The 1113054-nt window shown below is 49.4% G+C and overlaps 57 protein-coding genes across 126 annotated transcripts; 24 read left to right on the top strand and 33 right to left on the bottom strand.

Moving 5' to 3' along the window:
• Window positions 1-8183: 8183 nt before the first annotated feature.
• CNGA2 (cyclic nucleotide gated channel subunit alpha 2) lies at window positions 8184-14026 on the bottom strand (the record flags this gene model as incomplete). Its single annotated transcript, XM_082771107.1, has 6 exons — window positions 8184-9571; window positions 10259-10365; window positions 10798-10905; window positions 13214-13384; window positions 13609-13719; window positions 13914-14026. 6 exons carry the CDS (start codon window positions 14024-14026, stop codon window positions 8184-8186), a joined length of 1998 nt encoding a protein of 665 aa, XP_082627233.1.
• Window positions 14027-16258: 2232 nt separating this feature from the next.
• On the bottom strand, window positions 16259-24019 carry LOC309882948 (mitochondrial fission factor homolog B-like). 3 transcript variants are annotated; one of them, XM_082770486.1, is made up of 7 exons: window positions 23930-24019; window positions 22984-23236; window positions 22406-22572; window positions 21562-21653; window positions 20523-20684; window positions 18054-18132; window positions 16259-17642 (listed from the first exon to the last, which is right to left on the bottom strand). In XM_082770486.1, exons 2-7 carry the CDS (start codon window positions 23171-23173, stop codon window positions 17511-17513), a joined length of 822 nt encoding a protein of 273 aa, XP_082626612.1. In that variant the 5' UTR covers window positions 23174-23236; window positions 23930-24019; the 3' UTR covers window positions 16259-17510. The 3 variants fall into 3 exon arrangements, with proteins under 3 accessions (XP_082626612.1, XP_082626613.1, XP_082626614.1); XM_082770487.1 differs by lacking the exon at window positions 23930-24019 and having other exon boundaries at window positions 21562-21650; window positions 22984-23648; XM_082770488.1 differs by lacking the exons at window positions 20523-20684; window positions 23930-24019 and having other exon boundaries at window positions 22984-23650.
• A 679-nt stretch (window positions 24020-24698) lies between these two features.
• On the bottom strand, window positions 24699-30370 carry PRRG3 (proline rich and Gla domain 3). Of its 5 annotated transcripts, XR_014318379.1 has the most exons (4): window positions 30316-30370; window positions 29979-30020; window positions 29390-29723; window positions 28147-28575 (listed from the first exon to the last, which is right to left on the bottom strand). XR_014318379.1 is itself a non-coding variant. In XM_082770422.1 (3 exons), the coding sequence occupies exons 1-3, from the start codon at window positions 29983-29985 to the stop codon at window positions 26370-26372; spliced, it is 702 nt and encodes a 233-aa protein (XP_082626548.1). In that variant the 5' UTR covers window positions 29986-30022; the 3' UTR covers window positions 24699-26369. The 5 variants fall into 5 exon arrangements, 2 of the variants coding, with proteins under 2 accessions (XP_082626548.1, XP_082626547.1); XM_082770422.1 differs by lacking the exons at window positions 28147-28575; window positions 29390-29723; window positions 30316-30370 and adding exons at window positions 24699-26903; window positions 27120-27280 and having other exon boundaries at window positions 29979-30022; XM_082770421.1 differs by lacking the exons at window positions 28147-28575; window positions 29390-29723; window positions 29979-30020; window positions 30316-30370 and adding exons at window positions 24699-26903; window positions 27120-27280; window positions 27895-27961.
• A 459-nt stretch (window positions 30371-30829) lies between these two features.
• RIPPLY1 (ripply transcriptional repressor 1) lies at window positions 30830-31318 on the bottom strand (the record flags this gene model as incomplete). Its single annotated transcript, XM_082771106.1, has 2 exons — window positions 30830-31097; window positions 31188-31318. The coding sequence occupies 2 exons, from the start codon at window positions 31316-31318 to the stop codon at window positions 30830-30832; spliced, it is 399 nt and encodes a 132-aa protein (XP_082627232.1).
• Window positions 31319-34720: 3402 nt separating this feature from the next.
• On the top strand, window positions 34721-35627 carry CLDN2 (claudin 2). Its single transcript, XM_082771201.1, has one exon. It carries the CDS (start codon window positions 34922-34924, stop codon window positions 35615-35617), a length of 696 nt encoding a protein of 231 aa, XP_082627327.1. The 5' UTR covers window positions 34721-34921; the 3' UTR covers window positions 35618-35627.
• A 7016-nt stretch (window positions 35628-42643) lies between these two features.
• MORC4 (MORC family CW-type zinc finger 4) lies at window positions 42644-55391 on the bottom strand (the record flags this gene model as incomplete). Its single annotated transcript, XM_082771105.1, has 15 exons — window positions 42644-42797; window positions 43223-43506; window positions 43712-44408; window positions 45792-45973; window positions 47415-47478; window positions 47698-47772; window positions 49343-49471; window positions 49833-49931; window positions 50732-50823; window positions 51399-51518; window positions 52978-53106; window positions 53274-53427; window positions 53898-54045; window positions 54193-54410; window positions 55384-55391. 15 exons carry the CDS (start codon window positions 55389-55391, stop codon window positions 42644-42646), a joined length of 2553 nt encoding a protein of 850 aa, XP_082627231.1.
• An 830-nt stretch (window positions 55392-56221) lies between these two features.
• Window positions 56222-61273, bottom strand: RBM41 (RNA binding motif protein 41). Its single transcript, XM_082770946.1, has 7 exons — window positions 61233-61273; window positions 61009-61125; window positions 60719-60911; window positions 59115-59319; window positions 57718-58091; window positions 57125-57272; window positions 56222-56797 (listed from the first exon to the last, which is right to left on the bottom strand). The coding sequence occupies exons 1-7, from the start codon at window positions 61238-61240 to the stop codon at window positions 56640-56642; spliced, it is 1203 nt and encodes a 400-aa protein (XP_082627072.1). The 5' UTR covers window positions 61241-61273; the 3' UTR covers window positions 56222-56639.
• A 925-nt stretch (window positions 61274-62198) lies between these two features.
• On the bottom strand, window positions 62199-73167 carry NUP62CL (nucleoporin 62 C-terminal like). Its single transcript, XM_082770642.1, has 12 exons — window positions 72809-73167; window positions 71723-72132; window positions 70559-70669; window positions 69994-70122; window positions 68870-68965; window positions 67669-67771; window positions 67385-67529; window positions 67007-67056; window positions 66740-66874; window positions 65928-66039; window positions 65080-65146; window positions 62199-62418 (listed from the first exon to the last, which is right to left on the bottom strand). Exons 1-12 carry the CDS (start codon window positions 73084-73086, stop codon window positions 62327-62329), a joined length of 1728 nt encoding a protein of 575 aa, XP_082626768.1. The 5' UTR covers window positions 73087-73167; the 3' UTR covers window positions 62199-62326.
• A 544-nt stretch (window positions 73168-73711) lies between these two features.
• On the top strand, window positions 73712-82428 carry DNAAF6 (dynein axonemal assembly factor 6; the record flags this gene model as incomplete). The annotated part of the gene is made up of 6 exons (XM_082770647.1): window positions 73712-73810; window positions 75493-75556; window positions 77014-77119; window positions 79006-79102; window positions 79874-79959; window positions 82299-82428. The coding sequence occupies 6 exons, from the start codon at window positions 73712-73714 to the stop codon at window positions 82426-82428; spliced, it is 582 nt and encodes a 193-aa protein (XP_082626773.1).
• Window positions 82429-108192: 25764 nt separating this feature from the next.
• Window positions 108193-149428, top strand: FRMPD3 (FERM and PDZ domain containing 3). Of its 3 annotated transcripts, XM_082770507.1 has the most exons (17): window positions 108193-108400; window positions 122984-123086; window positions 123695-123844; window positions 127815-127969; window positions 128195-128297; window positions 128419-128464; window positions 128603-128707; window positions 129362-129469; window positions 129782-129913; window positions 130012-130131; window positions 130210-130346; window positions 130891-131014; window positions 131113-131202; window positions 132261-132440; window positions 139321-139465; window positions 143072-143890; window positions 144360-149428. In XM_082770507.1, exons 4-17 carry the CDS (start codon window positions 127822-127824, stop codon window positions 147215-147217), a joined length of 5115 nt encoding a protein of 1704 aa, XP_082626633.1. In that variant the 5' UTR covers window positions 108193-108400; window positions 122984-123086; window positions 123695-123844; window positions 127815-127821; the 3' UTR covers window positions 147218-149428. The 3 variants fall into 3 exon arrangements, with proteins under 3 accessions (XP_082626633.1, XP_082626634.1, XP_082626635.1); XM_082770508.1 differs by lacking the exons at window positions 108193-108400; window positions 122984-123086 and having other exon boundaries at window positions 123725-123844; window positions 127861-127969; XM_082770509.1 differs by lacking the exons at window positions 108193-108400; window positions 122984-123086; window positions 123695-123844; ... (9 more) ...; window positions 131113-131202; window positions 132261-132440 and adding an exon at window positions 138570-138671.
• A 6350-nt stretch (window positions 149429-155778) lies between these two features.
• Window positions 155779-167648, top strand: PRPS1 (phosphoribosyl pyrophosphate synthetase 1). Its single transcript, XM_082770697.1, has 7 exons — window positions 155779-156037; window positions 157997-158180; window positions 158527-158625; window positions 160374-160498; window positions 162222-162395; window positions 163111-163270; window positions 165593-167648. The coding sequence occupies exons 1-7, from the start codon at window positions 155916-155918 to the stop codon at window positions 165683-165685; spliced, it is 957 nt and encodes a 318-aa protein (XP_082626823.1). The 5' UTR covers window positions 155779-155915; the 3' UTR covers window positions 165686-167648.
• Window positions 167649-171699: 4051 nt separating this feature from the next.
• On the top strand, window positions 171700-173314 carry LOC309883224 (thymosin beta-15A homolog). Its single transcript, XM_082771124.1, has 3 exons — window positions 171700-171786; window positions 172189-172293; window positions 172808-173314. Exons 2-3 carry the CDS (start codon window positions 172194-172196, stop codon window positions 172843-172845), a joined length of 138 nt encoding a protein of 45 aa, XP_082627250.1. The 5' UTR covers window positions 171700-171786; window positions 172189-172193; the 3' UTR covers window positions 172846-173314.
• A 2540-nt stretch (window positions 173315-175854) lies between these two features.
• Window positions 175855-181478, top strand: RAB9B (RAB9B, member RAS oncogene family). Of its 6 annotated transcripts, none has more exons than XM_082771014.1 (4): window positions 175855-175906; window positions 176337-176419; window positions 176834-177091; window positions 177429-181478. In XM_082771014.1, exon 4 carries the CDS (start codon window positions 178047-178049, stop codon window positions 178650-178652), a length of 606 nt encoding a protein of 201 aa, XP_082627140.1. In that variant the 5' UTR covers window positions 175855-175906; window positions 176337-176419; window positions 176834-177091; window positions 177429-178046; the 3' UTR covers window positions 178653-181478. The 6 variants fall into 6 exon arrangements, with proteins under 6 accessions (XP_082627140.1, XP_082627144.1, XP_082627145.1 ...); XM_082771018.1 differs by lacking the exon at window positions 176337-176419 and adding an exon at window positions 176719-176788 and having other exon boundaries at window positions 175877-175906; window positions 176944-177091; XM_082771019.1 differs by lacking the exons at window positions 175855-175906; window positions 176337-176419 and adding an exon at window positions 176432-176788 and having other exon boundaries at window positions 176968-177091.
• Window positions 181479-183644: 2166 nt separating this feature from the next.
• On the bottom strand, window positions 183645-189960 carry PLP1 (proteolipid protein 1). Of its 2 annotated transcripts, none has more exons than XM_082770505.1 (7): window positions 189703-189960; window positions 188266-188452; window positions 187499-187760; window positions 186541-186709; window positions 186301-186374; window positions 186092-186157; window positions 183645-185647 (listed from the first exon to the last, which is right to left on the bottom strand). In XM_082770505.1, exons 1-7 carry the CDS (start codon window positions 189704-189706, stop codon window positions 185576-185578), a joined length of 834 nt encoding a protein of 277 aa, XP_082626631.1. In that variant the 5' UTR covers window positions 189707-189960; the 3' UTR covers window positions 183645-185575. The 2 variants fall into 2 exon arrangements, with proteins under 2 accessions (XP_082626631.1, XP_082626632.1); XM_082770506.1 differs by having other exon boundaries at window positions 187604-187760.
• Window positions 189961-197279: 7319 nt separating this feature from the next.
• On the top strand, window positions 197280-203671 carry LOC309883230 (glycine receptor subunit alpha-4-like; the record flags this gene model as incomplete). The annotated part of the gene is made up of 10 exons (XM_082771132.1): window positions 197280-197368; window positions 199087-199220; window positions 199424-199491; window positions 199663-199886; window positions 200006-200088; window positions 200398-200538; window positions 200624-200838; window positions 201256-201405; window positions 201858-201962; window positions 203384-203671. 10 exons carry the CDS (start codon window positions 197280-197282, stop codon window positions 203669-203671), a joined length of 1497 nt encoding a protein of 498 aa, XP_082627258.1.
• A 3300-nt stretch (window positions 203672-206971) lies between these two features.
• GLA (galactosidase alpha) lies at window positions 206972-211093 on the top strand. The gene is made up of 7 exons (XM_082770504.1): window positions 206972-207133; window positions 207584-207758; window positions 207860-208037; window positions 209247-209338; window positions 209929-210090; window positions 210362-210559; window positions 210660-211093. Exons 1-7 carry the CDS (start codon window positions 206973-206975, stop codon window positions 210921-210923), a joined length of 1230 nt encoding a protein of 409 aa, XP_082626630.1. The 5' UTR covers window position 206972; the 3' UTR covers window positions 210924-211093.
• Window positions 211094-212568: 1475 nt separating this feature from the next.
• Window positions 212569-215071, bottom strand: RPL36A (ribosomal protein L36a). The gene is made up of 5 exons (XM_082771249.1): window positions 215039-215071; window positions 214689-214794; window positions 214485-214552; window positions 212793-212915; window positions 212569-212633 (listed from the first exon to the last, which is right to left on the bottom strand). The coding sequence occupies exons 1-5, from the start codon at window positions 215039-215041 to the stop codon at window positions 212613-212615; spliced, it is 321 nt and encodes a 106-aa protein (XP_082627375.1). The 5' UTR covers window positions 215042-215071; the 3' UTR covers window positions 212569-212612.
• Window positions 215072-216050: 979 nt separating this feature from the next.
• BTK (Bruton tyrosine kinase) lies at window positions 216051-226103 on the top strand. Of its 3 annotated transcripts, none has more exons than XM_082770693.1 (20): window positions 216051-216117; window positions 216898-216965; window positions 217984-218166; window positions 218275-218373; window positions 218488-218553; window positions 219044-219125; window positions 220467-220595; window positions 220694-220761; window positions 221232-221413; window positions 221753-221815; window positions 221954-222008; window positions 222285-222367; window positions 222456-222583; window positions 223178-223252; window positions 223658-223829; window positions 224092-224308; window positions 224884-224948; window positions 225408-225526; window positions 225643-225800; window positions 225884-226103. In XM_082770693.1, exons 3-20 carry the CDS (start codon window positions 218026-218028, stop codon window positions 225953-225955), a joined length of 1974 nt encoding a protein of 657 aa, XP_082626819.1. In that variant the 5' UTR covers window positions 216051-216117; window positions 216898-216965; window positions 217984-218025; the 3' UTR covers window positions 225956-226103. The 3 variants fall into 3 exon arrangements, with proteins under 3 accessions (XP_082626819.1, XP_082626817.1, XP_082626818.1); XM_082770691.1 differs by having other exon boundaries at window positions 218485-218553; XM_082770692.1 differs by lacking the exon at window positions 216051-216117 and having other exon boundaries at window positions 216900-216965; window positions 217939-218166; window positions 218485-218553.
• Window positions 226104-226204: 101 nt separating this feature from the next.
• Window positions 226205-227387, top strand: TIMM8A (translocase of inner mitochondrial membrane 8A). Of its 2 annotated transcripts, XR_014318397.1 has the most exons (3): window positions 226205-226363; window positions 226563-226851; window positions 227031-227387. XR_014318397.1 is itself a non-coding variant. In XM_082770696.1 (2 exons), the coding sequence occupies exons 1-2, from the start codon at window positions 226241-226243 to the stop codon at window positions 226722-226724; spliced, it is 285 nt and encodes a 94-aa protein (XP_082626822.1). In that variant the 5' UTR covers window positions 226205-226240; the 3' UTR covers window positions 226725-227387. The 2 variants fall into 2 exon arrangements, 1 of the variants encoding a protein (XP_082626822.1); XM_082770696.1 differs by having other exon boundaries at window positions 226563-227387.
• Window positions 227388-228428: 1041 nt separating this feature from the next.
• Window positions 228429-231998, bottom strand: LOC309883039 (magnesium transporter NIPA2-like). Its single transcript, XM_082770694.1, has 5 exons — window positions 231778-231998; window positions 231224-231280; window positions 230406-230496; window positions 230113-230273; window positions 228429-229621 (listed from the first exon to the last, which is right to left on the bottom strand). The coding sequence occupies exons 1-5, from the start codon at window positions 231923-231925 to the stop codon at window positions 228990-228992; spliced, it is 1089 nt and encodes a 362-aa protein (XP_082626820.1). The 5' UTR covers window positions 231926-231998; the 3' UTR covers window positions 228429-228989.
• On the top strand, window positions 231989-237017 carry TAF7L (TATA-box binding protein associated factor 7 like). The gene is made up of 11 exons (XM_082770695.1): window positions 231989-232101; window positions 232330-232408; window positions 232533-232666; window positions 233041-233167; window positions 233392-233450; window positions 234468-234540; window positions 234939-235055; window positions 235414-235602; window positions 235688-235800; window positions 236071-236130; window positions 236673-237017. The coding sequence occupies exons 1-11, from the start codon at window positions 232036-232038 to the stop codon at window positions 236715-236717; spliced, it is 1062 nt and encodes a 353-aa protein (XP_082626821.1). The 5' UTR covers window positions 231989-232035; the 3' UTR covers window positions 236718-237017.
• A 617-nt stretch (window positions 237018-237634) lies between these two features.
• Window positions 237635-242378, top strand: LOC309883205 (aryl-hydrocarbon-interacting protein-like 1; the record flags this gene model as incomplete). Its single annotated transcript, XM_082771104.1, has 8 exons — window positions 237635-237730; window positions 238434-238613; window positions 238838-239026; window positions 239104-239280; window positions 239389-239530; window positions 239866-240536; window positions 240654-240894; window positions 242362-242378. 8 exons carry the CDS (start codon window positions 237635-237637, stop codon window positions 242376-242378), a joined length of 1713 nt encoding a protein of 570 aa, XP_082627230.1.
• On the bottom strand, window positions 242111-255405 carry DRP2 (dystrophin related protein 2). Its single transcript, XM_082771123.1, has 23 exons — window positions 255289-255405; window positions 252206-252339; window positions 251406-251562; window positions 250857-250977; window positions 250365-250633; window positions 250075-250221; window positions 249747-249825; window positions 249356-249416; window positions 249188-249249; window positions 248905-248979; window positions 248278-248479; window positions 248057-248142; window positions 247324-247481; window positions 247051-247217; window positions 246796-246907; window positions 246293-246429; window positions 246007-246072; window positions 245754-245819; window positions 245339-245482; window positions 244593-244830; window positions 244375-244495; window positions 244166-244252; window positions 242111-243567 (listed from the first exon to the last, which is right to left on the bottom strand). Exons 1-23 carry the CDS (start codon window positions 255394-255396, stop codon window positions 243548-243550), a joined length of 2817 nt encoding a protein of 938 aa, XP_082627249.1. The 5' UTR covers window positions 255397-255405; the 3' UTR covers window positions 242111-243547.
• Window positions 255406-271837: 16432 nt separating this feature from the next.
• Window positions 271838-288740, bottom strand: CENPI (centromere protein I). Of its 3 annotated transcripts, none has more exons than XM_082771129.1 (21): window positions 288692-288740; window positions 287016-287334; window positions 286598-286735; window positions 285543-285661; window positions 284837-284944; window positions 283573-283621; window positions 283214-283260; window positions 282383-282472; window positions 281886-282014; window positions 281237-281386; window positions 280848-280968; window positions 280551-280642; window positions 280129-280246; window positions 279966-280030; window positions 279382-279479; window positions 278831-278966; window positions 276913-277037; window positions 275761-275809; window positions 275383-275616; window positions 273904-273945; window positions 271838-273114 (listed from the first exon to the last, which is right to left on the bottom strand). In XM_082771129.1, exons 2-21 carry the CDS (start codon window positions 287203-287205, stop codon window positions 272983-272985), a joined length of 2232 nt encoding a protein of 743 aa, XP_082627255.1. In that variant the 5' UTR covers window positions 287206-287334; window positions 288692-288740; the 3' UTR covers window positions 271838-272982. The 3 variants fall into 3 exon arrangements, with proteins under 3 accessions (XP_082627255.1, XP_082627256.1, XP_082627257.1); XM_082771130.1 differs by lacking the exon at window positions 288692-288740 and adding an exon at window positions 288266-288293; XM_082771131.1 differs by lacking the exon at window positions 281886-282014.
• An 874-nt stretch (window positions 288741-289614) lies between these two features.
• On the bottom strand, window positions 289615-293842 carry TMEM35A (transmembrane protein 35A). Its single transcript, XM_082770646.1, has 2 exons — window positions 293583-293842; window positions 289615-291505 (listed from the first exon to the last, which is right to left on the bottom strand). The coding sequence occupies exons 1-2, from the start codon at window positions 293700-293702 to the stop codon at window positions 291119-291121; spliced, it is 507 nt and encodes a 168-aa protein (XP_082626772.1). The 5' UTR covers window positions 293703-293842; the 3' UTR covers window positions 289615-291118.
• A 1139-nt stretch (window positions 293843-294981) lies between these two features.
• Window positions 294982-302130, bottom strand: TRMT2B (tRNA methyltransferase 2 homolog B). Of its 5 annotated transcripts, none has more exons than XM_082770430.1 (12): window positions 301967-302130; window positions 301072-301126; window positions 300423-300542; window positions 299917-300016; window positions 299280-299350; window positions 298664-298810; window positions 298125-298219; window positions 297373-297587; window positions 297142-297243; window positions 296849-296968; window positions 296073-296172; window positions 294982-295299 (listed from the first exon to the last, which is right to left on the bottom strand). In XM_082770430.1, exons 1-12 carry the CDS (start codon window positions 302125-302127, stop codon window positions 295065-295067), a joined length of 1521 nt encoding a protein of 506 aa, XP_082626556.1. In that variant the 5' UTR covers window positions 302128-302130; the 3' UTR covers window positions 294982-295064. The 5 variants fall into 5 exon arrangements, with proteins under 5 accessions (XP_082626556.1, XP_082626558.1, XP_082626557.1 ...); XM_082770432.1 differs by having other exon boundaries at window positions 294982-295240; XM_082770431.1 differs by having other exon boundaries at window positions 300423-300488.
• A 1130-nt stretch (window positions 302131-303260) lies between these two features.
• On the bottom strand, window positions 303261-306754 carry LOC309882918 (putative G-protein coupled receptor 34). Its single transcript, XM_082770420.1, has 2 exons — window positions 306661-306754; window positions 303261-305558 (listed from the first exon to the last, which is right to left on the bottom strand). Exon 2 carries the CDS (start codon window positions 305541-305543, stop codon window positions 304530-304532), a length of 1014 nt encoding a protein of 337 aa, XP_082626546.1. The 5' UTR covers window positions 305544-305558; window positions 306661-306754; the 3' UTR covers window positions 303261-304529.
• A 2428-nt stretch (window positions 306755-309182) lies between these two features.
• On the top strand, window positions 309183-311368 carry F8A1 (coagulation factor VIII associated 1; the record flags this gene model as incomplete). The annotated part of the gene is made up of 4 exons (XM_082771103.1): window positions 309183-309383; window positions 309432-310723; window positions 311103-311164; window positions 311303-311368. 2 exons carry the CDS (start codon window positions 309183-309185, stop codon window positions 310581-310583), a joined length of 1353 nt encoding a protein of 450 aa, XP_082627229.1. The 3' UTR covers window positions 310584-310723; window positions 311103-311164; window positions 311303-311368.
• Window positions 310883-320412, top strand: DKC1 (dyskerin pseudouridine synthase 1). Its single transcript, XM_082770759.1, has 15 exons — window positions 310883-310946; window positions 311103-311164; window positions 311303-311389; window positions 311951-312042; window positions 312428-312612; window positions 313114-313178; window positions 313753-313879; window positions 314234-314364; window positions 315301-315444; window positions 315806-315926; window positions 316970-317088; window positions 317631-317734; window positions 318168-318234; window positions 318623-318781; window positions 319052-320412. The coding sequence occupies exons 1-15, from the start codon at window positions 310931-310933 to the stop codon at window positions 319118-319120; spliced, it is 1548 nt and encodes a 515-aa protein (XP_082626885.1). The 5' UTR covers window positions 310883-310930; the 3' UTR covers window positions 319121-320412.
• Window positions 320413-320779: 367 nt separating this feature from the next.
• MPP1 (MAGUK p55 scaffold protein 1) lies at window positions 320780-334751 on the bottom strand. The gene is made up of 12 exons (XM_082771200.1): window positions 334554-334751; window positions 329870-330013; window positions 329569-329647; window positions 328488-328573; window positions 327919-327987; window positions 325674-325870; window positions 325346-325452; window positions 324780-324860; window positions 324289-324369; window positions 323847-324049; window positions 323465-323539; window positions 320780-322118 (listed from the first exon to the last, which is right to left on the bottom strand). Exons 1-12 carry the CDS (start codon window positions 334665-334667, stop codon window positions 321942-321944), a joined length of 1413 nt encoding a protein of 470 aa, XP_082627326.1. The 5' UTR covers window positions 334668-334751; the 3' UTR covers window positions 320780-321941.
• A 503-nt stretch (window positions 334752-335254) lies between these two features.
• Window positions 335255-337703, bottom strand: LOC309883221 (uncharacterized protein). 2 transcript variants are annotated; one of them, XM_082771120.1, is made up of 4 exons: window positions 337594-337703; window positions 335814-336091; window positions 335553-335682; window positions 335255-335372 (listed from the first exon to the last, which is right to left on the bottom strand). In XM_082771120.1, the coding sequence occupies exons 1-4, from the start codon at window positions 337683-337685 to the stop codon at window positions 335357-335359; spliced, it is 516 nt and encodes a 171-aa protein (XP_082627246.1). In that variant the 5' UTR covers window positions 337686-337703; the 3' UTR covers window positions 335255-335356. The 2 variants fall into 2 exon arrangements, with proteins under 2 accessions (XP_082627246.1, XP_082627245.1); XM_082771119.1 differs by having other exon boundaries at window positions 335269-335682.
• Window positions 337704-338198: 495 nt separating this feature from the next.
• F8 (coagulation factor VIII) lies at window positions 338199-359945 on the bottom strand. The gene is made up of 26 exons (XM_082771227.1): window positions 359454-359945; window positions 356745-356869; window positions 356347-356469; window positions 355952-356164; window positions 354858-354929; window positions 354365-354472; window positions 353119-353340; window positions 352597-352849; window positions 351586-351757; window positions 350600-350693; window positions 349732-349943; window positions 349249-349399; window positions 348902-349111; window positions 345035-347687; window positions 344497-344662; window positions 344110-344316; window positions 343357-343585; window positions 343063-343245; window positions 342747-342863; window positions 341471-341542; window positions 341127-341212; window positions 340846-341001; window positions 339930-340074; window positions 339325-339473; window positions 338868-339044; window positions 338199-338630 (listed from the first exon to the last, which is right to left on the bottom strand). The coding sequence occupies exons 1-26, from the start codon at window positions 359600-359602 to the stop codon at window positions 338475-338477; spliced, it is 6600 nt and encodes a 2199-aa protein (XP_082627353.1). The 5' UTR covers window positions 359603-359945; the 3' UTR covers window positions 338199-338474.
• A 5750-nt stretch (window positions 359946-365695) lies between these two features.
• Window positions 365696-371752, top strand: FUNDC2 (FUN14 domain containing 2). Its single transcript, XM_082770560.1, has 5 exons — window positions 365696-365722; window positions 365857-366007; window positions 366639-366714; window positions 367946-368080; window positions 368672-371752. Exons 1-5 carry the CDS (start codon window positions 365704-365706, stop codon window positions 368747-368749), a joined length of 459 nt encoding a protein of 152 aa, XP_082626686.1. The 5' UTR covers window positions 365696-365703; the 3' UTR covers window positions 368750-371752.
• Window positions 371753-371883: 131 nt separating this feature from the next.
• LOC309882978 (cx9C motif-containing protein 4-like) lies at window positions 371884-382606 on the bottom strand. Of its 12 annotated transcripts, none has more exons than XR_014318386.1 (6): window positions 382475-382606; window positions 378536-379664; window positions 378264-378434; window positions 378059-378110; window positions 376723-376790; window positions 373862-373914 (listed from the first exon to the last, which is right to left on the bottom strand). XR_014318386.1 is itself a non-coding variant. In XM_082770561.1 (5 exons), exons 2-4 carry the CDS (start codon window positions 378641-378643, stop codon window positions 378063-378065), a joined length of 327 nt encoding a protein of 108 aa, XP_082626687.1. In that variant the 5' UTR covers window positions 378644-379664; window positions 382475-382606; the 3' UTR covers window positions 377802-377977; window positions 378059-378062. The 12 variants fall into 12 exon arrangements, 10 of the variants coding, with proteins under 10 accessions (XP_082626693.1, XP_082626695.1, XP_082626696.1 ...); XR_014318387.1 differs by having other exon boundaries at window positions 373892-373914; window positions 378320-378434; XM_082770561.1 differs by lacking the exons at window positions 373862-373914; window positions 376723-376790 and adding an exon at window positions 377802-377977.
• Window positions 382607-382765: 159 nt separating this feature from the next.
• Window positions 382766-387556, top strand: BRCC3 (BRCA1/BRCA2-containing complex subunit 3). Its single transcript, XM_082770849.1, has 8 exons — window positions 382766-382879; window positions 382999-383119; window positions 383417-383503; window positions 384115-384203; window positions 384808-384863; window positions 385431-385562; window positions 386117-386160; window positions 386830-387556. Exons 1-8 carry the CDS (start codon window positions 382775-382777, stop codon window positions 386979-386981), a joined length of 786 nt encoding a protein of 261 aa, XP_082626975.1. The 5' UTR covers window positions 382766-382774; the 3' UTR covers window positions 386982-387556.
• A 261-nt stretch (window positions 387557-387817) lies between these two features.
• Window positions 387818-396988, bottom strand: GCNA (germ cell nuclear acidic peptidase). Its single transcript, XM_082770848.1, has 10 exons — window positions 396855-396988; window positions 395988-396034; window positions 395200-395251; window positions 394729-394802; window positions 393685-394125; window positions 393181-393352; window positions 392629-392773; window positions 390416-390554; window positions 389683-389887; window positions 387818-388983 (listed from the first exon to the last, which is right to left on the bottom strand). Exons 1-10 carry the CDS (start codon window positions 396950-396952, stop codon window positions 388731-388733), a joined length of 1626 nt encoding a protein of 541 aa, XP_082626974.1. The 5' UTR covers window positions 396953-396988; the 3' UTR covers window positions 387818-388730.
• Window positions 396989-397341: 353 nt separating this feature from the next.
• On the bottom strand, window positions 397342-421030 carry OGT (O-linked N-acetylglucosamine (GlcNAc) transferase). 4 transcript variants are annotated; one of them, XM_082770830.1, is made up of 22 exons: window positions 420724-421030; window positions 417232-417412; window positions 415950-416193; window positions 414781-414849; window positions 411698-411814; window positions 410205-410284; window positions 408796-408991; window positions 408465-408605; window positions 408136-408236; window positions 407785-407938; window positions 407582-407683; window positions 407173-407352; window positions 405781-405939; window positions 404375-404464; window positions 403355-403480; window positions 402177-402347; window positions 401928-402044; window positions 401679-401846; window positions 400216-400368; window positions 399272-399524; window positions 398965-399088; window positions 397342-398376 (listed from the first exon to the last, which is right to left on the bottom strand). In XM_082770830.1, the coding sequence occupies exons 1-22, from the start codon at window positions 420758-420760 to the stop codon at window positions 398202-398204; spliced, it is 3138 nt and encodes a 1045-aa protein (XP_082626956.1). In that variant the 5' UTR covers window positions 420761-421030; the 3' UTR covers window positions 397342-398201. The 4 variants fall into 4 exon arrangements, with proteins under 4 accessions (XP_082626956.1, XP_082626957.1, XP_082626959.1 ...); XM_082770831.1 differs by having other exon boundaries at window positions 417232-417382; window positions 420724-421029; XM_082770833.1 differs by lacking the exons at window positions 417232-417412; window positions 420724-421030 and having other exon boundaries at window positions 413015-414849; window positions 415950-416029.
• Window positions 421031-421291: 261 nt separating this feature from the next.
• On the bottom strand, window positions 421292-451054 carry TAF1 (TATA-box binding protein associated factor 1). 6 transcript variants are annotated; one of them, XM_082770588.1, is made up of 39 exons: window positions 450918-451054; window positions 450700-450817; window positions 450043-450159; window positions 448962-449081; window positions 448251-448492; window positions 445950-446168; window positions 445298-445516; window positions 444915-445116; window positions 444504-444620; window positions 444097-444264; window positions 443773-443900; window positions 443515-443622; window positions 442533-442706; window positions 442256-442429; window positions 442067-442171; window positions 440707-440907; window positions 439777-439918; window positions 439140-439270; window positions 438651-438731; window positions 438108-438257; window positions 437836-437955; window positions 437485-437660; window positions 436614-436855; window positions 435520-435727; window positions 434879-435044; window positions 434516-434727; window positions 434144-434252; window positions 433857-433955; window positions 432365-432542; window positions 430827-430894; window positions 430332-430454; window positions 429175-429267; window positions 429015-429099; window positions 428437-428504; window positions 428239-428355; window positions 424369-424467; window positions 423940-424090; window positions 423333-423510; window positions 421292-422239 (listed from the first exon to the last, which is right to left on the bottom strand). In XM_082770588.1, exons 1-39 carry the CDS (start codon window positions 451041-451043, stop codon window positions 422023-422025), a joined length of 5751 nt encoding a protein of 1916 aa, XP_082626714.1. In that variant the 5' UTR covers window positions 451044-451054; the 3' UTR covers window positions 421292-422022. The 6 variants fall into 6 exon arrangements, 4 of the variants coding, with proteins under 4 accessions (XP_082626714.1, XP_082626716.1, XP_082626715.1 ...); XM_082770590.1 differs by having other exon boundaries at window positions 448251-448324; XM_082770589.1 differs by lacking the exon at window positions 424369-424467 and having other exon boundaries at window positions 423940-424086; window positions 428235-428355.
• An 842-nt stretch (window positions 451055-451896) lies between these two features.
• LOC309883152 (rho-related GTP-binding protein RhoG-like) lies at window positions 451897-464995 on the bottom strand. 2 transcript variants are annotated; one of them, XM_082770964.1, is made up of 4 exons: window positions 464888-464995; window positions 464298-464442; window positions 458101-458171; window positions 451897-456279 (listed from the first exon to the last, which is right to left on the bottom strand). In XM_082770964.1, exon 4 carries the CDS (start codon window positions 456256-456258, stop codon window positions 455683-455685), a length of 576 nt encoding a protein of 191 aa, XP_082627090.1. In that variant the 5' UTR covers window positions 456259-456279; window positions 458101-458171; window positions 464298-464442; window positions 464888-464995; the 3' UTR covers window positions 451897-455682. The 2 variants fall into 2 exon arrangements, with proteins under 2 accessions (XP_082627090.1, XP_082627091.1); XM_082770965.1 differs by lacking the exon at window positions 458101-458171.
• Window positions 464996-465117: 122 nt separating this feature from the next.
• Window positions 465118-470438, bottom strand: ITGB1BP2 (integrin subunit beta 1 binding protein 2). Its single transcript, XM_082770963.1, has 11 exons — window positions 470287-470438; window positions 470104-470153; window positions 469962-470018; window positions 469490-469635; window positions 469231-469343; window positions 469047-469105; window positions 468584-468654; window positions 468374-468476; window positions 467178-467297; window positions 466718-466780; window positions 465118-465511 (listed from the first exon to the last, which is right to left on the bottom strand). The coding sequence occupies exons 1-11, from the start codon at window positions 470348-470350 to the stop codon at window positions 465194-465196; spliced, it is 1164 nt and encodes a 387-aa protein (XP_082627089.1). The 5' UTR covers window positions 470351-470438; the 3' UTR covers window positions 465118-465193.
• A 3518-nt stretch (window positions 470439-473956) lies between these two features.
• On the bottom strand, window positions 473957-488738 carry NONO (non-POU domain containing octamer binding). 3 transcript variants are annotated; one of them, XM_082770756.1, is made up of 11 exons: window positions 488584-488738; window positions 488082-488211; window positions 486037-486257; window positions 484856-485157; window positions 482640-482735; window positions 481418-481614; window positions 481054-481138; window positions 480180-480282; window positions 478796-478838; window positions 478053-478162; window positions 473957-474995 (listed from the first exon to the last, which is right to left on the bottom strand). In XM_082770756.1, the coding sequence occupies exons 1-11, from the start codon at window positions 488695-488697 to the stop codon at window positions 474858-474860; spliced, it is 1539 nt and encodes a 512-aa protein (XP_082626882.1). In that variant the 5' UTR covers window positions 488698-488738; the 3' UTR covers window positions 473957-474857. The 3 variants fall into 3 exon arrangements, with proteins under 3 accessions (XP_082626882.1, XP_082626883.1, XP_082626884.1); XM_082770757.1 differs by having other exon boundaries at window positions 486037-486230; XM_082770758.1 differs by lacking the exon at window positions 488584-488738 and adding an exon at window positions 488412-488500.
• Window positions 488739-489190: 452 nt separating this feature from the next.
• ZMYM3 (zinc finger MYM-type containing 3) lies at window positions 489191-517130 on the top strand. Of its 5 annotated transcripts, none has more exons than XM_082770581.1 (25): window positions 489191-489278; window positions 496200-497096; window positions 497543-497586; window positions 497993-498065; window positions 498761-499052; window positions 499487-499664; window positions 500087-500299; window positions 500910-501060; window positions 501623-501738; window positions 503769-503855; window positions 504067-504217; window positions 504801-504973; window positions 505397-505562; window positions 509076-509134; window positions 509638-509806; window positions 510424-510539; window positions 510721-510895; window positions 511367-511513; window positions 512367-512470; window positions 512821-512989; window positions 513110-513261; window positions 513679-513793; window positions 514767-515021; window positions 515112-515229; window positions 515630-517130. In XM_082770581.1, the coding sequence occupies exons 2-25, from the start codon at window positions 496214-496216 to the stop codon at window positions 515826-515828; spliced, it is 4305 nt and encodes a 1434-aa protein (XP_082626707.1). In that variant the 5' UTR covers window positions 489191-489278; window positions 496200-496213; the 3' UTR covers window positions 515829-517130. The 5 variants fall into 5 exon arrangements, with proteins under 5 accessions (XP_082626707.1, XP_082626708.1, XP_082626709.1 ...); XM_082770582.1 differs by lacking the exon at window positions 489191-489278 and adding an exon at window positions 489328-489798; XM_082770583.1 differs by lacking the exon at window positions 489191-489278 and adding an exon at window positions 490251-494001.
• Window positions 517131-517321: 191 nt separating this feature from the next.
• On the bottom strand, window positions 517322-518707 carry LOC309883255 (gap junction alpha-3 protein-like). Its single transcript, XM_082771177.1, has one exon. The coding sequence runs from the start codon at window positions 518564-518566 to the stop codon at window positions 517544-517546; it is 1023 nt and encodes a 340-aa protein (XP_082627303.1). The 5' UTR covers window positions 518567-518707; the 3' UTR covers window positions 517322-517543.
• Window positions 518708-518867: 160 nt separating this feature from the next.
• Window positions 518868-522020, bottom strand: GJB1 (gap junction protein beta 1). 2 transcript variants are annotated; one of them, XM_082771178.1, is made up of 2 exons: window positions 521966-522020; window positions 518868-520274 (listed from the first exon to the last, which is right to left on the bottom strand). In XM_082771178.1, exon 2 carries the CDS (start codon window positions 520260-520262, stop codon window positions 519426-519428), a length of 837 nt encoding a protein of 278 aa, XP_082627304.1. In that variant the 5' UTR covers window positions 520263-520274; window positions 521966-522020; the 3' UTR covers window positions 518868-519425. The 2 variants fall into 2 exon arrangements, with proteins under 2 accessions (XP_082627304.1, XP_082627305.1); XM_082771179.1 differs by lacking the exon at window positions 521966-522020 and adding an exon at window positions 521013-521139.
• Window positions 522021-525269: 3249 nt separating this feature from the next.
• NLGN3 (neuroligin 3) lies at window positions 525270-560197 on the bottom strand. Of its 4 annotated transcripts, XM_082770899.1 has the most exons (7): window positions 542066-542583; window positions 540952-541011; window positions 535857-535916; window positions 533401-533550; window positions 531764-531949; window positions 528222-529011; window positions 525270-527788 (listed from the first exon to the last, which is right to left on the bottom strand). In XM_082770899.1, exons 1-7 carry the CDS (start codon window positions 542541-542543, stop codon window positions 526951-526953), a joined length of 2562 nt encoding a protein of 853 aa, XP_082627025.1. In that variant the 5' UTR covers window positions 542544-542583; the 3' UTR covers window positions 525270-526950. The 4 variants fall into 4 exon arrangements, with proteins under 4 accessions (XP_082627025.1, XP_082627023.1, XP_082627022.1 ...); XM_082770897.1 differs by lacking the exons at window positions 535857-535916; window positions 540952-541011 and adding an exon at window positions 560123-560197 and having other exon boundaries at window positions 542066-542781; XM_082770896.1 differs by lacking the exons at window positions 535857-535916; window positions 540952-541011 and adding an exon at window positions 559152-559215 and having other exon boundaries at window positions 542066-542781.
• A 3150-nt stretch (window positions 560198-563347) lies between these two features.
• Window positions 563348-600576, bottom strand: MED12 (mediator complex subunit 12). 4 transcript variants are annotated; one of them, XM_082770558.1, is made up of 44 exons: window positions 600220-600576; window positions 599535-599639; window positions 598560-598751; window positions 596645-596804; window positions 595311-595486; window positions 594899-595009; window positions 594076-594330; window positions 591777-591923; window positions 591386-591485; window positions 590825-590961; window positions 590034-590165; window positions 589537-589663; window positions 588653-588882; window positions 588122-588202; window positions 587060-587233; window positions 586571-586715; window positions 585538-585656; window positions 585242-585385; window positions 584306-584469; window positions 583946-584077; window positions 581432-581659; window positions 581094-581238; window positions 580683-580803; window positions 579907-580008; window positions 579074-579187; window positions 578601-578764; window positions 575471-575650; window positions 575198-575269; window positions 574727-574887; window positions 574478-574639; window positions 574281-574392; window positions 573948-574037; window positions 573386-573495; window positions 572742-572877; window positions 572309-572470; window positions 571365-571742; window positions 570903-571053; window positions 570502-570707; window positions 569991-570068; window positions 569557-569774; window positions 568786-568948; window positions 566323-566511; window positions 566067-566148; window positions 563348-563784 (listed from the first exon to the last, which is right to left on the bottom strand). In XM_082770558.1, exons 1-44 carry the CDS (start codon window positions 600316-600318, stop codon window positions 563741-563743), a joined length of 6498 nt encoding a protein of 2165 aa, XP_082626684.1. In that variant the 5' UTR covers window positions 600319-600576; the 3' UTR covers window positions 563348-563740. The 4 variants fall into 4 exon arrangements, with proteins under 4 accessions (XP_082626684.1, XP_082626682.1, XP_082626683.1 ...); XM_082770556.1 differs by having other exon boundaries at window positions 569991-570071; window positions 600220-600575; XM_082770557.1 differs by having other exon boundaries at window positions 566323-566508; window positions 569991-570071; window positions 600220-600575.
• Window positions 600577-601435: 859 nt separating this feature from the next.
• On the top strand, window positions 601436-604675 carry IL2RG (interleukin 2 receptor subunit gamma). The gene is made up of 8 exons (XM_082770945.1): window positions 601436-601585; window positions 602613-602703; window positions 602890-603074; window positions 603164-603306; window positions 603396-603558; window positions 603647-603755; window positions 603834-603918; window positions 604001-604675. The coding sequence occupies exons 1-8, from the start codon at window positions 601501-601503 to the stop codon at window positions 604199-604201; spliced, it is 1062 nt and encodes a 353-aa protein (XP_082627071.1). The 5' UTR covers window positions 601436-601500; the 3' UTR covers window positions 604202-604675.
• Window positions 604676-606420: 1745 nt separating this feature from the next.
• LOC309883006 (sestrin-3-like) lies at window positions 606421-612026 on the top strand. 2 transcript variants are annotated; one of them, XM_082770641.1, is made up of 9 exons: window positions 606421-606579; window positions 608095-608298; window positions 608447-608629; window positions 608760-608996; window positions 609085-609196; window positions 609340-609443; window positions 609867-610057; window positions 610281-610425; window positions 610799-612026. In XM_082770641.1, exons 1-9 carry the CDS (start codon window positions 606514-606516, stop codon window positions 610886-610888), a joined length of 1332 nt encoding a protein of 443 aa, XP_082626767.1. In that variant the 5' UTR covers window positions 606421-606513; the 3' UTR covers window positions 610889-612026. The 2 variants fall into 2 exon arrangements, with proteins under 2 accessions (XP_082626767.1, XP_082626766.1); XM_082770640.1 differs by having other exon boundaries at window positions 606422-606579; window positions 609340-609458.
• A 1378-nt stretch (window positions 612027-613404) lies between these two features.
• FOXO4 (forkhead box O4) lies at window positions 613405-633474 on the bottom strand. Its single transcript, XM_082771038.1, has 3 exons — window positions 633025-633474; window positions 622419-623660; window positions 613405-618120 (listed from the first exon to the last, which is right to left on the bottom strand). The coding sequence occupies exons 1-2, from the start codon at window positions 633460-633462 to the stop codon at window positions 622437-622439; spliced, it is 1662 nt and encodes a 553-aa protein (XP_082627164.1). The 5' UTR covers window positions 633463-633474; the 3' UTR covers window positions 613405-618120; window positions 622419-622436.
• A 683-nt stretch (window positions 633475-634157) lies between these two features.
• Window positions 634158-638450, top strand: SNX12 (sorting nexin 12). Its single transcript, XM_082770962.1, has 4 exons — window positions 634158-634369; window positions 635795-635890; window positions 636101-636225; window positions 636716-638450. The coding sequence occupies exons 1-4, from the start codon at window positions 634205-634207 to the stop codon at window positions 636816-636818; spliced, it is 489 nt and encodes a 162-aa protein (XP_082627088.1). The 5' UTR covers window positions 634158-634204; the 3' UTR covers window positions 636819-638450.
• A 4674-nt stretch (window positions 638451-643124) lies between these two features.
• On the top strand, window positions 643125-650301 carry SLC7A3 (solute carrier family 7 member 3). 3 transcript variants are annotated; one of them, XM_082770751.1, is made up of 12 exons: window positions 643125-643558; window positions 645120-645527; window positions 645721-645879; window positions 645961-646144; window positions 646280-646392; window positions 647079-647301; window positions 647496-647635; window positions 647717-647819; window positions 648068-648279; window positions 648730-648896; window positions 649117-649225; window positions 649465-650301. In XM_082770751.1, the coding sequence occupies exons 2-12, from the start codon at window positions 645158-645160 to the stop codon at window positions 649593-649595; spliced, it is 1911 nt and encodes a 636-aa protein (XP_082626877.1). In that variant the 5' UTR covers window positions 643125-643558; window positions 645120-645157; the 3' UTR covers window positions 649596-650301. The 3 variants fall into 3 exon arrangements, with proteins under 3 accessions (XP_082626877.1, XP_082626879.1, XP_082626878.1); XM_082770753.1 differs by lacking the exon at window positions 643125-643558 and adding an exon at window positions 643640-644997; XM_082770752.1 differs by lacking the exon at window positions 643125-643558 and having other exon boundaries at window positions 645039-645527.
• A 126-nt stretch (window positions 650302-650427) lies between these two features.
• On the top strand, window positions 650428-654632 carry LOC309883059 (serine protease 23-like). Of its 3 annotated transcripts, XR_014318398.1 has the most exons (4): window positions 650428-651959; window positions 652210-652251; window positions 652708-653994; window positions 654243-654632. XR_014318398.1 is itself a non-coding variant. In XM_082770755.1 (3 exons), exon 3 carries the CDS (start codon window positions 652718-652720, stop codon window positions 653789-653791), a length of 1074 nt encoding a protein of 357 aa, XP_082626881.1. In that variant the 5' UTR covers window positions 650428-651137; window positions 652210-652251; window positions 652708-652717; the 3' UTR covers window positions 653792-654632. The 3 variants fall into 3 exon arrangements, 2 of the variants coding, with proteins under 2 accessions (XP_082626881.1, XP_082626880.1); XM_082770755.1 differs by having other exon boundaries at window positions 650428-651137; window positions 652708-654632; XM_082770754.1 differs by having other exon boundaries at window positions 652708-654632.
• Window positions 654633-656052: 1420 nt separating this feature from the next.
• On the bottom strand, window positions 656053-658786 carry LOC309883037 (nuclear cap-binding protein subunit 2). 2 transcript variants are annotated; one of them, XM_082770689.1, is made up of 4 exons: window positions 658633-658786; window positions 658162-658450; window positions 657469-657650; window positions 656053-656813 (listed from the first exon to the last, which is right to left on the bottom strand). In XM_082770689.1, the coding sequence occupies exons 1-4, from the start codon at window positions 658717-658719 to the stop codon at window positions 656715-656717; spliced, it is 657 nt and encodes a 218-aa protein (XP_082626815.1). In that variant the 5' UTR covers window positions 658720-658786; the 3' UTR covers window positions 656053-656714. The 2 variants fall into 2 exon arrangements, with proteins under 2 accessions (XP_082626815.1, XP_082626816.1); XM_082770690.1 differs by having other exon boundaries at window positions 657469-657607; window positions 658269-658450.
• Window positions 658787-659005: 219 nt separating this feature from the next.
• Window positions 659006-690343, top strand: TEX11 (testis expressed 11). Its single transcript, XM_082770688.1, has 29 exons — window positions 659006-659035; window positions 659131-659243; window positions 661195-661279; window positions 662487-662566; window positions 663025-663105; window positions 663188-663307; window positions 664158-664238; window positions 666632-666717; window positions 668966-669023; window positions 669823-669918; window positions 670483-670564; window positions 672338-672416; window positions 673132-673283; window positions 673981-674066; window positions 676178-676315; window positions 677031-677133; window positions 678262-678386; window positions 678708-678793; window positions 679424-679477; window positions 680115-680155; window positions 681466-681552; window positions 682599-682705; window positions 683280-683396; window positions 684208-684280; window positions 685405-685554; window positions 685936-686044; window positions 687066-687186; window positions 688955-689119; window positions 690117-690343. The coding sequence occupies exons 1-29, from the start codon at window positions 659008-659010 to the stop codon at window positions 690186-690188; spliced, it is 2775 nt and encodes a 924-aa protein (XP_082626814.1). The 5' UTR covers window positions 659006-659007; the 3' UTR covers window positions 690189-690343.
• Window positions 690344-697119: 6776 nt separating this feature from the next.
• On the bottom strand, window positions 697120-768496 carry DLG3 (discs large MAGUK scaffold protein 3). 6 transcript variants are annotated; one of them, XM_082770457.1, is made up of 24 exons: window positions 768436-768496; window positions 766414-766545; window positions 760374-760522; window positions 758953-759105; window positions 733809-733862; window positions 728714-728764; window positions 725875-725999; window positions 725237-725406; window positions 724911-725047; window positions 724624-724768; window positions 724326-724485; window positions 720315-720471; window positions 719494-719596; window positions 713464-713578; window positions 707931-708107; window positions 707359-707434; window positions 706614-706713; window positions 702910-702951; window positions 702292-702342; window positions 701086-701187; window positions 700750-700922; window positions 700220-700329; window positions 699172-699263; window positions 697120-697317 (listed from the first exon to the last, which is right to left on the bottom strand). In XM_082770457.1, exons 1-24 carry the CDS (start codon window positions 768449-768451, stop codon window positions 697211-697213), a joined length of 2697 nt encoding a protein of 898 aa, XP_082626583.1. In that variant the 5' UTR covers window positions 768452-768496; the 3' UTR covers window positions 697120-697210. The 6 variants fall into 6 exon arrangements, with proteins under 6 accessions (XP_082626583.1, XP_082626585.1, XP_082626584.1 ...); XM_082770459.1 differs by lacking the exon at window positions 706614-706713 and adding an exon at window positions 703949-703994; XM_082770458.1 differs by lacking the exon at window positions 733809-733862.
• A 900-nt stretch (window positions 768497-769396) lies between these two features.
• Window positions 769397-778021, bottom strand: GDPD2 (glycerophosphodiester phosphodiesterase domain containing 2). The gene is made up of 16 exons (XM_082770485.1): window positions 777846-778021; window positions 776254-776402; window positions 775304-775407; window positions 775138-775231; window positions 774867-774926; window positions 774631-774729; window positions 774210-774303; window positions 773629-773774; window positions 773179-773261; window positions 772796-772946; window positions 772096-772311; window positions 771079-771230; window positions 770632-770779; window positions 770352-770434; window positions 769897-769925; window positions 769397-769605 (listed from the first exon to the last, which is right to left on the bottom strand). The coding sequence occupies exons 2-16, from the start codon at window positions 776365-776367 to the stop codon at window positions 769553-769555; spliced, it is 1626 nt and encodes a 541-aa protein (XP_082626611.1). The 5' UTR covers window positions 776368-776402; window positions 777846-778021; the 3' UTR covers window positions 769397-769552.
• Window positions 778022-946703: 168682 nt separating this feature from the next.
• On the top strand, window positions 946704-1112240 carry HTR2C (5-hydroxytryptamine receptor 2C). 2 transcript variants are annotated; one of them, XM_082771127.1, is made up of 4 exons: window positions 946704-946768; window positions 1072606-1073248; window positions 1100327-1100527; window positions 1111098-1112240. In XM_082771127.1, exons 2-4 carry the CDS (start codon window positions 1072861-1072863, stop codon window positions 1111928-1111930), a joined length of 1422 nt encoding a protein of 473 aa, XP_082627253.1. In that variant the 5' UTR covers window positions 946704-946768; window positions 1072606-1072860; the 3' UTR covers window positions 1111931-1112240. The 2 variants fall into 2 exon arrangements, with proteins under 2 accessions (XP_082627253.1, XP_082627254.1); XM_082771128.1 differs by lacking the exon at window positions 946704-946768 and adding an exon at window positions 1026965-1027099.
• The last annotated feature ends 814 nt before the right edge of the window (window positions 1112241-1113054 follow it).

Here is a 1113054-nt window from a genome sequence, read left to right as displayed (position 1 = left end):
CTCCTCTGCCAGACCAGCCCTTAGGAAAAGAGATGAAGCAATGCCAGAGCATGAGGCTGCCTCAGACTCGGATGTTTCCTTTGGGTAGAGAGCCATGCTCAAAAAATACCTGAAGAGCAGGGTCCCATGTGGACAGGTATTATAGGATGCCTCCAGGACTCGCTGCCAAGCTCACTGGCCATTAGATTGGTGACAAATAACCAAATCCAGCTAATTCCAGGCTTAGTGCAGCAAATGAACCTGCCAGAGATCAGCACCTGGAAGCCTTACTGCCCACCCACCAAACTCCCCTCCGACGAGCATCCCTCTGTCCTGCTGTGTCCTGCAGGACCCCCATGACCTGAGTGCCCTGTGCTGCTTGTTCTCTGCCTTCCTTCTGTCCCTGCTGGCTGTTTTGCAGCCCAGCTCCATGAGATCTCTCCGAGCAGCCTTTCAGGGGCACTCAGGACCATCCCAGCATGGAAAAGATCATTTCGGCAGGTGCCACGGGCTGGCGCTGAGATGGAGATCTGAAAGGGGGCTGCTGTGCTGCTCCTGTCCTGCCTCTCCGGGGGGTTAAAACAGGGAGAGAAAAAAGGAAGCATTAGCCGTGTATTGTGTGGGCTAATCCTGGCCCTAAGTGAAGTGCACTTAGAGTGACCCTTCTCAAAGCCTCAGCTCTCTCATCGATGTTTCTCTGATTCGAGGATCTTTCCGGCTGCAACATCTATTTCTCTGTCAACAGCCCTCGGTGCACCTCGCTTGCTATCTTTAGTCTCGCTTTATCGATCCCTCATTCCTATCTATCCATCTAATTCTTTTGTGCTTATTTCTGCCTGCTACTCCATTTACCGCAGTACACCTGTGCTGCTTTACCATGGGCAGCTCACCTCGGCTCCCAGGCAGGGGCTGGGAGCTGAGCAGCCCACTGGACACTCAGCTTTTTGTGGAGAAGAAACCCCCTCGGCAGACACCGCCGCATCCCCCTGGCTGTGCCTGGGCAGGGGATAAGCACAGATCAGGCAGCAGCAGCATCGGACCCTCTGCCCTGCTGTGGCACACCTTATCGGAGGAGATTAGTCAGAGCCTTGATCCTAATGCCGTCTCCGAATCCGAAAGGCAAGCCATATCCTTGCAGATAAGGGCATCCTTGACAGCAGCAGCAGATCTCAGCGCTGCCTGGATCGGGGCATAGCCGGGCACAGCAGGGAGCAGGGAGAGGTGGATGAAAGGGGAGAAGAAGGGCTGAGAGAAAGGGGAGGGTGGAGGTGTGCCTGCTGAGCTGCTCTTGTTTGATTTTCACCTTTCGCATCTGGAAAGGTGAACTGGGAAAAAGGGAGGCCAAGAAGAAAGCCCTGTCGCTTACCCCGGCTCGTTAAATCACTACCATCAATGCAGGCTGTGGTCCACGAGTGGAACAGGGGGAAAGAGAAGGGTTTCAAGAAGATTCATGCCTCCAACAAAAACTGTCCCCACATTGTAGCCCCAGCATCTCTATGCATCGAGGGAGCAGCCCTGGGGTTTTCCAACGTCCCTGCATACTGAGGTTTTGAGGGCTTCTTGAGCTGACCGAGTTGTTTTACATTCTGCTGTGGTCCTACAGGGACCATGGCTGGTTTATGGCTGCCAAAAACCAGGGCTTTAGGGGCAGGACAATTTAGGGACCCAAACACTCACCCACACTCCTGAGAGAAGAGCAGCAGAGAACAGGGGAGCAGGGCAGTCATTCAGCCTTAATTAGCCTCATCAAATATTCATCTGGTAATTTCCCTGAATTTACAGAGAAAATTAGCATCAATACAATTCATTGACTCTTGGAACATCCCACAGCACAAAGCCCGTCCCCTCCAAAAAGGGAGACCAGGCCGAGCACGGAGAACTTGGGCAACGGGAGGTGCAAGGCATTGGGATCTGCTCCAGGAAAGCCTCCAGAGATGCTGGGCCCATCCAGCAGATGGGGTTCCCCTCCCCTGCACCCCAGGTTTTTGGGGACGTGGGGCTGGGAGGGCACAGTGGCACGAGGAGAAACCAACAGCCAATGTCCCTCGCTGGAGCAAGAGGGAAGCTCAGCGGGTCAATGTGCAGCAGACAGCAGCTTGTGTAGCTCACTGGAGATCCTGAAGGTCCTGGCCAGAGCTGGGTTTGGAGGCTGTGGCTGAGAGAAAAGGGTTTGCAACCCAGCGCTGCTGGGAGGGCTGGGAAATGTCAGCCCCGGGTTTTACAGCTCGGGTTCAGAGGAATTTGGGATGACCACATTCCCAAATGCCACATAGAACTTCCCCTCAAAAACTCAGGATGCCAGATCCACCCAAGGTTTTACCAAAAAAAGGCTGGGAAAAAAAAAAAGGGGGGGGGGGGTTGGGGAACGGAAAAGGAATAAAAGCCAAGCGGTTTGTGCAAACGGGTCCTTAAGCCTGAGCTCTCACAGAAAGCACTCGCTTTGCCCTTCGTGTCTGACAGAAAGCAATCAAGCCAAGGCCAGCTCGCAGGGAACCTTTGCCATTGCTTTGCCGTAGAGAGATTTCCATAAACTGCTGGTCGGTTTGTTTTTTGGTGCTTTTTTTTTTTTTATTCTCCCATGAGACATTTTTCCTCAATTTGTCTTTCATAAAAGGTCACTTTTAGAGACAGCAGCCCACTGGCGCCCATCACTCAGAGGCTCTGACAAGCCAAAGGAACTGTTAGACCACATTTTGCCTCCCAGCTACGTTCAAGGTTTTGCATTCAATGTGTTTTTTTATTATTCTCCTAATGGAGTTTCCCCTCCAAGGCCGCCGCACTACCTAAGAGCATCAGCACCAGGCAGGACTTCACACAGTCGAAGCCTTACAATTAAATTTATTCCCAGGGAGAAGCTACAGTAGCAGTGGGAAACCTCAAGGCAGGCATCCTCCAGGTAGCAGGACTGAGATGCTCAGGAGAGCATCCAGGCAGTGGTGAGGTTTGCAGGGACCACACTGAATAGGAAGATTTGTGGTGTCCCACATGTAGGCAGGGCAGAGATCTGGGAAATGGTCGGACTCTGGAAGCTTTTTCTGGAGGAGGGAAGGTCTCCAGGTCCCTGCTGGCTGGGGACACGGTCTCCATGTCCCTGTTATGTGTATATAGGATAGCAATCATGCCAGATCCATGCTCCAGGTGGCTGAGCCACGTCCCTACTGCTGCCCTGATCAGAGGCAGGCTTTAAAAGTCTGCTAGGGATGAGCCTGCCCACGGAGAAGCGCCTCCATCCCCATGCAGACAGCAGCAGTGCCACTGGTTCAGATCAGCTCCTGCGAGCTTTACACCATGCTGAGCCCCTGAAGCAGCAGGGCCCTTTGGTCCCATACACAGTGATCAGCAGGGTCCCTTTTTGGGGTGGAGGATTGGCCCCATACACAGCGAACAGCAGGATCCTTTTTGGGGGCAGAGAACATCCCCTGTGACTGCTGGGGCTTCCCACCTGCAGACACCATGGCTGCAGCATTTTCCCAGCTCTGAGCAGGGCTGAAAGGATGCTGCGGGGCCAGGAACAGGCTCCCCCAACTCCTCTGCCATCCCCCAGCCCTTCCTGCCACCCCCAGCCCCTGTCCCCAGCCCTTGGCAGCCCCCCGACCCCCCCGGGGCAAGCAGCAGCGCCTGCCCGCAGCCCGCCCCGGGGAACCGTTCACCACAACATGCTGGCTTTTAATTTGCTTACCCAAGCAATAAGGCGGAAATGAGGAATGGCAGCTAATTAAAAGTATCAATTCATGTGGCATTCAAAGCTACCCGAGAGGGCCAGGAGGGATGAGGAGCCCGCGAGCAGGAGAGGGGACGAGAGGGCTGCAGTGCCCCTGCGACTGTTTGCCATGGGAAACACTCTCATCCTCCAGCCATCCTGCTCTGTGAGGCAATTCTCCAAAACACCAGGTCTTTTCTTTGCCAGAGAAGCCCCCCAGATTGCCATTACATAGCTCTGTACCAACACTCACCAAGCTCAGCGTGCCCTGTGGATTTATGAAATTAGCTAATGAAAGGTGGGCAAAAATCCTGACATGGGGAAGGGAAGAGCTGGGCAGCAGCACGGCTCGCTCAGAGGTTACCACCTGCAGCCCCCTCTGACCTTCACGTCCACAAATTCAGCCAAAGGCAGAGGTACAGTGACTGGGGAGAAGCTGCTGGGAGGCCAGCTGGCCTCACGCGGTGGGAATAGAGCCAAACAGAGCCAAAAACCAGGACTGGAAGCTCCCGGCCCCTCTAATCCCATGTACCGAGCAGATGCCTCACCGAGCAGGGCACCCACCTGCAGCACCACCACCCGAGGACTCAGGAGGGTGATCCTGCAGGCAAGGACTTCTTGGAGATGCTCTAACAGCTCCTCTGAGGAGTGCTGGAGCTCCTCCAAAACTTCCCACCTTGGGAACCTTCTTTTCCCAGCCAGCAGCATGCGGTGGGCCGAGGGGAGGAGTGTGTTGGGGAGGCATCCCGGGGCTTTCCCTCCGCTGGGTGCCTTCACCTCCTGCTCACCCTGAGCTGCTGTCATGGCAACACAGACTCCGATTCGGGGAGAAATGAGGAGGAATGGGTACTTCTGCTTGTTTAACCGAGGAGGCGGCAGCACCCAGGTGTTTGAGCAGGGAAGGAGCAGGGGAGAAAGCACAAGAAAGGGCAGACCCGTCCTCAGTGAATCAAGACTCACCCAAACATCTCAGGAAGTTTTCTCTATTTTAAAGCCTGCAGACACCCACCAGGGGCTGCAAACACCCATCAGGGTGCTGCAAACACTCCCCAGCACCACCAGAGTCCTTTGGGCAGAGCTCGCAGCTTCAGGAAACTCCAGTTCAGCTGAGCCCCTAGCAGACACAGCTCTTCATGAGCAGTCTGAGAAAGGCAAAAAGCAGGTGGACAAGAGGCAGGAGTCATCACTGCTTTGTCCTGCCAAGATGGCTCCATTTCCCTCAGCTCTGAAATGTGTCCTTACATTTCCCAGAAGCCCACGAGAGAGCTTTTTCTGGGTATCATCCAGTGATGATTGCTTTCCTAGAAATGGTGCTCAGAGAGGAGGAGGGAAGCCCGGTGCCACACAGAGCACTTACGGCTGATTCACCCAAAAATCCCAGTCCTTTTCCTGCATCTCTGGTAGAGGCAGGCTAGGGCTGAGGAGACACCCTCCTTTGGGAGCAGGTTTGCAGAAAACTGCAGCAGAAGGCAGGGGGCTCCCCGGGCTCGATGGCACTGGAAGGGGTGGCTGCCTGGTGAGGCACCCCCAAATCTCTCAGTCTGCCTTCTCTGGAGGCAAAACTGCAAAACTTGCTCCATATTTGATGTCTCCCACCCACAGCACACAGCTGAGAAAGAGCCTCCATTGTACCAGGGATTATTTTTTGCAATGAGAGATCTAGAAAAAAAATATATATGGATAATATAAAGCCAAAGCAGCTTAATGCACCACGGTGCAGGGGCAAACCTCCGCGGGGCGCTGAGCAGACCCTCGCACCCTCAGCTTGTCCCCCCAGCTGCCAGCCCCCAGGAGCAGCCTTTGGCAGCTCCTGTTCCCCATCTCCTGAGGAGCCTTACACAGCAGAGGCTCGTACTGAAGCCACCTGTAAAACGGGCAGCCCCAAAGCTGCATCTGCCGTGCCCCCTGTCCACTGGGCTGGGAATTGAGGCAGCCCAGAAGCGCAGCTGTGCCATTGTCTGCTTCTCGCCAGCATCTGCCTGTCCTGCTCACTGGAAAAATCATGGAGCTGCTGCTAATTTCATTAGCAGGCCCATCAAGCGGTTCATCAATCTATGATTTCCTGGCTTGCCGCCACGAGGAAAACAAGTGGGATCTGCTCTGCATTTGCAAAGCCATCCTCTGGGGTAATTGGTCTGAAGGCTTCAAGTTTCCCGAGTGGATTATTACCTCGGATTAAACCTGGGGAAGGAAGAGGGTTTTTGCCCTTTATTTATTTTTTCTCTCCCCTCCTATCCCCCAGAAGAAGCCAGGATATCCCCCGAGCTGCCAGCAGCTCCCCAAGCCGGGGAGGGGACAGGAGCCGGGCACCCAGCCGGGGCTGGCTGCACCCCGCAGCACACCCTCATCCCCTGCAGCAGAGGAGAAAAACCCTGGGATTTTTTGCCCAAAGCCGGTGGCAGGGCAATGCCCGGGAGCTGCAGCCGGTTCCGCGGTTCACAGCTCCCTCTCCCGGCCCCGTGCCGCCATCCTCGGGCTGCAGCCCGCGGCCGCAGCGAGCAGCCGGGATGCCGGTGTCAAGACAGGGAAAAGGCAGAGCAGCAGCCGGTTCGTCCCCCAGCCCGCCTGGGTAGCAGCTAAACGGAAAAGCCTGACATTTCGGTGACGGGCAGCAAAGGAGTTTTGATCTCGCTCCACCTTCCAGTGCTGGGAATTTAACCTTCCCTCACCCAGCGATCCCAAAAAGCAAGGGTGTTTCATTTTAAACAGAAAAGCCTCACCCATAACGAAGAAAAGCAGTCTCTTTTTGAGGGAAAAGAAAGGACAAAGCAAACACTCTTGGTTTTCTACCATGAGCCTTTCTGGGTTGATGTGCTCCCACCCCATTATCTTAGAAAACTATCAGCTGAGTTTGGCCCAGAGCACGAATTTCCCCCAAAATTCCCTTCTCCATTGAACTTTCTCCTCCTTGTAAACCATCCCACCCCGCGGACCCGGTGGGCAGGAGCAGGAGGTCCCAGGGGTGTGCATGCAGTCACGGCGGGCTGCGTGGCAGAGGCAAGCAGGGAGGTTGCATCCCCTGGTCCCAGCACCCCTTAGGCATGGGCACGGGTAGTATTAGTGCTTAGGATGCTGTGCAAGGGGGCTGGCAGGGATTTGGTGGCCCTTCCTGCACCGCACTTTTGCCAATAAGTTGCTTGCCCCACGGAGCCCACGGGGCTTTGCCTGGCAGAGCTTTGCCAGTGGCTGTGCTGGTGCCAGGATTTCGCCCTTACAGGCGTGTCCCCGTGACTCTGCCGTTCATTTCTCCTGCAGTCAGCAACTGGCCTGCAAGGCCCCAAAACTCCCACCGAGTTCAAGAAAACCTCCTGCCTAAGAAAATAAATGTGTTCTGCGCTCTTTCCGAGCTACCGATGGTAAAGCAAATACGGGCACAGTTGGGTCCCATCACTGCTTTGTTCCTAAAGAACAAGTCGGTTCAGCCAAAGCCTTCCTGGCACATCTAGCCATCATTAGAGAGATGAGAGAGACAGTTACTGTCGTCCTTCTGCACATGGTGTAACAGACATCGTCGTTCAGCACGGAGAGGTCTCTACCTCCGTATTGTACTTGTCATCTGAGTCCTCCACAGTCCAGAAGGAAATCACTCCACCTCTGCAGCAGGAGGGCTCAGGAATGCTGTCCCCCAGGATAGTGTGGTGCAGGGTACCCAGCTGCTCATGCCGGGGCAGTTTGACAGCTCAAGCACTGAATATAGCAGAAGGGAGAAGAGTGGTGGGCAGGAGAGCAGCTGCCTGCCCTTCCAGCTGGATATCCAGCCTCGGAGTAAGAGGTGAAGCTGACCTGTGGAGTCACAGTGACCCAGACAGGCTTCCTCATTTGCAGACATCAGAGGCACAGATCGGGCTTTCTTAGCTGAGTTTGGGTATCCTGCAGGTATGGAGTCACTCTGTGCAGACCGGGTGTCTGCAGGCACTCAGTGGAGACGCTGTATTTACACAAAGTGAGTTATAAAAGCCAGACCTAAAATGCTTTTGTAAATATTTGGCCTGTGGTTTGGTCTCTCTCAGTGGGGTGTTTTGTTATCTGCAAGGAATGCAGCAGCTAGGCCGCCTTCCCTGCCCTGGTGCACATAAGTGGGTGGCATGTGGCAGGTTGTGTGTGCACTGAGACTCTGATCTCCCTGACACACAGGGGAGGGCAGCACATCCAGCTACCCCTCCAGCAAGGGTCATGTCCCACCTCCTGGTAAGGCAAATGGTAACAGGGAATTGAGTCAGGCAGAGACCATTTGCAAAGCTGGGAGGAAGCCCAAGGTCTCATATGGAGGTGATGAGAATAGAGACAGGCCTGAGGAGGAGCTAGGACAGACACCTGATTTGGAGCCACCTTCTGAGCTGCCACTGAGGCAGTAGCAGCAGCAGCACTGAGGACCTGAGGGAAGTCCAGGCAAGGCAGCCAAAGGCGCTGCCATGTGAAATAACATCTCACACAGGGCAAGACATCACCTAGCTGGTCTCTGCGCCCCGCACTGCATCCCACCAGGTGTGGCTTCTTCCTTAGCCTAAGGCAGACTGTCTGAGCTATCCGAGAAGAAGTCCTCCAGATCCTGCTGCCTCAGCTGGGACTCCAGAACAGTGATGCGTTGCTTGAGCTTCATCTGGGCATCATTGTACTCTGTCAGAAGGCGGCCGAAGCGGGTGTGAAGCGTGTCCAGGTTCAAGGCCAGCCTGTCCAGCTTCTCTTCCACGCTCTTCCCTTCCATGCTTGCCTCTGCAGCTGACTCGTCCAGCAGCCCTTCCTTGGTCAGGATCTCCCGGCCCCGCTCCTCCAAGACCTTTTTGGCATCAGGATACTCTGTGACTGCTTCCATCAGGTCTTCCTTTGACAGGCAGAAAAGATCAGAGTAGCCCAAGCTACGGATGTTGGCCGTGCGCCTGTTGCCCATTTTGCTCCCTTTAATGTTGAGGATGCTGATCTCGCCAAAGCAGCCTCCCGCAGTGAGCAAAGCATATTGTGTTGTGCCATCATCCGCCACCACAGCCAGCTTCCCCTCCTTGATGATGTACATCTCTTTCCCGATATCTCCTTTACGGCAAATGTAATCCCCTGGGCTGAACACCTGAGGGCGAAGCTTCAGCACCAGCTCCACCAGTAGACCTGCCTCACAGTCCTGGAAAATCCTCACCTTCTTCAGCGTCTCCAGGTGAACGTTGATGGCAATCTCTGCCCTTAACTTATCAGGGAGATTCTTGAGGACTTCCCGTTCGTCCACCGCCTTCTTGTTTGTCCACAGGTAGTCAAACCACTTGATGACTTTAGTTTCCATGTCTTTGCTCACCTTGCGGAACTGCATGTAGTGTTTAATGGCATCAATTTTTGCCTGGAACTCTGCCCTGGTGGCGTTCATATTGGATATCATGGAGCCCACGTTCCCCACAATGGTGGCAAAGATGAGGACACCGATGAGGAAATCAAAGATCACAAAGAGGTATTCTTCATCACGCACAGGCGGCGGGGTCTCTCCGATGGTAGTCAAAGTCAACGTAGACCAGTAGAGACAGTAGACGTACTCCCGGGTGAGATACCCATATTCAGGGTCTGTGACATTGGGATAGACCCAGCTGTCCTCCCCAAAGCCTATGGCCTTGGAGATGGCATAATAAATGCAGGCATTCCAGTGGATGATGACCAGGATGTAAAGAACCAAGTTGCTGATGCGGAAGATGTTGGGGTAGCTGGTTCTGGTCTCCGTCCTGTCAAAGAACTCAAACATGCGGGAGAAGTGCAGCAGCCTGTTGAATCGCAGTTCAGGACGATGCAACCCCACAGCGAAGTAGGCCAGGTCTGTGGGCAGGATGGAGAGAACGTCCAGCTTGAACTGTAAGGTGTGGATGTAGTTATCCCGTAACTTCTTCAGGTCCTTAACCAGGAGGCCCTGTTCCAAGAAGCCTAACAGAGAAGCAAATAATAGAATGATCTTAGCTTACGTTCAACTCTTCTACTGGCTTTGTAAGTGCTTCTGATAAATATTTCAGAATATGCCATGCATATTTGTGCATATACACAGTTATCCAAACATTACCAGTTGCACCTGATCTACTCTGTTTACAAGCTTTTGCTATCATGCAAGCTCCTCATCTGGCAAAAGCCATGCAAAGCTATCACTTAAGGATTTACTCTGTTGCCATGAAGTAATAGGGACACAAAGGTTTCCTTCCTCCGGTCGTGAATTACCGCTGTTCTGGACAGAAAGCACAGCCACCTGCCCCATTCCGAGAACATTAAATTCTACCATTTTTCCATGTAGATAATTCATTAGCTGAACTTGTGCAAAATCAGAGATACAGACCTTCAACTATGCCCGAATACTAATAGTAGTGTGGGTAATTTTGTACAATTATTCAAAGGTGAAGTTGAAAGCTAGGATGATTAATCTTTCATTCTGAAACTTACTCCATTTCTCAGATCTCTTAATTAGATTATTTCTCTGGAGACTGCTTCGTACAAGCGAGAGCCAAGGTAGACAAAACCCTCCTTCTAATGGAGCTGCAGATTAGGTCCCTCCCTTGCAGTTCACCTCCACCTTTAGGGCACCAAAGCAAAGCAATCGCAGGCCAGGAGGCTGCTGCTGCTTACCTGTGCGCAGGCGGATCACTATGTCCCCTATGTAGATGCAGTCTGAGACGTAGTCCAACACCAGCCAGAGGACAACGTAGGTCTTCTGTAGGTCACTGAAGCAAGCCCTGGAAGAGGACCATACAACGGGGCAGTGAGACCAGTAAGTCTCTGTTACAGCTGAATATAGGCTGATTCTGGGGCTTGTAACTCTGCAACAGAGCTTGGCCACTTGCCCCTCTACTCAGAGAAGTTAAAACCATCTTCTCTGAAGAATCTGCCATGCCTTGACCTGCATAAAGCCATGTCTTCAAACCACATCCCAAAAGCTCTGCAAGCAACTTCACCCCTAGATGACAGTCCTTTCCAGCCAGGGCCAGATGAGGGGTGCTCTGCATTTACACACCACAGCCACTGTGAGATGAAGGTCCCTTTCTTTAGGCACCCCCAGGCCCTCTCCCCCCTCACCAGCACCAGTTGTCTGATCCTTGCTTGAGCCACAACAGGCAGGTGAACATGAGGATTAGAGGAGACAGGAACCCTACAACATCCGAGCTCACCTGGCCACCAGCAAGCACCAGTTATAGAGGACAGGAACAGCAATGACAGCCAGCCAGCGGTAATACCAGTCCCCCGCAGGGTCCACCACAAAGATCTGCCATTTCTTCCTGGAAGCAGAGAGAAGGCAGAGCAGGCAATGTGTGAATAAAGGGCTAAACATAGAAAACAGGTTTGGAAGGAACCATCTGAGTCATCTCCTTCATCCTTTGCACTAGACTGGATCAAACGTAGCTGCAGCTTGAGTGTAGTCTGTAAGCTAAAACCAATCCCAGGAGTGCTGAGCAAAAACATCCAGCACTGTTTATGTTCCTTTATCCCCAAAACAGAGCTTATTAACGTACCAGAAGAGAAACTGTAGCGTGGCAAGACAAAGCAGCTGGCCTACATGCACCTCAGAGGCAGAGCCAGACAGATGTATGAAAGAGGCTGACCAGAAAACTTCTTGTTAGATGGCATCGCCTCTCCCAAATGAGGCATGGATTGGTGCCAGACAGATCTGAGAGAAGAAGATTAATTAGAGCAGGAAGGAAAACATGCTGCAGATCAGCGGGAGCACCAGGAGGGGCTGCCCAAGCCCCAGAGCAGTGGCCGGCGTCACAGGGCTGCCATCGCCACACTGCCTGCCTGCAGTCAGTGCTCAGTCCGGGGTCCAGCCTTTGAACTGCTCCCAAGCATTTGATCCTGCTCGTCTTGGGGCTCTGAGATAAGCAGCCTGTGCTCCCATGGCCAGATCTCACCGGAGGAGCAGGGGAACAGCAACTCTGCAGCTTGGCTGATAGGCATGGCTGCTGCCACCTGCCAGGGCAAAACGCCTTCTCCCTTCCCATCCTCCCCTCACTCCCAGCTTTTGAACACGTAAAACTCCCTCCAGCGCTAGGAAGAACAGCCCACTTGCCAACACATTCCCTGCGCTCACCTCACCACTTCCAACAGCTTCAAAAGCAAAACCTCTGCCTTGAAGCCTCCCTCCCCAGCAGCACCCAGGCTGCCCGCGGCGTGGGGACCGGCGCTTGGAGCAGAGCCGGCGGTGCTCCTTCACATACACCCTGGGCACAGCCACAGACAAGCAGGTGGCTCAACCTTCCCCTTACAAGTGGGGAGAAAATGACAGCGTTTTGCTCAGATAAAGGTTGTTTTTTTTTGAGACAGGGACACCTTGCTCGCTGGGACGTACAGCACCTGCCACCAGGCAGTACTGTTGTAACGCCGCATCACAGGCACTAATAACCTCAATAACAGCGTTAGTCAGGTTGGTAATTTCAGCGTTAAATCACCAGTGCTGCAGTCACTGACATTATGCCGATGCATGCTCTGGCCACAGGGACAGGGCTGGAAAACCCCAGACTAGCTCAGCACTAGCCCAGAAAGGGGGATAACCGCCCTGAAGGCTCTGTGCCCCACTCTGCAGCCCTTCGGGCTCCCCATGCCATGAACACACTCATGCTCAGCGTTACCAGACCTGGGGCTCTTCTCAGCCACTGCTCTGAGGACTGGGAAAGCAGCAGAAGTTGCCACCATCTCCCCAGGAGCTCATCCCAGTGAGCCACAGTGTTCTCCTTTCTCAAGTTTGCAGGGCAGCACCGAATAACACAAACCCCAGTGCAGGGATCTTCATCCCATCCCTTAGATGAAGCCAGGCTGGCATTTACTGGCTGTAAGGCGACAGCACTTGGCTCTGCTCTTGCTTCCCCCGCAGATATATCCTCAGCTCAGAAAGCACAGCTCCTTACGAGGAGCCCACCGAAGCTGCCCTCTGATGGCACACTCAGTGCCTCTCTCATAATTAACAAGCTCCCCTTAACCCCGCAGGGCAGAGCACTTTTTTGTCCACGACTAGTAAAAACCCAGATACAAGGCTCAGATATTTTCCTCCTATAGAAAACAATCACTTCTTGGTGTTTTAATTACCGTGTGTAATGGTAGGGTCCAGGCTAGTCCGTGAGCTCTGCCCTTTAATTAGCCAGCAGAAGAAAAGCCAGGTTATTGCTTTTCACCGGGAGCGGGAGCCGAGGAGATGAAAGGGCTGGATTTGAAAGGGCCTTTTCAGAAAGCTGCCGTCACAGTGTCTGCCCTTGGAGGTGGAGGAAACAGGCAGCAAACGCAATCCCTTCATCTCCCTTCCTCCTGAGATGATGAATGAGGCTGGAGAAGCCCACAGGTCTCTGCTCACTGGGGTCTCCTGGGGGGCGACCCCACTTTCCTCAGCTTCTCCCCAGCTCCACGTGTGCACAGGCTGCAGGCACACCTTTTTAGGGATCCAGGGCTGGGTTCAAACAGCAGCCTTGGTGCTGAATTGCTCCAAGGTCAGGCAGGGCAGGGGGGACCCTTCCCACAGCTTCTGCCCTACCTGCCCCATTTACCATCACTGCCAGGAGACCCCAAGCACCACGCATGGTCGCAGGGAAGGGAGCCTACTTTTTGCTTTTCTCCTCAGTCTCTTCATCCTCTGGACCACTGCCGGCGTCTGCAGCCACCATCTGGAGCTCCGGGCCCTGGAAGCGCTCGAGGAAGGGGTCAGGCCTCTGCTGCTCCTCGTGCAAGCTCTTGCTGGCCCAGTCCCTCAGCACCAGCACCAGCCGGACTATCCTGGGCAGGGAGACAGGCAGAATCAGGTGCAGCCCTAAAGTCCTACACAGCAGGAGGGGATCCCGACCCCACACACCCCCAGCATGTCAAAGCCAGGCACAAAGGGCCCAGGCTCAGCCAAGAGCCCACGCAGCAGCTCGCCAGCTTCCTCCCCACGCTCTGGGAAGGTTGCTCAGGAGCCATCCCCACACCCAGGCACCCAGCCCAGCCGCACACACGGGTACCTGGCCAGAGCTCGCCTGCCTTGGAAAAGGGGGGCAGCCGGCTGCTCCCCCCCAGCCACGGGAGCCCCTCTGTGCAGCTCCAAGGAGGCCTCATCCTGGGTGGAGCAGGTCCTGTGGTGTGGAGAAGGGGGGTCACGGCCATGCAGCATGTCCCACTGCCTGCCCACGGCCATGTGGGATGAGCCAGAGGATGCAGGCAGCTGAGGGTCACCATCACAGCCCTGCCCGTGCCCCCAAACCCACACCAGGGCTCGGCACACCCCGAGCTGGCCCTGCCAGCACCACCCTGCTGTGTCCATCCTGACCTGGTGGTGCTGAGCTCTGTCCCCTCCTCGTCGGGCCCTGCAAGGGCTGGGGCGGGCGGGCAGGGGCTGAGGGCGGCCGGGGAGCGGTGCAGGCCATTGCTCTTGGCCGTCATCCTCCTCACGAGGACACCACAGGCACACGCCTGCACCGGGGACCTGGAAGAGCAGAGAGCAGCCAGGAGTGCCCGGAGCAGGACACGATGGTGGTGAACAGCAGCCTGAGGTCCCAGCTCTGCCCGTGGCCCCTGAAAGGTGCTGTCCCCATCCCCAGGGATGCTCGGTCATGGCCAGGACAACAGCACCCACAGCGAGTACCAGCACTGCTCCACTGCCTGCCCCACGGCGAGGACAGGGGGGTGAGCAGGGAGGGAAGGACCAGGCAGCCACGTGGGGAGATGTCAGGCAGCAGTACGAGGCCGGCTGTGCGTCTACAAGGCTGTTTGTACCCCAGCAGCAGCCTTCCTCATGGCCAGCACTCATCCCTGCACTGGAAATTAAGGTTTGCTCTTTAAAAAAAATAATGACAACAATAATAAAGCACCTGCCTGAGGTTCCTGCTGGCAAGTGCTACCGTCTGGTTTCAGAGAGCATCAGAGGAACTCAGCGTTTACACGCAGAGGCTGCTGTGGAGCTGTGAAGTCTGGGAGCTGATTTCTCTAAGAAGTGCGAGATGCCCTGCGGGCTCGTCTGGCCCCAGCACCCCTCGCACCCGCCGCCTGACACCCGCTCAGTTCACAGACATGCACATATGGAAAGTCCCAGCCCTGCCTCGGGGAAGAAGAAGATAAAATTCCCCCCAGCTAGCCCTCCGTGCCCCGCAGCGGGGTGACCCCCACATGGTGTGCCCACGGATGATGCTCTGCGTGGGTGCAGGCAACGCCTTGCACGCCCCAGCCCACGTCCCCGCTGCACTGACACAGTGCTGGGAACCCCCCACACGGAGCTCCCTGCAGCCCAAGCCACCTCCCTGGGGTGGCAAAAGCCACCACCAAGCCCCCACCGCCGTCCACTTACGAGCCTGGTGTCCTCTGAGGCTTCGCTGCCACCTCGTGTGGGCTAGCAAGGGATGGGGAGCATCCTCCTCCAGCAGCCTCCTGGGCTGTCCCCAGTGCCACCCCTGCTCCTGCCCTTCTCCTCGGCCCAAGCAAGGGACCTGGCAGCAGAATGTCCCCGCGGTGCCCGGGGAAGGTGACAGCGTGTGCGCGTCTCCTCGCTACAGCACACACCCGGCCCCTCAGCTCCCTCGATGCCCCGAGCAGCTCGCTGCACGTCAGAGGAGTTGGTTGCAGCGGCTGCGAGCCCAGGGATGAAAGGGGAGGAGGGACACGCGCTGCTCAGGGCTGCTCCGCTTCCCTGCGCGTCCCCTTCGCCCCCGCCACCCCTCCTTCCCTCTGTCCCGCTACCTCTTGTCGTGCTCAGGGAGCAGGGGTCACGTTTGCTGTTCAGGAGTGCTGGAGAGGAGAGCTGCAGAGTTTGATAACGATCATGAAGCGTGCCTTTCACCAGTCTGTTTTCTTAGGTTGTCCACAAAGCCGTTTTGATAACCAGGTGGCAGAAAATTTGCATCCCCACAGCCATAAAGGAGTTAATTTTTACCCTCTTCCACTGCATCCAGCCATAGGCATGGGATTTGTGCACCCCGGGCAGAGCTGATCTGAAAGCACCAGCAGCTGGAGTCCCTTCACTACTAAAAGTTTACCTTTCCTTCCTTCAAAGCCTTAATTTCCACCTCTTCTGATCTCACTGCCTCCTGGCAGCAGGGAGCCTGAAGAGACAGGGAACTTCTGCAGCCTCGGTCGGGGCTGCGGACAGCGTTGGGCAGGAGGGACACATCTTGCTTTTGTCCCCGTGCCACAAATCCGGGCAGTGGCCGCAGCACATCCCCCTTCCCACCTCTCCTTTTGCTCCCTACCCGCAACCACCTCCAGAAACAACACAGAAACTCCGGGAGCCACTTTGCTTCTGCCCCTTTGGTGCTCACCACACAGCTCCCTTGGGTGCTGCGTTGCACACGATGCTTCTTTTTGTATGCACATTGTTGTGGCAGCCACTCGAGGGGACACCCACACCCTGGAGAGAGAGGATATAAATAAAGGCATTGCCCCTGGGCAGGGCTGCAGGTGGGCAGCAGGGAGCTGCTTTGCAGCTCCAGATCCCCAGCTCGCCCTCCTTCCAGTCCCAGAAGAGCTGTTCCTGGGCTGCCCAGCTGGTGAGGTGTGATTAAAGAAGCTCGCGTGGCGCAGACAGCCGGCACCAGGTCAGAGTCCTGCTGGCGAGGGAACGAACCTCACCCATCCCCACCCAGCCGGATACCACGATCAGGCTCCACGATGGCACCAGAGACACATCCAGCACACAGAGTTTATTAAAATACGCATTTCATGGGTCAGTGGTTCCAGATTTAAACCAGGACATACACCTTATGTAGCAGTCACCTTCTATCCCCCCCAGCCCACCAATAATTACCCTCCAGGAACACCTACAGTCTGACCACCTCCAAATACTTTCAGTCTGACCACGTCCCTGAGCTGCAAGCCACAGGAACCAGCTCAGCACCAGTAAATCCCGGCGCTCTCCTCAGCCCAGACACCAGCCACAGGTTCAGACCTGCAATTACTTGTGGGGCACTTATTTATCAGTGAGCGTCCACCTGCCAGATTTATGGGCACGGATGCTTGATGCAGTTGCAGGCAGGAAACACCTCAGCACCCAGGTCTGTAAATAAGCTCCTGGGACACGCAGGTGACCTGCAGATCCAGCTACGATCATTTATAGGTGGCACAGAGAGGCCCTGTTGCCAAGACCAAGCACACAGGCACAGCTCCAGCAGATGTGCTGCATGAACCACCGAGGGTCTCAAATCCCCCCCAAAGCCAGGTGTTCCTGGCCTCCAAGGAAGGCAAGGAGCAGCAGAGCTGTTGAACAGCACTTGTTTTTAGCTAAAGGGCACCTGGGCCAAGACTTCCCCTCACCTGTCTTGTTCCACCCTTGCTGAAATTGCAGCTTGGCAGCAGACCTGGGAGTGATCCTGCCCCCTGGCACCAGCAACCTAACAAACACCTACCTGCTGCCCAAACGGGCACTTTTCCACAGCCTGGCTGTTGTTACGAGGTGTAGAGAGTCACTGTGGGGACGTTTCCCATTCCAATCTCTCTGGGAAAAGGCCAAGCTTCTGGATAAACCCAGAGCTCATCAGTGCTGGCGGTCACTTTGGACCTGAACTTGCAAACCCGCTGCCGGGCGGCCTCCAGCGTGCTGAGAGCCCAGGAGATGGCACAGCAGGGGCTGCAGGGATGGGAGCGCCCAGCTCCTCCACGTCCATCCCTCCTACCTACTCCTACGCTCCTTGTCTCACCCCACCACCCCCCGACACCCATCTCCAGCTGCTGCAGCACCAGGTCCAGCTTCAGGGTTTCACTTCTCCCACCGCTGCTGCTAAAGAGTGGCACCTTGTCATCAGGGCCCCAAGGACACGGGTCCTGCAGGGGCCTCCAGTGCAAAAAGCAGGTCAAGTTCAGAAGAAACACACGGTTTTACTGTTTGCAAGTAGGTGAGCAAGGATCTTCCCCTGCTCATGGTGGGCCGGGGCACAGAAAATCATCTCCTCAGCCAGAGCCATGTGTTGACGAGGCAGGCGGAGATCAGCACGGAGTAGACGATGGCCTCCTTCTGCTGCCAGGCGTTGCACTGCTCCTCCAGCACGCGCAGCCTCCCCGAGATCCTCGTCAGCTGCAGGGAAAGCAGCGGGGCCATCAGCAGCCCTGCGGTACAGCACAGGAGGCTGGCGCAGGGACAGCGACGGAGGGAAGGAGAAATGGGGGGTGGCCACCTCCTTCGGGTCCTCCCGCCTGGCAGAATTAGCAGCCCTACCTCAGCCCATGAGGGGATGCTTCAGGAAAAGCTCCTGAACCATTCCCTGAAGGCAGGTGGGGGCTCTGGCCATCTCCTGCAGCCCCTCAGGGAGGAGCTTGGTGGGTCAACACACGCCAGCTCTCCCTGCTTCTCCATGAGGAGCATCACCCAGGGCTGGCTTGGCAACGCCAGCAAATCGAGCCTGAGCAACAGATCCCTGGAGCGCCCTCATCCACCCTCTTGGGGCTTTCCCAGAAAACATCCACATCCCTCCACCTCCTTTCTCACCTGCTTTCTCATTGCTGCCATCTCAGCCGTGCCGACCTCCTCCAGGGAGCTCTCCAAGGCTGGGCCAGCCTCCTGGGAGCTGCGGGAGAAAAACAGAGATGCAAACACTGCTCGAGAGGTGCAATTATCTTCCTGCACACGTGGCACAGCCCCGGGGAGCCGAGCCATGCAGGCAGTGCATGCATGCCCAGGCCGTGCCAGCTGAATGCAGCTTCAGGAGAGAGGAAACAGCACTTGCACAGCATCTCCTGATTCCCTCTCACCCCCCATCATGCATTTTTACACCCCTCCACCATGCACCCCGAGGTGACCACGACAAAACACACAGCACATGCTACAGCAGCCAAGAGCAGAAATACATGCTGCTATTTCTTTAGAGGCCCAACAGAGAGAAAACACGATATTTACCCAGCATCCATTTTCTACAGCCAGAGGAATTCACTGAGGATTGGATAAATCAGAGTTAGAGCGAGACAGGCAGACACAGACCACAAGGCCAATGCCAAACTGGAGGGATGGCATCATTTCCATCAGTGGGTGGGGATCCAGCTGCTGGGACGCAGCCACCAGCTGGGGGTACCTATCTGAACACGTGTCAGCGAGCAGAAAAGGGTCCTGTGTTTGCTGAGACAAGGATTTGCCCTCTCCCATGCCTCCCCCACAAAGAAGTGTTGCCTTCTGCCCTCGTAGCAAATCTTACTGGAAATGTAAATACGCATCCCAGCCGTGCAACACTTCCCCCATCCCTGCGAACACCGGGGCCACCCCTGGGACAAGCAGCTGCACTGGCAGAGGCTACGGATGAGCACCCCGGAGACACAGCCTTGCTCCAGGGCCCACAGCACCAAGCCACAAAATAAAAAAGGTGTACGGTGAAAAATCTGACTTGCCACGTTCAGTCTGTTGTTGCTGCCATCATGGGCTAGTGTTACCTGAGCTGGTCTGTAAACCAAATATCCCCCACAGGCACTCGCTGACACGTTATGGGTTACCAGGTGGCAAACACCACTCCTCTGGGGACCTCACGAAGGGGGAAATTTATTCCTGTTTGCAACCTGATACACATCTCACTGAAGGGAAGACAGAAAAGCACGCAGAGATAAAGGAATCTGCCTGAAAATACATTTATGAGATAACAGCTCCTCATAATGTAGCCACAGTATAATACGAAAGCCACAACAGAAAGAAAATCCAATTTCCCCCAGCACAAAGCCATTAAAACTGGACACATTCTGCAGCTTTTAATTGAAAAATCCCAGTTGACACAGGTGGCCACCCTTTACAGTAGAGACTAGAAATTACCTCCCGATGACTCATACCCTTCAAGAGGTCACTGTCGTGGAAATATTCCAGTCTCCAGCCAAGGCCAGAGATGTTTTTTGTTGTTGTTTTTTTTTTAATACATATTTCAGGATAAACAAGTCAGCTCAGTGACTTTTTATTGCTGTAGTTGGGGGTACGAAAGAGACACCGTATGTGTTTGAAACGATGCAAAGTACCAAGAAGAGGTGTTTCAAAAGGGAGATGGAGAGCTGGGGAGAGGCTCAGGGCTCACCCCGCTGTGTTACAGCCCCTCCACAAGTTACCTCCTGCCATGGTACCACGGCTAAAACTCCTCCACAGCTGACAGGAGGAGGGAGAAGGCGCTATGTGGCCACTACCCAGACCAGATAGCATGGCCAGACTTTATTTAAAAGGCCACATTTGAAGGTGTCCCTGCTTTTCAGTGTGTGCTGGCTGTCCCCTGGCAATGCCTGCAGCTCCGCTCCAGCTGGGGAGGGAAGGAACGACGTGCCGGAGTGGCGCGGATGATGGATGCTCCCTCTCCTCCCTGTCTGCCTGGAGGTTTTGCTCAAGGAGAGTTAGAAGGATTCAGCCATCCCTCCGGACTGCTGGGTGCTCAGCAGCCTCACAGCACGTCCAGAGACATCGAGGTCACCGCAGACCTGCTCCAGCGAGTAGGCAGGCGTGCTGCCCCCCGGGAGATCCTACGGGCTGGGGACCTTGGTGCAGACAATTCACAGAAAAGGTTATTTTAACCCAGACACAGCCACTGGTGCTGTGAGTCTGCAGGAGAGGGTCCGGATTGGGCCATTTGTCCTGGATTTCGATTCCCTTCCCACACTTCTCTTCGTCAAGCATGCCGAAAAAGCAGCACCGCAGAGCAGCTGAGACCCAGCAGTGTCACGGGTGATGTTAGGTCACTCGGGGCAACCAGAGGAACGGTTTTAAGCCAAGCAGGAGGTGCGAGCCCAGCTGGGTTAGCAGGGTGCACCCAGCCCGACCACACCGGGCACCCAAAGCTGAAAGAACAGGCGAGGAGAAGAGACCAGGGCAGGCGTGCAGAAGCATCCTGCCCGCGTGGCTCCCATGAGGGTTACAAAGCTCAGGCCTGGCTGCTGCCTCTGCCAGGCAAAGGAAGGTCCAGGCTGAGCAGCTGGGAGGTGGCTCGGGATGAGCCCAAGTCACCTGGGTGGCGTCGGGTCTTGCAGGGAGCCCTGGACACGGTGGAAGAGCACCTGGCCCAGGAGGTACATGGTCTGGAAGATGTTCTGCACGGAGTAGATTCTGCCCGTCTCAGCGAAGAGGGGGAATGGGGCGCTGCGAGCGGGCAGGGGGCACACATCTGGCCTGGGGTGCACAAAAACCACGCCGGTTACTGCCTGGCTTCCAACAGCAAAACCAAAGGGTGACAGGGCCCTTTGTCCCCGTGGCAGCTCCAAGCATCTCAGGGCAATGCCATCGGCAGCCAGACCTCCATATCACCAGGAGGGAGAAGCCCCTCCAGCAGTCCAGGCACAGAGGCAGTCTCTGGACTCCTCCAAAGCCAGCCACGGCTGCACAAGAAGCAAAACCTTCACCATCACGGCTCCCGGACAGCCCTTGACTTCTTGACAGTGCTGCTCTGGATTAAGCTAAAGAATTTTACCCACTGAATCCAGAGCCCAAGACTCACGAGGAAAGGACCAACTTAAACACTTTCCTGCTCACAGGGTGTGCTCAAAGAGCTGAAAAACAAACATGCTCTTAGCCCACCCTGGCTGTAACGCACTGCAAGCTCCAACAGTCCATGTAGAAAGTAAATCAAGCCCTGGCACCAGTGCTGGAGCAGGAGAACATGATAGAAAGCACTGGGAGGAAGATGGAAAGAGCTGGAGAGACTGGGACCAGCCAAAGAAGGGTCAGCACCGTACTGGTGGCCCAATGGCCAGGCAAGGACCAAGAGCACTGCCCCGAGCTGCAAGTGGGGGGATGTTGTCCCGCGTGTCTCAGAGGGCAGCAGGTCACCCCAGGGACCAGCACAGCTGCCTTCCAATGCTGCCTGGCACGAATCTCTCCGTGCCAACACCAGAAACCACTTTCCTCTTAACCAGCTTCATCCAAGAGCGGGACCAGCCCTGATATGGACCTGCCACACCTCAGGGCACCAACAGGGAACATCAAAGCACCCCGGACCCCAGAAGACGCTGCCCCTGCCCTCCCCAAACTGCTCTGGGTTCGTGCTCACCGCTCGTGGCGCGGGCCCGGGCTGTGCAAGGCCAGCTGGGTGTAGTCACTCGGAATCCTCTCCCGCCGTGATCTGCTGCTGCTGTGGCCCTGCTGGCATCAAACACAGCTGCATTAGGGCAGAGCTTGCACAGGGGGAGCCCAGCCCCACACCCCAGGCAGTCTGCAGGGTGAGGACCCTGTCAGCACGAGGGAAATGCTCAGTGGCACTGCACAAGCCCCAGCCTGGCTAGATGATGCTGGAGCAGATGGGAAGATGTGCCCTGAGCAGGACAGGGTCAGCAAGGAAGGTGTATTCTGGAGAAAAAGACCTGAACATGATACATCCAGGATTGGCTCTTAAATTTTAGGGAGGTGAAAGCACTTGAGAAGGCAGAGCAGCAGCTCCAGCATTCCAAACAAGCCTTCCTCTACTCACGGCAGAGGCATCTCTTTGAATTAGTTTCCCACTAGGTTAAAATCTGCTTTCAACTCCAACCCCACAATCCTTTATGCTGCAGCAATGAAACAGCTCCATCTTACACTTCATCCAGGAGAAACAGTGATTGAAAAGGGATTTCAGAAGTACCAGAAGGAGGTTGCAGGGGACTGCACCTACTTCAGCCCAACTCCTGCTCATAAAATGCAGTAGATCTGGCTGAATTGATGACCCAGTGTGGGATTGTGTACTGATTATGGGGTAGGAATAGGTCCCACCATACCCTTGCAGCTAGCACCCTCTGTGGGGAGGAGGTAGCACACTGCAAAATGGCTCTGGCTTGGGCTGGTAACAGACCTCTAGAGCAAAACAACTGCTGGGATGCCCACCACCAGCACAGGCAAGCCCGGTGCTCTCGGTACAGTACCAGTCGTCTGCGCTTCTGTGAGCTCGGTCTGGCTGCTACGTGCTGAAAAGGGATCTCCCCTGGGGCGGAGAGCTGGGCTGAGGAGCCTGCGGACGCGTGCCACACAACAGAGGGGACCTTCCTTTGCTGCTCCAGCAGGACGGGCCTCAGGCCGGCATCGGATATTTCTACAGAGAGGAGAGAGGGAAGCACTAAACAAACCTGAACGTGCCCCGTCGTCCTCAGGGCAGGATGGAGGAGAGATCCTCCTGTGTTGGAGAGCAAAATTACTGTGCAGAGTTAGCAGATATATATCAAAAGCCACATCCCACAGATATGAGTAGTGGGACAGCCTGGAGAGGTGAGGACTGAAAAGCAAATGAACACACCGCTCCAAGAAAGCAAGTTTGGGGAAATGTTCTCCAAAGCAGGGCCATATATCTCTGCATCTCAAAGCAGGGAGTCCACCAAAGACCAAGAGGGAGCTGTAAGAGACATGGAGGGAGGGCTTTATAAAACAGTCCTTCCCCCTAGAATATTAAAGAGCCTCACCAAACTTCAGCCACCCCAAAAAAAAAAAAAAAAAAAAGGGACATTACCTGCAAGAGAGATCCTCTCAGGGATGTGCATCCGAAAGGAAGGAGGCAGATCCTCGGCTGCAGGCTCCTCGTCCACAGGGCTGTAGCTGTCCGCCACCTTCAGCCTGCTGGGGACCTGCATCCTCTGATTGATGGCTTCGGTGAAGAGCAGGTCGCAGCGGGCTCGGTCCAGTCCCCAGAACGGCCACATCTTGGTTTTCCTCAGCTCGCTGCCAGCGCCTGCCCACGGCCACGCGGGATGAACCGGAGGGGCCTGGGGTTAAAGAAAGGGGAAAGGGGAGAAAGAAAGCAGCAGGCCTTCAAAACCGGCACCCGCACGGGGACAAGGCTTTGTAATAATCATTGTAAGGCAGCTAAACACAGGCAGAAACAGCCATAAAGGAGCTCCCGTGGGCTTTCCACCCAGAAGTAAGGGTTTTTGGCGAGCTGGGAACACACTGTTGCATTCACACACTTTAGAGGAAAAACGCGATTTTCTAAAAACAAACCACGCGCTTTGGTGATGAAATCCCAGGCTACCACGGGAAGACCTGAGGACTAAACTGTCCTCACACAGCCCCCAGTCCCGTGGGAGGGGGGATTTAATCCTGGGGCTGCCCCTAAAAAGGCACCGACCCCACAGGGGAAACCTGCGTGGGGCACCCAGCCCCATGCCCGCTGCTGCAGGGAGGGGAGGGAGCGAAGCCGGCTCTAAGCATCTAAGCCACTAGGGCCAGAAAAAAAAAAAAATAAAAGCTGTCAAAATCCGTCCGAATAAAGCGCTTAAGGGGCCGGGTTCCCCTTCCCGGCCTCAATTCCCCTTCCCTGCCCGGCGGAGGGGCTGTGGAGGCCGCCCCCCCCCCTCCCTGCCCGCCCCGCTGGGTGCCGGGGGCAGCTCGGGGTGGAGCTGGGGGCCGCTTTTAGGATTTATTCTTTTATTTTTTAGCCCTTTCAGCCATTTCCCAACCTGGAAGCAGCAGCTCTTCCTGCCCGGGCGGCCGGAGGGAGGCGGGACGCGGCCCTGCCCCTTGGCAGCCTGCCGGGGCTCGCTTAAAGCCGCCGCCGGGCGCCGCTTCCCTGCCACAGGCGACAGGCGACAGGCGACAGCCCCGATCCCCGGGCACCCTGCTGCTGTGGGACCCCAACCCAGCCCCAGCAGGTCCCCACAGCCCCCCAGTTTCTGCGGGGAAGCCGCAGAGGCTGTGGCCGCCCGGCCCTGAGCTGTGCCTGAGCAGAGCGCTTCTGCCTCAGCGCAGGCTGTGGCGATGAAAATATCAGTTTGGGATGAGCGGTGGGCTTCAACGCTGCTGAATGGGGACGGAGAGCAGGGCCTGGCCATCCAAATCCAGTTTAGAAAGGGCTTAAAATAAATCCCTGGCCGCCCTAGGCTTGCTATTTAAAGGGGATTATCTCAGAGGGTTGGGAGCGCGCAGAGGAACACGGAGACGAGCCCTGTGCCCAAATCCCCTCCTGGCTTTTGGGAAATCCCTCTGCATGTCCCACAGGATGGCCTCCAGCTCCCCCTGCCCGATGTGGGGTGCTGTTCCCAGCCCCACAGCTGCACACCCCGATCTCCACCCCACAGAGGACTTGTTTGGGAGAGCTCGGTGCCACCACCCCACAGCCGCCTCCATCGCCCCACATCACCCCCGTCCCCGTCTGGGGAAAATAAATCACCCCGTGCCACTCGGACAGTGAGGGTTTTTTAATAAATAACCTTTTTGCACAGAAATATACCAAGTTTTAACAGAATACAAACCGCAAGGAGAACGACCGCACATCAAAGACAGAGGATCCCACAGCTCCCCTCTGTCTCCCTCTGGTCTTTTCCAGCTCTGCCCCTGGCGCTCGTGCCAGGTCCTCCCGCAGCCCCCACACACACCACGGCCAAAAGGCAGCATGAAGGCTGGGGAAGGGACGAGGTGCCGGCAGCCGCAGCCCCCGTGGGCTTGTGTCCTGCCCCAAAATCGGCCACGCTGGGCTGAGGGACCTGCTGCGAGACAGCGCTGGGACCCAGCGGGGCACGGGCGGCCTTTGGGTGCTGGTGGAGAGCGGTGCTGGGGTAAACCCCACGGGGTGGCAGTGCTGGGAGCTTCTGGGCTGGGCTGGGGGGCTGGTGAGCCCCCTTCCCAGCCCGTCAGACATTGCTGGGAAATTAGAGACATCAGCGGACAGCCCCGCTGTGTGGACCCCAAAAGTGGCTGCCTAGGAATAGGGGACGCTCTGGTCCCACAGCAAAGCACGTGGCTGTGCCCTGTTCGAGCACCAGGACCACCGAGGGGTCAGGCACGGCGGGGTTCAGCCCTGCTCCTGTCCCACCAGCACGTCCTCCACACCACAGCCACGGCCACCACGTGCTGTGCCCACCAGAGCGGCTTGGAGGACAGTGGGGTCTCAATTCCCCCGCCTGCTCTGGAGGAAAAGAGCCCCAAAGAGCAGGACAGAGAAGTTCAGGGCAGGCAGAGGGGAGGTTTGGCACATCCACAGCCTCCTGGTGCCTGCATGCCACCTCTGGGGCAGGCACCAGGCAGGCCACCTCCAGGAGGAAGGAGCATCCCCACTGCTTAAAGTCCTGCGACCACCTTTGGTGGTTCCCAGGTGACTGACCTCACCGACAAGACCACCAGGAGCCTTCCTCAAATTCCAAGGGGATCTGGGAGATCACAAAACACCTCCCTGAGGGCTCCCTCCCCCTTCTCCCAACAGCACAACCACCACTGCAGGCACCGCAGGAAGGGATGGGCTCCCTGCTCCCACCAGGCAGCAAACACACACGAGGGAGGCACTTGCTCCCCAGTCACAACCGGGGGGACAGGCAGAAATCAGCACCACCCCTCCTGCATCCCCGGCCCCTTAACGAGAGCACCGAGCAGCAAAACAGGACCCGGCGAGGACTGTGGTCGCAGCACATCACGAACCAGCCCTGATGATGCGGGCATGGAAAGGACCGACCCCAAAACCAGCCCCGCACGTGCCCCGGGTCCGTGAGCTGGTGTGCGCGCAGGGTAAGGCTGAGCAGAGCCCCGGGGAGGCAGTGAGGCTGTTTTAATCGTGGGAAATGTTACGTCTGAGGGCAAGTGAGGAAATCAAACGCACCATGGGGAGACCCCCGCGTTGAGCCAGGAACAAGCTGCTGCTCTGCCCTGGCTGCTGCAGCACTTCTGTGAGCGGGGAGCGAGGGGAAGGAGACGGCTGGTGAACCTCGGAGCCATCCCCGCATCCCATCCTCGCCCTGCCTGGGGACAGCTGGTTTTGGTAAGGAGGGTAAGGCTACTGTGTGATGGCACCAAGTGACGGTACGAGTGAGATGGGGAGCCAGCTGGCACCTGGAGGGGGTCCCGGGCACGGCAAGGGGTGGGGGGTGAGTGAGCGTGAGTGTGGGAAGAGGCAGCGGGGGCGCGGCCCCGCTATTTGGCCGCAGTGGGGGCAGCAGCCACGATCTCTTCGTATTTCGGCGGCGGGTCGCTGTAGGAGATGCTGGTCTCCTCGCTGCTGCTGCTGCTCTCTGGCTGCCCTGTCACCTCCTCGTAGGAGGGCGGAGGGGTGGCACTGGACAGTCTGGAGAGGACGGAGACCGAATGCTCCGGCGGGCAGAGGGTGCCATCCTGCTGCGGGGCGCCTCCTGCTCTGCCATCCCCGGTCCCCCGGCTGCTCGCTTCTCGCTGGTTTTCCCCTTGGCTTTGCGACCGCTCCCGGTACACCATGACCCTGGGGAGGCTGCGGCCCGTTCGGCTGGCCAGGTAGCGGTTCTGGGCATAGGAAGGGCGGTGGCGGGTGGCCTTCTGCAGCTGGCACCTCCAGATGATGAAGAGGGCGATGACGATCAGCAGGGCCACTCCCAAGAGGGGCACCACCACGTACATGGCGTCTGAGCGCTCTGTGTTGTGCCCGGGGTCCTTGACAGAGTAGACGGAGTTGGTGTAGCCCTTCCAGAACTCCATCTGCAGCGGGAAGAGAGAAGGAACCGTCACGTGCTGGCACACGGGACGAGCAGCCCCTGACCATCCCCAGGCCCCAAAAAGAGGCAGAGGTTTCTTGGCTGCCTCGCAGCACCCTCAGCGGGGCTGCGAGCCACTCTGCCACCATCCGAGCCACATGTGGGACCCAGCTGGAAGCGCCTCACGCATCCAGCGAGGGGCAGGGGGGCACAAACTCACCGTCTTCTCCTTGTTCTCGAACACTTCCTTGACCTCCTCATAGCTGCAGACCTCCTCGATGCACTCCCGCTCGATGGTGCCCTGCCGAATCTCCTCCAGGAAGCCGTTGGCTCGGGGAAAGCGCTTCAGGACCGAGTGGGCATTCCTGGCCCCCAGGAACACTGCAAGACACGAGGCACAGATGCTGAACGGAGACAGCCCCACTCCTGGCCTCTGCCCAGCCAGGCTTCCCCACCTGCGGGGCTGCAAGCACAGGATTTAGGGGGAACAGGCACCCCAAACATCACCCAGCCCCGAGCTGCAGCTCAGGGTGCCCGCTGAGACAGGGCACAGCCAGTGGGGAGCTCCCGGGGGCTGCCCAGAGACACGCAGCACCAGCAGCATCCTTCCACCAGGGCAGAGCCGAGGAGGAACACGGGCACCCCAAAGCAGCAGAGCCCCCTGGCACTGCTCCAAAGTCCTTTTCCTCTCAGAAAGTCATTGCCTCTCAGAAGAGGCAGGCCAGGGGCCAAGCAGATCTTCAACAAAGCACAACCCCAGGCCCAGGAGCTGGCCACCACAGCCAGACCCGAGCAATGACTTGGGGCCAGCACCTGCCCACCCAAAGCTCAGGCTTTAGGAGGTCGTCCTGCACACCCAGGGACAGCACGGGGATTGTGAGCCACACACTGAACGGGGCTGAGCAACCTCTCCTCACGCACGGCACCACAGAGCACATGCTCACCAAGCGATCAAACCCAACCTTCATTAGCAGCCTTTCACCAGAGAGACTGACAGGTTCCCTTCTGCTCCATCTTCCCTTCATCCTGCTTCTCAAACAAGGCAGCACGGTGGTTGTGAGAAAATTTGTAAATGTCAAGGCAGGGACAGAGTAAGCAGCTACTACGGTGCCGTGCCGTGCTTGGATACCGTGCTCCCGTTGTGCTGTGTAGGTGCATTTTCTCCCCTGTGATTTATTAATGGCCTGCTCCAGTGAGAGAGCTTGCAGAGGGCTGAGCCACTGAGGTGTGAATGAAGAACAGCATGAATGATGTGAGTCAGAGACTTTCCCTTCAGAATCGACTTTATTATGCCTTTTTTTTTTTTTTTTTTCTAAATAACAAGGACAACCAAAAAAAGCATCTTCAAGAGGAACAGAAGGCATCTCGCAGGAGGGCAGGGACCAGCTTGCCTTGGCTTTCCCAGTCAAGGAGCGCTGTCCTGGCTGAAGAGCGAGCGGGTTGGCAGGCCAGCCTTCTCTTGAGCCTCTCCAGAAATAGAAGAAATTTTACAAAGATAGTATCAGTCCTGCAAACATCCTGTCTTTCCGTGGAGAAGTCCGGTCTCACCTCCTTGAGCTTCTTTCTGGCTTCCTCAGCACCCCTTGGAGCAACGAGCTCGGCTGCAGATCTCACTTGCAGGTTCTCCATCCCCGCAGATACCACTTGAGCCCTTCCCTGCTTTGCTGAACTGGCCACTAGGACAGAAATAAACACAGACACACAGACAGGCAGGTATCACAAGCAACGTCCCAGCTGACAGCACGCTGCCATGGGGGCATGTGCCTCTTCCCACAGCCAACCTCCCTCAGGGACCCAGAAATGCCAGGAGAGCAGAAACTAAGTCATTGCTCCCTCCTCTTTTACGTGGAAAGCGCTAATAGCAGAGCAGGAAAAACAACGTCCTTCAGGAAACAGGAGCCTTGCAAACTCCTTCAAGCAGCCTGGATTCCCCAACCCACACAAAAAGCCCAGCAAGGGCTGTCCTGACTCCTCGTGCCTCTCCAAGCCTCCCCACACCAGTGGGAGCACCGGTGCCCAGGAAAGATTGGAGCTTTAGGCAGGGGGAGCAGGAGCTCGCTGCCATCCCCGCTGGGTTTCCTAAGGAACTGCTGGCCCCTGGCGGCAGGCAGGCTGGGCCGTGCCTCTACCCACAGCCCTGGGGAACCCCAGAGCTGCTCCCTGCAGAAGGACACACGGCTGCAGCCCCGGCACGCTGGGAACGTGCCCACCACCACGCAGCACTCCTGCAGGTGACAGCCCTCACGAACGGGACCACTCGGCAGGGGGCACTGCCACCGCACGGGACACCTCCCAGGGACAGCAAGTGCTGCTAAGCTGGTGCCCAAGCTCTGGGAGGGAGAAAGGGCAGCAGGGCAGGGAGCCAACTGGGTACCCTCATTAGGGCAAGGTTAAAACCACCTTTTAGAAGCGCTGTTTAGAGCAGAACTTTTCTGGTGATCTCTGCTGCCTCCCCCACCTAGCAGAGAGCAGATAAAAAAGCAGACGTACCTGTCATGCCGGAGTCCTCCTCCTCCTCCTGCCCAGCTTGGACACGGCCTCCACCTTCACAGCTGGCTTCAGCAACACCCCGAGCAGACCCTGAGATCCCAGCCACATCTCCAGCATCTCCAGGCCAGTCCCTGCGGCCACCAGCTCCAGCTGGCCACAGCTGCCAGGCACGGGCTCCTTCGGACGCCAACACACAGCGTGCCCCAGCAGGGCCGTGCTACGCAGCTGCAGCAGCTCTGGGAGTGCAGAGCCACAGTGCCCCTGGCCACGAGGGCTTCAGGACAGTGTGGCACAAGTCACAGGCCACCAAAAAGCCTCAGGGAGGGCTGCAAGCCTAATGGGAATAAAGAAACGCTGCAGCACGCAGGCACTCCTGGGGAGGTCAGCCCTTCTGCACCTCCTCTCAGCTCCCACCTTGTGCAGAGAGAGGCACAAGGCAGGCTGGACCTCAGACCACATTCAGGGACAGCAGTCACAGCATCTGAGCCCCCCATAAAAAGCCCAGGCAGCCCTTTGCTTGTGAGCTGACCGCGAAGCGCTGCCCTTCTCCCCTCCAGCACCACTGCCACCTGCAGCGGGGGACACTTACTTGCCATGCTGCCTCACTCGGCTACGGGGAGCTCCCACCTACCTGCAGGGGGAAATAAATAAATAAATAAAACAAAAATAAACCAAACGGGAGAGTCGCTGGCAGCTCACGCTGCAGCCCAGCAGCCCCAGCCCTGCCCCACCCGGGCCAGGCTCCCACACCAGCTGCCAACCGGGCGCTAGGAACCCCCCCCACCAAGTAAACCAGGCCCAAGCTGCAGCCGTGCCAAGCTCCTGGCTTTATTGGGGTGCTCAGAATTAATTAACAGAATTAACAGGATTAGGGGTGCGCCGAGAAATGGCCCCGGCCCCGCGCCGCTCCCCCCCCCGGCCCGTACCTCATGGCGGCCCCGCGCCCCGCCGCCGCCGCCGGGCAGGAGGGATGCGGCCGCAGGCCCCGCCCCCTCACCGCCCCCGCCCAATCGCGCCCGCCCGCACCGCCCCCTCCTCCTCCTCCCGCCCCTGCCATAGGTGGGTGGGGCGAAGGGGCGGGACTTGCTGCCGCTGAGGACGCTGGGAGTTGTAGTCCCGAGGTGGGGCTGCCGCCCCCTGAGGGGGGCACCCGCAGGGTGGCTCCGGGCCCCCGCGGAGCCTGGCGGCGGCTGCTCGGGGCGCTGGGCTCACGCCTGGCCCTGCAGCGGGACGGCCCCTGTGGTGTTCACAGCCCCCATAGTGCTCACGACCCCTGTGGTGTTCACAGCCCCTGTAGTGTCATGGCCCCCACTCATCTGTGGTGTTCATGGCCCCTGTGGTGCTCGCAGCCCCTGTGGTGCTCATGGCCCCCGTCCCGTCCTCCATCCCCACACCGCTCACGGCCTCGCCCTCTCCATCCCCACACCACACACGCCACCCTCACACCGGCCGCACCGAGCCGGCTGCTGGCAGCAGGGAGCCAGCCCCAGTCATAAGCACAGCACCCCCAGCATCGCCCTCCTCTTCCTCCTCATGGTCCTCATCATCATCATCCTCTTCATCCTCCTCATCCTCCTCCTCCTCCTCCTCCTCCTCGCTGCCCGAGTCGTCGTACAGGCAGAGTGTGGCCTGCACGGGGAAGTTGCGCAGCAGGCTCTCCCCCACGCCATACAGATAGTCGAAGGACTTGGAGCGGGGCCAGAGCAGCCTGTGGGGGGAGACGGGCGATGGATGAAGGCCTCCCCCCCCGCTGCCTGCCGCCCTCGGGCTCGTTAGGGGCATGGTGGCAGGGCCGTACCTGACCGGGTGGTGGAAAAGCATCAGCGCCTTGCTGGGGTTGCCGTCCCCCGCCACATCTGCCACGTCCAGAGGCTGGGCCTGAGGAGACAGAGCCAGGGTGGGAGCTGCCCCCGGGGCTCCTGCTGCCATGGTGGGGGTGGCAGCAGGGGCATTTCTCCCATTTCTCTCCCATCGGTGCAGGATTACACCTCACAGCCCCCATGCAGAGTCCCTATGGAGCCAGGCTCCTCCCAACCCTGCTTTTCCTCACTCCTCTTCCACTGGGATTTAGGTCCCTGCGTCCCCACAGAGGAAGCTGGCACCTAAACCCCAGACAAGGGCCTTTTGCCAGAGTAATCCCCCCCGCTGTGCCCAGGCGCCCCGCTAACCCCCTGAGGAATGCCCGCCGGGCCGGGAACAGGCGTCCCTTTGAGGCCCCCACAGAGCAGCCATGTGTCCGGAGAGGCGATGTGCTGGGGGACGTGGGTGCCAAGGGTGTCCCCTTCTCACCCCCTTTTCCCTAGGGACACAGCCACCCCCACGCAGGCTCCAGCTAGCTCTGGCTGGGGGGCAGAAGGGATGTCAGGGTGAAGGGACATAGGGGTGAAGGAGTGCGGGGCCACCAGGCTGCTTTTCTGCCTTTTTTTCTAGGAAAAGGGGAGCCCCAGCAGGGAGCCCAGCACTCACAGTGTCCGTCTGTTCCCTCTGCCGCCCGGTCACCTCCTCCTCCTCTTGGGGCAGCCACGGTCTCCAGAGAGGCAGGGGCCTGGGTGAGGACAGCAGCTTGGTCACAGTGGCTCTGCACCCCCAGTGCCGGGGTCCTGACCCAAGCCAGGAGCAGCGCAGCCCTCACCCAAACCCAGCCAGAGCCCACCCACCCCGACCCAGGCAGGCAGCACCCGAGGTACCTTCCCCTCTGCTCCAGCCCCGGGGCTGGGTGAGCACCGTCCCGGGGCACCGGCAGGCAGCGGGGAGGCAGGCGGCAGGCAGCACCTTCCATATGGGCAGCGGCGTGTCCCCTCCGAGGCTGCGAGCCCTTGGCAAGGATGCTTTTATAGCCCTGCCCCGGCCAGGGACTCGCAAATTCTTCAGGGCAGGGGAGCGCGGGGCTGGGGGCAGCAGTACGGGTGTGAAATTTGTCCCAGTTGTGTAAACAGAGGGCTGGGGGGGACTGGGAGCGGGGTGCTGGGAGCTCCGGTGGAAAAGCAAAACACAGAAGGGAAAAGTTAGACACCGTTTGTGAGAAAATCACCAGGGGCACCAGGGGGGCAGCGGAGGAGGGCAGAGACAATTAAGGAGGATGATTAAGTGCTCGTTGTAGCCGTTTGCATAAGGGAGAGGGGATTTGGGAAGGGCTCAGGAGTGCTGGGGCATCACGGCAGTGTGCGATGGGCACGGTGGGGCAGCGTGATGGGCTGAGCACAGAGCAACCAGGGTGAAAGGATGCTCAGGAGAGGACAGGGGGAAGACAGAAGGCAGGGGGTGACACGGTCCTGCCCAGGTTTGTACCCCCCTGGCACCACTACACGCCCTGACCCCCTGTAACGCCCCTGTTCAGGCACTCGAGGCGAGGTGCTGCTGGCGGGCAGGTCACCTCCCGGTCCTGGGAGAGTTTCAGTTTGGGACAAGGAAAGAAAATAGCAAATGGTCCCTGCTGTAGCTCTGCCAGTGTCCAAACACCGGCCGGACCTGGCCGGGCTCCGAGTGCAATTTGTCACCGGGGGCCCCCCCTGCCCTTCTCCATCTGCGGCAGCCGGGGAGCGGGAGGGGGCACGGCGCGAGCACAGCCCTCATTACCGTCCCCATTTGCTCCTCATTTGGGCCAGGAGCCTTGTGATAACAAACCCCGCGGAGCACGAGCAGGGCTGGGGAGTTCAACCTGCCAGCAGCGGGCACGCAGCCCAGCACGGATCAGACCTGGGCACAAGATGAAACCAGCAGGCACCCGTCGCTGGGGGTGCCGGGGTGCCACGGGACACCGCGCCTCCTGCCCGCTGCACTGCCCCATGGCAGCTCCCAGGGGCTGCTGAGCCCCACAGGCAGCAACAGCCCCGATGTGCCCCCTGCCAGCCGGGCATCACCACCAAAGGTGAAGGTTCCCTGGAGCCCACAGGGTGAGGGAGGAATTTGGCTCTCTCTGCAGCTGGTTCTCCTCCTCGCTCTGCTCCCTTCGCTCCCCCCCGCGCCACGAGCCCCCTGCAGCCTGGCATCCCAAGCCACTTAGGCAAACCCTGATAATTAATAGAAAACAAGCAAAACAAGGCAGCCCAGCTCCCCAATCCTTCCTGATGCCGAAAGGGTTTAATTCTGATCTGCAATAAGCCTCTGATCCCGGCTGAGATTTGTAGATGGATTTTGCAAAGCCGCCGCAAACAACTCGCGGTCCCTGATCCCCGGGTCCCCGGCCACTCGCCCTGCCCCACCGAGCCCCCTCCGGTCCCGTTCGCCTGCAGCCTCCCTTGGCCCCGCATCCCCAGCCGCCTCCGTAAGTACCGAGCCCTCGCCTGCCTCAGTTTGCCAGCCCCACAAGGGTCCCGGGGTGCTAATTTAGGAGCAGCAGCCCTAAGACGGAGCAGAGGGGCTGGTTCGTGCCTGGGAAAGGAGACAGGAGTGAGGGAACTTTGGGAGCAGACCTCGGAGGTGCTGCAGGGGCTGCACCCTCAGCCGGCAACTTTCCCAGGGCGCGAGGCCAGTGGCCGGGCGGCACCGTGTGGTTTGGCGTTTCGCAAGAACCGCACCAGGGGGAATTTTGAAACAAGGTGAAGGGAAAACAAACCTGCGCCTGCCAAAACCCCGCTGCCCGCTCCAAGGTGGGGAGGGGAAACTCCCACCACGGCACCAGCACCCCCGTAGGGAGCAGGGGCTGCACCCCACGGCAGGACGGGTCACCCCGCTGTGCCCGATGTGTTTCTGTCCTCCACGGGTCTCTGGGCTCTCCTGGGGACACAGGTGTCACCGGCACCTGCCGTTCCTCCCTGTCACCGTGCCATGGAAGAGCTGGCAGCCAAAGTTCAGCCTCGAGAGCGCATCCTCTTGTCCCAGCCCCGCTGGAGCGCAGGGTGGGCAGGCAGCAGCAGAAGCCTTAAGTGAGCCCCGATGGAACAGGAGCAACCCCCTGCCTCCGGTGGGGAAGCCTCGGGGGGTCACCACCCAAATCTCCACCGGCAGGTCCCGAACACACAGCACGCAGCTGCAGCTTTTTGGCTTTTTCCCTCCGGACAGCGGAAGATAAGGATTAGCTGAGCCTGCAAAAGCAGCTCGGGGCACGCGTGGCAGCGAAGAAATATTTCCATCCCATACAACACGGGGGGGCAGGAAGAGGCAGGGGGGAGGCTCGCACCAGGAGACGCTGCTCTCCTTGCCCTTGCACCTCCTGGTCCCGTGGGAGATGGCCCCGCGGGGCCGGGCGGGCTCCCCATCCCTGCCCACGGCCGCGGCAGCAGGGAGAGCTTTGGCGTCCTGCCCGGGCAGCGCCGCTCTGCCTGCCTCTGAAGCTTGCCTGGGAAGATAACAGAGGTGAAAGGGTGCTTGGCGCGGCTCCACGGGCTCGGGTCAATCGTTAATCGGGGAGGGATTGCTCTCCACTCTTGCAGGTAACCTCTCCTCCCCTCTTGCTCCCACCCACACGCGGGGCCCGCACAAAACTGGCGCCCAGGGGAGCGGGACGAAGGCTCGGCCCGGCGAGAGGAGCCGCCAGCGGGGCCATGGCAAGGTAAGCGCGCGGGAGGAGGACAGGCGACGCCCGGCCCCACCATGGTGTCCATGGGGCTCCAGCTGGCCGGCTACACCATCGCCTTCCTGGGCTACGTGGGCACGCTGACGACCACGCTGCTGCCCAGCTGGAAGATCAGCTCCTACATCGGCTCCAGCATCGTGACGGCCGTGAGCTTCACCAAGGGGCTGTGGATGGAGTGCGCCACGTACAGCACGGGCATCACGCAGTGCGACATCTACAGCTCCATGCTCAACCTGCCCTCCGACGTGCAGGCGGCCCAGGCCCTGATGGTGAGCTCCTGCGCCGTCTCCTCCCTCGCCTGCCTGCTGGCCGTGGCCGGCATGAGGTGCACCGTCTTCGGCCAGGGCTCGCCGGGCAAGGACCGCGTGGCGGTGGTGGGTGGCGTGGCCTTCGTCCTCGGGGGGCTGCTCTGCTTCATCCCGCTGGTGTGGAACATCCACGTGGTGCTGCGGGACTTCTACAACCCCATCCTCCCCGATAGCACCAAGTACGAGATGGGGGAGGCTCTTTACTTGGGCATCATCTCCTCCTTGTTCACCCTCATCGGCGGCTTCATCCTCTGCGCCTCCTGCCCTTCGCGGGACTCGCCGGTCGCCTACTCCAACGCCTACCCGTCCCGGCTGCTGGCGAGCAAGAGCCCCCAGCCCTCCGTCAGCCCGACGCAGAAGCCCAAGAGCGAGTTCAACTCCTACAACCTGACGGGATATGTCTAGCGGCGGCGGAGCTCCTCTCCCAGCTCCCCCAAACGCCTGGGCTGGCAGCGAGGGAAGGCAGAGAGAGGAGAGGACGCGGGGGCACCCCCCCTGCTCAGCCCGCTCAGGTTTTGACTCTGGTCACTTTGACTGCTAAGAAACCCAGGCTGACGGTGAAGGACCCCGAACCTGGCTTCTGTTCCCACCGTGGTGCCGCCAGCCTGCAGGAGCTGCCCCCATGAGACAGTGACTCTGTGCCCCCCCCAGGGCTCTCCCGCTGCCACGGAGGGGTTGTGGGGGGATCGGGGCACCCCCAGGGGCCCTGAATCACCGCGGGAGGCGGGTGGGGGCGCAGTGCTGATTTCAAACCGATGTCGCAATAAATCTGTGTTTCTAGCTAGGCTGTGACTGAGCTTTCCTCCGGCACCAGGGGGCCAGAAGCCCCCCAGTACCTCACCTGGCAGGGTGGGCTGTGACGGGGCTGTGCTGGCCTGCCCAGTGCCCGTCACACACAGGGAGCCCCATCCCTTGCTCTGGGTCTTACAGGAGACAAGAAATAAAACACGGCGGGGGCTTGCAGGCGGGTTCTGAGCCCGGGGGGTCCCTGCAGGGGCTGGTTTGGGATGGGGAGGCAGGGCCGAGCCCTCCCCACGGAGCCCTTGGGTCCAGGTGCAGGCAGCCTGTGGCGGAGCAACGGGTGCGTTTACCTCCCGTGCCAGCTCCGATGCCCGTCGTATCCTGCATCCCACTGCCAGAGTCGTGATAACCCCTGCCCCCCGGAGGTTTCAGTTCACCTGTCAGCCCCTTGTAAAACGATTTAGATTAGGCTCCGGCGAGGAGGGCACCGGGTTCCCCACTGAGACGTCACCACTAACCTTGCGCCAGTGAAACCGTGTGTACCCGCGGGGCTAACACACTCCCGATAACAGCGTGAGTCACGCTTTCTCCCCTTCTCCCTGAGGAAGATGCTCGCGGGCAGGGACCGCGGCGATTTCCAGGCACGGGCCGTGCCCCCTCCCCACAGCCCGGGGACAGGGCCCGTGCCCAGCGGAGCCGCTCGGCGCTGCCCTGGGGAGGGAGCCCCGGGGTCACTGGGGCCGGGGGTGCAAAAGGAGCAAGAGCCGCGGCTCCGGACGGTGCCTCAAATGAAGACGGGGGGCAATAAAGTATTAACGTGCCCTTATCTTCTGAAGCAATAGAGGCGCTATAAACGCCTGGCACACCAGCCCGCAGCCACGCCTGGGCCATGGGCTGCAACCTCCGGGGACAGGCGCAAGAAATGGGGTTTGCAAGCACGTCACTCTGCCCCAGCTTCCTCCTCAGAAGGACGCTTGCTTGGCCCCACGCCTTCTGCAGGCAGCCCCCACAGAGCTCCCTCCTGCCCTGGGGACAGGTACAGGCGATGCCACCTTCCCCGGGCATCCCGCAGCACGTGAGGCACCTGTTAAAAGGGGCAGCCCCGGCTGGATCCCACAGCACTGAGGAGCCCTCCAGGCAGGCAGAGTTTACTCCTTCTGCCACCCCACAGCTGCTTCCTGTTCCCTCCTAGGGCAGTGGATCCGAAGCAGCAAATAATTCGTACAGGCTCTCTAAGGAGCACGGGACCAGGTGCTGGGGGAGACCGTCTCTGCCCCCAGTGCAACCCAGGGAAGCCCTCGGAGAGGAGAGGAGGGAGGGGAAGAAAATTGAGGCCAAGTTCCTGATGGGCCGAGGCACTTGGAGACGGCCTCCGCATTCCTCTGCCCTCCTCCTGCCCCCAGCTGCCTCCCGCGCTGTGCTGCAGCCTGGAGGGGCACCCGTACCTCACCTCCAGGGGCTTCCTGCCCTCCCAAAATCTTGGGGACGGCTGTGGCTGGAGGCACAGAGCCGGGACACCAAGGTGAGGCTGGTGGTGCCCAGCTCCTCTGGTTTTAGTGGGAGGCTTTGCAGGTGAGGAGCCAGCTCCTCCTCAGGGGACACCTTCTGTCAGAGGGAAGGCCTGTGCTGCACCTCACGGCCTCCCATGTTCTGCAAAGTGACCTTTTGGGGAGCCCTAAAGGATCTTTTGCTCTTTACAGAAGAAATCTGAGGTAAGCAAGGCGGAACAAACTCCATGACACAGAGGGGAAGTGGACCTTTGGGTGCACCACAGCAGGCTCCTAGAAAACACTTTCCTGGTTGAGGTCGAACAACAGCTCAGAAATTTATCAGAAGAGCTATAAAAACTGTTAACCTTGAAAAATCAGGTATTGGGCCCATGAAAAGGACACAAGGGTTCGATCTTCATGGCATTACATTAACATCACAATCGCATTTTTCCGTAATTTACGTCTAATCTACCCTCGAGGAGCTCCAGGTTAGCCATCTCAGCAGAGCCAGCACACATGCAATCTGCAGCAGCAACAATCTTTTATCAGCGCAGCCTACACCAACTCAGCCAGCAAAACAAGCTTTATCAGCAAGATGCACTCGTACAGGAGTGTAAATCGAAGCTACACCAGGGATTTTACAGAAATATCATAGAATCACAGGACGGCTCGGGTCGGAAAGGACCATAAAGCCCACCCAGTCCCAACCTGGTCTTGGACACTTGGAGCTTCGCTGGACAGCCTGTGCCAGGGAAAGCGGGCTCGTCTCCAGACAAAATCCATCCTGGAGAACTGGGAAGTGCGGTGCAACTTCTCTTCAGCTCTGCAGGCACCCTGGGCAGCTCCCCTGCCCACCTCTGGTCAAGCAGCAGCGTGCTGCAAGGAAGAGAGTGAGGCCAGAGGGTCCTGAACACCTTGGGGTGAACAAACCGAGCTGCAACCACGCTAACCAGGCCGCAGATCATCCCAAACGAGCCTGTTGTCCCCATGCTCAGGATACACCGGGCCATTTGAGGCCTGCAGTCCAGGGGCGCCCCTAGTTTGGCAGCTTCTAACCTGTAGGTTACTTCTAGGTAACTTCTGTAGTTAACTTCTAGGTCTGTACCTCGAAGACACCCAGCCCGAGAGGCAGCCAAGCCCCTCCAGGCTCTCAGCGTGACCCTGAAGTCATCCCAGAAGAACAGGAACCAAGGAGGCTTCACCAGCCCCAGGGCCGCCTCCTGCCTCTGCCCAGGACTTCGAAGGAAGGGTGTGCTTCAGAGCAGCTTTTCCCACAGCGGGGAACTAATCTTTCCTTGAGCAGGTGCCTTTTTTCACAGAACCTGCAATATCCTCTCTATTTCTGGGATGTCCAGCTTGCTAAAAAAGGCTAAAATCAGGACAAAACCCACGTCACAGAACAGCATGACTACCCTGAACTCGTTTCCCTAGAAAACCTCTAAGTTTCTCCAGGTCATCAGAGCAAAGTCCCACAACACCAGCTACACCTGGCAGACACTCCCAAGATTGCCACAACGGATGTATTGTTACCCAAATTTTCAGCCCTTTTCCTTTTAAAGGGTGGGTGGAAGCAAGAAGAGAGCTCTTCCAAGCCTCTGAGACACCCAAGAGGTCTGCAGGCGTCACAGAGCCGAGGCCACCACTGGCTCCACAACCTTGATGCCCCCATGCCCTTTGAGCTGCTCCAGGGAGGCTGCACTGGGATGACCACGCTGCCCTTTGCCTTTCAATTTTCCCCTGGCTGCAGCAGAGGCCAGGGGACAGCCGTCAGCGTGCGGGGGAGAGATCAATTAATCTCTGATCAGCCCTACCTTTCCGGCCATGGCTCATTTCCTCATTGGCCTCCTGCTCTTCCCAACCCACCTCGCTGCAACGGTGGTGCCAGGCCGCGAGGCTGCTCTCTCCATCTCCCTGCCGGCACCTGGGGCAGGGGGCACCGATAAGAGGCAGGAATAAGGTGGCAGGAATAATCAACTCCTCCTTTGCAAGGCAAGGACAGCGGGCACCGCAGGGCTGGGGACTGTCCCCTTGTTGCATTCCCAGACTTACAATGTCCCTAAGTTGTAAGTCTGCAGCTGCAAACAGCTGTTGCTGCACAGAGCACAGGCAGGTGCAGCTAATTCCCCCAGCTCAGGGACTCCTGGCTAAGAAAAAGTCTGACAAGGGGAATAATCCCACCCTCAGGCACTCCGATGGCAGCTCCATCATGTTGGAAGAGACGAGTTTATCCTTGGCTGTCCCTGAGCTACCCATTCCCACGGGAAATCTTTGTAAAACAGAGGGAAGCTGCCCACGAAACGCAGCGCTGAGCCTCCCAGCTCACGGGGGGGATGGAGCAGGGCACCCGCACGCCTTGCAGGACAGGCTGGGTTCCTCCAGAGCCTCGCCAGGGCCGCCTGCTGCAGCTCCAAGGGTCCAAGAGGCACGGCATGGTACTGCCAGGGAGGACCTGGAGCACTCCAGGAAGAGAAAGCTTTGCCAAGTGGTCTTATCTTTTGAGATGCTTCACTGACCTCCTCACCTGCAGTAAGGATTTATCTTCACCACACAACTTAATTCCCCCAAACCATTACGGCATCGCAAGCTGTTGGCACGGGCGCTACGCTGCGTGCTGTCGGAGATGCAGGAGGGAAGTGCCAAGTTTCAAAATCAGGTACTTTGATATCAGCTTATCTAAGGGAAAATAAACAGCTGCACTGTTTGCCAAGTTGCATCCATTTCGGAAACGCTCCCTCGCGCAACCATGTTCTGCGTGATTTCTTTCCTCCGAGGAAAACAAAGCAGCTCGAGAAATGTCAGGGACCCACGTATCACCGTGGAGAGCCTGTATTTTGCCTTGCTGGTAATGCGAGACGCAGAGGTGAGAGTACGAAACCCGCTAACTGCTCACAGGCTGTTAAACATCTCTGTAGGCGCACGGATCTCTGCCGATCGATGCTTGCATCAAAGCTGCCCTTTCCTCACCACCTCCTCATTCAGAAAAGCTCGTTCCTGTTGCTAACGCCCAAGCGCCTTATTTCTGTATGTCATGCGAGTACGGGCTCCGTTCCCTGGGCGGCAGGAATTGAACAGGAGCAGCTCTGAGCTGTGCAGGCTCTGCCACGGCTCCCACCACGGCAGCAGCCAAGGTCCTGGAGACAGGGTACAGGCACACACGGCACGACAAACATCGGGGATGTCTGTAAATAACCTCCGAAAGAAATAAGGTCAAGTACTATTAGGGATAAACTTCAGATCCCAGAGCTAGCTATAATGGGATGGAATAAAAAAGATGCAAAGAGCAGCAGCAACCAAGATTACTAGCTAACACATGTGGAGATCAAGCCGAAAGGAGGTGTAGACATTTCCCGCTTTAGCAGCAGCTTTGGAGAAGAAAATAAAGCTCCGTCTTTTCCCCTTCCCACGGCAGATGATTCAAAGGATGACTCGCTTATGGTATAAAACTTCCCAGCACGGCCAGAAGCATGACAGCTCCCCACAATCTCTCTGGCTATGCAAAACTGCACTTCATGCAACTGTAAAATTAATGCAAGCGTCCCAAACGCTGTGAAAGGAACCTTCAATTCACTGTGATATCCCAGTGGAGATTTGATCTCCTCAACAGCTCTATTGAAAATGAAATGCCACGGGGGTGTTATCCTGTGGTTTGAGGACCAGCTGGCAAGATGTCAAAACAAAAAAGAAAAAAAAGCAAACATAAATGGAGATAAGAAACGCTGCCTTCAAACCATGAATGGAGGGAGATAAGGGAGCTACCTTCAAACTCAAGTGTTACCACCTGCAGTACTGACCTGAAAACCCAGCAGACAGCTCAATCTGAAAATGTCAAGAGAGCTCATAGACACAGATCTGAGATCTGGAAACATGAGCTAGACACAGAGCAGGACTCAAACAGAAGGACGGGAGATCAAAAATTGTAGACAGCGGCACAATACCTACAGACTGTAGGGGAAAAAAAAACACTTGTATTGATAACATCCTGCCTGCCTGCACCAGCAACAGTGAAAGTTGTGCAGTGCTGCATGCTAAGCCCAGCCACAGGGGAAAAGGAGGCTGCAAAGTCCTCAGCACGCAGGATGAGGCACGCTGTGTGCACACAGCCGGGTTGCTCAACTCCCGACTCTCAGGCAACACAAACACCTGACTGGTGACACCACCTGAGCAGTTTCTGTCATGTGGCCTCACGCCTTTGCAGGACAAATGAAGTGCTTAAGTCATGTCAGAAGAGCCACAGTGTGCTGGCCACACACACACACGCCCTGCCCTCCAGGCCCACCAGGAGAACGTGCCCAAGAAAGATGTGTCCCTTAAGCAAGAACTGACTGCGGGAATTTGAGAGGGGTTCTCCTCAGCTCCTTTAAGCCAGGCATTTTGTACCTGCAGGAAACCACATTGGATTTGGGAAGCTTGTGAGCTGGAGATAAATACAGGCTTAAGCAATATTGACAGACTACCACTTGCCCTTGCCCTTATTTGCTGCCTCTGAAGCCTGCTGGAGGCAGGACGGGCAGCTACAGCATCCTTTGGTCCGTGTGGCCCTTCTCCTGCATCATACCTGGCTGCTCCCAAAACCGACGTCTGCCCCATGTTCTCTGAGTTCCCTGAGCCAAAAGGGTGGTCGTGCTGCTGGCTAAAAAAGAGCCAAGCAGGCCTGAAAAGGAAGTTTAAAGGAGAAGCTCCCCCACAGGACAGCTACTGCTGAAAGAAGCTGCCTCAGCCACGCTAGCCCGGAGCCTCGCAGCTCTGACTGCACGCCCCAGCGTCACCATGCCACCAACTGTTCCCATAGCTACACGCAGAGATAAATTTAGCTCAAGGAACCTTGTGTTGCTACATTATTTAACAAACAAACAGATGCACTCCGGAGGAAAAAGGCAGGCAGGGACCCAGTTTAGCTGCTGCATGGGCCGATCAAGACCACGGACTCAAGGCCGAGTGCAAGGGCTCAGATCCTCGCCGTCACGCTGCCCCCGGCCGTGTCCGAGCCGTGCCTGTGCCATCCCCAGGGCTCACACCACCTCCAGGCTCCCAGCCCCCAGGGAAACCCAGCTTCCAGCAACAGGGAGCAGAAAGCAGGGCCTGTCAGAGCAGGGGAGGGCACGGAAGAGAGCCTCCTGCCCCACAGAATGACCACCGAGAGCAGGAGTGAAGAACCCAGGGGTTTATTGATGTACAGAAGGCCCAGCGGCAGCGGAGATGACTACTGCTGCGTGCGGTTTGCCTCCAGTACGTTCTGCAGGATCTCGTCCACCTGATCGGACTCAAAGTCAATATCCTGGAGCTCCACGAGGGGAACGATGAGCGAGAGAAGCCAGCTGACGTTCACACGCAGCTTCTTCAGTTTCTCCATGAGGCTGCGGGCAAGAGAAAAGCCAGGAGAGGAGTCAGACACCTCCCATCAGGCACAGCTGCCGCCTCCCCTGCTAGGAGTACCACGTGCACTGGGGTTTCCAGCTCCATCCCATAATGATCTCCATTACAGACCCAACAGTGTGCGAGGGATCCAGCAACAATGTGCCACAGTGCGGCACTGACACTGCACGGACAAAGCACTCTTCTGTAAGGCATCTTTGAAGCCTCATCAAATGATCTGGATTCACCTGCTGATTCCACCCCCTCACGCCAGCAGGATCCTCGGTTCTGACCCCGTTACCTGCACAGCCTGACGGGTAGCAGGGCAGCAGTGTCCCGTGGAAATGGCAGCCCACGGTTACTCCTGCCCTCTCCCCCCACGTTAGGGATGATGGGGACTGCCAAACGGCCAGCCCGCTGTTCTCACCTCTTCACGTCGTCTTCTTCTGGGCCCCTGCAGGAAACCTGTGCCTCCCTGAGCGCCTCTAACTGCGTCTTTGTATCCTTGAGTCTCTCCATCAGTTCTGCCTTCTCCTCTGCGGACCTCGCCAGCTTTGCTTTCAGCTCCTGCAGCTCAGCTTGGCAGTAACCCGTGTGTTTTTCACTCCAGTACAAGCCTTCCACCTTCTGAGGTCTGAGCGTCGCCAGTTCCTGTTGGCTTTCCAATAATTCTGTTTTCAGGCAACACTTCTCACGCTCAATTTCCTCCACCTGAAATGTGAAATGCACAGGAATGGTATCAACCAGCAAGATAAAATGAGTTTTGCCAGGCCTGAAGGAAGAGTTAAGAGTCAGCAGACCAAGGAAAAAGCCCAGTGCATTCTTTTTGCAGCCGTCCTGTCTCTTTATTCCTCCCTGACCCACCTTCTCTGACACCCTCCCAGCCAGCAGGGATACACAGCTGCATATTCGCTACCTTGCACCGAAGCAAATCCCTCTCTACAGAAATGTTCTTCAGTTCCACAGAGATGTTCTCTGCTGCTCTTCTCACATCCTCCTGCTCTGTCATGCCCTCCTGCTCCTGTTTGTTGAGGACCTGCAGTTCTTTTCCTCCTCTGTCTCCATCACCGAGGTCTGGGGCTTTCTCCACCTTTAATTTGTGAAGTCTCTGCTGCCATCCAAAGGGGCAGAGCTGAATGGGAGCTTCACCACCTGTAGCAGCCTTCAAAACACTGACAACTGGCAAAAAAGGTTTATTTTCCATGTCCTTTGAGCTCCTGCACGCATTTACACAAACACTCACGTCTGCAGGCCATCTTTTTGGTTTCAATTTTGGCATTTGCTCTTTCTGCCCGCCTTGGATCACACCAGTCTTCTGATCTTCTGCTGAGCCACTGGGCAATGCCTCAAGGCAGCATCGCTCCCAGCGTGGCACACTGTCAGCAAGGCTGGTGCCCGGCTGCTCTTCAAGCACACGAGTGTGCGAGCTGCCACCTACATTCAGATCCTCCTGTTTTCTACACAAAAAGTTTTCCCCGTCTTGGTAAGGTAACACAAAGCTCTTTGGAAGAGAGAAATAGTAGGGGCTAGGAGATGCCAGGACTGGGGGTGAAACCACCACTATGTTCTCAGCCTTCTCCGGTATTTCTTCTTTTTTGGTCAACTTGGGCTTGCTGGAAAACAAAAAAATGGGGGTGAGAGCAGGCAGGAGCCTCTCCCATTCGTAGCACAGCTGACCTCAGTAGCTGCTGCACCTGTAGCAAATGAGCAAGCTCTGACTGTGGGGATCAATCCTCCTCCTGGCCAGGTGTTTGCTGCCCAGTACGAGGCATCGCTGCTCAGGACAACTCGTGCTATCTGTCTTTCACACCACTCTGCTCCTCACACTCCCTCTCTCCCTTACAACTAGTAGCTACCATGCCCATTTCATGCAGGGGACGCATCGGGCCTACAGAGCTGGAAAGATTCTGGCTCCCTTCTACCCAACCCCACTGCCTGTCCCCCATCTGAGACAGCAGTGGGGCTGAACTGTGGTCCCTGGAAAAAACAACTCAGAAATGTGCTAAATGTCCCATCTGAAATTAGTTTGCCAAATGCATTTCATTTCACACGCCAGGCAGGTCTGTTCCCAGCGGGCTGCCACTCTAAGTTTCTTCAGCTAAAAAATCATTTGGAGCATGTCTGGTCACAAACCCAACCAGATCTTGCACCTGTCGGAGCCCCGGATGCCTGACCTGTTTGTAACAACCAAACTGAGGAAGGGAAAGGCCCTGCCCTGATGCAGCCCAGAGGCCGTACAGGGGAGACGTGGAAGGGCTGCCCCTCGGCCAGGCTGCCACCTGGGGCAGAGACAGGCTGGCAGTGCCACCGTGTGGGAGAAAGCCCACATTGCTCCCTCCTGAAATGCACAGTTTCAGCACTTGCAGGCAGAATTACAAACAGCAGAGGAGGGGGGAAGGAAGATAATTCGAAAATATACAAATAAATACATTATATCTCAAAAAAAGACTTTAAGACAATGTGAGACTTAGAAACATTATTCTCCCCAGAAACCTGCTTTCGTACTGGAAGCCACGTGGTCTTCAGCTTCCCTTGGATGGAATACCCTCTGTACAGAGCAACTCCTAGAGCTGAATTCTCCGGCTCTGGCAGTGGAAAGGCAGCCACGTCAGCTGCCATTCAGACTGACCATGGCACTGGAGAACTGTCAACATGGAAATTCATTTAAGTCCAAGGGGTGTGAAGGTGTTAACACCGACATGGACAGGCCATTGGCTGAGCTGAAACTTGGAGGATTTAAAACCATCGATTTGATCCTCCCTCAGTTCCTCCCTGCTCACCTTCTCCGTCAGGACACAGGAGCGTGAAGGAGAGTTTGAGCCCTGCAAGCCAATCTCCCAGCCAGGGAGACAGATCCACTGGCTCTGGCCAGCACACGACTTCCAACAAACTGCACCTCACCGAGAGCTTCCACGCTGACCTCAGAATGGATCCCAACACGTGGGCAGAAGAAAGAACATGGGTGGGGCAGAAGCACGCACCCTATGACCACTTACCCTGCTGTTAAGCAGCTGTCTTGCTCCCGAGGTCCATCTCCTCCCTGGACTGCAGTCATCTTTTTGAGAGGAAGGGAAAAGGCACCAGTCCCAGGAGCGTACTTTTCCTCAGGCTCCAGCTTCCCAGGGCAGGTGTAACTGCTGGTTTTAGCAGGCAATGACACGGACGCAGGGGGTGACACCTGGGGAAGAAATGAACTTTGAGAAGTGTAAACCAACAGCCCTCAGTACATCAGCTGCACTGGGGGAAACCAAAGCTTAGCCAAGAGGAAAGACAGCAGGACAACCAAGGCCCTTCTGAGCAGGTTCCACCAGACAGGTGCTAGAACCAGCACACCCCAGCAACAGTGATCCTTGGGGCTCAACCAGGAAGGCTCAGTTTCCAGTCCCTCTAATATCCATTTGGCAACGAGGGGCCGGTCTCGTTCCCAACAGACACCACTCCAAGGAGCTGCCAGCTGCGACCCGGCCTCCTTGCAGTTATCTGACTCATGACAAATCTGTGCAGTCACTGTCCACAAAGCAAGACTGCTCCCTTGCCGCCCCACCACCCTGTACCACGGAAGCACAGGCGGTGTTTCAGGCTGCAGAAGTGCTTCTCCTTGATTTGGGAACAGCGTGTCAGCTCCTCTGTGCTTTGACAAAGCGCCTGCTGCTGTGCAGTGAGAGCCTTCATGCTTCTTACAGGCAAACATGCAGCAGACACGCTGCCTCTACATCCATGCGCCTGGAGTAACATGAAATGACCGTGTTGTGGAGGAAACGTGAGCAAAGCAGAGAAAGAAGAACGTGATGCTGCAAGACGGAAGAGATGACAAACCTGAGTGAGCACAGAGGTACTCCCAGAAACCCTCCAAGGCTCAAATTGGGGCAGACTCTGACAGTGACTCTCATTTGCCTACATGGTCTGCACTATGCAAGTTTATTAGAGATGGGACACAGCAGAAAAACGGTTTGTGGGAAGGAGGGTGAGAAATCCCCTGTCCTTACCAGGTTTGTCCCTTCCAATGAACTGAGAAAAAGACATGAAGGCATGCGACATGAAGGTATCTTTGGGAGGAAGGCACACAGAGGGACTAGGCTGGAGCTGCAGAGCTACAGGAAGACATCTGAACACTACAGTGAGTGCTGGGGGGGAGCTGTCCCTACAGGATGGCCAACCTGATGGCATGCTGCAGTGTCCAGAGCTGCCCGGAGAACCCATTCTGGGCAGCCGTGTCCGAAAGACAGTTCTCCTGAAAATTCAAAACATCAGAGTCTTTATGTAACCAGTTAACCTGAAAACAGGAGAGGCGGCCACACAGAACCTGTCCTGCAACCCCAGAAAAATCAGCAGGAAGCTTTCTGCTTTCTTTCTCCTCTTCTAGGCAGGAGTGACAGGACAGGGTCAGGAACTGCCTCGGTCCCTGTTCCTGTTAAGAGTCTGAAGCACTTCTGAGCTGTAGGCAGATAAAAATTAAGGTCTCGTTTTATACGATGCTCCAACATCATGTGTTGGTGTCTCTCCTGTTGGGGGAATGAGAACAACAGCGAGGCAGGGGTAAGAACCTGCCAAGCCCTAGAGCATCAAGCACAAAGGCTTTCCCTGTGCTGCTTCCTGCAGCCTTCTCCCACCTGCCTCACCTGCTGTTCCACACTCTCCTCAGACAAGGATGAACTTCTCCTCTTTTTCCCTCCACTCTGCTCCCTAGAACACAGAAGGGAAAAAAGCAAGTTTCTTCTTGCTGTCATACTGAGGAGTAAAATGTTCTTTTGCCAGGAGTAGAATGGGATAAAGGAGGAATGCAGCAGACATCTCCTGCATTAGAACCATGTGCCACTGCTGCATCAGGGACACCCAATGCCTCCCTTTCCCCACTTCTTGCTCCAGGTAGCTGAGCTGCAAAGTAGAACTGGATATACTCACTGCTTCATGCATTTCAGTCTGTATCTGGGGCTGTTCTCATCACTGTGTTCCAGTTCCTCGGGCACCAAACAGCTTCTACAACAAGAGCAGTCAACCAGCCAACCATACTGAGTGTGTGAAAGAAGGGGTTGACTCCCCTCACCCACCAAAAATCTCCACTGTTTGGACAGCGAAGCAACATCGCTGATCCTTTAGGATTTCAGATAAAAGAGGATCGAGAGAGTAACTGAAGAAGTTAAATGCTTCTGTGCTGAAACACTAAATGGAAAAGAGCCACTTGAATCACAAAATAACATAGATGAAGAGCAATAAAGTGCAGACTACGAGATGGAGCTCAGCCCACTATACAGTATGCCAGCCAGTTCTGCTTGTTTTGAGCTGACAGAGGAATGCATCATAGCCAGTGTGGGCAGCGTAGACCACTAATAGCAGCTGCTTCAAAGGAGAGAAACTGTCACAGTCACGAGCCACGTGACAGCAGTCTGCAGGAAAGCTCCCCCTGTGCCCCACTGTACACTCACGGGGATGTCCTGAAGCACAAGGCACAAATTCTGCATACACGGATCTTCAAAACCAGTAAAAATAAATGGAAGCAGCACTTTTCTGACAGTCACAAGCAGTGCACAGATGCTTTCACTGAACTGTTAAACACATCCTTAGGTCTCCCTCCTCAGACGGTAACCCTAATTTAGAAATGATCTGTACACCTAGGCCATCCTAATTACTCCTTCCACAGTAACTTCGCTGCCTGGTCTGCTCTGCCACTACCTTGCTGTGTGATTGCCCGCTTGAACCAGGTTGTTCTGAAGGTACTCACAAATCCCACAGTCCATTTGTGTGGCTTGACAAAGAGCTGTCTCCATCTGTAATCTATGCTGCTTCCTCTCCCAGATCACAGACTTTTAACGTATCAAGCAGCTTTAAATGGAGCCACTCCTTTATTAGCTTTCTCTGTTGAAAAGTGGCTTTATCATCTACTTTCTATGCCATAAATACTTACCCTCTCCCTCCAAAGCCAGATGATTTCCATAACAGTATTACAAAGGCTATCTTATTTATCTTTGTGGAATGCCAAATTTCAATGGATAAAGGCAGTCCAGCCATTTAAACTGGCTGCACTCTGGAATTTGCTCATCAGAGGAAAGGATTTTCCTTCAGTAAAATCTAGACAGTTGCTCTCAGTCCCCAGTCTATCAGTTCTTTCTGCTTAGCACTTTAGCTGATACCCTCAGCAAGGAGGCGAAGCTTTTTTTATCTTCCAATAGGTCAGCAGATCTCAACAAGAAACCATATTTTGTTATTAGCGGGGTTAACATTTGGCTGTAATTCAATCAGTACATTTAACTAAAACCCACCCACTCCTACAGAAGTGCTTTTAATTTAAATGGCCCAGCTTCCGCTGCTCAGTCTCATTTTAAATGCATCAGGAAAAAGAGATTGTTACAGTGACCATAGCAAGCATGTACTGAAACAGGTTCCTATTTTAACACTGTCTGTTTTAAGAAATATATTCACAGGTATGTGGAGGGAAAGCAGGAACTCATGCATTTCATTTGTATTTCAAAAATACAAAAACATCTGTATTTCAAAGATGTGTGATGGCATGGAGAAAAGTCACTCAGGATTCAACCTGCCAGTCCCTTACCTGTATTTGTGGAGGGGATGGAGATGACAAAACCACTGCTCTGGAAACGATGTAAGGTCAGTTCTGTCAGGGAGCCTCCTCCACTTCAGACACTCCTCACATTGTACCCATATCTGGTCTGGTCTGTCTCTGCAAGAACCAGCACTCAGCCTGAGTATCTCAAGTGCAGAAAGAACACTGGGAAAGGCTGCTCCAAACGAGCATTTACCTGATCCCAAGGCAATCCTAGCACGCCCATGGAATGGTCTGGGGCAGCCAGCACGCCTCTGCTCTCCCATGAACACCCTGCCCGTGGTGTGGTATCCCCCCAGCAACCACAGGGCCTAACTCCCCAGGCTCACATTTCAGTTCCCTATAGGAAGGAGGGGTCCAGTCACCCCCTCACAGCCTCTGTCCCTCCCGGTGCCACATCCCCATCCCATGCTGCCTGAGGAAAACGCGGCGCTTTTAATGCTGGACAGGATCAGAGCAGTGGCAAGCTGGTCCTTACGCTATTACACGAGCTGCATCCGTGCTTCCCAAGTTTATCTGTTGCATCTTTGCTTTCCAGTAGTTGTTGAGTTTCTGTCCCAGCACAGAGATCATCCGTCTGAAAGGAAGAACTCCATAAGAAGTCGGACAAATCCCACTGACACAATGGGCAGAACAACGAACAGCCAGGGCAAACACAACCCCCTTCCCCAAGATCTTGATTCAGACTTGCAATTCCATGTTTTAGGTTGACCCTACTTTGTCACCCACCCCACACTTGCCAAAAATGGACCCACCCCGCTTAGTTCTGCACAAACCTGCTTTGGCCTGTTCTGCCCCCGTCTCGCTTAAAGTTGTCAGAAGTTTAAAGTTGTCACAAGTTTAAAGTTGTCACAAGTCTCCTTCCCCAGGCGCAGCATTTCCCGAAGTGCTGCAACCCCAGGAGAGCAGGGGCTGGTGCCCAGAGGGAGGATGTCACCTCCTTCTGTTGCACCCCTTTATTGGAGGCTCCCTGAAAGCATCCAACTTTTTTTTTTTTTGGCTTTAGAGGTCTGTTCCCAGATTGGGCAGCTCTGCTAAAGTGCACATGATCACAGGCTCCACTCAACTCTATTTTGTTCCTAATAGAGTCCAACTGCAAGGCTGGACTCTTGTGGGGGAACAAGCATGGATGCCAGGCCTGAGGGAACACAGACACTGTGTCCTTTCCTCAACCCAGGGCTCTATGTTTGCACCAGGCATCCATGGCAAAATTCTCCATGATCTCTAGGCATAACAGAGAAAGTAAAAATGGTCTAATTTGGAGCTACTTCAGAATAAACAGACCTGAGAATATGTGCAGTGCTCAGAACAAAGGTCTGAAAAGCCCTCAGAAGAGCCCTCTCCAAGCAGCATCCCCGGGGCAAAGGTCTGTCTTACCGGTACTCCTTGCTCTCTTCAAAGTCCTGTTTGTTGTGCGCTGGTTTCAAGAAGTTGCATTCAATTACCCCAATCACACCCACGCCTTCTCCCTGCGTTGGGGGTCAGAAACCAAGGGGAAGAGCTGCTTTAGCCAGTTCTGCTCACAACAAAAAAGAAAGCAGCCCTTTGAGGAGTGCAGATGCCCCAAATCCTGTGATACAAAGGTTGACGGCAACACCAGGGCCTGCGTCTTGCAGGCCAGCAGCATGTATGAGGTACAAACCCCATGCCATAAGGGTATTTTGAGCACATACTGAAGCTTTTTGTTCCAGAAAGCAAAGCACATGCTGGCTAAACTGACAGACCAGAACCTTCACGGCTAAGATGGCCATCTCCAAGGTGTGCCATAGCTCTGAGCTACTGCTGCAAGGCCACAGCTGGAACTATTGCTATTGCCACAGCAATACTAAAGAGCAGCTGGATGTTCCTAGCTAACTAAAAGCTGGACAGCCGCCCTGTCCAGACACACATACACTGATCTGATCCTAGGGACATGGCCTCTGACATCAGGTCCCTCAGTTCACCCCTGAAGACTGCGCAATGTAGGTACCAGGCTGCTTTCTGCAAAGCCCCATCCTCCCCTCTCCCATATAAAAAGGGTTAAAAGACAAGCCCAGCCACTCACCTTCTTTTGGCAGCCCACCTTCTCGTAAGGTCTGATGAGCCGGTTCTTGTGGTACATCATGATCCCATAGTGGTGTTTGTTCTTGCAGTTGAATCCAAAGGTGATCTTCACCCTTTCGCTCTGAGGGAAAACACGTTAAGGAAGAAAGAAACAACAAGCCCTAGAGGAGGAGTAGGGGAGATGCACAAGTTCCACAGGAAGAAGCGAAGCACACCAGAGAGGCTGCAGGATGGAGCAGCCCACGCTGCATTCCTCAGCACGCCACCTCCTTTCCTTGAGAAGAAAACAGCACTCGGCCTACTAACAACCACCTCGTGCACGCAGCCAGCAATCAGATAAGAACACATAACTGACTGAAGGCGAGCTGGATCCAGCAGTACTGAGTGGAGTCACTTTGCTCCTGCCAAGTCAAAATGTGCTTTGGTTATAGCTTTAATAAAACCTCTGATAGTCATTCACATTGCCCTGATAATAGAAGAGGCAGATCTGTGCAAGGAAGCTGCCTCCGAGTATATCACAAACACGATAACTAATGACTAGTAATTTTAATTGTGATTAAAAGATAAGGCAGCAGTGTTTACAAAACGAAACAAGCCCATTCAGTCAGGGCTGCAGAAATCTTAACAACTAATAACGACACTAAAGTCCATCAAAGGAGGAAGAGCTCACCTTCAGCAGACTACAGTTACATGAACTCAGTTCCAGACAGACTGCTCTCAGATAGGGAACTGTGGTATTAGGATTAAAATATTTAGCTATTTTATTATTTTTTTTTTTGTCTAAATACATTCTAATTTGCTTATTTCTTAAAGTCGGAGTTCATGTCTTTGCAATGTTCATAGTCATCGTGTGCTTCTCGATACAATGCCACTTCATACATACACAGCAGACCTTAAACTCCAAATCGTAAGGAGCTGTTATTTCATGCACATTGGTTATGCAAGGACACAGCACCTTTGAAGCAAGTATCTAAGTACTTGCAAATAAATTCTTCATATTTGATCAATATTTTTGTATTAATGTAAGCACAGAAATTCAGGACCCCGAACCACCAGTTAAGCACGTGAGAGGAAGGGGGGTAAAAGATGCTCAGACGTAATTCAAAACAAAGTGAAAAGAAAAAAAATATATGCAAAGTTCTTTCTGGGAGAGATTTGAAGGGAAAATTTTTCTCTGCACTTGGCTTTGACTTGGGGATAACAAATAGTCTGTGCTCTGTGGGCACTGTTCTCCAAAAGCACATCAACCTTTTAGAAGGTATTTTCAAAGCAAAACTGACCAGGCAGGAAAAGCCTCAAGCCCTTCCCCGTGTCATCCTGCCCTACCACAGGACGTTACCTTTGGGGTACGGCAGGAACTGGCTGACATGCAGCCTGACCCCTCAGCCCTGTTAGCCACTGCTCCAGTGGAAGCAGCTTTGAAAGCTCCCTTCTAAGCTTCACATCAGGACTTGGCTTCTCAAAGGTGACCAGGAGATGGGAAGAAGAAAATAATTCAGCCTCCCTATTCATTTAACTCTTGAGTTCCTCTCTGCACTAGACAAGGCCTGAGCCATGCCAAAAGGCGTCAGGAAGGATACAGAGAATCTCGGCTTGTACAAATCGTGTTCGGTGTTCGCCAAGCTTTTGGTGATCAGCTGAGTGTTCACCTTCTTCTGTCGCAGGACGATCTGCACACAAGGCTTCAGGTACAAGACACTGCAGTACGCCTAGGAGAAGGGACGGCACAACGAAACAGGAGGCAGAGGTCTAGTCTCGTGTAATCTTTTCCAGATGAACCCAAAATCTAGTTTGGATTTCGTGTTTTTTGCAATTCATGTGCATGGCAGGCTCAGGGAAAGGCCACTCTGCTCCCTTCCAGCCCTCATCAACTTACCCGTAGCGAGTACTCCATCTCTGGGGCAGCACACTCTTGAACCTTCTCCTGACAGCGCAGCCCCGTTCTCCTTGGAATCTCTGCAAGGAAGTCAGCTAACCGAATATCGTGCTTATCTGTATCAAAATCCAGCTCTGGCTTCCCATCTTTATTTCTGAAAAACACCAGACGCAAAAATAAGGACAATCTCCTCCAGTCATCAGCTCCCCAGACTGCTCTTCCGCATCAGGGTCCCGAGGGAATCTCCTGAGGAGCTGATAAACCAGCCTATCTCACACGCCCCACGGATCTCATTAGTCAATTGTTTAATTAGACGTTTCAGCACAGAACACCAAAGCAGCAGAACACTTCGGAACAGTCTCGGTACACAGACAATGAAGGTTTTCCATTGCACAGGCGTGACAGACAACTAGACCCATCTCTAACTCACAGCAGGGCATCCCAAGCACTCAGTCATCCCGACGGAGGAGGGGGAAACCCCTGCAGCTGTTCCTCCAGCACACAGACTGGATAAAAGCAGCCCAAGACCACCCAGGCCAAGAACTGTCCAGAAGCTGCCTCTGCTATCAGTTCCTTCCCATGCTTGGGGGCACTGCTGCCTCCCTGGGCACCCCGGCCCCGTACCTGTGGATGTTCCAGATGAGGACGCGGGTGCCCTTTTTGCCTGGGATGTCATCGAACTGTGCCAGCAGCTCCTCCTGAGTGTTGAACAGGGTATGCTCCAGGATGGCCTTCAGGCTGAGCACAGAGTCTTCAGTAACAATTATTTTCTCTAGAAGCCACACGGTCAAGGAGAACAGAGCTGCCCGCTCCACTTATCTCCCTTTTGCCCCAGGGGGACAAAAAATAAAATAAAAAATCAGCTACCCCGTGCCCCTTTGGATGATAGTAGCAGCTCAGCCACTGGGAGGAAGGATACTGTTCTGTTGGCTGAATGGCACCAGCGGGACAATTACTTCCTCAGCCTGTACACCTTCCAGGTAGGTCTGGGAAAAGAGCCCCACGCTGAGGGCCCCTCCGTTCTTGGTGAACACAATGGCATCCTTCCCCAGCCGCATGGAGCCAGACTGGAAGCCATTGCCGTTCGATCCACAGGTTGGGAGGTCTCTCTTCTCAGTCTTCTCCGTGAAACCGAAGCTGAAAGCATAGGAAGGAGCGGACTGTTATTGTGTGGATCTGCCACATCTCAACCTAGACCACTACATGTTTGCCCCAGAGCAGCTTTTAAAGCTTTGCTTCCTCCCCCCGCCTTCTTACTATCACCAGCTTTCTGCTCTCTTACCACAGACGAAAGATTTTGCAAGGAGCTTCCATCTGCTATTGCTGTATCTCATTCAGGTTTCCTGAAGCTTTCTGTCACCCTCTCCCACTTCAATTCACAGGCAAGTACAGAAAAAATTACCAAGCCCAGGGCATTTCTTTCCTCCTTCCCACACAATACAGGGCGGGAAGGGGACATGGCCTTATTTTTTTGTTTGTTTTTATTTCCTGAAGCCCATTTGCTTTTCTGAAGAGCTGTGGACTTTGCGTGTGCTGCATTTCAAGAACCGTTAGTTTCTCTGCTTTGCTCCCTCACGTTTTGTTTATATCAAATCAAGTTGTCAGAGGAAAAAAAGACCCAGGTCCTAACCCTTACGCTTCCAGCCCTGAAATGACCATGCTTTACAGAGCAAGCTAGGAAAGGAGCAACTCGTGAAGGAAAATCAAAGACAGGCCATTTTGTAGCAGCAGCAATTCTGGGACAGGAGACAACCATGGTTGGTGTGAGGATCACCCCCCATCAGGACACACCCCTGTCCACATGGGCACATCTGACAAGCACAGGAGAGGAAGGAGATGCTGCAGATGCAGATGACACCTGGAACAGGGAAGCGGGGCTGACAGAAGAGCAAGAAAGGAGACCTCAGGTGCAGGCTGGGCACCTGCCAGCAACACAGCAGCCTCTTAAAAACATGAAAGAGGCAGTTACGGGAAAAAACAGGTTTCTGCTGTCCTGTGGCTGACTTCAGAACACTCATTCTGTCAGTTTTTTCTCACCCCAAGTAGCACCTCATGTCCTCTCTGCTTGTGCACATTATACTGGGTGTGAGGAGGACTTGTAGCTCGTTACCTGAGCATGTGGCGGAGCTTTTGAGGAGTCATTCCTGCCCCGTTATCCGTGAAAGTTAAACAAAGGTGACCCTTGAGCTTCACAACATCAATGCAGAGGAGCTTAGCTGTCCCACCGGGCTCTGAGGCGCTGTCTGGGGAAGGAAGAACCATGGGCAGCAGGCTGGAAGCAGCGGGTTCATTGCCCTTCCTCCCTCCCCAACCCTGCCTGCCTCCGGTCAATTCCATCGAGTCAGTTTCTGACCCCATCTCTCCCAGACACCACGGCCATGGGGCGGCACAGCAGCTTGCCCTCTTGCCCTGCTGCTGCCAGGGGACATCTCCTCCAGCCCTGAGGCCGAGCAGCTCCAGAGCCACAGGGCAGGAGCACAGGGGGGACACTGTGACACCGGTGGGCGGCTGGGCTCCAACAGATGTACCCCCACCGCAGGGATACAGGGGGTGGGCGACACAAAATGAGCCCAAAAGTCACGGCTGGCAGGCACCGGGCTCCTCTCCCGGTGCTTACCGAGCAGCTCGGCCACGGCGCTGAAGGGCCCCGTGCGGCTGGAGCCGCAGCCCCTCGGCTGGCAGCGGGCGGGGGCGGCCATGGCGCCGCTCCCTCACCACCCGCCACAAGATGGCAGCCCCCGCGCGGCGCTGCCGTACGGCAAGATGGCGGCTCCCAGCGTTAAGTCCCTCCTCCTAACGGTAGGGCGACATGGCGGCGCCCAGCGCCGTACAACAAAATGGCGGCGGCCGGCGCGGAGCCACAGCTGAGGCAGCACGGGGCAGGGGAACGTTCATCTGCCCTTGTAAATGAGCACTCCGAATAATACCTTATAAATGCATTTATTTACATGGCTTCCCCTCCCCTTCCTTGCCACAAAAGGCAGAACACAGATGTAGAATGGGAGGAATAAGCCCGCACAGCCCAAGTGTGTACGGACGGTGACAGGGTTGTACGCAGGAGGCCCCACACAGCCCGTGCCCTCACGCAGATCCTCGTGTGCCACCAGGGCAGAGGCACGCTGTGCTGCCCCAGCACCATTCCGAGAGGCCACGTCCAGCCCCAACACCCCAAGCCATCCCTGCTGGCTGGGGCTGGGACTGAGCTGCTCCTCCCCTCCAGAATCCTAAATCCCCAGCTCTCTCCCTTCCCCACTCTGGGATTTACGGACAGCCACGTTATCTCCCAACAGTCCTTCGCTGTCCCAGTTATCACCAAGAAGCTCCCACGGTCCATGCAAGTCTACCAGGTTCCCGCTCCTCCATCCCTTACTTGGCAGGGGGGGTCTCTCCAGCAGAGGGGCAGGGGGCGGCAGGATCTGGCTCTGTCAGCTGCCCCTTGCTTTTCCCAAATTCAATCACAAGCGGCTTCCCCTGCAAGACGTACCCATTCACCAACAGCATCGCATCCTGGGCCGACTGAATATCTGCAAGAAAAGAGCAAAATGGGCTGAGATGACACAGCAGGTTCTGACACAGACACCCACAATGCTCACACATCGTCAGTCTGCACCGTGACCCCGTGCAGTTCTGGGGTCCTCCAGCTGAATAACTGCAGCAGCAAAATGTATCCCCTCTGTTTTGATGAATCCTTCCCCAGTCCAGAGCAAAGACTATGACATGATACGAAGGAAAGGGAGCAAAGTCCCCTCCTGCTTCATGGAGAGAGGAGTTTGCGCCAGTCGAGGGCCCTGTGGGAAGATGTGGCACCTTCAGGAGTCAGGGAAGAACTGAGGCAGGAGGCAGCGACTCACCGGGGAAGGTGATAAAAGCCTGACCCCGCATCCGGCCGCTCAGCAGGCGGAACTGGATCAGTGGGCTGTTCTCCTTCTGGAACCGAGCAAACAACGACACTAGGTCCTTCATCGTCACCCGAGGGCCCAGGTTCTTCAAATATAGCACCTGTAACACAGAGACAGGGTCAGCTGGCCTGCACCATGCCAACAGATGCTTTTTAACCCATCCCCAGTCTGTACACCTCAGACATACGAATTTTCAACCACTCTGCCATCCCGTATTTATAAACCATCTGCCGTATTTATAAACCAACACAAGCACCAGCTAGCAGTTAAGCAGAGTTTAAATAAAGTCACTGCCAGTCTCCGAAGGGCTCAGAGAGGGAGAGGACATTTTGTCTAGGGACACGCCAGAGCCAGGAGGGGCTAGGGGCTGCAGCACAGCTGTTTGCCAGCTGTGTAACCTCCCAGAGCCACCCCTCGGCAGGCAGGATCAAGCAAGCACCCTCCAGGCAGCAGCCATGCAGTAGCAGAGGAGTTTTTGTTTGCTGAAGCAGCTTTAGGACATGCTGTCTGGAAAGGTGAATAACTCATGGCTCATCTCCAAATACCTTGTTGGGCTCTCCAGGATGGTAGGAAGCAAACCTGGGTATGTTTCGGAGTTCTTCCTCTGACAGACGGTTCTTGCGAATCTCCTCCTCCGGGAGGAACTCCACAGGCTCTTTTATAGTCACAGGTCTTGGAGGGGACTGATGGGGCTTTGTTGCAGGAAGGCTGGGACTTTTTTCCTGGTCTGTCTGCTCTTCCTGGTCTGTCAGCGATGACTCCTCCACCACTGGATGCCGTGGGGCTGGGGAAGGGAGCAAGCATGGGTCGCTCTTGGTTGGCTGGACTTCTTCAGGTAGCTGCTTGCTCAGCAGCTCTTGGTAAACACTGTCCAGGTGAACCATGGGGTCCTTTTCATCTGTTATCCTCCGAGTGTCATCTAATCCGCAACAGAGAAACATGGCAGTGTGACTACCCCCATCACCTGTAAAACGCAGACTGCAAAAGAGACACGGACAGGACCCCAAAACAGGAAAAAACACGTTCTGAACCAGCCTCCATGCAGGTTAATTAAATAGGAAGGGCAGCCCTAGCAGGCAGCAGGTGCTGGTGTCTCAGCTTAGGACAAACCTACAGACAGGAGCAGAACCATCACTGGTGCTGTGTGCAGTGCTCGTTTCTCCCAGAGCTGACCCCAGCAGCTTATCTGCAGCCACACTCCAGCACATTCTCGTGATTCCTTCACCACACCCTCACTCCTCCTGCATGCACAGCCAGGATGTGCCATGCTACCTTTCTGCGCTGATACTTGGAATATAAATATTTGGTTTCTAGGGACAACATCACGTTAAACTCCCGGGTTTAAAGAAAGTCCATCCCACAGACTTAGTGCATGGAAATGAGGGGGACATCTCCCAGCCTACCAGCCTCAGCTCTGCTGCCTCTCAGTTTTGCTAACTTCCACAACACTGACACCAAAGCAGGGAGAAGGGGACAGAGAATGCTGGGTCAGCTGTACCTTATAGACCGAACACTGACCAAAGTGGTGTTTCAGGAGATAGGAGAAGTTGTTTTAGGAGTTCCTCCTCATCTCGTTTGTTATTTGATATTGTCTTAAAAACAAATCCCAGCAGGTTCATGCCTGTACATTTCTCCAGCTAAAGCAGACTGGAGCAGCTTTTACCAACTCTAAACAACACCAGACTCTCCATCCAGAAAGCCAGAAGAAACCTCTGGCTCGGGGACTACACCGTTGAGGTGAGAAGTGTCATGCAATGGTCAGGGCACTGGGAACCAGCTGCTGGTCTCCATTTCCACCTCTGCTACTGGCCATACCCCCACCCACACAGTGCCAAAACAGAACACCTTCAGGGACAGAAAGCCAGACAGAAATGTGTCAGACCCCCACATATCCATCTCTCCCTGCTGCAGCAGAGACAGGAACAGCCACAGGCACACAGACCTTGGTGGTAGAGTGCCCGGAGGAAGGAGTGGCGGTCCGTGCCCTGAAAGAGGGCGTTCTCGATCTCCATCTCCCGCCGGCTCAACTGCTTGCTGCCAGCAAACCTCTGGGGCAGCGCGAGGATGCGCTGACGCTCTTCCATCTTCTCCTGGATGGCATGGAGCCGGTCCTGTGTGGCCTCCGGGGCCGCTCCCAGCCCAGAGCCCTGGAAGACAGGCACAGCTTTGCTCAGGCACCACACTTGCACTGCCAGAGCCCAGTGACATACCCCAAAGCCTGGAGGGGCATTTCTACCCCCATATCCATCTCTATCAGAATCCCAAGGATACATTTTTCTGAGGCTGTAGCTGGATTTTCTTTTCTCAAATTCAGTTCAAGAATTAGTGGCAGATGCTTCCATTTAAGGTAAGAAATCAGGCTTTTCCCTTGCACTGCTCACAGCCTAAAAGACCTTCCCATGGGTACCTCTCCCTCTTTGCCTGGGCCAGTACCTGCCCTACTTCCATTCACCATTTCACGGCTTCTTTGGGGCGCAAAAGGCTATTTATATGGAACGGCAATTCTGGGAAATCATTTGTAGCACTTTGTTTTAAAAAAAAGCTGCAATTTAGCAGCTGAAAATAACAGAAGCCTACACTTGATACCTTGCTGAGAGCTCCACAGGCAATCTGGAGTCCTCTGTCTCAGCTGATTCCTCCTTGGTGGAATCTTTTCACTCGGGGCCTCCACATACAAAGTTGCACATCTCTACTGGACTTGAGCTCTCTACATTTTCTTCTCCTCTCACGAGCTGTAGAGAACGTACTCTAATGTCACTGGTTCGTGCTGTTGGAGTACTGTTTGCCATTCTATTCTATATTTCTAAACACCCCAGAACCAATTTTATACCAAACACAACAAACTTGTAGCATTGATATTTATTTTCACTCTTAAATTACCCAGGTTTAAATACAGGCTCCACCATGGCTGGGTTTGCATTTCAACAGCAAAGCAAGAAATGGCTTCAGCTGAAGAGAGGCAAACCCACGATTACTGCAGGCAGCTTCCTGCTGCACACAGCTACTGATCAGGAGGAGGAGGAGATGGGTGGAAGCCAATGATCAGCCTGCTTTGCACCTTTTATTTTACCAAATTCAGAGCAAAACACTCCAGTACACCTGGCAGAATGACCCCAAAAGCACATTGTCTCTGGAATGTGAAAGAGGCAAAGGCAGGGGAAGGAGGCGACCTGCTTCGGTCCAGCCTTTACATCCTTCTTTCAGGTGTACGAACAGCTGAAATGATTTGCTCAAGGCCATCAGAGTGGCCTGTGACAGGAACACGGTCAGCTCTTGCTGTGGTGCAAAGAACCAACCCTTCTTTCCACCACAGCTTGTAGCACAGAGCCTTTAACCACAGACAACAGGCCAGAAAAAACGTGTGATGGTGCTGGCTGCAGGCGAGAGATGCAGGGAGCGGCCGAAGGACTTACAAAGAACCTGAGCTTTCTACAAGGGTGTAGAAAAGGGTTTTTTATGGGGTCAGCGAGGCGTGGCCACGTTTGGACGGAGCAGAGCTCTTCCAGCCTGGATGATTCTGTGATTCTGTGTCTGAGCGTGCCTCACCTTCCCCGCCGAAGCCCGGTTCTTCCAGAGCAGGATCTCCGTGTCCGACAGCCCCAGCTCGCGGAGCGCCGCCGTCTCCCGGTCGCTCTCCTGTAACGCCTGGAACTGCGACAGGGTCAAGGCTCCCGCAGCCTCCTCCCCAAAAGGCTTGTAGAAAGCAGCGGGGGCGAAGCATCGCCGCTTCGACTTGCACCTGCAACCCCAAGAGGCAGAAGCGCCTTAGGGACCCCGATGAGGCGACCCCGCTGCTCTGCCCCCCCCCAGGACCCCCTGCCCGGCTGGGGACTCACTGCTCGATGGAGGCGGAGGTGTCCAGCTGCTGCTGCAGCAGGCTCTTCAGCTGCCTCTCGCCTTCCGTCTCCAAGTCCTCCAGGAGCACCTCATCGCTGCCCAGGCTGCTGTTGACCCTGTGGAGCAGAGGCAGCGCTCAGGGGACACCCGCACAGCGCCAGGGATCCCAAAACGCTGCCCCCCCCCCTCCAGGACCCGCTGTCGCCCTGCCCGGCCCGCTCACCTCCTCATGGCCGCGGCTCTCGCGTCCCGCCCGGGACTACAACTCCCGGCAGCCCCCGCGAGCGGCCGTGGCGGCCGGCGGAGGGCGGGCCCGCGCGGGGGCTGCTGGGAATCGTAGTGCGGGAGGGCCGAGCGCCGCCTGGCGCCGCGGAGCGATGGCAGAGTCGAGGAGCCGCAGAACAGGGCAAAAGCGGAGATTCTAATAAAATCTGCGAAGTATTATGGTCAGGAGGCTCTTCCCTTTTATTCCGGGGAATAATTATGTACGGAAGACTAGGGGGAGGGGAGAAAGAGTAAATATAAAGGACACCAACTGCATGCAGGCAGCATGAGGGGCAAATGAGAATTGGGGCTGGTCTGCTAAATTAACAATTACTCTGTTACTGCATTAGTAAATACACTACAGAATGTGCAGCTGCATTGTTATTAAATACCATTCACTGTAAGTCTTCAGAGTTTTCAACATGTTCTCCACTACTCCACTACTACTCCACTCCACTACTAAATGTGGTACCATTTTTGCACTTGCACACCTAATATGTTTCAGCTAAAAATCTTGCTTACTCTGGGAACAGTTGAAGGCACAAAGAGAAAAAGCAGTTAATGCGTAAACTATAGGAAAGGAGGCCCGCTTTCAGAAATGGGAGCGAACTCCGGTTTGTGTTTTGGGAAACTAAAAATCTATGAGACTCCTACAGCTTCTTATGAGAAGATGGCAGTTCATTAAACCATCTCTAAGGTTCTGAATAAATTTCATGAAGTTCTGGTGGAAAATATTCAAGTTACAATTAAATGCAGAGTTGGTGAGATCAGTTGTGAAGTCACACAGTGCTCAAATCCCTCAAGCACAGTATTTTCATATCTAGCAGTCTGCACACTGCTATAGAGAACAGCATATGCTTGGAGCACAAACTTCATGCAGGCTCTCAGAGCGGAGTTGGTGAATTCCAGGAAGACACCGCAAAGATTAGCTTTGAAATAAAAAAAAAACTTTATTGCAACAAAAAGAAAAGCAGATCACAAGTTTAAGCTTAGGTCCTCACCAACCTATTTCCTATGCGGATATTAGGTTAATATTAACAACGTTTGAGACTTTCAATCAAATGTGATCCGAAAACTGCGCTCCTGCTCCTTGCGGCGGCTCTCACAAACTTTTGTCACTTCTTCCACCTTTCTCTGCAACAAGGCTGGGGGAAGAAGAAAAAGTGATCAATTTCACTGTCATCCCAAAACATAACCCTGCACAGTTAAGCCTGTAGAAAGAAAAGCACATTCAATTTTAACATTCACTCAGATTTGACAGTGCCCAGTGAAACAGGAAAACACAAAGCACTGCTAACCTTCCAAGGCCTTTAAAGATTGTCCAAAAGGTATTGTGGCATTCAGGGACTAGCAAGCAGAATCTGAAAAAAACTATGACCTTGTTGAAACTTCTTGCAGAGCCAGCTTGTAGTTTCAGGGCACAGCACCAGAGAGCAGAGCAAACCCCTCCTGAACAGGAGGCAAGCTGCTCTGCAGCTTGAAAGGAAGTAATTGCTGCATAAAGGAACTTCCCCTGCCCACCTCACACTAAACTGACTAACCTGTAATTTGCATAATTCAGAAGTAATCTGTTTGAAGTATATACATATTTTCCCACAGGATATCACAGAGCTGTAACAAGCTTTTAACTGTAAATATAGGAAAGAGTGCAATCATACAGAAGAGCTGCGATCACTTGCAGTCGCAGTACAGATAACCTGTTATATATTTCCAAATCAGTGATCTGCAAATAAGCTACTGATTGACTATCAACTTCAAATGCAGGAGGCATTGCAATATACAAAAATTCTTGGCACAAGTTAGAGCAATGTTTAATTTAATTTCATGAAAGCTTATCAGAAGTTATTCAACAGGGCTACGGCATTATGTCAGTCTGTGGCTTGGAGATATTCCAGTTTAAGTTTTAATTTTGGAGCCTGCCAAACCCAGAATCTTCCAGCAACATATTAAACAACACATTGCAGTTTGTCAGTTTTCAAAAATTCACTATGCAAAAATGATCATGGCATGAAATGACAGTCTGCTTCACCATCTCAACTCAGAACTCAGTTGTAACTAAGAAAAGAATTCCTGTTCCTCTCAGAAAAAGGAAATCTCAGAACAGGGTTTTGTCCAAATCCTCTTTTCACTGAGGCCACCTTATGGAAGGCACATCACCCTGGATCTGTGTTCAGCAAGCCCATTCATGTTCAGCTTCTGTTGCACTAACAAGTTAACATTAGTTTGATTAAAGCACCCCAGCTCCACATAATTCTTGAACACATCAGACAAGTTAATAGCTGCTGTGTACACATATGCCTAGAAAAGATAACTGGCTGTTGTGAGACAGCCCTGAAGGCGTTTCATGGGAAATAAAACTGATAAAACTGATGACATTACCTACAGCACAGATGTCTTATTTTTACGGAGTTTTGTCTGTTCATTTTTGATTTTAAAAAGAATTATGACATAAGAGTAGGCCTGGGAAGGATCTAAGTTACTAATTGCAAGAGCTGCTTGGAGGGTTAAGTTCAGAATTGCACCTTCCTTCCCCTCCCCCCCCCCCCCAACAATGTACCGTTTCAGGAATTCTTCTCCTTGCCAAGAACTCCACAGAAACAGATATATTAATTTAACTGCATTTTCTTAGGCTTTTTCCTTCTTGTTTGAAGATAAACTGAAGCTGAACTGTTTCTTTAGAAAATGCACGTTTATCAGTAAAGATAATGAATTATGATTAACTGACAAGACAATTACTTTAGTATAGAATGACTGAAAAAATTATCTCCTTTCTAGTAAAGTTGAAATGAAACAGATTGCTTTTTTCAAACATTCTGTAGAGTCAGCGTTCTGGTGCCAGAGGAGCTATACCAGATTTCATGATAAAGGCACGTCAGGAATGTGAAAGCTAGCATTTGTCTTCTAGAAGAAAGGCAAATTTAATCCAGACCTAAGCAAGCCAGTAGCACTATTTAAAAAGAAATTAGCTACTAGCATGCCTCCTTTCACCCAAGAATTACAGCAAATGTGAACAGCACTGCAGTCAGACAGCCACAATTTGGTACTGGTGAGAGCTGCACTGCTTTATTCTGCAATGCCCTCCTGTGGCTGCTAACATCTGTTAAAAGCAAAGCCACAGAATTCTTGAATCCCTCACAAGGACACAGTCCCCATTAGAAAAGTTCCTTTGTTTTTTGTTTGTTTTCAGTGTTGAGCCCTGAAAGCACCGTATTATATTAGTTGAGTGAATCCAAAACAAGAAACAGTAGCTATGCTATCAAGTTTTCACTTGAGAGCGCATTTTCTGCTCTACGTTAATTCTCAAGCGATTGATGTTTTGACATTTCTACACTATTACTCCAGTTACCATGCCTGCAGATAAACACATGCAGATCAGTCCTGCCTTGATTTGGCTTCTCCAGAGTTCAGAGGGGAATGCTACTAACACTAACCTCCCCTATCTCCACCCCCCTCAAAACAAGCATTTTCTTATTCCTAGGGGGAATCCAGGAACATTTCAGAAGTTGAAATATTTAACCTCATTTTGGTGGAACAAAGGATATGGTATTTCAAGTCCTCTGCTTTGCATTGATGCATTTCCAATAGCACTTTTATAAAATACCAGCTGTTATCACAAATTACTTTTCAGCAGAGGCCCTCAAGGCACATCAAGAGAATTCAAGCAGAGAAGGGACAATGTAATTGAAGCCAAGGAGGAGAAGATTCCTCAGTGATCTTCAGGAACTCACTTATATCCAAGGTACACTTGCATACACACTACACACTTTGTATTTACATTTCCCAAAAGCTGCAAAATGGACTCTCACCTGAGTTCTGGTCAATCCACTGCAGTGAATCCATGTGTGCATTCAAAATTTTACAGATCTGCTGAAGCTGAACAGAAAGAGAAGGTGAGAGCTATTTGTTACAGTACATTAAAACTAACAGCAGTAAAAGACAGCCTTCCTGTCCCCATCTTCAGAGTACTGAAGTAATATTTCTCATACATGCAATTCCACTAATACGGCAGTCATTTTTGCTGTGCAGCAACTGTGCTAGTTTGCTTGACATCAAGAAAACAGATTTAGAGTATATGCCTGTGGCTTAGTTTTAGCCAAATTCAGACACAACATTAATCTTCGTCTTGAGATGGATGAAGTAAAAAAAAAAAAAAATTCAGTCTGAACCACCAAATGGAAATTTTTACTGAAAAAGGTTTTGTAGTAAAGAGATGCAAGGAGTAACAATATCAATTTAATACACATCAGGAAGCTAGCAATTTCAATCTTGTACAAAAGTAGTACAGGAAGAGTTCAACAACTGCTGCATCTCATACAAAATTGTGGAGCAGGTAGCAAAAATAGAAGTCAGGAAAGGTCTCAGAAACTAGTTATCTAGGCAATAATTACACCAGAAGGGGAAAAAAAAATCACACCAGAGTGAGACACTTTGAAAGCTACTAACATAGTTGCAGACTAAGCGTGCAAGCCACTCTGGCTTGCATTATGTTATAATGCAAGTCTTACCAGAAGTGAATGAATTGCAAGATAAAACAAAATACTTTTCCTATCTCAAAACTAAAAGAGTATCCATGAGCAAGCAAACGAAGAGTTAGCACTGTTCAAGTATCCTGTGACTCTTTTCCAGCATAAAAAAAAATAAAGCCTGGATTTACCGGATCGCTGGTGTCTGCTGGGCCTCCTGATGTATTCAAGTGCTCAATGATGTCCTTGAGATCTTGTGCCATACGCTTCAACTGAGCATCTATGTTCTCAGCCAACTTATAGCTGCAAAATGCATGGGAACCAAGGTCAGAACATTTAAAGTGTACTCATTTAAAGTGTACTTCAGCAGAGCTACGACCGATCACACTAACTTCAGTCAATCAGAACTAGCATTCGTGCCTCTTAACCAGGGCATGACAGATATGGGAAGAGCACCACAATAGGCATTTTATTACACAGATGAAGTAACTCCTAACGTCTTTCACTCTATAAGACATATGGAGACAGACAGGCAAGACTGCTGAGCTCTTTCTGGAAGGTTCAGTCAGAATTGAACCACCTGTCCAGATTTTTTTTGAGATTCTTATCTCTTGAACAAAACACTTCTTTAATTACCCTGCTAAAATTCAACACTTATGTTTAGAAGAAAGCTCGAGCTGCACATAGTGCATTCTGTTCTCATCACTTTTATCACTGAGTGATCATTAATTTTTAGAGATTATGCCTAAATTAGAAACCTTTCCCCAGACAGCTGATTAGAACAACATCCAACAAAGCTCTTTTCATGCTCATTAAGAGACTTCCAATTGCAATTCTCGTATTTCTAATGCGTAAAATGTAAGTTGCCATGCATAAAACTGGATTACATATTTGAAAAAGGCCATTGATAGTTATGTATTATCATGCATCCCAATTATCCTTCTGATTGATTATCATCATATTAGTCTGTTTCAGCACATGTTCAAACAGATTTTTGTCTTACGTCCTCTCCCGTTCTTCATCTGCGTGCTGCAAATAGATAGTCCCACTCTGTTCCTTCACAGACTCCTCCAGAGGGGTCAACAAGTCTTCAAGCTCTTTCTGCTGAGACAGAATGAAGTCTAGCTCCTGATCCAATCTGAAAAGAGAAAGACCTACAACTTAAAACAGGCTTAGAGGCTATGTACATTCTAGAACTTCCACACAATGCAAAATGATGCAAAAAAAAAAAAAAAAAAAGAAAAATCATCTCAAGGGTTCTGTTTCTCACCTCTTCTGATCAAGCTTCACTTTCTCTACTTCTCTGTGTAATGAAGTAATCTGTAAGCAGAAGACAATTTTACCAGGAATACTCAAAAAGTAATCTCATAAAAAGAAAACGAGTGGAAGTGAGAAAGCCATTACAAAAACCATCTACTAGAAAAGCAAAACAGTTGCACAGATGTTTACAGACGAAAATTTACTAATGGAGTTTTGGCTATAAAGAAGACTAGAATAGACATGGAGAGTTTTTCAAAACCACCCAGATATAATTTACATGTATATTTTTAAAAGCAGGAAGTCTTACCAGAGGGCTTGCTGCATCTGTGGCACAATGCCTTTAAAAATCTAAGCAAGCAAAATGAGTTCACACTGGCTATCACCTTACCTTCTCTCCGTTCTCTATCAGTGTCCGATCCCAGGCATTAACTTGTGTAGCTTGGTGAAGAAAGTGTTTCTCTTGATCTTCCAGTTCTAGACTCCACTTATTTATCAAACTCTCAAGCTGGGCATAAGTCATCACTGGAGGTGCACTGAGGAAGCGTGAGACAGTACAGAATATAAGATCAAAAGAGTTCAAGTGTGATCGTGCCCATTTCCCCTTCATCCACCAGCTACCAGCATTAATACTGACTCTTGCCCCAGTCAGGGAATAGTTGTAATAAAACTCACCTGGTTGTGGTGGTGGTTATAGCAGTTGTAGAAGTCACAGCTCCAATGGCACCCGTTGTAGTTAATGGCTTAAGATTCAAAGCAAAACTAGAAGCAGAAGTGCCTGAAAGAAGAGATTCAGGTCAAACAGAAGACATTGGGTATGTAACGAACTGAGAACAGACCCAATTCACAATTCTAATGCAGTGCTTTATGAGCTAAAATGTCCCTTTAACAAAAAGCAAATCCTGGGTGTGTCAAGAAGGAAGTGAAGCACATCTTGACACAATTAACAGTACTGGACTGTAAATACCTGACTGCTAGATCTAGTCAAAAATGAGGAGCTGACAGTCTGCACTTAACCTGTGCATTATTCAAAGAAACACAGCAAAGCCAACACCCCTCTCAATCTGTGTTTCAATATTAGATCTAAGATCTGTCAGCACATCCAATTGCTGCCCTGAACCACTGCTGCTACAGTGCGCTTTGCAGAAGATTGATTTCTGTTTTTACAAAGAAAAGGAGCATCTATCAGATGATGCTGTCATGCAGTCATACAACACTTTAGATATTGATCTAGACTCTTCAGTCACTCCAGAAACAAGCTTTGGAAATGCCATGAGCTGAGCAGCATCCATATTGTTACAGTGAACACTGACAGGTAACTGTATCCCAAAAAGGATGCTCAGTCCTGAATCCCAACACTGCGCAGCACTGCAGATCTTCACATGAGTGTCAACATTCAGATGCAGCACTTAGCACCACATTTTTGGGAAGAAAAGCTAGTGAAATCCTGTGCTTCTAAACTTAAAATGCAGAAAAAATGGCTTAAGAGGGCGGAATCAAAACATAAAACATTTCTCCCTAACCTTCCCCACAGATCTGTGGCCTCTCCCTTCCCTTCTATCCCAAATAGGGAAATCTAAAGCAACTTTGCATCTACGCAGACAGGCTATAGGAATAGCAGCTAATCTACTTACTCCAGACTAGAACAAAGCCCTAAAGGCATTCACTCACACCGTGCTGTGGACAGACTCTCAAGAAGCCATAAGTAACTGTGGACTTGTGGAGATGGAAAAGGGGGATCACAGAAAAATACCGTATTACTTTCAGTCACTGGACACTACAAATTAGCACTGCTGTGCTGCTACACTAGCCTTTAGGCTACTCCTAGGAGGAAGTCAGGCTTCTTTCCCTTAGTCTTTTACCAGCATCTACTTACTTGTGGCTGTGCTTGTTGCTGCAGCTGTTGTTCCAGGAGCTTTTAAGCCAAATCCAGAAGTTCCAAGACCAGCTGTACCAGTGGAAGGGGCACCAACTGTAAACAGAAGACAAAATTAAGAGTTTGCACATCCCATTAAATACAGCTCCCTTTTGAAAAACCACCCTGCCTGCCCACCCACCCTCACTGGGTCTTCTGTTTGCATTAGCCATGATCACTGTTTATGTGGAGGCTCATACAGACACCATGTGAAAAGAGGCAGGCCAAAGTCAAAAAATAACCAGTGGCTTTGTTGTTCTGATGATATAGAAAACGACTAGCTCAGCTGTCAAACTACAACTCCTTCTCTTACTTCGAATTATCTGACATTTAACTCAAACTACAAGTGATTAATTAAAAATAATGACTAACAAAACTTCCGAAGCTCCCTGGGAGCATCTACTAAGTTTTCAGAGATGGGTGTAAGGCAGTATTATTATATGGAAAAGTTGTGTTAACTCTGGTAAACATTAACATTTGCTGTAGCTAGTCTCCATAATCAAAGGAAACCAAAGTGTTAACATGTCTTTGCAGGCTGAGAAAGGAAGCTGTTAGGACTCATTTTCAACTCCAGCTACTGCCTTGAAGCTGTCATAAAACTGACATTATTTCCTGCCAAAAATAATTTTGCAAGAGGAAACAAGTCAATTATTACCAGAGGAACTTGTACATGTACAGCTGTATGAATACAGTGTGTTTTTACCACTGTCACAGACTTCTTTAAGTTTGAACACCTCATACAAGAGTCAAAGGCAGATGTAACCAGATTCAAGGCACTGGTCTGGGAAAACAGCAGCATCACCAGAAAGCTCAGCTGTGGTGATGTTATGCTGACAAGAATTCACATACAGACAAAATTCCCACTTGCTGCTTTGCCCACTGAATCGAAATAGTGCTTTATTTCGTACAAAGTTTTCTGTGCCTTGCTACTGAAGAAATTTTGCTACAATTCAGAGGGAAGGCACCAAGCAGCAAGAAGAGCTTTGTCCCATATTATCTCAGCACCTGATGCTTCACTACAGACAGCACCAACCATGCTACTCATTTACTCCCCCAACACACCAGATCTGCATATTGTGACTCACGTGAGAGGCCTGTGGTGGTAGATGAGGTTGGTGCTGAAGAACTCGCTATAGATGCAAACAAAGTAGGGCCCGTTGAACCAAGAAGGGAAGCTGTGGTGGTAGCCGCTGTTGTAGAAGCTGTGGATGTTACTACAAACAGAAAAAGTGGAGATCTTGTACAAGCAGAGCCCTTTGGGGTTTCACACATTTCAGAAGAACAACAGAATGATGAATGGGACACAAATCTGCCTAATTAGACCATCTTTTTCATGGGTACAAGAGAATTTGAAATTATTTTTCCTGTATTCTGCTTCAACTCTTTTCCAATGTACCCTTTAAACTTGTGGTTCCCTTCCATTACACTCCAGAAAGATGTGCAGAACAGAATGTTGCATGTGACATAATACAGAATACATCGCACTAATCAAGTTTTATAACTACATTTAATGAGCTTTCACAGAGCACTGATGCCATTGCAAACTCACAAGCAGTTCCAGCCCACCTCCAGACTCCAGTTTAGAAAACTATACCCAGAAGGGCAACAGATTCAGAGTTTTAGTAATCATTTCCTAAAATCTATTCCTACCTCCCAGTTTGTTTCCAAAGGGCAGAGTGGGTCCCTGGCTGGTCGTAGCGGTCAGTGTTGCCGTGGGCGCACTAGTGGCTGCTGTTGAAGTCAATGATCCGAAGCTCAGACCTGGAACAAAACACAGGATACATAGAAAAGGAAAGATGAATCTTTACTACAGAGGAACTGATCGCAGTATTCAAGGCAGCAGAAGGAACAGTTTAAGTAATACATTAATATTTAATGTAACAAATACTCTGCATTATCCAGCAAATGAAGTAGAGCTACAAAGATTACTTAAAAGGCTTTAACAAATGATTTAATGCAGATGAACGTCATCCTCACCCACATCTTCCTTCAGAGGCCTGAACTATCACCAAGTAAATCAAAAGCTGCAGACTGAATTTCTGCCAATTCTACAGAAGCAAACAGGCTCATGCACACCCTGCAGCACTCCTTCCCCACTGCTTCAAGCCCTTTCCCCTCGCATTAGGAAAGCCACCAAAACATTTTTTTAAAAAGGCTGGCACCTCTACGCACCCTTTTAATATTATTTCAGCCTCACCTTTTGTGGAGGGATTTTTGAAACAGCAAAGATCCCATGGTGTGCTACAGCTGAGCAAACCAAGCTACCAGGTCAACTATGAGAAGTTCCCATGACAGTGTTCCCACATCACCCAACTGAGAAATTTAGAAAAATATTATTGCCAGCAGCTGGCTTCAAGGACAAGGTCTACGTGACTGCTAATCACAAGGGGGTTGTTTTCTTGCAGTTGTTTGTCTGAATGCTTTTGACCAATAATCTTGTGTGAGACACTATCCGCCCCTGTTAAGTTTACTATAAAAGTCAGGCTATTTGGGTAATAACAGCAGCAGCATGATCTGACCATACTAGTGTCTGTCATGTTTTTGGCTGTTCTTCCTGCAACAACCTTTCAAACCCATCACATCAGTAATACCTGTAGCACACCACTCAGCTTAGAAGCCTGTATCCACAGCACTCAAGCCCTACCCACAACAGCCCTGACATATTGTCAAAGCCACACCAAGGTGCCATTCTGAGCAACTCCTCCATACAGACACTTTGCTAGCCACACTGTTAGCCAAATGGCAAGCTCATTAGCTCACTTATACATACAAATTCTGCCAAAAACAGCTCGTGTTTCAAGCCCAGGCACTCACCTGAGGACTGCGTCCCTAGGCTGAAGGGGGCTGCAGGCTGGGCTGTGGTTCCTAAGGTGGCCGCAGTGGTGGCCGCAGCAGCAGGCGCTGCTCCGAAGGTCAACCCCGTGGGTGCTGCTTGCAGAGTTGTGGTGCTCGTGGCACCGATGTTGAAGCCAGTTGTTCCTGCCTGGGTCGTGGTACCGCTAGCGAAAGTAAAGCCTCCAGTCGTCCCAGACTGAGTGGTGGTGGTTGTCGTGGTGGTGGCGGTGGTGGCAGCAGCAGCAGCTCCGAACACAAAGCCAGCAGGGGCTGCTGCTTGACTCGAGGGTGTGCTGGTTGGTGCAGAGCTACCAAACCCAAACCCCCCTGTGATTCCAGTAGCCTGAGTTGTGCTGCTGCTTCCAAAGTTTAATTTGGGTGCATTTCCCCTACAAAAGAAAAAAAAAAGAAGAGTAGTGAGTCAGCCTGTTTAAGACATACATCCAGCAAATACTGAGTCAGCTTTCTTACGGACCATTTGCTGACAAAACAACAGAAAGCATCTTTGAAAACGACAGGCACTCCACCAGGATTGCATTTCTGTTTTGACAAAGACTGCATTATAAGTCCTGTCATCTGCAGTACTATTAATCTCCTTATATTGACACCCCCTTAATTACTTCTGCCTATCAGTATGCTGTAAGACATTTACAGCGGTGTAATAAAGCTGTTTATTCTCTCAGCTTATAAGCATCCTTTCCACTTCCTCCACACAAGCCTGTTCTTTTAATTACGCATCACAACTAACCCTCATTTGAGATCCCTGCCCACTGCTGCAACATAGCGGGCTTCCAAAACAATAAATATATAGAAATATTTCAAAGTTTGGCAATCATTTCTACGGAGAAAACAGCCCCACCTGAGCAAGGGGGGGCTCTCAGGTGTTTTATAGTAAGAGCTGAAGCCGTTTTTCCCACGACCACCAAGGACCAAGCGGCAGGGTTTATTACAGAACGAGCAGTTCTTCAAGCCTGCTCCGGGCACCGGCACCGACAAGCAGCAGGCTCGCGGTAAGCACGGCAGAGCCTGGAGCAGGACAGGGGGCCCGCAGGGAGGGTGGCTCACCCCAGCGGGAACACGCTGGCTGCCGGCGTGGCGGCGGCAGGCGTCCCGAAGCTGAAGCCGGCGGGCTGCGCGGTGGTGGCGGGCGTGCTGAAGGAGAAGAGCGCCGCGGGCTGGCTGCTGGCGGGCGTCTGCGCCGCGCTGCCGAAGCTGAAGCCCCCCGCCGGGGCGGGCGTGAAGGAGAAGCCGGCGGCCGTCGTGGTGGTGGCGGTCTTCGGCGTGCCGAACGTGAAGCCGCCGCCGCCGCCGGCCGAGGCCGAGCCGAAGCTGAACTGGTTCATGGCGGAGCGGCCTGGCGGCCCCTGAGGGCCCCGCGGCCTCCCCCGGCCCCGTCACGGAGCCCGCCCGCAGCACCCACCGGCGGCCAGGCCGCGCCGCGCGCACTGATGACGCGCTCCGCGCATGCGCCCGGTGGCGTTCAAGTCCCTGCTCCCGCCCCCTCACCCAGCCTCCCAATCGTCGCCCAGCTTTTCACCGCCTTTATTGTCTATTGGCTAAACTCGCCGTCGCTCCTCAATCGCCAGGCCGGATTGGCTGGCTGGAAGAGGCGGAAGGGGAGCGGAGCGCGGTTGCTATGGCAACGGGGACGCGGGGCCGGGGGCGCTGTGCAGGCCCAGAACTCGGCCCGGTCCCTGTGCTCTGCAGCCAGAGAGCCTTTGGGGGCAAAAACCTGCAGTTTGGGTCCCTTATAAAAAAGATCAGGTCCCTGTAAGCATGCATTGACACACGCAATACTTAAATCAAGAGTGATACCCCTAGAACATACACCCCTGAGGAGTGACAATAAATAGTCATATAAATAATAAATAAATATTACATAATAAACATAATAAATAAAAGGAGTGAGAATAAAGCGCTGCCCCTTCTGTCCCTGCCCCTTGTTTTTCTCTGCCTACAGCAGCGGCTATGGACTTGGACAGCATCTCCTCAGTCTCGTCCCTGCAGGCCCTCGCCAAACTGCTCAGCGATGCGCCTGGTGATGATGATGATGACGACGAGCAAGGGGTGAGTCCGGCATAAGAACTCCTTGTTAGCAAGGGAGGTGCAAATCTTTTTTTTTTTTTTTTCCAGTGTGAGTAAAAACAAATTAAAACCTTATAAGGCTTTAGAGCAACTGAAGCAAACAGGAGATATTTTTAATGTAATAAGCTCTTGAAGGAAGATGCTGTCCCAGGAGTATGAGGAGAGACTGTGACCAGAGAATGGGATATTCACTTTTTTCATCCTAAAGGAAATGAGAACACATAGTTAAGAGAGCTATAGATACTTCGATTTCCACCTACTTTTCCCTGAAGTCTGTTAGAGGTGAAGGCAATTACAGTCAGGATTTCATATGCAGAAAAGAAGAAGTTGCTGCTCAACTTCTGCATAAAGAGTAAAACATCCAGAGGCAACTGAATACATTAAATCTGTATCAGACATCCAAGAACTGTAGAGATAACTGATCACTGAAGCATAGTAGGTATGTTGGAGATGATAGAATAAGGTAGAGTGAGCCATGCTAAGATGAAAGATCTGAATGGTTAACGAGAGAAATATCTCTCTATTCTTTTTTATTAGTTCACCTCAGGAATAGAAGAAAATAACATATTTTGGAAAAATGTCTCTTTCTCCTGCAATATACAACTGCTGCTTTTATCTAGGCATGTAGGTGTGCTGGGGAGAAGTACCTAGGTCTGTCATGCTCAGGGAAGACCACAGGTACCACCAATCACAATGTGCAAGGCCTCAGGGAAAGCTCAAAACTTTGGCAAGTCTGAGGATTTTCAACAAGTTGCATAGCGACATGGCTAACAAAAATTGGCAAAAGTCTTTGTGCTCCTCTGTGGCATCAGTTCTTCCAGGAGCCAGCTGGCTGACCCAGCAGTTGTGTGCTAGTAGTGGCAATGGGACTATCTGGGGGAAAAGAGATGAATCTCTTGAAGTTTCTTTCAGTACATGATAGATGTGGTCCATCATACTCTAGCTACATTTCTCTTTAATGCTTGATTTCTAAAGCCAGCATTACTGCTGTTCATCTTTGCAGTAAACATCCTGATTTTAAAAGAATTTGTTTACATCTTATTAATAAAATGAATGACACTTCAGAGGCAGAAATGGAAAATTGCCACAAGTGATGTCAATTAAGTCTGAGTCAATCTGGGTAATTTGAAATCTTTATTTTGATTTAATTTAATGTTCTGTGCATATGAGGCACTTTTTATCAAACCGAAGAACTTCTCTATATATAGAAATGCCTCACATTGGCCTATTAACACTAAATTGATTCATAATTAGAGGAAAATGTTGTTGCCTCATATGATCTCTACTGTTAAAAGGAATCTAAATGCTATGATGGGATTTGCATGTAGCCCCCTTGCTTTCACTCAATATTTTCATGGCAGGCAAAGCAAGACAATTTTGTCAAAATGCCATAGAAACAAATGCTCCAGAAGCACATCTGGCTTTAATGCTACTTTTGGGAGTCCTGTCTAAACCCAGTTAGTTATCAAAGCTCCTCTCTGCAAAGAGAGAGCATGTAAGCAAGCATGTTCAGTTATTCAGGCTTGAAACCGGGAGAATTCTTTTTGTTCTAGCAGTGATTTACTTGACCTCAGATAATGTTATACTTACTGACATAGATACTCACTGTTGCGGGGCTGCTGTCTACGAAAATTAACTGGAGTTTAATCTGGCTCTTTTTGCAGCCACGCTGTTCTGTTAGTGCTATGACTCCTGGTAGCATTGGACCAGCAAAGAAAGAGACCTGTGGTAAGGAGGAGTGTTTGTATGCCTTAGCGTTCAGTTGTGTGTTAGCAGACTGTAACAGCTGCAGTAAATTACCACAAATAGTTTGCTTCAATAAGTGGGTGGACCTTTAAGATGGAAATAGCACCACATTTTGATTGCACTAAAATTCTCATTTTCCTGAAAACTTAACCACAAAGCATACAAAGAGCAGCAGAAAGGGTAACTCTGGAGGGTACCAGCCTCAAGGGGTGATAACAAACCGAGTAGAGAACGCAGCCTGGTCATGGGCTGGGAGGGGGGAGTCATAACGGAGCAGCAAAAGGCTTCAAATAAGTACTCTCACAGAATTGTTATTGCTTACTTACAGCAAACACAGAAGATGGACTTTTAGTACTCATCCGAAAGGTTCTTCATGGAGCAAACTGCATGGAACTGAGTCTGTGCGTGTAGTATTAAAGAGTTATGAAATATACCATGAAACACAGACATGTTGTTACCCCCAAAAGTTTCACAACCCTATTTAGACAAAATGTGAGATGAAAAATAAGCTTTGTTCAGGGCCGCCCTCAACAAACCAAAAGCTGTTTTTCATTTTTTTTCCTCACTGCACCTTGTTCTTTACCCTGAAACCCAGTTCAACTAAATTCACTATCTGACTCCAGGTGTTCTGTCATCCTATAGAAAGACGGACCCTCAGACAATGAGAACAAATACCTTGAGGGTTCATAAATTTGTGTCAACACCTTGAAATGTACTCAGAAGAGAAAAGAAATCAAGTCCAGTCTTATCAAAGTTAATGTGAAGTTCTTCCTGAAGCTTACAGTGTCATATAATTGGACAGCTTAAACCTGTAAGACAGTAAGAAGGACCAGGATGAAATTAACAGGAAAGGAACTGTTGTAAATACAACAGACTGTTTTTGCCTGGAATCTAGAAATAACCAGAGATTTTACTATAAAAACCTCCAGATTGCAGATCTACCAGCTAACTAGAAAATGTGTTTTTCGTTGTAGAATAGGTATAAACCATGCTATTCTTCCCATGGACTTTCATGAGTCTTCAGTACCTTATCTGTGCTGTGCTCAGTCGTTAATGGGAGGAACTGTATTTATATGTGAGGAAGAGATCCTTTTGTAAATGACTCTGCTCACTTAAAATCTCACGTCAGGGACATGGGGAAAGATTAATACTTCATACTTCTACACATTTTGAAGGACTAGATATTTCATGACTGATAGGACAATTTCCTTGACATAGAGGTTGAGTAAAGGAGATTTAAGGGAATAGAATAGAAAACATCCTCCCTCTGCAAATTCTGATTCATATCATATCGAGGGGAAGGAGATTGTAATCATTAATTATAATGTGGTTTTTTTGATACAAAGATTTTTCTTAAGTCTAGAAAAATGAAAGTTTGCTGAAAACCTAGAGAAACAGACATTCTATAAAACATGACAGTGTGATTTTTCTCATCACAGGTACTTCTGAAGTGAAATCTGAAAACAAGAAAACTATTTGGAATACGGAGGAGGTCCCAGAAGGATCCGAATTTGGTGATATCTGGGATCCAAGAGAACAGCCAGAGTAAGTCAGTTGAGGCTGCCTGCATGGGTTTTACATAGTTTTATTGGAAATATGAGTTAACTTCAATGTGAGTGAAAAATAGCAGTCTGAAAAGCTAGTCATGAAAGGGCAAGGGAATGATATCAATGTTTCAACTAAAGCAACAAGGGAGGAGGGATTTTAACTTCTCCCTTGGAAGCCTTCTGATCGCATAACAGAAATGTAGAGTTGGTTTTTGCTGTCATAAGATTATTTGCAGTGTCAGATACTTGTACCAAATGGGATTAGAAGGGGAAGGAGACCAGCAAAGTGATTTACTAGCTTTGAAACACGCCAAATTTGTGTGAAATACCTGGCTCTTCCTGCTGCAACTGAAATATGTTCATTTTTCATTCTCAAATTCAAAAAGTACTCAAACTCATGTTTATATTTCAAATAATTAAACTCTTCAGAGACAAATACTACAGTAGGAAGGAAGGCTACATGCAGGCAGTTTTAAACTTTTAAAAATCTCGTTATTCAATCATAGTCTGTCAAGGGACAGCCTAAAACCAGTCTTTTCCTTTGGTCATAGAAATACAATGTTTTTGAAATAGATCATGAGGCAAGATATGCTGTAGTTTGTAGAGGTCAAAAAGCCTTCAGGGTCAAGTAATTCACAAAGAAGACTTTGAATTTATAATCATTGTGTTCTGATGCACTATGCTGGAGTTTGAGATGTCAGAACAGATGCACCAAAATCTGTGAAGCTGCATATTGTACACCAGATCGTAGTCCAGAATCATCACTTTTCTCTGCACATAAGTCATGCCATTATTTTTTCAATTTCCTGATATAAAAACTGGACTGAGCCCAGTCTGAAGTTAGGCTCAGCATTTCCAAAAATGGTTTGGCATTCAGCTGCATCCTTACATACTGTTGTGTGCTTGTTCTTGAAACTATCACCTGTGAGGTACAGAACATGTTTTCTTTGTGTGGGGACACAACAGAGGCTTTTCTCATGCTATTTTTGACCTTCCCCTCCCTGCTGGGTGAAGTGTGGTCTTTCGCTAGCCTCAAGTAATTGTCCTGCATTGCACAGATGAGAAGAGAATATAAATCTTTGTAATAGTTCATCAAATTAAATCATGGAAAAAGGCCCAAAAGGAAAACAGATGGTTAGAGGTGCATCCAGAGTGGTTAGACAGATTTCTCATTGACTTAGGAATTATTACATATGCACATGAACACTGGAGATGTGAAAAAGACTTTCCATACACTTTTTTCCAACAGCTTTGAGCAGTGTCTCCATTTATTTTGCTCAATTTAGCAGGAGTAATATGTTCTAAATACATTCTTTTAGTTTGCATTTCCTCATTCATTAAATATCAAGTGGAAGGGAACATGTGATTCTAGATTTTGTAGGGTTCTAAATTAAACAAATTGATTTTGAGGGGAAGAAAATCGATGTTGGCCAAATGCAAAGCAATTAAAATTATACAAGATAACAGTGGTGTTCTCGGGCTGCAAGAATAGGCTGAATGACAGAACAGAACACGTGTAATTGTGACAGCATCCTTTTCAAAGCCTTTTCTCAAGAGTTTTTGGTTTTTGACTAGTTGATAAGTATCATTTTCGCTTGGAATGCATTTTCTCTTCCATGATCCTGCAAAGGCTGGTTAGTTAAATAGAGACAGTAAAGTGACTACCTTGAAAGATGGAGTGAATGTTCTTCATGTGTCTTGTAGCTAACTCAGTCATGTCTCTGGACAGAATTCCAGTACAGTTGGCTTGAAGACTTGAAGGGAGACAGAAAAGTAGGAGGGAATGTGATAAGGATATCAGCACTCATACAAAGGTTTATGGTCCCCTGAGAAATACAGTCTCCTTTGGTTTCCTGGTATTAGGCAACTACTTCTCTTTTTCAGGTATGAGATTTTATTCAAACAGCAGGTGGGAACAGAAGATGTCTTCTTTGGGATGAGTAGGAAAGACCCTTCCACAGCCTGCTGTGAAGATATGGTGGTGAGTTAAACCTGTATCTCCCATCCTTTCCTCATGCCCTTTCTCTGAAGACTTATCTTCAATCTGTCCTTGAGAGAGAGTATGTAAACACCAAGCTGTATGGCTGTCTTTGGCTTCCTGTAGGATTTTCTTAGTTATCTAAGCATCTGTAGATATTTACATTTGCTAACCTGAGGAACTTGTGTATATCTCCTCAAGGACCTAGTGTATCCAAGAGAATCTGTGCTAAAATGTGTGCCACACAGACTTGAGGGAAATGAAAGTAACTCTAAAATGAGTTTTCATCATGGACACAATTTTGGGGTGGAGAGGGACTGAGAGTTTTCATCTGTCTGCATTTATTACCGTGTGTGAGTTAGCACAATGCTATAGTAATGACAGTTTTTAAAGTTATAGGGAACAGATTCTGTCCCATTATTATATGATCAAAGACTTCCCTGCTTTCTAAACCTCATGACAGGTATAACTGCTGTGCAATTTTTCTAGCTGAAGCAAGCTGTCCTTGGAATACACAAATCCAGGGGCTTTTGGTGGGTATAGAATACCTGCCGGGTATACTATCAGCCCAGGATTTTGTAGAAAATTAAGGTATCAGCACACATCACTAAGCTATTGAAAACAATTATCGCTTTGTCATATTTTCTCTAATACATATTACCTACTCACAATGTTGCTCTGACACTAGTATCAAAATGTTTGTGGAGATGGTGTATTTTATGGCTTGTAGGTCTATACTTCTAATCACAGTTTTACCTCTGCCTGTCATTTCAGATTAAAATCAAGCTGCCAGAGACAAAGGTCTCAGACATCACATTAGATATCCAGGACAAGGTTCTTGACCTTCGAACTCCCCAAAAGTAAGTGAAACGTAATTGATGGAAGTACAAGCAATATATTATTTCAAAGAAAGTTTAACCAAGCCTCCAACAGAATGCTGGAAATCAAAGTTAAAGACAATGATGGGATTATTAATTACACAGAAGAAATAAACAACTATATTTCACCCTTATGTCTATAGTTTGCTAGCTTTAAATCTGTGATACTATTCAAGCAAAAATAGTTTTAAAACAGATTTTTGGTTATCTAAGCACTAGGGCTTCGAGGGCCCAAAATGTCTGGCAAAAAAAACTGCCCAGTCTTTAAGGACTTCTTGGAAATTCACTTTTTAAATACTAATTTGTACAAATGAACAACTGAAGGAGCTCAAAAATGTACAGACACTTTCAGGTGTTGAAACTCTGCAGATAACTAGGTATGGATGCAGACATGGAAATGGTACGAGGTTTCCCTGAAGAGATTCCCTTTGAGTTTGTTACAGGGCTAGCTATTTCAAAACTATGAAGATAACAAACTGACTGACTTATACTCAGGTTTCTCACAATCTTCCTCCATATCTCCCTCCGTGCAATTGCCCTGCCTGAGGTGCACAGGTAATTGCCATGTCTGTTCTGCTCTAAGTTCTTCACAATAAAGTGTTTTCGTAAGAAAGCTTGACCCTCTACCTGCACCTTTCAGCACTGAATGGGATGTGGGAAGATTCAAATGTGAATAGTGTCCTGCAAATCAATTCAAGGTGTGCACCATAGATTAAGGCCAAAATAACTTCTCTCCCTAGTGAACTAACTTCAGAAAAGTCACTTTTCTCACAGACAAAACCAGCCTGAATCAGTTACCCCTTGCACGAATTTAACCTGAAGATGAAACAGTACTAAAAGAATGTTTGAAAGTTCTGGCTCTGAAACAGGTAAAGCAGGAGGAATAATTGTCCAGCTAATAACTAGCATGACCTGTAGGTACTAAAAGAGGTAGCGTAATGCAATACTGCAGATGTAGGAAAGCTTCAGCTTCCGTTTTCTTTTGCAGTTCTGTCTTTTTGGTGAGTCAGATCTGCCATTATCTTAGTATCCAGCTGTCACAAGCCTAGCAAAACAAAGTTTGTTGTAAATCTAATGGTTGCTTGGGTACAGCCTGAGCCAGTGCTGCTTTTGTAAATTTAAGTGCAAATCTTCTCAGTATGAAAGAAACAAATAAGATTTCAAGTTCTCCATACCAAAAAACATTGTGATCTCACAGATGTATGGAAAAGCTCAAAGGAATTGTTTCCAACTCTGTAGTCCTGGGGTTGATTCTAAGCCCAGCTGATTTTAAGGACTTTTCCAAATTATAACAACTTGTTGCCTTCAGTAGGTGGGATGCAAAGATGTTTGGAATGTGCTGCTTTCATCTGTGGCTGCTATTACACAGACGAAAAGGTCTGGAAGAGTCAACATGATTTTAAACCCCAGTTTGAAGTAAGCCCTATCCACACTACCGTGTTGCCTTGCGGGGCTTCATAGTGTTTGGCTGGGCAAATGTCTTTATTCTGAAGTCTCCTTGGTTCTCTTTGCACTGTCAAATCAGTGGAGGTCCAAGACTGGCCAGTCATTCATACCATTAATTGATAAGCCTGTGATAAAGAGGAAAGAGTCCAGATTCTGCGTGAGCAAGTAAGCTTGAATTATTATTAGAGTTGAAGGAGTCCAGACCTAGACATCCTCACGGGGAGATAAACCAGAAGTATTGTCTGACGTTCCAGGAATGTCTGCCATAGCAAGGGAATGTCAAATAGCTCCTGAGTCAAATATCTAAGCTTTGTGTAGTACGGGCCTGAGCCAAAGGTAGGGGATCACTGAATTAATCTTCAATGTAGGTTACAAAAAAGAATTTCGGCAGGTTTACAACTGTAAGTTCACTCTTGTAAATGTGTTTTGCAGTGTAGATATATCTTTTGTGGAACCAGACTGTCCAGAATCTCCAGCTGTGCTAGTTATTTCTTATAAGACAAGCTCCTAAAGACGCTTTCAGGCTTTAGGCATTATTCAGATTTTTACCACCAGGAGAGCATAATCAATGCAGCTCTTTGTCTGTATTTAAAATGCAGCATCATGTATAAGCAAGAACAGTGGAGAGAGCTCACAATCCATCATTGGAAGCTGTTGTCGTAGCCACAGAGAAAAGAAAGGAAGTGTTGGAAATATTCCAGGGCCTGTATAGCTGTGCATCAAGTATTGCAGGTACTCTACAATCTATCATGAAAAGGATATACTGAATGGACTTTCCTTGGTATACTGATTGGTGAATTGCAAGAGGAACTTTCAATGTCATCTTAATTGCTCACATAGTTTGGAACATTAAAACTCAGTGTCCTCTTTTACAGGAAGCTGCTGCTGCATCTCCCTTGCCCCGTAGACAGCAAGAATGGTAAAGCTCGTTTCTTGTCTGAGGAGGAGATCTTGGAAGTCACCTTGAGGATGACAAGAGAGTTTGATTTCATCAATTTTGCCTGACGGATAGAGAAGTGGAGAAAGTTTTCAAACAGTAATCTCTAAATTTGAAGTCTTCTCAAAATCTAAGTGGTCCTGAAATAGGAGATTGTTCCCCGTGAACAGTCCAAGGGGAACATCCTTGGATAAATTCAGTAGGTCAGAAGGAAAAAAGACTTATTTATAGCACCCATAGGTTCTGTAAGCTGGGGCTGTCTGGCTCTTGCACTGATCTGGTTAGTACCCTGCTTCCTTCAGTCTGTTACAGGCTCTGTGAATTAGAAGATAGGAGATTACAAATTCTGTAAGCCAGGGAAAGTATTTTTTTTGTTATGTCTGGTAAGTAGCACAAGGATGCTCTGACCAATGACTCTGGTTCTTAGTTACTGTTAGAAGACTTGCAAGTGAAATTTGTTTGGCCTCCAGTACTGGCAGTGGGACCAGTTCAGAACCCCCTCTTAGATATTTGGTGAGAAAATCAAAGCTCTTCAGGGATCCACATCCACACCTCCGAGGCTTCTTTACCCTGGCAGAACAAGGTAACCAACTACAACTGCATTGCTGAACAACTTGGCTCTTTTGAACAATTTTTGACAATGTATGGTTCGATGTCATCTATTCACCTGCTGCCCCTCCAGCTGTTCTTCTGATTTCTATTAATAAAAGAATGTGCTCTAATGAACTGTTCCAGTTACCTTTCACTCTGCCTTCTCTGCATTGTGTCCTGAGAGACTTCCTAAACATGGAATGAGAGGAACTTTGCATAACAAAGTACCACTTTCTTAAAGGGCAGAAGTGCACAGGAGCTTTTCTTTTGCCCTTCAGGTCTAATCTAGAGCAACAGAGATGGGTAACCATGATGTTACCAGCTTCTGGGCAAATACATTCACTTAACATTGTTAGTCATGCAGCAAGCAAAGATGCTCAATGATCAAAGAGGTGAGGACTTATACTTTGATGGATTTTAAGTATGCTTAACTAAAATCTTGTAATCGCTTTAAAAACAAAATAGCTTGGGTCCTGCATTTGCCTGGCATAAAATAATAATAATAATAATAATAATAATAATAATAATAATAATAATAATAATAATAATAATAATAATAATAATAATAATAATAAAAGACTAGCTAGGTTGTGGATAGTATCTATGCAGCTATATTTGTGACAGGAAATTTGTGACTGAGAACTGAGACAACTGAGAGGATGAATTTTCCATGATGGATGAAAGATACTGATGGTGATTTTTTCAGCCATGTTCCTGGTCAATTAGAATTTTCAGCATTTGTTTGTAATATACTTCCTTATAACTCTAGGATAAACTTAGCTGATGTTTGCATGCTTCAACCACTTCCCTTAAAGTGGACCCATTCCTTGGGTCAGAATAATACTGCTCAACCTCTGCTTTAGTGTTAATGCACTGGATTGCATGGAAAATGGGTACCTCAGTTGCTATGATTCATTACAAGCAGTTGGATATGCTGCTAAGGGGCTACTCCAGTTTGTATTTGCTAAAGTTTCCATAAATTGCATTTGAATGTCTCTTATTCATGCTCCGTGAAGCCATGGTGGAGGGGAACAATGCAGATGTATGAAGAGGCTGAGATCATTCCTCCTGACTCAGTTTGTACTGCGTGTGGTTGCCAAGAAGTTACAGTAAAGCTGTTTCTTGGAAAAAAAGGTTGCCTTGAGGTCCCTAGACAATATGCTGTTATGCTGTTGCATTTTTTATGTACATTACAAAATGGAAGGTTGACGCTGTATTTATACACAGGTGAACATAACATTTGCCAAAGGTCATTCAGTAAGTCCATGGCAAAGCAGAGAGTACAGCTCTGCTCTTCTGAGCCCCGTTCCAGTCCTCCATCCACAAGGCAATATTCCCCTTACGGCTGGATGTAGTAATTACCTAAGTTTTCAATCATAAGTTCTGCATAATTTAATGTTAGTGCTTGATACTGACTATAAAGGTGAGATTGGCTCATTGTGCCTCTTTCCAGTCCTTCTAATAGGAAATGAGAATGTGCCACACTGGTATTCACGTCCTGTTTTTCCCCCATATCTTTTTTTAACCTCGGTACATTTCATCTGCATTCAGGAGACAAAATTCTCAAAGGTACATATGTTTTATAAGAAAGTTGGCTGCTGAATACAAATACAAGGGAGGGAAATACAATTTAGTTCTGCCTAAAGGGAAGTTCTTGGGTATTTTGTGGTTTGTATTTTTTTTTTTGTCTGCTGGCCAGTCACTCTACATCCATATTCCAGGCTACAATAGATCATCCTCACCAGTCCATGGGAGGAAGGGGGTGAGTTGGTGACATAGCTAGATAAGGACAATATTACAGGGCAAGGCATGCTAGAGGGGAAGGCTAAAACTAGTGTTAGGGTATCCAAACACAGGGGAAAAGCTCATGAGAAGCCAGGCTTCATATTTTCCAGTGTTCAAAAGGACAAACTATTGTGCTTTCAAGACAGTAGAAACATCTGCCCAGAGATGTGCAGGTTGCTGTTCTGATCAAGTCAACTGCCATCACCACCTGGAGATCCTCTTGTGTTCTTACTTTCTTTTCATCAAGGAGGTGGAGGCTACCCTCGGAAAAAAAATAAAATTCTGCAGATCATCCCAAGAGGAAGGTGGTCAAGGGGACATGCAAGCTAACTTTCCCAGAAAATTGGGAGGTGAAGCTGGCTACAAGAGAGTTAACTTTTTTGCAAGTGCTAGAAGGCAATTTTGCTTTGCTGAACTAGCTCTGGTAGAAATGCTTTTGAAGGGGATACAAAACCCCCTTTGCCTCTGAACATCAAAGCTATTGCCTAAGTACCACTCCAACACCTGCAGGCATCTTAATTAATCAAAATTATGAGCCCAGTTAAACAACCCAGCCATTAAGCCCCAGCCATTAAGCATCATCAAGCTTTATTTGGTTCCCTAAGAAACATCTTGATTAAATGCATTTCAGTTAACTAGAGGGTACTGTAGCTGTGGAAATGAGATAGAGGCTGTTTACAGTAGCATTCCGATAAACTGCAGGTTGTTGGATTGCCTCGGTCATGCATTGCGTCCTCCAGTTGTGGTGGCAGAGTCACTGCTCCCACTTTGACTTGTTCCTGCCTTCCACCTGAACCACGGTGTTGTGCTAAAGCACAATGCCTGGCTTGCTCTGTTTCTCTTCTCCTCACATTCCCTTTTGCCTACATGTTGAGCTTCTGAGGCAAAGCTACTTTCTTCATGCTACACAGAAAAACTGGAAGAGTTGTTCCATATAAATGCCTGAGACAGAACAACAACTTAAATTTAGATTTTTCCCTGAAACGTGCAGACTCACTTCTGGACTGTTCTCATTCCTATCATTCTCCAGGTAGCAGCACGCTATAGGCCTTGTATTTGTTTTAAAAGGAGAACTCCTTCATATTTTTGCTGTTCAGCATTAAGTTTGTATCCAGATTTTCTACGTACGTCTTCCATTGTGTGAAACTCTTTTATCAGTATCTGCTTCCCACCAGATAAAGGTTATCTGAAACAGCCAAGCTGGATCTAATAACTAACTCGGTATACAGACAGATCTCTCGCTCTCCTACAGCATATGGAGAAAGTAAGGCAACAAGATCAGTATCACTTCTGTCTTTCCCATCTAGCCTTGGCCCCCAGTGCTGTGTGTGTGCCGGGGCTCCTGGGGGCAGGACGAGCTTCCCAGCACCCCTCGCAGGAGGGACGCAAATACACAAAGGAATCCCTCAGTGAAGTACTGTCCCCAGGACATCCCAGATTGTCTCACTCAGGCAGCAGGGGACTGCTTTTAGCAGTACCTACTGCGGATATTTGGCAGCCTGAGCTGCTGGGTATACAGCAAGGCAGTCTGATGGCAGGAGCACGCAGCAGCGCCAAGGCAGTGGCTCAAGTGTGGGCAGTGGGCTCGCTGGGTGCCCATACAACCATTGCCCATGCACCGTCTCACATCAGAGGGTGCTTTTGGGCCTGCTGCTGGTGGCAGACCTTTACCCTCTTCTCCATGCTGCCTGCAGCTTGGATTTACCCTTATTCTCTGAGATCTCTTTCAGGAGCTGCTGCCAGGTCACTGTGCTGGTCCCAGGGAAGGTGCCTGGAACCTGCTGTGGGTGGCTTGTTTCTGTCCTGTAATCTGCACGAACAGGGGACAACTTTTCTGTTTGTCCCTCTTGACTCATTCTATCTCCTTCAGGCAGATTTTGCATTCAGATCGTGATGCCGAGCAGCCCCATTTTCCCCTTTCCCTCCCAGTTATTTGTTCCAGTCTTATTTCAGGGGACTGATCTCCCCTGAGTGCTTCACCTCACTTCCCCCAGTTTGTCCCACCCAGACATTCAGACATGTCTCACCCATCTCCTCATGGGTGGCATTCGGCACATCAGACCCTGGCTGGACGTGCCAGATGTTGGCGAAGTGCCTGACCCACTTCTCCTCGCCCAGCCTAATGCAGGGCTGAAGCTTTGCTCTGTGTCTGCTCCACATGCATGGAAGGGCACTAGGGGCAGAACCCAAAGTGTATCGGGAAGTTATATATAAGGTCTGAGGCTGCAGGTCAAGGCAGAGCTGTGCAAGGAGCCTGGGCAAAGTGGGAAGGGGCCCCTCTAACAGACAAACCTAGCGTGGGTCTGTTCCTCCAGCACAGCCAGCCCCACACCGCCCTGGTGCAAACAGCGAGCCCATCCAGAAACAGCCAGAATCGTTCAGCATTTCAGCCTTTCCCAAGGCCTGAAAGTTTCTTTGTGCTTCCTGATACGTCTCTGTGTGTCCCAGCAGGGTACTTAAAGAAGTTTTTGAGATCCAGCCCACGGCAACAGTGACACAGACAACACAGGAACGCCTTTGGTTTTGGAATATTTCTCTCAATCCAATGAAATCTTTGACCACTTTGGCCTTTCTCAACTCAAGGTCTCCTTTTCATCTCTTTCCTGTCTTCATGCACTCGTTTCTGAAGAGAAGATCATAGGAATTTACCAGTACGCTCGCTGATGCTGTCCACCTACAATCCTCGGAGACCATCTCTCTTTAATTATTAGCCTCCTTTGTGGATCCCAGCAGCCTGTCAGCTCGCTTCTGATGTTGATCAGTATTTTTTTTAATCCAAGTTATTTTAACTTGGTGGTATCACAACCCAGCAAAGGTTGCTAAGGCAGCTCACTTGCATTGGGCCGCCTGTCTCCTGCAGCTGCAAGGCAGAGAAGAAAATTCTTCTGGAAAGTTCTTTACCCATTGGAAAGCTACATAAAAAGGGGTGGGATAGGAATGGGGATGGATAACAGCGGATTTTGTTAAATTTTAAGGAGATGACGCCTTTTTCTCAGGCTGGGGGTGCAGGCAATGGGTTCTCCTGAACAGCAACTTTCTTCCCCAAGAACTCAGGTTCCTGCAGCTTTATCACTCAGGCAGAGCCCCAGGTGTTGAGACAAGCAGGCAAATACATAAAGGGGAGGCAGGGGGTTGTCTTCACCTGGGACAGCCAGCTCTGCCTGGTTTCACCTGAGCTGATCCCAGCTACCTGGGAGTCTGAAGGCCCCAGCTGGGGGGTTAAATGAGTGCAGAGTGAGCAGGGAGAGCCCATGCTGTGTTCATGGGGGGAAAAAACAAAGGGGGTATGATTGCTGTGCAAGGAGCAGTAAGGTGGCTGGAAGATACGTGATTTGTCTTGGTTTTGGGGCTGTCTGCATTGTGCCCAGGTGATTCAAGAAGTAATTGGGTGATGGCCAACATGGGAAGCTCTGACAAGGTGAGCAATGTTTCTGGTTTTGTTCTGGGTCGTGGGCATTGTGAGAAGGTTTGAGTGTCAGTGTGATTTAGCAGGCTGTGTGGCTTCTGGTGGTCCCAAGAAAACACTGAGTGTGCCACCAAGCACCACCCTCATCGTGATTTGCCTTTAGTACCTCACCACCTGGCCTGGATGCTGGGCAAAAGCATGGTAGGGAGGAAAGGGAAACTACTGAGGTTCCTTAAAATCACTATGCTGACGGGAAAGGTCGGAGCAGACAAAGTTCAGGACAGATTAAGTACCTCTGTTAGAGTGTCACCAGCCCTAGAAATACTGGGCCAAGAGAAGCTGTGGAAAGGGAAGTGTGCTTGGAATAGCTATGAGGTCTCCAAGAGGAGCTGAGAGCTAAGGTTGCACAGATCTATTGAGCCGGGAACCCTGCCTCGCTCCAGGGTCAGCCCAAGGTGGCACACAGCAATTACTTTCATCAGCATGAGGAGAAAGGAGAAGCGGTGCGGGAGGAGGGGGAAACGTGGCTGCAGACCACAAACCCTCGCAGATGCAGCCTGACTTTGTGCCGTCCTTGCTGCGGCTGTTTCAGGGTAGGCAGAATTAGTGCGTGAAGTGTGTGGTGCCAGCCGCCGCGCTGCAACGCTGAGTGCCACCTCTGCTGCAAGGACCACATGTGTGTGCCTTCTTGCCTCTGTTCTTTTCCCCATTTAGAGCATGTTTTAGTTGTACTTAATTAAAAATAAATAAATAATAATAATCTAAGATAAATTATGAGACTAGGGTTGCTCTTATCCTGCAGCAAGGTGCTGCCTCCAGGCCAGGATGTCTCCTGGATGAAGAGCCAGGGTTTCATCATCCAGAAGGTTGTCTGGAGCAGCACTCAGATAAGGGAGAGATGAAGTTGATCAACTGTTTGCTGTGCTGTGGGTCCTGAATGAGAACACCCTGTCTCTGCTGTTCTCTGGAACTGTGAATTCCCCAGCTTATGCTCCGTGGGTTTAAATAAGACCTCTGCTTCTATTTGGAAGTAGTTTTTTTTTGTTTTCTTGAATAAAACATCTTCTCCGATGCTGTTGCCCCTCCCCAGACCATAGTCAAGCAGCATCTCAGGCTAGTTCCTTAAATCAAGAGAACTGTTTATGTCCTTGGAGGCTGGAATAATAACAGCTGAAGAAAGCCATGAGACGCAGGAGGAATTCATTTGTAAGTTAATGAAGGCTGTGCAGTGCAGCGGAAGGATGGTCAGGGATGTTCCTGGGCAGCATTTACCAAGCTAGATTTCTTTCTGTTGGCATTGTTCTCCCTTGAAGCATTGTGGACCAGCTTAAATACCACTTATGTATGAGTTTATTATAGTTTTCCTTCTTCCAAAGATGTGCTCTGTGTAACAGCCAGTGTCCAGCATTGTGGCAAAAATGGAGGAAAGCTCTCAAAAGAGAGAACCTACTTGCTAGTTACATGCCCGTTAAAATAGAGAAGAAGGAAAAAAAAAAAAAAAGGATGCTTGAGTGGACAAAGTGTTGCTGCTTGAGTTGGTGAGGCTTGGGGCTGTTCAGCCCCCCCCAAAGCCAGCAGCTGAAGCCAGCCCTTTGCCTCCTCTCTCAGCACCTGGCCCAGGAGACCGGGCAGCAGCCCGCTGGCAGGGGGGCTCCGGGAAAGCAGCTTGTTCCTTGTCCTGCAGTCAGCTGCTGGCAGCAGGGCTGACAGCTGATGGTCGGTGTGCCTTCTGGGCTGCAGAAGCCTTTCCAAGTGCAAATGGGCTTGTTTCATATCAGCCACTGAATAGCTGCCCAACAGTAAATTGGGCTTTGCAAATAAATTGATTCTTTTCACCCCTTCCGGACCAGCAGCACAACTGTAAAATTCAGCTTGGATCAAAGAGAGGAGGTAAAGACTCAGAGTCCTTTCCTTGCTCAGAGAAACTTTCTGTTGCTTCCCTCTACTTGCAATCCATCATTCAGTCTGAGGCAAAATCAACTGGTCTGGGGTTTCTTCAAGAAAAAACAAGGGAATTTGAAGACTGCAATCCTGAAGCCAGCAGCGCCTGCTTTTCCACCAGCCAGTGTGTGCTTTGGAGGTGCTCTCCTGGTGGGAAAATGGGATCCTGGAGGGAGCAAACGCTGAGGTTCTGCCTGGGCACTGGGGTGGTCGGAGCAGGCCAGCGGTGGCGTATTACAGTGCTGCTTCTGCTGTGAGTCAGAAGCAGACTCGTCACCGTCATGTGGCTTTCCAGCCACAAGGACGTGTTTGTCCTCTCTCGCACTTACACTGCTGTGGCTCTTGAAGGAAGAGGAGCCTGAACTCGGCTCCGTGACTTACTCTGCAGCAAGACCTTCACTATCCAAAGGAGCAGACCACCTTCTGCTTTCTCTTTCTGCCTCATACCAGTTTGGTTTTAGATCTCCAGCCCTTCGATACAGGCACTTAGATGCAGGAGAACCTAATGCAGACCTTGGTGGCCAGAGCTCTCCTGCAGAAGCAGGCTGCGGCTGTAGTCCCTGTGGATCTTGATCCATGATAGAGCCAGAACCCGTGCCCTGCCTTCCCCTGATGTAGGAGCACAAGTGGGTTTCTTTTCCATCTAGTTGCTTCTTGACATGCAGGGTGTAAAAACATAAATCCAGCTAATGCTGATAGAGGCGTAGAGGTCTCATAGTAATTAACCACCAAGCTCAGAAGTTACCGAGAGTGGGAGGGGAAAGGAGCTGCAAACAGCATAATCGTATCAGCTGCCTTTTTTTAAGAAATTCTGCCAAAACAAATTAAATTGCTTAGAGAGCTCTGGGAGTGGGGAAACAAGACTGAAATTGCTTGGGGAGAGGAGATGGGCAGATCCGTGGCACAAGAACAGAGCTGTGGACCCAGGTCAGGGTAGCTGGAGGTGATGTGCGTGATGCTCGCAGTGACTTAGCAGACCTGAAGGCACTGCTACAAAAAAACATGTCAGCCTTCCCATTCCCAGCACCACAGGCTGTGTGATGAAGTTGGGCACCTATATCTCTAAATTGTCTGCAAACACAATGTAAGCTGTAGTTTTTGTTTGGTTACTCCCTGCTCTCCCATGGCTAACCACCTGCCTGAGCCTCGAGGGATGGACACACAGCCAGCAGCTGGGGCAACAATGGGAAATTCTGGCTTTTATGCTCTCAGCAGTACCCCTTGTTTTGGGGGAAGGGAGGTTAGTGGGATGGCTTGGACCAAGCTTGAGGCAGCTACCTTGGATGTTCTTCCCCAGAGCTGTGCTGGCAGGGCGATTCTGCTGTGCCTGCAGCCTCCCAAGGCGCAGCTACACCTAGTACTACAAATGTGGCATCCTAAAGCATGGTGTTTTATTTTTGTCCCTGTTTTACGTTCCTGAGATCTGGGCTCCCGAATTCTGGCCTGACACTTGCTGCAGGCTCCTTCAGGTTGCTAAGGGAGGCAGAAATTCCTCCAGAAGCCTTAGCTGCCCATTTGCTGCTGCCGTCTGAGCTCTGAAGCAGCGCTGGATTAAGATAACGACTCGCTGGGCAGAGACCAGGGCTGCCGCCTCGACGCAACGCCAGGCAGGCTGCGAGCTTTCAATAAAAAGTAATTAATGGTAGAGCAGACTCCGGCAATCCTGCAGAGCCCCTTCTATTTCTGTTACCAAGTCAGGCTTCTAAAGGCAACAGGATCACAATGGCTTGACTTTCTTCTCTGGCCAAATAAGAAAGAGCACTTAATTCAGTGGCCTCGCATTTATCTCCTGCCCTTCATTAGCACCATCTGTCTCCCTTTGCCTGCTAAAAGGCTACCGTGCCTATCCTCACGGCCGGGACAATACAAATATCGCTCAATTAGAGCAATGCTCCAAACACGGTTATTCAATTGCAATGTTAATTGAATTATTTGAGTTTAATTATTCCATTAGGAATTCTGTCAGTGCAGCCGAAGTTGCTCGCTTTCTCTCCGGGCTAGCGGCACAATGCAGCATCTGGCCATTCGGGGACGGGCGGCTTCTGCTCGGCTTCAGACAGCCCTAATTAGGCTGGGGAAAGTCTGGCGCCGCTCAGAAATGATGCTCTCAAGTTCAGGGACAGGTGTTGAGGCTGCAGGGACCCTCTTGACTCAATGAGTTTCCAGGCACAGAAATATTTGCAAGCAGAGAACAGTGGCTGTTTACGCAGAAATAATTTTGCTGGAGAGCTGGTGTCAAAAATACTTGTCAGGGATTTGTGAGTGAAGCAATCCTTCCTGAGAAGAGCTATGTGGCAGAAGCCAGCAGGGCTAGCAGCACAACACGAGCACGTAGTGAAGTTCATACGGCCAGCAATGCAGTTTCGAAGGGCTGCTCATGGGCCACGTTTGTTCCTGAGCTGCTCCAGGAGAAGCAGGGTGGGAAGAGCTGGGATTAACGAGACATGGACCTGTCAGCCCTTAACCCCTTTGGTGGGCCCAAGGCATAGGCACGCAGTGCACTGGAAGCTGCTTTTCTGCCTCCTTGAGGCAAGGGCAACCGCTGCCTCTGCCCCGGGCAGCGCTGATCTCACATCCCAATACCCTGCAGTCATGTTGCTGTTTTTGCTTTTTCTCAAGAAAAAGATCATCAGGAGCCCTTGACTCGTGGGTCACGTCATGACTAAGAAGGGTACTTAAAAATCTCCTTACCCGTCCATTCAACCACAAAAGCCTCCTTGGCTCCTTGTAAGAACAGCAGCATCCGTTTAGAGCTCTGACAGCAGTGGAGATAACCCCATCCATCCCAGCAGGACCTCTTCACCCTCTTACAGCCCAAGTCCCGCTAACGTTTTTGCTCTGCAGCAGCCCAGGACTAGCACAGACAGCCCTGGGCTTGGTGCTTGATGCCTGCACTGCACTCAGTAAACGTGTTTAGCATCTGCGCTGTGCTAAAGGTGCTGTCCCCTAAAGGGTGGACGTCACTGGGGGATGGGGGTGCACATCCTGCAGAATAACTGCGCAGAATTGCAAAAACAGCTCCTAAAAAGCCTCCAGAGATGAGTGATCCTGACGGCTGCTCCCCATGTCTCAGGCTTTGCACCCCCCTGGTGTATCTGCAGAGCACTGGGTAGCTTGCTGCTCCAGGCGCACCCGGTCCATTGCGTCGCGCTGGTGGTTTGAATTTCCCAGGCTGATTTTTGTGTTAATTTCCATATTTTCCAACATTACTCTTACAGGCTTTCTCCATCATCTCCATCTACATGCCCTTGTGTATACACATGAGTGCCTTTCTGCATCTCCAACCCGCAGCCTCATCTCTGTTTGAGATGTTACCCTATCAGCATTATCTCCAAAGCACTGCCTCTTTCCAATTTAACAGGGAATTGGATTTCTGCAGCCCGCAGTATCTCGGCATCTCTCCTCTCCGCACCCTCTCTGTTTTCCTGCCCGCTCTCCAGGATGTCTCTGCCATTCTGGCAGTGCCTCCTTATTTCATTTCAGGCAGATCCGGTCTGTGAAGCTCAAGCTTTCAAAGCCGCTTCAGTGCCAGTGGGTGCACCAAGGCGTCAGCTGGGGCTTTTCAGATGCACCTACAGCATCCCTGTGCTGCAGCTTGCTGCCTGTTCCCGTGGCAAAATGGAATGGATCCATGGGGAAAGCAATAGCTTGGCACGGGGGAGCCTTCATCCAGCACCATCCTCTGCCTCAGGCTCTGGGTAGCCCTGGGAGCCCTACCTCCTGCTTGAAACTGGAGGGATAAGGGGGGCTCCAAATGTCACCTGGGTCCTGGATCCTGCAAGCTGCACGCAGCCAGCCCCGTGCTGGTGGGGTTTGTGGATGTGCTCTCACCGCCAGGAGCACAAGGCAGGGGCACACGTGTACCGAGGAGGAGCCACCTCCCGTCCTCTGCCTGTGCCAGGGTGGGTTTGCCATAAATCCATGCCCATTTACGTCACGGGCGTTCGGAGCCAAACCCTAAGGGTATTGGAAAGTGGCCTTCAGATGCGTAATTTTGTTCTTTAGGCTCTGACTCCTCATTTAATATTTCACAATCTTGGCAAGGCGCTGCTGTGCCAGAGACACCCACAGAGGCCGGCTGGAGGTTCAGCAATTGACATTTACATTATTACGATGGGGCTCCAGAGCTCACGCTCGGTGAGGAGAACAGGACTGTTCCTTCCCTCTCGCTGGAAACACAGCGTCTGCAAAAGCTCTCGGCGCTGGCTCCGAGCTCCAGTCCAGCTGGTGGATACAGATTTCAGGCAGGAGTTAGGACAGCGCTGCGTTTGAAAACCTTGCCCGAGGTTTTCTTTAAATGGAAGTCTGGACTGGGGTAAAACCATCAAGAAACGTGTGGGCCCTCGATAAGTGTGCTCCTGAGCCAGATGATCCTGTTCAGAAGCACTTCCAGATCCTCTACAGACACCAGTTAAAATAATTGCCCTTCAGTTTGGAAATACTGGCTCTTCTTTTGTATCAAGTAACACGTAACGTCACCGTTACCAAAGCAAGTGGGATAAAATTGCTTTCCTCATCTCTCCATGTGTTGACTCAACGCGTTTGGCAGTGTCTGCAGCCTGATCAATCTTCCCCTCTCGCGGACAGGCACTTCCTTCTGCTGATGTCAGGGCAGAGCCTCCACGAGCACTGGGAGGGGACGGGAGAGGAGGCAGTTCCGAATTGTCTGGGGGCTGAATCCCTCCAGAGCGGGGCTAAAACCGCTGCCTCCTGCAGAACAGGCCTGGCAGGGATCTGGAGATCTGGCACGTGTACCACACAAGCCCCGAGCTGTCTCACCCCACACTAAGGAGCCATCCCTTTGTGACAGCTGATGAATTGTCAAGGAGAGGGCACCGCAGGGCTGGCAGGAGGGCCGTCCCTTGCTGCTCCTCTTCACTCTCCTGCTTTATGAGCTCGTGGCCTCCCGACCCACAGGTGGGCTGCAGGATCAGCAGGAGGAGGCTCAAACCACAGGTGGACACCTTCGCTCACCCCAGGCTGCAGGAGGCCCTCCGGCACGTGGCAGAAGTGCGCAGCATCCCCCCGTGCTCACCAGTGCCTAGCCAGCACGGCTGCCCCATCAGCTGAGGGCATGGGGACGGTCCTCAGTGACCCCACAGGGTATGGGGGTGCTTCGAAGGCTGCTGTGCCCCTCTGCTGACTCTGACGTGAGCCTTCCTCACCCTTTGGGGCACAAACACCGCTCCCAGCTGGGGGTCAGGCTGCCGGCACAGCATTTCTGGCCTCAGCACTCTCTCCCTCGTGCCTCGCTGCTGCCCCTCCTGCAGGCTGGCTGGGCTGTGTGCTGAGCGAGATGGGAACAAATCTTCCTCTCCAATTAGCGCTTTTCATGCGACTGCAGCCGGCTGCTCCCTCGGACGCCCAGCCACCGAAGAGCACTGGTGTTAGAGCCGCGGCAGGGGCAGCGTAATCTCCATTCATTGCTTTATTAGTGCTGTAACTGCTTCGCGCTGCAGCTACCTTTAATTACTGCCTCTGCTGGGGCTGGTTGTGCCTCTTTCGGCGGTCAGTTTGGAAGTCCTTGCTCCCAAACAATGAAAGCACTCGCTGTCACTTCTCTTTTAAATCAGAGCTAATATTTAGCCGGCGCCTTGCATTCGGTCTGCTTCTCCGCGCCTGCACAGAGAAAAGCTGTGCGATCATGTCATCCACACAAGGGTTTGAAAGCTGCTCTCCAGCAGTGCCACTGCGCGCTGCTTTGGGATGGGCACTGAGGAGGACGCCGTGGCTGCTGGCTTTGTCTTGTGGTGTGCTGTTGGGAGGCTTCCTTCGCTTTGTGCATCCTTGCAGAGAGAAAATGTCTTTGTTAGAGAGAGAAAATGTCTCCATGTGCGTGAAGTGGGCATGGCAGAGGCAGCTCGTACCCAGGGCTGGAGGGGACCATATGGGCTGCTCCCCAAATGCTGGCTTTGGAAGAGGGGTGCTGCTCATCCAGGTAAGGCAAAGGAGCCAGGGCTGGTGTTCCTGGCCCTGTCGTGACACGGAGCATGGGTGCAGCATAAATCCCAGGGGGGGAGCATCCATAAAACCCCAGCACTTGTGCAGCTCCGTTGCTGTGTTAACCAGGGTGCCTAAGGCGCCCTTGGAGGGAAGTGGAAGTCCCGAGGCAGAGGCAGTGGCAGAAGGAGCTGGCTGGGGGTCACCTTCCCTCCACACGTGTGAAAAAAAGCCCCATTCCCTCCTCCCCGGGAGCCCAGCAAGGGGGCAACGTCATCTCAGGACACCCAGGGAGCAGGAAACTTCTGGAAACACCAGCCAGGAAGCAGGCTTGTTTGCAGCGAAATCATTATTCCCTGCATTTAGCAGCAGCTGAAGGGAGCGGGAGCAGCCCTGGCGGGCCCAGCCTGTTGTTTCTATTTACACGCAGCCTCGGGAGCAGCGAGCACAGCAACAAGTCGTCCTCGGCAAACACGGGCTCTGCCAGCAAGAGCTGTGCTCCCGGCAGCCCTGCGGAGAGCGGGGAGCAGGCAGGGAAGCGGCCCCGCTCCCTCCTGCCAGGAACCCTCTGCCTCCACGCTGTTACCCCATCCACAGCAAAGCCACGGGCTGTGGAGGAGGGCAGGCGTTATCACAACACCCCTCGGTGCTTGCCAGGCGTGGAGGGAGATGAAATGCTCCCTTCTCCAGGCTGGGGGTTTCCAAATGGCGTGAAGGGAGCAGCGTGTGCTCCGGCCCCGGTGGCTGGGCGCTGGCAGCTGGCAGGGGAAGGGAATAATTGATTGCTTTCTCCCCGTGATCCAAAATGGTTTCGATGTCAGGCCATTCATTGCGGTGGCTGGAATACTAACACAATTCATTTGAGCTGCAGCCCCGCAAATGGGTGGCTTTACTAATGGCTAATCCGGGATGATGGATGGGCTGGGGGGATGCTGCTGCTGAGTAAGGAGAAGGCAGCGGGCGGGAGGGACGGGGACAGAGGGGACAGAGGGACAGGGAGAAGGGAGCAGGCAGAGGCAGCCCAGAGCAGCCTGTCCATGAATTTTGGTGGAATTTTGCCACCTGGTTTTGCCAGGCCTGGCAAAACAAAGGGTTAGCAGAGAGATGACAAGTCCTCTCCCCACCCCTCCCTTCTTAAAAATTAGTTTTTTGTTTTTTTAATTAAAAGTGCCCTGGGGGCTGCCAGCATTCTCAGGTAAATTAAAGGCAAAGCTGAACGAGAAGGAAAGAGCAGCAAGAAACAATCAGACTGGCAGTCCCAGGAGACAGCGGCCGTGCTAATTAGCAGCAGGCAGGGGCTGGCACCTTCTCGAGAACGTGCCCAAGCTGCAAGGGGGAATCCAGTGCCTGCTCCTGGCTCTGCAGCAGCACATGGTGCTTGGGGAGCGCTGCTCCTGGTCTGGCTGGAGGAGAGGAGATGACCTGGTGGGGTGGCTTTGAGGGAAGGGGACCCTTTGGGTGTGCTTTGGCTGCGTCCCACCCCCAGCTGGCTCCCTGCGCATGGAGGGGCCGTGCTGGGCTCTCCCCCAGCACCTTTCCAGCCAAAAAGCAGCCTTCATGCGCACATGCCTGTGAGCAGATTGATCTGAAATGGTGCCTCTCAGCTATCGATCACCTACTGATTAGCTCTCGGTATTCAGCCCGTAAATAAGATTAGGGTGTAAATCTAAAAAGGAAGCAGGCAGATGATAAGATTCTGTTCATTTACAATATGCTCAAAGAAGTTTTCCCCCTTCGCCCCCCTCCAGCTTTATTAAGAAGCCCAACAAAATACCCTGGGGACGAGAAGGAAGAGAGAGGAGTGATTCAAAGGGAACATCAAAAGGCATTTCCATCCCTGTCAGCACGGAGAGCACCAGGCTCGGAGCTGCTCCCAGTACAGCACCGCGGCTGCTCCGAACAGGGCAGCCCCGGCCAGCTCCTGGCCAGGACTTCTCCTCCTCCCTGCCTGAGAGACCCCCACCCGTGGGTTGTGTAAGGTCTGCAGCGAGCTGCTATTCTGATGGCAATCATTCTGAAGTGTCAGATCAGGAATTCAATGCCACAGTCTGTTCTCACTCCTTTCAGCCCGGCTCCGTAAAAGAGGAAAGCACAAATGCGTCGCAGCTAAAAATAATGCGCTCCTCTTCCTTCTCCACACTGCTCTCCTGCTGTTTCGGGCTCCTAGCAGTGCCCTGGCTCTACCAGGACAAACTGAAGGAGGCTGTGGCTTCGTGGCAGGACATTTAGGAGTTATGCACACCTTTGCCAGCACTGGAGGCATCTTGTGTTGTCGAGCTGCAGAATAAACCCCAGCTCCTAGAGTCATGGGAATTACTGAGAATTTTTAACCCCTGAGCAAGACTCTTTCCTTGGACAGCCCCAGGAGGTTTCTCCCTGTGCCTGAGCAGGGTTTTGGCAGTGGTGCCAGCGCGCCCACGGTGCCAGGCGCTGCCCGCTGCGGCAGCAGGCGGCCCTGCTCCAGGAACCGGGCTGCTAAATACCACGGGATCGACGTGAAAACCACAGCTTGTTCGTTTTTAAATACCAGCTCTTGGATTCCTATCCTCCGCTTCTAGGTGTCCATCCCCGAGCCTCCCTGGGTGTTTATGAGATCTTGAAATTTAATCCGTAAAGAACATGTTAAAAATACAGTTCTTCATGCTGGTCTCTGGTTTCAGGGGCTGAATTCTGAAGGAAGGTACAAACATCACGAAATACATGTGGTGAGACGGGGAAGGCCCACAGGTGGGATTGTTGTGGTAGGAGCCCTGATCCATTTGGGAAAATGACTGCCCTTGTGCTTTCACAGCCTTTGGGTAGTCGCCCATTTCCCCCTTTTTGCCTCTGTTAAAAAGAGGAAAAAGCCTGCACAACCTTCAGGGTTTGTGCCTCCTGGGGAAAATTCAAAGGCATCTACAAATTTCCTCATGTGCTGTTCTAGCTGCCGAGGGATGGGGCAGCCCCCGAGCTACAGCATCTCTGGCTCGAAGCCCCCAGATGTTTGAAGGCACAGCTGAAGGTCCCTTCCTCTCCGTACATTTTCAAGCCCACTGCCTCATCCATGCTGGGGAACGAGCTGATTTCCAGCAGCCTGCCCGAGAGCGCACCTGCTGCCCGAGGATCAGCTGTTACACGGCCCCGATGCTGCTGTGCTGGAGAGGTTTGGGAGAACGAGCTGCAGCTGCACCACCCCAGCCAGAGCCAGCTCCTCCAGCTTGCAGATTGGCTCCAGCCGCCAGCAAAAATTCACACCCGTGAAGAGGAAAAAAAAAAAACAAAAAACACCAAAAAGGTGAAAAGACAGGGAAAAGTTATAAACAACTCCAAAAATGACTGCTTAGAATAGAAAGAGGTGTGTAACCATGGCTTCGGCTCCACAGTGCCTGCCTGACATGCAGATGCCTGCCACTGGCTCTGCTGGCGGAGCTGGAGCCTGAGGAAACCGCTCTGGTCCTGGGGCTGGGGGCGATGCTCAGCCTGGGGACAGGGCTGGCGTGGCCAGCCCAGGGGACAGCCCCTGTGCCAAGAGCAGGGATGGAGGTGCTCCTTATGAAAGCACCGGGGCATGAATGACCCCAGCCCCGAGCTGTGGGCTCCAGCCAGAGCCTCTCTTGGGCTCCAGCTATGCAACGTGGAAGCCATCCTCCTGGGGCAGGCAAAGGCCACCCCTGTCCCCAGCCGTGTCCCACACATCCAGCTGCCACCAGCACTTCCACTCCTGCGGCGTCCCCGCTGTGGAGGGATTTACAGCACAGGCAGGGAACTGGAGTGCGAGCGCGCGCCAGGAATGAGAATTCAATATCCGAATGCCGTCGGTTCCTTCCCCCAAATAAATCACGGCCTGACTCTAATTATTGTGCTTGCCTGGGTACACACCGGCTTAATACGGAAAATGAGAGTGGAGGATTTATTACCGCTGATCCTTGATCTTTCATTTTTGATATTAAAACATGTTTAATTCATTGCAACATAGATTAAAGCGAGGAGGGCCGCAGACAGGCGCTCGGCTCGCTCTGGGGGAATTTGGTGGCTGCGCTGCCTGCGTCGGGAGCTGGACAGTGCCTGCTGCTCCTCCCCTCCAAGCCGACTGCGAAGCCGGGGCCTGGCGAAATCGTATTTCATTTTGCCACCGTGCTTCCCCTGGCCGTGGATTTGTGGTTGTTTGGACAGCAGTACTAGAGAGGCAGCGTCATAAATACACGGTTTCTCCCGGACAGGCGGGTTGCTGCAGAGCTCGTAACCTCGTTAGATGCAACAGGAGCTGGAAGTTCCGGAGGTTTTTAAGCTTTCCTAACCAAATGGCCATCCCTGCTGTTGTGAATCAGCTCTGGCTTTCAGAGCGAATCTCCTTGGTGCTACAGAAGCCTGTGGGGCCTGGTTTGCATCAAATCTCCAACTATCGTGGAAGTGTTTCCAGCCTTGGCAGCTCCAGCAGGGTGGGTGCCCCCCCGACACCTCAGGGCGCCCCGTGCCCCCCTGGCAGAGCTCTGGCAGCCCCCAGCTCCTGCCCCAGTTCTGTCCCCGCGAGCCCAGGGCAGAACCTGGGGGAGGAAAATTGAAGTTTGTGGTTCTTGCTCTGCTTCAGTGCCTTCTAGTCAATACCACGGCCCTCCGCAGTACGTATTTCATCTTTATGGAGCTCTGCCCCCGGCCAGAGCCCAGCGCCTGGGTGCACAGCATCCAGCCGGGGCTTTGCAGCATCCAGACCCATCCACTGCCAACGACTGCCCTTCACCCCGTGTTCCTGGGGCCTTTTAAAGCACAGCTACGTGTGATATTGCCCCCAGCAGCATCTGACACCTGCAGCCCCCGCAGCCCTTCTCCATCCTGAGCCCCGGCCCCTGCTGTGCCCCCTGCCCAGCCCTGGCTTCCCCCGGTGCCTGCGTTTATTTGGGGTTGATTTGTGCTGCGTTGAGACGTTCTTGTTAGTACCGAAGGAAAGAGGTCTGCTGTGTGCCCACGGCCACTTTAGCAAGGCAGGCTGAGGGCGGTAAATAAGGTTTCACTTTATTACGATGCCTGAAAGATCTCAAACGAGACCGGCGAGCCGGCAGAGCTGCAGAGGTGTCCTCCGAGGGGCAATTGCCCAGCAGCAATCTGCCAGCCCGGTGCTTTGCTCTCGATTTATCTTTCAGCTGAGCCACGAGATGATTTCAAGCTCCTTGTCCTGCCTGGGGTGGCCATGGGCAATACCAGGGTCCTCTTTACCATGATGGGCAGCAGAGCTGCTCCTGGGGGTCACAGCAGAGCCCCCAGCCCCTTCCGAGCCCTGTGAGGAGCTCTGGGGGTGTCACCAGCCCAGGTTTTGCTGGACAGAGGTGACACGCTGCAGGCACAGGGTGGCACAGCCCTCAGTGCTCAGCCACACGACAGGCTGTAAACTTCATATTCGGGGCTGGTGGTTCTGCACAGCACACGTGAGTGGTTCTGGTGGCCCTGATAACAGCCAGGGCTGATCCCCACGGGGTGCTTGTCCTGGGGCACGAGGGATGCTGGAGCCAGCCCCAAACACAAGCTCTCCCTCCCATAGCATTAAGACAAGAGCAACACACACCCAAGCCCTCGCAGAGCTTAATTCATCACTCTGAAAGGCAACGCCAGGTGCCTAAAATTAGACTCCCAGCTCCTAATTTAGGTGCTTCAAATAAAAAGGCTGCTTTTTTCCCTTCTTCCCTTCTCCTCCCTGGTGCTGCTGAGCAGCCAGAGGCCCCCAGGGAGGTGCCCTGTGCTCAGGTATGTTAAAGCCACTGGGTGTGAGGTTCCCAAATCCTCCTGAATCCCTGAGGTATTGTGCTGGGGAAGGAGAAGCTGCAGTGTGGGGGCTCCTGCTTGCTGAGGGATGGCAGGTGGAGATGTAGGTGGGATGCTGGGGGCCATAGCGTGATGCTGCCTCCTGCCCTCTGCTCCTGCAGCACCCATTAATGGATGTTATGAAGGCTTTGCACCCCCAGGGTGTGCTGGTGGAGGCACCTCACCCTGCTGCACCCTGGGGTGCTGCTGTTACCCCACATCAGAGCCCCTCTAGGATGTCCCCAGGCTGGGGGGGGGCACAGGAGTGGTCTGACCCCTCCATCCCAGGGGAGATGCCCCCTGCAGCAGGAGTGCACTGGGGACAGCCAGCAGCAGAGACCCAGCAGGGCTGTAGCCCATGTAAAGGGGGGGGGCAAAATGATGCCTCTGTGGCCCGTGGGGTCCCTGCCTGGGGGTGCTCGCTGTGCCAGGACCCCGTGCCCTGAAGGAGGCATTGCCCAGCAGCTCCCTGCGTGGCACCACAGCTGGCAGAGCTGCCTGTGCATGTTTCAGGGTACACGTGTGCCATTAAGGCAAAGATCAGAGTTCCCAGGAGCTAAAAATAACCCCGCTGCCTGTGGATTGTACGGGGAGCTGGGGATGTGGAGCAGGAGGTGCAATGGCACTGCCAGCTCCCCCAGCCACAGGGCGCAGGAGCAGGTGATGCTCCCAGCCAGCCTCACAGAGGGGAAACTGCTGCTGAGCGAGCATTTGGGCAGCATTTGTCCAGCCCCATGCTGCCCTGCTCATGGTTGGACCATGGTGGGTGCTGGGGGGATGCAGCCTGGTGCCCTGGGGGCAGCAGGGAGGTGGCAGAGCTGCAAGCTGGGGAGCTGCGGGGACCCGCAGGCTGGCAGTAGTGGTAGCAGGGTTGCTTTCGAGTATGGAAACCTCTGGTGCTAAATGGAGAGAGTGAGTGCAAACAGACTCTAATTACCACAGCTCCGCCGGAGCCAGCTCTGCCTGCTCTCCGCAAGCTGTCAGCTGCTCTCTAGCAAATGCCTCCATCTCCTTTCCCTGGCCAAATCCTTGTGTATTCACTCTTCCAGATCCAGCCTCTTCTGCTCCGCCACTAGTTGAACAGCGGGGAGAAAGGGGGGGCAGAAAAAAAGGAGAAGCGAGGAGGGGGCAAGGCTGGGAAGAGCAGGGATGGGGCCATGGTGGGCTCTGCTCCCTGGGGAGGTGTGTGATGGGGATGCTCAGGGGCTGCTCCTGCACTTGTTGACTGGTGCAGCCACATCTCAGCATTTCAAGCTGCCCTTGCACGGCCACACACCTCCTGTCTGGGATGCCTGAGGGCATTGAGTCTCTGCTCAGTGCCCCGGCTGGGAGCAGCCAGCTCCTTCTTTTGGTGGTATCAAATGCCACTTACCCTCCTGGCCAAGGGAGTGCCTGGCCTGCCGTGAGCCCTGCTTGGGTCCTGCCCTGGGACTGTGGCCACCAGACCCTCTGCTACAGCCACATGTGAGCAGCACGGGGAAAGAGATGGCTCAAGGAAATTGCTCTTCAAGCTGCTCCGAGGTCCTGCCATCCTGGCACCTGGCAGGGCTCTGATAACCCCAGCATGCTCCTACTGCAGCCTGGAAGTAAAAGGGAAAAAAAAAAAAAAAGGAAAAAAAAGCCATGGCAACAGGTCCAATTAGCAAAGGCGTTATGCTGCTGGCTCTGAGAGGGGCCGGGCGGGATGACTGCTCTGTGCAGATGGACCAATCCAGCCAGGCAGGGAGCCGCAGAGCTCTGCCCTGTCCCTGCTGCTGCTCGTGGCCACCATCCCTCACTGATCCTCCTGGTGGGACAGCACCCATGGGAGCACCGTGGAGGTGCCGGTCCCCAGGTGCTGTGTCCCTGCAGGGGCTGGGCTTGAATGGGAGACCCCCAAGGATAACATCCAACGGGTTCCTTGGAAGTCTGGAAGTTGGCAGCTGCATGGAAGGGAGAAAAAAAAAACTGTTCTGTAAGTTTAATGACCCCAGATGAGTGTTCCCTCCCAAAGGGTCTTCCCTTGAGACTGGTACCTTTAAGGGAGGTTGATCTCAGGGCTGAGAGGCAAATCCATCAGACACTGGGAGTCCTTGGTACCTGCCAAACTGCTGGGTTTCTGCTCTTCCTTTAACCCAGAGCCGAGTGACTGCAGCATCCCTGCACTGGGCAGAGTGTGAGGTGTGGATCCAGAGCTGTCCCAGGCTGCCTGGACCAGAACAGCTCCCAGAGAAGAGCACCAGGCTTACATCTCCTGCGTACACCTTGCCAGAATCGCCCATGCTGCTGTTATGGCCAGGAGCACCCACTGCCCTGTCCCCAGAGCCCTGCAGCAGCCTCTCCACGAGGAACAGCGTGAGGCCAGGTGCAATTCGTGGGGCAGCAGCTGTCCCCTGGATGAGCTACAGCCCCGGGTGAAAGGAGGATAACTGTACGGGCAAGATCACCCAACTTCTGCTGCTAACGTGGGGCTTTGCCTCCGGCGAGCTCCTGCGGGCGTGCAAACTTGTGCTGATCTTGCCGTGTGAGGAATGCTCTTTTTGCAGCTTGAAGGGTTGTTTTGCTGTAATTGCAATGCATTCCTAATTACGTGGTTAATTGAGGCGTTTGGGGACTGAGGAGGAACAGGCTGGGCTGAGGGAGGCGTTACAGCAGAGGGGCTTTAGGCAGGCAGGGAGGCTGGTGGCCCTGTGCCGTGGCTGCTGGTGGATGTTCCTCCCCAGGACCCCACTCCTCTGAGCGGGGCAGAAGCTGCTACCAGGCACCCCCTGACCCTGCAGCAGCCACCCTGCCCCATGAGTCCCTGCAGCTCGTCCCTGTACATGTCCCAGGTCCCCAAAGGCGGGGGACTTGAAAGCCTCCCACCCTCACTGCCTGGGGTGTCCCCAGGCAGATCACAGGGATGAGGCACAGGCAGAAGCCTCCTCGCCTTGAAATTGGTGCTGCTGTGCCACCTGGCTGCGCCTGCAGCTCCCCTTGGCATCCCCCATGGAGGAGCATCCCTAAAGGTCCCCCAAAATCACTGCAGGCACTGGGGTGCCCTGCTGGCAGGGGACAACCCTCAGGAAGAGGCGCCGGTCTCCCCTGCGCTCTGCCCTCCCCACGGCTGGTGAGCCTGTTGCTTACATAAACTGCTCGCTCCCAGGCGCTGATGGAGCTGTTTGCTTCCCACCCCACTGGGCTCGGCAAGCTAATTTTATTTTTTCCCTGCCTTAATGGGATGTTTATTCCACAACAGCCTTCCCACGACGCCCGGCGGGAGGGGCTGCAAGCCCTCACCCCAACAGTGCTCTGCCTTCCTGCTGAGCCCTTCCCGTGCTGTGGGGCCGAGCGCTGCCCCCCAAATCCAGCCCAGAGGGCTCGGCTGGGTCTCTGCAGAGCAAGCCCAGCTCAGGGAGAAGCACCCTGCTCACTTGTGTGGGGTCTGGGGGCTGTGCAGCAGGCAGAGCGGTGACACCAGTGGCTGCCACGCAGTTTTGGCACGGATCTAGGGAGCCACCACAAGTGTCACCTGCATCTCCTGGGACAGGGAGCAGAGCGGGTGGGTGCAGCTTGCAGGTGCTGCCCTGTGGCCACACTTCTGTCCTGCAGCGCGAGGTGGCCCCAGGGCAGCATGTCTGGGGCTGGGATGTGCACCGAGCCCTACCATGTCGTGACAGCGCGGCTCTACCCAGGCGATGAGGATTTGGCTTGACGAGCGCCAGGCTTGTTTCATGACAACTGCCAAGCAGCCATCAGGTAGTCGTGATTTCTCCTACTCGCTCTGGCTTGGAGCCATCTGGAGGGATGGAGTAGGAGGGGGCTGCTCTGCTTCTCTTGGAGAGAGAAAGCCCAGGTGCGCGCAGCTCCGTCCCCCTTGCACAAGGGTGATGCTTGCTGTTCTCCCCACCTCCTGTCCTCATCTGCTCCCGGGGCAGTGAGGCTGTACCAGGGCCATTTAGGGCCTGTGCTCTTGCAGCACCAGCTGTCTGGGCGGTGTTTGTGCATGTCGGATCCCTGACGCATCCCTGCCACGTGCTGGCATCATCTTCAGGGTACCGTGCCTGCTGGCACGCAGGGAGCTGGTGCCAGTGGCCACCAGGCACGTCCTGCTGGGCAACCTGGAGCCAGCTGCTGCCAGAAAGCCAGCCCCGGGCTGTCCTGCATCTCCCTGCATTCCCACCTGCTGCTCGCAAAGTGGGAAAGGAGTGAGTGTGTCCCTCCTGCTGCGGGGCAGGGAGAGTCCCCAGCAGGAGGGAGATAAAGCAGCTAATTAACCAGCAGCTAATCCAGCACGGGGCAGGAGGCTGGAAGGAAGAATGGTGAGCATCAGGAGCTAACGTGGCAGCCACATGGGTGTCGTGCCAGCACTGCCAGCGAGCCACAGACACGGGGAGGCCTGGGGGAAGAACTTGCAGGCTGGTGGCGTGTGCGTTGTTCTCAGCGTCACATCAGGAGAGGGGCTGTGAATTAGCAGCATCCGGCCATGTGCCTCAAAACGTATGAGGGGGGCAGAGAACATTGCCCCGGAGCAACCAGCCAGAGGCACCAGAGGAAGTTTTCCATCTCTTCTGAAGGAGGCGTGCCTGCAGAGCAGCCTCCCAGAAAATAAGCCATGCAAAAACAAGGCAACTGAGCCTAGGCAGCAGCCGAAAGAGTAAAACTCTCAGCGCTGATCTCCAGGGCACTCAGCTAGTGCTTTTAGCAGGCTTTATAGCAGCATCCAGAGCTGGAAGAATGAAAAACAGGTGAAAGGGGTGTGGAAGCATGCGTCCTAATGCTCTGCAGCGGGGAGCTGGTGCTGTGAGAGGGCTGCCTGCACGCGCAGGGAGCTGCATGTGTTCTTATGGAGTAGATCCTGATGTTCAATCAAGGAAAAGGTTTAGGCTTTGCTGTATCTTTTCGATCTTCATTCTGAAAATATTTTTCAAGTTCTTTTCGCAGTTGTATCTCTTTAGAGCCAAAAATTGCAACAGGTTTAAAATAGCTGGGTAAAGGCAGAGCGGAGCCTTCCCAAGGTGCGAGTTGTGTTCAAGCAAGGCAGGGAGGAGAAGACATGGATTTCAGTGAGGTAAATGCAGCCCCCTGGGACAGACAAGCTTTAAGGTGGTACATATGGAAAGCAGAGAAGCTTGTAAAGAAAGCTATTCCAACATTGCTAGAGGAAAGCTAGCCAGTGCTCTGCTGGCTTCTTGTGATTCTGTGGCTGGAAAAAAAAAAAACACAGCATTGCATAAAAACAAAATGAATCTGTTTACATCAGAGCTTGCCATGAAGCATGTAGGAAAATTCAGACTGCCCCCTGTCCTACAGCAGGTACATCCAAAGAGCTGAAACGTCCAAAGAGACCTTTGGGAAGCGTTGATAAAAATGGGGAGCACCGGGTTGCTGGGAGCAGGCAGGATTTATCCGAGGGCTCTGAAGCACAGCAAGGAGCTGGTGGGCTACTGACGGGGTGGGTGACTTGCTGCTTCTGTGAGCACGTGTAGCACACAAATGGAAGGCAGCAAGAGTGCTCGCAGCTTTTGTGAGAGGTGAGAGCCAAGGAGCCACAGGCAGGTTCAACTTCTGAACAGAGCAAGTAAATCACACGAGGCCCTGACAAAGACCAGAAGTAGGAGACTGGGAAATGCTCGAATGGGAGTAAGTCGGCTTTTCAAGGGAGGATTTGTGGTTTGCAGATCTGTTAGCATTATTTCTTGTGGCTGTTAACCAGCTAATAGTGTACTCGAGTTCCCCAAATCCATGGTAACCCAGCCCTCGTTTCCCAGTCTTTTAATAAGAAACACACACAAACCTCCTCTCGTGCTTAGATAACACAGTTTCCTTAAGAGCTTTTGTTAGTTTGGTTTTCTTTGGCAGAGCAGAGGGAGGTTACCATGGAGTTACCTATGGATGGGAGCACAGGAAACCCAGAGCGCTCCGAGAGGAGGCTGGGGAGCAGCAAGGTGACGGCATCAGCGTGCCGTGCATCGCCTGGGAAGGCACCCAGAATAAAAAACAGTGACCGAGGAAAAGGCTGAGGGGCTGCAGAGGGGTCCCCAGGGGCTGTGCTGCCCGCGGGGGAGGACAGAGGGCAGGGAAGGGGGACGCGGCGTGCCCGGCACCGTGGGGCACGGGGCGAGGCTGCCCTCGGGGATCTCCGCCGGCGAGGAGGGGGGGGGGACGCAGCCCGACAGCCCCGGGGCTCCCCGGGCCGCCCCCTCCCCGTGCTCAGCCGTCGGGGCAGCGGCCCCGGCGGGGGGGGAGCGGTCCCGGCGGGGCTCCGCGCCCCCGCCCCCGGCTCCGCCCCGCTCCGCGCCGCCGCCGCTCGCCCCGCAGAGCCGCGCACAGCGCCCGGCACCGGGACCGGCTCCGGCACCGGGACCGGGACCGGGACCGCCGCCGCCGGCCGGAGGGAGCGGGGAGCCCCGGCGGCTATGGCGGGCCGGGGGCGGCCGGTCCCGGCTGCTCGCTGAGCCGGGGCTGCTCGGCCGCTGCTGAGCCGGCGGGCTGGGCGCTGCGGCAACCGGGCACCGGGCGGCGGCCAGGAGCCATGGGGGGGGCGGCGGCGGCGGCGGCGGCCAGCGGGGACCCGGCCCTGCCCGCCCGCCGCGCCGCCCGCCTCAGGCCCCGCTGGTAACGGAGGGAGAGCGGCCGGAGCCCAGGTGAGCCCGGAGGGGGTGGAAGCGCGGTTGGTGGTCGGGGAGCGCCGGGGCCGTGCCCGGGGCTCCCCCTTCCCGGGGCGCTGCCGTCGGGAGCAGCCGTCGGGGGCGAGCTGCGCCCCGCTCCTCTGCACCGCTCCGGGCGCACGGCGGGGAGGCCGCCCGCTCCTGCAGGGTGCGCAGCCCCCGCGCTGGGTGCCCGAAAGCCGCCGAGCTGCTGGAGCAAGGCTCTGCCCCCCCCCGGGTGGGAGACCGGGCACTGGAGCACCGTGGTGTCCCGCGGCACCCGGAGGAGCAGCCAGGGTTTGTCCCCCCCGCTGCAGCTACGGTGGCCCCGGGTGGTGGCTCTGCAGGTGGCACCTGCCCGGCCGATGCTGTGGGATGAGGAATTGGGGCCGTGGGGGCTGGATGGGGCTGTGCTGCTGAGCACCGCTCTCACACAGCCCTGCTGAGATGGCTTTGCCCACCCCAAGCACAGCAGGATGGAGCGGGGTGCATGGCAGGAGCTGTGCCGCCGCTGCTGGGTCACCTTGGTGCACCCCTGGGTGCCGGTGCCCTCTGTGTTATTCCGGTGTTGTGGACGTGGTTGTAATGGGTTGCACCCCACCGAGCTGAAAGAAGGGAGGGGAAGCGCTTGGCTCCTGGCTCGGGGCTTGTTTGTGTTTTTTTCCTCGTTTCCCAGCTCCAGAGCAATTGGGATGGGATGAGTTTTCCTCTTTGTCGGCAGCAGGACTGGCGGAGAGACGTGGCTCCCTCCAAAGGGGGCTGCAGGGCAAGAGCAATGGGAAAATCTTTGCATCTTTCTCCTCTCGCATGACAAGCAGCAAGCCCTGTGCTGCCTTTCACCTCCCCGTGCCTCAGTTTCCCCAGGTCTGCAAGAGAAGGGTGGAGGAGAGAGAAGCTGCTTCTCACCAGAGGGGCTGAGACGTGGCTTGTCATGTGTGAGAGCCTCGCTGGGCACGAGTCTGCTCTGAGGCCAAGAGCGGTGCTGGATCGGGCCCAAGGGACACCGAGTGCTAGCTGCCATCCTGCGGCAAGGAGTTCCACACTGCGCCTGAGCAGCCACCAAAACCCTGTGCTTTACGTTTTTATCCCTAAAGAAGGGAGCGGGAATGCCCCCCCTCACCGTACTGGCAGGGTCTGGTGCCCCAGGCCACCCCCTGCCCAGGCAGCACCACTGCCTCGTGCCCTCCAGGGTGTCATTTGCAGGTCCAGGCGCTGCTCAGTGTGGGTCTGCCTCTCCCTGGGGTGTTGGCACCGGGGCCAAGCCTCCCGGTCCCCCCGCTGCTGTGGGCAGGTGCTGCTGGCTGCCAGCAGCCGGCTCTGCCTCGCCGGGAGCTCTGCCCGCGGGCTGCCACTTCGAGACGAGCAGGCGGCTGCCTGCGAGGGGGAATTGGGGTGGTTTGTGAAGGAAGGGGCTGTGGAGCAGGTGCAAAACACGGCCTTTGGTATGGCAGGAGGGAGGCTTTATCCCTGCAGTGAACAGCGGTGTGCTCGAACTGAAGCCTCAAAGCATCAGGTCCAGCCTAGCATGGGAGAAATCCCAGAGCAGCAGGCAGCCTAGAGGCAGGGCACGGTCTGCACACACGTTTTCAGCGTGTTGCTCCATCCCCTGCCACGCTGCCAGCCCACCTGCGTGCCGGGGAGGGGCGAGCCGGGCTGTGGGACCCGCTCACGGCTCTGCTCCTGCCTCACATCCCGGCCCCGTGGTACCTGGAGGATGCTTTTGCTGTGTGCTCGCTGGCACCGAGGGACAAAGCCTCGAGCCCTCAGCCCTGCCTCGTGCTCGCAGCGCGCCGCCAACGCCGGTCCTTCCCCGCGCCCGCGGCAATCAGCAGCAGAGCGCTCCGGATTCGGACCTGTGAGTTAAGTGTTGTTCGCCAGGGCAGCTCCAACCCACGGGCGCCGCGTTTCTGTGGTGAACAAGCGTTTTTGTCAGAACAAAGTAGGTTGCTGCCTCGCAGAGCCTCCAGCCTGCGTGGAGCAGGGCGCAGAGCCCTGGGGCTCAGCAGCTGGCTGTGGGGATGGGGCGGGGGTCTGGGGCACCCCAGGAGGAGCTTGTGCGGGTGGTGGCTCGGAGCCTGCAGCAGCAGGAGGGCAGGAGAGCTGCAGGATCGGTGCCCAGCGAGGCTGGGAACATTTCTGAGCTGCTCGCTGTTCTCTGTCTCTTTTAAATTAATCAGGAGCTGGCCTCAGCAGCCAGTCAATAGCGAGATTTATCTCTTAAATAGCATTATTGATTGCTCGGGAAGCCTGGTTTTGTATTGATAGATATGTACACGTGCAGACAAGCCCCGTGCCAGGTCCTGGTGGGGAAAGGCACGGAGCGGGCTGCGCGAGGCTGCTCCTCACAGGTGGGGTCACACGTGTGCCTACCTGATGGAGACGCAGCTTCCTGCCAGATAGCAGAGTGGGGCCCCAGGGTCTTTGGGTACAAACCCTTCCGCATCCATCCACCGTCTTGCCCAGTCTTGAGCCTTTTTCCTGCTCTTCCAGTGCTGTCTCCCTCCCTATGAAGGGGTCCTGAAAGGTCCCTGACCCTGCAGGGGTCTCTGTGTGGGGACACTGGGGTAGATGTGCAAAGCTAAGCCTGTGCTGGAGCATCGCCCAGAGGGGGATAAGCAAGGTGGGGTGCACCTGACCCCCAGAGAGGGGTCAATTTGGGCTGCTCCCAGGGCCCTCGGCTGGGGCTGTGAGCCGACACGTGCAGGAAGCGCCGTGGGACCTGGCTGGGCTCCGAGCAGGTGGAGCCGTGGGAGTATCGCGGGGAGACAGCTCGCTGCCCGTCTGCTGCTGGGAAAGGCAAAGCGTGCCGGTGCTCCTGAGCCTCCAGGTAACAGGAACGGGGCTGTGGGAGCTTCACCAGTGGCATCTCCCTGGGCTTCCCTGTGCCTCTTGTCCCTGGGAGGTGGCAGAGCACTTCCAGCCGCAGAGTGGTGGCACTGCCTCCGGGTCCCATTGCCTGGCTGCCTGCACCGGGTGCTGTCGCTGTGCCACGGGAGAAGGGGCAGGAGCAGGGGGTGCAGAGCTGGGTTGCCCCCAGCTGGGCTTGGCGTTGGGAGGGACTGGCTGCGGGCAGTCCCACCATGTGGGGGTGTTTTGGGTGCTCCTGGCTCCGCGTGCGCCCCTACGGCCCCACCTGAGAGCCCCGCTTCTCTGGTTCAGCAGCCGGGGTGGGTCTGGGACCTTGGCATCTCCTGCTCCTGGCGGTGTGGCTGCAGCACCCGGGGGAGGCTGGTGCTGGCAGGGGCAGGGCCAGGGGCCGTCTCGTGGCCCAAGCTGTTGTCCTTTTAGCTCCGGGCAGTGCCTCTAGGCTCGCCCCAAAGCAGCACCGTGTGCTCGGGCAGCGCCGCTGTCCTCCAGGGTCGTGGAGCACAGCCAAGGTGCAGTGCTGCTCGTGAGACGAATTGCAAAAGCTCTCGCCAGTTTTGCTGTAGCAAACTTCACGCTGTGGCCGTTTTGCCTTGGTGCTGCAGAGCCTGCTGCCGAGCCCTGCCCGCAGCGAGCCTGGCTGCCCTCGGCACGTGTGCGCCACCGTGCACGGGGCTCCTGGCCCCAAACCTCGCGCCCAGCCTCGCAGTGGCAGCAGAGGCTGGGACGAGCATCAGCTGAGCTGCCACGGGGGATCTGTAGGGGTCGGATCACCAACGGCTTGGGTCTGGGAAAACCTGCCTGTGCTTGTCACTGTTTAGTTAATCAGCAGCCATGGGAAGTTCTTGGGTGTCGCCGTGCCTTTGTGCATGTGTGTATTTCCATACACACACGTAGCACCGTGGCATCTCGGTAACGCTTGGACCCCTGCAGCGTTTTTCCAGACAATGTCTGCCCGCAGCGAGCGCCCAGTCCGCCTGATCTCGGCAAGCCAATCTACGCAGGGATCTTGGGGAAGAACAGTTGGGGTTTTATGAAGCTGGCATAATTTACAGCTAAAATAGCACACCAGAAATATGTCCAATCCAATCTCCTTTGTAATCTTGTTTTCATTTAAGCCTCCAGGCTGATGGAGGGGGGGAGGCAGGGAAGCAAACTGCGAAGGGAGTTTATTACCCGTGTCAGGGAGATTTGCGCGGTGCTCCGTCCGGAGAGACCTCAATTTGCAGGGGTTGCGGCTGGCTGGGGGGCTCCCGGCCCCCAGGGGCTTCTCCTGCCCGGGCTGGGGCCGCAGCCCCTGCTGCGGGGGGCTCGAGGCGCGCGCCGTGGAGCAGCTCCAGCGCCTGCTCCCGCAGCTGGGCAGGCAGAGCTATTGCAATGTCTCGGCGAGCACTGCGCTCGTGATGTCCTGGCCAGCTCACCGTGAAAAGGAATGAAATTATCTCGCTGCTGCTGCCTTTGCGGGTTGCGTTTCTCTTTAGTTTTCAAACCACAGATTGTCCCAGATCTCCTGCCAATAGCAGGGAGCTCACTGATAATGCAGCTGCTATTAATAAAGCGGTGTTGTTACATATTCATATCAATCAGACTTCTAATTCCACAATATTTAAAAAAAAAAAAAAAAAGCGTTTCACAGGGGCGGTGGGGGAAGGTGTGAGGCAGGCTGGTGTTTGATGTGCATCGCAGTGTTGGCAGAGCTTGTTCTGCTCACGTCTCTGCCCTCTGGCCCTCCTGCCCTGAGCTCTCCGCGTGCTCCTCTGACACCTTTTGCATCCCAGCATCTGGGAAGCATTATCTTTGCTTTGCTTTGCCAGAAGCAGCCGAGAGGAGCCCAGTTCTCCATCGCTGCTGCCATGGCATGCTGCGGGCAGAGCTTCACCCCGGCCCTGGAGGCTGAGCTCATCTGGGAGGCTGAGATCCTGCAACACAACAGGCAGGGACACAGGGGATGGGATGAGGAGCCCTTCCTTCATCCTGTGTGCCTGTCTGGGGCCACGCTGGCGGCGCTGAACCCAAGGGCTGGGTCCCACACGCAGCTGCGGGATCCCCGGAGCGCCGGCACCGCTGGGAAGTGGGAGCGGTGCAAGACGGGGGAGCTCCTGATCCGTGCGGGTGGGTTGGTGGGAACGGCTCCCTGCTTTCTCCATTTTATATAGAAAGTTTCGCATATTATGTAAATTCGAAAGCAAAGCATAGAAAATCCTACGGTATAAATCTGGGATGGATATATGCTTGTGCAGCCATTAGCAAGGGAAGTACACCAGAGAATCCTGGCCAACGGATATATATACACTTCCATTGCCATTCCTGCGATAAACTATGGTTTTTGTCATTGCTACAGTATTTTAAAAAAAAGTACTATCTTCAAAACTGTGGCAGCGTTTTATGGTAAGCTGTAAATTGGAAGAGATACCTAATTATTCATAGGGTATTACGGAGGTGTCGGTAAATGACTTCACCATTAAGGCTGCCCTGAGACTTGCGTGTGCAGCAAAACCCTCTCTCCTAATGAATTCGGCTTCCAGATTTGGTGAAATATCCATCAAGGCCAAAAAGATTTTGCTCGAGTGCTGTGCAGGAGCTGCTCGGAGTGCGACGGAGCCGTCCCACAGCTGTGCCCAGCAGGAGAGGCGTGCGGTCGCTCAGCCAGGTTCCTGGGGTGCACTGGCTCCCAGCCCTCTGCCAGAGGGCTGCCGGCGCTGCAGCGAGCAGTTTCCAAGCAACTCGGCGGCTGCCAGTCTAAGAGGGCTCTTGGTAAAGGCACGTTAATATTAAGTGGAATTATTAAATGGAAACGGTGCTAAGAAGGATGCGGGAAGGGCAGCTGGTGTGGTGGAGCTGATATCCGCCTGCCGTCGTGCGTGCTGTAAGGACAAGCCTCCCTCGGCCCAGGGACCAGCAAGAAATCACCCAATGCCTCCAGAGGGCCGTGGTGGTGCCGGGAAGGCCTGAGCTGTGTGGTGGTTGGTGCTGGGCTGGCTGTAGCCACGGTGGTACGAGCCCAGGTTAGGGCTGCGGGGCGACCGGGTGCCTCCAGCACCCCAGCAGCAGGGCACAGCGTGCCTGATTCAGGGAAAGGCAGAGAGAAAAGAGCTGGAGGTGGTGGAGAAAGGCCCTCCGGGACAGCTAAAGGGAACAGGAGCTGTATCAGGAGCAGATGGGGTTGCTGGTGCCGCGGGGGGGCTGTAAGTGCCCATGTTCTTTGCTGTGTTTATGCCTAGCTGGAGGCATCGTGCTTTTTTCACCTTGTCCGTGAGTTTAGCTTTCTGCCTCCCCTGAGTCCGTGTGAGCTCAGGACAGGGCGGGAGGGGTGAGGAAGAGGTTGTTCTTTGCTGGTCTGGAGAAAATCCATTACAAGTGTTGCCGTAAGCAAGCGCTGGCCTTGCAGGAGTGCTGGGGGGGTGCAAACCAGGCTCCCTGGGCAGGGCTGTTGGGCCTCACCTCAGCACCCTGTGCTGTGCAGCCAGGGCTGAGAGCCGCCTCTCCCCAGCACCAGCCTGTCAGGGAGGTGCAGAGAAGCATTTTTTTTTCCTGGAAATACTCTTAGGGTACTTCAAAGCCAGGGACGGATTTGTGGAGGCAGCTGCTGTCACGGTCCAAGCGGGCACAGCCCTGCTTCTCAGGCAGGCTTTCACCCTCACGTTTTCCGCAGCAGAGCTTTGGCTTGGAAGCCGGAGCACCTTCTAGGGGTGGGTGGGAGCGCAGGCTGGGCAAAATCCACCGAGTGTTCGTGATCCGCGGTGGGAAGGGGCTGCCGGTGCTGCGTGCCGAGGCGTTCACTGCTCCTGCAGGAGGTGAGGCCAGGCCTCCATCGTAAATCTGCCTTCATCGGCGCGTGCGGCAGCAGCCTGGGGGTGGTGTGAGGAGCCTTCCTGCTGCCTTACGGCTTCTCGGCTCGGTGGGGGTAGGAAGCAGTGACTGGCTCTGTGTCCGTGCCTCAGTTTCCTCAGCCTTCAAGCAGGAGCGATGCTCACCTCCCCGAAGTGCTTTGGGAGGAGAATGACAAGCCAGACGCCGTCTCCTCGCCCTGTTGTCCTCTCAGGTGCCTTGGGATGTCCTCGTACAGCCCGCCTGCCCGTCTCCCATCTCAGCGCTCTGAAGAGACGTCACACCGCTCTTGGCTAAACAAATTTTCGTTCGCTGTGGCTCTTTTTTATTTTTTTTTTCCCTGCTCAGCATTCAGGGAGCATCCTTGTGGTAACCAAGGTATTTGCATAATCTGTGGTTTTGTGGTAATTGCTCCCTTTCTGAAGAGGTGCTAATCATCCTTTGGGTTTGGGGGGGCTTTTTCTATCTTTGGGACCGTGTTAGAAGGCGAGGGTGACGCCTCCCATGGGGCGAGGTGCCTCGAGGCAGCCTTTAGCCCTCTGCTCAACATTTCCACCCTGGGCAGGCACGGGGCACGGGCTTCTGCACTGCCCGCGAGCTCCTGAACCGCATCCCTCCCTCACCCGTGCCTCAGTTTCCCCAGGCTCTGTGGCACCCAGGCTCTCCAGCAGGTTGCCCCAGCATGGTGGTAGCCACCCGGTGTGCCTGCAAGCCACCGGCAGTGTGATTCAGCCCCGAGGCAGCTCCCACACGGCCGGGTTTCCAGAACAGCAGCATCCCCGTGAGTCCTGCGGTACCTGGAGGTACCTGGGGGTGCCTGGCCACGGCCTTGGAGCTAGCTCAGGGGCAGGCAGCCCTCGTGAGCTGCCTGCTGGGTTTGCTGCCCATGAGGCACGGCGATGTGCAGCTTGTTCTGGCCCTGATTTATTTCTGCTTCTTGCTCCCCTGCGTGCTGCCAGCAGATCCTGCGATGCCTGTGTGAAGGGGACAGGCAGCAGGGCAGAGGCTAGCCTGGCCGTGGTGCAGAGGTTAAACTGTCCCCATGCTTTGTGACCACAAGGGAAAAGAGCACGACCTGGCTGCTGAGCAGGGGCTGAGGGTCCTGGAGCCCTGCCGCCCCCCTGTCCCCTCCCAGCAGCAGCAGTTTGTGCTCCTGCCCTGCGCTGGCATCGCTCACAAAATGCCTTTGCTGTGCAAACTCAGCGTCTGTTCGCTACGGGCTCTCGTCTCCAGCCTCGCTCTGTGCTACCAAGGCTGCACCTGTCTCAGCACCGGCCGTCTCCCCGGCTGTATTAAGTCTCGATTTATCCGTATGAAATCTCACGTCATTTATCTTCCTAAATCCCGGCAGGTAATTTTGTAATCGTGTCCCTCCTGTGGTGCTGGCCTCTCCTCCCTACCCGATATCCTCTTCAGATTTAATCCCCCTGGAGTTTACATTGTTTTTTTTGCAATCCCTAAAGGATGATGCTGCTAAATCCCAATCCCGGTGCTGAGCTCTTGGGGAAGCACTTCATTCCCTTCCCGTTAGCAGGACGCACTGCTAATGACCCCCGCAGCTCCTCCCCTGCCGCTCTGCTCCTGCTCCCTGCAGAAGTGCTCTGCTTGCACGGGTGCCCGGGCACTTTGAGGATAAGGGGTTTGGTGCTTGGCTTGGGGTTTTGTTTTGGTGTGTGATGGAAATCACGTGCTGTGCAGGGAGCTGTTGGGTCTGCTCCCGGTGTAAGCAAACTGATGAGACCAACGTTCCCAAGAAGCACAGAGGGGCCTGGCTGTGTTTGAGATGGGGACACGGAGGGAGGCAAGAAGACCTCGCAGTGGCAGGGCAGAAGCCGGGTGCTTTGGTGTCAGCCCCAGGGCCAGGCTTGTCAGAGGAGGATGCCGGTGTTTGCCTTGTCTCTGCTCTTTAGGGGATGATGTCTTTATGGCAGTGCCTTCCCTTCCTACCTGCTCGCGCAGGATGAGGTCCCAGTTTGATACTCTCTGATAAGGCTGATTCTAATAACTCGGCTGTGTTTACCTGCCCCCAGCAATATTCTTGCAAATGAGGTGTCAGCAGGGATGCTGGCGAGCGTGAGTTGCTGCATGTGGATTTTTACAAAACCAACAAAGCGGTGCCGGGGCTTGCGATTCGCGGGCGTTACGCCGGCATCCAGCCGGAGCCCGGGTGGCGTGTGAGGGAGGGCTGGCTGGGTGCAGCCCTGTTTGTGACTGAGGGATCTGCTCCAGACAGGGCTCTGATCTCCCAGGCGTTTTTCATGGTTGTCTTTGGCAGGCTGGCTGCCTGACCTTGTCACCCTGCTCGTGCATCAGCTGGAGTCACCCAGAAAGTCAGGAGGAGGGCCTGGGAGCACCTCCTGTCCGTCCCCTGAATTTGTGGCACCTCCTGTCAGTGCCACACACAGTGTGTCCCCACAGGATGGCAGGGAGCTGTGAAAGAAACTCGATTTTTGTTGTTGTTTTGATTCCCTTTTTTTATAGGCTAGCAGGAGGATTTTAGTCTGGGCAGCGAAGTAAGAACCAGGAGAGGCTCTGCACACATCCTGCTGCGCCCATGGCTCCTCCCGTGGGTCTGGAGCTCTGGGGGATGATTTTGGTGCTCTCGGCCAAACTGGGAGCAGTGGGGAGAGATGTGCCTGGCCTTGCAGGGTTGTAGCTGTCCCCGTGCTGTCCCCTGCCCAGCTGGTGCCCACGCAGCCAGCGATGCTTAACCCTGCTCCCACAGCTGCCCAGATCCCATCCCTGCCTCAGAGAGCTGATGTGAGCAGGCAGGCAGCGGGGCGGCGAGCTCCCGAGGCCACACTTCGTTTCTGGCTCCCGTGTATGACACAGGGCACACGAAGTCATCTGATAGGATTTTGCAGCGAATTGTCATTCCCCCAAAGTGCCAAGGTGACAGCTGAGAGGGCCACAGGCAGTGGCTCTGCTTGCAGATGTCTTCGGATGCTCCCAGGGTGCTAACACGGGTGCTGCGAACGGGCACGGTGCCTGGGGAGCTGCCAGGCTGTGCCACCGCTCCTCCAAGGCACTGCCACAGGCTTGCTTCAGGGTGAAACCCCGATGGTGATGCTGTGAGCAGAGCCGTGTACCTCACTCTGCGGGGCTCAGGGCACAAACGGCAGCAGAGCCATGGGACCGGAGCCATCCCAGGGGACGTGGCTGGGACAGGGCAGCCCCGCGGAGCAGGCTGCAGCGCACGGTGCGGGGACGTGTTGCAGCTAATGCTGTGTGACAGCTTGACGGGTCCTCCCGGGACAGCCAGAGCTGCCATGCCATCTTCAGGGCTGTCAATCCTCGGCTCCCGCGCCACGGTGTTGATCGTAAGCAGGCAGCGTGGGGAACTCGCTCCCAGGAGCAGGAAGGGCTCTGGATCTGTGGGTGTGCTCCCAGGGAGGTGCTCAGCCCTGGGTCGGTGTTCTGGAGAGGGATGGAGCCGGCTGGGGGACAGGACAGAGCCTGAGCTGGGATGTGAGCGGTGTCCTGTGCAGCCCCCCGGATGGGGGGGCGCGAGGGACCACTGATGCTCTCGGTTCCACATCTCCTCCTGCTCTGCCCAGCCGGGTGCTGCTTTGCTCCTGCAGCGAGGCTCCGGCTGCTCAGAGCCCACTGGAGAGACACAGACCGGCAGCACGGGCGGTAAGCGGCATTACCGGGGCAGGGAGCTGGAACGAGACGGGCTCTGACAGCTGCTTCCACGCGGGTTACGAGGCGAGCGAGGTGTCAGCACGCAGAGCTCCAACCCCCCCGCTTTGCTCTCTGCTTTTTGGCACAGGCGTCTCTCGGCTCTCCCTGCCCTGGGGTGGGCTCTGGGGGTGGGCACCGGGGCGGCAGGCGTTGTCTGCTCCTTGTGGGCTGGTGGCCGAGCGCGGGGACGTGGGGAGGGGAAGCAGCACGTGTGCGCAGGCTGAGTCATGCTGAGGATCCTGCCTGTTGTTACGAGTCCAGAGATGAGGCGCGCTTGGCAGAAATCAGCTCATCATCTGCCTCTCCCCACCTGGCTGTCCATCCATCCCAGCTCCTCTGCGTAGCGTCTGAAGGGGAAAAAAAAAAAAAAGAAATCAAAAAAAAAAAAAAAAATCTCCGCCTGGAAGATTTGGGTTGCTCCTCCGGGCTGTGAGGTCGGGGAAGCGAAAGCTGGCGCTTGGTATGCGGAGCACGGAGCTGGCGGCAGGGACTTAGGGCTGCAGCTGCCAGGGGCCGCAGGACCGCGGCACCCTGCCTGGCTGCGGGGTGGGGGTCTGCACCCGGGGGGAGAAATAATGCCACCGGGGTCGGGAGAGCATCGTGGGGTGAGAGGGGGTCTCAGGGCACCGATCCCCCTGTGCTGGATACGGTGCTGGGGGGCCGGGGGCACCTCGCCGCTCCCCCCCTCGCTGAGCTGCATGTCCTCGGCTGCTCTGTGCCTAGGTGATTTTAGCTTTGATTCAGCTTAGAAATTGCCTTGGCTGAAACTCTGTCTCTATTGTTTGCAGTCTGCAGGAGCATCATTGAACGTGTCAAAAAGATAAATTGGAGAGAAGGAGAGGGAAAAAAAACTGAGGCGAGCGGCGCGGTTGGAGAGGAGAGCGGTGCGGGCTGGGCTCTCCCAGGGCGGCTGGTGCTTCGGGCACCCTCTCCTTCCACCCAGGCTCCCCAGGGTGCTCAGGGTGCCTCTGTCCTGCCCGTTCAAGGAGGGTTCAGGCACCCCTGATGCTGTCCCTGGAAGAACACCTCCATCAGGAGCGTCCCGGGGAGCTCGTTAGCTGCAGGACGGGGATTTGGGCTCCATCCCACCGAGGCTCTGGGGGACGGTGCTTGCACCGCGCCGCGGGAGGTCAGGGAGGCAGTTGTTGCTGCTGCTGGGGATGCTGGGGCAAATTAATCGCCTATTAAATAAAATGTCAGCCAGGAACGGATGAGAACTGGCATTGCTTTCACAGCTTGCACTTTACAAAATGAATATGCTCGTGCACGGTTGATTTGCATATTCAGAACAGGCTGCCTGGGAGGGCTCTCCTTTTGAACTGGGCGATACCAAGGGCTAAATTGTGTAAATTCAGTTATCCAAACACTCCTCTAAATGACTGGAATGATCTAATTACATAATCCATCGCCACAGGAGATGGTTTTTCAGAGCCCGAGCCCCTTTGTTTCTGGAAGCGACGTCACCTCGCGCGGGAGGAGCGCCGATGAGGAATTGCCCTCGCCCGCCGGCGCAGCCGAGGCGGTCGGGGTGCGTGCAGGGAGCCCGTCCCCCGTCCCCTTTCACACCTGAAACCGGGGAGACTGATCTGTGTGAAAACTTCACGAGGCAAATACCACCCGTGTCAGATTAAATAAGGCTGGTTTCAAATAGGAACTGATTTGCATGGGCTGATCAGCCTAATTACTCCGGTGTCTGCAGGAACTCGGAAAGCCGTCAGGTTCCCGTGCAGGAGGAGGCAGCTCTCTGCCGCTGCGGGGCTGGGCGCACGAGAATGCCCTGGGCATTGCGGTGCCTTCAGCAGGAGCCACGGCTCCACCTGCTCCCGAGCTCCGGGCAGAGAAGGAGCCACAGGATGGCACAGGCAGAGCCGAGACACCCCCGGGGCCAAGTTTTGGCTCTTTCTGGTCACTCGGTCGGGGACGCGTGCTCCTGGGCGGCCAGCAGGCTGCCCGGTTGTGGAAGCAGGGCTGCGTTTCCCATCCCCTGCTCCTGCCTCCGGGTCTCCCCGGCTGGCGTCGGAGCAGCCGTGCTGCCTGGTGGGGAGCAGACTTTGCCGGGAGAGGGTGTTACGCAGCCGTGGGCGTGCGTGTCCCTCGGGGGACGGCGCCCGCATCCCACGGGCAGCACAGACATGTGTCCCACGTGCAGGCTGTGTGCGTGCGCATCCCTCGGGGACCCCGTCTGCCTGCATCCCTCTGGGAGACCGCGTGTGTACGCATCCCTCGGGGACCCCGGGCACGTGTGCCACCGCGGGAGCAGCTCCGCGTCCCCGTGCCTGCACTGTTTCCCCCCAGGCGAGCGCCTTCGGGTGAGTGGTGGGCGAGGAGGCGTGCAGCTGGGGCGCCGTGCGCGTCTCCTGTCGACAAACAGAGAGACGCCGTCTCCCGAGGCTGGCGGTTCGGCGCCACATTTGTACACACGTGTGGAAAACAGAGTGTGCGTGGGTGGGCGGGCCGCTAAATATAGAGCTGGCTACCTGGGCTGCTCGCACGCCTGCTCCGAGGACAGCTCCGGTGCAGGTTGTAAAGAGATTATAACCTAGTATACATTAAGCCTCTCTGCTAGAAACGCCGGCAGCCCCAGGCGGAAAACATCGCACTCAAAGCTCCTTCTCATCCCTTTTTTATTTTATTTTTTTCCTTTTCAGTGATGTTGCCTTTATCTGCTATCAGCTCAAGGGCTGTACCGAGCCTCAGAGCACCAGAAGGGCTCCCGGAGGGGCAGGATGGGACAGGGGACCTTATGATGCTGTTTGTCACCTCCCAAAGCCAGCGTTGGTCAAGGCTGGGGACGGCCACCTCCGTGGCTGTGGCAGGAGCTCAGAGCTGCTCAAGGAAAAGCCATCCCTGCAGCCCTGCTCCCAGATGGGACACGTGGGCAGTGGTCCCCATTTGTTCCCACACAGGGAAGCAGGGGTTGGCTCTGTGGGAAGCAGATTCTCCTTTCCAGGCATGGTGGTGAGGCATGTGGAGAGGTGGCCATAGCTCAGGGGCTTCTGCGTTCAGCCCTGGGTGGCTGGCCCGTGCTAGGTGAGCTCTGGGGTCCAGCCCGTGCTGACACCAAGCCAGGACACGCTGCCTCCTTCTCCCCCTGGGGCCATCACACTGCGATCTCAGCTGGGGACACCGCTCGCTCTGCGGTCCTGCAGCCCTCCCTCCCCGCTCTGCGCCACGCCGCATGGAAATAGCGGTCCCCAAAACCCCTGGCAAGCCATCAACCGAGCAAATTGCTCTCCGTAAATCCCGAGTGAAAGTCCTGGGATTCGGGAGGGCCCAAAGGAAAGCGTTTGATTGGATTTTTTCAAGCTGCTTTCCGCTGTGCCAGGAGAGACAGGCTGACAGCCTCCCTGAATCTTCCCGGCTGCCATTTGGGAGCGGGTGCAGACAGATTGCGCCCTCTCGATAATGGGATATAAGCGATCTATAACTCTTCTCCCTTTATTTAACTCCCCTCCGGACTTCATACGCAGTAATAAATTCCTCCTCTTGCAAATCCTTCTCCAGGCCAGCTCCTCCACAGGTCTCTCTTCACGTCCAGCAGGCGTGGGGGGAGCGAGGGACCTGGAAATGAGCACAAGGTTAAAACCAGTGGCACTGCGAGGCAGAGGAGCTGAGAGGCTCAAAGAGCAGCGTTAACTGAGTGGCACTGAGCGGCCGGGCACGGGTGGAATATCTTGCACCCAAAGCACACGTCACACACACGGAGCATCAAGGGAGTAAGGGAGAAAAGTGCTGCAAATTTTGCATCGTTGCTCCTTATCTCTGATTAATCCTCTTATGTGTTCATCTCGTTTCGGCCTGGTGTTGCCTGTTGGCTGTGTTCCTGCAGTCCTCGCGGAGATGAAGATGCCTCCAAGCCTGGAGTGCCTTTAGCAGCCCCGGCCGGGCGAGGGGGGGTCCTGCCACTGATGGTGGCGGAGGAGAGGAACAAGCACTGTGCTCGTGGTCACCGCGCTGGGCAACAGCAGAGAAGGGGCTGGAAACCAGCTTCTCCCTTCCATTTGTGGAAGGGAAAGAAAATTACCCTGCAAAGCTTGCCCCACGTTGCTCCATCGAGTGTTTCAGGCACCCACAGAGTTGCTCATGGCTGTGGCTTGCAGCAGGCAGCCTGCGGGTCCGATGGAGAGCTGCTGGCCTCCACCACTTGGAGACGGGTGCCAGCGGTGCTGCTTGTGACACTGGGGCCATTTCCCTTCTCTGCAGACGCTGCTGCCTGAGCTGCTAAGAGAGGGGCCGCCTCGGAGCCCCCTGCCACCCGCTGCAGCCCCCGGAGCAGACACCGAGTGCTGTGCACGGCCACCAGCTTGTAAGTGGATGAGACGTCTGGACAGGGGTGTGGGGGGACAGGGAGAAGGAAAAGCAGCGAGGTGATGTGTGGGACACCCAGCCTGCAGGTGGGAGTCTGGAAATTGGGACAGCAATGGGGACAGTGAGGGGAGAGCCTGGCAGGGAGAAGAGGAGCGCTGCCTCCATCCCCGGGGCCATCACGGTGTCTCCCCTCCAGCTGGGGTCATCCCTGCCCCGGGTCTGCTCAGCAGGGGTTTGTTGGCAGCCTCGTGGCAGCAGCTCGCCTGCCTTCTGCCGGTGTTTCTGAAGGATTTTGCTTTGATCCTCTTCTCGGCAAGGCGCTTCTGTACGTCTGCAGCTGGGGAGAACAAAATTCCTTAAATGGCCAAAAATCGCAGGGAAAATTGGGAGAGAAAAAGCTGGGAGCCCCCAGGTAAAACCCATTTGCATTTCTACAAAAAAAAAAAAAAGATGTCTGCAGCAGCATGGAAACCCACACGGCTGAGGCAGCCCGCTGCCTACGGGAGGCATTCAGACGGGTTGCAGGGGGTGCCGCCTTGTCCCCGTGCACGGGGCTGTCGCGGGGGGATTTTCGTCACCCAAAACGTGCCTCCTTCGCCCCTGCAGGGATCGGACGCCCCGCAGTGCCGCTGGCCAGCGCCTGCCCTGGAGCCCAGCCACGCAGTGAGGGTGCTGGGACACGTGCCCGTGGGGCCGCGCGCCTGCCACGCTCACAGGCACCCCGGGGAGCCCCCCGCAGTGGCCGGATACGCGCAGGTGGGTGCGCGCCTCGCGGGCGAGCTCGGGGGGTGGGGATCGTCCCTGTCGGGCTCATCCCAGTGGAAATTCCCCCAGGTTTTGGCAAGAGAGAGCCCCGCAGCTCCAGAGGCAGATGTTGAGCCTCTGGCTTTGGTAGCTGGAAATTGCTCGCACACCCACTTGAATTTCCAGCCTCCCCAGCAGCCCGTGGCAGCGCGCTCCTGGCATGAATTGGCTGCCAGGTGGCGGAGTCCTTCCTTCTGCACGTTTCATACCCTGTTGTGCCGATGCCTTCCCGTTCTCTGACGGTCCTGGCACCCTTCCCCTGTGCCAGCCTGGTTTTGCAGGCTGCCTCCTCTTTCCTCTCCCTGATCTCCTTTCCCAGCCCTCGCCTTACGTGAGGGAAATGCCGCCTGGGAGCGTTTGCCTTTGCAGGGTGCCGTGGGGGCTGCACTCCAGATTTTCAGCGATGCTTCCGTACGCGTCTCAAAGGACTCCACGGGGCTTGTTTTGGTGCAGCCTCTTCCCGCACAGAAGCTGTTTTTTTCTGTTGACCTGTGCCTCTCCGGAGGCTGGGTGCAGCCATCTCTGCCAGTCGTGCTCACGCTGTGTTTTCTGTTAATTACCAGCATTCCTCTGGGAGCAGCTTCTCTCCCTTCCACACAGGCAGGCAAAACCTCGCTCCTAGGAGGAGCGAACCCCTCTCTGTCCCCCTCCACCACCCCTGGTCCTGGGGTTCCCACCTGCCAAACCTGCCCCGAGCAGCAGAGCTGTGCCTGCTGCCTCCTTATTTACAGCTGCCTTTGGCCACCTCACCGGCTCCTCCCGCAGCTCAAAGTCTGCCTGCTCCTGTCTGAAAGCCCCGAGCATTTCGGCCCTCAGCTGGCCACCATCTGGCACCTAGGCAGGGCCACACGCAGTTTCCCAGGCTGTGTCCGTGCAGGATGTCAGACGTGACGGGCTGGGTCGTCCTGCCTTGTATGCTGTCCCTTCAGCCTCGGCCAAGCTGGCATCCCACGCTCCGCCAGAGCCAGCCATTAACTGCTGCTGCCACGGCCAGGACAGCTGCTGCCGGGCCTCCAAAGGCGCAGCGTGTGGCTGAGCAGCTCTGGAAGCACAGCATCTGTTTGCCCTTGCAAACACGGGCTGTGTCATTGGGACCGTGCAAGCTGCATCTTCCATCCTCACCAGGCACAGCCGTGCCAGGCTGGCGGAGCTATCGGGCACCCCGCTGCTCCTGCACGCCTTGCTGCTGGTCCCAGGAGCCCACCAGGCTCCCTCGGGGCTGGAGAGCAGCACACGGGGCCGGAGCTGCCATATGCTGCCCAAACAGCAGCTCCTGGCCTGCTCCCCGGCGTTCCCTGCCTCTGCCACACGTGCGCAGGATCCCACACGCCTCGCGAGCCGCTCGCCAACTGCAGCCCGGCAGATGGAGGAGCCGGGCAGAGCTCTGCAGCAGGAGGGACGGGGATCCAAAGGCTCTGTTTGTTCCCGGCTGTTTGCGGCAGCAGAGGAAGCGGGAGGAGAGCTGGCACCCAGGCCTGGAGCTCCGTCTGCAGGCGCTGCACCCACCCAGCCCTCGGGCACTGCTCCTCCTGCTCCGGGCCTGCAGCCTGCCCAACACCTCGGTGTTTGTTCGGTGTAACCTTCCCTGAGAATACTTGAACATCTATCTGCATGCCCCAGCCTGTTTTAAGGGTTTTGTTTATATTTTTTTCCCCTTTTTGTTGAGTAGGAGCTGTTTCAAACTAAACCCTTCTTGAGCCGTGGTGCCGTGCTGTTTGAAGGCAGCGTGGGTGCAGATGCAGCCCCTTGCTCCCAGTTCGGGCCTGGCACTGGTTTGTTCTGGCGGCTTTCCTGCCGGTAAAGATGGTCGGTCAGCACTAAAAGCAGAGGCAGAAAGCTGGTCCTTAGGGGGAGCGGAGATTTATTGCAGTAGGAAATTAAAAATGCACACGTTGCCTTGTGGAGTGAGCCTTGCTCTGCCTGCACCCGGGTGGGGAAAATGAGGGCTCTGCCACGGCTTCCTGGGGTGGCAGCAGGGACACGGGCAAGAACAGCCAAGTTACGGAGCGTTTAGGGGGAGAGCTGCTGCTGCTGCTCGAGGGCTGGGGGCTGACCAGGTTTGGAGCAAGGTGAGCGAGTGCCGAGCCCCAGGGCTGGTGCGGGAGAGCTGCCGTGGGAAGGATGCTCGGAGCCTCAGCCCCAGAGGCATGTCGTACCTGCTGGCGAGCACATTATGCTTCGCCAGGAGTGGATAAGTCATGCTTACGAGGACACTGCTCCTCTTTTATTTAATTTCCTGGTAATGCTTCTGCAGCATCAAAGTCTTATCAGGAGAGGAGCAGCTTAAGAGCCTGGTAAAGGAGTTTTATTGTCAGCATGCAGCGTTTTATTCCCCTCTTCCCTTTAACGCTGGACGGCAGACCTGGTTATGGCTGAAACGAGGTGTGCTTTTCTGCTTTTCTCCCTTTGAGATGCAGAGGTTTCCCTCTAACCTTTTGCAGACGGTAATTCAGCTGCCGGTCCTCCAGGAGCCACAGGCTCGGTGGGGCTGCTTGTGGCTCCCATGGGCTCTGCAGAGCTCCCATTTTGCAGACAGGGAGCGTGCTGCGGGACAGATCTGGGGGCCTGACAGCTTCAGTGCGACACCTGGGGCTCCAGGGCTTGTCGGTGACTTTGCAACCCCTGCCTCAGTTTCCCCAGAGCAGTGGTGTTGAGCATCCAGGTGCTTCCAGCCTGCAGCTGTGCCATCGTCCTCACGCTTGCAGGCTGCTGGGGCTCGTCAGCTGTGAGAGGCTGGGGGCTGCGGCTGCTGGGGGCAGCCTGGGGGAATAAAGGCTGCTGTGGCAGGGGGAGAGGTTGGCTCGGTGGCTGTGCTGCCTCTTGCAGCCAGCTCCCTCTCTGCAAGCAGCAGGCGTTCTCCCTGGCCGTGCCAGGCGTGCCGGAGATGCGGCGTTACGTTCAGTCGCCTTTTCAGCAGCAGACAATGTCCTTGGATAATGTCCATTTAAGAAAATTGTTTGAATTGTGCAGGTTTCTTGGTTGTTTTTTTTTTTTTTTTTTTAAAATGCTCGCGGGAGCAGCAGAGCAGATAATGAAGCAGCGCAGAGCCAGCAGCAGGGGAGCCGGCACCGAGGGCACTCCCTGCGGCTGTGTCCTGTGGGAGATGGAGCCCCCCGTGCCCGCGGGTGTGCTGTGTGTCCCCCAGGAATTGCCCACTCTCTTCCACACCCCAAAAGGTTCCTTCCCCGGGCTGAAGCCAGACCCAGCTCCCTTAAAGCCTCTCGGGACAGGTGGCCCCTGGAGCACGGGCTGGAGTCGAGCTGCCAGGGGCTTCAGCCCCTCTCATCCCGCAGTTGTTCCTCGCCGCCCTGCGCCAGCGGGAGGGGGGCATGGGGAATGCAGACAGCTCGGACTAGATGGGCGATGCGTCAAACCCTAAACTGATAAGAGACGGAACAATCGATGTGTTGCCAAAAAGGCTGGGAAGGATCTTTGTTAAGCAGGCTGAATAGCCTGGACAGGAGCAAGCAACGAGCGGCACAGAAGCAGCGGCTGCTCCCTGCTAACCGGCGGGCAGCCCGGCCCTGCTGGCATCGCTGTGGGATGCCCCGGGCAGGTTCAGCATCACCTCGTGCCGGGCTGGCTCTCCCCGGCTGCAGGAGGCCCCTGGGGTGGTGCTGGGGACTCATCACATTGAGCTCGGTTTGTCCTAATCCTGATTTTTTAGGCTAGGTTTGATTCCAGCTGGGCCAAACGTGCCAAGGGTCCGCGTGGGGCACGTAGGGACAGATTGAATCGCGGGGACAGGGATGGGGCGGAGAAATGCTGGGTCAGGACGATTTCCCCTTGGGGTGCCCCCCGCCAAGCTGCCATCAGGGGGCTGTCCGATGGGTCCTGGGGGGGGTTTGGGGCCGGGGGGGGGGGAGCTGCCTTTGCAGCGGGGTGCTGGGTTACATCGCGCCTCCCTCGCTGCGCGGCGCAGCCATGTGATGCCGGAGGAGCGCGGCGATGATATGGAATGTGGGCAGCTGGCTGCGGACACGCTCCGACAGGTGACGGTCCTGCGCCACCCCCGCTACGGATTCGGCTTCGTGGCTGGCAGCGAGAGGCCCGTGGTGGTGCGCTCGGTGGCAGCAGGTAAGGCGCATGATGGGGTCCCAGGGCATTGCCTCGTGGCTCCGGGAACACCTTCCCCCTTGTCGGCCCCTCCCTGGGCTCCTGTCCCCTCTGGTGGGCTCATGGGGTCCCCTCTGTGGTCATGTATGGGGGTGAATGCTTTGGGGGTGGTTGGGACGCTCATTCCTGGCTGGGAATGTCACCACCACCCCTGGCCAGCCCAGTGCTGACCCTGTGTCCTGGCAGGTGGCCCCTCTGAGGACAAACTCCTGCCAGGAGACCAGATTTTGGCCATCAACGATGAGGATGTGAGCGAAGCCCCCAGAGAGAGGTTCATCGAGCTCGTCAGGTGAGGGCAGCAGCCTGTCCATCGTCTGCACCAGGAGGGGTGCGGGACTGTGCCGGCTGAGCGCTCACGGGGCCGTGTGTTGAGCAAACCTGTCCTCCTTCCCTTCTCCTTTCTGTCGTAGGAAGGCCAAAGACTTCATCATCCTCACGGTCCTGCACACCCACCAGGTGAGAGCGGGCAGCAGGCACCACGGCCAGCCCCAGGGGAACCAACAGAGGGAGCTGGGACGGGGGTTGGCAGCCCTTCGGGAGCCCGAGGTGGGGTTTTGGGGTTCCCAGGTGATTTACTCAGCGCTCTCTTCCCAGTCCCCCAAATCCGCTTTCATCAGCGCAGCCAAGAAGGCGAAGCTGAGGTCCAACCCGGCGAAGGTCCGCTTTTCCGAGCAGGTGACGGTCGGCGAGACAGACCCAGTGAGTGCTGCCTGCTGCGTCCCCGTGGCTAAAGGGCTTCGAAGGAGCCCCCGTGAGAGGGGTGGGCTGGGCTGGCCGGGGCGTTGCTGCGGGAAGCTGCTGTGCTGCAGTGATGTTCCAGCTCAGTGGCATCATTTGTTAATTGCAGGAGGGTTTTATTAAGCAGCTTTGGTACAAAAAAAAAAAAAAAAAAAAAAAAAAAAGACGCTCAAAGCGCTTCTAGCAAGTTCTATTTTTAAGCAAAATCAATTAGGTAATTATCTGATCGAAGCGCCGCTCGCTAAATAAAATCAGCTGTCACCCCACTGCCTGCCCAAGCCTGAAGTGGGCTAAATTTGGGCTGGGGGCCAGAAAGAGGGGGGTCGGCTCTGAGACCCCCAGCAGCTCCCCTCAGCTGGGCAGGCTCCAGGCACCCCTCTGGGATGCGCCTGACCAAGTGGGATGCTCGGTTCCCACTGCTGGCAGCTGGGCAGGTGACTCCGTCAGGCAGCCCTGAATCACTCAGGCTCTGCGCTTCTGAATGCTCCGCGGAGAGGCTGGGATTTCAAGGGGAATGTGCCTCCGAGCACACAGCCACCGGGAAGCGAGGGATGCTGTCACCACTCCATCACACAGCCCTTCTCTCTGCCTCCCCCCCTCCCGCTTCCCCTGCAGGACATGCTGAAGAAGGAAGCTCTCCTCCTCATCCCCAACGTGCTGAAGGTTTTCCTGGAGAACGGGCAGATCAAGTCCTTCACGTTCGATGGCCGAACCACTGTGAAGGTGGGCCCCCCCTGCTCCTCCCCTCCCCGGCACCACGCTGGTGCTCCCTTCTCCATTTTTTCCCTGCCTCTCGCTTCCTTGCACGAGCACTTGTGAACTGCCACCACGTAACAGCGAGGCCCTTTGGCATCCCCGGGAGATGCGTGCTGCACCCAGCACCTCCTGGCTGCCATCTGCGGGGCCGCATCCTGCACCAGCCTGGCCCCGGGTGCTGGGAGGAGGCAGCTCTCGGTCGGGTGCTGCCCCCCCTCACAAGCCCTGGAAAGCAGGGAGCTGCTGCCCCGCACCCAAGGCCGTCTGTGGCGTTTGCAGGACGTGATGGTGACGTTGCAGGACCGCCTGTCCCTGCGGCACATCGAGCACTTCGCCCTGGTCCTGGAGTACTCGAGCCCGGAGCAGAGCCACCGCTTCCTGCTGCTCCAGGACAAGCAGCCGCTGGCCCACGTAAGCCCCCGCGTGGGGTCAGCTCCTGCCCCGAAATCCAGGAGCGGGGTGGGGGGCTCGTGCCGTGGGCTCACCAACCCCATCTGCTCCGGCCCCAGGTCGTGCAGCGGACGCACTACCACGGCATGAGGTGCCTCTTCCGCGTCAGCTTCTTCCCCAAAGACCCCGTGGAGCTGCTGCGCCGCGACCCCGCGGCCTTCGAGTACCTCTACATCCAGGTAGGGACGGGGCAGCCCCCCAGGAGGAGGGAGCCGGGTGCCCGCGGACCCCTGAGGACACCTCTCTGCTCCCCGCAGAGCCGCAACGACGTGATCAGGGAGCGCTTCGGCGTGGACCCCAAGCCCGAGATGCTGCTGGGGCTGGCTGCCCTCCACATCTACATCACCGTGGCGGCCACGCGGCCCAGCCAGAAGGTGTCCCTCAAGAACGTGGAGTGAGTCCCCCTCCCCGGCACCGCCAGGCCCACCTGTGGCAGCCTCCCTGGGGCTGGGGACGTGTGCTGGGAGCCCAGGAGCATCCCCCGGGGAAGCCGGGCTGATTTCCCTCCTGGCGTCCCAGGCGAGGAGAAGCTGCCGTGGCTGTGACACCAGCCCTGCTGCGGCTCCTCCGGGGCCTTAAATCCATGCGATGACCAGGGTGGCCTCTCCAGGGTGTGCAGGGAGGGAGCTGGCGTGTTGGGGGGGAACCTCAAAAAAAAAAAGCTTTGGGGATTTGCCCAGCAAACCCATGCGTGGTGGCGAGGCTGCCTCACCGCCGTGCACCCCATCCCCATGGGACCCACGCCAGGCTGTCCCTGCGGCGGTGACACCGAGCTGCAGCTCTGGCTCCCTCTCACGGCTAGAGGATGCTCTCCGGCAGCAGGGTGGCCCTCTCTGCCCTCCTGTCCCCACATTTGTCCCCCCAGACCCCAGGTAGGGCTCCCTGGTGGTGGTGCCCAGCCCTTGGGGTGCCCCATCTGAGGCTGCTCCCTCCCGCAGGAAGGAGTGGGGTCTGGAGCCCTTCCTGCCCCCCTCGCTGCTGCAGCTGGTCAAGGAGAAGAGCCTCCGCAAATCCCTCTCGCAGCAGCTCAAAGCCCACCAGAACCAGCCCGGCGGCACCAAGGTGAGCCCAGCAGCCCGCCCGGCCCCACTTCGGTGCTGGTGGGGTGACACCGCGGGTGTCCCGCTGGTGGTGATGGCCCCGGCCGTGTCTTTGCTCAGGTCTCTGCTGCCCAGGCCAAGCTGCAGTACCTGAGGATCCTGAACGAGCTGCCCACCTTCGCCGGGGTCCTCTTCAGCACCGTGGGACTGGTAATGAAACTCAGGAGGGGAGGTTTTTGGCTCTGGTCCTGAGCGTGCGGCTGGGGGGAGAGCTGGGGAGAGGTGTCCGTGGCTCCTGCAGGGGTGTCTGCTCTGTGTGCGCCTCCCCGATCTGTTCTGTGCTCCTGGACCCTGTCTGGAAAGCCCCCCCCAGAGCCTCTGCCGACAGCGGGCTGGGTCTGCAGGGCCAGGGCTCTGCTCCTTTCTCGCAGCCTTTTGGGCGATGAGGTGATCTGCTCGGTGAAGCTGTGGTAGCGCCAGGCACGTGCTCACATACCCCGGGCTCCCCATCCGCACCACCCAGCCGGGACACTCTTCACAGCGCTCTGCTCTCCTCCTCCAGCGCCAGGGAGGCTGGCTGCATCCTGCCGTCCCTCTCCGAGGAGGGTGACCCTTGGAAAGGGCACACAGAGAGTAGCCCAGCTGGCCTTGCCATCTCCACGAGTGGTTTCATCTCTGAGACCACAGCTGTGCCTCTGAGCCAGCTGAGCAAGCCAGGCTAGGAGCTGAACCAGGTATTCAACCATACGAGCCATGGACTTGAGCAGCAAAAAATATTCCCTTATTCTCTTCTGCGCTGGCCTGCCCAGCTCCTCTTCACCCCCAGGTCTGGCTCGGAGCATCCGCGCTGGGCAGACCAGGACAAGGAAGATCTCAATTTCCAGCCAAGGCTTCAGTCTTCTCATCTAAAACGCATTCGCTCCCTCGCTCCCTCCTCTGCTTCCCTCCCTCCGCGGCGGTGTCAGATCAGGCAGATTTGTAACAACGCTCTCACTTTGCTGTAGTGACACCAGCAGGCCTGAATATTTCATGGGGACGGTCAGCTCGGGGCTGGAGACTTAAGCAGCCTCGGCACGCTGTGCACGCTGCTGCCGGCTCTGCAAAGGGGCTCGGGGAGGGGGCCTGGCACCAGCTTCACCCGCTGCTCCCCGCCAGCCACCTCTGCCCCCAGCTCCCGGCCGAGCTCCTGACATCGCTCCCTTGTCTGTGGATGCGTTTATTGACCTCTGTCCGTCTGTCTGTCTGTCTCCCTTTCTCCGTGCGGCCAGGACGAGAAGCAGCCGGCCACCACGCTGCTGGTGGGCCCCCGGCACGGCATCAGCCACGTCATCGACCTCAAGACCAACCTGACCACCGTGCTGTCCGAGTTCAGCAAGGTCAGCAAGATCCAGCTCTTCAGGGAGAACCAGGGGGTGGCCCGCGTGGAGACGAGCATCCTGGATGCCAAGGTAGGCACCCAGGGGACGGCGCTGGGACAGGGGTGGCTGGGGTGGGCGCAGGCACTGCAGGGCAGCGGTGAGGTTTTGTCTTTGGCACAAGGTGGAGCTCGCCAAGACACACGGGGTTGTTGGGACTGGAAATGCTGGGACCTTCGGTGAAGCTGAGCTCCTTCTCGGGCTGCCTCTGCGTTTCCACATCTCCCGTGGTGTCTCAGCCTCTCTGCAGCCTTGACTTGTGGTCCCTATTTCAGCTGCAGCCCCACAGATGCAGTGCAAGGGGATTTGTGTAGGATTCTCCTGCTGCCTCCTCTCCTGGCAGACTTTAGCACGGGGCCGGGAGGTCCCTGCCTGCTGGAGGAGCAGCCTTTTTCCACATCCCCTCCATCCACCTCCCGGTCTCTTGAGAAAAGGCAGTCCTCCCGTGCAGCTTCCCGTGGGCACGCACACACAGTGGCTTTATCTCCCTGAGAAACTGCAGACGGCTGCCTCCAGCCTCCAAAATCCCCCTGTGCCTCTGGAGAGGGGAGAGCATCCCGTGGGTGAGGCTCAGCAGCACCCCGGCAGGGCACAGGCTGCTGCTGGCTGTCTGCATTTAACTGCTCTCCGAAGGGCTGGGCTTTGAAGGCAGGATGTCTGCTCCAAAACGAGCCGCATGCTAATCCTACACAGGACAGGGATGGATGAGTCTGGCTAAGAAAAGCTGGCAACGAGACCATTACCTCGAAGCGCTGATCTGCTTCCTGCAGTCACTGCGCTGTGTGGAACATGTCGCTGGCTCAAACACGGGGTGCCAAATAAATCCCTCCGGGATCTGCTGCCCGACAGGGGGCTGTGCTGTGAGCCACGTCCTACCCCTCTGGGGACATGGACCCCTTGGGGTCAAATCCCCAAGCCCGTCGGGGCAGGGAGAGGCTGTGAGGGTCCCCGGGATGGGGTTGTACCGGGGGTGCCATCCTGGGGGCACCTCCGAAGGCTGGGGCAGAGGCGAGGCAGCCCAAACCTGTGCCGTGCCTGCTGTGGCTGCTTGCTGGGTTGCTGTGGAAATGGCAGATGTTGAGTAATGGGTACGGGATCGGCTGGATTTCTGCGTGCCAGGTTTATTGCTGATGCTAAGGGTTAAAAAGGGGATGGGGATGGGGACGAGGAGCAGCCCTCAGCCACACAAACACCCTCGCCTGCAGTGAGCTGGGGAAGATTTCCAGGTAACAAGCGAGCCTGAGCAGATCACAAACCACTCGTGTTTAGTTCAGGAGGAAAAGAAGTGGTGGTTGTCTTATAAATTATTCACCGGGCAGTAATAGCTTTGTTTTGGAGCTTTTCCATCCTGGGTTTCAGCTGGTGTTTCAGACAGCCTGTTCTGGTACAAACCCCAGGCACAGCCTCTGCTTTCCTCCCTCGCTGCCACTGCGACAGTGGCAGAGGGGTTGGGGGGGACCAGGTGCTGACAGAAAGCTGGAGCAGGGACCAAAAGCCTCGAGGTCTCTGCTGCTGGGTCCGGGAAGGGTTTTTGTTCTGACTTGAGCCTTGGTTCTGGAGCTCGGAGGCTTCCTGTGCTCCTCCCAGGTCCTGCGTTGGGACACGGTGGCAGCTGGGGACATCAGAGCCGCCCCCATACCCAGCTGCGTCCCTGCCCATGTGGCTCTGGCGGTTCCCGCAGATGCAGAGGTTGCGCTCTCGCTGAAAACCCTTTTCAGATGAAGCATCCTTCCTTTTTCCTCTACACAGCTACACGCCGCTATGCTTTTCATTACGACAGAATTAATATTGGCAAGAAGCGTCTGAAACCCCCAAAAAAGGGCTGGAAAAGGAGCTTGGGGGCAGCCGATCCTCCCAGAGGAGCGCCCGCAGCGGGAAGCATCGGGTGCCTGCAGGGAGCAGCTGTCCGGGGCTGGCTGCCAGCCCACGCCGTTTAATCACGGGCACGAGGGTAATTGGCTCCGTGTGTCCCAGCAGGACCTGCCGCCAGCCGGCAGTTTAGCCCAGATCGAGGCTGAGCACGGGAAAACAAAGGGGAAATTAATTCAGAAAGGTCCCCGGCTGCTGCCGCGCCTGGAATCTGGCTATCGATTGCAGCATCCCGGGGGCCCCGGGCACGCTTCCAGGCGGTGCCAGAGATAAAAGCACCGCGCGTGGCCAGCTGCAGCCTGCTCACCTCGCCCGGCCCCCTCTCTCCCCAGAAATAGGGGGTGCAGGGGGATGCAGGGTGGGTGCCAGGGCAGGTGGTGGACGGGCGTTTGCTGGTGTGCGTGGATGGGGTGAAAGCCCCGGGGAGTGGCACCACGCTGGGCAGGCGAGGCCAGCACGGTGCAAGCAGTGACTGTAGCCGTCAGATCTCTTCCACGGCTCTAGATTGATGCCAGAAGCTGTTTCCTGGAGCCGAATTAATCGTGTTAGTTTTCCTTGCGCTGAGCCTTTCTGAAACACCGTGAGAGCGAGATTTTCTTTGTCTCCTGCACGGGGCGGGATTGATGCAGGGCACGCAGCAGCGCCAGCCCCAGGCACCCAGTGAGGGGCTGGGAGCCGGCCAGCAGCACGAGATGCAGGCAGCGTGCGGAGGGGACGACTTACCCAGCCGGCACAGCCAAATTTGATTCGTTTATTGAGAAGGAAAAAAGAACAGCCACACAGACCTCAGGCAGCCGGTGCCGCGGGGATGAGCACAGCACAACGGAGCTGCGAGCTCATGCACCCCGAGGGCTGGATTCAGCAAACGGGAGGTGCAGAGGGTGCTAAAAGCAGCCCCCTGTTTTTTTGGAGCATGCAGGGAGCAGGGACATCATCCCACAGAAGGCTGAAATCCCAACAAATGAGAGCACCACTGCAAAACCTGCAGAGGTGCTGCAAACCAAGGCAGGAGCTGTATTGATCAGCAAAGGAGAAATAATGGCCCTAATCACAACAAGCCCGGTGTCGATAGAGCCGAGTTAATAATGCTTAGAGGGAGGGAAGGGAAGGTCGGGTGCACGTGAAAAATTGACTGCTGTCTTGTTAGGCCCCGGTGCCCGTATTATTAAATATAAACTTGGCAGAACACCTCAGGTAAGCCAGGGAACATAAATTATGGAAATTCATGTCCCAACTTCCTCCTGCATGGCATGAAGGGAAGCAGTGTAAGACCCAAAGTGCATGATAAAGAGAGGAGAAAGGGTAGGACCATTAAAAGGAACTACACATAAACTTAAGGGTTAGTGCATGCATAGATCAGGTCATAAATTAATTTAAATATCAGGACTGCTAACATCCTCTCACATAACCCTGGCCATAAAATTTCATCCAGATGCTCTTCTACGAAACCTTCACCTTTGTCTGAACAGCAGAATACCCTCCAGAAGGACAGCGAGGTTTGATTTAAAGGCAGTGCATAAGAGAAAAAGCATTATATCCGTAATGAGCTAATGCAAAACTCGTCTCTCCTATCCAGTATAAATGTATTTTATTTTACTTTCCGGAGAGATTGGTTGCTAAGCAGGAAGCTTCAAGTGAAAAAAATGCCCTTTGCTCATTAGGAGTAGAAAATCCAGAAAAGCAGTATGAGTGGAAGATCAAAACATGAACAATTTCAGGCTGGTGTTGCGGATTTGGAGGCAGAAAGAGCTTTTTCTTTAATATTTGCTTCTTTTCACGTTGGCCTGTTGTAGGTCTGAGAAGAGCCCTTACCTGTACATCCCACTGTGCGTCTGGTGGTGTTTTTTTTAAAGTTATCCCGGTGAGTTTCTGTGTAAGGCTAGCTTTCATCCTCAGCACCAGTGCCCTGCCACAAATCTCCAGCCCCCGTGGGAGCAGACCCCAGGGGCTGCCGCAGCACAGACCTGCTGCGGGAAGGAGCAGGAGGAGGGCTGCCGGTGTGTAGGCGAAATGTTCCAAAACTTTGTTGTCGTGCACGAATACCTGTGGGTTTTTTTCTCTTTTTAGCACGTAATTCCTGGCAAGGCACGTTGCTTTGTCAGCAGTGGGACTGCTGAAGCCTGGTTCCCCTGGCTTCATTCAGCATCCCGGCAGTGCTCACCTTGCCTCTCGATTTCTGCTCCATTTCAGCCCTCCCTGCACCAGGCGCTGGTTTCCACCTGTCCTCAGCTCCCTCCCCTCTTCCCTGCGGTGTTCCCAGCCCCTGAGCAGCAGCTGGGACAGAAGCACTGCATTTTGCAATTAGAAAACCTGTGAAAAGCCACACGTGTTCAGCTTTTGGACCTCCTGGAGCTCAGCCAGGGAGATGAAACATCGCCGTGGGAGCAGGGACGTTGTGTGAGCCCCAGCCCCATGGAGCTGCCCACCAGTGTCCCCTCTCCCTCGCAGGTTTTCAAGGGGAAGGTCAATCCCGTTTGCCACGGGACACTGGTATCCCAGTAAAGCCCAAAGCCCAGAGTACAGTCCCGCAGGGTTATTTCCTAGAGCAGCTCCCTGCAAAGCTGCCCCCAATTTACGATGTAAAAGCCTTAGCAACGTTAGCTGGAAATTTTTCAGGCAACTGTTCGGAGTGTAAATGTTTGCTTAGCTCGCTTGTGCCTGGCTGTCTCTGTAAGATCTCATTTTCCTTGCCTGCTTGGAACAGGGTGACCACGATTGCTGGAGCCTTAAAATAACGTCTCTGTTAGCTGCCGCTCATCACACCTCCTCGCTGTAGCCTGATTTCCAAAGGAAACAAGGCTTCTGCCATCGCCTCGCCTCTCTGCCTCTCCACCCCACAAGTGGTTCCCAGCCCTGCTGGCCATTTCCAGTGCGCTTTGTCGCCGGGGCAGAAGTCCCAAAGGCAGCGGAGAGGCGAGGGTGGAAGGCTTCACGCTGGCACTGCCCAGCCGATGAGCGGCTTCCCTAATAGCAGTGTTTTAATGCCTGACAATTCCCGAGGAGCTCTCACACCACTCGCTTGGCATGGAGCGAGAGTAATCTTATCAGGGACCCCTCGCTAAGCTGCAGTGTTAATCAGCGCTGAGATTTATCCCTTCCAGAGCAGCATGCTACAATTAACTCCGGCATGCAAGGCGCTGATTGCTGGGGCCAGCCTGGAGGCTGGGCTTGCTCGGAGACCTGGCAGGGACCTCGCAGTGTTTTGGCACACTTTGTGTTTTATTTGTGGGCAAGAAGTGCTGGTCAGGGCTGTTCTGCCATGGTCTGGTCTCCCTGACAGCCCATTCCTGGGTGAGCAGGAGCATCCTGCAGCTCAAGGATCATTTTAATTACTCAGCAGTGGATAATCACCAGGCATTGCCGCTCTCACCTTGGTGTTTGCTTCCTTTCTTGTTGCTCGCACTCAAACCCTCACTGCTGCATAACAGAGGGGGAAAAATGTGCAAATGTCTCTTTATTCAACAGATGGCTTGAAAAAAAAAAAAAAGAAAAAGAAAAAAAAAAAGAAGAAGGCTTAGCCCTTGTTTTAAGGATGCTTCATATGGCAGAGCTGGAACACATGGTTACCTTTCATCACTTCTGTCAAGCTCGAGGCTGGGCTAGGAGCTGGCACCCCCCTCCCCACTGCTGGATGCCTGCCTCCTGCGAGCAGCGTGGAGAGCCTCCTCTGTCCCTCCTCTCCTTCCCGATGCTTTCCCTCTGCTCCGTGTCACCCCGAGTCTGTTCTCTGTGATGCAGAAAGCCTCTCAGCAGCGCTTGTTTGCGTCTCAGGTTATTTCTTGTCCTTGTGCCATGCCACATCCGGGGAGGGAACTTTTTTGTGGTTGCCCAAGGAGGAAGCAGCCCCCGGCAGGGGCTGGGGTAGCTCAGGGCTGGTGGCCTCACACCCAGATTTATTGTGTTGGGTCAGACAGAGCGTGACATGCTGCAAGGCTGGGTCTGCCTGTGCCAGGATGGGGCAGAGTTTGCTCAGTGACCTAGGAAAACAAGCATTGAGCAGAGCCCAGAGCCAACCAGCGGGTGCTGGGAATCTCCCGCGGTTAGAAAACAAGCAAATGAAAATGGCTTTAATGCTTCTCACACTGCGTGGGCTGAAGTGGTTTTAAAATGGGCTTGGTTGGCCCTGGATGTGGTAAATGAGTTGTGAGCCCTGGAGGGGCCATGGCAGGAGCAGCAGGCATGGGGGCACTGGGAAGGGGACGAGTGCTCCGTCTGGAGGTGGCTGCCTCTTCCCCCCGGGCTGGGCACTTCTGGAGAACATCCACAGGGATTCAGGAGCCAGAGTTTGTGCTGCTGGGCTCGTCCTTTCCACGAGGAGCCCGAGGTGTGAAGCTGACAGCTCTCTAGGAGGAACAAGGCATGGGGCAGTCCCCGTGCCTGTCGCTGGCCTGTGCGGTGAGGTTTTATGCGGTGCTCACTTCGTGGCTGTTTTTTTTCCTCTCTTTAAAGCAAAGACCTTTTTTAGCGTGCGAATAAATGCTCTCCTAAAACAGAAGACGCCATCTGCTCCTAGGCACAAATTGAATTTTCCAAAGGGTTAGGTTTAAATAAGATCCACGGGCTCAGAGCAGTGGCTGAGGGGGCCCGTAATGGGTTTTCGCCCCTTCTGCAGCTCGCTGTAAGCAGATGCCTCGGTGTATGGGAGGGCGACGTGGTGCCTGCAGTGACACAGGGGCTCTGGCAGCTGGAGGCTACACAGACTCCCCGAGCTCCCCAGGGCCTGATGTTTAATCCTGGACCTTGTAGGTAGGCGTAGAACACCGGGATGCTCACAAATTATCTGGACCCTGCAGGGAGCGCACGGTGGCTTTCCCCTCTTTCATCTTCCTTAGAGGAGTCGGCAGGCGGGGAGTCACAGCTGCAGCGAGGCCCGGAGATCTGTCGGGTAATCTGCAGCAAGGACGTGCACGTGGCTCTTTCTTCCTGTGTGGGAGCTAAATCTCCAGCCAGCTCACCAGTTCCCCCAGTGCGAGCCCTTCAGAGCACTGGTCGGCACCAGGCGAGCTGCCTCGCCCTCACGCGCTGTGCCTCTCTTGCCTTCCAGCCGCTGGTGTTGCTGATGGAGTGGCCTGAAGCCACCAACTTCGCCTGCCTGATCGCAGGCTACTGCCGTCTCCTGGTGGACTCCAAGAAGATGATATTCTCCAGGCCCCCCAGCCAGCCCCCGCCGCCTCAGATTATCAAGGCAGGTACGGTTCAGCCTCTGCTTTCCCTGCGAGCCCCTTCCCAGCCACCTCCCTCCGCCTAGGGCCCTGCTGTGGTAGGAAGGAGGTGGTTCCTGTGGGATCTCCCCTCTGTCCTGTCCCCCTGTGGCACCAGCAGCCCCTCTGAGCAGCAGAACGAGGCCTGGCTTTGCAGAAGCTCTCACTTAAACCGGCATGAGCTTGCAGACACAGTCCCTGCCTGTACATTGGCCGTTTCTGCCAGCTCTGAAAGTGTGGCTACTGTGCTAATGTCCTACATCAGGGGGAAATTTGGGTGTGTGGGCTTTCCAGGCGCCCTGCCTGCTCCAGGCACAGCAGCTAAGGACAGGTTGTGTCCCACCAGGCACTGATGCTCTGTTCCTTGAGGACAGATTTTGGCTGTCAGTCACCTTCAAAATGATCAGTTATCGTCGAGAGGGATTTCAGAGAGGAGCCAAGCCTGAGTTATGTGCCATTACTCCGTGCAGGGTGTGCATATTGAGTACGTTTGGTACAGGGAAATAGCAAGTACAGGCTCAGTGGCTGGAGGTGCTTCCTGCTGCACAGTGTGCGGAGGCCGGAGATGCTCTCCCTGCTTAGCCACGAGCTGTGAGGGGCCTTCAGTTTAGCTGGTGGGGTGCTAAAACTGTCCCCTGGAGATGGGTGTAGTCAGAGGAGGTGCCAAGAGCTAGCAGGGCCCCTGGGGAAAGGACCTGGTGTCTCTGAGGTGTGAGGAGGGCACCCGGACACGGAGCTGGCACCAGCGGGAGGACGCGCTCGGGAGGAATCGGGAAGGCACCTCCAGCACCCTCAGCACGCCCAGGGAAAGACCTGGCAGGTGATGTTGCTGTGAGTATATGAGCATGGTTCCCTGTGCGTCTTCACCCGCGCATCTCACGGACAGCCGCCACTGTGCTCTCTGCTCTGCGTGTCCTGCACAAACCCAGCCCCGTTTGGTGTGAGTGAAGGGTGCCTCCAAACCAAGCGGTGTCATCAGTGCCCTCCCTCCCCTCACACTACAAGGCATGGCCTGAACCACAGCGTGTCGTAGCTCTTGCCCTTTATTGACAGTCCCACAAAACCAATGTCACTCTGCGTGGGGACTGGAATGAGCGTGAAGGGGAGTGACAGTGCGGTAGCACAGTGATGGAGCACTGGATCCGTGCTCTCCATACTGAAGAGCTGGCCCCTCTCTGGGTGGCCTGGGCTGTCCTCAGGGGCACAGTAAAAACCCCTCTGGCCAGCAGAGTGAAGCAGACCCAGTACACTCAGCCCAGCTGCTCAGGCATCGTCCAGGAGGGGTGAATTTAATTAGTGTTGAGAAAACAAAGGCTGCACATAGTTGTGGTCGTGCCACGGCTCCAGGCTGAGCTGTCAGGAGCTGAGCAGATCACCAGGAGCTGGGGCTGCCAGTCGTTAGCACATCTCTGCAGGAACGATAAGAAAGCCCCACTGGGATGAATCAAGTTCCCCCAGCCTTTGACTTCCCAGGCTGCAGGCAGGCCGTGCCAGAATCTTAAACATGCCATCAAGCCCTGGCCTGCGCTTTCTGCCTAGAAGCGGAGTACATCCATCTGCCTGGAGGCCCATTAAACCCTGCTGCCGAGCTGCAGTCCTGTTTAGAAATGCACGCTCCGTCCAGATGCTGTCAGTTAAGTCCCTCAAATCCCTCTCTCGGCATTTCCCTGCGGAGCCGCATGCCAGACCCCTGCCACAGCTGCACGGACGATCGGCCTTCCTTGCCCCTTCTTCCCCCGCACCCTGCAAGCACCATGAGCAGAGCAGCGCCCAGGTCGCTGTCTCAGCTCTTTGCCAGGACTTTCTCTTCCAGAGAAAGCAGCTGGATTACCCATTTTATGGTTTTGGCCGCATTCAGAAGCAGGCCCTGATTCGACATGGGCAGCCAACAAATGCCAGCGTTGGCGGAGGCTGGCGTACATGAGCTCTGGCCAGCTGCAGGTCTGCACGGATGATCCTTTCTCCTCTACCCTGGTCCGTGCAGCCCGTTGCCGAAGGTGTCTTCCCAGCACTCGGTCACCCAGCTGGTGTTCCTGAGCACCAGTACGTCCATAAACGAGAGAGAGATTGTTTAGATTAGTTTTTTAGCATTGCAGGTGATGAACAGTATAATACAAACGTGTGTTTTGGGAGACAAATTGTCCAATTTGTTGAGCTAATGAATTTAATTAGGATTTATTTGATTTAATTTACACTTTGTAAGATGGAGCCTGCATCCCCCTGGCACCCGTTCTCGGCACAGCTGTACAATTCAGCCTGTAATGCAGACAGACACCCCTCTGGAGGGCCGGACCACTGGCCAGAAGCTCAAGCGATATTTCAGCTGCTTGCCTTGCTCAGGGAGTGCCAAGAGGAGGCTATCCCAGGGAAATGCTTAACAAGGAGCAGAGCATTAGTGCACCGTGCTTAGCAGCCTTCTCTGGACTCGCTGAAGAAAAGGCTGAGTAAAACGGCTTGGTATGGCCAATGTTATGCACAAATGGTGACAGTAATTCCTTCTTGCCATGTCACTGCCGTTAAATGGCAGGCTGAGGCTGAAGGTCCTCGTACATGCGTGCAGCCGTGCTGCTCCCGTTACCCTCTGAGTCTCACCAGTCGCTTGCGAGGCAGCACCTGCATGCCCAGGTTTGGGGACTGGCTGTGCTGGGCAGCCCTCCTCCTGCCTCCCAGCAAGGGATCTCGCTCCCGCTCTCTGTTGCTGCTGTGCAGCACCGAAACAAGATGTTTGCTTAGGTAGCCAGCCTGGATGGAGTCCAGCTGGGAGCAGAAAGCAAGCTGATGCAGTTAGGAAACAGACCTGTCAGGAAAGGTTAAAGGAATTTGCTGCGTCTAGTCTAAAACCGAGGCGGGTAGGGAGAGGGAGAGGGAGGAACAACATGATCTTGCTGGTGTCTAAAGGCTGTTGATAAAAGGGCAGCGACTGGTTGTGCTGCAGGTGCAGGCTGTTAATGATCTAATTCCTAGCCAAAAAAAAAAAAAGAAGATGGGGGAAAAAATAAAAAGTCAGAGTCAATGCTTATAAATGTCATAATATTTAACTGTATAAAATTTATATGATTGAGCTCTGTAACACGTTATCATTTTGGAGACAAGGGAGGCAGTGTGCTCAGTCAGCGCGCTGTGGGGCTGCTGCTGGCTGCAGCTCGGCTGCTCCCACACCCCAGGGAGCCACCCCGCAGGCTCTTCTGGCCGCAGCCATCACATTGCCCCAGCATCACGTAAAGGCCTCACTAAACCGCTTCCAACAGCTCTTTGTGAGTGGGAATCCGTTCTTTATTGATTCCGGAGAAAAGGCACGTTCGCTCCTTCGACCTGCGCGGGCTCTCCTCGAGCTGCAGAGCAAGGAGCTCGCAGCAGGAGGCTGGGGGGCAACCCCAGGAGGCTTGGTGTGGTGTCCCTCAGGCCATGAGCCTTTCCTCAGCGAGGAAGCCAAGGCAGGTGCTGGGCGTGCGAAGCCTCCATCAGTGCCGTGTTTGTGCAGGGCTGAGGGCAGAGAGCACATGGACGTTCCTGCAGGGCGGGCGGCAGCTTTCCCATCCTCTTCTCCCCTCTCCCCGGCGCTGCTCGTGACGCTGTGTTGTGCTTTCGGTTTAGATTACATCAACGCACACAACCTCCACCGGCCCGCGGGGCACACGGGGAAGAAGGAGAGCGGGTTCGTGGGTGGCCCCGCCGCCAGCCCCGCCGAGGGCCGGGCTCGAGCAGCCAGGGCCTCGGACTCGGAGCTCGTCAGCTTTTGCTACCTGCACATGCGAGAGCAGAGAAAGGAGAGGGAGAGCAGGACGGACATCAACGAAAACCTGATCTTTTTCGAGGAAACTCGCCCCAGGACCAAATCCGACCCCACCTCCAAGAGCTCCGGCCAAGGCTACAACGGGGCTGCCAACGAGCGTGACCCGGACGGCCTCGACCGAGAGCGGCACGCCAGCCGGGCACGGGCGCACACCATCGACACCCACCCGCGGGGCGACGCCGCCCACTTCTACTGCGAGTCCTGCCAGGCCAAAATCAAGAGCCGGCTGGCCCTGCGCAAGGCAGGCAAGCCCGGCGGGGCCCGCGACAACATGGTGGACCTGATGTCTCTTCCCCCTCCCGGCAGCGATGAGGAAGAGGACGAGACGACGGCCCTGCTCCCCGCCATCGCCGCCCCCCCGCCCGGCTTCCGCGACAACAGCTCGGACGAGGACGACCCCAAGCGCCGGGCGGCGGCCGCCCAGGGCCAGGAGCAGGGCCGGCACCTCTGCGGCATCCTCTACGACGAGATCCCCGTCACGCTGATAGACAGCGTGCAGACGCGGACGGTGCGGGACCATGCCCAAGAGCTGGACGATGCCCTGGTGTCCACCCTGCAGGCGCTGGAAGCCCTGGCTGCTTCAGAGGATTGTCCGCATCCCCCGCCGCAGCAGACAGCAGGTAGTGGAGCGGCCGTGCCTTTCTTTTTCCCCGCAGCCTTTCTTCCCCTATGTGCATCCTCCCCTTTATTCTCCTCCTCCCGTCCTTGGCTGCAGCCTGCTGCAGGACAGCCCTGAGGCCCCTCTCCCTGGCCTCGGCCGCCCTGCTCGCTGTGGCGGAGCAGCTCTTGCCATTTTTCCCTTCTTGCTCCAGAGAACTCCCTGCAGCCCTGCTCTCGCTGACACTGGAACCCTTCCCAGGACCTCTTCCTGGGCCAAGAGCTGAATTGAGCTAGCAAGCCAGCTCGGTGCTGACAACCGATCTCTTAAATGTGTTAACTCCTAGCTGGGAGAAGAGTCACTGAATTTTCTCCAGTGTGATGCTGTGTCCTGCCTTCCTAGGACCCTTCTGTTGCCCTGGGTTCCTCTCTCCTCCCCATAGTGGTGTGGCACGAGCATGATTGTGGGGTTTTCTTTGTGTTTCTCCGTAGGTCTCATTGTCCTGGCCGCCATCACACCTGAGTCATCCTTGGATTCTGGCCACGAGACCAACTCCTCAGAGCTGACTGACGTCTCGGAGATGGTCTCCGCTATGAAGCAGCATCAGAACGCAGCCTACTTCCTCGCTCAGCACATCAACAAAGAAAACCTCCTGGCCAGAAAGGACTTGCCTTTCCGAATCCAGAGCTGCGCTGCCCAGGCTGTTCTCACCACGCCATACGCCCTCAACCGCCAGGAGCCAAACTCTGCGTTGAAGCCAGCTTTCTCTCACCAAAGCCCCAACCTTACCAACTGCAAGAGCAAACAGGAGCAGCAGAACGCTGAGCGGAGCTACGGCTCGGCTGTCCAGCCGCTGCTGACCCCCCAGCTGAGTGAGCAGAACAGGGGGGCTCCAGCGCCAGGCTCTGAATGCAAAGGCGCAGGCCACACGAAAGCTGCCTTTGAGGTATCTCTGCATGCCACAGCAGCCCCGAGCAGGGAGCAGGCGCAGGATCTACAAGAGAAGATGCCCAGAGAGGTCAAGCCGAGCCCCAAGCTCCTCCCAGATCAAAAGAGCGGCGTGACCACAGCCATCATTTCAGCTGCTCTGCAGCAAGTGGCAAATGCACAAGGCTCGGCTCCCCAGGCAGCAGCAGCCTCAAAAGAAGACAAGAACGTGAATGGGACCAGCAGCTGTGCATCAGCCAGCAACAAGCCCTTGAAACTTAAAGGAAGTCAACAAACTTCAGAGCCATTATGCAACTGCCAGCAGCAGCAGCAGCAACTCTCTCAGCAGCAGCATAGTGAGGTTTCCTCAAGTCCTACAGAAGCTCACAGCAGTAAGGCTGAAGCTTTCCACCTCACCTCAACAGGTGAGGAAGTGATGCCCGGTAAGACTTTTGCCTCTAAAAGCTACCAGCAAAAAGTGAGTCGAGATGCCCCAGGAAAAGCAGCGTGTGGAGAAACAGGTCAGAAGGCAGGTGGGGAAACCATGAACCTCATTTTTCAGAAACACGCGGCTCCTTCAAACCAAGCAGAGAAAACGCAACAGGAAAGTTCAGCCAAAAGCTTAAAAGTTGAGAGTAGCAATCTGCACTCTCCGTCACCTCTTAGCACTTTCAGGAGCGCCAGCGAGGATTCCAAGGGGCCGATCCAGCTAGTGCCCAGGTCTGAGAGCCTGCAGATCAGCACCGTGCCTTCCAAAAAAGTAGAAAAGGTCCTGGAGGTGACCCAACCTGATATTGATGTCCCAGCTAAACCCAAAGCTCCCAAAGCTCCCTTCAGGTTCAGGAACCTGTTCTCTGCAACGTTTCCTACCCGGCTGAAGAAGGAGACGGACGAGCGGCAAGCCCAGCTGCAGAAAGTGAAGCAGTACGAGCTGGAGTTCCTGGAAGAGCTGCTCAAGCCAAAGAGCAAAGGGGACCTCCCACCACAGGAGTACCTACACCCTCCCGCTCCTGGACGCTGCAGCTGCCAGCTCAGGAGCAGTCCTGTCCAAAAAGTCCCCGGGATGTCCAGGGAGCAGAGGCGCAGCTGTGACTGCAAGCGGATCTGTAGGGGGGTGAGGCCACCCATGGTGATGCCAGAACTGGAGAGGCAAGGGAGGGATAAAGTTGTCGATGACCAGAAGCAGGCAGAAGCCATTAGGCTGACAAGCATGAGCAGCCCTTCCAAAGGCAAACGGATACGATCGACGAGTTTAGAGTCCAGGGACTACCGGTCAGATCCAGAGAACAGCATGTCGTGTTTGACAACCTGTGCTTCCCGAGGGGAATGCATGGGTGCTCCACACTATAAGAAGCTCTTGCGCCGCTACAGCGTTAGTGAATTGGATAAGACTGATAGGACATCCCTGTCCTCTGACATCTACCAAAACATCTATCCGGCCAAGCAGAAAGGCCCTCAGAAAGAGCCTGAGCCCAGCATCCTTTGTCCCGTTTTGAAGAGCAAAATCCAGGAAGCTACAGGAGCGGCCGATCCGTCCTATGTCCAAATAGCACAGGAGAAAAAGAACCAGAAAGGTTCGGCGGTGTTCTCTGTCCAGGAGGAGCTGTATCCCAGTCCCGCAGAGCTGCGGGATGAAGACATGGAGGACGAGAAGTGCTGCTCCATCCGGTACTGCTTCTACTACAGGAAATGCGATGTCGCAGACGACGGGAGCGAGAAAGATGAGCTGTCCTACTCCATCCCCATGCAGATACTGCCGGGAATGAAGCTGGACAATCAGATGGTCCCGGTCATGAGCAGGACCCTTCAGGTCCTCGATGCTACAGCCTGCAGCAGTCCCAATGACAGCCAAACCCAGGAAATAGATTTAAGGACCTCCACTTTTGAGGGGAGCCTGGCAAAGATCAACACCCTCCGGGGCCATGCCTACAGCTTGCCCAACGGCTTTCTGCAGGTGCAGCTGGACACCAACGAGCTCCTGACTATCCTGCGGCAGTGCGTGGTGAGCCCCGACGTCCGGGACTGCAAGCCCTACATCTCCCAGCTGGCCGAGTACAAGCAAGAGCTCGCCCTCAAGTTCAAGGAGTTCCGGGCGTCGTGCCGCCGGGTGGCAGCCGTTGACAAGAGCCCTACCCACATGCTCTCCGCCATCACGAGCAGCTTCCAGGTGCTAAGCAGCCTCATCGAGACGTTTGTGAGGCTGGTGTACGTCGTGCGCTCCGAGTCCCAGCGGCAAGAGCTGCTGGCCAAGGTGGAGGAGGTGGTGAGAAACTACACGTTCCTCCTGCGGGCTGCCGAGGAGTCCACGGCCAGAACGCTGAGCCACCAGCAGACAGTGGAGCAGCTCGCCCGCCAGTCGGCCACGGTGGCCACCGTCATGAGCACGCTCACGCGCTCCCTGAAGACGCTGATCAATAAGTAAACCAGCTCCCAAAGCCAGCAAGCCAGCGTGTGCCGGGCCGTGTCGGTGGTTCTCGCGTCGCCTGAGTCCGGCCAGGACGTGTGTCTGCAGGGAAAGCCCCCGCCCGGTGGGGTTTGCAGCGGAAAGGACATCGTTTTATTTCTCTGCAGAAGGGATGGTTGTGGTGGTGGTGTGGTGAAAGGTGAAGTCGTGCCCTGACGCAAGCTGCGCAGCCAGCTTGCCGGGGGTCTCAAGCAGCTGCTCTGCTTGCTCTCCCATGCTGGCTTGGCAGTGACTGGCTTGGCCGGGACGGAGGCACGGTCACCCCGTCCCCACGCTAGTCTGGTTCCGTGTGGTTTTGGGCCTCCCTCGTGCAAAGCCCCAACACCGTCTCCCTTTGCCACGGGGCGTGCTGGCCAGCAGGAACTGAGGGGAGATCTCCCGGCTTCACTCGGGCAGGGGTCCAGCTGGAGCCAAACCAGTGTCTTGCCACGTAAACAGATCTTCTGCCTCCGGGGTCTTCCTGGCCCCCAAATGCAATGTTGTGAGCAGCAGAAGGCATCTCTGGGGTGCAACACCCTGCTGCTGTGCTAGGGCTTGGGAAGCCCTAGCACGGGGAGGATGCAACGATCCTGGGACAGGGCTCGGTCCCCCTCACAGGCTCTCCTCTCACAGCTCACGCAGCGATGCCCCTGTCCTGAGCACAGGCACTGCCTGCGCAGAAGGCCACAGCTCAGCGCGTGGGAGCAGGGAGCCATTCGCCGTCCCCTGCTGGGTGGCCACGGCCATGTTAGAAAGCCCGCAGAGACCCGGATTGACCTGTGACCACTGCAAGCCAGAAGCTGGGCTGGCAGCTCAGAGGAGGCCTCTTCCGCGCCATTCTCCAGAGGTCAGGTCCACGCCTCAGAGGCTCAGCCCAAACCCTCTCCTGCTTCCGTTCACAGTGCCCGTAAGAGAGGAGCCCCAGCTGAGGTTGGTCTGAACCGAGGCTTCCTCCTGAGCCAGGCAGTGCTACTGCCATCTGCCAAAGGAGCTGCCCTCCTTGCCAGGGGGCCGGGATCCTTTTTCTGTCTCCACTGGACTGACTGACTGCCATGAGAAGCGTTATTTCGTACGTGGTGGTTATTTATTTGGAGTTGGGTTAGTTTTTGGTTTGTTTTATTTTTTATTTTTGTTTGGTTTGGTTTGGTTGGTTGGTTTGGGTTTGTTGTTTTTTTTTTTTTTTTTCTTCCAGGTGAATGGTAAAACGATTCCTAATTGTTTCCCTCCACGCCCCAAGGTTCCCGTTCCTCCTCCCAGTCTCGCTCCTAGACATCATCAATCAGACCGCCTTAACCGGTGCTTCAGCGCCCTCGCCTCCCTCCGAAGAGAAAATGCAAGGTTCCACAAGGTTGCATTGCCCTGACAGTGCCACCCCCTGCACTTCACGCACACGGGGGGGCCAGGGCTGCGGGGCTCCCCGCGCCTCCCCCCTGCACCATCTCCAGCTGGAAGGGGAGATCACGGCGGGAGGGAGGGGGGTTGGCAGACCCCACAAGCTTTGCCCCATCGCTGCCTGAGCGCGTGGGGCTGATCAGGGATCTCCGTGCGATCAATCACTTCCCATCTCTATAATTATTTTATTATTTTTTTTTAATAAGTACGCACATTTGAAATCTCTTGTTCTTCCATAAGAGTTATGGAAACGCACAACGTGCTTTTAACACGCGCATCCTCTACTGAGTGCAATAACGTCCCCCGGCCCGCGGCTGTCCCGGACTTTGGCTGTTGCTGTCAGCAAGGCAGAGAGGATCCTGCTGTGTGGACAGAGCGCCCTCCTGCCCCCTGCTTTCAAGAACCATGTAGCAAATATTCGGTGGAAGAGCCAATTCGGATTTCAGCCCGTGGTGGGCAAAGCCTGTTGTAATGCTGAAGGCCGACTGGGAGCTGTGTTTTTCTGTTCCCCGTGAATTATCTGTTATGAAACTCTGAGTTTCCTCAAGCTCCCTGTTATGCCTAGATCATTTCTCCATAAATCTCTCAGTCTAATACAGAGGAAAATTTTTTTATTGTCTGTATATAGTATATATAAAAATATATAAATTATATATATACACAAATTTATGTCTTGTTTTACAAACAAGAAAGATTAAATATATTAATCTTAATATCCAAACTAGCACTTTGTGTCTTTTTTTTTTTTTAAGAACTTGGAGATGTGGCTGTTCCTAGCCGTGTGAGCACTGCTCACAAGCAAACCCCTTATTTTTGTTGCTATAGAAATACACGCGTCTGCACACAGGAAGGGTTAAGGGCTCCGCAACGTCACTGGACCGCACAGCAGTGAAGTAACAGCCTCTGAAGGAAGCCACGAAGCAGCAGGTTTGAATCGAGCTGTTTCACTTGGCACTGTTTCATGCCATTAATTTGATTAATTCCCCTCCAGGAGGGGCATGCATCCAGCAGCACCGACCCCTCACCACCAGCTTTGGGCGCTGCGGTCGTGCTGGAGGAAGCAGGGTGCTGCCACTGCCCCCAGGACACCCTCGTGCCCCTAAAGGACATGTTTTCAGCCCAGATTCAACCTCTGTCTGGCATCTACTGCTCTGCCTGGGAAGAGGTGGCAGGGGGAAGTCCGAGCTGTGCAAACAGTTTCCTAGCTACAGGTGATGTTTCCAATACCCCGTTTCCTCTGGGGATGTGGTTCGACTGGCACAATGAAACGCTCTCTGTTTATCAGGGAGGAAGGCGTTGATGTGTGCCCTCTGTATACCCCAAAGCCTCCAGGAGCTATAAAAGCCAAGTCTGATAAAGATCCAACATACAAAACATTAGGAACTGGGCCATTTTCTGTATGGGGGTTGAATGTGTTGTCTAAAGCAAAGATAGCAGCAGTCTCGGCTCACGCACTTTCTCTGTGCCTCCAGGCTGGTTATTTTAATCTGCATCACACCATTTCCCATGCTGAAATAACCAATGATGCTTGACACTGCCTGGGACAAAACACCTATTTATAAAGCTGGGCATGGCTCAAAAAACTGGGAAAGCCAAGAGGTTTTTTAACAACACGCAGAGCCCGAAAACGTTATTGACAGCAGGCACTTTAATCAACAATTTTGGAGCTGATGCTGAGTTCGCTTAGTACCATCTAGTGGGCAATCGGCCTCCCAGTGGAAGGGAATTAGCTCTTCACAACACAGTTATTATTTGTACAGCAGCGATGATAGGTGCTCCGGGGACGGGCAAATGTCCCCGTCTGAAGGGAGGAGCTATGCTCCTACAGACCCCAACAAGATGAATCCCTGCCTTTATTACTGTGCTGATCTTTCCAGCATTGTCCCTGTGGCCTCGCTGTGTTAGGCACTTGTAAAGGCTCCTGAAGGCAATGGTGCAGGTAACATTTTCTAGTTAATGGTTTTGAATCACAGATTTTTGAAAAATCTGTCTCAGTGACACAGCACAGAGATTTTTTTTTATTTTTTTTTTCACCCAAACCTACTTCCCTTTTCACTCTCCAGCCAGTTTATCTGCCTGTTCTTACAGAGCAGCAGCACTTCTCCAGGTTGAAACCACTGCCCCCCAGCAAAGTGTATGGCGCTCAGCAAAGGACAATATTGCTTTCCAGGGGTGCGTGCCCAAAGATAAATATGATTTTCTCTGCTCCCTCCCACCAGAGCAGCCTGCCTGAGCCCTACTGTGAGCCCAGCAGGCTGTGCTGGCCCCAGGGCCGTGCCTGGGGGAGCTGCCTTCTCGCACTGCCCTTGCTGTGACTTTTTCACCCTGCAGTTACAGCGGGAGCAGTTTCCCAACCAGCCTTTATGGCTCCCCAGCTGCCATTAAGGCTGATCAGCCACACTGTGCGTGTGTGACCATCAGTGTAATCGCACCCATGTAACCTTCCTCCCTCTCTTAATTGTCTCTAATTTATTTCTACTCCCTTTGAGTCCTGACCAGGACAGTGGATTAAAAAAGGAACAAAAATCGGGCTCCTGCTGTTCCCTCTCATGCTCACAAGAAAAACGAGAGGCCTGGCTCTCAGGGGTCCTGTCTCAAGGCATGGGATGAAGCTGCAGACCTTCAGCAGCATGTCCGAGATACATTTGGATGTAATGGGTTCTGTCTTTGGACTTTACTGGTCACTCTCAGCTGGAGATGACCATCAGGTACCATGGCTCAGAGCACCCCGCAGCCAAACCCCGCATCCATCGGGATTTCTCTCCCTCTCCAAAGTCACAGCTCCACAACAGGGACTGCAGCAGGCCTGGGTACAACAGTGGGGTGAGCTGAATAGCTGAGCCCCACAGCTGCTGTCATCACCCCTACATGAAGATAAATGATTAACATCTAAGTTTTATCCTCATTCTGCCTTCATTCCTGCGTAAGTTATCCTAATAAATTCCCAGGTTAGGCAGTGGTGGAGCTGCCTGGGACACCCATGGCTTTAACTGGACAACAGAAAAGTCCGCATGGAAAGCCAGTATTACCTACTTCTCTGCTCCTTATACAGTATGTATTAAAATGGTCTGTACACATCATAGGAAGCTGATTTCCAAAGGTGTTTTTTGTCAGGCTCTGTAATTCCATACTGGGACGTTAGCAGACAAGGAGCCTGCACAGGATATGATGTCCCAGCCCAGCAGAGATGCTGCCCCTTGCTGCCACCTGCTCCTCACGATAAGGAGCAAACAGAGAGGGTGTTTTTCTGCAGCTGAACTATAAAACCATTAAAAGGCAAACACACTGTGTTAAAAGCAGCAGAAAACCCAGTGCTGCCTCTCTGGATGCATGCCCTGAGGTTAGGCTGGGGACAGAGATTAAAGGGCTGTGGACATGCAGGGGATCAATGCACGCAGCCCGGAACACTTCACAGGGCTCCAATAAATTACACTTTGAAAAGCACCTTGAAAATATTCCTAAGTCTAAACTGTTTAAGCAAAAGGGGTTTTGGTGAAGAATATTCACCTCTTGCTGGAGCAATTGGACCCCATCCTCATATTTTCAACCAGGCAGGTAGTAATAGCATGTTAAAAATGAGAAATGTATGCAAAGGGACCGGACAGCTCTTTAAAGACCTTGTAATTCATAAGTCCATGCTGTTTCTTATGGAGGCTTGATAATACTAATTTTTTTCCACTGTTTATGCTGACAAATGGTGGCTGTGCTCTGGTTGGGGTGTGTCCTGTGTGGCTGTGCTAGCACTGCTAGTGCTGCCATTGAGCAGGGTATGGGTGAGCTTTATTCCTAAACACAACCCACCTGAAACCCATGGGATCCCGATGATTAAGTGATTTTCCTCTTCAAAGGAGAGAATAGGGTGTTTCAAAGAGAGTCAGTAAAGATCTGGAAAGAAGACATCTTTTATTTGATCCTAGTGGGTTTGATAGTAGCAGAGAGGGGATTTACCTGAAAATAATCCCTCTGAAAAAAGGGTAGAGGCAGAGAAGCAGCAGAAAATGAGCAGCCAGTAGAAACGCTTCCCGAGCTGATGGTTAGTTTTTCTGCTGCCCACACAGAAAAGCCTCAGTTTTCTGAACTGTTAAGTGAGAATACAGGAAAGGGGAGTGAAATCCGGAACATCATAAGACTGGAGATGGGCCCTAAGCCACAGAGGCAAACGCATTCGACATTGTGAATTCATGCATCCAAAGGGCAAAGAGTTGTGCTATTTATATCGAGTGCCATTCATTAACAGAATGGTCTACAAGCCATTGCAGTCACACGGCAAACAGAAGGGAAAAAAAGGAAAAAAAAACTCTCAGCAACACACTTTCTGCATGAAAATGGATCCTTGATTAAGTGACTGGTGGTAATTGAGTGGCAATTGTATGCAGGAATGTGCCAAGGGAAGGAAAAGGGCTACTTGTCTTGATTGACATCTCCATGAAATGTGATACTATTAATGTGCTGCCTAAAACTTCCTGGAAAATGTATTCTCAGGCCACAATACACAAAGGCATTTCTGAATAAATGAACTTCCACAGTCTCAGTTAGATAAAAAGGGAGGTTTGCCATTCATGTGCTTTCAGGTTCATAATTTCATAATTTCCCAAACACGAGAGAACACAGCACCTCAGGCTCTAGGCTAGTTCCTTCTGGTACCAAAATCAACTCACGCTTGTCCACAGGGTAAGCCAGAGGACCATTAAATACAATTCCTTAGACTGGAATAGATCTTTCAGCTTATTTCATTTGGCTTTCACACTGAAGCAAGCCAAACTGCATTATGCGCTTCAATTCTGAATAAGGGCGTCTACACACAAGTTAAGATACTCCAGTCCACTTTCACATCGCGCCTTACTGAGTCTGTTGTTAATTTTCCTGAGCACCCTTTGAGAAACAACCAGGCTCTCAGGGCAGTGGTTCTTAACCACACAGTCTCATCCAGCTGAAGCCGGCCCAGATAAACATCTCCCTCTTCAAAGCTGGTTCTCCTTGTCCCTGCTTCTTGGGTTAATGGGAATGCAAGCTGCTAACAGGCTGTCGCTGAGGAACCTCATGAGCTGGCTTTTGGGGTTTGTTTAGCTAAGACTTAGTTACATGCTGGTAAAAGCTTCTCCTCAGTAAAATCTCTGAGATTACCCTGTTATAAGAGCTGCACTAACGATAGTAATAAATCGTTAAGATGGATGGACTTTTGTCCCCGTAACCACAGTGCTGTCTGATCCTCCAAAGACACTCTGGTAGCTGAAATACTGAAGGGTGGCAGGACTTTTCGTAGCTTGTGCTCCTGGCCTTTTAACAACACTGCAAGCACTGCGAGGCAGCAGGGAGATGCAGCACTGGAGCACCCACTAGGGCTGCAGATTCCCAGTGCCCAGATCATCAATAAGCTAGGAAAATAAGCTAGGAAGGGACAGTGATGTTGGGACACAGAAAACGATATTTCTACATTCAAGAAAGAAAAAAAAAAAAAAAAAAAAAAAAAGCATTTAAACCAAGACTGAAGCAAATGGCTCAGAAACAAATATTTCAGGGACTGCAAAGAAGTGATCCATCTTCCAAATTCTTCAAACTGCTACACCAGAAGCAAGCCTTCTGTAGCCTGTGTTCTGTAGGGAGGAGAGGCCTTGAAGTTATTTTTAGAAGATATAGCTTTATCACTGAAAAATTTGTACGGAACAACCATTACAATCTTGCAATTATCCCAAACTCTCATTTGAAAAATATGTTGTGAACTGTGAGAGGCCCATATGGTAAGAACAACAACAGTTGTTGGTTTTTTTAGGTGTCTAACAGACAAAAGTAGAGGAGCTGTATGTAATAGTTAGAGTGATGTATTTTTGGCACAAGGACATGGCTGTTAGAAATTTGGGAGATAGCCACAAATCCCCTCACGTTAACCATCGAGTAGCCATCTTAGAGTGGTATTTTTTGCGTCGTTATTAAAATGAGCAACCTTTACTAACAAATTAGAAGCAGAGGGCTGTGTTTTTCCTTTCCTGTTTGTTGGGTTTGCTCCATGTCCCAGCATTCCATGAGCTGCCAAATTACACCAAAAAATTAGAAATTACCACCAATCTGCTATTCTCGATCCCATTAATGCTAAATATGGAAATTAATATATATTTTAATCCAGATGAATTCCAAGTAATGAACTTTTGCAGAGGGTTAGGGAAAACCTCCTCTAAGTCATTTTGAAAATGTGGCCGGCCTACGTGAACTGCAAATGATTTCTTCCAGCTGAATTCTCGAGAGCTCAAAGCGGTAACTTGCCAGTGAATCGCTGGAGTTTGTTATCTGTGAGGCAGGCAGGTTAAACGGGAAGGAATTTCATGACTGAATGCATATTTTAAAGAAGCTGTTTGGTGCTTGTGTTTTATTTTGTGTATTTAAAACTTTTTTTTTTTTAATAAAACCTAAAGTAATTTCGATAATCACATACAGACTGGGAACTCACAAGAGACTAATTGCAGGATTAGGTCAAAAAACGTGATTATAAATATAAAAAACCCTCAGAAATTAAACAGTTTATTAAAATAGCACCCATGGGTCTTCACACTGATGAAAAAAAAAAATCTCTTTATTTGCAATTCAGGGCATCCACCATCGCTGTGACTTTTTATGTCTCTAAACGGGCGCAGAGGGACCGGGGCCAGGCCCTGCGCCGGGGGCCATTTTCTCGCCGCCCCCCGAGGCCGCGCTGCCATCATGGCGGCCGGGGCCCGCCCGCCAATCAGGCGGCCTCTACCCCTCCCGGCCACGTGGGGCAGCGCCGTCGGCCCGCTCCGGATGCTGCCGCGGCCGCTTCGACCAATCGGCAGACGAGCGGGCGGGCGGCGACCAATCACACGCGCCTCTCCCGCCCTTCGCCCCGCCCCCTGAAGGAGCACGCGCGCGCAGAGCCCTCCTCCTCCCTCCGCCGTTGTTTAGGCGTGCGGCGGGGGGCGCCAAGCCACGCCCACCCCTCCCTTCACGCCATTGGTGCGCCGGCAGGGGGGCCCTCCCCCTGCTCCCGCTCAGCCAATGGGAAGCGCGCTAGGGCGGGGCTGGGTGGGCGGGCAGTCTATAAAAAGGCCGCGCGGCTGGCGGGAAGGGGTAAGATGGCGGAGTAGCCGCGGCCGGCGTGGCTTGCGCTCCGTGTGCCGCGTCCGCGGGCAGCAGCCGGGTGGATCCCCGCGCCGCAGCGGGCCGCGGTGCGAGGCGGAGCGGGGCGCAGGAGGAGGAGGAGGAGAGGAAGAGGAGGGAGGTGGAGGAGAAGGGAAAGGAGGAGGGCAGCGCCCCCGCCGCCGCAGCCGCCGCCATGCCCAACATCAAGATCTTCAGCGGGAGCTCGCACCAGGACCTGTCGCAGAAGATCGCCGACCGCCTGGGCCTGGAGCTGGGCAAGGTGGTCACCAAGAAGTTCAGCAACCAGGAGACATGGTGAGGCGGGGGCGGGGGGCGGACTACACCTCCCGGCGGCCCCCGCGGGCGGCGCGGCGATGGGGCCTCGCGCGGGCGGCGCGCGGGGGCTGCTGGGAGTTGTAGTGCGGAGGGGAGGGGGGGGCGAACACGGGCGGACCCCGGGGCTGGGCCTCGAGGGGGGCTCGGGTGGGCTCTGCCCCATGGGGGGGAGAGGGGAGCAGCCAGCACCTGACAGGCCGTGCGTGGGGCCTGCCCCAGCTGGGGAGCCGGGATCTGGCTTCATTTCTGCCTTTTGGTACCAAAATCCCTCTTAAAATTAGAAGGGGGAGGCAAAAAAATAATATTAAACTCTGAAATCCGCACGTGGAAATCACAGTCAGCATGTGAACACTGCCTGCAGTGTGCCACAAACGGCCCTCGGTGCCTGCCCCAACCCCCTCCTCGCCTTTGCAGCCCATGTGGTTTTTTTGCAGGATAAGGAAAACGCAGAAAGCTGTGTTTCCATTGCACGGGGATTGATTGTAACCCCAGGCTTAAAAAGCAGTGCAAGGAGCTGTAAAAAGAGCCAGGTTATGATTTACAGCAGGTGCCACTGCGCTTCTCATCGGGTTTCATCAACTGCCCCTACCCGTTCCCGGTGACCAGCCAGCAGGTTTTTGTGTGATCTAATGGGGCCTTTAAACATCTGATAGATAGCTTACTTTAAGAAATTCATAGCCACATCTTGTCTGAAAAAAACGAGATTATTTTATCAGAACAGTCCAGGGGTAATTTTGAATGCTGAATGTCTTTAACCAGCTCGATATTAGGTGCTCCGAGTACAGCGGGAGCTGGCTTGTGGGCTCACTGTTAATTCAGACACCCACCCCGTGGGAGGTTTCCTTGCTGGCTGAAATTCGTCGTGATAGACTGGTGTATGCTGCAAGTCAGTGCAATAAAAATGGCAAAGTTACTTGGAACCAGCAGTGTGCTGGTGGAAATGGAGCAGCAAGACCCTAAAGGCCACGTGGTCAGCAAAACCATGGTGAAGGGGAGATGAGAGAATAAAATCAAAGTAAAGATCTACCCTAAGGTGCTGTAAAATTGAAGCCATTAGGAGTGCGTTGGGCAATCATCTGCCCACTTGCTCGTAGTTTGGTGTGGCAGCGAGCTGCAGGATGGCTCAGCATCTCCAGCACAAGGAGAAACTGTGCAAGGACTTTGTCTTCCCTTGGGTGCCTCCTGGTGCCTTCCAGATCCGTGCTAGGCTTCCCCAAACTCCAGTGTCGCAGTGCTTGGTAGTTAATCTGCTCCCACAAAAGGCCTTATCCAGCATTTCTCCGTAGGAAGCCTCAGAGCTCAGGCTGCCGCTTGCTTTCCAGCTCTGCCTTTGGCGCAGGTGTCTTGGAACAGGCGCTGGAGCTGGCAGTTTGCTGCTGGCAAACAGGACCTTTGGCTTGTATTCAGTCCCCTCATCAGCTGGGATTAGTGTGCATTACATCCAGGAGGAAATTAACCCCAAAAGCCTTTCCAAAGTGAAAAGCTTGAGGGCTTCTCTGTTCAAGCCAGTGAATAGCTGTTATGACTCTAAATCTAATAATCTGCTGCAGCATAGCTGCTGTTAGGAGCTTGGCTTGGCTTTCCCTGCTGGCTGGCCATCATCCCCACTTCCTTTATGCGCTGCTGCTTTTAGCAGGGCTGGTTGTACTTCTGTGATTCGGAGGGACGAGGAGTGTTTGAGGGTGTTTACATGCTCAGCTTGTGCTGAGCTCGAAAGTACAGGCTGAGCGCTTCTGGCCTTACTGAACCATTAAATTTGAGTGGTGAGTGATGTGGAATGGCCACTGAGCAAATAAGCAGCAGCGTTGGTGCTGGGCACCCTTGATGATAGCACATCAGCACCCACACAGCCTTGGGAATGCAGCCCCCTGGTCGCTCTGCAGACGTGCAATGGCTGGTTTTAATTTCTATTTGGATTCTTTCCCCGTCTGTCTCCAGCGTGGAAATAGGCGAGAGCGTACGTGGGGAGGACGTCTACATTGTGCAGAGTGGCTGTGGTGAAATCAATGACAATCTGATGGAGCTTCTTATCATGATAAATGCCTGTAAGATCGCCTCAGCCAGCAGAGTCACAGCTGTCATACCCTGCTTCCCTTATGCTCGGCAGGACAAAAAGGACAAGGTAAGGGATTAGATAAAGGTTTCTGCCTGGGGAGATGCGTGTATGCGTTGAAAATCCTGACTGCCCGGCAGGTTTAAATGAAGTTGAATATGTAGTAGAACAGATAAAAGTTACTTTCCCTTACTTGAACCTAAGGGCTTCAGACTGCAGATTCACCTTTTCATAAAGATGCAGTTCTGCTTGAAAATACACCAACCTATAATCACCAGCTGATGAGAAGGTGCAATGTTAATGAGTACTTCCTTCAGTAACTGCTCGTGAATCATTGCCTAGAGGTGGAAGGGTGACATCTTGATGAAGGAGTTGAACTTGTCTTAAATGCTGTTTTTTTTTTTTCCTGTACTAGAGCCGAGCTCCCATCTCTGCCAAGCTGGTTGCAAACATGCTGTCTGTGGCAGGTGCAGATCACATAATCACCATGGACCTGCATGCATCTCAGATCCAGGTAGGAGCTGAAATCAGGGAAGTGCTTATCTGCTCTGTCTGAGCCTGCTTGCTGCCTTGCAGGCTTTCTAGTGATCTTTTTTTTTAGCTGCAACAGCAATCAGGACTGGAAGGGACTTGCAGGGTCAGTTAGGGTACAGGGAGGTGAGCAACAGGTTCATCTGTAAATAAAATTACAGCTGTTCCTATCAGCCTAGGCAGAATGAGCCCTGTGTGAGTGAATGTTGGGTAGGTAAATGATGCGTGCAGCTTTGTCCCCATACTGTGACACCGTGTACTCAACTGGTCCTTTGAAGGATTTGAGATGAAGAATGGCTTTATCCAGAGTGTTCTTGAACAGTGAGCATTGCTGTCTCATGCTTAGTTGTCAGGGAGATGTGAGTGTTCCTGTCAGTGAGTGGCAGTGCTGCTGCCCTGGGTGCAGTGACCCTCCAGGTGAGCTGGCACAGCTGCTTGTGAGGGTTCAGTTGTCCAGGGCAGTGATCCCATGGTTTGCTACTGGTTAGGTGGGCAATGCTGCTTGTACCCATTCACTTCTACCCTTCCCCTTATGTTGGTTTCAGTCCTCTCCCGAGCTGCCAGTGAACTGAAAGTTTTTCATGGGTTTTGCTGGATTAGCGAACCAAGTGGTCCCACTGAGCAGCTGAAACCTTGACCAGGTCCTGCTCTGACAAAGCAAGAGATGCACCAAGCTGAGGCAGGACAGCAGGCTGATAAGTTGGTAGGCCTGTCTTTCTGCCTTGAGTGAGCTCTGAGACCGAGAAACCAAAATCATTGTAGCTGGGGTGGATGTGGCAAAGGGGAGGATACCAGATACATAACTGCGTTGCCATAAGCATTTTGAGTCCAGAGAGGTCAGGTGTCAGCTGCCTGGTGAAGTAGGTGGGCTTGCTGTCACTTTAACAGTTGAAAATGCAGCCATTCGTACTTCAGTATAAATCATTCTGCTATAATTTGCCCAGAAACATTTTGTCTCAGATGGAAAGATCTGTGAGAGCACAGCTGAGATTTTGGGGAAGCTGATGAAATAGAAGAGCAGAGCCCAAGGTGGTGTTTCTCTTCCCTACGAGGCTTGGAGCTGTGATGTGTGCCACAGGGTTCACCATCAGAAGTGGTGAGGTTCAGTTAAATAACTGGTTTTGTGTAGATGAGTGTCCTGCTGGGTTGCTGCACCCCGAAGGAATGATGGTAGGAAGGATCTACCCTGCACCTCACATGGAAGGCCTGTTTTGCTAGGCACTCCTTCCCACTCTCCTGCCCATTGCTCCCTGTCCGGGATTAACTTACTGGCTTTTAGTGACCTTTGAGGTTTACCTGGAGGAGTCTGCTGGGTCAGTGTGGAGTTGTGTAACCAGCTGCAGGAGTTTAGAAACAGATGTTACTCAAGGGTTTTTCAGAGGTTTACTGTAGATACAAACAGGGTGGGTAATAAGCTGTAGAGATTGACTTTGTAAACAGACAGCTAGGCTATGGAAAAGAGTGTTTGTTGGTTTTCTGTACCACTTGGGATAGAACTAGGTCCGTGTTGTAAGTGTCAGATGTAAAGGGCTATGTGTGCTGCTAAACTGGCTCCAGTTGTACATTACTGTACTGTGTGTCCCAAAGGCTCCTGCTGTTCATCAAAAGAAGTAGAAAGGAAAGCTGGAAATGCTGTGGAAAGGTGGTGGCTGTGGCTGATGATACAGAAGTTGTCTTCTGTTTTGGGGATGTGACCTTCAGCTACATCTGTTCCTGGTGTCTTTCTTGCAGGGCTTTTTTGATATCCCTGTTGATAACTTGTACGCTGAGCCTGCTGTACTGAAATGGATCAAAGAGAACATCGCGGAGTGGAAGAACTGCACCATCGTCTCACCAGATGCTGGTGGAGCCAAGAGGTAAGCTGTCAGAGCAAGCTGAGATGGTTCTGTATCTGCTGCAGTTCCTGAGGGTGCTTGTAACTAGCTGCAGCCTTATTCTCAAGGCACGTGTTTCCCCTCTGCCAGTCTGCCCCAGCTAGGGAAGAGAGGTCAAGTGCTCTTCCTGGGGAATATTTTGAAGGTTTCTTGCTATTCTGTTTTCTGCATAGCCCTTCTAGACAAATGTGCATGGGTAGGAATTGGGCAATGACTACATCCGTTGGACTAAAACTATTTTTAGTGGAAGGGGAATTGTGCAAGTTAAAAGGAGGAAATCGTGTAGCTCATCTGCCTATACGAAGATGAGGTTACCCCTGCTGGTTAATGATGCCTTTTGATCTAGGCTGTTTTCTGCAGTGTTGAGCTTAGTCTAGTGAAGCATTTTCGTGCTTTATTGCTCTTAATTTGAATTGCTTGCTGTGACTTCAGCCTGCTGCTGCTCTTCCTGAGAGCAAAGATAATAGACGGTTACTTTCTTAAGAGCAGCAGCATATGGTACAGCACATCCCTGCTTTGATGGTCTGATAATCTACCATCTTCAGGCAGATGAGCACCACACTTTGTGGGCAATTTGGAATGCTCTCAGGTGCTTATTAGGAGAAACTGGGGCTGATTCTTGATGCTTCTGTGTAATGGCTCCATGTGAGCAGACAGCCAAGGGAAGCAGATGCGTTCTTTAATCCAGGGTACTGTTACACCAAAATGGTTCCTGATTCACATACCTCGGAGTGATTTAAGTTACATGTCACAGCCAAGCAATACGACTGCTGTAGAGCAGTGCATGCCTTCCTGTAGCTTTGTTGTGGTCTGTGCATTAGACAGAACCACTTGTCTATGCAACTACTGGTTGTGTAATGCAGTATGTGGAGTGCCAAGTCAGCCAGCTATAATCTGACTCCTAAAGATGTCTTCAAAAGCCCCTTAAGCTGAAATGTGATGATCTTGGGTGGTGTGGTATCTTATGGAGGTGCTGCAGAACTAAATACCTTAGTAAAGAGTTCAGTTTGTCTTGCACAGGACTACTAGGACAATGAGTCTGATCTACTGAGGATGGGAACCTGTTCATTATAAGTATAGAATTTCTCAGGGGCAGGTGCATTTTGCTCCTTACCATTAATGCTTTTAAACTCTTTTGCTATTCATCAGTATCAATATATTATGTTTGGGTCCCTCCTAGAAGGTTTTTTGTGGTCTCTTCGACAAAAGTAAATGGTGGTGGACTTGCTTTTATTGAGTGTGTACTCCTGCCCCTGCCCTTGTGCTAGCATCTATGCCTTTGGCCCTGTGACAATTGAGTGCTTATATGAGCACAAGTAGTTCCCTGTCTTAACACAACTTCAGCTGTTCCAGTGAAGTTTTATAAAGATGACAAGTTGCCAAGCATTCTGGTTGCTTGAGGTTTGCCAAACCTGCTAGTTAAGGTTTGTTTTGAGCTTTAGATGCAAATTAATTTGCAGTGGTCAGGTTAAAGACTGTTTTACTAGTCGCTGTTATCAGGAAAGATTAGATCAAAGATTCCAGTGGAAGTGCTCGAGGAGAAGCCAAGGTGGCAGAGTTGTCTTCTATGACCTGCTCGAGACCAGTGAGCAGATGTGTTGACAGCTTCTTTTATGGCAGTCTTAGTGCTTAATAGTTTTAGCAGAGATTTGACTAAAGCTATTGTGTGGAGTTAAGTGTGGTTTGGGAACTGTTCTCTCTTCAGAGTGACCTCCATTGCAGATCGGTTGAATGTAGACTTCGCCCTCATTCACAAGGAGCGCAAGAAGGCCAACGAGGTGGACCGCATGGTGCTGGTGGGTGATGTGAAGGACAGAGTGGCCATTCTGGTAGATGACATGGCAGACACGTGTGGCACCATCTGTCATGCTGCAGACAAGTGAGTAAGGCTGACTGACACGTTCCTAAATGAAAAAACTGTTGTTAATGATCACTAATGAATTGATCAGATTACTTGCACGTGGAGTTTCACAAGGTAGTGGAGTTCCTTGATTACTGATCTAATTTCATCCGTGATAAATAAAAAGTCTAGCTTAACTTTGTACTGCATAAACAGCTAGGAGGTCTCCATAAATAGTCTCCTTTTTTCATTTGAAAAGAGTTTTTATGGAAGGTATGGCTAGTGGATATTGCTCTTGATGGGTAAGCTTAGTGATGTTTAATTTCTCACACTTGATTTCAATAGTAGGTCATGTACCATCTCTGACTATATTTGGTGGGATTAAACACTGTCTCAGTCATCAACTTAAGATCATGTCTGAATTTCTATTAGCAGTGAGCTTTTCAAGCTTTGCCATCAGCTGTCTCCATTAGAAAAGCCAGCATATGCAATGCTCTGTAGTATTTGCTGCCTTGTGTTGGCAAAAGTCACAGAAGGTGGTTTAGTATGGTCTAGCCCAAATGTCCCAGAACTGATAATGTTTTTTGAATGTATAGTTTGCCTGTGCTAGATTTTATGGTACTCGTTAAACTGTTTTCTTCCCCCAAATCAATAACAGACAGGAGGGGGAATATCAAAGGTAGTCTGTCCCCTAAGCATATGGTACTTTAATACCGGTTAAAAATTTCTCATCTGTCTTTTTCCTCCCTCATAGGCTTGTGTCAGCTGGAGCCACCAAAGTGTATGCCATCTTAACTCATGGTATCTTTTCTGGGCCAGCAATATCTCGGATCAACAACGCCTGTTTTGAGGCAGTTGTAGTCACAAACACAATACCCCAGGAGGACAAGATGAAGCAGTGCCCTAAAATCCAGGTGAGTGTCTCATTTCTCTTCTGTCACTCCTTGGGGATGGTAGCACTTGTCTGTCCCCTTGTTGGTGGGGAAAACCTCATAATACTGTCCAGTGCTCACAGCAGTGTTACCAGACTATAGTTTCAGTAGCAGAGCTGACCAGTCCTCGTGTTCTAATTGCTGCACGACAGCAGACCTGGTACACTGATAAAATACACCTCCTTATCCAGGTAGTCTTAAAAGTTTAAGTCATTTTTTCCAGCATTTCTTACCTAGTTCCAATCACTGATTGGATGTGGGACAGTCATGTAAGCAAGTAGTTGTCACTCCATAGTGTAAGGACATGTGCTGATGACACACAGCACGCAAGCAGAAGTAGGTAGGGATTTCTGAAGCCAATAATGATGCCAGCTCCAGTTGTGAAATAACCTAGGTGAGACCCTTCAGAGCAGGAGGGTGTAAGCCTTATTTTTCCTCACTAAAACTTCAGAAGTCCAGAAGGATTTCTGCTCTGTGAGAAGTCTGGTTCTTGCCTTTCCTGATGCCCTTGGAAGATCAGAGAAGCTACTGAATTTATAACAGCAAGCACAGGGAAGCATAATTTCAAGGGATGTGACTACTTGAAACACTGTCTTGTACTTGTAAGCCTATGCGCAATCCTTTAAGCAGATCTCTTTTATCTGTATGTCCTTTTTGTGACAAGACCTTTTGTGAAGGAAGTAGGCCTGATCTGGGGGAGCTGTCTGGTGGTAATAACTGAGTGGCCTGAAGAGGGAGCACAGTCTCAGTCTGTGTGTGTCCTGCTGGTTTCTCTAAGAGCAGGTGACAACTCCACAGGACATGGCTCAGATAAGTGCCAAAGATAAGCAGAAGCACTTTGCCATCCATATCAAAGCAAGCAGCCAATTTCTTGATGCTCATTTTGTATCTTGGGTTTTCTATTAAGGAAAAGTACTGTGGCATTTTGTTTCTGAAGCTGGGGCTAACTTTCCTGGAAGAAAAAAAAAAAATTGGCTGTGGATCTTGAGCTAGGCACAACTTGAGGATTTTCTGTGTTAACAGGCAGCTGGAAGATGCAGCTTTACCTGAGCATTCAGACATTAAGAGGTTTGTCAGAAGCTTAAGGTACTGCTGTAGCATACACACAGTCAAGGACATCCTAAGTGTTGACTTCGCAGTGCAGATACATAGGACAAAGGCATTTGGAGAATTTCTGGGAGGTCCTGCTCATCACCAAGTCTGAAAAGCAAACGGGACTGCTAATGCTCAGCTAGTACTGCACTGTAGGTGTAGCAGGCTGCCCAGTACCCGGAGTTCTGGTGAAAAGAAAGCTCAAATGGTTGAATCTGCAGGGAATTTTAAGCTGGTTTCGGAAGCAAATTACAAGCTGATTGCAAACTTAATCAGCACTAACTTCTGGGTGATGTTCCTGCAGCTGAACACATCTAAAAGATACCTGATGCTTTGACTTCCCTGCATGCTAACAGTTAACATAGGCAAAATACACCACTGCTAATCAGTATGTAAATGGCTGTAGCCAAAGATTGCAGTGGAGTTGCTTTACAGGCTCTTACTTACACCTCACTCTTAGGCTAACATCTCATGTTTGGTGTTGGGAAATACAGAAGCACAGGAGTTGTAAGTCCCATGGTGTCTGCTTTTGCAGTTCCAAGGTTTTTTCCTTCCTTCTTAGGAGGCAAACTATCCACGAGAAAGAAACTTAAATACCAATTTCACTTAATTCATGCACTGTGACTGTGGTGCTTAGTGAGAGACTGCATTATAGTGAAAGGTGTTGGTGCTGGGGTTCAGAGCTAGAGTTTTACTGAGTTTACTGAGGCTTTTTTTTTTTTCCCTCCTGTTAACTGGTTTACCCCACCAGGTGGAGCCAGTGCAGTGACTTGGTATTGGGAGCACAGTAGCTTCACCTCTGATTTAAAAAGAAAAAAATAACTTCTAGCAGTGATGATAAAGCCTCATGACTCAAGAGAAGCAATCTGATGGTGCTGTAGACTGCCTGAACTCCTCTGCAACCCACACAAAATGAATAAGATAGTCTGAGGGTAAACAGACTAGGGTAAAAGGTTTCTAGGGAGTTTCAGCAAAGAAAGGTGACAACAGACTCATCTCGATGAAGATCAGCGAGGTATTTCTTACAGTAGAATAGCATTGGGGCGATACAGAACAAGTCCCTGTCCTGTGTAGAACTAATTTTTCTACATCTGGCATGTTACAGATTCAGGGTAATGAGTTTGCTTTTGGAGTTCTTCCTGACATACTGGCTATTCTGCCAGGCTTCGTGTGTCTTCTCAGTGACCCTGCTACATCTTTCTTTCCCCCCAGGTGATTGACATCTCAATGATCCTCGCGGAGGCCATCAGGAGGACTCATAATGGGGAATCTGTCTCCTACCTATTCAGCCATGTCCCTTTATAACAACAGATGCCAGCTGCTGCTTGTATGGCTTTTTTTTAAACCAAAAGTTGTTCAGCTTGTTGTAAAGTTCAGTAGAAGACTCTGCTTGTTCCAGTGCAGTTCTCCACAGCTCCTCCTGCTTAAGTCAGGCTTACTGGCTCTGACCCCAACACGGGGAGGCTGGGGGGGAAGCTCATCTCTGTAACACTCCAACTCCACCAGCAACCCTGTGCATTGGGGCTCGGCAGTAGCATTGACTCAATACTGCAGATCTGTGGAGAGCAGGACTGACACATGGCTAATTGCCACAATTATTTTTTGGGGGGGGTGGGGGGGAGAGGGTTTGTCTGTGAGCAGGGTTAGGTAAGCACACCCTGAATTGTTTGGGAAGTAGATCTCCCTAGGACATGTTGGTTTGGATCTACAGCAAGAGCCCAAGAGACTGCTTTGACTCTTACCACTCTACATGTGACAGAAGCCCTTGAAGAGGGACGAGGAAGGCTTGTATCTTGGCCAAGCTTTGACCCTAGGTGGAGCCCTGGGGACACCTGGAAGGTGGTTCTGCTACAGCTTCCTCCTTTGAAATGAAAGGAGGTGAGTGTAGCTTGCGAACTTGAGTTCATCTTAATTGATGAAGAAATGAAATGTTCTTTAACATGCTACACGGCAAAATGGTGAGAGCCTGGTGTGTGCAGTGCTGTCTTGCTGCGTTACCTTAGTGGTGAAGGTGCATCCTGGGCAGGTGTTCTTCTCCCTCTTACGCTGAGGATGCCCGGTGGTTGTGGGCTTTAGTTTTTAGGGTAGACTAAAACCAGTTCCTCAATTTCACAAGTTCCCGTTAGCCTTGCTCGTGACTAAAGGACTGCTGTCATGTACTTTATGGCTGCACCTTGATGTGCTGTGCAAATGTACCTTGATTCTTTTTTACCAGTACACCAGTGATCGGAGCCTCTTCACCCCACAGAAGCCTGGCGTTGCGTTTAGCAAGTGCCTGCTTAGATGCTAGGGTGACCGAATAGGCAACAGCTTTGTGTTCAGCTGTCTTAAACTCTGCCTGCAATCCTGCTGTCCCGCAAGTTACTGATGCGCTGGTTGCTTGTCCTGGTCACTAATTACTTGCCTTGTGTGCATTGCTCTTTGTAAAAGATCCTAAACCTGGGAGAATGGGAGGCTGCAGGACTAGAGGGCCTGAAGAAGCCCTCAGGGTGGCTCTGATGCTGTGGAGTGCTTATGGCAGTGGGTTGAAGAGGCTTGTGATACACAGTACTGGGAAAACTGCTGATCTAAAACCAATCTAGCAGGCAGCAAAATGCCTGAAAGAGAAATACCAAAACTAGAGCTGGCTGAGGCTCTTGGATGTAAAAATAAGGCTCATCCAAAACTTGGATGCGTAGTAGCTGTACCAGACAATCTTAAAGTAAACTGCTAAATCTCTCCTGGACTCTTACGGCGTTACAGACCGAGCTGTTTTATGCTGTGGTTTTTATAAGCACTCCTCTGATTTATTTGTGAGATGGGGAAGGGAAAAAGGGAACAGAAGGAACTTGAAATAGCTTGCTAGGGTAACTAGCAAGGCGCTGAGAGGCTGGGGGCTGGGGTGTCGGTGGGATTAACTGAAAAATGTGGGTAAGACCTAGGGAAGTACTTCTTTAGCTGTGCCTTTTCATGAAGACTTCTCCCCTCTCCCTTCCTACATACCCTGTCCTGTGGCAATGTTAACACTTCTATTACAGTGTAGGGTTTTTCTTTTGTATAAGAATTGGTGTTTGTCTGGAAAGTGTGTGTCTCTTGCTTCTTTGCTTTGCATCCTGCACTGAGCTCTCCTGAGTCTGATTCCTGCCTCCTCCTTTGGAGCCCCTGCTGCCACACTGCCAATGCCCCGAGAGCCAAGAGCCAGGACATCAGAGCAGCGGTGTGAGGATTTACAGCAGCATTTGTGTTTAAACTTAAGACCTGATGAAGGAATTAAACTTTTATTTAAAAACCACGGCCTCTGCCTATAAATGCTTCCAAAAACCCTACCAAGATGTGCATCTTCTGAACTGGGTCACTTGTAACCTTGATTGTGGAGTAATGTGGTTTGGAACGAACCTTGGCACGTCATCTGGTTTAACAGCAGGGCCGACTGTGAGGTGGTTCAGCTTTCCTATGCTCGCGTTGCATGGAATAAAATGCTTAGGACCAAGCTACTTCTGGTGGCTGTGATCTGTAATCTTACAGCCTTAGTTGTTTGAGGTGGTAGTGCAGTTTCTCTTGTCCTGTTCAATTAGATATCTGAGCAGATCTGTTCACACAATGTTCAGGTGGGGGAAAACCTAAATAGTTTAGCAAGCATGAATGAAGAATTGCTAAATGTCTTGCACTGAGCTAATGAGCTGAAGCAGCAGGATTGTTATGAGAAGCAGTTGTTTACCTAACCCGTGATCCTTATTGTGTATTGTAGACCCAGAAAGTATAAACGAAATTAAGAGGATGAGATGTCAGTTCTAGAGAAAGGTCTTTGACCTTACAGCAGTCTTCGTGCCCTAGATTGAACCATTGCTTCAGGAGCCACAGCCTCAGGTAGACTTGCTGAAGACCACTATGGTCATTCTTCTTAAAATATTTCAGTACTGATCATTGAATACCCAAACTGGATTTCTGCCCCCTCCCAGTTGGCAGCATGGCAGCGGTGGTGTTGGTGTGGGTCTCATCAGGGTGGTGCGGCAGATTTGATCTTCCTTAAAGAAAAGGAGAACCTGAGCTTTACAGCTGAAGGCTTAAAACATCCTCAAACTGCTGAACGGATCTGAAGCCCGGCTGGCTGACTGGCAGTGACCGCTGTGCTCGCAGCACAGGGTGCTATTGTTTGCATACACGCCTGTAGGAGGATTAGAGCATTCTCCCTCTCCAGGGCAGGCACAAAAGTAGCATCAGGCAGCTGTGGTAAGGGAATCCCTTCCCTGGGGGGTGGGCTGGAACGAAAGCAGCCCCTGCCTTGTGAGCAGCAGGCACTGAGCTCCTGCCCTGCCCTCTGCCTTGGGGGTGCTCAGCTGTCGGTCCAAGCATGGTCAGCTCCAGCAGCATTTTCCCCCCCCCCATGACGTGCTGGTGCTAACTTGAGCTGTGTGCTGTGGTTAAGGAGATTCCCCAGCCTGTCCTGAGGAGCCTCTGGAGTAAATAGGGAACATGCAGTGCTCTGGAGGTGATTTGTGCAGTGTTTTCACAGGCTTTCCTTACAGCTGCTAATGAAATACCATAGGAAGCAAGTCATTTGTTTCCTTGGGAGAAAATCCCAAGTGGGTCATTCCCTGTGCTCTGTAGCTGAGGGGGAGCTAGAGGAAGAGGATGGAGCTTCAGCAGTTCGGCCACGGGCAGAGCACTGCAGGGACTGCTGCTGCTCCTGCCTGTCAGGCTGCTAGCTGATGTAGAAGCAGCAACAGCAGCAGAAAGGGAGGTATCATTACAGAGAAGTCCTGCCTCCTTGCCCAGCTCACCTGCCAGGGCAGCTGAAGCTAATGCATAGGTTGGGAGTGCCTTTAGCTATGGGGAGAAGTGGAGCAAGATGAGGCATATCCCAGACTGCTTTCACCAGCGCTTCAGCTCCCTACCACTTTTTGCTGTTCCCTGGTAGTGTAAAGATGATTTCTCATCTCTTAGACTCAGTGTTTGTGATCTGGAGAAATGAGCAGCTTGCCTTGCTGCTGTTGAGCACTGGGGAAGTGGGAAGAGTTAACAAAGCCCTTCTCGAAACTGCTGCCTTGGCGAGCACAAGGAGAAGCAGAATCCATGGGAGAAATGAGCCGATGTCCTGGTGTAACACTGCTGGGGCTGCCCTCATTGCCTCCCTGAGGCACCCAGCTTCTTCCCTGCTGGAAAAGAGGATGGTGGCAGGAGGCAAGGGTTAAAAATGAACTGAAAAAGCAAAAAAGCTGAGTTGGGGGGCTGGCCCACAGCCAGGCAGCTGCAGCTGGAGGGGATTTGGGCTGTGGCGTTGTGCCCTGCCTGTCCCTCCAGGCAAGAGGCTGGAAAAACCCTCTGATCAGATAGAGAAAACGTCCTGCCTCCTTATTCCTGGAGAAGAAAATAAAGCATTCCTGGAAATGGCCATCAGCAAGCCTCTATCAGAGCCCTGAAAGCCTTGTTCTGTGGGAGATTTAAAACTCATCTAAAATGGCTGGCGGTTGTTCCCTTCTATCGGGTCAGGGCTGCTTTCACTTCCCCCCCTCTGCTGATGTCTCGGTTCCCTCATTATAAATTATTGAGCACAGAAATGCCAAAACGCAGGAGAAAGAAGCAGGTTGTGCGGTTACAGGAGGTTTGGCAAATTTGTCATGGGATAAAGCTCTTGTTGGGATGCACACTCGCTCTTTGTGCAGGATGGGATCTAACAGTGCCCCAGCAGCCGCACACCTCGACTTCTGGAAACGCCAGGGAGCAACGGGCGTGTGCCTGAGGGGCTGTGGCAGGGAAGAGGGGCAGTGAGCTCCCTGTCCATGCCTGTAAGGCCCCCGCTGTGCTTTGTGCCCAGACAAAGGCCATGGGGTCTGCAAAGGGCTGCAGATCATTGGGGGCATGCAGTGCATCCCACAGGGCTGGTGCTGCTCCTTGGCTGGGGCAGGCGAGAGGCTGTGCATGTGGAGGATGGTCTCTGGGTGCTCTCATGCTCCGTGCCTGCTGGGGACAAAGGATAAAACAGACTGTTCGGTATCCGCAAAGCGTGAGGAGAACAGGCAGGGAAAGAGGAGGAAGCTGGAGGGAAGGCAGGCGCAGCTGGAGAGTAAACACAAGGTAAAGCGCTTGCCTTCCTATTTGCATAAAGGCAAAAAGGATTTCCTTGCTTTCATTTTGAAACTGGGTGGGGTTTTTTTCCTTTCAGCCGTGCAGGAGAAATGTGCCGTTTCTCAGCTCAGGGTGGGCTTTGCAGTGCAGGCTCTGGAGGGAGGGCTGGAAGGATGCTCACTGAGGCAGCCCTGCCTGGGCTCACTGCTCCTGGCCGTGGGGCACGTAAAGTCAACAGGCTGTGTTTTGGGGGCTGGGGCTGCAGCGCTAAAGCACAGCTGCTCCGGGAGCAGCCTGGCCTCAGGCTTTGCCTGCAGCCCCTTCCCTACCCCAGAGAGCTGGATGGAGGCTGCTCCAAACCTCTCTCAGAACAGCAGCCCCATCTTAGGACATGGCCATGGGTCTTGGCCTTTGCCTTGTGTGCGTGCCAGACACTGGGATTTCTTTAATTCCGCGCCCGAAGGCATGCAGAACGCTCCATCCCCCTCCCACGACAGCAGCCCTTCAGCTCAAAAATGCGAAGCAAATGTTTCCTCGGGCTGGCTGGGGGGTTTCTCCACAAAACCACCAGTACGCCTGGCGAGGGGCTGGCGGGCTGGGGGCGGTGTGAGGGCTGCTTCAGCGCAGCTGCTGCCCCGCTGCCGTCCCCAGGGATCCCTGCAGCAGGGCTGGGCGAGCCCCCACGGGGCCGGGCCCCACATTTCGGCTGTGTTCCCCGAGAAGCCATCGGTGGCCCCTTTCTCCTGGGGGTGCTGCTGGGCAACACCCAACCCTATGTTATCCCCCTGGGCACCCCTCAGCCCTCAGGCTTTCTGCCTGGGGGGGCACACGGGGGTGTGAGGGGAGCAGGGGTGTGCAAGTGCATGGGGGGGTCTGTGTGGGGTGTGTACGTGTGGGGGGCTCTGTGTGGGGTGTGTACATGTGGGGGGGTCTCTGTAGGGTATGTATGTGTGTGAGGGTCTCTGTGGGGTGTGTACATGTGGGGGGGTCTTTGTGGGGTGTGTACATGTGAGGGGGTCTTTGTGGGGTGTGTACACATGGGGGGGGCTGTGTGGGGTCTCTGTGGTGTCTCTGTGCTTGCACACGGGCGTGTGCGCGCGTCCGCCCTCACACACTCGCCCCCCTGTACCACGCCGCGAGGCACGCTGGGAAACGCAGTTCTCCGGCCGCCTCACACCACCGGCGGGTGCACGCTGGCGGACTACACTTCCCGTGAGGCTCAGCGCCGCGGCGGGCAGCCAATGGGCGCGCGGGCTGGGCGGCGGCCGGGGTATATAAGGCGCCGCCCCACGCGGCGCGCTCCAGTCTCACCTGAGGAGCGGCGGAGCGAGGGAGCAGAGCGGCGGCGGCAGCGGCACCGGGTACGGCCGGCACCGGGCAGCGGGGGCACGGCCTCGGCCGCACCGTGCCGGGGCTCGGCGGGCTTGGGCTGCACCTGAGGCGGCGGCTGGGTGCTCGGGGGGGGCTCCGCGGGGCGCCCGCGGGTGCGGGCTGCGGCACCCAAAGGTGGGGGGCCGGGGGTGGGTGCGGGTCCCGGTGGGTGCGGAGGGGAGCTCGGGGCGGTGGGGAGCGGAGGGGGACTCGGGGCGGCGGCCGACCCCGCCCTGCGCTATTGTCCGCCGCCGGGAGGGGCGGGCGGCGCCCCGGGGTGGGCTGCCTTTGTCTGCGCCGCCCGGGGGGGGCCCTGCCCGCTTCTCCTCCCCGCCTGTTCCCCCCTTTCCCTGCCCTGGTGCCCCCGCTGAGCGAGCTGCGGCGTCTCGCAGGCAAGATGTGCGACAAGCCGGACCTCTCGGAGGTGGAGAAATTCGACAAGAAGAAGCTGAAGAAAACCAACACGGAGGAGAAGAACACGCTGCCCTCCAAGGAGAGTGAGTGCGGGGACTGGCAGGGCTGGGCAGGGGGTGGCTGGAGCTGGGGGGCTCTGGGGTGCAGCCGAGCCCTGGTGCTGGGCTCTGTGGGGGAGGCAGATGTTGGCCGTGGCCGTGGAGTGGGTGTCCTCGTGTGCTGATCTCACTGCTGAGGAATCCGGTGGGGAGAGGCGCTTCTGGGCAGCTGGGCTCTGACCCAGAGGAACAGCACTGAGCGAGGGGTGAGGGTTCGGGGTGAGGACATCGGGGGGCTGCAGCACTCCCTGTGCCTGCCCTGGGCACCTGGAGACAAGGGTCAGGCTCTGCTGTGACCATGGTGGCAGTGGGCACCACCCTGTGTATAGGGCAGATGCCCAATGTGCCCCATCACCCTAGGAGCTGAGGCATTTGGTTCTGCCACTTGGGTTCAAACAATAAAACTGGCTGCCAGGGCCTGAGTGATTGCTCTACAGCCAGCTCCAGAGGGTGTTCCTACAAACCAGCACCAGATTAATGGCACTCTCTTCTCTTTCAGCTATCGAGCAGGAAAAGGAATGTGTGAAGTCTTCCTAGAGAGATGGCCTGGTGGGAAGAGCACTTGATTTTTTTGCTTTGAATTAAATCATCTTTTTTTTTTTTTTTTTTTAATTTTAAATTTACATCATGTACATGTATAGAAAACAGCTGCATTACCTAACCCACTGTCCCACCTTGCTGGCAGCTATGGCAGGTGGGGGGGACAAAGCGTGGCCCCCTCAGTCCATCGAAAGCCTGACCTAACCCCATCTCTGCTGCACAGCCGCCGCCTGTTGACAGCTCTGATCTCGCCCTCATGCGGTGGGGAGATGAGCAAGGGCTATGGAGGCTCCTGGGGACGGACCCCTCCTGCGTGGGGGAGTGGGATCTCTTCTGGCCCGGCCCATGGCCCGGGTCTGTCTCGCATACTCTTCACTGACGGTGTTCTGTAGCCTCACTCACAAGTTTTGTCTTCCTTGGGGGAAAATGAGAAGTTTATTATAAAATAAAAAAAAAATTATAATGACCTACCTCTGGCTTGTGGCTTCTTTCCTGGTGAAGGTTCAGGTGCAGGCCTGTGTGCCCTGGGGGGTGGGAAGGGCTCTGCTGCAGGTTGGTGCTGCTCCAAGGGCCACGGGGTGGTTCCTTCCAGCTGAGTCCGCCTTGATGTGTGTGTGTGTGTATAGGGCTCATTCCTGGTGGCCTGGGGGGACAGAGCTTAGGGTGTGCTGGTGCCCCTCTGAGGCTCAATTAGTGCCACCAGTTGTCCCATTGTCACAGTGGTTCCTTGGTGTGTTACCAGAGGTTAATCATGGCCTTCCTGCTGTGTGCGTGAGCCACCCAGCTCCCATGGGTGCTGGGTCTGCCCTCAGGGCAGAGCTCTCCCCTCGCTGCCTGGCACAGCCCTTCCCTTCACCTCCAGCCACGCTTGGCTCAAGGAGCTCTTCCCAGCCTTGCAAGGGTGGGTCATTGGGCTCAGTCCTTTGGGTACCCTATAAACTGTTCCTGGTCCTGCGCGGTGAGGAGGAGCTGGGCTCTGCTGGTGCCCCCCAAGCCTGCACTGAGGTGCCACAGGACTTTATCCCCTCCACCTGGCCTCTGGGGCCACCGCACGGGCTGCTGTGCCTGCTTGCAGAGGAGGTGGAGGCAGATCTGCCAGCTAAATTTTGGCTGGTGTCCCTAGCCCGGGACAAACATGGGACTATTGTACCCGTCCCTGTGTGGCACCAATCTGGCTGTGCCTGCACCCACGCCCCACAGCAAGGACTGCAAATAACAGTTTGCAGGGCTGTGGCCGCTTTCACCCTTCAAACACGGCTGGAGGCACCTGGCTGGTGTTGCTGTGCTGTGTCAGGGCGGTGTGGGGTTTTCTGTGGGGTAAGGGCAGTGCCCCTGCAGCACCCCGAAGTCCCTCTCCTGGGTGTACCAACCCCATACCAACATGCTGGGGCTGCCCTCCGGCCATCCCCACATGCCGGGGTGTCAGCAGCTGTTTGTCGCCCCAGCAGGGTTTGTGGTTTCCTTCAGGGCAGTCAGGGGGCTGCTGCTCCCCCAGTAACGGCCAGTTGTCATCGTCCCTGCCGGGGAGAGGCCCCCAGGCCCCTTGTGCAAGCTGCTCCTGCCCGTCACAGAGCCCCTTCCATGAAGGGGGTGGTGGATGGGTCACAGATGGGTCAGGAACTGGCCCAGGCAGTGGGTTCAGCACCTTCACGCTGCTTCAGCATCCCCCGCTCTGCTGAACCGAGCAAGCTCCCCCACATCCCCACCGAAATCACCACGGGGAGGTACCGGCTGCCTTGCCCAAACCCCGCACCTTCAGCTGCAAGGACAAGGGAAAGTCTGTGCTGCAACCCAGCACCCAAAATGCCCCCGCTATTGTGAGAGGGTTGGCCCCCAAGGGGAGAACCATTACAGAGCAGGCCTTTATGGCAACCCCGTCCCTCCCTCCCTCCCCGTTCACCCCAGCACGTATCAGCACGGGGCTGCCAGTGGCGTGGGAGGCTGGGATGCTGGATGCCTGCCGGCCTGATGTCCCCCAGAACATCATGGCTTTGGCAGCACGGGCACGGAGGATGCCCTTGCACCTTCCTCGAAGGGCCAGGTGCTGAGTGAGCCATGTACATCCTGGAAATATCCGTGTTGGTTCCCGCTGGGCCGTCCCGCTGCTCCTGGGGCACTTTCCTCCCATGGCTTTATCGGGCAGCGAGCTGTGGCCGGCGCTGCGGAGGAGGCGGCTGAGTCACCGGCAGGAGGAATCCGGGCCCTGCCAGACAAATACCTGGCGCTCAGCAGCACGGGGAGAATTGGGATCAGGGCTTGTGGCCGCGATGGGCACCGGCTCCCCTGCACTGCCCTGTCTGACTCAGCCAGGAGAGGGTTTGACCCCACGGCTTTGCACGGAGGGGATGACCGCGGGTGTTGCCACCACACTAAGCCGAGGCAGCCCCCTGGATCCCCATCCGTGCATCTTCTGCAGCTCCTGAGCGCACGAGCTGTGAGGGAACACCAACACCTGCCCCGGGGTGGCTGGGAGGGTGCGGGTGGGTGTGTGGGGTGTGCAGGGTGTGGGTGTGCAGGGTGCGAGCCGTAACGGGGTGGCGAGCAGCGGCTGAGGCAGCAGCTCGGCACGCACCAACACCTGCCCCAGGAGCCCAGAAGTTATCACTGCTCGTGAAATAACACCCGGGAGGGCAGCTTTGCAAACAGGAGCTTGCTCATCCCGGGAGCAAGGGCTCAGCAGGGGTAACACCGAGCCGGGGGCACCCTGACATTGCCGGTCAGACATGGGCTGGGCTGGGGGGCTCGGCAGGCCCACCCGAGCAGGGGCCATGTGCCCAGCCACCTGCACCCTGCGCGGCACCCCCCGTCTCTCTGCCAGCCCCCGGGGGTGTCCGAAATAACCCGGGCACTTCAGCCCCGAGCCGTGTGGGGTCCCCCCGGGGGTTTCCTGCGGGTGCCCGCTGAGGGGCAGCGCCGAGCCCCCTCCTCACACGGCCCCTCCACCCCCCTGAGGGAGCGGCCCCGCCCGCCGGCAGGGCGCCTGCGCTGCGCATGCGCGGGGTGGGGCCGGCACCTGCCCCGGCGGCGGCGGCGGCGGCACCGGGAGGGGGCCCGGCCGGTAAGGGGGGGGGGGCGGGATAAAAGGGGACGGGGCGGCCCCGGGAGCGGCCCGCACCGCTCCGAGGGGCAGGGCAGGAGGCCGCGGGGCCCCGTCCGCTGCCTGGAGCTGTTCCCCGGGGCCCGGCGGTCGTTCCCGGGCATCACGGGCCCGGGGGAGGCGGGGGGGGGGCAGGGCCCGGCTGTCCCGGTGCCGCCTCAGGGCCCGCTGTGGCGCCTCAGCAGGCCCCGGCCTGTGCCCGGGCCCGGGCCGCCCGCTTGGCCCTGCTGAGGGCTGGGGAAGTGAGAGCGAGGAGCCTGTTCGAGATCGGGGCTCGTGGCTGAGAGCTCCGAAAGGGGAACCCCGCCCGCAGGGCCCTGAAGGGGCTGAGAGCCCCCAGGGCCGGCCCGAGTGCCGCCTTCCCCACCGGGCTCGCTCCCCGTGTGGGCAGGTGCAGGCACACGGCCGGTCTTCCATCAGGTTCCAGAGCGTGTGGGCAGGCAGGGCAAAGCCGTCAGCTTCCTGCAGATCGAGGTGAGACAGGGGCTGTGCACTCATATCAGAGCTCCTTCCTTTTCTCTTATTTGGGGTTTAGCATCCACAACATTCCAGCCCTGGTCAGGAATGATCAGCGATCCATTTTACCCCTGGTAAAGGGAACTGTGTCCTCACCCCTTGCTCCTGGCTATTTTACTCCACTTACCAGCTCTGTACTTTCAGCGTCCTAAAACTCATCTGTTGTTTGCCCAGCCTGGCTCAGCCTCACAGATTGAAAGGCAGTGCGCTGAGCCCAGCTATGGCAACCTCACTGACGGGTGTTTGTTTCCTTTTAGTGACTGTTATGCTGGAGGAAGGCATTCCCTGGAGAGTCCCGGAGAGAGAAGTGCTGTATTTCTAGAGCAGGTACAGTACAGACAGCAGCAAAACAAATCTCTTCTTCTGTGTCAGGCATTTACCTTCACTCATAGAATGCCCCTGGGAGAGGGAGGACTGGCTGGCTCTTGGCCTCTTTCCTGCGGCTGCTGACTAAGGAGGCCGTGGTGTTGGGCTTGTTGCAGTGTGAACCTGCACCTGTGCCCTAGCAAACCGGACTGCGAAAAGCATTGCCAAGAAGGAGCAGCAGAGAAGCAGGGTCTCTTTACCCAGGAAACCTCTTCCGAGCTGTAGACAGCACGCACAGCAAACACGCACAGTTCCACTTCTGAGGTGAGTCAGCGTTCTTGGGGTGATTAAGAACTGGTTTGCTGGATGACTTATATTGATGTTAGGCCCGAACATCGCTTACATCCTTCCAGTCAGATGGGAGAAATGACTTAGCTAGTGATTGTACAGTAGGAAAGGAAGGCCTGGTGGTGGTCGTGATCCCTGGGGGTATTTTGCTGTTTCTGTGCTAGCCTGAGGACGCAGACAAGAGGAGATGTTTAACGGGTGATTGGTGTGTTTGGTGAAACTAGATAAGCTTTCAGGTACACAAAGTTTTCTTCAAATGTAGTGGAATTAATACGTAACTGACACTCAACAGCTGTTCTCACCTTGCTCTTAGTGTGGAGACCTGCTGCTTCCATTTCAGACCTGATGGAAGAGTTGTGTGCCGGAAAACTTGCCTAATTGCCATCTCTACCAGCTGCTCTAGTAAGAGATTATCTCCTATTTCCAAAACTTGTTCAGAAACAGGGATGGCAGTTCCATGTTCTATTCTTTCCTGTGCACCTGCATCAAAATCTACAAGTTGGAGTCTCACTCTGTACTTTCCCTGAAATAATGCAGAGCTCAGACAATAGCAGAAGGCTGCTGTTACACTATTCTACTTGAAATCTAGGGTGGACTTGCGGTTATTTCCTAAACCTCTTGGAAGTCCCAGCGTAATGGTGAGGAGCACAAACGTTGCATTCTTTATTCCAGCGTGCACCAGTCTCAGCTCTGCTGCTTAATTTCTGACGGGGACCGGAACAACTGGGAGAGATCCCAGGGGCGCGGATTTCCTTCTTTCATCTCTGCTAAGTTCATGTGGAGTCCAAGTCAGTCTTACGCTACAAGAGACTGGAGCTCTAGGTCCTCAGCTGGGTGACTTGCTGCGGAATTTGTGATTCAGAGAGGTGTTCTGCACTGTTTCTGGACCCTGTAGATTGCCTTGGTCCTGTGGCCCTCCCATCCTGCTGCAATGAGTGGGAAGTCCTTGCTCTTAAAGGTCATTCTGCTTGGGGATGGTGGAGTTGGGAAGAGCTCCCTCATGAACCGGTACGTCACCAACAAGTTCGACTCGCAGGCTTTCCACACGATCGGTGTGGAGTTCTTAAACCGGGACCTGGAGGTGGACGGGCGTTTTGTGACCCTCCAGATTTGGGACACTGCGGGGCAGGAGAGATTCAAGAGCCTGCGAACCCCCTTTTACAGGGGAGCCGACTGCTGCCTGCTGACCTTCAGCGTGGACGACCGGCAGAGCTTTGAGAACCTCAGTAACTGGCAGAAGGAGTTCGTCTATTACGCTGACGTGAAGGACCCCGAACACTTCCCCTTCGTGGTTCTGGGCAACAAGATCGACAAGCTGGAAAGGCAGGTGAGCACGGAGGAGGCGCAGGCCTGGTGCCTGGAGAACGGCAACTACCCCTACCTGGAGACCAGCGCCAAGGATGACACCAACGTGGCTGTGGCCTTCGAGGAGGCCGTGCGGCAGGTGCTGGCGGTGGAGGAGCAGCTAGAGCACTGCATGCTGGGCCACACCATCGACCTGCACTCCAGCTCCAAGTCGGGGTCCTCCTGCTGTTAGGAGAGGCTGCTGCTGCTTCGGGAACGTCGCTTGGACCGGCGGCTGGGTCGGAATAAGTGCGGGCAGCTCTGGGGCGCTCTGAGGACGGCGGCCGCAAGGACAATAGGCGGTTTGCTCACTGGGGAGTTTGCAGCCTTACCGTCTGAATTCTGGCTGGAGTTTCTGGGCACGAAGGATGTATCTACAGGAGGGAGCTGTCAGAGCATGCGAATTTAGTCCTGCTTCCATCTCTGCCTGTTCTAGCAGGCTTAAGGGACTGGGTTAAACTAAAGACAGTGAATTTTGATCTGTACCGAGAACTGCCTGCAGAACAAAGCTGAGGGCGCTCCAGACACTCTGAGGTATTTTAGTCCTGAACTCCAAAAATACTAGACCCACTGAACTCATGACCTTACTGCCAAAGGAAAGTCTGCTCAGCATGCCGAGTGAAACCTGTTGGGGAGGCTGTAGCCCACACAACTGTGAGAATGCCGGGTACTAGCGTGGTGAGATGTGTGTATCTGTTCCTTGGGATCAATGCATTCTGTCCTGAGACTGAATTGTAATAGGAATTGTTAGAACTCTGTTACAAAACAACATACAAAGGACAGAGAAATCGAATGTTGCAGCATCACTTCTTGTAGCTGCCTGTTTCTGGTCTGTTTTTCCCCACCTTTAACGTTGTCTTGTATGGATGTTATTTTGTGGAGAGACTGGTTGCTGCTTGTTCAGTATATGTCCCCTTGTCTCTTCTGGAGGCCCAACCAGATCTTGCTTCTCATATCTTGAATAGCCCTGGATGAAAAATACCAATGTGGGCACTCACCAGGTCATGTCAAAGGGTTTAGAGTTACTCAGGAGTTCAGGAGACCTGGAGCACGAATCCTCAGCCGGTTTCTGCCAGAGGTAATCGCTGTGTTCAGACGATGTGCTCTGGCAGACGGGATGGAAGGTGGGTGGGATGTCTCCTCAGAGTGCAGGTGGCTGGCTCATGCGTGGGCAGCTGCTAAATCCCCTCCTGTGCGTGGGGCCGTGACCGCCGTGCTTTGTTAGCTGGTGGGTCAGCACCTGCGGTTGCTTTAACATAGACGTTCCTATTTAGATGCTGCAATGTTCTCACCTGGTGTGTCAGGGACGGTGCTGCTCAGCACGGTTAACTCACGCCATTGCCCTGGCCCTTGTCCCTACAGGAGAATCAAATGCGTTTTGTCTGTAACTCCACTGACGTACTACTGGTAGCAAATGTCTGCTCAGTTAATTGGCCCTTGTTAATGGCAGCTGTGTTCAGCCCACTGCGGAGAGATCTGGACTGATTCCACTTCTGCTCAAGGTGGCTGAAAAACACGAGGGGGGTGGCAGGAAGCCTTCTAGGAACGGATGCCAGGCTTTGCTAACCCCAGCTCCTGCCCCCTGCTAGGTGTTCGTCCCCAGCTATTTGTGTGTAGCAGAGAGGTCAGCGCTCGCTGGCTGCCGTCTTTGCCATTGTAACCTCAATGTCCTGCAACTTCCCGTGCGAGTGTTTGTTCAAAGCTGTGACTTTGCCTGTAAGCACGTAGGAGCCTGTCACGGGAAGAGCTTTCCTGAGTGTGTATCCGCTAGCTGCTGAATGCAGTCCCACTGTGACGAGCTACTGGATAGCAAAGCGCGTAGCTCACGTAGAGCAGCCTCGTATCCTCTGCTTCAGAGCAGGATAGTCTCTGTCTCACACTGGCTGGTGGCAGCTAACCCCCGTCCCCCAGCAGTCTCTGAACTTGCAGGGTGTCTCCTCTGGGAACTCAGGGTGATGCTGCCCTTCTCACAGGGCAGCCACACGTGGAAGGGGCTGAAGCTTTAATACAAAGTGCTTTGGAGGGGTCTGATTTCTGTACGGGGCTCAACGCTCCCATTCACAGGAACGGATAGGGAGTGCTTGCAGCCTCTGGAAAATCAGGCCCCTTGAAGTATAAGAGAAGGCTCTGCCTCTGTAGGTGCAACATATTTTTACAGGATTTTAAAATTAATGTTACTATTTATTTAACAATGTCTGACCTCTAGATTTTTCTTCAGTTCAACACAGCTTAATATTTCCTTCAAGATCCCAAACTGTGACCTGTGGTTCTGCTCCCAACAGACACGTTCCACTGGCGCTTGTTCCCACAGAGGCCATCTGGGCTCAGGCTCCTGTTTGCTGCCCAGCCTGGCGTGGGGGCTGCAGAGGAAGCTCCCTGCAGGTGAAACTGCCCCAGTCCCAGCACGGATCTTGTGATCTATGTGAGGACTGTACCTCTGGAGGGCGAGGGCAGGGACTGAGCAGCCTGTGGTGCAGGAGGAATACGCACACAGCGTGCTGTTTGCTGTACCTCGGGTGCGTGTTGATGCTCCTGGCAGAAGCTCGAGAGCCTCATGGTTCACAGGCTGTGCAAACAGTGTGTGCTCCCTGGAGGGTGCTGCGCAGCATCTTTTGTTTCTAACAGATGTTGGATTGCCTTTTTAAAACAAAAAATATTTTATTAGGCTTATGTGTTTTAAAAAATCCATCTAAAAGTATAGTATAATATATTTAAATTGTTTAATTTATTCTAAATGATACGCACAACTTCTGAAGGAGCCGGGATCTTGAACTCTCTGTTGCAAAGTTCAGTGCCAACAGCTGTCCTCTCCCTGTGTCCACTCATGCTGCTGCAGTTGTTGCTATTGCTACGGAACTGGAACTGTAAAACTGAGATTCTACCTTTATTTAAGCAAATAAAACATGGATGTACCCAAGTGAATTCAGGAAGTGTTGACTTTTTGATTTATCAGAGTTCAAGCCAGTGACTGTTCTCCTGAATGGGAGGTGAAGCTGGGTCGCTTGTGGCAACTGGCTGAGAAATGTCACCAAATTTGAAACAAAGGGGCTGGTTATTCCTGAACAGTCGTTGAGTAAGTATAGCTTATTTACAAGCTGAATCCACTGACCAGTTTTGTCTTTCCAAGAGCACATCAGAAGACACTTTCATAACAAATATTCCACACTGCTTCCTTCTGTCACTATATGTTAATTTTCGGCCGGGGCTCTCAGCAGCAAGCCGTGCTTTCCTTTGATTTCTTCCTGCAATCTTGGACCTGGTCCCTCCTGCTCCAGGGGGCTGTAACCAGACGTGATTTCCATGGGATGCCGGGACAGAAATCAGCATATGGGGACTGTTCTCTTCCGCCGTCCTGCCAGGACGGTCACTTATTTTGGGAGGCTTTCTTTGTGTTTGCACAGTCCTTGCCTACTGTTTCTGTTGGCAGAACCTCTAGCTTGTTTTTTCTCTGATGTCTGCTTGCTTATCTGTGCTTCCAGAGGCATTGATACGGTTTCAAGTCCTTGGAAATTCTGCTTTTAAAGGTATGCTGGAGTATCTGAGGGCCTCCAGCCTCCTCTGCTGTTTCAAAACACAGCTGAGAAAAAGCCAACGCGACCTGGTGGCAGAGGGTGCCAGCCTCGGAGGAGTCACGGGGTTTGGTGAGGCGGCATCTTAACGCCTGCAAGGATCTGCCTAGAGGCATCAGAGCCACCAACTCACTTGACGTGCGATGTATTTACAAAAACGTGGGGCAGCTCGGCTGGGGGGGGAGGCGACGGCCCCGCTGACAGCGGCTGCCTGCAAACCCCAGGGAACGCGGCTCCTGGGACGAAGAGATGGGGAAATAAAAGGTTTCCCCTCCAGGGCCGGCTCCTGTCCCCGACCCCATACAGCCCCGCACAGCCCCGGCAGCGGCCGCGGGGGGGAGCCGGAGGGCCGGGAGCGGCGGGATGGGGATGGGGATGGGGATGGGATGGGGATGGGATGGGGATGGGGCCGGCCCTGCCTCCTCCTCCTGCCCCGTGCTCAGCCCCCTGAGCTGGCAGCTCCACAGGGACTTCGGGGCCGGCTCCTTGCTGTGTTGCAGCCGTGCTTCAACCACCGGCCATGGGGACAGAGCCGGCAGCTCCCTGTCAGAGCTCCCTCTGGGCCAGTTCATCACCAGACAGAGCCACAGGAGCCCTGAGGAGCCCACACAGGAGCCCACACACGTCCCTCAGCCCTCGTGCCCATCTCCTGGCCATGCACACACCGCCTCGCACCGTCCCCAAGCCTCCCACCCCACACAGCCCCGCTCCCCGCGAAGAGCCGTGGTGTTGTTCCCATCCCGCTCACACAGGGCCCTTTCAGCGTGGGGCGAGGAGGGTGCTGGCAGCTGGGAGCACGGGAACAAAGGGCCCCGTTGATGCCAGCCACGGCCCCGCGGGTTTCTGCGAGCCGGGGTGGGACCCAGGCTGGGAGCATCACTCCACGGCCTCGCTCCCCAAAGGGCTCAGAGCGCTGCTCCTGGAGGGAATGACCCGAAACAGGGTGTTTTGGGGGCGATTTCTGAGCAGAGCAGCATTTGGGTCTGTTATTTTTGACACCTGCACACAAACTGCTCACAGCCTGGCAGCAAATGTCCCTCTGGCTGCCCGCAGAGCACAGGACTTGGGTTTATAGCACCCTGAAATTGTCAGGTCTGCCCTTGTGCCCGGCTGAGGCCACCTTCTTTCAGCCAGGGCTCTCTGCAAGCGAGAGCTGCTCGTCCTGAGGGGCTCTGATGTGCTTGTACCAAGTGCATGGTGTGCTGCAAGCTGTGCGTGCTTGAGCCGTGCTGATTTGTTTTGTGGTGTCCGTGCTACGGATGCCACCTTAGGGGACAAGGCAGAGGCTGGCACCGTGTAAGCAGGACATTGAAGGGCAGCAGCTCCTCACCTTGCCCCAAAAGCAAGGGCTTCCTGAGAGACCCCAGCTTTCAGGGCTTCTTGAAAGACCTCTGCGGGTCTGGAGGAGAGACAGCGGTGATAAGGGAACAAAGGGACTGGACTCAGGGTTGGGGACGTGGCCCCCCTGGACGAAATGGGAAGGAGGAAGGGGCTGTGGGCCCACACGTGGAGTGGACAAGTGCTCCCCTTCCCTCCCTGGGGGACGGGGGAGACCGAGACCAGAGCAACAAACAGACGCAGACAGGTACCTTGTTCAGAATGTTCTTAATTTTAATTTATTTTCTTTAATTTTTATAAAATACATCTTGTAAGATAAGTCTTTAAAAACTTGCTCCTTTTTATTGCTTGTTAGCAAGTTGAAATTCTAGATCAGAAATGAAGGAAACACTTTCAGTTGATTAACGCTCTTTGTGTGTGCTTGTGTGTGTGTGTGCGTGCGTGTGTGTGCTTGGGGTCTGGGGACGAGGGTGGGAAGGAGGGTCTGGTTATTTGTTGTTAAATCAACACGAAAGAAAAAAAAAAAAGAATAAACAAACCAGCAAACCCCCAGGAGAGATGGCGTTGAAGTGAATTCCCAGATCTTGCCTGGTTTCTCCCCACCCCGCGGCCCCAGCTGGCATCTCCCCCTCCCCAGCCCGTGTGCGTCGGTAGCCTGGCCAACCTCGTTCAGCAGCCAGCAGCAAGGATCCTTCGAACGCTCTGCTCAGCAGATCGGCCCCTTTATCCTTGCCCCTGCTGAAACCGGCCCTTAGAAAAAACGTCGATAATACAGACACCAAAAAATACAAAATAAACCCACGCGAGGTGGAGCTGCGGTCTGCTACTGAAAGTAGTTTCTCCCATAAATAAACACGAAGCGTAGCGTTAAGGCGAGGTGGGGAAGGACGAAACAAAATGCCAGCTGGCAGGGAGGGCTGGGAGCTGCGTTTTGGCAGCGAGGGATGGACCCACACCACCCGGGCCGAGGGCTTCCCTCGGGCTGCTGCAGGAAAGGTCTCCCCCGGCTCCTCGCCCTGCCCTGGGGAAGCCAGCGGGGTCTGGGGTGCGGGGAGCGGCCGTGGTTCAGCCCCCTGCCCACCGAGCTGCCGCCCTCCTGCCCTTCTTCGTGGGTTTTGACTGGAGCCGAGGTGCTGCCAGTCCTTCCCGGCGTGGCTAGCCACGAGACGGCCGTCCTGACTCGCAGGAAAAAAAAAAAAAAAAAGGACAAAAAGTGAGGGGCAGAGTGGGGGCAGGAGGAGGGGGGGCGTTACGTTTGGCACACGTGAGAAACAAATCGAGATCTTTGCCGTAGCAAACGGTAGGGAAGCAGACGTCACCCCGAGAGAAGAGCACCATTGTGAAGGGACCACCGCGTCTGGCGTGCGCAGCTGGGAGGCGGCGAGGCGCAGGGGGACGAGCGGCCCGGAGGGGTGTCCTGTCCTACAAAAGGGACTGCTCTGGCCTTACGCTCTCCGGGCAGCCCCCCTCACACGTACCTGCCGCCTCCTGCTGCCCTGCCCCATGCTGGGGGCCCTGGAGGTGCTGGAGCGTAAAGCTCAGAGTCCCCTTCGTCCACAGGCACCAAACTCCTTCAGGCTTAATAGGGGCAGCTGGGTTAGGGGCACGGGCTTTGATCAGCATCGGGGTCAGCGCTCTCTTCTCCGCAACGGGAAGATCCTTGCCCTAAACGCCCTTTGCCTTGGCTGCAGCAGGCACTTTGGGGTAAATTCATCTTTCTTTACTAGGGGAAAAAAAAATTGTTCTCATCCTCCATCCATGAGAGGTGCCGGCAGTCAGCTCCAGGAGAGTCTCTAGCAATGGTACCGAGACTTGGCCAACTTCCTTTTCTCTCTAGCCTCTTTCTTGCTACTCTTAGAGCAATCTATGGGGATTTCTGCCTCCCGGGAGCACGAAGGCTTTGGCTCATCCCAGGGACACTGGAGTGAGTCCCTCCTCTTCTCTTGCTGGTTTCGAAGGGCTTGGCCCCAGAGCGAACCGGTTACCGATGATGAGCGCAGAGAGAAAAGTGCACGAAGGGGGGTCCATTGGTGGGAAGCTCTCCTTCTTGGTCACGCTCAGCACGATGGATGCGAGGGAGGAAGAGGAGGGGAGTCAGCGGCGAAGGCAGAGTTAACGCAGGAGACCTGGTGTCGGGCGGCTGCAGTGTTAAAGCCTCGGGGTTAGAGAAAAGAGGGGGCGTTTGGCTGGCTGGGCTCCACCTCGCGGCCTAGAACTTGGTGCCTCGGCCCATCAGCTTGAGGACGGCGAAGTTGTAGGTGGCGGCGATCATGAAGGTGAGCTGCGGGCGGGAGGAGAGTGAGCGAGGAGAAGGAGGAGAGGCTCGCGCCAGCCTGGGAGCCGGGGGGAGCCCGCTGAGCACCCCTGCGCCCAGCACCAGCACCCCCTCGGCACAGTGCCCGGCCAGCGTGCCCCGGGGCCCTGCCGCACCGCTGGGACACCGCAGTGCCATTTGTGGTGTGCAGAGAGGGGACAATCAGGGGAAGGCACAGGGCTTGGTGCACGGCAGCAGGACCTCTTCCCCTCTCCTCGCCTCCTAAAGCCCCTCCGGGCCCCCTCCTGCCACCTCCTTATCACCTGAGCTCGCCGCCTGCACTTATGTGCCAGACGAAAACGACACGAGCACGGGCTCTGTCGCGTCCTTGCCCACCACCTCTGACGTCCTCTGCCCCCAAATCCTCGCCGGGCGGAGGAGAACGGCCGGGCAGGGGGAGCACCGACTCACCAGTGAGACCAGCGTGGCTGCAGCCCCCACAAAGGCCGCGATGAAGAGGTGGAAAGTCATTTGGAACTGCAAGGGAAGACAGCGGTGAGCTCCCGGGCTGCCGCTCGCCAGCCGGGGAGGGGAGCGCAGAGGCTGCCACCATCCCCGTGCCACCTGCGGGTCTGCTCAGCCCCACGGGGGGCTTGGGAGGGCGCTGGGAAGGTGCTCACCTCGCTGGTCTTGCAGATGGAGAGCAGGTTGGAGCCGCACACCTTCCCGGGGAAAGCGTTCCAGGGCAGGACGCCTGGGGAGCCGCGGGGAGCGGGGTGAGCCGGGGCACGGACCCCACAGGCCCCCTCCGTCCCCTCTGCGCTCTGCGTCCCTCCTGGCAGCCCCGTTCCCTCGCGGTGCCAGCGGGAAGGGTGCGGGGGGAGCAGCGCAGCCCCCGGGGCAGCAAAGGCAGCACTGACCGTACATCCTGGCGTCCGCACACAGGGTGCCGATGCTGGCCGAGGTCTTGCTGGGGTTGGCGATGGACTGGCAGGTGGTCCAGGTGTTGAAGTAGATGTAGACCGGCACCGCGGAGCAGGCGAAGACCAGCAGCCAGACGATGGTCAGGACGTAGGTGATGCCCACAAACTGCAAGGGGCAGGACAAGCCGGGGGCACGGCCGCCGTCACCGTGCGGCCGGGGATGGGGACAGGGGAGCGCGAGGGTCCCCAGGCAGGAGGGGCGAGGGAGCGGGATGCTGCCAGTGCCTGGCTCTGCACCGCCCGCCGAGCCCGGCGCATCCCCCTGCACCCCGCGGAGCACCGGCCCGAGCCCGGCTGGCTCTCGGGGACGGTCACACGCACGTGGGGGTGACCGGTGGCAGCGGGACAGCCGCCGCTTCCCGTGCCGAGGGAATCCCACAGCCACGTGCCAGCGGGGCTCGGCCTCTGCGGGAGCGCAGCTGCACACCCCTGGGCTGGGCAACGCGGCTCTCCTGCCCTCCCTCCGCCGCGCCACCCCGATTGTCCCGAAGGGAACCGCAGCCGTCCCCCTCCACTCCCCGAGGCCACAGGCTGCCCCGTTTGCCAGCAACTTTGTCACAGCTCCCTGCGGACAGGACGGCCCTGGGGACACCGCACACAGCGGGGCTGGAGAGCCTGGGGCTGCCAGCACGCCCCAACCCTTGTGGGGATGCTCACGGCTCTCTCAGCTGGTGTGTAAACACCGAGAGGTTTGTTTGCCGGCAAAATCTGCAGCCGTGTCAGCTGCTTCGGTCCCCGGGGGACGCTCCCAGCCTGAGGGAGGGCAGTCGGGCTGTGCTTCCCTTCGGGATGCCCCGAAACCCAGGCGGCCGCCGTCTCCTGCCCTTCGGCCGTGCCGAGCGCGGCGAAGCCGCTGTGGGCGCGCGAAGGGGTGCCGAACCCCGGTTAAGATCACCTTGTCAGGATGTCCTAGCCACTTTCCCAAACACTGACACACCCGCTGCAAAGAGTGAGCTCGCTGGGGGCCTCGCGCTCCCCTCCCTTTCGGGCCCCCGGTTACCGTTGCGCTGAGGCCCTTGCCGCAGATGGTGGTCTTGTAGTCCCCGAAGATTTGCCGCACGGCACCGGTGGTGTAGAAGCCTTCGGCCAGCAGCAGGGCTCCGTAGAGGAAGAAGAAGGAGGCCGTGCCGTAGATGACATACTGAAAAGCGTGGATGCTGCCGGGGAGAGGAGCGGGCAGGGGTGCTCAGGCAGTGCTGGGGTGCCCGACCCAGGCGGGGCAGCCTGCACACCGCCACTTACCCTACCCGAGCGCTGTGCCCACGCACCCCGTGACGCCCCAGGGGCGAAGCCGCTGTCCCCAAGGGGACTGAGAGGGGTGAGCTGGGGCAGAGCCGTGCCACGGGGGGCTGCAGAGCAGCACCAGCCCCCCCGCGCCCTCCATACCTACCCGGTGCGGCCGTCCTGCACGTGCCGTGGCACCTAGCGAGGTCAGATAAGAACAGGAGTGAAAAGGAAACGAGCGGCCGCCGGGCCCTGCCCTGCAGCCACGGCACTGGTGTGAGGCTGCCCCGGGGCAAACACAGCCCGGGGGTGTCCAGCAGTGGCACCGGCCACAACCCAGAGGGTGCCAGCAGCGAGCGGAGCCCCGGCCGCCTCCTCGCGGCACGGAGCACGACGGAGACGCGAGGAGCCCCGCGAGGCGGCGGGCAGGGTACTTACACGTCGATGAGATACTCATAGTCCTGGTAGTTTTTGGAGAAGTAGGTCTCAATCAGCTGCTCGGTGCCCGTCAGGGCTTCGTGCCCGCAGCCGCAGAACAGCGCTACCCCGAAGAAGCACAGGCCGGTGGCCACCAGCGAGGCGAAGGGTGCCCCGATGAGGCATCGTGCGCAGCACTCCAGCAGACCTGCCGGCGGGAGAGGGGTTTTTGGGACGGGCAGAGCTCGGGCTGCAGCCCCACACGGGGCTGGGTTTGGAGGTGCAGAGCGGGCAGGCTCAGGGCAGGTTTGTACCCCCCACACCCCCTGCTTGTGCCTCGAATGCCAAAAAGGCGCTCGGGTCCCTGCGCCCCCCCTGGCTTGGCACTGCTGGAAGCGTTCCCAAACCCACGCTCCCCCCCCTCCCCAGACCCCGCAGCAGCTCTCCCTTCCCTGGAGGACAAGGGAGCCTTGGGCCCCGCAGCGATGCCCTCCCCTCCGCGCAGAGCAAGGTCGCGCGGTGGCACCGAGGACAATGGGGAATTGTCCCGGCACGGCCCCCCCCGCGGCCACCCCGGGCCGAGAGCAAACAGGGAACAAAGGCAGCGCTGTGGGGGCGCGGGGACCCCCCCCGCCTGTTTGCCTTGGACGGGGCAGGCGTGGGCACGGCGGGACCAAGGGGGGGTCCCGCTGTCAGCCCCGGCTCTTCCCACGGTGATGCTCCCTGAATTTCTTCAGGTCCGTGGGGAGGGCTGTGCTGGCACCAACCAACCTTTTCCTTTTCCTTTTTTTTTTCTTTTTTTTCCCTTTTTCCTTTTTTTTTTTTTTTTCCAGCCTAAATGCCAGCCAGGGAACATCGAGGCAGGCAGGTGCCCGGGGCTGGGGTTGGCGAGCGGCCCCACGGATGTGGCAGGGCCTGGCAGGGCTCCCCCCAAAAAAAGCCCGCGGGCTGCAGGAAGCTGCTGCTGCGGTGGGGAAGGGAAAGGAGGGGAAGGGAGGAGAGAACAGAGAGAAAGGGCCCTTGTGTGGCACAATCCCGGGTCCTGCGCCTTGGCTCAGCCGCTGTGGGGCCGCATGGTACCTATGGGGCCATAATTATTGCCTCTGGTGTTGATGGGGGGACCCCAGCACCCCAGGGCTGCAGGCACACAAGCGGCACGAGTTGTGGCAGGGCTCAGCCCGGGCGGGAGCTCTCAGCTCCCCATCCTGGGGCTGCAGGGGTGGTGGGACGTGTCCCGGGAGGCAGAACAGGGCCGGGAATCGGTGTGGGGAAGCAAGATGCCGTCCCCGCCACCCGGAGGCTTCCTCCCCGCAGGTTGCCACCCGCGGGGACCTGCGTGCCCGTGGCCTGCTGGTGCCGGGGGCAGGTTTGGTGGTGCCTTTCTGCTCCAGGAGCGTGCCACCGGCACCGTGTGGCAGCTGTCCCCGTGTGCAGCCCCCCCCTGTCCCCCATACTCACCCATGGTGCCGGACTCGGTCCGCTCCCCGTGCGCTCAGCTCTGTCTGCAGCTGGGAGCAGCCCTCGCCTCTCCTGGCAGTCCCTCGCCCTGTACCGTGCCCTCTGGGTGCCTGTCCCCCTCTCCAGCAAAGAAAAGGGCTCTCTGCGTGACAGCCACCCCCCTTAAAGGGACAAGCCCCCGTCCCTCCCCGCCCCGGCCCCCCCAGCAGCACCCCTTGGCTGCCAGCCCCTCGGTGCTGCGTGGGCACAGCAGCGGCGCGCAGGGCTGGCGGGGGGGGGGAGGCTTTGCAATAGGAAAAAAGCAGCTTGGGGGGGTGTGGGGGTGATGGGTGGCCCCTCTGTGGTGGCTCTGGGGACCCCCAAGCCCACCTGGGCTGAGTTTGCTGCTGGCTGAGCCCCGCAGCGGTGAGGGAGGTGATGGGGGGGTGTCCCTCTGCCTCCTCCCGGCCCCCCCAGCCCAGGCACCTGCTTCCAGCCTTGGTGCTCCGGGTGTTTTTGCTATTTTGGTGGGAATCGTGCTGGCGGGGGCAATATCCCCTGTGTGGGACGGGGCACAGGGCTCCAGCAGGCATGGCCCCAAGGCCAGAGGGGTCCCCAAATGATGCCGAGGGATCCAGGTGGGGCCAGTTCCCCTGGGGGTCCCCAATTCCCCTGGGGGTCCCCAACTCCCCCGGGTGTCCCCAGCTCCTCCAGGTGCCCCCAGCTCCCTGGGGACCCCATTTCCCCTGGGTGCTGCAGCTTTGGAGCCGGCGCAGGGCTGGGGAAGCCTGCAGAGGGCAACAGGTCCCTGCCCGGCGGGCGCGGGGCGGACAAAGCCGCGCTGTGTGCCTCAATGCCCCGCGTCGTGCCAGGCGGCGAGGTGGCAGGGCCTGGCCGTCCCCAGGGATGGGGACACTGGTGGGGGGGGTCCCCGCACCGCGGGAGGCTGCTCGGCCACCGCTGAGGGCAGCATCCTCGGGCAGGTCCCCAGGGTACCGCAAAGGGACCCGGTCGCTGCGCCCCGGGGTCAGCGGGACCGAGGGAGGGGGATGTGGTGGTGCCATGCCAGGGGGCACGGGGAGGGCTGTGGTTCCCTCGGGTTATCTGCAGGAAGAAAACGCTTCTAAAAATCATCTCCTGACACTGAAGCTCACCTCCCTGCTAGGGATTGCGTTGCCTGCAAGCAGGCACCAAAGGAAAAAACAATGCTGGAGGGGGGAATAAACCCCTGCTTCTTCTGTCCGCAGGAATTCGAGCTCTCCTGTTTTGTGAACTCCCCGGGGGGAAGCAGCAGCTTCATGCTGCCGGGGAGGGTGCGAGCAATGAAGGGGGCTGTGATTCCTGCACAAAGTGCCTCCAAACCCCGGGTAATTGGCAGCTGCTCGTTAGCGAGCTCTCCCCCCGTGTGCCCCCACCCCGGGGCCGCGCAGCTGCTCGCCCGGCAAACCCCCACGGCTGGCTTCGGTTCATCCACCCCTCTGCTCTCCACCTAAAAAGCCCGTGAGACCTTCTCCCTGTGCAGGCTCAGCTCTTCCCTGCCCTGGATGAGGCCCCGAGCACGGCGTGCTGCTGCTGCTGACCCCGCTGTCCCCCCTGGCTCCCTCCCTGCCCGAGGACACGCTGCTGCTGGGCAGGCAGGGAACGGGGGGACGCTGCCCCGTTTGGCCAGGTAAAAATAACCGTGCTTATAAATCACCCTGCGTTGTGCTACGATTTGTTCTGGCCCTGCTTTGGCCGCCAGCTGTCCTGCAGCATCTCCCAGGGGGCGAGTTAGCTGCCTGCATCCGTGAACACAGCCCCGGGAGGAGGATCCCCCCCGAGCAGCCCAGGTGCAGGTCCAACATCTCCGACGTTCACGGCCTCGATACAGCCGAAAGGAGCCGGCGACAGCGCGCGCAGCGCCTTAACCATTATACATGGGGCAGCGGGAGGAACACCGGTGTGTGCTGTCACAGCGCAGAGCCTGGCTGCTATTTTTAGGCAGACGTTTCCCCAGCCAGGCCGAATTGCTGCTGGTTTCAACCTCCTGTCCTCAGCCGCCTCGCTTCCCCCATCGCAGGGTGGGAACCCCCTGGGCTGGGCAGCCCAAAACGGGACCTGGAGCTGCCCGCGGCAGCCAGGGATGCCCAGGGATTTTTCTGCTGTGCCAAATCCCCTGCCCAAGCGGAGAGGAGCAGCATCCAGCCCTCCAGCTGCCTCCCCCCAGCGGTGCCAGGGACGGTGCCTGGAGCTGGCCCCGCTCTCCCAGGCTGGCTGCGCTCACCGTGCTATTTGTAATCCTGGGTCGCTGCGAGGCTGCAAAGTGTGCTAATAACAATTAAATTTAAAGAAAAAAAATGCTGGCTGAACCCATCAGAGGACGGGGAGGCGAGCTGAAGGACGGAGGGACAGGACGGTGCCATGGGATGATGGAGGAAGGGCAGGGCTGGGCCGAGAGGAGCTGGGCAGGACCCTCGCCAGGGGGGAGCGATGGGCACGAGGCTCGGGCCTGGGGCTTTGGTGAGGAGCTGGAGCTTGTTCCCCTGGCTGGCTTTCCAGCAGATTTGCCTTTCACGTCTCCTGACTTTCTCCTTGATTCTGCTTCACGAAGGAGGGCAAACAGCTGCCCGGCTCCCCAGGCTGCTCATTACTCTCCCGCTCTGCCCTCCACAGGGTCGCCTTCCTGAGCGTTGCTCGGTTACCTCTCGGCAAACCCAGGGAGCCAAAGGTGGACACGGCGGAGCTGACGCAGCCTGGGCAGGGCAGGGGCAGCCCCAGCTGGCCCTGCCAGCAGCCCTGGGCACCACGTCCCCATGCAGGGACACTGAAGGCAGCACCGAGGCCGGGCACAGCGCTGGGCACCCCTCTGTGCCAGCAGCTGCACCGGGACCATCGCCACCGCTCCCTGGGGACACCGAGGTGCCAAAACGCAGAGAAGAGCTGCCTTTGCCAGAGCAAGAAGAAGCAGAGGGCAGGCCAGGGAAACAAAGCAGGGGTCCCCACACTCCCCGTGCCCCATCCCCGGCAGCTCCAGCACAGCAGCACCCAGCACGCCACCCCCACAGCCCACACCATGACCCCACAAGACACTGGTGCCACCGGGGCAGCCCCGATCCCCCGGGACGCAGGCGCTGCCCGAGCTGCTGCTGTTTGCCTCGGTGCAGCAGCAGGAGGCTTTGCCGTCTAATTAAACAAATCCTTCATCTCCTCGGCGGCAGCCGTGCCAGGCAGGGGAGCAGCAGGGGGGGCACGGAGCAGAGGGGGGGGGCCGAGTTTTCTTTCCTTCCTTCGCTCCCCGCCTGATGCCGCAGCTGTGTAACGCTTCGCCTTCCAAACCCGTCCCTCCGGGGGGGCTCTAGCAAATAAAAATAACCCCGCGCAGCTCGGCCGGGCCGGGCAGCCTGTGGTTAATGGTGAACGCCACGCCGCCCGCTCTGCGCCCGCTGCTCTCGTGCTCGGGGACCGCTGGGGCCGAGGGCAGGAGCGATGCGGAGGCGAGGAAAGAGCCGGAGCTCGTGGGATGCTCATCGCCATGGCAACTGCGGCGGGGATGCACGGGGAAGGGCACCCCAAAACGGGGAGGTGACGGGGGCCACGGTGCCCCCAGCAGTCCCTGTACAGCAGCACAGCACCCGGCGCTGGCCAAGGCATCGATTTTCCGCAGCTGCTCCTTCACAGGCGCAGAAGCCGCGGGGGATTGGGGACGGGGGAGGCACGGGGCAGAGGCTGGGGAGTCTGGTGGTGTGAAAATCCGGCAGATTTTCCCCTACGTGGCTGGAAACGCTGCAGGTGGTGGGAGCAGGGATGGGAGCATCCTCACTGGGAGGCCACGGGCATGCCCCAGCCAAAGCAGCCTCCCCTCGCTTCCCCAGCAATTCGGGGACGAGGCAGGCAGCAACAGGGTGACCCATGGGCGAGGAGAAGAGACACAAAAACGGGCACGGGCCAGGTCACCCTGGGGCGGTGAGGAGCCTGCTGAGGGCTTTGGCACCAGTGCCAGGCTTTGCTCCTGGCCCCGGGAGCCTGGTTTGACACTTATCTAAATTAAATCTCCCCTTTCAGCGCGCCCAGCTCGCCAAGGTGACGGGATCATCTGGTGAGGTTGATCCAGCCTTCGGGCTGTCTGCACCTCCCTCCTCGGCTGCTCCACCCGCAGACAGTCCCCAGCCTGCTGGAGGTGCACAGGGCTGGGAGATGGAAGTGGGATGGAAGGAGCCCCAGCCATGCTTCCCATTGCCCCTGGCGGCAAATCCCCCATCCCAAATCCCCCATCCCCGTGCTCTCCAGCGGGACGTTTGGGGAGCGCAGCCCGGCGAGGTGCCAGGAGCTGCTCGGTGAGCGGGAGCCCAGCCCCATGCCCTTGGTGGGTCCGGTGGTGCTGAGCATCCCTCTGCAGCCGCCGCCTGCAGCGCCCGCCCCGCGCCGTGCCGGCAGCAGGGGTATTTTTAGCTTGGACAAGCGCCACGGAGCTGGAGAGCGACGCTCGCTGGAGTTCGGGCCGACGTCCCGGGTCACCTTGCAATCTCCTCTGGGGCGCAGCGTCCCGGTGGCACCGCCGGGCTGCCCGCCAGCCCCTGTCCCCGTGCCCCCACAGCCGGCTGAACGGGAATCATGTCAGGCTTTGCCCCAAAACCAAAAGGGTTCAGCTCCAGGCGTGCGTCCTGCTGCAAGCGTCTCTTCTGGCTGTTCCAAAGGCAGGATGTTCGGCTTAAAGTCCTGAAATCAGGGCGCATTTTGAACCACCACATGGCATCTTCCCCTAAAAAAAAATAAAATAGAGTGATGTGGCAGAAACGGCCAAATTTTGACTTTTTTTGAGCCACGTAAACAGCCCTGGGGCCCCGTGTTCAGCAGTGCTGGAGGAGAAGCCCAGTGCCTCGGCCAGGAAAGCGCTGCCGGCCTCTGTGGGACACGTGGGGACCGGTGCGGCTCCGGGAAGCTGGACCAAGACCCGAGCCCCCAGCTGGGCACACGCTGGGTGCCGGGGCAAGCAGTGGGCTGGCAGCCACGCGCAGGCAGGCTCGGGAAGGTATTTTCTGCAGCAGTGATCTCAGCCCCGATCAGATGCCTCCAAACGTCTGCGCAGCGGGCAGCTGCCCGTGTCCAGCCCAGGGACATCTTCGCTCCTGCAGTAAATTTCCAGACCTACAGCAGCAGGGAGGGACAGGTCCGGAGCTCCCCAAGGTGTCCACGTGGCCGTGTAGCAGCCCAGAGGGGGCTTCGGGAAGAATCCTCCCTCCTGGAGCCCCTCAAGCAGCAGGGAAGCTGCAGCAGGTTGTGTCCCCCCAAAACTCCTGCCCCTCATATCTCATGCACCCCGGGGATTATTTGGGGCCTTGTTCCCAGAGCAAATCACCTCCTTCACCTGCCTCCCTCACGCTCCTCCCCATGGCACTCGTGGCACAAAATTGATCCCAGAGGCGATTGTTCAGCCCGAGACCGAGCTGAAGCGCCTGTCAACCTTTGCTGTGAAAAAAATAACTAACTAAATAAAGATGTTTTCCAGGAGTTTAATCACTCAGCCACTCGAAATGGTGTTGGCTGGGAAGTCAGGACGACATTTATCAGACAGGATTAAACACAAAAATACATGAAATACGAGGCGGTCCGGGGGCCGAGCAGCAGCGAGGGGTCGGGGTCCAGGCGGGGGGTGCTGGCAGAGCCCCCCTGGAGGCTCTGGACCCAGGCGCATTTGCTGCGGGCAGGAGTCGGGCCCCGGGGGAACAGTTTGACGTGGGCTCAGAGACGGGGGAGGAGAAGGAATCAAAAATAAATAAATAAATAAATAAATAAAACCATGTTTTCCTCCTTTCCTAGCAGCCCCAACCCCTGCTGCCTGCGTCTCTGCCATCAGCAGAGCCTGACACCATCCCCGGCAGCCGCCGCAGCGTGACGGGGACGGGGCAGGGACGGGGCATCCCCGGGGAGCACCCTGCTGCCAGCCCCGGCTCTGCACCAGGCTGCTGAGATCCCTGCACCCTGCCTCCGGGGCTGGACGTGCGCGGTGTCTTCACTGCTGGCAGCAAACCCACCTCGTGGGCTGCTCTGGGGAATAAGGGACGCGGGCACGCTGCGCGGGTGCCTCGGTTTCCCCGTGGGGTGAGAGGTTTGGCTGCCCCCCCCCGCAGCCGGTGTCAGCTCGGGTTAGCCGGGACAGGCTCTGGAAGAGGAGCTGGCGTGCGGCGAGCGCTTCCTCGGCGCCCCGGGCTCCGGATCCTGATTGTGGCTCCCAGCACCGTGGCCCCGCAAACCTTAATGGCAACGGTAATCGGAGGAGACTGCGCCCAGCTGCGGGCGGGAGGGCTGCTGTGCCCCCCTGCCCTCGCCCCCCTCCTTTACTGGAGCATCCCCCCCCCCCAGCCCTTGCTGCCTCAGCCACGTTTCCTCGCTCGGCGGGGAGCTCCCGAAAGCCTGCGCCAGCTTCCTGAGAAGCCAAGGCAGAGCCCAGCAAGGCGCTGCCAAAATGCAGGGCCCCCCTCTCGCCCTGGGGGGACCCCACACCTCTCCTCGGGGACATGGCTGGCTGTCCTGCACGGGTCCCCGCAGCGAGGGCTTTTCCTAGCCATTAGCAGGGTGTAATTAATACGAATAAATGAGACGAGCCAGGCGTGATGAAGGGAAACCTGAGCGGTGTGTCCGCCGGGAATCATTTATTCTGCGCTTTTCCCTTCTGAAATCCTATTTGCTTCCCTGCACGTTAATCACAGGCTGCCTGGGCCCAGGGGCAAGGCTCTGCGGCTCCGCAGCGAGCCCGGGCGATGCCAGCCCGGGGGGCGAGCAGCTCCCCAGCCCCTGCCTCAGTTTCCCTCAGCCTGCAGGCCCCGCAGCCCCCCAGCCACGCACAGCCCACCGCCCGCATCGCCTCCCAGAGCCCACCAAGGGATGGGGGCTCCCATCTGCTGGGCCTCTGCAAAAAGCAAGCGCTGGGCACCCAGTGAAGGGTGCTGAGCCCCTCGGGGGTCCCAGCCCTTGTGGGGCAGGGGAGAGCTGGACCAGCCCCTAAAAAGGCTCCCCACGGCGGGGCAGGGGGCAGGATGCTCAGCCGGACCCCCCATCCCCATCCCATCCCTCGGTCCCATCCCGCTGCTGCTCCCCGGGACACCCCACCACGACCCCCAGCTCCCGACCCCGCACCCCGGGGGCCCGGCTCCTCTCCCCCCAGCCCCGGGGGTCCCAGGGGAGGACTCCCCCCACCCTCCTTTCCCCCAGGACCGCCCCGTCGGGTGCCGGTGCCGGTGCCCGGCGGCGCTTCCCCGAGCTCCGGGACGGGCGGAGAGGGGGCGAGGGGGTGGGCTTCGGGCTCGGAGCCCCCCAAAAAACGCTGGAGGGGGGCCGGGGGCGGGCGGCTCCCCAACGCCGTGCCCGCCTCCTCCCCCGCCGCACCGGGGAAGCTCCGCCCGGCTCCCGGTGGCCGCAGCCGGCCGGCGCCCACCCCGCTCGCCCCGGACTATGAGGAGCGGGGCCGGCCGGGGGAAAGAGGAGGAGGAGGAGGAGGAGGAGGAAGAGGAGGCGGTGGCGACCCCGGTGCTGCGGGATCGGGAGCGGGGGAGCCGCCGCCGCCGCCGCCGGCCGGGTCATGCCCGTGAGCCCGGGGCGGAGGGGCTGCTGCGGGCTGCGGGATGGGAGCGCTCCGAGCCGGCGGCCTCGCCTTCCTCCTCCTCCTCCTCCTCCTCCTCGGCTGCCTCCTGCCCCGGCGCGGCCCGCTCAGGTGAGCCCCGTGCGCCCCCCCCCTCCCCGGTGTCCCCCGGTTCTCCGCCGGGACCCCCCCCTCCGGGCTTTCCCCGCCGGGACCCGCAGCCACGGCCCCAGCCCCGTGTCCCCTCCGGGAGCTCGATGTCCCCCGGGACACCCCTGAGGACACCCCCGCCACCGGACCCTTCCCGCGGGGCCCCCCGAAAGCAGCCAAGCCCCCGCCCCCCCCGGAGCCGGGCACAGCCCTGGTGCATCACTTTTGGGTTTTGTATTTGGGGGGAGGCTCAGGGCGGTCCTGCCTCAGCCCCCAGGTGGCCCAGGCCAGTGGGTGCCCATGGGTGCGGGAGCAGCCCCCCGGGTGCAGGACCCAAAGCCCCCAAATCCCTTTGTCCCCTCCCCACCAACCTGGGTGCCGCCGGGACGGGGTGGGACGGGCAGGGGGCTGCCAGGGGCCCCGTGTCCCTGGGGAGCAGGGAGCGGGCTGGGGGGGCTGCGGTGCCCCCGGGGCTGAGCCCACTCCCTGTCCCAGCACTCGGTCCCCGTCCCAGTACAGCCAGAGCGGCACGGGGGGGACTGCAGTGCTTGTGGCAGGGAGGGGGGGGCTGTATCCACATGTCACTGCTGCACAGGCACAAATTGCCGGGATCAGGATGTTCCTGGGCGGCTGTGAGCCTTCTCCAGCCCCCCCAGCACGGAGGTGCTGAGCTGCGGGGCCTGGCAGTGCCCGGCCGGGTCAGCAGCAGCGTCCCCAGGGGAGGCAGTGCCCCAAAATCCCAGCGAGGTGCCCAGGGGAGCTCCAGGGAGAGCCCTCAGCTTCCTCCCCAGCCAGGAGGAGGACACGGCTCATGCCCATGTGGCTTAACTCCTTGCTACCTGCCCTCCTGCAGCCCTCCTCCTCCTCCTCCTCCTCCTCCTCCTCCTCCTCCTCCTCCTCTCCCAGCCCCAGAGGCTCCGAGCTGCTGCAGGCACAATTTCTCCCAGCCTTTTGCTCTGGCCCAAACCCAGACCCAGGCACTCTCCACCGCCCGTCCCCAGTTAAGAACGGGAAAACCTGCATGGCCAGCTCATTTTGGGGTGGCTGTCGCGGCTGGTTTTGGCCAGCAAGGCTGCACACAAGCCCCTCGGGATGCCCCCTGCTCCCCCGAGCAGAGGTAGGAGCACGGTGTGGGTTTATCCTGCCCACGATCCCAGAGGTTCCCGGCCCCCAGCACGGTGCCGTGCTTGTGATAAGGGGTGCGTAGCCCCGAGCAGGAGCAGGACACACCAGCAGCGCTCTGAAAGCTCCCTTTGTGTCCGGAGGTCTCCAGCTCATTCCTCCCCACCGCAGCCGCATGCCCGGCCATGTGGTGAGCGGCTTGTCTCTCGCATTGTGCCTTGAAATGATCGGTGGAGACTGATGGAAGGAGGGAAACTGGCAGGCTGCGAGGCGTCCGCCAAAATATCCCCTCCAAGGTCAGCTTCAATAAGCTTCCATCATCCCCGGGAGATGCGTGGGAGAGCTCCTGGCAGCTCCTCGTGCTGCTCCTCCTGGCCCCAGCTGGGCTGCTGCTCGATCCGAAGGGATCCCAGAGGCTCTTCCCAGCGCCCAGAGCCCACGGCACGGGGCCATCGCCGCCGTGCCCCATCCCCACCGTGGGTACCCGGCCCCAAACAGCCTTCCCGGGGGCTCCCACCTCTTTGGGGCACCCCAGGACATGGGTGAGAAACGTCTGAGCGGCCTCCTCCGCCCCGCAGGCTGGTCTCGGGGAGGGAGGAGATCAAAGCTGCCTCCCGCAGCTCGCCCCAGCCCATGTCGCCCTCTGATTTCCTGGACAAGCTCATGGGGCGAACATCGGGGTATGACGCCCGGATTCGACCCAACTTCAAAGGTAAGGGCAGGGCGGGGGGCTTCCAGACCCGACAGCCGCACCCACGCAGCCGCTCGGCCCCAGGGGACGGGCACGGACCCCGAGGGCTGTCCCCGGTGGGCTGTGGGGGTCCCCACAGGGTTGGGGTCCCTGCCCACGTCCCCGTGGTGCTGGGCTCTCCGTGCCAGCCGCGGGAGGTTGCTCGCTGCCTGCTTGTTTTCCAGGCCCACCCGTCAATGTGACGTGCAACATCTTCATCAACAGCTTCGGCTCCGTCACCGAGACCACCATGGTGAGGGGATCGCCGGGGGCTCCTCTCCCCGGGGTGCTCTCCCGGGGAGCGCGCGGGGCCCGGTGCTCACAGGGAGTGCTGCAGGAGGCGCCTCGCCGCTCCTCCTCCTCCCCTCCTTCCTCCTCCTCCTCCTCCTCCTCCTCGTGCCCTGACGCCGTGCCTCTGCCCCAGGACTACCGGGTGAACGTCTTCCTGCGGCAGCAGTGGAACGACCCCCGCCTGGCCTACCGCGAGTACCCCGACGACTCCCTCGACCTCGACCCCTCCATGCTTGACTCCATCTGGAAGCCCGACCTGTTCTTCGCCAACGAGAAAGGGGCCAACTTCCACGAGGTCACCACCGACAACAAGCTGCTGCGCATCTTCAAGAACGGCAACGTGCTCTACAGCATCAGGTGCCGCGGGCTCAGCCCCTCTCCTCCGGCGCAGGGCTCGAGGGAGGGAGGAGAAGCTGTCCTCGTGCCCCCCCTCGGGCAGCTTTCAGCGAGCCCCTCCTTTGGTCTGCCCCCTCCAGGCTGACGCTGATCCTGTCCTGCCCCATGGACCTCAAGAACTTCCCCATGGACATCCAGACATGCACGATGCAGCTGGAGAGCTGTGAGTACCTGGTTCAAAGCCTGTTTCACCCCACCCCCATCCCATCCCGTCCCACCCCATCCCATCCCATCCCATCCCATCCCATCCCATCCCATCCCATCCCATCCCATCCCATCCCATCCCATCCCATCCCATCCCATCCCATCCCCATCCCATCCCATCCCATCCCATCCCCATCCCCATCCCATCCCCATCCCATCCCCATCCCCCTATTTCTAGGGGAGGTGAGGGTGAAGGAGGGGCCATTTGGGGTGGGGGTGGATGGGTGCACGTCCCCCTGCCCCACGGCTCCCTCCATCGCCTCCCCAGTCGGCTACACCATGAACGACCTGATCTTCGAGTGGCTGGAGGAGCAGGAGGCCGTGCAGGTGGCGGAGGGCTTGACGCTGCCGCAGTTCATCCTCAGGGACGAGAAGGACCTGGGCTACTGCACCAAGTACTACAACACAGGTCAGCACCCCAGGGACCCCCCCTGCCGCCCCCCGGCACGGCACGGGGCCCCCCTCGCCCATCGGGGCCGTCTATTCCCCCGCAGGCAAGTTCACCTGCATCGAGGTGAAGTTCCACCTGGAGAGGCAGATGGGCTACTACCTGATCCAGATGTACATCCCCAGCCTGCTCATCGTCATCCTCTCCTGGGTCTCCTTCTGGATCAACATGGACGCGGCGCCAGCGCGGGTGGGCCTGGGCATCACCACCGTGCTCACCATGACCACGCAGAGCGCCGGCTCCCGCGCCTCCCTGCCCAAGGTGAGCGCTGGGGACACGCTGGCGGCCCCACGGCCCCAGGGTGGGGACAGCCGTGTCCTGGGGAGGGGTCCCCAAAGCCTCGCCGGCTGCGTGCCGGTGGTGGGGACGCGGTGCCGCTTGGGTGGACGAGCTCTGGCATGCGTGGTCCTGCAAGTGGTGCTGCCAGCAGAAACATTCGGGTTTTTAAGACCTTTGCAGGCAGCATCTGCACCCCAGCGCTGAGTGAAACACCAGGAAAAAAACTGATTGCAAGCCAAAACCCCCAGCCACGTTCCCCCGAGTTTCTGGGCGTGCAGCTGCAGGGGACGGCCTCTGAGAGCTGGGCATGGTGTCACCCAGCGAGGAGGGCACGGGGGAGGCAGGAGCAGTGCCGGGCCGTGGGGACACCCCCGTCTCTGACCCCCCGTCCCCTCGCAGGTCTCCTACGTGAAGGCCATCGACATCTGGATGGCCGTCTGCCTGCTCTTCGTCTTCGCCGCCCTGCTGGAGTACGCCGCCGTCAACTTCGTGTCCCGGCAGCACAAGGAGTTCATGCGCCTGCGGCGGCGCCAGCGGCGCCAGAGGATGGTGAGCGCCTCCCCGCCGCTGCCACCACATCCCCGGGGCTGCCGTCCCCGTGCCTGTAGGGCCGTCCCCTCCGGCACCTCGCCGCCCCGTGGGCACGGAGCCCCTCTGCCCGCCCGCAGACCCCCGAGCATTTCCCTGCCCCATGGGGCTGAGGCACGCCGAGCTCCCTGGGGCAGGCAGCAGAGGCAGGGCAGGGAAACAGCAGCAGGACCTGGTGGCACCGGGGCTGTGCTGCCCGGGGACAGGGCACCCGGGGCCAGGCTGTGTGGGTTCGGGCACCCGCCCCGTGCCCCGCTCAGGGAAGGCAGGCGGCTCCCTCCTGGCACGCCCTTGGTGGCACCGCTGGGCACGAGCCCTCCTGCTCCGGGGGCTCCTTGCCCGCGTGTCCCCACAGCAGGAGCAGGGCCATGGGTCACCCGCTGTCCTTATTTCTGTTTGGTGCGCACCAAAAGGGCCTGAGCAGCGGGACGGCCAGCCTCGAGTCCCTGCAGCAGCTGAGCAGCCAGCACAGCGGCGAGCACACCTACGCGACGCTCTCGCAGCTCTCCAGCTCCAGGGTAAAGCACAACCCTCGGGCAGCCCCCCCCCGGGCAGCGCAGCGCAACCCCACCGCCCCCCCACTGCCCCCAAAGGAGCCCCCCGGGGAGCTCTGCCGGCCGGCGGGGGTGCGAGGAAGGAGCAGGGCCGTGATCCACGCAGGGCACACGGCCGTGGGATGGAGATACCCGTCCCGGGGCTGAAAGCAGAGCTGAGAGGGAGGGGACGTGGCAGATTTTGCCGGCTCCCTGGGGACACCCAGCTCCGTGCCTCAGTTTCCCCTTCTGTAAGATTTCTGTAAAATGCAGTGGCGTGAGCCAGGCTGGGGTGATGGAGGGAGCCGGTCCTGGGCTGCTCCTCGGCTCCCTGCCAGCCCCCAGGGCAGGGCACCCAGCGCAGGCAGATTCGGGGCGTTTCCTCCCTGCAGTGACCCCACTGTGTGTGTGTGTGCTCGGGCCACACGGGCACTTGGCAGCCGGAGACGTGGGGAGGAGACCAGGCAGGGGCAGGGGCACAGGGCAGGCTCCCAGGCTTGTGCTAGGACGCTTGGGGACAAGGACATCCAGCCTGGAGCTGCCCCAGCCCCCTCTGAGCCCCCCCACGGCCAGCCCCACACCCCTGCAGACGCAGCAGGGGTGAAGCCCCCGTGCTGGTCCCGTTGGGGTCGGGGAATGGCTGCGGCCCCCCAGGGGCATGGGGCAGGCGGCTCCATCCGTCAGGGGAGCGCACACACCTCAGCTGCACACGAGGACTCGTCTCAGCGATTTAAGCCTCTGCTGCTCTTCCCACCAGGAAATCTTGCTTAGCTGGCAGATTGCAGAGATAAATAAAGATCCGTGGCCGCCGGCTCTCCGCATGAGAGCCCCCCTGGCCGGCCGGGTGCCCACACAGGCCAGGCGCTGCCCTTCGCCCTGGTCCCTTGGAGGGCAGCGCTTGGAGGTGGCACCCACAGTGTGTGGGCACGGAGCGAGGATGGGGCTCTGTGGAGAGCCACACGCAAAGCCCCACAAAGGGTGAACAAGCAGGCTGGCGTGGCTTGCTAATGAAGCAGCTTGCTAACGAAGCGTGGCTGTTGGGGAGGAGTGCGGGTGCTGCTGGCCAGGACTCCACCTCCCCCAGTTCACCGCCGAGAGCCAGGCTGCCCAGGAACCCAGGTGTGCTCTGGGGGTCCCTGTGCTGGGCTGCAGGGCTGGTGGGTGCACCTGGAAGCCTTCAGAGCATCCTCACACCCCCATGTGCCTGATCCCAGCCCCGTGATCCCCCACACCCCTGGGTACCCCCGCCAGCCCCGTGCTTCTGCCTGCACGCTCGAGGCACCCACAGGGGCGTGCAGCGGGGCTGGCACACACGGGGCTGGCACACACACACACACACGGGGCATCCATCCCCTGCTCACACCCGCTCCGTTTGCTGCCTGGCTGACGGCGCTTTCCCCCGCCAGGAGGAAGAGCTCGTCCGCGAGAGCCGCTTCTACTTGCGAGGCTACGGGCTGGGCCACTGCCTGCAGGCGAAGGAGGGTCCCGGGGAGGGTCCCGGCATCTACAGCCCCCCCCCGGGCAGCGCGCTGCTGCGGGAAGGGGAGACCCTCCGGCGGCGCTACGTCGACCGCGCCAAGCGAATCGACACCATCTCCCGAGCCGTCTTCCCCTTCACCTTCCTGGTCTTCAATATCTTCTACTGGGTCGTCTACAAAGTGCTGCGCTCGGAGGACATCCACCCGGTGCCCTGAGGCCCGAAAATGAGGGACTGCCTCTCAGCCAGGCCCCGCTGCGTGCCTGTCCCTCTGGGTGCTGGGGGCAGCCCCCAGCCCAGCCTGGCCATGGCCAGGGCCCCTCTGGCCCCCTCCCAGCCCCACGGCTCACTGAAGGGTCGGGGCCAGGCAGTTTCCCTGCTGCAGAGCCCAGCGCTGTCCCTATTCTAGGGCACGTGTCCCAGGAGCGATGTCTGTGACGTCCTTCCCCGTCCCCGACTGCCACCCGCCCTGCCAGGGCCCCGGTCCCACGGATGGAGAAGGAAGGCAGGTGGCACACGCAGCCCATGGCAGGAGCTGCTCAGCACCCTGGGCAGGATGCTGAAGGGGGTTTTTGGGGTTGGAAGTGTGGGGGCAGCTCAGCTGACCCCCTTGGAGGAGCAGAGCCATGGTGGCATCTCCGCAGCGGCTGCCACCGCAGGACACAGCCATGCTGCTCAGGAGGAGGTGGTGGCACGTCACCACGGTGCCAGCAGCAGAGAGCAGGAGGTGAAATCGCCCCAGCCTTGCTGACCCCGGCCCCCAGTTACCCTCCGTCGGCCCCAGTCCACCCCCCAGGTGTGGTGTCCCCGGGCAGGTTCACCCCGGCTGCTCCTCCACCGGAGAGCACCCAAACCCTCGACTTCAAACTCCAGCAAGGCTTCCAGCCCTCCGAACCCGGATGTCCTCCATGCTTAGCTGGAAATAAAAGCAGTAGGCAACGTTTCTGTAGGTCCTGCAGTGAGAAATGTGTTGCTGCTCTCCTTTCCCCCTGCTCACAGCAAGCCCAGGCGGGGCTCGCGTCCTCTGTGGGGTGGTTTGCTGCAGCCCCCCGGCATCCATCCCCCGGCAGCGCCAGGAGCAGGGCACAGGCAGGGCAGGGCCCACCAGGACGGGCTGGGATGGCTCCAGCCCATCGCCACTGCTGGGTGCCCCCCACACTGCTGTCCCACCGCAGGCAGCCTTCAGAGACTTGTTTTTTGGGGGGAGCCCATAAGGAGGTGATGCCGGCACGTGGGCAGCACCCACAGGTGTTTTTAAACAGCCTCCTCGGTCTTCCTGCACAAATAAACCCTTCCTGGGATTTTCAGCGGTGTGCTAGGGGTTTCTCTCCACCCAGACCCCCGTGGCCTGATCTGGCTCCAGCTCCTGGCTGCGGGAGGGATGCAGGGATGAGGATGCTCCAGCCCTGCAATTCTGCCCAGACCTCGTTACCCCCATGGGTGATTTGTCTGCTGGGGGTCTGCCTGCAGGACGGGACCCCAGGTGTGTGTGTGGGGACAGATACGGGGTCAGGGGGGTCTCCAGCTCCACGGTGGAGCTCGGACACCCCAATACATCGAGTGTCCCAGCCTCCCTGCGTGTCCTGGGCTGGCGCCAGCCTCAGAGCACTGCCAGCTGTGCCGGGGGCTTACGCCAGCCCCGCGGTGCCACCCCGGGCCAGCGCTTCTGTCCCCAGCTGGCGTGGGGGCAGGCAGAGCTCGCAGCTGACGGCCGAGCTCGCAAGCAAGCATCAATCTCCCTCTGTGCTCCCGGCCAAGTCGCACAGATCGGCTCTGTTGGGCACCCCGTACCTCGCAGCCCCATCGCCCCAACAGCCCCCAGTGAGGGTTTCTGCAGTGGGGAGGGGAGCAGGCAAGGCGCAGGCAGACGGGCTGGGAGCCTGGGTTGCTCTTTTGCTGGGAAAAACCAAACCTGCGATGCTCCTGTGTTCCTGCCTGCCTTGCCTCGCTGCTCTCCTTTACCGAGCAGCAGGTCAGGGCGCATGGGGTCTATTTGGGTAGAAAAGCTGAGGTCGGCCCTAAATCACCCTGATTCCAAGAACTGGTGCTTCCCAGAAAAATGGAAAGAGTAAAAAACTGACAGCGCAAGATGAACTGCCTCGACTCTGGTTGCAGCCAAACAGAGGGGGCCCTCGCTTTTGGCACCATGCTGGTGAATGTTTAGGGGAGTGCTGCCACCCCACGGCCCCATGGGCACCCCAGGAGGCTTTTTGGGGCCGGCAGCAGCCCTCAGCCCCTGCCCAGTGCTCCCAGCTTGAGCCAGGAGCCACCAGGACACCCGCACTGCTGCTCTGGTGTGTCCCTGTGCCTGGGGGCAGCAGCAGTGCCCAGGCTGGGGGTGCAGCGCGGGCAGCAGCCAGCCCAGGAGGCTCCATCCCGCAGAAAGCCCACAGACCTCAGCTGGGGCCATTTTTCCCTGCCCTGCATGGTGCTGCATGTTCGGGACACGTCCTGGCTGCTGCAGGAGGCAGCCGTGGGCATGGGACCAGCAGCCGTGGCTGAGTTAATTGCCGGTGTAAATTGAAGTTAATGGAGTTACACCGGGTTAACGTGACTCCCAGACAGAAAAATCAGCATAATGGGTGCTGGCAGCTCCCTGCCTGCCTGCCAGCACGATGCTTACAGCCCCACTGCCACGGACACGTGTGACCTGCCTCCTCCTGCCCCTCTGCACCCATGGGTGCTGCCGCCTCCTGCCCTGCTCCCTGCCAGCCCCCGGGGGCCAGCACCCTGCAGGAGGCCCAGCAGCACCGTGCGGTGCCTGGCTCTGCCCTTTTGTTGATCCTCACCCCAAAAGGGGCTGGGGAACCCTGCTGGACCCACAGCACCCACCCAGCTGCCCGCCTCACTGCGGGGATGGCCCCAGGACAGCGAGAAGGGGTCACACAGGGGACCAGGGGTGCCTGCTGGAAAAGCAGCCCTGCTCCAACAGGGAGCTGTGGGCTGTGGGATGTGGGTGTCAGGCACGGGGGCTGTCGGGGACAGACAGACGGCTTTTGGGCCAGACTGACCACACCTGCGGGGCATGGTCGAGGCACCAGGTCTGGAGCGGGGGGCGGTTGTGTGGGGCACAGCGGGATGTGGCCAAGCTCTGTCAGCGGGGACAGGACAAGGGGCGATGGGCACAGAATGGAGCCCAGGAAGCTCCACAGCAAACGGGACAGAAACGGGACCGTGAAGGGCGCTGGGACTGCTGCGCGAGGAGGCTGTGGGGGCGCCTCTGGAGGTGTTAAAATAGGGAGGGCTGCGGGACATGGTGGTGCCTGGGGGTCCCTCTAAACCCAGGGGGCCCTGAATTTGTGTGATTGTGTGACTCTGTGACTGTTTTTACAACAAGGCGAGGACCCCTGCGCTCAGCTCGCCTCAGGCCCCGCGCCTGGCACTGCCCGGCCCCGCCATGGCCGCGAGGCCCCACACGGGGCAGCGGCGCCCCCTGGCGGGAGGGGGGGGGGGGGCGGGCAGCGCCGGCCTTCGTCCCACGTGACCCCCCTCGCGTCACGTGACCGCGCGGCTCCATCATGGCGGCGGCCGTGCCGGGGCTGCTCCGGGCCCTGCTGCTGGCGGCGGCGGCGGCGGCGCTGGACAACGGCGTGGCCAGGACGCCGCCCATGGGCTGGCTGCACTGGGAGCGCTTCCTCTGCGCCACCGACTGCAGCGCGCAGCCCCGCCGCTGCGTCAGGTACGGACACGGGGGGTGGGGTGGGGGGGAGCGGGGGTGACGGGGTCCTGGTACCGGGGGTGCCCGGGGTGCTGGGGTCCCGGGGTCCCGGTCCCGAGGGTGCTGGTGTCCCAGGGTCCTGGTCCCGGGGGTCCTAGTGTGACTGTATGCCGGTGTCCTGGGGGTCCCGGGGGTGCCCGGTGTCCCAGGGTCCCGGTCTCGGGGGTCCCGGGGTCCCAGAGGTGCCCGGTGTCCCGGTCCCGGTGGTGCCCGGGGTGCTGGTGTCCCAGGGTCCCAGTACCGGGGGTCCTGGTGTGATGGTGTCCCGGGGGTGCCCGGGGTCCCGGGGGTCCCAGGGTGCCAGAGGTACCCGGTGTCCCGGTCCCGAGGTGCCCAGTGTCCCGGTGTCTTAGTCCCGGGGGTGCTGTCCCGGTGTCCCGGTGCCGAGCCCCGCCGTGCTCCTGCCCGCAGCGAGCAGCTGTTCACCGAGATGGCCGACGTGATGGCCGCGGAGGGCTGGCGGGATGCGGGCTACCAGTACCTGTGCATCGACGACTGCTGGGCGGCCCCCATGCGGGACGAGCGCGGCAGGCTGCGGGCAGACCCCCGCCGCTTCCCCGGGGGCATCCAGCGGCTGGCGGACTACGTGAGTGAGCGCCGGGAGCGCGGCGGGACCGGGAGGTCGGGGGGGAAGCGGCCTCGGGGCCGGCACCCCAAGCCCTGGCCTCTGTCTGCTCCCGAGCCCAGGTGCACGCGCGGGGGCTGAAGCTGGGGATCTACAGCGACGTCGGGAACCAGACGTGCGCCGGCTTCCCCGGCAGCTACGGGCACTACGAGCTGGACGCCCAGACCTTCGCCTCGTGGGGCGTGGACCTGCTCAAGTTCGACGGCTGCAACTCCGGCTCGCTGGAGCTGCTGGCAGAAGGTGGGTGCATGGGCAAGGTGCTCGGCAGTGGTCCCGAGCCTCTGGGGATGTGCTTTTCCCCAAGCTCGCTCGTTTGAGGGATTTGCTTACAGAAGCAGGTAGGAGGCTGTGTGCCCGAGCTCAAGGTTGCTCTCTCCAAGGCCGCGAGTTTTGCTGGCCCAAGTGGTTTTTGGCTGCTCAGCCTCCCCCCTCCTGGAGCTTCGCTCGCAGGCAGGGCTTGAGGCAGCAGCTGCCTCACACCAGGGGCTGCGTGCTCCGGGGGCTCTGTGCAGAGTGCTGCATCAGCTCTTAGCACCACAGAGGCTTTGCCCTTCTGCAGTGCCTTCACTGGAGAGCTCGAAACACTTCACACACTTAGCCCTTAGTCCCTCGGCGAGGCCGTGCCGTAATGGATCAGCTGCACGCCAGAACAGCTTGCGTCAGCTGCAGAAAGGCAGTTATCAGGGCTTTTAACAGCAAAAATTGAAGAGAGTTCTGGCGTGAAAAACCTCCTGAGGCTCGGAAGATGGTTTTCTGTTGACGGGGCTCTCCCTGCTGGCACAGTCAGCACCACAGCGTTGGCAGCAGGAGCCCTACGGTCCTGGCTGGGTCTGGCAGCAGGAACCTGCCCGAGTGACGCTCCCATCACAGCCAGCTGGTCGGGCCTATGCTGGCTGCTGGGGCCAGGAGCTCAGCTCTGCACCGCAGGCAGCAGCTAGGCTGGAAGCTGCTGTTGGATGCTGTGTGTAACCCAGGTGCGATCCTGAAGCAGTTCCAGGAGGGAGAGCGGGCTCTTCATCCCCTCGCTGCTGATTAAAAGGGATATAACAGGGCCGTCTGGGGACAAGGACAGGACAAAACCGGTGGCTTTGCATTCCTGCCCAGCCCATATGGCACAAGTCCTTCCTAAGGACATTTTCCTGCAACATTAACCACTGCAGCTGTGCCCAGCAGCTTGATAGATACCAACGTGTATTTCCCAGGAAAAAAACACCACACAGCAAAACTACAGCTTCTCCCCGGGGCTCTATCCCAGCCAGAATCAGGAGACAAAGTGATCAGTCTCAGAGCAGCAAGGCACTGAAGCTCGCCTTTCCCTGCGAGGCAGGAGGCTGGCTGCCTCCTTCAGCCTTGATTTTGCAAGAGTTGAACTGAAACCCGAACCTGTGACACTGGCTCAGTTCTCCGTGACCCAGGGGATTGTGTAACCTGTCCGCTCTCTTCCCTCAGGTTACAGGAGGATGTCTCTGGCCCTGAACAAGACTGGCAGACCCATCGTGTACTCCTGCGAATGGCCCTTCTACCTGAGGCCCATGCAGCAGGTGAGGAGCGTGTCTCAGGGCTGGCATCGCATGGACGGAGGAACAGGAAAGTGCTACGAGTGCAGAGCAGCCTCCCAGGGAGCTCGCTGCTTTCTGCTCTGACAGGGAGCAGGACTGCGAGGTGGAGGAAAAACACTTCACAGCCCAGAGGCGCACCTGAGGCGAGTCACTGCTCTGCCGAGAATTCAGCAGGATCCTGAATAGGGCAGCCTATTTCATAGGAATCCTCCGTGGTGGTTATGAACACGTTTTTGCCAGCCAGGGTCTGTGGCTGATGCTTTGCTCTCCGCCCACAGCTGGCTCCCCCGCGCTGCCAGGACAGGATGTGGCCATCGCTCCCACAGAGATAAACGCGTTAGTCACCGGAGGGTGTAAACCCGAGACACTGCAGTAATTAGTAGGATGTCACACCTTAGTCCCACTGCTCCCATCCCACCTTTGGTGAAGTCTGAGGGGATTTTCTGACAGAGCTCAGTGGGTCTGCCACCAAAACTATTTAGTTCTGCCCCAAAATAGTGCTGATGCTTTGTGTACGTTCCTGACCTTGCGCAGACAAGCTCTCTGGCTAATGACGCTCGTTGTTTTGGCAGCCCAATTACACGGAGATCAAACAGTACTGCAACCACTGGAGGAACTTCTTTGATGTCTACGACTCTTGGAACAGCATCAAGAGCATCTTGGAGTGGACAGCGCTTCACCAGGACAGCATTGTGAAGATAGCTGGGCCGGGGGGCTGGAACGACCCTGACATGGCAAGTAGGGCAGCACCACTAAAAACTCTTCTCCTCGGCTGCAGGCAGAGGGAAGGATTTGAGGGAGAAATACCGGGGTAAAAGGCTCTGAGGGGGCCCTGGGATCGAGCACCCGATGAGAGAATTGCCACCCAACGGGCTGGTCTGGCTCCTGGCCTACCTAACCGCTCCCACCCTCAGCATCCTGTCATTTACGGGTGCTCAGCGTGGCGGCCCAGTTTCTCCCGGGCAGGCAGCATCACCGGGCACCTTTTTGAATTTCCCGTCACAGCTGGTGATCGGGAACTTCGGGCTGAGCTGGGACCAGGCGGTGACGCAGATGGCGATGTGGGCCATCATGGCTGCTCCCCTCTTCATGTCCAACGACCTGCGGCGCATCAGCCCCGAGGCCAAGTGGCTGCTGCAGAACAAAGAGGTGATCGCCATCAACCAGGATCCGCTGGGCAGGCAGGGATATCGCATCACCAAGGTACGGCCGAGCTGTTTTGGGTGCACGGGCTGCTGGCCTCCTCTGAGAGCAGCCCAGCCTCCCCTAACACACGCCTCGGGGTTTGTTCCCTCCTCGGCAGGACAAAAACTTCGAGCTCTGGGAGCGGCCGCTGTCGGGCGGCGCCTACGCGGTGGCGGTGCTGTACCAGCAGGAGATCGGGGGGCCGCAGAACTTCTCCTTCCCCCTCGCCTTCCTGGGCAACGGGCTGGCCTGCAACCCCGCCTGCTCCGTGCGGCAGCTGCTGCCCAGCAGCAGGGACTGGGGCGTGCACAGCTGGGTGTCCTCGCTCAGCGTGGAGGTGAACCCCACGGGCACCGTGCTGCTCAGGGTGGGCGCGCTGTAGGAGGAGGCACGCAGACACAACTTCTGTAAGCCTCCAGGCAGGGTGCCTCTGTTCTGTCCTCATTCTCCACTCAACTGCTTCTCCAAGGGTTGCTCCTCTCCTATTTATTTACCCTTTCCATGGTATCTGGGGGCTACAGGGGCCCCAGCTGCTGGCACCCCCTGCCCAAAGACACTGAGGGCTGATGCGGTGTCCTACGGCTCTCCAGGCTCAGCGGGGAAATGCAGCCCAGCTGCCTTGCTGCTGCTTTGCGAGCTGGGCTCTACAGGGACACTCAGCCCAAAAAAAAACAAACCAAAAACACAGAAAAGCTACCAAAGAAAGCCCACCCCCTCCTCAGAGCGTGGTTATCACTGAACTCAGGGACTGGCCTGGCTCGCTGCAGTTGTTGTCTGCTCTCAGCGTTGAGGGCTGCTCCTTACCCCAGGAGCCCCCTACCTGTGGCTGGCGCTTCCCTCTAGACAGCAGCTCCCCTCCCCGCTCCTCACAGGGCCCCTGGGGGCTCCTTCCCAACAGCACTGCCCTTTTGCTGCTGGCAGCAGTCTTTAGGCTAAAGTTACGCAGGTTCTTATGCAACTACCGTGTATATGTGCTCTCTCTGCCTGCCACACGATGCAGATGCCTCGATTTGTTCTGGTTGTGATTACAAACTCTAATTAAAGTGCTCCCTAAGAAGGGTGAAGGTTTTTCATAGTTCTCCTGTGAGTGGGTTGCTGCCAGAGTGCAGGACAGCCTGTCCTAAAGCACACCACACTCTGCTGCTCAGCAGTCACCCCTCGCTTGATGCTGACGTGCTGTGCTCGGGATTTTTCTTGTAAGGAAAATAACTCAGCGAGACGGGAGGCAGGCAGCTGAAGCCTGCTGTGCCAGCACAACACCCGGCTGGGGGAGCCAACGTGCATGGATCAGCCATCGCTCTGCACGGCCACGAAGCTCGCAGCCTCCACAGGCAGCTCGGAGCTGAGCTGCGGTGAGTAACCGCTGCCTGGCGGTGCAGAGGATGCTTCCTCAAACACAGCCCCTGGTGCTAGCCGCTGGCTGCAGCACAGCCCAGCTGCTTGTGAGAAGCGTGAGGGCTGCTCAGGGGAGCTCAAGTTACCCCAGTTCTTCCTGGGTCAAAAAAAAACCCAACATCACTGCTGCAAGGAATCTCGCCTGCCTCCCTTCCAGGCCAAGCGCTCAAAAAAAGCCTATCGGGGAGCTACACAACTGCAACAGGCACTTTAAAGCCTTTTTCCAAATATTGCTTCACCTACCAACAATTCAGACTCACCGCAGAGGCTTAAAGTACTCCTAAAACACAACTGCTGTGATAGAGGCACGAACTATTTACAGGAGACAAGCTGCAAGTTTAGAAGCAGCCCTGCTGAAGGCAGCATTCTGCCAGAGGTCCTCGTGTCAGCCCGAGGAGCACCCCCAGAGATGTTGCTGGTGCACCCATCTGCAGAGCCTCGGGCTCAGCCATGCTTTATGTACCTCTTGGAACACCCTGAGGAGGTGCCAGCCATGGGCAAGGTTTCTTCAAAACCCTTCCTAAGCCATCAAATCCAACTGCTCAGCTTTGTTCGGAACGCCTTCCAGCTGGGTTAAGGTACTCGCAAGTCCCTCCCCACCAAAAGCAGGAGACAGACAGACAAACAACAGATCTCTTCCAATTCCTTTAATACAGTCCAAACTGGGGGATGGGGCTTAGAACTGGATCACCTGGCCCTGCAAAAAGGAAGAGACAGCGAGTTTACTCCACTGCATCTCACCCTCCCCCAGCTCTGACAGTGCTCTCCCACAGCCCGTCCTCACCCTCCGCCGTACCAGCCGTTGGGGGCACCCCAACATTCAGGATACCCCAACATTCGGGGTACCCCAACGTACCTTTCTCTTCTTGTCTCCTCCCAGCTCAAAGTGTTTGCACCTCTTAATCGCCAGCATCCGCTTGGACCTGCAGTTGGGCTCCACGCACTCCAGCCTCAGCACGATTTTCTTCGTGGTCTTGGCCTGGGAGGAGCAGAGCAGCGGGTATGGGTGAGAAGTGCCCCGAAACAGGTGACAGCCACTCCTGGGGCAGCCTGCTACCTGCACTGCTTTAGATTCACCAGCTGATTCCTCAAATATAAAGAGGAAACCAGCAACGCAGCTGGGCTGCCTTTGTTAAACACAGCCAGGTACCTTAGAACACCAGTAAGAGAACTTAGTGGATCTGTGCCTTCACCTGCTGTGGTGTTTTGTGTTCAGAAAGCACCGAGGAGCAGCCCCTTGTTCAGGGTGCAGGATGACAGCCCCGGCAGCGTGCAGGGAGTTTGGCAGAGCGCCCACCAGAAGAAACACCCGAAAGCTGGCAAACCTTCCCCTGCAGGAGCAGTGATGTGACGTGCTGAACACAGACCTGCAGCTACTGACAAGAGAGCTGCTGCTCGGAAGGCTGCGGAGGGAAGAACCCGAAGCTGTGAGGCCGCTGGAGCAGCGGGACAGAGCCGCAGCCTAGTGACAAAGCCCAGCTGCTCACCCCCACAGCGCTGGCTGGAGGGAAACAAACGGGGACGGCAGCGTGCAGAGGGGTGCCAAGCTGGGAGCAGTGCTGCTGCTTCGGGTACCCTGCTTGCAGGAGCATCTCCTGCCAACTCTCCCAGCTTAAAAAAAACACCACCCTTTTTTCTTCCTTCCTGGAAGCCTCCAGCAGAACACCAGGGCTTCCCAGCAGCTAGCCAAGTGGCTCTGTAAGCACAGCTACACAGTTTGCACAAGAACTTCTATAAATCTGTCAGGTTTTGCTTCCCTGCTGTAAATTTCAAGTTTTTTTTTGTCCCCCATCTCCTAGCAGAAGGGGCACGCAGAGGGGAAACACGCAGGAGGTCTACAACTCCAGGTACCCCGCAACCTGCAGAGGGAGGATGGCAGCAGCACATCGCTCTAATGCACCGCTAACAGAACGCACCACGCTTTCCACTGCTGCTTTGAGACTCTCAGGAGAACAGCAGCTGTGATTTGCTGGCTCAGTGATATGGATTTCTTTGGAGAGCAGCCTGCAAGGAAAGCATTCTGCGTTCTGCAGTACCCCCAGGAGCTGGGAACTCTTCACCCCATTGTACCCTTGCCAGTGAAGGCAGCCTGGCTGTGCAGAGCCTCACAGGCCTGGAAAACAAGTTCCAAAGACAAACTAGAAGAGACTAAAACTTTGAGAACATCTGGAAAGCTAACAGCAGGCTTTCTTTCCCTTTATCGTATCCTTTAGCAAGGGGGAAAACACTCCTTTCATTAAAAGCACCACCCCCATTAAGGCCGTGTTGTCCTCAAGCAGCAGGATCCCTGCAGCAGCTGCTCCACAAACACAGGCTGCATCACTCCAGCATGATCAAGGAACGTCTCAATGAGACAGAGCAGCTGGGGCAAACAGCAGGCAGGGGTGGGAACTGTGTTCTTACACTCCTTAGACACCACTACCAGCACAGAGCTGCTGTAGCACTGCTCGAGCACACACCCAGCCCGCGGCCGAGCAGACAGATGTGTCCTGCTTCAGCAGGGTGTGAGGGCTGTGAAGATGTCACGGCTCAGAGAAGCCGCACTGACCTTCTTGCGGAAGATGGGCTTCGTCTGGCCGCCATAGCCGCTCTGCTTCCTATCGTAGCGCCTCTTGCCTACAGGGGGAAACGAGCACATTGAGGCAACAGCCAAACACACGCACCCCAGCCACGCGAACGCACCAGCTGCCAACCTCAGCCCCCAGCCGCCCAGCAGCAGCCCCGCTCCCAGCCCAGCCGCCCCCGGGCTCACCCTGGGCGTACAGCGAGTCCTTGCCCTTCTTGTACTGCGTGACCTTGTGCGGCTGGTGCTTGCCGCACTTCTTGCAGTAGGTCCGGCGGGTCTTGGGCACGTTCACCTGCGGCAGCGGGGAGAGGCCCGGCGGTCAGCACGGCCTGGCCTGGCCTGGCCTGGCCTGGCCTCCCCCCCATCCCCATCCCCATCCCGCCGGGACAGGCCCCGCGCCCGCCGCCTCCCCCCGCCGCCGCTTCCCCGAGCGGCCCCCAGCACGGGCCGGGCCCCCCGCGGCCGCTCCGAGGCGCGGCGGGGGCGGATGGCGGCGGATGGAGCCGAGCCCCCCGCCCCCGGCCTCCCGCACCCACCATCTTGGCGGCGGCACCCGAGGAGAAAGAGCGGGCCGGAAGCGGAAGGAGATGGGACAGGGGGGGAACCATAGAGAGGAGGGGAGCGGGGAGAGAGCGCCCCCTGCTGGAGGGAGGGGGCGGGGGCGGGGGGACATGGGGGCAAAGGGATATGGGGTGCAGGGACATGGGGACAAAGGGATATGGGATGCAGGGACATGGGGAAATAGGGACATGGTGTGCAGCGATATGGGGACATGAGGACATAGGGACATGGAATGCAAGGACCTGGGGACATAGGGCCATGGGGTGCAGGGATATGGGGACATAGGGCCATAGGGCCATGGGGTATAGGGACATGGGGACATAGGGACATTGGGTGCAGGGATATGGGGACATGGCATGCAGGGATATGGGGACTTAGGGCCATGGGGACATGGGGTACAGGGACATGGGGACATAGGGTCATGGGGTGCAGGGATATGGGGACATAGGGCCATGGGGTGCAGGGATATGGGGACATAGGACCATAGGGACATGGGGTACGGGGACATAGGGCCATGGGGTGCGGGGATATGGGGCACGAGGACATGGGGACATGGGGTGCAGGGTGCATGGGGACATGGGTGGCCAGGGACATGGGGTGCAGGGACAAGGTGGTCAGGAGGAGGCCGCCGCCTGCTGTTCGTGCACGTCACCCCGCTGCCCACCCCAAATCCCAGCCCCACACCCCAGCCCCATGCCACCACCCTCAGCCCCTTCTCCCAGACCCCAAATCCAGCCCCGCCACCCCTCCGTGCGGCCGCCCTGCTGCTGCTGCTGGCTCCGCGGAGTTGGCCCCGGCCATCTCCAGGAGGAAACGCAGCTGCTGCTCTGAGTGAGAAACACCAAAAAAAAAAAAAAAAAAAAAAAAGGGGAACCGAAAGGGTGGGGTTGGCCGGCCGCGTCCTTCCTCCCTGCGCGGCCGACCCCACCATCCCTGCGTCGTGTCCCAGCCGCCCCGACCCGAGCCGAGCCGCGGGGCTGGGCCGCTCGGGGCGGGCGCGGGGCAGCGGGCGCAGCGGGACCCCGGCCGGCTGTAGGGCTGGCTGTAGGGCTCGGTGAGTGTGGGGTGCCGGGGACACACGGCCCTACTGCCGCGTGGCACGGGGACAGCCAGCGAGGGTGGCACGAGGGCTCCCGGCCTCACGCCTCCGCCGTCGGGCAGCGGGGAGGTGCTGGGGGGTGTGGGGTCGCGCTGAGAGGGGTGCCGGGGGGGTTTTGGGGTGCTGGGGGGCTTGGGGCTGTGCTGGAGCACGGTGTTGGGGTGCTGGATGGGTGCTCGTGGTGCTGGGGCAGGGCGCTGGGGAGGTGTGGGGGTGCTGCCGTCCACGTTCCCTCCTCCGCCCTCCCAACCTTCGTTTTTGTCACCCTCCGTGCTGTGCCTGAAATGAGGGGTTGGTGTCGCCAGGCCTGGTTTGGGGGCAAGGACACCCCAGGCCCCTTCCCCTCTGCCCTACAGCAACAGGGACGTTCCCAGCCCGCCCCGTGGCCACCCGTGGTGGCCGTCGGGCTGCCCGGCGGGCCGGGGGGCACAGCGCAGAGCTCGGGACGGCCCCACAGCACCAGGCACGGGGTGTGTGTGTGTGTCAGAGCACGCCTGGCCGAGGTGTGACAATGGCAGGAAGCCACACCGGGGACGGGGACGGGGGGGGGGGACGCTCGCAGCCACCCACTCGCCCCCTCGGCTGCCCCAACGAGGCAGCGATGGCCGAGTGGGGAGGTAGGTGAGCCCCGCCGGGCAGGGATGAGCCGGGCAGGGACCCAGGTGGGACATGGGGACATGGAGGCATCCCCCTGTGGCGCTCACCGTCCTTCCCCGCCCGCTGTCGCCGTCTCAGAGGACGTGGTGAGGAGCTGCCCCATCTGCCCCCCACTGCTGGCGGTGACGCAGCTGCTGCGGCCCAAGGTAAGGCTCCCCGCGCCCCCACAGCTCAGCACCCCCGCCACAAGCACCCGCCTCGGCCCCAATTCCCTTCACCCCCATTCCCGGCTCAGCCAGAGGCTGCTGGTTCTTCTGGGAGGCTCCGAAAATTCAGCATTTCTGTGGTGTTCTGTATAAACCACCCAAATAGCCCAAAAGGATCCAGCAAGCGGGGCCGCTCCCAGCACCTTTGGTCCCTGCCGTGAGCGGGTTTGGTGCCCGGGTGGGCAGCACGGGGCTTGACCCCGCTGCTCCGGGATGAAGGGAGCAAAGCAGAGCTGAAGGGGGAGCAGGAGGTTTATGTGCCCCCCGCGAGGTGCAGGCAGGATCAGGGCTGGTCACAGCCTTGAGGGGTGTTGGAAACATCCGGACACATCCCTGGGGAGGTTGAGGAGGATTCAGGCACCTCTGGGTGCTGGCTGGAGGCAGCGCTGTGAGCCTGGCCCCTACCGAGATCTACTGACACGGGGCAGGGAGCTCAGTGATGTCTGCGTGCTCCTGCAGCTCCACGGGCACAGGGGAAGGTGGCTGTAGGGCCACCCTGTGCTCTCGGCCAGGACTTTTAGGGCTTTCAGGACTTCAGAGCCTGGGCTTTTAGGATCCTGTCCCCGCAGCTGGCCCTCACGCGCTGCCAAGGCGGCACGGCCACAGCAGGCAGAGCCTGGGTGAGCAGCGGGAGGAAACGGCCCCCACAAACACCGCGGTGCCGAGGGGAGGAGGCAGGGTGCTGGGTGTCGCTGCTGGGCTCCACGCTCCTCCCCGAGGCGATGTTTCTCACAGCCTCCCCAGCTCCCTCCCTCTCCGTCCAGCCAGCCGCGGGGACCCCTCCGGCACCCCGCTGGAGCTGGAGCCTGCCGGGGGGCGGCTGGGTCCGTGGCATGGCCCCTGGAGGGGGAAGTGACAGCCAGAGGTCACCCTCTAAACACCCCGAACGTGCGTGAGGTCTGGCCGTGGGCAGGTTTTCGGCTGAGCGAGCGCCGTGTCGGTGTCACCCTGCACGCAGCACCCCGGGGAGCACGGCGTCGAGGCAGCCGGGGTGGCCGACATGGCCAGCGTCATCCTGGAGAGCATCTTCCTGAAGCGCTCGCAGCAGAAGAAGAAGACGTCGCCCCTCAACTTCAAGAAGCGCCTGTTCCTGCTGACGGAGAGCAAGCTGTCCTACTACGAGTACGACTTCGAGCGCGGGGTGAGTCCGGGGGGCCGCTGGCCGTCCCCCGCCAGGACGAGGGGTGGGACGAGGGCCGGGGGCTCAGCAGCTCTCGGAGGTTGCTCAAAGCCAGCCCGTCTCTCGCAGCGCCGAGGCAGCAAGAAGGGCTCGGTGGACATCGAGAAGATCACCTGCGTGGAGACGGTGGTGCCCGAAAACAACCCCCCCCCCGAGCGGCAGGTCCCGGTGAGAGTCCCCGCTTGTGTCCCCCGTCCTCTGGCTGGGGAGGTGGGCAGCAGCCCGGCCTGGGGGTGACGGGAGCTGGGGACAATGATCGTCTCTGCCTCTCTCTTCCAGAAGAAGGGGGAGGATTACAACAACATGGAGCAGATCTCCATCATCGAGCGGTTCCCCTACCCCTTCCAGGTGAGTCCTCGTCACGCCCCCTTCACCAGCCTGCTCCGCGTGGCTGCGGGGGGCCAGGGGCTGGCACTGCACCAGGGTGAGGACAGCGAGGAGGACACGGGGACAAGCACAGCATCATTTTGGGGATGCCTGTGTCCCGCGTCGGGCAGGCTGGAATTGGGCAGCTCTCTTGAAGGGGCGATGGGAAGCAGCTCCGAGCTTCATCCCGCAGCTTTCGGTTCCCTGGCCGATGCTGGAGGGATGCTCCCTGCCCGCTGCTCGCTCAGCCCCCAGCCCAGCTGCCCGCCCTCGCTGGCACCCCAGCACACCGAAAGTCAGAGAAGGAAGTGGAAAGTCTCGGGGGAGGGGGCTTATTTATAACCTCCCTGTCATGGTCCCGCGAGCACCATGGGGCCCGCGCACACCGGCACGGCTCGTGCTCTGCACCGGCTGCCCGCGAGCCCCTGCTGCCCCGCGAGCCCCCAGCCCCGTGGACGTGTGTTGCCCGCAGGTGGTGTACGACGAGGGCCCCCTCTACGTCTTCTCCCCGACGGAGGAGCTGCGCAAACGCTGGATCCACCAGCTGAAGAGCGGTGAGTCCGGGCCGCCCCGGCTCCCCGTACGAGCGATCGGGAGCCGCCGGCTGCGCGTGCAGCGTGACTCAGACTCTGGGTTTCCGGGGGCTCGCTGCCTCGTGGTTACTTTATCCCATATCTGCGGAAGAGCGAGCTCTATCAGAAGCTGCTCCCATGACGAGCGCAGTCACGAGGCCGTGCCCTACGTGCAGGGTTGGTAACGTCCCCGCGTTGGCACGAGCTGCCCCCCGAGGAGCTGGGCGCTCGCCTCTGCTGCCCGCCGATCCTTGCAGCACCACGGCCACGCTGAGCGAGGCGCCTTGCCTTCCCACAAACCTGCTCCAAATCAGCTCGAGCAGCCTCAGAAGTTGCTGAGGGCAGGAGGAAATGGCAGATGTGGCCGCACCGCTGCGCCGGCACATGAGGGGGAGGTAGAGCCCTCGGTGCTTTAGGAAGGGAACGAGGATGAAAAGCCTGCATAGGGGCCTGGGAGCGTTTCCCAGCCCGTCCCAAGCCTCGCACGGTGCTGCTGAGCTGCTGCTGAGCTGCAAGGCTGCTCTCCCCTCGAGCTGGGAGCACGCCGAGGCAACAGAGGGGCTGGGGTGCTTGCGGTCGGACGAAATCTGATGGAGCTGCCCGTGTGTGCCTCTCGATGCGTGCGTATCTCCTGCGGCTTCGTGCTGCCGGGGTTAGATTAGCTGCTCGAATTGACACGGGGAAGTTTGCCCGAGCGAGGCGGAAGCAGAGCAGGCTGATAACGGGGAAGTCAGTTATTTCATGCCAGCCCTGCTCTGCCCCAGCAGCCGGCCCCGGCCCCACTTCCCTGCTCGAGGAGGGGTTGCTGCAGCTGCTGAAGCCTGGCAAGGGAGCAGCCACCCAGCAAGGGAGGTCCCCGAGCGGGCAGGGGACGATGGCGGCATCCTGCTCTGCCCACAGGCAAGCCAGCTCCATCGCTTTTGAAAACTGGGCCTCAAAAGAGCTGCAGAGCACAGGCCTCGACAGCCCCGGGCACATTTCAGCTGGCAGGAGGACTGGTCGCAGCGGGAGCTGGCGCTCCGAGCACGTTTGTGTCCCTTTGTAGGGCTGCCAAAGAGCTTTGATCAAATCTAGGAGGAAAGGGCTGGCCCTCCCTCGCTAGGAGGTTGGTGTCACAGGGCTTGCATCGCCGTGGCACCGAGACAAAAGCAGTGCACTGAGGGAAACCCGAGCAGCAGGGCCACACGGCTGCGTATCAGGGGCAGAGCAGCGGGTGAAATGATTTATTGGGGCTGATTCTCTGCACTGGGGGAGCACAAAACTCTCAGCAGCGGGCTGGGGACGGAGCACTGGGTCACACACATCTCCCCTCCTCTGCCACAGTGATCCGGTACAACAGCGACCTGGTGCAGAAATACCACCCCTGCTTCTGGATCGACGGCCAGTACCTGTGCTGCTCCCAGACCGCCAAGAACGCCATGGGCTGCAAGATCCTGGAGAGCAGGAACGGCAGTAAGACACCGGGCACCCTCCCCTTGCCTGGCCCCAGCCCCGGGGACCTCCCCGCTGCCCAACACAGCTCTCACCTTCATGGTTCTTGTGTTGTGAAGGTTTAAAAGTTGGGCGGTCACATCGCAAAACAAAGAAGCCTCTTCCCCCTACTCCCGAGGAGGACGAGGTAAGGGACAGAAAATGTGGGTGTTGAAGGAGAGGTCAGCCTGGGAAAAGCCAACACATTCACTGAGCGTGGCTCAGAGGTTTACAGACTGGGACTTGGCTCTGGAGAGAGATGGAAGGGGAAGGAGCTTGAACCAGGGGATGGAGCCCAAAGACCCAGAGGAAAGTCAAATGATCGCACCCCTGAGGGTCCCCCAGGGGAGCTAGGGAGAGAGAGAAACCCTGATATAGGGTGGGGGAGTCACGGGTTAAACCCAAAGGTACAGAGAAAAAACTTATCTTTGGTGAAGACGCCTCCAAGGAGGAATTGTTGCAATAAAAGCAGTGGGGTGGGTCGATCTTGGTGGAGTTATGTGTGGGAACTGAGACAAACGCTGTGCTGACCCAGCCAGTCCTGGGGACAGCCTCAGCCTGCAAACAGCGTGCCTGCCTGCCTCACCCTGTGCCCTGCTCTCCCTTTCCCTGGGGAAGATGGTGATGAAGCCCCTGCCTCCCGAGCCAGCCCCCGTCGCGGCGGGCGAGATGAAGAAGGTGGTGGCCCTGTACGACTACCTGCCGATGAACGCGCAGGACCTGCAGCTGCAGAAGGGCGAGGAGTACTTCATCCTGGAGGAGAGCCACCTGCCCTGGTGGAAAGCCCGTGACAAGAACGGGTAAGGGCTCCAGCACCTTGTGTCCCGGCCCAGCGTCACCCCTGGGGTGGCCCCCGGGACCCCCACCCGGCACTGGGGATCCCAGACTGGTCCCAGGCTCTCAGACTGGTTGGTTCTTCACTCCACGGGCTGAGACAGGCTGCCTGCCTGCACGCTGGGCTCCTGCACCAGCTGGCACGTGAGGAGGGGAAGGGAGACACAGCAGGCTGTGCTGGTACCAGCCATCCCCAAGCATGAACACCGCAGGGTTCCTGCTGAGGTTTTTGAGCTTTTCTGCTCAGATTTCTGGGGCAGGAACCTCCTCCATCGGTGCATGACCGTCCCCTTTTCCTCCTGCAGGAGGGAAGGATACATCCCCAGCAACTACGTCACCGAAACCAGCAATTCCCTGGAGATCTTTGAGTGAGTAGGGGAAGGCACGGGGCCGTGGCACGTTGTGCTGGGTCAGGGCCTTTCTACGTTCGGTTCTGGGCCAGGATCAGCCAGGCTGGGGACAGCGGTGGCTGGGGCACGTCCCTGACGGCTGTGTCCCTGCCCCAGGTGGTACTCCAAGAACATCACCCGGAGCCAAGCGGAGCAGCTGCTGAAACAGGAGGTAAGTGTTGGCTCACGGGGCTGGGTCCTCCACGCACGTGGCCTCCGTGGGCTGCTCTCAGCCCTTCCACTGCAGGTGACAAGGACAGAGCTGGGTAGCTCTGGCCCAGAATGACCTGGGGGGCACGCCAGTAGGTGTTCCCCGGGCAGGAGCTGGAAGCAGGACTGCTTTAACTCATTGCACCACCTCCAGACACGCTGTGGTTGTCCCTCTATTTTAAGTCCCACCTCCTGCAATCACCCCCTTACAAATACCCATCCCCTCTCTCTCTTTTAGGGTAAGGAAGGGGGCTTCATTGTCCGAGACTCTACCAGCAAGACAGGGAAATACACTGTGTCCGTCTATGCCAAGTCCTCTGTGTAAGTGGATGTAGGAATAGCTCGTTCCTGACTGGGAGGGCCTCTCCGGGCACCTCTCGCCCTCCAACCCCGCACGCTGTCTCCCCAGAGACCTCCAGGGCATGATCCGCCACTACGTCGTGTGCTGCACCCCGCAGAATCAGTACTACCTGGCCGAAAAGCACCTCTTCAACACCATCCCGGAGCTCATCACGTACCATCAGCACAACTCCGCCGGTGAGCGCCCGTGGGCACGGGCAGAGCTGGCAGCTGGACCTGCACCCAGTGCCCTTCACCAGCTGGGCTGGCTCTGTCCCCCTCAGGGTGCACACTGACCCCCGCCCTGGTCTGGGACAGCCCAGCTGCAGCTTCAGACAACTCGTTCACACATCTCTGCTCAGGCATATCTGCAGCCGCAGGGACTTCACATCCCCCTGAGCATCCTTTTCCCTGCCTTCCTGCGGGGCAGCACCCACCCAGCACCCCTCTGCACCCACCCCACCAACATCTTTCATTAATCCTGTGCTCTCCTGCCTGCAGCCCTCGCCAGCGCCTGTGGCAGTGGGCTGTAAACCAGGCTGCAGGAGGCTGGGAGCAACCTTGTTCCTTTTTATTGATCTGGACAAAAGCAAAACATGAACACATCCCTCGTAACCCACCCACCGGCACGGGTTCCCAGCTGATAGCACCTCTCAGGCAGGGCAGAAGGAGGGGAGGGTGCAGCCCAGGGAAAGCTGGAACAAGAATCTTCCAAGCTGTGACAGTCTCAGAGAGAGGACAGGGCCAGAGCGAGGCCACCAGTGCTTTTACAGACACCTTCCTGTGTTTCAGGGCTCATATCCAGGCTGAAGCATCCCGTGTCACAGCACCGGAAAAGTGCCCCTTCCACAGCTGGCCTGGGCTACGGTAAGCTGCCCCGGGCTACCTCCTGCTTCCCTGCCCGTGGGGCCCGAGGGGCACCCAGCACGGGCTCCCTTCCTTCTGTAACCTGCCAGGGCTGGGATCCCGGCTGTCCCCTCGCAGCAGGGCCCGCAGCATCCCCAGGGATCCCTTCCCTGCTCCCACCGGCCCTCTGGGGTCAGTACCGAGAGACGTGCAGGCTGCTTTGCTCCCCATCCCCCGGAGGAACACGTCCTGCACGTTAGGGATTTTTCCTGATGGTTTTTCAGGCGTGATTGTGATTTTTCAGGGTGATTTTTTGGGGGGGCAGCACGCGTCTGTGAGCTCCTCCTGGACCAGCTAGATGAGATGACCGGGAACGTGCTGCGGGGAGGGCACCCGCACCCCCCTCACCCTCACGCTCTGTCCTAGGGTCGTGGGAGATTGACCCCAAGGACCTGACCTTCCTGAAGGAACTGGGGACAGGGCAGTTCGGCGTGGTGAAGTACGGGAAGTGGAGAGGCCAGTACGACGTGGCCATCAAGATGATCAGGGAGGGCTCCATGTCAGAGGACGAGTTTATCGACGAAGCCAAAGTCATGATGTAAGTGTGAGCAGCCCCCAGGGGGGCGCAGGATGCGTCCTGTCAGGGTGCCTGGTTTGGGGGGACAGCACCGGGCAGCCTCGCACACCGAAATGCACCCACACTGCGAGAGATTTCTCCTTTTGTGCTCATTTGCCACGGAGCTTTCCACCGGCAGCTGGGGCAGGAGCACTTTGCCAAACTCTCCCTCTCCTTACCCAGCGATGCTTTTGCGGCTTGGCCCTGCGGATGCTCAGGAGTGCCCTTCTTGCCCCCAACATAGGAACCTGTCTCACGAGAAGCTGGTGCAGCTCTACGGGGTGTGCACGAAGCAGCGCCCCATCTTCATCATCACCGAGTACATGGCCAACGGCTGCCTCCTGAACTTCCTGAGGGAAACGCGGCGGCGCTTCCAGCCTGCCGAGCTGCTGGAGATGTGCAAAGATGTCTGTGAGGCTATGGAGTACCTGGAGTCCAAGCAGTTCCTGCACCGAGACCTGGTAGGGATGTGGCTGAAGGACACTTCTCCAGCTCAGTGGGACCTACAGCACGTCCTAGACAGGGTCCAGCTAGCTCAGCGTGAGGATAGGCAACTCTGCAGCTTCTTCTTCAGAATCTTCCTGAGCTTCCCTGCCCACCTGAGCACAGACAGCGTGCCCACCACGGCACGTCTGGAGTCACTGCTCCGCAGTGAGCTAGCAATTGCAGAGAGGGCAGGGCTGGGCAGCTTTCCAGGGGACTGGAAATGCATTTTGGATAGGGCAGGGCTTTGCATCAGGCAGCATCCCTGGCTCAGATGCGGAGAGGGGGAACTTCAACCTCATGAAAAGCTGAGCCTGGTTTGTCAAGCCTCTGGCTGGCACTGCCAGATTGCGGTGCTGCTCTGTGGGGTGTTGGAGGGAGTCCTGGTGCTGTGCCAGCACTGCTCAGCAGTAGACAAAACACTGGTGTGACAGCAGTGCTGTTCTCGCTCCCAGTGCAGAGCACAGCACTGTTTGGGCCAGTGCAGGGAAAGTTACCTCCATCCCCGCCAGACCCAGCACAGCAGTGACTGCCTCCATCTCTCCATCCACAGGCTGCTCGCAACTGTTTGGTGAATGACCAAGGGATTGTGAAAGTCTCAGATTTTGGCCTTTCCAGGTCCGGTAGCCATGTCTGTGTCACTTTCCTGTCTCAATTCTACATCTCCAGTCTCCCCCGCACTTTAGTCTTTCTCCCCCACCATTCTCCAGCTCTGCTTTTCCTCTGCTTTCTCCCAGCTTTCATCTACCTGGCTCAACCTTCCGCCTCTCCCCTTTCCAACATCCCTTTCTTACTTCCCTCATCCCCGTTCCCCTTCTTGCCACTTCTTTCCCCCGCCTCTAATCTCCTGGCTGCAGCCACATCCCACATCCCAGTTCTGCCTCTTGTGATGCTGTGTCACTGGAGCCCTTCCCCAGCCTCGACTAACACGTGCTTGTTTGTGAAGGGACACTTTCGCCTGCTCAAACCCACGCAGAGCACAAACTCTGAAAGCCATAGATTCCTTTTGGGGTCGATTGGTTGCATGCAGACAAGTGAAACCAGGGACGGCTGCCCTGACCCGTTTGTCTGCTGCAGATATGTTCTAGACGATGAGTACACGAGCTCCATGGGGACAAAGTTCCCAGTTCGGTGGTCCCCTCCCGAAGTGCTTCTGTACAGCAAGTTCAGCAGCAAGTCCGACGTCTGGGCTTTTGGTAAGAGCGCAGCATTAACCACTCAGGGGTGGCCCAAAACCAGCGAGCTCCTCCACAAACCAACATCAGGCACAGACGTGGCCGCGCCCTGAGGTGTCCCCCGTTTGCCACCACAGGCGTGCTGATGTGGGAGGTGTACTCTCTGGGGAAGATGCCCTACGAGCGGTTCAACAACAGCGAGACGACGGAGCACGTCATCCAGGGCCTGCGCCTCTACCGCCCGCAGCAGGCGTCGGAGCGGGTCTACGCCATCATGTACAGCTGCTGGCACGAGGTGAGGCACCTCCATGCCCCCAAAACCTGCAGCTCCCGGGGGCGGCGGGGCAGCACCCCACGGCTGCCGTGTCGCCCCCACAGAAAGCCGAGGAGCGCCCCACGTTCACCGCGCTGCTGGCCGGCATCCTGGACATCACGGACGAGGAGCCGTGAGCGCCGGGCGGGCTGGCCCCGCTCCCCCACCATCATCACCATCACCACGACCACCACGACGCCTTCCATCACCCCCACAGCCCCCTCAGTGCACAATAAACGGCGGCAGCGCCGCGAAGCCCCCCCCCAGCTCCTCCTCCCCGCCTCCCTCCCTGCCGCCCCGCCATAAGATGGCGGCGGGGCCTGCGCAGTGCTCGCGGAAGGGGCCGGGGCTGGGGGAGGAAGGGGAGGAAGGGAAAGGAAGGGAAGGGGCGGGCGGCGGCGGCACCACGCGAAGGTCGCGGCATGGAGGCGCCGGGAGGCGGCGGGCTGGGGGGGGCCGACCCGCAGCTGCAGCGCTTCATCGAGGTGGAGACGCAGAAGCAGCGCTTCCAGCAGCTGGTGCACCAGATGACCGAGCTGTGCTGGGTACGGCGCGGGGCGGCGGGGACGAGGAGGAGGAGGAGGAGGATGAAGGGGGTGAAGGAGATGAAGGGGGTGAAGGGGATAAAGGGGGTGAAGGGGATGAAGGGGAATGGGGGGGGTCCCGTCGAGCACGGGGGATGCCCCCGGGGTCGCGGTGCCCCCCGAGAACCAAGGGCGGCCCCCGCTCCGCTCCGCTCTGCAGGAGAAGTGCATGGACAAGCCGGGGCCGAAGCTGGACAGCCGTGCCGAGACGTGCTTCGTCAACTGCGTGGAGCGCTTCATCGACACCAGCCAGTTCATCCTCAACCGGCTGGAGCAGACGCAGAAGTCCAAGTCGGCCTTCTCAGAGAGCCTGTCCGACTGAGCGCCGCCCGCCGCGCCCCGTGCGGCTCCACGCTGCGAGCCGGCCGTCCCCAGCGAGCCCAGGTCACCTCTGGGGGGTTTAGGAGATCGTCTTGGGAAAGGTGCAGCCGGATGAGAGCCCGTCACAGGTACGCACGCTGCTCCTCCGCACGGCGTCGTGCTGCTCCCGTCCCCGGCCGCCGGGAAGGATCCTCGCACCGGGACGCGGATGCAGCGCACGAGGTCCGGGCGGTGGGGACGCCTAGAAGGAGGGGTGGCGATGCTCACCCCAGGGCTGCTCCCAGCGCTGAGGGGAACCTTACCGCAGGGCGAGGCGAGCCCGTGACCGCTGCCTTAAACGGTGCTGCACCCGCGTTGGTGGCGCAGGACTCAGCTTCCTCGCTAGGTGCTAACGAGCCTCGCGCTTCCCATGGCCGCGCGCTGCGACTGGAAGGAGAGCAACAGGACTGCACCAGCACGGACACCCCCAGCCCGGAGAGCTTCCTGGGTGTAGGCAATACCCCGGGCAGCGACACTACTGGAAAACATTTCAAGGCTTCTGCAGGGTAAAGTCCTTCATGCGGCCGAGTGGCAAAGTTTCAAATTGCAGCACAGCTCTCTCAAAACTGACTTGCTCCGTTCACTGCTTTCCCCTAGACGATGTAATAAATGTTAACTGGGTCAATTTTTAACATGAGGTTCTCCTTTGTTCAGATCGCTGGGAAATGAAAATCTGGCCACTTTGTTCATTCCCAGTGAATCTATTTATTGCAAAATCAGAAGGGAAGGGGGAGTAGTTATCTTCTGGCTAGACAGCCTGCTGTGAATTCTGATTTGTAGCTCAGTGAATTTGGTTCCATGAATCAAACCTCATGTTTGAGGCCTTTGTTCCTCTTCCCCAAACGGGAATGACACCTGCTTTCCTGAACGGGACTAGTTTCTTCAGAGAAACTAAAATTGCAGAATAAATGTAGCCAGCTACTTTATAACCAGCTGCACCCTTATCTGTGATCACTGGAGGGAGGCCTGTGGCCATGTCTTCTGGACTTTTGCCCCTAGGAAATGGTGTGGAGCTTTTAACTGGAAAAACAACAAACTGCTACTAATCCACCCCCTGAAACACAGTGTAGCATTTCAGCAATAGGGCATGGCTCTGGGAAGCACGGAGTGACCCACCTTGTGAACCTGTGGTGGCTTGGAGCCCTATAGAAAAACCTGGTGAATTGGTTCTGCACACAACAATGCTGTGGGTGGTTGGACGGGGCATGTGGGGTGCCTAACACAGGTGTCTTGGAGCCAGCAGCTTTCCTGGAAATAAGTTCAGGACGTGAAATAGAGCTATGTGTATACAAACCTGTGTAAGCGAGGGTGCAGCTATCTAGCTGTCTTTCAGAAGTTTACCTCAATAGCTAAAGACCGTTAGGTCACTCCTGTTCTCACCACGAGCCATTGCCCCTCCTGTCCCTGCCTTGCATTTCTCTTGGGCACCCACGCTGTTCTTGCAGTGCTGCAATCCTTCGTACCTCTCAGTGCTGGCCCAGCTCTCAGTACAAACATACCAATAGCAGCTCGGTAACAAATAATCTGTTTTTAATACTGTAAGCAGGTGCTTCATCAACCTGCACAACAGACATTGCACAAAGAGGTTGCTCCCCCTGTAAGCGCCACAGCAGCACATGGCAGCACCGTTGAAGTTTTCCAGTTTTGGCTGTATTCTGTTCTTGGATGTGAATCTGTAAATAAATTCTAGCAGAGTGAGCAGAACGAGTCCTTTTACGGAAGAATTTTTGAATTAGTACTCTGGCTACCTCACCTTTGGAGAGAAGACAGCTGTCTGGCCCTATGTAATCTTAGCACCATGTTAGATTACTTTGTAACTGTTAATCTTCTAAGTATTCTTTAAAAAAAATGCTCAGAGGCCTCCCCTATCATGTGGCCTTTGCATTCAGTAAGGGTCAGCACTGTGCTAGTGCTGCAGACCTCTGCACAATCAAAGCCTGTGCCCTGACCAGGGCAGATTGATTCTTCGTATAAAAGAGCAGGTAAGAGGCACTAGATCCTGACAGTGGGGCTGTTCCCAGAGCTTGTGTCTGTAGCTGCAGGAGGCTGCTGTCCCCATCAGCCTCCCAGCAGTGAGAAGTCACTGATCATGTGCCCCAGGCAGGTAGAAGGTCACTGCTGACTCCCACAAGCACAATAACTAGCAGCATCTGATGCAGCGAGTTCACCCTTGCCCAGAGGAGCTGCTCGCTGGTGAGAGCAGAAAGCCAGCACTTCAGAGGCTTCCTCACACGCTTTCACCTTCCTCCTCTTCCTCTTCTACACTCTGAGAGTCTTTGTCCTCGGAGGGCAGAAGAGGCTGGTGCTGGCAGGACTGATGCCTGTCTGCGCTCCTCCACGACGTGCGCAAGTCTGCCCTGCCTTGCTGCAGGAAGAGGGGCAGGAGGTCGGGGCTGAAGGGCACGTCCCTGAAGGCGTGCAGGAGGAAGATGCCGGACACGATGGTGAGGAAGCCGCTGATGGTGCCGATGATGTTGTCTAGCACCATGTGCTGCCACTCCTTGAAGAGGATGGCAGAACAAGTCATGACCGCTGTGGTGAACAGCACGTAGTAAATGGGTGTGACCACGGACGTGTTGAAGATGTCCAGGGCTTTGTTCAGGTAGTTGATCTGGACGCTGATGCAGAGCACCAGGCACACCAGGAGCACCCAGCCCAGTGGTTCTTTCAGGACGGGCTTCCCGGCAAACAGTTCTTTCAGGGCAATCCCCAAGCCTTTGACACAGGATACAGAAAGCGAGCCGATGGCGGAGCAGACCAAGACATAAACCAGGACGTTGCTCCGTCCGTAACGGGGTCCAGCCACAAAGATAAGCAGAAGGGAGCTCACCAGGACACACACAGCAAACACAATAAATCCTTTGGAGAAAGGAGAATTAAGGGCTCTGTCAGAATGGAGAACAGTAGCACCAGTGACAGACATAACTAAACAGCAAGTAGGGACGGAGGACAGGCAGGCAACTGCCCCGTCGGTCCCTCTTTTTAGCTGTAGGGACCTGGGCTGGGAAGCAGAGGGGGTCTCCAGCCTGAGAAAAGCTGCCGACATGAGCAGTTCTTTACAGTGCTGATCACTGCCCCACAAGTCTGCCTGTCAGAGGGATACAGATGTCTGTGGCACAACCAGGGTCTATAGTATTAGAGGTGGGGGCCTGATGCCCATGAAGAAGAGGGGGCAGAGCTCTGCAGGAGGGCAGCAGAAAGGTTGGGAAGCACTAGCTGAACTCAGCAGGTTGTGGTGGGATAAGGAAGAAAGCACTGCTTCAGAGGAGTTCAGTCCTATCCAAGCTGTATCCTACCTTCTACTGTCATTTCCAAGCCTGAAGTTGACAGAGCCCCTTTTATTTAAGTACCTGGATCTTTCAGCTTCTCTGCCATTGACTCCAGGCTGGAAACCTCTTCTTCCTGGGGAGCATGGATTACCATCACCGTGGAGCCCAGAATACTTAGGAGGCAGCCAATCTTGCCGTGAACATTCAGCTGCTCATTCAGGAAGGTGGAAGAGAGAACTGCACTGGAAAATAATAATAAAAAAAATATATATGAGCCAAGGTATGGAGTATCTGAGGGATGGGACAGAGGAAAGCAGAGCAACTGCTTCCACCATTTAGGGTGGAAGATAAGGTATATTTCTGAGGTCGCTTACCTAACAAGGACACTTAGAGCACCCAGCGGAGTTACCAGCGTTGCAGGGGCAAAGGCATAGGCGGCAAAATTTGCTGCTTCTCCAACTCCCACTGCAAGAGAAACTCTGACAGGTAAGCATCAAAGCGAGGAGCAATTCAGCACAACACTAGCTTGAGTGCAGTGAGATGAGAGCCTTGATCACCACCTAAGTGTCCCATGTTTCTCTGAGGTATGTTGTGCAACCAGGAGAGGACAGTGTCAGCAAGAAGAAGCAGAAGCCTTTCCTTCTTGGAAAGAGAAGGCTTGTGGTTACACGTGGTTATCCTTAGTCCCACGTGGCTATCTAGTTAAGCAGCAACAACATAAAAATATTTATGTTTTCTTAAAGCCGAGAGGAGTTTAGACATATTTCTAAGTTAATCTTTTCTCCTAGAACAGGCTTTACAGCTTTTTACAGGGTAAATTGAGTACAATCACTTACTAATGTCACATTTGAAAAATGTACAGTAGAACCTCTGAAAGTGCTGTACACCCTCCCTGCTGGACACGGCGTTATCTGACTGTGGTGTCCGGGCAGGCCATTTCAGAAGCACTTAACCCGACCCAGTCAGACCAGTTCCTCAATTCCTACATGGCAGAGGAGCCTGGCGATGCACAAAACTTCAGAATATTGCAGAGTTGCGATTAGATCAGCAACATCCCCAGAGACAAAAATCCAGCCGTTAAACAACAACCATCACCATAATAAAGCGTGAAAGCAACTGGAAACACATTGTGAAGCGACAAACACATCCTGAAGCATCCTGCTGCAGTTCGAGAGCAGCTACATGTACTTACTGCACAGCAGCCCAGCCCACCACAGCCACTCTCGCAGGTACGCGTGTCCTCCTTGCCCTGGGGGAGAAATTAATGGGAAAATTCAGGTGAAACCACAGAAAAAGGCTCTGTTACGCTGCCAGAAATGCCTCTGAGAAGCGGGTGGGAGCTGCCTGGTAGGCTTTAAGCGTGAGGCTCCCTGGGTCCTGCTGGCCTTGTTGCAAGTTGGCCTGCCCCAGACGTGGCATGACAGCAGGAACAGGTTTGTGTACCAAAGACCTTATCCCTGCTTCTCGGCAGCTCCAGGAAACACGCGAGCAGGCACAGAAACACCGCTTTTTACCGCTTTTTGCCACTTTTTGGCTGGGAGAAATTCCACTTTTTGAGCCAAAAACCACACCAGGGATAAAACGCGCTGTGCTCTCACCCCTTGACCCAGAACCGACCGAAACCATCCCGGGTTTGCCTCGGGCGACCCCAAACCGAGCGGGCCGGGCCCGGCGCCCCCCGAGGGCTCCCCCCGGGTCTCTCCCCCGGTTCCCCCCGGGTCTCCCCCCGCTCCCTGCCGCCGGTACCTGCCCTGGCTTGGCCGCGGCGGCCCAGGCGGAGCAGCCCCTTCTTCTTCAGCACGAAGCTGCCTCCGATGAAGGCGCTGGAGGCCAGGGCGAGCCCCAGCCCCAGGTAGAAGCCGGGCCGGCCGCCCGCCGCCTCCCCCCCCCCCATGGCGGCCCGGCAGCGGGCGGAACGCAGCGGCGGGGCCGCGGGGAGCGGGGAGCCGGCGGCGGCTGCACCGGGCCGGCCCCTTCCGTACGGCCCCGGGCCGGGCAGCGAGGATGAGCAAGAGCAAGGACGACGCCCCCCACGAGCTGGAGAGCCAGTTCGTGCTCAGGCTGCCGCCGGTGGGGGCTCGGGGGTCGGGAGAAGGGGTTTGGGGGGGCCGGTGGGGGGAGCAGGAGGGGTGGCCGCCACCCTGTGCAGCCCCGCTCCCCTCAGGAGTGCTCCGTGCAGGGTGCTCGGAGGGCGGGTTGCAGGTTGAGAGGGGTTTTCGAAGAGGGTTTTCCACCCCGGGGTGATATTTGGGTGTGAAGCTGGGGTGGGCCTGTTGTGACCGTGTCCCCCCTCCCCAGGAGTACGCCTCCACCGTGCGCAGAGCGGTGCAGTCCGGGAGCGTCAACCTGAAGGACAGGCTGACCATCGAGCTGCACGGTGAGCGTGCACCCCTAAAACCCTGCTGATTGTCCGCAGGACTCGTGTGTGGCCTGTTCTGGCTGTTTGGCAGCAGCCGGGCAGGCTCCTCTGCAGCACTGACCTGCCCCGTCTCTTCCCGCAGCCGATGGGCGCCATGGGATCGTCCGCGTTGACCGGGTGCCGCTGGCAGCCAAGCTGGTGGATCTGCCCTGCATCATCGAAAGCTTAAAAACCATCGATAAGAAGACCTTCTATAAGACAGCAGATATCTGCCAGGTATGGGCTGTTCTTCTTGTCTGCCCCAGCAGCTCCTTTGCTCGCCCCCCCTCTCCAGGAAAACCCTCGTACGCTTTGGCAGCCTGGCACCTGGTATAACGTGGCCAATTTCTGTGTTGTGATATCGGCAGCTTAAATTTCCCTACTTCTGCTTGGTGGTTGGAAATCCCTCTTTTGAAGCATAGAATTTGTTGTGTGTTTAGATACAAACTGAGCTGGGTGTCAGACATCATATTTCTGATACCCCATACCTGTGAATCCCCCTGGCTAGCTGCATGCAGTAGGCAGTCACTGTCCATTTACCAGAAAAGCTTTCACAGCCTCTTGTTCCTGCATTGCAATAAGCAACCTTTGTGATTATGTGGGGATTTCAGATGCTCGTTTGCACCGTGGATGGTGATCTCTACCCCCCTTTGGAAGAGCAAACTGTGAGCACTGACCCCAAGGCAAACAAGAAAAAAGACAAGGACAGAGAGAAGAAATTCATCTGGAACCATGGCAGTGAGTAGAGGCTCTGCCAGCCCCCTCCATCCCACCACCCCAGTGTCCCCACAGCTGTGCAGGGCACTCACCGCTGCCGTGTCCTGGCTGTGTTGTTGCTCTGCTTTTAGTGCTCTCTGTGTTCCTGGAGGGAACTTCTCCCCCTTGGCAGGTTGGGTTTGGCAGACCCAGCTCCCCCATTAGGCCATCTGCCTGACACATGCAATCTGTTTCCTCTGTCACAGTTACTCTTCCCCTGAAAAATGTACGAAAGAGACGATTCCGGAAGACAGCTAAGAAGAAGGTGAGTTGTTTCTCCCTCACACTGTGGAGATGCAGGAACAAAGGGATCAGAAGGCAGGGACATTAGAGCTGTAACTATCAGTCCTGAAAACAGGGTGTCTTAACAAAGCTTTACATGTTTCCTTGCCAGAGGTGGGGGAGAAGGGAGGCTAGTAGCTTTAAACACTTCCACGAGAGCTTCTTCCATGTTTTTCAAAATGGTGGGAACGTGATCTATACTGAGAACTGCTGGACTCTGTTCTTGTGGTTGCTTTGTTGTAGCGCATCTCTTCCTGCTCACAGAAGAGAAAGGGTCGTGTGGAAATGAGACCACTCGTTCCTGCTTTCCCAGCTGAAATCTCTCTCTGCATGGCCTGCTCACATCCCCAACAAGCAACACTACAAATAGAATAACTGTTATTTCAGCTGGGGGAGTGACAACAGATGGAGCTCAGAGGCTCTGTCTCTGTGGAAATGCTTAAGCCAGGAAAGGTGTTGGGGAGATGCAGCACCGTGAGGCGGGGAGGATCTGTTCTTCTCTGCTTTGCAGTTTCTGAGAACACGGTGGAGTGATATTTTGCATGACATTTGGGAGACAAATTATTTCAAACGGTCTCATAGCCCACAGGAGAGATTAGATGTCACTGCCTTAAGATCCATGGCTAATTTAAAAGTGAAAAATGAAACCTCCTTTTGCGTGAGATGGGAAAGATTTCAATTGACCATCCATCAGTGAATGACACCTTGAGCGCTTTCAGTACACAGAAAGAAAGTCCTATTTCATGAGCACTATTGATGGGTGCCAGAGTGGTAGAAAAGCGAGAGCATAGAAACCACCAGGGAGCTCTGTGCAGAAAAAGACGGATCGCTTTCTGGAGGTGCATAAATTACTTTTTGGGCGGAGCATGAGCAAAGACCAAGCAGAAAGAATAAGAGAAGAGATGCTTGAGATAGGGCTCTATGCAGAGATTGAGGATGGGAGCTCACCCGTGCAAGTCATCTAACAGGTTGTCTGTTCTCTCTCCCCTCTCTGTCGCAGTACATTGAGTCTCCTGATGTGGAGAAAGAGGTGAAGCGTCTCCTGAGCACAGATGCTGAAGCTGTCAGTGTCCGTATCCTTTTAAGAGAAAAAAAAAAAAAAAAAAAAAGCTCAAATTGGGAACGAGGCAGTATGCATGATCTGGGGGTTGTGGAGAGGAGAGGTGAGCTCAGCTGCACGTGGGGGTGTGAGAGGTTGGGAGATAAGCACGTGAGAGACACTAAAGTTTTAGAGCTTTATTTTTGCCTTCTTCAAAGCTTATTGTTTCTTCATGGTAAACAGGAATGTAAGTAACAGTAAAGGGCTGGTCTTCAAAAAAGGGGTGTGGGGTGGTTTGTCGTTGATATCCATACCTTCAAGGCTGTACTTATCAGAGGGGGCAGTGATCTCCTGCAGTTTTTACCTTCCTGTTGTTGTACTGCACCTTTCATGCTCCTCTTTTTCCCTTGACTCATCTGTTCCTACTGTCAGGCTGGGAAGTCATTGCTGAAGATGAAACAAAAGAAGTAGACAACCATGGTTCACTCACGAGCCTGGACATCTCCTCCCCAGGGATGTCGGGACATAAGCAAGGCCACGGATCCTCGGGTACGGTGGGGAAGGTTTTTTCCTTCTTTCTAGCTCCTGAGTAATCAGGTGGGCCTGTTCTCTGCGGGGTAAGCCCTAACCAGAGATTCCCCAAATGGAGGCTGAACAGCGTTGGCTTGGGTGTAAATAGGGGCCAGTGTGTCACAGTGCTGAAACGGGAACCCGTTTGCCATAGCAAAAAGATCCCAGCTGCAAAGAAGATACTGCACATGCTGCAGCAAGTTGGGGTGGCAGTGTCTGAAGGAGAGAGGGCAGTGTTGAGACAGGCACCCTGTATTCACAGGTCCCTCCCTGGTGGGCACAGGGTGCTGGGTGGTTCATCACATGTGGTTTTCCTCTTCCCTTTTGCACCCTTCAGAACATGACGAGCTGCGGGAGATATTTAATGACATCAGCAGCAGCAGTGAGGATGAAGATGAGCGGGATCATCACGATGATGAAGACCTGAACATTATGGACACCGAGGAGGACTTGGAGAGGCAGCTGCAGGACAAGCTGAATGAGTCTGATGGGCAGCAGCAGGAGAACGAGGGGTCCAACCAGATAGGTGAATTGGGTGGCAGAATGCTGCAAAATCACAGGGGTAAAAACCTCTGCTGCTGCTGTAGGTCTCAGCTCACTCTCTCTTCCAGTCATGGGGATCCAGAAACAGATCGACAACCTGAAGAGTAAACTCCAGGAGACCCAGGACAGGAGGAAGCGCCAGGAAGATCTTATCATGAAAGTCGAGAATCTAGCCCTCAAGGTGAGAGCTCTTCTAGTCTTGTGCTTAGAACTGGCTTGCCATTAGATCCAGCAGATTCAGCTGCTGCCCTGGAAAATCCACGTCTTTGCATGCTGGGTTAAAAATAAATTTGGTGTGACCATATTCTCCAGCATTTCCCTGTGGAGGTGAAACTGCAGGAGATAAGAGTCAGTGCAGTTCGGAGTTTGCTGCACCATTTGACATACTGTACTGGCAGCTATTAACTGAGAATGTACTGGTAATTGTTGTCTGGTGTGTTTGTCTCTGCAGACCCGACTCCAAGCTGTGCTGGATGAATTCAAGCAGCAGGAGGAGCGAGAGAAGCAGCAGGTGAGTAAGCTCCCACAGTGGAGGACAAAGGACTGGGGCACAAGGCTTAGTTGTTAAGGACAGTTCTAGGGCTGGCCTCTGACAAAGTTCTGAATATTGTACCGTGCCACCTGCTTCAAAGCCCAGTGTTACAGGTCAGGTGTGAGCTGTACCTCATCCCTGTCGGGGGTAAAACGTGACATGAAAAACCACTGGCACCCACATATAAGAAGGGTAGCAGCTATGGGTTCTTGGCAGATTTTCCTGGGCAGCTCTGTGGAGTTTCAGCCAGGTACCAGGGCAGGAAGTTCCCACTCCCAGATTCCCTCTGTTGCTTCACAGTGAGGGCAGTGCTCAGTTCTGCCCCAGAGGTGGCTGCAAGGCAGCTGTTTGCCAATCTAGCTCTTGAAAGCAGGCCCACATTGCCCTGGCACAGCTCCCTGCGGTGTGTAGGCAAAGCAGCCACTAGTGTAGGTGGAAGATCCGCAGCCACTCAGAAGTGCTTGGGCTTGAAATGCAGTCCCAGCTGTGCCTTACTGTGACACCTTACTCCCTCTTCCCAGATGACGTCTCTGCAGGAGCAGCTGGAGTCCCTCATGGAGAAGTGAGAAGCGGGCCCGGCCTGAGCAGCAGGTCTTTGTGCATATGAGCAGGGCTGGAAGTGTTCATCCCCATGCTGATGTTTGAGAAAAGAATTAGACTATGCCTGTGAGAGCAATGAAACCACTGGGATTTACTGTAAATATTTGGGACCACTCTCCCTGAGGGAATTGGTTCTCCCTGGGCCAGCTCTCTGCATCTCATTGAGTCTTGGACTTGATGGGCTGTGGCCTGGTGGGAACTTGTCCCTGTGTTTGGGAAATGCTTGTGTCTGCAAACCAGGCTCAATAAAGTACCCTCTTCTGTTTCCTCCGTGTATTGTTCCGTCTATGTTCTCCATGTTCTGTTTCCAGCCCTGTTCTGTTCCTCCACGTTCTCCAGGGGACAGGGTAGCGCTGCCTCTTGTCAACTCATGCCAGTGTAACTGGGCTCCTTCCGCTGAAATGCTCCTGGCATGGCTGGGTCAAAGGGATATTGCGTGAGAAGGGGACCCCGCACGCTCCCAGGCTGCGGAAAGAACGAGGCTCTCCTGATTAGGGAGCTTCTTTAATTCCTCACAGGCTAGGCAGGCAAATCTCAGATTAACCTGGCAGGGTGGGAAGAGGATTAGAAAGGCAGTTCCAGTCAGCAGCTGGCAGAACACAACAGAAAGGCATCACGGGCTTCAGCAGGGGTGTGCCACGGGGGGAGCCTGTCTCAGAACCTGAGGAGCAAAAGAAGGGGAAAGGGCTTCCAAGTGCTGCCACGGCTTGGGGGCACCTGGCACGGAAGGCAAAAGGTGAGCAGCAGCCCTGGGAGATGATATGTGTGTCCATATAGTCCAGAGAGGTAGATGTCCTGAGGACAACACCGAGCTGAGGAAAGGCTGGAGTATGTGCTTGTGTATGAGCGCATGACCCGCTCCTGAGGGCTGGCAGGAGCAGCCATGGAGGAAACGTACCTGCTGAACGTGGAAGGGGTCAAAAAGAAGATCCTGCACGGAGGCCAAGGGGAGCTGCCGAAATTCCAGGATGGGAGCAAGGTAAATTGTGGTGGTAGTTACCCCAGAACCCCGAGAGAGAGGGGAATGGGTCTGCCACCTCCCTCCCTGCCCATTACCTGAGGATTAGGTTCTCTGCTCGTGAGCCGTGCTCCAGGCTACAGGGAGATCCCATCCCCAGCAGATCCCTCATGAGGTGGGTGCAGGTGGGGCTGCTTTGGGCACAGGCAGCCACATTGCCTGCTGCATTCACCTGACGTCAGTGCTGTTCCCTGCCTCTTCCCTCTGCTCTTCAAAGCACAGCTCAGCAGCTGTGCTGGGTTGCTGGAAATCCTCCTCCCTTTCCTGACATGTCAAACATGAGTGGAGGTGCCAATGGGGAGCACCATGGAGTTTCTGGGGTCCCTAGACCACAGCTATGGACAGATCGGTGTGGGTACCACGAGGCCCTCACATGGGAGTGCTCTCTGTCCTGGGCTATAAAGGGGTTTTCAAAGAGAGCAGCCAGATATAGCAGCGATGGGCGTTAAGACGCTCCGCCATCTGCTTTCTGTCTAAGACGAGCTGGCAGGAGGCACAGTCTCCCTGCTGCAGATGGAGAGCTGCCAACCCAGCCCGCACCTTGCTGGGAGCGGGCTCATCCCCATGTCCTGGCCCCGTGGCAAAGGGGGTTTGGGGTTGGCGAGAGGACTGAGGGCTCTGACCACACGTTCGTGCCCTGGACACTGCTCTTTCTCCGGGGCAGATCACCTTCCACTTCCAGACGCTGAAGGACAACTTTGAGCGGACGGTGATCGATGACAGCCGGGAGGCCGGCATCCCCATGGAGATCATCGTGGGCAAGATGTTCAAGATGGAGATCTGGGAGACGCTGCTCAGCTCCATGAGGGCCGGGGAGGTGGCGGAGTTCTGGTGCGATGCCATCGTGAGTGAGGGGCTCTGCAGGCCCCACCCGCATCCCGCAGGGAGAAGAGATGTAGTACAACCCCATGCCCCCCCCAAACATGGTCTGGTGCAAGCGCAGGGGTGCGGGACGAGCTGCTGGCTGTCCCCTTCGTGGTGTCACGCAGCTGTGGCACCCTGGGGGCTGCCCCAGAGGAGGGGGTGCAGGCTGGCCCCCTGTGGCTGAGCAGGGCGCTCCCCTTGCAGCACACCGGCATGTATGCCCTGGTGTCCAAGGGCATGCGGCGGATCGCGGAGGGCCGGGACCCCCTGGAAGGGCAGAAGCACCGCTGCGGCATGGGCAACATGTTCGACTACCACAGCACGGGCTACGACGACCTGGACGAGCTGCAGCGGACGCCGCAGCCCCTCATCTTCATCATGGAGCTGTTCCGGGTAAGGGGGGATGGCGGGGATGGCTGATGGCCTGGGGAGGGCCGGGACAGCCGGCTCAGGACCCGCTGCCCATGCAGGTGGAGGAGCCCTCAGCATACAAGCGCGACACCTGGGCCATGAGCAAGGAGGAGAAGCTGGCCGCCGTGCCCGTGCTGCACAGCGAGGGCAACCGCCTCGTGCTCCGCAAGGAGTTTCGGCAGGCGGCGGAGAAGTACCAGGAGGCCGTCATCTGCCTCAGGAACCTGCAGGCTAAGGTGAGAGGAGCCCGGCCACCTCCTGCCATCCCTGCTGGGGTTCCTCCATGGGCGCTGGGTGCCCTGAGGGGGTGGCCACAGCCGTGATCCCCCCGCTCTGTGGGGCAGGAGAAGCCGTGGGAGGAGGGCTGGCTGAAGCTGGAGAGCCTGGTCACGCCGCTGGTGCTCAACTACTGCCAGTGCCAGCTGGAGCTGGGCGAGTACTACGAGGTGCTGGAGCACACGACCGAGCTCCTCCAGAAGCACAAAGGTACCGTGCCCTGCCTCCCACACACAGTGGGCACCCTGCCCTCCACAGTGCTGCTCATCCCACGTCCCTGTGTCACCGTCACCTGGATCCCCCTGCCCACCCGTGTCCCAGCTGCCCCTGCCTATAGCATTGCCCACATCCCTGGTTTCCCCCTGCCCACGATGACACCTGCACCCCGTGTCCCCTGGTCCCCCATCCCACAGCGGCACCCACCCCATGTCCCTCGAGTCCCTTGCCCACCGCAGTACCACATACCCAGCCCCCTGTACCTGATGGTACCCGCTGGGCTCCGGCTGCAGCTGCAGCACCCCGGTGGGGGCTGTCCTCTCCCACAGACAACGCCAAGGCGTATTTCAAGCGGGCCAAGGCCCACGCTGCCGTGTGGAACGAGCGGGAGGCGCGGGAGGACTTTCTGCGGGTGGCCCACCTCGACCCCGCCATGGCAGCCGCCGTGAAGAAGGAGCTGAAGCAGCTGGGGGAGAGGATGAGGAAGAAGCACGTGGAGGATCGCAAGCGCTACCAGGGGCTCTTCCAGCAGCCCCAGGGGCCCAGGGCCGGCAAAGGGGCTGCAGAGGGCAGCGGGAGGCAGGAGGAGGTCGGGGTCCTGGAGACACGGGGAGGGGAGCAGGGCACAGGAGTGGGGCCATCAGGGGCTGATGAAGGAGAGCAAGGGAACCACGGGGACGGGCATGAAGAAGAAGCACCAGGAGGAGACACGGCCCCGGGGGAGCCTGCGGAGGTGAGGGATGGAATGGGGCAGGGAGAGGAAGAAAACCTGGGCACCTGCAGGGCAGAGCCAGGGAGCTGTGGGGCAGGGAGGGGGACAGGAGAGGAAGACGAGGAGACAGCGGAGGAAGAAGAGGAGGAGGAGGAAGGCAAGGGGACAGTGGAAGAGGAGGAGGAGGTGGTGGTGGAGGAGGAAGAAGGGGAGAAAGAGGCAGTGGAAGAGAAGGTGGTGGTGGTGGAGGAAGAAGGGGAGAAAGGGACAGTAGAAGAGGTGGTGGTGGTGGAGGAGGAGGAGGAAGAAAGGGAGAAAGAGACAGTGGAAAAGAAGGTAGTTGTGGTGGAGGAGGAAGAGAAAGAGGTGGTTGTGGAGGAGGAAGAAGAAGGGGAGAAAGGGACAGTGGAAGAGAAGGAAGAAGGGGAGAATGAGACAATGGAGGAGGAAGAAGAAAAAGTAGAAGAGGGGGAGGAAGAAGAGGAGGAGGAAGTGGAAGAGGAAGAGAACCCAGCAGCAGAGCTGGAAAAGCTCTCTGTGGGGCATCAGGGGGCAGCAGAGGAAGCAGGGCTGGTACAAGGGCTGGAGCAGGGAGCTGGTGGGGCAGAGCAAATTGGTGCAGGAAGCATGGCTGGGGACGAGCCAGGCAGAGCTCCAGAGCTGGGGCCCACATTTCTGGACCAGGGAACATCCCAGGAGGAGCAGGGACAGGGGAGCTGTGGGGGGCACCGAGCAGGCAGAGACGGCTCCCCCCCAGCCATCACTGCTGGGGAAATGCTTTACGCTGGGCCCTCGGGGGCAGACCAGGAGCTGGCAGGGGGGGCAGAAGTGCCTCCCTGCCCCACATCAGCTGGGGAAGGGGCTGGGGCACCCCTGGGGCAGTGCAGAGAGAGCAGGGAGCTCAGGGCCACCACATTGGGGCACGGGCAGCCCTGAGCAGGGCTGGATGGGGAACAGGGTGCAGGGCTGCCCGTGTGGGGGCACAGCCTGGAGGGCAGAGGGGCTGCAGTGCCCTCAGGACAAGCCCCAGGGCCCCGGCTCCCAGCAGCTGGGGCCTGGGCAGTGACACGGGAACGATGCTGTCCTCGCCCTGCCGCCACCAGGCCTGGCAGCCCCGCTGTGCAGTGCTCCTGCTGCCTCCCCTTTCTCGCCTCACCGGCTCCAGCGGCTCCCAGCCGGGCCACGCTGAGCTCTGCTGGCTGAGAAATAAAAGCTCTTCCCTGGCACCATGTGCTGGATCCGTTCCTGGACGTGCCTGGCATCCCTGATTGCAGCCTGCAGCTCCTGCCCTGCCCTGGAGCCCACAGCACCGGGATGGGGACGCGGTGTTGGCCCTGCCCTTGGGATGGGGAGGCACAGGGGCTGGATTTCCCCTTTCAGGTGTCACAGCTTTGGGCTGAGAGCTGCCCCAGCACTCCCTGCCACAGCCCAGCCCTGCACACATCAGTCTTTCACTGCCTGCCAGGGCTGGGCCCTTGCTGCAGCACAGACACGGAGAGCACGGGCAGCAGGTGTGATGGAGCACCACCGAGAGGGGCTGCAACATGAAAAAGGGGAGGGAGAGGCCTGCCTGCAGGGCATCCTGCTGCCATCCGCTCCTCTCCAGGCTGCAGGAGCTCCCTGACAAGGCAGAGGGCCTGTCGCTGCACAGCCAGCTTCCTCCTAGCTGCCACACGGACCTGAGCAGCCTTGCTGGAAGAGGATGAATGCAGAGGATGGTCAGGGCATGCAGCTGCACCCAGGGCAACACCACGGGGAATGTCCTCGTCCCCACAGCAAGAGGTGGCAGCAACCTGCCGCAGGATGGCCAACAGGAAAAGAGCACGGAAAGAAGAGACCAGCGCACCCACGGGGGTCCCAGTATAAATACCAATTTATTCTCTTTCCAGAGCAGAGGTGGAGAGAAGCAGCCAGGGCAGCAGCACCGCAGTACATGGTTACCAGAGCATCAGCCAGCCGGCTCCCCTCCCGGCCGCCTCCCAGCACAGCCCCAGCCTTCCCCGGGCTCCCCGGGCACACAGCTCAGCCACTGCCACTCCCCGCAGCGAGGACCTGCACCAATTTGCCCCAATCCTGCCTTTTTCTTCCTGGGGGAACCCCTAATCTCATGCAGTCACCATGATCCTGTAGCATTTACCCACTCAGGACAGCGTCCCCTCCCTAATGCCACCAGGACGGCAGGGACGGCACCCCACACACCAGCACGGGGCCCTGGCACCAAGCACATTTAGCACTCCGTGATACGGGCACCGCTGCCATCGTGGCAAACATCTCCCTGGTCCCAGCCTCCCCAAAGAGCTCACCAGCACACAGCCAACAGCCCTGTCCCTGCAGCTCGGGACACACAGACACAGCGTTCCCTGCACCCTGCTGTGCCCAGCGGTGTGGGCATCTCCTCTCTCCGCCACCCCGGAGCAGCAGTGGGGCTGTGCCAGCCCTTCTCGTGCCCCGGGGCATCCTCAGCACCTGACTCCGCAGCTTTCTCGACGTAACGCAGCCTGAGACAGCCAGCCCGAGGGAGCCTGAGGGACCCGGAGCCACCGCCAGCAGCCCTGGATCCAGGGCAGCGCGGGGAAGGATCCCGCAGGAGAGGGAGCCGGGCTGGGCTGGAAGGGAAGTGCAACTACACTTCGTGTTAGGGTTTAATGGCGTGAGTCCGTGAGAGTATTTCAGTACAGAATATATATATAATATATAGAAATATATGCAAATTAAACGATAAGGCTCTGTTATAAAGATCCTCTCAGGATAAGGCTACCAGCTGGGCTGAAGCTCTGGTGTGGACTCGCCCCGACCCCACCAACCTGGCAGCCTCTCCCCCCGGCAGCGCGTGCCCCGCAGGCAGCAGCGTCCAAACCATAAGGCGGGCAGCTGGGTGCTGTCAGAAGGAGTTCCTTTACACCCCAGGAGGCCTTTTGGTGGCTGCAGAAACATTTCAGTGCCCACCGACCTGGAGGACCCCGGGCAGAACTGGAGAGGAGCGGGATGCTGAGCTCTGCGCCCCGTGGGTGCCAGGGGACACACGCAGCTTCCACCACTTCAGCTCTTTCTTCCGAGCCTTTCCGTGCAGTCCAACGAGTCCAAGCCTGGATGCTGCAGCTGAGCAACCCAGCCGGCCCCCGGGGAGCCCGCAGCCCCGCTCCCACCTGGCCAATGTTCCCCTGAGATCTCCTGGAGCTGGCAAGCGTCCTGCCTGAGCGAGGGAGCCTGCCGCGGCACGGGGAGCACGGCGGGGAGAGGAGGAGGAGGGGAAGCAGCCAGGCAGCTGGTTAGGAAAAGCCTCTGGCTCACGGGAGGTGTTAGATAAGGGAGGTCATACCTGGAAGAGAGACGGAGAGGTCAGCAGAACAGCGCCTGGGGCCAGCTGGTTAGAAGGGGACTGCTCAGGGGTGGCAGAAAGCGGGCGAGGGGCTGGGTGGGAGAGGGCTAGAGCCTGGGGTAGAGCTAGCACCAGGTGACAGCGCCCTGGGCGCACACGTGTGAGGGATGGCACTGAGCACGCAGTCACAGAGCATCCCTGGTCACCATCCATGTGGGATGAGCCATCCACAAGCAGCCAGGAGAGCTCACACCACTGCTGCTGCTCTGCCGGGTGAGCGGGGCCTCCACCTCTCCGGAGATGGGCAGAGGGGGCTCACGGCGGTGGCTGCAGCCTCGCTGCCATCAGTCTGTCTTCGCAGCAGGGAGCTCATCCAGGACCGAGCTGCTCTGTCCTCTGCGCAGCTCTGGCCGCCTGTCCTTGCAGGTAGGAGAGCTCCTCCTCATCCTCACCAGTGCCTGCAGCCGCCGTGCTCCTGGCCATGGGTGGCGGGGGGGATCAGCCGTCGCGGGGAGGGAGGGATCGGGGCAGGGCTCCGCCGGGAAACCTCATCTGAGGGAGCAGTAGGAGGCCAGAGAGGGGGATTTCGCTCGAGTACCTCGAGAGCTGGGGAAGGCGCTCCGCAGCTTCTCCATGATGTCCTCCAGGCACACGCTGACCTCTTGCGTCTTGGCCTCCACCTCATCTGCAGCGGGCACAGGGCTGGGGTGAGCGGCGCATGCACCCGGCTAAACTGGGGACCGGGGGGACAGGCGGCCTCCCAGAGCTGCCATCCCGGAGCTCAGCCCCCATCTGACCCTCCCTCACCTGCAGTTTCGGTGTCGGGGGTGTCGTGCTCCTTCTCCTTTGCCTGGCTGCCTTCGGACTGGTGCGGGGATGAAGCCAGGGAAGATGCTGCTGAGCCGTTGCCATCTGACTCTGCCGGTGGCTGGAGAGAGAGGGGGGCTTGTCACGGTCCCCTGTCCTTGTCCTGCACCCTCTGGCCACCCCTTCCTGACCCCCCTCCCTTGTTATTTGCTCCGTACCTGCAGCAGCAGCTCTCTGAGCCGGTGCAGCTGGGACTCCAGCTGCTTGTTGTGGTCCTCCAGGATCTGCATGCGGGTCTCCAGGCGGCTCTTGTGCTGCCGGAGGATGCGCGCTTCCGCCAGGAGCTCCTCGTTGCGGGGGTCTGGCACCAGCTCGGGGGAGCCCGTAGCCAAGGTCGGGGACTCCACGGCCTCGTCGTGCTGCCATTTCAAACGCCTCAGCTCTCCCTGCAGGATCCTGCGGGACAGCCCAGGTCAGCACCACCGTCTCCTTTCTGGAGACTCAGAGACAAAGCTCCAGCGGAGGCTTTGCCACGGGAGAAGCTCGAGGAGCAGCTCCTGACTGTCCCTGCACCGCGGGGTGGCCTGCCTGCAGCTCCTCCTCGTTTGGGTGGAGGACAAAAGGCACACGGCTGCTTCCTAACAGGCTGGGAGTAAGGCAGGGAGAGAAAAACCCTGTGCTGTGCTCAGACAGCACCTCCACCATTCCACAGGAGCTCAGGGAGGAGACAGGCAGCCGCGCCCTGGCCTCACCAGCTCAAGAGGGGTTCTGGGGAACATGTTTTGGGGATAGGGATAAGGATTCTGGGGAACGGAGCCTTCTCCCTTCCTTGGCAAGCACTGAGCCCAGTGCTCCCATGTGGGCTTCAGGGCTCAGCCCCCAAAGCAGGCTCCACCCTGGCTCTCAGCCAGGTTTCTCCAGCCTCTTCCCTTCGACTCAAGCCCTCGCTTTCAGTGCTGCCCACCTGTTTTCATCCTCCAGGTGCGCCAGGATGCGCTCCAGCTCCCCCTTGTCGTCCATGGGCAGGCTTCCTGGGACCTGCTGGCTGCCTGCGGGCTCTCGGTCGGTGATGGGGCTGGAGTGGCGCAGCAGGTACTGGTCCTCATCCCTGTTGCAGCAGGTGGAGGAAAAAAACAGGGAGAAATGTCAGGATGGGGATTGCTGGGCCCTCAGGGCTGGAGGGAGGTGGTTTTGTGTGGGAGTTCCCCACGGCTGCTCCAGGTCGTGGAGCTCAGAGGTGGCTCCAGCACCCCACGTAGCTGTGCCCAGGAGCCTCAGGCTCCAAGGGCTGGGAGGGGGAGCAGGGATGCCATGGGTAGGTGGGGAGGGAGCCACAGGAACCTGGCTGCAGAGAAGCAGGGGAAGGAGGCAGAACTCACAGGCTGTCATCGGGGGACAGGCTGTCGCTGAAGAAGGAACAGTTCTGGTTTTCCATCTCTGCAAGCCTGGAGGAAAGAGAGCTGGCTTTAGACACGTTCAAAGGCTCCTTGAATGTCTGCTCAGCGCACCCTAAATGCAGCAGCCCTGCAAGACCTCTCTGCAAGACCCCGTGGCAGCCATGCAGTGTGCTGGGAAGCACCCGTCCCCAGACCCCTCTGCCCCACATCCCACAGCAGTGCCCGGTGCCGCTACCTGCTGGCAAAGTGCTCGATCCGGGAGTGGGTGTCAGCGTGCGGCAGCATCGGGGAGGAGGCTGGGCTGCAAGAGACGCACACTGGTCAGCAAGGATTGCAGTCCTCACCCAAAACCAGGGCTTGGAGGGGCTGTCCTGCCCACCCCAGGCTGTCAGGGAGGCTGAAATCTGCTCCTCCAAAGACTCGGTGCTGTCAGCCCTGAGCAAGCTGCCTCCAGGCAGCATCCCCGGGGGTGCTGCTTCCAGCTGGGGAGCCCACATCTCGGGCAGGGTCGGGGCACTCACGTCTCGGAGAAGTCAGCCTCCAGCACAGACTGGACGGGCAGGTAGCCCCTCTGCGGGTGCTTGCTGAAGTACTGCTTGGAGCGAAACTTGTTCTTCAGCGTGGTGGCAAAGTCCCGCATGTTCTCGCTGGAGGTGGTCTGCGGAGAGAGAGAAAGAACCATTGCCCTAGTGGTGGGCAGAGTGGGGGATCACAGGCTGGCCTCCTGGGACCTGTGAAGCTCCCTTCAGGCCGGGCACAAGCCCTCCATCAGCAGAGACAAGTGGGGGAGCGAGGGGGGCACACGGCTGCTCCACCAGCACGAGCCAGGCTGGGCATGCTATGGATGCCACATCCTGCTGACCACGAGCCCCAGAGCAGCAGGGACACCGACAGCCCCCAGCAGGGACACCGACAGCCCCCAGCACACAGAGGGGAACAAACACACGCAAAGCAGCCACCCTGGGGCAGCCCCAGCACCGCGAGGCCACTGCCCTCGATAGCCAAGCGCCGCCCGGCCCCGTACCGGGGTGTAGTACTCCATGATGGGGTAGTGCAGCTTGTTGCCCTTGCTGGCTCGCCCGGTGAGGAAGCAGGTCTGGCAGATATCCACATTGAACTGCTTCAGGCTCCGATACCTGCAGAGAGTGGGAGGCCAGAGGGAGAAGGGAGAGTCGGCAGAGCTGCCGTGTCTCGGAGCGCAGGGGACGGAGAGGTTTGTGTGGCTCTCGCGCCCCGCTGACCCCACAGTGCTGGCGGCTGAAGTCCCCGCGTCCCCTACCTGAAGCCCTTGATGGGGCACTGCCGGCAGACGGAGCACTTGGTCTGGTGCTTCACCTGCTCGGCCATGGTGACGCGGTGCAGCACGGCCAGCCACACCATGGACTGCGGCTCCAGGTTGGCCCACTCCAGGAACTGGGACGCCTCGATGGCAGACTTGCCGTGGCTCTGGGACGGGGAGGGACAGGAGGAGAGGTTCAGAGCAGGACCCCACCGCCTCGGGACGCTTGTTCTTTGCTGCACATAGCCACGGAGGGGCCACCACGGTACTCACGAATCGGAAGCAGCTGCGGATGCTGGGCTCCACGTTGCTGCCCCCGAAGGCTGCCACCTCCCCGAGCTGCCGCGGGACCTGGATGGCCTCGTGGAGCAGGACGCCCAGGTGCCGCTGGTCACACAGACCCCCAGCATTTGCCACTTGGCTGAAGAGGTCTGCGGTGGGACAGACAGGGAGACAGCCCATCAGACACACGGCTGGTGCCTGCACAGGAGGCAGCTTAAACCGGGGGAAAAACACTGAGATGAGGTTAAATAACCATCACCGGCATCCTTCCAGCTCCCCAAAGCAGCAGTTTAGAGCCTTCCCGAGCCAGAGGTTATGGTAACAGCACTCTTATTTAATCCCTGGGTGATCAGCACCCCAGCCCCCAGCACTCTGTGGCTTAAAACACAGCAAAAGGGGCTTCCTTTAATTTGTCTGACCCCGACTGCCCCGCCACACCCCCCCAGGGCTTTCCTGGAGAAGCACCAAGCAGCTGCTGCCCCTTTGCCTTCGCCACCCCGCCCCTGGCAGTGCCATGCAAGCAGGACCCCCGCAGCAGCAGTCACTGCCAAAATGCCTTCTAATTCAGGCGGCGTGGGCTGGGGGAGGGAGGAAGGGGTGGAGATGCGAGCAGATTAGTCACCACACGAAAGCTGCTTCTCCGATCCTGCTGGGCAAAGGAGGGCAAAGCTGGGAAACGAAAGCACTCCCGCCTTCCCCAGGTCGCTCCGTGCGGGGGACTCACACTGGAATTTCTCCTTGACCTCCGTCCCGCACAGACATGCAATGCCCGTCTTGAAGGAGAGGGCCCTCATCTTCCCGCTGCGGCCGCTGCAAGGCGAGATATGGCACAGGGGTGGTTTTATTTGGTGGGGGGTCAGCAAGGCAAGCTGGCACCAGCCACCCCATCCTGAGCAGCTGGGGCACCGAGGCTTTCCCCCGAGCACGGTGCCGTGGGGCTGGTACCTGTCGAAGACGTTGAGCAGCCAGTTGAGGCTCATGTCGACGCAGAGCGGCACGTTCACCAGGATGCCCCGCTCCTCCTCCAGCCGCTCGTACAGGGCGGTCAGGCAGTGGATCACCTCCACCACGTCCATCGCCCGGTCGCTGGGCTGCAGGTCGTGCTCGTTGAAGATCTCCAGGGCCGTGGCCAGGGTCACCATGTCCACTGGGAGGAAAGCAGATACCTGCACACGGCTCCGCAGCATCCCTCCCTAGCCCTGAAGCTGGGTTTTCAGCTCCCCTTTGTCTCTGGAAGCAGTGGATCCCCTCCTGCCCCTGCCAACCCGCCTGCTTTCTGCTCTAGGTCTCTCTCACAGCTCCTCCAGCCTCTCCCGTTGCTGCCGGGTGACCTCCTGGCTGCTCCAAGGTTTGTAACTCTGCTTTGTCCCTTTGGTCTCTGATGGCTTTGACTCACACCTGCCCTGCAGCAGTTCCACCCTAACCCAGAGGCAGTGAATTTGCTGCTTTTCAGCCACGGGCTCAGCGCTTCCCCGGTGGGCTCCTGCCTCTGATGTGCTGATGAAAGGCCGTGTTCGCTTAATGCCTCTACCCAGGGAGCCCCAGCGGGAGGGCCGTGCTTCCCACACTCACATCGCAGGGCTTTCTGCACCCGCCGCAGCTTCATCGCCGTCCGGTACGCCGAGAACTTGATGTTGTTCAAATCCGCTGCAAGAACAGAAGGAGAAGAAAACCGCAGCTGAACACCCTTATCTGCAGGGCAGGAAGCAGCTGCTGCCCCCAGCACAGGCCTGGCCGCACGCAGCACCCATCTGGGGTTTGGACCCTTTGGGGGGAAAGCACAGAGAGGCCCCTTTTGGGGCTGGGGGCATCTCACGCTGCACCCCAAAAAGAGGTTTTGTGGCAGCCTCCTCACCCAGCGTCTGGTACAGCTCCGTCATCTTGGGGTGGTCCCAGCACGTTGTCTGGGCCTGGTGGCTGGGAGGAGGGAAGGAAACCTGGCGTCAGGCTGGGAAATCCCTTCCAGCCGCGTGCCCACCGTCGGGCAGGCCCGAGCCCCGTCCGTGCGGGGCAGCACACTCACTTGATGTAGTAGGGCACTTTGTTGGGGGAGATGGCTCGCTCCCAGGGCACCTGGACCGAGGCTGCAAGGAGAGGAGCAGAGGTCAGAAGCCCCCGGTGTCCCTCAGCAATTTTCCCTCGCCACAGGCAGCTGGAAATGCTTCCACTGCTCTCAAATGAAGGAGCAGTGCTGCAGGGACACCGGGGCCAACAAACCCCGCAGCTGGGGGGCTGCCTTTCCCTGCCTTGCCCACCCTGTCCCCGAGGCTGGCACTGTCCCAGGGCCACCCAGCTGCTGCTGCAAGCATCGCAGCTGCAGTCCCTGAGCGTCGTGCACCACCACGGGCACTGCCCCAGCCTGTGGGAGGGCAGGCAGCCCGCAGGCAGCGCCGACGGGGGCACCCGTCACGTACAGGAGAGGAAGTGCTGCGAGCCCGGCCCGAAGTCCCGGTGGGCATCCTGGAGCTGCTTCAGGCGTTCATTGATGGAGGCCTGCAGGAGGGGACAGCAGAACGCAGTGGCAGCATTTCCATTGAGCATTTCGGATCGCAGCCCCCTTCAGGAAGGCCTGTGGATGGACTTGGAGGTGCCCCAGCCACCCAGGTCTGCTCCCTCCCTTGGATTTGCATTGCCCAGACGGCTCCTGCCTGGCCAAGCCTTAATAAATCGTCCCCGAGGCTCAGCTCTTCCCCTTCACCCCCTTCCCTGCGGGGTGTTTGCAGGGCCCTGACCCTTCCCCACCTGCAGCTGCTTCCAGCGCGTGTTGATGTGCTCCAGGGTGCGGGAGTTCTCCATGGAGAGGTGGACGTCCGAGATGGCGAGCTGGTGTGCCAGGTCATTGACCACTTTCACCCCGTCCTTCATGGGAGAGAGCTCGTCCTTGAAGAGCTGCAGCCCCGTGCCCAGGGGAGCAGGCACAGGGCAGGGGGAGGAGGAGAAGGAACAAGAAAGGTGTCGGTGCCCAGCTGTGATCCCTCTGCTACAGTTTCGGGTGGGCTGTGCCCGTCCCCGAAGCTGGGAGCCACAAGTACCTTGGTGGACTGGATGTGCTCTGGCAAGGAGTCGATGAAGAGGTCCCCGATGGGCTCCCAGGTCTCACGCACGCTTTCAGCCTGGTCCAGCGTGGTGCTGAGCTCCTCCATGGCCCCTTTGATCTCCAGCAGCTGCTCCAGCGTCCGCTCGATGTGCCGGTGCTGGTCCACGCAGCGGGCCGTCAGCTTCTCCCACAGCTCGCTGGCCACATTCGCCTGCTTCCAGACGAAGCGGCTGATGTTCTGGATGCGGTGCCGGGGAGAAACATCTGCGAAGGCAAAGCAAAGAGCAGAAATGAGAGCCTGGGGCAGAAGCACAGCTCTGTGCTGGTCCCATCTTCTTCCCAAGGGCTGGGCACAACCTGGTGTGTTACGGCAAGAGGCCGAGCACTGCTGTGCCACACCAGCCGCCTGCTCCATCCCCCCCAAACCAGCCCAGGAGGAGCCATGGGAGGACAAGGAAGGGAGAATTGAAGAGGGAACTCAACAGACCTTTGCTTTCTGAAGTTGGCTCTTCCAGTTCCTCAAACGGATGCTGGGAAAGGAAAGCCTGTGCTGACTCCAGGACAGAGTAAATATACGGCCCCCGGGACTTCACTTCTTCCATGAAAGCCTGGAGAGGAGAGCAGAGCACAGAGAGGAGACGACAGGCTGGGCTGGAGAATTACGTCCTGCTGCCCTTTCGCCGAGGGCTGCCGTGATTTACGCATCCAGTGCCCAAACGAACCACCCACAGTGACATCAGGGAAACGCTGCCAGAGGAAAGTACCCAGCCCTCGCTGGAAACGCAGAGAGGAGTTAGCAGAGAAACATTTCTGCAGTGCAGGGGGAACGAGGAGGGGAGCAGCAGGGTGCCCCAAAGCCCATTCACAGCCGGTTGGGGTTGGGTTTGGGGTTGGGGTGCCCTCTCCTGCTCCACCAGCTGCAGCCTCTGTGGTGCTGCCTGCTGGGTCAGCGCTTTGTGCTCCAGGAAGCGGCTGGTGCTGGTGAGGACGAGGGACAGCAACCGTAAGCAGGGTGCAGGGGAATGAGGGAACGTACCGCGTGCGTCTCCTTCTCCTGCTGCACCAGCAGGACGTCCCCGCGCAGGGGCAGCTGCGCCGACAGCTCCTCATCCTTCTGCCCCAGCCAGTCGATGATCTCCTGCAGGGGCACCTGCAGCTTCCCGCTGTGGTCGGAGAAGGCCTCCAGCCGAGCCCTGGCACGAGAGCGGGGACAGCACGGGGGTGCTCAGGGGGAACCAGGGGAACCCGCAGCCATCCCAGATGCAGGCAGGGAGGTGCCGGGCAGAGGGAGTGCCACAAACATCCCAAAGCTCGCGGCCAGCAGCAGGGATGGAGCCACTCTGCGTGCACCCAGGTCGGTCTGGGCTGTGCACGGGGGGCTTGGCTCCGTGTCTGCGTGGCTGGGCGGCTTCCAGCAGCCAGCGTTGAGGCAAGAGACAATTAACATGCCCCAGTTAAGCTCTCCGTCATGCTGCCACCGCTGCAGCTGCGACCTCTGAGGGTCTGGAGAGCCCATTCCTCTGCTCAGCTGGAGAGGGCTCCCAGCAAAAGGGCAAGCATGGAGGTGGGGGGAAAAGAGGTGAGACATGGAGGTGGCAGCGGGGAGGATGGAGAAGGCAGCAGTGAGCAGGGATGAGGATGGGAGGGGGAGAAGGAAGAGAGGGGTGGGCATAGGGAGGATGCAGTGCATGGAGAAGGCTCAGAAGTCCGTGCAGAAGAGGAGACAAAGCCAGGGTCGCTGTGGGTAACGCAGGGACGAGCTCAGCCACCTCCAACAAGCACGCGCGGCCCATGAGGCTGGCAGGCCAGGAGCTTGCCCCGGGCAGGGACTCTTACCGAAGGCTGTGGGATTTCTTTTTGATCTCGTTCCAACAAAGATTCATCTCCAGGGGGTTCTGGGGCCCAGCAACACTGCTGGGAGCCCGGGGGCTTACACACGAAGGTCCCGCACCATCCTGAGAGCCTTTAACCTGGGCAGAAACAGACAGAGCTGAAACGCTGGCAGCGCTCAGGCACCCGCCTGCCTGCACCGTCCCCTCTGCCATCACCGTGCCAGGGGGCACCCATCCCCTCTGCCATCACCATCCCTGACTTTTCAGCTCTCTGCGTGCTGCACCGCTGTGCAGGGGGCTGCTGGCTGCTCCGGGGAGCTCGTGGCCATGGCTGGAGAAGGGGCACAGTGCCGGCTACGGCAGCACTGCGAGTAAAGGTGGCACTTCCACGCTTTGAGAAGAGGTGGGCACAGCAGGCTCCACCATTCCTAGTGACCAAGGGGACCTGCCAGCCTCTGCTACGCCACCCGCAGCTCTGTGGCTGCCACCTGCTCCCCTGCAGAAGCACCAGGCTATATTCTCTGCCTGCACCGCAGATTTGAGCTGATCCCCGCAGATGCTGCTTCTCCTCCGCACCACCCCGGAACCAGCAGTGCCACGAAGGATGCTCTGAAGGGCTGGGGAGCAGCCGGCAGCCAAACCTGAGCCGGTCCCTGTGCAGTGTGAGCACCTCCAGCCCTGCCCTGCCCAGCCAGCAGCTGAGCCAGACACCCCCAGGTGCCTGGAAAAATGCGTGCTAATTACTGAGGAATGAACCCTTGGTGGGTGGGGAATCCTGTCCTAAGCCTCTCGCGCCGCATCACGCTTCTTCCCCCTTGCAGAGGCAGCGAAGGCATGGTGCTTGCTGGCCACCCCAACACACTGGCAGGACTGAGAGCATCGCACACAGGACTTGGTGAGCGAGCGGGGATCTCCTCTCCAGCAGAGCAGCCCGGTGCACAAACACATTGTAATGCCAAGTGGGATGCACTCTGCTGAGGAACAGGCAGTGTTTCACTCTAATGCTACTTTGATATTAGAGCTCATTTGGGGTAATTATCCCCAGGTGATTAATCAACTGTAATTAACTGCATTAGCACTTTCTAAACAGTACATGCAACAGGCAGCCTTTGCCGGGGAAGGGAAGGAGCAGAGGCAGCTCGCTGCCTGCCCACGGGCTGCCCGAGCACCCCAGGACAGGCGCATGGGAGCAGCAGGCAGGAGGAAACCAGACCCAGAATTTGGCCGTGCAAGCGGAACGATGCCCACCCCGTGCTGGCTCCCAGGGAGGAGTCAAACGCTCAGCGAGTGCTGCTAAGTCTACTTCATCTAAAAACATCTAACGGCAGGCTGTTCTCTGCCCCCCACACACCCTGCCGCTCCAGGAGCATCAGGAAAACAGAGAAAACCATCGCCCACAGAGTTCACAGGAATCTCGGGGCCATGAATAATGAATCACTCAAGCTAAAACTGCTGCTCGCACTTAGGAGAAAATAAATAAAACCCCACAGTCTGCGTGTGCAGCTCCTCATGCCACCCAAGTAGGTTAGTCCCACAGCACTGCCCAGGAGCGCCCGGCTCCCCGCTCCGTGCCTGGGGGTGCCAAGGAGAGGATTGAGCTCAGCACAGAACAGCCTTCCCAGCCCAGTTTAAGACGATGCTAAAAGCCCACAACCCGTAGACTATCACCTGCAGACGAGCCAGGGATGGTGGCCAAGCACGGGCCAGGCATTGAACACCTGCCCCGCTGCGAGCGAGCAGGGAGCAAGAGCAGCACCTTCCCCCCGAGCATCCCCTGCCCACCCCGTCCCCAGGGCTGCAGCGGTGGCAGCCTGGATCTGACCCCCTCTGCCCTCAGCAGGTTTATTTTCGGGCCCAGGACACTCACGCGGGCTCCTTTCCGCCTGTCCTCGGTGCAGCAGGGCTGCTCGGAGCAGCCGGTGGAGCGGGCATCGCCTCCTGCCTGCTGTGCAGCACCGGCCGGCAGGCAGCAAACGCTGCTGTGAGCAGGGCTCGGGGCTGTCCCCGGCACTGACCCCCCAGGAATCTGCAGGGGGGCGGCCGTGCCTCCTCCCAGCCTCAATCCCAGCTTTGTCCCGCGGCATTCCTGCGGCCTCCAACCTGCCTTAACCCCGGGGGTGCCGCTGCTGCGGAGCCCCTCGCCCGCTGGTGCCCTGCAGGGTGGGCTCTCAGGGATGGGCTTTACCTAGGGACTGGTCCCAGCAAGCTTTGGCTATCCTAAAGGTAAACCTGCCCTTGAGACGTGACCCCAAGGAGCCCAAGGTGCCCTCCTCACCCCATCCCAGCCCTTGGTGCCAGCACGGCTTCTCCTGCCCGTCCGGACTGGGTGCAAAGAGTTTGTTTTTGCCAGCAGGCTCCGGGCTGGCTCCCCGTGTCCCCCACAGCGCTGCCGGCCAGCATTGTTCCCATGCTCTCCTCCACCTACGGGAGGGAATGAAAAGCTCCCTGTCTCCCTGCCTCTCCCTCCCTGCACATCTGACCGCTGGTGTCCCCAGGGCTGGCAGTGCCAACCTCCCCTCCCACCACCCCGTCCCCTCCACGTCCCCAGCCCCCAGCACCAAGGGGTGCAGAGCCTTCCCCTCTCCGCCCCGTGTAGGTGAGCAGCCTGTGCAGAAACACCCAGGGAAGAGGGGGGGAAACCGATAGGTGAGCACCCTCCGTTCCTCGAGCAAACCAGCCCAGAAGGAGGCCGGGCTCCTCTGCCTCGCAGCATCTCAGCCTTGGCTTTCACCGAGGCCTTCCTTCTGAGCTCTGCTCCGCAACCAGAAAGATTAGCCGCAAACCTTTCAGCAAAAGCTGACATTCCTCCACGTTTCCAGGAAAAAAGCAAACCCGACCAGATAAGCAAGAGCTGCGGGCGGCAGCCTCGTGTTCTTTATCCTGAAACCCAGCTCTGCGGGTTGCCTGCCGTGCTCTACTTCGGGAAACGCTTTGCAGCCAGAGCGCTGGAGGAGAGCTAACGTCCTCATTAAGCGCCAGACAACGGGGTGCTGAGGCTAAGAGCTTTCCCCCAGCAGGAGCCGAGGTCCCGGTGTGCTCCCCAGCCCCGCACAGCCGCAGGAGGAGGGCGAGCAGAGCAGACCTTACCTGAGGCAGCGGGTGGGCAGCGCCGCTGTGCCGCGCCGGGGCCGCGCCGTGCCACTCAGGACATGGTGGGAGGACGTAAGGCCATTCCTGCATCACCAGGGGCTGCATCAGAGCCGATGCTCATGGGGATGGAGACGGCCTCGGGCGCCAGCACCTGAAAGGCAGCGGGAGAGGTTTGGGGTCAGCACCTCCCCATCCTCAGCGCGCACCCCCGGCAGAGCCCAGAGGCTAAATGCGGTTCTTTGCACCGATGCTGCCGTCTCTTTTCATGCAAGTCCAACTCTTTTTTGCATCTAGTTCTACAATTTGCTGTAACAACGTCCCGTGTGCGTGTGTCCCACAGCTGCGCCTTAGGGCTGGGTTTCCTGCAGGGCAGGGGATGCACCGAGTTTAAAAGCAGAGGGCAGAGAGCCTCTCGTTGCACTCTGGACACTGTCACAACCACTTCTGTTTGGACATAAAAAAACAAATCCCAACAACAGGCAATATCTTCCAACATAATATTTTTTCCTTTCATATTCGGAAACAAATTTTTCTAGCACCTCAGTCCCTCACACATGCATCTCATATAGCCAGCTACCTTTCTATGTGTTCTTACTCGTTATGAATTACAAAAGTCCCATTTTTATTCAGTTTTAAAAACCGTAAGACCCAGAAAACCAGTGAGCAGTGTCCCCTTCGTCTGTTCTACAGACCTCAGTAAAACCCCTGGTCATCTGGCTGGTTTCTTTTTTTTGCTGTTTGGAGTCTGAGCCAAAACAGTGATTTTTCCCATCGCCAGCACCAATTCCAATTTACACAGAGCCACGAGAAAATAAAGCCCAGAGGGAAAGGTGCACGGCAATGATTTACCAGAACCAAGTGATTTCCCACCACAGAAGCACGATCCCAGAGCTCTACGTGCGGCCGGAGCCAGCAGAGGAGCCGAGCACAAGCACGCTCTGCTTCCACACCCTTCACTCCCTCACCCGAGCTTCCACTGCCTTCCCTCCTCCATGACACACGCTAAGAGAACAGCTTACCCTGTTACGATTTTGTTAATCCCTGAGCAATTTCTACCGCCGTAATGCTCTCCGTCTCCGGCAGAACAGCCTGTGCTGAGCTCTCCAATACGCCGATAATCCAGGGGCCTGCGCTCTCCCCTTCCTGCCACCTGCAGAGATGAGCATCGCGGACCGTGCAGCGCGGCACCCTCTGCTCCTCTCCCAGGGCTGGCAGGGTTATCACGGCACAGCAGCGCTTACAACTTGCAGGGCCCACAGAGACCCCCTTATGCAACACCAAGGGTGTGGTGGGTGATTTCTGCCTTCGACAGGAGGGAATATATCCTGTTATCTCAATGCTTGTGCTCTTGGTGGGCCTTTCTGCTTTCTGCTCAGGGAAAAGTCTCCATGCAATTCTGGAGGGAAGGGAAGCCTTGTCCTACAGGTGCCCATGTGTAGGGCGAGTGGCTCTCACCAGAAGAAGAAAAGCCCTTTTGGCACCTCCAGGTGCCGGGCCTGACCTCCTTCAGCAAAGACAAGGTTCTTGAGGACACAGAGCCATGGCGCAAGGGAAAGGAGCCCGTCCAAGGCAGCAAAGCCCAGATGCGGAGAGCCCAAGATGATCTGGAAATAGCTCAGCTGTACAGCAGCCAGCACAAAGGCAGACATTCAAGGGGAGAGACGACCAGACGGTGAGGCTCGGCTGCGAGCAAACCAACATATGATCACTTCGCCAAATCCCCAGCGATTACAGGAGAGGGAGAAATGCTCCCGCTCTGCTGCTTTGCTGTGGCACACAGCAACTCCAGCTCTTGCACTTGTGGAGTAGTGGTGCCGCCAGGCACTGTCGGGCACTGCAGCACGGGCAGCAGGTTGTATGGATGCTTCTGGGCTAAATGCTTGCTGCTGGTGCTTCCCTAGCTCCGGGGCTGTGACCCCCCTCACCTCTCCCCCACCAGCATTCACCTCGGGCGTGCTACTGCCAAGCGACACGACCAGTCACAGAAATGTTGGCAGCTGAGCCAGCCTGGCTCAAAACGTGTGCGGAACAAATGCAGGCATTCAGAGGGGAGGCAGAGGGCACGGCACAGGAGGGGTGCCACTAAAGGCACTGCTGCCACGGGGTGAGAGGCAGAAGCCTCTCCCAGGAGCTGGAGCAGGGCTGGGATGCAAGAACTGAGCTGCAGTCCGTGCAGGATGGCTGATGCCACTGCGTGGGAGCACAAGGGGATGGTAAGGAGCCTGGAGCTGCCCCATCCCATGTCAGACCTAGGGCACTGCAAAAGCATCCCAGGGGCTCCCAGGGGCTGTGGCCAGCTCTGGGCCTTCCCACCATCTGGAGGGAGGCCCCAGGATGTGATGCTCACCCTACAACAGCCACTTATCAGTGTCCATACCCGCCTGCTGCAAGAAGCGACCCCACAGCTCCAGAGCTGCAGTTCCCACAGCCCACTGCAAGCAGCCATTTGTGAAGGTGTTGAGGCATGAAAAATGCTCCTCCTGGCCCTCTGCAACCCTCAGGAGCCATGTGGTCAGGCAGTCCAACCAGAACTAAAGCCAGGCTGACCCCCGGGAACATTTCTGTGCAAGAAGGGAAACATCTAGCCCTCTGCAAGCAGCAGCAGGTGAAAATTGCACGTGAAGACATCACAAGAAGCTGCCTGGTGGGGCACCAGGGCACTGCACCCTTCCATTTCAGGAGCAAGGAGTGAAACTGTGCTGGTGTGTCCCACACAGCCAAACCTGGTCTTGGCTGGAGGTACCCCCTCTGAGCACAAAGGTGATGGACCCTGAGGAGGATTGGGTGCAGCCTTCTTACATGAGTTTTTTTTTGCATCCTCCCCCATGAGAACACCCAGTGCTTGCCTCTGCTTTTGGTATGCGTCTCACTGCGCTGAGTTACAGCCACCAAACACTTCAGGAACCAAGCCACAATGCTTTAGCCTAGCTTGAGACGGCGATGTTCCTCTAGGAAAAAGAAAAAGCCCAAAATCTCGACGCTACACTTCAACAGCTGAATGCAGCTGTGTTCGGGTCTATTCGGAACAGAACGGCTGCCTTTTTCCTCTCCCTGGATGAGCTGTACCTGCCACAAAACCCGCACTGCTCTCCTGGGGAGGCAGCTGTGGCTGCCTTTGCCCAGCCTCACCCCAAGCAGCAGCGGAGCTGTCTGGCTGCAGAGGCCCCACAGCTCATGCCCTGAGTCCTGCAGCAGCTCCTCTCCATGCCAGGCACCAGCAAACCCTCACACCTGCGGGCACCAGCATCCAACAGCTTTACTCTGCCGTTGTTTAGAAACCCAGACCCAAACTCCCTCAAACATCAGGGCTGTGCTGATGCTGTCCCTTATCTCTGCAGGACAGGAGGCTGCCCTGGAAGCTGGAGTTCCGTGCAGATGTTGGGTTTGCAGCTCCCTCCTGCACAAAATGACAGCAAGCAGGGCAGGAGGTCTCTCCATCACAAGGCTCACGCTTTGAATTGCTAATTTCCTCCAAGACATTCTTCCCGGGCTGAAACTTTCCACTTCATATCCTGGCCTATCAGGAAAAAATATGGCAACATTTTGAGGCAAGGCAGCTCAGCCTTTATCCCACGAGGGGGATGGAAATACAAACACACTCCCTGCTGCTGGAAATGTTAATGGCTTTGTTGTTGTTTAACTTACTGTACAAGAGAAGTAATAACATTTTAGCTCAGCATGCTCAGTGTCCTTTAAGGGGAAAGGTGGGAGGCTTGCGGATGTTTCAAAGTTCAGCTCCCATCCACACGCTGACAAAGGGAGCGTTCCCAAGCTGGCAGGCAGCAGGACTCCCTCGGTGGTGCAGCAGCACATCCTGTTCCAGCAAAAGTTGTTTTCTGCATCTGCGAGTAGATAGCTTACATCTGAGAGCTAGGGCCAGCAGACCGACTTCCCAAGACCCCACTAGGTCAAGCTTTGGTGAGAGAGAAGGAAGAGAAATCCTCGTCCCACTGGGACCGAGCTTAAGGACAACACCTCTCCCTTCATCTCTCTGTATACACCAAGAGCAGATACCTGAACACGCTCCTTGAGGACCACCCCGCAGCCTCCTGATTCCCAAATTTTCTGGCGCACAAGGAAAGGGCCAGCAGCAGTCTCCCATACAGGCAGACCCTGAAAGCGTTCTCAGTCCCATGGCTCAAAACCCAGACTCCAAAGCTGCAGCTCGGCCTGGCGCTGCTGGTAGGACACCGCACCGACCCTCTGCCCCCGCAGCAGGACCCCATGGGGCTCCTCCACCTCACCACCAGGTCCCCTCGTTAATTACAGCAAAGGGCCCCTCAGTTAAGCAGCTCTTCTTAAGAAGTAGCAGGAAATCTCTGGTGTACCAGGTGGCGAGCACGTGGCACAGAAGAGACCTGATTCAGCAGGCGTGGGTGAAGCGGGCGCTCTCCCACCTCACAAGCTGCGTACTGAAATGACCGCTCAGATTTTGCACTTACAACCAACACGTTCTTTAAGTTCAGGGGATAAGCAGGTGACACAGGTCCTAATAAATCAGCAGGGTCTCTTCTGCTGGCTCGCTCCCTCTCCATTTTCCCGAGCAGAATACACGTGCACACACACAAAAGCTCAGGCTGAAAAATGTCCCCAGTTACATTCCTCAACCAGGGAATCAGGACCCCGATGTCCCCGGCCAACGAGGTGAGCGTGGGTGCATGCCCACAGCACGGCCACGCAGAGCTGGCTGTTCTTCTGTGTAAAAACAACTCGTGGCAATTCAGGAAGACTGAAATCTGAATTTCTGTCACATGCCCTTCCCGGCTCGCAGCTGGGTTTTGAGCTGCTCTCTCCAAAACTCGCTTTGCCGAGGAATTCTTCCCGTCTCTCCTCCTCCTCTTCCTCCAATTAGGCAGCACTACATGCAGTTGCCCTTGCACCTTGAAAGCCAGCTGTAGGCACGCAGCACCGCTGTGCTGGACACAGAAGTTGCTGTCTGACAGACCTGGCAGACAAAAGGAGCGGGGGAAGAAGCCGGCATCGTCCCCACCCACAGAAGGGCCAGCAGGGGGTAATAACTTGCTTAATGGCCAAGAGAAGGTTGCAACAACCTTAAAAACCTAACCTAATTCTTCAGAGACTCGGTCATGCTCTGCAGCCTCGAAGCCTGGCTATTTAAACCCACTGAAAACCCCGAGGCTTCTCTTTGTCTGCCTCTGACAACCCGAGCTTTCCCTTCCCTGCTGTCAGCGGAGGAAGGAGCCTTGCTGCAGTGTGAAAAACGCGCCCAGCAAAAACCCAGGCAAGGCTGTGCTAACTCTCAGCTTCCTTGATGCTTTGTTTCTCGTTCCCAGTGTTAGGAAACCACCTGAATACTCTGCCTCCGCCCCACGGGCTGGTCCTTGTGAGCTCTCCGGCCCATCTGAGGCAAGGTGTGGACCGAGTGCCATGAGTCCCGTTTCCTTCCATCCCTTCCCCAGGATGGATCGGAGCTACCTCATTTTTATGCTAGGGGGAACAGCGAGATGGAGCTATTTTGGCTCAACTCTGAAGAGCCCCGCTTGATCTTTATACATCTGTGAAAATGAGGTTTTTGGAAGAGTGAATTCGTCCTGCTCAGGATGTCTTAGCTCACGGGATTTGTAATTCCACTTTCATACGTTTATCACAGGCATCCAGCCTAAAGCAGAGGCCTTGAACATACTGCTCAAGATAGTATTATAATCACAAATTCACTGTATGTCTCAAGAAGGCAGGCCTTTTGTTTGAACCCATCCATTTAATCCCTTCACTATCTCACTTTGTTTAATTTTGAAAAGAGTCACTCTGCCCTGAGCAACCCCACTTCCAGGCACAGCCCTGGACAATCACAGTGGGTGTGATATGTCTGTCTCAGGTGTTAATTAGAGAGGTTCTATCCTCATCTTAATTTTCACCTGGAATTATCATTTTTCTCCCATTCAGGAGTGCCATTACCTACTTGTCACCTTTCAGAGCGGGGAACTGGCAGGTGGCAATGTGAGATGGACTCAAAATCAAAAACACACATACACATCTGGCAAAAAAAGGGAAACCCTCCTGCTGCAGCCAAACCTTGCAGCTGGGAGTTTGCGTGGTATGGTGTTGTAGGGGACTCTGGTCAGGCAACAAAGACCACCAGAAAGAATAATCACACAACAGCTCTCATGGTTCTGGAGAGATGAGCAAGTAGCAGACGGCTCAGGGAGTACAAAGGACCTCGTATTAGGGCACAGATAAAACACGGATGCACGGAGATTTGGCTAGATCATTTTTTCAGTGATAAAAACCAAAATCCATCCGAGCCATCCCTTTGTCCCACGGCCAGCATGGGGCAGTGGCTTCACCCCCATGTGGCAGAACTCAGGCAATCCCAGCGCAGAGCCCCTGCGAGGGCAGTGCTGGTGATTTCACCACACACCGGTGGTGCCGTGCAGAAGGGGAGGCTCAAGGGACCATGCTGGGCACCAGCAACAGCCTGCCGAGCCGAGCACTCACTTGTGGTCACCCTGCCCCTCAGGGAGCAGGATGCACGGTGCCCAGCCCCGGAGAGCCAGCAGCATCCTGCCAGCCCCGGGTGGCTCTGCCCACATCACCGGGGAGGTCAGGAGTGGCAACACAGGGCCTGGAGGGAGGAGGAGGAGGTGGAAGGGACTGGGGGGAAGCTGGGAGAGGGAGGGTTGAGACATAAAAGAAACAAGGCTGCATCGGGCAAGGCAGTGAACAAAAAGGACAGAGCTGGGACGAGAGCCTGATCGCAGCCTGCTGCTCGGAGATATTCCCCACTCTGCCTTGCCCTGCAGCCAGAGCCTTGCAGGAGAACGCTGGAAGGCCAGCACGCACCCTGCGCCGAGCGGTCCTTCAGCCCAGCCGAAAACACTGCCAGGGTGAAGGAGCCTTCAGCGTGAAAAGAACCAGGGCTCGTGGAAGGGATGCTTGCTGCTATTGTTTGCCTTGGGCATCCGCATCACTTACCGCTCCCTGGTCTCTCCCCCGTGCAAGCACCCTTGGCTGCCCTTCTCTCTGCCCATGTCCCCCCGCCACCCGTCTTTTCTTCTCGGCAAGTTTCCTCGCCTGCACGCACACGGACAGCACCGCTGTGTAGGGACACACACATGCACACACGCACTGGGCTGTATTTCCGAGGTTAGCCATCTGGATATTTCCCCCTTCCCAGCACGGCCGGGCACCGAGCGGGAGGCAAATCCTGCCTTGGCCTACCTTCCGAGTCCGCCAGGTCTGAACCGCGGGCAGCAGCCGTGCGTCGGGAGCAGGGGCTGTGAATCAGCAGAGAGGTGCCAGTGACAGGGATGCATGCTGAGGCTGAGCGCTGCGCCCGCCGCCTCGCCTCCTCCAGCGCCCCGCTGCTGTGTTGCTATGCGATCACATCCCCGGGAGGAGCAGCATCTCTGCCCGCACCAAGAGGTACCCCTGGCTCCGCATGCCGGGGGGAACGAGGACGACCCCGCGCCCCTTGGAGGTCCCTTGGCGATCGGCCCCAAGGAGAGGAGGGAGAGGAGTGGAGATGCAAAGGCAGACACGAGCGCGGGAGGAGGAGACAAAACACACATGGAGAGAGAAGGGAGAAGGTGGGGGGGGAAGAAAAAAGGAGGGGGGGTGTATTTCCACTAGCACACAAAAGGAGCCGTGGGCTGACCTCCGGGGACCTGCCACGGGCTGCTGGGCTCGGACACGCTTCCCGATGCTTGCCGATGTCTCCCCGCCGCTTTTTGGGAGTGACAGCTCTCATTTTAGGTTATATACGGCCGTGTGTGTGTGTGCTGGAAAATGCCAGACACATTCACCTTGTTTCTTAACCGCAATTTGGATGTCTGGTGTAAGATTTAATAAGTTTAATTTTAAAATGGGCTATTTTTATGTCAAGAAGCAAAAATAAGACAAGCACGTAAATTCAGATATGCTTCCTATTCTCCTTAGAAAAGAAAAATAAGTAAAGGAAGAGCCAGTTCTCCAAGCTGCAGAGAAAGCCTCATCCTCATCCAAGATTTTTTAAATGTCAGGGTATTTTGTCTGAGACAGAAGGGTTTGGGCTGCTAACTTGGCTGGGGACATGAGCAAACCTGGAATTTGGATTTTAGTCCATACGTAACAAACAGTCTGTAATTTTTTGGATCTTTCCACCCAAAGATCCTGAACTCTGCTCAAGATGTCAGTGATGCTATGCCCACATTACCCAAGCAGAAACAAGAGTTCGGTGACTTGGTCGTTCAGACCTGACCCTAGTCCCACGCTGTAGCTGCCAGAGCGTCTCAGCCTCTCCCTGGGAATATTTAAGCTCAGACAGCACTAAGGTCTGGTCCTTGTCAGAACAATCTCCAAGGAGCCTCAGCCTCTCTCCTCGCAGGGCTTTTGGTGGGCTGTGTGCAGCTGAAGGTTGGTGAAGGAATGGCCACTGGCCTCAGCTGCCCACCTGTTGGGACATCAAGGTTACCTGTCAGTCCATCCGGGGGCCTGACTTTCTAACTAATCCCATGACACTGTTGGAAGGTGGATATGAACGGATCAAAATCTTTTCCAGGTTACCAATTTCAATCTGGAGAAGTCAAAATACAGCTGATCTCCGGCAAAATGCATTTGAGAGAGTCCTCAGGAAACCAGCACGATCCTCACAGTGGTTCCAGTGGGAGTCTCTGGCACGGGGGTGACCGACTCTGCAGAGCTCCCATCCAGGTGAGCCCTGAGTCAGGCACACAGCGAGGCGAGGTGCACAGACACCTCATGTAGCTGCACTGAGCAGAGGAGTATTTTTAAGTAGCATCTTTCCTGTGGTTGGTTCCAAAAGGAGCAACACGGCATCCTTCAAGTATCAACCTGAGAATGGGTACGTACTCCACACCTCCTGCTTTCAAAAGCCTTTTCAATAGCTTCCACTTCCACAACAGCCACAGCAATGCAACACAACTTGTTCTGAAAAGCTGTATTTAGACCCAAAGAAATAGATATGGGTAGGAAAGCAGAATAGAACTGTCTCTCTACAGGGCTATTTTTGTGCACACACACACACAAATAACTCCTGGGTTAACTAAGGAGACCAAGGGGAAGGAGAGAGCAGAGTGCCTGAAGGGCTGCCCAGGCAGTCGGAGCACACTGCCCTGCAGAGCCGTGACCGACCCAAACCGCAGCGTGTCTGTCACCGACACGGTGAGGAACGTGACAGCTCGGATAAACACAGCGAGCACGCATCAGGCCGAGGTACACATGCACACGAGACAGGCGTCAGCACAGAGACACGAACAGACAGCTGGAGCCACGCAAATAAGGTACTTTGCAGTACACGCATCCTAAATTATTGATAGTTTAGGGACGGCAAAATGCAGCGGGAGGAAATCTCTTGTGTCAGTTTAACTTAAATTTTGAGACAAAGCAGTATCTCTGGTGAAAGACTTGCTTCTACGGCTGGGAGCATCATCCTAGGTCCCCCAAGTACCTTGTGCTTTAAGGACATAATTAGGACAAACAGCCCAGCAATTCAGAACTCAAAGGGAATCAAGGAGACAAACTCTGATTTGCCATAAGCCCAGCCTTGCATATCAGCACCACAACTGTATGGAGTATATGGGAAAAAATATGAGAAGAAACACTCAGTTTGATGTGCTTTAAGTTCTGCAGATAACCCCCAAAAAAATCTCTCAAGGAACTCCAAGAACCCAGCTTCCAGAAGACACATTGGTACCTACCACACGCCTTTCCCCAAGAGAATATTTCAGACATTCATGTCCTACTACATGGCAAAGATGTACCTTGCTAGCAAAATTAGGAACCTCCACCTCTCTGAAGGGACATGTGCGCAATCCTAAATAAAACATACAAACATACAATAGATAAAATTGAGGTGGATTTTATAAGACACAAGCACAAAAGTGAAATCGGATTCTGATTTATACCAGTAACACTCCATTTAAAACACTGAAGTGTAAATCAGTTTAAATCAGTGAAACAGATTCTGATTTACACTTGTGAAATCGGAATCAGCCACACGGGCTAAATATACAAAGCCACAAAATACCAAACGCCCTGAATACAAATGCATTTGCTGAAAATGACTGGTGAAAATTGAGCTCTATGGAGATCTATTAAAACTACTTTTAGTTTGAATTTTTTTTTTTTAAGCTAGAAATAAGAGCTGTGTCTGATGTGACCCCAAAGCTTTTACTATTAGCTCTTTATTCGAAATCAATATTAATTTGGCTGAATTACTCGGAAGATGGAACTTCCCTAACACTAAGTACCGTGTGTTACCAACCAATCAAAACATCAAACGAAGTTCTAGCATCCGCATTTTCAGCAGGGTATTTCAGATGCTGATATAGTTCAAGGTTATTATTTTCACTGTTTTGCTTCCCATAACCCCCACCTGTTAAATACCTCTTCTAAAATGTCCCTCATCTCAGAATTGCTTCCTGAAACGTGTGCTCACTCACTGTCCTCAAACTCTGTGTCTTTCTTCCTCTGAAATTTTGTATCTCCTGAAAGAAGAGGAACATTTTCCCTCTTGTATAGAAGAAGAAATGCTGTTACCATCCTCTGTAAGCTTTTTTATTATTATTTCCCCTCGTAAAACTCAGAATTTCTTTCCACTCAAAATTTTTATTGTATGGATTAGAGAAAGTTCCTTCAAAATAATCCTTCTTCCCACTAAAAGCAATATCCTCAGAACAGATGTCTGTTCCTACTCCCATGTTTCCATAGTAGTTGCAAGTATTTTCCCTTTGTTTTATTACTACTGAAATCTAAGACCCTCTTCAAAATTCACGTATTCTTCTTTGGCTCCCACCTACCTTAATGAAATACCAGGCTGGGGATCAGAAGCCAACTGAGTTTGTGGCTCTGCCATTGGGCTGAGTCAGCTAGGACAGATCACAAAACCTCCTCCCTGCCTCCTGATCTGTGAGCTGGGACTAACATTTGTAAGCAGCATTTCCCGTGTGCTCCAGGATCTATTGATGAAAGCACTGTGCAAGAGCTAGGTGCTGCTGCTGCAAGAATTTATTCATTCAGCTAACCTGAAACTGTTCCTCAGATATGCCAGCTCACCCAGATAACCCATTTTTTTAAGCCGAGCATATGCTACGCAGCCAAGGAAGCACCTGTTACACCAAGTAGTCTAGAGAGGTCTAGAAGCCATCCAGGTGAGTGATGCTGATTCAGATTGCCTACAGAGAAATGGGCTGATTTAGAGTATTAGAGTGACAGAGAAGTTTGGGATCATGATTTATCCCGATTAAAGTATTTTAGAGAACGATGCTTTATCTAGGAACCTATAGAGTGGATTGCGTAAGGAAGATTACAATTCACTGGCGAGGAATAAATTCTCCGAAATCCCTCATAAAGAGCAGTACTTAAACACAGAGAATAGTGAAGCAAGGCTGCGGGAAGCACAATGCCGCAGCAGCAAGGAAGACAGCAGATTAGAGCACGTTCGTACGCCTGTGTTCAACCCATCTCTGCCTTTCACAAAGCACAGGGAATTTTTTCAAGTTACCTCTGAGAAGGCACCCGTGTGATATTTTGTGTGGAGAGGCAGATGGTGCAGCCCGATGGGGCTTAATTCCCAACTTAGGGCTGGAGAAGCTGTTGGAGGCCATGAAGTTCCTGCGTGCAGGAACACATCATAAACACCCTGACAGCCTCCCAGCCACAGGCACCTATAACACAGACAGCTAGACACTGACTGAGGGCGTATATGGACATGCACACTTGCTTACAGGAGAATACAGGAACAGACAAAGAGCATTTTCCCAAGGGCCAAACGCTGAATCAGTATTTGTGGATCCTGCTGCTGAAGAAGGGTTTGGTGAAAGGCTTGCGAGTGGGGAAAACATCCCTGATGGCTCCAAGAAATCCTGTCTCCTCCCAAGAGCCTACAGCCCTGCTTTCCTGAGACGCAGGGCTCCCTCATCTGGGTCTCCGCTTAATTGAAATAACAGATGAGGCTGAATTTTGCCACAGCCATACATTTCAAAACAGTAACGTGCGTTTGATGCAGGATCGTTGATCAGAGTGGTTGTGCTGCGCCTACCTGCAGAGCGAAAGCCAGGAGGAACAGATCCCGCACAAAGGGACAGAGCTGCCTGTCAATTCCGGCACATTAGACAGCCAAGCATGCTTGGGAGTAGAGCACAAAGAGCCTTTTTTCAATAAAACTAGAACCAGGGGCCCTAAATTCGGCTTGAGACGAACCTAAGAACGATTACCCAGACATCATACCGCATTGTTCCTTCGTCTGTTTAAATAACTGATGTCAAGTAAATAACTGCCTCCTTCGCTAGCATCAATGAGCAGAGAAATCTTCCAAGCACAGACTCTACGCTGCCTAAAGTGTTTAGAAAAACAGCAGGGTAGTTTCTAAAAGCATGACACCTGGGGTGAGGAGGAAGAATAGGGAGGGAACTGATACAGGCAGGCAGCTGCCGTGCACTCAGAACGAATCCCCCTTCTTGCTTGTTCCTGCAACGGGGCCTGAGACAGTCCTGCCCCAAGGAGAAAGGCCGCAGGGAGAGAGGAAAGCTTTCCAGAGCATGAGCACCGAAAGGATGAGCGGTGGGTGTCAAAAAGAGAGTAGAAGAACTTGAGGGAAGGATGAAGAGGCAAAGGAAAGAGACAAAGGAGAAAATGAGAGGAAAAAAAATGCAAAAAAACATGAAGGAGAGAGAGGGAAGGCAGACAAGCAGTTTTCAGGGGCTTTTTTGTTCTTCAAAGGCTGTCAACACGTTTACGCTATGCTTTCCATCCCCCTCCCTACTTACCGGGCTCTGCACACAAAGGAGCAGGAAGGAGATCATGCAAGAGCTGCTGGAGATTCACTTAGACGCAGAACAGAGGTGCCCTGAGAGAAAGGAAACCGCTTAGTGATCCGTGTACAATGAGCCACAGTGGGAATGTGCAGGCCTGGAAAGTCTAAAGAGAGAAAAAACCTGCAAAGAGAAACCTCTTCCTGGGGAGATCACCCTCAGGACTTACAGGCAGTACAGGTATCGGAGAAAAGAGAGTCAAACGGTATGAGGATGCAGCTTACAGACTAAAAATATATTTATACACACACACAAAGCTTACCACTGCTCCTTAAGGGGAGAGCCCAAACGATTTTGACAGACAATAAAATTTTCAGGAGTATCTGTTCCAATCTGCATCCAAACCCAGTGCCCGAGGCTCGGGAACTCGGCGGTGTTCTTGTGCCTTTCATATCCCACCTCCCAGCCGGCACCAGAACACATTTTGTGTCACGTTTCTGATAGGCACCAAGCTTGGCTGATGAACGTTAATTCATTAGGCTGCAGAACGGGATCACGTCTAAGCCTACAGATTTCTAAATGCTGCCAAGGTTAAAATAGTGTCTTGAGCCCGTGTAGGGTACCTGCAGCTTTTTTTGAGGACTGGCTATTTGAACTTATGTTTGTGCAAGACTGTAGTGAGCTTGAAAATGCAACTTAGAGTCCATATTAAGGCAATTTTTAAGATATCCTGCCCTCCGCTGTGAAGGCCTCTTACTCGTAAAGACAGGAAATTGAGAAGGAGAGAAATAAAGCAGAATCACAAGGCATGCTCTTTACTAAAGCCACCAATATTATTACTTCAGGGCCTGCCTTGACAGCTCTAGGAGGAATCCTGTGTATAAAACCACATGACTTTATGATCTTATGACCTAAGTCAAAAGCAAAATTTGGCAGAATCAAACCACCATCAGGCCAGAATCACTACTTTTACTCCAAAAAGCAGAGCTGCAATGAGGAACCGTTAGTAAACCAGAAATCAGCTTTCCTGGAACTAAATATCTGGACACTTCCAGAGCAAGCTTGTTACCAATACCTGTTGTTGTTCTCCCAGACTGGACGCGTCCTCTGACTAAAGAGCACGTAAAGAGCTCCCTCACAACTCCCTCAGGAACCACCGTGCTACAAATAAAAGCAGGCCAGTGTGCATTATTAATGACCTGTTATCAGAGGATCTGGGATCATCGCCAGAGAGAGGAGTTCCACTGTGCTCAGATGCGGTAGAGAAGATGAACTCTTAGCCAGGTCAGAGTCCTCAGTTTCCCTATTCTTTTGTCCTCTGGGTAAAGATTTGTGATAAACCCTTTTGTCACCATGGCCAGGAGATCGCCCTGCACTTACAACTGAGCTTTAACTTGGAGACAAAGGAAGCTAAGTGAGGAGAGGCTGGGTAGAAAGAAGTACAAACACACGTTATAGGGAAAGGGCGCAGAAGCAAGTTTTATTTTTGGTACCAGTTAAATGCTATTAGCAGGATTCAGACATACATATTGGCAGTTGTAAAAGCTGCAATACAAGCCTCAGAGGTTCAATTTTCTGAGTGGCTACAGCTGTACCACCTTCTAAATCCTTGGGTCCTGATTTATTCATGGCATTAGGAATGCAAAATGCAAGCAGAGGGAAGTAGGCCAACAAGAGAATAGAAAGCAGGGACACAGAGGAACCAGTTTCCTCATTCCAGCTGAAAACAGGTTGAAATTGTTAACTCCTTCAGAGCAAGTTGACTCTTTCTGAAAGGACAACACTTCCTGATACATAAAGATGTACAAATGCTTCTCTTCCTACAAAGAAAAATCTTGATTAGTAGAAACACAAAGCAAACAGCTTCAGAAGAGGAATTCAGCTTAACTTGAGCCCGAGGCATTTGCATTTTCAGATGCATAATGCTCAGGCCAATGCATCTGACGGGGTAGGAGTTAACGGCAGTGGTTCTGTGAGCTGTGGACCAGATGTTCAGCTGGTGCAACTCACCACAGCGCCATTAGGAAGCGGTGGAGCTAAGCCTGCTTACCTCAGACAGGGCTCTGGCCCTCTGTACTCTGAAACCCTTATCTAGAGCCCAGAGATTTTTCTGAAGGGAAATATCTCCCTTTTTAGAAGCAGCTAACCAGGCTACTAGGAAGTTGAATACGAAGCTTAAACTTTTAATCCTGCATTCTTCTTATCAAACAGTACCACAAGACAGTTGCTGATATTATTTCACAGTGCATACGTACAACACACACCTTGTAACAGGCAGAAAAATGCACTAGGGACAAATTGCTGATTTCTTTTGTCACTTACCAGGAAATTGATAGTGCTTGACTCTCTCCATTGTATGATGCTATGGTCAGCCAAGACTTTGAGTATATGCTTGTAACAGCCAATTGTCTGCAAAATTTACCATGGTAGATAATAAAGAAAGAGTGGGGGAAAAAAAAAGAGCTACAGCGACACTTTTCTCCCTAAAATGACCATTCTTCCATGCAAGTGGAATGTCACTAGACATAAAATCAGAAAAGTCCAGATGTGAAAGAATGTCCAAGGCATTGAGATGTTAAGTCATCCCAAATGCCAGTAGCACTAGGCATATCGCTGCTACATGGAGAGGATTTTAAACAGCTGTCTTTACTGACAAAGCTGCCGTTAAAGGAAAGTTATTCACCCTGTTACTTTTCTCCTGCACCTCTAAATGTCAATCCTGTGTACTCGAATAACAAAATTGTACAGTTTGTTTAGACTCAACACAAAAAACTGGTCATGCGATAGTAGTCTTCCCTAACATGATTCTGTCATTTCTGAAGCAAACACCAATCTCAAAGAAAAACTGATCTTGGGGACCAATAACTATACATGTACAACATTCAGCATATCATATAGCATTCTGCTATGAGCATCTTTAAATAAATCTACGTACACCACACATTAAGAACCTAGGCACCTTCCAGTCTCACTGGAACACTACAGAGCTCTGCTCCTTTCACAAACTCCTGAGAGCACCCAGGTAACAAGGAGTCCTTCTCCTTGGCTAGATCTAAGTGCTACTTGGAGATGTTCTGTTTGTTCCCTTCCTCACTGAATCAGCCTGCCGTACACAGATCTAGAACCGAGTCTCCCAGATTTTCCCAGGGCTCTCAATCCCTCCAGCCCTATTCCTAAACGGTATCCCAGTTAACAATGCAAAAATACAATTATCTTCTGTTGTTGACCAGGCTTCTATGAAGGACAAAGGCGAGGGATTAAGCTGTCTCTAAGAAGTGTAGTACACAGGCCTCCCAGAATAAGTGCTGACATTTTTAATACCTTTCTGAAAAGAAGACTGTTTAACATAGAAATTATTAAAAAAAAAAAAAAAAAAAAAAAAAAGAGCCAAGGACTGCTAACTCTCCTCTTTTACTCAGCTAAGGACTGTAGCGCTCCTCCTTTAATCCTAAACTGAAACAGGAACATAAAACCCTCCAGGAGCATAACAAGTGACACTAGGATAGGGACTGCCAGCCAGTGGTGTTAGGAGGTGAGAGTTAGGAGAAGCACAAACCACTAAGCTGAGCTGGTCCAAAACTACAGTCACAGCTTCTAATAGTTACGTTAGCACCACCTCTTGAAACATATTCACTTGGAAGAGTTTGTAAGCTGCTGAGTTTCCACTATCACAAGAAAGTAATCAGGATTTCTGAAAATACATTTCTCTTGACAGAAACTAAGCAAGCAGCACTATGCTAGCTGGAATAGTGCAGCCAGATGAGAAAAGGAAATACTTTATTCTGGGAAGATCTCTTTGCAAGTCTTTTTCTTTCACAGTCTTAGAAAGACTTTCTTATTCTCTGGAGAAAAAAAAAATATATGCATACACACACGTACATAAATCAGATCACCTAGTTGAACTTAAAAAATCAATAGGCTACAAAACCTAGAAGCAGTCTGATTTTGAGACAATGAAGAAACCAACGCACATCCTTAGGGGCTCTGGAGTCACTCAGGACTGATGCAATTCCTTTACTGGATCAAAGTACAGATTCACAACACATAATTCAGTATATTGTCCCACCTGTTGAGCATTTGCAACTTCATTTCATAGCAGAGAGACAACGTTCACTCAAGTGTTGAAGACCCGTGTTCAGCTTCTCCCAACTTTTACTCAGTGTTAAAACAAAGTGACAGAAGAAACTTTTTATAGCAGTTCCTTCAAAATGGCAGTTGGAAGAATTTTTACAGAATATAAATTATACATATGTACACATGTAATATACAACATGTACAGAGCTAAAACAAAAAGGCAAGCCACATAAACTTATTAATAGAAAATAGGGAACAGGTGGCAACGCTGTTCAGATGCTCAAATTATCAATAAACCATGAACTGAGCACTAAGTTTTCCAGCTAAGTTAAAAGAGAATTATAAGCAAAGCTATCAAGAATGTCCCTTCTGGAACCTTCATAATGAAAATGAAGTTCAGGAAGATCAATTTGGCCACCCTGTTAAGAGCCAGTATGCATGTGCTACAACAGGGAAAGCTTGTAGTCCTTCAGTCCAGTATATATACAGTGTCCCTGAAAGGCAGATTAAACTGTCTCTTGCTGTCAAGGAAAGCAAAGGAGGTCATGGATCAACACTATGTATTTGAAGGAGCAGTGCTTCGTGCAGTTTCAAATGCAGAACGTTTGTTCCTCAATCAAAGCAGATATTCCAACAAAGAAAAACAAGGATGCTACACAGCATATGAGCTCAGCAGCCTCAGACCAAAGAAGTTCAGCAGAAGGCAGAAATAGTGGTCAGTGTTAGTGAACCAAGCCAGCCTAAGCATTCCTTCTGTATCTTCACTTTCCTAACACAGATGCCAGTAAGAAAATGCAGGCAAGGGTAATTGCTCTGTTTCTTTCCACCAAGGAAGGATTAGTGACACAGTCCATTATATTCTGCTTTTCTGTTCCAGAAGGTTCAAAGGCTCCAATGAGTCCCAGAGTCACACTTCCACATTCCTTGCTTTATTTTGAGAGGCCTGGGAAACACGATTGATACTGCTTTCAACAAAGAGCTTCAGGCCTTCTAAACCTTGTGCATAGAGATAATCCAGATACCAGTTCCACTTCTTTCCCTATAAAAAGAAAGAATAATCAGATGTCCAAGCCATAGCTATGTCTTTCTTGAAGCAATCTGAAAAGGTCTGCAAATATCACCTGCCACAGTTTGACAACAGCCATCCCAATCCACAAATACCCAGATATACAGGGGTCCCATTCTGCACCCAGACACACAAGCTTTTCACTTATATATTACATGTTCTTAGCTTGACAAACCATGATAAATATAACAAATCATGATCTTTTTCAGTACTGAAGAGATTTATAAATCTCAATTCTCAGAGAGAAAAGTCTATTGGATCAACAACAAAGACATCAAAGATTGAAAGAACGTAGATATTGAAGTCTTCCTTCCATCACTGAGTGATTTTTCCAGATCAGGCTATATGTGCGCTTTGATACAGGAAAGGGAAAAAAATGCCACAGCAATTGCTCAGTGGAGGGCCACTGTTCAAAGCTGTAAAAAAAGCTACACATTCACCTCAGAAATTTAATATTGAATTCATTGATAATAGGAATTCTGCTTCTAGTACTCCAAAACAATTTTTTTTTCTGTAGTCTGCACAGCAAACAGCCTTGTCTTGATACTGCACTGACTCCTGGAGGAAATGTATAAAAATTTCAGATCCCTGACCACAGCTGGCATAATTTCTCAGATGTTTGACGTGCTCGTGTTTGGCCCTGTTGAAAGACTGAACTTAAGTAGAGCTTGAATTTTCAAAATTTTTCTGGGTGAATACTACCACCTCATTTCTCCTTATCTATTGAAAATTGCCTGTTTTCACTGAAACATGAAATCTTACCTTAATTAAACTGAAGTTGAAGGTGGGATCATCTGGACAGGCCTTAATGAGAAGAAATAAAAACAACGTCAAGTCAGATAAAAAACATACATCCATTACTGAGCCTCTACTTAGTCACCTCCTAAATCAGGCATTGTAGGTGTGCAAATAAATTCAAAGATAATTAATTGTATCTCAGAACAAGTTTCCAGCATTATACTTGGCCAAAAAAACAAATGGCAAGACAAGGGGGAGACAGTCTTGCCCTGTGCTGCAACATTACTGGATAGCAACAGAGAAAATGTAGATACCCTTAGCAACTGTATCTCCACAGAGTAAAAGCCATCCCTTCAAAACATCAGACAGATAATTCCCAACTAGACAGAGCAAGAAGAGAACATATGACATTTAGTTTACTGCTCATGTTCTCATAGTGTGCTGCAGAGCAGTGCCCTCTGGCGCTCAGCAATGAAGTGTTCAAGAAAAGATGGAACTGCAGGTAATTATGTTCTCTTGTCTTAATATACATCAGTGGTAGCTACTAAGCAAAATCTTTCCTGGTGCCGCAGTGGGAAGAATGCAAGAAATCTCCAGGCTTTTTTTTAAACTTAAAAGCTACAAGGCAGTGTCAGTAAGCTATCAGGAAGCATCAGAACAAAAAGGACCTAGACAAAAGATATGAAAAACTAATTCTGCTATAACAGCAGAAAGACCAAAGAAAAGTTGTATTTAACAAAAATAAAATAGTTTCTTCTGGCAAAGGCAAAACTTGAGTTTAAGTCAGCAGTTACAAAGTACCTAGATTCAAGACACTAAGTACATAAGCCAAGGCAGATTTGTGAAGTGTTCCTAACCAGCATTCTTTCACCTTTCACATCAGATTTCCTAGGTTTCATTCCAAGAGCATCCTTGCTGTCTGCCAGCAATCCTTGTAACAAAATGGCAGCTTTGTGCACCTCTTGGATAGCCTACAAAAGCTAATTTCTCAGAGCATTATGCACGTCTTGAACAGTAACAACTCTGGTAAGCTGCTCCCTCCACTGTTCAGTAGCTGCACCAAACACAAGAGCACTTGGAACCTTCAGCTACTAGCAGAACTCCTCGGACAATACTATACACCATGACATCCTACTTCTGTACTTGAAATAGCTGCTTGTATTTCTTTTTAATAAGTGATTCTCAAAAAGTATTCTGCTAAAAGTTCTGCTATGGGCACCTGAATACAACTTAACTATGCATTTCTTCATGTGCAGAAGTTTAAAAGTTTAGGTCATGCACTGTATTCTATAAGGCGGAATGTACTATTGGAAAGCTTTTACTGAATTAGCTAAATAATGAGAAAATTGACTATTTTAGTTCTGTTTTCAGAACGATAAGCACAAATTCACATCTAGAACCATTTTACTCAGACACTGAGTAGACTTTACTCACTGAGAGACACTTCTTTAGAGAAACTGTCAATATAGAACATCTGGTGCTGCCAAAGGCCTACACCATTACCTGCTGCAGGAAGTGGGCAGCATAGCCCATCATAGCTGGGTGGTAGACAATGTTAAAGCTGTTTTTGAATTCCTGCACTCCGGTTTTCTTCAGCAATTCATCATCCAGACGAACACCCTGAGGATGGTTATCCTTCTGGAACACGTTGGATGTCCACAGACAGCCCACCATAGCTATTATGTACTGGTTGTATTCTTGGTATGTGTGGCTACTGAATTTGAATTGCTGCTTTTTCTGAGGGACAAGAAAATAAAATCAATAAATAGCACCTTCATAGCCGTTATGTTCTTTCCAGTCCTTAAAAAAGAGCTATCAAAACACCTTCCCTCCATTCAACCCAGTTCCTTTCTAAGGTCCATTCTAGCACATAGCAGTTACCTTCTTAGTCAGCTCATTTTCTTTCGCAGCTACCAAGTTGGTTCGATACCTCAAAAAAACAAAGAAAAGAGAAAGTTAGATGACTGAAAATTTTACGACCTACCAGTGCCGACAAACACTGGAAGAATGTTTACACAGGATATTAAGAAAACTTTTATTTTCAACAAGAGAGACCATCAAACTTTTCTCCTCTTTTAAAAAAAAGAGAGGCAAGAAAATTAATTCAAAAGGACTTAATCACTTGACATGTTTTTGCTGGGGAAGGGTGGATGAGTCTGGTAAGATTTGTGTCTTGGACCAGCTTACCTGGTACAGTAACATTTATAAAGGCTATATGCAAGAATTTGCACACAGGTTTGAAATCAGCAGAAAAGTGCTGTATATCTTTAAGAAGGGAGACTTTCATTCACTAAGCAGAGAAACGGAAGCCACTGGAAGTAACGCAACTTGACAGTCGCTCTATATAATAAGCACTAGCTCCTCTCATTTCCCAGGGACCGTCTTGTCATGTTAATTACCCTGCAGACTCCTTAGAGGAATAACCACATGGAGAGCCCTACGCCAGCTGTCAGCAATTGGCTACTCTTCTTCTCAAATGCAGCCACTGGAACTAACAAGGCCAAGAACAGCAGACATGTTGGTGGATCCTGCTGAGAGCTAAACAGTGCTGTCTTTGGACCTGCAGGCAGCTCAAGGCAGTCCCAAATTCCCACAGGGTCGGGGGGTGGCAGAAGTGCTTCCTACTCAGCACATTACAGAATTTGCAAGGAAAAGCTTAAGTCTGGTGGTCAGAGCACAAGACTGAGAAGTTTAATGGTTAACTACTAATGATTCCAGCTCTTTGTTGCTAGGTGACTTAAATTCTCTCAAAATATGTGAAATCCTTCCTTCACCTATCAAAGCTATGGAAATAATAAAAGGAAAGAGGTCAGAATCTTGCCATTTGGAATAACAGAGTGGGGAAAAAAATACGAACTACAGCTATAAAACACTGTATCAAGAATACTTGGCACAGCTGGAACATTTCACCTTTGCCTTATGCAATAAGAGAAAGTATAGATTTCAAATTCAGGTTTTACAAAGTAATTTCATTTCCAAAAGATCAAAACAAAAGACAAGAGGATTCCCTACAACCCACACCATTTGTAGTACCTGTACATAATGTAGCAGAGCTGATTCAAGCTGACAGAATCCATACTAAGCAATGCTGGGTAGAAAACTCCAGCAGGAGGCATTATTAACAGAGGCAGATTGTACTTCAGATACATGTCACACACCTGCAAGAATGAAGCAAATCTAGGAATATTATTAGTGCCATTCACAAACCCCCAAACATTTAAGAGCAAAAGAGTGTGATATTTCATTCCAGCCACTTCTATCAGCTTCATCTGGGAGCTAAGACCAGGGTGAAGCAATTCTATTTGTTTCTTGCTCAGTACAAGACAGCTCACATCCCAGTATATTTCAACAGTTTTGGGTATACCATTACAATGGTAATTGGTTACATTCTGGGTCAAATATATCCAGATCCTGCCTTTTTTTTTTGTGAACTCTGATTTTTTTTTTTTTTTGGATCATTACTAAGTATGCAGCTTGGCTTACACTTGACCAGACCTTGTTCCTAGCCTAAGTTTGCTGATAAATAGCAAACCAAGCTCATCCAATTGGGAAATTTATTCTTTCTTTTTGACCTGGCTGGAATTTCATGACTACATGATAAAGCTTTGCTCTAAGAAAAGATTATATGGACATAAACCACAAATTTATTATCAGGCTAATTTAGAATTTAAGGTTGAGCTTCAAGTAAAAAAGGCATTTTAAAATTTTTGCAGATTTAATAAGATCTTCAGCTAAAATGACAGCCTTAAAGTATGGATAAATAATACAAAGCAATATTGCTGTAACTTTACACATTACTGTCCTCTATTGCTTAGCCACACTAATATTCCCAGGCATAAGCTGTTACACTTCTCTTCAGGAAGATACGCATTGTTCTCAGAAGATTAGTGTCCTAAGATCTAGTAACGACAACTCAGATCATAGGCAATTAAGCTGTGACAGCCCAACAGACAGAAAATAGATACTACTTAAATTGTATTCAATTAGGCACCATTGTTTTAAGGTTCCTCTGCTCTAATACCATAAAAAATTTTTCACCAAAGACTATTTGTGAGGCCTTCACATTTCCTCTTGCCTTCAGTACAGCAAATACCACATAGATATAGGTAGATATCTGTATGTAATTGAGTTACTGGTATTTTCAAATATTTAGACTCTTTACTTAATATCTCAGCTGCATGATTTTAGAGATCTTTATAAAACTGACGAGTTCTGAACACATCAGTGAAGTGTAAATAAAAACATCTTAGTTGCATGCTAGAACACCAGTAACCTAAGGGTAGATGATTCTTGGTATATTCCCATAAAATGATCATTTACTTATTTTAAACACACTATCTTATGCAAATGTTGTTGCCTGTTAGTTTTGTGCATTTTTAATGGACATTTTCGTTACAAGTAGTTCCCAGCACTATCGCTGCTTTTTTAACGCTTCATAATTTCACCCAAATTGTAGGAGAAGCATGGCTAGAGTTCACATAGCAGTAAACACATCTACAGAGTTGATTTAGGGAAACTAGAGAGTAGGTGTATGCCTATTTGACACCGCTTTATCTATAGGATAAACTAGGAAAAAAAAATGATTTTTTTTTAAGGGACATAAAGAAGAAGTCAGGATACGTTGTTTGAAATTGAACTAAACATTTTTTTCTATAATTAGTATTAAAAAAGCATCATCTGTTATGTTATGCCACATTTTTACTTCTCCATGAGCAATGCAACTCTGACTTAATTAAGAGCAAGCACTCACTGGTAACTTTTATTTCTGCCTAGGGATGCAATAGCAGTAGCTACCACTTGTAGATCTAGCAGATATTTGGAACATTCTGGCATTTAATCACAAAGTTCTGTAAACTATAACAAGGAAGGTGATTCCATGCTATAGCTGAAAAAAATGCAGTTGGCCTCAGGGAAATGGGATTTTGAAAGCCAAAACAAATGGAATACATACGATTTCATAGAAGTCCAGGATGAAGTACAACAATAAGGTACAATTGTTTTCTAAACGCAATGCAACAGTAGAGATCCATCCAACAAAGTGGATTAGTTCAGCTATCCCATCCACTAGTCCAGAAAGGGTGGTATTCCTGCAGTAATAGACAGACACAACATTTGTGTATATACCTCTTCATAAATGCTAAAGAGGAAACATGGTAAAAAGCCATGGTAAAAACAGAAACTAGAAGTTATCCTTCTGCCCCACCACCCTCAAGCATCCAGCAACACGTATTTGGTCTTGAATATATCCAGTATTACATTGTTACCAACATTATTACAAAAACGACCCAGCTGTTAGTCTCAAGAATCTTGACTTTGGACTTTTCAGTGTCAATAGAAATATTTTTAAACTAAGGGTAAGAGTAGGATTGACAAGGTAGCTTGCAATATAGCAGAAACATTACGGCATTACTGACTGGTCTTCATGGTAGGTAAACAGGCATATCTAAACACTTGTGAACAGTGTACAAAACACCACATTATATTCACTTTGGACAAACTTACAGAGAACGAAATTGATAGTCGGACTCTGAATCCAGCCGAACCACATGCCAGTTCAACCAGTTCTGCAACAGCTCTTTCAAACACTCAAGAACACTGCACTGTAAGAGTCAAAAAGAAAACAGGTTGTTGACAATTTACATAAGTGAATGATACTAAACAAAAAATGCCATGAGAATTAAAGCATACAAGTAAACATATGAAGAGTTTCTCAGGACCACAAAGAGCATTTAGATAATTGCAGTATCCACTTAAACCAGATGTATACATTACATAGTTTTTTGCTGGAGAATGTAAGCTTCAAATAGTGACTCAAAATTGCAGTAAAAAACTGTTGTCTTCTGTGCTATTACATAGTTCTATGTTAATCCAGTGCTTCTGCTTAATTCCAGTCAAAAAAAGAAAGTATCTTGAAGGCACTCAAATTCCCCAAGAAGTTACATCATAAATACATATTTTACCCTCACTTCAGCACAAACTCCCCCAAAAGAAGTCCTCTATACAACCCCTCAGATTGTTGTACCTTATACAAGTGCAGATAACAGTACCAACTAGAAGGAAACAGCCACTGTACTCACTTAAATTACCTTAAAATAAAGCGAGGATGTGAAAAAGAGCTGTGCCAGGGGATCACAGATATGTGATTTCATTTCTGAAATAAACAAGAAAGCAGCATGATATCTGAGCACAAATTCTTCCCCCCAAGATCAGACACTGCCCAACTTTATCCAAAGGATCTGCAACCCATACCAGAGAAGCTGCTGAGGGGGATCCAACTCATGAGTCTGAGGATTTGTGATCGGCAGCAGGAGCCATCCCAGAGAGGAAGGCTCCTGCACAGGAACTCCTCACAAGAAGAAAATCCTTCCTGCAGAGCAGAAGGTGAACATTCAAAAATTCATCTCACATGCCTGAACTTTGCCATGCTCAATTCACCCTGGAGAAGAGGCTTACGCCTGCTTCCTGACATGCAATTCTCCAGGACACTCAAATTATCATTCCTGCAGAAACCACGGCCATGTCCAGAATATTGGAAAATGTACATTTATTATTCTTTTGTCTATTTGAGACACTGCAATTTTTAAGAGATACTGCAGGAAACATGCAAGTCCCAAATGCACTTTAAGGGAAGAATTCATGAAATCTTTCGTTTCCACAAAATAGGCCCTCACCTGCAAGAAACATTCTGCCTTGTAGATAATTTCCAGGAAGTCCTTGAATTCTTGTTCATATTGGCTATTTTCAACCACACACCAGGTACACTCTAAACAGGAGAGAAGACTGCATTTGAACACAAGTATAGCAAGAATAAGCACAATTAAAAGCAAAATTCAACTCTTCTTCAGTATTTCTTTTAATGCTATATGATTACCACTATAAATCTGAATAGCAAAGTGCCATTACTGAATGGTGAAAAGTTCAGTCTTTTACCTCCATACCATGCCGTGGTGGTTATGTTAAGTTCTTACCTTCCTGAAGAGTCTGTCCCATCCAGTAGTAGAGCCTCAGGTAAATAGATTCATCTTTGATGCAATTCATGTAATGAAGCAATAATGGGTTTGTTAACACTGAACCCATCTGGGAAGGAAACTGCAAGAAAAAAAAAAAAAGAAAAATAGTTATTCTGTGTTTAAATCTAAATAGTGCTAGAGAATCTCATACTATCAGAGTTGTCCAACCCTTTTATTAGCAACAGGAACGTCTCCAGGAGTCACACTCATCGCCCTCAGGTAGGACTACATGCTTTGTCAGAATTAGGTAACCCACATGCCACTCACATATAAACAGGGCATAGACAAAAATCATTTGATCTCTCCAAATCCTTCAGTGAGCTTGCTGAGACCTTCCTGCCACTCACCTCTAAACAATGGATATTTTCTATGAGCTGGGTAAAGGCCTGCAGCTGCTCCACTGGAAAAAAATCATTTGCGCTGTTCTTTTCACTGTTCCCAACTAAATTTTGTGCGTTGGCACTGCTTGCAGGTATAATCAACTGGGCATTCCATTTCTGTAGAAAAGAAACACAAATGAACAGCAGTGACTCAGCTTCCAATGCAAACAAGTATGCTTGTGACCAACATTCCCATAAAGACTCCACTTTGAACAAAAAAAGCATCTAGGCTTTCATTATAATGGGAATGCTGTTTCCATATAGCTATCCCATCCTTCCCAGTGTTGAAATAAAGCTCAGCTCTCATTACTTGCCATTAATCAACATGAAAACAGCTGTTTGGCACCTTCTGGCACCAGGGGAGGTTTAGGTTGGATACTGGAAAAACATTTATTCACTGAAAGGGTTATGAAGAATTGGAACAGGCTGCCCAGGGAAGTGGCTGACTCACTATCCCTGAAGGTATTTAACAGACATGCAAGTACAGCAGTGCTGAGGGGCATGGTTTAGTGGTAGAACTTGGCAGTGCTAGTTAATGTTTGGACTTGATGATCTTAGAGGTCTTTTCCAACCTAATTGATTTTATGATCCTAGAGTCTTGAGGCCCATAACCTACTCTTTTTCGTGACTGAGGTTGAGTTGTGCCTAAACACAGTGCTTGGGAAATTGGAGAATTTGCCTGGTTTCTTCGCCTTACAGCGTTGATTGCTGCTTTCCATGGAGCCTCTGAATTCTTGAAGTAAGTCTGTAAACACAAATCAGACACGTATGCAAGAAGCCAAAGTAGGATAAAGTGACAGAAAGACCAGTTTCTATTCCAGTAAACATCAGTGATGTGTGTGAAAACAGTTAAAACCAGAAAGCACATCAACAGGAGGATATAGGTAATCCTCATAAGGATAAAGGAAGATCGTTCCATTTCAAATCATCTCAGAGTGATGAAGAGAAAAAAAATGCAAGGCAAGGAATCCTCCTCTAAACCTGATTTTACTCAGTGAAAAGAGGCAATAGAATTCATCTTCACTGCTTAATCATGCTATTGTTTAAACAGAAAGCTCATCACAAATAGTGTCATAAATAGCAGTTCCAAGTAGATTAAATCTAACTCCTTACCTTCATCTTCCCAGGAAGGGTTATGGACATGAGCTCGGGACGGAAGACCTTGTAAAGTGATAGCAGAGCCTGCAAATGAGGCTGCATTCCCTGTCAAATAACAGAACAAGTAACAACTTGTGTGATATATTTTTAATATAAATATTGAAGACTATATTCACAAAGAAAAAAAAGGATTACTAAAAGCTTTCAGAAGTACATGTCAGTAAGCAACCAGAGATGCAAAATGAGCAAAAGAAAAATTGTCAACAAGAACAGCATAGGGAGGGGATTGAAGAACAAACTTTCTGCAATCACAACTCTAATAAAAAGAAATTTAACAATCAAAGCCATTAAAAATACAGTTCTCCACTGACTAAATGCTCCAAAAAACGTGTTACTCTAACTACATAGCTCCATCTATATTTCTCTAGCAACTTAGAACTTACTACTTGTGACTGTATTTTTTTCCTTATAGAAAAGGCAGCAAGATCCTATACATGCTTTTATTTTCCAGTCACTTTTGATACTGCTTGAAAAAGGAAGAGTAAAATTAAAGAAAGTAATAGAAAAATTAAAAGAAGCTGCTCTTTACTTCAGATATTTCACCATATCAGTCTATAAAACATAAAGGTGTTTTTTTCATGTCACTGCACGTGCTCACAAATTAACACATGAGAATTCAAGATTCACATGCAAGATACACCAGCTCAGATGTTACAAAGACTACAACCTACATTTTCAAGTCTAACCCCATCCTGAGCTGCTAGCCTCTCCTCCATCTTGTAAGAACACTTATAAGCTGCAGCATTAACCATTGTTCAAACTCTACAAAATTAGAAATGAACTTGCCGTTTTTGCTTGGAGGTCAAGCAGTCTCCTGACTCGAAAAGGCTTGACTGGAGAAACAGTTAAGAACATCATGAGTTTAAAAAACACATTATTTAACATTCAAGAGAACATGAAATATCACTTTTATTGTAGGAAGTCATGACAAAGCAAGCAGAAACAAGTAGTCTTACTTCTGTGCTAATACGGGTTTCTGATCCAGAATGTATTGCACAAACCCGACTGAACTGCCACTTAAGCTTCCTTGCCTTAAAAGCATTGCCTTACCTAGTCATTGGAGTAGCTCCATTTGAAGAAATGGCAGCACCGGGAAACAGAAGAAACAAAAGGCTTTTTTAACTCATACAATTGGATAGACTTACCATTTTCTTTCTTAGTCAGCAGGTAGAGCAGGTGGCAGACGTAGGGGCACTACAAAGAAAAAGCAGCAGTGAGCTACCCTGCCGATACAGACTGCTATGATACATCAAAAGCGACACCCTTCCAGAAAGGCTTCACAAGCTGATATTGCTTCATTCAGTTGGCTGCCTCGAGTCTTCATGGCATCCCCACTAGGGCAGAGCATACCTTACTTCTTGTAGCAAGCAGCCTGTTTTTACACGTCACTTACATCAATTTTAAGTAGATACATTATCTACATTACAAGCTGTCCTTATAGTAATCAAGTTATTCAATGAGCTTTCGTCTTGTTTTGGGGAACATGGTCTACATATTTCAGAGATCAGCAGTGAAAGGGCAGTAACATTTTCCAAAGCAAAGATACCCTTGAATCAAAATATTAGAGCTTCTAACTACAGTGAGTCTGCAAGGGTCTTAAATTGGGTTCAGCTGCGTTTTCCAATTGTCCCATCATGCCTGAATAAGCTACAGAACTTAAATCCAGTTTTATGGAAAAAAGGTTATAACTAGTGTTAACCCATCCAAAACTTTGCAGGAAACATAGCTCAGAACTTCAGAAATTTATGTCTTGACCACAAAATATTCTGAACTGAAAGAATATCAACAATTTCATACCTATCTAACATGATTGCCAACTGGATCTTAATCTGAATTGAATCTATTTCAACATTCCAGCGCCCAGATTTTACAGATATCAAATAGCACAAAACTCCTGAATGTTTGCCCTGTTCTAAGCTACATTTCAAAGAAATTAAGTAGAACAGAATTTTGAGTTTTTAATCATTCTATAAACATTGCTCCTAAAGGTTTTTTCTTTTTGCCCAAGGTATGCAAGTCAGTTTCTTCTCAGGGACAGAGGACTACACCTGCTGACGTGTCACATCAAAGGTAATTTCAGGCACTGCAGTGTCACAGCGTCTCTTAGACAGTATTTTTCATGTAAATTCCTATCTGTTCAGATGTTACAGAGTGTCAATGCTTGGAAACATGTTTAACCAAACAGATCACAGTACTCACACTAAAATAATCCAACAGTACTTTCCCATTTCCGAATCAGAATTATCCAGCAATCTTAGAACTCAAAAAGAAAAAAGGAAACTAAGTTCTACCATCACATCGTCTCTCATACACAGCTATCTCAGACTCATTTTTAGTACCAATACACACACTACTAATGAACGTTTAGGTTTATTTTGTGAATTCTGTATATTCTTCATCTCTCCTTACCAGCTTCTCATCATGAATGAAGGAAAAGAAGAAGCCATAAAGGGCATGAAGTTGTTCCTTGCAATCAATGAAGTCAAACATTGTGATCAGCCATCTTAGAAAAAGCAGCTGCAGACAGAAAGAGAGTCATCTTACATCAAGTAATAGACAAAACCAAGACAGAGCAGTCACTAGCCAGTTTAAGAGACATCATCATTAAAGGACACTCAAAGACAACCAGATAGCTACAAGATAAGCCTGAGAAGAGCTCCAAATTCCATGCTGTAAGAGAGAAAGCAGCCCTGTTCCAAACGCGCGATAACCCCCAAATATGATGTAAACCTTCCAGCCATCTACATGAAGACCAAAAAGACCATTTCACTAATCTTAAATTATGATGCCAAGGCACACAGAACTTAGGTGATACCTTGCTGAGGTGGATGAATAATGCCTCACACAGCTCAAGTCATTCACAGAAATTAATTCCTTAGGAGAGGCTTCTCCAACAGAGAACCTTCCTGTTCTGTAACTGTGCAAATTCCCGCTCACAATCCTCACAATCTCAGCTTCCACTCCCTTTCCAGGTACAGGTTTCTCTGCCAGTCTTTCTAAAAAACAGCAGCTTAAGCAAGAACCTTGCACATCAAAACCCCAGCTTCCTGCAGATAATCTGTCCTCATCATTCCTGTGCTGAAGCAGTAACTACCACAAACATTTATGAAGTTACCTGGACATTGCTTGTGCATTTGCTGACACAGAGCCAAGATACAGATGAAACAACAGAACTTTCTGGTATTACTGAGGCTGGAACTAAGCTCTTCAATAAACGAGTATTCACTGTATCAGCTGGAAAACAAACATTTTAAAATTGGATGCTGCTCACAAACCAGGTTCTTTGACACAGTTTGGCAGTTCAGGTTAAAATCCCCTCTGGACAAGATTATTCAGAGCTTTATTGCTTACAGGAACAGCACACAAGAAACCAGTAGGGATTTATCTAAAAAATATGAGAAATATTTCTTTCCAGGTTAAAGAAAATGGCATATATATTATTCCAGTATAGAAATAGCCTTTAGGCTCTTGGCAAGGCAACCAACAGTAACACAAATTTCTGGTAATATTAACAACCAATTACTTCAACAAATGAGCATGTGATTATCAGCCAAATATTGGCAGATTAGTGTCTTGGAGATAAGCCAACAAATTTAAACCAAGAAAAGAATTGAATTGCTTGTATAACGGGGAAAGAATCCCGTAACATCCTCTTAGACTAGAGGGAGTGAAAGGTTTAATTTTTTTTTAATTGAATATTTCATTAGTTTCAAAATTTAGGTGATGGCCACCATTTCAAAGAAAGCAGCATGAACTGATTGCTAGTATGACACTAATTTTATCAAGTTTCACAATACAACTATGACAGTTTGTTCAATTATTTTGATCCTGGGAAGAAGAAACCTATGCAAATAGTTACAAGAAGGAAAAAAATATAATGGTTGCTAAGGACACACTTCAAGCCTTTAAAGATCTGCAATTAAGAACACAGGAAATAAGCTTTTCAAAAAAGCTTTGTAACAAGCCATAATATTCTTCCCTATATCACTTACCTGTAACAAGAACTGAAGTTATTTTTAGCATGAACTCAGTTTACACTGGAGCATGCCAGAAATATTAATTTTATGCTAAATTTCCTAACAATACAGTTGCCATAAACACATTATCTCAAGCAGGTTTGATTAGAGGGAAAGAAGTTCACAGAAGACTTGTTAGCAGTAAGCATTTTACCAAGTTTGCCACTGAGTGCCACGGTTAGTAACGTATCAAACACTTCAGGGGGTAACCCTCTTTCCAGGCCAATGCTTTCCACAGTAGACAAATGTTTCTGCAAACCTTCACTCTTTTTCAATGAAACCCGGTCTTGAACTAGGGGAAAAAAAATAGATGACAGTGATGAAACAACTCGTGAACCGATACTGAATTATTTTAAACTTCTCTGAACTTTTCCCATATATAGTCCATCTTTTTGGGTTCTTTACATAGCAATAGAAAGCAGAAAAGCTTTCTAGACACTAAGGAGTTACCACGAAGTTCAGATATTAGAAGAGAGAAAACGGCAGGTGAAATTTGATTTTTTTATTGTTATTTTAAAGAAATTGATAATCCTTTCAAACCGAGTTTGTTAACCTTAAAACTGTCCTCTTACCTTTCTCAAAGAATCTCACAGCTTGCTCAAGGGAGTTGTGCTTGCTGTCATCACTTGGAGACTGCTGATTTTGTACAGTTTTTTCAGTATTAATACTCCCTTCTTTTCGCCATGCAGAGAGGTCGGTTTGATTGCTATCGTGAACACGGAGAGGCTGCTTTGAGTGCTTAGAACTCTGTCTTCGCTGCATTTTTTTCAGGCTGCCAGCTGAGACTGGAGAATTTCATTCATTTGTCATGTGAGTTCCAGTCCCTCATTACAATGATGGAAGAAAATAGATGATCCTCCAATTGATGAAGAACATCAGAGAGACAGTTTCCTGCAAAAGAAAAAAAATATTTTTCTGACAAACAGACTTTAGAGGGATCCTGCACAAGGCAACTTCACAGCAAGTCATTTACAGCTGTCTGCCCCTAAACAATCGCTCAGAAGCTGTGCATACAGTTGTGCTATGAATTGAGAAATTCAATTCTTTCTTACATTAAAAAAGGGAAGAAAAAAAATCAAAAGTAAAAACTAAAACCAACTCCTTTCAAAATAAAACTTGTCTGATAAAATTTTATATAGTATTTTGATCCAAATTAACATAACCAGAAAGCCAACAGTATGCAATCAACAATTTCCTTTGCTGTCTATTTTATTCTTTATCAGTTCTGTTACTTGTGCTGTATACATCAACAGGTCACAATTTTCTGTGGGGGTAATGCTCAGATTTTACAGGACCATAAAAACACTTTTCTTCCTATTTTACAGAGTTAGATTCCTATATAATATATTTCTACCTAGTAGCTGAGATTTAAAATATATATGTTTTGGTAAATTTCCAAGTGAAGTACAAGAGCTACTAATACTGTCAAACTGCCTAGCCCTGGCTGAAATACAATCATGAGAAGTGACATTTTCTCTGTGTGTTAGAGAAATCAAACTTCTACCCCGAAAATGTGACATGTTGCTACAAGTTCCTGGGTTTTGCAGAGTGCATGTGCATGCCCCTGAGCTGCTGGAGCAATTGCTTTTGCTTCCCAGCTTTCCCATCACAAGAAAACAGAAAGATTTTCAGCTCACGCTCCTCTTCAGCTCTCACTTACTCAAGACGTTAGAACATTTTTCTGTTTCCCTTTAGCTTTGTTTGACGTAAACTTCTGCGACCAGTACAGCAAAACCAAATTTCTGGCTAGCTACGTTAAGATCTTTTCCGCAGTACCATGATACTCACCGAGGTACACACAATGCTTTCAAATAACACCTACCAGCTCCAGCAGAGCTGCGTAGCCTCGGTTCAGATGACACCCCCAAGGCAATCACAGCTCGCAGAGATGCAGGGAGGTGACGGACACTAACCGAGATGTTCTGAAGCAGCGAAAGCTGCTGGTGGTGACCTTACCCGGAGTGCCCCAGCACCCTGCTTGCACCCCGAGCCACAGTTTGGGACGAGGCCTGAGCCACCAGGCGCCAGCTGCCACACGCAGCCCCCTCACAACGCCCTCCCCTGGCGCAGCAGAGGGGCTGGGCAGGAAGCGGGACGCCGCCAGAGCCCACACCAACCCGACAGGGCCTTTCCGCAGCACTCCCGGAGGCCGGGCCCGCTGGGGGAGAAGCGGGTGCAGGCCTCAGGGCCCGGTTGCCACGGCTGCAGCCCCCCGGTTGCCATGGCTACGGCCCCCCGCCGCCATTACCTGCCGCCCGCTCCAACCGCCCGCAGTTCAAACCTCCGCGCCGCATCCCGCGCATGCGCGCCCCGGCGCGCCCTCCCCTCCGCCTGGTGCCCCCGGCCCTGCCCGGCGGCTCTGAGCATGCGCAGTGGCCCCGCCCGGGCTGCGTGCGCCGCGGGCCGTTGGCGCTGGGCGGGGAGGGAGGGAAGGGGCTGAGGGGGGGGCGATGGCGGCCGGCGCCTCAGGGCGGCCCCGCGCCTCCGGGCAGCCCCCTGCTGCCCTCCCTCAGCCACCTGCGGCTGGAGGGGCTGGCACGGGAGGGTCCCCGGAGGGAGAGTGGGGGCTTGGAGAAAAAGAGCTCTGAAAAGAAGGGAGAAAAGCGCAGGGGAAAAATGAAAAATAAAGTGTATATTGGCCTAATGTGGTGTTACGGAAGGATTCAGTTAGCTCCTGCCACCTCACCGCCTCCAGCAAGCAAAGATGAGTTCCAAAAATAGCTTGGTAATGCTGGGGGTCAGCGATGGAGGTCAACCCAATGCAGATATTCTTACATATCTATATATAATAATATATAAATATAATATAATACAGAGTTCTTGGATGCACAATGTGTAGCTGCTGGTGTGGGCAGTAATCCATACTGCTGCAATAAAGAAAGGTGGACATGGGGATGTTCTTCAGAATTCCCTTACAGTCTGCAGCTGGAGTACTTACAGGGATGGTCTTTGCTGTACCAAATATTCTACGGTTATTTTATTATTATGGCATCCATACGACTTCTGGTAAAGGAAGTACAAAAGACTAATGCTTGTTTCCAAAATTTTAGGGAGTTGGAGATAAGATGCACGTGGGAATGGTAGCTGGCCACAAGGTTGCTACGATACAGTTTGTGAGGACTCTGCAAAACTACAGTATCAACTGGATATACCGCATGTGAGCATCTATCATCAGTTTTCGCAGTGATACAGTACTGACATCTTACTGAGGTTTTAGTATCTTATCTCATCACCACATTGTACTGAAGCAAAAATTCATCCGAGACTGTTTCGTGAAAATTTTCAAATGCTTGTAGTTATCACTGTGTGGCCCAATGTTGTTCAGATGGCTTCAATCCTACATCACCTTGTCTTTCTCTGAAATTCCTCTAACATGATTCCGCCTGCTTTTGGGCTTTTTTTGTATTTGAGCATAGAAAAAAAAAAAAAAAAGAAATTTGTTTCTATCACAACATTTTTCTCCAAATTTCAAAAAGTTTATTTTCATGAATAATTAAGAAAATGAGGAAAAACTCAAAACAGACAAACATCAAGAAAAACAAACAAAACTCAGAGGTAAAACACACTTCTCATGACACTCCGTAAGATTTCAGATATAACACAGGGATTCAGGCTCTTGTGAGAGGACTTCCCCCAGCTCACTGAAGCTGTATGCGAGATGCACCATGAGGTACCTGGACAGGTTCAAACCTTCATTAGCAATAACCAGTGATTCCATGAATTTGCAGCAGTTGTGAAAAAGGATTTTTTTTTCCTTGAAAGAAAAGAGGTAGTGTGATGCTTTTTGCCAGCAGCAGACAACTATTTTGAAATATGGGGGTTCATTACCAGACTAAACACAATTCTTCAGGCAGTTCTGCTTCCCATCCCCTCAGCAGGGATCCTTACCCTCTGCTGAGGGGTAGAGATACCATTGCTTCAAAATGGAAAAAAAAAAATAGCATTAGCAGGCCATTGTCCCAGTTTTAAAGCCTCTGCAAAACGTGTAACCCAGGAAGATGCAAGTAGTGTATCACAGGTTTTCCCTGCATAACCAGTCCACCAAACAGACCGGTCACAGAGGCAGCAACAGCTAAGGGACCCTCCCTCAAATACAAGTAGCATTATGCTCAGTAGGGTCCTTTCTTCACCTGACTGTGCAAAAAAAAAAAAAAAGCCTCCATTTGTGGCTGGGGTAGCTCTAGGAGGTGGGCTGCACAAGGTCACTCTGGTGATGTTCTTTTCTACCCAGCAGCTGTCGCAGAGGCTGCAACACAGCAGAAATGCATCCAGCTGGGGTTAAACTGCCTTTCAGATGTGGGTCTCATACTCAGGGACTAATCCCCCTGCTGCAAGAGTGCCGAGCTAACATGACAAACTGCCCAGGTCTTTGCCCACACTCTGGTTTTGCAGCTCCTACTGAAGAGACCAATGCTAATTCCAGCCAGGTGCTATCTGCCTCCAGACTGTCCTGTTTAAAGCTAGCTCATGTTTTCCTATGTTACAGGGAAGCAGCAAAAGCAAGACTACAGTGTAGACGTACCACGTCTCTCAGACCCCACATGAAACTTTATTTAGACAGCCAAAAAAATATAAATAGTTAAATAAAAACAAAACGACAAAATAAAACACCAAATTTTCTGGGTGCTTTTGGAGAGAGCTGCCTCGAGGGTCCGTATTCCTCAAACGCACCTAACTAGGATACCTTCACTTTGCCTTTCTCAGGAGCCGCCTCATGGATGAGTGGCTGCTCATCCCCATTTACCGACAGGATCCTCTTTTCTGGGGGCTGCTCCTCAGGCTGGCGGGCGATCAGCAGGCGACAGGTAAGCAGGATCCCAAAGACCAGGGCGTGGGCGTAACGCTTGAGTGGATCCCCCACTAGCTGGTGGAAGAAGAGCACGGCCAGCACGAGGAGGAGCAGCAGAAAGTTGGCCACGTCTTTGGGGCGACCAGGCACCAGTGTCATGACAATGCCACACGCCACTTCCAGGGCACCGATGCTCTTGCGGAGAAGGATGGAGCTGACTCCCATCTTCTTCAGCATGGGAAGGGCCCGCACGTAGCTTTTGTAGGCTCGTTTCTGAAATCAAGCAGTAATAGCATAGAATATGACAATGTAAGAAGGCAAACGTTACTGTCACTGAAACCAATAAACGTGCAATATGTTATGAAGATCGCTTCAATCCTCATAGACCCCTCTGGCATGACACCCAATCTGTACTTCTAAAGCTGCTCTTGGAGGGATATTAACACACCATCAACCTGCAATTCCCCCTTTACAAGCTATTATCTCCTAGCTGGAAGACAATTCTGCAATCTAGCACCCATCTTTTGAGCTAGGACTAAGCCAAGCGTACCTTTTCCTCTCTAAAATTAACAATGCAGAACCACATTGTTATAATAATAATAATAATAAAAAATAATTTAAACAAGTTCCTCTCTAAGAGTAGCATGCCCTTTATAATTAAATAACACACCTAGTCCTTGCAAAGCCAAAGCACGGAAGGTAGAAACTGAAGTCTCTTTCCATCTCAAAACAATTTAGAATACTCCGGGGTTGATGTGCAGTACAATCATAGCATGGGACAATATATCAAAGCTGAGATTTAGCAACCCTACTCCTGTCCTTATATACCTTGATGATCCTTTCTTTCCTCAGAAAAAGCAAGTAGACATCTGACATCCTTGCTCTCTGGTTTATGCTGGATTTAGAAGCAGTGTAAGTTACAAGGCAGCCTCCTTACACAGCTGCCTCCTTGTTTCAGGGAAGAAAACCCTGTCCTTACATCAAGTTCTTGCATTTGAGCATTAGGTATAGGTAGGTTCGGGGTTTTTGGTGGTGGTTTCTTTCCATTTTCAGTCAAGTGTTGCCTTTTTTCTTTTATATTATAATAAAGCTCCTAGTTATTGGAACGTCTGAAATTATTTCCATCTACACATGAGCATATTATCTCTGCAGGTATTCTTGCCCTTGTGTTCCCTAAGCAAGGAGAGGGAAATGGAAACCAAATCTCACACGCAGAGTCGTTCTGCTCTCACAGGCACTAATCAGACTGCAGATTGACTTCCCGTGTAATTCTGGAAACTTGCGTTATGGGCACTCGGAACTTTCCCACTTCCCTGTAAATTTTTCTCCTTCTTCTAAGAAAAGCTGATGACACCTCACAGGTAGTCAAAGAGTCATTTTTGCTACTGAAAATCCCATGACATGTTTATACCAAGTATGTGCATTCTAAGGATGCACTTTAGACCTCCAGTGAATAAAAGCTCTCCTCAAAGCAGTGGTTTTTAACCAAACGTGTAGGACACAGCTTTATAATGAAACGTAACTAGTAGCGTGCCCTAGAGCACTCTGGTATTCCAAGTGTTTTAATACATAAAGTAGCATGCATGCTTTTTTTGCTGAATGAAAAAAATCCCTGCAAGTTTGGCGTTGTGGGTAGATAACAGAGGTGCTCTGTTTGCTTGGGGCGAGATAAGATAACACTTAGCGATTGGCGAGATCAAGCTTTCTCTCACTGTCTCCATTATGCTACAGCCTACCCTGGTGTGCAGCACAGTGAAAACGTAACCTAACGAGCCGTGGCTGCGGTACAACATCAGGTATTGGGAATGATGTTGCTGTGCCTCTGCTTTTTTTCCATAAAAGATGGAAATTGCCCCTACCTCTTGGCCTGACTCTTGGCAAAGCAGACAGGGAGCACGGAGACGCAAAGCGCTACACAGAGGATTCTGCAACGCTCCTCAAGCCTCAGCGCTTTTTTCCTTTAGCTGACGTAGCTCGGGAGCTCTGTTTTCTGGACGTTTTGTCCCCTCACCTCTCACACCCGGACCATTTTGCGGTTCTCCTGCCAGCCCCCCGTGGTCACCCAGATGCCATTTGCCAGCAAGGCACAGCAGGCAGGCAGGTGCAGCGGCGGGAGAGGGCAGAATGTGCTGGAAACTTCCATCCCCATCCCTGACGGGCCCGAGAACCCTCACCACAAATACCCAACACGAATGGAGGGGGCAGGAGAATCACCAAGGGGGGGACAAGACGCGGCATCGCTGAGGGAGCGAGGGGGTGCCGGGCACCTCCATGAGGGCTCCATCCCCCTCCGCGCCCCTCACGGCCCCGACCCCCGCGGCTGGAGGCTTCTCCCCTCCTCCGGCCTCACCATCTCGTTGTAGGCGTCCCTGCTGAGGCGCGGGGTGAGCTTGATGGTCCCCATGAAGACGAAGAAGAGCCCCAGGGCCACCGAGAGGGCGACGATGGTGATGGTGCGCGGCGACGCCATCGAGCCGCCCCCTCAGCGAGGCCTCCTGGCTCCGGCTGCCGGCCCGGGAGGGAGGCAGCGGGTGACCATGGAGGGCGAGGAGGAGGAGGAGGAGGAGGAGGAGGAGGAGGGGGATGAAGGCTGCGGAGGCAGCGCCGCTGACAGCCGGGAGGACGCGGCCTCCTCCGCCCAGCGCCGCCGGGTCCTAGCGCCCGCCCGGCCTCAGCCCCTGCTGCAGAGCCTTCGCCTCTTCCCCCCTCCTCTGTCCTCTGTTTCGGGTAAAAACGGGGCTGGAATCACACAAATCTGTCCAGCTGTGAGCCGACAAAAGCATGCTGGAAAAGTGCACCCCCCCGTCACTCAGGCAATCGGCGTGCAAAGCCTCAGGCAGTAGAAGGGGAAGGGTGAGGCTCCCTGTGCCCCCCAGGGATCTCCCCCTCACCTCTGCACCCCGGCTGCTGCAAGAAGCCCCCCACACCCCAGCCCCATGTATTTTAAGCCCCCAGGGGCTAAAAACTGACTGATGGTGGCTGGCGTAGTTCCAGGCTTACGGCTTCTTAGCACCCGCATTAAGCGGCTGTGAAAAATGCCTGGGGCTGGAGCACTTCAGGACAGGCAGCTCTTCCTCTTTCCTCAGGAGTTTGGCCCCTTTATTCACCTTTATTCAGTGGAACTTCAACAGAACACAAAATTAAAAAAAAAAAAAAAAAAAGCCCCTAAAGCAAGGTGGAGTTCTGGAGTTCACAAAATGAGGAACTCTGCTGACCAAGACCTACCTCCAGCTTGCAGCAGCTTCATTTTTTGCAGACCTGGAGAGAATTTCATGCAGCACTGAGGTTTATAGCTTGCCAGCCAATGAGAATAGCATGACATAAAAAAATATACCTTATTTATTTATTTAGCTATCACAGAGCAACCTGATGAGAAAACTTCTTATTGCTGACTTTTTTACAGGGCCATTTATATTTCAGTATCAGCAAGCATTAGCAGGGACAAGGAAAGTGGCTATGGAAGAAGAGACACTGAAATCTGTTCTTTTTTTTTCCCATTTCATTTTATAGAAATCTATCTAACTTATCTATGTGACTGACAGGGATTCAGTATTACTACTGAAGTTCATACAGGAAATATCCCCCCATCCTCACCACAGTCAACATTCTCCCAGCAAAGCGTGAAGATTTAATCAGCATCCCAGAACGGTTTAAAGGGGAGGGAAGGCTGATGAAATGCTACAGACAACCTTTTCACCCCAGATATCTGAGTGCTTCCATACAGAACAGAAAAGTTAGGCAACTCAAGAGCAAGAAGAAAATAATTTATTTCTTGAAAGTTGTATAAAAATAAATTAAAAACATAAGTACATCCACTCCAGCCTTAAGGACATTAGGAGGTTGCTTTCCAAGCTCTCTGAGCTTGCATACCTGCCTCCTTGTCAGCGGGAGAACAGCAGCACCAGCTCACAATGAACAGTATGAGGAAACAGGTCAAAAGGTATGGCCAACACAGGGGCAAACGGCTCTCCGACCAGCTTCTTCCCTGGGTCAGGGGGACAGCACAGCCTGTAGAAAGCAGTTGTGTTTGAAGGGCATCCTGTAGACCAGCAGCAGAAGCCTTCCCACTGTCATCATCAGCACAACAGCACAGAGGATGCATTAAGGAGGTATCTTTTGTTTGGCTAACATCCATCTGCAGATGACACTGACTGAGATCTAGAACCATCTATACAGAATCACAAGCCAGCCCTGGAAACACTGTGGGCAAGCTGAAGGCTCGGTGGGCAGGCTTAAGGCTTTGATTCTCACAAGCCATCCAGGCTAAAAAGACACTTAATACCATTAGGAAATAATCCTCAGTTTTGCATCTGCCCTCATCGGTTACCTGTTACCATCTCCAAGTGGGCCTGCCCAGATAAGCTCTTAACTAGGTAGTTAACACCTAGTTAAGCAGGTGACTGCTAATCCCAATACCAGACTTTGCTTGCTGGCTAGGGGCCCACCTTCCAGCAGTGAACCCAGGGGACTCGGTATCCCACACCCTGACACTGTTTTGTTGGGGAGGGGTTGTGCACAATGCAGATGTGTTGTAACAGCATTATTTTCTACCCCTTAATGATGCACAACAGCATCCTGCTGGCTTGTAAAGCCGAAGGAATACCCGCTGTCTCAAACCAATGAGCGCAGCCTGCAGGTATACCCAAGGTAGAACAGAAGCATGAACCGCCTCTGATCATGCACTGATTAGACCTGGATCCCACCTGCAGAAGTAACCCAGTAAAATTCAGTCACAACAAAAACTTTCCTGAGCTAAGGCCAGTTATTTGTCCTTGTCCTCAGGGCACACAATAGTGTCTGTCACCAATGTCAGTGGAAAGGAAGAGAGGAAGGTGCTCACTCAAGAAAATTCCTCATGGCTTCGCCCTCTGGCTTGCAGGAGATGTAGAGCAGCCTTCGGATGGCCTTGCAGTTTCGGATGGCTCGCACAACCCTGTAATCTGCAACAGCAGACATCACGTTTTCCCAACAATCTACACCTCAGCGAATTCTCCTGCTGAGCAAGCATCACCGAATTGCACTGAACTGCAGGGAAAAAGAGAATCTATGCATTTTGCCATGTCCTGTCTCAGACACAAGGTCTTAGTAGACTGGGGATGTGAACCACACTGCTAATGCCTCAGCTGATTCTGGCAGGGTAGAACAGTGGGAAAAGTTCTCTCTCATCCTTAATTCTGCTGAGAAACAGAGGAACAATCGTCACTCAGTCAGGCAGAGGCATGAAAAACCTTCCACACACGTGAGACAGCATCTGGTCACTATGTCCAGTTCGGGACTTCCCAGTACACGCTGGTGCAAGCCCTGCAGAGGCCACTGATGTGGGCAGAGGGCTGTAGCACAGCACATACAACGAGCAGGGCAGCTGGCCTTTGTGCCTTATGCAAGGCCAGACTCTCCCCAAGTGCACAGGGAGCCTGGTGCGGTGCAGCACTGAGGCCAAGTTTGCTGACTGCGGGATTTCTTACCCCTTCTGAGACTGCTGGTTCTGCCTGCTGTCAGCAAAAACGTGAGCAACTAGAGACAAACCAAGCAGAGGGCTTGGAGCCAGCATAACAGTTCCCACAAAACTTGTTCAAAATTCTCTTTTCAAGATTAAAATAAATGGCGTATTCTTACGAATCCCAGCTCGGGATGGATTCACCACAGCAACAAGGGGTCGGGTGTCTTCCCAAGAGGACAGCAGTTGTGGTAACACAGCCTCTGCCTTTCCACTGTGAAACTCACAGTTGGAAATTCCTGTGAAGCAAAAAGCAAACACGTGAACTAAGAACAGTCTCAGACATTAGTTCTAACAAGATGTACTACTCTTTGCTGAGTGGACAGGGTCGTTCGGAACCCTCCCATTGCTTTTGCTTCAGGTTTTTCAGCAGTTAGTTTGAAACCTTCTGCAACAGTGAGTTTGAACTCACCGTTAAACGCAGCATTCCACCTGGCATCCTCTATTGCCTTCTCCACTATCTCGATACCAATAACCTTGGACACGTGGCGAGCCAGAGAGAGACCAATTGTGCCTGAAAATCCAGGATACAAAACCAATCTGTATTTCCATGCATAAAGCGAAGCATTTATATAGCAGGGATAGTTTTCAACATGCAAAATGCCAGCCCTGTCAGAGCCTGGTTTGCATGGCCACTGCTCACCTGTCCCGCAGCAGACATCAAGGAGGACGGTGTCTCCATCAGCCTGGCTCAGCTCCCCAACTGCCCGGTACAGAGTTTCTGCTCCACTCGTGTTCACTTGGAAAAAGGCATCTGGAGAGATGCGAAATTTCAGGCCGAGCAAATCTTCAAAGATGTGTGGCTCTCCATAAAGGAGCTGGAAGGGTGACTGCTCATGGGAACAGCGCGTCATGGTGCTAAAGAACATATAAAACAAAGACCTTGTTAGGAGGCAGTGTTTGCAAAGAGGTAGCTGACTGCCATTGCCATTCCTGGTGTGTTTGTTTGCTTTTATTTCAAATGAGCATTGTAAGCCCATGGAAAGAATTTTGATTCTTTGTAATGAATATTTAACTTGCACAACCTAAAATAATAGGATTAAAATGACTTCATATAAGGCAGTAGCCCTAGAATATATTCCTGCTTTTGCTGCTAACATGATTTACTGTTTTGCGAAAGTCACTTTAGTTTTTTCCTATAGTTTCCCAGGCTCTAAACTCCCATGAGGCAGAACCATACTGTATTAAAGTATTTCAGAAGCTTCACGATAAACACAAGGTGTGACTACCTTAAAATCATGTCTGGAAGAGACATCCAAACATCTGCCATTCTCTTGAAGCAACTCGAGTTTCATCAGAGAGGGGTGAGAAAAAGGGAAAAGCTTTGTTTTCAGTCTTCCCCATGGCCTTTCCTCCACATCACAGTGCAATTTTTACAAGTGTCAGCACATATACCTCTCTTGGAAGTAAAGTGAAGTCAAGGCACATCCTGCTCCAGGTCCAGAAGCGAAGAACTCCTTGAGCAATGCTTTCTGAGTAGCCAGAGCCTCCTGTTAAGAGAGAGAAAGGAAAAGTGGAGTGTTTGGGTAATCTGATCAAGCACTTTTCCCTAGCAGTACACCCAGCAAGCCCCAAAAGTGTACCAATAGCCTGGCACCATCACAACTCTGTGCAAGGCTGAACTGGGGTTGTAGGGATCTTAGACAGGTATTACAATTATTTCCTTTGTGCCATATGCCCTGTCAGGCTGGAGAACCCTGACACTGACTTCTCCCACTCGGTATCAGATTTGTCCAGGGGCCTGTGAATACAAAACCGCCTTGCATTAGCTTTTTATGCAGGTGAAGTGAGCCAGCATTAGCTGGCTTCCAAGCTACAGGGTTTTGAAGTCTTCTGTGTAGAAGGCTGCACTTCACTGACATCTCCAGTCATGCAATTAACAGGACCAGACCCCCAAGGTGCTTGTTCTAGGGGCCTGTTCTCCTCACACTCACCTGGCCCAGCTGCTGGGGGTGGAAGGTGACGATAGCCATGGTGTGGCCGTGGCTGGTGGTGCGTACTACGAGTTCTCGCCAGTGTCCACCTTCGTGGAAGAGAATGCAGGAGTCCAGGGGGGAGCGACGGATGAACTCCTCATAGCACTGAGAGGAGGGGAGAGGGAGCCCATAGTACAGTAAGGAAAACTGCCCTCATCTTAGCATGATGCTGTGCACCCCAAACAGATGACTGCTCCCCCAGCATCAACTGTTTTTTCATACTTCATTTAAATATCAAGTAAAAGCTCCTTCCAAGTTCTGGAAAAATAAGGTATTTTGATCATTTAACATTGTGGTTTTTGTGTGTTTTACTAGATTTGCAGGAATTAATTAGCACTTAACTATTAACTTCACCCTTGGGGACAGTTTTGAGGTTCCAACATTAAGTCTTAAAAAATACCAGTCCATCAGCCAGAGTCAGGCCTGAAAATCTTCAGAACATCAAAACGGCCTTAAAAACCCAGCATAACTATAAATATGATGTTCTCCCAAGTAAGAGTTATGGCACTCTTTCTATTTCCCAGTCAAGAGACAGACAGGACTTTTTTTTTTTTTTTTTTTTTTTTTTTTTTACCTGGGCTACTTGCTTGTGTTTTGAGGGTACATTCTTCACATGGTCAGCTCTCACACAGACAATATTTCTTGCTGGAAAGAGAGACAGGTATTTAATTGTTTCATTTCAGGGTACAGTAAAAGAGCGTAGCATCTGACGTGATAAGCTATAGAAAAGTCATTCCTCTGACTTGTCCCATCATGCAAAAAAAATAGAAAGAAAAAAAGAAAAAAGGTATTTAAGTGCCCCACTAGCCCCTGTGATATTCAAGTAACCACATTCTGTGGGACCCGTCAGAATGCTTTGCTGCCTGTAGAAGTGCACAAACACCCACTCTCTCCCTGGTCAGCACAAGCTTCTGGAGCTGGCTGAAACTGCAGGAACAGCAAATTAAAAAGCAGATAAATCTCCAAGGGGCTGCTACCAGAGCTGTTTTGTTTACTGCTGTATTTAGTAAATTACAAACCAGCATTTATTAAGAAGCTAATGAACTGAGGCTTTAAAATTGCTGCTCCAGATTTAATGGTGTTACTGCTGGCATCCCATGGGATTCATGCACTTTGCTGCACAGCTCAGGTGGGAGCTGTTTCAGCAGAGCACTGCCCAGGACCCAGCACACCGCAGCGGGTCTCCAGCCAGTTCCTTGTCCTGCACTGACCTCTGCCAGTTCCCACGTACAATCCCACAGTTTTGGGGTTTCCATCTGGTCCTCGGTTCACAGAGAAAGTAGATTTGTTTCGGTAGCCGTTAATGACAGGCTAAGGGAGAAAAGAAAAAATAAAGCCTTGTATTACAGGAAAAAAGGTAATGGAGGAAAGCCAAAACCCAGTCTGGATGCTCTGCTGGTAACACAGGAAGATAAACACAAGCGCGGAAAGCGCATTAACCCAGTGTGTGCATGAGACCCCAAAACTTTACATTGGGAAGAAGAAAGTGTTCTCTAACAACGAAAGGTTTATCAGGGAGGACTAGGACATGAAAGAGTTCCTAACCACTTGGTTTATTTCACTCTCTGGCAGTCAGAAAAGCAGAAAGTAACAAGGGCCACAGAGCCTGCCCTGAGGACATTCTCTAGAACCAACTAATCCCCACCAAGAGCCTTTGGGAGCCAAGTGAGGGACTGCTGGGGGCTCAGGGCTGACGGGATTCCCACAAGATACTCACTGAAGGGACTACGGGACGGAGAGGACAGCAGAGTTCACCAGGTTTCTGCACATCTACACCCAGCTCCTGCAGACGCGATGCCAGTGTCTGTAAAACCTTCCTCTGGCTTTCGTACTTGACCTGCAGAGGAGTCCTAAGCCAGGAACGCTCTCACAGGACCACACAGCAGTGGGCAGCTGTTCATCACCCAGCCAACGCGAGGCAGGAGTGAATACTGTAATGAGACACAGCCCTAGAGGAACTCTGCCTGTCTCATCATGCTGTACACTGCAGTTGCTTGGAGCAATGGAAAGAAAGAGGAAGAGTTGTGTCCGTGGTCACCAAGCACAGGTCTGAAGCTCTTGGTCCAAAGGAACCATCAGAGGCCCTGAAGGCCCAGTTACCCAGCTGTCCTGCACTGGACAGGATCACTGTGTGAGGACAACCCCCCTGTGCTGCTCATTACCACGTACACCACCCACAGAGAACCACGGAGCACCTTTTGTCCTTCAGAATAACTCCGGAAGGAAAGCAGTGGTAAATAGCAGTGGTAAACAGGGTCAGAACAGGCTGCAGCAGTAAGGGATGGATCCTGGGGGTATTTGCTCATGGGGGTGGTACGGACAGCTGGGGCAACACAACAGAGAAAGTCCACGTGAACACATCCTACCTGCAGCTGCTCCTGGTAGGGAAGTCTCCACAGTGGAGTCACTGCGTCTGCTAACCTGGAAAGCACAACACAGTGCTAGTGCCTGGAGCTATCCACCTCCTGAAACAACCGGGCTCATGTCTGCGTGCTACGAGACGTTCCTTACGGCACAGTGTGCCTGCTGCACATGGGCAGGAGCGTTCTGGTACAGGCTCTGCACCAGAACTGGCTGTGACCACTCAAACTCCCTGAGCAGGGCACTCGTTGCTGGAAGGACCCAGGAACCACAACCACAGGACACTGAGCCTGGGGCAGGAGGCTGGGCAGCACTGCCTGGGTGCCCTGAGTAACCCTGGTGCCTTTCTGAGTCCCCTTTAAGAGGACAGGGCCAGGAACAGCTCTGTCTCCCTGAAGGTTTCCCCTAGAAGGGCAAGATGCTTTTCTCATCACTTGATGCCTCCATCCCGCATCATCTGCTCATGTTTCCAGCCACTGTTACATCTAACGCTGTGCCAGATTAAATTCACCACGGTAAAATGCGGTTTATGTGAGTACAAAGGGAATTACAGCCCCTCCAGTGGCAGCTCAGGGACAAGCCTTGGAACTCGTCACTGCTTGTACCTAAAGCAAGGCAGGCACGACCAAAACATGCCAAATCCGCTTTTTAAATGAAATCAGAGAATATAGGGTGAGGTGGATATAACCCAAATTATTGTAAAGGAAATCAGAGAATATAGGGTGAGGTAGGTATAATCCAAACTACTGTAAGCACCCAACGACTTCTCACTTGCTGAGCTCATGAAAACTCACCCTACAGCTGGGCAAGCTGCTTTTATTCCTTACTGGGATATTTTTGAGTGGGATTTCTCCCCCCCAGCTACTTCTCATGACTGTGCACCGAAGGGAGCAGCCCTACCTCTCTCCCCAGGAGGAGCCCGGCAGGCTGCAGCCCTCTCCAGCATTTCCCTTTCTCCATGTTACTGTTGTCCTCCCCGTCAGCAGGCTGCTGGGGAGGGCAGGCTGCGTGCCCAGCCCAAGGCGCCGACACACGGGGCTCAGCACACAGCACAGCGCCATGACGGGCAGCGGGACCCCCCCCGACATGGCGGCCGCCCCCTCCCTCCCGCCATGCCCCGCGGCAGCGCCATGGAGCGGGCGGAGGGGGCGTGGTCACGGTGGGTGTGGTCGCGGAGTAGGCGTGGCCGGGCCGTGGGGCCGCGGGTTCGATCCCCGCTGCCGGTGCCGAAGGGTCGCGGGTTCGATCCCCGCTCCCCGCTGTTGGTGCCGCAGGGGGGCTGTGCACCCCCGTAACTGCCCCGAGCTCTGTTTCAAGCCCCAAATTCAACCAGCAGCCCCGTGAGGGATGCACACACCACGTCAGGGCTGCGGCAGTGCCCTCCGTCCGCATCCCCGCAGGGGCAGAGCAGCGTGCCCGGATGCTGCCCCCCGAAAGGGCAGGGGGTGAGCAGCAGCCGCCCGCCTCGAGCCCACCCACCTGCCTCCAGCGCGGGGGGAACAGGATACAGCAGCAGGCCCCTGCTTCTCAGAAGCGAGCGCAGCCACCAACAGCCCTGCGGCTTTCTGTAGTGCAGGCTGGAGGCTTCCGCCTGCTCCGCTGTCAGCCCGCACGCTTCCTCCTGCCTCCTGGACCCCAGGGCCCCCATCTCCCTCCTGCACCCTCACCCAGCTCGTTCCCCCCCGAGGGAAACCTGTGCTGAGCCCACCCGGCCCTCTGCCCCCACCACAGGATGCTGGCGTTGTGCTCAGCGAGGGTTTCTGCTCTCTGTGCTGCTGCTCCCGCGGGGAGGCGTCGAGGGATGGGGCTTCATCGGGGGAAACTGCCTGCAGGAAACTGGGGGGGGCCTTCCTGCAGGCTGTGTGGCACACACTTATGCTGGCCTTTCGATGCTGAGGCTTCTGAACCACGCAGCATTTCTGCTTTGACTCTTGTCAGTGCTGATCGGAAAAGGAAAACAGTTTTGTGACATTTATGTGCAGCTTTCCACAGGAAGAGCTTGGCTTTCTGTATTTCCCCCCACCTCTGCTAAAGAAAAAAATATCCTTTCCTCCTGCTCGTAGTGTGCTCAGTAGCAGCGACAAAAGAGGACAGCGAGGGGTGTCCTCTGGTTCTTAGGGTGCTCCTTCAACAAAGCAAGAAAGCTACCGTGAGGTTTGGGGTTGCTCACACCTTGACCAGAAAGACCAGAGTATTCAGTCTTTAAGAAAACATTTTATTCTCCCAAGTATTATTCAAGTATTTGAGTTCCACAGTTAATTAAAGAAATTCACAGTCTGAATGAAAATCCTCCTGGCTCTTTACGGCCTGGGCTTTTCTACCTGAGGAGTGAGTGAAGCAGGCTGCTGCTCCAAGCCCTCAGTCTCCTAAGAATAAGTGAACAAACGAGGTGAGAGCACATAAAAGGGAAAAAATACAGAGAAGTATCTCTTCTGAAGGAAGGGAATGGATGCTGAAGACTAATCAAAGCAGGAAACCTTGCATATCCCTTGCAGGTTCTTTTTTCAGAGCCAATGCAAAATAGCAGTGCTTGAGCTGAGGACCTCAGAGCCAGCAGCTCACGTTTGGTGCTCATGGGTCTCAGATGAGGCACAGGCACTTCTATGCTGCATCCCCTCTGCCTGTTGGACCCCTTCCTGTAGCAATGACCCTGGCATGGTCCAAGTGCCAAGCAGGTGCTGTGCAATGGCCAGGTGAGGCTGCCAGCCCTCTGTGAACATGCTGGCGAAATGGGCAAAGGAACAGAGCTAAGAAAGCCTGGAGCTGCCTGTTTGAATCTCTAGAGAGGTGAGGCCGAGCCAGAGTTACACAGACTGTGGTAAGAAGAGAGTAACGGTTATCGTTGCCATGGTTTGGGGTTACAGGGTCTGCACATTTCCTGGCATGCCTGTCATACAAGCTGCACACCGCTGGGCTCCGTCGCGGAGCAAAACATTCACCCGCTGCACAAATAATGCTCTGGTGAGTGTCTCCCTCACCTTTTCCTAATGCTTTTGCACTGCATCGTCTCCCCTCCCCTTCCCTTTTCTGCTCTCTCTGGTGTGGAGGTGATGTGTATTAACAAGACTTGCAGCAGGTTCCTGTTCCCCTCCCTCCGCTCCCTCCACTGAAGGAGCCTGTCTCTGCCCAGGGCTCTGCCCCTGCCCTTTCCTGGGCTGGCTGGAGATCCTTGGCCAACGCTGGCTCTCCTTTGGCTCTTCCAGCTTCATTCTTCCTAGGAAACGTCCTTCAGCTATGCCAGCAGAGCTGGGGCAGGAAAAAAGTAAGGTCCCAGTTATCCTTTCCTCTTTGCTTCCCCCCCCCCATGATGCTCTAACTCTGCTGGTGTGAGGGGAAGAGACATGAAGCGGTTCCAGTTTCTTTCTCCATCTTCCCAGCAAACCTTGTCCCATAAGCACCATCAGCCAGAGCAAATCTGTGATGAGAAAATCCCATGCCCGGGACCTCGGCCCCGCAGTAAAGCCTATATTTCTGTCACGGACCGGCTGTGGTTCAGCTTGCCCTGGTTCCTCATGAGAGCTCTCTTCAGCCTGCCCTGGAAGGTGCAGAGCACAGCCCTCCGGAAACTGCTGGACAAGAAAAAGAAGACAACTGGGTCAAGGCAGCTGTTGAGGGCTGAGATGCAGAGCACGAGCTCGTTAGCGAGGTGGAGGCCCTGCTTCCAGGACAGGCTATAAATGACCTCGACTTGCGCGAGGATGTAAGGGATGCGGACGATGTGGTAGGGGGTGAAGCATACAATGAAGATGATCAGGACTACAAAGGTTTTGGTGATGGCTCTCATGCTGGTCTTCTTGTTCAGCTGCTGAGCCTTCACCGAGGAGACTCTGTGGAGCTTGGCAAATATCTTGCCATAGAAGTAGAGGAAGAGCAGCAGCAGGATAAAGAAAATCACTACTGCGGTCATGTTAAAGGCTGCTGCCGTGGTGCTTTTGTTCCTGAAGTGGAAGCACTTATAGTCACAGGGCCCTTCTTCTCTGGTCTCAAAAAAGAAAGGCATCATGAAGGCTAAGTGCACCAACCAAACCAACCCAGAGGCCACGGTGCTGCAGGCCACGGTGTGGATCTTGAATTTCTGGAGGGGCCGGATGATCTTCAGGTAGCGGTCCAGGCTGATCAGGCTGAGGAAGGTGATGCTGACGTACATGTTGAGGTAGAAGAAGGCCCCGACCACGTTGCAGAAGATCCAGGGCTCGCTCTTGTTCTGAAAGGCGATGCGGAAGGGCAGGCAGAGGGAGAGCAAGAGGTCGGAGAGCGCCAGGTTCCTCATGTACACCGTGATGGAGGTCCTGCGCTGCGCGCCGCACGAGAACACCCAGAGCGCGAGGGTGTTGCTGAGCAGCCCGACGATGAAGATCAGCGAGTACATCACGGGGAGCGTGACGGAGAGGAACTCATCTCGGATCTGGGAGCAGGAGTTGCCCAGCCTGTGCTCGGTGACCTCGCTGGTGGGCAGGACAGTGCTCAGGGAGTCCATCACGAGCGCACGGGCCTGGAATGAAACACGCACGGGAGTTGGAACGGGCATTGGCACGAGCTGGAGGCCTCAAGGCATCAGGATGTGTAGGTATTACAGCCACCTGCGGTCCCTGGGTGCCCCAGGTCACCAAAACCACGACCAGGCTGTCACACAAAGGGAAAATGGGCTGGGGAGCTAGAAGCAGGTTCCTCCACAGGTCCATCACTGGCTCTGGGCCAGGAGCGGGCACTGCTTTCTCCTCAGCCTGTAGGGAAATATCCACAGGGGATCTTAAACCCTGGTGGGAAAGCAGAGCCAGCCCCTGCCCCAGTAAGTGGCTCCTGTCCTGGCTCCTCACAGGCTGCTGGCCGGGCTTGGCTGCAGCGTGCTGGGCTCCACAGCAAAACCTGGCAGTCCTCTGCGGGGAAAAGCACCTCTCTGATTGCCCACGAGCAACAAAATGGATACAGCCAACATGAATTCAGGCCACAAGCCAGCACGATGCTCACAGGTATCTTGGCATTGCTAAGGGGCACTAATGGGATCGGTCAGAGCTCCCCACCACCCCTCCGAGGCTGGGAAACCAGCCCCAAACTGCTGCTCTCACACCAGCCACAGGTCAGCAGAGCCCTGCTGAGCTTGTGCTGACCAGAGACCCAGTGCCGGGCACTTGGACATCCTTTACCAGCACCTGCCTTGCTGGGACTGACCGCAGAAGCACCTCATGTGCGCTTGAGCTCGTGCATGTCCCGGTGTCATCCTCACCTTCCCGCTTGCCATGACGCTGAGGGACAGCCACTACTTGACAAGCCACTACTTGACAGCCACTACGTGACAAGCAACACACTTCTCTGCTCCCTCCACACAACCCCAGCAGCTGACAGGTTTGGATGGAGGCAGCAGAGCTCTCTGGGTTTGCTGCCTGCGACTCGCAGCGCTTTAAAACCACCACGGCTCGAGCGCCTCGCGTTTGTCGTCCCTGGCTCGCCGCACGGCAGCCTCCCCGCTCAGCCCCAGCTCTCCCACACCCCGACGGCTGGTTGCCTCAGTGCCCTGCTGCCCCCCGCGCCCGCAGCTGCAGCAGAGCTTCTCCAGTGCCTCACAGCGAGAAGAGAAGCCACCCGCAGCCACTCACCTTGCCTGGCGCTCCTCTGCTCCTACGGCTGCTGTGACAGAGGTTCCTGCTCTCGCCGGGGCTCCTATAAGCCCTTGGCTGGTGACACACCTCCCACCCGTGACAAGCGTCACCCCGCTCTCCCTGCTCCTCCCACGCGGGGTTTTCCCCCCTTGAAGGGGTGAGGGGAGTGTTCTGGGGGGCTCCTGCTGGTGTGGGCTCTTCGGCACACCTTGGTGCACCAGAGACAGACAGAAAGGGGCTTCTGGTGCTGGAGGGGTGAAAATGTCCCACAAAAGGGCTCTGCGCACCTGCACCCACTGCCCTCGGGACCAGCAGGGATGCTGTGTGCCAGCGGAGGTGGGCACAGCACCACATCACCACCCACACAGGCAGGAGCAGGGGAGATGCCCCGAGCCCTCCTCCTAGCCCTGCAGAGTCAGGATCTGTGGGCAGATGCTGAAATAAATGCCTCTAGATTCCGGTTTTCCACCCCGGCGCTGTCTGCGTGAAGTCTCCCACCCCAGCTGGGGTGGTGGGGAGAGCCCATGGGGGCTGAGAGGTGAGGGTCCGGGCAGCTCGTCCCCCAGCCCTCACCCTGACACCGCTGCGACACCAGCCACATGCCCGCAGCAGGTCGTTCCGCAAAAGTTTCCACCCCACTGGATTTAGCTCGGCGAGCAGCGCGAGGTTCACCCACGCAGATGCAAATAGCCATGGTGGGCAGGGGAGGAGGGGGCTGGGGATGGCAGTGGAAAGGAGAAATCCTCCCGTGAGCTTTCAGCAGCCGCCGCAGCGGGGTCCGGCTGGGGCCGAGAGAGCAAAGGCAGTGAGCGGTGCACAGCTCCCAGCCCCATGGCAGGCCCCAGCAGCACGTCTTCCTGCAAATATTTCTGTCCCTCACCACCACACCGCTCCGTGTGCCCCTCAGCCCTGTGCCTGCCTGGTGGGACCTGCTCTCAAGGTCTCTTCATCTACCACTCATGTTTCGGGGTGAGCCTCAAAGGGCAATGCACATAGCGGGTCCTGAGGGATGACTCAGTCCTGAGGCTGCAGGCAGCCAAATGTCAGCCGTGCGGGGCTCACACAGGCCCACCACGAGGGATCCCCTGACGTTCAGACCCCTCAGCAGCAGCCGAAGCCACCATACGGGAGTCAAACGTGCACGTCTTGGGAAGGGACACGTGCGGGAAGCCTGTGGGCAGGCACTGCCAGGGCAAGCCACCCTCCTGCAGCGATGCCATCCCCCAGCCCAGCATCAATTTGCTTCTCGGCACCCCAAATTCTGGGAAACAGGAATGAAATCCAGTGTGATTTACCAGCTTGTGTGTGGGGCTTGGCTCCAAACCCCTCAGCTGTGCTCCTCGGACACTTGGCTGCAGCATCATCCCTTCCCAACGGGGTGAAAGAAATGTGGTTGCCCCGGGCAGGAGCAGGACATGTGTTAGGAGGGCAGCTGGTTCCAGCCGTGGGAATCCCAGAGCCCGGAAAGTAGAAATCAGAGGCTGCTGAGCCCCAGGTTTCCCCACCTTGGTGCCTTGTGCTGCATCAGTCTCACCTCCAGCCCTTGCTGAGTAATTACGCAAGACGGAGCCAACCCAACCTGCCAGCCAGCGAGTGGAGAAATGACTGTAAACCAGAGAGCCCGGGGATCTGAAAGGGCATTTCGACGGTATCAGCTCGCTGCTGTCAGTCACTGCAAGGCATACCTGCAGGTCACAGCACTCACGCAGGCAGGAAGCACATCCTCCATTCCTGACCAGCCCTGTGGAGTGACCGGGCATTTAAACAACCCCGCTCATCTTGTGGGGCTGGGAGACGCGGCCAGGTTCGAGCTGCAGCAAGAGGGGAAGGAGGCTGGCAGGGCGGAGGGGGCTGCTGGGATGGGGAAGAGAAATGGGGTCTGCGGTGCTGAGGGAGGGGTCGCCATGGTCCCTGCACGGTTATGGGTGCAGGAGGCAGGGCGTGCACCTTCAGAGCACAGCAAGGTGCTGGCAGCCTTGTGGTTTGGTGGCCTGCAGGGGAGGCCGCTGGTTGTTATGTCACAGCGTCGTCACCTCGGGGAATTTTCGACTCATTCTGCAGCGTGGCAGAGGGATGAGTTACAGTATCCATCGCATTTCGGTTTCACTCGCTAGCTTTGCGGTCCGCCGGGTGAGCTGAGAGAGTGGGGTCAGAGCGGGTGGTTTCTTAGAACCCCGGGGTGTTTGTTGCACGCGCTGCGCTCTGCCCCGCGGTACGGGACGCCGAGCTCTCACTGCACTTTCAGGCAATGACACCTGCGCTGCCCTCGGGACGGGACCATTACCGGGGTGCCCGCGGGACTCGTGTCACGGCACCGTGCGGCTGCCCCGTGCTCATGGGGGACACCAGAACACCGAGCGCCTGCTGCCATCGCACCTCCGTGACGCCACGTCCAGGGCTGGGGAGGCAGCAGGAGGGCGCAGAGGGCCCCGCGGGGCTCTCCCCGAGGGCAGCAGGGGCTGAGGGGCTGCCCTGGGGCCCGGGAGAGCCGCATCGAGGAGCCCCGGGGGTCCCCGGCCATGGGGTCCCGCTGGGTGCCCCCGGGCAGCGGGGCCGGGCTGTGCGCCCTGTCGGGGCCGGGGGACTACGGGGGCGGGGCCTCAGGAGGGACACGCCCACAAAGGGGCGGGGGCATCACGATGGGTGTGATTGGCCTCGCCCACGCCGCGCCTTATTCTGCAGAGACCACGCCCATTCGCACACAGACCACGCCCTCTCGCGTATGAGACCACGCCCCCTTCGCTAGAGGCCACGCCCCCCTGTCCCAGGAGCGGGCGCCGATTGGCCGGCCGCGCGGCAGCCCCGGGGGCGCGGCGCGGCGCGGGCGCGTCACTTCCGGGCGGCACGCGATGCTGGCGGCAGCGGCGGGCGGCTCCGGGCCCGGCGGGGCGGGCGGCTCCGGGCCCGGGCCGGGTCCCGGCGGCGGTGGCGGCGGCAGCGGCAGCGGGGACGGGGACTTCTTGTCGCGGTACCGGCTGGTGTCGGCCAAGCTGCGGCGGCGGTTCCTGCGGAAGCCGAACGTGGCGGAGGCGGCGGAGCAGTTCGCGGCGCTGGCGCGGGAGCTGCGCGCCCAGGAGAGCCTGCCCTACGCGGCCTGGTGCCAGCTGGCGGTGGCGCGCTGCGCGCAGAGCCTGTTCCACGGCCCCGCCGAGGCGGCGGCGCTGGGCGAGGCGGCGCGGCTGTTCCTGCGGCAGGAGCGGGACCTGCGGCAGCGCCTGGCGCTGCGCGGCGGCTTCGGCGAGCACCTGGCGGCGGCGCAGAGCTGCGGGGCCTTCGCCGCCCGCCTGCACCTGGAGCGCGGGCAGCCGGCGCTGGCGGCCGGGCTGTGCCTGGAGCTGGCGGCGGCGCTGCGCGACACCGGGCGGCCGGCCCGAGCCGCCGCGCACTTCCAGCGGGCCGCCGAGCTGCTGGCGGCGGCGCGGCTGCCGCTCGAGGCGCTCCGCTGCCTGGCCGAGCGCGCCTCCTGCCTGCTGCTGGGCCGCGACTACGCCGGGGCCCTGGCGGCGCTGACGCGGGCGCAGGCGCTGGCCGGGGCCGGGGTCGGGCCCGGGGGGGCGGCGCCCGGCGGCGCCTTCCTGGACGCGCTGGTGCGCTGCGAGGTGTCGCGGGTGCTGCTGCTGCTGCTCCTGCAGCCGCCGCCCGGCAAGCTGCCCCCCGAGCACGCCCGCACGCTGGAGCAGTACTGCTGGGAGGCGCCGGAGGGCGGCGCGGGGGGCGGCGGGCTGCCGGCGGCGGCGAGCTACCTGCCGGCGGAGCTGTTCCTGCTGCTGCAGTCCGCCGTGCTGGCCTGCCAGGAGAAGGACGCGGCGGCGCTGCAGGCGCTGCAGGCCGAGCTGTGGCCGCTGCTGAGCGCCGAGCAGAACCACCTGCTGCACCTGGTGCTGCACGACATGCTGAGCCCCGCGGGGCAGGGGCTGTGAGCGCCGCCGGGACGCTGCGAGGCGCTCCTCATCCTCCTCCTGCTGCTGCTGCTGCCGCCAAGGACCGGGACGCGGCGCGGGGCTGTATTAAAGCTGGCGCTGGCTGCACCAACCCGCGTGTGCGCTGCCCGCTTCTTGGGGTACGGGAGGGAAGGGGTTAACGGAGGTGGGCGTGGCTTTTGCGGAGGGGGGCGTGGTTTATGGAGGGGTGGGGTTAAAGGGGAGGGCTAGGTGAGGGGGCGGGGCTTTTTTGTGGAGGGGCGTGGTTATGGGAGGGGGCGTGGCCACTGTTCCGCGCATGCGCGGCCTTTCGGCTCCCCGCGCGGGCGGCAGCACGCGGCGCGGCCATGGCGGACGGGGACGGTGCGGGCCGGGGGGGGGGGAGCGGAGAGGGGAGGGGGGCACCGGGAGGCCGGGAGGGACCCGGGGGGAGCCCGGGGGGCAGCGGGGAGGGCGCGGGGCCGGGCTCGGGCTGAGCGGGGCCCTCCGGGGCCTGCCCTGAGCGCCTCCGCCCCGCAGGTGGCAGCGCCAAGAAGAAGCGCAAGAAGGAGAAGCGGGCGCTGCTCGACGAGGACGTGGCGGTGAGTGCGGGGCCCTCAGCGCCCCGGGGACACCCACACCCCCCCGGGACCCCCCCCACGGGGCCTCGGTCCCCTCCCGGGGCGGCCACGTGTGTGGGGCCCCCCCCGCTGCTCCCTGACCCGGCGCTGTGCCCGCAGGACATCCAGCACACCGGGGAGTTCCTCATCAAGCCCGAGTCCCGCGTGGCCCAGCTGGACACGTCGCAGTGGCCGCTGCTGCTGAAGGTAGGGGCTCACGGGGGGGTAGGGGCTTGGCCAGGCGCCTTCCCTCTGCTCCCTTCGGGTGCCCGGCTCTCTGTGCAGGGTTACGGTGCTGCTCGCTGCCACGTGCGGTGCTCGCAGCAGGGCCGAGCCACGTGCGTGCAGAGATCAGGCTGCAGAGCTCGGCTGCTGGCGGTATCTGGGTGCCTGCTCTCACTTCATCGCCTCCTGCAAGCACTTGCAAAAAAAAACTTCATTAACTTAACTTCAGCCTCATGGGCCTGTGCTCCTGTGTGCCCCCAAGCCATGCATATAGAACATTTGGGGCATGCTGCAGTTATTCCGCAGTGCAAAAGTCAGCTTTCTGCTCCTTCCCCACCTCTTCTACCTAGAACTTCTGATCCTTCCTCTCAGGAAAGCGTTTCTGCAGTTCTAGCTGCAGGTTGGTTGCAGTTTGGAGGAGGTTTTTTCATTCAAATGTGAACCGGATGTGGAGTAATTGCGGAGATGCGTTAGGGCAAATACTCTCCTTGAGCTCAGTTGAGCTTCATTTTACTTACAATAAACTTTTGTTTGGTTTTGTAGAACTTTGACAAGTTAAATGTGATGACAGCACACTACACACCCCTGCCTTCTGGTGCTAACCCCCTTAAGAGGGAGATCTCTGAGTATGTAAGGTGAGTGCAATAAGCTCTAAAATGACTTAATTTTCTTCACAGTTAATATCTTGAAAGCATGTTCTTTTCTCTTCAGCCTGCCAGGCTTTGAGGCTGCTTTGGAACGTGTTTGCAGTGTTTGGTTTGTATTAAGGACCGAGTACTGATAACATTATGGAAAGAAAAGAATTACTTGCTTGCGCAGAGTGTGACCTGCCTTTCAGAGGAGCAGTGTGCAGAGCAGCTTGATGCGTGCTCAGGGGGAGCAGCTGTGGGCTCAGCTCTTACTTGGCTGTTCATGTAGAAATTCTTTTCTTTTTTCCTACAATAAGTCTCATCAAGGTTTTCACACTACTGCTTCGTTTGTCCCAATACTTAGCCCTTAATCTGTTGCTTTGTGCCATAGGTCAGGCTTTATTAACCTCGACAAGCCTTCCAACCCATCTTCACACGAGGTGGTCGCGTGGATCCGGCGCATCCTTCGGGTAGAGAAGACCGGGCACAGCGGCACACTGGACCCTAAGGTGACTGGGTGCCTGATTGTGTGCATTGAGAGGGCAACGCGGCTGGTCAAATCCCAGCAGAGTGCAGGTATGTTTATTGACATGGGACCATTTTCACTTGAAGTGACTTGGAAGGTGCAGAGCTCTTTTGGAGACAAGATGGAGACTTCCAGCCCTGCCTTGAAAGGGCTGCCCTAGGCTTGCAGTGCCTTGAACTCAAGGATCCATCTTGCTCCAAGCCAGTGAGGGTGCACCCGTGCTGTCTCAGGTGTTTTTTGATTGTTTCTCTGTGTGGGGGACTTGTGCTGTCAATGAAAACCCTTCTGAAAGACCAGTTTCATGTGTTAACTGAATTTAAGGCACAAACCTACAACTCCAGTGAAATAATGCTTGGTGAAACAACAAACACAGAGCTCAGACGATTTTCACTGTGAGGAGAACCAGCTGGATAACGGGTTGTGTGCACTTCTCAGGAGACGTTTGTGAAAATACCTGGACTCTCTAGATGTGTGGCTGTGTAGCAGCGTGCGCCTTGAGATCAACATTAAATGCAAGTGGCCGCTCCTGACTGCTCTTGTCGTTCTTTCAGGCAAAGAGTATGTGGGAATTGTTCGGCTGCACAATGCAATTGAAAGTGAGACTCAGCTTGCCAGGGTAAGTCTCAGCACACTGTTAGCCACTTGACACTCAAAGGGTTCAGCTTCTGTGGGATTTGAGAGGGTAGGAATGGACATCAGGCGTGCTGTGTGTGAGGTGATGATGAAGTTTATCCATTCTCTGAGTGCAGTGGCACTGCCCTCCTGCAACACCCTGACTCCTGTTCTAGGGTTTGGGTGCTGTGCAGCCTCCAGACACCCTCCAGCCTCCCAGTGTCCTACTGGGGGCTGCTGCGGTGTGTGGCTGGCTGCCTGCAGGAGCAAAGCAGTGCTGGCAGGGTCAGAGCCCCTTTCTGGAGGGGCTCTGTCCCCACTAAGACGAGGGATGACGTCTGATTGCACACTGCCACCTGATGGAAAAAGCCAGCTGTACCTCACTGGCAGTTGGGGTAGCGTTTTGACCACATCAGTGGTTCGTAACAGCTTTCTGAAATACAACATAACCAAATGGTGATGGATCTTCTGCGTTCTTGCTCATGGAAGTGGCCCTAGTTGCTGGAGGTTCTGCGGTGCTCGTATGTTAGCTCTGCTCATGGCCCAGGTTAAGCTGTTGCTCCTGCTTCTGCTTCCAGGCAATAGAAACTCTGACAGGCGCCCTGTTCCAGCGACCTCCCCTCATCGCTGCTGTCAAGCGGCAGCTGAGAGTCAGAACCATCTATGAGAGCAAGCTGGTGGAGTATGATCCTGAGAGAAGATTAGGTAAAATGGGGGTTTTCTGCCTTCTTTCGATTCAACTCACAGCTGATAAAATTTCCATTGAAATGGGCTGCTTCCTGTCATTTTCAGACGAACTTAAGACACAAATCCTTCCCACCATCAAGCAGTAACTGCTTCCCGCATTGCTTGTGTGTGCAGAGAAGCAAATCCCACCTTGCATCCTTGACTGACGAGCCAAATGATGTCAACTAGATGGCATTAGCACTTGGTGCAAAGATGACCTTCATCTATCACCCTATGCTGATGGCTCTCTGAGGGGTTGAACACAGAGCTTCTAGATGTGACTCATTTCTAGACACCTATTTAACTAACCACCTGTCCTGCCTTGTGTTTCAGGTATCTTCTGGGTGAGCTGTGAAGCAGGCACGTATATCCGAACGCTTTGTGTGCACCTTGGTCTGCTGCTCGGTGTTGGGGGCCAAATGCAGGAGCTGCGGAGAGTGCGATCTGGGATCATGGGAGAGAAGGTAACGGTGGCTCTGATTATAACCAGCAGATTAGGAATTGTCAGAATGGCAAGAGCTCTGTGCAGATGTGCATTGACTGGGAGAAGTTTTGTGAATAGCCCTGAGAACGTGGAAGCTCTTGGCCACAGGCAGTCTGTAACCAAAGTGTTGAGTTCAGTCCAGGGCCCTCTCCCTGTTCTGGTAATTAAACTTTGGAACAGTGAGCGACTGGGAAATGCACCACGGTGACTGAAAGTCTGTTTTACGCCACCTGTATTTCTCAGCCTACAAAGCATGCACGTGCCAGGAGCTCAGGCACGAGCTGAGCTTTCTGCGTAGCAGCTTATGACCGCTTGGTGTCAGGGCAGGACGCAGGGAGTGTGCCTGTGGAGGGGAGCTTGGGAGGTGCAGTCCTATATGATCTCGAACAATTCCCCAGTGTTTTCTGTCTGGTCATTGCTGGATCCCGTTGCTGGTTCGGACTCCAGGACTAACTTCTCTCCTTGCAAATGCAGGGTTATGAGAGTGATCACTAGCATTCATTTCTGAATTCCAGGTGATGGATGCTCACAGGTGCTTCGATAACTTATTGCAGGTCACAGATTGGTGAGCTGCTTGCTTTAGGCTTCTACTCACTGATGTTCTTTGTCTCGAAGTTTGAGGTGTTTAAGTGTGAGGCACTTCTGAAGTGTAGGCAGGGTCTACCCATTAGATCCAAGTGCAGCATGACATGAGGAAGGTTGCAGCCTGCAGTAGCAGAGATTAGGCTGATCTTGAGCCGTATACTCTTGAAAGTATTTGTCCTTGCCTCTTCCAGGTAATATTTGTTGATGATTGTGAATTGTGCATCTGGTTTTGCTCCCTTTCAGCACACTGTTTGCTATTAGGCTTCATTTTCTTTTATGTGTTTTGAGCTGGTGGCTGGTAGGAGACTTCAGAGGGGTTGTGTCTTTTCAGGACAACATGGTGACAATGCATGATGTCCTGGACGCGCAGTGGCAGTATGACAACAACAAGGATGACAGCTACCTGCGAAGGGTGATCCTGCCCCTGGAGAAACTGCTGACTTCCCACAAGCGGCTGGTCATGAAAGACAGTGCGGTGAGTTCCTGAGTTAGAGCCAGCTGATGTAGCAACTGTGAAGTGTCGTCCCATCAGATCCTCACGGAGTACAGCAGGGTCCTGCTTGAGAGCTTTGTAGGACCTTGTGTGGACTGCTGCAAGGTCACAGCAGTAAGATTGGAGAGCCCAGAACCAAGCATCAGTTGGCTCTGATGGGTGCTTTCTTTTGTTTGCTTTTCCCAAAGCACCCAGGTTTTATATGGTAGACAATGAGAAACAAATATGTGGAGATGTTATTGTTAACAGTAATGGCAACAGGAGGCCAAAACATCAGAGGCACTTCTTGCATTGTTTTTATTCTCCAGTAGCTTATAAGCCCTCTCGTTCCCCACCTTTTTAGGTTAATGCTATCTGCTATGGAGCCAAGATCATGCTACCTGGTGTCCTGAGGTATGAAGACGGTATTGAGCTTAATCAGGAGATTGTTGTCATCACCACAAAAGGAGAAGCTATCTGCCTAGGTATGAAACTCCTCATTCTTCTTGTGCCCATCTATTCTAGCAAACGTGTAACAGATGAATCTCCGAGCACAGAAGGTTTAAATAGCATTTCCTGACAGAAATTGTGGGTTAATATAGCCGAGTGAGCCAGGCTGCAAGGTGGTTGGCATTGAGCAGGATGTTAGGAAGCACCAGCTGCATCAGAGCCAAGCTGCATGCAGGGTAGGCTGTTGCTTGCGTTGCTGTCAGAAGTCTTCTGTTATCCCTGTTACCTCTTGCTGCCTAGGATATGAGCTGCATGCTTTCTTCAGAGCCAGTCCTTGGTGACAAGAGTTCCTCAGTCACATTGCAGCTGTGTGGTGCTCAGGCGTGCTGTGTGTGAGGTGATGATGAAGTTTATCCATTCTCTGAGTGCAGTGGCACTGCCCTCCTGCAACACCCCAATTCCTGTTCTAGGGTTTGGGTGCTGTGCAGCCTCCAGACACCCTCCAGTCTGCCAGTGTCCTACTGGGGGCTGCTGCGGTGTGTGGCTGGCTGCCTGCAGGAGCAAAGCAGTGCTGGCAGGGTCAGAGCCCCTCTTTGGGGGGGCTCTGTCCCCACTAAGACGAGGGATGACGTCTGATTGCACACTGCCACCTGGCACATCACACGTACCGAGGATCAGTACCAACTGTCAGCTTCTGTGAAGTGGCTTGAAGCAGTGCTTTGTTCTGACTGGCGTCTTCATCGAAGCTGTGTAGATGGCAGGTGGTGGGGCACTGTAGGATGGTCTGTCTGGTGCTGCCTGGCCTCACTGATCTTCTGGAGTAAACTGGAGGGGCTCGTGCTCCTGGTGTAGTCAGTCCATGACACAGATGCTCTCGCATCTTGCAGGGCAGCTCTCTGAAGCTTTAGTTCAGGACTTGTGTCCAGTAAGATTTCGGGGTGATACGGCATTGCTGGGGTATTTGCCTCCTCTTTGTGCTGCCAGAGGAAGAGCAGGCTGAACCCAACAGGTTCCTGCATCTGTCCTGTCACAGTCTTGCTGTTTTGAAGTGTTCACGAGCTCCCTGTTGCTTCTGCAGCTATCGCCTTGATGACCACTGCAGTCATCTCCACCTGCGACCATGGCGTGGTGGCAAAGATCAAGAGAGTGATCATGGAGAGAGACACGTATCCCCGCAAGTGGGGCCTTGGTCCCAAGGTGAGCAGCAGGGGGTGTTGGTGGGAGCCCAGTGCTGGGCTGTGGGCACCTCAGGTCTGTGCTTGAACCCTCCTGTGTTAAAGAGCCACATGATGTGAAGTGGATGGCATTAGCACTCTGTGCAAAGATGACCTTCATCTATCACCCTATGCTGATGGCTCTGGAGGGGCTCGCAAGGAGCTCTGCAGTTGGAGTGGGTCACCTGAAATGTGGCAGGTCATAAAGCTGCGGGGAGAAAAGCACGTCAAGGATATAAGCCCAATTACACGCAGCTTTTGCTGTTAGTTCCCCGCCCAAATTAGCCCTTATTTCCTGATGAGATGCCTTCTGACTACTCCCTGTCTGTGACTTGTAGGCTGCTGTGCAGCAGATGTTTTCTCTGAGTTGTCAGAAAGTCCTTAGAGAAGCGTTCAGTCAGTGACAATGTGGTGCTTGGCTTGGCTTGCTCATAGATTATCTCCTCTAAGGATGGGTGGCTGAAGCCCAGGGGAAGGTTTCTCCTCTGTGGAGCTGCAGTCTGACTTTGTGCACTTTGCTCTCAGGCCAGTCAAAAGAAGATGATGATCCAGAAGGGTCTGCTGGACAAGCACGGAAAGCCCAACGAGAGCACACCAGATTCCTGGAAGAAGGAGTATGTGGATTACAGGTGGGTATGATTTCAGTTTCAGAACGATGGCACGGAGGCCAGGCTGTGTGCAGTGAGCACTGATCTGGGTGCTGCTCGTGCTCTCAGGTGTGTCAGACCTGGCCAAGGTGTATTTGCTGTCTGGGCCCTTGGTGTGCAGTGCTTTCAGAGTTACAGGGACCGTGCTGGTGCTGGGCAGGGCTGGAGCAGAAGGCCCTGAGCAGACGGTTATCCCTCTTAGCCTGTGCCCGTGGCTTTAGAGGGAGTCAGTCTGCTAAAGGAAAGAGGGGAGGCTTTGCTGCTGTCCTGTCCAGCTGGCACTGGTGCAGGCTGCGGGTCTTCCCCACACTGAGCTCCTCCACCTGATGCCTTGCAAGAGGGAAGGGGCTTTGTAGTGGTGCAGAGCAGTGCCAGGCAGTGACTGTCCTTCTTAGCCTGGTGTCTTCTCTTTCAGGGAGACGTCCAAGAAGGAGGCAGCTGCGGTTCCCCAAGCTGTATCAGAGGTGGAGAGGGCTCCAAAAGTGAGTATCGCTGCTGCTGTCTGGCTGTAAGGTTGGTTGGGCCCTGAAGACTTCTAATGTGTGCCTGTTCCTTTAGGCAGTTGGTATCAAGTGCTGAATTGTGGGCTGCTTTGTTTGCTTGTAGTACGTGGGCAGTGTTTCATATTCCGGGAGCTTAGTGCCCGCTTTGTTGTGGTTTTGTGGTCTGTGGATTAGCAGTAGAGTGACCTGTTTATGGCCTCAGCCCATTCATGTTTCTCTCTGGCAGTCTGTAGCTCACCCTCCTTTTCAAAGCGTTGCTAACCGAGAAATTTGAATCGGGCAAAGCAGCTGTAAGCTTGCAGACAGCTTTTCCATCCCTTGAGCCCTTTTGGGAGATGGCCCGGCTGACCGTGTGCTCTCCTAACAGAGGAAGCGGGAGTCGGAGAGTGAAAGTGAGGAGGCCGTGACCCCGCCATCCCCAGCCACTCCACCACCAGAGGAGCTGAGCAAAAAGGAAAAGAAGAAGAAGAAGAAAGAAAAGAAAGCCAAAGAAGCAGCTGAAAGCGGGGGAGAACAAGTAGAAGTGGTATGTAACTGGGTACTGCCGTGGTAGGGACCAGGCGTTGGGAAGGGCTGCTGTCTGTCACCCACACCCCCAGGATAAATGTGGCAGCAGCCCGCTGTGTGTGTCCTCAGCGTACCAGGCTCCCCACAGGGGGAGGAAGGGGCCTCAGGACAGGCACATTCACAAACTGGACTGGTTGTGAGGGAGGTGGGGATGGATCTGCACTGGGGATGGACGTGAGCAGTGGGTGATGCCTCTCATTCCTTCCTGACCTCTCCAACCTCTTCCCAGACCAGTGAAACCAGCACCAAGAAGAAGAAAAAGAAGAAACAGAAGGAGGTAGAAGAGAGCTCAGAGTAAGCGACTGGATCTATCCAAAGCAGGCGACCTCATCGTTAGAGAGGGAGGAGTCTGAGGCCTTGAGAAACCAGGACTGGCTGCATGGCAGAGGGGCCAGCAAGTTCCCAGTTCCTTTTCTGCTGTGCATAATATGAGTGAGGAGGTGTGTTTGCCCAGGATAAGCCCTGCTCATGTACCCCTCCTCATCCTGTTTTAAGGGTAGCCAGAGGAGGGGGTACCTGACTGCCCCTGCACTGGATTGCTTTGTGAATCTGGACGCCTTGATGCCAACAGAAATGGCATCTTCAGGGAAACTGCAGCTCCTTGCTCTTAGGTGTATTCATTTTCACCACGAGAGGGAGGAATGGCACTTTCCCCCTGCTCTTGTCCTGCCTCTTCCTTCCTTCTCTTCCAGGGTTGGAGCTGTTACCTGACAGTCGCAGAATGTATTGGTGGCTGGAGGACTGGCCTCGCCACGGCCCGTGGAAAGGGCTTGGCATGGGGACAATTGAATCAGTTATTTGAAGGGCTCTGTTGTTTTTTTTGACCTGGCCGTTTGCTTGGCTTGACCCTCAGATAATTGAGAACAAATGTTCCAAAGGTATTCAATACCTTCTAAAAACTTCTGTCATAAAGGATTAGAACATGAATTTCCTGCTTTATGCTTCGTAGTATGGGGAACCTGCCTGTTAGTTGTCAGCTGATCCCAGACCCAGTGTCCCAGTAATGTTGCCAGTGTCCACCTCCTGCTGGCTCCATCCTGGTGGTTGGAAGGGGACTGCAGCACTCTCAGCTGCCTTCCCTTGTCTTGGTACCTAACGTGCTCTGGAAGCTTCCAGTGGGGATGTGGCTGTGGGGCAGAAGCAGTAACAAGAAGGTGGCTGCCCAGGATCTCTAAAGGGCTGTCGGGACTGCAGAGCTTGTGAGCAGTTGGCCAAAAGCAGCTCTGCAGGGGGCACTGGGTGTGGAGCTTGAACGGTTTCATAATGAGTTGTCCTAATATCCTTGTCTGGGGTGGCTCACTGGCAGTAGGAGGTCTCTTCTATCACAGGGATAGTGCTGAGCCGGGGTTTTAGGCCCTTTCGATGGGGAAGGATCCAGGCTGTGTTGTTCTGAGCTTCTGTCCCTGCAGAGATCCTGTAACGTTTGTCTTACCTTAATGCATTGCTTTAATCTGACTCGTCTGACCCTTTTCTCCCCTCTAATGCTAGAGGCGCAGGCAATGGTGCCAGCAGCTGGTGACTGTCAGAACCTGAGCAGATGAAACATCACGTTTTTATTCTTTTTTACATAATAAAAGCCCTATTTTTAAATGGGTGACTTTCTTGCTTATCTGGCTCGTTAGCAATCTGAGAACACCGACCTCCTAGGTCTGTCTGTGGGGAGGGGAGGTGGTTAACGTGTGCGTGCTGCAGGTACAGAGAAGTGCTTGAGTCTACTTGGATCCCAACTAGAGAGGCCTCTGGTCATCTGGACTGGATAGGTGAGTAGGGGCCACCCTCTGCTTGTAAAGCCCAGTGGGATGTGCCTGGAAGCTTTCTTCCTACTGGAGAGGTCTGGCAGTAGATGGAGAACTGCTCGGCCCTGGCCTGCTTTACCTCAAGTGCCTCTGGGTCAGGGAGGTGGAAGGCTTGCAGCTGGGAGCCCCTACGCAGCCCGAGTTAAAACACCAGCCACGGCGATGTTTCAGCACACGTTTATTGCTGCTCATTGTTTCCCTGCAGTGGATCAGAACAAAGGTCCCTATTGCACATCAACAGATCTTATTTTTGGCATCCTTAAAACAAAACAAAAAAAAAAGATTGCACAAGACTTGTTAGCCCCCTTCCCCTAGCTGACTGCTGAACACACACGATATTCTTGTATGGAGGTGATGGCTGTGGTCTGCCCAGGAGCCACCACGATGCTTCCTGGGCATGGTGGGGCTGGTGTATCGATGCATTCCACCTTCAGGAGGAACAAACCCTGTTGTGGGGGTGCCTTTTAGGTTAGCATACGGTGTGCGAGGCACCCGGGGACTGGAAAACATGCCTGGATGATCTCTTTAGAGACTGTTTCTACTGCATGCAATGGATACTTGTGGCTGGATCTACTTCACCCATTGAACTGCCCCTCTGGGCTTTGGTCCGTAGGACTTGCTCAACTGCTGCTGAGTTTTTCTGGCCAGCCAGTAACAATCCAAGCTGCACAGTGAGGATTTAAATGCAGGGAGTTTTTACAACTACAGTTGCACAGGGTGAAACAGAAAACACAAACCTCAGAATGCAGGCGCGAGACCTGCCTGGGGATGGCACGTTCCGTGTCAAATCCACACTTGCCTTTTTCTGGCTTTACTGGCTTGTGAGGGAAAACCCTTGGACTTAGGAGCCCTGCTGTGGTCTGAGAAGCCTCCCAAGCTGTGGGCTTGTCAGGGGCTCGAGGTCACCATCCAGGCTTTCAAGGTGTTTGGTGCAGGTGCAGGGACACCTGCCTGGACGGCCCCTGCTGTGCCACGTCCCTCGGGGCTGACGCAGAGAACAAGACGGGCTGGGTGCTGCAGGATTGTGCTTTCCCTCGCCAGGTGAGGCGGGGGGGCTGTGCTCTGAGCTGTGGGGATGCCGTGGGCTCTGCTGCAGCCCCATTTGAGTGCAGCGGGAGGCGGCTGTTCCTTCGGGCAGCCTCTGGCCTGCATTCCCTGGCAGTGGTGCTCTAGAGACCCTGTGTGTGTCGACCAAATGAGACCGGGTCCGTGGGGCAGCAGAGGAAGGGACTTGTGCTGGGCCGGGCGGCGATCAGGGGAAGCTCAGGAGGTTTCTCTGCTGCAGGATGGGTTGATGGGAAGCGGCGGGGGCTGGAAGCCCTCTCAGTACACCCAGGAGACGGGCACCCACTGTGGAGAGCTGCAGGCCTGCTCAAAGGCTTCCTCCAGCAGCTTGAGGCTTTCCTCCACTCCGTTGTTGACTATGGAGAGGTCAAAGTAGTGTGCGTAGCGGCTCCGGATGCTCTCGGAATCCTTACGGAGTTGCTGCAACGCCTCCGACTGCAAGGAACAGGAGAGCACGCTCAGGAGGGGGATTCCCAGCCCAGCTCAACAGGAAAGCTCTGTCCCATCCCCAAAACAACTCCGGCTGTTCCCAACCTGAGCACAGAGCAGCGAACAGGCCAGGAGAGCTGTTGTGCAGCCCCACGGGAGCATCAGTGGATTTTAATTGTGCTTTTATGCAATGCTGGGAGCATCAGGTTACCTGCTAGAGTGAGGTCAGCTCTGCTTAGCCCTGTATTTGTCTTTAAAGTGCCTTGTGGCAGCTCCCCAGGAGGAGGAGGTTCACCTAGCAGCGGGCTGCTCATTGCTACAGCTCCCCAGCTTGAGGCCTGGGGCTGATTTAAAAGCAGGAGCTCTGCAAGACGATCCCTCCCCACTGGCCTGTAAGCAGCACGGGCTGACAGCCCCACCAGCCTCCCCATCCCACTGCTGTCTCCCTGCAGCCTCTAACTGGACACCGAGCACCTTTCCCCAGCGCAGCCCATGCTATGAAAAATTGAGCTGGAGCCTGAAACGCATGCATCCCTCTGCCTCTGCACAGAGGGGGGCTGCCCAGCAGTTATTAGGACACACTGAGCAGTTTGCCTGGGTCACACGAGCCCTGCTAGGTGACATTTTGGCTCTTACTCCTGGAGGAAGCAGCTACCTGAGCTGCGGCAGCTGGCTATATATAGAGCAGAGCAGTGCGTGCAGCAGCAGGGCTGGCCCTGCCCACTGCGGCAGGGATTAGTGCCTCTGCCTGGAGCCAGCGCAGCCACGGGGCATGGGCTGGGGGGAACGGGCTGCCCCCAGCGTGCAGGCTGGCCGTGTAACACTGCAGGTTAACGCCTGTGTGATGTTACAGAAATCTCCCCCTGCAGCCTGCTGCACACTGTACAACCCCCAGCTAATGGTCTGGGCTGGTGCAGCAGCATCAGTGCTGCTTGGTCCTAATTTTGGAGGGATGAGCACAATGAGCCGAAGAATGGAACGCTGCTGTTCGCCTGTCCAATTTGCATAGCTGATGGCAGGAGAAGTGTTCCTGCTCTGCAGCACTGCTACAGCTGGAGCTGGTGCTGGGCTGTGCACCCAGCTACGTGCTGGTGGCTCGTGGTGCTGCGGGGCTGATGTGGGCTGGGGTCTGTACGTGGCAGTCAGCCTAAGGCTGCAGGAATCCCCCAATCCTATTCCTTAGCTCTGGGTTAATGAAGCTTCCCTGCACCACAAGAAAGATGATGATCCTCCTTACGGAGCAGGAGGGAGAGCCCTGGGCTGCCACAAGGTTTCTGCCCCCAGGTGCCATGGGCTCCTCACCACCCCCTGCCCAAATTAGAGGAAACTCTGCAACTGCCAACGTCACTCACCTCCTCTGCCTTGTCTGTCGGGGCGATGAAGACTATGAACGGGGAGAGCTCTGCCGTGCGGACGATCTTCAGGGTCTGTGGAGAGAGCAGCACGTGGTTAGGGGGATGCTGTGGTGCCTGTGATGCAGCTGTGAGCATCCATCCCCATCCCTGTGGTGCACCCTGCTGCTGGGCTGGCTGTTGGACGTCACTTCGTGAAGCAGCACCCCCACGGCTGGTGTCTGACAGGGGACAGGGTCCCTGTCCCAGCCAGGGACATGCAGTACCCACATCTCGGGCATGGAAATGCCACCCCAATGCTCCTGGGCTTGGGGAAGGCTGAGCTGGTCACACCCAGCATGAGAGTATTTCAATGCACGGCAATCCCCGTCCTGCTCCCTACCTGGGGCTCAATGTCCAAGATAGCGACTTTGTCCTGCTGGTGGATCTTGTGCACTGTTTCAAACTTGGTGCCGAACATATTTCCCTGGTAGCTTCCAAACTCCAGGAACTCGTTGGCTGAGATGTCCCGGGTCATCTCCTCGGTGGAGACGAAGTAGTAATCCTTCCCGTCCACCTCGTTCTTCTTCGGGGGGCGCGTGGTGTCTGGGGAGAGAGGGCAATGCTGGCACGTGCTGACCCCAGAAGGGCTGGGGAACTGACCTGGGGGGTTTCTGGTCCCTTTCTGAGCATGGGGCTAGGACAAGGAAGAGCACAGAAGACCTGTGTACCTCCCATGAAGGTCAGAAGGTCCAGGCCCCCCTGCCCTGAGGAGGAGGTGAGGAACGTGCCACAGGGGGTGCCAGGGCAGGGCTGTGCTCCCTTTGCCCTGTGGAGTTACTTACGTGGAGCTGGGTACATGAACTTCTCGGGGTTGTTGCTGAGCAGAGCGTTCTTGATGTGGCTACGGCCCACTCCGCTGGCTCCTGCAGGGAAGGAGGGATGGACGCTGGAACCGGGCTCAGGAGGAGCCAGGGCCCCTCTGCAGCTCCACGTCTGAGGGACAGTGCCAGCACTCCCAGCACCTGCTTTCTGAGCAGGTCTGTGGTGTTCTCCAGCCTGGAGGAGGCTCTCCCTGCATCAGGTGCTCTTGCCTCCAGCAACCAGGACGATGTTTAAGAGCCAGAAACTCTCCCGAACCCACTCCACCCCAGCCCTGCAGTGCAGGTGGCAGCCTACATACAGATGTCAGCCTGCTTGGGGACTGCTGCAGGCATAGTAAATACCCCCCAAAGCTCACAAGCTTTGAAGGGCAGCCCTGCCCCAGCCCATGTTCAGCCCCACAGCCCCCAGCACGTGCAGCCCCCGCGCTGAGGACGCCTGGGGCAGGGCCTACCGATGAGCACCAGGGTCTTCCTCTTGAAGGCGGGCAGCCTCACCACCTCCTCGTAGGAAACCACATCCAGCTGGTCAAAAACTGGAGCGGAAGAGAAACAAGACAGTCATTAGCACCAGCCTGGCTACCACAGCCGGGCTGTGCGTGTGGGAGTACAGCCAGATCCTCTGGCAAAGCGAGGGGAGCGATGGAGATGGGGCATTTCTGCCCAGAACAGTAGGACCCAGCAGCCGGGTGAGGAGGCAGCGGGAAGCTGCAGAGAGCTTGTTGCTCGGGGAGCTTTATTTATCTTGCTGATTTATGGCCCTGTTTGTTGTTGCTCGGAGCTACAGGTCGGGCCAGCAGCCAGCACGTCCTCAGCCCGCTGCTGGCCCAGGGCAGGCCGAGCACGGGTTAGCTCGGGGTTTACACAAGCAGCTGACAGGCACGCTCCGTGTCCCAACAGGACACTGACCTGGGGTTTTGTGGTCCTTTTTTGCTGTGACTGCTTCCCGAGGGCTGAGCAGCAGCAAGGCCAGCGCCTGCCCCATGTTTGACAGCCTGCAGAGCTTGGGGCTCACACTTACTTGAGCTGTGCTTGGCCAGGTATTTGTCTTTGCACTTCTTTTTCTTCCCGAAGGGGCTGCAGCTCGGGGCTTCGCTCTGACTGGACTGGGTGGTGCTTGCCACACGCCTGCCGAGAGAGGAGGACACCAGTGAGGCCCGGCTGCCACCCCGAGGCCCTGGGGAGCACTGGGATCGTCCCTCAGACACACAGGGGCACCCACCCTAGGGTCTCACCCTATTCCTGCCAGCACAGCAGAGCTCCGTGCCCCAGCCGTGAGCTGGGGATGGGGCTCCCAGTCCCACAACCACGTCCATCCCCAGACTGGGGTTCCCTGACCAGGGACCTACCACTCCTGGAGCTCTGGGGAAGGGATGAGCCCCGCCGCCTCGGTGCCGGAGCCCTCCACGCGGCCCTGCCACCAGTTGCTGTCGTCCTTGTTGATGATCTGAATCACGTCACCAGTCTGGAACTTCAGCCCCGCTTCCTTGCAGGGGATCAGGCTGTCTTTTTTGGGGTCATAGTCAAACTGCGCCCTCATGAACATCTGGAAGAGAGAAAGAGCTGCAGTTGGCACGGCTGTGCAGGGTGGCTGAGCTTGGCCATATCCAGCTCCCAGCCCCACGCTGCATCGCCTGGCAGCAGCTGTGCAGCTGCTGAAGGACTGCGTGCCCAAGCCGGGCAGACCGTGCTGTCCTTATTCCCCATCAAAACAATTTCCCCACAGCACGTCCTCCAGCAGCGCTGCTGTGACCTGCCAGAAGCATGGGGCCAGCGGGACACAACCACGGGTCCCTTGGTGCCAGGAAAGCAGAGCACAGATCGGGCTGTGCCATGAGACCTCTTGGGAAGGAAGACGACAAACATGGAACAGCCTTCCAGGATCCTGCCACCTGCTCAGGCCCAACACTTGCTTTGAAAGCACCCTGCGGTGCCAGGAAGGTGGGCACCGACACAAGCACGCAGGGGACACACAGTGGGCACTGCCTGGAGCCCTCTTCTCCAAGCCAGGTCCCTCAAATTTTGGGAAGACCCCACCGACTCAGCGTCACCCCCAGACAGCTCCAGGCATTACCAAAAGACATCAAATGGCCGGCTCCTGGTGCAGATTATTTGCCAGCCCCTTCCTAGGGCTGCAAGCTCAGGCTCCGAGCAGGCTCCAGCAGAAGGAGCCTCAGTATTTAAGGTCAAAAACCTGCAGTTTATGTCGGGGTTGGAGGTGACCCTGAGAGACCTGAGCGCTCAGTGTTTCTCATTAGGATCCTCCCAAGCAGAACTGCCACGAGAAGCCCTCGGCTGGCCTCGTGGTGGCCGGCTGCCAGGCTGCGGGACCAGCCCAGGCTGGGTGCTGCTTTTGCCCAGGGCATCGCGGTGCTGGGATCTGCACCGTCACGCCGTGAGCTGAAGGGGATCGAGGGGACAGAGGAGGTGAAACGAAACCAGGAGTTACTCTGCTCTCAGCAGGGGGCTGCAGGCAGCACAGAGCTGGGCACCTCGGGAGCTGTTGGTCCTGGGAGCCTGGACGCATTGAGGGGAGGGCAACTGCTGCTGCTGGGAAGGAGTTTGTCCCCGTGTCCTTCCCTGAGCCCAGAGCCAGCCTCCGGTGGTTTGTCCTTTTTCTCAGAGGTAACTTCTCCCCAGCGCCGAGCTGGCCTGGCCGATTGGAGCTGGCTCGGTCAGGCCAGGGTGGGCCCAGGACAGCAGGAACGGGGAGACAGGGCCAGCACTTAATAAACAAGCACATGCAAGGCTGGTAGAGCTGGAATGACGGCCGCAAGGGCTGAGAGAGAAATGGGGTGATTTTCACTCACCCCCATACTCAGAGACTTCATCTCCTCTGAGGGAGATCCTGCCCCCACCTCTCCCAAGCCCCTCTCCCACTCCTGCCTGTCCACAGCGCAGGGGCTGTGCTGGGGTCAGCTCCAGCCCCGGGAGCAGCTCAATGTGCCAGCCACCACGCTCAGACATCCTCCCAGAGGACCAGCCATCCACATTACCCCGAGCATTTCGGCCAAAGCAGGACTCCAAAGGCAAAGCCAGCCAAGTGCCCATGCTGAGCGCCAGCATGCACCCTCCAGAGCATGTCACCCCCTGCCCGGCAGCAGCAGCAGGAGCTGCCTTCCTCTCCCCCACTGCTTCCTTCCTCCCCCTCGCTCAGGGGCAGAGCTGCTCAGCAGTGCTGGAGCTGATGCAGCAGGCAGCAGTAACGGCCCGGCACGGCCGAGCGCCCCGTGCTGCACCTGGAGGTGCTGCTGTGAGCTGTAACGGGGACGTGGCTGCAAGGCTGTGTAACGGCAAGGCCTGGAGGTGGGCAGGAAGCTCTCGGGCTTCCTGGTGCACGCACACTGCTGCTTTCGCATCGCTAAAGACTGCGCACAAGTAGGTGTGTGGCTGGGGAAACCCAGGCCCGTGTTCCTGCATACGCATCAGGTTAACTCATCTGCGGTGATGGAAGCACAGGGCAGGTCCCTTCGCCCTCCAGCAGCTCCTCCTGACCCCTACCCTGCCCCAGGCCTCTCCCCAGTGTTGGTCCCTGGTGGTTTGCTCTGGTCCCACCCAGCCCCAGAGCCGTGTCACGACACAGCCCGCACTTACCTGGAGAGCAGGGAGGCGGTTTTGCTGGTTGGGAATGACTTTTATTGAGACCATGCCCTTGGTTTCTTTCTAGTGAACAAAGGAAGGGGAGAAAGAAAAGTTGGAGTAGGTGGGCCTGGAGGCAGCCCGGCAGCAGCAACCTGCGCAGGGAGCGAGGACCCACAGAAGAAAGGCTCCTGTGTGCTCCCAGCTCTGCTGTGATTTGGGGAGGCCAGAGCCCAGGCAGAAATGGCTCTGCTGGGGATGGGCTAGGAGCTGTAGCAGCATAGCCTTGCCACGCTTGTTCCACACCCAAGGGGGACACCGACACCCGCACAAGGAGCTGGCTGTGGGCACTGCCCAGCATCACCAGAATGAGCACGGAGATCTGCTCCATCTCCAGCCCAGCTGTCCCCGGGAGGAGCTTGGGAGGAGCGTCCCGTTTGGCCAGCATAAAGGAAATGCTTCCCTCCGTCTGTTCCCTCCGTGCTGGCCCCTTCTCAAGAGACAAAGACAAGCTCCCCAAGCAGCACATCCGTAGGCAAAGGGCTCAGTGCTGGGGAACAGCCCCGCCACACACAGATACCTACCAGCATCTTCTGCAGCTGGTCAACCGAGTGGTTGCTCACGCTCTGCCCATTGATTTCTATGATCTCATCACCCACGTGCAGGGAGCCTGCCAGCAACGGGAGAAACATGAAAATGCAGGAGCAGACAAAAGGCACCCACCAAACCCCAGCTAGGCAGCTCCAGCAGCCTCTGAGCCCCGGTACCATGGTGGTGTTTGCCTGAGCAGTGCTCGTGGAGCCACCCCTCACCTAATCCCGAGGCACAAGGGGAATGAATTCCACCTCCTCTGCCCAACACACACACTTTGTTCACGCTGAAGGTTATCAGGTTACTTTCTACTTTGTGTCTTTCCCTGCTTTAGACTGGTCAAAGCAACCGTTCCAGAGTTATTTAAACCCAGCCCCAAGTACCTCACTTGGAGCCAAATGACAGCCTCTTTACAAAGCCCTTGAACACCAGCTTTCTCGACTTTATGTGTTTTAAATTTATACATCCAGCCAGATTATAGCCTCAGATATACTGCTATAAATCAGGCTCCGGCAGCATTATTGGAATTGCTTCTGTATTATCTTGGCAGGGGCAAGCTCAGACTTCCCACTTCGACCCCAGGCTGGAAAAGGGGCCTCATCTAAGCACAGAACATCTCATTTCCACACCCCCTTGGCAAGACCCAAACCCACAAAATGGCACCTATTAATTTCTTTTGGCACTTAATTTTGGTTTGCAGAGCCAATCCACAGCACGCCTGTCCTGCCTGTGCACTTCAGGAATGGGAAGAGCTTCCCCCCCAGCCTCTGGGGTACGATCCATCTCTAGTTACGGTCACCCCGTCACGGGAGGCAGACGGATGGCTCTCGGGTTCCAGTTTGTGAGAGCCCTTCCCCCATCCCTGCATTTCTCCCTAAACCCTCCAGCGCATTAACAACAACCCTGCAGAGAGATGGGCGAGTCCTGAGCTCCTGACATGCTCCTGGTGGAGGAAAGGACACGGATATCCATGCCACGGTGGGGCTGCCTCATCTCTGCACGGAAAGAAGCCAGCTGCGGTCGTGCCCCTGGTGCATGGCCTCTAGGAGGGCCTCGGCTGTCCCTTGCTGTTACCTTGTCTGTGAATCATGCCCCCGTGGAAGATCCTGGCCACCATGCAGCTCTGCTTGTCGTTCAGCTTCAGCGTGATTCCCTGGAAGACAGGAAAATCCGTGACTGCTCGCCGGAGGGGAGAGCCCCCGCGCTCCCAGCAACATCGGCTCCTCTTGGCACGGGCATCGCCCGCAGGTCCCGGGCAGGAGGCAGCATCCAGCACCCTCTTCTTGTGGCTGAGCTTCCCCCACATTCAGCCCATCAGCACAGCTCTGCCTGCCCCTCCACCCCGCTCGGTGCCACCGGGTTTTGGGGTCCTCACCATGGGCTCCTCTGTCACCTTCTCGAACTGCACCAGGCGTATCTTCCGCACCTCGCGGCCATTGCTGTGGGAGGGACTGCCCAGAGTGGCCGAGCCGTTGGTGTAAATGTCCTCGGTCATGGCATTCGGGGCCTGGGTGACGGCCTGTCGGGGCAAAACACAGACCGGGGTTTAGGGGCTCCCCCTGCGTGGGGCTGAGCTACTCCCGTGGTCACGTTCCTGGGCGCAGGGGGGGAGGTGAGACCCATGAGCTGGAGGAGAGGACAGTAAGAGCAAGGGAAGAAAGACAGCAAAACAGCTTCCCCCTTGAAGATCAAGATCAGCAGTTTTCCAGCTTGGGAGACACGGGAGGCGAGAAAACTTTGGAAAAGTTACAGGTACAGAAGCCAGGAGTCCACAGCTGGTTGTCTTCTGCAGCAGCAGGTCCCACACACTACGGATGTGTCGCAGCAGCGCGTGGCCCAAAGCCCACAAAAGCCCAGGGCAGCTTCACAGAGCGGTTTGGGCCTCACCCCTGAGGAACAAGGGCAGAACTGGGGCCAGGCTCTGCCCTTGCTCAGTTCACAAGCTCAGCCTTTCCTCATCTGGGTCAACGGGCAACCAACACGCTGCAGGGCCACATTCCCCATCCAGGCACCGAAGGCAAAGTGCTCCCGAGCCAGCCAGAAGCTCCCTGCTCCCCTCCGGCACCCAGCTCCAGCCCAGCTGGGGCCGTCGGCACAGGGAAGAGGATTTCATAGATTTCATAGGGGATTTCAGCCCTGGGGAATCTGTTCTTGTCTGCAGTGGGCGCTGGGGCAGGGGTCCCAGACAGGGACCTCCAGACATGCTCTGCCATGCAGCAGGGACACTGCAAAGTGAGCTGCTGCCCCCCAGGACTGGCCCCGCAGTGCTGGCCGTGCCCTCGGCTCCCCACCGGCCATCCAGGCCCTGCTGAGCGAGTGGATGGGAGGAAGAAGAGGAAGAAGAGAATGAACTTCTCCAGCCCTGCCTGAGGCCAAAGTGCCTGTGAGGTGACCTGAGTCAGCACAGATCACGTTTATCTCATTCATGCCTCGGGAAAGCATTACACCACGCAATCCCCGGCTCCAAACCCCCAGGCTCAGCAAAGCCCGGTGACCCAGGACACGGCACAGTCTGCTCCAGGGCTGGGAGTTCCCGTCCCCACCACCCCAGCCAGCTGAGCCTCCTGGCCCTGACCTTTGCTTTTTGCTGAGAGCTGGAGAAAACACCCAGGCCTCGACGCTGACACAGCACCAGTGTCACCCTGGTGACTCCTGGAGAGCGAGCCTCGTCACCGCACACTCGCTGCAGTGCCTCAGGAGGGCTCCAGTCACTCGACGGCCGCTCTGAACCCAGCAGGGTCCTCTGGGGACCCCGGCAGCCCCCAGGTGACTGCACCGAGCGGTCGGTGCTTGGGGATGGGAAATGCCAAGCTCGTGATGGGGAGCTGGGGAGGGCACATGCCAGCTCCAGTGCTGCGCAGCAGGGCACTGGATGCAGGAGACGCACAGCTCCCGCTCGGTGCACGCGAGCTGTCTGGCCTCATCGCCTTCCCTGAACCCTCCCAGCAGCCGTCACGCTCCCAGCCAGCTTGGTGACCTCTGGAGGCTCTGCAGCGGTGCTGGCAGGGGGACAGCTCCTGCTACGTACACATGGCTCCGCAGGAAACATCTGTGCCTGCACGCTGCCAGCAGCCAGCCCTGTGGCCACAGACAGCTCCACACAGCCCCAGGGCTCAGCCGCCTCTGCAGCCAGGGCGAGGAGGTTTGGAGCTGAACCACACAGCACTGGAGGACCCCAGGGCCTGGCACCCTGCCCCACGGTCAGCATCGCCCACCAGGGTGGCTCCTGCTGCTGCGCTGGGCTGCACGGCACCGGGGAAATCAAACATTAACTGGGCAGCTCGTTTCCAGGTGGCTGAAGCAGCACTTGGGGAAGCGGCACCCTGGTGCAAAGGGCACGCCCGGTGGTTTGGTTCCTGGGCTCTCCTTGCTGTCCTCACCAAGGGACTTCGATATCGGGTGGCCTTGGAAGAGCACGTGGTGAGCACGTGGAGAAAGGTCGGGTGCTGCTGGCTTTGCCAAGCGGGCCCCCAAAGCACAGCAGCTCAGATGGAGGCAGGAGGGCAGAGGAAGCCCAGCGCCAGGATCCCCTGGGATTGCCCTCCCGGCACAGCAGGAGACACTCCACCAGCCGTGGAGAGCAGCAAAACCCAGCTCCCTCCAGCAGCCATCGCCCCTCGTCTGGTCATAATTCCTGTGGGCATATATGGGGAGGCTGGCATGGGAGCATCCTTATCCCGGGGTGGCTCAACCCCATCCCGTGAGCACAGAGCAGAGGAAGCCCTGAAACACGCTCTTGCCATGGGGTGGGGAAGAGCATCCCAACTGGAGGCACAGCCAGCTCCTTCCCTGCCAGCATATTTCGGTGCCAGGGAATGAGCAAGGATGAGGCCATGCCAGCTGGCACACCCGGCATGGCTTCAGAGCCCTCCACGCGTCCTGCCCCATTGTCCCCACAGCAAGCCTGGGCATCGCCCTGCCTGCAGCCCTCCCCAGCCCATGTCCTGCATGTCCAGGTGCTGCCCGCACCTTTCTGCAGGGCCATCTGCTCTCCTGCTTGGTGCAAAGATGTCCTGGCCCAGCAGCCTCTCCTCTCACCCTGGAGCATCACCGCCGTGCAGCAGATGTGTGCACTGGGGTCTCAGTACAGCTTAAAAAAGATCAACATATAAAAACAAAAGCAAACTAACAAAAAAATGTAAAGAAAAAGAGCGTGGCTGTTGCTTTCAGGCCATGCAGGCTGGGTAGCAGTGGTCATGTGGCCATTTAGAAGTAATTCATCCTGCCTCCTGCCCGAGGCTACTCCCTGCTCAGGTCTACAATCACATGAGCAATCTCACCCAAGGCCTCAGCAATATGATCCAAGTTTAAAAAAAGAAAAAAAGATTGAAACCAAACAGGATTACACTGCTGAAACCAGAAATAGGCACAGCCGTGCCACCAGGTCACAGGAGGAAGGGGAACAGAGAAGCAGAAGGGACAAGGGACACAAGTGGCTGTGGGGCCAGTGCATGCCGCCACCTCTGTGTGCCCTCGCGCTGACTCCAGCTCACTGGGAGCTGAGACTGAATAGGTTTAGGTTTCCTAGGGAGCCCAGTTGGTTTTGCTGAGGCACCGTTTTCCCTCAAGGAAAGGCTGATGCAGCCTTCCAGATGTGTTTGCAAAGCCTGTCACCTCCAAGAGACAGCCAGTAACACTGTGACACTGATGGAACAGATCCTGTGAGGTGGCCCGGCTGCTCCATTCACCACCTTCAAAACGGCTTTTTCCCTGCAGCCGCTACAGACTGGAACAGCACAAAATAGGTTTAAGATTAAAGAGCTGAAACCAACCCCATCCACGTCATTTTGGTCAAACCCAGTTGTTTTGCTCTGCTCTCAACTAGTAGTTTCACCCGTGGCCATTTCAGAACTGGGGACCGCAGCCTTGGCCTGCGCTGGAGCTGGCACTGGTTTGGTGCCACGAGACACTCCCCGGGGGACAGCACGCCGCCCCCTCCACACCCCAGCTCAAAAAAGTGCCCTTCTCTTCACCACCGGCCTCCCAGGGCTCAGATTTGCCCATTTTACAGCCGGGAAACTGAGTCACGGCCGATAAGGTGGCATGCCCAAGGTCACCCTGCAAGCCAGGAGCACTGCTGGCAGTAATGCCCATACCTCCTTGGCAAACCTGTATTTGCCAGCGAGGAGATAAAGGGCTAGAAAGACACGTAGTGGGGCCAAAGGGGAGAGGGCAGAGGCCTGCCTCACTTCTGCTTGTTTTCTAGCAATGACTCTGCTTCCACTTGTGAGGTTTTGCATGCCCTGCCGCCACGGGAGGAGCACAGTGCGGTGCTTCCCAGCACGAGGTTCTGCTGGGGGCAGCGAGAAGAGGAACCTCTGCTGCTCTGTCTGATTTGGGCTGGGAAGCAGGACCCTGAACCTCTCCCGAGAGCTGCTGCGATGTCCCTGCCACTTTGCAGAGCCACCGTGGGCATGGGCAGCGCTGTCCATGCCTGCTCATGCTGCAGGGATGAGCACACAGCCGATGGGCAAGCTCAGGACACACAAACCAGCTGGGTGCTAGCCCTACCGAGCACCTCCCAAAAGGCCCCACGCACAGCCCAGTTTGCCATCTCCCTCCTCATCCCTGCTGACACCAAGCCTCCGTGACAGCAGGGCCAGCTCCTGCATCCTCCACGCCGCGCTGCCTTTGGTGATTTATCCCCGCTCCGCAGGCGGCCAGGCAAGCAGAGGGATGGGAGAGCTCCTCGCAGCAGCTGCCCGATCCAAACGCTATTTTTTTATTTTTTGGAAGCACCCTGCTGGGGTTGAGCCATAAAAAACACAAACCACCAGCATGGGCCAGACCGGGGGAGCCTCTTTGGGGGATGCTCCAGCGTCCATGCGCCGGGACGGGCCAAGGGCAGCACCGGGGGGAAATCTCCTCCCTGCAAGCAAGCCCCGACCCCATACTCGAGCCAGGGCTCGGGGGGGGGGTTCTCAGAGCCGAGCAGCTCTGCCGGGAGACCTCCCCCCCGGGCTGCCCCAAACCGGGCAGGGAGCAGAGCCGGGAGCAGGGCAGGGAGCAGGGCAGGGAGCAGGGCAGGGAGCAGGGCAGGGAGCAGGGCAGGGGCTCACCTCGGGCTTGGCCCTGTTCTGCAGCAGGTGCTCCAGGTAGAGGTCGGAGAGCGCCGTCCTCATGCTGCTGCTGCTGCCGCTGCTGCCGCCTCCGCTGCTGGATTTGAGCGTCATGCCGCCTCCCCACCGCGCTGCCAGCAGCCGCAGCCGGTTCCGCTGGCTCCAGCAGAGCGACCCGGCCCCAATCCCAATCCCAACCCCAACCCCAACCCCGGCCCCGCCGTCCCAAGCCGCCTCCAGCACCGCCGCCGGCCCCGCACGCTCCGCCCGTAGCGGGGCGGGGAGGGGAGGGAAGGGAAGGCCGGGCCGGGCGGAGCCGCGGGGGCAGGACGGGGGAGGGCTCCCCCCGGGCCTCCCCGCTCTGCTTCCAGCTCGTGGCCCTCCTGGGGTTGGGGTTGGGGCTCCCCGGGAGCCCCCCGAAAAGCCCCGGGGGTGGTTGGGGTTTGCCCGTGGGAGGCCGCGGGGCCACGCGTGGGGCTGGGGGTGCCCGGGGGGTGCTGAGCTCCTCTTCCACAACCTGTCCCCGGTGGTCCCATGGGTTGGGGTCGTGGTCAGGATTGTGTTCTGGCTATAGGGACACGGAGAGCGGAGCCTCGGGTGAAGACTGAAATTTATTTCGGGATGGGAAAACCACTCTGGGAGATTTTTTTCTTCGTGAAAATAAGCTGAAAGGAAGAAGAAAGTGGTTCTGCGCCTGGCCTTGGCACACCACCTCTGGGTTCTTGCAGTTTGGGGGTTTCTTTGAGCCGCACTCCATTTCTGTACACCTTTCTGCGCTGCTTCTCCGAGCTCCCCGGCTCACCTCAGTCCAAAGCTACCCTAAAAACACAGGGAGAAGGTGGCTGGCCAGCTTATACGGGTGGCCAGAGGTGCACCCACCCCCTGCCCCCTGGTGCTGGTGACAGCGGGCATTTCAGAGTGGCGACCCAGCAAGCACAGGCCCTACAGAACCTGCCCCAGAGACGGGGACAGCGGAGGGTGGGCGATGCACACACGTACGTGAGGCAGCAGAGGAGGAGCAGGACCAGCAGGGTGATGGGGAAGACGAAGAGGACTGCCCGTGGGATGTTGGCGTAGAGGTGAGACCACACGTCTCCCAGGTAGTCTGCCAGCCAGGACCGGCGGGCACCTGCAGAAGAAGCATGTCCTGGTGAAGGTGAGGAGGACACCAGGGAAATGCTAGGAACACCAGCGCCTTTTCTTCCTGGGTTGGAATATTTTGGGGTTTGAGCGTGTTTTGAATACCCGCCACGTACTCACGTTGGATCAACTGGTTGGAGCCTTCCCTCTCCCGTGTGTGAGGAGAGGCTTTGCCTGCATGATCCAAGTATCTCCCCTGGTCTGCCACCAGCCTCCTCCTCAGCCTCACCCTGCCCAGCTGGGAGGAGGTGGCCTTGGAGAGATGCTGGGAGATGAGGGCGGTCAGCACAAGGAGCAGGAGGAGGACAACACGCAGGGCCATGGCCTCTTGCAGCTGCGCGATGATTTCCAGGCGGGCCCGGAGGCCCAGTCTTCTTCTGCGGGGCTCCCTGGGAAGCCTGCAAAATCAGAGTATGGTGAGAAAATAACGAACTAGGCTGCGGCCCCAGGTGCCTGACGGCATGCAGCACTGCCAGATGTGCCCAGGAGGCCAGAGGACACTGCTGGGACCGTCCGCCCCCTATCCAGGAGGGATCTGCAGAGCACTTGGTGCTGGGAGGAGGAGAGCTCAGCCAGAGCAACCCTCATCTGGGCTGGGGGGAGAATGAACGTCATGGGATGGTGGGGCAGGGCTGTGGCACGTGCTGGGGTGAGCAGAGCGAGGCCACTGTGCTCCAGGCAGCACACGGGCTCCAGGCTCTTGCACCCGCAGCCTGCGAAGCCGGTTGGTACCAACACAGGGTGGGAGGCAAGAAATTCGGAGAGCAAATTGAAGCCTTGCAGCCAGTTTTGGAAAAGGTAGTGGGAGGGAGAAGTGTGGCAGGAGGCAGCTGACAGACAGAAAAGGCAGCTCTGGTCACTCCCTCCTGCTTCCACACAGGGAAACTGAGGCAGGGGGGAAATTATTTCTGCTCGGGCCACACTAGGAAGGGATTTGTGCTGCTCCAGCCCTTCCCCTGCACAGAAACCTCTGTATCTCGGGGGAGGCTGCGGTGCATCCCAGAGCTGCGTCACGCCAGGAGGAAGCAGCGCCTGGTCTCCATTCCCCACAGGATAAATGTCAAGGGACGCTGCCAGTAATGGATGCCGGGGCTTGGCAGGCCCCGACACAGGGCTCCTGCTCAGCACGGCCCCTTGGCTGCTTGCTGGGTGCTCCCCATTGAGCAGCTTATGGTCCCAGCTCCTGCCTCAAGGCCAGCTCACGGCCAGGCAGCGTCTGCTCACATCCGTGCCTGATTATTGTCAGAATGCAATTAAGCCAAAGGGTAATTGCATCTCCTGCCTGGGGCTGTAATGTAATCACCGCCAGGGCCACAGCAAAGGCTCCTTGTACAGCAATGCAGAGCCAACGAGGTTTTCAGCCCTGCTTCAATCAAACCATCAGCTTCTGATCTCCGCTGGATGTGGGTTCCTGGATGGGTCACGCCGCCGGGCTGAGCTGCAGCACGTGTCTCTACTTCCTTCTGGCACAGGCCGTGGAGGGGAGTGTTTGTGTGCACCACCGTCCCCTGCCTGCTGCACCCGAGGGTGGGCAGGAGGGTGCCGTGGCTGGGACACCCTGCGCTTGGCTTTCCTGCTCCCACAGGACACCAAGCCTGGCTGAGATTTTGGGGAACCGTTGCCTCTCTTGCACCCTGCTCACAGCTGCCAGGAGCTGGGCAGCCTGGAAAAAGGGTTGCCTGTGGGGAAGGCCGACCTCAAGCTCTGTTTTGTTTGGCCACGAGGACGTCCTGGTTCTCCAGACGCCTCAGTAGCCTTGTTGTGGTTTCAGACCGAATCAGCGGCACCTAAACAGGCTCAGGTGCCAAACACTTCCCCAGTGACAACCTTTCCGGCCTCCAGGAGAGACCAGGGAAGCGTTGTGGGACAGCCCAGCCCCTCTCCCCACCCTGGGACTCACAGCACCGGGTGCGGGCGGGCGCAGGCTCTGCCGTGCCGGTGGTGGCGATGCCGCTGCCGCCGCGGAGGAGAGGCGCACCCCCTGGCAGCCATGGCCCCCCCCTGCCCGCAGCACCCCGGGCCTTTCTGAGGTGGCCATCGTTCCGGAAGGTCAGCCACGGGGCTGGGCGTGGGGCAGAAGCAATCCAAGAACCCCACGGAGTCACTGCACCGACAGCTGCTCCAGGGAGCAGCAAGGAGGGCGTTGCTGGAGGCAGCCCCAAAAAGCCCCGTGGTGGCATCGGGCCATGCCAGCCAGCACAGTATGGGATGGAGATTAAGGGAAGGAACTGGAGGACCGAAGCCCAGTGCTGAGTCAGGTTGTGCAAGCGCTGCCTCCAGGCAAGATCCGAAATCCCCACTGGTTGTGAAATGTGCCCTGGGGAGGGGAGCAGGGCCTCCGCCCCCAGCCCTTATCTCTGCCACCGCCTCCTGCAGGGCTGTGCTTGTGGAAAACAAAGCTGAGGAAGGATCTCCGGGGCTAATTAATTACTAGCTGCTGGTAATGCTGACTGAGCCCCTGGGGACGCTAAGGTTGGGGAAGAGGAGAAAGCGCAAAGATACTGGAAAATTACTGTTTAATTCTTCAGCATTATGCCTGACTACATGGCATGTGGTAGACGAGGGGCAGGTAGACTGATGACAAACCATCCGCCCCATCAGCAGGAGCCACCAGCATGGCCAGGGCTCCTGGAGCAGAAGAAAAAACCTCTGCTGATGCCACCAACACCTCCTGGACACAAGGAGCGAGCACAGCCCTGCGGGGCCAGCTCCATGAGAGTTCAGTGTCCAGCAGGACGTGGGTCCGTGGGCTGGCACTGCCCGTGCCTGGCCCTGCAGCCGTCAGTACTCCTGCTGAGTGTCACAGCCAAGGAACTCTATCCGCAGGGCGATGTGGTTGTGCCACTGGCGGGGGTGTATCCTCACGTAGCGGGCAAAGAGGGGTGGCTCCAGGGTGTTCATCACTGTGCCGGTGTGGTCTTTGTTTGCCTTGAAAATCTGGAAAAGGGAGAGAAATCTGGGGTGCTGTCTGCTGTGCTGGGCTCTGGAGCAGTGAGCCCGTGACTTGGGGACACGATCAACATGGACAAGCAGCTGTTGGGAACTCTTTAGGATGAAGAAAAGCACAGCTTGGCTCACTGCTGTTGCAAAAATGCTGTGAACATGTTTGCTGCAAAGGGCTGAGCTTGCTGCCCCAGGGCTGCTGCGGGATGGCTGCGGGGCGGCTCTGCCTACCTTCTCCTTGCCATCCTGCAGGACTGGGCTCCAGTGCACGCCGTTCTGGCTGCTGGAGACAGCAAACTCCTTCACGAACATGTGGGTGAACACAGCCTTGGCACCTTGGGTTATGATTGCCGTCACCTTCTTGGTTGCTTCAAAGTCCACCTGCAGCCACTCGTTGGGGCTGTTGCTCTGGGGGCAGACAGACAGACTCCCGTTAACCCCTCAGCAGCACCGCCAGCAGCAATGAGAAGACACACTCGATGCAGCTGAAGTCAAGCTGGCCCTGCACATCACCCCAGGCTTCACCTGCCCCATCAGGCACCCGGTTGTAGCTGCTGGGGGCAAATCCCCTGCCTGCATGCTGGCAGCCTGCATGGTGCATGCGGTTGAACCACCATTCATCATGCCTTGGCCAGCAAACGCAGCAAGCACCCAGCCTGCCTGCCTGGGGTCTCCCTGCGTGGGCTACCTGTGGTCTCCACGCGTTGGTCCTCCCCTGAAGGTTGAGGCGGGCCTGGGAGGGGGACCAGGTGGAGAAGACGTTGGTGCTGTGGGAGGATGCGGAGATGCGCTGGTCGGGGATCCTTCTGCTCTCCATGCCTAGGGGCATGGAGCAGCCTGGAAGAGAGAAGCAGTGCTTGTCAGAGTGGGCCCCTCGTGGAGATGCCTCCTGGCTGCTCCCTCCTCCAGCTGCCCTCTGTGCACTTCCCTGTGCCTTGCTGCAGCATCGTGGGCCCTGCACTGCTCGGTGCCCTTGTCTGCAGCGTGGCTCTGGCTGTAATTCTAGCTGAATTACACCTGCCACTCCTCCACCTTCTTTTCTCACTGCTGCCTGAGGTTTCAGGTGGTTCAGGACAAAGCCCTGCGCTCCTTCTGGTGCTGCTGCCTCTTAGACCGCAATGAGGTTTTCCACCTTCGTTCCCCCAACACCTTAATGCCACCTTTTTCTCCCTCCACAACTGCCAGGGGAGCCCCGAAACACAAGGAATCCTGAAACACGCAGAGCTGGAGCACTCAGCACCCCACTGGATCCTGCCCCAGCCTCAGCACCCGGTGCCCCGAGGCGGGACGTACTGTTCAGGTCGCAGCCGAGGAGCTCCATGCGCAGCGTGGTCCGGATGCTGTAGTGAGTGGGGTTGATGCGGATGTACCGGGCTATGATCGGGGGGCTGAAGTGATTTTCTTTCACCGCCGTTCCATCCACGTTTGCAAAGAAGAGCTGCAGGGAAAGGGTAAAACAAGGGGCTCTCGTACTGGTGGAAAGAGAGCTAGGCAGGACAAGGATTAGCATGGACAAGAGCATTTCAGTCTGGCACTTTGTATCTTATCACCATCCTTACAAGAGGACAACAGCTCAGGGAAGTATTTTGAGATGTGACTCAGACTAAGGGAATGCGAACAGGGCAAGTCAGGGCAAAACACTGAGAAACAGGACTGGGAGAAACTTGGGGTCCATACAAATAAACTTTTTATATTTTTACCAAACAAAAATAGTAATAATAATAATAAAAAAAAACGTTCCTGTGACTTTTGAACTTGGGAAGAGTTTTGGCCACAGCTGGTATACTCGATGGAGGCTTTTCTGGGTACTTTTCTTCACCCACTGGAATGGCCAGCCTATGTGTATTTAGGTTGTGGTTTTTCTAATAGAGATCCACCAAATCATCTGCATTTGCACACTGTTTTTAGAAAGCCAAATTTGCCTTTGAGGGTCAAAAGAGATATTCAGGAAAAATCTTTTGCCTACCTCTAATATCAAACATAATCCTAGTGTTGATCTCACAGCCACGTAGGATGGTGGAAATAATTTATAGTGAGACAGATGGACACAGAGTGCTTGCAGATCTCTGAGCTGCAGTTCAGTGAAGGATCACTCTTCCCGTCCTAACTAAATATCTGGGGGCTCAGGAGATATCTGTCTTGTGTGCAGAGCTCCCCAGCCCTCACCACCCCAAGAGGCCCCATCCTGGGAAGCCACTCTCCTCCTCACCATCTGGGTGCTGGTGGCGTTCCCCTTGTATTGCCTCCACCTTTGCCCGTCGAGGCTGTAGAAGACAACAAACTGGGAGACGTAGAGACTGGAGAGCTTTTGTCGAGCCCCTTGGGTTTTTATGCCGTGAATGATCATGACGTGCAAAAGGTCCACCTGCAAACAAAATGTGGGGGTTAATTTTTGATGGCTGTGCCTGTGTCCTTCTGCCCGGTGCACCAGCCACTGGCGTGCCCTTGCAGTGTCCCCAGCAGTGTCCCCAGCCCCGGGGCCCCTCTCACCTGGATCCAGGCATTGCCATGAGCAGTGCTCCAAGCGTTGATGGAGCCGGTGTTGTCCAGCCTGGCCAGGTAAGGGGCCCACTGCCCTGCAGGGAGAGTGCACAGGTATGAGGAGCACGAGGCAATGCAATGTCCACCTGCAGGGTAGGGCCTGAGCAACACTGATCTCTCAGGGTGGCCACGTGCAGAGTGGCAGAGCCCTGACACGATGGGAGGGCACCCCCAGGTGGGACCCCAGTGTAGGCATGAGTGGAGGGGACCTGTTCTAGCTGAGCCTTGGCCAGGGCACACGCTTGGGCTGTGCTGGCTGAAGCTGCCCCTCGCCAGCAGTGCCCCCTACTCACCGTACTGCCCCGACGCCGTGATCTGAGAGTCCGCAATGTGGCCTGAGGCCAGCCCCAGGGCATTTTGACAATCTGCAGCCCAACAGGAAGGGGGGAGAAGGAGAAAAACAGAGAAAAACAGAGAGTTGGTTAGATAGAGAGGCTTTTGAGTCTCTCCCAACATGGGGAGCCACCTGCAGGCTCAGCAAAGTGTTCTCAAGCCTCCAGGAGCCCCCAGACTCATTTATCTCACACCAAGTGGGAAATCTTATGTGTCTCCACATCCACCCCTGAATTTTCAGGGTCCAGTAAGTCCTTGCTCCTGACCTCAATGTCCAAAGCAAAGTTCCCATCACCAGTCTCCAGCCAAGTCGGTGCTGTGCTCCCCAGGCCCCTGACCTCCCATCCCCACGTCCCTATCTCCCAGCAATGCTGACAAGTGGCTCTTCCTTACACCCGTGTCTTGCTCCCGGGGCTTTTTGTTGCCAGGCAGCACCATTTAAAAACAAATATCACGTCGCTAAAGGGAAACCTGCCTGGCACCCCTGTCTGTCCACGTCTCTCTTCTGGTCTGCTGAGCACAGGGCTGTTTGCCTCGTACAATAACTCCTATTATTAGCTACTTGTCATTTCTTGGCATCACTGCTGCATGGCAAATGCTTCTGGGGGAAAATGCGAATGAAAAGATGAAATCTTAAGCAGATTTTTAACTGATGGAAACACTTTCTGGCTGACATTTACTGCTCCTTTAGAAAGAGGAGAGGGGCTGTCATGATGTGATAAAACACCCAGCCTCACAAACCACTTCCCCCAGTGCTATTTACGGTGAGGGAGAAATGTGTTGTTCTGGGGGAAACAGAGACAGATTTCCTGTGCGTTTTTGGCAGTTGCTCTCAGGGATGTTTTCATCAGCACGACCTGCCATTGGGCAGTGTTGCACTCTGTGCCTCAGTTTACCTCTTGGCATGGGGTCAGGCACTGGGCACATCACCCTCCTGACAGCATGGGCTTCAGTCACTGGCGTCAGTGCATTTTACAGGGGGTCTAGGGAAGCTCAGTTTTGGAAAATGTGCCCTGGGGGCCAATATTTGCAGCCCACTGAAGCTGGTCCCCAACCTTCACTGCATCTCTGGCTCTGCTAGGGATGGGTAAGGTGGCAAGGGCTGGAGTCAGGACTTCAGTGAGACCCAGGGGACCTCACTTAGACAACCCACGGAGAAAGCTGAGAGCCCTGGGGGACAGGCAGCTCAAAGCATGCTGTACAGCAGCACCTGGCCCTGCTGCTCCGGTCACTCACCCAGGTTGTACACGAGGAAGAGGGCACTCATCCCAGCTTGCTGATGCTCCCCCACTTTGCACTCCACCTGCCAGATCCCAGCGTGTGAGGGCCACATCTCCACTGTCCCGAAGACACCTGGGCAGGAATGGAGAGCAGAGGGGAGTTACCAGCCATAGCATGGTACCGTGGTGCCAGGCACTGTGCAGACACACAGCCTGACTCTTCCAGACCCGTTCCCCATTCTCGCTATCCCCCACAGGCTTGGCACACCCTAACAGGCACGGACACAAAGCCACGCAGCTGGGCTGTGTGCGGTGCTCGTGCTGTATCTCACCAGGGTAAAGGTTGTAGACTCCCATGTGGTACTCCTGGCTAGTCCTGACGCTGAACGTCTGCCCGTGAAAGTGGACGGAGTGGATGTCCTCGGTGCTGCCCATGTTCAGGAGGTGCCACCGGACCCATTGCTGCTGAGCCATCACCAGCCCGGGCAGCGTGTCCCTCACGTAGCCATTGATGGCTGGGGAAGGCAGTGGTCAGGAGCAGCTGGATCACAGGGTGCCTCAAGGCCCCGAGTTTCCCCATCCCAGTATAGAGTGTGGGATGGAAAAGGCAAGGGCAAAGTCCTCACCATGGAAGGAATGGTTTCTCCTAAAGTCAGGGTTGTCCAGCTGGATGCGGCAAGGCGGGCGGCAGTTCCTCTTCATGTTCTCCCTGAAGTACCAGCTCTTGGTCTCGTCAAAAATGGTGAAGAGCAGGGAGAACTCCTGCACAGCCAGCTGCCGTCTGGAAACAGTGTTCACCACGTTTTGGCGACAGATGATGAGTGGCCCGATGAGGCCCGAGTGCAGGTCCTTCTCCTGCCGGGGAGCCAGGAAAGAAGTTGGAGCAGGATGTAACACTGATGCTCACAAACGTCACAGCAGCAAGGAAAGTGGTGGCCCTGCCTGCATCCCTGGCCTGGCTCCCACCCATATACAGGGCTTGGCACGCATGGGGTGGGAGGGACACACCGGGAACCCCTCTGTCCCCAGCTAAGGAAGGCTGCACGGCAAGTGTTTGTACGTGCTTTCAAGGGAAGTGGTGTCCCTCTGTCCAGCTGTGCTTGACTAGCATCACAACCTAGGGGCCAAATTCAGCCAGATTTGGCAGAGGCTTGGGTCCCAGAAGGCAAATTCCCTATAAGTCTCACAAAAATGTAGAACTGGGAAAAGGGGGGAAGCCAAGAGAAGATGAAGCAGCAGCACACATTCATCGCTGTATTAGACACCTGAGAACTACACCACCATCGGCTGCTCTAAGCACAGCACCAGAGGAAAAGCCTTGAGCACACAGCCAGGGCTGTGCCACCCACGCCTCACCACCTTCCCAGGCTGCCACCCACCAGATCCACGTTGGAGAAGTAAGCCCAGGCCTTGCAGTCGAACTCCTGCGTGGTGGGTGCCATCTCGGGCAGGACTTTCCAGGAGTAGTCCCGCAGCCCGCCGGGCTGCACCGCCTCCTCGCCCGACACCGTGTCCCGCAGCTCCTCGTAGCCTTGCAGCGTGGAGTGGAAGGAGAAGGGCCGCGAGGCCATGTTCTTGAACTTGACCTGTGTTGGAGTGGAGGAGAAGCAAAGGGAGGGTAGGGAGGGGATGGAAGCAGTGCTGAGTGCCCCAACGGGCACTGCAGAGCCTGCAGGCACAGCTCAGGCTCTTCGCTCAGGCTGAGCAGAGCCAGCAAGGGGGGTCGGGATGTCAGGGATTACAGGAAACAGGGACTTTCAACTCACCATGATCACATCTTCAACTTCTGCCCTGATGTACGGCCCGAGGATGCCCAAGTGTTCGTCCAGCTCTCCCCGTATCAGTGGCTGAGTGAAGGAACTGTCCAAGTACTCTCGGAAAACCACCTTGCGGTACTGTCGGAAAGGCTTCCTCCGGCCGCTCCGGGGGTCCCTGCGGGGGTGAGGGCGGTGAAGCAGCGTGGGTGACATTGCCCCTTGCAGACAGCAACAGGGGCAGGGCTGCTGCGGGGCCCAAGGGCACAGCCACAGGCACCTATGCTGAGCTATGTGGGGGGAGAGGGGGCAGATCTGCACCACCAGCTGGGTGATGCAGAGCCTAGAGTATCCCTTATGCACTTGCAAGGATGCTCAAAGACCTTAGAGGTACTGAGCTCCCTGGGTGGAGGTGCAGTGCTGGCAGCATCCTTCCCCTGGGCTGCTTGGCACAGTGCCTGGCTGGGCCACACAGTCACAGCCCCGTGATCCTGCCTGTCCCCAATGCCACGCCATGCCAGGGCAACACGTGAGGGGCAGCAACACTTACATGGCTTTTAGGAAGTGCTGGGGTCTCTGGTTCCCGTATTCCCACATCACCTCCACTGCTGCAATGAAGTACTGCCGTATCCGCCCCTGGAAGGAGCGCGGATCGTGCTCCCCTTCTTCGTAAATGTCAAAATCCTCCATGGCCTGCTCTGTTTCACCATAGTCATCGTAGTCCAGTCTGTCAGCCTCTGGCCTCAAGTTGTTCAGTGTCAGGTTCTCCCCGTGTCCTGGGGCACGGCTCCTCTCCCCCACCATGCTGCTGCTTTCCCCGTCCTCCTCAGGGTGTCCCCGCTTCCCAGTTTCTCCAAGGGCAGTTTCCCCCCCGAGCACCTGCCGTTCATCCGGACTGGCTTGCACATGCTGGGCTGGTTTCTCGGTGGTGCTGTGGCCGAGCTCAGGACTGCTCAGAGGCAGGGAATAGTCCTCCTCAGAGGCCAGTTTCACGGGGATTTCCTCCGGGCTTTGCCCAGAGGTGATCTCTGGCACAGAGCCCTTTGTGGCATTGGCCTCCAGCTGCTGAGGCCGGGGACTGAACCGGGCCCTCTCCAGACCCGGCTGCTCCACGGCATTCGTCTCCTCCTCCAGCTGGCTTCTCCCCTGAGCCTGCTCGCCCCACGGAGCCCCCCAGGCAGCCCCTCTGCCCGGCTGTAGCTCAGACAAAGCTGGGCTCTGCAAGCCCCCTGCGTGCCCCGCTGCCACCGCTGAGACCAGGTCCCAGTTTGAGGCCAGGTCTGCGGCCACAGCACCATCCTGCGGTCCTGAGCTGCTGGCTGCTGGCACTGCCTGTGTGGGAAGGGAGCTGGTGCTGTGCTGAGCCCCCCCGCTGCTGTTCAGGGCTGGCCCCCCCTCAGCAAGCCTCTCCTCAGCTCCGTCTGCAGGCACAGCCTGTGGATCACCCCTGCCCGGGCGCTGCCTCCCTTCAGTCGAGTTCCCCGTTTCTTCCAGGCTTGGCTGGGTCACCTCCACCTCAGCCTCAGAACTGTGCAGTTCCAGGGACCTCTTCTTGAAGCGAGTGCTGCAAAAAGGGGAACGAGGCCCGCACCCTCTCCTTCCCACTGCTGGCTCAGGGGTCTGGCTGACCAGATCCTGCTCTGCTCTGCTCCCCGCAGAGGGGGATGCCCTGCTGCCAGCAGTGGTGCTGGGAAGGCCCAGACCCTGCACCAAGCCCCTGCTCTGCAGTGACGTGGCTTGTCGGGGCCTCCAGCCAGGGCTGTTTGTGCTCGGGGCTGGAGCCCCAGGTCCCTGAAACTGCTCAGGGCTGTTTAAGAAACCATTTGGGTGCTGCCTTGTGTCATTGGCCACAAGGTTAGGTTCAGGAATGACAAGACTGTCTGTCTCCGTCAGTTCCTTAGTGGCCGTAGCACCCTGAAACACGGCCTCCAGGATTAACTCATCCCTCTCTTCTGTCGTTACGTAGCTGGAAGGTTCAAGGTCATTGCTGTGTGCAAAGGTGTCTCCGAGAAGGCTCGTGCCTTTGGCAAGCTCACCAGCTTCTTCTGTGCCAGTTTTTTCAGGCAAGGAGTTACTCACATCTGTAAGGATTTGTTCTTCTACAGACCTTCGGGGTCCTAGGTCTAGGAAAGAAGTATTTTCCCCTTCAAAAGATTCATTAAAGCCTTGTGAAACCACTTTGTGAGGTCTTTTCTCCAGCCTAGCAATTGAGGAATGACTGCCTTCTCCTGTGTGGCTCTGAGACCCAGCACGGGAAGTCCTGTTGTCCCCTGGCTTGTCCGAGGGTGCTGAAGAACTGGCCAGTGTGAGGGAGGAGTTCGGGTCGGTGCTTAAAGCCAGCTCCGTATTGATTGTCTCCCTTGACTCATGGAGATGTAAGGGCATTTCATCAGCACTCTGTGAAGATGTGTCTTGAAGTCCCAGACCGTGCTCCAGGTCGTTCTGGTGAAACAAGCTCCAGGTTTCTTGAGGAGAACCTTCCCCAGCAGCAAAGGCAGCTGAGTCCTGCAGGCCCACTGTGTGAGCTGTTGTCTTCTGAGGCTCTGCTTCCAGGATCTCTAACGTACCACCAGACTGGACCATCATCTCTTTTACTGGCTCCTGTACTTCTAAGATATTTGTCACCTTATTTCCCACTGTATCATCTGGAGCTGATGGAGCTTGGTGCAGCAGTTTCTGGCCTGCTTCAGAGCTAGCAGCCCCACGGACCTGTTCGCTGACGCTTGCCAAGTGTTCCCCAGGGGGGAGAGCCCCTTGGCCCTGGCTGATGTTTTTTGACAATTCTTCTTCATCTTCTAGGAAGGATTCATAGGACACTAGATCATAGTTTGTCTCCGGCAGAGATGGGGAAATATCAGCTGGATGTAGGTTACCCGAAAATGTTGACGTGCCATTGGAAGAGGGACCAGAAATACTGCCATTGCTCGGGAGGGCTCCGTGGCTGGGTTCTGTCAAGCACAATCTTGGCTTCCCCGTCTCATTTTTGGAAGAGGTGACATTGTTCAGCTGCTCACTCACACATGGTCTGCGCCATCTCCTCCTCTTAGAGAAGCCCCTTGGTTGGGGGTCATAGCTATCTTCTTCATAAGCCACATAATCGTCCTCATCAAGGTATTCGTCATGCTGGCATTGAGAGACTGTGAACTTGGCGTGCATCCCTCGTTCTCTGAAATCAGGATTCAGGCACCCCAGTGTCCAAGTGCCTGTCTCGGGAAAAGACAGGAGGACACCATCAGCCCACTGCAGTGGGAAATCAGAACTGCAATCCCCATGCCACTCCCTTGCTAGTGTAACCTCTATTTTCAGACAGCCTCTAGCTCACGCTAGTGATTTCACCATTTCCACAGTCCCTAGAGCATCTTACAGCCAGGCTCACAAGACATCAGGGTTGCTGGTAACACCAGAGGCGATCCTGACAAGCATCACCAGCAGGGCTGGTGCTTCCTGCCAGAGCTCAGCGAGCTGCATGCACCCATGAGGCCCCACCAGCCGCTTGGTGAGAGGAGTTAATGTAGTGAGAAACCACAACACCTCCAGGATTATCGCCAGCAGCAGAGCAATCACCATTATCCACCCCCAAAGACGTGCTGGTGCTGGCAGATACACCTCTCTCCCAGCCCAGACGCAGCCGTCATGTCTCTCCCACTCGAGGAGAAAAATGAAAAGGCTGCCTCTTGCTCACATCCCCAGCCAACGCACTCGCTCCCCGCCAAACAAGTGTGTAATAACCCAGCTCTGACGCTGGAGAGAGCTGTCATCTGCTGCTGGCCGGCTGCTTGCCTTCCTCAGATAAGCAGGCGGAACGCAGACCTCAGAGGGATGCAATGTTTGGCTGGAATTTAGAAAGCTTCCTGGGTATCTGGATACCCAGAAATACTCATGTATACTCATGACCAGTGTATCAGTGTTGGCTAAATTCTGTGTTTCCTTCATTAGGGAGGAAATGTGTAATGGCTCTGCTTTTGCAAATGCTAAGGGAAAAAAAAAAAAAAAAAAGCTGAGTAGGAGGAAATAAAAACCAAATCCTTCCTAAGACTTCTCTGCATCCGGTGTGCCTGTCCTTGCAGAGATGTGTGGGTAAATTTGATGCCATGAGCAGCACTGGAACTGCAGCAGGGACAGCATTGCCACTGCCACCACATCACTGCAGCCAGCTTACTGTCTTGGCAGCATGCACGTGACATTAATGCACCCTATTCGTGAAGTAAGATACAGTAATTTAAACCATTTCTTGGCGTTAAGCTTTTGGGAGATATAATCATGACTTTGCTGCTCCAAGAGGCTGAGCATCCCTTTGCCCTTGGGGTTGCCAACACGTGATCAGGCCCCAGACCCCAGCATTGCCCTGCCTGGAGATGCTCACTTTGCCCTGCTGTGATGCCCAGCCCGTGGTTATGGAATAGCCCGTGCCACTAACCTGGCTTTTCCACGCTCATGAAGACAGTTTCTCCAGAAAATGGGAAAAGGGTAAGCACGTCCTCAAAGACCGTGTTGCGCTTGAACGTGTTTCCAGAGAAGAAGACGGAGAGGAAATCTGTCTGGGCCCCAACGCTCAGCACATACCAGTACACAACTTCGTGCAGGCAGACGTTCAGTTTCAGGTTGTCAAAGACAAAGCCATTAACAGCTGGAAGAGAGCAGGGTGCGAGACATTTCATCAGGACCTGGCTCCCCAGGGGCTGCCAAGCCATTGCCCGTTCCCTGGGGCAGGGACCAGCCAGTTTCTGCCTGGGATTTGTGGGGAGCCTCCCGCTGGGCACTTACTGTGCATCACGTTGGAGGCATAAAACTGGGGGTCCTGGGTATCCACGTGGGCTGCATCGGTGCAGAACCGCCTGATGTTCTCCTCCAGGTACCAGCTGCGGTTCTCATCAAAGACTGAAAACAGCACCAGCCTTGTCTCGTCCGACATTATCTGGGAGGCAGAGAGGGAAGGGCAGGTTGCTGGCCTGGCCAGAGCAGCCCCCGGGGTGCAGGATGGCTGCCAGCCCTTAGCCTGGGTGCACGGGGAGCAGTTTGCTGCTTTGCACATAAGGTGGGGTGCAGTCTTAGAGGGAAGGGAGCATGCAAAGGGGGAATGGGGAAGACAGGGGGGTGGGACTGACTGTAGGGTTGAAGGCAACGGGACAACCAAATTTGGTTTTACCCAGATATTTCGCCCACCACAGTTATTCCAGCCTTTCAGCCTGGCAGTTAAGGTGGCAAAGCATCCCCTTTGCCTTTCTTTGCCACACCTGGAGGACCTACCTGATTTCCCCTCTGGTCCATGGACTTCTTGAAGCAGATCAGGAGGGGCCCGATCAGGCCCGAGGCTGTGTCCCGTTCCGGGTTGACGGAGCTGTAGTAGAAGCGAGTGAGGCAGCGAGGATCTGCTTGCGTTGGCCCATCCTCTGTCGTGACCCTCCAGCTGTAGGTGAAGGACTGGCCAGGGGCAATAGGAATGTCCTTCACGTCCTTAGCTGCCAACACACAGCCCAAGGGCACATCTGTTAGGTCTGGACTGCTCCTGCAATGGGTCATCCTGCTTTGTAATAGAGCTCAGAAAGGAGGATTTCTGATAGCAGAAGTCACACAGAAAACTACCCAAACTGGTAGTTTTGGTACCCAAAAGGGCTGGTGGGCCACTTTGCTCTTTTGACTCTCCTGAAAGAAAACCTGAATTGGGATAATAATGTGTCACAGACACACACCAGCTCTGAGCTCCTTAGCAGCTGCCATCCCTCTTCTGCCACTTGGCTCCAGTCCCTGCAATTGGACCTGAGCTCGGCACAAGGTGCTCCTGGCAGCGTTCACCAGGGATGGGTGCGATAGGAACTGCTCACTGCAGCCATATCAGAGAGTGGAGGCCTCCAGGGTGAACCAAACCCAGGCCAGCTCCTCGGCTGACAAAGTCCCTTCTTCCAGCCATCACCCGAGCCTTCCTTCGAGCCAGAGAGACATGGCACCAACGGTGACATGAACCAAGAATTGTCTACAGGAGCCATGGGTCTCAGGTGCTCGGATGGATGAGTTGGGCAGCTAAATTTACCACAGGCTGCGGGAAGCTCTCCTGGCTCAGGAAAATGGCACTGGCCACCTGACATCCTAAACACCCATGGCCTGCCCGCGGCCTTACCTTGAGAGGACCTCATGGCGTGGTACGGCCTTACGCTGGTGAGGCCGTGAGGGTAGATGTTGTACGGTCGGCTCGCCAGATTCCTGAACACAATCTGAAACAAGGACAGCCAACAGGACATTTAGCACTGCCAGACCACTGTGAGCCCTCAAGGCTGCCCTCAGGGTGTCCATGCAGGGCGAAATTGCTGGGCTGTGGTATTGGCACTGCCCACATCCGAAAGGGAGGAACCCGGACACATCCAGGACCACAAAGAGAGAGGCAGTGCAGAAGAAATGACTGCTTGTTTCTCCACCAGTCTATGCTGACCATCTTTCCGGGAGGTGCCCACTTCGGGTACATTTTGGGAGGGCACAAAAATGTCAGATTTATGAAAGAGTGGGTTGCTATCTTTAAACTACCTTTCCGTATGAAACAGAAGAGCTCTTTCAATCCAGGAGGCCTTGGAGGGACAAAACACTGAGTGTGCACAGCCATCAACAGCTTCAAAGTGCTCCCCACTTAACAGCCTTTCATTTACGTCCCCAAATAGCTCTGTCAGAGCTTCGCCACTTCTCCTGGAAACCATCCCTTTCCTCCCAGCAGCAAACAAATCGAGCGGGCAACTGGGCATGTGAGCAGCCCCCAGTACTGCGTGGTGAGAACACTCAGATGGAGAGGAGTGGAGAACGAGAAGGCACTTCTGCCTCAGGAGATGGTGCTAGGTGCCATGGGTCATGGATTAACTCAAATAAGATGCCTACAATGAAGTCAAATCAAGGGGGCTGAGCAAAATGATGTTCATTCCTGCTGAACTCAGCAAGAGTTTTGTCTTTCAATAGCATCTCCCTTTCTGTTGAACTTCGGACATTATCAGACATGATAGATCTCCCCAAGGATCTATGTCAGGCCACAGCCACGAACCAAGAGCTATTAGGAGGAACAGCATCAAGCTTTTAAGCTTTCCCCTTCCAGTCTTTCTCTGTGGAGAATAATCACTCTCTTACCTTAAACTGATCTCCAACCTCCCCCTTCAGGACAGGTCCCAGAATTCCCTTATCTTCTTGGGACATCTTGCGCGTCTTGAAGGATGCATCCTTATACTCCACAAACACCACTTTCTTATACTTTGAACCAATCCGCTGAGGGCCAGCCTCCAGGAACAGGCTCGTGGTGTTTCTGCAGGCAACAAAGAGCAAGTGGCCACATGCAGGATGGCATCCACATGCATCCCTGGCAGCCCAGGGATGGCCCAGCCAACTGCTGCACAGAGGCAAAATAAAAATATTCTCATCCTCGCAGGACATCCTGCGAGTGGTGACTGGGGGAGCTGAGAGCTTGGCGGGCTGTCCCTTGTCAGGGGACATGTGTGGTATGTGGATATAATGCAGCAGAGCAGCTGTCTGTTCTCAGCATCCCAGCTCCTCCGCAGGAGCCAGACCCGAGCTGGAGAGGACATCCCCTCTGGTGCCCCCTGCCAGCCCTCCCTTACCCCACGAGGGGCTGCAGGTGGCTCTGGGGGCCGGGATCTCCACCTAGGGCAGAACCCGGTGACCCCGCTGCTGAGACAGCCCCAGCCCACACCCCCTGTGTCAGCAGAGTGGCACCGGGGCAGGTGACAGGCGTCACTGCCATGTGGTGCTAAGGCACAGAGACTAACAGAGTGTGCCCTTTGGAGCAGGTCCTTCTGCACGGACAGCCACCCACACCTCAGGCTGCGGGCACGTCTCCCAGCCCTGGGGCAGGAAGCCACCAGGGACTGCTGCCTGCAGGGGCTGACCCTGCAGATCTGCACGGTGGAGCTGCCCCAGTGGGCCACCAACGGTGGTGTTTGGTAAAATGTGGTAAACACCAGTTCCTGCCTTCCCACAGCTCCCCAGACCTATCCTTGTGCTGCGTCCTTAGCTGGGACAAAGCTGCCCAGGCTGGGCAGAAGGAAAATAAACTGCTGGGGAGAAGGGGAAGACCTGGCAGAGCTGCCTCAGGGCAACCCCGTGGCCTCGGGAGCTCACTCTCACCTATCCAGAGATGCCGGCTTCATAGGGGCATAGTCCCAGTCCATTTCCTCAGCCGCGATGTAATGGGTCCAGGTCACAGGGTCCTTCTTGGCAAAAGAGCGCACTTGGATCACATGGTAAGCTTCCTCTTCTTCTTCTTCTTCTTCTTCTTCCCCAGGGTCGTCCACCTCCTCTGGCTCATCTGATAGCTGCCCCATCTTCAGCAGGCGCTCCTCGGGGCACTGCTCCACCCTCACAAGGGCCTCCATGCCGGCTGCGTTCAGACAAGGAGCAGGAAGGGCCATGCTGACTTACCTGCATGGGTGCTGGCACCCCCAGGCTCTGCTGGAAGACGACCTCTCCACTGCCATCCCCACCAAATGTGTCCCCAGGCAGGCCAACACATGCCATCCCGGTCACAGGCCAGGTTGCACGTGGTTATAGGGTGATTGAACAGGGATGGCCTTGGAGCTGCAGCACCACACAGAGCCTGGGCCATCCCCTGAACCTCTTTTCCCCCGGGCTCCTGCAGGCTCAGGTTACCTTGCTGGTGGGACGGTATCTGGCAGAACATCCGAAACTGGCCGGCTGTTCCTGGCATGGTCTGAGCTGTGAGATACGTGGCAGGGGAGATCTCCAGGCTGCTGAGACGATGGCCCCTCACCAGAAACGTGTGTCCCTCAAAGAAGATGGAGTGCACTTCTGGCCCGGTGCCCAAGCCTATCACGTGCCAGTTGACCTGCTTCTTGAGGCACAGCGTGAGACCTGCCGGGAGGGGAGGAAAGCACCCGGGAGTCAGGACATCCCTGTGTCCATCCCTTGTCTCTGCTCTTGGTGCCACGGACATGGTCCCCTGCCCCACAGGCTTCCACAGGAGAGGTCACACATAAATGTGGGCTGTCTGAGCACAGCAGAGGGGCAGATCGCATCACCCGGCTGGAATAAGGCCAGGCTTACAGAACGGTGGTCTAGCCCCTGAAAGTGCTTTGGAAAAAGCTGAGAGAAGCGTGCTATGGGAGCTCACAGCGTGGTGCAAGATGAGCAGACGCACTCCCTGGCTCTATAAAACAGGAACAGGGAGCTGGGAAGGGGAAGTGTTTGTCTGATCACGGCGCTGGCAAGCCTCACGCCCAAACACTGCATCAGGGGCAGGGCTGCAGCACGTCTTCAGCAGGAGCTGAAATACCCCAGGAAGGGCAGAGAGAGGTCACCAGGCTTATTTAAAGGCTGGAGAAAATTCCTTCGTTGGAGAGTTTCAAAGAGTTCAGTGTGCTTAGGAAATGGGAGAAAACTTGAGTGCCTTGTAAAAATATTTTCCTGAGGAGAAATCAGTGTGTGCCAAAGGGCTCTGCAATTAAGTGGGGAAGGGAATAACAAGTTCCTGGAAACTGAAGCCAAACAAAGTCAAATACAGAGTCAAGCACTTGTTTTTAGCACAGAGTGCCAAAAGTGACTGGAATAGATCCTTAAAGCCAGGGAGGAGACAGGGCGCAGGCTCTGTGCTGAGGGTCTCGGCTCTCCGTTGTCACCTCTCCACCAGAACCTGCCCATCAGACACCTCTCAGGCCATGTCCCACAGCCACGTGGGGGGTGCTGGTGTGGGTGAGAACCTTCACGAGGGGAAACCTGCTGTGCACGGAGCAGGTCTGCTGAGCTCCATGGATCCACCAGCCCAGGGAATTCAGGGGACTTTTGCTTTTGCCTTTTATTGGAGAAAGGTTTGCAGACGTGGCTAGACCCCTCTTGCCTCCCACCACCTCCATCCCCGCCCCGACAGACCGGTGCTCACCGGGCAGCGAGCCGTTGACGTAGCCGTTGATGGTGTGCAGCTCCCCCCTCGTGTGGGGCAGGGACTGAGGAGCTGCTGGGGGGTCGGGCTCAGAGTACCAGCTTCTCCCTGGGGACAGAGGAGGACGCAGTGTGAAAGCCAAAACCCAGGGAGGTCAGTTGCTCAGTGCTTTTTGGAAATGCTCGGAGATCTGTCCACTCCACGTCAACGTGGTGGTGACTGTTGCACATGACAAGGCATTTCTGCCCCCTGTTTCAGCCCATGTGAAGGGTACAGGGGTGGGAGCTGGGGGCTGCAAGCTCCCTGCATCTGGGGCATGGAGGCACGAGCTGCAGCTCGGTACCAGGAGCATGTGGGCCAGGGGTTGTGCAGGGCTTGAACCCTTCGGAGGGAGCTGAGCAGCTGTGCCCACACCATGGCCAAAGCACGCAGCCCAGATCAGGCTGAATTCAGGGTCTGACATCAGCATGGTCAGCTCATTTGGGGCAGATACCTTCATCAAACACTGCAAACAGCATCACAACATCTTGCTGCGTGTCCTGGATCCCATCACTCGCCAGGGTCCCTGCAAGAGGCCACAGAATGGGGCATTTTAGGATCAGCAAGTGCCATGCCCATCTTCCCAGGGAAGCCCCTTTCTGCCCTCCACAAATCAAGGCCAGGCTGTGGATTGGTTTTGCCACATCCCAAGAGGTCAATGACTGTCACAGCCCCATTCCCAGCCTTGCATCCCTAAAACACCCCGGCTGAGAGGCAGCTGCCCCAGCATGCACTGAAGGGTCAGCCTGCCCTGCCTCTCCCTCGCAGCCTCTCAGGATTCACTTAGTCACCTGGAAGGGCCCATTTCAGCCAGCCCCTCACCGGCACCATTGTCTGCACTCCTCGTCTAGACTGTGCTTGTCAGTGGAGAAGTGTTCGTGGCGAGTCATCGGGGCCTGCAGACAGAGCCCCGGGTGAGTCGCACCCACAGGTGCCCATTCCTCTCCGGTGACTCCACCGGGGGCTGGACAACCACCTCCAGGCTCAGCCAGGGGAGACCAGTCCTGCCCCGGCTTCACTTCTTGATGCCGTGCACCCCGGAGGTGGTTAGCAGTCAAGGTTTCCTCATCTCCACGTCCACCAAAGGAAGAGGGAAGGCACAGGTACTGTGGGTGAGGCAGTGCCCCAGGTGTCCTGTTTCTGCCCTTGCTCATAAAAAAAACTTTCCTTTATGTCTTCCAACAAAATCCTGTTTGGCAAAGTGCCCTGGCAGACACTGAATGATTGTAGCTTAGTGAAGCTCTGAAGGAAGACGTTTATGCTTCCACAGAAATTCACCTTATCAATAGATAAGCTTCAGCTACAAGGAAAAGGATTTCATTCGTCGTCTGAAATTCTGCAAAGGCAAAAATTAACCAAGTTCCCTCTCCTGCAGGGAAATCCAGGGGTGTTTGCCTCCCACACTGGGAAGGAACTCTTTGGGGAAAGGGCCAAACCCCAAAAGTGCTGAGCCCACTGCCATGGTGAGCCTCTGGGAGGTGTCTTTGATTCCTCTGCCTCTCAGCCCATGACTGCACCTGACCTGTCCCCACCCTGGGTTGCTCTTACCGGGCCGGCACACGAGCAGGGCTCCAATCAAACCAGAGTTGGTGTCCTTCACACTGTCGATGTTGGAGGAGTAGGAGTGGGTCAGGCACTGTGAGTCGCCGTCTGTGGGGCCCTGGTTTTGCTGGATTTCCCAGATGTAGGTGTGCGTCTTCCCCGGATCCACCCTGTCGCCCTCCTTCTCCAGCTGGCTGGTCTCATCCTCGTACCCTGCACCTGCAGCCAGAGGAACAGCCTGGTTTCACTTTATCCCCAGCACATGGTGGTTACAGAAATGCCTCCTCCCCACACCAAGCCCCTTGGTGAGCCGACACCAGGGTCGGGGAGGGATTTGCCTTCTCCTGGGAGCAGGAGGCGCAGCACAGGGAATCACAGCATGTGGCCGTGGCCCCACTCACCCTCTGACGCCTTCCAGTAGGACACCCCGATGGCGTGGAGGTTGTACGGGCGGGAGGCCAGGTTCTTGAAGGTGATGACCACTGTGTCATAGACTTCTGCTCGGATGGTGGGGCCCAGGAGACCTGGAGGGGGAAGGTGGCGAGGTCAGGCAGCCGGGCGGTCAGCAGTGGGGCTGCCACAGCCGCTCACACCCACCACGGGCCCTGAGGGGCTGGCTTTCCACCTGCACAGTCGGTGCTGGTCCCTCACACAGCACGGCAGCATCAAGTGCTCCAGCACCAGCACTGCCCAGGTTTTACGTATTTCCCACTCCTGGTTGAGGAGCGGCTGGCCTTCACCAGCACCAGCCCAGGATGGGTTTGGCCACCGGGCTCACCGCTCCCTACGTGGTTCTTACCCATCCATGCCGGCTTGGGCTTGGGCTGTGCGAAGGAGGCATCGGGGAACTCCACAAACACGGCCTTCCTGTAACGTGGAAGGGCACCGGGTGCGGGGGGCTGAGGTCCCGGCGGCTCTGACACGCTGTAAGAGGAAGGAAAAGCCGAGGCTGATTGCACAGACGGGCTGCAGCCATCCTCTTCCTCCCCTGCCCGCCAGCACGCCGTGCCAGCCCGGGATCGCTCACCCTCGCATCCTCTGTTTGCTGACAGACACCAGGTGTGTTTGGAGAGGTTTTCCTCAGCTCACGGATGCTGACGTGGCCGTGATTAATGTCATGGCATTAGTCACGATGGAAGAAGACCCAGCAGCAGGCAGCACGGTGCCACACGCGGCTGCTCTGTGCCGCCTGCCCTGTCCCCAGCACCCGTGAGCATGGCAGACATCACCCGTAACCTCTTCTTCCTCCCCTGCTCCCCCTGGAAAAGCTGTGCCAGGAGGCATGGCAGCGCACTCCCGTCTGCACTGCGGCCCAAACGATGTCTCCACATTCATTTCTTTTCTGGCTGAACTGGGATTTACAGCCAGCCCCTACGAAAACACTCCTTGAAGCAGGAGGATAAAGGAGGCTTGGACGTATTTCACACCCCACTTATCTCTGCTGGCCATTTTTGATCTGTAAGCAGCCCAGCTAATTCCTTTTCCATAAGGGATCCAGCACGTTTATCAGGATAACAAAGCCATTAATTTCTCCAGGGATTTCAGAGGCCCGCTTATCAGCCCCAGCCCCAGGACTGAGCCCATTTCCAGTAAGCAGACAGAGCGCCTCCAGCCCTGCTTTGTTTGGAGCAGGAGCCAGGTGGTATTTTTCCCCCCCTGAAGAAACAGCAAGGGCTGCTCTCCCGCTCTGACTAAATCCAGGCAGCAGCTCTCCGCCTGAGTCTTCCTCGAGGGGAAGAGGAAGGAGCCAGCGTGACTAACAAGTTGAGGAAAGCACGTCGGGAGCCCTTGCTTTGCTCACCCCAGGGCCAGAGAACCGTGGGCAGAGCAGGGCTGGAGTCCTTAATCTCTAGCTCGCAGCAAGCCCAGCTTGGAGGCGTATCTGAGACACCAGGGTCCAGTCCTGCTGACTTTGCAGTAAACAAGGGAGAAGCCCTCTGGAGCCGGGGGATTCTGCTGGCACAAAACCCAGCCCCTCTCCACACGTGGGGCTGAGCGTGGGGCCCAGGCACGGTGACAGAGCCCTCGAGGGTTCTGGTCTGAGAGCTCCTGGCAGCTCCCCTGCACGCAGGGTCCCTACCGACTTCCTACCCCGAGGAGCAAAGTTCCTGGCGCGGCCGATCAGCATTGTTAGCCGCAATATCTGTTCATCTCCCAGAGCCAGGAGACGGCCAAGGCCAACACCCCGCACCACCGGAATACTCAGGCAGCTCGGGGCTACGTGGCCGCCAGCGCCAAGCCCCCCAGGGCTGTTTTGGGACACACTGCAGGTCGTGTCTGGGGAGAGGAGAAACTGAAATCATGGGGAACGTGCTGCAGCAGCCCCAGGGCTTTCAGAGGTGCACCCCTGGGGCTGCCCAGCGGTGTCTGTGGTGCCATGAGGGAGAACCAGCGGAGCAGGAGGTGCCCCAGGCACGGCTCGGAGGCACTTGGCTCACCTCTCCATGCCCTTTCTCTGCAGCTTGGCCATTTTCCTGCGTCCTCCCCAAGCGGGAGGAGCAGGGCTGAGGCTGCAGGAACAAGGCACCTCTGTCACCCTGCTGGAACCACGCTGCCCAGCCAGCCCCGCTCCTGGCTCCCCCGGGAGCTGTGCCCATGGGCAGGCCGGTGCCCTCTGAGAGGGCTGAGGTTGTCTTCTGCCCTGGTTAGGAAGGGGCAAACAGCCTCATCCACCTGGCAGGGCCCACAGGGTGGTCCCACAAGGGGCTGCCAGTGGTAACGTGGCTGAGCAGAGGGAGATTCACAGTGGCTCGGGGTGGGGGGAAGGCAGAGAGCAAATGTCACGTCTTTTAGGCATGCTGGTGGGGCGAGACTCGTGCCCTAGAAGTGGTTTTTAGCAATGCAGGGATGCTGGTGGAACAGCCTGGGACAGATAAGAGGGTGCAGGTAGCAGCAGGGCCACACAAAGGGGCACAGCTACATCCACAGGGGCACAGCCACCCAGCCCTGCTCCCCACGCTGGGCTCAGGGCATCCACAGACAGCTTTACATCTCATCCCCATGCCCCAGCCACACAACAGCCACTTTTCCTTCCCTCTCCAAAGCATTCAGACAAAGGCAGCGTGCTTTCCTCCCTCCTCGTGCTGCCTACCAACACCGTTTTTTGTTCAGACAATAAAAGTTACATTCATTCACTAAAGGGAAAAGTCTGGCCCCAGCCAACATCATGCAGGCAAAGATATAGAGAGCTGAAAGAGAAGTTTTCCCAGCACAGCTCCCCAGGCAGAGAGGCACGGGGCTCCCCCTCTCCTCCCCACGGAGAGAGCACCGGCTGGAGAACCAGCCCCAGGCTCCCCGCACAGGCTTTAAAGGTTCACCAAGGAATGGTGTTCAGATAAAGCAGCACAGCTCTGCTGCTCTCCCTCTAAGTTTACCCCACCTGTGCATGATTGGGGTTGCACTTAGCGTGCTGTTTGCTGCCCTACGTGCCCCCAGACCCAGCATCATGTACGCGGGGTGGGAGAGCAGCCCTAGCAGCGTGCTGGAATTGTAACAGAAAAGGCTTTACCCTGCAGGTGTTTGCAGCCCGGAGAGCAGGTCGCTGTGTGTGTAGTCCCAGGCGGTCTCCACGGCCCCGATGTAGTACCTCCGGACTTTGCTGATGCTCTCCTCAAGCAGGCAGAGGAGCACGAGGCAGCGCAGGGCTCCCGCCAGCATCGCGCCTGCGGCTGGGAACCGCTGCGGCTTTAGGAGGAAAAGTGAAGAGGAAGGGAAGGGGAGAGAAAAGCTTTTATCTTCGCAGCCAGCTGTCGTAATCCACAGGAGAAGGTGATTTAAAGCCAGCACCCGCAGCCTCCGTCAGAGCGCTGGAGAGTTTCCCAAAGGCATCAGGAGGAATCACTCAGGCGGGTTAATGCAGAGAGGAGCGTGTGAGCGACGGCCTCTCCCTCTCTTCCTCCTGGGTGGCAGTGACAGGAGGAGAGGAAAAAACAAAGGGAAAGGGAGGGCAAACACGGCATTAAGCTCGGCTGCAGGACCCAGCTGGCTCTGCGTCCCGGCCCGTGTCTGGCAGTGAGGTGAGGAAAGGGAGGGTTGCAGAGGAAGGGAAAGTTAGGTGCGGTCCCTGCCTGGTCCCACCTTCCCTCTCACCACTCAGGGCAGAGAGGAAAGAAGGTTTCGGGCCAGCACCGAGTCCTGGGAGCCTCTGTATCCCCCACAGGTCAGCCTGGGCTCATTCTGGGGCTGGAGCTGCTGATCCTGCCTCGGGCAGCCCCCAGGGACCAGCAGCTGCCTCACCTGCAGGCTCCTGCAGTGTGAGAAAATGGCAATTTCGGGCAAAATCTTAAAGGACAGTTCAGGAAGGCTGAGTTGGATAAGGTGGCTTATTGCTAAGGAGCAGGAGAGGCGCTGGGAGCTGGCAGAGTGGCTGGCGGCTGCGCAGGTGAGGGATGTGTGTGCAAACGGGGCTGTCCCCCTGTGCCCCAGGCATCTGCACCCCCAGCAGCCAGGATTTAGCCACACAACCTCGCTTCGAGCCATGTGGGAGGGAACTGGTGGGGAGACTCCTTGGGATGCCCCTTCCCAGCAGCTCCTCACCCTCTCGTCTTCTCCTAGGTTAGAAGCAGCAGCTCGGAGCAGACGCACTGCAGTGTTCTTGCCGTGTCCCCCCTGTTTTTAAACTCGCATATTTTGTTTTCGTTTTCTCTTTCCAAGCCCAGGAAATTCCTCCCAGACGCACACACGTGTGCTCATGCACACACACGCCTGCACGCGGCTCTGCTCACGACGGCAGGAAGATGAGGAGGAACGCCCTGCGCCGTCCCGGCGTCCGCGGGGTGGGAAGCACCCCATAAATCATGCAGGAGGGCAACAGGAGTGCAAGGGCAGCGGTGACCCCTCCGGGGGCTGCCCCGGCACGTGCAGAAGTGTCCGTGTGATGGGTCTGGATGGGTGTTTTGGGATCCTGGGTGTGAATTCTTGGCACACATCACCTGGGAAAGACCTCCAGCACCCCAGCCCCACCGTGCCAGTGCACCCCATGGCCACGGGGGCAGGGACACCTCCCCGTCCTCACCCTCAGAGCGGGGCCATGCCTCGCCACCTCGCTGGGGACACCCTCTTTCTTCCCACCCATTCTCTACAGCAGCCCCAGCCCAAGGGGAAAACCACCCCCGGGGCCTCAGCGGCAGGTGGGGAGCACCCAAAGGGGGGGGACTCTCCCTGGGACCGCTGTAAAACCCCTGCAGCGAGGGGCTGCCCGCTGCTTCCTGCGCTCACCGGGGGCTGGCTGATGGGGCTGGGGTGGGAAGAGCTCCCCGGGAGCTGAAACGCCAGCGAGGAGCACGCTTCCTCCAGCTCCCGAGCCAGTGGCTGGCTCCTTGCCCAGCTCGGGACTCCTTTTCTCCGCAAGGAAGATGAGCAACAGCCCGGCCAATGCTGTGGGACAAAACAAGCGGTGTGTCACAGGCGGGGATGCCCTGGCTGCTTTGCACCTGGCCCCCGGCTGCGTTTTAGAGCGGGGAGAGGCTGCCGCTCTCGCTTCCCGTGACAAACCCTTCCCATCCATCTGTCTGAGCCACCACCGCCTGCACGCATCCATCCCGCGGCTGCTGACGGGACACAACAACAGCACGGGGGCCCTGCCACTGCTCCGTGCAGGGACATGTCGAGGGCGTTGTTCAGAGCTGGAGGGGAAAGGGTCACCCTCGGGTCCGGGGCAGACGGCAGATCCAGCCGTGCTTCTGGCAGCGCTCCCCCCGCCGCACGGACGTGACTTTATTCCAGTCAGCCCGCCTGGGAATCTCCCGGTGTCGCCGGACCGTGCGCACCCGGAAAGGCTGGGAAAGGTGTTCCAGAAACAGGCAGACGGGGAAAATGTCCCCATGCAGACGAAGCTACCACGAGGAGGGCAGAGCGCGGGTTGGGGTCAGGCACAGGGAGGGACACTCTGGGCACTGGGGACAGCAATATCCCGGGATCACAGAGGGGAGTAGAGCGAAGCTTCCCTTGGGGGCTGCGGTGCCAAGAGCCCAGACGCAGCCAGAAATTAAAGTTTTTGACACGGGCAGGTGCTGGTGAATTGCCACGCGAATGCCATTGCCACCTGTCAGCACCACGCACGAGGCTGGGCTGGGCAGCGGCTGCCGGCTGCACCTTCAGAGGAGGCTTCGGCATCCCCATCCCACCCCAGGCACAGCTTGGGCACATCCAGCCAGCCCCAGCCCTCCCCAGCAGACAGATCTGTCGGTGCAGATGGGATGGGGAAGCCGGGACGGGCTCCTGCCACCCTGGAGAAACCTGCCTGGCGCGAGCCAAGGACCCACGTGCGAGCAGAAAACACTGGTTGTTTCCCTGCACCGTGCGCTTCTCAGCTCGACGCCGGGCTGGGGCGGGTTAGAATGACTCAGAACAAAGTGAGCAGTGTCTAATCTCTCCTGGGACTTTTTATGTGCATGTGTGTGTGCGCGAGAGAGAGAGCAAGAGTGACTCACGGTGGCTTCTCGGGAATACAGCGTGGCTCAGAAGCAGCGGCCGCCCCCGTGTGCGCCCTTCCCAGCACTCACATGGGCAGAGGGCACCGGGACACGGCCGTGCCACCGGCGGTGGCGAGCTGGCAGAAGGACAGGGCATGGCCACTTGTATCAGTGCGTTCAGGACACAGCATCTCCTGCTGCTGCCCACGTCCTGCCAGGACCCGCCTGCCCAAGGGCTGGTGAGATGCATCCCTGCTCTTCCATGGACGTGCCCGGGGCTGGTCAGTGCCGCATGGGCTCGCAGGGTCCCCCCCAAATGAGGGGCCAGAGCCCTGTGCAGCGCCCAGAGCACCCAACCTGTGGCTGTGGGAGCCCACGCAGCAGCAGCTGAGTGGTGCCGGGGGCAGAAACGGCAGCAAATCCAGCTCTGAGCACCCTCGGCACGGCCCCAGAGCAGAAATGCCACCGTGGAGCAGGTCCGAAAAAGCAGCCGGCTGTCCTCCCCTCTCGCTTCCCCGCATAAGTGGGTCAGCGCAGCGTTTCTCCTTTCTCTCTCGTTTCTCACGCTGGAGGTGTCTCTGAATGACTCAGGCTGTGGGAGCGCAACGGCCGCGCTCCCGGCTACGGGACCCATGGGGCCGCACCTGGGGGAGCCGGGGGGCTGCACATTGGGGTGCTCATGGCTGGAGGGTGCTCCCGATGCCGCTGTCTTCGCAGGGGTGCTGCTGAAGGAGCTCAGCTCCTCATTTCAGAGCAGCCCAGGGAAAAGCAGAGCAGCCTCCAGGCACACAAGTCCTTCGTAAGTCACCTAATTACCCTTGGCTGATTAAATTAAGCTCAGAGCAATTGCTGTGCCGCTTGTTGCTGCTGGGTCAGCCTGGAGAAGGGGTCACGTTCCCTCTGGGTTGTCCGGTTTTTGATGCTTGGCTCAGCCCAGCTGCCACAACCCAGCTGCCAAAACAGGAGGCTCCTGGAGTAAGCCCCAAACCCCTGTGGCTGCTGAGATTCAGGCACACGTCCCCTCTGCCCAGGATGTGGCTCTGCCCCATGACTGCTGTGCTCAGGGCACGGGGAAGGGCCCGGCGCTGCCCTTCCTCCCCGTCCCCCAGTGCTCAGTGTTGCTCAACTCGGGCATCCCCACACCAGCACGGCTCCTGGTGAGCCACAAAAAGGGCTAAATTTAACAACAGGAATTTAGCGTCACTCCATGGGGATGGCTGGGTAAGGGAAGCACTGTCCCAGAAAAATCCTCTCTCGATTCTCGCAGAGAAGAAGCTGATGCACGGAGCAGATCCTGAACCCCCTGCCCTGCTGGCTCCCATCACTGGGATGCTGCCCTGAGCCAGGGGATGCCACCGCACCCAGCACCCACGGGTGCCCCCAGCACCAGCCCCATCTCTTGGGGCTGGCAGGGTGTCTGCTGGCTGGGAAGCAGCCCCACGAGATGAAGAGGGAGATGGACCAGGGCAAGGTGCTGGCCAAAGAGGCAGAAAACACGCAAGAGCCGAATGAGCAGAGTGTTGTGCATCCAGCTATTGTTATTTGCCTTCTACAGATGGAGAAACTGATGCAGGACTTGGTCACCTGGACTACAGTGGCAAGGGGGAAGGAGAATGTCTGCATCGCCCAGGCAGCCACTTTGGTGCCATTTGCTGCGCACCGGGCTGGCGGCACCCAAACCAGCACTTCTCTGCAGGAGGGATGGACTGAGGGGTGGCCAGGGCTCGCTGCAGCTCAGCACAGTGCTCTGCTGTGCCCAGGCTGCTCAGCTCCCATCTGCAGCCAGAGATCCCAGCTGCTGGCTGGAGGGATAACAAAGCCCCTTCCTCTGCAGTGTGGAAGTCAAGGAGGCTGGGGCAGAGCTGAAAAGTCCCCCCAGCATCGGGGGAGAGCAAAGGAAAAGGGCTGTCGCCCCCACCCAAAGCAATCGAGTGGCATGAAAAGCTGGAGCCCATGGTTGGTTTCATTTCCAGAAAATGAGAAGAGAGAGAGAGGCATGGGCAGAGAGAGAAACCCCGCTGAAAATCCCCGCGCTCTTGCTTTGACGGGGCTGAGCTGCAAATTTCCTATCCGCGAGCTTCAGTGTGCCCCCGGCCGGCCGCGGTGCCGGGGCTGTCCCTGTGCGTCTGCGTGACACCAGCGCGGATGTCCCAGCCAGGGGAAGGGGAATTCAGGCGTTGCTTCTCGCCGTACTAAAAGCAGCGGCTCCATCACAGCCTCGGCAGAGCATGTGGACCGGGACCATGAGGCTGGCGGCCACCGGGGTAGCAGCCTGGGAGCCCCCCAGGTCCCCGTGTGCTGGGGACATGTGCTTTCAACAGGGGACCCTGGCAGCTGGTGGAGACGGCCAGGTACAGTGCCTCTCTCAGCGGGTCTGGGCATTTTGGGGGGACTTGCTGGGAGCAGATGGGTTTGCTGGGTGCGTTACTGCCCGGTGCTGCTGCACGTGGCCGCTGCAGAGCCCACGTGGGCTGGCGAGCAGGGAGTCACCGGCCACGCTGGCTGGGAGGGATGGGAAGCATTGGAGACGGGGAAAGGCTTTTGGGGCTTGCACCCCCTGACCCAAACAGGCTGGTAACTTGCAGGGAGCCCCGATGGCTGTGGGGTGCTCGGGTGCCAGTGCTGGGCTCTGCAGCTGCCCCCCGGCCCCGTAACACCCCCGGTACCAAGCAGGAGCACGGCAGCCCCCAGCCCCCAGCGGCACAGCCCCTGCCTTGCTGCGGGAGGAAGCTGAGCGCCCGCAGGATGCTGCACGTGGGCTGGGAAGGACGGGGCCATGCTGGGGCAGCGTGTGGGGCTGAACTAGCTGGCACCATGGGGGGAAAGACACAAGGACAAGGCGTGCCGGGACCCGGCCGCCACATCTTGTTTTCCCAGGGGAAGCCGCTCTGCTCGCCACCAGCCCTGCCCGGAGCCGAGGCCGAGACCCAGCAGAGACACGGTGCCGTTGGCCGCCCAGTAGTCGGTGTAGGATCTGTGCGACCGTCCCGCTAACAGCTACATCTGATTACTGGGTCACCAACGGGCCGACACCACCGCACCCGCTCTGAGCGGCGACGGGACAACAGGGACTGATGGGGGGCTTGGGGTGGGCATGGATGCTGACTGGTGCCACGGTGCTTTGGGGCTCAGCAGTGCAAACACGGGGACTTCACACTGGGCAGAGAATAAATAAACGTTCAGAGCGTGCTCATTCCTTCTCCACACGGTTATTAGGGCGGGAGCCCCCACACGCGCACACGGACACGGGCACTGAGGGGGGGGGGGGGGGCCGCCCCTCCAGCGCCTCACGGCCCTCAGCGGGGCGGGGCGCTGCGCATGCGCAGTGGCAGGCGGAGCGGGAAGATGGCGGCGGCGGGCGGAGGTGGGCGGCGGGGCGCGGGGCGGGCGCGTTGCCATGGCAACGGCGGGGCCGGGGGGGCGAGGGTGAGGCCTGGTCCGGCCCGGTTAGGCCCGGCCCGGCCCGTGACGGTGCCGGGGTGCTTTGTGTGCCCGCAGGCCGGCCGGAGGACGCGTTCACCGTGCTGGAGCTGTCCGAGTACGCCAAGAGCCGGCCGTGGTGGCGCAGGGTGTTCGCGCCCAGCTCGGGGTCGAGCGCCGAGAAGTACAACGTGGCCACGCAGCTCGTCATCGGCGGCCTCACCGGCTGGTGAGCGGCACCGGGGGGCGGCAGGCGGCGGGGGGACCCTCCCGGGGCCGGCCCCAGCCCCGGGCCGGTTGCCTACACGCAGGGCTGAGCAGGGCCGGGGCGCTGGCGGCTGCCGTGGTGCCCTTCGTAACGCACGGCCCTGCTGGGGCCGCTCCTGCCTGCTTAAAAAAGGAATAAGGGGTAAAAGTGCTGCTTGTTTGGGCCGCAGAGGAGCTACCCCTGTGGTCTGCCCCCCGTGCTCCCTCCTGGAGTAAGGTTATTTGTGCTGCCCAGTCTCCTCCTGGAGGTGATCCCTGTTAAAGGTACCCCACCGAAATCGCGTGCTGATTTTGGTTAAACCACGTGTTTCCGACTGTGCTTTTGGGAGATCACGATGTTGAAGAGATAAGAATCAAAGCTGAGAAAGCCTGAGATGCTGTGGTGAGAAGTAAAGAGCTGCAAAGTGCCACATCTGGCCAGGCACAAATTCTCCTCCTTTTGCTCTGCTTGCCTGTGGCCTTCTGCTGTCAGCCCGCCTGTCTGCGGGCCTCGAGCAATCGGCACGGAAGGCAGGCCTGTCTGTAGGATAGGATGTGTTATGTGCATGTGTTTGGTGTCACATTCTCCTCACTGGATCCTGGTTGATTTGCAGGTGCACTGGATTCATCTTCCAGAAGGTTGGAAAGCTGGCAGCAACAGCTGTGGGAGGCGGCTTTTTCCTGCTTCAGGTGTGTATGAAGAGCGAGCCAGGCTTTGTGAGAACGCTGTTGGTGGGGAGCAGGGGTTGTCTTAGTGCTCCTTACTTGTTGGGACGTGTGGGGTCAGCTCTGTGTGCCTGCAGATGCCATGGGCGTATGTTCCCTGGCACAGGTCAATGCCCCGTTTTCACAGGTAGCATAAATAAAGCATGTTAGAACTGGAGACATGCTCAGATGCTGCTCATGGAGTAACTTTAGAACATCGTAGAAACGCCCTAGATCACCTCAGGGGTATGTCTCAGCTTTTAATAGCCAGGGCTGATCAAGTCTGTTGGTCTGCAAAGACTTGTTAAAGTTTTGTGGCTGATTGCTGCTGACGTCTTAGAGGGCCAATTCAAATCCCTGAATAAATTTCCACCCCGTTTTAGTAGCAGCAAAGCAGGAGCATTAGCTTCAGGATTGCCAAAAGGTGCTGTCTGCTTGGGGCTGGCTAACAAAGGCCAGGCCAAGGCACACGGGCGCTGTTGCTGCAGAGCCACCTGAGCGAAGTGGAAGCAAGCTTGGGCCATGGCGATCTGCACTGCTGCTGCAGGAGGGGCTGGTCACAGCTGGCTGCTGTAGCTAGGCCGTTTCCTCCAGCCTTTTCTTCTGATTTCTAAGAATTCAGAAACCGAGGGGAGCCTCTCAGATGCTGAAATCTGGTCTGTACGTCCTGCAGGAGGCAGAAAGCTCTCTGACCTCATGCAGCAGTCTTTGCTGGTTTGCTCCCGAGGCGCTGCATCTCGGGTGACTCGTTCTCACTCTTCTGGTTCCACTCGTTCTGCTGAAAGCCAAAGGCTCGCTCTGAGCAGGGAGAGTTTCACCCCGTTGAATCATTCTGACCAGATAAAATACTCAGGGAGGAGCAGGCTATTAATAGCAGCGTCCAGTCCACCCGCAGCAGCAGGAGAGCTGCGGAGCGTCCCAGTGAATATGTGGCAGTTGTGAGGGGGAAGGGGAGGCAGCTTTACACTGCAGAGGCTGACACAGGCTAAGCTGCAGCGTGTGCCCTTCTGTTAGAGGATTACTGCGGGAGGCAGATGTTGCAGGACAAATGGAACCACAGGCATGGTGCTTTGTCCAGTTCCTGACCTTGTGTGCTCATCTTCTCTCAGCCTGCTGGTCCAGGGCGTGTTGGTCAGGGAAGGGGTGAGTGGGGAGGGGATTCTGTTTAGCCAGGATTTCACTCCAGGAGCTTTCTTTCCACCCCTCAACATTCCAGATCGCAAACCACACGGGATACATCAAAGTGGACTGGAAGCTAGTAGAACGGGATGTGAACAAAGCCAAGCAGCAGCTGAAATTTCACAGCAGCGGTAACAAAATGTCTCCAGAAGTGAAAAGCAGAGTGGATGAGGTGAGACAATTCTCCCAGGGGGTGTGCAGGTGCCCTACTGGAGGTACGGCGGGAAACGGGATTGAATTCTGGGCTCCCGTGGATCCTCCGCCATGCAAATGCCAGGAGGGAGTGCTTGTGTAAAAGCAAAACTAGTGAGATGGCAAAGCTGCCTACGTGAATTTGAAGCAGACAGGGCGTCTTCTAGGCGCGACACCTACTCACCGTTTGTTGTGGCAGAGTCCTTGGGGTTGGAAGAAAACGTGCTGGGGTTGTGGGGAGCTCGAGAAGGCTGAGCAGGAAAGCTGAGCAGGTCTGGTGGCAGAGTGGCCTGGTTACTCCGGGCTCTGCCACAGTGTGATCTGACTCCCACGTGCCATCAGCAGCCCTTCTGTCACAGGATCCGGGCTGTGCTGGGATTGTTCCACAGTTCAGGTGCCACAGATAGGGCGGGGAGGCCGTTAGGGAGGATGCGGAGCTGGTGCTGAGCAGTGGCCACGCTCCCAGTGTTGCCCACCTAAAAGAACAGCCTGAGAGGGGCCTCACTGTGGGGAGGGGGTGAGTGGCTGCGGCTGTTGGAGAACACTCTTGGCTCTTCTCTCCCATGCTTAGGTGATCATATTTCTGAAGAAGAACGTTATCCTGACTGGAGGCTTTGCTGGAGGATTTCTGCTCGGAATGGCCTCCTAGGAACTACAGTTGACTCCCTCTTCGTGCCCAGCCTCCCTTGCCCTCCTCTCCTTCCCGTTCCCTTTAACATAGAAGTCATGTTTCCATGGATGTTTCCAACAGGCTCAGCCCCCTGCTCACAGGTTCCAGCCCTTATTTCTTCCAACACTGCTTCTGACTTCCAGCTTTTACCTGTCTGGGTGCTGGGATTGGCCTGAAAGTTTTTGCCTTGCAATGCATCATTGTGATTTCTTTCCCCTCCACACGCACCCAGTCCCACGTTCTCAGATGACGTGCAGCCTCCTGACCATGTAGTGGCAGAGAAATCTCTTAAATGTGCTTCTTTTCAGGTGTCCAGGACCTGCGTGTTTGTCTGCCAGTACATGTGCACAACAGCTGCCAGCTGTTGGCTGTTATTTAGCTTGCACTTTCTCTGCTCTGGTACCTGGAAAGCCTGTGCCTCCCTCTGTGCAGAGCTGGGTGTGAAATGCAGACACTCCTGCATGTCCTGGGGTGGCTGCAGAGAAGTCAGGGGCAGCGTGGGCTGTGGGTAAGGAGCACGTTCGTGCTGTGTGTGGCAGTGGGGTCCTGCCCTCCCCCTGCCCTGCACGTGGGTGGCTGTTTGGCTCCTTGCCTGCTGTTATTTATAGCCCTTACTGGAAGTGCAGCTCTGGCACTGCAGATGGAAACTGAGCACCACGGGTGGCTCTCCAGACTCTCCCCTTATCCCGTGTTCTGAAAGCAGAGCTCCTTTCTCGCTTGCTGGCTGTCAGCCCTGTGCTGAGGCACTCTCGTTGTGCTGAGCAGGCTCACGGGGTGCTCGCCCTGTCCGTGTCAGCCTGCCTGCCCTGGGCAGCATTTCAGCTGTGCCACTCTCTGCAAAGCACCCCGGGGCTTGGAGTAGTGGTTGTAAGCCCGCCGTGGCCTTCTCTGGCCACACTGGGGTTGGTGATGCCCTTACAGATGTAACCACGTGGGGTGGGATTGTAGATGGCAAGTGTTTAGGGAAGTTACACTGATCCAGGATCCCCGTGGCCAGCTCCATTGTGGTGTGTCTGGGGAGGAAGGAGAAGGTGAAATGTGGTTAGAACTACTTTCAGCACAGTCCCCTACCTGCTGTGGGGTACAGACTCCACCTGGACTCTTCAGTGCTTCCAGCATCTGTCTGCACCCTGGTGGCTGCCGTGGGCAGGGGGCCAGCTGCCTTTCTGCAGCAGCTCCTGGGACTCGCAGAATCCTTTGAGTACATTTGGCAACAACTCCCATGTGTTTCTTCCCTAACCTGAGGCTGTGGTTATGAAGATGCTGTGCGGAGCAGCTCAGCCTGCCTGCCTACCTGTCACTGCGTACAAAAACAGGGTACTGTACATAACAAAAAGGGTGGGGAAAAAATGGGCGTGCCCTTGTAGGAGTAGACCATTTCCATGCTCTTTGCCTTGGTTTTGTTTCTTCTTTGACTTTACTATTTCCACACACACACAAAAAAAAACACCATCTGCTTGCTTAATCCCCTTGCTTATTTCCAACAGCCATAGCCCTTCTGCAGGTGATGAGGCAGCCCAGATGCAGAGCTCAGGTGTTCATGTGATGTCTGGCCCGGTGCAGTTGTGTGCAGAGCAGAACTCTAACCTACAAGAAAAATGAAAAAAAAAAAAAAAGATTAAAAAAAAAAAAATCTTAGAGGTGTTCTGCATTGGCTGTGCTTGGTTGGCACTAGCACTTCCCAGAGTGTGGGGACTTGCATGATGTAGGGTGATGTCCTCCAGCAGGTACACGCAGGTGTCCTTGCCCAGGACGTTGATGTGCAGCCCACCTTTCGTGGGGAGCACACTAGAGAACGGTGATGCACGTGGGTGCCCGGGACACAGGTTGGCAGCTGCACCCCATCTCCCACATCGTGTGATGCCCTTCTGAACATAGGTTGTTGGCTCTGGGTGTGGGTACAATGGGGATTCTTCCTCAAAGAGCTGCTGGAAGGGCTGGCACTGGGGGTTCTGCCACCAGAGGTTTTGGGCTTGGCACAGGCTCTTGTTCCTTTTGCTTCAGTTCTGATTGAAGTGTCAGAATGGCAATGCTTTGATTTAGGTGAGGGTTTCTCACCTTCTGGATATGAAGAGAGGCTGCAGGTAATCAAGAAACATGAATCGGTGTCTTTGCTTCTGTCCTACCCTATGTGGCCAGGGAGAATAAAGGAGCAGCTGGGCTCACAGCCTTTCAACAATGACTTTTAGGAAAGCCATCAGAGGCTGCAGGAGGGATGCGATGCAGCAAATAGGTCCTTGATAAGTCGGTGTCTGGGAGTGGAGTGACAGAAGCGTTTTCTTTTTTTAGTAACCCCGCACAGCTGGATGTGGCTGCATTAACACATTTGCATTGTGGAGTATCTCTTGTTCCTGTAGGGAAACGGCCCTGCTTCCCCCCTGCCTGGTGTGCTGCATAACCCCGCTTCTACCGAGGTGCATCATGAATCTTTCCCAGCGGCAAAGCTCAAAGTAAATCACGAGCAGACCTGAGGGCTGTTTTTCCAGCTCAGATAAGTCGCTTTCTGCCCTTTCCTGGGAGGGGTGTACTGGATTCTGCTCCACAGGGTCCCGACTTGCTGCTATGGAGAGCAATGGCCCGGAGAGGGAGCCAAAACGTCTCAGTTCCTGCAGGAAGCAAGTGGTTGAGACAAATTCATTTTGTTTAGTGTGAGCACAGGCAGGGAGTGGACAAGGACATCAGCATCTGGCAAATCCTGCTGTGCCAGTGTCGGGCTCATGGCTGGCGCTGTTTGACGCTGTGTGCCCACACTGGAAGGTTTGATGCTCTGTGGGAATGCATTTTCATTGCTGCAGGTGCCAAGATGAGGTGTTCCCCCCCCACACTCCCCAACACACTTGCTCCTTTTGGTCTCGTTTCAACAACTTCTGGCGTCTGTACCAGTATGGGAAGGTTTAAAACACACTAGGCTTTTGAAGTCTTTTTATATATTGTATGTAAATGCTTGTTGAAGTGATATTTTATTAAACAGTTTTGCTCTAATTTCCGTGTGAGGTCTGTTGGCTTCTCAGGAACAGCATGCTGTGTCTTCGCCTCGCCCTGCCTGTTGTATTTTACTGGTGGGAGCAGTTGCAGCTGGTGCAGTGGCACAGGGCACCCAGCCTCCCTCCTCTGCAGGTGACCGTGGCTGAGGGTGAGCTGCCTTAACAAATCCCTCTCCTTGGTGATCCTGGCACCCATTGCCCACGCTCCCAGAAGCTGGGATGCCTCGGGGGCAGGAGGTGATTCTGCTGCCAGCGTGGCCTTAGGTTCCTTGCTCACGGAGTTTGTCCTCATGCCCATTCTATTCAGGTAGAGCAAAGACTTTAATTAGGTGCGACAGAAGCCTAAATATTTTTTTGATCATGTGTTGGTGATTTTCTTTCTCATGCTCAGATCGGGCAAGAGGGAAAAATGATCCACCTGTGAAGTGATTGAGCTGCTTCACATCATTGTCATGATTCTCTGCTGCTTTTCAAGAGAATTGGCCACCCTGCCACCCCTCTGCTTTGTTGTCCAGTAAGGCCAGCTCTGAAATATTCCGAGCCCAGGCTGTGAAAATACCAAGCAGCTTCTATTTAAACATGATAATGTCACGTGGAGCTCTGGATAGAGAACAGCCAAGCTGCCCAGCTTACAGCTATGCTGGGTTCTCAATAAACAACCACACTGAGACTGCAATTTGTTCCAGTCATTTATTTTGTATTATGGTATTTCAGAGCAGTGAATACAGATGGTTTGCTCTTCTAGGCTTCAATACACTCAGCTATTGTGCCTAGACTACAGTGGTATTTTTATAGAAGCTGTATTTCATAATTAATTGTACTTGATCACAGCACAAAAGTCCTTACGGCTAGATCTAATGACAGAGTTAGTGGCCTAGTGGGTTCAAAGACTGGTATGTGGGTGCCCTGGCTTGGCACCCACTGAGGTGCCTGGACTCCTGCTACAGTGGACGGAGAGACGTGGGCAGCTCTAAAGGGTGATGCAGGAACCTGTCTACCAAGCTCTTCTACAGGTCACAGGAAATTCTGCTGCACAGGTGAGAGCTTCTGAAAAGCCATCTCTCCCTGGGGTCCAGACACAGACGGTTTGTGTGTGAGTCTGAAGTGCTGTACCAAAAGTGGGTGCCTACAACTGCTTGCTCAGTAAGTGGCACCTAAGTCGGTTCTTGGATCTAGCCCAGGGCTTTGTGATAGGCCCCTGGGTACCAGCGCGCTGAATTACGCTGGGTTTATAACATATTGCTTAAAGGTCTTCAATTATACAGAAATTTATAAATTTTATATCAACAGTCAGATTTTTCCAAATGAATATTGCTTTTTTTAAAAAAATCCTATTCCTGTAGCAATCCCTGAAATAATGTTCCTGTAACATCTTTATTGTCATGCAAATAGCAGCGTGTAGGCAATTCAAATATAGTAATCAAAACCCTGTCCAGTGGGAAAGTGAGGCACTTAGGCAAAGTGGCGTGTTGCCACTCATGAGCTATGCAAAACCTAGGAACGAACCCCGGACCTGATTCCCGTTCTTGAGCTTGAACCACTGGACAGGTGAACGTTGTCTGGAACTACTGCGTGATGGCAGCAATACCTCTGCGGTGTCAAGATGGACTTTGTTTTATGTGTCACGCTTAAACTCACTCTGATGAGCACATTTCCTGTACCTCCCGCTCTAGAAGCCAGAGTAACTTGGTTCCAGCCCTCCATTTTGAGAGCGAGGATAGGTTAGAGTAAGGTAAGCATTCTAAAAACATCGAACCGATTTTTCACAGACACAGTTGCAATGCGAAGACAATGTAGATGATGTTTTGGTACAGAAAATGCAGTCTGTTAACCAGGCCATCTCTTGGTACTGTTATACTTTTTGGTGCACGGGATGGTGTGTTCTGGGAGCCTTCTGGCTTTCCTGAAAGTCTAGAGAAGGCTCGGAAAAAACCACACATGGGCTCTGCAGGTGAGTCCGTGCTCTCGCACCTGCCGGAGCTGCAATGTGTTACTGAGGTGGTGGAGGAATTCTGTCTGAAGTAGTCTTAAGCTTTTCTCTCTCTCTTTCTTCTCTCTCAAAACCTGAACAACAGATGGAGCGGCCCTTGGGGTACCGGGCGCAGCATTTCCGCATCTCCTGGAGCACGGCTGCGCACTTAGACTCCACGTAGTTGTTCGCTGGAAAATAGAAAGGAGACACAAAGTCCACACAGGGGAACTGGTGCTGCCCCCGAGGGGCTGTGTGTAGCCTTTGGGTGCTGGGTAGTGTGCTGCTCTGAGGGGCAAGAGCTGCTGACTGGCGTTTTGTCACTTTCCTGCTCTACTAAAAAGTCTCTCCTGAGTGTCAGCTGCCTAACAAAGTGCTAATCAGCCTTGCTGGTCTGGACAGAGCACCTTCTGCCCCCCAGGTTTGTGGCTGCCTTACCACTCCAGTAGGAATGAGGCTTCCCTAATGACTGCCCTCTGCTCCCTACTTCCCTTAGCCTGTGTGCTTCCAAGGTGGATCGGGTGATCCCTGTTCTTCCACTCTGCTGCCTCATCACAATCAAGTTTACAACATTTAAGGGCACCCCAAGAGGGGCTGGTATAAACGGGGACGAGTGGGCCCGTCATCCCTGTAGGGCTGGCAAAAGGAAGGGGTGCGGTGTGTGGCTGCAGCCCTCCTCCTGCGGCCTGCCAGGGGCAGCATGCAGTTAGCAGGGAGCCAGCGACACGGCCCCCTTCCACACAAGGGTCCACCTCCAGCTCGGGCAGCCCCTCTGCCACGTCGCTTGTAATACAAGCACTGAGGTAACCCCTGAGGAAAAGGCTAGGGTGATGTTACTGCTTTGTACGACAAAAGGCTTGAGCCTGCCCAGGCTCCCAAAGGCGAGCCCTTTGCAGGCCTGGCCGGCCACTGTCACCTCCAGGTTGCCCTGAACTTACAGCAGAGGTGCTTTGGTCTCAGTGCCCAGCAGGGTTCTGCCAGGCCCTAGGAAACCAAGACTGATGGATCCAGGTGGCTTGGGAAGGACACCTGCAGCCCCATCCGCCTCCTCAAAGCCCCTGCTGCTCTCCCTTGGGTTTGAGAGGAAGAAGCTGGCAACCTAAACAGTGTGGGAGGTCTGGAAAAGGAAAGCTAAGCTCTGTGCCATAACGTTCCTACAATGGGTGCTCCAGGGGCTCTCCTAATCGTTCCTGTGCAGGTTTGTTTCTAGCACTACGTTCAGGCACACCCTGCTATCCGTCAGGGATGCATTCCTGTAAAGCACAAGGGTTAGTTATACAGTGGACAGCAAAACACAAAAAAAAAAAAAAAAAACACACAACACATTTACAGTGGGCATTCAGTCTCACAGAGGAAGCAGGCAAGATCTTTTGAAACAATGACCCGCTGCAAACCAGCAGGCTCGGAAAAGCCAGCAGCTCCCAGTGCTCCTGCTCCTGCCCTCATCCTCCGCACAGCACACACTGTGGGTATTAGTCAGCTAATGTTCTGTGTACATCCTCTATTAAATTAATTCTTGCAGGAAAAATTGCTTCGCTGTCTGTCAGCTCAGCTGCTTCATCTGTGCAGCTCAGACAATATCCCAGCAGGGCAACGCACGCACAGCAACAGCGCTCCAGAACGTTAGCTGAAGAAGTGGAGGATGGGGGCGTGCGTGTAGCAGCCTCTAGAAGCTTCTCTGCTAACACTTAACCGGTCAGATCAAATCCGTACACAAACCTACGCAGGTAAAACACTTGGAGTAACCTCCACGAGTGTTATGAAAATAACATTGTCATAGCTGGGCCCACAACACTGTTCAACATCAGCTTTTAAGTGCAGTTACTATGGGGAGTGAAGGTTGCTCTTCCCACAAGAACACTTCAAGCTATCAGGACAGTAAGGGCAAATCAGGCAATCTATTCACACGGGGAGAGGATTATTTGAGCCCTTGCTTTGAGCTGAACACAGCTTCCCAAAAACAATCCTGGGAAAAACAGATATCTACCTGGCTGACTGCTGCCTTCCCCGTGCCATTCCCCCAGCCAGCAGGGGCTGTTGTGGCACCTGCACTGGTTGCGATCTCCGTGTCTGCAGCAGGCCGCAAGACCATCCCTCTGCTTCCCCACAGGTCTCCTACCCAACTCTCTGCATTTCAGCTAACCTGCCTGCGGTCTTCACACAAATTAAAGGCAGAAATGAGTTGTGGAACTGCCTTGGCTGCCCTGGGCTACTGCAGTGAGTTCCTGAGAGGCTCAGCGCATGCTAAGGGCTCTGCCAGGTGAGTTAGGAAGAACTCTTTCCCACATGGTGGAGCTGCCTGGGCACACGGGAATGTTTCTCTTATTTGCTCTATGGGGCAAGTTGTTTTCCAAGAAGCAACTAAATTTTTTAAGAAATATTTTTCTCTGCAAGTAACAAAGCTGCTCTCCCCAACTCGGGCTCCCGAAGCACATTATCAGGTAATCTCCCCCTTCGCTACAAATATTTGGCTAAGCTATTACAAAACAGCTGTGAAAAGTCTCCAGAGGACACCAGCCCATCTCCTACCTTGAGGCCAGATCACATATACCACATCTCTTCCTGCCAGACATCTGTCTGACCTGCTCTTAAGATACGCCTCGAGCTAAACACTCCGCAGTCTTCTGCAATCCGCCCACAGCCTCGCTACCCACTCTGCAAGGGAGCTTATTATAATGTCTAGCTCTCCCCGCCTACAGCTCGGTCCCAAGTCTACACACAGGCTCTCACTACTGGCAAGGAGAACGCTCCGTCAGAAATAAACACTTTGCTGTTACAAGCGCTCCGTTTTGTACTAATGGTGTCTCGTTACTTACAACCAAGCACAACAGAACTCTCTTAAAACCAGACTTCTTTATAATTTGTTTCACTTTGCAACCAGGTCACACTAAAGTGCTTGCTTGCTTCCTCCTCAAGGTGAAGGGAGAGCTGGGTTAGGTTAAAAGAATCAAGTTCCACCAAAACTCAAGACACCAAAAAGACAAAATGACATTTGGTACCTTGCAAGCATTTCTGTATTTCACAGGCTTGCTTCTGGCAGGGATCCTTCTGGGACATGTTCAGAGAACTAAAATGATAGGAAAACGTTACTGTAGAAATAATGTTTGGGCGTGGGAGGGAAAGACACTGTCTTAGAGCCAGGGCTTTAAAGAGTTCCCGATTTCCCTCTCTACCACAGACAGTTCAGCAAGTGCCTACTGCTGCCTGCAGGTGCCTGCCGACACGGACAGGGGCTCCCCAGCCTGCCAGTGCACACACAACCTTCACTGCACACCTCTCCCAGGGGCAACTCGTTAGTGGCCTTGTTAATGACAGCTCTGGGTCTGGCTAAAGGATGTGGGCAGTGAGTACAGGGAGGTTTTACAGTGCTGTGCGTGGAGGCCTTTTCCTTTTCTCTGGTCAGAACATGTCCTGCTCCACCTGGAAGCACAAAGACTCCAACCACGACTCCAATGAACTCTCCTGTCTTTTTTTAACAGTTCTGTGCCCCTAAACCTTATGCTAAAACATGTGTTTGTGTAAAAGCCCTCTCTGTGAGCTCTACACATCCAGGAGTTTGGTTACTCATGTAACTGCATCTGGAGGAGGAGCTTAGGGAAGGAAAAAAAAAAAAAAAAAAAAGAACAAAACAACATAATTACGTGTGTACAGTAAAAACAACAACAATGAAGGGGCTTTTTTGTTGCAGGAGAAATCCTCTCAGAATTCCCCCCAAAAGAAACCACAATCAACCACGATCACATCCCCGAAAAGCAGGATTTCAGACAATCAATGTGACTTTCTGCAGCTGTGACACCTGTAAGCGTGATCTCAAATCAAAAGAGAAGCAGAAGCTGGTGGAGCAGCAGTTGGATGAGAGACCTCTAAGGGAAAGCATGGCTGTGGCTGAAAGCGGTGGTGGGACTCGCGCTCCCTCAGGGCCACAGTTCAGCTCTTGCCCCTGCCCAGAGCTAGGGAGGTGCTGCCTTCAAACCTCAGCTCATTCAGCGACCGCAGCACTTGGCAGTACCGCGAGGACATTACTTCCAGCATCCTGGCCAAACTCCACTTAGGGCAATTCCATTCTGCCTACCTAGAAGTCCCCCTGATGTTTCAATGGGACACGATACTCCTCTTCACTGCCTGTCCTAACTCTTGTGTGATGTTGCTGTGTGTTGTTTAAGTGCCTCCACCCCAGGGGTGGCTGCATTTCAGTGGAGAGAGAATCATTTATTGGACAAAACATACAAGGACATCTTCCTAGAGCGACTGCTCCTGAAAGACAAAAATTGGCATTAAAGGATGACCGGGAATAAACAGAGCACAGCACAAAGCAGGGGTAATGTCTCCACGTACCAGATTAATCACCAGGCACGAGTTTAAGCAGCAGTTCTTCAACACCACCGAGCTGTAAGCGACAAGGAAAAGTTCAATACGTCTACAGTTACCGGGGCTGAGCTAACGGACGTCAATAAAACAACAGTCCTTTGCCGTCCCTCAAGGATCTCAAACGACTTCACAAACAGGAATGACTATGGTCTAGTGTCGCCACCATCCTTACCATGAGATGGTGCTCTATCTCCCAAACGCGAGAGTTACTATCCCTGTACTGCTCACCCTGGGACAGCTGCCACATATGAGGCAGCCGGGATGGGGGGAGCTGGCTGGGTCGCAGCGCCTCACCCAGGGGAACCTGAACTCTTTGGATCCGAGCCCTCAGCATACCTTCCTCCTGGGGGAGAGCAACAGAGAGAGGAGGCAGTTACTGGCAGTGCAGCAGAGGCACCCGCGACAGCAAAGCCACGACCACGGCGAAGCCCGAAGCACACTTGCCTCTTCCGCAGCCACGAGCCACGTTTTGCGGTGCTCATCGCAGTAAACCCCCACGCGGCGCACCCAGAGGCGGACGGGAGGAGCCCCCGCGTGCCCTCCTTCTGCCATGCCCTCGCCGCTCCTCGCCGCTCCCTCCTCAGGCGCGCGGCATCGGCGGGCGCGCGGGCTCCTGAGCTCCGAGCACGCTGGCGGAGAAAGCTCTCCGAAAGGCACCTCGGGGCGGCGGCTGCCGTGCTGGGAGGGATGCTGTGTGCTGAAGGGTCCCTAGAAGGCAGCCTGGGGGGCTAAGGTGATGGCTGCGGGAGAGGAGGTCGCACGGCGGGTTGGGCGCTGGGACGTGCGCGCTGTGTGGCGTCTGTAAGGCATTCTGGGGCAAAAGGTGCTATAGGTACACGGTTAAACCCTGTGGATATTGGCTTTGCTTATTCCGCTAACAGTCCTAGTAACAGTCTTCGTGTAAAATAGGGAGGGAAAAAAAAAAGGAGAAAAGAAGAAAAAAAAAGTGATTTACGCAGGAGTTCCGTGGCTAATGATGGTCTAAATCCCAAAAACTTGTGACAACAGGTGGAATTAGCTTAACAACAAGGAGGATCACTCTGGAGACAAAGCACGAGACTCCGTACGCTTGACTCTCACATTTGGATCTCGCAGAGCTGTCATTGTGCAGGGGCCTTCGTCTCATCCCTTAAGAGGGTAGCAGCATTGTCCATTCACACACAGGCTTCTCGTGGACAGCTCTTGCAGCTCTGCGTGGTTCAGACTTTGGGTGCTTACTGAGAGCCAGCAATAGCAGCAGGGGCAAAGGAATTTTGGACATGGAGGCGGTTCTTCCTACCAGAACGTTTGCTTAACGGCAAGTTTGTCTGTATGCCAGTTAGAGCAAGCTGAGCCATTAGCAAATGGAGGTCAGGGCAAGTGATTCTCTCTTTGAACCCTAGAAGAGGTAATCAGAACGGTACAGACAGTCTTCATCCTTTATCTAGGTTTAAAGTAGAACAGAATTAGGCTGCGATACATGTAACATCTTCCTGCTATGAAGCAGATGCAATACTCCTATCCCAGTGAAACACAGTGATCTTCCGAAAACTCGCGGAGTTATAAGGCATGTTTCGGACAGAAGCAAGAAAATCTGGGTACAAAATAAAGCAGGGAAGGTCAGGGAGAGAAAAATATCGTTATACATTGGGGTACAAACACAGCAGGACACACACGTCCATGTTGCCTCCTCTGTCTTACCCCAGCGGTTCTCTGCCTTTCCCAACCACAGGAGCACCGAGCGTTTTTGAACACAAAACACCAACCACGGGTCAGCCTGAACAGCGCTCTCACAGCATTGTAATTTACAATGAAAACTTTGATCGTTCTTTTATTATTTCTTTTTCTCCCATTCTGTTTGTTTCCTTGCTTGACGTGTGGCAATGTGTGTGTGTGTTACTGAAAGCTCTGAAGACCATCCCATGGTGTGTTACGGCCCTTCCAGGCACTGAAAGGAACGTGACAGCAGACTGACAAGCCTCACGAGGCCTTCAACAATGAGCTGTGAGGGTTAAAGTGACACCCCTGGAAGTCCTATTCGTTCTGCTTTATGCTAAGTTGCTTTACAAATTTAAGCCCACGTGTGGAAATCACTTTGCCCAACAGTGAAGTGCAGCAATCGCCACTGCTCACTTTCAGTCAGCAGGATGTAATTACCCAGGCTGGAATTTGGCCAGGACACTCTCCTACTCTGTGGTCTGATGCCAAAAGCTCCATCATGTCCAAAAATGCTCACCAACTTGCTTTCGTGCCCCACTCAGAGCTGGAATTTCTACAGCTCATCATCCCCAGGACAAGAAGATGCTGTCAGCTCAATATTGATTCAGGTTTGGAAAAATATCGCTCCGTAAGTGAACACCACTGCTCCTACAGCAAGTAAGCTCTCCCAGAAGGTCTCCTATCCAAATACTAACCTGGTCCAGCCCTGCTGAACTTCAGGCAGGAGGACTAAAGCACCACACGGATCTCTGTGTTTCCTGTGCACGAGCATGGTGGCAATGAGAGGCACAGGGCCGACAGAACAGGGTCTCATGCAGAGGACACCGTGCAGAATGGGCAGCGGTTAACAACATCGCCTTTTCACTCTTTGCCCCAGAAATTTGACCCAAACTTCCTCTGAGCTCCACAGCCCTGAGCTCAGTTGCTAGAGTTCACAGGCTCGCTCTGGCCTCGCTTTTCTCCAGTCTCTAAGACTGCTGCGAGGGTGCCCAGTCAGAGCCACGACTAAAATCTCGAGGTCAGGCAAAACCATCACTTGGGTGTGAAGCACGGCAGGTCTGTCCTTGGAACTCGGACATCCGAGAGGAACAGCTTTGAAAAAGCATGCGCTTAGACATTTGCACCTAAAACATCAAGACGGGAAAAACTTACACGCTTCCTACTTTTTGCTGATTTTTATCAGAAAGCAATAAAGGAGCCTGAAGGAAGACAGAGTTGAGAGAAGTAAGCTTACTTACATTGAAAGCAAGTTGTAAAAACTGTTCCTTATACTGCTCGACTCGTTATCTACGCCCTGAAAAACCCATCCAACAAAAACCAATCATCTTAAATTTGCAGGATTGCAGTGTCATGCTTTGACGCTGATTTCAGTGTTGCCATCAACATAATTGCATAAGACTGAGCAGACTGAGGTTTGGGGCTGGGGAGATTTAAAGCCCAGCCCCATGGACACCCCCAAGACCTGCAGGTTTTCTGTCCTCCTCGGTATCGGACCTTGAAGTTTGATGCTGTTCTGGGACCTGGGTGGCTTCTGAGCCACACAAACATGAACAAATGTGAAGATGGCCAGTGGGAGGACCGAACCTTGTGACGAGGTTAATTTATTTGCTTGTAAAGTGGATATATTAGAAGATTTTACCAAAACAATGAAAGAAATTGCTCCAGCTGCAGCTCGGGCCATCCCCGGAGCTGGAGCTCAGCGTGCTGGCCAGCCCCCGGTTGTGTTTTAGGAGGGGACGGGGTGGGACTGGTAGAGGAGCTCAGCTGCCATGTGGGCACCAAGGGAAGCAGCGATGCTGGGGCTCAGTGCACGGGGCACAGCTGTGCTAACTGGCTCCACGGCTCCGCACCAAAGCTGCCCAGTTTGTGCGTGGCTCCCGGGGAGCTAAACAGGAGCCGATCCTCCCCAAAAACCCAGCCTGGGTCGTGCAGTGAGACGGGGATGGGACAAGCGGTGTGCGGGGCTGAGGGCGCACTGACTCGCGCTGGAGCTTCTTCATGGGGTCTGGACTCTTTGGGGCTTGGACTTGTGGGGCTTGGGCTTTTGGGGTTTGGACTCCTGGGGGTTTGGACGCTTTGGGGCTTGGATGCTTTGGGGCTTGGGCTTTTGGAGTTTGGGCTTTTGGGGTTTGGACTCTTTTGGGGTTTGGATGCTTTGGGGCTTGGACTTTTGTGGTATGGACTTGCGGGGTTTGGACTATTGGGGTGTTGACTTTTGGGGCTTGGACTCTTTGGGGCTTGGGCTTTTGGGGTTTGGGCTTCTGGGCTATTGGCTTTGGGGGTTTGGACTCTTTGGGGCTTGGACTCCTGAGGGTTTGGACCTGTGGGATTTGGGCTTTGGGGGCTTGGGCTTTTGGGGTATGGACTTTTGGGGTTTGGACTCTTTGGAGGTTTGGACTTTTGGGGCTCGGACGCTTTGGGCTTTGGGTTCTTGGGCTTTGCGCTCCCTGAGGCTCGGCCCCTGCCCTGCCCTGCCCGTGGCGCTGTCCCCCCCCCCCCGCTCCTCCAGCAGCCGGCTCCGGGCCCTCCGGCGGGGCAGGGGCGGCTCGGAGGGGCCCGGCCATGGCTGTGTGTGTGGGGGGGGGGCAGGGCGGGGTCCCGGTGCCGGTCCCGGTGCCGTTCCCGGCCGGGGGTATTTTGGGTGCGCGCAGCCCGCCCCGCGCCGCCCGCCCGCCCGTGACCTACCTGCAGCCCGAGCCGCTGCCAGCCCCGCGCCGTGAGCGCCTCCGCCAGGACGGCCACGCCCCCCCCGCCCCCCCCCCCGCCTCCCACCGGCCCCGCCCCGCCCCGCCCCGGCCCCGGTACGGGATGGCGGCGGCGGCAAGAGCCCGGAACCCCGGAGCCGCACCCGCGGGGGCGACACGGAACCTCCGCGGCGGGCGCACCGCCCCGCGCTGATTGGTCGGCGGAGCCGGCGAGGAGCGCGGCGATTGGCTCCTCCTGAGGGGAAGGGGCTACTTCCGGTGTGGGCGGCGAGGAGGCAAGATGGCGGTGCAGGCGGTGCACCTGGAGGCCGACGCGTTCCTCGTGTGCCTGAACCACGCGCTCAGCACCGAGAAGGAGGAGGTGATGGGGCTCTGCATCGGGCAGGTACCGCGGGGGGCGCCTGGGGGGCGGCGGGGGCGTTGTGGGGGTTGTGGGGGGCGGGTAGCACAGCGCCCTGCCCCTCCCCCCCCCCCCCCCCCCTCCCCTCCTGTCTCTCCCCTCAGGTGGACGCGGGCCGCGTGGTGCACGTGCAGTCCGTCATCATCCTGCGGCGCTCCGACAAGAGGAAGGACCGCGTCGAGATCTCGCCCGAGCAGCTCTCGGCGGCCTCCACCGAGGCGGAGATATCCTTGGGTGCTGCCCCCACCCCCTCTCACCAAGGGCTGGGCTGACCTGCGGGGTGCTGTGCCTGGGTGCCCCCCTGCAGAGCTGCCCCCCTGCATCGTCCTCGGCAGCCTCCCCACCCGCCCCTCACCGCCACCTACAAACCAAATACATCCCCTGCTAGTCCTGGGGGAGAGGATTCCATCGGCTCCTTGTCCCCTCTGTAGGGATGGTTTAAGCTCTGCCCTGCTCGTGCAAAGTTTTTTTTTTTCTCCCCCTCGCTCTGTTGCTTCCAAAAAGCGCCTTGACGCACACACAGGTTGGCTGAGATGACGGGGCGCCCCATGAGGGTGGTGGGCTGGTACCACTCCCACCCCCACATCACCGTCTGGCCGTCACACGTTGGTAAGAGCAGGCTCGGTCTCAGTTCTGTGCGAAAGCTCCCGGCTGGCTAATTGTCTTAATTAATAGTGGGCTTTGAGAGCTGCACGTCCCAGCTGTCAGTGTTTGGTTTCCCAGATGTCCAGAGCACTGGGGTTGTACTCTGGTGCTCGAGCTGCCCAAGCCCCAGCAGCCCCAGAGAAGCTGGTGCTGGTGCTGCTGCTCTTCCAGGCAGCAGAGCTAGAGCTGGGGCTGGGTAATAGCAAAAAGCTGTGGGAATCCTAGTCCTGCTGTAATGCTTTTTGACATCTCCCAGTGTTACTGCAAAAACTAACGCTTTTTTTTTAAAGAAAGATGTATCTTACACCTGCTGGACGCTGTGGTTATATGGCTGATCTGCAGCACCAGGCTTATGTTATGATCCTTTCTTGTCTCATTAACTCATCTTGTGTTTTTAAGACTTACATTTAATTATATTTTAAATGAGATCAACATTTTTACTTAATATCCTGGAGTAAATGCTTTTAGATAAAGCACAGGACTGTTATCAAACTCCAGGGTCACCCTTCAGAACCTGGAAAACCTTTTCCAGCCCTTCAGGTGAGCAGTGCAATTCTCCTCTCATTTCTTTGTAGACGTTCGCACACAAGCCATGTATCAGATGATGGACCAGGGCTTTGTAGGGCTCATCTTCTCCTGCTTCATTGAGGACAAAAACACAAAGGTAGGCAACCTAAGAACGGTGATTAAACCCTCCAGGTGCTCAGGAGAAACATGGGCCTCAGGGCAAAGCTGAAATCCTGCGCTTGGCCTTGGGTGCACCCTGCAGCAAGGGCCGAGCTCTGCTTGGAGCAGAGTCAAAGCAGGGCTGAGCGGTGGCGTTTGGATCCTACTCCTGATGGCAAAGGAAGGTGCTGTTAATTACTGTGTGCTGAGCAGGGGCAGCTCTCTAGCCAGCAGTTGTGCTGGTGTCAGGGCTCTGGGACCGCATCAGCTGGCCGCAGTGCGCTCACCAAGAGGTTTCAGTGCCCTTCAGGCCAGCGGGCGCAGCCTAGTGCAGCCTCCCAAGATGCTGTTGCAGCACAGGGTGAGCTGACAGCCGTGTCTTGGCCAGGCTTTCCTAGCAGCTCTGGTCTAAGATTATTTTTTTTCATACTTAGTGGGTCTATCAATGTTTGCAAACAGTTCCAGCAGACCAATCCAAGTGTATAGTATACACTTCTGTGAACTGTTAAACGATATTTGAAAATACTCTGCTCCCTGAAGGATTCGGGGGTTCTAGGTGATGTTTTGGTACTTGACATCTGACTTCCTGCTGCCTCTCTTAGACAGGAAGGATTCTCTACACCTGTTTCCAGTCCATTCAGGCCCAGAAGAGCTCAGAGTGAGTACAACAAGAATATTATGTTTAGGTGGGATTTCATTTCTCCTTTCTGGATTGTCTCAAATAAGTGGTTTTTGGGTTCACGGTGAGCAACAACTAGGTACAGAGATGCCTGAATGAGGTCTCCTTATCTCTGCTAACGCAGGCTGCTCAAAGAGAATTTGAATTTGACTGATTTAGCCAAGATAATTTATTAATTTAACTTAAAACATGATGTAGAACACTGTAGTTTGCATATGAATTTGTGCTGTACTTTGTCATGTGAAGGCCCAGCTCCAGAATTCAAAGCTCCAAGGGGTCAGGCCCTGCCAGCTGTACGCGTGCTGTGCGTCATGTTGTCAGTGCTGGCCCTCCCGCTGCTTCAGTATTTTTATCAGTAGAATTTGAAGTAAGAGTGGGGCTGTACAGGCTTCCATTTGCCTGTCAGTTGTGGCACATGTTCTCAGAAGTAAACCTGCAGTGAGCCCATGAGCCAGACAGCCCACTGTAGGTTTGTAAAGGTTTTTTTTTTTAATTATTATTCCTTCTCTGCTGCTTTGCAGTTAATTGTGTCTGATACCCTTGTAGGTACGAAAGGATTGAAATTCCCATTCACGTTGTCCCGCATGAGACCATCGGGAAGGTGTGTCTGGAGTCAGCTGTTGAGCTGCCCAAGATCCTGTGCCAAGAGGAGCAGGATGCCTACAGGAGGATTCACAGGTAATGACCGAGGGCTGCAGCCCTCTGCAGGGCTCTTCACTGAGACGTTCTGCTGTCGCTGTACCTCAAGTGCCTCAGCAGGGATATAGAAGTGAGAAGGATCAGCACCTGGTGTGCCTTTGTAGGAGCACTGAGGGAGCACTCTCATGTTACAGTGTTGACCTTGTACTCCTGCGTGTGACTTGCATGTGAGCTAAGGGAACGGCTCCTCCGATGCAGTGACTGCTAACGCACGTGTGGGCGAGCGGTGGTGCTTTGCTGATGTGTCTGTGTGTGAATAACCAGTGTTTAACCAGGGTAAGAGTGCTGAGAGGTCAGAAATTAGATTAAATAAGGTTGTTTTTTTTGTTCTCCTGCCTCTGGTGCTCCCCACAGAGTGCCATTTCTGTGCAGGAAGGTCTGTCATCCTTGTGAACGTACGCGGCTTCTACCAAACGATGAGGTTTAGGGGTACCTGCACTGCCAGCTGTAGGTAGCAAGTTCTAGAGCCTGGACCTGCCTGATAAGCACTTCACTGCTGTTGTCACTCATTTGCTTTCTGTTTCTTCTTTCAGCCTCACCCACCTAGACTCCGTGACCAAGATTCACAATGGCTCAGGTAAGGATTCGTCCTGTCTGTGTGAGCACCGGGTGCTGTTCTGGGAGCTGGGACACTGGAGCCTTGAGCAGTGGCTGGATGGTGCTGCTTTCAGGGGACAGAGCACAGTTGTGTAACAGCCCCTGTAAGCCCCAGCGCTGCCTTTGCTATGAAGAGCAGTTGGAAATAACTGTGAAAGCACCAACTTCTTGTTTTTTTTATTTGTTGGGCAGTTCAGTTTCATTCACAGATGCCATGTAACCAAAAGGCTTCCCTGTTGCATTGCTTTTCCTCTGCTAGACTTTGTAATACTTCAAAGGAAAATGACAAGGCTTGTAAAATAACTTAATCCTGGGCTTTATAAATGCCGTTCTATCCTTGTGGATTCCTGAAGGACCCTCGATCAGTCAGCTAAAATCGCAATAAACTTTTTGTGTTGTTGTTTTTTTTTCCTGTTAGAAGAGCAAGGGCTATGTGTATGTAGTTGTGAGTCTTCAAGTAGTGTGTGTGTCTGATCCATGCGTGCTCGTATCTCCTGCACGTGATGTACAGGAAGCATACGGCATCTCAGCTTTTGCCAGGGGGCTTGGGTGAATCCTAATCCTCTTTCTCTGCCCTAGAACATTCCCCATTGTGTTCCGTGTAGTGCGCAGTCCTGTGTTTGCACTGACATGTTCTTGTTCTTTGCAGTGTTCACAAAGAATCTCTGCAGCCAGATGTCTGCCATCAGCGGGCCCCTCCTGCAGTGGCTGGAGGACAGGCTGGAGCAGAACAAGCAGCGGGTACAGGAGCTGCAGCAGGAGAAGGAGCGGCTCCTGGAGGAACTCGCTGCTTTAGAGTGAAGGGGGAAAGGCAGACCCTTCAGAAAAGACTTTGAAAAACTCTGCAGGACCTACCTGTGGCTGAAGGGTGGCCCTGCACTGCCTTCCCATGAAGATATTAGGCTGTGCCTCGTCTGGCCCCATGCAGCAGAGCACTGCTGTGGGATAAAGGCTCCCATCAGCCCCAGCTTAATGGGAAGCAGGGATTTTTAAGTGCTGCATGATGCAGTGTAATTCTAGCTCAGCGTTGGGGTTAGGCAGCATCTCTTGGTAGAAGAGACTTCAGTTGTGGAGGGTGTACACCTAGGGAAGGTGTTGTCTCCCCCATATTGTGACAGAAGGCCTTTTGCTTTACTTGTATTCCAGGAGCCTAGAACAGGAGGATTAGGGGGGAAGGAGTTAGTGTCCCCACAGTCGTATCTGATGCTGCCAACTTCTGCCTTTTAGTAGCTTCAGTTGACCATGATCTTGTATCTAATCATGTTCTGGATTACCCACCCAGGCAGGTAAGCGGTGGGAGGGAGACCTGGAAGAGCTCTGACACAGGGCCTGTGCTCAGTGTACTTCAAACCAAATAAAAAATTCCAAAGTAAGAACTACTTGGAGTAGAACTGAAATGGATGCTATACTAAATTAAATATCAGTCAGTACCTGCACTTCTTAGACACTTCTGTCCTATTTCATGTGGTGGTGTTGCATATTCAGCATTGAGATTCCTTACAAAATGGACCCTGCAGCTCTCCTGGCAGCCAGGATTGGACCTCACAAGAAGGAGGCAGACCGGCATAGGTGACCCACTGACAAAAAGAAGAAAGCAGAAGCCTTCACAAACCAAAGGTACACAGCCATGATTAAATTGCAACACAATAGCCTGTTTTATGACAAATGGTATAAAAATTTATTGATCATTCAAAACTTAATAACCACCTGAGCAAAGTTGTTCACAGCAGGCAAACATGCATTGAATCATGTTCTACACGAAAAAATACATTAGATACATCTTGTCACTCTATGGTCAAAAAAAGCATTTGAAGTTGTTTTTTTTCTACCTTTCCTTTTGCATCTATTGTAGCTTCAACAAAGTCTCAGTGACAGAGGCACAACTGCAGTCAAAAATTAATCGGAACCAGAGAGCTTTGCAAAAATTCACATTTACTATAACAAAGTTGAGGCACTGTTTAGCTACTGCTTTTAAGAAAAACAGCCAAGGCTTACTTAAACATTGAGAGAATGCCTGAATTCATACCAAGGTCTTCCTGGATCACTTGAAAGTGATCCAGACAGAATCAGAGGACTTTGCTCACGTGCCTGGATTTTTCTCACAGCTGGCAGTCCCAGTCAGACGTACACATAGCACACACAGGAATGTACTGAGCAGATCAGCTCCTCAGAAGGAACAGTAAATTAATAGCTCACTGGAGTCACTGAACACGTGCTCCAAAGCACTTTGTGTAAATACAGATCAGACAATTCCAGACAAACACACCAAGCCTAGCGCAGGAAGGGTCCAGAACTGCATCTTCTAAGAGGAATAGCCTGGCTGATTGATTTGCTACAGACGTTCTATCATCATCATTACTTTTGCTTACTTGGGCCTTATGGTCTTCTTTATTTAAAGTACTTCAAAACTAAAGTTTAAAAAAAAAAATACTGAAGTATTAAAATTGTCTGGAATCCTCCAAAACACCTCACAGATTCCATGATAGCCCATCTACCTTACCGCTCCGTACAAACATTGAATGGCATCAAGAAATTAAGTGCATCTAGCTATTAGAAGAAATCTTCAAGCCGAGTTTTTAAGGCAAAATCAGCACTGAGTTTCCTCATAACTTCTGCATGGCTCAACCCCTGCTGCTCTTTTCTAGTAAGTCCGTAATTCTCTTTCACATACTTAGCAAAGGGTGTGAGCTGTGTCCTTGCAGGAGTGCCATCCTTCTGAGTGGGCTGACTCAGGACTAGCCGCCCCCCGCAGAATGCACACACGAAGCGCTCCGTGTCCAGAGACTTGGAATGACGTCCAATCCTGAAAGGGAGAAGTAATTACTTTAATTTCACACTTGTGGTGGGAAAGGGCTCCCTTGGTCAGATGTTTAAGCTAGCATTATAGAACGGGAAACAGACTACAGCCTTCACAGAGTGACATGATCAAATCTGTATTAAGCATTTCTCTACCCTAGAACTTTCTCCGCTTTTTAGCTTAGCTCCTTCCTCTGTCTCTTACTTTCAGCATGGTAGTATGAAGTGGTACACCATTTAGAAGCACCTCCACAGCCCTTCAGAGTTTCCACTCAGAGGCATTGTATTTTCAGTGCTTTGTTGCATCTAAGCAATTAATGCATTACATAGTCAAAGTAAATACTTCAGGAAGATTGTCATGATATGAGTTTTTTTAAAATAGATCAGCACAGATGATTGTGAGAAAAAAATTCCATTCATGCTTTCAGAGCATGCATTTACCCCCTTACTATAAAGGGGAAAAACTGCTACTACTAATATAAATAAATTTATAAATAACAACAAATATAACTGGTAAGTACCATCCTCTACCACAAGGCTTGTAATAGGATCAGTGTTGATCATGAGATAGGGATAACAGGAAAAAAAAATCCCAAGTTCACTCGATACTAGCACAGCTTAAGAGACTCCTAACTTATAGGGGCAGGAAACTGACAAATTAGGAGACAGAATACATAATCATATACAAAATGAAAACATTACTCACGTGGTTTTGCACAGCACGCACTCATAGATGAATTTGTATTTAATCTCATAGTTGTGGCATCGTGTTACCATTGGCAGTTCTGGGTGAATCATAGCTGATTTCCTGGCGTAGAATCTCCAGAATCGCCCGTGCCCATCGCGAACACCGTTGATCAGCCAGGTGGCTGCATGGCAAACCTCGTGGATCAGCGTGTCTCGAAGGCGATCTGCGGGCAAAACAAACCAAAGACATTAAGATCAAACACATGGGGAAGCACAAACCCCCATCCTTAGCTCACTACTTCACACCTCTGATGCTGCCTTTCTTATCTACCCCCAACCCCCCCCAACAAAAACACAATTCAGTACAGGAAAACTGCAAGCACATCAAGGCCCTACACAGCAGCTTTCTGATGTTTAATTTGCAGACAGATATCATCTGGTAGCTGCCAGGAGTAGTTAACAAGAATAAACCCAGAATAAACTCTCTGTGAAATATGTCTTCAAATCAGTAATGCAAACAAAATAACAAGGTTGACATGAACAGACCTTTGTTCTCGCATCTTGTAAGTTTGCCCAGCCTCTTAGAAGGGTTATGAGGACAGGTGCTATAATCAATGGATTTATTTGTTTAAGGTAATACAAAGTTTCAGAGCAGGACCCAGCTCCAAATCTCTTACTCCTCCTGTCCATGTTTTTAACCTCTGGAACATGCTTTCTCACAGAAGAATCAACACAGATTTTCTTGTACCAACCTGCAGAATCACAGACTTTCTCAGAAAGCTCTATGCGAGCATAACGCTGTGCTTCAGGACCTTTTGTTTGCCCCGTTACACAATATCCTGCTGTTTTCCTCATTTTCTTGTTCCAGATTATTACCATATTCTCTGGTAACTGAAAAACAAAACAGTACACGTCATCTACCCTCTCCTGTCCCTCCCTTATGTTCCTCAGGCCTTCTGGCTTCCCCGCTACATACTGCAGTCAGTACTGTACGTCTCTATTTGTGCCTTTAACATCGCCATCACCAGCAAACCCTCTCCAGGGCTTCTTACTCCCACCCTCTGTATTTCCATAACCAACTGTGGAGTTTCACAATGCAGGATGAGACAGAGTCCCTTAGGTCCTCTGTTCGGCCTCCAACAGTAGCTAACAGCGCTGCTTAAGAGGAAATACAAGGACAGGTGAGGAACACAACAGATCTGCCTCTTCAACATACTCTTCCCAACTGCTAGCCATTTGCAAGACAATGCCTCGCTGAGACAGAGATGACTTCTTTGCAAGAAATAGCTTCCCATTTTTTATCGCCTTTTAAAATGCATATGAATTTCTAGCATCCACAGTAGTCTCTGATCAGAAGTTCTACAGCTTAATCATTTACATGTCAAGTACCATCTGCTTCTGATTGTTCTGAACTTGCAATTTGCCATTTTTGCTTCATGTACGTTCGCATTGTGAGAGGATGAATAATCACCTTCTGCTTATTCTCTGTGCTGCTCCTGATTTTATAAGCCTTCATCACATCTCAGTTACCTTTTGTTCTTCTGCCAGTTTTATCTCATTTGAATTAATTGAACGAGTTTAAGTAATTGTTCCAACAGTGTTAAGTGCCAGCACATGTACAGGGCTGAAGTACCGGATTGCATGATCTTTCAGCCTGTTCAGCTCAGTTTTATATGAAATCATGACCTTAGCCTGTGCTTGGTTAGCTCAACAACATTTTTCTCAGATAGAGACACTTTCCTTCCTGAAGGAAGTTCTGTTGGAATTACTGAGGACAGCACCCTTCCTTTCATGGGCTTTTCCCCCAAGAGGAGGGCTTCCAGCATCCCAGAAGATGCAAAGATCAGGACAGTGGTTCTCTGAAGTTGAACTTTCCGTTTGAAACACAATATAAAGCTAAAATTCATCCCAAACTGTTATTAAAAGAATAAGCAGCTTCTTAATCTGTTTAGCAATGGCAGACAGGAACATGCAGTAGGAAAGCATGAAGACTGCACATAGCATGACTAGGCATGAGGCTGTAGCTCCTAACACCAAAGGGAAGTGCTTTTATCCTTCAGCTCCCTGATCTCCATGTTCATTCACCACCACTTGCCTTTTGCAGCTGCAAACAGGAAAACAGCATTACCGCCCTTTGGTGGCTGTGAACTGTCAGAACAAGGTTACACAAGAATTAAAAAAAAAAAAAAAAAAAAGCCACAGTTCTAAAGCAGTATGAGCTGAGTGAAGCGTTGTCTGCTGTGGATGTGTCTCCCAGTTTCCAACTCATTAATTTTATGAGCAGATTGCAGCAACTCAGCTCAGCTCCTGAACTACTTGCAAGTATGTGGCAAGAAGCTGGGAACACAACAACCAAACCAGATACGACAGCCAGCAGATCCGCTTGTGCTACCACGAGCAGCTTGTGGCAATGCTGCAGTCTGCTAGCACATGCTGCTTCCGTAAGGCTGGCTGAGCAGTGATGGTAAACAGCCTCAAGCTTCTTTCAGCAGCAGAAAACCGTAGCTGCCTTCACTGAGGCCTGCCACTGCACAGGCAGCTACAGAAACACTCACGGCTTGCTGAGCTCATGACCATGCAGGTGCTGGAAAATACACAAAGATAAACATCAGTCACCTCTTCTAAGATGAAACTGATCCAAGGCAACCTCATGTAGCAGTTTAATCTCATCAAGGACTCTGCTGGACACCATCCAAACTGCTCACTTAAGGATGGTACAGCATTACAGCTGGGAAAGCCAGCCAAGCTGAAAACTGCTGCATCACAGTGGTGAAAAATCCCTTTCAAAGAAATTGCTTGAGCTAACAGAAACAGAAACCATTATTATAACAGGTAACTTCTACTAACTGAAGAAAATAAAGAGGCAAAAACATCAAAAAGTGAGGAGCAACGTACTAACTAGGTTTTTATAACTGTAAAAATGTGAGTTGCTTTGTGTTTGAGTTCTTTTATTTGTAAAGCCTACCTTCTGCTCAAAGATGGTGCTGTTATAGAGAGCGTAGAGCTTCTGTGTCAGCTCCTCTTTACTTTTCTTGAAATACTTCACATACTTGGAAGCTGGATTTGAGAGATCTTGCAAGAAACAGCCAGGCACTGAACACACATTAAGCCTACAAGGAAAGACATAAAGCAGTTTACTGAAGTTCAGATAACTCATTGAACAATAACGGTCACTTCATAGCCAATAAAGATCCCTGGGATGCTGCCACTGGCATAAACCCCTCCTGACTATTTTCACTGCCCTGGCCTCATGAGGCCAGTGAGGTCCCCATGCTTATACTGTCTCCTTGCCTCGTCAGGGGTGTGAATGGCAGAACCTGAGAACTGTGTGAAGGGCAGAACCTGTCATACCAGAGACTAAAAGCCCACACTTCCAGCTACTTAACCATTAACAACTATTGAACTGGTAGCAGACCTTTCCAGGTAGTAAAAAAAATCAGAACCTGACCCTAGGCAAAACACTTAGCATCTCTTCATCTACCTGTGATGGTCCTAGTAAAGATGGAGGAATACTTACTTTTTCTCTGTCTGTGCCGAGCCTGAGCAACTGACTGACTCACTCCTAGGAATTCTCACAGAAGCTGTTATCCTGGAAGGTGTTTCTTGACATGAAATGGAGTTTGATTTTGGTGTCTTGATTCCGTTCCCTTCTGAGGACTGGGCACCTTCACAGGGTGGCTTGATGTTTTCTAGTTCAACAGAAAAAGTCACAATATTACATGCTGTGAAAGAGTCGGGACCATAGACATAAACAATCAGGTAACAGATGATGAAAAAAGCCTCATGTTCCACTTCAGCACACTTTTTCTGTACATACAAAGGCCTTTACAACTGAGAGATAATTTGCTGTTGCTATACTATAAAAATCACCACTCTGCTGATGGAGCAGCAGAGTCCAAAATTGCAAAATGCTGGGTGGCACTTGCAAAGCTTGTACCATGTACATGAACAGAATTAGGTAATTAGCACTACCATTGCTTCTAAAATTTAATTTGCAAGTTAGCTAAGAACTATTTCTTACCTGTTGTGCTTGGGTGGTAGACAGTTTTACTTGTGCTTAGGAGCGGTTTTCGGGGTACACTTCGTTTCCTTACTCGTTCTATCAATGATTCAAATTCACTGTCTGAGCTGTCTGATTCTAACCCTGCACTCGGTCGTAGCGGAACGGTTGGTGTTTTCTTTTCTGTACTCTTTTCACAACTTCTTTCTTTCCTTCCAACGAGGAAGTCTGGACTACCTGTGGCAACTGACTCTTTCCGATTTTGTGGGGGTGGGAGCTTCATGCACCTCTGACTCTCTTCCGAGCCTTTCACTCCCCCATTTCGGTAGTCTTGCCATGAACTTTCCACAAAGACACAATCTTCGCTGTCACTTAAAACCTCTGAATACTTCAATTTTTGGGAGCAAGCGTTTTCCTTTCCAGGAGTCGTCAACTTCTTTGGGGTCTGAAGATCCTTAGGTACTGTAATTCAAAGGAAACAGCTTAAAGTTTTGGTAATTTCACTTAGGAGATTCAAATTCGTCTTAACACAAAATGATTCCTTGAAACAGGATGGGGAAACACGAAAGATAGAAAGGCATCTTTGCACTTTCTGTGTTACACGCTGCCCATTTACTGTCATACTGAATGGACAGTCACTGAAAGATGTACTATCATAAGCTTTATTCCTGGTAAGAAAAGCTACACACATGTGGGAATATAGCTGAACATTTAATATTAAAGTCTTACGAAATTAACAAGTGAAAGATAATTGAAAAAACACTCAGCCTTAGCTGATTAGAACATAGCCTACAGCATAAAGCACACACTTGCCAACAAGGCTTCTGACATCTGAGATGTGATCTGTCACAATCAACAGGTCACATCAGATCTTACAGTGATGACTGTTCACTTTTCTGGTCCATGTCACTTCCCCCTGCCTTCTTCCCCACCCCGATAATTCCTCCAGAAATAATTAATTAGCTTTTTGCAGTCTGCAGATGGTATTCATGAGGTCAGCAACAAAGGTTAGCTTTTGACCCAAGAGAATTTCTGCTTTATATTTGCTGTTGGATGATTACTTACCCTTCTTTGTTGTGCTCCTTCTCACTTCACGGTCCAAGAAGAAATCATCCGAGTCATCGATGAAGTCCTTTAAACTGCAAAACAAGCAGTAAAACAAAGGCAATAAACAGGAAAATTAAGGAGTAAGATTGCCATATTAAAAAAAAATAACCTCCAAAATAAACCATCTACCGTAACATGTAGCAGTTGCTCACAAGTGTTACCAACTACATCCACTAACAGAAATGACAATACAATACGTACGCCTCTAAACGTTGCATTTCATGTGACCTGAACGTACACAGACCAAACACATACCAGTTCCTCTGTTCACACTCACTTCCATACACTATCAGCGTACGAATCACTAAAATTTCTGATCATTTTTCAGTATTCAGAACAGTAGATACAATACTAATTGAAGCTAACACAAATTACTAGTTTGAAGGCTAATACGTAAAGACTAGAGAAGTCATTAATTACAGCACCCACCTTGCATGCTCCTTTCTGGAGACTGGTTTGGGAGTTTTCATTCTAGATAAAACTGAATCAAAAAGAAGATTAAGAACAAAGTTCTAACGATCATTTTATTACACTTTTTTTTGAGGAAAAACTTGCGACCAATAAAAATTTAACCTAGACTTTAAAAAAAAAAAAAACAACACAAGTATCTTTTAAAAGTAGCTCCAATTCTTGAATCCTCAAAACTCACAATAGCATTTCCTTCACTCTTCAGTCCTCACCCATATCAGAAATGGGAAAGAAGTACTACTGTTTTGAACCTTGCAGAATCCAATATATGTCAAAACACATCTCTAGCCAAAAACGTCCCTCCAACTGGTTAACAGTAACAGAAGTTATGAGACATGAGGGAATTCTGACCAGTTTAGATGTGTTTGGAACAGATAACGTTTAGAGAAAATGCTGACTGAAAGATACACGGTAGGCTGAGAAGGTAGCAGGGACCAGACAGAATTGCAGCAACAAGAAACTCTTTGTCATGTCTGGAAGCATTAATAGCAAACATAATTGAGAAGAACAGAGAGAGCCTCATATACAATGCAAGGCAAAAGGCACATCCAAGACTGAGACACAAAATTCAAGAGCTCTCACTGTGGCACGTAGCTACCAACAGTGCACTGTACAGGAGCAATGAAGCAGAAACAATTTAAGACTAACACCACGGAAGAAAATCATGCTGAAAAACTATTTCATTATATGCAGATAAAAATATGACCTTTTCGCATTCATTTAGAATACAAATGTGTGCTATTACTTACACATTTCAAATTCATCATCACTGCTTGATGAAAAGTACAGGGCAAGGCTGAAAAAAAAAAAAGTGGAATATCATTAAGAACATCAGGTCACCAGCAAGCAGACGTGCATCGCTAGCGCCCTGAAATACCGGATGTATACTGAACACATACCAAATCTATACTGGAAAAAAAGCACAGTGAACATCTAAATCAAGCTGCAAAGTTTTAAATTGTTTAAAACAAACATTAGAATTCGTATATTTAAGTTTGTATTAATATGTTTGATATTCAAATAATGATCAATTGCTGTCAAAATCTGAGGCTGAACCATTTGGTGACACAAGCTTAGAACGTTATTCCGGTTTAAGCTCAGGTTGGGTAACGGACCTCTAGAAGGACAAAAGGTTGTTTCTTGTCTTATATGTGGTATGTAATCAGGCAGAGAACACTGAATAGAATTAAGTGTGAAAGCTCTGAACACACAATGAGAAACGTTAATTTTGTATGAAGAAACGTTAATTTTGTATGAAGTGCACTTTAATGTGGTTGCTATGAATATTTAGCAGCAGTAGTTTTTAGTAAAGATATTTTAAAACTGGACTGCAATTGCCACGCAAACGTAGGCGCAAGCTGCAATGCTCCGCCTTACCAAATGCCTTAACTCATTTGGGGGACAAAAAGCAAAAACCAAGAACCTGAAAACACACAACGTGGCTACTTAAAAGACTGCCTAAAAACATTCAGATGGCTTCTTTTAATTACATTAAAGTTACTCACCCCTTACAAACTCCATGCAACGCGTTTAGGACCCCCCCCCCTCCCCCCCCAAACCAGCGCACGCCGTGCTCGGGCCGGGCCCGCTTTCCCCCACCCCCGGTCCCCCCTCACCTGCCGCCGGGGGAGCGGCGGCCCCGGGCCGGCCCCAGCGGGGTGGCGACGGACACGGAGGGCCCGGCCCGGCCCCCCCGGCCCCTGGGCTCCGCCATGGCGCCCGGCCCGGCCCCGCGGCCCCCGCTTCCCTTCCGGGGCACGGCCCCGGCCGCATGCGCGCCGCCAGCGCCAGCCCCGAGCCGGGCTCCCCCTCCCGGCCCCGGCCGCTGCTGCACTTGGGGCTGCGGCCCCTCGGGGTGGAGGCACCATGAGAGAGAAGAGCAGGGGGCCGGAACGCTTCGTGGATGTGTACACAGCCCTTCGGAGCTTCCTCACTGCCGACAGCGCGTTCTATACTTACCTGCAATTATTTCTGCTGAAATCAACAGCATTCTTTACAACAAAGCTGCAGGAATGCACGTAAAAGGCCAGAAATCCAGGATACTTTCCTGACAGTGGCACAGGAAGGGTAGCAGAGAATGCCAAACGCTGGTCAAATCAGTCAAACTGGCAAACCAAAGCTTTATTTTTTGTTTAAAGTCTTTGCTACAGTACCTAGGACTGCGCCTCTATACATAATTAAACATCATTCCTGAAAGATCTGTATTTGGCACCAGTTTGTGTTTACCTCAAACACTTGTGGGGAGGATTAATTTCAAATCGAATTTGGTTTTCAAACAGAACAGGAGCTGCCATCATGAAGCCAATTAGCTGAGTTATTGGAGAAGCTTAAAAACGAAACAAAAAACCCGAAGTCCTTATCTAAACCAACACATTACAGAGAGCTCCAAAACAGAGGTCAAACATTAAAAGGCTGATATAGGCTCAAGTGGTTTATAAAACCTATAAAAAAAGACTACACCAGCAAATATGCCCTTTCAGTCCGCACAGTTTAGAATTTAACGCAGGGAGCAACACTCGCTAGCTGGAAATCTTATCATGGGAGAACCACACGTATACCAACAGGAGTACCCCAAAATCAAATGTTAAAAAGCTCCAGTTCCCAATCCGCATCAGAGGAGAGATTCATCAGCAGATTGAATCAATCCCTGAAATCATAACTGGTCGGGCAGTTCAAGCTTCCCCACCAATCACTACATCTCTCATACATACAGGTTCACATGTACACGGCTCAATCCCACTCAAATTCCTCATGGAATAAAAGGATCCCAGGCTCTATAGAGTCTTTCCCTATCATGCAAGAAGTAAGTCTGGCTGTGCTCTAATCACCATCATGTATCACTTCAGCCACAGAGTACCAGGCAGATTAAGTAGAAATGCACAGTTTTTAGCTCATCATCTCTGTAGAAGTGTTTGAGAGGCTCAGTTCCTGGAGAGTTCTGGGTGGGCGTACAGACAGTCTCTTCATGCAGATTCACTGGCCTCTACTGGCTTTATCATGTGGTCTGGTTTGTTGCCGGCAGCATAGTGATCCCACATCTGAAGATAAAGCCGCTCCAGGTCCATTGTGTACTGCTTGGTGTTGAACAAAGGACTGGATATTCTCTGCTTCCAGACTTTGCCACGGATTTTTTTCAGGCTGTAAAAAGAGTTAAAGCCAGTCATGAGCAGTTTCAAACACTATTTTTAAATCTATTTCAGCAAACCCAGAACTGCCAGTACAACTGTTTCAAAAATACCTACTCTCCAACTTCCACCAAGTTCACGCCGCCGTTTCACCCCCTCACTGCCTCTGATACACGCCGGCATTACCACTTCAAAAGAGCTGCGACATTAACAGATTAACCTGTCGCATTATCTATACTGCAGGAACTTTTTACTGCACAATTTTACCTTTAAATGACAAACTGACTAATCTTCAGACTGCCTAATCTTCAATTTAAAAAGAACAATAAGTGAACTCTTGCACTTCTTATCAGGTAAGAGCCTGCACTTGCGCAATTTCTTCAGAGTAGGCAGCACTGTTCCTCAGCCTAATTGGAGCACTACTGAATTTACTGTAACGGCAGAAGCAGAGTTAACTGCACAAGAGACCTCTGGATGAGAATTGCCTTGTTATTTCAAAGTACCTGCAAGATTATTAGTAAGGCTCAGCACTGTGCCCAACGACAGCACTTTATATTCCTGATGTTACCATGTTACAAGGTCAAGGTACAAGGTCACTTACTATTCCAGATCAGTTCCCAGTTTCACAGCAATATCTTCATATTCCTGCCTACTTTTTGCAATGAGCTCAAGACAACCAAGGCAAGTAAGCTGGGAGGCAGCAACTCGGGATGCAAGTGTTTCACCTGTAAAAACAAACAAATAAGATGAAAGGAATCAGCTTATCAAGTAACACGCTACTGAGTATTACTTTCCTTCTGCCTCCAGAAGAGGAAATGAGAAAATCCATCAGGCCAGCTAGCTGTTATTGTTAAAGCATAAATCACAATCAAATCTATCCGCTCTGTCTAGGTTCCCCCTCGCATTACCTGGCATAGTGACCATCGGAGTCCCAGCCCACAGGACATCCATCCCAGTTGTGTGCCCGTTGCAAAGCGGAGTGTCTAGACAAACATCAGCCAATTGCCCCCTCCTCACGTGTTCTTCTTTGGGGGCAACAGGAGAAAAGATGATTCGGTTTTGGGAAAGACCCAAGTTTTGTGCATACTGCTGAATATTGGGTTCTCCTACAGCCGGGAAACGTAGCAGCCACAGCACACTGTTTGGAACTCTTTTTAGGATCTGTAAAAATAACCAAGAAGAAAATACAAACAGTTCTGTCAGAGACCTTTCTCTTCCTGGGTAATGGCAATAAACTGACACGTATCAAAATGAAGCAAAAGACACAATCATTCAATATTTGAATCTGAGATAACAGAGCAAGGAAAAAACAAATTACAATTTGGAGTGGAATGGCATTCTATTCCAAATACTGCTGAAAGATACAGCAACTCTGAGCAATACTTCACAAAGTAGTACTTGAAGAATAAGTCTTGAAATTGGTGATACCATTTATTCATAGGCTCACACTCTGGAATATAAAATAATACCCCTCAAAGATCTCTGCAACGTACTTCCACACTACCAATTGCCAAGGCCAGCTCTAACTTAAGTGTGTAGGCTAGCAAAGACCAGGCTTATTTCTCAGTGGAGTACCAGCACACTTACGCTGTCCAAGATTTAATTCTCACTGACTAGAACAGATGTGATTTTAAATCAAACTAAAAAATAAAAATAAAAAATATCTATATCCTGTTAATGCCAAGCCCTGTAGCATGAGCATTTTTTAAGGATTCAAATGGCTCCAGGTCAGTATTTTCCACAGAACAGTTGAACTTTTAACTTGCATGACATTTCTCTTGATTTAAACAATAGAACTGCTATGTTCCAGAGGTCCAACCTCAGTCTTCATATCAGATACACAGACACTCACATTAGCCCACATCTGTAAAGTGGAAGGGTCAATCTTATACAGCTGATTAAAGTTGCAGTATACAACAGCATCCTCTGGCAAGCCATACTGAGAACGGGTAGTAACAATTATAGTTCGTGGAACTTCTTCTCCAGTTGCTGCTTTGTTGTTAATCTAAATTGGAAAAGAAAAAAGGCTACTTGAACGCTGAAATCACAAGAAACAAACTTATGCTCTATGGAATCTTTCTGAGGCACAGTGCAATGTGTTGGCATCATAACTTACTACAAGCATATCTTTGGCTTCTTCTATGAAAACAAAATTGTCTACTTACCCAGAACAAGAATTTAACTGGTACATGTAACATGCTTGTGACTGCCATGATGTTGCAACCACCAAGGAATAAAACGCTTGGCATTTTCATGCCCTGGCTATGTCTCTCTGAAATTCCAAGTAATTGTAAAGAACCAGCATCTAAAGAGGCATTACACATGGACTCTTCCCCTCCTTAAGGTCCCTTCACTGCCTTGAGACTAAAAATGAAATCAAGACTTCAAGGAAGAAGAAGAAAACAGTATTTAAGAAGCAAAAGACTTTTTGTTTTGAATAAGACAATAGGCACAATAGAACAGATAGAAAAAAGACAATTAAGATCAAAGATGCAGGATAGTATGTAACTGAGACTGTAAGGAACTGGCTGACAAGGAAACAACCAGCTCCTTTGGACTTAGTTCTAATTAGCCAGGATGGATAAAGGTGCATTTTGCCGCAAAAACATACAAGGAGCCACATTTCAGCTGTATGCTTATATAGAACGCTTGTGACCGCACTAGGAAGCTTATAGCTCGTTCCTTCCAGTACCAAAAAACTAAACTGAAGGAAATTCACAAATCAAAAGAAGTTATGTCAATGTCCAACCTTGGTGTTTTTAAAAAGAAGAAAAACCGCTCTACAAGGTTAGAAATTTTGAACAAAAATAACAATTGTCACTTTCACTCAAATCCCAGGAGCTGTAAGCGCTGAGAGGTGGTGGCACAGTGCATAGTTCAGAAAGATATAAGTAGCAGCTCAATAAGCACTGTTGAATTACAATGAAATAACTTGGCCTATATAACCAAACAAAATCTTTTGATAGGAAAAACAAAACTGAACAACGCCTTGTAAACACCCTTTAAGCTGCAGGGAATGATCACGTCTTGCCTTCAAGTTCTATACAACTGACAATCTTTAATCTCTTCTACACAACAAAATTAAATTGTTTTGGACTTCAGATACCTGTTGATATAACCCCTCTATTTTTGGGGAAAGATCATCTTCCAGAACATCTGTGGCTTAAACACATCTGGACTTTCCTTCAGTATGAGAACTAAACAAATCGACATGACAGAAGACAGGCATTTGCTTGGAGGTTTTTTGTTCCTTGTTATGTTAAAATACGCAGATGGTATTATAAAACCCAAGAGGAATGTCTTGAAGTGCCTCACCTGAGTAGTTGCTAGTCCATTACTAATGTTGAATCCATTGATAGTTATCTGAATTTGTCCACGATTAATCATCTCAATCACAGCTTCTGCAATTGTATTCATAGGAATGACTGGCATACTGAGGGCAGCATTGCTGTCTGCATTGTCTCCACTATCAGGACACTTCATCTATGAGAAAAAACCCGTTAGCATCAGAGAAAATAATAGCTTCAGTGTCTAAGACAGAACACACAAAGGCGTAGCTCTCACCTTAACAATCTTGACATCGGGGAGGCTGTCAAGGAAAGCCTTCAAGTCAATACCATTCAAAACAATTCTGTTATCGTAAATGTGACCATTGGACTTGAAATCAATGACTGCTTTTTTCTGTTGAAAACAAAAAAAAAAATAAAACAGTTACAGGATCCCTTACCAAATATGTCATTTTATCACAACAGCTGACAGAAAAGAACAGCTATCAACACCAGCTTTTCTTGCCCTCTCTACTTTCCTACATACCTTCAGATGGGGGAACATGTTGGCATGGTCTCCAATGAAGAAAGTGTTTGGCATGTAAGCTAGTTTCTCTGAATACTGCTCAGCTACCTCAACTGGAGAAGTTTCTTTATCCGTAATGATGTAATCCATGAACAATGCCCCACTGGTTCCAGGATACCCTAACCACATTGCCTAAAAAAAAAAAAAAAAAAAAAAAAAAGCAAGACTTCAGTCCCAGGTGCACTGCCAAAATAAAGCAAGTTAAAATCACCACATGGTAAGTTAAGCTCAGATCTCAACTCATTTTTGCAAATGTTTCAGACACCTTTTTCCTTGTTTTCATCAATACAAGAAAGCTGTAAACAGGAACCTTACAGAATGAGTTCTCTTTCAGGACACAGTCAACTGCACGTGAAGCACAGGGAAAAAAAACAAATCACACCACTTCAACACAAACAATCCTATTTGTCTCACATCTGCTAATCCTCAAAAAGTCTCTCTCCTTTAATAACGCGATATTCAAATTATTAATATTCAAGAGGTCTAGCTAAGAATTTTATCCTAACTAAAACAACACTTCTTTCAACTAGAAAGCAAACAGTCTGTGATTGACTCCAACTCCCCACTTCTGTGATAATACCACTCCTTTAGACTCCAAGAGACATCTCTCCATATTGTCGTATTCACTATTTGAATCCCTTTTGGAACTGTGGTGATTAGCAAGCTACTTAGGGAGACCATCCTTAAGTCCACATCCTGTAACACGCAGGAGGGATGAATACCTGGCCTTGTTAACATTTTATTCAACTTGACATCAAAATATTAACGTTTTTCAGGGGGGAAAAAAGTGAGGAAAGAGTATAAAGGTTGCATCTCTGCATTCACTTTGTAGAGAACAGGGAAACAGAATGGGTAGATGCTGTCTGAATATTCTCTCACTGTGATTACAATTAACAAAGCCTCCGTCCGACCTGTTCTAAATTGTACTTGCATTATTACAAACTTGAGCGTCCCCAGATCTCTGACAGTGATCAAACATGAGCTTTCATTTTTTCCACTCTGCCACAGAGGAGAGAAATGAAGGAATAAAAAAAAAAAAAAAAAAAAAAAAAAAAAAAAAGAGAGACACTCCTACTAAGAATCGGTGTTTTTGTTTGTTTGTTTGTTTTTGGAGATACAGTCCTCTTCAACTTAATTACCTGAATAGGTGCTGGTCTCAAAGCGAATAATTCATTTCGGGCTCCTTTGGTGTAGCCATTCATGTTAATGAGAATGTGTATCCCATCCTGATGGATGCGGTCTGCTGCTTTTCCATTACACGGTATCTGAAGAATAAATAAACAAACTTATTTGTGCTTTCAATAACAAATGCAATTAGTCATTGGTGTACGGACGGATAAATGTCAAATGCGTAATTTGGTGAGACGTAAGTTTTGTCACTCTTAGTTTTACAGAGGCATAAATCCTCAACTCATTCTAAACAAAACTAAACACCAAAACTGTTGTAACAAGGCAAAACACGATTTTGCTATAGACAAACAACAAACAGGAAAATCTCAACTCTGCCAACCCCATCTCAAAAAAACGGTTCTGCTAACATCCATGTAGCATTTTTATTTATGAGAGCAGATCCTGAACAACATGAAGTGCTTAAAAACTATGTACAGGTTTTAACCATCATCTAATTTATATGTATTATTTCATATACACAAATCCCAAGTTGCTTTAGGTTACTGTCAGTTTTCTTGAGATAACGTAACAACTTCTGTGTATACTGAAATCCCTATCACATTTTTCACAAAAACCTAAACAAAAAAAACAACCAACCAACCGAACAAGCTTTTTATACAGGGGGATAAAAGTCCCTCCATCAGGCAAGCCTCTGCCCCACTTTACACGGGTAAAGTAACCTTATGCAAGCTTAAATATATTTGCAGTTGTGGTGTCTTGATTTATCCATGACATTCAGGTATGACCATTATTTTAAGACCTAATGTAAAAGCTACTCAATATTGTTTAATATTAATTTTTAATAATATAACACAGGTGATAAGGCTGTATCCCTGTATCCCAGGTTAAGCATAATGCCAATACATCTACAAACCCCCAAATTCTTAAAACTAGCGTTGGCCTAGTTCAAGAAGTCCTTGCTGCTAAAATGTTAACCTGTAGGCTGATCTCTCTTCCTTTTGGTTTGCTAAGAGCATCAGAAAGCTCACCTGAGATAAGTCAATGAAATGATTTGCTTCAGCCATCACTTTTACACGGAAGTTTGTACCATCATCAGGACTCAGGGCATAACAGAATACCTAGAAGAGAAGGCATCACAAATTGAGTACCTGCAATAATTTATACCTTTGCTATAAAGCTCTTATTGGAAAGTTATTTCACAACAAAATAATTTTGCTATAAACATATGGTATTGTAGTTTTTAATTATGTAAGTAAAATTGTATCTAGTTCCAGACAAACTACATTATATTTGTGTGGCAGTTACCAGTTGAGAAAGAAGTAAAGAAAAATAGGGCATTGAACATATTAGCACCAGGCCTCAGCTCTACCTAGTTCTGGGACAAGTATAATGCACTACATCTTGCATAAACGAAGATACAAAGTTCTCACCAATGCCAAATCAAGCAATTTTAATAAATGAATTTGATCATTCAATTCTCTAAAAATGCCTTTTACAAGACATCTTTGAATTTGTAACCAGTGAGAATCACGTAATTATAACTCAGTTTGAACAGGAAAGTTAAGTTGTGGGAAAGTTTTTTTAACAGATTATTTAAAAATTGAATAGTCCTCTCCATTTAAGAAATTGCAAATGTATCCGAGAAATTCAAAATCTTTAATCTTAAATCTTTATAAGCTATAGACAAAACAGAACCAACATGCAGAGAGTTGGTTACCTTGAAAGACAAAAGCATGGTTTTACTAAGACAGTAGATAAGCTTTTATTATTTATATTAAGGTCTGCAGAGCTTTAAAAATCTGGAACAAAAAAGGCTGCTCTCAGGCTAATTGAAGGGGAAGTGGTACATTCCCTCCGCCCCACAGATAACTCAGACCGCTAATTTGATTGCTTCATGGAAGAAAACTGCTTCATAGTGACTCTTCTGATAAATCAAGCATGCGGCTGCATCACAAGGATCTCAGACTACAAAGACTGTGTGACCAGGAAAAAGTAGAGAGGACACAGGGAAGAAGGAAAAGGAGAAAAAATACGGCTTGTAAAGCATTTGCAATGCAGAGTTAACACAAAATGGATGCATGTCTGTAACTCTGAAGTAACAAGGCAGTAGCTTGATGTTGAAACACATCTATTAAAAGAACAATAGATGAAGCTTAAATAAAAAGAATATAAAAAATAATTTCCCATGGCCTTTGAATCCTACCCACAGTAATTCTATGGATGGGTAATTCCTACCTTCTAAATAACACAATATCTTGTAAAAAGAAGAATTCTTAGGCTGCAGAACTCTCCCATCCCATAAAAAAAGATGATCACTAACCAACACACACTAGCAACAAAAGATTTGCCCTTCCCTAATTTATCTGCCTGCACCAAGGAAAAGAAGGTGCCTATTTCAGCTGCATTTTAAAAGCTTCAGCATTTAGATTTTTACCTCAAATTTGTCTGGGTTATGCATGCCTGGGATTGACTGCATTAGGTGTGATGTTGGATGGTTTCCAAAATCAGAGCTCACATAGCCAATACGAAGTCGACCTTCACTGGCCTTCAGATCCTTAGGATGCTCATATGGCGGCTTGTGAAGAACATTAATCTGTCAAGAAAACGTAACACAAGTGTTTATAAACCCAGGAATAAAACCCAAATGCTAAACACAGACAAAAAAAAAAAAAAAAAAAAAAAAGAGTTTTTAAAATTATTTTTATCCAGCATTTAAGTGGGCTATGAGCACCTGCTATTTCAAACCTGCATTACATATGTTCCACTGCAGCCAAGTGCAATTTTCACAAACTGGGTTACAAGATGTCATGTGCCTATGTTTAGGCAAATAAAGACAGACACGACTGCTGAAAATTATTAACATTTCTGCCTTTCTACCCTCTGCGCATTCTGAAGTACTCCATTCCTGATTATTAAACATAATGATGCCACACCACTACTATCATTTCGCTCTTGAACCACAAACCACTTGTAACCAGAACAGCGTTCCTGTGAAACATCACGGCAAGCTTTTTGCTATGCTCACCATCTTCCCCAGGCATCAGCTTGTAACCACTATCTCTGGCAAGATTATGAGGCTGCAGAGACCCTAAATTCAAGCCAGTTTAAAAGTACAGTATCTTCTAAGGTTTCATATCCATACAATCTCTCATGCTAACTGGATCCTTCCACTGGTTAACAGCATTTTCAATTATAACTGCCAACCTGCTCACACAGTCTGTTTCAACAATCAAAACTGCCAACAGCTGTGACCCTCTCATTCAAAGGGAAAACAAGCTACATTATTTTAGTCAAAGAATTTGCCATCAACTGCAATGACACTCTTGGCAACTTGAGGTGCTGTGCAGTTTTGTGGAAATAGCATAGTTAAGTCTTTACAAGAAAAGACGACGAAAGAAACTTTGGAAAAAAGTATGTTACTGTACACAAAGTACTCCAGAGCAGAACAAAAAAATGAAAAAATCTATTACTTCTATTTGAGATGCATCGACCCCAGAACACTGCTGCCACCACGAAGGTGAGTGCATTTGGAAATCCCAGAGCCAAGCAAACACAAAGCTTGCATGTTCCAGCGAGGAACATATGAAGCAAGGTCAGGTACCAAGCGCTACAGATGCTGGGAAGGAGCAGATTTCAGGAAATACTACCGCACAGCTGCCTGGATCTATTATTTTACTGGTAGGGAAACATTTACTCACTCTGCATCTCCACAGGTCAGTGACTAGAAAGCCTTACAAAGGCTAATATTAACTAGGTGAGTATTAGATTTTTGATAAGAACAGACAAAAGTACTCCAGTCACAACAGGCCTTTATAACACCTCCTACCTTGTCCAAGCACAGATTTCCATGTCTCTCAGCAATAGCCTTCCTAAAACTGTGAGAAAGGGGATACAGCATGCTGTGATGAGGGTGGACAGAAGGCAGTCTGTTTTTCTCCAGCTGATCAGCCACAATGCTAACCAGCTTCTTCATTCTTTCATCATAATCTGTCCAGTCACACACGATCTAGAAAAGGTAAAATTAAAAAAGATTATTTCAAGAAGCTGAGACCAATGCTTCTCCCCAAAATGGAAGCAACACCTTCAGTAATTACTGTTGGTAACTGGACAGTCTTCTGATTTAAGACTTGTTTACTCTTTCGCTATGCTTATGTAGTCTTTGGTCAAAGTGATCAAGCTTTGTATTTGACAAAAAGGAATCTCGAGAATTACAACCGATGTCTCCCCTCTCTCACCTGCAAACAGTGGGCTAAGTTACAGTAGGCATCAGGGAAGTCAGGTTTCAGTTTCAGAGCAGTGCGGTAGGAGGCAATGGCTTCTGGTATATTCCCTGAATCCTGTAAAGACAAAGGCATGAGTCAGTAGATATCAACACGTTCAGGGTAAGTACCCACAATGCCCCACCGTATTCTAAGAGTGATTCATTCACATGTGTTACCTTGTGAATAGATGCCAGGTTGCTATGGGCATCAGCAAAAGCTGGGTTTATCTGAATGGCACGGGTATAGCACTGTAGAGCTCCTTGAACATCCTGCATTTCCTTCAAAGTATTTCCCATATTAGAATAAGCATCTGCAAATGTGGGGCTGATTCTGAGAAATCAAGATAACATACGTTATGAACAATAAAAACTTCTCCTCCATTGAGGAAACATACTCATAGCCACACTTTCGGGTTTGCAAAGCAACTATCTGAATTTAAATACGCTGCTGTAAGCCACATCCTGTACAGATCTATGGCACTTTCCTGTTATGGAACACCGGGACTATTACAAGAAGTATCCATTTACCGAATAGCCTCTTTGTAATGCATCAGAGCTTCCTGTAACTTTCCTTGCTGTTGCAGAACACTTGCTAAATTTGAGTGTGCAGCAGCAAACTCTGGAAACACCTGGAGGGGAAAAAATAAAAGCATAATCACTCTTTCAAATCCCCAAATTCTACCATAACAGAGGAAATTCCTGTGCATTTTTTACTCTTCATTTTAGGACTCACGTCTCTGAGCAGAATTTCCTCTGCTTATGATTAAGAGATGGAAAAAAAAAAAATACCTAAAACTCATGTCATATTACATGTTCTCAGCTTTAATTCCCCACCTCCTGACCACATTCAACCGTACCTCAAGAGCCTTGCGGTACAGGCGGACAGCTTCCTCAATGTTCCCCTGCTCCCGTTTGATGTTTGCTAGGTTGTTGAGAGAATCTGCATGAGTGGGACAAAGTCGAAGAGCTGTATTGTAGCATTCTTCTGCTTCAGCCACCTTCAAAGGGGAAAAGAATAAAAAAGGAACTGTTGATACTATAAAATTTCTTGTAACAGCACTGTTTATAAGAAGTTATTATACAATCACTTGAACAGGTTCAAGGTGGATATTTCCTGGATATTATCCTGATGGATATTAAATAACTTAAAAAAAAAAAAAAGAAAAAAGAAAAAAAAGCACTCCTTACACTGCCTTTCTCCTTCAAGGCATTGGCCAAGTTACAATAGGCATCAGGGAAGTGGGGTTGTAGTTCAATAGCCCTCCTGTAGGTGTCTATTGCTAGGTCTATCAGTCCTTGCTCATAATACACACAAGCAAGGTTGCCGTGCACAACTGCATGATTTGGACTCAAACTCAAGGCTCGTAGATAAGCTGCTACGGCTCTGTAACAAGAAAAAGAACGTAAACAATCATCCACAGAGCAGCAGTCATATTTATCTCGTCATAAAAACATACACAATGAAAACCTTCAAGGGATAGATACCACCATGTACACAAAACCCACGCCCCTGTTCTGCAAGATGTTCCTGGAAACACAGATAAGTACTGCCTGAATCAAAAAGCCAATCAAGAAATGAATTATTATGCGTGACATTTTAAAACTATGCTCAATTTTGTAATGACTGGCAGGCTAGAAGACAGACTTTGTTCTTTTTAGTTAAACAACCTGAGTTCCAAAACTGTGTTAATAATCAACATTCACTGCTCCACACAAGACAGCCACTGTCTGAAACAGACTTCAGCCGAAGAGATGTGCAGTACTCCTCTTCAGAACTATTTTAATATGGCTTGTATTACTAGAATGTTTGTGACCTTTTCTTCATTTGCAAAATTAAAGTTTTATTCAAAAAATATTCTGCAATTATTTATTCTATAGAGGAACATGAAAAGCAAGAATTTCATGTGTTTACAATGCTTTTTTGGAGCAGTCCAAGGAACTGATCCTGTACTTTTCCCAGGCTGCTACTCAAACAAGTCAACAGATGCAATACTGTACACTGCATAGAAACACCACAGCCTCGATCTTCTTCCAGAAACAGAAGTAAGATTCATTGAACAGATTAGACGTCTCAAAACAAGTTACTCCAAACAACAGCAAACATACTACTACAACCGCATGCAATAACACAATCTGGACACAACAGATACAGAATATTCAGTCAGATGCTAAACTGGAATGCAGCATTTTAGCTTGTCCTACACAAAGGGAAATTTTAGAAACACATGCAGACCAGAGGTCTAGAAACACATAGTGAAAAATGGTAGTTTCATGCCTTTCTCACATACCTTCTCCTCCCTCTTCTCCTGACTTTATTTCAGATCTATTTTTATCTACACCTTTGGTAGTAAAGTCTTAAAAATTAGAATTAAGTACAGGAAAGTAACGAGGGAATACATTCCACAGGGATTATTTATTCTTAATTCCAGTATCCAGTTTTCCAAAGGCATTTACTTTCTCAGCTCATGGCACATGTTTTCACTATGTCTGCCCAAAGAGATTTTACATCAGGAACCTAACTTGTATCTTGGTATGTCTGACACTTGGCATGTATGATATGTACACCGCTGACAGAGTGATTCTACTTATCTGCTTACCTGTCAAATATCCTTGCTTCCTTCAGGACATTCCCCAGATTGATATAAGCATCCAAAAAGTTTGGGTCAAGCGTTACAGCCTGGAAGTATTTTTAAAGTTTTGAGCATTAGCACAAAAGCTCTCTCTATGATACCTGAAGTTATTTTTTGTTTATGTATATACACATGATTTATTTTTAAAGCCTGTCAAACTTAATCTGTAAGCACCTAAGACGATCAACAACCTAGTAAGGAAAACTTAAGTTATACAAATCAATCACAGAACACTGAAGTTACTTATCTGAAGAAGGGACAAAATACACTACCTTCAGATCATTCATTTGCTTACCTAAGCCATGACCTAGTTCCCTCCAAATTCATGTGTATTAGAATAGAAAGTAACTGTTGTAACATCAGTTGTGACTACTGCAGAATAAAATGTTAAACATTTATTTCATGTTAAGTTGATCATACTTAAGTCTCCTGCCCACCCTTGCTATGCTGTTATTTATTTTTAGGAAAGAAAAACCTTAAAAAAAAAAAATTATCTATGTCCCTTATCTACTGCAAAATGAAACCTATTTTTAAAATTTAGGAAATAGATCCTAAGGGAAAAACAGAGCCAATTTCACAGGAGCAAGAAGAAAGCAAATACATTGTGTGTATAGGGAAAAAAAATGTAACCATTTGACTAACAAAAAACATTTTCACTCTGCAGTAATAAGCTACAGATGTGTATTTGGAAAGCCACACTCCTACAGTCTTTCCCACGGGAACCATTATTTCCAGATTAAGATACTTGTTAATTACCATTTACTAGATACAGGAACAAAAAACAAGCAGTTAAAATTAGTTTTGTAGATCCGAGTCAAGAATACCAGGAAGAAACTGTCCACCACATCTTAAATGTGGTTTTAGGTCATGTTAGAACTTCAGAGGAATACAAATTGAATTCAGATGCTAACTAAAAGGTATTAGATCTTACTCTAAATCGTTGTCTAATGACAAAGATCTAGAAAAATCTGAAACAAGTGGTGAAAAATAATCCTGGAGAAGAATGAGTGTCACTTAAAACTGTTCTCCTCTGTTAATCATAGGAAAGTTAAGAAGACCTGAAATAAAAACTGCTACAAAAAATGGTTTTAAGAGGAATTGTTTCTCCTTTTTACATACAAAAGGAAAAACAAAAAAAAACACATAAAACATTATTCCCAAACTGTACTTGTAAAAATTCTATTCCAGTAAAGGACTGTAAAACAACTTAATGAATTTCTTATCTTTGACATGTGTGTGACGTCCTTAGGGCAATTCTAAACATATCTCTTTAGTGGTATACAGGCAGTCTGAAACATCAGGAAGTAAACAAATTATTAATACAGGACGTCAACAGGACTATAAAAAATTCTGCTGATCAGAATATCTTTATCACCTACCAAAGTATTCATCCATAAGCAGACAATTAACTGCCTGTGCATTAAAATCTAGCAGTGAAGCTGACTGGCTTAGACAGTTACCTTTTCAAAGTGATGAATTGCAAGCCAGATTTCTCCTTGGGCATTGAAAACACAGCCAAGATTACTCCATGCCACTGCAAAGTTTGGTTGAGTCTCAATTGCTTTTAAGTAACAGGCCTTGGAACAGTTAAAGAAGAGAGATACAAGGGAAGGGGAATATTTGTAAAAAGAAAAAAATGAGAGAAAACAATTGTTAGTATGCATTCTCTAACCAGCCAAAAGTGACCCTGCAGTATAGGCTAGCTTGCGCCAAAACTAATGCGCTGCAAACTGCTGTTGATCCTGCGCCAGCGCAAACCAAAACCCAGGTGCAAGCCCACCATTTTTCAGTTATGCTGATAACAGGTTAACATGCTTTTAGACACCAGGTCACCAGAGAAATCATCTTCAAAATAATTCATGTAGTTCAGAGAAGTATCTGTCTCTCTCGATGTGCACAAAAACAAAAAAAACTACTACGCAAAAACTACTCAGCTAAGAAATAAAATGATTAAATTGTGACGAACCCTAAACAGGATAGAAATCACTCTGAAAATCAGAAAGACTACTGAAAAAGATGTAGCTTATCTTCAGTTTTAGCCGTCCTTGTTAAGTGAGATGGCACACCCCATCCCAGGTGCTCCGGAGACATTCCATGAGCTACAGCTTCAAAACCTCAAATGACAGGATTGCATGAAGGTTTAGGTCCCTGTAATGCAAGCGCGAGAAGTCGCTGCGCATCCTAACCAGCACGGCGCCACGCTATCGCTGCGAACTGCTTTGCTAGATTCATCGCCCTAGGTGCAGCGAACGGCCAACCAGAATCATTAATCTACCAGACAGGCCCACACAAAAACTCGCACGTTAAATTTGATGTCTGGAGTCTGAAAGTGTTACAACCCAATTGTGTCCAAAAGGCCAGCGCCTGGAGCTTGGGCAGGCACCCAACCCGAGATTAATCATCCAGTCAACCGTTCGCGAGGGCTTAATCGCACGCAATGCGCGTTACCGCTGCGCAGCCTTTGCGCTACTGCAGGATCACAGCGCATCATCAGAAGAGCAGAACGCTGCAATCCAAACAAAGAAGAAAAAAGGAAAAAAATGAACAACCAGAAGAGTTAGAAGCTTTTACTATTAACTATCTCCAATTACTTCTTTAAAAAAATATTTTAATTTACTTTTACTTTATTTCTTTGAAAGAATTTGTGGCTACTAGTATAAAACATTCTTACATTACTTGCTTGTAATTAAATATTTTAAGCTGTTTCTGAAGCCACAAGACAGAAGATTCAGGCATGGAGGCAAATGGTTTTGCTGTGGCAGTTACAAACCCGTTACCATATTTCTCATCATGTGACTTTTCGGTGCGTTCCTTGCTGGAAGAGGAGGAGGAGGTGTGTGTCTGCCCTAGATCCAGGCCTCGAGCTCCCTTCAGCGAGGCACCTTACGCATGGAATAGGAGGTTTCACCCACCTGAAACCTTCTAAATACAATATCAGTGGTGAAAAACCAAAAACAAGAGAGAAAATAAAACAAGATCATTAGTAAAAGTTCAACAAAGCAATTGCAATTTTTTTGGATATGTCTTAACACATGGGAATGAGGACAATCTGTCTGTAACAAGGGAGACATGCAGAAGGGAGAGGGTTAATCAGGGCAATTGCATACAGCAGGGACTTTTTTTTTTTGGAAGAAAGGCTCTGAAATATCTACAAAGAAATTAAATTTTAGTTCAAACTGTAAGGAACTTGCTGGCTTGATCTTTCAAATGGACTGATAACCAAAGAAACACATTGCAATTTACTCAAGATGTTTTTCCTCGTTTATTAAGTTCTCACAAAACGGAATAACACTTTCAAACTAGGTGTCTCCAGAGCTCTGAAACAAAGAAGTCAGCAACCTAAGGCAGGCGCAGTGTCTTGGCCTATACCAGTCACACTAAAGCTGCAGTGAAGTGCAATTCATGTTAGCTGTCCGCTTGGTGGGCTGAGAACCAAGTGTCTCAAAGACTGTTCGAACTCTTAGCGCTACTACGAATCGTTTCCAACCTGGATCTGACCAAATCGGTTACGCTGTGCTAGGACGGTAGGCGCATCCAAGTTGGTAGGAGAAATCCAAAAAAATCATCAACTTTGAACCTAGGTTCCCCTTACCCCGTAAAGACCCGGACCCTCCCCGATGGTGCTGCAGCCAAACAGACAGCTACGCTGTTCATACACTCCACTTTTTAGCATGCGCGTGGGGCTCGGAGCGACAGACGTGGAGTCCAGAGTGTTTCTGATTTCTCCACACTCCTCACCCCTGCAGCGCGGACGCGTAAGGTGGCTTGTAACAAGACAATTTCTTTGTGCAATCCGAGTTTTAACATGCCAAGAATTTTCAACTCATCTTGGTGTTCAAATTCTCAGTTTAGGAAACGCAAGACTGCTAGAAGCCACCTTTCCACTACAGCAAGTTTTCTTTCGATCAGTTCATTTCCAAACAAACCAGCTTTGTCCTTCTGATTTCTTTATTTTAGGGAGGGGAGAAGGGAAGACATGAAGAAAAGTTATTCGGGGGTTCGCATACTGCAGCTATTGATCATTTACTAGCCTTTCTTCCACTATCAAGGGAAGGGAAAAGTTAAAAAGAATAAAAATCTTTAAAAGCCAATATTACAAGGTAACATTTGGATAAGTTTCTTCTCCACTTACAAGCCACAAAGGACTTTAGAAGAGCAGCATTTTCAATAGCACCTGCATCGTACAGGGATCTCGAGCTAACCACAGGCTCTCTGCTTGGCACCAGCAGGCAAGCCTCAGATTTGAAGGACTGTTACTTATTTCCAGATAAGAGCATGGTGGAGCCCCTGCCCAATACTTCAGAATGGTATCGGATAGTCTAGTTCAGCAGAAAGGCTTGGTAATGTTCCATTTCTTGACTTAAACCAACTTTTAAACATGGACATGCCATATCTTGCCCTGCAACTACTCTGGGGTGTTTCAGTGCCTTCAGTTTTCAGCAGTTTCTCAGACTGTCTGTAGATCAACGCAGATTTGAAGACTTGGTGCAAAGTTCAAGTTTTCAAAACACTGGCGTTTACATGTATTCTACTCAACACCTACCTTGGCTTCTTCCAAGCGACCCAGGGCTTTGAGCAGGTTCCCCAGGTCACTACGAACACAGTACAAGTCCTGAAAAATCAAAGTCACACCATCAGCTTCGGGACTTCACAGATGCCCCAAAGGTCTTCACACAGGCCCTGCAACAGAACTCCCCAGTCCCCTGCAGCTCAGTGTAAATTCCCAGTAAATACGTTACACACTCAAAGTATTTTTTCATGACCTAGCATTATAGCCAACAGATCTGACTGATTTTAGGACCGTAAAAATACAAGAAGAAGAAAAGGAATTAGGAACCAGTTCATACAATTTGTCTGTACAGAGATACGAAAGAACAGGAAGTTCAAGTGACCCCACAAGCAGCTTAAATTCTTGTGCCCTATGCTAAGTATTTGAAGCCTCTTTTTTAATCATTATTTATTTTGGGGGGACGGTTTTATTTTATTTTTTAAAGCACTACCACTAACCTGTATTCTTAAATTACACCGTTACCGTTATGGCTTTTACCTAGATCTCAAATTATACATAATGACCTTGCTTCCTGCATCCTCAACAGTTTTGCCTCTTTGTTTTCCTCCCATTAATCCATAAGCCTTGCCACTTGCTCTTTTTCTTTCATTTGTAACCACAGCATATACTGCTGGATACTGCAGTTGCAGTCTATTGTAAGACCAGGGAGAATGAGAACAGCTGTGTCAATATTAACAAAGAAAGTTTCTAACCTAAGTAAAACTCAACTTTTGTAATAAAAACCATATTACAGTACTCCTAACCAATGCATCCTCTACTAGTCACAATGCTCAATGTGAATTTGACAAGTTCACATAGGCTGAAGAACACAGCAAAAGATCCCAAGCTCTTGTTGAACTGGTTTTTCATTTGCTTTTGCAAGGAAAATGGATGTATACACCAGACCAGTGCTGCCTCTTAAAGGTTTTTGACAAAACAGGTACTCATGATGCAATAGCAAGCAGACACCATCATGCTGAGTACCACTACAGAGACCATTCGAGCACAAGGCAAAATAATCAGAAGATAACACTCTAACACTATTTTCACTAAAAAAATAGTTTTAAACAGTTATAACCCCAAACCTGAACAGCAGATGATGTTGTAGCAGTCACTTATAGACATAGAAGTGACACAGCAGTCAAGTCTGAAGTGCTACTTACAGGGTTGTACTGAAGGGCAGACACATATGCCTGTACTGCTCCTTCCATATCTCCTGCGGCTACCAGCGCAGCAGCCAGATTAATATATCCATCAATGAAATCTGGTTTGAGGCGTAGTGCGTGTCTGTAATGTTCGATAGCTTCTTGTAGCTGTCCACGTTCCTTGTACACATTGCCTAGATTCGAGTAGGCTTCAGCCAACAGCGGATTCTGTTTAATAGCCAAAGTGCTGAAGTGAGCAGACCTGGAAAAAATGACACAAGTTAGCAAAACACCTGACTTCCAGTGCTCACCTGCTTGCCTAGTTATTTAGTCAACGTTCATGCTTAAGCAAGCCAAACCCACAGCCAACAAATCTGGATTTACAGATTTAGCTTCTCCTAGTTTAAACTATCCTCTCTGCTACTCCTCTTTTAGATTCTACTGAAGAAAGAGAACTCAGTTGCAATTGGTAGGCTTCGAGTCTCCTCACCAGCCTGAGCTCAATGCCGCTGGAGAAAGCATTGCAGATGTTCTGCTAAGCCTCTTCCAACAGTTGCATGCTACTTTTCTAAGCAATGTTTCATTCACTTGCCAGTCTTTTTAAGAAACAGGATACAACAGGCAGGTGTAGATGTAAAATTCTGTCCTGTCCTCCTCCATTTTACTTTCCCTTTTACTTTTCATTTTACATTATCTGAATTGTTATTGCAACCTCATCTAGAAATCTACCTAGAATAAATCCTGATTTCAAGTTTTTACTTCCTTCCCCACACACACAGATTTACCACTAGAACAGTTACAATTCAAAATGCTTGACAGACAAAATGCAAGGTCAGGAGCAGGCAGGCAGAAAGAGCACAGAGACAACCTTCACAAGACAGAATCCTTATCTAAGCAATACCATTCTGCTGCAAACAATTGGTCTTAGAATTAAAATAAACAAACAAACCCCACGCTGCAAGAGGAATAAAGACTTTTGTTTACTTGTGCAAATAACTCTGGTACATACAAGTGTGGCTGATACTCTGATGTTAAAGCATACAGTATGAAAAAAATGAGAGTAACAGCAAGATCTGTTGTTTGTTGCAAAGCTAGCAATTCCCATTGGTATTCCTCTTACCCTAAAGAATTCAAAAAAGCAGGTTATTTTTGACGAGTCCTTACTGCTACCATGAGGTTAGTCAGCATTTGCATTCAGAGATAAAGCCAATGTTAGATGAGCATTTTTTTCAGCTGCGCTCGATACTATTCCAGGCACAAACTCAAAAGAAAACTCGACAGAACCCCTCAGTTCTCTTACCTGTCCAATCTGCGGCACTGGAAGTGAATGGATGAGAGTAATAAAAGCACACCAGTATTATCAGGCTCTTGTCTCCAAAGCTGCATGCAGTGTCTCTCTGCTGCTTCAAAGTCTCCTGCCTGATATTCACGATGAGCCAACTCCGCTAACCCTTGGAAGGAAAGCATACGTTTCGTTGGTTCTGGAGAATCACCAAAACATTTAAGGGGGGAAAACAAAAAGTTAGATAATGGAAACCAAACAAAAGAAACAAAACAAAAACAAAACAAATGTGAAAAAAAAAAAGTGTTTCAAACTAAAGGATGAAGATGTCTGAAATTACATAAAACACTACAGCAAGTGACAGTTTGAGCTCTCAGCTCTTCAGGCTCCCACCTACTGCTATGGTATTTCTAACAGTGTGCATACAAGCGCATGACTTCATCAGTATCTGGAAACACGAATATTCACAGCTATTACAAGACAGAAATCAACCACATTCCATGAACCTGAAAAACATTTGAAGATATTCCTGACGTTTTACTTCGGTTCATAACAGTAGCAGTGCAAGCAACAGAACAAGGAATTTCCTTACCCTCCCCCCAAAATCTGTAAATCTAGTGCTTTGTAATATTAAAAGTTCTGAAAAATTAACAGGAAAATGAAGGACAGCAGACAAAGACTTCAAAGGACTTGAAAAGGAAGTTTTGCTATGCCAGTAGATCGGTATCGTGTAAAAGCCCTTGAAGACAAATGTGTAATGCATAACATTCGCTTAAACCTCTATACTGCCTGCATTATCTACAACGAGTAACAATTCCTCCATCGAATAAAGTGCTGGCCTGAGAAGGGTATCAGGTGAGAGACAAACACAAGCTTCAGTGGTTACGCGGCGGGCCTACAGAAGGAAGCACAAGAAGGAGAGGGTACAGGAAAGCAGTTCCTACTTCGGGAGGCTTAGCTGGAATGGGAGGGACAAAACGTTTTTAATATTTAAGATACATTCACAAAGAACAAAATACTTCAATAAAACACCCCATTTTAGATATAACAACCTCCTGTGCGAAAAGCAAGTTAACTGCCTTACCAAGACAGCTCTGTGTTAGAATACAGACAACTGCAGCCTGAGGGAAAAAACCCTCAACTGTTCATCCTAGAAAGTGCCTTCAATTTCTGCCTTTATACCACTTAGTCTCGCTATTAAAAGCTTTTATGACTGCAAGTATCTATTTTTCCTTCTGAAGTCCAGCATTTCCAGTACTCTGCAGACACTTAATTCCGTTTCCTCAATACTTCCCACCTGCACCTGGGGAGTTCTCTGTTTCTGATGCAATGAAACAAATAAATCCTACCAAAGGAAAGCAAATACCTCAGTATCTGAGTACACAACGCTGCAGTTACATACTACACGAATCCTCTGAAACCACTTTTTGGGAATTCTTAAAGATGGCAAAACGATCACAAAGACATCAGGTTCAGAGTTATCACCTAGTGTTCATTTTATGAACTCAGGATTGACAGCAATTATTTCAATTATTTTCATTATTTTGTTTTAGTGCTATCTGGTTTTGAAAATTAAAAAAAAAAATGACATGACCCAACTGAAGTTGTTTTTGCACATAATACTGTCTCTGTGCTATAAACTAAAGGCTCATTTTAAGCTGGAACTAGCAAAACTACTGACTGTCAGACACTTGAGACATTACTAACCAAGCACCTGCAAACAGGTGAATCCCTGCTTTCTAGGACCTTGCTTCACAGCTTTCTGAACCACAGACTAAGGGAAAAGCGGACTTCAGAGCCTGGTTAACCTTCAGGGCAATGCACAGCCATAACTGGTACTCAGCCTGGATGTGACAGCAGCATTGTGAGGGCCGCAGGCGGCTGACAGCGCACAGCCCTGCTGCTCCTGCTCCCTCCTGCGGCAGCAGCCACAGCACAGACAGGGGGAGGCTGGACAGAGGAAGCACGTGGCCCATGGGCAAGAATCATTTTTTCTTTAAGTATCAATAGTGGGATTAAATTTCAGTGCTAAAGCAAAAAAAATCGAAAAAATAAATACTAAAACCCATAGAGGTTTAGACTGGGAGTCTCACGAACACTTGGAAAGAGACTTCCAGCTGCTCCCTGAACAGGACGCCTGGCCTGCTCGAGCACAGAGTGAAAGTGAAGTTGCAGCTCCCCAGGCAACAGCGCAAGGACACTGCAGAAATCCTGTATTTAACACACCAGCACCCGGGAATAACAATCACTAGCTAAAGTGACAAAATGAGGGTATTAAAACTCTCTCTCGTTTTATCAATATCTTCACAAAACAATCCCTCCCTCGCTCCCCTGAGCGGAGATAAAGCTAATCAATCCCTGAGCATAAAACATCCAGTCATCCACCTCCGAATAAATATTTTAGCAGAAATCCCCTCGAGGAGCACAGTCGATGCTGGGAAGCAAACAGCTGCAATCCCCGCGTTCGAAGGAGCTGAACTTTCAGTGAGGCTGCTGCAGAGCAGGAGTCACGCTACCCAAAGAATCCATAACGTGGCTGCTCACCGAACCCATTTCTAAAGAAAGCACTAGCAGCAAAGAGCCACAGGCAGAAAAATCCTTTAGCAAGGCTTACTGGCGTGAATTCGTGCACCAATGCTAGCCTGCACTACACGCTTTGACCGTGACCTTGGCCAAGCCTGGTGCGTGCAAGCCGCACAGAAGGCCAGCAGATGAACCACCCGCAGAGGAGAATCACAGGAGGGTTTTTCTCCCCCACAGCCACCTGAGCTCTCCACTCGTGCTCAGCGCTCGGGTGCAAGCTGCAGGCAGGCAGCAGCGGCCGCCCCCAGCCGGGAGGTGCTGGTGACAAGGAGCAGGTGACAGCGGCGGGCAGGCGCTCGTCCTGTCCTTCGCAGCTCCTCAAGGAGCTCGGGGCTCCCAACGCTGCAGGAGCAGCAGCCCTGGCCGAGCTGACCCCGCGTTCCCTGCCTCTTTTTGGCTGCCCATCCCTGCCGCTGCACCGCTGCCCTTTCCCCACACATCCTGCTCCCCCCCACGCTTTTCCGAGACGCTGTCCCAGATTTCCTCGCTCTTCCTTCCCTTACGGCCAGAAGAGAGCCTGAAAACCCGCAGGGCGAAGCTGTGCTGCCCTTTCACCCCCTCAGCAAGGAAGCACAGGGCTGTGTGTGCTGGGAGGGGGGCAGGGGGCAGCTCCGCCAGCAGCAGCACGCGTGCGGCCCCCGGGCGGGGGGGAGCAGCTCGGGGCGGGTCCCTGCCCCCCACAGCCCCCCACAGCCCCCCGGTAAGCACAGCCCAAGGAGCCCCCGCAGCCCCCCGAGGGCCGAGCCGGGCACAAAGGCGGCGGGTGCCGGCCGCTTCTGGAAAGTTCCGCCGGGAGCGGCCCCCGCGGGCAGGGAGCGCCGCGCTCCGGCCGAGGCAGGCGCGGCCCCGGGCAGGCGGAGCGGCCCCGGCGGTGCCCGCTGAGGGCAGGGCCCGGCCCGGCGGGGCGGCCCCGAGCGCGGCCCGTACCTGTGCTGTCCGCCACGTTCCCCACGGAGGTCGCCATGGCGGCGAGGCTCTGGCGGCGAGGCTCTGGCGAGGAGAGGGGGGTTGCCGGTGAGGCGGCACCGGGCGGAGCGGGGCCCGGGCTGCGCCCCGGGGGCGGGCGGCGCGCTGAGGCGGCGGCTCCCGAAATGGCGCTGGCGGCGGCGGCCAGCCGAATGGCGGCGGCCGGACCTAGCTCCCCGCCTCAAAGAGTCCGCGCGCGGCGCGGCGGAGGGATCCCGCAGGAACCGCCTCCGTCTCCTTCCGCCCCTCAGGCAGGCAGCGAGGGGAGGGCGGGGAGAGAGCCGCGAAAGGAGGTTGGGCGCTCCCGTATCCTTCCGCGCGGGGCCATTGCGACAAACGCGGCCGCACTGCGCCTGCGCGCGGGCGGGGCACGCCGGGAAGGCGAGGCCGGGGCGCCTCAGGGCCGCCGCCCGCCCTGAGGGGAGCCCTGAGGGGAGCCGGGGGGCTCCGAGCCCCTGCCCCAGCCCCAGCAGCCCCGAGGGGCGTTAGGAGGTGTCACAATAACAAAAGGAGCAAAGCTTGAGAGCGTCTGGAGTTTTTATTTACATGGCCCGAGCCGGCTCTGTACACGGTCTTTGTTTTGGGAGGGCTAAAAATAAGGAGGCTGGCTCCCGGGAATCATGTAATGAGAGCTATTTTGGGCACGCAAGTAGCCCGAGAAGTGCTGAAGACTCGAATTAGCAAAGTCTGATTTCTGGGACTAATTGCAACTTACAAAAAAAAAAAAAAATAGGGCAGCTGTTCACTGAAGCACTCAAGGCGGTTTAGCAATTACCAAAACCAGCCTGGGATAAGCTGTTAGCGCGTCCGTATTGTGCTCCCAAACAAAAGCTTTCCCTTTAAGATACAAGAAATGTTTTACAATTGTTTATCAAAACAACAGCATGAATTTTACTCAGAGCAACCATTTTTTTTCCCCCCGATGAACAATGCATGAATTCAACAGGCTAGTTTTTATGATAAATTATTTTACATCTATTAAAAATGAAGAACAAATTCATGAAGTCTTCATCTGGATTCTGGAACTACGAAAGGGCACAACCCAGTGCTTCAGCAGGACGTGCTTATATAAAGATCATTCTTCACCACGTACTTACTCAGCCTCACGTTCTGTAACTGATTAAAATATATAAAAAGGCTACTTCTTGTTAACACAGTCTGCACCACATTGCTCCTTGTACCAAACTGGGACAATAGAAACACTGGAGCCAAGAGCAGCCCGAGATGACCATCATCTCAGGGAAAAGGATTTTCCTTAGGTTATTCATCTGAGTCCAAGTCACTGTCTCCTGCAATGGAATGGAAATCTTCACTGTCTTCCTCATCCTCAGACAGGTGGACCTGACTTAATACGCTTGGTCCACAACGCTGTTCCTCTTCTTCTTCCTCTTCTTCAGAGATCTCGTATCCTCCGATACTGCTGAAGCTAGTATCTCTTGTGTTGGATTTTGGGTCTGGTTCTTCATAGCTGCCATAGCTAGAAGAAACAACATACACTTATTACACCATAATTTCATATCAGCAATTCTCCATTTAACTTCTATCTAAGTTCTGTAAAGGGTCCCTGGCCTCAGGTCCTTGTGGAACACCTGGAACCACTGCGTACTTTAATTCTGTCAATGGCCAGTTTTTAAAAATAAAAACCAGTTCTGACGAAACAATTCTTTCCTGGCATCCTCACCCCACTTTGATATACTCAGGGTAGGAAATGCAACTGATTGCTCCAAAACCTTCCATCTGTCACCGTTACTAGAGACAAAAAGGCAGACAGCATAACAATTACCACCAGAGCAGAGCCCGTTCACATCCTCTCCAGCCTCTTCTACTGGCTGTTGTCCAGGTACTGGGCTGGACAGATCATTTGCCTGACCCAGCATAACTACTCTTAAGAGCAGGTCTTGATCATCTCTGTTATGAGAGAGCTTGCCCATATAATTATCTTAGGCAAATATCAATAACAACATTAAGGTACTGAATTCCATGAGTGAAAAAATGAACAGAGAATCTAATGCTAATATGCTACAGCACAGCCAAACAAGGAAGAGTAAGTCAGTACTTTCTCAAGACAGCGCAGAAAATAAAGCTGTCCTTGTCATTTTCTAAGAGTGGAACTCCTTCCAAATTACAGAATATGCGTTATTCCTGTTCTTTTGGACATGCATATTCCTTTCAAGGAAGGAAATGCTTATTCTTAGAGGAAAAAAACAAACGTGAAGTTAATCAGCTAAATCACCTTTTAACTTCAAAGGCATCTCAGTTTCTGAGACGATCTATAAAAAGCTTTATTTGCACTGCTTTTAAAAAACACTATGGAAGTTATTTAACTTACAAGAAAAAAACACTATTATTTTAATTAACTAAGTTTTTTCATTAGAGTCTAACAGCAAAAGCAAAGTTCTGTCAATAAGTAGTAAATTGCAATTATGGCTGCAACATTAAAACCAGTAATGGAATCACTTAAACAACAAGATATTCTTCAGCTTTTCACAATAAACACTTCAGAAACCTTTAAGAGAACAATTTTGTTTTGAAGAAAGAATTGCTTTAATAAGATTCTTAGCTTTAATTACCTGATATTACTGTCCTCCATAACCTGAGATGTCTCCCCACCATCACCTTCATAAGACATCATGCTTTCTTCATTGTCCATGCCCATTCGTGTGTTCTCTTGAAGAACGTGAGGTTGTTTTGGTCTCACTGGATTGGTCTCCACATCTGAATCACTGCCACTCTCACTCAGTTGGATAGCTGTGTAATAAACCGACATTTGGTGATAAATCAACAGGTTTGTTCTGTCAGTTACATACCCATCGTCTTTCTGGAAAGGATCCAATATTGACTGTAAGGAATGCATACAAAGCAGTTTATTGAAAATGTACTAGAAATGGTATCCGGGAGGTCATACCCATTTCTGACATTCAGAAACAACCTAATTTCCCCCACTACTCAAAAGGCCTGGTCTACTTGTCAGTTCTGAACAATTCTCCACCATCATCCCCTAATAATTTTCACTACTAGAATCATAATAATTTCCTACTAGACCACATAGCCTACATATCCCTATTTTGCTTTCTGCCCTCTGCTGTATGTCTTTGTGATGGTAAGGAAAGAAGATTAGCTGGGTTTGTGAATGACCAGTTCCTATTCAACCTTTTTTATATAGCAAAGGAAACATACACGAGAAAGGATTATCTCCTTCTTCATCACTCCCATCATCATCATCCTCTCCATCTGACATGAGCAAGTCTTCATAGAGGACGCTGGCCTGAGGCTGCTGGGCTGATCCTTCTTCTTCATCAGCAAGGTCACCATCTGCATCTTCAACTTCCTAGGTCATACAGCACAGGGACAGTGAAGATCAAGCAACATATAAACTACTGCCACTTCCAGCACATTCCTCCTATTTATCATACAGTTCCCTCCGAAGTATTCTCTCACTTCATAATGCTAACATTTAACACTACAGTTAAGTGTCTAGCTATTGCTATGAATACTGCTGTCTTTCAGGGTGCCAGACACAGAAGACAACCCTTATTCTATGGAGACTTCCACCACAAGGACACAAGTCAACACATAGACTGGCTGGGTTTCTGGAAATATACTCACTGGGGCTGGAGTCTTAGGTTTCCCATCATCATCCTCATCAAACCCTTCAATATCTACGTCAGAGTCTTCCTCGCCCAGCCTACCTCGCCCCTGGCGCATCTGAATGGGGAACACAAATAGCAATACCATTGAGGAAGGTGCTATTCGACACAAGCCAAAGGGTATGACGGACATCCAGACCACGGTGATGGGTAGGGAAACAAGGGAGGTGGGAAGGTGGGGGGAAATATGTATTTATCTCACTCTCAGAGCAAGGACCCTCTCTCTTTATTCCAAGATCAGAGAGCACACAGTCTCCACACACCTTTACCTGATGTGCTCATCTGCGAAAAGGAGGTTTCCAGCCTTAAAAGTGTCCAAGTTCTTTGTTTACCTAGCCTATTTTTGGAAAAGATCACTAGATCTTAAAAAGTGAATGTTTTTGTGGGATATTTTCAAAACGAACATCTGTTTCCAACAATTTTTCTCCTGCCCTTCTCTTCCATTCTTCCCCCAGTCACCACGAGTTCAAGGTAGAAAGGAAATGCAGATTCTGTCCTAAAGACTTTAAACTGGAAATCTACAGAACACTTGAAGAACTTCCGAATCTAGAAGGCATTCTCAAAGCCACAGACAACTGAAATAATAAATGGAACCATTCATATTCAATATCTATTGGTCTGGATTGCTCAGAACAGCTCCCCTAGTCTTTATGGTACCAGCTTCAATCTCATGGCCCTCCTCACCTCCTTTCTCCTCCGGATCATTTAATTTTCATGCCTGTATTACTTTATCTCCTTCTGCTAGTCCTTCTCCTCTAACATACTTTTTTGTTTTTTTTCTTGTTTAATACAGAGTAAACACTAAGAAAAATATTCTGTGGTTACTGTAACCAGTTCATGTGTGGTGATTTAATACCTTTAACCTGTCAGGTTTTTTTTTATTTTACAACAAGAATGTATCTATAGTGGCAGCCTACACCTATCTCTTCCTAGGTGTTTGTACAGATTGTAATCACCACAGGATGAAACCACAGTAAGCTAATTATCGTCCTCCAAAACTGTAGGATATACTTCACCATTTCCCTATTCAGAATCAATAAGGGATTGCATATTAGCACTCCGCAGTGTGAGTCACCAGGTTTCTACTCCCAGAAGTAGTGAAGCAAACAAATATCTGGCCTTAGGCAGATTCTTTTACAGTGTCAAATTTCCCAGTGCTCTTTACTTGTTTGCTTTCCCATCAGAGCACTCAAAATGAAGGAAATTACACAGCTTTGGAAACAGGTTCCCTTTTCTGCTCAGGAAGCCTGATGATTTTTGTCACCTGTTTCCTACCAAGTAGTTGCCTCCTTTCAGTAATTTGCTTATACAACCCAACTCTCCAAGCACAGGAAAAAATGGAGGATTCTGAGTTCCTCGCTTCTCCGGGGTTGTGAAAGGAGTGTCCATAGCAGGCAAATTGCTCTCATCTTGACAGACTGAAGCATCCTGAGGAAAGGGTTGGTATCATACAAATGAAGTGGCCAACACAGGGAAACAGGACATATTATGTTCTCAGGCACTGAAGTGGCACTAAAATACTATCTAGAGAGGCAAGACCGGGATTTCAGAACTAAATGCAAAGTGTGTTTGTTTTCCAGTGTTTATATTACTAAACACTGGTTCAACAAAATAAACATTTATCCTTAGAAGATCAAAGATGGTAAAACACATGGCTCTCAACCTCAGGTTTGAAGTTTGCCAAATAACAGATTTTAAAATGGAAGGCAGTACTTCTACGCAGTGCAGTCCTGCAGAGGCCAGAATTGTAAATGGACTCCAGAAGGATTAGACAGGTTTATAGAGAATAGGCCTCTCTGCAGCTCATAAAGACTGGTCCAGACACAACTCCAGTTTAAGGTGCCTGAGCTGCCAATTGCCAGAAGGGCCTCACTGTAAGAAGAATCACCACCGTACCTTTGCATCCACTTACTTCTGGTCCCTGCCAGAGACAGAAGACTCGATTACATCAACCTTTGGTTTGACTCAGTATGGCCCTTTTTATGTGTCTACAATGGAAGTGGTGTAACCACAAACACTGCTATCGGAACTGGAAAAAAAATACTTTATCACATATTGAAATAGCAGAGCTTCAACTTTCAATCGATTCTGTGTAAATCACTGTCTCAAGATTCCCTAAAACTAACACGAGAGATAACCAGAGGTTTGGATAAAGTGCTCCAAAAGCCTGGAGTTTGCATGCAATTTGACCTTCGAACAGTTAATGAGGAAGTACAGATTAGGATTTTGATGCAATGCCCTTTTAAATACACAGTTTAAATATCATGACAACCCTACAAATGTTAAAAGCAGAAGTAATACCATTTAAATTAGGCAAAACAGGCTTCCTAAGAATTTAAACAGACATGTAAACCATAGACAGCTCTCTACTTGCTGTATTTGCTTTTTATATCCTGGAGTCCAGCTCCTGAAGACACATATGGGGAGATAAGTATTAGTCATCACAACTACACTTGAACGAAAGCCAAGCAACCATCAGCAGACCTGCCATCTGTGACAAGTTTGGGAGTGTGGGAAGCAGGAATGTACCTTCAGCCAAGAAGCACGGGGAAAGGGTGGCCATCAGATGACAAGTTCAGGGGAGGCGCTTGTTTCAGCAAGCAGAGAGAAGGAGCTCTCAGAGATGGAGCAGGAGAAAAGACAACTAATAAGCAATTCACTGCTCAGGCCTCTCTTCCTCTCTCCTGATCACCAACTTGGAAAAAAATCAGAACAGATAACACTGCTCGTGGGAAGGAAACCATCAGACAGAGAGGAGAATGCTATTTTAGCCCCTGTTTCTCTGAGGCATCGGGATAGTTCTCCATTCCGTTTAATCTTGGTTGAAATGCATCAGTATTGCTCCAACAACTAATCTCCAAAGACTCTGTTGCTGCCTGGCACTTCGCACTGCCCAGGAGGTCTTTTCTGCGTCACTCAGTTTCAGTATTCCCACCCCATTAAATAAAATCATCATTCCTAGCAATTTCCTTCTAGCTTCTTGAATGGCACTTATTTTGTTTGTTTTTTTGGTGACATGGGTTGTGTTTGTATTTTTTGTTGTTTGTTTTGGTGGGAAAGGCTGGTTACACTAAATATTACCCACAATTTTTAGACTGCTATTCTGGCTCCAGCCATGTAACCTTTGTTTATGTATTGCCTATAAAAATTTTAAACCTGTTTTTCTTAAACGTAATCTTCATAGGTCCTTAAATTGTTCTTGAACATCAAGACCTTCTTTTCTGCTCCGACTTAACTAAAATTAAATGCAACTTTCCAGATGCAATCGCATCAGACATGCACAGAATAGAAAAATTAGTCATCCACAGGTGGTACATACAGAATAACTACAACAAAAGCTTTGCCTTCCTACACTGGGAATACAACATTCAGATTTTGATCATTCAGATATTAGCAAACCAATCATCCAGGGCTTGTGAACTTCAATAGTTTTTCTGAAGAAACAAAAGACACGCCTCAGACACTAGGATGACATTCCCTGAACTGTTTCCTAATTTATCAGGCAGATTCCAAATCAGAGAAGCAATAAGCATTTCCAGCAATAAGAATTTAAGTTGACCTTGATACCACAAAGGCAATTTTGTTTTTCAGGAATGAGTCTGTCATTCCAAGTGAAAGAAAATTTTTGCTGATGGTATTAAAAACGGCCAAACAGCCCAAGTCAAGAATAAAAACTAAAGGAAAAAAAAAAAAGCCTAAAAGATATACTGCAGACTGATTGAGAACAGTAAACAAGAAGCACCTCAAGATCAAATATCCAGGAAACTGAAACTTAAAAACATAGAAACAAAAAAAAAAAAAAAAAAGAAAACTTTGTGTGATCACTTGCCTGTGGAGTGTAGGGACCAGGGGTCATAGGATCAAGACTTTCCAGATCTGCCTCCTCTAGCGCTGCTTCCTTAGCAGTAGAGATGTCTCTCTCAAGTTGAGTCAGGTGCTCATCGTACTAAGACCAAAGAAGTTTGCTAAGGTTACAGAACAGAAAACTCAAACATACAAAAATATTACAATAGACTCGTCCACATACCTCAGCTAAAGTTTGATAACAGATGTTTACGATCTCCTGGGCTGTTTTTGTGTACTGACTGTCTGGCCCTGTAGTAATAAACAAATCTCTTTATGCATTCTGACATTTGCTCAGTGCCAGCTGGTGAGACAGAAAGACTGTTTTTGGTTACACAGCTCTGATAAGACAGGTCCCTAAATCCCACCACTTTCTGATTTAAGGAGAAACATAAGGCAGGGTTCACATTCCGCTAACAAAGAGCAACCAGTTTGTTCCAGCATTAAAAATATTATTTGGGAAAGTTGTACCATGTCAGCTTCAAGTAAATTCCCAGAAACAAATCACTGAAAGAGAAACGTGTAGTGCACAAGCAGGAAATCCTTCCAAAATGTAACTACCCCAAAGAGCAAAATAGTAAATAAGGCACCATGTGACAGCAAAAACATTACTGTTTAAGCATCTCCTTTCTCAGCAAGAAAGGAAAGAAGCAATCAAGCTCAGGATTTATAGTTTCAGGCTTTGACAACACTAGAAAACAGGTGCTCAGATATATTCATTTAAGGACGGAAGAAGGCTGAAGCCTTATTTTCACCACCTACCATTGTACTTAATGCTGTTGGCAAGGATGAGGTTAACATCATCCAGGAAAGTCTCTCTGTTCTGGTACTTGTGTTTGGAGATATTCTGCAAGAGATCGTCACCCAGTAAGTAATCAAGTCTAAACATTTCTCAAGTGCCTGTTCAATTCATGCTACACACCTTGCAGATGGTCTCCAGATCCATTGGATTGGCAATGACCTTGTAATAATCAGGAACAAACTTTTTATTAACTGGATGATGAAATGGCCAAGACTGAAAGAAAGAAAACAGACAAGGTTAGAAAGCTTCCCTGTAAATTTATTACAGTTTAAGCTACAAATTTCATAAAGCAAGTCTCCAGAACAGATTAACATTCAAAGCATACGGGAAGTATTTATCACATGGCATCTTGAATCCAATAAGTTAACTTCAGGGGAGACAGAGAATAAAAATGTACTAGTTGTAACTAGTAACTAGTTTAACTAGGCCCGTTGATACCTGTTTGATAGTGTAATATGTAATACAAAATAATAATCATACAAGAGATTTTTCTATTTACTAACACTGCTTCTTTCACAATACAACTAGAGTACTCAGCAAGAAAAATCATTGTGCAGTAAACAAACAGATCTAATCTCACAACGGGGGGCTATAAATAGTTTGTACAGCTCAGTATGGCATGATGGCACAGGAAAATTCTAAAATATTTTTGTAAACGTCAGAAATGAAATGAACAGAGAATGGAACCAAAGTATTAAAGGGAACAGGCATTCAGACTAATCACTACAGTCTCTTGCTTTTTACTCCATTCATACAGAGTATACATCATAGATAAATCAGTTTTATTGGTTAAAGTGTTTTTTTTTGGTACAACACTGGGTGGACTTGATCAATGAGAAGTCAACTTGTGTTTGGTTTGCACCTGCAAACTGCACAGAGCACTTTGCAATTGACAAAAGAAAGTGCTGAAATCAGTAGGAGAAAAATGTGTTCTACAATAAAAACTGTTAATGAAAGCCAGTAACTTTCTACTAATGAGAGGCCGAAGTAAGCATTATTAAGGAGTAAGAGCCGCAGGAAAAAGGACAGGAACCCTGCTTTCACTTCTGCTGCGTTACTCCAGTGAATGGGGTCAGTACAGGAATGTCTGCCAGCCAGAAAATTACAGGCCAGCACCCTGACACAGCACTTTTTTTTTTTTTTTTTTTTTTACAGTGCATTAACAGCCACAAGATGTATATGCCACTGCACTACACAGCCAGTAGACTATAATCAGAATATTTTGCACATCACACGCGCACACACACACACACACTCTCTCTAGTTAAGCTACATACATCTGGAACTGCCATCATCTTTTGAGTGACAATGTTATCCAAAATGAAGGAAAAGGCCACTTGGTCATCATCATCCAGGAGGGGATTAATTGCTTTTTCTAATCGAGCCAGTTTATCTTCCTTCTGCAATAGAAATTCGGAATACCAATGACTGACCCTAGATTAATAACGGTTAATATCAGAACACTGTTACAAAGAGATTCCCTTTCACCTTTTTATAAAGACCCTTGTACTTAACAGAGGGTAACAGCCTAGATATAAGCCTGCACACAAGATAAAGTAACTAGAGTAACGAACGAACAACTATTTTTTGAGAGAGACTCCAACATGAACTGTTTAAAATTGTAAAAATTCAAATATGCCTTATGAAAAACAAAGTTCCCTTATTGTCTCCTTTTTAAAGCCCCATTTTTTGCCTACTCATGCCCTCTATCTTCAAACACACTGACCACCCCTCCCTCTCCACTCTGATCTCAACTCATTCACAGGACTTGCCTCTTTTAGCTTCTCATCGCACAGGTCCAGCATGGACTGAGATATTTGAGTCAGCGAGTGCTTCGGCCCTGCAAATACACAGCAAGTCCAGTGAGACAACTCTGGCCCCGATGGAAGCTTTTAGAACCCAAAAGGAGAAAAGTAAGAAAAAAACCACCAAACCACATCAATGAATACATTCTGACAGTGTAATATTTCAAAGTATTAGAAAGACCAACAATAAGAATTAACCAGTAATGCTTAGGAATAAAGGTTATATTTTTGTTGCAGTTAGCAGTCTATTCTCAAATATATTCTCAATATGCTTAATTATCGAAGTTCAGAATGGGTTTTATGACAGGAAACAGTTATTTGTAGCAAATATTTACACTTCTGGTATACATTTTATTAAGTTTTAGAAACCATATGGGAAAGCAGCTGTGGCTATGGAAGACTGGCCACTAAGCCCTCCAACTCTTCTGAGCTTTCAGAGTATAAACCTTAAAATATCTGTTTGTTTCATTAAAACCAGTCAGTAGAGCAGAACTGTTAAGGAAAGTGAGATGGACATTCACGGAATACTCAGAAAACCACAGATATTTAAATAATTTAATGATTCCTCAGACCAAAAAAAAAAAGTATTTGCAACAGAACTATGAAAAAATCTCTGTAATTAGGATAAAACAGGGACTTAGCTGTCAAAAATAATGACAAGGAAGCAATAAAAGCACAAAACCAGTGTTGTCAGTATCACTCTGACTGCTGTGCAGCCCAGAGAGAGACTCAACACAGCTGGGAGATTTTTAGCTGCCAAATGAATACTTTTTGGACAAAGACTTTTCTATTAGCAGTTGGAATACAGTTGATCTATAGTTGCTCAATGAATCAGCACTTTTTCCCAGCAGCTTCATGCTCTACTGCAGAATCTATGCTTCTAATTTTTTTAAGCTAGTTTTCTGACCTTCCCAAATAAGGAAAAATTGCAACTAAGAACTAAAAAATGCAAAATCATTACAGTAAGCTATACTCAGAGCTGCATGTTCTAAGGCAATGGCTCCAAAAAGCACGAATTATTCCCATTTCTATTCAAAGATTCAGCGTTTGCTTCAATATAGCATAATATTGAGAACATAAGTTCACAAGTATCTCCCCACCAATCCATATCTTGAAAGAAGAAAGAAAAGATGCTCATAACAGTCTACTGAAAATGATGCTTTCTTTAGCTTCACCCTATATTAAGGGGATATGCAGAACCTTGCTTCAGTGCAGTTTGACTTAACGCATGCACCGATTTCTTCAGCCATTTGTAGGTCTATTAACTGAACTTCAATTACTACATTACAGTCATAATTCAGATTTTTTTTTTCAGTGATGGAGCCCACTTTCTTATTTATGATTTAGTCCACTGACAGTTATGAAGTCCTTCAGGTATATCTGGAAAACGTTATTTACTGTTGTCATCTGACAGTTACCTTATTCTGCTCTTCTCTTGTTCTCATTATTTCTAAAAGTAAAAGCATTAGCAGAAACAGACTTCCCCTACGTTGTTAATAGCCTACCATTGTATGTCGCACTGTTCTTCACAATTAGTTCCAGGTGTTCTCTGAACTCTTCCCGTGATGGGTATTGCCGCTTACGAACATTTTCACGCAGTGTCTGCAAATCCATAGGCCGAGTAATGATCTTATAATAATCTTTGACAACTTTTGGATTTACTGGTGTGTGGAAGGGATATGTCTGAGGACGAAAAGAGAAAAAGGAATGCTTGTTAACATAGTACTAGCACAGTTAATCTCAGTTTAACTTGCATAGTTGAACAGGTACTAACGTGTAAAGCTTTTACGCAATCACTTCTTTAGTTGCACCAAGGAAAATAGGATGCGCTCAGCTCCATGGTGGCTATCATTTTTTTCTTAAAAATGTTCTTTAATACCATTCTGATAAGTATTCTCAGATGACTCAGATGAAATTTTTGGTTATGCATAACAGTAGTCAAGAAACTGCACCTTTAAATTCTCATTTCAACACAGATTTTCACTTTAACCTTTTGATTTTGCAAATTTCTGGTAAAATTTGAAGTAAGAAACAGAGAAGCACTCTTAACAGCTTTTGCCAGTGCCACACACAAAAAGAAGTCCATATTGCTACAAAGAGTGCTGTAGATTTTTTTCTAGTTTTGTTGAAAAAACACATCCCAGGTTTTGAATATGTATCCATACAGAACTATTCAACGTTATTTTCTGATATGGACATTTGCATCTCAAAAAGATTCTGAACTGAAATAAATTATAAAGTAACACAAAAGAACTGGAATAAAGTTGTCCTCCAATAAACAGACATAAAGATGCATTAGTTTCTTAGCAATTTGTTCTCATTGATTATGCTACCTTAATGTGAATTGCTCATACGTAAGCAAGCTTTATTCTTGTATTTTAAAATAATTTCCTTGTTCTTATAAATGAAAAAATAGCTCCCTTAATATGAAACAAACGTAAGCCCATCTACTGACATTAAGAAATCAGTGTTTTTTCTGTAGGTGGAAGACTACAACATGAGTTGCATTTATGAACAAGATTTACAGTGTTCCTGTTAAGCATACGTGGTAAATCAACACTGAGAACTATTTTCTGTCGACTGCAGGAGAAATCAACACGCTCATAATAGCCGAGAGCAATCTGAAAAACGTACAAAGTTCTGAGGAAAAGCTATTTCCCAAATCTATCCAATTGACGCAGAAAGATAAAGCAAATACATGATTCTTTCTGTGCTAAAACACCACAACCACTTTCGCAAAGCTCAGAGGCCTTACCTAGTAAACAACTGAGACAACCTACATGATTCAGTTTTCCCAACCATCACTTGCAGTAGAGTAACATAGAAAACCAGGAATAAAAACATCAAGGAATTCTAGTTTAGAGTCCCCATAGGAAGCACAGTCAGTGCAGGGGGAAAAGGGGTGACACACTCATCTGAGGAAAGGGTAGCATAAGTTTGGTGTCATTTCAGCTGTGCTGCTTAAGGCAGGTTTTTGGCCTCTTAACTTAAACTCACATTAGGAAGATCCCTCATATCGTTGATGATGCCCTCTAAGATGGATGACAGTGTCACCATGGGATCTGTTCGCCGTCGGTGGATGGATTTATGAGGACGCTAAAGAAACCAGAGACAGAACTGTTAAGGCAGTTCTAAAATGCAAAACATTAATATAAAGAAATCTTTATATTTAGTAGGTGTCTGTAGTTGCATGCTGAGGACACACAGGAGTAGTAAAGGAACTGAGCAGCTGATACAAACAGAAACAGATATGCCACAATCAGCTCAGGAACACCTTCACTCACATTCAGATAGTCGCAGTGAACGGTTGTTCCTACTCGCCGCTTCTTCTTTGGAGGAAGCTGCTGTTTAGGAAACTTCAGAACCAGTGATTTCCTGCGAACCTCATCCGCACTAGGTAAAAACAAAACAGTATAAAACTTCCTCTAGCTCTGCTGTGAATCAAGCCCATGAGTCCCCCCTTAGTAGTGGCCATGGTCCCACCTGCCATAACATCAAAGACAAAACCAAAATAACACCAAAACCATAATCAAAATCCCACCTGCTGCAACACCAAAAATACAATCAAAATGCTGTGATTAATATGCATGTGTATATTCTGCACTAAGCTCTAAATTGTTTTTTCTTACTACCTATCTGTAACTTTCTTCCCTTACCTCTCAATCAGTTGCTTTCCAAGGACAATTTTTGTTCCTTCTACTTTGATGAGTTCTTCATTATCATTGTGAATGACTGTTTTTTCCAGCTCTTCCTCCTGCTCTTCTGTCATTGCAACAGGATTAGAAGGTGGGGCATTTGTTTGGTAGTAAAGAGGGCAGAACTTATTAGTCCTCATATGGCCAATTGCACCACACGCTCCACATTTCAGCTACAAAGATATAGGAAAGGTGACAGATCAGAATTTATACACAGACTCCCAGTCTAGAGGCAGAGAGGATCATTAAAATCCCCTAGTCAGAACAAAACACTTCTCCAATACCCAAGATTCGTTAGCATGCTTAACATGTGGATACGCTTACTTTTAGGTCTGGACGCTCTTTCATTTTCTTGGGCTTCTTTTCTGGAGGGCCCTTCAGTTTCTCTTTTTCTTGGTTCCGTTTTAACCGTCTTAATTGTTCCTGGATCCTACGCCGCTCCTTCCGCATTTCCTCACGGTGCTGTTCATCAAATAGAGCAAACTTTCGTCTGAGGAAAAACAAAAACCAAAAACAAAAGTTTTTCAATTGAGTTGATGATTTACCAGGTGTTTTCCTTTCACCTGGTACTGAATTTTCTTGGGACTTAAATCTTTATCACAGAACACTGGAGGAGCCAGGGTATCTAAGGTTAAGTTCTTTAGCTTCCAACATGATTCAAGTTGTTCGGACTTCAATAAAACACAGTTTTCTAGCATAAATATACTATAAATAACATTAAGGTTATAAAATAATCTCCTTGTTTCAGCTATTCAATCTTTAACCAAAACTGCATGGCTTTAGATGCCATAAAAATAGAATGCCTAGTGCCACTCTGCACAGTGTTTTGAATTTCATATATCAAAAGTGCAAACTCCAAGGACTTCAGACACAGAAGAGAATGTGCTTCTAAATCAGATTTCCAGTATTTTAAAACTTAGACACAGAAAAGTGAGGCAAGGAGAAAAAAATCTTAGAGGTCTTACATGAACTCTTCATCCTTTGTAGTCCGTATTCGGCAGTAGGCATCAATAACAGAGGGCTTTCGAACTGTCTCACACCTCACATATTCCTTTCCATCCTCATCTCTAAACGTGCGATAGATTTTGAGGCGGCGGCCAGTGGCAGAGGAATTAAGGCTGGTTACAGAGGCAGTGTCATCATCTTTGTGAGAGTTTGCTGAAGCTCCTGAAGCTGATGTTAAAATAGAGTGTTTTATTTGCTTTTAATTTCTTCCATGCTTTAGAAACACTATTGATTAAAGATGGTAAAGACAGCTCTAGCTTAAAAACTTCCAAGATACAAATTCAAGAAAACTTAAGGCAAACCTACGTGTTTCAATCTTCCACAAATCACAATTACCAATCTGGGTTTTCAACGGCAAAAATAACATTGACCCAGATTCAGCAGAGCTCCACTTTGCTCACACACATGCAAAGGAACAGACATTATGAGCAACCTTCACACAGCTCGCTCACAGGTCACTTCTGCTGCCAGCTAGGGACATGTCAAGTTGTCTCTCAGAACACACGAAATACACAAGTCTACAGCAGATCCAAGTCTGGCAGCTGTCCAACTACCTCATTTACCTCCAATTAACAAATTACACACTGCTACAGCACACAGTATCACAGACATTGCTATCAGCCTACGTACTGTGCCTATCTGTTTGACAAATACAGCTGCGTATACACAAGATCCAATTAGAGTACCACAGACTGGTTGCAAGAACACTCTTCTACTTCTGAACCCATCTTCGGAAAATTACTTCAAAAATAAGTGTTGCGGGGGGGAGGAAACGAGGGGACACACACCACAACAACAAGCAGAAGTAAATACCTAAAGAAATACCAGAGTGAGCTTATACTTCAAAATAACCAAAGCTACCAGACAAGGACAACACTTTAAACTTATGTTCAGACAGTAACTGCTCAGGAAAAGCAAAAAGACCTAGATATGCATGGCTGTACATTCATACTGAGGAATCCACACTTTCCTGAGAGGCAGGATCAGCACCCATTGCAGCCTGACAGCATTCAACATCCTTTTCAGACATATTCTGGTTGTTGCAGTTACTTACACAGCCCCTTTTTGTCTCTCCTGTCCTTTTTGCCCCTCTCTTTGTCATTCCCACTGTCTTCTCCCAAAAGCATCCTCTGCAATTCCTTGCGTTCCTGTTCTTCTCTTTCCCGAGAGAGCTGAGAACTAGTTTTCTTGTTCTGTAACATATTCTCAATATTCTTTCCCATCTCTTCAAAGTCACTGTCTTCGGCTGAGCTGCTGTCTGTGTCTGTTGAGAGGATCTCAGTGGATTCCAGAACCCTGGAACAGGAGGCACCTTGAAAGTCAGTTACTCCAGAAAAATCAGGGACACAAAGTAAAAGTGACACAAAGGTTTCAAAGTTCATGTTGCAAATCACTAATAAGCATAATGTATTCCCCTCTCAGTCCTCTTGTAATTTCCATGTCCAAATGACCAATTGTTCCAACTCAATCTCTTCATCAAGAGTACTATATTCTCTCTACAATCTTAGCTTGCCAGAGCAAGGAATAATGCATGAATTGTCTGGCAGTTCTAAGGAATAGGACATAAAATTGGTAGTTGTTACCCAACAGAGCTATGGCAAAAAAGAAAAGAAAAAGAAAAAAGAAGTAGGGAAGAAAGAAAGGAAAATGACTGGTGAACTGATTTGTGGAACATCTCATGCTAATTTCTGTGGCAGGCTGTGCATTCTACCTTCTCAAAAGGTCTGTAACAGCCAAACATTACAGCTAACTCTTACGTTAACAGTAACAACCAAAGCCCTCTTTCTCTGTGTTTTGTGAACCCAACCAGATGAATCAACATCTATACGACTACATATCAGAGAGCCCCAGGCATTCATAGTTCTGGACTTCTAAGGTGGGGACAGGGTGGGGTTCAAGGCTGTAAGCATCAGATAAGAACTTACTTATTTTGCAAATCAAAAATGCGCTGACACTCCTCTTTGTATCTCTCTTGATGTTCTGCTACAGAAAACCGAGATCCACGTGCAAATTTGCTCATAGGACCTTCCCCTGAACGAGCCTGCTCCGTAGACATTGTGCGTACCACATCAATCACTTCCCACCGGGACAGCTTCTTTATCTGTAAAGAGGAAGACACAACAGAAATGGCCTTAGAGGCATGCATCTGAGGTAACTGACTGTGGATTTCAACTCCTTTCCATGTGAGCAGAAAAGTATATGTCCCTTCCACCATCTACTGCTGAATCCAGCAATGAAGAGAACCCCATATTTATTTACTACTGGGTCGTGCTCACCTCCTCTTCAGGCACTCCAAATTTACGCAGCAGCTGTTTAGCGTTCTTCAGTGAAAGTCGACGCAGATCAGCATCTGTCCCAGTCACTGTCTTTTTCACTGGCTGGGGTTCCTTGTCATCCTGTTCAGAGAAAGGTACAGCCTATGAATGTCTTCACATAATAATCTTTCCTAAGATCATTTTCAGATATTTTCTCTTCCCAATACCCCATATTTATCTTGCACGACTTCTCACTTACTGCTTCTTGTCCAACCCAAGCTTGAGAACGATACCTTCTGCTGCGTTGGTTTGTTTGGAATCTTCACATAAGAAAATCCTTCCCCACAGCCAGTAGGATCTGCTACACCAGTCACTTCCAGAAGACACTTGCCCTTCATAGCAGCAATGAAGGCTCGTGTGGTGTTCCACGGGGCTGTGCGCACCTGCCAGCAAGAAGAGAGACATGCTCTCACAATCCTACCACCAAGCATAATTCCTAAGTTTTTTATCTTGGATTTCTCAAGTCATACTAAGAATTTTTCAACTGACATAAGGAGAATGAATTCATCATGTCTTCATCCTTCAGCTGCCCTTATGGAGAACCAAAGTGCTAGATAATTCCTAACAGGCATTTAAGGCAAAAAGCCTACTCCTAAAAGGATATGGCAAGAAGGATACCCAAGCAAAGGTGAACTTACGCAAATATGAGTTCCCAGGAGAGCTGCACGACCATTTGATATACCAAACCCTACATGAAATAGTTCTTTAAATACCTCATTTCTCTACTGCCATGCAGACTAATGTATGAGCACATATGCCTATTATATTGTTCTGACCTCATCATCAATCTTCATTTGGAAATCCTCTTCATTCTCTTCTTCTGGTGCAAAGAAGGATTTCTCCCCATAACCTGCATCCTACAGAAAAATATTAGAAAAAAAAGAGAACCTGAAGTCTTAAAAAGGTTACTGGAGAAAGAAATTAATTATACTTTACTTCAAAAAACAAACACATTTTTTTCCCAATCCCATCATACATTGTTTACTTTCTGCTGTAGAGATAGAAAAGTAAGCCCGTGCTCCCAACTTCTTTTTCCTACCTTTAAGCATAGCTAACACAACATCTAAATAATAGGCATAAAACCACAATGGCTCACTGAGAACTTCCTTTTTACGCAGCAGAAATTTCAGCAAGTTGCACAGTCGGCTGGGGCCTAATTTGCCCACTGCATAGCAAAAATTAGCTTTAGGTAGGTGTTTCCTAGCAGCATCCTTCACAGAACTACTTGTCAGTAACTTGCCTTATAGCCTACAAGGAATGTTTACCTTCAAGCGCTGCTCAGCTGCAATCATGCTGTAATAAGCACAGCACTGCTCTGGGGATACCATTGCTCTGATCTCTTCCTCTGTTGGCAATCTGAAATCTGGCTTTAAAACCCACCAGTTTGAGTCCATCCCTGAAAAGATGCAGAGATCAAACAGAATAGTTTGCTGTAAGTGTTAAATGCCATCATAATCCTTACTGTATTTCAAGATTTGTTATCTTGTTGTGATGCTGGCAAAAGGAACAAGTATTACAAATCTGTGACACTTAAACCAAAAAAAGTGCTGGGTTTATTTGTTCTGCATTTGTCCAAATCAACACTCCCCCTAGCTCAGCAGCTGTTACCCCAAACTCTCATACATTCACGTTCATTCAGTGCACACATCATTACCCAAGGGGTTACAAAAACTGTCCAAGCTGTATTCATTTCTTACTATCAAGCACACTTGTGCCAAAAGTGCACTCTTATAAACTGGAACAAAAAAAATCAGATTACATTTTAGATCTTCAAATAGGTATTTTCATAAATGGTTTATCATGACATGTTGCCCCCTCCTGCTTTGTTTGAAACTCCAAGATCAGCAAAGAATGGCTTGGCTGGGAAGCAATTAGCAACATCCACATGAAATCTTGAAATACCTGTGCGTTTGAAATCAGCACAAAGCTTTAGCCGCTTTCGGATGCTACTCTCCGAGTGTGAGGGAAAGGCTTTCTTGATATCCTCCATGCGAATTCTCCGAGGACGGTCTCTACTTTTCCAAAAGAGGCGATAAATAAAAACCTACAAACCAAAACGTAAAGTCTGAAGAAAGAAGACAATAAAGCTGCAAAGACAATGCTATTTCTACAGGGACTACTTCAGAATTCCTACTTAAAACCCATTGTTTCTTATAAGTTTACCTAGTAAAGTTTTCCAAGCCACATATTTGTCTTGAAATTTTCTGTATTATTCCATTAGGAATGTTTGTGCTTTGGCACAGAAACTTGAACTCTGAGAATGGCAGGGTTCTTCCAGCTCTGAGAATACCTCTTGTGTTGTAATTTTTAATTCAATTAACTCTAAATGACTAGATTTTTTTTTCCCAACATCTAAATTTGGGGATACTTATTTGAATGGTCACTAACAGTCTCAAAGCTTAACTTCCTTTGTTAACTGCCTCAACAAAGGCTGACAAAGCAATTTTAATTCTGTGCTGATAGTACCATGATAATCTCTCATAATCGCTTCTTTGTAAAATCCATGTAATTGTCACTTTATACAGCATAACAATTTCAATGTTTTTTCTAATTTCTTCAGTTCCCTATACTTTGATATAATTTTATCAGCTTTTATCTTGGCTAATAAAAGGCCTCTATCACATATTTAACAGACATAAACAGAAGAATTATGCTATAAATTGTTAGTTAAAAGACAATGAAAATTCTCTGCATGGTTAACATCTCTCACCTCAGAAAAAAAACAGCCATAGCAGGCTGAGCTTCTGAAACAAAGGCTGTCCAAGTAAGGCCTATGCTATGGGCTTTCTTCAAAGACACCCCCAGAGCCCCCAAACTGTCCCTGTCACATACCTGCAGAAAATCTCTGATATGGGTGTTAGCTCGTTTAGAGTTTGGACCAGGTACTTCATAAAGTGGGCACTCCTGGCCAACTACAAAAATATCCACTAGCTCTCGAACATAATAGCCTTGCCGTGTCCGGATAATCAGGAAATCTGTTTCAGGCATCTTATGTAGATAGATAGGGGCCCGGAAAAGGTTGTTTTCAAATGCCTAACAAGAGAAATAAATCAAGGTTTGAAAGTCGTGTTTTGATCAAATTTTCTTTAACACAGTCTATGAAAAAGATCTCAAAAACAAATACAATCACTCTAATGATACACACACCATCATTTATAACACAAAATACAGAGACGTGCAGTCAGAACATTCCTTGCTTATTCAACAAATAACCAAAGATGAAGCAAGAAAGCATAATAAAACCTAGAACAAATGCAGAAAGAGTTTGAAGGGCTCTTTGGACTGACCTTTTAAAAAGGACAGAAAGAGCACACATGCAGAAGAATGCTATAACCATGGAATATATCCTAGGATACACTTACAACCTGGGAAAATGAGAAGGCAATAGAAGCAAAACTGAAGAGTATGGTCAGAAACCAAGGTTGTAAGAACCTAACCAGAAAAGCAGAGAGCAGCAGATTTCTGCCTTTAAAGGTAAGAAAGCTTTAACAGGCACCAAGGAGGCACCAGACTGAGACTTCAAGAAGTCCTGGCTTATCCACAATGAAGTCCTCTTAGGCTTGAACAATTAACATTGTCAGTTCTGTGATGAATCTCTACCACCAACTTTCACTTCTTTTTTTTCCTGTGGTACAGTGTGGACAGAATTATTCCTGCAGCAATAGCAGCTAGCATTAACTGGAATTGATTTATTTTCACATTTATCATGGATTTTGTAACGATGTGGTCCTTAAAACATTTTTAACTCATCTCCCCATCTCAACTGTATGCATTTCAACAACACAGAAAGGCTCGTGATAGCAGAATTCTCATCTGACTAGTATCCAACTGGCATAAAGCAGAAAATTAACAGTGCAGTTCTCAGAAAGAACACACAAGGTATTGCTTACACATCCTCGACCATAATAAATCCATGTTTTTCTGTCCCCTCGCTGACTGACTTAACTGAGCTCCCCAACATTCAAACAGTTTTGGCCTTCTATTAAGGCCTCTCTAACAGCAGCATTTCTAATGCCACTACTGAGAAAAACAGGAAAGATTCATTTCTTGCAACTCCTATCATTCCTATAAAATTTTGAAAACCATACAACACAGAGACAAAAAATAAAAATGAAGAACTGCATTATTATTTGTAAACAAGGAGACTTAAAACAGGAAATGAAATTCAATCTGGCATGCCTGTATTTCTCACCTGCAGTAGCTGGCCTGGATGCAGAGAACCCAGGAATGGAGAAGTGTGACAATAAACAGTCTCTCCATATTTACAGTCTGGAGCTCCCGGATCTTTGCCAGGTTTCTGCAACATGCAGTGAAAGTGCATTTAGTGCTCAGTAAGAAGCAGAAGAAAATCTGTGTCCAACAGCAAAACTTACATACTTACCCTTTTGTAGTAATTTTTAATCTTTGTTGCCATGCCAACCTGCATCATTAAAGGGGCGTTTTCCTCACTGTATTCAGCAAGGATAAGATCTCCATCCTTGCCAGTTAGGTCCTGCGGTGTGCGCATGAAGAACATTTCACCCCCGCCAGAAGCCTGACGCTCCTGCTCTCTCATCTGTGCCAGTGAAAACACAGCATTAGGGACACAGCACATTCACTAGATCTGCCATGAAAATGGAGCCACAGCAGACATCCCATACAAAGAGCAATAATCGTACCTTAGCTTTCTTTTTTATATGCTTCAGCAGAGGTTGCACAGCGTGGGGTCCTGGCTGGGACAGGGCACCAAAAGAGTATTTCTTCAGGGGAGGCCGATGAAATTGTCGGAGCTTCATAGGACCCATATGGGTGGGAAAGAACGGCTGGCGAAGTTCCACTGCTGGGATAGAGTGCTGGCACAGGAACAAATTAGGTATTAAGAATGACACGTATCATCGCAAAACCAAGGTCATCTTCTAATCCTGTTGACCTTTATAACAGAACCTAGCAATATTTGTAGGTCTGCGGGAAGTAATAGTACTAATACTAGTGCACTCAAATTCACTTGAAATCACGTTACCCTTTGACAAGAAGTGCTTAGGCCCATATATTCAATCTTTTCTTTCATGGCAGAGACTATTTTACTTTTGTTTTAAAGGATACTCAGCGAGATGATTGCAAACCATTATCTGTACCAGTGGCAAAAAAGCGCATTTGGGATTACATACATTTTTTCCATTACAGAACAGCCTCCCTGAATACCACAATTAAGGAGGAAAATATCATGACCTCTTCACCAAAAGCTAGTAAGCAGTAGCTGAAATTCATCATTATCTGAATTATTTTTATAATACCCAGATTAGAAAACACACTAGAAGAAGCACAGCTTCACTTCTTGACTATTTGCATCACTTCTCTCCCTCCCACAAAGGCTTCAGAAAGAATAGTGCAGAAAGAAACACTAAACAGAAGTAAGACAAGTATGTTAAAGCAAGATACAGCATATATACCTCACTTTGATGGGGCAGTCCAGAAAAGTTAGTTCAAACTCCTTTCTAAAAATTTTGATTAACATTAAAAAGTATCTCACATGAATACTGAACTGACCTGCTGTAATCTAAGTTCTATTTTTTCTACAAATCCTCAATCCCACTTTCAGCTAGAAACTTCCTTACCAAGACGTTCCCCCTCTCACTCTATATCCAGTAATACTGTGACTACCTGTATGATGTTGCCTCCAAAAGTTCCTCGAAGCCCCTGCTGTTTGGGGTAGTAAAATTCATCGTTGGAGAGGTTCCAGGGATCCTTCACCTCTGGCTGAGACATGTTCTAATTCAATATTAAACAGAGAGAGAGAGAGAGTTTAAAAACAAACAAACAAACACACAAAACCACAAAAAAAACAGAACAACCCCAAAACAAAGAAACACACTCCTTCCAGGTCATTCCCAACCTGCAAAATGCTAAAGCTTATGCTACCTGCTGTGGTTCTTCCTTGATGACACCAGTTTTTCCCAACAGGATTCGACTCTTCTTTAAAGAAGATTCTTTCTTGTTCTCCTTGGATGGAGAGTTCAAAGTCATTTCTTCCTTTTCATCAGGAATTTCTAAAAGACAAGCAAACACACTGTAGGGCGCTCTTCCTAGGGTTCTCTTTTCAGCACCACAACTTCATACTAAACTGGAGCTTGGTCAAGGCCTGTTAGCCTTTTTGTTCAGTTTCTGGGGTGACTATCCTCCTCCCACATTCCTCCCCCTTGCATTTTCCCTTATGATTCAAACTTCTGGATGCCATAGACATACCTAGAATTATGTTTTCATCATTTGGATCAAGTGTCAAGACAGGGGGATCCAAATAGGTTTCCATTGCCTGATCATCCCAGATGATATTATCTTCCCAACGGCCATACACTAACTCTTCATTATCAATTGGGAAAATGGAGTACCAGGGCTTGTCTTCATCCAGGGAAACTGCAACAATCATAAGTCATAGTTTTAGACACTACAATATTTAGAGATTTTGCTCCACTGAAACACAAAATGTCGAAGAATGAAATAGCAGGGCCTCTAAAAAGTTTTAGAGCAAACATGCAACCCATTTTATCTACAGCTTGTTACCAAAAAAGTACCCCACTATTACATGAAACAGCTCTACAGAGAAGTACGTTACATGCACCTATTCATAGGGCGAAGATGAACATCTTCATTACCTTGCTGCTCGGGGGCCTGCTTCTCTTTGCCCTTTGCTATACCTAGAACTCCTGCTACGCTTGGTTTCTGTGCTAGTGGAATAGGTGGATTGAGCAAAGAGCCACTGCGGTTCAACCCTAGAGAAGAGGAAAACAAAAGTAACATTAGCTTGAATCAGTGTTAGAGGGGTGCCGCATTGCCTTAAATCAGAACTTAAGAGTTGAATTCCAAATTGAGAGAAAAAAGCCAGCGTTGATATTTTCTTTAACAGTAGGGACCTACTCTGTTTTAAGAAAGAAAGAGAGACTCAGAATTCTGAGCAGAGCTGTGCTTTTGTCAAAAATGTTTCCTGATAGAATTATATTCTGTACTCGAGAGGAAAGCATGCAATGAGACAGCTCAGTTACAGTTCGTATCAGATCATTGTTTACCTTGTTGGGCATTGTATGCAGTGGCATTTCTAGTCATGCTTGATGGCAGCCAGCCTGCCAGACTTGCTCGCTGTGTTTTAGTTCCTTTGTGTTTGACATCTTCTCCATTCCAGATAACATCATCCTCCCACTGGAGCTGTGTCACCATAAGGAAGTGCTCATCAGCTAACAGATCATCCTTCTCATCTGTCAACTCTCCATCCTGCAAGAAAAGAATACTTCAAGACCTGTATTGCCCTTATATTTTCAATTTAAAGGAGAAAAAATAGAAGTCTCATTTTGTATGCTGCACAGCCATCCACCAGCCCATCACCAAGCTCTGACATCAGAAATCCTCAGAGCCACACACATCTCCCCTCCTTCCCTCACAGTTCCCCTCTTACCCTCTCATCTGCCTGTCCTTTAACCTCCTGCTCTGTCTTCTCTTTCAGCTTGAAACCATAATCAAATCCGCTGCCATCCTCGGGAATTCCCAGCATGTCATACCAGAGCTGCGCGGGGCCATAGCGCCATTCTGCCACTTTAGGCTTTGTATCTGTCACTTTGTCTGTGTCACCAGTTGACTGGGAAAATTTGGATTCCACAGGTGCCATCATGGTAATCTGAAGCACAGCAAAGGAGGGAGCAGTTACACTGATGGTCTATCCAAGTATCAGTTACAGGTTTATCCTTCCAAGTTTCCCAGCTCATTCTCAGCGGAGCAAAGTATTTCTAAGAGGTGCTTTTCCATACTTACTAGCTGCCTTAAGAACGTTCTGCAATTAGACTTCCAAGAACACAGATTTCTTCTCGATACAAAGAGGATAAGCTCTCCTATTGATCCTTTACCATGGACGCGGCCTTCTCAGTAAGAAGCAATCACCTGAAGTCACTGACTAGTATCTGGAGAGGAGCTTCTGCATAGCTGGAATACAAGCCAACCCTGTCCTCCAGTTTTATTTCGGAGGAAAAGCTCTTTACACTAGAAGTTGCTGTCCAATCCACTACTACCCCCAGTGCTAGCTGGCGACCCTCCCTAAGTCTCAGATATCCCACCTCATCATCTGAAAGGCACTGCTCAGGAGGGGGAGGAGCAGCAAACTCATATTCCCAGGGAGATTTTCCTTCCATTCCACTCTCAACTACAACTTCACCCTCCTGTATCTGCACTTCTTGTGCCAACTCCCGATGCTTCTTCTTGCGCTTCCTTCGGGCACTACGCCACACCGATGGAACATTCTTTCCAGGGCCAAAGAGACGGAGGAAACGCAGCACCTAGAATAGGAAAAAAACAGAAGGGCGTCAGAGAAAAAAAAAAAAAAACAAACAACACAACAGTGTGGAATGCTTGTCTTTCTTTTCCCCACCTGAAAAACCAATAATGAAGGAAAGCACTCAAATTCAGAGGCTTGGCCTGTTCTACAATTCCAGCTCCTACTGCAAACAACAATCTCATTGTCATACTTGAAAATAAGTTTCTGATCCATCTGTTTGACATTAAGAACAATTACTTTTGAAAATGAAGGTAATTCCAGACACAAAGGAATGTTAACACAGTGATGATTGCCTTTACATATTGGACATGTGGTACAGTACCACCTGAAAATTCTGATTTTCATCTTTAACAATCACAACCTTCAGAAAGACATATGGAGATTGAAGACGACATGATAAAACGATAAGCAAAACAGGTAAAGCTACAAGGCAGTTATATAAAGCAGAGATTTCTTAAGCAACCAGATACAAACAGATACTCCAGAAAAAATGCATTTATTTTTATTTCCATCACAATGCAGCTTCCCTGTATGCATACAGGAACCTCCATAAACCGCACCAATGATAATGATAAACTCTCTTTTTTTTCCTGCTATGATTATGACTGCTGGGTTTTAAGCGCCATTAATTTTTTCTTCAGAGCACTCTTGTGAAGAGGGAAAACATCATTACCAAATTAACTGACAGATTTAGGAAATGGGAATTAGAACCAAAGGTTTGTAAAAACACATCCTATTAATTATATGACCATTCTGTCCATCTCTGCCCACATCTTTGTTATCTGTCTTTCCAAGACTCCCCCAGATTACTTCTTTACCCTCTGGCCAGTTTCAAAGAGCCAAGGGCTAACATCTCAGAGACAGGTAAGCTGCCAACAGTTTAATGAAACAAAGTGTGCTTCTCTGTCCACACGCTATTTTAAGTGGTTTCATCAAGAAAAACAGTGATACATCAACACACACCTTCTCACACATCAACCAATCCTCACAGACAAATGTATAGGATTTCAAGCTTTCCTGGTCCTAGTAGTGATCAAGAATTAATTACGAAAATTTTGCAACACTGCCAGCTCGCACTGATTTCTGCACCAACCGGGCATGTTCAACATTGAATCAGCCCCCGACATTACATGCTGAGCACCAAATAAATTAATATACAAATAACTGATTTAAAAAAAAAAGGTAACAGAAAACACCAAATATGCTAAAGCTAAGACAGCATGAAGAGCTTCAGAGGAAGATAAGGTCTAACTTCTGTGTTCAAGATTCACATGGATTTCTAATAGACAGAGGTTAGTTATCTAACTCATTAAAACATGATATTTAAATATGTAAGTTGCTTGTCTTATACAAAGACTACAATGGAGGCATGCATAAATCCAAGTTATCCCAGCTGACAACCATCTGTTTGGCAATCATAAGCTTGTCTTTACTCTCCTTCCAACTTTTCTTCTCCTCTTGACAGCTTTAAAAGTTTCAAAAATAATTATTGAAATACAACAACTACATTTGCTATTTGAGAGCATTTTTAAAAGTATAGGAATAAATTTGCTTAGTAATAAAAGGAAAGAGCTTAGATTTTGCAAAGAGTTGAGAGTTAAAAGCAAAGAGTTAAAATCATTCTTTCAACCAACTTGATATTGTTCTCATCTCTGTTCCATACTCAGAGAGGTTTTGAGGGAGAATTAAGTAAAGGATACAGACTTTGCAAATTTTTTTCAAGAAGTCCACAAGTTCAGAACAGCATGAAGGGAGGCACAGATTTGGCAGAAATGCCAGAAAGCAGAAAAACATTTTTCACAAACAGGTCTGAACTGTGGTCTTAGAGAGCAGCAAACATTATTTCACACCCTGATTTATTTGACACTTTTAAAGAGGCTCTTTGAGATGTCAGGAAAAGCATTACGTGTTAAGCAATCTGGAAACAGCATGACACAGAAACAGAAACTGAAACACAAACTATCAAGATGAGCAAGACCATCTAAGCAATTTCCTACTACATACCCTTAATACTATACGATTTATTCTTAGAGGACTCATATGATAAGAATTGCTGTCACTTTCATATATTTTTTTACAATACCTTGCCTGGCCGAAATTCCGGGAAGAGCTCTGTAACACTTGGCAACAGTTTGGTAGCATCTCGCTGCATGATTCCTGCAAGAGGAAGTGTGAGTTTGCCTTCCTTGGATTCTGCCTGCCTGGCTTCTTGAGGTCCCATCTCTGACTCAGAATCAGAGCTGCTGCTGAAATCCACCTTGTCGGAGGCAGCAGAGGAAGGAGCAATGATGGAGGGCAAAATGATACCGTCTCCATCTTCAGATACTACAATAGAACAAGCACCTCATAAACAAACAGGTTTCCTCCCTGTCCCCTAGTACAAGCCCATAATGCCACATCTACTTTTTATACCAAGTTATGCAAAAATCAAGCCTCTGTAGGTGTTACGAGTACCATTCTGGTATAACCTTTCATTTTATCCTAAGCGTTCCAGGTGAATTTCCCAGCCACAACTGATAGGATGAGATAAAAAAAAAAAGCAATTTGATTGTGAAAAATCAGTATTTTAACAGTCATTAGAAATATAATACCTTACCCCGTATTTTATACATGAGCTCATCTCAGACAGTCCTATAACACTGTGTAACAGGACAAAGACCCACCTTCAGACGCAGTCTGCAGACAGAATTTTGAAGACGGATGGGTCCTTGCCACAGAATGAACTGCTACACAGCAACGTTTGCTTCCTTCAGACATTCACATTGCCAGAGGGAAGAAGAAAGTCCTCACTCACCAGTGGAAGCTGCATCCTTTTCATCTTCTTTCTTTCCAGGTACTGGAGGTGGTGGTGGCGGTGGCATCAGCTTGGAATCGATATCTTCACAGTCGGCATCATAATCATCCTCATCTTCATCTAACCAGTCAGAAGACAAGACTGCACATTAAGCTGACAATAAAAGGGAACCAGACAACCTCCCCACCTGTACAATCTCACATGTGTCCCAATCTGTTGAGAAGACCACGTCCCCTCATTAGCTTAGCACGGAGACCATTCTTATTTCATAACTAGATGCAAACCTCTTACCAGTTCAGCACATTCATTTGCAATATTGGAACTTAAGAAAGAGTGGGACAGGGGAGAAAAAGTTGACAGAAAGCAGGCTGCAGTATTTGTAATACATATATGTATATATATTCTGCTATTCACACTTTGTAGAGAGAAAACAGCTGCTAAAGATGTAAGAAAAACATGGTCAACCTTACACCCAACCAGCCACAATATGACAACAGAAAGGTTAAGCGTAAAGCAGCTTTCAGGAATAAGCAAAGATTTAGCATTTGCACTAGCAGCTCCTAAAAGGGAAAAGCCTGTTTCTGTTAGACAGAGATCTCTGGGACCAACAGAAGAACTGAAGTGCCTTTTGGAGAAAGTCGCTTTAGAAAAAGAAATTGGGGTAAAAGGAGAGAGAGAGGTTATGGTTGAAGTTACTCTCCAAGGGATCAGGACCTCAACTCGTTGATTATCTCTGAGAAATACCTGACCTCCCACATAACTCTTTTCCTAAGAACACAGGTTAAAGAAATATCAGCAGGTATTAGCATTCTCTGCAGGAGACCCCATGGCAAAAGAAGGGCGCTAGTTTCTCTTCAGAGTGTAGTTTAACTCTGATGAAAAACTCATTTCTTAAAAAAGGAAGTCTTAAGCAGTGGCTTTATCCAGTGAATACGGTTTCACAAAAGCTTATATTGGATTCTGGAAACAATGAGCAAAAAGGCACAACAACACACATTTAACAGAACCAGTGTTAAACCAATTGGCCCAAAACACACTGTACTAGCTAGAGCTGTACATGCTAAATGCTAAAGCCATTTACCTGGTCTTCGAACTGGTTGCAGGCTGCCCATTGCCTGCTTATACCTACGGCTCTCATCTTCTGCCACTTCATTAATATCTGAATAATCAACAGCATCTTCTGTGCTCTTAACCCAACCTATGAAGAAAAACATCTAGTCACACAAAGCTTAATGCATATTACTAACACCTGACTTTGCTACGTACTTATGAATCCTCCCCCTCTGCTTCTTTTTCTTAGAGGAATAAAAACATTTGATTAACTTTTCCCAAGAGAACATTTCCCCTTTATTCCACCCAAAATCTCCAAGAGCTCTGAGTTTCAGCTCAAATTTGGTAAGTAACCAGCTTTAGCAAAGGAAATGCTTTCTGATTACTCAATGAAACCGTTTAACAAAACCTGAAATAAGAGACTGTGCATCGAACAGGCTTAGAAGAGTTGAATGTAGGGGAAAACATAAGTATATTCATGAGCCAGAAGAGACAAAGAGTAGTGAAAATATTAACTATAAAAGACAATGTGTGCACAAGGGGCTGGGCGATAAGGTGGGATTCACTCAGGTACCCTCAGGAAGGCCAGCCCGTTGGCAGAGGACCCGAGGCAGTGCCCACCTCGCTGCCCTCCTCCCCTCCGAGCAGGGCCCTGAGCCCGCAGCCCCCCCGGTGCCCGGTGCCCGACCTTCCTCGTCCAGGTGGGCTCCGTCTGCCTCCGGGCTGTCGTCCTCGCTGGCGGTGATCTCGGTGATGAGGTTGCCCAGCCCCAGGGCCCCCAGGCCGGCCAGGTGCTTCTTGGACTCCTGGGGACAGCAGAGGGACACCGCCACACAGCTCGGAGCGGCCCCTCCGCCGCCCCGGCCCCCGCCGCCCCGCTCCCCTCAGCGCCGCTCCCCGCCGCACCTTGTCGAGGACGCTGTCCCCCTCCAGCTGCCCCGCCTCGTTGATGTTGCCGAAGAGGAAGCCGGCCAGCGAGAAGGGCTCGGCGCGGCCGCCATCCGCCTCCTCCTCGCTCTCCGAGTCCGACATCGCTGAGGCGGTGGCGGCACCGGGACGGGGACGGAAACGGAAACCGGGCGCTGAGGGGAGCGGGAGGCACAGCGGCCCCGCGCGGCCCCAGCGGGAGCGAGCACAGCCCAGAAACAACCCCACACACAAACCCAGAAACAATCCCACACACCGCCCCAACCCCACACACAGCCCCAGACACCCTACACACCGCCCCACACAGCCCCAACCCCACACACAACTCCATCAACAGCCCCATACACGGCCCCCCACACAACCCTAACTCCACACACAGCCCCAGAAACAACCCCACACACCCACACACACACACCCCCAACCCCACACACCCCCACACACACACCCTCAACCCCACACCCCCACACCTTCAACCCCACACAGCCCCCCCACACACACACAACCCCACTCACAGCCCCCCAACACAGCCCCACCCCTCCACACAGCCCCAGAAACAACCCCACACACCACCCCACGCAGCCCCAACCCCACACACAACCCCCCAGACACAACCCCAACCCCACACACAATCCCCCAGACAATCCCACACACCACCCCACACAACCCCAACCCCACACACCCCCCAGACAATCCCCCACGCAACCCCAACCCCACACACAACCCCAACCCCACACACCCTCCACACCCCTCACACACACACCCAACCCCACAACCCCAGCAAAAACACAACCCCACCCCACCCCCCACACACACACACCCCACACACACAACCCCAACCCCACACACCGCCACCCCCAGCCCTGTACCCCCTCCGGTGCAGGGAAGCCAGGGAGGAGAGAGCCGCCTCCACAGCAGCCCCATTAGGAAGCAAGGAATGAGCTAACAGCAGAGCCACGGAGATGAGGAGAGGTTTTATTACAATTTAATTTCGCATAATTTAAAAAAAAAAATCTTTTAAAACTGTTAGCTGTAATACAAATTCTTTTATAGTATAAAATCAAGTCGCCAGTGTATGTATCAGTACCACACTTAGTCTTGGGCTCCCGCCGGGACGGGCGGCGCCGGGGTGAACCCTTCTTCCAGACATCCTCCGCTCCTCCAGGCGAGCCCAAGCAGCACCAAGGTTCCTACAGAGCAAGGTTTAGCACTCGACAAAGCACGATGAGGCTTCTCTACTTTAAATTCCATATAAATAGCGACAGCTGTAAACTGAAGAAAGCACTTACACACCTCAACACACCTCGTAGCATCCTTCGGACGCAGAATTCCTGAACTGCTCGATGCCGTGCGGATGGCCACAACTGTGTTCTCAAAATGCTTATGTATTTGAGAAATGATTCATAAGCTGAAAGATTAAAACCAGTCTCTTCACAGAGAGCCTCTTCTGTGAATTATGACACACGTGCTACATTTCCACTAAGAAAACAAACTGAAGAATGTTGAACAGTTCAGGAAACCCTCACGACTTAACTCTGGGGTACCCTGATCTTCTGAACAGACAAAATCTAGCCACATGATTGTGTGAAGCATTTGTTACCTGTCCACGGGAAAAAAAAAAAATAAAGGGAAGAAGGGGATGGATTGTAGACTGAAGCACTGGGCTACTTACAATGAAATGCACCAGAAATTGTAAGAAAAAAAGATTAAACAGAGAATGCCAACTGCATGGAAAAGCTCATTGGATTTGTGCACTCCTGAAGGTCATTCTCATGAAAAACAGATGCTGGAATAAATCAGCTGTCAACCAGCAGGATTTTTGCTCGTGACAGAAAGATACAAATACAAGGCACCTAAATGACTATTGATGAGGTACTCTGAAATCAGTAAAAAGCTTCTGAAGTTGTTCAAAGTTCACTTTCTGCTCATTTTCCTCACTATTGTGTTAATATCCTCAGTACTGCTGTGCGATCTATTTATTAAGTAATCTAGATGGGGGATAAAGTGTTCTAGTATCATGTAAGCAATAATGTAATCAATTCAAATGGATTGATTTAGTAGAATTTTATCTCGCCATACCCTCTTCCAGTTAACACCAGGACAGCTGCTCTGTGAGCCTACAGAAGCAGGGTGTGTGCAACAATACTTGCTCACAGGACTTCATCTACAAAATTATTGTCATCCAGTTAGGAATAGCCACAAAAGATGCAGAACTATAAGATTTCAGTATGTAAAGAAGTAAAAACTTTTTAAAACAGTAGTAGCTTCAGTACAAAATTGCAAATTTGTGTAGCAAAAAAAAAAAAAAAAAAAAAAAAAAAAGAGGTGCCTGTTGTTGACATCAAAAGCCTATTTAAGAGCAGTTCAAATATATCACGAAGTTTTTAAAGTACATCTCAATTAAGCAGAGGTTATGGGCTTGCACCAGGGTAACCAGACTGTTGATTTAAGCCTGACCTGCATTATAAAAACATGTGCACTGGCTTAAATAAATATATCTTAAACATGATAAATTCTATTTACTCAGTTACTGAAATTTACCTACAGAAAATAATCTTGCATTACAAGGCACAGGATTAATTGCTGCCAGCAAGTCAAGCCCACACTAAAGGCATATTACTGAAGAAAAGGCAGAGCATGGTGAACAGAGGTTTCCTCACTGAAATACTCCTCCTACTCCCTCACAGCCTGCAGGGCACTGCGGTAGGAGCCACATCTGGACCGGCACTTCTTCTACAAGTGCAAAAGATGCAACAACACTCCAGACAATGGCACTTGGTGAAGAAAAACATGCAGAAGTCTCCAGGTTTCTGCAAACATCATTCACTACGGGCGTTTTGGTGTTGCCTGCCATCAGGCAATGTGAAACTCAGTACTGTTTTACTAGCCGCTTATACCGATACCTGAATTCACTGCAGTTTGTATCTATGGGCTGCAGCTTGCTAAAGCAGTACCTGTACGAGCACACAGCCAATACACAGAGATTGTGGTTAGTGACAGCGACAGTTACAACAGCTGAAGAAAGGCACATCCTCTTCAAAGAGGGGAATAAGGGCACAAATATGAATGTGTTTATCTACCTGTTTTTTGTTGTTGGTGGTGGTTTTTTTTCATATCAGACAAAGCAAGGTCAAATTAACACAAGATCCCTAATAACCTTGCTGATATATTTTCTGTCCTCTTGCTAAAATGAGGCTTTTTGTTTTTTTTCTGACCAGGGTATACGCAGTGCAGTTTTGCATGTGTGGGAATCACAAGAAAGCAAGTTCTGAATTACCAATCGAGGCTGCATCTGGACAAAGACAGTACTGTCAACCTCAGACAACAAAGCCCAGTCCAGCACCATTGGTTTCATACAAAGCATCTTTGAAGCATGCTGCTTTCATACTACCAAGCTGGAAGGTTAAGACTAAGGAAGGTTTCATGCGCTCACTCCTCAGCTGGTCCCAGAATCACACACAAAAAACAGTGAACATCCTGAAAACAAAAGCCAGCTGTCACTCACTAGAGCTGCTAGAGAAAGTTAAAAAAAAAAAAAAAAAAAAAAAAAAAGTACGTAAACAGAACTTCAGTTACAACCGTCTATAACAACTGATCACCTTGCAGAGGGGAGAAAATTGCCCAGGTAAATCTATCCAGTGACTGGCTAACCATTACAAACTTAACTGAAACCATCAGAAGAAATAAGCATTTCTGTTTCCTGCAAATAGAACATCCAAATTTTCTGTCAATGATCTCCCAGAAAAACAACAAAGGAATTGCTGTAAAATCTCAGGTGGTCGCTCCAAGAACATTAAAAAGTGAAGCAATGAATTCTTCAAGAGAAAATGGGCTTCTACCAAGTCTTTGGAATTCATCAAAGGGAGAGTGGGATTACACTGAAAAGCTCACTTGGAGAGTAAGAGTGATCCCAACTATCTCAGTCGGCCCAAGAAGATCATGAAGTTTATTCTCAGGGTGTTAAGTCTCTTTGGAGAGTGAAATAAAACCTTATCTTGGTTTAGAAGATTATGGAAGACTTGCATCTAAACTACTCTTCCACCTCTCCATTTTGACAGCATGAAAATCACTCATTCAAGGGATTCATCGTTATTATCCTAAGTTCCTTACGTGAGGAGAAATCATCTCCTGCTTCTATGAAAAAAATAACTGCAGGTGTTCCCTGGGTCTTGCTTTTTGGGTTAAATATGCCTTATGTTAAATCTTCATACGAATGGTCACAGTTCACTTTAAGGTGAGTCTCAGTACTATTTCAGGCATTTCTGCATGTAAACAAATTGTTTTCAAGCTCTGAATTGGCAAACAACTGGACAGCCAGATGTGTGTAAAAACCAGTTTGGTCTGTACATAAGGGATGGGAAAAGCAGCAGCTATGCTTAAAGCAAAGTTATCAGAATTTGTGCTTTTCAGCAAGTCTGGTAACTGACAGTTATCTACTAAAGGCGTCTGGCTTCATCCCTTCTTTTATTTTCCTCCGCTAAATAAGTACAGAAGCCAAATGATCCCTGGAGAAGCTGGAGACTGGAACTTTAGAAATTAAGTATATATTTGACCTCTCAGTTGGAAAAAAAAAAAAACTATTTTGTTTCAGTTTCCCTGAAGCAATAAGACTGCAAGAATATTCTTTGCATAATCCATTTCTGCTTAGAGCTGTTAGTGCAAGATGCAAATCTTCAATTTAACGCGTTAAAAAGCCCTCCAAAACTCTAGTCATTATTCAACTTTGAACATCCACCACCCGAGGTAATTACAATAAGACACATTTTCTTGTGTTCTTCTTTGTCACAGGATACAGAACTGCACGAACAGCTTCAGCAAACACCTCCCGAACACCCTCCTGATTCAACGCCGAGCACTCCAAATATTTGACTGCTCCAATTTGTTTAGCCAGTGAAGTCCCCTGTTGCGGGGTAGTGGGAGCCAAGCTTTGCTCTTTCAACTTTTGAACTGTTTCCAGGTCATTCCTCAAGTCTCTCTTCGTGCCCACTAAAAGAATGGGAACATTAGGACAGTGGTGAGAAACTTCAGGGTGCCATTTGTGCCTCACATTTGCATAGGAAGAGGGGCTACCAATGGAGAAACAGATGACAAATACATTGGTTTGAGGATACGAGAGTGTGCGCAGACGGTCGTATTCCTCCTGGCCTGCAGTGTCCCAGAGATTCAGGCTAACCGTCCGGCCATCAACAGTCATTTGGGCACTATAGTTGTCGAACACAGTAGGGATGTACTCTTCGGGGAAGGCATTGGTGGTGTAGCTGATGAGAAGACAAGTTTTTCCCACAGCGCCATCTCCAACAACTACACACTTTATGGTCTGCATTCTTTACCCAGAAACAAAGTCCTGCACAAAGCAAGAGAACAAGTTAGAAAAGGCACGCTCGACGACAATCATTTTTAAGAGATGCTTTTGCAAGTGTTTTTAATATTGCTAACAATTTCTTATCGCAGCCAGACATACTCAGTGTCTCAGAAGCCATTATGAAGAGCTCAGAGGCTAGAAAGACAATAGGGAAAGAGATGCAACGAGTTGAAAGCTCAGTGACAACTGGCTGCTCTCCAACCACATAAGCACAAATTAGCCAAATTCCCACAGTCTTGCCTTACGGCCAGACAGTTTCCCACAGGCAAGAGGGACAAGTCCTTAGGAAATACCTGCAAGCGGAAAAGGATTGTGATCTCACAACCAGTAACAAGATACTCTGTCGTCTGTAAGTCCACACACACTCTAAATTGACACTTCTTGTCTATGTGTTCTACTGCCTAGGAAGTTTAGCACAAAGAAAGGTCCGAAAAATGTGCAGTAAGCCAAGATATCAATTGCTGGGTTGCACTGCTACCGTTTACTACAGTAATTCACTCGACTCACAGTCAGAAAACACTGGACAAAAGGTTCAGACAGCAGCACGTACAAGAAAAGCTGTTCTTTGAAATAAAACTAGAAATGGTATCCAGATTAGAATACATACAGAATTTTTCTAAAGAGGCCAAGAACAGATTATTCGCACTAATCGGTGACAGAACAAGCAAAACTTAATAGGCTTGAAGTAAAATAAAGAAAGCTTATACCAAGCATTAGAAAAAACACACGGTGTAAGAGATCAGCAATCAAACAGCCTTCCTGGGCAGGCTGTGGAAATGTTCCCAGAGATACGTGATGCTTAAAGGCCTTCTTATCCCTTTCTTGAAATGTAAGGAATAGGTTTGATAATCAAGTGGATATAGACTAAAACTCGATTCATTCTAAGCTTTTATTACATGAACAGGAACTTTCCTGTTACTGTTCATAAACACTATGGAACAACTACAAGCACAGTCATTTGCTGTTCATTTCTGTGCTAAAGCTTCCACTGCTAGCCTGAGCAAGAAGGAACATGCATCTGCCTTCTCACCCAAATGCCTTTGAGGTACTATCAGTAATCCCCAACTCGCAACCAGCACCAAATATGCTGCTTCAAACAGAAGAAACAAATAGCAGGAGGGACTACATTGCACATTCCAGAAAAATCACAACTTTAACAGCATTATATTTGCAAAGGAAATATAAAAACAAGCAGCAGTGAAGTACTTCGCTAATAAGAAGTCACAAATCCCGTTCCTCCAAATTCCCCTTCAAGACCATTGAAACAAACAGCTTTTTGACAGAGTCTGTATCCACATACTGTTATCATCCCACTGGGAGCACACATGATTCTTCTGTACTAGGTGAAAAAAAACTACTTTAAGCTTTGGCATTGCAGCAGGCTACTCAAGTGAGCGATATTGCTTTCGGTCACTACAACGTACAGTGCTTAAGGAAGTATAAATATATGTACACACTTGCTATTAAAAGGCAGCCAGTTGTGCGAAGCAGTGCTGAAACCTTGCACCGGAAAGACTGAGCAGGATGTGTGAGGGGAGGAATTTGGAAGAACCAAGCAGGAGAAAGATGCAGAAGCAGTTGATCCTTTTTGAAAAGGGCAGGAATTAAATTGCTTAAACATCATGAATCACCTGAAACGAAATCTGAGCTCAGGTACTTCTGAGCTTTGGCAGAAAAGCATACGTGTGCATTTCATCATACATCAGAAACATCAGTCATCCTTCAAGGCCAGAGTCAAATGTAAAGAGAGAGGCATGCCACTGGAAATTGTAAAGGTAATCAATAAAAAAGAAGAGCACTGACCAGCAATAACCAACAGCAGGACTGCATATATTATTCCAGAACAGTTGCACCAAGATTTTCATTTAAGGGGGCTAGAAGAAAAACAAAAAACAACAACAAAAAAGGTAAAAATCTAACGAATTAGAGGCTTAGAAACATTAGTTGCATTTTGCAAAACCAAGAGTTGAAATTTTAATATAAAACTACCAAAATCATTACATTAAACATTTTCAGCATTTTATTAAGAGGTTGTGCACTGCTCCCTAACAGCACACGAGACAAGGTCATATTCCTGAACACAGAAGGTCTAATGGTTACAAAACAGTGACAGAAGAGGGGACGGATCCCGATGCCATAACACTGCTGTATCCACAGGGGCAGCTGTAACTCGCTGTCCCAGGCTCTCCCCCTGCCCTCCCTGCAGCTCTGGCATGACGAGGCTGCCTTCAGACCTTTCCAAGCGCCGAGTTCCCTCCCCAGCCAGGCAGGATCCCACCTTCTCAGCCGTGACCGCACACTACAACAGGCTGAGGAGTCCTTTCACCCAATTTCCTGAGCATCAGGGGCTGGTGCAGCCAAGCCAGTGGTACGACACGGTGGGAGTGAATCACGGAGGAGGGGAGCACTGGCAGCTGCCAAGGGCAGCAGCACTGAACGGCTGCAGAGAGCAGGTCTTAGAGTTAATTCCTACACGCACTTCAAACCACTGAATTAAGTCCTGCATCCCAAACTTTAGCAGTGACCAGCAATTTCAGAGCAGAAGATGATTTCCAAATGAAAAGTACCTATGCAGCAGCCAGCTGTTCTGATCACTTGATGAAAAGCCATCTCCGTGATGACGCAGAGCTAAGCTGGACACATGCATTCAAAAACCCGCACGAGAAGTCTCATGGAGAATGAGACACACAAAGCCTTTTATATGCCCAGTTCCTAGTTTCTAAAATACATAAATCGCAAGGCCTTGGGAATGGCTCTCTCTTTAAAGCACAAACCACGAGCTCCCCCAAGGGCTCACATACCTATTCATTCCCGCACAGGATTTTTCACAGAAAGGCAAGATAACCCAGAATTGCATCACTACCCACGCCTACCAGGCACCAGTACTGTAACACAACGCGGGCAGTTTCTTATATTGGTCCACTACAATGCCACATGTTCCCTGTACAATGGGAAGCTATAATAGCTTGGTTCAATCTCATTAAAATTTTCTAAAGAAAGTGTGCTATTCGGAGATTATTTTTGCTGGGTTTTATTTAAGAAGTCTTTGCAGCTTTCGGTTTGGAACACAATAGTAAAGTAACAAAAAAAAAAAATCTGGAATATGAATAACGCTTTTACAGCATTAAGATCTCGAATTACCTGGCTGCAGCTTCACTTTTAAGAGAGCAACAGTTGCAATAGGAAGTAACTCCATGCAAAAATGCCAAAGCACCAGGCTAAGTATGAACTATTCAAATATGATTAAAGAGCCTGTGGGCTCTAAAGTATGCTTCCCTGCAGGGCTCCTTTAAAGTACGTTCTCTTAGCTGAAAGGATTCGTGTGTGGCATATGCAGACTAGAAAAACAAACAGACCGGGATACAAAATTTAGTACTAAAACAAAGCATTTAGAAAATTAATCAAAAGAAAGAGTAGAAAGATGCTCCCACTCTCCAGAAACCTGTAGGCTGCGAGCAGGTGTAGCTTGGTTAAAGATTTACATGTGGAAGACAAAGGAGTTTTTAATTTAAGCCACAAGCAAACAAACAGTATTACCTCCACCTAGCCTTTTTTTATTAAATCCACAATCTCTGTTCAACATGTTCAGAGTCTCTATTTGTAATTTCTGCTTGTAAACAATTTACATAACAACAAAACTCATAAGAAAGCAAGAAGCCGAGGTTCAAATTTGAGAGGAAAATTCATTTTTCTCAAGCACCTTGGAACTTGGCACTGCGTGCTGTACGAATAGATGCTGGGAATAAAAAACACCATACTCCCCAATCAATCATCACCAACAAACATTACAAAGAGCAGGAAAAAAGTGTAGGGTTTGCTTTTTTTTTTTTTTTAAGCTTTAAAAGAATTCTGGGGAAAAAATTTTAGAGAGTAAAACACATACAACAGGTAAAAAGGAGAACTGGAAAAAAGAGAAAAATACAGACGACCACATCAACGCATCAAAAGCAAGACTCAGAATTTAGAAACAGAAAGCTAGGCACGAGCTTCAAAGTGAAGTTTAAAGGTTACTTGGCAAGAGAAAGGAGTCAACAGAAAGTCCAAAGTAGTGAGAGGTAATTCTGGTTGCTGAGTCCTGCCAGAGAAAGCACTTTGATTACAGTCAAGGCAGAAGATCATCAGAACATGAAGAGTTCTAACAGTTACAGCAGCATGGGAATAATTTTCAAGAAATTAAAGAAAAAAAAAAAAAACAACACGCATTACCCCACAGAGAAATGTTGTACAAAAATACATGGAGAAGTTATTTCTATCTTATCCATCAATGCCTCCGAATTACCAAACTGGCATTCCAGCTGGGGTTAGTTTCCTCCTCAGAGGATGCTGCAAAGTCTGCTTTCACTGTCTGCACACCTGGCGTTTCCTTTGGAATGTGCAAGATTTCGATCGACATGTCGAGACATCGTCAGGAGAGCTGCTCCCGTTCTGACCTAATTACATATTTTTGGGTATCGTTAACACGGGCAGCTTGCTCTCCTGTAGCCCAGCAGGACTTCTGCAGGAGAAATTCACTATTTGGGTTCCACCCCCAGCTTCCCTCCAAAGCTATCCTAAGTGAAATTGAGTAACTTCATATTACCTCGAAATATTTTTGAGGGAGAGAGAAAAAGTTTTCTTCACCACATCTGAAGGAAACTTCCCGATTGAGAGAAGGGAGAAAACAGTGACAGAAAACACAACGGAAATACAACTGAATTCACTTCCCGATTGAGAGAAGGGAGAAAACAGAACGGAAATACAATTGAATTCTCCTGGGGCTTTCTAGATGGGTACTTTCTTATACTTCCTGCACTTTGAAAAATTCTTGGCAGAGGAACTATTTCTTAGCAGGATATGTCTCTGCCCTCGCTCCATTAACACTAGATGCCTCTGTTAGGTGGATTTTAGCTTTGATATTGCTCTTTGATAACCTTGTTTTCAAAAAGCTTGTCGGGTTTTCTACATCTCTCTTTCCAGTTTGGACAGGGACACATTTTTGCCAAACATGAGCAGAAAAAGCACCAGGAGTTCAGCAGAAGTCACCTGTACTGAGCAGTATTGTTCTATTCAGCCATCACCTTTGATCAATCCCTCCCAGTTCTGCAGGCTCAGAAGTTTGATACTGCTTTATCTGGAGCAAGCAGAAGCTCAGAAATCTAAACAACATAATTGCTCATTTTCCAGTAACAAAAACTTCAGAGATGATTCACGCCATCCATACATAAAATCAGGCAGAACCTTTCCACAACAAACTGCAGCTCCAACTATATCCTAACATCCTCACCCATACAAAGGAGCCTAAAAGATTTTTGATTTGTGCAACTTAGCCACCAGATCTAACAGGGAAGATAAAGGGGCTTTCAGTAGTCTAATCGAGACTGTGTTACTATTCCATAACAGCTCAGCTTACTCTCCATTGTTTTAGGCAAGCGCTAAACGAATGGACAAGTGCCAAACTTGAGCATGCATGCCAAGAAAGAGTAAAAAAAAAGCTAAATAGGAGACCTCATCCCTAATACCCTGACTATTCCTTCAGCAGTGAATGACCTACTTGGACTTCTGAATGCTTTTCAAAGTTTCCACACTGCTTTCTGTCCTGCCATTTACCTGTAAGGCAAGAGAAACAAAACATCCAACAGCCTGAGTGGCAGCAGAGGGGAAAGAAATTAATGAGCCACCCCAGATTTCAGCAGCACAGCAGAACCACCAGCCCAGGACCCAGAGCTCCAGGTTCTGTGAACAGCAGAACCCAGGGAGCTCACTTCTGTGGAGCTTCAAGTTCAACTTCCACACACACTGCTGCTGTCTAACAAGAGCACAATTCCCACATCTCACTGCGGACACTATAAAGACCTTCCTATTTTTCACCAAATAAATAAATAAATGTTTCTAAGCTAAAGGAAACTTCCCAAAACCTTTCAAATAATGTTTTTAAGACTTATATCCCTACCAAATCAGGCTGAAATTGGTTTATCCATTTAGTCTTTTTATTTTAAAAAAATGAAGAAACAAACTTTACCATATAATCAGTATTTCCTTGGGAACCACAGAGAAAACAGTGTTCTGCATGAGCCATTCAGGCACATCACCCACACAAACCTCAATGCATCAATACTGTTATTGCATGCACTCATACCCCAGATTTTATATGAGAGTAGTGATATGAGTGACCAAATATCAATAAACTTAAGTTCTATGAATCCAAGATTACCATTAGATTACCATTACATTACCAGTGCATGAGAAACAAGCCAATAAGACTACACCAAAGTGCAGCTCTACGGGAACTAAAAACTAGAACATCAGTAGGTATCAGCATCCCTACAGCATATGAAAATGAAATGTATCCTGCCATAATCAGAGGCTGCAGAGCATTAAACTTGATGTTCTTGCAACCACATGCAAAAGGATCGACTTGTCACAATGGTACCCTTCAGAGCTTATTTAAACAAAATGTCCCTAACGTGCTTCAAGGGTGGTAACAGTAAAGGAGTAAGACCAGGAGCTGGCACGGGACAGTTCTGCACCCAGATCCACTGCACACCTCCTCAGAGATGCAGGCTGCTTGCAGAGGTCCTGGGTACATACACTGACCACTTTTTATAGGTCCTTCCTAGCTTCTACAGATTTATTCAGTACTGACTGTTAAAGGGAAAAAAGACAGTACCTCAGTGACTAAGTTCTGCTAGGAGAATTAAGCACATTACAGGATGAATGACAAATCCAGTTAAAGCCACCCTCATTGTGATTTGAGGGGGGGGAGGGAACAAAAAAACAGCTGTGAGTCTACCTTCCTATCACCTTGTCACCTGGCATTCCTCGGGAGTATAAAAGCTATTTTTAAGAGAAGTTGGAAGACACCACTGTTCTACCTGAGGGGTAACAGGTATACTGGGAAAATCTGGACTTCTTCCTCAAAAATAAAACCCCCACACTTTCTTTGATTTGCTTTTGATTTCTCCTCCTCTTCCCCCAAATTTCACTGGGAAGTAAAACAAACAAAAAATGCCCTTGGTCAATCAATAACAGTTTTCAAAAGTTTCTTTAAGCAGTTTTGATACAATTAAAACACAAGTTAACGCATCCATTCAGTGGGTATTTTATCATGGCTGCTGTGCTACAATATTGCCCCATTTGCCAGTCTCACTTGTATCAAATCCTGCAGTTCTAAACAGTGAGCAGAAGTTATCAGTGACAAAGTAGCGCCTCAGCAGTCCACCAGATTTACCATACGGACATACGAATGTGAAGTAAAAAAATAAAATACTCCTTTTAATGATACAAGACCTCTGTAATATATGACACCATATTGTGTCAAAACATTAGGACAGAAAAATCACAGCCTCATCATGAAAGCAAATCAAACTGTGCATTCCCCTACCAATGGCAAACCACATATTTCATTGTTTTTCCAACATGTCTGTAAAGTTCCTCCTAAGAACACTTAAAAGCTTCTTTTTTATGGAAACAGCTCAAAAGCCAAAATGACAAATAATGTCTCATAGCTGTAAGTTCCCTATAGAGACCCGAGTGCAACTGTCTGCTGGCAAACTGGCCAAATGCAGTCTTCATGCCAGATGTAAATTATATAGCAGAGAAGAGAACTTAAAAGTTTTTAAAAGCAAAAACCAGGCTTGGGACAAGCAGGACACACCTAATGAACCGGGCACAAGGAGCGCCGCACTCCAGTGCGAGACACGTGTGGTAAGCACAGGGTACACACAGCGAACAAAAGCATTTAAAGCCTTTTTTTTTTTATAACTCAGGGTAAATACGGTGGAAATCACAAGTGCTTTTAAAGAGCAAACAGACACCGACTATTCACCGGCTCTTTTAAAGGGGAAAACAAAGGGATGCCAAATTAAATCAGAAGGAGGGAGGCTCCGAACAAACACAAGGTAGCTGGAGGTGAAGCCAGGAATTCCTGGCTGCGGGACGTTACCGATACCGAAAGCTTACAGAACTGGAGCGGACAACCACCGAGCTGGTGGGTGATGTGCACAGCCTGCCCCACGCCGTACCTGTGCCTCCCCACTGCATGCAGGTGCCGAAGGCTGCGAGAATGATTTCGGACAGCGCCTTCCTCCAGCCGTGTGCTCTTCGAGACAGGAACGTGGCGGGGGTTTTTTGGGGGGGCAGATCACGTAGGACTGCTCCTCGGCGTCCCTGTAAGGGAGGAAAACGCTTCGTGCTGAACACAGCGAGCCCTGGAAGCGGGGAGCTCGCCCCGTGCCCGCCTGTTGTCGCCCCCCCCCCCCCCTGCACGGAGCCGCCGCTGCCCCGCGGAAGAGGAAAGCCGAGGAGCTGCCGGCGGGGCGGCCGCACTTCCTGCACATCTCCCCGCAGGAAACCGGCCCGGGGACCGGCTCAGCCCCAGCCGTGCCCTCCCCGCACCTCCCAAGCCCCTTTCGGAGCCACCCCCGGCGGCTGCTCCCCGCTGCCCTGAGGGAAGCCACCGCCCCCGGTACCCCCCCGGTAGCCCCCGGTACCCCCCTAGTACCCCGTTTCCCCTTCCTCCCCACTCCTCCCTGCTCCTATTTCCCCTCAGCGGCCACACAACCCCCGTCCTGCCTCCCCTCCCGGCCCGGCGCGGGGCGGGGGCCGCGCTCACCTCAGGGCCGCCCGGTGCCCGCTGCTCCCGGGGCGGCGGCGGCGAACCCGAACCCGGGCGCCGGCCGCACCCCGCCGCGCGCAGGCGCCGGGCGCAGGCGCAGTGATGGCGGCGGGGGGAGGCGGCGCCGCTGTGGGGGAGCCGCCATCTTTCGACAGCTCCCCTCTCCTCCCCCCTCCCTTCCCCTCAGGGTGGTTAAAAGTAATCTTAAATAAAGATTCGAAGTCAAGTTAAAAGGTTAAAAGCAGTCTGCCTGTCTCTGAGCCCGTCTCAGCCTTGTACACGGAGCTGTGGCGTGTTGTGTTTTTATTGCTCGCCCCCTGTGAGCTGAGGGGGGTTACACGGTGCTCTGGGTCGGGGCTGCTCCTCCAGGGCTGCTGTCAAAGCCCTTGAGCGGCGCCGTGCCTCCAGCTCCTCGTCGTCCTCCTCTGACCAGCTCAGGCTGTCGTCAGAGTCCTCCTCCAGCTCCTCCGCGCTGGCAGCCGCCTTCTCCGGCTCCCCCTGGGAGCACGCCCTGCTCTGGGGGTGCTCCAGCCTGGCCCAGGGTCCTGGGCTGGCTTTGCAGAGTGTGATCTCCACCTTGGTAGGGACCATGCTCACAAAGCTCTTCTCCGTTTCGATGACCTGGGGAGAGGGCAGGGCACGTCAAAATGAGCAGGAGAGGGCCGGCAGCACGTGCTCATCCTTCCCACAATCAGTAGAGCCGTGATGGAGGAGAAAAGACAAGAATCTTCCCCTCCTCAGGGCAGAGCAGGATGAGTCCCGGTGTCCAGCTGAGCTTGGTGTTACACCTCAACAGCACGTTGGTGCTGGCGCTGGGCTCCGTTACAGCCCTCTCCACACAGCTACAAGGCACGGGCACCTCCACAGCCAGCAGCACGCTCTGCTGCAGGCGGGCACAGGCAGCACACGAGGGGAATAAAGGCAAGAAGGACGCATGCAAATTGCTGAGCCTCGCTGCTCCTCTGCAGCTGGCAAGTGGCTAAGGAATTGGACAGCGAGTCTTGCCCCTTGCACTGCTTCCAAAAGCGCAGGGACTGAGCCAGGTTCAGGGAGAGCCAAATCCAGAAGGCCAGCAGAGCCAGCAGCGACACCCAGCTCTGCTCTCAGTCAAGGATCAGCGCAGCCACCACTAAGGCCCTCCTCACAACCCCTGTGATATTTCCTACGTAGCCAGTAGAGATGGGTATAAATGCTAGCATCTGGGTGACCTGGCTCCCAGGCAGCCCCAACAACAAGCCAGCGTTGTGGCAATATTTAAAAGAGAGCAGCCAGGGTGCTTCAGGTAGAACAGAGCTGCCAGGACAGAGTCCAGGCATGGCTCACAGGGGGTGCTACCCATACTGGATGAATAGAGAAAAACATCATTTCCCCATCAGCATTTGCTGCTATGGACAACAGGAGCTCTAAAGATAAACCAGTCCACTCTGCTGTGACAGCCGCGATGGAGCTGTGTTCTCTGCAGGTCCTCAGGAGCTGGCAGTGAATAACACCGAGAGAGGGACTGTGAAATGGCTGTTTGTTCCACAGATACGCCAGCCTGTTCTTGGGAAACAGCAGAGTCCCGTGGGCCACACTGTTTTTGCGTGATAATGCAATTAAAGACTCCCTCGTGCTGCATGCACAGGAAGGACTGTGCAGAACTTGTAGCAGCAACCGCTTTGCTGCTTTTTCAGAAGTCTGAGACTATAAAGGGAGTAATTTTCCTTACTGGGAGCCTGTACTTGGGGCTGAAAATACTTCTCTAGCAGCTTGGGCTGCTCTACAGTGTTGCAGCTCATTCCCACACAGATTTCTGGAACAGGGAAATCAAAGTAAACAGGATCTTACCCCCCAGAGATCGAGTTCTGCCTGGAAAATCTTATTCCCTTCAAAGATGACGTGAACCTCAAGCTGAAAGATCAACAGAAAATTATCTTAGTGGGGCAGCACAGCACTTCCAGCGCTGTTCCCTGGACAGCGCAGCTGCCTTCCTGCCCTGTACCGCATCCCACGTCCCAGCTGCAGTGTAACTGCCGATCCCTCAGCAGCTGCCTCTCACCCCTTCCCCATGCTGCAGCTCCACCTCTGCCACCAGCTGACGGTCTGGAGGCCAACAAAGCCCCACGCTGAGGCCGAAAGCCACTGAGCCAGCGTGGCTGGGCAGCTGCAGCCGCAAAGCCACCAGGCTCTCAGCTCAGGAAGCGCCAACCCCAAATGGGTGTTGAAGAGCACCGGGAACCCGGCCGGCTTGTGGCTCATTGACGTGGGGTGCCATGAAAGCCCCAGCCAGCTTGCTGGCCCCACTCACCACGGTGCGGTTGGCCTTCACGCTGCTGAGGGCGGGCAGGGGGTTCTTGGCATAGATTGTCACCACCACTTGGCTGCTGGTTTGGTGCCAGTCCTGTCGGCACGACACCACCTTCTTGTCCTGCCAGGGAGAAAAACCCGTCACGGCGTGGTGTTCCCCAAGACAGCAGAGGGGACGTTTGTGCCAGAGGGTGCTCTTTGTGTGTCTGTCCTTCGCAGAGAGCCAGCTAAGGACAGCGTCAGCTGAGCGAGAGCAAACCCTGCATCTTGTTTTGGAGGGGAGGTGGTTTGTGTGAAGGTGGGCAGCCCCTGCCCGACTGCCCCATGCAGCACAGGACATCTATGCTGTGCTCCAGGATGTGTTAAGAGCAGACATCTCCTTGTTCTAGGGTCACTCTGCTGTGCCCAAGCTCACACCAGGAGCAGGCACAAAGCCTTTACATCACATCAAATTTCATTCACTCTGCAGGGACAGCAGAAGATGCCCTCTCAAAGCAGCCTCCCTTACACCCCCTGCGTGTTTTCAGCCCAGGACAAAGAACATCCTGAGCTCCGAGAGGGCTGCTCAGGCAGTCTGGCAGTGCTGACTCAGAAGAACACGATGCACTTTCAGAGATATCCTGGGCTATTTTCTTGTAACTTTCCCAGCTCCAGCCTGCTGCCAGCTAAGAGAAACTCTCTCATGCACACAATCGTGAATTGGCACCTTCCCCTCGTGGCCCTGCCACAACAGCCAGTGCGGATGAGGTCCCTCCTGAGAAGCAGCTGCAGAGAGAAAGCTTCATGAAAACAACCTCAAGTCATTTGCAGACATCCGCCAAAACTTTTGGGGGATTTTTGCAGGGCTTTTCCTGTGCTCAACTGCCTGTTCCTGTGCGGCAGCCTGCAGCACCAGCCACACCAAGCTCCTGGAGCAGAAGGCAGAGGCAGCCCTCCTTCAGCTTCCCATTGCACCCGTGCCACAGGCATGAGAGCTGCCAGGTTCTGTGAACGCAGAGGCAGAGTTTTAAAACAACAGATGGGTGAGGATTCAGCGTTCAAACCCTGATGCAATCATCTGCGAGCAATTATGAAAATTAGCAGAATTAAATATGGAAATCCGCGTTAATGCAGAGCAAGGGAAAGAGCAGCCCCGGGTGCCAGTAAAGGTTTTCCTGGAGGCACTTTGCTCAGTCACCTCCCCGGGAGCTCCCTTACCGCCTTCCCCGTCCAGCAGTGCCGCCCCGTGCTGCAGCCCGGCTGCTCCAGGAAGGCGCTGAAGTCGGTGGTCCTGACCCCGCAGCAGCTCCAGTATTTCATCCTGCAGGGTGTGGGGCTTCCTGAGCAGGCAGCAGGACCCCAGCAAGGGCAGGACCCCACGGGACCGCTTCCAGCCCGCAGCGAGGTCAGTAAAGGGAGGTTCCTTACCCCTCGTGGAAGACAGGAACGCCAGGGTGGAAGGTACAAACCTCTGCGTTGCTCTCTGCACCCCGGTAGACCTGTGGGGCAAGAAGCAGAGGGAAGGCTTGGCTGTGCCTCCAGCACGGCATGGCCAGACACCCACACATCAGGGCCCGTTCCCATCACAGTCACAGCATGTTGCCCGTGGTCACCCTTCCCTCAGGGTCCAGCATCGGAGAGGACTTTTTGGGGACAGCCGCAGGCCCTGCTCCCTGTTGGCAGCACCCAGCCATGGCAGGACACCGCTGCGTGCCCCCAGCACCGCCCCGCAGAGCCCCTATCCCAGCACAGCATGGCAGCCTTGGGGCGAGGCAGAAAGCGTGCTGCACTGCAGGAGGGAGGAGCAGGCAGGAATTATTCCATTCCGTGCCCGTTCTACCCGGGTGAACTGCGGGGCGGCGCAGAGCATGCGGGGACAAAGGGGACTCACCGCCTTGCAGGCTGCGTTCTTGCAGGTGGTGCCAGCTCTCACCTGCGCTGTCGCCTCCCCTGCAAGGACAGCACAGCTCTGCTCGGGGACACACACCCTGCCTGTCCCCAGCCCTCCCACAGCCCCTGCTTCGGGCTCGCCAGGCCAGGCCAGGCCCCGCTGCCTGCTGCAGACTGAGAAGTACCTGTGGGGCCACCCTCGGGCACCTTGTCGTGGGGGGACAGGCTCAGTTTCTCCAGCGCCTGCTCCAGAGACCTGGATACTTTAATTGGCAGCAGTTGTCGTGGCTCATCAGAGCTGGAAAACGACAGCAACAAAGGCTGAGTGTTGTGGTTTTTTTTGCCATTTAAGTGTTGTGGCTCCTTCCCCGGAGGCAGGCAGGGCAAGGCACGTGCACAAGCAGCAGCGTGGCCAGGCGATGCCGCCAGCTGAGCCTCTCTCACCTTGGTCTTTCCCGCTGCATCATCTCAGCTGATTTTGGTCCTTGGATGATGAATTCCGCCACTGTCTTGGCCTTCGCCTTGTCCGAGCTCTCCTCTTGGAGAGGCTCAGGGGGCTTCTCCTTGCTGTGGAACCCCTTTGTGCATCCCTGAGCAGCAGAGACGAGCCCGATGCCTGCTTTGCCCTTTCTAACCTGGAGGCTGCTCCAGCCCCGGTGAGCTCCTGTGACCCGGTGGCTCTGCGTCCTGCAGGGCCGGGCTCCCACCCTACAGCAGCGCAGGGGCCGTGTCCACAGGGATTCCCACGTGCAGCCCCACCGGGGCCGTGTCGGGAAAGCCTCAGCTCTGTCCCACCCCAGCCTGGCAGCAGAGGGACAGCAAAGAGCCTCCCCACCTCCCCGGGCTGCTCAGACACCTCATGGCGCTGGGGGCATGAGCTGCACAGGGTCCCTTGCTGCTTTGGTGAGTCGCTCACCTGAATGGAGAGGAACTCGGAGAAGTCCGTCGTGCGCTTCTTGCAGCAGGACCAGCCCTGGGCACCGGGAGAGGACGAGACGGTCGGGGTGGATGTCCCCACCGGGCACACGGTCCCACCCCGCGGCTGCGGCCCCTCTTACCTTCAGGGCATCGTGGAAGATGGGGACGCCTGGGTGGTACAGGCAGGAATCTGAAGAGGGAAAAGCATTCGGAGCCTTTTGGGAAGGGTGATCCTGGCTGTGCCCCCCCAGCTGCTCCCGAGCTGCCTGCTGGCAGCCGAGGCCGCAGACCAGGAGATCATCGGGGGGCAGGAACCCGCTTACCCTCAGCGTTGTGCTCGGGATCAAACCTCTGCCCGCAGCCCTTGTTGTAGCACAGCAAGGCCATGGCTCAGGCGGACACGCGGCGTCCTTCACTCCAACAAAAACCCCGTCAATCTCATCCCCTCTGTTTTCCTGCAGTTCCCAGCACAGGCGCCGCGAGGTGACTTTGCCTGCCTTTGGGGGCAGCTGGAGGAGGCGGCTGGTAACCGGAGAGCTGGCCAAAGATGGACATGGCAGCTGGCAGGAGCCGCGTTATCTCCAGAGGCATATTTCTGTCCTGCCCCCTGCTCCGGCACACGCAGGCGCCTGGCGGAGGGGACGCACGCTGCGGGGTGCCCTGGGGTGGGCAGAGGGCTGCCAGTGCCTGCATCCCGGGGCATCTGCAGCACCACGGTGCTTGTGCTCGGATCCGTGGAGCCACAGCTCCTGAGCAGCTGCTGGGAGAGCTCTCGATTTATTTATCACCCAGAGAAGGGGCTGAAAGCTTACTGCAAAGGGAAGGAAGAGACTTCGCAGGGTCCCAGGGCAAAACCTGTGCACATGGCACCAGAGGACCAGAGCAGGGAATGTGCCCAGACATCCCTGATCCCCACCAGGGCCTTGTGCAGCCCAGGGATGAAATCTGTCCCCGGCAGCTTTCCCTGCTTCCACCATCACCACAGAAGTGTGCAAAATGATACGAGGGCTTCCAGTGAGCAGGAGGGGTTTGCTGAAGCTCCCTGCTCCCATCCTAACACCCAGGGTTTTTCTTCCTACAGACAAGAAGCCCTCTCGAGATCAAAGATTTTACCTAGTTCCTACAAATATCTAAAACAAAAGTTTTATTGTTCCTGTTTGCAGAGGCAGATGTTTCCTGGGTGTTTCTCCGACCTGTGGGGGCACACTGCAGCCAGCGAGCACTTCTGCTGCGGAACTGGGTCTGAGAGAAGCCCACGAAGGGCAGGTCCTGTGGGCAGCAGCTGCCCTGCAAGGCAGCCCGGATGCCACTGCTGCTCCTCTCGGAGCAAACCCTCAACACAAAGGTACAGCAGCCCCAAAGCCTGCCCTGCCTGCGGTGCAATATCCCCAGGAAAGCTTTGCAGGAGTGCCAGCAGCCTGGCTTCGAGCTGATGCCACCCCTTAAAGAAAAGCATGCCCCAAGGCACGGGAACAGGCAGCAGTGTGAAGGGCGGCTGGAAAAGCAGGAGGGATCACAGGTCCCGGGGAGTCCGTCAGAGCCCTGTGCCGGGTCTGCGTGGTGCTCTAGGGTTTCAGGTCTCCTCATCCTTTCTGCAAGCCGTCAGCAAGGCCGCAGCTGTTGCCATCCTCGTGCCAGGGAGGGTTTGGAGCTCGGGTTACTTTGCAGAGGAAACGCCGAGGCGATGTGGAGGGTGCTGAGGCTCGGTTTGGAAGGACCAGCAGGTCGTCGGGGTGGAGGACAAGGGTTGCAGGGCCAGCCCCGGTGTGCCTGCAGGAAGCCGAGCGAGGTGGCCAGGGAGCCACACGGGCGCAGCGACACACAAATCACCGTGCCCGCAGCTCCCAGCGGGTTTGAGGTCAGGGTGGCAGCCCTGGGGACAGGCACAGCACAGCCAGGGCGCAACAGGGACAAGCCCTGTGCTAGGGCTGGCACTTTCTGAATGAGAGAAAGGAGGAGATGAGGTACTTGTAATAGGAAGGACGTGGTGTAGGGCAGCACGCCGATCACCCAGCGCCTGGCTGGGAGCTGTGGCTGCCAGCAGCCCTGGCCCCACGTGGCTGGGTCCGGCCCTGCCCCGGGGCAGAGCTCCAAGTAAAGCACAAGTCCCTGTCGTGTGGGCTGGCTGTGGGCAGCACCTTTGGAACGGCGTGCAAGGAACAGCCAGCTGGGAATTACAAATAAAGCCTCTTTGCTTCATGTGCAGTCGATTTGGTATAACAGAGAACAAAAAGGAGATAGAAAAAATGGACCCAATCGCCCTCAAACAACTTCCACAGGCGTTTCTTGTAGAAGGAAAGCCCTGTTATCACCTTGAACCTTGGACCAAGGAGCACGGGGCGCAGCTGCAGACGAGGCCAGCACAGAGCTGGGCTTCCAGACCCCGAGCACTGAGCATGAAAGCAAACGTCACCTCTCGAGGAAGCGGCGTGCCAAGGACATGCAGGTCTGTGAACAATTAAAGAGGAGCAAGAGCAGCTTGAGGAAGAAGGTGACTTCACCGCAGGGACACCTACCTGTGCAGGAGGGTGCTGATGGGCTCCTCACACAGAGAGGCACAGAACTTCTCCATGGAGCGAGGAGGTTTTGTGTGTGTAATCCAGTCACAGCAATCCTGCAAAGCCTTTCAGCAAGGAGCCAGTCCAGAAGTCCTCTCCGAACACGCAGTTTCCTTGTCTTCAGCTGGCACCCTCGTGAAAGCCTGCAGCCAGAGTTAGCAGCGTGGGGTTTTGCTGGTTTTCCTTTTGGGGGCGCCGCAGCCTCGAGGCACAGCCACCCCGAGCAGGTAGAGCAGCGCAGGCAGGCTGCACCGAGGGAGGGAGCGTCCCAAAGGCACAGTAAGGTAACAGTAAGACTGCTCATCAGTCCTGGTAGGGAACACCTGCCAGTCACATTCCAGGTAAAAGCCCCAGGAACAGCCACATCCCCTTCACAAGGCAACAGAAGGGCTGATCAGCATTCTAGCCACCTTACTCGGCATTTTGCAGCGTGTAGTTACCTTAGCAAATTGACAGGTGAAAAACATCAAGCTCCTCACACAGTACCTACAGGTGTTGCAATCCCTCTGATAATCACCACTAAATACTGCCAGCTACTCAAACAGATGATGCCAAACAGAAATAAAACAAGCAAAAGAAACAAGACCAGCAGCTGCAGTCTCTCTCCAATACAACTTACCAATCATGCCATTACAAGCTAATTATAAATATTCAATGAACAGCTGTAAACCAGTAAAAGCCTCCAGAATGACTACTTCATCTCTTTTAACAGGGTACCCATAGGCCAATTCATAATTTTTAAAAGCTCCGGTAACATCAGGCACCTGAAAATGTTTTCATCTTCCCTATTATTTCTCAGGTTTATAAGGCAGCTCCTTATGCTCCTACACGGTAACTTTCTCCCTCCTGAAGTCTCTTCCTAAGCTCCCCCTTTCTGCTCCCTCCTTCCCAGTCTCACCTCAAGCTTCAATACAAGAGTGTAAGTCAGAGGACTCCTGTCCTTACAGATTCCCTCAGGTATTGCCTAAGATTAATTGTTATTGTCACCACTGACACTTACAGTCCCTCAGCTTCCTGCCCCAGCAGAGTTCAGAGCCCCACAGGAAGGTCTGCGTCCTACTCAGAGGCAACAGCAACGCGGAGCAGAGACAGACAGCTTTGTACCAGGCAGATCAGACACAGATTGAACTCTGCGCTCCCAGTGACTCACAGACAAGTCTTCCATTTCGCTTCTCTGCGCCTGCAATGTAGACATAACCTAGGTGCATCAGGACTTCCCTTACTTTACTCTTAAATGCTGAAGTTAAGGTTCTTATTCCAAAAGCCATACAAAACTCATTCTGTGACAAGAACTGTTAGAAAATTCCCAGGGGTTAACACCCTCTTTACAGAGCTACGCAAGAACAACTTTGACTCCAGAATCTGGTGCTTGATTTACTTCAATACGTAGGTACACATTTTAGTAAAAAAAACAGAAGAGACAGCACACCAGATAAAAAAGGCTTAAAATCCACTTTAATAATAATGCATTCCTGTAACATTCCTCAGACAAACTCAAACTTGTTAGTGGGACAATTACAGCTTGTGTTCAAACAGTTTACACTAAATGAAAAATCTTGTAGTACTTCTACACAAAAGACAGGCAAGGTTAAGATTATACAAACATTTGTTTCAGTTAAATCTTCAGCATGAGATACAGTATCTTTGTCCAATAGATTGTACTTTACTACCAGTAAAAATAAACAGCGATACAACACATTATCAAAAAATTCATCCGAACAAGAGCCTTCCAGCCATTCCGGCTGCACATGACGGTCAACTACTTTAAAGAAACAGATGGTCCAGATAAAAAGAGTAACTACAAGTTAGGATAAAAAAAAAAAAAAAAAAGAAAAAAATGAACATAAAATCTCCCCAATTCACTACATGATGGATCATTTGGAGCTATGTAAATTTACAGAATCATGGGAGCTGCAAAGTACCCAGATGCTGCCCTAGTTCTCCAGAGACTTCTTCCCTGTGCTCTTAAGCAAGGTACGCTACACTAAAATTAAAAAAATGCCAAGACAATTTTATCTCGTTTAGTCTCAGGGCTCTGGCTGCAAATAGGAAACCTGGAACAGTCAAGGCATTGAGGTCCTTGCCAGATTTTACCGTTACTGAACAACCACGGCAGCCTCCCAGAATTCATTTTCACATTGAAATTATAGGAATGCACCACATGAAATTTTCTAAAACCTTTACCAGTCAGACTGCACTCCCCTTTTCCTAGAGTGGCTTAACCAAAGCAGGCCCTAACGAACTAATTTGAACATCCACCCCCTGAGAAGAACCCTGTGTGGCCTGCCAAGATTCCTTTTCTCTTTGGGGCATGTGCAGGGGGCAGCTTAATCCTGTTAGTATCTGCGACGCTTGTTGGGGCCAAATTCCCCCCCTGGATTTCCTCTGTTGAAGGCAGGTGGGTTCCCACCCATCGCTCCGAGTCCTTCCATCGCGCTGCCCTGGCCGAAGCGATCTGCAGGTGGCGGTGGAGTCTTGTAACAAAGAGAAGTGCAGAAGAGGCAGAAGGAGAAACAAAGAACAAACAGCAGTTAAAAGCCATTTGAGTAGATTCGAATCCTGTCAGGATCCCACAATTACAGTTCACCTTGCTATAAACCCCCCACCCTACCAAAACCAACCCCAAAGCCCCAAAACCAGGCTGATAGGACTGTGGTTACAGTTAAGCATTGTAGGATAAAGCCTCTTTCCCCACATAGCTTGGAGTCAAGCAAACTGGAAAACAGCTTATGTCATCCCCACAGTAGCGCCTTGCTGTGGAGCACACGAGAAATGCAGTCTGGGAAAGGAATTTCACATTTCCACCATATTCCCCCACCCAAACTGAATGTAAACGAGGAGCAGCATACTCATAACACAGCAGTGTCACAATCCAGGTGTATGCAACGCTACAATTCCAAGGTAAGTCTGAGATACTCGTCTTGTGCCTTGGTCATATCCTGTCACTTCCATTCCTTTGGCTCTCCCATCTCCCAGCTAGAGCAGTGCTATTGCACAGCCTCTTCCTTCCAGCACGGAGACGAGATGAAAGGGTAATTCAGCTTGGAAGGTACCTTAGGAGATCCCTCGTCCAACCTCCTGCTCAAAGCTGAGTCAGCTCTGAGGCAGATACGTGGCAGACATGTGCTTCCACAAAATACTGTGCAGCCACCGCATCTTCCTTCCCCCTCAACATCAGACTCATGGGTTCCATTCATTCTTCATCCACACGTTTACATTACTACATACTATTTACAGCATAATACAGCACTCCTTCCATCTTTTTCCCTTCCCAATAGATGAAGGACTCTAAGCAATTGTGGACTTCCCCTGTAGGACACATTACATCACATTAGGGAAGTCACTGCAGTCACTAACCAACTGGAGCAAACATGCAAAGCAAGTGCTACGTACATGAATAAAGAGCTGGAACACACTGAACTAGTAACACAAATTAAGCAGTCTAGCCAGGATAAAGATTTTCCAAAATAACTCTACGCATGTATCTGTCCATTAAAGAAGCAGCTTACTGCTTTTTGGTCTAAGTGGTATTACTTCATTATCCTGATCTGAACTCCTTCCCCTTTCCATTCCTCTCTTCACCTTCTCCCCCATAAATTTCCTTGCGTAGTACACGTTCCTTGAACCACAGCCTCTCTACTGTCCCTACCAGTCAGGTAAAAAAGCTCACAGCCAAATAAAACTGTTCCTTATGACAAGAAGACTTCCATGAAGCAGTCATGCTAAATTAAGAATTAGGAAGGTTTGCAGGAAAATTGCTCATTACACCAAGTACTAGGAACTGCTGAAGAAGAACTTTCAGGACAAACTTGAATATGACTGCTGCTGTTTCTGCAGCTGATCCTGTATGAGATTGCATCCTCTGACAGATAGGATCAACAAGCAAAGAAGCCATCACCTATTGTAAAGCTCTGCAGTGAAGCTGTAACTGTGCATAACCAAAGCTTGAATTCTTTAGAGGCATCCCTCTCCTGAGTTCAGCTACCAGATCATCCCCACACCCACATCATTTGCTTTACTAGACTTAATTTTACTTGCAAACTAAGGAAACTCCCAAACTGAAAGTTACAAGCGGCAGTCACCAACTTTCACAGCGATATTCATTTTCTATTCCTTCCACTACTTTCATAAAAACCATAACAAACAGCAAGCAATTCAGTTCTTTCATGTTGACAAGTTACCTCTCACCACAGTAAGTACATGCAGACCCTGAGCTCGCGGTTTCCACATTAGATGTGACACCTTCAACAACTCCTCCAGCAGTATGAAGTAGCACTCCATTTCACATTTATAACAAGCTAAAACACGCCGCTACCATTCACCAACTAAATCACTAACGCAGCAACCATAATTCCTGTCTAAACACCCTTGTTTTTCAATTTATCCCACTAGTAGCTCAATAACCTTTAAGTTAGAGAGTATTCTTAAAAGCATTTTTTCCTCCCAATCCCATGGAAGTTTAATAAATGGGCTTTTTGCAAGCTGGTCACAGCATGTTGAATGAAGTCTGTACAGCTACTAAATGTTTTATGGCAACCTATTTCAGTTCACTACCAGTACTGGAATTAAATATATTAATTAATTTCTCATCTCACTATTACAGAAACAGAGACAAGTTCTTTGTTTTCTAAGAAAAAAAAAAAAAAAAAAAAAAAAAAACACAAGCCAACTTTTAAAATCTTTTAAGAAGGATTTCTAATAAACAGAACTTCTAGATTTCCATTACTTGTATTTGAAAATTAGGTTTGTATTTAGAATTTTCCTTAGGGCTTTCTCTTTAGAATTCTTTGGTGACATATATTCAATGATGAGGATGCCTAAAAAGGTTTTGAGCTGTCTAAGGTCCATCAGGGTGGGGATGACTGTGGATGGATGGGGTGTAAAGCTGAGGAACTGTCTGGTCATACAGCTTTGTAGATGGAATGTCAGCCTTGAGTTTTGCCAATCAAGCATTTAAACTTCCTTTGCCCTACAAGAAGAGTCACAGAGACCCTTTGCAGACAAAAGCTACTGTTTAAAATTCAATTAAATGTAAAAATTAAAAAAGGCAAATAAGCAAGCATAAACTTCACTGATTCTTTGTTATTTACTTCCTAAGCAAATCAGCTGAACTCATTTTTGCATACTTATTACCATATTCCTTTTAGCATAGAAGAGTATTGTTTTAAAAAACTAGTGATGGACAGAACATTCCTGAAAGCTTGGCTTTATGCCAGCAAGAACGTACATCTCCAGATACTCTCACTCAAAGCGCTTCCCAATATGCCATTTAAAAAACAACCATGTCGTATTGGTTGATTGCTAAGATCCTTCTAATAAAGGTTTTAGCATCTTCAAAGTAAAGAAAGAAGAAAGAAGTATTAGACTTGGCTCAATTTCAAAAATACCAACTAACATCGAGGCAAGATTAACTTCACAGCAGGTCTAGGGTGACAAACAAGACTCAACTTTAGCAGTGTCCTCCTTAACAAGGGAAACACCACAATCTACATTTGAAAGGTGTGCAGGAAAAGCAGATGGAGATACATTACCATTCCCATGGCTCCGTCAGGTATCATAGCTCCAGGACCAGCTGCAGGAGGCGCAGCAGCTGGGACGTTGGTACCACCCATAGCTCCTCTATTGTTCATGCCAATGGTACCTGGAAAAGAACCAGAAAAACCATGAACCAGAACAACCACAAAACACCACATAAGCTCCCTGCAGGATTATATCCTAGGACAGAGTTCTAATCTATTAACCACCAGTGCACTATCAGGTCAAGACAAACTGATCTCACATTCCACTATTATCTGAAACCTCAGCAGGTTCTAACGCTCACTGTCTTTGTTAAGCACTGAGCCTGATGGTCTTTTCAATCACTGTTGTGCACGTGGCCTCAAACTCTAGGTCATGTAGCCAAAATATGGAAATCTAGTAATTGAGATTTCTTTCTGGAATCAAGGCCTAGTACCACATGTTGTACCAGCTTCCGTATCACTACAAACTTCTTAACCACATTATGGCTCTAACAGCAATTTCAACCATCTTCTGCTTACTGAACTTTCACGTACGTACAGCACTGCCTCATACCCATACGTTTCCTGTCATACGACAGCTTCCTGTCACTGAAATGGGAGAAAGTTACTACGACGGTTTCTAAATAAGGAGCTGATAAAATACAACAGCTCCAAAACCAAAAACAAACAAACAAACAAACAAAAAAAAAAACACATGGATTTTGCAGAGGACACAAATGTGCACAAGAATTAAGAAGACTACAAAAAATTCTTACCTCCCATACCCATCTGCCCCATTCGCATGTCTGGTGGCTCCCTCTGGAAAAGAGATGCTCATTTCAAATGATAAAGATCCAAGTATTTTGTAATGTAATTACACAAATTCATTGAGATCTGGGGCTTTATTACCGGATAGAATTACTGGGTAAATTTCAAAAGCAGATCTGAGCTACTGCTATTAACTGCTGAACAAAGAGCTCATATTTAAAGCATTCTCATTCTGCAAGACAATATTCAACAGCAAAGCAATCCTGGTACAGCATCAAGCCACAAAGCTGTGTGTGCAGATTTTACCAAAGAGCAGCATAAAGTTATCCAATACCTGGATGGAAAGATCTGCTGAGCAGCAGTAACACATTGGAAAAAATTAGTTTTTATTACTTCCTCAGTGTAGCTAAGTAGCTTTTCCTGCTGAAAGGAATGCAAGCTTACACAACAAACATGCAGCACTGGATCATTTCCAGACTTCCAGCTAGTGAATGTCAGGCACACACCACAGATCTCCCTTGCTGAAAAACTGGAAGCACCTCCTCACCAGTGAGGATACTGCTTTTCCAGGATGGGAACTGAACAGATGTCACTTGACTTCACCTGTAGTCTCAGTGCCACTATTTATCAGATGAAGGCACTATTACTTAGAGAACTCGGGAGTTCTGCTAGGTAATATTTGCATTTAGAGGTCAGTCACAGTTTTGATCTTTTGTCTTTACAGTTAGCTGTTTTGCTTAGCAGCCAATTTTTTTTTGCTAAAATGCATAAGCAATTGTCACCCAGTTGCACTGGCATTATTATAGCATCTCCATAGCATGAGAGCTGGTTCACAACAGAAAATTGCCGGGACTGAAAATGAACTGCAAACAGCTCATTACAGAGCTAGCATTACTGCTATTAAAAAGCAGGCCATCACACATTTTACATTCCAAAGAAATGCTTGACCAACACAGACTTTCAAGTATAAGCAAATTATTGTGCCTGCAGCAGTGTCTCAAGCTGGGATCGTTCCACCTGAGGAAGACTAAGAACGACTGCAGGCTAGGGATATAGCTGGATACACGACCACAACAGGGCTCTGCAATAGGATTTCAGAAGAGTACGTCTTTGTTACTACTCTTAGAATATAATTAGTTAGCATATGTTCTTCTGAACAGCCAGACAGCCACTGAGGACAGCAGTGGGACAGTAACTGTGTTAATTTATATTTTCCAGACAAAATGTTATAAAGACAGACAGGAGTCTATAACTGGCTGTAGAATGCATTGAACACGTATGTAGAGTCCCTCAACCAACACATTAAGCATCCACTGGAAGCCCTGTGCTAGGGAAGAGAAAAAAATCTAAAATCCATCTCCAGATGCAATGGAAAGGTAGGAATATTCATACCGCATCAGTGAAGTTCCCCTTGAAGCCTTCCTGCTGGCGTCTCATCATCTCTTCTTGTTGCCTTCTCATTTCCTCCTCACGGCGCCTGCGTTCTTCCTCTTGCCTGCAAAGAAGTGGCAAGGATGCTCAGCACAACACAAAGTGACCACTTGCATCAGGGCGTTGTAGTGCTGCCTAGTGGGCTCTTGTTTTGGAAACCTACAACTTGGAAAGCGTTATTCTGCTGAGGTTGTGAAATATCAGGCACCTCATGATGAAAGCAAACATCTACGAGCAGGACATTTTCAACACTGAATTTTAAGGAGTTCATTATAGAACTCAGCCTGAGCACACCCACATACACAGCCGCTCTCAAGTACATGCTGACTACATTATACTGTGTGTAATGCATAGAAGCCAGACAGTTCTCTAGCCCCTCGTATTACAGAAGTAATCTGGAGATCTTCCTGGAGTTTCTCACAATGACCCTGAGACAAGGAAGAGCCAGAAGGGAGAGAGAAATCTCTGAGACTAAGTTACCTCTCAAAGGAGAGGATAGATGCTAAAATGGGGTTTTCCAACCTGCAGCACTAAAGCCACTGCACAAAGATCCTGACTTTTGTATCTGCCTCGGTCAAGGAGCTAAACTGAGACACAGAACTGTAAAAAAAAAAAAAAAAAAAAAAAAAAAATACTAGTCAGTGTCCTTCAACGTCAGCAGAAGAAACTCCTAACTCCATCTTAAACCAAGCGTACACTCTCACTATGAACAAAAAGGCCCAAAACAACAGCTACTCTTTAGGTAGCAATTAAATTGTCACCCTGAACAATAAGTGAACTGAAGAAGTGCTTTGTTCCATAACGTTATGGAACAGTTTAGAACCTGCCACCTTACCTGATTTCCAACTGTTTACGTTTTTGTACTTCTTGGTTATGTAATTCTTCCATCCTCCTCAGTTCTTCCTGGCGTCTCATTAAATCTATATAAGATAACAGTTAAAAAAAAAAATATATATATATAAAATCAACCTTGTCTCCTCTACCACCTCTCATCAGTTCCTGAATTAGAACCACAACACAAAGGAAGAGTAAGACAATGGAACTTCCAGCAATACAGCAACATCTGTTTGTTTGTTGCTGCCACAGTTGGTTAAAAGTTATGCAGCTTTGCCATAGCCCAACCTTGGTGGGCTCTGGCCAGTCTGAGCTACCCACCCCGGGTGCTGAAGGGCCCTGTTCTGATTATCCTTGGTTGGTACCTTGCCGCATGAGCATAACTTGGTGCTCATGGCGAGCTGCTTCCATTTCCATTTCCAGCTTCTCTCGAGCTTCCTTGATGTTGCGGTCTACCTGTTCTTGCTGCTGCTTCTCCATTTCTATTAGAGCCTTCCAGCGCATGGCATATTCATACTCAAAGCTGCCAGGCTGTGCGAATCGAGGAGGCTGCTCACGCTCCCTGTCAAGCAAGGAAGACGTAGTGAATGCTTCAACACAGCAAAGAGGATCTAAGAAAAATACAGTATGTGTGTAAATGCAATGGCAGAGCCTTCTGACAGTTAGAAACGCATCTCACTGTAATAGATAAATCACCGTGTACACTTTTTTGCACAAATAGCTGTGCCTGAGATACCGCTTTGTCTGTTCCTCAGGATGCATTCTACTGAAAGGAAAAACTTAGACAAAAAACTGTGTCCTGTCCTCACTCACACCCAGCAACAACACTGCGCTCCTAACACACCAAGATACTGGGCAAAAGACATTTAGAAATACTCTCAACAGAAACAGCTCCCGCTGCACAACTCATGAACAAGTTCACTCCAGAAACATACCCAGCCCAAACACGCACGCTTACCTCACTGGTCTCTGCAGCCCCCGCAACCGGAGCATGTGACTGCTCCTAACACAGCCCCCGGGCTCCTGAAGCTCTCATCCTCCCTGCTTCATTCAACATTCATGAGCTCACATGCTGTACTAATACCCAGTGCTCTAATCACATGGCAGCTGTTTACTGGGGGAAGTCCTCAAATACCATGGCCTTACACCTGGATAGCTCTACGATGCCTCACTGCTGTTCACATCATTCGGACCGTTTTCACTGTGAGCTCGTCTGCTTCCTCCACACACCTCGAGCACAGAATCTACATCTTTTGTTTCAGCTTCTCATCCCAGCAAGGGGAAAGCACACATTATCTCAAACTGACACCAATTTTTATCCCAACAATGGAAGCAGACAAACACAACAAAATATGTGGAGCCTGGCAGCCTTACCCAGAAGAGTGGATCCAAACCCACTGCTTTCTTTCAGCTAACCAATTTCAAGGGAACAGCGTAAGCCATTCTTTTTCTGGAGTCAGGTCACGTATTCAGAAAAAAGGAGGACCTCTAGAAGCACTGATGAGCCACCCTCCTAAGGCTCAGGCACTAGCCGATACCCCGGAGCCCCCAGGCACTCTCATCTTGTGTCTTATGGCAGCCACATACTTGTGATATTGCTGGTTTTTGATGACCAGTTTCTCTGGTAGTCCCTCTTCATCATCATACTGATCCATGGGCTCCACAGTGACAGGCCGAGGGAATCTGTGAAGAAAAAATGAGGTGCTTTGAGGATAATTCAGGAATGAGCTTGCAGTGTAGGAAAGCCTGTGTGCTATGTCTGAACCTATGAAATATTGCTTTTAGCACTGCTCAAAGAAATTGAGTGCAGCCAGGGTTCTGAAGCAAAGTGAAAACAGTAATTACTTTTCACAGCGTTTTTTTTTCCACCCCCCTTTAGACTAGGAGCTGAACTGTTAATTGAAAATCTTGTTGAATCCAAACCAAAACTGTACTCAAAGAAGAATGTTTTCAGTTACTTGTTTAAATTAACAGCTTCATTGGAAACTTGACTTCCTGGAGTAGGATCTGCACAGCACAGTAATACCAGCATCTGTTTTTTCACCCCTTTCCTCCCTTGCTTCATGACCAACCACAGGCTGCACAAGGTCTTTTTTACAACAGTCTAAAGTGAGGAGTAACACTGCTCTTCACTGGAGATCCCTGGCTGCATCACTTGTATTCTCTTGGTGAGACCACCGCTTCCCGTTACTGCCAGACAGCGGTGCTCTGCAAGTTCCTGGTGGGCCCCGCCTCAATTTCCCAAATAATCCTCTGGCACACTTTGCAACACAGATGCTGAGCACGTGTGCTTCTGTGTGCAAAAGAGAACTACTTAGCAGAAGTGTCCCCATCTCTGCAACAAGTCCCCAGCACAGCACTGACACTGCTCACACCCTCAGCGCAAAGCAGCGTCACAATTCAGCTTTAGCTCCTTAATCCATTTGCCATAGCTGGGGAAGTGACAAGCATGCCATGCCAAGGAGCAAGCAGTGCCCAAACTCCAACAGGAAGGCAGGACGTGACAGGCTGAGGGTCCACAACACAGCTTTTCACTTTTGTGTGTTACTAATCGTCTCATTTTCCAACGTGACCCAGTCTATTCCAAGCAGTTTATCCATCCGCTACTGTCACAAACTAGGACAAAGCAGAACAGCTTCAATCGAAACTAAACCTCGAGTAGAAGTAAGCACCACACTGTTTTGCTGTCCCAGATGTCAAAAGCTGATGTGCAGACAGCCAGAGAAAGAGTGAATGTTGCCCCCAGGTGCTCTCAGCTATACACTGGTAGTGCTTAGCTTTGCATGCTCACTTTTCAAATGTTGTTTTCATGATTCTTTCAGGCTGCATAGTTCTGAGTCAGCAAAAGGGCACAAAGTAAATAATCCCAAGAAACTAAAATAGCCCAAAAGCTCCCTACCAGCAACCCTACTGCAGGGCACTACACATTACTGGCTACTCCCAAAGACTCTCAGGCAGGAAAATAGCAATGAAAAAAAAGAAAGCTGCTTTTTGAACTTGAACATGGTGTGTACTGCCATGCCATATGCAGCCTCTCCCCCAAAAAGGAGCAGGGCGAGAAGCACAAAGCTTAAAAAAATTACTTTAATAATAAAACACTTCCTGAAATCAGGGCTATATTGCTAATTTCTAAATTCTAAGAGCATGCATATAAAATATACTTTAGTATTTTTCACTCAAAATAGACCCTAAATGGTTCCCCTAGCTATTAAAGCAACAAGCCATGCTCTGTGGAAGCTACTTAGAATTAATCATTTGCTTGTGCATGGTCACATAATTATCCAGGAATACACTTTGTTGCCTTACGATATCCAAGCAAAGGGAGAACAAGCTTCTGAGGGAAAAAAAACCCCAAACAACCCAGTGCATCTGATCCGCTTCCCAAACACCTCGTGCCCCAGAAGGTGGATCAGCACTGCACCCAGCAGCACACCCCACCAAGTGTGGCCCCATCCCTAGACTCAGCGTGCACAATTAACGCACTCGAGCTTTGTTTCCAGCCAATGGATGGGTCTCCGATACAGCTCCTGTTTCTTAGAAGCTGCTTTAATTGCCATAAGGCAGCTTTAGTGAGAAAGAGTTTACTGGACAGCCTTACACTGACCCCACGTGCAGCTTCCCAGAAGGAAGCTTTGAGTTTCGGCACAGACTTGCTCTTAGCCTCACTCTTGTTGGAAAGGAAGCTCGGTTCTCCCCAGGCAAAGCGCCTCCTGCCCTGCTACACCAAGAAATGTCGCTCACAAGCCAACGCCACCCACCAGCCTGCACACAACAGCACAGCAATTCTCGCCCTCCGCACTTACGTAGTCAGCAGGAAAGACCCATCACTACATCTATCCAGGGCTTTCCTAGCAGCAGGCTTCCCTGAGAACTCCACAATGCCTTTTCCAGAGGATCGTCCTCTGTCATCCACAATAACCACAGCCCTTTCCACCTGGCCAAACACTGAGAAGGCTTCCTCCAGGAGCTCATTGGACACAAACTGAGGCAGGTTCCTGACTGTCAGCGATGCGCTGTGGCATGCAAAACGCACTCTTAGCTGCTTCCCACGGAGAGGCATGTTGTCTAATTCCACCTTTGCAATCTCTGCCAGAGTGCGAGTTTCCTGAAGATAAAAAAAGTCATCATTAAAACTCTCAATGCAGCATGGAATCAGCTACGTACACAACAGAGTCACAAGCGTTATTTCCCCTGAACAAGTACTTCACAGAGAGGAACAGATAAACCTCCCACAGCGTGTTAAAAAATGCCCTGACCAACCACAGCTGTTCTCCATTACCAATGACTTTACCTGAATACACACGTAGAAAGTTTGGAGGAGGAAAAAGAAATGTATCGGACATAAGCCTAATCCGACAGCCAGTGAAAACTAAGCAAACAATGATCATTATCTATCAGATATATCAGTATATTAAGGCTACAGAACAATTTGCTCTTTTTTCTTTTTAAAAAATAAATGCATTAAAAACCTCATGCTCCAGCCACTGTTATTGGGGCTTTCAGAGATGTAGCACCTGAGCCAATAACGTCTGAGAACCACGGCACCATGTCAGTAACCACACCTCAGTGTGATCGCTTGGAGCTTCTCCCCTGCCACAAGAGCACTCATCACCCCAGCAATACCGAGGGATTACCTAGGGTCACAGAAATGTCTCATTCACATCCTCCCAGGAGATGTCTACCTGGTCTGTAACAGCATCAGGTGCGTGTTTTCCTTCTCTTTTCTCTCAGCTGATTCCAGAATGCCTTTACCAGGTATCTCATAAACCCTGCCACACGCTGCCCCAATTGACATTCCTTCCTATACCAGGCTCTAGACAAATCGCTTGTAGAAGCTGATCCGTGACTGTAATCCAGGTCACTTAAAACCAACAGTGGGCTTAATTATCTGAGGATACCTGAACATTTACTACTTCCAGTTAGCAGCACTCCTCTAGCATAGGTCACTGCCACAAAAACATGCCTAAGGTAGCAAGTCACTCACCAGCCTGATAAAGCCAAAGCCTTTGTCCTTGTGTATGAAGACTTCCCCTGCCTTGCCATACTTCTCAAACAACTTTCTCATCTCTTCCTCTGTAATGTCTGGGGGCAGATTCCCCACAAACAGGCGGCTTCTCTGAGTGAAGGTCTTTTCACCGGGTTTCCGGAAATTCTTCAGGTCAATAGTCAGGCCTTCATCTGAGGGGAATAAGGTACACAGCTGCTCTACAGTTGGGGGGATAAATTCTATTAGGTTTCATCACAGTGAACGCAGAGACACAGGACAATACAGGTAATACCACCCCTTCGCTTAGACCTCAAACCTCCCCAGCCATCTCTACAGCAACGAGGGGATTTTCCTTCAGAATGGTCACTCGGGCTTCAGCTTTTGGGTAACTGCTCAAGATAACCGACCCACAATAAAATCTGTGGTCACAATATAAAGTTTTGCTATTACAACCTGAATAAGGACAGGAAAGCTGCAGCTTGGCCAGCAATCAGATTTTTACTGAGGGGAAGAAAAAAAAAAGTTTTTAAAAAATATGCAAAAAAAAAAAAGAGTTAATTTTGCCCAGACAGGTAACATTTTAATTGGCTGGTATTCTGTGAGATGGGATTTGGGTTCCAAATTGAAGAGAAGACTGGAATGGCAAAAATAGAAAAATAAAACTAAGAATAGCCACATAGGTAAAACCTCAAAAATTAAAAAAAAATCTATATTCAGTAAGTAATGCTACATCTACACTAACAAATGGGACTTGTTACAGCAACCCCCTCAATCCCCCACGTGCACAATTCACTTGAGCCCACAGTTTAGCTGAAGCCCAGCACGATCCGGAAGCCCTGCTACAGGCGGACGGCTTTATGACCTCTTTACCTCCCTCCGTCCCCTTTTCTTAAAGGGACCCAAAACCTCCCTGCACAGCAAGCTGTAAAAAGCAATTCCGCTTTTTTTGTTCTGTTTTGCTTCTGTCTTTTGTTCCCTTTGCAGTTTTTCCTTTCTTCTATTTGACCCAAGCAGCAGATCCATTCCTATCTGATCTGCTTTGCACAGGATCCACCTCAGGGCCACGTGTCTGCAGTAAACTCAAGTGGTTCGATTCAGACTAAAAAGCAGGGTTCTAACCAGGAAGAGCTATTCATGCAGAGGCAACTGTTAAGGACAAGCCTTTCGTGAGTACAAGCACACCTCCACAGCTAACTCTTAAAAAAAAAATCGTGCTGACAGCATATAGAAGGGTAGCGTAAGGACAGTGAGTGATTTACTGCACACCGCTCAGTCACTTGGGTGAAGCGTTTGTCTTGCAAACGACTCCAGGCTGTTACCACAAGTATTCGGGGGTCAATTGCAAGGCCTGCAAATAGCCTAAGCCGGACTTAGGGCAGCGTTAACCAGCATCCCTGCTCCACCTTAAGCAGATCCCCTCAAAGGAGTCTGAGCTACAGGCTGTCACTCCGAGCTGATCCCTCGGAGAACACAACAATGCTGCTCTTGTGCTGTATTGTTCCCAACCTGACTGGAAACAAACTCGTCGGCCACCCTTTTCTGTGATCTCCCACGAACCTGTTTAGCAGGATCGCTTAATGAAAATGCCCATGAATTTTACACTAGCCAAGCATCTGCATGTGGGCGCACTTAAACATGCAGCTGAGAGCAAAAACCACAGAGGAACCATGCATAAGGAACACAGCCAGAAGTGCATTTAGCTCAGGAAAAAGCCTTCGAGAGAGCCAGCAAAGCGCACATGCGACTTTTATCCTCTTTTGTTTTGAGAAATCGGTAGTGAGACTTCGAAAACAAAAGAAAATAAAACAAAAGAGATTTTTAACATAAGCAGAGAACTTTCCCTCTGTCTGGAGGCGGGAGCGGCAGCGCCCTGACTCCCTGGCTGCGAACCATCCGGTTGGATCAGCCGCAGCCCCAGGAGCCTTCAGACGGCAATCCCTCCTCCTGCCCCCCGAGCAGCAGAGCCGCGACCCGCGTCCGTTACGGAGCCGAGCAGCGCCCTGAGCAGCGCCCCGCGGGCCGCGCCCCGCAGCCGCACTCACTCTGGCTGTTGGCCTGCTGCCCGTTGGCGGGCCCGGCGGGCGGCGGGTGCGGCGGGTGCTGGTGCTGCTTCCGCGGCGCGTGGTTCTGCTTCTCCATGCCGAAGCCCTTGTTGCCCTGCATCTTCCCCACCTGCGGGGGCACAACGCGAGGCTCAGCACGGGGAGGGGAGGGGAGGGGGGGGGGGGGCACGGGCCCGGCCTCACCGGGACCCCCCCCCTGCTCCCCCCACACCCCCTCCGCCCGCCTCAGGGGCCGCGCGTGGCGGCGGGGCGGGGCCCGCTGAGGCGCGGGGCGGCCCCGAGGCGGCCCTGAGGCGGCCGCGGCCTCACCTGGCGGCGCCGGGGCGGCTCGCGGCCTGCTGGGCCCGCTGCAGCCCGGAGCCGAACGCGCGCGCGGCCGGAACTGGCGCAACCTACCCCGCCGCTCCCGCCGCCCGCCCGCCCATTGGCCGCCCCGCCGCGCTGCCCCGCGTTCCTATTGGCCGCCTCCCCCGTCACTCACCGGCCGGCCGCGGCGGGGCGGGCCGAGGCGGGCGTGCGGCCCTCTGCGCGGCGCCGATTGGCCGCGAGGCGGCGGCGGCCCGCCGCGCGCGCCGCCAATCAGCGCGGCGGGCATCAGGCTGGGTTGAGAGGCGAGCGAGGGGACAAAGGAGCCGAGCGAGCCGCCGGCGGCCGCCGCGCAGGCGCAGTGAGGGCCGGGCGCCGCGCAGGCGCGGTGGGGACGGGAGGGAGGGGAGGGGAGGGGGGGGTGCCCGCGCTGCCTCTTAAAGGGGCCGCGTCCCGCTCCGAGCGCGTGCAGCGCCGTGCGCGCCCCCGCCCCGCAGTGCCCGCGCGCGCGTGCACGGGGCCGGCGGCGGCGGGAAGGGCGTGAGGGGAGCGCGGGGGGGCGGGGCGTGGGGGTGGGGGGGGCGAAGCCTCGTGAGGGGGGCGTGAGGGGCACCGAGGGGGGGGCGTGTGAGGGCGTGGCGCGGGGGAGGGGCGCGGGCCGGGGGCCGGGGGAGCCCCTCCCGGGGGCGGCGCCGCGTCCCGGGCCCCCGCGAAGCCCCGCCCGGCCGCGCTGTCACTCACCGCCCCGGGGAGACGGCTCCAGCTCCGGGGAGGCGGCGGCGGTGGCGACGGCGGCCGGGCCGGGCCGCTCCCCCCCCCCTCCCCTCCCCCTCCGTTTCCCCCTCCCCTCCCCACCCCGCCGGTGCGCAGGTAGAGGCCGGGGGCGGCGGCGAAAGGGTTAACGGGGGGTGGAGGGAGGGGGGTGGGGGGGGGGGGCAGCGTCCCGCTCCGTGAGATCCGCTCCGCACTTTGCGGGCGGCCCTGCGGGCAGCGAGGGGCTCGGGGTGCCCCGCTCCGGCCCCCCCCCGGCCCCCTCCCCGCCCCCGGGGCTCGGCTCCGCGCGGTGCCGCTCCGGGATCCGCTCCGGGATCCGCTCCGGGTTTTCCGTGCGGCCGGCACAGTGCGGGCTGCGCGCTCCGCTCCGCTCCGGAGCCGCCGCTCCCGCTCCGCGTTTTGGAGGCCGCCGCCTGCCAGCGAGTCTCGCGAGCCCCAGCCCCGGCGCGGCCAATGGGGACGCGTCCCTCGCTCGGCGCGGCCAATGGGGAGCTGCCCCCGCCCCCTCCCGGGCCCGCAGCGCGCTGAGGGCTCCGAGCGGCGCCTCCATTTAAAGGGGCCGCGACCCCGCACCGGGGCTGGGGGCAGAGCGGGCGGCGCGGCGCCGGGCGGCCAGGTGCGGGCGGCGCCGCCGCCTCGAGGGGGCCCCTCCCTGCGGGCAGCGCGGGGCGGGAGGAAGGGGGGGGGGGGGGAGAGGAGGGAGGGGTGGGAGGTGGGGCGCGCGCGGCGGTGGGCGCGGGGAGGGGGGGGGCGGGGCAGGCGCGTGCGGCGCGGGGCCCCCGCAGGATGGGGGGCGGGGCTAAAGCGCGGGGAGAGGGGCGTGGTTTGTAAAAGGGGCGTGGTCTGCAAAAGGGGCGTGGTCTGGAGAAAGGGGTGTGACCTAGAGAAGGGGGCGGGGACTGGCGAAAAGGGGCGGGGTTTGTGGGGAGGGGGCGTGGTCTGGAGAGGGGCGGGGCCGCTGGGGGGCGCCATTGGGGCTGGGGCTGGGGCTGGGGCTGGGGTGGTCCCGGTCCCGGTCCCGGTGTCGGGGCCGTGCTCGGGGCAGGGGGTCCCTGGGCAGGGCAAGGGCCGGGGCTGAGCCCCCCGGGGGTGAATTCCCGTGTGTTATTTCTCCTGTGGGTGACCCCCATGGGTGAGGTGAAGCCCGGGGTCCCCTATGGGGCCGTTGTTTGTTCACCCCGTAACGGGGCCGTGTCACCCTGCAGGTCCTGGTGGGGTGCTCACAGCGCAGTTTCTCGCCCTGCTGTCCCCTCGAGCCCCTTGCCGTCATTACCAGCCCCGTGGGCAGGGAGCTCGCTGGGGGATGTGGGGCTACCCGGCTGGATCGCTCGCCTCGCGTCCCCTGTTTCGGACCCGGAGGGCTGCTGAAGGGAAATTCCATCTTTTCCCTTCCGATGGGCACCCTCCCTGAGACCCCGTGGCCTTCTCCCACTTTCCCCAGCAGTAAGGCTCGGTCGAAGAACCGTAGGAAGAAGGATCCAGGTTGGGAGGGACCTCGGGAGGTGTTGGGAGGCGATGTGAGGGTATCCCTGATGGATGGGCACGCTCCTGTTTGCTTTAGCGTTTGCTGCTAGTGCAGAAGTGCTGGATTACCAGCACGTAGCGCTGAGACCCCAGGAGCATAGCCAAGTCCCTTTGGAGCCTTCTGGTCAACCCAAAGCCAGACAACTGGGCAAGAATTTGGAAACCCGTCCTTCCTTTGGCATGGAGCTGAGATGAAGTTCCTGAAAGGCAAGCTCAAAATCTGGCTCGGTTGGCCCTGCCGCTGGGGAATTTTGGGGACCCAGTGGGGTTGTGCAGCACCATCTGCTTTGTATCAGGGGGTTTGGCGTGATCGCTGCTGCTGGTTGCTCTGGGTGAACCGAGAGAACTGGTAACACGCAGGGAGAGCACAGCGGGCAGCTGTCCCCCGAGCCCTGCCTGCAAAGGGCAGGCTGAGGAGCTTGTCCAGGGACACCGGCAGTAGCTGCAGCTGACTTGAGAACTGCTGAACGCTGCCGTAAACCCTCTGACTTGCAGTTTTACGTACCGCTGGGTCAGTCGTTTAAGCAGGCGATTGTCTGTGGTGGTGACCGTGTAAGAGCTATTTCTGGGTTTGTCGAACCTTGACTCCCAGCCTTTGGAGCATTCCTGTGCGATTGCCTGTTTCTCCGGAGTCCTTTGCTGTACATCTTGGTGGTTTTATTGGGATGGGTCGTGTTGCGTCTCCCCGTTTCTTTCCATAATGAGATAGGTTTATCAATGGAACGCGTTTTCTAAGCAATGATTGATTCTTGAAACACTGGGGTTCTCCTATTACAGGGTTGGATGTGTTTCAGTTGTTTTTTAAGCACCTCAACTCCTCCAGTCTCTGTCTGCACGTGCAGACACACCACCAAGCAGGCAATGGTCGTGGTCCGTCGCGGTGCGGTGTGGCAGCAGTGATGGACTGCACGGCACCGGGGGCGTTGTGCTCTCTGAATGCCTTTTGGGCTGCCAGGTGGGAGGCAGAGCCGCCTCTCCAAAACCACCAGTGAATAATGAAATCGTTTCTGCCCCTTCCCAGAGAATTTTGTCTGGCCCGCAGTAGTGCGCTCGGTTCCCCGGTGATTCTTCATGAATTAATTTGCTTTAAAACGAGTTAGGCAATCTGTAATAAATGTTTGCAGTGCTTAAATCTGGAAGGCTCGAAGCTGCCCAGGTAAACTCGGATAGATTGCCACAATGAAGTTAGCCTTTGCCGCATTTGTCATTCGAGGCTCTGTACTTAATGAAGATGTGTTGCCTAGAACCATGCTGGTAGGACGTTATATTATTTCCTTATTTTTTTATGGATGGAGCCACGTATTGACCGCCGTTGTTTTTGTCAGGAAATACTAGTTTGGGTGTTAACAATTTGTTCTAAAATTTGGTGCCAAAATAAGAATTTCCTTCAGAGCCCTTTGTTCAGGTGTTAGAGAACTCATAGGTAAGAGCTAGCCAGAATGTCGATGAAGTGTCTTAATTGTGGCAGTTCTTCTTTAATGCTTTCTGTGTACCAAATGATCTCAAGCGAAAAAGGTAAATACTTCAGCCTTCAAAATCTTTAAAACCTGAATCCGCATCCAGCAACAAGCCTGGGAGAGGCACCCAAGCAGGCGCTTGCTGGGGGCAGGCAGTCGCTGGTGGCTGTGCTCTTCTCTGGGCACTGGAGACCTCCGAGGCCCTCGCCTCACGGTGAGGGAGCACCAGCAGTATTTTTTTTCTCGCTGATTTTAATTAAATCTTTGATGGTAGCTCCACGGTTTTGCAGGCAGGCCGTGTATTCCCCTGCTAACAGGCAGCTGAGTAAGGACACTCGGATGTGGAAGAGGAGTGCAGGTACAGCACCAGTGGTGCCTTGAGCAAGGTGCATAAAGCCCCAGCCAGTCGCTTGGAGACTTGAGTGTCCCAGCAGAGATGGATGTGATGGTCAGAGCTGTGCCTGCGTGCTCCTGGAGGACCCTCAGCAGTCCCTGTGCCTCCCTGGAAACTCTTGCACCTGAAAGGTGCTGTGCTTCGGGCTGTCGTGCAGGGGGCTTCGCTCTGAACCTCATCTTCCCAGGGACATCTCTTGCTGAATGTTCTGGAGGGGATGGTGCCGAGTCCCAAGGGAGGCATTTCCAAATGTCTGATTGTGGGCAGATTGTGAAAATGTGCAGGATTTCGGCATGCTGTCTCCTGTTTTTTTTTTATTGAGTAATCTTGCAGTGTACTCCCCTCCTTGCCAGGTATGGCTGGAAAAGAGGGAGGTTTCAGGCAGACCCATGACCAGAGCCCAGTGAGTGATCTGTGCATTAGATAGTCCTGGAATAAAAAGGAGATGAAATGTGGAGGATCAGTTCAGCATCTGCCAGAAACAATAAGCTGTTATTCATCCGTCAGAGGTAGTGAGAAGAGACCTTACCAGGAGGTAAAGCTCACATTCAGCTGGCAGCATAACTCACTGTGAAGCTCAGCAGAAAGTCCAGACGAATCTGAAAGCCTGGGGCAAGCGAAAGAAGCAGGGTTTCTTACCTTGCTGCCTGCAGCTGGGCAGCTCTAATTTTCTCGGGTTGAGTTCAGCTTCAGAGCAACCCACGGAGCTGTAAAGCATCCTTCTCTCCTCTTCTAGGGGCTGCCTTCTTGATCCTGATCAGCCGGCAGTTGGAAGTCGCTGTAAAGACTTTGCTGTCAGGGAAACAGAATTGCAGTGATGGGCAGAAGCATTCCTTGCTTTCCCACCCAAACTGCTTGCGGCATCATCACCTCCTGGGGTCCATCTCAACACTATCTCTATCAGCTCTTCCAGATTTTGATAAGTACATCAGAAGTCAGCGCCCATCTGTTTCTGCATCTACTTGTCACGGAGCTCTGCTGCGGCAGAAAAAAAAATATTTTTTAAAACAAAATGTTAGGCTGCAGAAGGTGTTAGAACGGGAACTTTTGGAGGCCCAAAATATAAATTGGTCCAAAGGGGGATTAGTCAAATTCACTGAGGATTTGTCCAGTACAGCCTCCTAGCAGTGATAGTCTCAGTGCAGCTCGAGCCAAGCAGTTCTTCAGCAGCAGATATCGGAGGATGCCCTGAAGAGGAATTGCCCAGTTAGTTCTGTTTCTCATACTCTCTCCCCAGGTGTGAATAGGGATGGGATGCTCGAGTAGATGGACATTTTGCTTGACTGACTGCGGCAGCCCGTAGCTTTGCACACCCTGTGAAGATGTTTCGGGCTGTTCAGCAGAACGTGGGCTGTCCTGCTGGGGGATTTGGACAGAGCTGCTGAAAGAGGACAGGAGCTTGAGCACACAGGGCAAGCACTGTGCTTCCAACCAGAACTTGCGAGTGAGTGCTCCTGTTGTGGACTCTCAGCTCTTTCTTGTCCTCATATCTTTCCCTCCACATACCAATATTTTGGAGTTGACTCAACCTGCGGGATACTTGTTCCCTTTAAGACCGTTGTGCTGGTCGGTGTCGTCACCAGTAAGTTTTGTCAGAGTCTTGCCTTGCATCATAACGCCCTAGTGCACAGAGCTGGAAAGCCAGCGTTAAGGTAGGCTCTGTTGGAACCAGCTGCTTTCGTTTGTTTGGCAGGGCACGCAAATAGCATGGCGAGTTCGTAGGTTTTCCTAGATTGCTGCTTGGATTATCCTCTAGGAAGGAATGCCAAAACGGATTTCTTATGCTCCAGAATTGTTCCCAAGGTCTCTTTCTACTAGGCAAAGCCTAGGCCAGCTGCAGGTAGCAAATGCTGTAGGAGTATCACCTCTCTGGTTCCTTGCAGACATGCACAAAGCTTGTAAATGAGTTTTCCTTCCTCATCTGAGGGGCTCAGCCCTTCTGCTGCTTGTTGTTCTGAGGTCTGTTGTCCCGCACCCAGGTTTCCAGAGAGACACCTTTGAGAAGGAGGCGTTGTTTGTGTTCAGAGCAGCTGAAAACAGGTTTGTCTTGAGGGGATTCTCACCTCCTTCAACTTCTTACGACCTTTCTTTCAAATGTCTTTACTTCTGCTTTACTCTGTTCTCCTCCCTGTCACCCACCCTAAAACGCACATTAGGCTGTGCATTGCTCTAGAATTAGCTCGTTCTGGAAGCTTTGTCTCTTTGTAACTAAAGAAAATGAATGGAATAATCAGTCTTTATTGGTGAGACTTGCTGAGACTGTGAAGATGACAATTTCTGTAGTTTCTGTTTGTGACTGGGGGAACTGCTTATCTGGAACAGAAAATGTTGCAGTGTTTTTAGATAAAAGGAAGGAGATAATGACTTTGAACTCCAGCTGTAAGGTATGATTTCTTCAACTCCTGCTTAAATGAGGTTCAGAAGTTGGGTACCTTCTCTGTCCAAATATTTCTTGTGTAGTTCTGAGTAAACCCTTTGTGAGTAAGATTTGTTTGTCCTTTCAGAGGATGTAATGGAAGCACTGCTCAGCTATCACAGTGAAATTGCTTCAGGCCTCCTTCTTCATAGCTATGGGTGTGTTATGCTCATAAACCCAAACCCAAACAGGCAGGAATACTGAATGTCCAGGGTTCAAAACAGTGCCAAAGTTAGGATTAGGATGATTCTAATAGGGGAACAGGTTGCTGCCACATCTTTTGGTTACAGCGCCTTCCCTGTAGCGTCTAGTTGCAGCCTGTTTTGGGGACGTGATGCTACATCAAGTCAGGCTCCAGCTCCCTTTCCCTCTTCAGGCTTTTCAGCTTCTGTCCCTTTGCAGGGGTACGGTTCGTTGTTAGCCACAGGAATACAAACGCCTTCTGGCCTCACCTTGTGGTCTTGCCCTTCCTGCCTTGCGGTGGTGTTGGCTGGAGGAGCTGGGCTGCAGCTTTGTCCGTCTGGTGGTGGTAAATGGCAGCACACCTCCCTGCGGAAAAAAATTCATTTTTTTTTCTTCTGGTTGTTCTCTGAGTGTTGGCCCCCATTGCTATGGCCCCAGGCTGTAGCTGTAGTTAGGGGGTAACGTGGTTTGTGTCTGTCCTCTGACAAAACTCCTGCATTTTGTCATGTTGCATCTCGTTCAAGGACCAGACTGCAGAGCTATAATCAAGTTCTTTCTGTTTCTGTGTTTAAGAGAAGAGATATTTTAAAAATAAAAGATGGGTTAGCTGTGTGCTTGCAGATGAGGAGAAAGGACAGGCCAGATTATTCGGGTCTGGTGAGATGCAGAGGAAGGCAGCGAAAGGCTTATTACGCGCTGCAGAACAGCTGCGTGAAGCCTCCTGAACTGGTGCTCAAATCATTTCTGATATCCCACTGTGTCCTTTAGCATAAGCACGTCTGTTTGCCACGCTGCGGCGAGGGGTGTGGATGCTATAGAGAATTCTGAAAGGTTTGCTTTGCCGAGTGGCTGCATCTCGCTGCTGCTGCTCGGCCTCAGAGCTCTGTAACCCCACGAGCAGATGCGATTGACTTGCTGGGATGCTGGGTATTGCAAGAATCTTACCGGGCCTCCAGTTACTCCAGCAATGTTCAGAGGAGTGGGCAATTCATGCACCGTTAGTCTATTTTCCATTAACTTGCAAGTCTCTCTCTCATTTCCAGTTGTCATCTTCTAAATGGATTCCAGTGAGTTTTCGGGCTCGTTGGACCCCCTGTCTCTGCCTGACAAACCACTTATTGGCGATCTTCCTGCTGACATGGAGTTTGGGGAAGATCTCCTGGGCTCCCAAACAGCTTCTACCCAGGAGGCTTCAGTTCTTCAGCCCCCTGACTGGGATCAATCCAAGCAGATGACCGCAGACGGGGACTTGGACCTTCTAGTGAAGGGGGACAGCCTGTCTGAACTAAACAAATCAAGTGACCTCAGTCTAGATAAACCTAGTGTCTTGGACATGCTGGAGAAACCCGGTGTCTTAGATGACCTGGATAAAACTGCTGGCTTGATGGAGCTAGATAAATCGGAGGGTCTGGACGGGCTGTATAAGGCACGGCCTTCCCAGGACGCAGAGGATGGGCCGGGGGACTCCTCTGCCCCCTCTAGAGAAGCCCTCGTTCCAGAAACGTGGAAAGAAGGGGAAGATGCACCAAAAAAAGACTCTGGGGACCTAAAGGAAGATGGTGCCGCTGCTATTCCTGCGCCGTCTGATGACAATGCCCCCGAATCGCCCCCACAGCCCGTTCCTCACTCTGGAGACCTCGGCAGTGCCCCAGCCACAGAAGAAACCACAGCACAATCCTCAACTCCGCCAGCGGCCCCTGCACAGCTCAGTCTTAAACAGTCAAAAAAGACGAGGTTGAAGGCACCAAGGAAAAGCTCGCCTGTGCAGAGGGAAGGGCCTGCAGGGGAAGCAGAGGGGGAGCTGAGCCCGGACAATAATGCAGCAGCTCTGCCCCATGAGCCCACGGAGGAAAACCAGGCGGAGGAAGGAGATGACAACGGGAACAACTCCCTTAAAGAAAGTAGCGTACCAAAGGCACAGGAGGCTGTGCCACCAGCAGGTAGGTTGTTGGCTCTGCAGGACTTGGCTTCCTGTAGCTCAGAAGGCTGCTGGCTGAAGTTGGAGGCTGTTCTCCACTCCAGCTTTCCCCATCTTCCCCTGCCATGGAAATCATTGGGGCTGCTGATGGGCTAGATGTGGAAAAAGTGTCTTGCCGATTAGGAATAACGTTCTGGAAGCTGTTCCTTTGGTGCACACAAGCTCTCACTCTGGTTTTCGTAGCTTTAACTTTGATTTTTAATGTTTGTGGCAGCTAGGAGCTCCCCTGATAAAGCTGCTGCCGTACATCATCTTAAGTCACGCTCCTCATCATCGGAGTCCTTCCTGGAGATGAGGGTGACCAGGAGATGTTTCCCATAGCCTGCCTCCCCTCGTGCGGGGAGGTCTCTCTTGTGTTGGAGAAAACCAAGACGTGAGATTCAAGTTTCTTCTGTGCTTCTGTTGCAGGAGAAGGCCTGTCTGGGAAGGGAAGCGAGACGCCAGCTGAGAAGGTGAGGAGAATGCAGTCAAGTACGTATGCTGCCGGAGCACTGGGGGTGTCTGGCTGCTGCCAAACTCACTGAGAGATGCTGGCTGTCCGGTCACCCCGCTGAGAAGGAGCTTGCACGTCTCCAGTGATGGCGTGGTCCCTGCGTGTGCTGCCACTGTGCTGTACATGTGGCTTCAGCATCTCTCTCCCTGCCACCCCCAGGTGGAATGTCATGCCCATAGGCCTGCCTGCCCCTCTACCCCCCCCCTTGCCATCTCTGGTCACGTATCCGTGGAGTTTTTTTCCTTTTTCAGCCTGGTCATTGGGAATTGAAAACCCAGAGGTTGAAACTGCGCTGTGATCTGAGATATTTACCCATGGTCGTCCCAGCAGATGGTTAGTCTAAGTATTTTCTGAATGTCTTCTAGGAACAGAAAAGAAGTGAACGAGCCAGAAGATCAGAAACTGCCAGGCCTGAAACTGTGAACTCCGCTGAGAGCAGTGAGTAACCAGGGCTGGCCGGTGCCTGCCTTCAGCCAGAGCGTGAGGCCTAGGCCCAGCACGGGCAGGCAGACTGTGTTGTGAATAGGATGGGGGTAGGGACTCTGGACCTTTCGTGCAGCCTTTCCTGTTACACTGGACAGATCCCTTTGCCCATGAGTTTTCATTTCAGGGTTCTTGCCTTGATTTCTCAGCGCCTTTAAGTTGAGGAGAGGGTTGTAGTGTTTTTACAGTGGTTTGTGACCAAGCAACAAGTAGTAATAGGATGAGACTCTGGGGGTGTTCCCAGGAAATCCGTCTTCCATCTCCTTAGCCAGGACCTTTCTTCCTTTGCCTCTAAGCCATCAGGCTGTCTGGAGGAAGGTAGTGTTTGGGGGACTTCCCTGTAAAAGTACTTGAAATCTGTTCTTTGAGATGCTGAAAGTTGCACTGACATTCCCTAGCATTTTTTGGTTGGTCCTTCTTTGTCTGCCTGTACTGGAGAAGTGTCTGGCAATCCAGCTTGTTCTTTTTAAGGTTTACTGGTCCTTTTAAGGTTTACTGGGTCCCTTTATCTTGCTAACAAGGAAGGTAGAAAGCATAGAGAGACTGCAGCAAGATGACCACGGAAAGCCCCAGCATGCCTCTCACGGAATGACTTTCTGTCTCAGTTCCTAATGGGGAATTTCTCTGCGTCTTCTGCCTCTGCTTTGCAGTTCCAGTCTCTGATGAAGATTCTGATGCGATGGTGGACGATCCCAATGACGAGGATTTTGTTCCTTTTCGTACCCGACGCTCGACTCGCATGTCCTTACGCACGCAGATGGCTCAGCGAGCCGCCCGCTCTACTGTCACCAAGATGACGTGTGCCAACTGCCGGACCCCTCTGCAGAAGGGCCAGACTGCCTACCAGCGTAAAGGGCTCCCTCAGCTCTTTTGCTCCAGCTCCTGCCTCACCACCTTCTCAAAAAGACCACCTGGCAAGAAAATATGCACCTTCTGTAAAAAGTGAGCGCTCATTGCCCTTTTGTCAGCGATCCTGTGCTTGTGACCCCACTCACTTGCCCCACAGCCCTGCCTGCCAGTACCCATCCCTGTGATCCTCATGCTTCCTTTGTCTCCCACATCATCTGTCCACTGCCAGGTGTTGCCCCATGTCTTCTGTCACTCACTGTGTATCCCATCTTCCTTTCACCCCCTTCACATTATTTTTTCTCTCTCTCTGCCAGGCTTAATGCCCCATATCCCTGCCTCCCCTCAAAACAACCTCCTGCATGCTTCACCTTCAGGCACCGCCGCTCTGGGCTGGAGCAGAGGCTGCTGTGGGCCAGTTCTTGCCACCTCCTTGGGATAGCAAAGTCCCTGCACCACAGCATGCCACCCCATCCTTTTGGGGCAGGACTGGTGTGTCCCTGCACTAACGCATTCCTTTTGATCCCCAGGGAGATCTGGAACACCAAGGACTCTGTGGTTGCCCAGATTGGTTCAGGAGGCTCTTTCCATGAGTTCTGCACCTCCGTCTGCCTCTCCCTCTATGAGGCCCAGCAGCAGAGACCAGCACCTCAGTCTGCTGACCCCTCAGACACCATCCGTTGCAGTGTCTGCCATAAACCTGGTGAGGTAAGCAAATCCCTTGTATTTTGCTTGTCCCCGATCAGGAGCTTGTGACCCGCAGACCTTGTCCCTGCCTGGAACCATTGCTGAGCATTTGCTGAGTTCTCCTGTTGTGTGAGGACTCAGTCCCTGAGCTGCCTCAGGCTCACTCCCAGGCTCTGCCTTGCTGCTGTGAACTAGCCCTTATTCCCAGAAATACAGCTTCTGCTTCTCCCCACCCTGCAGGCTGCTACTTTCTGCCACTCCACTCTCCCAGTTGCTCTGCTGGCTCCTGGCGAGAAGCCAGCTTGAGTTGACAGCAGCTTCCAATAGGGAACTCGCCTGGGTTTTAGTGTAACAGCCCATTCTCCCAAGGGCTGTGTGTGGCGTGCGTGTGGGAGGGAGACCCGTGGTGTTCTGAGGGAGTGACAGCAACGGTGTCTCTGCAGATCCAGCACGAGGTCAGCAATGGGAACGTGGTTCACCGCATTTGCAGCGATGCCTGCTTCACCAAGTTCCGAGCCACCAAGGGGCTGAAAACCAACTGTTGTGATAACTGTGGACTTTATATCTACAACAAGGGCTTGCCCCTGGAGTACCTCTTCCACGAAGGCCAGCAAAAGCGCTTCTGCAACTCCGCCTGTCTCAACAGTTACAAGAAGGTGTGTGGAGTCAGCTGCCGGGGGCGAGGGGAGAGGGGGCTCCTCAGTGGGTACACATCTCCCTTGTTCAGTTTGGCACAGGGCACTTGATGTAATAAATAGCAGGCAGCTTCAACCCCCTCGGTCTTTTATTGCTGACAGAACAGCTTGAAGAGACTGCTGTGGAGAAACTCTGAAGCAGGCGAATAGAAGTTAGTTGTACTGCTTGGGGCCCATCCTGGAGCACAGGTCAAACACTCAGATACAGCTGGACCGTGCAGTTACACTGGGAAATGCAGTTAGCATGAGATGGCTTCTTTTGGATGCCTCCCCAGAGCTTGGCTGTATCTGTTCCTCTGTGGTCTGAGCAGGCTTTGCTTAACTGCCCTGATAGGACTGCCAGCTTCTGTGTTCCTGCCAGGGTACCCTTGAAATGAGAAGCAGAGGTGCCAAAGGTGGCTTTTTTCTACCACCACCTGAACCTGCAGACTGTGAGCCTGGCTCTCACAACGAGTGTTCCCTGCGGGAGAGCTGCCCTGTGGTGGATGCTGTAGTGGGGTGGAGTGTGAGGGTAAGACCTCCGTGGCACTGATGGGCTCCCTGGCAGCTCTGCTCTGCTCTGTCTTTGCAGAAGAACACCCGAGTCTACCCGTGCATGTGGTGCAAGACGCTGTGCAAAAACTTCGACATGCTGCCCAACGTGGATCGCAGTGGCAAGATGGGACTGTTCTGCTCCATTTGCTGCACTACCTCCCACAAAGTGAAGCAGTCAGGCTTGGTTGGTAAGGGCGCTCACAGGGATTCAGTCACCTCTCCACTCTTAACTCCTTCCTTTGTGCTATTTATGCCTTGTGGATGAGACTGGAAAGAAGGCATGGTGCTCACCTGGGAAGGTGTCTGGGGAGGAGTCCAGGGAGGCAAGTGGAAGGAGATGTGGAGAGGGAGTGACCCTGCAGTACGTAGCCATTGTAATGCTGAGGGGATAGTGTCCATTGCTGTTCTTGAGAACGCAGGAAGCAGTTGTAGTACTGTGTTGTGCTGGAATTGCACAGAGTACCAGGGTGTCCAGGACTGCGTATGGTCTCTGTTGACTGGTACAAGTATTGCAGTCTGTTTTGTCCAAATTTCTGTAGAGCCAGGATCACTTCCTTGAACCAGTCTGCTTTCCATCCTTGTTTGATATTTCTGTCCTAGCAGAAGCTGGTGCTCTTAGTTCCCTGATGTTCTTGTCCCTTCCCTTCTGGTAATAGCTTTCCAGACTGAGGATGTGTGAGTAGCTTGCATGCCATCCTCAGAATCCAGTCCTTTGCTGCTGGCCTCACCGATTCCTGTCTGTTTCATCAGGTCCCCCTAGACCCTGCAGCTTCTGCAGAAAGAGTTTATCTGAACCCTGCTATTACAACAAGACAGACCGGGTTGTCTACCAGTTCTGCAGCCCCAGCTGCTGGACCAAATTCCAGGTACTGAAAAATCCTTCATGCTGGGCTGGGCCCTAGAGCTCCTGCCTCTTTTCACACTTAGCAGAGGCTGCAGCTTCTTCAGGCTCCTCAGGGAGGGTCCATAAGAAAGTCTCTGCTGGAGCACAGGAGTTCCAGTGACTGTAGCTGTCGCTTTCTTATTCTTGGCCCTATCTCCCCTCTCTTCAGCCGAGATAAGGCTGGCTGTAATTATGTCCTGTCTAGCAGCTTATGCCCAGTGGGAGTGCAGCACAGAACTGCGCTGCATGAGTGGTTTGGGACATAGTGGCCTTACAAGGGTACAAGCAAAAGCACAAATGAGCTAACAAAGCACCATCAGCACCTGCTAGCATGGAAAGAGGCGGAGCTGCACTCTGAACCAGGTATCACCAAGGAACATAAGTCACCCAGGTCATGTCGTCTAAGAATTCACAGCCAGCAGGCTTGGAGACCTCATGTCCTAATAGTCCTCAAAGGCTTGGTTGATACTTCTCAGTTTTCTGGTGTTGAGTTTTAGCATTTGTGAAATGTTCATGGTATTCAAAGGCAACTGGGAGAATATTAGTTTTGTACAGTTGTCAAAGAACAAAGCAACAGCCAGGAAGACCTGGGAAACCTAGGCCAAGACATGCCTTGGGCAATGGAGAAAACTTAGAGCATCTAGAGGTAGAGAGTTAGTTACTGACAGTTGCAGTGTTTTATTTTGTGTGTTGTTTTTTGTGTTTTTTTTTTTTTTCTATTTCCTCTTCTTTTTCTTTTTTTTAATAAATCCTTGATATCACAAACAAAAAAAAAATCCTTGATATCACAAAAAAAATAAAAATCCTTTGAGATCACAAACTGGGCAAGGGTAGCTGAAGAGTCTTTACAGGTGTAGACTTCATGTGACACTTGAGTTCTTGCCATGTAAAATCAGCATTGTAGTAAATGTGAGTAAAGCCATGCATAACCTGGATTAGGTGACGTCTTACTGTCAGATCTCAGAAAAAAACACACTGAAGGGAGTGTTTCATGATGTCTTCTCGGGGATCAGTACTGATATCAATAATATCAACACCTTCATTAGTCATCTGGAAATAACGTCAAAGTAAGCAAGATAAAATTTTGCAGATGAAACAAAAACCAGTGAAGTGTTATCTCATGCTGAGGTCAGGGCAAAGCAAAGTCATTGGGTTGTTTGACGAGATGGGTTCCTCCTAACGTGTACTTAAATACAGCTCAGTGCAAGATCCTGTATCAGCCTTACCCAGGTAATGTGAGGTTGTAAGTCCTGGAAAGTAAGGACTTTGAAAAGGCTCTGTGATTGCAGCAGATAAGCTACTAAGCTTGAGTGCCTCAGTCTACAGTTAAAAGTTTGGGGCCTAGGGAGGGAGCAAAAGATCTACCTAGAATGAGGCACAGATAGGAGGGATATTCATCCAATGTCCACATTTTTAATGCTGAAGAAAAATAGGGAGAGTACTGAAAGAAGCTGCAAAACTACAGGGAGCCTTGAAAATTGTATGTACAGAGGCACTTGCAGAGCACCTTATCAGCAACAAAACCAGATTATTTTATTAATAAGGTATATGTGTTGACAAGACCTCAAGTGCTGAACGGCTCTTGAATCTAGCAGAGGAAGGTGGCATGAGAATGCCTACTTCAATTCTGAAGTTACGTTACCCTGAAAACAAGAACTAGGCACATGTGCTTCGAGATCTTGCAGAGGAAGTCCCAGCAGAGGTAGCAGAGCCCCTATCCCTTAACATTTTCAAACGCAGAGGGGTGGCAGCCTGAAAGCTCGCCTCCCTGAGCTGCACCCAGTACAAAGGAAGCAAAGTGAAATTACTCAGGAGTCTGCTCCCCAGGAGCTTGAGACATCATCTGAGGGACTGACTGTGAGTCACTGACAGTGGCAGGCAGCACGGGTCTGAGCGGGGCCGGTGGACTGCTGTGATCAGTGGAGCAGGCAGCACGACTGGAGGCAGTGCAGGTCGGGTGCTTGCTGCCCTCCGTGTGCCTCTCCCTCCGTCAGCTGTCTTTGTTTCCCGCAGCGCACCAGCCCGGAAGGTGGGATCCACCTGAACTGCCATTACTGCCACAATCTTTTCAGTGGGAAGCCGGAGATCCTTGACTGGCAGGTGAGGACTTTCCCCGGGGAGCACGTTGAGGCTGAGGCCAACCCCAGCGAGGACCGCAGAGCTCTTCCTCTCCTTGCTCAAAGCAGAGCCCCTTCTGGGCCAGTGCCACGAATGCCCCGGCTGCAGAGACCCACGGTCTTGCCCTCGCTTCCCCGGGAAGCCTGGGGACCTCCTGCCAGCCTGGCTGACCTGGTGGCGGTCTCTTTGGCAGGACAAGGTGTATCAGTTCTGCTGCAAGGACTGCTGCGAGGACTTCAAGCGGCTGCGTGGGGTAGTGTCTCAGTGTGAGCACTGCAAGCAGGAGAAGCTGCTGCACGAGAAGATCCGCTTCTCGGGGGTGGAGAAGAACTTCTGCAGCGAAGGTACTTGGGGAAGGCACGGGAGAGGCAGAGCCCCCATGCCAGCCCTTGCTGGGGGAGGAGAAGAGAGCATGGAGTGGAGCAGAGGGGAGACTGTCTAGCCAGGCCCTGGGGCGAGAGCCTCGCCATGCAGTGAAAAGGGAGGACTGTCAGTGGGGATGGCTTGCTGTCCAGCCAGGCCCGAGGGCAAGATCTTTACCATTCATTGTGTCCTTGGGGAGGGCTTTCTCACAGCTTTTCTCTCTCTGGGGGCTGGGGAGACAGCAGGTGGCAGCTCCGCTCCTCCTGTCATCATGCACTTCTACGCTCTTGCGTCTGGGCTGGCCTGACCTGGCCTTGCCCTGCCTGCTGGGTTCCTGCACACAGGAGGTTGGAGTCAGACTCTTCCTAGAAGCATAGAGGTGAGAGATGGCAAGTCCCCATGAGGTCCCATCTTATCCCAGCCCCAGGGGCCAGTGCTGGATTGTTCCCTACAGTGTGTTGCGCGTGCTCTGTTGTCTCCGCAGACCTGGATTCTGGTCATGTTTGGGTCAGGGAGGCCCCCAGTTCATCCTGGGAAGGTTTCACTCCTATTGTTTCTCCGCAGGGTGTGTGCTTCTTTACAAACAGGATTTCACCAAGAACCTGGGCCTGTGCTGCATCACCTGCACCTACTGTTCTCAGACCTGCCAGCGGGCGGTCACCGAGCAGCTGGAGGGCAGCACCTGGGACTTCTGTAGTGAAGACTGCAAAAGCAAATACTTGCTCTGGTACTTCAAGGTCAGTATTGGCACTGGCAGCTTGTGCTAAGTGCTGTGGTGGGCACGGCACCCAGATAAGTGGGCATTGCGCTGAGGAAGCTCGCACTGCTGGAGTCTGGCTGGCACTGCTGCGGAGAACCTGGCACTGCTGGAGTCCTGCCTGGCAATGACGGGACACTGCTACGGGGAAGCTCACGTAGCTGGAGTCCCCAGCTGATCCTGCCAGAGCACTGCACTGAGGAAGCTCACAGTGCTGGATCCGCGGCTAGTGCTGCTGTGAGAAGTTCGCACCGCTGGAGACCCCGGCTGGCACTGGCAGGGCACTGCTGTGGGGAAGCTCACAGCACCTTGCCATGTGCACCGTTCACTGGAGAGTTGTGTTGCACTCGGAGGGGGTGTGGTTAGTTACTCCTTGTTTCTCTCCTGCTGATGCGGGCTTTAGGCAGCTCGGTGCCATGCCTGCAAGCGTCAGGGGAAGCTGCTGGAAACCATCCACTGGCGAGGGCAAATCAAACACTTCTGCAACCAGCAGTGTCTGCTGCGATTTTACAACCAACAGAACCAGCCCAACCTGGACACGCAGAAGGGGCCCGAGAGCCTGCTGAACAGTGAGTAGGAGGGAGGGAGGGGACCTGCATAGCTCAGTCTGAGAGACACAGGGAAGACTGAACAGCGAGGGGTGGAAGCTTCCTGCCTGGGACTGGATGAGACGCTAGGGAACAATCCTGCACTGGCCCTTGGGGGGGAAAGGACGGAGTGGGACCTAATGGGGCTTCTCCATCTCTAACGTCTATGGTTCTATGACACACAGGGCCCAGACGGGAGGAGCCGGTGCCAGCGTGCTGCCTGTAGCTCACACTTAGCGAGGATACTCAGGGATTTAACGGGCGACTCCATCCTCATGTTGCCAGCGGAGAGCTCGATTTACAGGGTTAGGGGACAGCGTGGCTTGGCATGATAATCCACCTGCAGCCCCACACCACCTCCGAGCTGTGACCTTCTCAGATCTCATAAACTAATCAGGATTGGGCCAGGTCAGTGCTTGGATGGGAAGCATTCAAGGAAAACGCAGGGTGCTGCAGGAAGTGGTGCTGGTGATGCTGTAGGTGGGCTCTCCTCAGCCAGAGCTGAACCTAGGCCGATCTTGAGGGAGCGCAGAGCCGCTGGAGGCTCTGTCTTGCGCTGTTAGATTGGAGTCCTACCACTTACCCAAAGATCGCTGCAGCTTGGGGGAGTTGCCAACCCCGTGTCCCGGATAACCCCATTCTGCATCTGTGGAGTTCCCGCTGGAGAGGAGATTCTCACTGCCTGTTGCCCCATTTCCTATCATTAACTTGAGCCAGTTGCTTCTGGAAGATTGCAAAGTGCTTTGGGGTCCCTCAGGACGGAAGGTGCTCGTAGTGACAGTGACAAGACATCGCATGGCCCTCGGACACTCGCAGAGTCTCACTTTGCTCGGTCTGTGGTAGGCCATGATCTTCTAGGTGATCTGATGTAGTTAACAAAATGCCAGCAGCTTGTGGTGTGACTTCCTTCAGCGCATCAAGCTTCGACAGATGCCTCTATCGCAGGCTAAGTGCTTCGCTGCCCCCTGGAATTTCGTGAGGTGTAAAACCCTGAGTAGGGTGCGCTGAGGAGGGGAAACCAAGAGGAAGACCTTCCGTGAGAGACCTCATCCTCCGTCCCCAGGCTCTTCCTGGTGCCTCTCTCCTCACAGCAGTGAGCTAATCGCGAGATGGGGGAAACCCTGGATGCCATCACTGCTTGGAGAGCACAGCAGAGCTGCTCTGCCAGAAGCAGGAGGTTCCCCCAGGCGGGGGAGTCCTGACCTGCCCTCCAAGAGCCGTGCTCTGTAAAATGCCGTGTGAGGTGACAGCTCAAGTGACAGCACGTTGGGGTGACCTGGATGAAAATCTGCCGGTTTCAGCTGGCATTGGGGTGTCCAGAGAGAGACTGCTTGATGGGACACAGAGTGTCCTGCTGCCCCAGGGGAGGAAGAGGCATTGAGCTTGCCAGCCCCTGTAGCTCACCGAGTGATTCTACAGCCCTAGCTGTGCTGCTTGGTTTGTGCTCTGCTCTCAAGGCATCCTACCTGTGAGGCACCAGTAGCACTGCTCTGGGGACACAGGCACAGCAAACAAGCCACTGCCTGCCAAGGGAAGCATCTACTTCACACCATTTGGCCCTTACCTCTTGGAGACACGGACCGTGAGACTCTCTTTGAGTACCTTCTCCAACACCACCGGGAACTTTGCTGTTAAGCGTGCGGGGCATTGCCCTTCACTGTGTCACAGCTCACTGTGTTCACTGTGCCAGCTGCGGGACAGCTGTAGACAGCCTTGCCCAGGGACTGTGCCATCCTGGCCAGCTTGCAGTGGAAGGATGCTGGAGCCAGAGCCACTGTGTGCTTACACAGAGCTTTCCAGCCCCGTGTGCTGTGTGGGGCATTGCAGGTTCCACTGGTGAGGAACCGCTTCTGCCTGCTCCATTCAGGGTCTTCTGTGCATCTGGCAGTGGTTTCATAAGCTTCTGAGGGACTACCTGGATTTTAGGCCCAGCTGGGGCTGGGCTGCTGGCTACTTGCTTGTTTTATAGCCAGTATTGCCTAAAATACTGCGATCCAGTGGCTGCTGCCAGCCTGGTGATCCTGAGGGTGCTTGCTGACCATGAAAGTGACCGTTCCTTTGCTGGGAACACAGTCTGTGTAAGAAGTGATTGAGGAGCTCCTGCCACAGAACTGTGCCCAAAGAATTCAAAGGGAACGGGCTCGGTATAGGGCTATCCATCTGGAGAGGAGAGGGCCAGTCGTCTTGGTTGGTGCAGCTGAGACCTTGACAGTTCCTTGCTGGTGTTAGGATGAGAGTAAAGAACAAGCCGCAGCTTTCTTGAGAGCCTGGACATGTAGCGTGTAGAGCTTTGTGGTGTGAGGATCTTCTTGTTTCCTACTGTCCTAAATCCTTGGCCTGTGAGACAATGACCTTTGCTTTTATTCTGCTTTAGCAGACTCCGCTCGTACCCTTCTCCATAGCTTCTTTCCCCATCCATGTCTCCTGCTGCCCATCCACTTCGGACTGGTCACGGGGAGCTCCTGGACCCACTGAGCCGTGGCAGGTGTGGGGCTGAACGTCCAGCTGGAGGCTAGGGAGTTTGCTTGGGCTGGAACTTGCCTGTCCCCTCGGTGGCAGTCACCAAATGGCTTTTGCTGTGCCTCTGTTTGCTGACGAGCAAAGTTCTTGGGATTTCCTCGCGACGCAGGAAATGGCGCAGTATAAATGCCAGTGTGCTGATCCTTTGGGAGTCTGGGTTTTTCCCGGAGAGCCTATCTGTAGGAGGAGCAAATGGACCTGCCACTCCGTTTGGGTGCTGACGCCTGCTGCTTTCCTTGCAGGCATCTCCTTCGTGCATGGCCCACGGTTAGTCAGTGCTGCAGAAGGAATTCTTTTTCCCAGCCACGTGGGTAGCCAGGGTTCACGGGAGACTTGGATGAAGGTGCTTGTAGCTCAGCAGCCTCTGAGATGGGTGCTCTGCAAAGCGAGTGGGACAGAATTATCATCCGAGGCAGGATGATACGGTTACCATCTGAGACTGGTGTCTGCCACGTGTGCCTCTTACCTGCTGGTGATCCGCTCTCTCCTGCATCCCTAGCGCTGGGCAAAGCTGTCTCTGTACTTTCTGGGATACCTTACAGCAAGCTATTACCTCTGTCACCTTCTTCCTAGGGATCTCGAAGCACTTTGCCAAGATATTTGTAGCAGGGAGATGGAGGCACAGGGAGGGGCCATGGCTCGGTACAGCAAGCCAGTAGGCAGAGCTGGGAATGGAGCCCTGGATTCCTCTCTCCACAAGGGGCTGGGATTTCTCCTGACCTGCTGTGATGGGAATGGGGTGGACTGCAAGGGAACTCAAAATGACATGGCAATGACTTGATTTTGGAGTTGTAGTGCCTTCGGAGGTGCTAGGGCTAGAGATTTTTGGAATGACTGTTCCTGGAGTGGCCAGGAGCAGTTTCTGGGGAGCCTGTCACTGCCCTCTGGCCTGTGGCTGTTGCCACCTCCAGTCCCAGCAGTGGGACCTGTTAGCTGAGGAGCTCTTAAACTGAGAGGCTTTGCTTTTTCTTGCAGGTCAGTCTTCAGAACCAAAACCACCTGCCTCTTCCCCACAGAAGGCAGAGACTAACACGGTAAGGCCCGCTGGAGGTAGGAATTTGCAAGGTAGCATAAAGCGTTTGTCCCCAAAGGGAACAGATCTGCCATTGCTTGCAGAGATTTCATTTTACAGCCAGTGCATTTTAGGATGGTGGTGGCCTGGGCAGTGGGAGCTGATGCAAGCTGCTGGGGAGGGCAACTTCAGCACGTCTCCTGCACGGGGGATAAATAACTTCCCCGACAATGAAACAGACACCAGAGCAGACTGCCACTGTGGTGCTGGCTCCTTTTTGCATGGTGCTCCCCTCTGCCTGGGCATTATCGGTGTCCCTCTGAGTTCCCTGCTGGTTCTCTCAGGGATCTCACACAGGTTTGCTGCCCACCAACATCAGCTTGGCAGCCCTTTGGCCAAATGTGGCCGTGGGAGCATGTGTACGTGTGCTGCGGGCTGCCAGGCTGCAGGAGGCTGTACCTGAGGTTGAGGAGAGGTGGTACTGCTTTTGGTGGACACCAACCTCCTGCTTTCTGCGTTTCCTAGTTGTCAGCAAAGACCTCCTCAGCACAGATGTCTCCAGCCGCGCCGCCTCCCCCGCCCCCTCCAGTTCCAGCCACCCCTCGGAAGAACAAAGCTGCCATGTGTAAACCACTGATGCAGAACCGGGGTGTTTCCTGCAAGATAGAAATGAAGTCCAAAGGATGTCAGACAGGTAGGAAAGTAAGACACGACTGCAGGACTGAAGGGGCGTTTTGGAAAGGCAGGTAGCATGTCCCTGCTCCAGACAGAGTGTGAATCCAGCTTGAAATGCTCTTACAGAGCTGCTGGGTGTTCCTCATTACGCTGAGGAGAGTTAGGGATGTACGGGGAACGCATGGGAAGGCTGGAGGTAGGGCACCCATTTCCAACAGCAGCAGGAGGAAAGCTGCAGAGAGCGCTGCAGCGTGACCCCACCTCTCTTACGGTATTTGGGACAACTTGTTTCCCTCTAGAGATCATCAGCTTGCTTGAGGGGCTGTCTGCTGAACAGGTTGCACTGTGGAGCTGCCGTTGGGCACGTGTGTGTGTGTGGTCTCTAGCACGTACAGAGCAACTAGACCTCTTTGCAGGGCCACGTAAGAGCAGGGCTTGCACCTTTGGCTAAGGCAAGCCCCTCGGGGTGCAGGGCTGCCTGGCTTGCTGCTGCTCCAGCTCTGCCCGTAAGTCACAGGCGCTGGTGGCTGGAAAGGCTGTGGTGCTGGATGGCTGCGTGGGCATGGCAGTGCACAGCTCGGCTGGGTGGAGGAGCTGCTGGGAGCGAGCTCACTGACGTACTTTTGCTCTTGTCAGAGGCTGACTGGAAGCCCCAGGTGATTGTGTTGCCAATCCCAGTCCCGATCTTCGTGCCTGTGCCTATGCATATGTACTGCCAGAAAGTACCTGTGCCTTTCTCCATGCCTGTCCCGGTAAGCCACACACTTCACCTGCTTGTGTTCTCTTACTGTCTCGGTCCTGCCTCGCTGCAGCCTTCCTGCTTCTCTGTCTGTCCTCTACTCCTGCCTCTGCTTTTACAGCAGTCGGCCGAGCCAGAGCTCCCTGCGGGCGCAGCATGTCTCTGATCTTTGCCTGCTGTGCTGCTGTCAACAGGTGCCTGTGCCAATGTTCCTGCCCACCACGCTGGAGAGCACAGATAAGATTGTGGAGACCATTGAGGAGCTGAAGGTGAAGATCCCCTCCAATCCTCTGGAGGCTGACATCCTGGCCATGGCAGAGATGATTGCGGAGGCTGAGGAGCTGGACAAGGCCTCCTCAGACCTGTGCGGTAGGTTCTGCCGTGCCTTGGGCTGGCCCAACAGCTGCCGTCGCGTGGGGTTTGCCTGCTTTGGGAGCCAGAGCATCTGCCCAAGGCCTTTGAGAAGGAGAAGAGCAGAGCAAGCCCTCAACTACTGCTGAGGAAATACTAGGAGCAGGGAGCAGTGCTAGCCACTGACCCTTGGGGTGCCAGGCTCGTGGCTGTTCAGGCTCTTACCTAAAGCAGCTGCCCAGCCAGACCAGCAGTCCTGACCTCACATGTGTTTTTAGCTGGGGACTGCATTCCTTAAGCTCCAGTGACAAGAAACAAGGCTGGGGAAAGGACAGAGGTGCAATTTCTTGCAGTTTCAGGCATTGTGGGGCTGCTCTGAGCCCAGAACTGTGCCCCAGGGAGCCTGACTTCATTTTCCAGCTGTCACAGGGAGAACAGACAAAAGACTTTTTTTGAAAGTTGTCTTTCTGACCTGCTTTTGCATTGCAGACCTGGTGAGTAACCAGAGTGCTGAGGGTCTCCTGGAGGACTGCGATCTGTTCGGACCAGCGCGGGACGACGTGTTGGCTATGGCTGTCAAGATGGCAAACGTCCTCGATGAGCCAGGCCAGGACCTGGAGGCTGACTTCCCTAAGAGTAAGAGCTAGGTGAAGCAGGCACGCGGGGCTGCTCGTGCTGCAGCAGGGTCCTCCTGCTGCCCTCAGCCCACCTTTGCCAACAGCGTTAAGACCTGTGTGAACTTACCTCCCCATGCCCTCTGACTGACCCCACTTGAGGCCAGGAACTGAGGGTCTTGCAGATGACTGCCCACAGCGGGGGTGAGACCACCACTTTTGAACAAGTCTCTGTTTTCTGGCTAACTGACCTGCTGCAGACATAGAGAAGGGGGAAAGAGAAGCTGATTTTAACAGCACAAAGAGCATGGCAAAGGGGCTGGTATGTTTACAGATAATGATTCCAGAGGATCCAGAAAGGCCTGAAAGACCTGGACAGGGCACGATGTCTTGGGAGATGGCGGAGTTGCTGAGTGTGTCTGTCGAAGGGCAGGAGGTGGGAAGGAGGAGCAGGGACACGCATGGCAGTTTGGAGGCAGTTTACTAGAGGCAGAGGACAGAGAACTGGGGTGCTGTGCCAGGCTGTCACCAGGGCTGGCCTGGTGTGAGGGGATGAGGAATGTTCCTGAAGTGTAAAAAAAAAAAAAAAAAAAAAAAACAAAAAAAACTGTCAGAAGGAGGAATTTTGGGTTCTGGTTAATCTGAGAAAGCTTGTGGCTCTGGCAGGTAAAGCTGTTTCCTTTGCTGGGCTGGGGCTAGATGTTCGTGCCAAGCAGGGGTGGGGGTGTGAATTGTTGGGCTACGTGTTGCCTCTGCCTCTGGCTAAGAACCAGGCCAGAACAGTCATCTGGCTGAGACGTCTGCCTGCCTCTTACCTCTGCTGGGGACAGGATGAGGTGTCTCAGCTGAGCTTTTCCCCCTCTGTTTCCTTTCAGACCCTCTGGACATCAACCCCAGTGTGGATTTCCTCTTTGACTGTGGGCTGGTGGGGCCAGATGATGTGTCCACAGAGCAAGAGCTGCCTCGTGCTGTCCGAAAGGTGAGCTCTTAGTGGGTGCTGCCTGCTCAAAGCCGCGTGGATTTGGAGTGGGAGCTGCCCTCTGGGACATACTTGGAGGTGAGGTGTGCTGGGGAGGTTGTACCCTCTCTCTTCAGGGCCTGCCTTCAGATGGAAGTACTTGTCTGGGGCCCTGGGTGCGAGCTGGCCTCTTTCCTGCCTGTGAGCCTCAAAACTGATGGGTTTTGGCTTGGCTGTCAGCAGGAGGATGCCTGCTGGCGTGGGTATAGGCACGGTGGGAGGGAGCTGGCTGTCAGCAGGCCCGAGGAGCGGCTGGGAGCCTTGCCTCTGTCCCAGGTACACGTCTCATCTCATGATACATCTTTCTGCAGGGGCAGAAGCGTCTGGTGCTCTCTGAAAGCTGTTCCCGGGACTCGATGAGCAGTCAGCCCAGCTGCACAGCACTCAACTACTCGTACGGTGTGAATGCCTGGAAGTCCTGGGTGCAAGCCAAGTATGCAGGGGGAGAGACCAGCAAGGGAGAGGAGCTGCGCTTCGGCCGTAAGTGCCCTGGCGGTACGGGGTGGAGCGGCAGAAACCTCCCAGCAGCTGGGCCCCAGGTGTTGAGGTGCTCCTGACCTCGCAGGCTATTGTCTGAGGCTGCCATGCTTGTTTCCACAGCCAAGCCCATGAGGATCAAGGAGGACATCCTGGCCTGCACAGCAGCTGAGCTCAACTACGGCCTGGCTCAGTTTGTCAAGGAGATAACACGGCCCAATGGGGAGCGCTATGAACCGGACAGCATCTATTACCTCTGCCTAGGCATCCAGCAGGTGAGGGAGGGCTTTTTGTCCTCAAGTCCTTCCCAGCCAGACCTGGGGGTCAGATCTGGTGAGGGGAGCTCGTTCCCTTTGTTCTGCCTTCTGGTGACCTAGGACAGCCCACCTGGTTCAGTCTTTGAGTGCAGTGGGTAGGGTGACAGCTGTGCCCTGGCTTTGCACCCTTCTTGCACATCCTTGAGGAAGGCGGGGAGATCTCCCAAACTCTGTCCCTTCTTCAGCACCACGTCTGCTTTGTTGTCGTGTCCTGGGGTTTCCCTCACAACATTCAGGAGTGGGTGGTCTTGGGATTCTGCTCTGTAGCTCTGGCTGTACAAGGAGGGGCTCTGTGTGCGCACCCTGGGCTCTCCGGGGAGGGTTTGCACTCCAGGTGCTACCGTGTCTCCTGACTGTGTGTTCTGTCCTTTCTAGTACCTGCTCGAGAACAATCGTATGGTGAATATATTTACAGACCTCTACTACCTGACCTTCGTGCAAGAGCTCAACAAGTCCCTGAGCGGCTGGCAACCCACGATCTTACCAAACAGTACGTGTCTCCAGATTACCTTGAACCACCACACACATGCCCTGTTTCTGCTTCTAGCATCGGATCCTGCAGTCAGATTGTGCTCCTCCAGCCTCAGTTCTCTTTCTTGGCATAGGCAGTGCTGTCCTGCTGTGTTTTGGGGTCTTACTGTCCCACACTGACAGCAGAGCCAGCCCGGGTTATGCCTCAGCAGCTTCTGTTTCCCAGAGTGAGGTTGGCTGGCGGCAGAGTATGGCTGCTGTGTTTCCTGGGACAGTTTGCATTTTTACAATAGTTCACTTCGCAGTGATGTCTGAACCTCTGGCAAAGAGCACACCAAACCCAACAGGTGCAGCAGCCCATGCCTTTCCCTTCCCAGTCCGTGGGCAAGCCCTGCGCACTGCTGAGTGCTGGCCATGGCTGCTGCGCTGCTACCTTGGGAGCAGACTGCCACAAAGCTCTGCAGAAGCTTTTCATGATGCTGTGATCTGGGCTCCCATCCCTGCAGTGCTTTGTCAAGTGCTGGTTCCCAGATGCAGCCTCTCCCTCTGCATGTTGGCTGTTGAGGCAGAGGCCTTTGGCTCCAGACCCGTGTGTCTAGACAGGAACTGGCTTTTCTTTCACCTCACCCAGTGTGGTGGAGCACTGACCTGCAGTCCTCTTTGTGGCCATCTCTAGAGACGAGCTGTTAGGACTGATTGGGTTCTAGCTTGTGTTTTGCCTGTGCTATGGGATGGCTCGTGGCTGGGCAGAGCCAGCATCTAGATCCACTAACGGCTCTGGAGCAATAACCTCGTGGGGCAGTGGGTGTTGTGAAGCGTCAGCACCGAGCCGAGCTTGCCTGCGCAGGGTGAAGGGATTGCTCCAGACCCACGATCTCCAGATGCGTGGGGCTGGCTCCCAGCCATTGCTGGCAGGCACATTGTTCTAGTTCCCTCCTGAAAGAACACGAGGCCACCGTGGGTGTTGACCTGGTTCTTCCTCTGTGTTGCAGACACGGTTTTCTCACGTGTTGAGGAGGAGCACCTCTGGGAGTGCAAGCAGCTGGGCGTTTACTCACCCTTTGTGCTCCTCAACACCCTCATGTTCTTCAACACCAAGTTCTTCGGGCTGCAGACAGCGGAGGAGCACATGCAGCTCTCCTTCACCAACGTCGTGCGCCAGTCCCGCAAGTGTACCACAGCCCGGGGCATGACAAAGGTAGTGAGCATCCGCTACTACGCTCCTGCCAAGCAGAAGAAAGGCCGAGGTAGGGTCTGACAAAACATCTCTCTGTCCCTCCTTGTCCCCCTGACCCCATCACGTTCCAGCCATGATCCTATTCTCTGCCCCTTTGCAGATGGTGGCACTGGAAAGCGGAAGCGTGAGGAGGAGGTACCGGTGCTGGAGCAGCGGGAGAACAGGATGAACCCACTCCGATGCCCAGTCAAATTCTATGAATTTTATCTCTCCAAATGGTGAGTCTTTGGAGAAGAGGCACGAGATGTTTTGGGGGCCACCTCTCAGTTTCAGGGTGACCCTGTGGAGTAGCTGCTGTCCTCTGCACATTTGTCCGTGAGTTTGAAGCCTTGACCAGGGTTTGCACTGCTTGTAGGCTGTGGCTGAGAGAACACTTCTCTCTGGCCTCTTTCACTGCTCAGCCCTCAGCCTAGGCATGGAGGGGTGTGTGGTGTGTGTGCTTTCTGGTTAGGGAGCTCACTCCAGAGCGAGGAGCTACCGGCTCAGTCTGTGGCCTAGTCCTGCCAGGGGAGGAGTCCAACAAGTCTTGAGCCTTCGAGGGCTAACCGAGAGGGCAGGCCAGGCTTTCTGAGTGCCTTCTGTTCGTACCCTGGGGCTCACCTTCCTTTCTCTCTGCAGTCCTGAGAGCCTGCGGAACCGCAACGACATCTTCTACCTGCAGCCTGAGCGGTCGTGCATCGCCGAGTCCCCGCTTTGGTACTCGGTCATCCCCATGGACCGGAGCATGCTGGAGAGCATGCTGAACCGCATTCTGGCGGTGAGGGAGATCTACGAGGAGCACAGCCGGCTCGGTGGCCTGGAGGACGACATGGACTAAGCACAAGGTGCTGCTGGGCTGGTTCCGCTCCAGCCCTGGACACCTCATCTCCCTGCCTCCTGCTGCGGGGGCCGTGCAGCGCAGGGTGGGGCCGGGGCTGCAGCAGTGCTGTCCCCTCATCGTTACCGGACTCAGACATCCCATCCTGCTCCTAACAGGCCTGTCCTACCGCGTCCCAGAGCCGCGTGGGCCATCTTCCCCCAGGCCAGGCCCTGCAGCACAGAGGTGGCAAAGCCCCCAGGGCGGTGGCCCCGGCTTGGCTCTGTCCTCCTGTTCCCCAGGGCTGCGGCCCCTTCCCCTGACACTAACCCCTTCTCCCCCTGCCCCGGGGCAGGAACCGCACAATACGGCAGAGTGCTGCCTGGGACCAGCAGCCCCTGAGGCTTTTAATTCCCCCTTCCCTTGGCATCAGCTCTTGGAGGCTGCAGGTGGCGTGGCAGGAACAGCTCTGCTGCAGTGGGACAGGGTTTTCAAGGCAGCAGGGAAGGACCACGGGCGGCACGTGAGCTGCTGGGCAGGGGAAGGGCTGATTTCAAGGGCGGGAGGTGGCTGTGGGGAGCAGGTGGAGTCGGTGCTGGAACGCGGGGGCTGAGACCCAGCTGGGCTGCCTCCCTCAATTTTGTCGACGTTTTCTGAGTCAGCAGAAAACTGACTGACACGGGTCTGTGCCAGTGCTGCCCCTCTTCCCCCCCGTCCCCCTGTGAGGTGCCACCAGCAGTGCAAGCCGGCCGGGGTGCTGGCGGCGGTGGCAGGTCCCTCCGCTCCTGCTCTGGGCTCGGGCAGCTGCTGGCAGAAGCCAGGGGCTCTGCCTGGCCTCTCGCCTCCCTCCCAAAGCTGCAGGGCCACTGTGCCCTGCCTGGAGCAGGCTTGGCTCCAGCCGTGCTCTTCCCTGCTGCCTCCTGCCCCTCCTCGTGTTCTGGTCGGTTTTCCTGAGCTGTACATGGGTCTCAGCACTGTTGAGCCTGTATATATTGTTCTGGGCCTTGGCCCGGGGCCCTCTGTCCTCTGTGTCCATGTGGAGAGTGAGCCACTCACCAGTCTTGTTGTAGTGATAACAGGGCAGTAGGACTAACCCTGTGTCTCTGGAAACCATTCATTTCAAATAAAGATGCAGAAACCTGCGGGCAGCCCCTGCTTTCCCCTGGGGGCAGGGTGGGCCCTGCCGTGCAGCCCCTCACACACCCCCAGCCCCAAGCAGTGCTGTGGGGCTGGGGCCTTCCCTTCTGCGGGCTTGGCCTCTCCCAGAGGTGCTTTAAGGCTCTGCTAGGCACGAAGGCCCTTGGTGGAAGAGCCGGGCGAGTGTCCTGCTGCTGCCACCTATCTCCCTCCTCTCCATCCTGCCCCTGCTGTGCTGCCTGTGCTTCCTCCTGCTCCCTCCACAGCTATGGGGGCACATCCCAGCGTGGTGGTGGTGGCCCTGTCCAGCCCTTGTGGCCACTCGTTGCCCCTGTGGGACAGTCAGAGAACAATGCCGCGGTGCCCACGGGCAGAGCACGAGTCAGACGAGTTGCATTGAGTGTTTATTTGCTCCCCAGGGCTGACGGGCAGGGTGGTGGTGTTCGCCCCTGCCCCAGCCTGGTCCTGCTGCTCCCGGGTCATGCCCAGCTCTTGCATTGGGGTCTGTGCCGTGGGGCTTGGCAGGTCCTGGAGATGGAACCACAACCGTGGCCACCACGGTGGCCTGCACATCGCCCATCCCAACACCCCAGCTGCCCTCACACCGCCAAGTCCCCCACATGCGCCTTCCCATGGGATCCGCTGGCCACCCCCAGCCACACGCCAGCCTTCCCCAGGGGTGCCAGGCCGCGGTGGGGTCCGCTGGCCTCCGCGAGGCTGCCACCACCAGGCAAGGCGACACGGGCACTGCGGGGCTCTGTAGGGCCACCGGGGCCGGGCAGGACTTGGGACCTGGGACGTGGCCCCTGCCGGCACTTGGTGAAGCCCAGGTGGTAGATCTCCACCAGGTTGAGCAGCAGGGACACGCAGGCCACCCCCAGCATGAAGAGGATGAAGATGGTCTTCTCGGTGGGCCGGGAGATGTAGCAGTTGACGGTGTTGGGGCAGGGCCAGCGGCTGCAGGTGTAGAGGGGCTTCAGCTCAAACCCGTACAAGGCGTACTGACCCGCGATGAAGCCCATCTCAAAGAGAGCCTTGAAGACAACGTTGCAGACGTACGTCCTCAGGATGGCCCCCCGCATCTGGACCCGGCCCCGCATGTCCCCCCTGTGGAGCAGGGGCTGCCCGGGGCGCTGCCGCCTGGCCCCGCTGCCAGCCCGTGCCACCGCTCGCTGCTGCGCCTTCTCCTCCAGGTGCACCAGGTGCAGGATGTGTCCCAGGTACACGAGGCTGGGGGTGGAGACGAAGATGATCTGCAGGACCCAGAAGCGGAGGTGGGAGAGGGGGAAGGTGCTGTCGTAGCAGGCGTTCTGGCAGCCGGGCTGCTGCGTGTCGCAGGAGAAGCCGGCCAGCTCGTCGCCCCAGACCCGTTCGGCGGCCGCCCCCAGCACCAGGATGCGGAAGACGAAGAGGACGGTGAGCCACACCTTCCCCACCACCGTGGAGTGCTCCTGGGCGCTCTCCAGCAGCCTCCCCAGCAGGCTCCAGTCCCCCATGGCGCGCGGCGCTGCGCCCTGCAAGACAGCCGCCCTCCAGACACACGGACACCTCCCGGACACCACCCTGCCCCCGGGCGGGCATGCAGGACCCTGAGCTGGGACTGTCCCCACCTCGCGTCCCATGGGACACCCTGACCTGGCTGGGGAGGGCGACGGGAGCAAAGGCTTCCATCAGAAAGCAACCCCCAGCGAGGTGGCCACGGCCACCACGGGGCACGGCGCGGGGACCCCTCACCGTTGCGGGTGCGCGGGGCACAGCCCGGTGCTCCCACGCCGTCGGCTCCTGCGCAGGGGTGCAGGGTGCTGCCAGGCCCCTTCCCAGAGCGCAGTGGGGTGCAGACAGATCCACACGGCTCCGTCTGTCCGTCTGTCCACCCGACAGCGGGCACAGGGTTATCGGGGCGTGATGCAGCTGCGGGCCCCATTGGCTTTCTTTGTGACTGGCAGATGAAGCAGCCACTGGGGGAAATTTTTCCCCTCTATTTTTGGTCCGGGTACCTTTCTAAATATACTTGGGGCTGCAGGGGCTAGTGCTCAATGCCACCAGAGGGTCACTGCTCCCGCACGCGTGCTGCCAGGGATCCATGCAGGGACCACAGGGCCCCAAACCACAGCATCCCCCACCCACCTATGGGGCCAGCCGGCCCCGTGCATGGGGAAGCATCCCCGGAGGTGGGTGGCAGCAGCCTGGCTGCACCCAGACCCTCTCCTCTCCTCTCTGCCTGGCTGGACAGGGGCGGGCACCCCACGCTGGCACCGCAGCCCCCGGCACGTCCCAGCCGGAGCAGAAAGCAGGGAGGCAGCGCCTGAGAACGGAGATTTAATGGCCCGAGCACACAGCAGCGGCTGTGCCCTCCTCGCCGCCCAGGAGGACAGGCACCGGGGGGTGCCGAACTCAGGATGGGGGCGGCGTGGGCTCCCCCCGGGGCTGCGGGGTGGCTGCGGGGTAGGGCCGAGGGCTGCAGCCCCTGCGGCGTGGGCCTTAGCAGGCGGAGCAGCGGTCGCCCTTCTCCTGCAGCCCGGGGTTGCGGCGCAGCATGTCCTTGAGGGAGCCGTCCTGCTCCGTCAGCAGCTGGTTGATCTCGTTCTGCTTGTACTCGGAGAGCTTGTGGCCGTAGAAGGAGCCCTTCCCCGACGAGGGGTTGGAGTTGTGCCGGCTCCGGCGGGCGCAGGCCCGCACCACCAGGTAGACCAGCTCGGCCATGTTGAGCACGATGCAGATGCTGGAGGTGACCAGCATGAAGACGGTGAAGATGGTCTTCTCGGTGGGCCGCGAGATGAAGCAGTCGACGGTGTTGGGGCAGGGGTAGGCCTCGCACTTGACCAGCCGCACCATCTGGTAGCCCGGGTAGATCATGTAGAAGATGTACATGAAGACCGCCTCGAAGAGCAGCCTGAAGACCACGCTGAAGACATACGTCCACCACAGCGAGCCCGCGATGCGGATCTTGTGCTTCTTCACCTCCTCCAGGTGCTTGGCGTCCCCGTGCCCCGTCATCATCAGCAGCTTCTTCTCCTGGTGCTGCTGGTAGGCCACGTGCATGGCCACCAGCAGGGCTGGCGTGGTGACGAGGATGAGCTGCAGGGCCCACAGGCGGATGTGCGAGATGGGGAAGAAGTGGTCGTAGCAGACGCTGTTGCAGCCCGGCTGCTGCGTGTTGCAGGTGAAGGCGGACTTCTCGTCCCCCCAGACGCTCTCAGCCGCCACCACCAGCACCATTATCCTGAAGATGAAGATGACGGAGAGCCAGATGCGCCCGATGGCCGTGGAGTGGCGGTTCACCCCGCTCAGCACCGCGTAGAGGCCGGCCCAGTTCATCGTTCCTCACGCCTGCGGGAGCGAGAAGCGGAGTTAGGGAGGGGGAAGGTCCCCGGGCCGAGAGGGACAGCTCAGGGCAGCGTTTTGCCTGCAGCAGGCAGGAGATCAGCCTCGTGGCTCTGCTGTCCCCGTGCCACCAGCCCCGCTCGGGGTGGCAGCGGGCAGAGCCAGGCAGAGCGGGGCTGGGACGAGGGAGCAGGCAGAAGGCGCTGCGTGCTGCCGGGACAGCAAATTGCCCTGGCTGCCCTGTATCTGCATGGGGGAGGGCTGCCCCGCCACTCCAATCATGGCTGGGGGGCAAAGGGCTCCCAGCTGGCGGCCAAGAGCTGCTGCTGGCTCCGGCTGCGGGGCCTCTCTGCCTCCCCCTGCGAGGGCTGGGGACAGCCCTGTCACCTCTGCCACAGGGCAAACCAGGGGCCCCGCTCCTACCCTGCTGGCTCCAGGATCCCCACCTCCAGCTGCTGCAGAGGATGGGGGCAATTTCACAGACTCCCACCCACACCCAGCAGTGATCTCTGCCCCAGCACCTCCCTGCCCTGCGCTGCCACAGCCCTGGGCACGGTGTCCCCAAGGGCAGCCACGCGTTGCCTCCCTCCTCCGGCACCGTCCCTGCCTGGGGTGACCCTGCACCCCAAGTGCTGGCACCGAGCAGCCCCGGGGGCTGCTCCCCACCTGGGCACGAGGCCAGCCCAAGGCTGGGGACCGGGACCCGCCAGCTGGCCCCAGTGCAAAGGGCCCCACGGCGCCTACCTGCTGGTGAGGAAGGGTCCTCGTGAGCTGCCCCCAAAGGCCCCTCTAAGGTCTCATGTCTCCAGCAGGAGAGCTCTGCTCCGCCTGCCCTCGTCTCTGTCCACCACTGCCCTGCACTGGAAGTCATATGCTGCTTTATAAACTATTTACATACAATGGGGCCTTTATGGGCCCCTGAACAACACACTTTAGCATTCAGATCCAACGCCCTGACTTCCGCCCACCCCAGCCAAACAAAGTGCCTGTGTGCTGCGTTCCCGCTCCCACCTTGCCCCGCGCCGAGCACGGATGTGGACCCACGGCTGCCGGCCGGGGGGGTGCCCACTGCCACGGGCATCGCACGGGCTGGCCGCCACCTGCATGGCTGGGTGCCACCGAGGGGACAGCCAGGACCCTGTGCTGGTGGTGACTGTGGTGAGAGTCCCACCGTGGCCCTGGGGATGGTCACTTCTCTGGATGGCGAGCAGGGAAGAGCCTGCGACACGTGCCAGGACGCAGAGCTGAGCCCAGCCACGTGCCTGTCCGCATGGATGGCACCACAGCCTGGGCTGGGGTTAGGGTCTGGCTGCTCCCCAACGCAGCACTGAGCGTCCGTGGGACCAGTGGGGTTGTGTATGGCCCCTGTGGGCAGCCCCAGGTGGGGAGCAGCCACACACAGCGAAAGCTTCCAGCTCAGGGCCCTGCGGCACTGCTGGCATGGCCGGGGCGAAGGAGGTGGCAGGCAGCAAAGCCACCCTTCATGGCTCCTATCCCGCAGCGCAGGGTGCGAGCACTCAGACCAGGAGCTGTGCAAATCATGGAGGGCAAAGGCCCTGCTCTGCTCCTCACCCTGCTCCCCCCGTCCCACCCTAACTCTGCTCCTGCGCCCCGTGGTGTGACCCCAACATCTCCGCTGGGGTCCCCAGCTGGGGGCTGTGGCGGCCACCCCGGTGCGGTGCCCACCCGGCTCTCACCTCCACGCGGGGCTTGCTCCCAGAAAGGCTCCTGGCGCCGTGTCCTCAGCGCACAGCAAACACCTGGACTTTATACTGACCCGCTGCGCCACCCACCCCCTCCCAAACAGCTCCGTGCTTTCCAGGACCTGCTCCCTGCTGAGCAAACACCACAGGTGTGTCCAGCTCACTCCCACGAGGCCCCCACCCCGCCGCCGCCACTGAGCATCCCTCGAGGGTGTTCCAGGGGCCACCGTGGCACCCTGGGGGAGCTGAAACCCCCCCGTGGGGTCCCCTTGGCTGCACCTTTTGGCTGGGAGCATCCTCCCTGCCACGCGTGCAAGCCAGGCACACGCACCGTGATGCCGTGATGCTGTGACACTGTGGCACCATGTCCCCATCCCGCTCTCCCCACGGGGACACAGCACCCACTCCACACCGTGTGGGGTTGTCGGGGAGAAGGGGGGGCGGTGAGCAGCCAGGTTAGCGGCGTAAAAGTGCAGCCAGGGCAGGCAAACAGCCTGTCAACCATTAACCGGGCTGGCAGCCCCACTCCAAGGTCCCGCCGCCGTGCGGGGAGCGAGGCCACGCGGCGCGCTGGGACGCGGCGACCCCGCGGGGCTGCGGTGGGGCAGCGGGGCTGGGGGAACGGGGTGCGGGGTGCGGGGTGCGGGGTGCGGGGGGGGCTGCCCCGAGCCGCTGCCGCAATCTCGGTCCCCGATAAGCGGCTGAGTCAGCGCGGCTCGGCTCGGCGCCGCCGGGGAGGGAGCGGGCAGGGAGCGGGCAGGGAGGCGGCAGGTGGCGCTGCGGGGCCGGGCCGAGCCGAGCCGAGCCGGGTCCGGGCCGAACCGGGCCAAACTGGGCCAGGTCCGGGCCAGGGGAACCGCGGGGATGGGAGCGCGGCGGGGCCGGAGGCAAGCGGGTGAGGGGGATGCGCAGGGCGCTCAGCTGCTGCCGGGGAGCCCGGCAAAGATGTTAAAAATATAATGAATTAATTAATTAGCAAAGAAAGAATGAGAATAGATCCAAAGAAATAAAAATTGGGGAAGTAAAATGGGGAGGAGGGGCTCGGGGGCGTTGCTGGTCCCAGGGATGCAGTGGGGGCTCTGCAGCTGCTGCCCTTTGCGCCCAGCCTCTGGCCCCTGCTGCTGTTTGTGGTGCAGAAGCCTCGTGCCAAAGCCTGCGGGCAAGGACAGGCTGTACCTGCGGGGACAGGACCATGCACAGCCAGCACTGTCCCCTGCCTCCAGAAAACCGCCCCGTCGGGTGAGTGCCCAGAGCAAAAACGAGCTCGTAGCTAATGACGTTAATCACCAGGTGAGCGTGGCGGCTGCTGTGTGAGGCCATGGGCACGGCGAGCTGACGAGACGGGCTGGGGTGAGCCAACATCCGTGTGGCTCGACGGGGTGACGCGGCGCTGCCGGCAGCCCTGGCACCCCGCTGGGGTCAGAGGTCTCCGAGCCCGGCAGTCCATGCCGAAACGGTGATGCACGAAGCCTCTGACACACGTCGGGTACCAGGAGGAGAAGGGTGCCGCTCCAGAGCCACCTTTGCCCGGGCTGATGGCGACACAGGTGTCCCCGGATGCTGCCCCCTAAGAGACAAATCCCCTTGTCTGCGTCAGCCCTGCCGGGAAGGGCCGGGGCAGCAGGCGAGCACAGAAATGCTTTGTGCTGCCGGAGTGGGGTCAGGGGGGTGCCCTGCTGCATCAGGGCTGTGGGAACCAGGAGCAGGAGCAGGAGCAGGGCAGGGCACTGTCCTAGGGATGCTGCCATGCAGAGCCCTGTGCTCCTGCTGGCTGTGTCTCCTGGAGCAGGCAGGGACCAGACACGGGTCACTCGTATCACTCGTACCTTCCCCGTGCCAGGCTGTCCTTGCGGGTCATTTCCCTTTTGCTTCTCTTTGCCAGCAGCCCTAAACATGTCCCCCGGAGCTGAGGATGTCCCTCATCGCCACACAGATGTTAACCGCAAATACCCTCGGGGACACGGTGTCCCCTGGGCTTTGCCAGGTCTCCAAAGAAACGCTGCTGATGGTCAAGGACACCCGGAGCAGATGGCAGGCTTGGGAGTTCTGCGAAGGCAGTAGCTTAATAGCAGCGTGTCCCCTGTCACCAGCCAGCACGCGGGGTCCTGGCTGGGGGGACAGGCAGGGACAGCGGGCAGTGGGGCTGTGCGAGGATGGGGCGCAGAAGGGCAGGGCAGAAACCACCTCCCCTTCAGGGAGGGGACTGCGGGGTGGGCAGCTGGTGTCACTGGTGCTGGTGCCACCGGTATGGGGGCCACCAGCCCCCGGGCAGGGCTGGCCCCGCTGCTCGAATTGTGGCGAGCGGGCTGCGGCTGGAGCTGTGCTGCAGAGCACTGCCATTTCCATGGCAACCCATCCCCCGTGGACCGATGTGGGTTTCCATCCCGCTGTGGGTTCCCATCCCCGTTCCTCTTGCAGCTGGATACCCGGGCAGTGCGAGGGAGTGCCCTGGGTGTGTCCGACCGGAGGGGATGCTCTTGGGGCAGTGCTGGATGGGACAGTGGGGTCAGGGATTGGGCTGCAGGCTGGGCAGCCAACCCCATCCCCGACCCCGAGTCTGTGGGAACACCGCTGCTTCCAGCGAGCAACAGTCCTGGGGGAGGCACAGCCCCGGGCCCCTCTGGGTGCCCCTGCATCACGCAGCGGGGCCCGGCACGCTGCCTGCCTTCCCACCTCCATCCTCCCCTTGGCGAGGGGTCTGCTGCCCCCATCCCATGCTCCCTGCCTTGTGCCGGATTTTGGGACAAGGCCACCCCCAGGTGAGGCACAGCACCCCGCACAGCACCCAGGAAGCACCCGCCTATCCCCAGCCCCCCCCCCCCGGCCCCAGCCCTCGGCCCTGGCTCTGCTGTGTGCGCGCTGCCTGGAGGCGATTCAGGCCCCATGCCTGGTTTCCATGGCAACCCCAGCTGAAATTACATTAAAAAGAAATGAAACCAGCAGCTTTTCTGGTTGGCAAGCAGGGGGAGGGGAGGAGAGCGGGGCTGGGCAGGGCAGGGGGCTCGGAGGGAGGGGACCCGCGGTGCCAATGGGGTGGATGAGGTCCTGTGCAGGACCCCGGTGACGTGGGGACCCCCAACCATGTCCCCAAACGCTGGTAATCCTGGGGGCAGGGTGCACGCACCCAACCTGGGGTGGGTGCTGGGAGCCTGGGGACCTCCTGGCTGGGGTGGCCCCGTGCTGCACCCCTCAACCCCTCTCAGGCTGCACCCAGCCTCTGCCCCTGGCACGCTCCAAGGAGAGGCGAGACACACCGCTATTAAAAATATCACTTCTGTTTTATTTGGAATTTGTTACTCTGCGCGGGTGACAGGGTATAAATACATTCTCCAACGAGCATCCTCACCCCCCAAGCCGGGGCGGGCTGCGGGGCCACGCGGGGCCAGGCGGCACCGGTGCGTCACGGCCGCCAGCACGGGCAGCGTCTGCCAGCCGGACCGGCTCGCACAGGGCGAGGGATGGCGGCCCCACAAGGACACAGGAGATGCCCCCCAGCTGCCAGACCCGTCCCCCTCCTCCTGCTTCCCCACACCCAAGGTGCCAGGGACCGTGCTGGCGGCTGACACACTCCCTGCCCTCACTGGGATGCCCCGGGTGGGCTGCCGGGCAGCTCCTTCTCCGTGCCCAGCTGCTCTGGAGCCCCCACCAGCCCTGCGGGTGCCCCAGCCCCGGGATGGGTGCCCTGTCCCCACGCAGGCTGCATCACCCCCCGGGGCCCCGCTGCGAGCACATCCAGGTGCCGGGAGGCAGAAAGCACCCTCGGTGCAGCCGGCTCGCCCTCCGAGCTGCCGGCCCGCTGCAATCCACAGCTGGGGCAGGAATTGCAGCACGGCCCCGGCAGCGGGCACGAGGGGGTGGCAGGGTGGGAAGCAGACGGGGAGCAGGGCAGGGAGGCCGTGGGGAGCACCGGGTGCTGCCCTGGGTGGCTGCGCTTCAGCCGTGGGCGCCCCCGGTGGGTGACACCCAGGAGGGGCTGGGGGTGGCACTGGACAGTGCTGGCAGCGGGGTGGGATGGGTCAAAGGGGGCCGTGGGGTGCTCGCGGCCAGGCCCTGGAGTAGGCTATTTGGCTGAGATCCGTGGGCACGGGTGACAGAAGAGGGAGAATATCAAAAATACAAAAGAGCACGGCCTCGCGGCGCGGGAGGCAGGGCCCTGCCTGGCGCCCGCCGGCCCCGTGCGGGCAGTGGGGCCGCGGGGCCGCGTTGGGGCCGGCACCGTGCACACACGCTGGGGTTCTTCTAACTGGCTTTTTATTTTATATCAAGAACACTTGGTTTAAAATCTTTACAAAGGACAAAACGCGGAGACTCCGTTAGTGTGTAAAGAACTAAAGATCTGCTTAAAAAACGTCTCTGCAAAGAGAAACGACTGACACAAAAGAGGTTCTCTGCAGCGCAAAGAGGGGCAGAGGTGCCAAGTCCCCAGCTCGGGGCCAGCTCCCCGGCTCCCAGCGCCCCGGCACCGGCCCCAGCGCCCGCACCCAGCACGAGGCCAGGCCCCGGGCCCCTGCTCGCTGCCTCTGCCTATAGCACCATGGCCCAGGGCCGCTGCTCGGAGCCGTATCCACAGCGCTCCAGATGCCAAACCTCCCGGGGAGCCCCGGCACCGGCCGAGGGGGATGCCCGGCACCACTGCGCACCCATCCCGGGGTGCTCGGCGGGCGCTGGGGACACCGTGTCCCCACGGGGAGGCACAGCCCCGGCACAAGGAGCCCTGTGGCTGCTGTCGGCTGGACCGGAGGGGCCCTCCTGCCGGGAGCCGGGAGAGTCGAAGCACTTCTCAAGAGTTAGAAAGGAACGAAAGAAAGCGCCGAGGGGAGCGGGACGGCCAGCGGCGTTGGGTCCCACAGGTCCGGGCTTGGTGCCGCACCGTCCGTGTGCGCTGCCCGTCCGTCTGGGGCGCCCGCCGGTCCCTCTGCCAGTGTCTGCTGCGTGCGTGTGCGTGCGTGCGTGCGTGGGTGTGCGCCGGCCGCGGGCGGCTATACCCTGGTGGTGGAGTGTGAGTGCGGGAGCCCCGTGCTGTTGAAGCCGGCGGCGAAGGTGTTGTAGGGGTGCAGGGTCTGCAGCCCCACCAGCGAGTTGGGGATCATGGTGATGGTGTTGGGGGTCATGAGCGGGATGTCATCCGGGGACCGGCGCAGCGTCAGCGTGTAGTCGGGCAGGGCAGCGAGGCGCAGGGCGTCGTGGGGCGGCACGGCCTCGCACTCGTGGTGCGCCTGGCTCGCCTGCAGCGACGGCATCTCCTCGTCGGGCGCGTGGGCGATGTCGTTGGCGGCGCCGCGCTGGGGACTGGGCTGCCGGTGCGTGTCCTGCCGCCGCTTGTCCTTGCGGTAGTAGAGGGCGGCGAAGGCCAGCACGTTGAGGAAGAGGAGGGATGCGCCCACGGCGATGGTGACACTCAGCTCGGTGGAGTAGTCGCGGGGGCTCTCGAGCAGGGTGCCCGCCTCCTGCTCCGGGCTCCACTTCTCCTTCCCGTTCTCGCTGTTGTAGGCGGGTGAGATGGCGGGGCGCTTGGTGGTCCAGATCTTGCCGTTGGGCCGGCGGGTGATGTGGGAGTTCTGCGTGGTGTCGGGCGGCGGCACTTTGGTGGTGGTGGAGGTGTAGTGGAACATGTCGTGCAGGTTGTACAGGTGGGGGACCAGGTGCTTCCAGAAAGCCACCTTGGTGGCCCGGTAGTGGTCGCGCACCCGTGGCTTCAGCCCGATGTGCAGGTACAGCTGGTCGCGGGGGTTGTACTTGGACCAGGCCACTTCCTCAAAGCGGTTGGCCTTGGTGTGGATGAACTTGGTGTCCTGGGGGACGGGCTTGTTGGGGTCCCTGCAAGACACAGGCAAAACAGAGCTAGCGCCAGGGAGAGCCGAAGTGTTCAGGAGGGAGAGCTGGATAAACCTCTGGATAAACAGAGGAGGGCACAGATGGGCACCACCCCACGCCCTGAGTCAAGCCTGACCTGTGATAACCGCAGCCAAAGTGGCTCCCACACCCCTGTGCTTGGCTGTGGCCAGAGCCTGTCCTCAGCTGGCCACAGCCCGTGCCATGCCGCGAGCAGCCCTGCCCTGGGTGGGAGCACAGGGAGCCAGGTCCTTGGCTCTCAGCTTCTCGCTGTGTGGCTGATGACCCCAGCTAGGGCACAGCACATAGACCTCTGGGCACAGGAGGCTCAGCGTACCACACCAGGCATCCTATCCCACCACCCCCTCGCCCCAAATGCAGCCCCGCAGCGAGACACTGCTCCCCAGGCCCTGCTCACCCCGTCTTGGCAAAGTTGGTCCAGTAGGTCATCACCACGGCGCTGAGCATGACGTCGTTCTTGGAGAAGTTGCAGGGAAAGAGGTCTGTGGGGCCGATCATGGGGATCCCGAACACGTAAGGCACCTCATCCCCGTGGGCCGCGTCGGACCACGCGGGCTTCATCAGGCTCTGGCAGTGGTGGTAGAAGGCGTAGAAGTAGGTGGGGGAGCCGTAGCGGGCGTGCAGGTCGGCCGTCACCACCGACGGCTCTACCCACTGGTGGTCGGTGAAGAGGGCCACCAAGGTCTTGCGGCGTGTCTCGGGGTTGTCCCGGTCGGCCCAGTCCGTGTACATGAACTTGATGGTCTCCCGCAAGGTGTCCTTGCCCTCGGGGTAGCCGTACAGGTTGTCTACAAAGTTGGAGACCGAGTAGTCAAAGTCGCTGCCCGACACGCCGTCCTCGGGGTCCACCACGCCCTCCACGAACTTCAGCCCCTCGCCCTGGTTGACACCCAGCATGATATCGTAATTGAGGAACTCGCCCTGCTCCATCAGGATCTCTGGGTCGTCCGGGATCACGTCACCGTCGATGACCGGCCCAAAGGCCACGTGGTAGCGTGCCGGCTGGATGTCTTGCTCCACCAGCTCCTTGGCACTCTTCTGCCGCAGGCAGTCCACCATGTCCACCGTGTCCAGCACGTTGCAGCCCACCTTGTCGGCCAGCATGCTGGTGTACTTCACGGGCTGGTAGTTCACTGCCCAGCTGGAGAGCGCGGAGCCGCTCTGGATGATGGCTCTCTGGAAGAGACCTGCAAGAGAAGCGAGGAGCGGAGGAAGCTTGCAGCGGGGAGAGCCCGGAGCTGCCCCAGTACCCCACGGCTGCAGTGCAGGATGAGGTGTGGAGGAGGCACCGGTGCCCTCAGGCTCCTGCAAGGACCCCAATCTCCAGAGCATGCACCATATCAACCCGTGCCGTGTTCCCTGTGGTGCTGGGCTGGCACAGGGCCTCAGCTCAGGGACGCCACACACCCCCAGGATCCCACGGCCGGCGTTTCATGGGGAAGGCCTGGCAGCAGCGGGAGGGTTAACGCCTGCTCGGGGACACTTAACCCTGCGTGTCCCACCCGCCGCTTTGTCAGGGCCCCCCTCGCCCCCCTCCCCGCCACTTCCTGCCCAGCTGGGGCTGCTCGGTGCCAATCCGGCCCTGCGGGAGCACGCTGCCAGACGCACAAAGAGGGCCTTTCTGCCACCGGGAACACAGAGGGAGTGGACTTTCGCCCTGGAAAGCGGGGCCACAAAGGCCCTGGCCCAGGCGGAGGAATGCGTGGCTGGGCTCCAGCCCCATGTCAATGGCGCTTGTGCTCGGAATACAAAGGGCTGCGAGGAAGCGGAGCCTCCGGGGCGGTGAAAGCGGCCGGGCTCGGGGTGCACCCTGGGGTCTCTGCTCTCCGGCCGGCCCTCTCCCGCGGCCCCGCGCGCTGCTGCGCCTGGCCGGACTCTGGCGTTTGATTGCTGCCAGGGACTGTTTCGTGCACGGTGCAGGGAGCAGCACGGCGGCATCGCTGCATGCAGAGGCCACCGGGCTGAGCCCACTGAGTGCTGCGAGAGTGGTGGTCACACACCTGAGCCCGTGCGGCTCTGATGGGAGCGTGCCCCCGCCTGCAGCAGCAGTGTTCGGAGGATCCTGGCTACCAGCCACAGTGCCCCTAGCTCTGTCTGCACGCACTGTCCTCGCTCTGCCAAGTACCTGACGTACAGTCCCACGCGCTGGGACAAAGAGAAGTCACAAGCTCTGTTTGTCACCTCCCGGTGCCCTAGAAAGCAGTGCCCAGCCCACAGGCATAGCGGGCAGAGCACTGCCCGTTCCCCTCCGAGGTGAGCATCCCCAGGCACCCTGGCAGGGCCGGCCGGGAAGAGGAGCAGCCCCTGGCCCCTTGGCGAGGAACCCACCTGCCTGCGCGCGCCGGGGCTGGCAGGGGAGCCGCGGGTCTCCCCGGCAGCCAGACACAGCGTGCGCGGCACCAGCCTCCCGTGTCTGCCTCTCGCCGCGCCTGGCAGAGCAGGCACAAATTAGCAGCTTCATTAATAGCTCTTGATCACTACGAGTTTTATTTTGATCCGATAAAAACAAACCCGCCTGGTCTACAGGCTGTGTCTCGGCGTGCCTCCCCTGCCGCGCTGCGGAGCTGGCTGCCGGCCCCATCCCCGGGGAGATGGGTGCTTTGGAGCAGGTCTGGGTGAGGGCGTCCTGTGTACGTGTGTTCTGACACCATAGCCTAATGGGGCAGCAAGAGACACAGCACCCAGACACAGGGTTTAGTGGCAGAAAGCCTGGTGTGACCCAAAAAGTGCTGTACTGGGCTCTCCAGCTGCGGATGGAAAGCCAGGGAGCATCTGCAGCCACTCAGGGGGCAAAGAATGGAGGCTCCAACCCACCCCAGCCTCAAATCGTGCTGCCGGGTACAGCAGCGCACCCAGTTGTGCTCAGGAGACACCAGGGGCAGCAGGAGGACAGAGGGCTGCCGAGAGCTGAGGCGCTGACTTCAGGCACTGGGCACTCAGGTAGGAGCAGGGACTGACTGTGGGTGTCCCGAGAGCCCAGGGTGGCAGGGAGAGCAGCTTACCCAGAGCAAATGCGTCCTCCATATATGTTGCTTGGGCCAGACCACTCTTTACCTTCCCTTTACTTTTTACCCACACTTTGCCTTCCTTGTTTCCAAGCTTTCTCTACACTTGGGCTTTAGCATTTTGCTTTGCCCTGCATTACTCCAGGCTGGCAGGGTGCAGGTGATGGTGTCGGCAGAGCAAGCAGGCTTTGGGGCAGCCTGGCCCTGAATTCCCCAGATCCTGGACCAGGACCGGCCCGGCAGGACCAGGCAGCACGGTACGCTTTGCCCCTCTCCACGTTCAGCCTGAAGTTTCTGAAGGTTTTTCTGCACGCAGTGTTCCCAGGCTCCCCAGCAGGGCTGCAGCTCTTCTCAGTATTGTAATTTTTCATATTTGCCTGGGTTTCTGTGGGGCAGATTCAGGGCAGTGCCCACTGCCCCAGCGTGGCCTGTGCCCCTTCTCCCCTGCACCACGCACAGGGATGGGGCACTGCCTGAGCTCAGTGCCTGTGCCCCATATAACCCCCTGTGACCATGCTCACTGTGCTCCCTGGCAGCCTGGTGCCCTGTGGACCATGCTCAACTCAGGTTTTCCTCCTGCTGTTTCCTTCGGGAAGTTTAGGCAGAACAGCTCTGCTCTGATTGCTGAAAATCTTTTTTTTTTTTTTTTCCAATTTTCAATGTAAATTTATTCACAGGTGGTTTATATGCATCTGCTCTTATGCCAACACAATCTTGTAGCATAAACAATTCCTTTCTTTATCTAGAGTAAACATTCTGCTGTATTTACACCACGGTATCAATCACATCACCTCCACAAGCGCCGTGCCAGTCTCCACACTCCCAGACCAACTCTCCGCTACGAGGGGGCCTCGCTCCCTCCCCGGGCCCATGCTCGCTTTTGCCCCTGCTCCCGCGTGGATCGCTCGGCAGCTGGGGCAGGGCCAGCACCTACCTTCCGAGTGGTGGGACAGGGTGAGCAGGCTGACGCAGGAGGCGCCGATGCCGGAGCCGAAGACGGTGATCCGCAGGGGATCCCCGCCGAAGAAGGCGATGTTCTCGCTGACCCAGCGCAGCGCCTGTATCTGGTCCAGCAGCCCGTAGTTGCCCTTAGCAGCCTGGTCCCCCGTGCTCAGGAACCCTGCAGCAGGTGAAACGGAGCCCGGTTAGGGACAGGGGAAGCAGGCTGCCCTCCCACCCCTCCCTGAGTCTGGGGGAGCTGTATGGGACCCCATCCCAGTGGGATCAGCAGTGCTGTGGGTGCTGTGGGGACTCTGCGGCCCTACACATGTAAGGGAGAGAGGCCAGGAGTGCTGCCTGTAGGGCAATGGGCACGGGACACTGCCCTGCCCTGACCACCGCCCGTGCCAACAGCCTCATGCACGCTCGGAGGGAGGCTGGGGAAGCACAGGGAGTGCAGGCAGGCTGAGCACACGCAGCCAATGCTTCCCATGGAATAGCGTGGTCCGGAGGAGGCTCTATAAATGTAAGGAGGTGGGCTGGGCAGAGAGGAACCACTGCAGCTTAAAACACAAAGGCTCTCAGGGAGGAAGATGCTAAGAAATGCTTTCAACAGCAGAGGTAACACCCAAGATAAGCTATCGATGTTTTATCTGCCTTGACTCAAAGCAGGAAGCTGGAGCCATGGCACGGGGGCTGAATGTGGGCAGGTAACACGGTGGCAGGGAGTGGCACGGCGCTGCACCGGCACCGCGGTGCTGCTGGCACTCAGCAGCTCTTCAGTGGGGATGCCAAAGGCACCATATAAGTTTTATTTCAGGCTGTGTTTTATACCTCCTAAATTAGCGCTATCAATCTTAAAGGCCCGATTTTTAATATTGAGAGGTCTCGAATAGGCTGCTTTTTGCAGAAAAGCCCATTTCCTACCAGCTAAATCCAGGCAAGACTGCTGACCTCCAGCTGCCTTTCCAAGAGGATGTGGGAGTATCAGGGGGACGTGGTGCCCAGGTGTGGGACAAGGAGCCCCTGTCCCGGCTGGGGTGTGAGCAGCAGAGCCTGTGGGGTGGCTCGGATGGGCTCTTCCCCAGCAAACCCCTCGGAGGGCCGAGCACGTCTCCGTGCATATTGTGGGAGGCCACGGTGTGAGCAAAGCCACCCTTACACCTCTCCCGTTCCCTTCCCGAGGGGATGCATCTGGGATTGTGCATTTCCCATGCAGGGCAAGGGAAGCTCTCAGGGCCTGCCCTGGTTCCTGCTGGAGCACGGCGCTGCCTGGTCAGCTCGGACAGCATCCACGGAGCAGTGAGGCAGCTCCTGCCGGGGGGGGGGAGAGCTGATCTGTCCCCCGGGGCAGGCAGGCAGCACCCGCTGGCAGCTCAGCGCTCCGAGCCCTCTCAGGAGGTGATGCTGGGTAAACACATTTATTATTTATTTAACCGCAGACCAATATTTGCTTTCTGCTGAGCCGGGTTGTGTAAATGAGCCTGGGTGGCCGGTGCCAGGAGCCTGACCACGCCGTTGTGGCTGCTGTGGGCTCTGCCACGTGGCACCGTGCTCGGCCGGAGCGCAGACCCCGTCCCTCCCCGTCCCCCTGCCCCCTGTCCCGCCGCACGGCGCCGGCACGGCCCGTACCCAGCACTCCAACGCGGTAGTTGAGGGTGATGACAATCACGTTCCCGTAGCTGGCCAGGACGCTGCCGTCTATCATGTTCCCCGTGCCCTCCATGTACGAGCCCCCGTGGATGTACACCATCACCGGCTTGGCCCCGCTGTCCCGGATGTCTGGAAGGAGAGGAGGTTAACCACAGGACCCCGCCAGCAGCCGCGGCACCCTGCCAAGAGGCAGACCATGGAGGAGGAAGGCAATGCCAGCTGCCAGGACTGGGGAGGGGGCTGCAGCAGCCAAACCCAGAACCCAAAGCCTCGGCGCAGACCTGAGAACCACCCACCACCACCCCAAATCCTCCAGCCCCTCTCCGGGCGGTGGCAGCCCCTGTCCCCGTCCCAGCACTGCTGTCCCCTTGCTGGGAGCTGCCCGGGGTCTCAGCACATGCAGGAGAGGCACGGGCTGGACCCAGCCGCTGCTCCCCAGAGCCACGGGCAGGAGCTGGCACCTCCGTGGTGGCACCGGCAGCGTGGGGTGCCCCCCGAGCCTGTCCCCGTGTCCCTTCTTCAGCTGGCCCCAAGCCCTCGGCTCCGAGAGTGCTGGCAGCTGGCATTGCGGAGGGGCAGGGACGGGGTGTGCAGGACCTGGAGGGCGGGGGGGCACTGGTGGGCGCTCCCACCTCTGTCTCTCCCGTCCCCCCCCCCTCCCTTCCAATTCCCTGGGAAGGCAGAAACCTGCCGGCTGCCGGGATGCGAGCCCATGGCACCCCAGTGCCCGGACACAGACATGGCGATGAGCAGACAGTGCGTGCGCGTGTGCGTGTCGGGAGGTGAGCGCCGAGGCCGGGCGAGGACAGGTCATGAGGCATGGAGTGAGGATGGGGAATGGGACCCGAGGGACGTGGAGGGAGAGGGCTGGGGGAGCCTAGGGCAGGGAGCAGCCACGCGCTCCCTCTCTTGCCTGCTCTTATCCCGGGGAAAGTCCCTGCTGGTGCTCAGCACCTGGCACATCTCCACCGCGTTGCACCCATCGCAGCGGTGGTGCCAGCTCCGCGTGGTGCCCAGCCCTTCCCCATGCTGGCGAGCCGGTGCCGACGGACTTTGCCCTCCCCTGTGCTCACCCACACTCAGTGCCTTGCACCGATGGGCATGGCCGGCACCAGGCACAGCCCTCGCCCCCCTCGGCTGCCCCGACCCCTGCCTCCCTCGCCCCCCGCACCCCATCGCCACCGGCTGCCCTGCCCGGGGCCGTCCCGGTGCCAGCCCTGCTCTGGCAGGAAAACTCTTGCTGGGGCCGCCTGCGTGAAATCCCAACAGCTGAAACGCCGAGCCCGTGGCTCTGAACTCTCCTCCCTGCCACGCGCTGTCACCGAAATGCGAAGGGACATCCCTGTATCTGACCGGCAGCAACGGCATAACAGGGAAAAAAAAAAAAAAAAAAGGTTCTTAATCTTCGCAGCACATCTTGGTGTGCAGGGATTTACTGCAGTCAAATCACTTAGTGTGGATGCCAGTTTACACCCTGGTACAAGAGATCCTGGGGCACAGGTTACTGGGAGACAACAACAGGTTTTGATACTGCCAATGAACAGGCTTTTCATCTGCTGCCCAGAACCCAAATGCCATCTGTCAGGACAGGCTTGAGCTGCCCCAGGACTCCCGCAGACCACGAGGTCTCGGTGCCCTCGCCGTGTTACAGCTGCGTCCTGGCAGACCTTTCCTCCCGCCTCCTCCTCACATCCCTGCAACAAAACAGGCCGAGTCCAGACCCTGCAGACGAGCAGCCCTGTTTTTACCCCAAATCGCCTGCTCTGCAGCTTTCTGAAGCCTGGTGTAGATCCTGAATCACACCCATCTGAAGTCACTCTTGCTCTACCTCAGCTGGCACGGATGCCGTGGCCACAAGCAAGACCTCGCTCGCGTTGGGAAAAGAGTGGGCGCAGCATCCCCAGCACCGGGGCTGGGTACAAATCCTGCTCCGGGTGCGGGGGACAGCGAGCCAGGGGCACCGCTACCCCATGTCATGGCACCTAGAGCTTTTGGGGCCGCTCCTCGCCAGCACCCGCATAGTGGAGCGAGGGGTGGGCGAGGGCACGAGGGCACGAGGGGAGGGCGCAGGCTCCCGCTGCGCATCGCTGAGTCCGGAGGGATGAGGCTGGAGGTGGAATATGACCGGGCTCGGGGTGAAATGGGCCCAGGTGCCCGAGGGCTCCCTTGCTCCCAAGCTGCCATGCTTCCTCCCGGCCCTCGCTCGAGCGGAGCGGGGCAGCCAGCAACCTTCTCCTGAAGCACAACCCCACAAGCTTCCCCCGGAGGAGAGGAAGGGCCTGAGCCCTGCACAGCCGGCCCCCCGGCCCCCCGCCCCGCGCAGCTGCCCAGCGCCGAGACAGACACACACGGGGCTCCCTGGGGATGGCAGCGGATGGCGGGCAAACGGAGTTGCTTTGCGTGTCATGCAGTGGCAGCCTCGAGCACAGAAATACCTTCGTCTTCATCCCCGTCATTATCCGCTAAGTCCTCTCCCTGTTTCTTAGCGCTGGCTCCTAGGGACCAAACACGAGGAGACAGAACAGAAAGGAAAACAAAACAAAACAACAACAACAAAATAAAAAAAAAAAAGAAAGAAAAAAAGAAAGAAAAAAAAAACAACAAAAGAGAATTCAAAAATAGCATGATAGCAGAGACGGTGGGGCCAGGCCTGCGCCCCACAGCACTGCTGGCTACTCACACTGCACCTCTCCCAGAGCCACGGCAGGGCAGGGGCAAGGCTGCCCCGGCACCGCGATGCCGCTCCCCGGGGCCCTTCCCAGATCCTCCCCGGGGCGCTGGGGGCAGCGAGCATCCCCGAGCATCCCCGAGCATCCCCGAGCATCCCCGAGCCGTGTCCCGTGGGGTGCGCACAGGGGGCCCCGCTGCCGGCTCTGCTGCTGCTGGCTGTCCTCTGCCACCAGCACGGCCGAAATGCCACGATGCCCTGCAGCCCTGCTCATCGCACCACAAACCACTGGACTGTAATGGGAGCATCCCCACGCCACAAAAAAACATCGGTTCCTGTAAGGTCCTGCAAAACTTGGAGTCCCACCAAGCACCAGCATGGTCCCAGTGCCTTGTTCCTATCAGCCCAGCTCTGTCCCAGCAAGGGGCTGCTCCATCAGCGAGGTGCAGCCTTGGGTAAGGATTAGATGAAGTGAAAGTGGGTGCAAGAGTAGCTGGGAAGCCGAAGTCGGGGAGTCACTCCCACTGCCACCCCGGGAGGTGACAGAGTGGCACTGTCCCACTCGCAGATGGCAGAGATGAGGGGACAGGATTTGAGTGTGAAAGGAATCAGTGACACGGGCAGCTCCGTGGGGCCAGGTGCAAACACCCATCCTCAGCAGGGATAACCCGCGGTGCTGGCTGAAGCCCTGGCTGGGGACAGCAGCCTCGTCCCACTCAGAAGACAAGAGCAGGGCCTGAGGGGGAGCAGCAAGGCGCAGCCGCCGCTGGTGAGCTGCACAGTGCCCCGTGCTGTGACCTTCTGCTGGCAGCCCACCGAGCAAGGACCAGGAGTCTGGAAAATCCATCAGCAAGCGAAGTTTGAGGGAGACAAGGTCACCCAAATGCTGACAGCAGGAAGCTGAAGGGAGCTGTGCTCACGGCCTCCCTAGGCAGGACAGGCCACGGGGCAGCGGTGACACGGGAAAGTGGCTCCTGCTGCATGGGACAGCAGCAGCGAAGCCACAGGAGGCAGGGTTAAGCTGGGCAAAAAGAAAACCTTTCTGGCAGATAGGGCAGAAAAGCAGTGGAAGTGATGGCCTGGGGAGGGGGTTAAGGAGATGTGTGACAAATGCTGGGCACACGTTAGGCGGAGCAGCTCCTGTCCTTGGGCAGGGACGTCTCCAGAGCCAGCCCGCTGATCTCCGAGTTCACCTCCCAACCCAGTGCTCTGTGCCCTGCCTCCTCACAGCCGTCTGGTTACCGCACCCCTCCAGCCTCACCCCAGGAGCCCCTGCCCTCTGCCCTGGTGCCCCAGCACCCCCCTCCTGCTGTGTCCCCTTCCCCACCCGGCACACACAGCCCCAGCCTGCCTGCAGACAGGCGCCGTGGGCTTGACCGGGTGCATCTTCGACAGGGAGAGCTGCGAGCCCAGAAAGCACTCAAATGACAAAGTACCCGTGCAGTGTTTGCTACGCAGAGCTCCTCTCCAGCTTCCCTGGTAATGCACGGGGAGAGGGATTTTCTCTAATGACTGCTGCAGGCTGCAATCCTTCACCCGCCCCGTGCTTCGGAGCTGTAGCTGGGAGAGGTGGCACGGCGTGGGGAGGGAGCTGGCTGGGGCTGCCACAGCTGTAGCGAGTCCAGCCGTGCTGCTCACCCCATAACTACACCAACGCCCTGCAATCCCACAAGAGAAACAACACAGCAGGTGCTCTCACACCTCACTGTTTGCTCGGTTGCCTCCCAGCACCTGCTGTTGCAGTGCCACCGCAGCAGGAGATGCTGCTCTGCTCCAGCACGGGCTGCAGCCCAGAGCCCAGCGCTGCCCTCCTGGCCCACCAGCTCCCTGGGCTCGTCTGAGCTTGGTTCACAGCCGGGAAAACCAAAGGACTTGTGGCTCCTGCTCTCCTCAGCCATCAAAAATTCATTCTGCTCACCCAGTGCGAGTGCCTGTTACGCTGCTTAACCGCGAGCTGACTGCGGAGTGACACTGTTCAGGGTGATAGGAAGGATGCATGCGCGCTTATCTGAAGTCCCTAGGAAGATTTAAGCCCAAGTTCAGAAAAAAATAAAATCAGTTTTCCTTAAACAGGAGCATCCGCACCGGATTTATACTATCTTAAGCAAACTGTTCCAATAGCACTGACGCCAGTGCAAACAGTGATAAAGAGGGCAGGGATCCCAGCTCCTTGCAGCCGTCGTGGTGCAGATAAGAGAGGAGCAAGAGCAGGACCCAGTCCTTCTCCGGCTCCAGCAGCCGGGCAGGAGCCTTTCCTCCCTGCTGCCCGGCGCCTCCCTGCCCCTGGGCGATGCTGAGGAGCCATCTCCATCCTCCTGGGGCTCCACAAAAGCACCAGACTCCTCGTGCCCTGGTGCCTGCCAGCACTGACGCTGCCCCTCACCTTTGTACATCATGTTCTGGCACAGTAGCAGAGCACAGGGGTGGCCACGTGCCCCCAGCCACGCCACAGAGGCCAGGCTGGTCCCTAGTAAAAACCAGGGGGGTCTGACAGGAGCATCCATAGGCCCTGTGCTGTGTGCACGTACACGCTCCTCCGGTGGGCAGAGCTTTATTTTCACAGCAAACCACGAGCAGCAGCTGAACCTAGATGGTTCAACAGATCCTCCTGCGCTGTGCATGGCTAATTAGTCCCAAAGCGCTGCTGCCCTGCCCTGTCCCAGGAGAGGGGACCGATGTGCACCCAAGCAGGAACTAGGGCGGGGAGACAGGGAGGTTTTTCTGTCTGGTGGAGACGGGGATGATTTCTGATAAAATCTTAGCCCTTTGGCTGCTGTGAGATGAAAACAACAGTGAGGCGAGAGCCGAGGCATTTCAAACCACCAAAATACTAGACAGGCTCTCGCTCTGCGAGAGGAGAGCTCGTTGACCAGTCATACACAAGATGGCCTTAGAAATAGTAATCAGGAGCATTGCTGAACAAGATGATGTTCAAATGACACCAAGTCCGAACAAACAAGCGCTGCAGGTGTGTTATCCTCGCCCTAAGCACTACTAACCCAGGACATTCAGAGCTAAGTGCCTCTTCACAAGTTATTCAATTAATTCGAGTCAACAGACACCAGCTCAGCGGCCGGAGCTGAAGGGCAGCGGCAGCAGCTGGGCGCTTTAATCCTCTGCACATCACGCCTGGATGCCCAGATCCCTGGCTCTGCCCATCCAGAGCCGATGCTGCCAGCACGGGGCAGGAGGCACAGGGCAGGAGGCACATCCCCGCCGCCTCCCCGGGAGCTGCCACCGCATGGCACAGGCCACCAAAGGCATCCTCAGAGCCACTGCAGGGGAACTGCTGGCGGGCAGAGCTGGTGGGGGGCAGAACAAGGAGGAGAAGGCACCCGAAGTGGTTCATTGTGCCCTGTGCCACCCCTTCTCCTGCCCTACCCCAACCCCTTCTGCTCTGCCCGGGCTGCGGGGGGCTCCCGCGGGGACCCCAGCCCCAGAGGGCCGGGAGAGGAAGCGCTTTGAAGTGTCTCGGTGTCGCTGGCACAGCCTGCGCCGGAGGCGGCGTGCGGAGACTCCCTAATGCGCCAGCCCTTTCAGGGGCAGCCTTGGCACTCGGAGAGATGGCGTGTGAATAGCCAGGACAGCCACAGGAAAAGCAAAGCAAAGAAACCAAACGACAGAACTCAGGGAGGGGGGGGGAAAGAAAAACAACAACAACAACAAAAAAAAATAGTCGCTGGAAGGAAAAGAGCTCCCCAAACCTCTGAGCCCAGCTGCGCCAGCCCCGTGAAACGCGGGGGCATGAAGAGAAAAGCGGCAGAGCCGGGGCCCCCTGCGCGGGGTGCCCGGCACGGCGGTGCGGAGGCGGCGGCAGGCGGGGAGGGCAGCTCCAGCCCGGCAGGACACCTCCTCCTGAGCCTTTCAGAAGAGCTGGGCGGCCCGGCCGCGGGCACCTCGGGGCAGCGAGGAGGATGGGGTGATGCAGGGAGCAGCCTGGGCTCTGCCTGCCTGCGTGGGGCTGGGCGGTGGGATGGAGGGAGCATCCTGCAGGGATTGAGGGAGACAGGAGGGGTCTGGTTTGTGCATCTCCCACTCCCCGGCTCGTGGCACTGGGGTTGGATCGGGATTATTTTGGGTGCCCAAGCTGCAGTGCAGCGGGAGGAGCCCCGCGCAGCCCTGGAGACAGCGACGAGACAAAGCGGAGCTGTGTCTGCGCTGGAGATGCTCTGCCGCCTCCGGGGAGGCTGCAGCTTAGGGAGGGTGCGATTTGAGGAGGTGGAGAGCACATCCTGAGCTCGCACAGCCGTGTCTGGGAGTGTCTGTATGTGTGTGGATGGATGAATATAGGGATGCACGCAGCCCTGCCAGCACAGCCAAGGGCAGAAAAGGGGTTGGGGCAGAACATGGCAGTGTTTACACGGCCAGGCCAGGACCGATGCTTTAACCACAGAGCTCTGGCTGCTAACGACCAGGGATGCAACGAGGGGAGGAGCTCAGGCCCCATCTACAGCCAGGTGCCCCCCTGAGCGGGTCGGTACCCAGGGGTGGGAGGGAGCCCCTTGCCTGCTCTGGGAACAGGCGCATTTACGCGCTCCCCATGACCAAAGGGACCGGGAAGCACGGGCTCAGCCTGCCAGCAGCTGTTCTGAAAGGCCTGGGAGCACAGGAGCATCCTGCTCTGCCCTCAGCCCGGCTGCGGGGCAGGAGCCCAGGCGGCCGCAGCACCCGCGGGTCCCTGCGGGCGGGGAGCGGGCGGCAGCGGGGCAGGGCTGCTCGGGGCCCGCGGGCGGTCGCGGCACAGAGAGGCGCTGGAGGAGCACGCCGCGGGGCCAGAGAGAACCGACAGGCACCCTCTCACTCTCTCTCACTCTCTCTCTCTTTCCTCTCTGTGCCTCTCTGCCGGTCGGCTTGCTACATACCTCCTTTCCTACATATTTTCTTGTTGGGCTTTCGGGTGCATTCCTTGGAAATCCGTTTTACTGTAAAATGAATAAAAGACTACAAAATAACAGGAGGCTCCACCGGCTGGAGGGGGCATGCAATCACAACCACGCTGCCGCCCACCCGCCGCCCCGGGACCGCGGGAGGTGGGGAGGGAGCGGCGCCGTGGGAGGAAAACTCTGGGCCAGCCGTGCTGGGCGGGTGGGAAGGGGCGGCCGAGAGCCCACCGGGACGGAGGGGCAGAGCCGGCGAGGCTGCCCTGAGCGGGGCAGAGCTGCCCCGTGTCCCATCCAGCCCCCTGCAGCCCCCCGGGGCTCCCGCGGTGGTGAGGCTGTGGCGGGCAGGTGGGCAAGGTGCTGCCTCCTCCACCCTCTACTTACGGTTCAGGTGGGGTGCCCTGCGAAGGAAAAGGTTAGCCAGGAGGCAGCCGGTGCTGCTCGGCCTCACCACCGCGGGACCGTGCCCCTCATGCTCGGCTGCAGCTGCAGAGCGATGCCCCCAACCTCCCGCCTGCGCCAGGATCCCCCAAAAGGGCTTTTGCGGCCCCAAAAAGGGCTCTGTGGCCCCTTCCTGGCCCGAGCAGCCCGGCCCCGGGAGAGGCAGAGTGTTCCTCCCAGCGGCGGCCGCAGCCCGTGCCCACGGCTAGCGCATGGACCTGGGGGTGGGAAGGGGGGAGGAAGGACAAACCCAAACCAACTCAAGACAGAACCTGGCACTCGGCGCCTGGGGAGCACAAACCAGCTCGTCGCTCTGTGGATCTGCGGTCAGAGAGTCTGATTCAGATTTAGCAACACAAGAGAGGAACCCGTGACGATGCCATGGAGGTGGAAGGGAGAGAGGGGGGGGGACGGGACCGAGAGGCGTGGAGGGGCGGGAGCACGCGAGACAGAGATGGCAGCTGAGGGCGAGCTGAGTGGCCAGAGGAAGCTTTCCACGAACAGACAGCATGCTGCAGGGTCCACAACCACATGCGGCAAACACAACACCCAGGTGAGACCAACCGCTGCCGGGCAGGGGCAGGGGCAGGGGCAGGGCGGCCCCCCCTGCCCTCCCAGAGCGCTCGCTCCTGCGGGCGCCCCGGTGGGGACTCACCATCCTCCGTGGGGATGTAGATGTTGAGGTACAGACAGTCCTCGTTGGGGTCCTGGATGTAGGTGGCCACGATGTCCAGGTTGGAGGTAAACCAGATGGGCAGCATGATCTCGGGAACGGCGTTGTGGATGTTCTGGGGGCAGACCGGCGAGAAGTGGGTAGCGTTCCTGATGCCCGACCAGGAGGGCGGCGGCTCGGGGGGCATGAACCTCTTCTCCCCGACGGGGGGGGCGGCGTAAGGCACCCCCAGGTACTGGTCCACGGGTCCCAAAATCTCGCTGGGCAGCGGCACGCGCACCCCCCGCAGCTTCCCATAGTGCGTGTTGACGGTGGGTGAGTAGACCTGGCCCTCCATGCGCACGACGGCCGAGGCGAAGCTCAGGACCCACAGGGCGAGACGCAGGTCCCAGCCGGCCACCAGCTCAGGCACTTGGAGAACAGGGGGCAAGAGAGGGCTTCTCCAGAGTATCAGCCACATCGTCCGGGAGGAGCAGCACCAACATCCAGGCCTGAAGCTACCTGGGGCGAGGGCTCAGCGCATCCCCATCACCGCAAGCCTCCGGTTTTCCCAGCAGGAACGGCCAGATCCGTGGGGCGGGAGAGCCCAGCGACTCAGGGACTGTGCCCCGGATTGACGTGCCGCCGCGCCTCAGAGCCTGCGAGCTGCCTGCTGCGGTCCCCCTTCGAACGGCCCGGCCCGGCTGGGATTGCTGATGCTGCGGAGAGACGGAGGGAATTAACAGCACTCACCCTGCAAAGAGCCACGGGGCTGCAGCGCCCGGGGTGCCCGCTCCTACCTGGGTGCAGAGCGCTCCCCGTGCTCGAGAAGGGGCCGGTGTTCACCCCCCCGGGGCAGGAGCCCGAGTTGGGATGCTGGGGAACACCCGAGGTGCTCCAGGAGACGGAGCCCTGAGCACGTGCGGACACAGAGACAGCGCCCAGCTGCACACACTGAGCCCACCCATGGCACAGAGGGACCCCTGGCTGGGTGGGCAGGGGTCCATGGCCACGTCCCCCCCCACTCTGCTGCCCCACGTAGGGTGGCGGGGGGCACGGACACCGTGCAGGTGGCTGGGGACGAGGACCTGAGGCCACGTGTCAGCGTGCAGGGCTGCAGCGGGGAGCCCTGGCTGGAGGCTGCCTGGATTTCCAGCGCTCTGCCCTTCCCCTCCCCGCTCCGCCTGCCGCATTCAGGGCTTATGTAAGGGCCCCCCCTCGCCTCCCCCCGGCTCCTGGGGACGGGCACACCGCGGCCACGCTCGCTCGTGGGCTTCTGGAGTCAGTGAGAGGCCGGATCCTGGCCTCGGTGAGCCGGTCCCTGCTGAAGGCACTGCTCGGGGAGGGGGTCAGAGGCTGCCGCCCGTCTCAGCCACACGTGCTTACCCTGGCAGGGACGGCGGCAGGGCACCTCCATTTTGCCCCAGAGCATCCTTAGGTGCCCACCTGGTAAAATCTCTCCAAAGCTCAGAGGGGAGCAGAGCTGCACTGGAATTACTGGAGCACAAAATAAGGGCTGTGTGCAGATGGAAGGAAGAGGCTCTGTTCAAGGCTCAGCTGGGCAGGGACTCCACTAATGGAGAACACCTCATCCAACGAGGAAAATCCGCAGAGAAAAAAAAAAAAAATACACGGAGGGCGTCTCAAATCTGCACTGCACATGTGCAGGCAATTCACTGCCGGTCATTAAGGAAATGGGCCTGTGCTGTGCCTGCCCTCCTGGTATGCCCAGGGAACACGGCAGGCTCAGAAATCAGTGTCTGACAGGCGTAATAAGAAACACTCAGCCCAGAAAATCACGTTGCTGCATCCGGTCCGCCCGAGCAGCGAGGCTGTGCAGGGCTGGGAACGCAGACGTGCTTCCAGAGCCCACAGACAGCAGCGGTGTGAGGCAGGGACAGCACCAGGAGCGATGGGCGAGGAGGAGCAGCAATATCCAGGGCATCCTGCTCTGTGCCCCGGAGCACCCCTCTGTCCCCGCCTGCTGCCTGACCAGGGGAGGTGGCACCAGACAAGCACGCACTGCAGGATGCTGACACTGCTGCGTTACCCCAAAACAGGTGCTGGAGGCTACAAAATGCAACGCGAGAGCAAAAGAAGCGTACCAAGGGCAGAAAGGCAGCCGAGGCACCCCAGCACCCTGAGCTCTGCGGTCACACCACTGCTGCTGCCGCCCCGCTCTGCCCCCAGCTCCGGAGGAAAACCATCGCTCATCCGCTGAGCACGGCGCTGCTGGAAGGCAAAGCATCCAGCCCACATCATCTGTCCTCGTCCTTTGGATGCCGCGGGTTAGGATGAAGCCAAATTATTAATGAGTGTCGTATCTCGTTGGCACGCCTGGGCGCTACGGGCAACCTCGATACTGCCCGTAGCTCCCAGCAGAGCCATTCGCTGCCAGCCCTCGTTCCTGCTCTGCAGGAGCACGCCGCAGCCCTGTGGCTTACCAGAGGATTCCCTGGCTCCGAGCTCTCCCAGAGCCGTGGCCGTGCATCGCCTTGAGCATGGCAGCTCCAGCACTGCCTCAGCCAAGGGATTTCACAGCGTGAGGCACACCGGGCACCACAAAATTAGGGCTGAACTCACCCCCCGCTTCCCATCCTTGGGGTGGCTGCACACCTGGCATAGCCGCTGTGTCGTTGTGTACTGCACAACGAAGAGATTGTTTTATTTTATTTTTTTTAAAGTAAAACAGAGCCCAAACCAGCTGCTCCTCCTGATTATGCTATCATGATATCCTTTTGGGTTGCTTAATCCTCACCCATGGTTCTTCCAACAGCTCTGTAAAAAACGGAAATCTGAAGACAAAAAACTGTCTGTTATGGTAGAATTAAAGTTCCAAGTACACTTCCATAATGCAAATAAAATCATGCTACCAGATTTGCAGTTGTCTCAAATTATGAGCTGTGTGAAGCATCAGAGACGGAGGTGAGTTACATTAGCAACAGCCAAGTGTGTCCGGATAGAGATGCACAGTCAAGACCCAACAACCCTAATGTTACCTCGGAGAGCCACAGAGTGCTGACAATAAAATCCACATCACGCTATTTGAACATTTGTAATTCCAGATTTGGTTCCATCGTTTTTTACAGACTTTTCTCCTCCATCTGCCGATGCCCCTGCAGCACAGAATAAAGGCACCCAAACAATCTCAGCAACCTGCTCCTAAACCCTCCTATGTTTGGATTGGTTTTCAATTACAACAACAAAAACAACGCAAGCCCTAAATCTGGAACTCCCTGGGTTTCAAACGCCTCATTTGGGATGATTACAATCCCCCCGAAACACATCTTACCCGCATATTGCTGTTCTGCGCTCTGCGCTCCCTGCTGTAACTTCGTGTTAGCGTAACATTTAGTACGGGAATTTAGCCTTAATTTAATATCGACGGGCTGCCACCAACACCAACACCCAGCCCTCTCCACCGAGGCGCTCCCGGGGGCAGCTGCATGAGCCCTGCATCGCTGCGCTCACCCCAGAGGGGCTGAAGGCTCCTTCCCCCAGCCTGCCCAAGCACACGCAGTAACGAAAGAGAAGATCCAGGAGAGGACGTTTTGTTCGGGAAGCTATTCCCTCGCATCCCACGGGAGGTGGGAGCGAAGCATCCCCAGGATGAGCCGCCTACGGCTCCTCCCGCTGTTCCCGGCCAGCCCAGCTCTTCCCCCGGCAAAGGTGGCTGCTGCCTCCCCGCAGCCCTCGCGAGCGCTGGAGGCTGCCAGTAGGAAATGGAGGCTGCCAACTGGAAGTGAAACCCGGCTCGCCCGGGCAGATACGGCCAAGCTGGGGACACCGAGACGAGCGCACGAGCGAGGAGCCGGGAGAATAAAGCCGCTGCAGGCATCCTGGGTCGTCCTGCCAGACCGCGGAGGGCGGCTGGTGCGAGCGGAGGAAGTGAGGCTGCTAACTGTTAATGATTTTATTCATGCATCTTGGAAAACAAACGCTGTATCGGTATTTCCACGACTGTACTGTCTGCCAGGCTGCTCCCTCCCCAACAACAAGACGCTCTCCATGGAAACCTGAGCAGGCGGATCCCGCGAAGCCGCGGTTGCAGATGCACAGCGAGGCGTCCCCGCGCCAGCCAGAAGAGTCGGATCCACACCTCTGCTGGCTGAGAGCTGTGGGCGAGCGCTGCCAGGCCGGGCCCTCGCATCGGATCTCCGCTCCGCTCCCAGCAATCCGCACCCTGCTGCTTCCCTCCCTGCCAGCCCCCTCGCTGCTCTCCTCCTGCACGCAGCGATTTCGGCTCTTGCCAGCCGCCGGTGCCTTCTGCCTGGCCGGCGGTGCTGCAGGAACCTCGGGAGCACAGGAGCTGCAGCAGCACCGGGCTGATGTGCCCATGTCCCTGGGCCCCAGCATTTCTCTGCCAGCTCTCACCCTCTGAGGGTTTTGGCCTGGGTTGGTGCTTGAGGCTAACACTACGGAGCGGTGGTTAAGCACAACGGGTTGTGCCCAGCGGGTCTTTCTGACACCAGGTTTCTCATCCATGCTGCAGGCAGACGTTTCCCTGTCCTGCAGCACCGGGGGAGCAGTTCTGGGAATTCAATCCATCACACAGCTCGTGCACAGCAATAAATGGTTACCAGCGGCACTCAGTCACACTGAGCAGGGACAAGCAGGGTTTCAGCAAGGTCTGCCCCGCTGCTGTTACAGCTCAGCATTTCTCTGGGTGACCTAAATGACAGGACGAGGTATGTTTTAAAATCTGCACACGACACCCAGGGCTTTGGAGGCCAGGGCTGGAACTTGACGTGCTCCTGACAAACTGGAGAGAGGGCTGGGTGGTGATGGGCAGGGCTGAGAGGCGCTGGCAGGAGAAAGCAGCAGCATAAATGCGGGCTGGGGAAGAAAAGGCAACAGTGCTGCTGCCAGAAGGGTCAAAAGGGCTACAGGGGAGTACAAACTGAGCGTGAGCCAGCATGTCATTGTCACAGGAACGGGCAAGTACCCTAGGATGTGTAGGACAGCTTATAAAGGCGCACGAACTGCCTCTCGTTATTCTGCTCTCCTCCAGCTCGTAACGATGCATCAAGCAATTATCCTGTTCTCTAGAGAACTGCTTCATCCCCCAAAAGATTTGGGCCAACCAAGAGAGGCCACAGGAGACCAGCAAGGCCACAAAAAGCCTGGGAAGCATGGCCTTGAACAGAAGCCTGGAAGACAAGTCTTGTCAGCAGGTGCAGTTTTACAACACGGAAAGGCTGCTGCAAAAAAACGCCCAGAACAGTCTGATGCTGAACTCAGTGCTAGGCAGTCGTGGCAGCGTCCTCCCCCTGCCCCAAAGCCTGACCCTCCGTGGGTGAGAGCCATCGGTGGTGACCCTGATGGACACATCCCATCATGGTAGCTGAGCTGGGTTCAAGGTGGACTCGGGGGAGACAGATCCAAGGGCTAAAAGGTGCATGCACCACCCAAACCCAGCTGGCATGCAGATACAGCTAGTCATCAGTCGTCCTACCCCATAAACAGAGGACAGCCCAGAGCCTGTTGAGCTCTCCTGTGCTGCAGCAGGCTGGATGCCAGGATCTCCTTGAGCAGGGACGCCTCTCAAGGCTCCTCCTTGAAGCCGAGAGATTCCTTACCTGTGACAGACGCTCAGCAGGTGACTGCTAGCTAGCTTGTTGAAACTCTGCAAGTAATTTACTAAGCATGCTCCAACGTCGTTAGCTTAGCTAAGTGACATAAAGGATTGATGTGCACACAGTCCTCCAGGCATAAACTGTTAAGCCTGGGATTGGGATAGGATCCGGTCATATCTAGGCTCCTCGGAGTTTGGACAGCAAAAGGAACTCCGTGCTGAACCTCATGGCTCACCGTGAGGGTCTCCCTGAGGCTTGTAGTCTGACCCTCTCCTCTGTGCAGTAAATAATGAAGTGGCCTTGCCATCACGAATCTTGTTAATGTCACATTTACCATTAGAAAATTGTTAAATCGCTGTCTCGCTCACAATTAAGCACTGCTAAATCACTATTTTCATCAATAAATATATTGCTGCTTCGCTCGTGTGAGTGAAGTGCGTAATTCCTTTTGTGGCTGGAGGAGACGCTTCCACGTTAAGAAAGGAGCCAGGTGTACACCAGGGAAGGGTAAAGGTAAGCTCATCAGCAAAGGGTGCTCCAAGGCAGGTGGACAGAGCAAATGACACCTCGATGTCCCCTCCAGCCCAGTCCCCTACACTTCTCATTCCCCTGGCTGGCAGCTCTGTCCCTGCCCTTGGTGGCTCAGCACTGGTCACCTAGTGTTTAGGAGGCTCTGAGGGAGCAGAGCACTCTGGAAGCTTCCCAGCAGCATGGAGCCCACCACAGCTGTCCCCTGCTCTGCAGGTCTCCCTGAGAGCCCCGTGCCCCCATCTCGTCCTCCTCCCAGAGGCGCATCTGCAACACCTCCAACAGCACAGCACCTCAGTCACTCTGGTGGTACAGAGGGAAAAACAGCCGCAAACCTCACCCTCATTCACTTCAATTGCCAGATGCTTCCCTGTGACCTGCCTTTTCTAACTTCTACCCACAGTATCACCAGTACTTAAGCAAAGCTGAACGCCAGAAGCCGATGAGACACTCAGCTGTGTGTCCAATGCCCTGGGGAGAAGAAAGATAAGAGACCTCAAGAGAAGCCTCGGTTAAGTTCCTCAGTGCCGCAGGAACATATGTGGGACAGAAGCTCTTAGACAACTCCCAGACACACACCGAGATCCTCGAGAGCTCCCATTCAGAACAGCAAAAATGTTGCCCCAAATCCCTAGAAATTTCAGTGCCGCTTCTGCTGCCGTGCCAACGGCCCCCTGCTGCGATATGGCCCGGCCCCATTTCCTCCACGCCTGGTGAAAGGTCCTTCAGGAAGAAGCAGATCCTGCCCGCCTTGGGAAGGACCCCAGGACCAAGGCAGACCTTTCCCTTGCCCACACTCCTGCCTTTCCAGACTTTCTTTTTCACTGGAACTGGCTGCCCCGAGAAGCTGCGGGCGACCCACACCTTGAAGGTGTTCGAGACCAGGTGGATGAGGCACTGGGCAACCTGACCTAGTGGGTGGCATCCCTGACCATGGCAGGGGGGGATGGAAGTGGATGGGCTTTAAGGTCCCTTCCAACCCAAGCCATTCTGTGATTCTGTGATTTTTGGTGTCGATTCCAGTGCACTGTTCGACGCCCTGCTCCTGCCTCCTCCAGAAGGCACACAACCCAGCGGGTGACATAACCTGGCTCCCTTCCAACTCCCATTTAGCATCAGAAGCTCCAAAAACGCAGGCAGTATCTCAGTGTCACTGTGCAGGGAGTGGCGATGCTGCTGAAGGACAGCCGGTGAGCACTGCAGCAGGGACAGTGGTGGGGTAAGCACCCAATACTGCCGAGGCAAGTGCAGGGTGGCCTCCGTAGAGGATCCAAGGACAACCGTGTTCGACAGCCTGGGCTGTCTGGGCGTGGGCCACACGTTCACCTTGAGCCGGTCTCCATTTCGACTGACCTTCCCACTCACTGCTTCCCAGGAGCGTGCAGAAAGCTGGGGGAGGGCCGCATGGCACAGCAAGCAGCTGCTGTGCGAGCGAGAGGCTGTGGGACAGATCCCTGGCTGTGAAGAGGGCAGCGGCAGCAGCCTCTTGGTGGGCTGCCGGACTTCCACGCCGCTCACAGACAGCTGCTGGAAGTAGGCCGTTCAGTGCCACGTTCTGGGTAGAAATAATCTGGATTATCTCACGTTGCAGCTTCCCTGACCTCAGCACAAAGAAACGGCAGCAGCTTTTCTCTCCCTCACCTTGCCGCTCGCACGGATTCAGTTCGCAAATGCTTCCCTGCAGGGGCAGAGGCTAATGAGAACCACTGTCTAAACAGCAAACACAGTGCCACGGCCTTGGCACAGATACACACGCGCTTGCTCCCCAGCCAGAACAACTGGCAGCGAAGGAAGAGCGCCTGACCCAGCCTGGCAGATCAGAGAGCCCTGGAGGATTGTCCAGAAGCCCCTGCAATAGGGTTGCACATGCTGCGCCCTGCACCCTTAGCAATAGCCAGATGGGGCATTGCTGTACGGCAGCCTAAACGGGCCCCATCCAGGCTGGCAAGAGAGGCAGAATGGTGTAAAGTAGGGTAGAGCAGTAGTGCCAGTTGGAAGGGGTCCACAGAGATCACTGAGACTGAGACTCAGAGTCAGAATACCTCAGGGCAGACCCCAGGTTAAAAATTATCTCCTCGAGTGTTATCCAAATACATCAAACACGGACAGGTGCTGGGCATCTACCACCTCCCTAGGAAGCTCTTCCCTTGCCAACTACCTTCTTGGTAAAGGAGTTTTTGCTAATGTCTAGTCTGAACGTCCCCTGGTGCAGCTGTGAGACATTCCCACATCCTGTCACTACATACCCAGAGAAGGGAGGAGCACCTCCCTCCCCGCATCCCCTCCTCAGGAAGATGTAGGGTGCTATGAGGACACCCCCAACCTCCTGTCCTCCAGTCCTGAGAAACCCAAGTGTCCTCAGCTGCTCCTAGAACCATCGAATGGGAAGGGACCCACAGGATCATTGAGTCCAACTCCTGGCTCCATACAGAACCACCCCAAAAACAAACTCTACATCTGAGAGCATTGTCCAAACACTTCCTGAACTCTACCAGGCTCGGTGCCATGACCACATCCCTGGGCAGCCTGTCCCAGTGCCCAACCACCTCTGGGTGCAGAACCTTCTCCTAACCCCCAGCCTGACCCTCCCCTGTCCCAGCTCCATGCCGTTCCCTTGGGTCCTGTCGCTGCCCTCCACTCCCCTCGTGAGGCTGCCATGAGGCCTCCCCTCAGCCTGCTCTGCTCGGGGCTGAACAAACCAAGGGACCTCAGCCTCTCCTCACACATCCTGCCCTCTAGGCCCGTCACCACCTTCACAGCCCCCTTGGACGCTGATAGCTTTACTTCCTTCTTACATTGCAATGCCCAACACTACACGCAGCACTGGAGGACAAAAATGGCCCTTTGGGCTCCTGGGACATGCTGCTGGCCTCTCGGCTAGCCTGGACCCTGCCCGCAACCCTTCCAGCGCCCAGCCACCCCTTCAGCACCCAACGGGCTGAGCCCAGCACCGGGCCCACCGCCAAGGCCACCTGAAGGGCACTGGGCTGGCTAGTGCCAGCTAGTGACCTGTGGGGCATCGACCACCTCGGCCATGCTAGGGAAATAGTTCTGTGAGTGGCAGCATCACCCCGGTGCTCGCTTCATGCAGGCAGGTTGTCTGTCGACATGTGTCCGCAGAACCCCAGAACTACCAGACACCTGCTCGGGGCGAGCCGACAGGTGAGCTGCTTCCAGCGAGCCCTTGGCACCAGTTCATGCCAAGGCAGCTCGCTTGCTCTCCAACACATCACAAACAAGCACCAGGCACCCACTTTGAAGCAATACAAGCTTGCTTGTGGATCCGAGATCCACGCTCGGCAGCTAGCAACTGGTGCAAACCTCACCCAGCAAAGAGCGCGCTGCCGGCACAAGCAGCGCTCCCCGTGCTTCCTTCCCCAGCTCCGCCAAGCTGCGCGCTGACATTATCCCAGCTGCTCGTCGCCATCCCCCTCACATCTGCCAGAGCAGCGGCTTCTGTGTCCTCTCCCGAACAACCGCCTCCGAAACAACCGTGCCTAGCAGGGCCCCCGGTTTTTCCTCCAACACTAATTGTTATGACTGAACCACTTCAGGGAGCAATTACACAAACACGAGACTCTTTTCAGAGGAACAACCTTCCGAAACTCTATGTCCAAATATGTTTGTATTTCCTGAGTTAGCAACAGCAGGATTGAAATTTAATAAAGAAAGGAGAGCAGTGCCAGAGAGGCTGGTTTTGTGCAGTGGCACCCCCGCTTCTGAAAGGCCCCAAACCAAACAGCAAGTACGAAACCCAGCTCTGATGGCATGTCCTTCCCCAAAATGTCTGGTATCCCAGTCCCCCACACTCCTTTCTAGGCACCCAGTTGCACCAAGGCCAGGGACTCCCCTCTGGCCACCGGGCCATGGGCAGCTTGCACGGGACACTGCCCTGCCCTGCCCACCGCCCGTGCCAACAGCCTGACGCATGCCCGGAGGGAGGCTGGGGAAGCACAGGGAGCGCAGGCAGGCTGAGCGCACGCAGCCAATGCTTCCCATGGAATAGCGTGGTCCGGAGGAGGCTCTATAAATGTAAGGAGGTGGGCTGGGCAGAGAGGAACCGACTGCAGCTTAAAATACAAAGACTTCCTGTGAATGCGACTGGAGAGGGTGGACAACAAAATCCAAGAGTGCTTTGAACAGGAACAGCTACACCAAAATAAGCCATCAGCGTTTCATTTTTACTGACTCAAAGCAGGAAGCCAAAACCACTTAATCACAGGTTGTAATCTGGAATGCGGTTGTAAGAACCTCCGGTTTCAACAGCAGAGCTGATAAAGGATTGTTTCCTTTACTGACACCTGTCTCAGTCACCTATTTCTTCTGATATCACTATCCATCACTTCGTTAGCTGAGCAAAGTTTCATGGGGCTGAACGGTAAGTCAGGTCATGGGGATGATGCAGCGCGAAGGTAATCAGTAATGGGGCAAAGAACAAATATAAGGAAAATGGTTGGAGAGAAGCAGGAACTAGCTTTTCCATGGAAGCTGAATGACAACATAACTATTCTGTTTCCCTGTGCAGAAATAATGTCCCAAGTTATCTGGCGGTGTACACCCATCACCTTCCTGCACCGCCCTGTCTTGCACCACCAGACACCAAGTCAGCCAGCGAGGCAGCGAGGATATGGAGCACAGCGGCTCCACAAGGACAGCAAATCCCTGTGCAAGGGGCGTGCAGGTGATCCGCACGGAGCCACCCCTCTAGGATCACAAAGCAGGCGGCAGGGCTAGGCTCACTCCCTCAGGAAGCTGGAAAGCCAAGACTGGCAAGGAACAGCAGGACAGGCTGATCGCCCTAATACCACCACGCTGGTGCCTGTTCAGACCCAGTGGCACCAGCAGCCACCCACTGCCTCGCGGCACTGTGGCTTTCCCCGGGCTGCACTGCTGGTGGCAGCTCCTGCAGAGCACCAGGGCACTGCTCAGTGCTCAGGGGACCGCGCTGCCCTGCTCACAGCAGCATTGTCTTCACCCACAGCAGGGGCTGTGCTGCTGCTCTGCAGAGCGCTCAGGGAGGGGAGACCCAGATGCTACTGGAGTGGGGCAGGAGAAAGGGATTTGCAAGCACTGGGTCCAACGCACGGGATGAACAGAACAGCACGAGCATTTACTGAGACTGTAATGCCCACTCCCTCTGTGTCCGCCAGCAAGCAGGGCTCGCAGGAAACATCAGGAAGGGAATTCGAGAAGATGGAGGTGGGAAAATGCCACGCGCTGCTGGAAGCGCCAGCCCCGCTCACAGCGCCTGTCCTTGCAAGCCGCCCAGCTCACCTGCAGCATCAGCCCCTGCCTGCTGCCAGCTGCGCCCCGGCCCTGTGCAGGGATGGGGGACGAGCTCGGGGCTGCAGACCCCGGGAGAACACGAGACAGCTTCGAGCAGCCACGTCCTGCAGCAGCCACCGCTCTGCGAGGTGACGTCAGCCTGGCCAGGAGCTGGCAGGCAGGACACGCCGTGCATGCAGGCTGTGCTGCTCCAGACACTGCCTGCCTCCCGCAGACGCCAGGCCCCGCGCTCCTCGCCCGCTACGGCTTATCTACAAATTGAATTTCACACTTGTGCGCCCCCGGAGCAGGCACGCAGGTGCTGCAGAAGCCGCCCTGCCCCTCTGCATCCTCGCCCCACCCCACCACCGAGGGTAACTGCTGCTGGCGAGGCTTTGTCTGGGGGCACCGGGAGAGCTGAGCTGAGCTCCTGTGCCTTGGAGGGGTAGAGGCGGGCTGACAGCCCAGCCCTAGTGCACGGCAGCCTCCGCTCAGCCTCCACCTGCAGCAAGAGCCATTGGCCACCCGTGTTCCCAAAACAAAGCCAAAGCTGGCACGACCGAGAAGGAGACCACAGAGAACAGGCGGGCTGGAGGGTCAGCCAGCAGCAGGGCAGCTCTGCAAAATCCCTCTCGCTCGTGCTGCTAAGGCATGCTGAGGACTTGAGGCCATGCAAGCCAGCAGCTAGGAAAGAAGCCTGTTTAAATTTAATCCAAAATGTACTTTATATTTTTCCCTTGTAGCTTTCTCCTCCCATATTTTCTATCTTCAAGCACAAAAAGCAGAAAGCCTTAAACCTCTGGCAAAAATCCTTTAATGTGTTTTACTGTAAAGGCTGCCTAGTGTTAAGAAATAAGCTGAACCGGAGCAAATCAGGCAGCCTGCGGATGCCCTGGGAGGCGAGGATGAAGCAGGACAAGCAGGCGGGCTGCAGGGACCAGCAGTGCCAAGGAGAGGCGGCCCCGGTGCCAGGAACGCGCCCGTGCTCCCTGCCGAGGTCCCCGAGCACAGCTCTGCCTCGGCAGATGCCCGCTTTGAAGCCTTGCTCCCTGCGGGGGCCGGAGGAGGTTTCTGCGGCCAAGAGGTGACTGCGTGGCTCCCCTGAAGGCTGTGAGCATCCAAACAACCCCAGTGTGTGAGCATCTGAGCGGGAGGGCCCAGGGGCAGCGGTGAACAAAATGGCAGCGAGGCGGAGATGGAGAGCACGTTCCCATCAGCAGCTTGGCAGCACCACGGCCATCCAGCTCCCCAGGGCCTGTGCCCTTACAGCCCAGCCCCGTGCCCTCGTCTCCCAGCCCAACACAGGCTCTCCTCCCACAAAACCTCTCCCAGGCCCAGCCTCGTGGCTCCCCGCTGTCCCTGGGTGTTGCTAGACCAGCTGGGAGCAGGAGGACGGCCTTCTTGCACCCCGTGCTGAGCTGCACCCTCACTGACAGCAGGACACGAGGCTTTTCTCAGCCGGGCACAAAACCAGGAGCAGGACTGAGACTGTTTCCCGGTGTCAGTATGGGCCAGGGGATGGGAGGAGAGGGAGAGGATCCCAAACAGGATCCCGTGCGATGCCACCGTGCCCCCTACATGCAGCGAGCTCTGGGGCAGCACCGGGGCAGGAGCCCAGCTGCTAGAGGGGAGAGCATCCTGCACGCAGCAAGGGCCTGCCCCGTGCCAGCTCAGAGCTGGGCAGGGATAAACCCAGTGCAGAGCCCAGAGCTTCCTGCTGGCTGCAGCCTTCCCACGGGCACGGCACGGAAATCACGGCTCAAAGCAAAGGTGCACCCTGCCCTGCCCTGCCCTGCCCGCTTCCCTGCCGCTAGCCTGAAGTATGAGCAATTTGCAGCTCAGGAGCTGTCCAAGTGTATCTCCGTGTATTTATTGGTCCTCAGGGAACCTCTTGTCCTTCTTGAACTTGTCCCATTTCTCCTGGAGCCAGCGTAAGGTTTTGCTGTTCGCAACACCTTGTTCTGAGGACTTGTGTGCTCTGGCAGCACGGCTGTGAGCGGCAGATCCCCTCCTCCTGGTTTGCACCTCCTGCTAGCGGCGTTTGATGTGACCTTGTACTTGCATGGCAAGAATCAGGGAGCAGTTAACCTCCATCCTTTCTCTCCTGGCCTCCCGTGATTTCTGTAGCTCTGTCTGATCCATCCTCTGTTGTTTCTTTCCCAGCCCGAAGATCCTTGCCTTGTTCAGTCACTTTCTGTGCGTGGCCACCCCCGTGCCAGCGACCCACAGGTCACACCGCACCCCGGGGCGCGCTTCTCGTGCTCCCGCAGGGTGGCAGCTCTCCGTGAGGGGCTGCGTTGGGCAAATCTCTGCAGCGCCCCATGCAGAAGGGACCGTGACGCCAAGGGTGTTCTCAGAAGTCTCCTCCCCGTGCCCGTCTCAGAAACCTTCCTGAGGCTCTGCCAAACGGCCTCGCCTTCGGAGAGCCCCAGCAGCCCCGGCCCAGACCCAAACAAGGCTCAGGCACAGCCAGAGCCCTGTAATGCTCCCTAACGCAACCTTTCCCAAACTTTGCCACCTGCTCCGCTGGCACGGCCAGAGCATCTGTCCACAAGGCAGAGCTTCAGCTCCGCTTGCCAGGCACCTCGCAGGGTATGCTCACGCTGGGATGCAGTTTGAAAATAACAGATGTTACTACGCTGCTCTGCGTTTTGCAGTGTCAGGAACACGGCTTCTTTACCAACAATCCCCAGAGCTCCTTGCCAAGGCAGTCCCAGCCCAAACAGCGCTGCCCAGCACAAAGCCCTGCTCACAGACATCACCCCACGCCCTGCGCCCTGCAGGACGGACAACGCAGCAAGGGCAGGGGTTCCTCACGTGCCTGCAGGAAGCAGGAGCACGGTTTCATCACGCACCACTATCACCTCTCGTGAGCCCAGACAAGCGACCAAACAACTGGCACGTATCCTCAGCAGGCAAAACTTCCAAGCGCCGCATGCAGCGGGCAGGATGTGGCAGCGTCCCCAAGCTCCTGCTCCCTCCTGCAGCTCCCGCTCCCCCCCAGCTCCCCCTCAGTCAGATTCCCTCCAGGGACTGAGTGATGTGGGTTCAAACCACCAGCGCTGGTGATGGCAGGACCTTTTATTCATTCCCCTCACACGCCCTGCAGAATCCTGCTGAGGACAGCACACAGAGTGCCGGGCAGAGCCCGCTCCCTGCCCCCTGTCCCCAGGCACATCGCGTTAGGAGACCACCAGAGCTTCTCGGCCGGTGTGCAGCACCACGCAGCTCTGCCTCTGCCACAGCTTCCCCCTGAGCACCCAGCACCAGGACGCATCCTGCTGGCTTCTCCTGCTGTGCCCTTGCCAGACTCCGTGCCACGGACCTGCGCACGCCCTGGCTTTGGCTGGGGATGCAGGTTCAAGTGCCAATCCCTGGTTTAGAAGAGCCTTCCAAAACGCTCTGTCAGCAGCAGCAGATAACCACGGCTTATCAGCAGAGGAATCGCTGTCTGGGATGCCACAGGGAGCAAACGACTGTCCCATCCCAGTGGCACTAAAGCCCAAAGGACAGAGCCAAGCTGTCCCTGTCCGTCGCTCCTGAGTGCCCATCTCTGCACCGGGGCACAGACCTCGTGGGTGCTCAGCCCTCTTGTGCCGTGCGTGAAACTCCTCAGGGGTCTTCTGTGGCTCCTCCCCAGGCCATGCCCAGAAAGCAGCTCGCCACGCTCCGTGCCCCATCCACACTGACTCCCACCATCCCTCCACACTTCCACCCGGGTTCCTCACCACTGCGGCTGCCACCAGTGCCACCTGGGCACACCACGGAGGTCTGTCCGAAGCCACAGTTGGCTCTGGATGGCTCCGAGGGCTCCCCTTCTCGCCCACCTGCCACACAGAGGTGGCTCCCGGCAGGGAGGGGAAGGGCAGGCTGCAGCAAGGTGCTGGGGAGGCAGCAGAACCGTGGTCACAGGGGAGGATTGGGAGCTGGCAGAGCTGCTGTTGGTCAGGGATGGCTTAGGTGGAGCTGAAAGGACTCGATGACCTCCAGATCCCTTCCAAACAAGGTGTCCTAAAATCCCTCCTCCCTTGACCCAACAGCAAAGCCAACAGGGACCTGTCAGAAGGGTCTGGCAGTCACCGTCTCCTCGCTCTCCCTCACGGACTCAGCACCATCCTGGTCAAAAGTCCCCGGGGTCGTGTCCCTGCCCACAAAACCCCAAGCACACTGAGCAGACCCTGGGGAGAGCCAGAGAAGCCGCCACCTCCACAGCTGCAACCTCAGTGAGCGCCCTGCCAATTCCCAAACCACCTTTTGGAGCCCCGGCAGGCTGCTGGGCATGGGGCAAAGCAGCACCAACCTGCCCGGCACCTCCATGGGTGCAGAGCCTGCGCACGGGGTCTGCGAAAGTGGCAGATCCAGATGTGAGGGGCACGGGCTCAGCCTTCCTCTCCAGCAGGGCTGCCCCGAACGCGTGCTGCAGGGCTCGTGAGGCTGCACGAGGTGGCGGCACGCAGCCCCTGCCAAGATGGGCACCGGGGCTCCATTTCCCGAGCACACGGCTGCGCGGCGCCCACGTGCCCGCGGCCGGAGCCTGCCCCGCGTCTCCCCGGTGCTCGGGAGGTTCGGAGCCGCACGTCTGCAGGTGTCCAACCCAGCTCCCCATCCCGACTGTACCGTGTAACCATGGCAACTGCACATGCGAGCGGCAAAGCGAGGATCTGGGCTAACTGCAAATGCAAATGAAGCAAACACATGCACAATGCTAAAAGCGTGACCTCTAAATGTCAGCGTTTAACCATTTTGCAGACACCGGCTCCGGTGGCTGCCGCCCACAGAGCCCTGCTCCCACGGGGACCTGGGGGCACCCAGCCCTGCCCCGGAGGGTGCTGAGGATGCTCTGGTCCAGCGCGGGGAGGTCAAGGGGGTACGTGTGTGCTTCCCGAGAGCACTGCGTGATGGGCAACGGGGGCACCTCCAGCCCTCCTGCTTCACGGCACAGCCACCTGCAGCCTCGGGAAGGGCTGCAAGCAGGGGAGCCGGGATGCGCTGCCATCGGGGACAGCGTGGTGCGGAGAGCGGCTGGCTGGAGGGTGTTGGGTGCGGACCAGGGCTGCCGTGTCCGGAGCATCCTGCCCGCCTGCAGCACGCCCCTCGGTGCTGCCCCTGGTCCCGCTGCACGGCTTCGAGCGCGGCGGAGCCGAGCCCTGCCCAAGGCGCACGGTGCCGGAGCCCCCCGGCAGCGCCCCGTGCGCCCTACCCGGGGCTGGGCGCACCCGGCGCGGCGGAGCCCGGCTGTGCACCCGCTGGGCACAGGGGGCCGGGAACGGCGGCTCCGAGCCGAGCCGGGCCGAACCGGGCCGGGCTGGAGCCGGCGGCACGGGGCCGAGCCGCGATGGCCGGGCCGGGCCGGGCCGGGATGGAGCGGGTCGAGCCGAGCCGGGGGGGCCGCGCAGCTGGGCGGGCGCACAATCCCCCTTTCAGCCCGTCGCCATGGCAACCCGCCGGCTCGCCGCGGCCGCTCATCCGGCCCCGTTAACCCCCGCCGTTACCGCCGCCCCGCCCGTTAACCCCCGCCACACCGCGCGGGACGGCGGCCACGGCACGGCACGGCACGGCCCCCCCGGCACCGGCACCGGCACCGCCACCGGCACCGGCACCGGGACCAGCCCCTTCCCTCCCTTGAGAGCCCCATCCCGGCCGCCCGGTGCCCCCCGTCCCGGTGCTGCCCTCCCCGCCCGCCCGGTGGGTGCCGGCCGGGGCCGTCGGGGCGCACTCACCGTCGGGGGCGGCGGCGCGGCTGGGCCATGCCGGGGGCGGCGGCGGCGGCGGCGGCTGCTCCGCGCCCCGCGCTCCGCTCAGTCCGGCCCCGACCCCGCACCGGGAGCGCGCGGCGCGTGCACGGCGGGGGCGGGCGGGGGAGGGGCCGCCGCCGCAGCACCCCTTCGCTGCCGCCGCCGGTATCACCGAGAGGCCCCCGGGACCCGCCCCGCTTCCGAGGGATGCGCGGAGAGGGGCACCCGGCCCCGGCGGGGCTCGGACACCCCGGGACCGCACCCCCGGGACCGCACCGGCACCGGGGATCCCTCCCGGGCACCGGCACCGGCAGACCCCCGGGAGGGGGGCACCGGCAGCGGCACCGCCCGGGGCACCCCGCAGCGCCCCGAGCATCCCGGTGTGGCCGTGAGCATCCCGCTCCTGGGGGTCCCCGCGGTGTCCTGGGGGTCCCACCCTGCCCACGAAGCCCCTGCAGGGCTCTGAGCACCCCCAACCACCCTGGGCACCCCCGCAGCGCCCCAGCAGCCCGTCCCGCCGTGCCCTGTACCCACCCTGGGCGCTCCGCACAGGCCCCTCTCCACCCGCCCGCAGCCCCGTGGTGCCCTGGCACAGCCCTGCCCGTCGGAACATCCCCCAAAAAAGAATTTTGCCACGGCCCTGGGAGCAGCCCCCGCCTCTCCAGTGCCCCGCAGCACCCAGCCGGGCCGGGGGAGCCCATCAGGTACCAGTATGGGATGCCCCGGTCCCAGCATCAGCCCTGGGGCCAGGCACAGCCGTCCCACCCCATTCCACGCGTGGAGTTTCGGGTTCAGCAGCCCCAGCCCCGCAGCCCCAGCAGCACTCCCACCCCCCAGCCCTTCTGTCACCCCCAATTTCTCCCTGTGTGCCCTCTCCCAGCCCGGGGACATTCTCCCTGCTGCGCTCAGCCTCCTGGCACAGCGCCTCTCCCCCAGCCTGCCCGTGCCGGGGCTACCTTGCTGCTTCATTCCTGCCTGATGGGATTACAGAAATCATTTGAAACAGGGCACGGATTTGGGTCCTGCTGGATGTGTCTGTGTTCTCTGCAGCTCTCTGCCATTGCCAGGGCAGCATCAGCCGCGGCGCCTGATCAAAGAGAAGGACGTGCAATTACCAGCAGACACCTCCACGCGTTCCAGTCTGGGGCTGGGAGCTGGGCTCTGCCTCCCTCCCGCTGCCAGAGCTGCAGCCCAGACCCGACACGGGCTCTGCGGAGCAGCCACCGCTTCCCATTTAAGATGCTTGTGCGGCAGCATGTGAAGGGCAGGCATTTATTTCAGCTCTCCCGATGCCACTGAGTCAGTGAGCGTGCAGCCGAGGGGATCCCTGCACTTGGATGCTGCAGGGCAGCTCAGAGCCTTCCTGCCCCACTGCTCGTTGGTGGGTGGCAGCTCGAGCAGCTTCACTGCTGACCCGTTACACCCAGGAGCTGCCCCCTGTCACCCCGTGCACCACCAGAGCCCTGTGCCCACCAGGACGGATGCACCAGCCCTGCCCTGAGCCCCTGGGCACCACCTGCAGCAGCACCCACGCTCCTGGTGGACCATCCACTCCCAGCAGCATCTCAGGGGCTCCCTGGGCTGCCCCCACAGCTGCAGGGCTCCGGGCACAGCCCTATAAATCTTACTGCCCTGGGGGGGCTGTGCTGGGGGCTGCAGCTGTGGCTCGCCACCCGCTCCCACCACCGGCACCGCACGGGGAGCGCTGGGCACTCGCGGGGCTGCTCAGCCCCCGGCTGCAGCTGCTGGAGCAGGCAGCGATCGATTTTCTTGCACAACACCAGCTCTCGTGGTGCCTGACAAGCTGCCTCTGCCCCCGGCAGGCTGCTGGCGCCGGGTGGGGTGGGTGCACGGGGCAGGACCTGTTGCTGCCTATCTGCTGCCCCAGCTGTGCCGAGCCTCCCGTGACCTCAGGCCCCTTTCCATGCCCCGGGCACCTGCTGTGCATCACCCACACGCTGCCCTTGGGCCCCTGCAGGCACCCCTGGGGCTGGCCTCGAGCCCCACAGAGCCCAGTGACCCTAACACAGCTCCAGCATCAGCCCCCCAGCCTGATTGAAGGCCACAGGGAGGCTGCGTGCGTTGGTCAGTGGGCAGCGTGTGATAAAAATCCCCCCCGGCGCCTCCAGCTGTGTCTTAAGCAGCATTTAGCTGCGACTCAGAGAAGGAGCAGAAGGGCTGGAAGCTGTCAGAGCTACTTAAAACTGCCACTGCTCAGTGCTAGCACCCAGCACAGCAACGGGGGGGCCGCGAGGCAGACGGCCAGGCTGGGCAGAGCGGCCATGCCCAGCTCTTGCTCCAGTCCCTGTGTCCCCCACTGCCAACCTTGGGGCAGCCTGCGGGGGCCACCGAGGTGCTTGTCCTGTGCTCACCCGGCTGGCGGGGCTGGGGGGAGCCTTCTGCAGGAGCAGCCACTGGGAGGAGCAGCCCCTGCCCTGGGCTGTGCAGCAAAGCAGGGTCAAGTGGCAGCGGGAACCCAGAGAGGGACGAGGCATCTCCTTCCCCATGGGGAGACGTGGAGAGCCCTCGGCACCAGTCCCTGGGCCCCTGAAAGGGAACGAATTGAGAGGCCGACCCCCAGCTCGGTGCTGTGCCGCCGCCGCCCGCTCCGGCTGCTGCTGCAGAGCCGCCCTCCTCCCAGCAGCAGCGCGGCAGCGATGCAGAAGGCAGCCTCCAAGATGCCGCCTGGCGCAGGCTCAGCCGCCTCCCAGGGCCTGCAGAGGAGGGGGCCGCACACGGCACAGAGAGAGGGGCTCTGCGCGCCCAGGGGCAGCCCCCAAACCACCCAACGGGGCTCGATTTTTGGCACTTGGCCCCAGGGAGGATGAGGAGGGGGGCACGGCGCTCTCCTGCCCCAGCCGTGGGTCCCTTGGTGGCTGCTGAGAGCACGCTGCGGGCGAGCAGAGCCCCACGGCCCAGGGGATGGGGGGCCCAGGCAGGCTGCTCCTCCCAGCCAGGAGCACCCCGGCCTGATCCTCATTGAAGGGGACAAACCCATGCCCAGAGGAAGTCGCCCCACACACAGCTGTCCGTTCTCATTAGGCAGGGAGCCCGTCTCCATCACTCCTGGCCAGCAGCACCTTCCCCCCACCACGCAGCACAGCAGGAGGCACGGCCAGGTGCAGGGAAGCTGCAGGGTGGGGGTGAGCAGGGTGCACAGCTCCCCCCCAGCTAGGGAAGGGCTCAGCTCCAGCTCTTGCAGCAGCAGGAGCTGGGCACAGGGAGGCTCTGGCAGGTCAGGCTCCCTCCTGCCCATCAGCCTGAGGGCATCCCCCTTCCTCCTCCTTCCTCCCAGCTCCCACAGCTGGCCGCCTTCTTGTCCTCACACTGCTGTGGCCCACCCTACATACTGGTAACAAACCATTTTAGTGTATTTTTCCTTATAACTGGAGCTCTTTCATGAGGCCCCTGCAAGCCTCACAAGCTCCCACCCTCCTAGGGCAGAAGGAAAATACTGGTCCAGAAAATGTACTCAAGGAACTACTGCAGGTCAAGGGTGGCTCCCAGGTCCAACAGACAGCAGGAGGGGAGAACCAGCACTGCAACTAAGCGAAGCCAAAGCAGCCTGCCACACGCAGACAGATGAGACTCCAGAGCAGCAGGCTGCATCAGCTGGGTCTGCAGGTGAGAATGCAGAACGTTACCCACCCAGAAAAGCACCGGGGCTGTCAGGAAGGAGCTAACAGATGAGCCTTGGTGCTTACAAGCAAAACCGTGCTGAGAGAAGTACTGATCTGAGTGCATTCGGGCTGCAGCTCCTCCTAGATTGCAGAGGTGCCAGCTTGAGTGTCTGATACTGCTGTGGCTGGGAAGCTGGGCTTGTTGGGGCTCGGAACTTCTCTCATTTACCTCCCTCTTTGCTCTTAAACCTCTGCCCATTGTCCACATGCCAGAGACTGCTAGCAAAGCTCTAAATCAACATACAAAGCCTACGAAGTTTGCACAAACCCCAGAAAGCATGCGAACGCCAGCTTATGAAACAAATAAGGAAGAAAGGCTTTCCTTCCCAAACCAAAAGGCTTTGCCTCAGCAACACCCCCATTCACAAAAGCAGAAAATGCAGACATCAGTTCTGCTGAGAAAGAGATAAAGACCATGCGCAGGGTGCTGCTGGGCTGTACTGGGAGGCTGGGAGGAGCTCGAAGGAGGAAAAGCAGGCTCTGAATACACACTCCTTTTGCAAAGTAAGCTCTCTGTATTCATCCGAGAATGTCTGCAGTACAGGGTTCATCTGGTATAAATAAAGTACAAAATTTTACAATGTCTTAATCATTATTTTAACAAAAATACTAAAAACTGAGTAAAAACTGAAACCAAAGTGGGAAGGGAGACTATCGGCCACAAGGGATCTCCATAAACGTTTGTAGAAATTGGATAGTAAAAACACTTTCTCTGTACAATAAAACCATCCTCCTGGCATCTCCCTGTGAGACGGGCAGCGGCGGCACACAGCACTCGGGGCACGAGCCCCAGGACAGAGGCCGGGAGCAGTCCTGGTTTGCAGGTCAGGCTGAAGAGGCTGTATCCAGTCCACAGTGATGTCTCCCTCCTGGACCAGGCTGAAGTGCCCCAGATCAGTAGCGTCCAAAGGGGTTGTTGTTCTGCTGCGGCTGCGTATCTGTTGGGGTCAAGAGTTAGACAGTCACAAGGTTTGTTCTGCAAGCAGATTCCCCCCCTGTCACCAGTGCAGCTCCTAGAGGTATGTTGCAGTGTATGAGCAAAACCAAACATAACACGCTTACATCCTTTATGGCACTCCCTGTTCTGCTCACTTGTCTGAGGCTTTAGACAGGAGCACAGTCAGGACCCCCCTTTCTTTGAGGAAGAGACAGATAAGCACCAGTCCCAATCCCACAGCTTCTCCAGAAGAGACCTCTCAAGGCACACTTGGTGCACCACAACAAAGCTCTGAAAGATGGCAGCAAGTCAGGACGATGAGGCTGTGTGCAAATTATCTCTGTACTTTGAAAGAAAATCTGCCCTATAAGATTGCACAACACCAGGAGGCAAACAAGCTGTTCAGACAGCCAGTGTCAAATATTCATCCTGAGGTACACCCAGAAACCAGACTTAGCGAAGGTTTCAGGAACTCTCCTGACTCCCTGACAGTACGTAGGTACAAATGAACAACATACCCGAAGGACTTCCAGGTGGCACAGAAGGGATAGGAAACCCAGCAAGGTTTTATTAAAGAACCTCACAAACTTTCTGACTGCTGGGACTGATGCTTGGTGACGCACACTGCTCAGAAGTGTGCTTGGGCACTATGTGATTAATAAAATCTGTGAGCCTTTTCTTGAAGCACGTCAGCACGTCTTATGCTGCAGACTAAGTAAAAGGAGAGCAGTGTAACCCGAGGCTAGCCCGCCCTCTTTCTGTCTCAACTCTGCTGGACAGCAGCGTATTTAGGAATATCCTGGAGCCTCCTGACCCACCGTGAGCCCAAGGTATTCTTGTCCCCCTCCTACAAGATGTTCTTGGCTATGTCCTGCTTTCTGCTGCACCCCGGACACTGCAGGCAAGAACTCCAGATGGCTCTTGGTGGAGCTGATGCAAGCCCAGTGAGGTGGCATGGAAGCTGCACGCTGACACATGGCTGCATCGGACCCACGCATCCGTTCCATATAAAAACCCGCTCCGTTTGCTACACAGACAGGATAGGAAAATATGGCTATTCTGCTATATTCGGATACTTATATGAGATATTCCTCTACTTGAATGTCCTGGCTGGGATCCTTGCACAGACTTGTGGTTTGTGAAGCTGGCTAGCAGGAAATTTAGCACATTAAAACTTCTATTTGCTTTTTTTTGTTTGTTTTTGTCACAAGGATTAAGAACTTTATCAAGGACCAAGTGTAAGCACTATTGTTTGGCCATTATTTGTTGCAGACATCTGTTACATGTGAAAGTTATGCACAGAGGAAAGAAACACCTCCACCCGTGATTGTATCAAGCTTTCCCCAAGCACAAGCCTACTCTGAGGAATAACCAATTTAAGAAACTGAATTAACCAAGCAGATAGATCAAAATCTGCCAAATGTATTTTTACTTGACATCGAGCTGTAGGCATTCACGTCCTTGACTACCATGGAAATGGTGGCCCAGCAAGAAAAAAGGAGGGTTGTCAGCTCCCAACCACCAAGTTCCCAGCCCCCACCACACACACGTACAGCTAGCACACTGCAAAAACCCCGTGCAGCCCATTCGTAGGCATTTTCATAGCGTCGCTGCCATTTTTTGTGGCACAAAAGTCAGTAAGGTGACAGCAAAACAGCAGGTGGTTCAGAGGGGAACAGCACAGGCACCGAGTTCTGTTTCTAGCCCCCCAGCCAGCAGTTAAATACAGATTATAGGAATAGCTGCACAGTGCCAGACTACAAACATCATCTGTGCCATTACCCTGTCTGTGACAGCTGCCACAGAAGCCCACAGAACCCAGCAGGTATGAAGCAGTGCTTCCTGGAGTACCCTCCTTGCCTGCAAGAAGTCTTGTCCTGATCACATCTCTGGGTCACCCACCATGTGAATGCTGCAGGATTACAGCCTCCCTGAGCCCCTCAGAGGTCATCCACAGCAGAGGAAGCTTCTCCGAATGCTTTAAAGCTGCAGACTGAATCCTTCTGAGAAAACTGCATGACAGCCCCTACAAAGGCTCAGCTCTCTCATCCCTCTGCATGCAGCAGGTCTGGAAGGTTGCTCACATGCTGGCAGCACTGCCTGCCCTGCTGTCGTGCCCCTTTGGGCCAGGAGCTCAAAGTCCTGATGCCATTTCCCTGCCAACATCATTTATGGCCTCAGACAGACAGTTTGGCTTGGCCCAGCTTCCCTACACCAGGGCACCTGCAACGGGGAATGGCAGGGGAGAAGATTAGGGACAGGATCAAGAACACCAAGGCTTACTGGAAAGCTGCTGCTGAAGTTGTCGAACCAAAGCAGCCGTTTGCTGCTGCTGCTGTGTCTGCTGAAGGCCCTGGCGCTGGAACTGCAACGAGAGAAACGTGGTTACAGCCACACCACCTGGCTGGCACTCGCAGCATTCACACCAGCCACGGGAAGTGCAGGGGAGGGAGAAGGGAGTTGGGGGGGAGGATGCAGGTAGAGCACGGCTGGATTTGTGCTGGACTATCACATCCCTCATCTCCGAGGGAACACTCACAATGGGCTGCTGGGGGGGAAGAGCCTGCATCCCCAGCCCTGGGGGCTGGCCCTGCGCCTGTGGCTGAGGCACTGTGGAGACCTGGGGTTGCTGCTGCGGCTGTGGCTGCGGCGGAGGCGGCTGCTGCTGCTGTTGTTGTTGCTGTTGTTGCTGTTGCTGCTGCTGTTGTTGTTGCTGCTGCTGTTGCTGCTGGGAAGACAAAAGAGAAGGGGCCGTCAGGGACCTGTCTGGGCAACGCACAGGCAGGGCTGAAGGGAAAAGGGCGTTCTACCGCAGTAACAAATTCTTACACCACTTTCCTTACAAGTGCCTAAATTACACAAATTTCACCAGGACCCTGCCCCAGGCTGAGAAATTGCATGAAACACAGTGACAGTAACAAAATCCTGTAAGATGAGTTTTCAGCAGATGGCAGGAAGAGAACTACAAGTCTACTTGTCAGCTGGGGAATGACTAGGAGTAAACACAATACGAGAATGGAAAACAACTACGAGCTATCTCCGGAGGTTGGCCAGTTCATCTCTTGCCTCCTGGTAAGATCAGCAATACCTGCTTCACTGAGTATTTCCCTGACCTGTTCTCAAAATGTTTCCAGACATACCAGCACAGCTCCTGTAACCTCTCAATTCAATCCATTTCATGTTGCACACCTGGTTACTCCTACTGGAGTTTTCCTAGTCTATCTTGAATCTTGTACGTTAAGATTTAAGATCATTTCTTGTCCTACAGCCAAGGAATGTGAACAGGTAAGAGCTTTTTTTTGTGTGTGTGTTTGTTTGTTTTAAAAAGACAAAATCTGGGGACTCCCCTTGTCTCTCCTTCTCTAAGTTGAAGCCCAGCTATTATCAGCCTTTCCTCCTCAGAAACATTCCCCAGCTCCTCAAGTTCTAACTGCCCTTCTCTGCCACTCCCGGCAGTGATGCTACATCTCAGTAACAGGACGTAGATAAAACTGGATGCAATGCTCCAACCTAGATGTTGACAGAACTAGATAAAGAAAGAAGAATACAGAGAGACAGAATATTCTGTTGAGGTAGTTTTAAACTCTCTAGGTCAACAGAAGAGTTTCTAGCAGAAACAGAACACCACTAAAACTATCATAAAAAAACATGGTGCTGATAGGTACAGTTCTGATCACTGGCTCAAAAGGGTAAGGTTCAAAGCTTGAACAGACTCAGAAAACAGACAAAAACGTATCAGAAGGGATGGTATCTTATGAGAGGAGGTCAGAAAAAAATGACCTACGAAAGATGCAAGTGCTCCCTAGGAATACGCTGGGTAAACAGCAGAGAGAAAGAACAGACAGTAAACAAGGACAAAAGAGCCAGGACACAGCAGAGAGTAATAACTGGGTACAAGAACCGCTCACAAACACAATGAAGCTTGGATCAAGGATTCTACCCGTCAAAGGGACTGAGTTTCTAGACCAGCCTCCTAACTTTCATCTTCAGCCAATTTGGTCCCTTGGGTTCATGAAATGGATATTGTGACCTCAATAAGCAGGTAACTGACTCAATGAGCCTGGAGACCCTCCTCCTGATTTCATGTCCTGCCTCCTTGCAACAGCTGACTACTGCCCATGGAAAACAAAAGGCCATGCTTCCTTTCTACAAGCTACTGCATGTGACAGTCAACTCAAGCATCAGGAGTCTGTTCTGCATCTGGTATGCTCCTGATAATACAGCAAGAGTCACTGTAACTGCAGAGATTTTGGGCACTCCACATTTTTTGAGTAACCAAGCAACGTCAGCTAAAAGCTGAAGGTACACGTTAAGTTACTGAGCTAGGAAAACTGCTAGCAACTTGTCTGAGTATGTTCTTTCCCTAAATACAAGCGATGGAGAATGCTAAAAGAAACCCACTGAATAGTCAGAAGGTGCTACTCATCAAAAGCTGCTGACCACGCTACAGGCAGTCTCTTGTCCAGTACAAGGCAGCAATTCCCAAATACCGCTGACTGTGGCACTCTGCAGAAACCACTGTCTTGCTCAGGCTCCCCTCAGAAAACTAAGTGTCATCACTACATTTGTGAAAACATAGACATGCCCCTAAAACTGATCTTATAAAGAATGACTGCCTGCCCCGGTATGGGCAGGGGGAGGGTGGTTCATTTTGTTTCTAGCTCCTGCAACACTTAATTTCTAAGACAGTTAGCAGTCTGCATGACCTTATGGGCCCAAACTGAGCAGGAAGAGGTAGGATGCAAGCCACAGAGGACTAAACAGATCTTTTGTGCTCTTAACTTTCTTTTAACCTCACACTGGGTGACTGGCAAGAGGCAGTGCCTCAGGAACTGCCAACTCCATGGAAGGGAGAACTGCCTAAAAAAGCATTACAGACAGGCCCCAAGAGCTGACATCCCTCTGGGCACACCGGGGCAGAGCACAGTGTTACTGACAGAGGACAGCATTTGGCAAGTCCCCTCCAGCTCCAGTGGCCTTTGTCCCAGCAGCAACCACTCACCCTCAGCATCTGCTGCTGCTGTTGCTGCTGCTGCCTCAGGTACTGCTGCTGCTGCTGGTCAGGCAGTATCTGGCTGGGTCGAATTCCTGAGGGGACTCCTTGTGGACCCAAATGGTTCATCCCACTCATCATGGGGGCCTGCTGTATCGACTGGTGAGGGAATCTGCAAAAGAAAAGGACAAGCCCATGGAGTAAAAGATTCACAGGCAGCTAGCTTATCTAATCGAAACCCAACTGCTGCCATCAAGACAGCTCAAACAGCTGCTTGCAACCCGTGCTGCTTCTCTGCAGAAAGGTGAGGGACACCAGGGACCTTCAAGGGCTCCATCCAACCTGCTTTTCCAGAAGCCCTAAGTAATGGTATATGGCCCGCTGTTCTGCACTGTCTCACTGACAGATTTATGCCTGCCCAGGAGCAATGGAACTACCATATCACACCTTCAGAAGGCAAGCTGCTGGCTAGATTTAAATTCAAAAAAATTGTGACTTTCCCAGGTCATTTACTTCATATTTCACAATTTCATCTTTCTCTGGTTAGTAACACCAACTCCTGCCTGCAGCTAGCATCTCTGAATTTCATCCTATCTCTCTGTTTCTTCTCGGGACTGAAAGCTGGATAAAGATGCTCCCCGAGGGTGTAAAGGACTCGGATGCTGTGTAACGCAGCATGGAGAATAGGCTTTTCACAGATTGCTGTTCAAGTTGTCTGGACAGAGCAGGGAAGCCCTTGATGAAATACAGCTTATTAACATCCAGTAGGGTGGGAGGTACCTCTGTGTGTTGCCCAAGGTGTGCCCGTAGCCTGGAGCCTGCTGGTGCACATAGCCACTTGGTCTCTGCTGCATCTGCCTAACAGGATCCACCAGGGCAGGATTAGAGCTGGGGTGGGAATTCTGATAGGGCTGGCCAGAGTACGTAGGAGGTACCATCGTGCCTGACTGGGAGGGGTGCTGCTGAAGGCCTATGTGGGAGACGTAAGATGTGTAACCCTGAAATGAAACAAAAAAAAACTTTGTTAGTCACAGAGCAGCATATATTCACCTGTAAAGGCGGTCACAAGACAGTTCATCTCTGGGATTCAGATTTGTGCTGGCCAGAAAATGAGTGAAAAGAGCCAAGAGATTCCAGGACTTAACAGCAGAAATGAAGACACCGCTATGTGCCGTAGCAAGACTCCAGTTTTACCTGTGGTCACTGCCACTTACCTGGGAGGGCTGCAGTGTTCCATAGGATGGGGTTGGAGCCATCTGGCGTACTGGCTGCTGTCCCATTATGCCTTGGCCCTGCTGGAAGGCAACACAGGAACAGTTTTTTCAACTTCTCCAAAGGCCAGGACGCTGCTGCCTTCTCCTCAGCAGTCCCACCATACCAGACAAGGAGCTTCACTGCTGAAACTACAAGGCTGCTTCGTGGCACGCAGATGCTACTGACATTTGCCTCGCCCTGACTTGGGGCAAACAGGCCGTTACCATCCCACCTCTCACTGCCCAACAGCTGCAAGACATCCCCAGTGCACCTCACTCAGTCTCCACCAACTGTTGGACAAATGGATCCAACAAAACCATTGGCAAACACAGAGCTGGCCAGAGGAACAAACACCTTTTGAGGGCAGAAACAGAGACAGGGTTGGAGAGTTCTGGCTAGAGTGGACAGTGGCAGCCAACAGCTAGGACTTGCCCTGCTATGGGGCCCAACAAGAGCACATCTCTGACTTACCAACTTTGCTTGAAGCTGCTGCCTCAGTATCTGTCCCTGGGACACTGGAGGTTGTTGTCTGTACACTGCTGGCTTGTAGGAGGGGTCGATGCCCATCATGCTCCCCATCCCTGAAGGCAGCACCCCACTATATGGAGGACGACTCTGAACAAGTTTCCCCAATGGCATGCGCACAGGTCTGTAGGATGTATCCAGGCGAGGGCCACCTGCAAGAGGAAAAGAAACAGACTGACTAGGCACATGCTGTCCTTGAGCCTTGCAGCTCCAGAATAACTGTTCATCACTGTATCTGGATACATGACAGGCAGAAGGGCAAGTGTGTGTAGAACCATCTCACAAGAAGGGTTCTTACAAGAGGTTCCCAAAGGCTTGCCCCACTCTCGCCTCCCCTGCACACCTACCTGCTGGAAGAGGCTGATTCTGGGCATAGAGACCCACCGGTGACTGCCCATAGGCTAGCCTAGACATGGTGCTTCCCCCCTGGTGATGCAAGAGGTCTGTAGGCATGCCAACTCCATAGGAAACCCCTCGGCTGGGACCCAACACAAAATCCTGCAAGGATCAAGAAGGGAATAAGAGAGATCAGCATGCACTGCAAATTCATGAACGGATCAAGCATATTAAAGACTTGCAAAGTTCACAGGAAGCAGCCAGGGTCAGTCACTGCTTGCCCTGCCCCAGGCTAGTAGAAACAGGACAGAGCTCCAGTGCTCCCATCTGAGAAGAAACATATCCCATCTTCACCACCACTGCTTTCAGGCTCCTTAGAAAGACTAAAGGGAGTGCTCAACTAAAGGGAGTGCTCAGAGTTGGACTAATGGGGTTGGACACAGGAGGTCTGTATCTGTTGGACAGTCATTTACCTCACTTTTGCTGGCAGACTGGTTGCGTTTCTTGGTTTTGCTCTGTTTCTTCTTGCGTTCTTCAGTAGAGGTGGCAGGATTGGAGCTGGTTTTATCAGCCTTGGTTGGTTCCACAGCTTTCTTCTCCGGCTCTAAAGTCACAGGTGTAGGAGGCTCCTCCTCTTCAGGAGGCAATGGCAATGGCTCCAGGTAATAACTGCGGGGCTTGGGTTTCAAGTGCGTGTGGTACAGAAGAAGTCTCTGCTGCTCCTCAAATCTAGACACCTTGCGGTCCACCCGGACTGTCCCAAACCATCCCCAGGACAGAGGGGCTGAGTGCTTTAAGCCCTCAAACAGATCCCAAGGGGAAATCTTCTGCTTTGTAGAGACTTGCAAACCCTTGAAATCAAAAGAAATAAGAACCAATAAGCCCCTATTCTTTCTCCTACTACAGGAAACTACACTTCCATCAGACTCCATTCCACATGTTCCAGGACAAAAAAAAAAGACAACCTGAGCCCTTACTAGTGGTAAGGGCTTACAAGGGGGGGGTTTTGCTCTTCCTCAGGGCAAAGCAGTCATTTCTAAAAACCTTCATCAAAAACTGCCATTCTCCTTCATTCCACCTCTGACAGTCTCCTGCCACACACTGACAGTACCCGTTATGTCATGTGACAGGGATTATAGATTTTTTTTTTGCTTCATACAGCCACGAGCACAAAACAAAAGTTAAAATAATTTCTCAGGCCATAGCAGCAGGTATTGCTGAGCATTAACAGCCAGCCTTGCCCTTTTCAGACATAGTTATGCACCAGCTTGCCTGTGTGCAGCCAGCCATTTCAAGCTCGGCAGGCAACAAGGTGCTGCATACTGATGCCTCCCAAGCAGCGGAGACTCACGGCATCAGAAGACAAGGCGAAACCTGCGCTCAGGAGCTGTGAGGCAGACAGCAAAGCTTCACTTACCTCCTTCTTGAATATGGAGTCAAATCCAGCTATTTTATTGCCTTTGGTGTCAATGAGGGATCCCTGAGGTTCGCAGGTGATGACATCTCGGGTCTGCTTGGGAAGTGGCAGGAGCTGTCGTACCTTCTCCAGGCTGTCAGACTGCCGGTCCCCCAGCTCTTTCTGCACGAGTGGAGTAGAGAAAACTTCAAGAATTGCTCAGAAAAAAACAACACCCAAAGCCGACCTGTGCCTTTAGCGGTGTCAGCCTCCACCTCTGCATTCCCTGTCATCTCTGTACTGTTCAGCCCAAGGCCCACAGAGCCACTAGGGCAACTCTTACTGCTTTTCTAAACAGCAACAGGACTAGTACAATGTGAGACAGGTAAATCTGCAGAGTTGGATGACCATGATGCAGCACACAGCTCCTTGTACAAGGCCTGGTGTCTCTCACCCTGAGTTTCTTGACGAGATTCATGTACGCCCGCTTGTTTTCCTCCATGCTGCCCTGAGAAATGCTGGACATATCAGCAGCCAGGGTGCCATTGATGAGAACACTCAACATGTCCAAGACAGTAGTGAAGAGCTCGCTGTTGGTCAGAGCAGAAAGGCCAAAGTCACAGAAGAACCAGACAAAGCCCTGGCCATCACACTAACACCAAACACTATTAGACTGCTAGGAATTCTGCCTACAGCCAGAAGCACCAAGCACTCTTCAGCCTCCCACAGTAATCCTTCTTTTGGTTATACGCTGCCAGGTGTCCACACTTCAGTCAAGTGCAGTATCACAGATTAAGAATGGCCTCCTGCCCACCCCTTCAGCTTATCTGAAAAGCAGATCCAGACTCAGCTCTCCCCAGTTTCTCTCTCTGCATCTGGAAAGCAGAGTTTGCTCTTGGTACGTTGGAAGAGTATACTTGGACACTAGGACTTAAGTTACAGCCTGCTATTACTCCAAAGTCTCCTTCACCTGTCACAGTGCTTCCAACAGAGAGTCTAGAGAGACAGCTAGCTCACACAGGGGAAGGGGCTGTGCTAATGAACGCCTGAATGCCTCCCTAGGGAACCATACAGATCAGAAGTCAGCCAGATAGTTACTTGTTTGACTGCATGTCCACGGTGCCACTGCTGATGATGTCCAGGAGAAGCACAGCCCATTCGGTTGTCTGCTGCGTACTGCGTTGAACCGTGTCAAACATGCCTCCCACCTGACAGAGAAGAGCAGTTTAGTCAAAAATACACCAAAAAGAAACACTAAGACTTAAAAGTCAGAAGGAAGCCTAAACCAGAGCAACTCCTGGGCTACGGCAACTCCTTCTGAGAGCTCAAGGAGACTGCAGACAACAGGCCAAACCTCAGATACAAGTAGTCACAATGGGGAGCACAAAAGCATTACAATGAGAAGGCAATACTGGGAGCAGCCTGCATGGCACGTCTCTGAAATGGAGACCACGATTGTGGATTTCATCCTGGTTCAATAGAACAAGGAAGTTTTTCCACACATCCTATACCACTCAGGGTTTAAAACCCAGCAGCAGGGGTGACCCTCACTTCAAGACATTTATAGCCCTGCCAACGTGTGCGCTCTCCAAAAAAGGGGGAAAAAAAGGCACCAAACTATTCACTTCATATGGTTAACCTCTTTTTTGCAACTGCTCACCAAGTTCAGTCGTAACTTCAGGGCTTCATGCATCAGCTGCTTGGCTTTGCAGTCATCTTGATACTGATCTTCCCGCCAATTCGTAACGATCTAAGATTTAGAACAGAAGACAGACCTCATGTGTTGTATGCTGAAGTTTATAGAGAGCAGCTTGTGCTATCCGATGACTGGTGACTCAGAGAGGTCAGCTGAAGCACCCTGTATCAACCCTGGTAAGATCTTTGCCTTACTGAGTACAAAGACAGACAGACAACATCTCCAAGGACATGCCAACAGCCTGTCTGCTCAGGAGTGAGCCTTTGAGGAAAGTGAGGGGAGAAGAAAGACACCTACCTGCTGGACCTGACTGTACAGAGAGGTGAGGAGGCCTTCCCGCTGCTCATCCTGTCCCTTCAGGCAAGTTAGCACCAGTGACAGAAACGGCTGCTGGCTCAGGAGGGACATGCTGCAGAGAGGACAGCGATGTAACTACACTGCCAGGCTGGGGGATCAGCACAGCAAGCAAGGCCTGCCCTCTCCCCACGACTCACCTCTTCTGCTTCTGGCGGTCCCGCTCTTTGCGGGATGATGACCCCAGATGTTGTCCTTTCTCCAGTTCTTCTCCAGCAGCTTTCAGCACATGGCCCTGCACTGACGTTGGGAGCTTGGCAATCAGAGGGGCCACCAACCACACTCCTGATCTCTCCAGGGAACTGTGACAACACAAAAGAGAAAAGCAGTTTGTAATCCAACCTATGATTCAAGTTGTCTACAGGACAACTTCATGCTGAGACACCTACCTGAGGATGGGTTTGGATTTGTTACTGGCTGGCGTAGCACTTGCTGAGCTACTGAGATTGTTGACTCCATTGCCAGCAGAACTAGCAGAGCTGGTCTCTGCTGACTGCTGGAATACCTCAATAGTGGCCTTGGCTATATTTTCCAACAAGGAGTTCATCTCCTGGAGATAGGGAAGAAAAGAGAGCTAAGTCCTGCTCTGAAAGCACCCACTGATAGGGCTTCCACATTTAAACACATTTAAACTCAGTAGAAATCTAGATTGCCAGCTCCCCCATGAACGCTTCTCTTTGAGTCTCAGACTCCTCACATCCATCTCATGCTTTGTTTTCACAAGCCAGACTCACCAACGCATGCTCTTTCTTTTCTCCCTATTCTCACTTCTGCCAGGTCACCAACCTACCACCTCACCAGCAGCCACTTCAATGCTGGCAGCGCCCATCCCTGCATGGTCGCACTGAGCAGAAACTCACGTTGTTTGCAGTCTGCTTAATCATCAGCTGCAGCTCCAGCGAGGACTGCCTCATGGTCCACTGGTCCAGATTCTGCAACACACACACACACACTTCGTATGAGTCCTTATCTCAGTTCAAACTATGTCCTCAACCCATGCCCTCAGCTCCCATGATAATGAGTCTCAGATCCCTCGGAGAGGGCTGCACCACTCAGATAGCGCCGACTCCACCATCCTGATGTCACATCAGGCAGTTACTAGATCATTCCTGGACTCTGGCAGGAGCCTGCACCTGTAAGATGCGTTTAATCCTCTGCCGCTGAGGATTTTCTCCTTCCTCGTTGTCCAGCAATCGGTGTGGATAACAGATCAGCTGCATCAGCCTCTGGGCCTGTGTGCTGCTCAGGACGGGATCCTGCAAGTCATTGCTGTCTTCACAGAGGGACTTGAGACATCGCTCCCCTACCCACTCCTGCAGGATGAAGGCAGAGTTAGAACAGTTAAACTCATTTCTGATACCGAACTGGTGCTTCTGCTTTCAGTATCAGATAGATGTAGGGAAAACAAACTCCTAAGAACCTTATTAGTACGCCGTAATGCCTGATAATCATTTTTCTTCATGAACTGCACTATCCTGATTCAGCAGGCATCAGGCACAGCACAGCAATCATGACAAAGAAAATATCAACTCTGACAAATCAGCTGTTGAGAAGCACAGTAGCTGCTGTTTCCTTTGATGAAGTATTAGCATGATTTAACACTACACAGTCACTGCCATGCCCAGACTTTATTGACTTTGCCACTTGGGCTCAAAGGTCAGAAGGGATCACTTAAATTTATTTAGTCCATTTCTTGTGCAAAAACCCTAGGACTGTGCTAAATTAAATAACTCAGGGCTGCAGCTAAGGCTAAACTAGAATGTGTCTTAAGGAAAAGCACATCCCTTAACTCTCAGATGGTAATGGAAAACACACTGCCATCCTCAGTGAAGAACATTCACCTTGCTTCTCACTGCCTGGAAGGGAAAATAACTGACTGGATACAAGATGTTTATAAAGTCACTAATCATGAGGAGAAGGTGGACAGAAAACTATTATTGTCAGCCTCTCAATTTCAGTTGGTGGCCTCTAAACATATTATCAGGTGGCAATTTCCAAAACAAATATGAGGTAGATACTTCTTTATGTAATTCACAGTTAACCTGAAGCATTCATTACTGCAGGATTTTTTCATATTGAAAATCAATTAGGCTAATTCATGAAAATTAAAATCTACAGAGGACTGCTATGTAAGCACTTCTGCAGCTGCATATCAAGCCGGATCAGAGAATTCTTCCACTGAGAAGTGACAGCCAGAGGAGATTAGAGGAGTAATAAGGACCCAGTTCATGAAGCACAGGTGCTGATGCTAAGCCTAGAAAGCTGGGAATGGCCCCTCTTTCCAGTAGGCAGTAGTCTGAGCACTAAGTAGAGCACGAAGACTGGAAAGACTAAGTCTGACTTGAAACCCTTGTGAAAGCACAGCCTAAGTCTTCAGTGACCTCACCCCAAAATACAACTCTGCTTTGCCAGTGCATGTGGACCTGGCGATTCCTCCAATGCCTATCACATTTTTTCTCTTCACTACACCATTCTTCTCAAAATTTCGCTTCCTTGTATATGTAATATACACATCCTTGGGAACACCCTTTTTGCCACTTGCCTACCTTTCTAAAAGAATTCAGTGGGACTTGTCTGCAATCATCCCTTTATTAGGATAATCTTACAAGTAGGTATTAAGTCAACTACCATTTTTGTCTCAAGGGACTAACAGCCTCTTTCTCACCAAGATTTTTTTTTTCTTTAAATAGGACAGTCACCTCCACAGGCTCCATGCTACTGAAACGGAGTCCTTCATCTCTCCCTTCACCGGAGAGCACAATGAACACCTTTTCCAAGCGCTACGGACAACTCTACTATCCCAACCACCAGACTCAAGTTAGCAGCTGTGTCTCAAGCCTCCCTCTTGGCTTCCACTTGTGACTCTGTGTCTTATCACAGTTAAAACGTAATTAATCTTTTCAAAGGGAAAATCATCATTACGTGTACTAATCTGAACAGGCTAAAGGGCAGGCCGATAATTTGGTTACAAACATTAGCACCTATGAAACCTTTACCTTAATTCTATAATCTACTCCTTTTCCCTACACCATCATGACAATGTCTAATATAAAATACATACCTGAATATGATAGAGCTTTTATTTATTTATTTATTTATTTTTGAGTTTGAGAAATCACCATCTATAGCTTAAGGCATTCCATAGGCATTTCAGAATGGATACTGTGAGTTCTACAGCATCTGTTGCTCACACTGGAGGTGCTAATGATAAACGTAATATTTTACCCACCCTTCACAGCTGCAGGAGCTCTGGCACAACTCGGTGGTATTCACTGTTGTCTGCTCAAATACTCGCTCCTATATAACCAGTTCTGCCAACCATTGCTGTATTGATACCTGACATGCTGCTATTCCTTTCCATACATGTTCTATTTGCTGTGGGTCCTTCCCACATAAGACTGGGACTAGTAAGGGAAGATTTACTTCTGTTAATGTTATAGTCAGGTTTCAGCAGCACCAAGTATGTTGTATTTGTGCTCCTAAATAGGCAGCTCCAATTCTTCTTTGGTCAGCTGGTAACGCTGCTATATATTGAGCCATTTAACAAAAACAACAGCATCACAAAGCACAAGGATAACACAGTACTAAGTGGAATGTGCACTTCAAATTGCAACACTGCATCTTCCCTGTTGACAGAACAAATTTGTAACCACGGCCAAAGCCACCCTTCAACACCCATTTTCATACAGCAGTAGTAACAGGCACTCCAGTCTGGAACTAAGTATCTTATTAGCCAGGTTTCAGTTCCTCAAATGTCAATTTTCCTCAAAGGAACAGAAATACTGGTGCTGTCAGATTGGGGCTGAGCAAAAGATTTTTGGTTTTGTTTCTTTAATTAACTGAACAGGGCACTGCAAAGCCCAGGGATACATTAACAGCCTAGCTGCTAGCAACACTTAAGCTGTTTTCTGAGAGGCACCATTTATCACTTCAACAAGCTGTCTGTCTTATTCTTATCTTCTATGCCTCCGGCACACATCTCAGCAAACCACTCCCAGCACTCCCCTCCTTGGACACGAGCCTTGTGCCACTGCCAGAGCAAAGGGGATGTGCAGTCCCTGCATACTGCAACACCTACTTCTTGACAGCTGTTTGCCTTTTTCTTTTCCCCTAATGGTGAGCGCCATCACGTGGCAGAACCCCAGCTGGTTCTTTACTGATACTTCAAAGAAATACCTGCCAAACACAAGCTGCAGAAAGCCACATGGAATGTATCTATCTGCAGAAGAGATAAGGACAAGCGCAGGGATGGGACAGACTCACCTGTTGACAGATACTCCTTAGTACATACTTGGCATAAATATCCAGGCTAGCTGTTTCTACAGTTACTACCCGACCACCAGCCTTCCTGGTGCCCAACTCATCGTCCATGAGATCATCGACACCTCCAGGATGGGAAAAGCCAGAGCCTTTCAGTTCTGCATCTCCTACAAGGAAAGAGAAAGTCGTACTTAATCATCAATGCCAAACCCAAAGCCTGATCCACAAAACATCCTGAGCTTTTGAAGAACGCTCCCTGTGACCAGTGATCTCTCTGCAGGTAAGAGATACAAAAAAGCAGGCTTACAGCTCAGCCAGAGGGCTTCAGACAGAGAAGACACACAGCCACCAAAACAGATCTCCTCTCAGTCCTTCAGCACAGCCAGCACACGTGTACCCCCGTGCAATACAGTACTGGCTCCCTCTGCCCCAGAAGACATTCTTACAGGTGCAGGCTAACACAAGCAGGTACACACCCAGAACAAAGACAGCTTTCAGTACTGCAAAGACTGCTCCATCCACAATACGGTTCTGGGAAGCTGCCAGTAAGTGACGGTCACAAGAAGAACGGATTCCCACCGTGGGTTTGTCTGCAAAGAGGACAATAAGGAAGGGCAATACTCATCAAGAGAGAAAGGCACAGACTTCAGAGCTGCCTGTATTATGTGCCAGCCAGTACCACAGAATCAAGCTCAGAGAATCCTGAGGCTAGTCCTTTTCCCAGCTGTAACATGGGGTCAATTTAATTAAGCTTCATGCAGCACAGTGCCAATCATGCTGTGACAACTGAACCATGAAATCCAAATGGGGAGCAGTGGCTGTGTCATGAACTCTAAGCTCCAACAGTACCCTAACCTAGAATACGGGCTGGGTTTAGAGATCTGAGCTATCAGGATACTGATGAGGAGCCAAAAACAGAGCTTCCTGGACTCGTTCCATTATCAGACAAAAAGGGAGTGCTGTAAAATAACAGCTTCTGGCACCGAGCTAAGAAGCTGTACAAAGCTCTAGACAAAAAGAAAAAAAAAAGTGATCATTACTCTAATGGCTTAGTGACAGCAAGGCCACCTCTACTGGTGGGTTCCTGGCCTCCAGAGCTTCCTCCCCCAACATGCCAGGCTACCAGAGGGTGGCATAAATGGAAGGATATTGTTCTTTGTCCTCTGCAGAAAGCAGTCTATCATGCTTTGCCCGCTTTATTCAAAGCGAGCAGGTCATCTCTAATCATAGGGTCCAGCATTTCTTTTCTTGGGGTGCAAGAGCCTCAGTACTTTCACAATAAAGAAAGGCTCTACTTCCATTCACTTACTGCCATCTTGCTGGCATGGGTTCAGCTGTGGAGTCTTAAACAGATGGAGTAAAATCCGGCAGGTCAGACGTGCCCCTGGTTCTGAGTCCTGTTCACTGCAGGCTATGTAAAGAAAACAGTCAACTGAGATTTCTTAAGTACTGGGACAGCTGACTCTCAATCCAAAAGCTATTCACAGTGCACTGCCCTGGAGCAGCCAGTTGAGAAGCTGCAGCAGCCTCATTGTATTTACAGATACAGAGCATGTGCAGCAATTAACATGCAAGTGAGCAAATACATCAGTATTATTCCCAGTGACATGCGCTGCATTCTGCTTGCTCTCTCTTCCCAACTTCACCCTGCCAGAGTCTAGACGTTGCAACCCCCAGAGCAAAGCTAGGAAGGCTGGTGTCGGAATAAGGCAGGGTGACCCAAGAGGTCAGCTGGCTGCTGTAGCCAAAACGCTAACCCAAACCATCAGCAGGAACTGCACTGCTGGCATTCAGAGCTGAGCACACTGGTCAGACAGTGTGGCTGATCACATCTCTCTCTGCTTATTTCAGCTTTCACACAAACTCCGGAGAGCAAGACATTGAAAACCCTTAGCATAACCATTTTTTTTGATGGAAAACAAAAGGTCAGAAACTCTCTAAAGCAAAGTGTTCAGTTTTTAAGTACTATGCTATAAAGAATCAGAAGCAGGTTTCACAGCTATGGGGTTCATCAAGTATTCATTACGCACAGCCCCTTGGGCTAGCACTGGCAGTAAGACCAGCTTTCTGCAGGGATGCACTTACCAGCATTGAGGAGTGAGGGGATAGCAGCACAGCGAATCAGGTCCTCCAGCAGCAAGCACTGCCGGGCAATGAGAATGGCAACAAAGGTGGCCAAGGAATCATGGAAAGATAAGTCACTGACCTGGAAGAGAGGAGATCAGCCAATGATCACAACAGCCTCTGCCTCATTCCCTCTATCACCAATTCCTCAGCTTGACTAGGAGCTGGGGGGTAGAAGTGCCCATAACCTCAGATCAACATTCATGATCAGCCCAGGCTGCAACAAGCACCAAAAGGTAGCCCTGGCATTCAAGGCCTTCTCCCATCCTCAGAAGACAAAGCTTCCATCCCTCCACCATTCCTGCCTCCTCCCGATGGATCCCTCCACTCCTGTTTCAGTTCCGTTCCCCCCTTTTGAATGTTTGCACTTGCATCAACGTTGCAGAGGAGATCATTGAATCCGCAGGTCCCGTTATTGGAGGAACAACACAAAGCTTTGAGCACTCCCAGCCACTCAGCACTTAGAGACTTGCAGTAGCCTGTCAGCTCAGCACACAGGATGGCAATGTCATTCACCCTGTTAAATAAATAAATAAAAAAGCAGAGGGTTGGCGTTGCTTCTCATGCACACAGTTAGGTCAGTGATTCTCTAAGGCACCACAGCTTTGGCTCCTTCTTCCTGCCACCCCAAGACAGCCAAGCAAGGGCTTTCTTAGCCTCACCTAAAAAAGTTACTGTCTCGATAGAACGATGAAAGCTCTGCCACTCACCTGTCTGGATCGTGGTGCCCCACACACACGTGCATAAGTGCATTACAGACAAAACTGTAGCGGTTGGCTGGATTTTCATTGAGGCTCTTGCCCAGGTTGGTGTACGTAAAGTTATGTGCAGATGGATTTTCAATAGTGTCAATCATGAACTCCGGTTCCCAGAGCATGTTGGAGTCAGATGGCTCAACATTGCAGTAGATTGTGTTCTTCACCTTGGAGCAGAAGTCACTAAACGGGATAGGAAAGAGATTAGAAACAAAGAAAAAAAAAGCCCTGCTTCTACTGAACTCCGATAAGCAAAGCAATCCTGTGTAAGATAAACCCAGCCCTGGGCAAGAACGTGTGGAGATTTGAGATCAGTTTGTATGAGAAAGACTCTCCCAGAAGACTGAGGGCGGTTCTTTCTTCAGGAGGCACCTGGAAGTTACTGGGGGTGGGGCTCAGCAAACACAGCATGAGAATGGGCATTCCAGGTCAGACCACAGCAACTCCTAGCTCAGACTTTGGTGCCAAGACAGTTGATGCCCAGATAAAAGCTTAAGAACAAGGAAGGTATGTGGCAATAGTGCCCCAGCATCCTTCCCGACCCTGCTGCAATTTATGGCTCAGAAACCTTCGGAGTTAGAGATAACGCTCGCCTCAACAGATTATCCTCCTACAAATTATCCACCTGCTTTTTGAATTCAGCAGATTTTTGGTGTTTACAACATGGCACGAGTTCCACAGTTACCTATGAGAACAACGAAGTTTATTCTTTTGCTCTGAACCTACCCCTTGTTATTTTCTAATCACAGCTTTTTGTGCTTTTAATGTAAGACATATTGAACACTCAGTTTCTTTTCCGTATGAACCAAAACTTCTGCCAGTTCCCCTAGTTCTCTTCTACAGGGAGGAGACTCACTCTACTAAGCAGTTCCTCATAGATGTGTAATTCCAAACCACTGGTCATCCATCTGCTCACCATCCCTCAGACTTAAGTCCACCACATGCTGTTTGGAATCAGGTGCCCAAAGCCACAAGGCACAGCTGCACCATGATTCATATTGTGGCTCAATGACGCCCTCTGTTCTGTTCTCCATTCCTTTCCAAACTATACCTAACATTTAATTTGCTTTTTGACTGCTACTGAACATTGAGAGAATATTTTTATTGATGTATCTACTACAAGTACAAGACAGTTCATCTGATTGGTAGCATACATCCATCACCATGTAGAATTTGGAAGGCAATGAGGACAATCCTACGTGCACTGTTTTTACAATGATGCTAAGCTCCATCTGTCAATTTATCGTCCAGTCATAATCACTGGGCCCTACTAACTTGCAGGCACCTTCAATTTTATATGTTGATTAAAAGTTATATGACAAGTTTTGATGTCGCCACTCACACAGCCTTTGATACGCTGAACAACACAAGCACTAGCAGAGCCCTGTGGGGCTTCTTCAGGGAGGGATCACCCTCAAAAAGAAACTTTTTCCTACTCTTTGTATCAATCTCTAACCTATTGTTTGCCTGCAAGAGGATATTCCCTTTTATCTGTGGCCATTTAAAGCCTTGCTGAATAGCTTTTGGGAATTCAGTTACACCAGTATCGTGTTTCTCATTCCCATATGTGTGACAGCTCCTGCAAAGAGCTCCACTGCAATTCCTCCTGCTCTCAATTTTGTCAAGAGAGAAACTTCAAAGGTGCTCAGCAGCCAGGAGCCTCACCAGCTGACACTAAGGCACGAGTAACTCTGGCAGCCCCTTGACAGGGGTAATACCTAGGGTCAGACACCCCTCCTGTACACCTGCACAGGAAACACTAATAGGGAGCTGCGAAAGAAGACAGAGTGAAGCACTGTATGGGGAAACAGACCTGTTGGGGTCAACTGCCCATTCACAGGATCACCTGAGTAAAGAGCCAGAGAGACTGGTGGATTCCATCTCCGTGCTCCTGAGGATGGAGTCCCACAGGAGCTGCTGGGGGACAGTTCCCAAGAGAAAGCACAGGGCAGAAGGCTACAGAGCCCACAGGACACAACAGAGATGGGACAACAACAGCAGGATGGAACCTGAAGAGCCAACAGGGGCAGAACAAGGCCAAAGAGTGGAGAGCGGCACAGGAACGAACCCAGAACCAAGCAAAGTGACCCAAAGGTTACCAGGGAGTTGAGCATGAGCAAAGAACAACCTTTAAGATCATCTGCTTGGTCAGCCAAGGCTTTTGGCTTCAACGTAGCAGAGTTTGGTAGGAAAAGACTTCTCTACTTCTATACTCTAGGAGTGGAGTAAGAACAGACCTGTGGAAGTGCAGGGTACTGCTGAAGGCAATTTAACACAGAACCTGAAGATCTAACAGCCAAGGTGATACAGCGGGTCATTACTGCCTGCAAAACCAGCACTCCTCCCAAGACTTCCAGCCCCCAGTGAGAGGATCTCAGGACAATCCCATCAAACAAGATGACAAGCAAAGCTTACACCGATGTTCTACACTCGTAGGCACCCACTGCACTCCGCCTGCCACAGACTCACCTAAAGAGCTCCCCAAATTTACTTTTCAGATGACTGCAGGAGGTATACAGGTCGTAGAGATAGGCCAGGATACAGCGCTCTGCTGAGGAGCCATCTGAGCGGTTCATGCCGTGTTTCACTACCCCACACAGACTGTATAGAAAGAAAAAAAGCTGCAGCAACATAAAAAGAAAATCTGAAGGAATATCATCATCTCATCACACAGAGCCCACAGCAACAGTGCTCACTGGGTAACACGTCCCTTTCCCCTCAAATTCTGTGAGCTGAACCCTCAGGCACAATGTTGCTACCTTTTAGAACACAGATACATCCCTGCCCCTCACAATCCCCTTCCATGTGGTGAGGGGAATATTCCCTTACCCTTCAAAGACCTGAGCCATCTGGTCCTGGTTCAATATAAGGCAGGAGTGGTAGTGCCGCAGCACAGCCACGATGCACAGGCACAAGCTGGTGGTGTAGCTGCCAACAAGGTCGGAGGATTTCAACAGCAGTTCTGCCTCCACCACGCTCAGTTCATTCAGCAACTGCACCCAATGACAGAAAAACCCTTCAACAGCCACAGGGGTAAGGTATGGTCAGAGATGGAGCAGGCACACGACACCCACAGCCTATAGGGCCTGCCAGGAAGAGGGACTGGCAGGCACTTTCTGCCTAGAAATATAACCCTGGAACAGTCAGTGCTCAATGTTTAGGCACAGTGTCTCACTCAACCAGTACAAAGGGCCTGACAGTGCTTGGGTGTCAGAGGGAGATTGGTATATGGCCACAGATTGTAGCAGGCAGCTTTTTTGGTACTTCTGTCCAGGACAAATCACTCTGTGGAGGAAGATCCTCCCCCCTTTTAAAGGCTAATAACCTCAATTTCATCAGCAATCATAGCAAGGCTTCAAAAAGATAAGTGTCATGGCCTGCAAAAACAGCAACAAAATTTTAGCAGGATCCAGAAGGCAGTCTGCATTGCCACGTGCCAAGGGTCCTTCCAGGGGAGAAAGGCAGGAGGCTTGCCAGAGAAAGACATCCCCTTTCTCACCCAGAACCAGGCCTTGCTGCAGCCAGGGACAGAGATGCAATGCAAATCCTCCAAAGACAATCCTGAAGTCTCTGGAAGAATAATCCCCCCAAGGGACACGTCAGACTACCTGCCACAAACAATTTATTCCAGGCAGCTGCAGCCCAGGAGCACCACAATGCCCACCTAATCTGACCACCCCCATGACACAAGCATCACAGCACAGATCTTCTGCCTTTCAGGCTGATGAACCGATCCCATTAAATATTGAAGCACACTGCGCTTACCTGGATGGCAAAGTCGATAAGACCACTGATATTGAGTGAATACTCCATCAAGTCAAAGATGAACTGCACGTGCTGTACCAGAGGCAGGTGGTAGGACATTCCCAAGGCAAAGCTGGTGATCTGTTCCAAGACATTGCGAGATACCTGCAAGCACAAGACGACGCACAGTGCTATCTCCCCTTGCAGAAGTCCCTCAGCAGTTCCATCTCTTTTCCCCCCTCTAGGAAGCTGCCCTCAGAAATACAGAGGGACACAATCAGGACCCAAGGAAGACAGCTGTCTTTAAAGTTTCATACCTGAGACGTGACTTGGTGCTGATCAAAGTGAGAAAGGTGCTGGAACTTTGCAAAAATATCTTCAGCTGTCGGGAATGCTTCTGGCTTGCTCTTTTTCCTCTTCTGGCCTTCCTCTCCACCTACCAAAGTTAGGAGGACCAGCAAACAGCATTAGGCTACCTTCCTCATCAAAAGAGGACTACACAGCAATCATCAACACCTGCCAGTCCCTCACCAACACCAGCCCCTGCCAAGGAGCACAGCCAAAGAGCCAGAGTTCCCATCCTTAAGATAAGGACCATCCTGAATTCAAAACAATAAATTGGTGAGGAAGGAGTTCCTAGACTGAAAATTACAGCATGCTTAACACCTAGTTTATGCCAAGTGAAGGTATTCCTTGGAGAGGGAAGATATTCTCTCTCCTGATTTAGATGTAACACTGCCTCCCTGCTATTCTAGACTGGGGATGGTTCCGCCTCGAAATTTATCAGAGCATCTCATGTTTTAAAATGTGGCATAAGGAAGATTCTGTAAGTAGCCTTTCAGGAATCACACTAACCAATAGAGGAAAAAGAAATGTAGCCAGATTCTCAACTGATAGAAATCAGATTTTTTCTATGGATACTGACACAGCTATCCAAATCTGCCATTCTGCAAGCGTAATACATTCTGCAAGCATAATACAATTAATCAAGGCTTTGCCTAACGTTCGTAGGCAAAATTCTCTTTGCTTCTGTGCAAAGATCTAAGTGGAAGAAAAAAAAAGAGTTTGAAAATTCCACATTTTGGTCTCACTCTGAACTTGCTATGGCTTAATTGCCTTCTGAAGAAAAGTACGTTCAATTAAAGGTATAGAATCAGAAGGAAATCGATCTTCTTACTTGCTACTCAGTGTATTTGAGACTAGAGCACCATTCCAGGCTGTCAGTGACTGATACAGCCAACCAGGCACTGTAGTTTACATGAAATCCTTCCATTGTGAGACTCCAGACAAAGGAGGCAGCCAAGAGGAAAGGCTCCTTTTTCAGAAAGGAGTGGCTCAAACAATACTGACCTGTCTCTGCAGTGCTCTTTCTGTTTAAAACTTTTAGAATGTCTTTGGTTATTTTCTTGATTGTATGCCGAGCGTCGTCCCGTTGTTTTCCGACCCCAAAAAGAACTACCAACCGTTGGTTACATTCGTGACTGCACGACTCCTCCTGGGAAACGGAGAGAGAACTGCATTAGCAACTACCAGGCTGAATGCCTTAATATCATTTCACATCTGTATCTCTTAAAAGCAAAAAGAAAGCTTCATCTCAGAAGTTGTTCTGGGAGTAAGCAAAGAGACATCTTAAGTAGATCACTCTCCTGCAGCAGTGCAGTAAAGCATAAGTGCAGTAAAGCATAAGTAAAGCACAGTCGTGCTCCTTACCCACTCAGCACTGAAAGACATCGGGTTCAACGCCAGTCAGACTTACAACAGTGCAGCAGGGAAACACAGCAGCCTCGTGACTGGAGCACAAGACAGCAGCAGGAGAGGGGTTATGAGCAGGTCTCATACCTGAGGAATAGGAAAGTGTGTTGCATACTGGATGTGCCGAGGCTGATCGTACAGAGATGCTAGCATTCCTTCTGCAGACTTGTCCTTCAGCAGAGGTTTGGTTTCCTTTTCAGGATCCGGTTTCTCAGGGGAAGGGCTGGCTTTAGATTCACAATGCATTGGAGGAGAAAACATCTAGGGAAGCATAAAAAGATTTTTAGAAAAAGCATTTAGGGAACATGGGAATGCAAAAAAGACACATTTGCTCAGGCCTAAAAGGAACAGGAAGAGGGAGGGTAGGAAACATCCAGATCTTAAGGCACTGTGCTAAGACACTATTTCCATTTCTGCTTCTGGTTCAAATTTTATATTGCGTAATAAAGAAGAGGAAATAAATAACCATATCTCAGGATTTTGGGAGCAATCCCCTCCATAGAAGAGGTGAGGATCCTGGGAAAGCAATATAGCTCTCTGCATCGCACCTGCCTAGCAAGTACTTTGAAAATCCATTAACAGGTGGAAGAAAGTAGGTACTCGTAAATTTTCAATCACCACAAATTGTTTTTGTTACAAATTAAGTGCTTCAAAGCATTCTGCAATTATGATCTACACCCACAAATATCATGAAGAACTGTGAAGCTGAAGAAGTATTGAAAGCCACAGAGTACAATGACAGCAGACCTGTGTCTTTTCTCATGTGATCAGAAAACTCCCCGCCAACAGCATCTGGCCACCCTCAGCCTCCAGTTGCTATTACGGTCATCCATTTTCTACCCACTTCCAAGCAGCTCATTTCCTACCCAGCCCAAATACTGGGCCGTCAGTGGACAGAAGACAAAAAAAATCCCAGGAGTGACAGGGACTGAGTCTGATTGACAGAATCTGAATCATTCTGACTTACCTAAACAGATTATATGAGCCTTTTTACAGCGTCAGCTGCCTTACAAGCTAGCCACTTCCAGCACACTGGCTCTGCAGTACATAGAGAACACTCACACAAAAGCGAGGCACCTGCTGTCCCTGGTTGCAGTACAACACACTGACCTACTTACTGAGAAGCAGCTGGAAAATGCAGACACATACCGAAAAATCCGTCTTCTCCATGTCATCAAAGAGCGCACTGGAGTTGTGGTCAATGTCCATGGGCTCAGAAAGACCTGTGTCCTGGGAACAGACAGGGCAGCTTTACACCTCGCTGATACACCAGTGAACAAGACAAGATTCATTTACTGCAGCACTCCACTTCCATGTTGGGCAATGCCAACACCCACAGGGCCTCGCAAAAGAAACCCAGCTGCAATCAAATACCCTACAAACACCTGACATTACGTACGGGCCTTGCTCAGCAGTTTATGCTACGCTGCTCAGCTCTGAGCAGAGCAAGATTTTCCTGTCTGCCCCTTTACATTCTGCAGGACCTTTCCACACACTCAGAACACAGCCTTCTATTTTTGCAACTGAAGTGGTAAGGAAATAGCTCAGGGGAATGAGAAGCATAAATCACCGATACATCCTCCAGCAGGTAATAGCAAGGAGGCTGCAAAGCTGGTAAAAACAGAAAAGTATAACCAAGGGAAACAGCACACAGGAGAGCCACGGTGCTTGTATTCTCACCTCTAGCTTGATGCCACTGTTACCCTCTGTCTCCTTCCTGTCATGCTCCTCAGCAGGGTCATCAAAGGGTGAGGGCGGGCGAGGCCCATGAGAATCCATGGCAAGATCACCCCGGGAGATGAGTGTGCACATGTAGATGTTGTGAGAGAAGACATCATGTCGGATTAGCTCACAGAATAGCAGCACCAGGTTAAAAAATTCCACCTTCTCATTTTCCTTCCCAGGATCAGCTGAAAGGACAGCAGAGACGGTCAGTATGTATCAGAGCTCTTCTGTAAAACTAAAAAGGCACCTAACCTAGAGTCAGAAAATGTGTTTCTAGACATCTCAACACAGTAAGCGACTGCTACGTAGTTCTGAGGTTATAGCAGAAGCTAGAACCAGAAAACCCACCTTCAACAGCTGGCAATTCAGTGAAAACCTCTCCAGTTAGTATCACAGACCAGAGGTGTGGGACTTTAGACTGGAGGTGCCATTCCTGGGTATACAAACCACAGTCCCCCACATTGTTCAGAATCGAATCCTGTCCCTGTTAGTTTATCCATTTGCAGTATTTACACCAACAGGTTATTCCAGAGTTTTGTCGCCTACTAGTTAGAAATCTTCTAGTTCTCAGCCTGAATCAATTCCAGGTTAGCTTATACTCATTTATTCTTGGCCAACACTCTGTTAACAGAGGTACTTCTGCATGATCATCCTGCCATCTGGCCCTCCAGGCTGCTATCCCTCCATCCCCAGGATATGCTCTGGATTGCAAGGAAGCCAGAGAGAAAATTTGGGTACTTACATATAGAATGGACTTAGATATAGAATAGCGTGCTAGTTCGGAGTTTGCAGAAGAGGGAAAGCTAGAAACTGGGAGAGCACAAGTTCTTGTTACATACTTAGCATAGGAGCTTGAGTGTCGAGGAACTGCATAAGGACATCCTGAAAGACAGGCGCACTGGCTGCCGAGAGAGATCCTGAGGAAATGGAGCCCTTCTCATCCACGACTTCAGAGTCCCCACATCTCTGTAGAAACAGAGGAGAAACTCAATGTCCATAAACTCAAAAAAGAAGCCTTCACTAGATTATTCCTAGCTTGCACTTAGGGAAAGCCACCACACAGGTTTCTGTAAGCTGCTTCATAGTCTCTAAGTAGGCCAGTGCTTCTGCACCACGAGCACCTAACTGTCTTCAGAATCATCCAAGAAATGGAATACACACAAAGCAACACTTATGACCTACTTTGGGTTAGACAGAGCAAAAACCATAATCTACGGTACCAGTGTTAAGAGATGTTGTGCTGATCCGTCTTTGCTTTTCACTGTTGCAACAATCTGAAGTTAGTTAACCTCTGCTCTGCTTTACTGCTGCTAGCTTTCCAAGAATAAGAACGTACCTCAGCCTCTATCTCTGCTTGACGCTTCTCCAGGAGCTTGGCCACGACCATAGCTCTGTGGCGTCCAGAGCGTTTGTAGCTAACAGCCCATTCACACAGCAAGGCCACCACTGCATCATCATCTGGGGAGATCTGGGCAGATACAAGCACTGTTGTGAGAAGGTGACCCAAACAAAAAAGGTGAGCAGCCCTAAGGCCCCAGGTAACCAAGAGCACAGCCTGAAGCCTGCTACATCCCCCTCTTCCTAACATGCACCGCAGATGTCAAGGTGAGGTCTTCCTGCTTTGTCTCTGTTTGACTCCGCTTTGTGACATGAGGTGAAACACAGCCCTTGACAATACTGCAGGCTTGCGCTGCTTCAGAAAATAATCTCTTTCAGCAGCACATGTATGAAGTGTCAAGTTTAGCACACAGTGAAACAGTTTCTCAACAGCATTATAGCAAATATACAAACTACCAGCCTCACAGCTCACCTCCAGGAACCAATGGAGTACTAGTTGCTCTGTGGCCCCACGCATCATAAATAGGTCACTCTCTTCAGCCAGCTGTGGGGATTGTCTCAGGCTTATGCACATTTCTTAGCATAGACTAGTGCGCAGACTCCCCCTGTTCTCACTTTAATTCCTCCCTAACTTACGGCTGCACAAAATACTTGTCAATGGGGATCACATCTCTCGGCCATAGGCCACTACCTCGTCAATGATCTCCAGACACAGGACAGTAATCAGAGAGCATAAACAAGAACACAGCCACATCCAGGACCAGGGCCCAGCCACAAAGTCCAAGGTACCTCATGACTGTCTTTGGTTGGACCCAGCCCAAATATCCTGTTATACAAGGAGTCCAAAGAGTTGCTGAAGTCAGATCTTTCAAAGCTGTGACTGTCCAGGACTTCTAAAGTGTGCAAGACACGGCCAATAGTGAAACCTGGAAGAGAAGACAAAAGAAATTCATGTTTGGCAACTGCTACAACTCTTGAACAAAAGTTTCTATGAGCTCACTGCTCAGGAGACTGCCTGAAGAAAGCTGTACCAGTCAGGCAAGGGTCCATCTAGCTTAATATCCTGACTATCCATAGCCAACAGTAGATGTTAGGGGAAAACATTAAAGCATGGCATCTGTATAGGACTACAGTTCTCTGGTACACACTTCCAGTTTCCACTCGTGCTATACCCAGGGAAACTGACCCATGCAAGATTTTGCACTGGAAAGAAAAAGAGCCATTTGGTTCTCTTCACTGTTGAGAGTGAACACCAATGCCAGCATGTAAGAAAAACAAAGAAACAGACAGGAAACTTCTCAGCGAAACATACAGAACACGGCAGAAAAACTTACACCTACAGCAAGTTACCTGCTGTGGTTTCTTGGCACTTGTCAAACGACCAACGAACCTCCACAGCCTGGCCACGCTCTTTTATCTGCTGCTCGATTTCACGGAGCTTTGCCCGAACCTAAAAGCAATAGACTTGTGTAAACATCCAAGAGGATGCCTTAGAAGTCCTGTGTAAAAAATTATCAGAAAACAAAGAACATGACAGTAGCTCTACTTGACGTTAGATTTTGTCCATCTTCCAAGCACACCACAATCTTGCTTATGGCAGAATGGGAGCAGTAAATTCCTTGGGAGTGAGGGAGCACCTCTGGCTGCACTTATCACACAACGTGAAAAGAAAATCCTGAAAGAGCTATGATGCAGCTATTATCCTGGAGCACCAGATCTCTCTGTTCCGAAGGCTGCTCACCTGCTGTGTAAAGGCCGAATTCCCTCCTGGCATAGGCAAGTTCGACGGGGCTATGGGCAGGTGATCCAGTGGGGAACCAGTCTTTATCCTGCTATCAGTCAATGAGTAATGCCACACAAGGGCGCTTGGGCAACACAAAATTATACTCTGCAACAGAGAGAAAAATGAGTATCATTCAGCAAATTAAGGTCAAAACAGTCAAAATTAAATTACTTTCTACAGAAAGAGCCACTCGTTTGTTCTACTGCCTAGATTCATCATCTTGTGCATGTATCTACTATTTCGGTTTGTGGGTTTTTTTGGTGGTTGTTCTAAGCTTCAAAAGACTCTTCCAACCATATGAGGGTAGAAAGGAGTAGACCAGTACTTTTGCCATATTAAATGTCTTAGTCTAGGTATGAAGAAGCCTGGAGCAGAGTTCCATGTTATCCAAAAGCATCAACACGTTGCTGCAGAGCTTCCTGCTTTTTAAAAACAGACCTTATTTTCTTATGACTCACACTGTCAATGCACAGTCCGACCCTCCTGGCCCAGGAGCAGCATTTACATTACTCTTGATGCGGACTGTAAATCAGCAAAGTGTGAGAAGAAATACAAGTCAACAGCCCCAAACTTATACTATATTATTTAATAATGATACGTATGATTATAATATCAATATTATTACACGTTTTCATTCTTTTTTGATCTTGTACAGACACCCACAAACACAGGCAAATCTTCACTGAATGATTCCTGGTATACACCTCTCCACCCTCTGGATCATGAGGAACCAGACATTAAGACGGACAACCAAGGCTGCTACAAATCCTGAAACCAAAGATTCCATCATCTCTCTGGGACATTTGAGCAAAGGTTAATTACACACACTGATAGAAACGCATCTGTTTCCAGCCTGACCTTACCCAGCTCCAGCCACTAGATCTTACTGTGCCTTAGCCTCACCTACTGTCTGCAGACAGAAAATCTGTACATCTTCTCTCAGAAGGGCTCTTCTGATACATACTATAAAAATAATCCGACCATCATTAACCAATTTGAACTTTTTAAGCAGGCTGTTCAGACCCCAAATCAGCCAAATCTGAGAAGTATACACTCCTGTATTTTCTCTAAAGTGAGCTTCCCCCAAAAAGGATTTTTATATTCAAAAAGTCATGTTTTACCATAAACTAAAAGAATAATGTTTTAAATTGAAAGTGACTAAGAAAGGCTTAACACAAATACAAAGGGGTTATTTATAACCCCCCACCTTGCTCTCTAAGCCCTTGCAGAGGCAATCTTACTTCTAGCCAGCTGTACCCTAGGAATTTTCTTTCTATCCTGTTTGAGAGCTGGCAGGCTGCTTCTTGATCCTGTCAGGGCTCCTTGATCTCAATTTTTCTGTTGAGCTGCAGGTTCCCAAGCTCTGTGTGCTCTTCCTCTCCAGCTCCTGCTCCATCCTGCACTCTCTGGAATCTTCTCTGCTTCAGCATGCTCCTGGAAGGGGCAATCTCCAGTGCTTGCACAGGGATCTACCTGACTTAGTCACTCTTCTCTTGAAGGAGAAAAACACAACCATGAACACACTGAACAGAACTCACCTATCTCCCTCTGACACGAGCACGGTCTGGACTGAGTCCCACAGTGACACAACAGCACCTGCCCTTCAAACATCTACCAGTAAGGCTTTAGCATCCTTGCCCTTTTACTGCAGCCTAAGGCTTATTCAATTCCACGTATAAAGACTGTAAGTTTAGAGTCACTTCTTTTCTTAGTCTGCCATCATTTCCAAGGAAAGTGGTCTGGATAAACAGTTAAAGTTCGTCCATACATAAAAGTGCATGTCTTTTTTTTGTGGTTGTTGTTGTTTTGGCAGTTGTACGTTTTTGTTGTTGTTTGGCTTTTCTTTTGAAGAGCTCACAAAATTATGAAGTGCTCTTCTTCATATCTGGTGTACCTTCCTTTCCTAGATGACAACTTCTTAAATGATACACATAACGTTAGGCGAAACATCCCTTTTCTCCCCCCTTGCTCTCTTCTGCAAAGCATTCCCAGACATCTGAGGCACACATGAATAGAGCAAAAGGCTCTGTTCCAACCCATTTTTCTTATTTAATTCAGTCAAGGACACTGCTACAGCACTGAAGTCTGGTACAAAACTCTTAACACATCAGCAAGCACTTACGCTTTGACAATCATGGCTTGAAACTTCTATACTCAGGAAGTTATTGTCTCAAGCTGTAATGATTTTTTCTGCAATGGCATACAGTATGAACTGCTCCTGCTGACCCTCCTGTTATCAGCTATTACTCGGACCTACCTGAAGGATGCAACTGAGTCCATACACCACTGGCCGGTGCTGAGGGCACAGAAGTAAGTCACTGAAAGGGCTGGGAGGAGGATTCCCGGCAGCTGGCTGAGGGGTGGGAGTTGAAGGAAGAGCATTCCCTGTCTGCGTGGACAGGATGTGGGGTGGGTGCCCGCCAGCACCGTCCAGCTGCATGGCAAGCCTGCGGGTGCAGAAGTAGGCCAGACGTCTGGACAGGTACGCAGACTGCACAAACTCTCCAGAGTACTGCAGGGTAAAAAAAAAAAAAGTCCTCATTACAAGCAACATGGAGGAAACCCTTTATCCTCCCAACACTGAATACAGCATAGCACTGCCCTGTAGAGACAGTCCCTTCACACAGCGCACCTTGGCATCATCTACCACCCACTGGCTACTAAGCATCAGAGAAACTCCTTAAATGGTTTTCTATGACAATGAATTCATGCATCAAAATGTACCCACACCCAGCCTTCCCAGGGCTTCAAGAATCTAAAATCTATTGTGACAAAACGAGAGAAAGAAAGAAAAGCGGTTTCCAAGCAGGGGTGCACAATGAGTACTGGGCGTCCCACGATCACAATTATGAGATGGACAGGGATAGCCAGGTCTAATGAAGGGCAACAGGATAAAGGAGAGAGAGACAGAAAAAAACAGAACTCAGAAAGGTTTCCTTGCATCAGCTAAGAATAATGCTCTAGCAGGAGGACATTCTCCAGCATTCACAGTGCAAAACAGCTCATCATGCCTTAGGCAGTCTGGAGGGGACTGACAACAGACAAGACAGAGCTGTCCTAAACCAGCAGGTATTTCTTACCCGCAGCAGCAAGGGTAGGAGCATTTTGAGAAATTCATCTTCTCCTGACCGTATCTTCTCGAAGCACTCAAGGACCCACGTCAGGAATTCATGCCGGTCCAGCATGCCGTCCTGCACACAGATAAAGGCAGAGCAAATGGACGAGAGCTGAATCAAGGCTCACTAAGGTAAGGCAAAACGGCAGCAGCTGCTTCCTTTCTGATCATGGAAATAACTCCAGGAGTTTCCACAATCCTGTACTACTCTGTTCTACTACTGAGTTCATCCTGCCTTGGAAGAACTAGAACTGCATCCAGACCTAAAGGTCTATTCATAAATAGAATATTCTGCAAAAATTAATCACTTTGGGTACACATCCCCTAGCCCTCCTCTGCTCCACAGCCACGCAGCAGCCCCCTCCACAGTCCCTCACCTGGAACATGAACATGGCTAGTTTCTCGTTGTAGTCCCACTGCTTCAAAGCTTGTTCCACCTCCTGAGGCATCGGCCCAGATGGCGAACCACAGCCTTGCCCTGGGAGCTGCCTGTAGAACTCCGCAATCTTCTGCAGCTGCTCTGACAGGTACTTGGTGATGATCTGCGTCCATTCTGGAGGAAAGGAACACGTTAACAACGAGCACGGTGGTGAACGGAAGGAAAAGAACCAACACTTAGGCTAGCATCTGTGTGGAAAACCAGAAAAGTTCCTGTCATTTGAAAAGTAGAGAAAGACAGAGAAAAAAGTAAATATCCCACTATTAGTTTTGTTTTTGGCTGGGGGTGGCAGTGAGGCTGGGGGAACCACAGAAATGCAAGGTTAGGCCAGCCTGGCTGAACATCCTCAATCACTTTCCAGACAGCAGAAACACTGCAAACACTTCAGCTCTGAACTTGTCTTTAATTTATTTCAGACACTGGTGCAAAGCCATGATCACCAATTTCTGAACATAATATATTTTTTACTAAAATCTAACTGTATAAAAGACAAACTCAGTACACAAAATAACAATACGACTACACTCCCCTGGGACAACGCAAGTGACAAAACTCAAGGCAAAAATATACAACTTGGGTCAGCAGTAGGACAAATATCCAAAGGAACAGGAAAGAAATTAGAATCAATATATCCAGCAACCTGACCAACCTCAAAAAAGAAATTAAGAAAATTCTGCAATTTTTAAACCAAAGATAAACAAGAAAGAAAAATATCCATGGATATCAGCTGCTAATACTGCTTTTCAAGGGAGCGTGGTCAGGTCCTGCAGTGACAGCCACAAGAACCAGCAAACAGACACTGGAGTTCCTCTAGACTGCAGTAATCTGGAGCAGGTCAGAACACAAAGGATGTTAGATGTGGGATCCAGGAAGGTTTAATGAAACTGGAAACGCAGAATAACATATGGAAATTCTCTGGGAAAGATACTTACTCAGGAAGAAGCTAATCACTCAGAGCTAAGCGATAACATTTGCAGTCTTTGTAGGGTATGGAAAAAAACAGGTAATGCTGCAGAGGAGCACAGTGAAACTTAACGGGGAGTTTTGAAAAAGAAGTAGGCGCTGAGGAAGGATTTCTGGGTGCCAAGACTTATTTTTCAACAGAGGACTCTCACAAGTGTTATTTTACACAGTTATGCACATCAAAGCACCAGGATTTATCAGCAGGAAACAAGTTTTTGTTGATTTCCAGGCTACCTCTCACTGCTCAAGAGCAGGCTGTGCAGGAAACACCTGGGATGGACAAAAGCAGAGCTCCACACAAATGCTTACCGATGAAGGGATCAATGACATGCCGCTTCTTCACCTTGGTTTCCGTGATGGCTGCGTAATAGGCACAAGTCATTTTGATGAGCCACGCCGCTCTCATCACTGGAACAGTGTATTTTGCCAAATAACCAAAGACCTCTTCCTTCTTGCTAAAGATGGGTACCTGCAACAGAACGGAGAGGGGGAATCGCAACCACGGACTTGGACAGGAACTATTCCGAAGCAATCCCGCACGCCGCAGGCACTACCACCACCTGTGCAGGGAAAAAAGGTCCCGTGCTGCTCTGTGTCTCGAGAAACCTACTGTAAGAATTTGTCTCTGGCCAGAAAGCAACAGCACCAGAGCTGCATTTCAGTATAAACAGAAGCAAAACAAATTGAAAAAAGACAGAAAGCACGATTGCATCGCTGTAAATCCACACCCCGAATCCTGCAAACAGCTCTGAGGACATCCTCCAGAGAGGGTGTAAACAACTACAAAAGGTGCAGGCGAAGGACTGAGTCAGGAACAAGCATGAGGACAGACTGAAGACAGGACTCTTCACGTTGTAAACAAAACAGAACGGTTACAAAAGTCTTGTAATAATATCACAAGCGGCCAACAGAAGACTGCGAGAAACAGGGAACTGAATACCACAGTAGGAAGGAATTCATTAATCCAAGACTCAAAAATTCAAGAGAAAGCATGGGAGGGTACCAGTGAAATCATCAGCCTGCAGATTTATGAAGCAGGAAGTGGTAACACATCACAGCAAAACACACAGCTGCGGGGCTCACTTGCACGGGATTCTATGGAGAGCACAAGTATTTGTGGGTTTACAGAGCTACGAGAAATTCAAAGGGAACAGGTACATTCTGTAGGTATCAAGTTCCCTAACCTACTGACTGTTGACTCACTCACTGTGTTTCTTACATTCTGCCCAATTACTCTCTGATGCCTCACTGCCACGGACTGCTCGGCTACCAACTGCAGCTGTTTGCACGTGTAAGGCCATTAAAACTGATGGAGCACATTGCAGAAAACTGGGAGAGGCCTTGAAAGGCTCAAATTTTCACAGTGACCTCAAGAACCTGACAGCCGATGTGCAGAGGAAGATAGACAGACTAAATTTATTACGAGACTGGAGACAGATTGTGGGGAAAAACAATGATTTTATTTTCCCATGGCTGACTCAGAATTCCAAGGGCCAGGCAAATTCCAGCTTCTAAACTCCGTGCTCTGCTTCTATTTCGCAACTGGAAGTTATATTTTTCCACACTGCACAGTAGATCCCTAGGTTCCTTCTTTATTGGCCCAGCACGATGGGCAGTCAGCTCCCCTTGTTATTGGGCCCTAGGAAATGGCAGTGGGACCCTTCTTCCTTCTCCCATACCCTAAAGCATTCAGTGCTGCCAGGGTAATCCCTAGCCCTACCCCCCAGAGCAGAGAAATGCTTTACAGTTCGGTCTCAGCCAGGCTAACACGCGCACTGGGCTCAGCTTAAAACCAGAAACACGTGTCACTGCAACAGCAGTCTGGGAAGTAACTCAGCTGATCATTTCCAGTAATTCCCACTGCAACTTTGGAGAAGTTGGAAACCCCCCCAATAGGAAAGGTCCTCGTCTAAACAACAGGCCAAAGGCGACAGCAGCAGCTCTTCTGAAAAACATCAGAACCTCAGCAGAAATCAGCCACGCCACACGAGGCAGGAAACAGAGCTGAACCCAGCCTCCAAATAAAAGACAAGGGACCAGCAGATTGAGCAAGGAGACCACAAGGAGTGCAATGCACATCCTGGATATGCTCTTCGAGCTGGAAACTTCAAGAGATGTAGATGGAAGAAACTCCTCCAAGCAGTAAAACCTACTAAGCAAACACTTCAGGAGGAAGCATGGATAAAATGCTCTGCCCTGCCGGGCAGCCGCCCCTGCCACATACCTTCTTGGCCAGGTGAGTGAGAGGCTTAGTCCCAGCCAGATCAGTGAACCAGTTGTTTATGGCACTCTGCGAACGCGCTGTCACCAGCCAGAAGTTATCCTTCTGATTCACCTGGGGTTTCCGTCTTCCCGTGTCTGGCAGTGTATTGCACCGCAGCTTTTCTGCAATAATACTACTAAAATTTGAACTGATCTGGAGGAAGGAAAGAAAGAAAAAGGACAAATTACATTTCATAGCTGAAAAATCTGCTCTGCTCGCTTAAAATCCCATCTATCCTTCCTGCCAGAAGTCTCACCGGTTATGAACTTCTGAAACACACACACACAAAAATGCCAATAATTTCCGTTACTATCCTCGCAAAGAGGAATGCTTCTAGATGACAATACAATAACTGAGCAAAGACTCCAGCTGAGCTGGACACAACTCCTTATAAACACTTAAGCCAAACCAGACCGAGGGCTTCTGGGACAGAGGTGAGCCAAAGAAAACAAAACCACCGTGCTTATCGATTGCCTTCCACCCCAGGTCACTGCCAGTCCCCTCAGAAGGGAGCCCAAGCAGTTAATGCCTTAGTATCAGAAAAACGAAGCCGAAGCCTGTTTTGCATCCCCTGTGTTTAAATTGCCAGATGTTTCAACAAACCTTACATCTCTTCCACCATCGCAATGATCTAACCAGGCCTATTCTGAACAAGTTTCTCGCTACCAGTACCGTGGCCTCCTGCTTTAACTGTAGACCATCAGGACGGATCTACCAAACAGCGATAAAGCCACTCGGCTGTACCAGGCCAGACAAGGATCTGCTCTCAGAGCTGGGAGCCGCAGCTGCTGACCAACACCAAACTCTGACCATGCATGGGCAGCTCCCGCAGCACCATCCCGAAGGCAAGGAGGCCGCCAGCAGACCCACAGCCACCAGGAACAGCCCAGCCCAGCCCCATGACCTGCCAAGGGGGCTGCTCCAGCAGGCTCTCACCTTGGCGGGGTTAAAATTGACGTTTTTGGCGCTGCCGTGTTCGTCCCCAGAGACGGCGGGCTGGTTGTTGAAGCCTTGCTTGACGTTCAGGGCGGTCAGCTCATCCTGAGGGGGGGGGGGGGAGAGGCGGTCAGCATGCCCTGAGGGGGCCCGGGGGGTCCCTTGGGGATCCCTGAGGGGTCCTTGGGGGACCCTGAGGGGTCCCTTGGAGGTCCATGGGGGGTTGCTAGGGGGTTCCTGAAGGGTCCCGGGGGGTCCCCTGGAGATCCATGGAGGGTCCTAGGGGGTCCCTTGCAGGTCCATGGAAGGTCTTTGGGGGTCCCCGAGGGGTTCCTAAGGGTCCCTGAGGGGTCCTTGGGGGTCCCTTGGAGGTCCCTGAGGGGTTCCTAAGGGTTCCTTGGGGGGTCCTTGGGGGTCCCCTGAGGGGTCCCTGAAGGGTTCCTAGGGGGTCCCTAGGGGTCCTTGGGGGTCCCTTGGAGGTCCATGAAGGGTCCTTGGGGGTCCCTGAGGGATTCCTAGGGGGGTTCCTTGGGGGGTCCCTGAGGGGTCCCCGTGGGCCGAGGCCTGTCCCGGCCTCCCCCCACCCCCGGTCAGGGCCGTGCCGGGTCCCCCCCCCCACACACACACACGGGGCCTGGCCCTGAGGGGCTGCCCCCTATAACCCATCAGCCGCCCCCCTCAGCACCTCCTTCTGCTTGGGGTCCTGCGGGTAGACGTCGGGCGGGCCGAGGCGCGGCCGTTTGAGCGGGCGGTGCTCGTAGCTGAGGACTCCGAAGGCCGCCATCCCGGGCTGCCGGCGGGCAGCGGCGGCCGGGCCACAACAAGGACCGCCGGGGGCCGCCCGCCACTGCGCCTGCGCCGACGGCCCGGCAAGGCCCGAACGCTTCCGGACGGACCCGAGCGGCGCCGGAGTTCCCCGAAGCGCAGCCGAAAGCGGACGGAGAAACCCGAAGGGGAGGGCCCGAGCCTGCGCCGGGTGGAGGCGGAAAGTGCCGAAGGGCGGCCGAGGGGCGAGCGGCGCCCCCTGGCGGGAGCGGGAGGGATCACGTGGTCACTCCCCCCCCCCACGCCGCACCCCGGGGCCGCTCCTCGGCGGCCCGCCACGTGCCCGCCCCGACGGCACCCCCGGGACACCCCCAGGGCACCCCACGGGACCCCATGGGACTCCCACAGGATTCCCAGGGATCCTATGGGACCCCCAGAGGACCCGTGGGACCCCCAGTACACCCCCAGGGATCCCACGGGACCCCCAGGAGACCCCACGGGATCCCATGGGACCCCCACAGGACCCCCGAGGGATCCCCACAGAACCCCCAGGGCACCACACAGGACCCCATGGGACCCCCAGGACACCCCACGGGACCCCCAAGACACCCCAGGACACCCCAGAACACCCCACGACACCCCCATGGCACCCCCAGGAACCCCATGAGACTCTGCAGGACCCCCCAGGACCCCCAAGGGGACCCCCACTGCACCCCCATGGCACCCCATGGAACCCCAGGGGACCCCCATGGAACCCCCAGGGATCCCACAGCACCCCCACAGGACCCCACAGCACCCCCAGGGGACCCCCACACCACCCTTACCCCATCTTTACCCCATCCCACCACCCCCAGCCCGCCCCCCAGTACCTGCCCCCTGCCCACCCCATGACCGCCCCCCACCACACCCCCCTCCCCACCACAGCCCCCCTATGACCACCACCCCATATGCGCCCACGGGCCTGCCCACAGTTCAGGACCCCCCACAGCAGCCCCGATCCCAAAGGGCCGAGCTGTGGGGTCCCAGCGGGGCCCCAGAGCTGCGGGGGCCATGCAGGAAGAGCAATGGGGCCCCGTCGGGGCGTCATATAGGGTGGGCCCTTGGCGGCGGGCGGCGCCGTGTGGCAGGAAGCGGCGGCGGGTGCGGAAGCCATCGGCGGAGCGAGGTGGGCTGCGCGGGGCCGTCGCACGCAGGCCACGCCATGGCGGTCCCCACGGCTCTCCTCACGCCCGTCCTGCTGCTCTGCGGGCTGGGCCCCCGCCTCGCCGCCACCCATGGCCCCACAGGTAATGGGGGGGAGCCCGGTGGGTGGCGGGGTCGGGGACAGCACGCCCCAGTGATGGCGGCCGAGGGGAGGATGCGGGGCCATGTGCCGTGCCTCGGGGCTGCCAGCAATGGGGCTGCCGGGAGAGCCGGGCTGTGCCGGGACATCCCCCTGGGTGTCCGGGGTCCCAGCTGGGAGCTGGAGCACTGCTGGCCCTGTGGGTGCCAGCCCCACGCTCTCCCACCCCACAGCCTCCAGCCCCACATCTTGGGTAGCCACGGGGCTCCCAGCACCGAGGGCAGAGGGAGCCTGGCCATCGGGGCAGCCCCACGGCCTAGGCCCAGCTCCGAGCCCCCCGGAGATGCCAGACGGGGCCCTGCGGGTGCCGGGGGGCTGCGGGAGGGCTGTGCCGTGGGCACCCCATGCTTGTCCTGTGCGGTGCCTGCGGCCGCCTCCGTTTCCATCCCCGTGGCGGTGCCGCACGTATATAGGGCCCGGGGGCGGCCAGCTCCTCGCTCACATCGGTGCCCCCACGGCTGCTGCCGCGTTCGGGAAGCCCAGTGGCTTTCGGGCTGCCCAGTGGCCAAATAACTGGTTTCCAAATCAACCCGCCAGCCGGGAGGATGCCCTCCATTTCCACACGCCGAAGCAACCAGAGTTCGGCACACGGTTGCTCGTCTTCATGATTTATCTGGGGTTACAAAATGGCAAACCCACGTTTCCTCTGGAAAAACATGCTCACAGCGGGCCTGCCGGCGCAGCATCCTGCACAGGCAACCACAGCCGGCACCGAGCGGGGCACCGGGCTGCTGCGGGCGGGTTTTGTGCCTTGAACCAGACTTTTTTTTTTACCAGTTTTGGGGCGCAGACCCTGGCAGAGCCCCGCAGAAGCCAGCGGTGCCGCGGTTCGATCAGGGCAGGAAGAGCCGAGCACGGATGCGGGAGGGAGAGGCGCTGAGCTCGCACTTCTCCGGAGGAAGACGTGGGGCTGGCGTGGGCCGTGGGCAGCGCGAAAGCGGAAAGTGACCGGTGGTTTCTGTTCCCTGCAGGGGTGGAGTGCGTCCTGTTCAACGAGGAGTACATGACCTGCAAGTGGGGCAGCAGGGAGACGCTCACGGCCAACTACTCCCTCTACTACTGGTAGGTGCGCCCTGCCCCACGCCAGCCCCCCGCAGGGTTTCCAGCCCCCACCGGCACCTCTGTGCCGAGCCTGGGGCTGGAGGCTCCATCTGTGGGCCCGCTGGGGTGGGACGCACCCGGAGAGGGCTCCAGGAAGGGTTGGGGTATGTGGGGTCCTGGGGAGCCCCCGTAACCCGCCGCGCACAGGTACGAGACCAGGTTGCCCATGCTGGAGTGCAAGCACTACCTGTGGGACCGGGGGGTCAGCGTCGGCTGCCACTTCAACCAGAGCGAGATCATCCAGTTCCAGCCTTTCCACGTCCTCCTCAACGCCAGCGTCAACGGCCAGACCCTGGAGATCCGCAGCAAGCGCATGGAGCTGCAGGACCTCGGTACGGAGCAGGGAAGGGGGTCCCAGGGGCTCCCCAGGGCCGCCGGGGCGCGGGGATGGCGCTCATCGGGCTCTGTCTGTGCTGCGCAGTGAAACCGGGGGCTCCCGTCAACCTGACCATCCGCAACATGAGCAGCAACCAGCTGCAGCTGACCTGGAGCTCCCCGTACCCCAAGGCGCAGTGCCTGGAGCACGCCGTCAAGTACAAGAGCAACAAGGACACGAGCTGGATCGTAAGAGGCGCCGGGGGGAGGGCGCCGAGCCCCCACCCGTCCCCACAGCGCTGGCCCTCACCGCCTCTCTCTCCCTTTTCTCTCCCCAGGAGCACGGGGTGAAGGGAGACATCTTCTCCTTCCCCAGCGTGGACTACGAGAAGTACTACACCTTCTACGTGCGCAGCAAGATCAACAGCTACTGCGGCAGCACCCAGCTCTGGAGCGAGTGGAGCGTCCCCGTGGTCTGGGGCAGAAACACCACCAGCAAGGGTAGGGACGTGCCCACGGCGCCGGCTCCTTCCTCTGCCCCGCGGTGGCCGTGTGCCGGCTGCGTCCCCACCACCAGGGCTCCTCGCAGATCTCGCGGAGGAGCAGCTGCAGAGGTTCTGGATCCACACGGTTCTCGTCCCCATCGCCTCCTGCCTGCTGCTGCTGGTCCTCGTCGTCCTGCTGGTGCGCATGGAGAGGTGAGCGGCTGGCCGGGGGGCGTGTGGGGGGCGGGCGTGGGGCAGCGCCTGCCCCTCCGACACTTCTGTCCCGCGCAGGGTTTGGGTCATCCTCATGCCCCGGATCCCCAACCCCAGCAAGAATTTCGATGAGCTCTTCATCACCCACAACGGGAACTTCCAGGTAAGTCGCCCCATCCCATGGTGGGGCCGGGCTGGGCTGGGCGGCACCTCCTGACCCCGCTCACCCTGCTCTGCCCCCTGAGGAATGGGCTGGAGTCCCCAAAGACATGCTGGAGAGCTTCAAGCCCAACTACAGCGAGAGCATCTGCCACGTGAGCGAGCTGCCCTCCAAGGAGAGCCACGAGCCCCAGTGGGATGGCAGCAACCGCCCGCCGGGGGGGCCCGGGGCCCCGGCTGGGCCCCGTGAGCACAGCCCCTACCAGAACAACTACGTGGGGGTGTGACGCTGCCAGCAGCGCTGCCCAAACCCACCCTGCCCCCTGCTCCCACCCTGCCCCTGCCAAATATCCCAAGTCCTGCTCCCTGCCACGGTGTGCCAGCACCCGCCCCGTCCTCAGCGCTGGGTGTCCAGCCGGGCACAGCCCCAGGGGGGATTCCTTTTGGGGGATCCCTTGCTCTGTGGTGCCCGTGAGCACACGGGGGATGTGTGCCCACGTGGGGCAGCCCCGGTGGCACCCGGTGACACCCAGTGGGGACAGCCAGGCTGCGCTCCCAGCCCCCGTGGCGGGGCAGCAGGGCTGGCTGGTGGGGACGTGCGGCCGAAGGAGCGCCGAGGGACGGGTGCTGCACTGAGGGACCCCGAGGGGACAAGCCACCGGGGCCACCCCGCTGTCATCGGGCACCGGGCGAGCGCAGCCTGGCCTCTTGCTTGCTTGCACCGCGGGTTTCCAGCTGCAATAAAGCTCTGCTGCACTTTGTTTTGGGTCGGGCTCATTCCGGGGGTCTTGGGGCGGGGAATTTGGGTTCACCAGCACCCCGGCACCCCCGTTCCGACCTCACAAACGCCACGGGGCAGGGAGCAGCCCCACGGTTCCATCCCGCAGCAGCATGTTCATCTGCATCAACCATGGTGGTGAGTCCCCTCCCTGCCCCGAGGACGTGGCGGGGGGACACTGCGGGTCTCCAGGACGTCCCCTTGGCCACCGCCACTGTCCCCACAGACAACCAGAGCTTCCTGGTCAACACCGACTGCCCCGTCCTGCTGCTGCTCTCCCACCTGAGGAGCAAGGTGGGGGTCCCCGCCACCGGTGAGCTCAGGGGGCAGCAGGCGGGACCCTGAGGGGGCTCCCCATGGGGCTGGCACCACTGGGACGCGCGCCCTGGCTTTTCCAGACGTCATCGATGTGTGCGACAAGCTGGGCACCCCCAAGCTGCTCTTCCAAGTCAAGACCCTACGGGAGAGGGCCAGCGAGTTCCTGCCGGCACCCGGCACCTACTACGTGTGCAGGGTGGAGTTGGGCACCCCCGGTAGGCGCAGAGCCCCCCCTGTCCCCGCGGTCCCCGCAGGGCGCTGCAGTGGGTGTGACAGCAGTGCCCGCAGGCACCGCGCAGGAGCTGGCATCGCGGACCTTCACGCCCCTGCTGAAGGACCCCAGCGTGGCGCTGATCGGTGGGTGAGGGATGGGGACCTGCGGGGCGCACACTTTGGGGTTATCCCCCCCCGGGCGCCACCACGGAGCCCCCAGCGCTGTCCCCGGTGCAGAGGGACTGCGGCAGCACGGGCAGCACACGCACAGGAGGCTCCAGCGCTCGCTGAAGGCTGCGGAGGGCAGGAGGGTGCCGGCCACCGAGGCGCTGCCCGCTGGCACCCACGGCCAGGGAGCGGTAAGGGGTGGCCCTGAGGGACCGGGTGGCGCTGGCACTGCCACTTCCCACAAGGCCACCTCCACTCTGGGGACGGGGACACCACCACCACGTCCGGGGGCATTCCTCACCTCTCCAGCTCTTGGCATCTGCTGGGTGCTTGGTGGTGGGAGCTGCCCTGTCCCCATGCTCGCTGTCCCCACACCGTGCCACCCCTCCTCCCTGTCCCACTGCCCCATTGTCCCCCTGCGTGTCCCCATGCCACCCCATATCCACCCCGTCCCCATGTCCCCAGCACCACCACGTGGCCACATCCTGCAGCCTTGCCACCTCATGGCCACATCCCTGTCCCAGTACCCCCGTCCCCATCCCCGTGCCGTCCCCATCCCCATGTCACCCCCGTCCCCGTGTCACCCCCACCCCTCCCTGCAGGGCAAGGCAGCGGCACGAGGCGCGGCGCGACCCGGCGAGGAGCAGGAGGGGGCTCCCCGCAGGACCCCGCAGCCCCCGGGGGGGCGGCAGCAGCGGCCGAGGCAGCGCTGAGCCCAATAAAGCCGCGGGGCCGCCGGCACCGGGACACCGGGACCGGGACCGCGCCACGTGGCGCCCCCCGCCGGCGGGGCAGCACAAGCCACGCCCCCTTTTCCTTTATGGGCGGGGCTTCTACAAAGCCACGCCCCCTTTCTGGTGGTGGGCGTGGTCATCCCGGGTAACTTTCCACCCGGCCACGCGGTGCCGCCCCCTCGAGGCCACGCCCCCCTCGGCGGTGATTGGCGGAGGCGGCGCCGAGGCCACGCCCCCCGCCCCGCACCGGGCTGCCGCGGTGCCCGGCTCAGCGGGGCCGGCGGCCGGGACGGGACCGGCCGGGACGGGGCGGGCGGGGCCGGCACCGGGACCGGGCACCGGGCACCGGCACCGGGCAGCGGGCGGCAGCGCACGGCGCGGGCTCACCATGATCGTGTGTCCCCAGAGCATGGAGCACCCCCGAGGAAGCCGGTGCCAGCGGCTGCCGGGGCAGGTAGGACCCGCCCCGCCGCTACCGGAGCCCCCAGCGGAGCCCCGGGCTCGGTTCCGCACCGGAGCTGCCCACCGGCACCCGCCCGCCGCTACCGGCAGCTCGCGGCCCTGCCCTGCCCTGCATTGCCCTGCCCTGCTCGCAGCCGGGCGGCGCCGTCCCAACGCGGGGCCCGGTGTCCCGGTGTCCCGGTGCCGGTCCCGGTGCCGGTGCGGCGGCGCCGTCCCCTTTGTGCGGGATGCGGGAGGCGCCGTGCCTCCATCACTGCCAATCAAAGTTGTTTTTCTCTCTCTCCGCCTGCACTGCCCGCGCCGCGCACCGGGGGCGCTGCCGCTGCCGCCGCCCGCACAATGGGGCCCCGGTTACCGGCGGCCGGCACCGGGCACGGAACCGCTGTGGGTCTCCCCCCCCCCCGCCCCCGGTCCGGGTCTCGGCACCGGCACTTCCCTCGTTCCTCGGGACAACCGGGCGGGGGCCGGGCTGCCCGCGGTCCCGGGAGCATCACCGGCACCGGGGAGGGCCGGGGGGAGCCCCCCGCGGGGCCGCGCACCGGGAGCGGGGGGGGCGAGGCGGGTGCCGGCCCCGACGGCTGCCGTCGAGGGGCAGCGGGCACGGGCATCCCGGGAGAGGAACCGGGGGGCGACCGCGGAGGGCAACGACCGCGCTCCGAGGGACCGGCACGGGAGAGACGGGGCCGGGGGGGGACGCACGGGGGGCGGCGGCAGCCCCGGGGGGCGCAGGCGGGGGAGCCCCGGGCCGGGTCAGCCCCGTCCCCCCGCAGCCCGGCCCGGGGGCTGTCCGTGTGTCCGTCTGCACCCGGAGGTGCCCGGTGAGAAGAAACCACCCGGAGCCGTCGGGAGCCCCTTGGGGGGCTGCAGGAGCCGCGGGGGGCTCCGGGCTCGCACCCTCGCCCTTGTGCCGGAGAGGCTGGCGCTCCTCGTCCCTCCCTGCCCGTTCTGCTCTGCGCACCCCTTTTGGCCGAAGAGGAAGCTCCGATCGCAGCCGAGTCAAGCTCTTGACACCTGAGCGAGCGTGCGTTCGTCACCAGAGGCAGGGTGGTAGAAAATAGCCCGAGCCGCTTCCTGTGCCGCTCCGGGGGTGTGAGCGCTGCGCGCAGCTCGGCCTCGCTCAGCCTCCCGGCACCCCGGGGTGCTGCGCCCGGAGCAGCGCGGCTTTGCGTCGCCTTGCCAAAACCCAGCCCGGCCCCAGCTCCCATGGGCAAGGCGGTTGCGGTGTGGGGGGACCTCCGAGCCCCCCTTCCTTGTGCTCCTGACCGAGCTGTGGGTGCCAGGACATTGCTTGCACAGGCACGAGCCCGGAGCAGCTCAGCAGCTCCACTGGCACCTTGCTCCTCCTGGTCCCGCGTGGGTGCACTCGGGTGCTGCCTCCCCAGGGGCACCCCGAGCCCGCTGCGGTGGCTTCTGGCCTGGCGGGGTCACTTCGGGAGGAGGGAGCCCCTTGGAGAGCCCCGGGGGGGGCGGCCGGGCTCCCCGTGCCGAGCCGTGCGCTTCCCCGCAGGTGGTGAAGATGTCCGGCAGCGAGCCCGAGCGCCCGCAGTTCCTCTTCGTGAAGGCGCTGGCGAGCCGGGGCCGGCTGGAGGCGGTGACCCAGCAGATGGGCTACCACCCGCGCTACCTCGACAGCTTCCTCAAGACGCAGCACTACCTGCTGCACATGGACGGCCCGCTGCCCTTCGACTGCCGCCACTACATCGCCATCATGGTGAGCCCCCGCTGCCGGAGCCGCCCGGGTGCTCCCCGTGCCGTGGGTTTCCCTGCAGAAGCCAAAGCGGGCTGGCCCTGAGGCGAGGTGGATGCACGGGGTCCCCGCCGGCTGCTCCCCGCCCGGGGCTGACGCCGCGTTCTTGCAGGCGGCCGCCCGGCACCAGTGCCGGTACCTGGTGAACCTGCACGTGCTGCAGTTCCTGCGGGCGGGGGGCGATCCCCAGTGGCTGCGCGGCCTCGACTTCATCCCCCCCAAACTCCGCAACCTCAACGAGATCAACAAGATCCTGGCCCACCGGCCCTGGCTCATCACCAAGGAGCACATCGAGGTAGCGGGGGGGTGCTCTGCCCGGGGATCGGGGAGGTGCTGGGGGACGGCAGCCCCCGCAGTGTCCCAGTGGGGTCGGGTGGGTGCCGTGGCCCCCTGCTCGCCCTTGATGCCCTGCCCGTGTCCTGCAGAAGCTGCTGAAGATCAGCGAGTGGAGCTGGTCGCTGGCGGAGCTGGTGCACGCCGTCGTCCTCCTGGCGCACTGCCACGCGCTCGCCAGCTTTGTTTTCGGCTGCGGCTGCGAGCAGGAAGAGGGGCCGGGGGGCCGGGGGTCGCTGAAGGCCTCTCCGCCCGGGAACCAGTGCTTCTGCGAGGCCGCCACCGGGAACGGCTGCAGCCAGGAGCTGCTGCGCATCAACCGCAAGAGGGTGAGCGCCGGGGTGGGACCGTGGGGATGGGGACGGGGACGGGGACGGCCAGCGCCCTGCCCTCACGGCACGCTGTGCTCCTGCGCAGTCCCTGGACTCCTGCATGGAGCTGGACTCTCTCCGGGAGCGCATTCAGCGGATCCACGTAGAGACGGAGGGCAGGGAGGAGACGAGGCTGCTGCCGCCGGACCGCGAGGAAGGTGAGGGAAGGGAAGGTGCAGGGTGGGAGCACCCTGCCAGAGAGGTGCTCCTGGGATGCCGGCACTGGGGACCCAGCTCTGGCTGCCTGGGAACGGGGCAGCTGAGCCACCCTGAGCTGCCCGCGGTCTCTCCCCTCTCCCAGATACCGTCGGGGAAGTCACTGGCGCCGCCAACCTGGCGTGTTACATGCAGGACCCCGACTTTGGCTACCAGGACTTCGCCCGGCGCGATGAGGACCAGACGCAGGTATTCAGAGTCCAGGTGAGGCTCCTCGTGCTCCCTGCGGGCAGCAGCCCGTGCTGCCGGGGAGTGGTGGTTGTGGGGTGCCCATGTGGCCCCGAGCGGGGCTGCCCCAGCCTCGCTGCGCCCTTGGGAGGCTCTGCCCCGCGAGGGGACCCATCCGACAAGGGCTGGGGGGGAAGCGACCGCCTTCTGTCCTCAAGAACCGCTGCAGGTCCCCTCTGGGCCTGCTGTGGGTGAACGCGGAGGTGGGGGGTTAAAATTTGTTCCGAAATTGTTCCAAAGCTGCCTGATGAGGCGTGCTGGGACTTGTGGCAGAGCAAACCCACTGATTCCTGCTGCATCCCGGATCTTCAGCAGCCGTTCTCCCTGGGAACATGCCCCAGGCTCTTTCCTGCAGTGGCGAAAGCCTCTCGCTGTGCTCCACAGGATTACTCCTGGGAAGACCACGGCTTCTCGCTGGTGAACCGCCTCTACTCGGACATCGGGCACCTCCTGGACGAGAAGTTCCGGATGGTGGATGGCCTGCAGAGCAGTGCCATGGCCAAGAGACAGGGCTGCGAACCCTCAGTCTTCAAGCGGGGCATCTGGAACTACATCCACTGCATGTTTGGCATCAGGTAACGAAGCCAACCTCGCGGTCCGAGGCAGAAAGCCGAGCTGATCCGGGCAGGAGGAGCGCAGGCCGCTTCTGCTGTGTCCCCAGATGCTCGGGGATGTCTTGCACATGGCTTCAGTGCCTGGTGGCCGCCGTTGGCCCTGTCCCGTGCCTGCGGCATGGCTGGGGTGGAGCAGGGGAGAGGTGCTTGGTTTGGGGCCGGGTACCGACGGTGCTCCCCGCAGGTACGACGACTACGACTACGCAGAGGTGAATCACCTCCTGGAGCGAATGCTCAAAGTCTACATTAAGACTGTAACCTGCTACCCAGAGAAGACAAACCCCGAAATGTTCGACAGGTTCTGGAAGCAGTTCAAGCACAGTGAAAAGGTAGGGCAGCACCCCCTGCCTCTGACCGCCCGTGGCTGGGCTGGGAGCGAGCAGGGGCCAAGGGGCTGGGATGCTCGGGGGGGAGCACGGGAGAAACCTTTGAGCCCCCAAACCACACCGAGGGAGGGGAAAATGGAAAGCTGCTGTCCGTAGGTAGTTGCATGCAGCAGGGTGTGGGCAGCGTGGCCACCAGCAGCACGGGGAGCTCCGAGGTGGTCACCCCCATCCGTGGGCACCTCGGGGTGAGCCCCTGGCCCAGCCGCAAGCCGCAGCAGCGTCCCGAGCCAAAAGACCCCCTCGTCGGGGTGGGCACGCTGCTGGCATGGCTGCACACAGCGCGTGCGGCCGCTTGACCTCCTCTTGCCTCCCTCAGGTGCACGTGAACCTGCTCATCCTGGAAGCCCGCATGCAGGCGGAGCTGCTGTACGCGCTGCAGGCCATCACCCAGTACATGGTCTCGTAGGCGCTGGGGAGCTGCGCGGCGGCGGGGCCGGCCAGCATCCTCTCCATCCTCTCCCTGGACTCGTGTGCGAGCCGCCGTGCTGGGACGGGCGGCGAGGGATTACTCAACTTAGTTTACTTGACTGTCTTGTTCCTTTTTTTTTTTTTTTTTTTTCCTCCTCCTTCTCCTTGTGGGGCACGCCGAGTGGCCCTGTTACGTGCAATTACCAAACTGTGAGGCAAGTCCGTGCTGCTGAGATGTCCGTGTGATGCTGAAGACTTGAAGCCGGCCGAGGAGGACTGCCAAAGACACAAGGGGGGGGAAAAGGGGGGCGGGATGGGACCAGAGGGAAGCTCTGCAATGCCCTGCGCTGCGTGCTCAGGAAGGGAGGTGTGCTGGGTCCTCTGCGTCCCAGCCTGGGACTGGACGGGGACGCGCTCGCTGGGTCCGTGTCCTGCCGCTCGTGTCCACGTGCCAAACCCCCGCGGGACGGACGAGCGATGACCCGTGCAAACTCCAAACTGTGAAGCTCCTGCAGGTGGGTGCCTTAGCACTCTGCCATCCTTGGCAGCAGGGTGAGAAGGGCCTCAAGCAGTGTTCAGGCTCCGAGGTTTTGTGCAGAAGACTTCTGGCTGTCCCCTGGGGCTAGCCCCAGACCCCCCCTTGTCTCCTGTTGGTGGATGGGCAGGAGGAACGAGGGCAGGGCTTGCATTTTCTTCCCACAGCGAGGGCTGGGGCCCTGTGCCCAGCCACTTGCTGCTAGAACAGCCCAGGTGAGCTAAGGGAACCCCAAAACCTTGGCTGGGGGACTCCTGGGGCTGTCCCCACACGAGCAGCACCAGCCTGGCCCCTGCCAGGAGCAGGCACCAACCACCCCACGCCCCCATCCCGGGGCTGCTCCGTGCATGCTGCCAGCCCCGAGCTGGGGCAGGGGACGAGGGTCCCTGGCTGCCAGGCACAGGGGAGCACCCACAGAAGGGGCACGGGGCCACCCAGCATCGGGGAGGGGGATCTGAAGCGAGGGCAGCTCGAACGTCAGCCCAGCGCACGCTGCTTCGGTCGACCTGTTTACTGCGTAAATGTACGGGGAAAAAACCTTGTGTATGGAAGCTACAGAAAAAGCCTATTTTTGCTATAAATATATTATGTTTGACATGGATGCGTGCTTGCTCTCTGCCCGGAGAGGCTGGGCTGGTTGTACCTGGAGAGCTGGCGCTGGGTCTGGGCAGCAAAATGCCGGGTCTGGCGGTGCTGGGGAGGACTGGTGGTACTGGGTAGGACTGGTGGTACTGGTACAGCAGCCCCGTGGCTGCTGCTGGAGGATGTGGCAGTCACCTACTCCCCTCTGAGCAGAGCCAGCAGTTGCTCCGACACCCCGAGCAGGCTTTGCAGCAGGTACCCCCATTAGGACAGCACACGGCAGGGCTCGGTGACTCCTGCAGACGCCGTCACACCAGCCAAAAGCAAGCCCCAGGCAAGGCGTCCGAGCCCAGCTGGCACCTGCTCTCCTCAGCCCTGCTCACGTGGCACAGATCGGCATAAAGCATGGCCACAGCTGCTGGGCAGGACTGAATGCTCCCCTGCTGCATGCAGTACCGCTGCGTGCTTGTAGGAAGCCCCAGGAAGCAGCACAGCAGCAGATGAGGGACAGTCAGATCCCATGAGGACCTCCTCCTAAAGCCTCATTTTTGGAGATCAGCTTAAGTCTTGAAGTAGGAAGCTTAACACCTATTCCAGAGTTATTTGCATCAACTGATCTCACACTTTTCCAATGGCATTTTCTCAGACCTTACTGAGCATCAAGGTATCCCAGCTTTTTCATACAAGTTTCTGGCCATTAGCACTGTGCAATTTCATTAATGAGAATTTCTCCTCAGCTTACAACCACCCCCATCCCACAGCACAGTGCTCCAGCCACGCAGGCAGCCCTGCTGGGATGACATCCCGGTTGGAGACAAGGGCCCCACCACGTTCCTCGCAAGCTGCTGCGCTGGCTCGGGCTGCATCCTCGTTCCTACGTGCCTCACACCAAGGAAGGACCCCAGAAGGCACCGACCTGAAGCCTTCTCCTTCCTGGAGAGGCCTCTTACCTGCTTGAAGGGCCAGCCAGCCCAAGGGACGACCAGCTGGCTTCCACCCTGACCTCCACGGCCCCTGGGATGGCAGCAAGCTGGTATCTTCTGCTGGCAGACAGTGCTCCCCAGCTGCAGTAGCTCCCCTTTATCTCCTCGAGTTGGGGTGCACAGGTGAAGATGAAAGGTCCCTAACATGCTCAGCCATCCTAATTCAGGGGCACCTCGTGGATGGGCCCCCCCGTACCCCCTACACACCGTGACAAGGGGCTCCGCACCCCTGAGGGCACCCTGGAGCCTTCACAGGCTGTCAGGCAGCGACCCTTCCACCTCTGGCCTAACAGCAGAGGGAGGCGAAGGAAGGAAGCTGAAGGTAAGGAAAAAAAAAAACAACAAAAAAACAAAAAACCAACTGGGCCCCACCAATGAAACGGAACAAACTGCAGGAGACACAGCGCAGAGGATTACAGGTTTTTATTTGTCAAACGTTCCCCCCTAGTCTAGCACATTCTACAGTCTTGCTAGCACAGATGGTAACAAAGAGCCTGTAATGGTTCAGAAGTTACACTGCTACAGAGAGCAAACAAAAGCAGAGATTATGTTAAAAAAAAAAAAAAAATCCTCGTGAGAAAGGGGTGAAAGAGTGCGGAGGGGACGGGGTGGAAGCTGCGGCAGCTGGAGGTGCCTGCCCCGAACAGCAGGCGATGTGCTAGCGCTGCAGAAAGCCCTCCCGTGGTCACCCCAGGCGAAGCCCCCACGGCGCTGGGAACACTTCCACGGAGCCCCCGGTGCCTGCTGAGGGCTCCTTTTGGGAGCAGTCACCTGGCACCCACGCGGCACAAACAGAGCCCCGAAGGGCAGCACCAGGGCACCGGCTGCAGCCACCCCCTCCGAGCACACACCCGGAGAACCCAACCCTTCATCCACCCGACCTGCAGCTCTCCCACCGCCTCTCCTCCCTGCTCTACCGCGCTGCCAGCTGGAGATTTGATTCCATCGGCGAGTTTTCCAGCCTCTACAGACTCCTCCTGGTGTGATGCGAAGGCTAATGAGAAGAGGGGATCCCTTCCTTGAGGGTTACGAACTGTAGTGCTGTGTTATCGCACGCTCCCGAGCTTTCACACGGACAGATCTTTCAGGCATCTGGAGTCACCTCATTTGCTTTTCCCCACGTTAATTACGACAAGTTTCTCATTAGGCATGCAGCTGAGGCAAACCCGAAGCCAAAGCCATCCCTGTTCACGCTCACATCCCCAAACTGATTTTTTTGTTGCTGCTAATGGGTCCATACTTGCACATTACCTCGGTGACAGCCCAGGACACCACTCCCAAGGCACTCCTACCCGCGGCACCAGACAGGTTTCTCATTCCTGGAGCAAGGCTAGCCCTGGAGCATTTGAGTGTGGCTATAAATAAGCAACTAAGTAAGAAAATGAACAAATCATGAACTATATAAAAGCTTTCTAGGCATTTCCTTTGGAAAAAGTTGATTAGTGCTACTTGCTTCTAGTGTGAGCCTCGCTGATGGGTACACACAGGCTCTGGAAAGCTCCCACTGCTTTTATTCCTCTCCCCAGAACGATTCAGCCGCAGTTTTTAAAGCAGCACAAGGTAGGGGATGACAGGTTTTCAGACACCAGCTACGAAAATTAAGGGCTCCGAGAAACTCCCAACATCCCAAGCTTTTCCAGGAAGGTGGTAGTAGTAAAATACGCTCAAGTTGTGAAGGCTCAAGCCATTAGCTAAAGCCAGGAGTAAATAAAAGCAACAAGCCTGCCTCCTGCCAGGCTCCACGGGCAGCTGTGAGCAGAATCCTTCAGCACCCAGAGCTGCGTGGTGGCCTCACACCACGTCTGATCCCCTGGAGGTGAAGGAACTTGGTACCAAGCTCAGCGAGGGCAAGGAAAGCGCACGCAGCACAGCCTAAGGCCTCGAGCCAACAGTCCCCTGCCCACCCCTCTCAGGCACTTGTCCAGGAGCCCCGCTCCCCACCACGCTCAGAGCTGCTCTCTAAACCCCAGCCCAACCCCTCATTAGAGAAAAAAGTACCCGTAAGCACAGGGCCTGCTGCTGCTGACTCAGAACAAAGACCCACCGAGACACCACGCTGAACCCAGCAGCAAACGCTTTGGGAAAGAACACAAAAACCAGGGCAAGTGGCGGGGAAGCCCCCTCCCAGGTCCACCCTTTCAGCAAGCAGCAGTTCAAGAACTTGAAAGTCTCTTGTGTCACTTGAGGAATCATCCCAGGCTCCAAAAGGTCAGGGCTTACAAAGAGGAAGTTACCCGAGAAGGGGCTGGAGAACTCCCAACTCCTCTGCATCCCTGCCCTCCGCGCCTGCCATCCAAACCCTCCTGCCACCCAAATGAGGAGTGAGGCTGCCTGAGCCCACAACGTCCCATTTGTTGTCCCACAACGTCCCATTTGTTGTCCCACAACGTCCCATTCACTGTTGGCTGAGCTCTCCCGGAGCACCAGTGGTCTTCCCAGCACCATCCTTGCCACTCGTGCGCTCTCCAGCACCTTCAGCTCCTGGAGTGCTGCGGGGGCAGCGGCTCCTGCACAAGCTGCAGGGCTCCTTTTCCATGCTAAAGGCGTTAGGGTTGCATTTAGCAGCTCCACTCGTGCTGGGATCCTGTCCTTTGGTACTGAGCTGGGAAGCAGCGTAACCAACCTGCTTGCACTTGCAGCCAGCACGCCGTCCGTGCCTGCGAAGCCCGGGCAGCCTCTCAGCTTGCTCTGGAGCTCCTGGGACTCATCCCCCCTCAGGGTCCGAGCAAACAGAGTGGCACACGATGTGCCAAAAAGCACAAGTCCTGCCACATCTGTGAGCTGAATCAGCATCACGGCTGATCCTTGTGTGCGGTGCGTGCCATGTGCAGCACGAGGGGTGCGCGGAAGGGCTACCTGTCAATTAGTGTAACGAACTAATCACAGTGAGCACGCACATCCCCGCTTCGAGCCGGCAGAGCACGGGCTGGGATGCCAGGGGTTCAACTTTTTTAATTTTTTGGTTTTGTTTCGGTTGCGGTGAGGTGTGGCCAGACATGCAGATTGTGGGGAAGCGCTGAACGTCTCACCGCGAGGGCTGCCACGAAGGCAGCCTTCAAAGCCAAGGTTATCAAATTGCTCGAGGGCTCTCACGGCAGGGCACGCCGACGATAAGGCTGCTGGAGGCTCCTCGTCGCAGGTAGCCAGACAAACCGCTCCTGTTCCAAGCTCCACTCAAATGAAAACGAAATGAAACCCAGGAGAACAGAGCAGACAAGGTGGTACGAGAACACGGCTAATTGCACTGCACGACAGGAGCCTCAGCAGAAGCCACCACCGCCTTCAGGAAGGATTTGGGAGGCTTGGTGCCAGACCAAGATTACTGGAACATGGGAAAAGCACCGCATCTCCCACAGCTCCTACCCCTGCGAACGCCAATAAGGTGACAGGAACACGCCAGCTAATGCTCTCAGCTCATCTCCTGACTCCCAGCTTCTGTCTCGCAAGAACAAAGCCGGGGCAGAACACGACACACATCCCCAGGGGGATGCCCACGGGCCCCAAGTCCCCCAGCAGCAGCAACTTCAGCAATGAAACCCCACGGAAACCAAAAAAGGCAGCTACCAAATCCAGCCGAGTGCCCTCCCTGAGGGCTACCCAGGGCAGATCCAGCCCACGCCATCCCCTCGGCAGAGCAGGGAATCTCCTGGTGCATCAGCTACGGCCCTACCACTTAAGGGATTAGCTGAGAAGCAGCGTGCTGGGAATGGTGAGCGTTCCCTACCCTCGTGCCCTGCCCACTTTTTCGAACGACGTTTTCAGCTTCTTGGCCCAAAACGCCCTCGGCCTGTCCCTCCCACGCTGTAGTGTTATCTGGTATCAAGGGGACAGATGCAGCAAGTGTGGTTTGTTTGTTTGTTTGTTTATCCAATAATCTCATTTTCAATTAAAATATATATAATATATATTTAAAAAGGTTTAGAAAAGCTTCTATGTAATTTGCAGCTACTTTTACATATAGATTACAATAATGTACAAGCCTTCCCCAAGGTGGCTGAAACTGCGGGGATTTGCCAATTCTTTCCCCCCCCGATCGCACACGTTACCAAACAGCAAACGTGTCTGTTCCTAATGCAGCTCTGAGAAAGAAGTCTGTCACTGGTACCTCCGCGGAGGGAGAGATGCCCAACACGCCTAAAAGGGGACACACTCAACATTGGCTTCATGTTCGCTGTAGAAAGTTCCCGGATTAGTAAAAAAATATTTTATCTATAGAAAATGCCCTTCTGAAAAGCAACCAGGGCTCTGTTAAGGCCACACCCAGGCTCTCCTTTCCTCTGCTGTAGCAAGGGAGATCAGAACCAAACCCCAACTGATGGTTTTGTGTCCCAGAAACAGCTATTAGCACCTGTGCCTGTTTCACAGCAGCCTGGTGTATTGGGAATGTGCTGAGAACAGCATAGGGACTTCTCTAAACGTGCTTCTCACTCACCGGGGCTTAGTTGGCACAGGGAAAAACTCAACGTCCCCCCCGTTCCACTCGGATGAACGAGAGGAAGCCTTCGGCACCACCACCACCACCCTTCCCTGCAGGGCAACGAGGGGCAGGCTGCAAACACCGAGGCCAACCCCCGGAGCAGCACGCCCTCTTCCCAGCAGGGTTTCCACCCGCACGCTCCTTCCAATTCCTCTGCGAGTCTGCGGGATACCAAGTGCACATCTGGTGGCTGAATGGAAACGTCCAACGACTCCGTCCCGGAGGGCGAGCCAGCAGAGCGGGCCCTCCGCCAGTCCGAGGCACTGGGAGACTTTCTGCCAGAGCAGAGAGAGGATGGCCATCGGGATGCTCCTCCAGCAAACCCAACTCTTCACGTGGGAAAACATCGCCCAGCACAGAGGCTTCTGGCCAAGGCTTCTACCAGGGCTCCTCGTTGGACCTGTACAGCCCAGGGTTTCCCCAGAAGATCCAAGGCAGGGTCAGGTTTGTAGGAAGAGACGTGGCACGTAACAGGATTATTTTTTAAACTCTTCCTGTTGCAGCCAGATGCAGGTTGCCCTTTCTTCCCAGGTGGGCAGCCCCTTCTGCCCAAGGTGTGGCGTGCAGGGAAACTGAATCCAACATGCTCCATTCTTTTCTCTGCCAGGGGTGGGAAGCGAAGTCAGAACCCGATGTTCAAAACCTGAAGGACACTAGGAAGAAGAAAAAGAGCCAATGGTTAGGTCTCAGCTCCAGTGGGAACCCTGGGTGCAGAGAGGAGGAGTTAACTGCTATCAGCCAGCCTTGTGCTGCTCAAAGGATGCCCACTTCCACCAGGGAACAAACACAGATCACGAGAGGCCTTGGTCAACAGAGTCAAGCGGAGGATGAGGATGCGAATGCGAGTGCTCAGCTCCCAGCTTCAGAATACAATCGAGACAAGAGACAAAACAAAAACACAAAGGGCAGAAGTGAGCACTCCTCCGGCAAGCTGATGGCACCATCAAAGCTGTGCGAGATAAGCAGGTTTAAAGGACTTTGCTAACACCAGAAGCGCTGTGGGAAAGCAGGGAGGAAGAGCAAGGTACTCCCCACCTTAAGCAGCCACAGATGTGAATTGGGAGGGAAGAGATGAAGAAAGGGCTTTTTTTTTTTTTTTTTTTTTTTTTTTTGAGATCACACATGAGAATTGCTTATACTCAACCACTTAAAGAAATCCCATATCTACCTACAAAAAACCCACGTATTTCTAAATATTTCATTACCCCAAAAGTCTTAGATATCCCTTCTCAGGCTTTCTGCCTCACTCTGCTCAGAGTCAGTTTGCAGTGGCAAAGCAGCAGCTACAACTCCCTCAAACAAGCCCTGGCAGACATCTGAGCTGGTTTAAGATGCTGACATAACACCTCCACTGCAGGTCCAGGGTCCGCTTGGGAAGGCAGAACAGCAAGGCATGCTATAGAAATACAGGGCATCAAGGCAGGGCGTTCAGCAGGAGCACTGCTGAGTACGAAATAAACTCCTGGCAAAGGAAAACTACAAAGGGGAGGGAGCCCTGAACGAGAAAACACACTTGCTTAAATGAAAAGCCAGAGCAACAGGCTTCGGGCAGCTGCAAGATGATGGGGGGAAGGGGTTATTTATTTATTAGCTTTCAGGTAGATGGAAATGCAGCGCTGGGACCAAAGGGAAATAGAGCACAGCAAGAAACAGCAGGGTCCAGGCCGAGCTGGGCACGGGACAAAGGGGCTGTGAAGCTACACGGAGCTCAGCTGAACAACTGAAGGCTGCAAACTGATCTCTGGAGGAGCAGAATGACCACGCCGAAGCAGGACAAACCACACAAGTGCACAGAAGAGGCAGGTCTGTCCCCAGGTGTCCCTCACCACAGGCTTTGCTCACAGCTTTGCTCACGAAGGCTGCGTTCAGTCCCATGCTGCTCACGCACCCGGTGCGCCCAAACCAGCAAGTGGTGAGCAGCAGCTGTGGGAGCAACAGGAATTTGTTCTCCCGCGTGCTGAGGGCAGACCAAGGATTTATCCGGCTTCTGGTTCATCCTGGCTGCTTGCTGATCCCGTTCCGGGATCTGATGCTCAGCTTTTGCTCAGTGTTATGCCTGTACCTGACCCAGCAGGGCAGAGACAAAGCCCTCAGACACTACTCCGGATGGCTGCAGGTTCGCAGTCATTTACAGTAGCTGTCACCAACGTCAACTTCACATGGAGAAAAAGCACGGTTTCCGAGCAGGGACACAGCTCTTTACAGTAACAGATCCAAAGGAAGGACAGATGATCCAAATCCTGACCTCTTCGCAGACACTGATGTCTGCAGCATTTTTTTTTTTTAAACTCCTAAATTTGAAATTTGAGAAAGCTTTCTGCTTTCTTTTCCCAGGGTTATTCATGGTCTCCAGGAACTCTCCTGTTTCTCGCCACGCACATCCTGTTCCCCTTTTCTTACAACCCTGATGCACTCCTGACCCACACCTCTCTGCCTCGGCAGCACTTCGCAACGTGTCTGCCTTCCTTTGGGGAAAAAAAACTCCCCTTCATCTCACCCCACGGAGACAGGCAACACTTAAAAGCTTTGCAAAGCCCAGAAAAAGCAAACAATCAAAGGGCAGAATAAAAGACTTGGAGGAAAAAAGCAGAGTGAGCAGGCAGGCTTCTCCAAGAGCAGTACCGCAGCTCAGGGCTGCTCGCCCAGAAGCACGGAGGAGCCCCCTTTGTGCTGGTGCACAACCTTGTTTAAGGACTCACTCAACATCTTGCTCTTTCCTCAGTGAGGATGTGCCCAGCACATTCCCCAGAGGGTAACACTTCAAACTCACGCCATGATGAAAGCAGATCCAAGGGTTTTAATCTCAAGCAACTCCTCTGCCTCGGTAAGCAAGGCACACACCAGGTATCGACACAGACCAAGACCCCAGCTGCTGCGGAGCACATCCCTTCTCCCCCTTCAGCACATGGTTACAAGTCACACCTTCACCTTCTGATAACCATGTCATCAGTTTCCCTGTTTTATACCCTTAAAAAATAGATCTACGCCTGGTATTCCATAGACAGAGCTCTTGCCTATCCATGCCAGGTGAGTGATGCACCCAGGACTGCGGGATATTTCCATCTGCCCTGTTTTGAACACCCTATGAAGAACGTTTCACCCCACAAAGCCAGCGTATTCCCCTAATTTGATGACCCACCCTGGCACAGCACACAAAAAGCACCGAAGCTCACAGCAATATCCAGTGGGGTTCAGAGCAGCACCCAGTGCTGGAACAGCCCCAGCCTGTCACTGTCTCACAAACCATCCTTGGGCAGATGAACACTGCGAATGGTTCGTCAACTAAATTGGGCTTTGAAATCCAAACTGAGTTTCCCCATTGCACCTGGAGCATGGGTATTCCGTTTAAGACAGACACTCTGTAAGTCGGCAAGGGAACACCTAAATGCACAAGACTATAAAAAGCCACAAGGAAACAGGGGAAAGCCTGATGGATCCTCCTTCTCTCTACAGGAAAGAGATCTAAGTATGGAGAGAAGAATATCACTAACAAATGAAGTCCTAAGCAGTGTGCTGGGATTTGGAGTAACAGGGCATTAACTTGTGTTTAAAAAGTCCATATATAAGAGTGTATCAATGTGCTCGCAGGGTTTAAGTACCACAAAGGCCAGCGTTTCACTTTGTCTGGTCCCAAGCACTTGTCCGGAACAGCTGCGCTGGGGCAGAGCAGAAAAATATTTACCCTAGAACCAGGTCTCCAGCACACCCAGCAGCAATCAGCAGGAAATTCAGGCTGAAAGGGACCTCCAGAGGTCACTCAGTCCAAACCTGAAGGCAGGACTACCTTCAGGTTACTCAGGTGCCTTGGAAATAGCAGTAAGGTCAAGCACACGATAATTCCGCTCCTTCTCCATCACCTTGAAGCTCAAGGGCTTCCCACAAGTGAAGCAGGACCTGCAGTATGCCCGGACTTCTGCCTGCTCAGCTGGCCACGAGTACTAACCAAACCTGCAACACTAACACCACATCTGGCTCCTGCACAGGAAATAATCCTGGCAAGGCTTCCAGTTTCCAACTAACATCCAGTCTGTGCTCTAGTCCCCAAAAGAAGCTGCCCATACTGTTAGCTAACTGAGCTCCGAGCTTGAAACATGCCTTCAGCTCCAGTTCTCTACTTCTCTGACTGCATCAGTGGTTAAAGAGCTTCAGATCAGGATGACAGAGATAAGATGTTTTTAACTCTGTTTCTCGTACATTTTATTTGTGAATTTTATTTATTCAAGGAATTTCTGAGCACGAAAGATCACCAGAAAGGCAGCTGTGCTGCTACTGAAAGCATAAGCATGTGATACCTTCCTCCTTCCATCTCCATTCATGCCACACTCCCATTTTCTCTTCCTTTCCCATTTTAATGGCTGCATAAGCAATTCAGCAGTTGATGCTGACAAACAGGCTCACCAGACTTCACAGACACTCTCCCCAGATAAGGGAATGGCAGAAGGTCTGATAACAGAGTGATTGTCCTGCTGCATGCAGGGCAAAGCAGGCAGTCATGAAGCAGACATACTTTGCAACCTCATATACTAGAAAATTTTGCAAGCATAATCATAACCTGGGCAGAACAGTGTGTGCCTGCTCAATTAACCCGCTCTGTATACACAGCATCACGTCTTTATGGGATCAGCATATGCTCTCATGTCAAATTCGGAGCTACAGACACCACGTGGCAGAGACCAACGTCCTGTAGAGCAGTCACCTCTGGGAAGAGACAGCAGGAGTTCCTTTTGGGTTGCTGCTCTACCCCATTAAGGAGTTTATGGCCTGGTAGGTTACCTTTATCTGCCCTTTTCTCCTTCTAAAAGGGAATGCAGTTTCCCAGAAACTTTTAACTCAAAGAGCAGTTGCTCTCCCAAAGAGTTACCTGTCTGTAGCTACTGCAGCGTGGGGCACAGGAGAATTCTCAGAGATGATCCCGATACAGCGCTGGAGCATTTGACACAACTACACCTACCTTTTTGTGCTCCTGAAGTTAACTTGGTACCCAGGTATGGTTGGAGGCCTGCGAGGTGCTGGGATAGCTGGGAGTAGACAGAACAGGTTCAAAATTAAAGTCCAGTCCTTCTCCATCCATGAGTTCGCTGTTGATTATGTAATCCATGTCACATTCAAGGTTCTCCATGTACATGTCAATGTCCAGGTCAATGGGCAGCCTGTCCTGGTTCAAGCCCAGAGGAGCAGGGCTAGCTGAAGCAAGCAGTGGCGGACTGCCCAGCTGGACTGACTGGGCAGCCCCTGCAGAAACTGGAGCCTTCAAACTGTTGATGCTGCCAGCGTTTTGAGGAGATGCTGCTATGGGAAGCGTCGATGGCAAGACACTGGCACCAACTGGTTCTGCCTGCTGCTCCGCAGGCTTTCCTCGTGGATTGCCCGAGCTCATCTTACTCTGGGTGGCTTGTCCACCCAGGAGCAGAAGAGTTCGGCTGCTCATCCTGCTGCCAGTCTGTGGGAGAACTGGATCCACCTGAGTCATCAGAACATCCCTCGGAGGCGGGGAGCTGGGTGTCAGAAGAGCTTCCAAGGTCTGAGGGCCGGAGAAGTGGCCGACAGAACTTTGCAGTGAAATATCAACGGGGTTAAAGAGGGAATTGCCAAAAGTAGCGGTCTGCCCAGCCGCGTTTGGGCTCCGCAAGGAAAAGCCGGACTCTCTTTGGATCTGACCACTGGAAGCAGATTGCTGGGTGGATAGCACAGATGAGCTGGGAGACATCAGATTTAACCCATCGATGAGCTCAAGCTCCTCCGTCACGGTTGGTGGAACGTTGCTGGATGCACTGGAGTACACCATAGACGGGAGAAGCTCTTCGTCGTGGAGGTCATCCTGATCAGTCACGATCGGAGAAAGCCTGGCACTAATGGTGCTTGCATTGGAACTGGTTCGAGGCCGGAAGGTGTTCCACACATCAGAGTCCTCGTTGCTTCTCGAGGACGGGCTCCCCGGCCACTTCGGGAACTGGGAACCAGGGCTGTCAGCAGTGGCTTCTGGAGCGGACTGGAGAGAGGGCTTCTTTTTGGATGCTTTACCTCTGACTTTTGCGAGCTTGCTGCTGTTGTCCATGGAGGCAGCTCTTCTTCTTGGTGCTTTTCCACTTTTACCGCCTTCGGGATTGAGCATCCACCAAGAACTCTTCCCAGTGGCTTCATTATGAACTTTGATGAACTTGCTGTGCAGGGACAGGTTGTGCCTAATGGAGTTCTGAAACAGATAAGAAAGAGGAGCTGTGAGGAGCTGGCAGGTTACACCGCGGCTCCACCTGGAAACCTCACAAGCACAAATGCATTCAGACAGCATCCAGAGCAGAAAGGTAGAACAAAGACCCGCACAAACCAAACCTGCCATCGCAGCTCCAACACGCCCGACAGCACAAGCAGGCAGAGCAATGTCTCCCTGATGCAGCAGGGGTAAAGCTGCCACGACAACTAGCAGCTTCCAACTGGCATGGCCAGCACTGACACACAAAGAACTCTGCAAGGCCGTGTGCCACTGCTACAAAGGCTGCAGCAGCTGAACGTACCGCAGGGCAAGTGAGCAAATTCCCAAATACAAGTTCAATGTGAGCCCAGTGGAGTTTGAGCCAAGGCTGCTGCTGGAGTGGCACCTTCACCATCTCTCCTGCTCCCACCCTCCTGTTAACCCCGTTAGCCACCGAGCAGAAACCTGGCTGGAGTTTTTTAGTTTTTGTACGGTGAGCTTTCAGCAGGATCAGAGCACGACACGGAATTGTATTGGTTGAACAGCCTGGAAGAAGAGAAATGACAAACCCCACCCAATTCAGTATGCCTTTCACTACCTCCATCCCCCAAACAAGATAGGATCTGTGGAGCAAGAGTCCCGGTAAGTCTGGGGGCTGCCAGGGCACTCCACACGGAGGCAGCACGCTCTGTGTACGTTTCTGATGGGGTAAGACATTCAGGCTGATAAATGCCCTCCCACACTGTACGTGCCAGTTTTAGCTGCTCCCATCTTTCCATCTGGCAAGGCACGCATCCCTTGTCCCTCCTAACACCCTTCCCTTTGCTAGAAACTGCGAGCTAAAATGTCTGTACCCCAACAAAGTGAATTTCAGTCCTGCAACTGTGCTGATAACCCCCAGTACTTTGGGATCAGCGAGCACCAACCTCATTGTTTGAGCAGAGCCCCCCGAAGATCCCTCTGAAGCCTGTGCTGTGCATTTGCTTCAGATTTGCATTTAATTTGTTCAGATAGTCAAATTACACGTAATTAAAAGGTGCTGCACCGGCAGCCCAACAGCGGTCCGAGAGCAACACCTTTTTCGTATCAGCTGAAAGGTTCACAGCAGCCTTCAACTTCCCTGCACAGTCCCAATTTTGAGCCACGTTAACCGTGCTTTTATCATCCTTTTCCAGTGCTTCTGAAGGCAGTTCTTTCCTGCCCGCTGCCTTCCCTCTCCCCACCCTTTTCCTCTCAGCCGAGCCCTTACCATGCTAATTTTGTCCACCTTACCAAAAGGATTGTCCTCAAGTGAGGCAGAGCCAGCACAGCAGAGTGGGAAGTTTTCACAGAGGTGGAAGGAGACGTGTGAATTGCTCTGAATTAGCTCTCGTTTTAACCTTTGGCTGCTGAGGATTTGGACTAGGCTGGCTGCTTGTGATCACTATCTACGGAGTCGCAAGCTCCTACTTGGAGAGCACCCCAAGGGTTACTGCGCAGCCAGAGCCTGCAGGAACACGTGCGAGCCAGGGCTCTTACAGAGATCTGTGATGGGAGGTATTCACACTAACAGCTACAGCAACGCTCCCGTCTAGCATATTCTTTAAGTAAGGCTCTTTCCCTTCCAGCACGAACACCAAGCGGGCACAGATCCTTCATTTATCCTCCTGAAAGTGATCCGTGAGCTCCTGAGGACACCCAGTCCATGCCCTGCTAGCTTGCATGGAGCATACACTGAGAGTTTCAGAACCATTTTTAGTGCCATTTACCAAAATGAAGCTTTAAACCAACGGGTTTGAGGCTTCAAAATTTCCCAACTACGAGCTATTTTCTGCTATAGCTGGGTTTTGAGTCCTCCGTTAGCAAAAGCACGCTGCACTGCTGTCAGCATTTCAGTGACACCGCAGCCTGCAGAAAAGTAACCTCACTTCTTGTGTCTAAGTGAAAGTCCCAGGGCCTCATTTTCTGTCTAAAAAAGAAGCCTGAAACAAGGCATCTTGAAACACGTCTAAGAATTACATCAAGATTTGGGAAGCCCGCTACCTTTTGTGCAACAGTCTCAAAGTGCTTGTACATGTTAGTGCTCAGCTGACACGATGGTAAATGGCTGGAGCCACGGGTAGCTGCTCTACTGCTCCTTCCTGCCTTGCCTTCCAGCTCTCCTCCTCCCGTAACAAGCATCTGCGACTTGAAGCTGCTTCAGGGAGCTGATGGGACCAAAAAGCAGCCCCAACCTTCCTGGAAAATGATTTTTTGCCTCTTGGAGCTCTGCCTGTTTTCTGAGCTACCTCAGTGGGGAGGGTCAGGCACCTCAGTGCTAGCAGAGGCACAGAACGTATGGTTGGAGACAAGAAAAAAAAACAACACAGAATGCTTCTTATGTGATGGTTAGCTGCTGTCAGAAGTGCAACGTCTAAATTATGACTTTCACACCTCTCTCTGCGAGGCAGCTCACCACTGCAGCCACAGCACCCGTGGTCATCACATATCTGCATGCCCGAGCTTGTCTGCACACTGAAATACTCGGTCCTGAGCGTCCCAGAATAGATCTGAGCCAGCTCCCCTCCCAGGCCCCGTGTTTCGAGGCAGAGGGGTGTCAGGGAAGGGAGGACCGGCCAGCACAAGGAGCTGCTTCATGTCACACAGGTGCTAAACCTTATCACAGGTCCAAGGGAAGCTCCTTTGCTGTTAGCTTTGTCAGGCTCCCACACGCTGTGCTCCCCGGCACAGGGATGCAGGCACCAGCGTGATTTAATGTGTGCCTAACGCGTGGAGGGCAGCCTCAGATCTCACTGAGAGAGTGAGTGGAAAATTAACGATGCTAAAATAATCACAGAACTCCAAGTCAAACCTTGCAGGAGGGGAAATGACAGAATTCGGTCACCCAGGCAACCCTGACGTATTTCCTTTCTCGAAGTTAAGCAACTCCAACCAAAAGCAGAGAGATGGAATTAACTTTTTAGCTGCTCAGCTTCACAGCAGCCTGGATCCTCCCGCGATGCAGAGCTCCTGGCATCCGCTCCCCCAGCTCTTACCGCTGGGATGCCTCTGACCAGACTGCAGCCCGAGCTGGAGGAAGAAGCAGTTAGGAAAGGAAAGCCTGGGTGCAAATCCTTAGGAAAGCCGGGGTGCAAATCCTTAGGAGTCCCTTCAGCACCTGGCTGGGAGGGGAGGGGGGCGGCTTACTGCATCCTATAGCGGTTCCTACAGAGCGCTGCTGTATGGTCGGTACTGAAGTGGAAAAAAGCTGGTCTGTGTCTCTAAGCATCACAGATCGAAGATGATTCCCGTAAATCACACATTCAGACAAAACCATTGTGAAATTAATGGCAGATGTTACACAAAGGTAAGGCCCGGCCAGAAGCATTTTGGGTACGCTGACCACCCAAGCGCTCAGCAGGCCCAACCGCCTCACGTGTGGGACAGGATGCACAGGACAGCCACAGCACAGCGGCTAACAGCAGCCCCAAGCTGCTTCCTAATTCCCAAGAAGTCACCAAAACGTTAAATCTTCCCCTTTGATAGCATCCCCTAAAGGCAAGCAACCCTCCTTGCCCTTGCACCAGCCAGGCCTGGCCCCACGTGCGCTTCGCCCTGAAGGAGAGGCGAGAGCCACCCGGGCTGTGGAGCCACCACATGGGAACGCTGTCTGAGGGGCACGAGTGCTTCTCCCAGAAGACAGAAAGGCAGTGAGAGCCTTCCCGAGGGACTCCGGGGCTTCCCAGCAAGGCTGAGGCTGCCTACCATAAAATCGGAGTTGTACTCGCATCAAGCCAGAGCCTTCAGGACAGCGTGTTCAGACAAAGGCTGCTCACAGAGCAGAGGAGAAACAAGCTGAGACGCTCCGTCCTGTGACACAGCTTTTCCAAAGCTGGGAGAGGGCAGAAGAGGAGGCTCCTTTGTGCCGGGCCTGGATCAGGAGGCACACGGAGCCGTGGTGCAAGAGCCGTGCGAACGAAGTGCTCGGGGCCAAGCCAAGCACAAGATATGCGAGGAAAAACACAAAACAACGCCTGTCCTTGAGAGCTCTGAGCTTGCACATGTTCACATGGATTTCAGGGTCTGGCCACAACTACTCCCAAGCACGAGTGCCATTCTCCTGGGAAATTTCAAGTTCCTGATATCATGGAGGCACCTGAATTCCTAGCAAAAAAAGGTCTCTGAAGAATCAGGGAGGGACAAAGCTGGATGAACAATCACGGCAGCTCCCTGCAACGTGTTCTCACTGCCTCGGAGGCACACAAAGAACATGGTCACATCCCAGCGCAGGGCCATGTTCCAAAGCAAGGCCTGTAATTGTGCAGAATTATAATTTGCCACCACATTCTTCGGAGGCTGCAAGGGAGGAGGCCCCGCCTTCCGCATTTGTCAGTGCCTGTCTCTGCACTCACCCAGGCGCTTGGCTCCAGAGGCTTTCGGAAAAGTCTTCGTTGCAGGGATTTTGCAAAGCTACGCTCCAGCAAGTAAACAACTGCTCCCCAGCCAGAGCTCCAACGCTGCTCCAGCAGCCTCCTTCCAGAAAGCACACGTGAGCACGGACGTCAAGCTCGGGAGACACAAAGCCACGGCTTATGAGGAACATTTTCCTTTCTGTAATCTTTCAATCGGAGTTCAGAAGAAGAAAATCCTCGCTCTCACAAAAGCAAACACCGGGGCAATTGACACGCTTACCAAGGCGGGCAGCTGAAGCCACGCAGGATTAGATAGAGCAGAAGAAACTTGTTGGAACAAGTAGCGCCAGCATCCCGGGAGCTGCCTTCTTTGAGGGCTGACTGGAAAATTAAGCTGTGCCATAAAGAATAATCTTTCAGCAAAGCAGCTTTCCAAAACAGACTGACGGGGAACAGGAAAGAGCAGCAGCAAAAGCTCCAGGTAATTTGCCTGACGCTGCACGGGGCAGACGGACTTTTGCCAAAAGGAGAGCTCCCCCCTGCTTCACAAGGAGGACACTCCACGAGGCTTCAAGTGAAGAGAAAACCAAAAGCCAACAAACCCCACCACTGCTCTGTCACGCTCCTGTTCATTATTTCTGGGCTGGCTTCTGTTTTTTATTCCCCCCACACTTCAAGAAAATCCAGCGAGGTTGCTGGCTGCTGAGACGACGTCTCCCTGCGCTGCTAACGCCAGACAAACACAGCGGGGTTGTAAGAGGTAACAGCAAGCAGGAACAAGTCCTTTCCACCACTGCTGCTCCAGATACCAACAGCCCCTCTCCCTCCCCTCCTGGTACAGCAGCTTCAAAGGACCCAAACCAACCCTGCTTACCAGCCAGCAGCACCCACAGCTCTGCCACAACTCCTGAGGATTAAGGGGACTTGTGTTCTGCTCAGTGCCACGATGGCAGCAACGACACCAGCTTCAAACTGAATTTAAGATGTGCACCTTCTCGTTTTCACTGCCAGAACAGTTAACAGAGTGTCACCGTGCCAGGCACACCAACTCACAGCCCTCCTCGGGACACCCAGCAGAAAGCAGCTGGTTTTCCTCACCAAATGAAGTCCATGCTGTGGGCAATCAGGCCCTGGGTGAGCCTCCCCTACAAACAAACGTGCACCGGCCTGAAATTCAGGCAGATTTATGCTTTGGTCAGAGCTACGATGCTGAGTTTTATATTTCCTTTTGTGTTACAGCTTTTTGGCAAAAAGTCAGTTATGCCTCAGCGAGCAACAACAGGGAAATCCTTTGAATGTCTTCTCAAATCATCCTCCTGAAGTCACCGTTACCAAAAGTCAAAAGCAAACCTGTGCAAATATTCCCACCAGGACACGTTCCTTCCCAGACAAAGGCTTCCTTCATGAAATAAAAGAAAAATCAGCTACCAACTTGGGCCCTCACCTGTGCACGTTGAGAAGCCACAATTCTGACAAGTCTAAGCCAAAAAAAGCTTCGAGGACACCAGAACGCTCCAGCACAGTCCAGATGGACACAAGCAAACAGCCAGCACCACTATTTTAAGGAACCGTCCGTTGCTTTCTTCTAGATCTGCATACAGAAAAAGCAAAAATTGGCTGGGCAGCAGTCAACAAGCCAACGACTGATGAACTTTTCGCCTTTACCAACACAAGCCCTCACTTCACGTTGTATCATGCTGTGGCAGCGGGGGAATCACTCTGTAATGCCGGGCAGAGCTGCAGGGGACACGCCAGGAAGCAGCTGAGAGCCATCAGGTCACATACACATCGTGTGAGCACTCAGAGACAACTGCGTGGAAGATTTTTAAGCAAAACGCTGCCCGTTTTTATAAGTTAGCTCGGCTGTCCAGAGAGATGACACCTGCTTCGAGCAGAACGCCCAGTAAATTCTTAATTAGTGCTGCAGCTACCTTCAGTTGTTGCAGTAGGTACACACACACACTTGAATCAAAGTGAACGCCAAGTACCAGAACACAGATGTGACCTCAGCCTCCCCTAAACTAATGCAATGCAGCAGGGAAATGTAATTGGGAAATTTCCAATGGGAAATATCTCGGGTTTGCCACAGTAAAATGCCTTTGGAGGGAGAAAAGGGTGGTTTTAAGCTCACTCTGCTCCTGCAAAAGAGGAGACAACAGGTTTGGGAGAATATTCAGTGTTTCACGGAGAAAGCCCAGTCCTCAGCATTGCTCAGCACGGCGTCAAACTTGCTCACACTCCTGGATGCACGAAACGCGACGAGCAGCGCACGCAAACTGCTCCAGAGGGTTTTATGTGCTCCTGCTGGATCGAGCGGAGCTTTGCTCGAAACGCTCGCTGCCCTCCTCTCCCCAAGTCTGAAAGCCGGAAGGAATTATCCTCTTATCCAGAGAGCAGCTCGCAGAGCGCCGAGGAGAGGATTACAAAGGAGTCTGGGGACACACCCCTGCGGGGACACTTCTGCCTTTCAGCCCGGTTAATTCTTAACTCCAGCTGAATTATTGCAGGGGAAAGAGCCTGCGCGCCCTGCCAGCCCTCCCTTTAACGAAGTACTTCAGGCAGCTCAGGAACAGCACCCATCACCTTCCTCGAGAACAGATTTTTCCGGATTTCAGGTTACACCCTGGCCGTCCGTAACAGCTGTATTTCCCTCTATTGTACATCGGAGCGAGACAGCTGGAAAGTAATCATGAAGTAATAACAGGTTTATGGGCTTTGCACTAACTGAAGCAGGTAGAAATAAAAGTGCTCTGAAATACTCACTGCTTAAATTCTCTACTTGAGGTGCGCTGCGTACAAACAGAACATACTACACGATCAGAGTATTTTTGCCAAAAGGCAGAAGCCCCAGAGCTCCAGGAGCTGTGGTGCTATCTTAAAAGGCACCGAGATGTTCCAGCAGCATTTAGCAGCAGCCCTGAATTCGTTTCCTTCATCCAAACTCATTCGGTTCCAAACTGACAAACCCATAAAAGCTAAGACAACCAGAGAAGTTTTCCTTTTCCTTTACAAATCTAAAAAGATGGAAGCACAGCTTCGCAGTTCTAAAAATACCAAAGAGCAGTGGAAACAGAAAAAGAGGCAAGGCACATTCCTCCGCAGAGGATACATCTTTTGTTTATTCACTTTGCCCTAAATACAAAACACGAACCTATCCAATTTACTCCCAACCCACAAAAAGCAGATTGAGCTGCCTTGATTGCTTCGGGATCATTGAAGCTGTGTCTAACACGCCTTCTTCTAATGCACCTCGATGCAAGCAGATTAAGGAAATCTTCACCAGAAGAATTCTCCATGTAAGCAGAACAAAGCAGCGCTCCCTGCCAGGCTGCGTGCCCGTGCCAGCGCTGAGGAGGGCTGAAGCTGGAGCTCCACGGTCAGCGCAGGAGCACCGAGCACCACCCACGCACCCACCCTAACGGACAATGCCCTGAAAACGAAAAGCCTCTGCTGGGAATTTCCCCTGGCAGCCGAACAGCTTTCAGCTGTGTTTCCACGATGGTTTTCTGTTTGCTGGTTAAAGTCAACAGCGCCGAACGGCCCTAATGACAAGGCGGGCTGCCTCCGACCACAGCTGCTGCCACGCTGCCCTCCCTCATCTCCCCCAGCAGGAAGTTTCAGTTCTCTCCCCAGCCTGCGAGGCTACAAATAAACCCTGGCACTAAAAACATCTCCGCAGAACGGCTACGGCAGCGCTATCTGAGCGAGGGCCGATTGTGCAGATTGGCATCTCCACCTTTCCGCAGGTCAAATCCAACCGCACGTTTCCCAAAAGGGATCCCTGATGAAAACTCTGACCAAAACCCAGACTGAAGGTCCCCTTATACAGCAATAAATATAAAAGAGAACATCCACACTGGAGCAAGCCCGCAGTACGCCTGTTTTAGCATCCAGCCTGGCAGGATACTTCACGACATCCCAACTTCCACACCTTGGGACATGTTTAAGAAGACATGCTGCCTGCTGTACGGCAGCAGGACCAGGACAGCATGCCTAGGCAGAGGAAGCAAGGAGCTACCTTCCCGTGAGACCAGCAATCTACCAAAAAGAAAGCAAACGCACCCCCCACACTGCCCCAAATCAAAACTTAACAATGGGAACTCAACCCGCACACAGGGGAAAAGGAAAAGAAAGCAAGATGGACAGGGGATTTTAGTCAAATGACAGGCTCTCTCTGGGAGCTGTCAGCAAGCCAGATGAAGGGCGACTGTGAGAAGCTGTCTGCCAGCCCATGCCAACCTCAGCTGTGACAGCTGTGTCCCTCTCACCACGTCCCTACCCCCTCTCGAGCAAACATCAGCGCTCCTCACGCAGCCACACGGTGTGCCCCTTAAGAGAGGGGAGCCAGCTGAAAGCTCACCTCACAGAAAAACCTGCCTTTTTTTTTTTTTTTTTTTTTCAAAATTAACTTCCTGCATTGACTTAATGCAGGCAGAGGAACGCACGGCTGGAGTCATGGAAGTCCCAAACCTCCCTGGCTCAACCTCAGAGGAGCTGCTGACCAGCCCTGTGAACAGCCAGGAGTGTGGCACACATCCCACTCCAGTCTGCTGCCGGAGTGACAGCTCCCGCTCCTCAGATCCCACTCCTGTGGCTCCACCGTCACACAGGTATATGAACACGCACACGCAGGAGGCCAGCCCGAGGGGCTCTTTCAGCAGCCACCCCTCACACCTCCCTTTCTCCTTGCTGGAGCTCGTTTGACTGACCAGCACAGGGCCACCGGGCTGCCACCTGCAGAGGACGGAAACAGCGGGGAGATCTTTTAACAGATCCTAGCGGCTGCCTCTTCTACAAGAAGGGAGAGAAGAGCACTGAGGCTTTGGAGCTGCGCGTCCTGAGCTCTACTTTCCCTTTCCTACACTCCAGCAGAGGTCCTCAGCCACCGCGGCGAGAAAACACCGGCACCGCTCTAGGTCCACAGCCCCTTTTTTTTTGTTTGTTTGTTTTTTTTTTTTCTTTAAAGGGAGCTGCTGGGAACCGCCGCCGGCGCTCACCTTCCAGCCGGCCGAGCTGTTGCTGTCGCCCTTGTCCTTGAAGTAGGGCACGGAGCGCACCATCCACTCGTAGATCTGCGCCAGCGTCAGCCGCTTCTCGGGGGCGCTCTCGATGGCCTGGCTGATCAGCTCGGCGTACGACTGATTGCCCCAGGCGTTGCGCCGGGAGCCGCCCTTCCGCGAGGCCGCCGCCGCCGCCGCCCCCCGCGCCCCCTCAGCCCGCCCGGGCCCCGAGGCCGCCCCTGAGGCCGCCGCCGCCGCCGCCCCCGCTCCGCCCGCGGCCTCCTCAGGGCCCGGCAGCTCGGGCCGGGGCAGCGGCCAGGTGCAGGAGCGCGGCCGGCTCTGCGGCTCGAAGTCGGGGTCGATGTCCGGAGCCGCGGTGCCGGTGCCGCCGCCTCCCCCCCCGCCCTCGCCGCCGCCGCCGCCCGGCTCGGCCATGGGCCCGGCCCCGGCCCCGGCCCCTTTGTGAGCCCCGGGCCCCGCCGCCGCCGCCGCGCCGCTCTGTTTACCAGGCAGCGGCGCCGCGCTCTGCGCCTGCGCGCGCGGGGCACGCCGGGATTCGTAGTTCCGCCAGGGCGGTGGAGAAGCGGCCGGGGGCGGTGGGTGGACTACAAGTCCCGGCGACGCCCGCGGAGGAGGGGAGGGGGGAACGGGGCGCGGCGCCGAAAGGGGAGCGTGGCAGGCGGCGCGGCGGCGAGACTACAACTCCCGGCAGGCACCGCGGCGGACCGGGCTTACATAACCGCCGCCCCCGCGCTGTTTTTCAGGGCTGTGCCCCGGTTCTGGGCCCAGCCTCGTACCCCTCCCGGCCAGGCCTCGCACCCCGCGCGGCTTCACCGGGTCCCGGCCGTTTTGGTGCGGGAGCTGCGCGGGGAACCGGCGAGCGTGTTATCTCCATGCAGGTTCCGGGGCCGCGGTGCGGGGGGTGCCCCGCGCCATGAATAGCTATAAACGGGCGGTGGGTGCCGGCCCGGGAATCTGAATAACCACCGCGTTATGCAGGCAGCCTACATGCAGTAGGCCGCTATGCGCGGGCGGGGCGGCGGAGCCCGCTGCCCGGGACCATGGATAAGGGCGGATTTATGCAGGCGGCCTATGGGCGGCGGGGCTCAGTGCGCGGGCGGGGCCGCGCGGGCTGCGGCAGGGAGCGGGCCGAGGAGGAGGCTGAGGCGGCTCCACCATGTCGGAGGCGGCGGTGGCCGACACCCGGCGCCTGAACGCCAAGCCGCAGGACCTGACGGACGCGTACGGGCCGCCCAGCAACTTCCTGGAGATCGACATCTTCAACCCGCAGACCGTGGGCATGGGCCGCGCCAGATACACCAGCTACGAGCTCCGCATGAGGGTGCGGCCCCCGCCGGGCGGCGGGCACCGGGCCGGGGACAAGGCCCCGGGGAGGGCCGGGGGCAAGGGGAGGGCCTGGGGGGGGGGTCCCGGAGCCTCGTCAGGGGCTCGCCCGGCCTCAAGGTCAGCCAGGCGGGGCCGTGGGGGCCTCCTGGGGGTGTGGGGGGGGGTTATGGGGCGGTTATGGGGGGGGTTATGGGGGGTGGGGGTGCCGGCCCGGCCCCTGCGCCTCTCCCCTCACACAGCCCCGGGGGGTTGCAGGCCGCGGCTGTGCTCTTGGGTAGGTCCTGGGACGTGTGGGCAGGGCCGTCTGCTCAGCCCTGGGTGTGGACTCGGTCGATTTACCCAAATTTTGTGGTTCTGGGGAGTGCGGGGCAGGTGGAACGCCTGGCTGGGCTCAGCTGGTGAGCCCTCTGAGGTATCTGACAGCTGAGCAAGTGAAACTGAGCGTCCCCCGAAGAGAAACTTGCTTGCAGTGGCTGTCATGGTGCTGGCACAGGCCTGTGCTCGCAGCATGATTTATAACTGCTGAGTCTCCGCTGCCTTACGGAAGAATTGGGTGTTTACTTTTCTTTCTGTCCAGATTCTTGGTCCCCACCAGCCTGTTGGCAGATGGCGGTGAGAACCTCGTAGTCTCACTGAAACCAGCTCTTGTGGACAGACTCTGAAGGCAGACAGCTTTATTTTGCAGATCTGACCCCGAACAGTCAGCTGTGTTGCAGTGGTACCTGCATATGTCTGGGGGCTGTGTGTCAGGCTGTGCTGCCTTAGTCCCCTTCATGTTTCAGAGTATCTCAGTACTGCAGAGATAAAGTCCCTGTAGCTGCCAGTCTTTAGACTTTTTGGGAGGAGGAAGGGGAATTGCTGCAAGTTGCTCTGGTGGCACAGGCCCACCAGAAAAAAAGCTGCTCATCCGTTAGGGTGTGACGGTCTGTTGTGCAAGGAGATTGTAGCGCCAGGTCTGGCCTTGGGCAGTCGCAGGGACAAGATTTCATCCCTTAGTTCTTCCATGGAAATGCTGCTGTCGGGTAGGAGGTTCTTCTGCTCTGCAGGCTGCTGTGAAGCTGTCTCGTAGATCACCTCAAAATGGAGTGAACTCAGGAGAAAAAAAAAATTAAAAAATCAGCTTTGTCTGCATTTCTAAGCCCTGGTTTCAGTGTGCGCCCCTGGGTGGGGTGCGTGTTCCTGAAATAGTAACTTGAGGGGGAGGGAATGGCTGGCTCCAAGTAGCCTGGCAAGTGCTTGCTTGATTCTGAAGGGCTTCGGTGCTTGTGCTCTGTCCTGAATAATGAAGCTGGGTGTTCTTGTGATGCCTTCTTCTCTGGGGGCTTGGTTTTCTAAGCGCAGCTTCAGGTTTCAATTGCATGTTGAAACGCTATCTGGCTTCCGAAGCAACCTGCAAATTAACTGCTGCTCTTCGTTACAGACAAACCTCCCGATCTTCAAATTGAAGGAGTCATGTGTGAGGAGAAGATACAGCGACTTTGAATGGCTGAAGAACGAGCTGGAGCGAGACAGTAAGGTGAGGTCCAGCTCAGACCTGCCTGTCCCTGCCAGTGGGTCACATGGGAGCAGTTGTAGCGACAATCTTGCCCAGGAGAGAGGCTGTGGTGGGGCAGCTTCGGGGCTCGATCTCTGGCCGTGTGGTGGTGCTGGAGATGAGTGTGAAATGCTTTAGGATGCCCTCTCACAGGTGGCACTTCTGCTGACAGGAGTGGTTCTTTGCTTTTAGATTGTAGTGCCACCGCTGCCTGGAAAAGCTTTGAAACGACAGCTTCCCTTCCGAGGAGACGAAGGCATCTTTGAGGAGTCCTTCATCGAGGAGCGGAGACAGGGCCTAGAACAGTTTATTAACAAGTAAGCTTGGTGTCCTGGGCTTGCCGTGTGCCTGCCCTCCCAGCTACTGCTGGCAGAAGAGGGTTGTGGGTTGACCAGGAAGGAGTCTTGATCATGCAAGTGCTGTGCTAAAGGACGGTGCCTGCTGCCAGGTGATGAAATCACAGCTGTGAAGTGAATCCTACCACCGGTGTAGGTTGTGCTCAATGCTCTGTTCTGAGAGGGAAGCAAAAATTAGCAAAATGGCTGTGTTAGAGACCTGCTGCCTGGGCAGCGTGGGCTCAGGATGTTTGTGATCTGCTGTGGTGCATGCTGTGGGGTGTGTGCTCTGTTTAAGCAGCTGTTCCTGGCCCTGCTGTACTGACCTGCTGACCTTGGCCTGAGCCCAGCAGGGCTGTGCTCAGAGCTGGCTGCCCGTGAATGAGGCCTGCCTTGCTCTCTCCCCACAGAAGTGGGAGTGTGGGGATCTCGGCGGTGCCTTTGCTAACCTCCACATCTGATTTTCTTCCAGAATTGCTGGACACCCACTGGCACAGAACGAGCGCTGCTTACATATGTTCCTGCAAGAGGAGACTATTGATAGGAATTACGTCCCAGGGAAAGTGCGCCAGTAGGAGCACCTGGCACTGTCTTCCTCCATTCCACCCTCCCTCCTGCAAAAATGACATTTATTTTTACACTAAATCTGTCTTCTCTGAACCAGCTTTTCCTCTCTTGAACCTCCCAGTTTGTTCAGTATTTTCCTCTTTTGTAACTGGCAGCAGCTTGTTCTACTGGGCTGTGGTCTTGGCCTAAAGCTATGAAGATTTATGCAAGTGAATGTGTTGTCCCGCACCTAGCGGCAGGTGTGAATAGGTGTGGAGCAGGAACTTGCTTATGGCATTATGGTGTAGGAGCTGCCTCTCTCCCTGTACAGAAAGGTATGAGATGACCTTCACTCCCCTGTCCATGCAGCCCCAAGCATCTCTGCAGGAGACTCTGAAGAATAGCAGTTGTCATGTTGGTCAGTGATTGCATCAGGTATTAGAGTTTTAGTAAGGCTTATCCAAAACAGTGAGTAGGTGCCTGGGTGTGTTGGTCCCTCGTCCACCCCGTTCGCCCTGCATGAAATCCCCGTTCTTCACTGTCTGGAAGTGCTGAGACCCAAGACTTACTCTAACCCTGCTCTCAGCCTCCTGCGTACAGACCTGTTTGGTGTATTAGTGTTACTCCCCCTCCTTTCTCGTGTGCTGCTGGCAGCTCGGGGGGTTTCCACGCCGTGCGCTCTCCCGATGCTCCGTGAGAGCGGTTTGGCGCGTGGAAGCTGGGCTAACCCGGGCTGTCGCAGCGTGAGCTGCGGTGCCACGGCCCAGGCTTTAAAAACACCACAGCCAGCTCTGCTGCGGGCTGCTGCCCTGGTGTTTCCAGCAGCACCCGGTTCAGCCGAGCTGCGCTGACCTTATCCTGTGCCCCAGCTGCGGAGGGGAGGGGAAGGGAAGGGACCGGCCTGGCCGAGGAGCAGGAGGAGGCCGGGGGCTGTTGCAGCTGCAGGAGGAGCCTGGTGCGAAGCGAGGGTGGCACCACCTCTCCAGAAAGGGACGGCAGAAAGTTTGCTGGGTCAGTCCTGGGCTAGAGGCTTGTGCGTGGAGCAGGGTTAAGGACTGATAGGTTTTGTTTGTGTTCTGTTTTTTTTTTTTTTTTCTCTCCGATGAGCTAGGTGGTCACTAATGTGGAAGGGAAGGCACAAGGCTGGTCAGGGAACCGTCCAGAGCTCGGGAGAGACCACGAGGCTGTGACTTGCTGCACCAGAGCCGTCCTTTGGAGACCCCTCTGGCTGTCACAGCTGCATCGAGCAAGGCTTGGCCTCTGCTCGGGGAGCTCCTCGGGTCAACCCTCGGTCACTTTGTGGCAGCGTGGTTGAGCCTTTCACGGGGCACAGGCCTGTGGTGGCTGACCTCCCGTCCCTGCCAGGCTTCCTGCCCAGCACATCCCCCAAGGTCTCTGTCACCTCTCCTGGGCTTTCTGCTGAGGACCTGGTGCTCGTGGGCGAGAGCTGGATCTGAGAGACGAGGACGAGTTGCTGAAACCGGGAGGGAGCTGCTCCGGGGGCCGGCGGAGGCGGCCGTCCCCTGTCCCCCCGCCAGCCCCCGCTTGGGGTGGGCTCCCCTCGTCCCGCGTGTCCCGCTGCGGGGCTGCGTCCGCGCGGCTGTCCCCCCCCGTCCAGTGTAACCTCCGGGTCCGTTCGCATTAAACCACTGTGAAGCCGAGTCTCTGCCTCGTCCTGCGGGTTCGGGGGGGGCGGGCTGGGGAGGGCTGGGCTGGGGGTATGGACACAACTGGGGCCGGACTCCTCTTGGCAGAAGGCATGGCGGCTTGGGATGGCTGGGATGCAGCGAGCGGGGCCGGGCTCATCACCTCCACACCCATCACCGCGCCGCTGTGCCCCTCGCTGCCCCCTGGGGCGACCCCCGGGGAGCCGCAGCCCCTCTCTTGCCTCACCTGGCTGCAGCCCTGCAGGGCCGCCTGCTGTGGGGGGCAGGAGCCCCCCAGGGCTGACCGGGGCCGGGAGCTGCTGCAGCGAGGCTCCCCCCGCTCCCAGGTAAGCCCCGGTCGGAGAGAGCCCGGCTCCGGGCACCGCAGGCTCCTCGCCCCGTGCCCGATGCTCTGTGTGTCCCCCAGGTACGAAACTGAAGCCGGGTGCCAAGCCCAAGCTGCAGCGTGCCAGTGGGGCTCCATCCGCCATACCCAGACCCGTCCCCCGGGACAAGGAGACGGAAGGAAAGCGGGCAGGGGTGCTGGGAGGGGGATTCGGCTCCTGGAAGGGAGCAGGGGAAGGCCTGGGCTGCAGCATGGAGAGGGGTCGGGGAGTGGGGAGTGCCTGGAAGCATCCCAGGGGATGCGCTTGTGCTGCAAGCGGTGCCTGGCCTCCCACCCACACTCACCGGTGACCTTCTGGTCTCTCCCCGTGGTCTCTCCAGCTGCTGTCAGGGCTGCGGGTCACAGACAGCCCTCCAAGGGGCCTTCTACAGCAATCCCTGCCATGGCTTCTTGCTCCCGACCGTGGCCGCCAGGAAAAGTGGCTTCCCTCAAGCTCTTACCTAGGTAAGGGGGAGCCTGGCAGAAGCCCTCTGGGCTCCAGTGCTGTGGAGGAGGAGAGCTGGAGGCCTGGGGAGGATGCTCAGCGCTCAGCAGCAGAGTCCAAGGCTGATCCTGAGGAAAGGACAGGAGGGGGCGGTGTGTGCCTAGGCTCAGAGGAAGGGCAGTGAAACGCAGAGCAGGCAGGGAGGCTGCACCAAGTCCCTTTCCCTGGAGAGGCACCCAGACGGAGCCCGAGCAGCCCTGGTGCTCTGGTTCACCTGCGGAGCAGGGAGCGGCCCCGGCTGCTGTCAGGGCTCTGATGCTTTTTGTTTTGGTTTCCCGTGCCCTACTTCAGGATCGACTACCCAGGAGCTGAAGGAAAATGCTGAGAGCACAGACGGGCTGCGTGCAGCATGGGCTGGGTGGGCAGGATGGAGGCCTGGTCCCGCACGAGCGCAGCCCTTCGCTCAGCCTTTCCTGGCTCCAGGCCGAAGTGCTCAAGGCCAGCTGAAAAACGAGTGTCCTGGGAGCACGCCCCAGTGGGAGGTGTTTGCGCTTCTGCATCGAGTTTTGTCAGGTTTTGTGTTTGGCTTGGGGTGAGCGGTAGGAAACGGGCAGCCTCCTGGGGCGGCTGCATGCAGGGGAGTGCCGCTCTTGCTGCAGAGCCCTACCTGACCCTAACCTCCCGGGGATGCTGTGTGGGTGCGCTGCCTCCCTGTGCTGCCCGGCCCCAAAGTGGGAGCCGATTCTCCCTGCAGAGGGCAGAACTTGCTCGAGGAGCCTGAGAGAGGCCTTCAAGCCCTTCCCGCAGCTCCCAGCTGCTGCCGGCCTGCTGCTCCTTATCCGGACAGCGCTGTGCCCTGGCTGGGAAGGGCTGCTGGCTGTGGCAGTTGGGTTGCTGGTGAAAACACGGCTCCTTTTGCAGGTAGGGCCCTGGGCTGCGGGGAGGCAAACCCCTGCTGAGCAGGTGAGAGCCAGCGGTGGCCTGGGTGCGCACCGGGGCTTGGGCCAGAGGTGGGAGGAGGTGGTTTTGCCTTGGGGCTGCCAATTTCTGAGCTGGCACCCGAGCCGTCCTGGCCTTTCCTTGGTGTTTACACAAGACCTTTGTGTGCTTGCTGCATGGCTTTCCGTCCTCCCCGGTGCTCAGGGGACTCCAGGCTTCTGGTCAGTTAGTTTTTTAAGGACGTTTTGCAAGATTTACAACCCTCGTGGCTGTTACCATTGTCGCTGTTATACCTCCTGACGTTTTGGAGGCATCCCAGTACGGGGTCAGGAGAGCCCGTGCTGGGGCTGGGCCGTGGGTCACTGCACCCCGCTGACACGCTGCCCTCGCCAGTCGGCAGGTGATCGGCTGTCCCAGAAGCTGGAGTGTTTACAGAAGCAGCTGGAGCTACTGAAGGGCAAGCTTGGTACGTGGGGCTGGAGAGCTGCAGCACAGCTGGCTCCCTCTGTGCTTGCGCCAGGAGCCCAGGGCCTGCATCTCCGTGGGGAGGGGGCTGGCTTCTTGTCGGGGGGTAGAGCAGGACCCCAGTCGCTGCCCCAAAGGGTCTGAGGGCAGGTCAGGACAAAGCTCGTGGCCTTCCCCGTGGGGCAGGTGCTGAGTGCTGGGAGCAGCAGGGCTGTGAAGCTGCTCTTCCCAGGAATCCGTCCAGAAGATGCAGCAGTGGACGAGAACGGTGTCGTGGGGAGAGGCTGACAGTGTGGGGACGGACACAACAGCGACTTGCCCAGGCACCTCAGCTGCTGGGCCAGTGATACTTGTGGGGCACTTGAACAAATGGATATTTTATTTCCTTGTATTTGAAATAAACTTTTATTTTCTTTTCTCAGCGCTGCTCCCTGTCCGCTGGCAGGGGGTCAGCGCCCTGTGCTGCCTGGTCTGCTGCACGCAGGGAGGAGGTGGGTGGTGCTGCTCTGGCCCTGGGGAATCCTTTCTGGAGAACCTGAAGCTTCTAAGCAGGATGTTTGGACGTGCTGGTGACAGCCGTGGTGGTGGCAGGCGGCTGCATGGGGAGGTTTCTGCCTTAACCTTCGTGCTGCGAGTGGGAAGAGCCAGCACTTGCTGCTGGCACGTTTGGCTCCTACAGCTCTTTGCTGCTTCTTACCAGTTTAACCGGTGGCTTGCTTGCAGGGCATGGAAGCAACATGTGGGGGCTCTGTTCTTCCCCGTCCCTGCCTGCCAGTGCTGGAAGCGCTGCTTGCAAGCCCTGCCATGCTGCTGTCTGTCTGTGGTAGGTTGATGTGGGTGCCTCGTCCAACTGCCTCGCGTCAGGGTGAGGCCCTGGTTAAGTCCTGCTTTATGCTGGCAGTGCCCCAGGGCTGGGCCGGGCAGGCTGGCGTGCTCCTGCTCCCCTCTTATCTCAGGCTGGCCTTTTTGGCCACTCTTGGGTGCCGCAGGCAGCCTGTGCCCCTTCTGGGGTGGCTGCGAGTTCCTGGGGCAGCTGTTTGGGGACGCTCCATCACGGAGCTCCGCTCATGGAAAGGGATGAGGCTCCACAGGCTGCTTCAGCTCTGCTTCTGCAGGGCTTTTGGCCCCTTTCTGGCCTGGAGCTACCTCCTCCCCGTGCCTCCGTGTAGCGCTGGCTACGCGCACCCTGCTGCTGCCTGCCTTCCTGCTGCTCCTGTTGGGACGTGTGCTTGGCCACCCCCAGCCCTTGGCACCCGTGCTGCCGGGTGAGGGCCCCGTGTTAGCCGGGGGGGCGAGGACGGGGCGCTGTGATGATGAACACGGAGCTGTGTGGGGGGTCTGGGAGCTGGGGGTGGCTTTGTCCTGCTCCGTGCCCGCTGCTGCTCCCTGTCCCGCAGCATCCTCCGGGGGGCTGCTGGAAGATGGTTTCTGGGAATGGGCGAGTCGCGGTGTCACCACCCACCACGCCACTGCTCCGGGCACTTCAGCTTCTGCTCGGCAGGGCTGGGCATTTCCCCCAGCGCGTCCCTGCCTTGCGGCACCCCGGGGTGCCCCGGACCTGCCCTGCAGTGGCGCAACTGCCCACGCACCGCGGGGCCTTGGCCTGGCCCAGCCGGGTCCCTGCCGGCAACCCGAGCAGTAGCAGAAGCGTCTGGGCGCTAACAGCGAGGCCGTGGGGGATTTCGGCATCTTGATCTTGAGCTCGCTTCCTTGCTGGCGGGGAGCTGCGGCGGGGAGGGGAGAGGAAGGGGCGTTGCTGGGCCACGGTTCATTCATCTGCGAGGGAAGGGAGTGAGCGCGGTGTTTGCATCATGGCCTGGCAGCCGCACGCACAGGATGCCGCCGCCGCGCCGTTTCCATTGCCTTGAGCTCGTCATTTTTCTGAGCGCGCCTTTTTTGTCTTCCGGCCCTTGTGCGTGCGAGCGCCGGGGCGAGGCGGGCGGGCGGGCAGGCACCCCCGCGGGGCCCTGCCCGGCACTCCTGCCCGCTCTGCTGCCAGCAGCTCCCACCTGGGAGCCTCCCGTGCTGGAGCCGGGCTCGCCTGCGCTGCCGGCACCCGGGCAGGGAGAGGCTGGCTCGCATCCCAGCACCGCTCCCGAGCGAGGTGGCAGCACCAGATTGCATCAGAAACCGGGTTTTGGGAGCTGGTGCGTGCCTCGCTCCCGACACCCGGCCCTTCCGCGAGGGGAAAGCGCGTTAGCGCCCGGCATTTCTTCCCAGAGGGGATCCCCGTGGCGCAGAGCCGCCTGTTGCTGTCGGAGTTGCTCCACTGATCAGACAGCCGGGAGGGGAGCAGCGTGCTGCCAAGTGGGACCTGCTGCCCGCGCAGCACGTGGCGGCAGCTCCCCGCGACGTGCCCTCGGCCGAGCTCTGCCCGTGCTCCTGTGCCCCACGGCAGGGTTGGCCTCCCCGTGCCGCCCCTGCCCGCTGTGCCCGTGTCCGGCTGCGTGCCAGCCCTCGCCAAGCCCCGCAGCGGCCAGGCTGTGCCCGGCTGTGCCCTGCTGCCACGTTTGGGCTCCGGGAGACCTCAGCCTCTGGCAGCTCGGCCTTTCCCAGGGCAGGCACGGCCCCCGCTGCTCCGGGCGTTTGATCTCCCTTTGGTTTTGGCTACTGAGGCTGGAGAGCTCCTGGGGGGGATGGGGAGGACGAGCCGGACCCGGCCATCGCAGCGCTGCCATTTAGGATTTTTTTTTTTTTTTTTTTTTAAATTCCCTCTAAATCTGGGGGTTGGGCTGGGCCATCCGGCGGGCGGAGCCGGTCCGCCCCCCCCCTGTTGCTCCTGGGCGGCAGTCCCGGGGCGAGCGGAGCGGGAGCGAGCCGGGCAGAGCCGGACCACGCTGAGCCCAAGCGGAGCCGAGCCCAACCCAGCCCAACCGAGCCGAGCCGCCGGTGAGTTCGCGGCGGGCGCCGCCGCCGGGCCGGGCGCAGCCTGGCGCAACCGGTGCCGCGCTTGCATCAGCCACCGGCAACACGTGCTGCCGGTACCGGCGGCCGCCCGGGGACGCGGAGCCGCTGTGGAGGCGGCTCCGGGACGGGGCTGCCCCTCCGGGAGCCTCCCGGTGCCGCTGGCGTGCGCTGCTCTGCCCCGGCCGCCCTCGGCCCCGTGCGCGCTGCCGGCAGCGTGGCGGCGGGGCTGGGCGCGGGCCGCCTGCCCCGGGCCCGGGGCCCGGGGCTCGGGGCTCGGTGCTCGCCCCGTTCAGCGCCGAGCTGGCGGCTGCCCCGAGCCGTCCTGCCCCGAGCTCCGGCTCCGGGCTGCTCCGGGGGGGAGCGGGGCTCCCGCCGTGCCCGCGCCTTGCGGGGCTGGTTTCGGGCGTGGGGAACCCGCGGGGACGTCCCGGAGGCGGCTCGGACGTGGCCCCGGGGAGGGTGCCAGCGCTGGGGCACTTGTGCCATCGGAGCTGGCCCGGTCCCGAGCGCGGCTGCCTCGTTGGGTAAGGCTGGGAGCGGCACCCGGCAGTTCCGGAGGAGCTTTCATCAGCCCCGGGCTGGCCGGGGGCTCACGGGGAAGCAGCTGAGCTGGCGGTGATCAACGCAACGCCGGTAATCCCCGGCGGGGAGCGGCTCACGGGGTGCTGCTCGCGTGTGCCTGGGCTGGTCCCTGCCGTGGGACATCGCCGCCGAAGTGCGGTGCGTGGCTCAGGCAGGAGGAGGGAACAGCTGGCACCAAGCAGGCGCTGGTGGGCATCAGGAGCCGCTTTCCTAGCGCCTTCTCTCGCTCTGTGCCCCTTGCCCACCCTGTGGGGTGCTCCTGTGCCAGAGCGTTTGGGGATGGTGGCGGTGGGGAGCAGCACCTTTAGGGGCAAAGCCCGCTGTGAGCGCGCAAGGGCTGTCCGCGCACGAGGGTTGTGTGCTGGGGACTGCGAGCCCTGCCTGCTGCCTGCCTGGCCGTGCATCCCCGCCGAGGGTGCAGTGCAGATGCTGGGAGGAATCTCCGAGTGACTCAGCCCAGCACGCCGAAGCCTCGGCTGGAGGAATGCTTTGTTTCCCTGCCATCGCCTCTGCGCACGCCCACGCGCCAGGCCGGGAGGATGCACCAGCAGTCAAGTTTGGGCTGAGGGATCTCTGGGCTGCCAAATCGGTGGGGAGTTGCTCAGAGACAGTGGGCAAGCTCTGGGACGTGCCCGGAGCCCCGGGGCATGGACCACACAGTGTTTGTCTAAGCAGTCTATTTCCCAGCACGGACTCGCTGGGTTTGTCTCCGGCTTGCTCTCCTACCCCTGGGGACTGGCGTGGGAGCTGTGCAGGCGGGGTGTGCGCAGCCCCACACCACAACGGGGGAACCAAACGGCCTCTGCCTCGCCAGCGTGGCTGGGGCTCGGTGCTGACAGGTCAGAGCTACAGCTCCTCCAGGCTGCTGGTGGCACCGCCGCCTGCCCTGCTCCTGCTGCCTCTGGCCTCGGCTCCACGCAGGACTCTGAGCTTCACGCTCCTACGGTGGCTTCTCTTGCAGGGTTTTCGAGCAGCTGAGCACCACCTGCGGAGGACGAGATGTTTGGGGGAAAAATGAGCAGCGTTGGGAAGAAGCTGATCCGCCGGCGCATGGTGGATCTGAGCTCCGAGGAGACGCGTTTCGCTCGCTGCCTCTCCACGCTGGACCTCATAGCCCTGGGGGTGGGCAGCACGCTGGGGGCTGGCGTGTACGTGCTGGCCGGGGAAGTGGCCAAGGATAGGGCTGGTCCCTCCATCGTCCTCTGCTTCCTGGTGGCTGCACTCTCCTCAGTACTGGCTGGGCTCTGCTACGCAGAGTTTGGGGCCCGCGTCCCCAAGACTGGCTCTGCCTACCTCTACAGCTACGTGACAGTCGGCGAGATCTGGGCTTTCACGACCGGCTGGAACCTCATCCTGTCCTACGTGATAGGTACGTGGCGCTGCTGGACAGGCACGGGAAGCGTGCCGGCACTGTGCCGATGCAGCCCCAGCACGCGGTGCTTTGAGGAGCGCGGGAGCAGGGTGTGGGACGGGTGCTTTGGGGCTCAGCAGGAGCTGGTGTCGGGGTGGGGGACCGGTGCTGCCACATGCCAGGACCAACGTGCGGCTTTGCCGTCGGCCAGGTACAGCCAGCGTGGCCCGAGCCTGGAGCGCAGCGTTTGACAACATCATCGGCAACCACATCTCCACCTTCTTCATGAACAAGACCACGGTACATGTGCCAGGGGTGCTGGCCGAGCGCCCGGACTTCTTTGCACTGATCCTGATCGCGCTGCTTACTGGTGAGTGTGCGGGAGCGGCCCCGCGGCCCCGGGGGTGACACGCTGCAGGTGTGTCCCCCGCTCACACCCTCTGTCCCACAGCGCTGCTGGCCTTCGGCGTCAGCGAGTCCGCTCTGGTGAACAAAATCTTCACGGCGGTGAACCTGCTGGTGCTGGGCTTCGTCATCATCGCCGGCTTCATCAAGGGCAACATCAAGAACTGGCAGCTCACGGAGGAGGACTACCGCAACCTCGTGTACCCAGACATGCCAAATGAGGAGACCAGGTGAGGAGGGCAGAGGGTCCGGCCGGCCGGTGCGCAGCGCAGGGCTGGTACCACACCGTCCCCTGGAGCACCGTGTGTGCCGGAGGGGGCCGCGCACCCCGCCGCAGCCTCACCTGCTCCGCTCCTTTCTTCCAGAATAAAAGACTTTGGATCCGGAGGGTTTGTCCCCTTTAAGCTGGAAGGGATCCTGACTGGTGCCGCCACGTGTTTCTATGCCTTCGTGGGGTTCGACTGCATCGCCACCACAGGTAGTGCCCCTAGTGAGGCTCCCTCCGTGAGCTGCTGCCAGCGGCTCGTGGGGAGGGAGCACAGCGCTCGCTCCTGGCTGTGGGAAATGGCTCATCCTGCTGCTGTGGCAACTCCATCCCCAGCTGCATCAGCACAAAAGGCCTGGAATCGGGGCTCCCTGTGAGGCATGGTGAGAGCAGGGCTGCTCCCCACCTGCCTGGGCAGCTGCGGGGCTGCAGGGAGCCTTTCAGCTGCAGAGACGAGGCTGCAGCCATGCTGGGAATTGTTGGTGCTCGTGCTCATTTCACAGCCTCAAGCAATGTTCTTTTAAATGACTAAGTTCACGTAGAACCATCTCGGTGGCGTGCAGGGAGCCCTCTTAATTTCCCCTCATTCCTCCAGGAATCTACTTAGCGGGTTGCTGGTACAGACTGTTCTGCCCAGCCTCCTGGCCCACGGGGCTGCCTGGAGCAGCCGCCTCCTGCACCGACCGCGGAGCTCCTCGCCGGGGAGTGCGGTGCCACAAGGAGCACATCTGTGCAAAGCTCAGGGCAGGGGGCAGCACGGCTGCCTTACTAACCCCATGCTTATGCGGAGGATCTGGGTACAGCAGGGAGCTGGAGCTGCAGGCGGGGGCAGAGGGCTGGGCATGGCTGCGTGGAGTGGGGACGGATGGGGACAGACGCTGCCTCTTCCCTCCGTGCAGGGGAGGAAGCCAGGAACCCGCAGCGCTCCATCCCCATCGGCATCATCGTGTCCCTGCTCATCTGCTTCGTGGCCTATTTCGGGGTGTCTGCGGCACTCACCCTCATGGTGCCCTACTTCCTTCTGGACAAGGGGAGCCCGCTGCCCGAGGCTTTCAAGGCAGTGGGCTGGGAGCCCGCCCGTTACGCCGTCGCCGTCGGCTCGCTCTGCGCGCTCTCCACCAGGTAGGACCAGCCCCACCCGTGGTGCCGCCTGTCCCACTGCAGGGCTGGGGGCACGTGTCCCAGCTGAGCCCTGTGCAGCTCCTGTCCTGCTCCCAGCACAAGTTGGTCCTTTCCTGCCCTGGATGGTGGCTGCAGATGGCTCAGCTTATCTAGCCACCACCCGGTGAGCCCTGAGCTGTCTCTCCCCACGGCAGCTTGCTGGGCTCCATGTTTCCCATGCCCCGTGTGATCTACGCCATGGCAGAAGACGGGCTGCTCTTCAAGTTCCTCTCCAGCATCAACAGCCGCACAAAGACTCCTCTTTCGGCCACTATCACCTCCGGGCTCCTCGCAGGTAAGGCTTCCGGTGGCCACTTTGTGCTCAGTCCCCCCCTGCAGCCCAGGGCTGTGCTCATGCTGCCCGTCCTCGTTGCAGCGGTGATGGCCTTCCTGCTCGAGCTGAAAGACCTGGTGGACCTCATGTCGATCGGCACGCTGCTGGCCTACTCCCTGGTCGCCGTGTGCGTGCTCATCCTCCGGTGGGTGCCTCCTCTCCTGCTGGGTCTCGCCTTGGGGTGGATGCTCCTCGCTGGCCTCGCAGCCAGCCCAGGGTTTGTGGCCACAGCTGAAGCCCGTGAGCTGGAGGCTGCGTGGTGCCTCCAGGCACATCCATGGGGCTGCTGGCAGCGCAGGAGGGGTACAGTGGGTGCTGTTGTGTCCCTGGGCTGGGAATATCCCCAGGCTCCGCTCCAGCTTGCGCAGCACTGAGCAGGTCCCGTCTGCACAGGTACCAATCCGGGCAGCTGAACTCCCCGAAGGCCGTGGAGATGCTGGAGCTGAACGGGAATGAGGAGGAGAGGGTTGTCATGAACCCAAGCATCCCTGCCATGGGCACCAAGGAAATAGAGAAGCCGTCCCTGACGACACTCTTCAACCCGCCCTCAGACACCCCCACAGCGCTCTCGGGGCGCATCGTCTACACCTGCGTCTGCGTCATCGGTGAGTGAGTGGGAGGCAGCGGCTGTTGCTCCTGGCCTGCCCCGTCCTGCCACGAGGCCGGGCTTGCTGGCTCCTTGCTGGGGAGCAGCACTGCCCCAGGGCGTGTTGGTGTGTCGGTGTGTCCCTGCAGAGCTGGGAAGGGACCTGAGAGTGCTCAGGCTCGGCCGGTGATCCGTGCATCAATGGTTTCATTGTGCAGGCAGAACCGGGCAGCTTAGCAAGCTCTGTGTAGGTGTTGGAGCTGGGTTTGAGCCCAGCTGAGCACAGGCTTCCCTCGGCTTACCAGGCTGGAGAGTTCCTCCTGGTAAAGTGCTGAGGCTTTGGGGTGGATGTTGGGTGATCTGTCCGTGACCAAGAGGAGGTGGTGGCTCAGCCCTGCAGCCCGGGGAGCTGCCAGGGAGTTGTACAGCCACGCGCTGTGCAGCACGCTGACTGCCTCCTCTCTTGCAGCCATCCTAATCACAATCATCTGCGTGGTCCTGAGCCTCAAGGTGGATGCGCTGAAGGAGGCCAACGTGGGCTGGATCTCAGCCCTGGTGCTGCTCGCGGTGGCTCTGCTCGTTCCCACCATCATCATCTGGAGGCAGCCGCAGAGCAACGCACGGTTGAACTTCAAAGTGAGTGCAGGCTCTGGGAGCTTGTTGTCTCCATCCCTCTGGACCCGAGGCTGGTGCAGGGCTTGCTGCTGGGCTTCCACCATCCAGAAATGCCCAGGGCCTGGAGCCACAGCTCTGTGAGGCACAGCCCCTGGAGTGGAAGCACCCAGGTGGCAGAGCACCTTCAGCCCCAGCTGGGTCCCTCGGGCACGGCTGATGTGGCACCTCCTGTCCCTTGCAGGTACCTTTCCTCCCGCTCCTGCCGCTCGTCAGCATCTTCGTTAACATCCTGCTGATGGTGCAGCTGAGTGCCGGCACCTGGGCGCGCTTTGCCGTCTGGATGGCCGTGGGTAGGTGTCCTGGAGGGGAGCGCGGTGCTCGCATGGCGCGGGGTCTGCCCTCTGCTCCAGCAGGGTGGCCTCGTGTCCACTGGATTTGGAGAGGAGCCCGTGTGTGCTGGGCAGCCTGCCGGGTGGCCTGGGCGGTGTGATCCTGGTGTTCTGGCTTCTGCCCATCAGCAGGGCCTCCCCGGAGAGGCCGTTACGCTGGCAGCCCGCTACCGTGCATCTCACTGTAGGATCTCTTGCAGGTTTTATCATTTACTTCGGCTACGGCATTCGGAACAGCGTGGAAGGGAAGAATGCGGAGCCCCGTGCCGTGGCCGAGAAGCCTCTGCACCACCCCGAGCAGGACCTCAGCCCCAGGGCCACCGCGGTCTGAGGGAAGCGGCGACCGCGATCGATACCGGTACTCGGAGGACTCTGCCAGTATTCCTGCGCTGGGACGGGGCTGCAACCCGCACAGGCATCCCCCAGCCCGTGGGGAGCGAGCCCAGAGCCCCGCGGAGCCGGGCCGTGCGCTGCCCTTTCCCCTCGCGGAGCAGAGGTTGGGGAGCCGAGGCCCCGGGCCGGGTGGGCGAGCCGGTGGCCCGGGGCTGCTCCCTGCAATCCCCCCCCCTCCGAGGGGCAGCGACACCGGCACGGCCCTGCCACCGTGGAAGCTGCTGTCAGAAGTGCTGCTTTGCCTTCCCACGAGAGGCCCGTGTGGTGGTACAGCTTTATTCGTCCTGCCTGTCCCTGTGGCCATGGTCACCTCCTCTCTGTGTTTCCCACGCGCCGGCTGTGTAGGCGCAGTTGTGGCCGTGCCCGGAGCCGTGCGGGGAGGCTGCAAGTGGCTCGTCCTGGCACTGCCGGCGCCCTGGGGCTCTCCAGCAGCACAGGGCTCAGCCGCCTGAGGCCCCGCTCCAGTTTCGTGCCCCACGCTGAGCCCTGTGCCGCCGGAGCCACGCCGCTAGGTGTGAGCATCTGGCTCAGTCGCCTGCGAAGGTATCAGCAGTAGAGACGTGTCAGTGTCCGTACTCGTCTGCCTTTGTACGATTGGTGTTTTAATGTCAATTTTTATACCTATTAAACTCTAAGTGTTTTTTAACCGCTTTGCTCTCTTGGCCCGGCTGCGTCTTGCTTTAATGCCTGTGCTCTGCAGCCTGAGCTGGGGCTTGAGAAGGAGCAGAGTAGGGCAGGACCGCGTGCCCTGCTGGGCTGGCTGCCAGGCACTGCCGGCACAGAGCAGGGCTTGGCCACAGCCGGGGGGGTGGGAGAGAGACCCACACTCATGGCCAAACCTCCCACGTTAGCTGGGAAATAGGCAGCAGTGCCCCAGGGTGGCCCAGCCCCGTGCTTCTGGTGCCTGGGTGCAGGACAGCAGCCTGCCGTGGCCTTGCCCTGCATGGCGTGGGAGCGTGCCAGCAGGTCCCGGGGCACGGGCTGCGGTGCAGACCTTGCAGATATCCCCCAGAGGCTCCAGCACTGGCCTGCGGAGGAAGCGGGGCCAGGAGGTGGGCTGCATCCATGTGAGAAGATGATTTCCCAGATTCTGGTCTGGTCTAAATCAGCCCTGACAGATTATTTTGCGAAATAAACTAATTTAGGGCAGATGGATCTTGCGTGGATTTGGCATTTCTCCTTGTTTACTGGCAGCCGAGCAGGGTCAGCGCACGGTCAGCAGCGAGGGCCCCACACCATCGGCTCTGCTTGGCCCCGGGGCTGCAGCTGCAAGCCCTGCCCCAGGGCTCGGCGGGGAGGAGAAGGGGCTGCCCGGCCCCACGGCACCCCCCGGGCTGTGTGCTGTGCCTGTAGCCCCACGCGTGTCCCTGAGCACGGCCGTGCCTACATCCCCGTGACCGTGCAGGGCAGCACCCATCTTAGCTGCCCCAGGAGCAGGTGCCAGCCCCATCCTTCCCGTGCCGGTGCCAGCTGGGTGCAGGTAGGTGCCTCCCATCCCTGCGGGGCTGGGTTGGACCCGGGGTGGCAGCCTGGACTCCTGTGCCAGCCCCAGGGCAGCACCTCTGCCTTCTACCTGTTATCGGTCTCGCAGGCTCCACATGTTGGCTGGGGAGGTGGATCCTGGCGCTGCTGCCACAAGCCCAGGCCCTGCACGCAGCCACCCGTGGATGTTTGTTCCTTTGCGTGGGGTCTTTCTGCTCCGTGGGGAGGCTCTGCCCAGCTGGGAGAGCACCAGAGGGAACCGAGTGAGGCTGAAGCTGCTCCCCTGCGTGTGCCTCCAGCTCTGCTGCTGCTGTGTGGGTGCCAGGCAGGCTGGGCACACACGTGGGCAGGGGAGCCAAGGGCTGGCTCATGCCTTGGCGCCGTCTCCGCAAAGCCCTCGCTGGCTGCTGTGCCGAGGGGGGGCACTCAGGCAGGACCCCGCCACCTCCCCGTCGCCATCCCCTGGGTTTCAGAGGCAGCCCGAGGGTCGCTGTGCCCTGGCTGCTTTTGGCCCGAGCCACACAGAGGGGCAGGTGGCCGGGGCAGCGTCCCGGCAAAGGCTCACGGGCCGTGCTCGTGGCTGCAGCACCGAGGGGTCGGGGTGCGGAGAGCTCGTGGCTCTCAGCCTCCCTCCGTGGCTCCACCCCTCATTCCCCTGCGACTTTCATAACCCAGCGCGCTGCCACGTGTCCGGCGCAGACCCCGGCTGCCTCGGGGGGACACGGGGCTGTCCCGGCGGAGGCGTCGGAGCTGCTCTCCCTGTGCTCCAGCTGCTTGTCAGGGAAGAGCCTCTGCGGTCAGCCAAGGGGAACCCATCTCGGTACGCGTGCCGAGGAGGATGGAGGTGGAGGGCTGAGCTGCTGCACAGAGCTGGGGTTGGAGAACCTGCCCCACAAACAGCTCCCCTGCGAGAAAAGGGGTGGCCTGGTGCACAGAGAAGTAATGGCAGATTGGGTACAGTAATCCATTGTGGAGTTAAACCAGGCTGTCTTGTCCTCACTGCTCCGTGACACCAAATTCTTCAGCTCAGGTCTAGCCCTGGCGTCACCGCACCTTTCTCTTCCCTGTAGGAGCAGCGGGACAGAGCTGTCGTCTCCCTCTGCAGTCAGCAGGTACCGTCACACCCTCCTCCTCCTCCTCCTCCTTCTCCCCGCGGGTGATGGGTGGTGGAGCCAGGCTGCTGCCGGGTGGGACACGTCCCACCGGTGGGGCTCGAGCCCTGGAATCCCGGGAATCCACCCCGGGGCAGGCGGGATTTCTGGCGTGATGGAGGAAACTCATCTGCTCGTGATATTGCTGCAGCAGCGCTCGGTCGCGCTGCTGGGCCTCGCCATCCAAAAGAGCTGCAGGAGATCAAAGGCTGGGTTAGATTTCCATCTCTGGTTAGTCACTCAGCTGCAGGCAGGTCCCGACCCCCTTCTGCTTTCCGTGGCAGCTGCTTAAGCACGCGCTCCCCGGTAGCTGGCACAGGGCCACGTGCAGCCGATAATCCCCCGGCCGCGAGCCGCAGCAGGTGGCTGGTGCTGTAAGCAGGCAGGCTTCATGGTCCCCTCGCTTTGCCTCCGCAGGTCTGGCAGGATGACTGGCTGCCGGGTGATTGCCCTCCTCCTGCTGTCCTTCCTTCCCGGCGCTGCAGCTGGAGGCCTGCTTCCTGCCCTCGTTCCCCGGTCCATCCTGCAGCTCGGCAGAGCCCGCTTCTCGGCGCAGCCCGTACTGGAGCTGACGACACGCTGTGACGACACATGCGCCCGGCGGGAGGCTGCCTTGGCCCCCCAGGATTTTCAGGAGCACCTTTCTTATGAGACCCTGTACGCCAACGGCACCCGCACCCTCACCACGGTGGAGCTGAGCCCCCGGGGGGGCGGCGCGGAGAAGAGGCGGCAGAGGTGGCGCAGGCGGCGCAAGCGGCAGATTTACGGCACGGACGGGCGGTTCTCCATCAGCGGGACCCACTTCTTGCTGGACTTCCCCTTCTCCGCCACCGTCAAGATCTCCACGGGGTGCACGGGGGTGCTCGTGTCCGAGCGGCACGTCCTCACAGCTGCCCACTGCATCCACGACGGCAAAGACTACGTGAAGGGGGCCAGGAAGATCAAGGTGGGCTTCCTGACGCCGCTGCAGGGCGCTGGCAACGGGACGGGGCCGGGGGGGCTGGCGATGCGCTGGGCTCGCGTGCGGCGCACGCAGGTGCCCAAAGGTTGGATTCGGAGCCCCAACTCGGTCAGCATGGACTACGACTACGCCCTGCTGGAGCTGCGCAGGCCACACCAGCGCCCCTACATGAAGCTGGCGGTGGCTCCAGCGGCGGAGGAGATGGCTGGGAAGAGGATTCATTTTTCGGGGTTTGACAGCGACCGGCCAGGCGAGCTGGTCTACCGATTCTGCGGGGTAGAGGACGAGACGGCACACCTCATCTACCAGCACTGCGATGCCCGGCCCGGTGCCTCCGGCTCTGGGGTGTACGGCAAGGTGTGGGACCCCGTCCGGCACAAGTGGGAGAGGAAGGTGGTCGGGGTCTTCTCTGGGCACCAGTGGCTCGAGGTGGCCGGGGAGCAGCATGACTATAACGTTGCTGTTCGCCTGACGGCTCCGAAGTTTGCTCAAATTTGTTACTGGATCAAAGGGGACTATAAAAGCTGCCAGAACGAATAACTGCAGCCTTCCTTTTCCCCTCCCCAGTGCAGAAGGCTTTGAGCATGGTGTTGCAGAGCGAATGCACGGCTGAGGAGCACGAGGAGGAGCAGCTTCTCCTGCCAAAACTGCTGCACCACTGCTTTCATTTTGTTCTCTGTCCTGGAGGAACGAGCGCCCCGCAGATCACAAGGGATCCAGCGGAGACTCACTAGGCCTGAAGGGTGCGTAAGCTCCTTTGGTTGGTGCTGGTGGGAACTCGGCATCGGGTTCTTTGCACAAAGAGCTCAGCTGGCAGTCAGGACAGTGGCCTCTGCCTCGAGCCGTTAACCACTTGGAGGCAGCCACAGGCCCTGTGCTCAGCTGCACCGAGTTTCTCTTGGGTCTCACCAGGTCTCTGTTTGCGGGCTGGCACTGCCCAGCTTGGCACTGCCCCAGCTCCATGAGGACAAAGGATTTTTTCTTCTAACAGCGTCTTTGTGTGCCGATGAAAGGTGCCTGAAAAGGAACCCTGGAGCCGGAGGCTTCTGGGCACGCTGTCAGCAAGGAGCCCGGCCAGGACAGGAGGGGCTGCTCCAGCCTGCTGGTGGAAGCAGCACGTGACGGCACTCTTGGAAAGGAAACCTCTTCCAACCCCTGCAGCGTGGTGCCACGTGGGTACCGCCACGCCACAGCACAGGCTGAGATCTGAGAGCGCCCATTTACTTGTAAACCTTCTCATCTCTCTTTGGTTCTCTTTGGGATGCCTTTAGGAGGAAGGGACCCTGGCATTTACTGCAGCTGTAGTATTTGAGGTGGATTATTTTATGCAAATACGTGTATTTGAATAAAAGGCAGCACAAATCTCTTTGCAAAGGTTACGTTGAAAGGAGAGCGGTGCGCAACTTGCCAGCCCTGCTTTGGGACTTGTGAAAGCATGGCAGTGCTCTCCCTTCAGAGCAAAGCCAGCAGGACAGGCGGAGCTGGGCAGAGCTGAAACTGCAGGATCTTGCAAAAATAGGGACAGAAATGCCTCCCACAGTCATAACCCAGGCACCTGACCAAACAGCTTCCCACATGCTCTGTCAGATCCACAGGAATGATACGTCCAACAGGCCCTACCAGGCTCTCCCAGGAGCAAAGCAAGAGTTTGTTTTATGTTTCCCTACCTCATATACACAAGATTCTGTTGCTAATCCAAGTTTCATGGCAGATTTCCCTCCCTGTCTTCCTCACAGATTCCCTTTTGCTTGCTGTGTTTGCCCAAGCAATTCTTCTATGTAATCCATAACCTCCAGAAGGGACTTTGTGCTGATGCTGCTTTGCCAGGCTGGACAGATGACAAAGTGAGCTTGTTTTTTGCTCTTGTGTCAACGTCCCCTCCTTTTCACTGTATGTCAGGGCAGCCTGCATCGCAGGCTTGTCAACTCTGTCATTCCTTAGGTCTGCTGAGGTCTAAATGTGCAGTTCCTTCAAGATCCGTGACAGTTTTACTGATGCAGCAACCTGACTTGCAAAACAAGCAGGTAGGAGACATTTCAACAAATTAAATGCTACACCCGCTCCCACTCAGTTCTAACATAAGTGTTAAAATAATTGAAATTGTATGCCTGGTCTGCACATGTGCTCAGCAGAACAGTATTCATTATCTTGGATGAGACAGAGCATGAAAAATCCCAATTACACATTACTGGAGAGGGAGCAGCTGCTATTATTTTCATCACACTAAACCAATTTACAGTCACAATTTAACTTGTCCAGCGGCATTGCCTACCCTGGCTGGAGGTGCTTAGGGACAGATCAGTAGGTGTTGTAATCTCTTCTGCTCTCTTGTCTGGACCCTACAAACAGCTTAATAGTGTTAGCCATGCTCTTCTTAAACGGGGAAGAAAGCACTGGGGGGAGGTTGTTAACAACAAACAGAAGGAAGGGAGTTCCTTCCATTCTTAAGTGCACATTGGACCTTTATATTGCTTCCTACACACCTCAGGTCGTGGAACAGGTATCAGGACAGTGAAAGTTTTCCTGGAATCTGCTCACGTGAAACATAAAGGTTTGTCTTATTCAGAGCAGCTGCATGCTTTATAAGCAACTTCCTTCTGGTGTCAGCCACCAGCTATTGCAAAAACAGAAGAGGAAAAGCCAGCAGCAAGAGGGAAGCCCAGAGAAATACAGTGAGACTTGCGCCCTCTTTTAGCATCCATCTTAGTGTATGCAAGTGACAGCAATTTTAAAATACCAACAGATGTTCCCCCCAGTTCTTGTCACAGAGCTAACAGTTTTGATGCACAAACTGCAACAGGTACAGGACTCACTGTTTATTTAAAAAATTGAAAGAAACTTTTAACAAAACCACGCCGAACAGTGAGGATCAGAAAAGCCAGGCAGCACTGGGGGCATCATAAAGAGAAAGGCTCTGCAGGCCCTGACCAACCCAAGGGCTAGATGTGCAGGCAAGCACCTCCAAGTGGACAGTTAGACCTCGCTGCGCTTCTCTCATCCAAACAGTGACACTGCTTTGTCAGCAGAGGAGGTTGTAAATTAGAAATTTGCAACTCTCCTGCATCCCCACAAGGTGCCCTGGCACCTGGAGGGCACCAGTGGTGGCACATTTTTAAGAAGTTCCATCTGAGAGCAACCGCAGCTGCAGTCCCTACTTGGAGGAAGCCACCTGCTTAGCTGCAACATGAAGAGTACGTCATAGCACGAGGTGTTGCCATGCTGCATTTCTTCTTACCCAGAATCCTGCAGAGCTGTCCATTTGTTTCCCTCGTTGCCCTGCATCAGCACAGAACATCTTCTCTAGCCCAGAAGGAAGGGGGAATGAACACATGTATATCCACAGTCTAAGGAGGGTCACCTTTTGTTGGAACTTGGATCTCACTCCCTACCCCAATCCAAAATGCGAGAACAGGGCTAGCTCTGGAAGGACAGAACCCTCTACGAGCTAGGACCTATGAGGCAATTAATAGACTGCAGGCTGATGATTTGCCTTCTGCATCTGAATAATCTTGCCAAAGCCACCTCTTCCCACATCGTAGTCTGTCCGGTACTCATCTCGCACCTGGGGCACAGCAATGACACAAATATTAGCATCCTGCACTGCTCGTGTCCTTCAGAATCATCACCCTTTTCTCGCTCAGCTGGTGGAGGACTGAAGTTCAGATTAGAAGCACTTTGACCCATTTGAAATCTCCTCAAATAATCCACCAAAAAAGTGATGGTGGTGCAAATGACATGAAAATATGTCTGATGCCCGAGGTCCTTTTACATAATGGCAAAGATAATGGCAAAATATTTTAATGCCAGGCTTTGCCCCCAGAACATTTACTTCCCTTCCCCCCCCCCCCCCCCCCAAAAAAAAAAAAAACAACAAGAAGTCTGCAAAGGAAACGTACCTTCACACAGGACAAACTGCTGGCTCCTGAGATTGGCCTGACAGATGTGCTGCCCCTCTCCTTTCAAATTCTACACCATTTTAAGAGTACTAGTATGGAATAGTGAAATTTCTACTTGTACTGTCAGGAACTTTGGAGCCTTAGTTCTACTTCTAGCTCTTAATAGCAGGGTAGCACCAGTTACCAAAATCACACGGAGTAGCTGTACTTCATTATCAGGTCCTTATCGCCTACACTGTGTTCTCCAGGAGACAAAACCAGAAAAGCTCTACACTGTCTTAGGGGGACCCGACTCAAGGTCTGAACTGGTATTGCTTTTACCTGTCCTCCAGTCTTTCCTCTTCCATACTGCCGGCCCTCCTTAAACCCTGCATCCCAGTCTGTTCGAACGATGCGGTCATCTAGTCGCGTGCCGTTGATAAATCGCATTGCGTGTTCAGCGTCTGCTCTCGTGTAGTATCTGAGACACACTCTAAGGAAAACTGCATGTGCTGTTCTGTTGGCTGCAGGGAAAAGAAAGAGAACTACTGCATTTCGGAGGCAGAAGAGCCCTGCCTTCCAGGTTTTCCTGCTGTGCCTACTCTTTTCTTTGGGATCAAACAACTGCAGTCATGTAAAACCAAGCTGAAAACAGCTCCCACTCCTTCCTAAGGTTCTGAACTTTAATGTAGTACCTGTACAGGCAAGAAATAGCTTTGGATCGCTTATATCACAAGCAGATAAAACAAACATGTTAAAGCCTCGCTACGGGCAAGAAATCCATATGACGCCTTCTTCTACCACACAAAACTTGACTAAACGTGAGCAGGAGGTGCAGGCCTCACGGGAGAGCTCTGCAGAGACAGCTCACGGGGCAACTTGTACGAGCGTGCACCCCGTGCTGGGGAGCAGTGCCACGGACCGCTCTGCGAGGCCCTTTAGGTGCGAAGTGAAGGCGAGAGGGTGAACAGGGGGCAAACACGAGCCCTTAGCGTTGGCCATGGGTGAGATGGGGCCTGTGTTAGTTCCACCTACACAGGTTGGGGGGAAGGAAGGGAAACAAATGCCTGGCAGCGGGCACCAGCGTGGGGTGGCAGAGCTGGCCGTGGCAGGCCGCGAGCAGGAGGGCGCGGGAAGGATACTCGACGAAGCAGAAGCCGCAGGGCGTCTTCTTGATCTTGTCCAGCCCCATGACGATGCGCTTGACGTCGCCGCACTTGGAGAAGAGCTCCTGGATCTGCTCCTCGGTGGTGTAGAACGACAGGTTGCCCACGTACAGCGTGGAGGAGATCTTCAGGAACTTCTCCTGCAGCTTCTTGCTACCCTGCGGGCACAGCGGGCCGTCAGCGGCCAACGGTCAGCGGCCAACGGTCAGCGACCAACGGCCACCGGGTAACAGCCACCGGGTAACGGCCACCGGGTAACGGCCCCCGGGCGCCCCGACCCCGCTGCAGGCCCCGTCCCCCTCACCCCCCCCCCCCCAGCCGCCCCCGGTCCCGGCCGCACCCGGAAGTGCTGGTCGCGGTAGCGGCTGATCTCGCAGTAGGAGTCGCTGTTGAGGCCGCTGAGCGTGGTGTGCAGCAGCCCCGACATGGCGGCCGTGCCCGCGCCCCCCCCCCTCGCCCCACCGCCACCGCCGCCGCCGCCGCCGCCGCCGGGATCCTTCCAGAACGGCGCCCACCGGCACCGCCTCACGGCCGGCGGGGCCGCCGAGCCTCCCTATTGGCTGCCGCGCCTGTCGATCGGCGGAGGAAGGCGGGGCGGACGCGCCGGACGGCCAATCGCCGCGCGGAGCTGCCCGTTCCTCCGCGGCTGTGGCGGTGGCGCGCATGCGCGGTGCGCAGGGCGGGAGGGCGGGAGGCGCTGAGGGGCGGCCCTGTCATGGCGGCGCGGCGGGCGGCGGCCGAAGGTGGCGGCGGGCGGGAGGCGGGGGCGGCGCTGCCCTCCCCTCCCCTCCCCTCACGGGGCTCTCCCCTTACGGTTCGCTCCCCGCCTGTGTTGCAGGGCTGCTCCGGGAGCTGCTGCGGGAGGAGGCGCCGGGCCGCATCGCCGCGCTCACCGAGGAGCTGTTCCGGGCGGCGGGGAGCCTCGGCGGGGAGGCGGGGGCCGAGCCGGAGGTAGGGCCCGGCCCTGCGGCCTGAGGCCTCCCGGCGTTGGGTGTGATGAGGCAGAATCCGGCCCTGCCGGCCTGGGGATGGAGCAGCCCCGCAACCCGGCAGGAACAAAGCAGAAAAGTGTTAAATAATAAAAAAAGAAAGCGTTAACGGCAGCTCCCGGTGCCCACGCCGCGGGTTTCCACACGAAAACGCAGGTGGCGGAGTGGTGGTGAAGTAAAGCAGGCGTGGGAGCAGCTGAGGGGCTTCCCAACACACTGACTGGGGATAGCGGGTCTGGGAGGGAGAAAAACAAACAAGCACACCTTATAATAACTGCATGGGGAGCCCAGCAGGGTGGGAAGCCTTTTTCCTACATCACACCAGTGAATTAGGGCGCTGCTTATAATAACGATAGGGCTTTTCTTTGTAGGCCGTCTAGAGGACGTTTATGAAGTGGTAAATGACTACTTTAAAAGGTCTTTTTCTAAAAGAAATCGATGAGAAATTAACCTGGAGTAAAAATAAAGCCAGCTGGGGGATTGCCCAAACTCTTCCTCCAAAATTCTATTTTGAAGTGAAATTTAGTTCACAGCGGTTGTCCTCAAAGGAAGACTGATTTTGAAAGTCTTCAATGTGCAACAAAGGGCAGGACAGGTTAGCGTGTGTCAGTACAGAAAATAATCCTAATGCTGTCTATAAAGAAGTACAGGAGCATAAAACTGGTATCCTTTGGTTCTTCCCGTTGGGCTAAATGAGTTTTAAAGAAAGGAGAAATTAATTTGTCGTCTGATCCCTTAAATAAAAGGGTCCATAACATTTTTCCTGGTTATGCAAGATCATATTTGTAGCCAACATCTCTTCTGGAAACTATGATTTGACTGATGGAAAATACACTACCCTTCGAGATGGGTTTTTAAAGGAGCTTATTGTGTTTATGCAAGATTGCATCATCTTTTTAACAAGAATATCTAGTCAGGAGCCTTTGTTCTTTGTCTGCTGATACCAGGAATTTCCCAGCATAGGTGCTTAAAGTAATTAAATGTAACATTCTGTAGGCAAAAGAGGTAAAGTCTTACTACAGATGCACTTCCCAACCTGGTACAATTTTACAGCTCTTTTCCAGTCCCTTCTAATTTTTCAACATCTGTTTAAAGCACACATAATGTATTCTGAAAGCTGCCAGGGAATCAGTTGTGTTGGACGTGCCGATGTGCTATTGCACAAATTTTTTTATGTGCGAGTGTTTTTGAGGAAGCTTCATCCCAGATGGATAGGGTAAGTCAGGTCATGTTTTGCGAAGTTTGGAAAAGGACTTGACAGAAACATATGTTAGGATATTTCAGTAATTTGACAGATTAATGGGATTTGTTTAGGAACATGCTTGAATGTTTCTGAAGTCCACCACTTCACATACAGAATTTGCTGGTTTGTGTAATTTCAAATTGGAGCTGAATGTTGACGTGATATACATGTGTGTACTGCTATTGGTCTTATGATTACTTCTTTTTAGTTTCAGGTCATGTCAGCCTTTGATTTGCAGCCATGTTCTTTCTTAACTTCATCTTAGAAACGCTCTCAAATCTTTAGAAGATGTGAAATAGTCTTTTAGGAGACTGAGCGTATCTTATAAATGACAAGAATATGTGATTCCTGCCAACTGCTTATCAGTCTTCTGGAATACGTGTTCTGTAGAAAAGAATGATCCAAACTTTTAGCTGAAGAAAAACCTGTGTGGTCCACTCAGCATGCCTCTTTTGGGGTCACTATCCCAGCTCTCCCTGTGGAGATGGTCGGTTCATGTAACAGCTTCACAGAAAACTCAGGCCTTTGACATCAGTGTCAAAGGCGGTTGCACAAACGTGGACAGATCATTAACATGACGAGCATGAAAGGTGGTTCCTTATCCAGCAGTGAATTTGAAAGTGAGCCAAATCTAGGACAACATCAAATCTAATAGAATTTTCCTCCTCAGGTTGAAGAAGGTGCAATCAGCCTGTGGAACTGGGCTGTGACCAAGCACATGGGTTCTGTCATCAATGACGAGCAAAGAGCTAAGCGTACGTATGCGTCCTGTTCCTTTCCAAACACATTTGTGTGTTGCAGCGTGAAAAGGAAAAGCTCTTTGCTGACAGGTATATGTGCAGTGCTGTGGATTTGTTTGAATATTTGCAGGTAGGGTAGAGACAGAGGAAACTGTACAGCTAGATTTACATAAACCATTCGGGATCACTCTGGTGTAATGGTGATCTAGTGACACAGAAACAGGATAGGCATTTTTACCACTGCCCATTCTGTGCATGAGCATCAATAAAACAATGGTGTAGCCAAAGGAAACTGTAGTTTGCCTTCTAATGCTATGTTGTTAATCTGAGAATGTATGGAAATAAAACTGACATAAATTTTAGACTGTTGGTCAGTTAATTTATAAAAAGTGAGACTGTTTTTTAACATAGCTATCTCACTAATGTTTACAGAAAAAATCTAAATCTTTTTTTTTTTTTTGACTCCCCTGCCTCATCCAGGCACACAGCTAGTTGGTTTGCTTAAAGCCGGAAGCAGGGCTGGGGGAAATCAGAAGTGAGCTTTTGGTCTACTCTGTCATCCAGTTCCTTATGTGGTTCTGTAGGATTGCAATATCTGGCCTACATTTTTGTCTTGAGGGATTATAGTCAAAATTATGTACACTCTGCATCATATAAATGATGTCAGGGGAAGGGAAAAGGGTAAGTTTACACAAAATAAATAATAATTACCATAGTGTAATGTTCTCAGATCTTATATCACAGCTGAAGGGCCAGGGAGAGGCTATTTAAAATATATTAAGCAGTGTCTTTTCTATCCCTGGTGTTTAAGAAAGGCCAGAAAATATTTTTGCTTTTTACTTTGAAAATGTAAAGATTATTAAACTTGATTTCCCTATGTTGCTGAAGGCTGTTCTGAGGCACTCAAGGCATGTTACTGTGAGCACCTGTAATGTAATTAAGTCTTTGAATGCTGTGTCTTTAACTTAGGTATTTAATAGGTTTAATAGGTATTTTGAGGAGAATATCATTTTTATTTTTTTTTTCTTGATGCCTAAAAGGCAGTTTTAAAGAGCTTGGCTAAAATTCAGACTGCTTTGACTACTGAAGCTTTCAAATTTTTCTTTCCTGCAATTGTACATGGTAAACCATCTTTTGGATATGGCAGGGCCTGATTTTCTTAAGGAAAAAGAAAAAAGACAAAAGGAAACTTAAGAATATATTATACCTTGTTTTCCTGTAGTGCGATTTGTTGCTTGTAGACTGGTGTGCCTTTGTGAAGGCAGTGATCCTCCGGAGGGGACTATTCGAAGACAGATTTTGGTAAGGCTGTTGGCAGGTAAGCGATGAAATGCAGTTGATCACCAAGGGAAATCTTACAACCTTATTACAATTGCTTTGGGAAGTGAGTGAAATAAGCCTGTAATTCTGGGGAGTGTGCATGTTGAAGGTGGGCCCGTGTCACAGGCATACCTTGCTGAGTTAGTGCAGTTACAAATTTCTTAACAGTGCAGTTAGCATCACATCTTTGTCATATGTTAAAATGTTATGAGAGAAGCATTACTACAATATCCTATAGTATTGTGCAGTAGGGCACTCTAAGTCCTACGCTGCATCTAGGTGCTATGGAGTTAATTCAGATGCGAGAGGCACTTGTCACAAATTAAAGAGCTGAAATACCTCTCTCCTGCATAAGATATGTGCGTTAACAAGAAGAAATTTAACACTGCTTCTTTGAAGTGACTAAATTGTCACAAAGCACATATCATTTTCTCTTTCAGATGTCAATGAAAACTGGTAAAGGATGGATAGATATTGGAAAAGCTGATCTTGCTGATGAATTTCTAGAGATTGCCTTGAATGTAAGTGCTTTTCTCGTTCTAGTTTCTTATAAACACACCTGTTTGTAAGTTCCATGGGTGATGCTTAAGCTTTGTTTTCCAGAGCATAGAAAAACTGTACACAAAATTACGTAAGGGGAGCGATGGTGAAGCAGATATTCATGTGCACAAAGCTGATGTGGAGAAGGACCTCTTCAAAGTGCTCTCTTATCAGGCTGAATCAGTATGTGTTCTTCCCTGCTTTCTTTATAAGTCACTAGGGGGTACAAAGGAAACTCTGACCCGTTTATTAGATGTATGAATGCTTGGCACCGAGGACTTGCTGAAGGATATATTTCCTTTGCTTAGATGTAAGATATCAGACGTGATGTTTGCATTCAGTGTTGCAATAATTTGATGATTTTTAATTTGCCTGGTTTATCGCAGTCATTTCTGCCGTGTTGTTTATATCTTCTAGTTCAGATTTGTTGCTCTATGATTTGGCTAGCATGAGTGTTTATACAACAAACAGCTGCCCTTCTGAGTCATAAATGTTTTGGTTCCAAAGGTGCCTTGTGCTTACTGAAGAAAGGGGAGCCTGGGTCCCCAAAACTGTGTTTGTTTAATAGGCACACAGTAAGACTTGCCACTTCAGATTGCTCATCAAATCTGCAGCTGGCCTGATTGAAAAGTGCTTCCCTAAGCAGACCAAAACGCTGGCCAAAATTTTTCATGTAGCTTCTAATTGATAACGGAGACAAAAAGAGTACCCCACGTTACTGGAGAGGTGTTTTAAGATTTGCTAGTTTGTTACATCATCTAACATCTGAATGGTTTGGTACCACCTATCTGTCCCTTCCACACTACGGCTGGACGGCAGGGTACTTCTGGATGTCTTTGTCATCTGGGAATATATAGAAATAAACAGAATTATTGTAGCACTAGAAGGACAGATATCTAATCCCAGATTTAGCTTTAGTGAATGTGAAAAATGTATGCAAATCCAAGTCCTTTTTTAGAGATTGGTCTTTTAATGAATTTTAGAGGCAAGCAAGTCACTTACAGTCTGTTGGCATGTTCTACTGCTTTCCTAGGCAGTTGCTCAAGGGCATTTTCAGAAAGCTGTGATGTGTGTGCAGCGCTGTAAAGATATGTTGATGAAGTTGCCAAAAGAGGTTAGTGAAATCATATCTTCTTTATCATTCCAAAGTTTGAAAATCTGCTTTCCTATCTATATGTTAACGAGTGGCAGATGCCATATAAAATTTTGAAAAATACTTCGAGAACTCTTTGTGTGTATGTGTTCTGTGTTTTTCTGCTTCTCTGAGATTTTCTTGCTACATATTTTGCATGAAAGCAGCAGGTTTTTTTTTTCCTTCAAAGTTCAGTGTTTTTCTTTTTTTTTTTTGCTTATAGTTTATCATTTGAAATAGAATGATAAACTCTTCCTAAAGAATGAGTGAAAACAAATCATCAAGAAAGGCAAAAAGATTTCTGTATTGAATATGCCACCTACTCTTCTGCAGAAACAGCTGCACTTCACATCTTGATCTTCTCTGTTGCTTCTTCCCTTTTATGTGTGAACTTTTGTCTGGAGGCAGGTGGGACAAGAGAAGAGCTGAGCTTCTAGGCTTTTCATATGCAAGTTAGTACTAAAATCTTCACCTTCATGAAGCTGTAAGGCTATGAATGGTGGTTTCTCATTGTACTAAACTGTGTTTTTTGTAGTTCTTATTTCACAGAACAATGTCCAAAGAAAACAAGCTTTGACATATGCAGACTAGTCCTTTGTTTGCAAAGATAAAAGGCTAATATGTTTGTATCAGAATAAGCTTCCCCACATTCATTTTCATTTGCTTATTTTAATTTTTTTTCCCAACCTTTAGGATTTTTTTTGGTACAGTTAGGAAACATTTTGTTCTTGTCTCTGTGGTACAGGTAATAAAATCCAAAGGGATAGATGTGAGTTCTGGAACAGAAATATGGCACTGTTTATGTTATGGTTGGTTAGTTTAATTTTTTTTTTTTTTTTTTTTTTTTTTTTGTGATCTGTTTGCAGAGTATCTGAGTGACTAAGTCAGCTGTGGGGGTCTAACTTTCATTTCAATTATAAGAGCAGTTTCTCGCTGTTTGATTTGTTAAAGATGCTCACTGGGATCATCATGTTTCTGTTTCTCATTTCATTTTGAATGAATTTCATGCTTTCCATTTTAACTCCTCCATTAAATAATATTAAACTTCTCATGGTGAAGGCACTTCAGAAACCACGAGCACTGATGCAGACGAGGAAGAGGTTTCTGATCACAAGAGATGCAATTCACCACTGGTTTAAGGAGGGGTATTTAAACAATGAGAGAAAAAGAAAGCGCTAGCAATTTCTCTGAGTGACTTTGAAATTTTTGACCACCATGTAGTTGTCACTCCTTAGCTCCTCCAGAAACACATCTTACCAGAGAGCACTTGCGGAGTACCACACAGAGGTTGTTGCATTATGGTAATGGATGATACCACAGATCAGCTGGTGAGGATTTGCAGCTTTTGGATCATCAGTGGTCTTAGGAACCACAATGGGGAACTGTAGCCCTAAAGGATGAAAAGCTAGAATTGTTCCAAACACTTAGTGTTTGGAGTGATGCCAGGCTTATGGGAATATTTAGGATTATGCTTGATGTCTGGAACACATTCATTCATTAAAAGAGTATTTTAATTATGAGAGTGATTTTTGTTGTTGTTGTTGTTCATCCATACTGAATTTGCAGTTTTGTGTCTGGATGGCAATGAGATAAAAAAAAAATGTTCAAAGAAAAATGTTGTTCTGTGTCTCTCATTCTTGCCCGAGGATTTGAAGTCCCTTGCAAGAGACACTTCTTGTACTTGGAGAAGAAACTTACTCCAGTGGCAAAGTGAATGCAAATATTAGTGGTCTGTTAGCATTTAAAACAGCTTTTTGTTTCCATTTGGACAGCATTTGACAGTTGCAAATTATTGCAATGGAAAGACAAGTTGGTATGAAGAGATACTGTCAGGGCTGACTGATAAAGCAGAAAACAACAACATTCTGAATAATCAAGCATTCAGAAATATTTTTCTGCTCACATTGGTAGTGTGGATCATCCTTTTATAATGCAAAGGAGACATGCTGGGAAAAAGCCTACCATGCAAGACGTGGAGTCCTATTCATTTAACTATGTATAAGTAAAACCTTTTAGTCATTTTTAAAAATGAATTTGCAATATGCCATTTTTTCTTCCTAGGTTTTATTTTTTATAATTTACTATGCACAGTTTAGTGCTTTCAGGTTGGTTTCTTGAGGAACTATTCTACTTTGTGTGTTTGAAGAATTCCCCTGTTTTGCATGTCCCAGACTGGTTAATATTGCTGCACTTTCCCACGGAACAATACAATTTGATTCTAGTCATGTTCAATACCCTCCTCAAATACGGTCAGAAGTGATAACTGTAGACATGTCTTTAAAGTAAAAAACGTTTTAAAGAACCTGAGACCAGGTGCCATAGATGTGTTGATGTTTCTACAAGGACATTATAGAAGCAGGAGTCTTTCATTACAGACCTGTTACCTGTCCATCCTCTGTTACAACTTTGGGGTGGAAACCTATGAACGGAAGAAGTATGAACAGAGCTCCTTTTGGCTCAGGTAATGTGCAAAGGGAAACAAAATAATATCCTGCATTTCAAATGTAAATATTTGTGTGAAGGAGAGGGAGAAGGAAAGTAGATGTTTAATTGAAAAACTGAAAACACAAGTTTTTAACTGAACCGTAGTGGCTGAGCAAATACTGACTTAGTGACTGTCGTGCTTACAAATGCTGTTGCCTAGCATTTATGTCTGTTTTCCACACTGATTTTCATGTCATTAGAATGAAAACTTCCATGTGGGAGTCATATCCATGGTTCTCATCCATTCTTTCCCTAACTCTTCTTCCAAAGAGATTAATGAAGAGGCTATTCGCAGCTCCTGTGCCACTTACAAACAATATTGAAGGGATCTGAAAACTTAAGAAAAGTGTAGAGGAATTCTTCTGGCCAGTTTGAAATGGATGTGTTTTTCTCAGTACTTGAATTTCTCAGAAAGGAGGTGCTTCATTGACAGCAGTTCCTTGACTGATGAAAGACACAACCACCAAGGTGAAAAACAAATAGTTTGAGATGGTTTAGGTAGGTTCCAAATAAGTAATGTGTTATTGCTAGGGACGAAAATATTTAGGCTATTGGGAATAGCATCTTCATGCCAAGGTAACAGACTGAGCTCAGAAAATTTGCTTTTATTTCTTGTTCTTTTTGTTTTAAATTCTCTGAAGAAAACAAATGACAACACCTCTAATTCAGAATAGTTACGGTCACATGCTATCAAAGAATTTTTAGAAATGCTTAGAATTAATTAAAGCTGGTGCTTTGTTGATTATTTTATATTTTGTTCTTGTAGAATATTAAATACTGAGTCCTGATGGCAAAATTTGAGGAGGAAATAAACTTCTGCCAAGTGCAAATATTTATCTGGATATAGCAATTTAGCTCCACCTAGTGGGTTAAGATTTCCCTGTAGTGAGAGTGTATTATATTAGGAAACAAATGTCTGGTTGTTCTGTTTTTCTTTTAAAAAGTTATTCCTTTGCACTGTTTGCCATCAAATCTGGTTTTGTGGACCCGGTGCATTTTCTCTGGGTGGTCCTTTGTGCTGGCATTTAACTTTCAGGAAAAGAGTGATGAATCATGACTCCCAGGTTCTGTTTTTGTGCTGGGATCTTAAGACTGGGTCAATTATAACTTCTGTGTATGACTGTATTATATGTCAGGTGAGAATAAGAACAGTGACTTGCTCAAAACGCCTTCAGTTAAAACTGATAAAGCCTACTAAAATGTTTGAATAGAAGCTGTTACAGAATGTGGTGCAGTAGGTTGAAGGAAGTGCTAGAGTACAATTTTTGATATGAGGGTTTAGGAAGAAAAAATCTTTTGTTCTCTGGTTAAGAAGTGGGGCAGGATAGGAATGTGGCACATACCAGATACCTGGCTGTTATAAACGTGTCAGTCTTCAAAATAGGACTATCATCAAAGTTTACAATTTATTAAAGGAATAGAGGTAAGCAAACAGCGCTGGGTGCGCCGGGATTCTCTGTTCCACCAAGATGCACACCAGTTACATCAAGCAGCTGATTTTTATGCTCCTAGGCTAATACATATTCATTACTACTTCTAAAAAAACCAGGGTTATTATAATTAGTTTCTGGAATCCAAACCTTCCTACTGGAGCCTGCGTATCAGTCTCCGGTGGTCCCTCTGGGGGTCTGTGGGGATCTCTTGTGCTGAAGGCTCATAGTCTTCCTCCCTCTTGTCCTTCTCAATTGTCCAACTTGGCTGTATGTCGGAGACTTGTGCAGCGTCCCCTGCAAGCTTCGTCTTTTAGTCGTTCTTCAGCTTTCCCCTTCTCCTTAATCTCCTGGCCAGATATCAGAGACTTGCATAGTGTCCCAAGCAATAGTCATAATAGTTAGCAGTTATTCTGACACCCCCCAGATATCAGAGACTTCAAGGAAAAGCCTACAAATACATTTCTCTTCAAGCTCTCTATTGCCACGAATTGCTAAAACATTCCTTTGCAAGATACAAGAACTATATACATTAACCACTCTGTTTTTCTTAGACTTGTGCTTATACAAGGGTATGTAAGGCAGAAGGTCACATTCATCATTCCATGTGGCCCTAGCATTGTTCCATATTGACACGAATCAGATGAAGACATTTCACATATGATATGAGGGTTTAGGAAGAAAAAGACTTTGGTTAAGAAGTGGGGAAGGATAGGAATGTGGCACATACCAGAAACCTGGCTGAATTTATCTGTGTCATCCCATGTAACTTTAACTTGTCCTTTTCCTTGGTAGCCAGAGTTATGACATTGGGAAGATGGATATGAAATACTCTGTTGGCAAAGAAATGCGGGTAAGAAAAAGAGAATTTGCTGTTTACAGACAGGAGGATTTTGTTAACCTGACTCTAGTGCTTCTGCTATGCCAAATCTGACCAGTGATTCTCTGGCCTCTGTTTTAGTACTGTTTGCTATGAAGTTTGGCAAAGTTGCAAATCCACTTTCTGTGAGCATCATGGCAAGAGTTGAGTCACTGATGAGTGCCCTTAATCACATTTGAATCTACTATTTCACAGAAATTTAATTTTGAGAAATAAGACTCAGACTGAGAGGCCATCTCTTCTTCCCTCCTTCCCCTTCTTTCAAGGCATCATTAGGTATAGCTGTGTCATTTCTGAGAGATGTTTGTCTGTCTCGTAGGCCTATTACTCCTAATACTACTGACAGTGGATATGGAGATTTTATTCTCTTCCCCTTTATATAAATCATTTGCATATTTTCAGGCCACTATCATGTATGTCTTTGTGTTTCTCAGTGAAGTAGGTAGCCCCTGTTCCTTCACTTTCTTCTTTCTGTTTTTCCAGGTCTCTGCATTTCCTTATTACTGTTCTGTTCTCTGACCTCTCCAGCTGATTCATGTACTGTGCGGGTTGCAGTGCTGAAGACCAGACCCAGCACTCCTACTGAGGCTCTGGAGCTGAGCAGACACTTTATATGTCTGATCTCAGACAGGCATTCTTTTGACTCAAAGAGCTTTAGGTTTTGTGGCCTTAAATTTTAAGTCTTTTCTGTTGATATGTGTGGTCACAAGTGCTTCTCCCCCCCGCCACTATGCAGATAGGATTTAAACTTTTAGTTTGTTTTTCTTTCCAGGCTAAGGTGCTGCGACTGTTAGCTACAGCCTATTTTGAGTGGGATTGTAAGCAGTATCTTGACAAGGCACTGAAGGCTATAAGCTTGGCAAATGAGGTAGTAATGTGCAATTTTATTTATGTGCAATAACTGAAACTCAAGCATTTACTAGTGTAATAATATAGACCACGTTAATCATTGGTGAAAGTGGCTTGGATTAATGTTTTGCTTCTATTTCTTCAGGTTACTTAGAGTAACTTACATTTAAAAACATTGTTTCTCTTTGGTTGATTGTTTTAAAATTTCCATTATTTGTTTCATTAAAAGAAAATCAAAGTATAAAATCCTATTTTAAGTGAAAGTTCAAGGTCGGTTTTTTACATGCTGGTAGGGCTTTCAGACAGATGATAAAGCACGTGCTGGTGAGATCAGGATAAATGGTGGTATAAACCATTGCACCCAAGCCCTTTGCAGTTTTTATTGTGTTTACCTTCACAAAGCTTTTGTAGATGTAAGAGTGTTTTTGTCATCAGTGTTTGATAGTTTATATTTTGATAATAAAATGGATTTGAAGAATGCTGTGGAGTGTATGTGGTTTTGTGTTATGAATGTGTTGTACTCTCACAGAATCTGTATTCTACAGACAGTTGTCCAAGTAATGGATTGTTTTTCATTGTGCAGGAGAATTTACATCCAGCAGGGTTTTTTCTGAAAGTTAAAATTCTTCTTAAAAGTGGAGCATCAGATGAAGAGATCAACTCAGGTATCACAGTTCTGTTTATGTTTCACAGTAAGGTCATACTACTCCATATCCAAGAAAAGACAGCCTGAGTAGTGCACTGGAGAGGAAAAAAAAAAAAAAAGAGAAAAGCCAAACCTTTCTTGTGTGTTTTAGAGGAATCATCATTAGTCAAATGTAACAATTCTGGTTTGGTGTGTGGGCCGCAGAAGTCAGCATCAGAGGACAATATAATAATGAAATTATAATTAAAGATGATTTTATTTTGTTGAGAGTTTAAATATACTTGCCAGAAATAAGGAAAGGAGAAGACTGAAGCCTGTTAGAATGAAGGCAGCAGCAATACAGCAATGTAAGAGGATGGCTGATTTTAGTCATATGCCTGAGGTTATTTAGAAAGGATGGATTGCACTCAGCATAGAAGAAAGGCTTGTGAAACATTGTTGTTCTGTGTGTGATGTTGCACGTTTTGGCCAAGAGACATCAAGTGCTGATCAATGTGTCAGTGTAAGCCTGTTTTACCAGAGTTTACTTGGTTTATAAAGGACTAACTCTTATTCATCAAATTTGTAATTTGAACAGAACTGATTTTTCTGTTGGCACTAGAGGAAAAGAAAGTTTTCAGGGGAGACTTTAGTATAAAAAGGGTAATGTATCAGGAAAATATTATTTACATAAATAATGAAATCTTAAGGAGGAGGGGCTTAATGCTCTTTATGTTTTAAAAGTATCAGATACATAACAAATAGTCTGAGAAATAAATGTACAATGAAATAAGCAATTTCTTGCAGAAAGCTGGATGATCTGACTGCTGTCAGACTAACAGGAAAGGAAACTCCACTTCAGATGTCTCCTGGTGAATTTCAGCCAGCTTCCAAGTAGACAGTTATTCCAAATTTACCATTGGAATAGCTGGTTTCTGTTCTACAATTGGAATTGTGAAGCCATGGTGTTGCCTATCAAAACACACACTGCTTGTAGCATGTTACTGCTTATAGCAATGGCATGAAGATTCCAGTCAATTTTTCAAGCAACTTAATAAGTGGCTGTCTGTCTTCTGTTGGATGGCTGGCAAAAGAGTGTTGTGTCTATGTGCTGCAACTTCGGTTTCCTTTGAATGAAGGTTCCTGCTAGGTTTGAGGCATTTGACTAAAATCTTGTATTGTGCTCTTGTACACAGCTGCCTTAGAAGTGCTTTCTGTAACAGCTGTTATAGCCACATTACATTACTAGTGTGTTCATTCTCTTATCTCATCCAAGCTATGAATGTATAAATCTTGTTATTAAACCATCCAGCACAGTTTTGCAATTTTTAAACTTTATCTGAGTGTTCCAAAACTGATATCTAGTTATCAGCACCAGTAAATTCAATATTTTCCTGTCTGTCTAAGACTGGTGATGCTAAAGACCATTAGACTTAAGTAGTTTCCATTGCACTGCCATGCCACCACACAGCCTGAGTTCTGTCATCATCTTAAGTGGTTCCTTCTAGATAAGGATGAAGCATTTTGATGGAAAGCAGCTTGAGGCAAACATTTGTGCTACTAATGCCTATTCTGTTCCTGTTTAGAGAGACAGAAGGCTAGAATTCCGGGGCTGTCAGTCTGTTGCATTTCTTTAGTATTACATTAACTGTGAGACAGAGAAAGGAAAGTCAAAGCACAATGGAGGTATCTTATTCTTCCTTGGTTTTAGAACTATATATATGTATATTTTTTTTTTCTAAAGATGCTGTAAGACCATACAACAAGCAGTTAAGGTGATTGGATAATCTCAATGTCATTGTGTTCTGTCTAGCTGTTGCAGAATTCATGCACCATGAGTTGTCTTTAGACTTTTGTTTGAATGCTGCTAAACTGCTGCTGGAGAATGGAAGGTATGAAATCATCATCAAGTGGAGCGAACACAATATTTGGGCTTTGTAGCTATTCTTCTGTAAGCAAAGAACACCTATTATGCAGTGACACTTTATTTTAAATAAAAGCTGACAGAGGTAGGTAAACATTTTTGAGGGGCAGCCTGTCTTCGCTTTCTCAAGGTGATACAGATTATTACAGTGGCAGAACAGGCTGTGAAATAATGTCAAGTGGCAATCTGCAATACCAAGCAAATACTTAAGAATGATTAAGATTGTCCCTATGCAATTTTAGTAGTTATCCTGGGTCTGGAATTACCTGAAGGAAATTTTTCTTCCATATTAACGAATATTCAGAATTAAAGATTCTGGAATCGCAGAATCATTCTTGTGAAAATCAGTATGAAGCTGAACGAACTGCAAAATAGAGGCATGAAATTTAACACTCTTGAATGCTCCATCATGATTACCTCCATTTACACTTCTATCTTGCAGTAATTTCATTGTGAGGGGTAAGCTGTCTTATGAATACTGTAGAACAAGCATGTACAAATAGGAAGTACCTATGGAATAGATGCACTGCAGTAAATTCATACCTTGGCTCACACTGTCAATGTGATTGTGTGCCAGTAGTATTTTAATGAGAAACATGCTGTATAGTGTGATTGTTACACTTCAGAATGGAAAATTAACAGCTCTTCTGTGCAGCTTCTTAAAATTCCATCTGTGTGAACAGGGAATCAGTTGGGTTTGATTTTCTGAACTCTGTTGCTGGACGATTTGAATCTTCACCTGACCTTGGAAAAATAACCCTGCTCTACATTGAGTTCCTGTTGCAGAATAAGAGGGAGCTGCTTGCTAAGCAAAAGGTTGAAGAAATTATTATAGGTCTGTATCCATCTTTTGCTGTCATTTGCTGAAAGTTGGTTTTAGCTGGCTAGTCTCGAATTCCAATTTTCATTTTTAAAATATATTCTCATCTTTCTTTTTGTTTGTCTGTTTTCTCTACTGTTTCTTTTGCACAGCAACTCGACTTCCATAATGAATGACAGTTGTGATAAAGCTCAGGGTTAAATTCACATGCTAAAGCAGCTCCTACTTTTCAGTTTAGTCTGTGTGATTGATGTATGTGGGATCATAAAATATTTACAAGGAATTCTATGTAACATTAATACTTTGTCCATCCAGCCCAATGCGTTTTTGTTTGTCACTATTAAAACAGGTTGCACATCCTTGTTTGAGCAGCTGAATTAGAGGTTCTTTTCAGGTCTTCTACACCTGTAGCACTGTGGCATTTTTTGACTGTCAGATCTGCTGGAAATCAGATTGTGTTTTATGTAGCATCTAGCTAGGTGCAAAAGCCATGCTATCATCATTAAAGCATGATGATATTTATTCCCTTGCTCACTACATTTTTTCTTTTCAGAAGCAGCATATGGAACACTGGGTCATGGCCAAAGATATTGCCATGTTACTGTTTCTTGTTATAGGCTGTGGGACAGTCTTTCTCAGATCGCTCTTAAGGACTTCTCTGAGTGTGGTTCTTAAAGTTCTTATAAAGTGATGATTTGCGTTGTCTTTTCAGGTCATTATACTGGAAAACAGCTGTTGTCTGAAACCTTGAACCAGCTGCACATCATCTTGTGGGACACAGCTGCCAAACATTATGAGGTTTGGGACCAAGTAGTGTTGTTGTTATTTGTATTAGTGAAAATGAAGATCTGATTTTCCTGACCTCTTTGGTATGTCTATTTTTGGTTAGAGTGTAAGGTGTTACTAAGATCCCTATTCCAGTTGGAACTAGTTTTACTTTCATCCCAATAGGTGCTCTTTCCCACCAAAATATCAGACTTCAGGTAGTCTCATCTCAAAGTTTGTACATGGGAACATGGGCCCTTCATTCTGGCTTTGTCCTGGGAAGGGTGCAAAAAACCTTAAAATATTCTTTATATTGAGATATTCATTTTGTTTTGCTACAACAAAAACTATGCTAATGACACAGCTTGCTTCCTCCTCGTTTTAAAATAAATTATTCCCCTTTATTGCTGATTTTTTTTTTTTACTTCTAATCAATCTGAATTCACTTTTCTTATGAGAATCCTGTATCTATGGCTTCTTCTAATATGTTCTGCTTTGTAATACCTGGGATGACCATATTCACCTCTGGAATTTCAAGGCAGCAAGTGAAGAGAGGTGTATAAAGATTCATATTTTGTTACTTGCCATGATTAAATCTTGTGGGCTCCTCTGTCAGCCAAATAATGTCCTGGCAGTGAATTTTTTGCCTGTGCCAACAGAACTGATAGTGTCTTCATTTGTGGCATCAAGGGACCAGAGGATATTGTTTCAGCTGCCTTCTCGTTGTCTGTCTTTATTGCAGGCTGTCATATCAGTGATGTTTGGCACTGGTCTGAGCACCAAATGGTGCCAGATTTCATGACTTTATTTGGCTTCATCTTCTGCTACCCATTTTTATGGTGCAGAGAGGCTTTCCCTACTACCCTCCCTTTTTCATCCCAAGGAATCCTGCAAGAGGAAACTGCACTTTATTACCAGATTCTGAGGTGCAAAGTCAAGTATCCTCGCTCTCTTAATGTTTTTTCATGACCGTATTACCAGCAGTACTGACTGCTTCCAAATTTTGCGTCACTGAGCTGCTGCCTCCATTCTTATTGTTAGCACCAAAGCCCTGTTTTTTTTTTTTTTTCCATTGGTGATAGATTCCTCAGTTTGTGGGGTTGGAAGGTGGGAGTATGTGCAAGGTAAACTGATGCCATTGTTTGTTTGATGACCCTTTTTGGATCCTACTTGGATTAGGAGTTCCGATAGCACAGGCTGTTCCTGTCTTGAAAGACAATTTTACAGGGATGTCCTCGTTCAAGTCACCTGTAGAAACAGTGCAGGGACTTAAAAGAGTACACGTGACTCAAAGTATATTCTTCCTGAGGAACGGTCTTCCTCCCTATATGGTTCTAGAGATGTAATGCTGGACAGTGGCAGTTAGACTGATTGTCCTTATTAATGATATCACCCTGGAACATACAAAAGCTGTTTGTCACTCTTAACATTTCGGTCCCAGTAGACACAGGATTCTTCTTTATCCAGATAATCCTTCACTAGCAGTATCTGCAGATTCAGTGAAATTTTGACAAGACAGGACTTATGACAGATATATAAAAGCTTGATGTGAAAAAAGGTTGTATTTCAAAGCCTCTTTGTCTACTGGACATAAGCTCTTTAATAGCTTGATTTCATCTATCTGTTTTCTTCCAGAATCTAGAATTTGTTTTCTCTTACCTAGTTTACTGCTTTTCTTCCACCAGTGGGGATAGGCTGGCTCACTTATACAAAGAATAATGCACCTCAGCTGTAGGCTTGTTGGCGCTAGTATAGTTTTCACAGTCTACTCTGTCCAAATTGGAACCGTAGTTGGGAGTGCACTCTTCAGCCTAGTATCAAGAAGTTCATGTCTAAATGGCATAAAAACTTGTCTTTTTCTCTTACTTTCTGACTTTCACTTATTTTGTATCTTGAAGAGAGAGTTTTTTTTTTTTTTTTTAAATAATATTGTACTTAGTTACATAATTGTTCTTTCTGGATTAGGCCAATGACCCATTTAGTCTCCTAATGAATATGCCTGCATTGTGGGACCAATGTTTGCTCTTCTGGGGGAAAGATTACACTAGAATATACTTGACTATCTAAATCTTTCATTTCCTATGATTTATTTTAGGAAAATATAGACCACTTAATCACTTTTTTTTTTTTTTTTAATTTCCTAGGCAAAAAACTATTCTGAAGCTCTTCACTGGTACAACTATTCTGTCAGCTTCTACACACCTGGGCAAATAGATCAGAATTTGGCTAAGTTGCAGAGGAACATGGCTTCTTGCTATCTTCATCTGAAAGAAGTTGACAAGGTATGTTTATTTATGTATTTATTTGCATTGCTTTTATATTTGTAGTTATATAATTTGGACTTAATTTACAATTCTGTTACTGTACCTCTTTTGCTTTGAGAGAGGGAAATGTCTTTGCATGTCTTTCATGATCTGGCAGAGATCTGTTGTTCATCTCAGCTGCTTTGGGAGCCCCTTCTAATCACCTGTCATTCTAAACAGTACACAAGTTGTGTGACCATGCCCCAGTATATCGGTTTTCTTCTCAGATTAGAGGCCATTCTCTCTTCAAAACAGATGAACCTCAGCATGAAAAATGTTAGACAGGTGACACTAGAACTTCACACAACAGTGTGTTAGCCCTTACCTCTGCAGAGAACTGCACCTGCTTTACCTGTTTAGGTCTTCTGTTCTGGGGATGTTAAACTTTGTAATTCAAAGTGGCAGAAGGGAGCTGATTTTTTCAGCGTCCTCTTGCTTTCTAATTCTGTGGCTCTAGTTCTGAGGAAGCACGAATTCTAGTCATTGTCAGCTCTAGGTTCCATCTTATGCTCTGATCACTTTACTTTTCTTTCAGGGGAGGTTGTTGCCAAACCAATTTTGTTCGATAGTTGTATAAATATCTCTAATGTAGCCATTAAAATTTGGCATCTCTTTTTAACTCTCTCCTCTTGCAACCTACATGACTGATTACAAGATGCCATTACTGAATTCCTACAATCTTTTCTGCATATAGGCTAAAGAGGCAGTTAAAGAAGCAGAGAGGTGTGATCCAAACAGCATCTTTACCCAGTTCAGTGTCTATAAGATTGCAGTGATGGAAGATGATACTGATAAAGGTAGAACTTGAAAGATAAAAGGGTCAACTACAAAGACCAGGAGTGTCAGGTGTCTTAGAAAACACTGAGCAGACCTGGACTGTTCATTTTGGGAAAGACACAATAGAGGGAAGATAGGAGAAGGATCTATAAAATCATTAAAACTGTCAGGCTGTAGATTTAAAACTGTCAGAGGGGGATGCTTTAGTACATGACATGTAATATGTCCATTGCCACATCTGGTTACTGTTTGGCTGGAGCGTCTGGCTCGGAATTCTGTAGTCTTCTTGTGGACAGAAGCTAGAGCAGCATCCTGAGATTAGAATCACTGTATTATACTATTCCTAATACTCTTTTAAAAGCATATGCAGTTGCAAAAATGCTACTGAGCTAGATGAACCTTAATTGAACCAATATTACCACTCTTGATTTTTCTGGTCAAGCAGAACTTGAAGTTACAAGAAAATAGATGAATTACTGAGGTGACCTACAGAATGACAGATCTCTATAGACTTTTTATTCTTTCTAATGAGTTCTGCCATTTCATGTTTTAATGAGAATCCTAGCTCAAATAATGAAAATTGAGAAATATAGTCTATAGTTAATTAGAAAACAGAGGAACATGCAGAGCTTATTTTCCAGTGAGTCCTCTGCCAATTAATTATTCTGTATACATCTTTTTAATGGCAGCCTAATTTGTTCACATAATACAGAGTGGTAACCACAGCACAGTGGGAGCATAAAAGCAGCAGCACCCTTAACATAAGCCAAGATGTGGGAGCTTGGAATCATGCCCAGACAATATATTAACAGAAAGTCTTCTGTGACAAGCAGATATTTAGCAGAACAAATTTAAGGATGTGAGATAGTTTCATTTGTGTGGCATCCTTGTTTCCTTAGATTGGTAGCTTGGAATGCTTTTTTGGCACCTCTCTAGGAAGAAATGTGTAATTGTGGAGAAGTGCTGGAATTGTCAGGTTTTCTTGCCTTGTTTCACATTAAAAAAAAATAAAAATATATCCTTTTGTAAGTTGTGTCTAAAGCCTTACTAAAACAGTAGAACTTTCTGTCTTCCATTTTTTTCTACTAAAAACAATCAATCAAACAAACAAAACGCCCAAAACTAATTTTTCTGTATGCATTTTTCAGCTGTGGAAGCAGTTATTGAAATGGGGAAGCTAGCAGAAAAGTCATCTCAATGTGAAGACAAACCGACGGTGGATGAAAATACAGGCAGTAACCTCCTGAGTTTAGCTGCCCAAATTGCTTTAGAGGTAGAACAGATAACATTGTCTTTATTTTGCTTTATTGATATAAGAACAGCTGTAAACTCTGTAATATTTTCTACTTTCAGTACTTCTATGTATTTCATGCATTTCATGCATTTCTGAGTATTTCATGCTTGTATAACCAAGGTCTCACTATACATTTTCAAATGCATTGTGTAAAGCAAAGTAAAAATTGATTTCACATTCGAAGAAACTGTTTTTTTCCAGGAAAATTAGTGATTCTGAATTGCAAAATATTGATAACTAGAAATGACATTGCATATTGCTAGTGCGGTTCATACAAAACATGTTTTAATTTCTTTTCAGAATGAACAACAAGTTGTGGCTATCAAAGCTTTGGAGTATTTATCTGAACATTCACGAGACTGCCGACAAGTATTTGCAGCTCTAAAGTGAGGATTCAAGCGATTTACAAGGACAGAGAACTCTGATTTCTCTTTCAAACTTAATTTGTTTTGTTGAAGAAAGTGGAAAACAGAGTAGATGAATGATTAGTTAGCAGTCTTTTTGGTACTGTAGATGCACCTCAGTCCTGAACTCTTAGCTGCAAATATTCCAAGTCTTTTTCCAAGCTGATATTAATAGCTCTGAATTTTATGACGTCGTTGTGTTTGAACAGATGACCAACAGCAACTCTGAAGAGATTGCAACAATATGTCTGGTGAAAATACAGGTTCATTTGTATCCCCTGATGAAGTACTATCTTCTTGTTGAAACACTCTATCACTTCTATGAAAACAAATGTTAGGAGAAAGATCTATTCCTTCCAATTTTTGCTTAAAACTTTTATGAATGTATATTTATTTACTTACTATTACGTGATTTAACAACATGGTATACAAAAAAAAGGCTGTAGGGAGGGAAATACTACAGTCTTATTCTCAGTTTGACACTGAATTCTGTGAGTTACATGGACGGGTGGTGTAAAGAAGAAAGTGGGATCCTTTCGGAAACCTGAGGTCAAAGTACACTGTTGGAAAAAGTTATCTTGTTTCTTCATTGTTGTTTTTTCTTATATTCAGATGCTTGGTTCGTCTTGTGTTGTCAAAGGTCGTAGTAGAAGATGAAGAGAAAAGGTGAGTACATTTGCAAAACTATATTCCATGGTGGATATCTTACACAATTAGTGTACTTATACATATATGTATATACATAGCTTATTTTCTTACAGAGTAATCAAAAGATTAGTTTTTATGCTAGTTAAAAGTTCACAGATGACTTCCCAACTCAAGCTAATGATGTCACAAAGAACATCTACTTGCATAACGTTTCCTTTAGATATTTCTTTTTTTGTGTTCCAATTTTATTAATGCCTAAGACAGTTATGTTTGATGGAGAATGTGAGCTAAGCAGCCTCATTTAACTTTGACCGTGGGATAAGCTATCTTTCAGATGTTCAAGAAAACAATGTAGTGTCAGTGAGATTAGAAGTTTAACCTGCAGCTGCTAACTGCAACCTAATAGCTGAGAAAACCTCCCACTACACTCGCACAGTGACCTTCACTACTGTAGATCAATAAAACTTTTTGCAGGCCTTCAGCACTCCTTTTGCATCTTCAGATACTAGAAGTTTGTAATGCCTGAGACATTTGTCACAGGAAGAATGATTATATCCATATTTATGAAGCTGTTGTATTCCAACATCAATAACGTGTTCTGTTATAACAAAATTAATCAAACATTTTCTAAAACTTGTTTTTTCCTTCATTCTAGAAATAAAGATATCAAGTCAATGCTGACTTATTTAACCTTAGGTATGTTTTTGTTTTGTTTACATTTTCTGTAGTTTTTCCATTTTTGAACATTTAATGTTATAATTAGGTCCATACTGCCCAAATGTTCAGAATCCTTAGTTCAGTCTAGGTTCTCAACTTCCCAATTCATTGAAAGTTAGGGGTCAAGTTAACACTGGAGATTCAGCACTGCTGTCAAGTTGGATCTCAGTGCTACAAGTTTTTGCTATGGAAAGCTTGTAGGGTAGTGCAGGAAGAACTGTTTCCAATAGAGCCTTTTCTTGGCAGCTTCTCTGAGACAAAGGGCTCTTTCTTCTAGGCAGTTTTGCTGTAGGAAGGAGAATTTAGTGCTTCGTAAGGCCATGCATGCAGGCAACAGATATTTGGGCACAAGCCACAGCCCCTGTGGCCTCAGATGACTGTCTCATACTCTGACTGCATTGGCAGGAACAAAGTTAGTATCTTTAGTAGCAGGGCTACCACAAAAGGAAGAAGTTTGGTTTTGTACTCTGAATTAGCAGCATGACTTTCTGTTGGCATTAATTAAATGCCAATAATGGTCTTTGCTGTTCTAGCTGTTCAAAAGGAAAGATTTTTAAAACTAAGTTAGTGCTTTTTTATTTCTTATTATTTATTTGTTTGTTTGTTTATTTTGTCCTGGACAGTTTAGAAAACTGCAAGGAGCAAGCAATTTGTTGAATGACAGGAGATGCTTGTCAAAATTGATGGCTGCTTTTAAGTTGTGCCATCCTTTGAAGTAGAATTTTCTTATTTGCATTGTAAGAGGTACAGTGGTTTCACAGAGTACTTCTTTTTTCCATCAAAATAAGTAGTTGTTTTTTTTTTTCACCAAATCTTTTTTACCCCCCTCCTTCAACCTTGGAAAAGAAAATTAATGAAATTGTAGAACTTTTTCTGTACTAGTCATTCTTAACTACAACTCAGAGAAGAGAATGATGAACAGAAGAAAAAAAAGAAAAAAAAAAGGTTCCTTAAAGAAAGGCCTTAAACAACAGCTATTAAATTTAATCCCCACCCAACTTTTTGTACAAATTAAGTAAAACTCCTCTGCATTAGGCTTCAGTGTCAATAAATTGAAGAGGCAATACCTATTGGCAGCCTTATGTATGTTACCTGAAATGCTGTTTAAGGCACATTTTGATGCTTTTTCTAGTCAAGCATATTAGATTTAAGTTGTGAAAATAACTCTTCATTGGGAATTACAAGGGAGTTTTGGAAACTGGTATTCTAATAATGTAGTTATTAGACTTGGAAATGTTTTTATTCTGCTCAGAAAATGTAACATATATTGAACAACACATTTTCTGCAGCTCACAGGAAACTTGCTGAGCCTTTCACAGAAGAGAATTTGGCAAGGGACATAAGGACCTTCGAAGCCCACTGGTTTAGAAAAGTTGGTAGGTTGTATTCTTCAGATCTAAACTGAATCACCTCCACCTTCACTTAGCCAGACCTCAAGGAAGAAAGAAGTGTTTAAAGATGCAGTATTACAGAACTTGTCACCTTTGGCAGTCTCTGCCTTAGTGTTAAAGTTTTGATGCATTTTCTATCTTTGGAAACTATCTGGTATGCCTCATATTAGAGATGGTATGTCTCTCCTGGTCTTTGTTAAACTGTTTTGGTGAGGAAGTTAGTGTATTTGGTGCCTGTAAATAAAAATATGAGGGTAGGGTAATGAATTGAAAAAATGTTTTAGATTTTTGCTTCAGCCAGAGTATACAGGGAAGAAAATAGTTGAAATCAATAGAAGAAGACATCTGTCAAGATGAGCTTTTGCATACATCCTCTGTAATGTAGCAGTGCTCTAAAAGTAGCAAAGAAGGAAGAGAAGCCGTAGAGGTCAAATCCAGCAACACGAGTTGAATGGAACTGACCTATGGTGGCTGTGCTCTTTCCAAGGCAGCATTCTCATGCACTGAAGAAACAATTCACGCACTGCGAAAAAAATGTCCTAGGCAATAAATTAATGTGAAAGTTAGAATCTGCAAAGTCACTGTAGAATCTAAACATGTAATTGGGTTGGATTCTCATACATAATTCTCAGTTGTCTTTAGGTGGCTATGGCTAAACCATTTACTAATCAGAGCTGTATGTTTAAGTGTATGTTTAACTGACCCTGCTGAGATAAAATGGAACTTTTTTTTTTCTCCTTGTCTTGGGAATATTAGTCAACACTTTTATTCAGATTCTGATCTTGTTTGTTAACAAGAAAGTGCTCCTTCCAATTCATGCTCTTGTGGGTAGGGTACATGTTAGAACAGATACTTTATTGTGATAAAATGATTAAAACAAGATTTGAAAGCATGAAAAAACTATGTTAACAAATCACTAATATCTCTTGCTATTAAATGAGGTGTTGATATTTTGATTAAGAAATTGAGTTGCACAATGTGTACTGCTTATTACTAGAGATTAGATGGGCATAAGCAATAACATGTTGAAGATTTTTATTCTAGTCTCCATTTTATGTCTTTGTTAGCTTGGAACTTAGCTGTACAGTTCAAGGACTGCCCTGAAAAGATGAGGGATTTTTTTGTGCTGTCTTTCAAGGTACGTACTCTTGCTTATAATATCTCTGATAGAGGAATATTGTCATCTGTCTAGTCCTGTTAGAAATTATATCCATGTAATCAAGTATCTTGTTGGAGACATGCGTGTCTGCTCCAAAGATGGAATGCTGGAATGCTTCCATCAGAAGGCAATTGACTTGTAATAAAAAAAATATTAAGCATTATTTTCATACTTTGCATTCTGTTGCTTAAAAATATTGTAAGAAATTTAGACTTCAGTGAGAACTTCCTAAAATAAATAGGTTCTGATGTTTGGGAACTGTATCATTAATAGGAATATGTTACACAAAGAAATACTTGAGTCCTAACAAGAATTTCTACCAACAATGTACTTTTTGTACGTGCTTGTAGAGAAGGGGCTCCAACACTTCTGTATTCTTTGTATTTAAATAATCTTCTTGTGTAATTTTACAAACAATATTGCAATATAAATATATACCATTCATGCCTGATTACTAGACAAGTCGTAGAGGACACTTGGCAGTCATCTGTTCAAGAGCAAATTTCTTTATATAGTCAGAATTCCCATAACTTCTTCCTATTTTTGGTTTCAGTTGTCCCAGTTTTGTCCTTCTGACAAAGCTGTTTTAATTGCTCAGAAGACATGCCTGTTAATGGCAGCTGCGATTGATCTTGAATTGGGGAGACAGCAAGTAACATCTTCTGAACAGGTAGGGCACTGTTGTTACCTGATTCGGTAGGTATTCATGAAATGAACATTCAATGCAGTATTTTTTTGTTTAGATTTTGAAGTCTTCATTGTTTTACTGAGAACAGGATATTAAAATGTAGGTATGGTAACCTTCCATAATTAATTTGAATCAATACACCTAATGCTTGTCAGGCAATTGAAACTGCTGGATGTCTGTAAAGTAGTTCTGTTGACTTCAGTGGATCTGAACATATTTATATCAGCAAAGGGTCAGGACAGTGTCTTTTCTTAAAGGAATTTCAGTCTCCCTCATTTATTACGTAAAGAGTCTGCTGCTAAACGTAGGATTGCCAGGCAGGTAATTACTGCATCTTTAGGATTATGCCATCACTGAAAATAATTACCAATGTTGTTATACGGTTATGAGAAAGCTCACCTTTTTATTTTTTCATACATCCTTTCTGAGGGTTTGTTACTTACTGTGGAAAGAAGGAATTTGTTATGTGGGATTCAGCGGTTTTTCAGTCTCAATAACACCATTTTATGTTTGAGAGCTAAAATAAATTATGTCCCATAGGGACAGGTATGGCCCTTTCTGGACTGATGGAACTTTCCGTGTGAAGAGTCTTTGCCTGAAATGTGGAGGTCTTTGCAAAAGAGAGAGAGAAAAACAAAACAGTAACTCATGTAGATGATGTATTAATTAGGCTGGTTCTGCATTTATTATGTAATTAGATATGGAGAACTCTCTTCTGTTGTTAGTTGTGAATTGTATATTCCTTTTGCTTGTAAAATTATGACAAAAATTTATTCTAAAATTTGTGAATTAGATGGAGTTTTTGACTCAGGCTCTTCAACATCTCCAGGCATGCAAGGAGGTATGGAAAGTTCTGAAATTAACAGGTAAGCTGCCAGGTGTACAGTACACATGACGTAGTCACTGAATTCATTGAAAATATAGCACGTGTGGAATTACTGTTTTAGCTGAGGAGTGTTGAAGCAGATCTATGGCAATATGATATAAGAATTGACAATGCCAGCTATGGGTTTTTGTATGTCATTGCAGGCTTTTTATTATATAGGTGCTGTGCAGTGGGGAATGATCTTTCAGGGTGAATTTGGTTGACTTTTCTGTCTTAACTGTTAAGAAACTCTATCTTTTTGCTCTAGACTAGACTGGTGTCAGATTATCATTTTTTTTCCAGTCTAGTCTTGTGCGGGAGTAAGATGGTTTCAATAATTTTACTGGACTCTTCCCATATAAGGCATTAGAAACTACAGAAAGACCTATTGCTGTACTTTGAAGTGCCAAAACCCATCCTCTGTTCCTTGACTATTCTGTGTCCTTTTAGATCAGACTAATCACAGGAGTCTGGAGTGCTTTCAGCTGACAGCTGAGATGCTGTGTGACTGTTAGCTTAGAGGCTGCATGCTTCCCCTTTTTGGTAATAAATTGGTAGAAAAATTTATGTTGTCCTTGTCTGGCCTGCAGTCCAGTTTCTTTTCAGTGTTAGGTTTCGGACATTGTGGAGTTTCCATAGTAAGATGCATTAATATTTAGCTTTTGTCAATAAATTTACTTGCTGTAAAATGTTACTTGCATAAGCTTTATTGTTTCTGAACTAAAGTTTCATTATATAGCTTGCGTTTGAATTCTGTGTATTCCTATGCTCAAAACCCATGGGGTTGATGACCTCAGTCCAGGGACATTTCACTGGATTGGAGTTCTTATTGCAGAGGTTTGTGGGATGGTAGCCTGGTGTTTCCCTTACTTCTTCACTGGACCTTAGCCAGTGTGTGGATAAGTCTGTTGCCCTGGAGGAAGCTGAAAATGTTCTGCTTTGGACTTCTAAGGCTCCTCTCCAAGACTGTTCCTATATTCCACTTGCTCTACTGATAAATGAGTACCTTAATGATTTTGCTACCTGTTGGAAGCAAAATGTGTACTTTGTGGTACAGCACATATATATATATATAGTTTTAAGAAAATGAATCATTGCAAACAGGCAATTCTGTCTTTCTTGTAGGAGATTTTGCTAAAGATCCCACAGACACTTTGTTGCTGCTGTATGAATTTGAAGCAAAATCCAAACTTAATGATCCAACACTCAATAGCCTTATGGAGTCAGTATGGGAGCAGCCACAAATAGAGGTCAAGACGCTAGAGATCATTGCATGTAAGGACTGCATTTGTACTTTCATAGTTCTTCAAGCCATGAAAAACAGCTTATGTTACTCTTTCCTGTTCATTTGAGGTGACCAGAATTATTGTGTATTGCACAGCATGCAGAAAATGATGTTCTTTTGTCCTGAAGCAAATACACTTTGGTTCTCAGTAGTATTAGGAGATCTGATAAAAGAATGGCCCTAGTTGATTCATGCCCCAAGACAGAAGTTTTAGGATGTGTATTTGTCTAGATTTGGAGTTTCAACTTAGTGTAGTTAATTTGTAAATAGCACTTCTCTATATTATACCGTGCTTTTTTTTAGTGACCAATGAGATTAAAGTCTGGCTCCAGTCACTTCTTTCTTGTTCTCTGTTTTCTTTTGTTTTTAAGCACTAGCAATGGAGCCTCCAGCTCGGTATCCTGCACTGTGTAAGAAAGCTTTGCAGGGTGCACTAAACCTTCACAGGAAGCAGACTGCCATTGATGCTGTGAAATTTAGGTTAGTGTTATCACATAGCTTTGCCATGAGTCTCTGATGGGAAATGTGATAGAGATATAAAGCCTGCAACTGGAAAAAGTGGGTTTTAGCTTATTTTCAAAGTTGCACTAATCGCTGGCTAACCAACATACCACTGAAGTGTGACTGTCCAACAGGTGCGTTAGCTGCAACCTATTTGCTAGGCATATTTTCTGAAACTGTTATATTTTCAATAAATGAAAGCATTGAGGATAGAGAATGAAAATTAGATCTAGAAAGGATCTCTGGCTGTTTCTTGTGATAAAAGTGTTCATTGCAAACGTTGTTCTGCAGCAGTGAACTAGTGAAGTACTGAACTAGAAAATTAAGACAAATTAAAAGCTAAGAAGAAAGCCAAGAGCTATAAGTTAGTGATGCCATAGTATGTACATGAATTATTCTGCTGGGTACCCAGCTCTGCAACAGACGTTGCTGGCGGAATCTGAAAAACAACCTGGTGTGTTCCTCTTTCTCAGCTGTATCTCATAATGGATTTTTTTTTCCATTTTACCAAGTTCTGTGCAGTAACCACTGGGCAAAAGCAACCATTAATACTACCTTTCTTACTTTGCACTGCGAAAGAAAGACCTGTTTTTAAAACCTATGTATTGTTACTGATTCTTTGAGGACACTGAGTACTTAGCTCTTGGTGAAATTAGGAAAGTTGTCTTCTCTTTTTCTTTGCTGCTGTGTATAGCAACCCATGAAAACACGATAAGCCTGAGTTACTTTAGAAATGAATTTCTACTTTCATACTCACGTAAATAAAGAAGTATTTACTGCTCTTGGTTCCCTTTTTGCACAGGCTGTATGAATGAGTTCTGATGCTAGGAAAATGTATGTCTCTGCTGTAAGACTGTGAACGTAATAAGCACAGGGGTGGACATGCCAGGATGGCAATCATAGATGCACAAATTAATGCGCTGCTAGTGCTAAAATGGAGCTGTGTGTTCTGTGCATGTGGTATTTAATGTTTCCTCTTTCACTCTGTTTTGATTAACAGCAAATGCTTACATAGTTTGATTAATCTTTCTTTGCCAACTGGAGTAACTGACTTGGATATTTGTGTGCTGCAAGAGGTATGGGGCTACTTTGAAGATGCTCTGAGTGTGATCAGCAGCACAGTAAGTTGAACAGGAAACAAAAGATTGGGAAATTGGGAAAAAACACATTTAAAAAAACTTTCCCATCAGATTGAGTATAATTAGTAGACTGAACGTTGTATAGTGTTATATATGAAGCAGCTAAGACTTCAGTAAAAGATGCACTGCAATTACCTCAAAAGAAATGGCTTTTGGATATTTATAACTGAATTATGAATTTTCCTAGATTTTGTTAGGGCTTTTTTAGAGATACTTAAGGCCAAATTTTCAGTGCCTCTTTTATAAACATTCTGAGCTAGAACATTTATCTTTCCTCCTCTTGCTTTCTACATTCTTTTGCAGAATGTGGTTTTGTAAATGCATATTGCTTTTCTGGATTGTTTTAAAGCTGGGTAAAATTTGGATACCAATCCTGCTTTTTTTTTTTTTTTTTTTTTTTTCCCCTCAATGTTTTGTAGATGCATTCAGGGACTTAATGTATTACTGTTGTTTTTTTTTTTTTTTTTTTTTTTTCCAAATGACCTAGAACTAGATTCCTGTGCTGTCAGTACTTATTGAGCCGCATTTGTTCTTGAGTGCCTTGTTTCTATGACGACAGGTATATGGAGAAGAAAACCTTTCCTTCTGTAAGCATTGTTGGTATTCCTTTCAGGCCTGAAGAATGTGCTGTACAGCGAAGGCAGCTGTAATGAGGCAGTCAGATATTTCTACTTACAATCGATAGCTAAGGAGTTAATCAGTTAAGGAGTATTCCCGTTGTGCAGGACTAGTGGAACCAATACTGTTTCATAATTTTATTCCAGTGCATGACTGTTTCTTTAGTCAGGTTTGAATGTCTCTTTTATAAAAATAATATAAAGTTATGCTGTTCCTTGCTTACCAAAAAAGAACATGCCCACATTCATACCTGCCTTTCATCAATGTTCTCATCTATAAATTTGGTAATGTTCTTGTATAGAACTTCATGTTCATATTGTGAGGGGTGTGAATGGCATGTTAATGTGGACTGATACTCATAACAGCGTAATTTCGTCTGTACTAGAAGGCCTTCTTTTACAGTCTTGCTTATGGCTGCAGATACTAATTGGTACCATGCTAAGAGAAGGACCCTGGTGCAGCACAACAGAACATTGTCAGTTAGAAAACCGGGATACCACTCATGATTTATACCTCCTATTCAGAAATGGATGCTACAGTTCAGAAATTCACTCTGGGCCCTCAAACTTAGGATGAGAAGGATCTATCAATCCATCTGCTTGTCCTTGCCTTCCCTAACTGAATGAGGTTTTAGCTCCTGTTGGGTACTTCAGCTTCTGTTCTGTGGTTATTATTAAGGGCTGCTTTCACACTGGTAAGGCATTGCCACAGCATCTAAAGAAATTCTGCACACTTCAAGAACTGCTTTTGATCTTCAGTGAGCAGCTAGGTCCCGCTCTACAGTACTGTTTGGATAAACTGCTAAGTACTGCAGCAGTAAGACCAGCCTGTCTGCAGATGGACTGTAGGAAAACAAGCTTCCATTCTAGCATTTTCCCAGTCCCACAGAATTGTATTTTCTGACCTACCAATAAGTAACTGCAATGTGACTTATCCATGTTGGAAACAAGCTGTTTGACAATAGTGCAGATGGACTGTGAAGTACAGAATAGCTCTGAAAGAATTCTCCTTTGTTTAGGAGAAAAAAAAATCCCTGTTTTCCCACTCGAAAACTAAACTCTGATGTACTCTTGGCTAGTCAAGAGAAAAGTCCATTTTCTGATGAGCTGCTGTTTGTTGTTTGCTACTCCAGGATGGTTACCCAGAGATGGAGATCCTTTGGTTGATGACAAGAGCCTGGAATACAGGAATATTTCAGTATACCATTGGTAAATATAAGGAAGCAGAGCAATGGTGTGGATTAGGAATGCGTTTCCTCAATCATCTAGGATCTCTGAAGAAAACCTACGAAGGCCATGTAAGTGCAACCAGACGGGTATTAGGAATGGGGGCGAATGTCTGGGTTGAATTCGTTAGGAATAGTTAGTAGTGGAAGGGAGGAAATGAAATTTCATTTGAAGAAATGGATTTGGGTGTAGAAATCACTACCTATGATCTTTAAAGAGTTTCAGAAGCAGCATGGTACCCAAATATTTTCAGGGAGCTTGATGCTAAAAGATTTTTTTTGAAGTGAGGCTAGAATAGATTTCTACACGGTAGAAAAAGTGATGTAGCATCTTCTTACTGGAAGGATTGCACAAGTGGCTTACTGGAAATAAACTTCAGACTATTTGTGGCTGTGGGGAATTCCTTGTACCTCGCCTGCTTTCACTAAAGGCAAGATGCTGTACCATTTTACTTAAATCATCTGTTGCATGAATACTTTAAAGCTTGGTTTCCAGTATGATCTAATAACTTATAATTGGGGTTTAAGTTGAAATTAATGAAATCATTAAAGCTCAGCCACTTTCTATGAGGGAGAAATTTCAGAGCTAGTACCCCTACAGAGAGCAGCAACACTTTTTCTTACTCTGTCACAAGTAAGCTTCTCGCTATAGTTTTTGGCTGGTGCTCCTCATGATTGCAACACAGCACAGCCTGGTTGGTGGTATGTGACCACCATTCATTCTCTTATGTACAAGCCTGGTTGCAATTTTTGTATTATTTTAAGTACATCAGTTAAGACAGTAAGAATAGGTTTGTTAATTGATGAAAACTTGGCTATATCAGTATAAATAAATCCACCTTTGTGAGGTGCAGCTGATTTAAACTAAAGCCCCATGTTTAAATCTTCAGACGAATCTAAAATTGTTTAATTTTTTTACATGAATCTAAAATACAAAATTTAGAAGCTGGTTGTTGTCTCCCACCTCTTCCCCCACTCCTCTTCCTTGCCATTTCTTTAAATTATCTAGTTGTGTGATACTTTACCCATCCTTGCTGACTCAGACAAATATGGTGCTTATCTTCTGCAGATGGTTGGTCTTTATAGTGAGGTTCTGGACAAATTGGACAGAGCAAAAGGGTTTATTCCAAATGAAGAATAATGATAGCCATAACTGGAAGGAGGACAGCAGTCTCTTGGAAGCATCCTGCTGACTGAAGGAGGCTGTTAGCTCTGCAGCAAGGCGTGAGGTCACAGGAGCAGTGGAAAAGAAACCAGGATCTCCCTCTTGTTGGTGATTGAGTTGTATACTTTTTAGGAAGCATTTATTGAATAAATGTAATTGTTTTCCTCTAGGGAAAAAAGTTTCATTCTGTGGATCTGTATAACAGAAATAAATATATAGCTGTCTCACGAGATGGGCCTGCAGTTGTGGAACAGGTTAATTTAAATATTAAAATTTAAATTCAGTAGTAAGTGGCACTATGAACAATAAAAGTATTCCAAGACCACGCATCTCCTCTGGATGCCATAGATGCCTTGCTACATAAATATTTATTAGATTGTTTAGTTTTCAGTCCATTTTGTTATGGATAAGAATTCAGAGCTGGTTGCCAGGATCACAGTTTAGTTAGAATATAAAAGAGCAGGTGCTACAGAAGAAAAGCTAAAGCTTTAACTAGGTACTACTTTTTTATAGACTACTGACTGTGACATGCCATGCATAGTTCAGCATTGTATACATTTGTATAATTTTTAACTGGGCATACATCCTATAAATGTTTTTTTCTGCTTTTTCTGTAAGAAAATTCAAGTTCCCCTGAGGGACATTGTCATTTTGGGTTCTCTTGTTTGCTTACTGGAGAGCTGTAAGTGTTTTGCTGCTTGTTCTTTACAAACTGTACACAGAAGGGAGGGCTGATAGACCAGTGTACTGATGGAACAGTATATTTCAGCTATAAGATCATCTGGTCTGTGATTAGTACTTATCTAAATTCATTAGAAAAGGTATATTTTATTTATGACCAGATTATTAAAGCCTATTCAGAAAGAGGACAGCTACTAACAGCAGGATGCTGGCTATAGAAAAGAAGAAATTGCAGCAGTTGTGCTGCATTCCGAAAGAAGAGCTTACTGTGCTTAGTGCAGTGGCCTGGGCCCTTCCAAACAAGAAGTAATTAAAACATTTACCTGCACTGCATCCTCTAGGTTCCATGGACATCTTCTTTTCCCAGTCTGAGCAGACCAAATAATACGAGTGATTTCTGCTTTTCACGTGCACCAGGCACCACGTTGAAACCAGCCTCCGGCATAGCTGCCACATCCTCTTGCCTGTTACGCAGATGGATACTGGCTCGTTTCCTGAAGGCAGATACGTGCAGGCGTGTGGCATTTACAGCAACCATAAGTTGGAACATATTGTACCGGATACTTTGCAGTGCTGCACGGGTCAGTATCAGCTTCTGGATAACAGTGCAAGAATGGGACTTCCCCCAGGAGTGCATTACACTGAAGATGGCAAACAGGGAAGTGTTGTGAAGTTTATAGGACTGGTGCCAGTGATGGCAAGATGCAGGATAACATGGCTGAGGCTGGTGCTGCGTGAGCTGCGCCTCTGCCAGAGAGTTTGTTATGAAGAGTTTAGTTGCTCTTGAGGCCCAGCTTGATAGAACTGTTGTGGTAGGATTAGGAAGGTACAGTGTGGCAATAGTCAAGCAGGATGCAAAAAATAATCATCCTCAGCTAGATTACATACTTGATTTTATTCCTGAGGTCTACCCCAGGGCCTTCATTCTTCCAGCTGAAGTGGTAGAAGCAGTGGGAGCCACTTCCACTGAACTTGTGTGGCGTTCCCTTGATGGTACCCAGAGAAATCAGCTGCGCTGTCTGACTGCAGATGGTTCCTGTGAGGCACAAGTAGGAGGATGGGTCTGTTGAAAGCTCAGTCCAGTGGGTCTGATTTAGACCTCTCAGGGCAGCTGCTTTCAGGTCTTTAATGAACTACGTGCCGTCTGTTTAACCGAGAAACACCTCTGAACCCCTAAAAAGCCAGGCCTCAACTGTCACACAAAATTCTTCTCGAGTAACAGTTTTGGAGACATGCTGCATCACACTAATACAGGCACTGTAAACGGATGCCATGGAGCCAAAGGTATTCCTTGCTGCTTGTGCATCTCCTCGGTGCCTGCCAGGCCACCTTTAATTATGGTTCTTGGTTCTGACTTGCACAAATAAACAGGTAAAGGTGTCAGACTGCACCAGAGGAGGTCACGTTTGCCCAGGAAGTATTGCAGGTAATTACATACAGCCACAGAGGGGCATTAAGGGTGTTTTTGCCTACAGCCAGAATTGTTTGAATTCTTCCCTTGGAGATGCTCAGTTTGATTTCTATTGTACTACAGACTTTACTAATGAGTCCAAATCAGATCAGTTATAGACACTGCTGATGGTACATCTTAAATCGTCACTGCTTGTTTTAACAGTGTACACTTCATTCCAGACATAAGCTTTTCCATAGGTTTTAAGTAGGGCAAAAATTCCTCTTTTAGTTGAATCAGACCTTAATTAGATCAATTTCCAATGACCATTTCCAAGAGGTAGTTTGCGTGCAAACACCCTGCTTTGTAGGCTGAGTTTACTAGCATAGATGAAGGCTGATCCATTTAAGTTGGTCTCAAGTTTTATTTTACTAAGCTAAACATTGCGTTACAGCTCAGTTGAGCTAGGATGAGTATGGGTATAAATCTTCCTAAGTCAGCAAGAGCTGATCTGAAAAAAAAAAAAAATAAAAATTGGTGCTGCGCTCTTCACAAGTCTTCTCCTTTTATCAATCAGTTTTGTGCAGTGTGGTTTCACCTTAGAGGATTTGGGTACCTACCCTGAGATACTCACAGAGTGCTCCAGAAGGTGGCATCGCAGCAGCGGTTTCTGATTTACTCATCAATGGAAACAACAGGGCGTGCTGGTTGTTTGCTCTGCAGCTGCAGTTTCTCCTTGCTTCTGAGACCATAAATGCATCCTCCAGGGCAGCAGTTCCCAAATCCACCCCCCTCATGCCTGTATCTTGTGCTTTTCTTCTAATCTGATAATTTCTTAACTGTCTGGGAAGCAGCAACAGTCTAGATGAGCAAGGGCAATGCAGTGGGTCTTGAAACCTTCCCCTGACGCTGCACCTAAGGCTACCTCCCTCCGTACAGTTTAAGAAGTGTTCCTCTGCTAATGTAGTGCTTGCACTGAGTGTTTTGGAGAGGCAGGAAGAGGGGCTGGCCTGGCCTCTAGCACTTAGGTCAAGCCCAGAAGAACTGAAGCAATCACAGTAATCAGAAATCAAGGTAATTGGAAGAGGACCGAAGCTCATTAGAGGATTGGGCAGAAGCTTTTGTCAAGCACTGCACTGGAACTAAGAATAGGGAGGAAATGCCACTGACAGCTCTGTGGTGAGCCAAGTGTGGTCCCAACAAGATATTGCTAGTCACACAGTCATCGCCTTCTGCATGCTTGTACCATTAGCCGCTGCTACGCTGACTGACCCAAACAACTCCATGTTCTTAATTAGGGTTAAAAATCTCAAGTCAAACAACATGCCCCTCATTTTGGAGGTGAGGGATGTAAACAACCACTGGAGAACAGGCAGTGCTTAAGGATTCTTCAAGGAAAGAGGCTCCTTTAGTATGACAATGACGTTATCTTCCTCACAGCAGATGCTTTAGAGCCATGAATCCTGCTGTGAAGGGCTGAGGGAAGCAGAGGAGAGCAATCCGTGCAGCTTATGCTGCCAAGCCTCAGTAGCAAGAGAAGCCACATACGACAGCTACCCAGGTGCCTGCATCTCAGGCACCGATGAGGAAAAAACTTTCGGAGAAAGCTGTTACTAAATTCCCTGTTAAACCCTCTCCCAGTAGCCTCACAGATACTGTGCTCCCATGCTTAGTAAGGACCAGAGGGTTAATTAACCAGAACCACAGAGACAGAAATGTGCAGTTCCAGAAGAAAAAAAAACCTTCAAGGTTTAAGAAACAAAAATCCTCTCACCTTTGAATTAGCTCAGCTAAATGATGAAGCAGATTCAGACAGGAATGTATAATGACTCCCCATTAGGCACACTTGTCTTCCAGTGAACACTCCTGTTCTCTGTATTTTAAAATACTAGAAAAAGATAATTGTTGTATTTACAGCTTGTCTTCTTCTGCTGTATAAATAAACCCATAGAAGGATGCTCTGTATTAGCTGGGCTATGTATACACACAGGCATACATACACACACTCTGCTGCCTTTCCATCCAACACAGAAACAACGATGTAGCAGCACACAAACCCTATTATTTGACCCACCTTCACAGAGCAAACTCCATATGATTCAAGCTGCGACCCAAAATACATTTACTGCATCAGCTCATCAAACTGAAATCACCCTGTGTGACAGCAACCCAAGGGAGCTTTTCGGTGGCCTGGTTATGGCTGGAAATAAAGGCGGCCACTTCCTTTTCTCTTTTAGGCTAGTGCTCAGTGACCACCTCATAGTATGAAACTTCTTTAAAGCAAAAGAAAACAAAACAGTACGATGCTTTCAACACCTAAATTTGCTGTGGAGGGACCTATCGATAACTGTTAAGACCAGCATCTGAAAACAGACCTGACACACAATGAAAGACTCCACAAGAAGGTCTCAAAGACAGAGTTCTTTGCAACTCTCTGTTTATTAAAAATATACGTCTCCTTGGAAGAAACACTGGTAACCAACTAGTGTTGTCATGATCGATTCGATACTGTCAGCTATGCCATGGAGTACATCAGCTTTTTCTCCATGTGACTTAATGAGAGGGAGACAGGCTATTAGAAAAAAAGACGAGACAGGAACCAACCGTGTGTCTAGCATCTTAAGCACTTTTGTTTCACTTACTCCACTTCTCCAGAGACTGATGTCTACAGCCCCTGGAGCAGGACCAGCGGGGCAGGGCGCTGGATGCTGAACAGGGATCCACGGCCAAAAGTTCGCTCCCTTAGGGCAGGTCCCGTTGGCAGCAGAATCCTTCCTCCGCTCCTGTGTGAGCAGCAGTGCCTCTTCTGCAGCCCTGCTTTCTGTCCCAGGAGGCTGCTCAGTCCCTGCAGGGCTCCTCGAGGCAGGGCAGCTTCTCACCAGAGCACCCGTACAACCTCACAGCAGCTCTGAGCGCTGTGCCCTGTGTGCTGCGCACCCACTGACACCGCTAACCATTGCCATGGGGAAGGGGCCTGGCACCCAGTGCATTCACTTACCCCTGGATAAAAGGGCGAGGCAGAATGGGCCAAGACTTACCTGCTTATGCTCACGGCGACTGCCTTTGTTCTGGTGCATGTCTGAGAAACAGCACTGGCAAGGTCTTTGTAAGGACAGAGGGCTCCTCTACCTGTACTATGAGTACCTGAAAAAGCAGCTCAAGCCCAGCGGCTGTGAGAGTTTCCCCACAGCTTGCCACAGGGCTCTCTTCCCACAGTGCAGCCCCACCCCAACGCAAAGACCAAAGTTTCCTCCAGGTTGGACACTTCTGCATTTTGGGCCAACTGTCTCAGCGCTTGCAGCTGCCTCCTTTGAAAACTCGCAGCGCACCGAGACCAGCGCAGGGCTGCATCGCCCCGTCCCCACGGCAGGACAGGTTCCCAAGGTGAACTTGAGCGAGGGAGCAGAGCCCATTTTCAGTTAGAGGATTCCTGCAGAGGTGTCAGGGGCAGAACCAGGCGAGGTTCTCCCTTCCCTGCCTCTCCCCAGCTCGCAGCGCAGGGAGCACGGCCCTTCCTCCGGCAAGGCCACGGCCGCTCGCACAGGAAGCAGAGCGGTGAATTTGGCACGCAGGGAGGGGGGCAGGGAGGTTTTCTGTTGCTGCTCAGCTGTTACTGATCTGGAAAAGCGTGAGCGTCCATCCAAGGCACAGCCGGGGGCTTTTCCTGTCAGTGGCTAACGCCAGCGTGCTGCCACAAGCCAGAATCCCTGCGCCTGTGACCGCCGGTGCAGGGCCAGCCCCTCTCCCAGGTTTTCCACAGCAACACAGGACAGCGAGTACATTTGTTTCATGTGGCTGGTAGAGTATTTCCTAACTAAACACCGCAGGTCTAGATTCTATTTACAATAGAGCCAGCTTAAAAAATAAGTTAAAAAACTGGATTTTATACCCGTTCAGTTCATTATTAACAAGAGAAAAAAAAAATGGGATAATGAAAAAAAAAAGCCAACACAGCAACACAATATGGTTTTGGTTTAACATCAGCTTAAAAAAATAGAACCAAAAGGAAACCTCTCATGCAAACACGTACGGTGGTGTGTAAAACAATGTGCAATTTAATACGTAGCATCAGCCATTCTCTTGCTCTGCAGCCTCCTGCTCAGTCAATGCCTCCCGGCCTCACCCAGCTCAGCGGCCGCTGCTCCTTGCTGGGTCGCTCCGGACCTCTGGTCCCTTCTGCAGACGCAGCGTCCCGGTCTCTGCTCTGCTCACAGGCCTGGGGTGGCTGGCAGGAGGCCGGCGCGGACGGGAGACGCTCCCAAAGCACGTGGTACCGGCTTCATCTCTTCCTGCCCAAGTGGACTCCCTGTGCCCAGCGGCTGGGACAAAGAAACTGAAAGATCCTTGCAATGATACAGTACCTTTTAAGAGGTCCCTCAGGTTTCCTAGTCCACACACACACACATATATATAATATATATATAATATCTTTCTCTATATTATATATAAATTACATATACAGATAAATAAAATGCCTTCTGCTGCCTTTCTGTCGCACTGTTCAGAGCTGCTAGACAGTCACACTTGGAAAAATGCCCCTGGAGCTCTGATACCAGCTCATGTTCTCAGAGTCCGTTGTTTCACTTGTTTCTTACATTAGTCCTTAGCCGCCTCCTCCCATCTTGATTCTTGGTTTAGTTAATAATAATAATAATAATAATAATAATAAAAAACAACTCTTGAATGGGTTCTCATCTGTCTCTAATGGAGCAGTGGGAAGGTCCATGCAGGAATGGTAGGAACAGTCACGTGATGAATGAGATCAGTTCATCCCAACAAAAGAAACAGGACTAGAAAACTCAATTTTGCGACGATCTAAAAAAGGGGGCAGGAATAGTTTTCATATCCTCCCCCTTGGGGCAGAGGGCTCGGGTGGGGTGGGATTTCAGAGGTCTTCTGCTTACAGGGAAGCAGGTGGGGGTCATCTTCAGAGTTTCTCTGGGGACGGGACCCAGATGTAGTGCCCGGACTGGTCCTCAATGATCTGTTTGATTTTGCTGTAAATCTCTTCAAGAGAGTCTCCTTGTACGATGGCTGAAAGAGGAAAGAACAAGGAAGACCTTGAGCGTGGGGCAGCGCTTCGGCTTCACAGCTGGGAGCTACGGGAAGGGCCTTCACTCTGCAGCCAAGGGGCCGGGACAGCGCAGCCAACGACCAGCACAGCCCGTGTCAAAGGAGCTGTAACAGGCACGCGGTGACACAGAGGGTTAAACCAGCGTGTCCAAGGGGATTAGCGAGAGATCGGGCTGATCCCACGCTGGCACAGCTACTCGCGCGTGTGAAGTGCCAGCCAGGCTCTCCACAAGGGCTGCTAATCAGCTTTGCGAACCGTGTCACCCAGCCGTGCTGAGGCTCTGGGCAGCTGGCCGAGGCTCCACGGCGCAGGGCAGGGTGTGAACATGCAGTGGCACAGCAGCTCGGCCAGAGTAATTGCCTCCATGCTCACCCCTGCTCTGCTGTGATGCGCAGGAGGAGCCTTGCTCGGATTATCCAGCGCATACCCTCAGGTGCTGGATTTGTCCATCCAGCCTGGTCTCCTGCTGAGGACTCCTCGTGTTTGTTACTTGCTCTACTTCGGGATGGGAATTGCAGCACTGTCGTGCTGGAAAAGGCCAGCTTACGTGTGTTGCTCCCAGCAGTAACGCTTTCCCAAAGACCAGCTGCAGTCCTGCTGCTTAGCACGGATGCAACGCTAAGAACTTCACCGTGTTCCCTACATCAGGAGAGGAAGATGTACACGGTGGGCCAGCGCTTTCTGGTAACTCTGCCTACCTCTGCAGCCAAGCCAGGGCTGTCCTCCAGTGTCTCTGTTCCCCAGTTATAAGTTCCTGGCACAGAACTTCCTACTGCACCCAACTTACTGCCCATTACTGACTGCTTTCAACTGGGCTGGGGCTCAGCCAAGAGCATTCCTTCCTCAGGTCAACTGCAAGCTTACTGCCGTCGTGCAGCCTCACGTGGACATGCTGAGGGTTTGGCAAAACTACGGCATGTGTTTCCTTTGTGTTCTTCCTGGAAAAGCAGCCTGCAGCTCTGGAAGTGCTCCCCAAGAAAGGAGTTCTGGGGAAGGCGTTTATGCTGTTTGTGCTGATACATTTGCAGAGATCCATTTTTGGAAAACATTCTGCCTGTGATTTTTCATGGTAACTGTTAGGTGGGCAATGCAGTATTTGACAGGATTATCATTCCTCAGCTTTAGAGCAAACAGTTACCACAATGGAGAACAGAAGGAAGACCAGTTCCTCTGCCTCTCTGCCTGTCCGTGATTTTCCAGAATTAACCACATGCTGCAAACATTAGTTCCTTAACGCACTAGGATGCCTTTGCCATGAGCAGCTCATCCCTGCAAGCACGAACTACCAGGCAGCCCCTGACTTTCAGAAAAGATTACTTAGGAAGTCAGCCAAACTTCCAGTCCTTTTTGGAAGAGGTTTTGTAATAACCCTGGACAGTCTCCACCATTTAGGTCACTAATTCTTACATTTCCTCTTTAAAAAGACTCTTCTCTTTTTGGAAATGCTCCCCTCTCTTCTGTCTAGGGAGTTTTATTTCCTGCAGCCTTATAGCACCTTGAATCTATGCTGTGCTTCCCTGAGCTGTTTTTTTTTTTTTTTTTTTTTTTTAATTACTGTTACTAAAGTTGGTGATAGGCTTTCACAAACTTCGAAAATCTTGCCTGACAGCTCCTCTCCTCTAGAGCTGGTTTACTCTTATCCGCTGATCTCTGAGCAGTCCCTTTGCACAGCCATGCTGGCAGAGTGCCATCTCTTTTTGCTTTGATGAAGCTGGACATTTTCTCATGACCCTGCAGTAAGACAGTGCTGGCAGAGGTCACGGCTGCCAGCTAGAAAATATTAAATCAGACACAAACCTACTCGGGACGCTCACCTGTAAAATACTCTCCAAATTCTTGCTCGAGTTTCATGGCTTTGTCAAAGACCTTGTTGGCCTGTTCGTACGTCTGTCTCCGGTTCATCTCCCTGTCATGCACAAAAAATAGAAACTCAGCTCTCTTTCTTAGCAACGAACAAAAGCAAAAATATCCCACAGACCCAGGGTGCCTGGGAAGCCTCCGCACATCAGAAATGGAAGCTGCATGAGACCCAGTTTACAAAGGCAAGAACCTTCCCCACACACTCTTTATTGCCTTGGCAGTTCAGCCCAACTTCCAGCAGCGAAGTCCTTCCCACTGCACCATAACACAGAAATGCATGGAAGTCCAGGCAATCCTCTGAATTTGCAAGACCACTGAAAAAAATCTCCTTGCTTTTCCAAAGCCCATCACCACCCTCCTTGCCTAGGTTCCCTCACGTTCATGTAATACCAGAATTAACAATTCTACCACTGCTGCCTTGAGAAGGGGTTTTCCCAGTCCCCTTAGTACCAGCGGAATTCTCTTCTGACCTTAAAGTCCATCTCTAGCTACAGAATTTCCCCACAGATAACATTCTCTGTTGATACTTGGAAGATTTGCAAGCTCAGATCTCACACCCTTCCTAGCTTTCACTTCCCAGGGCCATGAGCAGGAGCAGCAGAAAGTTCCCCTGAGGGGCACAGGAAACATCTCCTCCAGCTGTGATCCATCACCCTGGGCTATCAGCAGCTCTCCTGGCTGGTCTCAGGGCCCAGGTGAGCAGGTTACATTAGGCATATTTGCGAGCATTTGTACACTGCCCACAGAAAATCCTCTGGTGCAAAGGGCTTTAAGCCACAGCAACCCATGGAGCCTGGATGCACCATGGCATTAGATGTGGAAAAACACTGCAGAGACAGTAATGGGCCCAGCAACTCTTAAGGAAAGAGGAGCTGAAGGAAATTCCAGCACCAGCAACCACCTCTGCTGCTTTCTAAAAAGTAGAGGCAGCAGAAATACGAACCCTTGACTTGCCAGGGCTGCTCACCCCGGAGACGCAACAGCAGATGTCGTTACACTTACATGAGAGCTTCGATGGATTTTGGTTTGATGAAAATGGCAATGGGATAAAGTTGTGCTTGTTGCAACCTCTTGATAGCATTGCCAGATACATCCAGGATGCAGTGCTTCCCCTGGAAAGGAGACGATCAGGATCAGACCTACCCACACAGTCTGCTCTGTGCAGAAAACAGCTTGCTCATACAGACACGCTTGCAAAAGAGAGGAGCCACAGAGATGAAACACCAGTCCCGAGACACGGGCCAACTCCCAGTGCCCTCACATTCCCATCTGCTTAGGGCAGGACAGCAGCAACGTGAGGGGACTGATTTTTTCTCTGAATGCTTGAAAAGCTGTTCACGAGTCATCAGCACACCCCAGCAGTCCTGCACAGGAAACATTTCGGCTCCTCTGAGAGCAGCCAGGCACCTTTGTCCTGTGAACTCCTGAACACGAGCTGGGCTTTTGAGCATTTTTTGGCCATGACTTGGGCCAGATCCCACCTGGCGCAGTGACAGCCCCCGCCTCAGGAAGGCTCAGCCCTTCACACTCACCCTCTCTGCGACCGCCCGCACCGACTGAATGCTGGTCCCGTAGAGATTGTCATTGAACTGTCCGGCCTCTATGAACTTATTGTCCTGAATATCCTTCTCCATCTGTTCTCGGGATACGACGAAGTGGTAGTCTTGCCCATCCACCTCGTTCTCGCGCCGAGGCCTGGTGGTGTCTGCAGGAGAGCAGGCCTCAGGAGTGACCCCAGAGCAACCCACACCAAACCTGTGTCCCCACAGCCCTTCTCCTCCTCCTCCTCCTCACGCCTGGACCCGCAGGTCGCCGAGCCACCGCCCTCCCCTCCCTGCGGCAAGGCCCAAGCACCTGCTGGGACTTACGTGGCACACAGGAACCAAACTTGTGTGGGAATTCGGAGATGAGGTCATCGTTAACTCGGTCCTTCGTCGGCCCCAGGATGATCACTGGCCTCGCATAGTGAACTGCGAACACAAACCACACTGTGAGACCAGGTCTGCGCTCCAGGAAGCCCCATGCAAGTTTATCTCCTCCTGGATGTATTCAAAATCTTTCTGGTCTGACCCTAATGATCTGTGTGGGCAGGCAAAATGCTGCTGTGAATGCATCTCCTCATCTCCATCCCCCTGCCAGCACGAGGCTGACCCAGGGGAAGGAGCTGCCCCGGGGCAGCAGGCGCCTGCCCGCACACCGGGGAAGGTGCCGAGGGTCTCACAGGTCGCAGATCAGCCAAGCTGCTCCACTGCCCGGGGCATGAAGCAGACAGCCAGGACATCTGGATGTGAGCTAGAGGGCTGTAAGAGTCTGATCCTGCTACTGGCAAGGACAGGCTGCTGAGGCAGGGACTAGAACAGATCACCGAATATCCTGCGTTGGAAGGGGCCCACAAGGATCATCGAGTCCAACTCCTGGCTCCACACACAACCACCCAAAAAACAAACCCTACATCTGAGAGCGTTGCCCAAACGCTTCTTGAACTCCAGCAGGTCCGGGGCTGTGACCACGTCCCTGGGCAGCCTGTCCCAGTGCCCGACCACCCTCTGGGTGCAGACCCTTTCCCTAACCCCCAGCCTGACCCTGCCCTGTCCCAGCTCCATGCCGTTCCCTCGGGTCCTGTCGCTGTCCCCAGAGAGCAGAGCTCAGCGCCTGCCCCTCCGCTCCCCTCGTTCAGCCTGTGAAAGGGGAGCTGAGGCTGTGAGAGAGGGAGGGGACTGGAGCAGAAGAAATGATCCCACCCTCAGCTGGGGACCAAAACCCAGCTCGGTTTTAGCTCTGGCTCTCCCTTGGCTGTTGTTTGACAGACCAGGTTGCAACTCTTCTTTGGTGACTACAAAAGGGTTTGTGAACGAGGGCAGGGAAACACCCAGAAGGCAGCGTGCACGCAGGTCCCCTGCTGCATGCAAATGCCCCGCACTGAAGCGAGCAGCCAAGAAACTCCACTGATTTTCACTCTATCTCACCACAGGGGCAGGCAAGATCGCCCTCGCTACCCACACAGTGCGGCTGTGAGCAGGGGCACAGGCTCTGATGCCCATGCCCAAGCAAGACAGCTCAGCACCAGGACTTACTTTCTTGCCGTGTCACCGGTTCGTATGACAGGATAGTGTCCTCTTGTCCTTCTGAAACAGAGCCAAGGAGAGGCACGTGAGCACCAGCAGCTTTCCAACCCAACCACCTCAGACCCTGGGGACGGGCTCTCACGCCCACCCAGCAATCAGCCCGTTATTCACAGTAATTATTCACACATCAGTTCTGGGGTTGGCCTCCTCCTTCCCTCCCCTCCACTGCACGCTCAGACTTGGGCAGGCACAGCCGGTGGGTGTGCTGCAGGTACTCAGAGGACCTGCTAGGGCTAACGGGAGCACTGGCTGCAGCTGGACCCAAAATGCTCTCACACAGGCTCAGGCTCTGGGAGCCACTCGTGCTCCAGACCCAGCACCTGGCCATTGCCGAGGACAGGTCCTCAGTGGGCTGGGAAATCCGCCACCAATTCTGCACGGCCAGGGGAGCCTGGGGAACCAGCCAGGCTTGCTCCTGACCCCTGGAAAGGGAGCTGGCCACAGCATCTTGGTGTCACCAGCAGGAAGGACCAGCCTCCGAACAGAAACGCCACCGGGACAGGACGAGACGAGAGCGCACACACACACACACACGGAGGTGAGACAGCAGGAGAGGCGCACACTTACTGGAACTGCTCTCGCTGTCACTGGTGTTTGATGTCACGCCCTCTGCAAAGCAACCAGAGAGACACCCTTGAGACCGAGCGCTCGCCACGGGCACAAGAGCTGTCACCCGGCGCTAGTGACGGAGGGCAGGGAGCCAGGCGGCACGCAGGCGGCACCGGCGGCATGGAGAAAACGGGTCCTGGGAGCGGGGTGCCAAGGCAGGATGGCATCTCTCGCCCTTTGTTGCTCTCAGGGGGAAACGGGGGACGTGCAGGGGGAGCTTCTTCTGCTCGGCTACTCTGGAGGGATGGCAGAAGGAGCCGGGAGCGGGGCTGAGGGGCAGGGCTGGCCCAGGCGCGGGAGGGAGCGGGTGCAGCATGCACACGGAGGGCTGGGGACAGGGGAGCCTGCCTGCGGGGACAGGGCTGGGACTCACAGAGACAAGACAGTGACAGGATGGGACAGAGTTCGGGGCTTTGCTTGCTTCGGTTGATCCCAGTGCTGTGACCTCCCCGCAGAGGCTGGCGGCCGCCCTGCTGCTGCCTGTCCCCAGCCCCACAGGGGCTTTGGGAACGCAGGGAGCGGGAGCTGCAGCACAGCAGGGAGAGCCGAGGAGCTGTTGTGGTGGAGCTCTGAGCGCACAGGCAACCATAGGCCTCCAGAGGAAGGCAGCAAGATGCTTTCACCTGCCCCTGAGGGAAGCTGGCTTGGGCACAGCCACCTCCCCACCAGCAACCAGCGGCTCCAGGGCTCCGAGAATGGAGCGGAGCCAGCAACCAGCCCGGCTGGGTGAAGGGGAGGAGGCGCAGCTCCCCCCGGGGTGCTGCGGGCAGTCCCCTCACACGTGCTTAGGGCATGGCAGAAATCCCCAAGCAAACTCCCCGTCCCCTCTCCCGTGCAGCAGGCAGCACCTCCGAAAGCCCAGGACCCTCCGCTGGGAGAGGCAGCAAGCCCGCGGGGTTCCTCGTGCCCTGCACCCAGAGAAGCACAAACCTCCCCCAGGCACCACCAGGCATGCCAGCAATGGAAAGTGAAGGATGCGCATTGAAATTCGACTTACTCAGGTTCTTTGCTCCATAATAATCGTCACTTAACCCAGGGAAGTCCTGATTTCACAGACAGCGAGAAGAGGGAGAGGGGCAGAGGAGAGCGCGGGAGAGGGGCGGTCAGAGAGAGGGGAGAAGAAGACAGAGCCAGATGAGCATTAGTGACAGGAGTGCGGAACGGCCCAGAGCTGCAACTGCAAGTGAGGTTAAGAAACGTTTCTCGGAGGTGACACGGGCAGCACAGTGCCGACGTCTCACCCCGTGCTGCCGACCCCCCCAGCACCCAGCCGGGTGCGCCCACGCTGCCCCCCAGCCCCAGAGGCCACCGAGGGCCCCTTGCTCTGCTGCTCCAGGGCTTGGGAGGGAAGCGTGGCCAGGGCAGAGCTGCCAGCAAGCAGCTCCGAGGTGTTTCTCTGATGCCCCGCTTGTTTTTTTCCATGAGGTACAGAAAATCTGTCTTCCCTAAGCCTCTCTAGAGGGGAAAAGCGCACTGCTGTACCTCTAATGGCACGGCAGGGGGGCAGATTTTTCCCCACGTTAGCTGCCCGTGCCCCAGCACTTGCACAGGCTGCGAAAACCAGGGGGAAAGGACCCCCTGCTGCAAGCAGCACACCGGGACAGGCAGCGCAGCAGCATGTGGCAAGGGAGCTGGCTGCAGGCTTCTCTGACGTGGGCTAGCGAAGAGCAAAGCCTGCCCTGTGCCCGTGCCATATGTCCCTGCGCCGCAGGGCTGGCTGAGAGCAGCACCTCAACAGCCTTCAGCTACAGGCACCGCGCTGACCTGAGCCTGGAGGGCTGCGACATGGAAACCAGGCTCTGTCAGCACCCCTGCCCCGCACCAGCTCCTCCCGGAGCCCTGCTGCTCAGCCACCTCCAGCACAGGGTGCCTGCACCCCACCACAAAGCAAGGGGAGCCAGGAGGGAACAAGCTCCCTGTGGCTGAGCCTGTCCTCTGCAGATAGGTCTGTTCGATCAGAGATTTTCCAGCACGCCACAGGCAGGGGTCTGCTGTGAGCCCAGCCGCATGCTCTGCTGGTTCCTGGACACCACCAGCATCAGGCTGGAAGCTGAGGTCTCTGCCACCCGCTGGCAGCCTGGCTGAGGGACACGGGCAGTGCCCCGGAGCAGCCTGGCTCCAGCCACCCCCCTCTGCGTGCAGCCCAGGAGAGCAGCTGGAGGGGATGCACTCACTGCGCTGCCACCTGGGCACGGGCACGGCTCTGCCTCGCCCACCTCCTCCGCTCAAAGCTGCAAGGACTGCAGCTCTCCCCACGGGTGCTTGCTGAAGGATTGGATGCAGTTTAGCATCTGGAAAGAGGAGGAGCTGGGTGAGGTGAGCAGCTGTGCCCGGCAAGGGCAGGCTGTTCTGTCCTTGCGCTGGAGAGCGGGGAACGAGCCCTTCCCAGCCCTGTGCTCGGTGCAGGGGGAGCTCTGTGCTCGGCAGCTGCCTCTCAGCTGCTCCGCACCAGCCAGCTTTCCCCATGCTCCGGGCCCCAGCCTTCCTGATGTCAGGATTTCGGGGCAACAAGCCGAACGTTCTGCCAAATTAAAGAGCAGCTCTCAAGCCTGGAGGTGTCCCCAGCTTACACCCCGCTTCTCCCACCCTCCTCGACACCCGGGATGTGTCTGTGCACAGCCCGGCCTGCAGGGAGCAAGCAGCAGCAGCAGCAGGAGCCGCAGCACAGCCTGCCCTCGCTGGGAGCCCCGGGGCCCAGGTGAGAGCTGGGTATTCCCCAAAATTTGGAGCCAGCTACCGAAGACGTGCCTCAGCCGCTGCGTGTGGGCAGCGCCTCTGCCAGCGAGGGCACGCGTCCCTCACGCCCACGGGGTTTCACCCCCTGGAGGGGCTTTGAGGCTGTCAGGAATACGTAGCCCACAGGCACGTCTACGTCTATGGGAGGCAGGAAGCACAGGCAGGGCATCCCCAGCCCCTCAGCCCCTAACAGGACAGGAGACAAGCTTCTGCACAGCTCAGCCGGCCCCTTGCTCTGGGAGGGGAGCAGCCCTTGGCAGGCAGAGGGAGGGAGCAGAGCCCAGAGCACACGGGAGAGAGCAGAAGGAGGCAGAGCGGAGATCGAGGCAAGTGTAAAGTCGTGAAAGAATGAAGACATCAAACATGAGAGAGAGAAAGAGAGAGCCAGCCCGTGCACAGAGACACGGCCAGAGGCAGCTGGACTTGCAGCAGCTGGGAGAGCCTGCCTGTGCACAGGCCTCGTGGCTGGGACTTCAGTGGGTGCAAAGGGACGAGAAATTCAGCGGTGAGGTCCCTCATCTGGGTGGCATTTGCCCCAAGCACTACAGAAGCCACCGCTTTTATTTCCAGCTGGGGCTGTTCCCTAGCTGACGGCATGGCTGAAGGGCACAGAACCTGATCCAAGCCCCACACGGCCACCGAGGGGGAGGCCGGACAAGGTGTCAACACCTCTCCCACCAGCATTCAGCAAGGGGGAAGCTGCTTCTTGGGTCAAATCTGTGCCTGACTGCGCTGGGAGGAAATCTGCCAGTACTGCAGGACACGTACCTGGCCTCTGCCTGCCTCGCAGGAACAGCGCTGTTTGGCCAATGCAGGCAGGTGCCAGGCTCAGCGGCTACAGAAAAGTGCCAAATCTCTCCTCCCCGAGGCAGGAGAGGGGCCGGGGGGGATTGCACGCTTGCCCTCTCTGGCCAGCTGCTACTTACGTTCCTGTCCGCTGCTCTCCTGGGCCAGGTTCTCTTTGCTCTTGTAAAATGGAAACTTTCGAGAGAGGCGGAAACTCTTTTTACGTTTCGTTTTGATCGACTGTGAAGAACATGGAGATGGAAGGGAGGACAGAAAAAACAATGGTGTTTAATGCATGCAAGGAAAATTAAAATGAAGAGACAATGAGGAGCCGTGTCAGGGCGGTTACCCTTAAATGAAATCATGGAGATTACATGAAAACTGTAATGCAGGAAAAAAATTAAGTGCAGAGAAAAATGTGTTTTTTTTAGGGATGTCGGGAAGCTGATGAGCCAACGAGCAGTTCTGCAGGAGGAGCAAGGCCGTTCTCCCTGCCTCGGCCGTCCGCTCAAGCGCTCCGTGTGAGGGAAGCCACGCTCTCCTGCACCAGCTGCCTGCAGTCAGCTCCCAGCCACCAGTGCTCTGCCCGGGCCACAGTGGGATGTGCTCCGCTCCCTCACCACTGCCACCACTACGGGTGTCCTTCACCAGCGCTGTCACATCTGCCCGGGCTCCTCTGCTCACCCTCCTGCTGTCGAGGGGACCCGTGCTGGGCCGAGCCAGGTGGACGCGTGCCTGAGGAATCTGAGTCCAATCGCGCTGCTCTTCCCGTGGGGTTGCTCCGGCTGCTGCCGGTGGGAACACGGCACCGGCTGCTGGCACTCATCCTGCCCCCGCTAGCTACCGGCTCGGCGCGCCCTCCTGAGCCCCAGCCCCAGCACTTACCCGGTTGGACTCTATCATGCCGGTCCTGGCGTGGAACTTCACTGTTTTCAACCGCGCTCTCTCCTTCTTCTCCACCCTGATGGGGAGTTAAACGAGGGAGATGCTGCTGGTCCTGCATGCCGGCTGTCCCCGCCGGGCCCAGCACGCTTCTCCCCTCGGCTGTCAGGGTGTCCTAAGCACCCACGGGTGGTGGGCCCTCTCACAAAAGGAGCTCCTCTCCGTGGAGGAATGGAGGTGGCACCTGCCCAGGGTCTGATCAGGACTAGGGCAGGCTGAAAACCTCACCCAAGGGGTGAGGGAACAAGCCAGACATCCTGTGAGGAGGATGGAGGACAGAGGAGATGGGGCACGTGTATTGAAAAACTCCCCCTTGACTCCAGGAGGCCTTCCAAAGGCTGGCTCAGCACTCGAGCAGCAGGGTGGCTGTGTCTGGCTACCAGAGGCAGAGCAGAGGCAGCAGGGCCGGGCTCTGCTCAAATTCCACAGTGCCTTTAACGCCACACAGAGGCACTGCCCCGAGGCCTGGGGGGCCTAGGCCCTTTGTGTGACAGCTCCTGCTGCTGGGCACTCACCTCTTCTTGCTGGGGATGACCCCGATCTGCTCGCTCTCGCCATGGGGTGTCACGAGCCTGGCTTGCCACCACTCATCATCAGAGGCATTGATGACGTGCAGGATGTCCCCGTAGGAGAAGCTGAGGCCCTGGCTGGGCAAGCAACTGTCCCGGGTCCGGTCATAGTCAAACAGAGCTCTGCGAAGGAACAGAGAGGAGTGAAACCTTCCTCTACCAAGCCTAGCAGCATCAAGGACCACAGACAAGCACCAGCACTGCAGGTCTCCTCGGGCACTGCCACCCTCACACCTTTGAGGATTTAAAACCAAACTTTTGGGAAAGCTTCTCCTGCAGCTGACTATGCCGTGCAGCCACCAGCACACCCTTTCTAGCCCAGGGTGAGGTGCTTGACATGAACAGTGTGCAACACCGGAACAACAGTCCTGGACCAACAAACTAGCTCTTGACTTCAGTTACAAGAGGCACACAAACCACAGAAATGTTGAAGAAGGCTGTGGTTAGCAAGCAGGTAGACAACCATCCAAAGCTCAGCGACCTCAAGAATACAACAGCACATATGTGGTACCCCAGGGCGAACTTTCAAAAAGCCCTCCCTGCTCCCCTCCGCCCACTGCCCTGCATCCTGTGAGCTCACCGTGCCCCCACCAGCCTTATGACACCCTCCCAGCCCGGCTGGGCACGGAGAAGGCACCTCCTGCCCCGCTGCCCATCAGGAAGACAGCACGGGAGGAAAACCCCAGCTGCCCACTCGGCTCCGGGGGTGAGCTGGGTCTCAGGAGCAAAGCCGCAGGCCGGCAGACTGCGCATGGAAAAGGGAGCAGAGCGTCTGCCCTGCTCCTCTGCCACGACCAAGAAGGCTGGGGAGGCGGATAGGATGCTATAGGATATGGCCATGCCCTGCTGCTGGTGAGCAGTCACACAGAAGACGACTGCAGGGCACGCGGAGCATTCACTTTTATTTACGTACACGGCATTTTATTCCAGAGGCTGAGAATTATGAACGCCTCTCAGTGTTTATCTGCTCCTCCAGCTGTTCCTTTTCAGACTTTTAAATACTTCCTTTAAGGACAAATTTTTAATTTACAAGAGAGAAGCTTCAATATTCTTCAACTATCCAGCTACAGAAGAGATGATTCATTTTTTATACCAAGGAAGAGGAGCTCTAATGCTCTTCCTGTGCGAGTTATCACACCCGTGCTGCAGCTCTTTGCCACAAGCTGCTTTCAGTGGCTTCCTAACTCTTTCTACTCATGTCAGATCTCTACCCAGATCTATTTTCCTCAGACTTGTCCATCCTGCAAGAAATGGAAACACAGGAGCAGTCACGCAGGGCCCTGCTGCTGGCAGGGCAGCTGGGAGCCCCGTTTTTGCCCTTGTTTTTCCCCTGTGGCAGAGGCTGGGGCACGGCTAGCACAGGTGCTTACTGCACCAGCAGCCGGCCTCATCCAGGCAGAAGAGAAAGGGGAAAGCCACAAGAACAAAGCCCCTCTGCCCTGCTCATCACCCCCTTCCTCTACAAGGAACCCGGAGGGGGGTCTGAAGCGACACAGCACAAGTGACATTGATCTTCGAGCTGAATCCTTTTACCCGTGGCTCCATAAATAGTAAAAGCAACAGGCATGCTGCGCATCAGCCTCCTGCAGGGTTAGCTGCCTGGATAACGCTCTCAAAAATCGCTTCCCCGCTACATTTAACAAGACACCTCTCCTTGCCCGGCACGGCTGACAGGAGTCAGGGCAGGTCTCCCTCCCGGCAGTGGTTGGCAGCTCTGGGTGAGCCAGGGCTCCTCTCTCCGGGGAAGCAGAGGAAGCATCAATTCTTGCACCATCAGGAAAGCTGCTCCTGCTCCTGGCTTCTCTCACCTGTCCTGACCGGCTAAATCACCACGTGGAGTGGCTGCAGGGACAGCTCCAGCCTGGTTTGCCTTTCGCTAAGGCACCGAGCTCGACCCGCAGGACCTTATTTTTGGTGATGGTGTCAGCTGGCAAGCTAGGAAGTGCCAGATCGTCCTCCAGCCCAGAGGGAACCTTACCAAAGGAACTGCCCCTTCTGAACATCCCCCGAATTGGTGTCCCGAACACTCCTCCCACCTCCCAGGCACCACAAGTGGGCAACAGCCCCTGCCCGCACGAGAGCTTGTGAGTTCAAATACCAGATGTCATTCGCAAGGCTGCAAAAAAAGGATTTTGGCTGGATCAGCCTCAGAGACAGCTCCAGCAATAGCTCCAGCCAGGACAGGAACAACCCAGGGACTGCTCGGCCATCTCTTATGAAGCAACCTGAAGGCTGGATGAGGTCCTGTGCGTGTGGGTTCGCTCAGCCAGCAGCTCACCCTCCTTTTTCCAGCTTGCCCAAGGCTGTGGCTCACCTGCTGTAGCCGAGAGGCTCTCGTGCTCGGTCCCGCAGGAGAACAGGAACGAGAGCAGCCCCCAGGCGCAGCACGTGGCACCAGAGCCGGCAGCGAAAACACTGCAGGGCCCTTCAGCTGGAGGCAAGCAGCCCTCACAGGCACCTGCTCCCTGCCAAGAGATAAGGCTGCCTGCGTGCCTGGCACGCCCCTGCCAGACCAGCGCCATTAGGAGCAAGGAGAGAGCGCAATTAGGAGGAAAGAGAGCACAGGGAACAGGCCAGGCAGGTTCCTGAGCCTGCACACAGGCTGCGGGGAGCTCAGCACCAGCCCTGAGCTCACTTTGCAGCACGGGGCACTGACAGCACGCCCCGTGCACCTCCTCTGCCACCAGCTCCCTGAGCGCACAGTGTTGTGCCACAACCCGTGGAGGGGAGAAAGGGAGAGTTCAGGCAAGCAGGGCTGGGGGAAGAGGAGACGGCACCGGCCGGGTGCTGCAGCCCTGCCCCGTGCTCAGGGCAGCCCTGCCCCGCTCCTCCCAGTGCCTGCACGGGGAATTCAGCACCGGCAGCCCCTGTGCCAAGGTCAGGCTGCAGCCAAACGCAGCAGGAAGAGCCCCGGGCAGGTACGAAGCACAGGTCACCCAGGTGTCGTGGGCAGCAGGAGGGCCCCCTGAGCTGATGGGTCACAGAAACAGGTCACGCTGCCAGCTCCTGCTCCACGCATGGGCACAGCGGAGGCACGAGGCACCTCTTCCAGAGGGCCCCAGGGGTGTTTCCCCAAGGCGTCTCCACTCCGTGGGGCCCACCCTCAGCGTGCACGGCAGCGCACACAGTGAGGACCTGGGGGGCCACAGCACACTACGGCTCCAGGCTCCGAGGACTTTGCCCTGCAGGAACACGATCCTGGCCCCAAAACACCACCTGAGCACCACGGGGTGAGGAGCAGCCCCGGCAGCCGCAGGAAGGAGCTGCACGAGGAGGTGGCGTGCCCGGCTCCGGGCCCCGCTGACGGGGCGCACCGCAGCCTCGCGGGGCTGACTCAAGCAGTTTGGTAGCAGGTCCCGTAATTGATGTCCTGTCCACAACACAGCAGCTCAGCCGGTTTCAGGGAACCTGCGCTCGAAACCACCCCGCCCAGAAGGGCTGGGGCAGCCCTGGCAGCTCTCACACGCTCACGGGGAGCGTGCGGCAGCCGTTGGAGCAGGGCAGAGCCCCGGGCTGGCCTCTGGTGAGCTGGGGGAGCCAGCGAGGTGCTGCCCAGCTCCTGTCTGGCACAGGGCTGTAGATGCCACCAGAGTCACGCAGAGGGACACAGCCATGCCCCTTCCTTGTGTAAGGACCCCAGCAAGCAGCGGGCAGCTCTCAAAAGATGTGGGATGCTAAAAAGCAGAGTGAAGGGAGACTGACAGCGGAGCAGCATTTTTCTGCAGGCCTGCCCTGGCGCGTGCAGCAGCTCTCCGGGCAGGGAACAAGAGATTTGCACGCTCATTTCATGCTGGACCCAGCCTAAACCCCTGCTCCATTTATGAGGATGTCACTGCGACAGCGGATCTCGAATCAAGCAAGGCTCTGCAGAGCCTCGTGCAATTGTGAGCTGCAGGAGCCTGCTGCTGCAGTTCTCCCCTGTGCCAGGCTGGGCTCACGCTGGGCACGCCATCCCCTACCACCCCAAGCCCCTCTGCACAGCGCAGCCACGCCACAGGAGATGCAGGCTGAGGCTGAAGCAGCCCCAGCTCTCACCCTCCTCACCACAGGGAAAAAGCAGCGTCCCTTGCTGTTGCCAACCCCCATCCGCAACAGGCTGTGCAAGGTGAGGATTTATGGGATTATTTTAATGAGCAAGTTAAAATCACTTGTTAGCTGTCACCACGCTGACTCTCATTGCGAGAGAAGGCGCTGCAGCAGGCTGGGAGGTGGCAGGGGCAGAAAGCAGGAGCCAGCAGCGAGCACGGGGCCGCGATGGCCAGGACGTGCAGCAGGTACAGAGCCAGTGCCACGCAGCCGCTTAACCCCTGCCTGCTCCGCACCTGGCTCCAACCCAAAAGCACATCTCGGGATCAAAGCAATAATCCTCCTAAGAGCTCAGCTCCCCTCCAGCCAGATTCTGCCGCAGGACCAGCAGGGGAGGAGACAGAGAAGCCAGTTAGTGGGGAGCAGTTAGAGGAGAGCGCGCTGCTGGGGCACAAGCGGGGCTGCTCCGGCTGCTGGAAACCCCAAGAAACCCCAAGCTGGGGGAGCCCCCCACCGGGCTGGGCCACCCCACAGCTCGTGGGTGGGTGGCAATACCCGGAGGGGCCAGGCACCGCTGCCATCAGGGCCTTAGCCAATTGCTCACACCACTGCCTGCGTCCTCCCTTGGGCCCGCTCCGTCCCTCCAGCCCCTGAGCGCTCACCCTGGGAACAGCACGGCCCAGCTCGCAGTGCAAAAGGCATTAAAATGCAGAGCACTCAGCCCTGAAGAACTCCTGTAAAAGCCCCTGCTCCACGCTGCAGGCTTCGTGCCTTGTTTGTAACACTCCCTTCCCTCGCCCCGCAGTGGCAGGGGAGCGTGTCCTCCACAGAGGAGCTGCACGGGTGCAAGGATGTGATCCCAGCTGGCGTGGGAGCACCGGCCCAGGGATGCATTGCTCATCTGTAAGGCCGCACTGCCATTTTCCTTCCTCATTCCCAATTGCCAGGCACACCCAGGGGAACCGCAGACACCTCCTGGAAGGTGCACTCGTGTCAGCAGCGCTGGGTTTGCTGCGCTTCCCCCAGCAGGCACAGCATTACCCTTGTGTGTGCGTGTGTGTGCTCAGCAACGGGCCTCCCTGCCAGCAGAGCTGTGGCGAAGCAAGAGTGGGTCCCACGCTGAGACCCAGCGAGCAGTTCCTCCCTCGGGTGGAAGGTCCACCTCCTCGACCCAAAGCTTGGCACGAGATCAGAAGCGGAAAGCAGCCACAGAGCTGGGAGCTGGCACCGGCTGTTCTGCCCTGCGTGAGATCTCACATGCGTGCAGGGACGAGGGAGGGCCCCTGTAACAGCTCTGCTCAGCTGCAGCAGCACCGGGGTGCAAAGCCAGCCTGGGTTGAACCGTCCCACCCCACACGTACACCCAGGGGATGCGGTGGGACAGCACGGCACCCCACGTGCTGCGCATCCAGCGCTGGCAGCAACGACAGGCAGGGAGATGGGGGAGCCTTACCGGACATAGAGGGATCTCTTCTCGCTTGTCCGGAGCGAGCCAGAGCCAGAGCTCATGCTGCTGTTCATCATCTGCTCTCTCAAGTCGTGGATCTTGGACTCGAAGCGGCTGTACTCTGCGGGGAGACAGAGGGTCAGCGCAGGCAGGGGCTGCCTCCAAGCCTCCGCCACCACCCCAGCGAGCAGGGCGCAAGCAGCACGCCAGGTTAACCCAGAAAGCACTGAGAGGCAACCGCAGCCTGGCCACGGGGCGTGTGGCAGCTCCCTGCACGAGCTGCTGCCCTGCAGAGCGAGCCAGAACACAGGGATAGAACGAGACCTCGCAGGGGACCGTCACCTGCTGGCCAAGGCGACGTGGCATGGCTGGAGGGCACCTGCCCCACGCCACGGGTCCCAGCCCAGCAGTGCCTGGCAGCAGAGCCCCACGCACGCAGCAGGCACAGGGGGACGGCTGCCACCCGGCCACCGCTGCCAGCACAGGGTGAGGGCTCCACACGCGGCACCACAGCCCCCAACTCGGTGGCAGCCCCCAGCCCGTCCCTGGCTCGGGGTGGGGGACAAAGCACACCCCGCAGCCCTAGGAAGAGAGAGGGGGGGGATTCACCTGTCGGCACCTCCATCCCAGGCAGCACGAGACCCTCCGGGAGCCCGCGGCACCTCCGGCAGCGGCAGGACGGGAGCTGCCACCACCTGCAGCTCCTCCCTCCCTCCCCGACCTTCAGCTGGGTGTAAAGGTCGGCCCCAAAGCGGAGGGCGGAGGCTCCGGCCCCGCGCACCCAGGGCAGAGCAGGGAGGGTTTGCTCCCGTGCAGCCAAAGGACAGGCGGAGAGCAACAGAGGTGGCCCTGCTCCCTCCTTCCTGATAGCGCCCAGCAAAGGGCGTTTGTCGGTGCGACACATCAAACAGCCTGCCGGGGAGCACCGGGCACGGACACGTGGGTTACAAAAGCCCCCAGGGTGGCACGAGCCATGTGTGTGCACTGCGGGTGCTGCCCCCAGCGCCGTGCTCCCTCCGCAGAAGGATCTTGCAGGGTGCTGCCCAGCCCGCAGAGCCGCATCCCACACAAGCAGGGGGATCACTGCTGAGAAATGCACCGCGGGCTGTTTGAAAGTCGGCCCCTCGCTGTGCACCGAGGGAGCCTGCTCCGTTGTTGTCGGTGGGGTTGGGGTTACGCAACTGTGGCTTGGCATTTCCTGGCCATCTAGCCCTAAAGTGTGCAGCCAGACCCTGCTCGAGACCTCCTTTCTGCACAGAATTGTCGAATTCTACTCGATGACTACAGGAAAAAAAAAAAAAAAAAAAAAAAAAGATACGCACCAAAAACCCCAACCCGCACATAAAAATTCCACAGCCACGTACAGGAGCCGTGCTGCAGCCCCAGCCTCTGAAGCCTGCTCTGCTGGTTTTCTGAAAACCCCAAACCCCAGCATACGCAGCACATGTGAACCTGCCGTTTGGGACAGCTTGACAAGCCATCTGCAAGCAGCCTGCCGCTGCACTACCCTTGGCGGCCGTGCAGCAAGAAGGGGAAAGCAAGCTGGGTTTCCTCCTCTTTGTGGTGCCTCTGCGTGGCTCGGGGGGGCTACGTGAAGGCTGCAGCCCCCATCCCCTCCTGGCCCATCTGGCCGATGGATTTGCTGCGCCCTGTGGGAAGTTTGGAAGCGTTGCACCTACCTGTGCCACCGTTTCACCCCATAACACCTGCACTGCACAGAGAAGGAGGCAGGGAGCCCACGGCAGGGGCAGAAAGGCAGAGATGTGCTCGGAGGCATGTTAAAATTTCATGGATAACACTCCCTGACTGCAAGTTCCTACTCGGGGTGCATGAGCCCAGCAGCTTCTCGCTCTGTAAGGGCCGTGGCTGTGCTCAGGGCGCTGCTGAGCCACTGGGATTTGTCCTATGGGATGTTAGAGATGGGGCTGCCGCCTCCCCAGCTGCGTGTTAAAGGTTTTCCCTCTGAGAAGCAAGGGTTGGGGTTGGTGCTGCAGGTCCCAGCCAGCACAGGCTGGCTGCAGCTTACCGGGACAAAGGGAATCCCCGTGCAGCAGGCGCTGCCCCCAGACATCAGGAGGCAGGGGCAGCCTTACAGCCAGCACAGGCAAACACACAACGAGGGCAATGCTTATTCCAGTAGAAAATAAAATTATCACACCAAAGCAGCACTTCACACACCCCTAACTGCGCCCAGACCCGAGCCGTACTGATGCAGCACCCAACAGACAGAAGCGAGCTGAAGCCTGAGCTAAGCCCTGCTGGCAACCTCTCGCCCTGTGCCAGGGAGGATCGCAGCACCCCCAGCACGGATCAGGGGCACGACCTGCGCCGAGGAACCGATGTCCTGGAGCTCCGCAGGAGCGTGGAGCGGAGCTGGGCTTCCTGGCACGCCGCCGGGCCCCACGCCTCATTTGTTACGGGGCTCCAGACCAGCGAGGAAACTGCGACAGCAAGCACGGAGCTGCTTACTGTGCGTGCTGCGCTTGGCAGCGGCTGCTTTGCACAGGTTTAACCCCAGAGGAGCTCGGGCTCCGTGCCAGCTCCCAGCACGGGCAAGCCACCGCTCTGCCTGCACTGCGGCCACGTCCCCCCCTCAGCCAGCACCTCCCCATACACTGCCCTGCTCGGTGCTGAGCCACCTCGTCCTTTCCCTAAGTGCCACCCCCAGCTGCTGGCTCGACAGCGGAGCCAGAGGGGAGCGGGGGCAGCTGTGGGCACCCCGTGCCCGGGGCAGAGCCACTCCGGGCACCCTCACCTTGCTGCACGGGCACTCCCAGGCGGTGCGGGAGGCTGAGCGCTGCACGGAGCGAGCCCAGATGTCTCCTTGCAGGGCTCGGCTCTGCCAGCAGCGGGGTGGCAGGGTGCCACCGCTGCGGGACGCAAGGGAAGCAGGGCGAGGCGAGAGGTGCCAGCCAAGCAGCAGCTCGGCAGCGCTGGGCGGAGGAGGACCAGCCAGCTGCAAAAGCAAAGCCGGAGCCTCCCTGCGAGCACAGGGGAGGCAGGGTTACCCCAGGAGCGAGCATAGGATGTGCTCGGCTGCAACCGGGCCCCCTTTATCTGCGTGCTGGAAGAGCCTCCTGGACAATTATTGGCAGGTAACCTCCAGCGAGCAGCGCTTCTGTCTCTGCTCACTGGCTCATATCCACCTTGCCTCTGCATCCTGGAAGGAGAGCTGCCGCGCGGCAGAAACTCGCCCGGGAAAGCTGCCCGCTGCACAGCAGGGAGGTGAGCGCCAGGAGCTCTTACTAATCCCCACCTCCCCGGCACTCCCACAGCAGCCAGGCGCTGGACGTGTTCGGGACACACTTATCAAGATCGAAAATATGCAACAGGTGAACTCGCGCCTCTCGTTCCAAGTGCCACCGCCTTGCTGCTGCTGCAAGAGGTCCCGCTGTGGGAGCCTGACGCCAGGAGGAGCAGCGCTTTGTTATTTCCACCTAGCAAGGTGGTGAAGCAACGCCCTGCCTGTGCCCTTGTGGCCCTTCCTCCAGAGCTGGTCCCACGCAGGTGCTCCTGGAGAGGGGCTGAGCCTGCAGGGCACAGAGCAGCCCCCCCCCCCGTGGCCCCAATCCCCTCCCAGAGGAACCTTTGGCCTCTGCATTCTTCCGCGAGAAAGCCCGAAGGGATTTCAGCTGCCCAGGTTTCAAAGCGTTGGGATTAGACATCCACAGGGCCATTGTCTGCCGCTCTCCCTGCCTCTCCACCCTCGCAGTGGAAAAGGCATCCTGTTTTCAATAGCGCTGGCTTCAGCTCCGCACGGGCTAATGCTCACTGTGATCCCCCAGCTCATTTCCCTGCAGAGCTGCTGTTTCTATGGCAAACAAGCCCAGCAAATGGAGCCGGCACACGGCAGCGGAGCCAGAGCGCGATGGAGCCGCTCCCTCCCTCCCTGCTCTCTGCTGCAGCCCCGGCAATCGTGCTTTTTCCTTGTGTCCAGAGCACAAAGGGAGAAAGCGCAGTGAGAGCGTGGGGAGCCGCATCAGAGAGTGATCCCTGAGCGTGCACAAAGCCCGGTGCACGTGCACAGCTTTAGGCACACAAACGCCTGCCTGGCTTAGGCTGGATCCGGCCATCAGCAGATCCCGGGGACCTTTCAGCCGCAGGCTCCAGCCCGGCGCCTGTCACACGTGAGATCTGCAATCTGCTCCATCGCTCCTCTTCAGCGAAGCGTTTTACTGCCCTGAGTCCACGCACCTTTGAGCTGGGGGGGTCAAAGTACAAACACCGCCCAGGCACGGAGAGCACAGGCCCAGGGCACGCCGTGCTGCACGCTCAGATGAGCGGCACCGAGCACAGAGGTGCCGAAAGCTTGGCAACTTCTGGAAGTCGCTGCGAGGTCTCGGCAGTTCCCTGTTAGCAGCCAGCTCGGAGGAACGCCACCGCTCGGGTTTTTGCGTTTTAAAGCGAAGGAAAATCAAAGCCGTGCTCCGCGGGGCTTCAGGAGGTGTAATTGCCAAACCTGAGCGCTTGTGATAACAGCGGACAAAGTTCACAGGGAGAAACGCTCCGAGGAAGGAGCTCTTCCAAACAGCTCCGAGGCAGCAGCACACGGAGCGGCCTCCTTGCAAGACAGCTTGGGGCTGCGCCAGGCACGGGTGCTCAGAAGAGAGGCAGGACCGTGACTCCTGCCGTCCTTCCCCGGCTCTGTCTTTGCTCTCCTCCACTCCTAACCACTCCCGGGACCCCACCAGGAGGGCACCTAATCCACGAGGCTTATGCAAGCGGCCTCACTGCTGCCTCGAAGCCGCACGGAGGTTAGACCCTGCAGCAGAGCACAACTTGAGCACGTGCGTGTTTATCCAGCACCCTGTGCAAGCCCTGCTCCTGCTCACACACAGCAGACAGATGAAATGCAGCCCTCCACGTACGGATTCGCTCCTCAGAGCCCCTTCTGCTGGGCCCTCAGGACCTGCCTTTGGCTAGCAACACCTCACGCCCTGTTTTCAGGCTGGGTTTGCTGCAGCCAGGCTCACGCTCCACTTTGCATTGCTATAGGTGCGATTCCCTTCTGCACAAGCAGGTCGTGCTTTTGGGAACCCAACACAGCCAGCACGCTCACTGCAGCCACTGCTCCCCTTGGGGCACCCACAACCCAGCTCTCGCTCTTCCACCAGCACAGCCCCGTGCCCTGCACGGACAACGCAACCACTTGGCACCACGCACCCACACCTCAAGGGGATGCCGGCCCCACCAGCCCCTTCCCCGCAGGGCTTGGGGTGCCCAACACCGCCCCGGGGGGCCCCCAAGCGCCTTGAGCCAACGCCTGGGGGGGTCAGAGCGACCTGTGCCCCGTGCCACCCAGACACCACCCGCGTCCCCCCCGTGCCGGAGCTCACGGAACGAGCGGCACCGGGGACAGCAGAGCCGGGAGCGCTTCCTGGAAGCGAGGAGGAGGGGAAAAAAAAAAAAAAAACCCGAGCAGCCCAAGCGCTCCCCCGGCTCCCCGGGCGGCGCTACCGGCCCCGCTCCCTTCCTGCCCGGCGGGATGCGGAAGCGGGGCCGGGGGGGGGGCAGCGGGGGGCGGCCGGAGCTTGGCCCAGCGGCGGCGGCGGCAGCGCTCGGGGCCGCTCTTTGTCTGCTGCGGGCGGCGCTGAGCGGTGAGGGCGGCCCCGGGGGGGTCCCCGCCCCGGGTAGGAGCCCCCCGGGCCCGGCTGTGCCCGGGATATGGAGGGGGGGGGGGACGGGGAGCGGGTCCGTGCTCACCTGCGGAGGGCGGGAGGGAGGCGGCGGCGGCGGCGCCCCGGCAGCAGCCCCGGAGCCGCCCGGCCCGCACACACAAAGCCGCGCAGGCACCGCCGGCGGGACGGCGGGGACACGCCCCCTCCCGCCGCGCCGCCCAATCGCAGCCCGCGCTTCCCGCCGCGCCCCGCCCCCCGGCTCCGCTCCCAGCCAATCCACGCCCCCTCCCTCCCCCGCCCCGCCCGCTCGGCGCGCCACACACGGCCACGCCTATCTCATTTACATAGACCACGCCTTCTAATTTGCATGTGGCGCGCCGCCCCCTCCCGGTGCCGGTGCCGGTGGCGGTGGCGGTACCTTCGGGCCGGTACTGCGCGATGATGGTCACCGTCTGCCCCGCCCGCTTCAGCGCCGCCGCCGCCTGCTCGTGGGTGGCGTTGCGCAGGTTGACGCCGTTCACCTGCCGGGACAGCGCGGCTCCGTCACACCGGGACAGCCGCTGCACCGCCCTAACGGTGCTCCCGGTGTCCCCGTCACCCAGGCCCTGCTCCGCCATGTGCCTGTGGTACCATCACCCCGCCTGGTACCCACACCCCTGGTACCGACACCCCCAGTACTGACACACCCAGTACCAATACCCCCAGTATCGACACCCCCAGTACCAACACCCCTGGTACCAATACCCCCAGTACCCACACCCCCAGTACCAATAACCCCAGTACCAACAGCCCCAGTACCAACACCCCCAGTACCATCACCCCCAGTACCAATACCCCCAGTACCCACACACCCAGTACCAATACCCCCAGTACCAACACTCCCAGTACCATCACCCCCAGTACCAATACCCCCAATACCAAAATCCCCAGTACCGACACCCCCAGTACCAATACACCAATACCAATACCCCCAGTACCAACACCCCCAGTACTGACACCCCAGCACCAATACTGACACTCCCAGTACTGACACCCCCTGTACCAACACCCCCAGCACCAATAACCCCAGAACCACACCGGGCAGGGAACCACAGGGCCCCGCACCCAGGGACCACGGCCACACCAGCACTGAGGGATGGATGGTGCTGAACCACGTCCCCACAGCCCCAGTACCCCCAGACATGGGTCTGCCCCGTGCCCGGTGCCCGGTGCCTGTCCCTCCCCGCCAGGCCAACTCACCGAGAGGATGCGGTCTCCCCTCCGCAGCTCCCCGCTGAGGTCGGCAGGGCCTCCGGCCAGGATGAAGGACACGAAGATGCCCTCTCCATCTTCCCCCCCGACGATGTTGAAGCCCAGGCCGGTGGAGCCTTTGTGCAGGATGATTTTCCGGGGCTCCCTGGAGGGACAGACAAGGGACATGGGGACGTCAGGGTGAGGAGAAGCAACGCGGGTGATGGGGCCAGGGGAAGTGCACCACACAACTGGGGCTCAGTGACACAAAGCAGAGCACACACACGGACAGAGCATCAGCCAGGGGCATCATGCACAGCATGGAGGCACCGGGAGCCCAGGCACTGGGGACGGTGCCAGGACAGGGGAACCGCAGCCCCCTGCACCCTGCATGGCCCTCGTGCCCGCAGCCGCACAGACACACGGCGCAGCCCCGCACGGCTCAGCGGCGGCACACCAGCAGCCCTGAATTTTTCAACGATGACTTAATTCTTCTGCAGTTCAAACAATAGGCAGGCACAGGCAGAAAGACTGCCTGGCATCGCAAAAATCCAGCGCCGATTTTTCAGCTAGGAAAAAAAGAAGCGCGATAGGAACGGCGGCAGCTCCCAGCTCAAGGGCTGCGTGAAAAGCACAAGGAACAAGTGACGCCAGCAAGCGCACCCTGGCAAAAATGCACGGACCGACAGCAATTGCCAGCTGACGTGGCATCAGGGACCATCGGTGTGTTGGCTCGGTGACCAGCATGGATGGGTTGGATACGGGGTAGGTGCCGCAAGGCCAGGGAGCTCAGCATCCTCGCCCACCCACGTCCTCCGGGACGTGGTAGAAGTGGTGCCAGTGCCTCAGGCAGCACCGTGGCACTCGCGGTGGATCCTACAATGCTGGCAGCCCCGTGCTGAGGGAAGGCTGGGGCAGGGGGCTGCTCCCCGAGCTGCTGCAGCAGGTAGGATGATGTGGGCACCCAGGGGAATAACGCTTGGCTCAGCAGCCAGCACGGAGGCCTGCAGCCTGGCAGCGTTCTCCCAGGTGATTCTCGCAAGAAAATGTCTTCTTCATCCCCCCCGGCCAGCCCGGAGCATCAGTGCCGTCACCTGGGCTGACGGGGGAAGGTTTTGGTGCTCTCAGCACTGCAGGTGGCAGGATTTGCCTCCAGGGACCCAAGCCAGCACCCCAGGAACCTTCCCTCCCCTTTGGGGAGTCCCGATGGGCCGAATGTCACTCAGACAGCTCGGGCTGCCACCTTATAAGGAGCAAGGGCAGCAGGAGACAGACAGACAGACAGACAGACAGACGGGAAGGACACCCAGCCCTGCCTGACCCTCCCGGCTGCGAGCAGCTCCTCTCCCCGTGCCGCGTTCCCTCCCGGTACCTCTGCTCGCACTTGCTCCCGTGGCCCCGCTGCTGCCTGGCAGGGGACGGGGGCGGCTGTCCCCGGTAGGACATGGAGGAGGAGACGTTGACGGTGAACATCGCGGCGTGGCGGGGCCGGGGGGCAGGAACGCCCCGAGCTCTGCACCCTGCGCCGTTTCTCTCTGCCTCCCGCCTGGCGCGGCAGCGGGGCACGCGGCTTCCCGGTCCCATACCCACAGCCTGGGTTTTTTTAGAAGCACGACAGGGATGCAGGCTTTGGCGCCTGCTAGACCCAGTGGGCTTAACCCCTTCCTGCCCCCCGCTGCGCATCGCCAGGCACCTCTCCCTCTCTCCCTCCAACGCGGAGGCACAGCAGCATCGTAACCCCGGCCTGCGCCAGCTCTGCGTGGCAGATGCAGCAGGGGCTGGACCTTATGTCCTCCAGAAAATGCTGCCTGAATCCTTACAGCCTCTGGACATGTTTGAGCTCGGAGCTCAGCAGAGCTCAGGACTCGGGTTGGGGTGCGCTGGGTCTGGGGGGGACCCAGGAGACCCCACGCAGACACCAGCAGGCTGAACCCCCTGGGATCGCTGTGCCCCATGGAGGCTCAGCACCACATCCTGGGGCTGCCACAAGCACCTGGCTCTGCTGCTGAGCCCCCAGCTCCTCGCTCCACTGCTGCTTTTGTGCTTTTGTGGCAGGGAGCCTGCCCAACCTCCGGGTCTGAGCAGTGCCTTGGTCCTGGAGCCTGCTCCTTTGCCCCCGCAGCGTTGGTGGGGAGGCTGTGGGGCCAGGCAGGTGCAGGGGGCTGCCAGGGGCAGGGAGGGCTGCAGCTGTTTGTCCCTCTGCAGCAAATCCTTGCCTGGGGCTAGAGATTTTCCTGAGGAAGAAATAGGTCAGGTTTCTGGGTCTGCAAGCCCGTGCTTCCAACCAGCCGATGAACTCGCTCGGCCCCTTGCTTTTTGCTGCTGCCCTTGAGGAAGCGTCCCCAGCACGGATGAAGACAGATGGTAGAGAGGCACCACAAGAACCAAGGAGAGGAAATAAAGCCCCAGGCAGGTAAGTCGCTTATCCCAGGTCTCAGTCACGGTACGCACTCCAGGCATCCAGAGCGGGACAATGTTCCTGCAGATGGATCCCACGCTGGACACTGCGGCATTGACACCTTGACCTGGGCACGCAGCGGGGCTGCGCCAGCTCTGGATGTCCATGGTGCAGCTCATGGGGAAGCAGCTGCTCTGCTCCTGGGCACTGCAGGACACGAGGGTCACTGGGGACACGTATGAGGAGCGGCTGAGGTCCCTGGGTTTGTTCAGCCCCAAGCAGAGCAGGCTGAGGGGAGGCCTCATGGCAGCCTCACGAGGGGAGCGGAGGGGCAGGCGCTGAGCTCTGCTCTCTGGGGACAGCGACAGGACCCGAGGGAATGGCATGGAGCTGGGACAGGGGAGGGTCAGGCTGGGGGTTAGGGAAAGGTTCTGCACCCAGAGGGTGGTTGGGCACTGAGACAGGCTGCCCAGGGCAGTGGTCACAGCATGGAGTACAAGAAGCATTTGGATAATGCTCTCAGATACACAGTCTGATTTTTGGGTGGTTGTGTGTGGAGCCAGGAGTTGGACTCGATGATCCTCGTGGGTCCCTTCCAATTCGGGCTATTCGATGACTCCATGATTCTACATCCCTGCTTGCAGCAGCACGCGTGCCTGCAGGAGGGGAAGAGGCAGCAGCTGGGGCGCTGGGCTCAACACGCTGCGGTGGGGCCCTCGCAAGGCAGCACCATCCTCTAGCGGCCGCCGGCTCCTGCTGCACCGCAGCCACCGCTGCTGGGTGGTGCCTGGGTCGCAGGATGCTCTCGTCCCTCTCCGGCCCGCCAGTAAGGCCATCAGCGCGTGTGGGATCCGGGGGGATCAGGGGTCCTTGGAGGAGGGACAGATGGTGCGGTGGCGCTGGGAATCAGTCACCTTCTGTGGTGCAATACAAACGGAGAAAGTGGAGCTCCTGCAGCACAGCATCCTCCTCCTCCAGCGCCCGGGCAGCTCGTGAATGGCTGCATCAGGAGGGGAAGCAGCGCGGGGACAGGCTGTGGGACCGGTGGTATCGGTGCCGAGAGCACGCAGGAGACGTGGACCCGGATGGGGTGAGCGCTGCAGAGGTCGTGGTGCACAGCAGGGCCCACCGAGAGGCGAGGAAGGGATGGGGTGGACGTGATGGCAGGGGCTCTCCGAGACGACCTGCCTGATGCCCGATGGCACATCAGGGTCTTCTGCTCTGGGATCCTTCAGCATCACAGAACGGGACTGTCCCAGCCCAGACGAGGCTGCAGCCTCGCTCATAACCACGGAGCCAACCCTGGTCCTGACCCAAGCATCAGCCCTAAAATGCAGCTGGAGCCCAACGTCCAGCCCTGGATCACTGCTCATCCCAGGGCTCGCAGCACCTGGGCGGAGGACTGGGGTCCCAGGCTTGGGGAGCACAGGGAGAGGAGCTGTGCTAGGACCGAGAGCTGTGCCCCCCAGCCCCTCACCCCCTGCACGGCACCCACAAACAGGGGCTGTCAGCCACGGCTGAGGCTCTGCACCCTCTACAGTAGGGTACGGGGATGAGCTGAGGGAGAGAAAGGGAAGGAAGAGAAGGGGCAGGCTCTGGGGATGCCCGTGCCTGGCTCTCACCTGGTGAAGTCGTCGTCCCCAATCATGTGCCGAGGGATGGGCGAGTACCTGGAGGGGGTCACTTGAGGGGGGACGGTGTAGGCAGGTTTGTTCTCCACGCTGCCCAGGTAGCCCAGACTGGAGTTATGGCTTATGTGGTTGTCAGCCAAGGCTGAGAAGGCTGCAGGAGAGGAGACGGGCATCAGGAGCAGAAATCGGCTTCAACGCGGATGGCAGAGACACGTTCCCCATCCCTGCTGTGCCATCCCCCTCCCAGCCCCGCAGTGCCCCGGGGCTGCCCCACAGGCAGCGTACGTACTGCTGGCGTAGTCGGGGGGCGCGTACATGTCGTTGAGGTGCAGGCTGCCGGGTTTGGCCACCTTCAGGTACACCATGTCCGAGGTGTTCTTCAGGGCGGCCACCGCCTCCTCGTGCCGCACGTCCTGCAGGTTCGTGTTATTCACCTGCCGGGGGCAAGGGGGGCGGTGAGATGGTGGCTGTCCCCTCCCGCAGCACCGTCCCAGCAGGGATCCCAGGAAAAGGGACCGGGGATGGGCACCGTGGCACTGCGGGTGCCTGGCTGCCCACCGTAGGCACGGGGCTTACCGCCAGCAGCCGGTCCCCGATCTGCAGGCGCCCGTCCTTCTGGGCAGCGCCTCCCTCGATGATCTTGGTGATGTAGATGCTGTTGTCCCCGGGGATGTGCTGGTTCCCGATGCCCCCTGCGATGCTGAAGCCCAGTCCTGGGGATGAGCAGGAGGGGAAAAGGGGGTGAGGGACCCTGCTCACAACCCAACGGGCCACCTTCTCACTGCCCAGCCGCTACGGGCTTCGCTGTGGGGCTGCCCCACACCCTGCCCCACGTAGCATCCCACCCTGCAACGCTGGGGCGGACACCCAGGGGACACCCCACAGCAGCCCGTGGGACTCACCTTTGGGTCCCTTCATCAGGTTGACCTCCATGATGGTCTCCGGCGGGGGCTGCCGGCGCCGCACCACGAGCCGCACCACGGGGCCCGCTTCCTTCAGAGCCTCCACGGCTTTGCTGTGCACCACCTCGGAGACGTCCACGTCGTTGACTCGCAGCACACAGTCATTCACCCTGCCGGTACAACGTGGCCCTGAGCTCCCAAGAACCGCCAGTCCGCGCTACCACACTCATCTCTGCCACCCTCCTCTGGCTGTGAGGACCCTCACGTGAAGGGGGAACTGCTTGAGCTGGCCAGATCCCACTCTTTGGGACGAGGAGGTTTGCAGGAGTAAAAATGTGGGGTGACAGCGGGGTCCCTCCCCAGGGGGCGGAGGCAAAGGGGGAGGCAGTGAGGCTGGTCCCTGTGCTGTCACCCTACTGGAGAAGGGAGATGGGGGAAGGATGGATCCTGCCCCAGGACGCACAGGGAAGGAGGGGAGCCAGAACCAGGGTGGGCAGGCAGGATGCTGGTGGCAGGGGGATCCCTGCAGAGGTGACCTGGCCATGGGTAAGGGGCTGGGAGGGAGCAGGGGTGGGAGCTGACCAGTGGGGCAGATGGAGTCAGGATCCGGGGTGACCCCCCCAGCCCCATACACTCACCCCAAACGTCCGTCCATGGCTGCCGCTCCCCCGGGGATGATTTTGGTGATGAAGATGCCCGGGTCATCTGGAATGTGGGGGTTGTCGATCCCTCCTGCTATGCTGAAGCCGAGGCCGGAGTTACCCTGCGGGAAACCACAGGCGGCGGCTGTCCCATGCGGCCACTTCCTCGCTGGCAGCGCCGGTCTGACAGCAGAGAGCCCCCCTTACAGCATCCCCCCTGCTCCGGGAGGGCAGCGGGTGCGTGGCTGAGGGGAGGCCGGCGCTCGTCAGCCCCGGGTGCTGGGCGCTGAGCACCCAACAGATGGAGCGGGAGCGTGGGAGCCGCCAGGACCTCCCTCGCCGCCACGTCTCTGCCGAGAGACTGAGGCAGGCAGCGCGCGGGGGGACGAGGGGGTGGTCCTTGGCGGAGAAAACCTCCCCTCGCTGGCGGCTCCCCAGGAGGAGACACCGACGGCACAGCCCGTGCGGAGAAACGGGGCTTGGACCCACCACCAGCATCAGTCCCCCGTGCCCCCCGAGGCTCAGGGTGCCGCTGGCTGGCGGCTGCTGCAGTGCTGCGCTGGGTCTCGACACCGTGAAACGAGCGGCTCCCTCCTCAGCCCCGCAGTGCTGGTGCCAAACTCTGCACCAGGGCAGCGGAGGGGGCTGTAGGGATGGAGATGAAGCCTGAAGAGGAAGGAGGGAGCCACACCGTGCCCCTGTCCTGGCACACTCACTGTGTCCCAGCAGCATCCCACCATCAGCAGGCACTTCTGCACAGCCCCGCGCCGCCTACCCTGCTCGCGGGACCCCACTCGGTCACACACTTAGGGCCACTGCTTCCCCTGCCGTGCCTGATGCAAGTGGACAATTACTGATTTATTTTTTTTTTCCTGCTCTGCCTTGAAAATCAGATGGCTTGTTGCCTTGTTTTCTCATGCGGAAGAGCTGACACTTAGTCACATCCTACTGTGCCCGCCTCTCACACACAACTGTGCTCAGGCCAAGCACTGCCCCTGCTGCCCAGGGCCCCTGGGGTGCTGCTGCTCACCCACAGGTGACAGGGAGCTCTGGGAGCCCCCTGATGGACCCATGGTCAGGAGGGCTGCACCCACAGTCGGACACTAGGAGGTGTGGCTGCATAAAGTGGACTCCTGACATTGCCTCTGTCCGGCTCTGGAAGGGTGCTCTGTGATGCCGGCTAAAAAATCTGGGAATGATCCAGGAGGGGGTTGGTTTTATTCTGATAAACCAGAAGAAATCAAGTTCAAGGGATTTCTTTGCTGGCATTGGGGCTGCTGGAGACGTGGGGGGCAGCACCTGCCACAGACACGTGCAGTGCCCATCAACCCACTGCCATGCTCCTCTGCAGGCACAGCTCCCTTGGTTATTGCCCCCAAATGCAGCTGCCTTTGCCCTTTACAACAAAGACAGGGATTAATCACAGAGAAGTGATCCTGGGATGTGCTGGGGTTGTCTCTGGGAGCTGAACATCCCAGCAAGGGGACAGTCTCTCACCTGCAGGCGGCAAGGAGCTCCTCCTGCAAGGTGATGGGGCTGCAGTGGTCCCACCGGGCCCGGGGAAGGGGACAGACATGGGTCAGGTCTGTGCTGGTCCTGGCACTGCATTTCCCTTGTGGTTTCTGGCTGCCTGGAGCCGGGCAGCAGATCCCCACAGCAGCAGAGCAGTGAGAGCTGCACAGCAGCCTGACCCTGCCAGCCCCAGCCGGCTGTGGGCTGAGGATGCTCTGCAGCATCCCCGAACACAAGGCTTTTGCCTCTACAGAGGGCTAGGAGCAGGCAGCACTCAGCCCAAAAAGGAAGCATCCCCTGGGCTCGTTTCGTCAGGCACGCTGGGGAAGCGGTGGGTGAGGCTGCAGCCCCAGATAACCTTCCGTCCACCCACCTCCGTGATGCAGAGCCGGGGGGAGGAGGGGGATGACTAAAGGCACAGGAGAACGAGTGATGCGTCTTCCCCTGCGCTGCTGGCCAAGCAGCGAGGAGGAGGCCGTCGCCTCGCTCGTGCTGCTGTGCCAGGCGATGGAGGCCCTGCACGGGGTGGGACAGGGCTGCCCCCCAGCACGCAGCACAGAGCTGGGGCTGCGGAGCCCTGCGCTCATCCCGTGGCGCTGCCTGACCCCGCTGTGCCCACGCCTCGGAGCAAAGCTTGGGGCAGCTTTTCCTGCTCCCTCCCCATCCCTCCTGCGCGCAGGGATGCAGCCTCTGCACCACCCGCTGCTCCCAGCACCAACCCCGTCCCCTGTGGGAGCCGATTTTATGGGCTGTGGCGCAGCACCCGGCGTCAGCTCTGCGTGGCCAGGGTCTCACCATGAGATGGGGGAAGGCGCAGGCTGGAGCCCCCCCTCCACCGCAGTCTGGGCTACGAGAAAACCTGTCCTCGCTGCTCAGCATCACCAGGCTCAGTGCCCCGCGGCGAGGCAGAGCCAGCCACTGGGGCAGGGGGGCGGCAGCCGGGCGAGAGGCGAGAGACAGAAACCCCCCCGCGTGCGCGAGTGCAGCTCCTTCTGCCTCCATTTTCCAGCGAAGACGGTGACAAAGAGCCCCCCCCCAGCCCCAGCTCTGCGCTGGCGGGGCTGCGGGGGCGAGGGTGCGAATGAGGGAGGTGAGGGAGAAACCCTCCTCCCTCCCTTCTGGAGGGGTGCGCGGGGGGAGCAGCGAGCCCAGCCCCCTGCCGCGGGGGAAGGAAAGCCAGACACCCCCAAACCCCTCCAGGGAGGGGAGCAGAGCCCCCCCCCCCCGTGCCCATCAGTTTTGGGGAGTGTTTTGGGGTGAGTGGGGGCTGCCTGTGGGGAGGGCACCCGCATGGTCGGCACCGTGCCGCCCGGCCAGCACTTACCCTTTCCAAGACGATCTCCTCATATTTAAACATCCCATCGCTGCCGTTCACCTAGGGAGAGGGAAAGAGCGCGTTAGGGCTCCGCATGCATCCCGGGGCACTGGAATATGGAGAATCCACCCCAAAACCCGTGCCGTCACAGCTGACAACCTCAAATGCAGTTGTGCAAGCCTGCCCTGGAATTAAACCGCTCGCTGCTTTCCTTTCTGGGCATGATCCAAAGCCCACTGACTTTAATGTACTTTAGCTCAAACCTTTTATTCTGGCAGCTCATTTTGTGAGGAATGAAAAGGAGCTCAACCAAATCCACACAAAGCAATGACGCCTTTGTTACCCAGCATGTAATTAACCTCGGGAATTCACTGCTGCAGGAAGCAAGGAAAGGGGCTTGGTCGACTGGAAAAAAAAAAAAGAAAGGTCTGTAATAACACAATGTACATCTTCAGTAGCTTATATCTTCAAAATCTTTTTGCAGCCTGGTCTTGTTAACATGGAAGATCAAGGTAATTTGGATTAATCTATTCTGTTGAATTAGCTGGTCTCAAAGGAAACAAAGTGGGATATACACCTTTCATATAGGGTGCCCCTTAAATAACAGAATGGTACAGCCTCGATGCTGCATGCCATGCTGCTCCCTGCACTCAAGAAACTCCCACAGCCATCGTGTCAAAGATGATGAAATGTAATGGTGAGGGGCCCGAACACCTCTCACACGAAGGGACAGAGAAATGCTTATCAGAAAGAAAACCAAAAGCCAAAGGGTTGCAGTTGTAGGCTCTGAAATAGCAAACCTTAAATGCACAGGTCTTCCATTCCAAAAACTTCCATTTTCCCCATCACTACAAATGTACAGAAAAACACGGTGGCAGTTTCAAAACGCACTCAGACACCTCTTTCACCTGCATGCTCCAGGTCATTAGAGTCAGGCCTCAGGCAGCTGCGAAGGCCTCAGAGTAAGGAAGATTTGAAAACCGATTGCATGTTGAAACCTCCAGGGTTGTTACGTGGACACGGGACCTTGGGAGGCTCAAACCTCACACTTTAGGTCCCCCTGGGAGATGGGGGACCTGGCTACAAGGCTGCAAGACAGAGTGGTTTTGCCCAGGCTAAAAGCTCTTCACTGCTGCAGAGGCACAGACTGGAAGCCCCCCAGCCCGTTGTGCTTCCAGAATGAGGCTGGAGAAAGGCTGGGGCAGGGGGCCAGGCCAGCTCCAGAGCCTTGCAGGACCTTTGTTGTGCTAACTGAGATCAAGAGAAGGAGCCAGAGGCCTGAAACAAGGGAGATTCAAGTGGGACATAAGGAAAGCTCTGGGGAAAAGGAAAGCTCCAGGATGTGCTGTTAGGGTATCGACAGCGGTGGAAGCATTGTTGGGCTGGAGTCTAGCAAGGCCACCCCTCAGAAGGGCTTCAGGGGTTGGGAGGAAGTCACTAGATGTGCTGGCAGACCTTCTCCCCTCCAGCTCCTGCTCTGCCCACAAATCCTGGGGGCACAGATGTTGCACCCCCTCAGCCAGCACCGTCACGGTACAGAGCAGGGGAAGACGAGTCCTCCATGGGCAGGGGCATCGCTGCCTGGCTGCGGGACCCCCCCGCCACCGCTCTTCCTCCCCGTCCCACCACACTGACTAATCCTGAGTCCCCCTCACCGCCTCCCTCGCCCAAGCCCCCGGGCTCCTCTCGCCGCCGCAGTTGGTGGCCCGGCGTGCGGTGCGTGGCTCTGCCTCCCCCCCAGCTTTCCAGCAACTCAGATTCCTGGCACCCGCCGCTACTACACACGTTGTCCTCTCCGCTTTGGCATTAAACGCTATTGCCACACAGACAGCCATATGCACACCCACGGCCGCAGAGGAACAGCACATACATACCTCCAGGATGGGGATGTGCAGAAAACTTTGACAATCTGTGAGCCGCAGGGAGAGCCAGCAGCGCCCGCACCGGGAAGCACCCGGGCAGGGACCCGCGGCACGGGGTGTGGGGGCACCAGGGACACGGTCCCACAGTGCTCCCCCTCGAAACCTTGGGGTTGTCAATGCCAAGGGGCATTTCGTATTGCATTTTGTGTCACGTTTTGCACCTTTCCCTGAAAATGAGCAGGGTCAGCACCTGCCTAGCACAGCGTGTGCCAGGTGAGCCGAGCCTGGACGTGAAGTTCTAGCTCTGATTACGTCTCCAAAACCCGTGCAACAGAACGCCAGTTAATTGCATAAGGAAGCCAAATGGAGACCTTAATATATACCACGTAACCAAGGGAACAAGCCAACAAAGCAAACGTTCCAGCATCGGAAAATTGAATACCAGTCACTCACTGACGGCAAAACCCGCCCGTGGCACCCACCAGAGCCACCACGGCCTGAGAGTGCCACAGGCTGCTGTCCCTGTGCTCGCAGGGGGCACCCTGTGCTGCTGCTCAGCTTGCTTTGGGACCATGTCCCCTGCAACATGATGAGAAACTCCCAGGGATGCCCTGATTCCCCATCTAACTCTCTGCTGAGCTCCCTCACAATTTAGGTGCTGCCTCCCTGTTAATGGGGGGTGCAGACCTGACATGTTTTAGCTCCAGTCTGGGAGTTGTTTGGGAGATGTCTGGCTCCAGGCTTTCATGGGGGTGTCCTGGGATGTGTCCCAGGGCCATCCCTTCCTGGGCAGGGTGAGCCTACCCCACTCTGCTTTCATTTCCCTGGGTTCCACCTGCAAAGCCCACGGGGGTGTGGGGCTCATTAGCTGTTCCCAGCACAGCCCAATCCTGAGCAGCAGCTGGTTTGTAATGGAGAAGAGTCAGGGTATTTTTTCCAAGCCCATCCCACGCAGCAAGCCCACCTGAGGCCTCAGGAAGAGGCCCCCTCTCTGGCCTTCGCTTCTCTTTCGTGTTTTGAGCAGCAGGGAAATAGTTAGCGATGATGACATTTAAATCATCAACAGAAGGCTGCAGAGTTAACACTCATTTGATAAACAGAAGAGCGCACACCTTCCAGAGCTACTGCAAGCTGTCTGCAGGCTCAGCCGGCCAACACCGCACCGTCGCACGTGGAACACAGTTTGCAATTTGCTAGAGAGTCGGGGTTTTTTCAAAAAGAAAAAAGGAAAAAAAAAAAAAGGAGGCCAAATTTAGAAGGATAAGATGGGGTTCCTCAAACTAACCCAAATTGCCCAACAGGCTGCAAGAAGAATAAACCACAGGAAAAGTAATCCTCCTGCTTTCTGAGCAGGATGTGGCCCTCACCTTGCTGTTACCACGCGGTGGGGCTAGGCACCAGCACCTCGCTTTGGGTGAGGCTGCAGGTCGGGGCACACGGCCGAGCCTTTCCTAAGCCACACGACAGGGCTTTGGAGAGACTCTCCCTGCTCCCTGGCAGCAGTCTCTGCACACCCTGGGCAGAAATAACTTGTTTCAGCTCCAGAGAGGCAGCTCGGAAACACAGACAGCGCTGCCTGCTGTGGGAGCTGTGCTCCCGATACTCCATCTACCCTCTAGGGACAGGGCGTGCAGAACACACCAATGGGTGAAATGGTGAGCGGCAACCTGGAGCTGCAGGTGGGTGCTTGTGTGAGCCCAGCCTGACTACAAGCTGCAGCCTATCTATCCTTCAGGGGCTGCTTTTAATAGAGAAGGAATTTGATGAAGATTTTGTTGGGTTTTTACACCCTGGGAGTGCTGGGTTCGGAGGCAGCATAGCTGAGCTCTGGCCCCGGCAGCAAGCGGGATGCGGGGCCACAGCTCGTACCTTGTGGTGCTGCTGGTGCCACATGCTCTTGGGGATGGAGGTGGGTGGACAGAGGGACTGAAATGTGGAGCAGACTTCTTGATAAACAGCCGGGGCCAAATTCAGCCCAGCAGCTAGTCCAATGTAATCAATGGAGCTAGAACAGGAAGGAACTAGACCACATCCATCTGTTTATCATTAAGGAAAGCATTGAATAGTTAAGTAATTAAAGACTGGAAGATGTGACATTAACCCTTCCAAATACATACTGTACCAACAGGCTTCAGCTTTTGTTTTTGTAAAAGAACTCTGTGCCAGACTCGCCACTTCACTGTGTTCTTCTGCAGAAATCCCCTGCTGTGGCTCCTTTGCTGACCTGCGGGACTGCTGAGGGGAGCCTCTGAGGTTTGTTTTCCCTGGAGCCTGGCTCCCCAGGAAGGGGGTGACAGGATGGAGCAGGGCTTGCCCTGGCTCCAAAGTTCTTTGCAAGCCATTTTTTGGCACTGAGTTTCCAGCGGGGAAGGCTGGTTTCTGCACTGGTGCCACACAAAGCAGAACATCCTTTGGGAATAACAACTGTGTTCTGCCACAGCTCTACAAGGCTGCTGGGCCCAGGACCACCATCACCTTCTTCCCGAAAACCAGGAGGATTTGACTCAGCACCTGAGGCGCTATTAAACAGCGTGTCCAGGGCTGCAGAGGGCCTGGCTGGGCCTCCCTTCCTTTTGGTAGCCCAACTGGCCCAGCACGGCTCTGATGTGCACCAAGCCTATGAGAGGCTGTGGGCTGATATCTCCAATTTGTTAGGAGGAAGGTTCGACCACCAGAAGTAACCCACAGCCTTCCACCCTGAGTTCAAAGGCTAACCAAGTCTCATACAAGTCCCAGTGCTGCTTTGTTAATGTGGAAGGCAACCAAAACTTGCTGTATCGTAAGAAAAACAGGTGCAAAGCACACAGCCCTGGCAAGCCATCAACTGAGCTCCCTTTTGGGAAGAAAATGGGAGCACCCCTGAAGCACAAAGCCAGCAGAGCAGAAATCCACGCCGACCGCCCCACTCCCTCCATCCCCCCTTGCAGGAATGAGTTGCAGACGCTCTGGTGAGGGATGCAGCAGCTCCCAAACCCTCTCTGCAATGAGCCGAGGAGGAGTAGCTCTATAGCAAGCCGAGAGTGCCAAGCACACTATGGCTGCAAACACTCCCCATCACCGAGTGCTGCTCAGCTGCTGGCAGCCGCGGCTCCGCTCAGCGTGGCCCAGCTCCAGTGGGGTTTGGGGCTGGGATGTGCTGTGGGGACGTGGCGCGTGCCCCAGGCTCCTCTGCCACCTGGCTGGGGCCTCCCCGGGTGGAGGAGCCTTGTGGAAAAGAAGGGAAACGAAACCAGGAGACTTACAGAGAGCCCTTGTTCCAGCGAGTCTGTGTTGACGATAATGGGAGCAGGGTTGGCCTGTGGGGAGACAAAAGCGGCATGTCACCGAGCTGAGCGCCGAACCCAGCCCTTCGTGGGGCACAGCCTCACCCAGCCGTGCCACCACAGGCCCTCCAGGAGAAGGCAGCTGAGGAAGGGCTCTGCTCTTGGCCCTCCTCCACGTGCCCAGCAGCCCTGGGATGGATGTGGGGACACAGCATGGCTCGGGGCATGGGTCCCCTCCTCTGGCCTGGTCTTTCCCCCCCTCAGGCCTCAGCTGCAGGGAGGGAGACAGGGAACACCAGAAACTCTCCCAGCCTCTGGCAAGAATCACACCAGCACCAAAACTGATGTGAAATCCACATTGCTGAGGGATTAGGAAATAGGAGGGGTAGGGAAATAAGTCCTTCCGCAGGCGGATATATTGCCAGCAGACCAGCCCTGAGACCTTCAGGCACCTTGCAGCAGCTGCTGCTGTCCCTCTAAGCATGGGGGTGACCTGCTTAGGTAGGGAGGCTCCCTCAGGAGAGGCAGACGGGAGTGCTCCAGCCCCGAGGCTGAGGGGAAGGCTACACTAGGGGGTCCTGCCATCGAGTCGAGTGGAGCTGAGCAGTGCCCAGTCAAGCCATGCCGGGCTGTTCCGTGCCGTGCCGAGCTGTGCCGAGAGCTGTCCAGCGCCACAACCTCCTGAAGGTGCTGCTCCTTCCCCCAGGAGCATCCCCAGCTCGGGGAGGCTTCTCCACAAGAGCGTGAGGGAGAAGTGGCTAAAGAGGAGGAATTTCAGGCTAATACAAGGCTGACACTCCTCACCGGCATGCACCAGCAAGCCGTGCAAAATCTGGAGGGTTGGGGGTGCGCTGGGATTCACGGCATCATCCCAAGGTTGGTGTGGAGAGCAACGGCCACAGCTGGGTGGTGAAATGCTGAGAGACATGAGCTACAAGGGGACGTGAGTCCTCTGCCTTGGGGCATCACAAATATCAGTCAGGGCAAGGAGCAACTGAGACATAGTGGAGGCTAGGGTAGCAGTTAACTGGAACCACGGACTGTCCAATACTGCGGGTTGCACAGCCCGGTGGCCTCTCTAAATCTATGAGACTTCCTCAGGAGCAGACTACGGCCTCGCTGCCCTCCTCTGGTATAAATCTCCCTGATGTCGACCTACCTCCTTCCATAACCCAGCACTGCACTCCCCCCCTTATCCTGATTTAGCTGGCCGTATTTCTGGACTTTTCGCTCATGGTTTTGTAGGTGGGAGAGTTAAGGGTCAGCTGGATTATAGTTTTGGTCTTGCCCAGAAAGGTTCTGCTCTCATAAGGATGGGAGCAGGAGGTAGTTAATTTGATTTATTCAGATGCTTTCTGATCTTTCCTGCAGCTATAACTATTGGTTACAAACCCATAGTTTTTATGGCAATTAATTCTCTAGCTCAGGCAAATATGACCACTTCCAAGCTCTCCTGCCAAACCCCTCCCACACACGTAAGAGAATCACAATTTTCAGGTCCAATGTCTTGGGATCTCCATGGCCCAGAAGCAGTGTTAAGCTGGGAATATCCCCTCTCTGGCAGTACACAGTCCTTGTATTTAATCCAGATAATTTGTGAGATAGCATATATTAAACCTGGCACTGGCTTTTATTAGTCCCCAGTGCAATTCTAGGAAGGGCTTCCACATTTCAAGGCAAAAAAGCAGCACTTCTACTGCCAGCAATTAACAAACGGTGGATGTTTGAACCTTGGTGTGCCAGAGGCCAGCTCTTATTAGATGAGTTTCCAGGAAGGATGCAGAAGAGGCAGCCTAAGTAAATGCAGTCCATCACGTGCCCCCTGATTTACGACATGAATTCAACCCCACAAATGATGCTTTGGATCCCTCCCAGGGAGAAGTGCTCTGTATGATAATGTTATAGAGGCGTTTGCAGGTCCAGCCTGAGTCCTCCAGTGAGCCCCACTGCAGTCTCTTTGTTGAATTACTAATAGCCCACAAATCACACATCGCATTGCCTCACTCACACAGTGGTGAGCCCTAAGGACATATTTTGTCTAGCCTGCCCGCTGCGCACTGAGCATCCTTTGCAGCCATTCCACACTAGTGATTTTTACATCTCAGAATACTGCTAGGAGCACAATTTCCCACTCAGGCTCCAGATGGGACCCAGGAGATGCTGAATGAGAGTGGCTGCTTAAAACGAAGTTGCACATGGTCAGAAGGAATTCAGACCAGGAAATCCCCGTTTGCCTCCTGTGGCCAGCTATTCCAGCTACTACAAGGAAGGTGATTAGATTTTAGCTGTGCCTTCCACTTCCCAATATCCCAACATTTGCACCTTGCCTGGGAGCATAGGCTCCACTTCTCTAGGCCCCAGTGACCAGGGAAATCTCGAATCCTGACCTTCAAACCTCACCCCCTTCAACGCTATTCCCTTCAGCTCCTGTTGCTGCCCAGATTTTCCCAACAGCTGTCCTCTGCCTCGCTGGCTTTGTGCCTCGATCTATCTCTCCGCATATGTGCGGTGACCCCCCTCGCTCCCCAAGGTCCTCCTTGAGTCCCACCTTCCCTGCAACCTTCAGACACTGAGCTGGAGGATCCGTGCAGCTTCTGCCTGGTGGAGGGAGGCCGGGGCACCTCCAGCTCCTCTAGGCTTCGGTGGTCGTGCTGCCGTGTGGTGAACGCCGTAGGGCTTGGACCTCTTTTCACTTGTAAACTGCCAAGCACCAGCAGGGCTTGGTAAATAATAATAGCGTGATGAAGCGTTTTAGATGGAAGAGATCTGACAGCCCCCATTGAATGTGACCTGAATGCACAGCCCTGTTCCCTCTCCTCCCTGCATGCGGCAACCCCCTGCTCCTTAGGGCATAAATTACTTACCGTTCCCTATAGAATTAAGGGCATGGTTAATTCACCAGCATGTCCCTGCTGCCCAGCAAAAAATAACGATGATCTCTCTCCTGCCCTGGCTAGCAGAGGGCTTGGTAAATGTGCCTGCCTGATGGAGGAAGGCAGAGGCTTGTCAGCCCAGGGGCGCTAGTGCCAGGCACCAGTGGGCAGTCAAGCTCCAACTATTTTTAGTGCATCACCCCTTCGCCTCCGTTTCTATTGGTATCATCTGCCGGGATGAAGGTAGGATTTGCAAAACGTGACAATTTTCCAAAACTTCCAACTGAAAGAAAAGCTGCAATTAAATGCAAATGGAGGAGGATTGTTAGCGTGCTACAGAGGGAGCAAGGCTCATCCTGCAGCATTCCCACGAGGACTGGGTCGGTTCTGAACTGGAAGCCCAGGCTGTTCTCTCCATGCTGATATCCCCAAGATTTGCATCAGGTTCACATCCTCCGCAGATCTGGCACAGGGGCCAGCCTGCAGAGGTCAGGAATTATGTACCTCCTCCAGACAAAATAAATGTGCTGCAGACCGCTGAGACCTGCTGCAACTGGATTGTGCCCACACACAAACCCATCTCCATCTCAGCCAGCAGCAGGGCTGAAGCAGAAGCCTCCAGAGCTGACAAATTCATGTCTGGACACACAGAGCTGGCCTCTGCAGGAGGTCTGCGTGCCCTGGGTGTCACACACAAAGGGGTGCACGACACAGAGAGGCTATTTGCTACCTTCAGCTTGTGCACAAGAAGCCAAGCACTAAGTTATCTGCTTGAGTTTTGCAACGTTCCCAGATTGGATCAGAGTGAAAAGTCTATCTGCCTTTTAATATCCTTTCCTTTATATCATCTCAGGTATAATAGCAACACTCAGAAGGAAATGGCTCTGGAGATAAGTGGAATTCAGTCTTTACATCCTTTTAAAAGCTCTCAGGGGCAGAGACCAAGTGGGGACATGCCCAACAGAGGCATCTGAACTGAGTGGACAGGCTGGGTTGCTTGTCGCCAGGCTCCATCTGCTTTGTGTTTTTTAGTTGCTGTTTTTTTTTTCTTTTCTTTTTTTTTTTTTTAAGGGTGTAAAATCTTGGTGAAAGCTGTGCATGTGCAGCGTGGAGAACAGCTGCTGCAGGGCAGGGCCCTGCTGTGAGCACGCAGGTCCTGGCACAGACGGATGCTGGGGAGCGGTGTCGGCGGGGGATGCGCGGGGAGCGGGGTCACACCGCGCTAACCCACCGACTTCCCAGGAGTGAGCCCAGGTCCTGGCAGCACAGCACTCGCCGTGGCTCACTCTGATGAGCACTGACACGCTCATCTGTTTTGCGCCAGGCATTCCTGCCCTCCACGCAGACGCCGCTTTTCCCAGCACCAACAGAAAGCCCAAACCTGTGGCTGCCAAAAACATCCTCTCCCAAAGCATCTGAGATGACACGGTTGTTCCACAGACACCCAGGTGTCTCTTCCAAGCTCAGTGCAGGACCGACACCTGGTGCAAGGGGCTCCCCAAAGCCACCTCACAGCCTTCCCAACAAGAAATGATGCTCAGCACATCACTCCCTGGAATGAATGCTGGCTCCGTGGTAACACGTGGGTTTTTCCTACCTCTCAATACTAAATCCATGCTTTGGTCTTCCTACTCCTCCACTTCTTAATGGAAGAGGTAACAAACTGCTGCCAGAGGCTGGTCCCCTTCTCACAGCTCTCCATGACCACCTAGTTCTGCCTTCTCTCCACACTGTGGCAGGAGCTGAGCTCTGCTTGGGAGCGTCAGAGGGCTGCAACCACCCCAGTGTGAGACGGATGGGCCAAGGGGTGGGGTGAGGGAAAGAAAACAAGCAGAAACCTTCTGGAGGCTGAAGAATTTCATGTCCAGAGATGAAACTCCCTTCCTTTTGACCAGACTAGACAAAATAACTCTTTTTGCACTTTGTTTTGCCCACTGGCTGTCACTCCTTGTGCTGGCTCCCCCCGAGCCTTTGCCACAATATCCCAGCAGCATGCCCTGTCCGGCAGGCTGGGACACCAGATGTCCCCTCCAGGCTGCGTCAGGGACAACTTGGTCACTTTGGTGGCGTGAGCAGCCCCTGCCCTGTGCTGCGCCTTGGCACGGGCTCAAAGCACCACGGGCATCCTGGAGATGGGGAGCGGCGGCAGAACTTGAAAGGTCCGTGGTCACAAGGATCATTGGCAACGCCACTGAAGTGCCCAGAGTTTAATGCGAACACAAGCAGCTACTGAGGGTTTAATCTTTGCTTTGGTGCTTTTCTTTCCCCCATTTTTTTTTTTTTTTTAAAGACTACAATTAAATAGGGACTGGAAAAAGCCTTCACTCGGTGGGAAAGGAAGAAAGCTTCCCCAGACAGGAGCTCTGTGGAGTTTAAGTTTCCATTTAGAAGCCATTAAGGCCAGTGTGTTCATGCTTGAAAGTTAGACATCCTGTTCCAGGCTCAGACCGCTAAAATAAGTGACCCAATTTGCAGAGGTGCTGGGCTCCGATTGCTTCCTTCTGACCTGATGTTGCCAAATAAAAATGACTCTATTCCTTTTCGCAGAGGGAGAATTATCATCATCTGAAAAACTTGCATGCCTCCCCCCCCACACCAAATGCAAACATACAGGGGAAGAATGAACAAATAAATGAAAGTATTAAAGATTTCTTTGGGTTTCAAATATCCTGCTTTTTTCTCTAAGTTCCAATGCACGCCTAGGTGCAAAATTTCAATACACTTCTTTCTGTGCTGCAAAATCAAACCAAGATCCATCAACACAGCCTCAAACTAAATTACAGTTAATATGAAGGCAACAAGAGGGTATTCAGGTCCCAGGGTGCTCTGAAGTGCCACATGTCACCAAAAATAATTACAACCCCTGAACAGTCCCTCAGCGAGCCCAGCTCAAATGAGCTTCTGCAGACGGAACTGTGAACTGCATTTCAAATCCAGGTATTCCGAGCTTGTTAAATGCTCTGTTAAAGCCTTTTCTCTCCACATTACTGATACACGTTCATAGCATATTGCTGGAGTTACGAGTGCCCTTGAGGGATCCCCACATCATCCCATGTTTGCTTGTGCTCCAACCAGCCACGAGCGCTTGCACGCCCTGTGCCACTCACAGCACTCTCACTGCCTTGCAGGCAGAGCGAGGGTTAAGCTGATTCCCAAATTGCAGCCAGGATGCTGAGCCAGGGACACGCTGTCCCTCCCGGGCTGCCCCAGCACGCCCAGCTCTCCCAGCCCAGAGCAGACCCGTGCTGGATCCGCTCTCCTCTGGGAACTGGAGACCAGGACCCCTCGGGAGGGCATCCTGCATGGGGCTGAGCGCCGCAGCGCCCGGCACGCAGCCACGGCTGATTGCGGCCTGATTAGTCTTAATCACTTCCTCTCTCTAAATGAGCATCCGCAGCGAAGGAAGGAGCGGAAGCTCCTCGGATCATGGCAGATTGTGTGCAGGGGGCCTCACCCGAGCGAGGTGGCTCTCTGGGGATGGCCATGGCTTCTGTTTCGCTCCCACCTCCCCGCCCAGGGTACCAGGATGGATGGATGGAGGGATGGATGGATAGGCGGATGGATGACCCAGTGAGTTTGCTTCTCACACAGAGCCCCCACAGACCCCTCCCTGCTTCAAGCACGCCCCGAGAGCAGCCAGCAGAGCCCCACCACAACCCCAGAGATGGCCAGGAATGGACGGGGCAGCTCCCACCAAATCAGTAACATCAAAGCCAACGGGAAAGAGACTGTCTGAAAGCACAAAGCACCGGGGGAACCCTCCGGCAGGGAAGGCTGACACCTTCCTACCACATTCCTCGTGAGGAGCCACTTCCTCCACGTTGGCCACGTCCCTGCTGGAAGCTGCCTGTTCTTGGCCTGGCTGCCTCACCACACTGCTCTCCCCTTCCTCCTCCCCCAGCAACACAGCACGGCCACGTCTTCCTATTTCCAGTGGGTACTTCCCTCTTCCTCCACGTTGTGCTGATGGGATTTCTCCCACCTGCATGGCTTCAGACTCGGCCTTCGTTGTAGCAGCCACATCTCTGCCACAGCCAGTTTGGGCATAAGCTCTGCTGCTTCTCTGGTGCTCTCGGGTGAGAGCAGGACATGGGATGCTCAGGGTGGGTGAGGGGATCAGAAGGAGCCAGCACGCAGGTGTTCAGGATCAGGAGACACAGAGAGAGGGAAGTGACCCCGGGAACGACCTGCAAAAGTGTTGGCTGGACCATGGTACTGGCTGGGTGGCAGGAAAGGAAGGTCCAGATCATCCATCAGAAATAGTGGCTGCCTCAAAGGTCTGTGGGGTGAGGGGCCAGGCTGGTGGTGGGGCACGGTTTGGGGGAAGGAGAGCAGCTCGGTGCCTGGTTATAGCCACCCGAGTCGGTGGTGACGGCAGGATCACCAGACGGAGATGCCCGAGAAACAAGCTGAGAGGTGAAATCAGATGGAAGGAGATATATTAGGAACAGACACGCAGATTTACACATCGTGAGTGAGGAGGTGATAAGCGGGTCCGTGGGAAGGGAATGAAACTCTCGCGAGGGAGCGGGGTGCGATGAGGAGCGGTGGAGAGGGAAGACCCTGCGGGACTCCGGCTGCCAAGAGGACAGGCGGGGACAGACACCGGGGGTGGCAGGGGGGCCGGGGGACAGCGTGGGGCCGAGCGGGCGGCCGGGGTCGGGCACCGCAACGCCCCGCTGAGCGTGAGGGAGCCAGGCACGAAACGCAAGTTTCACTACAGTTGTATCTACATTTAGGTTGCCAAAAATACCTCTGGCAGATTGGATGTCTTTAATTAAAAGGATGTCTCCTGTCTCCCGGCGTGACGCAGAGCTCGCCCTGCTCACGGGGCTCTGCACGGACACCGCGGGGGCCGTCCCGTGGGGCTGCTCATCCCTGCCGTGTCCCCTCACACCCTGCCAGTGCCGGGCAGGCCAGCGGCAGCGCTTTCCCCAAATGCTCCCTCGTGGCACGGGCACGGAGCACAGGAGGAAAAGTGACCCCCCTTCCTGTTTTGGCTTCTCTCCTTCCCTCCTTCCTTCCCTCCAAACACGGAGAACGCCTTCCTCCTTTCTCCTCCTCCACCTTCGAGTGCAAAGATTTAGCTAATTTCTTCTATGAATAGCACATGAGTAGCCATAGCAACATCACCCTGCCAACCTCACCACCTCCACTGCCTCCGTGTCCCCGGCACCCCGTTCCTCTCACCCTCCCTCGCACCTCCCCAGGGAACATCTGGGGCTCCAGCCCTTTCCCACGAAGCCACCCGCACTTGGCTCCCCGCCTGCCCCTCAGCGCTCACCCCTTTCCCTCCAGCCCTGCCTGCCCATCACTCAGAAACCTGGCCTGGCCACCACGTCCTCGCCGGGTGAAGGCCAGCTCCCCCCCGAGGCTCTTTCCCCCTCCATTTCCTACGCCCCAGGAGCCTCAAATCTTTGCTGCGCCCAGCCAGAGGCTGTGCGAGGGCTGCTGCTTCCGCCAAGACTGTGCCCACCTCCTCCAGGTGATTCCCCAGCGCACGGGAGGAACTATAACAAGCAATGTTTGTGCGTGGAAAAATACCGCCTTCGGTGACACATTCACAGCCCCAGACAGGCAGCGAGGTCCTTTCCCCCTCCTCCACCTGCCTGGCCACAAAACGCCTCCACCCAGGAGGCCCACGAGAGCCTGGTGTGACCCCGAGCTGGTCAGGGACCCACCCCGCATCCCCCCAGCCCCAGGAGAGGGAGGACAGGGGACAGCAGGGCATTGCCACGTGCCCACAGGGAGGGCATCTCTGGCCGAGCAGGGCCAGGAGAGCCGGGGCAGGCTCCAGGGGCAGAGGGCACTTCCCAGCCACCCACCCCACGCAGCCTTCAGCCGTGCCCTTCCCAGGGAGGAGGTGCGCATGCCCAGGGCACCCCAAATATGCAGAAAAAGGCTGGTGAGCCCCACGGCGGGTCCCACTCTTGGCACTGGGGACCCCGGGTGAGAGAAACCGCAGGGCTGGACCTTTCCCTGGCACGGTGCTGGCTGCCTCACCCCGGCACGGGGAGCAGCCCCGGAGAAGGGGCTCGAGCACGGCCGAGCATCTCAGCGCTGCGCTCCTGAGCAGCCGTGGGCGTCACTGTGCGGGGAGAGGAGGGGTTTGGAGCACTTGGCTCCTCCAGCCGCTGCGCATCAGCGATGCCTCCCCGGATCGCGCTGCCATTCCTCCCCCAAAGCGGGGAGTCCTCCTCTCACCCCAGTCTGGCAGCGGGAGGGGGGGGGGAGTTGTGTCCCCCACCAGTGAGCGAGGGGGAACGGGGAGGACGCAGGGCTGGATGGAGGGATGGAGGAGGAAACAATGGAGAGCGGCGATGGCAGCAAGCACGGGGAACGTGAAGTAATAAACACCGAGATAAGGGAGAAGAAATGGAAGAGATCTCCGATGGGAAAAAGGAGGAGGGAGGGAAAGCGCAGCAAAAAGAAATGAGAAACCCAGAGCTGAGAGATTTCCTCTCTCCCTGTGGCCAGGATTAGGGGTTCTCAGTTACTGGCATCGCCTGAGCAAGCTAATTTGTGTCCTGGAGAAGGGGAGAGGCAGAAGGAGAGGAACGACGCGCTGCCGGCAGTGGGAGGAGGTGCGGGTTGATGCTGGGACTGTGCTGTGTGCTGGGCACGTGTGGGCACAGCTCACACGCCGTGGGGCTGTGCACAGGGTCTGCGAGTACGCATGATGGCAGCAACACACACCGCCACACGCAACCCTGAGCATGTTCCCCGTGTCAGAGCATCTGCACACGCCGCCGCTCCAGCACACGCGCTGGCTGTTCATTCTCCTCTGCCTGCGTGCAAGGAAAAGGAGAAAAAGGCTTCGACGGGGGCTGGTGGAGATCCCAGGGAGGTGAGCAGGTCCTCGCTTTGATGGGGAAGCCTCTTGGCCCTGCTCTGCCTCCTCCCCGCTCTGCCTGCTCCCACCTCTGCTGCTGGAAGTGCTTCCAGGGACAGGGACACCGCTTAAAGGGGCAGCCCTGAACAATGGCAGCCTTGCCTCCCCCCGGTGCTCTCGAGGTCTGAGGGGCTGCCTCCTCATCTCCAGCCAAGCACAGCGGCTTCGCACCCAGCACCCAGCCAATTTCCCCCCGAGCATGACATCTCCTGGCCCCCTGGTGCCAAAACCCCCGGCCAGGTGGGAGCATGGCCCGGCTGTTCCCATTTCACCACCTTTTGTCCCTCTGCCCACGGCCAGACCGGGAAGAACGTGGCTTCCCAATGGCTCAGACACTTCGCACCCTTGGATCAGGAGGGGAACGGTGCCGAGGTATTTGCTGCAAAGCTTTACTCATTGCATACATTTGCCACACACCAGGGAGCAATCCTGCCTTCTCTGATACAGGCAGCGCACATACCACACACGTCATTTTATACATGCAGACCCCGCTATGCTCACGTAGCCTCACACACTGGCATCCTCTGCCGCTTGCAATGCAGCGAGGAGGTTTTCATTTTCATCTTCTAAGGCTAAGGCTGAGCAGAGATTCCCTACGTGGACTTTGGGACCAGCCCAAGTCCCGGGGCTCTGTGGCGGCACCACAAAGACAATGATTTCTCTTCCACCACTGCAATGCACGAGGGGCTCCCCTGCCCAGCCAGCCACGGCAGTGCTGCAGCTGGCATCGCTTCCCTCCCAGCCTGCTTGCAGTCATCTCACCAGCAGCTCTGGGCCAGACCTTGCCTGCAAGCAGGAGAGGGAAGGAAAGGAAATGGGAGAGCAGACCAGCTCCAATTCCCTGCTCCTACCCAGCTCCCAGAGCTCACCGCACTGGATGGAGCGAAGGAAAGAGATAGCAAAGGGAAGATGAAAACCGCTTGCCAGGAATCAGCAGGCGAGAGAGAGATGAGGCTGATTTTGATGCAAAGAGTGGCAGAGAAACAGAGAGAAACCAGAAGCAGGTTTATAGCAAGGTAGCTGGGGTTTTGGGTGCTTTCTGTAAACATCTTCTGAGCGTATCGGCTTGGAATCAGATTATTTTGACCAGAGCTACAGAGTCAGACAGTAATGAAGAAAAACACGGGAAGGGAAGAAGAGGGTTGTGTTTTCCGAGGGGAAAGGAGGAGAGAATTCCCATTGATTCCCGTGTGCCTGCCTGCTACAGCATCTTGAAATAATAATTAGAAGGATCAATAAGAAATCATGTGAGGTTTGAAGATAATGAATGAAAGAGGCAGAAGAAGGAAACTGAAATGCCTTTCTTTAAAGCAGGGTAAATTGTTTTTCAGGCAGGGTCTAGCCTCCATTTTAATGCTTTGCAAACAGCTCCAACCATTTTCTGAGCTGGCTTGTGGGTTCAAAACAAGACTGGTCTCTCCATTTAGAGGAGAAAGAGAGAGACAGCCTGAGAATGGGTCCTGGAGGAGAACACTAATAAAATGAACGTGTGTGGGAAGAAATGGAGGCAGTGAAATGGGGCAGAAAGCACACAGCATGCCGGCGATCAGAGAAGGGTTACGTAATAATCTATGGGAGCAGGGACGTAGCAGCAGAGCGAGGAATCCACAACTCAATGGAAAAAGCGGGTGCCAGTTTGGGAGCGCTGGCAAGAGGCACCGAGAGCCCACGAGGCTGCCCGGCGGGCAGCGTGCCCCACGCCTGCTAAGCACAGCGTGGTGAGACGCCCTCGACGCCACCGGGGCTTCAGGCAGCGGCATGGCAAGCGGCGAGGATGGCGGGTGGGTGCCGAAAACCATCACGCCCGACACCTGCCTTGTGCACGGCGAGCCCCCTGGGAGGATGCTTGGGCGCACGACCCCTACACCAGGCAGGACCACGATGGCCGGCCCGAGCGATGGTGGCGGCCAAGCCAAGCGACACTGGCCACCAACCCAAGCCACGATGACATCCAACTGGAGCCACCGCCACGGCGGCCACCCGCGACGCCCCGTGGGTGCCGGCACGGCCCCGCCGCTCTCCGGGGGGAGCCCCCCGGCAGCCACCCGCCCCGTCCCCACCGACCCCCTCCGGGGAGCGCTACCCGGGGGCTGGCCCGTACCTGCTCGTACCAGTCGCGGCTCGAACACGTGCACTCGGGCCACCAGCCCGGGCCGCTGCCGTTCACCTTGGGCGCGCTCTTCCCCGGCGGCGGCGGCGGCGGCTTGAGCGCGGCGGCGTCGCGGGCGGGGGGCCCCAGCTTGGCCTTGCCGCGGGCGGCGGGCGCGGCCCCCCCGGGCGCCGGCAGGGTCTGCGAGCCGTAGCCGCCGTAGCCGTACTGCTCGTGCTGCCACTCGCCGTAGGAGGGGGGCTCCATGCGCCGCAGGGCCGCCATCCGCGTCACCTCGTAGCACTCGGGGCACTTGCAGCAGTGGTGGTGCTTGTGCATCGCTGCCCTACACCATAGAGCCGGCAGGGTGGGAGGGAGGGAGGGAAGGAGGAGGGAGAGAGGGAGGGAGGGAGCGGGGGGCGGCGCGGAGCGATGCGCGCACGGAGGGAGGGAGCGGGGAGGGCGCGGGGAGGGATGCTCGGGGGGGCGGCAGCGGCCCCCGCCCCGCTCCAGGCGCCTCCTCGCCCCCGGCCCCGCGGGAGGCGAGCGGGGGGGCGGTTACAGCGCGGGCAGCTCCGCGGGGCCGCGCCGCTCGGGCCCGGGGGTGCTCGGCTGCATGGGGAGGCTCGGCCCGGCACGGTTCGGCTCGGGAGCGCGGAGCGCGGCACCTGCGGCGGCGCTGAGCATCCTCTGCCTCCCCCCCCCCGGCCCCGCTCCCCGTCAATCTGCGCCTCGGAGCCTCCGCGCACCGCCCCGCAGCGCCCCCGGAGCGCCGGGGGGGATGAGGCGGGGGCTGAGGGGGCTGCCCGCACCCACCGGGGCTTCTTCCCCTCTTGCGGCCCTGCCAAAACCCGCCCGCGAGCAGCAAACCCTGGAAACGTCCTTGCGTGGGGTGCTGTGTGGGAATCCAGGAGGAATGGAAAGCCTTTGCTCGACAGTGTCATGCATCAATCACCTGCGGCCACCCTCACCCCGACCCCATCCCCAGCTCCGGACACATGGGTGCTGCCAGCCCTGCCGGCTCTGTGGTTCCCACCCGGAGGGGTTCACTTCACCCTCGTCACCAGCCCGGCAGCAGCTCTGCTGCATCCCCACCTCAGCTCCTGCCTCTCCCTGCTTTGTTCCCGCACGCCCCAGCACAGCACCCTGGGGATGCTGCCATCACCCTGTGAGCCACAGGCATGCTTGGTGTGCAGAAACTCCAAGGGCTTTTGCTGGGCCTTACAGATACTGCCATCAAGGGTGGTAAAAGTGCAGTGTTTTGGGGCTGCAGAAATCCCTGCTTGCACAGCAGGGCGAGGACACCACCCCCAGCACCGCTCAGCAGCCCCTTGCCTCTGGCACTGAGGCAAACTGAAGGATAGAAAGAAAGACCAGGGCAAAAAAAGCATACCTGACCAGTTAGGAGAACCTGAACCTGGCCTTCTATCCCTTAACAGTTGTAATAAACACTGGGGTGGGTGAAGAATTATTTGAAGAACTAGTACATAACCGGGTAGAAGAGCAGAGGGATGAAAGGGGTGTTCCAGGGCTCCTGCGGGACACAGGTAAAAGAACAAGACAAGCAGGAGGGGTCCACAAGTTGGTCCATAAGATGTGGCCGTTCAACACCCCAATTCAGGCTGCGAGATCCATAGGTTCCTACTGCCCTCCGTGAGGCTGGCCCAGCTCACAAGTGAGGCTTTTGGGTGGAGGAAGCACAAGTGGGTCAAATGCATGCCCCTGCCCACACCTTGTTCCTTTAGCTCTTTAAGCCCCAGTGCAGCAATCCTTCTGCACTTTACTAAAGCAGACAGAAGAGCTCCTGCAGTGTTTGCTCCCAAGCAGTCAAGTGCAACGCTTGCTTCTGGGTGAAGGGGAGAGGGCAGAAGACACCCCCATAAGATCCACGTTGTCCCAGAAGCCCCAAGCACCACACGGTGCAGAGCCCATCCTCTCCAGCACTGGCTGCACCTCCTTGCCCCTGGGCTGCTCAGGTTACCTCTGTCACAGGACAGACGCAACCGTCATGTGCTGCTCTGTGCTCAGTGACACGGAGCTGTGCTCAGGTTCACACTGAAATTCCCCTGGCTCTAAATTTAGGAGAGTCATGTCCCCAGACAAGCAAGTCTGTTGAGCTCTCAGAAAGCTCTGTGAAAGCAGGTCTGCAGGTGAGGCTCACCCTGCTGCTCCCAGGGGCTCTCACGGACATACAGGCAGTTATGGGACCTGGGCACACTGTGGCACCGAGCCAGTGCCCAGGAGATGCACGTAAGGACCTGTAGAGCTCAGTGCCACAGGACACTGCAGCCACCAAGAGCTCACTAAGGCAAAGGAGGATTGGATGCCTGCATGCAAAGCGAGGCTGTTCCGAGCGATTTTCATCAATGAAAAACTGTGTTTTTGTGTGGAAGGAAAGCATGCAGTGTTGGAATTAATAGAGAACTTTACACTTCAGGCTTTAAGCAATTAGGATAATCTACACATCTGCTGCTGCTCCTTTTGCCATCTCCCAGAGCACGTGGTGCTGGAGGATGCTGGGCTGATGGCCCCGTGCTGGGGAGATGCTGCACCTTGACAGCCGGGGGTGACCAGGACAGGCAGAGGGCATCTGGCAGCAGTGAGGGCAGAGGTGGGAACAGAGGGACTGGGGCAGGAATGAAGCTGAGGAAGGGGAGTGATGCACCACAGCAGAGCAATAAGCCTCGTAGAAACAAGCAGTCAGCATCTCCTCCGTGAACGTCAATGGACATGAAGTCCATCCTGGCCTTCTGCCATCTCCCACCCTGCGACACTGAGATCTAAGTCACGTCAGCATCAAAGAGACATGCCCAGAGTCTGTAACATGATGATAGCTAATTACTGCTCTGACCCGGCTGCACACCTCCCTCCGACCGCAGTTCCCACCCTAGAGATGGCCCAGTTTGGCTGCAGAGCCTCACCACGGATCCAGGGCACCCTCCACCCCCACAAACCTCTGCCAAAGCCGTCTTTGGGCCATGGCCAGGTGGGACACCCGGGTCTGGAAGAGGCAGACCTGGGCAGGAGGAGAGCACTAGGGCAGGGCACGCGCTGTGTTTGCAGCCCTGACTGCTCACAGCTGCCCCGCTCCAGACACGTCTCCCTTCACTCAGCCCTGCGGTGAGGGCGGGTCGGGATAGGGGCTAGCACTTAAAGGAAGAAGTGCAAAAGCAAAGAACAAGACCTGTTAGGGAAAAACACTTTAATAAGGAGCTGAATAAACAAGAGAAGCTTTTGTTTTTTTCCCCCATGGCAGACTGAAATGTTGCCCTCACAAGAAGGTCTCTGGTGCTCCCCCTGGTCAGTCTCTGGCACCCCTACAGACAGGACAGTGCATGCAGCAGGCATTTCTTCCCCCAGCTCACCTATCTGTGGGTGCCCAATTGACCCTGCAAACCAGGAGCTCCCTCGTGTCCTGGAGCCTCACCTGCTGCCGCTCTCACTAAGTCCTTCCCAGCTTCCCACCACTTGCAGTTCCCTGCCTGAAAACCCTCCCATCCCATTTCAGCTCCTCTGCCGGGAGAGCTGTTTAATTCCTCATTTGCAGTGAGCCACGCGTGCTGCCTGCTAGCCCCAGTTACAAGGAGAAAATTCCCTGGTTGTTGCTGCCTGCTTGCAGCACTCCCTAACACCATGTGGGGCTCGAGACACCTTCTCAGGCTTCCAAGGAGGCCAGAGCTGGCTGATAGCTGCATCCACGCTGTGCCTTGCCCAAGCTACCCTCAGTGTGTGTCTGCATCTCAGCTGCTGGGGGCGGCGCTGCCGAACCCCCAGGGTGCAAGCACCTGCACCAGAGTGCCCACACCTGGGTCTCGTGGGGCATGAGCTGTGCCTCATGCTTTCAGGCAGCTGTGGGCATCTTGCCCTGCTCACCTGGGCACTGAGCACTGCCAAAGGAGCCAGGAGCTGGTTTGCAGGCAGGTGCCTTCACCGACGGAAGCATTTCAAGGAAACCAAGTGCTCTCTGATCCTCTAGCCTCTTCCCACCAGAAGCCTGCCCGTCTTATTTAAATTCAGCTCTGGCAGCTGCTCTTTTTACAGGTGCTAATTTCTGCAAAGCATCAAGAAATCCCCGGAGATGGTGCTATGTACACGGCACGAAGGCGGCACGGAGCTAGGTTTTATCTGGCGTTGCCGGCATTTCAGCCCCTGTTGGCGCTTCCTTCCTCTCACATGAAGCCCTGCGGGAAGAGGAAGGCAAGTGTGAGGCACGGCGCATCCTTCCCTGAGCAGCCTTTCAGGGGCAGTCTGAAGAAAGGGGTTTGAGCCATTTCAGAGGGTTTTGTAGCACGTGCAGCCTTTCTGGGAATGGAAGATGCCTTTAGCCCAAGCGGTGCTGGCTCTTGTGGGGGCAATTTGGTCACTGGCAGTGCCTGCATGACAGCCAGCGGGGTGCGCTGCCACTGCCCCAAAGCCATGTGCTAGTGTGGGGCCTGGCTGCAGGTGGGAAAAGCCTCATATTTCTAATTAATGTATGAAGAGGAAGCTGGGAATAGTCTTGCATAGGAGGTACCTTTCTGGACTGCAAGCACCTGCAGAAAGCTGCCCAAGATCCAAACCACAGGGCCGACAGCAGGGACGAGGAGCAATGGGAGGTAAAGGCACGGAGGGAGCAGGCCACAGGGAGACAAGAAGCAAAGGGAAGAACCAAACAAACTTGGTCCAGCCCTGCCAGTTGGCTCCAGACCCCGTTCCAGCAGGGATTTCCCATATCTGTGGATTGTCAAATGAAAACTTTGCAGCACCGCCCTGCCTGGGCTGCAGAGAGCAGCAAATGGGGCTGCTGGGGTCCTGTGAGCCACCGAGGGTTTGCACTGCCACAGGGACAGGAAGGGGCAGGAGAGCAAATATCTCCTGCTGAGACTGCTTCCCCACCCCACCAGGAGCAATTCACGCTGGGAAAAGCACAGTTAGGATAATAATAACAGGGCATACCAAGGGACCAATAGCTCTCAGCACTCTCAGCACAGTTGCCAAACAAATTATTCTCCTCCAGGGCAAAACCATTTTCATTCTATTAATGATCCCTGAGACGTTGCCCAGTGCCACGGTTCCCGTATCCTCACTCGTGGCAGCAACTGCACGAGGTTCTTCAGTAAACACCAAGCTCTGCTCGCAGCAGTTGCAATTCCAGCAAACGAAACCTCTTCCCCAGCGTGTGGAAGGGGCAGAGGAGCAGAGCACCGCAGCTTCATGACGGAGACCTGCAGCAGGTCCTACAGCACAGCCCATGCTCCCTCCACACAGAGGAGGGCCTGGGGCTCTATTTAATATTTTTGCAGTTCCAGCAAGCCTTGTGGATTTACTGAGGGCCTCACCGTGCACACAGTCACTCCCCCCAGCTACCTGGGACAGAGCCTCCTGCCTGGCCCTGAAGCCCATCCTCCTGCTCCTAGCACAGGGGTTTTATGGGGGTCTGCAGCACATGTCCACTGGGGAAATGACGTGTCAAGGCAAAGCTGTGGTTTTAAGCACCAAAGGCTCAGCTGGAAGCCCATAAAATACAGGGAAGAGGCCCTTACCCCAGATTAAACATTAACAGGACTCAGTTGCTGCATTGGCATGGCAATTAACAGCCCTGCCACGTCTCGTGGGTGCCCAGTCCTTGTGCACGCCTCGCTTTCTCTTACACAGAGCATGCTTGTGGCTGATGGAGCAGGGGGAAAGTTGGAGAATGTGGCGAGGACACAACTTTAGGGGCAGAGGCAGAGAAAGGAGGTACTTCGAAACCTTCTGTCTCCTTTCAGGAGGGAAATCTCTTACCTCTCCTTGTATAAGGCCCTGAGACTCCTGCAAGGGCTTGGCACTGCTCTGCTCGGAGCCAGGACAACACAGAGTTGCCCAGAGGGACTTTTCCACCCACCCAGGGTGCAGGGAGCCAGGTCTGTTCCCACCCTGTATGGGAGGATGAGATGGGAGCTCACTGGGTGCCCACTTTGGAACGGGCAGCCCTGCTCCAACCTGCCCCTCCCGGACCACAAAACACCCCTCCTGCAGCTCCCGCCTGCACAGGTGGGACACGCAGGGTGCCGGCTGGTCGGATTTTGTTTTTTTTTTCGGCTTTTGGGGTTTTTGGCGGCGCACACGCAGCCTCAGAGGAGGTCTGAGCTGGCTGGAGCCCTGCAGCAGGTGCAGCATCCCTACATCCATGGGGTCAGGGCGACCTCCCCAAGCACGGGAGCAGCCTGCTGATGCCCCTATGGGGTCGGCGGCGCCCGGAGCCACCCGCCCTGGCCTCGAGGCGGCCGCCCCCTCGGCGCTGACCCTCCCTGCCGTCACTGCCACGTCCCCTTTAAGGGAGCCAGCGCTGCGCGGAATTTCTGAATGGCTGCCCCCGCCCCGCGCCCGCCTGCCCCCCGCTCGGCCAATCAGCGGGCGAGCCGCGGGGCCGCAGCCGGCTCCCGGCCCTCTCTTAAAGGCGCAGTGCCACCCCCAGCCCTTCCCCTCCGCCGCCTGCACGGCGAGGGCGGCAAGCAGCGTTCCCAAGCCCTGGGTGACCTTCAGGTGTGCGCCCACCCGCGGGGCAGGCAGGAGGCTCAGCTCGGCCTGGCAGAGGCACAGACACACCTACAGGGCTGAGATGCTGCTGGCACAAGCCCGGGGTGACAGGAGACCTGGAGGGGTGACAGTGCCACTGCCCCCACCATGGCTTTAGGCTCAGTTTGGGCACACGCCGGTCAGGTGCCACCAGGCCACGGCATGGCAAGGGCAGGCAGTGGGGAGAGTGGTTTCGTTGCCACGCTCCTGCTGTGCACCCAGGCAGCGCCGATGCGCACAAAATCTCCCTGTAAGAACACCAGGTGACATTCAGCTTGCAAAATCTGCCACTGCGGGGTGGGACACGGTGACACAACTGGCCCAGGGAGAGGGACCTGAGAGCACAACAGGGCGCTGCAGCTCGCCCTGGTTTCAGCAGTGAAACCGGCCCCAGGACCTGCCTGTGCCTCCCCCGGCACTGCAGTGCAGGTTCTCCCTCAGTTCCTACCTACAAACCCTCCCGCAGCCTGCTGGAACCCGGCTGCGAAGTGACCTGCTCTCAGAATTACCTTGAAAAGCGGGGAGGTGTCTGGCAGGACACTGCCGTGGTCCTGGCAGCCCCAAGCCCTGCTCTGGACACGCGCAGGTGAGCACCTGGCTGTGGGGCTGGGGATCAGTGCCGGCCAGGCACGATGCTCTGCAGGCCACTGCTTTGGGCACCGGCACGCCGGGGCGGTGCCAGCTCCAACAGCTATCTAGGCCACCGAGCGCAGAGGTCCTTTGCCTGAATCCCAGTGCTTGGAATCATTCCTTAGGCGCGACGCCAGCCAAGTTGTCGCACGGTGCTGTGTGCGTGCAGGCTGCACGGCTACAACAGGCGCTGGAGCGAATCCTTGCTTTCCCCCAGCAGAGCACCAGGTTGACTGAAATGCTCGTGTCACCACAGCCACGCGTGGTCCAACTGCCTCAGAGCAAGCAGAGCAAAGCCAGAGGCAGCAGCATGTCGCAGAGCTCCTTTAAAACAGGTCCACGCTCAGCCTCACACGAGGGACAATTCCCAAACCTGCGCTCATCCACTGCCCTTGTTCCCCTGCAGATTCCCCTAATTCCTACAAAAGCCAAGGATAATGGATCTCTCAGCATAGCTCAGTGCTGATCCTCCAAATCCTAAAGACTAAAAGCCCTCACGAGCAGTTATCATGGCTGCTCTATTTATAACAGCGCTGGTGCTGCCTCTGCCACCAGAATCCTGATTTCCGTCCAGCCCGGCGCCATTAAGATGCAGCGACGTTCCCCCAGCTCCAGCGTTCCAGATAGAAAGCAGCTGGCCTGCCAGGCTCCGCGTTCAAGCTTGGTTTGTTCCTCTAAAAAAAAATGGAGAGGAGAGCCCGTTTGTTTTGCGGAAAGGCACCCAGGAGATTTGTCATCAGCCTCCTGAGAGACTGGGAAGGCTGCAGGGGGAGCGGAGTGCAGGCAGGCGGGGATCGGGGTGGCAGACCCCCTGCGCCTGCCTCGGAGCAGGATTTTGCTCCATTGTGCCAGCACCTGTCCTATAATCCAAATGGCTCTGGCACAAAAGCCACCGCTGCAAGGCACGATGTGCGTGCACCTGGGGCTTGGCGGGGGAGCAAGCAGAAGCGAGCAGGAGGGCGGCCGAGCAAAGCAGGGTGGGGGCAAGGAGGTGGCGCAGCACCACCGGGATCCCTTCCAAGCTCCTGGCTGCTTTGTGCTGCGGGAGGTGGGCTCCAGCAGTAACAGGGTCATTCACCCCCTGCACAGCATCACCTCCTGCACAGCGGGGACCTGGTGCTGTTGGGGGGCCCGCAGCGGGGTGCACCAGCTCGTTTTGGAAACTCAATGAGCAAACCAACGGGTCACAGAGGTCTTGGGCAAGGCACTGATTTGAACGAACATACAGACCAACAGCCCTTTCTCCAGCAGGGCTTTCTCATGCTGTGGAGCCAGAAAAGCCTCGGAGCCTGATGAGGATCTTCCTTTTGCTACCAGTTTTAGACAGAAAGGCCCCAAACAGAGTAGGAACAGGTGGCTGCGCACGACCCTTTGGTTGACAGGCTGGTGGCTCCACCAACTTTTTCATCCTTCACTGGAGCTGTATATTGAGTCGGGAGAACCGAGGTTTAAGCATCTCCTTGTTCATCTCAGCAGCAGGAATAGCAAGAGCCTCTAGTAAAGCCGAGGCCATTCAACCCCAAAACGTCCACCGAAGTGACAGCTCTCACTGACACAGCGCTCGCTGAAATCCCCTTTGCACAGCAGCGTCCTCGCGACACGGGCAGCCAGATGCCCAGCCGGGTGTCCGTGCTGCACAGGCTGACGTACGGCTCAGTCGGAGCGAGTTACAGCAGGCAGACATCCTCCTGGCCTCAGTGCTTTGGCTTCCGAGGCTGCGTCTGCAATGCTGAACCACAAAACTGCTGGAGAAAAACGAAGTTCAGAACCCAAAGCTCACCTCCGGGGCCTCTGGGCTGCTGTTTTTCTTCTCTGCTTCTCCTAAAATTAAATGTACGCTCAGAAGTACACAGGGAATGCTACGGGGAGGGGCTGCATTAATTATCAGACTCCCACCTGCGTTCAGGACCTGCTTCTCTGACCTGATGCTCCAGCAACCTGGCACCTGGCTGGAGCCAGGCAGCCTGGCTCCCTTTCCCTCTGCACACCTTGCAGAGGAAATTAAGAGCTGTGGGGCTACAGCTATGGCAGCGGGGAGCTTGCAGCGGGCTTTTCTGTGGCCTCAGCATCTGCTGGTCTCACCCCAGCCCTGCAGGTGCCCTGATCCACTGCAGCAGCAGCTGCGCCTGCCAGCAAAGGCGCAGAGCACGGGAACATCCTTATCTTTGGCCAAAGGGAAATGGGGAGGCAGGAAAAAGCACTCAAGAGAAGGAGAGGGGAACCAGACAGCCGGTCGCCATGCTGGCGGTACAGCCTGCCTTTCTCTGCCAAAGCCCCTGGGGAGCTCCATGAACCTTTTTGGCACCCGAGCTGCGGGTCAGAGCGGACAGATGCCTCTTCTGCTGGCTCCTAACAGCCGGCAGGGGCATTTCTGCTGAGCTGGGCCACATCCTCCGTGGACGTAAGGAGGGAAGGGGATGTTTTTGGCCTCATCCCAGCAGGGGTAAAGCACAGCCTGCACCCAGCACACTGCAGGCACACTCCGCAGCATCCCCTGCACCCCCAGCCTGGGGGAGCAGCAGCACGCTCTCCCAGTGAGTTTCCCCATCCCCTGGCACTGCAGAAGCACACAAGGCACATCTGTTTACTGAAGCAGCCTCTCCCGTGTGCTCTCTCTCCCCGTCACGCTAAGATCTGCTGGTGCTCAGTGTTGGCTGTCGGGATGAGCAAGGACAGAGCCGCGGCGCTCAGCGATGCGGGGAAGGAGGGATGGATGCAGGGCAGGAGGCTGCAGGAGGGGCGGCACCGCGCTGGCACCATGACAGAGATGAAGTCAGAGCAGCTCCGGAGCTGTGCCGGGAGGCAGGAGGGGATGGCAGGGGAAGAGCAGCGCTTCCTCGCAGGCGCAGAGTTTCTGCTCATCAGCGGTATTGTTCCTCTTGAATTCATCTCTCCAGCTGGCTGCTCTCTGCTCCCCGGAGGGGGGGGATGAGGATGGGGTTCTCAGAGGGATGAAGCCTTCCTGCCACCCTCCGGGCGCAGGCGAGCAGCACCGGCTGCAGGAGCAGCTTCGCAGGTCTTCCCCCTGCAGGCACACGAAAGCCCTGAGGAGCCCTGCTAAGGCAACCACGGGGCTCAGAGAAAGGTCGAAATGGAGGATTTGGCTGGCAAAACCCCACGAAGCCCTCAGCCCAGGCGTGGTTGTGCCTCCGAGGGCTTCAGCAGGGCATTTCAGCTGGCTGAGTCCCTCAGCAGGCTGAACATCCACTTTTCCAGCGAGGGATGCTTTCAGCGCCCTGAGCCTCACCGTCAGGAAACACGCTGGATACACGTTGGTGCTGGATGCGCCGGTCCCGCTTCCTGAGCAGCAGCCATTTGCACGCTGCAGGGCTACTCCGAGTGCACGCGCAGCCTTGCCAGCAGACAGAAAATTTCCTGTTCCTGGAAGCATTTGTGCAGACAGGCAATTTGTTTCTTGAGCGTCTTCCCGGCTAAAGCAGGTTATGGTGGCTTTTGCTCTGCCATCACCGCCGGGGAGAGCTGCGGGCAGGGGAGAGGACAAAGCCAGGACAACAGAAAACTTATTTACACTGATGGATGCGATAAGAGAATTGCACTTACTTCAGGCAGGACAAGCCAGTTAATCTCTCCGTCTTTTATCAGTGGCAGGGTGCCCGCTACAGCTCTTGTGCCTGGGCTGACAGCACCGGGGTGCAGCTGCTCTGCCCTGCAGCTGGTGCCCACGTGCCCTAGCATCAAATATCACCTATTATAGCTGCTGCCCCGGTTCTTCTGCAAGCCCTTTGCCAACTTAAGCGTTTTTCTGCAACCCGCTTTGGAAATGTCCATGGCAAAATGCTCACACCAAAAGCCGGGCAACAGGAAGATGCTGAGGAGCTGGGCAGGAGTGTGATGCAGGGGGTTAGCCAGCCCCGAAGGCATCCTGCACACTGGGGCTGTTGAGAGCCAAGACCCAAAGCAGTGCTGGGCAGGAGCTCGGACATCCTCAGCACGAAGGTGTCCCCCAGGCACTGCTGCCCTTGCCTCATGGTCTGGATCACTCACACGGGGCCTGCTGGTGTCCTGCTCCACCAGGACAGAGCCTGCTTTCAGTGACGAGCTCGTTCCAACAATGGCATCTGAGGGAACGGGCTCACCTCCACGTCAAATCACCCGCATCCTGGCTCAGCAGTGCCCAGAGAGGAGCAGCTCTCGAGCCCGCAGCTCTCCAGCACAGCTTGGTCCCATTTTCCAGGAAAGCTGCCCCACGCTGCACAGAAATCTGAGTTTCAGGCAGGACTACAAGCTGAGTAGTGGTCAAGCCCAGCACCGAAGGTCGCCATCCCGAAGGTTTATCCCTCCAGGTCCCTGCTCTGCACATGGGAATCCTCTGGGACAGAAGAGGCTGCAGGTGAGAGGCCCCTGGCTGGAGGCAGCAGCACCCAGCACCTGCTCCTGACCCGTACTGATAGAGGGTAGGAAAGGAGGAGGCTGAAAATAACAAAGCTTCAGAAAAGAACGACAGGAATTATTTCAGGGCTGGAACAACCTGCCTCACACTGAGAGAGTGAAGAAGCCAATCTGTTTAGTTTATCTGAGGGAAAGTTAAGAGGGAACTCAGACGCATCTATAAATACCTACATGTTGGGAACATTTCTGATTGCAGCGGCCCTTTATCCTAGCAAACAAAGGCAGCAAAATCTCCTGGGGCTGGGAGCCAAAATAAGAGAAATTCAGGCTGGCAGCAAAGTGCAGATTTTTAATGGAAAAGATAAATAACCACTGGGACAACCAGGCTATAGATTCCCCACAGCAGATCACCCACTGTGTGAAGTCCCAAAACTGAGGCTAGGTGTCGTTTACTGAAGGAACACTGCAACTCAGGCAGACGTGGGGGGCTGGATGCAAGAGACCCAAACTACACAGCCTGGGGCACTGAGGAAGAAAATCCCTGAAATCCGCAGGCTGACTGGTGACTGATCAGGCTCCTGCCCCTTGTGGGTTTTTGCCCCGGGCCTGCCCCACGTCCACAGGTGCAGCCCAGGAATTTATTCCAATTGCTTAATTTTAAAAAATATGCTCTTTTCTAAAGCAACCTTTTCCCAAAATCTGTGAAAATGCTTCTTTCAGAGCCAGCATTTGGCCCGTTCCCTCTCTCTGAGCCCAGTGCCTCTGCGAGGGAGGCTCCTAGGTTTGTCCCCTGCACCTCTCCTTTGTTCCCTGCTGACTGGCATCCAAGCTGATCCGAACCGCTCCCGTCCTCCTGTCGTCTTCATCCAACCCCAGTCCCACCCTCCCATCACTGGTAAAGACCTGGTGAATGTTTGAAAACGCAGAGAGTAGCAAAGAGGAAGAAGGAGAAATTAAACAGTAAGGAAAAAATGGGGCATTACCCATTTTATTGTGGTCTAGAACAAGAAGGGAAACATTTAAAAAGGCGAGAAAAGAAGCAGAGTAATTTTCATCTTTAAAGTATCTTGGAAGAAGAATCCGACCTAGCAAACAAGCATTGTTTCAAACCATGCCAAGGAAAACAACGTTTTCATACTATTTTAAATCTGTGGTGAACTCCATCCATCACGGCCACTTCCTCCCTCCCAAAAGGCTCAGAGCACATTTTGCCCTTCACTCGTCCCTAAAACTAGCATCAGATGCGCAGCCCAGACGATGTACTCGCACCAGGAGGAAGCTGAGATTTACGATGCACATCCAAACAGACGGCGTTTGCAGGTAAATAGCGGAGAAAAGCTCCTGGTATGCTGAGGAATGGACCTGCCATTTAAGATCTTGGAGAGAAATTTGGAAATCTGCGGGGTGGGAGAGTGCCAGAGCTGGGGGGCAAGAGAGACAGGGCTGGGTGGATTTCCATCCCACGCAGCTTCCATCCCCATGCCACATCCATCTGCCCTCCGAACCCGGAGGGCTGCCACTGGACCACACTAGCGCTAGCACAAAGGGATGTTTTTGGAGCCGTGCGGGTCGCTGCCACGTTTCCCAGCCTGAGCACCACCAGCCCGTTGGGAACTGCCCGAGGAAACACCGCCAGCCCCGGCGAGGGGAGCACCTCCCCGGCACCGTCCCGCGGTGCTAGGGGCACGCGGCCCCGGTGCTGTCCCCGCGGTGGCAGCCGCCGGCCGGGCGGGACGCGGTGCGGGGGCTCACCTGGGGCAGGGCGCTGCGGGAGCCCAGCACCAGGCTGCAGACGCTGGTCGGTGCCTCTGTCCTGCGGGCTGTCACCCTCACCAGCCGCGGAGGGGTCCCCGGCGTGCCGCAGGTGGCCACGGGCAGCCTCCGCTCACCGTCCTCGGCCTGCTCCTGAAACGAGGTGAGGGACACAGGTGGGTAGGGCGGGCTGGATGCACCCGCATCTCCCCCACTGCTTCTGGATGGGCATCGGGGTCACTGCAGGGGGCAGCAGGGCTGCATCGTGCGGCTGGGCAGGGGCAGCTCCCTGCTGCTTTTCTTCTGCACAGATGTTCTGCCAATACGGGATGCATCAATGCATATTTTTTTAAGAAGGGATTTGATGGTGTCCATGTGCTTGGGCTGCATTCGGGTAAAGCAAAACCTCTGCAGCTCACTCAGTGCAGGCTTCCCACTTGTTTCCACATGGATTTTTAAATGCCCTTATTGACCATCACATCCCTCAGGGCCCGACGGGCGGGCCTGTCTGCAGAGACTGGGGCCGCAAGAGACCCATGAGAACAAAATGGGATCTCACTGCCTGTTGCTCCAGAAATAAGGTATAATTCCAGTGAAAACCGATCCCTAACAATAGACTAGATCTGGAGTTTTGCCTTTAAAGAGAAGACCATCAGTGTGAAGGGCTCAAGAAAAAATGGGGCTAAAAAGGTTCCTGAGTCAGAGGGATGGATATCTCCTGCACTGATTGTTCGCATTTTTGTCCCCCCTGTTCTTGCTGTTGACCATCAAATGACTCACAAATGTTCCCATATCCCCAGCACAGAGGCATCCCAGAGCATCCCTCAGCAAGGTGCGAGGCAGCAATCAACAGAGAAGAGCTGCGTGGGGAGCAGGGCCTGGAAAGGCCAAATTGCCCCTGCCGGTTTGCCTTCATGCCTCTGAGATAACTCAGACCCTACTGCTCAACTGCTGCCTCCCTGCCTGGTGCCTATCTTTTTAAAGGCTGTTGGAAATTAAAGAGAACGCAAACAAGAGACGTGGAAGTTATCTGAGAGCTAGAAAAAATCCTGAAAAAAAATAAACTTAAAAGGCCCAACCTACTTCAGTCATCAGAAGCAGCCTGCGAGGCGGCTAGATCAGACAGTCCCAACGTGTCCATGGGAGAACGCATCAGAACAGGAAGCAGAGCTGGAGCAGAAGCCCCTTGCATTAGGAATAATTCAATTAACACTTCTGAACCAGAGATGTTGCCTAATTATTGAGGCAAGCTACAACAGAGGAGGTGTGGAAACGCTCTGTGGTGTGAGCTGGCTGGGCTGTGGTGCTCAGCAGGCATCGCCTGCCTGCATGCTGCGGGCATGGGAGCTGGTGCCCAGCCTGTCCCGTGGTGCAGGGGTGCAGAGTCCGGCCCCACAGCATTGTGCTGGAATGGCTCTTACCTCAGGGAGATTTTGGGGCTCTCTGGTGGTGTCTGAGGAGCCGGGCTTGCCGGCCCCATGCTGCTGCCGGGCTGTGCTGCAACGCGCGTCCGAGCCGGGAGGCTGCAGGGGTGCAGAGCGCAACGTGAAGTCGTAGAATTCGTGGATATCTGCAAAACAGCGTGAGAAATGTTCACAGGACTCGGCAGGCGGCCTGATGTCAGCATCCTGCAAGGGGTGCAGTGTCTGTGCCCACCAGCTCTGCCTCCAGAGTGCGGTCACAGGGCACCAGGTCCAGGACGTACAAGCTCTGAAGCTGACAGCTGTCACTGCGTTACCTCCTGCTCCTTCCCTGATAAATTCCCTCTTTCCACCTGGCATGATGCAACCAGAGTGCCACAAGCAGAAACCCTCAGCCTGGCCTGTTGTTATACACAGGGGCTCTGGAGAGAGATGTGAGTACGGGACATCCCAGCCCTGCTGCTCCGGAGACAATTATGGGGTGACAGTGGGACAGCCACTGCCCCAGAGGTGGCTCCAGAGAGGATGTGGGTGCCTGGACCCCCTCCTACCCCTGCCAGGAGTGCTTTAGTCTCTCAGGGGACTGCAGGAAGCAGCAGGGCTGCAGTGGTCTTTGCTCCTTCCCACTGAAGCCCCCATGGTGCTCAGCAGCCCCAGCTCCTCACGCCCAGGCTGCTCCAGAGCCCAGCTGGGCTCTGACCACAAGATTCAGAATCTCTGTAGGAAGAGCAAAAGCTCACAGGACTACGGCACAAGTGTTTGATTTCAGAAGGGGAACTGCATAAAAAGTGAGAAGCTCTTTAAAAAGAAAGCGAAAGGGGTAACAAAGAGGGTGGGAAGCAGTGAGCCTATTTAGAGGCACCACACCGAGACATCAGAGCCAACGCGCAGCGCCGGCCCGGAGCATGTTGTAAAGGCGAAACGGAGGAAAGCACGGCTGGACTGCAGGGGAGGGAGGCTATTAAAAGGGAGAAGACATTTTCCTAAACGGCTTAAGCTGTGTCCAAATGAGAAAAGCAGAAAGGATGGTAAATGCTGCCAGGTTAAATGTAAAGCTCCGAGGGGTCAGCCAAGAGAGTTTGGTAAATGCCTAGTACAAGGCATGAAAAAGTAATAAATCCCTTCAGGCACACAGGAGACAGGAAGCCGGTAGGAGGCTGCAGGGCCAAAAAGTGACTGCAGTGTAAACAAGCACTTGGAAGGGGAAAAGCCACAGCAGGAAAACCAAATTCATTTTCTGCTTGCACTGCAGAGGAGCCTGGAGAGCACCAGGTCTGCAAGCGGCCCGGAGGGCAGCCAAAAGCTCTCGGCTCAAGGGGTACTTAGTGAATGCACGTTTAATAAGATTTCCAAAGGAAACCTGGTGCTTGGCAAGGGTTCCCTGCAAGAAATCCCACTGCCATGGGAAGAGAGGGGAGATGCGGATGGCCAAAAGTCAAAAGGCAGGAAACAGGAGCAGAAAAACAGGGCTGTTTGTCACTGCAGAGAAAATGTGAGCAGAGTTGCACTGGGGGCTGTACAGGGAGCAAGGCTGGGCAGAGCAATAACTTAAATTCACTCCCTTGAGCTTAGAAAGTACCAAGAGTGCTGAGAGCCTCTTGCCTTGCTGTCCCCAGGCTTTGCGCAACAGCGCACGTGCTCGTGTAACGCGGAAATCTGCCTCAGACAAAGCAAACCCTGCTCTGTGCATGCCTCTCCCACCGGGAGAGCAAACCCCAGGCAAAGCTCAGCACAGGGTTGGGGAGTGCTCAGAAGAGCTACCCCAGTGCCCAGAACTGTGCAAGACCCCAGGAAAATAAATAACAATAATAATAAACAACAAAACAGGTGCCCTAGCCTGTGGGCAGGGCCATGCCGAGCACTGTCCAAGGCCGTTTGCCAAGGAGGGTTTCACAAAGCAGGGTTACACCCCATGCAGAAATCCCCATCCTCTCCCCCACTTCACCACGTGCCCGTTCGCTGCAGCAGCGCGTCCACGTTGCAGCTGAGAAGAGCAGCATCGATCCTCCATCGCCCTGCTCCTGGGCGCTTCCTGGTTACCTCCCGGCTGCGGGGAAAAAGCTGCTATAAATCCACTCCACCCCCTGTGCAGTTTTGTGCCTGCTGGGAGCCCTTGTCCGGGCAGCACCGCCTCACTGCCCAGCTTCAGTAATACTTTGGGAGCTTCTGCCTCAGGCTGCGTCATCACCAGGCTCTGTCCTGTGCCCCGTTAGAAACCGGGCAGCTGGCAACATCAGGAGGGGCTGGAGTCCCCAGGGCCACCCGCCGTGCATCAGGTGCATCTTCACTGGTGCCGAAAACACTGCTGGCAGCCCCCAAAGCCATCATTAAGCAGCCACGAGGTCACAGCGAGCACTCATCGCACAGCCAGACAGTCGGGACTTTGTTTTAGTGCACAAACATCTCTCCCCCTGCTCATAAAAATAGTCCTTGCGTAACGGGATACCATGAGCTCCTCGCTGCGCGGATTACCCTTGGAATGCACACAGCTTCACACAAACAAAAACAGGATTTGAACGGCCCCGTCGCAGGGGTGCACCGCTGCTGGCAGCCTCCTTCATCACCCGCCTGCTGCAGGAACGTGGCCTCGGGCAGCCAGGCTGCTGAGGAGCCTGGGGTACAGGGAGGTTGTTCTGGGGAGCAGCTGCACCACCTCTGAACCCCCTGCCCTCTGCAGGCACTTGCCAGGAGAAGGAACTGCTGCTGGCACCAGGCATTGAAGGAATCCACTGGGATCAGCTGCTGGGGTTCAGGCAGCAAAGAGCACAGCAGCAACAGAAGGATGTTTTAGGACATGCGTGCCTGCATCATTCATGCTTATTTAAATATATGCTCATTTCCTTCATTTCTTTGTGCATCACAAGTTGCACCCAAGTTTGCTTCACCTGCACGCTCTAAGAGTGGTGCTACCCGAAAAGGCTCAGTAAGAAGACGGCGTGCCTGCAAAAGCTATTCTGCACGTTCTGTCTCCCAGGCTGGTTTCTCTTTGATGAAAGTGTAAATCCACTCTAGATCTAATAAGGAAGAGTAACTCAAGACGTACACAGATGAACAGAGATTAGACTTTAACAATTTCCTCCTGGGGTTAATGCGTCAAATAAATGCCATTAAACATTTCCACAGCACCTGCATCTGAGGGACAATACAGCTGCTGGCACAGGAGAGGTCAGCTTGTCCCCGAGGAGAAACCCCAGCAGTGTGTTTCTCCTGGATGCAGGGGGAGGGCTGGGGACCCAAGCAGCAGAGAAACAGCATCCAGCAGCGGCTGTGCCAGCTACTGCCCAGGCATGGACCAGCACCAAGCCCCCGAGCGATTTCGGGAGGAGCTGCCCTTTCGGCTGTGGGTGCATGGGGTGGCCAAGCACGCACAAGCTGTGCCTGTCCACCCAGCTTGACCAGCAGCAAAGGGCACAAGGGCCCCTTTCAGCCCAGCTGCGGCTGCTCCTGACCCCAGGCTCAGCGCCCTCTTGCCAGGAGGCTTCCCTGCGAGTCACGAGCTTGGCTCTGCGGCATCAAACCGCTCAGAGAGGCCAGGAGGAGGGAACCAGTGAAGCTTGCTCAGCCAAGGAATTTCTTTTGTGCTGTGGTTGGTGCATTCCAGCACAAAGCAGCTCCCGCATTGCTTGCCCTGCACTGCGTTGAGACCCTGCTGGGGCAGGATCCGTCCCAGCAGGGTCAGTGTGCGCCCAAGTTCCCTGGCAGCTCCAGGGAGGGTGGTCGGGTCCTGCATGGTGTTCACAGGGATGTAAGGGGCTGTGCTGTGCTCAGAGGAGTCTGGCAGAAAGTGGTGCATGGGCAAAGCAACACTGGCATGTTTGCAGCGAGCGGGACATCCAGCCCTGGCATGATGCACGGTTCCACCTGAATGTCCCAGCGGATCCGCTCCTGGAGCTGGGCAGTTTGGGGTTTCTGGAGTCCACAAAACAGCTTACTCCTAAAAAAAGTGCACAAGAAGCCACATCCCTTGCATTTTTCATGTGGAACAACGTGTAAAGCTCCATGACGTTTAGCACTTCCAGCAGTTCTACTACTGCTTAATGCGTTTTGGTGCTCAAACTCGGTGTATGTCTGAGGACAAGCAAGTACCAGCCTTGTGCATTTGCCTTCTCTAGGGGTCAAAAAAAAGCCAGCACGTGCTGCTGACACCATGGAAGAGGACGGAGCTCTGTAGCTGAGAGCAGTCTGCAGCCAGCAGCACCTGCTGCTGTGTGAAGGGGAGCGAGGGCACAAGCCAGAGCCGCGGCACACCCTGCAAGCCTGCCTCAGAAACACCCCAACCCAGCCCTCCAGCTCTGAGCAAACTTCACCCAGAGACACAGCAGCCCACTGGGAAAAGGGTGGGTGAGAACCAGATCAAATGGAAGCGCTCCACCCTCCTGGAGCAAGCCAGCACCACCTGTCACCATGCCCCGGTGGGGACACCGAAGAAGCCCGGCACGTGCCAGCTGTGCGGACACGGCCACCAGGCAGTCGGACACAGCACTGTGCAGGGCCAAGGAATTCACAAACACACACTCTGAGGAAGGGGGCGGAAGTAATTAATGCAAACTCCAGTTTGGTAAACACATCGAGAGAAAACTTGCTGTCGCACAGGAACTAATATCCTGTTAAACCAGTTGAAAAGGTCACCAGCAATCAAACGACACTCCCTTGTGCCAGTGTTGACAGGACACTGGGACAGCGGCTTACAGCATTGCTGAGCAGCCCGTGCCACCTCCCTCCCTGCACGCCAGCGTGCAATGTGCAGCTGGCTCCGTGTGCACGGACCTGCTCCTTCCAGGTCTGTTCTTTCCGTGTCACTTTTGTCCTAATATAAACAGCCCTGTGCTTTGTGAGGGCTGCACTGCTGCCTCCACATCAGCCCGAGCTGGGTTGGGGGAGCATGCGAGGCAGATGCAGGGGTTGGACTGGTTTGGGGTTTGTCAGTGTGAGCACAGTAGGAAAAGAAATCCTGGCTTTTCTGCAGGAGGCCTGGGACGGAAACCTCCAGGGCTGCACGTGTTTCCCCCGAGCCTGCAGCACGCAGGACTGAGGAGAGGAGCTGAGCAGGAGGTGGGAAGTGGCAGGAGCACCTCTCGGCTTGTCAGATCCTCTGTAAATGGGTCTCTGGGATTATGTCCAAAATTTGTGTCCACCACACATTTTGTGTTTGATACCACCCAGCTAGGAATGGGTCTGCCCTGGCAGAGGGTGGATTCAAGCAACTTTTGAACCAAAACACATTGGATCTTCCATTTTAAGAAAAGACCTTCATGGAGAAAGTGGGTTTTCAAATGGCATCATTCAGAAAGCCAGCTGCGTTTTGTACAGAGGAGCTGTGTTCCCTGATGAGAGTCCAGCTGCGTTTGCCTAAATCCACATGGAGAGAGCTACACCATACTCTGAACTGCGTGTTTGGTCCCAGGTAAAGCACAAGCCTCACCATCACGTCCATGTCTTGAATGAAATGAAGGTGCTCACACAGCACGTTGCTCAAGAGCATTCGTGGGCTGAGCACGGGCAGGCCATCTTGTGCCGCATGTACAGATTCTCTCCCAGAGGTAGAAAGATCCAGTTTTCCTTCGGGTCAGCAGCAAGAATAGGAAGTGGCAGGTTGAAACCAGGCTGAGGGGTGCAGGAAGGAATGGGAGCCTGCCGCCAGGGTGTCCTTGGATGGCAGCAGGGCTGCAAACCCAGTAGCAGCTGCAGACACGTTCTGTCTGCACACGCAGGGCACACTTAGGGCATTGCAGCATCCTTTAGCAGGTGCTGGATAGATCGGAGGTGCTAGACAGGATGGAAAAGGCCTTACCCCTTGACAGTCTCCTGCCTGAGGAATCCCGTTCATACTACAAACAGCTGGCAATTGTATCCCCTGTTCCCGCTACCTCCTGCCCAAACCCCAGAATGGAGATGCAGTCCAGGCCCCTGGCATTACAGGCACCCAGGTGCTTGTGCAGGACGCACCCAGCCCGGTCAGTGCCACGCACCCACGCAGGATCAGGCCACCAGCAGCACCCACTGACCACAAAGCCCCGGAGAACAAAACAAAGGGGCTCACCCAGCAGAGCCTGGAATAGTTCACTTTGGAAGATGTGCGAGATCTTTCCGATGGAGGCTTTTAACTCCTGTTCCTCTGGGGACAGCAGGGTGCTTTGGTATCTTGTAAGGATTTCCACTGCCTTTTCGGTGTCTGTAGAGGCAACACAGGAGTAACAAGGCATTAATACTGAAAGATGGGCAGACATCCTCAAGGAAGGCTTGAGTGCACCCTCAGAGTGGTGCAATGAGCTCATCTAGGTAATACCTCAATTGTCTTTTAGCTCTGGATTTTAAAGAGTTGGACAGCCACCAAAGCAGCCTTCTACACATACCCGCAAGAGTTGTGTCACCACATTTATATCTGGTAAACCCCAGGCACACCAGTTAAATGTGAGTGCAGCTAAACCCACCATGAGCTGCAGAGCAGCCACGAAGAAGGGGCAGGCAGGGACTGTGAGGGAGCTCGTCCTGCCTGCTGGCCTTCCTTGACCCTGAAAATCAGAGCTAGACTCGTGGTGCTGTCCCTGCAAGCAGCCTGAGTACCACTGCTACCTCCCAGACAGGCAGAGAGCTGTTCAGGAGCCAGACACATCCCTGTTGCACAGGGCTGCTGGCATTGCCATGAGGTACTGTACGCTCTCCCACGAGGGGCTAGATGGCCACAGCAAAGATGAGTGCAGCTGCAGCTGCCCCATTCACAAGATATTGCAAACAGCTCAGCTCCACGAGCAGAAAAACTTTACAGGGTGAAGTGTGAGAATTGCTGAGAGGGATGCTGGCCGGGAGGGGAGCAGGAGGCTGCTGTGAAGACTGGCTCACCATAGCCGTGGGACAATTTTGGACCCAAAATAATGGAGCTGTGATCTCCCTGTGCCAGGGTGGCCCCATACTTCTCTGGGCAGACGTGCGGAGCTGCCAAGCTCAGTTCCATAGCTGGGCAAAATCCAACGCCAGCCCCAGATGTGACCCATATCGGATGGGTGGGGAGCTCCCACGGACCTTGAGCCCGTCCCGGCCCTGCCACTGAATATTTCCCTTTGTCACCCAGGCAGCCCGCAGACAAAGGGCGCCTGTGTGCGGAGGCGGGGGAGGCATCCCGCCACTGTCAGGGGCTCATCTCTTGACCCAGGAACTCATGCAGAAAGGATGGCCTGCTTGTCCCAGGGCTCTGGGCAGGGAATTCAGGTCACCAGACAAGGGGGCCTGTGTCTGGCAGGGCGCGTGCCACCTGCTGTCCCAGCTCGCCCCGACGGGCTCTCCTCCCCACTCCTGAAAGAGAAAGGGGGCTCGCCTGTGCCACCAGCCCACGGTGACTCAATGCAGGAGGAGAAGAGAAAGGAGTCTGGGGAAGTGTGAGTCGCCCCTGCTCAGAGCCGGGCTCCACTCCAGCTTCGGGAAAAGCAGGGACTTCCCTCTTCCCAGCCCTCCAGCCTCATCGGGCTTTACGGGCGTCCCAGCCCCGTGCTCGCACCGAGCACTTCCTTCTCCGCAGAACCAGCGGCTCCACAAAGTGCCCAGCATCCTGCGAGCGGGGTTGAGTCATCTTCGCCTGGTCATCCCTCACCTTATCGGCAGAGGCTAAAGAGGCAAGGAGGAGAACTGGGGGGCACACCCCGCCAGCAGGACACAGACCGGGCACCCGCTGCGAGCATCCCGCCCCAGCCCGTGCCGTGCAGGAGCAGCGGGAGAAAGGGGAACGGGAGCAGGGTGACCCCGCACCCCAAACCCGGGGGGCACCCCCAGCCCCTCCTGCACCTCCAGGAAGGAGCAGCCGGTGCCGGGGTCCCCTCCTCGCCTTGCCCCGGGGCGCACCCCGCGCCGACCGGCAGCGTGCCCCCCACACCCCTCCCGCAGCACCCCGGGGTGCCGCGCTCAGCACCCCGCATCCCCGCACCCCGAGCACCAGGACGCAGCCCGGGGAGGGGCGGGGGGGGGGGCGCAGCTCTCCGGTACCGGCGGCGGGGCGGCCACTTGTTGAGCCGCGGTGCCCGGCGCAGCAGGCAGGGCACTGCAGGGCACGGCGGGGCAGGGCTCTCCTTACCTTCCCTGCGGATCATCGCTCCGCCGCGACCGGCGGCCGCTCCGCTCGGTGCCAGCCCCGGGAGCGGCCCCGCCGCCTGCCCCGCCCAGCGGGAACCGGAGCCGCCCCCGCCACCCCCCTCCCGCCCCCGCCGCCGGCACCGCCTCCGGGAGCGCCCCTCCAGCCCCCGGCACCGGGCTGGGGCTCCGCCGGCCTCCCCCACCCCGGGTAGGGGCATCCCCGGGTCTCCCCGCTCCGGTGTCCCCGCTGTCCCCCCCCCCGGCCCGGTGTCGCTCCCCGGTGCCGGCGCTAGATGGCACGGGCGCACCGCGCATCGCCGCCTGCCCCGAGCCGGGCACGGCGCAGCCCAACCCCGGCTGGCGCCGCCGCAGGCTTGGGGAGGAGGAATTGGTCCTGCCGAGCTCACTCACCGCCGCCGGTGCCTCTCATTTATTGACATAAATAAGGAGGAGCGAGGGAAGGTCGAGGCCCCGCCGCGAAGTGCCCGATGCTGAGTAACACAGGACCGTGGCCCAGCCAGCCCCCTCCACCCACAGCCCCTTTCCACCCCCCAGCACCAGCGGCTGTGTGGGTAGCTGGTGCCCTGTCCCCCCCCCCAAGGCATGAAGCCAGCAGCAGGAGAGCTCCTGCATCCTCCAGGGCTCTGCTCCCGCTCCATCCTATGCCCCTACTGCATCCAGTCCTAATTCCTCATGCCCCATGGACACCTTGGTTAAAGTGCTGCTGCCCCTGCCACCGGAGATGATGGTGACAGGCTAAGACTGCCCCGTACCCGCACCAAACAGTGCCTCGAAACCCCACCAGCCTTTGAACCAGCATCCTAAGGCTGAGGTCTTGACCCCAGCACAGCTGGAAAAAAGCTCAGCCCCTAGGGCCCATGCCAGCACCAGCAACCCCCCGCCCAGGCTCTGTCCCCTCCGTGCCAGCAGGAGCAGGGGACACGGTGCCAGGTTTTTTCAGCTGAGGGCAGTTCTGCACCACGCGAGGAGCCAGGAACTGCAAGCTCAGGAAGGAGCCTACAAAGGAAAGCAGCCTTGAAGCTGGCCAGAGGAACACTCCCTGCTCGAGCTGCGCACGTCTGTCTGCCCCTCCCCACGGCTGATGCAGGCTGGAGGGGTCAGTCTTGCATCAGGCTGTTGATCTTCGTGAGCAGCACGTCCGTCTCAGACTCTGCGGAGAGCAGAGAGAAAGAAGACAGTGAGTGCGGGCAGCCACCATCCCGCAGCGACAGGCAGGGCTGCCTGAAAAGCCGGTTTGGAAGGACTTGGGGAGCGTGGGACTCCCCAGCACCACCCCACAGGACTGTTTGCTAAGGGCAGGACAGGAGCTCCCTGTGCTGGGATTCCCTGCCCTTCCCCAGCCCGTTCAGCTCCATCTCATGCCCCCCTGGAGCGGGCTGCCAGCCAGGAAGCAGTGGGGGGAGCCCCCAGGAAAAAGGGGAGCTGGTTTCCATGCACTTACCCACTGGCTGCCTTCTCTGGGAGCATTTCCTAGGAGATGGAGTAGGATCGATGTTAGTGCTTCAGTCTGGGCCCCTCCCATCCCTCCCTCAAGCTCCCAGCTGCAGAGCGTGGGGCCCCACAGGACCCAGTCCACAGGAATCTGCTCTTGGCAGATGTGGCACTGGTACAGGAGGAAGCCCAAGGTCCCCCAGCCCCTGGCCTGGGAGCACAGCAAGGTAGCGAGTGCAGGCCAAAGGCATCCAGCAGCTTAGGGGAGGGTCAGGTCAGATTTTTAGGAGCAGGCTGCTCAAAAAAAGCTGCCTCCATGCACTTCTGTATCACCTAACCAGATGGGAGAGGACCTCAAGATCTGAGTGCAGGATAGGTGGCAGCAGATACCACGGATTTGGGGACTCACCAGCCACCCAGGGCCCACCCCAGCCTCCCCGAGTCTGCCCCAGGGGTCAAACTTACTTCAGCAAGAGGAAGGCCCAGAGGATCATCAGGAAGGAAACGCAGTCCACAACAATCCAGATCATGAGGTATGTTCTGCTGGGCTGCAAGGGGGCAATGAGCCAAGCTGTGATCACCGTGCTGGTGGCACCATGCAGCCCACCATGCCAGCAGGTCTCTGCAGGGTCACGCTGCCACAGCAGCACAGCATGGGACAATGCCCACCCTGCTGGCAGCTGCAGGATGGGACCCACACCCTTGTGCTGCACAAAGGCTTGTGGAAAATGAAGGTTTCTCTTACCAGCAGCCAGATGGGGTGTTTCATCTCCTTCAGCACCTGGCAGGCGTTGGTAGTGACAGAGCTCACCCCTGCGCACCATAGCACGGAGAAGAGCCAGGGCTGGTTCACCACAAACAAGTTGACTGAGATATTGTCCTGGCGGTGCTGCCTGCACAGGGAGAGCCTGGTCAGTGCAGCAGACAGCAGAGTGCCAGCACACTCAACTCACAGCCGGAGAGGCCCGTATGTCTGGGATGCTATCCAGCGCTTACAGCCACGTGGGAGAACTGCCTGGAGAGCCAGACCCGGGGCAGATTTGCTGGCCAGGCAGAGGACGGCAGCCAGCTCCATCCCCAGCCCTGCCTGGTGGGGCACATGTGGCCTTGGGGGAACTTCACCTCTGCCAGACCCTGGGACAGAGCTGGGACTGTGCCCTGACCTCTCCTCATCGCAGCCTGTTGCTCTCACCTGATTTCCTCAAAGCTCATGTTTTGGTAGGACAGGTTGATACGCTGCAGTTGCTCCTTCTCATTCTGGTTCCTCTTCCGGCCATAAATCTGCTGGACGCCTGGAGCTCTCTTTTTGACCTGCTCCCTGCAGTCATCCGGCAGCCACAGGACCTAGGCAAGAGCCAGGGAGCACTTGCAGTAAGAGGCACTCCCGAGCTCTCCAGAGACCTCCGTGCAGACCCAGGCACACGCTGCCTGCTCTGAAAGCTGCTTCCTGCCCACCTCCCTGCTCAGGTCCCCAGGAGGATCTCAGCCAGGGCAAACTCCTAGGAGTTTGTCCCAGCCAAGAGGCAAGCACAACAAACCCCACTGCAAGGGGAAAGCAACTCTAGCCTAAAAGAGCTGCAGCAAGACATTTATGTCATTCCGGGTGGTTGAATAAATCAAGCAGCGCAAGCTTTTGCCCCCAGTTCTGCAGCAGGAACGCACCCTGGACCAGCATTATAGTGGAAGCTTTTGCTATACCCTGAATTCCCAAAGAGCCAGGAGTGAAAGTGAATTGGGTGCTAATTCATCCCTGCAGGGCAGAACGTGGCTTGGGCTGCGGAGGCTGGGTGAAGTGCAAAGGAAGGCGAGGAGATTGCAGCAAGTCAAGGAGCTGCAGGGAGAGGTGCGGTGCGCAGGGAGGTGGAAATATGAGCACTCGTTTCATGCTCTTGTGCTCCCCTCCCTTGACTGAGTCACTGTTTACACACCAGGGTGGCCAGTCGTGGGGAATCGGAGTATTTGCAGGGGTCTGAAGCTTCAGGCATTAACCTCTTAATTATTGGCAACATCTCACAGCTGGAAATCCCCAGGATCTCTATCAGGGCCATGCCTGGACCTAGCCAACAGCTGCCCCAGCGTCTGTTGTGCAACAAGATGCCCAGCAGGGAGCACGTGGTGATGAGGCGTGCAGGGCAGTGGGGGTGTTTTGGGTAGCAGAGCAGCAGGGTGACAGCAGGGCCCAGCAGCAGCAGGGTGGAGGCCAGCTCACCTGCTGAAGCGGGATGCCTGACTTTAAGATGACATCCAGGGTGGCATTGACAAAGCTCTCGTAATCGCTGTGTTTCTCTGGCCGAAGGTCAAACATGATGGAGATATTGCTCTCCTTAGCTGCCTCTAGTGTCTGTTCCAGGGACGGGATCCTCTGCTTAACCACCTCATCACGATCACTATCCGAAAGGCTTTGCACAGTGGGAAATGGTTTCCGCTGCAAAGGAGAAAGAATCAGTCACCACTAGCAGAGCCTGCAAGCCTCCATCTCCCAGATTTGTGCCTGTAAAGGCTCTAGCCTCCCATCCTGGCCTCTGTGGAAGGGCACAAAGCTCATTTGCCTGCCCATCCACAGGGCATTTCTCCCCTTCTCCCTGCTAACAGCACTGTTCCAGCAGCCCCAGCACCTGTGGGCATTCAGCAGGTTGTTAGTCACCTGAAGAGCATCGCCACAGCTGCCTCCAAGCCCAGGCAGGCTGCGCAGCTCAGCACAAGCACTGTCAGGGCACATCAGACATCTGCCCTCAAACCAGCCTCCCCGTGACTCAGCTGCGGAGTCAGAGCAGCTCAGCACAGGGTGTAACTGCACCCCAGGGATTCGTGCAGGCATGGAAGTGCTCCTACACCTTGCTCAGGTATCTGCAAAGGGAGTGCTCCCCAGGACAGGGCTCTTGCTGCCCCCCCAGTGCACCCATCCTGACCTCCAGGAACCAGTTGCCAGCGTTCAGCTGCTGCAGGTCTGTCCAGTTGAAGGTGGTGCTGTTCATGTCAGCTCTCTCAGGGAACACTTTCTGCACATCAGTGGTCCTGGTGAGCTTCTCATCGTGCATGAGGAATGGGACCCCATCAGCACTGTCAAAGGAGCAGAGAGGGAGGCTGTGTCACAAGCTGTTTGCCTCCTAACCCTGCCTCAGCATTTCTGTCCCCTCCCAGCCACTCTAAGCATAGCCCCCACCTCAGTCTCATGCTGGGGGGAGGTGGGTGGGAATGGCAGGACCCTTTAACAGGTCTAACACCAAGTGCAGGCTGTACATCCTGCAATCACAGGCCCCTTCCACCCACCACATCCCTGCTGCCCCTTTACCTCACCATGACGTCCGTCTCAAAGACTTCCACATCGCAGTCCACCGCCTTCTGCAGCGACATGAGGGTGTTTTCGGGGGCCAGCTGTAAAGGATGTGGTGTCAGCACAGGAAGGGGCAGGCACTCGCCCACTTGGCTGCAGGCAGCACCCGGCAGCTCAGCTGAGCATTAGGGCACCCACAACAGGACTTTTGTGACCCTGGTGCAGTGGGGGATTGAAGAAGGATGGGTGCAAAGCATGTCTGCTCTGTTTCCCGACATCCTACACACTCCAGCTTTCTGCAGTTACCTGCTCCTGGTCCAGCAGAGCTCAGCAAGCAACACCCACACTCTTCACCCACCTCCTCCAGCCCTGTGCTGGCCCAAGGCACCCCTTTCAGCCAAGCTGCAGCAGCAAGGGTCCAGTGCCAGTGCCTCAGAGCCAGGGATAGCCCAAGGTGCTGTCACTCACCATGGGGGCTCCTCGGTGGCCAACCAGGGCTGGCTTGGGGGGCAGCTGGTTCTCCTCCATGATGCAAGGGGAGGTGATTCCCAGAGGAGCCAGGTACAGCGCGATCATCACTGCACAGTACGCGAGCAGCAGAAACACCTTGAGACCTGCAGGCACAGACAGAAGGTGGAGTGAGGTACACAGGGAGCATTCTGGGGGCTGCTAGGAACAAGCCAAGGCTGTCTCAGCTTTCACTTATGGCTGCCCTAGGTCAGACATTGCATCCCCAGCCTCAAGAACAGTGGGGGGCTAAGAAAAAACCCTGCACATGCCCTTGCATCCTAACCCAGGACTTCTGCAGGACCCGATCTGCCATCTGTACCTCTCATCCATCTACAAAGCAGTCAGAGCTGATGCTGCACCAAGGGCCGGGCATGATGAGCAACAAATACAAGCAGGGGTGATGCATCACTACCAGACTAAGTCCTGAGGACCTGTTCCTACTGCACCCTGTACGCTGCTCTGCTGCCAGTGCTGCTCAGTGGGGTGCAGGAGGCTGGGCACCCAGCCACAGGGAGAGGTGGGGACCTCGGGGGGTTTACCTGTGTTGCGGGTGCGGTAGATGACGCTGGCCAGTGGCCAGGCAAGGAGAGTCATTCCCCCCACGATTCCAATGTGCAGGAAGGGACCTGTCTCCTGGGGAGGCAAATGCAGGGTGTCAGCCAGCACCAGCCCAGCCCCTGACCCCAAATTCTACGTGGTCCAATGGCAGGGATAGAGACATTGGTCAGGGATGGAGAGGCAGAGTGCCAGGGAGTGAAGGACCGGGTGCCCCTCCAGTCCCACCACTATCCATGACCTGACCGCAACTGCTCCAGACAGAACTGCACAGTCCAGGCTGAAGCAAGGGTTATTCCCCATGGCACACAGCCATGCTGAGGGCTCTAGGCACCACCCTGCATCTCATCCCCTCGAGTCAGGTACTGGGACAGTGGGGGTGTCCCTCATGTCAAGCTGACTCACCTGCAGAGAGATGCGTGCGCTTTTCCACTCCTCCGCCCACTTTATTCCCAGCCCTGTGAATGCCGCAGCCACCACGAGGGCAGTTATGATCAGCAGGGTCTGTGGGGCAGGGCAGAGGGCAGTTAGGGGTGCACATATAGCATCCTGCTACCCAGGGGCAGAAAGATGCAGGAGAGGGGCTGGGCAGAGAACATGCCCGGCATGCAGCCAGCATCTCTGCACCAACAGCCTCTCACCTTGTGCAGCCAGTGTAGCTTCAAGGGCTGGCCGCAGAGCTGCAAGCACAAAGCAAGAACCTGCAAGAAAAAGGAGGAGACATCAGAGCTGGGCTGTACCCCACACCTCAGCCCTCAAAGGGCACAAGACCCAGCCTTCCCACAGGAGCCTTGGCCCCTGAACACATGCAGGGTCTCCAGCCACACAGGCTTGGGTGCTGCAGGCTCCACCTGGCCCATGCCCAGCACAGATCCATCTCCTGGCAACCCAGAGGGGGTCGGCAAGGCTCACCAGCAGCACAGTTGAGTAGGTGATGAGCACTGCTGTTGCTATCAGCAGGACCAGGGACCAGTCCAGCCACAGCTTCTGCTGCTTGAAAATGAACCTGCAAGCAAAGGGGATGGTCAGAGGGATGGGGGCGTGTGAGGAGCAAGGCTGGATGGGGGATCCTACTCACTCATTGAAGTTGTGGAAATCATTGAGGATGATGATGGCAAAGTAGAGCCACACCAGCGTGAAGAGAAAGACGCAGAAGAGGAAGAGGAACCAGCTGCAGTCACACTGAAAGCCAGAGAGAGAGGACAACCATGCACTCTTCTGCAGGGCACCCAGCACACGGCTGGTGCTGAGACCCCAGGGAGCACCCAGCCAGCAGCAGGGGCAGGGACCAGGTGCTGTCCTGTTAACTGGGCTGAGCATGAACTGGTCTGACTGGAAGGACTGGGCAGAGACAGGTGCTGTGCTCCAGAACAGCAGTGACAACTCTGAGCCCCCAGACAGCTCCTACTCACCCAGCTAAAGCCAGGTCCAGCTTCAAGGTCCCCATCCCCAGCCCCACATGTGCACGGAGGTGCCAGGTGCCGAGCGGGACACCTGGCAGCCTGGACCAGCTCTCACATTCCAGGCAAGACGGGGCAAGCAGCAGCGCAGCCGCTCCCATGGGAGTTGGAGACCTCAGAAAATCCCAGAGCCTCACCCCTCTCGAGTTATAAATCACTGGGGACATCCCCTGCCAGCACCCCGACAGGGATGCACCCTGCCCGGGAACCGTGCCTTCCACGTGGCTCACAGGGCACCCTGTGCCCAAGGACCTGCCCGCCCAGGCACGTGCGAGCTTCGCCGCAGACGTGCGCCAAGCTGGGCAGGGGATGGCTGGGGCTCAGACTCACACTGCTGTGCTGCCTTTCTCATCACCTAGTGGGAACAGGGCTCATCCTCTCCCTGACACTCTCACATCTCTCCCCCACTGCTAGCCCCTGGGCAGAGAGGGTCCCAGAGCAGCCCAGGCTCTCAGGACCAGTGCTATGGGGCCAGCAGCCCAATATCTGGGCTGGGGGGCTCAGCCTTTCCCCAACACTCTGACACAGAGGCTGGCCAGCCCCAGCTCAGCACCTCCCACAGCATCACCTTGGTGGTTCTCAGGCCCTTCCTCTTCTCCTTCTTGGCAGTGATCCACTGGCAGCTGTAGAGGCAGAGCAGGCAGGTAGCACAGGGGCGGCAGCAGCCGGGGGGATCAGCCATAGCACAGGGCAGTCGTGGGCCAGTGGGTCACAATCCTGCAGGGGATGCACACAGCATGTCAGCACACACCTCCTGACACCCAGCCCTCATGGGGATGGGGCACTACAACACCCCGGCTCCAGGTAACCGTAGCTGCCCCAGAGCCCCAGGATTTAGCAGAGCTGCTGGCCATGGCCCCAGGTGAGGTACGGTGCCAGAACAAGCGGCAGTGCCCTGGGAGGGCACTGGTTATGCAGCACAACCAGTCCAGCAGGCTCCAGGCTCTGGCAGCCTCAGCACCCCCCAGCAAGAGCCCAGGCTGCGTGCAGGGCTCCTCACACACCAGCAAGGGGAGGAAGAGGGCTGGGAAGCTCTGCCACGGTCCCCACACTCCCGGTGCTCAGCTGCAGGTAGCAGGCAAAATATAATGGGCTTGCCTTTATTCATGCCCTGAAACCCCATCTCCGTTACTGCTTGCCCTGCTGCACCGCTTCACCAGGGAGCAGTGGGCTCAGCCAGCATCCCCTGGCACTTGTTCCTGACCCCTTCTCACTGCTCAAACCATCCAGGCACTGGGCAGCTGCTGGTACCAAAGGAACGCTGTCACGACACCAGCTGGCGCCCACACAGGGTACAAAGTACAGCGGGCGTGGTTGTGGTCATCAGCTCAATGAACTTCAGCCCTGTGCTGTCTACCGCACAGCTGAGCCTGGCAGGGGACCAAGGACCAGAGCCTGGCAGCAGCAGCGTGGGACTGGCCACCCGCCTACCCCACCGGAGTGATCGGGAGGGTGCTGGAAGTACTGCAGGGGACTCGGAGGGAAAATGCCCCCTCCGTTCCCCTATCCCAGGGGCTGGACTGCAGCAGCAGTGCCAGGTGTCACCGATCATCACCATTACACAGGGCACGGGTCCCAAACAGAGGTGGGCTGGACAGGCAGCGGTTGCTGCACAGCTCCATGGGGGAAAGCTGGGGACCATCAGGGGTGTAAGCTGCCCTCCTTCAGCTCCCAGCAGAGAGCTCCAAGGCACACAGCCAGCCCTAGCATAGAGGGCTTGTTGGGATGAGATAACGTTGCTACAGCCGCTGACACAGCAGCATACAACACGCTCACAGCCCCGTGGGGAGCCCCCACAGCACCCGGGTGCTGGCGCAGGACAACCGGGTGGCCACAGGCAGGGCTGGGTGCCACCCGCTCACCCACTGTGCCACACATCAAGCAGAACCTGGCCAGTGTCCCCAGCCCTGCCGTCCCCACGAGAAGGCAAACAGAGCCCAGTGGGGGGACCCCAAAGCAGCAGAAGACCCCACTCCCAGCCTCCCACCCCACACCCCCCCCCCGTGCTCACCATCCCCACTCTCCAGAGCCTGTGGGAGCAGCACAGGCAGCTCCTTCCCCCCAAACCCCCAGTAGGGCAATACCCCCACACACCCCTTCCCCTTTTTCCGCCCCACCAGCATCACTGCCACCCCCTCGGTGCTTCCCACGGGGAAATACCTGCTCCCTGTCGGGCTCCTGCAGCGGGCACTGGGTGGCCAGGTGAGCGCGGGGCTGAGCTCCCAGGCGGGTGCTGGTGCGTAACTCGGCTCCGTGCCGCCCGCTCACACCCTGCTGGGTGTGTTCGTGGCCCGGCGGGGCTGCCGGTGCCGCCTGCAGGCCTGCACAGGCCGGCGAGGGCGGACTGCTGCCAGGGGGTCAGGGAGGGTGCCGGGAGAGCCTTTTGTGCCTGGGTCTTTGTGGCCGCTCAGGAAGCGGGGAAGGGGCCCCGCGGGGCGGCACGGCTCAGCGCAGGGGAGTTTGCAGGCAGCCCACGCACAGGGAGGATTAAGGCTGTGGGAGCTGGGAGGTTGGATGGAGGCAGCTGCTGGCACTGCTGGGCCTTTCAGTGAGAGGCTGCTCAGAGCCCCTCATCCGAGGGAGGCTTTTCCCTTCCTTGCAGAGAAAGCCCAGGACAGAAACATCCTAAGGCAGAGGTAGAAGTGGTTTCTTGTCTTTAACCATAGGAAATGGTTCAGAGGTAATGCACCCAAACTTTGCCAAAGCAACAGATAAAGAAGGCTCCAAGACAACAGATGGACGGGGCATCTCCCTCCATCCCCCTGGCACAGCTGTGTCCTCTGCTCCAGGTGTCAGCACAGCTGTAGCCCATGGTGCCAACAGACAGACAGACCCTTCCCCGTGGTCTTCCACAGCTTGCAACGGAGCTGAGAGCATCGAATGATGGGGAAGTGACAGCTTCCTGCAGGGACATGGCAACTGCCAGGCTGGACAGATGTTTCACTACACGCCCTTACAGCTGTTTCTATTCTATGCCATTGTTTACATCTTTGGCATAAACCAGCAAATTGCTCTGCAGAATGTGCTGATTAAGTACATCTGCAAGGCTTTATCAGCATATGGATTGGAGCACTGCAGGGAGAGTGAGTAATAACCTTAATTGCCCCACTCCCAAAGGAGTAAGCAGAAAGGAAGAACGCCACTGCAATGACCAAGAATGTCATTGACCCCAGCTGGCAGGGAGCAGAGGCCACCGAAACAGCCAGCTGTGAGCAGCTACCAGCAAGATTTGCCCATGGCACAGAACAACACTGGTGCCACGGAGCAGGAAGCAAAGCTCACCGGGTGCTGTTTGTTACACACCGGGCCAGAGCCCCTGGGGTGCAAAGGAATGGAGAGTGAGCTTGTGTCACTAGTAAAGATACTTTATGTTAGGCTGCAGGTTATAACTCGGTGAAGCCGTGCACCAGGGAAGGATGAAGGACCACTTCAGCCAAGAAACAGCTTCGGCAGCGGGAAAGCCCGAGCACGAGCAGAGAGGCTGAGGTTACACGGGAAGAGAGGAGCCCGGAGCAGACCCCGCTGGCCACCCCTGGCCGGACCAGGCGTGCAGGGACCGTCTCCACCCCGCAGAGGGCACTGCCGCACAGCCTCCACCGCCGACCTGCAGCTCGGCCACCCCGCACTGCGGTCCTGCAGCCCCCTCCTTGCCCCGGGCTGCCCCGAGCTCGGACGGGAGCGGCAGCAGCCGCACTGCTGCGAGGCCTTTCAGCTCGCTGGCAACCAGCCGCCATTTCCCCGCCCCCGCCGCTGGACGGCGGGACGCGGCCATGTTAGGTGCGGGCAGGCGTGCCGCGCCGCGCAGCGCCGCCAGGGGGCGCCATCGGCCCGCGCTGCCGCTGCCTCGCCCGGGGTCTCCCGAGCCGTGTCCGTGCCCCGCCGCCTGCCCCGGGGAGCCCGGGCTGGGGGCGGCCAAAGGCCGGTGGCAGCGGCGTTGCACCTCGTTTGCTTTTATATTCGCTTCAGGCCTTCGTGCAGGTGATGGCAGCCAGCAGCGTGCTGAGCCGAGCGCTGCTGCAAGTCACCGTTTGGATGTGTCTGTCACTGTACTGCTTCTATCCAGCGAGAAACAGGCATTCTAATTTGACCGTTTTAGGAGATTAAATCAAAGCACAAAATTCCCTGAGGGAGTCAAGACCCGTGAAGAAAACACGTTTCTATAACCATTATTCCATACTCATTCAGTGTGTAACAAACAAAAACTCAGTGCTACTCAGTGCAGCATCAGAGCCAGCGGCACGGGCAGTGCTTCCACCCCAGCTGGCAACTGACCTACAGAAGCTAATAGAAGGCAAAGATGTCCCCACTATGAATCTACAAATCCCTACTTGTTGGTAAATGGTATAACATAGAGCTGGTTACATGAGAAACTACCCTGTGTAGGCACATTGAGTTGCCAGAAGTAATTACCCAGAAGCAAAACGCCAACCTAAGCAGGTGCAGATCACAGCCCTAAGCTCAATGGTTAGGGTTGCTTTTTCCTGAAGGCCAGAAGCCTTCAAGGAATTAAAGTCCGTGGTGAACAAGCTTATCGGATACCTTTCCCTCCACGTCAGAAGTCTGGTAGTTAAGCAGATCTAGACTATAGATTGTGAGAGTATTGTTAAGGATAGGGAAAATCCTCTCTGGAGAACTGATTTTATTTCATCTCGCATCCCTGAGTTTGTATGCTACGAGGCAAATCACTTGACTGAAACTTTTCATGGGTGGTCCTTACAGTTTTAATTTTCAAAGTACAAAAATCAGTCCATGCCATTTTCCTGTAAGTGCTAATCATTCATTGCTGTAATTGAGATTAATGACAGGAGCTCTGAGGATCAAATGCTAAAGAGCGTTAAGAGATCCTGATGCACACCACAGCAGATCTGATTGGGTGCTGATAAACAGGAAATTAATTTTAGGGAAGAGTAACATGGCATATGTAAAGCTGTAGCAATGCAAACAAGATTTTTCTTTGGGTCCCTGGAGGAGGGAAAAGAAGGAAAAGAATTCAACAGGAAAGTTTTGCTTTCATTAAAAAAGTTTAGTTACCAGATTCTGTTATCTTTATTAGAGATCTGCCCTCTAAGATTTACATGCTTTAATTTGTTGATGGTTCCTAAGACTGAAATAATTGGTTTTGTTTAGATGTAGAATCCTCTTTTTGGAACATGAACTACTTTAGACTTTGAAGATGTTTATCCTTTGCCATTTCCTAATTGTGTTATCATTGCATATTTAACTGAAGCCACACAATAACAAACAAAACAAATCTTAAGTATTACATTTAAGACAAGATAGGAGATAGTCCCAGTGTATACTTGCACGTAATTTTTAATTTTAAACTGTTCCTAGTTTTTGTGTAATATCTACAAAGGAGCTGACTCGTTTAATTATAATACAGTTGTATTTCTAGTTAGTCACCTTCCTTTGTATAGATAGAGAGCTTTACTGGAAATTATACTATAGACATAACCTACTGAATGAAGCAACACAGGCACATACCCCACAGCTCCAGCTCCACTTGCCCTGCATTGAAGTATATGATGACTCTAGAGCAGAGTCAGTGGTTTGTGCTGTTCCATGGCCAGTACTTATGTGTTTTTCCAGAAAAATATTGTATTTCCCTTGTCAATAAACATAAACACCTTGCATCTACTGCTTACTTCAATTGCTCTACTACATTATCATATGTATTTAGCCTCTTCTTCCATCCTGTTCCCTCCCTCTCCACCTAACTTACTAACTTAAAACATACCATTATTATTGCATTAGAGATAATTCTTTAAAATAGAGTGTTTGCTCCTGATACATTTTTAATTTCTATTCAGAATTATGGTTACTGTAGAATTACATTTTTCTTCTTTCAGTATATAAAGTTCAATGCAATATCACAAAATTAAGGCATGCCATAGAACACAATCTATTTGTTACTTAAGCTAAGTTTATTTCCCTGTTGTTTCAGGAGCTTTTAATAAAGACATTAAAACTGGCTAATTTTACAGTTAAGCCACATACTTTCTTATAGCATCACTGAGGATAAAACAGTAGCCTATATAGGATAAAACTCTAAATCAGTTTGTGTGTCAAAAGCTAATCTAAGAAGCAGTTCACAAAAAAAAAACCTCAGTTTTTGAACTATAGCAAATACCTAGTAGGATATAGGTCCAGTTCCCAAGCACTTAAGTCCTCACTTTGTATTTAAGTATCAGCACAGGTAATGGTTGAAGTCAGTCATTATTTGAAGACTAACTCTTCCAATACCCTGTTAGCCTCATCATTTGTGGGATACTATCCTCTTGCTGTAAATCCAGACAAAGGGAGCAAAGTTGCCTAATTGACTATTACTTCCTTATTCTTAGATAGGTTATTTGAGGACAGATGGTACTTTTGAGAGTCATGATGTGCTGCAACCAGTAATAGTCCCATCATATTCACAAGGCTACAGTACTTTTCCTTACAGTACCTACAAGTTTTCATTATTAGAGAGAAAATACTTCACAGAGCAATTAGGACGCTTCCTGTTATCTTAGGAAAGATAACTCACTTATAACAAGTATTTCTTTAGAAGCAGCTTTCACCACATATAGAACATAGCTGTACACTACATTTTATAAGTAGCTCAAGCTGCCAGCTTAATTGTTAGAAAGAAAGAAGAACCCTGAAACTGGCACACTTACCAGACAGAAGCAGCTTCTTGTCTCAAACTCTCTGGTGTATATAAGCAGCAGCTGTTTGCCATTGCCAAATTTATAGGACGAGCCTCCAGAGCACTGTGCTAAGGGTAGGTTTATATAAAAGGCCCTTGTTAGGAGTGGTGAGTAATTTGGTAGGGAGGTGGTGTTTGTGTTTGCTTGGGTAGTAGGGATGGGGTGTTGTTGTATTATGGAAAAACTAACATGTAGGTTTAAGATTTTTTTTTTTAATTGTTATTTTAAAGTAGGGTCTAGAATGGTTGCCTTAATTTTCTTAGTTTTCTTTAAGTATAGCTTTGTGATTTTATTCATTTATTATCTATTTTATTATGCGTATCTTATGCCTTTATTCAGTAACAAATATCTTTCTTTAGGTAAAGATTCTTCTGAATTACTTAATGTATCTAAAATGCTATAGCTAAAAAAACCTATTTCTGTCTGCTTTCTGTTTTCTCACTTGGCTGTTAAAGATGCCTACTTTAAATATCCATAACTGCTCTTTTTTAGTAACTTCTATGTGATTTTTCCTCTGAGCCTTTAATTAATGTAAAAGGTTGCGGGGGACTTCTAGCTAGTAGTCAGTACTGAGTGTTTTTTTCTTCTGTTTTCTTAAAGCTGCTGTGCAATCAATATCTCTGGGGGTTCATATATGCGGATTCTTGTGTTTTGTGTTTATGGCCAAAATACTTATGTTTTCTGGGAATAAGTGTCAAATTCAGACTGCAGAAAGTGTTTATGCAGCAGTGAGGAAAACTTTATTGTATTTTTTTTTTTTGGGGGGGGGGGGTGGGGGAAGGAAGGTGGGTTTTTTGTTCCTATTGAAAGCAGGAAAATGTAAATAACTTCTCAACAAGAGACTGATTTTTTTAGATGGAATGGCTGGCAGCATGGAGAGGCCTGACATCATGGCTGAACGGTTTTGGTGAAGAATTGCTACTGGAAAGTGTGGAAGAAGCTACAGCAGAAAAATACTTTTTTTGGTGTTTATTTTCAGATAATGGAAGTTAACACTTTATCTTCTGACAATTCCCGTATATGCAGGAATATGACCTCAATGCCTACCTGTAATGAGCTTCATTATCTGTAGTTTTTATTTTTGCTTAACTGCTCCAAAATGCTTGAAGTTTATAAACAATTAATTTACTATCTGTGTATATCTTCAAGGTGTTCTTTCAGCTTTCTGAAATATCACATGCTTTTAAATGTGCACTGGCTAGCTGTCTATTAGATGGTCATCTACCTAACTAGCTTTACCTTTGTTAGTATTAATTAGTGGCTTGCCATGGATCAGCTTGTACTCAGGTGTGTGTCCGCAGAACTCTTCTGTGATTTCCAAACATCTAGAGTCATCATTCTGCTCTTGTTTCAGTAATGATGGTTGTCACTTTAGTCCTCTTCTGCTGGCTTGCTTATTGCGGTCAAATGCAAAGCTTATGCAAGTTAACTAGCTTGTGAAGATAAGACATACCAACTGCTTTTCCTTACAATGTAGCCTATCATAAATCTTATCTCACTTTTATTGTTATAATTACTGTAAAGCAAAGTATCTGATCTGTGTCAAGCATAGAATCTAATTTGCATTAGAAAATAAAAATAGATTACAGAAATAAAAATAGACTAGTAATTCTTGTCTCCCTATGTTGCAGCACATACATGTATGCACTATACTCACAAAGAACTTGAAAGCATCCCTGCAAAGTGCTCACTAGAGAAGGTACTTTTACAGAAATATAACATCCATTCACAGAGCTTACCTTTATGCTAAGAAGGTGCTTGAGTGCTCAGGAGAGATTCTGTTCCAGTTTGGCAGAGCTGAGCCAGTCCATGACTTACAAGAAGTGTACGGTAGGCTTAGAGTTTGAGCAGTTCATGAAGTGGGTTCTCTGCTTTCCTGATTGCTACAGGGTGAAGATTTGTTGCCTGTAGTCCTTTTCTCCAGCACTAGGAAGAAGGGGAGCATACCTGGAAAAAGTCATAGAAGCAAGTCTTGAGAGGAACTTCAGTGGTTGAAATAAATGTTGCAATTCAAAATAATACTTCATAATTTCACAGATACCACTATACTTGAAGCTATCATCACAGATCATACCTCACTGCATTAGATATTATGTACTTACAGGATAGTGATCCTAAGCTCAGGTACTCATGCTTCCTTGTCTTGTCAGATATGGTTACAGACAGATGGTTATGAGGACCTGAGAATATGCATAGCTCAGCATGAAAGAGCATTTGTCTTGGCACTCTAGTTGTTTACTCGCTGTCAAGCTTTGTTTCGGGATTTTTCAGAACTATACTGAAGCCTAGTGAGTACTGCATGGATTTCAGACAGTCCCCACATATGCAGGCTAGCATGGGAGAAAACAAAAACATGATTGTTTTAGAAACAAAAATGGTGAGGAATAGCTAGACTGCTAAATACTGTTAAATCATTCTATTCTTAAGTCTTTTTTCTAACTTGCAAGCATGTTGTTATAACAGTTTTATTCAAATTATTGAGAAGTACTATGTTTCAGAAATGATAGCAGGTAAAAAGGGGAGACAAACACGTGACTTTCAATAGGCATTGAAAAAAGCCTCAGCATCATTATCTGAGAGGAATTTTTTTGGCTGTAAAATGTAAGTCAAAGCATGGGATGTTAAAGAATGAGATGGAACAGGATTTCCAAGAGAGCACTATGTGGCACAGGAACAGTCAATTTGCTGGAACTAATAGGTCAGAGGAGTTAGTGGAAGTGATCAACATCTCATTACCCAGGCTGCAAGAGTTGTCCCTTTAGGAAGCAGTACGGTCATGTCCTGGCTGGTGCTGAGGAAAGCTATGCTGATTACAGAGCCTCTGAGTAGCATTATGGAGGATGCAAGTCTTAACCTGGATTTAGGTGGTGTAAATGGCTATGGTGTCTGAAAGGAAAAGTATGTTTAGAAGGGATAAATGATGTAGATATTAGCTGAACGTCTTGGAGGAGAGCATTGGGGTTCTTTGGCTATCCACACGCAGCAGCAGGTTAAGCAGGCAAGGTCAGCAGATCAAAAAGTGGCTAGACGCCTGCCTGGTAATCCATGCAAGCAGTGAGGATGTAAGTAACCTTAGAGCAACACAATTTACAGTGTTACTGCTTTTCTACTTACATGTTAACAAATGAATGCTATACTTGCAGAGAGGGAGCACTGGCCTTGTCTGAGGTGCTGTAAGAAGGGAACCTCAATGTTCATAATCCAGTGGGTAATCCACTCTTAAGCGATTGCCGTTTGTCAATAGGCTGATTTGAGGAACGGATCTTAGTTATTGTAATCCCATACTTAATTTACTTGGTTATTGTCTCTGACAGATATAGGTGTCCATTCTAGCTGAAAGCATTGCACTTAAACTCCCAATGGGGCATAGCAACACTAGTGTATGCTTGGAAAACTACATAAAGGTTTTATGTAAATCATCTTTTCAGGTTTGTAGTGTTTCAAAGTGAAGCATTTCACATGCTCTAGACCAATTAAAACAAAACTGTTTCATGTCCATTTGTGCAGCTCACCTCCCCTAATGTTGCTGTCACTGAAATTGCCAAAAGGGAGTCCTTGAGCAGACCAGCTGTATTGCTAATAGAAATAATTGTAAATCCTCCAAAAACTACTAGGCTATACTAAGCTTTAGTGCTCCAAAATAACTGTCCCAGATGCATTCTTCTTTTTATTGTGTCAAGATTGATTTTTTTTTTTTTAATTAAAAAAAAAGCAAAACACCAAAACAACAACAAAAAAAGGATCTGCCTGAGAACTAAGGGGTCCAAGGAAACCTGGTTTGTCCTCTGTGGACACAATTTTGAAAATGAATGTAGATGGACTTGAGCTTTTTTTTATTTTTATTTTTAGCAGAGTTCCAGAAAGACTCGTGTGTTTTCCTGTAGCTTTAGTAGTCCCACTGCATATAGTCTGTAACTTCTTGCAGTGTGTGCATCAAGCCCTATACTTTGGAAACCCGAGCTGAAAGGTGTTTTGCATTAAAATATTCTACTAAGATTGTGTTTTACTGCATCTGAAAACTTCTGTGCATCTTTGCATGGGGGGAGGAGTCTCAGCAGGCTTCTTTCTGTGTTTGTCTTACTGTGTTTGAGATTTTCTATAACCATAAAGTAGTTTATAATGCTGCCTAAAATATTTACTCATGTAGTTTTTTATGCCAAAGAAGCAAAAAATGAGCCAGAACTCACTGAACAGTTTGATCTACTATGTTAATGAATACTGTATGTCTTGTTCATATATTGTTTACCTGATCACATCATAATGGGGGACCAAAAGACTTCTCAGTAAAGAGTATTCTCATATGACCTAATAATAAAAACAATTTTATACAGCAGCAAGTTCCAACTTTGTCCAAACTGTGTAGAAAACTGTCAGTCTTTTTAATGCTAGATTGTTTCCACTTGAGAGCAATTGAGTTACTACTTTGATATGGAAGTCTCTATCTATATCTAGAGCAGGAAAGAGTCCAATATTCAAATTCTCCCAGAACCTAATATCAACAAGGTGAAATCCCACTTGTTGTAGTGCTGCCAGTTGGCTTGTACTCAGGGGACACTATAGTGTGAAAACTTTGTGCCTAGAAATGATGGATATGCAGTAGGATAAATTGTTTTGCTTTATATCTAAATAAAATGTAGTGCTTGTTACTCTAAACATGTTTTTCGCACAAGTAAAATGTTTGTCCCCTCTTTGCCTCCTCTTTCATGATGGTGAAGGTTGTGAGAACAACTACAAGATGTGGCCATTTAGACAGGCAGAGAGACAGCAAGTTTTTTAGGTTAACTCTACCTTTAGTAGAATTTACTGACTTTCAGTGTAGCAATAACAGATTAGCCTGTTCTAAAGACTTCTGAGCAGTCTAAATCTGGTGGTAGAGACACATCTGGCACTTATAAGTGCAGCCAAATTAATATAAAGAGGTAAATTTTTGTCTCATGGCTGAGGAATGAAGTCACCTACTAACTCTGCTGCAGCTGTAGTCAATTTGAGAACTCAGGTTCTGCATGCTGATTTGATTTATTCTTCTCTTCCTTTGCTCTAACCCCTGATCTGAAGATCAAATTCTCTGAAGTTGGTAAAACTGATAAAGAAAAGATTAACATGGAACTAGAACATCAATGTTAAGAGTAACATTGGAATACTGGCAGTCAAAAAAATATCTCGTGCCTTTACTTATGAAATAATTTCTTAGAAAAAAATGAAATTAAGACCTGTATGTCAGTTGCAATTGTGTGGATTAATGGATCAAATGACTGAGATAGTTGATTGAAGAAAAAGGATTGAAATTATTTAGAAATTCTTGTAAAAACATTTGTGTGGTGGTTAGCCTCTTACAAATCTAAATATTCAAGAGAAAAGATCTTCAGCCTATTAGTTTTTTCATAAGGCAATTTGGTAAATCTTCTATTAGAATAACTATCCCAGAGCTTGAGTGTTAGTGCTGCACATGAGCTAGGACACATGGCTGTATCTCATAGAAAAGCGGTTCTTGATGTGGCTAGAACAAGTATGATTGTTCTTGGATGCTGTGGGATTACTTTGCATTCGGTGTCCCAGAAATAAAAGTAATATACAACATGAATCTACTGAGTAGATCAGATACAGGTTTTCAAGTCCATTCAAATTTTGTATTAAGCAATTACTGTGGTTAATAAATTATGTAATTAATACTCTATTATTTGAGAGTGTATACAACAGTCTATTTCTGCCCTTAACTTCTTTAAAGGTGGGAGACACCAGTTAAGAGGTGAAGGTATAGAAACTGACTGTGGCCCTCCTAATTCCTGAGACAATGGATTACAGATTTTACTCAGTCTTTGCTCCAGGCTGTAGAGCATTTCCTTATCCATAATAGTGCTGTAGTTAAGCACTATTTAACTCAATAAGTTTTAACTGAAGGAGTTAAGGATCGTAGTTATTTAGACACTGTGAATTATAGGTAATGCTCTTTATTCTGAATATGCACTGAATATGACATGCCTTACATATAGTAATTTGAAAGATCACTTTATTTATCTGAACTTTAAATAATTAGAATTCCAAATGAGGCAAATTGATAGGGCTGAAAATGTATCTGTATTGTTTGTAACCAGCCAAGTATCTCTGTCTATGCTTAGAGAAGATATTCTGTGACCATCTTGAGTACATTTTCCCCTAACTGAAGGAATAAATCTGTGCTCGTCTCTTTGCTTACTCTAGAATACCTCTGAGAATGAAAGGACTTAAAGTATTCTTTTTTTAAATCACTCATCCCCCACCAATTGTGCTTTTCGGTGTTCCTTCCTTCCATGTTTCTGAAATGGAAGAGGTAATTGCAAACATAAAGGAGTCTGCTGAATCCAGCAAAAAGTTGTGTTTGAAGTTTGGGGGTATTCGCAAAGGAATCCTTTAACTTCTCAGATCTAGGCTGTCGGCTAATGCACAACTTTTTAGCTGTTTAGGGGATTTATTTAAGTAATAATGGATGTTTAACTACTTTGTGTGCATTATGTTAAATTTGGAACCAACCTTCCAGGCTGTCGGCCACTTAGCTAACAGAACTAATTAAACTTAACATCACTATTAATTCTGTGGAGTGTTTTAACAACTTGCTTACAAAAGTGGTTTTTTTTTTTTTTTTTTTTTTTTTTTTTTTTTTTTTCCCTTTGTGTGAGGCTTAGGTAATAGTGTTGCACTTTATTTCTTTAAGAAACAAAAAGCTCTGGATGGATGATATTAATAGGAATGGGCGTATCCGACAAAGCAGAGTTCTTATACCTGTGCTTTTGAGATAAGCAGATGGGAGTTGTGTAGTTAATCCTATAGTGGTGTATATTGTGAAGAAATAGGGGATGATCAAGGGTATTTTGAAGTACATGCTGAGCTTTTGTTTAATCCATTATAATCCTACTGCCAAAGAAAGATTGGGAATATTGATTTATATTGCTGATTGGCTGTAATCTCAATACGTGTAATCACTACGCTGAGGTCACTATAGTCTTTTGTTCACATTAAACCATTTATAATCAACAATTCATTTTTAATGCAGGAGGAGCAAGGATCCTGTAAGTGTACGTGACTATAGTCACATTTTGTGACTACGTGTCTATGGGAAGGAAAAGAGAAAATGGCAAAAACTTTGGGTGTTCCTATAATAAGGTTTTGCTCTAAATTTAATGTAACTTAAGCAGAGGTGGCACAATGGCCTGATTGTGAATGCTATATCAGGTGATTTTCTGTTTTAGGAAAAGCATAGCTGCATTCAGTAACAGAGGGATGGAACATTTGGAACAGCTTCCTAAATGGCAGGGGACTGGTAACCCAGATGGTTCGTTCTGGCTCTTTGTTAATTTTCCACCCATGTCTTGTGTTAATGAAATAACAGAGAGTTGCCCTTTCCTGTTGCCTTTGGAGAAGGGCCCAGTTACTCATTTTATAGACATTGAAGGGAATTCTATAAGGAGTGCAGATGGGATCACTGAGAACAGAGGTGCTTTTTTGTAAAAGAGCTTAGGCCATTCCTGGTGCAGTTCCAAGCCAAGGGGATGTTTTTGCCAACCTGTGTTGGCAGTGAACATATTAATTTTTCCTCACTACCTCTTGAAGTGTTTGATATGGATCCACTTGTGCACCAGGCACCTCAAATCCATTAGGCAGTTGGTTTTCACCTCTGTGTCTATAAAATTGTGTGTGTTTGAAGGCAAAGGCCCTAAAATTAATGAAAGCTATGTATTAAATTTCCATCTGCTTGAGCGCATTGGAAGAAACTCACCTGAGATTAAATGGAATGCAAAATAATGTCTAGCTGGGAAATGTGTGGATTTACTGGTGGTGAACAGGATGAGAACAGTTTCTGATAATAAAAATAAAGTACCATGTTGAGGAAACTTAAACAGATACTCAGTGATGCTTCCGTATACAATGTGGTATGTGCAAATGAGGTTGCCAGATGGCACAAGACAAACTTGCATAGGTCCTAGCAAAATAAATGACACTTCTTGCAGTGAAAGTCAACAACAAGCAGAAATACTTATTATGTATTCTTTTACAGTAATAAAATATTCATAAACAAATAATAGATTCCAGGCTAATCCATCACTGCCAGAAAGGGAGGTACCAACATTTGAAATCTTGACAAAACTTTTGTCCTTGGGTATTTAATTTTTTCAATTCATCATTAAACAATAAGATTAATAACTCAAGCCCTCATTTGCAGGAAGTTGTAACTCCTGTCCGCTCCTTGAATAGAAGCCCTCTAAACAGGCGTGGGTAGAAAATTTCAGACATGCAAAACTGGAAAGAAGTAGAAGTCATTTTGGAAAGCTGCCAAGGTCTTAAATTAAAGAGATTAAAGAACTAAAAGAGACTGATGAGATACTTATTCCCTAGGCATCAGTACAGCATCAAAAGACAGATTATATTGATTCATCTGACTTTGAGAAAACACTCACTCTTAATGATGAAACACATTTTTTTTTTTTTTTAATTCAAAGGTTCTGTACTTCAAGTAGCAGCATGTGTTATTGCTTGTGTTATCACTTGATTGCACTTGCCTGGAAATTAACGAGATGAAACCGTATAAAATTATGTATACCAACGAGGATACTTGCACAGCTCAGTTACAATAATCTGCAGAGGAATAGATTATTTTACATTAAAAATAATCCAATATCAATTTAATTCTGATATCTTTCCTAAATATTGAAGGCAATAACTGCACCTTAACACACTTAAATGTGAATAATTTTAATGGAAGGACCCCAAAACTGGGAATAGATTTTGTGGTAGGGAGCTACTGTGTTGGAGACCAGTATTATGGAGCAATATTTCCTATTCTTGAGTCAGGTGTCTTACCACCAATTCAGTCTAAGGTCTTTACTGAAAGCAGATAGCCAGCTACCTCTTTCCTGTGATAAGATTGTCTATGCATAAAGGCTTCAGGTAAGATACACCTCAGAAGCACATGGGAACATGCAATTAAACAGGTGTGCAGGCAATCTAGAAGGTCCTGGACAGCAGAGACCTGCTTGGGAGTGTAAACTACTACTGGTGATATGTCAGTGTGGGAGCTGCAGTGCCCTGGTGATGGCTCTTGGGAAGGATGCTACAAGCAGGTGCAGCCAAGCGTACTGCTGCAGTGGGCAGATGGTGGAAATTCACTTCACAGCTCAAAGTAACCAGCAGGGATACAGGCATTGCCTGGGATTTGTGCCAGCAAATGACCAAGCACCTGATCTTTGAATCTGTTTAAATACCTAAAGATTGAGTCTCTAATAGAGTTTTTAAATGTGTTTAAGTACTGCCTAAATCTTAGTCATTGAAAACAGTGAGATCAGTACCTCTTACTCTCCTGGTGTAATAATCAGACTCTGCTTTCGGCAAGTTATTGTGCTCCTTTCCAGGGAGAGCTCTGTGGTCACTCCCTGAAACAAAGTGGTGATTCTTGATACTGTTCTCCTTGTCAGGGTCTGTCCTTCCTTTGCTCTTACCAAAGTGGAGTGAGCACAGAAACTTGGAGAGCCAGAGTGATGGTACTAGTTAAACGTTATGCTAGTACCAATTCAGCTAGCTAGCATACAACACTTCTGAAAGTGTGAGAGCAGCTCAACAGTGTGCATCCTGCTCTTCTGCAGGTGCAGTGATGGCCAAAGCTAGAGGCATCATGCCTGGTTTGCCTCTTGCATCAAAGCATTTCTATATGTGTGAAAAGTGTCTTTGGGGTCATTTTCCCTTGAATATCTCCATCCACACGATGTAGGGAACAAACCTCTTTTGTTAGCAAAAGGCTGAAGCCGTTTCATCACTGTTTCTGGGAAACATGAAGGTGCAGGACCAGGAGTGGAAGCTGAAGGGTATGCTGCTTGGAGTGTGGCTGAGCTTTCCTGATTTGCTCTGTCTCTCTCCTGCTTTCCTGGTTCCCACAGATAGCACAGTCCTTGAAGTACATCCCTAGGGTAGGGCTCTATAGCTAATTTCCTTACCTGTGTCTGAGCAAAGATCCTTAAGATCACACATATTGCCCACTGGAATGGAGATTGCTGCCAGCACTATGTAGTTGTCTTAGAAGGGTGTTCTTTTAGTATAAAGGCGTGCATTTCTTTTGCACCAAGTAACATTTTTTCCTATACAGACATGATTGCTGAGGGTAAGAATACATCTATTTTCTCCCTAAGTTACCCATGTATCTCTGTTCCTTGGGCATACACAATAGGCAAACCACCTGCACCTCTGCTTTCCTGTAACACAGGCCCAGTTCCTGGGGCATGTGATCTGCCTGTCACTAAGAGAACGGCCCAAGTGGATTATTAGTGACTTAAATTACTGAAACTAGCTGAGTCCTGAACCCAGTGCAACAGCTGCAGTATTACGCTGGAGTCAGAGCATGGTGGTGAAATATGCTGTCTATTAACGTAATGACAGTAAAATGGCAAAAAGTACATGCAGTGCACTAAAGCTCATAAAAAGACAGCAGAGGAAAGGTAATAAACAGTAAAAGGTGCAGGCCCTTCTTGTTTCTCTCCTTGGATTTTCTGTCGGGGCTTTGATGAAGCACCATGGTTGGTACTTACTGTTTTGTCAGAGACATCAGGTCTGTTTCAGATCACTGCTGTTGTTTTTCTTTTTTCCTTGTCATTGCCTTTTTAACCTTACATATTACACCTGCTACTAAGCACTGTTGCTGAACTGATGTTTGATTACCTCATTTTCTGCAAAATATTTTGAACTGTTCGGCAAACCCCCTGTGTTTCGTAGTGTTTCAGCAGTGTAAGCTACTGTCAGCCTTGCAATGGGGGGCCAGTTTCAGGGCAGTATTGATGTTTTTCCCTGTTTGCAAGGCAGGGAAGACATAGCCAGAGATTTTAACCTCTATTTTATTAAGCAATTGTAAAGCATCATAAGTAGACAATCTTCTAACACCACTGGTGGGAATGGCTCAGGAATTTGTGCATATATTGTTAGCTTAGGAGTCTCTTGAGTAATTGTTGAATAAATTACATTCTTACACTGCACTGCTGGACTACTAAGTAAAAAGCATGCCTATGTGCTACTTCAATATTTTCATTAGGGTTAGCAGGAGGTTTGGGAGCATTTACTTATTTGTCCTTCTTTCTATTTTATTATATGTTTGTACTGCACCATACAGTGCTAATTCAAAGATTCTGACGTGTATAAAAAATAATGTACTACTTTTCCTAGAAGAGTCATTGCATTAAGTACTGGACTGTTCCCACCTGAGACGGTGAGTGGTTCTGAGTCATGAAATGATAATGAAAATTTGATAAAATGTGCTGAATTTACAGAACAAGTTACAAGGTGTTTGTAACACTGTAATTTATAAGCCAGACTTTTTTCCTCTTGAAACATACGATAACAAATGGAGAGGTTTTCTTCAGCTCTTCCAACATCCAGTGATTAAATTTACAGAACTGCTTTTACATTTCTCAGCTCTAACTGCTGTAGTAAAACACTTTATCTCCGACTGGGTGGTTCTCCATGGTACTGAGCTGCATGACAGCTTCAGGCACCAGGCCAGCTATTGTTTTGATTTCAGACTTCATCTTCCCAAGGTGAGCTGCATGTAAAATTAAGTTCCTTGTTAGGGAATTTTTGAAGATTTTTTTTTTTTTTTTTTTTTTTTTTTTTTTTTTTGTCTTAAAGCAGCATGACTTGGAGTAGATACCCCAAGAAAGTAGTGATAGATTGCCACGAGTGACCATAGCTCTGCATCAAAAAGTCTAAGAGCTGGTAAAGGACATGCATGCCCTGAAAGAGATGCTACTGTGCATCATTAGATGAGATAGGAGGAATTTCAAGCAAGCATTTTATTTGTATTTGAAACGTTGCTCTTTGGAATTTGCTGTTACCAGGAAGCCTCTTCTAGAGGTTCAAAATACTTCTCAGGATAAACAATTCCTGGCCTGTTAGATTTTTTCCCCCCTAACATTCTTGCTAATGAAAACTTCCTGCACCTCATTGCTATATGCAAAAGATGGAGCTTCCCAAAATGGACAGTGGGATATAAAATAGTGTAACGTGCAGCATTGCTTGTTCTTGTGCTGTGAGTGCAAGGGTTCTCAAGGGAACAGCTGAGGGAGAAGCTGCTTACAAGATGCAGTAGGGAAATGGCCCTTTCTGGAGATTGCAGAGGAGACAGCCATTCATGTTTACTTCTAGCTTTTCCGCTTGTATAAATTTTATTTCATAAGAAAGCTGGAAAAAAGAGTGGCTGTAGGATGAGGTCAAAGCAAGGGCAGTTGTTGTGGCCTGTTCATCTAACAACCTCTGTCTACGGTTAGCCCATGTTCTGGGTCTTCCAACTGCTTTGTGCCAATCCGTAAGCAGTGCTTGAGGTGCTCAGGCTGTATGAGGACTGACATCCAATATGCCCCATCATGTTGCACTGATGCAGTCATGGCTGTAGGCTAGAGCTGCTCTCCCCTGAATGCTTGCAGGCACAAATGAGCAACTTGTGCTTCTTGAAAGGTAAAACATCAGCAATCAACTCAGCAGCATTCTGCCTCTGGCTTGCAGCTCCATCAGGATGTGAACTCAGCAGAAATGTTGAATCTCAGAGGATCTTGCCTCTGTGAGAGGCGGTGGCTTCTTGCTGTGTGTATTTGCTTAGTTCCCAACCTACAGAAAACGAGCAGATGCCTATTTCTCTAAGAAGTATCTGTAAACAAGAAATTCTGTCAGCCTTCATGGAACGTTGAAAAAGGTGAGCAGGAAAAACTATGCAAAAAACTATGAACTTTGAGCAGACCCTTGGTCTTCAAGAACCAGAAACATCATGCGACTGAAATTTTTATTCAGTTACTTTATTTGGTGCACAGTGTCTTTCTCTGCTGCTAACCAAGGGTAGGGGGTTCTATAACCAGGTTATAAAAATCCTCCCTACAAACACAAAGAAAAGAATAATTAAGCCCCAGTGAATAACAAAAATCCTGCTGTTCTTTAAGACAGGTGGCAGTGCCCTTACATCATCCATTGCTCAACAGGAATGGGTCTGTAGCCAGTCCTCATGACCTTTCTGCTCTGTCTGTCCTGGAGTGGGCTGGGAGTTGAAGCCCCTTGGCCCTCTGCATTGCTGTCTTAGGGCAGGGTGGCTTCTCTGCCAGAAATTTTTTGGACCTGTAGGCTCCACTACGCACTCAGGGAAGCCAGAGTGGGATGAAGAAGGGCACAGCCTCCTAAGAAAAGTGACATCAGTCGAGTTGGCGTGCTCTGCTTGTAATACTGCATTGGGCTGTCTGTTAGACACGTGCCTTCTCAGTGGGAAAGATGCTGAGCTGTGTCCACCAGTGTGTTTAGGCACCCTACTGTTATCCACCATGTGGGGGAAAAGTGAAAAACGTCAGTCCAGGTACATTTGTTTTCCTGTCTACGTGGTGATGATGGCTTTCTGTTGATTAGCCTGTGCTCAAAAGCGTGCACTGACTCACATCAGTTGGGGTCTGAAAAATGGTTAAGGCCAGGGAGGATATCAGCTAGCTGAACTATGGGTTCAGTGGGAAATTAACTGAAAGCTTAATATGGGCATCCTTCCAGGTATGTTCAGCGAAGACATAGAAGTGTTCTGTTTCTGTAGCTGAGGTTAATACATGTTGCAACAGAAGACAACTCTCACAAAATATAATATATCTGATATAATCAGTGGTTTTGCCAATTACAGATGGGAACATTTTCTTTGGGGACCTAATTCTTTTTATGAAGCCTTTTGTACTGCTCATCACATGAAAGATTAATTCTTCCACAATTAGTATTTTTCATGCACAGCTTATAAATCACACAAGGAATAGAGGAAAGAAATGCAGAGCCCTATCAGGAAATTAAAAGAAAAATACAAATGACCTAGGTCAATTTATAGGGAAAATGCTGGAATCCAGAGGGTTGCTAGTGGACGTGTCAGCTCAGCTCAGGTATGCAGTGAGGTTGCAACCTGAAGGATGTTAAGGTGCCAGTAATCAAGAGACATCCACAGTTGTGAAAATTGTAGAAGAGAGCTGCTTCTGTACAGATGGAAAGTCTCTCAATACAGCTTTGCTGTTTCTTCTTTGTTGCATGATTTTTGCTTTTGTCTAGGCTTGGTTGGTGCCCTTTTCATGTTCTTTGCTTTTGAATCTCTCCCTTCATTTTACAGTTTCACTCTAAATGTTCTTCCTCTGCCTGTCTCCTCCTTGATACCTCACCATTGACTTTCTGTGCCACATTGAGGTTAATTGCTCAGGTGAAGTCAAACCTATCTCCTTGGAAGTAATGCTGGTTTTGTGGGTAATTATTTATGGGAAACATGAACATAAGTGACATGAAAAGCCAAACCAAGCTTTTTTTGCTTGTGGAGCAAGCTCAGTGGAGTACTTTAGTGACAGCTGTGGCAGGATCCTGGGGTTTTGCACTAAAACTGAGTGGCTTATAGTTGTTGCTGATGATCCCAGATCTAGGCTTACTGTTGTGCCTTAAAAAGCAATGCAACTGCAAAAAGTATACTGAGAAGCACCATATGTTAGGGAATTAATCTGGGAGCAGAAGCAAACCTCCAAGGTTTCAGCTCTCTATGACCTAAGGGCTGAAATCTTCCATCTACCTGTCCTCTCTTAGTATGTGATTGGGCAGCTCTTGTTTTTTTATTGTGGGGTCTGGCAAAAGCCTTTCTCCTTAGAGGGAAATAAGCCAGAGATTTGCATTTCCTTATTCTGCTATGACCATTGACTTCCATTGGACCTTAGGAGCATATTTTAAAAAAGGGTGCACTATATCCCAGACCTGCCATCGTGTGTGGGTTTTGTGGAGTGACTTGTTGCAAGTGCTTTGCTGCTTGGAATAATGAGACAGTGGAACTGGGAGGGGAATGAGACTGGGATCTGAAGGCCCCCTGTAGATAACTTCTGTCAGAAGTAAGAACATGTGAGTGCTGGCAGATAGAGGTTTTTCAGTGTGTCCCGGTGTGTTTACAGAAAGGATTAGAGAGCTGTAATAGCTCTGAGGTGCTGTCGTGGCAAGACTTCACAGCAGTATCTTTTCTGTGACAAGTTATGGAGCTGCTTCTGTGCTTGTAGCATGGTTTCTTTTTCTGCACCACTGGGAAAAATGATCAGACACACACACTGTTACAGTGAGAATCAGATTGAGCAGGAGACTGGCATGCAACAACTCTGCAGTCCTTATGGAAAACACATACAGGCTTTCTGATCCTGAAATAGGTGGCAAATCTGTGGCTCTGCTTCAGTTTGGTCAAATTGTTTGGTTTCCCTCTTAGGAAAGCTTCAGGACTATCTTCTCAAACCTTATTTTTAAACTTATATTGAAAAAAATATATAATAATATATAATCATCTGATAGGATATAATAATTTCTCACAGCGAGTTCTCAGTTGTACATTTCCCTATAGTTCACAGTACATATATTTTTTTCCAGGAACTTGGACAAGTTAACTGTAAAAGAAAATCTTGCCTTTTCTGATGTCAGTGAAGATTTTTGTCTAGCATGCTAAATGTACCCTCTACTTTACTTGGATACTTGTGTACACCTCTGTTATCCACCCTCCCTGTACGGCAGAAGAATGTTGCTGTGGGCAAACTTGCTCGTTAAACATTCACTGAATGTATTAGGTTACAGTCAAGGGCAAATCTGATGTCAGTTTTCATTTGTAAGTAAAACATATAGTTGTGAACATGCTTAGTCAGTGCTTAAGAGTTAATAGCAGCAATCATGCTGGCTGTGACCCCGCAGCGAGTGCTTCATGGGCAGATCCTTTGCTTGATTGAAATTTGTTGTAGAATTAGGGTCATATTGATTAAAGCTCTTATACTTCAGAGCACTTGAGCATGTGCTTTGCACTAGGCATGTCCATAACTTTGTTTTTATTTACTGTGATATGTGCCTGAGGGAGCCATTTTGAAAGCACAGGCTGCTTAACAATCCCTTATAACTACTGAAATTCCTCAAGTGATGTGCTGAACAGGATAGTGATGTGTGGGTGCATTTATCACAAACAAGGTTTCTTTACTTAGCATGAGATGGCTATGAAAGTAAGTAGATGCAGTCCATCAGGTGAGATATTTCTATTGCGCTGTACTCAAGGATGATCAGCTCTAACAGGTACGGAGACAGATGACCAAGGGAGTGGAGCCTGCTACAGAAGAAATTGGAAAAGCCCGCATGTTAAACTTAGCAAAAAGAAAGTGGAAGAATCTTGTTGCTTGCTTTGGTACATCAAGGAGTTAAATACCAAAGAAAGAAAAAAGTGAAATTAGAAGACAACATTTGCACAAGAACAGATGGGTACAAATAAATAAGTCATGATTAATTTTTTCCCCCCCCCTAATAATCAGTCTAAAAGCAAAGATTAGTCCAAGAATGTCTAGCAAAGGATTTATAAAAGACTTCTAATACAGCCAATGGGGACACAAATTTAACTGATTTTGATGTGGTATTTAGATAGAGAGTGTATAGAGTTCATGAAAAGGAGGATATGGTATGGTGCCTGCAGTAGTGGGGGCTGACTTGCAGGATCTGGGAAACCCTGCAGCTCTTCACTGTGACAGCCATTATCTGTTGAGGATCTGTAGGATAAAGTGCTCTCTCATTTCCTGACCTTTGGATCAGAGCTGGACTGAACTCTTCAGCTAGGGGCTGGGAGAAAAATACAAAGATTTAAGTGCCTTGCAAATGCTTCAGTTACTATTAAAAGTAAAAAAGGCTGTAAAAGATCATTGTCAACAACATCTGGCCACAGCAATCATGGGAGATGTTAATCTCATTCTCATTCCCAGTATCTTTTGAAATGCCAACACAGAATAACACTAGTTGGAGCTGCGCTATTCCTCCCTCATTAAGCACAGCTGGAACTGGCTGAAGAGCCTTTTTGGAGCCAATAAGGCTTGTTGCAGGATCACAGTTTCCAAAATTTTGTCAGAAGAGATACAGGTCTTTATATGCTTCCTGGGCTCTTGGGTACTCTTTGAGCATCTGAGTCAGGCACCATGTGGGCTGCATGGATGCAGGGGAATGTGGAGACTTGACCAAGTGTGTATGATGCAGCCTGCAGACAACTCTGATGTCATTTGGGGCTGTGATGCTAAAGGTGGCCTGTGAGTGAGAGATTGCCCCCCAGAATTTATGGTTGGATGTTTAAATATTAAAATAATCACAAGGAAAGCACTTGGCCCTAATGCATGCAGCAGAGGAAGGCTGAGAATCAAAAGGAAGAAGTACTCAGAGGCATCGTGTATGCAGGCTTCCTTGTGTAACAAAAAACAAGCAGGGTCAGAGGTGATTGAAGGTATCAAGCAGGAAATAACTTACAAATGAAAGTATTGATCTACAAGATAGCAAACCTTATACAGTATCCTCACTGATGCCAAAAACCTTTTGGCCTAGTCCCATGGTCTTAAGTGGAGAAACAGCTTCATCCTAAAGTGACCTGCTTGAGTGCAGTCTAAAATCTGTAGCTGTACTGACATTTGCAACACTGATGGCAAGACAGGACTATTGGAAGACAGCTCTTGTGCCCAGCATGGAGCCGTGATTGTTCAGCAGGCATTAGCCAACAGGTGCCAGTGCTTAATTCACTTTCCAGTTACTCTGTCAAAAAGACAAATGCAGTGAAGATATTTTATCAAAACTGCATGTAATAGGAATGTTGCTTCACTCCTGAAATGTTTTGGCCTTACACACTCCTCTCTCATGGCAGATTCACTACTTGCATTAAGAGCACTTAAAAATGCTTTACCAGGATCTGTGTCCAATGCTATGAGGATGAGCTTTCATTTTCTTCCACTATTTTTTTCAAAGGTGGCTGTCATTTTTCTAATAAGTGTGCAAAAGAAATTACTATTTGGACGGTACAGTGTATTTCTGTGCATTCTAACAACTTCAGCTTTCTCACTGAGATTAGCGGAAAATAATTAGTAATCATCAGTGGGAGTCTAACATAATTCTCCAGCTGTAGTGCAAGAGAACTTGCAAAATATCTGGTAGAAATAATTAGTGAAATAACAAAGAATAAAAGTTATGCAACACGATTGCAGAATTTGTGAACAGAGCAGTAGGTAGAAATTGATGGATTCTTCTGGTTTATTGCCACTCATGTAAATGAAAATCTGAAAAATCTGTCAATGAAAGAATTGTGATTGTTAGCCTGAAAGTTGTGACAGATTAAGTATAATAGGGGAGCTAGCTGCTTGAATGTAAGTGAAGAGAACATTTTGATGGGGTTTTCATGAGGTAGGCTGTTTTAGAAGCTTTAAGCCATTGTGCAAATGACTGGGTTCGTTTGGTTGAATAGATTTGAGTTGCTTTGAGTTGCCAGGTATTTGCTGTGACATGGTGCTCTCTCAAGGACAGCTCCTGCTAATGAGAGCTCTCTTGGGCAGGAGGTGGTTGTTTTTTCAATTTCTTCTTGCAGGTCTTTTGATTTAGTAAAACAGTTTCAGTAGCAGTATAATGGGTTCTTTGATGATAGTGTACTAGAAGGTTGTTATTGCTCAAATAGGTTAAGATACTGTACTATGGCACTCCTAAAAACAACAGTCCTTTCTCAGCTCTAAGCTTGAATACATCACAGTTCTCTCGTTAGTACTTTAGCTTCATTAGCTAAAACCATTGCATGTGTCAAAGGAAACGGGATCAACAAATTAAATGAAAAATGTCATTTGTAAACAAAACTGTGAAAAAGAACTTGCCTTCTAGCTCGTCTGGATTGTGCCATGTGGGACCATATGTCATTTGACCTTTATTTCCTTTGGCTAAATAGATTCAGTTATAATGAAAACAAGCTCTGAAAATGGATTGCAACACAACTTTGGTTAGAGGGACCAACAAACTTTTTAGTTTTTCTCTGAAATATTCTTGCTATTGTATTAGTTTGTGCTTTTTGCAATCCCTTCTCTTCTATGGCTGCATCTTTCTGCCTCGCTTACATGGAAATTTGAGGTTATTGGTGCATATTGGGGTATTCTTGTTAAGTCAGGTGGGATCTGTGGGCAAAGCAGTTGAGCAGAATCCCATGGTTAGAATCCATGTGTTTAGTACCTAGAGTATTAAAGATATTTTACAATAGCAAAATGTAGTCCTGGAACTGGGGAAAAGGTCATCTTTTATGGAAACACTGCTTAAGACCTGTCACCTGTGATGTGGCTTGTGAGAGCTCACTGGAAAACATGCCAAGCTCGTAGTGTGCCCCGACAGTTTTTCTGATATATAGTGACCTGTACAACACCTCAGCCAGGTGTGTGCCCTGATGCGTGTCCTGTTCTTCATGTTTCTGTGTGGACATTCATCCTGTTGTGCTCCCAGCAGTTCCTTAATTGAGTATAAGGTTGCAGAACAATTAATATGAAATGTGATTAAATGTGTCTCATTTCCTGAATTTTAAAAATAGTGGAAAAAGACGCAAAATTTCATGGGTTTTGTCATTGCATTTTTTTTTGGTTTTGTTTTAACTGAAATTATATATATTTTTTCACACACACAACTTCACTCAATGTTTTCTTGTCTGTTTTAAACTGTGATTCTACTTTGTTATCAAAGCATTGTTTGTCATAAGAAAACCTAATGCTGTATCAATACGTCTTAAGTCTCTCAAAAGAGACTGTGTGATTCTGAGCTCCTAACTAGGAGGATAAGCCCTAGCCTTTCTTACCTTACAGGAGAAAAAATCTTTCCCAGAAGAGTAAATGTGTTTTTCAGCCAGTGAAAGCATTGTATAAGAAAAAATGATGAAATCCCACAGACATCCATAGGGACTGTACCACCTCTGGATGTGCTCCATCCTCCCTATTTATATGAAGCTGCTGTGGGGTTTCTCACTGTTTGCATAGTGCTGTTGAGTGCAGAGGAATTGCACAGATTCTGGGGGGCTGAATCCCTCTCTTATGTGCTGTGCATAAGTATCATTCATTACCTGTCATTAGCATCCCACTGATTCTGCACTGAACTGCTGTGTCTGGATAATTATGTTCATGGGACAAAAGCTGTCACCAGACAAATAACCTGGTGTTTTTGTGAAATAGATAATGCAGGTTCTCATGCAAGAACTGCTTAGAGGTGTCTGATGTTTATGGATGGCTTCTTAACTGCTGGGAAGCAATTGAGATATCAACAGAACTGGAGTTTGTCATGCTGCCTTGAGTCAGCACCTGCAAGGCTAGTTTATGAGGTGAAATGCGTTTGTCATCTGCCTTGTTGAAAACCCAGTGCCTTTAGAAGAGTAAAAAAAAAAAAAAAAAAAAAAAGTCATTTCCAATGTGGGCTGAACTGCTGGTTTGAAAGAGTTGTAATGAGTAGTAGGAAGCCCAGCTGGAGGCCAGTTACTAATGGCATACCCCAGGGGTAAATAATGGGGCTTGTGGACTTTAGTGTCTTCATTAATGACTTGGATGATGGGACAGAGTGCACCCTCAGCAAGTATGCAAATGATTCCAAACTGTAAGAGGTGGCCGCTACACCAGCTGATTGCACTGCTCTTCAGAAGGACTTGGAGAGGCTGGAGAAATGGGCTGACAGAAATCTCGTGAAATTCAATGAGGCAAAATGTGAAGTCCTGCACCTGGGCAGGAATAACCCCCCTCACCAGTTCCAACTGGAAAGCAGCTTTGTAGATAAGATCTGGGGTTCCTGGTGGACACTGAGATGACCGTGATGAAGCAATGTGCCTTTGTGGGAAGGAAAGAGCCTTCATTAGGAAGAGCATTGACTGTGGACCAAAGGAGGGGGGCGGCCCTTTCCTTTCCTCCACCCTGGTGAGGCTAAACCTGCAGTGCTGTGTCCAGGACCGGGTCCAACGGTGGAAGAGACATTGGACATACTAGAGAGAGTCCAGTGAAGGGCCATGAAGATGGTGGATTGGAGAAAGTGATATAGAGGGAGAAGCTGAGAGATCTGGGACTGTTCATCCTGGAAGACAGAAGGCTCAGGGGGCTCTTAACCAAGTGCATTTGACTTGGGGGAGGGAGGGAATGTAAAGAAGATGCAACCAGACTCTGATCAGTGGTACACAGTGAAAGGACAAGAGGCAATGAGCACAAACTGAGATACAGGAAATGCTACTTAAGCATAATATATATTTATATATATATATATTTTTTTTTCATCTGAGGGTGAGTGAACATTGGAACTAGTTGCCCAAAGAGTCTGTGGAGTCTCCATCCTTGGAGGTATTCAAAACATTCCTGGTCACAGTCCTGAGCCACCTGCTCTGCTTGACCCTGCTCTCTGCAGGGGCTCCAAAGGTGCCTCAGCTCTTCCGTGCTTCTGTGATCCTGTCTGCCATGTGAGTAGATGTGCCTGTGAAAAGTAGTAATCAAGGAGGTGCGGTAACAGCTCTAATCATCCTGTTACAGTGAGTAATCATCTCCACTTAGATTCATAGCCCTTTATGTTCCTGAGTGACATTAACCTATTATCCTATTGCGAACAATTTCCACGTGGTAGAATAAGCTACGAAACTTATTTAATTAGTTACCAGTTAATGAGCATTGCAATTAGAACACTTTTAGCAAAAAGGAGCAAGGTTTCATTACATAAAATATACAATTGCAGTGAGCACGACAAAAAAAAATCCTGAGATAGGCATGGCATGGTTAGGCATGTAGGGAACTGTAGCTGAAACCTAACTCCTTTGAATTAATGCATTAATGAATCCTGGAATAGCATTTCTTCTTCTTGACTTTTTTTTTTTTTTTTTTTTTTTTTTTTTTTTTTTAAGTAAAAATATAATTAACTGCTGGTTTATACAACCCCCACTGCTTTTCTTATTTTTATTAGTAATCACACATTTTTCTGTGCTAGTGAGGAGTTTCTCAAGGGCTTTGAGGATGACAAAGAAGGAACCAGCATCTGTTCTTGGTCCTCTGGATGTAGTAATTGCCTGTGTGGGAGCACAAACTTTGAGAGCGGGCTGGACGCAATGACTGCAGCACGTTAGACTAGGTGTCTACATTCTACCAAGGAGCCCGAAGAGGAGAAAGCAGTTGTTCATTCATAGCCTACTTCTTATTAAATTAGGCTCAAGAGTAGCAGGAGCACTAGATTAGACAAGAGCTCTTGGATTCCTTGGGTAAGACTTCTGCTGTAGCTAGCAGCCATGCTGCCAAGCTTCTTTGTAGAATGTGCATTGTTGTGAAGCTGTTTGGTCCTCTGGCACCTTTACTGTGGAGGTGCCTGGGGCATCCACAGTGCCTCTTTGCAACCTGCGAGGCTAAATCTGGTTAGTTTGTGTTCACATAGGCTTTTTACGTGGTGTTCATTAGCAGAATGCTACTTTTACTTTCTTAGTGCTTATCTCCTGGGAAATTTAGAGAGGGAATTGTACAGGGTTCATGTGGCAAGGTTTAGCTAAGCTGAACAGAAGTGTGTATGTTGGTTTAGAAGAGTGGGGGATGTGTACAAAGATTCCCTTTAATTCCACTTCTATTATCTTAATTTATTTTTCCATCCTAAAATTTAGCATGTTATTGAGGATGCACTATTGCCCTTATAATTTCTCCCAAATCATGATTGTAGCTATAGTGGACCCTCTGGATAGATCTGTTAGCAGGAGATTTTAATACTTCCGTGTTTTCCTCTGCTGTCTCCTTTGGAGCTGTGATGCTGAAATCATTGGGTCTAAGTCCTGAGCCCTGTGGAATTTTGAGCTCTGCTTGCAAAATGGATGCAGTTGCTCTTTCCAACATTCATCCGTAGCCTTTTGCCTGCTGTGTGTGTATTGTCCCTTACTGAAAAATAGGTCAGAGCACAGCTTGATAATGTATGTGCCTATATGTATGCACAAAAACACTTCAAGTTGTGGTGCTGGTTCTCACTGTAGTCCTGAGCTGCTCTTGGTGATGATGGCTCTGGTGCCTTTGGCAGTTCTGGGGTTTTAACTATTCAGTTAAGGCAAAAAATAAGTCTTTTTTTCTTAAAACTCATAGACATTCCCACCACACCTGCCCATTTTTAGTTGCAAATCCACATTTTTGATGATTATTTTTTTTTTTTTTAGGAAGATATTTTTATATTGTGTATTGAAAGTGAAAAGCTATTATTAATTTTGAAATTGTTACTCTAATTTTTCTGTATGTTTGCATTAACATTGTTCTTTCTTGGCTCAGGAGCAATAGTATTTGGAAGCTTTGTTTATCTCTCTGCTTTCACCACTGGATTTGTGGAGGATCTGATAACCTGTGGATTTACTAAAGACTGTGAAGTAACTTAATTCTGAGTTCACTGTTCATTTATTGACTTCTGATCCATGTTTTAAATGTCAAGAATACAAATAAAAATCTTATTTTTAAATGCTAGATTTGAATATAGTAATGGAGAATTAATGAATTTAAATGTGCTAGATGGAGATTTTGTTAAATTATCTAGGAATGACATAGAAGTAAACCATCTGACTCCTTGATGACTGCTCAGACCTTTCATGGTCATCTCTGAGTTATTTGAGCTTTTAATTGCCTTTTTAATGCTTTGTTTTAAACAATGCTAATGAAATTGTTTTTGCTGTGTTTAAAAATCATTACAGATTTAAAGCTTGGTTCTGAACATCCGGTGTTTTTCCCATTAAAAAGAACGTTTTTGTTTCTCTCAAATGAATTAAATTGCCACCATCCAAATTATGTTGGCTTTTAAAAAATATTTTTTAATGTAGTGGCTGGATGAAAAGGTTTTTTTTACTACATATAATGAACAATCAGGAAGTAAGCGATGTTTACATTTTAAGTGTTAATAAATTTTTACAGAGTCTGTAACTGTAAGACTTTGTGTATCGCAACTACATACATATGCTCACCTTTTTTTGGAGAGATTAATTTTAACCCAGCTTTGTGTGAATCTACTGTTATTCTTAGCAAAGGCTCAAATAATTAAAAAATCAATGAATTTAGTGAAAAATCTGCTAAATGCCTGAAAAAGAGAAGGCTGATATCCAACTTAAAACCCAGAACCAAACAACCAAAAAACAACAAAGAAACAGTTAATGGTGATATGAGAGAAAACCCTTAACATTGAAAAACTTATTGGCAAGCTGACCTAATTAATAACTTCCAAAAAAGGTTTTGAATTTGTTTTCAAAAACTTCCAAAAGTGAGGCATTTATTTAACACTCTTTACCTAGTGGCAAATCTTACATAAGTAATCTTAGGCAGAATTTGGTGTCTAGTTAAATTGTATACTCTCTCCTGTACTTTGTCACCCTGGAAATAAAGCAGGAAATGAGCTTGGTGAAGAAATGTATGTCATGTTATCTTCATGCTCCTTTGTTTTTGTGTCCTGCAGCTGGACATGGGTTCTGCTCCACTACAGTTCATGTGAATCATCTGAATGATCACACAGATGTTACAGCAGCCACAAGCACGTTTTCTGGGAAAGGTGAATTAACATGTTCATGAGATAACTGCCATCCCTCTGTACTGTCTTGGGGACTTGGTCTGAGTAGGGTCTGAGTTAATGCTGGAAATGTTGCTTCTAACCAGGGATGCAAGCTGGTGCTGTCTGATACAACACAGATGGAAAGTCTGGGTTTGTCATTCCTTCAGTTGAAATAAGGATTTTGTCATTCATTACAAGACCTGGCTATCTGTTTACAGCTGCATGGGGTCTTTTCCTCCTGCTTAGACTTCATAGTATTTCTTTCAGTACCCACTGAAGCACAAGGGGATTAGATGGAGAAAGCAGCAGAGAGTAACCAATTAACTACTCTGCAAGCAGAGCTTTCCCCTTAGCTGAGGTGTGCTGGAGCTGAGGCTCTTTCTATGCTTTTCTGCAGCTGGGTGGCAGCCTTTCTGCAGCAATTCATGTGCATGTTAAGTTAATTGCTTAAAGATATTTTGGGATCAGGTGTTACATGCTTATTTCTCTCAGCTGTGATTATTCTTTTTAGAGTGACATAAAACTCACTTTGGTACATGTCCATAATGGTGAGTCCTAGAGATAGTACTGCAATTATCAGTAGTTGCAAGACTTTTCAAAATGAACATGAGTTTATTAAAGTGTGGTGCAGTGACTTGTCCATCCTCTGTCTCTAATCATGGTCTCTGACCAAATGTCTCCGCTCATTTGGTGTCTTCCCTTAAATTCAAAGTCTTTGTGCTTCACATTCCCTGACTCAAACACCAGCTTGCTCCATTTACAGTCATCCATGAAGATGAATTCAAACAAGCTCACTGCTTTAAGGATCTAAACTGATGTAGTTTCCTCCACTGTATTTCTCATTTTCTGTGCCACTGTTCTCCTTCTACACTAGCAAATTAAATCTTAACTTCAAGCCTGATTTTTTTCAAGCTTAAACAGTAAGCAATTGGATTTTGCTTTTATTTTCATCAGATGGAAATATTCCTCACCAGAATATTTACTTTGTTGTGAAATTATCGTACATCTCTTTCAAGCTTTTTTGCTCCTCACTGAGATTTTTTTTTTCTTTTTGTAATTTTTGTGTTCTTCCGTTGAACTCGTTCCTCTGCATTTTGTGTAACTCAGATCTTTGGATGGCTGCGGTTTTCTAACGGCACTTGTACCAGTGCTGTGTACATAATTGCTGTCATTCCCCAGCTTCTCATCGTTACTTTTCATTTAATGAGCGTGTTTTAGGTGTACCCTGAGATCAGGCTAAACCAGTTACTGTGCTCTGTAATCTTATCACCATCACCTGATGCTTGGCTGTGTTAAAATGGATTTGGTTGCATTGAAGCTGTTTCTGTAGGCAATTCGGACAGTTCTGTATCAATGACCTGTCTTTTTTTATTACCCTGCTGAACTTCACTGCCTGGATCAGCTTGTAACAATATTGAACAGCATTGAGTGAGCATTAATCTCTGGGACAACCACCAGCGATGTCCATGGTAACTGAAGTTTTCTCATTAGCAACTCAATTAAGAACCTGTTTCTAAGTCAATTTTTAAGTCTATCCTATGTATCTTTTTTAGTATGACATGGTACCTTAGTTAAAAACCAAAATAAACCCAAAAATTACATTATATATAACTGCCTAACACCTTGAAGAAATTCAAACATAATAAGTCAAAATAGCTGCCTTGATCAACCAGATGAGTAATCTTCTAAGCGGTAAAACTTTGAGAACTTTTCTATGAAGCCATATTGACTGTCATTAATTGTATTTTAGCTTGTAACTGTTCTGTGGGAGTAGTATCATATTATCCAGACCGTAACTCCCTGGGTGTCCATCTCGCCATTTTTGCATCTTGAAACTGCATAGGGAGTCCTCTAAGACTTGTGAAATTCCTCAGTTTCTAGGATTTATTAAAAGCTGGAGTTCAGAAGGCTTCTCTGATCATACAAGTAGTGCTTTTCAGATTCAGAGATCTATTTTTTTTTGGATGCAGTACTTGGAAAATACATAGTTTATGTGGATTCTTCCTTCTGTTACAGACAGTAATCTTTGTATTCTGTGCGTGATCTTCAGGCAGGTTGCACATGTCTGTTTAAAAAATCAGATCACAAGTATCTTCTGTACTTTTCCTTATTCAGTAAACATGCTTAGGATTTTGTCAACAGCATTTAGCAATAAACTGTTTCTGACTTAAGGTTCCTTTTGTTCTTACTGTTCTTTAAAATCCTTGTTTTCTCTTAACTATGCCAATTTAATTCATGTAACTGTATTGGCTATTGATAACTTCTTGGTTACATATGTTTGAACTGATAACATTTATTTGGCTCTGGTATATTTCCCTTTCCTTCGTACTGGAGTGTTTTTTTTTTTTTTTTTTTTTTTTTTTTTTTTTTTTTTTTTTCCCCCTGTTTTAACATTTCCTGCCAACAGAAAGATTGAGTAACCATTTTCTCTCTTTTTACATTAGTGTGTTCATGGCTTTCTGACCAATTTTCTAGTTTTGGTACATACTTTTAACACAAATGATTATAAATGCAATGCAGGAAAAAATATCCACAACAACAGTGGTCTGCTGTCCTTAAGTTCTTATATGTGGATGTATGATTTATTTTCTCTTTTACTAACCCAGCAGGCTAAGATTATGCTTTCAATTAAAATAGCTTAGCTGAAGTAATTAGGATTTGTTGCAATCAGCAAGGATAAACTTGATAAAGGAGGATACTAAATTATTTCATAAGGTTTTATCTTGACTGTATTTTTGTTAGCAAATCCAGCTAAATAGCGTGGAGTCATTATTGCTGGAAAGCCAGTTAGTGGCTTCATCAAGCTGTGGCTGAACACTGGCGTTGTTTCTACAATATTTAATACATTACAAACCACTGTCTTCTCTGCAATACGCTGGTCATTCCAAGGTCTGTGGTTTAGTGCAGTAATTATTGAATTAATTATGTTTTAGAGTGAACCTTTCCCCGTGTTCACAGGCTGTGTATACGATTCTTTCTGTCCTGGCAAGTCTAAGTTCCTGCTGCTTTTTTTCTCCTTTACCCTGGCTGCTCAGCAATGCCCTCTGCTCCAGCTGCTGGCTTGCTGGCCATCCCACCTCAGGGCAGCTTTTCCTCCCTGAAATGGCCAGCTACTTTGATCTTGTAGGTTCTTGCCTTTAAATGCAGTTAGCAATCAGCATTCACCATCTGCAGGGCTTGCTGCACTCCTAATGCATGCAGCGGTGTGGCTGCCATCGCTTAGGACTGCAGGTTGTGCGATGGCAGCTGCCTTGTGTGCTGGGGCTCTGGGTTTCCCTGGGTGGGCTGTGCAGAGCTCCAAGTGTTACAGACTGTCAGGAAGATGCCTGGCACAGACTTGGGAGTGCCTGCGGGAGCTGTGCTGATGGCTCCTGTAGACCAGGTACGCAGCTGGTAGGTGGGGTAATGAAAGGGGAAAAGACCGTTTGGTGGACTGGGCTTAGCTGCATGGACCGCGTTTCTGTTTCAGGTGGGTGCAGCTACGAGGAAGTCAGGTCTTGTGCACCGAGATTTGACAATGTGAGTCAAATCATTATTATAGGGGATGTTTGGGAAGTTCTGTTCAAAAGTACACTCCTGAGTCAAGCTCAGCACAAAGATCTGCTCGATAAAGTTTTTTGGAACTGCTACAGCGTGAATGATTACCGGGACTAATTTTTCAAGCTGTAATATCTCTAGTGCCCCTCAGTGACAATTACAGCTCAGCATTGAGACCGCTCTGAAGATTCGTCTGCCAGGGCCAAGTAAAACTGGAGTTTGTATTTGGTTGTTATTGTTTAAGTATATAAAACGAAATTTCAGGAACATAAGGATTCTGGCATTGGGTGAAAATTCTTCCAGTTCATAACAATATTCTCAACCAATGACAATTAATCTGCATAAAAGCATATTCGCATAATAGATGTGATTGTATATGTTGCTATATTATTCTTGGTCTTACTCCTATAAAGCAGCCTATTTTACATTCCCCTTTTATAACATACCTTAGCACACAGCCATGCACACTAGGTAATGCATTATGCACAGGCAGAATAATTATATAACAGTAGATAACTGAGGCTGCAATGGATCCTTCAACCAAAAGTTATTTCTTGTTTCATTTTCCATGGTAAACGGGTCTTAGCCTTCAAATGTGAAGGAAGTGAAAGATGCAGGCAGTGGTAAATGCAATGAACTGGAGGAGTAGCACAGGCCTTTATTTGGGGTGGGCTCAGCTCCATGCTTCACCTTCAGATCTGCCATCCTGCTTTAAATGTGCCATGAGATCTGGGTCACGGTGATGGTGAGGACTGACCTTAATTGGCTGCAAGGCACCCACAGATGCTTTCTTGTTTCCCCTCCTCAACAGGACAGGTAGAAACTTAAGTGAAAAAGTTCATGGGTTTTAAGGACAATGAGATTGCTAACCAATTACTTTCATTGGCAAAATGGGCGCTTTTTTTTTTTTTTTTTTTTTTCTCAGTGAAGAAATATTGTACTTGTGGTGATATGGGGTTTGCCATTATAATCACATATATACTCAGGGCTGACTGAACTCATGCTTTATGTGCTTTTTGTTTTATTTTTACACAGTTCTTGAAGCCCTCCCTCCCCAATAACATGTCCACGTGGGCCTGTCTAAATTTACCTAAAAATCCTCCATAAATGAGGCCATGTTTCTCTCTCTCCTGACTCCTCACAGGGCTTCATTTATGATTTCCTAAGTCTGAGGGGTGGTTAAGAAGATTACTGATTTGTATTTGATTTGTTTGTAATCACCTGAGGATTAGGGTTATGCTTCCTTGTGCTGTTATCTCCTCCAAGTTCAAGAGCAAGCACCTTTTGTTTTTTTAACCTGAGTGCAGGAATACCTGGTCCCTAACAGGCTGCAGAAGGGAGGATTGGATTTTGTAGGTGCAGTCTCTCTTTTAAAGTTCTGGTATGGTACTGTAATTTTTTTAATGCAAAGTACAAAATTTTTGGTAATAATGTGCCTGTGACACAAATTAATTACAAATTTCAAATTAATACACCTGTTAGTCTATCTGGGAGTATTTGATTCCTGCCTACCTAATTCCCCAGCTTTCAGTTTTATCAGGGTATGACAGTTGCTTTACGTTTTGCTAAAGTTCATTGTGCAGTATTGCTTGGGTGTTAAACACCCATTTTTATCCCTAAGGCGGCTGGGCTTCACTATTAGGATCTCTAACTAGAAAATGTGTTTTGGTTCTGAAATCTTTCTCTTTTAATGGTGCATAATAATTATGTAACTTATAATAACAACTTATAAATAATAAAAGGCAACAGGAAATTTATAATAGGATTAGTTTTGGAGATCATTAAAATTATCTGTATTTTGATGGGAGATCAGGTCTAGTCCCTTCTTTCTTTTATTTCTTTAAAATGTAAAACTACTTAGAGTGGCTAGAGAACTAAATGTTAACAAGGAAAAATTTATGGAATATAAGTGCTGCTAGAATTATCACACTTGGCTGACTTTTAAGAGTTAGTTTAGTTTCTGTAGGAGTGTCAGCCTTGTCAAAATGTTACATCAGGAATTTATCTGTCTCTTTTGAATGAGGCTTAATAAAAGATGAAACGAACAAACTTGCAGTTTTCTGCAGTTGATTTCAGAAGTTGGGCTGTGCTTTAAATTTCTATGTATGGATTGAAGTATGGACTTCAATGAAGTATGGACTCTCCTACTGATAAATCTCTAAGAAACTTTTCGTTTTAGCCAAGAGGTATTTCTGTTTCTTCAATGTAATGGAAAAGGTATAGAGTATTTTGTTAAAGAATTGGAGGCTGAACCTATTAACATTCTCAATGGTTTGCAGGAGTTTTAAATTAACTACATCACATAATCCTAATCAAATTATTAAAAACAACAACAAAAAACACCAACGCAACAAACCAGTCCTTTATCAGTATAAATAATAGGGCAGATTCTTCTTTCCCGATAAAGGCCAATGGCTTGACTGTTGTGTAATTTTAAATCTTTTTTTTAAAATTTTTTTAAATTTCTTTATCATGTTGGTTCTTACTACCACCCTTTACGCAAGAGAGAATCTTCCTGAGAAAAGTGCTTTGAAAGGTGATGTTGTTTTTCCTTTCACAGTTGCTCAGTCATGTATTTTTGAACAGAGAAATGTTTTTCTCCAGTTTAAACTTTGTCCTATTTTTGATGATGTAGCTTTCAGTGTTGTCATGGGCTGTTTAGCCACTGTCTGCTATTATGAGATATCTCCTAGTGAAGCCTTAGAGCTGTCATGGGGTGATAACGGTTCTCAGCTGACCCTTTAGGTTTAATGGGAGATACACTTTAGCTCCTGGGCTTTCCAGACTTGTCTCAAGGTTCAGACAGCTGCAGGATATCCTTGCCTCACCTTATAATTAGGATTCATTTTAAAGAAGTAAAAGTATGTGAGTTCTTGCTGACATTTAAAAATCAGAGTAGTAAATTTTATTCTGTTGAAATGGTTACAAAACCAGAATATATTTACAGAAGAAAAGCATCAGATAAAACCTTCGGTCCTACAGAGAGTATGCCTGATATTAAGCTGTTACCTCATGTTGTGTTTTTCTGCAGCATCTCTTGGCAGCTTTTCAGTCCTCTGTCTCTGTGGCTCTGTCTTCTGAAATATATTCTGCTCTGGTACCCCCCTCTAATTCCACTTCAATGTTATCAGGATGCTGTTGAGCACTAATGAGCTTTCAAAGCGGTATGTAGGGACTACCACTTCCCTTTTGTTCATGCTAATTAAGTTAGGGAAATTTTGTACCGTGTCTTGATTAATTCTGGGAATTTGTAAAAATGCAAATGAAACATTGTTCAAGTTTATCTGGGGCTGAGCTATCTTTGATATGCAAACATGCTTTGATATGCTGATTTCCTTTACCATGATTACCTTCATGTTTGGGAAGGCAGATGAATTACAATTCTGTCCAACTCCTCCCTTCACAGAAGATTTCATGCAGAAGATTCCACTCCTTGGGGCTGGCGTAGCTTCATAATTGTATACAAATTCCACATTGTAGGAATTATCTGAACAATGTTTCTGTTGGCCTAGCAACATCAAGAATTTGTCTTATTTAGTATAAGGCTATATATAGTCTATATTAATAAAGCAGATGACCAACATGGTCCTGGTTTGTTATTAAACTTGGAGTACATTTATGTAACAGAGAAGCTGTGCAGCTAACAGATGAATGATAGTCCCTGCTTATTGTAACGTGAGCTCTTGGACACATATGAGCCTAAGGAAAATATGTTCTGCTATGTGCTAAAATGTCCTGAAACTGTAATGAAGTATTTTATTAGCAAAGCAGAATTACAGGTAAGACTTCAGTACGCAACAATGTTTTTCAGACTTGTACCTCTGAGGGACATCTCTCCTGGAACAAGGGTTTGGAAAATTAGTTCTGGTACAACTTTGTGTGCCTCCAAGGAAGAACACCCCAACCATGGCACTGACTTCAGAGTGTTATTATTTCTTTGTTCATCATGGCTGTGTGTAGCCCATGCTTTTATTTGCAGATTTACTTGAATCCAGATCTGAATACTTATTATCACATCAGTTATCACGTATTGGTTTCATGAGTACCTGCAGGTGTCATGTTCTGGTTTCATCTGCACTGACTTTAACTGCAATTCTGCTGCACCAGTGTAGCGGGATTTCTTCCTAATGACAGCTATCTTTTCATTGATATGCTACTGTGCCGTTTTTGACCCAATATCCATTTTGCTGCTGTTACACTAATGTCCCTTCCCTTTTTGATGTCTCTCGCATTTCTTCTTGTAGCTTGTGCTGTGCACTGGTTCAGTTTGTTTGACAGACACGGCTAATAGGGACACAGCTTTTCATGCTGCCCTTAAGGTGCTCTTACCTATTATGAGTCTCCTATTCTGCACTCATTTAAAGCAAAACTAATTTAATGTAAACTTCCATCTTTTGCAATGGAACAAGATATTGCTGGTGGAGGCCAGTGCTGGAGTTGCAGAGAGGGAACTCCCATACAACAAGCAGAGAAGATGCTTCTCAGACAGCCCCTTCAGCTTCATACCTGTGAATTGGAGCCTCCAGCAGTTCCCTCCACCGCTCTGCAAGTCACAGTGGTGGCTTGAGCACTTCTTTTAGCTGCTTGCTTGGGTAAAAGATAAAGTACCTGCCTTTAATGCAAATGTACGGGTGTGCCCTTAGATCTTGGTATAGCAACAGAGTAACACATAGATTATTTTTTTTTACAATAACTTTTTATTTTTATTTATTTATTTTTAATTATTTTTATTTTCTCCTGCAGCGCACCAGGTAACGTCAGGCCTGAGTATTTTCTTCTACGTGTTTGCCCTCCTTCACAGCTCTCACAGCCTCAGGGTGTATAGGCATTGTTTGCATTCTGCAGGTCCTTGTCTTGACTGATTTGGCTGAATTATAAGCAACTCTCAAGTCATCTTCTAGGGGAGTAAAAAAGTCTATACACCTACATTTAGTGAATAAATGTTTTATAAATGCCATATTAAGTTTATATTTGTTTAATGGGCAAAATGCTGCTGGGAGCTCCTAAGGGATCCGTTTAATATTTTCTAAACAGGCAAGACAGAATTTATATATGGAAAATATTCAGTCATTTGGTTTCTCTGTAGCTGACCTGCCTTTTTATGGTGTTTCTCACTGGAAACACATATGTAGGATTGTTCATGATGCTATTTTAATTCTTGGTTTGTCTTTTAGGATAAGTTGAGTGTTCTATTATAGGGTGCAGAACTAGATAATATGTTCAGTGTTGTGGATATAATAAAAAAAGGATCCTGTAAAGCTTTTGCTGTCTAATTATATTCTGTCTTAGCCCACAATGTGTCCATACATCTCTTCCTTATCCTGAAAGGCACCCTAAACACTAGGAAGTGCCAAGACAAATTAAAGCACCCCATCTAAGTAAACAACCACATGGCAGAGTCCATATGTTCTAAAATTAGGCTCATCTATGTTTATAACAAGATATTACTTCTGCATCTAGAAAGGGAAATCAAGCCAGCTCCCTTGTGGAAAGAATCCCATTGCATTTTGAATGCATATTAATTCCTGTGACATTTTTCAATTTAGTCTTTTGAAGTCATCCCTGGAAGAGGATTGCTCTAGAATAACAGCATTATGGACTTTAAATGTATACCACTTTTGGTCACACTGATGGACATTTTAAAACGTCTCTTAATAAGTCAATGCATTGCTCCAAAATGAACTCTGGGTTTTGTATGAGAAACAGAGACCCAAGTCTTGGAGGTGACCTGTTACGGAGTGTGCTTTGTGACATGAGTGATTTCCCATATGTTCCTGCCTGCTGCCCTTTAATCTTGCTGTGCTATATCATCGCATCCCCAGATGGGATTTCATGCATTTATAGGGGGCAAAAGTGGTGACCAAGGCATCTGAGGCAGAGGCTGACTCTTCTTGTGTCTGTGGGGTGTTGTCACAGGGCAAACAAAATGATGTCATGGTGTTCTAAGGATTATGCTGAAAGTTGAGGGTTAGGGCTTAGTTACATCTGAGGTGTGGGCATTTCCCAGAGGATGAATCTGTGCCAACCATTACTGACTGCTTGTAGGTTTAAGAACTCAAATTCCTGTGCTAGCCCTGTCCTGATAATAACAGAAGAAGGCAAAGTTGATGATGCGCAGGTGGGAATGGATGTACTTTAGTCCGGACTCCAGAAGACCAAAAGTGAACAGTGCTGAGAATTTGAATATTCCTCCTGGGATGCTAGTACTGAAGATTGTGAATTGCGTGCATGTGGACTGATAGTAGTGGCTAGCCTGTAGTACTGTTAAAATACTCAAAGCAATGAGAGGTATGAATTGAGCTGATTATTTCGACCAATTTGGAGTTTAGGAAGGCTGCTATTTTTGGATTTAGTTTGCTGATTTTCATTTCTCCAGGAAAGCAGTTTTCTGTCTGTAGGACAGAACATTTAATCCATTGAAGGGCAAGTCAAGTTTGTTCAGAACATCCAATGCCACTGAACAAGATGAGCATTCTGGGTTTTGTAGGTATCCACACAATTATACTTTGAAAATCTAAACATGTATCTGACTATAAGCCTTAGCAAAATGTTTGGAAAAATCTCTTGTGACTAAATTCATTTTTAGACTGAAGTCATTTGTTGTGACTTAAATGAGCAGTGGTTACTCTTCATAAGCAGGCTTCTGGGTGCCCTGATGCCCCTTGTCCCATCTCACATTATATTAAACTTCTGGGAAGCAAAAGTCTGAAATGCTTCAATTTTTCAGAACACATATACCCTTGAAGTGAAATACTACATATATCTACTTGACAGTCTCAGTGAAAAGTGTTCTCATCCTGAACCATGACTTCGTTGTCATGATTCTGGCCAAGGTCACAGAGTAATTACTACCATGCCAAGGTTGTCTTTGTGATAGCTTTTGCTCTTGGTAGCAAGTATGACATTCTGAGCAGCTGCAGCTGCTGGGCAGAAACCTAAGTAGCAGTGCAGAGTGGGAAAATGGGATTCAGAGAAGTGTTTAACTAAAATCTCCACTTGGAAATGAGAAAGGAGAAGTATTGCAATTGTCTTCTGATAGCATTTATAAAGTCAAACTGAAAGCTCTGCTGCTTGTCCTGAGTTGCTTGATTATTTGCTTAAAACTTGTTTACTTATTTTCTGAAAATGTTGACCTATCACTAAGAAAGTGTTACTTCCTGCATTTCCTACTCTTCCCTGTGCATAGCAGTAGTCTCAGTGTATTTGTTATACTAGGATTTGTTATAAAAACCTTTAATATCCCAATGGTAACTTTTCTTTAGACTGGAGAATTTGGGCTTGCAGATGCAATGAAAGATATGTAAAGTGTGCAGGTCCTAGGTGGCAAGTTTTGTTTGGATGATTTAAAATTTCTTACTAGTTAGTGACTCAGGTGCATGCTTAAGCTTTTCCATTAAAAATAAAATAAATAAATAAATAATAAAACAACACACCACTGTAAGAGTGAAGAGTGATGTCTTAATTCTCCCCTCCCCCCCTCCCCATTTTTTTTTTCTGTACTCTGCCCCATGTATTAATTCAGAGCAAGTGAATAATAACCCACTGGTGGGTTACTCTGTGTTCCTTTTGTAACTTGTACCTTCCCAAGTCTTTGGAAAGGAGTTGAGAGCCCTGTAATTGGCTGGAGGCACACAGAATGCTGTTGGGTGTAAGGCCTGGCAAATGTCTGCTGTGCTCTCTCAAATAGGTGATGGTGTCCTACCAAATGTTATCCCAAGACGACTGTCTTGGGAACAGTCTTTCACAGCTTCCTGCAAGAGTGTAAATTTTCAAGATAATGACTCACAAAGAGGGCTAGAGGTTTAAACTTCAAGTATATCTTCTAAAAATAGATTGCTTCTGCAAAGTCCTTCTTAATGTTTTGTTAATGCATCATGTATAAACTGACGTGCCTTCACTGAGTCAGCAGTGCAGGTACTTTGCAGTGTACATCTTGCACCCAGTCACTTAGATCACACTGAAGGAAAACACAAAAGGATCGCTTGAAATACATGTAAGGTGGAGCTGTTATTCAAAAAGCAATTCATACTACAAGCAAATACCTCTCAAGATGTTCTGTCTCAAATCAATAGCATAAAATAAAGCAAGTAATACTCATTAGGAAGTTCTAACCTTTTAATCTCATCTTATTTTAAGCATGCATTTCAGCTTCTTCTTACATGTCTAAAATGAGAGATTGTTTACTCGTATTTGACATACTCTACTTCTCTTTTTAAGTTTGCCTTGTAGTACAATGCAATGAATGCAATGAATGACTCAGCTTATACCTGTGAAAAGCTTTTTAATGTCTTTGATGTGTCTGCTTAATTTATATGGCAGAATACTTGTGTCGTCATACAAATTATGCTAAGTGGAAAAGTACAGTGGTTGAAGCAATGTGACTAAAATATGGTCTGTGTAATGAGCACTTTGCAGAAAGTCAAAGAAGTGTTGTTTGAATATTTATGTGATCAGATCAAGATGATATTTTGCCTTGTTACTGAGGGCAGCCATCAGTGCATTTGACTTCATTACTTACAAGGTGATTTCCAGATGCCCAAAAGACGTGATCAAAACTGAAAGTTAGCTACTTTTTGTCTGCCTCGTTCTTCTCGTGTAAAAAGGAAGGCAAAACGCATGTATTGCCAGTGCCAACAGTTGGACCTACCACTGAAAACCAGCCAGGCAGAACCAAGTTGGAGCTTGAGTAGTGGGTGAGTGAGGTACAGAGAAGTGCTTCTGACTCCACCAGTGCTCTGGCGAGTGAGAGCTGCTCTGACCCTTCTGTTTCTACCCCAATTTCACCTGCTGCAGCAAAGTGAATGTGCAGTTACTGTGTGAGTAATATCCCCAGAGGACTGATTTCTCATCTGCTAATCTCATAAAATGTGCCAGGCAATCACTTTAATCTCAGATTTCTTTCGTGTCTTCATCTACTCGTGACTTAATTGGTCTAGCCTGCCAATGGGATATTCAGCCACACTGGCAGCTTGTGTGACATGCATGATTATCCACCAAGAACTAGGTGGAAATTGCCAAATCATTTAATAGATTTCACTGATTAGCCACCTGCTTAGTGTGGCTTTTATCACAATAGAAATTACTGTGGTGCTGGTGGTAGTATATAAACTTCTGTAAGATAGTAGGGAACACTGCCAGGACTGCTTAGATTTGATCTGCTGAATGGTAGATACAGCAGTGAACTAAAAAATATTTGTTTGATGAAAAGCACATGTATGTTTTTTTTTGCCATGTAATGTTTGCCACTTGTTTACCTTCAGCTGAAGATGTCAGCAAAATTTGAAGTGGAGAGAAAGAAATGTTTGAATTCAGCCTCAGTTCTAAACCCAGCAAGGGTGCCTTTGGGTTTGAATGAGTAAACCTTCCTAACTGGCAAGTATTTTTGTAGATATGGAGGAAAAGAAAATGGTTGTCAAACATGGTTTTACAGTGTGCAATGCCAAAGCCTCATTTTACCCTAGTTTATCTACATCCCAAGACAATCTTTGAGAATGATCATCCTGAAGTGTTGGTGTACAGTATGTTTACAAAAATATAAAATTATTTCTGTAGTGGGTAAAGAGTCAAATAGATTCTCTTCTATATTATGTACAAGTAAGTTGAGCAAAATCCTCAGCTGTAGGAGTTGATATACCAAATGATGCTGTTTTTGAAAATGTTGCCGTGATTTGGAAAGCAGATCAGTGATACCTATTACACGTTTACATTGGTGAATGCAGGTGAGAAGAAGATTTTCTGGAACTAGCAGGCTGTAGTGGACATAAGGAATATCACAGCTGATTGCACCACATCATGCACCTATTGAGCAAAGTGTGGGACAGAAGCGTGTGCTTATTTCTTCTCTAGTGGGACCCCACTGCTAGGGTATACTGGTATTTGCTTGGTTTGGAGTGGAGTTATTTTGTGGGTATGTTTTTTTTTTTTTGTTTCTATGTTCACTTCTAAAGCTCTTCCTAGAGCCTTTTTGTAGGCTTGTCAGAGTGTTTAGTGACTTCAGATATTTACATATTATCTCCCTGCACTTTGGTGAGCTGCCGGGTGTAGTGTTTGTTCCTAATCGTTCTTGTTTGCATTCAGGATCCAGTTCTGTTATCTCTGAAATCAAAGCAAAAAATTGCATGTACTTTCAAGGAAACAGAACGTGTTTCTGCTTTGTTTGTTTATAAGCAATACACAACATATAAACTGAATGCATAAGAAGTATTTTCACATAGGCAAATAAGATTCAAATATAGATCATACTGCAAATAGGACAGCTTTGTTATAAGATGAGATACAGGTAATCTCTTTTGGCTTCCTCTGAAAACTGAAAATGATTGTTCCTTACTTGAAAGGTATCAGCTGAAGAACAACCAGAACAAAAGAATTGTTATTTTTGTCTAAAATAGAGAATTGTTGTCAGGCTTTTTTGATCATCATGAAAATCTGTTTTGTAAAATGGCACAGCTGTCTAGATGATACACTAAGAGCTCCTGCTTTTTTTTTTTTTTTTGAGAATTATTTCCTCTTTTCATCAGATTTTTTTTTTTTTTTTCCAGACAATAAGTATATTTATTTATTTATTTATTTGCTTTTTACCTGTATTGCAGATTTTAATGGTTTAATTCTGACCTTGCTTAATCTGTTTTTACACCAGATTGAGTAGAGGTGGCCTTAGGTTACCCCTGAGACCAGAAACTCATTGCCTGTCTGGGTAAGGATGAGTGTTTTAAGACCTGTGATTGAGCCTATTGAGAAACCTGAATTCTGAACCAGCCATGAAAGCCAGCTGCAAAATTCATTTACTCCAGTCTGTCAGAAGGCTTGTCAAAGGCCTTGAACTTGTTTGAATTGTATCAGAAAGTCAAAAACCATTCTGGCTGAGAATTGTGATATATTTGCTCTGTAACAGAAGTGTTGCAGTGTTGCTGATGAACCTTTTTTTCCTAACTTGAAAACAAAGCAGAAACGTAGCCAATCTATAACTGCATTTTGTTTCCCAATCAAAACTTATTTCTGGTGTTTTAAGTGAGCATCTTGTAGAAGGGAATTTGGCTTAGTGAGTTGTATTTGAGCTCCTTGGGGGAATCTGTTGCTCTACATATAAATGGTAGAAACATTTTCAGAGGCTGTTTATGCCAGCACTGAAACTTTACTAGTTTATGCAGTCCTGGAAACAGGAGGAAACTACTGAGACACAGCCACGTTCTCTGGTGTGATTTTTCACCAAAAAAAAAAAAAAAAAGCAAGAGCTTCTGTTATCTGTGATATGTGAAGTAGTTTCAATGTGGGAGAATTATGACAACTGTCTGCAAAACCTCCCTTAAACTTTATTCAATTTCAAGAAAGGGAGCCTTGCCACCTGTTCACACTTTGGGCATTTTGGTTGAAAAGAAAATATTCTGTTACTCTCTGTAAGAGCCTGAAATACTTTCTGAAAACTTGCTCATCATCTCTGTGCAGAGAACGAAGGACTGATTGCTACAGACTACTCAGATGTGACTAAGTGTGGGTTCTTAAGGTCTTGGTAAGATGTCTTCAGACTCCTGGTTTGCTGTTTGAGTCCCAATGTTGCACACAAGACTACATTTTCCTTCCTTTTTTTCCTTTGAGTGTTTGCTTCCCAGGTTTAGTCCTTGTGCCTTTTTCTCTAGTGACAACACTTTACAGTTCACGTACTCCTGCTCTGAACCAAGGGCTTTGATAGCCTGTGTTACAGGCAGGGATTCAGCCAAATCTCAACTTCCCTGCTTATCTTTAAAAAAAGATTTTAACCAGTAGAGAATGTCTGATCCTCTCAAAAGCCCTAAAACCAAGATATTGTGGATTTTCATTACCCGTTGAGAATTATGGGCAGCAATATGATCTCCTTGTATCTGAAACGTTGCCTGACGATCAATTGCAGATTCAGGTTCTCAGACTCTCATGCTGTATTTTTATGCCAGATGCATCTTCCCTCACATCACTGTGAACTTTTGCTTGATAATAAAAAAGTCCTATAAAATTTGACAACAAATCTTCTGTGTTCATGATTCTGAGCCTTAATCAAGTTCAGAAAGATAAGCTAGTTTTTTCGAAATTGTTCTGGTGTTGGTCTATAAAAATAATCCTGTTTTTTTAATGGGTGCCTTATCTTGTACCTAATATTTTCCTGTTTATTTTCTCCCTGTGGACCTCTGTTGCTGCATGCCAATGTCATAACAAGCATCCCATCATTGAGCATATTAGTTTCAGAATATTTGAAGTTGGAAAATAGATGTAGCTGTTGACTTCCATGTTGCCCTGGGATGTGGTCCTTCTGAGGGAAGGTTGGAGGTGTCTGTGCCTATGTGATGCTTTCTGGGACGCAGCAAGCCTACATGTATGTTGTTCAGGTTAGCATACACATTTTTATCTGGTTCACCCTCCAGTAGATTTGCAAATTTTTTTTTTTTCAGTTGTAAATTTAATTTCTTTCCCATCATTGTAACTTTTATATAGAGGATGACAGCTTTTAACTGGGCTTGAAAAGCAAAAGAAAATGCACCCTTTTACTGTGCTACCAGCTAATATTACCCTGATGTCACAAATGTTCATACCTCTCAATAAAATTCTGATTGATATCTTTGGATCTCCAATTTAGCAACTTCACATTAGGTTATTAGTCTTCATGTTTTGACAGGACTGTGAATATTTTTTACAGTTCTCATCTGTGCTGAGATCTCTAGAGTCCTACGTAATATCCATAGAAATCAATAAAAATACTTTTGTTAATGCACCCTGTTGGACTTGCATCCCTACATTTAAGCATAAACAGAATTTTAGGCCTTATGGTTGTTAGTTTAGGATCTTATCATACAGGAGTTGTCACATGAGAGTAAAAACAAGGTCCCCCTATATCTGCTCTCTGTCTCTACCAGCAGTCAGGACCTGCTTTTTGAAGAAAGAATGTGAAACACGTTGGTGGAACAATACAGGAATAGCTTGCCCCAGAGGATTTTTCTTCCTTCTTACATGAGTGAGAATCTTGAAGAAGGAGAACTTGCACTCGTCAAAGTTTTAAATGTTCTTATTACTAAAAATAATTTTGTCTCATTTAACTGAGGATAGTTTTTCCTCCACTCTTCCCTTGCTGCTAATTAAATCCTCTTCATCTGTCAATAACAGAATGTGAGTTTTTCTTAGTATCCTACATAAACTGGCTAAATTCTATTTATCTTATACAGTGTCCTGAATTGTGCAGCATCATTTGCATTTATACCTAACTTGTTTTGTTACGCATACTTTCCTTAATTACTTTTTGGCCTATGTGTTTTTTCATTAAACACATTTCATTTTTATATATCTTAGCTTATATTTACGGAGCTTAGCAAATCACAACATATTTCGTGCAATCTGTTTCTGCTTCTGCTCAAGCACAGTTACCGATCTGATGAGAGACCAGCACTTCTAAAGAGGGTGATAAAGCCAAGCTCTTAAATCTATATATAAACAGCTGAATATAGGCTGGCTTGTTTCTAAAATACTTGTGATCTCCTGTTGGTTTAGTGGTAGTCCTAGATGGAGGGAGATGGAAGGACTTCTTGTCTTGTTGTAGGTTATGGAGGTTCTTTTAGAGCACCAGAATTAAAATGCCTGTCCTTGGCTGCTTGAGAAGACAACATTGTGTGCTCTCACAAGCAGGTGTGAGAGCAAACTTGCAACTCAGTCTGTATGCCAGTGCAATAGCTCTTGTTCATGAATGTCAATTGATGAATTAGTGTCCTGCACAGAAAAAGAAATATAAAATTATGTGCTGTAACGTTCTTCCAATAACAGGTATCTGGGAGTAATCTGAATCCCCCATGTGTTTAATGGCTCAGTTCACTGACAAACCAAATGAATCCAGACTTGTATATGATTCACATTGTCCACTTTTTAAATGGAGGATGCTGATGGGAACCAATTGGTGGCCCTGAGAAGAAGCAACAATACATGAGACAACTAAGTAAAAGTCACAGCTGTAGTCACCGTGGTGTCTTTCAACAGGAGGCTCTCCCCGCTTGCCGTCCCCCTGAGTGCTGCTGCTCTTTGCGTAGGCCATCTTGTGTCAGATGCTCTAGCAGAGGGAATGTGCTGCTCATCCCTGACCCTCCCTTCTTGCTGTCTGTAGGGCCCCTCCTGTCACTGCATTTACTGCCTCTGCTGCCATGGGGCAAGCAGTGATCTAGAGATGAGGCAGGTTTTGCCCATACTGCAGGCTGTCATACACCATGGATATATACACTCCAGTTCTGCTTCCAATATCTTTTTATTTTATTTTATTTTTTATTTTTTTAATCATAGTATACAAAAAAAGGGTGCTTGGGGAAGAGTATAAGAATAAGGCAATAGTAACTTCGCAGTCCTCAGTGATTTGTGGTGACGTAAATAAGTCTGCTAATTAATGGGTGCCCTTTTGTTTCTATTCTGTTGATGGTTAAGTTGGTCTGTGCTGCACACAAGGTAGAGGAGCCTGGTTTAACAGGAAACCTCACCACTGAGGTTGATTACACGTACGTTGATATAGTGGTACTAGTATTTCTTAGAGACTATTAAAGGAAGATCCTGTCTGATAAAACAAGGTGAGACTGTTTGCTTGTTTTACAGAAAATTGATTTCTACTTCAAAGAAGCCTTGGATCATATATTTTTTCAGCTTGTTCAGAGCAAACACATCATTACTTTCTTTAATTGTGTTGTCGTAGTCCACACAATTTAAAAAGCTGGACTTTTTGAAAGGAGGAAAAAGTTGATTAGAAATGCCTGAAAGTACTGCTACAAGACAGAGAACGATGCTCAGATTGTGTTTTGTGTCTGTTCACATTCAGAAATCAGTGGATCTACCATCTACCTGACTTTTTCTTCTTAATCAGAGCTAAAGATTTTTCTGTTCAATTAAAATAATGTCTTGGAGCTACATAGCTTCAAAAAGGTCATGCTGTAGAGTTGTATGCAGAACAGCCCAGGGTTGGTTTTCTACTCATTAATTCTGCGGAGGAGCATTTTTTAAGACAAGACAAGACTGTTTTTTGCAGTCTCAAGTCACTGATAGCATGTCTTGTAGAGCCAGGCTGTGGCATGGCGCATGTTAAAGCCTGGTTGTCGCTGCCTGCAAATGAAGTAGAGTGGGTTATGGTGTGCCCAAACAGTGCCCCATGGCAGAAAAATGCTCCATAGCTCCTTCTTTTCCAGTTCCAAATTCATTAGCATGCAGTTCTTGGGGGTTTCTACACAAGATGTGTGTTGTATTTTCATTTTCCTTTTATTTCCTTTATTTTTTTATTTTTTTATTTTTTTTTCTCTATGAAAACTTTTCTGGTGAGTCCTAATTATTTCCTGGAACAGGGGTTTCTCCTTCAGTCCAAGCTTTTTCCAGAATTCATGTGCATCTCTGGGTCACCCAGCATGCATTCCTGGGTTTTCTTTCACTTTACTCAAATGTCAGCTGTTAACCTTCTTCAGCCAGGTTCTGCTTCTCTTTTGCTGATTTTTCAGTCCATGAGCATTGCAGCATATTCTCAAGGGACTTCTGGATTGATCTGGGTTTTGGGCTTTTCTTTCTTTCTTCTCAGCTTACACTTTGGCAGTTAATTAACTGCAATTCAGGCTTGTGTCCCCATGCAAATGGTCTGGCTGCCCTCTGGTATTAGTTTCCCACTGCAGGTTTTGGGAGCAGCGATCCCATCTCACTTGCCTTTCCATGCCCACGTCTCCTGTGGGGGCTGATGGATAACTTGTACCTGCCAGAGATGGTATCAACCATGGGCTGTGAGGATGGCCGAGGACTTTATTGCCTCGGAGTGTCATGCACAGGGCTGGAAAGAAGCCCCAGCATCTGGGCTGCTCAGCCTCTCCTGTCTGTTCTTAATTAACCTGTGCTAGAGCTGCCAGGCAGCCTGCAGCACCTCTCCAGGATAAAACCTGGCTCAAAGACAAATAACATGCTTACTTGGTAATGCTTGAATAGGTAAGCTGTTGATGTACCCTCCTGTCCCCCCCCTTTTTTTCCTCATTTTGTCTAATTTCCTTTACAGAAGCATCATCTAACTGCAAGTGATGGGGATTTTTGTCAGGAGCTATTCTTTTACCAGCTGTCTGTAGCATTTTAATTTAGAGCTCAGCCCCATTTGGTACTAGCTCTGAAAGCCCTTCTAGGAAACATTTATTGTTTATTTGCTTTGAGTATATCAAATTTATGATCTCTACTATTTTGTGTAAGTCTATGGGCAAATAGGGATCAAAAGATAGAGCCTGTTGCCTTGTCATAAGTAGACTCTTTTTAACGATTATTTTGACTTCTTTTTTTTTTTTTTTTTTCCTCCACAGGAATGTGAAGTATGACTTTTGCTTTTGAACTTTATTAGTCAAAGCTTTTCATTATTAGACTAATTCACTTTGAATTTTGTAAGAGAGCAAAATGATGTACAATAATTTATTCAGTTATCAGGTTTAAATCTCCTAGGGAATTAAAGAGCAAAGTCCTCAGCAGAAAGGTGAATCTGTTTATTTTTGCATGATGATAGTAATAACAGTCAATCTTTTTTCCATGCTTGAGCTGTTTTGATTAGCAGCTTTCAGATGTGGATTATCTGCACTTGACAATAACGGCTTCTGTCTTTTGCCAAGTTTTTGCACAGGTTCATTGGGCAAAAATGAACCTTCTCTAATCCAAAGCAAATGGAAATTTTCAAATGCAAAATAATATGTCAGAGATCAAATCCCTGAGAAAAAAATGTAATTTTAGGAAAGAGGAAATGCCTGTTATGACACAAAAAAAAAAAAAAAAAAAAAAAAAAAAAAAAAAACAGTAAAATGACATGTTCTGAATAAAATTGTCAATATGTGAAATAACAATGTGCACTGAAGTTTAGTAACAGCAACTAGTTTATATTCTGTGCTTGATCACAAACATGTTTTATAATATTTTCCTTGTTTCACTGCAGTGAGAGTATATTTGACTAGACTGCACATGTTGTTTATCACATTTATTTACCATTTCTGGCAGCCAAAGATACCAATGACATTAAACTGGCATGGGTAAATCAACAAGAAATATATCACCTTCCAAACATATTTACACTTTATCTAGCATAAAATGAAATCCTCTGAAGTTCAGAGTAATTCACTTTATTTGCCCCAGAGCTTTAATGCAATTTCTGGTAAATCTCCAGGTGTGAAATTACGGGCTACTGGGTTTACTTAATTTTGCGATTTGTTATGCAGATAACATAAAACTGTATTTCTAGGTTTGCAGCTATCCTGTGGACTGTGTGGCGTACAGGTTCTGTTTAAACAGACAAAGTTTGCGTGAAGTGTTCAAAATGATTGAAAATATTAGTAAATATTAGTGTATTGTTGCATTTATGATTTCAGGATATTCCAGTCAAAAAAAAAAAAAAATAAAGAAATAGGCATACGTTAATAAAAATAGTCAATTTTATATATTGACTATTGATTGTTGAGTGTTGAAAAGTCAAAGTGATTAGGAAGGAACATTGACAGATTACTTGTTTCTTTGCTTTGCAAGTTTTGTTTTTTTTTTTTGTAACTTTTCTTAAACAGTCAGATATAGAGAAAAGTTCAGTGAATACAACATATATATATATATTTTAAATAGGATATATATTTTTTTTAAGTAGGAAAAAAGGCGTTATGTAAAGATATGTGAATCTAGCAGTCTCAGAACATTGTGTATACTGTGAAGGTGACACCAGCTTGAGGCACTTCAATTTGACATTGCATATGATAAATTTACTGAGAAAGTGTTTTCGTCATTTTCTTAGATTCTGTGATTAAGACAATTAAATTTACATTAAAAGTATTTTTTTTTTCTTTTTTCCCTCTATCTTGGGGCCTAAAAGCCATTTACTTGTCCAACTTATGGGGAAGAAAAACACAAAACATTCCACTGAGGAAGCTGAATCATTGTAGGTTATGGGTTATGGTCTCCTAAGTGGTCAGGGAAGCCGGAATCAATCTGCTGGCAGAAGTCAGTAGCTTACTTTGTGTGTTAATTTCTCTCTTCCAGACAGTTGTTCCTTGCCTGTGATTCTTCCAGGGCAATGCAGTGCCTTTGGCAAAACACCTAGCATAGGCCTAGGCTTAGAAGTGTCATCTGTCCTTCAGTAAAACTTCAGTATCCTTCAGTAAAAAAAAACTGCTATAAAATAGGAATAGATTGATTTCTCCCCCACCTTTTAAATATAAATTTTATCATTAGACAGGTAACAGAAATGTTAGAAATCAGAAGTGTCTGAGAAGGAGGGAGCAGGAATAGACCAGCAGGATGGGGCCAGGATGTTCTTTGGGGAGGGAAAGAAAAAGGAGGAGGAGAATGGGTGCTTCTTGGAGAGGCATCGCTGGAACAAAGACTCACTTGCCGGCTTCCTTTTATAGGAAGTTTCCTAAACTTCCCTTTCAAGGGGTGAATGAAGTGGGCTTGTACAGTTCACAGTCAGAAAACTGAGTCTCTTCCAGCTTCTCCTCTGCAGTGGAAGGTGGAGTATATTTCCACAGGGAGGTGGTTTGATACCTGATGTGTGATTATTCAGGTTTTTGAGGTGCGTGTCTGGACAGATTTTGAAAAAAGATGAGTATTCTGGCCACCTCCAAGGAAGAGTGGAAACGAGGCAAAGGAGCACTGTGGCTTGGTGGGGCTTTGAGATGTGGCAGCATCTCTTTTATATGTTGTGTCTGTGATCTGTGTGTGCACACAGAGCTCTAGTATTTGTCTCCTCTTCTGACTTCTCTCCTTGTGCAGGGGGATATTGGAGCCAGAGAATTGCCTGCTCTGCATCCTGTGAGCCCCTTCACCCAAAAGCACACAGGACAGGGGCATGACTTCAACTTTGTGAAGAAAATCTCACCCCCATTCTAGCTGTGGCCCATAGTGCTACAGAACAGGACAAGGCCTTTTGAACTTGTTGGTTTCATTGAATTGTAATTTTCTTATGGAAACTGGAAAATTTCTGACACTTGTCCCTGCTGCAAGCTTGGTTTGCTAACATTGTGCAAACAAGTAGGAAATGTACTCTTTGCTGCAAGTGACTTAATCTTGAATTTAACACAGTATACATTGACATGAGTTCATCTCTTAACGTGCTCTGCAGTGCTAAGAACTACTTCAGATGCCTGAAGCTAGCGCTGGAGGAAGTTTTGCTGACAAAAACACATTACTATTCTCATTTTCGATCTAATACTCCCTCTGCGACAGAAGGTTGCTTTTCAAAGCTGTGAATCCTCCTGGGCTGGAGGATATAAAAATAATATTTTTACTGGTCTGAGGTCTCCAAAACATGCCAATAAATCAATCAGGAATAATAATTGGATTTTTGTTCTAATATATTTAATCAATGAAGTGGAAAAATTCACTACGTTTCTGTTTATAATAAATCATCCTCTCAAAAGCCTGACCTTTGCAATGAGAAGATATTTTATATGAGAACTTTCTGAGTAGGTACAGTCCAAGTGTTCTCAATCAATTGCAGTAATTTTCTAATTTAATAGACCATCTGTGTCAACATCACATTTATAACCATCATCTGAAGATGTTTCTTCCTCTTGTAAGCAGAAAAGGAAGTTAACTTCATAATATTTACATGATTTAACCTTTTACTTTTTGTTTTAGTAACCCTGGACTTTTTATGGGGGAAAAATTAGGGAACTTTATTTTTGACTTCTCAGTAAGGAGTACAGGACTAGAGTTGATAGCGTTCAAAATTTTTGTGCCAAATAATACAATCAGTCTTGAGGTTTTTATTTATATAGCAGTTTCTTAGTTTTAATAAGTTGGATAAGGCTTCCTAGAGCATGACTGGCAGAGTAGCTCCATCTACAATGTGTCTTGAATTACCACAGCCCAGGGGGCCTGTGTATCCTCAACAGCTCGCTAACAAGCACCTAATGATGCTGGATTGCCAACTTTTCTGGTTTTGTTTTCCTGATTATAGGTTTGCAGCATAGTAATCATAGCTTCTCATTGAAATTCTAGGATTTCTGAATAGCAGCAGGAAAAATTCTAGCACTGCCTAGTACAGATCACTGGTGGCTTCCTAATGCCAATATTACATGGTTTTATAGCTGTACTGTATTTGTCTTTAGAAAGAAAAACTTATTACCTACCTTTAATGAATGCTTGCATTGCTTTTCCAAATTCAATTAAAAAAGAAACAGAAAAAAGGAATGTGTTTAACAGTTCATCTTAATGTTTTCTGCTGTTGCTTATTGCAAAAGCTATGGTTTATCGTAAATGTCTGGAATGTTGAGTCATATTCTCTGATTTTGATGATACAGTCCAACAAAGCATGCCACTACATGCCCCATGGACATTCCTTATACCACAAAGCTAACACCAAAACATGGAATTATGCCCCAGCTGAAATACTGTGGCTGTCACCAAGCACACTGGCTTGGGTCAGCAGGGCAAAGCATCTTCCAGCTTGGAGCAGGCCCCCAAATAATTTCAGTCTATGGTTGCTCTCAAGAAATCTCTTTGTTTTTTTTGTGGTAAGAATATATGACTGAACATAAAAACACGTAAAGATGTTCAACGTTCAACATATAGACAGGTGATGTATAAGCCATCTCTACTCCATTGTGGAGAAAAAACATTATTTGGAAGACTCTAAATATGTGTAGAAGAAGGTCATGGCCATTCATTGACTGAAAAGTAGAAACTTCAACCAATTTTTTTTCTTCTGTTCACTAGGCAGCCAAATGCCACAGTCAGTCCAAGGTGTCTTGGCAATGCAGATGGGCAAATCATAGAATCATTAAGGTTGGAAAAGACCTCCAAGGTCATCTGGTCCAATGGTTCCTCTACCACCAATAAAACTAAACGAAGGGTAAATAATAAATATAGAATACATACATATATAACAAATAAAGAATAAAAACTAAATACTGAACAAACATTCACATAGCTGGAAGATTTGAAAGTGCCAGTAGTACTTAACATCCTGGAAGGAGGAGAGACAGTGTGACATACGTGGGGTGTCATCAGTCCTTGCAGACAGGATCTGGCCTGGACAGAGAGGAATTGCCTTTCTTTAAGGCTGAGAGCCTGCTGCCTCAGTAATTGAGTCCTAAAAGACTTCAGATAATATGAGGTGCCAGATTGCTAAAATCTGGGGAATGGAGAGTCCTAGTTAATTTATATCTCCTCTTTGTTAATTTTATCAGTCTAATTCTGAGCACTGTGGGATCGAAGTCCATAATTTTGATAGAAGTAGAGAGGAAAAAAAAAAGCAGTAAGATCAACATTCAACGCCCCTATTCACAGTATTTAATAGCAGATGATAGATGCTGTATGCATGTGTGAGAGCTGGTGTCAAGGACGCGTGAGTTTAAACTGCAGAACGACAAGGCTTCATTCAAGCACGTGTGGCTGGTTCCGTTTTTTCCTCTGCACAGAAGCAGTTGGCAGCAAACAACAGCGAGGACTGGCGAGTGTCTCCTCTCAAATTAGCACAGAAAGAGAGCAGCTTCCCGCACCCACCTCTCAAGTTTGCAAGGAGAATTTAAATAGTTCAGAAGTGTTGTTGGGAAAGCATATAAAGGAAGACATTGCTATTTCTAGCGTGAAAAACTGCTTTCAGAAACAGCTTTCCATCATAAAAGGTGTTAAAGGTCAGCACTGAGTGGATACTGGTTAGGGTGGGGACTGCATTGATGAATGTCTGTGAAGGACCCTAAACAAGCTGCAACTGGAGAGGAGGGAGATTGCTGGTGGCTCAAGAAGGGTTCGTGCAACCTGCTCTCTCTGCAGCCTTCAGAATAGCTGAAAGGGCCCTGGCTTTGGCAGATTGTGGGTCAGCCTATGTGGAGCTGGAGATGTGTGGCTCAGGTTTGTAGTTGTGTGCAGTGCAAATAGGCACTGTGGAAAGCAAATTTTGATGTCTGTCTTTTGCTGAGGAGATGGTGCGTTTCTTGTGGACTTGGGGGATAAGACTGTGTGTGGCTGAGTGAGTGGGGTTGGTTGAGCTAACTTGGTGGTTTATGGGCAGCTCTAGGCACTAGTAAAAATCTAGCATGGTCAGTATCTTGGTGTATAGCTTAAAAAAAAAAAAACAAAACACCTGCTATGTTAATATTCATTGAAAAAGGGGTTGCATTAACTAAGTAGGTTTATGATAAGCACTTAGTGAGCTGTTGCATTTCTCATTTAGCTGATTCTAATAAGTTAACCAATTAATTTGAAAGAGTCAGAAGGCAGGAGAAAGCCCACATGTATCTTTGCAGTGCTTACTTCTGCAAGATGAAATGTGATGGTGGTAATTAAAGCATCTATCTTGCTTTGCTGGAAGGTCATGTTCTGGGAGAGGCTATCAAATTGTTTGTGTTATTGAATAAGGTAGGCTGAAACCCTTGTGCTCTGCAGCTCTGTTGAGGAATGCGACTTTTGTGGTGGAGTCTGAGATCTCTAACTCCTGCTTCTTTTCATGCCTTAAAATGAAGTTGGTAACGAAGTGTGGAATACCTCTTTACTGTGCCTTAACACGTAAGGTGCGTTATCCTCTTTATTGGAGAGCTACGTAGCTGTGAGCTCAACCTCCTGAGCATGTGCAGACATGGAGTAGATGACTCCTTGTTTGTGGAAGAGTGTACCACAGATGCTCCTTGTTCAGGGAGCATCCATTGGACCTGCTGTAGCTATGGATAATAGACTGGATAATCGGAGCAAAGGGTGAAATCTTCTGGGCTGGGGAGAAGTAGAAATGAGAATGGCAAGGGTATCACAGTAAGAGCTGAAGTGGCTGAGAAGCTTGCGATGAGCCAAGAGATCTACTTTAAAGCTTTTTAGAGGAAGGATGTATTTTTTAGATTTCAATTCAGACTTCACAAACTGCTTCTGTACAAGAAAAGTGTGAGTTAACAGAAACCCCAGCCTTATTTTCTAAGTTGGCTTTGTCTGCTTGTAAAGCCGTAATACGTGTTTCTGTGACATATTTCCATTTCTGGGAGACGGGAGGTAGGCAAAAGACTGGATTAAAGACTGCAGTTCTCCTTTAGAAAGCCATGGGTGCCTGTGGCATCTTCCCTTATTTGCAGCAACCAGCTCTGGGATGAGCTACTGCTGTTAGTCCAGTCTTTGCCTGCTTGTTCATCACTTCAGACTTTTCTGTCTGAAATAAGTGAGATGATTCTGTAAATGACAGCTTTATGGTCAGCAACAGCACGGACTGGTCTACAGGTTTACTGGCTCAACAGTAAAACTGGGCTATGAAAACTTTGAAAGCTGAACTTTGTGTTTATTTGGTACGTTTTCACTTTCAACTCAAATATATGAAATTAGGTACTACCTCTATTGTTTTTTGTTGTTGTTGTTTTTTTTTTTTTTTTGTTTTTGTTTTTTTTTTTTATCTTGTGATTGTTGTCTTGTGGTAGGCATGTACTATCATCTATCCTCTTTGGTAGCATCTTGCCTCTATAAAATTTTGAATAAAAATGCTAGGAAAACAGGTATATTTTGAAAACTATAGTTTTATTTAAGGCAGGCAAACTTATTCATATGTCCTAGATGTGTGTTATTGGGTAGCTGTAAAATCAACAACTCAGTATAAATTTGTCTGGAGTGCTGCATGTGGCCCTTTTTCCCAATGTAAGCCCAGAGCATCATCATTGTGTAGTAGTACTTGGTAATAAAGTTAAATTTTAAAATTCAACCAAAAGAATTGCAGCTCACGCTGTTTATTTTTTAACTTTGTCTACTTTACAAACCCTGTTCTATGGTACATGGAAGATGCTTGTTTTTCCTTTTTATATTTTATAGTATTTTTCTGGAATTTCAAAGGCCTGCCAAAAGCAGAATTCATTGCTACTCTTAAGCTTCGCTCAGCTCTTGGACAAAGAGGTGCACCGGGGCATTACATCTGAATACAGAAGTTCTAGAAAAAAAGAAGATGGAAGGCTTTTTTTGGGTGGTGGTGGTAGGCAGTATGTGTTTGTGGGAATCTTTATTTAAAAAACACCTTAACTGGAAGGCAGCAACTGTTTGTTGTCCTTTCGGTGCACTCCCACTTGCTATAGATCATAAAATTCCAGTGCTCACATGCAGCTCTTGCCAAGCCTTTAACCTTGCCAGGTTGTTATAACAACTGCAGCTTGCTAGCACATTGGAGCTGCAGAACTTTCTTTAAAATTATAAAGACAATAGCTCTTTTGCTACAGCAAACCAGCAGAAGTATGTATTTTAATGAACTTAATTTCAATGACTTGGTAAGCTGAAGTCCAATTAACTCAAATGCCGCATTTGACTTCAAAAGAAGGATGCTTTCCACGGTGCTATTAGGGACAGGTCAGCTGTCTGCAGGCTTCCTGTTTTGGGCATCAGGGATCCCAGAATGCCTTTGGGATTGTAGGGTCCTGCCTTAGGGCCACAGAGGCACCCTAAAAGGTCTGGGTGGGACATAGTGCTGTGTGACCAAACAGTAGTAGGGTGTCTCTGTCTGGATTTGGAATTGGGAAACAGAGCCCATTTGTTTGGTTACTACAGATTACATTCCACAGCATTAATAGCTGACCTTGGAATTATAATGAATTGTGGGAATGCCAGCAGCACCCAAAAAAAGCAAACCGAATGCAAGCACATGTGAGGAAAGGAACAGAAAACACCTTTATGGCATTAGTGTACCTTCATCATGAATAGTGTGTTGTGTTGGTCCCATCATTGCAAAAAGGTCATAATAAAATATCTGTCAATGGAAGGTCTCCTATAAAATAAGAGACTAGACAGGACCTGTCAGAAACGTTATACTTTTGGAAAATGAGAAGAGACATCATGGTGTCTCCTTAGAAATCTCAAAAAAATTCCTGTTAAAAATCTATTTCCTTATTTTGAGTCTGCAATCCATCATTTCAACTCCTCTGCTATATAAGTAAGTCTTATCCAAGACACTACCTAAAAGGAACTGGCAGGATATGGTACTGTTAAATTCGGTGACCTATTATGTAATTAGTTAAGACTTCTTTTGCATCAAAGTTATTATATTTTATCAAATATAAAACTCTTAAATATAACGAATGTCTTGGTAGAAAAAAAAAAGTTTCTTATTAGATATTCCACTTGTTGCATTGAATTCAAACTTTAATATGGAACTAATGCTTGTACCTATTGCTTTTATTATACAAATTGCTCACTTTAGATTACCTTCGTGTATGCAAAAATGATCTGTGTATCTTTAACAAATAAGTATCAAAACTCTATCACCCATTTTATTGTTAGATGTGTGGTTTACCATCAATATGAGCATGCATTTGTGTTAAAGGGCCTCTCCTGCTATGAAAGAGGATATGCAAATACATGCAAGATATGCAAATAGAGAGGTTCTGAAAAAAGTTGGAAGAGCTGTGATAGCACTGTAGTAGGCTACAGCATCTCATCCAGCTGTCACTGCAGGGAGCCAGCCCATCTTCATTCCTGAGATCTTGTTGGCAGCCACCTCATGGACTGTGGTATTGGAACCTGGCAATAACCTGAATCTACACACACGCTTCTAGCTGTAATAATGCTGAAAAAAAGCTGGGAACTCCTACATGAACCTGGCAAATGTTTTCTAAACTCTGTACTGAACTCCAAAGAATTGGCCATCATGAAAACTCTGGGGGAGTGTCACAGAACCTAAAAGCCTCTGGTCTGTAGACTGTAAAGATGCGTTAAGCCCTGTTCTGCTCAATGTATGCTGCAGTGAAGATAGGAACGCTGTTTCTTCTATGAAAATAAAGCTATGATAGGTGAAATGAGAAGCTGGTTGCTAGCCACTGCTGAATGCTGCTTCCTACCTCTGCAGAGTGTGTAGAACTTGCTGCTTTAGTGGTTGTTGCAGGGAGGCTGCCATCCCACTTCTCTGGGGGTAGTTTTTTTTTTTCTCTGAAGCTCTGTCCTCTTACTTTTGCCTTTAATGTAGTTCTTTTGGACCTAGATTGCCGTGTATTTCAGGGTAAATCCAGCTGCAAAGCCTTCCTGGTAATGTGATGTTGGGAAAAACTATTTTCAGCATTGTACCTATATATCTAACAGCAAATACTGTGAAACAGTGAGTTGCAATCTGTGATTTTTTTTTTTTTTTGGCAATGGTAATATGAAAGGAACAAATAGCAATAAATGGATGAAGCAGTAATAACCCTGGTTACCTCCAAAATGAGAATCTATTTTTTTTATCTGCAGTTTTCCTCTTTTCATGTCTGGCAGTAAATGGTCACTGCTGTAATCATATCCCTTGCTGTATATCAGTTAAGAAACCTGAACCAGCAGGAAGAGTGATTGGAGCTCTGGAATGACCTGACTGCAGAATGCAATTGCACTCTCACTTCTCCCTTCTGCAGTTAAAGTTACTGCACTTGTGCTGTTACATCCTGAGTTACTATATAGACTTTAGTCTTCTGAAATGTGAAAACCTCCCTTCTTTGGCGTGACTCAGGCACTTGTAGTACTCAGGAGTAGTTAGAAGTGGTTGAGTGGAACTTATTTCAGCCATTTAAAGAAGTGTGTATTCTCTGAAACCCATCAGAGTAATGCTTTCAATGATTCTTCAATATTTTTTAAAATATACAACCACTAGAAGATGGGATAAATCAACCTCTGGAGACCTGGTGTTCCCTTTTAGAAAGTGCATTATTGCACTGGATTATACTGAATTGTAAGGCAGATCTACAGCATACCCAAGAGTTTTCTATTGTGTAAATTGTTGATTAAAAAAATACAGATACTCCCTTTTGGAAGGGTGTCCTTCTGCTACACCCAGGCTGCAAACTAGAAAGGAGTTAAAATTTGTTCTGCTTCACAGGTCATTTATCTCTAACAATACTTTTTTCCTTTGATTTTAAGGAATTACTGAAGGTATAACGAAGGGGGATTTCTCCTTGTATAATTCAGTCTAATGGGTGCTCCTGCTACTTATAAAATTACTTAGTAATGCTGATACAATTTAATGGGCTATATTTACATTTCCTGTTTGAGGATGACATGAAATGTCCCATAAAAGATTGGCTGAAACAGTTATAAGCTGAGTTGATCATAATCTTCAAATGCTGTCTGTAACCCATTGTGAGCAATGGAAACTTGTACAGGCTGACAGCAAAGAGTGTAGAGGGCTATAACAAAGTCTTTTTGATGCAGCTGTGATGTATTTATATGAGTCTACAGAAGATAGGTCTTCAGCTACAGAAGTTGCTTCATTCAAGGCTGCATGCATGTCCTCCTGGCAGAGGCAAATGCTACTTTGACATCCCACTGAATGTAATCTCTCTTAGCAAGAGTAAGAAGGAACAGGAAATTCCTGTTGCTACCACAAATTTGTCATCTTGTGTGTGACATCTTGTGTGTGGGAACAGCTGTCTGCTGATTGGCATACCCTCTTGGGAGCCCTGCCTCTGTAGGGATCCTGGCTGGGATTGTTTTTCTATTTTTCTATTCTTTTTTTGCTTCATCAAACTATTTCTTTTACATTCTTCCAAGCTGAAGAGGGCAGTTACCGTATCTGTGAAAGGAACCTGGAAATATCTCTTGGATTGAACCAGACTTGCACAGGACGAGGAGAAATGACTGTGAAAATGAGCTACAGTACGACACAAAAAACCCTAAGATGTTTGTGGTGACAACAGAGGACTGCTATACATAAACATTTACTTCCTTACAAATGCAAACAAATGTGTCCTGCCTGAGCAAGATTATTTGTTAGGTTCTTCAGTTGACATTGTAGAAAAATCTGGGCTGAGAAGTGCTGGAAGCAATTTCAAGTAGAAGACAACAGTGCCTGAGATCATTGTATCTGAAGGACAAATGAGGAATACTTCCTGTTGTTTGGAAGGACTGATCATGATGATGGGCAGGAGCTGCAAGAGGACCAGCCTTTGATTTCTTGTACATCGTGACTGACGCGTGTTGGTCCTGCTGCAGCTGTTGGGTGAACCAGAGCAGAGCTTACCCCACCTGTGATTTGAGGATGCCATCCCCTGTGAGCTGTGATGGGCTCAGGGGTGGCGTTTCTGTGTGCTGGAGTGAAAGCTGTTGCTGTATTAGCTTGCTCTGTACCTCAGTGTGGGAGGACGCACTCCAGCATGGAGGTGGCTGCTGTGCCAGGGATGCTGGCCTGTGAGAGGAAGGGGGCATCTGCTCTCCGTGGTGCAGCGTTGAGACAAGGTGCTAGAAGGGGAGCACAGCGGAGCCATGGTTCAGCTGCTGTCTGCAGGCAGCACTGTTGCCTGGTAACCTTTCTGGGAACACTTTCTGCACCTGGATTGTGGAAGTTACTCAAAATTTTCATGCCAAAGATGTAGCTGTGATGCACTTTCTGACTAGATGATTCCCCTCGCCATGCCCTCATACTTACCTCCTCTTTAAGAACTATAAATCCTCGGCCCTTTTAGTGATCATTGCTCAAAATTGCTGTCAGCTAAAAAGCATAGTAGTGACTTCTTCAGAAGATTAAAAACCTTTTCTTATTAAATAATAGCCCTCAGCTCTCAGACTAGTTTAATTAAAGATTTTATTCTAAGCCTCTTTGTGCTAAAAGCTCTTTCTCAGCTGCTATTTAGCTTGGAATTGAAGAGCTAGACTTTTCTGTTCTGGTTTTCACAAGGGAAAATTCCAACCTCTTTCTCCAGAAGCTTGATAGAGTTCCTGAGCGAAGTCACCTTGGTTGGAATTTAAAAGCTTGGGCAGTGGCATTGCCACAAGAAGTGGCAGCACTGGCATTTCTTGTCAGGACCCTAGCAAACGATTTCAGCTGTTTATATCTGATGGAATGGGGATACATGCTTGCTTGGTGGCTTCCTTTGGAGCACTTTCAGTTGTGCAGAGATTTCAGAAAATCCAAAGAACTTTTCAAATCAGCAGGTTAGAAAGCATAGACCTGGAGATTCTCAATGAAATACTTTTTTTTTTTTAATCTTTTATCTTTACATTTCTCAAAATCTGAAGGTCCCTTGCATAAAAGTTCTTTTATTTCCATGATCTTCCCATGAAACCCAGGACTTGGTCTGGCTTGTCCAGTAGTTATAGATCACTGATGACACCACTGTGGTCCTGACTCATACAAACTAGAGTCAGAGGTCTGGAGAGAGCAGAACTGGGTGACAAAGGATGTGCTTATTCCTGGGAGAGGCAAACTGCTCGACTTCAATTGGAAAAACACCTACAATTTATAATAGAATGATATTCGCAATTTTGTTCCTGGAAGAGATAAGGAGTCTTTAAGTCCATATACTCCAATTTGGAAATCTTTTGAAATGTTAGCATTGTTCTCAGAACAGAGATGAGTTTTGCCTAGAATCTAATGATATTTGTTTGTATGCTTCATTTCTGTTTGGAATAACTTTGATCTCTGTGTGTGCATTCATATGTATATATTACTATTATATAAAATATTGCCTTAAGTGATAATTTTCCAATACTTCTTTCTAGGCAATAATTTGCCTAAGCTGTCTTTGTGCTTGTCATAGGACATCAGCTTTGTAAAAACTTGTGAGGCAGTAAAACATGTCCTTGTACTGTTTGTGCTTTGCATATGTAGGCTGGTTATATGGTTTGTTGGGGAATCATTTGGAGCAAAAGAATAGTTCAATTTGATATACAATTATTGAGAAGCATTAAGGGGAGGGGGAACACAAGATAGCCTCAACCTTTAGAATTTTTCTTTTTTTTAATATTGGTTTAAAAAAAAAATCTAATACAAAAAAAAAAAAAAAAAAAGAGACCCAGTTTCTTCTTTTAACACACTTCCTTGGTAACTGTTTCTAAGCTGTATTGTTAATGATTTAAAAAAAATAAATCAAAAACCCTTCTACCACTTGAAATTACTTGACAAATTTTTTCTTCCTCCTGTTTCAAAGCTTGCACAGACAGGCTGAATCAGTCTAGTTAATATATATTTTTCAGCAACTCTAGCAGCTAGAAGTGTCATTCTGGAGTCGGTGGCCTAAATGTGCAGGGACTTCTGAGCAGGATTAAACCTATCGCAAGAACCAGCCCCCAAGTGCAGCAGGCTGTGCATGTTAGTTAACTCAAGCTCTTGAGGTCATCTGCTGCCCTGTGCCAGTGTTGGGAGCTTGTGTACAGCAGCAAGAGAACAGGTACTTGCATAAATTCCCCAGCAGTTTGGTGTCGTGTGTGCCATGAATTTGTAAGAGCTTCTTGCTTGCTGAAGCTTCACTTGTTTCCTGATGGAAATCTGCAGCCGTGTGGCTGTTTGCAAAGAATTCATTGGCTGCATGCTGCTGGTGACAATAATCCTTAAGAGAGAGGAAATGGTCCTATCTATTTGTTGACTTCATGGGACTGAATCTAGACGGACGAAAATTGGCTTGCAGCGTTTCTGTTTCAGTTTAATTGAAGAGGTCACTAAAACAGGCTCTGGTTCTGGTGACTTCAGGTTTAAGTACATCTCTCTTCCTATTTTACAAGTGTATGGAAAACATTTTGAGTTTAGTGCCCAAATTTATCTTTCTTGACACAGACATGCACACGAGTGAGTTTTTCAGTATTCTGAAGGGTAAGGTGAGGATGTGTAGAACAAAAAGAAAACTATTTGACTGAGTAAATGAATTCGCATCAAAGTTGTCATGTCTCTGCTCTTAAAACAAATCTCATTTTAAGATCTATGCTGTTTTCAGAAAAAAAATCCTGTACTACCTTTTTCATCTAGCAATGCATGTTTGCAGTCAACTCATAATTATTCCCAAATTAGAGAGACTTATAAACAGACTAAAGGGCTTTTGAAAAATGGGGTGAGAATATGTCTCTGTCTAAATTCAGGTATTTTTTTTTAATTGATGGTGCAGATTTGTAATATAACTGCATAGTAGCAGAGACCTCTAACAGTACCATAGCACTGCAGAAATTGTGACATCCACAGTTGGCAGTAACTTTAATTTCTGAGCAAGGATTTCTAATGGGCAGTGTGGCTCTGTGTGAATCACTGTGCTCTAAGTCTCACACGTTGGAAAGTGCAAAGTTCCCCTACAAAATCTTTTTTTTAAGAGAAATTCAGTTTAAAAACATGTGAAGTCTGAGCTATAAATAAAAAGCTTCAGCAGCAGCATTTGATTAAAGGTGAACAAGGCAGGCAAGCCCCTGTCCATACGTGTTCATGGTCTCATGAGAGCTTTGTCTGGGTGGTGTGACTTTCCTCACAGATGGAGGGGAAGCTGCTGGTGTCAGAGCTGTGTCCATGGCCTCAGCCTAAAGGGATACAGGAACAGGACTCGAGATGAGTGTTGCCAGATGCAGAGGGGTCCAACTCCGCTCTGCAAAAACCTCATTGTAAATCCAAAATGCAGTTCCCAGACATCCACAATAAAAATGCACATATATAAAACCTGTGGCATGAGACAGTACCCAATCTGCAGCCCAAATGTCATGCTATACTGTCAGACTGATATGGCGAAGTGAATTATTTAAAGTAAGATATTCTAGTATTGCTTATCAAGTCAAATGTGGAATTTCTTAATTTATTGACTGCCCAGCTGTCAGGGGCTGATTTTTAGCAGAGATTTTTTTTTTTTTTTTGTAATTATATTTCTCTTCTGTATAACTGTGAAGATTATTTTTTAATCTTCCATACCATCAGTGACACTTCCTCATTGGCCTTTGTACAGTGAGAAATGGAGAACACCTCTCTTAGTCCCTCATACCTATTTCCTATGATAAGAGCACATGATATGGCCAATTTCAGTCTATGAAAATCCATGGATCTTTGAGGCTGTAGTGAACTAAGTATTCAGGGGCATCTGTGGTGATTTCAGGACAAGGGAGATGGAGGCAAAATCTTTAAATCATTAAGTCTTACTGAAAACTTCCTGGTCCTTCAAACTGAGGCTTAAACCAGTATCAACTTTTGATTGTGGTATGTAACTTGTTTTCTTTGGTATGGACAAAATAAACCCAAGAAGTCAAAGCATGGAGAAACAAATATGATATTAAATATATTAAGAGATACTATAGAAATAGCTTTCCTTCTTCAAGATTACCTTTGCTGAGAAATAAATGCAAAACACTCGAGAAATGAGTCATTCAATTTGCCCATACTAAATTAGTTGGTTAAATTTAGGAAAATATATTTAAGGTTTATTAATGGAATTGTAGCTACAAATTCTTTTGCTAAAGAATTTTCAATGAAATTACTGGTAGCTAATTTTGTAAAATATTTCTATACGTGACTACCATATGTATCTCTTCTGAGAAGGGGAGATGACTGCCTGATGGTGCAGGACCTTTGCTCTTTCACTATTTTTTTAATGGATTGAAGCATATTCTGAATTTAGTAATTAAAAAAAAAAAAATCAGCTCTGCAGACTAACCTTAGTGTGTGTCCATTATGCTGCTCTTTCGGAGTATAGTGAGGTGCATTGCTGTGATTTTCTTCCCAGACAGAAGTGGTCACTTGCACAGAAATCCAACTGAACTGCTCTTGTATGATTGTTTCTTTTTTGTGCTAATCACCAGTGTTTAAAGAGGTCCTGAAAATAAATGCATGCAGTTCACCATCCATTACTGCAACAGGTGAAGGTTATATTGCTCTTCAGTATCTCTGATAAAGAGGTAAAGATCAGAGGGCATTGATGCTGCTATTGTTTTCTATGTTTCCCTCTCTGGAAGAGAGAGCATCCAAAATGTGCTCCTTCTGGGTTGGGAGTCACAGGGGAAAGGCACGCTGAGTTGATTAATTTTTCTAGAGCACAGGAGGCCAAATAGTGACTCATGGGCTAAATCATGTTTACAAAGTGGTTTTCTGACCCAAGGGAATGACAAATGGCAGGTCGCTGTGGGACTTACCATCTCCTCAGCACGGAGAAGTAGCATTGCTGCCAGTCCAGAAGCTGGTTCCCAGAGCTTCTGCTCCTAAAACAAGTAGGGCTCAGGCTCAGCTGGGCAACAGACTGTCTGGGATGGCTGACAGCAGCCCTGCCATGGGATTAGGCTGTACTGCAGGTTTTAGTCCAGGTCTTAGCTCCTGGAAAGACCTCAACAATGGCTCGCCTTTCAAGCAAGTCTTTTGTACAGTCAAGACCAATATTAAAACAAATTTTTAATTGAAGTATTAGTATTTAAAAGAATTGCTTATAAAAAACATTGATACCGTAGAAAAGAAGCAAAGCACCTTTAAAAGGTTTGAAACAACTGTGATAACTGCCATTATCAATGGAGCAGGAAGGCCAACAATAAAACATGCTGCAAGAGCAGCAGAAGTATCACAGTGTAACAGAGGAAGCATACAGCGACAGTCCAGTATGTAAAGCTACATGGAATAACTTGCCTTCATGTACTGGAGTTTAGAAACCCACGTTGTAAGTGAATAAAGTAAGCTCAGTTTGTTATGGATCATTGTTGACTAAATGATTTATAGTGCAAGTAGTTTCTACAGAGGACTGCAAATACAGGTGCTTCTATATTGCCTTTTGCACTGATTGGAATAAGGTCACTTTGATGCCCTGTGACATTGTTTTGGATCAGTTACAAACTTTCCATACAGTCCTCAATCCTTGAGTTATAGTGTGCTAAGACTTTTGGATGTGGAGTGATTGATGCCAAAGAATAATGAAGTTAATAACAGCTTTTTACTTCAAAAAAAATCACGTCCTTCCTTGTTCTTCTGCATGGTTCAAGTATGCAGATGACCTGGATCTGGGGAAAACAACTTCAATATTGATGAACACCTCAAATAATTATTCTAAAATGAGGGCTTGTTGCTGTATATTCCTGTGGCTGTTGGGCATGTGACTGTGGCTTTGCAGTACATCACAGGAAAAAAGATGGGCCAAGAAATCAATTTACCTTGTTGTCAGCTCCTTATGTCTTTTCTTCAAGCTGTAGCAAGTCTTTGCTCTCAATCTCCCTACTACAACATTGTTCCATGAGTAGTGGAATCTGTATCCCTCTTTGATTTTTTATATTTTTTTTTATTTTCAGCCTTGTGAGGGAAAAATAGGCCCACATCTTTGTTCCTGACAACAAAATAAAACTAGTATTCTTGAGATGTTAAAGATGGCTAGAAAAAAGAACCGATGCACAGTCATAAAATATTTTTTGGCAATGATTCTGTCAAGTAGCTCAGAATCACAATATTTCATTAGATTATTTCATTTTCAAAGTGACTCTTGCTTTTTGAGGTCAGGTTAACTTTGACATTAAACATTTTTCATATAACAATGCACTAAAAAACTCATGTAAGCCATCCAAGGTATCAGAATTTCTAGAAAGGAAAATGATTATTGTAGATCTTCCCAACCTACAGAAAATTCTATTTCTGAATATATTCAACATAATTGCTCATTATGTAAGTATGTTAAAATGTACAACACCCTTATCATGTCGTCTTCCATTGAATGTCATGCTGTGAATTACAAATCTGTTAATGTAGATGTAGAACTTGCACATTCCAAATGCAGAGATCTAATTTCTATTCCAAATCTTTTATGAGACCATCTGTGGTTGCCAGTTTGTAAGAAGTGGATAGGAGCAATAAGCACTTCCATGCAGGTTGTACATAAACTCTGTACTCTTTCTAACTACTGTAACATGCAGTTTGTCAGCTTTAGAATGCCAACCATTTTTTTGTCTTAAAATATGATAATTTATGCAGTATTTATGTACTGAAGCTCTTCCATAACTGCTTTCTGACTTAGAAACCATTAGGAGCCCAAATTATAAAAATCATAATTAACTGGGTATGTGGTATAGCTGTCTAGCAGTGATCTCTTTATGCCAGAGATGTGGCCTGCCTTTTAAACGAGGATTTAATCATCAGCTCTATACCAGATTAGTACAGGAGAGAGAATCTATTGCTACAGGTTAATCAGCCATAAGCGGGGCTCTTTGACAATGGAACTGTCTCAGCAAGAAGTGTAGTGCTGTGTGAATTAAGCCAGTAGAAACCCAGCTGTGAAACAAAGGAAGCCAAGGGTGATGAAGAGCTCTGCAAGTTGGTTCATTTTCTGGGAATGATCAGGGTTAGCTGGCTGCACTGGGACTGCTGCCTTGTCTAACTTACTTGTTCTCTAAGTGGTAGTCCAGCAGGTAGTGAGGTCAAACGGCTTAGTAACCAGAAATAGCAGCCCTTTCCTCCCCCCTTGGAAAACAAAATTATTTTTTCAGGGTGATGCTGATGCTACCCAGTGTGGGAAGGCCACACTCCAGCTGGAGAAAGCCCTGAGGGATTCTGGCAAGGTTAGACTGTATTCTCTGACTCCATCCATTGGCACAAACGTGCTGCTTCTGCCAGCTGGTATTTACTTCTTGTCTTTTCTGCTTTTACCAAAGAACAAAGTTGTAATGAGTGTATAGACTGTCTTTATGAAAGTCAAAGCACATGGAAAGTTTCAAAGCCAAAGATGGCTTAGACTGTGATGCTGTTGTTATGCACCGTCCAGTGTGTGTGTGTTCTAAGGAAGTCTATTGCACCCAAGAGTACCTAAAGCTATCTGAAACTGTTTTGTTTGCAGCTTCTTTCGTTCCAACAGGACAGAAGTGCCTGTGTGAAACAAGGGTATCCAACAGCATCCATGATGTAATGCCCGAGCTGAGTTACCTGCTAGGATGTTGAGGAAGCTCATGGCCCTGTGATAAATTGCTTGTGAAGATGGGCACTGCCTCTTGAAAGGGTAAATATCTGTCAAAGTTTGGATTGCTGTTTTTCTAAGAGTGTCTGTGTAAATCAGAAAACTGAATAGATGCAAAGGCCCCCTCATTTGAGGCATGTATGTGCCTTGGGAAGAAGGAAGAGAACAAAGTCCAGCTTTCCCTGGACTTGTTAAGGAAGGATGATGAGCAAGTCCCACAAAGGAACTTTGTGGGGTGATCACTGCTTAGGGCACCAGGAAGAAGGAAAGAAAAATCCTTTCCTTATTGTAAAATTCCCCTGGGCTTTGGAGAAGTTCTCTGTGTGCTTCAGTTCCTCAGGGACTCACCTAGTCCTGCCACATGTGGAGGACTGCTCAGATGCTTGGGTGAGCTGCTGCAGACAGGCATGATAAACAGCTTTTTGACTTGAAAGAGTCCTCACCAGACCCTAGTTCTTTACCTGGCTTAGTTATGGCTGTATGCATGGTTGCTTCTATAAGTGTCATTTTAACTCTGCATGGAACTTAAAGCATACTCTTTAAATATTATATATACACAACAAATTTTTATTCCTTTTTTTTAAAAAAAAAAAAAAAAAAATATATATATATATATATATATATAAGCTTCCCTGAAATATTTGTCTTAAAAATAATCTCAATAGAAAACTTGTCTCTTTAGGGTTTTTCACTGGAATCAAGTATGTTTTTTTTTTTTTTTCTTTCCTGTTCATTGTGACTTTTCTGGTAGCTTGAGTTAGATCTGTTCCTGTTACCCAACCTTGCAGAGATGGAGAAATGCCCAGTAGTCAGGCTCTCCTTCTGAGACCTGAAGATTTCCCAAGTATGATACATTTCATGACACACACAGCACCCTAAACTGAGTAATCATCCATGAAACAGATGAAAGTCACAAAACTAAGTGTCTTCAGTACAGCTATATGAAAATATTTGAGTTACAAGTACATTTTTGCAGAAAGATGAAGTCGGATGGTTATCAAACACTTACTTGACCTGCCAGCTGGCAGACGAGCTGTGTTTCTTCCCCAGACTCTCCATCTGAATGCAAGAGGTCTTCTGTTGCCTGTCATGGTTCTAATTTTGCTGAGGAAAATAAATAAAAAAAATCTGTGTCATTGATACCATAGTCTAAACTGTTATGAACTATATGGGTTTTCTTGAGCATTTCTTGATCAGTGTGGGTTGCTGTAGATGCTATTATTATCTTACCACTTTTCCTCTGTGCTGTACAAGATTGCTGTCAGAGTCTAAAGATTGTCTAGTGCTTGTTGGGGGTTAGCACTGAAAATTAACTCAAAGCAAGTTGTGTGATGTGAAGATGAGCTTAGGATGTGTTTTACTTGATCACTGCACCAAAGTTGAGTGAAACGCTTTTAAGGATTTACAAAACCAAACATTCCTACCACCTTCTACCTATTCCAGACCACATTCTGTCTGTCCAACCATGGCTCTCCTCTTTTGTAGGAATGTCACTTGCTCTACCCTCACCCCACAAAATCCACAAATGTCTGAAGCATAAGCATGGGATTCATTTGTTTGTTTTTAAATTAACCCCTGAGCTCTGCATTATATCTTGACAGTGGGCCTGTGATTATAAACTGTGAATCAGTTTTAGCCTCATTTTCCAATGCAATTAAAAGCTCATTCAGGGATGTTGTCAGTCTGTCCCTCTGTGTTCACCCTATATCTTTTAACCCCTTGTAAAATTTTGGCAAAAATCTGACAGATATATCAAATTTATGGAATTCCTCCAGACTTGATGAAAACAGATGGCTAATTAAAGGAAGGCAACCTAATTAGTGTCCAGAAGGGAAATGTTTCATCATGTGCTTAGCTCTCAAGTTCTTCAGAGGATTTACATGAAAGAAACAAACTCAAGGAATATAAGAAAGCTTTCACTAATGCCAGCACTGTGTTGCATATCAGGGAATCCAATCACGAGGCACAGTTCTACTGACTTTATTAGTCTCATACTCTGCTATTTCCATTCACTCTTTCAGTGGAAAAAAAAAAACAAAACAAAAACCATAAAACTAATTAGTAAGATGACTTGGTTGTGTGGAAATACAAATCTAGTTTCTATTATGTTATTATTTTTGCATTACGGTCGTAAAAACAAGCTTGTAAAAAGAAGGGATAGAAGTAATGCTGTAAACTATTTTGTTTGGTTTTGTATGGATTCTCTTAGTATGAGTGTGTGAAGGTGGCAGAGCTGTTGTCCTGGGCCTGGAAACATTCTGGGGGCAAGTTCAGTCCTTATCTAGCTTTCAGCAGGAGATTGGGCTCATGGATCTCATGAGATCCCTTCCAAGCTCACTTGTTCTGTGGATTATAGTTTAGTATGAATTATGATTAAAAGAAACAACATCTTGTTGTTCCTTTATTTTCTCCTAGAGAGTGGAAGAAAAAATTCATTTCAAACACCTCTTTTCCCACACGAGCATCTTTTCGCATCTGCTTTCTCCTGAATACTATTGAAACTTGTGCATGAAACTTATGCAGCAAGGCTGCTGACATTTAAAGGCCTTTGAGGACTTTGTAAAATTACAAGGTACCATTTCTAATATGGTTGCAAGGATATGTTATATCAGCAACTACTGGCTTGCAAGAGAGAGGAGCACTTCTTGTGTTGTTTTAGAGCATGGAATTTCAGTACTGATGTTTGAACCACCCCTCGTTATCTACAGGACAGCTTTTGTACCAGTCGAGGTACTTTCATCTGGGCCCCAGGTAGGAAGATGTCAAAGATAAATTAGTTGCTGTGGTTTGGGATGTATCTGGATGCCTGACATAGCTTGTGGAACAGTAGCTACTGCATGAGAATAGTGAAAGTACATAATAGTCTAAGAAACGAGTTTCTTGCTGTAATGGCAAATTGATCGTGTGACAGGGAGAGGAGCAGAGCTCAGAGGAGGATGTTTAGATGTGTGTCTGGAGATTTTGTTCTGCACAGCTTACTGCTTTGCTGTTTTGTCGAATGAACTACTCAGAAAAGTGTTAGCTTTGAAGATGCTCCATGGAACTGGGATAACAATTTTGCTTATTTATATTTGTTTGATATCAGCTCTGAAGTTGCATCAGAAGCCATAAATTTCCTTCATCTTTGGAATCTATAACTGTGATAAGATCAGGATTATGCTTTTTATTGTCATTGAAACAAACTGAATTTTCTTGCAGAACTGCCGCAGTGATTAAATCTCTTGATTAAACAAAAGGCTTTTTATATTGATGAGAAATGTTGTATTATTTCACAGGAGGCAAATTTGGTGTAAGCACAAGTAGAGCATAGGTCCTAAAGAAGTTCTGTAAATATTGCTTCCCTTAATAGTTTCTCAGTACTTGTTAGTGTTGAACTGAATTTTTGTTATCATAACTTTTAACATGTACTCCATTTCATAAGCTCTCTTCCCAGGGCTCAGATGTTTTGCATGTTTGGTTGGAAAAGTATGATTAGGGTAACTTTAGACTGATATAGAATTAGGGCATAAAACTGAACTGCTGAAACCATGCAAGTTTTGAAATGCATTTCATTATTTTTGACTCTATCATCAAACGCTGTGGATAACTTCTGTGCTTTGCTTTAAGAAGTAAAAGGCTTTATTTGGGATTCTACTACCATAACGTTTCCAAATTTTCCAAATTTTGTTCTAGATCAAAAATTGTAGTGAAAAACAGCATTACAAATCTGAACAGTTTTAACCAACACTGACAGGCTGCCCCTTATTAAGTAAGCAGGTTTCTAGCTTCTCCCCCACCCCCAGCACTGAACAGTCCAACTAGTTTTGTTCTCTCTACATAAATCTATTTACAAATGAGAAATGTAAGATTTTAAAAAAATATTATTTAAACAGATATTACCCTGGGGGGAAAAGAAATACTTTGTCTACTTCCTTGCACCCTTTTGTGGAAAGACTCAAATCCCTTAAGAAACATTTCAAACACAAACTGAGTAGATCAGGAGACTGAGAAGACATTTCTTTGCAAAAATGTAAAAGGAATAGTTGTTTCAAAAAAAAAAAAAAAAAAACAGTGCTTCATCTACACATCATAAATATTAGAGCTTTGCTGCTTCAGGTCTCAGACCAGTTTCTGGAACAATGCAATTTACTTATCTAACACAAATACCCAAATCTTACATCTCCAAATGCTGTTCTCTGTCCTTTCCTATTTAGTGAAGTTGGGTAGAAGTTTTATGCTTTATGCTCCTCTGCTTCAAATAGAGAATGTTTTGATAGAGAAGGAAGGGAAAAGTGGCACATTTATGAAGGTGGTATTCTGTTTCAGATAAGAAGGCAGTAAGATTGGGCAGCAAATTTGGAGGAACAGCAGCATTATCTTTAAGTACACATTTTCCAGTGCAGACCAAATGCGGTAAGTCATCTCAAAAAAAATAATAAAAAGTTTTGCTTTTCTTCCTAGCTCATTGTACTCTTTGTGGAAAAACTAGTTAACTTCTGCTTCATGTTGTCCTTGGTAATTGGTATTGCAAGGTCACCAAAGAGCATGGTTCCCAAAGCATAGAAGAGCACAGCAATTGCCTCCAGATCTTGTCTTGGTTAATCACCATTGGGCTGCCATTTTCTAGTATCAATCTGGTATCTAGTAACAACATCCTCTTGTTCTCACTACCTGTGCTGGATTATGGAATTTCCTGAATATGAACATTTTGTGTTCTGTCTGTATGCTTGTGTTGGGTCTGATTAGAGATTCTCTGCGTTATAATACAAATAAATAAAATGATAATTATTTTGGAAGGAGCTGAAGGAAAAAAGTTATGAACAGGACTGCTTATTATCTTTCAGCTGTGATTTTGATTCTTTTCTCAACCTGCAGAAATGCCTCTTCAATTAGAGCAACCATTGTATTAGAGAAGTGTTTGAATGGAAAATATTTTGGCATATCATAGGAAAAGTGACACAAGTACTGTTAATAGTTTGATGGTGATATTCTGCTGTGTATTCATGCCTCCAAGGGCCATCAATTTCTCTGATAAATGTTAGAACAGTGAATCTGTCACAAGAGAGCATGTGCAGTACTAGCAAAATCAATTTTCACAATAGGGTTGATGTCTTCAGAAGGCATTAGTTTGTCTTCTGTTTGCAGTAGTTCATGTTTATGATATGAATATGCAGATATTATGTCTAAGTTTAAAAGAGGCTGTTGAAAGTGGTGCTTGGAAGTTTTATTTAGACACCTTGAAAACAGTTTTCAGGGGTGTACAGCACCTGCTCTTCTTGGCGTGATGCTTTCAGCAGTTTAAGTATGCACCTCAAGTCCCAGCCAAGCTGGTCACAGCCATTAGCAGACATTACTGAGCAGATGTAGGAGAGAAAAGGCTTTGAAACCTTCTGCTCTCTTGCTTTTTTTTTTTTTTTTTTTTTTTTTTTTTTTTTTTTTTTGTTCCCCCCCCAACCCTGTTTTGGCTAGCCCAATGGCTGAATGAGCCAGTACTAGTTCTATGCTCTTTTCATGTCTCCGTGCCAAAGGCAAGAGAGTGCAGTCTCTTTCAGTGTATATAATCCCTTAATTTAGAGTCTTGGCACTCTTAAAAATGTTTAAGGGAAAGTTTTATTGCATATAAAATCTGGTTTTGGGTTACTCTTCCCTTTTGGGGATTTTTTTTTTTTTTTTAACTTAAGTCACTATATTAGCCACAAGTCTCCAGAATTTCTGATTCTTTTGTATCTAGACACTAAGAGTGAAGAATTGCAAAAAATAAATGTGAAGACAGATTTATTACTCTTGATCTGTTTACTATCTATGTGGAAAACTTGTAGTAATTCTTTTTTTTATTTAATATTTCTGTTGCATGTCAAATAGCTATGAGCACCCTTGAGTTTGATTCTCTTGTCTGTTCCTTACTGCTTGTTTCTGTGAGATGTTCAGTTGTGATTTCTGTGATTTTTTTTTTCCACTTCTCTTCTGACATGTGCAGAAGAATGGGTTAGACTTAATCCTAGTTATTTTCACAGCTTGAAATGAATGCACACATGGAGTAACTGCAACCTGTTATGATGCTAAGACTCCTGTTGTCCTGATGACTGTTTTGAAAAAACATGCCATAGTGGCAATGTGGGCTTCAAACAGGTTGGGAATGAGAATTTCTCCTGAAGTTAGCATTGTATTTCGCTCCGAAGCTGCACACATAAAAAACAAAAAAGTTTTTCTGTGAGATCTGTAAGGTGAGCTGCATCACTTATAAAGGTGGAAACTTTGTAGTTCAATACAGGTAATTTCTCCTCATCAATTTAACAATTCAATTACTTCAAATTACTCATTTTGCTTCTGCCATTTACATGTGTCATCATTATGCATGAGACAGGAACCAGCTTACACTCATTGTTCTGTTTTCTGGTTACTTGAAAGTATGGAGAGCCTGCAGCCAGCCACTGCCTGGGGACAAGATTTCACTAACTTCAGATGTGCAGTTTTGAGGGACCACAGTCTGTAGTCATTGTGGAGATTTGTTAAGGTAGCTAACATGCAAAAACACTCCAAAACTTCCACAGGCTTAGGAACTACACAGGAAAAGCTGGTACAGTAGATTTTCTCTATGGATATATGGATACAAACTCACTGGTCTGAATAAATGTTACTATCCACAACTCTACAACTAGGGATGGAGTGTGCAGAGTGGGTTTTTTTTTAATTCTAAAAGATTTACAGCCGGTACTATTGTTTTTACTGCATATTTTTTCCATATAACTCCTTATTACTATTAAAATAACCACCCTCAAAGGAGGGGGAACAAACCATAAGAATTCAATATATTTAAAATAACTTCAATTGGGATTTAGATTTAAAAAAAATTTGTATAGTTTCTAATAATATGTTTAGAAATATTACTAACAAGTATTCCCCCCCACCAAAAAGTCTTTCACTATTTAAAAAATTGTGAGTATTTTTTAATGGAGAAGCTAGCCAGGTTAAAAGACCAGGTGATGGTTTAATGCTACCCTACTTTCTTGCTGGTACCTTCTGCAATAGTTTTGTGCCCACCTTTTAGACTCTGTTTTATCTGCCTTTAATACTGTATTGCTGTGTAGTCCATCTTTTACAACCTCTTCTCTGGCTAAGATTTTTTTTTATAGTTATGTGGCATACTGCAAAAAAAGATCATGTATCTCCCTTGGGTTTATTGATGTTGGTTTAGGTATTACTGCACCTGGAGGAAGATATTACTCACATAAGTATTAATGTGGTGCGATGTTTTCTTCCTCTGTTGCAAGACCCTTGGGAGAAGGACTATGGGGTAAGGCCCAACACTTTGGCTCAAATAATATTGGAAATTATCTTATGTGTTCTTTGAAGTGTTTGTAATAATGCTTCACTTACATAGATGGAAATGGATACCTGATGATCTTTAATGACCTGATCTACATCATCCTTGTACTGCAGCAATTTTTATGTCCCTTCACCCTTCTTATGCTCAAAAATAGAATATTAACGACACAAGACACTGTCAGAGACTAGTGTCTTCAGTGTCAAGCTTTATATCATTGCAGTTGTACAACAAAAATGGAAAACTTCCAAAATGAATTCATCTTCTGAAGTTTGTTCTTTATATACATAAAAAAAAAAAAAAATCCAATTCTGAATCACTCCAGTTTCTTTTTACCTCTGTGGAATCCATGTCATCTTCAAATATCCTGATGTAATAAATTTTAGGGCTACTGTTTTTTTATTTTTTTTTAGTTCAGCCTACAGGGAACACTGAATCTTCTCCAAACTTTAACTCAAGACCTACAACAGAAAAGTTTGTAATAATGTCACTGTTGGTTTATTGCAGTACCGGTTGTGAGTGAGGAAACCCAGAGCATGTCTGTTGTTGGATGCATGTGCTTTGTCCACTATCCCTTCAGGGACTGAGTGCTGTGACAAAGAAAGAATGCTGTTGCGTTGGTGCTTTAGAGAAAAGGTGAACGTTATGTGTGTATGTATATTGCTTCTTTCTTTGGGTACCATACTGTGTTTTTGCAGCTCAGCTGCAGACTTTGATGTGATTTTGGATGCATTCTTTCCTCTGTTCTCTCATGTCCTGTCTGCAATGACATATAGCTAATAAGCAATGGCTTCTTGCTTTCCATGAATATCAGAGCAGAGGTTTGGTCTCACTTGTGACCCCAGCTTCTATTATTAGGTAGTAAAAGGTAAACTCTTTATCACATGTGCTTGGCTTTATTTTTTTCTATGTACTTCAAATTTTCCAAAAGGTATCAGAGGAAATTGTGAGAGTATCAGTTGGTTAGTAACCCTTAAATATCAAGGGGTATGATGAATTCTCTTCTAGTATGTGATTTAAAGTATTCTGAGTTTGCTCAGAAGGCTCTGATACCCCTCATTTTTTTTTTTTTTTCTGCAGAAGCTAAGGCCAAGAGCTGATGGTGGTGCCTTTGTTATCTGTGCCCTATGAAACACCATGCATAGCAACACCAGAGGCTGGATGAAGAAGGCTTGCTTAGCTGTCGTTGTACATGAATGCTCCCATAAATAAAGGCTCCCTTGCATGCAACAGCAAATTTTTGCTGTTTTAATCCACTTAGCTACCCTCAACATCAGAGCTCTGGGGGTAAACAGCAACTAGAGATGAGGTGGCACTGTTCATGAGGCACACCAAACCCCTAGTGTGTTGCACCCAAAGCCCTGTTTAAGGAGTATTATTAAGGTTCCTAATTCAAGCACTTAAAATTTAGTAAATGCCTCCCCCTTGTGCATGTGCATTAGGATACAGCTTGTACTGTGTGCTCTCATGCTGTGTTGTAGGATCGGTGTCTCGATCCTTTCTCAGGAATGAGTAATTGCATCTGGGGCTGAACAGGGTGTTGTGTTTTCTTTTTCTTTTTCTTTCTTTTTTTTTTTTTTTTTTTCAGGAGACTGTGGCTGCTGATCTTATGTTTCTGTTGTTGCAAAGCTCTGAAAGACAGCAACGACTGGTTTAGGAGTTGCAGGAGGCAAAAGGAGGATGTCAAATATATCTTTCTAATCTTGCAGATTTTTAGTTGCCCTGAGTTTTCCTGGAAAGTTTGAAGCTTAGGAAGCTGATTATGAGTTTTTAAAAATATGGAGGGGAAGAAAAAGACCAAATCTCAATTTCAGGATCTGGGTAGAATATTTGTAACTGTTTTTATTTTGAATAGCCTTTATCAGAAGCATGCCAGAAATATCTATAGGAAGTCCTTGAAACCAAACAATATGACTTCTGAAATAAGTCAGAGTTCTAGAATCCTGTAAATATCTTTAACGATAATGAATGCTCAAGGTAAGTGTGTTATGAAGACAGATCTCAGCCTGGAAAACTCACCAGAGCTCTCCTGGAACAGTGAATACCTGTATTTGCAGGGACAGCTGAATACACCAAATACTTTGTTTTAAAAAGGAAAAAAAAAAAAAAAATTCTTCTGCAGAAAGTGTGGCTAACTCATAACAGTCCTTTAAAACACACAAACCTCTAGTAAGAGCTGAGAGGGCCTAAGAGTTTCTCACCATGCTTTGGTTAAAAGAAAGGCTGCCTAGTAAAGCAGAACTTTTCCTCACTAGCTGTTCTTATCTGTGGCCCATAAGTCAGCCCTCTGTTAAATCCTCTGGTCTGGTCCATTTTTCTTCTTCAGTGTTTGTTCTTATAGTTAATGAATGATATCTGAACTGTTTTCCATTTGTGGAGAACTGAAAGGAAAGCTGTATGGGCTGTGACTACAGCAATAATTGCATAGTTTTACATTTAGGGGAGCTTCCAAGACTTGGAAATGCTTTAAAGCAGTCCATGGGCATCTTCAACTTGCTCAGCCTCTCACAGTGTTAGGGATTCCTGGCTTAAATTTCTGGATCCATCCAATCTCTGGTGCCAGGTGATATTTAACTGCAGGCATTTTTAGTGCATCTTAATGCAGCCAAATGTCTGAAGTAAGCCAGGAAAATAATGTCCTGTTTCTTCTACAGTGACCACAAGAACTGTTCCTCATGGTCTCATCTGAGATGTACATGCCTACAGAGGATTGCTTTACCCCATTGAGTTTACCACTATCGTTAGGTGGTGATGACTGGTGATTCAACTCAAATACTGAATTCTCTGTACTGGTTTAAAAATCCTTTCATAGATGATAAACTGGCTACACTCATGTCCTGAATAAAGTTACCATGTAGAAATGTGTGTTGTTATTCTATGTAGCATAAAATAAGCTTAGAAAACTTTAACACAAAACCATTGTTCAGAGGAAAATCCCACGACTTGCTGCAGGATGCTGAAATTATGCAACTGTTTGTTTTATATAGCCCCTTACTTTATCTTCTCAAGATAGAATTGTTGAAGCTCCTGGCTCTGCCTTTTGTTCATCATTTCTACTGGTAAATTTTGTATGAAAGAAAAAAACAAAACATGAGTGTTTGTGTAGGAATATTACTTTCATTCTCCTTAGCCAGACAATAAAAGAAAATGTATCACCTGTCACAACTGTTTTCAATAAAGAATAAATTTGGGTACTTGCTTTTAGTTTCAACCACTTTAATTTGACTAATATATGCTTGCAAAAGTTTAAGAGTAAGTTGGAGATCTTCGGTTCTCAGGGTTGAAATTTCTGCACACTTATTAGATAAATGATCTGAAACCTGGATTTGCTGATAGAAACTTATGCAGAAATATAGATGTACTTGTGGCAATGCTTATGTTTAGAGAATGTGTATTGAAGTGTTAAAGATATTACATTTTAAAGACATTTCACATAACCTTGAAACACTTTTTTCTTGTATCTCAAACTGTCACCGCAGTCAAAGTGAATATGATTTAAATTCTGCAGTACTTAATGTCATTACATAAATAGAAACTTCCAAACATCATCAAGTTTATATTGATTCAATTTTTCTATGGATTACATTCACTGCATTAAAACTTTACACAAGAAATCAATTTTTTTTTTTTTCCCACTTACAAAGAGTCTGTCTTCATTAGCTTTGTCTTCAATGTGACACCAAGAAGTAACATCGTCTCCTAGCTGCTTTGTATCGGCTGTTTGTTCTCTTCTCATTGATATTTTTCACAAAAGATCGATTGGGAAGGGCAAGAGTTAAACAGTGGTACTGGCCTTTCAAAAAATACAGGACAGACTTTAAACACACGCCCTTGAGCGGTCCTTACATGCACCAAATGCATGCTTTCCTTGAAGAAAAAACAGAAAATATTAATGACCCTGTATACATGCGTACTACATGATCACTTCTGGTGGTTTATCTGCATTTAAACATGAATTTTAACTTTATCCCTTACCTATTAAATAATTTAGGGAAAAGAACATTGATGAGAAACTCCATCTCTTACCCAGGTGTCACAGAAAGCATTGCTCTTAGGTCTTGTGAGATAGGAGGAACATCATCAGGAAAGATGAGGTTTTGGACTCTCTTACATTCTTTTAAAGTATTTATGACATTCAAACTTCTGCTGTGGTAGACAGAGAAGATATCTATGTTTCCATGCATTCAAAGGGGACTTTGTTCCTGTGACACATTCTTGGGGGGAGGGCAAGTGAGAGTCACCATCAGCCATTCTCCCGTCTTTAGCATGGGGCTAACTATATTCTTGGATAAAAAACATTATCGCCCCATAAATCATTCCAGCTGGAGCTCAGTCCAGGTACAATAAGAAATCTGGAGACTTTCTCCTGACCTTTTGGAGTTTCAGATATGTATACGTTTCTAATAATAATAAAAAACCTCATATAGGCTCTTGTCTGCTTAACATATAATTCATATTTCAATAGAGCCCAGAAGCACTAAAGTGTTGAAAGACCTCTACTCTATCTTTCAAATAAATGGAATTGTCCTTTTTTTCCCCCTCTAGGCTGAAAGCTCATTAATAATAACAATCAGCACTGAGATGTCATAGCTCACCTTGACTGAGCATGAGAAACTTTTCAGTTATTTGAAGGTCTGTAAAAATAATGCAAATTCATCAGAAAATTATTTCTTCTAAGTGTTAAAAAAGTATTACTGTTCCTTTTGGATAAAATATTTAAAATATATAATATGATCTTACTGGATCATGCTGTAATTAGATATCAAAATAGTAGAAATGAGTGAATATCACTCTTTCTGGGAACCTGTCATTTTATAACTCATATCTAGAAGAACAGACTCTACAATCTTCTTAATTGTGGTCTGCTAGCACCTTTAGCCTAGATGCTGCAAAATGCTGCTCATCACTTCCTCTTAAATAAACATCTTGTTTAAGCTGTTATCCCAAACTTTATTCTCATGAAATTGAAGGAAATTTTCACCAGTTTAGCTGACCTATAGCTCTGCTAACAATTCCTCTTTCTTCATGATTTTTAATGTCGCATGTTTTCTGTCACCCATTTTTCCCCTTTTCAATGTTCTGGATCCAATATATATGATTTCTGGTACTGAAATGATCCATTTCAGTTGATTGATATTTAACACTAAAGAGCTAAGTAGTAAGTTGCCTGTTTCTAAACTTTAATATTTTCCCTTAAATGCTACCTATTTGATAGGATGAAGCATTGTTTGTCTTTCCCATAAGCAATAGGACCTGAAGACAGTTTTTGTCATCTTATAAAATAACGTGGATACATTTGAAACTCCTTCCTTAAAGACATGTTAAGACTATCTTGTTGGGCAGTCAGTCATCTAGCTTTTGGGTTTGTTTATAGTCTCTGTAGTCTATGTTTTCTGAGATAGAATTATATAGATTTCTGATGGTTCTTCATTGCACAATGAGGAAAGCACTTTATCAGTTGGACACTTTTAGATATAAATAAAACCATCTGGTCTATTTAAAGCATAGTAGTATTTAATTTTTCTGTGTGAGTAAAAGCTTATTGCTACTATAGGAAAATGTATTTTACAGAATTAAAATAATTTAATTGCAGGATTTTTTTTTTTTTCCTGCATTTTCCTGTTTGCAAATATGGCATTGATTTAATTTTTTCATGTACTTCAGGATAATAGAATATGACATTTCCCTACCAAGTTTGTGAGACTGAAATTATGTAAGGAATTCAGTAGCTGTATTTTCAACTCTTCTTGTGAATTTTTGTAACTAACTTCTCATAACATGGTTGAAGGATAGGACTGAAGTAATCTTTCCTTCTTGGCAGTAAGCTGCCAGCATGTGCATCTTGTAAACTTATTTTTTTTTTCCCTTTCTATGGACTCTTTTGAATGGACCCCTTTTTTCAGATGTAATCTAGGATAGGCTGAAATGCTGTAATCATGTAGTATCTGCCCGGTATTTTCAGGAGAACTGGTTTCAATTTAAATGACCTCATGTGAGTCATGCAGTACATAACCTCTCTCCTGCCCTGGAGGCAAGGACAGGGAAATCTCTGTGACTGCTGTGCAGGAAGGTCTTTGGATCTCTGTAAATGGGTGAACTATGGCAACAGCTACATTATTTGATTAAAATGTTGGACAATTGCCCTACATGAAAAACTGCACAATAAGAATGGTCTAAATACGCAAGTACAGTTGCCAAACATGTAGATATGTTAGGGAAAACTTGCATTATAATGCAACTCAAGTTATAACATCAAGTTTTAGAAAATGCCCCAATCCTTTTGGTTTCATTTGCATAAACACTATAATGTACCATTTAGAACCATAGGATCCTAAAGTCTAAAACCAAAGAATCCTAAAGTCTAAAACCAAAGATATTTTTTTTTTTAGCCTTTGTGAGATAATCTTGCCATAAAGTTGCTGTAGTGGGATATAGCTCACAGAAAAGCTATTTCCAAGATAAGAACTTGGTTCTTTTGGAATAAGATTATCTTGCAGTTCAGTGTTTCCTTTGATACTGCAGTAACAATAAGATGTCTTGTCTCATTACATTGCTGACTTGATGCTTAATGATTTTTTTTTTTCTTTTTTTTCTTGTGGCAGAGGAACATCTTCAAAACCAATTTTTTAGTTTAGAAAACAAAAAACAAACAAAAATCCACCTGTCCTGCTCCAAATTTCAGTAAGCACCGACATAACATTCACTGGACACTTAGTTTTAAAGATCTATTGGAGTAGAACATGCTGTGCACCGATGATCACAACCAACGTTTATTTCTGTCTCTAGTGTTCCCCAATGTTATTTGTTAAAAGTAAATTTCTGTAGCGGACTCTTAGCTGGGGCTGGTTGCAGTGGTGCCACTGTGGGCTGGCTCCATGCCTCGCAGTGGTGGCAGGGGATCAGGATGCTCCCTGGATGCTTGCTGCTGGTGGGGCTGCCCAGGTATAACAGCATCACTGTTCAGGGTGCTGAGTATTTTAGACACTGGTCGTTGCTGTTGCCCAAGTGAGATGTCTTGGAGAGCATCTGTCTCTTAAAATGTATTTCATAGTGTGGAGAGCTACAGCATTTTTTTTTTTTTTGGTTCCTCTTATTAAACCTTGATGAACCTGAGAGTTAAGTAAAAACAATTTGTGTGTAATGATCCATGGCAGCTTTCTCCTGTGCTTTAGCAGACTGTCCTCTGCTTTTTTGTCCTGGCGCTGCTGGCAGTGGGGTTAACCTGTTCTGTGTATACTAGGTACGTGCTAGCAGAAGTTGGTCATTAGCGAAATAACATGTTTTGGGGGATTCAAATCAAGCCACCTGCATCTTCAGTATCAAATTGTGAGTAATAATGTAGTGATATGTGCCTAATAGCAGCCATCTGCCTGAGCTTTATAAACATTAATGTTTGGCTTCCTTATGTATGGTGACTTCATTTCCTGAGAAACATTCTAGTACAAAGTGACTAAATGGGCCTGCCTGCAGGAGGATGCTGCCACACAGGCTCCCCAAAGCCTGACCCTTGCAGAAACCCTCTTTGCTAACACAGATGAGCATCGCTTGCTGGATGGTGATCTGTGCCAACGCGGGCATGGGATGTTTCAGCTGAGGGTACTTGATAGGGCTTTTTTCTTTCCTTGTTCATTCCTGGTGATTGGTATTACAGCTCTCAGACTACCTGACCACTGAACTTCCCAAATTACCTGACTTGTCACTGTGTGTGTTGAGGCTGTTCTCTGAGAGCTGACTCAGCTCGATGTGGCAGCCTGCAGCCTTCAGCCTCAGGACAGTGCGGGGTCTGCTTCTATCAGAGCTTCCCACGTACTAAGCCCCTGCTGCTGAGCTGGGATTTATTTCTTGGGGCACTCCAGCATCTTCAGCAGCTGAAAGAGATGGTTATCAATAATGCACATTAGTGGTGTTGTTAGCTAGGGTAGGGCTAGCTAGCATGTTCATTAAACAGCTCTGAGGTTTTCTAGGGCTGACTAAAACTTCCTCCAGATTAATAGTAGAAGTTGGAGCCTGAGGGCTCTTTCCTAGAGAGCACAGCTGCTTTTTCTGAAGAACGTGAAGGTCATCAGATTCTGGAGGCCTGTTCCAAAGTTTCACAGCTTGTGAAACTTCACAGTTTCAGGAATTTTTCCAGGGACTCTTAGGGGACTCCTCAGTTTGCGTTCACAAGTTTAGAGCATTATATCTCTTAATCAGACAAAAAAATAAAAAATCATTTTTATTTTTAAGGACTTGTGAAATGTAGGTATCTCAAAGTATCACATCCTAAATGCAACTAACTTGGAAATTTTTGCCGATTAACCATTAGTCCAATTCCTTTTGTATTTTAATATGTTAAATTTTAAATATATTTACAGTGGTGTGGTTATTTTCTGTATTCTGTTTTCAAAGTAGGTGCAGGTGTTTTCCATGTGGCTGAGGCTCATTACATTTTCTTCTCTCTCTACTGGCTGAACTTGTCTATCAGTGAGGAATCAGAATGAGGATGTTGAGATGTTTGTGGTGCCACAGACTATTTCTGCCTCTTTTCCCTCTGTAACTATACTTTTATTCACATCGGTTATTTTGCTAGCTGTAACTGAATATTTCTCACAGTAGTGCAAATGGGCTCTTTTTGCTTACCTGCCATTGTCAGCCTTCAGGACATGTTTGGGAAGATGATGAAAACCCAGGGAACTTGTGCCAAAGAGATTTGTGACTGAGGGTTCACAAGATCATGGAGTCTTATCGTCAAGGTTCCAAATTTTAGAAAACATTTGCTGCTCTCCTACCAAAAAGAAAAAAGAAAAACGTAAATACATTGATTAAACAATGCCGTACTATTACAGTATAGTTACCAGCTCAGAGGGACAGTTAATCTTTGCTATGCATTGCACCATGATTGTTCTGGGAGGATGTTTATATGCCTGTAACTCTGTTGGATCTAAAGAATGGTGCTTTCTTCAGAAGTCTCTGAGTGCCATGATTATAGTTCCAGGACCTTGGGGATGATTGAGAACAATTAATGAAATAAAAACAAACAAACCCCCCAGAAACCCTGGTAAGTCTGAGGTAGACTCCAGATCATTTACCGTGACAGGATTTATGTCTTGCAAATTTTGCAAGTGTTTAGGGATAGATTTAACATTTTTCATCAGAACAGTGCCTCTGCTTTTAATGAAATTACTTCCACTTGTGTATATGCATAAGTATTTGCAAGATATGAAGGTCGTGGGTACTGCATGTACAGCATAATACTTGCACCACCATCAAGCATCTTGTCTCCATATAAAGTTTCTGCCATAAAAGCTGTCAAACAATATCTATAGTGTTTGCTTTGAGTGGGTTCCAGTTTCTGTTCTACCCTGAGTACAAGATTCCAATATCATGCAAGAGATGGTGGGGGTTGCATAGCAAATTAGCACTTGAAATGCAGTGATTTGTAGGTCACTTTGCCACCTAGCAGTCCTAATAAAATAACTTGCTCCTTTTATGCTGTTTGTACCAAGGGACCCAAGCCATGAAATGCATCTAACATAAAGTACACCTCTGAAAATCAAGTTCAACCTACCTGACCTTTTCCAAAACACAGTTCTCACTCTCTGAAAATTTTCAGAGAGCATTTGGCTTTGGAAGCCCCAAGGAAGAGTAAGGAAACCTCATGTGCTTTATTTTATGTTATGAGGAGATACAAGATAAAGTGTCCATTGCTTTTTTTTTTCGATATGGAGAGACAGGTGTGATAATATCTTAAAATCAGTTGATAGTGAAGTTATGTATCTGTTAAAAGGTTCTTTCCAGCTTTATATACGTACCTGTTAACTAAGATATTCCAACCATGACTAGTTTATTTGGTGCCCATGGTTTGTGAGACCCAGTTTTCTTTTCCCAGACTTCTGCACCCTGGTTTTGTTTTTCCAGGTCCTGAGTCTGGGATGCTATGAATTCAGATTGGCTGCTTTCAAAGGAGCAGCATCCTAGTTTTCCTTCAGACAGCAAGCTTCCAAACTTCTCAAGAGCTGGAGGTTATTTGAAAATCTACATAAATATCGCAGAAAGCTGCAGTTCTTTGCCAGCATATGAAACTTGTCATAGAGCCGGGGGTGGTTGCTGCTGTTACTGTTCTGCCAGTGATGGCACCCAAGCAAGATGAATTTGGGAATCTGTTCCACAGAGATGCCTCCTCTGGTCCATGCCACAATGTACTTTTGTCTTTGGAGACAATGGAAGCAAATCCTGACCTGATCTGCAAGTATTGCTACTGCTGAGTGATTGAGATTGATAATAAGAGCCTGACATCTTTTCATGGTTAATTAGTTCAAAATGAGAATAGCTCTTGTATTCACTGCTGACTATCAGAGACAATAATTACAAGACTATTTTGTATGAACAATCCATATCCCGTTCATTTGGGCTAGTACTGCTACTCGGCTAAATGCTTCAGAAAAGACTGCTCACTTCTCGTGATGATCAGTAAAAATAGATTAATGGGAGAGTTCTCTTCAAAGGGTAAAAGGAGGACAGGATCCTCCGAGCAGCACTTGTCAGACAAGCACGTATGTGGAGCAGATAATGGTGCACAGACTAGGGGATGCTGCCTTTCTAGCTTTGATTTGAAAACTTCCCTTCCAGAAGTGATACTGCAGTGCCAGGACAATTTCTGGGTGAATCACACATGTGTAATAGATAAAGCCCTTTTTCTCCTAATTAAATGAATTTTATACTAGGGCTGCCAAATTTCACTTGCTGCAATGTGATACATAAAGTTGAACAAGAAAAATAAAGTTAGGTTTTAATGGGAGGACTTAATCCTACATTTTGCCAAATACTCCAAATAGAAGTAAAACCAAGGGAAGAATGAATGGGGATGCATTGCCTAAGGGAGAAACAAATTTTATTAGCTGGGCAAAACAGCAAAAATCTGACCCTTTACCTAAAAGGAAATATAGCAGGCAGTATAAAATAGAAGGATTCAATTTTCTATTCACTCATGCATGCCTCCTATAACTTAATTACTGAAACAAAGATACTAAAGCCTGCAAATTAAGCTTCAATATATGCAATAGTATATACTGTGAAGGAAAACATACCTTGGAAAATTGCATTTTGATCTATTTATTGGCATAAAATTAATGTAGATTAGCTAATAAGAACACATTTTCCATTCCCTGAGTTGTTTTTCATACGGTTTCTGTGAATGGTGGGTCTATTTCTAATGCTGCCAAAGGGGTCTTTGACATGAGGTATTCTAAAAGAGCATTTTTAAGTGCCAAGATTTTTGGTAAGGGAAGTAACTTCTGCTAGAGATGCTATTTTACACTGAGATAGGCTTCTTATTCTATGTAAACAACACCATAGAGCATCAGCAGTTATAGTTGTCTATAAAATCAAAACAAATCTGTCAACATTTTTTATTATTGCTCAGCCTGCTAAAGGGGCAGGCATATGAACTGTGATCATTTAGAAGACAGGCATATTTATTGACCGTGTACTTGTGCAAGAAAAAGCTGATGCTCAGGTGAGAGGATGCCTGGCTGCTGCCCTGGAAAGCTGAGAATTTACGGGGTGTCTGTGGGTCAGTGTAGGTGCTGCTGTGTTGCTCTGCTTAGGCTTGGAGCAACATCAGGGGGAGTGTACAATGCAGCAGAAGTACCACGCGTGGCTGTACTGATGTGGCTGTGCAGTGTTCTCCATTTGCATACCAGGTTTTGGATGCCTCAATGAACTTTTAGCTTTCCTTATGAAATGCCTTGTTATCTGCTCAGTCGTGCAATAGCAATTGTTGCAAATTTGCTTTTTAGTATGGCATTATATCTACCTGATGTGTTCCTCACCAGCCCCCCTCCCTCTCACTCATATGGGCAAAAGCCAGGAGAAATTGATTTTCCTTTTCTATTGCTGAGACAGTTTCAGCCCTGTGCTGATCTTCATAAAAGAAATATTCCTTAAACTGTATTGTATACTCAGAAAAACTGTATTTTCATTTAGTTTAGGCTCACAGAGTCTCTGAAGAAATGAATACCTATGATATCTTTGCACAGAATAAAGTGAGATATCTGGGAACCATTGCCCTTTGAGAAATGAAGAAAAAGAAATACTTGCTCACAGTTCTTCACTCTGAGAAATGCTGGGGTCTCCCAGATAATGAGAGATATGGGAAATAGTCAGTGAATTGCAACAATCAAAGGTGTTTCTCTGCAGTATTTGTTTTTCATATAGCCTACTATCACAAAAACTTGAAGGGTTTGCAAAAGAAAGTCCTAAGAGGTGAAAGGTAGGCTTCTTGCAGACCTACTTTCCCTGCCTTTTCATGTACATTTGCTTTTCTTGGGGAAGAAACATAGATGAGAGCAAGTGCAGAGGCTTGTGTTTTTAAGCATCTATGAATTAAATATCCCTGTATTTATGTGGATTATATTTTTTTTTGGGGGGGGGGGGGGATAGGGGGGTGGAAGGAACATAATTTCCATCATTTATTCAGCCTATCTGACACTGTGGATAGCTAAAAATGAAGAGAGTTATTTTAATTAGAGTAATTTTAAAAGAAGTCCATGAGACATAATGTGTTTTGTTAGCTTTCCTGCATTGTATTCTGCCAAAAGGCTGTTATCTAGGTAAATACTTATTTCCCCTCAAGACAATAGTTTGATATGCATCTTCAGAGTAGTTTTGTTCAGTTTTGTTTTTTTTAAGAGAAATGTCATGATTCCGTAACAAAATTTCAACCAGTAAATGATGAATGAGCCTTTCAATTCTGTTAATAATTTAATAAATAAATACACACATGTATACATATATATATATAAATAACACTTTTTTTTTTTTAATTTATCCTTTGCTGTTCTCCATGTATTAATATCAAGATTTGACAAACAAGAAATTTAGCAGCGCTGTTTTTATTTTTTTTTTTTTATTTGAATAAATTTAGGAACACTTAAATCAATTGGTGCATATGCTAATATACCTGTTCACACTGTAGTATCATTAATTAAGGATAAAGAATTAAATTATCCTTCGTTTTTCAGAATTGCTTATGAACTTTATGAACAAACATGATTCAATATGAAGCACTTGTGTTGGGAGGTAAAAGTAGATTAGAATTGGAGCAGTCCTGAAAAATGTGCTCTGAAAACTTGTCCTTGGGTGTCCTTCCCCTGACTGCCTATCTTAAGTGTGGAGAGAAGAGAATCACTTAAAAAAAAATTTATTTCTCAGACTGTGAGGAGCTCTCTGAATATAATAAAAACTTTATTAAGAGCTGAATTGAACTTAAATAATATTGTCTCTGCTGATCAAGTTAAGATTTTTGAAGTATGACAGCAGTTCATTGCATAAAGTAGGTATTTCTCTTTGTATTTTCTTCGTTGGGGCATTTGATTTCATCCCTGAAAGCTAAAAGCAAAATACACCAGCCAGTGGTGCTTTTTCTGCAGCTCCACAGTATTTTGATTTTTTTTTTTAATTTTATTTTTACAGTGGGAATAGCCCAGCATTCCTCTAAATCTTGCCCTTGTCATTCATACTGAGATTTCAGTTTCTACAGCTAGAGAAATTCTGTTTCTTCTATCCATCTTAGGTAGCACTGTATGCACAGAGCAAATGAATTCAACTGGATGTGATTTTACTGCTGATTGTGCTGCCTTGGAGAGTAGCCTCAGTGCCTGTAACTTGCTTGGATCAGAGTAAAATTTTAACATCAATCGCTCTTCTGGTTATTGAATCCAAAGTAATTATATGGTAAATGCTCTGGCCAGTAAAACCCCCTCTTTAAATGCAGCTGGATGTTTGTGTTGTTTTTGGATGCCAAGTCCTTGCTTTCTTGAGACAGGGCTGATTTCTGAAAATAAGATCCTCTAGAATTTTCTGCTTGCTTTCATGACAGGGAAAAGAAATATGTTAGGGAATGGGGTTTTAAGAACTCTTTAAGAGTTCTCTTTAAGAACTCTCACAGTATCATCTACAGTTGTATCAACTAAAACTCATTGTAATGTACAAATCAAACAGCAGAACACATTTGTCCCTCTTGGCTGTAACGCATCCACTCAGCCAACACACTTTGTAATCTGCTGCCTTGATTTCCATGGTGATTTGCATTCTGACTACCTATAAGAAGAGAGGTCAAATCTTTTCCTTAGCTTTATCTTTTAAGTGAATGTATTAATGTAACGTGACAGTAAACACAAAACCACACACGTGTGTCTCTGGAGGATCAATTTAGAACTGAAGGATGGGTTTATGGCTATATATGTTCTCCTTTATAACCACCATTAAATGGTGTAGATTTTTGAATGTCTGATGTTGGAAGGTCTGAAGAAGTATCAGCATATTTAGACTGAGGAAATTGTCTCGTGACTTCCCATGTTTCCAATCTACTAAATAAATGTTACTGACAGAAACTACATGACTGTATTTTTTGCAGGATGTGGAGTCCCTACAGTAACTACCTGGTGCATTGGTTAGCCCCAGAGCTGTTGGTGGGTCTGACACCTCCTGAGCTCACTTTGGGCAGGTGGGTCCTTACCTAAATGGCTGGATGCTTGCTAGTGTGGAGCAAAAGCTTCCAAAACTGGAACTGCAGAGGATTTGCCTGTAGTTGTTTCCAGGATGATGTTTGCAGAGAGGACTGGAAATGTGATGTTACTTACTGTGCATGGTAAAGCTGCAGTGCTTTGCGAAAACAATGTGCTTTGTGGGAATCCAAAAAACCTGAGAGTCTTTAGGAGATTTTGAGATTTGGAATAGCTTCAGGGTAAAATTATTATAATTGCTTAGTGTTTCCAAGACTAACTGATTGCTAATCACTAGTAAACAGGTCGTCAGCTGCACCAAAAACCCTCTAGGCTACAGAAAGCTAAAAAAGGCTTCTCGCTACTTCTTGCATGCATACAGGGGTTGGCTAGAGTGGTTCTGAGGCAGGTTTGTGCTGCTTCTTGTTGAGGGTGTTGCAGTTTACTGTCTATCTGTTGCTTAGACCTTCTTGCTGTACATCCTCAAAGCATCACTCTCTGACTATCCAGTCCTGCTTCTCTGGGTGAACTCTTTCTAGCAGCACTTTCCATCCATGTGATGGAGACTTCTGGTGTCCATTGCAGTCACCTCCACAAGGATAGCCCTGTAGCTCTTCCTCAGGGGTATTGATCCATTTAGGCAAGAACAAGCCTATCCTGATAAAATGTTGCTCTTTATTCCAGACAAACCTATTAGGAGGAAAATATCTCAGAACCAATAAGCAGTTTACAGGTATATTTAGGTGCCAGACTGCCATCCTTATCTCCACTGAGACTGGGCAAATTTAATACCTTTGCAGCCGGTCTTCTTGGGACTTCTGGTTTTCATTTCTTATTTCAGACATGAGAGAATCACCTTCCAAGTCCTGTTATTATCTCAGCTCCCTTGAATCAATCCAAACATGAAATTTCCCCCTGCTAAGGGGAGAGAAGGACATAAATTCCAGGAGACTTGCTCCCTGCTTTCTGTCAGTATGTGGGATTAACGTTACTTCTCAGTGACATTAATTACCAGTGAGTTAGGAACACAGCTGTGCACCAGCCATGATAGATAATGTATTTCTAAAGTGAATACAGTAATTCTTGACTCTTCCATTACAGAGAACATATTAGCCATGCTGGAAGTCCCTTGTCACTTTTAGCCAGCAGGTATATTAATGAATGACAGGAATAAATATACTCATTGAGAATTCAGCTAGTTCTTTATTAAATAGTTCTGCAAAGTCTAGCTGCCACTGCATCACAAATAGACTTGTGTTGAAGCCAAGTTTGATGCAGATTTACAGTTTTGAGCTTTCTGTGTACTACTGTATGTAAGGAATGCTATAAACTGCCCTTCTTGCAGTACTCATATAAGACGTGTGCTTGGATCCCCCACAACCTCTCTTGACAGCTGCAGCCCTCTGTCCCCTCAGTACATCTCACAAAGTTGGTGGGCTTTCTGTCCTTCTCAGCTTTGGAAGCAGCAGTTGGTGCCACAGACTAGCTGATGTTAACACAGTAACTTGCTAAAAGGACTAAAAGGTTAAAATTGGTACATGCTAATAAATGTGGTTTAAATCCTCTGTCTAGATGAGACTGCCAGGGTCTGAAATATGGTCCCATGCTCTACACATTATGCTTCTATCACAACAAATCTCCCTTCTGCTCATCTCTGGTTCTTATTTCACTCCACTGTGTCTCTTGCAGTTTATTTCTGCTGCATTCGTTGGCGATGTGTTGCTCATTTTGGATGCCTACAGCAGGCATTCAGCTGCTGAACCTCTACCCACTTTCTCATATTTGGAAGCTCTGTAGGTCCCTGATGCTCACAGTGGTTCTGTGTCACCAGCAGGCTGGTTACTGACAGGCAGTGCAGGTGTTCAAAGCCATGTTCAGCACTGACAACTTTAGTGACAGCAAGGGCATGAGGGTGGGCATGTCATTCACTGGAAAACCATTGGTGACCTAGCATAGATTCTCTGAATTAATGCTGGAGTTTCTTGTGAAGCCACATTGTTTGCAGTTTCTGTGTTGGCAGCTTCATGCTGAAAGTAACCCAGATCAGAGCAGGGTTGGGGTTTCCTAGCAAAGCCAAAGTCTTCCTAGAATACCTGGCTCAGGAGGCTGAGCTCTTTGAATACTGTTTTCAGTTTTGCTTCCATGAAAAGGCAGGGACTGCTCTGAAGCTGCCAACCACTGTGCATGACTGAGCCCATCTGCAGCATTACCAGAGATATGGCTTCATCCTTAGATTCATGCAGAAATGTGGGTATATGCTATCAGTTTTTAGAAAAGCTGGACAGAAACCTACCTTAGAACAGTAAATCCAGTTGCCAGGTGCCAAGCTCTTCTGGGTAGGCATGTGTATGTTAGAAAAGAATAAGTAGTCTTTAAATAGAAATGATTTTTCAATATTAGCTAGGGCAGAGCTAGTGTCTTCCTGTCCAAGAGTCCTGCAGACCTTCTGGCTGCAGGGAAGTGGAATCAGGGAGGCATCGGTACCATCTGCCTGGCAGCAGGCAGACAGCCACAACCACCACCTCTACCCGCCCAGCTCTGTGGTCCCCAAACAAGTTTACTGTTCATATCATTCTCGGTGTTGCCTCAGGAAGAACCTAAGATTTTAAAACATGTAGATCAGTGTTGAGGAATATACACATTCTTCTGAAAATGCCACGTATTAATGTGAATTACAGTTATGACTAAATCTGGGCATGAACTGCCATGTAAACAAGACAAAGACCTGCTATAGCTGAACAGGAAGAGTGAGATGATTAGTTTGCTCATTAAGATTTGACAAATGATTTCAGTAATGAAGTTGGGGAAGAACCTGAGGAAGCTTTAAAAAGATTATTTCATATTTTAGTAACTGTCTAGAAAGTGAGGGGATCAAGGTTGTTATTTGAGCAGGATTTGCAGCTACTATATTTGTGATATGGGAAATCTGTCAGTCCTATACATCTGCCTGGAATCCCGTTTATAGCAGCGACAACAATTTTCAAGCTGAAAAATTCTTGAAATTCATATATATCAGAAAGATTAGGTTTTAGTTCTGACTGCTCCCTGATATCATTCTGTCTCAGTTGAAAGTTAATTGTCTCTAAATCAGATGCTGCTTCAGCTGCCTTCAAATGTGAAGGATTATCAAATTGGATGTCCTGAGATTTTGTGCTGCACTAATAATGTTGCTGTGCAAAATCCTAACAGAACTTATTTCTGATTATGAATGCTATATAATCCTTATTATCTAATCCTTTAAACTAAATGGCTCCAGCCAAAACCTATTCTGTTATACCAAGCAACAGTATGACCTGATCATAAATGAAATTAAAGTCACCTACTGCATCAGTGTAAATTTGCCTACTACGCATCATGGATCGAGTGGTCTGAAATATCACCCCTAAGAACGAACGAGCTGAAGTCACTCTGCCACATTCATTCTGGGTACAGTGTCACATTAGGCTGCTCTCATTCCTAATGTAACAGTGACTTTGGCCCAAACCAAATTCCCTACCAGTCAAAAGAAACAGAAAGGACAGATGCTGTATCTTGAAAGATATACTCTTCTGAAAACTGTAGCTCCCTCTCCTGCCTTTTGTCTCAAGGAAACCTACGGTTTCTCACTCACTCAGGTATGGTGAAAGCACAATGGGTAAAAATAAAAGCAGGGGGCCAGATTCCTTCCCTGGTTAGTCTGCATGTGGTCCCACAAACCGGATGGGAATACAGAGACTGGGAATCCAGAGAGCTTATAAGAAAATTTCTCATGTTTACTCTGAGTGAGGGAATATATATGTGCTTATAAAGAGATGAGAACTCACCCACTCCTACCATGTGCTCACCACTCCAGCAGGCTGCTGGCCATGAAGAGCAATTCTGAGGAAGCTGTTATTTGCTAAGTGCTATTCTTCCTCGCCACAAGTAGGCATGAAGCTCACTAGCTCAGATTTTAATTAACAGAAAATTTAATTGACTTTCTTCTATTTAATGGCTACATTCCAGTATCTGTGGACATCCAGTTTATACAAAAATAGGGTGGAGGGAGTGTATGGGGTGGTGGTGGTGGTATCTGTTTAGTCAAAGATTCAGCCAGTAAAGAAGGTCCTTTTTCTTCATGTCCTTCACTTTTGAAAAGAAGTATGTGGTGTGTCTGTTAGTATCTGGTGACAAATAGCTCAACATCAACCAATGCTGAAGTGACTAATTTGACTTTTGTAGGATTTGGGGGGAGGGACAGAAGGTCTGTGGAAGCTTTCCTATTTTTTTTTTTTCCCAAGGAAATAAATTTCTTTTTCACTTTGGCTTTTTTGTCGTTTTTCAATGAGAGAGGCAGTCAACTTGTTAATAATATAATGTAATTTAAGCTGTGTACTGACTACTGGTCAGTACACTTTTGCTTTCCTATTTTTCCCCAAAGCTAATCTGATGAATTTGTTCTTATCAAAGTAGGATGCATTATTCATGTCATCTTATGTCACATTGCGTATAATGGGATATGACAACTCAAGGTAATGCGTCAATTAGAGGAAGGCAAGAGCAAAGATTCATTGATGAAAGAGAGAATGTGTATCCAGCTTTGGGCATGATTGTTTGGTGTTCTAGGGTGACAAGAAGGCTATTTTAAAATTTCAGAGCTGAATTCAGAGATCATATGCTTTGATTTAGACTTCTTTATGTCCTGTTTGTAAGTATACCAATTGACATATCCAAAACTCAAGCACTTACGTGACTCAAAACCTTTTCATTACCAAATCTGTGCTTAGTGCTCTTTGACTGCACTTGGTCATATGCAGGTATAGGAGGTGGGGTGAGGGCTGAAAGCTGGTGAAGGGAGGTGACTTGCAGTACTGTCTGCAGTTCAGTGCAGGTATGAAATGGGAGTTTACTGGAGTCACCATGCTTCTGTTGATCCAAAAGGGATCTCATTGTTCTGAGCTGCTAGTGACAGTTTGTGATGTAGTGGCTTGGTTTCATTCTTTTATTATTAGCAGTGAGCAAAATGTTAAATCAATAGGTTATTGCTTCCAGCAGGTTAAAGGTGTTTGTATGGCTTTTGTATATTATTAATATATGTAGCCTTAGATTATGAGTGAAGTATGAGCCTTCCTTTGAAAGAGAAGTATGACTTTGTGGGGATTAGGCATCAAGACAAAACCCATCAATCTGCAGGAATGAGGTATTTCTGGGAGGAAAAAAAAAAAAAGTTCTGTTCTGGTTGAGGCCTGAAGGAATAGTAGCAGAGTAAGGAGTGGGAAACAAAAGCTCAAATGATGTGGAAACACAAGGGCACCTCCACTCGCATCTGCAAGCACAGTCAAGTGCTCCCTGGAAACAGTATCCATCCTCCTTCCTCCCCTGCCCCCTTGGGAATTAATGTCACTTTCAGAGAAATTTGGGAGCCCTTTAGGGCATGAAAGCAAGGACTCTTGCTCCATCCACATGTTCCTTTAAGCTCCACTGGTGCTTGGAGTGTTTGCTGATGAGACAGCTGTCACAACAGGGCTCTGCAAATTGTCACTCTGACACACAGCAACAATATATTAAACGAATGTGTGAATAGAGCAAGAACCCTTGCTTTCGTGTCCTATGAAGTTCAACCAGCTATCTATGTCATCTCTCCAGACTAAGCATAGTTAACTGTAGCTATTTTCTTTCAAACAGAAGTTTCGCTAGCTTTTTCCTAAGGACCACCAGCATGGAGTTTCTACAGGTTCCCTAAGAGTTTTAATTATAATTGTTTGGAAATATCTTAATATCTGATCTTGTGTTCTTCTTGTTATAGAGAATAGACCATTGGCAAGGATGTATATACACTGGAAAACAGAACCAGAAACTGCAATTTGTCTTGACAGCTTTAAATATGTTCTGAAACCAGAGGATGCAGTTTAGCAGGTGCCAGACATGACAACAGGGCAGCAATGATCGACTGCACAACTGTGGGCTGGTGAGTGGCTGGAGAGGTAGCTGTGGCAGAGACAGGGCCAGATGTGCAGAGTTGGATGATAGCTGCTTGGGAGACCAGGTGCCTCGCTGCTCTGAAACAGGCAGATGCTGTGCAGCGGGATAAATGGAGAAGTAGCCTAGAAGATTAGACGTGCACAATACACAAAGCTGGAACATCAGGAGAGTGGGGAGAAAACTGGGAGGGGCCTGGAAATGAGCAATATGAACTGGCTCATGGCTAGAAAGAATGATTGTCAGGGAAAGCTGAACAAACTGGGCTTGTTTAACATCAAGACCTGAAAGTTGGTGGGAAGTATGGCAATACTGTTACTTTAAGAGGACAGTATTTTTGTTTCTGTGTTCCAAGTGGAGAAGTCTTTTGTTTTGACAAGGAGGATTTAAGCTGTATTTTAGGTGAAAACTTTTTAAGGGAGTAGTATGAAAGCGTCTGAATTTATTGCTCAGGGAAACTGTAGAGGCTTCATCAGTGAAGGTCAAGTTGGATATGTGCCTCTGGAAAAACAGAGGTGTACTGTGGCAGGGAGCAGCTCTCTGAGCAGTTCCTTCTGACCCGAATATTGTGTGACTCTGTAGCAAGCAAGGCTGATTTAGTACTGCCTTTCCCTCTCTTTTTTTTGCCCAGTAGAGCAAACCACACTTTCCAGTTCTTCATGATAAATTATATAACATATTTTACTTTTTCAGGTATTTATTTTATTTCCTCTGATCTCTTTTCCATTGGTTCTCTCTCTTCTTGATGTTTGGATGGTCTAGTAGCCTTTTTTTGAGCAGAAGGAAACGATTACTTTTGGTGTCTCAGTTCTGTAAACCAGGCTTCTCTGTACATCTGGGCATGATGTGTTTTTTCAAGCAGTAGTATAACACCAATTTGTGATGTTCTCATGTCTTATGTTCACAGTATAAAATACAAGTTTAAGAAACAGCAGTATGCAAAAAGATTTATTTATTTTTTTTAAAGTGCTACAGATGATTCCTCTGCAGGACTAAGTCTAGATACCAAAGGGTTTATGCTTTATGTGTCAAACTTCCTCCTGGGTGTATTTGTAGAGAGATTTCTGAAGCAGAGTGTTTCCAGTCAGAATATTTAAAACAAATCAGACATCTTCATAAAGAAATAGTGGGATATGTGGGCTGGCATGCATGCATGTGCACACAGTATTTTATGAATGGTTCATGTCTCATTTAGTGCTGTATTAGTTTTCATGGAATATCCACTTGTTTGGCAGTTGTCAGATAAATAAGGAATGAAATTAAACTGCAGTGTATGAAATATTCCAGTGCTGGTGTCAAAGATTTTATTAGATTCAGAGTGCATTTAAAGATCAGTAGAAGACTTCAGGCATTTGCCAATCAAATGAACTTGTGAGAGTACCACTGCTCTCCTTTCCTCCTTGGAGGATAAAGATAAGCAAAGACAGGCAAATTACCACTTCTTTGAGAAAACTAAATTTATATTGCTATTCAGAGCTTTGTGTTTGAGAGGGAAGATGGTACAAAATAATTATTTCCTTCAGGGTGTTTGTTGCAGGAAGACAGATACAGAACAGCAATGAAAGAAGTGCTCCCAATCTTCCAAGCAATGCGTGGTATTTGAGTACTGTAAGTCTATTAATTTGTAAGTTAATACCGGAATCAGTAACTTTGTGATGTTTTTTTCTTTGCTTTTGCTGTTATTTAGGGTATATTGATGCTGTATATGTTGATAGTTAGACTTAGAAACATAGAGTCATTTAGGTTGGGAAAGACCATTAAGATCATCAAATCCAACCATCCACTTACCACTGCAAGTCCACCACTAAGCCTTATTCTAAAGAGCCACATCCACAAGTCCTTTAAAAGCCTTCAGGAATTATGACTCCATCATGTCTTTCAGCATCCCGTTCTAATGCCTAACTACCCCTACCATGAAGAAATTCTTCTTGATATCCAATCTAAACCACCCCTGGTGCAGCTTGAGGCCATTGCCTCATGTCTTATCACTTGAAGCCTGAGAAAAGATATGGATCCATCTTGTTGCAGCCTCCTTTCAGGTCATTGTGGAGAGTGACGAAGTCCATCCTTGGCCTTATTTTTCTCCAGATTTAACAGTCCCAGCTTTCTCAGCTACTCCCCACATGCCTTGTATTCTAGTTCCCTCACCAGTTTTGCTGCTCTTCTCTATAATCACTTGAGCAACTCGATAACCTTCTTCTAGTCAGGGGCCAAAAACCGAACTCAGTACTCAACATTTTCTGGGAAGGTTGTGCACTTCTACAGGTCACTAACTGCTCAGTACTAGTTTTTCTGTAAGAAGCTCTTTGGGTGTCATACTGTGAAGGATATTCTCTACCTCTCAAATGCTTTTTGGCTATTTCTATCTCTCTTTCATGTTCAATTCTTTTAAAATGTTGGACTTCCCAATAGGTGTGCAGCATTCCAATAGTAGTTGTAAGAATGTGATGTAGGAGCTAAAAGCAAATGTGCTCCTGGGCTTCCTTTTGAAATTTCCTTTCTTCCATGTGAAAGAAACTTACTGCAGTTTGTGCAGTGTAAGGCTGCTGGTGCTTTGGAAGCCTCTTCCCTGGTGTCCAGATAGACTCCAACTGTCTGTGAGAGAGCGAGCATACAGTGCCAAACAGATCTGCCCGGTGGGTGGTGCTAATGATTTCAGTGTGGTCGCATTTTTGCACATGATTTGAAAAAGAAAGTGAGATGGGAAAAAAGAAAACTTTCAGTCTTGGCTGAAAGTATTTCTGGAAACTCTCTGGTAGTCAGAGATTCTCAAGAATTCTGCAACAGCTTCAGCACAGGTGTGTGCCTCTTAAATATTTAAAAGAGAAAAACCTTTCAAAGTACTTTAAGCTATCTGATTTTTGTTGCAAAAGACAAACATTTTTTCCCAAATGTAATTATAATTTTCTATTAATTTCATATAGTATTGTCTGAGTAATAAAGTTATTAAGTATTGACTGATTCCCTGCTCTCCCTCTGCTCTCAGTATATCTACAAAGGGATTCCCAGAAGAGCATCTGACAGGCTTTAAACAGTCTGCCATGACAGCATGGAGGAAAAGTATTGTCTAGCTTGCTAATCTCTTAGCTCTGGTGTTTTCAAGATGGTTTTACTGAATTTATCTGTGTGCCCTAGTTCCTGTTTCCCTTCATAACCATTGTGCTCATTTCAGTTGTTGACAGGGTTTGGTATCTCATGGTTGGATGGTCTGACTTAAAAGCCCTGGGGCATCTTGTTCCCTGGACAAAGAGGTCCCTACAAAGAGGTCCCTGACAGTTTCAGAGAGCTATCCATGTATATAACTCATATTAACTATTATGGATGGTCGATATTTTTCATGTTCTTATTCTCCTCCTCCTCAACACAAATCTGACAACCTTTATTTGGAGGCTTGTCTGCTTTACTGAAGGAACTGAATGTTTGTCCTTTATTTTGTCTGTGCATCCCTCCTTTGTATTACCCTCCCCTTTGATTGATTCATAACATAGATGTAGACCAAGGTATAATAAGGAATATGTCATACAGAAAGAATGCAACAACTTCATCATACTATTTTTACCTGTCCCCCATCTAATATCTTGATATAAATGCAGACGTTAGATAGGATCATTGCAAATGGAAACATATATGCTTTGCAAAAAGTAGCAGCATCTTAGTGGAAATAATTATCTTCCAAGCAGTTGTAGTAATAATTGTATTATTATAATGAGTGCAGTTCTCTTGGAGTTATGTTTAGCAACAGCCTTTTTTTTCTCCACCTTCCTAGATTCAGCTAATCCATATTGTTCTTTCTTTCTTTCTTATAGGGTTTAATTTGGGAGTGTGGGGGTGGAATCCATATTTTGATGTTCTACAAATTATACTGTCAACTTCCCCGTGTGTGCATGTGGAAGATCACAAGGTCAGAATAGATAGATTGCAAAGGATTGAGGGATTGTTTTCACCCTGGGAAAACATCTTTCTGGACATGATATCTATCCTGCCAGACTGATGTTTGATTTAAATAAACAAACAACAACAACAACAACCAGTTTGAGGATGAACTGTTTGAACTGCAACATTGCTGGTATGCTACTGCTTTCTTCCAGTGTTTTAACTCTTTTTTTTTTTTTTTTTTTTTTTTTTTTTTTTTTTTTTTTGTGGTGGATGGCTTGGAAAAAAAGTCCTTAGTGGCTTTAATTAGTAAAAGCCATAGGCAGGCAAAAAGCACTTTTCTATTCTTTGTTAGTTTATGACAAAATGCATGAAATTTGTAGTAAACTTGTGAAATAAAATATACTGCATAGTGGTTTATTAGCATTATTATTTTCTAGTAAATTGTATTGCGTGGTCTTTATAATAGCAAGCCACAGAAGAAGGAATGAGCCTAGGAAAAAAGGAGTTCTAAAAATTAAAGCTGGGCATATTAGATATATCGTTGTGTGGGTTTTTGAAAAGCTAAAGGTTTAAAGGAAGAATGACTGAACAATATGTTTTTCATGGTCAGCTGGTCTCTATTCCATTTATTAAATGCGTTTTACTTTGTGCTTCATTTGACAGTAGATTTCAGTACATCAGATTAGGCAGTTGACTGGGTGCAGAGTAAACCTCTGCAGACCAAAGCAAGCACTATATAAGATCTAAAAAGTCCATTTAACCATTTCCATTAGCATCTATAAAGTGTTGTGATAACATCAAGATGCATAAGATATTGTATGCTAAATTATGCAGCCAGCTGGTTGATAGTATTGTTGGAGCTGGGGGGGATGACAAAAGATATTCTTAGGGTCAACCAGAGGTGCTCTTTTAAAAACCTGTTTCTATTTTTGCTTTCTTAATTTTGCATATGAAGAGGTTTTTTTTTTTTTTTTTTTTTTTTTTTTTCTTCTGTTTAGTCTCTTCCCAAGGGCTGGATTTTTTTTTTTTTTTTTTTTTTTTGATGATTTTAATGAAAGCACTAAACTAATTAAAAATATCAGAAGCAATGGACAGCATTTCCAGAACTATTTTCTTTGTTTTTATTCATCTGTGGTAACAAACAAGCTGAGTCTTGAAACGTGGTCAGAAGACAGTAATCATCTAGGGTATTTTTTTGATAGACTCAAAGGGAAAAAAACAAAACAAAACAAAAACATGCTTATATGAAATCTGGGGGTTTAGTAATGATAAGTACTGAAAAGACACACATCAGCTTTGAGTGGAGATTTGGAAAAAAAATGTTAGCAGAGAAAGTATATTAATATGAATGCAGCATGAGTTTTTATGGCAGACTGAATAGGGGGAATATTTAAGAATGATACTGAAAAGGAAGCACAAAAACTGCTTGAATGAAACCTACTCATTTGGAACACAAAGTGTGGAAAAAGATGGTGTAGGGTGGGATATGGCAGAGTATAAAATGATATGGTGGGTAGGGATGGATGGCTTGCTCTCTCAGGTAGTGCTGGTCTGAGAACACACCAATGAAGCTATCACATGCCAGGTTTAGTGTAATCAACCAGAAGGATCCTAATACAATGGACAAACTGCCTGGGGAGCCCCTGCCAAAGAATGTCATAAACACAGATGTTTACATTGAATCAAGATCCAATGAAGATTATGAAATACGTAGAAATGATATTAGGTTTAGAAAGCTGCTGGCTTGAAAACATTTGAATGTCTGTACAGTATTGCAGCTTTCACAGCCCTATGCTTTTTTTTTTTTTTTTTTGTCCTATATACAAGTAATTAAGTGGATGCTCTCTAGGTTATGTTGTATTTGAGTACTTGTGGTGTCTGGGGAAAAAGAAAAATTCTGCGGAAGAATGAAGTAATGAGTAAAGAGTGCTCTCTAAGGGAATGATGAAGGTGTGGTGGCCTTCCAGATCTGTCTTGTGCAAGGCAGCTGGCTCATACCTAGAGAATTTCTTGCACTGAACATTGCAAAATTATGCATCACACTGAGGTTCCTGTCTTGGCCAGCTGAGTGGGTTGAAGTCTTAGTGAATAGGAAGTAGCCAGAACGTGCCTGTTCTACAGGAACAGTGGCAACATGCTTGGATAGAAATTGTCTCAGGCAGTTTGTGTAGAGCCTCCCAGCTGGGTGACTGAGAAAGGCAACCATTCTCTCTTTGTCTTTTTTTGACTACATAGCCCTAATCTTCTTTTTTTTTTTTTTTTTCCCCAAATGGCTCATTTCAGCCCATGTTGCTTGGGCAAAGTGGTCTCCTCACCTCTGTGCTAAACTCAACACCCTTTGAAGCTTAACAGGGTTTTGTGTTTTCTGCTTTGCTGTTGCTGCACATGAAAATTCCTTTAACACACGGAGTCCATCACACTGGGTCCCGCAGCTTCAGGTTGGTATTTCTTTGCCTTGAGGACTTATGTTTGTTGCAGATTCCCTCATGTCCTGCCTGTCTCTGCAACATTGCAGCACAGGTTTTCCTTTGTTTACTGCCTGCTGGCACCTGGAAAGCAATTATCTGTTTCTGTCCTCTGAGTGCCTACAAACCCCATGCTTTCCTGCCTCCCACGGTTGACTGCTTTTATAAAGAGTGCTGTACCCATCAACAGGTGTTAACAGCATCTGCTATCAACATGGCATCACCCTCGCAGCCGAGCAGCATCCTGCCAAGAAGCTGGCACTCTCTTCACTATGCATACTCCCCATCTGCATGCAGATTCACTTAACACCTCTTGCCCTAGTGGAACTGGCACGTGTCTCAGTGTGGGCCCAAAGCCACCCAAGCATATGGGCTCAGGCTGCTCCAAGTGTGTACAGCAGCAATGGTACTTCTGTAAAACAGGAACAAGATTCTCACACAGGAGAGGTAGTGCAACCTTTGGGATGTTCTTCTTAAATTCCTGTGGGGTGAATTGGACTCTGATCTATGTTTCTGACTCTTTTTTGGTATTACTCGGTGCTATGGCAAAGATCGACATGAACTCTTTTTCTCATCTCTGTGGGTGTCTAATCTTCAAAACTGTTTTTTATATTTGGTTATCTTGGTTATAATTTTTGGTTATAGCAAAAACCACTAATATGTACACATGCAAAGAGGAGCCTCTGTACATAGGAATATGTACACATATGTACAGAGGAACCACATATATGTACAGAGGAGTCTGCTTCCAATAAGCAATATACTGAACTGAGGATTTGATGATGGTTGATGCCCTTCCTCATGTTTCTTTTGTGTCTCTTTCTTGTGCCTTATCTCCCATAACTGCAAAAAGCTATGGAGACATAAGTTTTAACCCTTGTTTTCTGCAAATCCAAGCAAATTCTGCCCATCACTCTCCCTTTGCCTGTAGGTTTCTGAATGCATTCTTATATGACCCTCGATCTCCAGCTTGGTCTTAAAGCAGAAGTGCTTGAACTTATTTTTGACTGGGGTTGCAGTGTGAGTTTGGCTAGGCTTGGGATGTTCTCTGGATGCCCATACTCTAACGCTTATGTCATTCCAGTTAAGTCTGAAATACCACATCTGTAAGAATATCTGTCACCTGACACAGGGAAAAAAAAGTGAAACAGTCCTTCTGATGAAAAAGCCTATGGACTTGAACCATAAACCACTTGAACAACAAAGCTCTAAGCCCACAAAAGTGGACTACAAATCAGGTCTTCTTCATATAATGACTTTAACTCTCCCCAACCTTTTATTGATTTATTCTTGTTTTTCTTCTCTGAGTATGTCCCAGACAACATGGTCTGGCCCATAGTACCAGACATTTGAATGGCAGAAAAGTTTTCTCTGCAAGTATTCCCCTTGTGACATTGGAAAACATGCCCTGAATGATTTATCTTTTGCTTACTCACATTTGGATGCTCAGCAAGAATCCGTTCCTTTGGAACGACTACGCACAGCACACAGAATATCTGTGGCACAGGGCCAGCCCTCAGGAATGTTTCCTTCCTTGCCCAAGTATTGCTTTAAAGGCAATTACCAGTAGTGCTACCCCTTGTGAGCCCTGCTAAAAGGGAAGCTGTGCTGTTAGACATGGCAGCAACTCCTCCTGGATTTCTGTAGGTAAGTGCATGGCATACCTCAATCATCGGGTCTTCTCCAGACACCTTTTCATTTTGTCTGTTGTCCAGATTACTGTATAATGATTGGCTCTGTGCTAAATTTAGCAGGAAAAAAAATGGTAATCAGAAAAACTAGGTGTGCTGCAGTAGTATCTTTGTCTGCTTGTCTTTCCTTTGGAATTAGTGTTCCAGGAATCTGGGTTTAGTGGTTGTACTGCTTAGCTGCCGTGAAGAAACTTTTATAGGAAATATTGATCCAGCTGGGACCAGCAGAGCTTGCAAGGTACGAGTCATTAGGTGGTGTCTGCAAGGAGTGGCCTGAGCACTTGTATGGCCCAGGCAATTCCAGATGAGCCAGTTGGATTTCTGTACTGACCTTTGAAATTGTACTTGTATTAAATATCCATCTGGGTTCTGACAGCATGATAAATCCAGAGGGCTCTAATGGACTTTTAAAATACATGTGATGCATAACAAAGTGTTGCCTTCTCCTCCTCGTTATTTGTAAAATGTTTTGCATGCTTAGTAAATGTACCCTTAAGAGATTAGCTGAAGACCATATTTTTTCCCATGGGAGTTTGTAGAGGAATTAAATGGAAGCATTAGTTGGAATTGCAAAAAATACCCAGTTGATCAAACTGAACAAAAATGACCGTACTTATCCTGAATGATTCACCAGTGCTAGCATAAGCATTCAATGTGCTAGGTGGAGCTAGTATGACATTTTTAAAGCAGCAATAGAGAAAGCCGGTGCCTGTGTAAAAGGACAATGTGTGTATATATTTTAGATCATTTGCTGCTAAAATTAATGATAGGTTTCAGCCCACCTGCCAAAGCTTCTTAGTCATTTTCCTTCTAGTCCAACTTCAGATAAAAACCTTTTTAGTGCTCTTGGGTTAATACATTCAGGCTGAGCAATCGCAATGCACCAGTGAGTGTCCTGCACAGGAATGGGAGACAAAGTCTGCTTGTCTGGCCAGCTGGAAAATGCTGGATCGACAACCCAGCCTGCAGCTGGAGCAGCAGCTGTGGCACCCCTGCAGCCCAGCGCGAGGTGATTGAGTGTGTGAAGAGCAGAGATCAGGACATGATGTGCCAGGGAAATGTGCTGACCGCTGAGCTCCTCTGCAATGTTTACCCCCCTCTCACTCTGTTAGCCAGTAGCTAGGAGAGCATGAATGGGAAGGAGAGGACAGTGGGGCCTCCCAGAGCATCCTGGGTGCAGAAAGGGGCAGCGTCCTGCTCCCCGAGCTCCAGGAGAGCCCTTGGGTGCACGCAGGTGCTTGAAACTCTCAGGGAAAAAGGAGAGCATGCAGGGCTGTCCCCAGACCTCCAAGCTAGCAGAAGGCTGAGGCAAAGCTTGCTGAGCCATGGCAAAGCAAGGTTTTGACAGCTGTTGTACAAGAAACTGTCTCCTCAGTCCCAGGAGGCATAGAAGGAGCAGGTCCTCCTTCAGTGCCATGGTATGTGGTATGTCAGCTGTGATGTCTCGCTCCTCTCCTGCTTCTTCCCCTGGGATTTTTGGAAGAATGAAGAATTTGAAGTTGAAGAATTCAGGTTTAAACAACAGACTCCCTTCTGCTCTGACTCTACCAGGTGCTGCCTGTAGCGTGGATGGGCTCGTGCTGCAGCTGAGAAGCAGGGGGCACCCCCAGCATGCAGGTTCTTTTCTTAGTTTTGTGTGAAGAAAAGGCCCATTGCTTTCACAGTTAGACATTGTTTTTCCGTTTTTAATGTTGGTTCAGTTTTAAGGAGTTCCTCAGTGCCAATATGTGAGACCCTAAGTGGTCTCAGAAGGGGTATCGAGGGCGGTGGATCTCCAGGGAAGGGATGCTGCATTTGGGAGCAACAGGGCAGGGGACAGCTGAGCAGTGGAGGGCTGGAGATGGTGCTGTGGGTGCATGTCAGAAGTGGTCTCCAGTGGGTAGCAGAGGAAGTTGGAGGAGTGAAAGCTGGTGGTTGGAGTGTGGAAGCATTTGTGCCTTCTGGAGGACCACAGACCTTAGTCGCAAGGTTTGCCTCGGCAGTTTTTTGTGTTTATGGAGTCAGTGATGTTGCAGGCAGACACCACAGGGGTCTGCGTGGCATCCACCTTTTCCAAATTACCTCCCAGATACACGTGGAATTGTTGAGGCTGTTTTAGAGGGTTGGTTATGAGCTTCAATAAATAGTCCAAAGTAATTCATCGTGCTGGCACCAGAACCAGGAGTAGAACCCACGTTTCCCAGCTTCCTGCTAGCAATAAGCATTAATTTCCTGTTTGCTCAGTGGGAGAGACAAGGGCCCTGGAGCAGGAAAGTCAAGAGATCTAAAAGTAGCATGTTCTTCCTACGATTTATCAACCATTCACAGCACATATGGCCAGAAAGGAAGTTTTAAATAATTTAGTCTCACTCCTTTATAACGCAGCTCAATTTAACTTAATTATAGAATCATAGAATGGCTTGCATTGGAAGGGACCTTAAAGACCATCAGGATCCAACCCCCCATGCCAAGGACAGGGGTACCTTTCGCTAAGCCAGGTTGCCCAAAGCCCCATCCACGCTGTCCTTGAACAGTTCCAGGGATAGGGTATTCACAACTTCTCTTGGCAGCCTGTTCCAGTGCCTCATCACTGTCATGGTGAAGAATTTTTTCCATATATCTAACCTAAATCTACCCTCTTTCAGATTAAAGCTGGTAGGACCGTTACCTGTGGTCCTCCAGCCCTATGATCATCCTTGTTGCCCTCCTCTGGACTCGTTCCAACAGACCCATGTCTTTATGCAGAGGACCCCAGAGGTGCATGTAGCACTCCAGGTGGGGTCTCATGAGAGGGACAATGCCTTTTCTTTAATAACTTCATTTTGAGATGCACTGATTTGTACATGTATGCACCGTAGTTGGTTATGGTTACAGGGTTCAGCCCAGAAGTCTCTGAATGCACAGTGCATTCACCACATGGATGACTGATTTATTCTTGTATTCCTCTTTTAGTGTTGAATTTTCAAATAAAATTTTGATTTATGAGAAATCAAGTGATTCCTCAAAAAAAAAAACAAAACACCCAAAAAGGGTGCCCTCAAAAATGTGTAACCAGCAAGCTTGTTCAAGACACCTGTGGGAAGTTTCTAATCCCCAGGTTATCCAAACATGAATTTTTAACTCTGTGCCAGTATATTAATTGAATTCTGCAAACCTTTCTCATAGTGCAAATACTTCCATTTTCAAATCGATGTGGGCTGTGAAATTTTAATTTCACAGTATAATAGAATATTTTCAAACATAACATAAATACTGATTTTAAAATTTCAACATTATTTCTATTTTTTTAGAAACATATCTACTTGTAAAATAGCCCAGATCAGGTGGGTGATTTTTTTTGTCTTCACAATATGTTTGAAAGGGCTTTATTATTATTATTTTTTTTAATCTCCTAGGGGACATGGGGAAAACTCCCATTCTGATCTACATGCATTTCCCTGGCTAACCCTTGAAGGCTGGTCCTCTGATATTTCCCAGTGAGGTGCTCAAGCCTGGAAATGTGGTTTGGATTTTAATGCATTTTCTGAAGCTCTAAAATTTCCCCAATGTAAATAAACTCCAGAATTATCAGCTTACCATGCTAATGTATGTGCAAATGTTAAAACTTTATATTCTTTAATTCTGTTTTTGTTAGCTTTGTTGGGAGCTTGGTTTCCAGAAAGCTGTACACTAAAGCTCCGTACCATTATTTCTCAGCCTGTGCACTTTTATCCTGCTGTGGCACCTGAATGCCTCCCCAGGCCCCTCTTCTTCTGCCTGAAATCTCCTTGTTACCATCCCAGTGGTTTCTGAATTGTAGAGATCCAGGAGGCCATGGCAAGTGCTCAGGAGCTTGCTATTTGTAGGGATGATGAGAACAGTTGAAAGTGGTACAAAATATTTGGGAGAAGCTCTGTTAAGTGTCCTGGGGAAGAATGAAGGCAGGAATGCTGGAGTGAAAGGCCTTGGTATATCCCAGAGTCTCCTTAATTTATTTGTAGCTGTGAGCTTGTAGGGAGTGCAGAATTATGCCTTAATCTTTACAGTTTCTGGGCATGTATGTGAAGCATCCTTCTAAGAGGGGTTTAGCTCTATGGCATCATCTCAACTTTTGGCAAGTATTTTCCTACAACTCATGGTCTGTATAGGAACTACTCACTAAACCGAGTACAACTCTCACTGCATGTTTGCAAGGTGGATGTTACAGTCAGGAGGGACAGTCTTACTGCCTGCTGCTCACATAGGATATCCTGGTTCACTCCTGTGCTTCTCTCACTATTGCCATGTTCAGGGCTTCAGGTGCTTGCCTGTGGCAGCCTAAGTGGTTGCCCCACACAGTCATTTCAGTGCATGAAGTGCACAAGTGTGAAATTTCAGCCACTCCCATCTCCCTCTAGCAACGTGAAATGATTTTATTGAAATTGATTTTCAGTACAGAAGCCCTTTCCTCCCATTTCTAAGGATTATCTTACACATCACCTGTAGTATGTGCTGACAGTAGCTGTATGAATCAATTACTTACAAGCACAAACCTGTTAACAAAATAATTATGATCACATACAACGTGGTAGCAGCAGATTCCCTTAAGAAAAAAAAAAAAAAAAAAAAAAGACAATTTCCTTAGAAGACAGATTAGCTTTCATGTGAGTATAGCCAGAGGCCAATTATAAAGGGAGGACAGATATTGAACATCAGGAGAAGGATATGTTGATTTTGTGACATGAAGATTGGGGCCAACATTCTATGATTTTTGAGCAGAGATGGTTGTGGTGTTCTGCAGGACCCATACAAGTGATTTACTGGGTACAACCTCATCTTGCCAGGCCCCCATCTGTCTCTGGTCCCTGCCTTTTCCAAGCTACCCACTTAATGTAGTATTATTTCTTATGTAGTGCTGCAAGGTCAACATGCTGCCTTCCCAGGTGCTCTTGACTGTGCCTGCTGTATCATGGATTGCTTGCTTGTTTTGTGTGCTAGGCATATTGTTCAACATGGACATCTACAACCTCAGAGGTTTGAGTTCCAGAAAGTTTTACAGTATGCGTTGTGACCTACATGGTATCAGATATGAATATAGATTAGAACATGTTTCTAGAAATTTTGAATAGCTATATTTAGGTTTCTGACTTCAAGGTTCTCTTTTATAAACCTCTGTAATTGTGGCTGTGCTGCTTGAAGTTCACATTTATTTTTAATTCTTTAAAGCCTTCAAGAAGGGTTGTTTTTCACTTTTTTTCTTCTTTCTGTGAAGAGCTGTGTATTCTAATTGGAATATATGTATATATTTGGTGGAATATACAGTTTAGTGCAACTATAATGTGAATTCCAGACCTTGCTTCACAACCTAACATAATTTTTAAGGAAAAAAAAAAAAAAGAAAAAAGGTTTCTTATTGTCCTGAATCAAAAAGATAACGTACTCACTGCAGCTAAATATGGCCCATTTCTACCCTTACACATGTGCATAATTCTCAGTGACACATCCTGTAGCTGACAGTAAGATGTGACCCTACCATTCTGTGTTTTTCATGTCAAATCACTCTATTGCATGCAATGGAATAACTCAAATCAGCATTTGATCTTGTGAACGTAATAAGCAGTCCTTTCCACTGAATTTAATTCTGATCGATCAGTTGGGTCTCGCACTTTAAATAAAAAAAAAATGTTTGTACGTTGGATATTTCTATTCAGTATGCTGCAAGGGACTGCTACACTTCGGGATAGATACTTGTAATGATGTGATGGTAGTCACTGTGCTCTGTTTGCATACTAATCAGGTTGGTTCATGAAGCATTATACTTGAGAAACCCTCAGCTATGCTCTGTAGAACAAATTTGATCTTTGATACGCAGGGGAAAATCTTCAAGAGTATAAAGCCTTAAGTGTCTCTGCTAGCGTTTTGATTGCTACTTACACATGTTTTGTAGGTCTGATGTCAAAAAGACTTGCTTCTCTTTAAGACACTTGATGCTTAATAAAGAAAAATTGGTACTAATTCCCTGTGGTATTTTTGTGCAAAGATGCATGGCCTGGAAGTGGTAATATTTGTGTTGAACTTGTCTCATCAAGTGATTGTGTTTTAATGGACCTTCTGTACTAGCACTACAGGAAAGCAGATATTTATTATGCTGCGATGTGTATTTCTATCAGGTAACTTTTCACTGACTGTGTGCCAAAGGTAGAAAGTCTGTGCCTTTTTCTGTAAGGCTGTTTTTCAGAAAAGCCTGAAGTTGAACTATGCTTAGCATTACAGTTTCTTTGCCATAGTAATTGTCTTGTCATTACTAAGACTAAATGTCCATGCTGCTAATAGTTTCCTTCATGATAACAGAGGAAGGTAGGAGATGAGTTTATTCTGGTGCCTCCACTGGACTTGGAGAATCAAAGGTATTAACATGACCTTGTGTGCCTCAAAGCAGTTTAAGCAAGGTTCACGGCTTCAACTGACCCCATCCTGCTAAGAAAAGCATACTGTGTGTGGCAACGACCACTGCTAGTAGACGTTTATAAGAGGGTGAATTCCCTATTTAATAGACTTGTAAAGGGTGTTCAAATGCTAGCTATTTTGGGGGCGGAGAAGGGAAATGCTTTATGTGGGTTGGAGCTAATGCCTTGTTGGATGATATATCGAAGGACAAAGCAGAATATCCAAAGGCGTGCAGAATAGGGCAGCAGGAGAAGTGAAGAGAATGTGAAGCTTTGGACTGGTGCACAGCCCTGCTGCCAGGATGGGCAAGGGAGGTGACTGTAGCACCAGATGTTGCAACCAGGCTGAGACCAGGTTACAACTGGTCTCCTCACAACTTTAGCCTGAGTTGAATGTTAAGCTGTCGCAGATCATGGCTCAGAGAAGAATTACGAAAGGGATATCTGTTCCGTGTAGCATCAGGGTGCAAAACTGCACCTGTTGTAGTCCTGGTTGGTATCTCTGGGGGGAGCAGCACTGCTAATCTGGTCCTGCTGCCCAGCCAAACCAAGGGGCACCATGCCCCTGAGGTGTGCCAGGTTCTCCTTGCCTAGTGGGGTGCAAGCAGGACAGTGGCCAGGGCTGTGTGGGATGTAGTGTCTGGCTGGGATGCTGCCAGAGGGGTGGGGGCAGGCATCCAGGCCAGGTGATGGGGACATCCCAAGTGACTGGATCCTGGGATGGAGATGCAGAAGGCCTCGTTCCTGGATCCCGATGTGAGAGCTCTCTTGCTAGCTGCCCCTTCCCCTCCTGGCTCCCGGGGCACTCTCATTTCCCTGACCCATCGGGGCTGCTGCCGGGTTCTCAGCTCCCTGCAGACGGGTGAGATGCTGGGCTGGAGCTGTGGGTGTTTGCATCTCCAACAGGCGCATGTGAGCAATGTGCCTTTAAGACTAGCAGGAGAGCAATAGTATCCCCCTCCCTCCTGTTAATTGTAGCATGTTTTTCAGCCATGCTTTCCAGTCACATTCGCAGCTTGTGAGAGGGAGCAGTGCCGAAGCTCGCCGGCTGAGTGCTGTCCGTGCCGGCTGGGCAGCGCGTGCCTGCCCGCAGCGTGGGTGCCTGCAGGTGCTGGGCAGCGCCTGGGGCCACAGGGCTTGGTGCCAGGAGTGGGAGCCCCATATTGCCCGAGTCCCAGTGACACCGCTGGGCTCTCCACATCACCTGCGTTCCTCACCTCCTCGGCTGCTTGGCCTCCAGCTGCCGATCCAGCTTGCTGGCTGTGATACCCCAGTGGGCCCTCCCCTGGGCTCCCGTGGGAGCTCCGAGCAGCATTTTGCTGGAGCCAGGGGACCTGCAGCAGTCGGTGCAGCAGGAGCTGTGCGGTGCCTGGCTGGGGATGCTGTGGGCTGCCGTGGGAATGCCTGCCTCCCAAAGTGACTGCAACTAACTCGAGGTTGGGACTACTTCTCAGAGGATGCCCTGTGTGTCTTCACTCTCTCCCCTCTGGCCTCACCACAGAATATTTGGAGTTATTTGCTTGCCCCTGCTGATGGGGTACGGAGTCACAGGCCTCCGGAGGGTTAAGAGCATCTGCCTTTATGCCAAGTATTCAAGCAGGAAATAATCTGCAGAGATACATGTGCAGCAATTCAACTGCTGATGCTCTCCCAGGCTGCTGCTGCTGCTGCAGTTCGGTGTGTGTGAGAAGCCGCGCTGCTCAGAGAAGATGCTTTCCTGGTCTGTCCAAAGTGCTGGGCATGGCAGCAGAACCCCGGCTCCTGGAGCTGGGGTAAATATCTCCACCCAAGAGGAATTATGTTGACCTGCAGGCTCTGTTGGCTGGCTGAGGTAGGAGCTGCTCTCCATGCAATATGCTGTGATCTTTGTCTGTGGGCTACAGTTCTCCCCTCATCCTGGGCTATCTGATCGAAAAGATTTCAGTGGAAAATGGGTTTAGTTTGCAGCCTAAAGCCAGGCAGAAATGCATGTGTGTGTGGTTTTTGTGTGTGTGGCAGGAGGGAGAGGGGAGGGGATATTTCAGGGATACCTTTTGTGCCTGGCACTAAAGTTGTTGCACTTAATTGGATCAGACTTGCTTTGGTGTCTGTGAAATGCACCTGGGAGCTTTTGTTTTTTCCTAGCGTGACCTTTTGAAGGGGCTGGCTGCAGTACATGGGGTTATGCTTTCATTCAGAAGCAGAGATACAGTGCACTCTACAGGTCCTTTCATTCTGCTCCGGTGGATGTGGGAAGGACAGAGGACACCCACACAAAGTGCTGCTGACAGGGAGGTGGTGTTTTCTGGAGGAGTGAAATTACACCAAGAGGGAGAAAAGAGGTGCCCTTCATAGAGGAAGAGGGGTCCTAAAGGCTGATCTGGGTATTTGGAAGCAGAGAAAGAAATTCATTTTAGGAGCTGTCTGTGGATGAGTCTGTTCTGTGCTTTGCTTTCCCAGCTCTGTGGAGGGGAGTTCTGTTCATCTCTGCTAACTGCTTTACTACCTGCAACCTTTAATTGATTTTTTTCCCCCGCGAATACCTAGGGGAGTAAAAATGCTAATGCCATCAAATTTCAGCATACGGTTTCCTTAGGCTTGTTTAGGACAGTGCCTTCTTGAGAAGTCTCTAGCAAGATCAGCAGCAGCTGATGCTGTGCCTTTCTCACCAGCAGAGCATGTGTTTTTGGCTTGTCTTGAGACCTCCAGCGGCAGCTTTACTCTGTAAAGATTGAGTTGAAAGGGAACTTTTCAAATGTATTCTGCTGGAAAAAGCAGGGTGTTGGGTGCTGGGTACCAATTTGATACCAGTTCTCATGACTAAGCTACACGTGTACATTTGCATGTTGGCTTCTGAGCACATGAGCACGCATCCTGCCAATGAAACCTGCCTGTGCAGAATAGGTGGGCACTGCCTAGACTCTATGCCTGGATCACACGGAGTTTTTTACGCATTTCTGGCACTGCCAATCTATTGAAAAAGCACGGCCAACAGTGCCGCTGCTGGGTAACTGTTCCAGAACCATTTCTGTGGCCTAGTAGCAGAACAAATGTGTTATTCATAACTTTACTCTTTGGGGAAAAAGAGTAAGACTGTCTTCTTCAAAAGTGACTGAAAAGGTTTGCAGTGTTTTCTTTTAGTCAGGGCTTCCAGGCTGGCATGTGTTGCGGCCCCTGAGCAGATTGGTCAGAGTGTTTATTATTGCCTCCTGAACTTCCCAGAACTGTTGTGCCGTGCTTGAGTCAGCATTGACCTATCTCACAGGGAAGGCTAGTAAAAAATCCCCCTCTTTAACACTAAATTAGGGCCAAAAGTGAGGCAGAAATTATATATTTTTTTCTTCCTTTTTTTATTTTTATTTTTTTTATTTTTTTCCCCAAGAACAAGACATTTGTGAAGCCTCATTTGGGATCCCATAGAGAAGACCTATGATGCTCTCTAAGAGCTCTGTGTTGGAGATAGAGGAGCAGGAGTGGGTCTGGTGGATTTGCTCCTGCATATGACTCAAGAAGCCCTAACCCCTGTGGGGGACGGAGGCTGTGGTGGTGCTTGGGGAGCAGCTGGTCTGCTCTGTCCTGTGAACGAGGATCCTTGTTACCCAAGCAGGAGGCCAAGCTGGGTAGCAGCTCTCCATAGCAACACACACATCTCCCACAAAGGGGAGAAAAATCTCCTGGTTTCACCCAGAGGTGAAAATATGAATATATGAACACCCAGTGGAATCTCAGCAGTGTAGTGCTGGTATAAGGTCATCTGAATAGCTTCTCTATAAAAATGCATTTATAAAATCTGGTGAGAATTAAATGACCAAAGTACCTGTGCAGGAAACACCAGATAGAAAAACCATGTAGTAGTCATCCCATTTACTGCTGTTTGCATCCAGGCAGAGTAGTGATTAGAACTGGCTGAATTAAAGCAAAATGTTTCTCGCAAAAATGCTTTCAAAATTACAAACAAGTTTTCTGCCTGGTGGACAGCGGCTGTCTTGGCTATCTTTGTGCCCCTGTTGCAGTAAGTGTGTTTTTTGTAAAGTGCTTTTGCTAAAACGGCCAAGTGTTGGAGCCTATTCACATGCAATAAGATCTGAATGTACTTATGGGAATATGTGCCTTATAGTTGTACTCCCATCCAATCAGGAAATAAAAACACAACATTTGACCTAGTGATTATTTCTAAACAGCTTTTTTTGGTCAGTAATGGTTTTGCATTAAACTCTAATTATGTGGAAGTCAAGAGCTGTTTGCTGGAGTTAATAATGGTAATTTTTTAAGTTGTAATTTATTAAATGAGGGGTGATCAACACTGAGTGTCACAGGAGCTGTGCTGTGATATCTTCGTTGGTCCAAGAGTCACAAAGGTGCATGGCTTGGAGAACAAGGCAGGATGCTCAGCGTGGCCTGCGGGCAGGAGCTGCCAATGTCTCTCACCATTGCCTCACTGCAAGATTTGGGTCCAGTGGTGACCTGGAATCAGCAGTACTGGGATCCACGTGGCTTTTGCGTCCTCTGAAGCAAGTGCCCAGCCTCATCCAGCAGCTCTTGTGACTGCTGAGGCACACTTGTACAGCTTGTCAGTAGCGTCCTCTTGTCAGTCACAGGTGGTGCAGAGAATGGATAATGAAGTGCAAAAGGAATAAAATGAATCTTCCAGAACTGTTTTCTAGGGAGTGATGTCTCTGGAGTTTGTGGGGAGATAAATGAAGGTCAGTAATTAGGTGCCTGCAGTCTTTCAGTAACCATTTCATTTTCGTGCTTTGGATGGTCCTTGTAAATCAGCTACAGGTGTTCGAAGCCTGTGGTCCAGAAACTGTTGAGTCAGAGATAAAACTGTGCCTTTTTGACAGGGACTGGAGTGTCTTTAAGAGATTATCCTGCTGCAGCTGAAATCTATCTGGCTTTGAACCACTTACAAAATGTGTTCACAGTAGGTGGTGGCATCAGCCTCCTCTTAGCGAATGCAGATATTTATATTATGCAAAAGGTTTTCTCACTTTACTGTATTCAGATGATGACTGGAAATACCATTCTTGTTAGATAAAAAATTGAGTCTGACTTTAGAGGTGAATTCAAAGAGCAATTTATATTTAATATATATAGCAGCAAATAGGAACAAAGCTGCTTAAAGATTACTTTCATGATGAATCATTATATGGCTCTCACCAGTACGAAAAGCAATAAAAGTCAAAAAGGAGTGCTAGGATTTAATCACTTAGAAAATGCATGGAAAGGGACCTGTATTGTAGAAAGAGTTTTTCATCACATCAGAGTAGAAATGCTTTGAGGTGAAGCAGTATTAAGTGACTTTTCACCTGAAGACGAGAGGCAGTTGCTACCTATTGTGTATTGTTCCAGAAGGTTATTTTCCGTGGCTGTTAGTTACTCTTATTATTGAAAACATTTTAAAAAGCATGACTGATTTCCATTCCCTATCCCTGTTTCAGCGTGGATGCTGTCATATTCCTTTTTCTTTTGAATATTATCTTTGTTACTACTCATCCTAATTAAATGTTGTAACTTCTAAAAATCAGATTAATTTGGGCCATCAGGCCAATGCAAATGCTGTAATAATTGGAGATCGTAAAATGTTCAAGGGACCATAATTTTACTACAGAGCTGCAATGGCATGTGTCCAAGGATTGTGCTACCTTTGTTCAGATGACATGGATTGTAATGTGTGCACTTATGCGTAATGCAGCACGAATAGAAATGATATGTTGCTCAGCTGTTGAATTGCACACACTATCCATAAGTCAACAAACATTAGAGAAGTGACATCACCTCTCCCATCAGTGAAAAACTCTCTTCTTACTATAAATATTGTATGAATTGTATGGTTTCTGCACAAGAGCTAAGTAGGCAGATAGAGCTGGGAAGCTGCTGCGCACCAAAACCCGCAGTTCACTCGTGAGCTTTGTGGTAGTAGACCCACTGCAGCTTGCCTGAGTGTCACCCATGATGTTTCACCCAAGGGCTGCAGTCCACGAGTTCAGCTTGCACAGAGGCTGCTTCAGCTCATTTGATCTCCAGCCAGGACACACACCTTCTCCACACTCACACTCACCACTTCAGTCTCTAGGGAGCAGGACAGATGTTGTGAGGTTCCAATAACCTGGTTCCTTTAAATTATATTTTGGTGTTTTCGTCTTTTTTTTTTTTTCTTTTTTTTTTTTTTTTTCTTCTCTTCCAACAGATACTAGGTAGCAGATAATGAATTTCAGTTCCAACTTGAGCAGTGACAAAATTGGTCTTCCCACTTCATCCTAGATGAATTTCTGAGGCAGAGGCATCAGGGAAGATCTCACTGGTCATTATGGCTGTAATTACCCAGCACTGAGAGACAGAAAGGGATTAAACTGACACTGCAAACATTTACATTGAAGTTGGTTGTTTAGATTTTTCCTCACAGCTGAGGAATAAAGCACTCTGTGGGAGCAATTACCTCTGCTTGTTTTAGAAGTCTGGGGTAAGAGAAGATGAATCACAGGCTACAAATGCCCCATCCTTGCTATTTGTGCAGTCAGAGTCTGCAGAGTTGGCCTGGGTTGGGGTGGCTGCAGCACTGGGTGGGATGAACCCCATCAGCAGCAACAGTTAAATCCTAACCCCAGAAAATGCTCAGCTCCACCTCGGCTGCTCCAGGCTCCTTGGAGGGGTTTGGAGGAAATTAGAGGTGATGTAGCTGAAATAAGGAGTTCCAAAGTGTTTTTATTTTCATGCCAAGACTTGCAACATTTTACCATGAATGCCTTGTTACTTTCTTTTTCATTATCTGTAACATTTAAGAAACTCTGGGCAGATATTTAGGATTTTATAATGGCTATTACTTACAAAGGAGAAAAAATAAGATTGCAGAAGCATATTAATTATCTACAGTTTAATGTATATAGTGGCTTGTAGACAGTTATTGTGGACATTGTTGTCTGAAAGACTGTAATTTTAATGGTTCTAATGGGGGCTATTGTAGGTCTACTGAAACTCTTACAGTTAGTGTTTAATTTTAATACGGGTCCTATTTAGAAAAGACTGTATTCGTTTTATTTTTATGGTACTCAGTATCATGTGCTTGGCTTGTGATAGTAAAGGCAGAGTTGAATGCCGGAATGAATGCAAATATATCTGTTTCAAAGATTACTCTTGCCTTAATAACCCACCTATTTTAATTGCTGCCTTCTTTGTTTTCTAAAATCATGCAAAAATATAAAATACAGTGTAAGTACATAAGTCTGAGAAGTGTGTCATGGATATGGTAAATACTATCTAACATTCCCAGGCTTTGTAAGACCTAAAATGATTGTTAGGATCATGTAGTTTGACCTCCTGATAACACCAGGTGTAGAAAACTTCTTCCAAAAATTTCTCCTTGCATATCAACATGCAGAAGCATATTGAGCCTTGTTTAAAGAGCACAGATAACTGGGACTCAAATGTGTCCTGAGGGTAGTTGCTTTGGTGAGTAATTATTTCCAATGCTTAAAAAAAAAAAAAAAATCCAATCTGAGTTTATTTCCTTGCTCCATATGTTAAATCTTCTGCCTTTGTCTGCTTAATTAAGGAGCCTGCTACTAATAGAAATCATTTTACATGATGTGGGAAAATCATTGTTCAGCCTTCTTTTCGCTAAAGCAATTATTTTATTTAAACTCTTTCCACACAATCTGTTTTCAGGCCTTAAATGGTATGTGTTTTCCTCCCAGTTTTTCAGGGTTATTGAGACATGGACATCAGAGGTGGGCATTCAGGGACAGCAGAACATGATATTCTGCTAACATTCCCACTGACTCCATATGCAGAAACCTTTCTAACCTTGGACAAAATTGCCTCTCTTCAAACATCCAATGGTGTTTTTAGCTCCTGTAGCAACAGCATGACCCTGGGACCTCATGTGCTATTTATCTGCTGTGACTTCTTACATAATATTTAAGTCTGATTTCCAACATACACTACATCCTTTTGTATGCCCCACCATGGCATTCTTTGATCCTAGATGAGCAGACTTGTATTTTACTGCGTTAAAATGTCTGATATTTGGCAGGCCTGGGCTTATGATAAGAACTGAGTTGTTTGGCTGTAGCTGCCTGAGTCTGATGATATTTATCCCTTAAGCTAGTTCTCAGTTGCATTGGGCTGAGAAACTTGTCTCTCTGTAGGCCCACTCAAAAGCACTTCCATTCACTGATGGTTTCTCATTAAAATTACATCTTACTGATTATCAGTGATTTTTAAAGTGTTCTGTAGTAATTTCATGTAATGATATTCTTATTGTCAGTATTTGGTGTGTCACTGAGGCATTTGTAAAGGACAAGTTTGTAATGCTGGCAAAGCTGCTGCATTTTTTCCCCATCCTGCTTTATTAAGTGGATTAAAAAATCTTTCAGAATTATCCAGTAGGGCTGGCTGGGATTCCCATCATATGCAGACACAAGGTTCTGATACAGCCTGAGGCTGCAACAATCTCTACTGCTTTCCACATCTTAATGGACTTTGGATGATGTTTTCCAGGAGAGATTTAACAGATTTCTCTTGCTGTTGAGGTATTCATAAAATAACCCAAGGCAAAGATAAAGCAAATTACGTATTTTGTTTGAGCATTGTTATGTTTCCCTGTACTTGTTGTCAGTGTTGGGTTTCCTGCTGGCACTTAAGGAAAGAAAAGAAAGTAATGAAATTATGAGTTCAGTCATCTAGCAATTGCTCTGCGATTTTGATCTGGGGCTTGTGTCAAGTCTATAATTACCTGAATAACCATCCTGACCGCCTACAATTGCTGGACTAATATATTCCTTTGGGGTCCATCATAAACTCTCCTGTTCAGCTCCTCATCTGGCATTGCTGGCCTCTAGCTCTTTTCCTGAGCTTGAACATCTTTCTCCACTGCTGCTCCCTTGAGGTACTTCCCTTCCAGCAGGAAAATGGAGTAAAATCTTTCCTCTTCCAATCACTGTGAAAGGGTCGCATGCTGCTTTCTATTTTCTGTATGCTCAGTGCTCACCCTGCTATTTATTACTCATTTAGCACCCCTTGTCCTTATCTTTGGGTCTCTGTATCACTCCACTTTGATTACTTTTTCCCCTCTTTTTACCATCTTCATTTTTTTTTTTCTTTTCTCTCTCTCTCTTTTTTTTTTTTTTTTTTTTTTTTTTTTTTTTTTTTCTTGAACAGTCCATTTATTTCCTTGACATAACAATTACTGACAGTCTGGTATCCTGTCTCCAACAGCAGCAAATAGCAGATGCTTAGAGAAGAATATAAGAAACAGGGTGAGAATATAATAACCCTAATATATCCTGCCAGCAACGATCAGTATCATGTATGCCTGACTGTGTTGTGAATGTGTTTAAGCAGAGCCCAGTGGGGGATATAATGCCTAAAACCATGTGGGTGAGAAAAGGATAATTTTACAAGATGGCAAATTTTCTTGCATAGCTGCTGTTCTTCAAAAGTGCTGCCCTCTCCTTGCATTGCTTTGCTTTCCTTAACACAGAAAGCTACAGCAGTGCTGTGCTAGTTTCTGAGCATGCCCTGGGGTTCATCTGCAGGGCTCCTTGCACCTGATTGAATAGGAGTTTGTGTTTCTCTCCCTTGGAGGTTTTTTAGGATGACAATTGCAGTGTGACAAGATAAAGGGAGAAGTACTTGCTTGGTTATGAGCCTTTATGTGATTGCACTGTCTGACAATTTTCTCCAGCTTTCAATCTTCGGCTAGCAGTAACACAAGCTGATGTAGCTGGAAGTGTGATACCGAGAAAGATTTTTGTGAAAAAATCATGGCCACATAAGGGAGGGAGAGATTCAGAAATGTTTCCCCTTCCTATGGAGAGATTATGGGTCTGTCATGCTTGTCCCATGGGCAAGTGAGTGAGCACCACTGTAATCCCTGGGGAAACAGGTGTGGGCCAAGTGTGTGCTCACAGGCTTAGAGAGGATGGTGTGCTGTGGGTATCACTGGAAATCCATCAGCTGCTGGCTGAATTGCTGTAAAGCAAGAAAAAGTGTAGTACCAGTGCTGGGAAATATTTTGAATAGTGTTTCCTAGGCTAAATAGGCAAGGGGTTGCATTTTTTTTTGTCGTTTGGTTGTTTTTTGTGAGGTGGTTGTTAGCTATTTAATTTTTACTCTTTGGTCACCATTGTACCAATGCAGTGTAGCAATCTTCTTAGTCACATAACTTTCTCATCCCAACAATGTGGTGGTAATGTTTACATCTATATTTCTGGCTAATGAAGAGGCAGAAGATAAGTGGATGTAATAAAACAAAATAAAAATCTCTTGCACTCCTCTAGTTTAAAAACAACAACAAAATCGTATAAAACAGCATTTTTGCTCAGCAAACCAAGGTAGGTATATGAGGAAAAATAACTTATACAGAGATGGGTTTCAAGCCCACTGTAGTTCATACGTGCCTTCTATTGAGCTGATGGATTTCATGTTGACGTACTGCAAAACATTTTAAAAAGTATTTTAACACCCCAAACAGCAGAGAGAAGCATATGAAGAACTTTCTCAGTGGAAATGATCTCCTAATCTATGTTGTGGCTTCTTCTTTTTTTTTTTAAAAAACAACAACAACAACAACAACAAAAAAAACTCAGGTCTGCATCTCCACCCATCCACACACCTCAGGCAGTCTTGCTCACTGTGCTCAACCTGGTTGGCAGTTTAAAGGTGTAAAAGACAAGACTTACTGGATTAATGCTGGGACATGAGCCTCTGGTTTCTGGTTGCTGGTGGCTGATGGCTGCTTCCTTGCAGGTGGGAGCAGGGCTTTGCATACAGAGGAAGGCTGTGAGCATTAGCCAGGATGTCGGCTTAGCTAAGGTGCGACAGTGAGGTGTAGTAGAGCAGCAGATGTAATAGGAGGATGTGGATTTGGGGTGTGTGTTCCTTTCTGCAGCTTCATGGGTACTTTCAGGTTCATTTTTTATTTCCAGATTGTTTTTTGAAAACTTCTCAAATCTGAAACAAAGTCTGAAACTGTGAAGCAAGTAGAAAAATGTATTTTAATCTTTTAAAATGCTAGGTTTCAAGTTGCATTTAAAAATCTCTATTAGCAAGTTGAATATATTATCTAAGGCACTACGCAGCTAAATCAAAGGAGTGATGTTGCAGGAATTAGATCTCTTAAGTATCAGTTCTTCACTTCTGCGCTTTCTCTGTTACCATCAGTACTCCAGCAGCGAACAACCACAATTTGATTTGTCCTTAGCTGATGGTTGGATTTACAGATATATATATATATATATATATATATATATATTTTAATCTGAGTCGTGTTTTCTGCACATGATATGTTTTCTTATTGTGGCGGTTGCTTTGTTCATTGCTATCTGCAAAATTTTTGTAGAAGTCCTTGGAACTTTCTTAGGATAATATATGAAAGAATAATAGGAAGAGGGACTTTTATTGACATGACAGGGCTTCTGTACCCAGCTCTTTACTGTATAACTTCATCAATAAGGAAAAGGGGCCTTCTGTTAATATAGATGAGTCCATAAGTCTCTACAGCTCTAACCACCCCAGTGCATGCTCTGTGATTGTTGAAAAGGATTGGACATTATTCTTCCTAAATTCTTTCTCCTCCTCGAAGTGTAAGAGTAATGACCTTTGCCAAGTGATGGTAGCAGTGGGTTTAGGGGATATTCAGGAGAAGAGGTGAAGCACACAGCGAGCCTTTCCCAGATGGAGTTTTCTAACTTTGTGCAAAGTTGTGTGTGCCAGGCCTTAGGAGTCTGTGAATATGGAAATTAGCTTATGTACCTTCCTGCCCTGGATTTATAATTCCTTTGATGCCAAAGTGAACTGTATCTAGAGACTCAGGGTAGAAATACGCTTACTGATATATGTTTTAGTTCTGTGTAAATCATTTGTAAGTACAGCCACTCTATTCATTCAGCTAGTGACAGTGTTATTTAGGGGTGATACGAAGCAGTCACAAAGTAATAAGGGTTACCTGAGGAAAAAAGGTGCTAAAGCTCTTAGGTGTAATGCTAATTTAAGTAAAATATGTGCTGTATTGGGGCTGTAGAATATCTCTGTTACAAGTCTTAATAATATTCAAGTCTTAGATGCTTAAATGTTTGTTTTATTCAAAATGAAGATGCCATGATTATTTAAGTACTTTTAGACTCATTTTATAGGTTGGGTTGATTCATTCTGTTCTTAAAATAATATTTTATGGGTATCTTAACAGAAGGGACACCTGTGCCTACCTAATGTATGTAAATGTAGTCCAGCGGTGAATTTCCCTAGCCATGATAGAAAGCACAGGGAGATAACTTCTAATCATGATGCTAAGTCAGGCCATATTTCAAGTTAGGCTGATAAGCAAGAACATCAGTATTAAGCAGATATTACTTTAATTATATAGTAATGCTGATATGGTGCATAGAAAAGAAGGCAATTCTCTCCAAGAGCTAAATAAAAAATAAATGTCACAAACAGAGATCTGCTAACTTAAACCAAATCATAAATATGCCAAAAGGTAATAGAAAGCCATCCTAACTTTGGTGGGAGAAGAAGGAGGAAGCTGCATATTGCCTCTGCTTTTTATTTCGCTAAAGGTTTTTCACTGTAAAATCTTTCACTAGAACGATAACCTTGTCCTACTTGCAGATGAAGTTAGGTTAGATTGGAGCTGTTGCTACCATCTTGCTGTTTAGGTGCTTTCTAGTCATGGTGCAATTAGGAAAAACAATTCTTACTAACTTTAAGTGGCCCTTTATATATCCCAAAAGGTAAGTGCTTATTTTATTATTATTATTATTATTATTATTATTATTATTATTATTATTATTATTATTATTATTATTATTATTATTATTATTATTTATGTTTTAACTATTGTAATGTGGATTAGGGCATAGCAGGATAGTAATGATGAGATTGCTCTATTTATTGGCAATATCAGCCTGTGTGAATACTGGATGAGGTCCTCTCTTCAGCCTGATTAGCAGTACTTTTCCAAGGTGAGATGAAATGTTTTAGTTTGTGGTGAGCCCTGAAAGTAATTGTTGCCATTAACTAAAGATTTAAACTTCATCCCTGGTTGCTGCTGGGTGTAGATTTTATGACGGTTCTCTTTTTATTTCTCCATCTTCTGTTGTATAGTTTGTGTTCATTTAGTCTGTCAAAATAGGCTGTCTCATCTTAGGCTTCCAATTAATTTTCCAGAGTGTTGCTGTGTATAAGGTACAATTTTTCCCTGTCTCTTTCAGCTGTGGCATGGCAAATACTGTATCTTCCTGCACCACAGCAGCAAGTCCTCCCATGCTTTGGGGAAGAGCAGATGTGGATGCTGTGCTAATGATCTTCATTTGGGAGAAGACATATCCAGGAGGGCAAATTTCCTTCCACCCTGCTGAAGCAGTAAGCTCTGTGTACACATGGGGATCTCTTCCATTGCTTATTAAGCTACTTGGGCTCATATAACCCCCCTTTCTATCTCTCCCCACCTCTCAGGAAATAAAATTTCAAAGGTTTCATTTTTTTTAATGCGTGTCTTAGAGGTGTGAGATGCCTTACAGCAACTGTTCTGGTGTCCTGTCGTATAAAGTCTCCAGTAAACACACAAAAGCACAATGACGTGTGTGGGGCAGTTCTGTGGTTATCCCAAACAATGAGAAGGCACCTGTGCAGTGACAAGAAAAACTGAAGGGAGTTCTTGTTGTTTTTTAACTGGAATCACACATTTTTAACCTGTTTTTTTTGTTTGTTTGCTTGTTTGTTTTGTTTTTTACTCTATCCAAACTTCTGGATGTTGTTTCTTCTGTAGACTGATGAGCATCACCACTCTTTCATTGGACATAAAGAATTTAACCGCATGATTTTTTAAATTTTGAAATGCAACTGTTTAATTGTTAAAGGTGTATTCACATTTTTATACCAGTTTTTATGATATATTTGGAAAATTCATACCTTATTGTTGAATGCAAATATCAGCATATTGATGTTTAACTGCTGCAAAGTGACACAGAGCAGAGTAAACTCATGGTGATGTTCTTGCAGCATGTTCATTGCTTTTGCTGTACTGGCATACTGGTGGGAAAAAAAATTGTTTCATGCCATGCAGCTGAGTTAACTATGCTGGTGGCAGGTCTCTGGTGGCTCTGTGTTTTTTCTTTGAGTCTGCTACCTGTCCCAGGCAGATGGTGTTCAGGTTGCGGGCAGGCTGTTTGATGAACAAACCTGTCTGATCATTATAGCCAAATGACATCAACTATGAACATCTTTTGTCTCTAACATTGTCATATGAAGAATGGCAGGGTGAAATCCAAGCTGGTATCTGTACCTGTCCCAGAAAACACGTTATCTGTTTAAAATATGCATGGATGTCACTTTTCTCAGCTTCTGCTGTGAGGGATAAAGCTAGGAGATGGGAAGTGACCACCCATAGCTGTAAGATAAACACCAAAGATTTTGCGTCATGCTTTCATGGCTCTAACCTGCTGCCCAGAAAGATCTCCTATTAAACCTTTAGAAAGTTAGCTAGTCCTGTAGCTTTAAAGCTTTGTTTGTCACCTGTTTATTATCTGTGGCTGAAAGAAGAACTAAATCCATGATCCAAATGATAAATCTCAATATGTCTAAAATAAATTAACAAACAAAAAAGCCCCAACCCCTTTTTACTCTGAATAATGTCTCTCTGCACTTACATCAACATTTTTGTGTGTAGGCTGTGTCCAGGCAAAGAAGATAATTGTGATCAGGAGGGTTCTATCGGCCACATAACTGTCTCCAGCAATGATGAATTCAGATCCCTCTATAGATTTTTGCAAGTGGGTTTAAAATGTTCTTACATTGAGGTAGAAGATGGTATCTACCAGAGACAAGCAAAAAGCTCACTGGTAACACTTGGTGAATAATAACTACAGAGCTGTATTCACTTCTGATTTTTATTCTGAGATTTCTGGGAGAAAACTGCATACAGAGATAGAATTTTCTCTCATGTTACGTTTTACTCAAGGACTTCTCTTTCTCTGGCTGATTGAGGAAAAATGAGAAAATACTTCATTGAACTTTAATATTCCCAGTAGTGTGAGAAGCATCCTAAAGGGCTGGATGTATGTTGTAATGGCAGTGGTCTCTTTGAAATGGATAGCAGAGGGATCAAGCTTGAAAATCTAGATATAATTTTGTAAGATAGTTCAGTTTAGTCAGGATAATAGATTTTATTTATTTATTTATTTATTTTATTGGAAAGAAAATAGAAAAGTGCGAGGCTTTTTAAAAAGATGATAAGAAAGGGTAACTCCTTTTAGACAAGAGGCCTTATTTTCTTCATTTTCACACAAATGCAGACGTTAATTCCTGAAAAGATAAAAATCTGTGCACAAATTACTGCCTGGAAATGTTGCTTCTATCTTTCATAATAGCAATTTCTGTAGCACTATATAAAAATTCATTTCCATGGCAGAAGTGGGTTATATGTAATTCTGAAAATGTGCCACATCTTTAATGAGCACTGATGAAAAAATATTTATTAACAGTTCTTTGGTTATCAGAAAAGCTTCTGAGTGTTCAGTGTTTACAGGTTCTGTAATCTGTTTCCCGGGTATTGGGGCAGTTACCATTCATAGCAGAGCTCTGCAAACGGATGATTTTTATTTTTTTAGATGTTATTTTTTATTTCTTTGCAACTTCTCAAGCATACCATAGAATATAACATCTCCAGACTACACGATTTTCCCAAGTTAGTGACTTTTACGTGGATGATGATTGCAGACAAGGAAAGAAGGATATTAAAAAGGGAAGTTGTATGTGGATTTAGTGAAGAAAAGCTATACAATATTTATATCGTAGCTACATTGTGGTAAAAGCCTTTGAACACCATGTAAAACAACATCTCTCTGAATATTGAACATTGTTTCACTGCGATTGAGGTGGTTGAGATGGACCATGAGTCCCAAGCTACTGAACAGTTCCTTAAATCAAGACATCAAATCCATCAGAATGCTGCTCAAGCTCCTACTTTGTGATCATTAACAATGCTGAATCACCATGTGAAAACCTAGATGTGCAGTGTCTTACCCTGAAGGGTCCCTGGTAGCTGTGAGGGGTTACACCCTCAGGAGTCACAGTCTCTTAAGTGTCTTGTGAAGAAAAGGAAGGGAAGGGAGAGACTGGCGATAGAGTAGGAGCTTCTCAGGTTTGTGGTTGAATATCTGGCAGCACTGAATAGAGAAATATCTCTCTTTGTCTCAAACTTAATGAAAATATCCCCTCAAAATAGCTCTCCTGATTTGTCCTACATTCAAAATAGAGATACCTTTGCTTTCTCTCTTCTGATGGCACTCAATGAAACACACAAATGTGGGCAGGAAGAGACTCTGAATATCCCATTCAGAATATGCAATTTAGATTTTTTGTTTGTTTGTTTGGCTTTGTTTTATGATTTACTTATTGCATGACAGGAGTATTTTTGTTTTTATAATAAGAAAGCAGTTTAATTGAATTCCGTATTTTATAGGCAGGACCTAAACAAGAATTACTAGAAGGTAATTCTTATGATGTTGACAATTCTCCTTTTTGTAACACTTATTTATAAGACTATCATGACTGTGACACAGATGTATGTACAAAAATAGTACATATTTATAGACTAAGTCTATAGTTTAAGGCAAATAAGTAGGTCTTGCCTTTAGTAAGATATTTTCCTGCATAAGGACTCTGTTTTTAAATAGTGTGGATAATGGTGTCTTTGCTATCTGAGAAGTGTATGGGTATGACTCACAGTGTCATAAATACTACTGCTATTACAGTGAGCATCCAAGTGAAATTACACAAAATTATATATTTGCCAGGGTTCTTTTCTCTAACGGCCAAACTTGAAAATAGAAAGCTTTATTATGCATTTTGATGCATTTGAACTATTCAGTGTTCTTGGTGGCCCACTAGACAATTTAATAGGGCTCCTGAACATCATCAATAATTCATGTGTCTCTTAAACAAGCATGTGGTACTTGTTCAGTGACAATCAGACTGTACGATACTGTGAGCCGCTCTAGGATGTTGAGGGCCATCTACTATCCAGCCTGTCAGTGCTGGTTCTTGACCTTACAGAAGTGCAAGGTTCATGGATTTGAGCCATGTGTGGATTGTCCCAAGGGAACCGTCCTTTGCCTCAGCAAAAGCCCACTGTGCCCTTATTGTAAGTCTTTTCATGAATAGGAGGTGATTGTTTTCTGAGGATGTGGAGAACTTTGTTCCATGTGTGTCGTCTGCTGCAGGATTGATGTAGGCCATCACCAGGATGGGGTGTTCAGTGATGTAGCAAATGGATGATCCAAAGAGAAGAGGTGTGGAGGAGGCCTATCCTCTGGGCTAAGTGAGGGTGCAGGTACTGTTAGCAGAAGTATAAGGCAGCGTTAAACTGGAGCGCACTGTTCCAGTTCAAGACAGAACTAAAAATCCAGTGATTATTGTAGGATACTGATATTTATAAAACAAAACAAAACACATGGAATAAAAAATGTTATGTGGTTTGATTTTTTTCTGCTTTGTGGTATGTCTTTGACTTTGTTTTTATTCTTGTTTTTCAGTGCTGTGACATCCCTTGTTATGCTAAATACTGTATCCAAATAGAAGGTTTTAGAATCAAAGGGGATTGAGAAGGGCAAGGGGTGAGTACAAGGGAGGCTGTTCCCCACAGGGGCCTATCCTCTTGACGTGCCTCAGGTAGTTCTGCTGGCAATATTTGCGTTCTTTTACCATTGGAGAACTGAGACATGCAAAAATTAAATGTCTCAGATAAACATCTTGGTAGAGGTGAGAAATGGCTGCCAGTTTCCTCAATAGCAGTCCAGTCTTTTCCTGCAAAAATCTTCATAGTTTAAACTTGTCACATCTAAGCTATGACTATGTGTCTACAAATAGGGTAAGAACTTACAAGAACTCAATTATTAAGGGTGTAATGTCTTGAACAAGTGTTTCTGAAAACTGTTAACATTGTTGAACGTGAATCTGTTGAACAAAGTGCAGGAACTGGGCAGATGAAAGAGAACAGTGCAAATCAGTCACGTGAGCTTTTCTGCAGCTGGAATCAGTCCAAAGTCAAGACCTTCTCTCTTCCTATTTGAAGTTATTGTTCTTTATCAGGTTTCTAAGAAAGATCCCATGCTGGTGTCCTTAGGGCTGTATTTGCTATCAAGATAATGGCCAGATTGCCCTGTCTTTGTTCAGGATGCAAAGTGTGTGAAGAACTCCATGACTAGGCAGCTTTCAGGAGTTGAGCTACAATCCCCAGGCAAATGTACTCTGTGCTGTTTTGAAAATAGCTTTTTTTTTGCAGATAGCTTAAGGACTGGTAATGCAGCACAGCGTAACCCCTTTGGCTAGCTGGGGTATTTAGGCTGAAATGGGAATTCTTGCTCCATGGTGAGAAAACAATAAAGTGGCTGATTGTACTACCAGATCCTATGCCTCACGCTTATGCCTCAGAGTGGTAGACAGAAAGAAAGGGCAAGTTGTTTCATGCCAAGGGTTACCATGCTTGCTTGTCTGGGACTCACATTTCCCAGTAAAGCCACTTTCTTATTAGGCTGTCAACTGGGCATCAAAGACCATAGCTGATGGTGTTCCTCATGTGGAATTTGGTACTCCTAGCATTTGAACCTACAGGTCAAAGCTTATTTCCTGCTTCTTTTCCAAACTGTTAGAATCTGACATAAAAGGCTAGAGAGTAAGCCACTGACTGTGGCTGAGCTTTGAGCAATGCTGCCTCTGTTGCCTGTTACATGTCTGGAGCTGCTGTGTATGCAGCATTACAGGTTGCATTGCTATTGCCCAAACTGCTCATCACAACTCAAGTAACTCTGAAATGTGACAGGATCGTACCATTTCATAAGGATTTCTTTTATCCCTATTTTTTATCCCTATTTTTCTATCTTGTTGCTGTGACAAGTGCTGGAGACCCTCCAGACTGTCAGTGGGCCACAGCCTGGGACCCTCTTTTCAAATCTGCGTTATTACTTAGTGGCATATTTTGTTTCCATGGAAACCTGCCCCCATCCCCAACCAAATTCAAATTATAAGATTGTCAGGTGCATAAACAATGCTGTCATTAAATAGCGTTCTCAGGTCTGAACAGATGCTTGCGTGCCTTCCCAGGCAGGCAGTGTGGCAGCAGGAGAGGTTATGTGGCCACCAGAATTTGTTGCAAACCTGCAAAGCTCTGAAAGATCTGATGAAACCAGCTGCTGCACCCTGGAGAGGGGTTTCCTGTGGCTGGTGTTCTTCAAGGTTGTCATGTCCATAACAATTATGTCCAGTAGAGTATTTTTTCATGATCAAAAATGATGTATTTCATTTACATCTAAAATCCTGCCTGTAAAGTAGGTATTGAAAAGAACAGATTTATAACAAGAATAAATAAATAAATAAATAAATGTATATATATCAAACAGAACATGTTGTTGCCAGGAAAATTACATTAACCAGAACACGCATCTTGGAGTGAGGGGTGACTTTCTATCACAGAGCTTGGAAATGCAGCTATGAGATATCCAGACAGTTTTTGTGTTCTTAGTGCTGTGATGAATATGTTGATTGGCATTAATATTTTCCATCCTACTTGTATACTGGCATAACAAGAATTGCTCATGGCAATATTATTTTCCTTTCTGTTCCTCCCCTATGGCTGTAATGGTAGGAGATCATCAGTAACGGAACAAAAAGCTTACTTTAATGATGTAGAAGTGAAAGTACTGTGCCTGAAAGAATAGTGTTTCTCTTTGTGTCTTTGTGAAGCCTTACAGATACTGTTATATTGGTAACCACTTTTTGTAAGTGCTGTATTAGCAGGACAAAAACACTGCACAAGAGAATTTGCAAATCTTTTTGGGAGAGCCATTAGACTGTGAGATAAAATGTGGTTCTGCATCTCTCTAAAAATAAGATATTTGCATCTGTATAAGAACTTCAATTTTGGTAGCCAGGAATAGTCTAGGAATCTTCATTGTAATTATTAAGAACTACTGAGTTGCACAATTACTGCTTTGAGAGAGATGTGAATGTACTTGGTATTTCAGACGACATGGAGAAGAATTTATTACTATTTAAAAAGCTGGAGGAGTTTACTTGTGTGCTGGCAAACAGTATAGAAATTCAAGAATTGCCAGGCTGGAGAAGACTTCAGGTCTGTCTTGTTTGGTGTGTCTGCCATGACAGACATTAAGATCAGAGGTTTCAAAGAATGGGAGGAACCTGGTATAGGAGAGGTGAGATGATTTCTTCAGCTCGTGGAAGCCAGGAGGTGGGAGGACAGCAGAGATGCAGAAAGGGTGCTACTTTTTTTATTCTGTGTGAGTGTGTGTGTTCGTACATGTGGCTGTCACTTAACATTTGAAAATCCTAAATGGAAATCATCGATTTGGAAAGTGGTCAGTGCCAGGGCATTGTTTTTGCATAAATAATCAGTTGGTTTGGGCTATGAGTATGAAATTTTGGTGCTAAGGATCTCCCTTCTACATTGCTAGTCATAGAGTCATAGCCTGAGCACTGTCTGGGGTCCCCCTGAACTCAAGATGGGAAGCGTCTCATTATCGGTTGGGGCTTGGATCATGCAGAAGAGCCCCCCAAGGCCTGCTACCTGGAAGCCAATAGTGGTAGGATTTTCTGCACTGTGGAGTGATGTGGTCAGGTCATGGATTTGCTGATGTGCATCAGCTCATGTGATGCGAGAACAGTAACCATTTTTGGAACTACTGCAAAATGTCCACAGCTCTGCATCTGAGAGTTGTTTTCACTTACCTTTGAGATAATGTTAACCAAATAAAACTGTTTCACATTGTTCTGTAAAACTACAGCTGTACATTGTTCAGTGCTGTGATGGAATCTTCCCATTCATCAGTTTCCATCAGCTCTGTTCTGCACCCTCTCTGTAGCATCTGTCAAGTTTTTGTCTGCTTTTGGATTTTCATTAATTTATTGCATAGATTAAAATAGATGAGATATGATGTACTTTTTGCATTAATGCTGCCTGAATCAGAAGCCTAAAATAGGGCTGTGCTAACAGGTGCACATATTCTTTGTCAACAAATAGGTGTCAGTTCCTAATTGCGTCTTTTAGTGGTTAGGCTGAATACCCTAGCTGGGTGTCAGGGTGGAGTACCATTTGGTTATTGTTTTTGCCTTGATAGGTATTCCTTGCTGCAGAATGTTATTGGAATAAGCTCTTAACATGTCTGTCTTCTGGTCCTTGGAAAGACGTGTTTTTCACATCACATTTTCTTTTGAAGTCTGATTCAAAGTCCATTGTAATCAGTGTACTCTCCCATGCATTTTAATGCAGCCAAATCAATGGTCATGCAATTAGGAACAAAGAATATCGCTCACATCTGCAGGGTGGGAGGATGCCATGATGTTGAAAGGGACATGGGCATCCTGCTGAAAGCCAGCCACGTGTGTGCGTGTTTCAGCATTGTGGGGGTGAATGTGGCCCTTGAATATACCTGCAGGGGAAGAATTGTTGTTTCTGTACTGCGCACAGATGAGATAGCTGCTTAGGAAGTCAGCCCCACTCTGATGTTAACACTTTTTACAAAGGATTATAGTAATTTGAAGAGGGTTCAGAAAGACTCTGCAAAAAAATTATGTCTGTAAAACCTGCATTTTTAATGAGAGGCTCATCCTAGCTAAAATAAGGTTAATAGAATACTTATTAAACTGTATAAATACTACTGCAGGAGATTTATGGGCTTCTGAAACTAGTAGGCAAAAGTGGAACTACATAAATTGGTAGACGGAAGCTAAAATTAGGCTGATATGTGTTGTAAGAAGTGTAATTCTAAAAATTCTTACCTAAGAACACGGTGGATCTTTATCACTAAAAGTCCTTAGGAATATACCGGTTTTGAAGGTCAGCACATTGCTGACTTACAGGGTAGCTGCAAGAGTCTCTGATTACAGATCTCCACGTTGTACTATGTGCAACATCAAATTGTTAAGACTATCTTCTTGTCCTTAAAGCCTAAACACTTGTCATTCACTGACTTGAGTGAGCTTTGTAGTAAATTCTTTCAAAATCATACCATTAGGTGCTAATTCCTGTAATGATCCAGATGCAGTTTGTTGGGATTGCTCTATAACACAATGATTTTAGAAAGGATTTTTTTTCTTTCCTGGTTTGATTTGATGTTTTTCAATGTCCTTATTTTAAATTAATATTTCTTAGAATATCCTTTGCTGGAGCAGATTTTAAATATAATGTTTTTAACTATATATAAAATTATCTTGCAGAAGCTTGTGAATGTTCTCTCCCGAGAGAGAAATCTCTAGCTAAATATTCTGGGGAAGGAATTAAACTTTTTTTTTTTTTTTTTCCTTTTAAAAAGACAAACCAACCTTTTCAAATACACATATTAAGTGAAGAAAGGGTGGATGGGTAAAGCCTTTTTTCTTTCACAACTTTCAGCTTCAGTGTTCTTAAATGTTTCTTACAGATTTAACAGGTATAAAATTATCATAGTTTTTTTTTTTTCAGATTTATTTATTTTTTAAACTATTGTTTAAAGATTTACAGGTGACTATAGGTTTTGCAAGTGAGATTTTATAGTAAGGTCACAGTTTTGAGATTACAGTTGCTTTATTTATATACGCCATTTATTATGGTAAGACTGAGTAATGTTGCTTGCATCGATGTACTTTAAGTAGCATGCTCCATTTTTCAGTCCTGTCAATATGATGCTCAGCTGAAAACACAGTTCGTGTAAGGGTCTTGCTAATATTCTGTACAGACAAATTGCCACCCATGCCTATGTAGTGTCAATTTTATGTCTGCATCTTCCTTAATTACTTGTAAATGATATGCCCTGCAAAGCAGAAAATTATTTTGATTTTGTTCTCAGGGCAGACGTAAGCTGCATTCTTGCCTTGGAGATTTTCAAATTCACCAGTGAAGTTAAGCCTCACTAGAAAGAAAGGATATGGACCCATGTAGTAGTGTCACACAATCCAAATGGATGACATTTTAATGCCAAACAGAATTGTACTTCTGGAAAATAATAATAACAGTACTTTACCCTGTTCTGTCTGCCTCAAAGTGCTTCATTTGCATTAATAAAGCTTTGGGATGTCCTTGCATCGTTGATGCTATTAGTATTGCAGACCAGTGCTTTTAACATTAGTAACATGTCTGTTGAATTGAAGTACAGAGTATGGGTAATATAGGACTAAGAATAATATAAATTTCAACTAAACTGGCTTAATGTGCCCTCCTCCTGTTGGGGGGGGGGGGGGGCGCAGAGCAGAAAATGAGACAGAAGGAAGAAGCAAAAAGCTCATCAGATAACAAAAACACAACATGCAATCAGATACACTGTTTTTTACAGGAAAACTGCCCCGGAGATGCTTCCAGAGAACAAGATGGATGCAATTTCAAAGGGTAAGTGTGAACAAAGGAGTCTGGCCTTTTAAAAGGAAATGGTAAGCACGAGTAATGTTTGGTGGTAGTTATTAGTATTTTTATTCTTTTAAGATGCACACAGTTTAATGTGAAGCTGAAATACAACCCCTGAGTTATCTGAAATTTATCTGCAGCCTGAACAACAGAGCAGTGCCTGAGAGCATGGGCGCTGCCCTGGTGCGGGCTGTGTTGAGTAAAATGGTGAACAGGACCTGGTGCAATTTTATTAGTGGTCTTTAGATATTTCTCTTTCCAATTTCCATCTTTGTACTCACCATTATGTTTGGATAAAACCTTGTTTACATTTACCTTGACTCCTTTCATAATAATTATCACTCTTGGTGTTTCTCAGGTGTTTGTTGCAGGGGTATTTTAGGGGTTAGTTTTTCTGGGAATTGTTCTGAGCTGAAGAGCTGTTTCTAATGTCTACCTACATGTACTTTGCTAAAACCTTAGGAGCTGTTTTTCCTGAGATTTCAGTAGGTAATGGTAGCTTTCATGAAGATCAACAGCCATTTATCCAATTGGTTTTTCTAATTATTTTTTTTTTCTAAAATTTTTAAAATTTGAAGCATCTAAGATACAGAACTTTGAATTTTTCTTTATGAAATGCTACTCTTTTTTAATTTTTAATTTTTATTTTTTTATTTTTTTTTTTTCCTACTTAGAAAAGCTATTTTAGCCTTCTGGAAAGATAAGGTTTGTGTGCTTAGAAATGATAATATGGAATTCCTAGCAAACTTCTACTTCAAACAATTGCTTTTGATTTGTGGTCCTGGCATAGGACTTCATGGAGCTTCATACCCAGGGTTAACTGTATTATAGACACCTTCCTAGCATTTATTTTAGTGCTAACACATGTAGTCTGTTCTTTTGCTGGATTTTTGCATGTGTGTGTTATAAAATATAACAGAAGCATCTGTTGGGAATCCTTGCTGTAGAAAAGAGCAAAATAATTTTCCCTGGTCTGTGTACTGCAATATCCTTCCATTGCATATTCTGCTCTTACACACTCCACAGCTTTCATTTGTCCTTTACGTTTTGTTTTCACTAAAGAACATTAGACACAGCTTAGCCTGAAGACTTTGTGCAGCTGTTATTCTTCAGCTGCTGTTTCATTAAAGAGACTGTAAGACGCAGTATGATTCTACTGTCAAAAAAAATAAGAACATCTTTGGACCATCAGTCATTGATATGGTTTGCTTTATTCTTGAATGTACAGAATTCATAAATTGTAGTGGTTACTTTGGGCTGAAGTTTGCTGTGCCAATTGTACTTCTACTTCAGGAAGTGAATTTTGCAATAAAAAAATTGATTATGAATGTCAATCATTAGTGATATAGGATACCTCTGTTCCTTTATTTTGAAATTCTGCTTTCTTAGAAACTTTTTACATGACAAATCTGGTGTGTATGGAATTATCATCATAATCTGTGTCATGCTTTTGGGCTTGTAGGTTTGTAACTTTTTGGAAGCTTACGAGAGTCAGTGTAGAAATGCCTATTTCTTTTAAATAGAAATAAAATACATCTGAAGAGGGCTGTCCCAGGCAGTACAGTATGGACCTTAACCTGAAATCCTTGCAGAGTGAAGACATCTTTACGGTTTTGATGGTACTTTGTTTTATTCTCATTGAGCTGTTCTTTAACTGAAAACCTTCCAAATCCTTATATTGATTGATATGACTGAATCATCTTTTGTTGTGGGATGTAATTGTTGATATACAGTGTAAGGTTTAATACTGTTAGGTTATTTATCAACAGAGCAAAAAAAATAAACCCCACCTCTGTGTGACCAGCTGAATTCCTGGCCGTTCACTGATAGCATGGTCATGTCACTGGGCATGTGGTGGCCACCATGGGAGCTGGGCTCTGCCTTGCTGGCTGCTGCAGGAGCGGGCTGAGACACTTGCCTGAAACAGCTTGCCAAGGACGCAGAATAACGGAAATAATTTCTGTGATTTACAGTCTATTTATAACTACAAAAAAAAAGTGCTTTTTTAAAGACAAAAATTGCATGAAATGTCTCCTGTCAAAATCTCACTCATCAATGTCAAGTTCTCATGACATTGACAAAATAGCTATTTCTGCGTGGAAAATGTGACAAAACCAAGATCTGAATTCGTTGCTGACTTTTGTATCTGATGCTTTCCTTGGATTTGGCTCATTTCTCTGGGAAGGTGTTACTTTTAAGCTAACAACTCTAAAAATGGACGACTTTTCACCTTAAAGTAATCTTAATGTTGATCTTCTATTAAAACTGTAGTTTGCTCTTTATGAAATATCTATCATAGCAGCCAGAAGGTGAACAATGTGTAACAAATTGTATAGTCAGGTATACAAAGCAGTAAATTCATTACCTTCTTCCTGACTCTGACCCTGGAGCCTTTGAATACAACTTCAGCCCTAACAATACAGCAGAAGAGAGAAGGCAATAACCTGTACTTTGAGGAGAAAAGCAGTGAGTTTGTGATGACAGTGTTGCCCAATACTTGATGTGCTTATATATAAAAGACTTTCCAAACTCCTACAACAATTTCCATTTGTCTTGCCCAAGGATATGGGAGAATATGTGTGAAGGACAGTGGAAACCAAGGGTGTTTGAATGTTCTGTGGATATGATCCAACTCTGCACTGATATTGATAAGAAAATAAAAATGTGGGTTATAATTCTGACAGACAGTAAATTACAGGCAGCTATTTGTTTCTGAGCCCAACCACTTTTGCATTTAATTTCATATCCTAAGGGAACATCTCTCCATCAGATCAGAAATGTTCAGAAGTTAATGGTCCTTCCTCTGCAAGATCATTTCCCTTTTAACCACGTACCAAAATCTGTCCTTTTTAGATGTGAGATCCTCAACTTCCCTTAAAAAAACACCATGTGGAGGGGTCCAGGCCCAGTTTGTTGGAGAAAGGCATATATTGGGACCTGCACAACACTCTGCTCTGTTTCCTTCCTGGGCTTGCTAGGGATCAGCTGCTTTTGGCTGATGTTCCTCTCAGCAGAGGGAGGACCTGACAGAGGAATGTTTGGGCACTCTTCTGTTCTCACCTTGAGGATGATTTTATCCTTTCTTTTTTTTTCATACACCTACTTCTACTCGCTTGTCTCACAGGTCCTGTTCAGAAGCCTGTTTCCTTTGCATTAGTTAAAACAGTCAAAAAGCTACCATGCTTTGCACTCCGTGATAGTGGTACTCTGGGTTGTTTTTGTCTGTTTTCTCTATTTTGGCAGCAACCCTTGTCCTGCTTGGTGAAAAGGGTGTTTCACTAACATTCATTGTGTAGATGAGGCTGGCAGAGAGGTGAGAAGGAGAGCTAAGCATACCCTTCCCAGTAAGTACAGGCTGATGCATTCTACAGACTGCATCTGTACCACGTGCTGATGCACAGCTCTGCCTGGGACCAACCATATGTATGGTCCTGGATCATCAAACCTGCTGAGGATTGCTCTCACAGTGTAGAGGCTGTAGTTTTAAAAGCTATGACCCTGAACATTTTGAAGAAGGCATGAAAAAAGGCAAATGAAAGTAAAATTTTGGTGACAGTGTTGCTGAGACATCTTGTCCTTGAATGCGTGAGTTGGGTAGGGTGAAGTAGGAAGGTGGTGGAGGATCATCAGAGAGGTTTCTACTAAGATGGCATTAGCTGGTTCCCGGAGGAGGTATTTGGAAATTAATTTCTGGAAAGTATGCTTGATAAACATGTGGACTTGACAGGGAGCTGGTTGATATTATAATATAACCCCGAGAGAGGTTCGAGTAAGAGTTCATCCCTTCATAAAGCCTTGTTACGTGGTTATCTGTGTTTTATGGCTATCAAGTAAAATGAGCAGATGATGTTGAATTATCCAAGGAGTAGTGCATAACTGTATTTCTCATTCATGGTGGAGGTGGATGGAATGTCTGAAGAGATATATTTGAAGACATCCTTAAATATTTTTCATAAAATCATGACTTGCTGGTTTCAAAGCAATCAGTTCCTCAATCTGTTGTACTTACACATGGCTACACAGAAACCAGGACACTTTCAACATAAAAGACCACAGATGAGTTGTGCATCTCCAAGGTTTATTGTAAATAGCACAGCAAAGTAAGTCATCTTAGTATGTGAATTAAGATGCAATCCTTCTTTCTGCATATTATCCATTCCTTGTAGATTATTTATTTATTTATTTATTTATTTTATACGAGAAAATCCAATCTGCTGCAGAACACTGAATCCCAGAAGTAATAAGTCTGGTACAGATATATATATCTAGCATCAGCCCCAGAGCAACCCATAGATTTTTTTTATGCTGTAATAAAAGCAACTTTTAAAATAACAGGAAAAGCCAAATCCTGTAATCCTTCGTTCATTTTGGAGTGAAATTCTTCTGTATTGTGTGTGACAGCTGCTCCATCAGTCATTAAAGCTTCATGTGCTTCAATCAAGAAAGCACAGAGTAAATATTTGTAGCTGTCATTTGAGTCCCGTTGGTGTGCAGACATTTGATCCCAAGGCCTTCCCTGGTTGTTTTGAAGCTTTTGGGCTGTGTGGATCCCAATTGCTTGACTCAAATAGCCCCTGAGAACAATATAAACTAACCTCTCCTTTGAGGGATGTGGTGTTTTGTCTTACTGATCAAACTGCTGTAGGTTTAAGTCTTTCTCCCGACCAAGCATTTGCAGTCTGCGAATGAAAGACCTTGTGGTCTTCTCTTTAACAAACTGAATGGCTTAATTACAAGGTAGAATTTCTATACAAGAGATCTAACAGGATAAATGGCTAGTGGGTGTCTTTTGCACTGTATGTGCCACATCAGAGTGCCTTCATAGTTGCTCTTTCTCACAGTATGATAGGGTTAGCATCACTGTCTTACCTAACCCTTTATTACTACTTTAGTTAGCTGCTCAAGGCTGTGCAGTAGATCTAGGACTGAGTGGAGAACTGAATTTGCTTTTTTCCCCTCACTTCTGAAATGGGTGCAGCCTGTTTCATGTGCTGAGTGCATCCAAGCTCACAGAGCCTCTCAGCAGCCCAGCTTATGTGCTGTACCAGCTATGCAACTGGTTTGTCTTGTAGTATCCAAGAGTGGTTGGGTTCACAAATGACTTTTAAAGGACATTAGATTATTGGAAAGTAAGGATGTGAGAACAAGGAGTTTGTGCTCCTAACCTTCATAATGTTTTTTTTTTGTTTGTTTGTTTTGTTTTGTTTTTGTTTTTGTTTTTGTTTAAGAATTTTGAGAAGGCCATAATCACACTATGAACAATTTGCCCATTCAGATAAATTTATCTATTAAATTTATCTGTTCAGATAAACTGTCAGATATTTTTGAAAGATAGAGAATAATTTCTTGTAGTTCATCCCCCTTGCATACCAAACTTTTGGTAATTACAGAAAAAAAATTGTATTTGTTATCAATGAAATACTATATTTTTGCTTAACTACTTTAAACACTGTTATTTTCAAGACAATTACTCATTTATTTTGGTGTTATCACTGTTGATAATTATAGTGTTAAGCTATCCCTTTAGCTAAGGGATAGAATGATAACTCAGTTGTCACACAGAAATCATGCATATTTTTCTACTTTTGAAATATTCTCACCCCCCAAAACAAACAAACAAACAAAACAACAAAAAAAAATGCACCAAAACCTTAATTTGGTACAAGCAGGGAGGATCCAAAATAACTTCACTGAAAGTTATGGACTTGAGCCTACAAAAATTCATCTTCTATAACGGCTTCAGCAATAAAAAGCATAGCTAAGCACAGCTAAACACCCATAATAGAATTCATATTCATGACAGTGGTAAAGCTTGCTGGGACTTCTGCTGATGACTGTATTTAAATGGGTGTGTCAGTGTTATGCATTTAAATGAGGGCTTTCTGGCTAGATATGCTTCTAGTCCTGGGTAATAAGTAGAGCACTAAGTCTGAAGTCTCATCCACTCTGATGGTTATTCATTAAAAATCAAATTTTAATCAATCTGCTATTGAACTGATTGATAATTAGAGCTGTGTTTTTAAGGAGAGAAATGATCACATTCAATATTTTTTTTTAGTGTGGCTTATCTGTTTCAATTCCAGCTTAAACTCTAAGGTCTTCAGTATAAAGCTGTTCAGACTTCTGAGAATGTGTCTGTCCTCTGGCACCTAGATCCTTCCTTTATTTATTCACATTTACAAAAGATATACATTTATAGATCCCCTGCAAGATATTTCCATATTGCAGAATGCTTTCATAATGCCTGCTTGTTTGGAGTTCTTTGCGATGACAAGTTTAAAAATTAAATTACACAGTTGTGTCCATCTTTTTAGGAAAGAAGTCTTGATAAATTATTCAAGTCTTCAAAATTAGTGTTTAATAAATACTTGTGTATTCATATATGAAGTTAGTTCTCCTGTGTAAGATTAAGCTATAAAAGAATATAAACCTTCAACCGGAGTAGAACTGATGCATTCATAATATCCACTTTAAATGATAGATCAAATATTTTCAAGCTATTGTGCAAAATATGCCCATCACTAATGAAAGTTGCTCTGAATTTGAGCAGCATCATTACAAAAGCTTGCATATCTATGAGACTAGTAATACCATGATAAGTGAACAATGAATAAATCAACCTATAAGGCTAAAAAAGGTCCACTGTTTCCTTTTTGTATGGTTTCTTGAATATTGCAATCCATCTTGTTCCATCTCCAAGGCAGGAATCCATATTTTAGGAGATACACAAGTTGAGAGAATTTGACCCTTCTTTGGGGAGTTGGTTATAGTGACTGGTTATCAGAGCTGTGTGAAAGGGGATTCCACCAGGTCATAGGTATATGTATAACTTGTCAAAGCTGGAGTGCTGAGCCAGACAGTAAAACAACAATGAAAAGGACTTGAAACAAAAAATGGAAATGAAGAAATGAACATAGGCAAATAGAAGAAATGGGCTGGGAGTGCTCAAGTGTGTGTTGAAACCCAAGTATCTATCAAATCTGCATTTCAAATGTATGGATAGTCAAAAAACCTGTATAGCTGCAGCACAAGAAAGGCATGAGAAAGATGAGACAGGAAACCTGGCCACAAGATACATCCAAATGCTTAAAAGTCAAGGAATTAAATTCAGGCCTGCCTCTGATTTTGCCCTGTGGTAGCTATAACAGTTGGCCTTGTCCCACAACCAGTAGATTTTTGACTGAACAGCTGGGAGTAACAGACTCCAAACATGGTAAATCTGAGGCTGAGGAATGAGCGACTCCTGATTCCAGATCATTTATGTAACTCCGTAGACTTCATTCTCAGTATATCATGTTGAATGTTTTGCCTTCTTAAATGTCTATGGAACAACTGGTCAAATAGCTGTCTGTGTGCCGTTCTCCATGTGCCCTTTACAATGACTTATTTTGTTTTGGTAGTCCTTTCCCTTGTACTTTTGCTCCATAGTTAGCTTTCTGTCTGCAAGACTGAAAGAAATACAGTACAATATGCAGGATATGTCAGAAAACATATTGGCAGTAATTATGGGACCTGAATTTCAATAATACCCTCATTCCTTCTATCCTTTTAATTTGTTCAAATGCTATGTAAATGGACTGCCAGTCTTTGGAAAATATTTCCCATACATAGCAAAAGGAGTAATGCACTGGAGTGCATTAAACACAGTCTAGCCAGCCCATCAAAAGGTATCATTCTCCTGCTATATTTAATGTTGGTGCTGCCTAACGTTGAGTGTTGTGTGCGCTTCTAGTCTCCACAATATAAAAATGGTGTTAAGGTCCTTTAAAGTATTCAGAGGAGGGCAACAAAGCCAGTAAAAGGGCTGGAAGGCACGTCTTGTAAGGAGAGGCTGAGGACACTCGGTTTGTCTGCTCTGGAGAAAAGGAGACCGAGAGGCAACCTCATTGCTCTCTGCAACTCCTTGAGAGGGGAAGCTATGAAGGAGGTGCCAGTCTCTGCTCCGTGGGAGCTGATGATAGGACGTGCAGGAATGGCACAGAGCTGCACCAGGGGAGGGTCAGCTCAGAATGGACATTAGGAAAAAAATCTCTAATGTGAGGCTAGCCTCACTAGTGAGAACAGGCTTCCTAGTGAGGTACTTGATGCCCCAGGTCTGTCAGCATTCAGGAGGCATTTGGGTCATGCCATAACACACGTTAACTTCTGTTTAGCCTTGAAGTGGTCAGGCAGTAGGACCTAATGACCTTTGTTGGTCCTTCCAACTGAACTATTCTGTTCTATGGAAGCCTACTATGATGGGGAGTGTCCTGCTTTCATCACACTGGAAACATGCTTTTCTTTCAATAACTCCACCACACTGACTTTCTCCTTCATATGACTGTTCTTGTAGTCATATCTTACCTATGATCCATCAGATCAAAATGATAAGAATATTCAGTAATCTAGAGTGGCACTATTTTGAATAGTTTCTACTCTACATAATGTTGGCATCTCAACTAGTCAATACAGTATCAATCTCTATGTATTTTGATTCATTATTTTTCAGATCATTACCATTTATTAATGGTAATTATTAACTTATTAACTTATTAACTTCTTTGAGGACTGTCCTCTTCCTGGTGTTATAGTAAATTACCAGAATAATATAAGTCAGGTAAAAAAATAAAAGTAAAAATGTGTGGAGTGGCTACAATCATTTTTTAAAATTGTTTTTTTCCTCTTTCCTAGGGCTTCCTTTTTTTTTTTCCCAACACTCTTTCAAGAGTCAGGTAATACACTGAAAAATACAATGGATATAGACAACTATATCCAGCACTATACTGAATATATCCTGATCTCAGGAATAGAAGTTTTTTAGGTGATAAAATAATAAACTACAGGCTTGTGTGAGACATTAAAGTTTTGAAATGTTTTATCCTTTCGTTCTGTATAAAATGTTTTGTTTTCTGTTATATACCGAGGAAAATTCTTGCTAATTCTATGTATTATATTCTTCAAAAGGAACAGAGAAAATAAAGTTAGTAACAGATATCAAACTTTTCATTTTTTTTTAGTTATTTATCTTTTTCTTTCTGGATTACTGCAAAAGTGCTTGGCTTTATTTGCAAGAAATATGCAGTGGATTTTGGGGGGAATTCTAAGAAGTTTAAGGGTGTTGCGATCTATGGCTATGCACAGCAAATGAAGTTTGTTGAGGATCTGGTGAAAACATTAAGGAGATGAAATCACTGTAAAGTTTTTTTATTTTATTTTTTGGGGTGTTTCTAATGAGATAGATGCTTGCATGACCTATAATTTAGTACAGTTTTATTTCATTATTCTGCATCTGGTTTACTGGATAAATGATTTTTATTTCAGATTGTTCAGCAATAATTAATATTCAGTTAAGCAGAATTTTTCTAGTCTTTGCTACTTGCGTTCAACTGGAAAATTGAACACCTGAAATGTTCTGATTTTTAAGATAGTGAAAATGTCTTTATTTTGGCTGAATATAATTCTTATAAAAACATTTAGGACCTCTTCAGAGTATGTGGTAAGTATTCATTTTCAAGTTGTCCTCTTCGCTCCATTACCATTTGTGAGGGAAAACATAAGCACAGAAGACTTGTGTATTCATTTATTTTATTTAAAGATTCACTGTGTTTGTTTTGGTACAGGAATTGTTTTTTAAAGCATCTGGTCTTTCCAATTCCATCTAGACTACAAAAAATTGAGGTTGTAATTCGTTAGATATCATCAGTGTTTATGATTCTTTTATTTGCTGCTAAGTTCTCTTCTGATGTTTCTGATACATATAGCTGGTTACACAGCATTCAAAATTATGCTTCAGATATTAGGGGAGAGAAGACAATGCTTCTGTCAGTAGATGCGAGAGCTCTGTTCTTTTGAGGAGTGGTATGGGATGCAGTAATACTACATGCTTAGCTTTCCTTGATGCATCTTTTATTCCAGTTTAAAAAAAAAAAAAAAAAGCTATGTGTAGATGCAATAGCATCAATAACTTCAAGCTGAACAGGTTGCAGCTACCCAGTATGCCTGTAGCATCAACATTTCAAATCAGCTCACTCATCATTACAGTCATAATAGCTACGTATCAGCCTTGCGGTTATTTTGACAAAGGGAAAAGGGAATGAGTAGTTATCTAGAGTCTTGTGAGCTCTCCTGTAGTTATACTGTCTCTGGATCACTAGGAATTGGTTAATCTATTGGAATAAAGACTCCAGTGCTTGGAGTATTCTCTAGGTTTTTCTTCACAGTTTGCATAAAATATGATGAAACATGGGAAAAGCAGAAATTTCCATGGGAAAATTCCAGATATCTTGTTTGTGAAAGCAATGAAACTTCTTGATATGTTCTTTTGGAATGGACTGACTGATTCTGTAAGGGTGTGGCAACCTTGCAGTAGACCTGATTCAAAGTTAATGAAGGGGTTAATGTCCAAGACAGTGAGAAAGTATCAAGAAAATGATGTTCTATTTTTTTTTCTAGTTGAAGTTTGGGTATATTGTGTTGTGGTAGTTGCTACGTTATGCTATTTCCACATAATAATACGTGTTTTCTTATACACGGTCCTTGCTTATTCTTTAAACAGCATCTCCCACAGGTAGGTTATTTGGAGTGAGCTCTGTAGTAGTTCTTGAATAAACTCATGCCTTGAAGGCTGGAAAAAGCATTCCCCTGGCGTTACTTATATTCAGTGGAATTGTTTGCCTCTGAATATTTTGTCAGCAGGCAATTGCATTCCCTTAATTTAGGGTGGTGATTGCACTGTGCCTGATCCTGAGATTTCCATTAGAACAAAGGGACTGCTGCTGGAGTTGTGCAAATGTCTTCATTTGTACTCTGTATGTGTACAAATGAGAGAAATGAAAGCTCAGCATTCCCGCGGGTGTGCAAGTTATACAGGTCTGATTCATCACCTGCAACTGGGAGAATTCCGATTTTGGCTTATTGTAAGAAAGATACGTGAAAATGGTCCAGATATCCCCCACAGATATATTATTATAGTGTCACCGCAAGATCATCATCTGTTTATGAAACTTCTAGAGAAAATATTACAGCAATATAGAAAGTTCCAATATGATGGTAACTTCTGCATACCCACAAAAATATGTAATTTTAATTTATTGTATCACTCATTTCTGTTTTCTAGGGGAAGTACTGAAATAACATGTTGTAAAGCAGATTTATTCCTATGCAATACAAATTTCCTTTTCTCACTGAGCCTATTATGTATTTAGCAATTTACCAGTTTTTCATAACAATGAACACATTGTATAATAGGGATAATTTTACTGCCATTGTATTAAGTTTTAATAATACTTTAAAATGAGCATTTTTTTATGACATTTGTAATTTCAGTGTCCCGTAAAAACTGCTAGGAGAATAAAACTGTTAGGAGAATAGAACAAATTAATAGTGCTTACCAATAATGGATCTTGTCAAAATTCATTTTAAAATAACAATGATCATAGTAATTTATTGCAATGAGTTTCTTGTGTCAAATGCTCTCTGCACAATTTAAATTTGATAAGAATGACAATTGTTCTTTAGAACCAGTCTTGTGATCCTGCCTAGATTTCAGTTTTATTTACAAAAATAAATGTGAAAATGAGTGCACAGAATCAGTGAATGTATTTTTAAAGTACAATCAGTGCAATGCTTTGACAAACAAATACACGTATTAACAAGAATATTTATTTAAAAAATCAAGTAAGGAATATCACAAGGAGCAAAAGGCTGAGATTTACACTTTATTGATTATTGAGCTCAGCTGAGATTTTATATTGATTTCAAAATGCACTTGCATCGCCAAGACCATGAGTTATGAATGCAGTCTGCTGAAACACAACGTACACCTCCTTCTAATGTGATTGTTGCAGTGTGTGAGGCTGTGGGAACAGACTGCTGGCAAAATAGCATGCAGATATGCAGCAGTGGCTTCTCTCTGAGAACTGCTTGAATGCATATTTTCACCATTTGGAATAGCTATTATAGCTATATACTATAGCTATTATAGCAGTGAACGTGGTGTAAATCTACAACTTAGTTTGCTTGCACTAACTTGCACTTCTAGCCACAAAAGAAATGCAGTTTGGGTTGACCAATCTACAGAGTTGTTTAGGACTTTCTTTTGGCCTTACAAATTCAAAATTCAAAAGTTGTCATGCAAAATTCAAGTCTTAAAGCAATTCTTTGCACTGAAGTCTCATAAAAAAAAATAAGTCTTCTGAGATATTTACTATGAAGGGAAGATCTTGTTGCTATAGAGTCAAAACTGAGTCTTTCAGATCTGATTGTTGAATGACTTAGCTTTTACATTTAAAAACATGGAATGAATTACATTTGAAAATGGAATATGGTGTAGGAGCAATGAATCTAATATGTTTTAGAAATTAATAGGTACTGTTCATATGTGTATATTAGGTCATATGTGCATATTTAATATGTGCATACTAGGTCAATCTCTTATTGTCTGCAATAGCAATTAATGCACATTTCCTCTCCCTGGAGGACAAAGTTGTTTCAGTGTACTGCATTCCATGCAGCAGGGTAGTGTGTTAGTCATCTTGTAGAGACCTGGCATCATCCAGGCTGTAGGTTGTGAGGGAAAAGTGAGGCTTTGAGGAAGGCTGGGGAACATGGAGCTTGGGGATACTACTTGAGGAACTGGCTCTGAGCTGGTGTTGGCTGCAGAGCAAAGGACACGTTGCCATCATGTGCTGCATGCAGAGCCATTTCTTCAGGAAGACATCAAAAACTGAGAGCCAGACAGTGGGTAGTTATTACAGCTTTTGTGACATTCTGTGGCAATATTCACCAAGCTTTTATTTAAACCCTGATATTAATATGCTAATACTAGTACTCTTGCTAAATTCCAGTCTGCTTAATTATATTCTGCTTAGCTTCATTTCCATTGATATGGCTTTATTCTGCACTTCTTATCCTAATTTAGTATATCACATGGATGTAGTAGCAGACACTGGGTGTTTAACCTATCTTAAGAAATATCTCACACACACATCAGATGATGGATTGGGTTTCTTCTCCTGAGATGAGTTGCTGGACAGCAATGCAATGGTTTTCTATAAGAAAAACAAACAAAAAAAAAACTCCAGAATTTATGACAAAGGAACATCTTGCTTCCTTTGAAACTCTGAAAATTTATTGCAATGGATGGCCCTGTGCTCAGTGATTTCTACTCTTAGCTTTGATGCTGTTTAGGTATGTAACCTTTAATACCTAAAGACAACAGAAAGACAGGTCTTTCTGGGATGAGATGAGATGTAGAAGAATGAGCAAACTATGTACTGGTAAATGAGTTATTGGCATGCCTGCTGACCCTAAAAGCATTATCACATACTAGTTGGAAATAGAAAAAGCAGTAAGAAAAGAGCTGAATAGTTGGGGAAAAGAGCTGTGTTGGTGACCAACGCATGCTGCCAGCTTTGGCAGAGCTCTTCACAAGCTAAACAGTTTAATAAAAGCATCTTAAAGAAACTTCTTTACAATAATGTAAATCTTATTAAATGATCAAGTGGTTCATGGAACAAATGACAGTCTACTGTAGACTATTGTAGTCCTGTATTTTTGGCAAAGGTGTGATTTGTCTGAGGCTGGGTTAGACTTGTGGAAGAACATCCATATAGTGCTGTCTTTATTTGGGTGCCCTTCCTGCTGGTTCAGCTATGAGAGGATGGAGTTGTTAATGTCTGCATGGTTCTGCAGTGCTGAAGTTACGTGAGCTGTTCGCCTGTTCTCACGCCAGCCCTGGGCTGCTTGCTGCAGTGGTTGGCTTTCAGCCAGAGTGGAGCTGGCACTGAGGGCTCTGCATGACATCTCGGCCCACAGTGACATCCTTACTTAGCTCCCTGCCAGGTTTGGAGCTGCTGGGAGGAATGCTGTCCCCAGCGATGGAGTGGAATGATCCACAGCTCAGCCCAGGAAAGCAGGCTTCATCCTGCCTGCACAAGGGTACCCAGCAAGAAAGCATGCAATGGAGGAGAACTGAAATAAAATAGCATTCTTTGGGTGGATTCTGACTTTATAAATTCTGCTTCTGTTGATGGCAACTGTTTCTAAACATAAGTGGTGCTTTCCCATTAATGTAATTATCTCATACTGGTAGAGCGACAAACAAGTCAAATAAGCCAATATAATTAAAGGACTGATGAGACCTGAATTTGTGTCTCTCTCTCCAGGGTTAAGATCTTTTTTAGATTAAAACCTTTAGCTGATAGACTGAAATTCAGAAGGAGCTTACCATTGCCATGCAAGATGTCAGGGACTCAGCGATCCCTCCAAGAATAGAGGCTACTGAGGACTCAGCATCTGCACCCCAACTCAGAGCAGCCCTGACACCTATGAGCAGATGTTGGAAGGGCCTCATGCTGAGGGTTTCTAATTTTATTTACTCATTTTAACAACAGGCAGGAACTTGAGAAGAAACAATGTGGATCTTGATAGGTATGGGAAGACTTTCACTGGGTGATGCATTCAAGTGGGGGCTTCGGTCCTCTTTGGGCCCTTGTGGGTACCAATGCCCACCAAATTTCCACATGGCAGGGTCACTCAGCTCATACAGTCCCTTACATCTCCACAGAGCCCTCCAGAGTAGGTTTTTGTCTAAAGGAATGGATATGCAGCACTGTTCAGGAAGATGGGGTGCCCCACCATGCAGTGTCCTATGCCAGCAGTCAGCAGGTGAGGCTCATCTGAAAGTGAAATCCACCTGTGTAGACAGAGAACGGTCTGATAACCTGGTGTTAGCACAGGAACTGAGAGAGGCACTACAGAAATGGACTGCCCTGCAGTTTCTGGTGCAAGTATTGCTTCACGGGGTAGGTAGCACTGTCAAGTATTTTCCCCCTTCTTGTCCTGTTCATGTCATTTGGCCCTGACTTGTGTCTGGAGGTGAGCAGGCATTCGATTTCCTTCCCTATCCACCTCTTTCCTCCTGCTCTGACAAGTGTGAGGAGGGTTGGAAAACACATTTTACCTTGAGTTGTAACCCAGAAGTGATCTCTGTTATCTGTGGCCTGGTGTGGCCCAGGAGCTATGGGAGGTAACAGGATGTCCCATTACTTCCATCTCTGATACCATGAAACCTGGCATAAATGCTTGGCTAGGCACTGCTGCCTTGCAGAAAGTGTGGCAAGATCATGGTTGATGCTCTGGGATGGTCTCTCAAACAGGATGATGACTAGTAAATGCGGGCTATACACAGTTTTCTATTTAATTTATTAAACTTCTTAAGGGTTGAATCCTCTAGGCATGATTATACATTACTGCAGCAAATTATCTAAATGTACAAGAGTTATTGAAGAATTAAATGCATCTGAGTTATAGATTGCCAAACATCCTGGGAACAGACAATTCTGATAATGTCCTTTGATTGTGTTAGAGCCGTTTTATAGGTGGTATGTCTGAATAAATCTGAAAATGTCAAACCTATGCATTAGCAAGAGATTTGTCTTAATGCTCCATGCTACTGAACAGTGAACTGCACAAAAATTGTACTTGGCAGTTAGAGGAGCTGGGGATATGAAGGAGAGCTCATTTGAAGGGACAGCACTGCTGTGCCTCTCATACCTCTGCTTAAAACTGCTCCAAACTGTGTGTGTGTGTCTGTGTCTGTTATGACCTTGCTGTTAGAGACAGATTTCTGGGTGATGGTCTAGAAATGTTCCTGTCTTTAGTCTGAAGGGCTGGCAAAATGAGTAATGCGGTCAGTGATAATTCACCTCTGCATCGCTTTTATATTCCAGCTGCACACTGTGTCTCTCCCAAGCTGGCTACATTATCTCTGGTCATTGGAGCGTTGGGCTGCCATGGAAAACAGAGCTAACAGTCTTGTGTTTGTACAGATATGCTGACAAACGAATACAATGGGTGGTTGCTATTTGTATTTTATTTGAATAGAAGTAACCATTCCGTATCCTTGCACAACTGAAACAAATCTAAAATCAGAACGAATGTGAAGGAAAAATTAGGCAGCCAGACTTCCAACAAACACTTGCACTGACAGTTGGGCAGCTTTACAAGGGGAAGCAGCTCTCTGTGTGCAGGCAAGATATCAGGAGCTCCCTGCTCTGTGAAGGTGCTCCATTGGAAGAAGAAGCCTTCTGCAAGGACAGCTACATGTGTGCTTATGTATCAATCATGTCACCGGAAATGTGGAACAAACACTTATGGTAATAACTCTCAAATATTGAGTATCCCTGCCATCTTGGGCAGAGGTAGCCAAGAGTCACGGCAGTTCAGGAGAATTTGTGGGATTGAGATGTTCTGAAGCTCCATAGCCATGCTGTGGGAGAAGGTGAGTGGGTTAAGGTCTATCCTGAGTACATGATATCCTCTGAATAATCTAGTTCCTGGAGTACGCATAGACTTGCCAGCACACAGGGTTTCTGCAACATTATTAAATTAACCAGGCTGTGGAAATTATCTGAATACCTCCCTATGAGAGAGCCTGTTCACAATAGCTTCACTGGTATCACTCAAAGGTATGAATTTGCAAAAATAGTAACAAGAACAAAAAGGAACAGCAAATACATTTCTCAGTAGAAATAAGGCAAGCTATATAGCTGATTCACCTTTTTCATTGTGACTCACTTTTGTGACACAATGGAGAACCTGTTAGAAAAAGAAGTTATGTCCTAGACTGTTACATACATGGTACTAGAAATCTTGGTGCATCATGCTGTATTGCTGTATGTAGGGCTTCTAATGAGGTTATTTGCCTTAAGAATGCCTGCTATTTTTTCCTTCTCCTAATCGTAATTAAATATGTAAGCTGGGAAAAAAGTGTAAATACTTTGTGTAAAAATAACACAGATTGTATCAAGCAAATGGGGGAGCTACTTCTCCTTTAAAGGAACAGAAGATCCCCAAATTCAACTGGGCTTGATGTGTTTTGTCTAACAGAATATATTTGCTTTTACTTCACACCTGAATGTTGTCAAATACTAAAATGGGAACAGTACATAATCTGACCACTCCTTAAATAATTTCTGAAATCTGTATGCTTTTTAGAAGTGGATGGCTTTATAGAACGACTTTTTAGGGCTTCAGTAACTTAACAGCTTCTGATAAAATAATCCTTGTTTCTACAGTTAGGAAACAGTAAGAAGAGGCCAGCAAACCAAATGTAGGTTTCATTTGAGGCTCCAGAGCTTTAGCATACTTGTAAGAGAAAAAGGCACAAACTGCAGAACATGTGGATTTGGATCCTTGCTGTTAGTGCTATTTAACTATAATTCCTTGTGTTTAGAACTTGCCATCAGACATCGTTTAAATACTTGCATTAACAACACGTTCCTCTTTGAGCCATATCTCCCATGGAAATAAATGCAGAAAAAAATCCTACTAGTTCTAAAAAGGAAAACTATGCTGACAGTGTTTGTATTGCTCACAGAGATTACAGCTGTTTATTAATCCTTCTGCAGTGTTATGGAGAGTAATCACACAAATCACCTAGACAAAACCACCTGAACCAGGTTCAGGAATCTTCTCTTGCCACAAAGAGACACAGTGAATAGAAAACAGAGTAACTGGTGGCACCTTAGTCTGGGGACAAGAAATGAGAAATGCCTGTGTTGAGGTGCTATGTCAAGTGGATAAAGCTCATAAGAGAAGAAACTCACAGTAAATGTGCTGTAAATTCTTTGGGGACAGAGTGAGTCATTTGGATTTGTGTTTGTAAGGTGCTCAGAACTGGAGCTCTAGTTCATGCTGGTGACTCTGAGGTGCTGTGGTTGTGTGGATACTTACTGATAAAAATGATTAATATGGAAATGCTGGGAATTCGTGATGATGGCTGACTGTGGTAATATAACAATGCTTCCTGTAACACTTGGAATGTTATTGTATGAGTGTTTGATTATGTATTTTAGAGTTTCCTTTGTTAAAAGGAATCACTGAATAAGTAGCAATTGAGCATAACTGGGGGGAAGCCTTCTTTTAGTGAGTATCTATTTATTTACTGATTTAATTGTGAAGCTAAATAAGTGCCTTCTACTTAAAGACTTGAAACATGTTGGGAAGCTTTGCCAATGTGTAGCTGCAATGTGGAGAGCTGTGACCTGTTTCCTGCAGAGCAGCTGTAATGTAGACAATCTCATTAATACTTTCTTCAGCATGTGTAAGAGTAACTGCCGCTGCTGAATGAGGTTGATATTGGTTCTTAAAGTGGTCCTCAGCAGTTACAGGGTTTTTTCATTCTCAGGGCTGAGTGGGGGAGATCTGGGGTTTAATTAAAAGCCTATTTCTAACCAAATGTCCATCAGAACTGTTGGAGAATTGTTTCTCACTAGTCCAGAGAGTTGTGGAATATACATGTATTGAGGTTTTTTGTTGTTGTCGTTTTTCTTCTTCGTTGTCCTTTTTCTAATCCATTTTCTCCTGTTTCTCTGTGTGTTTTGTTGCATTATTCAAGCATCATTGGCATTCTTCCAGCTTCCTGGTACACCTTGAAGCAAAGGGAAGCAGATTTGCCCCTACCAACGCCTAACCCCTTGGCAAAACATCTCTCTGGAGAGAGAATCAGAACAGGAAGGGTCAAGGACCTCACCCTCCCTCTTCCTTGCTAAACAGGCTGGTGTGCACAGAGCTGCAGTTCCCTTTGGGAGTAGGTCAGAGGCTCTGCTGAGCCCCTGTCACACCTTCCATGGAAACTTTTGCTACACAACTGGCTCTGAAGCCTGGCCCCTGGGGCAGCAGCACCTCAGCATTGCCCTCCCGATCTGCTCCCCCCGCTCCTCAGCCCTGTACATGCACCCAGAGGGGCACCTCTGGAAGGCTGCTTATGCCTGACTTGAGCACCTGCCTCAGGACAGGGTATATTGCTTTTTTCTTTGCTGCTTGTGCAGCAAGGCTGTACTACCAACAGATCTAAATGAGGAACCCCTTTGGGTTCCTGATGCACCACTTTCACTAAAGCTGAGAAAAGCAGATGGTAACATTGGGGTTCAGTACTATAAAGGGATCGGTTTAGTTGTGTTTATATCTCTTGGCCCAGGATCCTGTGCGTTGATCCTGCTGCTGAGGAAGTCCATTTTACTGTGTCCATAGTTTCCAAAGAGATGTGTCCGTTTTCAAAGTAATAACATAATTCCTACTTTCTTTCATGTTCTTATTTATTTATTTATCCCTAATGGGAAAATATGAAATACCTCAGTGAAATACCATTGCTTTTCATTTTAAAAACATTTTTTCCTGTTAGTTTTCTACACAAAAAAGAGCACTGAAAGTACTTCTCCACTTGCTCATGATATGAAAATGTATTTGCTTGCTTTTTAAACCTGTTTTTAAGCCTATTCTTAAAACATCTAACTTCCAAAAGTAATGAAAGAAAAATTTAAAAATATTGACGGAGGAGGTAGAAATGCACTTTTCTTTTTTGCCAAGGCAAGATTTCATCTCTCTGAAGACAGAGTAGGCGATGGTGAGGATAGCTGTGAATCACTCATTGCTGGGACCTCCAGTTCTTTGAGAGGCAGGGCTGGTGTATCTGAGCTCAGGGCTCGTCTTATGCCCCAAATCCCCATACTCCAGAGCAGCCTGCCTCAGGAATACAAACAGGGAGTGGATTCTTAAGGGAGAAAAACAGGAAGAAGATGCATCTAGTCAGCCTCAGTGTGTCAGGCCTGTGTCAACAGGCTCTCTGAGAAGGAGGAGAGCATCTAGCAGATTTCTTGGCTAAAAAAATAGTAAAAATAGGCCAAGACTTTTTTAAAGTAATTATATGAGTCTGCAGTATCTGACAGTTTGCAAATAGCACAGAGAGTGCAGCATTCCCCAAGGCATTTTTTTTGGCAGTTCTCTGAAACTGGATGATTTGTATCTGAGTCTGCTCTCACTTAGTGTCTGAAATGGCAACAAAGCATCTGACTAATGGATGACATTGGGGTGGCCATCTTGTTCTTAAAACAAGATGGTTTTCATTTCCTTGGATGGAAGATTTGCCCATTATCCCCCTTGCTGGGAACCCTGTTGCTTTGCCGTGGTACAGAGTAGTTTCAGTGCCCACAGGAAGCATTTTATTTCCAATTAGATTTTTCTAATTAGAATTTCTAATTCTTCATCTTAAAAGGTATCTTAAAAAGAAAAGGAAAAGAATAGAAAATAAAAGACAAGTTGTAACTACTATTTTTTTATTATTATTAATTTTTTTTGTCCAGGAGTGAAAAAATTATAAGTCTTCTCAGGCCATGAATCAGACTCTCTGACTCATTGCTTTTGCTGTTCATCTCCTCTCGTATCACTGTATCCATTCAAACAGCTAATTAATCCTGTCCTGTGCTGCTTGTTTAGTTCTCATTTTATTGGGCAGGGGGTGTTTGTGTTCCTGAATATTTTCCCAGACAAATGGTTTGGAGGTGAGTTTTAGGCTGCTCAGGAGCGAATCTCCTGGATATCCCTATGTGCATACTCTAGCTCATCCCAAGGCCATTACCGAATATCTGTATGCTCCTCTGCATCTCTGCTGTGGTCTCCAAAGTGCAACTCAATGCGCAGCTGCAAAGGTTTTGATGTGCTTCCTCAGTCACTGGACTACTGAATTTGGGAAAGTTTTGGAAGGAACTGTCCAGTATCAGGGTATCTATATGGAGTACTCTAGGCATCAGGAAGTATTAATTCTGAAAATGTGATGGAAATATCTCTGCCTGGATCTCCCTTGTTTATGCATCTGTTTTCCAGGCTGCTGAGACAGTGGCTGGACTTCATTTGTTGGATGGTGGGGCTCTGTCTCCAGAGCCCATAACCAAGACCCCCTGGTCCTCCTTGTGGGAAATTCCCATCAGAAACATTAAGCAGTCTCCAGAGTGGGGTTTGCAGTGATATTTATTAATCTAGCATAGTGCTTGCTGTTACTAGCCATTCACAGTCTGTATCTTTAACAGTAGTAAGCTGTCAGTACTGCTTCTGTCGATCTTGCTGAGAAACTTGAAGAAAATATTTCCTGATTAAGGCAAATGGAACCATTCAGGCTCACATGACCTGCAGCTTATTTTGGATACACATATAAATTCCTAAGAGGCTCACTCATCCTATATTAACTGTTCTTCTAAGGCTGGACAGCCAGAAGTTACTATGTCCCTGAAGTAGCAAAATGCTGAAAGATTGTGAAGATACAATGCCCCTGAACATACATGATTATTATTATTTTTTTTTAACTTTGAAAAGTCCTTGCTGTGTCACATAAGGATACTGAGGTGTTGAAATGAAGCTCAGATCTGGGCTGGTGATATCTGTAGCTAGCTTTCAAGATATCTGTAGCTAGCTTTCAAGTATAAATTTTCTGTATTCTATATATATTTTTTTTAAATATTGTGGTCATGTTTCTGTGTATACTGTTGAAGGCAGGTTCTCATATCATGTTTACGTGATTCTATTAATTAGCGTGGAGCTACTATTGACATAAATTTAAATGTAATTAAATCAGGACTGGGCTCTAAGTGAGTTCACAGAAAGAGAAAATGTGTGTGCCTAGAGTGACATGGAGTTATAGTCTTTAATTGAATGACTGAGAGCAGTGTCAGCTACTACCACCGCATCTCTGCAAGGTGGGATAAAGAAGAGCTGCATGGGTTTGGAAAATATTAAGTCTGTTTTTGTAGCTGTATGCTCGCATGGCATAGATGATGAATTAAAATATCCTATCTTGCAGAGATTACTGATTGGAATATCTGTAGATCTATGAACAGTTTAACAGTATATGCAAGACTGCAGTAATACTTTATGGAGGAGTATGTGCAGACAAGGAGATGACTAAATATAATCTTGAAAGATACATAGCATGAACTAAATGCATTGCACTTCTAACAACTTGATCTTGCATACATACCATATGGATGAAACAACTCATTAAAAAGTGCATGACAGATACTTAATAGAAGGAATAATGAAAAGGAGTGCATGATATCGCATGCAAAGAGTGCTTGTAAAGAGAAGAATGAGCCCTTTCTATTACAATCTCAGTGTTTTTACCTTTTGGTTAGAATATTATAGACTTAGGGCAGACTAGTTTGGTGTTGCCCTGACAAAGAAACCTCAGTGGCAAATCTACAATGAAGGCAGTTAGATATGGTGATTCTGGAACCAGGACGTTACAGAATTTAGAGGAGCCCGTCAAAATGAAATGCCGGCAACGTCTCATGTAGATAAAGGCATTGCATACCGCTGAGTGTTTTCTTCCCAGAGACCTTGATGGGAGAGGCAGCAGTAATGCAAGGCAGAAAATTCTGGGCTTGCTGGATGGCAGGAGGAGTCATAAGGGCTGCATTGATTAAAAGCCTATACTTCTGTTGAAGTATGTAATTACAATTAGTACTTGCTCTTTTTTCTTGTTTTATTTTGTTTAAAGACCTGACTTAACGCATGCTTAATTTAGTCATTTACCGATGGCTGGAATATGCTCTATAAAGTGTTTGTGTATTCAAATGGCTTATGATTTCAGGCTAGTTTATTTTATTCTACACGGATCTCTTCAATATTCTTTACTGGGTGTTGTTGGTTTACATTTCTCTTGACCTGACGTTAGAAATAAAAAGAAGTGCTGGGTCTTACCTGTAACCCAAGAGAGTTCCTTGTCTGCAGTAGCCCAGAATGCAAATTAGATGGTTTATCAGTAGCTAATTTGCCATTCCTAATGTCATTCTGCAGATGGCTTCAGGAAGAGGGAGTTGTATCCATGTAATGCCTACATCTTGATTAATTTTAGATGAGCTCAAACAAAAGCTACTCACCCTTTAAAGCCAGGGGAAAATAAGGCCACGTGTTTAAGCTCAGCAGCTTAATGCACAGCTCAAGTATAGCTCTGAGCTGCTGTGTATGCTGGGCCTGTATGTGCCAGGAGTACGAAATCTTCTCCTTTCGTGGTGTAAGGATGCTAAGGCCTTGTAGGAAGGTTTTCAAATACAAGGAAAATGTTCTGAGCAGTGAGATGGGTGGAATAGATGTAGCATCACTTCTGTTGTAGGGCAGAGCTCCCTGGGACACCGTCTGTGTAGGCTATGTAAGGCAGGGTCCAGTGGGAAGTGGGAAGGAGCAAGAAAAATCCTGATCCCATTCCTCTTTCTGCATCCCATGACCATGTCCTGGCTTCATCCTGACAGCAACTTGTTTTAAATTGTTTTTATGTCTGTTATTAAACCTATAAATGACTTTTGGCTCTTCATCAATGCCAGCAGTTGAAAAGGAGACAGAATGGAGCAGAAAACCTTATAAACAGTTTTTATTTCAGAATATGCTTTGTGTGCTATTAACTACTGAAAACAAAAATTGTTACAATTGTTTGACATACTTTCCACCTAGCAAACATTTCCCAGTTTCTGAATAATAGCTTGGCAATATGCTTGTGAATGAACAAATGAATTTCAAGGTGATGTGGTGATGGTTTTCCAATGAACATAACAGAAAGATGCCTCTTTGAACCTTATAGGTTTTCCAGAAATATTTCTATGTTGCAATTTCTAAAGAAAGCTAGCTTAGCTATATAGTTCCCTCTTGCTAAATAATAATGAAAATAAAAACTCAACGGCTTGAAAGGAGGAGACAGGTCTGTTCTCAAGCAGAGAATGTACATGGGAGAGCTATATCCACTGTGAATGGGCACCTAACCAGGTTTAGTTTATGCCTTCACAGGATTTTGATTCATATGTTGGGATTGTGCTTGTACCTCTTATATTGAAAATGACCAGGTGTTTAATCATTTGTCTAGGATCAAAACTGGAAACCTCTTGGTCTTTCTGCTGCTGCATAAATGGCTTATCTGTAAGCCTTTTTTTTTTTTTTCCTATTCTAATTAGGGAGTTTATTTTACCATTTCCATTGGCCATCTCTGCCAGGGATAGGAAGAGATAAACCTTTGTGGTTTGCCTGACATTCAGCCTTCCATTCTCCTTTGATTAATTTTTCCTATTTTTTTCATCTCTTACACATTCTAATTCTTTTCTGCAACCCCCTCAAAGCATTTAGCTTCCACCACTTGATTGCTTGGTCCACATGTATGTCCTCTGCTTTCTTTCCATAGTAATCTCTCTAGACCTGTAATCACCATGGCTGCCTTAACTAAACAACTGATAGTATTCATCTGCAAACTGCTCTGATGACTTGCTCCACTGAAAAAGAGCATTAAGAGCAGGTGGTGAGCTGTGATTGCTGTTTGTGATTGGAGAAGAGTTACGAGTGTCTCTATTTTTATTATCTCTTTCCTGTGTCTTCCCACCTGCTGTTAGGTCTGGTTTTAATACTGTGGCAAGTATTAAATATACCTGCCTTTTTCTGCACATACTCAGAGATAGTGCTACAGAAAGACCCTAGCTCTTGGTTGTTGTGCTAATTGCATTATTGACATTGAGGTACTAGGGCAAAATGCCTGAGAATGAGCAGAAGACAGAACAGAATGAATTAATGATTGAGGGAGGGATTAAAATTATGCTCCTAACTTGCAGCTGTGCAAAATATTTTGAGAGCAGTAATTTCAGAAGAATGAGAAAGGTGCCCAAAGGACTTGTCTGTTATCTCCAGACTGGACATGACCCTCCCCTCTGGGCTCTCTGCATTGTTTTTCCATGTCATCTGTTCTTAAGACACGAATAAACAGGACTCACAACTTTACAGCTTACTTGTTGGGATGCTCTAAATCCACAGTTGAGTAAAACAACAGAGTATGCTCTTGTGTGCAGTACTATATTTATGGAGTCTGGAACCTGTCTAGATTCTGCGTTATACCCAGGTAACTGGTGTATGAAGTTACATTTAAATGCATTTTGCACTCTATATCAGTTGCAGCTGGGAGCACCCAGCATTTTCCAGGCTCAGGCCTCAAAGACTTGGAAAACAAGGCATGCCCAAATCATGTCAGCCTGTAGATGTTTTTGTGGCCTGACTTGTTCTTCATCACATGTGTCGCAGAACTGCAGAACAGGTTCAAATGGCACTCCGCAAGCAAATACTCCATGTTCTTAACCAGTCTGCTTGACAGCATTTTCTAAGATATCCTTTTGTTTCCATGCACCTCCTCCTGCTGTGTTTTTTATGCAGCTGAGGTTTGGCATGTGAATCTGCTTAGCAGAGGTCTGGTCCCTGGTGTGCCGGGAGCTGGAGGAAAGCCCGGTTATCCATGGGCCACTTGCAAAGTGCAAGTGGGAATCCTCGGGAAATTCAGCTGCTGACAGTCAGAAGTTTCTGATAAGAAAACAGTAGTTGGTTCATATTCTATGTAGTTTCACAGAAGTACTGCCTTATTATCTGGCTCAGTCAGCGTGAGGAGGACATCATGTCTGCGTTCCCACTGGGTTCATTATGTGCAGAAGGCCAAGGCTATGAAACCTATGGAAGGGCTTTGTAACATCTCATTTCCTATAAACCTTGATACAGATTATGTCAGTTTTCTAAAGGTTTTAGCTTGCTAAATCTACCGTTCTGGAGTCTGTTACACTGTGTAACTGTTTGCTGTGGCTTGGTGAGTCTGTGCTGAACTGTGAGACCCACAAATCCCAAGAATCCCATTGCAAAAAAAGTAGGCTGCACACAATCCTGTCATTTCTGAGCAGTTCTTGGTTAATGGGGTTTAAAATTTTGTGAGGTCCGTGTAAAGCAAACAGAATCTAGATAAGCTGCAGCTTCTTTATTGGCTCCTACAGCAAAGGCCTTTAGAGCATGACAGGATTGTGGAAAGGAAGGCTACAAGCACCCTAGGATCTGCAGGGTTCAACAGCAGGCACAAGTAATTGTAGGTTGGTCCCATCTTGACATGCAGCAACATTCTTCCCCGTGGACAGAAGCAGTGTATCCCTCTGTGTCTTCAGGGTCCCTAGGACTGATATTAAGAAAAAAATTAAGGACTGATTTACTTTCCTTAGGGTTCAATGCATGACCCAGCGTTCTTGTTCTAGCTAGGCTTATCTCCCCAAAATACAGGAACTCCTGGCTGCCTGAACAGCCTGCCCTGATCTGTGCTGTGTGTCCAAGGTAGCTCCTGGTGGCTGTCTTGTGACTTTATCTCCAAGTTGTTTGTTTTTTTCCTGTGAGCAATCCAGCTCTGACCCAGCTCAGAGTGATCATCCTGACACCAGGGACCCAGTGTTGTGCTGCTTTGGAATTTTCCTCTCATCTGATTCAGATATATTTGACTGCTTCACAGCTCCATTCCTTGGCTGTTTTGCCTATAAATTGGTCCTGTGATGTTTAATTACCCTGTTTCAGGGACTGACAGTTCATGTGTCCCGGTATGTCTTGTTGAAGATACCAGGAGAGGAAAGGTCCCGAGAGAAGGAAAGAAATAGGGAACAGGTGAGCAGCACAACATGCATTATTATACAGTCTGCTCCTTAGGAGAATGTGGAAATCCTTTCTGAGGAGAAGGATGTTAGGCCTGCAGTGGTTTGGGCTGATGACTTCGTAGGCTGTAAGATGGGCAGGGTAGTTTGCCTTCATTTTTTCTTCATTCATTTTCTGAAGTACATTTTTGTCTTCAGAAGGAGAGACTTCCATGCTTTAACAGTGCCAACAGAATGTGTAATCAGATGTGTCTAGGTACAGAACAGATACTGGTTAAGAGCTGTTGCTTGTCACTTCCTTGCAAGAATATGAAAAAGGAATAGTGAACATTTAGGCAAGCTTTCTAGATTTTTTTTTTTTTTTTTTTTGAAGTCTACAAAAACATCCCACTACTGTTTTATCTGAGTATTTAAGTGTTCAGTGTTCCTGGGAAGAAGAGCTTTTCATTCATAACCACTTGAACTTTCTGTACCTTTAAACCTTCTGCACAAACTCAGGTAGCTGGTAGAAATGCTTCAGTCCTTCCAAAAGCTGAACCATAGTCTAGCATTGTTTGTTGCATTTTCAACTAAAGTAATCTAATTTTTTTTTTTCTAATAAAGAAAGATGTACTCAATTAACATACACTGTATTAACTACATTCCTTTGATGAGGAAGCAATCAGGAAATTGCAAATTAAGATATTAAAAGAAAATATAGTAGCTCTGACTTACCTGGAAAATCTGACAAAATGAATTTTACTGGTTTCAATTTTAAAGCACAGTGAAAGAGCTGCAGCAAGGCAACACTGTGGATCAGAAAGGAAGGCTGTGATAAATACTAAAACTTTAGTATTCTGCTTCTAGGAATAGGAACACATAGGGCAAAGCACTGGCTGAGTGGTTCCCATGTAAGAGTCTGGTAGCTTTTTAAGTATCTGTCTGTACCGTGTGTAGCCATGATGGTAGCTCTGCATGGCGGTACACAAGTAATGTCAGCTGGAAGCATTTTGTGAACAGAAGAGCAGCCCAGGTAAAACACTGAGCAATGGGAAAAAAAGCATCTGGATCCTGTACAGCCAATTGGCCAGGCTTGCAGGCAGACTGGACGTAGGCTGGGCAGTGAGATGATGGATAGCTTTTCAAAGAACTGGAAAAGTAAAAGTTCCCCGGGGTCCTACTAACGAAAATGACCAACTAAAATAATCCTGAACATGTACAGCTCTTGCTGTTATTGTTTTGTTTTGGAAAGCCAGTGCTTGCCAATGCATGTGCAAGCTAATTTGTACAGATGGGAATCAGAGAAATGGAGAGGCTTTTGTCTGGAGGTGATCATTTCGGAATTATGTGTTTGTTTTCTCAATCTCTCTCTGCTTTTATTTATTCCTATTTCCTCCTGGTGTGTGCAGTGGGTGATGGCAGGGTGCAGGGCAGTGGATCAATGAGAAGGAGCACTTTGGGTTCTCCCGTAGCATCCACTGCCCATTTAACCTGGGAGTCCCCAGGGAGGATGCTGAAGGAAGTCTGTTTGATCACAGCATGTCTCGGCAGTGCCAGTAGTGAAGGGGTTTTCTGAGTCAGAGGATTATGTGTAATCCCAGTTTGGGACAAAATGTTGTCATGGGTTCTCTGGGGCAGAGGCATACAGCTCATGGATCACGGGAACTGCTGAGCTGGATCCCATTTCCGCCCAGCCTGTTCCTAGTCCCGCTAAGCATCAGAGACCTTTGCTTCAGAGGGAGGAACAAGAAGCCTGCTGTGGGTAAGAATGACATGGATGGCTTAAAATTGAGCTAATGGTCCCCTGTAAAGGAGCTTGCAATCATTTCAGTCTTGTTTCTTCTACTGAAACTTCTCTGTTCTTGTAAGACGATATCACTTCCCCCATCATCTTTTGAAACCTGCTTCAGTCTTAGCCTCTGCTGACATTCCAGCGGATTAGCTGAGATTTTATTTTTAGGTTTAAATTGCTGGCCCTTCACTCTTTCTGACTGCTCTCTTATTTCATAGCACAAGAACAAAAAGCTTAGATATTTTGGTCTAGTGTCTGTAGGCTCCTCACAGCTTTATAGTATTTTTTATTGTTAATTGCTGCCTTTCCAGAGCTTTCTTAATCTTTTTGTTTCTTATGTAGCAGTTCCTCCTCATTCATGTCACTGTTGTTGCACTCTATGGCCATCATCCTCCCTATCCCTCATTGTAAATATTTTTCTGTATAGTCATATTAGGATTACTAAACACAGTCTCATTGGGTATGTGATTGATTTTTTATAATGCAACATATTAATTAATGTATATTACTGATGTCCCTCGAAGCTGTGCTCCTGAACCAAGAGCTTATTGTGCTACCAACTAAATATACACATGATGAAAATGACCTGTGTGGGGGAGAGTTAATGAGCATGAGAGGAACTGGTTGAAAGCAGGGATTCTCACAAAATCAGGTGGGGAATGTAGCCGCAGCTATAGCTATTGGGTTTTGTGGTGGTGACAAGAAGTGGGTGGTGAAGCATGTAAGAATTATGAAAACTTCTGGCTTAAGAGACATGGAGAACAAGAAAAGGCAGGAGTGCAGTTCTTCACTGTTTCTATGTCCCACACAGCAAAGTATGGGAACGACCTACATGAGATTGATTCTGTGTGGGTCTTACCACTGCCCAATGCAGCTTCTTTTATGGCATCCATCAGATACAGTGATTTTCAGTGATTTAGTTTATGAATTTAATGGGCTTTCTGTATAGATGAAAGATGGTGACCTACTGGGTAATGCTGCACTCATTCTCTGTTGCATTGACTCAAACTCAAGACAGAAGTTTCTCAGGCTCTTATGGTTTGCTTCCTTGGTTTTGTTCATCATACCTGTCTGCAAGAAGAAATGTCTTTAGTTAGAATTAAAAGTGTGCTAAAGGCTAAGCAAGGTATTTTTTCTCTGTTGTAAACCGTGGGTGTAAAGAGGGTTTTTGCTTCAAGGTAAGCCATGATAATGTGTGTCACTAATTCATTAACAGTTGGCATCTTCTCAATTTTTAGTGATCTAAAGACTGTGGAAGACTGTGGTTAACCTCTGAATTAGTGTTGTACTTGGATAGCTGGTTTCTGGAATGTCCTCCAAGAGAAATCCACAGATATGAATAGGATGAGATTTAAGTAAGATGCACATAAATGTGAAAAATGAGGTGCATGGCCTGTGCAGGCTAGGAATGAGCTGGGAGTGAAACTGGGCTGAGCAGCAGAATGGAAACGTGGCAGCATGGCTGGTCGAGGAAACCCAAGCAGGTTCCTGGGACACTGCGTCAGCATGAACTCAGTTGATCCCCTGGTGTCTGTGATTTTTTCTGTCTAGAACTGATGCGAGCAGGGAAGATAAGAGCTCAAATGCTTGTGGTACTGCATCTGTCTCCAAGTGGACTTTCAAGAAATGTCCAGTGCTGCTGGCTCTCCCATAAGCTTTTCATTAGCTGACTCACTCAGCACTGGGAATAAACAGGGAACTGAAGCAAGCTGGGCCTGTTTTGGACTTTTCCTCTGAATCATATTTTTAGCTACACAAATGCAAATCAGAAGTAATTTGCTGAAACTGGTGAGGTACTTTATAATTTATTTGTCAAACTGGTGTGAAATTTCTGAAGCACTCAGTTCCAAAGGAATAAGATCTGTTGCTGTAAAATGCCCATTCCCTCTGGACAATCAAGAATATTCAGCTGTGCCTGCGGATGTAATAGGCTGTCTGGACTAGGAATGCTGTCAGCTACGCAGATGTGAATGGTGTGTGCTTTCAGTAAAATCTGAAGGCAGAAAAAGTTTAGTATAATTAAAAAAAAAAAAAAAAAAAACAAAGCTGATATTAAATAATCAGCTTAGGAAAATCCATTTTATAAAGGATCTACTTCTGTAAATTAGGCGTTACCATTTTGTGATAAAAGTCTAAATACAGAAAAATCATGAAACATTGCTGTGAATGCTGTGAAAGAAAAACAAGGGTTTGTAATGACAGGCTACAGGTCAGCACTGATGCTGGAATAAGTGGTCTTGATCAGTTTTTCAATCCTATCTGTGCTCTATTACATCCTGTGTGCTCATACAACCAATAAACTGAATTGCAAAGCCGATCAAAATCAAAAATAAACTTTTTTTCCATGGGGCTTGATTGATTTTAGCATATTCCTAAAGCCGAGAATGAACCTCATACAAATGGTGCATAATGTTGTGTATTTCAGGAATTCTGTTGACTTTATACTTTTGCACATAAATGTATGTAGCTTTTCTTAAGTGTTTGGCAGATGTCTGGCACTTGCAAATATTGATTGTTCCCAATGTCTTATGCTATGCTTCCAACCCTAGCTTTATTTTGGAAGCTTTCTTTGAATATTGGATACCTTCTACTCTGGTAATGAAATTCAAGTTGCTTTGGAAAACAAATAAGCCAAGAAATAATATTTCATAGTAATCCTTGCTACTTAGTCTTTTACAAGCTGTCAATATTTAGGATTTCTCTGTATGTAGAGGCTCAGTTTTATTTGTAAGTAAGGCCAGGGATGAAGAGAATTTGGGAATAAAGCAAAATTAATGGTCTTTTGCTGTGTTCACAAAGCTTCACAGTTTCCATTCCCACTGTCTTTTGAGGAAACTGGGTGAGATTTTCCCTCATTCTAAGGCAGTTGTAAAGATGTTGTGATATGAGTTTGCTGAAACAGGAGTTGAAACACAAGTTACAGGTTTGTTTCATAAAGTGTAGCAATCACCTGTTCACAATTTCCAATAGCTCATCATTCAAGCTCTCTTCCTGTGCCCACATAGTTTTAACATGTAAAATAATTCCTTTTTGGGTTACTGACTAATCCAGGACTTTTGCAGCATGACAGATTGGATTTGGAATGGAGAAAGGAAAACAGACACCTTTCCATTTGTAATTCTTTCTCTGCAGATTCTTTTAATGTTGATTCCTTGTGTCTGAGGTCTTGCATCTTGCTGTGTATCCTGGCTCAAGTATCCCACCCTGATTTAGGCTTGCACACACAGGATTACCTGGGTTGAAGAGATGTATGTAGAAATTATATGGAGCTGAACTCTGCTCTGTGCAGAAGGTCATTTTCTCCATTTTCATCACTTCTTCCTGAAGGCTGTGGATTTAAAGCTTGTTATAATAGCATGAGGGCTATTAGCTTCAATGGGCTTTTGGTTGGGACATTTGAACCAGGAGTGCAGCAGCAGTATCAGCTGTCCTTCCTTCTAAATAAACCTATGAAATACAAATCTGTGAACAACTTGAGTTCTCTGGCTTCTAACACTCCTCCTCCTAGGCATCTATTTCCCTGTTTTGTTTTATTGTTTGAGCCTTTCTGGCTGTTTCAGGTCGGTCATTGTTTGCTGAAGTCTCTTCATTTCATCTTCTCCTATCAGTTGTGTTGTATCATTTTATTCTGGTGCATTTTTGACAGGTATTACAGCTAGTTGAAGCATTTGCAGTTATTTATCTATGTCTCTGTCTTCCAACCTTTCACCGCTTGCTGAAATGTTACTAACTTCACACAGCCCAGACTGTCCTCCCCTTTCTGTATCTGTAATACTACTCTTTCTGACCGTTATTAAATACATGCCAGTAACCTTTTGCCAGAACTATGGTAACGACACCTGGTGAAGCAGGAGAAAATAAGTAAACCTCTATGAAATAGTAATGTCTATCTTATATTTCTGAACATAAAATACACTTACAGTCAAACATTACCACTTTGCCTACTTATAAATGATGCCTCTAATTACTGCTGTTTTTTTGCGTGATAGGGAGATAGTAATTATCTCTTTGTGCATTGTAATTGTGGAGACAGTAGGAGATGCTGGGCTGCAGAGCAAAACCCAGACAGGATTCAGCCATGCAGGGTGGAAAGTTTCCTGTGGATCTATCAACAGTGATGGAGGGAGGGATGAGTAAGTGTGGACAAAATGCATAAAAAGCTCCTCATAGCATAGATTATCATTTGCAGGGATGCCACCTGCACTTATGAATGTCTGTCTTGTTGTTTGTATCCAAGGTGTGGGCTTAGAAAAACAACGCTCTGAAATATACAGTTGTTCTCCAGCCAGAGGGCAGCTTATGTAAAAACTGGGGTGGAGAGAAATCTACTTATAAAGGCTAAGGCATGGCTGCATGCGCTACACCTTGGGGAAAGGCTGCCAGTTTTGAAGTAATGTGTATTAAAGTATCTGTCAGAGGAAAGGGTGAAGCAAAACTAGAAAACTGTCCAACTTGTCTGAATGCAGCTTTATAGAAAAAAGCAAAACAAGCTGTTTTGCTATACTGCTGCTAACAAGTGCTTTCATGTCTCATGGAAAGAAGGGTTGATTAAAAACAGAATATTTGGACAAAGACTATGGACAGACCTGATAGCGGTAGTTCCCATAGTTTGAAATGAGTTCATGGAGGACAAGTAACACCTCCAAGCAGTATTTACAGAGATCTGGAGGTATGTAACTGGCTTGGCACTGTGGACCTCGGGGAAAAAATAGGTGGATAAAGATAAAAATAAGACTGTCTCTCCTGAAGATTAATTAATTTACATGGGAATAATCTTGCTTTATTAAAAGAGTCTGAAGTTTGATTAATTGCAAAGATGTGTGTTACGAGACATGCCAATGCTGCATTACGGATGCAACCTCTGCATTGACAGCTTTGACAGGTGAAGAGTGGCTGCCTACACTGATCTTCTGTCTCAACGGCTTGTGGTGAAATGGGGGAAGAAGCACTGAGTGAGCTCGGTTAACAAAATGAAACGAATGAAGCTGAGCAGGCTCATTTTTACTGGAACAGTTTAAGGGTTGATCACATGAGCAGCTCAAATGGATGGAGAGGAATAGGAATATAATCTCTGGTGGGAGGCATGGTGACAAGCTGTGGAGGCAGTGCTGGGGCACAGCTTCAGATGGGAGAAGGCATGCCTGCACTGTCAGAGAAATTGCATTATCAGGTGACATTTCTGTATCAAAACTGCTAATAGCAATCCTGTTTGTAGTGTTCCAGCTGCTGTTAAGATTACTGTTTATCATAATGATGTTAGTGGATACAATTTTGCAACTTGTTAGAACAGGGGTTGGTGTATCCTTGTTGTATTGCTTGTTTAAGCAGAAGTTCCTTACAAGCCACATGCTACAAATGAAATATTTCCACATGCCACATTTTCCATGCTACTTTTCCTAGCTGCTCCCAAAACACAAGTTCTAGGTTTCCTTCTTGGATTCCAGCTGCACTTTGCGTGTCTGGTTGTAAGTGAATCATGTTTGATCTGAATAGTCTATGACCACAGAACTTGGTGATACAGCTATGTGTGGCTGTCTTAACTTTACATAGTAAATATTTCCACAGTGTCCAAGTCTGTATACAGCAAAACCCCTGTAGATGCTATCTTGAGGGTGAAATGCAATGTTTATCCAGTTACTGATGTTTCTTTCTGTTGTTTTGGAATATCAAGATTTACACTTTGGCTTATAGTACTGTGCCAGACACAAAGAGAAAGCAATAGAGCAGCTTGTAGGGAGCTACTGTAGGAAATGAAGCCATCTGCAGAGAATCAAATAGTTGAGTAATTCATTAGGTGATTCATCCTGTGGTGGTTCTTTGGACCTGTAATAAGAATTAGTACTTCTCCTTATGCAGGGGAGGCAAACAATAATTCAGAGTTTCTAGCAAAGCATAAGAAGTGACTTTGCAGCCTTGTCAAACGTTTCTGTGATTTAGAGATCCAGCATGTGGAGGCAGTTTATCAGTCGAGGCCAGCTGAGGAAGTGCCTTGAATGAAGTCATCTTGATCAGCTCTGGAGTCTGCTGATAGGAAGATGTGAGGAAAGCCAAATATGTACCTGTTTCTAGTTCCTGCTTTGATGCTGGTTCCACTCACTCTGGCAAAAATACAGTAGCATCCTTTGCATTAAAGCTGTCAAAGGATGCAGGTCAACTTCAAATAGTGACCTCATCAGCTTCTGGCAAATGATGTTGCATTTCTTTACTAGAATAGGCAGCAAAGCAGATCAAAGGGACAGAGCTTTCTATTTCTGCTCAAAAAGCTGGAACTGTTATGCACACGACAGAAAATCTTTCCAATTCATTAACAAAGAAAGAAGGGCCCTCTCAGTCGGACTGTTAGAGCACTCAAGCTAATGCTGACTCTCTCGACTGTATAGATCTGGGTATTCTGTCCTTTCACACCTCTTATGTCAGATCCGTACCCTTCCTTCTCCACCTGAAACTGTGTTTATAAGCTTTCTCTTTTAGGAGGTCCCAGGAAAAAAGTTGTCATTGCCTCAGATGCTTTTCTGACCAGACTCTCTTCCATGGAGCCTTAGTACTGAACGTATCATTGTTGGTCTCCTTGACTTCTGAGCTTGAACCTTAAAATTTTCTACTCTTTGGAAAATTGTCAGTGACATGGTTGTGTGTTTGAAAAGTAATTTGAAAATATAAGTTGTCCACGGTCAGTAACTGTGCACTGTGCACACTCTTTTTGTAATATACTTGGAAAGCAACTCCAAACAGCATACTTGAACAATCTCAAGATTTTATACAATGGTCCTGAGTAACTTTTGTCAGTGGCTCTATAGTTTTAAAGACTTCTTTTCAGTCTTTTTTTTTTTTTTTTTTTCCATTCTGTGGAATGTTTCATCTTCCAGTTTTGTCCTTAGAGAGCTTTATTTACATCTGTGAATAAACCAGCTGGGTTTGTTCTGTCTCCTCTCCAGCTGCTGTCTGACACCACAGGGCATCCCCTGTCCATGCGGTGAGTGCAGCTGTCCTGCTTCCTTCCTGCAGCTCTGCTCTCTGCTGCCTGCTCTACTGGGGCAGGCTTCCAGCACCAGGCCTGTTGGCCCTCCCTGTCACAAACCAGTGTGAAGAGGCAGTCTCTGAATTCGTCTGCTTCTTCAGAGAAGCCATGGCTTCTTCACATCTTCTGTCAGGATTTGTGGCCCTGGCAGCCTGACTTCCTGGCTATTGCCCCATTTTGCATCTCTTCCATCTCTGCCTTGCATCCATGATGCCCTTTTCTACCTTCTTTACCTCTCAAGCTAAGATATATTGTCTCTTACAGGTCCTCAAAGAAGGCAGAGTATTGGGCTCCTCAAATGTGATTGCCTTGATTTCCTTTAAAAATCATAATACTTATTATTATTATTATTATTATTATTATTATTATTATTATTATTATTAGTCAGGGTTCACTCTTTATCTTTTAGGCCCACCTTGTGTACTTCTGCTCAGCTGTCCACACTGAGAACAGGCTCAAAGCACGTGTAAGAGGTATCCCAATCCCATCCCTTCCCGCTTGCCTGAATCCCAGAATACATCCATTGTACTTCTCTCCCTTCAAAGCTAGGGTTGCTCAGACACAGAGTTGTGGTATGTCTTGTAATTTAATTCATTATGCCTTTACAGTTGCATCTTCTGTGGGGAGATGCTATCTTTTCTTGGTGCCTGATGGTACGTGATTCATTATTCTCACTGTAAGGCACGGGTGGATGTTTCTTTCAGGGCTGGCTAAGCCTGTTCATTTTGATCAATATTCACTGGAAAATGTGTGGTCTCTGCCAGCTTCCCTGCAAGTGGTAAAAAGTCAACATATTTCTTTCATAGCACGGTGTGGTGGTGGGTTATGACTGTTGGGATCTTGGGATCTGCTCTCAGAGCTGTTCTGAGTACACTATCTTTCTAAAACCAGCTAGTCTTGCAACCTGTTCTAATGAGATTTTTATTTTTTTTTCTGAAGACATGTTAACTGTTTGCACAACAAACTTAAGATGATAACTTCTTAAGATAGAGGTAATATTTGCAGTCTGTGAGTGTAGCTCAGTTTCTGGATTGATTCAAGTTTTGGTGCAGTTTGGCAAGTTCTATGCTGATTCACTCCAGGTGAGGGAGGGCTGAAAACTTTATGCCAACTTGGGTGTGCAGAATGTGAGTCATTGCCTGATGGTCATTGCCTGGTATGGCTAGGAAGAATATTTTTTAATGATCTGATGGTCTGTACATCTTTAAAAATTCCCCTTTTATATATTCATTAAAATTTACCTAAATTCATTGAGGCTGTGCACTGGATGTGAATTGCATCCTAGGAGGTGCCATGTGGCCTGAGCTTTAATATATATTAAAAATATTGCATCAGAAATATAGAGCCCCAAAGCCTGCTCCAAAAGCTTTGGAGTAATAAATCTTTTAAGTGCTAATGTGAAAATGCAAGAGCTAAGTGCACCACGGGCTGCTTACTTGAAGTAAGACTTCAAGTCCTGAGACTTACAGAAGTCTGTTCAGGAGCTCACCAACAGGTGGTCTTGGGCTGTTCTGTTTTTTGGATCTTTAAACCATTTCTGGACCTTCTTTAAACACCATTTTGTGTGTAAGGAGCATAGTAGTTCAGCTTGATTTCTGTGGAGAACCAAAATTTGGGCTCTGTGTTGTTTAATGATGGGCCAATTCTGTGGATGACCCTGTTTGTAATACTTGCACTCTGGAAACAGGCTCTTAATCCATTCTTTCTGCTTGCTCCATGCAATATCTCCGTATTGCCAGGCAAGGATCAATTTTAGCATGCCTAAGATACATTCAAAGCACTGCTTGGCTCTCAGACCTCTTCTGTGGAGATGGCTGCTCTGGGTAAGGTGGACACAGAGCTTTTCAGAGGCACAGCTACAGGAACCTTCAGAGAATATTCTGCCTCAGGGATGGAGTGAAGTCTCCTCCTGCTAGGCATGCAGCAATATTTTCTGTCAGCATGACTATAAACTATATCAACTTTTGGCTGGAAAGTCACCGTGATAGATGCTGCTGTATATTCAAATGTGCATGAATTTAATTTGGACCTTGCTGGGGAAATAAACATCACCATCTCTAAAGAGACACTAGGCTGTGAAACTAGTTGGTAACTGTTCCCTGAATGGATTTCAGGGAGATAATTTCTTGTTGAACATCTGGCCTTTTAGGTGACTTGCAGTGGTTATCTGTTTTTCAGTGAATACTGATCTTAATAGGAAGTGCAGCTGGTGCATACCTGCAGCAGGCCCTAAAATAGCAGTCCTATGCACTGAGAGAGAGGTGAACTTCTTGTAATTGCAGATTGGCATGATATAGCGCATTTTTTCCCTTTCCTTTCCGGGAAAAAAAAAAAAAGAAATCTTATACCTCAGTGTTGAGAGGATTAATTAGTTACTGGATGGGAGCCATTAGTGTAAATGCTAAATATTGTTCTTCTGGAGAGTGTATCAGCTAGAACTGGCCAAGAATTTGAGTGTATGTTTCTCCTCTCCCATGGACTACTTCATTAGAGTAATTACTGTTTGAAGTTTCCTACAGAGATATGTAGGGAAGGGGAGGGTTTTGGCTAAAAATTAGCTTGATGGAAATCTTTCTCCAGCTGGCTTAGTCCTTCCACTCTTCTTAAGTGCTTCTCCAGAAGCAGCGCTCAAGAAGAGCTGCTGCTTCCCTTCACAACAAGAAAGTATGTTGCCTTTCCCTGCTTTTATCTTGTTGCGAGTTAAACAGCTTTCTCCAGGTAGGCATGCAGGGAGCTTCGGAGAAATGGAAGGGAATTCACCAGCCAGCATTCCCACGCCACCCACACAGCACGGTGTAGGTGATGCTTGACTGCATGGCCTGCAGGCAACTCTTGTCTGACCCTCCCAGGAGTTAGCATTCTCTGAATCTCTTTTTTCACCCAGGGTAGCTGTTTCTTTCCTTGTGTTTCAGCCAGTAATTAGGCCCCTTCCTCTCTCATCCTTAACCAGCTGTTGCAGGTGCTTTCTCAGCAGCCCACCAGCCTGGAATGGAGTCCCTCCATCTACTGGGACTTGAAGCTTAGAAGGTGGAGTGACCCTACCGCATCCTTCAAAGGACAGAAGGGGAATTTGAGAGTCATTTTTTAGCTTCTAAACCAGGATGATCATTTTTAGCTTCTAAAAACTTGCCACAAAAACATCCCTGCTGAGATTGGAAGTGACAGTCCTATTGCTCCAAAGCTGACTGCTAGAATGGAAGTGCTGCTCTGGCACAGCACTGGGACATGCTGGTCTCTGCTACAGGGAGAGTGTGGGCAGCTGCCACTGAGCCACTGCCACCTCCCACACACAGCTTTCCATGTGCACCGCTTCAACGGGTGCACGGGTCATGCCCCTGGGACAGACTGTGCTGGTTTCTACCCAGAAAGGCTGCTGATGATATAAGTATATACATTTAGTAGTGTTGCAGGAACATTTTACTGTGTGCTGCCTCTTAGGCTCAACTTTCCACCACTCCCATTTGCTTTCTTCCCACCTGCAGACCAAAGCTGGTAGGATCCCTGTTCCCCTCCCTGTCTGACTTTTGTACTTTAGGCTTTCCTGTATATATACAAACAGCTTTCTTCCCTTGAGATCCCAGAGCTTGGTTCAACTGTCCCACTCAGGGCTAGGAACTACTTTTTGAAAAACTTTTTTTCCCTCTGTTTCTAGTAGACTTCAGGATGGCTGGAGGGAAATACCTTCTGCTGACTGCTAGGCGAGCTTTAGAGGACGAGGGCTTTGTGCCCATGCCAGCTGCCTGCAGTGGTAAAAAGGGGCCCATGCCTGGCAGTTTTCTCCTGTTTGCTGGTGCTTGTTTGACCAAGGAGGCTGTGTGCTTAGTGCCCTAGAGCTGTGCTCTTGCTGGGACACTTCCCTGTCACTGCTCTTCTTGTGCCTCTGACAGATGGTGGCAGCAGCACTCTGTTCTCTTTTGTGATGACACTTTTAAGTTTAGTTCATCAGTTCTGACACTCTGAAGCTGAAATACTTGATAACAGGCTATGACAAGAAAGGGTCGTGCGTCTTCTTCCATTGTCATGTGCACAAGCTTCAAGTGAGATGTCCTAAGAGATTGCCAGGGGTGCAATTCCTTATGCTTGAAGCTGTCTGCAGCTCCTCTTCCTGTTATCTTTTCAGTGTAGATAATTGTACCGTTCTTGAATGTGTGTCAATGCAGCATAAGTGAGTTTTAGTCTTAAAAATAGCAGCAATAAACCAGGGTTGGCTTTTCCTCTGATCTAAGCCAAAGCAGAACCCTGCTCTGAACACATGGGTAGTGTAGAACTGCCTGCTGACAGCACTAGGTGAGGCAACACCTTCTATAATGCAGGCTTTGTTTCTCTTAATGAATGAGCCTGGAAAATGTGATTTCACTTTTGATTTTCCTGAGGGCTCACAAGACTTGTAGCTCCATTTTACAACTTGGTACTAAGGAATTTTGACCCTGAGAAACAAAAGGCCTCATTTCTCTATTTGTCTGCCTCCCTAACCACACGGGCACCTAGGAGACTCTCTTTGCATGAAGAACAATAAAAGATTACGGTTTCAGTTTTAAAAATTTACCTTCCTTTCCAGCTTTCATCAGGCTATATCTTTTCTTCTTTAGGATAGCTAAACCTCAGCTTAAAATTGCAAGTACAGCTTGCCCAAATTTTCTCATGTACTGAAACAAGCCTGGTCTGTAGCAGGTCACAAATGGTGTTCAGATATAAATAAAGGCACCTGGGCAGAAGCTTTGGCAGGAAACTGGTATTGGCTGTGAGCTTGTGTTTGCCCAAACCAGCTGTAGATGTGCTCCTGGAGGTGCAGACCAGGGTGTGAGAGAGGGGCAGAGGCTGCACTGCAAAGCTCTCCAGGACATCAACTTTCATAACCCTTTGGCCTTAAAGAATTCTTAACAAGAGCTAAGCGTGGGAAGAAGAGACTTGCAATAACATACCCAGCACCTAATATGATGGATCAATAAGCAGGTATCCGTGGGGTTTATATGTGCTTATTCTCAACGGCTTCATGTACGTGGATGAGTAGTAGCAGCAGCAAAGTTGACTACAGTACAATCCTCTGTACCAGATCCACATGGTACATAGCAGAATTATTTTCAGCTGTGCATATTATTTTATTGCATATGCATGTCTGTCCTTAATATTTCATAGGGTTTAATGCCTAGAGTTCAGGGAGGGAAAGGTTTTGGATATCAGATGTAGATTACTAATGAGAACTGATGTTTCTTTCTCTGCTTCAGCAGTGGTCAGACACCATTATTATATTAAAACAATTCTGGAATAGCTCCTCAGTGCTCAAGTCCAGGTCTGCACTTGAGTTCTGTGTAAATGGTTTTCTGCTCCAAAACCATCTTTTTATTTATTTGACTGTTACGTTTTGAGGCTGTATGCCATAAACTAGCTAAACCTTTGCAGCAAAGCAAATTTAGAAAGTTTAGTGCTTATCCTGTTGGCATGGTGCTAAGATTAGAAATGCCTTTATTGGATAAGCTTGACAGGAATGTGCAGTTAATATCTGCATGTAATTTAAAACTTCACTCTTGTCTTAGGTGAGGGATTTGCATGAGTATTAATGTGATGTCACAGCAGTGAAGAAGCAAAATACCCCGAAGTGAGTTGACATCTTTGCAGCAAGCTCCTGAACAAAAAGATTCAGTAGCACCAGGTGCTGGACCTACAGGTGCCTCTGGCTGCTCTGGCACAATCTGCAGGAACTGGGCATCACCTGCCATGGGGCTAAGCAGGTGGACTAATCTGTGGCGATGGGCCTTCCCCACCACTGACTTCTTGAACAGAGGATCTATGCTTGCAGATCTCCCAGGAACCTCTGTAGTCATGCAGCGATTTTGTATCCTAATCAACTTTTCCTTGTGGCTTAGAAAGCTGCAGCTGTAGGGGTTACTCACTGAGTGAATCATAGGAAAAATTAGTAGTTGTCATTATAAATTATCCCCTCACCCTCTTACCAGATTTCTGTTTGTTGTTGTTTTATGCTTTTTATTTATTTATTTCTTCTGTATAACATTAGGTTTTAGCTTAATATGAATTTCTGGGTAAGTCCTTGTGATATAGTTGCTCATATAAGTTGACTCTCCTTAGGAGTACTTCAGTATTTTGTTGAGTTATATGAATGAAATATGCTTGTTATTGCTTTCTTCTTCTTTTTTATTTAAATGCAAAATGAACTGTTTTAATACTATTGCAAATCGTTCTACTTTACTCCAACCACCTCTAATTCCTGCCACGTGTCTGCTGTGGCTGCACTTCTCTTTCAACCTTTCTTTTTCCTATCTGGCAGATCTGCACTTGGACCTGGAGCAGATGGCAGACATTGCAAGCATAATGTGTGCTTCCCGTTCCTGCACAGACACAGACCTGACACTTTGTATTGTCTTTCAACGTGAGCACTTGTATTAGCATGGGCTTAGTGCACTGCAACCACTTTTCCTGTGCTTCTAACCAGGAAATGGTGCTATAATAAAGCACCAGCTGGAAAATTTCAATGGCTTGATGTTGGCCAGTTGGACTTTCAGGGAGGAACCAGCCTGCGGCTGATAGTTTTTAGACCTGATGTTTAGTGCTTAACATCAGTAGATATAAAAAAGAAAATCAAATGCTGATCATGAGCATACAGAGTCTGGATAAATATGAAAAAGAAAAAAAATGCTTTGCTAAGAACTTTCTATTCCTACTAGGCTACTTTCATTCTTTTTTATTGCTTTATATATTTCTTTATTTTTTAATTCTCTTTTACTTATTTTATTTTCAAAGTACATATGAAAGACTCCCTTGCATTTTTGCTTTTTTTTTGAGTATTGGTAACCTCCCTTTCCAGATCCATGATAGCAGTGACATTTCTGGGTTGAGTTGAGCTGCTGCCATCGCTACCTACTCCTCCTGTCACTGTAGGACTGCTGTCTTCCCCTTGCTGCCATCAGTTTTGCTTTGTCCTCTGGTGGGCATGACACTGGCCCAGAAGACAAATATTGCAGAACTATTAGCTTGGTTGCTGCTCTGTGGGTCTGAGCCCTGGGAGCCATTCTCAGCATCATCTTTTGTCCCGATACATCAATTTCTGGTAAAATCCTTTTGGTCCCTGCATGAAATGCTAGGTAATCAGTACAGCCCTCTTAAAATGTGTGTGCATCATCTTTCTTGGCATTTTTAAGCATTCTTACCTCATCGAGAAAAGAGAAGCTGATACGTACTCTGTTAACAGGCTTCTGGAGCCATTTGGAAAACTGTGTAAGTGTTTATTTTATACTGTTGTTTTAAAGGTATTGTTACCAATTAATTTCAGAGTCTGTTAGTACCTATATGTACATAAAAATATATAAAATATTATATACACAAGTGCATGTATACATAACATGTAAAAACTTGTGGGAATTATCAGTCCAAAACAGCAATCATATAAACTACTGTTCTGGGGCTAAGCAGAGGAACACGTAGACACTGAATGTGGTATGGAGTAATTCCTCTGCAGACACAGGACTAATTTCAGCCAGAACCCTTCATGGGGGAAGCTGGCCTAAAGCAGCAGTATAAACCAATGGGATTTACAGTCAAGTCCCTCCCCAGCCTGTTTCCATGGGTCTTGCTGTTGATAACACTTCATCTGCCACTGAAATGTCTGATTTCTCAAATTGATTTATGTTTGGTATGATGAAAGATATTTTCTATAAGAGGTTAATTACCTCTTGCAGCAGAAAATAACTTGCAAAGTATTATGCTGGATTTTTCCAAGACACGGTTTTGGTTGACCACAATTTCTCAGAGTGAAAAGGATTAGTAAAAACTAATTATTTTTTCCAGGATTTCGGCCACATAAACAGTTGATGTAGATTTTCTGAGAAGTGTGAAGTGATGCTTTCATCCCAGCAATCAAGCCTTGAATGTTTGGCATGAAGAATAGCTCCTTTTAGTGCATTCTAAACCAACACAAGTAGTTCAGGAAATACAAAAGTAAAGCAAAATGTGGTGAGCTTGATGTTACCGCTATTCACTCAGTGGTTTTTAAAAAATGACTGTGAGAAGTGGTTGTCTTCACTGCCAGCTACCTAAGCTGCCAGGATAACCTTTTAAATGTAGCTTGGTTTCTTTTAGGTTGATGGGTTGTTTTTTGTTTGCTTGTTGGGTGGTTTTTATTTATTTATTTATTTATTATTATTATTATTATTTATTTATTTTTGGCAAGGGAAAAATGATGCTAAACTAATTGGTGGTCAGTGCAAGCAGTTTCAGGAAGAAATCAAACTGCTTTGAATCTTGTAATCTAGCAGTAGAACGCAAGTTTCTCACATTCTGTAGTATGAGACAACTGGAAGAAAAGAATCCAATTAGGACCTGGAGTAATGCAACACAATAGCAAAGACACAGCTCCCTACAAACCACAGTGACAGATATTCAGATATTCTTATCTGTGGGGCTGCAAAGCAGAGGAGCAGTTCTGTAGTCTGGGAAACTTTCCATAATAATTTATAAGCAAAGAAGAGATACAGCCCTGGCTTCTTTCATGAGGTTCTTCACCTGTTCTGCTTCTGCTGGCGATGTCCTCATTTACTTGCATCCCTGCACTGATGGGCATGCAGGAGTGCCTCACTTGCATTTCTCAGTTGTGAGTAAAGTTTCAGGTCCCTTGACAAGCATTTAAATACGAAGCTATTTTCCTGTTTGTCTAGACATTGAATACACAGAATATATTAGTATAAACAATGTTTCTGTATTAGGGTCTCTATTTTTTTAAATTCAGACAAGACAGGTGATCTGTTGTTGTCCATATCCATGTCCTGGTGTTACAATGAGGCACTGGTGTAACCAGTCGAACTCTGTACAGTCAAATTTTGTAACAAGATTGGCCTTTTCTAGTGAAAAGGCCAGAAAAAGATCATTCTTTTTTAACAGCCAAACTGTTTCCATTGTTCTTCAGACATCAGATAAGAGACATTGCTCCTGTGTAGCAAGTGGTCTGAGTGAAATTTCCCAAGACAGTAATATATTCAGCACCGGATTTGAAATGTTCAAAAGCATTACATTGTGACTGCAAACAGTGACTTTAGCCAATGCAAAATGCTAGTGAAATTGCACCACCGATCATTTGTGTTTTGGTTGTTTCTGCTTGTGTACATGAGAGAACATCATATACTGATGGTTTTTCCTTTTTGAATAGGTGGAATTTTGTTATTGGAGATAAACCAGAAATAAGTGAGATCAAATTAGTCACATATATATTGTGAATCTGCAGAGCAAATTGCACTCTCTCTCTCTCTCTTTTTTTTTTTTTTTTTTTTTTTTTTTTTAACTCAACAATCCAATGCAACTACTTTCAGTAGGTGGAAAAATCAAAAAGGTGCTTTTATTTTCAGAAGTTTAGGATCACTCTGTTCTATGAGTAGAAAAAAAAAAAAAAGGCAAGTATTAGGAGATGGTCTTAAAATAGTATCCTTCACCTCTATTTGAGCATATCAAACTTTTCTATTCAAAGGGCAAAGGGGAAGTAGAATATAAACATTGTGTGCAATATTTTATAATAGAGCCTGAATGGATAGATTTAAAAATCCTTGTTTCATAAATGCTGAAAAGACTCTTCAGAGGTTTAAACTTCATTTTTTTATTATTGCTTTCCTTCTTATGCATCAATTTAAAATAAAAGTTCCAAGATACTATTGTGAAAGAAAAATACGTCAGATGTGAAGGATGTTATCAGCAGTATGCAGTGGCACTTCTTTGTACTGATTATAATGAAGCCTCTCCACATCCTTTTCCTTCATTATTTTTATTTCTGTAACTAAAATGAAAAGGAATGAATGTGCATCTTCCTCAACAAATATTTTTGTAAAATCAGCAGTTGATTGCTGAATGCTGTGCTGTATGGGTTCTGGACATGTCCAGTGATGTACAGTGACTAGCCATGGAATGCATCCCTCTTGTTTAAGCAAGTCTGTTCTGACAAAGACATTTGTAAAGAAACTGCGTGTGGAGTGGTCAAAAATCAGAAACTACATGTTGCAGCAAATGGTGTCACAACATTCTTCATCCTTTCCCATTGAACTTGTAATAGTGTTTGATTCAAAGTGTCTACAAACTCCACAGATGTTTTGAGACTGCAGTGGTCTTGAGACTTCTCGAGTAGTAAGCTCTATCATTTGTTTTGACAATGCTGGGCAATGCAATACAGGTTTAAAACACACACATACAGAAATGATTGGAAACAGTAAAAATACTGCTGTTGAATATCTTCAAAATAGCACATAATGACCTCCTACTGAATCTTGCATGCAAGTTTTTGCAAAGGTAGTATAGAAATCTGGCCAAGTGTCAGGAGAAGACTAGGGAAGCTATTTCGCAGGTACTTTGGGGAGTGAATAATCCCTTTTGGTGAAGTACAGTAGACAAATGTTCTTGCTTTGCCTACACTTTTAATCTGATTGTTTTCTATTATTTACTCTGTTGGGTTAATTGAATTTTCTTAATAGCAATAAATATCTGGCCATGTGTGCACTTTCACAACTTTATGGTACAGGGCATACAGAGTGGCTTATTAGTGCTTTCATACCCCTGTGATATAAACTGTGAAACTAGAAGAGCAATAAAGTATTAGTAGTTCAGCTCCTCATGTAGCCATCTATTTCATAGAAGGACCTCTTTAAAACTGAAATAGGGGTATTTCTGCAGTTATGAAATACGCCAGTACTTTCAGGCACCTGGTTTTGGTATATAGCTTAGAAACAAACTTAATAAACACAAATGAAGTCAGGCCTTATGCTTTTAGCTGATCAAAAATACTCCCTCTATGGCTATAAAGCTGTTTTTGCCATTCCATATCCCCTCATTAAAAGGACCAAAATGGCTGCGGAGTCATCTGGCTTTCAGATTAGGACATACGACGCTTTCCTTTAGCAGGCTGAAAAGGATAACAAGCCTTGTTGCTTAAAATTCCTTCTTGGGACAGAGCTGTGCATTTGCTGTCAGAGCAGCAATGACCAGTGGGTGTGCACTGATTTGTCTTTATTTTTTTTTTTTTTCCTACAATTTTTTCATATGAAGTTTCGTTTTTTATTTTCTTTTAAATCTTATTCTACTGGCTTGTTTTCTAAGTGGAAAGGCCAGTCTGTGAGCTGGCATGTAGTATGGCCACAGCATCAGTCCCCATGCCAAAACATCAGATCCATGGGAAGGGGGGAGGTGAGTTACCACCTCAATTCATGTTAGGTGTGCTGCTGTCTTAACGCCACTATAAATACTGCTTTGATTGGCATGGTAAAGGGTTATATTTTTGGCACTGCAGGTATACAAGGCTGTAGCTTAACATAATCACGCACTACTAATTTACAAATGAATGATCCTCACCTTGGCATTTTAGCACCTGCAGCACAGCTGCCTGGGACTGCAGGAAACATGGTGGACAATGGCCAGGTGATTTTTCCATGCTGTCCCTGCCTCTGTCACCACTGGTTGGGTAGAAGCGAAGGTAGGTAGGCTCCAGAGGAGATATACATGTGAGATAAGGTTAAAAACTGCCTGAGTGTGTGTTATGTGCCAGAGAGGGTGCTGCTTTGCTGACTGCAACTTCAGCTGTGCTGGGTGCCCCTGAGTGCCTTGTAGCAGATGAGCTCCGGGAACAGATTCACAAATGCTGTTTGCCCAGCTTCATCTCTAGCTCACTCTGCGTATGTCTTCTGTGCTGTATTTCATTCACTAATCTGATTTATCAGCTATCCATCTCTCTGTAAAGTATGGGATTAATTTTTATGCACTATTCTGAGCATTATAGCCTATTTATATTCAGGTTATTTTGTAAGGTAAATAAAGCATGTTCCAATGTCAGGTATGCATTAGTAGCCCCTAGTGCTTTCACCTAATGGCTTCTTCCATCAAAATGTTTTTTCTACTGCAGTTCAAAAAAATAAAAAGTTATTTTATACAGCTTCTAAATATGGTAACTTTGAAGATCACCTCCATGTATTTGTGACTTTTATTTGTGGTCACTAAGCCATGTCTGTGACAATCTCTTTCTGTTTGTGACGAAAGTGTATTTTTACGCAAGATCAAGTTGACTGAAACAGTTTCATGTTCCCAGTGTTATAATGTAAAAGGCTGCAAACTGCTTGATAATTCCCTTCTGAGTAAAATTAGAAAGAAAGAAAAAAAAAGTACAATTAAAAGATCATTTAAATTACAGCCCTTTGTTCTACCTTGTTAGTTAACATTCTAAACAGCAATGTACAAACTGCATAATCTGTTTTGCTAAAATGTACCCAGTGTGGAGCCATCTGTGTAATAGTTGACATTATTTATATTCAAAAGGGACATTACGATAGCTGGAAGAGCCCCTGCTCCCAGCTAACCGTTTCCAGTGTGGCTCTAAATTATTGATTTACATTCATTCTCTATTAACCTACTATGAGTTCATCTGCCACTTTCAGCCCTCTTATCATGTTGATGCACTTCTAATTTTCCAAACTGAATAGTGATTTACTGCAAAGATGTTAGGATGAATTGTTCTCCGGTGAATATCTGAAAGCTTCTTATGCCCTAGAAAGCTTTTTTTTTTTTTTTTTTTTTTTTTTTTAAAAAAAAAAAAAAACCTGCATCGGAAGCTCCTGTACTTAACAAGGCTAGCAGCAATGTCTTGACAATCCTGATAATGTCTTGATAATCCTGATAAATAAAATCCTTTCTCTTCTTCCTGATCCATGGAATATATGCCTGTATTTCCAGCAAAGGTATATTATAAGATAAAATTATTGGCTTCTTTAGAGATGGAATGACCCTGCCAGTCTTTTTGTGCTTCATCCAGGATGCTCATGGGCAGTCTGAGCTGATTTTCTCATCTATTTGGGGGGGTGGGGAGGTGGGATGTCTCATCTTCTGCAAAGGGCTCTTATTGACTTTATTGGGTGCAGTACAGTATGTAACAACATTCAGTAACTCTGTCATACTTGCACTTCTTGAATCATTTTTGTTCTTTTCTAAAATATGTTCTACATATTATAAAATCACTAGGTAAACCATATAACTATGTAGGAATTATATTATCTCTAAATGTGAATTTTTCCATGAACTTACATGATGAAATAAATTTGGAGAACATTTGAATTGGAAGCTGTGTCTTAAAAGTAATTTTTGATAAAAATATACATCAGTGGTTAAGTAGATGGCAAAGTTTTATGGATGCCACAAAAGAGAGAAATTACATGTTCAAAAGTCTGGATGGTTTTGAAGAGATTTTTGTTGACCTACGTTAACTGCAATATAGTTTTTCATCTTTTCATTGAATGTACAAAACTGTTGTTCTAAGACTGCGCCCTATGTCGTTTGCTCATTAAAGACGGTTTTACCAAAACCTATGATAAAGCAATTAGCAGCCTATGATAACTTGACATGTGTTCTAGCTCAAGCCTTCCTCTATGCGGAGAGCCCAGCAGGAGCAGAGAGACCCCGCAGTTAACTGAGATGTGATCTTGCATTGCGGGGGATCAAGGCTCCCTGTGTCCAGCCAGGATCTGCTGGGCTCACCAGGGGGCTGCTCTTGGTGCAGAGCTCCTGCTAAGTCTAGTGCTGTAACCCCATGTTTTTCTACATTTGTAGCCTTGAACCCCACATACATCATCTTGCATGTAGTCACCAAGAGCTCCTTGATGCCGCTCCCACCATAGTGATATTGTTCTGCATAAAATCTCTCATCTGCCCCCATCACTGAGTCTGACTTGAGACTGGTTTTACCGATTGATGTAAGTTGGATCTTAGTGTGAAACTACAGCAGAACAGAAAATATGAATCAAAATTACATGCACACATCCTTTTGTCCCTACCTCCCCCATCTGCACCCTGATCTCTGGAAGCAGTATGCAACATTCAGATTGTCTTGTTAGTAGTCAAATCTTGAAAAAATGATCTTTCCCAAGTACTACAGTGCCATAACCCAACTCAGAATTATGTATGATAGAGCAGAGGCAACATCTCTGCTTGTTCTATTAAAGTATAATTAATTATCATTCCAGTAGTGCTATTAGGTGTCCGTAGTCATCCGGTGCACTGAAAAATAACAACAAAAGTTCTTATTATCTAATTGTTGATGTTATGCATTGTGAATGCAACCTATTAATATGGAAATACTGACACATTCATCAGGAATAATTTGCATGGTGTATTTCCTGACCTAATAATGAAAAAAGTAGGTCAGCCTCCAAGTTTCGTGAAATGGGAATTAAATCTTTTTAGCATCAAAGTCTTCAATAGTTTTACACGAATGGTTTTACACTAATGGTTTAAACTTGCAAACCTTGCACATTTAAAGTGTTTTTCCCATGCTGATGAATTGGAGATATTTCTAATAAATTACAGTCGTACATCAGCAGTGGATTTCCTTGGCTTTCTCATTATCTCACTGATTTTTACAATTTAATGGAATTAAAAAGAACAAAGGACGTGCCTTACCAAACATTGTCATCTGAGGAAAGGATATGTTTGAAGTGATATTTTTAAAAATGAAGTGTAGTTAATAGAAGCTTATGCAAAGCACTCTTTATTTTTCCCCCCTCCTCAAGAAGTATTCAGTTCATCATTGTGCATTCCAGATTCTTTATTGTTGCTAGAGAGTATATATAGCATGTGATCCCTTTAAATATTAAGCTGCTAAATCTTAACCTGGCTAGCTTTTTGCAGAAGGTGTATTTGTGAAGTAGCTGTTGTATTTACGACTAAGATGATTTCAGGATTTAATCAGTGTCTACCCATCAAAACGATGATCCGCTTTCTGGAGCTTTGAGTCTTTGCTTTCATAAATGCTGGATGTTGGCATGCGTTTTAGGAATACAAAGGTTTCCGTGTTGGATTAGAATTGATGTCTATCAAATGGTGTGCTTCTCTTTGGTTGCACCTGCTCTGCAGGGAAAATTGACTGTGGTGCATGCAGGCATACTCCCCTGGCTTCAGCTAGAGGCTCCATCCTGTCACAGCCTGGCCAGCCACCTGCCTGTGTTTCCTTCCTTGATGAGTGTCATCCAGCTTCTTCAGTTGATGTGTCCCATGTTGAACTCCATGTTGCTCTGGCTGTAGCATGGTGGCAAATGTAGAAGTACAATGAAATAGTAAAACAGGAAGACCAAAGAACAGGCAGGGAGATTGTCATGGTGGCTCTTGCACTGACCCTTATGGCATCTGGGAAAGACTCTGTATATTAGAGCCATGCACCTCCACCCATATGTTGTGCTTTATGATCTGAAGAAATGCATTTTTTGATGGACTTCTTTGTTCATTGCTTACTGTCAGGTTGAATTGTTTGGTCAAAACACACACTCAAGATTTCCTGTTATGCCGGAATAGATTTTTAAAGATTATGCTCTTCCCCAATGCTTTCACTATTTTCTGCAGCTAAATATCACAGCTGTGAGCTCTCACCCAGCAGATATCTTGCTGCTAGATGCTCAGATGCTAACTTCTTTAATATTGCACACATTGTTAGCTGGTTGTCAGAACAGTCGTGCTCTGTAGCGTGTTTTCTGAATGAATGGTTTTTGTTTTCTGCTGTAAGGGAAGATGTTTAGCTTTGCCCATTTAATGTTTGATTGCCCTCCCCATGTATAAGATGGCACAAAGGTTCTGCTTGAAAAGCAGAGACTTGGCTTTTTCCTACTTCTGGTCTATTAAACCCTTGTCTCCTTTACTGAAAACTGAGAATACTGTAAATTCTGAGTCCTTCTGCTTTGACTCATAAACATTGTGATCCATGAGCTGTGCTGAATCTGTCAAATATTTTTTGAGGGTAGTAACTTCTGATTATCAGAATCACAAGCCAGATATCAGATGGTCACTGGGCATGCTCTGGTCTTGCCTCTGTGCACATTTGTGAAATGGGGGAAAAACTCTGCTTTTGGGCCTGTTTGTGGTCAGTATCTCTGAGAAGCTGTTTTTATTTTAGAGCAACAAATGTGGCAGAAGAAAATGAAATTAGGGCATGAAGAATATTCTGTCATTTGAAGGAGTGGCTGATTACATTTGCTTGGTGAATTTTTGAGGTTTTATAATAGTAACAGAAATTTTGGGGGCTGGATAGTCTTGGTGGCTGATTAAGTATTTTGAATACTTGTCTATTTTTAGAAATGAACTCAAACCAATGCTTTGTAGTATCGTGAAATTATTTATGCAAAGGTTACCTCATTTCTAGGTCTAATGAAATCCCACAAAGGATACGCAAACCATTAGAGATCTGGCTTCTACAGAATTTCTAACAAGGCCAGATCATGCAGAAGTTTAGAAAAAATATTATCTGAAATCCTATTTACTCATAGTAGTATGTTCAGATTTCATTGCAGAAATGAGAATTGTTTTAGGATTCCCTGCCCTCAGTTTTTAATATTTGTTTTCTGAGAGAAAATTAGATTGATCTCAGAATAACCAGTTTTCTCTGTTTAATATGACAATGTTTTCTATGTGAAATGACATGCTTCCATAAAGGTAAATGTTGGGCTACTCTTAGTCACGTCTTCTAGAGGACAGTGCCACTGTGTAATTATGTGGGCAGGTAGGAGATCTGCAGAGGTTGGAAAGAGGGGAGAGTCCAAGTGCCTCCCCATCCCTGCTCCCAGGTGATGGAGTACTTGGGTGGGGCAGAAGTCCATACATGCATCTACAAGGGCATGTTTAAAATCCTCTTTTAGGGGAGAAGCTTTCTTGCACTTTGTTCCAGAGCAGATGTCATGGTGTAGCCCTCCAAGTAAGCCTTGCACTGGTTCAAAGAAGAAAAAATGCTCCCCTAAGCTTTGGAAACAACTCATGTCTATCAGAGTGAGTGACAGACTAGGCTTGACCTGCTCCTCAAAGCCTGATTTGGGGATTTCTGTTGCCAGAATACTTTAAAGGATAAGGAGCATTGCTGTTCATTAATTAGTAAAATTGGAGCTGGCTCAAGTGTTGCTTGGAAATACTAACTATTAGGCTTTGGATTTATGCCCTGGAAGAAAAGTGAGTTTTATGTTAGTTTTCCAGTCTTCATTAATAATTTTCCTCTTCCCAAAATAATTATTCAGTTCAGGGAGTACAAGCACTTCTAAGCAGATGGACCACCCTGAAGATCAGCACCCTAACATGCAAATCTTTTAGGGTGATCTTAGTGGTGCAGTAAAAGTGCTGGGTCTAACAAAGCAATGTGGCAATCATTAAGGGTGAGCTCAAAAAACTCTTGCCAGGCTTAGAAGCCCACATAACTGTCACTGCTGCACTAGACAGAAAGATCAAAATGACCAACTCTGGATGATTTTCTAAATGTGACTGATGCTTGAACAGCTGTCTCACAGTGACTATCACCAGCTATGAAGCTTTTCCTGGCAGCAAGCACCCTTTGTCCCCTTTCCCTTGCCATGTTGTCTTTTTTTCCCTGCATCTCCTCTTTCACCACATATGAGAGAACTCTGCCTTCTCCTGGCTCGCTGTACCCTTTCACATACGTCCTCACACCTGCCAGGCTTTTAGGGTTCCTGGAGGTTTGACTTACAGCTCCAGGTTGGGGCGTGGAGCTGAGATAACACTTCAGACCTGTCCGTAACCCAGGGCCCTGTCTCTAGATGCTCCCAGTGGAATTGGCCTCAGCCACTTTGAGTGTGAACGCAGAAACCTGACAATGAGCTGCAGCTCCAGTTTGGGGCTTCTGAATTGCCAATTTCCAGAGAGCAGTCGCTGTGCATGTACTAGCTCTATACTGGCACACGTTGATATACAACGTGCTGGAAACCTTTCAATTTTTTCTCATTCCTTCTATTGAAATAAATAAATAAATCGGTGTCACTGCAATACTGATAAAGCTGTTCAGAGGAAGCGATGGTACAAGTGCCAAATGCTGCTACCAATCCCAAAATGTGTGATTGATGAGCAGATCTGAGAGTAACCAAACGGTTAATCTGCACTGTAGATGGCTATGTTTTTTTAGATATGATAAGAAGACGTGCCTCTTTTGTAAAATTAGAAACTGAATGTGCATAGGCATTATATAACTGAAAAACTAATACTGTATATGGCATCGTGATGGATTAATATATATAGAAGTCCTTGATTTGTTCTCATTTCTGTCCTGGTAGCTTATGAAAACATTTAAGAAGTTTTCATATGACCTTTAAAATTAGCTCTTAACCTGTATGGTTTCTCATCATCTTCTGTTCCATGAGCCTGAGGTGTTAAAGGAGTCATAATTCAGTATATCAAAAATTGTCAGTGGCTGCACTATATGAAATTTTAAAGATTCTGAACGTACTTCTGGCATTCAGTAGTTGTATTTGTTCACTGAGATGTAATGGATATTGAATAGGACTTATCTGCTTGATATAGAAAATATATTAGGGTAATTACATATGCCTACACTTGGTATATATTTCAATCTTTTTCTGCCAAGAGGACTGGTAAAAGAGAACGCCAACTTTCTGCATTTTATGAAGACACAGTTGAGAATTTTTGAATTCATGAGAGAGAGATGCCTGTGTGAAGGACAGTGCCGCTTCCCTGTGTGCTAGCACACAAATCTGGATTTTGTTCTGTTTATCTGGCGAACACCTATGCCTTTGAATCTTCTGTATTTTACTGACTTGCAGAGATTGTAGCCTCAGTTTTTAAAAGCACGAGAACCTTCTTCTGAAGGATATATGATAATGGATGATTTAGTAACGGATTGTATTCTGTCCATTCTTTTCCAGTTTAAGATTATGGATATCAGCTGCTTAATTGATCTAATACAAAAACTTGGGTACTTTATCTGATAGTATGACAGGTCTGTATGGGACTTAAGTATCATGAAAGGCAGATGCTCTCTGGTCTAAATAATGTATACTGCTGACAGTTCTTTCTGCAATAAATCGGTTCTCTTATTATGTGGGTCAGGTGAGTATCCATAAGGATCGGAGACTGCTTTATAATTTTGTCTCCTGCAGGTTCTGGCAAAGGCTGGCTTTCAACCGGGAACAGGCATGGTTCGCTAACCTAGTGCAGGATGTCAGTGGATGTCAGCTATTTTGCTGAACATGCAGTGTGTTTGGGATTGACTGAAACTCCACTGAAAGTTATTTTTGCAATGGCTAAGCAGTTCCTTTAGGTCATGACCAGGAAACTTACACTTTTTGTTATTTGGTGTGAATAGAAGGATTTTAATCTGACTTTATTTATTATTATGTGAATCGATGCTTGGAAAGAAGAACTGCATTTTGGAATCTGACTGGATTCGTAGACACTGTTATACTTTATTTTATGCTGCTATAGCAACATACGAGTGCAAAGAGTTAGAAATCTCCCAGATATTAGGATAACTGAATTAAAGCAACTATTGAGCAAGGTTGTGTTTGCATAACAAAGCCAGGTTTTGCCTTTACTCCTGCAGTTCTGACCTTGTTTCAGGTAAAGGGCTATCCTTGGTTCTCGAGAAATAGACTCAATCAAGATAAACCATTTCAGCTAAGATGAAGAGTATGAGAATAGACATTTGGTGTTATCCTACGGTGATTCAGAATTGTGAGTGTATATTTAGGCTGCTGAGTATACTTGAAGATGTCTTTAAGAATATTTAAAAAGGTAATGATGAATGGTAAGAAGAATCAAATTCTCAAGCTTAAGTTCCTCATCTGTGAAATAAAGATGAAGAAATTTTTAATTTACATAAAAATGCTATGAAAAAGGTGACTTCTGGAAGGCTCAAAGCAGGGAGGAAATAGCAAGAACTTATGAACTGTTCAGAATCTTATGAGTTCTTGTTTTTTTTTGTTTTTTTTTTTTTTTTCCCCTGGCCTGCTCTTAATATTTTAGGAGAGGACTGAAGCTGGCAACAGATGATGGCATTGAAAACATTATGAAGCTAAGAATACTGTACTGCTTTCTGTATATGTTTCCTTTCCTCTAGGACAGAAAGAAAAAAAAATTAATGAGGATCATTCATGGGAAGAAATCTCAGGAAAATTTTATATGGGTCCTTTTTTCATTTGAAAACCACCTTCCTACCACCTCCTGCCTAAAAGAACAGTCCCGTTAGCCCTCAGAGAATCTCCCATTAATGCGCAGAGAATCTGATCTTTCTCATGTTTTCTGGGTCAAAGTGAGAGATAGAAAGAGGAAAAGTGTTGTGGTGTTGCTCTGCTTTTAATCTAATGTTTGTTGGCTTTTTAAAACAAAACAACAACAAAAAATAATAAAAAAGTGCTAACGTATCTATTGCATTCAGATCTTCTGTCAGAGATTCCTAATATGCCTCCAGTGCATCTTTTCTGCTGTGATTTTGTAAATACCTAGCTACAATAACCATAAAAACATCTGTGGATTTTAATACAGAAATTGTTATATTAACCCTGAAGCATAAAGTTCTGGAACTGTTTAGTACTGTTTCACAAAAAGTTTTGAAATTGTTTACTGCTGACAAGATCATGAGAGTTTTTCTTATTTTATGGAGTGTTCCTAGCAATTTATTAATAATGTGTTTTTAAAGATCCATGTAATAGAACAAGTGTTTAAAAAACGCAAGTGCAGCTGTTTTAAAAACTTCTCTTTAATGCACTGATGAATCTGTTGGCTTCCAGTAACACTGCAAAGCCATTAGACTGATATATTGATAATTGCAATTAAACTTGTGTTATTTCCTGTGCACTTTCTTCTTAACAGGCCTTTTGTTGTAGTCCTTTTTTTTTTTTTTTTTTTTTTTTTTTCTTTTTAATTTACCATGTTTTAAATAATTATTTTTCTCTACAAGTGAAAAGTGAATCTTTGCGATTGCTTTGGTCACATAAACTCTTCTTTCAGTAGACACCAATTCCCAATGCTGCTACAGTGCTTAGGTCACAAGATGTTGATTTTCCTTTATGAAGATACTTGCTACAATTTATCTGACCTGGTTCTATGTTGTCCTCATTGTACATGCTGTGTGTATTTGTCACGTACACAGCGCATGCAATGTGGACATAATGGAGCTCAGTTTACACCTGACAAGGAGATATAAAACACCTGCAAGAAATGATGGTGGTGGTGGTGGTCTTAAGAATTGTTTATTTGTGTGGGTGCACAGATGTCCATACGATCTAGGAGAACTTATTGTATGTGATTGAGTCCAAAAATTGTGTTGTAAATGCAGTTTATTAGTGAGAAAAAGGCAGTGTCAAGAACTTACAGGATCATTGTAGCTATCCAGATCTCCTCAAAGAAACATTACTAGGATTTAAATAGTACAGTAATCTAATTTTGGCCAATTTTAGGTTCATATGTTCTTGTGTTGTCATTATTGTTTTCTATATTTTTTAACATGATATTTATTGTTCTACCACTTAGAATTTGGGGAAAAGATGCCCTTTTCATAAAAAAATGGATGTTATTTAAATTCCGTGTGAACATTTGTTTCTTTTTCTTTCCCTTTTAAAACAGAAGAAGAAAACAAACTGAATCTTCTGTTTTTATTTTTAATAAAAAGCTGTAATTTTAATTCCAGTGTTTTGAAAATGTTAGTACATGCAACATGCTTTCAGTGCTGGTTTTTAGTTTGGGCAACTATAGTCACTAATCTGCATGAACAAAACCAGCATCACATCCCATGTTCTCTCTGCCAAAAATTAGAACTTTCAAACAATTTTTTCCCCTCAAATTATTTTGATAAATCTTTTTTGTGAATAAGAGTTATCCTGACATGTGCTCAGATATCTGGAATTAGATGTTTACAAGCAAAAATTGTTACAATGGCAAATATTGCACTTGAAGTGACTTGTAGAGGCTGCAGAAATGAAAGTCCTTTCTTAACTGGATGAAGTATGAATCTGTAACAGGACAAAAACAGCTTTCTGTAGACCTGAACCCCTTCTCAAGAACAGGAGCTGCATGGGAAAAAGAAAAAAAAAAGGATTGATTCTTTTACTGTGTTAAAATCAAATTTAAAAATGGGGGTGGGGGAAATATGTTTTCAGTGACAGTGATGGAAATGTTAACAAATAGCTATCTCAGGGGAACTGTACTATGTATTATGCCAGTTGCTGCTGGAAACATTATTTCATTTTGTGGGAGTTTTTAAGAGCTTTGCATTTCATAGGATTAGTAATTATGATGTTTCATATTATTGCTTGTTTGTTTTAAATGAAGAAGAAGACTGAATAAAATGGCTAAAGCTTCTGGTTGAAAAAGGTGTTATCCCTCCCCTAGAACTGGTGCTGCCCTTGCTGCCATGCAGTGGGCTGTGAGCCATGTCCTTCACGTCCAAGCATGCTACTGCCAACAGTGATGAAAGGTGCATGGTGCTTTCCTGCCTCATTTTATTGCATAAATGATGGCAATTAGAATACATAGCACGTTGCTTCATTTGCCAGTCTTGCAAGATGCTCCAGGAGCCACAGTCATAACAGAGCCTGCTTTCTTCTGAGTTTGCTCTGTCTCCTACTTGTGCAGCATTTACTCAGGCTTTTGGTATATGATGCACAGAGACATCACTGAATAGAAACAAGAAGAAATACATGTTTTCTAGGCTATCAAAAACTCCAGTGGAACAGTACTTGTATTAGAAGTTTGTGGGATCAGCTCAGTAGCCTTATCTCATTATCTGCCCTGAGTCTACAGTTAATACAATTAAAGACTTGATGTGAGATGTTGAAAAGTAGTTTCTGATGTTGGAAAAAATGGTATCCAGTGTGGAGAGTACTGTGAGTGAGAGCAGTGCTTACTTCCAGGTGGTTTAGGGCTTAACTCATAGAAAGTTCAGCCCTGTAGGTGAGTCACATATGGCTGGTGGGAAACGAATAAGCTCTATTCTGACCTCACTTCATTGGCCCCACTGTAAGAGTGGCTTCCTCCAAAGGCAGGACCTCTACTTTACTGGGAAGGTTTTCCTTTCTTTTTTTTTTTTTTTTTTTTCTTCCCATTCCTTAAAACGTTATTTGCATTAATCCAATTGCTGGAAAGAGATTATAGGCCCAGAATAAAATCCAGTTGTAATTAAAAATGTAAAAGCGGCTTATGTTTTTAGGCCAAAGTTATTAGAGGAAGCTATCAGCGTACCAATATTAATACTCCAGTCGCTGCTGGGAGGCTGTTACCATGATGAATGTGACTGATAATGGGCTTTGTTATTGAGCAGTTTATGGTAGATAACTTTTGCTCGTGTCTGCTTCATATCTGTTATTTATGTCATAAGATACACAACAGTTTTCTTCTTGCTGTCCTTGTGGGTATCGCTGTTTAGAAACTAATCAAGCCATATCCCAAAAGTAAGAAGAGTTATTGAGGGGATGTTTAGGGCACAGAAGTGGTAATTGCCCTCTGTAAGATGACTGGGGTATGTTCCAATCTTCAACATATACATCTTAGGCTATATTTTCATAACAAACATCCCCTTATCAAACATTCTCTTTGCACTTGTAGTTTTCATTGATCCTCTGCGATCATAAAGAAAAATGGTAAGTCAGAACAGTTCTCAGCCATTCAGTTATCCACACCATGTGTCTGATACTGTGGCACACAGTTGTCTGGTTATTCAGTTTGCAAGCCTGCTTTGTAAATCTTTCTGAGTAGAGTACTTTTTAATTACCTCTTTCGAATTAAGTCAGTACAGGGGCTAGAACTACTTATTAGTGTGTATTTTTTAATGCAGATTGAAATTTTCTTTGGCCTTCACTTTCTTCAAATGGGAGGTGTTTTGTTTCATCTCCATCATTTTGAATTAACGTTTTTTTTTTTGTTTGTTTGTTTGTTTTTTTTTTTTTGTTTTTTGTTTTTTTTTTTTTTTTTTTTTTGTAAAGGAAAACATATTGAAAAACTGTTATTCTGTGATGAAGGATTTAGTTGAAAAATTGTGGACCAGATTGGTGCTCAAACTGCATTCTTCAGACTCTTTCATCCAGATTGTGCTTTACTTCCCAGACTCAAACATCCGTCACTTGACAGTGCACGGTGTTGGTCCTCTGATGACGAGTGGGGTTTATAGCCGAAGCTGTGAATGAAGTCTTCCAGAGCAACAGTGCTAAATTGCCAGAGGTATGCAAACAAATACCTTACCAAGTGTCATTTTTTCAGCCTATGAACTGCAGAGAATTTTCAATGAAGTAAACTCCTTCTGATGTTTCTTTCTCTTTTGGCTATTCTGATATTTTGGAGTTTGTTTTTCTGATTTGTGTTCCCAGCTCCTTTTCAGGAAGATGTTTCTGTCTCTCCTCCCAGTAACAGTGTCTGTATTCTTTGTTCTCTTGTCAATGCATGGTGCTTTTTTTTTTTTTTTTTTTTTTTTTTTTTTTAAGTCACTCTCTCTTGCTTAGGGAAGCTTTCTGTGATCTGTTCAACATTGTTATGTCCCAGGAAGGGGCTGAGGTACAGGCTCCTGTGCCTTGTTTGGCTCTTCAAGAGCACAGAGCTTTTGCTCTGTGCTGGGGTTCGTCTGCTATCTGCTCCCATCCAGCCTGGCAGTGTTATTTGTGTTCTGGGGTGCCTGGTGGCATAGTGCCAGCTGCTAGTTAAAGCTGTTTTTGAAATGTTTATTTACGTTAAATAAATTTAGTCTCTAGGCTGTGCTGAGAAATTCTCTGCATCTTTAGCCTGTACTAGCAAGAAAGATGCTGTGCCAAAAACTCAGAGATTTCACAAGAGGCAGCATTAGAAGACTACATGTTTTTAGTGCTGTGTACAGCTGAAGAATTCCAAATTTAGTATTGTGTGCATGTTGTGGAAAATACCAACTCAGGAAAAACACTGCAAAAGAGAAGTGCAAAGAGTCAGCAGAGCTTTCCTCCATATATTTCCACGTTAGAAGTCATGAACCCCAGTGAAATGCTTATTTTTCTTCTGCTAACACACTTGCAGCTCTACTGTATGCAGCATAAAATTTGCTTTTTGCCATCAACACTCTTGATCAGTTCTTTTGTTTGTGATAGCAGCAGCATTTCACGTGTGTGATAGTGGCTGGGAAGACAGAGTGCTGGGGATGGAAGAAGCTTATTGTAAGATATTTCATACAGGGAGAACTTGGGACTTTGCCTCTCAGCCAAAATAACTCCTAATGAAAAGATCACATCATTTTGGATGTTCTGTAGAGATCCCAGTCACCTTAACTAAAACTGGTTGTGCAGTAGGCCTCTGAACTAACTAACACCACAGTTTTTTCAGCCAGCCATCTACAGAGAGTCCTTAAATGAGTCCTTATGGGCTGTGCTGGGTGTTTTGTGGGTGTGTACGTGCCTGCAGGTAAAAGTGCTTCATTCTGCATCCTTCTCGTTGTCTTCTTTTGCTGAAGATTTGTCTGGCTTTGCTGGATCAGGAGAGTTGAGCAGAGGGCAGTGGGTCTGTGAGAGAAGAGCTTGGCGTTTGCTTGGTGCTGGTCACTGCCCCGCTGGTGTTCGAGAACAGTGAAGCCTCGGGGTGGTGCTTGGGCTCTCAGCTGAAGGTGATGGCTGCGAAGCCATGTGAGAAATGTGGTCTGCGCAGGTCCTGGGGCTGGGCTGTGGAAGTGGGGGCAGAACTGAGGACTGCCAGCTCCTGCAGGCAGCTTTTGCTCATCATTTCTGAGGCTGGGACATGTCATTAGCTGTCAAGGAAGTGCCAATAAGTCTCAGTGTAGCTGAGTGAGAAGAGAACTGCAGGCTGATGTCTTCCCAGTCTCAGGGAAAGCTGTGCCTTGTGTCTAAAAATAGGTTTGATGGGTTCTGCCCTCAGTACTGGGGATAAGAGGAGCCTGCATTTTTTGCTATGTTAATGTCTTTCTGATTAGTTTATCTTAATTTCTTTATGTATTTTTCTTACAATCCATTTTCTTTCCTTTGTTTGTTTCTTATTCCATCATTTCCTTCTCACTCTCTAGGATTATGCTTTGTATGAAAACTGTTGTGGTGGAACTACTAGATATTTTTGGGTTGAGCTTTTACCTATCCAACAGTTACAAAAGCTGTAGACCTTTTTAATGACTGGCACCGGTGAACAAAGTTTCTTCTGTCATTTTTTACCATACTTCCTTGTGTAATGTTAAAGTATTTGTAATACTGTAACTTTTAGTATGTATATTTTTGCATTATTAAGATAATGTAGATTTGAAGTTGGGCAGATATATCCCAAAGGCTGTGTAAGAATGAATTCACTGCTATTGATGGTCACTCGATTCTGATTAAAAAACTACATAAGAGTTACATGTTGAAAAAGGGCATAACACAAATAATTTAAATATTTTTCTCATGTTTGAGAATATTTGTGGTGTCTGATTGAGCTGGTAAGCAAAATAAAGACAGATGGCAATGAATTCATTCCAACATGTTTTCATTCTGGTACGACTATTCCGACTTCTCACAGCACTTGTGCAAATGATCTTGTTTAAACCTCCCTTGCTGTTGCTGTCCACACACAGTTCAGGGAATTCAGAGGTAGAATGGTTATAATATGTATAGACTATTGACTTTTTGTATGAATAATAAAACGAAAAGAAATGGAAAGAGGAGCTGCCTGTAATTAACCTGCATGCTCAGACCTGCAGTAAGAACTTAACTCTTTCTCCTTTAAAGTCAATACCAAAACTTAGTGGGATTAGAACAGAGTTTCTCTTAGTTTTAGGAAGTTGAAGTTTGAAGATGACACAGTTGTACACAATGCTATCTTTGTTAGAAATAGAGAGAACACTGGTCTTTGTACAAGCAATGAACAGCTAGAGCAGGCACCTGTCCCATCTCCTGGGCAGCCCTATTCCACACCATCCAGCAGCTCCCATCTGCAACTGGGTGGTTGGTTCCTGTAACAACACCTTGGTAGGTTACAGGTTGTTACACCTACCAAGGTGTTGTTACAGGAATGGTCAGTAAACATGCTGGGATGAAAGGCAATATGCTTAATATTTAGTTCACTGCAAAAAAAAAAAGAAAAGAGGAGAGAGAAGGCTTTGCAAGGCCCATAACTGTTTGTAGTTGTTGCTTTGTCCAATGATGCAGAGGTTCTGGAAGCTCCTGCCCTAAATAAATACAATCTTTCGCATATTTATCTTAAGGGAATAATTATATTGTCTAATATCTTCATCTGTTACTCTGAGGAAATACTTGACATTTCAAGTATTACATCAACCAGTCAGTGTCTTGTCCTATTCCTTTGCCATATTTTAAAGGTGCCCACTATCTTGATATTTTCTGTATGGAAAAATATACTAAAACCCATGTATATTGCTGGAAATGCTGTACTTCTGTATGAAAAGGTATGCAGGAAACACAATAACAATGTAGTATACTCTGCAATATAAATTGTTATTTTTTGAGACGTCTGCACAGAAATTGCTTAACTGCTCAATTTGTTTAGTTCTTCTGTTCTTCTATGTAAAGTATTGCTGCTATTGTTTTTATGGATCTGAGACAACATATGCCTCGAGTATAGCAGATTAAACTTGTTTTGCCTTGCAGTTAAGCACCCTTACAGTGACTGTAGTGTGGGTATGTTCTACCATTATCCCCCTCAATCCACCTCTCCATCCACCCACACTGCCCGTGCTGGGTGTGTGCACAGAAAGAGCAGAGAAGATGAGTCCAGTTTAGTGCCTTTCTGCTTCCCACCTTTCTCTACATCCTTCATTCCTGGAAGATGATATATAATCTGCTGCAAACTGCCAGTACCTGGGAGGGAAGAATGCCTGCAGAATATAAGCCATGTAGGGACTGTCTTGATAGGGCTGCTGAAAGTCAAGTATAGTGCCATGTGTCCATCATAAAGCATTAGAGTTGTGTGCGAGGTGTTAAAGGAGGAGAACATTAGTGTCCCTATGGGAGCACTGTCTGCCTGTGCTAATAGCCTCCTGCAGCTCAGAGCAAATGCAGTCCTGGCAGCAATGGTAACTGTTAGCACTCATACCAACCCTAGCAGGGCTCTGGGTGCTGCCTGGGATTTCCGCAGCAGTCTCTCTCTAATCGAGTTTGGGCTGACTTTTTACACCTCCCACAGTCACAGTCTGTCCCAAGCCAAAGCGATGCTTAGCATATTCAGAAATGAAGGTGGCTGTGGAATTGTGGTCAGAAGGTTCCTACTGAGGCGACTGCAAAACCGTGGTGTTTCAGTGGTGAAACACTAATTATTAATCCTGACTTCCTTGCCTTTCAGCAGGGCTAATTAGCTCCCAGCAGTGTCAGGTTAAAGTAACTGTATAGCAGATTGCTTCGTGCAGAATGCTAACAAACTTACAGCAAAGGTGGAGTAAGGCAGCACATGGGTGCCCTGTGAGTGATGTGGCCATGCCTGAGCAGCAAGCTGCTGTCAGCCAGGCTGCTGCTCCTGATTCTGGCTTCTCTGCATAGCTCAGGCCAACACTTTTGCTGCTGCTGAGCGCTCTGTTCCTGTGGTTTCTCATTTTGTACCAAGCTTTGCACATACATGCTTTTTATTATTATTATTTTTATTTTTCATATTTAAAGTAGTTTCTTTTTCCAGCAGAGTGATATTGTCGGGAGAATTTGGCATTCAGGATACTAAAACTTTCTGACTCTCTATGTTAATGGCACATCCATTAATGCAAATTTATTTTTTTCCCTTAGACATAATAGACCAAATGAAAAGAAAAGCATAGATAGTGAGGTTAAGTACTGCATGCTAAAAATGTAGCACTGTTCTGTGCTGGATGTGGTGAGAGGATCACAAGTACTTCAGCAGAAGGAAAGAGAGATGGAAAATTGAGGGGGAGGGGAAAGACAGGTTTTGTCCATTTTGTGGCAAGGGTGGGAAGGAATATATTGGAAACTGTAGACAAAAGATGCAGGCTAGGATTACAAAGATCCAGAGGAACAAGCTTGTTCAGGCTCTAGCTGGTATTGTGGAAGAGAGGGACAAAGTATTAGCAGTTCAGGGTGAGGCAAGTGCGTCCAGCAGCCCTGTCCATGTGTCTCTCCCCTGCAGTGGTGTAGGGAAAGCCTCTTGAGACCCTGCCAGCAGCACCATCCTCACTTTTGGGGATGTTTTTTTTTTTTTTTTGCTATTGCTTGTGCATGGCTTATCCTTCCTCACTATCAACAGTTTGCAGGTATCAGCTGAGACTGCATCTCTCACCTCTACTTCATGCCAGGAAAAGATGTGAGAAAGGGTGTGAATGGGCAAGAGGGCAGGTGGCAGCCTGGTAAACGTGCTCCATACTGCTTTGTGGTGTCTGGAGTGACATCTAAGACCCTTTTATTACAAGTCTAATTTAGGGAAGAAATAAGAAATATTTTTATTTATTTATTTGTTGTTGTTTTTTGCCACCAAAATAGGGTGCTGCTAAGGGGAACATGCTTTGTTTGTGTACCATCTGTCACATTTATGGCGTTTATCATAGTACTATAGGATGTGCAGCATGTGCTGTAGTCTCACTCCTGTCTGCTGCATTTTCTAGAATGAAAGGATGTTATTTTTTTCTTTCTGCCTCTCCTTTTCCACGTTCAGCTCTTCCTTTTTGTTCCAGATACCGATTTTAATGAACTTTTGAGAGAAAGCTTTCACAGAAGCATGGGTCCAGCATTCTGGTGTGAATGTACTTAGCTCCTGTCACAGCTTGAATGCTTATAGGAAGAAGTGGTGTTGCCAAGCCTTAGCACTGACAGCACTAGGGAATGTTTTCACAAGACAGAGATAATAGCATGTCTACAGCAAATAAAGAGGTGCATTAGACTTGTTCATGTCTTGAACATAATAGCAGAGTAACACTTCACCACATGAAGATAGCCAAACTATTCTGCTCTGTGACACGAAAGATTTTAAGCAGCTATTTCACCCCATCACCATGATGCTGTTGTTACTTGAGAGTTACCCCCTTTAAAGTTAGTGTAGCTGTGCCAAAATGCACTGTGCTTTTGCAGGCAGTTCTCATTCCCATGGGAATTTTGTGCATCTCTGCTAACTGTCACTTTTGACAAACTCCTGACTTGTTTAGGTGTGACCTCTGAAATGTCATTGCTTGTTGATCCTCTTTCCATCACAGATTATGGAAAGACCTGGCCATGTGTTATTTTAACTGAATTATTTCTAAGTTCACAGATGATGATATTTCTGGTTTCTGCTAAATACCCTCTGCTAGCAAAAAGTTTGGTGGCAAGTTCATTCTGCTCACACAGACCACCTGGAGACTCGCTTTGCAGTTCTCTGCTCAAGTACGGATAGGTGCAGAGTCAGTCTGGCTTTGTAATGAGCTCACATTCTCAGAGTGATAATACTTTGTCATTCGTGCTCTTCTGTTCAGGGTATCAGTTATGTAAAAAATAATTTTAAAAAAGATCCGAACTGTGCTGCATGGTTTCCTTTGCAAAGGTTACGTGTTTTAGGTAGGTAGACTGGGTTTAAGTGTTTACTTGTAACGTGTGAAAGATTTCAGAAAAGTATGACCTTGCTGTGCTACAGGATTTCTCAGTGGAAACACTTTCACATTAAATAGAGAAGAAAGATGAGAAGTTTGTCTGAGGGCCAAATGCATGATTCATATCATTAGGGTGAAGTTAGGCACTTCATTTCATCTTCTTATGCCTGAGAGTAAGCCTATGCTTTCTCCCTCAGAGCAACAAATTTCTTTTTTTCTGAGGGATCCGTCCTCTGCTTTCACCTGCTCATCAAAGGGTCGTGATAATTTTTGTGAAGCACCAATGGGAGTTTCCCTGGAGTTGTCACATCGCCATCAAGTGGCTGTGGCCTTTGAGGATGGTAAGAACCAGAACCAAAATGTGTCTGAGAATGTCTGATTTTTGGCTTCGTTTCTTCCTCCCCCAGTCTTTCTATTTTTTGATTCTATTTTTGTTCCAGGGTATGTCAGTGGCGGGGCCAAGGGAGGAGGAGAAATGAATGTCTGATTGGAAATATGATTTCAGAACATTATGTATGATAAGTGTAAATGATGGAGGATAAACAGTATGTCCCTACAAAGCTGTGTGTGCAAAGGAGCATCTTGTATCGGAGAGCCTATAAAGGAATGTGATAGCTTGGATCTTCAGTCACTTTTAGAGGGTTGAAGGGTTTTTGTACTTTGAGGAAGCTGGGTGATCATTCTTTTTTGTTGCTCAGCTATCAGGTCTGATTGAAGCTGTAGAAAATTTGCCGTGTCAGGGATGTTTTCAATGAAATTTCAAATTTTAACAGGTGGATGTTTCTGAGAAATCTTATTCTTCATATTGATACAATTCTGAAGTGGAAGAGACAAAAAGTATTTTAGTGGAAATGCTTACAAAAATACTGCTCTGTGTCTGGACCAGATCTATGTAGCAGTTGCTAGGAGCCAAAAATGAGTGTGGTACTTCAGAATCTGACTTGATGTGTGGGAACTAATTTTTATTTAGAACGAAATAAGATCACATGGCTGCATAGATATTTTGTTTGCTTTCTTTTCCCCCCAGTTCTCCTTGCCAACTTGGGCTGAAATTAGAACAGGGCAAGTCACTAAATTGCTACAAGAAACTGGTTTTTAATAGTTTTGACTTAGCAACCTAGAATTAAAGTTCATGTGTGTCAGACGGCATCTAAATTACTGAGGATACACTTATATGTTTATCTATTTTCCCCCAGCAAAACTAAACTTTTAATTTTCAGGGCAGCCTTTTGCCTCCATTTGTGCATTTGCTATTTTTGTTGTTTGATGCTTTCCTGTGGTATCAGGCTTCTCAGTGAGTTGTACCTTCCTGCTTTCCACATGGATGTAACCAGTTATCAAGACCTTTGCCCAAAAGCCTATTCAATAACTGCTCTGAATTCTAAGAATGATATTACAGAATGAGCAAACAGTTTATTCCTTATCACTAGGTGTAGTATTAAACATTTGCACTGCCCTTGTACATGTGAGAACGAGTCACTTCTATTATGAATGGTTCAATTACCCATGGCAATTGTTTTTCGGAGTTGTAAGAGGCTTCATTATGTTTCATATTCTCTTGGAGAAGAGATGTTGCTTGCCTGGAAAACCATAGTCTTTACGGGAATTTGTTATGAGAATCAGTGCATGGGGGAGGCTGTGATTTCCCCTTGATTTAGCATAGTTTTCCTTTCTGCTATGATGTTCTGTGTCTTTATACAGAGAATTATATCTCTTATGCAACTGTGGCAGAAGCAGTCTAATAAGAAAGGGTCTTTGCTTAGAAATAAGTCTAGGAAAAGACTAGGATTGTTTTAGAGGTTCTTTAGAAGTCAGGAAGATGAAACCTTGACCTTCAGGAAGGTGATCATGTGAAGTAACTCAGCCCTAATGGTGAAGACAGGAGCTAAGAGAATGCTGAGAAGCGCTCACACGAGGTGTGCCTTGCTACCTCTGCTAGAAAATGGGCAGTAACAGCAGAGCCAGCCCCCTCATCTGTGGTTTCATAGCTCAGTTAGCTTGGCAGAGATCAAACCCTGCCCTATTTGTTCAGGAACGGCAAGAAAAGCAATTCAAACATTGCTGCTACCAGCAAAAATGATTTATGGGGAGATCATTTTCTAACCATCTATGCTTGTTCTAGTCTCTTCGAATGGCACCCTGCCCAACGGTAAGTCAGTTGGATCGTGTCACAAGGGCACAAGTACCAAGCAGTGATGTGCTTAGACAAGATGGCTGTATCATCCAAGAGGTGCAATCTCCATGGTAATCCATCCTTGGGGCAGGCAGGGAGCCACTTGCCTTTCCTTATGCTTCACTGTACTTCTGAGTTCCCTATAATGCTGCTCGAATGCCTCTGAAATGAAGATAAAAGCGCGAATGTCACAGAGCCTTGTGGTTGCCAAGAAGAAAATTCAGATGTTGCAGGCACAGGGGGGAATTGTGAATGCAGGAAGAAATCAGGATATCTTTGGCTGACTTGCCTGGAGAATTAGGACACCAATAAAATGTGTCCTAATAAAATGTGCTGGTGACTGTGAGCAGCCAGTGTTTTCACAGCAGTGGCACATGTTGCTGCAGCCGTCATGCAGGATGAGCATGTGGTGCAGCTGCCCCTTGGCTGGGAGGTTCAACACTTTCATAATTATCTGGTAAAAGCCCATTGAAATATGCATGAAAATGTCAATGGAGGGTGTACAACCAGTTGAAAGGTGTTACTTGGAAGGGTTGATTGTCTCCACGAATTTAGCAAACGTAGATTATTGCAACAGTACCTCATTTAATTCAGTGGGTAACTAAGGAATGCAGTTATGCTGTTACAGTGAGCAATGGATTTCAAAGTTCGTTATTTTGATTAGAACAACAAATCTTGTTGTTCCCATTATGTGCAAAATCAGGGGTAGAATTGGAATATTGTCAGTAATTCTGCTGCCCAGTCCAGCATCTCTTACTGCCACATAAGCACCTATGGACACTGAAGCAGAGCTGAACTGTCAGCATGTGTGTGTTTGAATGACAGTATCAAGCAGATAGGAACAGCTTACAAAACTCTTTGAGAAGGCTTTACTGCTTTTTAAAGTGTTAGAAATTGAACTTGCTATAGACTTTGAAGTTACTTAAGGTGCTGAATTTTTCTTTTTAGAAGTATTAACATAATTAGTATACATGTATTTACCTGTGTAGTAAATAGAAAGGTAGAAAATGAAGCATTATCAAAAGATTTAAGGATTTTCTCACAACTATGTAAGAGGAATTTTCCACGATTATAAAATCTTCCCATGTGATCCTGCTTTTGCTTTTCCTTCAAGAATAATTTCTAGCTATTGACCTTTGTTTTCTAGCTCCTTTGCGCTCTGCCTAAGGGTTTGTATTAGTGGGTTTCTCAAATCTGTGCAGTAAACATCAGGGCACCAGTGGTGATTTCCAGGACTGCAGCATTGTAGCTGGGATCCCACTGGAATTACCCCAGGGCTGCTTATCCCAGCCTACCACAGGAGTGAGTTCTGAGGCTGCGTACATTGAAATAGTTTCAAATTATAACTTTTTGGCAATGGATCCACTGTAGCTGGCAGAATTGCAAGTGCAGTACAGTAAGTTCATATCCAAGAGCCCATCACTATTCATTCTTTCTTCTGTACTAAACAAAGCAAAGGAACATAGCTTCCCATTGCAGTAAGTAAAAGAATTGTTGGTTGATTCAGACACTATAGAGCCTCCAGAAGCTGTATCACTGAAAACACAATTTTGCAAGCTGAAGATTGGTGGAAGAAGTCCGATTCTTCTAACAAATGTACTATATTGGAGGATTGCATTTGACTTCTTTAATCAAAGATGGAAATTTAATTTTCAAAGTTTTGAGATAGATGCATGATCAAGTAAATATTTGGATGCACAAGTAAAGTACTTGGATGCTTATGAGTAAGATAAGCCTAGCTAGAGTATTAGTAGTTAAACGTTGAAGTTAACAACAGTAGTTAAAGTTAAATAGTCTAATAAATTATAGTAGTTAAATAATAAAGTTAAATAATAAAGTGATTCAGCACCTTTTAGCACCATCTGTGTGTAAAAAGAGCTGGGTAAAGTGTATTTTGCCCAAGTGGAATTTGGATAAACTCAAGGGTTTTGTGCATTTTGTTTCACTGTATCATGAGTCTACTAAGAGTGAGAGGAAATGCCCAAAATAAAGCATTTCAGGCATTCTGTTTGGACTGCAATCCTTTGTAAAGCTTCCAGTTCTGCAGGGACTTACACAGGTGAGAAATGTATAAGCTTGCAGCTTTTGTAACTCTAATCTTGTTAGTTAAAAGGTGGCATGCTGATAGTTTCATTTCACAGTTGAATTTTTTTAATTATCTCTGAAGATGGATTTTAGCTCCTCAATTTTGGCCATCAAGTAGCATAACCTACAACACAGTACACAGAAACAGAAACTTCAAATTGCTTTGGATCATCTTTTAGATCTTAAGCTATATTTATCAGCACAAGAAAGTTTTAACTTGACCTAAGGAAAAAAGAACAAATCAATAAATTCAGTGAGGGTTTACAATGTAGCATTGATATCAAATACGGTTTATTAATATCAAAAAATATTTCCGATACTGCTGCCTCTGGGGTTATATAATGGCTAAATGGTTAAGCTTAACTTGGTTTAAATGGTTTGTATTTTGGCTCCACTCTAGATTAAGGATTATGTTGAACTTGATATTGAATTTAAATAGCAGAGAACTTTATGGATGTTTTTATGTGCACACATATATATTTAAACATGAGATATATTTTAATGCACATATACAAGTATGCATACGTATATGCACATATACACACAGTATTCCCTTAAAATATCAGTAGAAAATGCCTAAAGGGAAGACCAGGTCACCTGGATATTTGGGACTTCACTCTCTCTCTCAGGTTCCCCTCTGACCTGCAGCCAAAAACATTCCATTTGCAGGCTAACCCTTAACATTGGTTACAAAATCTGCAATTTAGACTGTCTTGCAACATTGGGACTTTTCTACTCTCGTTTGTGCTTGTCTTGAAAAAGGACAAATTTATGTTCCTTTGTCCTTATCAAATTCATATCCACCCAGCTTGGTCATTCTGGAAAAATACCTCTTTACCCTGATGCAGCTGTCCTAGAGAGCCCTGTGGCACAAGCCCCTTCTAATGGGTGGACCATTAGCAGCTGGATAGGCTGCTAATTTCAAAACCAACCTTCACACAGAAATTTGTGTTTCAAAAGCAGATATGAAGAACAAGCAGGTGCAGAGAATTCTCTGTTCCGGATTTCTGAAGGTCTAGGTATCTGTGAAAAAGAGATGAGGAGCAGATAAGCTGATAGCCTGGGAAACATTATGGACATTCCAGATGAGGGCCATCTCTTGTATTTTCACTTCAGTGCAATTTCACTTCAGTGAAATTCCTAACACTATGGAATAAAATGAAGGTAGGAGAACTGGTAGCAAAACAACACAGAAGGCAGTTTTAAGATGGCACTGGCTGATGGTCCCCAAGACACAAGGCAAGAGCTGATCCACAGGGGATGATAACAGACTCTTAGGCCAGTTCATGTTTGCAGAGTCTGGAAAGGGTGGGGTGCAAAGTGACTTTGCAGCCAGATAGAACTAAGTATTCCATGCTCTTGAGATTTACTTGATTCTGTGCTCAATAAATATAACATGTTGGTGTTCTGGCTGGGAAAGCTCTATCTCTGTACATCTTCCATTATAAGAAATAATAGAGATAATATGGTTTTTGGTGGAAAGTTGTGTAGGAATTTGCCACCATGTTTCTGTATGCTTTGAATGAAGTTTTCAAATGGTTCAGTAAATGGTATTTCCATGTCATATGTTAATTTAGAAGAGACAGATTTTCCAGTGTCTGTTATGTGTTCTGTTTAATGTTTAATATCTGTATAATGTATAGAATGTTTAGGGTTAAATATAGGGTTCATATTGTTGGAACAAATGAGTCATTCAGAGATGGTGAGAAGTTTCAGGAAAACATTCTCCATATGCCTTGCTGGCTGACCCTAATATGCAGAGTATTCAATCATACAGCTTTTACATACAGTTTGGTTTTGAACCTCAGGATTGAAACCTGTGCCACTTGCTAAGCAGATTCTGTGAACTTACAGGTACTGGGCGGGTACTTGGCCTCTCAGCAGACAAGGGCTCTACATGGTTGTTCTGGTGCAACTTAACTCTTGCTCTCTGCCCTTCACTGAGTTTCAGAAAGAGTGAATTTATTTAAAGACCCGACCAAAGGATGCAAATCCTTAGCTAAAACTGAAGGAAGAAATGCTATTCTTTTCCTTCAGGATGTGAGGAAGGCAGTCTTATTTTAGATACTGAATGCAATCAGGTGAGATGGAGGGAAGATAAGAAGAAATATGTTGCACTTTGAAGCTTTTAGGCTTACTGCATAGCACAGAACTTCACACTTCTGCACATCTGGATGTAAGTTCACTTTGTCCTCTTAAAAATGTTCAAAAGCTTCAGAAATAACCATTTCAAGGAGACGTAGTTAGCAAAGACAAACTAAGCAAAGCACTGTGTTCCTACTCACAGCTGTCTGTAAGGTTCTGAAAGATTTCTAAGGAGAAACTGTTGCAGAGTAGCAGTATTTGGTTGATAAACTGGCTGAACTCTTCAGTCATGAGATCTGCAATCCATCAGACCTGAGACAACACATTCATCAGTTTAGACGTTTTTTTTTTCTAACAACGTGGGAATTGCAGCAACTGCTTCATGTAAGAACTTAAAACACCCTTTAAATCATTCCTGAGCTGTCCTAGTAAAGCTGGGTTTATTTTCCTTCTCTTCTTGGGTTATTGATCCTTTGAGCTTCCCTACAGGCTGACCCTAAGCACTCAGTGGGATAAAAGACATATATATGAAAGAGCTGTACCAAGAGGCGGTGTGTGTCACTCCAGAAAAGCTGGGTCAGGGTGTGATTGCTGGAAATGGCTAGCACCCACATTTTATTGCAGTACCTTCTAATCCAGGATTTTATGGAATTTTTAAAGATAGAGGTCAAATGGATTAAGCTGAGGATAGGGATGTAAGAGAAGACCACCTAACATGCAGTGGGAGCAAGGTCATATTTTCAAACTGTTGTTAGGGATTTATTTATTTATTTATTTATTTATTTATTTTGCCAAATTCTGGGACTCTGAGTTTTAGGTATATCTTCAAAGAACGGCAATGCAACTTTAGGGATGTCACTTGTAGACTGCTTTGGAAGAAAAGCTGAACTAAAAAATCTGCAGTGAAATAACTTTTCTTTGCTATTCTCCTGTTTGGTCTTTGCTAAGTATGTTCTTTTTTTCCCCTCTTAATGTCTCAGTGTGCTGCAGGGCTTGTACCTGAGCAGCCAGTGAACTGAATACACAGAAGCTGGGTTTTCTGGGTATATACAGAGAGGATTTTCACCTTACACCCTACTGGCTCCTGACAGCTCGGACTCTCCAAACTCATGAATAGCATGGCAGTTGCATTCTCTTATCTATTTTTACAGAAATGCTATTTTACATCTTTAACTTCTCATTGGTGTAATGTATGCCTAAGCCAGAGGGTTGAGAACCACTTCTTCTCTATCTTACATACTGCCAAGCTTGGTACAGTTAGTCAGTAAATAACATTTTCTCCCATTAGGTAAATGAGCTTTTGAGGAATTGTGATTCTACTGAGACTGGTGGGAAAATAATGGGTTGCGTAAATAACTCTGAGGAAAGTGTAATGATTTTAAGATGGCCAGTAATAAGGAGAAATAAAGTAAACATCAGCACTATGTTGTGGTTATGATAGGCGATTATCTGAGCAAACGAATAATTTACTAGAACTGGAATCCAGAACAACGTGATAAATCTGGACAAGCCTGTCTTTTTGTTGATCATCCTTGCAAATGATGAAAGCCGAAGCATGCACTCTACTATTTCTGATAGCTGGTCTGATGACAGATGTGGTTAGCTAATGCCTTGCTGTGTTTTCCAAATGATTTCAATTATTGATACCACTTGCTGTTTTGTTTTGTCTCCTCTCCATTTTTTTTAGGAGTAGTTCTTCTACACTTCGTTTTCAAGAACCTTGATAGTTTCGGGATAGGTTGGGAAAGCTGCACTTGCAGCTTGGTAATGCTTTGGTAGGCTCATAATCTGTTAATCAGCATTCTGACCGAGTGAACAATGCACATTTTGTGAGTTTTTTTGAGCCACTGGGAATTATCCTAGATTATTTTAAGATCTGTTGTGTGTGTTTCCTTCTTTCTGGTTTTAACACTTAAAATGATTTATTTTCCTTTAATTCTTATCTTCACAAAATTACGTTCTGTTGTGTGATTTATCTTGGAAGGTGTCTTGGCTTTGTTTTTAATTTATATATTGTTTATAATTCAAAGATATTTTTCATCTTGGGATACTTCAAGTTATCTGTGAAAATGCATGGTTTCTCCCAGTTTCTGGAGTGACATTTCAAACTGCACAGCAGATAACTACTGCATATCAAACATTTTCATGCACAGTGTGTGTTTCCCAAAACAGGACATTATAACTGACTAAATGGCAAGCCTTAGAAATTATGCAGTTGTTTCTAAATAATTTTAAACACCAGTAAGATTTATGGAACTATTGACTTATTTTTGCACCTGAGTGTTTAGAAACTACCCTCTTGTGTCTTATAGGACCTTGCTCTGATCACAAGAACTGAAACATATTCAATGTAGAGTTATTCTATTCAATCCTTAGTTACACTTTCATAACATAAAAGTTTTGAGTTCAAGTTTCTTGTGCTGTGCTGGCAAGAGTGGCAGATTTTGGGATAGTACCTACGTTTTAGGACAAGAGGGAATGGCCTCAAGTTGCAGCAGGGGAGGTTTAGGTTAGAAATTCTGAGAAATTTATTATCAGAAAGAGCAGTGAGACATTGGGATGGGTTGCCCAGGGAGGTGATGGAGCCACCATCCGTGGGGGTGTTTAAGGAAAAATTGGACATGGTGCTTAGGGACATGGTTTAGTGGGTAATAGTGGTGGTAGGGGGAGGGATGGTTGGACCAGGTGATCTTGGAGGTTTTTTCCAACCTTTATGATTCTATTATTTTATTTTTCTCTTATTCCTCTTTTGAATCAGGGCAATTAAATGCAAAATCATGTCTGAATTCCCTGGGAGAAAGTCTGATCACTTGCTAGGGAGTCTGTGAACATCACCATAACTAACGCTGGCGGTGGTCTCCTCTGGCTTCAGTACCAGTGAAATGCTTCCACACGTTCAGCTTCATGAAAAAAGAGAATGTCTTGTTTACTCATAGGATGATTTGAAGGGAGTTCCAGTAACTTGTCATCTCTTTTTTTCTGATGCTGATATTTCCCTTGATGATCTCAAAGAGTGAACAAACAGTACTGTATCAAAAGTGGCAGATTATAGTAAATTAGATCCCTTTCTAAATGCCAAGGAAAAAAACCCAAATGTATCTAGAGAATTTCCAAGTGCAGCCAAAAAACTACTTTGAGATTCATTCTGTGAAAGGACAAGCTAATGAATTTAGGGTTTGCAATCCAAGGTAAATAAATCAGTCCTGAGAGGGGGTGGCTAGTAAAGCTCTGGGAGATGTAGGGGTAATAAAGGTCTAACAAATAGACATGACTGTGTAGCATGATGAGGCTGCAGAAATGACAACTATAATAGTATGTCAGTGCTGAATCCTGAAAGAAAGAAACAGCAAAACTCTGCTCTTTGTGATAGCAAGAGGAGCCCTGGAACAGCAATTTCATTTTGGGGAGAAGCATTAGAAAAGTGTTAGGGAAGAGATGGGAGTTAGAGAGGAGTTGTGATGTCTCTAGGACAAAGACATTTCTGTGGGAGTTAGATGTGTGTGCATGAGCTGATGATGGGAGAGCTAACGGTGTTGCCTTAAATACCAAGGAGAGAGAGAGGAAAAGTTAAGGGTAGAAAAAAACAAAAACTACATGGTGAAAATGTCAACAAAATGAAGATGCTGGACACAAGGCATGGTAACTTTGAAAACTCTTCAGAAGGTGTGATGACAGAACTTCCACTCCAGAGCTCAGCTCTGGAAAGGATGATGTGTGCTAAGATTGGATTGTAAATTGGGAGAAGTATTGACTGGATGCCATACAGGTTTCCAGTAGCAGCTAGTAGATCACCTGAAGTCAAGGAAGGAACAAGTGTGAGTACTGTGTGGCAATGCAATATAATTTGCTGTTACCATAGATACATGTGAATGTACATAAGTATTAAAGTGGTATGGTTTACTAAACTGTGGAAAGCTGCTGTGGCTTGATCTTCTCCCATACAAACAGATTGGAATATTTTCAAATTTATTATAATAATTTGTTATCAGTATAGCCTATCACTACAATCACCTCATGAAATTAAGGCTCATAACTGAAATAAAAATCCCAGAAGAGACAGAGGGTTTCTGTGTACTAAAACTAAAAATCAGATTTGCTATACACATGCAAGCAAACATTTGCAAAAGTATGCAGGCTTGTATTCTTGAAATTACCCATATTTTACCTCCTGACAGACAAATTCCTTGCTCTGAGACATCATTATCTTGCTGATGTGGACCTTTTTTGTAAGTAGCTTTGAAATTAGCTAATGAAAGATGGTAGACGTGAGATGATGATCTCTGTCAGAAAATGTGTGTTTTAGCCTTCAGTAGGTGGGAGGTGTGAAGGGAAGGTTTACAGTACTGCAATGGTATGTTCAGGATATGTGAAGCCTGATCTTTTATTATTCAAACGGGTATAATAGGAATTGTTTTGATTGCACTCATTTCTGTGTAGCTACAGAAACATTGCTATAGGGCTAAGAAAGGGAAATGAAAATTGTGTTTTGTGATGGTGAAGGATGCAGAGGGAGTAGGTGGGAGGCAGGAACAGGTAAAATAAATAAAACTTCTTGTTTTAAAAGAGATGCGTATTTACCCAGAGTGGTGAACTTGAGTGACTTTCATGAGCCATGTGACAAACAGACAAACCCTTTCTGGTAGAAATGAACTTGGGGGAAGACCAGACCCTGGGGTTCTATCTTCCTGGGGTCTTTTGAAAATTACCTCAAAAAAGAACATGTATGCTCTGTGAAGCTTTCATTACTTTACTATATTTTTGGGATTTTGCCTTGGCTGGCTTTTCTGCTAATGTGACACTGGCCGAGACCTAGGAAATTATTTCCCTTTAGTGTGTTCTCCTAAGATCTTCAATTATTATGGGATGCTGAACAGCTTGGGATGGGTAATATTATGGACAATGAAATGATTTTTCCCAACCTAAGGAAAAGCATACGGAAAGCAAAACACAGTTGTAAACAGTGTTGAGTGGTTTAAAGGCAGCAAGCTGCCTGTAAATCAGTGGGGGCTACAGTACTCTATCCATAATATCTAGTGTTTGTAGTTTCTGAGTTTCCTCTAAGTTTTTGAACACTTCAGGATCAAGCATGCCGCTGTGAATTCATGAAATTGCCTAATTTACTGTTACAGCTGAAATGCATATGCCAGTTCAGAGAGAGAGAAAAACAAACAAACAAAAAAAGCCTTCCTTATGTAAATATTATTCCTCTCTTTTCATAAAAAGCAATCTGCTCACAAGTGCTTCCCTCTAGGGCAGAGAAGCTGTCGGCCTTCAGGACAGAAAAAAATATTTTTGTTATCATTCAACCCAGTATGCTGAGCTCTGTAAATTTATTGTCTTGGTGTATAACACTGAGATTACTTTATAATTTAATAGCAGAAGGTATGATTTTTACTGTTTGGAAGTCAGAAATTTCAGAACTGTCTTCAAGGTTATGTAGCTTTTTCCTGGAGTAATCTAAATTACTAATTTGCCAGTTGCTCATTTGTGGCTGGAACTGCAATGCTTTTGGAAAGGCAGCATTTATTGTACTTGGTCACGGGTTGGTCAGTTGTATGCGTTTGCTATGTATTTTGCCGGGTATTTCTGGTACTCGCTATGATGTGTTTCGGAACAAGATGACATAGTGTTACCTTTCCTGCCTACATGCTAACTACAGAGGGAGGGAGATGTGACAGTGAGCTCTAGGACTGCAGGTGTGTTTAACCCTTTGCAGTCTTTGCTGTGGTACTGCTGCATGAGCAGAAGCATTGTGCTGGCCAGAAAATCACAGCAAAGTGGCAGCATGATCTATTCTGGCAGAAGGAGGCTTACTACAGAGATCTAAGTCGAGGTTATTTGTATATTTGTATTGCTCCAAACCTTACACTAGCCTAAACTGCAAGAGTGATGGCAGGTGAAATCCTGGCTTTCCATCAATGGCAAAACCCAGACTGACTTCAGAGGTCATAGCTTTGCTAGGCTTGTTTATTCCACCACTCAGAGCTATTTTAGCCTGGGGATAGGTAGGAAAAATGAGCCTGTGAATCTACCTGCAGTCTGTGACAGAAATCACACTAAGACTTGAACTGAAAGCAGTTTTATGGAGTCAATAAAAAGATTTCACAGGGAGACCTCTTTTCTTCTGGATGACTTGTGGACTGGTTCAGGATGGGACTTTGCCTAGTGCAAACCTTGAAGCAAGTAGTACATCTTGTATTGAAGATGGAGCAAGTATGTACAGCGGTGTTTCCCATGTCACTGCTGGGCTCAGTGCTTGCCCACTGGGGCAGCTGCCCTGGATGATGTTGTTCAGAGAGTATGAAAATCCCTATCAAAACTTCTGAGCTTATTGTAAACACGCACGATAGCCATGATTTCATTAGTGTGTTTTCTACAGAAGGCAGTCTTTTATTTGCAAGATTATAAGGAGGGAAATCATCCAGCTCTCCTGAGATGGTGACTAAGAATTGACTTAGGGGTTGGGGCATGAAGCCTTGAATCAGGATGTCGCTCTACTTGTTTCAAAATGAATAATAAGAATGAATGTATGTGGAAAGAAAGCAAAGCAGGCTGAGATTTAGACACTTGACATTGCAGATGTTCAGGGACTGTCTCATAAGGTTCCTATTACTTCTCATGCTGCTGCATGGCGCTTCTAATTTTACAGGGTGGGTGGGAAAAGGTGTGTGATTTAGACACTGAAAACCATTTTTGAAATCCAAAACTGCACATTTTGATATTGCTTGTAATGGTAGCTTGCCTTCTTGTTTGAGTATGCTTTTGAGAAAAGTTACCTCTTTCTTTTCCATAACCATAGCAACAAGTCATTGCTATCACTTTTCAAGCTCCTTGCTGTAGTCTCTGTTTTGGTCCAGAAGAGGGACCTAAGCTAGCCCTGGAAATGACCTTTCTGTCAGTCAGACCATTGGGTGGTACCTCTGATAATACATCTCTTTGCTCTCCTTAGGTCACTGCCTTTTATTTCTTTTATGTCCTTAGAGGCTGCTGTTAATAAATGATATCTATGTATTATTATTCTTTCTTTCAAAGCGCATACTCTGAAAGTCCGGCTGTTATTTTAGTAGGTACAAACCAAAACCTTCACCTTCTTCCAAGCTAGCAAGGAAGCTAATTTTTCTCTTCTGGCATTTTAAGATATTGGAAGATTTTTATTGTTATTTTTTTTCACCTGCCATTGATATTTATCCAACAATGTTTGCTTGATAACATCATCATAGCCGCTGGCTGTTTTGCTTTGTTACGTAGCCACAGTGCCAGGGAAGTTCAGTGTGTGTAGCACCTCCCTGGCATTTACTGCTGCACGGACAGAACAGCCTCGGTGTAAATGCTGGATGTAGCACACAAGGCAGCACCTGCATACATCAGCCCTTGTCGAGCAATTATTGGTCTGACATTTCTTGGGGAAAAAATGGGGCTACCTTTGCTTATGGTCACGTATGATTAAGCTGTTCCTTTGGTCATTGTGCTGAGGATGGCAGAGAAGCTTGTAGGACTGGAATGGACATTTTACCTTCTCTGTCCCTAAAAGGATGTTCCCATTGCTGGTACTTACACGATATCTGTACTGCTGCCAGTAAACTGTGGGGCATGCAGGAATGTTTTAGGAGCATTAGACTGGTGTTTATGAGCATACATACATCCTCAGTGTGAACCACCTAAGCACAGGGCAGGTAACAAATTTCTCTTATCCTTTATTTCAGTCACCTGATTCCTGGAGAATATGTAACTTGATAGAGTAAATTCATTCAGTTTCCATGAAGACAAATGTTTTCCAAAAATTGGATTTTATTACAGGACAAGACTGCTTCTCAGAGCGTGACTTGTATAATCCTACTCTTTGCAGGCTGTAAACAGTGCATGTTCCCTGGCATTTCCATTATTTTCTGATTTTTTTTTAGAGTCCCCAGATCTCTTTCTCAGGGCTCCCCTTCAGAAGTTCAGCTGTTTGCTACCCTTCTGTCATTGGTGATATCCTGGTGTGTGACAGAGCTCAGACCTCCACTTTCTTCTTTGGAAAGGCAAGGCTGGTTTGTTTTCCTTTAAGTGGCTTCTTCAGATTTTGGCTAGCAGTGAATAAACCCTGGTGTCTCTCGCTCAGAGCATACAGAGGAGAAAGGAGTCTGAGGCCTTGTGGCTCCAAGCCCAGGAATCTGCTGGAATAATAAATCTGATTTATGTATGTGTAAAATAAATAAATGCTGAAATGTTCACTCATATTGTTTATTTAGATGTTCTGCCACACACTGCAATTTTAGGCTTTTTAAAAAAAAGTTTTTAAAAATATTGCTAATGTCTTGTAAAAGTAAGTCTTAAGAGGAAAAAGAATGAATGTTTGTTTTATGTTAATTTTTAAAGCAAAATAAGTTCAATACCCACACTAAATTGAAGATGACCAAAGAACAAAACAAAATCCATTAGTAATTAAACTGTGAAGTACAATCTATTTAAAACTGTCACCATTTTGACAAGCTAAAGGGGAGCTCATTTAAGGGAAATGTCATCTTCATGGCTGAATTTTGATTAGCTTCCAGCTTGTGTGAAATGTTGAAAGTTGCTTTCTCCTCCTCCTCCTGATTTGGTATTAGACTTTCTTTATCAAAGGCCTTGGGATATGTGCGACTCTGTTCCTGATCACATTTTGGATGGCAGTTTTGTAATTAATTTTCCCAGGGTTATGTCATTTCTTCAACCATTTCATTTCTGCATCTCACTTAACACCATTTGATTTCCACTTTTCTCTTTTTCAATTCTATTGGGAAATAGATGACATATCAAGGATTTTGCAGACATTGAAGTGAAAAAGGTAAATTGAAACACAAGTCAGTGAAGCAACAAATCAGTTAACTGCATTGCTGGGAGTTAAGCATGGGGACTGCAGTTCTCCAGCCATTGTAAATCCACAAACCCCAGTGCAGGTAAGATAATTATCCCTTGCCAATCCACTAGCAGGGACACTCAGACTAGGAGGCAAAGCTCATTCTAGACTCCCATTAATTTGTGGAAGTAGAGGCAGTTTCCTTCATTGTTCATGGTCTGAATCAGCCTTGATTTAGAGATGCTGAGAGGTGGCCTGCTCCTCACCACTGCCCATAGATAAGGCTCAGGGTGATGAGTTACCTCTGCTCAATGCGTAACTGAGTTTACTGTGGTGTCTGGATGGTGACTCATAGCTGCAGAGAAGGAAAGAGCATTTCCATTTAGTGCTCTCCCAAAATTGTAAATCACATGCTTCAGTCGAAGGAAAAATATGTCCAGAGAGATGCAGGACTGGTGTCAGATCACTCTTCTTGCTGGGCTTCATATACTTTATGGGGTCAAGATTTTGAAGAAAATGAACTTCTAGTCCCTCTTGCAATTTAGAGAAGTGTAGGAAAAAAAATGAGAAGAGATTTAATAACTATGTAGCCCTCAGAGCAACTACCTTTCGTTTACCTGCTTTTCTTGCAGGCTTCAGAACTGTCTGCTAGGCTTAGGAGCTTATAATTTATTTCAGCTGGAAGGTAAGTAATTATATTTCTTGATGTGCCACTTTTTACCTTGCCTTGTTCTAAGATACTGAGTTCGCAGATTAAGGGCCTTTTCTGTAATTTATGTTCATCAACAAGTCTCTCATCCGTTTCTCTATTTTCTCTCTGGCTTTTGAAACTCTGAACATGTATTGCACCCTCTGCTGAGCAATGAGGGAGCCTAAATCAGTGCAGCACAAGGAGTGGTACTTCCATGAGAGGCTGCCTAATTGTTTTGCAAACCCCTGGCCTCTGCTGCACCTACCCAGTGTGCTTGGAGAGCAGCTGGCTAAAAGTCGAGCCACTTCAGAGGAGGATCCCACTTCCACTGAAATTTCAGTGCTGTGGTGGTTCTTTTGTTTTGTTTTGTTTGTTTGTTTTCTGAAGGTGACAAAACAAGCAGCGTGTTTTAAGATTTAAAAAGAAGAGGATGTTGTGAAAGAGAAGTTAACTTAGCGCCTAATGGCAGGTAGCCATGAACAGCTGTATGGATGTCTTGCTTATTTTTCTAATCCTTGTTGAATGTTTTTTGCCTTTGCCTTATCCTTTGCTTTTGTTTTGTTCATGGCATATTTATGGATGTGATTTTACTGTAGATGTATGGGTGGTGGTATCTGGGTATATTTTTAAATTGCCAAACATAGTCTTTGAAAGGCTCAAATGCATTACTCAATTCCAGGATGACTTGGTGTGAAAGCCAGGTGGTTGTGCAGAATTTTCTTGCTTAAAAAGTATTATCTTTCCATAAATACTTGTAGCAACCTCACAGAAACTCACTTGCTGAAGTCCCTGAGATAAGAAGGGATCTTACTGAGTGTGCAAGCTCCTGCTGTCAATTTAAGTATCATGCCAGTTGTGTTGTGGTTTTTTATTTTTTTATTTTTTTTTCCCCTGAAATTGGCTGTAACTGCATGATAACTTTATCTAGTTTTGAAGTGATACAGGCAACACAACTACATCTTTCTCCATTCTAAGAATGTCCTTTTTTTTTTTTTTTTTTTTTTTTTTTTAATAGTTCTTCCCCTTTCTTTGGAATCTGTAGCAGCTGTTTTAGTGTGATTTTTCTACACAAACCAGCAATTGGAGCCTTGTATTCTCAGGTGAGAAGATCTTGCCAAGGCACAGTTGTTTCTCCTGGATATCTATGTGTTTGATGGTAGGGTTTTATTCTATTAAAACACATTCTTCTGGGAGGCAAATAAAATTGTTTGTCTTGCTCAGTTACTGAAGTTATATTTAAGAAGCCTACAGTTTGGAATGCCTTTTTATTTTTGTCTGTACTTGCATTCAGTTGAATAATATATGCCTGTCTTTGACAACAGCTATGGCACATGAATATTTAGACTAGTGTGGAGGTTGAAGAAGGGAGAGAACTCTTAATAAATGTAGCCCTGTGTGTGAGTGTATATATATATATATTTATATATATATATATATATACACATATATATATAAATATATATATCTCTCATAGAATGCTTTAGGTTTGGAAAGGATCATAAAGCTCATCTAGTTCCAACTCCCCTGACATGGGCAGGGACACCTTCCATTAGACCAGGCTGCCCAAAGCCCCATCCAGCCTGGTCTTGAGCACCTCCAGGGTTGGGGCATCAACAACTCTGGACAACCTGTTCCAGTGCATCACTGCTGTCATGACAAAGAATTTCTTCCTAATATCTAATCTAAATCTACCCTAATTTTTTAAAAATATATGTTTTATACACACACATGTATATTTATGTGTGTGTGTGTATACAAATATACATATTCTTGTGTGATGTCAGAGTTGCCCTTCCAAATCAGTGTCTTAAACTTTAGTGAGGGGGTAGGTACAGTAATGTAAGAGAATTCACTACAAATTAGGAAAATGTCTATAAAGACCTATATTGTAGTATGAAAGGTCTAGAGCTTCATGGAAAAGCTCATGTACATTAAAATTGGCTGTAAACTCAGCACGTTTACACGGTGGGGAATCTTGCCACTGGCAGCCTTACTGGCTACCCAGCATGGGGTTCCTATAAGCAGGGTCTTGACCGACTAGAGTGAAATTTTTTTTTCTTTTTTTTTTTTTTCCCACGTCCATTGACAGCAGTATGAATGCTGTATAGATATAAAGGAACTGCTTCATTTCACTACTAAAAAGCTTATAGTAGTGACTGCAATAATTTTGATATTATCCTAAAGAGATGCAATTTTGTGCTTTGCGCTCTAGAAATCTGCAGACAAATGGAAGTTTCCAAAGCATGGAGAGATGAGAAATATAGAATATGGGACTGGTGGGGACAGTCAGAAGTTTATTTAGACTAGAGAGAGCTCTTGTGACTTAGCAAAATAAAATAATAATTTTAAAATGATGAAGATTTTTTCACGAATTATTATCTAGACTACTGTGGGAAATAAAAGACGTAAATAATGAATTTGACATAAGGAATTATTTTCCAGCTACAGGGACTGTGAAGAGCTGGCTTCTTGTGGAAGCCGTGAAATGTGCTTCAGTGATTAATTCACTACAGGTTACAAACTGGTTACATGATTTCTGGTAAAGGAAGAATTCGATACGCTTCTTATCCTGCCTCAGAACAAGGGAGAAAAGAAGCCAGACACTTTGATATCACTGTCAGCTCTTTCAACTCTCATCCATCTGTACATTAAAATGGGGAATAGATATCTACAGAGTTGCTGTAGGTTTAGGTAACGATACACAGAATATCATTTTCCTGCCTATTTGTGTGAGGGCACCCAAAGACGGAATGTGAACTGCTCCAAAATAAAAGCAAGTCAGTGGTAAACCTAGTAGAGAATATATCAAAATCCCATTCTACAGACAAGGCAGCTGTAATCTTATCAATGATATCCTGGAAAAGTAAATGTATTTTTTGATCAGTGAATGTCCAAAATAGGAGAAAATCAGAGTTTGGGGATTACAAAGACCTTGGCAAGGTCATACAAATCATAGAAATTATGTCAAGAGTCTTACCTGAACAAAGAAGGAGGCAAGTTGGACAGAAACATAATAACTAGTGTCATCCAGTGTTTTGGGACCAACGCACAGGTCAGATTTGTAATCTAAATGGGCTCATCAGTTGGGAGTGGAGGCAAGATCCCAGCTAAACTTTTCATAACCTAGAAGTAGATATCAGCTATCTTAAGATCTTAAGACTTTTTATTATTTCCTTATTTGCTGAAGGAGATGGATTTTGGGAAGTATTTAATAAGAGTAAAGCAGCTCTGGTAAACTGTACAGTTAAGGGAATTTATGGAAAATGTAACTCAAGCTTAATCTCAAACCACTTAAATATGCAATGTTGACACACTTGCGTCTTCATAAAATATTCATTTCATTAACACTTTTTTTTTTTTTTTTTTTTTTTTAATGCTTTTACTGCTGGTCTATTTGGAGTAAAAGGGAGTCTAAAATTTGAGATGGTGGTGATATGTTTGCCACCACCCACTTTCATAATGTTCAGGTTAATTCTTCAGCCATATGTATGCTGCCCCAGATGGTGGCTAGTTTCAGCAGAGCTGAGACAGGCATGAGACTGGTTTATCATACGTTGTCCCTGGGAGATCTTTTCCAAACCTGGAAGTAAATTAAATAGTAGGCAAGGTCTATTTTAAAGAAAGGACATTTAAGTTTTTATTTCATCTGGAATACCCCTTTCAAGCTGACTTTCTCCTGCTAGGCTTGTTTTATATTTGATTAGTTCTGGGAGATGGATTTTGACATTTAAAGTATGTGTAATAGAAAGAGAATAATGACATAGCAGGGATTACAGAAAAATATTTGCCCTTGAAAATGGTAATGCATTGTTAAATACAGGTTGCATCATATCTAAGTATAATAAAATAAAAATTGAAATGTGAATGATTGTGTTGGGAATGAATAGTCTCTGAGAGCAATAGAGGAAGACAGAAGAGAGGACCTTGGCAATTCTAGCAAAATGCAGAACATCACTGCTGAAAATGGATTTTGTAGTATGGTTTTATTGTATTTCCTAACCCGATATTTTATTTTAAAAAAGGACAAATTAAAAAAAAAAAATACTATGCACCCGAATTAAATATTAACAATGATTGTGTGCCTGGATGTCATGTCATGTCAGCTCCTCAAAGGAGAAGGTGCATTTATGTGACATTCCTGTTAATGCTGTTGAGAGGAGTTAAAAGTAAAATTTTATTGGGGGATGCAATGGGAGGTTATTTGTAGGGTGCATCTTTTTTGATTTATACTGTGGCTTCCATGACACCTGTGTCAGAACAGGTGTGGTGAGCTGAGGGCTGGAACAGTAGGCCAATGATTGGGAGAAGGATTTAGGATCTGTTTTCCTGCAAGTCATCTGCAGTCAGTGCAGTTCAGGGGCCTCTGAAGCCTACAGTTCGATGTTGTTTCCTTGACTCCACTATCCCCTATGTAGTGGCATGCAGATGTATTTATGTATTTATTTCCACTTTTCTGGTCAGGGATAAACTGTGCTGAGACTGGAAAATTTAATAACCAGTCCTCTGGAGCCAAGGGGGGTGATTGGGGTGATTGTGGTTGCTTTGGTTTGTAGGAGGATGGGCTTTTTTTTTTTTTTTTTTTTTTTTTTTAAATTGAACTAATCAAAATTGTCTGTCTGGGGAGTTTCTCATAAGGTGTTAGCTGCTTTCCCAGACAGGACTAAGTGTTGGGAACTGACTGGTGTAGTTGTTTTGTCACTCAGTTGACTGACAAATGTGAATTAAAAAGGTTAGTTTTGCCTGTCTTTTTATTCCTGTTAGTGATCCTTATCCTTCCATGTAACCCATGCACTGTGGTCCTTGTCATTATAATGAGTGTTATGAATGGGTTTGGTCACTCTCTTTTGGGCCAAGGTCTCATCCAAATCATCATACATGTACAGGGGAAGGAAAATTTATGATCTAAGTGCATGAAAAAACAAAACAAAACAAAATGCAGAGATATCAACAAATATGCTGCTTCCTGATCTGCATACTTTTGCTAAGTTTATTCTAACAAGAGGCAGGACTACAGTTTTCTTGTAAATAAGCTATTTTTTTCTTTTCCCATCCTTTGTTTTTCAGATGTCCTTAATTCCTACTGACAGTAACTAAATCAAGTTCTCTTCTAGTTGTGTTTAAAGACTAGAAAATCCAGCACTAATATAAGGAATTACAAGCAGTGAAGACTGCTCCAGCTTTCAAGTCCTGCCACTCCCAATAGCCCAACATGGCCCAGTTCCTCATGCTATTGTTAAAGGTGATTCTCAAAATACTGTTATTTAAATAATGTTTTTGATGAAAGTAAAATGCATGAGTCCTTTGTGTTTTGATTAAGATAGAGGAAGCCTGGACCTGCTTCTTTGTGTCTCATATGTGCTTGGTTTATTTACCTGCTTTTGCATTTTATCTAACCTTTGTCTTTCTGGTATCTATGTGCTAATGGAACTTGCCTTGCACCTCTCTTGTGCTAGATTTTGCTCCTAGCAGATACATCCCATGGGCTCATAAAAATGCAGCTGTGGAGAAACTTATATTGTGCCTCTGGCATGCTTAGAGCTGCAACAAAATGCAGTGCATTTAAAGAAGTTATTGCCCGTTTGTCATGCTGTAGGCTTCCACTCCTATTTTAAAAATGACTTTTTTTGTTTCTGAGGGCTTTATCCTTGCAAACAGAAGCAAGAGCTTGCTGCATGGTCATGCAGCACAGCTTGTGTGTGATATTTCTTCCCATTTCTAGCCTCTAAAGTATCTAAGAAGCTCCACGTTCCCTTTCCTTTGCGGTAGAGTTAGAGATAATGCATGACAAAAGCTGCTGTAGCCCACTTGGTTCCCTTTGCTTCTTGGATATAGCAAGAAGCTATGTCAGGGTCTCCACTCCCACCCTGTGCACCTCCCGAACTTGAGAATGTCTTTTTCTCAAATCCTAGGGAATGTGAGACTTAATGTGGACCTTTTGTGATCTGTTCAGGAGGGGACTACAGCAGCTCAGTTGCTGTAGGTTGCAGCTCATGGAGTGTTCCTAGTTCTACCACAACTCCCTTTCCCTAGTCCTCTGCCTGTGTTGAGCATTCCCATTTTGTGACATCTCATCTCAGGGAGGTATGTACTCTCCTGACTATCTAAACCAGTTATTCCTTGATCTCAAGATCATCAGAAGAAAGCAGTTGTGTACCCTTCCACTGACTCTACAGATGTGTCTGCTCTGCAGTGTTCTTTGGGATTTCCAAATGCATTGACCTTGCAGTGTGCTGTGCCAGCTCTGTCGTCTCCTCAAAATACAAAAGGGCCTCTTTTTTTCTATTTCTCTCCTGTAACACTTGCGGTTTATGTCATTCAGCTGTTGAGGATTCTTCATCAATTTTCAGTGTTCTTTAAATTCCTGTTTGCACATCTGTTTGAAGCTGAAAAGTTCCTGTTATGTAAACCTGCAGATCTTTGCAGCCAAATTGTTTTTTCTGAAGATTAAAATATTCGTTGTTCTGTTCGAGCAGTGGCTGTTTTCTTGTTGAAGAGACAGCTGATAATTTCAAACAAAATGAGTAATTCTTTCCCCAGGTGATCCACCAAGTAGTGAGCTGCTGTGAATTTCTGAGATTGGTGTATCAGACCTTTTCAAGTTTGTGTCTCAGAACCTGTGGTGGTAACTGTGGGAGATCAGCAGGTATCTTTGTGGAAGAGGACAGATTAATACATATGTGTATATATGTGTGTGTGTGTGTGTGTATACCTGTTTTCAAGCTCAAATATGAGTTCTATGTCATTACCAGAAAAAGAAGTCAAAGGAGGCTCAGGAAGTCCTGCAGCAGTGCAGAGATTTTAAAGAGGTCTGAGAGCTGAAGTGACAAAACAGAAGGCTCATGGATTCTTAAAGTCAGTGTAGGGTGTCTGAGGTGGAATGTGCTCCAAGGAAGGGCCAAAAGAGTAGTATTTAGAGTAGGGTGCTGGATTTACACAGCTTTGGAGTTGTTAGGAAATAAAGAATTATAGGATGGAACTGGGAAGGATGGGTAATTGAATCACATAGGAACTGAGTGACTGGATACTGAGGCCGAGAAAAGCCTAAACACCAGAAATACACATGTGGGGGCTGCAGGAGAGATCTGTGAACAGAAACATTGGAAAACAAGAGTTAAAGTATGTATTTAGTGTCAGGAATGGCAGAAGTGGCAGGCTACCCATCGACTGAATGTGAATTTAACTTGGGGTATTTCATTCAGTCCTTCAGAAACAGTGCTTTTAAGTGAAAAGTGATAGCAACAGCTATATTGGCTCAAGGTATGGATTGAGCAAATGATGGATTGTTAGACTAGTTAAAAATGAATACACAGTGTAAGGGGATACTAAGACTAGGTTGAACATGTTAAATACGAATAAGCTAAACAGTGCTTTTAATATGCCTTGTTGGCTACAGTTTTGTTACTTATTTTTTTGCTTATTTTTATGTAAAGACTTGCACTGGGATGTTAATCAGCACATCTAGCCATTAATCTTTTTTATAGGTTCATCGTGATAGCTGACAATGACCAAAAATACATCTTTACAAGTGATAATAAGCAGGCATAGGGACTCTGTTACTGGTGGATACTTTGGGTTCAAATAACTTGCTGCAAGAAAACAGATTTGTTGCAAAAGATGCTGATGATGCTGATTGTGTCTTAGATTATGGTGTGGTCAGTGATAAAATTGACAAGCTCCAGGAAAAATGCATGTTATTTACTTGCTTCTCCACAGCATAAATTCCATTCTGTTCAGAAAACTTATGAAATGTCAGCAATGTAGAACTCATCCAAAGTCCATCTAGTTGTGGTATGGTTGTGTTTTTTTGTTGTTGTTGTTTTGTTTTGTTTTTTTCATAAGAGGTTACTTTTTGTCCTCTATGGTCTCATTTACGCTTGAAAATTCAGTGAAATTAACAGCATGCAGAGTGACTATAATGTATTTGCTAGGTCTGTGCTTTCTCAATGGGTCACAAAGGAGCTTTCTGCAGAAAACGCATTCCTAAGAAGTGACTGTTTTTGGAAGTGTCTTTGAAAAGTTGTGTTTTACTAAAAACATTCTCATTTTCATAATTCTCCCACCCCTGTCCTTTTCCTGAGTTAATTAAACCTTTATTAAATGTTTATCAAAAGAAAACACTTAAGATATTCAGAAACTATTTCTCCAAACTGAGGAGCTCAGAAGGGGGGAGAAGCTTGGCACAAGCAGCAAAAGCTATAGTCCCTAAAATTGGTCCCAGTTTACTTAAGCTAGCTTTTATCTGGGAAGCTGATACTTTACATGATACAGTGGGGTAGAATAAGATGGAAAAGGTGAAATATTAATGCAAAGGAATACAAAAATAAACTTGCAGTGGACTATCCTGTACACTCAAAAATGTCAATTTAGGTATCACTAATACCTTTCAGGTACTGATAACCAAATACCCGAAAAAAAATGTCACTGCGTGTTGCAGTAGTCCTGATTTATTCTGCCTTGGGGGTGGTATGTGTGTGTGTTTCTGTCTGAAGCACAGAGTTGCTTTCACACCCAGCAGGGCACACGTACTTGATACTTTGACATCAGGCATAGAGAGAGCCCTTGCCCTGGACAGCCTTTGGTTTGTAAGTATTGCTTAATAATTCACTTAGGTGATGGTTTTGCCCAGTTCCTTGTAAAAACAAAAACACTTTAGTACCTTTAGCATAGTATAGCAGAGAATTAATAACAAGTTTTTCCACAGTATGGACGGAACTCTGAGAAAGAGTCTGGACAAAGGACTTTTGAAGTAGGCACTTAATTATGTTTTGAGCTTTTCAATGCATTTCTTGAAGTGGGAAGGAGAAAACTGTTTCCCTCTTGGTTTTTCAATAATGAAAGAATATAATATCTCCTGTGTGCAGTGAGCCTGCTCATACTAAGATGTTAGAGGCATTGCTGGAGTCTTGCCTGAGTAAGAACAGCAGGCTGAGAGCCCCACAGAGCAGCACTGATGTGCAACCAAACACGATAATGGAAGAGTGGAAAGTAGCATCATTTAAAGAACATCATGAAGCAGTGTCAGGAAGTGTTTCTACAGACATAGATAAATTACTGGGATGCAGTCAACCCACCAGCCAAGAGGAAAAATAAATTTTACTTATGAGAAATAAAAGAGCTGTCTTTATAGGAATGGTGCAATGCAGAGAGCAAAGTGGTCCTGATGGGCTTTCCACAAAGCAGAATGCAACTGCAAATTTATAAAGGCAGCCAGAAAGATGGTTTTGATTTTCAGTGTCTGTTCTGCCATTGTTTTTCTTTATTGTACAAAGCAATCATAATTCAGACTTGAAAGCAATTTAAACACAAGTTTTCAAAAAGACTTGATCTGTTTTTTGAACAACTAATTAATAGGCACTTTGGACTTGTATCTTAAACAGTATTTTAACTGTTAAATATTGTGTGATTTCATCTCTGCCTCAGCTGAGCACTGCAGCTCAATGGAGATGGAAAATTATCTAGATTTTGATAGCACAGTGTTGTAGCTCTTCACCTCTCTGCTTTTCCTTGGTTTTGCTATATCGTTTCTCTACTTTGTCAGACACTGCTCTTGCTGCTGTGTTCCACTTCCTTTACTGGCACTGCACTACAGTTCAATGGAGAGGGACCTTCAGAGACACGAAGCAGTCTCAAGGTTTACTTGAATTTTTACCAGGTCTTAAGTGTTTTTTGTATTTTTAACTATGATACTAGCCAATGGAAATCTCAGAGCAATTACAAAGTTAGAGACACTCAAAAAATGGCTTCAGATTCACCCTTGGTTCCTTAATTATGCTTTCCAAGATACTATCTCATTATCTAAAACTCAACTATGTCATTAGTTATATTTCATTTTTTTAATTGCAAGCTATATATTTGTCATATCTATGGAAGCAGAAAACATTAACATTATAAATCTATGGCTTATGCAACCTCAGCAGGAATTGCTAATGAGCAAACCTTCCTTTATATCTCTTTTAAAGTTTCTTTCTTAAAACTTGTCCTGTAAATGGAGACTCTGAGACTAGAGATTGAAGCTGCGTAGTACCCCCACTTGGGCCTTATTCCTGCCTTGTTATTGCAGGTATCTGTGTCTATATTAATAGTCCATTGTAACAAACTCACTACACTTGTTTTTTGGTTTCTTAACATGTCATTATTTACCTGGCTTCCACAAACAAAAATGTAAATGCAAATTCCGGAGAGAAGATTATAATACATTGAAATAATAATCTTAGCAAGTAATCTGTGCTCATAGGAAAGATTGTATTTTGGAGGAAAGCAGATCTCAAATTCAGTCTTATGTTCTTTTGTCACAATTTCTATGCATTTGTTGTCCAGGAGGGCAACTGAGTGGTCAGCAAAACTTAATAGTCATGGCTAAGGGTTGCTAGCAATGCATATAGATGATGCTTTTCTAGGCCAATATCTTGAGTTTGTTGACTTGGTATTTGTCGGATGCTTTGTCAGATCTTTTCACATGTCGTACACACTGTAAAGTCATTGTAGGTATTTTCATGAAATCATAGCCAAGCTCCAATGATGGTGGAGTCTCATGAGGCGACAGAGGGTCTTCCTAACCCTGAGAAGGGTTTCTCCATGCCTAATCATATTTTTATCATATTTTCACAGTTTTTCCTTTTACCTGGCATGCACTATGGATTGCATTTTCCTTTTGTCCCTTTCCCTTTTTCCCATTGATCTTGATATCTCTGAGCCGCTATTTGTAGTTTAATTTTGTTACCACTGCTGCCTAAATCTATATGCCCACAAGGTACTCTCAGCTCCACCTGGACTTCACATGTGAGTGGGCTTTAACTCTGATACCTCACCGCTAGGTTACATTTCAGCTTTAAGATCCCTTTCCTCTTCTTGTCTCTGAAGTGCACATAGTGGACATTTTTCATTTGTTTGGAATTTTTCCTTATTCATGTAATTAATAAAAATTTCAGTCATTTAAAATCCTGAATTTCAAACAAGTAAATATTTGGAGGAGGGAGACTGAGAGAGGCATGATTTCAGTTCCAAATACAATAAAAAATTATTATGCAGCACTTCTTCTGCTGTTCTTATAGTCTTTAAATAAACATGAAGAATGCTTTTAAATTGCAGCTAAGCATCTCTCAGTAGCATAGTAATTAAAATTCACACTCCTTTTCCTCAAATTCATGCTGTCGGTAAAGAGTAATATTTAGATCACTTTTTATACAAGTAGAACATTCACTTTCAACAGTTAGTGGTTTTATTTTTTTTCTGGAAGTGATGATATATTTTATTTTACTTGGCAAAAATTGCGACTGCAATTTACTGGATTTGTTGTTTTTATGACCTGTAGATGCACAGTGTATGTACCAGCATACATAATCCCAATTTTATTCTTTTATGCAATGGAGAAACAAAAAAGATTTAATGCTTTGATGTTATCTACACCAGCACCATGAAGGTTTGCAACGAATTGTAGGAGAACAACTGTAGCCACCTTACAGAAACCAGGAACTTCAGTGCAGAAGCAATCATATAACAACATGTTACTACTGCTGATGAGGTTGGCTTCCTTCTTTCTCCTAAAAATTTCCAGTCAAGTGTTTTTGCACCTGTTCACATGCACTGGATGAACCAGTCAGAAATCCTGTTTACTCTCCTCCATAGTCATCAAGGAGAGCAAAATAGGTGCTGCCTGTGTAGGTGCAGAAATAAAGGTGTTTGAGAGCTTTGCTATATTGTTTGAGGAACTGCATCAGGTTGCCGTTGGGTTGGGTAAACAGCAGGCCATGGTATCTAGCATGTCCTGAAGCACAGCTTAAGTAGTTTTCTATTGGATTTCTAAGGTTTCATAAAAATTTGAAAAAAAATTAAAAATTAAAAATTACCAATCAATCATTTCTTCTGCCTGAAGTGATGTCACAGTTAGCATTGCTGAAGTCATCAGTTTCATTTGAGATAATCTTTTCTCTGTTTTTACAGCTTACATTCTTATCATACTAGTAGCATGCTTTGTGTGCCGAGGCACACCAATATTATTATGAGGGTGTTCAAATGAAATGACAAAAACATTTCAGCATTTCTGGTTGCCTGAAGCAGCTAGATTTTCTGCACTTATAAAATTGAAATTAAGTTTGTATTTTTCTAAAACTCCAAACCATTTAAAAAAAAAAAAAAAAGTTGTTCCAGATGTACAGTGTTGCTTTGGTGACAGTAGATGTCTGTTCTGGAAACAATATTAATATCTAATTAGAGCATACAGTGTGAAAATTGATTGTAGACTTCATAGAAGGTATCATGATTTCTACAGATATGGAACAAAAACTCTGGAGAATATTCAAACTGTCTCATACTGGAAAAAGCAGACACTGTTTCACCTTGCCTTAATCAAACTTACTGGAGTTAAATAAAAACTACAAACGTTAGATATTTTACAGCCTTCAGGCCCCTGATGGGTCATGATTTTTTTTCTAAATGGATCTGAAAAATGTGACTAAACAGAATAAAATGGATTGAGAGGGATTTCAGTTTATTCAGTGGTTCACACTGCTGCTAGAAAGTCCATGTGGGTCTATAAATGGGGAAAAAATAAAGCTATTGTTTCCTGATGGATAAGTTATAACACATAGATATTATTTCCTTCTTTTCCATTTTATTAAAGATAAAAACATGAAGCAAAATGATACCTTGCCTGTTCCTCTTACGTGTCCAATCCAGTAGTCTATCAGTGTTATTAATAACAAAACACAGCGGTCCCTGTGTTTTAGTTATTAATAACAAAAAACATTTATTACTATTGTTTTTATTAATAACAAAAATACAGGCAATGCCCTGTGCTACGTAGAGCTTGCCCCTGTGGAGGTATGAGCTCTGGGAGGACCATGCAGGTAGTTGCCAAAGTGAGATGTGTTAGTGTTTGTCATTGGCCCTGGAAAAACCATAATATAAAGTGGATTTGTTCGAGGTTTACTTTGCTGAGCCCATTCACTTTCATGTCATCCATTTCCTGTCATTTTAGAAATGAATCTGTTAAAATAACTCTATTTTTGTGACAGCTTTTTTTTTTTTTTTTTTTTTTTTTTTTTTTCATATAGATCTATAGGAAACAAGGTCTCTTTATGAAAAACCTTTTGTATATTTTAAATCAAATGAAATTCATATTGAAATTGTTCTCTGTAACGAAAACGTAAATTCAGATGCTAAACTGAACCAATCTGTCTGCTGCATATGCTTTATCATCTAACTGTCTTGACAACCCTTGTTAACATTTACATAAACTATACAGGCTAATAATAATGACGATGATGGAATTAGCTCGTTACTATCTTATTTTTGTTATGTAATTTTAATCTCTGTAGGAAGGAGAGCCACTATATCTTTTGAATTACTCAATGACTCTGTTTTACTATTATTAGTTATTTGTATGCATTTGTTTCTCTACACAGCACAGAAAAGCATGCTGGCTGCCTTGTAGGATATCTAGAAATCTGTCTGTTGTGCTTGTCATCAAGATTATGATATCATTTAATAATGACATTTTACTATCAATAACTGACCTTTCTCTGAAACATATTCAGTGTTAAATCTGGTTGATGGTAATTTTCAAAATAATTGTGGACAACATGATCATGCATCTCATCTCCTCTACGTAATTTTTTTTCAGTCATGTCACTGAGTTGACTTTTGCAGAAAAGATGGCGAGCTTAGTGTCTAGCTACTTAGTTGTCACTAGAGAAAGGTAACAGGTTAGTGTTTGTCCTAGCAGGGTAGGACAATAGCCACCTTACAGCCTTCAAGGTCCTAGTTTTTCTCAATGACACCAGTCTCTTTGCTCATTTATGAAAAATTGAAGTTTGATTTTTAACATATTACTCTATTTTCCTACAAATATATTTAAATCTTTTTTTTATGATATGCTTAAATTCTCTACAACATTATTTATGAAAACTTTGAAACAGAGAAGTACTTTTAACTGTTAATCAATGTACAATGAAGGAAAAAATACCCCCTTAATTTAAAATGGTTATATGAAATTTATGTATAAGAAAGGAACATAGTTATACCTTTTAGAATGATTTATTGTACTAGTCTTAACTTCCTATTTCAGATTTTCACATGAGCGAAAACCGGTCTATGTTTTGGGGAAAAAAAAAAGTAGGTGTGATTTTAATTTTAATTTCTCTCATAAGTTGTTTCTTTACTAACGTGAGGGAGCAAGCCATATTACTGGCTGAAGCTTGGAATATATGTTTTATAATTAAAGTTTTTGAATGATAGAGAAAAGGAAAAATTACCTTTGATTTGAAATTTAATTTTTACACATAGGAAGCAAAGTCAGTAGAGCCAGAACACAGAATTACAGAAATATATTACTGATAGCGATATCTGGTATTGTCATGAAAGGACTTAAAAAAAGGTATCAAAGAACTCTGCTGGCCATTTTGAATTATGCAAAAGAGATTTTCTTGTAAATTCTTGCATACCAATCTGACTGTTTTTGATTTGTGCTCTCAAAACTAGAGGTACTGTTGTTGTACCTTCTTGTTAGAGAAAAGGGCTCCTAAAAGAAAAATAAGAAGGAAGAAGATGCCAAGAAAGTGGATTTATTGAGAAACAGTTGTTTCTCAGACCTCTATGTCTAATTTTCTTTAATAACTGTTCAGATTCAAAGCCAAGAAATTTTTTGTACTGCCTTTGTTTTTCTTCATTTGATAGGTTGCATCAGTTGTGTTTATTTTTTTTTAAATCTTCTTTTGTTGAGGGACTTCAAAGCCATCAGTGCCTTTCCATCTGGGGGCTGCATCAAGTCCCTTCCTGCCCTGTGTCTGTCCTTCTGCTGGTTCCTTTCTGTGAGTTTGTTCCCACTTTCATACACTGTGCCACAAGCCTACATCTCCAAGACAAAATGCTACCATTACATAACTGATGTGACTTGTACAGTGCACAAGTGGTGTGTGGGTGAAGGCACATCTTGGGGAGAGCAGAGCGATGGGTAGTATAAAAATAGGTATTGCAGTATGTGCCAAAATGAGTAAGTTACATTGTCGACTGAACAACTAAACCTAATCCCCCCTTTTCCTGCCCACTTTCCTCCCCCAGTTTCTAATAACTGTAATCCAATAAAATAAATGACATGAACTGAAAGGAAGTAGAAACTGGCTTAATTTTTGTCACTTGTCAAATATTCTATCATTTTGCCTGCTGTGAATTGTATTGAAAATTGGCTACTGTTTGGAGTTTGTAAAATATTTTAATGGGCAAACAAAAAGTGTTGGTCAGCTGTTTGTGAGTGTACGTATATATAAAAATACAAATCTAAATGAAGGACTATGCTTCACTGACTTATTTAGGGATCATTCAACTGCTTTTAAAGATGTGTTAAATAGCAAATGGGGGGGAAGTTGTGAATAGAATGGTTAACCATGATGAATTAGTGTTGAAATGTGAAGTTGATTAGTCATTTTACATCAGCTGTAATTATGGAACATTACTGCAAATAAATCATGTACGCTGGGATATACCAAAAGGTAATGTTATTGATTGCATCTGACATTTGGATAATAAGCTTCTATTGAAATCACACAAAAGGTAATTTTAAATCTTATGTCTTTGTCAAAGTTATGATTTTATGGTCAAAACATTACATTAGTTGGTTCTATACTATAGCCATAATGTAGTTTAACTTTACGATGTTAGACAGCTCTGTGTCTAAGAAGCTATGTTTGAAAGTTTTTCTTGTTGTGTATTGATGTGGACAGCCACCAAACTAGATCTTCAGATGTTTTCAGATGTTGATATCTCTCTTTTAATATTGCACTGGTTGGCAAAATATCTTCGAAAATCCAGTCTGTAGTTACTTCCACCTTGCACAAATATAGAAAATATTGGTGCTTCACCTTTAGGATCTGGGACATTTTGCACATACTTTTGACTTAAAGCTGAAGGATAGCTGAAACTTTGCAAACCAGCTGCCATGTCACCATCCAGCTTTGGCTCAGCACTGGAGTTTGTAAAATAGAAACAGATACCTGTATGAGTGTGGATTGATTGTGAGAAGTTCATAGTGTTGGGAAGAGGATAAGGTGTGTTTTTTTTGTTTGTTTGTTTGTTTGTTTGTTTTTTTGTTGTTGTTCTTAAGAAGTGGTTTGCTTACAGCCGCACAGGTGAAACCTCTTAGTGGATTTTTATAAAGAATGGTTTTATATTGCCTTTGCAGCTGTAGATGGATACTTGAAGCAGTTGAACAATGCCTGCCTCGATTTCTATCTCTGTTTTGCTTTGCATATTTCAGAGAAAGGCCAGCAAGCTTGGCAAATCAAGGGAGTTGGCAGGTCTGAGATTTAAGCATCTTGTGAGATATCACCACCTAAGCAACAACTTTGAGGTTGTGTGATAAAGGCAGATCACAACATGTCTATGTTGTGAAAAGACTAATATTTCAGGTATGTATTGGCTGAGTGGCTCATTTTCCCTTGTACTGTTTGGCCAGCTGACCTGCAGAGTTGTTGCTATAATGGTTAGCTTTGTTTCCCTAGCAATTAGAGAAATCTGTTATTTACTAATTAGAAGTGTAATAGTGTTGGATTTTTTTTTTCCTGAGGGATATATTAGCATAGGTTAATTTTGCTCAGTAGCCCTGTGTAGGATTACATAAATCACAGATTATTTAAAATGATTGTGATTTAATGTGACACGATGAGCTTGACAATTAAGCACCTTGAGGGAGCAAGGGAGGCTTTAAATGGTTTGTTTGGCATAAGGAAACCTAACTCTAATCCTTTATTTTTGCTTGTTTGTAATGAGTTTGCTTGGTCTCTCTTCATAAAATCCCAGTCAGTAGGCCAACACTTAAAGTCTTTGAGATCCAGACAAATTGTTTTTGACTTTATGAAATCTCAGCCTGTTGGGGGAAAAAAAGGCTGCTTGAAAACAAGTCCAGGAGTTAACCTCTTTTTTTCCAGTCTGACTTTCTGACAGTCTAGCCAGATGCTAGCATGTATCTAGAGGTACTGGAGAAGGCAGAACCCCTCCCAACCCGAACTTGACAGCATGTATAGTGTAACTCATTCATGAGTTCTCCTTATTGTAAATATTGTGTTTGTTGTTTGTTTTTTTCTTAACTCTTCTAAATGCTGTCTCAATTAGAAGCACGCGACTGACTCATTCCTGCATCTGGGCATTGACGTCATTGTGATGCACTTTTAATTTCTAGCATAAATGTTCCAGCCTTTCCAGTAGGGAATCTAAAATGAATACACGATGCCATTTATTACTGATGAGAAGTAAACAAACTAGAAAAATGACATTCATGGGCTTTCCAACTCATTCTCCATTGCATCGAACATATTGGACATCAGAGCCTGTCAACATAGTCATCCGAAAATGTCTCCTTCAGTGTTTCACTCCTAAGAGCCTGAATTATTCATCAGATATTTTACTATATTAGCATATTCTTATGATCACATTGAATTTCATCCCAGTGCATGAAAAAGCAAATTCACTGTTTCTGTTTGCATAAAACCAGATAAATATATTAATGCTTTATCAGCCACCCTTATAAATCAATCATAGCAAATCAGAGCAGAAAGAAGTACAAAGTCATGTCAGATCACATAAAATCAAATGTTTGTAATAGCTGAGGTGATATTGAAGCACTAGTGAAAGTTTCTAGTTCCTCAATGAGTGGCATGAAATAACCGATGCCAATATTTTAGAAAGATGAAGTGATTTATCTTGCAGGATGGGGCGTCTGCAGTCAGATGCCCTCCATTCTTAGGCCCATACATGCCATGCATGTTACAGCACTGTTGCCTCAGAAATAGGAAACGTGTGGGGCAAGATTAAATCCCTTGCTGCAGAAAGCAATGAAGATCTGGAGTTCTGATTTATTTATTGCTTGGTGAAAGGGTGAGAGGCTTATTTTCCAATCTTTTTTTTTTTTTTTTTCCCCTTTGGTGACAAAATAAGTAAATTCTAAAATATTTTTCTGAGCTTATTTCTGAAATAGCACTGTGACAAGGGACATGACAAAAGCAAATTTATTTTTTGGGGGAAAAATTATATTCTGTTGTGTCAGGAGGCAAAAATACACTCATGACTTTTTAAGACCTGATTGAAACTATCGTAATTATAAGACTATTTTCAAGCTTGCAAATAAATTTTGAAGGTTAACGTTAACACGTGCATAACTGTGGAAGATGCCATGGATTTAATTCTGCATCTGTATTAACGTACAAAGTGGAGGTTGGTATGTTGAAGCAAAGCTCTACAGCAGAATCTATGCAACTCATAGAATTCAAGTGTTAACCTGGGGAGAGAGAAGAAGCTTGTGTTTCCTTGTGCTCAGAATGTTTGCTTTCATGTAGCCATAAAGCATCATGAAGGTTATTTTCTTATCAGCTTGGAATTGAGAACTCATTCGTATGTGGAAACATTGCAGTACTGCTGAGATTGCTAACTACATGGCTAAACAGACAGCAGGTGTTTCTGACTGCTTTTATGTTCAGGAAGAGGAAAAATGCAATGGACATCTGCAGCTGGGCATATGAATCCCACCCACAAACCTGATAGGATGGTTAAAGTTTGGGCTTTCTGTTTCACAGCTACACAGGAATTTCTCTAGCTGCTGGCCAACCAGGAACCATGGGCAAGGGATGTGCATTCCCCCCTTCAGAGGCAGCGGGTGAGCTGTGCTAGAACCATTGGCAGGAGCCCTAGCACAGAGAAGCTAAACTGTCCAGTGTTTGCCCAAGGTGAAATCCTTTATGCAACGCAGAGACTTTTTTTGCACTAACTTTGACTAGAAAGAGTGAATAAGCAGCATGGTAATTATAATCTCTGCCTTTTGAAAACTCTTTATCGCTCTCTTGGACCTCAGCAAAAATAGTATTTTGATATGTATTTTGAAAATACATATATAAGAAGCTTTGAGGTATTTTTGCATCTAAGGTAGTTCAATCTGATCTGGAATATTAAAGGAAAAGCTATTTTAAAATTTGATGCATAGAGATGTATGAGTATTTTTATAACAAGAACATTTATGGAAAAACTAATTCAAATATTCATACTCTTTATATGTGAAATTCAGCATGTATATTTGACTGTTGTTTGGAAGGGTTGTTGTATTGTTCTGATTACTAATGATTGCATAACAGAAGTGCATGCCTGAAAGTTTTAATGCTGTGTGGTTTCACCTAAGGTTTGCAAATACAATTCTCTTAGGAAAAATATTTTGAAGAAAAAAATAATGGGTTAAGCTGTATTTTACACCTTTTTTTCCAATACTCCTACCTGGTTTGAAAGGAAGAAAAAAAAAAAAAGTAGATTTAGTAATAAAATACTAATTGCTGCTTAACCCTCTGTGCCCTTAGATTTCCTCTGGTGCTTAGGTTTGCACAAATTCTTAAAAACAAACAAACAAAAAAAACCATTTGTTTCTTAAGGCATTTTCATGAGGTTTTGAAGAGCTTTATGCAGGCCATGAATACTATGAGTTGTAGAAGAAGTGCAGAATAGTGCAGAATTGCAAAATTGTGTGGTTCTCTGAATAGGCTACAGTAGATCTCAGACCATTTTGAAGAGAATTAAGCCAGTAGGCAGTACTGAAGCCCTATTTCAAGTAAAAGCATCAGAGCTTTGAGCCCTGTATTGTGAGAATTCTGCCAAGAAGTACAATTCATAAAACAAAACAAAGCAACACCCACCTCCCCACATGCTCTGATTGTGAATATCACCTCCATGACGCATGATGTCATGTGAAGCTCACTGAAAATACGCTCTTCTCAATTCAAAGAATGGTTTTTAGGTTTTTATTCCCCACCCCCCCCCCTTTTTTTTTTTTTTTTTTTTTTGCGTGTGTGTTTGGAAATCATTAGCTTTCAGTTCTGTCCTGTTCACAGCTGACTTCTAGTTTCCTTGCAGTCTTTCACAGCTTGAACCACTCTACTACTCTAATCTTTAAAACAGTGGTTTTCTAGAAGTATGGTTTAAAGGCACTCATTCAGATTTGATCTTGTGCATGAAGTTCTTCTAGTTTCTAGAATTACATATAATAAACTCTTTGTGTGTGTGTGTGTGGGGGGGGGGGGGGGGGGGAGGGGGGAGGAATAGCACTAGCAATATCTCTCTTTTAAAATTGTTCCAGTTTGCAAGGTGTAGAAGTGAAGGCAGCAGTGTGTGTCCTGCTTCCAAGGACCAGAGCTCTGCCTCAGGTTGGGACAATATATTTTTCATGTACTGACTTTAAATTGCAATTTTGATATATAACAAGTCAATACAATTTTCTAGGTGGTGTTAAAATAAATATAAATTGCATATAATTTTATGTATAATATATATTATATAGTGTTAAAATGAAATAAATAGTGTACTAAAATATTATTGAGAATACGGTTTGATGCATAACATCTATTTAAAATATTCACATAATGTATTGGATTTGACATTGTACTGAAATAGTTCTTCAGTTTCATTATAACTTCCGTAGGCAGAACTCTGATCTATATAACCAAGTGAGCACTATTTTGGAAGAAAATATTCTAAATATTTTCCCCTTTGTCATAGGGGGAAAAAAGGGAATAGTTCCCTTGTGAATCACAGGATGGTATTTATTTCTCAAGTATTCTGGGATTTGTTTTTCTTTAAGCTTAAAACAGAATGTTGGGAGTTTCTCACCTTAACAAAATGCTTGGTTTCTAAAGACTGAGATTTTTGATCCCATGTACTCTGACAGTTTTTCTTGTAGGTTTATTTTTGTCCAAACTGTTATTTTCAGCTCACTCTGTACATGTGCACTAGACTTCTGCAAATCCATAGTGCAGGTTTAGTGGTTTTGAACAAATAAATAGGCTCTGTATTGTTGTAGAATTTCACAAATCATCCTGACATCTTAAGAGCTGAATTCCATCTCTGAAATGCCAAGTTGTTTGGGTTTTGTTTTTCTTTTGTTTTGATTTTTTCTCCTGTGAAACTCTGGGCTCTTCAGCAACTGAGTGATGCACGTGATCCAGGTAGTCTGTTGTTTACCCGTGTCTGCACCTGCAGTAGCCTATGGACAACTCTTAGCTACCTCCTTTCCCTGAATGTCCAAGGAAAGGTGAGCAGAGGCAGCAGTGAGTGCTGCTGTAGATCTGCTCTGTATAGCATGTCGCTGCAGCTTGGTCAGATACAAGATCAGATATTGAAGCATTTATGTTTCTGGGTTTTGAGGTTTTGAAGATCAACTAAAACATCTTTTCAACTAAAACATCTTTTTTTTTTTTTTTTTTTTTTTTTTTTTTTTTTTTTTGCTTTGCTTTACCTTGGCACTTTGGCACTTCACATGCTGCTAATAACAGAAGGCAGTAAGCTGCTAAGAACTGAAGTATGATACTGGTATATTTCCTTGATAAAGGTTTAAAAAGTTTGAATTCCACTTTGCACCTCTTTTTCCTTTGTTAGCAATACAACTAACCTCTTATATCCACAATTTTTTTGTGTGTGAAATAGTTGGGGAACTTGCCTAAAACTCCAAGCCATGAGAAAGCTTCACTGGACAAATTTAAGTGCAGTACAAGTCATCTGGTGTGTTTATAGTGAAGGTGATAGCTCACAAGTCACAAGAATTCTGGTTCTTACTGAAGGCAAAAATTTCATTAAACGATTTATTTATTTTTCATTTGTTAAAAGACCTGATTGCTGAGCTGTTTGACATATCTAATATGTATTAATTGCATTTACGTGATCTGGTGGTTGTGGGGAGAAATATTCTTAAAAGCATCATTATTTTTGTGAGCAAACTTTCTGATTAGAAATCTTTTACAGAAAGATGCATTCTGCTACTTTATATTTTGGGGGAGGAGGAAGGGAATAATAATTGTGTATCGCACAGGAATAAACTAGAAAGGGAAGACAAGCTCACTAAGAGTATTTAATTTAGTTCAACTGTTTATGACTCTCAGCCATGTAATCCCCAAGCCCATGAAGGTTATATGAATCATTGAAACCCCCTATGTTTCTGACTTAAACTAAGCATGTGTAGGCAATGCTGGAATTTCCTACCTTTTTATTTATTTTAGGCCATTTCTTATGGTTACTGTGGGAAAATTTAGCCCTTCATTTTCTTTTGAAACTTTCCAAGCAGTATGTGATGATTTATCTGTGGTAGTCTATTCGGTAAAATGTATGCGCGGTTTGGCTGACTTCTCCATTGCTGCTATCTTTGTAGTCCTGAGGAAATTTAAAAGCTAGGGAAGAATATTCTTAACCCAGTGGAACTCTAAATACTATTGTTTATTACATTAGTAAGCAAGGGTCTTTGGAAGATTTTCAGGAAACGTATCCTGTAGTTAAAGCTGTTTTAACAAGAGCTGGAAAGGAGGGGTTAGGGAACTGCAAGGCCATTTGATTGTGCTATAAGCTTTAATATCTCCCTGCTCTTATTTCTGATGTTTGAAGTCACACTTTGCTTGCTCAGCTAATAGTACACAAAGTAATCGTTAATCAAAGTAAATAATGTGGATGTAGCAAGAAGCATAAGGCCCATAACATAGAGAGGGAGTTTCATTGATTCTGGGAGATTTTGGACAGCAGGGTATTATCACGGCAATGTAAATGGATAAAGTTTCAGATTCATAATTAGTTTACAGTTCACCATGCATCACCTGAGCTCTGGGAATTGTATGAGAGTCTGCAGTCTCTGGTAAATACTGCCATTTCTAAATGTAACTTTAACTCTCTTTCATCTTCACCACAGGCCAAAATCACACATTCACATGGCTACCATTCCTCAGCCTTGGTGGGCTGCCACATGTTAAGCTGCTGGGCTTCAATGTGAAGGGCTCCCAAGAGAGAGAGTCTATACAGCCACAACTTGGAAAGGGGATGTTTGTCACCTAAGGTATCCACTTTCCAGTTTCACCAGGTGATTGATGGGTTTTATGACACCCTTACAGAGAAGTAATAGGGGAGAATCTGATATTCTAATATGGATGATTTTACGCTTAATATTTTTTATATGATGCATACATTTTATCTGTTGTCTTTGGAAGCCTGCACCAGAACAAGCAATTTGAAGCAGCAAATGTGCTAATTAGCAAGCGATATGTAAATCCACGTGCAGGAATTAAGGCAGGCAGGCTGTGTGCAGAACCAGGGTGTGCACTGCTGTAACAGTCACAGGTGAGAAGGAAGCACTACTAAGCAGGCAAGAGATGTTTGACGTCTGAGCTGAGAGCACTGGCACCTTAACAAAGAAACCCTTTTTTCCCTCAATAGCAATAGTTCTCACTTAACTGAGGAGAGCCAGAGATGTAAGACAGTTGCTTTAGCACTGGAGGAGGATTTTTTGCATGTGTTTCATGTCAATAATGTTTTCTCATTTTTCCTTTGCACCTTTGAAAAAAAAATTGAAATTACTGAATTTTATTGCCTAGTTGATGGAGTCAATGGAAAACTAACTGCAAGGTGCTCATCTCTCAAGGATACAGTGATTCATAACTTGGGATAATGGGACATCTTAACTTTCCAGCTCCTAAACTCAAGAGTAGTGAGGAAGTTGGACTACATGGGCTGGCATGAGAGCTGGTTTTGCAGTGAGGGTAGGACGGTGGTGAATGCTGATGGGAGATGATAGGAAAGCTCTGTTTTGCCACATAGTGTGGGAAGCTCAACCCCAAATGAGTTTGTGGCAAAATCCATTCTCATACAGTAAGTCAATGATGGACATGAAGGCTTCTGATTTCCAGATCAGAGTCATATTTATTGAAGCATCCTTCCTTTCCATAATGGTGCCTGGAGTGCATGGTTCAGTTACATGAAGACTGATCTAGGAATGTGACAAAGGGAAATGGCTTTTCTGAGAATGTAATTCTGCTGGTTTTGCTGGCGCTGTTCTTGTCATGCTGCTTCATACTGTACATCCTGCATCAGGCATTATTCTGTTTGTCAGCTTGATGATATGTGAAAGGCATACAATGAGCAAAGACACGAGAAGAAGTCTTATACAGGGCAAGAGCATAGTGTAGATCTTCTGTGGAAAGTGCCTCCCAGTTTCTGGCTGTGAGTGTTTCAGAACGACAGTGTCTGTATTTTGCTTTATGCTTTCATGAAAGTCCTATTTAAGGAGACATGGTTATGTGAGATTATGAGGTAACACCTAAAAAGGGGGGAGAAAATAATTGACTACTTAGTGCAATAGAAGAAACTGAGAATTTAAAGTAATTAAAATAATTCCATTCTGGTCAGTCTCTTTGACTAATTTTGTGTATTTCTCACAATCAAACAAACAAACAAAAAAACAATTCTTTCAAATTTTCATGCAATTTTTCTTCCATTATTTTCCTCAAGTTGGTGACTTGAGATCTTTTTCCTGTGGACGTGTCAGTCACATACATGTATAATATACATGCAAGGGCAGCTGTTGGCACTGATTCAGGATAACTGCAAAGCCACAGGGAAAAATGAAAACACTTCCATACATGTACAGGGGAAAAGCAAATTAAACATTACTCCAGTTCCTTTTTTTGTTTTACAGTTACAGTAAATCAGATGTTATTTTTGACAGAAACAGGTAATTATATTTTGAATTAATTTGGGTCTCTTAAAGTCACAGGGGAATCTGGGGCAGAAACAAGTAAAGGCTGTATGTTTCCTAATTCACTGCACAGTGCCTTAGCCACAGAACCACCTTAATCTAAACATTTCCTTCTTAGGAAGATGCTGCTTTTTGAAGTGCTGCTCCCATGAGTTAATCCATGGAACTGCCTGGCAGCCACAGAGCACTGTAATGCTACCAGGTATTTACTTACTTCAACAGACTTTGCTGGTGATGATAAGTTTCTGCACAGGCTGAGAAGTGATTGCATGATCTGAGTCAATTGTGCATTGACGTTTTCTGTGCGAATGAGGAAGCTTTAACATTCCTTTGGATGGCATCCCTTCCTTCTGGTGTATCAACTGTACCACCCAGCTTGGTGTTGGCAAACTTGCTGAGAGTGCACTCAATCCCACTGTCTATGTCATGGATAAATATATTAATCAGCACTGGTCGAAGGACTGACCTCTAAGGGTCACTCCATCATAGGACACCAAATTGGTCAGACGTGATTTGCCCTTGGTCAAGCGATGCTGGCTGTCTCAGATACCTCCTTGTCTTGCATGTGCCTTAACATTGCTTCCAGGATGATCTGTTCCATGATCTTCCCAGGCACAGATGTGAGGCTCACTGGTCTTCATTTCTACCCTTTTTAGAAATGGGAGTAATGTTTCCCTTTTTCCAGTCACCAGAGTGTTTGCCTTACTGCCATGACTTTTCAAATATGATGGAGAGAGGCTTCAAAACTACTTCAGCCCAAATTCAAATGAAGTAGTGCAAAGGCTTTTTTTCTTGGGGTCTGTTGCACCCTCACTCTGTGTCTCACTGGTTATTTCATGATCTGTCGGCATTATATTTTTGTTGTGTTGAGTTTTAGGGCATTTTTGTTTGGATCATGCTATATCACCTCTGCAGTTCATCCCTAACTGCCTAGGACTGGGTAAGTTCTGGTGATTAAGGCACAAGGCTGAGAGCTGTGATATGGGTTGTGTTCTTGCCTTTGAGACTGGCACTGTGCATTGATGAGCAAGATGTTTAATTTCTTTCTGTACTGTTGTTTCCTTCTCTGTAACTGTGAAATAAATCTTGCTTGCAGAAGATTTTGAGAATGCAGATATGTTAACGTTCACTGGCTCGGATCCCTTTGTAGGAAAAACTTTGGAGGGGTTATACAGACATATTAGGAGATTGCAGCTGGGCTGGCTCTGTATTGGGTCCAAAAGGTTTTTTGGCACCAGCCCTGATCTGAATGGGGAGGATGGGCCTGTACAGCTGGAACTGGGTTACAAGCCATGGAAGCTGATCTGCTCCCCTGGGTAGTGCCGATGGGTGGATGGAACACTCTGCCCTTTCCTCATATAAATCTGCAGCTGATGCCCTCCTTCTTGAGCCCCCACATGCACTGAAAATTATTGTGATAGTATGGGTGGTCAGCTGAAAAATCATTGCTTTTGTGTCTGGTATTTGCTATTATGTGTTTGATGCTCTAAAATGCAGCAGCACTGACGATTAAAAATAGTTTCAGCCTTCAGCACATATGCAACTGCAAAAAGGACTGTTCTTTCAGCCAGCAGTTGACAAGCGAAGCCTGTGTCTGGGAGCGCAGCACTATTCACATGCAAATGCTCCTTGTCTTACTGAACTGGTACACTCAAAGTTGTTGCTGAAGTAGGTGTAGCAAAAAATTTTGGCAAGCCCTGTGTTACATTGGTAGACATTTGAGAACTTTGTATGTAAAAATAATGGTAGTGTAAAACGGTGTGATAATACACAGAGGAGGAATACCTGGCGACTGATTACTAAATACTGGGCCTGAGAAAATGTCAGTATTAAATCACTAGTAACATAGACTTCCTAGCTGCAGTGTACCTACATGGAGCACATGCCTTTGTTTTGAAGAGTACAAACAAGAAGTTAGCAGGAATGGACTGGTGTCATCTCACCATGTACAGAAATAGGATCTGATGTAGCTGCAAGGAGGTTGCTTTGGTCCCATGGAAGTCAAGGGCAAACCTTGCACTGATTTCAGAGACAGGAGCTCTGAGTATGATCCACCATTTGCCATTTCCTCTGTCTACTTCTCCAATAACTTAAAAGTTTTTTATCCTCAACTGTTGAGTGTATTTGCATGTTGACAGTGTGATGGTAAAAGAAACTATAGTAGGAGGACAAATAGTAGTAGGTAGGAATTGAATGAATTCTGAGATCAAGGGTGACGTTCATATGCCAGCCTGTCAAATTAATAGTAGAGACAAAAGCTAACACAGAACACTATAGAGCAGATTGTGTTAAGTCATCTGAACTGTTCTGGTTTACATATGGTGCCATGCAAAGTAACTTTGGAAATGATTTAATTTTCCACTGTGCACACATAAGGTCCTGAAAATAGCACAAATACTTGAGCAGATTTGCTTAAAAATCTGAACATTTTCCCTTCTGTGAGAGCTCCTTTGGTTGTTGTGTTTTAAAATAAATCACGTTTCTATGCATTTTGACTTCCTTGGGCATTATGGGAAATTATAAACTACTTCATATGCAGGGTGACATTTCAGATGTGGGTGTATGGGGCCCTCACACACATTTTGCAGCTATTTGCTTTATCACTTACTTCATCTGTATGTGACCTGTCTCCATCAGTGGAACTTGACATGTTCTGCAAAGTTCTTGCAGGCTCCAGTTTGCTGAGAGGATCTATTTCTTCAGTAAACTGTAAATATGTGGGCGCTATCACTCAGATTCTCAGCAGTAGCTGCTGATGCTATAAACAGTTTGGGGAGCTTTTGATCCCAAACCATTCAGCAATTCTTGCCTGTCTTATGGCAGCTGTAGCTTGAACCAGCTACCCAAAACAAGAAGGTCTTTTGGAGATCCCAGAGTCTTGAGCATAGGGTCTGTAGAGGCATCCAAGAGGTGGTTAGAGTCAGAGCTGTTTTAGAGGCTCCGGGCTAGCTGAGGATTTCCTAGACAGGCAAACGGTGATCTCAACCATTTTGGTGGTGGCTTTCTAGCGTTGTAAGATACATCTAGTGGGGCATCTGATTCATCTTGCTAGGCAAGGCAGAGGAGGCTGGCAAAAGAGCAAAGTGGCCAAAGAGACGAACTTGCCCTTGAAGATATCAGGTGCCAGAGTTATGCAGCTGAAGATGGCCCTGGCTTGCTTGTGAAGTGCCACCAGACACCTCCCATGTGTGGCTCTGGCAGTAATACAGTAAAATACCGTTGAAAGTAACAAGTGAAAGCAGAGTGAGTCCAGTGCAGACAGTTTTAAAGAGTCCATGGGTCCTGTTTTCTTGTTTGCAATGATTATTTGTTCAGTAATGCGTTCGTAAAACAACCCAAAAATAAAAACAAGCCGCAGTGCTTTTTTTCCCCATCCCTCCGCCCCCCAGGAATGCTTTAAAGTGGGGAATTGCCTGAGTAATTTTCTTCTGAGTGGAAGTAATTACCCAGGTTTGTACTTTGTGGCTTCCCTTTTATTAAGGCTTAGGAGCAATACTCTATTTTGAATCCTATTATTCTTTTCATCTGAAACATTAAGTACAGTGTTAGTGAGCCAGCAAAGGGGCATAGGGTTGTTAGCACAATGCAGTTTGCTATCTTTCGGGAGAAAAAAATGATTGACATTTATCAATGGTTAATAAATTCCGTGTCTAAAGTCAATCTGCAACAGCAGCAAAGATTATTTTATAATGTTATTTCCTGGGTGAATGACATTATAGAATTTCCTTGATTATTCATCTTTCTGGTTTTGAAAATATCCAATTTATTTTGGAAGCTGGGTGGTAATGAGCTTGCAGGCAGCTTATCACGTAATTTCCAACTGGCAACAAAGCTGGTCTGTGATCGTATTTTTGCTTCTGATAGTGTTTCTGTTTGTTTTATGCTTTACCAAGCATTAATGTTTAAAACAAAAAAGCAAACAAACAAAAAAATACTTTACAGTAATTGTGAGTCTTGTCTGTGTTCCACTGAAGGGAAGATGAGTTCAGGGGTATATTTCTGACCTAAACGCCCTTGAAAAGAACTATGAGTCTCTGTGAAACCCTCATGATGGGAGATAGCAGCGGAGAAGTGGCTGCACAGATGCCACGCTTTGACTATATGATGATAAATACCCACATGTATCAAAGGGACCACCTTTCTCCTGTACCATATTTCTTTTCACACATTAAATGGACTTAGAAAGCAAGCACTATCACCTCTGCTCCTCTGTGCTGAGTTTCCAGGGCCTGAAGAAATATTTGGTCCATGAAAACTTGTCTCCAGGGGTACAGGGATGTTCCTTCCTGGGCCACAGACTGATAAATCCAATACAGCAAGGAAATTGCCATGGTGGTACTGAGCTTGCAAAACAGGACAAAGGTTCCCTCAGCACTTGCAGGTTTCCTACCTGGTACCTGGGGGTTTGCAGCTCCTGAGCCTTTGTTGAAAGGAGCTTACAGTCTGATCATGGCACTTTCCCTGAGAGCAATCCACTCGCTATGGCAGTCAGACATAAGTACAATCAGCATCTAGAAATGAGCATTTTTACATGCATCTCTAGTAGCATCCCCGAATGGGCTGTGCTAAATTAAATGTATTGTTTTGTTGATTTAGCTTTTAATCTTAAAAGCAGGGTTTTCAAATAGTCACGCATCAGAAAATGTATTTTGGAAAGCTTTACACTCAACTGAATAAACATCTAAAACATCATCCAATATTCTCCCAACAAGGATGTTTAAAATTCAGGTTGTGTTAGTGACTAACAAAGCAATGAATACCCTGAAACAGGACTGAGACTAGATTCTGGTGAGTTAGGGGGATTAATTCCAGTACTCACAGTTGATATAATTCTTTCCTTGTGGAGTTCAAACTTTGCTGCTCCAAAAGAATTAGCAAGCAGACCACAAACTCAGCATGTGTCACACAAGATAAAAACAGACATTAATTGTAAATCGTTCTGGGTACAAAAAATATTAATTTCACAACTTAAGGGAGCTATCATATACTGTACTAATAGCTTCTCTGCATTTGTTTCTGAGCTCATGGAGGATGTATAAGGATGACTACCCAGCTATGGTGTTTTCAAGTTGGGTTCTTTTGTTAACTCTGCTCCCTTCAAAAAAATTCTTTACTATGAACAATAAATAGACATTTTGTGTTGGACTTCATACACCCACCTTTGCTGGTGATGAGAGGTAGAGCTACAGTGCTTTATCTTTCTGCATTCTGGAGTGAGTACTCTCTTTGCTGCAGCTCCTGCCTGAAGCATGAACATATTGCACCATGAATGTACTTAATTGCTTTTTCATCCTTAGGTTACAGGTGAAAAAAGGTTGATTAATTCACTATGGATTTTTACAGAGATTATTTACATGAAATTACTCACAGGAAGACAGTTATTTTTCCTCTCCCTTACCTCTGGGGCTGTCTGATTTGTCTGGTGAAGACAGGAAACCAGGGGCTGTGTTGCAGTTTGTAGAGGATAAGGATCTCCTCCGGGATACATCTTTATATGTCTGTCTGATGCCTAATTGTTTTATGCTGCTCTGTGGCCAGCAATGTATCTGAAGATTTCCTTGATTTACCTTTCTGCTTAGCTACAGAACATTAGGATATACATACATATGCATATGTAGGCCATTATAGGTTATAGGCTGCTGGTTGCTCTAGAGAGGATGGCGCTTGAGAGCAAATACCCATGTGGGTATATGTGCAGCTGCATAGGTGCACAGCCTACAGAAAGCAGCTGGAGCTGGCCCGGGAATTGTGCCAAGACTACAGCACCTTTTTAGCAGGTTAATGAGAATGTATGTAGTATTTTCTCCTCTGTTTCCTGGTGAGGCAAATAATTTTGAAATAAAAGCAGAGACCTTTCAGTTATAGAGTAAAGAAGAGATTAAACAGGGAAAATGAGCTTTTATAGAAATCTGTATTTCTGTGTAATAAAATATCTAATCTTATGAAGTGAATTCAATCTCATGAAGTGAATTCAGCCTCATTTTTAATCCCACTAGGACAGAGGATGATAATGTAAATGAAAACCTGTTCTAGCCATTTCTTCAGGCATTGTACTTCATTAGGCTTTATTTCTTCTCAATTCTACTCTCTGACACCTGTGCAAATTTCAGGTTCTTCCTTTTGGAAATGCTTTGATGTGTTCATCTCTGTGACAAACTATTTAAAGTCTTGATCTTAATTTAATATTTGTAAATATCCAGAGATAATTTTGTTAATGAAGTCTTTAAAATTCTTAGTGAAGTTCTAGTTTTCTTCATGAAGGAAGTTTTACCCCTGCTGTTATTTTTATTTTTTAATGATATTCCTATTTATTGTCCAGGAATGTTTTATTCCTACAAAGCAGCAAGGAGCTTTTAGGGCTAGGGATTTAATTAAATGAGGATTTTGTATTTCTATGGAAGATGGGGGACTTGTTAAGAGAATAGGAGAGAAACATAAATGAAAAGTTCTTTCCAATGAATGAAGCATTTGATAACAGAGAAGCATGAGAGCAAGCTCCTGCCCAACATCAGATTGAGTTCTCTTGTAAATCGTACACTTATTACGCTTTTCTAGACTGAAGATAGGCTTTTCAGTATCTCAGGTTTGGTGTAAGGTAATCAAAATTAACCGAGTGTTACATCGTAAAATATTTGATAATTTTGGAGCTACAGCAATCTGAATTCCTGAGTCTGGAATGTGGAAGTGATAGGAATAATTCATTGCAACACTGGAGCCTAATTTGGCATTTCAGGTACATAACATGAGATGCAGTAGCTATAAAAGTCTATTTGAGGCAAAAGGAAGAGATGTATGTAAGAGGAAATGGTTGATATTAAAAGGAAGAAAATATTTCCAGAAGTTCTGCAAAGCTAGGAAGCCACATCCGCCTTGTAGCTAAGAATATTTAGGGTTATTCTGGGAGCCCTGCTGTGGTGCTCAGGGCCCCACTGCAGCCTAGAGGAGACTGAACCCAGAAAAGCACAGATGAGAGAGGAGACATCCACACTGTCCTCTTTGCCTTCACTGATGTATATTAAAATCTCCAAAGCAGTCTGAAACAGGTTTTCTTTTTGAGTCGCACAAAATATTTCTTTGCTATAGTAAAGTTTGCATATATAAAAAATTAAAAAGATTTTTAAGAAATCCAGTAACAGCTGTCCTGGTAATGTGAATGTAATAAAAGTATTGACAGTTTAAAGGTGTTTGTTTTTAACATTGGTCACAGCAGACTAGTCAAAATGTGGCCTCTTTTTGAAAAGCTAAAACAAGCATTTTTTTTCAAAGGGGAACTTTAGGAAAATAAAATACTTCTGGAATGTAGAACTTGCTATTGTTTTTAATCAGCTAACAATTGGCAGTATTTTTTTTTTCCTAAGGGTCTTTTCCCTAAGTGCTTCTCTTACAAATCAAATAATGTAAATAAACTATTTACATTATCTAAAATTATGTAAAGTAATTCCATTAGTCTAATGTGTTGATTATTCTTCATTTTGAAAAGAAAAATATTTTGCCTCTGGTTGAAATTAACACTCAGCATGCACATCCCAGCTTCTAAAAGGGAGACCTTTAAATCTTAATGCAGGCTCATTCTTTAAATAGGAACTGACTGATCTTCAAAGTGAAAAAGCTGCATCAGGAGGTGTAACAGGGTTCATTAAAGTCCAATTAGAAAATTCATTTTAACACTAGGCATCCTGTTCCTTTTATCTCCCAAACAAAACAATAAGAATTCCATCACATACAAGTAAATACATATTTTAAATGCATTATGTAAATAAATAATGTTTAATTCATCTGCTTGTATAATGATTGATGCCCATTAGGGACTCTGACCAGTCATTAGGTAGGACCAGCTTCACCATAATGCACTGTACCATTGGATATGATTCTTAATTATCCATAGTGGGGAATTTAAGCAAGTTATTTGAAGTAGAGCTTATTTTGAGAACGGTTATAAAGGATTTATTTTTTTAAGGGTTCATATTTTTTCTGTGTAGTGCAGTGTTGGCATACATGCAAAACCATGACTAAGCACCTTTATGTCGAGGATGTTTAGTGGTTCTTTTAACTACTTTTGAATGTCTTATTCATTTTAAATTCCAATTATTTTCAGCTGTTGGTTCTCAGCCATGGGAAATAACCCCCTCCTCTCTGTTCCTGATACTACAAAAATTCAAATTTCCACTGGACTATTTGATTACAGAATATGAGTTTTGTGAGACTCATAGTGATGTGGACATTTACAACATTAGTAGCTTCTTACCTAAAATGCAAGCACTGCTCTTGTCTTTTTTTGTACCAATAAATCTGCCAAACATGCAGAGTTTGTTATGCTATGCTAGACTTTGTATAGAGTTGGTCCTTTCTCCCAAAGGCTGTCTTTTCCCTGGTTCCCTTTTGTCTTCAGTGCAGCTTTATCTGTATGACATTGTGTAGCATTTCATGAAATTGTGCAAAATCCTTGTTTAGACATTGCATTTTGAACTGAATGTAGGTGTGGGGACTTGTGTAGTGGCTCTTTGGAGGGCTGGATTCTGACTGTTCAAAACCTGCATTTGGGAAGCCCCATGCTGCACAGCAGATGCTCTGTGCCTGCAAAATTATCTGTTAGAAAATGATTAGAAAGTGTAAATGATTTCTGTATTTTTTTAACTATTATTTTTATTATATTTATCACAATTAAATGCAATTGATATAAAAGGGTTTCTGGACTCTTAGAATACAGACAGCAGAATTTTATATTGAGGAAATCATATGGAAGGTAATGTCACATTTTGGTGGGATACATGCCCATAGTGCTCTTGCTGTAAGTCTTGGCAGTACTGGCTTCAGGAGAGTTTTTAACTCCCAAACTGGTGATGTTCAAATCTTTGTTGGAAGCTTCAGCTGCTCAGTTCTTAACCCTGTGACATGGGGGCATTAGGAACTGTAGAATTTCTGCTGCTCCACAAGAAGTGGTATATTTCCAGGAGTTTTAAATATTATTCACTGACAGTGACCTAGCAGAGGAAAGTCCAGCTTTAAGGCTTCATAATTTTAAATGTAAATCCCTTTGGAAACTCACATTAGAGGGGAAAGCACTTATAAGAGATTTATTTCACAGATGCAATTATGAAAATTATGTTCTAATTTGGAAAAAAAAAAAAAAGTTTGAATACATGCAAAAATCCACAGAAATTCCTTAACATCTAAAAAAACAAAAAAAAATAAATAAAACCTAGGCCAGTGGCTCAAATATTATTTGTTGTTACTGCTTACTGTTTTCACAGAATTTTCTTTGAGACTGTCTTGAAAGGCTGTAGTAACTAAATTAAATAAACTACACTTTTCTCTCTTAAGTAGGGTAGGATCATTGCTATTTTACAGATAAAGAATTGAGGCTCAGCAAGTTATTTTTTGAAGTCCCTCTGGAAGTTTTGTTATACAGTAGAACTGTGATAGGAGACATGTCTTTTTTATACTTGATCTTAAAGCTAACGGTGCAAAATGTAGCCTTGTAGTTTTTCTAGAAAGAACAGAGTCTATCTTTGAACATTAAATAAGCATTTTGTGAAGGCAGTGGCTTTAAGTGGGGCCCTAGTGTGTGCTTCTTCACACATTTGTAAGCACTCTGCCAATTATTTTGGTGAGCCCTACCTGAGGGGACAGAAATAAACTCACCTATTTTAGTAGAAATGGCTCAGTAACTTAGAGGTACTTTAGACAGTGACAGAATTAGAATTTTGACTATGTACTCTTGGCATAAGTATGCTTGCTCACTCCTAAGCAGTTGGTGTTTCTTCTCTGCATTACTTCACCCTTGAACTTGGCCAGAATGTTTCCTGCTGATAGAAAAGCCACTTCCTTCACGTTGCATATATTAGACTCCACATTATATGATGTCTGCAGCTTGGACAGTGTGTATTCTTCTGTGATACTGAAGAATGAGCAAACCAACATGAAATTTGTTCATCCCAATAATACTATTCATAGATTCAGCTCTCTTTTTGCAGCCTGTGCTGCTGTCACCCAGGATTAAAAGCTGCAGACATGCCAGGGCTGCATTGAGGGTTTTCAGTGACTTGGATGAGGACTGCACTGACGCATCAGAATGCTGTGGGCAATGACTTCTGGGAAGATCATGAAAAAATAAAGTACAGCTAATGGACCTGAGTTCCTCTGTTTCCTTTTGGCAGTCATTCATGCTAATGCAAAGTAAGTATAAAGCCTGGCACCAAGAAAAGTTGATACTGATTTATGCTTGCTTTAAGAGATCCTCAAGTCAAGAGGGCTTCCCTGAATTAATTCCTTTTTGAACCAAAGCCTGAAGCTGAAGCCAGACCTTGCAGGACTACAGCTGCCTGCACCACCGCTGTGGCAGAAGGGTGCTGAGCACACAAAGCATCCTTGCCCCAGGGCTTGGATTCATCTAGGCATGTCAGTGAATCCCCAGGCAGCTCTGTGGGATGGCTTGCACATTCAGACTAGGGGAGTGCTTTGCTTAATGTGGCCATGAGAATCTCTCTCCTGTGCTTCTCTGGGTCTGCTTGTATGCTGCGCTTCACTGTTGGCTAGAAGGGATGGCATCCTGGTGCATGGGGATGAGCCTTGCTGAACATGTAAATCCTCCTGAGACCCATCATGTTCATGATGCTGAGAAAAACCGGCATGAAAAAATCAGTGGGGCAAGTACCATGAATTTTCCCACTTTGACAAACAGGTCAGCAGGATCCAGTGAAAAACGGAGGCTGAAGGAAGGTGTGTTTGAGCTTGTTGAGCTGAGATGTGCCCAATATCCTGCTTAGCCCAGACACACTCTTCTATTTTGGATATGACCCCTTTGCTCTTGTGAATCAGTGTGGGGGTGCTGGGCTACATTTCCTGCCCCATCTGCTTTGCCACCATTAAGGATTAAGCTTTCAGATCCACCCTGTACTCATTCTTCTTGGTAATATCCTTCACATCAGTTCTGTAACCAGGGGGTGTGAAGGGTGGCGGTAGTCCTATTTTTTGTTTGTTGTTTTGTCTTTTAAACTTAAATCTAGTATTTCTATTTGAAGTCAAAATATTTGAAATAAACCGCTTCAGAATTATAATGACATCTCATTGTATCTATATTAAGATTTAAACCCATTATAATATCTTAAATTTACATTAAAACTAATATTAGATGTTTCCTGTTAACATATAAAGAAAACTACAGCCTGGGAAAGTCTCTTGCTAAAAGCATAAAACTGTGCTTAACTGCAAGCAGTTATAGTTCAGAAGGACAGTTACCATTAATTGTTTCTTAGGAGAAGGTGTAGGTTAGTTGAGGTCTCTCTTAGCTCTTTGGTCTTATAATTAGCAACAATTGGCTCAAGTAACTAATTACAGAGATAATTTGCTTCACATGATGACTCTCATTTAAATGCAAGTCATGTTTGAATGATTTCTCTTGTAGCCGGTGCACCTATTAAAATATTTTTCTGTATCGTCCGCTTCTATCCAAAACCAGTTTGGATCAAATTGCAGACAATTTTTTTTCCCTAAAAATTAGGAAAAGGTATAGCTGCTAAACATGGTGTGCTATTAGCATAAAAATAAAATCCAAGTTATTGTAATGGTGTAATTGGTTGTAGCTGTTACCAAACAATTACAATCAATATTTTTCTTTGGGGAAAAACAGAAAAGTTTATACAAGATTAACTTCAGTTACTTGAATGAAAATGTTTTGGCTATAACCAGGTCAAACTTCTAAATACCTCATACTTCCACTTTACATATTATTCTCTCTAACTTTTTCTCCGCTTGAAATACCCAAATTGGGTTTAGCATGGAAAATCAGCCTCGGGAGTGCACTGATGCAACCAGCTTTGTCACCAGTGGATTTGACTCTCTCCTTTCAAAGGACTTGTTCCTCTGTTACAGAAAAGGACCTCGTCTAAAGACACTTGAGCCACTTCTCCGTAGGCCACGCTTGTGCATCAGGAGTGGAGAAGGAACTCCAAAGCTGGTATCTGAGCATCCCACTTGTACTTAGTGGAGGAGGGACGTCCTCAAAGTCGAGCTACTCTGTTTTTGTAAAGCAAGTTTGTTTAGAGTGCCTAATTAACTGCATGTGTGTAATATAGAAAAAGAAAAAAAAGAAAAAAAAAAAAAAACAAAAACAAAAACAAACAAACATGGAGGAGACAGGATTTTTCCTGAATAATGAAGGTGTCACAGCAAATGAAATAGAGAACGCCTTTCTCTCTACACGATCAAATGGGTTATGACAAAGCACATACTGCTTGCTGTTATCTGGCCTCCTCAGTCATGTCTGACTGCACCCATAACCACGTCATAAGTGGCATTGGATTCTGGTCTCTGAAAGCCCCCCTGCAGACAAACCAACAAGTGGAGGATTTTTCTTGTCAAATGTTAGCTGGTACTCAACAGCATTGCTGCCAGCCCCTAAGTAAGCTAATAACCAGGGGCTGAGTTTGGGAAGGTCCCTGCACTGCCAATTCCTATGAGAGTGTTACGAACCAGCCAGTGAACAGCACTCGTCCTGTGTGGGCTTCTGGGTCCAGAGGAAAGTCTGTTGGGAGCTGGAATTGTTAAGTTTCTGTCTGTGTTGCAGAGTAACGAGATGGTTCAAGAAAGGAATGCTGTCTCTTTTTACTTAAGAAATCCATTCCCTTTTTTTCTGCAAAGCATATAGTAATAGTAACAGAAAGCCTCATTAACCTTCCTGTCATTTGAGGAGGAAGCAGTTGACTGCACTAAAGTTATTACAAGTGATATATTGGATTACAAATGGGAATGCTAATTGAAGACAATGTCAGAGGAGGAGTGTCCTAGGGACAGAGTTAATAGTGGTGCTTGCAACTGTCTCATTCTCTGTACAAAGGACAGTAGTAAAAAGGGAAATGACAGAGGGTAAAGCTGAAAGATGTGCAGAACTGCTGTGGGTTTACTGTGTTTACTGCACCCTATATCAGATTCAGTTTCTGTGCCACCCAGTTTAATTTCAGAGCAGTGCTAACTTCCATGGGATGGAAATTTAAGTGTGCTGGAGAACATTAGCGCCTGTTTTTTTTCTGGCTGTGAAAAAAAATCTTACTTGTTTACTCTTTTCTCTGCCCCCCCTTTTTTTTTTTTTTTTTTTTTTTTTTTTTTTTTTTTTTTTCCTATTTTATATCCTAAGAGTGTTCTATAAAATCTACATATCCCAAATTGCCCATGCTGACTTTTTAATGAGGAAACAGCTATGTGTTCATACTTTGGGATTTCAGATTTTGCCAATTGAAACAGCATAACAGATAGAAGTTAGATGGATGGCAGGTTGAAAATGTCCTCTTGCTCCGTGCTGCTCTGAGTTGTTTGGTGTTCATGGAACAAAATGCTGCTCTGTGTTAAAATTGTGCTCTTTCTCATGATAGCCATGTTAGATCAAAACGAGAGTTAATCTTTTGACCTCTTCTGAACATGTGTGTGGGATTAGATCTGTTGGGCTGAATTTTTGTATTTTGTTGTTGTTGCTGTTTGTTTGTTTTTAAGATCACCGAACATGCTATTTTTTATGAAGTAGATGCTCTGGAGATACACAGTTTATATACAGCCCACTATCATCTTACATGCCAAGAAGCCATGCAAGGGAATGGCTGAATGTCATTTTCTGTAAAATAATAATTGCCCTTCACTTTTGTTAGTAACATCCTGAACTATTGAAACAGGGTTTAAATATTCCTTCCTTCTGCTTTTTTGGGATCTATTTGTTTTTCTCCATTCCTATAATGGTGACAAATTGCATTCATCAGAGAGACCTGTGCAGGCAGATTGGAGACTAATGATATGAACAGAGGTGGGAAAAAAGAATAATAATTTTAAAAGTTAAAGTTGTTGAGTTGTTGGTTCCCGCTTCTTTTCTATGTAAGCAGTTCTGGAGAAAGGGGCAGACAAAGTTTGTACCCTGCCTCTGGCACTCTCCCTGAAGCCAACGAACAGATCCACACAGAGAAAAAGTTTTTCAGGGTGCTCCAGTGTCTGTGTTGTGGTCAAAATGCAACTGCAGATGACACAGTCATACTTTCAAAGATGAGGATAAATTGAAAAATTATTTTGTTTATGGGATTAGAGCAAAAATGACTTGCAGTTGAATCTTGGATGTATAACCTTCGCAGCTTACTCTTCTCCAGTTACTTCTTTCCAAGATCTGCAATCATTATATTGTCCCCAGTTCTGTCCAACAGTTAATTACATTAGTTCACTGACAAACTATTATTAAAAAACTGCAATCTACTTTAATAGCTGGTTTTCTAATTAAATATCTGATGTTTTTATTCTCAGTTCTTGGCTTTAGGCCTCTAGTTTGTCGCTATCCAATGTCCCGCATCTCTTCTGTATTTTTGTTCCTTTCCAGGCATGATTGTGCTGGGAAAGCTTGTTTCTGGATGTGTTGTGGGAGGGTTGAAAATGCCAGATATAAAGCAGTTCCTTCCTGTGGAGGAAGAAACCTTATCAGAGGCTGCTATGTGGCAAACCCATCGCTGAGGAGGATGCACTGAAGCAGACAACTTTGTTGCGGGCTCAGCATGCTGGGGACATGCACTGTTGGTCTTCTTGGTTTACTTACCATGACGGAAGTTCATGGTTAGGATTCAGATGTTGTACCCTCATGCAAAGAGTACATATTTAAATTAAACAGGATTGTAACTCAATCGTTCTAAAAGAATACCGTGAGGTTGGCACAGGTAGCTTTTCTTCGGAAAGCAGTATAAATATCTGTGAAGCTCCTTCCTCAGACCCAGAAAAAATCCTATGGGCTCAAAGTCATAGACTCAGAGTTTTATCTGGAAGGGAGGTCTGGAGAAACTGGGCTTAAAGTAGAAATAAAAACAAAGAACAACCAAAAGAAACATTAAATCCTGTTTACATGAACTCTGTTCTACATCTGAGTCACAGCAATTTCAAATTTAGTTAATTTTTCTTTCTTTTTTTTTTTTTTTTTAAAGGCTATTCTGAGTAGTTGTGTAGCAGCTCAACTATAGCACTAAACTCCACCTACAAAACATAGGAAAATGTATTAATAATGGTACAGAATCTTCAGTGTCCTGACATTATTCCAGTACTGCACTGGCTTTAAACATTTACACATTTCAGGATAACAGCAACTTAATTAAAATCACTAAGTAAATGCAGATTATATTTAATTTAAATATTTATAGAATTTGTTTAAGCTTTCAAAATAGATTATATGTTGAAGAGCAAAACTGCTAGCATCCAAATGATAATTTTACTTTGGAGCCCAATTAAGAAACTAGTCAGGAATACAGCTAATCAGTCCCTGTTTCTAAGGAAATATTTTATAAAGCTGTATGTACAAAGGGCTTTTTAAAACAGGTGTTCTCGAGTAAAAGGGATAGTTTGGAAAAATTCTGTTACTTCTAATAATATTTTAAAATCTTTTATTCTCTTGCTGTGTAAGAGTTGCCGTTCTTCCCATTATTCTGAATACAACCATGGAAAAAATACAGAGAACCAAAGAGAGATGAAAAAATACCTTTGAGACAGCATTTTTTCCAATACGGTTCAGCCATGACTAATAGACTGCCAAGGCTTCTTCAGGGACAGGTTCAAATTCTTGGCTTGTCGCTCCTGTTTCTTTCAAAGACAGTTTTATTCCTTGCTACATCTTTTCATTTTGGGAGACACTTTCCCTGTTGCATTTGTCTTTTATACACCTGAAGGAGATGAGATCCTGCAGGCTGTAGGACTATTTCATGTAACTGTAGATTTCTTTTTGCAAGAATGTTACTACTGTCTGAATAACCTGATACCTATGAAAGCTTTCAGGGATAGGTTTGAACATTCCAAAAATCTGTTTGGAAGTATCTTGCATTTTCCAACAGAACACCAAGAGCTCCTGGGATCGTACATGTCTGTTTCATGCAGGTTATTCAATAGTGCATCCTAACTTGCCTTACTGCCTTCCATTGTTTTTTACTTTGTATTAAAAAGTTTGTAAGATCTGCAAGATCTTTTCTGGTTTTCCATGGTAATGCTACTACGCATCATGTGATTCTAAACGAGTGTATTTCCTGTATATTGTAAGCTGCTGTTCGAGCTGGAATATAGCATGTGTTTAATTTTTTCTGGGCCTCATTACATTTCATTCCTTGCTTCGCTGCATTATCTGTCTCGTTAGTCCATAAATTTGATCTGTTCTAATCACTGTAAATTCTCTGTTTCCCCTAGCTATATGTCACCAGCAAGACTAGTCACTTTAAAAAGTGCATTCCTGAAAGGTCATTTTATAAAAGTTATAAGAGAAAGCATTGTGAGATGCTGACGCTTAAGGCTGGATGCTTGTTACTTGTCTTAGACCTGAAGCATCTTTTTTAATCCCTTTTCTTTTCATAGGCTGATTTAGATAGTTATCACATGCTGAGATGGTGATCCAGGTGAGTGCCTTCAGCCTCAAATCAGCAGCACAGCAAAATCTTTTGGTGGGATTTTTAATCTCCACACAGTACAAATTACATTGTGTTTTTAGAATTAGAAGGGAGTTGCCAATTTACAGTTTCTTTTGTTGGAAAAAGGACTTTTCAAAGACAGAGGTGTTGTGGTACTTAAAAGCAGACAGTGATGCAGAGCCAAGAACATGCAGTGGCTGTTCTATCACAGGATCCTCTTATGCAAGAACACATTGTCTAATTTCTTTAATGCCTATACAGCTTCTAGAAGCATGATCCTTGTCTGGTGCTGTTTTGAGGCTCTAGGTTCTGCATAAGTGCTTAGGATGCACTGCTGAGTTTTGTTGCTTTATTTTCTTAAACCTTGCTTGCAGTTTTGGGGCAAGAGCTGTTGAGTTTCTCAAACCATCATGCTCTCCCTGGCCTGGGCTTCCAGACTGGACTGGACTGAATTCCCCCTTCCAGACATGCTGTCTTCTGTGATGCATGTAATGGGTCATGGCTACAATTCATACTTTCAAAAGGAAACTATTCACTGTTTTGCATAAGTTATCTGGAGATTCATGAATGAGAAGCACAGGATGAAAGCTAGATACAACTGTTTAATTTTCTTGAATCCCACCATCCCATTTTGTATTTCTTTCTGATATTTCAGAATGGTATCTGATCGTGTAAAAATTGTCAGAGAGAATAAGCAGAGGTGGAAACATGCCAAGTTTCTACTGGATTACTGAAGAGCAATTTCCAAAGCCTTCTGATACTACTGCAGCAAAATTCAACTCTGCTGATTCATAGAATTTTTAATTGATTAATGTATTTATTTAATTTCATGGGGTTTAGTAGCTTTTTATGACTTTTTGAATTTGTTTCTGTTTATAGGTGACTCAGATTATTTTCTTCTCTAGCCCAGGGGTGGGTGCTGCAGCATCATATGTCATGCTATACTGGCTTCAGTAGTCCACTGGTGACTGAAAAAGGTAGAAATTCTTCTCACTACATAGAAATATGCTGTTATATTTCCTTCAGCTGATTTGTCACATATGCTACTTTAATTACCAAAGTTAATGCTTAGGAGTCTGAATGTTGAAAACTTTTGTGACAGGTTAAAACTTAGTGGCTAGAGATGGTTTGTTGTGTTTGTAGAGGAGCAATTCAAATGAGTGTGAGCTTGCGTCACTTTAACTGAAGGAAGAAATTTATTTGTAAAACAGTCTAAATAAACAAGTAAAGTAGAGTGTAGAATGCTGTGGACTCTCAGTGGTGTTTCTGTAATGAAAGCTGCTTTTATTTGAAGCTGTTAATTGTTGGCAATTTTTGCTTGGTGTTGTGAGGTTCAAATTACCCATAACTACGCTTGATCATAAAACACTAAAACCACAATGAATTCTGAGTAAACCACAGCTGACCAAGTCATCCAGTTAACAGGAGTTTATCTAATGGACTAATTTAATGGTGGTGTTTGAAATTTACTATGTGGAAGCCACAGATTTAGATTTAAAGCGTGAACATAGTTCTTCATTCCCCCCCACAGCCCCTCCATCCCTCCCCACTAAAGATCTCCCAGGCATATTTGAATCTCCTCCCTGGTCCAGGTCCATGCCATCTGCTTGTGCAGAACACTTTGAAGAGAGCCCACTAAAGACATGCTAGCAAGACCCTGTGTCACAGACAGAGCAAATTTTGATTGCTCATGACCTTACAAGGACTCCAAATCCTCTTTGGATCAGCTACAGGAGAGGCTGAACTTCACAGTTTTCTCAGGACTATGTTGCTGCTTTTACATGAACAAAGACTGATGGGAACCTGTGTCTAGGTTATACTGCGTGAGAATGAGACACTTGCTCCCTGACGCCCTGGCCTCACGTCACCTTGCAGCCATACACCAGATGCATAGCCAGCAGCAACAAACATCCTTCCTTGAGCACAGGTGCTGTCTTTCAAGAAAAGAAGTAAGTGTTTGGCACTAAATGCTGGGCAAATGTATTACTGTATGCTCAGATAACAAAAACTGCTGCTCTGGATCTGTGGTGGCTGTCTGACTGTGTTGGCTGTTTTTGGAAAATGCCATCTCCAGCCCACTGCCCCTAATCTGCTTGTGTGGTGGCCAGGCAGCTCTCCCAGATGAGGTGATTCCAAGACTCATTGGGAAGGTTTGCTTGGTTTAAAATGCTTTGTTAGCAAATATTTATTCTGACTTCTTGTATTTTAACTAGCTCCAGTTCTTGTCCGTCTCTTATTTTAAATTCATATGTACTCTACCTAAAGTGTTCTCTTCAGCCAAACCACTGCTGGGTTCATCCAAAAGAGAGTTTACTGTTCATTTATCTCATGTCTTTACAGTCCAAGGTGAATCTCAGGGGACTAATGCTCTGAACCAAGTGGTTCCGGGCTATTCTTTTGGAAAACAGAGGCACTTAGACCTTTGTAAAGAAAATAATTTAGTAATCAGCGCAAGACACCTGTCTCTAAGCCAACCCATTTGGAAAAATTGCCAGTGTAGTAATTGCAAACATTTTATCACAATAACACTGATGATGCCTTTCCATTATTGCCAGCATTTCTTTCTCCCAACTACTAAAGGACTGAGCTGTTTTCACATCCTTCTCTCTGGTGCTGTGTCAGAAATGCTTTGTAACTTGGTATTGATGTTGCATGACTGGCCATTAAGCAGAGAAGTTTTCCTTTTATTTTCTGAGTGTTTCCCTGCAGACTGGTGCAGCTAAAAACACTTGGAAGTGAGAAAGATGTTGCTGCAGTGTTGCTAGCAGGACATTGTATGTTGCCTTCCCAGTTCTGTATATCATCTCTCTGGAGGAAGAGAAGACCAAGGTCTCATATCCCTCATACAAGGTGGAATAAGGTGCAAGATAAGTGTCTGTTTGCCTGCATCCCTGTGCCTGCAAACCTTTCTGCAGCACATGGGGGGGGGGTTGCAGGTATCTGGGAATGCACAGTCACTGAGATGGAACTGGTCTCCTACTGTGCCTTCCTGTTATTCTGATTCTGGGCGATCTCACCCAAACACAGCAGCTTCTTGCTCTCTCTTCAAGTATCAGTGGATCAGTGCCTCTGTGTGCTGCTCAGCCTGCAGCTGAAGTACAGGAGAAAAGCAAAGTGAGGGTTAGGCTGGTCTACAATTGCAATGTTAATGCAAAAGGCTTGGCCTGTGTTTATAGCCTCACTTTCGTTTTGATTATCAGTTGCTTTCAGTATATTGAGAGCATATATAGGGTAAAGATCATGTTCCTGTAGCTGTATTGGTGAGTTCCTTACTACTGCCCGGCACGACTTACGTGTTTTTCAGGGAAAACTTCTGCAAGGGTTTTCTCATCTGGCTTGGTTCTTACGCGTTGCTACCTGGAAAAGACGACGTGGAACAAAGTTGAAAGCAGGGGGACAAGTGCCATTTCAAACTTGAGAAATCTGAAGGCACTTTTTCCTGAAATTCACAGCCAAGCAGTCCAGGCCCAGCACACCTATGAAATCCAATATTTTGCCATCTTGTTTTCATGTGATAAAGGTTACTGCCTATTTAAATAAAAAAACATGGAAAAACAAAACAAAAAATGGAAAAGTGATGTGCCTTGAGGAGCCACAATGTTACTTGTAGGCATAGAAGCCCTTTGGGTGCCTTTCACAGGCTGGATTATTTTGCTGGTGATAATTTTCAGCATTGTTTTTTTGAGCAATATTAGTGAGGAGGGAGCAGAAAGAAAATCACTTCAAATTGATGAGCCCTAGATGTTCATCTAGAGGATTTTTACTAACTTCATAAAAGCTTCTGTAAACTTAATCAAAAAAATATGGCAAAGGTGTTTTTTTCCTCTTTTCATAGTCTTTAAACCACTTGATTTTTAATGGTTTTATCTTGCTGATGACAGAAGGCTTAGAGTCCTGTGGCACATCTTCTGATGCAGGAAGAGGTGGATGTTTTTTACCCTAGTGCTCTGCATGAATGTTAGTTTTGTCAATGTTTCCTTGATTCTGTAGAGATGTCAGTGTTTCCTTGATGCTGCTCCTGGGGAGCAGCAGATCCAAATGGCCAGCATTTACTTTCAGAAAGATTTCTCAGGAACAGGTAGGGCAAGGATCAGTGATGAATGTGCTGGCATTGGCAGCAGAGGTTAGTGGTGAGTGTTTCAAAAGGCAGATACTTATATTGTTCTTTGAGAGATTCCTGGTATTTGGACTAGTTCACCACAGAACATTTAAAAAAAAAAAAAAAAAAAGGCGTATTTCAGAAGCAACATTAAAGAGGATGTGGAGGCTTGATAAGCAGGTTCTGCTGAAGAAAAACTTTTGGTTTTCCTATCCTGGCAGGGTTAGGAATTATCTGTTAGAATTTATCTGAAAATTCATGAAAAAATAATTTCCTGGCAAAGAAACAAAAACAAACAAAAGCTTTAACAGCACTGACCCATTATTGATTCTGGTAATTTGGTAGTGAAGATTTGTAATTTTTAAGAGAGTAAATATATCTGTGAAAAACCCACCATTTTTGCATTTGGTTACAGAGCTGCTGTCTAGCAGTAAAAATGCATTTGAGAAAAAGGGTTGTGAAGAGCCATGCAGGTTGTTTCAGGGGCAGCATTTCTCTCTATAGATGACTTCAGTAGAAGAGCTTTGTGTTTTCTCAGGAGAGAAAAAGCCCCTCACGACCTACTTGTGTGCTTTCCCTCTGTGTTGAACTTCGAAGCATCTCATCTTGAGGTATCTTGAATAATTATCTTCTCCCACCCACTATCTGACCCTTAAGCACAGTGACTTGTCATTAAAAAAAAAAAAAAAAAAAAGTGCCATACCCTCCTTATCAAAGGCCTTGTATTTAATGTCTCTGCTCTCCCACCTAGACAGTTGCTTGCCAGAAGATCTTCCCTTATTCCAGCACTGATGGGTAAGGGGGGTCCATGTGATGATTTATCTACAGGATTTATCAACTGCCCTGCTGGTCGCCCACTGGGTGTAGGCTAGGATATCCTGACATCAGTGTTCAAAGACCAAGAGGAAGAGAAACTACCTCCAGCTGGATTTTATACAGATCTATTTGTCTCTGAAAGTGCCAGCAGATTTAAATTACTGCTGCTGTTGTCAACAAGTTCTTCCTGCATGTTCTGTAACGATTAAGGTCCTTAGAGGTTTTGGATCACTTATGTTTCTCAGTGTAGCTACAGATTGTGAACATAAGGGTTGCATCAAGTATATTAAATAATGAATTGAAAGGCAGAGGTTCCTTTTCTTCTGTGTACTTTGGGTAGAAGAATTCCCGCTGACTCTACATTTCTTGCTACTGAAAAAGATAACCCGATCAGGTAGCCCAGTGTTAACATTAAATTTGTCAGCTTTTCCTCTTGATGTATAATTGCTCTTAGAAACAGCTGCTGCCTTGCTGCTACCAGTGTCGGGGAGAATTTTGTTTGATGAATTAATCAACGTGTTATTCTATCAGGAACTGTTTATGGATTCAAACACAGAAGTAGGATGAAACTTGGGAGGAGGGTGTTAAATTTCTTGAATTCAATAAATCTTTCTGCTCCAGTGGACTTATGCTAAAAACTTTTAGCTGGTCTGCAAGTCATTTACTAAATGGGTTGGGAAATAATAAACACTTCTTTTGGAGCTTCCTATTCCAGACAATAGTACAGATTAGAGCAAGAGAAAAACAAACAAACAAATAAACAAACAAGGATGATATTTATTGCTAATCTGACTATCTAAAAAACCCATTTCTGATGCTTTTCATATTGATCAGAAGTCCCATCTCTGTTCCTATCCTGTTCTCAGGCTATGCATATTGGTGAGCCATCATTAGTTCCTTTGCTATACATAGTTTGATGTGTTCTGCCAAAATGGTGGTAGGAAACCAGTGTTTCTAGAGAACAGAAGCAAACTGGAAATAGTAATCCCTTTTCCTTTTCCTCTGTATAATGTCTGCAGCTTTGCCAGTTTCTTTGTTATCACTAGGTATGTAGAAGTGGCTGTGTAATAAGGGTGGAGTAGAACAAAGTGCAGGCCCTGCCTTCAGGTCACAAAAGTCTAGTTCTAGTCTTCAGGGAATCTGGGCAGTGTCCAGGTTTGCTGGAGCTGATCGTAGGTATAATTAGCATATTGCCAGAGAATCATGTCCTTCTGACATGTACCCAGCTCAACAAATGAAGCCTGAAAGACACAGTCAGACCCTATTACTCTCCTTGGATTTGTTTCTGTGCTCAGCAGTGTGGATGGGTAATTCTCTCTCTAGTCTTTTGAAGAGTTTATGAACTGTGGAATAACTGTTGCTTGTCCATTTTGAAAGTGGATGAGCTAAATATTTTTTATTTTATTTATTTATTTACTTATTTATTGTGGCATGAATAGTAGCATCTGGAAGCAGGCACTGAAGAACAGCATCTTGAATTTAAGTTTGCACCCTTCCTTGGTTTCATCTCAGTATTTAACTATAAAGATGTCCAATCAAATGGATCATTGAGAGGTTTCAGATTACTAATGTGCTCAGTGTTTTTAGAGCTTTATTTCTTTAAAAAAAAAAAAAAAAAAAGAGGAGTCTTTCTTCTCCATTACAAAGACTGCTGCTTCTTATGCTGTGCAAATGTTTGTTTGTTTGATTGATTTTTTTCCCTGGATATAAATTTAATTGAAAATCTTTACTGCTGCAGTTAATAAAAAGCCTCTTCTATGTACGGGTCTTTTTGTAATATCACAAGGAACCAATATCTGGTGGTTTCCAGAAGAGACAATTTCGTACAAATTTGCCTTCTGTGATTCTAGATGGTACTTGACACTTCATTATGTCCAGTAAACCCAGTTTTGAGGTGGGAGGGGGAGAATTAAAAAGGTACAGTTACCATTATTGACCTTGTGTTAGGAAGAGCATGTAGGTTAGATGATGTGATAAATTTTCTTTTGAATGGCATTGCAAAGTAATGATCAGAAAATCATTTTTTGTGTGATCAACCTCTTATTTTCAGTTCTTTAGACATCATCTTTCCATCTACAAAAAAGTCAGATAAAACAAGATGAGTGAAGGTCAAGTTTTATTTTGGTATGACTCTTTCTTTACTGGTCTTGCTTCTAAACTTTTTCTCTCCATTTTTGTATCACTGCACTTCCATTGTGCTCAAAGTCAGTGGGACCAAACTACTAAGTTTTGTAAGTTTAAAGAGAGAAGCCTTCTCTTACAATGAAATTTCTAGATGTTGTTAACGAGAGAAACAAGAAGCTTAAAGATGCCACAGAAAAGTTTTTTTTTCATAATTTATTTTTATTATTTCCAAAGTCTGTTCATAGTATGCCTTATTAGTTTGCAAGCACAGAAATGAAGCTCATTTCATCTGCAACAGTGTAAGATTTGCCCCATCCTCTGCTGGGGAGACTGATCATCCTCAGACAATCTTGTTCTTTCTCTCCTTTTTTTCCCCATTATCATCCTGACTAGGAGTGCCTAGTTATGTCCTAATTGGTTCTTTCTTTTTATTGACCAGCTCTCCTTCTGACTGGGGGCTAATGTTGACCTGCTTTCTCTGTTGGATATGCCTGCATAGTTTTGTAGCTCCTTTGAGACAATCCATTAATAAAGAAATTCCTAATTTATCCAGCTTGTGGTTAAGTAGGATTTAAAATGTTGCAATTCATTCCATAACTTTGTATAATGAGCAGGAGGGAGAACCTACCTATTTTCTTAAGCTTAGAAACTCCAGCACATCCTATATGAAAAAAGTTGTAACTGTTGTTACTAACATCTACTTCCTTCTGCTTACTTCAACTCTTCCTGGACAGATTAATCAGTAATTTTAACTGCAAGATGTGATTATGATCTGCAGTCATCTAGTATAGGTTGCATAAGGGTATGTTTTAAGCGAGGGTATTCACACTGTGTCTTGAGGATGTTTTTTTTTAGTAGCAACATTTTCAGCTTACTTCTTAGCAGACCTTTCAGGAGGCTTTTCCTGGTTTATTCTTAGCTTCTCCTGACACCCACAAAAGATTGCAGAAGGATGGTTTATCTCTGTTGCATAATGACTTAGCAGGCAGGACTCTTTCGGTTGTCTGGGGCAATAACAGTAAGAAAACAGCTGACCTTTACCTTGGTTTTATTTCAAGAGGTGACACTGACTCATGGTGCTCTGTAACCTTGTGGGGGATTCTCCTACAAAAGCAGTGATATATTAAGAGCAGAGGTAGATATGATGAGAGAAAATATCTTCAGCTGCTGTGAGTTATTTGTGTCCATTTCTCAATCTACTCTTATCCTCACATAAACATCATATTGCCCTGGTGTTCTGACATGTGAATTACTACCTAGAGCAGGCATTAAATAATAAATACTGTATTCCAGGAGGTGTGTGACAACACAATGAGATTGTTGGGTGCTTTGGGGGATGACCACCATAATGTATTCTTACACACACTGGTTCTGCAATTGGCACTTTTTACAGGGTGGGGAGACTGGGAGCATATTTTTGGTGTCTGATGTCCTTCTGGGTTAGGGAGAATCTGTTTTACATTGAGTGTAATCAAGGTTTAACCACTGCCAGGTCCACATGGTAGGGAGGAGACAGCAGGAGAACCTATCCCATGCCAAAGCAGCTGGTCAATATCTAAAACAAGACATTTAGAAGGTGACTTGCTATTATAATGGGAAAATACTGAAGACCATATATTCAGGCCTTGTAAAATACCATTGGTATGGCATTGTGATAGTATGAGGTGCAGAGAGGTTCTCACACAGTTATTTCAGCTTTTTATTGTCCCTCGCAGAAATGTTGAAGGGACTGAACCAACTCATGCATTTCTTCATTGGGGCTTGGTAGAGTGGTTCAAAGGAATAATCACAAACAAGACATCTGGCTGAAATCCAGAAGTAGAAGTTGCAGATTCTTCTACAACTATCCATCATCCACCATGGCTCTTTGGCTCTTTACCAGGCCAGTAACATTTTCTTATGAAAATCCATGTTTTTCTTGTTGTGGTTTAGTAAGAAGGAAAAAAGAATTCTGGACTAGAAGACAGACAATTCGCTATAATGTTTGCCATGAGAAGGACACCAGTGCTGGAAGTGAAGAGGATTCAATATTTAAGGCTCCATTTAATATCCCCCCAATGACCTTTTGTAAGAAGAGAGCTGAGGGTGTTAACATCCAGGGTAGTCTGTGAAAGGATATGTGCTTTTAATCAGCTTCCCAATAGTAGGATAATAAAGCCATTAATCCTTTTAGTATTCTGCTTCTATTATCTCTATCTCTTCTCTCCAAGGTCACTAAAGCAGTAAACAATAGGGAAGATAAGCTTCGAAGGAGCTGAAGTGTAGAGCAGTAAGGAGAGGAAAAAAAAAAAAAAAAAAAAAAAAAGCAGTATAGATTGTTCTTTTTTTCCAGCTTTTTGTGAGGGAATCAAACCTGCAGAGCACAAACTGAACAGTTTCCCATGGTACTGGTCACAATAGATTTCCAATATAGTTTAAGCTTCTCGTGTTCTCCAAGCATCATTTGTTACACTTAGACCGAGAATTAGGAATTTTTCATCTCATCAAGAGACAAACCTGGTTGGCCCTGGGGAGGGAGGCAAATTGTTTTTATAGTCCAGAGCTCTAATCTGTTTTGGTTTCAGTAAGTTTATTTAGTTTCTTTCAAACAAACAAATAAGTTTGTTTAGTTTCTTTATAACAAGCAAGCAAAACCAAAACACTTCACCCTCCCCCCAGAACTGTCATCTGCCACATGTACTGATTTCTGCTGGTGACATTTTTTGCATAACAAATTGGATGTAATAGCAAAAAGCTTCTATGAAGATATCATTTAAATCTCTAAAGTATGCTTATATTCTCAGCTGTGGTGAACTCTATCCCGGTGCAACAGAGACTCATTGTCCCATGACTTCATTAGATCATGTACACAAGAACCAAATCTGGCTGTTTGCATATTAAATGCAATATTGATATGCTTATCTCTTGTAAGCTCTTCATATTCAAGTATATCTACAGGGTCAGTCCCAAGGTTCATCCAGCCCAATATCCCATTTCCAAGAGTGATCAGTGAAAGGAAGAATGCTGGGCCAAGTGCAAGCAGACAGCGCTCAACCTTGTAATCTCCCAAGCTTCAGCGATTCTTGCTTTAGGGATTTCCTAAGCCAGATCTGGTATTATCCTGTTTAATACCCAAAATGGATTTTTTTTTGTCATTATTTTGTTTAATTACTTCTTGAGCTCATCTAAAATTTAATATTCATGACATTCGGTGGCAATGAGTACAATAGTTTTTAATAGGGCTTTTTGAAGAAGTATTGGAGGATTTCATTAGTTTATCACCATGTCACTGGTGATGGCTGCTCCTGGGATTTCAGAGAAAAACATAAAACCTCTGAGATGGACAGTTATTTATTGAATTTTCTAGGGAGAGAAATGTATTCTTCGGGTAGCCAATGATGAACATAATAGTTCACATGCCATAAAAATTGTGGCTGTTTTAACTATGGATGATGTCACTTTGCCTTATATTGATTGCTTTTGAATGCATCTCTTCTAATTTAATAATATTCTATAATATTTAGTAGATTACTGTTTTTTCTCCAGCATAGAAAACATCTCATTTTATAAGTTTAGTATCCACTGCATTTTTGTTTAGGTCCTGGTTCATTCTTTCTTTGATGTTTTAATTTAAATAGAACAAGTAATTTTTGTCCTGAAATACTAAATAATTGTTTTACGATAGATATTTTGGTTAATTAAAAATGTAGTCAAGCCCCAATTTGCACAATCAAAAGATTTCTTTTGATTGCCGGAGCTTTGAGCTGCCTTTACAGCAGAACTTTTATCCATACCCAAGTTCTTTTTCTTACTCTGCTCACCTGAAGTTCTGCAGGCAGTTCTGCCTCAGTGAGCAGATGGACAGGGTGTGTATGAGGGTGGCATTGTAGTGTGTAGTGTGTGTACATAGGTGATGGAGAAATGAAGAACAGTGGTAATAGATTATAAAAAGTAGGATCAACAGTCCTTTCTCATGCTAGAATAAACCCTGCAACCTAGTCTGACATTTTTGCATTACGTAAACTGACAGAATTAATCCCATGTGATTCCATCCCCAGAATTTTTTGATTTTAGGTGCTAGGTACCTTGGCTCTCTATACTGCTACTGTCAGTGTTAAAGGACAGTTTTATTGCGTACTGCAGCACTCTAATGACTTTGTTTTGTGTACTGTGCTGTGAATATCCAAGCCAAATTGTTAGTCTTAACGTGTTTTGAAGAAAATGCATTTCCTGAGGTATGATGTGTTCTGCCTTATACTTTAGTTAATATATCAGTTCTTCTGCCTTAGGCAGAGATGCTTAGCCTTCTGTCTCCTGGTTGTTGCTTTTAATTTGAATTCAGTTATGATCCTTGAGAAAACTGTCTCAGACATTATAATTGATTTAAATTCACAACAGAAACGGTCCTTAAGCCATCACATGTTTTTCAGGCATTTATACTGCTGAAATCACACGTCTAGCTTAGGCTTTGCCAGGCAGCTATAGAGAATATTTTTCACCATCAGCTGCATAGGATAGCAATGATATTCTAGTTGCATTGAAATTGCATAAAATGAATTGAGATCCTCTGCTTAAGTAACTGCTGAGCATCCAACTGCTCCTGAAAGCAGCTGTACTGCTCAGGTTTCCCCACTCTGCTTTCACTCTAATCTGTACAATCCCAGCACTTTTTTGTGTTAGTTCTTGAAATCACTGAACCCATTAGTGAATGGATTCAACTCACTAATTAGACAGTGAATATCTCAGCTGGAGGGAGAAAAAAAAAAAAAAAGAAAGAAAAACACAAAAACCTGTCCTACTGAACTGATATGGCTTACTTTCAAGTGGCAAATTTTAGGCATGATGAGTAGCCAGTCCAAAACATACACAAAACATACACAAAGTCATGTTTTTCCTCAAGTATGTGATGTAATATCGCAGAAGCATGAAAGCTCTGTAAAATACATTCCTGAAATACATTCTGTAAATATCTCATCATCTCACTCTGTTTTCTTCCTCTTGTTTACTGCTTCTAGCCTGGCAAATAAAGTGGTTATCAAAGAGTTCCTGTGTGTGTGTACAGATAGATAGCTATAAGGATGCTTTGCCCTCATTTGAGCAAAAGCTTTGTGTTCAGGCTTTCTGTAGCAAGAAACTAGAAACGAACGCAGCTGGGGTACCTTGTTTGCTCAACTATTCCTCTCATATTTTATTTCCAAGATAGTATTTCTTGATTTATCTACTTGTAAATTGAATATATGTGTGTTTACCTGTGTTATACAGACATTTTGTGGCTGAAAGACTGTCTGAGACCTCAGGTAATTGAGTTGCTGTGTAAGCAGTTGTAATGGTGTCCTGCTAAATTAGCTGTCACTTTTTCTGTAGAATTTTTCCTATGAAGATAACCAATATACTGGTGTCTTAAGGATGGTTTGAATTATGATCAGGTGAAGAAGTTCACCTAAAGAAAGAATATGTCCAAATTATAATCTCATTTCACTCCTTATCTGACACAAGCTGTTTTTTAAGACTGCAAAAATGAAAGAAATCCAGGCTGTGCTGTTATGAATTTTCCTGTCTTTCCTTCCAGTTTTGGCAGATGGCATGGCTCCTGCCACTGGCCAGGTATGTGAGTAGAAAGTTGGTAATATTAGCGACAGGTCGCCTTCGAGTCTGACTTGCAGCAAGACCTGTTGAGGACCTTGTGTGGAGGTTTCTTCAACACAGCTCTCAACCCAGCTGCGAAGATCAGCAATGTTGCCTTGAATTAAACCTACTCATAGGTCCTCAGGCTGCTGGAAAAGCATCAGAGTTTCATTAAGATGCAGAGATGAGGTGATTAACCATGCTGACTTACAGCAGTTGCTAACTGATTCATGAAATTCTGGGTGCAATCTGAATTTCAGGGAAGGCTGTTTGCTCTGTGACAGTTCCCTGGTTTTGTTTATGATTGAAACCGATTGGTCTTTTATCTCAGTGTTTGGCAGAAGGTGAAGCAATTGTACTATTTTGGCTGCCCTCTGACAGCTTCTCACGAGGATGCTAGGACTTGAGACAAGCATGAATCAATTGGTTTCTCAGAAAAATTCTGAGAACTGGCTCTCTGCCACTCTGCCTGGAAATGGGACAAAAATAGTGACATTGCTCCAATCCCTTCCACTTTGCTGAAATGCCCCCAAATCCTCGGGCTAGAAAAATGGTCCACAAAAGCAAAAAATGGCAGTGTGCTTCTGTTGTTAATAATGACAGGATTTAGGGTGACTGGAAGACCCAAAGTACTTGGCTTTGCTTGGTGAACTGAAACACAGAAATATGGATTGAACAGTCAAGTGCTAATCTGCAAAGAGCAAGTGGTGTGATTTTGCCTCCGGAAGAAATCACTTTTGTGTATAAGTGATACACAGTAGGGGAATGAGGCAGGAGACTCCAGAACTAACAATGTGAGCCACTACCTCTTGAGCTGAGGAGCTTTGCTGCCCAATTCCAGGCTATACCAGAGCATTCTCTGCGAGGCTTCTTCAGATTTAGGAAACCTTTAACAGCAGAGAGATGTTGCTACAAACATATGGTATCAGAAGATGTTATTGTGGTAATTTAGCCTGCTTTCCCATGTGTGAAAAGTTGGAAAAAGAAAGGTAAATGATAAATGCTGTAGGAGGAAATACTCAATTGCACTTTAAAGACTGGGAACACTCCCATGAGGGCCAGATGTTGCATATTATGTTGATCACAGGGGAAAATTAGTTTCTTTTGATAATACATGCGCGCTTTTTTATAAAACAGTGTTTTCAGGCTCTCGAAATCTAATTAAGGAAGGGTGTGACCGTGCGATGCAACATCCACCCTGTTCAGAGCTGCCAGGTCGGGCTGGGAAGCTGTGCAGTCGTATTAACCTGGCGCTGTGTCCCAGCTACCAAGCTCTGACTCCTGCACTCCTCTTTAACACTTGTAGCACTCCCAGTGTTGTAGCTAAGCACTGAGAGTTGAAGGCCTGCGCATCCTTCAGCACCTTAGCTTCTGTTTTATTTGTTGACAAGATCAATATGTTTGTATTTCATATCATTCTTGAAGATACAAAACTGGCCTGCTTTCAGTATTGTCTCGGGAATGTTAGAGTGCTTTGGTGTAGTTTTACAGGATCTGTCATAGTCTATAATACAATTTGTGTTTTATGTCCTTGTTTCATTTATTTTGACTTAAAATGTTATGTAAAGAATGATTAATAATATACTGAGATCTTGAACAGAGATTAAAATTTTGTGTATTATTTACTTTTAGGTAGCTTAACATTTCTAATAGAAAAATCTGTTTTATGTATCTAAACCTATAAATATAAATGAAAATTGTTTAGACAATCTGGTAAATAATTAGAAAAACTAGAAATTAGATAAATTTGGATTAATTAATATTTGATTTTAGAATGTGGTTATAAGGAAACATGAATAAGAAGAGGATGCTGGAAGTGTATTTGTTGGTAAAGTAATTAAGAGGACAAAAGTAACTTAGTAAAGACTTAAGACTGCCTTAGCTGACAGTACTAAGTTGTTGTTTTTTTTTTTGTTTGTTTGTTTGTTTGTTTGTTTTTTACCACAGTGTGATATAAAACAGTGTTGAAGATTTCTTTATAAATTTGTAATGAAACAGAGGGTCATCAAAACTCTGCTGAGGACCGTGAACATATTGAATAAACTTAGACGAATAATTAACTTGTATCTTGTAAGACATAATAAATTCATCTAACTGATTGTTGTCTGGGGTTTCATCTGGGTTTTATAGGATTAGAGAGTAGAGTAGAACTGATGGGAGAGGGGTGAGGCAAAATGAATAGAAACACAGAAAAAGCCACAGGAGAAGGTCATCCCACCCAATGCAGAAAAGCAACCTCAAAACTGAGCATTAATTTTAACTTAGCTCTATATATCTAGTAAAACACATGCTGTGGTTATGTAGCTGTTTGATATGAGCTGTTGTTAGATGGTGCTAACACTCTTCCATATGCAGGATTTTCTTTGGCTTGTTTATGGACATCTGGTGGTCTGTGAAGAACTGGCTGTTTATGTGACTTCTGTTCCTCACTTCTAATCCTAAAAATACATGAAATACTTTCTTCATCTCACTTTTTGATGCAGCAGAATTGCCCTAAGATTAACTATGCATCTGAGAAATGTCAGTAGGACAGGATCCATGAGCAAGGTATCTGGTAGGATATGGTCTCTGCTAAGGAAATGTGTGGGAATATTGCGTGAAGCAGCAGCAGGATTGCAGTTACTTTAAAGAGCTTTAAAAGTTCTGGGTCCACAAAAGGCTGCTCTGCCCTGAGGGAATGTTACTCCTTGCATACTTGCTTCTGTGCCAGTATGGAAATGCATGTAGCAGGTTTTTTTTTCAGTGCCTGTTTCCCACATGTTGCTGTGCCTTAGCAGAGGAATGAGCTGCTCTCATTTGTCTGGAAATTTCTTTCTGGCTGATAGTGGGTAGATGGGTCGCTAGGTGCAATGGAAGGGCTGTGCATATTCACATATCCTCTTTTACTTTTCTCATCTGTTTGATAAGCCCTTAAGTACTTAAAACAAAGAGTGTGGGCTGTGCTACTGTGGTGGGGTTCCCACAATATGCATGTAGCAGGCTACAAGTCAGCTTGTAGGCTACAAGTCAACACTGCTGTTGGTGGGGATTTGGTGCCATGTGTTTTTGCCGAGGGACATTGAAGCAAAGGATTTCAAGCTGTCATCCACTTAAATACCATGGATTGAAGGAGAAATTACTTTACAAAACTGTGAAATGTGGAAATGATCACTTATTAAGGTATTAAAATGGGTCCTCCCTACCCTCTTTCTGCTCCCAAAAGGGCTTGCCAGTAAGGTGGTATCTGTTTCTGATACATTTTGGTGGTGAACCAGGGCTTGTGTGCATCTAACAGAACAGAGCTTTAGCTGCCAAATAGACTTCGAATGTGCCAAGATGATTGTGCTGTGTTACAGGAGTCTCAAACTGGATGTGAGAGGTTGCAGAATGACAGGATGGGAACTCAGTAAGGCATCCTGAAAGCTCTTGGGGAAAAAAAAAAAAAAAGGATCAGAGATGCCTTGAATTTAAGATCTGTAAGAAGTAGTTTTTAGCTCTTGCTCATGGTGTTTGCATACATTACAGAAGGTTGAATTTTTGGCCCTCTGCTTTGTATCTGGTATGCAACAACTAGTTTCCTATTAATCTGTAGTGAGATGGTGCACTGTCATTGCAACAATTCATTACCTCACTGTGATTCTGTACGCAATTTATCAATTCAAAGCAAACTTCTAGGAAACATGCAATATATATATACACACACAATATGGGAAAAATACTTGAAAATAGAACTAGCTTTGTGGATAATGAGAGAATGGGGTCAGGTCCACAGATAATACATTATTGAAATGGCCAGTCCTATAAATATGCTGGTAAAATTCAGAAGTACCGGAAAGCAAATTAACGAAGAATAAAGGCCCAACTGTTCAATTGGCCCCAACATAGCCCCTAAATCTGTGTGAACAAATGTTTTTGAGCAGAATTAGCCCATTTGGCTATACAATCTGTGCATTGTGTACTTGCTTTCATTTGCAATAAATGTGAACAAAAAACTTTATTTTCCAATGTTCCGTATGCAAATCCAAGCCTTGATTCTGTAGTATGTTTGCTGATATATAATATGCACAGGTGCAGAGGCCAAACTTTAGACCAGTTCTCGAAAAGACAACCAAACAGATGAAAAACAAAACAGTGCCCAAGGTCTACGTTTCTGGCTTCAAAAGTCAAAGACCCAGAAAGACATTCAGCTTTCTCCTACTAACTATTTTCAGCATCCCAGTGCAGAACTGGAAATACTTGCAAGACCCAGACTAAGCATGCTCATTCCCAATACTACTTTGATTTGGCAGTAACATTTTTTTCAACTCCAAACTGGTCTTCTCAGTTCAATTTCTCTAAGTGTGCAAAGTTCAGAGGATTCTTAAGTCTTTCTCAGCTGGAAAACTGAGAAAAAAAGTTTTTGTTTTTCCATCCTGACTGCTTCTATCCCACATGAAAATCAAGATAGAGATGGAAAAGGTACACTTTCAAGTTTCAGAAGAATACCAGCTTGGATTTATGCCAAATACAATGGAAAAAGGTTTAAGTATTTTGTAACTACTATTGTCATTCTGTAGCAGACAGTGCTATGGGTGACTTGCTTTGTGTGAAGAGAATGTCGTTAATTTTATTTTTCAGGTACCAGAAAATACTCAGAGAAGTGACCCTAATGGATCAGGATTTTCTGTTAGTGATTCACACTAGTCAGCCAGTTCCCTGGCTGAATATTCTTGAGAATGATCTTTCTGTAAGACAGAAAGTCTCAATTATTGCTTTCAGCACACGTTAAACAAGCTGCTGTCTTGAGCAGCTTGGAAGTAATAAACTGTGCTGAACTGAGCTCAGATACAGGTATACATAATCCTACACAAGTCTCTGGTCTTAGATGCATACAAACTACTTGTTATACTCTTACACTCTTGGAACTGAAGTGAAGAAACATTTCTCTTTGTACAGAAACTGTGTGAGTGATAAATGCCAAACTGACAATAAGTATACATGGATTGGCACACAGTTGGGCTTTAGTATGCACAATTTTCTAGGGAAAGCATCAATTACAGGTGGATTGACAGACTATACACCTTGGGCAATAATGTCTGCAATCCCAGCACTGCCACAGAATCAGAAAGGCAAGCCAGAAATCAATACAAGTTAAAGAAACTTTTGAAAAGTTCTGAGGACTCTTACTTAGTTGAACCATAACTAACAGCAACACATTAAAAAACATTATCAGGCAATTATTAGAGAACAATAACATTGTTAGGCTGACTGGGCTATCCAACAACGGGCTGTCAATCATGGCTGTTATGAAAAGTGCAGCATTTAGAGGCTGTCAATCATACCTGTTTGTAAAAGCCAAAGGACTTCAGGAATTGTTACTCCTGAATTTACCAAATGGAGAAATAACAAAAGCACCTGAGTCTCATTCAGACTGATATTACAGTTTATGTAGAAGCTCTTGCATAAGCTTATACCTTTATTCATCTGAAAATATCCTATATTACTGGGAACTTGGAAAGGGTTATTTTTCAGTTAGCTGCTTTTCTATCACTTTTTTTTTCAGGCTGCTTGAATGTGTCAGAGCCGGTAATTAAAAGTAACTTTTGTTAGATTCTTTTGATGAGAAGCTAAAATGTTAGAGTTAGCATCCAAGTACCAAAGAGCTGGTGCTGGAGCCATTTAGTTTTCTGGGGATTTTCACACGTTTCTGCATATCCAAAACACAGCAGCAAATACCAGCTGGAGAATTTAAAAGGACTTAGGAAATCCTCAACATGGAGGTATTCAACCAGAGATGCTATGAGATACAGTCCCCAAGAGACTGAGAAAATGTGGAGCCTTGTGTCTGTTTATTTTTAAGAGAAGCTTTGAATGCATGAACTCGCCTGATTTAACCCAAAAGAACGTATAGTTAGATTTTTTTTTAATCAAATTGAAGAGTTATTTAGAAAAAAAATGTTTTTCTGACAATATCTTTCCTAATGTATTCGTCTGGAACACAGTCTGCATTGCAAAAAAGGGAGTTCCCTGTACTCTGCACCATGTCCTAGGTGTCCTGGATTTTTTTTAGAGGGGAATGGATGTGAAGGCCAGTAAATCATGATTTTTTGTAATTGAGGCTAAGTGAAAGCATGTGTCTGTGCATTCAGTGTTTGTGATGCTGTTTGAGAACCTGTTTGTTACTGAATAAATAATGGATTTCTGCTTATTTGAAGGGCTTCCATGTAGGAATCGGTATCATTCAGATTTATCCCAGAAGACTGAGTGTTTTTAGCAGATTTCTTGCAACCCCAGGCCCTTCAGGAGACTTAACAGTAACCCTGGCATCAAGCCCTGCCAAGGTGTGAATTTTTACATGATTTTTTACTCAGACTGGGAGCTCCACTTTACCAACACAATATCAGAAGCATGTTCCCCAAGTGCTGATTCCTTCACTCCCCACCAGCTCTGGTCTTTAAGGTGTCAGCAGCTATTATTGCAGGGACGACCTTGTTGTCCTTGTTGTGCTTTATTAAGCACAGTGGAACAGAAAGAGGAGAAAGGGGAGAAGTCCTGAGCGACCTGTTCTAGGTATTCCTGATTAAGGAGCAGTGTTTGACCAGATGACCTCCAGAGGTCTCTTCTGAACTTGACCAATCTATGATTCTGTGAAGTTCCTGCTCCAAACAATTCTTGGCCTGACCATCCTAAATACGTTTAGAAAGGAATAGAAAAGGGGTTAACCTGCCAAAAGTCATTCAGTGAATTAAGAGCCAACTCAGGGGTGGTATCTATATGTCTTTGACAATTCAGAGGAGTTTGCTGTGTGGACTTGGACCACACCAGCTCCCCTGGTGACATGCCCACCTTCCACAGCAATAAGCATCATCTCAAGCAATCTATACTTGCACAATTGGTAGTTAATTCAGTGATTTTTTAAAGCAAATATTAATAATTAAGCTCAAGTGGTTAATGAGTTTCTAGAGAAAAGATTAAATTATACTCTTCAAACATGGAGTTAGAATTTTGACTAATTAGAAGAAATATGTTTTTTTCCCATGTAGGGCAGTTTCTGAAGTGACAGTTTGGAGTCTGTTGTGACAGCATTTGCAGAGATGGGTGCCAGCCAAAGAAGAGAGCTTTTTTAGTATCTCTAGTAGTGTAGTAGTTTCTTTTGAAGACATAATTACGTTGCATTCTTTGCACAGTTCATTAGGAAAAGAAAAACAAAGAACTTGTATTCCATGTGGTTGATGTTCACACATTTTTATCTTAGCATGATAGAAGAAGTTGCTAGATCCAGAGAGTAACATGGTGTGTCTCTCTCTTTTTATGCTAGCCTAATAACATAACTAGTGCTAGGTGGAAAACAGCTTTTCTAGCCCACAACTGTTATTTAGGAGTCTTTTTTTTTTTTTTTTTTTTTTCTGTGTGAAATCTCAGAAAGCATAGAAATGTCAAAAAAAAAAGCCTATGTAAACTAAAATTCTCATTAATGAATAAGTTTGAGTCAAGGAAACCATTTTGATGCCTTGAGATATTTGATGTCCATATAATTTTAAATATGAAATTATATTTGCTGCTGCGATGTTAAATATTAAAGTAAATAAATGATTTCAGGACTATTGTTGCTTTCAAACTGTAAAAATGAAACTTTCTCTTTATTTTTCCCCAGTATTTTCTGTTGAGGAATGCATCAAAACTGTTTTCCCCCTATATTGGCTTAACACTTTTTTTTGGGAACAAAAAAAGTTTTTTTGCAACTATTTCCAACTAGCTCTTGTAATAAATTTTCTCTTCATTACATCTTAGCATTTGCAAGCAAAATAAGTAAACAAGATTGCTACAAAAAAAAAAAAAAAAAAAAAAGAATTTATCAGAGGTATTTAGGTGAAGCAGATTCATTTTCTTCAAGCATACAGAAGACAGTCTTTATGACACAAGAGTGTACAAGAGAATTATATACCTTTACTAGCTGTTAAATGAATGTAGCAGGATGGAATCCTTTCATATTTGCAGAAGCCAGCAATTATTTTCCCACATCTTTGTTCTACTCCCTTTGTACTAGGTGGAAGCCGAGTAAATACATCCTGATACCTATAAATACAACACTAATAACAACATATCCCACTGACCAGTTTCTGAATGGCTTAACTGCCATTTCTGTTCAGTGGCACCCTGAACCACCCTGATACAATGGGAAATTAACTCCAGTTGGGAATGTTGCTTCGACTTTTTCAGACAATTTGTAGCATCATCCTTGCAGTTGAGGGCACTCTTCCAGCTTGCAGGAACATATAGTGGGGATGTTCTCCTGCTGTAAGTATTTTCTGTCTATAAGTTACGGACCTTGAAGGGAAATCAGAGCAGCTGTGCAGTGTTTGTTTTGGAAGGAACCTAGTGGTACTTCAGGATACAGCTGTCACTGGGAAAGGAAAGGTGGAAAATACTGTTTTACATCACGTAGAAAAATAATGCTCGGCTCTGAATTCCACCTCAAATTTCTTCCAGGTAGAGAAAATCCTCTCCCAGATAACAGTGAATGAGGCAGAGATTTGTGATAGTATTGGAAATGATGCCAGCGGAAAGAGTGGATGAAAAGAAATAATTGCTGATTATTTGCTACTGACAAATTAATTCAGATGGAAATCAAACACACATGACTGTTTGGGAGGGCTAACATATATGTCAGAGAAACCAGTCACCCCCTCCTTTTTTAGACCAGCTGTACAAAGGGTCATTGCTGGCATGTTGTACGGTGAGGGATAAGGGTGCTTCTCAGGTCACATGCCCCTGGTGACAGTCTCCGTTTGACAAAAGACTGAGCCAAAGGGTCAGGGTTTCAGGCAGTGAGGAGTTGCAGGAGAGAACCAGGGGAGCAGCTGGTGATGGCGATGGTGGTGGTGAAGTGATCTGAGGGCTATTTGCTGGTGATCCTGTTAAAAGACCTGTAACAATCCCTGCTGATGGCCAGCTTGTTTGCCCAGGTTGGTATGATCCCTAGTACTGAAGCAGAAAAGGTACAGTTACCTTACAAAGTTCTTAGGTATCATTTATTTTTATTGCCTTCCATCTGGAGCTGAATGGTGGTAAATTGGGGGGGATGGGAGGGACAAATATTCAATGACAAGCCATTCTGGTAGTGCTCAGGCAGGGTTTAAATATTCTACATTTCACAAAACAGTACAAATCTTGGTATTTGTGGAAGATGTTAAAAACACCAAAAAGTCTCCTAAAAAATAAGGGATAGTCCTGGAATGGAGCAATTCCCTGATTGTTGGTATCACTGTTCCAGCTCAGCAAGTGAGGCATCCTGAAACATGGAAGGAAGAGAGGGAGAAGCTTAAGTGCACAGCTGCTGTTACTGCTGTTACTCCAAAATCAGGCTATAGCTCATAAAAATCAACATAGCAGGCACACCTGTTTATGTATGGTTTTGGTTTTGACAACTGCGTGAAGTATATCAGCAAAAACATGCTCTGTGTTGCCTGTATTGATAAAGACATCTTCTAAATAATATTTAGCCAAGCAAAAGTGGTAAGAATTTGCTTTCATTTCCTTTCCAGACAAATTGTTATGGAATATGGCTCTGCTCATGTATTATTTGTGTGCATTTTGTATTGTTGAGAGCCTGGTTTCTATCTTCAAAGTAGGAAAAAAAGTAGAAAAAACATATGCTATCGAGTGGCTACTTCTGAGGAAAATGGGGTCAGGTAGCAATGCCTGTTGGGTTAAAGTGGTGCAGTTCTTTCTGCTTATTTTGTCAACCACTCAGTGTTGATTCAGTAAGCTTTTCTTGATGGGCCTAAAAGATAGAAGACTAGGATATGTGGTGGGTGGTTCTTTTTTGTTTGTTTTGCTTTGTTTCTTTCTTTTGGCACCTATACCTTCTTTTGGCCTTTCACTTACATTTCTGTTGTGATGTTGCTGACAGAGATTAATTCCCTCTCCTACAGTTCCAATCTGGGGCCTTCTCACTAGCAAGGTAATGCATGCAGTTGACCACAGGCACATCATTTCTAGGCAAAAGGTTTATGCATGTCAAAAACATTCCTGTTTCACAAGACTTGTGGTACAAACTGTGCATGTACTAAGTTTGTTGGGTTTGTTTGTATGGACTATGGCACTTTGGCTCATGTTAAGTTTCTGTGATACTCTGTAGATGTCAGAAAAAGATTTCCAGTGAAAACAAGGTCTCTTGGCACTAGCATCTCTTTCAGGTCAGGAGGCCCCCTTCTGCTGTAGAATGCCCTGCTTGCAGGCCAGCTGCAGACAATGCAATAAATGTTCCTGTCTGTCCAAACATGGTTAGTCACCATCTTGCAATCTTAAAAACTTGTTACATGCCTGAGCAAATGTCTGTGGTGTTAAAAGAAAAAATTTCCCTTATTTGCTTCATCACAGAGACTGACCTGCCCCAGCTGCAAAGTGCATCCCTCCAGCAACTACAAATAGGTGCTATAAATGATTTTGCCTAAATATCCAGATGTTGCCCCAGCTGTGGTTTAACCAGAGTGTAGAATTCAGATCTAGATCCCATTGCACTGTGCCGGAAAGGCATGAGGTAGAAAGGTAAGCTCACCACTCATTGTACAGTAATGTCAGGGCCTTGTTCTCTGTTGCTTGGCTTCTCTTTAGATTTTGCAGGGCTAAGACGTGATTTGGAGAGTGGGTTTGTTTTTAGAAAGAGAATCGTGGTAGAATCTTGCAAACATATACGCTAGCTTTTAGGAATACAACATATTGTTCTGGGGACATCTGCAAAAAATGTGGCAAAAGGCTGATATCAAACATAAGGCTTGAATCTCCTTAAATTTCAACTGTTCCGAACGTTGGGAGTTCAAGAATCTCTTGTCAAGGTTTTTGAGTGCATGGTCACTGTCCATAACAGCTTTTTAAAACCAAAGGTCAAGTGTCTAAGATCAGAAAATTCATAACGTGTTACATCCTACATATATATGTATATACCCACATATATATACATGTTGCTTTCTGTTTTTCATATGTTTAGGAGATGTACCTTTTATCTTTTGTCTTCAGTTGTGAGGTTTAGAAGCCTACTGACTTGGAGGGCTGAGATTTAAAACCCAAGATGCTAAAAGGCTTGAGAGGAAAACCTGTGACAGTTGGCAACACTGGTCTAGTGTTGTGTTTCCCAAAGTGCAGTGAAAGCAGGAATCTGAGTAATTCACAGTTATTGCCTCTTATATCTCGACTTTTCTTTTGTGGTTCAAAAGAAGTAAAATAAAAAGAATTCACTTGATATTAAATAGTAGTAAGTGGGAGCAAGTACTGTATTTTAATGTTTGTCAGAATTCTTTATAATTTTATTTATAATAAAATTTATTTATAATTCTTTATAATTTTCTTTAAAAAAAAACAACCTTAATATAGCTTTGTGCTATATTTCAGTTGATTCTGTAAAACAGCTTATTCTATATATTTTTTTATATTAATATTCAGACCTGTTTGGTGGCATTTAGTCTATTTCTGTTTCTTTCCTGGGAGTGAGCTGCATGAAGTATTGGACTTTGATATAAACTCTTGCTTTTCCTGGGTCTTGTTTTTCTAGTTATGTTTTAAATATGCATATTATTGTAATGAGAAAGCTACCAAAATATCTCTAGTTCTCAAGAGCTAAGCCCTGTTCTCCCAGCTTCTCCACCCTGCCTTCCCAATAATACTCCTAGGTGTTGTCACTGAAACCTCACAGCTCAACTGGAACTAAGCAAGAAGTGACCCTTTCTGTAAGCTGTTGAAAGAAGAGGTTTTATTGCATTTGTCATACAAGTAGCCGAACTATCATTGTTCTCAGAGGGCTGTAACAGCATGCTGAGTAGGATCAAGGGGAAAACTGCAGTATCCTTGTTTCTGAATGAATCAGCTGGTCTGATTCAGAGCTAGGTCTTGTAATGTTTCAGGGTTTCTGCACTGCAGCATGTTGTTGATATTTTTGGTAGAATAAGGCCCTTTTCCACCAGAATGATTACAATAGTGCTTTTATCTAGAAAGTAAAAAGTATTATGCCTTTCAGTTCTCTAAATTAATTTAATGCTATAGAAACCTCAAATATGAAAAATTTGCTTGGTGCCGTTATGCCTTCTGAATCCTCAATGAAGTTACAATCTCTAGGTTTTCGTTGTTGGGTTGGTTTTTTTTTCTGCTTTCTCAGTTCCTTTTTTGAACAATGTCTGTCCTCCCACACAGCTTTGCTGGAGAAGTGAAAACAAGATTATATCTTCTTACTTTCCGAGCTTTTCCTTTTCTGTGCCCAGGGCAGAGATGCCTTCTGTTTTCTGGGGGCTCAGGCCCCACATTTGGTGAAGTTACTGTGCCTTAGGTTAATGTATACCTAGTAGTCTTACATGATCCCTTGGACTCCAAAAGACATAAATTGATACAACTTGGCTGGTAATGAATTGGAACTTAACATGATGTGCCTTACTTCGTACTTGCCACTGACTCAGATTGGATCTTTGTGTTCAACACTTTTTTTTTTTTTTTTTTTTTTTTTTTTTTTTCTGGGTTGATTGATATAGAGACAAACTGCTGCAAGAAGACTAACTGGGTTGCATCAACTGTGCTTAGGTCACTTTTTCCAACGTTTTAGAGGTGTTTGGTCTCTAACATTTTACATCTCAACAGCTCTCACAGCTGTACATGACACACTAAGACTGCAGCTAGGTTCAAAATCTATTTTGCTCAGGAACTGTAAACTGATTCATCTGTCCAGTATGTTTAATGACTGCTGGTTACCTCTTCCAACCCTGCAGTTCCTAACTACAGAGCTCTGTGATGGCATGATGGACTGGCCATGTTATTCCTGTTAGAGGATTTCCTTCTTGTGAAGGGCTTGTTTTTACCAGAGTATCCTGGCTTCTGCTAGAATTGTTTCTTTTTCAAATGTGCTTTACACAGAGGAGAAAAATGTTTTTCCCCACTTGACAATTGATGGTTTGTTACTTCCTTAACTCTGAGCTGTTCACATAGATATTACCTTGCTGACAAAGTGAAAGCAATTTAGTAATCATTTTCAAGAGAAAATCAACTCCATTAGAGTTCAGTTGCCTTTGTTCTAGAGATTAAAATGCAGACACTACTTGATTCATATATGAATTGTTTTGATAGTTTCATTATTTTTCTTCAGTCAAGTTTATTAAAATGCATTTGACCACCTCCCTCACATACTTAGATTAGCACAGCCTGTGTAAGGAGAGATTGGTCTCCCTGCATCAGTTGCTGACACAGTGATGTCTGCCTTTGGTTTCCATTATTACTCACTGGCCAAAGTACAGCAGTCGTTCACAGGCTGACTTGAAAACAGCGCTGATGTACCTGTCAAATTTCACCTAAATGTTAGGTAAACATAGAAAAAAAATATGTTAAAAAAGAAAATGGCTGCTTTGAATGCTGTTTGAATGATATTACTTCTAATTACCTCTTTCCCTTCACTTCTAAATACTCATTTATTTATTTTTTTCATAGACTGTCATTGAGGTCAAAGGTTGTCTTCACATTGCACTTAGACTGTCAGTCTTTAACCTTCCTGTTTTCTCATTCTTTATGTTCCTGGTGTTATCCAGATCTTCCCTCCTATTTTCATTTTCTGCGCTCCAGTCCTAACCGCTTTGTTACGCAACCGCTTTGTTACGCAACCAAGCGTTTGTTAGCTATTTGCAGCTCCAGACACTTTAGGACTGATTTCTTTGCTACAGTTTGAGAATGCTTTATGCACCATGTTTGTGATAGAATATGAACTGTACAAAATCCTTGATTTGTATGTATGCTCATAAGGAGAACCAGGTTAATCCAAATTGTACTATTATAGACCTCCTTTGCCTTTCACATCATGCTGGAATCTGAAGTATTTTCCATTATGGTTTGTCTTCTTCCCTTCATTTTTCCTGACTCATCTACTGATGTCATAAATGACTGTTTGTGTCACTGCAATTTGCTCCCATGGAAATGACTCCTGAACACATGCACGTGGCATCCAACTCCTCGCTCTTCACTTCTTACATAATTCAGGAGCTGTCAGAGCTCTACCCCAATGTGCCCATCTGTCTATTTTCTCAAAGTTAATGAGCCTTTTTCTTCTAGCTTCAGGCATATTACACACCCTGACTCATTCATAGATGATGTCTATTAAAATTGTCAAATGCTTTAAAAATTAAATGATTTCCCTAAATAAAGAGCCTGCTTCTAATGTCATTGAAGATGTTTCAACACAATTGGCCTATTTTCTAGTACAAGTCAAGAGTGACTGTACTGAAGTCTATCTGACACGGGAGTTGATACGGCCTTCTTGTCTAATTGAAAATGTTTGTGATTCACTTCGGTGTAAGAGCTCAGAATCTGCCCCTGACTTAGACCATGAGCAGTAGCACAATGAAGAACTTGCCTGTTAATAGGGAATAAGGCATACAGATTCAAGTGGCCACTCATGGCAGGAATCAGTCAGTGTAGAAAATAGTTGGTTGTTTGCTTTTAGAGCAGGAGAATGTACAGAAAAACACTTGGTGTTAACATTTCTTAAAAAGATGAAAGGGAATTAAGGGAGGGAAAAAATACAGTCACTAATGGAGTTGCTACATCAGTCTAATTACAAGTGAGTTACGAGTATGAAATAGTAGGACATTAACTGGTTAGAATAACAATAAGCAAAATAGGAAAAAGCTTGAATTTATATCATTGTATTAAGCAAATCAGTAGCAAATGTAGTAAATGCAGGAGTGTTTTTTTTCCCCAGCACAATTTGGAAGAAAAAAAAAAAAAGATTTTTAATAGTTGGATTTTTTTTTCTTGTATTAGTAAACATAAACCTGATCAAACATTTTGATTTCTGACCACTTTTTATTTCCCTCAGCTGAAAGGAAAGAACCTGGAAAATAAGAAACTAAAAGATACTGTTTTAAAAATCAAACTAATAAAACTTTTAGAGGTCTAGCAAATGGGATTTAATCAAAAAGCCATTCTGTTAAAAGAAATAATAATAATGCAAAAGTATTATATTGACTCTATTCAGTGTTGACAAAGGAAAGCAGGCTTACAAGACAACTGCATACATGTGTCAGGATGTACCTGATCAGGGAGAAAAAGAAGGGAGAATGTAAAATGTGTGAAACGTGGGGTTTGGGATCTTGGATTTAGAGAGGAAAGCTGGTCTGAGTGAGAAGAGCTGAGGGCCAATTTGGGCTGCATCTGTGGGTCGGCCTCCTTGGAGCTAGTCTGGTTAAGTGACAGTGGGAGAGCAGGGCTGCAGGGGACAGCCCTGGGGGACAACCCTAGCTGCCACCCTGTGGTCCTGCAGGTGGGGGTGGAGTGGCACAAAAGCTGATGGACAGCACCAGGGCAAGAGGTTTAACAGTGTAGGTGTGAGGAAGAGAGGGTGAAAGCAAATTGCCACACCAATTTGAGCTAATCATTTAGGTACTAAAGGCCATTTAGATGATTGATGTAGCTGAAGAAGGTAATGTACTTTAGTGCAAGCACAGAACTTACCAGGAAAGGCAGAAGAATACTTGGAATTCAGAAGTATTATGAGAGGTGTTGCTGAGATATTACAGCCCTGCTTGTACCAGTAAAGTCTCTTTTCTTCGAAACAAGAGTTGTGGCTGTGATTCTGCCTCAGTGGAGCCTGAGAAAGAAATACAATGGAGACACAGAACAGTGGTGATGGTTGGTCCCACTTCACTGGAGGCACCATGTGTTGTCTCCTTGTACACTGGCCAGGTAAAAAGCTAAGCCTTTTAATCTTTCATCTAAGATTACTCTTTTGTCTAGCTCTACCCACGTAAGAGTTCAGCCCAACCACAATCCCTTTGTCCAGCCTCTGAGCTTGGTGTCTGCCGGGCTGATTCCCTCTCCCAGCTGCTGTTACATAGCAGTTTTTTCTCCTCCTTAAATGTGCTCTCCCAGAGGCACGATCAACATCACTCATGGATTGGCTCTGGCCAGTGGTGGGTCCCTTCTGGAGCTGGCTGAGACTGGCTCTGATCTGACATGGAGCAGCTGCTTGGCTCTGCTCACAAGGTCACCCCTGTAGGCCCTCCTGCAACCAAAACCTTGCCAACTAAGCCCCAAACATGGATGGTGCAACCCATCCATGTATGTCCTGCTGCCTGGAGCTGGTTAACAGGCAGGATGCTCCTGCCCATGAACACTCACTGCTGAAGGCTATTCCATAGCATTGTTCCTGTTTGAATCATCTTTCTTGAAAATAGAGGATTAGGCAATAAAAATGACAGTATTATGACTTAACAGTGACCTGTGCCAATGGCATTAATTCTGGCTTATCTTTACAAGAAATCTAGAATTCTCTTGCTTGGTGTGTATATATCAGATTATATTTTTCTGTTCCATGGCCCTTTTGCACTGACATGTGGCTCAGAGACTGTAGTAACTCTTCTCCTTGTTCCTACTGATAAAATCCTAGTTTATATCCAAATTCTGTTAGTTATTGTTTGTATTATCACATTTCATTGTTAGTTATGTGATTGGTTCAGTCTTCAAGTTACCCAGCCTCTCATATGGGATGTTTCAGCCCAATGTAAGTGATACTTTCCAGTTTTGAATCATTGGAACATTTAATTCTCAAAATAAATGTTTTGTTCTGGTCTTGTTAGAGAAAAAAAAAATCAGAATGAAATGGCTATCAAGATCAAGCCTTGCCAATCTCAGCAAGCAACTTCCTTCCAAGTAAGGGTTTAGTTTTTCAAGCTAATCCATTTTCATCTCTATGGCAGTTTTTGAGTTGTGATGTTAGCCTTTTTCTGTTGAGTTTACCTAGTGATTTCCCTGATGACACCATATCAAATGGTTTAATGAAGTCCATGTAAATTAGATCTAATGCTTTTTTCTTTTTTTTTCTTTTTTCTTTTTTCTTTTTTCTTTTTTCTTTTTTCTTTTTTCTTTTTTCTTTTTTCTTTTTTCTTTTTTCTTTTTTCTTTTTTCTTTTTTCTTTTTTCTTTTCTTTCTTCTTTCTTCTTTCTTCTTTCTTCTTTCTTCTTTCTTCTTTCTTCTTTCTTCTTTCTTCTTTCTTCTTTCTTCTTTCTTCTTTCTTCTTTCTTCTTTCTTTTCTTTTTTTCTTTTTTTCTTTTTTTCTTTTTTTCTTTTTTTCTTTTTTTCTTTTTTTCTTTTTTTCTTTTTTTTCTTTTTTCTTTTTTCTTTCCTAGAAAACAGGATATTAAAGAACAAACAAAATCCCAAGATGTCATGTCAGACCATTATGGAGTACATCTGGGAGACTCATGTTGCATTTTATAGCACTTTCCATGTATCTTCCTGTCTTTAATTTTCCTTTTGAATCTGTTATGTTCTGAATCTGATCTTTTCAGGTCAAACTAAGAGGTTTATAATTGCATGGATGGTTTTCTATCTCTAAATGAAGGCATCATTCAGACCAGTTCTTTTAGCTATTTCTGTCTGATGCTGTTCTTTGCCTTTTTTTTTATATGTGTCATTAAGTTATCCTTTCTACCTACCTTAGGGTTTCCCTTAGTACTTGTTTACCAAAATACATAGTTATGGTATATTTAGATCAGAGAAGTGCTGTCTTTCTGAAGTTTTCTGAAGTTGTACTTTGTCGTCCCCTTTCAGGTCCATATGGATCGGTTCTCCAGGAAAAAAAAAAAAAAAAAAAAGGAAAAAGATTGTATTTCTGTATTTCTGCAGTGTTCTTTGGGTGGTTTGTGTGTGTGTGGTTGCTTGTTTCTGTTTTCTTGTGGTTTTGTTGGTTTTGCTTTTGTTTTTGAGGAATTATTTAACTTTTTATCAGTGTTTTTCCTCTAACATTCCTAGGATCTAATGTATTCCTTGTATTTTAAATAGCCACATGAAAGCCCATAAAACCTGAATAAAAGGAAAAATACATCTGACAGATCATGGGCCTTCTCTGCTGGGGAAGGCAACAGAACATCTCCATAGGACTTTAAAATAAATAAATAAATAAATAAATAAATAAATAAATAAATAAATAAAGTGCAGTAGTGGAACCAGAGCTAGCTTTTATTTTCCATCTACTTCTCTAAGGGTGAATATGAACCTCAGATAAGATTAACATGTTTGAAATGAGACCCAGGCTCCAGTTAGTGCTTGAGGAATGAGGCATGTTCACATCCAGCAACAGGCACAAGAGGAAGCTGTCTCTGAGTCCCACCACATGGAAGACACGAGTTTTGATAAGAGGCCTGTATGTCACAGAGAGCTAGGTTTGAATCACTGCCAGCATCAGCCATAAAGAGGTATCCTCTGGCTATTTCTGCTATGAATAGCAACGTTTGCTACATAGATGTTCTTACTTCAGTTGTTGTTATGTACAGGATACATATCTGTCAAGTAGCTCATCAACCTTTCAATAAATCCTTCTCTAACATTGTACAGATAAATGAAAACGCTTGATTACACTGTTATAGTAAATGCCCTGAGCAGTTTTCCAGTTTGTTAGGACATCATTTGCTGTATATGTCTTTTGCCTTGCTTATCTGATACTGTGATTTCTTAAAGAACTGCAAGCAGCACTGACAACAGGGAGAGGTGTTCAGTATGAGTAGTGCACCACTGAATAAGGTAGGAGACCTCTGTTGAACTTTTTACAATTTAAAATAAATACCTCTCAGAGCTTTGCATTTGAGAGTTCTGCAGGTTCGTGCACTTTTTGGGAAAATCAGTTGAAGGAAGAAGGGATTTCAGCCGTGTGAAGCCCCCTGATGAACAGCAATGTCTTGCTGACTTGCCAGGCTGCACATGGGCACAACAGCTGAAGCTGTATGAGCCCAAGTTTCATGTCCAAAAGCAAATGGGAGATTCTCCCTAGATCATGAACAGCATGTGGTGCAGGGTGTGCCTCAGGTCATTGCATGATAAATCCCGGTTTCTTCATTAGATGACTGGTGCTACAAAACTGTCATGATTTCAGAAAGCACAAAAATTTGGAGTGAAAAGAAAGCTATAAATGCAACATCAAACAATTTCTTGCTCGATTAAGAAATCTGTCTTATTAAGTAATAGATGAGTCATCACTATTCTCCTACAAATGGGTATGTTTTATTTAATGGTGTGTGTTTGTTCATGACATGACTCATGATCTGGCCTTGTGAATACTCATGCTCTTCCTTTCCAGACTGACTGCTGCTCTCTACTGCTATTGCAAAATACACAATAACTTAAGGTTGTCGGTTTCATTTTTACTGAGTACAAGATTCCTTCAAAAATATCATTTCAAAATAAATCACTTCACAATCTTTTTTTTGTTTGTTTGTTTGTTTGTTTTTGTGTTTTGTGTTTTTGTTTGTTTGTTTGTTTGTTTTTAAGAAATATACATGCTTGTATATATTTAAGTGTATATTGCTGTATGTATGTACATACAGGTAACTATTGCCTTGTGTAAAGTAGCTTAGAATTATGAATATATTTAACCACACATGGGGATAGAGTGCTGTGCTACAAAAACTGCTTAAAAGAGTGGGGTCTTTTATTTTTTAAATTGGTCTGGTTTTAAAACAGCAAAAGATTAGCTAGTCATATTGCCTACAGAAAGCCAAAATGCAGGGGGGTTGTTGTGCTTTTATTATTATTATTATTATATTTATTTCAGGTCAAACATTAAAAACGCTCATTTCCAGACTTCATGTTGTTAGCAAAGAGCTGTCATGCAAAGCTTTTTAAAAGAGGAGAGGAAAAAAAAAAAGATTTTATTGTGGAACCAGCATAGAAAGCAACAGTACTTTATGACAGCAACCCTGAAAAGCTGGAGGTAAATAAAACTATCTCCAGAGATTTTCCACCAACGTTACCTTTGAAGTTTACCGCATTGTCCATATGAGTTAAAAAGGGACAGAGAGTGTTACTACAGTAGTGAGAGAAGGGGTGGGTGGTCTCTGGAACCATCAGAGCTGCCTGGGGCTTCTGCAGACTTAAATCTTCCTGTGCCATGGAGCAAATACAGTCTGGGGCTGTTCACATGCAATGCTTATAGTAACAGTTGACCTTTCAGTGCTGGGATTGAATGCTTTCAGTCATTTATCTGTAAGAAGGAGGCAAAATCCAAATTTTAATTCAAGGTTAAATCCATACACAGTGGCAGGTAAACATCCCACCCAAAAATATGCCTACACAGAAGATTGAGGGATATTCATTTGATACAAAGATGAATTTCAACCTTTGGGGACATTTATTTAATAACAACAACAACAACAAGGGAGTGTGTGGGGGGAAGGAGTTCTATATTATATCTACATGTAGAAAATGTGAATAACTACAGTATAGTCATTTTTTTAAGCTACGACAGTATGCAATGAGAGTTAGTTTTATTCTGTTGCAGTCTTTCTTCATGTCTGAGCCAAGATAGCAAACTCATCATTACAGGGAGTGGCAGAGTATCTACATCTTCTTGTGGAGCTATCAGGTACTCTTCTACCAAGGGAAAATAAAAAATAAGGATGCTAGTCTTACTGTCAAAGGGTAGATTAAGTTGTCTTCTGTGTGCTTGTATTTTTTTGAAGTGTCTTGAAAAGTAACGAATAACTTCCTAACTCAGTGTGAGGAAAGGTACAGAGAAATAAATAATGCTATTTGGTCTTGGACAGAATGGTAGTGATTCGATATTATGACCCTAAAAATATAATTACTTGAACTTGCATCTAGGAAAATCTATTTTCCTCTTACTGTCAAATATATATATATATTCTTTTTTAGTTTGGAAGTAATTGAAAAGTTATTTTCTCTGTTGGGATTAAAAAAACAGTGGTAAAAAACTATGTTTGAGGAAATTTCCCTAAGGTTTTGTTACTGTTTTGTTTTTGTTATTTTATTTTATTTTATTTATTATTATTATTATTATTTTTTACACTGATTTATCCCGCACAACCTACTGGGAAAAATTCCAGAATTTCTTGCAAAACTGCGAAGGGTGTATCATATATTTCTTTGGAACGAAAGTCCATATGCTAATCAGAGTGCTAGTAATATGGTCCCCAGTTCAATAGTGGCTCTGGGAAGTATTTAAATACTTAAAAATAGGCATGAGCACTACTTTGGACTTCATCTTCAGTTCATTTTGAAGTGGGTATCTGCAGAATAATCATTAGGTTTTGATTTTCTTGCTGCACTCTCAGAAATAGTTACGAGGTTTTGTGCTGCTACAAAAAGGAGTAAGGTTAGTTGCAAATGCCTAACATACAGAATTCTGTTCAAATGAAAATGAATTTAGCATTGCTTAAAAAAAAAAAAAAGAAAAGGTAAGTATGCAAATAGTAGGAAATACGGAATTAAGGGTGAAGAACGAAGTCTTAAATTTGCTTTCTTGAGCCTAAGCCGTGCAACCTGCTATACCATTTTAATTATTTGCCATTTTGTATAGGACTTCATAGAGCTATAACAATTTCTATCAGCTGACTGTCTGGCTCAGATAGCTGTGAACTACCTGCGACTGTTTTCCTGTCAAAAACTGTGGTACTTGCAGCTCAATTTAATCAACTTCAGTTTTATTTTTAACCTTGTCGAGATCTACCATCAACACCAAGGCTGAAGAAAAACTTTTAGTTTAGAAACATGTTTGATCTTGAACAATTTGTGGACTTTCATCTATTTACCAATGAAACATGAATGAGGCTCAGAGAAGTATATATTGCTATAGTGTGAGGAGAAAATAAAAATCTCTTTTGCTCACATATGGTCTTTTTGCCATTGATAACCCCCTGAACAATGCTTATTTTTCCTTGTCGGGAGAAAACTGGTAAAAGTCATCACTTTTGATCATGAAGTACTTCTCTTTTTTACCACAATGCTACCTATGAATCAACATATTATTCTCCTCTCCGAGTCTTCATGAGACTGCTGGTTCTTTTTTTTTAGGCTAAATATTTAATTTCCTACCTGATTTCAAATATATTTTGTTAACAATCGAGCTAGGAGTCCCAGAGAATTGGAGTATATATGATATATGGTTGCTGAGGAGCTCCATGGTCTGTCCAGACAAGGCAGGATGTTGGCTGGAGGCTGTTGAACGCCTCAAGTTTCTCAGCAGACAGCTGATTTTCTTCAGGGAAAAAAAAAAAAAAGAAAAAAAAAAGAGCTTGGAAGGGTAAAACAGCTAAAGATGAATGCTTTTAATTCAAAGAAAAAGAATCATTTTTATTCCAACAAAGTTAGATTTTGTTTTCTATTTCTTCCTTTCAGTGACAGAGTAATAGTGGTAAACACTCCCAAAGGTGAGTGAACCCCCCAGTTCCCTACCACTACAGACTTAGGAGCTGCCATAGCATTTGTTTCCTTTTGATTTAACTTTCTGGGGTATCTGAAAGCTTCAGCATATCCAACTCTTGTTTTGAATAATTCATGTCTTTTTGATAGTAGGGAAACAAAAATGTTGTTTTTGTTGTTGGTGGTTTTTTGTTTGTTTGTTTGGTTTTTTAGCTTCATTTGATTCTAAACTGGATTTAAAGACTGAAAGAAAGAAAAATCTGCCCCAATTAATCGTTACTCACCTCTATCAAACTGCAAGAGAAGAACAAATGAGAATTCAGCTTAGATCAATATTTAAATTATTATCCTAGGACTGTCAGTAGTAGATTGAACTGAAATTGATGATTGACCACAAAATTTAGCATATGTGCTTTAAAGTTAGCTATTAAAAAAATCTGTGTTAGGCAGGTTTTATTTTAAAATTATGGAGATGTTCCTTAAATATATATAGAATTCATGAATAAAACGTGAATTATTTTTATACTACAGCAATGTGCTTAGAAGGTTGTAGCTGAAGGAATTAGTCATAAAGTTTTAACTTGTGGAGACTAAGGGATGCAATGAAAAAGAAAGTTAATGATTTGATTTCTAGCCAGAAACCTTGCTTAAAAAAAAAAATAAAAAATAAAAAAGTACCAATAAGGTGGTTAATTCTGAAGGTGGAGCCCAATCTTTAAAATTGCTGTAGTCAAATATCCATTATCACTAGTTAAAATGAATATAGGTTAAATACGTCATTTAAGGCTACTGAGAAAGATTTATTTATTTATTTATTTTAACCATTGTAGCCTTGGATAAAATCTATACTACTTTTGAAAACCCTCATTATCCTGATGTTCTCTCTGGGTATTCTGGCTACTAGAGAACTTGATATTATTCTGGGATGAATAACAATAATTCTGCAGCCAGAAAAACTGAAAATGAAACAATAAATAAAGGCAACATAGAAAAAAGGGGGATCAATAAGACTTGATAGGGATATGGATGCTAGTAGAAAGTTTTTCTTGAAAATAAGCTAAGACTTACAATTCACCTGTTCTCCATTTAATGTTTTTCTTTCTGTTTATGGCAAGGTAAGAGGTGAAGATCTGACACTTTTTATGCTAGACCTGATGATGGCTCAGTTTAGGGAAAGTCACAGTGAGAGGTGATATTGCTCTGGTTCGAGAAATTGTTTCTGCCATTGAAAGCATGATTCTTTCTTCCTCCATTTCTTAAGGAGGGGTGACCTGGTTGCACCCAGGGGTGGCTGTCAGGGGGAGCAAGGGCTGGCACCCCATTTCTGAGTACTGACGGGGACAAGGTGACATACAGAGCAGAGTCAGTCTTCGATTCACGTCAGCTGGAAATATGGTGACTATAGGATAAGGCTAGTGTCATTGCTTCTTTTCTACACCTCTTCTACATATGTATAGATTATTCCAGGTATTGCACATCAGATAGTATAAGTGCACCTGGAAATATGCTTTTTTAGGTGTCTTCATGATTTTCTCCTAGTTTGCTAATTCTGTATTGGCACAAAAAATAGTAATGATTCTTTTCATGAATCCCTCCAAATAATAGGTGAATGGATCAACTTTTAAAAGAATTCATAATTCATTTTAATAGAAAAGATGAAATTTGGATTCTAAGATTCATTTTTATCGTTATACCCCTAATTCCAAAAATTTAGGTTCTGAATATCAAAGCATTTTATTCTTGCATGTAAAACGTGTACATTTTTAACTACTGAGAGGAGTGTGCATGTGGGGGAGGATTATTGAAAAATCTTAATTTTTGGAAAAAGCAGTTTTCTTGCTGAGAAGTTAGTGTGTACTGGATTTGCAGAACTCACTTTGTGTAGAAAGCATTTCGCTAAAGGTCTGTCTCTGTGTGTATTTGATAAGCTGCTTGTTTAGAACAAACAAATGAGTTTTGAAGTCTCCCTTTCTTATCTTTATCTTCCTGATAAAGAACAGGTATTCTCCTGAGAATATTAATTCAAAGTAAAATCTATTTGGTGACTACTATATTTTTTGAACTCCATCCTGCTGGCACATTAGTAGCCAAATAGTATACGTTTTATTTTTAACAATATAACTGATGATTAAGTAAATGATGATTCTGCCTAATGATTTTTAACTCCTTACTACCTATATATGAAACTCTTGCTGTGATGTAGCATCACTAATGAAAGAAAGCATTATTGAGAATACATTTGTGAAATACATGAGAGACTGACCTTTCAGATTTCAGCCCTGAGCATTTATAACATTAGACATTTTTAATTCAGGAATCTGATCTTACATAGATTTAAGGCATTTCCCTGCCTATGCTTTTTTGCCAGCCGCCACTAACACTTGCCAGGAGCATCGAGCTCATTCACACCAGTGAGAGCTGTGACAGTGCTGCCTTCTCCAAAACTTCTTACCCAGGAAGAAGTGAGACCAAAGCTCAGTGTCCCACTGTCCTGACCATATCATCAAGTTTGGTCATGAACTTTCTGCTTGTCCTGCGAAAATACTAATGTGACATGATTGGGAGTGTCCAAGAATCACAGAGCCAAAGAGAGTTTTTGGAGTCCCAGAAATTCCCACTGATTTTACTAGGGGTGGCCCACACAGTGAAACGCAGGTGCCACAAAGCTGCCAGTTACTCCTTTGCTGCAGAAAGACGATTTGGGAAAACAGGGTGTTTTGTTCAGAATTTTAAAGTGAGAGCTGGGTTATGAAAAAAAAATACTCATGGATTTTGAAGCTTTCTGGAGACTAATTTTTAGATTAAAGAAGTTGGAAAAAGAAATGGTCCAGTGACTACTTGCTAATTCATCTGCATGTGCAGCTGCAAAATTATTTTCTGTGCACATAGTGCAAAACTTCTTCCTAAATATGAGGTTTAGAGACCCTTCGGGAGTAATTAACTATAATGCTGAAGCAAATCTGGGTTCGTTGTACACACTGCTCATTTGAGAAATGTTTTTCTGCATAAAGCCCATTAGTAAGTTTCCAAAACCTCCATGAATGTTAAGCATTTTATTATAGGACTCTAAGCGCTTCTTATTTTACATAAAAACTAATGTAATCCCATAAATTACATTTAGCTTTTGATCCCTGAATAGCAAACTGCTGTCTCACATGTCTATAAAATAATGTATTCAAGAGCTAAAATCTGCCTTTTATTTATTTATTAAGCAGTGATACAATAGCTCTTTCGCTATGGGCTACACAAAAAGTTGAGAGAAATGAAATTACATGTTTTATTCTACTTACTGATCTTCTTCCATTCAGTGTATGTTTTCTTGTTGTACTAGCAGCTCTTCTGTGCTTTTAGTCCTATTCTGTGCACTACACAGTTCTTCCCGTTGTTAGGATCCTGCTTCTGATGTGGTGGAAATGAATAACAAAGCTGTTTTTTTTCATCATTTTTACAGTATTAGCAGTTGAAACAATTGTTTTCCTGAGGATATGATTTAACCAGGGCTGGGGATAAATCCCCTCAATGTTAGTGGCTGTAAAGTATTTACCTGCTATTAAGAATATGTTTAATTTGCTGAATTAGGTCAATGGATGAGGCTAATGGACTCCTTCAGAGGCAGCAGTGTGATGCTTACTGGCTTGTATTACACAGGCGGTCAGCAGAGATCATCTGACTTGCCTTTTCTGTCAACTAACTTGTGAAGAAGCAAAAATCATGTGAGATACTTGGAGGAAATCTATCCTGCAGCCTGACAAAGTAGCTGATACTTTCCTGCTGGGCAGTATTCCTGCTGGGCAGGCTGGTGGGACTCTGTTTGCCAGTGATCAGCACAGCAGCACGGGAAAGAAGAGCAGAAATATCTGCTCAGCTCTTATGAAAGTTTGTCTTTTTTCTTCCATGCATTTATGTTATCTGCTTATTTGGAGAGATTGACAACATAGCATTGTATACTGTTACCTGATATTCGTTGGGTCTTATATACCATTTATTTCAAAGTAAAATACTAACTATGTTTTTTATTATTATGTCAGTTAATCACTTATATCTGAGTGTTTTTACAACACCTGTTATTTATCTCAAAATGAGCAAAATATATTTAAACATTTCCGTTTAAGGTGATGGTTTACGCAGTGCTTTGGCTGTGCTATCTGGATTGGTTGGAATTTCAAGCAATTACTATTTTACACAGCGGCAGAGTATCTGTGAAGTGGCTATCAATTGAAACATATTTTGCTCTTCATATTTGCCTTTGCAGGTTTCACAAAACATTTAATTAGTGATAATCAGCTTTTAACCAGCCAGAGCACACTGATGTGATTCTCTTCCTCTCTCCCTCATGATTGTAAGCATAGTCTGTACCCATAAGATAAGTTACTTGCAGTCTGTAGAACATCCTAGCCAGCAGGAAGAGAGAGAATAAGAATGTCACTTGCATGGGAATAAAAAAAAAGGTGTTTCGTACACTGCGATTTCAGTGAAGGATGCAATTTTTCTTTCCTTTTCAGAATGGTGGACCTGGAAATCTGCTGGAGATTGCGAAGTCTACTTTCCCTGAAGGTTGCTGGTCAGTGGTCACCTTCTGCTTCATACAAGGAAACTAGAAGAGCTCCACATTAACTTCTGTATGGTTTGTTTCACAATGGAAGATCAAATGATTTTCTGGCTCAGGTTTTGTGAAGTTCGACATCTAATTTGGACCCAAACTTTGGAAAAGGCATCATCTCTGAGGAAGAGTTAAGAGACAGATTAAGCAGTACCAGATGATGAGCACTTTAAGTAGCACTGGAATATTACTCAGCTTGACAACAGTGTCTGTTACACTGGATTTTAGTTTGCATGGTGGTCTCATGGCTTGGTCTTTAAGCAGCAATTTGACTCTGAATCAGAGTTTGCCTACATCTGATCCTCTTAATGCCTCTGAGAAGGGCGAAGTCTCTCGGATGTCGGTGAGAGAGAAGAACTGGCCGGCCCTCTTGATCTTGGTCATCATTCTGCTTACCATTGGGGGGAACATACTGGTAATTATGGCTGTGTCCTTGGAGAAGAAATTGCAGAACGCCACAAACTTCTTCCTGATGTCCTTGGCAGTGGCAGACATGCTGGTGGGTATCCTGGTCATGCCCGTGTCGCTCATTGCAGTCCTGTACGGTAAGTGGCTTCCCTCCTTTTTCAGCTGTATGCTTTCACAGGGCACCCCTGAGGCTGCAGCAATCTGCGTTGCCCAGTTTATCATGCATTGGTAGCTGTATCAGTGTAGACTTGGCCATGGATCTCTGATAAGGGTCAGGCTCTGCTGGGTGAGGGCAGGGCAGTGCCAGGAGCAGTGCTTGTTTCCTTGCTGCTGGAATAAACTGTGAACTGTATCAGTGTTGTTTTTTATTGCCAAGACCACCTTGAGAAGCTGCAGCACTGAGTCAGCTTTTTGCCTTCTCCATTGATCTGTCCCAAAATTAGCTAGCAACCAAGAGCTCCAGGGAAGGCTGTGTGTGTGGTCATAGCTGACCCAGCTCTAAGTCAGGTCAGTCTGTCCTTGAGCTTGAATCCCACTGGCATCAGTGGGATTTGAGCAATAACTTAGAAAGGAGTTTTGCACTGGTAGATTTGGCACTCAGATGTTCTTGGTATTTATTACCTGAGCTGAGCTTGCATTGTGCCTTACAGGGAGTCATTTTGCCTTTCTGTGCCTCAATTTTCCCCTAACCTGAGAACAACTTCCTTTGTTTTAAAACTGTGAGATATACATGTATACGTGTTCATTGTTGCTGTGTGACCCTTCCCTCCTGTATTAGGGTCAGTGCATTTGCTCTGCAGTGAGGCATTTTTCCTGCACTGTGTTAGAGCAACAGTGCCGTATAGGACCACTGTTAGAATTTCAGAAGAGTGAAACATCCACCACATCCAACTCTCTTATCTGTCTGAGACTCTGAATCCTAGGACTCCCTGCTTGTGTATATTACAAAGGGATATTGCATTTGTTTCTGTATCTGATCATCATGTTTGTATATACATGTATCAAGATAGTGTGTGTCCATTTAATATATAGCATTTAATCATTTTTGAAGTCTGTTTTCAGATTTTCTTTGAAAAGTATTGTAATATTGATATTTCTTGGAAATAAATAATGCTGTTTACTTACTGATTTGATTAGAAATTGGTTTACTGTCCTATAAAGTAAAAAGTAGGGATATTTATGTGACTTCTTCACTTGCCTAAATGATTAAATTGGACAGAGATTCATTTCTAAAACACATTGATCAAGCATACATTATTCCAAAGCTTATATAACTTGTCTACAGTGAGTTAAATCAATATGTGATTTAGATACAGACCTAGCCATTGAGTTCTTATGCATAAAGCCTTTTATTTTGGACTGTCAGAATAGTTCCATCTCTAAATCTTCTGCAAATTACAACACATGTGTTTTATTTTTAGCATTTTCCTCTGGTTCTCTGGAGCTTGAAAGATGGCATATAAATACTGAATTATTTGATTGACCTGCACTTGCATAAATTCTGGGTTACCCAGTGACTCTAAAAAGGCAAATTTATGGAAGTGATGCACATACGTACATACCTTCTGAGTCTTGGGAAACTAATGGAAATAGATTTTCTGTTGTTCCTCAAAAATTATTCCTTAAGGTCATTTAAAGGTATAAAGCATGCTACATATTTATAGGCAAGTAAATATCATTGACCTGAAGACGAATTGCAACTATTTCTTTTTTTTTCTTTTTTTTTTTTTTTTTTCCTACCAGAGCACTAATATTAGCTGGTGGTGGCCTAAACACTTCTCTGCAGGCATACCACACTAAGTAGACTTTTGCAAAGCTTTTATTTGGAAAAACTATGGAAATACTGTGAGAAACGAGAATAGCTGCTGTTACCTCAGAGGAGCCATGGACTGTCAGAACTGTGCTTGTCACTGGCAGCATTCCCTTGGGCTGCCTGGGTAGCCCTTGCTGGGCTACCACATTCAGGCTTTGCATGGGGAGGAGGAAAAGCTCCATTTTGGGAAAGTGCAGCATGGAAGTGAGCCTCCGGAAATCTTGTGAAACTTGTTAACCTCTGCAGATTGTCCACTTATTCCTGAGTCTGTCATAAGTTGTATCATTCCACCATTACATGTGCTGGTTGTGAGGACAAAATCTGTCTCTTGTGGAACACAGAGTTTCTTAACTTAGTCTCCTTGGAGTTATACCTTTTAGAAAGTTGGTCCTTCTTCTGCAAGCACTTTAGACACCACAGTGGCCAGGAGGATGTTGGGCTTTATCACACTTACAAAATGCTAGAGGTCAAGAAAAGTTATACAAATACTTTAATAGGTTTTGTATTGTTTACTGTGGTAGCACACAAACCAATACCAGTGATTAAGGGAGGGGACAGGAGAGGGGATATTCATACTTGAGCAGAATTCTTCTGAGAGTGTCTGGGGCTAAAGACATGTCTTCGAGGCGTAATTGTGAATGTTCAGTCATCTTTATTCTGTGTATTTTGACCTGTATATTCTCTACAGCCTATACACTGTGGCACCAGCCTCTTCAAAAGCTGCTGTATGGGGAAGTGTATGCAATAGATCTCTTCCAGATTTGGAGAAGTTACTTTTAATTTATGTAATCAGAAAGTAACCTTAAAAAATATATGTAATAAATAGACAAGTGATTAAGTTGCTTTTAAGTTTCCACATCAGCTCTCTGAATCCCAATGATAAATTCTAATTTGCAGAGTGGGTTCATTTCCTTAATTTTCATTTAATGAGATTAATGAAGTAGACTTCACTTGAAGCATAACCAGAAAATTGAATAGACACCATCCACAAAGATTTCTGGTTTTTAGTGTGTTTTTTGTTGTTGTATTTGTCTTTTTTTTTTTTTTTTTTTTTTTTTTTTTTTTAAGAAGTAAAAATCAAGTTGTCAGTTAATTTCAGATCCTTATTACAAAGAAAGTGATGGCAGGATACATTATTCTGGATTTTTCACCAATTAGTCTGTGCTCTGATATATTTATCAATTAGTCTTTCTTAAATGTCTTGGACTAATAGATGACTTGCTTTTGACAACTTGGAACATTTTCCATGGCATGTAATTCCTAAAGAATTAAACAAATTACTTTGTTAATTAATGAACATGCATCAGGAAGAGTAAATGAGAAATTAAAGCAGTGTTTAATCTCAATGGAGAAATTTCAGATGTAGCTAAAAATATTAGTGTGACCTGTGAGGGTATCAGCTATTCTGCTAGTAGTGGAACTTCTGACAACAAATGGAGACCTGCTCCTTAGGGTGTTTTAGCAAAAAGCAATGACAGGTTTGCATGATATGGAGTGGCTACGGGCAAGAAAAGGAAGGTCTGATCTTTCTCTTGCATTCCTTCATTACTTTTAGTAGACAACACCCATCGTCTCTTTGTATTGGCAATTACAGAAGGTATTAAACTTCGTTTGTTCTAATGAATCTAGACCAACAGGTTAACAGATGCTAACAAGTTGCCATTTTGACCAACAAATGGCTAGCACATTCATCTGAGACTTCAGGTTTCCAGGCTTCACTCTTCTCTCTCTTCTCTCTGAGAATAAAAAAACAAACAAACAAACAAACAAAAAACAAAAAAACAAAACAAACAAAAAAAAAAAACAGTGTAATCCTGGTGGCCCAACACAGTTTCCAGGAAGGCTGCTATTAGATGCAGCATCCATTAGCACCAACTGCTGGAGCAGCTCTACACCCAGATTATTATTATTATTGCTAATTATCATCATTGCTATGTGGTGACAGAGATGTGCTGAGCACTTGCAGCAGACTTCTCTGTGTATTCCCTCTGCAAATGGAAGGGAGCAGGGAAGCAGAACAGCTGTCAGTCAAACAGCTTGCTCTGCCATCTCATTTTGCCTGACCCTGTTCTGCCCTTTTGTGGTGGCACTTGCTATTAGCAGCAAACATCTTGCAGAGAGACCTGATCAGGTGAGACAAGGACAAGGTGTCGCTGAATAAGTTACTGGATGCAGTCAATATCTGAGAGGACAGACAGTGTACATGGAGTGCTTGTAATGCAAGTAGCCTTGGCAGAACCAGGGCATACCAAACACCTTGATGATACCTGTCATTTTCTGAAGATGCAGCATGGAGCAATGTGCTGATGCAAGAGCAGGGGACATCTGCACTGTGGTGGTTTTGTTGTTCTGTGTTTGTGTGTTTTTATTATTTTATTTTTTCTATTGATTTCTAGTAATAACTCTCAAGGTATGGGTTAGTATTTATTGCTGTCAACCAGCTACAGGTTTCCTTAATACCTTTAGTGTATTTTAGTGTATTCATAGCTGTGAGTTAAACTACTGCAGTTGTATGTATACACTAGTGACTGTGGCACTCTTGGATTAATTAACAATCTCCCACCGCTGACAAATTCCTGGCTTAGTTCCAGCTATTTATTTTCTAATCTAGTCATCAGTTTATGACTGACATATCAAACTGGTGAGATCAGCCTATTATTTAATGTAACAATTTGTGTTCAAAATCCATTTGTGGTCTGGAAAAATGGTAAATCAAGCATCTGAGACCTGGTCCTGACCACTGTGTCCATGACCTGGGCTCCAACAGGTCACTTTGATGTACTGCTTTGACATTGTCCTCCCTGGGTCACATTACTCCTGGCACCTCCCTCTGTTGGAGAAACATCCCATCAGTTCTTGCCATATCTGCTAACTGTACATTCACACACTCTGGGGAGAATGGGGAGGGGGGAGGGGGACCTTTCCCTTTCCAGCTGGCTTAACTGCCTGCATTACTGCCAGTATTAACTGCTCCATGCTCAGCTTTGCTACTGATGGGGTCAGCTGAAGCTAGGACAATAATTCTGTGAAATCTGAAAACATTCTTCCTCGTTGTTCCATTGTTCCCTCACTTTCCAGAAATATATATATATATATATACACATACATACCAAAATTTAATTCAGATATTGAGTATCCTGCTATTGAATTTTCTCCCTGTTAACAATTGCTTGTTTACGTACTGTGACAAATGGGATTAAGTTGTGGCATATCTGTGTTTCTGCTGGGAAAGCTAACCCTGTATGGTATGCCCTGAATCCGTGTAAAAGCTTCCCTTTTGCTACCCAAGGTTTAAATTTTGGTTAGAGTGTGGGGAAAAACAACAACAACAACAACAACAAATACTGAATAGCCTCCTGGATACTCTCTGTTGAATACTGTATCCTAACTGTAAAATATCTTTATTACAGAATCACAGAATTGTCTACCTCAAGACCCCAAGATCATCAAGTCCAACCTCTGACCTAACACTAACAAGTCCTCCACTAAACCATGTCGCTAAGTTCAACATCTAAACGTCTTTTAAAGACCTCCAGAGATGGTCTTGAGGCAGTAAATGTTAACCTGTAGGATTTTCCAAAGTCCCTGAAAATATTGCATGCTTGTGATGACACTGTTCTTGATCATGTTTAGAAATTGCAGTAGGACCCCACTTAACTTTAACTTGATAGCTTCTGGTCAAGTGAGAATCAGAGCTGAAGAGCTGAAATCAGCAAACCAGCTCATGACTGGAGAGGGTGACAATATCTGGCAAGAGGAGGGAGTGATTCTACATGCCCTTTCTGAGCAGTGCTTGACTTTGGTCACATGTATTACCATCAATATCTTCCCAAAACATTTTCAGTAGGAGTCTTTAGCTTTTAATCAATAAATCGAGGGCTGGCTTTGTTCCATACACATTCATTTCTTTTTAATTTCATTTCTGATCTCATCAGAGATTATTCATACCTTATTTTTGCCTTTTTATCTTGTTTGTGGTTTTGATTGGACTTAACACAATAAAGAGTGGAAGCCTGGCTAGTGGGGAAAGTGGCATCATCTGAGCAGGGCAAAGCACTTTGAAATAAAGACAGTAGTGTTCCTCAGTACTTCATAGTCATTTTGTTGCAGCTTTTACTAATGCTGAATTGTTTTTAAAAATAGTCACAGGAATTTAACTTATTCTTGTCCTCTGTTATTCTTCCTCATTATTTGGATGTATTTTTTTATTGATGCATTTAAGTGACAAAAGATATTTTTGTGGGCACAGCTACACCCTGATAGAGAAAGAAGAGACTTAAACTTGTTTTCATTTTCAGTGAAATAATATCTCACTGTTAACGACTGTACAGATTGTTCTGTTGTCTGAGTAAGCACCCATTCATTTAACTGAAGTGGCTTCTTCATATGCTCCTTTCTAAGTCTCTTTCAAGTTTTAGTCCCATCAGGCTCCATTTTAGTCCTATTGAGCTCCACCATGATGTCTCCATGGCAAGCAGCTGCTGTGTTGCTTAAAACAAGACACAGAGCACGGACAGTGAATTTCCTAGGAAGGAAAGTAATTGAAAAGTTTCCTGGTCAAGCTTGTATCTTGGCTTTCTTTCTGCTGAGTTTATCCTTTTGAGACAATTCAGGGTTTTGGTTACAATGCTTTCAAGCAAAGAAACAAGTCATAAATAAATTGTATAAATACAATGAAAATAAGTCTTTGCTGCCTGCAAAGCAAACTGTTCATTTGGACATTTTTTAAAAATGATGTTAAAACATTAGTTTGGATTAGATTGAATTTATGAACAGCTTCTCAACCTGAAACTGAGTAGAGCAAGAAATGCTCCTAGCTCCTCTGGAAAGTAGTCTTGTATCACTTCTAAGCAACATCTGCAGGATATGGCTTTCTTCTAGTAGATAAAATTATAACACTGTTCAATGTCTGACCTGCCATCACTTCTTTGGGCAGATGGTAATTGGTAACTGAGCTGTTTTTTTTCTGTGCATGTTGCAGCTTCACAGACAGATTTAGAAGGCCTGTCACTTTTAATATAACAGGAACCAGCCCCATAAAAATTCAGATTTCAGTAAAACTTTGCATTGTAAATTCTTCTTAAATAATTTTGTGGGATCCACTCTAAATCTTCTGTGTTGAAGCTCTTTTCTCTCTCTCAGGAGAAATGTTTCCCTTCCTCAGCTGACCTTACTCTGAGCAGGCTGCAGCAACAGCATCTGCTATATTTGTAGTGAGAAGAAACATTATCATGGCAAGCGGGCTGTGACAGTCAGGAATATATTTCAGAATAATAGAAGGGAGAGGAGCTGACAGCGCTTGCTGGTAGTGCACCTCAAGCATCGGTCTGAACTGTATCCTCAGAGATCCTGTGCGCCACAAGAAAGGTGGGAGCAAGACCAACTTTCCCCTGTGCAGTTTATGTAGCAGTTCCTTGGCCCCATACCGAATGAGCCTTGCGGTGGATTGTGGGCTGTTCCTTGTGTCTGCAGTCTCTACTGTGTTTATCTGGCAGGATGATTCCAGTCTATCCTCCAGCCTGTGTGAGCAGAGTACAACAAGCCTCCGCCTGGGCTGTGCTCTCTGCTGTGTGCAACGTGTATGGGCCAAAGTCAAGACAAGTACTGTGGGGCAACAGTGCATAGGTGCAGCCAACCATAACTGTCAGACAACCTCCATGATGTTTTAATATCAATCTTGCCTGCACTACCATCTGTTACCCAAGGTAGGACAAGTGAACTGGTTGTTAATAACCGGCTGTAATGAATGCACAAGTGTCCCTCCTGGGCTCTCGGCAAGGCTTCATTAACTCCAGTTACAGGAATGAAGGTTATGTTGCACAAGGTGTACTTCTATGCGCTTTCTGTTTGAAAATGAATGCTGTTATTCATTACGTGCTCTGGAAGTGAATGCTTCACTTGGGGAAGCTGCCTCTCTCCTCTTCCTGCTTTGCTGTAGCTCAGGGGAGCCTGGTCTCTGTTGTGCTGCGTACCACTTGATGCCTTGCATGGCATAGGAGCAGGCAGCAAGGAAGGGCCTCTCCGGGTTGTCATACCCAAATCAGCCTGCTGAACCCTGTATTCAGGAGTCCTGTCAGCTCTGGAGAATGCATAGCTTCCCAAGCGAGTGTGTCATGACAGCTAGAGCCGCTCTGAATGCTTTTGTCTCAATATTTTTTTTTAAATGAAATATGGTTTGTTGCCAAAACTGAGAACTCTACAGAAGTATATCCATTTCTATGGCATTTCTCCTGGGAAGATGAAAGAGAAATAGGATTTTTCTCATTGCTGGTGAAATATTTTTTCATTGTGTGTGAATCTGAGTCCCATTCTATCTGCTTCACAGTGACCTGTTGTACAAAAATTAAAAACATTTCTACTAACATAATCACTAAGGCATATCAATCTATTGATAGCTATTTCGATCTATAAAGTAGAATTTCAGTCTTGGACATGTTTAATTTTAACATAACTCTATTTTTCATAAATCTTCAAAAGTTCTTATGTTTATTCCAATGCTGAATGAAAATAAATGCAGGCATGTGCTATAAACTGGCCAAATCTCCAGAGCCTGTGTTAACAAGAACCCAGTTTCTGTGATCAGCAAGTGCCATCCTCCAAGGAAGGAGATCACCACATCTGTCTCTGATAGCAACGAAGACAGCTATGTCCAAGCTCCCACTCTGAGCTGAACTGTGCATCTTTCAGCTGCTCCCTGCAAGTCTCTGGCCCATCACTTCAGCATTGCTCAGGTTTGCTTGCACACAGTGAGACTTCCCTCATTGTTCAGGAGAGCAGAGGAACCCTGGCCTCAGGTTTCTAATCTTGTTTCCCATGCTGCTGAACTCTGGACCAGGGTGATGTAGCAAAAAAGATTTTCCTGACATAAATCAATGACAACTTTAAGAGAGTTTGAATGCTGCTCTTCTTATGTGCTGTGGGTAGGGCCTGGAAATTTTGTGCCAGGCCCCTGTTACAAATTTGAACTCACCTATAATCCACATTGCGGAGCATCAATTTATGGGGTTCTGAAGACCGATTTCTGCTGTCAGATACAGAGGCAGAATGATTACTTTTTTTTTTTTAACCAACTGCCTCTTTCTCGTTATTTCTCTGCTCTGTGCTGCCTGCGTATTGTTTAGTGTTGCCTTCATCCTTCTTCTCAGTGTAGGCAGCAAAATTTTTTATTATCCTCCCCGTGTTCATTTCCATTGACAAGAGGATCTTGCCCACATGCCAGCTTTAGGATGAAACAACAGAGATTTATTTTTTTCTCATTCTTAAACATGTTCTTTTGCTTCTCCTAACCTCTGGCTGTTAAGTAACCAGTTACTTTGCCTGCTATGAGTTAGTGGAGCCTTCAGCCTCCTATCTGCTGGGGATAACGCTGCTGTGCATGGAGCTTGGGCTGTGCAGTCCAGGAATAACTGAACACAGCACAAAAAACATCCAACATTTTCTGTTTCTGGTGACTGATCAAGAAGCCTGGTCACACAAAGGGTTGCATAGCTGCTTTCTCTGGGCTGCTAGAGTGCTTATTGGTTGCACACCCTTTGAATCACCTCGTTATAGATTTAATTAAATGTCAGCCTGCTGGAGAGAATGAGGGGATAAGAATTCCTGGGTACACACCCAAGAGTGGGATGCACATCTGAGAGAGCCGCTGTACCACAAGGGTGTCAATGGCTGTGCAAGCATCCCAGGCCAGAGCACTCTGGTGGTGCTGGGTCTCAGGTGTGAGCAATCCACACATGCACTATTCAATAATCTCAGCAAACTGCAGCACTGTCAGGCTCAGAGTTAATCCCTTCCTTTCAGGCAAATGTGCTTGTGGCCCTAATTTTCACAGGTTGTGAGGGATGCTGCTCATCATTTATCCTGGGGGTTTGACAGGCGTTTTGGTAAATGGTGCCTCTTGCAGAAAGACCTGAACAAAATCAATTGTGTTAATCTGAAAAATGCTGCATGAAAGCATGAATTTGTATATCTGAGCTTAAAGGTGAGCTGGTGAGTTGTCAAGTAGAAAAGAGAAGTCTTTTTCTTTTTTCTTTTATTTTTTTTCTTTTTAATGTAGAAAAATAGAAAATAAGAATGCTAAAGAACATCCTCAGTTTTATTTTCTAAATATTACTTTTTTTTTTGCCTCATTTATTGTGATCAGTTGTAGCAGACTTCAGGTAGGGAAACATTGCGTGATTCGGATCTGGGGAATGGTTTCCTACAAAATATAGTAGGGGAGATTCTGACCATGCTGAAGTCAGTGAGAACATTGGCAGCAAGTTCAGACAGCCTGGGGCTTTTTCCAGAGTACTCTCTGCATCCTCCAGCCCTCTTTACACTCCTTGTGCATGGTCATGGCTGTTGCTGTTGGCACAACTACTGCAGCATCCTTCATCTACAAGGGTCCCAGATGTTCTCTTTGAAACAACTGATCTCTTTTGAATATAAGAAAATCTCTACCACTGCAATGCAGGTCCCTTCATGGCATTTCAGCTTATTAGTTTTCAGCACCATCATACTAATCATGGGCAACTCTCCCATTAAAACTTTATGACACCTGTAGGTAAGAGAAATTAGCTGGCACCAGTACCAATAAGATAACATAACATCGTGTAGTGCAAAATATGTAGTTCAGTCCTGAAATTTGCTCTCAGTCTGCAGGGCCTGATCCTAAAGAGTATTTCAATGGACATTCACTTGCTTATGTATTTTGGGATAAAAAGCTGCTTGTGATTAACCTTTGTGTTGGCTTTGTGAGGTTGGTGCTCCCTCTTTTTTTTTTTCCTTTTCTGTTTCCTGCTGGAAGAAGAGAAAGTCCATCTCCTCTGGGCCCTTGATTGGCTGAGACTGTTGAGATTTTTTGTTTGGTTGATTAATTGGAGTTAAATAAATAAATAAAAAGGCAGAGGCAGCAAATTCATCTTAGAAAAATAAATCATATTTTGCATGATCCAAATAGAAAAATGAAATCACAGACTCTAAGGAGAGTTTCTTGATCTCACAGGAATAAGGAGTTAAAAGGACTTTCTGACTCACAGTGTCCTGTTGTTTGCTACTAGGTATTAGTAAGACAGAGCTATTGCAGTCATATCTTCTATTTTCCAGATTCTGTTTCCTTTCAGGTCTGCCTGCTGTTGGGATGCTGAAGCCAGGATCTGTATGTGACAGCATGTAGCAACAGAAAGCCATGACAAATCTCTGAGCACCTTATTATCAATCCAAAATTCATATCTTTGCCAACCTCAACTTTTCCTGCAAGCAGCAGTTTTTAAATAGAAAATTCTAACATTGCAGTGTGAAAAAAGCAAAACCTCCATGTCCCTTTGTACTTTATAAGGAGAAGTAGATGAGCCTTGTAACTTTCCTTCAAAACTCAGTAAACTGGGTTGCTTCTTCTTAGCAGTTTTATCCAGGGAAATCTGTTAGTATTTCCACTGTCACAGCAAGAAGTCACAAGTCATCATCTCTAAACTATTTAAGGGCTATGGTCTGAAATAAAGTCAGAAGGTAACTGGAAAGGAGAGTAGGTTGCAGAGCAGGCTTCTGATACAGAGACTCAGGTGGGCACTTGCTAAATGGAGGCAAGTTTTCTGCATTACTTCCAGTCTTACCCCAAAACACCCCCTGGAAGCAGTCCTAGGTAAGAGCTAACCATGTAAAATATTCCCCAGGCATCTCAGTGAGGATATTTCTTTGGCAGCCTCTACAAATGTGGCAGAAAAGACCAATGGAGTCCAGCTTCAGCCTCCTTCCAAATTGCTGAAAGATGAAGGGAAAAGGTAAAATACTCTGTGATCTCAGTGGAGTAATTCCTACTTATGATAGCTGAATATATGGCCTTATAGATTTCTAATTTACCCACAGCATGTATGCTGCATTCATTTAGGGAGCTACTTTTCATATTTTAGACTTTAAATTGGACAGGCATGTCTTGCCTACACAGTACAGTTTTAGAATTGCCCATCCAAAACAAATCTTGCATGTTCAAGTATGGCTCATTAGAATGATGTTGAATGGTGCACCTTTAAATGTTATTTAATGCAAATAAGGATGTAGATCCAGTTATATTTTTAAATTCACCCTTTTGCTATTTTTTTTTTTTTTTTGAAAATATAAAAGGTTTTTAAATTCACAGGAATTTAAGGGTCCCAAAACTTAGAGTGTGTATATTTACATTTCTGTTTTACAGGAGAACTAATCTCACTTTAAATACAGCAGTGGTTTTAATGCTGTCAGTGCAATCTTCTCATGCCCAATTTGCTTCTAGATCAGTGAAGCTAAATGTGCTTTAAAATGCATGAATCTTTGTTTACTTTTTATGACGGTAGCCTGTTAGCTCCACTAGTAGCTCTGTAAGCTCATTGCCTCATTGTAATTAACTTTTATGAGGTTAGTTGAAAAGAAATAAAAACTTACATGTTTTGTAGCAAATCAGAAATTGATACAATACAACAAGAAAAAAAAAATAGGAATTATTTTATATAAACATATAGACCCTATGACAATAAACTACTTGAGAGAGAAACTTGCTGCTTTGTAAAGGTGCCAGGTGGATTGACAAGATAACAAGTCAAATGAAGACAGCTAGTGTGTTTCCCACAGACAAATTTAGCCTCATCTGGGAGGAAGAACAGCAGCACCTCTGGGTCCCTACGCCAGAGGCCACACAGACTCTTCCTTGGGTATGTTGAAACATTTTTATTTTTTTTTAAATAGAGGGAAATGATTTAATGATAATTGCAGACATTTGACAAAGGCTGAATTCATTTTAGTATATATCATTGTACATATATATATACACACACAAATATGTACATACTATGTATAACAAATCTATTAAGATATATATATATATATATTCACCTCATAAAGCTTCTTGCAAGGGCTTTATCTGAGTTATGGGTGCTAGTCCCAGATTAGGTATCCTTTTGCAAACCTCACCTGAGTTTAGCTTCAGCTGTAGCTTGGGCCTTCCTCATTTTCAGAATCTGTTGACCATCTGGAGAGAGACCCAGCTAATATGTGCACCGCCTCTGCAGCTGCACCACAAAGCCTGATGCTCCAGCAGCATCTGCTCAGCGAGCAAGGGAGCTGCGTGAGGATTGACATTTGCTTCTATTGATTTTTGTAAACAGAGAGAGAGAGAGAGTATGAGAATTCCATGGAATAGCAGGGAGAAAAGGATAGTAACTTGAGAAAAGGGTAGTAACTCCTCCTAATCTTTATCCAAACACTAAGTTAATTTAGGGATGTGGAAAATACAATATCCTGCACTTAGAAACTTCAAATATGTGACAAGCAGTTTAAAAATCAGAGGTGACCGCACAATGCTGATCAGAGCTGTCACAGAGGAGTGTATCTTGGTAGCTTCATTGGTTTTGTTCATCTTGAATATACCATACCAGTTATGGCTTTTATTTTCTGTTACCCATAAAGTCCCCTGCTTCCTCTCCTAGAAGCTGCTTGCAGCTAAATCTAGTAACATGCTCACACACCAAATATCTAGAATATATTATCTCATGCCTAGTTCTTGCTATCTCTTCTCACTCACCCTAGCAGAGTGAAATTCAGATGAGGAACTAGTTAGTCGCATGTGTTTTTCAGCACTTGCCAACAAGCAGTTACAATTTCCAGGAACAGTCCTACTTGCAGTCTGTTGTAAAGATTAACATATGGCTCATTTTCCTGTGCTGGCTACAGCTGCAGATATTGGAGAACATAACGGGAAATGCAGAAGGACTCTACGGATGGTCAGCTGTATTTCTATACTCACTCCTGACTTAACATGTAATTGAAAAACTGTCTCATCTTTGTTCTCTGTGGAAATTACTCTCTGTATTCACTGGAGAAGTCTGTTGTTGCTAGTAGATAGATGCTTCATGCCAGCATTCTGCTACTTGGTGTTTTTGAGTACATCTTATATTTGTTGCTTCTACTGTACTGTGTTATGGGTAGAATTTTGTGAAAATAACTACAGTTTCTTTTCAACATATGGTATCCATAATGTTATTTACATGATTGATAAAATAGTATCATAATTTCTTGTATAATGGCTCCACCTGAGTGATGGTGACATGCCAAGACCCCAAAGAAACATTTTTCAGAGAAGGTTCGTGTAAGGGGCCAACCAGTCTTCTGAGCTTAAAACTGTGGAAAAATCATTGCTATTTTTCAGACCAATACATATATAGATAGACATCTGCTTTTCAAAAGGCATAAAGAAATAATGAGAGAAGCAAGGAGAAATCTTGGAAAAGCACTTGGATATACTGTAAGATAAATATACCAATGTAATATATTTGCTTGAATTATGAATGTTTCCAGTATTGGGTCAATTAACTCAGAATTAACTCAATTTTATTCTACTTCCTTTCACATCTGTCTGCTGAATTGATATCTTTAAATTATTCTCAGCAAGTTATGATTTTAATGTCTCTCCCATTCATGTGACATATCCCTTGAAATTCTGCCTCTACAGTTCTCTAATATTCATTAAAATACACTCAAATACCCTTATAGGGTCGTTTGCTTCCTGAAGACCTAATGGTAACAGTAGCATTAAGTTCTCACTCTGTTTTATCAGCCCATGCTGGGAAAGAGGCTCTGATGTGATTCATCTGCTTGTGTGGTAATTAAATGGAAATTACATTGATGGAAGAGGGGCCACATGCCAATTTCTCTGCCTTGCACTAATTTGCACGCTGTTTCATTGACGCAATACAATCCTTTTCTGAATGGACATCTCACAAGAGAAACAAAATGTATCCTCACTAGCTTTTCTGCCAAAATTGCCATTAAATATGTTAATGAGTTGAGGCAAATTTGTGTATGAGCCTGTCATGAAGCCTATGCTGTGATTACCAATACATGCTATATCAACGTTATGGTTTCAGGTATTAGTTTCAAATATATATTATACTTTTTCCAGACTCCTCTGTGTTTTCACTTTTTCATAAGGCTTGTGGTTGGAAAACTTTACTATTCCTGTAGGAATTTTGATAAACACTATAACAATATTAGGTTTAGTGAGGGAGTCTCTCTTCTGAGATGCTACCTCCATTCCTAGGTGAAAAAGATTCAGGTCTACAAGAAGTTCAACTAGTGATACACAAACACTAAATAACCAAGTCCTCTATTAGCTATTAAGTACAAGATATTAGGGGCAAGGCAGGATGTTTGATACGATTCTGCTGATTCTCTGTTATTTCTTAGGTGGCTTGATTTCTCTTCCTGTTGACATGTTGGCAGCAGTCTCTCTTTTCCAACTGTGTTGGGGGTATCAGGGCAGACCAGTTGTTACCTTGACCAATCCATTTCTACTTTCTGATATATGTATATATTTTTGTGTTGTGTTTACTTCAGTTAAGTTTTTAGGTGTTTTGTTTGTTTTTATAGATGTCTTTTTTCATCCACAGTCAGAGGCAACAGTTGTAGAAGAAGGTCTTGGTGTTGCTGAGATATGGAAATATGTAAAAGCCTGTATGACAGGCTTTTACCATACCTATTTGGCACCCACTGGGATGCAGAAGGCTGTGAATGCATGCCTGACACCTATGAATATTGATGGCTCTGAGGCAGCAGAGTTTTGTCCTCGTGTCCTTGTGTTTGTTCTGACTAGTGTCTACTTCTCATTCTGTTATGCACATTTCTAATTTCGTAGGTAAATTACTGAATTTTCCAGTTAACCATTTGTTGATTCCTTTTGATCAATTTGTCTAAAATGAATGCAAAAAGACTGAATCTCAATACAGCAGAAGCCAGAAGTTGTTAGTTCACTTTACCATTAAAATCTGTCTCCATCCAAGATGCACAGCAGCGGAACAAATTTATTCATTTGACACAGCATTGCAATTTGATGTTGACACGTATAAACATGGTAAAAACAACTTCCAAGATGAAACCCTTTTAACATATGCATTACTTCTACTTTATCTGCTTTCCATAATGATTTTTCCAAGTGTTTTCTAGCCCTTAGTGGGATGCCTCTTGTATCTTGGGAGTAACTAGTTCTACTACAGTACCCCTATTACTCATTTACACCTGTTAATTCTATGGCAATACTTATTTTATTAGGTTTTTCTAAATTATTATGTTATCACGTTATTTTATTATCATAGTTATAACTGGCTTTGATTTGTAATCAAGTGCAAGATTGCATTGTAATAATAGTATAACCATGATAAAAAAATAATGTTGCACTTGATTACAAAGTAAAAACAAATCTATCAAAAAACCCAATGGTATAACTTAACTAAATATCATTTCTTTAGTTTCTTTTTCTACCTCATGAGACCACTATAATTTTCTGTAGTATTGTTTCTAATATATCAGTACGCCCACACTTCATTTACCCATATTAAATTAAACTTCCATATCATGTTAGTGGAACTTACAATAGGCCTACAATTTCTGCAAAACTCAAAAATAAAACATTACAACTGTACCCAAATGGTGGTCCTACATTAAATTTCACTTTGCCACTGACATTATCCATCAGGAGTATGTTCTACCATGCTAAAACATTGTTACATGAAACACCTTGTGTTTCACCTCATGCTGTGTTGCATCTTCAGCCTTCTCAGGGTTCAAAACTATGTACTGCTATCATGTCTCAGAGAGGAACATAAATCAGGCTGAATCAATATTGCTGTCTGTCTGTTTTCTTTTTGGCTGAGAGATGTCAAATACATCACAGGATGTGAGTATGTAGGTGCATGTGTTGGCATCCTCTGAGGTGTTTGTAAATCTTTGCAGCTGTAAAGAAAGGTGTGCTGACTTGACTCTTAGATGTCCTCCTGCAGCAATTTGACAAAAAAAATCTGGCTTTTTATAGCATGTAAATATTTTAGTATGAAAGCACGACAATGTAAGATTAAACCTTATTCTAACTTCATGTCTTCTATGGTAGAGTCTGTTCATAGTGAGCAATTTCAATTAGTAACAAGTTGTGTACAAATTGCTTGCAGCAATGCAAATCCTCAACATCATATTATGTGGTTTTACAAGTTCAGCTGTCACACCCAATAACTGATTGGTTGCTTGGACTAAAGGGCTGGTTTAAAATCACACTGTGTTAAGCTGGGGCTGTATCAGCTCTGCCCAGCAGGCTGGGTGCCAGGCGCATGGTGGCTGGGGGTGCAGAAGCCCCAGGTATCCCAAGAGGGGCAGTGCAGCTTCAGCTACTTGTAGCCTTCCCAGCTCCCTGCTCTCCTGTGGTCACTTCAGATGTTTGGGTGCTGGTGACAGGGTGGCCTGTCCTTTCCATGGCAAAGGGACAAGGGAGCAGGTCACACCAGGGGATTTCCTCTCACACGTTCATGTCCTGCAGGTGTCTAGACTGTCTAGGAAAGCCACCTGTGCTGCTGACAGAGCAATAGGCTTTCTAGCAGGTACAACTCTGTCCAGTTTATCTGCTGATAGTGTTTCCAAACCTAGTTCTGCTGCAGACAATATTTTCCAGGCCTGTAAAAGGAGTCTTCAGTATTCCTATGGCCTGGTAAAATAGGGAAACAACAAGCTACTGGTATAATTGAAGGACAATGTAATGTTGTAATGTTTCAGTGAAGGACAGTGATTCTTCACTACGTTGCCTTTTATGTGGGACACGTTGTGTGCGCAGACTACTCTGCTGAGCTAGCACAAGATGGCAATTAAACTGGTAGAAGGCAGTGTTGCTCGCTTGCCTGTTCACAGCTTTCCATGGGATTACTACACATATAATAATGAGTTCAGTAGCAAATTATGTCATTGAGAAAGCCACTAAATGTGCTGTTCTATCACCTTTCAGACTCCCACAGCAAAAGTTTCCAGGGGGGTGAACTGCAAACTGACACCTCCTGTGATTAAAGATGTATCTGCTGTTGTTTAGAAGCACCCTGGACAAGGTGGCAGAAAAGCTGTATAAGTGGGAGGTTGGTATGCAAGTTATCCAGTGACAGCAGGACAGTGGAAGGCATTCAGAGATTTGGAGCAGAATTTCTGGGCTTCTTGGAAACCCCAAATAATTGTGTTTTGCTGTGGCTTCTTTGGAACGCTCTCACGCTGGCATTTGTACCTGTACAATAATGAAGAACCAGAAATGCCCATCAGCTTGGAGGAAGTTAAACAGGGAATGCATTTTGCAAGCTCTCTGCTCTAAGATATATTGGAAATGGAAATTAACATTTGTGAGCCTGACCAAAATATAGCTTATTTGCCTTGCTTGAAGTGATTCTTTGTCTTTACCAGTCTTACTGAACACATTTTAGTAAAGACTGTTTGTAGTGGTTTCTAACCTTACCAGGCAAGCAGAACATGATTCACACTGTCATGCAGTTCAGCCAGACAATTAACCCACTGCCCCTAATAGCTGTCCTGCTGTTGAGAAAGGTGCACTCTATACTAAGAGGCAAAGCTGACTCACTGAATAGCTTTGATACTCCTAAATTCATCAAAACACTTGAGTACAGGTTGAACTTCCATTGGAACTGGAGTGCTGTAAGCATAGCACCATGCTGAACAAGGGCCAAAGTGACAGTCATATCCTGTTCCCATTAAGCAGCCTGCAAGCAAACAGGAGGCAAAGTCAGAGCCATCTTTCAAATTACAGCTCTCGCTTTGGCCTCACACTATGCTCTATTTCACGAGATACAATTCTTTTCTTCCTTATAAGCAATTCAATATTGAGGATGGGGGAAAAAATACTTACCATGTTTGCAAAGTATGTCAGAATGACAAAACAGCTGAAAACAGCCTTGTCTGTTCAAGAAACTGATTTTTTGATTTGCAGAAGCAGGTGTCAAGTAAATATGTCTATTCTTAATAAATGGGCCATCTTTCTGGAATATTTAGTAAAAATAAGGTGGTTAGTTAAAGATGACAGACCTGTGCTCACCAAATATGTAACACTTTACATTAGATAAAGGAAATTCATGTTACATATCTTTCTGAAATCAGATGTTTTATCAGGATTCAGAGACCAGTTTGTTCGGCTGGACTTCCAGGAGGGAGGCCTGAGCTGAGAAAAAAGATTAATCCTAAATGGGATCCCAGACCTAGTCAAGATAGCACTGACATCTGAATTACCACTGAGTCATGCCGAAATTAAACTGAAGATTAAAAAAAAAAAAAAAAGCCCCTTCACATGGTTTTGTGTCATTTCACTAGCACCAGACCCAGTCCAGGTTCCCAGGGTGAGCCGCACTCTGAACTCATTTGATTTTAGAAACTCTGGGATTGAGCAGATGGTTTCTTTGTTCCAGCTAAGGTAACTGCTCAGCAGGCAGCTGTAATCTGAATAAAGCCATAGCATTTTCTGTTCTAAATGTTGGTTTCCTCAGATGATCTGTATGTTTTGGCAGCTATTTCTTGTGATAATGGATCCCTTTCAATTTTGTCAAAAATAGGCAAAAACACCTGTTATTGTCACATGTTTGTGCACTTTGTTATGCAACATTTTTTTGGAAAATATTTATATTATTACATTTAGGAGTTATTAATTTGGGGTCTGTGTTTGCTCATGGGCTTATTTTCAAATGTGACGTTGGTTCAACTGTTGTTTTACTGATTGCTTAAATAATGGTTGAAGGCTGATCCATATCTTGCATGGAGGAAATTAAAGGAGAGGCTACTGTCCTGACATTGTCCTGACATACAAAATATCAGTGAAAAGAAGATTTATCCTGATATGAATATTTTATTAAACTGAGGTTTTACTTAAATAAGTTACTATGAAGAACAAACCACAGAATCACAGAGTGGTTGAGGTTGGAAGGGACCTCTGAAGATCATCTAGTCCAACTGTCCTTCCAAGCAGAATCACCTAGAGCACATTGAACAGGATGACATCCAGGAAGGCTTGGAATATCTCCAGAGAAGGAGACATATCTCAGAATTGTGAAAAGAGACAGTTTGCTGTTGGAGTTAAAATGTTAGGAGGAACCCTTTATACAAAGTTGGTGATGCAATTCAGCTAATCATATTATTACTCTGTTAACTGTCCATTTCAGTTGCCATATGAAGGCAGCTACAGACACTTATACCGAAAAACAAACAAACAAACAAACAAACACATTGAGCCTATAGGTTTTTCCTCTGATTTCAAACATAGTTTTTTAGTCTCCACCATTAAATGAAAAGATTAATGTAACATATGGATTCATGGAATGACAGACTGCACTTGAATACTGAGATATTTCCCTAAAAGAAGAGATGCTGTCTTAGGGGTGCCAACAGCATTCTGTATGTTTTCTTCTTAGCAAAAATCCCATTTTATTAGCAAGGTTGTTGTAAGTATAGTATGCGATAAAGCTGGCTCCTTACCTTTTAAAAAATATTTAAATGATTTGAAGCAATCTTTCCCTATATCAGATAATTACATTCATTCTGGGTCTCAGCTTTCTTCTTTCTTACAAGTCCTGTCAAGACTTCAAGGCGTTGCCATGCTGGTCAGAAAGCACAATCTAACACAGGTATTTAACATTTTCAAAACACCATGATGAGTGTGACTGTTTAATTTGCAATAAAATACAGTCACATCAAATGGTCACTGGAATTGGTGAGACAAGAACCAGAATACCTACAGAAACACACCCAGTCTCACCAGGGTTTCCTCCACTGGTAGGGGGGTTCTGAAAGAGGCCATCCTGTTCTTGCCCCTTGTGTGCTGCTCCCTTCCCCAGGACCTCTTGTGTCATGCCGATGGCACCATGAGGTGAAAAGCAATAACTCAGAGGAAAACCAAAGCTCAGGGATGGTGGCACGGCACAGTTTGGATGTGATTTGTGGCACAGACTCAAGTAAATCCTTTGTGCAGTGTTGCACTAGGGCAAAATAACATCTTCTAGGTGCAGATCTTCAAGTTCTGGGTGCCAGCAGCAGTCTCACCAGTGCTACGTGTGGATGCCATGTCACCTTTCTTCTCTTTCTTGGTCATTTCTTATACCTTCCACCCCCTTAGTAATCATATCACTTGAGAACCCATCCTCTGCTGAGTGTCTGTTGTGACCCTCACACCTTTTTGGTCTTGCTCGTAGTGTTCAAAGATAAGGTCCATCTAGAGGTATCTGTAGCTGCATCTGGAGTTTTTATGTCATTCTCTGTGTGTGATTATGTCCTTGTGCTTGGCTGTATTCAAATACATATTATTTAAGGGATCCAGATAGCTTTGGGATAGACTTTTGTTCTCTAGAAAAATGCAAACTGGAAACTTGAACTTAAGTTCTCATGTAACCCAGTGTTCAGGACTTCAATATTTCAGAAAAACACTAAATACCATGCTACTGGTGATGAAATCAGATTCATTGGTAGTACTTCCCTTGAGACCAGCTGTTCCTACAGCCAGGAAGCTTGTCTGCACAAGTGAGATCTGTTCTGTGGATGTGGTAATCACTGAGGACGGCGGGGGGTTCAACAAGACGTTCTGTACTTCTCAGGCACAATGGAGATTTCCAACACACTTGGTTGTATGACTCTCAAAATGATACGGATGTCTCTGAATCATTTTTCTATGTAAATTTGAGGGAAATAAAGGAGCAAAAAAGTGATACATAACTTTACACTTGCTGATATGGTATTTCAGACTAAGAAATACTTCACTTCCTAGATAAGAAAGAGAAAGAAAATAATTTGAATTCTTTAGTTCCCTTAGGAATAATGTGATGCAGTAATGTTAGAACTGTATGTAATTGCTTTCTATTTTTGTAAAGCCTGTGCCTGCTCTGAAACTTTGTAGTGAATATGGGAAAATCTGGCAAGTATAAAATGCTTCAGCGGCTATATGCTAGTGGTGGTATTGGGATGAAACAACATTTAAGGGGGGGCGAAAATATTCTTCTTTTCCACAAACCACAATATTGTATTTTCCTGGAATACATGAAACAATCTTCTTAGGGTTCTGCAAAAATCTATCAGAAAGTGACAGCCTTCAGATACATCTTCTGGGTTGCTGTTTCACATCATCTGCACACTGCTCTCGGTTACACCATGGTAATGTGAGTGGATGCTGTTATTGAATATGGCACTATTCTCATTCTGATAGGCATACAATCAGTGAATAAAAAGAGTATCCTCATTTCTCATAGAATTAGGTGAGGCATCTCCTTTTGTAATCGACTTTCCTGTGAGCAAGAATACTGCATAGATCAGGTCATGGCCTGAAATGGACCCATGGCATCTAGAGAACTACCAGAAGGTGCTGAAAACCTGCGCTCTGTTGCTATGTTAACTGCTGTAAAATTGTGCTTAGTGTTGGGATTAAGATGAATTTAAACATAATGGCTTCCTTACATTTTTAATTCAATTAGTTCAAGGCCTACTTAACAGCTAAAGTGAAAAATAAATACAGTACATATCAGAACTCCAAAACAAGAAATATTACATGCATTTTAGGTTTTGGCCAAGCCAATAGACAATGTTAAAAGAGTTATCTGAACAGAGAAACATCTTTAGTTCTTCTATTCTGCACCTCCTGTTTTTTGGTTTTTGTTTTCCTATATATGAGTATGTATTTATGTCTTATCTGTGCCTGTCTGTATAAAATATTAATTAATTAATTAATGATATTAAAGAATATCTCCGTATATATATAATTAGGTTCCTAAAAGACAAAATATACCCTTACTCTTCCTCTGTGGTTTTGAAGGGTGTTTTTTTACCCTTTTATCCCTCCCAACAGATCTAAAGCACTGGGTAAATACAGTGAGTATGCTCTGAAGCCTTTCCCAAATTCTTGTTTATGGTTGGAAAGGAAACGACTGCTGCAGCTTCGTGTGAGTTTGCTGTGAAAAACTTCTGAAGCTACAGTGATGAATTTTACATAACTCTTAGCTTTATTGTGATGTAAACAGGTATTTTGTCACCAAGTATTATACCAGATTTGTCCTGAGTGTTGCACTGCATATTCCCTGGAGGTATCCTGGAGCAGATACTGCCGTAGAAGTAGTAAATGTGTACAAACAATAATAATTTTTCAAAATGTAAATTTGATGGGCAAGTCCATTTTTAGTGTGGGGTGTGTTTGTGTACACAAAAATTTGATCTACTGCACCTTAATGCAAAAAGCTGTGGAAAACTCATGAGATTTTGTTTGAGGCTTTGGGGAGAAAGTAGCTTCAGTCTATTTTGCAATCCCACAATGTTTTCAGCTGCAGGTTCTAACATTTTTTTTTTTTTTTTTTTTCTGGTTCATCCATTCTCCTTCAATCTGGACCAATTCTGTTTTATCATTCTACATATTTAATTCTGCTCCCACTTGCTATGCTTTGGATTATTCAGTCCCCTTCTGCTGCAGTGGCTAGTAATTTTGACTCTCATGCAGTGAACAGCACAATGACCATCATAACAGTGTTATATAACACTTTTTATTCATATACATAAAATCTCTGACAAAAGTGATTAAATTTCATTGCTGCCATCTTTCTTGATGGAAAGCACAAAAAATTTAAGGGAACTCTCATCTGACAGCAAATTAGCTGCAGAGACGGTCTGCAACTTTGCCAAAATATTTTTGAGTTTCTGTATTTTGCTGCCAACATTTTGAGCCCATCTCAACATTTAGTGACATACAGGAACTGTGGTTTGCTTTTTCAGTCCAGTGAAGTGCTGGAGATGAAATCCCACCTATGAACCCTGACTCCTGGTTAAATATGAGCATTTGTCCCAGGTTTCCCATGAGGAACCACAGCAGCTTGGGTTCCATGCTCTTCAGCACTGGAGGCTGAAGCAATACGCATGGCCATTCTGCAGAAACTTCCTTGTAGGATTTCATACCTTGTGTTTTTATCCTGATCAGAACCAGAAGGTAACACTGATCTAGAAGAACTAGCATGGCAATGGTCTGTTATCTATGATTTTTATCTACATTTTTTACACTTTTATCTATTAATTTGTCCACTGTAAACTTCTAGCATCCATAAAGTATCTGTAAGCAAAAAAATATGTGCAACTTAATCACATCCTAAGTTAAAGAATATCTCCATTTGTTTTGTTCTGCTGGATTCATCGATTTTTCCTCAGTATTCTCCTATAAGGTTTACCTGCTAATGCATTATGTATGAGATTGATTTCAAGAGCATAGATTAATTCAAGGTGCAAAAATCAGAATTTCTTACCAGGAATTTTGATTTGGCTGCCCAGGTGTTAGGCATTGTTTCATTCTCCCCAGAAGCAAATTTAGACTGAGATGCATGCTTTCAATTGGAAATGCATTTACTAAAACTTAGAAGTGTGGGGTCCAAGAATATGTTGCACTCAGTCATCTGCACTTCTAAATATATGGTAATTGCTATTGTTTGTGTACAAAATGAGAGAAAATAGAACTAATTAGAGAAATGTTACCTTCTGCAGATAGAGTATTTCTTAGGATAACATTGTTTTAAATGTCTAACGTTGTTAACAGAGGTGTTTTTTTTAATCTTTGTTTCCACCTTGGCATAGTCACAGGGTACATTTCCTATGTTTTGTACATTTATTTAAACAGAAATAGAATTAACTTCTTTTCTTTTTGCTCAAATTACTGGCTTCATGTGCTGTGTAGGTGTTTCTTGAATGCACACACCATGCTTACTTAAAAGTAACTACATTTTGAGATAGAATATATATTATGCCCTTCATATCAAGGTATAGTCATGAATTACAAGCTTCCATTCTACAAATTTCCGGAGTGACATTTTATTATCACAGATCATTTTAGGATACTTCCTGAGAAAGTAAAATATCTCCTCATATAACTGCCTTTTCAGCTGGAAGCATAACAGAGTGCCTTGGGATAGTAAAGACTAAAAGGATTAGCCATTAGGAGGGCTCTCATATCACCTTCATCTTTAAACACATCCTAACAGCTTGCCTGGGCAGAAATTCTGGGCAACATTACTTTCATCTGTTTGCAGCTGTGTGAGAGAAAATACTCAGCTCTGGGGCACGCTGTGGTTCCTGCTCTGCCAGGGCTGACAGCAGAAGCATCTAACTTCTCACCATGGGTATGAACATTTACAGTTGCTTTCACTCCTGCTAATTCCTTGGTTATAGTGCTGTTGCCTAGTCCACATCAATAGCAGAAGTTGTTCCTGTGGGAATCAGTTATGGGGAGTGTTCAGAGAGCTTAAAGGAAAAAGTAGCAGAGGCTATTCATCATTCAGTAGTGCTGGGGAGGTGGTTGCTGTAGAAACCTCTTCCAGGTCTAGTAAATGTCAAGAATCAGATGGTACCCTCTGCAGCTCTGTATATCAGAGTGGAGATGCTCCCACGCACAGGGAGCCGGGAGGCCCCTCCTGGAGACACTGGAGATTTTCTGGCTGTCTGCCTGATGGGGAGACCCAGCCATCCCCATCAACATCCCTCTGAGCAGAGGCTGCTGCCATCACTCTGTATTCAGCAGGACCACTGCATCCATCACAGTACATTCCCCAGGGCCTTTCTTCAGGTCTTGTGCTCACACCTCATCTCAGCCTGCATCAGCAAGCTGTCTCTAGCAACTCAGAGGGAAAAGCAGAAAGTAATAAAGTGTCACTGAATGTGTTTTAGCTGGAGCTGGCAGCAAAAGCCTGGGGCTGAACAGGAAGCACCTGTATCACTTGAAGGAGATCAGATTTGCTCTCCTCGGGTAGCTTTCACTGGAGTGTTACAGCAGCATCAGCCCTGGGATGCCGTGAACACAGTGAACACAACTGGAATTAAAAGATGAAAAAACAAACAAACAAACAAACAAACAAAAAACAGAATAAAACAGCAAACAGATATGTGCTTAAATGAAGCTCTCAACTCAATTGCAGGTTAATGGCAACAATATCCTAAGATACTGCAAAGGAGAACAGGAAGCTTGGAATTTGATCACTGCTTCATAAAGGGGTTGAGTTATAATTTAAGCAAGTTTGATTGTTCTGTACAGCAGAGGTGCTTTTTAAAGTAAAGATCTCCAGCCACAATGCACACTACTTAGCTTCCTTTGGTAGGGATCTTTTAAATACTTGCAGATTTGGATTTTAGTCCATTATCAGTCCCTCTACTAGCAGTAGTGCAGACTTGCTGAAATAATGGGTGTATCTCCCCAGAGCTAAGGTCTTGTGTGGGTTTCTTCGACTTACTTAGCACTTGTTATGTGTGTTTCCAGTGACAAAATGAGCTAATGTGTCTGGCCTGTTCTGCCCAGCAGCTTGTGAACCAATCTTGGGCTTCACTGGGACAATTCTTAATAATTTCCTCTGGGTCAGCTGATCTTGGGTTTTTACATGTAAGGTAAAGTGAATCTCTCTTTGTCTGGGTCATTTGTTGCAAAACATGCTTTCTGTGACTAATGTTTCTGTCTTTCTATTTGAGATTGGTAAGATGGAGCTGCATCATTTTTACTATAACAAAAAGTGATGTTGCTGATCCTTGGGGTAGACTTCAAGATTGCTTTAGATATCCATGTTCTAAATGAAGACACAAGAATACCTCGTTATGCAACCCCTATGAAGTCTGTCATGTTTCCAGCTGCTACATATGCTGTTGGTTTGTTTTGATAAGTGTGCTAGAAGCCCAGTGCTAGGCAGGACACATCACTGATCTCATGCAACCCATTCTGGACACTAGTATGTGGGAATATCATTCAAAAAGCAGTTTTCTCTGAGTTTTAATTTAAATGCTGATGCCCATAGAAGATCTTCCTGGGTCATTTTTATTTTCAAGATGTATTTCAGCACTGAGTAAACTGACTAATAAATGCAGACACCCAGACCAGCTGCCTGCCAGCTGCTGACAGATGTGGCTATCTAGTCCATTCACTTTGCTGGGATGCTTATTTCTGTAAATAGTACTGCTCAGTTCTGTCTACCTTCAAAGCAATTTTTAAACTTCAGCCGATCAATAGAGAGGATTGCGAGGAGGCAAGTATTACTCTGTTATTAAGACAGGTCATCTAGGGAGAATGTTTAAGGTGAAACAGTGTAAATTAGCGAGTTGGTGGACAGTCTGTAGAAAAAATTCCTGATACCTTTCTTCTCAGAAGACAGAAATTATGAAGAAGAATAGATCTGAGTAAAATTAATACCACCCAGCACTATGTAATCCATCGAAAACCTATGATTGACCTATTATAATTGAAAGGAATATTTGATTTTGTGAAAATTTGTGGGAAAGTTCAAGAAGAGGACTGTGGCAAAACAGTGACCTGGAGGCATTGCCAAATTAATGTTCCTTCATGGTTAGCTACTGGTAGGTTGAGTCATAGAAAACAGATGTTTGAGAACTCACTACGTGTTTACGGAGTGTCCAGAGCCAGGGGTTGTCCCAGAAGAGGCCCCAAGAGAGATTTCCTTGTCCACTACTCATGCATGTGCTCCTTACTGCTATTAGTATTCTTACTGGTAGAGTTAAAATATCCAAGAGTTTCTCAGAAATGATGGCCTAGCTTCCCAAATTATTTCCTTTTCTTTTTTTTCCTTTCATTTCTTTTCTCTCTATGTTTCAGATTATGCTTGGCCTTTGCCTAAACAGTTGTGCCCTATATGGATTTCCCTAGATGTGCTCTTTTCAACTGCATCTATTATGCATCTCTGTGCCATCTCTCTTGATCGGTATGTAGCAATACGCAATCCCATTGAGCACAGCCGCTTCAATTCCCGCACCAAGGCTATTATGAAAATTGCTGCAGTTTGGACCATATCCATAGGTAAGAAATGCGGCTTACGATCTTAACCGTGTCTTAATGAATAACAGTGTTACTCCAATTTTCATTTAGGATTTTTAAGAGGATACTCAAATTAATTTACCTGGCCTGCATGACTGAGTATAACAAATGATTATTGGGAAATAGAAATCTTTCATTGTGATTGGTCACTGACAAAAATAAGTAGTCATTTTTCAGAATATCACCACTTCCAATGCCGAAGCACTGCTGCTGTATACATATCAATATGCCAATAATGATGGTAACACAGACAAATGGAATGATAAAACTGCTGTGTAAACAAAGCAGAAAATAACATTAGCAAAGAATTTGAACATAAAATCCAGCCAATACAAATGAGATCTACACTGCAGTCACTGCAGTTAAACTTGCTCAAATTCTGGTGGCAGTTTAAGTAAAGCAATGTAGAATTCAAGGCAGGCTAACAGCTAGGTATTTACTACCTCTTGTGTGGATTTTATAGTCTTTATTATACTCTGCCACAGCTGGATTATTTCTAGTACTGAGCTAGAGAGTTTGAAGTTATAGTAAATGAGGAATAGACATAAAACAAGACATTTTGTATTACTTTGATAAAAAAAAAAAAATGATAAGTAAAGCAGCAGTTAAATAGGTAAGAAAAGGAAAAAATGATAGCAAGATAACAGTGTAACATCAGGAATTATGTAAGGAAAAACATTCGGGGCAGAATTATTTCAATGTGGTCTATTAAAGAGGTACTTGGTACAAGGTCAGAAGGATTGTATGACCTCTCCCCTATGCTGTATTACCTTTATTTGCTTGAATAAAAAGTAGTCTTACAAAGACTACTTTTAAAATTTAACTTCTACATTTTCTTTCATAAAGCAGTTGTCACTTCCAGCACAGTATTGTAAGGAAAATAATATCTCATGTACTTTAACTTCTCTTGGTTTTTGCTTTACAAATGTAATATGATCCTTGATGTCTGGGTGCTGCAGGGGCAACTTCTGAAGAAGTTTGTCTAGAAAAAGGTTATGAAAACAAGAAAAAAAAATAAAAAGAGGTAGCTATAGAGCTACCTCTTCCTGGAGTTACTGGGTGGGGAGTGGCTCAGCATGATGGAAATCAGAACTATGGATTCTACTACCCTCCAAGGGCAAAAGTACCTGAACCAGGATAGGTAAGGTGACTTGGTTCTGCTTCAGAGTTCAAACACTTCATGCCTGCCTAGCTCTCTTGTATGATGTTTAGCTGTCTTCATTTATAATAGGGTGCAAAAGAGGTGAAATAATGAACTTTAAAAGAAAGAGTTAAGAATGGAGATGTAAGGACACTTCTTTTACAAACATATGGTTTCTTAGCCATCAGTGAGGCAATAGGTGCTGTATTTATTCCCCAGCATCTAAAAGCCTTTAGGAAGAAGGTGTAAGCAGTCACTCAGTGGGATGTCTGCAGTTTCCCAGGAGGTGAAAGGAGGTGCATCACAGCCCATGCCTGGGTGCTCTCCTGCGCTGGGATAACAGCTGAGAAGGTGTACAGTGCTGGCTGGGTTTTGGGGATGTTTTCTTCTTTCCTTATGATGCAGATACAGTTGGTCCAGGGAAGTATTTTCTTGCATACCTTTTTTTGAAGATACAGGCAGAATCAATAATCCCCTGCCAGGGTATGGAGAATCAGGACACTGAAATGCTGTTGGATTTCCACCCTCCCCAATGCATGTATAGTTTTTATCCATTTACTTGGGCCTTCTCCGTTAGGTTGCACTAAATGGGGAAAGAAAAGTGCTCTTGGCATGTCTCTAGCTTATTTTAGCATACCTATTTTTTCTTCATAAATGAATGCAGAAATGTGACAAAGGAATAAACTGAACATGAAATGAAAGAAAAGAACCCACAATACTCACAAAAACCCAAAGGTTATTGTTATCTTCTAGCTCTTACCTGCTTGTCATTTGGAAAGTTCTGATGAAAATTTTCAAGAGGATTAAATAGGTTAAACAAATTCACACCCCTTCAATATCAAGTATTACAAGAGTCTGTGCATTTCTGTACACAACCAAGTATCAAATTCAAAGCAGAACTTTAGTTCAGGCTGGTCAGTTTGTATTTCTTAAATCCTGCTTCAGTTGGACTGAAGAAACTTTTAAATGTATCCCAAGTAAAGAATTCTGAATTCTGTTCCTGAATCAGAATTTAAAATCAGAAGGAAAAAGCATGTCATTTATCTTAATATAGTAGCTTTTGCATTCCATTTTCCTGAAATGTTAATGCTGACAGCAAAATATATTATAGAAGTTCTTTGATCATTGAGCTATGAATTTGGCAGGTTGCACAAGCCTAAACTCATGACTGGGTTTTTAAGCAGAGGAACATTAACAGAGTCCTCCTGTGTGTTGGCAATTGCTTTTCAAATTAATCTTTTCCAATATCCTCTTTGTTCTGTATTAAAGTGCATCACAATCAGTTGTCCTGTGTCTTAGCAAATGAACCCCAAGCAATATTTTGTGTCCAGTTAGAGAAAAAGTGGGTGCTATGAAGTGCTGGGAAGAGCATCTTGTGAAAATGAGTTTCATGACAGCACTATGCACAGGCTGGAAATAGAAATGTGGGCAACTGAAATATCTGCACAATAGAAAATGAAAATAAATTATCGCTGTGAGCTTGCTGGCAGAATCATGATATTTCATGTCTTCAGACTTTGCACTGTTGCAAGTGAAAGGTTTTCACTAGTGACACATAGGCTTAGCCTGTCTTGCTAGAATCCCCGTGTCTTACTCTGAGTGAGGTCACTTTGGGCCATTTTTCACATTAAAGAGAGATAGAGATCTCCACGTAGCTCTTAGCAGGACAATGAGGAGGTGGTCAAACTCTAAACACACACCTTACGATGCAAGATAAATTGTTAACTGGGTAATATTGATATAAAAGAAATTTCAATTTTGAAATATAAATGAATGAACATCAGTGGTGTGGAAAGGTGCACACAAGTTGCTTCTGATATAAAAATAAGTAAAATATAGTTCTGAAGCTTCCTGTGGCCCAGCTGTGTGCCTGCTACCACAAGACAGATTTTCTTCTGCTTCCCAGAAACTTCAAGGTTTGGTCACTTACTAGAGGGCACCCAAATTACACGGGCTGTAGACTTCGCAGCTCAAGTTTACTTCCTTAGTAACAGCCTAAACTCAATAAGCGAGGCCATCCTTTAAATTCAATGCCAGCCACAGTTCTTACATTTATTTCTCCGGAACCAGCTCTTGTTAGTGGAAATGTGGCCTGGGAATTTTATGTTAAGGTTTATAGCCAGCAGTGTAACTGTGTAGACAGCAGAATTTGTGTGACAGTAAGCATTGTTTACTGTAACAAATGGCTGCAGGATGTCTGTCCCTGGACATTGCAGCGTACCTGGCTGACAGCATCTGAGCACAAAAAACAGATCAGATCCAAATTTTGTTCTTTGCATCACTGCCATAAGCAGACTTTTCACAATTGCTTTTCTTATCAGAGAGAATAAACAGTTTCTTAGGTGACTGAGAAACTCTGGGGCACTCACACAGCATTAACCTGTCACTAAATACTTTTTCTTCACTTTTTGTTTCTTACCAGACAAGTCTGTATTTTGTTTGTTTGTTTGAAAACAAAATAAGTAGCAAAAATGAAATGTGCTGCTGAATTGCAGATATACCACAGTATGTTTTGTATTAGAACTGGACTTTTTTCTTTTCATTCTTTCTCTGACTTGCTAATGATATCACAGTTTCATTTTCAGGTAGACATACTAGGCTTGTACATATAGTAAATCATTAAACTTGAATGAGGATGTAAAATACTTTTTAAAATTTTTATACTGCATCATTGTTTTATTGAGGAGATTTATTTGTAGAAGTATGAAAGATCTGTGCTTGCAATTATCAGTAAAAACTCATCTTGATTAATGAGCTTTTGATGATATTGATGATTGATGATATGTCTAACAGGTTCCTGCTCTGCCCTAAGTGTTCCTCTCTTACACAGGCTGAGCAAGTCCCTTTATGCAAGCTGTCCTAATAATGTCCTTAAAGGCCCTCCAGCTCTCAGCTAAACCTCCCATTATCTCACTGATATTCAGTTTGAGGAACATGCTTAGCATGGCATCACCAGTATTATTTCACTAGAGTTTTTTATCATGATTACAAGAGGGGCATTAATTTCTCTAGCATATCAGCAAGAGTTATCTTGCTCGGGTGATGAAGACCATAGCAGTTGATAAGCTGAGTTTGTAGCAAGGGAACTACTTAAGGATTTCTGTCATGGGTGCCTGGATTAGTTTGATTTTGTCATCAAATATCAGTGAAATGTTTTGCGTGGGATGGCAGCAGATGTTGATTGTTTGTAAGTGATTTGTGCAGAAAATGGATTGACCATTCTACTATATCCATTCCTTGGGGCAAGAGAAATACTGATGTCTCCTGTTTGAGGCTACTGCTACTAAACATGAGTTCAGGCATTGTCGTGTGATTGTAGTGGGAAGTTCAGCCCTGGCAGCATTTACACTGTGAGGAGGAGCCACATTCCTCTTTGTTCATATGCACCACTGAAAAGAAGTGGTCGAGCAAAGCAAGAGAAGTCATTTAGCAAAAGAGAGGGGCAGGCAGGAAAATAATTTATTTATTCAATCTTTTATTGGTGTTTGCTAGTTTTCCTTCTGGACTTGGGTTGTTCAGTGCTCTTGTAAGGTTTAAGTAAAGGTCAGCAACTTGCTCAGACACAGGCAGTAATTACATTCCTCTGTTTGCAGTTGTGTTCATTGCATGCAGAGAGATTCTTCAAAGTTCAACCCCCTTTTATCTTTGACTTTAAACCAACACAGGTTTGGCACTGTTGTTCTGTTGGAACAGTTAGATAAAACTAGACCTAATCCATCCCTGAAGGTGCATTGTTACTGCATTAGCACATGAAATGTACTGCAATTAGTTTGCTGACATATGAGGAATATGGAATTTTATGTTTTAGAACACTTCAAAAACTGACGTCCTTCAATTTGTCACTGAAAAGCTTGCTTCCTGAAACCTGTGCCTTTTCTTTCATAATGCAAGTAAGGAGGCTGGTGTCTGTTGGGGTTTGCTTGTTGCTGTGTGTTAGTAATTATTAGAGAAATGCACAGGCCTTTTGCAAGATACTTCTGTTAAGAAACCAAACAGATTTGTTTTAGTTTTCTTTTCCCTTTTCTGAGAGGCTTTGGGGTGTCAGTTCTTCAATGCTAATGAATAGTTACAGTAGCTGCTGATACTCAGGTGAATGTCTCTTAAAGTGGTAACCCAAGTTTATTTTATCTGATAATAAATATGAGGTTAAAGAAATGAAGTTAGACATGCAGTGTTTAGCATGGACAGCAGTGTTCTTGCCTTTGCAGCATAGAGAGCTTTTATGCCAGCCGTAGTCTTGTTTGGCTCACAGCTCTCTCTGTGTTTTGTTTTTGAATTGTGTGTAAATGCCAAGAGAGTGGCAGGAAGGTCCCAAGCCCACCTGCTTTAGTAGAGCCCTTGCTGTTGATCACAGCAAACTTTGGATCCAGTGCTGACACCAGAAGTTGTCCCTGGCATCCCCAGGCCCATCAACCAGCAGTAAAATGTGACTACGCTTGCGTTCAACCCTGAGAATCGCACACATGGAAAGAGAAAGTAAACCCATATGCAGGCTCCTGTTTTCTTTACTGAAGTTGTTGTCCCTGAATGAAATCAAATCTCTTCTTATGCAAGAATGTTGTGAGGAAGAAAGAATGGAAATTATTTCCTTCTTAGTGGAAACCATCAAAGACTCCATATTTCCAGTAATCTTTATCAGTCTCGTAAGCTTTCACAGAAGAAAACAAGATACTAAACACAAAAACATTATTGTTTTTCATTTAATTCTACATTTTGTGACTGACAATTGTACATTTGGACTTTTTACCCAGCTTTTCTTCTGGAGCAAGCTAGTAAATGTTTTACAAAGCCATATTTGTAGACATTTGGGTTTTGTTTTATTAATTGGGAATCTGTGAAGAGCATCTGTTACTCTGTGTCCACAGCATCATCTCAGCCCCATTTGTTGAACTGATCTGCTGGCTTGAGAACAGCTTTAAAGATGACAGGAAGCAGAGATGGGAGAACAACTGTAATTGGATTTGTAATCCAGAGGATGTCCCTCTGTCTTGCTTTCTGCATGCTCTATCATACAGAATCTAAGGGAGGGGAGAAGATAAAAATGACCTTAATATCCTTTGTAAACTGCTGTGATGAAAAGGGATGTCTGACCCAAGCTACTGCCTGGCAGGAAGTGCTTCCAGCCTTCAGCTGAGCAGGGACTTGGTCTGTGGCTTGCTGGCTCATGGTGGCTGGTTTTGTCTTCTCACCAAGGCAATCCCAGTTGCCCTAGATACTGCTTAAACATCGAGCAAGAGGACCAAGTTTGCTGTGAAGAGCAAAGCATGATTTTCAATAAACTTTCAAAGTTTGAGCAGTGTGCCAGCTCAGCTGCAAGGCAGAAGTTCAAGAAATGTTCTGCACTGGGGCTCAGAGCTGAACAGCAGTAATGCTGCCTGGTGGTAGGCTGCTTCTTTCTTAAATTGTGAACATTTATAACCCTAGTGTTAGCACTGTGGGGCATTTGAGTCAAGTGGAGTCAAATGCCTTCTTCATGCTTGCTCAAACAGCATAATTCAGATAAGGCCAGCATTGCTGTTTGCCCTTGCTCAGATACCACAGGCATGCCTACTGGTATGTACTGCATGTAGTGACCTATTAAAATCAGGGTCAGTGTGTGAGCAGCATCTGAAAGCAGGTATTTGTGCTTTTGAGATTGTGGCAGCTGCAGTTTTGCAATAATCCCTCTGAAGGAAGCCTGTCTGGGGTGTCTGAGACTCATAGCACTTCAGTTCTCAGTGCTGGGGGTTGAAGAGTTGCTCCTGATTGCCCAAGTGGACTTAGTTCCCTTCAGGGCTGGATTGTGAGGTGGATCAGTGATAAGTTTCATATTAAAGAATTTGTTTATTTTATGAAGCTATGACTAAAATGTATAGCTGCTAAAATGTATAGCTACAAAGGAGAAGTGTGAGGCAGAAGAAAGCATTTGAGATGAGGCAAGTGCTGTCTGTTCAACAGTTCTGTAAGACGGCAGCTGAATGAGTATGTGTTGGCAGGCTCCTTTGAGGGCATCTTTCCTCCTCCTTCTGTTTAACAATGGGATTTTCCTGGATTAGAGGAAGGAGCAAACAAAGACCTGGAGCTCTCTCTTCTGTGCTTTCTTGGTTTGAAATCCCACTTTGTTACGAAAAATGTGAGGGACATTTTTCCATTACAGCAGTTACCTCCTTGTTCCATATGATCAGTGCTGAGGAATTTCTTCCTCATGTAGAATTTTAGACTGTTATCAGCACTCTTGACATCTATATTCATATTCCAGAACTGGGTTATTTTTCATGAATGTAATTTATGTGTGTGACCTGAGGATATCCTGAAACCTCATCTCATTTCCTTTGGCTAAAGTAATAACACTTAAAATTCAGTGAAGACTACTTCATGAATGAACCTCTATTCCTTTCTATGTTTTGTTTCAAAGGCTATTTCTTTTACAAGACTCTAAAACATAAAATACCTCTCCATGTAAATAAAATCTCAGTGTAATGCCATTGATCTAATTCAGATTTCTTCTTTGTGCAAAAGCTGTTTTCTCTACCTCCCACTTTCCACCTTCTGAGTGTCTGGAATTTGATGGAGTCAGGGCATTAGAAAAATGTCTTTAACAATAAAAAGTCAATGGCTTGCTTGGATAGAGGTTATTGCAAAGACAATAGGTTATTGCCGAGGCTTGGCACAAGAAGGTTAAAAGATATAAACATATCAGAGAGGAAGCAAGTACCTTGCCAAGGGTAAGCTGGTAAACGTTAGAGGAAAGAAGACTGGATCCTGGAACTATCACCTGGACTAAGGAAACACAAGCTATTATCACAGAAGGTGTTTAAGTTCATTAATTTTCAGAAGAAATTCCTTCACTAACTTACTGGCAAGTGGTAATTTATAGTAATGACTGATTGCAGATGTATTCTTCAGAATCCTGGAAAACACTTGGCCCACTGGAAAAAATACCCTAGCTAATAGTTTTAGCATGTTACACTCTCCCTTTAGAAATGCAGAATTCCAAAGGACTAGGACCTGTGTTATTCACAGCTATCCAAAAAAGGAATCCAGGCAAAATAATGGCCTCAAAATTGGTTGTTGCTGGGAAGAAGGACTTAGGGAACAGCATGGTCAGCCCCACAGATATGTGTGCAGAGGGAGTGCTCACAGCCAGCCAGGAAGCTGTGGAGGGAAGGAGCAGGAGACAGATACATTCTACTGCTCTCTGATTGCTGGGTCATGCAGTTTTCTTCCTTTCCTTGAAAGGACAAAAAAATTGTAAAAAAAAAAATAAAATGGAGAAAGATAATTAAAAGCATAAAATGAGTTTGGCATGAGGATAGAATAAGTAGAAAAGCATTCTTCACTTCTAAAAGAGATGTTAGAAGGTGGAGAAGATAAAGGTCTATAAAATTGCTGAGAAGGTGGAAAAGGTGACCAGAGAGTGATTTTTCACTGTTTCTCACAGAAGAGAATCTGTTGGAGTCAAAGGAAATTATCAGGCAGTAAAGATATAGTTTGTTTACATGACAAACAGATAAGTTGTGAAACTGATTGCCACTGAATATCATAGAGATCAAATGGGATCAGGAATTTACACAAGACAGATCTCTCAAAGCTTATTTTAAAAAAGAAGGATTGGGTACACTTCTGGCTGTGGAATTTTCTAAGGTATAATGTCAACATCTGCTCCATTTTGTATCATGGCCCCGAACATCTGGAAATTGATTTAAAAAAAAAAAATGGCAAGGCTATGTGAACCCACAATGATCTAGCTAGATCTGGCCCACCATGTCTTTTCTGCATTCTGATATACACATTGGTTATAATATTCCAAAATATGTTGTTATTGCTTTTGTTGGTTTTGGCTGCGTGTAGACAGATTTCTTTGGAAGGCTTCAGGTCTGTCCTGTCATGGGACTGAGCTCCCAAGGGACAAACTTTGGATCTCACTATGCATAACAAACACTCAAAGAAGAACCAGTGCTCTGGAATGAGTCCTCAATTCCCTCCCCACAGTAAATTGCTGATGGCTTTCACAAGGTAAAATAGATCAGATATACAGATATATACTCCTCAGAGGAAATCAGTGTTAGAGGACATTGAGTAAATGCCTGTGAGTTAAAGCTATTCAGAATGCTTTAATTTGTTCATTCCTTTACTCCCAGTGAAAGACAGGCCAGCAGCTAGCTGTGGATGAGGACTCCTATGTGCAGTCCTGGGCAGCCATGCTCCAGGCTGAACATACTGTCTGCTCTGCCCATGTGTCAGATAGCCAAACAGCATGGACACACAGCTGCCTGCAGAGATCCTCCAGGCAGAACTCCTGCTTCTGCTCCAGAAATGCCTGAAATCCAGAACAAACAAGCTGGGCCAGGGATGCTGAAGAGAGAAAAAGGGTTCAAAGTGTTCTTAATCTTGTTTGTCTTCCATTTAGTTCATGACAATAAAAAGTGGCTGTACTGTGCCACCAGGATACAAGAGAAACTACCTTGGTCAGTGTGGTGATTCTGAAAGTTTACTAATCTGCTCTGTGCCTTGGAGTAGGTGGGAGCTGTGCTCAGTTGTTGATATAATTGAGTCATTTAAAGTTTTCTTCCCTTCAGCCAGAGAGTTTGTGGCTGGGATTCTGATTTTGGACTGTCATGTCAATCTGATTACCATTTTGATTACACCTTTTCTACTCTCATGATGTCTGTTGTTCCAGTTCATAGCCTTGTATTCAATCAAGATACAGGGATGGGAAATCAGGCAGATGTGTTCTGCAGCCTTTTCATTTGACTACATAATGGTCTCTAAGAATTCAAGTAAGACTGTCTCTGCAGTACTTATCAGTTTGACGCTGTTTGTGGATGAAGTGTCTGGGCAGGCAGAGCTTACAGAGATCACCCTGCTTGCACCAAGATAGCTGATAAGGACCCAGAAAACCAGGAGATTTACTTCCAAGTGTCTGTTAAGCTATGGCAAAAGTTGCCATTTTTCTATCTGGATTATTTAAATATCTTCTAAAAACTTGCTTTTAAAGCTTCATTCTTCTCCATTTGTATTATTTTCTTCTTTAACATTTGCTAATATCTACTCTATGCCTGTGATTTCAATCCTACCCCCTCCCCACCAAACTGGCAGCCAGCTGTAAAACAGTAATGTAATGACTGCCTTTTCTACAGTTTATGCTAGAAAAAGTTCTTGATAAAGGAGTTGTTATGTTGGATTCACTGTGTTAGCTGTGGAGCACAGCGATACTGCAGTAGTTCCCAGTGGAGGCTGCTCACTCTCTGGGCCTGCACTCCCGGGAGTGTTGTTACACAAGGTTTTAACCTCCACCTGGGAGTAATAACTTCTTTTTCAAACAGCCTTATGCAGTGGGTTGAATGTGTGCAGGACCTGCATCTACTGTGCTGCCTCTTTGGAGCCCTGTCTCTCCAGGTAACCATCTCTTTTTTGTTTTTGTTCTTCCAGGGATATCTATGCCCATTCCAGTCATTGGTTTGCAGGATGACTCCAGGGTATTCATAAATGGGACTTGCGTCCTCAATGATGAGAACTTCGTCCTCATTGGATCCTTCATGGCATTCTTCATCCCTCTCATCATCATGGTGATCACGTATTGCCTGACCGTCCAGGTGCTGCAGAGACAGGCAACAGTGTTCATGTGTGGAGAGGTGCCCAAGCAGAGGAGAAGCAGTGTGAACTGCCTCAAGAAAGAAAACAACACAGAGAACATTTCAATGCTTCACAATCATGAGGGGGCATCTCACTTGAACTCTCCTGTGAATAAGGAGGCAGTGCTTTTTCGGAAAGGAACCATGCAGTCCATCAACAATGAACGAAGAGCCTCCAAGGTCCTGGGCATCGTTTTCTTTTTGTTCCTCATCATGTGGTGCCCATTTTTCATCACTAATGTCATGTCTGTCCTTTGCAAGGAAGCCTGCGATAAAGACCTCTTGAGTGAACTCCTCGATGTGTTTGTTTGGGTGGGGTATGTTTGCTCTGGGATTAATCCCCTTGTATACACACTTTTCAATAAAACATACCGCAGGGCTTTTTCCAATTATATCCGCTGCCAATACAAGACCAGTAAAAAATCAGCACTGCGACAGAATCAGTGTCTGAATGTTGCTTCAACAGCTTTATATGGGAAGGATCTGACTTTAACTAGTTATCGAAATGGCAATGAACTCAACAGCATGGAACTAGATGAAGCTGAGGAGGGCCTTGTAATGCAACCAGGGACTTCAGAGCTCTCCATAAACAGCTGTAATGTTGTAAGTGAAAGAGTGAGCTGTGTGTAAATGTGGCTCACACAGCCTTTTGCTGCAGTATATCTGTAGCCAAAATATATTGTATAAAAATGTACGTGTTGGTCAAAGGACAATGTATATATTGCATTCTGAACAAAGCTTCTTTTTTTTAAGAAAAAAAAAAAAAGTTGTCTTTCCAGTCCAGTACTTAAAATCATATATATTAATATACTGCAGTGAAGTTTAAGGTTCTATATTTACTGTTAATACTAGATCAGAACTATTAGTTACTTTGCATATGTCATGGACAAAATGTTTGAATTCTTCTTCCAGTGCATGAACAAAAATGCTGAATATTTATCTCAGGTGGCATTTGCTGGAGTCCAGAATGGCACGTTTATAGTTATATATCAAATACATGCTATTAGACTTGGTCAGTATAACTTTCTTTTTCAAGTTGACAGTAAATATATACTTTAAATCCTCACCTCTACTTGTGCCGTGTAAAGACTGTACAGAAACCTGGCAGAGAGATATGACAAAAGCATAGCAGCTGTGTATGCAGCTGGCCAGATACATCCTGTTAAGGGTAGTGGCTCACTGCCATACTGGGGCAATTTTGCACTTCTATGGACATCTTTTAAATGTTGACTTCCTCTCCAGTCCTGCTGCATTCTTTCTGTTCACTAGGAGGCTTCTGCTCCCATAAGAAAGGTGGGGAATGCAGTTCTGGTGTGGCTTGGTGGTCCTGACTGGGATCGCTTGTACTCTTGGAAAAGAAGCATGAGAAACAGAGCCAACCCCCGTTATCTGCTTTAACCATTTTACAAATGGAGATCCTCAGATTTATAAAAAGCCCTCCATTGTTCTTATAAATCACCTGTTATGGGATGGGGGAAGTGGTGCTCAGTGTGGATGGCACTGCCTTCAGAGTTTGCTTGGATGATCAGAGTCTGGTTCACCTGGAGAGGAGTGCTCTGTCTTTGTAAGGGCTCATCTTTTCTATCCCCTCATCTCTTTAGTCATTAGCTCATTTTGCATTTGCTTTTATTTTTCAAAACCCAGGGATCTTCAGTATTGATGATAAAATCTAGTTTAGGGTATAGGGCAGAAGCTGCTGTGCTTGTGGCACAGGTTGGGGTCAGGCTGTGAGGTTCAGGATACAGCCCCCAGGG

Source organism: Aythya marila, assembly GCF_965140915.1.
Source record: "Aythya marila genome assembly, chromosome: 13".
Lineage (NCBI taxonomy): Eukaryota > Metazoa > Chordata > Aves > Anseriformes > Anatidae > Aythya > Aythya marila.
The sequence above is the reverse complement of the archived record's forward strand: the minus strand, read 5'-3'. Positions and strand labels throughout refer to the sequence as shown.

Coding starts and splice junctions, on each gene's coding strand:
- NONO (XM_082770756.1), bottom strand. CDS start 488,697: ATGCCCGCCGCGCTGATTGGCGGCGCGCGCGGCGGGCCGCCGCCGCCT. Junction 482,736..484,855: donor GGGTCTTTCCTGCTGACTAC/GTAAGTGCGGAG, acceptor TTTTCTTCACAG/ATTCCCTCGGCCTGTCACTG. Junction 478,839..480,179: donor AGGGGAACTTCACTGATGCG/GTATGAATATTC, acceptor TCTCTTTTCCAG/AGGGAGCCACCAGACATGCG.
- RPL36A (XM_082771249.1), bottom strand. Junction 214,553..214,688: donor GGACTCGCTGTACGCCCAGG/GTGAGCCCGGGG, acceptor TTCCCCCTGTAG/GCAAGAGGCGCTACGATAGG. Junction 212,916..214,484: donor AGCCCATCTTCCGCAAGAAG/GTCAGTGCGGCT, acceptor TGCTCCTCCCAG/GCCAAGACCACGAAGAAAAT.
- FUNDC2 (XM_082770560.1), top strand. Junction 366,715..367,945: donor GCGGCTTTTTCCTGCTTCAG/GTGTGTATGAAG, acceptor TCAACATTCCAG/ATCGCAAACCACACGGGATA. Junction 368,081..368,671: donor TGAAAAGCAGAGTGGATGAG/GTGAGACAATTC, acceptor TCCCATGCTTAG/GTGATCATATTTCTGAAGAA.
- TAF7L (XM_082770695.1), top strand. CDS start 232,036: ATGAGCAAGAGCAAGGACGACGCCCCCCACGAGCTGGAGAGCCAGTTC. Junction 235,801..236,070: donor TCGAGAATCTAGCCCTCAAG/GTGAGAGCTCTT, acceptor TTGTCTCTGCAG/ACCCGACTCCAAGCTGTGCT. Junction 236,131..236,672: donor AGGAGCGAGAGAAGCAGCAG/GTGAGTAAGCTC, acceptor CCCTCTTCCCAG/ATGACGTCTCTGCAGGAGCA.
- LOC309882978 (XM_082770561.1), bottom strand. CDS start 378,643: ATGGCAGAAGGAGGGCACGCGGGGGCTCCTCCCGTCCGCCTCTGGGTG. Junction 378,435..378,535: donor GGCTCGTGGCTGCGGAAGAG/GCAAGTGTGCTT, acceptor GCTCTCCCCCAG/GAGGAAGGTATGCTGAGGGC. Junction 378,111..378,263: donor AGATAGAGCACCATCTCATG/GTAAGGATGGTG, acceptor TGTCGCTTACAG/CTCGGTGGTGTTGAAGAACT.
- LOC309882948 (XM_082770486.1), bottom strand. CDS start 23,173: ATGTGGCCGTTCTGGGGACTGGACCGAGCCCGCTGCGACCTGCTCTTC. Junction 20,685..21,561: donor CCGGGCCCGCGCCACGAGCG/GTGAGCACGAAC, acceptor TGTGCACCCCAG/GCCAGATGTGTGCCCCCTGC. Junction 18,133..20,522: donor CAAGACCCGACGCCACCCAG/GTGACTTGGGCT, acceptor TTTCTCCCGCAG/CTCCCAGGAGGCTGGCCCAG.
- LOC309883037 (XM_082770689.1), bottom strand. CDS start 658,719: ATGTCGGGGCTGCTGCACACCACGCTCAGCGGCCTCAACAGCGACTCC. Junction 658,451..658,632: donor ACCGCGACCAGCACTTCCGG/GTGCGGCCGGGA, acceptor CTGTGCCCGCAG/GGTAGCAAGAAGCTGCAGGA. Junction 656,814..657,468: donor GAGGAAAGACTGGAGGACAG/GTAAAAGCAATA, acceptor GCTGTGCCCCAG/GTGCGAGATGAGTACCGGAC.
- NLGN3 (XM_082770899.1), bottom strand. CDS start 542,543: ATGTGGCTGATACTCTGGAGAAGCCCTCTCTTGCCCCCTGTTCTCCAA. Junction 531,950..533,400: donor CTACCGCGTTGGAGTGCTGG/GTACGGGCCGTG, acceptor CACCTGCTGCAG/GGTTCCTGAGCACGGGGGAC. Junction 527,789..528,221: donor ACCAACTTTGCCAAGACGGG/GTGAGCAGGGCC, acceptor TGTGTCTTGCAG/GGACCCCAACAAGCCCGTCC.
- SLC7A3 (XM_082770751.1), top strand. CDS start 645,158: ATGTTTGGGGGAAAAATGAGCAGCGTTGGGAAGAAGCTGATCCGCCGG. Junction 645,880..645,960: donor CCTGATCGCGCTGCTTACTG/GTGAGTGTGCGG, acceptor TCTGTCCCACAG/CGCTGCTGGCCTTCGGCGTC. Junction 646,145..646,279: donor ATGCCAAATGAGGAGACCAG/GTGAGGAGGGCA, acceptor CCTTTCTTCCAG/AATAAAAGACTTTGGATCCG.
- IL2RG (XM_082770945.1), top strand. CDS start 601,501: ATGGCGGTCCCCACGGCTCTCCTCACGCCCGTCCTGCTGCTCTGCGGG. Junction 603,075..603,163: donor CATGGAGCTGCAGGACCTCG/GTACGGAGCAGG, acceptor TGTGCTGCGCAG/TGAAACCGGGGGCTCCCGTC. Junction 603,307..603,395: donor ACAAGGACACGAGCTGGATC/GTAAGAGGCGCC, acceptor TTCTCTCCCCAG/GAGCACGGGGTGAAGGGAGA.
- LOC309882918 (XM_082770420.1), bottom strand. CDS start 305,543: ATGGACTCCCTGAGCACTGTCCTGCCCACCAGCGAGGTCACCGAGCAC.
- FOXO4 (XM_082771038.1), bottom strand. CDS start 633,462: ATGGCCGAGCCGGGCGGCGGCGGCGGCGAGGGCGGGGGGGGAGGCGGC. Junction 623,661..633,024: donor ACAGCTCGGCCGGCTGGAAG/GTGAGCGCCGGC, acceptor TATCTGTTTCAG/AACTCCATTAGGCACAACCT.
- RBM41 (XM_082770946.1), bottom strand. Junction 59,320..60,718: donor ACCGGGCTTCGGCGGGGAAG/GTGAGGCACGCT, acceptor CCTGTCTTCCAG/GGCTCTGGGCTGGGAGCGGC. Junction 58,092..59,114: donor CCGGGCACTCTACCACCAAG/GTCTGTGTGCCT, acceptor GTTGCGGATTAG/ATGACACTCGGAGGATAACA.
- DKC1 (XM_082770759.1), top strand. Junction 311,390..311,950: donor AGTGGCCGCTGCTGCTGAAG/GTAGGGGCTCAC, acceptor TTGGTTTTGTAG/AACTTTGACAAGTTAAATGT. Junction 317,089..317,630: donor AGTGGGGCCTTGGTCCCAAG/GTGAGCAGCAGG, acceptor CTTTGCTCTCAG/GCCAGTCAAAAGAAGATGAT.
- MPP1 (XM_082771200.1), bottom strand. CDS start 334,667: ATGACGCTCAAATCCAGCAGCGGAGGCGGCAGCAGCGGCAGCAGCAGC. Junction 330,014..334,553: donor AGAACAGGGCCAAGCCCGAG/GTGAGCCCCTGC, acceptor TTGCCCCGACAG/GCCGTCACCCAGGCCCCGAA. Junction 324,370..324,779: donor GAAGACCCTGGTGCTCATCG/GTAGGCCCTGCC, acceptor CCTTCCCTGCAG/GAGCCAGCGGAGTGGGCCGT.
- CLDN2 (XM_082771201.1), top strand. CDS start 34,922: ATGGTGTCCATGGGGCTCCAGCTGGCCGGCTACACCATCGCCTTCCTG.
- NUP62CL (XM_082770642.1), bottom strand. CDS start 73,086: ATGAACCAGTTCAGCTTCGGCTCGGCCTCGGCCGGCGGCGGCGGCGGC. Junction 68,966..69,993: donor TACCACCACAGGCCTCTCAC/GTGAGTCACAAT, acceptor TTCTGTTTACAG/TTGGTGCCCCTTCCACTGGT. Junction 66,040..66,739: donor GATGAAGAACGGGAGAGGAC/GTAAGACAAAAA, acceptor TGCATTTTGCAG/CTATAAGTTGGCTGAGAACA.
- TRMT2B (XM_082770430.1), bottom strand. CDS start 302,127: ATGGCGCTGTGCTGTGTGCTGAGCCCCGTGTGTCGGCGCCTTGGGCTG. Junction 299,351..299,916: donor GTACGTGGGAACTGGCAGAG/GTCAGTGCAGGA, acceptor CTCTCTTTCCAG/CAAGAAATATTGTCTGTGTG. Junction 298,811..299,279: donor AACACAAGCAAGTAGCCCAG/GTAAAAAAAAAA, acceptor CCCTCCTCTCAG/TGCTATGAGGAGTTCATCCG.
- FRMPD3 (XM_082770507.1), top strand. CDS start 127,822: ATGCCGGAGGAGCGCGGCGATGATATGGAATGTGGGCAGCTGGCTGCG. Junction 127,970..128,194: donor GGTGCGCTCGGTGGCAGCAG/GTAAGGCGCATG, acceptor GTGTCCTGGCAG/GTGGCCCCTCTGAGGACAAA. Junction 131,203..132,260: donor TCTTCAGCACCGTGGGACTG/GTAATGAAACTC, acceptor CCGTGCGGCCAG/GACGAGAAGCAGCCGGCCAC.
- PRPS1 (XM_082770697.1), top strand. CDS start 155,916: ATGCCCAACATCAAGATCTTCAGCGGGAGCTCGCACCAGGACCTGTCG. Junction 160,499..162,221: donor GATGCTGGTGGAGCCAAGAG/GTAAGCTGTCAG, acceptor TTCTCTCTTCAG/AGTGACCTCCATTGCAGATC. Junction 162,396..163,110: donor ATCTGTCATGCTGCAGACAA/GTGAGTAAGGCT, acceptor CCTCCCTCATAG/GCTTGTGTCAGCTGGAGCCA.
- DLG3 (XM_082770457.1), bottom strand. Junction 702,343..702,909: donor TGACAGCGAGAGCAGTTCCA/GTAAGTGTGCGC, acceptor GCTCTGTTTCAG/AAGGACAAGAGGACACTATC. Junction 700,923..701,085: donor GTTTGGTTCCTGTGTGCCAC/GTAAGTCCCAGC, acceptor GCTCTCCTGCAG/ACACCACCAGGCCTCGGCGC.
- GCNA (XM_082770848.1), bottom strand. CDS start 396,952: ATGGCGGAGCCCAGGGGCCGGGGGGGCCGGGCCGGGCCCTCCGTGTCC. Junction 395,252..395,987: donor TGATGATGAATTTGAAATGT/GTAAGTAATAGC, acceptor TTTTTGATTCAG/TTTTATCTAGAATGAAAACT. Junction 392,774..393,180: donor TCGGCACAGACAGAGAAAAA/GTAAGTATTCCT, acceptor CTTTCCTTGTAG/GCTTAATGTGTGTTCAGTGC.
- LOC309883255 (XM_082771177.1), bottom strand. CDS start 518,566: ATGGGACGCGAGGTGGGGACAGTCCCAGCTCAGGGTCCTGCATGCCCG.
- ZMYM3 (XM_082770581.1), top strand. CDS start 496,214: ATGGATTCCAGTGAGTTTTCGGGCTCGTTGGACCCCCTGTCTCTGCCT. Junction 504,218..504,800: donor GAAGAACTTCTGCAGCGAAG/GTACTTGGGGAA, acceptor GTTTCTCCGCAG/GGTGTGTGCTTCTTTACAAA. Junction 511,514..512,366: donor GGAGGCTGACTTCCCTAAGA/GTAAGAGCTAGG, acceptor GTTTCCTTTCAG/ACCCTCTGGACATCAACCCC.
- CENPI (XM_082771129.1), bottom strand. CDS start 287,205: ATGCAGCGAAGACAGAGTTCTAAGCACTCAAAGCAGCCTCTCCGTGTT. Junction 283,622..284,836: donor TCATTCATGATGAGAAGCTG/GTAAGGAGAGAT, acceptor TTTTCTTTGTAG/TGCCCCTACGTCTGCCACCT. Junction 280,247..280,550: donor AGGCAGAATGTTTCTTGCAG/GTGAGGGCCTAT, acceptor TCTGCTCTGCAG/GAAGGATTTTCTTCTTGTGA.
- MED12 (XM_082770556.1), bottom strand. CDS start 600,318: ATGGCGGCCTTCGGAGTCCTCAGCTACGAGCACCGCCCGCTCAAACGG. Junction 591,486..591,776: donor ATTCGGCCTTTACACAGCAG/GTGAGCAGCCTT, acceptor TATTGCTTTTAG/GTTCGGGCAAAGCTCCGTGA. Junction 574,038..574,280: donor TGTACAGTCAGGTCCAGCAG/GTAGGTGTCTTT, acceptor TCTAAATCTTAG/ATCGTTACGAATTGGCGGGA.
- TEX11 (XM_082770688.1), top strand. CDS start 659,008: ATGGCGGCGCGGCGGGCGGCGGCCGAAG. Junction 666,718..668,965: donor CAGAGCTCCTTTTGGCTCAG/GTAATGTGCAAA, acceptor TTTCCTTGGTAG/CCAGAGTTATGACATTGGGA. Junction 689,120..690,116: donor AGAAAACCTACGAAGGCCAT/GTAAGTGCAACC, acceptor TATCTTCTGCAG/ATGGTTGGTCTTTATAGTGA.
- PRRG3 (XM_082770421.1), bottom strand. Junction 26,904..27,119: donor TCGAGAACAAGGAGAAGACG/GTGAGTTTGTGC, acceptor TTCCCGCTGCAG/ATGGAGTTCTGGAAGGGCTA.
- PLP1 (XM_082770505.1), bottom strand. Junction 186,710..187,498: donor GGCTAGGACATCCTGACAAG/GTGATCTTAACC, acceptor TGCCCCTTGCAG/TTTGTGGGCATCACCTACGT. Junction 185,648..186,091: donor CAGCCACGCTGGTCTCACTG/GTGAGTCGGTGC, acceptor TCCCGCCCGCAG/CTCACCTTCATGATCGCCGC.
- LOC309883224 (XM_082771124.1), top strand. CDS start 172,194: ATGTGCGACAAGCCGGACCTCTCGGAGGTGGAGAAATTCGACAAGAAG. Junction 172,294..172,807: donor CACGCTGCCCTCCAAGGAGA/GTGAGTGCGGGG, acceptor CTTCTCTTTCAG/CTATCGAGCAGGAAAAGGAA.
- LOC309883059 (XM_082770754.1), top strand. CDS start 651,256: ATGTTGGCTGGGGAGGTGGATCCTGGCGCTGCTGCCACAAGCCCAGGC. Junction 651,960..652,209: donor GCCAAGGGGAACCCATCTCG/GTACGCGTGCCG, acceptor TCTTCCCTGTAG/GAGCAGCGGGACAGAGCTGT. Junction 652,252..652,707: donor TCTCCCTCTGCAGTCAGCAG/GTACCGTCACAC, acceptor TTGCCTCCGCAG/GTCTGGCAGGATGACTGGCT.
- OGT (XM_082770830.1), bottom strand. CDS start 420,760: ATGGCGACCTCCGTGGGGAACGTGGCGGACAGCACAG. Junction 417,413..420,723: donor GAACGTGGCGGACAGCACAG/GTACGGGCCGCG, acceptor GTGATTCTCCAG/AACCAACGAAACGTATGCTT. Junction 398,377..398,964: donor CTGGGAACTGATCTGGAATA/GTAAGTGACCTT, acceptor CTCTTTTTACAG/CCTGAAAAAAATCCGTGGCA.
- GLA (XM_082770504.1), top strand. CDS start 206,973: ATGGCGGCGGCCGTGCCGGGGCTGCTCCGGGCCCTGCTGCTGGCGGCG. Junction 207,134..207,583: donor CAGCCCCGCCGCTGCGTCAG/GTACGGACACGG, acceptor TCCTGCCCGCAG/CGAGCAGCTGTTCACCGAGA. Junction 207,759..207,859: donor TCCAGCGGCTGGCGGACTAC/GTGAGTGAGCGC, acceptor TCCCGAGCCCAG/GTGCACGCGCGGGGGCTGAA.
- TMEM35A (XM_082770646.1), bottom strand. CDS start 293,702: ATGGCGTCGCCGCGCACCATCACCATCGTCGCCCTCTCGGTGGCCCTG. Junction 291,506..293,582: donor GGGACGCCTACAACGAGATG/GTGAGGCCGGAG, acceptor GCTTGATTTCAG/AAACGAGCCTACAAAAGCTA.
- RAB9B (XM_082771014.1), top strand. CDS start 178,047: ATGAGTGGGAAGTCCTTGCTCTTAAAGGTCATTCTGCTTGGGGATGGT.
- LOC309883221 (XM_082771119.1), bottom strand. CDS start 337,685: ATGGCTGCCAGGGGGTGCGCCTCTCCTCCGCGGCGGCAGCGGCATCGC. Junction 336,092..337,593: donor GCCCGCCCGCACCCGGTGCT/GTGAGTCCCAGG, acceptor CTGATTTTGCAG/GCTTCCCAGGGAGCCCCGCA. Junction 335,683..335,813: donor CTCCAACCAGTTGATCCAAC/GTGAGTACGTGG, acceptor CTTCTTCTGCAG/GTGCCCGCCGGTCCTGGCTG.
- GJB1 (XM_082771178.1), bottom strand. CDS start 520,262: ATGAACTGGGCCGGCCTCTACGCGGTGCTGAGCGGGGTGAACCGCCAC.
- TIMM8A (XM_082770696.1), top strand. CDS start 226,241: ATGGAGGCGCCGGGAGGCGGCGGGCTGGGGGGGGCCGACCCGCAGCTG. Junction 226,364..226,562: donor AGATGACCGAGCTGTGCTGG/GTACGGCGCGGG, acceptor TCCGCTCTGCAG/GAGAAGTGCATGGACAAGCC.
- SNX12 (XM_082770962.1), top strand. CDS start 634,205: ATGTCGGAGGCGGCGGTGGCCGACACCCGGCGCCTGAACGCCAAGCCG. Junction 634,370..635,794: donor GCTACGAGCTCCGCATGAGG/GTGCGGCCCCCG, acceptor TCTTCGTTACAG/ACAAACCTCCCGATCTTCAA. Junction 635,891..636,100: donor AGCTGGAGCGAGACAGTAAG/GTGAGGTCCAGC, acceptor CTTTGCTTTTAG/ATTGTAGTGCCACCGCTGCC.
- BTK (XM_082770691.1), top strand. CDS start 218,026: ATGGCCAGCGTCATCCTGGAGAGCATCTTCCTGAAGCGCTCGCAGCAG. Junction 222,009..222,284: donor AGCAGCTGCTGAAACAGGAG/GTAAGTGTTGGC, acceptor TCTCTCTTTTAG/GGTAAGGAAGGGGGCTTCAT. Junction 223,253..223,657: donor CACAGCTGGCCTGGGCTACG/GTAAGCTGCCCC, acceptor GCTCTGTCCTAG/GGTCGTGGGAGATTGACCCC.
- LOC309883152 (XM_082770964.1), bottom strand. CDS start 456,258: ATGCAGACCATAAAGTGTGTAGTTGTTGGAGATGGCGCTGTGGGAAAA.
- F8 (XM_082771227.1), bottom strand. CDS start 359,602: ATGCTGGCGGGAGCCCTGCGCTGCCTCGTGCTCCTCTGCCTGCTTGAG. Junction 350,694..351,585: donor AGGTTGGAGATCAGTTTAAG/GTAAGAGAGTGA, acceptor TCCTTGTTTCAG/ATTGTGTTCAGGAATCTGGC. Junction 341,002..341,126: donor ATGGCAATGCCTGGATCCAG/GTGAGAGGGGCC, acceptor TTTTGTTTGCAG/GTGGACCTTTTGCACGTCAT.
- DRP2 (XM_082771123.1), bottom strand. CDS start 255,396: ATGCAGCCCCTGGTGATGCAGGAATGGCCTTACGTCCTCCCACCATGT. Junction 246,430..246,795: donor TCATGGAGTACTACACCCCG/GTACGGGGCCGG, acceptor CTCTCTCCGCAG/ACCACCTCCAGCGAGAACAT. Junction 243,568..244,165: donor CGCCTTCCCCAGCTCTCGAG/GTACTCGAGCGA, acceptor TCTCTCTTCCAG/GTATGACCTCCCTTATCTAA.
- LOC309883039 (XM_082770694.1), bottom strand. CDS start 231,925: ATGGGGGGGGGGGAGGCGGCGGGCGGCCGGCCCGGCTTCTACCTGGGG. Junction 230,274..230,405: donor GCTCTAAGTGTCCTTGTTAG/GTAAGCGACCTC, acceptor ATTATTTTCCAG/TGCAGTTCTCTCTTCCACCT. Junction 229,622..230,112: donor AGAGAAGCTGAAAGATCCAG/GTACTTAAATAA, acceptor CTTTCTCCAAAG/GATTTATTGTGTTTGCTGTG.
- LOC309883006 (XM_082770640.1), top strand. CDS start 606,514: ATGATCGTGTGTCCCCAGAGCATGGAGCACCCCCGAGGAAGCCGGTGC. Junction 608,997..609,084: donor TGCGCATCAACCGCAAGAGG/GTGAGCGCCGGG, acceptor GCTCCTGCGCAG/TCCCTGGACTCCTGCATGGA. Junction 610,058..610,280: donor CACTGCATGTTTGGCATCAG/GTAACGAAGCCA, acceptor TGCTCCCCGCAG/GTACGACGACTACGACTACG.
- HTR2C (XM_082771127.1), top strand. CDS start 1,072,861: ATGATGAGCACTTTAAGTAGCACTGGAATATTACTCAGCTTGACAACA. Junction 1,073,249..1,100,326: donor GCTCATTGCAGTCCTGTACG/GTAAGTGGCTTC, acceptor TCTATGTTTCAG/ATTATGCTTGGCCTTTGCCT. Junction 1,100,528..1,111,097: donor AGTTTGGACCATATCCATAG/GTAAGAAATGCG, acceptor TTGTTCTTCCAG/GGATATCTATGCCCATTCCA.
- GDPD2 (XM_082770485.1), bottom strand. CDS start 776,367: ATGGCTGATCCCCCCGGCTGCTGCCGCCCCTGTGCTACCTGCCTGCTC. Junction 774,730..774,866: donor AGCTACACTGGCTGCACAAG/GTGAGAGGCTGT, acceptor CCTGCCCCACAG/ACCCTGCTGATCATAACTGC. Junction 769,926..770,351: donor TGGGCCTTCCTCTTGCTGAA/GTAAGTTTGACC, acceptor TCCATCTCCTAG/GAAATGCTCCCAGAGAAGGC.
- ITGB1BP2 (XM_082770963.1), bottom strand. CDS start 470,350: ATGGCCTTGCTGTGCTACAACAAGGGCTGCGGGCAGAGGTTTGATCCC. Junction 466,781..467,177: donor TGAAGGCCAACCGCACCGTG/GTGAGTGGGGCC, acceptor TTGATCTTTCAG/CTTGAGGTTCACGTCATCTT. Junction 465,512..466,717: donor CAGAACTCGATCTCTGGGGG/GTAAGATCCTGT, acceptor CCCTCTCCCCAG/GTCATCGAAACGGAGAAGAG.
- BRCC3 (XM_082770849.1), top strand. CDS start 382,775: ATGGCGGTGCAGGCGGTGCACCTGGAGGCCGACGCGTTCCTCGTGTGC. Junction 383,504..384,114: donor CGTCTGGCCGTCACACGTTG/GTAAGAGCAGGC, acceptor ATTTCTTTGTAG/ACGTTCGCACACAAGCCATG. Junction 385,563..386,116: donor GCCTACAGGAGGATTCACAG/GTAATGACCGAG, acceptor TTCTTCTTTCAG/CCTCACCCACCTAGACTCCG.
- TAF1 (XM_082770588.1), bottom strand. CDS start 451,043: ATGTCGGACTCGGAGAGCGAGGAGGAGGCGGATGGCGGCCGCGCCGAG. Junction 445,517..445,949: donor AGTGCCTTTCAGATGATGAG/GTGGGATATCTG, acceptor GCTGTGCTTCAG/ATTACCATGATGGCACCTGT. Junction 437,661..437,835: donor TTGGAGTGCCTGAAGAGGAG/GTGAGCACGACC, acceptor TCCTCTTTACAG/ATAAAGAAGCTGTCCCGGTG.